We start from the raw sequence: 975,175 nt of genomic DNA on the forward strand, positions 1-975,175 counted from the left end.
TATCTCCTGAATGCTATGTAGTTCAGCAGCTAGCCACAGTTAACACAAAAGAAAACGCATGTTACTCTGCTGATGTTCTTTGTTCACCAGGTGGTTTGCAAGCTCATTTTGTCTAACAGAACCTAACACTGCCTCTTCTCTTTCTAAGTAGGTATTTGTCCTGCTCTCCTAAAGTTTATTGGGGGAATCTGTTTTAAGACTTCTGCATTTAAAATAACAATCCAATTAGATGGTCTTGATTTTACAAGTTTTCTACACATTTAATAAGTGATTTGATGTGAAATAAAGCAAACACAAAAAAGCTTCCAGACTGAATCAACTTACAGCTGAAAAGACAAACCATACCAATGACTAAAAAGAGAGCTATATTTTCATGACTGACCGATACTGCTCTCTAATCTAAGTGGGCTCTGTAATTACATAATTCCTAGGGATTTAAAAGTAGCACTTCTACATGCCTGGGTCACTGATTCATTCTGGTACTGTTTAATGCTACTACTTCTTTTAATGTATGGCCTGTACAGATGCAACCTACAGCCTTGTTGACATTTAGCTGACTTCTCTCAGAATTCTGATTCAGAGATCAGTTTGCTTGCAGAGAAGGATGAGTACACTCACACCTATAGATTAGTCCTGGCAGCTTTTTTTCTAGTTGAGAAAGGAAAAGAGATAAAGTAAGATGCTGTGACTCTTCAGAATAAATCACTAGCTTATACCTGCAATGCTAGAACAGCTCTTTTGATACGGGTCCATGAAGCTGGGGAAACTTCAGCTGTAAAAGTTTCTGGTATCTTTTTTTTCTAGCTGATCTCTGTATTTCATTGTCCCAAGTACCTAGCAATACTCAATTACACAAAGAAAGGAGACTTTCTTTGCATATTTGCAAACAATGCCATTTGCATACATACAACTACATTATGGTAGTGTAAAAACATGGGGGTGGGATTACCCAGTACTGTATACTATCATCCGTTGAAAAGCCTGCATACCATGAGCTTAGTCCTGCACTTCTTTCACTCTGCAAAACCCTCCTGAGTCAGATTCAGGGTGTAACCATTTTCTGTTGGACAAAGGCAGAGATAGCCAGGCTGTCAAGAGGCAAGCTATGGCTCGCTGAATGTCTTACCCAAGACCCAAACCTGGAGAAGGTTAAAGGAGATGGGAATCTGCTTTGACACTTGCCAGATGGCAAAGCTTAAAAGTGTATCCTCTGAAAAGGAATAGCAAGACATGTCTCTAGTCACGTTTTCCTCCATCCCCAACACACATGCTGTACCAAGATTAGTGTTTTGTGGGGACTGGATACACATTCAGCCTTCCCAGCTGGAGAATCCTAAGTACTTTCTGGTCAGTATGTACTGTTTCAAACCTGCATGGTAAGCACAGCAAAGCCAAATCAGCCCCTTGTATTCATGCTTCATTCCAAGTGCCTGGACTGTACATCCATCTGCACCCCCCCCACCCTCAAGCTTTACATAACTAGAATGTTCCCTTTGTTAACAGTTAGCAGGTTTTACACTGTATTATTTACTACCTTGAGAAAAATCAAAGAATCATCGCTGGGTCTGAAATTCACTGAAAAAATATTGTGAGCCAACAAAACCAACACTTGTCACGCTTAAGGCAGATATTCAGTGACTTCCTTAATGTATATATATGTTCTGATCTGAGAGCTCAGCAAAGTCATTTAGTGGTGTCTACTGTTTTCTGTTAAAGTCTTCATGGTATTACTGGGTAAAATTAACTCATAAACAGAAGACTTGTATATGATGAACAAGATCTTTGTCTGGAGGGTGAAAGAGATAGTAAACAGCTTTTGGACTTTGTCCTCCAAAGAGTGAAAGTAATATATCAGCCCAAAACATGCCAATTGTGAGAGCACATTGAAAAAGGAGATGGAGAAAGATAGGCTCCAAAAGAAAGATTATAGGGCAAAATAATACAGATTAACAAAAATTATGTAGGAGTCCTGTTCCTTAACATGTGTTAAGATTTCTATCATTGCTGATGTTAATAATTGACATGAAGTACAATGAGAGTTAGATAACAGCAGGAACGTTCAGGCAAGGAACTCATTTCATTTTTCAGTGGTGTGAGGCACTGGGTAATGGGGAAACGTATAACCTCATTTCAGAAATGATCTTGCTTCACTGTGTTACATCTCGAGGAATTTTATTCTGTCTAGAAAGAGATTTCTGCTTGTGGCATATAATAGGAGGTGTTCTTCAGTGAGTGGAAAAAGAACAGGATGTGAATTTTGTGTTCATGAAAGTGAAGAATTAATAGCAAAGCCTTGAGTCAGATATAAGCTGCATGGGTATTGTGCAAGCCTCATCACACAGCACTGCCATCTTACCCCAATTTATGACCTGGAACACAGCAACTTTTACAGCTTTTAGCTGGAACTGCAAGTACCAAAGTCTACAATGATTTTATAAATACAAGCGAAAGAGGTAAAAGCTCCAAATTTCTTTTGCTCTTTAGCCTAGCTTAAGTATAAACTAGTCAAAGTCTGATGTCACACTGCACCTCCTGAGCCTGCAGATCACATTGCTGGCATTTGAGTTCAGGGTTTAAAGACAGACACTCTGCATTCCCTGAACTCAGAATGCACATGCAAGCCGAGATTTGTTCTCTAGCACAAGCAAGTACAAGTAAAGGAGTAGGATCAACTTTACCAAGGGTATGATCAGCACATTCATGTGGGCACGCCATATTTTAATTTTCACCGTCATATCTGATAGGGGTAACATTTTTCATGGCCTCACAGAGTGCCAGAAAATCTCAGCCTGCAGAGACTGCTGAGGTCAGTGTCCTCTGTGTACAGCTTGCCAGACCCCAGAATTCACCAGAGAGAGGGAATTCAGGCTTTCACATCTCTTTACACTGCCAGAGTCCCTACTTTCTAGTTCATACCACCAAAAGCCAGCTTAAACCAGAGGTGAATCTACTACATGATACAACAGACGGCTATTGCTCTTATTTGTCCTGTATGTTCTTATTTTACAGTTTGCAAGTAATCACCACCCTGGAAATCAAACACTAAGGTATTTGTACATTCTCTTTGAAAATACATTTCAATTTCCTTTTACTTGAACTGCCCTGTCCTTTGCCACACCTGCTTAATGCATCATTCTGCATAGCACACACTATACATAACTGAAGAGTGTGATGACTCATGCTAGACAGGGAACATAATCAGCATAGAAAGACTATAAAACTGAAAACTATGACGCAATTAAATATAGGGGGATGTCCATTCATTAGCAAATAAACACATTTGCATGGTGGTGATAGTTACGGTATGTCACGACTGAAGACTAGGTTGTGTTCTCAGTAACATGAAATTCTCTTCAGTGTATGATTGTGCAAGCTACATCGGTACCAAGTTTGTACTAAGCACCAAAGTCATGTAGAGGAGAACTGTAAATCTAATCCCATCTATTTGGTATGTACACATTTTTTGATGCATGTTGGCTTAGCCTTTGTGATGGCCAAAATCTAGCTTATTCTCTTCTATCTGGAGATATTTTCTCATTGCAGAGAAGATAATTGGGAGTCTGATTTTATGGGAACAGCAGTGCAGATGAGTTGGTCTCTCCATCTAACATTTATAAAAAAGGTTTCCTTCGTTTCAGCATAGCTCACAGGTACACTTGAAGGTACAGCTACTTTCTCTGCACTGCCATTAAGCTTAGAGTACTCATCAGGTTTTAGAACAAACACCTTAGATTCCCAAAGCCATCCTTGTCTCTCATCATATAACCTTCAGGGATTGCTCCATTACCACCCTCAGGTCATGACAGTTTTGTATCTTTTGGTTTTAGTACTGAAATATTTTTGTCATTCTGTGATGTATTTCCACTACGAATTAGTAAGTTGTATTTTGCAAATATGCATATGGCTCTGGAGATTGCTAGGCTTCTATGTGTCTGAAGGACAGCCACATTATTGCTGGAAATAGCCATTGCTTATTTGTTTAAAAGAACTTAATTTCTATACAAAAAAGCCTGAAACAACTAGAAATGCTGAAAGCAATACTCCAATCATTACAAATCCTGAGACTGATTCAGTGAAGTTCTTTACATAGATGCAAAGTCACATCTATCTGTGATGTCCTTGGGTGATCACTCTCAAACTTCCATGAAGAAAAGCAGTTTTAGCAGTACCAGAGCTGAGAAAGATCAGCTTACAATTTCATGGACTCACTTCAGTCAGCAATTGTTGATCAAAAGTTCCATGAGGATGTCATACTCACAGTGGTTCTCTGCTGTGTGGATTCTGTGATGTTTATAAAGTAGGCACTGTGAAATTCCCCTATGTTGAGACACTGTTGTATGTAAACCCTCCTTCCCTTTTTCTCCTTGTTGAAGAGGGTGGAACTGGTCAATATGGTTCAGAAGTTACAAGGACAAAAGGTGGAAGAGAAAGACGCCATGGTCAAATAAACTCTGTTTCCACAGAAAATAAGGCTAAAAATAAAGTCATCTATTGTATTTCAGAGAGTCTACTTTGTTGTGAGGAAGCTAAAAAAGCACACATTTACAGCCTTATATTTAGGCATTACTTCTCTTAATGTGGTGTGAAATACCACATCCCTTGAACTAATACAAGGACTGGGCTCTGAGTCTGCTGAACTTGTGTTATGAAGGAAGGAAAATGAACTAATACTTTATTCAAAGGTTTACTGGCAGCTTGTCTGTTCTGATGATTTAACTATTATTTACACTGAAACCAACATGCAAGAAGATTGTAGCCTATGACTCCCAAGGGAGCAGCTATGGAATTTTTGCATTCTGCAGAATGTTATGGGTTGGCAACTGCTCCTGTGTGCTACACAGATCACTTCAATCCCGTGTGTTTATTCTATAAACAAGAAAGTGCTCCACACTGTTGTGCTAAAGAAAATAGCTGAAATCTAAAGCAGCTCAGTCCTGTTTAAGCTGTCCCCAGACACACTGCCTACCACGCGGGTTTGTTTTTCATTTATTTCTTAATGAAAGCTGGCAGCAGATACTACACTTTTATTAAGCACATTAATCATTGAAAGAAAACAATATTTCTGCTGCTCGGGCAACTCCTGTACCATACATAAATAAGGCCTTGCTGCTTTCCTGTTAACCCTGTAATAATGTAGAATCCCCTAAAGCACTGGGTTTCTTTGCAGCAGTATATTTCTGCTGTAAGGCTGTATGCATAGTGTGGATTCAAGTAAGATCTGAAACCACCCATATGGCTTCTGATTCAAAATTCAGCTTGTAGCAATGAGTACAAACAATGTGTGATAGGTGCTTGGATGCTTTTGAGAAATAAGAATGCAATCATGATCTAGTTGCTAGTTTTCACAGAATGTAGTAAGAACAACAGCTTAACACTACTGATTCTTGTCATTCATAGCTATATTATAGCACTAATAACAGTATGTGCTAAATGCCTCTAAGGCATTAGGGAATTCCTTGTGCACGTGCCATATATACTTGTCATAAATCTATAGCCACTTGCTCATCTTGTTATAGGGTAACATGAGGGGTGTGTAAGTGCACAACCTACCAGAGATCTAATTAGCCCTTAAGCAGGTCTTTTCTTCTCCCCAGTCCTAATTTACAGGTTATGCTATTGATGGTCCTCTTGGGACAACCTCTCTTGAGAGCAAGCTACCCTGCACACATTGTTTTGACAGAAACTGCTTACAGCTCAATACTGTACCTAAGAGCTCAAAACATTTAGATTCATTGCAGTTCTGCTAATTTGTGCCATGCAGCAGAATTACAGCACATTACCTGTGGGGACCTCTCCAGAAGGTAGGATGGCACTGTTTAGGTGGGGTTACAGGTCTTAAATTAGTGTTTAAAAAAAATGACCTACCCTCTTCAATAAAGCTGCACTACTGCAGATGATAATCATAACCTTTATAGTCTCATATCCCCACATTTAAAGCTTTGACCATATTTCCAAGGAAGAAGAGTAAATCAGAGAAATGCAGTTCATGCAGCTGTGGAGGTGCCAATTCAAGACCAAAGGAGCCATCAAGTACAGGCTACTTTAAAGACATTTTATTGATCACATAACCTTTTATTCATATATAGTTTCTTTATGTCCTTCAACGGAAAAAATGCCCAAGGTTAATCTATTAAACTCAGTGGAAACACCAATGATAAATGGAATCATCCTTGTGTCTCTATTATGTATACTCTAGGTTATGCAGAAGGATGTACCTGCCTGATGACCAAATCATGTGCTGCAGAATTACAGCAAATTATTCTAATACTTAAGTATAACAAAGGAGATGACAAAAAGTCCTTGGGGGAGGTCTGCACATACTTGTCTACAAAGAACAAATTAGCATGGAAATCTCTATAATACAGAATACTTTACTGCACTGAATTAGACATTATTTTTTCCCCCCTCTAAGCCTAGCTTCCAAACTGCTTGCTGAAATCAGCCCTAAGAGAAATCATTTGAATGCATGTCTTCATTAGTCTCTGTAATGAATTCAGTGCAAATTATAAATATACCAGTTAAATTAGCTTTACTGTGGTCTACCTGCGAGCAGGACTTTTAGCTATATTCAGTTTTATTCACACTTCCTCCCTCTTTGCCCACATGAGTACAGTAGCAGAGAATAGCCCGAGCTGAAAAAACAACAGTGCGATGTCACAGAAACAGAACAGTGCTAGTGGGTACTCTTCAGTTCTCACAGCACTTACAGTAAGCACAAATTTCAGTTTCTCATTTTAGGCACCTTGGCAATAGATTTCCTAATAGATGGAAAATGCAGGACTTGTTAATTGTGCCTGCTTGGTAGTTAAGTTCATATGTCTCCAGTAGAGACTGCGTTCTCCAGCCTGCAATAGGTGTTTTCTAGTAAGAACTAGACTAGTCCAGCTTGGTGTTTACAAGAATTTGTGTGCAATCTCTAAGTTCGTTATTCTTCAAGTTATCTTTTAGCTTTCCTCTGTCCTGCAGGTTCACCCTAAAGGTGTAAGTTTATTGTGAACAGTGTTTATTAAATGAAAGATAGTGACAGCTGGAGCTCCTAGAAAAATAAATAATATTTGATTTTGTTATTTCTTTCTACCTGAATGTCTTAAGATCTGTATGACTGCAAACAAAATATCCCAGATTAATACAAATGCTAGAATACCAATTCTCTTTCTCTTTAGTTCCTATGATCTCTAGCACAGGAAAATAGTTAGGAGTGATTAGAAAGCAATTCCTTAACAATCTTTAAAATAATTTTGCCACATTTCCCACTGAAACCAAATTGTTCCTCGTTTACTGATGTCAGCGCTAAAGAAATTCCTTCATATCAGATCATAAAAATTCTGTTATTATTTGCCTAAATTGTTACCTAAAAAGCTTAAATATACTTGTGGAAAAGTGTCAGTGAATTAGATTTTAGACTAACAAAAAAATTTCAAAGACTTAAAGCAATTATGTCACTATGCCTGCTGTAGCTTCTCTGCTTGTCTAAGGCAGGTAAATCTATTGTTGCTGATACTAGCTAATATTAGTGTTCCTCAGGTAGTAAATCTTAAAAAATATTCGATTATTCTTCATGCTTAAGGAGTTTGGAAGCACAATTTAACATGTTTTATATGAGTCTGATCATTGCAAAATTCAATCACCATCTAAGTTTCTTAAGCGAGGAATAGTCAAAGTCCTGGCTTCAGTATTTTGCTGATCCTCACAATGCTAGCTCTACTAGTGCTATAGCTTCTTGGGAGATTTGAGTTTTAAATTTTTATTTCTCTCTTCCAGATATCTGCAAAGATTATGAAGTTCAGACTGGAGCTGAAAACTATGTGATGAATAGGTAAACACTAAGTCTGGCTCAGCTCCACACACTGTTCCTTTGAATAACATTTTTTGAAGTAACTACCTGTTTTTCTCACCTAAATAGATATGAACTGTTGACAGAGAAGAAACAGAAGTATCAAATAAGGAGGTACTGCTTTTTACAGCTACTTTTTCTAGTGAAACCTATGCATTAACTTCTGGGTACATCCCAACTGGAAAAACACATACTCATGTACCTGTGAGTACAGAAGGTAACATGAGGCTCTCCAGAAACTTTTCAGTCTATCATAAAAGAAAAACACTTTTTATGCAAAGAGGATGTAATTATTTCATAACACATAACACTAACACAGTGCCTTACATTTCCAATTCTACTTGTCTATTATCAATCGTATTTAATAATGCTATCTGTTTATAAGGGAGCAATAGTGTGGCAGTACTTTGCAGTGTAAATGTTTCAATTCTGATGACTATGCAAGACATTAAACAAATGCTATAGCAAGAAATGACAGCAAACTACAAGGAAAGAAGATGGAAAGGAAAAAGGGATGTATTTTATGACCTACCATGATACATGTTCATGAGCCTGTGAACACAGAGGATACATTTTACCTAAAGGGAACATTTAAGTCCATTCTAGCCCATACAATTTATCCTTACTACAAACCAGTGTATGTTTAGGCTAAAATTCTATGGGCTATTAATTTCTGTTCATGTCAGATGATAATTGGGAGATAATTTAAGCTTGGTTTCTCCAGCAAACCCCATGTAACTATACTTCTTTGTTTATAAAATACATTGATAACAAAATTACAAAAACAAAAAGCAAGTCTACTATTTTACAGTAGACTGGAGTCCTTGGAAAGAACTCAAGTCCTCTAATATGTCTGGAGAAGGGGAAGAAGGAAGAGAGGTCAGGGAAGAGAAGGAGTGAAATTAGGATATCCACAGGTCCGCCAAACCAGCTTAGAGTATTAGCTTTCTCTTCAGGAAATAAACCAAAGCTAAATGTTTTTAAGCTCTTCTGTATTGTATCTTTAAGCATTGCATCTTTAATTATTGCAATGTACACTTAAAAATCCGAATTGCCTGATCTTTTTATGGTAGATCTGTTTAATTTTCTTTTCTTTTGTTTTAGCTTTTGCTTCAATGCAGATAGATACAGCTGGGAACTCCATCCTTGGTGGAATTCATTTTTAGTCAAAATACAGGGTATCTGGATCAATAAATACGTGAGAATGTGACTGCCTTACGAGTTGCAATTGCAGATCATGGTCAGGTTATCATGATCTCTGACTACTGATGAATTTTGCAAGTAAGATGATCTAGCGGACTTGTACGTGTCAAAATAGCAAATCATCACATAAATGTCAGCAATAAAACAATAAATAAAATAAGAGTAAAGGAATGGCCAGGACAAAAGTTACCTAGCTAACCATCACAAGCATTTGCTTTTGCTGCAGACCTCATCCACAAAATCTGTCAGGGAACTCTCTGTTCCACAAGCATTTCAGAATGTATGGTTGAATCAAAATCCACAAGCACATAGCAGGCTTACAGTCCAGGGGAAGACATCTTTACTTTTGTAATGCCATGCTTTGACGTTTCTTCAGCAGTTACGCCCAACTTCTGAATGACATTTAAAACCAGTAGTGACTTGAACCTTTTATATCATAACCCAAGACAATACATTGAAACAGCAGTCAATTTGTAATTAGAACATATATCAGAAAAAATTGTTGTGCATAGCACTACACCAAAGGCCTGAATTTGCTGCCATTTACACTCACAGAAACATGCAGTCTTGTTCTTTCTGAACCATTCCCTAAATATGGAAACTGGCATGCCAGTTTCAGAGGCTGTCTATGTACACATGGATTAAGAAAAATGAGTCACCCTCACTGCTTAACAAAAAAAGAAACAAACTTGTAAAAACACTCAGGTGATCTTTAGTAAATCAGACAAGGTTATACAAATAAAATACTATAGCTGTGTGATTTCACTACAGCCAGTTGCATCTAAATTATCACAATACAGAGGTGTGAATGGTTCTTTGCAAGTTACTCATTAATCAATCTTCATTAATCATAAAAAATGTTTTTATATGATTCTTGATTCTGCAACTGCAATCTCCCAGTCAGTGTTTTGCTCAGGTGGCCTTGGTCCAGATACTATCCCTTCTTTCCTTGCTAAGATATTTTGGAATAGCAGCTGATGAGTTGGAGTTAGAGAAAGAGGTTCTAGGCTTACACTACAGATGAAATCCAGATTAATCTCAATGTTTCAGGGTTTTTTTAATCTTAAGTTTTATAATTAGAGATGAGAAAAGTTTTCACTTACCAAAGAAGAAATCAAAAGATATTTTATACACTTTTCATCGGAACATTTACAGCAGTTCATTACCTGTGGGAATGTATTTTATAATACTTTCCAGCTTAAGTACAAAATGAAAACAAATGGAAAAGCAATTAAATATATTTCATTTGTTGCAAAGACTGACAAACAAAACTGAGCAAAAAGCAAAGTCTACATGAATCTTTTTTCCCACTTTTCAGATCTAATTCAAAGTCCTGTACATAATACCCCAGAATAAATGGAAAAAATATTAATATTAAAAATGCAGGCATTGAAACTCAGTTACTCCCGTGACTACAATACCATTGTATCTGTAGCAGCTAGCATTCCAACATTGTGCCAGTTTTATTCCTTTCTGTCACATGATACTATTCGGACCTCTTTATATACAAAGGAATCAATACTTCTAAGAGAGACATTAAAAAATGGAAGAGAATGTATACTAATTAAATTAATTAAAAATAAAACCAGGAGTAAAATCTGCACATACTAACAATCTGTATGCAAATAACACATGCGTTCAGTGCTCATGCTCTGGATGCCATTTTTACCTTTGTCTACATCCTGTTCATTGCAATGCCTTTGCAGTTGTGTCTGTCTATAATAATGGGTAACAATTACAGAAGACATATCCTAGCAGGTGGCATAACTGGTAATTTCTTAGGTTTCAGGATGAAAAAATGTTAATTTAGCGAGAAACATTTGTGTGTCTTACTTATTATTCATTCTAGACATAAATGCATTAAATTGAGGCAGGTACAGTGATATAACCAGGCCAGGTTACAATTTCTTTGCAGAAACATCTAAAGGGAAAAATCAAATGGAAATAATAATTCTAGGTGTATGTCAGATCATCCTTCCTCAGCCTCATGCTCCCCCATTCAGACAACAGAAAAGGCTTCAGCCCCAGGAAAGCCTAGATGTCAAGACAGCTCCTGAAGACAATCTATGTCAGAAACTTCACACATCTGAATCACTTCCTTGCAGGTTCTTGGAAAAGTCTTTCAGGTCACTAACACCCATGACAGCTGGAGAAACATTCTCTCCTGAAGGGCGGGAAGGCTTACACATTACAGAGGGTAAAATTCTCCAACTCTGACATCCATGATGGAAGCAGGTTGGTATGATATGATCAGGCAGACTTGGAGCAGGGATAATGAGCTGCATGGAAAACACCATCAAGTCAGGCTGGTCAGTGATCCACTGCCAGCAGTTATACTTATATAAATAAGTATAACCCCACTCATGTCATTCCCACTCATTTTTGCTTGTCCATGGAGTTACATTGTGTAGTTGAGTACAGAATGTGGCCCAGGAAAACCAAACATTTATTCCAAGAAATCTGCCTTCTTGCTTAGAAAAGCTGTAGATAAAAATTAAGAATCAAGGCCTAATGAGAAACATTCCGATTGACAGTGGAAATAGTCCTACAATGCTAATATTAATACTGTGCCAAACTAATCAGTTTTTATGTCAGTGGCTTGCCTATATACTGAGCTCAACAATCATTTCTGTAATAACTAGAGAAAAGATCATGTAGTCAAAACTTTGTCCTGTTACATGAGTGAAAGACCAGACTATGTCCATGACAGATAATTAATTTATTAAGATCTTTACCTGTGTGGTTCAGAGTAGAACTTGACTCATCAACATAATCAACTTGGATCAATCACCAATCACCTTGCATTAACACTTTTAATGAAGTTACATTCGAGTATATTTCAGGTGGTGATTTATATAAAACGAGGCACAGCTTTCCTTAGAGCTATTATGGCAACTGTAATAGGCTGCTGAAATGTATTTCTTGAATCCAACACCTGAAGTCTAAAAAACTTAAAGGTGATCTTTTCCCCCAAACAGAAACATTATTCTTTGTCAAAAGCAGGAATGTCAGAAGCTCAGCCTCAAAGGTTGCTTCAACTATCCTGCCCTTTTCTTCTGTGACCACAGCTTTTTCCTTGCTGCTCCTAACCTTGCAGATAGGCACAGATAACGTGATGCTTATCTTATAGGCAGGAGGTTTGGCAAGCTACTTTTCAGAGTCCAAAACAAACAGTCCTCTGTGGATTGGTCAGCAGGACACTGTGGAGTATAAAGCTAATTTGGCCCCTCCCCGTGTCCCAGTATATCAAGGTTTAAGCTTCATTGACTCCAGTATAGCGACCTTAATCAAGATTTTTTCATGCCTCAGAGAACAGTACAGCTGCTAAACTTTCTTTAATAAGTGTTTTACAGCTGGGAAAGCTGAACAGGAATTAGCTGAAAAGAGATGACTTAGTTCTGGCCTTATTAAGCAGCAATTTATTATAACTCAAGCTGTAACATTGTTTTGCTCTAACATGAAAGAGGAATGTTCGTTTAAGTGATTTAGCTAAGTCATTGATTCTGTTCCAGTCATTCCCTGCATATTCTCTTGCAGTACGGGTTTGCTTCCAATTAAGGAAGCCAAATGCACTGCGATAAGTCTCAGGAGAAAGTCCTACATTTCTAATTTCCCATCAAGTAAAGCAGATACAGTCATCTTCCCAGGACTTACTGGCAATATGGTCTTTATAAAGCTCATCTTGAGATTTCACAGCGTTTTTATTTTTAATGCAATTAATTTCCTATTACCTTATTGAGCCCATATTGTCAATGTTAAGAGAGCTTTGTGGGGAGATTCTTACTGTAAAAGGAGTCCCTTCTTGAAGAGAGATGGTATATAATAAATAATCATAGACTTGTTATGAAGACAAAGAATGACAACCAAAACAGACATAAAAATAACCTTCAGTTTGAAGCTACAGCAAATTCTTGTGAACCTGAAGGACAGACATTCATCTAAAGATATCCAAAGAAAATTTCACTCTGATAAAAACAGTAAGACACAAGAACTAATAATAATTTATAACTTTATCCTTTCTGATTTAAACCAATTCTTAGCTAGAGTTTTGGAGGACCAAGAGCCTTCTTAGATACACTACTGTGTCTTTGAGCGAACTGCAGCACAACTGCTTCAAATTGGAAGCTGTCAATTGCTGTGCCAGTCCTTGAAGAATCTAATGGGATCCCAGCTCCTGTCCTACCATCTCTGCAGATGTCGCGTAGCATTCTTCTTACCATAGTTCAAGCAAATGACCTCTGTTATTCCTCTCACTACCCAGGACAATGATTAGCCCCTGCTGAGGTAGAACAGAAATAGTAATTCTTTTTCCAGAATGGGACATTTCCACTCAGTTAAGGATGGGCCGTGTGACAAGGTTATGCAGGGGAGGCATACCTATGTGTTAAATCTTGAGACAGCTATATGCAAACATTTGATTCCTGATGGAGGAGAACTGCCAAGCATTTCTCTTGTTAGCTTAAAGTTGCTTGAAGTTCTCAGCTTTTGTCCTTTGAGATTAGGACCCTGTAGGAGATACATTCCAGAACAGCAGCAGTGCATTATCTCCTCTTTACCTTTCCCTTCCTCCTTTTCCTATGCAAAGACAGATCAGGGACCAAGCTAAACAGATTATTTCCAGCCAGCACCCAGAGCAAGGTAAAAAATCAAGCCATTGTACAGCAAATGTGTGCTTTGCAGGCTCAGTAGTCTGGAACTGTGAACTATGAAGTGGAGTTAGAATGTGTTGAATATATATAATCATCTGCATTAACATCTACTTTCTGTCTCAACTCTGAAAGGCTCTTGCTCATCTCATCTCTGCTGATCTTACAGGAGGATAAGGGATCCCTTTAAATGCATGCAAGTGCAAGAATATATGCCATTCAGAAGAAACTCAACACCTAGACCTGGAAGCTTATCACACCTCCATTTCTCTAAGGCATTGTATCTCCTCGTGTACAATAGTCAGTCGTCTTATTTTCTTTGTAACTGGCTCAAAGCTTCCATTCAGGCCACAAAGTTAAAAATCTTACAAAATCTGACTATAATGAAAATATATAAATCTTTCTCTTGCAAACTGCTCATTAAGACTATTCCCACTGTTACCAGGATCTACTGTTGGTGAATACTGGGTCAGAAAGCTAATTCCCTTACAGTCCTTTTACTGTACCTAATGATTACTGAAAGTCTGGAAATGAGAGCAAAAATATTTTATTATTTATTCAACATGAAATCACCTTGATTTATATTCCTGGAAAACTAATAAAATGCCTCTGAGACAGACTATCTCTGCTGTCAAGCTTGCATAATGTATCTGCTTTATCTGCTGACCTGTGCAGAAATGTATTCAAGAACAATACTTCTGCTTTCAGTGCTGCATTTACTTTAAATTTGCATTCTTCCAGGAAAATTCTGACAGACATACTTAGCATCTCAGATCTGATTTCAACAGGGGCACTTAGCTATTATTGGTTCCACCAATCTTTTTTGAAAGAAGACTTAGCAGTTGAATTTGATGCCAGGGCTGAAGACACAGACAGGACCTACGCAAGATGCTGGAAAAGCAGGGGAAAGTTTTCCTTCCCTTAAGCTGCAAATCCCTATAAGCCATCCCTGCTTCTGAGCTCACAACAGAGGCAGTGCCCAAGGTGCTCCTTCCATACCAGGGTTCCTCTTTCTATAAATTACAGCACCATCACATGCAGGCAACAGCACTTACTCTCCTGTACAAAGCTTAATTGGCTGTTGTCAGATTTGCCCAATTCTGCCCAACAAACAGCATCCCAATTATCCTGTATTTTATTACACACCACAAATATTCAATTAAAACTAGCCCAAATTCTTGGTTGTTCTTGGTGATGATGGCACAGGCTTCACTGCCAGTCACAGACTAAATGGCATAGTTGATAGGCCCCTTCACAAGGGTGCCAAGGAGGGAAAAAGTAGAATATGCTATTTTCAGACTTTAAAACTTTAGGTAGATTTTCTTAGCAAACCATTCATTTATTGCTCTGCTTTATCCTATTTCCTTAAGATCCTACTTTTCTCTCCGGTGAAAGTCTATTCTGTCCTACCAAAGAGGAAACATTGTCAAGAACGTACGTCCATGCAGTTTAGGAAGTAGATTTACAACCAAGGTACTATTAACATAAATGTGAAAAGTCACCATGTTTTTAAGAGGGCAGAATGGCTAGTAATTTAAAAACGTTAAGGAGAATTAAATGTGAGCTCTGGGAGACTGGAGCTACTGTTTGAATGGAGAAAGCATCTCCCATCACCATCCTATCCACTCATATTTTACTGACAATTGGTTTTAGACTGAGAGAAAATCCTTGTTTGCTGACTTTCAAATAACCACTGAATAAGTTAATCCGCAGACAGTAACAATGTGCAGGTTCTAGAATAAGGCACTGACAGTGGAAAAGGAAGTCAAGCACAATTGCTGCACCATCTTTTTTACCTTACATTTATAAAGTCTTAGATCTTAAAGCTGGAAATATTAGTTATTTACTACTCTGTCATGTGATGGCTGTATTGGTGAGTCAGAAACATTTTTGCTAATATATCATTCATTTTCATGCACTGAAAATGCTAAACAGAGCCAAAATAAAAGAACAATTGGAAAACAGTTAATGAGTGATAAACTTCTCTTACTTTTCTACAAAATTATTGAAAAATTGTCCTTCTACTTGCTCACAAATCTAGATGAATACAAATGCACAATGACACATACAAGCTCAGTCTGTGTTTGCATGTTTGCAGATCAGTTCAATACTACATGATCTTTATCAGTGATATTATGAAATGTCTTTGCAGACTTGTCTGGGACACACTTCAGCAGCTGCTGAAATAGGTTTCTGGTTGCCAACAGGCTTATCTTTTATCTTTTACCCCTGAATAACAGAGCAGAGAGTCTATTACCAGCATTTTTCACAGTTTGATTTTTTAAGTACCATTTTGGACAGCAAAGATATAAAGAAAATTCTTCTGTCTTTTTCATTCCTCTAAAATAACTGCACTCTCTCCTTGGAGATTATCTGAAAGCTTGAAATTGAAATAATGCGTATCTCAGGAGAAAACACAAACTGTACAATAAAATGCATATAAAAAAGGATCTGAGCATCTTCACACTAATGCACTATTCAAAGAAATTGAAATGAAAAATATTTTAACTCTTCCTCACCTACCTGCAATAAATGCTACACAGGCATCAATATCAGCATATCATGCAACTTTGCTTCAGGTGCACTATCAGGTGAATAAATGCTCCTCTTACTAAGTGAAGAACTGATTTCAGAGAAGAAAAGAAACCCAGCTCTTGCCACTTGTAAACTAGGGGAAGTTGTTACTAAGTGGAGAGGCACAGAAGCAGGGCCTAACAGGATTACACACAGGCAAAGAGCACAGTGGGGCCTGATGACTCCAGATGCCCAGCTCCATGCATAGCTTGCTATTTATTGCACTTTGACCAGATCTGCACTGAGCAAGCAGCAAGCTGTGTGTGTGAGCACCTCCTCAGTGGACTTTACAGTGTTCCACAGACCTTAGTGTGTCAGAAGAGTTTCAGAACATGTAGTCATCTCTAATGAGCAAATGCTGACAAAATATTTAACATATCCAATGCCCCACAGAACTTAAAACCATCTTGCAAATTGCTTTCTATTTCTGTCAGTGTTTTGCTGTATTTTCATCGTCCTACAGCAAAGGCAAACCTTATTGATTCATGCTCCACTTGAATGAGAAACACCACGTGTTAAGTGGAAGATAACCTCCTTTCCTGGGAAGGTACCCGTGATTTCATTTTGAATAAAGAGTCTTCCAACAATTAAATAGACTTCTGAAAAAAAGCACAGTAAGTCCATACCTACCTCTGAATTTGAATGCAACAGAAAGCCAAACCACAAAATTACTTTCTTCATATTTCAGAAATACTGAATTGGATTAAAAAAATATAATTTATAATGTAGATGTTTTCATTTCGAAGACTTCCACAGATATTATGGGCAAATGTTCAACTGTGCCAAATCAAAATACCAAATACCGGACCATTTAATCAGTTAATTCATTTTCAGAGGTGTAGGGCAGTTTGTAGCTTGCATTGCCTGATTGTAAGTTTCTTCTGTCTAAAGTAAGATGTAGTTCTGACTCTATCAGTTCATTATGGTGTAAACCAGAGAAAGAAGAAACAGAAGAGACCATCAGAAGCAGCAAACATTATCAAGGTTGACAGGAATGTTAAATGAGCTTTCTCCAAACATCCTGTTCAAGATGCAAACATTTTAGTAATAGGGGTGAAATAAATTCTAGACATTTGTTCTTCTAGTAAAATGTTACCATTTCATTTTTCTAAAGATTCTTCAAACAGAAAGGAAAGAATAGTTGCCAGAAGTTCTTAATTCTGAAAGACCCCATAGGGAGGATAAAAATAAACCACATCCAAGTTCTTGGCATTTACTATCATAACTCCTGTCAAGAAAGGAAAAAACTGTTCAGCTCTATTGCATAAGTTTCCAACAGAAAATGCATAAAAATTAATTCATGGGATAAACCGCTTGGCGACTGCTTTCGAGTTAAGTACAACTAGTTTATTTCCAGATCGGTGATCTTGTTTTGTAGGTAATTACATTTTTAAATTATACTTTTTCTCAATATTGCTTCTAAATGTCTCTTTTTTTAATAGATCAGTACATAAACCCAGGCTTCTTAGTTCTTCCTATATAAATATTGATCAATATTTAATTATTTTAGTTACTCTCCACTAAAAGTGCCCATATTCTGGAGTTACATACCAACTTTCACTGTGTCTGTCATTCAGATGCCTCTGAGCATTTGTTAACATCTACAGCAAATCAAATTTCATTATCAGATTTTTCTTTAGTCATGCAGAAGGGCAGTGGGTTTTCTTTTCCTTGTTGCCAGAGACGTCTAAAAGCTGTGATACTCCCTAACTGGGGCAATTTAGAGCTGAAAGCCAGGCAAGACACTAGTCTGTATTCCCCTGCAGCCCAAGAAGCACAACACAGAGGAATAAAGTTGTGACAGGCTAGGTGGAACATATTTTAAGGTGGGTTTTTTTGGAACAAGTATTCTTCCACGTGCTAAGCTACTGACAAGAAAACGAAGTGCTAAGCAGAAAATATGTTGTCTCCTCATTTGGCACCAGAAACATTGGATAGAAAATACAAACGCACTACCATATGCAAAACTATCCTGCTAGTGCCAAAGGATATTAAAACACCAGACATTAGACAGGTCTGTACAGCAGAACAGCCTTGGCATTCACATGGGACTATGGATTGCTTCCTGGCCAATCTGGCTGAAACATCGATTCCTCTTGTGGCTTTTCATCTCCATTGGAGACCACTGCTCCTAACCTCTATGTCAAACATTTAAAGAAACAAAGAATGAGTTTGTGAACTTTAAAGTTGTGTTGATTACTGAATAAATACATAACTAGAGAGAATAGAGGTGTATTTGTCTTATTTGACTAAAAATTCAAACAGCTATCATGATCTCTAGTCATGAGTGGAGATAATTGAAATTTCTGGACACATAGGAAAACATGTAGAATACAAGACGTGACTTGAAATCTTATCTCACTTGCACTGACATGCAGGGATGCCCACTGGCTTTAACAAGAGTAGGGTAGGCTCCTAAAAGTCTCTCTTTTAAAACATGAATGCTCACTCTGTGTTTCACAGGCTGAATATAGCCACATTGCAACACTGTTTTAACAGCCAGCGGAGCTTCAGTGAAAACACCAGGCAAGAAGGGAGCTGCTATCAAGAAAAAAAATCATACAGCCCACTTCCTTTCTACTGCCTTTAACTCTCAGGTAAAAAAAAAAGTGGCCAAGTACAGTCAGTGTGACATATGCTGATGACGGGTGCCATTTGGGACGTGTCAGACCAGTTGATGGTTTGATCATGCAATAAGGAAAAGACAAAAAATACAGCTCTTCTCACGCCTAGAATAAGACAGGTCATGTGTCAGGATGGATAGGAATGGGTAAATTAGTTCAGAACAAGTTGCAGAGAAATCTAGAAATATTTTATTCAAGCAAAGTCCCTAATTATCTTGCCATGATCCCAGTTGTCAGGAAATAGGGACAAAAATGCTGCTGAAGGCAGCACCAGATGGTTTCTACTTCCTAAAACTTAGTGCATCCCTACAGAAATAGGAGTGTAACTACCGAATATATGGGTCTTAGACATAATTAATCTACAGCAGCAAATACAAGGACATTACTATTTCAAAGGTGATTTTTTCATTAAAGATTTGAACATTTCCTAGTACTAAGCACTACAGCAAGATGCTGTTTCTTCTTTTCATCTCTCCAGTGCCATATGTGAGTAACATCAACCTCATAATTATCCCTTATTATTTGTTTTTGACCCTTTTCAATATCTTTTCTCTGCTTTTTTAGAAATTTCATTTTTAAATTACTGATCTCACTGAAAGCCTTGATCTTGCACTGTGTTCTTCTATCCCAAATCTTTCCTTTAGTGCACTGGTTTTCTAACAAAGATTTCAATCATGTTACTGTTTCCTTTACTGTCAACCACTTTGACGAGCTGTAAGCATAATGAACTCTGAACCTCAGAGGAAGCAGCTGTAAACCTGTCAGGGTTAATGGTCTTACAGGCTGGTGATTTCACTTCACACTCTCTTAAAGGCAGTAGGAGAGTCCTGCAGCCTGATCCGCACAGCCATATTGCCTGCCAGGGAGTGGGAGGGAAGGAGGAGGTATGGCTAAGGGAGCCAGGCACGCTCCTGTGTTTTCAGTAAACAGTGCCTGGAAAATGGGCCTGCTTTATAGCACAGATTAGAGACTAAGATAGATAGCAGCTGGGAGAAGCCCTCTGAGGTGAACTGCAGGGTTTGCTTGGGGAAGAATGTGCCAGGGAATCAGTTGGTGCAGAGAGATGTAAAGCAGCATTGGTCTTGGTGTGGTAGCTGAAGGTTGTAGAGGTAGGAGAAGGTTGGGTAGAGAATTAAATTAATGATATCCTCTCCTACCATCACAGCTGCTCAGTCACTGCACAAACCTTCCTTACCGCTTTCCTGCACAGCTGATCATGCATCTGAGCCTCATTTTTTGTAGGTTCAGCTCCCTCCCTAAAAATTATTTGTGAGGGCATACATGCTATAGTAACTGCAACTCATCTAGCCGAGTCCAAATTAACACAGGCAGTATTAGTGGTGTATCTGAAAGCAGTCCCCAGCTGTTTGGTATTCCATGGTGCTATGGCTACGTTGCTAAGCGTATTGGAATTAGCTAGTTCAAAGACTGCTGGAAAAGTCTGCACAAATTGCAGCATGTAATACCTCCTGTCTCCCATTATGAAAACAGCCTGACCCAAACTGATTTGTCTCCAAAGAAGAGCAATATGAAATACATTTCCAGGCAAGACACTGAAAAGGCAGTGCAGGTCTCAAGCTGCCTTTCTCAGAAGAGATGACCCAGCCTAACTGGAATTGCAGGTGCCAATGGTACAAGTACAGCACATCCTGCATGGCCTGTCCTCCTAGTGGAGCATGATCTTAGAGTACCTGATCAATTGCTGGTTTAAACCTAGATTTATGTTATGACTTTGGTCACATGCTTTCTTAGTTCATCATTTGCAAAATTAGATTGTATTGTATAGGAATGTTGAGTGGATAAAATCAATTGATGTTGAGATATTCAACCGGAGTAGTGGTGCAGTGGGCCATCTAGTTAGACAGCAATTAAAAGATGCATGAATCTGGGTCTTTTTCAGCAATTTTCAATTAATACTTTTTACTTATTTACTTACTTTAAACCTTATAAAAGCTACAGTCTTTCAAACCTGAAAGTAACAAATGCTGTGATTCACACATAACCTCTTTTCTTTCCTTACCTGATGTTTCTGGCTAAGGTACCATCAAATATCAAGATAGCTAGAATGAAGTACCTGCTTAATTCAGCTACAGATTCAGTGTTCTCATTGTCCTTCTCAAGATGGTTATTGAAAGCATTTCAGAGAATACTGGCATCCAGTTTTGCCCCCTTTTTTTCTTTCTTTTTTTTTTTTTTTTTTTTTTTTTAAATTCTGGACCATTGTTGTTAAAATAGACCAGCACCTATATTTTGCCTGCATTTTAAAAATTTTGAGTGAATTGCTTGGTGCATCTGGCAAGGCTGGAAAAGCACACTGGTTTTAAACTTATTTTCTTTTTATGTCATATTGCACTGCAGACACAATGCACTCTTTTCTCTAGGGTCAGTATATATCATACCCTCACTTAACACTTGCTACCTCCAGGAATAATGTTTTTCAAAGCAATAAAACCAGTCTGAGTTTAAATTCCTGTACAGCATGAACCCCAAACATGGTCTGGCTCTTAGCATAGGAGTGACAAAGGCAATTCAACTTTCTTTTGTTTGTTTTTGGTGTTCCCACAAGCAGAAACTCATTTCATATGCAGGGTCAGATATAACATACTGGTCAGTCAAGGCATCAAAAAATGAAACTTAGGTCAGGAATCTCTTAGCTGGGACACTGGTAATTGGATTTCACCTTTCAATAACTGCTTTTGGTTTTCGGGGATTATGGCTACACTTCTCTAGGGTATTATTACCTATCATAGAATCATTTAGATTGAAAAAGACCCTTACGATCATAGAGTAAAACCGTTAACCTAACACTACCAAGTCCACCCCTAAACCATGTCTCTAAGCACCACATTTACACATCTTTTAAGTCTATTTTATAAGTACAGAATAAGGCTGTGTTTTCACTGGGGAAATAAAAGATTTCTGGATGGAATCTGCTATGTTTAATCACTCAGGTACCCAATGAGTTTGTAGATTAAGGTTAAATATTCATTATGTTTCATGCAGGAAAGATGTAAATGTGAAGATTCTTTTGCTTGGTTTGAGAACAAAGTTTTGGAAAGCATGCAAAACTAGCTGAGCAAATACCATTACTATCTATGGAGCAGAAAACCCAATAATTTCCAGCATACTTAGGCACATCTGGGTATACAGAGTCACACAGGATTATGAGTTTCTTCTTTCTGAATTCATAAAGACTTCACATTTCACTGCAAAGAAAGGTCTGTTCATAGATTGATTTTAAAGTAAATAGCCTTGAGGTTGCCCTAATCCTGCCAGGGAGATTCAGTACAATACGTCTCAGATTCACACCACTTGATAGGATAGCAGCTAAGACAACTGGTTCAGAAGGTGGAATCAGTGGAAGATACAGTCTCCAGTGGACTAATGGGTCAGGTCCTCAGCTACTCTAAATAGATAGGCTTCAGTGCTTTCTTTACCTGGAATTATGATCCTTCTTCCCCTCGTTAAAGACACTGTATGCTTGTGAGAGAGGCAGATGTAAGAGCCCATTCCCCCCAACATTTCATTTCTTCATACTGCTGTTTTTTGCAGAAAGCTTTTTATCATTTCTTACATGAAATGCTGGATTGAATCTGTATCTCTGAGATACCCGATTTTCCTTAATGCCCACAGTTAACTGAAATATTAAATATGTAAAGTGCAAGTCTCTTATTATTTAAAGCCTAAATTAACATAATTACCATAATTAAGACAACTGCTTTTTTCAGTCTTTTATGTCTCTAGCTTTTCTTGAGGGCAAATTCATTATCTGCAGGCCGGCTTTTATCTATCAGTGAAAGAATTATTGAAATTGCTACCATTAAAGTCCATCAAGACATGTGCATCACCACTTACCTTAATATTACTGATTTCCCCACTGATTGTTTAGGTCACCAGTTTTGTGGCTCATTAGAAATTTACTCACACTACAAAAAAGAGAAACAAAAGAGCACGCATAGACATTTTTAAGCTAGCCAAATGGGATACCATTAAGACATTTGCAGCACAAGCTTCCTCACTGACTGTATTCAAGCCCACCTTAACATCCACCAAGGCCTTGCCTTCATGGCAATAGCATGGGGATACCTTGACTACGTCTCTTTCTAGACTGCTGAGTTACACACAATTAATAAAAAGCATGAAGTTCTGATGGCTTTCCCCTCAAAGCAGAATAACTATGAAGACACATTGCATGTCACTAGTGGAGCTGCAGCACAATGCCTCTACACCCACAGCCACTGCTTCATCTTACTCTCAAGTAATCAGTTACTTGGAATAACGTTGCAGCTATCAGTACACAATCTGACAGCTTTTACCCTTCAGAAGAAATAAAAAACAGTTAAACTCTTCTTTTTGGTTGATATATCACAGTGTATACTCATAAAAGCAGTGCTATTTTATTTAAATATCATGTCTCAGTTATGGTAGCAGCAATATAAACTTTACTGAGTGTTTAAATGTTACACAGCATTCCTTGCAATAAAGGCATCTCAGTCACTCTTTACTCTCCTGGAAAGGATTGCTTTCTTGTAAGATCAGTCTGGCAATAAGCATACCTCAGTATGCCATGTTCCTTAATATAAGAAAGTCCTTTTTATGTTCCACTACATGTTTTCTTTATAAAAAGCCTGAGGAACTGCTCAGAGGCCAGGGCAATGCAATACATTGTAGTACAAAAAGGGGACGGGACGGGACGACAAATTAAAAAAATAATAATAATAAAGTGTTTCATTGCAGATGCAGATGTTAAATTCTTTTATCATCCAAAGAAGTACAGCATAAACAATAGCAGCTCCCTGTCATCACAACTCAGCTCTCCCTTCCATGAAGCCCAGAAGAAAGCAACTCATTTCCTAAGACTCTTCTACACTTACCTTTCCTGGTGAGAACAGCAGTACAAAGGATCATACTAAAGGGATGAGGATGGATTCACTGCATTACCACTGTCCCTACATATCTCCAGGACTTTCAGGTGTGTGGACCACAAGTGTGCACTTCTTGCAAACAACTCACCATGCTTGCCACCAGTAAACATTTTGAGCCTTCTCTGGCAAACCTGAGTCCTGGCAATCACTCAGAGAGGATCAACTCAGGCATGAAAATTAGCACTCAGACTTTCAAAGATTCATCACCATGCTAAAATTCAGGGTCTTTATTTAGTGCAATTTGCTGCAAGCTGAAAACCCAGCCTCCACTATCACTGGCTGCCCACTGTCACAGTGGCTGCCAATCGTCAAATCTGTCCTTACAAATTAGTTCTTATCAGAAGTCAGACCACAAGCAGAAAGTTCAAGCAGGGTCTTTGGGATCAAGATATTTGGTTTCCATTTTTAGGAGTGAAAACCATTAAAATAATCTACCCTTATTTTCTCTGCCTGTTTGGTGAGTTTGTGGTATGCCAGGAATGCTAGCTGTTCATTTAATACCATTCATTACTGTGTATAGACTATATTTCTTTCCCCTACCGCATTACTACTAAAACTCATTGGCAAGCTAATATTAGTGCAGAGCTGAACCTTTCCATAGCTAATAGTGCTATCTACAGAAGTACTGTTTTTCTGCTACAAATGATCAATCTTTGTGGCAGTCACTTTGTTGTTCCACCTAGAATTATGGTTCAGAGACTGTTCATTTCTGGAACTGAAAGAATTTTGTTAAGTAATATAAAGATCAGCAACTGTCCTGGCTGTTCTCCAAGGCAGTTTTCCTGACTTGACTGCTGGAGTAGCCACAATGCTATCACCTTTTCTAGAAGATCAGAAATGTGCTGCTTTAATAAAGCTCACTATACTTGCAAAGCTGGATTTGACAGACTTTATCATAAATTACATTAACTCTTTATATAGAGTCCTTTATCCAAGCAGAAAATTACTCGATTGATACTTTTCCACCATAAACAACCAAAACACGAGCTCTCATGATTCCACCACTTTTATCAAGAGTCTACTCAGCAACAGCTGTTCAAACATTTGTTAAATCACTTCACAGCAAATAACAACATGGTGCAGCATGTCTGTTCTTCATTTCAACTTAACCATAGCAATATTTAACATGCACTGAAAAACATATGCTGCACACACAAGTATTCACAAAAAAATATTTCATCTTAATCAACAGCATCCTGCAAGTCCCAGAGGATACCGGAATGTTCCATAGATAAGTAGCATCTAAGAAGCTGAGAGAGAGGAATAGATTCATTCATCCTGAAACCTAAGAATGTGCACACAGGAGTCCAGACAATCTGACTTTACACTTTGGTGCCCAAAGGCTGGGCCTGATTCTGTATTTATTAATTTATTTTATATATATTTTTGTAGCAGAACCCATTATCCATTAAAAATACTAGGAACCTGTTGTGACAGACACTCAGCAAACAGTGAAAAGAATGCCCAGCTCTAACATGTTAATGTGAGAAAACAGAGACATGAAGTGACTTGCTGAAAGAAAATCAGCTATGAAGTCAGGGAGCAAAATTCAAATTTTCTGGTTTTTCTGTTAATGCCCAAGGCCCTGGACCCTTCTGGCTTCCCAAATGTGTCCTGATCTCCTAGAATTTCTTAGTACTGCACCCTTTTTTTCTTAATTACTGAGCTCTGAGTAAGGAAATCATTCTTTCCCTGCATTTCTCCCTTTCCTACAGGGAGCTTAGCAAGAACTTTATTAATGAAAAAAGAAAAGAGGAGATCATCATCTTAACTTGCTGATGCCTATTTCTATGCTCCTGCTCAAGGACTCCAGAGCCATACTATACCTCCTGGAATTTGCCAAGAGTGATGTAATCGGCAGCCAACCCCACTCAAAGCTGAGACTGCAAACACACATTGTTCTTTCTAAACAGTTTTTAGATGGGTTGCTGCTTGGCAAAGTATCAGGAACCATGGTACAATTTTACACGCAGGTGAAAGCTGAAGAATCCACACAGCCAATTTTCTTGCAAAGCTGTGTTCAGTCTCACTGATAATGACCTAATGCAGCCTGCTACTGATATAAGGAAAAAGTACAGATGCCTTCAACTAGCAGCACAGGGCTACAGGTCCTTTCTCAGGACTGACTACCCACTTGGTGTCTTTGGAGAGTCCATGCCTACTTGATTCCCCTTTGTACAAAAAGTCACTGCTTTTACAGAAGTTTTCTGATGAAAGCACAGTACTCCTAAAGTATTGGCTCCTGAAAATAGATAGCACAATGATTGTATACAAACCCAGATATCATATATGACACTGCTAAGAGGGGGTTAACAGCCTTTGAAACACACTCATTCCCTGAGAGATGGACACGTCAAGGAAGTAGAATTACTGGGTTAATTAGTCTTTCAGGAAGTAAATCTGCTAAACTAGGAGCTCTGTCCAAAACAAAACAAAACCTCTCAGAAAAATAGGGGTTGCGAAGAGGTTAGTGAAAAGTCAGTGTGTCAGCAAAGGGAAGCTTTCCCAAGCAGGCTTGTGGGAATAACTTGCTGAAAGTCTGAAAATATTGGGTTTGTTTTGTGCTCTGAAACAGGAGATATTCGTGTAATAGTAAGAGAGTATTTTGTACTGTGTTGAAAGAGGGCTATGCCAATCAAATAATTGCTCCTTTGTTTTGCTGAGCAAATGCTTTACAGTCACTCTCCAACACTTTTAAGTCTAGTCAAATGGTTATTAAGAATAAAAGAAGAGAGCACTTCAGTTTGAGGGGGGTGGTTGGTGGTTGGGTTTTTTTTTTCTACATAGTGGTTCTACCAAGGAGTGGTAAGAGTCCCTTCTCTTGAGGAGTACTCTAGAATATCTGCTTATGAGAATGGAGTCTGATATCAAAGAAAAGACTAATCTTTTAATTGGCATATTTTTAAACTAGCAATGAATATATGAATTTATTCTGTTCAGAGTATCTTTAATCCAAAAGCATGTTTAAAATTTTGTCCACAAAAATCTAAGGCTATTTCAATAGGTTATTTACCATTTTATTTTTCAGTTAAAGACAAAGAAAAGTATTTTAAAGGTATTCTGTTTTCACCAATTGCTATGGGTTTTAAATGCTTAATGATCTAAAATCCCAATTTGGCACATTAGTTACAGCCTTAGTTTAGAAAATGAAGAATGAAGCCGTAACACAGGACTGGCTTGATTTAGGCACATAAAAGAGCAGGATTTATTTAGCTATAAGGATAAAGGAATGGTCTTTTTATTAAAATAATTGGGTTTGTACCTGTAGTTAATGTTCTTATATGGATGCTAATTAACCCATTGTTGAGTTTCAATAATTTTGTAATTTCAGTGCTTTTGTAACTACAAATATTTAAGGAAATAGGGGAGATGAGGTTGGCAGTAGGAGGGCAGATTGCTTATTAGATTTAAATGTGTAGGTGGGGAGACATAAACAAGCTGAATAAGGCTTTAGGCGCATAGGTTCAACTTCTTGCTGTATTTTTCCTTTTTAAATTTTCTGTTTATGCTACTTTCCCTAATAGAAAGTCAAAGCATTTTTCAAATATCAAAATTAATTTTAAAATCCTGTTTCTAGGACTGGATTCCAACATGAACACATTAGAGAGACTTCCAACACAATTGTTACAAACAGCACTGGAGGGAAAAATTGTAACTGTGTGGAAGGGGTATTTTTAAGCACTTAGGCTGTTATCTCTCACTGGAATTCAGTATGACTAAATTCTTTTGAACCATCTTGAAATTATAAACCATACAATATAGTGTTTATCTATTAAAATAAAAAAAGAGTAGACATGACCCCTTTTATGACCACAGTGCCATGTGTGACCACTTACAGTTTGTATAGAGCTATTTATTCAGTTTACAGTGTGTATTTTGAGTGTATACATAGCATAAAAACTAGATCTCATGAGTGATACAAGTTTGTTTCTGAAGACTAAGGGAATGTGACGCTGGAAGCTGTCTATGAACTGTCTGAAAAGGCTTTCTGAAGGGATTACGAAAGCTTGGGGGGGAGCTAAACAGAGAAATGTGTAAATGTAGTTTGGGTGTCAGCAAAGACCAAGTCTATATCACCTTTTATATTTCAAGATCTCTATCTATTTAGAAACTTTATTTCCCAACCTCTAGTTTGCATGTCTTTGACAACCTTCATTCAAACTATATGCAAATACTGAATGTGTTACTGTTAGGGGTAACATGAGATGATTTAGTATTCATTTAATCAGATTAATCTGTTAATTCCAGAAGACTGTAGTTTTGAATTATATTGATATTTGCATTACCAGGAACTGGGAGTCAGCTAAGCATGTAGTTGGTTCAGCTTTATGGAGGGCTATTAGAGGGTTTTTAGTATTTTGCATATTGAATGTAGACTCCTTTAGGATCTTTAAGGAGACTGCTGACTTTCTACTCTTTCCTTGACCACTTATGACCACTGTTAGAGGCAGGATACCGAGCTAGATGGACCACCAGTCCCAGTCAGTGTAGTTTATACATTATACACATATTTCATGTCTAAAGACCCTATAAGGTATTTACACTCTGTAGTAGCAGGTCTCTGCTTCACAGCGAATATCCTCCATTCTCCAAAAGAAGACTGGAGTCATACAAATATTGTTAAGTAGGTAAGTTAGTTAAAAACATGAGGTGAATTACTGTTGCCTCTCCAAGCACAGCACTTTTATGCTGGCTTAGAAGTATCCTCTACTTATTTGCTTGATAAACTCACAAAAGCATGAAGTAGTTCTAGCCAAAATAATCCCATAACAAGTACTCTCAGATTAGCTGGAGAGTGTGTACAAGGAGCTGCACAGCTGTAACAAAGCTTAGAGTAATGCTGGTTGCAGCATATCCACAACCTGAGAAGATGGGCTACACCCTTGAATGCGCCACCGCATTTCCATAAACATTCATTGTGTTCTTTCAATTAACAATACATTTTAAAGTTGAAAACCATGAACATGCTTGGAACATTCAATTTGGGAAATTGGGAAAGTGTGTTCATCTCCCATGGCTCCTTTTTCTCTATGTTCTTCCTTAATAAGGCCTTGGCATTTTGTGGCCACTGAAGAATTCAAAGAATGCCATTAACCAAGATACCACCCTGCTAATTAAAACTAAATACTTGTTCTGAAAGAATCCTATAGCAACTCTCAAGTCTTGCACACAGAAACTCCTTTTAAACCCATAACATTAAAGCTTTCTGTTTTCCAGGTGATGTCTCAGCCTTTCTTTTGCCTTTGCATTCTTTGTCCGATAATTACTCCGTCACAGTCATGAGACTGGAGGCTCCTGTATTATTATTCTTTCATAACTTATAAACCCCAGTATTCAAGTTTTGGTCTCAAGAGTTTGTTCTCTGCTTGCTGGGTTGCTTTTAGAGTGTGGCTATACCTGTCTTTATCACAGGGGAGAAAAAAGGAAAAGAAAAGAAAGAATTAAAATGGCGCAGGGGATGAAATACATTGCTGGAATTTATGTTCACTTGGGGCAAGGAAAGATGTGTTAATGGCTGAAAAAGAGGAATAAACATCACGGGTAGCCCACAAACACTTCACCTTTATGAAATTTACATATTTTCTATAATTTTCTATTTTTCTGGACAGACAGATGAAAACTGCAGCTCCGATTATCTTTCTGTGAGTTGGCATACGTAAAGACTCTGAACTGGAAGTCTGCTTAGTGCCCCAGGGCTGGCAGGAAGTCTTTTGGCTAACCAACAATGAAAATTCTGCTGCACTTGCCCTGAGAAACAAATGTGGGCAAAACACCTACATGTAAATATTTCAGGAATCCTGTCTCCTCACTTCAAAAATCTAAGCCATGCCTCATTGTTAATGTTAGGAGAAAAAACTTATTATATGTGTCATAAAACACCACTTACTTAAATATAAGAGAACCAAACAGCTCCAAAGTTGAGCACAGAAGCAGCTGCTTTTCTCACAGTCTACTGTCTCTTCCATCACAGACAGATGAAGCTGTGAGCAGTAAAATCCAAGGCAACCCCTCAACATCAAGCAAATTTCTTGCATTGAGTTTTACCATGTACCTCTGTGCTTTTGGACAGGAGTATCCTATTTATCTCCATAATAGTTCTTCAAATTATTATTTAGTGACTCTTGCTTTTACACCTAAAGGAAGGGAGCTCACCACCCTGAGCAGCTGTAACTCAGTTGTAATTGAAAAAACCTACTTCACAGCAGCTGTGAACATGTATAGTCTGCTCTGCCTGTATTCAGCATTAAGGCAGCTGCGTTACATCCCCAGTCTCTGAAGGCAAGGAGGTTGGCAGAAGAGGTAAGTATGATTTGACACATAAAACATTTTCACGTCACTTCCAATATGTGTGCACGTTCCACTTTCCCTCATATCCCCACCCAAATGAGATTAAATCGATATTACAGTCATTGATCTCTATTTACATGAAACAAATATATCATATGGTATTGTTTTGATATACGTATCACTACTTTTTGGCACAATAAACAAATTTTATGCCTACCTGAATATAAAGGGCAACTGTAGAGAAAAATAAATTGATAAATACAGCCATATTTGAATTCTTCAGTTCTGTGGATTGCCACAGAATTCCAGTTCTCAAGGCTTCTCCAAGCTTGTTTAGCTTTAAAACTTTTGAGAAGGAAAAGAGTTTGTGAAATAACTAAGCCTGGAGCTCAGAAACTGCTTCTCATTTTAAAAATGTTCAAATATTCTTATTTAACAGTTTCTGAAATGAAATATAGCAGACTTCCAGGTCTGCAACATCTTGTCCTAATTTGCAATGCAAAGTTTTGCAAAAGCTTAATAGAATTTAAGGCCTTTTAAAAAAAAAATAAATAAAAATGCAGAGAATTGTTCTTCCAGAGTCTCAGAGACTGGCCCTGGCAACAAATAAGGAGGCTGAAGTGCTTCATTCATGTTAGATACCATATCTCAGGGCAGATTAAGACACGGAGGAACACACTGGAACTTGCTGCTCATTGTCACAGTAGAAAATGGTTTGCAGTACTGCCCTTATACAGCCACTGACATGATCCTTCCTATATAACAAATTGGTTTACATTGTGGTAACATGTCATTTCAAAATACGTCAGTTTGGTTTGTTGCATCAAAATGAGAAATGTCTAGTGTACTGTACTAAACTTTATGCCTTTCTAGTAGGTATATTAAGATCTAATCACATACCTGAGATAATGCCTCTTCTTTGCATGCTAGCAATTAATGTTGAAACAGGCAAACTATACAAGAGAGGGAAATATGGCTTAAGATTCTTTTTCACATATTACGAAATACAGGACACTCTCTTCTAATCTTACCCTTACCACAGTGCTATAGGTGACATTGCTGTAAAATATGAGGAACTGTGGCCTTTTTAATTTGCCGGGGGTTTCTTTGGTTGTTTTTGGGTTTTTTTTCAAGGCAGCAAACATTCCTCACTAAAATCTACAGTGTTTCAAAATTCTTAGGTGCAGATTACCAACAACAAGTTTCCAAAATGTCTGGCTTGTGCAAACTGAGAACACTGAGATTCCTATATAACAAGGGTTCAATTACTTCTGGTTTCTCAGCTTTGAGAGCTGTCTGCAGCCCGGGAAGCTTGTTGACATCATCACAAAGTTTTCAATCTAAATTCAAATCAGGGGCTCTAAAAAGCAGATACACAGTCAGCGCACTTTTGTTTAAGAATTTAACAGCAGCAGCTGCACCTGAAAAGCACCACTCAACTCCACTTAAACCCCATCAGAGTAAAGCCCAGGTTTTGCTCACATTTGCTCTATAAAAGTGAACAGTGAATAATTCAAATGTTCCTTAATTTTGTAGGAACAGCACAATGTTAAAACAGGGTAAGTCAATAGCTGAAATTGGATGATGCAGGCGCAGTACTGATGGCTTGGCTGAGGTTGAAATTCACCTCTTTGGGAGCATGGGAACTTTCAGTTCCCAATGGAGGGGTTTTGTGAAAGGAGGGAGGATAACACCTGGAGGAAGCTTCCCCCCACCTTGAGGAAATAACTGGAATGAAGGTGCAGCAGCAGAAAGAAGATGCAGCTTAGGGACATTCGGAACAATCTGCCCAGTGTTGTGCCACTCATCACCCAGCCAGCGGCAAAAATACCTTTTTCTTTTCCTCTCTCCAACTTGTTCTTTTACCCCTCCAGCCAGGAACTGCCACATGAAATAATCACAGTATTGTTTGAGGCATTCTATGCAAAAGGTGTGTTTTTGTAGGTGGATGGGCATTGCAAGGCTCATGTATGACCCTGGTGAAAGGCAGGGCAGGCTCTGTACCTCAGTATATGCAGCTACGCTTGGAGAGTTAGAGCTGGCTTCCTTTCTCCTCCAAAACCGGCGCCGGGGGGAGGTGGACTCGGGGGTCCCGGGGCAGCACCGGGTCTCGCCGACAGGAGCCGGTCACGGGCCCGGGGTCCCGGGGCAGCACCGGGTCTCGCCGACAGGAGCCGGTCACGGGCCCGGGGTCCCGGGGCAGCACTTGGTCTCGCTGACAGGAGCCGGTCACAGGCTGGGAGCGGGGAACGAGGGGACCGTTGGGACGGGGCGCGCGCCGGCCGTTGGCGGGAACGCGTGCTGAGGGCAGAAGGCACCTCACGCTGACTGGAGGGGAGAGCTGAGGCAAATGGCGGCTTTGGGGAGGGCCCGGCTAGGCGCACGGCTGGCACCGCTGTGCCGCGGGGCATTAGGAGTCGGCTGCTCGTTTTCCTCGGAAGCCTTAACGCCTCCCGTGGCTGCAGGAGCCAGTGGTGCCTGGAGTGGGCGGGGAGCGGGGCCCGAGTCCAGCCTCGGGGGACACCAGTAAACCTCCACAGCTCGGGGCAGGATTGACTGTACCCGTGTCACAACTAACAGCTCTCGGGTCTAAATTTTCTTTGGAACCACAGTGACAGAGGTAACAGAACCTTCCTGGAAACCTGTTCTAGGTGTTTGCTACTCTTGTTACTTTATTTGTATTTATACGTGAGGGGTTATACATATTTTGAGAATCAGCATCTCTTTAAGACTGTGCTCTGCAGAAAAGTGCCTAATGATTGACACGGTGTTTCAGGTGAGATCTTACCTCTCAGCCCTCATTTCCATCTGGCCAAGTTTGAAGTCTGCCTTCCACAAGTACTTCAAGTCCCTGAAGCCTTTTTGCAGTCCAGTTATGGGACAGTTACTGCTGTTTTGGTTATGATGGTAATGGTGCCCTGTCAAGAAGGCGGCAGTTAGACTGGTTTGGCATGACTTCTTTTCCTGACAAATTCAGGTTAGCTGTTACTTCCGCATTAAAGTTTCTTGGCATTTGAACGATATATATTTGCTAGCACGGTAAGAGGATTTTTCTTAGAATTCAGTTTAGCTGGCTGACTTATGAAATATTTCTCCTTTCCCTCTCTCTTAAAAAAAAAAAAAGAAAGGAAAAAAGTGTGTACTTTCCAGCCTTTGCAATGCTTCAGCCATTTTCTCTTATAAGCTAGAATGAATTGTGACAGGTTTTATTAATTTAATGATTCATCTTAGTACAACCTAAGTTTCTCTTTCTTCAGTTTAGTCAGTTTCTCATATTTGATCCTCCTATTTTCTACTGAGAAAAAAGTTGCTAAGCATTTGGTAATAAAACATAATACAACCAAAGACCAGATTGGTAGGCTTTGAACAAGAGAACCTCTTCCAAAGAGGTAATTTTTTTCTGAGTGTGGGGAAGAGTTTCTCATGGCTGCAAGCTGTGGTAAACCGTAGCAACTCCCACAGCCTTCAAGTCTTACTCTTACACTGCCATTGTCAGGCTGTCCATTGCATAAATAAATGTCTGCTAATTTTGTTATACCAGTGTTCTTTATCACAACCTTGGTGTTTGGGCTTCATGCAAATGAAAGTAACTCAGCAGCTGTAAACCATCTTGCTGGAGGAGGGCTGTAGTCGAAATACTGACTAAACTGATTAAAAATGGATACAGGGATCCCAATGGAAAAGTGAGGTTTGCAAGGGAAGATACCATGAAGGACATGAAGTGTGATCTAGGCTAGAAGGGAGGGACTAGACTTACTTTATCACATAATGTCAGATGCAGAAAAATACTTTATAAGCAGACTTAAGATGTGAAATGGTGTGAACTGTTCACAGTATTGAAATGAAGGAAATCTGAGTTGCTGCAACAAATAGTGTTGTAGAGACTCTGAAATTGGAGGCTGGGTAGGCTGAATCAATTCCTAGACCAGAGATGGACAGTAATAGGGGAAAAGCTGAAATTTTACTTTTATATGCATATAGTGATTATATGCAAAAACATGATTTGTGAGAGTGCTTCAGTATTTACTGCCTATCTCCAACTGAGCTTTACAGATCCTGTTGAGAATATCATAATATGTAACATTTTGCTGCTGTACAATAAACGCTAACTAGGAAGCAATTTTAATTTAAAGCCAGCTATGGTTTTGCTGCTTATAATGGTTAACAGGCAATGATTAAGTGTACAGTATCTATGAATGAGAGATTAAAAATAATAATAATGAAGAAGCATTAATAAAAGGATTGCTTTTTAATTATATCACATACCTAGCACAAATGAACACATCCTTAAATAGGTTTTACTGGTTTAACTACCTATTTCAGTTCCTAAGTGAGCAGCACTTGAAGTGGTATCTAAAAATATAGGAAGTATGATTTGTGTGTTTGTAAAAGCAACTCAGCTTAGACCTTCCACAAATTTGCACATCTTTTGATTTTGAAGTGACTTCAGTGCATAAGAGACTAGCAGGACTGATGAAAATAGTTGTAGCTATCTGTACAAGAAATACAGATTAGATCTAGAAAAAACATGTGCACTCTTGAAATTCCAGTGTCTGCACATATACAAACCAGTTAGGATAGACTGGAATTTTGGGGGTCTAATTTTCCTCAAAAATAACAAGTGTTTCATTTCCCAGCTATATCAGTAACACAATTTATGATCTTCTTATAAGATCACTATCTTACTTAAGTGCATATGCTTGACATGGTCCCCATTCTGCCCTGTATCGTTGTTTACAAGGTCTCTCCTATCCATATCACCCTGTATTCTTTCAGAGCTAAAGATGGTGTGTCCTTTATGTTCCTACATCTAGGATGTCAACCGTATCAAGTGAAAAAACCCAACCCAACCAACCACCACCACCAAAAAAACCTGCTCAAAAAACCCTAGTCCAAACCCAATGAAAAAACTTAAGTTTTATCGCAGACTAAAATTGTCTCATGCTTTATAGCAAAGTAGTGTACCTTGTTGCATGAGCACCACATATCTCAGATACATAATGACTCAAATGACTCTTTTTTTTTTTTTTTTTATAGCAGTGAAGGTAAGCTTGAGATGCCTCATGCAATGAATTCTTATTTTGATTAAGGCCTAGATTACCTTGTCCTGTCTGATAACTTCTACCAAAGGGCTAATTTTCACAATAAATATGGGCTTTTAATCAGAAGTTTTCTACAGCCCCCACCCCAAACTTCTGATGCAAGCTTTATGAGGCTTACTAGCTGCCTCCTTCTGCATGCAGGGTAAGGCAATAAGCCACTTTGATCTGCATAGGAAGGAAATCCACTCTGCAGAGAGGATGCAACTTCATGGTTCTCTGTCATCCTGTCCCCTAGTGACAGTTAGTGATTTCCTTACAGCTTGCTGTGTAGCAAAATTCACACTTGACCAACACCAATCTCAAAATTCATAGCAGAAAGACAACCTTCTCTCTAGTGAAGACAGACTGCTGAGAGCCTGTCAAACTTTTGCAGACTGGCTTTCCAGGAATGGTAACACTCATTTGACTCAGTTTCCTCTCTATCAGATGAGCCAAATAAAGAAAAATTGCCTGACTGCCAGTAAATCTTTAATTTAAATTTCATTATCAAACTCACTAGCTGTGACAGGAAAAGGTAACTGGAAGCATTATCTATTATGTTTAAAAATGCAGTTTGAGGATGCTATGTGTAGTATAAATTATGTTCCAAATTTAATGAATGACCTGAAACAGCTTTTCAGAAAAGTATGAGAAACACAGAACCTTCTATGACCCTCACCTCTCTATATTGTTTGGGAGATCCCAGAGAGAGTGTCTCCTAGATTAGAGTAGCATGCCTGAAGAGGCTTACCCTCTCCTCACTACAGGAAAGTGGCACAAAGAAGTCGCTGATGGTAGCAAGACCCTGGAGGAAGGCATACGGAGCAAATGTTGTTCTGCATTGACACACTGGCAGCAGGCCATGCAAGTGTCATGCAGCTCTCCTGAAACAATGTTCCCATATAGATGACTTGGGCAAGCTCAGATTTCTGCTTTAGTTGTTCACTCATCTCTGATCTATGCCTAGTCATGCCTAGTCAACAATCTGTTTATATATGTGAACTTTAGCTTTGACTGGAACTTCACCTTGCATTGCCTCTAGGTGGTTTAGACAGATTAACTTTCTCCTGTGCTGGTTGGTTTCTCTAAAACCAGTGCTATCTCACTGGAGCTTTGTGTGCTATAACATTACAATGCCCTAAGGCAGGGTTAGGCCATTTGTTTACGTATAAACATGTGGCACACTCCACCTGTACAAGTATTTGTTTTTGCGTAGCTAGCAGATAACAGGGCTGTAAATTTTATTGCTAAATATTATAAACATAGATCTATGATTTTTTCCCTCAAGAATTGTGTTTTGGGCCTGATTCTGATCTCACTTTTACCAATTTTAGGTGGATTTAGCAGGAACCTTGACTTACACATGCATGAAAGTAGGGTAAAACTCTGGTTTGCTTTTTGATAGCACTGATATTACTTGTGGGTTTTAACATAATATAAACAATTAAAAAAAGATTAGTAGATAATTTTACAACAAGCTGCAAACATAAATGATTAAAATAATATATTTCTTTCCATAATTTTCCATTCAATGCTGCCCTATATATCCATACTGTATAATGAACATGACATTTTTCTGACAGTGTTACAAGAATACTACTTCTATTTTTCTCTATTCTGTACATTACTGGGTTGTGTCTTTTTCCTGAAAATGTCTGTGTCTAAATGACTATTAACACAGATATTTTTCCCCATTGTTTCTCCTTCTACAGGTTCAGAATTCATCACCACAGAGAGCTGCTATTGCTGCATGGATCCTTCTCCACATTGTCTCAAACTGCCCTTGATTTTACGAGGTAATTTCAGTACTGTCACATCACACTTGAAACAGAATATCTAAAACATGTGATTGTGTTTTCGTATTCATAGCATTAACGTTTTGTATCATTTACATATTTCTTAAGTTCCTGTAAAATGAAATACATCATACCCTAGAATCGCTTTTTTTGGAAGGATACTCAAAAGTCTTGGGGAAAAATTTGAACTGCTTATTTGTAGAAAAAACACATCTGTTTTAACTTAAAATTTGTTGATTTAGTTCCTCCAAAAATACCAGTGAAAACTTGAATTTGAATCTCTTTGTGGAAAAGAGATTTTTTCTACAGGAAAAAACCCCATATGCAGACAAATGGGAAAGGCAAGTTTATGAGACATATTTGCATTTGATTTCAACCTTAAACTGCACAAGAATCAGAATCGTTCCTGGACTGCTGAGTTTTCTTTCTTTCCTGAGTGGCTTTCTGAATTTTGGTTCCAGTTTAGCTGCAAAAGCCAACAGCAGTATTGCAGCTGCAGTGGTGTGCAAGGGTTTGCTCTTCTGTTTGTTTCTCTGGACACTCTGAAACCCCTTTTCATACGTGTTTCTTTTCCATTAACAGTACATATGGGGATAGAATATTATGTGCTTCTTTGCATACTGTTATGAATAGAAGGTCAGAGACCTACAATAATTTCAATTCAGATACGCCTTCTAAAGAATCTGTTTCAAGAAAGGAAACAAAAAGTAAAACTGAATGCAACAAATATTAACTTTATAATGGTTTCAGGTTGTTCAGTCAATATTAAACTGATAAAAATAATCTAAACAGAAGTAAATAATTTCAGAACACAACTTTACAGATTTATAAAGATATTTTCATGATGAAAATAATGCATAACTAAGAGTGTTTATTTTCGCATGCTTCACTGTGATTTTCACTTTCTAAGATCATTAATATGCATGATCGTATCTTTTTGTGCTTGGATTCTTACGTTTTGTGTGCTGTTTATGTTTGTAGTAGTAAAAAAAGGGTTTTATTTGACTTATTCACTTGTTATTACTTAAGTGATCTTCTATTAGAGAAGTGCTACAAATTGCATGGTGACAGAATTAATGCAGTCATGAACTATATGCTATAGAGACTGGGAATTTGCAAATGCAGTTATGTTTGTATCACCAACTCAGACAGTGGAAAGCCTCTTTGTAAATGTGCATCATCAACATGTCAGGAATGTCCTAACAGGGTTCAGCTAGTCCATAGCTCTTCTGCTTTTACCTTACAACTATTATGTGAAACATGTTGAATTAAGGACTATATTTCTTGCAAAGTTCACCTGTTATAGCGTGGTAGGTGAAGGGTGCATCTGTTTAGCAACACTAATCAGAAATAACTGCAGAATGATCATTGCTGTTTAAATTTTGGTCCATTACAAGAGAAGGTTAAAGAGAAGATGGCTCCCGCTGAGTCTAAAAATCTGTATAATGAGGTTAAAATATATATACCTATTTTGTAATTAAAAGTCTGATGTTGTAATTATTTAAAGAGCCATCACAATTCAGTTTAAGTAGGTCTGTTCACTGGAAATGCATGTTTTAATTCCTTTCTGCAGAAAGGGTAAGGAGGGATTATTGTTTCTTTAGGGGGCTGCACCAAGGAGATAATTACATGTTGTAACATATAATCACACGGATAGAATAAGGAGTCAAGGGCAAAGCGGGATGATGGTATTTCTACTAGTACCTTTGATTGCAGTATAGGGAACTGCATTGTGTTACTGTTTTTAACCAAGCACATAATAACCCAGGTATGCTATGTCCTTCTTGTCCTCTCGGTGACTGCCAGCTGTCATGGTAAAAATATTGCTGTACAAGCTAAAGGGAAAATGATTTTAAAGTCTCTTAAATGTGAGAAACAAACAGCCAGGCCCTGGGGGATATGTTTTGGGATAATGGGGTCCCACAAGCAGAAGTGGGCATGGCAATTTTGAAATCTCTTCAAGATTTCTAGAACAGCCTTGATAACTGGAAAAGTTATTGAGAATTGTTCTTACTTTTAGACTGTTGGTCTGCAAAGCACTTAGATACTCACTTCATTATAAAGTTAAAAGGCTTAAATGAATTAATGAATTCTGAATTTTTCAGAACGGTATTGTATAAATGAATATATACGCAAGCAGAATCCATTGCATTAGTGAACTGTTTTTTGTGATATCTTTTGAAATTGAGAAAATCCTTTAGAGGAGTGTTAGTCAAATCACAGCATGTCTTTGCCTTTCCCAGAAAGAACGCTTATTGTTCAGAATGACTGCTAGCATTACATGTCAAATTTAGACATCTCAGCTGTAGATTTCTTTCAGTCTCATTTCTGTTCAACATACATGTTGAGCCAAATCACAAGTGAAGCAGAAACAGTACTTCAACAGATCATTCTCTTGCAATCCTGCTACCCCCAGTGATACCACATAGACCCTGATGTACCACACATATAGACCACACTATTATGTACTGCTAATAGAAAGTTAACCTGACCCAGAACTATTCTGTTTCTAATTCTGAGAAATTCAGAACAAAATCTAGCTCCTCTAAGTTATTTATTATATCTAGTTGAACACTGCTATAAAGTGCAATGGTTCCTACAACTCAGGCTGGTGACTAGAAAACCTTAGTCTTCTGCTGTTGATGGCTGTGACAAATTCTAGACAGTAAGCTGCAGAAAAATGATGGATTTCTCTGTACTTTCCCAAGCTGCTCTATTGAATAGACAAAAGAAGCCCAATCTGGGCCTTTAAAAAGACACCCATAGCATAAGAAAAAATGCTGGGTTTTGATTCATGCAGGCTGTGCCAACTTACTGCCTCACCTCAGATATGTCCATTCATTCCAAACCTCAGTTTTCAAATCAATAAAATGGAAATAAATGCATAATTTGCAGGAAACTGATATTTGACAGGAGAGCCTAATGAAGACAATTTTATCAAGCCTTTTACTTCCTTTGGAACCAAAACATACACTGGACACAAAGGAAAATGTCAGACTGCATTTAATACATACAAAATTATTCTGTCACATACTAGCAGTGTTCAAATGTAAGTATAAAGCAGACAAAGCACCAAGTTTGTAGAGCCAATCCACGTAATTACATAAAATTAATTGTTCTCACTGCAGTTTTATCTGGCAAATGGACTTTTCTGGATTCCTTTACCTTAGTTGAGCTGTGCTGCCAAGTTCAGGCCATCTCTTGCTTCAGTCCCCCCCTTCAATACAAGCCAGGCAGGTTCCTCTAGAGAAAGAATACAAATAATTTTGTAAGACATTAATGAAAAGCTTGTGTATCTGAGCAAAAGACTGGACTGTTAGGCTTTATTAAATGGACTTTGTTTTTTCACAGTATGGGGAAAACAGATTCAGTTTTCCCCTCAGTTACTGGCATTTGTTTACTCATTGGTTCAAATTGATTCCATAAGGTTTTAAACGTGGGTAAGACAAGTAAGATGCATAAAACATCTCGTTCTTCTGTTGTGGTTAGGATGGCCAAGTTGATGTTTTCAATTTCTAATGAAAGATTTCATAGGAATAGTTGTTCTGCTTAGCAACTAGCTACCTGCATGAACCAGGAAAGCTTACTGAACCGTCAACAAGACTTCGGTTTGGGCATTGTGTGAGCATGCGGAATGGTTGTAATGGTTTCATGATACCTTCTGCCTACTCTCTCCTAAGAAGAAAGTACAGACTGACAATAGATTTCAAAAGTGAATAGTGGCCTTATTAGTGTTTCAAAATGAAATAGGCTCTAAAAACTCGAACTTCTGGCAGATTTTTCAGTAGGTCACTCTCTACAGTATCAGACAAATCACTCCTGTGCCTTAACAGTGGGCAAATTTGGAAAAAGTAGTCTAAAAACTCTGTGATGAAAAACTGTTTTGTTTTCAGGTGCTTTTCTTTTTAGGAAGTAATTTAAAAAAGGAGGATTTTTTTTTTTTCTTTTCAACTGTGGAAGTAAATGAACCATGTTATTGACTGAAGGGGGTGACTTCAGTTAGGTGCTATAGTTAGTACAATGGACTCCATCTGGAGACACATCTGAGTGCCATTTGAACTGGAATCCATAGAATTATTGCAGCAGGAGCAGACCTACTCCACCTAGATTTAGTCTACAACAAATATCAATTAGTGAAATACTACAAGTTCCCAGGCTGTAGAACTGTGCAGAAACTCTAGGCAACAGAAGTGGATGTCAGTGTATTTCACTGTGTGGAGTACAAGCAGATACATTGACTTTAGTTCACAAGTCTACCTTAAATTTGTAGCGCAGCTTCAGCTACACTGGGAGGTAATAACTGGCAACTGGCAAAAGCCTGCTTCCAGGAATAACTTATGGCCCCTTTCGCCAACTCTGATGCAGTTTCATAAGCAACATTTAGAACTGGGCTGTTGCATTATTTGTATTTGATTACACATGTACTTAATTTTCATTTTTAATTTGTGCATAGCTCATTTTCTCTGTTCTATCAATGTAATTATCCCATTCTCTTAAAAATAACTGCCAAGTCCACAGCGCCAGTGACTCCTTTTCAACCCAAGTGTACATCTACAGTAGATGGTTAAAGCTTGCAGAAGACCCAGAGGACTGAGTGAATCTAGACTACAAGCTGTTCTGATACCAGGTAGGAATCCTCATTCAGTGTAAATCACACTTCTTTGTTCATCAGCTTTGGGAAAAAGTAGTGAGCAAGGAGGACCATGTTGAAAGTTGTGTAACACAGCCTGTCTCCCTTCCCCCAACACATACTTATTTTTAAAACTTTTGAGAACTTGAAACAGCTTAAAATTTTCATATATTCCTTCTTGGAATATAGGATGAAAGTGTACTATAAAGCAGTTTAGCTAAATACAGAATTTGCCTGTAATTATGTGAGCCCATGGATGAAACTTTGTGACAGAAGCCTTGGTGGCAATGTTAGTGTAAGGACTTCCTGAGTTATTTCCCAGCCCCTGCCTATTCAGTCTCACCCTTGCTCCATGAAGTACTGCTCCTGCCATTAAATCCTCCGGCTTATTATAGGAATGTGCGAAGCAGTGAATGGACATGGGAAAATACATGCTACCCTTGTTTTTCATTTTGGGTTGGTTTTTTTCCTTACCAGGAAAACATTGAGTTCAACAAGGACAACTTTTAGACAGTATACTGGGGCTTAAAACTTAATTTTCATAGAACTTCAGGAGTACTTAAAGGTTAGCACTTAGTTAACTGCTTTACTTGATATGGTTCAAATCAGCCTGTATGTATTTGCAGAATTCTTTGCACATAGTACACACACCTGTATGGTTTGTACATACAACTGTCCACTGGAATCCAGTATCAAACATTTTATAAATTTTAGGTGAAAAATGTCCTTTTCAGATATAATCTGCAAACCCAAACTAGTTAGCAGATTAATAATCTCAATAAATATATTGTAAAAATGTAGTAACAGAGCAGACAGCTTTATAGTTGGATCACATATATAAGAATAATGACACCCCCCCACCCAAGGAACTCTAAAAGTCACACAGAAACCACTGTAACATTAACATTCACAAATTACAGGAGGTAGTTAATACTTCTGCTGTCACTCCTGTCTAAAAAACTTGGAAAATTCTCAAGTTGCAGACTTTTTGTTTGCTCACTGCTGCTCTGAAATCACACTCCAGGGTTTAGGTCAGCCCTTTCTCTGTCATGTTTGTAGGTGTTATTCCCCCATTAAGCAATTATTTGAGATAACAGGCCACTCCAGCCATCACCTGTCCCACATGGCAACAAGGAAATAACAGCACTATTAAATGATTAATCTGACTGCAACTGATGGCTTCTGTTTCACTCATGTTCCAGAATTTTCATGTTTCTATCACTGCATTTCTAACTTTGCTTTTGTTTAAGTAGACCTGACCTATGCTATCCACAGCCTGCTTGACTGCTTCATTTTCATATTATCAGTTATCATCAACAGGTTTTTCCACAGCTATGACCTTATTTTTCCCCTTCTGCACAGGGTTAGGAATGTTAAATAAACTTTGATAGAGGGGGAAAAAAAAGTCCTGATTGACAGTAGTCTGAGGGCTTTCAGCCTTCAAGGGTTACCTTACTAGCTTGCCAGGGAATAAAAGACCATGGCTCTTTGCATATTTATTTGCATAAATACTAACATCCAAAATTGCATAAATTTACAGTATTTGCTTTAATACTAACATCCAAAATTGCATGAATTTACAATATTTGCTTTAAATAACATTCTATATGAAAACCGGAAATAACATATTGCACGCAAACTGCAGGTGACTTACATTGCCCTATCCTTGCTTGTGGGGAGAAGATTAAAGGTTGTCATGCTCTTTGGCTGCATCCATTTTATACCAAAGTGATTTAAAAATAGCGAAGGCTACACATCGTATCCCAGAACAACAATGACTGCTCTGCATGCATGCTTATCATATATATACCTAAGGTGTATGGAGACAGGATTAGATAAATCCAGATTTGAAGAGTATCTTGCTCCATAACTAACCAGAGTTAGCTCATATTTGCCACTTCTGAACAGAACAGGAGAGGATTTTGTGGTCCTGGAAAATGTTCAGGTTTTTTAAGCTCTGTGTTTTTCCTTAGAACAAATCTGGGGTCAATAAAACTTCGTGCTTAGACCAAATAAGAAGTGAACATCACATGTTTACTAATGAGGCCATATGTGAGATGTTATATATAAATAGATATATATAAATGTTAAAATAGTCTCAGTACATAACATCTTTTAGAGCTGTAACTCTGCACACTGTCTATCATGGTACTATGCGTGGAGATGTCTTTCAGTGCAAAGTGAGATACTTTTTCAGAGAAACAATTAAATAGGCATGCTAGTCCTATCAAAGAACTTGGGATTTTAGAACACACAAGACTAACCGTGTAGCAACCCAGTAAGTTTTCTATAGGTTACAAGAAACTTGTCAGATAAATTTTGCTCTAAATTATTCCTGTTATAGAGAGGGAGAGAGATTAAATATTTGATGAAAATTAGTAAGGATCATGTAGCATCCCAGGAATTGGTAGTTTTCTATATTTGCATCTGCATACAGGACGCATGTTTGTTCACCATCTTCTACAAGTGGTATTCACTCCACATAAAGAGACATATGTCTCCTTTAGCATGCATGCTTGTATTGTCAACCTGATAGAATAGCATAGGAATGAACCCAATAAAGTTAAATGAAAAAGAATGCTCATTTTTTTGCTCATTGAAGTAGGTCTACCCAATTTAACTCAAAGTAAGATCTGTGATAAGGCCAGCTTATTGGTATTAATTTTAACTCATACTGTAGAATTTTGTAGCTAAGATGTTTTCTATTAAAATGTGTAATATCATCCAAACAAAAAAAAAAAGACCCTAAAAACTTCACCTTTGTGGAAATGTTACCTATGTCACTGCAGAAAAGCAATCATCATGCAAGTTCAGGGGTTAAAGAAGTTTGAGCATCCCAAAGACATGCCCAATCTGGCCAAGGAGCACTTGTTTCCAGTGCCAAAATTAAGGAGCAGGAGAATTCCTCAGACCTAAGCTAAAAACAGGGATATTCACAGTTGCGGCAGGCCTAGGATAGGGAAGGATCTCAGAATACCGTCATTGCAGCTGAAGCCACACTGTCCCCTATAAAGCAACAGACAGGGAGACTGAGTATATCAAACCCCTCATGGTTTCTTCTTCCATGCAACAATTGTGCTAAACTTTCTTTTTTTTTTAAATAAAAGTAAGACCTATAATTAGAGATTTGCCCATTTGTGATACATGTGTGAAATGCCTGTATGTCTTATGGGCACGATAGTTTAAGTCGAGTTAGATGATGGCGTTCTCGGTATTAAATAACCAGGTTCTTAGTTGACAGGAAAAAAAAGATATCCCTCCACCTTCTCTGAACTTCTTGCATTCTTAGCATTCTTTCCATAAATCATTTAATAGCTGCCCTATTCATAGGAAAATGTATTACTGAAGCTAAACGGTGGAGGTTTTTTTCTCTCAGCTCTCATTGGAGGGAAGCATAATAAATTAAGCCTGATTTGCATGCAAGTTTGCATACACAAAACTCTTGTCATGAACTAGCAAACAAGGTGCTCATGTCAGAACACATTGTTCAAGCAACCGCATAAAATAGCTACTGAGCTGTAAGGCACATCAGTATTACCTTACTGCTCTGGGTTACTGATACTTTGCCACAACAAATCTACACCTCTACAAAGGCAACAAAAAGAAATAAACTCAGCAGCTTTGTATCTCTCATTGTACTGCAGTCCAAATAATTTCCATTTCTTTGTTGGACATCCTGACAAGAGGGAAATTCTGAGTCCTAAATGAACCTGTACACAGAATGTATATAAGTATAAAAAGTTTTCCCTGATGACACAAATGTTACCCCTCTCTTTTCAATGTGCTGCCTGGAAGCATACATCAGGTCATTTATTGGGCAATGTATAATTAGCTACTATCTGTGTAATGTTGCCCTGAAACTTTTGACGTGATGATGTTGAGCAGATTGCTTCTGCAATTGGTGGCTTTGCAGGAGTAAAAGCATGTTACTAGTCCAGCTGGACATGCTGATATCATACATCACCTAGACACAATTTCAAACACGGGGAAAAACTCTCTTGATGTGGCATGTAGTTACATCAGAGCTTCTGACAGCTCATCATGTAAAGTATCAGCATGCCAAGGTTTAGCTCTTTTTACCTCTTGGAACTACACATGTGGAGTTTGATGCTAACACCTGCTTAGCATCTGCTTACCTTACTTACCTTCTGAAATCTGTCAGAGGAACAGAAGCAAGGGGAACTAATTACTGTAACTCATAACTTGTACCTGGGAGGCAGCAGGAGAGATTTTTGGCTGGAAAGGGTTGAATGAGAGAAGTAGCAACAGTTCAGAGCAGTTACTTAACCAAAGCATGCCTCAGATTTGAAGAATATTGTTGGCAGTGTTTGTCACATAGTGAAAGCACATTTCAAAAATTTTTAAAAGACATTAAATGCAGAAAGCTTCTGTCAACCTAGGATTAAGGTGCTCCCTTCAGATTGCCTCTAAAACACTTAGCAGAAATGAAGGACCACTTCCAACATTAAGAAACTGTGCAGCAGAGAGAGGTCACTATTTGTTTTGGCAATCACTTAAAATGCACTCAGCTTACACTGCATAAGCTATTTATTTTCCTATGACCAAAATACACGCATACAGAATTTCCTAGCTTCCGGGTTCTATGATTGTATGAACTGAGGTAGCTGATTTTGCACTGCCTCCTGTACTTTCCCTTGTGACTTTTGACTCTGGCTGTTTTGTGAATGTGCTGCCCTACTAACTGCAGGTCTGATCTGTTTCAGTCTACTATGGCAATCCTACATGCCCATGATGATATTTAAACTATACATGTTCCCTGCTTCATCTGCCACTGAACTACAATTGCACTTGGTATGAAATGCACGTTTAACCGGTGAAAGCAATGCCATGTTATATTTTAAGGACATGAGGTTAATAAGCATAGCTCCTAAACTTAAATTTGGAAACGCATCCGGGGAGCTAGAATACTGTTAGGTAAATTAAGATATGGCAAGGACAGTATAGGAAATTCATTTATATGGATCAGAAACTTTTAGCTGGTACCAAAATAATTAGGAGCTCACTTATATGGTGTTCTAGTAGTTTAGGATTGCATCACTACCTGCTCACACTGATCTTTTTGAGTCGGAGAAGAATATATACCTATAATACCTCCTTTTCTGTGGTTGTTGAAGAGATGTGATTCCATGGGATTACAAGTAACATGGGTACATCTGTCCTAGCAGAAAGGTTATAATTATACAGCATAGAAAACACCACCTAAGAGCCTATGTACTAGTAACTGCTTTGCTGCTTTGAATTAAGAGGAGCTGGTTAGCAACTGTCATACATCCTATGCTAAACCTGAGACTAAAAACGAACAGTAAGAGAATGAGAACAATTAGAGGTGCAGATGGGAGACAGATACAAATAATTTCAGAAAAAACGTAAGCATTGTGGCATGAACCAAGATGCTGGTGTAATTTAGCATGTCCTCAACAATTTTTTTTTTCCTGGCATGTTTATGTTTACTTGTGTGCTAATCTTAAAAATTGACTCAGGCTTATGCTATTCAGCTGTTCTGTTGACTGTTCCAGTGATGGTAAGAGGTTAAAAAAAATATGGTTTGTCAAGTTCAAAAAGGGATAAAAGATCAGATCAATTCTGGCTTGATATTTGTGCTATTTAAATAAAAGCAGTTAGATGGCCTGCTTGATTCATGGGCATGCTAAGAATCAGATGCCTTACATCAACTGGAGACATAAAATTGTAAACTAAAAAGCTGGCGGCTGTAAAATTGCTGGAGCAAGAACACAAAAAGGAAGAGCAAAAGAAGTTGGAAATAAGATCTTATTAATGTAAAAAAAAAAGGATTATGAATATGCTCTGCCACACACACTCACACCCTACAAGTGCTTTACAAACCTGTAAAGATTCCTTCAGCTCTCCATTCATTTAGTTTCTGCTACTACAAATAGAAAATTAAGTATCTGATTTCCATATACCATTTCCAACACTAGATTTTGGTAAGGACTACGCAGGCAACAGGTTCAATTTTTGCTCATCTGATGGTCATTTCGGACAAAACACAGCATTTATCTCTCTGAGCAGAGAAAAATTTCAGTGAGTGGGAAAGCATTTTAGAGTGATATATACAAATATTGTAAAAGAAAAATCAGGAAAAACAATCAATCAGTTAATTACAGCATTAGGCCCCAATCCAGCACACTACTGTGTACATGCAGAGGCCTTCTGAAGCTGAAGATCATTAAGAGGGGTTCTGATGCCCACACGTTGGTGGTGTACTGTGCAGGGCGAGATGCACCAGTCAGTCAGTGTTGGTTTAACAGGCAAGGAGCTGAGCTCTCCAGTTTCAGTTTAAATAGAAAGGAGTTGGAGTTCTTGGTACTTTGCAAGACCACTCCATGAAAGAAGAAGAATCCAAGATTTTATCAGGAATCTTTGTCAAAGGAACAATAGTTTTTTTAACCAATTAACTTAAATAGGAAATGAGTAGCATGCAGGTTAGAAATTAGGATTAGCTACTGCTAGAGTTGGCTTGACCTGCTGCCTTGCATTTAAAGGGCAGTGGATATCATATGCTGCACAAGGCTAAAACCATAGTTTGATACAAAGAGATTTGGAGAGGAATGTTTTTAGGATTTAAAAAGAATCAAAACCAAGCTGTTGTAAAGCATAATTTATATTGCAATTTAGCCAACACAAGACACACAAAAATTAGTTTTAGGTAGGTATTCTGAAAATTAATTTGCCGAGGATATCAGCAGGCAGTATATTGTGCAAGTCCACTCAGGAAGGGTTGTTTGGGTAGACAAAAGTCCTTACCACTCGACAACTAGATCTGCAATGTAAGTAAGAAAAACTTAAATGTCTTTCTGCCCAGGTGCTGACAGCCCTGCAGGTTTCTAGCACATGACAAGTACCAACTGAGATGTACTTAACAGCAATACCTCCAGGACTACAGCAATACAGATTCTTGCAGTTGTCAGTACATAAAGCAGGGAAAGCTACAGGTTCGGAAAAGTGTACAGCAGGCTCTTGGATCATACTTTACAGATCTTCAGGTGTGGGTACTTGGGTAAAAAATCATATAGGTCTGGGTCAGCTGTTTCCAAGATCCATTGGAAACACTTGTAAGGATTGCTGTAAAGTGCCATAAATGGGCAGTGTTATGAATTGGCAAACCTACTGGGAAGAAGTTAATTATTTTCCTCACCTGGGAATGTTTTCACATGAAGCAACAAAGAAACTATTGACTCTACTAAACAGTGAAGAATTTCATAATGTATCCCATCACAAGAGAAAGGTTATTGCATTGTAATTTAGAATGTATCTGGCAAAATCCCCATTGCTATTTATTGGAGAAGTAAATACTGGCAGAACTGGAATGTGATTTTCCTTTACAGATACCTGCACCACGCCTCTTGGTGTCATCTTTGAACAAGGAGTAACATTTAAGCTCTCATCAGTTTATCATCCGGAAGGTCAGGCATTCCAGAATCTTACAAGTTAAATACAAATCTTTAAGCCCTGTGGTCTAGCTTTATTCTTCTTCCACTTTGTAAGACTATTACAATCCTAGATGTTTGCTTTATAAGACAGGTATGAATGAAACTTATTTGCAAACTCTTTTAATGATATTTTGCATAGTATCCTGCAGTTTCTTTTTCAAATATTGTTTCATACATGATCAAAGAACTAAGAAGGTCATACTACATTTGGAAAACTAGGTAAACAATAATCAGACATTTATATTGCTAATTGTTTACTGAGCATTGAAAGAGTGTTGATCACTGAATGAAGAGTCTGCAGCATTTCAGATTTTTTTAGTGTGTGATTTAGAAGTCTTCCATTGTTTACAGAAAGCAACCATGGTTTGCAATAGCCACACCAGATTTTTCCTCTCTCTTACAAAATGGTTTCACAGGGCAGTGTGTGCTGGTTGTCACTTGCCACTGATGAAACAGGGAAGGTTCTGTTCCCCAGCCCTGCAGTCTGTCACAAAGTACGATGCATCTGCACACAGAAGTCTCTTATCATAATCACCACAGAACTGATTCAGCACAAACTATTTAGGTTAATGTTAGCAAGTCTTAATAGCATTTTTCTTGAGCCTGGTTCACTCTGACTGAATCAAAGTAAGAAATGATGACTTAAGCATTTGTGCAGGTAGAGTTATCAAGGCACTAACCACCTACAGGAGAGGGTGCTGAGTGGTGGAAAGTTCACATGCAGCGAGAACAGTGAAGCAGGAGCTTCAAAATTAATATTAAACCCTGCATTCATAATCTAGGCAAACCATTACCACTAATAAAGTACCAGCATAGAATGATCTTTGACTACTTTGCCTAATCCAGTAAAAAGCTCCACAACAAGCTTAGCCCTTAAAATAAACATGAAGCACAGAGTAAGTTGCCATGCAGAATAATTATATTTCCTGCATGTTGACTGTAACAAGAGATTTAGCAGATCTTACTACTAACAGCTCTCCATTGTATCCTCATCGTTAGTGCAAACTTTGCATCTAATGTTGCTCCTCTGTACTCTTCTAAGCTGCCTGTAATTTTCTGATCAATGAACTGGTTTGGATTTGGCAGATGAGCGAGTCTCACATTTATGCTACCTTGTTGTGGCTTCATTTTGCTTAAATCTAGTGGGTCTTTTTGTTTCGTTGGGGTTTTTTTTATACGTGAAGATTGTTGATTACAAAACATTTTACTCTGTTCACAGAGTAACAGGTTTAGCAAAATTTCTTGAGTTGCAGATGGGGCTCTACCTGGACTGCTGGGCTATGAAGGACCCCAAAAGCTCTGTGTTCTCAGCTAAAGCAGCACCTTGTATTGCAGGACTCCACGGTTTGCAACTGATCCCATGCCTAGGTGGAACATCCCTGAGGCTGTGGTACAAGGGAGCCCTGGTTGCCCAGGTCTCTGCTGTGAAACCCCAAATTGCTAATGTGGTTTGGGTTTCAACACCCTCCCTGGTACTAGAGCCAGGGCTGAAGAGTTACAGACTCCACTGCTGCAGACCCAAGACACGGAACCAGAAAACTGTGGAATAAGAACCCAGGGAAGGTGTTTCTAATGAGGTCAATGACCGTGAAGCAGCCCCAGGGATTCAGCAGCAGTATACCTCAGACAAATGTAGGAACTCATTACTCATTTATCATTAGTCAAGACACACTGCCAGCCAGTGAAGGCTTCTAATATTTGCAGTTTTACTGTGGCAGAAGGAAAGCAAGCATTTGGTTGATAGCATCTGGGATGCAATGAGACACAAACTCTTGTCCTTCTGCATACCTGTATGGATTTCCTTTTATTATTCGGGACTGGAAACCAGGAGAGTCAAACAAAATTCTGAGTGACAAAGGAGTTGGTTTTTACTGTCTGCTGTTGTTTAGCAACATCATTCTTCTTAGTATAATTTGCACCTTATTTTTCCCCACACTTTTGCTCTGTAAGTCCATAATGGAACATTTTCCATTTCAGTACTAAAAAAATCAATTTCCTCTCAGTTTTGTGAACCATATACTCCACAGGAACTCTATTTCTGGAGAATTTGTTGCACGTCTGCTGAATCCAAGACATAACAGCACTGATTGAATGCATTTCTTAGTTGTGCAATAAGCAAGTCTATAACAAATGCTGCCAGCTGCTGAGTTGCAGGGCATATTATGGCCAACCTACGGGGCTGAGATTCTTGGAAGGGCTGTAAAATTCTGAAGGCAGGAGTTAGAGCTCAGGCCTCAGCATGTGCCTGACTTCAAAGAAACTTATAGTCATAGCAGAAGGACACCACCAGAATGTCATTTTATTTTTTTCTTAAGCAACAATGTTAGCAATGTAGGTAGGTTTCATCTCCCAAGTGAGAACTTGTCATAGTGGGTACAAAACTATGAATAGTCAGGGCAGCCTTGATAGTGAAAATGTTTAAACATAAACCCCCAAAATAATAAATAAGAATGCAGAAAAGATTGCAGTCATATTGGCCAATTGCCATGTGAAAATATAGTCTGGTTTCTGAAATTTTAAATGATTAGCACCACTTAGCTCCAGCAGGGAAACTCTAAGGATTATTTTTATTTAGTGATAGTATTTTGCCAATTATACTCCTCAGGCATGCAAATTTTGATTACCTAGACATATGCTATCTCGGTCTCTGACCTTCTGTGACTATTATACTACTCTTTCCTCATGCAAATTGCTCAAGTCAAACTATTAAGGACACTTTTAAAGATGTAAGTAGTATAGTACACACACAGGTACACACTATTCTATACAAATACTTTATTAAAAATTATTCTGGAGTGGCCTGTAACAAAACTATACCCATGTAGAGTTTAAAAAAAAAATCAAGACAAAATGGCATCTATTATAATGCATTTTCTATCATTCCAAAAGTCTGGTCACTGCCTAGATGTGAACAGTTAAACTTGCTGTCTATCTATGTATGCTGCAGGCTATCCAGTTTGAGACATTAGTCTACATAAATGTGGAACTTGACTCAAGTCTTGGTTTGAAAAAATGTATATATTTTGAGATTTTGTTTGTGGCTACAGTAGAGTGTAGGAAAAATAAACGTTATTTCTAATATTTACACAAGGACAAACAGCATGGACTTTTACAAAATGAAAAAAAAAATACAGTACAGGGACTTTTTACAATATCTGCAATTGATACTTTGAAAGATCCAGCCTTTGGAATTGAAACTCAGAGACAGTTAAACTTTCTACCCCCCCTTCCTCCCCCCCCAATATTCAAATTCTTTAGTCAGTAGACATGATTCATGTAGAATGTTAAGATAGAACAAAAGTGTTTTCTTCATAGAAAACACATGTAGTAAATATATATATGTATATATTCAGGACAAATTCTGTTTTCCTTATGTGAATAGAATTGCATGTGTAAGCCCCGCCCCCCCCCTCAAAAAAATAAAAAATTAAAAATTTACCCTGTAATTAGAATTGAAAACATTAAGATCCAACTGCACCAGCAGAAGACAATTCCATTAGATTTTGTTATGCCTCCCTTCAGTTTCAGAATGACTGTTGTGTCCATGATGATGCTAGTTTGCTTCATAGCCTTATTCCCCTTGGGGTTGAAAGGGGATCAAAATTTAGAAAATATATGCACTAGTATGAGAGAAAACCAAAAAGACAGCACTCACCATTCAAGTGTTGGTTGTTACTCACTATACAGTACTTTTTATTATAGACCCTTCAGTGTCTCAGAAGAGCTTTGGTCAAATAACTTGTTAAAGAATATCTAGTACACGCAGCCTATATCAGCAAGAGAGGATATTTAGAGACATAACCACATTTATTTTAGCACTTTAAAAGCATAGCAATATTAGTACCATGCCAGAAAAAGCTTCATGCCTAAGGCAAATAGTAACTTCTCAAGGATGTCTGTAGAGGACCATGCTTAGCAGCAATACAAGCACAGTGTCTCAGGAAAACTCTTCACTACTCTTGCTGTTATGATCCCTGATTTTTTAAGTGGAGCTGCCGAATGTGGAGTGTTTGTGATTTGAATAATTATAATGGGTAACAAGTTTGCGGCTATCAGAAGGTAGGATGCAGTGGGGGTCCCAAAGACAACAGGCTAACACTAATCATCTGCCCACAGATAATTTCCTCTCATAAATAGCTATACTTGGGTGTCTTAGAATCCTTCATTTAAACCTCTGTTCCTTCCCTGGAATACAGCATGTTGTTTGTGCTGATACTGCTGTAAAAATGGCTGTTAAACTGGTTGAGCACAGAGTTGCTGTAGCCAAGGTGGCTAGAAGGCATGGAATTGGACCACTCTCCCACACCATGACTGGGGATATTAGAGATTGGAGAGTAGGAATTAAAGCCTACCATATTCTGTCCCATTTTGTCAATGGGTTCAGAGCTGAGTCCTAAAGGCACTGAACGGCTTCCTGAGTTAGAGCCATTAACATATGCAGTCATACTGGAGAGGAAGTTACTGAGGCATGGACTACTGGAAGATGGAGATGGAGATCCTTTCTCAAGTGAATTGTCAGTCCCAGGTGATGAGTTTTCCAAGATATCCTGATGCTCTACAGCTTTGGGGCTGCCAGCCAGTGCACTATCCTCTGATTTCTCAGATGCAAGAGTGGCAGCACTAGCCCCAATGTCAGACTTCCTTTTCCTCTTCCTGCGAAAGTTTCCATTGTCAAACATCTTTTCACAGTTCGGGTCCAGAGTCCAGTAATTCCCTTTTCCTGTCAAAGGGGACAAAATCACATTTTTAGTTTAAAAATATGCACACAGACTGAAAAGAGCGGTCTTCTAGGGCTTTATAATGTTTCTCTCATTTCACAGAAACAGAATAATTGCATGAGCAAAAACCATGTATTTTTTAATCACACAAAAGCAGAAGTCTGTTGAATTCAGAAAGAAGTGTAAAGTTTTGGGCTATATCCTTTAGCCGTGACTCTTCATACAGGTAAAACTACAAATGGAGCCAGTAGGAGGGCTTTATGTTTTCTTTTCTTTTCTTGGTGAGGGAAGAAAGTTTTCAGTACATAGCTGGTCCTCTGAATTTACAGCAGGGAGTAATCAAATCCCATACTGGGCTGCTCCTCCAGATTCAGTGGGGTAGGATAGATTTCTATCAAAACAGAACCAGATTTTTGGCCCTCTGTGGCAGCATAGTTGAAAGTTTTTAAAATGCTCCCAATGGCTCTTAACAGCTATTGATAGAAAACAATAAATAAAGGAACAATCTGACAGCATATCAGCCAAGGAGTTAGAAACAGCAGAGGTGTGATTCCAAGCAAAATGCTATTTAAAACAAACAAAATAAAAGCAGCCTGCTCTCCTCTTGAGAATTATTGTTGACTCCCTAAAGCTACTGATTTCTTTGACAAATCTGAGTTTGCCTTATCCCCTTTCCATTAATTCCCAGTTCATTTTGACACAAGTCATATGCATTACACCAAATGGGTTTTGAATGTGACTTGCTCAGTTAGACTTCTCCTGTGCTTGCTGAGCCTCATGCTCAGCACATTGATCCATTCTCAGGAAGACCTAGAGCAGTGGAGAATCCCCTTCCCTACAGAGGTTTAATAGCAGCACTGATTCAGACCTCAACTATGCATAGCTGCCTTCTAATTCAGACCTATGAAAATAGAAGAGCTACTATGTATGTCCTGTATCTAGCCTATTATGTCTCTTTAAAATGTATTAAGTGTTTTAAAATTAATTAGGTTTAACTGGGGGAGGCGGGGGGGGGGGGGGGGGGGGGAGATCTATACCTGGATCATCTTCGTCTCGGGGGACCTTCTTGAAGCAGTCGTTGAGAGACAAGTTGTGCCGTATGGAGTTCTGCCAGCCAGCTTTGCTTTTGTTATAAAATGGGAAGTTGTCAGCCACATACTGGTAGATCTGACTGAGAGTCAGCCGCTTTTCAGGTGCTCCATGGATAGCCATGGCAATAAGTGCAGAGTAGGAATAAGGTGGTCTAACCAACTTCATGAGCTCTTCTTGGGATGGGAGAGGAAGCCAGCCAAGGTCAGTTCCTCCCAAGCCGTGCATGTTAGGCAAGAGCTGCCTTTGCATCCCGTAAGACTGAGGAATGAAGGGACTGGCATTAGGTCCTGGGAGATACGGTGGTGGGGTAATAGAAGGTCCATTTAGCCAGAGATAAGGATTGGGAGTGGTGTTGTAATCCGTTGTCTCAAAGGTGCTCGGTCGCTGTGGACTAGGGATGTTCTGTGGATGGAAAAAGTTCTCATAGTAGATACTCATCTCTGGAGGTTCTTGACCAATATTTGGAAATTGTGGGCTGCAGCGTGGTGGAGAGTGCGTTTGTGGATCAAAGGAGCTCATGCTCTAACACAGGCAGCTGATAAGTTATGACACACCTGTGCTAGTGCTCCTTTCCTGAGACAGGTGCATCACCTGTGCCCTTCCCTACCTACTTATGCACCTGTAAATGTTTCAGCTTTTGCTGCAGGCTCCACCCCACCGCCCTGAATGGCTGCAGATGAGGACGATATCCTTTTTGGAATGCTGGCAGTCCCAGCCAGTCATTGATGTCACATCAGCCAAACGTGAAAGTTACAACTGTTTATCTTCTCGAATGAAGGAATTTTCCACTGATGTGATGCACATAAAGAAATCCTAAGGTGCCTTGAAGTTAAAACTCCTCATCAGAAATCTTCCTTTTTCTACCTTTCACAATGAGGCTCTAGAATTTAGTATTTCTTTCTTTTTAAAGAAAAGCCATTTTGTGATGCTGCTAGTAACACCTCAGAATGCAAAAGCCATTGTCACTTGTCAATGAAACAGTAGGCATATATACTTAGGAAAAAAAAAAAAGAAAAAAGGTCAGACCTCCTTCTCTTTCTGTAATTTTAATTGCAGAGTTGCTTGTACTTCCCCCTAGGCAATCACAGTACTACAGGCAAATTCTGTAGCTGGTTACTCACGTGAGTAATCTTACTGATATAAATGGAATTACTCCTTAAAGTAAGGATTAATCTTGTGAGAGAAAAATTCAAGCTTAATCATCAAACCTTTCTTTAGACCTTAAATTGGTGAACTGAGATGGGAAATCATTATTTGCTGCTTCCTCTTTGCTGCAGGATTGGTGCAGAGAGCTCATAAAACCTCTTAGCAGAATTTCCAAGCAGGAAAGAGGCAGTGTTCAGCACAGCTCTTTTCAGCTAAGTTCCAATAACTTCATTTGTATCTGTACAGACGAAAGTTTATTCCTTAAAATTAAATAACAAGTAAAAACTTCTAGCCCTTTTATGACTGGGAAAAATACTTGCTGCCTTGCATGGCACCCTGCACTTTCGAAAGAGGAAAAAGCAGAGCTTCAATCTCACCAACATCTGTCTCAAAATGAAAACAGCTCTTACAACTGTGTCACTGCATGAAAGACTGCACTGTAGTTAAAAGCATAGTTGCAGTGCCCTTCAGAAGAGATATTTGCATATTTTTTTTAATACATACATTTGGAACTTGACTCAGCCATAATAACCCATGCAATTAAATAAAGTCCTGGTATGACAAGGCCTTTAAGGTGGCCCCAAGTCCTATAATTTCTACAGAGACATGAGTTTTGACCTGTAGATTTGAAATCCTGGCTGTACTGAAGACTTTTTTGCTTTGTCACACATTCATCAATTCACTTAATCTTTTGTGCTGCAGCACCACCAAGATTTCCCCCCTAAACACTACTGGTTCACCAGTGTCATGTTCATATTATCGTTGCTTTGAAAGGTATGAAAAAAATTTCACTGGAAGTACAACTGAAATATTGCGTACAGAGTGACAAAGCTAGCCAATTTACCAACTCAGAAATGCAACTCTACAGCTGTTATTGAAAAAAATACATGCTTTCACTGCACATAAAGTGACTTGTACTGCAACTATGGACAAACAAGTTGCTATTTTAATTTTGAATGACTGAGAGTTCAGAGTTTGTAAATGCTAACTAGCCTATGCAGAGATACACATTAAACAGACAAAAGTTAAGTGGAACATAGTGGGACTGGCTTATTTTCTAAGTGACAACTGCTGTGCAAAAGGTGACTTGGACAAAATGATCATTCATTTTTCAGGAAATAATAATGTGAGTACCTCCCTCCTCAAGAAAGCTATCTATCTGAAATATTTTTTTTCTCCATAAGAATCCGAGTTACATGCAAAAAGCTGTTTGAGCAACATTGCCTACAGCTTCCTAATTAACTTACTAACATATAGATATATTTTAAAATTATATCTGTAGTCCTGCAACTACTAATGTTACAAATATTGCTAATAAACCCCCCCTATTATTTACAGAAGAGTCAATGGAACAAAACATTTAAGAAATGCTCAAATGAGTAAAAACACTTTTACAATGAACTAAGACCCAGAATATAGTGTGAAAAGTAAACATAATAAATTTTTGATCCTCTCAACAAATTATATTTCTGTCTAAAAAACCCTTGAAAACAAGAAAAACTTGCAAATTTATTATTGCGCAGGGTTCATTTATTCCAAGAAGTAAAAAGTCAGCTAACTGCATTGTGAACTTCAATGAGTGGCATCTAAATACTTATTCCTGAGTTGCTCTGCATGCATAGTCACAGTTAAAATACATTGAAGTGGGTGCTGAAGGAATACGTGCTTTGAAAACATGCCAGGCTTTACCAAAGGCAAAAAAATACTACTTCTGCAACCAGAGACTGATGAAGGTTGTATCTTTACAAAGTTTTGGTGCAGTGCATTTTAGCAAAGTCAATCCCTAACTATGCTCTGCAGCTGCCTGAGAATGCATGTTACTACCAGACCTACCTCAATGTGACATCTGAGCAAAATATCACACAGAACTAAGTAAAGCCAAGAACCGAGGTGAAGAATAGCAAAGTACTGCTTTTAGAGCAATGAAGTAGAAAGACAACTGTAGGCTTCTGCCTAAAGAGCTCTGAAAAAGAGCAGAAAGGTCTGATCCCTCTCTGGCACACGCATGCTGGCACAGCTTCTAGCAGAGACATGATCTGATCAGCAACATTTTTCTTCCACCTGTGCCTGATTTACTCAGATTGGAGTATAAACAATGCTGATAAAATGTACTTCGTCAGTATTATCAGCACACCTTACTGCTTGAGAATTACTGCAATACATGTTCCTGTATAGCACTTCAGGTGCAGACACTCGTACACAGGCAAAAGGCATCAAGGAAAGAATAAACTGCTCAAGCTGTGAATGCTGAGCAGGGCTGGTCAGAGCTGGAGTTAATTGAGTCTAGCCAGGAATACTGCCCTGGGGTCCTCACTACTGAGACTCCTGTTCTGGAAGGACTGGAAGGAGAAGGTAGCAATCTGAGAAATGGAGAAAGGAGAGGGAAAAATGGTGAGGCTTCCATATAAAGAAGCTGGGAAAAGGTGATATGCTGACCAAGCTATGGTAACAGATCATGTTTAGGGCTAAAAAACTCTAGAACTAAAATGGAGGCTGGTGCTGAAGTCATAGTTTAGTTATCATTACTTCCAAATGCATTGAGTTTGGTGAGGTCTTTGTAGGCAGGATGCATCATGTTTTTAACACTTCCTTCTAATACAGTACTATACAGCCCTAAGTGCATGTCTCTACCAGCTGGAAGCCTAATCAACCACAGATTGCTGTCAAACCAACGATTGTTGTCACCTGCTGTGTTATATGAGTATTTGCTTATCTTGATTTCTTAAGTGAAGCTCCTAAATCTGCAGGTTGAGGCAAAGCCCCTTCAGAACCATTGTTCTCCATAGGTTTTTAGGTCAGCTCCTATGTGCTGCTCTATTCCAGCCAACAGTAATATTTCTTCACACAGATTGACCTTTTACAAGGGAAACCATTAATTGTCTGGAATCTTTCTTATGAAAAGTTCAAACTATTTTCTTTAAAACAGGGATTCCTCAGCTTTTTCACTTATATCCAAAGTAACATATACATTCATTGGTTTTGAAATGCAGTGACTTGGGAGAAGTGCATACACACCAGCACACAGTAGGAAGCAAAAGCACAGGGGACAAAAGGTAGAGAATAATACAGAGAACTCTGTATGCTTTTGTAATGTTTTGGCTGAGATACTCCTAACTACCTTCTTAACTGGATCCTTTAAAATGATAAAGCAAAATAAAGCATGATGCCTGCTAGTCACACAAGCACTTTTAGGTCGTCATACTGTTTCACAGTGTGACAGTTTTAGAGAATTTAGATCAAAAGCACCATGCCTGCATGATGTGAAGCACAACATCGTGCAATGCAAACCCACTCTTAATGGCTCAAACAGGTTCAAAATTTTATAGTAGTAACTTCATCCTGGCAAACCTTATAACATACTGCATACAATGTGTCGCTCATATAGCCAACATAAAGCACTCTGCATAATGTACTTTAGCTAATTAGTCAGAAATTAAATGGGTTGTTTACACTTGATCCAGATCATGATACATATTGCCAGATAATCTCATGGTGCAGAGATCTATTTTTAATGAATATGAAGCTTTAGGCTGTGTACTGTTAACATTATGGATAACCCCAGTCCTGGTGTATTATCACAGTTTAACACCATGCTGAAGAAAAGTTCATACAAGCTATTCATGTGGTCACAAAAAAAGAGGGGAAAGTTGTTTTTAAAAGAAAATTGAGTTCATCTACAACTCAGTATACCAAGCAACCCACTTTGTTTCAAACAATTCACACCATGAATTCAGAAACAGTTCAGTACCCATCTGTAAGACATTTTCACATAATGACAAATTATATATATTCTTGGTTGTCTAGTAGATTACTTGTAGAAGTCTTCATGTCTTACTCCAATAATCATCTGCCCAGTGTATGCACAAAATAAACCACACCATCAGAAGAAACAAGGTGTAGCAAGCAAAACAATGTCATCTCAAGGTCATTACAAAAGCATAGGAAACGTACAATACAGTATTGCAAAACAAGGGAACTGAGCTTTATTTCTAGAAATGCAGGTTGAACATTAAATTAATGGAAAAGGCAATATCATTTGGATCTGTGCCATGAATGCTGCAATGCTAGAATGCCCTTAGACTTTTTAAGTCTTTCAGAACAAAACCACTGTGGATTTTTAAAGCAACTTTATAACTGGGGTTTTAGAAGACTGTAAAACCTTATAAGGCCTAGTAGCTTCTTTTTGCCCGTGAGAACTATGATAATAAAAGTAGTCATAACTCCTGCTTCAACAAAAGCCTTCCACCATCTTGCCAACATATAATATGGTAGAGGGGATTAGGTGTCCCCTCACTTATGTATTAGTCATGACAGGCTGTAGGCAGGCAAGACATCTATACCTTCCATTTGGCTGCCTATGGCTCCCATGGGATCTGCTGCAGTTAGATACACAGACGTGCTCAGCCCTGCAATGGAGGAATACCTCAAGCCTAAACCAGACATGGAGAGATTCTGCAACAAATTCCTCTCATGTTAGAATCTGAGGCATCTCTCAATTACGGGAAATTAGTACAAATATAGATACTTCTATCAATTATACTTTGATAACCTGACTGCTGCTACTAGCTTCTGAACAGCTGAAATGCTTGCGTGTTTCAGATTATCTGCATATTCTTCTATGCTTGCCACTAAATGTATGTTTATACGAGAAATAAACTGTTAAAATCAAATGAGGTGGTGTATGAACATCAATTGTGTTTACCAAAGAAATTAATCTGTACACCTTTCCAAACCCCTTCAAAGTTTAAATTCATGTGCATTTCAACGTATAAATCCTATTGTGCATCTCAAAGAAAAAATACTAACATGCTAATATTTCTGTTTCAGTCAAATTTCAGCTTCAAGGCATTAGCTTGTATGGATAAATCAGCTCCTCCCACTCCACAATTTAAATTGAGATCTTATTGAAAAGACATTTTAGAACAAAGGATTTTTCAGAAAACATAACTTACTCTTTTCTTTTTCTTTTTTTTTTTTTTTAATGTCTTGTTCACAGTGTTCTACACCCTTTGATACTTGCCCAACACAAACACTTGGGGAAAATTAATTTGCAACTAAAACTGATAAGTGAATTGGTACAAGTGCAGTGAACTACTCTATGGACACACCCAGTCATAGATAAACTTAAAGTTGTTTTAATGTACCCAAGGTTTAACTGCAGTAAACTAAGATCAGGTAACTTGTGAATAGGTTGATTTACAGTGTTAATAATCCTTGCACTTCCAGTTGCTCCACTTTGGTTTTTCCCGGTATCCGAGTAGACAGATCAGTAGTTTGAGTTCTAGTATATGGGCAAAGTATTGCAACCACTTATCTCCCCCTAGTGACGATTTCTGAAAACGTATCGAATTAGTGTTGATCTGCCCTAGAGATAACTTAGTAACAAGTTTTTATACTGGCTGATCACTGTTCCCTTAGCAATATTACATAGATCTAGATTTGTAATTCTGGGATCTGTAAAAATAACCAATGGTATATGTAAACATTTTCAACTTTTTCATATAAGAATCCTTCATTTGCTTTGAAATTCTGTGCAGAAATTCTGGTAAGTTTAGAGACATGTCTTTCTTTAAGGTTTGTTTCCTTTGGTCTTTTGTTTTCCATTATGATCTCTAATAGTACTGTTTTATTGTCTTGTGAAAGAAGTCTAAATGCAGTTGTTAAGAAAGATTCTACAAATTCAGACATTGTGAGTTAGTCCTATTGAGTGTGTCAAAGCACTACCGAAGCATTGCTGAGAATGTCAAAGCAACCGAAGTCACGTAGTAAAGACTTCACATTCCTCAGTATTTGTAGAATCCAGGTATCCAACCATAACATGCTTTATTGTATGATTAAATACAATATTCCTGGCTAAAGAGCTGCATCTAAAGCAATTCTATCCAGGGCTGTTTTCTTATGTATAAAAATGTACAAGCAAACATTCTGGGGAAATTCTTCCCTCAAAATATCTGTCAAACAAGGAGTTTTTTTAGACTTTTTCTAGTTACAACAAGAGTGCAAGATTCCTACTACTTTACCTAGATAAGTCTATTTTGTTTACCAGCCTGCCAACTCAGGGTATAGATACCTTAAATAACTGTTTTCACCTTTTTCATCCCTTTTGAATCAATCATAACTTAAAACCATTCTAACACCATTAACAGCCACCTACCATCAGTTGAACTAATTCAAGTTAATGGGAAGGCCTAGGAAGTGTTAACTGTGAATGAGATTTTTCACACCTCTCACATTAACCTGTTAATAAATGCAGGTTGAAAACCCACATGCATAATGGGGCATATGGAGCTGCAGCACATACTAATACTCACCCCAAAAAATCATTAACACAGAAACTATATTTGTTACAGCACAGACACTCAGAGTGGCTGTCTAATTCTAGGGTCAGCCATATGAAAGATCACTCATGGCATGGTGGAGCTTTCTGCTATCCTGGAAGACAAAAAAATACATTGAAAAAGGATAGTTCTATCAAAAAAACCCAATGAGATCAAAATGTCCTCAACTTTTAAAACCATGATTAAATTTATCTAACATTTTTAAGTTTATGAAATCCATGGCCTACCTGAGGTTTGTTTGCAGAGCAATTACTCATTTACAGTGTTAATCTTTAGCACACACTGCATCATGATAGCAAATCAGAATAGCAAATTACAGACTGAGTCAATAAAGAACTACTCTCCTCACCCCATAGCAATAAATACTGCCAGTGCTGAAGCCCATACAACTGCGGGCAGCCCCTAGAATGTTACTCAATGTTCCCTCAAAAGGACCTTGAAATACCTAAGAACAAGTAGGAACGCAGTTCTGGGAGGGAAATGTAAATAAATACTAAAGTACTAGTGACTACTCCAAGACATCCAGGATAGGAGATGGCTGCAAGATTTTTTCGTGGAGGCTTCCATATGCCTCAGAAAAAAACATTTATGTAACAAGATGGACGTATCAACCTCCAAAAATTAATGAGGGAAAGGATCCTTAAATTGTTTGTTTCTTCCCTCCTCAGAAATAGTTTTAAAAAAGGGATGATACAAAAGATAATTTGGCTTTAAATTGGCTCAATTCTCTTGATTTCTACAGGAGAAGGATCTTGTGGTTTGGCTAAGTTATTGCTTTTATTTTCCTACACTCTGGACAATTGACCTGTGCTATTTTTTTAAACAGAATGCCCTATGTCTGGATGATTCCCATTGATGTTGGCATATGCGGAACCAGTCTCTGGGATAAATGTTTCATCTGTTAAATAGCATTGCATTGAAGCTGGAACACAAAAGGGTCTTCTGGTCTTTACATGGTAGTTAAGCTAAAAACCTTTAAAATGAAAGAGCTAATAGCAAACAAATCCATCTTTTTCTGTCCTACCCTGCTATTCTAAAAAACATGTTTAACAGCTTTTCTTGTTTAAAAGTGCCCTCATCCCATGATCAGGGTGGAACAGACCTACCTGGGAGCTTGACAAGCTTTTAGTGATTTAAGTTATATCATTATTTCAGAGATGCTTCCACTGCTCTTACTTGGGCTGAAATAAGAATCCCTTGACAATCAGCCAGACATGATACAGCTGCTGAAGTACTGTGACATTAGCGAGCAGCTTTGATTCAGAATCTGTACAGTTGTAAGTACAATAAAATACTTATGGATTTATTCTACCCCAAAGCAGAAATTTATGCTCATTAGTGCAATCAATATAAAATCTTATTATGACTCTAGGCATAGATTGTACTGTGTGATTTACCAGCCATCAGTTGTTGAATTGCTAAGAGACTTCATATTCAAACTGATCAAGTCAAATCATCTAAGTCCACTTCACTTTCTCAGCAGTTTCCCATCATCATTCCAAATTTTTTTCTTGCAGGATTCCTTGCACATAACCTCAACTCATTTTCAACAGAAGAGTCTACTCCATCATTACCACTAGCAATGAAGCAAGCAGCAAAATAGCCAAACAACAAAAGCCGTGAATATCAAATGGGTTAAAGAGAACAACTCAACCTCTGAATTAATTTTGTCATTGAAATGTCAGTAACTTCAGTAACATGACACAAAAGCATTAACTTGTCTACCCATTCCCTGCTTTTCTAAGAGCTGTGAACAAGTGTTTGGCACAGGTTTATTGCTTTTTGCCAGTTCAGGTTAGGAACTGCTCTTCAGCCAGTTTTTACAGTAAAATGGCTGCTGCAAACACTGAGTAGAATATAGCAGCTGGTGCTAAAAACTCCTCATCACCACTCTGGCTACTTGATATCCTCCTCCAGACTGAGGAAAATTTTCCATTGTTATTCCATTACAGCTTCCTTGGGTTAGTAATTGTGGGAGCAAACTGACTCTGCATATCAAATCTCATATGGAAAGCCGAATAGTCAAACAAGTCGATTATGTGAATTCTGTTCTTGAGAGAGCAGGATGGCACATGATTCCTTCAATTCAAACATGATGAAATTGAACACATTCCAGATTCTGAGTCTTTCACACCACTAAGGCTACTGTTCATGTGATGCATTAGTAACACATCCAGGAAAATCTGCTTACACAGTGTTGTACTGCCTTTAGGTTAACATATTGGGCTGATGTAATTAACTTGTTTGTTGTGACCTTCTATTAACAATGAACAGACTAGAAAAGAAGAGAATTGTTAAATTAAAATTCTGCACTTCTGAAATTATGAGGAATCCAATCGTCTTTCTCTCGCATACAGGACTGTGGTGTCCCAACACAGAGAGTGAGAATCCTGCCTTAATGAGTCTTTAAAGAAAGGTCAGGGACATGATGAAACAAATCTAAGAACTAGAGAAAAAGCCAAATGCCAGGCCAAAGAATATGAACAAGGAAAATGAAACCAGAGATCCAATGATGCCTAATGTGTCTGTGGACTCTGTACAGAATAACCAGTATGGCACCCATTACCCCCACTGGGGGTTGGAAGTAGATGATCTTTAAGGTCTTTTCCAACCCAAACCATTCTATGCTTCTACTTACCCACAATTTCCATTGTCTAATAAAAAAGATTACAGTTTGCATATGATACAGATAAAAAGTTTGATGTCAAGCAGTACCTGCAACAAATACACAGGTCTATCACACATTATTTCTCAGTTCAAGAACACAATGCATTCGTAAGGTCTGTAAAATCTTTAATAAAACTTCTTCCTGCTTGGAAACTTGATCCTTATTGACTTATACTCTGAACACCTTCCTATAACTCACACCAGCTAATTTTTACTGTAATTTTAAGAGCATGACATTCCCTCCCAAAATGAGTAATTGTCATATTTTTGTAAGGAGGACTTGGACAGTATCACTACATGGAACAAGCAAAGACAGGTTGGATACCCATGGTAGTTGAAGAATATTCCAGAATAACTTGATGTAGCAGAATGCTAACATTTGCTGCCTATGACCAGACCTTATGCTGCATTGACACAGCAGCTCTTCTGGAGCTAGACGATTATTACTAACATAGTATTGCACTCCATGAGACATAAAGCCCAGGTGCCTGTGTCTAAAATTCAGACATCTAGCTAACTGAACATACATGGCATGCAGCTTAAACGCATTTTACACTGTTGCAGTGCAACAGCTTTCTACAGGTCAGCACATAAAAGCTTAGCTGCACATGCAGTCTTTCCTACCCCATGCTAAACAAATGATTTAATACAGACTCGCACTACCCAATCATTATCTTAGTGCCATGCAATCCAAAAAGCCAGACTGTCCAGACTATTTGAAACATCTGAGAGAAATTAAATAAACTCTGGTACAGAAAGCACATGAAAACGTTGTGTCCAGAAATGCTTTTTCTGACCTTGCATGGTGAGAGGTGGTAGGGCTATACAGAGTGCAGGTGAAGCTACCACTGCTTCATTAATTCCCTGGGACAGCGGCCAAAGCCTGACCCTATCTTGGAGTAAATTTCTGCCCTCTGTGCTTCACCCTAAAGAATGTCAAATACATAGGTTCTGTGCTGCCTGAGTAGATCTTCCTCTGCTTACATGAACTAAAGGGTTGTTTAGCTTGTGACAGAAATGACAATAATCAGTGCTGATCTACATTTTTAAACAGATGTTGCCAGATTGCCATACTTGCACTTTATTATCCCAGGGCATCACATGTTCTTCACGCTACGTTGTTTATATGGTCTAAATGTCAGTATCCACTGCTCCTGGAAACTTGTGAATGGCTGAGGCTTGTTGTCCAAATATCCTTAAAATTCCAGTACCATGTATACCCTGTTCTTGGCAGTTATTTTTCCTTAGTTAATTTTGCTTTTCTGCTCAGAGTTGATTTACATGATTCCGGGCTTGAAACAGATCCAAAACTGGGCTGGCAAGGAGAACAATCTGTGATGTGGAACAACTAATAAGAGTCTTGCTGATATTTTGTAAATTAAATGTGAATCTAAACTTTTCATCAAAAATTATACTAAAAACTGAGCAAAACACAAGCATGAATCTTGAACCACTAGCTAAATGCTCAGCACCAAACTTCCTTCAGACACTGTGCTCCTGGCTTCCTGGTATTTGTTTCTGGGGTCTTCCTTCCCTTCCATTCTTTATACTTTATTTTGAATCACAGTCATTATAATCTGTAATAGCAGCTTGAGCTAAAACTACTCTTTTATTCTACTCCTACATGAAAACATAGCTGCAAGATACAATAAGCAAAAGATAACCTTTAAGAAGTATGTTTACAAAGATTAAACAGTTGCTAAATAATCCTTTTCTTACTCGTTCCCAGTAGAACCAAACCTTTTCTTTTAAAATACTTTTTGTTTTGTGATATCAATACTTCTTCAATGTATCTGCAAACAATATTGAAGGACAACCTGGGCACCCTCCAGCTTCTCCCAGGTTAGCAAGATGTTAAACATGCATCCCTCAACCTTTCGCTTGCTTCCACTCATAGATAACCTACTCTATAAGCCTTGTTCTTCCTCCATGCTTCCTCAGAAGCAGCATCAAGTGAAAACCAAGTGAAACAAAAAGACTACCAGTATCCAACGCCAACAAACACTGTGTAATTAGTGTTAAAACTGGACCCGTTTTGTTTTTCTGTCTGTGGTTATTCTAGTGAAAAGTATTTCTTGGCACCGTATTAGTTCAAATGGCAAATATTTCAAACTTCTCACAGAAAACAATCGCTAATTATTTCTGTAGAAAACAGCTTCACACTGACAACTTGCAAAAAGAGTCTAAATTCATTAAATAAATTATTCATGCTGAACATAAAAGTGTTCACAGAAATAGTTAGGCTTAGAAAAAACTGAAGGTGTCTTTCCATTGATTCAGCCACTCAGCAAGGAATAATTTGAATCTCTCTGTCTTTCCCATATCCATATAAATAGCAACAAGGCCAGTCTCTCCCATTCACAACACTATACATGGTCTTATTTTATTTAATGAATATAAACCTATGTAATAAACCTAGGTATCTGAAACATAAAGGGATAAGTGAAGAAAATCAATTATTTGCCTTTTAGAAACCTTTACATTTGTGTAACATACTTGCCTTTATTAGAAAGAACTGACATGTTATTAAAAAAAAACAAATCCAAGATGCTGGCCTGCAGTGTTGTCTAGCTTCATGCCAAGAAGGCATTATCTTCCAACTCTACCTCATGAGTTAGACACAGATAATCAGTTTTGAAAGCAGAAGACTTGGACTTGTAAAATTCCATTTGCTGTCAGTAAGAAACTATTACCTTATCTGCAATGATATCTAGAGATTTCAGGGAGAAAGGTACAAGGCAAATAAAATAAATTTTTAACATTTTATTGATGGATGGTGGAAAATGCAGCTTTTGTTTATCATACTGCTGGATTTAATATCAATTCGTAGATGTGTAAATAAACTTTTGCACTTCTTCGACATAATAGCTGCTGCTCAGAAAATAACTCAGGCATATGGTGTCACAGTCACGGACATCACCCTGAGAAAGACTGAGGATACAGAGCAGTGTGGTGGGAGCAGCATAGGGATCTGAGGACTGTAAATCGCTACAACCGCAGAGTAAATTGTCAGTGGCTATTTTGTGCTGAGCCATCTGTTGTCTTGACTACACTGCCAGCAATAGTTTAAAGATAGCTGGAGTGTGTCCATACAAGCTCCACAAAATGGTGACTTCTATGCTCTTCGAAAAGAACAGGATCTGACTTACACTATATAGTAAGCATTGCAGATGGCCTCTTAATACATCTTGCTTTGCAGGAACAACTTTTGTCAGCAGGGAACACACAATGCCCTTTGACCTGTATAACCAGTGGCTCAATAAACTTCTGTTCCATATCCTGGCAGGCACATCCTGTATCATTTTCTCAAAATGTTATTCCTATATCTATATCACAAGTAACTTATAAGAGCCCATGAATATTGTTGTTCGTATTCTCTGTTAGCCATCTATATTCTCAGTGCCTTTAGAGTAGACAGTGGTCTAAAATAGGATATATATGTCTATATAGTTATTTTTGGTTGAGAGGTAGCCTTGTAACAGGATGAATTACAGATCTGTAGATGAAGACTTGAAATGGTGCTCCACAGACTGCTTTCCATCTTCTAAGACTTTGGAAATGCGCTGCAAAAAAAGAGGAACAGAGTGCCGTATGTTAGAATGACTACTGTATTGGATTCAGTTATACGTATATTAATTACTAGCTTGTGGCCTCAAGCTGTGGCTAGAGAAAAAAAGACACTGACCAAATCCTGGATATTTTGAATTAATTTCTCTATCCTGCAAACCCATAAACCTGTATTTAAGCCTGTCCACATGATTCCAGTCATTCTGTGGAAGCATTACACAAATGGATTTTTAGCTTTATTCAGTCCTTTTTTAGACTTGTAAAATAGGACATTTTGTCCTCCTTATTTTATATGCTATTTAGGTTTAAATGTGAGTGGATGAGATCATGCTGAAAAACTGTTACTCCTGGGTCTGAAAAGAACAAGTACATGATAAACTGAATATAAGTGAAATCCTACAGACTTCAGATTAATAGGTTATTCTTGTTCCTACTGGAAAAATATGATTATGAACACACCTAAATGCAGATTTTCCTAAATGCTGCTCCAAGGTCCCTGAAGGCACTATCTATATTTTTTAAAAGGCAGCAGAAACTAATGGATGAAAATGAAACCTATACACCAGAAAATTTTTTTAAAAATTTGTAAAAAATAAATCAAACTTTGCTTTGAGAGAACAGCAAAGGTTGATACTTAAAATATTACAAGTGTTACAGAATGCTTATGCAGTATGCATATCAGTAGCTACCAGCATTTGTATTAAATATGATCCTTCCCACTACCTACAAAAATTAAAAAAACTTCAAAACTTTTGAATCTTAATATCTGCAGTGAATATACTTTTTTTTTTGCTTCCAAACACTACATTAATTTCAATATTTTTAATTTTGTGAAATTACCACAGAAATCAGTGAAAGGTTTCCTACTTTGAAGGAGGGCAATTTGTTTTAAGCAACATTAATGACTCCAGTGTAAACCAATTTCTACTTTCAAATAAACACCTCTGACATCAGAATTTGACTCACACTGTGCATTTTTTACCATATATGCTATGATTACCTTACTCTGATGCTAGTGCTAACTCCCTAACATAATTAAATTGAACAAGAATTGAATTGCTTTCCTCTTTTGCTAATAATGTTACAGAAAGCAAATCAGAGAAAATGAGTCGGTCAAATGAGACCTCTTGTGGTACAGATGCAGAACTGCACATCTGAGCCTTTTAAACACGCATACAGATGTACATCCGTACTCCAGAAAGCACAGCCAGAGGCAAATTTTTGCTTCCCCATAGAACTTCCACTCCTCTTGCTGACGAGAGAAATAAGAGGGGGAAAAAAAAAGTTTTTTTTTAAAAAAAAGGTAAGAGTTTGACTTATGATTATGGTATTTTAAAATGAATTAATTTTCAGAGCATAGAATTTTTAAAGAGGTTAAACACTTTCTTTTTTCCCCATAAACACGCAGAACTTACCATTGTTTTAAATAACTGGTTCACTTTCTTTTTTTTGAAGGTTTTCTTGTCACCATCTGAGGTGGAAGGAAACACTGGTTGACTCAACCTATGTGATGCAATTGTTTCATCAGGTGCCACAGGGCTGACGGACAGAGTTAATCCTTAGAATAGAAACATTTGTTGCACAAAACAAAACCAAAAAAGGTGAGTCAGAGTGTAAGATAAAGCAGAATTCAAAATAATGAACTAATGCAATTACTAGAAAGAAATGTGACATTTTAAATCTAACTATATCTGTAGAATACAAAGATAAGTAAAAATTTCCCCATTTGTTATTGGGGAAGCACTAAACTTCATTACACTGACACTGAATAGTGAAAGAAATGAACCAATCTGGTCAAAGAAGAAAAAACCCAGATAAATAAATACATGGAAAAGAACTGGGCCATGACAGTCTGTTGTGTTGTGCTAAACATCTGTTACAGACATCTGGAAAGATAGGGACAATGAGAGGAACAGATGAAGTGCAGGCTAAGAAATAGAATGTGCTATGGAAGAAGTAGGGGGTAAAGTGTGTTGATATAGGGCACATTTTCCCTATATACCCTGGCCTAGAAATGAGTTCCACCTTCAGTTATGCTTTCCCCTTCTCTATCATGTAACTGTGAGTCTTCTAGTGGGCTGTTATGTTATCTTGTTTTCCCTTCCTCTTGCTGTGAGGGAGGCTTATGAGATTCCTCTCTAACGTCAAAAGCAGAAGTAGAAACCCTACTGTGGGGCAACCTTTGGGGATATTCATCTGCCAAAGCAAAATACAGAACATTTCTCCCATGTCAAATGCTGCTCTCAGCTGTGAGGGCAGACTGCAGAAGTCCTTGCTTCTGCAAGTGAGACCCTACAAAGCAAGGAAGATGCATAAACCTTGCCTCTTTCAAGGCAGGGGGAATGCCCACACTACACAAGGAAAAAAACCTGAGAGCTCCAGAAGTAACACTTTTAGAACTTGCATGTTAGCACTAGGCAGCACAGTATTATCAAGCAGTAGTAGCCGTCCAGCCTCGTGTGCACAATACACACTTAAATTGTAATCTTTGTCTCAGAGGCACAGAGCCACAGAGAGAGCTACCTGCCCTGCTTGTAGCAAACCCTTTATTGCTATGTTTTCTTAACATAGCAATAAAGAAGTGCAGAACTCTCATCTTACTGTAAACAGCTTACCTGGGATAGTTGGCATAGAACGACTGACAGAACTCATCTGCTTGAGGATAGATGTTTTCTGAGGTGCCACTACATGTTCTGAGAGGTTGGTGTCACTCATGAACTCATATTTCCTTGACAGCTGTTTAATAAAAAGAAAGAATGCCATTAATGATGAACTGAGATATGAGCAAAAAAGGTGTAAGCAAAATAATATTTTGTGACAAAGCATAAAAGAAAATAATTAATAAACAATCATGCCTAACCCAAGTTCTCTATGGAATTGTTTGCTGAATAAGCAATAAAAGTAACTAGAAGCAGTAGAATTGGGTCCATATACAGTATTATACACTAGCTAAAAACGTGATGATTTTGCAGAGGATTTATATTAGAGAAATACTTCTCATTCCACAGATAAAAACCATTACTCTAAAAAAGCTAGCTAGAAGAGATTCTGTAATCTGGAACTGTAGGATGCTATTCCTACCATATCTTTGGAATAATACCAGCTCTGACTATGATCTGCAAAGTAAAATGATGTTTAGAACACATTTCTGCCTATTGCATTAACATCACCAGCTTGGCTGCTGCGAGGCTTGATACTATTTTTCTGAAGCAGAAGAAAATCCTGAAACACAATATGTAGTGAGATTCCCACAGTTAGGTATATGTGTTATCTAATTTAATCAAAAGAGAAAAGTGTTGCTTGTTTTTGTACATTAACGCTTCTCAGAGCACGACTGTGCTTTGTATCTCTTTTGTATGAGGACATGTAGTGTAAGACAATCATAACCCTTTGTAAATCTCTCCTTTGCCAAAAGAATCTTAGCTTTCCACTGAATTCACTTTGCCTTTGACGAATCCTTCAAAAATTTTTGATCAAATGGCTTATGGTCTCTCCATGTAATTCAACAATCTGTTACTGTTATTGCCTGACATTTTAATTTAGGTAGGGCTTGTGTATCAAGGAGGATATCTTTCGGGTATTTATTTATTTCTTTTTATACTAAAAAAAGAAAAGACTCCTGAGAATTAAATTACACCACACCACCCCACCCCCACCCCACACCAAAAACAGCACAATGTAACTTACATAAAATCATTCTAATGATCTAGCAGTTCAATAAAAGCACTCAAATGATCTATGGAGCGAGAGATGCCAGTGCTTCCAAACTTCAGCCTGGCACCATTTAAGGAACACTGTTTGCAATCTTGCAATTTTCTAACAGCTGCGTGTCCCATAACAAGGTACAAAATGTACAGGGCTCATCACTTCTGAAATAGCCCTGACTGCAAGGAGCTGCCATGAAATGTCAGCACAGTCAATTGCCTCTCCACAGGAAAGCTAGCTTAACCCTCCCAATATAGTACTCCATTTTAAGCTAACCAAGCTTCGGAATTTGCAACTTCAGGGCTATATTATCTGTCATCATAAGCAAATAGATATGTTCTGATTTTTCCATTGATTTGTTTCCTCCTCAGCATCTTGCAGGTTTCATTCATGGCAGGGCAGATTGTCCCTGCATCCTGCATATTTCCCTTTATGAAAGCTAAAGTTCGATGTGATCTTTTTTTTTTTCCTAAGCAAAGGAGTAATGTCCTCTTTTTTATGGATTATAAAATACTACACTAAATCTGTAACATACACATTTCATGTCAGAGATAGAAATATCAGGTGCTGTCTTCTCATCAGCAAACACCACACTGCTTCTTTTTGTTCTTTTTTTGGACCTTCTCATCTTTACTTCAGGGTGAGGATTAATTTGCAGAGCAGTCTCCTCTGATTCTGCTTTTACTGGCTTTGGTAGCACTACTTCCAGATCAAAGCTGCAGGAGCAAAAGAAAAAAGTACAAGTTACTGAGTGATATTTTAAAAGCCACTGGTATTCTGATGTCATTTCCCCATGAAATATAAATGCAGGTCATCCTTTCCTTTGACTTTCTATGCAGTCTGGCAAACTGTTGGCAAAAAGTATATTACGTGCTTCAGCCGGCAATTGTAGATGCAAGTAAGATGCCTTCAGGAGGTATAACATTGTCTTAAAATGCTGCAAAGAGCGTAAAATATTAACATGAGGGCAAATCCCTTTTTAAAGATTTGCGCATTAGCTTAAGAACTTCTAAACTAAACAGAGTTAGAGCTCATGTGGCAAGTTTATGCATGGTGATGATGGTGCTGAAAGCAAGATGTGCTATTTTGGTTGTTGAAAACAGCAGAACAGAGTATTACTATTTATTGTTTTAAATGCATCCTCCTATTTATTTCACCATATTGGACAACACCACACATACCCAGTGATTTAAAAAAAAAAAAAAGTTCCTTGTCTCTTCCTCTCATTTTTATAGTTTAAAAATTGTGCTATTTTTCATTTAAAAAAACCCAAATATGAAATTGATTCTGGCTTTACTCCCTTCTCTGCTGATGTAATTAGCCTACTAAACATGGGGCTGAACTTTTTTGTACAACATAAAAATTGATAAGTAGCATGGTAAATTTGTTGACCTGTGCTTCCTAGAAACAAATGAACATCGTAAGAACTAAAAATAGGTGCATCATTCAGCTGCTTAAGTGTAGTTGTCTGGTTCCATAGGAGGTGTCCTGCTTTATTAGAGACATGGGGCTGGCAGATATGACACAAATCATGTTTGTGTGCTACACCCTTCTTGTGTGGAAGCTGAAGGGCAGGAAGAGCAGCATGGGGCATCTCATAATGTGTGATACTACACATCTTCGTTAAACAACTCAAAAAATTTAACTAGTGTTAAACAATGAACTGGCAGTCAAACATGCAAGAATAGAGGGGTATCTTAAGAAGAAATATGGCCAAGTTAGGGTCATACACCTGGTCTTTGTACAAGTGAACCACTCAAAAAGGGAGATCAGGTGTTTAAAAAAAAATAATCACAAACACTGCTCAGCAAGACCAATTTTATATGTATCTGGTTTGGAAATAAGTTCTATGTGCCCAAGGGATAATTTATAAAGCGATCAAAACAATTTATGGATGAAAAAGCTAATCAATACACCTATAACTGCTCTCTCAAATTTAAAAGTCTTTGTTTCCCAGTGCTGCAGTTAAGAAAGCATATTAGGCAAAACATTTTACATTACTACAGGCTTTACTAAAACATTCCACCTTCTTACCTGTAGGTTTGTAAGGGTTGTCCTCTTCCTCTCCAATTTTTACAAGCAAAAAGATGCTAATTAAATTAGAAGCTGTATAAAGAGAAACTTGCAAAAAACCCAATCTTTTTATTCTTTTGAAATGTCAAATGCATTTAAATTTAAAAATACTTGTTTCCTGAAAATGAAATGTCACTTTTTTCAGTGAGAATTGAGTATATTTTGTCTATTAAGGTTGAGATATTGTAGCTTTAAGGCTGGAGGAAGTGATAGCTACAGTTAAAAATAATTTTGGTATAGTCTGAAGGGACTGCTAGTGGTCTTTATGCTTGAATGTCTTTTTTTAATCTTTCAGTTTCATCCCATAAAGCTGGTTAAAAACCAGGACTGAAAGTAAATTTGTATTATATTCATAACCAACCTTTCTGAAGCAATTTTCTTTGGAGTACTGCAGTCTGAATTCATGGAAGTCAATGAAATAACTGATAACTGACGATAGGATCTCAGCATTGATCGTGGCCGTCCTACTCTCTTGTCATCAAAATCAGGCTACAGGATGGAAAAGAGAAACATATTCTATCAAACAACTTCGTGTGAACCTCATATCATCCCTTTTCACTAGGTCTTGAACAGGTGTGTTAACATTTGGCATGAAAGAAGTTATTTGCTACCATTAATTACTGCAATTGTATCTTCTGTCTGGATACACTCTCACTCTAAGTCCTCGCAAACTCAATTACACAATGAGTAGCTAAATAAACTACAATTGACATAATTAACTGTATGTTTGAAAAAGAAATTAAGAGAAACAGTGTCTGCTGATTTTCTTTTGAACAGACCTGGGGCACACCATTGAAGTACTTCCTTGGGCAAAGAGATTCAGTTAGTTCGTGCTCCAAGACACTAATCACGCTCCATCTTCAATACAACATGTTCTGCCATCTCTATAGGTTAATATAGCCTTTTTTTAATTATATGTTTGCAAATGTTGGACAAACTTAGTATTTCCCTAATAGCCACACAGGAAGAACAGGAGGATTCTCCAGGTCATCATGTATCCATATTGCACAAAGCCATATATGCTGTACCATCTCTCTCTGTAAAGCTTGAAGTTGATACGTTCTGCAGTGGAAGGACATAAAGGAGATACTGCTCCAAGTTTCTTTGAAGAAGATTTAGCTATGTTATTGGAAATATTCAGTTTAATGTTGATGGTTACTTAGGCTTTGCAGCCTGGTACAAAGTTAACTGAAACAATCTGACTGATTTCCAAATGCTTTCCTGTTACTCTTATTAATAAGGTAGGAACAAGGATCACACTTCTTGGCTAATTCTAGACTGTGTTCTTTCTTCAGGGGTGACTTCTGGGATCTACAATTGCAGAGTGCAGTTAGCTCTTCTCTCTTTTTCTGTTCAAGTGTTTCCTGCGATTAGCATGCGTCCCTCTAATTAGTTCATCACAGTGTCATAACATGGGGCAGATTTTTGAGAATTTCCCAGTGTGTGCATACTATAAACTACTTTTTCAGCTCACTTCAATTTCTATCCTATAAACAGGATATGAACAACTTTTGAAAAACATTTCATATTAAAGCACAGGGTTTTGTTCTGGTTATCCAGAAAATAGTAAAAATTTATGTGTAATTTCATATGCCAGCTTCCCAAGTACTTTGCTTCTGATGTCATTTCTCACGAAGACTCTGATGTCTAGCAGAAGACTTGGAAACATTTGTAGCTTCAAGAATTATTTTCAAATGTTTTGCAGAGTTTACATGTCACTCATCCTTTGAATGGCCAGAATCTTGTGATAAAGACACAGTAGCTGCATAACTTTTTTTTTTTCTTCTTTTCTTTTAATAAAAAAGCTCAGGCCAGCCATGAGAGAGAGTCAGACATGGTAAAATGGCAGTAGTGCCATTCACAAAGTACATTCTCTGCTCTTGCAAAATTTTAAATAGGTTGTTTTTTTAAAGTCCTGATCTGTAAGAGTGCTGAAGGGTTCAAGCATTAGGCAAGATTGCTAATTGTGGATTACAGCCTCTTTATTATTGCAAGGATGGTGGCATGGGACTGAAAATAAGAAAAACATACTGAGATAAATACATAGAATTTTCATCATATACGTGTGTAACACAGCACAATATAAAAAATTTAGGTTAGAAACTTGCTGCTTTTCCCCCTACAATGGAAAAAATAAATCCTCTTATAAAATCATCAATGCTGAAAGAAACAACATAAAAAATTTCCAAAACAACTGGTGTTTAATCACAAAAACCAGCCAACATCATTCTTGCCAGCCTGCACAAGCTCAGATAGACTATTTTAGTCAAGAATTGTCTGGAGAATTTGTGTTTAGAAGTTATCCTTCAATTCCCATATATTTCAGTTGGGTCTCAACTAATATTTATAGTATTATACATATGATAGGTTTTACTTCACAGCACAGTTGGAAGTGGCTAGCATAGGGAGACATCAATTGCAGATCAAAGCCCTAAACCACTCAGAAAAATTACAAAGAGGAGAATTTGCTTTTACTTCCTTAATAAGGTGGAAAAGAACTGCAATTTTTAGTTGACATAATAAAATACTCCTAATCTTCCAGAATGAGGAATATGTGATACGTCAGAGAATTGTGTCAAGTCTTTGAGACTATAAAACTCAGGCCCTACTACCTTGAGATCACAAGAATACCCACAAGCAACAAAAGTTTAGTATGTGTTTTTGTTTAGAAGAACAAGATGAGTATTAAGTAAAGAGAAATTGCAGGAGAGATTAAAAGGAGAGCAATACCAATTCTCTGGCTCCATATTGTTTTTCCACTTTAACTTTTAAATGCTTGAAACATTCTTCCATACGGTCATGGAAAGGACGAAGATTATCAGAAACTCTTCTTTCATGAATTTTAATTCCAGCCCCAAGGAAAGGTATCTTGAAGAGGGAAGAAAAAAAAAGAAGGAAAAAGTCAAAATATTAAACTGGGTCTGACAAACTCTCTAACTCCATTTAAAGTATGTGCTAGATCAACTCCAAAACTCTTACTGTGATTGGCAGATTTGTCAGCTGATCTCAGCTTTTAGCAGCAACTACAAGATGGAAGGGGCTCTTGAAAAATGGGTGTGCTCAGTAAATTTTTGAAGAATGTTGGCTGCCTCATAGTGACTGTTTTCTCTCTGTACATATTTTAATTTTAATCACTTATGATATTAAACACACCATGTGAGAGTTTAAAAAATTCTTAGACTACTAGTCCACCTGCTGATGAAGGTGCCTGCCACAGTTCACAAGAAGGTAGGGATGAAAAAACATCCAAGTGGATTCCGGGCAGGTGGTTTCAAACTCCTCTTTCAAACAGTGGATTAAGTGACAGGAAAAGGTTTAAATCAATCTACTGGGGGCTTAATCATGTGATCACTTTGACAATTGCTGTAGCAATTTAATGTGTTAATGCCTGGTTACTGAGGGTGACCTCTTCCTTTCTCCTCGGTTTTACTCTGCAGAATGTACTACCCACTGCTCTGTACTACCCACATCTCAAGAAAAATTCAGTAACATAATGCTTCAATAGAAAAATGAACAATTCAAGCCATGAACACAGGCAGCTTGCACTAACCAGGCTGACTTTCCTCAATTTTATCCCTGTGCTTTTCTTTTTTGCTGCTCATCCTTTACGCCGGGGTCAGTGGCAAGTAACCAAAGGGGTTAAAATCTCTGATTCTTCTTACTAGAGTTGAAAGAAGGTATATAATAGTAGTTGTTAAATCCTAGGAGGGGGGAAGTGTAGATACCTACGTTCCCTTAAAGGAGAACACCTGATGCAAAAGGTTAGGAAAAGGTCTATCAGTTCATTAAATACCTCCTTCCACTTGAATTTCTTAAAAAAATTCTTCTCCTTTGTCAGAAGGAATGGCTGACTTACCAAGTTAAAAAAAAAAAAAAAAAACATAAAAAAATCTTATAATTAATCTTATAATGAAGTAAACTTGATAGTAATACTACCTTTCTAACCCCTCTTCCCTACAATGCTTTCCTTTGCTATTATCTGCTACTATCATCTCTGCTGTTATATTACTGTAATAATATTGAGTTAAAGGCAAACAAAACAAATCTTACCTTTAAAGACAATGGACAGCACACTTTGACATGCTGTTTAATTAGTAAGAAGTGTACTCACAAAGAGAAACTTAGTAGAGCTTCTCTTTAAAATACGAAGACATTGCATTACTCTTCAGTCTTTGAAGATAGTGATTTATGAGATTTGTGCAACATACTTTTAGCTACCATTCTGCCAGTAACCTTTTCTAAATGCTTTACCATTCACTTGTAGCTATTTTGCATTGATGTTTGGGATTTTTTTGTAAGATCCACTTAGATTCCATGCTTCCTTTTTGTGTTCTGTCTCTATAAATATTATTAACATTGTATACATCTGTCCCCCCATTGACCTGATCATATTTTATGGAAGTTCAATTTCAATATAACTTTTAAAAACATGGTATTAAAGCCCATCTATTACAGACAGATCTGTTTATCCTCTTTAGAGGGATTTACAGGGACAGATATAAATTACCACTTTATTTCCTAGTGCCAGATGGTATTACAGTCAATTTATACCACTACATCCACTGAGTACTTCTGATGGTCAGAAAGCAACCATATACAGAGCCTGTGGTGGGCAATGATACGGAAGAAAGCTGTGAAGGTTAGTGATTCAAACTAATAACCAAACTGACATGAATCAAAATGAAACAGGAAGGAACTTCAAAAACATTAAGGAAATAGTACAAAAAAATCCAATTAAAACTATTGGAAAGATTCACTTCGAGGCTAAGAGAGGAATAAATGGTTAATCCTTGCTGTTTCTCATCTACAAAACAAAGATAGCACCATAGAATCATCGAATAGTTTGGGCTGGAAGGGACCTCTAAAGGTCATCCAGTCCAACCCCCCTGCAATGAGCAGGGACATCTTCAACTCGATCAGGTTGCTCAGAGCCCCATCCAACCTGACCTTGAATGTTTCCAGGGATGGGGCATCTACCACCTCTCTGGGCAACCTGTTCCAGTGTTTCACCACTCTCATCGTAAAAAAACTTCTTCCTTACATCTAGTCTAAACCTACTCTCTTTTAGTTTAAAACCATTACCCCTTGTCCTATCACTACAGGCCCTACTAAAAAGTCTGTCCCTGTCTTTCTTATAGGCCCCTTTTAGGTACTGAAAAGCTGCAATAAGGTCTCCCCAGAGCCTTCTCTTCTCCAGGCTGAACAACCCCAACTCTCTCAGCCTGTCCTCACAGGAGAGGTGTTCCATCCCTCTGATCATCTTTGTGACCCTTCTCTGGACCCGCTTCAACAGGTCCACGTCTTTCCTGTGCTGGGGACTTCAGAGCTGGACACAGTACTGCAGGTGGGGTCTCAACAGGGCAGAGTAGTGGGGCAGAATCACCTCGCTCAAACTGCTGGCCACACTTCTTGTGATGCAGCCCAGGATACTGTAGCCCTCTCACAAGGATAGCATAAGGTTAGATCAGTGAGGAAGAATTTTTTAGTGAGGTAATACAAAGTATGAGACATGAAACATGATGAGAAACACCTTGAGCCCTTCACTTCTGATAATAAAATTCCAGATTAACTCACACTATTTCATAACATCCCTCTTGAAATGGAGATCACTATATGAAGCCTTGATATAGCAATTACTATGCCCATTCATTTACACAGCAAACAGTTCTTTCTCAAATAATTTACATTTCTGAGGACTTAGCAGTTAGTGGTTTCTTAACAAACTACCCATGTGCAAAAATGTCTCTTCTGTCATAGTCATTCATTTTGCCATATATTGATGGCAATAATTTCTATTTTGACTAGATAATGCAAATGGAATTGATCATTTCTGAGGTCATGTTTTTCTTCCCTCCATTATCGTAACAAATGCTTAAGTTAATAAAAGAGCCAATTTTCCATGAATCTCAGCAAAAATAGTTTTTTCTGCTACCACCTCCCATAGGTGCATTTTCCTCTTTGAGGACAAGAGGGTTCTGCAGCTCAATTAGCTTATTGTATGTACACTAAAAATAAATAAAAAACCCACAAATAACCTCAGTGCTGCTAGTATAGGCAGAATATTCAGTTTTCCTCTGGAGATGTAGCTTAAAAATATTTACTAATGGTATTCCATGCTATTTGTCACAGAAGACACGTAGCAGCAATCTTGGAGGGTCATTGAGCAGGAAAACAACTCCTGTGAGCAACTAGCATTCCATTAATGTTTCTAATGCAACCACTCCCCCAAACAAACAACAACACCCACCCACCTCTAGGAAGAGTTATTTCCCAAGAGAATTTCTTAGATTTGCAAATGCTTGTTTTCCCAGCAATTCATGAAGTCCTTATGACTTTTGTCATGTTCTCCGTTTTGTCTCAAGGCATACAACCTCGGTTTGAAATCCTGCCCCTTTTAACCATAAATGTAGCCCACTACATGTGGCTTTTGATAAACCATTCCACACAATGTGTTCTACAACGTACTTTTCTGGCCTGCTCTCTCTAGGACATGAAGGGATATATGGGTAATTGCCCTGATTCTGGTAGCATTTCAGCTAACTTAACGGACACTATAATGATGATACTTCTCAGGAAATACGAAATGATTTTTGTAATTATGCCATTTCTCCAGTTTAGGCACAGATTTAAAAAAACCTGCAGGATGGGATCGCTTAGATCACCAAGAATGTTTTATCAATCACATGCCACATCAGAAGGTGAGGAATTATTGCTATGCTGTTTCATCAGTGATCTTAGTTAGTAATGGAATACATGCTTCCTGTTAGGCACATTAAAATTGAAGGAGTTGAAGTCCTTTTTCCTACTTAAGGGAAACTATTAATACCTAAACAGGATAATAAATAGATAGTACTTTTACAACTATACACACTTTGAAACAGAAGGTTTAGTCTAAGAGAGAATACTTTACTATGAGTCCCTTTTCAAAAAAATAATATGAATTTATCACAAAACTAGGCATGAAGTTTGTAACAACAATATTCTCATTCTTCTAACCCTCTCTGCTTTGCGGAACTGGTAAAAAAAAAAATAAAAAATTAAAAAAAAACCACAAAAACCCCTGACACAATCATCTAAATGCTATGCTCTCCTGCTAGAAAGGAACAGAAAAAAGGAATAACTGATGAAGCCTCAGATGACTGCTGTCAGTAAGAAGTTACCTGCCAAGCAATTAGATCTTTGAGTCTGTTCAGCTTTTCTTGATCCTCTGGATGGTCTCTGATGTATTCTTCTGTGAAGAAAGCCTTAGACAAAAAAAAAAAAAATTTCAGTCCATCCTTTTGACAGGTAAAGAAATCAGTGATTACTCCATTGACTCCAGATAGTGACCATAATATTGGTCATCAAATAAGGGACACATATGCACGCTCCTTTAACCAGATGCTGCTAGTGATAATTCCTTATTGTCTCAGTTGAGAACTGAGGTGCTTTTTTTGTTAAAAGGTATTCAGTCTTTATCCAACACTTCTGAGTTTGAGACCCTTACTATGAAACCCAATTATTGTTTGTTTTATTAAGCTTGCACTGAAACTAAGAAGGCACAAATTTGGAGTATCATGATTCACATTGATAAATTATAATTTTATTCAAGTACCCTACTTACTGACATGAGCTAGTGTTAGACAATAAAGAAATTGAACGTTTTCATAGATAAGCAGAGTCAGATATCGCATACACACTGCCTTTTGCTGCCCAAAGATTTTATTCCCCACGTACAAAAGAAGAATGTAGCTATTTGTGCATGGCTGCCAAATATCTAAACAAATGATACTTTAGGATTGACATAGGGTAAGTCATACTCCTCCAGAATATGTCATGCTTACCACATATAATTTGTGTGTGTACTTATATACATATATATGTACATATATGGCATCTTTTCAGCACTACCTGAGTCTTATCTGACATGCTGAGCCTACTGAGCTTGGCACATGCTTTTCAACAAGAAATGGCAGGCAGAAATAATAGAGGTGTACAGCTGTGGGATAACCCCACATTTATTTTCATCCAAAATGTTAATAATCAATAATTTAGAATTTAAATTTATATAAGTTTAAGATTCCTGCTTTCTCTCCTGCCCTGCCTTTACAAGGTGGCCTTAGGGACAAATTTTCTACAGTTCAGTTCCTCAAGACAATCCATTTTCCATACATTGCCAGAACAGTTTATTTTTATTCCCATTTTTTACCAACAAAACCTGCTATGCAGAATAGCTCCAGTTACTATGATGGTTTAATTGATAACCCACATCTAAATACTCCAGACCTACTGTAGGATAAACTTGATTCATTTACTCCAGACCAAATCTTTTGATGTGCGAGAGCCTATTTCATTACAAAAGGGGTATCTCATCTCACATGTATATGAAAACCCTCATAACTGCAATTAATATTGAGCTGCAGTTACTGTAGTTTGTTAGTTTCTGCTTTCAAAGGACATATGTGACCATGATATGAGGATCTCTTAATCAGTGGAGTTATGGCTTTCATATTCCCAGCCCACATTCCACCACCACTTTGAATAAAGGATGTAGGAGAATTATGAAATAATGTATCTGAATATGTTCTTTGCATTGACTTAAAATCTCTTACCTTCTCATATTTAGCAAAGCCACCCATAACAGCAGGATCAACAATTCCATTCAGAAGCATAGAAAGTGGATTAATAGGAAGGTTCTCATCATTTTGGTATTGGTTAATCATCATCAAAATTTTTTCATTCGTCGTGGACATAGTCTCAATAGCATTCTCTAAAGGACTAATTGTCGTCTATAAAGCAACAAAAGACTTCTAAGGTTTATAAAGAGATAAAAAAGCATTTTTGGTTTTATAAAACTTCACATATATGAGCAGCATTCTTACAATTCAGCAAAACAACACAGATTTATTCAATTCTCTTAGGACTTGGTCCTGAAACTATTTATCAGATGTAACCTATATTGATCCCAACAGTAGAAGGATAAAACATAAGTAATAACAGTTTTGTATGTATAAAAAAATAGTAAATAACAATAGCTTTGTCTGATAAATTTGCAAACTATTTTGTACATGAGGATTCGTACAGATACATATTTTACAGGTTCTTAGCATGTTAATACACACCTGTGACATGGAGACAACCTCAAACCATCGTAAAATTCCAGGAAGTTTGTATGCTGTAACAAATGATGTTCTCTCAATCCACATAGACTATTAAAAAAACAGCAGGGAAAAAATGACACTTAAGGATTTAAACATATTTTCAGCCTTCTGAAATGTCAGAGTGAAAAGAATGTAGATGGAAAACATATGCACATTTTTGCATAAAATGACACTGCAAAATTAATCAAGCACAACAATTTACACAAATCATTTTTCTGCTTTCAGATTAGGTCATCTTCAGGCACTAAGCCTGCACAAAGCAGAGGAAAAAGAAAATTACCCTGGAATCTTTTAGTATCTATTCCTATTTTTGCCATTGCAGATTGAATGGCTGTAACTAAATGACCTACTCTCACGTCTACCCAGATTATACTTCCTCCCTTCACTTTTGAAAGGTATTTCTGCAGTTAAAAGCAGTAATAGCCCTATAACAACTTGCCAGCACGCATTCTTTTTTCCTTTTTTCCTCTTCTGAACAAGACTAGCTGTTGATATTCTCAAATGCCACTAGTTCATTTACCCTACTGCTCCTTATTTTACCAATATCAGCTCATCTAAACTGCCAGTACTGAGAAAAATAATAGTGAACGCAATGAAGACATACTCCAACTATCCTAGTTTCCACCCATCTGAAGTAAGTATGCATACTGTCTATTGTCATCAGCCATGAAAACATTTATGATTTAATTTTTGTAAAACCATTTCAAGGTATATTCATAAATGGTTTCAAAAATCTCCAGTTTGCAAAGGAAGCCAATGTGCAGCATGAGTCTTGATATTACAGTGCAAAGCTGGGGTGTCAGGGTAGAGTTTGTATCTGAAGCATTTAATTTAACAGCAGGTAAGAAGCTCCTTACATGAAACTGTTGACACTACTGATCAGCACACACATAACTGAAATTGTGCATTTTTTAAATAAATGGCTTTTCCCATCAGTATCCCAAGAGCACAGCTTTAGCCATAAAGACTGGATGGTATGGTTTTCTTGACAAACTATAAAATATCACGCATCTGTAAAATTAAAATATAGAAACTTACCACATTTTTATGCATGACAATGAAAAGTAATTTATGGTGTTGCACATTTCCTAGAATATTTGAACAACGAAGACTATTTCTCAGCATTACACCATTATGCATGGGAATAAATATGAGATAGGTAGTACTCTAGTCTGTCAAGATTTCACAGGCCTGATGAAAGCAGACAACACACACGTCTCATTGCCAAGCTGGTAGCTGACGAAAGTGTTATCAACTGCAAGAAGCAAACCATTTGATATTTATTTACACGTCATCTTGTTTCCTCATGAAAATCTGTACCAGAAAATGTTACTGCCTAACATAAATGTATTTAACTACGTAATGTTTACCTGCTATTGAAACAGTGATGTATCACTAAATACACAGGAGTAGTGCTGAAAGAGAGAAATCCTGTGTTTATTTTTTTGAACCAGATCCTAAAGTTAGGGTGTCTGTAATGAGTAATCTGAGACTAAGAAAGAACCTAGATAAAAATTCAGTCACAGCTACCAGAACAGTATCCATCACCCTGTCTCTCATTTACTTACAGCAAATTCATTTTCAGGGTCAACAGATCCTTTTCTGACTGGTCTTGAATAGTGGAACCGGTGCACATTGTTGGACTTATAAAAACTGAAAGATTTAAAAAAGAGTATTGTAAAATATAGAATTCAGAAATTTATGGATCTTCTTATCACAGTGAAATATTTCATTTTGAGTCAGTTGAGTTTTTAATTAAAAGCAAATTTACTGCTCAGAAAAAAAACACTTTACTGAAAACTCAGGACACAACTACTTTTTCTATAAATCAGGGTCAACACACAGTATTTTACAAGTATTAAGCTTCAGCTTGTGACTGGCTGTAATTTCCAGGTATAAAAATTCCAGAACTTCCAGAATAATGTTTAAACCTACATAAAAAGATCTAGAAAAGATTACTTTCCTGTATTCTTGCTGGGGCATGCACACTGCTTGCCTGCTTTATAATGGCATACAAAATGAGTATATTTTGTTAAAAATAACTGAACAAGAGTGGATATATTCACCTGGACTGAAATACCTGTGTTTTTTCATCCATGGCACATGCGAGAAGTCTTTAATCATGTCTCACAGTTCTGCTCACAATGCAGAACAACAGCTATTCAATAAACTAAACATCTGAAGCCATTAATAATTTTTTTGTGATAGAAAAGAAAACATACACAAACACTTGTAGAGGGGGACAGCAATGTAAAGAAATCTGTTGCCAATTCATGTTATGCTCTATTCTATTTAGCTAATGGAATCATTCTCAATCACTGTGAGCACACATTTCCACTAAACTTGTAACCACTTGGCTTTTAGCACTGGCTAATTTGAACAGAGATTGCACAGTTTGGGCTAAGTATTTTGCTGTCCACAGAAAAATCTCTCCATTTAGTTTTTACTTTTTGTTTTAAAGATGAATTAAATTATAGCCATGTTAAGTAAAAGCTAACTTTGCAGAGCAAAAAAAAAAAAAATAAAATCTTGGAAATACCTTACAGTAAAACCAAGCCATATTTTGGAAGCCTAGAGAGACAAATAAATAGAGACACCTCAAAATTCTGGTATGTTAGTTCATAGGAACCTATGATTTCTGATCCAAACTACTAAGATTATCTTCATCTTAAACAAAGAAAAGAAAGTGGAAAATACTGCTATACCGAGTCAGATCACTTTATACAGTTCCATCTGAAAGGACAGATATTTTGAAGCTCTTTGGTAGAATAAATGGATTGCTATCAACTAAGGTAACTAATAATTAAATGCCCAATAAAGTGCATTCATAAAAACAAATCTCTAAGACCAGGTGAAATTAGAGGTTTGGTTGAATTCCTCAGCTGAATCAAACAATTACAAAATCTTGCATATTACAAGGGATTGTACTTCATGTGGAGCACTTAGCTAAATAAAACTGTTACAAGTTCAAAATGTGGCTGGCACTACACTGAAATCTAGTCCAGGACCAGATTTAGCAGCTGTCTTTCAGTTACTGATTTTAAAATGAATTCAAGCTGAAATTGAGACCACAGTCCATTATTTTTTTATTTTTTTAAATCTTGTAGTACATGAAACTGTGCTTGTATCTGCTTTATTTATTTTGGCGTATGTAGGGAAGTGATTCTTATTTTTCCACTCTGAATCAACTGCTATTTCAGTAAAGGTTCTATAGAGAAGGCTGCAAACAAAGTTGACATCACAGCTGAATCCAGCTGTGGAACAGTTAGAAATTAATTCATCTCAGCTGATAAACAGAAGCCTTCTATCTTCAGTCTCCTATTGGAAAGTCATAATACAAGTGGTGTTAAAGGGTTTAGTCTGAGTTTTTGTTTATTTAAGTGTGGAGGCATTGCAAAGCCTCTCTTGCAATAAAAATGCAAGTGCCTCAGATTACCTGGAGAAATTTTAGCTTAAGATGCCTGTTTTAACCAGTTTCAGGTAGGAAAATACAGTCATACCTTGTGCTTTCACAAGGCACTGACAAGAGTAGGGAGAAAATATGACCTGCCTTAACTGACGGTGCTCGTACTTTTTGCCATCCTTAAGTTACAAGCTAACAAATATTATCTTGAAATTTTTCATTCAGGTGTTAGTGATATGCAGAGGCTCTTGTTGACCATGTTTGCAACCACATAAATCATAGAATGGTTTGGGTTGGAGAGGACCTTTAAAGATCATCTAGTTCCAAGCCCTCTGCCACAAGCAGGGACACCTTCCACTAGACCAGGTTGCTCAAACCCCATCCAACCTGGCCTTGAACACTGCCAGGGATGGGGCATCCACAGCTTCTTTGGGCAACCTGTTCCAGTGCCTCACCACCCTCACAGTAAGGAACTTCTTCCTTATATCCAATCTAAATCTACCCTCTTTCAGTTTAAAACCATTGCCCCCCATCCTGTCACTACAGGCCTTGGTAAAAAGTCTCTCTCCATCTTTCTTATAATCCCGCTTTATGTATTGATGGATTTGGAGCCAAAAATCTCAAAAGCGTCAGTTAGCCAATATTCCAGTAGGTACTGTATGAAGCTTTGGCATCAGCTGTTAGAATGAACCATCCCTTTTCACACATGTAGTCAGAGCGTGTAAGGAGTTTGGAAATGTTAGCCAGTCTGTTCTCAATATACTTCAGACAATTAATTTCCTTTATTCCTTTACAAAATCTTGACCACAGTGCCAATGGAAAGCATTTTGCCACCATGTGTTTTGCACTTGGCAAGTAAGTCATAACAAGATTCTGTTGCACAAGAACCTGCAACTCAACCATTCTCATATTGCCAGTCTAAGACGACCCTTCTCTCCATCACTTGTCTAAGAAGCTGCATTGAAAACTCAATAACTTGGACCCAAAGGATGATTTCACCTCCCACCCTGTAACCATATGCTATTCCTTCAGTGGTAAATGGGTAGATGTTCTCTCATGAAATTCCTTGGGAATACATGAGTCAGTAAATTGAGACAATAAAAGCTCGTAAGATTCATTCACAAATGACTGAGTTCACAAAACAATGGTTATCAACTTAGGAATACAGACTGATTTTCATTATATTATTTATTACAGAAGTTAACTTACTTTATAATTTGATCGGGTACTGCCTTATTTTTGAATCTAGGTTGCTCCTCCAGAACTGGTTGCACTGTAAAACACTGGATATCTGAAATCATCAAAGTTAAGGACATGTTATTAACTATCAGTATGAAATATTGTAGGCTGTGGGGGGAAATTAAAAAAAAAAAATATAAAAAAAGACATTTCCTGATGAATAATCTGCAGGGTTCAGGATTTCATTTGTGGACCTTATTTGGCCAAAAAGGGGAAAATCTGCCAGTAGTAACCAGGCAATATATATTAATTTTGAACTGCATATTTTTATTATTTACTGACCTTGAATATCTGTAGCTGCATTTATCACACTGAATCATTCATTAAATTTTAAAGCCAAGCCAACTTGCAGAAATAACATCAACAACATCCAATGTTAACAGTTTCAATATTTAGCTTTAGGCATGCATAATGTCATGATTAGCATTTCATCTTTGAAATCTGTAATTGAGCAGCCCTTTTACCTGAGATTTTGTTTTTCTGTGGAAGTGTTACTTTTTAATCAAAATACTATATTTGTAAGTAAATATATCATATTCTTACATATTTCAGTATATTTGAAACTCATGCCCTCTGGTTAGATGCCATAGCTTTTTCTTAAGTCCATAAGTAGTGCATCTCCTGTTAGTTGCAAATAGACTTGAGCAAATTCTACTTTAAGAAAGGACTGAAGCATATGATCTCAAAAAAAAGTAAAATCAGTTAAGACACAAGACAGACTTGTGAGAGCTTGGCTCTGAAGCTTAATGTACTATTTTAGACAAGCCTATAATACTCTCTGCTTCAGTCACAACAGTGTGGAAAGAAAGTAGCATTCCTCTTCTCCTCCAGCAGGTTCCATCAGAATAGACTCAAGAAAGCATGTGAACTGTTAAAATATTACCTTGAAAATTAATAAAAGAAAATCAACATGTGAAAAAAATGGCTGATACAATGAGGTGATCTCATATCTGCTCAGCCAGTAATGATTTAAATCAGAATGTGAAGAAAAAGATAGTGCATGCAAGCAACTGTTAGAGTACTTCCAAACAAGAATAATTTAGGGCATTCTAAAAGGTGGTTAATAATATTTATGAGTTAATTTTCCTAGGAAACTTTCTGAGAGTGACAAAAGCATATTTATGTTGCCAAGAAATACAGATGATACCCAAATGCAGTACCAGTCAGAACAATGTTCAAGGAAGACATGAATTTAAAACCAAGACACAACAGCTAGAAATGTGAGGTAACAGACAATTTGCCGCTTTAAACTTAGCTAATTCAAGTGTTCATCACTGGTTTGCCATTTGAAGAAAATAAAGGTAAACCATGTCTGAACTTGAATGAATTTTCTTCACCAAAAGGGTTATCAAGCACTGGAACAGGCTGCCCGGGGAAGTGGTTGAGTTACCACACCTGGAGGTATTTAAAATACATGTAGACATGGCACTTAGGGACATGGTTTAGTGGTGGACTAGGTTTATGGTTGGACTCAGTTATAAGGGTCTCTGCTAACCTAAATGATTCTATGATGACTGAAAGAGACAGACTCCTTGGAATTGTGAGAAAAACAGCAGCAAGCATCTTGGGAACAATCCATAAAACACCTGCAGGACGTAAAAGTATAAGTGCAAGCTGAGTTGTCACATTAATAAACTTTCATCCTTTTTAAGAAATTATTGTTCCACACAGGTAAACTTGCTAACAACAAGATTTCCCCAACCCGCCTTCATTCTGTAATCTCCTGTGTGTTCAAGGATACATTGACCAGGAGAATTTTTCACATCCTTTCCAGGTGCTGACGTGGTGTTCATCTTCTCCGCACTGGGAAACTGAGTCATCAGCTGTGCCTGGAAATCCTCTCTCCTCTCATATTCCTTCCCACGATAGATGAATACTTTGTTCTGCAAGGAATAAACAGCTGATTTCTTGGGCTGTACGATGCTGGGGCAGAAGTTATAGATGCACGTTTATCAGTACAAAGACACAATGGGGTCTCCAAATTTTGGAACGACTCTTACGGTTTTCTGAATATTAGTTAACTATACAGCAAGACAGCCCTTTCACCAGGTGCTGGAATGCAGCACTGACTCTGCAGAGACGATACTTTATGCTGTTAGATAGAATGAAGATAAACTGGCATCATCACTAAGGATGCTCCTGTAGAGCAGAATAAAATCAGAATGAGAGGTAAGAAAAGCACTGAAATTCCTTTTCTTCTTGTCTGTCAAGTAAAAGGATTTGCTTTCAAATACATTCTGGGTCCAGGTTTTGCAGCTTTCTAATACCAACATATAGGTTTCTTCTGCCTGCTCCTTCTTGGTATTACAAAATGTCCTATTTTACAATACAGTCTAACCCCAAATGTGCTCATTTGTGGTTCAGTTTGCTTCATTTAACAGAGTACTTCTGTAATACCAGAAACAAAAGGTGCATGCTTCCTTTGGCATAATATTAGCATATCTTTTCACTTTTTTTCCCAGTGTTTTCAAGGCAACTTTGGCCTTTAAAACTGGGAAAGAGAGGTCTTCCATTGCTTTTCAAGTGTGAGAAAAGCTACCATATTCGTTTTAGTATATAAGAAAAAAATTTATTTTTTTCTACAAGAAAACATCAAATATTCAGGTTAGTTTTATGCTCTGAAGAGATGCATTACTGTGGTTAAAAGAAAGCAATGATCTTTTAAAAAACTAAAGTAAAAGCTGCTTGGGCATGACTTCCTAAGTTTGTCAGGTTTCTTGAAAAAACAGACCCTTTGGAGTGTTGATTTCTCACATGGTAATTATAAAATGGAGAAAAGTAAAGAAAACGGAGAGAGTAGATTCAGTGTATAGAGGTCTGTTCAATGAATACAGTTCAAACTTACCGTAAGTGTCTTAAGATATCAACTAGCTGATACCATTCAGGAAAAAAACACAAGTAATACAAGACAGTTGGTATGAACATGTCACCTCAATGCATATTAGAGATCAAAAAAGCAATCTGAACTTCAGTAATTACAACGAAAACAGGAAAACAAAAAAAGAAACATCAGTATCACAATTAACACATTCATAGTGTATCCACATTTGAAACACTGTGTACGCTTCTTGTCCTACCATCTCATGAACTAGAAAATGGACAGCAAGGGAACCAGGATGTGAAAACATATGGAATGGTTGCTGTGGAAGCAATGTTTAAACAAACCAAGACTCTCAGGGAACAATATGTCATGAATGGCGTGAAGAAGGTGATTAAAGAACAACTGTTCAGTCTCCCTGTAAGAACTAATGTGGACAAATTATCACATGACACTAAAAAGGCAACAGTAAACCTCCAACACACAGAGCTGTGTACTGTGAGGCCACAGTATGCTCTGGAGAGCATCAGTTCAGAAAGCAACTGCACAAATTCACTGTAGAACAATCCAAGAAGGACTAGAAAACAAATGTGTCACCTCCACCCCCGAAGCTGTTTATCAGGTAAGTATGGAATACATACCAGGTCAATATCACTACACGCAATATTGGGCTATAGAATGCATTGGTCTGAAAAATATGCTGTTTCTACATTCGTAATGTATTTCAATTGTAGCTGAGAGGCAATATAAATCTGAGACTCTTGTCAGTCCATGACAAGGTCCACGTAAAATACCAAGCTGCTGTGAAACAGAATTTTGGATTTAATTCGAACACAAGTAGTTAATGACATTCTACTAGTTATCAATAAACTGTGTGGGGACTCATCTGAGAAATAGGTACTGGAAGAGCTGCCCATACCAAATTACATCATATTGCTGCATTTGGCTCTCACAAATCAATTTCACTACTTGATACATCTTCTAGTTTCCACAAGCAAACCAAGAGAAAGAATCAACTTAAACACATTTGAAAACTTTTCATACATATTCTTACAAGTAACAATTCAGATTCTGACTACAGTCCTGCATCCAAGCAAAACTAAATCCCTGGCAAATACCCCCACAGGCTCACTTGCATTAGTAGAGTACACTCATATTTTTAGAAGCATGTGCAAATAGATGAAAAAAGTAAGAATTTAAACAGGTTTACCCTTAGAAATGTGGGGAATCCTTGGCCATAATACCCAACAGCAAAATAGTCTGGTTTAGGTCTCAGAATTTTCATGATGTTTTCATAGAACTTCGCTTGTTGAATCTGAAAGCAAAACCAACTGCGATTACTTCTGTTTGTTGTTTTGGTGGGTTTTTTTCCTTTTTTTTTTTTAACCTTTGCAGTAGTACTATGCTATGTACTTCAGCTATCAGTGGGTATGCAAGAGCTACCAATTATCAGTTGGTAAGCTATAGCAATAATCAGCTGGCATGCACATGACACTGCTGTGGTACATTAAATATTGTTTAATTTTATATGCAAATATAATACATAGCTAAATGCGTATGGCTTCAGCTTCAATTATTTGACCTCAGAATTGGGCTTACCCTTAACTTTCTAGCATGAAAAACACCACTCTTCAGTTTAAACACTTAACTGATAACATTACTGAAATAATATGTTCAGAAAAACTCCCTGCCTCAAACGTTTTCTGAGGTACGGATCAACTCAAGCTTTTGCCCTAGCATCATGCTAAGGACACACACCACGTAAAGGGCTTAGAACAACGTCTTCCATAAAATACTAAGTGCCATTTAGGTTTACTATTTTTATTTCCAGTGTTATAACTATCAGACATGCAACACTGCAACTTAAATGGGATTGGCAAAAATATTGTCTTTATCTTTTAGTTTATGATAAAAGCAGAATTGAGTGGGAGGAAAAGAAGCTTTCTTTATACACAACACTGTTAAAGAATGTCATGGATTGATTCCCATGGTTTCTTCACGGAAGATTCAGAGATATCCATTGAATGAGTCCTAAACATTTGTTAAAGATCATATAAGCGTGGAATCTTGAGGGTGGAAAAAAAGAAGGTATGTGGTGGAGGGGATTATTTTTGGATTAACTGAACTTTAATGAAAACAAATAATTGAACATTTAATCTTCCTTTAAAATCTTCCTGCTAGTCTTTGGACCTAGATGTAATTCCTTGTGATGTATTACTTTCCCAGTCCCTGATTAGGACAGAATTCTTTAGGCTTGTCAAGATCTGAGTTCCTAAAATTTAAAGAAAAAGTGCAGGGAAAAAATTCATTCAGGTGCTTCTTCTACCCTAAAGCAGTACAAAGGCCTCAAAAGCTTGTTATATTTCTTTTATTCATGGCCTTTAAATTGCACTATCTCATAACATGTTTATCTTGTCTATAGAAGTTTCAAAACATCTCAATAAGCATATGTCCATGCAACTTCAACAAACATTTCTTTATGAATCTCTACTTTACCACTGAAATGTTACAATACAACACGGCAACTCTTTCACAAATAAATTAAAAATCAATTGCAGACAACAAGCTTATAAGCAGCTCTATCATTTGATAGCTCAAAAGTACTAATTTCTGTGACTGAAATAATTTGAAGATCTGTAGATAATCTTACCAGGTTTTGACTTAGAAGTTCATAGTCAAAAACTTCCTTTTCATACTGCTCTGCAAGTTCTTTGCATAAAGATATGGCTTCTTCCCACATCTGCAATGTAACCGCATATTCAAAAAGTAAATCCAGTACCAACAGGTTTTTAAGGCATCACTGTTTGACTACAGTTTTATTGATTATGCTATCTTTAAATTGCAGTCATTTATTAACAGCACAGAATGGAAGACTCAGTGCAATCATAAACTTTAGGAAAACAGATTAATGCAAAAAATGAAAGTGTTCTATGGTTCATTACAGGAAGGAATAAGTAAACCTACTTTATTCTTACAATAAAATAATAACAAATCACCTAACCTTTCAGATACATTAAAAAAGAAGAGTAAATAACTAATGTGCATAACATCCAGAATACACCCCAAGCATAGGAGCAGTGTATGAGGGGACCGGCACCTGCCTCTCTAAAACACACTTCATTTTACAGAAATTCTGAAGCATACATAATCATAGGTAGCCTTGCACATGACAGATCTCCTTGTCAGCTAAGAAATTACAAGGCTTAGACTTAAATTGCCACTTGCCCAGAGTACCAGCTTGTTTCTTTCCACACAATAGCTGCTTCTGAAAATTACTGTGAGGAATTACACAGCTGCATTGGAAAGACTAGGACAGTTTTTCTCGACTGCTGTAGGCACTTGATGTATGGCAGCACAAAAGTGGTCTTAAAGAGATAGAAACTCCCCCTCTTGAGGATATATCTCAAATTCAGTCAGTCTTCTTATCTATTCAGAATAAAGGAGACAAAAGGGGTTTTCAGAGCATAATTCTCTACTGCTGCAAGGACAGTGGTGGTCACACACATTGTGACCATTTTTACGTGGTGCGATGTACTCCTAGCCTAGGTAGTTCTGAACCTGACAGCTGCATTCAGCTGCCTGCAAACCTCCTCTATGTATCTGAGGAGAACCTGAATGATAGGTAGGTCAGAAATCATGAGGATTTGATCATTCTGATACAGTGGGTGGGAACTATTACATTGTAGTTATGTCAGATGCCAACAAAAGAACCCTGAGAAGTTATAAATAACGCTGCATTTGCCTGCATGGTGCTGAAGCACCAAAAACTTTCTCCTTTTTGAATTATAGGAGGGACTTTCATGGGGGAGTTACGCCTTCATTTTGCAAGAAGCACTAATGAATTGCCTTCCCCCTTCATACCTTTGGTTGCAGCTGAACAAGGCATGACGACTTAAAGGCCTTATTGGGTCATAAGATTCATTTTTCAGCATTGCAGAATTTTTCCTGCTTTCTAGTTCCTTTGCTTTATTTCCAAAAACCTCAGCTCTACTGTCATTGTATTGACAGGCAATTTTGTTAGCAACTTTTTTGAAAAAGCTGAACTAAACCCAGGTACTGAACATCAAACAACTACATTTTAAGTTTGGGATGCAATTCTCAGACCTCTCTGAAACAAATATGTCTATTTTGAACGGTCTGGGTTTTTGGGAGATAACGACTGAAAGGTTTAGAAATGCAATCTGTGTAATCTGCATTCTTTTCCTGGTAAAGCAAAGTACATTCAACATTTTTTTACTATTTTGTTACTGTCTGACAGAGATGCTTGTGACTGGTATAAGCATTAGCCCTCTTTCTTTGTGAATATGGTTACTGAAAGAACATGTTCATATAGAAGAGATATACTCTGTGAATAAGCCTTCAGAACACAATTTTTACTTGACCCACATTTCAAAGAGGATTTCCTATGCAAACGTTCTATACAGAGAATATTCATTAAATACTACTATACAAAGTAACACAGTAAAAAGATATTTGGCAGGGGGAAGCACTCTACAGACCCACCTTTCCTTTGTCAAAGTATTCTATGATCTTCTCATACAAATTCTCTTTCAAGTGTCGATAGGTCTGTGAACACTGGAACTCTGTTGACATGACTTGGGGGGCACACTGTTCATCTGACCACTGAGAATAAAAACACATTAAAAACCACATGATTTTGGAGTTCAACATTTCACACACACACATATCCCCCCTCTCCCAAAGTCTGGTCCCCTGGGCTCTTCTAAGTGATTTTTTCCCGGTCTTTTTCACTTTCCACAAAGAAACTGGGAAAGGCACTGGGAATGTTTTCATACCTCTTCAAACAAGCACTGTATTTCATGTGATAACCAGGACTAGACATAACATTTTAAAAATCTGTGTTCCTTCCTTTGGTGAAAAGCTGAACTTATATGGTTCTGAACTACTAGAAATTCTGTAAGATATCTCAAATTTTTTACTGAAGAACATTAACATTTTGAATTTTCTCTTGAAATGCAAATGCATCTTAATGACCATTTCTATTGATAACATCAGTTACAATGAGAATAAACACTAGTTATAGTAAAAAATAATTACCAGCTACAAAAGAAAGCAAGCATAATTTGGCAGAGTGATCCATATTATTTAAAACAAAAAGTCAGATGTTCCCCTGTGATAGCTGGAAAAATTTGTGTTTAATTTTAATCCTTGTTATGCTTGGGATAGTAAGAAATCAGCAAAATAAAAACGACATGGAAGCTAAATGACTTCAGAATTTGCACACAATGTTCTCACTATAAAGTAAAACTATTTTTACTACAATACTTAGTTTTACCAATACATGGGCTTTTAATCACCTATTGAAAATACAGTTTCAACAACTAATGTTAATTTTGTATGACCTGCTGCAGTATTTTTAACTAGAAACATGAATAGCCCTATGGAAAATAACTAATATGCAGTAAATCAGAGGTTAAGAATCACTTTTTAATTTATAAATTTGAAAATTGCAAAAGCTTACTTATATATTGAGTTTAGAAAATCTAACCTTCAAGAGCCACGTATGGAGTAGAAGGGTATATGCTGCTTCCGTGTAATTCTCACAATCTAAATGAAGATCTCGCAATTTATACAAATATCTGTTGGAGGAAAGAACAAAAATTAGACTAGATATTGACACGACTGGAATACCAAGTGTCAAAAACATTCTAGATAAACTCTGTAATGGAAACGTCATAGATGTCATGCAATCAATCACTACCCAAAGAGTCTTTAAGGACACTGAGAGAGGTTAAAGCTCTGTGCATTTGTTCAGGCTTTTCTGTGTTCTCTTTGTATGCTGAAACATGCACAAAAGGAGGGGAAAGAGCTAACCTCCTTCTGCAAACTGTTGTCAGCTCCACCTCCAGGAGGAAGAGGAAGAACTACTAGACTCAAGGTCTCGGAGTCCATTATTTCTGGACTGTTACTAAAGATAGCTGTCTTTCTCTGTAGCACTTTTTGATTGCATGTAAACACTTTGATGTAAATAGATGCAAGCACAACAGATAACACAAGGTAAAGGAGAAAATAGAAAATATCAGGCCAGAAAGACAAAGCAAGTCCCTGTACAACTTGGAAGACAGTAAGGGCAGAAGAGTTGTTCTGTGTTGCCAGTGTTCTTGATTCCTAGGGCAGCACTGCTGCTACAAGCACAACCACTGCCCATCGTATGATTCAAGCCACATCTTTTCCAGCAGCCAGAAAGAATAAGTGCATCTCATCCTCCTCTTACACACAACAGGAGTTTTGACACAGCAACTCTGACACCTTGCTGTAGCAGTTCAAGCCATTACCATTCCCAGCCGTCAACCCAACTAAAGAGGTGTCCCCCTCAGCAATGCCCGCAGAGGAAACACGGTTTCTCCCTGGCTGCCCCAGCTCATAGCTCCAGGTTTAGCTCTGAATCACCTCCCGTGCTCATTTCAGCTGAGATTCTGGGCTTTGTACTGCAGTGGCTGAGGTGCAGGTGGTTCTGCAGATTTTGCAGAATGAGAGGAGAGGCAGGAAATAGTGAGCTTCTGAACAGCAAGATTTGTTGCAGCTCATGTGCAAAACTCTTGGAGACAGTAAGAGTATGACATGGCATCACATCTGAAAGAATTTGCCAGTATAGCTATAGCTCTTACAGAAAAATACTTCACTACTAATTCTGCATTGCATGTAGTGTTACATATTTAAAGAGACTTGGCAGACTGCACAGTTCTACAAAACCTGAATGTTTTTTCTGCCATTCTAAATGTATGATACACCCTCCATCAAACCACAAATCTAGCTGCATTTTCTTTGTTTAAAATAATAGACAATGAATGTTGAGTGACTTGATCAACTAAAAGTTGATTCTTGGGGAAAAACAATGCTGCTGATGAATACATAGATTCCAAATTGCAGAAGGCTAAGTAAACAATGGAGTAAGAATATAAATGAGGCCAGGGCTACAACAGTCATTGTGGGTGGTGAACTAACATTAAGTAACAGAAATCCAAGTACAAAGATAAACCAGAATTTGTAAGAGAATATTATTGCCCTTTCCAAAACAGATCCAATAGAACAACTGCCATACCTGATATACATCTCTTCACGGTTAATGTCCTTGTAGAAATTCTAGGGACACAAACAGTTAAAAGTTATCTTCTAATGTCTTTTATTAAAACACAGGAAAAAAAAGATATATATTGAGGTTTAGCTTTTCTTGCTAGTTGGACAGAATAAGAAATACATTATTTACAGACTCCCTTAAATTTAAACCTGGCACTACTATTTCAATTAATATTTTAATTAGTTATTAGGATGTGTTATTATTATATATACATATGTATACCTCTCTTAGTTCACTAATGAAATCATTAGTGAAAGTTTTTCTGTTGGAGAAGAAGAAAATATGGTTAATCAAATGCATTAATATAATAAACCACATCGTCTGGCTACACTCCATGGCCAGAAAAGCAGCTGGTATTTATTGAAGTTGATACGTAACATTGTTGCACAATAACTCTAAGGGGGCTAATTCCAGGAATAAACCCCATTTTTGTCACCACAACACTTTTGCAGGTGTATAAGTTGCTAAGGCTGTGCAAAATGTATGACAAGAATTGCCTCCTGAAGAGTTGCCGAAATTTATACGACATTGTGCAGCAATTACTGAGGAACAGAGAGTATGTGAGCGCAATACATATTAACCATGTTCTCTTTCCAACCTTTAAAGTTGACAAAGGTTCCTCTCCAGCTTAGAGGAATTTCCTGGTGGAGGAATCTCTATATGCAATATCCTCATTACAAAATAGGAATTGGAAAAAAGACAGGGTGGCCTAGAACCAGATCACAGACTCAAACCTTGTTGGCACCTTACTGCAAGTGTATGTTGCAGATTTCTTCCCCAGATTTAAAAACCATAATTACTGAGTTGCTAAAGCAGCAAGTGGATTAGTTCCTCATGCCAAACTTGACTCTGGCAAAAGCCCACCGTTATGTTAAGCCTATCAAAAGATAAAGGTATATGAGCAGTAGACTGCCTTATTTATCCACGTAATCAAAGTGGATAAAACATACAAGCAAAACTGAAGAACTAAGTGGACGTTGCTTTCAGTTTATGCATATATCCATGCAAATAGATATAAAAATCTCTTGCCTCAAATTTTAAATCACTAGTGAGCATTGTCAACCACTCCTGTCCCCAAGAAGATTTACCTTCGTCTTTAGTAAATGGATTCTAAAGCTCTTACCATTGTCACAGAAGAATTACAAGAGAGAACTTACCAGTAAGTTCACAGTGCAGCTCATGCGATTGTCCTTGCTTTCATCATTCATCACAGTTCGGTAATCCAGCAGTTTCTCCAAAAGGCCTTTAATTAGGCTGACAAAACCTTCAACCAAGTTAAATATGCTGGGATACTGATGCGCGCACTCTGTAAGACTGCAAACACAAAAAAAATGTTTTTACAATACTGTGAAAATTAGCGGCCCATCAGCCTAAAAACTATTTGGTCCTGAAGGCAAATACTGAATTAGGGCTAAAGCAACTGCAGAAAGCACTGGAAATCCCCTTTCTGGGTTGGTAATTTAAATATCCAGAAGACAGATGGGATATAAATCAAAAGAAAAAAAAATGAAACATTTCGTTTTCATGTCTGAAAATGACTTCAAATTCAAGGGTATACCCACAATTTCAGAATGGAGCAACCTGCATGTGTGGTATAACAAACTCAAGTCTCTAAAATGCCACACTGTTGCAATAAATGCTACACCTTCCTTTCCTCTGTATTGCACAGCATGAAATGGAACAATTGTTTCCTTCTCTTTGTACAGTTATGTGAGAGTAGAAAGTTCAAACTAACATAAATTAAAATTTTAAGTCAAGAAAGACATTCACTGACAAGAACCTCACCTGAGCAATTTGCCCTTGAGAAATAAGCAAAACAATAAATGTTCCGCCAATTAAAAAACCCAGTTAGTTCTCTTTTGATAAAAATATAAGAAAGCGAGTTTTATACATCATCATCAAATTCCAATTTACATTTACAAAATATTTGCATGTGCTGTTTCTATGAAGTGCTAAAGTGATTTAGGAGTAGATATTTCACATTACTATCATCGCTTTGGTTTCAAAGTTTAACTGTTTAAACATTATGAAATGATTACCAGCATGTCATTAAGGATTATTTTCTCTCCTTGCTTAACAGCTTGTTTCCTTTACTTAGCATTCTGGTTTTCCATTGGGATTCTTTCTGACAAATTGCATTTTTTAATATATTTAATATATATATATATTTATATATATTCACATAAATATTTACAGATGCATGTATTGGGCCTGGCTGAGATGGAGTTAATTTACCCTGCAGCAGCCCTCATAGTGCTGTGCTTTTATTGGTAGCTAGAAAGGTGTTGGTAACACACCAGTGTTTTGGCTGCTGCTGAGCAGTGCGGGCACAGCGTCAAGGCTGGCTCTCCGATGTCCCTCTCCCCGCCAAAGGCCAGTAGGCTAGGGGTGGACAAGGTCTTGGGAGGGGCCATAGCCAGGACAGCTGACCCAAATTTACCAAAGGGATATTCCATACCATATGACAACTGCTCCGAAATAAAAGCTAAGATAAAGGGGTGGGGTGGGGGTGAGGTGGGCATTCATTATTAAATCATTTGTCTTCTGGAGCAAGCATACACATCCCTACCTCCTGGGAAGTGGCTGGACTTCGCCTGCTGATGGGAAATAGAGAATAAATCTTTTGTTTTCCTTTGCTTCCATGCGCAGCTTTTGCTTTATTAAAATGCCTTTACCTTGACCCATGAGTTCTTTTCCACCTTATTTTCTTGAGTAATAAAGCAACTTGGAGGGCACGTGGTGTCCAGCCAATGTCAACCCACCACAATGTACATTTGGCATATTCTGTTAATAACGTATCAAAATTACCATGTATTCTCACAGGAAAATAGTAAAAACAAACTAGCAATTGCAAAATTATCCTTGAAACTATGCTGTGTGCTTAAGCTGAGCAGTTTCAATGACACATTATTCTTAATTTTTGACTTGTTAGTCATTAACAGTGCTCAATTTATATGGAAATACATTTAATAATTTATTATTAATATTTAAGTACACTATTGTCTTTTAAACTTTCATTATAAAGTATTAATTAGTTGCAAAAATCATTTTTTACTCTTCAGAATTATTTAAACTTTCTTCAGAAAATACATATTCATATTAACTTCAACTGCAAAGAAATCATTGAACTTTGGCCTAGAATGGGACCTCAGCAAAGTACCGAGTCTCGGAGTTCTAACTCAAGCAAAGGAAAACAAACCAGCACCTAATGTTTATTCCTTTGATTGTACAGCTCCAACAGATTTATTTTGCTGAGACAGAGGGAGCATGTACAGGCGTGTCTGAAAGAACATTTATATTGTACAAGTTGAGACAGACGTTAACAGATAAAACCAGAATACTTTAATTGCTGTTGTCTGACTAGTCTGAAACAAGAACTGAAATATTTAAATAAATTATTGAAATATGGCTTATGACATTAAACATATTGCAAATGGAATGTTAAGTACTAGAGAGTCTGAAGAGTTGGCAACTGACAGAAAACGCTGGAGCACGTTGAATGGTATTTGCGGAAAAGAAAGCAAGAAAGCCTCAGAATCATATAGGAGACTAAAATACTCTACAGGAAAAATGGGGTTATTTTACATACGTAAGTATCAGAAACAGGATAAGACACTAACAAAGAAAAGTGCAGTCAACGTTTAAGTGACAATTATGAATTTTTGTCATAGGTTTACTCAGAATGACAGCAAACAAGGCAGACCTATGAACATTACATAACTGTGAAATGAACATCAGTCACCAAGACATCACGTTTCTTTCCAGTACAAGTAGAAAAACATTGACATAGCACAAGCTTTTGCTAGCTCTCACTCAGGATATAGTACATAACTCCAGTCACTAAAGAAAGATGAAATGGAGTACACATAGAGGAGAACTACAAAACGAACAGGAGAGAGGAATACCTGTCTCATGAGGGAAGATTTAAAAAGTTGCCTCGCTCAGCTTTATACAAAAATCCCAATAAAAAGGGCCCATAAAACTTCAGAAGATCCCTTCCCCCCTCCCCCCCCCCCCCCCCCCAGAAGGGAGCAAGAAACCTTTGAATTTTTAAACAGAGCTTGAAAAAAATAGACGTTTTAAAATAAAAAATATTTTCAATAAAGCTTGAGGAAACAACTGCATAGCATGGGCCACTGCAATGATGGGGAACTGGAAAGCTTCCAAATGCTATTTTCTGTTGTGCCTATACTAGTAACTACAACATGCCAGAATTAATCTTCTGAACCTGAGGACAAGTGGCATAGCACAATTTGTATTCATATAGCTAGATACTCCTCCACTTCCCAGAACAGAGTAGGCTTGTCTATTCTGCCTATTGAGAACAGCCTCTCAATCTGTTCCATGTTATGCCAACTCTTCCTTGGTGTTGTCTAGGACAGCATCCATTAGCACAGGTCGTAACCCTGCCATGGCCCATGCTAACATTTAGGACTATGGACAAATGAAAGGCAGTGCTTGAACTTCTGCTGAATCTATTTAGTTTACTGGGCATGGGCAAGCTCCCAGCAGCCAGTGTGGGTAAGTGTTGGTTGCAGAGGTGAGCATCAACACAGAAGACAATCACCGACTACTGCTAAATACCTGCACTCAGGTTACAACTGGAACGGTGCCGGAATGCAGACAGTTACAGGAAATTAGTTGATGAAAATATGACCAAATGAATAAATCAGGAGCCCAATGTAACTGTGTCTCTTTCCAGTTGGAACAGGGAGTTGGGGAGAGAGGCTTGAAATCCCTGCTTTGAAAAGTGAAGGTAGGAAGATTTAAACCAAATCAACCAACTGAACAACACAGAAAAGAGAACAGGGTTCCACCACAGACAGGTCACCAGCCTCTGCCTCAACTATCCCTCTACAGGCATCATTAAACAACTTCAAGGATGGAACAAAAAATATTATCTGGAGATAATATGAAGTGACATCTTTAGAAATGTGGAAACCTTGAAGTCTTGTAGAACATAGGACAATATCAAGGGGGAAAAGCCAGATATGTCAAAGAAATAAGGGTACCTTGGAAAGGCAGGAAGATCAAATGCTATGTAGTATGTTTGATGAGACCATTTAACTGCACTTCTGAAAGATGGGGTTTAACTGGACAGGTACCAGTTCTCTAGAAAAATTTTTGAATGCAGAAGTAAACTGCAAACAAGACAAGCAAACAAGCAAGGTTACACAACTCAGAAAGAGTAAGCTTCAAAGAGTCTCATACACAAGATCTGAAGGAAGCTTCTCTTTGCAGTGATTAAGTCTCAGTCTGAATAGTCTCTCCAGCTTTAAGGCAACCTAGTATTATAAAACAGATGTAGACATTATAGGAATGTCCAGAAAACATTCCATATGATAAACTGAAATATTGGAGTTGTTTATCCTAATGAGAAGACTGAACGAAACTCTACAGCAACTTTCAAATTTGTTAAAAGCTGCTGCAAAGAAAAACAGAATAAATGATTCTTTACATCCCCTGCGGGTAAAACAAGAAATAATTGGCTTAAACTGAGGCAAGGAAGATTTAGTGTGGACCTTTGGGAAAAAAAAAACCTTACTAGCAGCAAGGAAAGTTTAGGACTGAAATAAATGTCCACTGTGTCAGCTGAATCCCCGGTATTGGAGAAGATGAATTGTAGTGACAGTTTAGGCACACATAGCAGTTCAGGCTTTGCAGCAGTGTGATTAAGAAAACTATGTACTTGCAGGCCTGTTTCCAGTCATACCAAGAGCTAGTTTGAACACCTCTACATCACCTCTTAGCTATCCTAAGACTTGAAGCTGAACAGTAAACACTCAAAATTGAAAAGTTAGTTTATTGCTCTCAGTTTACATAGTCATTGAATGTTAGGAAGTGAAAGAGACATTTTTAAAACTTCATCTGTCCTTGCCAGTGTATCAGTTTCAAAGAATAGTTTCATATTGCTTAAAAAGTGTCATTACTTTTACTTTTTTCAAGTCTGCCTCTCTATATTTTATCTGCCTCCTCATATGACAGAAATTAAACTAACATAATGAACATTTAAATTATATTTTATTTAAATGATGTTTCTTTTAAAATTTACTATTTAATTAGAACATAATTACATATTATATACATAAGATGACATTTACTTATTATTATTTGATTATATAATTCAGAATTTTTTACAAAACTATGTTTCACTGAAAGTAGACTTTTTTCTGTTGTGTTATACAAAGATTTCGTGCTTCATGTGGTGAGGGATGTGACTTTGCAGACTGCTACCCCCTACACAAAAATACAATACATACAACGTAGCAGGCTTTGAGAAAGTAAAAACTTACACACTCAATGTCACAAAGCCTATATCGATTTTGTCAGGTAGCCAAAGTGCTACAGCATTTTTACACTTAATACCTATTAGTTTAATCAATGCTTGAGAAAGTGTATGATGAGAGATGTACTTTCTCACTGGTATAGTCTAAGGCACAAAGCTGGGAGCAAATTCTCAGAGGCAGGCACAAAGATCCCACCACTGCCCAATACATCACACATGCAACCTGCCACAAGTGAAGACACAGCTATTAATTCTGAGAATAAAACTGAATGTGGGCAGCCAAGAAGAGAAGGAGATGCTATATCAAGCTTCGGAAAGCTTTTTAGAAATACAGAAATATTTTTATTAAACTGTAGTATTTTGCAATATTATCATTCCAGGGCGGTCACCTTATGTAAGTTCAGAGAATAATCTCTTGGAGTCCAATCTAGACATCGACAAAAGCAAATAAGACATTTTAAAATACCTTCTTCTTATTAGTGTGAAATAAAAACAAGAAAGCTTATAAAGAAAAATGGGGAAAGACCAAAAAGTGAGGTGAATATTTGATTCTCTTTGCTAGCAAGTTGGATAGGGAAATGCAGGTTAGGTGTTATTTCTTCATAATTTGGCTGGAGCACAAAATACCGAAAAGCAACCAGGAAAATAGTTTCAATGAGGAAAACTACAATTGCAAACAGGTTTACTGAAACAGAATGCTATTTCCAGTCCCTTCATAAAAAAAGCTGCTAGGATTCTGTTTTATTTTTCAGTGAGGTTACCAACTTGAGAAGTGAGAACAATAAGATAAAAACACATCCTGAAGACATTTATTTTCACACACTACTTACATGGACTCAAACAACTGCATGTAGTGTTCGTCCCCTCGTCCTCCTTCCACCTCATGGTCCAACTTCAAAATTATTTCATTTTCAAACTAATAAAGAAAGAAAAATTGAAACACTGAGCAGATATCCAGAGATCAAACACGTTTCAATATGGCATCAAAAGAATATCTTTGTATAGTTATATCACAGATTCCCGATGGTTAAGTGCTTGAATATATTCCAGTTGACTACGGCACATCTGACTATCTCCAGACATCTGTTTCTTAATACAGACTGATAAAATAACCTGAGAAAACAGGCTTACGGTGTCTGTGTTATGGGTGTTCATAGGACATCTCTAATTTGAAATGCAGGATTTCAAAGTAGAATCACTTTCACCCATATAAGATATGAACAGTCCTACAGTATGCAATACCTTATTTAATTGCTATTTGTTAGGTCTGTCTAGACCCTAATTAGGAAAGAGTGGCATATAAACAAACACAGCAAACAAGGTATTTTATAGCTAAACACAATTCTTTCCCCTCTACTGTATCATTTCTTCAATTTTACTTTACAGTTACAACACCACTTCGTTTGGAGCCATCAGCAACCTTATTTCTCTACTTGAAAGGTCTAGGTAGTTTCTAGGTAATATACCATTAATATACCACAGTAATATATCATTACCTCTTCAAGAAATGGAAGTACATGTTGGATTATTTTTTAAGCCAGCACTTTGCAAGATCATACCTTAATTACATAAAGCCTCTTTAAAATGTTATTTTGTTACTGCAATATAAATATACAATTGTAATTTGCCGTTTCAAAGCCTTTACAATACATTATACACAGGAAACTGCTTTATCATTTGGAAAGCGTTAATGCAATTTAACATCTTTAGATCACACTTTGTAATTCGTTTGCAATGCTTTTAGCATATATTATAGAAACTGCACGGAGGTCTGGGAAATTAAAACCGTGGATACTATAATACATGCATACAGTTTGTTTGGGTTCTCCCCCAGCCCCTTTCCAAGCACCTTAAAGCATTAAGATTTCTATGTTCAAAAAATGTCGTCAAATAGCGGACATTTATGTATCATACTTGTAACAGAAATACAAAAGATGAGTTGGGTTTTTTGTGGGTTTTCTTCTTCAATATAAAATGAAATCTTACCAGTGGAAAATAAGGGGGAAAAAAAAAAAATAACTTAAGTCAGTTGGAAATTTACTGGGAGAGGGTTCCAAGGAAAATATACCCCCATTAATACTGTCCACTGTAGACCCAGGCATTTTGAACCAAATTACTGGGTATACTAGCCTATTGTTGTCCTTCAGACATGATCTGAAACAACAACAACAACAACAAAAAAGTGTTCAAAAAATAAGATGTTTTAAAATAACCTGATTTATCAATCTTGGAAAACAGAAAACTAATTAAAATTAATGTAATATAAAAACACTGCATGACAGAAAATAATTTAATTCAACAAGCTTAGCAGAAATAAATACTAATATTAAAATGCTGCTGGTTTTAAGATGTTAAAAAAAAACCACTAAAAAGCAGCCAGCCAATTAGCATAATTTTCCCCAAACTTCAAATATTACTTTGTGAAGCAGCAGGTATCTTTTTGCACCTGCAGGCTGGAAAGTCAGCACAAATATAGTACAACACCAATGGAAATCCCCTTCAAGGCAGAGCCATTCTTCTACTAACCAGTCTCTAGCTCTAACTAGAGTGGGAATACTTTTTATACTCTCTGGTTGCCTAAGTCAGTTTGCCCTTGTTTTGTGCTTAGCCTTTACTGAACGCCTTCATTGCTTCTAAGCCTCTTGCCTGGTAATTTTCTTTGATTCTTCAATCTTTAACATCTCTTTTTGGCTTGTTATATGAAAACCCTAGAATTTATAAGAGCATTCCAAGATTCATCAGCTTGATTCATAATGTAGGCTTTTAGCAATGCTGAAAGCCTGGACAAACCCTTTCACTGACCTTCCATTTCATTTGGGTATGCCCTCTGAAAGGAAATGTGATACATGAACCTCAAAGTCTTAGTGCAGCTATAATCATTCTTCCCAATCATCTAATTGTATCATGTTCAGATATCATCATATGAGAAAACAACTTGATATGGATTTGTAAAGAATCTGCATAGTTAGAGAATTACAAGTTTTTAATGCCAACACTTTTTAAAACTATTCTAATGTGACTGTCAATGTCGTCTTTAGGCAGTCACAACACGTCTCAATCCCCTCACCCCAAGATACCTACTGAAATCTTTCCTTATCATACGAATTACTCAGATGTGGCAAAATTTATATCCACATATATATAAAATATATATTCATATATACTGAATGTTTCACATTGTTACATACAGTGTGGTGAGGTAGCAGAAACGAAAGACGGCTTGTTCACGTTGTCTGTTCTATTGCCCTATGAGTCACCTAGAGACATACTAAAAATGAAAGATTGCTGGTGCTCTGAGAGTAAGCACACACGCTAGTGAGAGAAGCATGCAGAATAGTGCAGATAAGACATTCCGAGAAAAGCAGGAAGCGTGTCTAAAAGAGGCTTTTCCAGGTGCTAAAGAAAAATTTGTGTCCTAATAAGATCTAGCTTCAGATAAAATAAACCTTGGCATAGTATTTTCAAGAAGAGGTGGAAAAGATCTACCACAAGGTTCTAGACAGTCCATTAACACATCAAGAGGCACAGAGAAAGCATTAGAAAAATAGGAGATCTACACTGAAATAAAGCTCTGTTGCTTTACATCAATATAATTATTAAAAGCACCGTAAAAATGACAGAATTTGCTACTGTACTAACACAGCAAGTTTTCACATTTTTCTTTCATGCAAAATTTCACACAATTTTCAGTATATGCATAATTCTGTTTTCTCCCTGGAGTGTTTCTGTGTGAGAGCTTTGGCAGACTGGGATCCAGATCATCCCGTCAGAGAACTGGAAGCCTTTCATGGTAGAAAGAATTACTATAGTACTTTATATACAGTACTATCAGATAACTACAATGCAAGGAATTTTTTCCTTACTTAAATATATCTTCATCAAAAAGTTCAGCCCTGAGCTGAAGAAGCCAAGCCCAAGGCTATGTACAAGAAAATAGTTCCCTTAGAACACTGTGATGGGTTGACCCTGGCTGAACGCCAGGTGCCCACCAAAGCCGTTCTATCACTCCCCCATCCTCAGCTGGATAGGGGAGACAAAAATATAACAAAAAGCTTGCGGGTCAAGATAAGGATAGGAGAGATCATTCACTAATTACCGTCACGGGCAAAACAGACTCAATTTGGGAATATTAACTCAATTTATTACAAATCACCAGAGCAAGGTAATGAGAAGTAAAATGAAATCTCAGAACACCTTCCCACCACCCCTCCCTTCTTCCTGGGCACAACTTCACTCCCGGATTTCTCCACCAAGCCCCCCCAACGGCACAGGGGGACAGGGATGGGGTTTATGGTCATCACACGTTATTTTCTGCCGCTTCAGCTCCTCAGGACGAGGGCTGATCACACTCTTCCCCTGCTCCAGCGTGGGGTCCCACCCACGGGAGACAGTCCTCCACGAACTCCTCCAACGTGGGCCATTCCCACGGGCTGCAGTTCTTCACAAACTGCTCCAGCATGGGTCCTTTCCACGGTGTGCAGTCCTTCAGGAGCACACTGCTCCAGTGTGGGTCCCCCGTGGGGTCACAAGTCCTGCCAGAAAACCTGCTCCAGCGTGGGCTCCTCTCTCCACAGATCCACAGGTCCTGCCAGGAACCTGCTCCAGCGCGGGGTTCCCACGGGGTCACAGCCTCCTTCGGGCACCCACCTGCTCCAGTGTGGGGTCCTCCACGGGCTGCAGGTGGAGATCTGCTCCCCTGTGGACCTCCCTGGGCTGCAGGGGGACAGCCTGCCTCACCAGGGTCTTCATCACCACGGGCTGGAGGGGAATCTCTGCTCCGGCGCCTGGAGCATCTCCTACCCCTCCTTCTGCACTGACCTGGGGGTCTGCAGGGCTGTTTCTCTTACATGTTCTCACTCCTTGCTCCGGCGGCTGTTTCTCACTGTTCCAACTTTTCTTCCTTCTTAGAAATGTTATCACAGAGGCGTTACCACTATCACTGATGGGCTCGGCCTTGGCCGGCGGCGGGTCCATCTCAGAGCCAGCTGGTATAGGCGCTCTCTCTCAAACACAGGGGAAGCTTCCAGCAGCTTCTTACAGAAACCACCCCTGTAACGCCCCCCCCTACCAAAACCTTGCCACACAAAACCAATACAAACACCAAGCAGGTCATGCATATCTTCAGATTAATGTTTTGGAAGGGACAATTCCTTCAGTTACAGAAAACATGATATTCTAACTGAAAACATGTTACTACATGTACTTTCTTCAAGTAGGTCATGATTAAAACTCTCCACCCAGGAAAATTACTCAGCATTTTTCAAGAACAAAGGGCAAGCATTCCCCATTTTACTCCAGATTATTTGATAGGCATCACTTTTGTCCTGAGCTTCAGCTGAACAGGACAAGCAATGTCAAAGCTAGTCCAGAATATAAGCCAATTAAAAGATTTTGCCCGTAAAATAAAAAAGTGCAATTATGTTGAAACAGATTTATAAACTACATAATATGTAAAATTCTCTGTTTAAACATCCTTAGATCTATCCCTGAGCAACCTAAAAAAAAAATTAAATATAAATCTACATTCTATTCAAATTAAAAGTTTTAATATAACCCACAGACGTTGCATGCTCACTACCCATTCACCGTAGAATTTCTCAGGTTTCACCTTCACACAGCAACAAGTACAATTCCATACTGAGATGGAAGAACTAGCAGGATTACTCAATCAGTATTCATCAAAGACAGCAGGAAGCCATGCATCCAACCCCAGATCTACTGGGTCATCCCAGTGCTGCACACTGCTCTTTAGATAGAAGACTAAAGTGGGCCGTTGCTTCTTTCGAGGAGGTTTGAAACATTGTCTTGAGTGGCCTAACTTCTACACTCATCACACAAAATGCAAAAAACTAGGTGCAGAAAATTAGGCAATACTGATAACACTCCTCTTTTCTTTAGAAGGGGCAGGGAGAAAGGAGTAATTTCAACCACGTCATATTTCTCAGACCAAGTCAAAACAACAAAACCACAGCTGTAAATGTGTGAAACCAAAATTGTCTGTATGATTATAATGCAGCAGCAGATATAAATGCTTCAAACAGAAATACTTAAAACACTTCACAGGGGGTTGATGTGATACACAAGAACTTGGATACAAGTTGTGTATTCACTATACAATGGCATAGACAGGGACTTCTCCAGGTCAGCACCAGATATAGCATATTTTAAGATGACTGAGAAGGAAAGTAATGTTTATGAGAACATGAATAACATTGTTTTAAATGGACATAGAATGGTTAAAATATTTTGCTGCCTGGATGAACGGTAAAATTGAGAAAATACATTGCTATTTATTATCAGCGAGATGCCTACATATAAAAGGTCATTGCTGAATGTGAATTTGCAAACCTGTATAGTATACATATGAGAAACATTAATAGCAGTATAGGACTAACTCCAGCAGAACTGAGCAGCACGTAGTCATCCAGTATTTCAACAGAAGTTGGCAGTAAACGTTTCATCTCTGTGGTGTGCTGAATAGGCTCTACACTGCTTCTCAAAATACTTAATGACTTCATATCTCAGAGTCTCCATTTAAGAACTATGTCCCATAGTGCTCTCGGAGAAAACTGTAAGTTGTTCAGCAGAAACAGCAATCCCATTTTCTGATTTGAGTAGAAGGAAAGGACAACTATGTTAGTACTGTTTCTTGATTTTTTTTATTTTTTATTAGGAGTGTCAAATAAAAGGGAACCCTATTTTTTCTTTAGAAGCCACAAAGAATTTTGGTTTGTTAGGAGTACCAATACTCTAATCCAGAACAATTCTTTGTCCTGTTACTTGCAGACTTGCTACTCTAATATTAGGTGTTTCTCTGTAATTAGAATACAAATTAAAGATTGCCAGTGGAACAATACATATTATACCAATACTAGAGAATAAAGAGCTGTCATTGAAACATAGATAAACAGAAAAAAAAATTACTTTGATCCAGGCTGAAAAAGAAGTATAAAGGGCTCAGAATTAAATTCTATGATTAAGTAGTATATGTATCAGTGTATATACGTGTATTAGCAACATGGGTAACATAGGTACACGGCAGTTTCAGGACAAGGCAATATTAAGCAAAAACATCCAATCCAGTCATTTTCTAGAGCTGAAGTCTGTGGACTTACTGCAGTAAAGACAGAAATCTGTGAATATAGTGCAAGTCAAGCACCAGTTAAAAAGTATCCACCTCTTAAATCCTTCCTAGTACTTATTCAGCAGGTAGAGAATTGATTACTTCTCTAAGAGGCAATAATTTCACAGATGCTGGATCTGAACAAAAAAAACCTCTTCCTAAGCATCTTTCCTGCAGTTTCTCAACAAGCTGCAAAAAAAGTCAGTTGCTTGAACCAACATAAATAAAAAAGCTGGCAGAAATTAGAATAAAGTTTTAATGTGTCTGTGCCAAAATTAAGCCCTGGAAAGGGTATTTCTCCTCTAACTTAAACAGTGTGCCTAACTGTCATTGGCACCAATTTGGTTTTAAAACCACCTGCTTATCTACCTAATAGATCCAAGAAATCTTCATGGTTCTGAAGACATTTCAATACCAAACCACAGAACATCTCCATTTTTTTCTCATGGATCTGTCTGAAGCACCAAGCCATACAAACTTGGTTTCTGCTAATGGGATGATCTCACATGCTTCTGAAATCTTATGCATAATAAAATTTCAAGAACTGAGAGTAAGAAATATGGGTATTTACAGCAATTATAAAACATGTGCATCAGAGGAGCTTGCTGAGACCGCCTATATTCACTCATTTAGTAACCTTTTAAAGCTGTTAGCTCCGAAAGATACAAGAGTCCAATAGGTTCACTAAGAATAAACAAACACCTATCCTCTAACCCTACCAATAGCTATGTAAGCCCAAGAATACACCATCAGTCAGCACTGTTTCCTGACTCAGTCCAACAGTCAGGAAGGAAAGCAAATATAGAAAACTTCCCCAGATGGCTTCAGCGATTGGTAGAACCAATGAGAGACACTAAATTGAAAATACCACACACAAACAGAATGACTTCTTTGAACAAAAATATAAACGCAGATAAAATAATCTTCCCTAAGCTAAGTTAAATCCTTAACATAGCTTGGATCCACATTTACTCCAATGATCTTTTATTTTTAAATTTTTTTTTAAGTTGTTTGGTTTTGTTATTTTTTAGATTCTTTTCTAGCTTTTGGCCTCAGATTATCAGTTAGAACAAATAGTACTAGGTTGCGTGACAATGTGCCTTTCTTTGGGAAGCCTTCATAAGGTAAACAACCTGATCTTTCAAGGAGAGATGGGTTATCAACATTTAGAGGATGGGATTCTTTTAATATCCCATGTCCAACTGTGGTGGGTTGACCCAGGCTGGATGCCAGGTGCTCACCAAGCTGCTCTATCACTGCTCTCCTCAGCTGGACAGGGGAGAGAAAATATAATGAAAGGCTCGTGGGTCGAGTTAAGGGCAGGGAGAGATCACTTACCAGTTACCATCACCCGCAAAACAGACTTGACTTGGGGAAACTACTGTAATTTATTGCCAATCAAACCAGAGTAGGGTAATGAGAAATAAAATCTTAAAACACCTTCCCCCCACCCCTCCCTTCTTCCTGGGTACAGCTTCACTCCCAGATTCTCTACCTACCCCCCCCAGCAGCACAGGGGGACAGGGATGGGGGTTACAGTCAGTTTATCCCACCTTGTCTCTGCTGCTCCTTCCTCCTCAGGGGCAGGACTCCTCACACTCTTGCCCTGCTCCTGCATGGGGTCCCTCCCATGGGAGACAGTCCTTCATGAACTTCTCCAACGTGGGTCCTTCCCACGGGCTGCAGTTCTTCACAAACTGCTCCAGCCATGGGTCCCCTCCACGGGCTGCAGTCCTTCAGGAGCACACTGCTCCAGTGTGGGTCCCCCACGGGGTCACAAGTCCTGCCAGAAAACCTGCTCCAGCGTGGGCTCCTCTCTCCACAGATCCACAGGTCCTGCCAGGAGCCTGCTCCAGCGTGGGCTTCCCACAGGGTCACAGCCTCCTTCGGGCACCCACCTGCTCTGGTGTGGGGTCTTCCCCAGGCTGCAGGTGGAGATTTGCTCCCCCGTGGACCTCCCTGGGCTGCAGGGGGACAGCCTGCCTCACCAGGGTCTTCATCACCACGGGCTGCAGGGGAATCTCTGCTCCGGCGCCTGGAGCATCTCCTCCCCCTCTTTCTGCACTGACCTGGGGGTCTGCAGGGCTGTGTCTCTTACGTGTTCTCACTTCTCTCTTCTGACTGCAACTCAGCAAGGTTTTTTTCCCCTTCTTAAATACCTTATCCCACGGGTGCTACCACCATCGCTGATGGGCTCAGCCTTGGCCAGTGGCAGGTCCATCTTGGAGCCAGCTGGCATTGGCTCTGTTGGACATAGGCGAAACTTGTAGAAGCTTCTAGCAGCTTTTCACAGAAGTCGCCCCTGTAGCCCTCCAGCTATGAAAACCTTGCCATGCAAACCCAATACACCAACACATAGGCAACTAGCTTCCCTTTGTATTTGAAGGAGAAGGGTATATATTTGCAGGACTAATTCTATCCACAGATGCTGAATGTAAGTTGGATAAATTGTGTTTCCAAGATTCTTAGCTCTCTGAGCTAATGATAGACAGAGCCTTGATGGATAAAATTAATAGATATTAATGGCTTCCTCCCTACATCTTCAATAAAAGTTAAAATTACAAGCCTATAACTTTTCTTCTGGGTGAATGGAAGTCACATGTGCAAAGTAAAGGAAGGATCATGAAAAAAATGTCTTAGTGTGCCATACATCCACGTACATATTCTGCTCCATTAAATATATATGTATAATATGTTATTCTTGAGAAAACCAGAGGGGGGAATTTTGTTTTCTCTGGGATTAGTTGATTTCCTAGAAATAGCTAAATAAAATAAAATTTATTTTATAAATAAATTACACAGCCTTTTGAGCTGGCGCCAACACAAATTGTGTGTCCACCCAGAACGGAGCACTGCCACGCAGATGTGTCAGCACAGTACTGCATCAAGTTAAGAAAAATCAATCTTTTTGGTAAAGTTTATTAAATCATGTGGGAGGGACCAGACAATCTCTAGTTCCAGTGCCAGTACAGACTCAACTAGTAAAGATGTCTCTGTGCTTTCCTCTCCTCTCTCATTAGAGAAGATTACATTGGAAAGAAATTATTTATTTTTCAAGTTCAGCAAAATTATGTTTTAACTAAATGCCAGTCTAGGCTCCTGAGTGCCTAAGGCAGTCTTGAAATACCATGTCGTCATTATCAACATTTTATACTAAAGCTTTAAGCAAGTATCCTGTATAATACTAAATTCCAATTTGTAAATGAAAATTGTGCACTAGCAAAACCTAGAGTTTACGTGTTTGTGTATCAAATAATTTTCCATTCTTATTAATTCTTTGCCCTTTCTAATTAAGATGATAACAATTTTAAATAATAAAACTTAACGTGTCTTTCCTTAAAATATATTTTTTTAAAAACTTAACAGAATTGCCAAACTTACAGATGCAAGTTTAAGAAATTTATCTTAATTACCTCATCCATAGGAAAGGAGAAAATAAAAACCACAATTCTTGACCAGTGAATGATTGTAATTTCTTAAGCAGAACATTAGAATCTAATGGGACTCATCTGATCAATTATGAAATAGTTTTAGTGCCATCTGATAAAAATTACCTCTTATTTTTAAGCTGCAATAAAATGAACATCCTTGCTCCTCAGCACTGAAAAAATATCACCTGAAACTTATTTATATTAGTGTAAGAAGTGATTTAAGGGTCACCTAAGTGTCTGACATCTTCCTGCCTCCTAAGCTGTTGTTCTTGTTAATCGGTCAGTATGACGGATGAGTTTTCAGGATTTTTGATCTGTAAGATCTATGCATCTCTCCCAAGAGATGAAGTATAAGAAAAGAGCAGGAAAACATTTTTAAGAAGGCAAATACAGGACTATTAGGACATGCAGGGAACAGATGCATGGAAGCAAAGTGGTTTTTCATCTTGGCCTTGAACCAAAAGCTTTGCACTGTGAAATACAGACCAAAATTGAAAATCCATCTGCTTGTTTGTTCCACACCTAGTTGACACAGAAATGCCCCACATGATTTAAAGTATTAAACATAGCTGGGTATATGAATGAGATATTTATATTTACTTTCCTTTGAATGTCTAAAATTATGACTTTTTGTTTCCCACTTATCATTACACAGATTGTTCTGAATTAATTATTTGTGTAACTACAAAGCCTGAATCTCCAATTCAAAATTTACTGTGAAAGGCAGTGTGCAAACACAGAATAAGGTAAGTCCATGTCCAAAGTGCTTGCACAGAATGGAAAAGTCAGCTAGGAAAGAAACTGACAGATACTCACTGCCCAGGTGGACAGGAGACTTAGATCACATTCCCAAATGTCCTATCCCACCATCCCTATTTCTATTCCATCAATCAAAAATATTTAAAACTTGTGATTTAAAAATCCTTTTCCTTTGCAAAAGTAACGTAAAAAACATTTTAGGCATGTCAGTTCTTCACAGTGGTTATTTTTCTCACAATAAATATTAAGAAAAATTAGAGTCTCCTGAGAAATCTGATAATATATAATTAAGTATTCACTGCTACTTCTGTCAGATATCCTGTATTAAAAATTGGAAGTTCTGGCTTATCAATATCTGTGCCCCAGGAAAGGGGTATAATGAAAAATTTAGATTAGAAAGGACCCATAGAGGTCAATTAATTCTACCTCCTACTTAACCAAGGGCTGACTTCAATGTCATGTCTTGCCGCTCAGAACCTTTTTCAGTAAAATTCTGAAAATTTTGATAAAGATCCTGCAACCTCTCTGGGGCCCTATTCCAGCACCTTATTGCTGCTATTGTGACTAAAGTTTTACTTAAGTCCAACTAAATCACTCTGGAGAGCCTCACTGACTTGCATAAAAGATCTTCCTTTTATTCTTAATATTTTGGATTTTACTTTCTGTAAGCAGAAAAGCCCACACAACAAAAAATTACCAGAAATAAACTGACCACATGACATTTTAATGAATTTTCATTCAGAGTATTTTCAATTACCTTTCTGAATTCTCCTGTCCTTTGATATTCACACAGCATCATGTCAAAGAATATTGGGATTGTGGCTTTTCGTAGTTCAACTTCTGGAATAAGAGTCATTTCCAAAATGGGTCCAACCATCCCCGGAATAAAGCAAATTTTATTCTGGCCTGAAACAGAAATGCAAATTGGGTATTTGAGAGGAGAGGAAAATAAGGGTGGGGTTTTTTTATGGAAACATTTAGGACATGCAATCATTTAAAGCAGTGTTTCAAACTATCTATGTTGGCAAAGTCTTACAACTTAGTCACTCATCTCTATTCCTTCTCAAAAGCTGAAAGCACGTTAATAGATATAGTCTCATTCTAAGATGCCAGAATTCAGTGCCAGAAATAAGCATGTACGCCAGCTGAGTCGACATTTTCAGTGAATATTTCAGCTTTTCAGCTTTTGACATCTCTTTTTAAATGCTTGGAGTAATAAACCCAAGAATGCCCCAGGAGCAGGAGCGCGCCACGTGTTAATGTGGTACTGTGTAACATTTCTAGCTTATGAAGGTGAAAAAATTTACTTGCTTTCATTTCTGAATAGCATCAAACATTGCAACCAATAAAACAAACCAACCAATGCATCAAACATTGCAGTAATAGAAACACTATCTATGCAAATCCTAAAACCACACAAAATTATCCCATAGCACAACCGCTACATCAGCTGCCAATGAGCATCCAAATCTACAAAAAACTCAGCCAGGCCCAAGATGTTCTTCAAATGTTGCTTGTTTCTTGAGGAAGAAAATGTGGTATGTGGAGCAGACCACCATCAAAATCCATGACCTGCGTAAGAATGTCCATACCGCCTAAAGCTTGTAAGGAGGTAGAAGATTCTCATAAACAAATATGGCTAGACTTGTTCCTCTCACAGGGGTGCCATGCTACTGTAACTCTAGGCATAACTGAACTATGACTTCAACAGTTTTATGCAATACTCTTTTTTCTTCCACTTACGTTGATTAAAATCATTATTAATCCTAGTTAAATCAGTAATGTCAGTAAGATTGAAAGGAATCTTACGGCAACTGAATAACTTCCAATACCTATATTCATTAGACCTTACAGGTCTGTAACTTTTGAAACCCACAGAAATTCATGTATTACGTAGCTATCCATTCACCTCTAAAAATCTTCACTCTCCCAAGCAATCCTCTTACATGAGTAGAAAAAAGAGAGAAACTTTTAGCTAAATGATATTTTTAGCAATATCTATTGCCTGACCAAGAGACCTCATCTTACACTAAAACCCAAAAGACCTCAGCAAACAACTTCAAATAAATGCGTAAATAAAATTTTAAAAAAATTACAAATAAATTAAAAAGGCTTTTTAAAGACTATCCTGCCATCAGCAACTGTTATTTCCATTTCAGGAATCAAGAGTAACATCTCCTCAAACCTCAGAATGACTGAATGACTGAAATGGACAAAGGAAGATAATCTGCACGAGAGAACAAAGCAATTCAATTTGTAATTTGAAAGGCACCCTAGAGTTCACAGTATGAGATTCTTTGACATACATTCGCCTGTTTCAATCTTGCTGTATATGTATCCCTCAAATGTGGTTTATACTTAAGATGCCCTACTGCTTTTCAGAATGCAGATTCTTTCTCGTTAAAGCTACAGAAGGAGCCTGAAAATTACAGAAAAGAAATGGAAGGGACATTTATTATTAAGTGAGAATTATTGGATATTAGTTTGAAACATTTCTCAAGCTGTATGCCTCACTTTATCCATTGGGTATGTAAGACAACATTACTTAAATAAATTAATAATGCATTTGGATATTAGAAAACAAACCTTTAGACTTCAACATTACACTAGGCAAAACTGTTAAAGGCCCTGAAATTTTTATAAAGCCGTTGTGTTTGCTGTTTTTAATATGGACTCTCAGATTCAGCCCGAGTAGGATGTAAACAGCAAATCTCAAATACACACAAGTGGAAAAGCACTTCTGCAAGATTTGTTGTACTGTATAGTAAAATGAAAACCTGAAAGTTTATTTTAAGAAACAGTTGTCAATGGTTCTAGAATCAAGAGTTCATTTGAAAAGGATTAATTTCCAATTTACACCTATCAGTTTTAAAGGATGACAATGATGTTAAACTAGAAAATTAATGACTATGCTGAAAGCAGGTTTGAGAGTTCACCAATTAATGAGCAAAAGTATCAAATCCTTTAAAATCTTGACTACATCTTTTTGATACATCACAGTATACTGATGCATCAAATTTTTTTTTCTACTAAAAAAACCTGAAAGAAAAACATTATGAAAAGAAAGATTGAAAGGGCTATATATCACTAGAAGGAGTATGTACAAGGTGGTGAAAACATAGGCAAGCACTGATACACCGGTACACCTAGGAAACTAGAAAGTTTAATAGAGATCATAAAGAAATTTCATGTCCTAAAAGAAGAACTTTGTCAAAAATTTCCAAGATTAAACAAATATTCTACATAAGTTTAGTTAATAAGAAACAATCCATTTCAGTGCATTTTGAAAATCATAGTTGGCTTCCTTTTTTAATAATATTTGGTGATATTACAGCCTCTCCACAGCTTATTTTACCTTGCAACATTGCTGTGTCAGAGGTTCAAATACAGTGCAAAACTTCCTTGACCAGCTCAGGGGTGAGAGGAAAGGTAAGTAAGAGAATGTGAGCACACTAAAAGGAGAAACGTGGAATTACTTTTGCTGCTACAGCAGGCATTGACACCCTACTGAGGGAAGAAAATGTCCCCATTTTGAGATAACGTTTCTTCACAGAAAATATGGTATATCAGGGAGACAGGGAAGTGTGCTGCACTAAATAGTATTTATGAATAAAACAGTAGATTATATGAAAGAGTAGAGCATACAATGCACTATTCACATTAATTCTGTATGTTGAATTCTGTATGGAATAAGCTGTATGCTTATTCCATGCTCAAAGCTGAAGAGCTGTCCTTCCATGATAACACTGACACTATCCCACTGGACATTCCATTCCGTTATAAATTTCTGAGTAGTTTTGTACTCAATAACCTAATTATGGCTAAAGTTTTAATAACATGCAAAAAATACCGATACTACTGGGAAAAAATGCTCTTTTATTGCAGGCACTGAGGAGATTCCACACTATTCTTAAAATATAAACTTCTGAAACATTGAGATTACACAAGTTTTCCTGGATGAAATGACTGCATTTTAGCTGAGTCAGAACCATAAGGACCTCAGGAAAAAAGGGAAAAATGCTATTAGCTTATGATCAGCACTCCACTGAAGTGGCACGTAGGAATAAAAGACCAGAACTGGCTTGTGGTCAAGAGATCTCAAACAGACAGAATGGTTGTAAAGCCTTTTCTTCTGTCTTCTCTCTGTCACGAAACTGATAAAATCTAGTCTTTTCATGAGTAACTGTCTGAACTTTGACATTCAGCTTGCATTTCAAAGTATAATTGTAGGTATCATCATAATTGTCTTCATTGTATATTTCAAAAAAACTCTATAATACATATTTTCACAGAACAATACACTGTGGTTCCCTTTATTATGAACTCACAAAGAAGCAGGAGCAGAACATGGCTGTACAATAAATGTAAAAACATTTTGGAATTTTAACCCAAACAGATTCCAACTCTGAGCCTACTAATTTCTGGAACTGTAGATTCAGACTAAGCAGTAACCTTCTCAGGGAAAATTTTTCTGGTTCTCAATTTCAGCAAAGTAAGATTTCTGGAATCTTCTCATTTCAGCCATCTTTGAAATCTGAGAGAAGGTTGTGAGTTCTCTTAGAAGTAAAAAATAGGCAGTAGTTGAACAGTATCTCATGTCAGTTCCAAGCTTAGTCACAGAAGTGAAAACATATTTTAAGTTCAAATAACAGAAATGTTTATAAAAGCACTTCATGTGAGATATTTTTCAATGAAACAAGCAATATGCTATGGATTTAGGTGCAATTAAGTTCATTTGCCTACTCACCAAGTTTGTACCACATGTCACGGATAGCAAAGCCAATTAAACGCCTCATATCTCCATATCTAGAAAAAAAAAAAAAAAAAGAAGTATTTTTATCATTATCTTTATCATCATTTTACTACAAAATTAAGGACATAAGCTAAAGTATACATTTTTGCTTACTTGTTCTGGATTTTGTTGTATTTTGCATGGGAAAAGTTTTCTAGCTGTAGTGAATCTTGGGTAATAAAAGCCACAGCCAAATGAAAATAGTTGTTCCACAGCTGTAAATTGAATATAAGGAAATTATAAAATGTTTTAAGAAAAGCAGGAATAATATTAAACTATGCATAATGCTGAATAATTTATGAAACCAAATGATGCAAGCAATATGAGATTTTTATATTATGCAAAGATGTACATCATTGGTATTATGCAATTAGCAGAAAAGCAAGAAAGATGAATTTTAATAACCACCACTACACATTTGTTCTTAGTAACACAGCAGCTGACTAAATACTGCTAAAAAAAGATTCATATGAGATTCATTAGCTAACAACATTAAACCATGAACCATAGCAAGACTAGTGAAATACATTACATGCCAGTGAATCTTAACAACTTGGAGCTAAAGGCATCCAATATAATTACACTGTATCTGAAAACTACTTCAAAAGGCATCTACTGTCTTCTCTTTGGATTCTAATTCAGCAATGATTTGTGTGAAATTTCAACATATTTTTTTAAGAGTTCTCTACATGAAATGAGGACAAAATACATCCCTAACTACTAATAGTACTGAGTCATGTACTTGAACTATAAGAAAACCCCTTATATTTCCAGTGCACAACCCTTCATTTCTGAAAGCAAATTACTTGTTCTCCAGACAATCAAAATGAAGTACTTCTCTCACATGCTAGAGATGGAAAGGGAAAAAAGAACCTTCACTAGGGAACACAAATTCAAAGTAGTAAATACTATTTTCAGAGCTTCTAAGCAGTCAGCAATGACTTTAGACACTTCTTTTAAAAACAGAGTTGCACCTAAAAACATGCATGGTAGGTATCAGTGAGACAGTAGAAAGGCAATGGTCAATGTATTCGGTGGTAATTTAAAGGACAGAAACAAAACATATAACATTATTACAGAGTTCTTAATTTTATATGGTGAAATACAACCCTAGGTTGGGAAACTACACTAAATAGTCTAGAAATGTAATGCTCCATCAGAAACTTACCTGACCTCTGTCCTTTATAACCTGGAAAACTCTCTTATGCACAAATAACCAGCAAAAATAGATACCAACTCACAAAACCACACATAAAAATACAGACATTTCCTATAATAAATAAAATTCTCAAACATCCTCTATAATGCAAAGAAGAGCCTACATTTAATTTATTCTTCCCTTCGAGGCCCAACTAAAGGTCTCCTTAGCAGACTTGCTTATTTAAAAGGCCTTAGGAGGGCTGTTTCTGTCTCTAAGTATTTACAGTCTGGAGACCATAGTTATCCCGGGCGCAGATACACAGACTCAAGTAGCATTTCACTGGAGAGAGTTATTAATCTGTTACATATTATACCATTCCAAGATGCTCTGAATTCACCCAAACCAATCAGAACCTTATAAAAAACTACATTTGCATATGAGCACTAGTAAGGCAGCAGCTTTTTTTCCCCCCCTTAATAAAAACATTTAAATTATGTTCACATCTAATTTTTGACAGTATACTAATAGTACATACTAATCCAGAGCTTTTTTCCCCAGGATAAATGTTATTTATGGTTTCGCCCTTATCAAAGATTTTAAAGGATTAATTTGACCAATTTAGAGTTTTCAGTCCCTTGAAAAGCTGTATTTATTGATGTGTAGGGAATATACTTTTCATATGTCAGTTACAACAGACATGGAAAATGTCTTAAATCATTCTAAATTATGGAGAGAAAAACAAAGCCTTATTACTACAGGTAATGGTCTATTTGTTCACTTAATAGATCCAAGTTCAATGCTACCTTTGTCAGAGACACACCCTAAAGACTCAATATCCTTATTTATAAAATACATTTCGTTTCGTCCTCAGAGTACCCATGACGGCTGAAAAAATATGATCCAATAGCGTATTCAAGTTAAGGACTTGCAAGCTTTTAAGTCCCAAAACTAAGTTTAAAACCCTGTGAGGCAAAGTAGTCTCTCAGAAGTAAAAAATGGCAACAGCTGATAGAAACAGATTCTTAAAATGAAAAATAAACCACAAAACACCAACCAGCTTATGAGACCTGTTTTGTTTTCTCTTACGCCTACAATACTGTTCCAAGTTGTTTAGCATTTGAACATCCAGTTGCCTAGCATGTGGTAGGGCTGAAGTGAAGTAGCACAGCGACAGGAGAAGAGCTCTTGTGCTCTGATTTGTGTGATACGCTTTGCTGCTCATTGACGTGAACTCCAGCGCTGAGTTGTCAGCTTGGGACAGACTACTGGGAGACAAAGCTAGAGCTGAGAAGTGACCCTTCTCTGTAATTAGTTATCAATTATTCATCGCAAACTCCTACTGAGAAGCAGCATCTGACAGTAACAGCACAGGCTGGCTTAATGTGTTGTAACACTTCCAAACATGGCGACGGAATTGGCTGGGCACGGTGTTAACCACACGTGCTGAGAGGGCCTCCGATCTCTCAATACCCCTCTATATGAGCGCTAAGGGAACTTAAAAGAAGAAGATCTCTCATTCTTTTTTTTTATTTTTTCCTCACAAAACACGATGTGCCTTGCCCCTAGAAAATGCGACAGCTGCCAAATTGGAAACTGTGGAAGTAATTTAGTAAGAAACTTCTAGCCATCTCACAAAGAAGAGGAGATCTAGATGATTTGTCAGGATAACTACCAAAAGGTTAACACTGCTGCCGCCTCCTTTGTACACACCTCCGAAACCAATGCCTCTCTTGCACTAATGCGTACCTTTTAGCCTTCATTTTCTCTACAGACATCTTTGCTCAATTCTTTTTGATAATGTAGGAGAAACAAGTCGTCTTTGGAAGACTTTTGAATTTCTGACAAATTACTGCAGATACTAAATGTACTCTAGCATTTCATAAAACAGACAAGATGACAGTTTTGTTTAAATTTCTTTCTTGAAATATTATGGTGAAAGCAAGCTCAGCCCCTTGAGACCAGCAGACATAATACATTTCAGTTAGATACTGGGTTCGTTACTTTGATTTTGTAGAAAAATGGCACTTAGAAACTTCCTGCATGTATGCATAATTGCAAACTACATGTAGTTACCACAGCTATTGAGCTAGGTTAGCTAGAAATAACCTTTTTCAACCTCTGAATAATGTTTATAAACAATCATCCATTGATTTCCAAGATATACGACATTCTCAATATGTGATGGTTTTACCTCAGTAATGTTCTTTTTCACATACTGGAATACATTTCTTCGTCACTTAAAACCAAATAATTTAAGAAACATCTATTTTTTACTATTTTTGTGAGACTTCTGAGTACAAACAATTTTAAACAAATGAATATCAACCTGTGTTTTAAATAAACTATTTAATTGGATCAACCACAGATACTGAAATTCAGTCACAAAGCACACACAGCTGCATCATGCAGTCTTAAAATTCTGAACCAACATTCATGAAGATTATTCTGCACTGTCACTTAGAATATCTCACTGAAAAAAATACAGGTTGCTAAACAGAAGCATAAGCAGAATGTGAAGGCTACAATTCAGAATAACTCACCAACTGATAAACATTAAAAATTAAAGCAAGCACTGCATCTGTTTAAGTGGAGTCTCGACAAATATAATTTTCAGAGTTACAACTGATTCATAAATTCTGGAAGTTACAAACACAATATTTAGGGCTTATTCCTATAGTACGCAGACTGGTTCATGACACGTGTAGTGTGTTCTTTGAGGTGGAAGAGAGAATATTAAGCATCTCAAAGTAAAGAATTATGAAAATCCTTTGGGACCTCTGGCAAAATTTCTTTGCATTGGTTATGTAATTCAAAAGGACAGAACAAAGGTAGAAAATGTTTACGTTAACGAAAGTAAGTTTACAGAAGCTTTGAAGAAACACAGCACGTTATATAAACCAACAAAAGTTTGTTTTATTAATTTTTAGTCTTTAAAGATTTTCATGGCATACTCCCATTCCCTCCTTGTTTTTGTCATATGCTTCTTACTTAATGATGCAACTTAATAAAAATACTTGCTAATAGTTTCTACTCCACACATCTATGATTCCTGTGTTGGAAAACATCCCAAACCTCTGAAATAAGACATTCCCAAATCCAGTAAATTTTAGTTTTATGTATGCAAAGTTTTCCAGAATTTATATCCTGTGTATTTCTTTCCATCCTGAGCAATGAGTCCAAAGAAATTTGCACATGAACATCGAAAAATCAATTGCTTATCATATGTCACTCGAGGAAGACCCAGCCATATGGTGGCAGAAGGATCAAAGATGAACCTTAAACTCTGAACTTTGATAATTTTCAAATGCACAATATGATATATAAAAACATAACATTTCTAGTATAGCTAGTAAAGTTAATACAGCTAGCTAAATTTTCTAATGGTTGCATTATCTATTAACTTCTGCATCAGCCATCTCCTAGGATTTTCTAAAATGTCTATCACTATCCTACATATATTTTTGCACAATACAGTGCGTATTTTTCCCTGTATATTTGTAATGCAATGAAGCTTTTGATTTTGGTGTTTCTAACTGAAAATTCAAAAATAAAAAATAAGGTGCACAACTCTGCCTGTGATGCTAAAATGCACTTCATTACTGCTGAGTTATTAATGATGCCTTGTGCATGCAAGAGAGATAGGAAAAACATGAAAAATAAGCATTTTCTTTTAAATCAGACTATGTTGTAATGGAATGTGGACTATGCCTTCTATAATAAAGTTCTATAGCAGGTATATAGATAGTTAATATGAAATTATAATTGCTATAACAGTACAGATTTAGAAATATAATCCTTTCCAATACCCTGTAAAAATACTGCTAACAGAGGGGAAGGAACAGGACTCAATAGCACTGTATTTTCCAGAATAGAAACTCTATGGTAGCTGTGCCTGACCACATCAAAATGGTTTCTATTTGTTCACTCTTCTCCGTCCCTAATATGTCAAAAGCTGCCATCTCCAATCAGAAACATTATAAAAGGAGTGTTGCCCAAAAAAAAGTCATTTCAGTGAATTAAGTGGTGTTAAGGGTGGCAATGGATGCTGACTGCATTATACTGCTGTTGTGTTCAGTCACTGAACGGAAATACTTACTAGGCAGAGCAAGATTTTTAAAACCAAAGCTGATGGACCCATGAGTTGACAGTGACAAGAGACTGAAAATACTCTGTTCTCCTAGACAAAGGTAACACCTAGCTAATGACATCAGCTACTAACAGAAACAAACAAAAAAATGTCATATGACGGCTAAATAGGTTCTATAAAGGTAAGCATGCACATTGGAATACTTAATCGACATTTTTAAGCGAACCATTAAACATTGATATCTTCATTTTTCTGCTGATGAAAGACTGGCTTGTGGTTCATTCAAACTAAATAAAATTAGGAGGAGAAAACCCATGATTGGCAAGTTGAAAAAGGGATTTATGCTGGTGCAAAACCCAAAAGAAATAAAATCTTCTTTCCTAGTTCTGCATTCATAAAAATAAGGAAACTGCTGACGCTTAAGACGTGTCTGGTAAATAGAAAGATCATTTAATTATTGTATTTCTATATAACAACAAAGAAAATGTTAATTCACATTTGAACTTACTTCTTGCATACCTACATCTCTATATCCTTATGGACAGATAATATCTGGCTTCAAAATTGAACTACTGTCCAATATTTGCTTCATTAAAACTCCTTGTGAATTAAATAAATGGCAAATTAACTAGCTTGATGTTCTTCAGTATAAAATAGAAATGAGTGTACAAAGACACTTTTTCTTTGGGGAAAAGTATTTAGACTGCTTAAGGAAAGCTACGTTGTCCCCTCATTATTCACCCTTATCTAACACCCTGGGGGCTACCTGCGAGGAATGCATATAATATTTTGTCTTGAAACAGACATTCTCAGTCAAATGAAATCAGCATTTTTTGATTGAATAAGATGGTACAAGTACCACAAAAGGTAAAAGTGTACTGAAAAGTCCCAGAATTGTCCTATTTACAACAAATGAAATACACTTCTCAGGCATTTATTGATACCATGAATGGATATACTGCCCAAGTGCAGAACCACACAAAGTTTTTGCTAGAATTAAATGCAAGAAACCAGGGTGGTTTTCAGGGAACGTTTTTCCAAAATATATGGTACAATTTTTAATATTTTTGTTTGTTTGTTAAGTCTCTTCTGAAGAGCCCATTTCAACTCATACACCCTAAATCCAGAATTTGCACATTATTATGGTGCACCTGTTCTCCTATCCTGCAAAAGCCCAGCTGCAAAGCAGTGATCTGGACAGGTTGTCTGATCTCTGTATGTGAAATCGGCAAATCCTTAAAGAATTGTTACTTGATACAAAACAGCAAAAATGCCAACACTGCAATCTCCTTTAAAATTGTATGTTGAACACGTCTGAAATCACCTGCAATGGCTGTATTTCCAAAGCAAAATTGTCTTTATTAGTAGAAGCTGGTAATGAAAAAGAGCTAGCCCTACCCTACACACCCATCCCTGCAAAATATCCCAAACACCTAAGCCAATCCACAGTACAAATCCTCTTACAACTATATAACTTGATCCTGAGTAGTGAGCACCAGTATGTGGCGAGTAGTGTGGATAATGGCTGGCTGATGAGACAGTTCTTCAATCAATTAAGAGAATCCTTATGAATATTATAAAAAATAAGTATAATACTGAGACAAAACACACACAAAAAAAAGAAGGAAAAGAGAAAATATCAGCAATTTCTAATCATGCAGATAAGACTTTTTATTTACACAAAATGCAACACAGAAGTCAAAGAAAAAACTAAATACCATTAAGACATATATCATCATGGTCTTAAGAAAAAAGTCTAAATTCAGACCTGCTTTCCAACTTATTTTTTGTATTTTACTTGCATGCCATCAATCTATCTCCTTACACTATCTTAATAAGCTCATTCTGAATAAAGATTCTTAAACTATTACACTTTCCGTAGTTGTAAACCTTCAGTGACATGATTTACACTTCAGTGAATTTTTTCTAGTTGTAAACAGAACGTATATCTAGAAGGAAACCTGAGAGGTCAGCTAATCCAGCTCCATATCCCAAGGCAAGATTTGCTAAATTGCTTCAGACAGATGTCTGTGGAATCCATTCTTTAGAATCTTTAAGTGAGAAGTATATTTCCTAGCTTTTCTAGATAATCTGTTTCAACACAACTGTGTTTATATCTAAAAGCAAGTCAATAGTCTATTTCAAATACAGAGACACGAACAGAACATAACCTGCTAAATATTGAAGTTTTTTACCTATTCCAATAATTCCTACTGAAACTCCAGGTTCCTGTGTCTTACATCTTCACGTTCCACCGTACTTTCAGTACTGAAGAACACACATTAATGTATTATGCAAGATTCTTTCCCTGTTTGTAGGGTATGCATTCACAAGCTTAAGATACCATGAATATTGTGAGCCCTCATTCATTCTTAAAATCATACAATCGTTTAGGTTGGAAAAGACGTTTAAGATCATCGAGTCCAACCGTCAACCATGCCCACTAAACCATGTCCCGAAGTTCCTTGTCTACACGCTTTTTGAATACTCCAGGGATGGTGACTCTTGCTTCATGGTTTATTTTTGGTCAATCACTTAATGAAAATTCACTCCTTTCTCTCCTGTAAAATTATTTGCTCTGGAGCTAAAAATTTTGTCTTATCAGCACAATAGTAAATATTGTATAGCAAATGCCTTTCAGCTGGTCCTTTCTTTTTTATTCTAGGTTTTGCTGTATTATGACATCGGAGAATATCTGCTCTATGAAATCTCTAATCGTGACTTGTTTTCTGAGAGTGACTGACATACATCTGAATACATCCAGCATGTAAACTCTGCATGCAAAACTCAAAAAAACCTAAAAGGAAACCACCCCCTCACCCAGCAGGCATGTAATCTCAGACATCAGGTGACTATTCAATTACTTTAAGAATAATGACTCTCAACCCAAACAGCAGTTCTGGCACTTCCTGCCTGACCACTGCAATGACAACCTCAGTGTCAAAGCACTGGAATTTAAAAAAGGGCTCTCTTCATGAATGGACTCAGTGAACCAAACTTATTACATACAAAGACAGAAGATTTAACAGCACATCACTGCTGTGCCGTGCATAGTTTTGGTATTTGTCTGAAGTATACAACAGCTTCATCATTGAACCTATGGCTTTAAGTTTATGCATAGTTTTAACCCTAAAGATTGTAACCACTGTTCACCAGATACACCACATCCCTTTACAGGTCCTAAATGATAACACTGCTTTCCTTTCCGCCTGAATCACATAATGAGTAAAGAAAGCAATTTTGCTTTAGAAAAAAGAAAAAGGCCAGAAACTTTTTTTCCCCCTCCATTTAACAAGCTTCAACAGAGTAGCAAAAATTTCTTCATTACTTTTGTCTAGATTTAAAATACCCTTTTTTAGTTGCTCAATTACTTCACAGTCTGCTTGTTTTGTTTGGATAGATTGTCTGCTATATATTGTCATGTAATCACTCAGTGAAAAATCCTCAGATCTACTTCACGGTGCTTTAAATTGCTTGCTTTTTTTCTTTTAAAATTTTTTAAATTAAGACTTCTCTTCAACTACTTGTTAATAATCAGATTTGAAAACGCCATCCTACAACAGCATAAATCATTCATTCATTTACAAAGAACTTAAAGGTATAACATTAATTTTTTTAAATCTTCACCAATATGCATCTCTGTTTTCCCCATCCCAATATATTCTATTTCTTTTGTTTAAATTACCCTTAATCAGGAACGTTAAAATAGTTGCCTCTGGTTTAGCTTCCAAGTTCTTGAGATATTGTTCTTGCTGCATACGCTCAGTAACAATCTGAACTTTACACATCGCTTTTTCTTTGAAACCAGAAATCAACAGTACACATCCCCCTAACAGGAGACTAGATTGCCTGGAGGCTGCTGCATACTAAATCACTGACCCTTGAACAAACAGTTCTTGTTTTGGGCGTGGGGTTTTTTTGAATGAATGAAAATCTATTTGTTTCACAGAAAATCTGTATGCAATAATTTACTTCAGGTTTTAGATCTGTAGTAGTCACTTATGTAACACAGGCATACAGCATCTTTCAAAAGTTAAATCAAATTTAGATGCACAATTCCCATTACTTATTCATATCAAATGAAACAGCTGGACATTATTTGTAAAACACATTGAACGAGCTCACTACAATCTGTGTCAGGTTCAGCAATAGCAGAAGCACGTTTCAAGATCACATTTTTTTCTGGAATTTGAAAAAAGATTCCAATGTAAAGAGCTGAGGTTAAGTTGCACTCCATGGCAGGCGATTGCCTCATTTCTGGTTTTAGGAAGCATATCCTAGATCTACTGTAATGGATATCTGGCCCACTGATTATAGTCGTAAAGGAACCCACTGGTGTGTACTGTGGCTCTTTTTCCTCACCTCCACCTGTGGTAGCCTCAGGGACCGGACCAAAATGCACCCGAGGTTAGGAATGCATAGTGGGCTGCTCTTGCTCCATAGAGCTGACTATGGAAATGAACAGGCCATGTGGTTAACAGGCTGTAGCTCTTAACAAAACTGAAAGTTGTGCTACTTCCAAATTTTCTGTCAGATCAAAATAGCAAAAGCAAGATTTTTGTCCCAATTAATAATTTTTCTATATGCATGCAAATAAAAAGAGAAATATAGCTCCACAGTAGCTATACCGTAAAGTGAACTATTTTATAAAGTATAGAAGTTTCTCATTTAATTTAAGTTAACCACTGCTCATGTTTGCTTACAGCCAAGATTATTGATATAAAAAATATACTGTCTCTCTTCTGTTATTTACTCATTTTCTAATGATGCAGAAAATTTTTCTTGGACTATAGTAAACTACTTTGCTATCCATGCTATTAGAAAACAATTCAAGTAAGTGCAATCCATATGAAAAATTACACATCCAAACCCAAACTTCCCACAGCCAGAAAGGACAGGGCAAAGAGAATTGGATTTATACTGCAGAGTAGGAAGACTTAAGCTATGACTTCTACAGAAATATTTTTTATTAGAAAAACTAATTGAAGTTACTCCTCCTTCCACGCCTTGCTATTTTCCACTCTTTGTTCCTCTCCATTGTGCTTCAATACTTTAGAGCATTTGAAAAAAATTTTGTAATTTTAAGAATAATATAATATGTTCAGGAAAGACAGACTACTCTTACCAAAAAGGCACCAGAATAGTTAGGCAAAATTCTTGTCAGAAATTATTTGGATAAAGTTGATCCTTAGAAAATGAAGAAGGTCCACTAAAGGACCCCTCAGGTGTCTCATTTCTATTAATAACATTTTTAGTTTTAAGTGCTTCCCTATATTCAAGTTTTCACAGTCTGAATACTTGCAAGACGCTGATTTATAGATTCCTTCAAAAAACGTAAATAAGAAAACCAGTAAAAGAACCTTTAAAACATTAAAAGCCTCAGCTGTCAATGATCTGAATACATATAGATAACAGTGGGAAATCAAATTTTAATTTTTAATTAAGCAAATTGGACAATATGCTTTGCATTATTCAGATCTTCTTTAGTCCAGTAGCAGCTTTTTAAGTGGGTATAATCAGGGTACTGTTAGGTTTTCAGAGCTTTTATTCATGGAAGAAAAGTAAGGTATCTCCCTGACTGGTACTTTTAAGCCTCTTGTGAAAACTATAAGGGTACTACAATTCTTTAGATGGCACTACTTACTTCCTGTAATGTTGTTCAGCTTAGTCAAAGTGTCCAGATATTTGACAAGTCATGAATAAAAGAGCAAGCATTAATACATTCCGTTGAACTACAAGGTTCAGTATCGAACTACAACATCCCAGGTTGTTTGATAACATTCTGGAATGCATAGAATTGCCACAGAAAAGTTATCTGAAACAGAAGTTCCAGGTTTACACTGCTGCTTTAACATTTGAGAGGCAGTTTACACCTTAATAAGATTTTGACAGATACAGTCTTTATAGCAGTCTGCATGGTTTTGGTAGCCATTGTATGAGTATAAATTGAACGGTTTACCTTTTCACTATTGTCGTTTAAACTCTTCCTGTGTAACCACGGTCACTGACATGACTGCTCTATAGCTATTTGTGACTGAGATATTTTACACTCAGGATCAAGAGACCAATACCCAAACAGTTTTTAGCATAGTAAGCCTAAACATTCACATGCAATAGAGTAGAATCACTTAAAACGGATTGTAAATTGCAAGATTAACCATAAACTATAAACCCCAAGAAATCAAGAAGGTCCTGAACTTTCTCTGAACTTCATGGTTAGGGTCAGAAAGTTATTATCTACTGAACAAATTAGATTTTTGTAATCAGGAAGCATTTTTGAACTTAAAACATTTACTCTTAACTGCAGTTAATATAAAGAGTGAAATAGAATAATTTTTCATACGATGCTGTTAGTGTTTTCTATCTATACACACACCATAATCAGGCAGCAGTTAGTGACAAACCCTGATTCTAAAACTATATTTACATTTTAATAACAATTTAATGAATGTGAAAACTACAGGCACTTTCATTTTTATCTGAAGCAAGCCAAACTTATGGTAAAATGCACGACCAAATAATTAAGTTACAAAGAATGATATTGAGCAAACTAAAAAAACCAACCCTAATATAAAATTATTTCAGAAAGAACAACCAAAAAAAACAAACAAACCAGACTTATCAGGGAAGACTAAAAGTTAAAAATAAAAATAAATGCCAAGTGCTAAATACTCTAGGAATCAAAAAAAAGTTAAGCTCTTTCTGCCCTACATAATAAGAGTGACATTGTAAAGGCTACGTGCATTACATCAAAGATTGCCTTTCTGAACACACTTGGATGGCTAAGAAAAAAAAAGTTTTCTGCTTGCCAGTTCTGAGAGACTCACAATACAAAATACTCTGTTTGGGTGCCTTATCATAAATAATCAAAGTAAAATTTTCGTGTCATATCAAAGATGGCCTAATCCTGCCATGCTTAAATCAACAGCCATTTTGATACTGATATGAAGTACCAGAATGGGCACTAACTGACCAAAATGATCATAACTGCACATACTACCTCAATTCAGCTAAAAAGCCCAAATACTTACTTGGACTTCAAAATCCATATTCTCCAGAAATTTCTGGTTCATTGTCTCTGCAAATTTGTTGATGGCTCTCAAGAACACCCTAAAAAAGAAAAGCAATGATACAGATGAATGAATGTCTGGGAATCTATTCCAACCATGTATGATACTGATGGAAACACATTTAACCACTGAACACACTAGAAAAAGCAAAGTTCACACATACATGAACACAACAGATGACAACATTCTGTGAAATGGCATGTTATTTATAGTCTGTTACATATAAAAAAAGATTTAAGCACACAATTGTCAAAAAGTTTCTTGATCTCCATCGAAAAATTCAGACAATTTCTCTTCCTTTGCTGCACATGGCACTGCATTCCTGAGAAGACATCGAGAGCAATTCTTTCAAACACAACTTTACCTTCTGTGTGACAAAACTGAATCATTTACAAGAGTGTTATTGCCGCCTCCTCATGGGTTGACAGCTGAAAGAGTTCCTGTACTTATGTTATTAGTTAGGAGCTGGCACTGCATTTTCCCAATTAAAAGATACTGTGTGCAGCTTTTTGGTTTTCTCACAGGTGGTGAGGGGAGGATGACACTTCTGCCCACCTTTCTCCTCAGGTTGATTATAAAAACACATTCAAAGCTGAGTTAAGATACAGTTCTTTCTTCCAAGAGGAAGAGTGTGAATGTTATTCCTCTAGCTTGAAAAGCAACACCTATTTATGCTCACTGTTAAGGCAGCAAGATTAAGTCACATTTCAAAAGCCAATTTCTTCATCTAACTTACCAGCGCAGTACATTTGTGAAACAAAAATCAATTGTATCTCTAAATATTTATAAAGTTTATTTAAATAATTCAGTTTCATTCAGTTTGCAATTTTGGAAAAAAAGTGATCCATTTCCCTCTGCTTTAAAGGTAAAATTTTTAAAAGTTTTAAGTGGAAGTATTTCTATAGCAAACACTGTGAAGGAAAACATACTTCAACACGAAAGAGGCAAACACAAGGAAAAAACCAATCCTAACTGTTGAAATACAATGACTGACTGTCAACTAGCTATTACCAATCAGGAAAAAGATCTAACAGTTATGAGACAATAATTCAATAATTAGAATTACTAGCAAAAGATTAAGAGACCAGAGAATATCCGTATGTTACTGTCAAAGGAATGTTGTATCCTTGTGTTAAGACCCTTTGTGGTGTTCTGGTCTCCCATCTCAAAAAGATAAACAAATACAAAAAGAAAAAAGAGAGAAGAAAACAAGCAAACAAATGTGACAAAGAAATGATCCAACACATTTAATGGATTGTGCCTGAGTTTCTTTAGTCAGGGGACACTACCTGACTGAGGAAGGATATGGTAGAATCTATAAAATTGAAAGTACCATGGAGAAGAGAGACTTGTTCACTGTTTCTCATACAAGCATTGGAGAGCACTGAACAAAATCAGAATGTGCATTCAAAATCAGCAGAAAGATATTTTTTATGCTAGTCTTGCGCAGCTATGTAACTCATTTCCACAGGATGCTATGAATGCCTGAATTCTATCCTGGCTTAAAAACGATTAGACACAGAGACAAAAATAAAGTGAGGACTACTAAATGTCACTGGAGGCTGGGAGAACGCAGCAAACTCTGTTACTTCTTCCCAGCTCTGTTGTTATACTGTTCCTTAGGCAGCCATTTATGAGCCACTACCAGAAACAGAATAGTCAGTGAAATGAATTTTAGTCTCACCACCAAGAAAAAAAAAAAAAAAAATTGGCAAGGGCTACATTCAGTTTCTTAATGAGGGAGGTAAAGCAGTTGTTCAGCTTTTGGCAGGCTTATGACAAGGAATCCTATTTACCCACTAAGCAATAGTCCAAAGAAAGGCACTGCTTCATTAGGGCAACAACTTGACTGGCTAGATTGAAATCCCGTGTTATGACTATGGTTTTCCATGAGGAAGAAATTCTTTGTGAAAGCCTGAAGCAGAATATTTTCTTTCCATCCACGTAACCTTTGTCTGTAATGTTGATATGATCAAGAAAATAAAGTAATTTATACACAATGTTACATCTCACCAAGTCTTTTTTTAACGTGATCAGAGGGACACTAGGGTTTTAACTACTACACTAACTGTGACATTGGAAGGTAACACTTCTGTGGGTGCTGTGTTGCCCTACAGTATCATCCCACACATTCGGATAAGCTTCTTTCCAATGGTCTAGGGCATACTCTGATCTAACCTCCTAACACTAACTCAGCTAATCTTGCCAGCTGAATTAAGGGTCTGATCTGTGAAATGCTGAGTGTCAACAAATCACCTCAAGTTCAAGAAACCTGTTTTTGCTCAATACTGTTCTTGCAGGCTATGACCACTCTCCTAAACAACCTCTGTATAATCACAGAATTGCTCTGTGTATCTACTGCAATTTTAGCCCATGTTGGTCTGAACAGGCTATTGCACTTTCTTTTTGGCTTTTTATGTGATCAACTTATTCTGAAAAATGTGATTTCCTCTGCAAGCTGCCCCACACTACCTGCAAGAATAAACACATTCACCCCTAACACTTCACTCGTATGGGTACATTTATCTCTACAAAACAGCCTGATGCTTGACACAAACAGTTTAAGATTTTGGAAAAAAAAAGGGTTTTCTAAAAAGAATGGTCTACTTTAGACAGCACAAAACCCATACACAGCTAGGCAGAATCATGGACACCCACACATTACTCTGTCTGTCAGCATCCGCATTACTCTTCCGAGTAGGAGTTATGGGTCCAGGCCTTTTTACCGTCATGTCTTTTCTGTAGAACTATATTGCTCTAGATTCTCCTTTGATTTACAAGGTATATTTCTTGCCAACTCAGGTAATCAAGTTCTTCAGCTCCAGCTGCTCAGAGAATAGTATTTCCCTTCACCCAGAAAGCCTTTTTTTTGCAGTAGGAGGGGTGTCCTCCATTTTTGAGACTTTTTTTATTTCCCAACTTCTGTGTATTAACACACTACTCCAACACCTATGGTGAAACATGTCACCTAAATATCCTGTTTGGGCAGAATCTGGTATGGTGCTGATAATTTGTCTTACAATAAAAAAACCCTGTACTTTTAGGTACTTTGCCTTTTAGCACAGAAATATCATGCAAGATACAGTAGAAAAAATCATAACTTAAACACACATGAAATTCAGTAGTGTAAATCTATTTCATAATATGGACATATTTCTTGTGTGTCATATTTTACAATTTTTGTGAAGAGCTTGTAGTTTAATGTTAGCCATACATAAAAAGCCCCAAGGGCACCTGAGAAATACTGATATACTTAATGTCCAGTAAAAATTACTGATACAATTAAAAATAGTTACAGGATTCTATACAATATAATTATATGTAAGCTATCCTCTGTGAATATCCCTTTCATTCTCACAGATATTTTTATCTGACATACTGGAATGACACATTTGGAGGAAGCATGCAATACTTCCAGGCTGTCAAGTTCCAAATATTTTCATGCATTTGTATTTTGCCTAAAGGGTGTATCTATTTCTGTCATTGGAAGTCACTTAGGCAGTATGTTTGAATTCTATTCCTGGCTCCTGCCAATGCCATGCTGTCCTACATCAATGATTTCATTCCTATAGGCCTCAGTCTCCCCTTTCACCAAAAAGGGGTATTAATTAACTAGCCACAAGTATGAAGCCAAACAGATATTTATAAAACACAGAGATTTTGATGAAAACAAGAGAAAATATAATTTTAATTATTACTGACAACATATTCCTATTTAAAGACTAAACATTGATCCAAAAGGAGAAAGTTCAAGTCATTTGACTGGAGAAGTCATCATCCCTTACATGATTATTCATAGCATCAGTTATCATAGTTGATAGTTATCAAGTATAATAGAGAAGGTACAGCTAGAAAAGAGATGGTAAAAACGTGTGCCCCAGAACAGCTGAGAAAAACACAATATGTACTGTCTGACTTCAGAAGTTATTGAGAAAAATTACTGAAAGGGATTATCTTGTCACACGGTAATATAACTTAATTTCCCTTCTATAACAGACCATTGGAGCTTACCTTTTCTCTGAACTTGGGGACTGCTGCTCAGTTCTGCTTTGCAAAATTAGACTGATCTAGAGTGACCAAAGGACAGGATCTTGATTTCTCATACAGATAATGTCATTAGGTGGTTTCTTCTGTCTCATCTTCTCCTCTTGTCACCTTCTCCCTTAATTTTAATCATCACACAGGACTACAAATATGTTCTTTCAGGTGTTTTAATAATGGTAACTTTTCCACAGTTACTTAATATGGAATTAATTTCTTATCAGTTTAAGTAACTGTGATCCAAAATTGTTGAAATTCCTTTACCCACAATAATTTCCATGATATTTCCTGAGTTTATGCAGATTGATGCTTCTAATTTACAGTTCATATCAATCTCCTGGGCCTGAAGATTTATGGATGACCTTCAAAGGCCAAAGTCTCTGGGCTTAATTTGGGCATAAAACCACGAGGTTTTGGCTTAGGACAGCAACAGAATCGCCATGGTTTACCTGCTGCTATCTCCTTTAACCCTTCTAAATTTCCTGCCGCTTCTGCTTTGCTTTACTGTATTGTCAGAGAAATTTCTTTCAAATTTTGGCTTGAAAGAAAGCGCAATGAATAGAATCCTGTGCAGTTGTACTTAGTTTCAAATAATTAGACTTATGTTCTAAAGAGGGATAGAACACTACCATAAGTAACATATATAAATACAGACAAAGCTGAAAATTTATAAGTCATCCTAAGATAAAAATTTTATTTCAAACTGATTAACCCTTAAACAAAATAAAGCACAGGGGCTGAGATGGAGCAAAGAAAGAATTTTTTATTCATAAACAACATGTCGTTAATCAAAGTAGGATTTCAAGGCTATTACTTAGAAGATGATGACTCTATTTAACAGTAAAATAGGTCTGCACATTGTCCTTGCTTTTGAAGTGCAAATAGGTAATAAACCTAAAATACAGATCTGGAACTCCAAGTTATTTTTAGCAAACAAGTTGGAATTAGTGCATCAGCTCCTTGCAGCATAAAACAAAGAGATGATTACAGTAAAAAAAACCCAAATTAAAACAAACAAACAAAACAACCCCAAGCCCTTAAATTGGCATCGCCTGTTCTTAGGTAGGTTTGTAAAAGCTGGCCTTTTTCTGCACCTAGTTGCACACATAGTATGCTTCTGGGTCCACAAAATTATTTTGGGAAAGTTACCTAAATCAGGCACAGAACTATGAACCTTCCCAAAATCATGAATCAACCTTTCCTCAGATTCTTACACATGAATTCTTCTAAAGCACTGGTCCAACAGCAGTGAGATGCTCTTCAATGTCTTCAAATTCACAAGACTAAAATTTGGGAGTTTACTGCTTCGACGTTGAGATGAGTAATCCAGATACTGAGGTGAAAGCTGCATTAATTCACTTAGGTATTTATGAGCATCAACTCAAACTCATTTTGGTATGTCTTCTAAAGCTGTGATTACACTGATGTAATGACAGGTGGAAAAAAATTAATCAAGTACAAACTTCTACTGGATAATCAGACACAAAAAAATAGAGAGAAGCTTTAAAAGAATATAATTTCCTGTGTTGTTGTGAAAGATCTTACTGAAAGAAACCATTAAAATGCTGGAATATACGTATTTTTTAAATCATGTCTGGAAACCAGTGAAGACATGGACAGTTTTTAAAACTCAGAACTTCTTCCCACAAACCCTAAGTGCTTTTCCTTCAGAGAATTTGGTCCACAAATTAAAATCAGAAGGAGTTACACTAACTTCAGTTTGGCAGACATTTTTTTGTAAATCACGAAGGCTGATCAATCAGCACTTTCATCAGTGAATCCTCTACTTGAGCAGATGAGGAATATGAGAGGAGTTCTTTCAAAGCCTAGGACATGCATTGACTTATTATTTTGAAGATCTTTTCTGAGTTCTGACAGACATGGTCTTGCCAGTATGCCAGTTATATGAACTTTGGAGTAGGGAATAACAGAGCCAAAATAATACTCCCAAATAGTTTATGTTGACTTGATAGTAGCATCCTCATAAAATGCTTTGCAGAAGACACCTGATATGTATTTTAACATGAAGCAAGCACAACAGAAAAGCTGCTGATTCTCTTATAGAGAAAATCAACTGATTCTCTTGCTTTCCTCTTCCTTCTTGTGTGCAGAGCTAGAAGGCGGCATGTTAAATAAAGAGCAGACTAGCAAAGTGGGTCAGACCCAATCCCAAATGCCGATCATTGTCAATGACCGAAAGAGGGAACAGCAATTATAAACTAAACCTGGAAGATATGAAATACACAGAAGAGAGATCAGACAAGCAATCAGTGTGACAGGTGAGATGAAATAAATATGCATTTACTATTTCAGTGACCAAAACAGAGCAGCAGGAGAAAGCCTGAGAAAACAGGTGAAAAGATAATAACGAAAAACTTACAAAGTAACAGCAGAAATTACCTCCTAATAATGTGGCAAGCTATCATTGATTTAGAAATGAAGGGCACTGCGAGATGGAAACACTTTAAAAACCTTGTAGCTATGTGAAACCTAGTTATTAAGAGCACAGTAATGGCAACACTTAGGAAGCAATCCACTTCCATAGTAACTAGAAAAATATGGCCAGCAGTGCAAAGAAAGTAGTATAATTTAATCATATTTCTCCCTTGTATCAAGTCAGTATCACTATAGACTGAAGAATAATTTTTTTGTACCATTCATATTGAATTCTAATGATAAAGCAATTGTCATTTTCCTAAACTCTTTTTTGATGTACAGCCAGACAGTCTATCCAAATAGCATGGTCAGAAAATAACTGCTTAAAAATAACTGCTATCCAGCTTCTCTTGTCTCAGTTACAAATTGTTATGTACAATTCATTTTCTTTATTATTGTTGTTTGAAAATTTACCTTGAATAGCTATGCCAAGCATGTAAAAATAATACATGCTATAATGTGTCAGAGTTAATTTGGCAGCAGTACAAAAGCAACACCTAAAGACAGGAATGAACAATTGCTTTGATGCTATACAAGCGAAGTTCCCACTTGAGATATCTTGACTTTTCAACACTCTGTATGTAGCTTTTCCTTCAGCATCTACCTACAGCATGTTTAAAAGACTGCTTATCTCCCATTTAGGAATCAAACAACATTTTCAAAACTGCATATTAGGTACACATTTATGCCAAACTCTTGAAAATCTAATGTTTAGCATGCTTTAAGAAAATTCATAGTTTGAAAACTAAGCCTACAAAAAGCTGTCATAATGAACTCTGATATAAGTAACTTCATTTGAAAGGTATTTTCAGTGATTTTCCTTATATTGTGAGTATCTTGTCACTTCAGTCTACTCTCTTTTTTTGCTCATTCCAAATAATTGCAGAGTAGAAACATTCTGAATTTAAAAAAATTTAAAAATCACATGGTGTCTTTGGTGCTAGGTAAGTCAGAGTAAGATACAAAGCTGAAACCCAGTTAGTATACATGAATGTAATGACTTAACATGGTTATATCAGGATGTCATACACCAATTAAAACTCTCATGGCCTTCGCTTTTGAAGGAAGTTTGAACTGATATTGTAAAATTATTTGTTCATACTTCCACTGTTTTTTTTTTTTTTCACCTGTTGGCACTAATTTACCCCTTACTATAATATTCGTACTTATCATTTAGTCTTCATTTCTATAGATCTAAGACTGGTGCAAAGGTGATACTTTGGTAAACATATTTTCACGGAAGTTTGTAGGGCCTATTTCTAGAAATATTTTTATTACTTCACACATCAAAGGATGAAAATTGGAGAATTACATGGAACTAGTGGATAACACTGTGGATAACGCTATCTCCATTTTTGTTTTGTTTTAAGTAGCTCTGTATTTTATTCATAATCTCACCATAAAACTTTAAAGGTAAAATGTAGTGTTTGGGCTTTGCTTTTGGTTCCCCCCTGTTACATAAGCTTTCTGTATTTGAAAGCCTTTCTCTATACCTGCATGATATTTTAACATAGTACATGTACTTCTGATTTTTCAGATATTCTTGTTGAAAATATTTAGCGAGGAAATACCTTTTGTCTAGAATACATAATTTCTTTACTTTTAGGGAACCCTAGCTTTTTCTGAAGCTAAGAATATAATCTGTAGTTACAGGTACAACTATGCATCCACCTCTTGTCTAATTGCTGCTTACTTGAGCTTACTACTTTATGGCCAAAACTGTATCAATACAGAAGTTGCATTGAATACGCAGATTATGACTTTTAAAAAAGATTATGAACCAAATGCATAATACATCAGCAGGGTTATTTGGTGATGTTGCTGTTTAAAAATATGAAAATAACTATTCAGAATAATGTTAAATATGAGAAAACTGTATATATTTCATTTCCTGAAAATCTCTTAAGACATGAAACGCTCACCACAGTTACTCATCAGAAAGGAGAACACAGAGAGATTGCTCAATAGCATTTCCAGCACCCAATGAAGATGAGTACTGAATTTGTATTTTCAGTCTTCTGTAGTGACATATTTAGAACAGTTTATGTGGGTAACCTCTTCATTATTTTTTTATTCATTTGCAGCTATGTTCTACAGAGTGGAAAATACCACTCATTGTTTTAATCCCCAAATGTTTTACTAAAATTAAAATACCTGAAAGCATACAAAACATTTTACAACAGGCCGCATCACAAAGAACCTTAGAGATTTCTATATGCAAGTCAAAGTTGTATCGGGAAAAATAACAATTTATCTTACTGACTTTCTGAAAACATCAAACTAACAAGTTGTTTTTCTGTGTTGAGTTGTTCTCTCCACTGAAGATGTTGCTTTTAGTTCAGGAGGCCTCATACTCTAGAAGCAGGAGCATCCTACCAGTCGAGACCAAGAAAGATGAGATACTCTGCAGTGGGAGTGGGAAAGGGATATCTCACAGCATGTTTTCTCTCTGCATTTTAGATAAAAGACTAAATGACTGCAGTCAAAACGCAATAGGCATCCATTGTGTACCACGACCATGATATGCAATAGCCTATCTTGCTGAGCAGATGATCTGCTGCAGTCCCCACATCATTAAATGTTTAGATTCTTGGTAAGTAGATAATTCCACAACGTGGGTAACAATGAGCAACATGCAGAGTTAGTGCTGAACAAGCATCTTGTAGTATTTGGTGCTAGAAAGATGCAAGTGATTGAAAAGTAGGGTTACATCAGGCACGACCAGCCTCAAACACCTACAGATGGAAGAGATGCTCTCTGCTAGGCTTGTAACTGACAGCAAAGCATTAAATGACTCAGTCAGACATATCAGCCACAGCTGGAAGTGTAACTCTCCATGGAAGTAAATTTACAACCCACAGTGAAACAACTGCCTCTTCTCTTTTTCTGCCTTATTCCATTTTCCCAAGACTAACCTTATGCCATTTGCCCTATTACAAGTACTGACTTTTGTGGGGAAAGACAACTAGGAAACAGAGTTACCTGGGTTTAATGGAAAGGAGATAACAAATCTGAGAATACTGAGACACTGTATACCAAATATCCCAGCAAGAAAAATAAATAAATAAATAAAATGTCCTTTGCCTCTCAAAGAGACTACATATTAGCAAGGAAATTGCATTTCAGCAAGGACATTTTTAGTCTCATAGCAAAAACCCTGTCCAAGGACCCATCTTATTACTAGACATGATTAAAGCAATGACTAAACAGTACAAACTGTTTGAACTTGTTATAATACTTCATTTACCCTAGTGTGCACGTGTGCATAAAGGAGTATTTTCATTAGACATTTATACTTGTTGCTTAAAATACTTTTTCATGTATTAAAATAACAAAGTTCTGCAATATGCCATAAACCTATGTGTAAATGCATTCTGACCACCTGCAAATTCAAGCCCTTAAGAAAAACAACTGCGTTTCTGTCAAGTATGCTTAAGCCAGTCAAAAGTTGCCAAAGGAAAATGAGATCAAAGAAAGGAGTTACTTGTATACAACAGATCAGCCTTCTAAATTCTACCTTATTTGTACAAAATAACCTCCAACTTCGTCATCCAACCTTATTTACATAAATGAATCTTAACTCCCAATACATCTTTGAAAAACAATAGTAAAACTAACCTAAACTACTTGTATTCTTTTTTTTCCCCTCTTAGGAATAAATTTAAAAAATGCCCCTTTTTATTCTCTGCAAGCCAAATAATGAGGCAGGCAATGTTTTAAGTAAACTGTTAAAGCATAGCTGGATAGAATAAATCTGAGTTTTCTTCTACATTTCCTATGGGAGCAGAACCACTTCATATTAAATAATCAAAGAATTAAAGTTAAGGAGAATTTTTTCCTATTTTTGTAATTAAAATCATATTCTTGATTTTAAAATCTCATCACAATTTTTGTAAACTGAACACCATATTACAGCACCAGCTGAAGTAAAGGATAATGGGTACTCTTATCAATTGAATTTGTGTACCTTGTGTACAGTCAGCTCCATTGTTGTTTGTGAATAGTCGCAATACCCACTGACATCAATACATATATCACAGTATCAAATATTTATAAAACATGAAAATATGACTAGCTTTCATTTCCACCAACAGACAGATGGAAGACTGCGAAACATTTTTAATATTTTAATTATTTTGGCGTTTTTCTCCCTCCAACTTAGGATATTCTATGATTCTATGAAATCTAGTGAGTTGATAGTAGCAATACAGCTTGTAGCATCTCTCCCATAAATACTTAAGATTCTTGCTTGAAAAAGGCGTTTCCTTACTTTCTGCCAACTGTGTCCAGTTTCCCTTCTCTCCCAAACTCTATTATTAATACTATTCTTGAATAATATGCTTAAATTGTGACTACCAGCTGTTCAGGTTTTCCCTTCAGAAAATTTAAAAGAAAAAGCAGTCCAACAGCCACTGAATTTGTTATCGGTGCGTATTACTTAAAGACTGAGACTACAACTTCAAAAATGACATCTCCTCATAATGCACAAAGTCACATTTTGTCGAGTTTCACAGGACAATACTATAAGCAGCTACTTCTTCTGAAAAGACTTTTTCTGTTCAAAGGTAGAGTTGTTCAGAAACATGCATATGTATAGTGTGGAAAACATGTGTTTCAGAAGTCATGTTTAACAGAGCCATTCACAGATGATCTATGAAAAAACCCAGGTCTGGAGTCCCTACTGTCCTTTTCTTGAAAAAAAATTCCTACAGTCCCTTGCTAGATGACAAATTGGAAGTTATTCTGCCTCATTTTGCTGGTTGGTCAGGACCTAATGATATGAACAGCATCTATTGTTCCTGGCAGTCTGAGAAAATGGTGAGGGACTTGAGGATGCAGGTGGTACTGATTTGAAGCCATAATGAGATTTTACAGAATTAATAATGCTGCTCCAACGTGTGAGCTACATGAGAACCAGGTCTTGAGGGTGTTAAAAAGCAGTTCATCAGCAAATAAGCAGCTATTTTTAGTATGTATAATGAAAGACAATCAGCAACATTTCCAGCTCTTTTGCCAAATACCTGTAGTGCTAAACCTTTCAAGTTAGACTTAGAAAGGGCTGGGGAACACTTGACTCCAACAGATGCCTGAAAACACTCAGATATACAGGTAATGAAAACATATTTTAGAAAAAGCCTAACTCCTGGTGTTAGAAAATAGCCTACAGTGTTATCTCACATGAGTTTTTCAGCAAATAGGATCTGACCTGGGAATATACTGGTGAAAAATGGTTTCCTTTTCTTTTTAAATAGCTAAACACAATGTCAACAAGGTTCAAAAAACAACTCAAATGGACACACAAACAATGGAAGTGCTTACTAAGCCACTTTAGACTGGACACCAACCAAAACTGATTCCAGGTACTAATTATGACAAGATCATAACTCTGTCTAAGCAATTACCATTTCAAAGCCTAGAGGAACAGAAGGAAGGCTATGCGAATACTTTCCCTTTACTTGCTACCCCTCTAACCATTTCTTTTATTCAGTAAGTCTGACTCCCTATGCACTTCATGTTGACAATAAGGTACAGGGATTTCCTGGGAGGAACCGTGTGCCTCTAAATTAAAATTATGAACAGCTGAGAGATAAGCAGACTATATGGTATTACCTAAACCAGCAAAGCATTTCCCCACAAATGCCATGTACCTAGGAATTACTGCTTTTAATAAGCTAATAGCCAATAGTCTAAGTACCTTAAGTGGAATAAAGTGCACATACAAGCAGTAGCAACTACTAAGTGTGCAGTAAGCAACCAAGCAGCCTTCATTAGAACAAAAGTTAATTAAATCTACCATGAAGGATCACAAAAATAACTCAGATATTATATCCTCATGACCTCAATGAGGATTTTACTATTTCCCAAAGTGTTCTGCCCCACCTAGCATGCCATAAAAAAGTATTCTTCCCACCTTGCTGTTAATGGAGAAAAAAAAGTAGTTCATGCCCCTTTTTGATTCTCAGTTGCTAATAGAATACTCCCAGTCCAGTGGGACCAGTACACACAGCCTTTGCCTCCTTCAAATCGTCTTTAGGAATCAGGACATGCTTTGAGAGCAAACAGCACATTATTTATAATAGCGACTTAAAGTAACCTGAGCTAAATCATTCCATCCTGATACAGGCAAAGCTTGACTAAGTAAGTTTAGTCAATAAAGCTTCTATTCCCATTCTTTCAATTTACGTACCACACTTTCTCCTGGACATGAATGTGTCCATTCTCCCTTCCTTTGGACTTTGTAAGAAGTCATTCTCTCATTCTTTTCCCCTTATCTATGCCAGACATCTAATATTTAGTAGCAATATTCCTGATATCATACATGCACTGGCTGTCTTTAACTAAAAGAGTAATTAGAGTGTCCCACTCATTAGGAACACCTTTTACCCACGAAGAGGATGAAACTTGCAGTTCTAGTTCTGCTCTTCCCTTTCCTCTGCCTCTAAGTAAATGTACTCCGATATTATGTGTCTGTATTGCAGTATATCCTACAGAAAAATTCCTCCAATGCCCACTTTCCTTGCTAGGTACAAAATACAAGAAATCATCTGGGGGAGACTGTCAGGCTTTGCTGAATGCCTGCGGGGAAGAAGTGCCAACTACACTGTGCCATTGGCTAGGTTACACAATAGACATAACTTACAGCCTGTAACTAATATTTTTGCAAATTCAGAAAAGGGAGACTCTTAAGGTAAAATACCTCCTTCAGGGCATAAAAAGGCCTGCATGTAGCCTCCTGCTCAGAACAGGTGAATTAAGAATGCAAAACCTTAACTGTGTTAACATTTTTCGTGGTTTTTTTTTTTCTTTCTTCTCTCATTAAGACACCCCAGCCTGATCCCTTGTGACTTTTTTCTCTGCTGCTTCTCTGGTGAGTAAAGCCTGTTAATAAGAAATCTAGAAAACTAAATTAGCCTTCAATTTATTTCATAGCCCCCTTAATCCCCCCCTCACCAAAAAAAACCCAAACCAAATTTCTATAAAGACTGATAACAAAAATCCCCCCTCCCAGTTGTTGATATAACATAAAATTAAAACATGAAAGTAAGATCAATAAATCATTTGCTTATGTAATCTTGGGAGCAACAACATAATCGGAGAGTATAAACAGTGCCGAGTCAATTTAGGTAAGCAATGTATTTACAGAAGCACTGTTAAATAGCTTCTAAACATTTTTTTATTTATTTTTTTTAATGCTGACTTTTTCTTTAAGTATTTTCATTTGACTTGTCCAGTGCAGGATAAGGTTTAGAGCAACAAAGCCTGCCTGGACCAAGCTGTCCCACAAAGTTCAGAGTCATTAGGAGGCATTATCAACAAATGTACAGTACTACAAATTAATTTCTATTGTCAGTAAGTGAGGCAATCAATATATATACCACCAGGTGAACGCCCCAGCCCTAAGGGCATATTCTTTGAACAAGGACTGATGCTTCCCCCACTCCCATAGAATAAAAAAAAAAATCCTGTACTTGTGAATAATGCAGATGTTAACAGCGTTTTCTAGATAGGAGAAACAGTTTTACATATGAAAGGTTTGATATGCTTCCCTACAATAGAAGACTGTTAGTTTACTTTAGTACTAAGCTGATACTTTTTAAGAATAATCCTTGCTACATTAAAAACAATTGCAAATTGCAGCAGCAGCAACATAAGTATGTGCACTGAATTGGCTTTTACCTTTATAGGCCGAAGACTGACTCAGAGAAACAAGTGGGATGAAACTACTATAATTTACTAAAATCTTACCTGGAACGAACACATCCACCAGCATATATGTATCTGCCACCTCAGAAGAGGGGTTAGCGATCTCTCCGCATGAACATTAGTGTACACGAGTGACAGAAAGTGAGGTTTGGGTACTTGAGACCTCACTGTCATCATCACCACCCAACAGAACCATAATCCTTACTCTGAATCATGGAACATGAAAAAGAAAACCTTTCCATTTAACATCATTCCATTAAAATCGTAGATGAAAATGTATCCAATGTCAAAATTTGATATCATAATGCTGTAAATTCTCTTCGAAAATCTTTTCCTCAAGACCAAACACTCCCAGTAGATAATCAACTTTATTACGTATCCTCTGTTCTCGCCTTTCCAATATTATAAAACTGGAAGAGTAAAATTACATAAATGTGACATTTCAGATAAACAGCATCTGTGGACTTCTAAGTTAAATGGAACCTATGTATCTTTGAGACTTAATTCTTAGGCTAGTCTCTCTGTGACTTGTAGAAAACTCAATGTTACCGCAATTTCTACAAAACTAAAATAATGATAGTACAAGTGATCAAAATCCACCTGACCAACAGAAGTCTTGCTCAAAAAAAAAAAAAAAAAAAAGAAAGCATATTCACTTTATAATCCAATCCAGCATATAAACTCAGTGTTTCTTTGAGAACAAGAAGCAAGAATAAGTACAGCCCTAAAGGTAACATGCACATAAATAAAAAAATGTAAATTAAGTTAATTTTTTTCCTCAAATCCAGATCCCTTTCAGTGAGATTTTTAGTGATGATTTCCATGAAGTATGAAAAAGAGGAAATTCAACAACAACAAAAAAAATCCAGAAGGTAAGGTGGTCACATGCTCACGGCTACCTTTTTGATCAATTTCTTCTACATGTGCAGATGCTTGTAAAACTGCTACGTGTTCAAATTTTGAATAAACTCTTCCTCACCTACAAATTCCACAAATAAACAAATTGAACCAACTAATTCTGTTTAGAGCAGCCATGTGTTTTACTTTGCATTCTCAGTCCAACTCTCCCTTGCTTTCCTCTGTTATAGACTAGAGACACAAAAAGAAAAAAGTCAGTACCTCAGAACGGCTAGGAACAATTATTAGGAAATAAATCCTCACAGAGCCCATCTTGTGCCCTATATACTAGCCTTTCCTTGTTGCCAAAAACATTTGTTTCTAACTCATTGTATTGGCTTTGTGTGGCAAGGTTTTGGTAGTGGGGGGGTTACAGGGGTGGTTTTTATAAGAAGCTGCTGGAAGCTTCCCCTGTGTTCGAGAGAGAGCCCATACCAGTCGGCTCTAAGGCGGACCCACCGCTAGCAAAGGCCGAGACAATCGGCAACAGTGGTAACACCTCTGTGATAACATTTTTAAGAAGGGAAAAAAAAAAGCTGGGACAGACAGAAATGGTAGCCAGAGAGAAGAGTGAGAACATGTAAGAGAAACAGCCCTGCAGACCCCCAGGTCAGTGCAGAAGGAGGGGGAGGAGATGCTCCAGGCGCCGGAGCAGAGATTCCCCTCCAGCCCGTGGTGATGAAGACCCTGGTGAGGCAGGCTGTCCCCCCACAGCCCAGGGAGGTCCACGGGGGAGCAGATCTCCACCTGCAGCCCGTGGAGGACCCCGCGCTGGAGCAGGTGGGTTCCCGAAGGAGGCTGTGACCCCGTGGGAAGCCCACGCTGGAGCAGGCTCCTGGCAGGACCTGTGGATCTGTGGAGAGAGGAGCCCACGCTGGAGCAGGTTTTCTGGCAGGACTTGTGACCCCGTGGGGAACCCACGCTGGAGCAGTGTGCTCCTGAAGGACTGCAGCCCATGGAAAGGACCCATGGCTGGAGCAGTTCGTGAAGAACTGCAGCCCATGGGAAGGACCCACGTTGGAGAAGTTCGTGGAGGACTCTCTCCCATGGGAGGGACCCCACGCTGGAGCAGGGGAAGAGTGTGAGGAGCCCTCCCCCTGAGGAGGATGAAGCAGCAGAAAATAACATGTGATGAACTGACCATAAACCCCATCCCCGTCCCCTTGTGCTGCTGCTGGGGGGGGTAGGTAGAGAATCTGGGAGTGAAGTTGAGCCTGGGAAGAAGGGAGGGGTGGAGGGAAGGTGTTTTGAGATTTGGTTTTATTTCTCATTACCCTACTCTGGTTGATTGGTAATAAATTAAGTTAATTTTCTCCAAGCTGAGTCTGTTTTGCCTGTGACGGTACCTGGTGAGTGATCTCTCCTGTCCTTATCTTGACCCACAAGCTCTTTGTTATATTTTCTCTCCTCTGTCCAGTTGAGGAGGGGGAGTGATAGAATAGCTTTGGTGGGCACCTGGCGTTCAGCCAGGGTCAACCCACCACACTCATGCACGTAATAAACAACAAAACTCACATCTCAAAAGAAGAACATTTCCTTCCTCTTCAAACAAGCAATATTTCAAAGATACCCTGAAGGAATGCATCTGTGATAAGCTGTCCCAAGCCAGCTGTCTAAAACCATTATCAATGGTGGAGCTGCACAAAGATCACTTCTTTTTTCTTCCCAATTCCCTATTACATGATATGGAAATGATAAACTGCAAAAAGCCCACGTGGCAGCAAAATCTATATGACGTGAAATTTCACTTACGCTACTAGCAATCCTAACACCAAGACAACAGCGGCCCTGTGTTTTAACAGAGATCAAGCAATACTTTGTTTATGCCACCATCATTTATGGTGACATCAAAACAGACAGATTATAGCTGTGGGCAAAGGTGTTACAATCTGCACAGTTTATGTCCACAAGATACTTCCTTCAGTCAATTTTATAATATAAGAGTACTCAAAGATTTCTTATTAATAGCAAGCTCTCATAGAGCAAACAATAGGAAGCATGATAAATTTGATTATACAAACTTTTGCTTAGATGCTATCTTGATCTACAGAGACAATATACCTGAGTCTGAAGTATTTAATCATGATGGAACCTAAAACGACCTATAGTATAGCAATACATTTCCTCAATGATGTGAGCTACAGTAAGTACCATGAGTCCAACCTCCTCCTCCAAATACTGCATTGAGCTCAAAGACTTGGTCTTTAGCATCAGACCTTTTAGTAATCAAAGCAACCGTATTGGTTTGGAAAGAAAATTGTGTTTGATAACTCTTGCATCACAATGAACTTGCTGACATACTAGTGAGGACATTCTAACCCTGTGCAGAAATTGCACATTTAAGATTGTTGTGGTTTAACCCCAGCCAGCAACTAAGCACCACACAGCCGCTCATTGACTCCCCTCCTCCCCCCTCCAGCGGGTGGGGGAGAAAATGGGGAAAAAGAAGTAAAACTCGTGGGTTGAGATAAGAACAGTTTAATAGAACAGAAAAGAAGAAACTAATAATGATAATGATAACACTAATAAAATGACAACAGTAGTAATAAAAGAATTGGAATGTACAAATGATGCGCAGGGCAATTGCTCACCACCCGCCGACCGACACCCCGCCAGTCCCCAAGCAGTGATTCCCTGCCCCCCCTTCCCTGTTCCTATACTGGATGGGACATCCCATGGTATGGAATACACTATTGGCCAGTTTGGGTCAGCTGCCCTGGCTGTGTCCTGGGCCATCTTCTTGTGCCCCTCCATCTTTCTCGCTGGCTGGCCATGAGAAGCTGAAAAATCCTTGACTATAGACTAACACTACTGAGCAACAACTGCAAACATCAGTGTTATCAACATTCTTGGCATACTGAACTCAAAACACAGCACTGTACCAGCTACTAGGAAGACAGTTAACTCTATCCCAGCTGAAACCATGAAAAAGATTCAAAAGGCCTTCTACAGTATGGCTTCTATTGACTGTCAACACGGAGACCAACTACGTACTTGCACTTCACTGTTAAATACATTTTTTCCTTTCCATTTTAAGTGGACTTAAAGCACAGGCAGCTTGCTATTTGATGTATTACCAGTAAATTATTGCAAATGGTGACCTTTCTGGCATTCACCAGACTGGAATGATATAATCACCCTAGACTGCACTGGAAAACTTCTTGTAAGATACGAGTTCATGTTTCACAAGCATGTGGAACATGAACACTGATCCTCCAGTCCCATTTTACCTGTTCTGCACCATGCTCATTGCCATCCAGTCTGAAGGGTAAACATTCTTTCCAATGAGGTCTTTGAACATTATGAATGTTTCCATCAAGAAGTCCTAGAACAACAAAATAGAGTTAAGACTGTGACTAAATAGCAAAAAGTTAAAGTGTTCCTGCTGTAATTAAAGAACTAAGATAGAAGACTCCACTTTGCCCACTTGCAGTCAATGGAAAAATTCCTGGTGATATTGGTAAGCCCAAGATTGGAACTGAAGTCCTCTAAAACAGCAGTCTCAGATTCCAAATGAAAGCTAAAAGTCATTACATTAAGCTCTTAAGGAAAAACAAGCCATAAATGAATGGAAAGAAAAAGTTGCAGTACTTTGGAGTAAAACTGTTGAATTTTTTATTAATTCGCAAACCAGTCTCACTATGCATAAAGAATTAATAGATTTGAAAAATATAGGATTTTTTATTTAGTCCATTTAGCCCAAATTTAGTTATCTAAATTAAAAACTGAAGGCACTGACAGGAAGTTTTCAAACAAAACTACTTCTTTTCCTAGAAGTGTTAAGAGATCACTATATAATTAACTTAAATAAAATGAACATCATAATTTCAGGTCTGTTTCATGTATAGCACATATATGCTGTTTTACTCTTGAACTGCTGAGCAAGTCACCTAGAAGTCTGTAACACTAGCAAGTTGTCGCTATTTATTACCAAACCCTCGCAAGCACTCTGCAAAGTTTGTACTCTTTCTTATCATATTACTTACAGAGAAGCAAGTGAACAATAGCTCTCAACAGCATGTGGAAATGGATCACCATGTGCCAAGTGGGGGGGAGGGTTCAGTTAGTTGAGGGTTGATTTTGTTGTGTTGTTGTAGAGGGGTTTTTTCTCCTCAGAACAGTATAACACAAAGATCCCAATACATATTATTATTATATTACCACCTCTGTGCTAGGGTCAACAACAGTGACATTTATGTCTTCCCAAATTTCTGATTACAGTACTGTCCAAGATCACCATTAGAAGAGGGAGGCAACACAATGGCATAAAGGCAGAAAACGGACAGAAACAGACCATTCTAAGAAGAGTCACACAAGATACTTCAAAACAATACTACTGATTTTTCACAGGAAATGAAATACTTAGAAAGATTTATCACCTCCATGACTATTTTGTACTTACCACGAGTTCTGAACTTGTCTGAAAAGTTTCAATGTAAACTGAATAATGCTGGTTGTTCATCTGGTTTAAGATTGCTGTCATGCATGCCACAAAATGACTCTGAAAGAAAACCAGGCAGAAATCAACACATGGAGATTACTTAAGATACTAGATTGTATTCTTTCTAAAGGTGAACTACTCCAAATGCCTGATAAATCCTTTTATGTATGTAAAAATAAAATAATATTCAAGCTCTTGCAAGCCCAGGTGAAAGAAACATACTAAGAACTTGAAAAAGATAATTCAAAAGCTACCCTGGCAAGGGGTAGGCTCTTATGACAAAGTTGCATCATTTATGAAACACTGCACGGAAACACTCGTTGTGACAAGAAAACTTTATATAAAAGTACAGCTCACTATTGCCTTAAGATGCCTAAAAGGCATGTGATGTTGCCTAGGATTCTTCCATTAGGAATTCATAGGAAGAAAATGTATTAGCATCAAAATTTTCTAATAATTCTAGAAACATAGGCTGTTCACAGGAAAAAAACATTACAAGAAAGTATATTTTTTACATTTTTACATTCTGCAGGCGTTTAAGTAGCTATTACAGAACTCTGTAAAATTTCTATAGAATACTATTACTTACATCTCTCAAAACTTTTCAAACTTCCTCAAAAAAAATAATAATTCTCAATTCCTAAAGTAGAAATGCTGAAAGACATACAATTATTTATAATCCTGTTTTCACCATAATTTACTGTAAGTCACAAAGACCTTTATCTCTCAAGCAGTAACAGTGAGCTTAATGATTTGCAGTTTTCCTTTAAGACAGTGAAGAATCCTCCTTATTGATGCCTTTTAATTTGCTGAAATTTTAATTATTGTTTTAAAAGTGAACCTGCTTTAAATGCTTTGCTTTTATTAAAATAAGAGACTATGAAGTAAATGAGCATGCAAAATAATTTTCTAGATTTACTTGGCTCTTTTCATCATACTGGTTTAGAATTGATACAAGGGACTCACCAGCCTCTCTGACCAGAATTTAATTTCCACCTGCTACCGATCAGATTCTCTGTTAAACCCTGATTCACTTTATACTTGTTACATCAGAAAGGCAACAAAGGCACACATTACCAAATTATCAGCTGCAGTTTGTCGTACCCAACCATTTTGTCTACCACTTAGAGAAGGGAAGCCTTCTTTAACTTCAGGTTATGGCCACTAGAGGTCTTTTACTTTCATATGTTAGCTGCTGTTCAGTTTGTACTGCCTTTTTTTTATTTTATTTATTTATTCCTACGTGAGCAGACCCAGCAGACTTCTTGCATATAAACAGTGAAAATTACAATATAAAGGACCTATTATACCTTCTTTTGGAGTAACATTACTGCTAGTGAGAGGCTTGCCTACTTTTTAAGGCTAAGAAGACACATTTTCTGCAGGTAAACCAGAAGCTTTCAGGTAAGGAATCGTGTGTTCTCGGGTACTGATGCTCTTCTAAAAAGAAATGCTGGTTTTCCTGCTGTAGTAGTTCACGTCTACAGTTATGGATCAAACAAATCTTTTCTGTGATGTTAAATGTATAGCTGAAAGTCATAATGAATTGTAAAGGATTCAGTAATGAAACTGTGTGGGGGTTTTCTTCTAATGTCTTGTTTTTGAAGAAAGATTAGTGACAGAAGTTAGAGAATTGTACATGAAAAACAGCTGGTGTTTTTAGTAGTTAAGCATTCACCACAGAATGCCTTTCTGTACTTGTGTTAAATATTCACTTCTTGAAATAAGCAGCATTTCTTCACAAGCATTGAATAGATGTATTATGTGCTTAAAGGCATAAAGACTTCAAGAAGGTTATTTCTTTTGTTGAAACCAACTTCTAAAACGTGTCTAGCTATATCTGTGATTATGGTACAGTATGAATGCCTATTCTTAGTAATGTGTGGCGATGTATGGCGATTTTAAAATTAACAGATGATATGCCTTGATTACTGAAAAGAGCCATAAGCAAAAGTCACATATTGCTGGCCAGTACCTCGCACCAAACCTGTCAAATTCACATCAGTGGGACTGAATGATACATACTAAAGAAGCCGATAGCAAAGCTGGTTTGCTACAAAAACTTCCTCCATCATTTCCGTGTAACTGTAAAGCAGGAAAATACATGAATGCTGTTTGATCTTTAATAATTTTCTTGCCAGCAGTCTCAACTATTAGAAATTAACTAGCTAGCTTCTTCATAGGTTAAAAGCTTGCCCCTCCCTCCTAGTCCCCAAACGCCAGCAATAAAGATTGGCTTCTCAGATGCAGCCTCAGATCTTTGAAGTACTCGTGCACTCTCAGCATTACCATTCTCACTGGTGGAACTTAAGTGTAATAGAGGACTGCAAAGAGCTGCGACCAAATCTGCAAATATCTCTGTGTATTCACTTAAATCCTCCTATACTGTTTAAGTACCTCTTAGTAGAATGTGCAAAGAGCATGAACTGCTTGAAAATACAGTAAGTTCTGCACAAGAACAATCTATTACACTTGGAATGCAGACTGCATGCTCACTAGATGGACAGAAGGAAGTCAGAATCAAGCACTGCCTACAAACACAATAGTCTAATGCTTATTATTAAAAAATTTATTTCATTAAGTCAAGCATTGTATGTAGAGATTGAATAGTATAAAAAAGGTTATGGCAGAGAAGGTGAAGTTCTTCAGATAGAATCCTAACAAGTTATTTCAGCTGTGCTTAGGCTTGTTAGGATTTATCCTGTGAATTACAGCAGAAAAGGTTGATTAAAACTAGGTCAAATGTATAAAAAAAAAAGTATCAAAGTAAACACCTAACTGACTAACAGAGAAATTAACAGAAAAAACTCTGAATACACTGCATTACTATGAAGAGATAAACAAAATATCTGTTTCCCAACGTAAAAATATTCATTTCCATTTAAATGTAAAAGAACCTGGGACAGAAACAGCACTGAATTATATTTTTTGAATTAACAATTGGCTGACAGCCTTTCAAAAAATGTGTAAAAAAATAAGGAAATTGATAGTATGAACACTGCACTTCTATTGGGAGCAGGAACACAACTAAATAGGTAGTCAAATGAAAATGAGAGAGAGGAGAAAACGTCTCAGGGAACATTTAAACTCCCTGTCCACTTAAAAAAAGCCTAATTAATATCAAATTTAGAAGAACTACAATGCTGGCTGGCTCTAGTATAAACACTGCAAAATAGTGGCTAAGGTAAAAGAAATGCTGTTTTGCTTGAATATATACAAAGTACATCAAAAGGGATCATAGAAGTATTCAGTAAAGAAATAGGGCTTTCTAAGGTCAAGCAGAAAAAATGCGGAATCTTTTCCACTGTTGTTAAAGTTCATATTGGATATGGATGCAACATGTACAGGAAAATAAACACCTGAAAAACATTAGGGTCATGTAAGTAACATGACAAACTTCAACACCTAGCAACTAAATCCCAGCATACTTCATAATAGCAGATGGTGACAGGTTGCCGTAGAAACTTCAAGTAATAGCACCACAAGAACAAATAACACAAATGCACTGGAAAAACAAATAGCAACAGAAATAACGTAGAATCACTTTAATCCTAATCTAGTAGAAGTATTTCAGTGGCTGTAAGGTGGGTAATCTTCATGCAGGTGTACTTCTGGAAGGACTAAGGAGGATATTTATTTCACGTAGGCACGTAAGTAACATTTATCCTCATTAATAGAACACTTTACCAACATAGAGCCCGAGTGTAAATGTATAACTACAGGTGCATCGTTAAAAAGAAGACAAAATAAAAACATGAATAATTCCTAATAAGTCAAAGACTTGAATTCAAAGAAGGCCAAAGATGATGTAGTTATTTTTATATGCCCTTTTTAGCGGAATACTGGATGTTTTAAATGCTCATTTCACTTACCCTCACAATTAATGTAAGTTAAGACGACTCCTTTACATACCACCATCCTCACAATCTGTAACCCTATATTCACTAATGATGGCTTAAATTTGATCAATGCACAGTTTTCTGTATTAGGCAAAGAATCTTATCCTGAAGATCGAACATTTTTGTGGTGTATGAAGCGATCATACTACATCGATTAGATTTAATTCTGAACTCCCTTTCAGGTTAAGCCAGAAGTTTCAAAACTCATCATATGTTAGTGACAGTAATTGTAAAAATGGTGCACATAAAAAGGGTGACCAAGAATTTCTACAGGCCAAACAGTTCTCTCTCTCTTTTTTTTTTTTTTTTCTTTTTTTTTTTGTTCAAAAACAGAAGTGCAAAAATCTTTCTGGAGGAAAAGTGATAAATATGTTATCTTTAATGTAATTAAAGAAAGGCTAACCAATCAACTATTTCAATCTAATGTTAAAAATCATCAATATTTATGTTGTAGCACAAGGACATAATTGAGAAGGGCTCCCAAAATAATGTCTTCACAGAATTATTGAGTCATCACACCTGTATAGTGCCATGAGCTAAAGAGCAACATAATTACCAGAAAAAAAAAGTATGGAACATGCTCAGTGATGCCATGAAGAACCACAGTGGTTTGAAGTCACAATTCCACAGGAAACCACGTTAAACCTTGAGAACCGTGGCATATGTAGAGGTTAGCAAAAACATCTTTACCATATTATGCAAACACTAAACAATAGCACTCTGAAATGAAAAAATAACCAGAATTTGAAGTGAACTGCTAATGTAGTAGTTCTGTTTCTTCTCCAGAAATAGATGTCACTGCCAATGCATGTGCTATCCTAAAATGTACTGTTTCTAGCTGTAAAAGCACAAAACTGTAAACATTAGAATAAGCTGCTGCACAACAACCTAGAGTGTTCATCAGATGCAGAGTACATCTGAAATGGGAAATAGCTCCTAATCCACACCAACTTCTTTGTAGATTGCCAATCAGCACCTTCACTAATAATTAATTTACAATAGCAGATTCATCTACTCTTAGTAGGTCTGAGTTTTTTATTTTCCATACACACATTCATATAGTTCATTGGTTCTGTCTTCTTGTCTTTTATAGCTCACTGAACAGAAGCTTAGGCATCCTGTTTCTACATCTTACTGACAGCTTTTGATTTCTGACTGAAAGCATGCTGGGCTGTTTTAGCTTGTTATACTGTTTTTCTTACATTCATATGATTTACCCAAAAGGATATACAACTATAAAAAGAGCAAACTACCAGATGGAAAAATATAGGACAATTTTATAACACAATGAAATAGCAATAGCAGCTGCTCTGTAAGATTTAAAGGTATGTTACAAGTTAGAGAATCAAGGCAATTTCAAAATTATTTCATTTAAGACTTTTTCAGACATAGATAAAAGCAGTAAGGCAATGGTTTATGGTATGACAGAAGTAGCATGATTTCTTCAGAATATATCCTTTGGCACCTATTTTTATTTATTTATATTTAACTTTGTCGTGATTTCCCAACAATATTCTAAAAAGAAGATTTTTCATTCTGTGCAACATTTTTGCTGCTGCTGGGTTATTCGGTGGGTTTTGTTGTTTGGTTGGTTTTGTGCCATAAATCCACTCCAGAACTTCTACTACAGTACACTGTAATTGATTTAACTTGTGCTTAAATCTGTGCTAAAACACAGTTGTGGAATGTACTATTTTTCCCAGAATATTAACGTTGTGTTCATCTTCAAGGTGTACACACAAATAAATTACGGATAACATTATTTAGTATGAAGTGAGAAGGCAGTCATTTGGAATGAGCTTGAAAACTGAACTAGCTTGTCCAGAGCACAGTTACCAAAAAAAGAAATCGGCTGTTTCACCTCCTCGCTTAATCACTGCTGTTTGCACTCCCAGTCTCAGCTATGCTGTATCAGATGAAATCTTCCATCCTTGCCTTCAGGGATCTATGCACCTTCATGCTGCACCTCTTCCCTCCTCCTCTGCAATCCACTAATTGCTTCACCACAATTACTTTAGCTAGTTTCCAGACCGGTCTCACAGGCCAGAAGAAACTTCCTGCCCTGGTACGTAAGACAATCCCAAGTATCCCAGGGCTGTCAGGCTGCTTATTTCACTAATTTCTTATTCAAAGTGCTATTCCATTTCCCTGTTGTCACTAAACCAGCTTGTCCTGCCAAGTGTCCCAATGCACTCATTCCCACGTTAAAGATGATGCAGTCAGTATTCCATAGAAACAAGGAAAGCACACACACAAAATACAAGCAAAGAGTAAGATTAAAAAATATTATCCCCCTTTTTTTTACTGTAGTAAAGCTTGGCCAGTCTCTTGCATTTAAAAAGACTGGAAATGAAGCTGGGAACTTGAAGGAAGTGATACAATGGCTGGGATGAGCTGGAGCTATCCTCCTGCCCAGAGGTGTAATACTTAGCAGAAAAAAAAGACCCGGATGGAATTGCCAACTACATAGGACTACAAAGAAAACACACTAGCTGCAACAGAGATCAACAACAGGGTCAAAGAGAACACGGTAGAACTGAGCAATTTAAGTTCATTAAAGTGCAGAAACATCTTTTATTTCTAAACCATATATTTTAAGTTTACACGTATTGTGAAGATGAATTCTTACACGCTGATTCACTTCCTTAAAACTAAACAGAACCACCTCCTGTAGTCCCAGAACTAAGCTACTCTTTAATTGATTTGGTTCTTTTTCAGCTGCACTCACTGAAGACAGAAAAAGTAAACTTCAGCTACCTGATCAGAGATAAGACTAATAAAATACACTTGTGAATGGTTAAACCAAAGCTTTATCATAATAGTTCTGCTTGAAACTGCTGAAAGTCATACTGCTCCAGAAACTCTCCTCTTGCTTTTAAATTGATCTTACAAAGAAATTAAGGTCCAATAAAAACAATTTTCCAACAATTTGCATCTATTACACTAACGAATCTACCAACTGTGTATGTTTAGGATTAATTAATAGCAATCTCTAAGGAATCCACCAATACTTTTATTGTAAATTATGTAAGATTTTATTATTTCTTTTTGAGCAATAGCACAGCTTCACTTGATCTTCTAAAAACACAATGTTTTTTGTCACCAGGCAATCAAAATCTCTCCAAATCCTGAAGATATTAATGGAAAAACTAACTTTTTTAGTAGCAGACACGGTTGTTGAAAAATAAATACTGGTATTGTCAAAGTACGTGCAATCCAGTATTGAAACATTTCCAAATGCCAATATGCAGCCATCTCTTAGGCTGAGATTAAAATCAGCAAGCCCCTACCTGGTTGACAATCCTTCTGCTAGGTCAGAATGTGCCCTTTTACTTAGGCATAGCTAAATAAGCCATAAGATAAAAGTTGTCAAAAAATTAAAATTAAATTTATTTAAAATCACTATTCCTTTTTTATCAGCTGTAACAACCAGATAAACTTTTACGTGAGGAGCCTGATACTTCTCCTGTATTTTAAATATACACTAATGCCAAAGTGCTTTTAATTTGACAGTTCCAATTATCATTTGTCCCCTTCCACATTAAGAACATCGTATTGGTAGTCTGGCAATTTGTTTAATTTTCTAAAAGAATCCAAACAGTAAAACCAGGCTGGAAATGATAAGAGTTAATAAGCTGCCATTGTATTCATAGCTTCTTTTAAAGAACAGTTATTTCTCTTTACCTCCATATTTTACAGTTTTTTTACTATCGTTATTGTGCATTGAAAGCTGTCTAACTATGGTCTATTCTGGTCTGTGGAGGTGGTGAAGGGTAAATAAGAGACAAACTCAGCACACCCTGCAAATACACATTGACTAAAGCCAGGAGAACTTTTAATGCTTTCCTTTAAAGCAATCTTCCACACTTAGCCTGCGTCAAAAAAAAAAAAAAATTAAAAAAAAAATAGTAGTTCACTTGTCACTTGGTTCATCAGGAAATTAACCAAATGTTTATAAAGAGGTTTGTCCAGGACCTAGAAGATGAATATATGGAGGGGCACCAAAAAAATTCCCAAACATCCTGAGCCTTTCACAAAGATCCTCAAGGTTCTGGTAACAAAACAGCTGAAATAAATGGAGATGCAGAGGTAATTGCCCTGAAGCTGCCCTGTTAACTCCATTGTTTACCAACATGACCCTGGTAAAGGGACTCACTAGAATAAAGGTGTGCTCTGCTTCTTCACAGCTACAGTAAGGAAAAACAGAAGAATTCAGATAGATTCAAGCATGTATATACATAGAAGCTCCAATATATATATATATATATAAATTTACTCACAGAGTTTAAAAAGAATTCATACTAAATCAACAGATAATGATGTAAAATGCATCCAGTCCACATAAACAGGGACTTCTCTATCAAGGAAGGAAGATGTACTGACATGAATCTTGGTTAGTGTAACACAGCATGTATACAAACATTTCATATCATTTTCTACTTATATTACTCTTACACAGGATAAAACCCTATACACCTTTTAAAGCCAGCTAGGCTGTGGAAAAGTGTTATAAGAAGTTCTTCATGTTGTTCTGTCAAGTTGCTCCTCTCTGCCACAGATGAAAGCAGGGACAAAGTGCACAGAAAACATATTTTCTTTTTAAAGTAAAACCAAAGGAGTAACTAGTAACTGTTGGAACAGTTTTATTATGCATCTTAAATATGAAAAAATATTTAAATTGTATGCAATAGCAATTAATATTAAGTTTTTAAGTTTTTATGTAATAGTGGGCTCCACTTTTAAACATAAAAAAATCTTGGAGTGTGGTTAGCAGAGTAACTGGCTAAAAAACAAAGTTCATAGCAAAAAAAAAAATTCTAAGGCAGAGAGCTTTTCATACTGAATTGTGGGTAAATTGGTTAATAGAAAGCGTAGGGAATACTCAGTGAAAGCAGAAAACCCCATGGGAACACATGTATAAACATGGAAGGATAAAACTTCAAAAATTACAGAATTACCTGCTACTGGGTATTCCACAAACTACTGCCAAATAAGCATCCTTCTTAGGTGTGGCTCTTTTTAAGAAGTGCCACTTATAAGAAGTCCCAGTTAATTTAGTTTCATTTATAATGTCACAGAAACAAAATCCTGAAACTGTGATAATATAGAGAGAAATTTACCAAAACAGCATTGTCTGCACCAGTAACTTGCACACATACTAATCTCCTTTGTGGGGATTGTGTCATACTGACACATTATACCTGGGCTCTGGCAGAATAAGGAATCCTCCTTTAATAACTCTGCATCAGCCCAATGAGAGCTGAATTTATTATGTACTTAGTAGATAACTAGCATGAAATGGGAGTAGACATTTCTTTGAATAACTAAATCGGAACATTTTAGCTCTTGGTTTTTCTTCCATTTTTTAAATGACGAAAAGGGAAACCAGTCACAACAACCTATAAAAGGTAACGTCATTAGTACAGGACATGAACAATCACATAATTATACAGTTAAGTGTAAACACATAACCATATGTACATACAAAACACTCTTGTAGAAACACAGGAGAGAAAATATCTAACATGCACTGTGTTTCATAGCTATAGGTTAATAAAGAAAACTGCTGAGAATTTGAAAAGGACATCCTTTTTCTTAATACAAATGCTACATTTAACAAATGGTTGGAATGTATTTTTAAGTAAATTACTTGTTTTGACTGCAGTGTTTAGGGAACTAGCTTAGTTCGTATGTGCTCTGAACTGTGCTAAACCTGCATCTACTTGGGAAGCTTCTAAATTTGACTGCTAAAGTTGCTCTCTGAAGCTGGGACGGCAATTTTGCCAATGAAAAGAAGAGCACATGGAATTGCAGAAAGCCCTGGCTTATGCTCCATCAGTAGCGTGACTCTCCCTTAGCTGCTCAATGACTGCAGTCTAGGAGCCTCCAAGTCCTAAAACTGCAATAGGACAAGACTGAACTCCTGTTCCTGATTTGTTTTTTGTTTTGTTTTGTTTTCCTAACACACATAAGCTTGCTTAAAGGCAACACCTCTGCTACCTTGGCATTAAATCCTTCTGACAACAAATACCCTCATTTTGAAATCCATCTCACACAAAAACCCCACCCAAACATAAATCCTCCTCAGAATAAATGGTGAGTATAGATATAATAACACTGTGTTACAACAGGTCTTCCCAAACACAAACTGATTTTCAAGCTTTTTCCAGCATTTTCGCAAACACGAATATAAAAATATTTTGTGGTGCCATGTCACCTGACCATATGAACTCCTTCAGAGAATGACAACTATATGCCAAAAAGACACTGCTTTTTTTCTGTTGCTTTACTGCCAAAATATTCAGGGCTATTTGCAGCATTTTATTTTTCCTAATCACTAAACTACAATTTCATCTAAATAAATTATCTTACTAACAAACCAGGGTGCTAACACCTTCTCCTGAACCTAGCAAACAGATAAATGATGAGTGTAGATTCATCTTAGGGAGCTGCATTCCTAGCAAAACCCAAACAAAATCAGAATCACTCATATAGAAGCAGACTTGATCAATGAGTCAGAGTGCCAGAGAAATGGCATAAACAAAAAAATATACTTTGTTATGCCTCTGACATTTAGTATATGTATCTCCTAAACAGTCTTATAAGTCTGGTTTTTTTTTTGATTAGTTGCTGCAATACAGAATGTGTGGGAGCATCAGTATATATCTAATGACACAAAGAAAAAAAAGATTATGATTAGAACTATTGCAGCCTACACCTCCACTAATTACATTTCTATATTAACGCTATTAGATTTAACAGCAGTTTCAGAACTATACTACTGAAACTGTTCATAAAAGCTTATTAGGTCATGATATGTAGAATCACCCTTATTATACCACTCCATTGAAATGATACAAAAGGACCTGTTTTTGAAGCAAGTAATTTTTTGTAATTTTAATTTAGTAATGAATATACGTATATACACACAATCACCTCTATAAAACTGAAGGACAGAAAAAGCATTTGGTAGATACTATACAGTCACATATTCAAAAGAATTTTCAAGATATTTTAAGAGGACTAACCCCTTGACAACATCATTATGGTATGTTTATAAAGAAATTCTTTTTTCATATAAGTTAGCACAAACCCATTGAGCTGAATGTTACATTACAGCTTCCTAAACCTGTATGTTGTGCAGCTTGTATTCAACCAAAGTTCTCTCAGAATTATGGTTGCAACCTTACAAAGACCAAGAAAAGAGTTTGGAAAGATAAGGGCAATTCTCACGCTCTTATTTAACTTCAAAGGGGACCGGAATAAAATTTCCCATTTGGATCATTATCAGTTTTCAAGACATGTTTTACTAAGAAGTAAAAATAACTTGCTCTGCTCAGTTTTTATTTTAAGGGATACTGTTAATATTTTATAGCTTAAACCAGAATTTACTAGACTGTAGAGCTTAGCGCCAGGAATTCAGTAATGTAGAGTATTTTTTCTTAAACAAAAAAAAAAAAGGAAGAGAGCACAAGATGCTATACAGTCTTTCCCACAGATTTTCTTATATTTAGAAAACTTGTTGCAAAAAAAGCACTTACTACTATACTAAGGCCATTTATATTTTTTTTAATGGTACTGTAGACACATAAAAGTGACTTTTATTTAATCTCTCCTTGGTACAATATCCCGACCTCTGAGATTGCTAAATATCACAGACATTTAAATATCAAAGTAATTTTAGCAACTAATTTGTAAAAGATGCAAAGACAAAAAGGAGTTCATAATCAAACAAGAGGAGAAAGAATATTGTACATATGTTGATGCCAAATGAATAAGGCAATAGAGAAGGAGCAAATTTGAAATACAGGAACAGTAGTGGAGCTCCCTTATCCCTTCCAGATTATCGAAAAAATTCTAAAGACAGTGCTGCAGTTAGAGAGTTCCAGGACATTAGGCTGGACTTAGCAGGTTGTACAGCTCAAGTCACAGATGCTCTGAAAGAACAGAGTAATCAAGCATGAAAACAGGAAACCAGTAATACAGTCACCAGGAGTTTGGTGGATAGATAAAAAGAACTTGCATTCCATTGAATTCAAGAACATATTATTCAGGATTTCACAGCACTGTGTAGGGAAGAGGTTCTTTGCAAAGAAAGTGAAGAAAATAAATGTGTAGGGTATGGACAGCGGGCTGGCAGAGTAGATTAGACTGCCCACTGTTGGCAGCTGAAAAAAACCCCCACACCTAGCCCTTGTTCAAAGGGCAGCATTTCTCTGTTGCTGGCTCTCCCTCCTTTATCACTGGTGCTCCCCCACAGGTTTGGGGCACATCAGCATTTCAAGACAAGCTAAAGGAGGGAACAAGCTAATGTACAAGCCCATGTAGTAACATGGGGGCATGCAAAGTATATGAAAATAAGTCTTCACAGTCTGCTAACAAATCTTAACTATTGCACCAGACATAACTATGTGAATCCTACGGTTTTCTGGAAGCTATTAATGAAACAAGTAATACTAGGGACACAAACATCTCTATCAACATATAAAATGTAAACAAAACAAAGAAAAAAAAAAAGAGGATATTCCCACCGAACTAGGTCATTCCCGTTATACAAGGATACACATGCCTTCAGGCTGCCTGTTAGACAGCCTTACATTCCTGCCTTATAAGGCTTTTCCTGGGCTTATATTTAGGAGAATAACATAGCAATACAGAGAATAACATAGCAATATTGACAGATTACACATAGCAACATTTTTGTGGGTTCTACCAAATTTTTTAAGTGTTGTGATTGGTTGGTTTTTTAATTTTACAAGACAAAAAAAAACAAACAAAAGAAAGTGAAATTAATACCTAATTATTTTTGTTAACACAATGTAAGATAACCCGAGCTGCTCTAACAGATTCTAGGTCACTTGCCTCCCCAGATTTGTGGCAAGGTAGTAATTTGGTTTCTCCTTCAACTTTACCTGGAAAACATTGGAAAAACTACATGCCCAGTCATGTATGAAATGAGACAAAGAAGCCATACCTACATGCCTTATCTTTTATCTGTCTTGTTGATAATTCAGGAATACATTTCAAAATTTTCATTGAATCAGACTGCTACTCACCCAAGTTAAACCTGAAGCTATTCCCTACGAGACCCTTCACAATGAAATTATTGTTTAAAATAAAAACCAGTACAATTTTGTGACAATAACCTCAATGAAGAGCCACTAAGGCAACACACTGCTTGTAAGGCATAATGAAGAAAGGAACTAACTTCTATAAAAATCACTGACATCACAATAACAGGCCTCAGGAGAACATCCCAGGGGCACAAAACCCAAGAAAGCTGTTCTTTACTCCAGACACACTGAAGCAGGGCAGGCCATATCACTTATTATGTAGCCACTTAAGAGCAGAGATCACTGTTTTCTTCTCAAATTCACTAGAGATGCTACAATCATGTAAAATAATTGCATAGGCCATTCATGCATTCTTATGCTTAAAAGAGCACCAGAAAGCACAGGAAAAAGTAATTTTATGGCAATATGCATTTACTTACGTGATTAACTTACTTACTAATTTTTAAGGATTACACATATTTCACAACATATGAGGAACAGGATTTTCTATTAATTGTAGAGCCTACCACATGTATTCTGTCTTCCTGTCTCCTTTGAAGTTTACCACCTTCACTTGCAGAAAACTAATTTCAAAATACAAGACTTTTTTGAGGATACTTATTTCCATGCAGTTTTTGAATTACACTTATTTCAATTCCCACATATAACTTCTAGACTTCTTCAAAATGCTAGCCTGAGTAAAGACTGAATAATAAAAAAACCCAACATTGAAAGACAAGCAAGTGCCACGCAGCTCAGGACAGTGCAGTTTTATTAGAGATGTTTATCAATGATTAACTTCTCTGACTATCTAATAACAACTTCGCTACCTAAAAATAAAATTTAAATTTATACAAGTTACAAAATCAGTTACAAAATACTGATATTAAGAAATATCTGACATGACAAAAGGCAAAGAAACGGGCTTTTGTTTTGCCCTTGACATGAATGGGACATTTGCTTATGTTGCCCGGAGAAGTGATATACTGTTAATTTCTTCAGCAAGGTTCAGAGCCTTTGGTGTGTTTGTAGATCTTAATCTTTCCTTTAGTGACCACATCAGTAGATCATTAAGAGATGACCTACTTTCCTTTGTGTTCTGTCCTCTTAGAAACTCAAAAAGGTTAAGCATTGCCTTTCCCAAGGGAATAGTGAAATGCCTTTCTACACTTTTGTGATTTTTTTTTTTTTTTAATGAGATTATTGCAGCAGCTCTGCTTTTTGGAGGCATTCCAGGACAGACTAGGCACAAGATTCAGTTGATTCTATGTGCCTCCAGCAGGAAATATATATACATGATACTAAAGTATGTTTTGAGATCTCCCTCCCCACCCACCCCCATCTCAACACATACTAAAGTATCACCTCACTTTTTTCTGCCATTGTACTGGCTTCCTTTTAAATATCATGCACTAAAGCCTCTTCACCATCTTACTGTATTTTATCCTCCAAGATCATGCAGTTGCACAGAATTTGCTTCATCCTCCATTTCTATACACACAGTTAGGCAGTGCACCAAAAGACCCACAGCTACTGAATCTCAGCCCTTAACTTTAGAACATTGTGACATCTCGATAATAACATCTAACTGCAGTGTCTCATCTTTATGTAGGCGTTTTAAAACTAATATTAAGAGACAGCAAATATTATCAAGATTATGAGCTGAATATACCAAAGCAATTAGTTCACAGGGGTGCAAAGTTGATAGAAAAACTGTAAAATAATCCTCCTAGTTCTTGTTCATTTTTAACGTCACCCTCAGCACTTCAGTCGTCAAAGGCATTTGGGTTCCAGATAAGTGTCTAGACCCTGTGTAACTCAGACCTTTTCCAGCTTACTGCATTGACAAATAAATAAGCTTTGGATAAAGAAGATAAGCACACTTGTTTTCTAAATACCAAGGAACAAAGTTGTTTGGTTTGGTTTTAGTGGTTTTTTTGAACACCCCATATTCCTACATTCCTCAGTACCTGTTAGTATTGAGACAATTATAACTCTCATAACCTGTCCTAAGCCAGCAATAATAATAACAAAGGGATAAAAGAATAGTATTTGAATACAGTGTGAAGAAAAGATCATCCAGTTGTTTGTCTTACTCCAGGGGGACCAGATTTGACTGATATGTCATTCTATTGCTTTGAAGAATGAACAATATTTAGCCATAAATACATAAAACAATGCTACACATGGCATTAATGCTGTAACTTAGAATTGGTATCTCTGTCAAAGAATGAGCTGCAGAGAAGCATACATTCAATTCCTGGGGCTTTTAATACTGGGAGTAGTGCAAAGCTTAGAGAGCAACTGTAAGATTACATTTTTTTTAGGCTGCAAATAATTAAGTGAAGTAGGCTTTTTTCAAATCCTCTCCTCACAAACAGCAAGGCTTTTGAAAGCAACTGCTCTCTACCTTTAGAAAAGGTAGTCAGGCAATAACGATGCTACAATTCAATTTTAAAGGCACCTGCCCTGCATAGTAACCTGTGCACCTCACAAGCAACACTGAACTGCAAAGCGTTCAAATATACAGGATGGAAGTGGTCTATAAAATGACAGAATGAAGTCACAGAGATATATAGATAAGTTGGTGTACCAGACTGAACACATGACTGAAGAAAGTTGCCTTCAGAATACTCATGAAAGAAATTAAACCTGCAGCCTTTCTCATGGACTGAAAGGGAAGTACTGCACAACAGATAAGATGCAAGCAAAGCAAAATATACCAGTGTTGTCACTTCCCATTACTTATTAGCAACACCAAGCTGTTGGGTTAAATAGCCAGTCAGGATACTAAGTATTACGCTTTTTAACAAATTCTTGTAAGTCTTATAAATCTGAACTTTGAGTTTCCCTAATACCTACACTACGGAAAATATGAAATAGACCTAAAATTTGTAAACGCAAAGCCAAAGGAAGAGAACAAGCATGCCCAAGGGCTTTTCTGTCCCCAAAATACATGTCACTGAACTCTCCAACTTCATCAGGTTGGCGTATTTTGAAGTAAAATTACTTATAGCAAGAACTCATAATAGAGGTTTCTCTCGTGCTCTACTCTTCCCACCAGTCCCCCTCAAGAATGGATAATTCTGGCTCATGGCAGGTTGATAACAGAATGAAACAGAATTTATACAAGAACCCAAACTACTAACCTTATTGACAATTATATCACTGGTTCATTTTGCAAACATTCAAAGAAAAGACATGCCAATACATTAGACTGCCTTAGCAGACTACACTGCAGAATGATAAAACCTAAAAAAAGATTCCTCTGATATTGAAAAGTAGGCATGATCACAATTGATACCAGATTTTCTCAGAGGAGTCTCCAGCTCATTACATCTCAACCTACATTCTTTCTCCACCTGCAGCTTTTCGCACCAGAAGAAGGGAGCTTATGGGAAATGTCATTCTCTGCATATATCCTGCCAAAGCCAATAAGCGTAATTTCAGTCTCTCCAGCGGTTACTGTCAGCCAATTTCTTGTAACCCAGTCTCTAAACTGCCATAATTCAATTCCCTCACACTGAAAATGCTTTTCAAAACCAGCAGCTGGAAAGAGATACAGCAAGGTATATTCAGCTAAGTACACAAAATACATCTCATGAGGACGAAACATACTGCCAGTTGCATTTCTGATGTCATTCACTGCCCTGAAGGAATACATGCAAAAAAGCCTCAAGATGCAGATTTTAAATGCCAGCCCTGTTACCATGATGGCATCTGGCACAATCTTTCCACACAGGTTCCAATATTTCCATAAGAAACCTGGAAGCCATGGGAGAAAGTATTTCAGCAAGAACCTGGCATGGTTTCTTCTATCCCTATCTCCCAACATATCCAGAAGTTTTGTGATATAAGTGAGTGTAACAGAAGACTCCTTGCATTACTGAATGTTCCCACACACTGAAGTGGCAAAAAAAAATAATAAAGTTATGGAGATCATGAAGAATCACAACTGAAAACATGATCCTAACAAGGCATTCCATACAGCTGAAGCATAGCAGACTGCTAAATATCTTCAGACTCAGCTATGCCATACCATTCTTCTTGCTCTGAAGTGATAAATTCATTGAAAAAACAGAATACAGAAACCAACTGAAAGGGGCTGCAGCAAGTACACTCAAAAGTTGTTTTCTAAAAGTAAATAAATACTGTAATGATGACAACAACTCAAGTCAGCAAGTGTTTTATTCTGTTTTTAAATGGTTTAGGATAGACATAGTCTTTTTCTGGAATTCAAATCTCTTAGATACATCCCGCATTCTGTAGTTCAAAAGGGAAGTGGCTCTTAATGTACAAAAGCAGTATTACCCCCATGGTCTTCCTCTCATATTCACCCAACAACTCTAATAAGAAGAACGTACCATGCACCCTCCAACTGGACAGGAATGGAAGAAATACTCGATCAAGTATTTAAAAGTAGAGCTATACTTTTAAAAACACCTAATACAGTAACTTCTTACTTGATGAATTCAGAACAAATCTGCCTAGAAAATTAAAGTATATAAGCCTATACACAAGATATAATACTCTTTTTTGAATAACATTGTTCACTCTAGCTGCATTTTGCACATCCATTTTAACCAGGAAGACTAATAGCAGAGTCATGGAACAAAGACAACATTTATTTTCCCCCAGTTGTCCATACAGGCCTAATGCTGGACTTCTCTCTTTGCTGCTAGCATCCCCTGGGCCTTCTCACTGGACATGAGAAGACAAATCACAATTGTTCTAGTCATATTCTTAACAGGTTCACTGAGAGCCAATTCTGACCTGTAAATCATACTTTCAGGTCAGCTGGGAGCTCTGCAGGAAGAAGTAACACTCTACCTCTCAGCCACGCTTAAAATGCACTGTTAATGCAGCGGCCCACGTACTTGAAATGGAATCACTGTGTCCAGTATTAGGTCTTTATCCAAGATTCCTATATTCCCACCTAGAGTGCGCTGCTGTACTCAACAGCCTATTTAGAAAAAAGCAAAATTGTCTCCAATAATCAAGCGATAAGTTGTGTTGACCAACAATTATTCATAAATACACACAATGAAAAATTACACAACTTAGGGCAGATGGTGTCACGTTACTAGGCATTCCCAATATATATAGTTACTGTAGAAAAAGATATTAATTTTATTATGATGTTTTCAAAATCCAGAAGCACAGCAATGAAAACAGTAGCATTTTGTAAAACTTGAGAACATTGTTAGAGAAGATGGCAAAATTTTTCGTGTTACATACTTAAATTCTTCCTGCATGCTGCATGGATGTCTTTCTCAAGGGCACACAACCATCCTCATAACCCTTCATTAATGACTGAAATTCAACAAAGCATGCAACATCATTTTGCTAGTGTTAGAATTTCAGTTTGAGAGGAGCATATACAGTCAAATCAAAGAGTTCTGCAGCTCACAAATGAAGACAGAAGAATCACGTTCAGTGTGTGAAAGTCTAGGCAGAGATTATGTTTCTTTTTCCTAAAAAGAGCTTTACTTAGAGGAAGATAAAATAATTCCAGTAAGGAAATAAATGGTTATTTGTCCAAATCAGTATGATTAAAAATAAAAATACCTTTTTTCTGCATGCAATGGAATGGAATTCAAATTTGAATAATACATTGCAAAAGTTAAACCAAATGGAAATATTTCACAACCACAGTCTGGGCCCTTATTATCCCTCTCTATGCAGGTGGTGGCTTCACCTGGATACTTACTTAACTACACTGTGATGCATTTCAAAAGGTAAAAGTTATCACTGCATGTTACAGCCAACATATGAATGTAAAGAATACTACAGATCTGTGCATAACACATGATGCCCATATTTAAAGAATCCCTAAAAACAGTGTGAGCTAAGCACTGAAAAGTGAATTCTCTAATGAAATTACTTCTGTGCCATAACAAAGGCGGCCATTAATTTTTGTTGTTCTGAGGATAACAAGCAAGATCCTGTGGGATGATGGGAAGGGATTATATTGCAGAATCACCATGAGACACTTCAGATAGTTTTGGCCTCTTCATCTTCTGTCTAGAAAAGATGCAGACTGCCTATGTTCAGAAATAATATGAGTGGTAAACACTGTAAAGGAAGAAGAAATTCAGCACATATATTATGAAGGAAGGTTAACTTTATGTAAGTTCAAAGGAGTAAAAACACACTTTTGGTGGTTTTCCTCACCTGCACTAAGGTTTGGGGTAAACAAGCCCCAAAATTCAAACAATAAACACATGAGATGACCAGATGTTGCTACTTTTAGTTATTGTTGATACTCTACTGGAAAAAACAACATACACTATGAAATAGGACTGAAATAACAAAGAGGATAAGTGACTGGCAAGATTTAAAAAGCAACTCTCCCCCGGCACCCCAATGGATGGAGAAGAATCTTTTGTTAATATATAAGCAGCTGACATTAGAAGAATAGCCAGAGCTCAAAAGTGCCAAGGTAAGGTAGAGGATCACAGAACAAAGGTGCCAAAACCCACATATGAAATACGTGGCATACATTTCCTGCAGCAGTCTTCTCAATGAAGACACAGAGAAGAAAGTGGTGGGGAGTGGCAAACTGTCACTGTAGCAACCATGTAAATGGAGCTTTTAAGTTTGCTACTCAGGAAAAATATTAAGTTTGGTTGTTACGACAGGCACAGTTGTTATAACTAGGCAACCAAAGAGAAAGTTCAAAAGGTAAGTTTCATGAACTGATACATCTGTAATCAAACTGCTACGGCCTGCAAAGCAGCATGCTCTCTCTCACAGACACACAGATGTTCATATCCGCCTATGCACAGGTTATCTATATATCTACATTTAGATATAGATATGTTAACATTTTATAAAGCCTGAATATAAATTTACAGTAATCTAAGGTATAATACGTATGCATAATTTTACACAAATATAATTTCCCAGTATTTTTTCCACTTACCAAGAAAATAGTAGCATACCAGATTTATACAAGAAAGACTACTGAAATTTTACATTATGAACTATTTGGACACTTTCCAGCTCACCAACCTGTCACACTGCATAGCTTCCATCTCCCTGTAGGCACTCAAGCATTTCTTCAAAAGAAATTTCTCGGTTTTAAGCACACTTGTCTTTGCAAACTAACACTGAAATAAAAAAAAAATCCCACTTGTGTACTATATATAATGTGAATTTATTCACTTAAAATTATCTGTTGTATCTTATCTCTTAACACTAAACCTTACATTAACAATTTCCAATATATGCTCCAAAAATAATACTGAGATAGAAATGTTTTCTAACCCATGAAGCCTTTTGTTCTGAAACAGTCAATGGAATGTATCATCTCTTCGAAGATGATGTCTGAACTTTTATTTTTATTAGAGTAGAATAAAGGAAGTCCAAGTACCATACCATAGTTCTGAAAACTATATTCAGAAATAAGATCATGATTTTATCTTTCAGTACATCTTCAGCACTTCATGTGGAATGGCACCGCATCATCTCAAAGTATAGCCAAACCACACTCAATTTTCTTTCCTAAAACTTGCTTAACAAACTTAGCACTAAATATTGCAGCATCTTCTCTACCCAGTCACACCAAGCTAAAGTAATTTTCAAATCTTGCTGTAATACCACTCAGACATAAACTCCTATAATCTATTCCATCATTGAAACGTTCCCTTTCTGAAGTCAGAAGCTTACATCCTACCCTGTATTACTTACCTGTGTTAGACCCTTCTCTCCACCCACCTTGAATCCCACCTCGAGGTGGTTCACAGAACCTGCTAGCAGGATTTGTAAAAAAGTTCAGGCCTTCTTCTTAGGTCCTCATTTTGTAGGTGCTCAAGCAAGGTTCATTCAGCATTACCAAAACCACTGCAGCAGGGAACATTTGACCATGTACAGGAACGTACACACAACTCTTCCATGGCAGTGCACACAATCGGAACAGGATATTCTGTGTACTGGCCAATGAGAGTAAGTAACAGAAGAATACTACACAAGACAGCCTGTGCACTGGGGAAAACTCAAGATACCAAACTACGCTACCAAATTATTCTGTCTCTTAGAATAAACACATTTACCTTCATAAATAGCTTTTTGCTTTATTCTGTGGGACCCAAAGCAGTAAGACTCCTTGTTGGCATCAATGATTGGCCCCTATACACGGAGAACATTTAAAAAGCTCTCTCAGCAGCTTCATCTTCTCTGGCAGTTTCTTCCTGTGTATCACAATAAGCTGCAAATTTGTACTTTTGGGGGATTGTTTTTACTTTACAGGCTCTGCTTCTTAGATCTGCTTTCATCTGAAAATATTCCCTTCAGAAGCCTCCTTGTAATTCATCTGTAACTTTCAGTACATTTCCATCCACTTTCTTCTGCAAGAAAGACTATCTAAAATCTGTTTGCTAAAACTTCTTCCTTCTAGTCTTAAAGGGTTTTTTCAAAAGAAAAAAACCTTTTTGTTTCAGTGCCAGTAAGGTTCTGGAAGAAAATCTGTGAAATCATCAAGATTTGCATACCAAGCCACTCATTGCGTGACAGAATGCCCTTGCTCTGTGTTTTTTGCTAGCAACAAACACCTGTGATGGCCATGTGCTGCCTCTGAATGTTAGATTCATAAAAGGAAGAACTCGAGCTTCATTTGAGTCCGACATCCTCAACAAGTTTTGGACATTTGCAGGTTGAAGAATAGTTGTGAATGGAAAATAATTAGACTGCGGTGTTTTATGTTAACATAAAGCTAGTGACTGTTCAGTAGATACTGCTTATATTGTATGTTCAAAAGCCACAGAACAAGTGATATAGAGTGTCTAAGTTGTCAGAAAGATACTATGTAAGTCTTCTGAACATTAAAACCTTGCCATTTCAGAATTTTGCCATTTTGAAATTAAGCCTGAAGCTCTAACTGAACAAAAACACCCACCTTTTTAAAGTAGCTGAAGTACTGTGAATAAAATCACCACAGAAACATAAAACTTCACGCTATATTTAAAGAGGCCACATCAAGGAAAATAAAGCTGTCCTTGGCTGGATTTGGCAAGGTTTGGGAACGTGCACTATTTTTCCTGTACAGGCAGATGTACTGGCTTTTTATGCAAGATTTTTAAAAAGTGAAGCTTTCATGTAGAGCAATACAAAAGGAAGCCAAAAAAGTTCTCTCTGACTTTGCCTTTTATTTCTCTTCACACTTCCTTTATGTTTTTTTAAAAGTACCAAGAAACTCATCCAGTTTCTACTCATGTTAGAAAGACACCTCCTGACAACAGAGGTTTTTTTCACCAGTCCATCTGTCCTGACTGGGGACAAATAAATTTGCATCAGCAGAAATCTTTCGGTGCATCTGTAGTGCTTGACTGGACCCTCAGTGATCCAGTGGGAGCTCACCACAGCTACCTGTTTGCCCAGGTGCTAAGCATAAAACCAGGGTACGCAGATGGAAACAGAGGACTAAGATTGTGCCAAATGTGGGCCAGTAACATAGAAGATATTTGGCAGCACAGATGTGAATAGTGAAACAAAACAAACTAAAAGAATTAGTTTGAGGACTCTCACAATCTGTTCTTACAGCAACTTTATTAGTGGGGCAAGCATTACACAAATCAATTGTAAGAGATAAATCCAAGAAACAAACCAAAGCATATCATAGAAACAGCTGTATTTCAGTAATATCATAATGAATGAAATCATAAAGGAAATCTTGAATGAGAAAAGAAATGAAACATCTATGGAATTTTTGAGACAGTCCTTTGCAGACCCTAATAAAAATTTCGGGGCCAAACTTCAGTTTGTCAGTATTAACGACTTTAAAATAATTCAACTGCTAATTATGTATGTGTCCTAGAGAATATAACTGGTACATCAGGTAACTGCAAAGTGGGATTGGTTTTTGTCATAGTTCACAACTTCATTTCTCATGTGCGGTTCAGCACTTCATGGGGGTACTTTTAAGACTGACTAGGACTCTTAAAGGACTGCCACAAAATTAATCATTTTGGTTTCCTCCTGTCTGGAGACTGTAATACTGTGAAACTAATTGGTGAAAGCGCCAGATGAAAGATAGCACCTAATTGCAGTGTCCATATTACAGCTACAGCTGTTGATTGAACATTAGAATTAAATACCACCTTTTTCAAATGCAGATATGGCACCAACTCCAGACCTATAAATCTGTGGTGAAACCAAGAGCAGCAATTCACAGACTCCACAGTATGGAAATGTTCCATCACTAGTTCAGACTGGGGAAGCCTAGGGAATTGTCAGGACACTGATGAAATGAGTGGAGCAGAACCATGCCACAGATGCTATAAAAACATGTAACTGGATGTGGTATGGTTCAGATAGCAAGAATAGCTGAGATGTTATTCTAACTTAACCTGAAAAATACCCAAATCCAGCTCCAACCCAAAATAAGTCTATGACAACATTAGAAAACACCTTGCATCTTGACACAGTGCAGGAAAATATGCAGAGGAAAAACCTATTCAGAAGCAATGTGATCTTTTTTCCCTCATAAAATGAAAAATTCAATTACAACTTTTATTTTTCCCCAAAACATTAACCTAGCAGTATGTGCTGATAAGGTTACAAACTGCATTTAAAAAAAAAAAATCTCTATCATTGATTAATTCAATAGTGAAAATGAATAATGTTTCAAAAATACTCAATAGACATTTTCAGATGAGAAGAACATAGGAATGCTTTTATGATGCAAAAGGGTAGGAACTTTTCAATGAAGTATGAGCCTTATTTACTCTATCTTTAAAGCTACTCACATCACAAGAATGCTACAAGTTGCTTATACAACGGTATTCCATCATTCTGTTATCATTATACTCCAGACTCTCAAAATCTCCCAACAACCTGATGCTACTATACAAAAGCCTGCTATAAACATGAAGATTACCTTAAATTAAAGGCGAAACTATTAAAAAACGTTCTGCAGTCCACCAGACCGTGATGAACTCCTTTCTGGCCTTACAGAACTTAGAGGTTTGCAGAAAATAGGACTGTAAAATCCACTGACATTTCTTAGGTTATAAAGATTAAGATGTTCATGATAATCCATCCTAGAACAACTTACTGTTATTACTGCCTTAGAGGTTACCTTTGAGAGAATACCGAACAAAGGAAATTTTGGATAATAGCATTAAGAATTTTGACAGTTATAGAACCACTAATTTATTAAATTGCTTTATAGTTTTAAAGATTGCTTCCACACTAGATAGAGTATTTTTTGTCCCAGCTCTAAGTTTTACATCTCAAAAGAAAAATACGTAGCAATCTGTCTCATATTTTTTGCCAACATGCATGTTTTTAAAACTCATGCTGCACTGAAAAGAAGAAAAAAGGCAAAGCATCTAAGCTTGACTCAGGTCTGCAGACAAAGGGAAAACAAAGACAGTCAACCTCAAGCTATTGTTTACATTTAGGCCTGGGGACAAGGGGAACCCAATGCAGTTCACCTAAGGTTATATTATTGCAACAAAAGGGCAGGAAAAGGGGAAACGAGAGAATTTTTAGCATCATCCAATTCCAATAGTTTTAAAGCCATCTCTAGCTCTTCATGCTATCTGGTGGCATTTCACTTAAGTCTGCAGCAATTTCAGAAGCATATCTAAACTTATCCTCCACATCTGTCATTATTTTGGGGAAAAAAGGCAACACAAGCTTTGTAAAGTAGACACGTGGCTAAATTAAACAGCTTGGCCAGCTTCTATTGTTGAAGTTCCTGACAGAGAAAGAAAATGAACACGAAGACAGCTGACATACAAACCAGTGCACTTAAAGGACGAATTCAGACTTTTTAAACAAGAAAGTTTCATTTCAGACACTGATGAAAGGCAGGGGTGAACCTGCATATGGAACGAGTCCTGTGCAGTCTTTAGTCCATCACCCAGCCATTAACAAGCACGCAGTTCATAAGAGCCACAACACATGCAGCCTCTTGTCCCGACAATAGTTTAGTAATATCGGAGAGATTTGCAACATAAAGGGAAAGTGACAGTCACACAAATTTCTTAGAAATTGAGAATCATGATACTCCCACTTAGGAAACAGCTTATTATCAAACACAAACTGTAATTAAATAAATCGGGATGACTCTTTAAAATGAAAATGTCCATCTAGCTGCATATCAGAAAATCTATATTATATAGGATGAAACACAAATCAGACATGACCTAAAACTACTCACTCTGAATATATTATCTTATAGTTATTAGAGCTCTGTCAGCTACCATTGTATCTATAATGCTTGAATTCATCTGCTGTTTAGTCTTTGGTAGATAGATCATCTGGAAGTGGCAAAAATTTAGAGTGAATCAGGAAGTTTAAACTGCTGATGCTCAAAAGGACAAGGTAAATTACACTAATCATCTTCCTGTTGAAAGCCCTCACAAAATGCTTTTAGCCTAGTGACTTTATTTATTTATTGAAGAGGGTCAGTCCAAACTTGTTTTTCAAGAAATACTGGCTTTAACACATGCAGGAAAGAAAAGCAAAATACTAGAAATATATGTCACACTTTCACTACAAGGAAAAACACTACTTTCTTGAGCAAACTAGTAAAATGGAAAATTAAGGTGTCAAACTGCAACTGAATGTGTTTGAAAACCATGTCAAATATTTAATTTTTTCCACAAACTGCAGAAAACCCCCAGAACCACCACACGCACATCTGCACTCTTCCAAAAGCCCCACTGCCCTTAGCTACACACTTTTTCACTTCATGCAGTTTCCCATAATCTCCACTTATCCTTAACAGCTGCACTCCTCTACCCACAGCTTCAGTCATTAAACTGAAATATGAGCCAAGAAATGTGTTTGACTTTCTTCAAGAAATCAGGAAGGCAGAGGGAGCAAAGATGGAAGAATAATTATAAAAAAATATAACCGTCTCCTGTGGTCAAATTTCCTCCGCTTGACTGGCTAAGTAAACTGTGTGTGCATTTCTAAGAACTCAAAAACACAATCTTGAGGCTGGAAAACCAGTTCCATTGTTGTTTGAGGTGACAGGCTTTGCACCTTATTCTTTTCCAGGCAATTCACTTCTTACACCCTGGGATAGAATTACACTGGCGCTAGAATAAATTTTCACTGGAGAGTAACTGCCACCATTAAGAAGTTTGTTCAGAAAGCATGTAGAGACTTTAAAAATCAAGGTTTGCTTTAACCGTTTAAGCCAAGCATAAAAGAAAAAAATGCAATGGTATCTATCAGTCAAACTCACATACTCAAAACACTGATGAGAGGAACATGAAATATGCACCATTTCAAAATACCATTAACTATAAAGCACCTAACAGGCCACTTGCTTCAACAACCAGTGAATGAAGAGATTGGAGCAAATCCATAGTGCTACTTAAGCAAAACAACCAAGGCACAAGGTGTTTCTGCAGGACTGATGAGCAGCTGCCCAGGGAAGAGATCGGGAGAAAGAGGCTGGATAGCTGGATATGAGGTCATGGAACCCTAGCAGACACTAAATCCCGTTAAATTTCTTGTACCAAAACTGTTGTTTTATTAATAAAAGACATACATTTAAAACTGACAGAGGCTTTTCATTATGAGTGACATAAGTAAAATTAATACATTGAAAGCATTTCTATAAAAGATATCCTTAGAATTTTTCATACTTCAGTCAATGTGAAATGATGAGCAAAACAAGACCTGTAAATTGCTGTGCCAGAAAAGAATGAGGTATTATATCCTGGGCAAGGGAAAATGTTATTTAAACTTAGTAAGTGGCTATGTTAGACTGATTTGTTAATCTAGACACAGACACCTATAACTCATTGATATTCACTAGTTTGGGTTTTTCAATCCAAATATTTGAGCATTCCTATCTATATTTTTTTTCAGCTTGATTTAATATAAATAAGAGCATCAAAACTTTCATTACAACAATTCATACAAACCCCGGACTAGCAGATGCCAAGGTAGCTAAAAATCACACACAGAATTAAAATAGCAATTTGCAAATTAAAAATGCAAGAATCTAGCTCGTATGCTTCTATACCCAAAGTAAAGAGCTCTCCTAAAACCTTTATGGGCTTTGGACTTGTGTTTAAAACACAAAGGATTAGATTTCTAAAGCTTCTTTCCAAATTTAATTGGGTAAGTACTTTTAAGGTAGTCCACCTGCCTGGAGCACAGCAGCTGTGATGGGAAGTCAAGAATGCTATGGGAGTATTTGGATAAATTCTCAAACAAAACTGTAAAAAGCCTCCAGTAATTAGCGGACGACATGAGAATTCAGAAGTTGGCACTGGAACTTAATTTGCAGAAACTGTTTGACTTGTTTATTGTGTATCCTTGTTTCCAGTGAACGAGCAGTACAGTGATTTAAGCGACTTAATGCTAGCATATCATGAAAGTAAAATTTAGTATTAACGTACATATTTGTTTCCTCAATATCTTATGCAATATTTCTATCTGCAGTGAAATCATCCAACATTCATTTTCTTCTAAAACTTAATAATATCACATTACTTCGCTTACATTATATTACATTGCCTAAATGTTACATGTGGTTACATAACAGTTTGCTATATTCTGTAATAAGATCTTTCCCACTGCACCCCATCTCATCAATTCTTGTGAATTAAATATGGTAAAGTTTGTGCAATGCTTAAATAAAAAGTACACTAAGGTAATGGAAGTAGTAAGGCTAATGAAACCATCAGTGAATTAACAATGAACAGCATTAATAGTAAATTAACACTATGCTGGGAATTTAGCCCTACTCATAAAAATCACGGCAATCTGAAAAGCAAACTCTGTTCGATTATTAAAAATCCCATAGAATATTTCCCATATTTTGCATGAATTTCTCCTCTTATCCGTAATCTATTCTAGCAGCTGGTTTCAGATTTAGCGTAACTTATTAAAAATACAGGAAAAATATTTTACGTACAGGTACATCTCATGAGTGAATTTTGAAATTCAGGACTTAAAATCTGCTACTAGTCCAGCACTATTCATTGCATATACTGAATTTTGGCTCAGACTATTCTGGAATGATTCGGGTAAGAGAATTCACATTTGTAAGGAAGTCTGTCACACACATTCTTTGGGTAAGAAAGAGCAAAACCATCCTTACCACTGTAGAAACCTGGAGTGAGAAGTCCTGGCTAAAATAGGTAGAAGTTCAATATACATATAGGTGAGCAGATGCCACATCTCAGGAAGCCATAATGAATCTAAATTTGTAACAGAAAGGTTGCCAACAAAATTCTATCAAAGTAACTTACATTTTGACATGAAAATAACAAAGCAACCAGATAGTCTTGGCGTATGTGATTGCTAGTCACATGCAAAGCTGTCTACTCATATGGGTGAAGTGCAAGACTTAGTTTTCACTTTTACTGCCTTTATTACTGCAGCTCTACTACATCACATGTTCATTAGCAATGCATTATTACATGTCTTTCCCATACCCTGTTGTGCCACCAGTCAACACATCATAGCACATGGGTTCATATTCCAGGAAAGAGGGAACAATAGACTGCACAACCCTTCAATCAGTAAAACATGCCACTAAACAGCCTGGGTGTGACTGCCTAGTTTAAAGGAATCATCTATACACTTGAGCACAAACTTATGAATGACCCATCCTGGTACTCAAGGCAGGGGATGCATTCATAATCTACATTTGGAGTGACATCAATAGTAGTTCAGATTTCACCTATAACACTGGGTTTTTATAGAATAAATACAGACAACTTGCAAGTGCTCAATGCTCATTACACCTTAACCTATGAATAAAATGTCTCTGTGGCAAGCATTCTCATAATTTAAGTGCCAGCTGTGACAAATTAGTCAAAGCTTGATTTTGGGGGGTACAAAAAAGATTAGTGGTTATATTACACTTGAAAAAGACTAAGATACTTGCAAGTAAAATTTTGATGACAGCTGGCTTCATAATAAAATGTTCTCTTACTTTCCTCCAGTCATCCTAATGTAATACATGGTTGTTATGACTGTATTATTGTCCTAACTGTTTTTCAGAAATGTAAGTTTTAGTGGTTACTCAAAATGTTTAGTGTTTGTTTTTTCATTATGAGCTCTTGACAAACGTGACAAATCACAGCTTTTCAGGCCAGTGTCCTGCATACAAACTGAGTAGAACACTTTACACATACATGTAGCCGATTTCAGCCTTGATTCCCAAATAATTGCTACTGCAGGGGAAAGAGATTTCATCTCCCCAGAAAAGGTTGCATTTGCATTAATCACATTTGAAAATAAATTTATTTTTCCTTGACCAAGAGTTGTACTCATATCTGAACAATTTAAAATGAGCAACTCTAAAATAAATAAATAAATAAATCTGAGTTTTGTTTGAACTTCAACTTGCCTCCAGATTAAGAACTTATATTTTTATTGTTCTTTTTATATATATATTCCATCCATCACAAGATTTAATAGTGATTTTCAAATCTGAAGATTTAAGGGGTTTTTTATTTGGGAAAAGATCCAGGCCTGCACATGAGTACTGATCACAAAGAGAAAGCTACTACTATGAATATTTTATATCTGGTTTTGGTGATTTGTATTTCAGATGAATAAAACTTTAAGCACTTCAAAATTATAAAACATTTTTCAGTTTCTCTACAAGTATCTCACTGCCAAAGTTACAAAACCACTGAAGATGAAAAATTGTTAGGAGACAGCAGAAGAAAATTACAGTGCCTGGCAGTTTGTTCACCTACAACTGTTGTCTTTTTACTTTCAGGACACATTTCCTGTTATTCTGCATTTGGTGGTTATTCGGTCTGGACCACTCTTCTGATGCCAAAGTATTTACAGAACTTCCCAAATGAAACAGTCCCTTGGATATGATTGGCCTTGCATTTGCATGAACTGAAGTAAAAATGACACATCAATAACTTCTCTCACTGAAACCCCCTGGATGCTGTATTTTTGCCTTGTCAGAAGTGGTTACATTTTGCTTAACTGTTTGGGAAGATTAGTTTCATTTGCAACATTAAAAAGATGGCTGAAGAAGAAAAGCTCTCTATAAAGAAAGCAATTCAGTTTGGATATATTCCATCAGTAAAACTATTTGTGAGAAATGAAAATGCCCCCAAAACTGATTACACTTGTTGTTTAGACAACATGCAAATAGAACATATGTGATTTGTCCATCATTAAAAAAGCTGCATCGCTAATGGAGAGCTGTCAAATAGAAGCCATCAGGAAAACCATAGATTCAACCTTACCTTTAAATTAGTTAACTGTAAGGATAACGGCCTGTTGCAATTTTGTAATAAGAAGATGGTGTCAACCTCAGAACAAAAGGATTTCTGCATTTCCTAGCTACAAGAAATCTTTCCTTAAATTCGGTACTTAATTTCTTTATCTTAGTATTTGGTCTAACCAGCAATTAAATTTGAAAGAACATCCCCAAAGAGAGCATGTCAGTTAAAAGTATACATAATAACAACAAGAAGAATGAAAAGCTTAGCTTCTTCAGGGATAAGGTATTCATTTGCATCTTAGGAACAATCTTAACATACAGTTTAAATGACAAATGAAATGGGTCGCAAAGAAACACGTTACTTACAGACTTTAAATTGTGATTCAATGGCCCAGCAAAACATGAAAATGCGCCCAGTGCTATTGAAAAGGAACAGTCTGGATTCAGCTGATTTTATGAGACAGCCACATCACCGCAGGACCAAATCTCAGCAAGTTCGATTCAAGGATGATGGTATGAACACAAAGACAGAACTGGATACTAATCCTGCCCAAGATATAGCATTCACAGCTGGAAAAACAGAAATATTTAGGGATCACAATCTTTTGCTACATCAATCTCCATCTTTTCCAAGAGCTCAGAAGGGGCTTCGGAATATTGCCATACAAACATCTCCTAGCCTCAGGAAACACTTCCCGGTTTTTAAAAAGAAAAAGCTGACAGTAAGCAAGTCATTAACAGAAATGCCAACAGAGCCTGCAAATTCTATCCAAGTAAATGGCAATCTTTCTGAACGAGACATTATGTCTTCAGGTCTCTGTTACTTAAGAATAACTAATGATTTGGAAGATGGATTTAGAAATAGTGAGGTGGACCATAAGTTAAGTCAGAGACCATCAAAACCACAAAGCAACAGACCTATCCACTCAGATGATCTCTCAGTATCAGAGAAGACAACGGTTTCTACACAGGTGCCTGAATACATACATGTGAGTTTTCCACAAGACAGTAATGTTTCCATGGATGCACCAGACACAACCCTGAATTTAAGTAATTCACTGCATTCTTCTACTGTCATAAATAGCAATGAAAATAATGAAAGCAGCACACTGTCATCTAATTCTGAAACAACATACCCTTGCCTAAGCAATTCTGCTAACTGCAGTGAATGTAATCCTCACTCTGACTCTTGTGAAGCAGATGAAAGTGATGCCGAGTCGCTTGCAGCCAGCAAAGAAGCAAGCAGTAAGGAAACTACTCCATTATCACCTCCATCAAATCACAGTTCATCTCCTTGTTTCCTCAGAGACTATCAACAGGCAGGAGAGCACAAAACAGATTCCAGCTGTGTGACATTAACAAATGACGATCACACAATAATGTCGATCACCAGCAGTAATGCATCAAAATCTATTTTGTCACGTAACACAGAAATCAAGAAAAATTCTACCCAGTCAGATGTTTCCCAGTGTAACAGCTGTTTAGAAGGATTTCACATAAAGTCTTATCTGCCAAGGAATGAAATAAAACCACAAACCACCAAAGAGATTAGTGAAATAAATCAAATTCGTTTGGCACATGGTGAACTCTGTGCCCTACAAGGCAGGCTGCAGTCTGTAGAGGAATCCTTGCAGTCGAACCAGGAGAAGATTAAAGTACTTTTGAATGTAATCCAAGACCTGGAAAAATCCAGAGCCCTCAGTGAAGGGTATGGTGCACTTTAATAATAATAATTTATCAGAAGTATAAAGTAGATGTTACCAATCTTTAAAACTTTGCTACTGAAAGAATCCTTCCTGCGATATTTAAAGATGAGTTTGCAAAAACAGTATCTTACACCCTTTTTCTGGTATTTGGGCCTCAACAGAGAAGCAAGTCTCTTTATAGTGTGGCTTTAGATGACACTACCAAACCCAGTGTGAGATACAGTTTATTACCTTTTTTATCTAGATCTGTGGTGTTAGATACAAAGGCACTGACACCTGAGAGCTGGCAGTCTCCATCTAGCTAAAATCTATATGCAGTAGAACAACAAAACCCAACAGTCTAACATACTAACGTAGCATGATAGAAACCTACGGCAAGCCAACTATCTCTTACCAGCAAAGTCAGATATGCATTTAGTGCCAAAGCAGTCCTATTGCTGAAAGAGTGTATGTCAGCAAAAACATGCTTCTGTTCAATAAATTATTACTGCCTTCATAAGCAAGCAAAACTGCCCACATGCCTCAGAGGACCAGGTCTTTGCACTTGTTCCCATGTGGACAGAAGAGGTTTGCGTGGCTGTGCAAAAACTGTCAGGATATAACTAACTGAAGCCACAATTTTATACACCTCAATCTTCTTAAAACTTCTTCAAAATAGATTTGTTTTTCTTCAGAATACTTTCTTTCTCAAAGTATTTTATCTGGGAATTGACATTACCTCATTGCATTTCTGATGAATAATTCTCCAACTCGCACTCCAAATATGAATTTACACTCATTTAAAAAAATTTATATCAATTAAGTTAACATGTAATTTTACTGGGTACACATTACCTTTTTCATCTGGAAATATTAAGCAGTAATGTCCATCTGGCTGTTAGCATGAAAATACTTCTGTAAGTTTCCACTGTGACCACATAAATTTTTATTCCATGTAACATTTTTTCCCATATAATTCAGCTCCAACTAGCCTCTCTCAGAGAGTTGTTCTTAGTAATTATTCTCTGTCTGAAAGCCCATATGATTTTCTAGTACCAACTACATAATAACCTAGACACAACAGACAAAATCCATATAGACATACTGATAACAAAAATGGAATAATATTTATAAAGCACCAAAACCCCAAAGTTCAGTTTAGAAGCTAGATCCAAGGCGGGGGGTGTGGGCGGTGTGTGTGTGTGAGGGAATCCAAGTACATGTCAAGCTTAAGCAATCACTTGTTTATAGTATATTTCATACAACTACCACCCAAATACAGTTCTTTAGGAAATTACAGGAAAAAATACCCACTCCTTCTCCCCTGCATGTAGTTATGTATGACAGAGTGGACAAGTTTCAATTATGTTTGCAAATCCGACAATTACAAAGAGTAACTTGCAGTGAAGCACAGTCAGATTATTCAGCAATATTTATAGCCCATTTCTGTTCAGTTACCACAAGGTCGAAAATAAAAATTTTGCCAAATATCTTTAAGTTTCACACTGAGATTCAATGATAAACTTCAATCCATCTTGCTAGAATCATCTAGCAGTAACACTGAACATTCCAAGTACTTGTGGAGGTAGCACAACAATGCATGTGGAGAACCTCCACTTAATTCCAAAAGCAATCAGAAAATTATTTTGGTACCAACTGAACTCCCCTAATTCAAATAAAACTTGTTAAAAATAAGTATCATGCATCCTTCAGATGTAATGAGCCACTGACCTCAAATTGTTTCTAATGCAGATCTCTCTATCATAAAATATAATTCAACTCTAGTTGGTGTTAAGTATGAAAGTCTCTTCTCTTGTTTTCTTAACACTCCAAATTTGTATACTATCAATCAGCAGTAAAAATCTGACTTGTTTATACCCAAGTGGAAAGAGAGAAGAATGGAAAGCATAATGGTAGAGATCAAATTGATTCACCAAAAGCATGGATATTCAAATACTTTAAAGTGTGTTTATAAGAAGCAGTTGCATATCTAAGTGTTTTCATAACAAGTATTCATGCAAGAACCAACCACCAGAATCTTAACAGCATGAGGTGGGAAAGAAGCAAGACAAAAACATAAATCAACATAGGGTTTGGGTCTTTTAAAGCAACCTTCTAATTTAGAATTTGACACTAGAATTTTTAGTAAGGATAATAGAAGTGCTGAACAGAATTACTTTTATACATGAAAGATTCAGAGGTCTGTTAATGTATCTATAAACACACATCACATGAGCTACTGTCTATTACAGGCGTAACTTCTATCACACTGGTCAAGACCTCAACAACTGCAGCACCTGTCAGAACACCGCATGTATCATTTACAGGTACTTCACACAATTTTGTATTGTCTGTATATCTCAAAAGTCTAATACGGTGTTTTGCTCACAGCTATAAAAGGTCTCAATTACTATTAATCCACTTTTTAACAAAAAAACAAGTGGTATGTGTGAGGTGATTGGTTTGTTTCCCCAAGTAGAAAACAGTATTGGTGTTTTCTGAAAGAGGTACTGTAATTCTGAGAATTCATATAGAAAACTCCCACTAATGTTTTACAGCATTATTGTTACTAGCATGCTTTGAAAACTTTTGATACCGTTTCTGATGATGAAATTGCCTTTGTGTGTTACATTTTTAAAGCTAGGATTTCTGTTATAAATTTAGATCTTGGAAAAGACCAAACACTCAATTTGCCAAATGCCAGTAAGCAATAGCTACAGTTCATGTTCAAAACAAAAACTCCCACACTTCTCACTTCAGTAAATGTTTATTTGTTATTATTTTAAGAGAGTGCAATTTGAGTGTAAGTTACTCCAAGTTTAAACTGCAGTTTATGTTGAACTCTTATGATCAAAAAGCTTCGTAGTACTGTGTTCTGGAAGCTGTACATGATTCAAATGCTATGTCTATACAAACCCAAGTCTTCAGCTTGCCAGCCATTAACCAAAAAGCTAGCAGGTAGAAAGGCTTGGTTATACTGCACACATAGCTCTTCTGCTCAGCAAGGGATTTTATAAGGTTTCCAACCAATTTATAAACACATTATCTAATCTCTGCAACGTCAGTTATAAGGCAGAAAACACACATCTTCAGTTATTTGATTCTATAAGATTTATTAGGTTCTTCACAGAATATTAGTAACATACTGCACAAACACAGCATACTCAAAGCTGGAGCTCACACTTCACCATTTTAGATCCTTTCCAGTACTACCATACACTGCAGCCTTAAGAGAATGAAAAGGAAGAGGAATGTATGGTCAAAATTTACATATGATACCTTAGGCCTCATTTGGGGAGATAGAGAATATATATTCAAACCAAAGGTAGTGGAGAAATTATAATACTGCTATATTAATCCTGTCTTTTTGCATTCCTGTCTTGTGAGGGACACTTTACTTAAAGGACTTGGCAGCTGATGAGCTTATTACTTATATTGCATGCTTGTTTTTCTTGCTATACATATCACATTTCTGATGTTCTGTACTGTTTTAAAGTTTATTTTTTTAAAAAAAGCTTAGCAGAAAATGAACTTGTCAATCACATATTGTGAAGATCAGGTACTGAAGTTAGACATTATGCTGCAAAATTAAGAAGTTGGTTTGAAACATCTCCTAGACATTTTTTATTCCTTCAAAGATATTCATATGTATTAGATTTCCAGAGGGTTTAGATATTTAAACATGTTTCATTTACAAAAATAAAGGGTAAGAGAATTTATCTTTTAGGTTGCAAACTTTTCCTTTATTTCAAAGAATATGGCAGACCATTAGCTTTGCCAGTTTCTGAGCACGAAGGCTTTAAATTTTTTTATGGATATAATGAATAGACTATATCCACATAGAAGTGGTTTTCACACTGCATTTTCCACATGAGCCAAAATTAAAGAGCTTAATAAGCTCGTTAGGTGAAGTCAGGGTTGGAACAGCATTTGAACCTATTGTTCAACATACAACTCAGTCAAATACTGACATCCTAAACCTCTGATAATGAAATCTCAAAGCAATTGACATGTCACAAATTAAACACCACAAGTCCTCTGAGAGTCTTCTCCACAGTCCACTGGCTACTCCAGTAAGTTACATGACTTATCCAAAAGCACAAACTGAATCTGTATAAAAAAGAAGATCCAGGACAAAACAGATTTCCTCTACTTCATCATTGTCTCTGAACAGACAATCTCTGTGCATTTCTATTGGACTATACAGGAACAGAGGTCACTCTCTAGAATTTATGTACAAACTACCCTTTACCACAGGATGCCTTCTCTCTTCGGAAGAATAAGCTATGATGCTTACCCTGTGTTTTTAGTTTACACAGTTTCAATATGGGAAAGATCCTGAGCAACAAGCACAACTATCTGAAGGAAAGAATAGAGGAAGTAATTAAACATTGATGTGCCTTTTTGATTTACTACGTAGTTTATAATGATAACGGTGCCTGGAGTCTCACAGTGCAATGATGACTAGAATACATACAAAAGAACACGGTTCCTCTAACGAGTTTCTAGTTTTAAGAGACAAAACAGGAGACAGCAAGGAAACAATAGTTTTCACTTTCCAGACATGTTCCACAAGATGTGGTTATGAAAAAAGCATTCTGAGGAACTAATATTTGAATGAACATATTCATTAGACAACATTCTGAAAGAAGTAATTGTTATCAGTTTTTGCTGTAGACAAACCCATGCAATTCCTGTGTTTTATGTAGCCTGAAAGATCCATGCAAGTATTTTTGCACTAATGCATCACTGCTCTCATTAATCATAGAATCAAGTGTTTCATCTTGCTCCCTGTTTTCCTACTCTTAAAGAACATAATTCATCAGTAATTCAAACACTGTGCAAGCATAATGTTGGGTTACTGTCACTGAACCCTCTTTATCATGCACATTTTAAGTAGTCCCCGAGTCAAACAACATACTAATCTCATATCAATCCAGGTGTGGATTACAGTGATTGGTAAAGTAATAAAGAGCTTTTCAGTCTAACAGTGAGCAAGTATATAGAGGCTGTAAATTTATCTTTATTAACTATGCAGCAGAGTTATGTGAGATGACTTGGAACTTTCAATCCAGATCCTCTAAGACAGATGTTTGTATTATAATAAACAAATGCAAGTAGCAACCAAAACCAAACAGTTCTCAGCATATAAGGGACAGTATTAAATGGAGACTGAATTGACCTCTTGCCTCTAGAAATGATCTCTCCAATATTAAATTAGAAGCTTTGAAGAAGGGAAGAAAAACAGAACATGAGCAGATGCTACCTTTACATATGCTATAAACCGAACATTTAATTCTCTAGCGCTTGTGATCTGTGACTACTGAGAAGTGTTAAGTTGCAGTTTTAGCAATAAGCCAGTAAAATTGAAGACACTCTGATCAAATTTGCTGTTTATATCACTATCTTCTAGTTCTTTTATATTTATTACGTATTGCTCCTTATCCAGAGATCCCTCTCAAGTTCTTCTAAATCAGAATAATCCTATTGCTTTCTTTTTGCCAGCTGAGTTACTTTATTTAATGAAAACCCCCCAAACACATTAATTATAAGGGAAACAAGCTTCTAGTTAATTTTAACATGTTATTCAACAACATTTATGGATCTGTATATACACAAATACTCAAAATTAATACTGTTTAAAGATATGCATATTTACTAATTTTACAGATTTCTTCTACTCAGTGCCCAAATCAGGTTCAGGGCCTTAATGTGACATCCCAACACTCCTATGATGATGCCTTTTTCCTCCCAAAGAGCTTGCATTATGGAAAATACAACCAGCTCCTTTCTACTCTCCCCTCCGCCTGCTAAAACCTCTACAGCAGACACAGCTGACAAAACTCCCACTCTCCTGCCCAGACAAGATAAGAAACATACAGCACTGCCTCTTTTTTTTTTTTTTTTTTTTTCTTTGTTTGCTTTTAACTGCACAGCTTGCATGGGACTGCTTAATCACTGTCCACATCAATTCTTTGGAACCTTATATTTATTTCTATGCACCTATCTGCTCTATCTAATTAACATCTTGGCTCTCATTTGACATCAATAATAATTATCAGTTTCAATGGAGAAAAAGAGTTACATTCTACTTTCCTGTCAACTAATACCACTTATTTCAAACACTTACATATCTGCTTAATTTCATATATTTTTGGTCCCAGCAGGAGTCCTAGCAGGGGACACTCATATTTCATGAAGTTAAGCAAGTGAGTTTTGAATTCGTGCCAAGCATATGACTGAGTTAGATTACAGTATCAAAACCTGACCATTGAATAAAATGCATTGAAAGATCATCCTAGTACATTTTCATTTTCTCTCCCTTAATTTTTGTCCCATTGTTTTGGGCGCAATGCTAGAGTTCTTAACACATATAAAGAAAAAGGTTTCCCTCAGAAAAGATTAAAAGATGAACTTATTTTCAAAGCAGCAACCTATACACCCTTATGTTTTAACCAGGCTCTAATACTGAATAATGTCAAATTATTCTAATGAGGTAAGCATCCTTTCCACATGATTTTTAAAGAGGGAATTTCTCACTAGCTTAAATGTCTTCATTCTTCCATAGTGTAGAATACGACTTCAGACAACAAGAAGGAAGATTTAATCAGATTTTGAAAACGCTGGATAAAGCAGAACAAAATCCAGCTTCACCGCAGAAGCTACCATCTGATCATCCAGCTCTCGACAAAAAGGAGTTAAGAAGAAAACCAAAAAAGGTGAAAAGAAAATGCTTCTGGTGGATTTGACTTCCTTATGGATCCTTTTACATTTCAAAAGACACAAGAACAGAAAAAGGCTTGAGAACACACACTTGAAAATGTGTTATTATGAAATCACAAAGTTAAAGAATGTTTAGAGTATCTGAGAAATCAAAAGAATGGAATTTACTTAAATCGTCTCACTGAATAAAGGCGCATGAAGATACTATTTTCAAAACGAAATTGTTTCTTTCAAAAGGAAGCTTTCTCATTTTTTCCAAGGACACTTTCATATGCTTTGTAAAGACTTTTTTTTTTTTTCAACTTTCCAAAAATAACAAGGTTTAAATCTCTACTTTAAAAAACAATGATAGACAAAGCTAAGGGCGTCACACAGTCTTCATTTCCTATTTATGAGAAACATGGACTAAAAGGAAGTAACTTCATTCATCTTTAAAAAACCCACATAATCGAGAACAAATTCAGGGGAATCTACGTTGCTCAAACAAATGTCTCCTTTGAGGAGACAATTACCATTATTTCACATACCTGCTGAAATATTTTTGTTGCTGTCATTTAACAACAAAAAAAGAATTTCAGGTTAAGTTTTACTCTGTCCTTTTATTGGTTCAATTAAAAAAGCTACCATTTAGAAGTTTCAGCCATTTAATAGACTTCTCTGAAAAAAATCATAAAACAAGAGAATATCTCACTAATTTGTCTTAACCCCCTACTCAAGCAAGGTCCAATTAGCTGAATTTGAGTTTTGAGTATCTCCAAAGACAAGAATCCAGAACCCCTTGGGGCAAGCTGTCCCAATTTTTTCCTAACATCTTATCTGAATTGCCTATGTTCTAACTTTTGTCCATTAAATTTGGCTGTATCCAAACACACCTTCAAGAAGAATTACACAGATCATAAGATGTCCCTACTAAGCCTTCACTTAGACTGAACAAAAGACTGAACAAATTCAGTTTTCACTGCCTCTCTTCACATGGTATGTGCTGCAGCCCACAATCATCTCGGTGGTCTCCCTCCGGTAAGCTGATGTCATTCACCTACCTGGAAGCCTAAAACTGGACACAATGCCTCAGAAGTCATCACACACAATTGCTGAATAGAGGGGAATAACCACTTTGGCTACTGTCTTGGTAAACCACTTGCCCAATTTGTCCATTCAAGATGTGTATCACTATACCAAAATAACCCAAGATGTGGGGTTTTGGCCTTAAGGTATATGTAAATTTATAAATGACACAAAATTGATCGTGAAAAATAATATTCAGTGAACTTACCTGTATCATATCAAAAAATTACATATGCTGAAAAGATTTTATCAGATGTCAATGCAGCTATTTCTTTCCTTCAAAAACAGTCAAAGTAACAGCTAGCACAGGGTATGCCAATTTAATCTAATTTAGGGTTGATGATACTATTATTTTGCTCATGAAAACATGGCCACCTTTCACATGGGGGGCAGAGGGGAAAAGGTTTTCCAAAGCAAGTTTAAAGGGCATACTGTAAAGCCCGAATAAAGTAGTTTATGTTTAGTGGAATGTACTGCAGACCTTTTCTTAGAAGTAACTCTAGTTCAAATGGTGCCAGGGTATTCAGTAGATTAACCCTTGGATCCTGTTTTTCCAAATCATACTTCATTAATTGTGCAATGTTAGTTAAAAATATCTATATACTCTTTGTACACTTCTGTGTTCCCTGAATGCTTAGGGTTAACTACGCATTTGAAAACACATTATAAGTAACTTTGCACAGAAGAATTTGGTCTGGAAGAACTAAGTTTCTTGACAGAACTAATCTTCACTTAGAAGAGAGTAACCTAAAGTGATATGGCTTAGTTTATCAAAATTCTAAAGGACTGACAGTTTCAAAAAACATATCCATATTAAATTCAGTCAGTACAGAAATGACAGGCACAAAATTATCATTATTTTAGAGGCTTTTCAGAAGAAAAGCCTTATACAAATTTTTACTAGCAAAAAAGATGCCTTTAGTGTGACAGAAAGGCTCCTCAGTAATATTTTGTGGGTACAACGATGGTAAGAATTAAATTATTACATCAGAACACATCATTATATTACACTCAGATAGCTGTACTGCTTATGTTGGTATACCAACAGCATTCCTATTTTGCACTAGTCTCTATAATTGATAAAATGAAGGATTTTTTTAGTGTATAAATGTTTCTTGTGTATTAAAATAACATTTTAAGATTAATATCCTCTGTAGTAAAGGTACAATAATAAGCAATGCCAACAGGTGTAACACTAGCAAAAACAGTAAGCTTTTTTCTGCAGTGAACTGTTTGTTATAATATGAAAGCAATCTTTCTGTCTTTTTGTTAATAAGCAAAAAAAAGCCCACTTTAACCTGTCTGATTTTGGTTTTGCATATATAAGGAATGTGATGCCTTCAGTGTATTTCCAAAGGATCCAGATTATTCAATTTAAACAAACCACAGTATTTTGGTTCACCACATAGCACCAATCAATTTCTGAGGTCAGTAAAACTATGCAAGAACAGAAATACTCTATTTAGTTTAAGAAAGTCCAACCAAAGACAGTTATAAGTAAGGCTCTAAGTCTTTCTTATGACCTGAACAAAAAATCAATACTTCTGAAAAACTGAAATATACTGATTTAAATGGTTACAAGTTTTATATTTTCATGTCTGATCTTGATGGAATTCAGTATTATAGACAATTTTTAATCCTTAATCTCCCAGTCAAAATTAGCCTTTGTTTCCATATGCCTCAGTCGGTTGGTTTTCAATTCTCTCTCAATCAGTAATGTACGGATTATCCATATATGGTTATGAAATTCTCTTCTTAACATATGCACACACAGCAGTATGGAAACACTTAAGGTATGTAGGCCAGCCAACCCTCAGCTCCCAATGCTGCAATTTAAGAACACTGACTTGCCTTTCTGCCTACCTGTCTGTTTTCTAATTCATCCCCTTCAAGACATCTGTTTTCCTTGAAAGAAAACATGAAATTACAGTGCTGCTAAAGCACTGTCCTTCAGAAAGTTTGCTCCTGGAGTTCTTTACTTCAGGACTTCAGTACAATAAATGAGATTTTTTTTGAGTAAGCAGTAGTAGCAACAGCCAGCCAAGTTCTAGAATATTTAAGATCCAAACAAAAGGCTTATCTGAAACACAGACAGAACTCCCTCAATTCTTCTTGCAGAGGCTCTGACTACCATGAACAAAAAACATGCAATAGCTTAACTGAAAATAAAGTATGCCAGAAGTAAATTATTCCTACAAAAGAATAAGCATCATATTTTCACAATAAAACCACACCTACTAAATGCATGAAGTTATTACACCCAGTATTCTCCACAGTATGTCACACACAATAGGCTTTCTACACAAAATTTTAAAGACAATGTTGGAACAAAAGGCTATTTGTTACGTTAAAAGGTAACAATGTGAAAGTGTCAGTCATGGTATGCATAAGCCACAGCAAGAGGCTGACTGCTTAGTTAGTATATGTTTTGTTTAGATTTAACATAGAAATTTGTATATCCTAGCAACACAGAATACCTAAAATTTAATAGCTTTGTAACACATAATTGGACAATCTAAGCTATGTGAAAATGTAATAGGTAAGCATTGCTTTTTGGTTTATTGTTGAATATTAATTTATTAATAATATTTTAAAATATTTTAGTAATTATTAATTCATACAGGAAATTTAAAAATTGCCAGATACACACTATGCAATTTGTGATGTCAAGATTGGAAAAACAATAGAAATTGGTAGATTGTTAGAAGATAATAGTACTGGCTATAAAAATTTCTCTGATTTAGAAGATTACTGTGTAATGGATTAAATCAGCTCCCAGAGTAGGAAATAAGTGCTAGAAATCCACACAAACACGCTCTTAAATTAAATTTTTAAAACCCACAAAAAACCACAAACCAAGAATAAAAAGAGCCCCAAAACCACAGCTACTTGACAGCACTTGCATTCAAAATATTGTAGGCTTCTCTGAAAGACATATTTAAATGACAACTACAATATGCTATTTATAAAACATTGCACAGAACATGGCATATTCCAAAATTACTATATTTGAAATTGCTGTTTTACAGAGTCAACCTAACTGTCTTTAAAAACTCAGAATATATGAATAAAATACCGATTTCTCTCTGTCATGTAACAGCAGTTCATGTAGGGCTTTTAATAGTTTTGTGTACTATAGCTCTTTTGAAAAAGCCACAATACTTAGTAATTATGCTAGCTTAGATAAAAAACATCTTCCTAATGAAATGTATTATCTAATGTACGTTTTGTAAGTTTCTAGGTTCTTTAAATGTGATGTTATCTTTTGCAATAAAATGAGGTATTTTTCTTAGGTTTCAGGAGTCAATTAATAAACAACAATCAGATTACAAAGGAAGTGAACAATTGTTCTTTGGAAAAGGAAAATGAATGGGAAATGAATACACAGGTCTTTCATGGAATCATTTTGCAGCTTTTCTAGGTAGAGAAAGAATTTCAATTTGAATTTGAATACTGAATAAAAAATGCTGTAACTTTTACCTAGACCATGTGTATATTTGAATATATCATATTCTCCAACCACGGCAGCTGTGCAAAATGGTTTCTCTGGTCATTATTTCTCCAAAACAGCACTATTTTTTTGCAAAAGTATGCTATCTACAGTAGCTTTGGTTAACAGAGCACACTGTTTCCTTTTCAGCAAAGTCTCCATTTGTACAATATTTTATATAAATATTGTCTAAAACTTTTCTGTGCAGCATAACTACACTCTTTTCATCATGCTAAACTGATACTGTGAACAAAATCAAGTTTAGGAGTACCAAAGGAAAACATTAAAATGTGTACGGTGGATTTATGATATTTTTGTTTGGCTAACCAAGCCGATACTGAAAACAAGTACTTCTGTATTCTGCATGCTCCTGTATGTTTTACTGCTATTGTTACTGTAGTAGGACTTCACTGCATCACAACGCCTTCTAACTAAAAGTCTAAATTTCATAAAGTATTCAAGATAAAGCCTGGATAGCCAATGTAAGACAAACTTGTCCCTCGATTACAAGTTTAGAAGCACTTCTACAACTACAGTCAGGGCTTTTTTTTTTTTTCTTTTTTTTTTTTTTTAATAATGAAAATAACCAAGCAGCTGTTAAAGCCTTCAACTGCCAAAACACCACAATGAAGGCAAGAGTGGCATTTAAGTAACTCTTCTCTGCAGTAGTTGCAGAGCGCCAAATTATTTTTCCGTCACCAACACCTTCTCCTGAAGGGATTATGCCCTTCTTAGACTAACTCTTTCCAGTAATTACATGAACAAAGCTCACAGCATGCTGTTACCCACTAAGCACAAAGCAGCACCTTCCATTAGATTCAACTGGCATTGTAGCAAGAAAAGATAAAGACAACTGTAACCCCAAATCCTTTTGACTCCTTTGCCAACAAACTGGAAGATTGTGAAAAGGACACCTGATTATGAAAACTAACATGCTTATCCCTGCCAGAAAGCCAAAAAACTCAGGTAGATAAAATCCAGTACTCTATGAGGTGCAAGACATATAAATTTTCAAGGAATTAAAGGTCTTGTAAATTGTAACCATGATTAGTATAGCATAGGACTAGCATTGTTTTTCACACCATTTTCAATTTCTAGAAAATTATATAGCATAAGATAATAAAAATACTGGCAATATTCAGAAACATAGTAACAGATTTAAGAATCTAAAGAATAACCTTCTGTTCTGCTGGAAGTAAATAACAGATGCAGTCCAATTTGAAATGTCACTCATATGCATATAACATCAGCTACATAGTCTGACTGCAGCTATTCTGTATGTTTCACCTGTACTTGCAGAGTTCACCATACTTTTAGCAACTTTAGCTCACCTCACCATTCTGCAGAAGGCCGTAATTCCTATCTGCTTCAGTTTTTAAAAGATTAAGCATTCAGGCTTTCAAATAGTTTGGCCTCTCAAGAAGTTTTAAAGAAAACCTGCATATTAACTGAGTGAGCTAAAGGTGGTACACAGAGCATGAAATGAGCTTATTTTGCCAATTCTTTCTGAATGCAAAAGACTATTTTGTTCATTACAAACAATTTCTTCACATCGCATATAAAAGACTATGCTGTTGAGAGGTCTCGCCTCAGCTTTAGAAAACGATGTATTTTATTGAAATTCTGCTTTGAAAAACCTCCGAAATGCCCATTATACGCATATGCATAGGTGCTTATGACCATTATTCACATTCAGACACCTGCATTTCAAAATTCAACTGGATTTGATCTTTTTAGGTAAAGTCAGCTGAACAAATTACAGTAGATGAGGAAAAAAAAGAAAAAATAAGAAAAAAAAATTTCCAAGCCATTTCAATTGACTGTAACCAGCTTGTTTCCTAATGATTTCCTAATGTCTGACATTTTTTTTGCAGGATTACTAGAGCTTCATTTTTCTTCTTCATTTACAGTTTAACAGTATCCAGAAATACTTCTTATAGATTGATTACAACATCCATGACACTCATATGATGCTTTCTTTGCAAGTAGAAAAAAATTTTGAAACAGTGTAGAGAACTGAAAGGTTCACTGGGTCATCGTTCAAAGCCTCCTCCTGTTATGACCATGCATACATGGCAGAGGGTTACACACAGAATAACAGACTGGAGTTCTGATGAACAGTTAATGATATGATTTCTGAAACTTGCAGATCTACCACCAGGTATTTTGAAAAAAACAGTGGCAAATGTCTCCTCTGAAGAACTCAATTATTAGGAGACTAATCATTAGTGGACACACATGCTTTGACTGGCAATGACCTAAACCTGTTATTTTGGTTTTCCAGCAGATATGAACAAGGAAACAAAGCACATTTTGAAAGACACGCAGTGTACCTCTTGTGGCCAAAACGTTCAAGTAAATGCTGCTCATGATTTTGTAGACTAATATAAATCCCTGATGACTAACAATTAATATACACCTTCTCTTAAGTACACAGTCTGAAGGGCAAGTCCCATAATTGCCTCTGAACACAACTGGCTTGTATTCTCACAAATAGTCTAAATCAAGAGGATTACTCATGAGATATCTACTTAAATCTGAATAAATTGCAGAATATGTCCTTGAATATAACTCTCAAAGCATGGATTCTCCACAAAAATCTCAGGTGAGTGCTCTGTGCCAGCACATCCCCAGGTACTTTCCCTGTGCACCTAGGGCATCATCTTTCCCTTCCAGAACCAGAGCCAGGAACGGCAGCTGTTCCACTGCAACTCTAACCCACCAAAAAAGTAAAGCATGTGGAAAAACAGGAAGAAACAGACCATCTAGCAATTATTTATATAAGCTATTCAGAATAGATTTTTTTTAGTTTTACTCAGACACTTCCACTTTAGATTAGCAGAAACACTATTTTCAATGTGTTAAAGTGTGCCTTTCATGCAGGTTTGTAAAACATTCTTCTTTTTGCAAACAGCAATTAACTTCAGAGATAGTGTCTGATTTTTTTAAAGAATGCATAAATCTTGCAGTATTCAACTACACTTCAAAAGACACTACAGTGGCACCATTGAATGAAAAAAGAGTTAAGCTCTAGACCTTTTATTTTACAACTAAAAAAGTCCACAAACAAGTACTCCAAAACCACTGTGTTTGCATTTTTTCAGGATAACTATAAAATTACTTTCAAAGCATTAAAAATACATTAAAATATTACTCACAATTAAGGGATCATCTCTTCCCATTGTAATAACTGTTCTGTTCACTGTGCGTAATAACTGTACCATTATTTCTTGAATATGGTGATAAGTTGAGGCCTGTAAAAGAAAAAAAACACTTTTGGTATTAAATCCATATGTCTTGTAAAAGAAAGAAGAAACCAATTATTTCTGTGCTGACAGTTCAAGTTGTATAATACAACCACCCTATTGAAAAAACAACACTAATTCTTGTTCACACTGCTCCTTAGTTCCAGCAATTTCAGTGGAATACTCCTTTCAAGTGGCACAGTCCAATTTTACCCCTAGCTATCCCATAACTGTTGTTTCAAACAGTCACTTCCCATCCCTCACTCAAGGGACTTGTGTTTTCCCAGTAACTGAGTAGCCTATAACTTAATAGCAACACTGTGGTAACAGATAAATGAGGCAAATTGTACCATAGTTCTCCACATCTGTCAATGGTCCTCAGGGTAGTCCGGAGCTCAGTAATGTTCTTAGCTTGCAGTCACATAGTATATAGTTATTAAAGGAGAAAGTTATCTTCATGTCACTTAGCAGCTCTGTGAGGGCACAAACTGGAGATGGTCTGCCCTTTGGCCCCATTGCCAAAGTACCGGTCAATCTGTCTGACTGAGACTACGCTAGAGACCCACCACCTGTCAGCACCAAGTTTTGAGTGGTCTTTGCAGCCCAATGGCAAATATTGACCAACTCACATCAAATGGTAAGTACCTCTGGCATGTTGCCTGCAAAAGGACATTTAACAATTTATTTTAAAACACTGAGTAAAGTGGTATAACCTTATACTCACCAATTTCACTGACCTTACTCGGATCACTAGACAACTTTGGAAACGAGCATGCAACAATCAAAGAAAGAAAAACTCTAAACAAATTTCTATTAGAAAAAAAAGCTTACATCAAACAAGGCACCTCTAACATCGCACATAGTATGGAAAGAACACCACAATCACAGAACCTGTCGTGATTTCTTAACAAAATTTTACATGGCTGAGCTCCAATACCACCCCAGGCGAAACTGCTTCTGACTGTTTTTCCTCTGAGACATCCAACATTGTCGCCTTTCTTTATCCCATTTTGATTAATGTGGATCAGGCTAGCATCCTGTGATGGGTTAACCCTGGCTGAACACCAGGTGCCCACCAAAGCCGTTTTATCACTCCCCCATCCTCGGCTGGATAGGGGAGAGAAAATATAACAAAAGGCTCGCGGGTCGAGATAAGGACAGGAGAGATCATTCACTATTACCGTCACGGGCAAAACAGACTCAATTTGCAAAACATACTCAATTTATTACAAATCAACCAGAGCAAGGTAATGAGAAGTAAAATGAAATCTCAGAACACCTTCCCACCACCCCTCCGTTCTTCCCGGGCACAACTACCCTCCCGGATTTCACCACCAAGCCCCCCCAGCGGCACAGGGGGACAGGGATGGGGTTTATGGTCATCACACGTTATTTTCTGCCGCTTCACCTCCTCAGGACGAGGGCTGATCACACTCTTCCCCTGCTCCAGCGTGGGGTCCCACCCACGGGAGACAGTCCTCCACGAACTCCTCCAACGTGGGCCATTCCCATGGGCTGCAGTTCTTCACGAACTGCTCCAGCATGGGTCCATTCCACGGTGTGCAGTCCTTCAGGAGCACACTGCTCCAGCGCGGGTCCCCCACGGGGTCACAAGTCCTGCCAGAAAGCCTGCTCCGTGGGCTCCTCTCTCCACAGATCCGCAGATCCTGCCAGGAGCCTGCTCCAGCGCGGGGTTCCCACGGGGTCACAGCCTCCTTCGGGAACCCACCTGCTCCGACGTGGGGTCCTCCACGGGCTACAGGTGGAGATCTGCTCCACCGTGGACCTCCCTGGACTGCAGGGGGACAGCCTGCCTCACCAGGGTCTTCACCACGGGCTGGAGGGGAATCTTCGCTCCGACGCCTGGAGCATCTCCTCCCCCACCTTCTTCACTGACCTTGGTGTCCGCAGGCTTGTTTCTCTTACATGTTCTCACTCCTCACTCCGGCGGCAGTTTCTCTCCGTCCCAACTTTTTTCCTTCTTAAAAATGTTATCACAGAGGCGTTACCACTATCACTGATTGGCTCGGCCTTGGCCGGCGGCGGGTCCGTCTCAGAGCCGGCTAATATGGGCTCGCTCTCTCTCGAACACAGGGGAACCTTCCAGCAGTTTCTTACAGAAGCCACCCCTGTAAACCCCCCCCGCTACCAAAACCTTGCCAAACAAAACCAATACACATCCCTTGCAACAGAGACCTTCCTCATATCTAGCCATTTATTTAACTATTGTGTCCTTTAACTATGACACATGCAAGCTTAAATGATCTTCTCACCTGTCACAGCATTTCAAGTTACTATATTCTATAATGAACAATGTATTCACAGAATAATTTGTTTGTGGTTGGTGTTTTATTTTTTTAATTTCAATTTCTCTGGTACAGTCCCATATTTATAAAAAGACTACACCTGACAGTTGCTGCACAGAAGACACATTGTTGAGTGCTTTCACAAAGCTGCTTTCTCTTCCATCTTCTCCACTTCCCAATATTCATACTGTGAGTTTTAAGGCTTATGCCAATCATATAATACAAAAACCATACAGTGCATTGGCTCTTTGTATTTTAAATGCAATGGAAATAACAGTGAAATTAAAAATAAAAACCTACAGTGCATCTCTCCCCATATCAACTCTAATAATTAACCAAATACTCTTCTTGCCTTTATTTTTTCCTTCTCTTCTTTTTTTTAAATCACCTGAAAAACCTCTGGGAGGAAATTGCACTTTCTTCCAGTAAAACATAACCGTGCTTTGTCACACAGCAAAGCAAATTCTTCAGACTTATGCAAAGTTGTGATCAGAAAGACACTTTTCATTCAAAGAGAAACCATCAGAATCTTTTGGACTCTACATTGCAGCAGCAGCATATCTTAGTCCTCCTAATGAGTGTACCGGCACAGTTGACCTCACAATAGGAAAAGAAAAATCTAGCCTTGCCACTGGATTGTTGAACAGTGGCAGCCCGTGGCACCAAAGTATCTTCACAAGCTTTACACTTTTAGGGTGTTCTATTATACAGCTAGAAAGCAAGACATCATTTGAAATATTCTTTGTAGATCAGTATAAATTTTATTGAACTAACAAGCTACACAAGCCACTCTTACCATCTCAAGGATTTCTCTTTCCAAGACTGTACTAATGCAATACCGATGCATTTAACTGAATCACAGTTTCTTCACTACTGTTTTACCATACGATAAAATAGTTACTGCACCCTGCTTGAAACTGAGAACAAAGGGCAGAGCGTAATAGGAAAAAAATACAGAGAGGGATGGCATCTTGAAAGAAGCCATAAAAGGGAAAACAAGCACAGATGTTGACAGTGTGAGGAAGAGGGGACAAAGGATGTCAAAAAAGATGAGCCAACCATAGGAAAGAAAAATGCCACCAAGGTGCTTGAAATAGCATAATTTCTTGGAATAGAAAACATACAGAAGAGCTCTCTCTCAGCCACTGCCTTCAGGACCTAAAATGCAACACATTTTCAAACCCTACTCTTCTACTGCAAACACTTGTGAAAACTACTGAAAAAAAAATAATATTCCAGTCAAGTATTGTCTTTATTGGAGTTTAGACATTGTCTACTTAAGAAACAGAGATTACACAGTGAAAAAATGGAGGAAACAGCAATATTGAGTACACAGACATGGAACTGTTTGGTAGCCTTACAGTGAAAACCACCTGCCTGCTACAGATGATTGCTTTTTTCATCAGGATTTTCTGTTTCTGTGAAAGGCATCCTATTTGTTCCTTGAAATTGAATGCTTTGCATATTCACTAGCATTACTGTAATGTCCAATGTGACTTTCAGGAAATAATTAGCTTTAAATAAACTACACTCTAGGTAAGTTTTTGATACATCTTCAGAGTACAGTCTTGACGAATGTTGTTTTATTTACAGAGATCTACACAGGTTTTCTGTTTTGTTTTCAAACCTTCTTTGTATATTCTTCTTGAACATGGACTATAGCAATATATTTTATGATTGTGCACTTCTGTCCAAAAGCAGTTTGCCATCTCTTATTCCAGAGTATTGCAGTTATTAATTAATTTCAAGGCTTGCTTTTAAGTGTAGAACTTTTGTTACCCTTGTGCATTGGGGTACCAATCAAAATTTAGCATTTTGGTTCTAACAAGCATTCTTGACTGATGGAAGAATGCATCCTAGGACAGCAGAGGACCTATGGCAAGCCACCTACCATAAAATATGTAATTTTACCAAGCTACCAGTTAACAGGGCAGTAGAGGAAAGGTGAAGCAACACAGAGTACAACACATTTATACAATTATACACCCTGCCCCTGAATTTTTCATTTCTTATTTAGACCAGTTGGAAAATACAAACATCAAATTGGTAAACTGCAGTATTTGTATAACTTCCTCTCAATAACTACAAAAATTAAATACAGTAATTATGTATACCTTTATCTTAAGCATAAATCAAGCCCCTTAAAGTTATATGGCTACGCCTATATCAGCATTTTGGTTCAGAACAATTTTGAGGCAAATCCCTTGATCACGTCCATTTACCATGTACTGTGTCCGAGTGGTTTTGTTGCACACAAACTAGATTAACTCCAGATAAACTAGAAGCTCCTTGACAGTGCTAGAAATGAAGATATTAGGTTCTTGACCAATGTTTGGGTCATAACAACGTAAGGTCCCCCAGCATGTTTCTAAACTGCCTGCCTTCAGAAATCTGAGCCATAGGAATAATGGAGAGGTTTGAACCACAGTATCAGACCATATCTTACTCAGTGTAAACTCCCAAGCCATGTACAACAGATTCGTCAGGCACCCAACAACGAACCACATGTGACACTGTGCCACATTCTTTGCTAATGCAGATATTACCAAAACATCCTACACAGCCAAGGCAAAAAAGCACCATTAATGAGGCAGCCACATTAAACAAAGTCAACATGGTATAGAGATTTTTTTTTCCCTGACATTTCTTAATATTCATTTGCAGGTATGCAAAGCTACCTGCTATAACACTAGCTACCTTCTGACAATAGTCTCTAAAGCACTAAAAGTCACAGCATGTAGTTTGCAGAGTGTACTTCCTTTTTACCCAGGAAAGATACTAGGTCTCACTGCAAGAACTGCAACACTTAAATAGCTTTCTGGTTAGAACTCTGTCCATGCAGCTATGATAACAAACCTAGAGATAAAAACTGGCATCTCAGCTGGAATTATCTGCAGTGCTGCAGAAATGTTCTATGATTTGGCCTCTGTTACAATTCAAGATATATTCATTAATCATATCTGTTCTTATAATATTGATTACCACTATAATTAAAAATACCCAACAGCCAAAAATTGTAAACTACATAGTAGCACTTCAGACACTTTCCTTGGGCACAGGAGAGTCACTTGTTCATTAGTTTGCCTTTTTTTTTTTTCTTTTTTCAATTCAAAGCTGAGCGCTCTTATAACCTAACTTCACTTCCTCCCACATTTCAGTACGTGCTATATACCGCTATTAGTAATGGTTTAGAACATTACATAATGGTTTTAACAATTTTCCATGACTCTATTATTAAAGATGAGCTCTATTCTGAATTCACAAGTAGCCTATAACACACCTTTAGTGGAAAAATTGTGACATGCTCAAGCATACAAAGGTTACTTTATGCTAAGCCTTTGAATTTTTAGAAAAATGCCAGCGAATGAATTAAAATGGTTTCTTTATGAAACTGAGACTACCTTTCTTCTTGATAATCTAAGAAATAATTAGGTATTAAATACTGACATAGCTAATTTAACAAAAATAGTGTTTTCACACATTGCCTATACACAAGATTTCAGCTTTTAAGTAACAGTTTCTAGCTCCAGAAGACAGTCTAGCAACCCACTGTAACATGCATTTTCTTAGATCATATTTCACTTCACAAGGATGACCTGTGTTTTTTAGTGAAACCTGGAAAACCCACCATTTGGCTGCAGTCCATTTGGGTAAGCTAAGACTTTTCAGAAGCTAAATTAGCAACTTGTACCATATATAAATGCTCCCTTGAAAAACATTAATTGTATTATTCCATTTCACGGATTATGGTAATCAAAATGTATGCTTGTCTTCATCAATAAAGGTGACCTAGGTGACTAAGTGTCCTGGTTTCAGCTGGGATAAAGTTAATTGTCTTCATAGTAGCTGGTACAGTGCTGTGTTTTGAGTTCAGTATGCAAAGAATGTTGATAACACTGATGTTTGCAGTTATTGCTAAGTAATGTTTAGTCTAAAGTCAAGGATTTTTCAGCTTCCCATGGCCAGCCAGCGAGAAAGCTGGAGGGGCACAAGATGTTGGCACAGCACACAGCCAGGACAGCTGACCCAAAGTGGCCATGGGTCGTCACCCACGTTCCATACCATAGGACGTCACATCTAGCATAGAAACTGGCAGGGGGATCACCACTCGGGGACTAACTGGACATCGATCGGCAGGTGGTGAACAACTGCACTGTGCATCATTCGTACATTCCAATCCTTTTATTATTACTGTTGTCCTTTTATTAGTGTTATCATTATCATTATTAGTTTCTTCTTTTCTGTTCTCTTAAACTGTTCTTATCCCAACCCACAAGTTTTACTACTTTTCCCGATTTTCTCCCCCATCCCACCGGGGGGAGCAGGGGGAGTGAGAGGCTGCGTGGTGCTTAGTTGCTGGCTGGGGTTAAAACATGACACCAAGGCATGAAACAATCAAAGCCCATATACGGTATGCAGGTCAGCAGTAGGAAGTTCTCTCACAGAACTCGGATGCCTTCAGATTCATTGATGGGATGGATGGCACACGTTGGTACACATAAATTACTTAACAGAAAATCCAAACCAAACGTAATTTCACTCTTTAAAAATACCTGTGCTGAGTAATAGCAGTTAGTGTTTGACTTAGCTTTCACGTTCTGTTTAAATTTCTACAGCGTTGGGACAAAAATGAGAGTAATTCTGTTGTCTTGGAGTCAACCATGCACTTCAGAATATGACAGAGTGCTCATTTGACAATGACAAACATGGACTAACTGAATGGCTCCTTCAGAATTATAATATTACACAACCTGTACTTGACATAGCCCCTTGGAGATACTTCTCCAGTCAAGTAATTTCAGCTGTCCCAGCTGTGTACCCTCCCAAACTCTTGCCAAACTCTAGCCTGCTTCTTGGCATGGGAAACAGAGAAAGCCTTGACACCGTGCAAGCACTGCTCAGCAATAACTAAAATTTTCACTGGTGTGTTATCAACACCATGTTGTCAAAAATTTAAACCACAGCACCATTTGGGCTGCCATGAAGAAAATTAACTCTATACCAACCAGATCCAGGATACTCACTCTCTTATGCATCCAGTTCTCCAACTTTGTGCTCCCCCTCTGACACAAAAAAAGAGCGCACATAAGAGGATAAAGTTTGGGTTTTTTTTTAAATGGCATAGCTCATAATCATACATTGTTCTGATGGAAAATTGTCTGCAGAAGAACTTAAGGTAACTGGCCCTAAAAGAACATGCAGGTTCCCTTACTAAATTCCTTCGAAATTCTCTTTTGCTAAAGTCATAAGATCTACCATAAGTTAGGCAAATGCTTTACAAATTTCCATACAACTCTGAAATGCTTCCAGATTTCTTTGCTAATATAATCAACAGCTTAAAATGCAGCTGCTGCCAATTACTGACTTTATGCACAGAACAGGAAAATATTATACATCTCACTTCCACTTGTAGTCTCAAGCGCGATTTTATTTTAGATTCCAAAAGAAAGAGTTTACTATTACATTTAATCATGTAAGCACTATAAATAAAAACTTGTTCTGGTACAGTAAATATTAAACTATAGGATATATGTCAGATTAGAGACAAAGTCATCTTATGATGGACTGTCAGATTGCATGCATCAAAGCTGTTGTAAAGGGGGAAAAAGGGAAACGTTTTCAATTGAAACAGAAACAAAAAGCTAGGGATTTCACCACAACCTTTGTGAACAAATTACTTGCAGTTCTAAGCTTTAACTGTATTTCACAGGTGCTAAAAGCACAGAGTCTTAAACTACAAAGCTAATTTTAGACACCATTCAATGTTATCTATGTGCAAAAGTTGTTTGCTGTGGAGGCAATTTAAAATCAAACACAAGCATCTCACCCAGATGCCAAACAATGACTGCCTATTCGTAAAGTCCTTAACATAAACCAGAGTTCTTAACAATGTACTTGCTACCTGCAAAACCCCACAGCTACACAGCAGCTGAAGAGAAGAAGGATCTGATGATTCACATGTTCCTGCTCGCTAAACAAGGTAGGGCAAAACAGTAGAGCAGAGCTGATATCACAATATCTTCTTTTTTTTGATAAAGAAAATATATTCTTCAAAAATTCTGTAACAACTTCAAAGATCACCTCACAATATAAATTTTGACCACACAAAACACAGAACAACTACTGCTGCTTCTTTTCTGTCCTTTGTGTATATTCTACTTCTGGTGATTTTCACAGAATAAAGCCAATGCAAAAATATCAAAGTTAAGTTTACAAAAAGTTTTAAATTCTAATCCAAAACTGGATTTCTCTATTGAGTTGGAAAAACAGAAGAAATATGGACATGATTCTGGTGTTTTCAAGACAGAGTTAAGCTTACAGTTAATACTGTAAAGTGAGTCTGCCACTAATGCCTGAAGTTTTCTTCTCCAGCAGGTCAAATCATCCATTTTCTTGGAAAGATGCTGAGAGATACAGGAAATAAATTGTTCAATAGAAAATTGCATTAATCTTAAGGTTCAAGTGCAGTCCCGTAAGAAATAATTTGGTTAATTACCAAAACAATTGTCTATATCCAGCTCACACTAAATAAAGGCATTCTGAAGGAGCCTACTTAAATACTACTGTCATCATAACCTGGCCATATAGTGAACCTTTTCCATTTGCCTGTACGAGTATGGGATATGAAGTATTTCCCATTGCAAGTTAAAACTGTATATCCTTGAAACAAGATTTTTCACTTTAGCTGGAAATTAAACATCTATGTTACACTCCAGAAATCTGCACTGTCTCTTAAAGAAAAATTACTGTCTGATGCCTTAGATATTGCTGTATTGAAGGTGTTACCTTCATTTGGTCTTTTTTTTCTCCTTCAGGTAAGTCATCTCAAAAGCAGATTTTTAGTACTAAAGCAGGACCAGTGTTTAGCACAACTAAAATAATTTACCCATGGATTCTCTGTCAAGGAAAGAAGAAGCTACTAGTGATAGTCATGCATTTGCTGTTGTAGTTAAAAAAACAGTCTTACATTTAATGACATATACCTTAATATATTCTAACAACCATACTGTCTCTGATAAGCAATTGTATTGCCAGAAGGCATGCCAGGATACATATTTTTCTCAACAGAAGTCTCTGGTTCTTTTGTTTACATCCCAAATATTCTACAATGTTTCTTATACTCATGAATATGATGCCTCCAGAGGGGTAGTCACATGCTGATACCACTACTGGATTTAAACCTACTCCAAGGGACTTTTCTCCTTACTTAAGAAATTGATCAGTATGTCTTGCAAATGCAATCTGTAGATAACTGCCACCCAAAGTTCTCACAGAGAACCTCCAGTTTACAGATTACCTTCCTCAAAAGAAGCTACTGAAAAAATGCCACTTGTTTTAAACAAATGTGAATGTGTTTGGTTTTTCTAAATGCATGTGTTTTAAATTCCCAGCAGTTTTCATGACATAGTGGGTTACGTGTTGCCTAAAAAGCCATTGTTTGTCATAAGGCAAAAAGGTTTGCCTGGCTACCTCCTTCAATAGGAGTAAAAGCACAGAATGCACTACATGCTTTTAAACAACAAAATTCTATACAAATTACACAATTTTAATTGGATTGTTAAAAGACTGAAGTCCAAACACACGAAGAGTGCAACTACCTATTAAACCTCTGGTCTCCAGCTGTGATTAAACATACACATCATACTGATTTGGTGGGAAAAAAAACAGCCCAAAAATACCATTATTAAAGATAACATTCTCCTCAATGATAAAATGCATTTGATTTTTAAATACAGCTAAGCATTTGCCTAATATCAAGAGAGAATACCTGAAGGAAAAAAAAATTTAAGAGCTTTTCAAAAGCTCTCAGCAACATCACACTAACGAAGCAGTTTTCAACTAAAATGTTCCCAAATGAAATCTAAAGTATTTGTTTATTTTTTTCTTCAGTCCTTGAGCCATATGTACATTAACGCATTCACAGAACTGTCTAAAACCAGCAGTTACAAACCTCTCAAGCATGAAATTTACTGAAACAAACACTGGCTTTTCTTCAATCACCTTTGCACTTCATCAACACCTTATTTCTACAGACATTTCTATAGGAGATGTATCAGTTCAGATATAGGTCATCTTCTAGCCCTCAAGCTTTATGTTTTTACTAATATTGAGGAATAAAAAAAAAAAAGAAAAATCTACACTCTAAAATGTTAGGGTTTTTTCCCCGCAAGACAGAGACTGACAAGCATTTCCAAAAATGAACAAAAATATTTATTAGCAAGAATTCTACTTAGTAACTGGTTTTATGCCAAGTCACACTTAATATATGAATAAGACCCAGGTTTTCTTTAGAAACAGTAATTTGAGAAATAAATAAAATGGGATGCCTCTTAAAAAAACCTAAATTTTCAAATATTTCTTCTCTGTAAAATAGCCCATTGCATTTCTACATCATTCTGGATATATCAGTTCCTACTCTTGGAAACTGGACAGGTTAGAATCTACAAAATAGTCTTCAAACTGCATGGGGCTACATATATGCATACCAAGCAACAAGTATTCAACTTCTTCATGCTGTTCTGCATATAGCAATGTAGTCACTCATGCAAACATGAGCTACAAACCCTTATTTTCAGTAGGCACTAACAAAACTTTGACATGTGAGCTACTGTTAACTATGGACAGCAACTGTTAAGTTTGAAAATAAAAATTTACGTGTTATACATGCAGAAAGTATTAATCCATCTTGGTTTACAACTCTTTCATCTTTTAAAATATGCAGAAATGAAACTGGATTACTTTACATTATAGCCCTATAGACTTACAACTTCACTCTTTGCCCTATCATGCTTTCACCATTTCTTTTATAAATTCCACTGGAAATCCAAATATTCCAATATCTCTTACGTATCACCTTGTATCAATCCCTCCTGAAGTGCTTATATCTAAAAAACCGCGGAAAATAGCTCATAATGCACATGAAAAGATTGCCCCGTGCAAACAGACAAGCCCTTCAGTTTCAAACACAGAGATATTTATGCAAATTGCTGTAATGATTTCATTACTAGAAAATGATCCAAGGATCCATAGTGAAAAACAACTAAAATGACAGCTTGCTTTTATCCAAAGCCTGCAAAGTTTGAATGCACTTACCAGAAAACTACAGCTCAGGAGAAATCAGCACATATTCATATCAGAAATTACAACTTCCCTAATATAATTAATTATGAGGATTTCTCAGAATAAATTCCTCAAATTATTGTGAAACTTCATCAAATAACCTAGTGCTCATTAAAAAGTGAGGGAGTAAAAAGTTGATTCAATACTCTCTCAAATGAGAAAAGCAACCACCCAAATGACAATTTTTACAGTGCAACAAAAATTCAGAGGCCTGAGAATGAAACTACAGACTAAAAATGAAGTATAGTAAAGAGTAATCTGTTTTGCACAGACATTGCTGAAACCAGAAACCATAAGCTACAACATTTGTACACTGAAAAACGTTTCTTTCAGAAACCACAAAGGTTTTTATAGAAGAAACGAGATCAACATTGACAATTAATCTGAATACTTAGCATAATCCCAGTATCATTGAATAGTTTGGGTTGGAAGGACCTTTAAAGGTCCTCCAGTCCAACCCCCCTGCAATGAGCAGGGACGTCTTCAACTCGATCAGGTTGCTCAGAGCCCCGTCCAACCTGACCTTGAATGTTTCCAGGGATGGGGTATCTACCACCTCTCTGAGCAACCTGTTCCAGTGTTTCACCACTCTCATCGTAAAAAACTTCTTCCTTACATCTAGTCTAAACCTACTCTCTTTTAGTTTAAAACCATTACCCCTTGTCCTATCACTACAGGCCCTACTAAAAAGTCTGTCCCTGTCTTTCTTATAGGCCCCCTTTAGGTACTGGAAGGCGGCTCTAAGGTCTCCCCAGAATCTTCTCTTCTCCAGGCTGAACAACCCCAACTCTCTCAGCCTGTCCTCACAGGAGAGGTGTTCCATCCCTCTGATCATCTTTGTGGCCCTTCTCTGGACCCGCTCCAACAGGTCCACGTCTTTCCTGTGCTGAGGACCCCAGAGCTGGATGCAGTACTGCAGGTGGGGTCTCAACAGGGCAGAGTAAAGGGGCAGAATCACCTCGCTCAAACTGCTGGCCACACTTCTTGTGATGCAGCCCGGGACACGGTTGGCTTTCTGGGCTGTGAGCACACATTGTCAGCTCACGTCCAGCTTTTCATCCACCAATAAGCCCAAGTCCTTCTCTGCAGGGCTGCTCTCAATCCCTTCATTCCCCAGCCTGTATTGATACTGGGGCTTCCCTAGCTGAGGTGCAGGACCTTGCACTTGGCCTTATTGAACCTCATGGGCCCACTTCTTGAGCTTGTCCAGGTCCCTATGAATGGCATCCCATCCCTCAGGCATGTCAGCCTGTCAGCTTGGTGTCATCGATACCATTGATACTCAGCTTGGTGTCATAATATTCTAATTCATTTCAGTATGTATCCCATTGAACTTGACCAGTCAAAACTAGAAGTATCTAAACCTCTGCTAGGAAAAACCACAGCAGCCTCACTGCTTTTAATAATACTATGGTGATTTACAGCAGCTGACTATTTAAAAATACAAAATTGAGACATAAAAAAAGATAGCATAGATTTCAGTACTTCACCTTTAATACCTCAACTGCTCTTTAACTTAAGTTCATGAAAAATAGGAGAAAAGTTCAATTTGCCACTGACTTGTATTAAACATTTAGATGACATTCACCAGCATCAATAATTTACTACCTAATCAGCTCAGGCTTACTACAGACTTGGGCCATCTACATCACCATCATACTTACAGCGTCTTGACAGCTCAGAACCTCCAGGATGCTATTGAGTAATTCAACACAGTACTTCTTCTCTTGGACCTGGAGCTGTTGATCATCCTTCTGTTCCAGTAATTCCTTCAGCTCTTTTGTAATCACAGGAAGCAGAATGTCCCTGCATTCTGAAAGAAAGGAAATTACCTTAAGAAGATATATAAATTAAATACTACTTGCAAATAAGCCCTCTTCCAAACAGTAAAACACAATCTGCTTTAACAGCTACAGTCCCTTCCAACGTGGATTTGTTGATTTTTCCAATCATGCCTCAGGGATACGAAAATATCACACAGGTTTAAGTCAACAGTATTTCTCATATATTAAAAACACAACTTCCCAATGAAAGTAATTTGTTTCAGTTAAATTCTGAAGGCTGTTTAGCTTGTCCCTGGCACTTAGGGACAAATTATTTACTTCACTTACAAAGCACCTGGAAATAAGCTATGTGGAAGTAGTAACAGGAGTTTAATGTAAGAAAAATACTATACTTATTAAATTATTCTTTCTGAAAATAAGACACAAATAGCAACAGAATTGTTCTATGTGCATAGTGTTGACACATACCTTCTAAGAACACATAGAAGAATGCAGACAAGGAAAAGACTCTAATGAAAGGCCTATCAAGCCTATGAGAGCGAGAGCTACGCATACATTCATCCTTATTTAAACCTGAGGAAGCTGACACAAATAGTAATTTACATCTCAGTCTCACATATATATTGACTTTTTAAGACAGAGCTGCTTTATAGGAAGTGTCAGGAGGACAAGATACATAAATCTGAAATAACTTCAATGAAGGCAATGTCTATCTAGGAATAAAAGTTGTAGATTTTTTTTTTTCCTAATTTAATTGATACATACCACTGAACGATTTAAGTAGCAACTTACTTGTACAGTGAGTGCCATGTAATTAAAGAGAGTACAGCACAACAGCATGAATAACACTGAGCAGATGCTTCAAAGATTTGCTACATTTAGGAAAATAACCTGGGAAGAAAACAGAGCTAAATGTACCTTCAAAGGTTCCACCTCAGAATAAAATTTGTGTAGAACTACAGAAGCATTCTAGTTACAGAGAGCAAGCTGAAGTTCTTACTCATTTCCATTCAACTGATTTCTTATTGCTTAAAATTGTCTGTCCTAACTCTGTGGAAAAATATTTATATTGCCAGTTGGATACTATTTTCTATCAATAACACATATCACAGGTTTGGGGGGGGGGGGAGGGGGGGAGAACAAAACTATAAAACTTCTTAATTACTGCAAACAAAAAATGAAAGTGTGGCTTTTTATTTTTTTCTTTCAAGAATTAGTTAGAACACCTTTACCTGCACATACAGCATACTCACTAATAAACAAATGGAGTGTGAGATGTGGTGAAACTGTACCCAATGTGATTTAAAACAAGTCAGGGACTCAGAATCCCCCCAAAATAAAGGTGCTAGTACAGGAAGACAGGAGGGTAAGAAAGAAAGAATGGAAAAAAATGGGAAGCAGATTATGAATTTCTGAATTTTGCAGATGAAGCAACAGCAGCTATCCATACAGATTATTCTTATTTCAAGTAACATCTCCAAGCCATATAAAGCCAGGAACTTTTAATCACATCTAAGGGGCAGCATAATTTCTTCCCTCATAAAGTATCTCTACTCTTGCTAATGCCAGAACACGAATAAAAAGCTATTTATCTGATTTTGTTTAACCCTTGTTCCAAGCTACAAGAGAAATCTTACTCAATGACTAAATTATTAATTCACTAGTATAACAGCAGTTAAAGAACATGTACCAACACAAGACCTGTTCAAAGAGCAGCATAAAAAGGAATTTCACACAGCTTACATTTCATTTATGTGACCAATTCCGGACATAGACCAGCTTTCTGCACTTAATACAGGCCACCAACTACCCCTCTGTTCCAAAAACCAAATTGCTGCACTTCCAAAGCACTTGGTAGAGCATAGTAGCAGGGCATACTAACACTCCTAGAGCTCTTCAGTGTGGATTTGTGTCTATGAAGACAGAGAAAAACTCCCCTCCAAAAGTCATCAATACTGATAGATTCATAGTCACCAGCTGCTGACATCAAACATTACACAGTTTTCCGAACCTGAGATGTAATTTGATAATTAGCAAATTCTTTCTTGATTCGCTCATATGAAACACTTCTAATAACTAATTATAAATGCAACAAATGCAGTGCCATTAGCTTCTTGACCAAAAACTAAAGAATGTTAAAAACTGTATGCAATACCTTTAAAACTTGCCGAGATGTGATAGTACTTTTTTTTTTTAATAAGGAAAGAGTTGATACATTCGGTCAACAAATAAGCACAAGTCTTAAATTAGATTATTACCTACCTACTTTTGAAAAAGCTAGAAAACAAACTTTAATTCTGTTTTCACTGCAACCTGTGGAAACTGTCCTTCAACACTCTAGGGTTATTCAGGGGAGAAACAGTTCACATTATGATCAGTTCAGTATTCATTCGTCAAGGTTCTGACCACTCCAAAAAAATTTAAGATATTTTTTCCTTTCGACATAACATTTATTGCTAATCAAGTTCCACTTCATGACAATTATGAAAAAGACCATAAGCGTATCAGTGTAAACACCTGCTAAACCCACTAGTATAAACACCCACTTCTGTAGAACAGCAATTACTGTTTCATTCCCACTGCAATGTTGGGCTGAAAGAGTTATTTGTCAGCCTTTTAACTTCTCCATACAGTCCATATGCTGTCAGTACATGTATGCTGAGGTACATGCAAGGACCTTGCTTAATGAAGTTGCAAGAAAGAAATTAAAATGGGACTGCAGTGGATTTCCAGTCTGTTACTGAAAGATGGCATGATTTAACAGATTTTAAAATAATTAAAAAACCGGACTCAACTGAAACAAGCAGTTCAGACTGGATATTCCAAAGAAATTCTTCCTCGTGAAGACAGCCAAGTAGCAGAATGAACAGGATGCCCAGTCTCTGGCCTTAGAAGTTTTCAAGACCCAACTCGAGTAAGTCCAAAGCAACCTGGTCTGACCTCACAGCTCACCCCATTTTGAGTGGGAGATTGGACTGGACACATTCTCAGGTTCCTTCAAACTTGAACTATTCTATGATCCTTTATTGCAAAAATCACTAATTAATGGTAGCATAGTAGTAGCTGGGGGTACTGCAAATGACCAGCTGCTAATCCTCAGAAACAGAAGATAGTAGCTGACTACTGATAACAAGTACCAGCACACAGCAAGAAATCTACAGGAGACTGCTAGATGAATGGAGACTGTCAGAAGGTTTGGAGCAAAGATACATCTCTACATATATACCTCTATAAGTAAATCATGACATTTTTAGGACTTGCCATTTTTTTTCATCCATAGACTCAAACATCAAGCTTTCCTATACCAGAAGAGATGACATCAAAACCATGACTCTAAAGACAGATGGGAGAAACCTATTCCTTGTCAATTCAGTCCTTCGCACTTGCACAGCATCTGTAGAGAGCTAAAAAAAAATTGCTTCACGTATATTTAAGCTGTATGAAAATACACATGCAGCAAGCACTGAGGGACATCAAAAACTCAGTTTTTCTTTTCTGATACCCGCTCTGCCTTATCCCAGTCTTCCTTTTCTGATTCTCTAAATGCATGCAAGATATGCTGAAGGAATGATTCATCACAAGCTAAACCTCCAATCTTTCCTATAGCATTGTGGATCCAATACACTAACCCAAATGTTAGGCAATAAAGCTCATCTGCATACAACGTCACTGTACATATTTGTCTGCAGTTGTATCTACATCTACACATGGCAACGTTTTGTGTCACATCACAAGTTCTCTTCTCTAAGCCTGCTGTGTGCAAACTCCACTTTCTATAATGATGTGGTGCTATTATTCTAACATTCTGCTATAGACCCAGTAACAGCTACAATGAACACAACATGAAGATGGACATATTTAGACAAACACATACAACTTTTAACTAATCTGCAATCACATGTCATAGGAATACGAATTCCAAACCAACAGCCTGTAAGAAATTTAGCTGGCAACTGTTTACTTGTAGATACCATTCTTAAAATATTTCTACTTCAAAAAGATCAGTAGGAACTGCTATGCTAACAGGCCTGGTAATAACAAAGCTCAAAGTCATGTCAAATTATATATCTCAGCCACTTTTCACCACTCTCAAAGAGGATGTAATCTTATATGCACACACAAGTTTCACATCTGCCAGGATAAACATACTTACTGCCCCCCCTCCTCCAAAATAATATCCAGCTCGATTTTTAAGCCATTAAGATCTCCCTTGAAATGTCTGACAGATAGCAAATATAAAAATTCTCTTTGGGTAGCCTTTACATTTTTAGGTAGCAACTAGATAATAAATCATAATAAAAATCTATAATTAACGAGCTTTATTTCAAAAGGAGAGACTAGACAGAAAAAAGTCATTGATCAAGGTGAATCCTATATTTTAAAGTACATTCAAAATTTTTACTCATATAGAAAAAAGTTAGGACTTCAAGGAAGGTATTATATGTATATTAATCACTAAATTACATCTGATTTCAAATGCCAGTGATGCCCATTTGACCAATAATCAGGAAGCGTAGAGGAGATCACAGGTTACAAGTTGTACTGGACACCTTAAAGAGGGGTGGAAGTAAACTTCATTGAATTTAAAACTCCTCCATACCAGGGTTTCAGAGGCCATTTAAAACTTTTTCTACCAGAACGCAAAATGTCCACTGTTGTCTGTAACTCATTTAAAAACTACACGCACATGTGTTTTGGTAAGAGAAATAAGTCTTTGACATAATTCTTCTGCATAAAGCCATTCCATACTACTTAAACATTAAGAAAGCAAGACTTCTTGTCTAGACAAAATTTTCCTATTGTACCGAGAGGACAGCTGAGGCAGAAGGTACACCTAATTTCCTCCAGTTTTAAGAGGTAATTACTCTGCAAGCATCATTACTCCCAGTTGTACTTTGCATTATAAATTAAAATTTGATCCATATTTGATACATACAGATTCTATTAAAAGGACTTAACATATACAACTGATCAGTTATAGTGCATTTTCAGATGCGAACAATGCTGAAGCGTCAAGCTACGTGGAAATTCAAAGGTCGGTTAACAAGCCTTAGCTATATTATTTCCTTTTGAAAAAAAAAAAACAAAAAACAACCCTGCAATTGTAATTAATGGAAAAATTGTTTAATAGATTATTATAAGCAAACTATATTTTGTTGTTGTTAATTATTTTGGTTTAGGCAAATAGCCTGGTTTTTTTGACTGGCTGCTAGGTAAACTCAGCTCCTTAGTCAAGGCAATACAGGAGAAGTACTTTATTTTGTGTGTAGTAAACAAAACTCGGATAATATACATCTAGGACATTATTCATAAACAAAAGACAATAGTCTTAGAAAAGGAAAATTAATTAGGTTTATAAGACCCTCAACAGCTGAAGTCATCCCATGAGAGGATGCAATTCTAAGATGTTCTGATGAACACATACAATCAAAGTAACTGAAAAAGACTACCATTTGTAGCAAACAAGCCCTGGTCTCAGCCTGAGCCTGCAGAAGGACTAGTCATGCCTTCTTGTCTTTAAAAACCCTGTTACAACCATTTCACTGGAACATTCTACGGAATATGAAATCCCTCTGTTATCTTGAGACAAAAAAAGTTTATTGAATGGGTGTATAAATTTCAGATTATAATATTAATATCACTGCACAAGTTAAGTAAGCAAAATGAGCAAAGTGCTCATTTGAGCATCAACGACTCATTGGCTAGGGAAAAAGAGAAAAAAATTAAGAAAATCATAGAAGACAGTAATTGAGAAAAGAAATAGCCAAAGCAAAACTTTCTGTTGTAGTATTTGATCATTTGGAGTCATTACTGAGTGCACCCTCAGTAAGTCTGCAGATGACACCAAGTTGCGCAGGAGTATTGATCTGCTCGAGGGTAGGAAGGCTCTGCAGAGAGATCTGGACAGGCTGGATCAATGGGCCGAGGCCAAATGGATGAGGTTCAAAAAGGCTGAGTGCCAGGTCCTGCACCTGGGTCACAACAACCCCATGCAGCGCTACAGCCTTGGGGAGGAGTGGCTGGAAAGCTGCCCGGCAGAGAAAGTCCTGGGAGCATTGGTCTACAGCTAGCTGAGTATGAGCTAGCAGCATGCCCAGGTAGCCAAGAAGGCCAATAGCATCCTGGCCTGTATCAGAAATAGTGTGGCCAGCAGGAGCAGCGAAGTGACCATCCCCCTGTACTTGGCACTGGTGAGACCGTACCTCAAATACTGTGTTCAGTTTCGGGCCTGTCACTACAAGAATGACATTGAAGTGCTAGAGTGTCTCCAAAGAAGGTCAACGAATCTGGTGAAGGGTCTAAGAACAAGTCTTACGAGGATCAGCTGAGGGAACTGGAGTTGTTTAGCCTGGAGAAGAGAAGGCTGAGGGGAGACCTTATCACTCTCTACAACTACCTGAAAGGAGGTTGTAGTGAGGTGGGTGTCAGTCTCTTTTCCAAGTAGCAAGTGACAGGACAAGAAGAAACTGCCTCAAGAGTTATCAAGCACTGGAACAGGCTGCCCAGGGAAGTGGCTGAGTCACCATCCCTGGAGGTATTTAAAAAACATGTAGATGTCTTAGGGACACTTAGGGCACTTAGGGACATGGTTTAGTGGTGGATTTGGCAACATTAGATTTATGGTTGGACTTGATCTTATGGGTCTTCTCCAACCTAAATGAGTCTATAATTAAGCAATCCACATGAACACATCTGCTCACCCCTGCCCCACAAAAGCTCAAGACAGATGGGGGAGAGACACGGAGGGGGGAGGCAGATGCCTGTTTAAGTACTAGCTGCTTTTTTGCTTGATAAATGATGTGATAACATTACCAAAGACAGATAACACTCTTTCTTAATGTTCAAACCCATGAAAAAACAACTGTTCTGACTGGCTTTTTTTCTAGGAGCCAGAATGAAACATGTGCTGTCCCAAACTGTATTTGGACATATAAAACGTCAACATACAGTTTGAGTATCTTGCATTTATTTCATCAAGGTCTGTCAAAAGACGTCTTGTTCCACATATTTATCAACCCCAAATTCCAACACACCTCTCAGAGAAAAGTTCCCTGGTAGCACCTTCCTGAATAAGGACAGGTAGATTCATTCTCGTAAAAGATTAAGCAGTTACATGGTTTTGGCATATGGTTTTGGTTATTCACCTTATCCTCCTTCAGAAGATATCTAATGATTTCTTCTGTACCAGGTAAGTGAAATTCAAACTCCAAAGTCATTAATGCAATAATGTCATTAAAAAAGACATTTGGGTCTCCTTCAGTGAAAATCACAGATGGGCTTCATTCCTGACTACCTCATATGTGCAGCCAAAATGGTAATAAAGATTTAACACCACTTTTGTCTCCCTTAGGAAACACTACTCTTGATTCACTGGCATGCCTGTAGTCATAGCCATCTGTTAGGATGGCTTCATGCCCACTTAAGAACTGGCATGCCAATTTAATAAGGACATAGGTGTCATCTGAATACAGATTTAGAGCAAAGCCTTAAAAATAAGATCAGTGAACAACAGTCATTCAGCGAGGAGAGACTTCTGATGGCAGTCAGTGTTCTGTTAAAGCACCACGCCTCTTCACAAAGGACATCTGTTCACAACTGCAGGCATCTTCCTATTAGAAGTCTTCCCTCTTCGTTATTTGCCATTTAAGTCTCTGCTGGGAGCCCAGAAGTCATGAATTTAAAATTGGATGTATTTTACTCATTGCTAAATCTAAATTCAAATTTCACAGTTTAGATAAGAGCCACAGAAAGGGGAGGTACCATAAGTTACCTACAGACTGACAGCACTGTAAAATGAAAATTCTCTTTGTCTCCTGGAATATAGTACACAGGAAGGAGAAACACAGTGGTTGATCCTGTGAAGACAGCACACAACACTGTTGCTGACCATTCAAAGCAAGTGTCAGCAAGTAAGGTCAGATAAAGAATAGGTACAGCATTAATAGTCACAGCACAGCACTGTGACCAAGCATAACACTGCAGACTACATCCACTTCCCAACTTCAGTGAGTATCTTAAAGTTTTGTCACTCCTCACGGGAGCTGAGTAACGCCACGTATTGTAAGGCAGCCAGAGCAACATCTAACACTATCTTTGCTGTAGCCAAAACAACAATGTAAGCGTTCAGTGCCTTTTCCAGCTTGCAATCATTATAGTCTGCCAGCCTGCCATAAATGCCTGTCAGCATATCCTCTCTGGCAGATTTAAAAATTTGCCTTGTGTTTGGATTATGGAATATTGATGAATTGCAACTTGCATGTTTCCACACTTCATTTAATTGACACACAAAATTTTGCTAAAGTAACAGCTTCCTATCAACTTCTGTAATATGTTTTTGTTCTCTTTTCTACTTGAAGTAGTTGTAAACAGTTTTTACACAAACATTTAGAAGTTCATTGTTAAAGCTAGTTCACCTAACTTGATTTACATTTCCCTCCATATATCAAGATTTTTAAAAAAATATAACTGAAACAACTGCCAAAATGGGTCAAGTCTAACAAAAAGTTACCAGTAGCAATATTGAGCATGCCACCTACTCCTCCATAATCAGAAGAAAATAATGGCTTTAGCCTACATGTGTTCATCACAAATGTATGCAGATAAAAACCTATAGATATGCATATGCCATCCTTATATATAAATAAAATATTGCAGGAATAGAACTGGCAAAAAATGAATACAGGATTTTAAGTAATGCTTTAAAGGTAATGTACCCCTAAAAACTCTACTGCATATTACAAAAAGAGGAAGGAAAAAAACCACCCTAATCTCATAAGTGTGTTTCTTAAATGAATCTTTTCAAAGGTAAGTACGAAATTCAAGAATGAATCCACAGGAAAGATTTTGTGTTTCAATAGAGAATAATTTTAAAGGAATTCACGAACAGTGAGTATTTTCAATTTTTTCCCAGTAACTAAAAATCAGAGAGTCAAATGCATTAACTATCTCCTACTTTCAAACATTTTAAAAAGTTAATAAGTTGTGTTGAAAACAGTGCAGGAAAACAATCACAGAAAAATGAGAAATAAAACTTTGGCTTAAGAACTCATATCAGTAGGAATACAATTTAAGATTACTAGAACAATTAAAATCAGTATCTATAACTCAATTCCAGTAATAATAAACTGAAAAATGCTTAATTAGAAATTAGTGTTCCGTCTACCTTTTTTTTTTTAAAACATTTTTCTTAACAGTCCTGAAGGTAAAAACAATACACGTTTTTCTAAATCTTTGAGTTACATAGAGGATTGGAGAGAGACTTGATGTTGATTATATGCCACCATCTTAACTCTAAAATTTTTCTTAGTTGACCCTGACTTGCGCATATCTGAAAACACAAGATGGACTTACAACTGCATCTTTAAAAGAAAATAAATAAATAAATCGAACATTACATTCCTGGTGAAACATAGGCATTATAGAACACAAATTTGTATTTCCTGACAGATCATAGCCCGCATAACAAATTCAAACCTTTAGAAAGAATTCCAAAGAACATGAAAGTAAAAGTCATTATCTTCCTGTTTTTCTCAGACAGGAAAGTTCATTAGTCTAGCAGGACAATCTTAGATTGCTGAGGCTCTACTGTACAAAAACATAACATTACCAAAACCATTTACATTTACTTCATGCTATACTACACATGCTATATTACACTTCACTTATTTTATTTTACTGGTTCTGCTTGAATTTAATATTACAGTATTTAAGATCAGAATCTAATTGAAAAAATGCCACAGTTTAACCTGTATATAACAAATAACACACACACAAAATTCATAGCACAGGACCGACCTATTGACAGTTTTCCTCAGCTGCACCTCAAAAATTTCTATGTGCATTACTTTTTAAGGAACAAATCTCATCTCTGACTTAAATCTTTGCTCTTTTAGATCACCAACACATGAACTAACGATGCTTTTCAAGCAGTGAAATGAAAGAATTGGAGTATTTCACAGGTAAAACTCAGTAAAGTACACATGAATGTTAGGCAACCAAATTATGTGTGCATGCAAGTACCTATCTTCTTGAAACAATAGTACAATAGCAAGAGTTCTTCAGTTAGGAAAAAAAAATACTACAATCTCAGCATTTCTTCTGGCACCTGGCAAATTAACCCCTACTGCTAACATATGTCTCTTGCTGCTGGCCTTCCAAAATCAGCAAGTGGTTTGCATATGCTGAACACGCAGTAGCTGTCTGCAGCCACAGTGAGCAGAGGACCTGGATTTCAAGCCAAGAGACTGAAACTCTATTCCCACCCCTGCCAGTGACCATCTGTATGACCTACTTAGAGTTTATATTCTTTCGAGCAGATCTCACAGTGTTCTGCTACAGCACAAACTCCTAGTCGGGAGTGGACCTCTAGAGAATACGAAGTCAAAAGCAGCAGCGTGAATACATACACATATGTTCAAGCATTTTATATTCATTTCACACCAAAAAACCCCAATTCTCCCAAGGCTAACTGATTTACAAATTTCAGCATAATATCAGTGGTTATTCCATGGTAAACTTAGAATAAAAATCTAGCTCCAGATACTATAAGTTCGTAAACACTAACTACAATAAAAATCGCACATAATTTGTAAACAGCTATGTCTTAACTTGGTGGTCTCTCAAAAAAGGAGACATGGTCAGAGAATTTTGGCAATAGGTTTCCTAAAAAACCCAGTGATGCATCAAAAGTAGTTTTACATAGAAATGAAGCAATTATAACAAAACTTTTCTTTGGTAGGTCCAATAAAGAATTTCACTAGAGGGAGAGAATTATCTATTACATCCCTCTATACAAAGGGAAAGATATATGAGAGGAGACAGTTTCTTACATCACACATGAGACACCAAAAGCCCATTAGGGGTGCTTATGCAGGACAAAACAATAATTTGTTTCCCTCTGATATTTTTAAATAATGAATTACCAAGTGATCTAAAAGGAAAGTGTCAAAAATTAAGTTTAAGAAGATTTCTTGTCCTCTGATCAAGAAAGACATAATATTGTCTGAAGACAAAACTGGATAAATGTCTGTGCATGAGCTCACACATTCTGTTAGAATGTTCCTAAACATTACGGTGAAAGTACACAAGCAGTTGAAAGCATCATTCTTCCTACATTCAGCCACTCAAACACCTGAACCACCATAGTCTCTCTAAGCTGTAGTATAGTTACAGAGTAGGAACAAGAAATCAATGCATCAACAAAAAAATCTGTCAATGTAATTTAAGGGCTTGTAAAAGTGCTGTAGTGCTGTGGAGCTTTTGAAGATCAATTATAGCAGCAGTCAGCAGGACCGTGCATCCTATCTGATGAAAGCACTCTGTTCCATGACAGTATGCAGTGAGAATTTTTGAATGCCTGGGAATACATACCAATAAATTTAGCTTAACCTCAAGGCTTCCAACTTCAGGTTCATGTGTAACTTATTAAATAGAACCAAATTTCATTGGCTTTTTTTTATGTTTTTTAAAAAGACATTTTCATGTTTTCACAGCTCTACTTCATTAGAAAATGCTGTGAACATCAACGGGTAAAGGAAAAGAAATACCAATATATGAAATCCAATTAAATTTTAAAGACAGTACTATTGGGAATGGAAATAAATTAATTGAACTGGAACTGTAGTGAACTACATGGAAAGAGACTGAACACTAAAGCCTGGAGAAAAAATGGATAATTTGAAACACATGCAAATTAATAGACTTCATTGTACTTAGCAATGTAGTCAAATATATTCCATATTCATGGCACAAAAAAAATACTACCTGTTCTAGATAAATGTGAATTTTAGTTAATGATACTGCTGGCAATCTTACCTTAATTATCATGCTGCATCCTATTTTGTGATACACTACATATGCTTTCACTCTTGTAAATTACCTTCCACCTCATTGCCTGGAGTAATGAATCGGGCATTGTCTACACCCTGCAAACACAGTTGGTTCTCTACCCAATTAATTTTAGAATCAATTGTATTTAATGTAGAGCAAATAAGGATCTTTGGAATTTTCTATTTTCAACCATGGCAATGTACAAGAAAAAGGACTTGTTTGCTATTTACTCTGCATATTATTACAGTAGCACAGTACAGAAACTTTTTCATACTGCTATAATATCAGAGATACTTAATTATGTATTGATCTTTTCACATTCTTCAGTGCCTGCACTTAAAACATGTTGTGGACTTTCCCCTATGGTAATTACAACTTGAAGGTTAAATCCAAGCAATATGAAAACAAAACATACATGCAAATAATCATAAAATATCTGTTAGATAGGAACCTACTCAGATATACAGGATCTAGTGCAAAGCAGCTAGGCTGGCAAACGGTTTAAGTATTATATGCTGCCTTTATGGTCTCAGCTGCTTGGTTTTGCTGTCAAGTGTTTGATATGTTAGCAAAAAATAGCACAGAGAGGTTTTGGACGTGATTTATTTCTTTAATTTACAAATTTAAGATTAAATGAAACCACTAACTACCTGTCTGGGAAAAATTAAAATGTATTGAGTATCTGGTCAGCAGTATACAAAAACCACCATTTATTGGTTTTAGAAAAGCTCCTCAATTAAAAATCCTCTTAGCAAAATTTCTTATTATCACCTTAAAAATATAGACACAGAAAACATATACGCTTTTTAAATTCACAGCATATTCTGAGGTAGACATTTTTCATGATATACCAGCTACATATTTCAAGACATCAGACTAGCTGCATTTATAATCAAGCAGCAATCTATTATTATTACTTATCTGCAAGCAGTAAAAGCTTTACAGAACACTTTGCATTAACAGACCATAGCTAAAGCAGAGGCCTGCTAAACACATGAAACAAGCACCACAATAAGCAGACCATAACGGTATCTTCTTTGGAATCCAAACCCCCACTCTTTTCTCTTCTGGAGCATACATCAATATGGAAGAAAGGAGCTGTGGGATGTACGCTAAAAGGTGTAAGATGCAAGTCAATAGAACTGTGAAGCACATATGTTATTGTATGCTCAGCTATTTTCCTTCTGGATCTTTATTAGGGCTTTATGGCTTATTATACGAGCATGGGATCAACAATCCTGATATATGAACCAGTAACAAATATATTTCAATAAGACAAGTTTCTTTAAAGAAAAATTATCAAATCATTGTTATTCCACAGAAATGCCTGCTCTCGTTCTGTCTTCTAAAATTCTGAGACAAAATGATAAAAAGTTGAGGTTTTCTTCCAGAAAAATAGTATTTGAGTGGAGACTAACATATCTCACTAAAAGCATAAAAATTAGCAAAAGGTAGATTAAAACAAGTAATATCCTTAGTACTATCAGAACTTGAACTACTCAGCTGCTAAGTCTCTAACTGTTCTTGCAGATAGCAAAGCAGCGGGTTTACTGCAGATGAACCAAACCTTTCATAACCTGAGAGTTCAGGCTGGTATGTTATATATCTACAGTTTGCACAGAAGTTTGTTACTAATGCATACATACACACACACAAAAATCAGTATTAAACACAGTCAAGGTAACTGACTGAATTCTAATTAAGATCAGGAGTTTAAGAGAGTGCATTATTTTAACCTAAGAGTTTTTCAGTTTTGTGAGAGGATATTTTTCCTTCCGGTATAAATGCTACTCACCACAAGAAGCAGAGATAAAACTAAGACTGGCACTTCTATCTTAGAAGCAGCAGCAGTAAAAGCAACTGGTAATGCAATGATATATCAGACTTGTAAAATCAGTATCTGCAGATACCCAAGCTATAGCTATTTTAAGTTCCATGGATTCAAACAACCTTGAGTCTTACACATAGTTAAAAAAAAAAAAAAAAAAAAAATCACAGCTGATGACCAGAAAATTATTACCATAAATGTAAATTAAAATGCTATCTAATTTAATCTAAACAAATCAACTATGCCATTTTCTTCATTTTGTCCAGGAAATCTATAATGGTCTCAAAACACAACACAGAGCTAATTATTGTTATAGCATACAACATACATTTCAGTCTCCATAGAACGCAACACGGGTCTTCAAATAAAGTTGAATTTTTATCTGCCCTAGCTAGCTAGAACTGCATCACTCTTCTGGCAACACAGAGGAAAGAGATGAGCAGAGCAGTCCTCTCACTCCAACTCATGCTCAGTACTATTTGCTATCCACTGTTATAGTAGAATCATTATCTACAAATTGCCAGAAACTGAAATTCTGACAAAATGGACATCCATCTGAGTAGCTCATGTGCCTTTCAAAGCTCTGGAGGTTTTCTACACAACAGTAAGATGCTGAGAGAGAAGCAAGCCATCTGGTCCACAAGAGGGGAGACAAAACACTTAACAGTGAAGATGAAGTCAATCATGTAAAACTGGGCTTCTCTGCAAGGACTCCTTCAGCAAAAATTCCCTTTCTGTGATAATATGAAGGAAGACTAAGCACAAGGGCGATAAAGACATTTCAGTACCACTTATTGCTCCTGTTCTGAGAGTGGAGAAAGACAATAAGTTCTGATAAAGGTTAAGAAACATCACAATTCCTATAAATGGAGATGCTGCATTGCAGCTGAGCTATACGACAGCATAATCAGACTTTTCTTCCTCTGCCCAAGCAGAAGACTTATATAACATAAGCTGCGTTCACAAGGTTTCCTCTCATGTTCCTATTTCACTATAGAGCTTACAAATGGATTGAAATGATATATACAGCTCCATCCATCTAACCATTATATCATGGGAAAACCACATAAAACTGTTCTTCTGAGACCCACCTGCTCCTTGTTCTAGGGTAGCAATCATGCTTTGCACAATAGCCGTCTTGTAGAAAGAGGTGAATCCTCTCCAGAGGTCAGACTTCTGGCATTCACACTCTCTCAGTATCAGCTTCACTCAGTTTCAAACATGAATTGCACAAAACATAAGTCAACATTTCAACACCTGTTTATTTTAAGTCTTAAAGACATTTTATATTTACCTTGTTTTTTAAAAAGGTTGCTGCGTACTATTTCCTTCATGGACTGCACTTTCTGCTTCTGTAGTTTCACTGGTGGAATGCAAGTGTAAAACTCATATAGTAGTTGGCTGCATGTAAAGGAAAAGTGTCATAAATACCGTACAGATTAATTCATCATGTGTTAATAGAGACAGACAGAAAGAGCAAAAGATCATATATTTCTAAACATTTATTCTTTTTAAGACTTAGATTTATTTACCATAGCACAAACATTATCAAGACATCAGTGGCAGGTTAGAAAGAAAACTTTCAAGAGAAACAAGATGAGGTTGAACTAGATTTTGCCTATGTTTACAAACATTTGTTACTTTCCATTGTTTTCAATGGAATAAATATATTCTTGAGGGTGGTGGAGGCAACTTATATTTGTCTGACAAATAAAGAAAGATACTTATTTCAAAATGCTAAAATCAGATTTGATTTTCTGGAATAGGGCTTACTCAAGGGAGAGGTGGGGAGAGAAGAAGAGAAAAAAAAAGACAGATTGTTCCACTTGCTCATTTTATTCACCAAGTTACTGCTTAAGTATTGGGCTGGCATAACGAATTCTGTCATTATGTAAATGGGATAACAACTCTCTGTTAAAAGCATATGCCCAGAGTTCCACCGCTGTCTTGATCAGTACAAACCAGCATAGCTTTGTTGACTTCAACCAATCAATAAGAATTCATTGTGGACAGCAGCAATACATAGTATACACCATGTGATATATCTGCTAAACCTTCAAAATTAGCTCACCTCAGTAACTTGGCATCAAAGACCATTTCAACATCATGAAGAACTGATGGTATGTACTTCAAGGCAGCAACCTGATTGATATATATACATTGTGTTAATTTTGCATGTTTATCTGCATATACAGCATACAAACAATACAAAGCAAACCACTGACACAGACACACACAAGACAAACAATAATAAATTTTGACTTCTTCACTTGGACTGAAATTTTACATGACATTTGAACATTAATTTTACCACAGAGTACTACTCACACAAGGGCTCTTGTGCTGAGGAAATACAGAGGAACTTAAATACAATAGTACCAAGTGGATCATACTCCCTTTGTAGACCACTGGAAAGGCTAAAACCATCTTTGTAGATCATGTTCTCTTTATAGACTACTAAGACTGTTGTTATGATGCAAATATGTAAACCAAGCATTGATCAAAGCAGGAGGTCTTTGATCATACTTTGTATCAATTCCATCCCAGAAATGTGCCATGCAGGAGGCAGAGGTCAGGGCAACGGTCATCTACCCAGCCCAAAAGCTGCACTTTATGGAACAGATGAAATGCAGCAGCATCTCCACAACCACCCATCTGCAGCTAAGCTATCTGACGCCTTCTCTTATCCTATCAATTTCTGGAGGTATATTTTCACAGAGTGGTGGAATAATCAAAGCTTAAAAGATGACAAGGGTAAGAAAAAGACACATTACTCTTCTTAAACTGTCATGGTTTAACCCCAGCCAGCAACTACGCACCACACAGCCACTCACTCACTCCCCCTGCCCCACAGTAGGATAGGGGAGAAAATTGGGAAAAGAAGTAAAACTCGTGGGTTGAGATAAGAACGGTTTAAGAGAACAGAAAAGAAGAAACTAATATTGATAACACTAATAAAATGACAACAGTAATAAGAAAAGGATTGGAATGTACAAATGATGCACAGTGAAATTGCTCACCACCCAGTCAGTCCCTGAGTGGCAATCCCCCCACCCCCACTCCCCCCAGGTTCTATACTAGATGTGACATCCCATGGTCTGGAATACCCCGTTGGCCGCTTTGGGTCAGCTGTCCTGGCTGTGTCCTGTGCCAACTTCCTGTGCCCCTCCAGCTTTCTCACTGGCTGGCCATGGGAAGCTGAAAAATCCTGGACTTTAACTAAACATTACTTAGCAACAACTGCAAACATCAGTGTTATCAACATTCTTCGCATACTGAACTCAAACCACAGCACTGTACCAGCTACTAGGAAGACAGTTAACTCTATCCCAGCTGAAACCAGGACATACATAGACAAGAATACTTAAGCAGATAGTTTTCAGGCTCAAAATCATCACTAATATTTAAGGCTAACATCCATAAAGACTAACTTGCAGTATGCTGTGTCATAAAGTTCCTTTGTAGATTGGAAGTATTTAGCCTCTACAATACCTTTTGAAGGCACGCATAGTGAAAAATCTTGCAATAAAAAGCAAAAATGTTAAACATATTTAACACTTGCTGGGCCACTGTCCACTCATTTCTCTATTTATGCTTTAGATATTAAGAGCTGCCTACAGTGATTTTTACATTCACTAAATGACCTGTGACTTATCTTCCCACTAACTAGCTTGTATTTCTCTAATACTTTACATATCCAAAAGGATATGCCATACTTCTTGGCTGAGAGCTGTAACAAATGCCAAGCAAAAACAGACTCTGTGATTTTCAAAGCATTTTTGGTAAAATGTTACATAATTTGTCAAAAAGGAGAACCTGGCCACATTGATAGAGGTTTGAAGCAGGACATTAGTCTCTTCCTTCCCTCCTATCTTCCTATTTCAATAGGTTACCTACAGTAGACCCTTTTCATGGAAGTTCAAATCTGTATAAAGATGCTGTGCAATCACAGATTGCCACAAGGAAAAACATCTAGGGGTAGTTATTTATCTAAAACAAAGTAGTTGTTTTCTCTGTTCTTATTTCAGATGAAAAACAGAATGTCTTCTTGACAAAAACATTTTTGCCTATCGAAAAATCTGACCACAGCATCAATTTTTGGTTATTGTGCAAAAATTCTTAGCAAAAAGCTATCGTTAATCTGCTGCCATTATGAACTTAAAACTGAAGAAAATAGATTTAATCATATCAATTACATTCGCATGCTGCTATAAATCCAGCCATAGTAAAGAGAATCAATTTAACACATTTGAGTTTCACTAACCTCTTCTTGGTCCAGATTATGAGAATTACAAAGGTAATAACAGCTTTACTTCATTGTGCAGTTTTAGGGTGTAAATTTCTACTAACATTTTGCTGAAAACTAAGTTACAGTAATGTGAAGTCTTCTATTACTGATATAGCTCTATTTTTCACAACAGGCTTGTTCCACAAATGATACATCCGGGGTTAGTAAAAAAATTAGAACAAAACCCAAAACTATGCATTACACAGATGCTTACTGTATTTTCTTCAATGAAATATAGTATATGCTACAGGACTGATTAAACAAGTTATTCAATAAATGCATGCTGAAATTGTACAATTTCTTTTCACTCAGAATAGTGGAGTTTACCGCCCACCTTGAAAACAGGAGTAACTCTTGGTTTATGTCATCTGTTTATAGGGACTGTAATAAAACAGTAAAGATCACACTTTCCATTTTACACTGGCAAAGCACAAACCCCAAACAAATTTTTAAAAAGCCCAAACAGAAGTATGTTTCCACTAGCCCCTGAAGTCTGTACCTATTTTAAACTACAATAAGGGGTAAACTGAATTAACTACAAGCAAATGTCATTTTTAATTATGAACTACCACTACACATCATAGGAAATCTAAAAACACTGTAAACCTGGAACCAATGGAACACAATTCTTGACTACTTATGCCTCTTAAATTCAGCATAAGGCAATTTCAGTTACAATAAGGTAAACAGAATTATTTAAACCTAGAGTAAGCCACTAATTCAAAAATTTATCATAAAATTTTCTACACGGCACTCATTGAGGTAAGTTCTTGAATACTTATGCTTGTCTAGATACAAGCTTAGCATTAATTTCAACTGAAAACACTTCCGGTTTCAGTTACATGCTTTCAAAATAATACTATAAAAATCAGGTTCCATCTCTTACACCAGGTTTCAGAAACCACTGCTCTAAAGTGATTTGGTAGTTTCTATGAAGAAACAGCAAAAGTCAATGGTTTTAGCATGACAGGGCAAAAAAGCTACATCTTGCTAATAATCACATATGGCCACATGTCACAAGAGATTCTCCTGCATTTGAACAAGGCTCAATACTGCTCCTGGTTTAACTGCTAAGCTAAATGCTTCTCTCCTGTGGAAGAAACTCAAGAGGAAGTTTACAAGTCCCAAAAGCTTTCTTGTACCATGGGACCCAAGTCTTCATCCTACAAAAACCTACTCAACAACAACAACAAAATCTAGAGGACCTCCTGGAGTCCACAAAAAGTCACAGGACCAATTCTCCCAACAGCAGAAGCTCTATCAAGAGCTGTCATTGAATCATAAAACAGGAACTGGAAAAAGGTGCTGATATTCCATGGGAATGCTACATCAGCTCAGTCCTCCATCTGATGTAAAGCCACACTAGTCTGGATTTTTATGAAATGGAGTAAACGGGATAAAGAATCTTATTGTGATATGCCCACTAACTCTTTAAAACAGACTAATTGTAATTCCTTGTACCACTTTCATCCCTTTCCTAACTGAAGAAAAAAAGGTTAAGCAGCCCTGAAATGATATCAGACCAGAAATAATATCTAATTTTTGGCTCCTGTGCAGTAAATTCTAACTCAATGTATAGATATCTATCAGAACCATGTTGCATGCAGTCAACAAGTCCTCGAATCTCAGTCACAAAACATGATAAAACGTAACAAAATATTAGAATCTGCATTTCCTGAGATTTTATAACTTGGTTTCAAACAACAGGAAAATCGTTTGAACTACCATACAAAGATTAGTCTAAAAAAAACCTTTATAAACAAGCATTGCAAATGGACAAGTTGAACATTTAAAATAAACACTAGTCGCCCCAGAGCATCAGTATTTCAGCTTGTTCAGGACAATAAATTCATGTACACGAATGATAAGACAAGAGCTATGATAGAGTGTATTAAGGCATACAACATAAAAGCAGAGCCTCCTCAAATACTTCTAGTAAGAGAGAGTGTGAGGAACATGGCAAGGCCAACAGGAAACTGAACACATCAAAACTGCAATCAGCAGTGGGAGAATGTTAGTATGAATATACAGTTGAAATGACAAAGAACAAGGAAGAAGTGTTTTTCTTTCCAGTTACCAATTTGAAATTTTAATGTGTTGATAGTTTGACAAGCTTTTGGTCTTGTCACTAAATAAGAAACTGTCTACTGTTTCCTCAATAGCTATCAGCATCACAGTGCTTCTATACTGAAACTTTCAACAAAGATGAAACTGCCACTCCAGGGAAGAGGCTTGGAATGAAGCCTGTGTAGACTTAATATATCCTGTACCTCTACAGAGCCAATTCCTTGTTAAAAACTTTGTCTCTTCTTTATCGGGGGTAGGGAGGTTAGAATAAAGACAATCAGAGACAGCTTGCTTTGGCTCTCATTTAGACCTTTTAAACAACATAAACCTATCATTCTATTTCCATGAGCTTCCACTGTATTAGCCAACTTAAAAGAAAAAAAAAAAAAAAACAAAACAAAACTATTCAGGTCTTGATTCAAAAAGAATTCAAAAAGTTCAAAGAACTTCAAAGAGTTTAGTCTGCAGCAAGGTTGTATAAAGTCTTTCAAACTGGCTCAATGCTAGCTTAAGATGCATTCAGATGAAGTCATTCCTCTGCAGATCTCATCCCCCCATTCATACATAAATCCAGGAAGGTCAAAGGAATGTTTAAAAGCTGCTACCACTTCAACAAAAAGATTATATCTTCTACTATCTTAGCCATTATTAGCTCCTTGAAATAGGTTGGGGAAAGAAGTTGGGGGTTTTGTTGTTTGTTTGTTTTAAAAAAACCAAACACCCGTACACAAATACCTGTGGTGGGCTAGAAACTTGTCCTAGCCCCAGTTTTACTTCAGCAATATGTTGTTCCTTACTCTTCACGCAACAAATACTATACTGTACAATAGCAGCATCTGAATTTCATTTTACACCAATTCATAGTTACTGTGAAAGATGTTTGATAAAGGATAGGGCCACCAGTGGCCACAAAATATTTCAAGCAGTACTCCACTGACACTTGGTCTACTGTGCTGTCTGCCTTCCCACATATTCCCCATTCTGCACTTGTATGAGGAGGGAAATGGGGAGGATATGGCTACCATTTCTCTGCAGATCTGTAGTACCAACTGAAGTACAGTAACATGTATATGCCTTGCATTCTTTTAAACTTTGAAGTTGCATTCTCAGTAATTGCTACAAATGATGCACTATGGACACAATTGAACACTGCCCTTAATGAAGTCATAAAAATCTCCTCGTAATCAGTACAAGACCTTCTGCATTCTTCAGACCTTAGAGATTAATTTTTTAAGTGGGATATAGATAAACCCACAGCATTGCAGAAAATTTTTTCTTACATACACAATATACTGTTAAATTTACTTTAACATTTACTCCTGACCAAGCTTATTTTCTTAGTTGCCCTCTTCTGCAACATTACGTTACACATATTCATAAAATTCAAGTACCCATGAGATGAAAAGAACATTCAAAGAAATCATCAGTGCTCTGTATCTAAGTCTAATCTTATTTGCTATCAAGGCAACTTTAACAAGTTACTATGCCATCCCCTATTGTACACCACAATCAAAGCATCACTGTCAGTACCTTTCTAGCATTATTCTCTCATCAGTAATCTATGCATCTCTGTACAGTTTTAAGTTCTTATAATCTACTGCAGCAGTATGGATGGGTCAAAAATGTGTGGGAAAGAATTATTTTCATACTTTTCAATACCACAGACGATTTCGTATTCCTATGTTTCTATGACCTTGAGAACATTTCATATAAGGTTTCTGAAAGCATGCCTAGAATTGGGAGTACCACTTTCTAAAATCACCACCTAGGAGCAAGCTGGTTATAGCTGACATTTGCAATAGACAAGACCATCTGAAGGTCAAATGTGATGTGTCAATTGGGGGACAGAACAGTTTTTGGAAAAGACACCAGAGCTTAATTTGTAATTTAAGGTTGAGAGCACAAGCTTGTCAATGAAAGGGCACACTCAGACTACAAATCAGACATCAACAGTATGACTTTATAAAAACACTTCATCTGAAATTTAAAAATAATTCATCAAATTTTATTCCCCAGAAATATAGGCTGATTTACATAGACACAAAACATATCTGCAGAAAATGATGCGTCTTCCCTGAGAGGTCAAGAAAGAAAAGAAGGTACTATCACCTCCCTACTCCCCCTCGCCCCCAGATTCTCCCTTGACCAAACTGTTCGTAAGTTCTGGAAATTTATTTTCAGGTTTCCAGATTTCAAGAAGTCTACCCTCAGAAGTACAGAAAAACTACCTCTAAAAACTATAAAAATTCATCAGCAATGGCTACAGAGAAACAACTGATAAATGAAGCAGCTGTAACATCATCCCTGCCAAAATAAATTGTAAAAAGTTTTATGTCTAGTATGTAGGAAGATCAGTCCCACCACCAATAAGTCAGTATAAGTTCTGAACTGATTGTTCTAAATAATTACAAGAAAAATCTGTGAAAAGTCTCTTAGAAGGAGGAATTCTTACCCTTCACATGCACACTGATACTAGCACTAGTAGATTTATAACATTCCCAATCTCGACTACAAGGGGCAATCTCTTCAGAAAGTAACGTCCCAGGACCTGAAAGCAGGTCACTCTCCAGTTCATATGGTTGCTTTCAAACATCAGCAAAGTTAAGATATTGAAATTATAATTCTAATTGTAGTAAAATGACTTCAAGCAATGCTGAAGTTGAGAAGCATTTGGTCTGTCAGTTGAAACAAAAGGCATAACTTCAGCAATTCCAGAAGGAAAAAAAAAGCTAATTTTTATTTACATGTAAATTTTCAGTTTACCAACAGTAAATTAACAATTCAGTCTTCAGCTGTTCAAAGCTTATATAAACAGTACTGCAAAACAGAACCAGATAGCTACCCTTCTCAAAGCTCAGGCAGTAAAATAAGTCAAAGCATCTATTTCAGCCAACTTTAGAACAAGAGATTGAAAAGCTAGATTTTGAACTTTTGTCAATTTATACAGCATGTAACAGATTAGGAAGTAAGATATCACTCAGAAGATAAAGTTAAATTGAAACAATAAAGTGCTTCTGGCACTGACTAGGCTGTTTCATATGACATGTAATTTTATAAACAATCTTTTCCTGACTAAATTAATATTCAACACAAGTCTGAGTATGATTGCTATCAGTAAAAATGATTGCGAAATTACTACTGACTAATATAGTGAGTTCCAAGTTTTAAAACGTCACTAGCAGAGACCAAAGACATTTCAGGTTTCAAAATAATTCTTGAAATCTTCTAAAGCTAAACCTCATAAGTATTTGGACAACCAAGGGTGAAATAAGAGTTAGGAATTCACATTCCAAGGCTCTGCAAACCAGTTCATTTTAAACTTCAATATCCTGAGAAACCCAATTATTTTAACTTTCTTCTCTATTATCTTCAGAGCGTAATCCACTTGAACTCATTCAATTGACCCTACCAATTTATGTTCCACTTTAATTCATATCAATGATCATTTTAAATGTGACAGATGTAAGACTGTTCTGATATTCTGATTATTTGTTTATTTTTCCAATAGGCTCTGTGAACTTTCCTCTCTGGGTATGCAAATTATAAGACCTATGGAGTCCTGTGTGTTTGTAATACCTCTGAATTACCTGTCCCTTACCCTGCAAAGTTAACTTCGTACTACAACATCTATCACTGTCATCCCAAAACTTAATGTGGGGGCTGAGGGGAGGGAAATCAGTGTTGGTTTTAGGCAGAGAGGCAGACTTATGAATTTATTACTACCTCTTTCTGCTCTGTCTCACCCAATGCAGAAGTCATTTCCATTTTTCTGGCCTGTTATAGACAACTCTACCTACCAGAGCAGGAGTCTCAAGTATCATAACTGAAGTCTCTTCCAAACAGGCACAGAAAAACGTGTTGTCCATTGTGAAAGCTACTATGACTGAGATGCCTATGGAGTTTATGATGGAGTGTTTGTTTATTTATTTATCCCCCCCCCCAGCAAACTTACTTCCAGCAGCAGGAACTAAACTACAGTGGGACACTTCCCGTTCCATGCCTCTCCTACCAGAATTCTATAACATTAATGCAGTAGTTTCTATTTACTCTATGCAAAGCAACCTCTTTGTAGGTTTCTTTGAGAAACACACCTGCATGAGTTAGCAGTAGTAGGGGCAACAGCAAAATTATGATATAAACCAGTATCTCAGATCTGCCATCAAACGTTTCAGCTAAAAAGACAACTTAGAGTAGCTGGTGCAGATTTAGATACTTAAAAGCCCACTAGTGCCTCATGGTTATGAATAAATAGGATCCATCTTTCACAACTGACAGCACTCAATAGAAAACCGAAATATTCATGCTTAAGATGGTATTGAGCAAAACATAACTGTTAAAGAGCTACTCTATGTTTGAAACATGTTTACATGCTCATTAAAATTAGCATAGACTTCTTTTGTTTAGTCCTTGTAAGAGATTTCAGTTATATTTTCAAGGTTCTGCTATTTCTTAAAAGCATCAGCAAAGATCTACTATATTTTTGCTAAACGTGTAATATTAAGAACTAGCATTAAATATGGAAATATGGGAATCAGTCAGCACAATTAACATTTGTCAGTATGTCCAATGCCATACTGCCATTAGTGTTACAATACCACCTGTTTTTAAACACACTCATCAGCCTTTTCAGAGTCAGCATTGTGGCTTGCAAACCCATTAATGTGTCCCAGCAACAGTTAAACAAGCAAAACAGCCTTCTACAACTATTTCCTGTCACTCTCAAGAAGAAACTACCCTGCTTATTAGAGGAAACACAAACGGACAATCCCATACAACCACTGAGATTCAGGCAAGGAGGCATGCAGTGACATGACACGCCTCTCCTGAAGAGCATAAAAGCCTCCAAGATCTATTTGTTAAGCAGCATATTAATACAGTACAAATACCACAGGAACAAACATCATTATACAAACTATCTCTTTCAGTAGTACTTTAGAGCAAAGACTTTTTTGCTTCTTCCAAAGTTTCTCCTGCTTCTGATGCAGTGTCTTTCAAATGTATAAACTACTCTGAGGAAGACCTCTACAAAACTGTCAAATAATGAGTACCTGAATCATTTTCAAATGCATTTAGAACATTACTATAATCACAGTATTATACAATTAAAGTAGTATTTACTTCTTTATCTCTTCTGCAGTTGCACATTAACACTCCATGCAAAATGTCAGACAATACAAATCTCAAGAACAGCCACCTGAGTATTTATTCAAGACAGACTTTTTCACTGGCTTCCAATTCTAGCGTAAGTTGCAGCAAGAGGAATCAAAACACAAAACCAGAGGAAAAGTCAAGCCCAATTAAACACAATGACAATAAAGAATGTATGAAACATTGATGTTTTAGTTGTTTAATAAAAATCTTCTATTTCCTACTTTATAGGAAGCCTTGAGAGTTTTTTTATTTTAACATAGAACTACATACCAATTATTTGATATTAATGATCTTAATAGCGCCTTCCTTTCTAATTTTCTTAAAACATCAGATTCCAGAGTGTTAGAATAACTAAGATTGACATGAATGGGAAACCTTGATCCTATTTTCAGTTGTTTAAATAACATACCTCCAAAAGGCTGATACTACAATTTTTACTTTTCAAACTAAGATGGTGGAATCCCTGTTTAGCATTATCTGAAGAAACTCAAGAATTAAACATTCAGCTCCCACTGGAGGCTTCATTTCATTGGATTCCTTGAAAGATTCCAGCATCTCTGTTTTGGTTCTTTCACTCACTACATACACAAAATTATATAAATGTATCTTCTCCTGACCTTTTCAACCTAGGTTTAAAACTTTTAGACAACTTAGTCTTCCAATAAAGGGAAATTACAAAACGAGACATAAACGACCAATTTCTTAAGAGTGTCTTTTCCTCAATTTAAAAAAAAAACAAAAAGCCCACAAACCAAAACCATATATAAAGCCAAAACCAACTTCTTGCCAAGCACACACCAACCTGCAACAAAATGGCAGTTTTATGTTGGCTTTTCATCAGGTTGTTGATGGATTCAAAGAGTCTCCTCATTGATTCTTCAAATTCTGTTTGTTCTTTGCCTTCATACAATCTGTTGAGAGATGCAACGCATTATCCTTTCAGAATCAGGAAGTTTCATAGTCCTAAAATGTACCAGATTTAACATTACCTTAAAAACACATTTCACAAGTTGATCCAATATTACGTACACAGATATTTCACCAATGGGTTCTATCTGCTACTTACTGTATTGTGTAGAAATTCTTCAGCTTGAATACAACATAAGCATTTTCACTTTTTTTAACAGCCTCTAAAGAATGACACCTCCCAGATTTGAGCTTATAAAAAAAAGTAATTTCATTTTCAAAGTGACTTACATGCCAAAAACAATTTGATTTTTTTTCCACAACTGAGATACTTTAGGATATTTTTCACATATTATCACTGTTTCTTTCTTCTGCTGTTACTGCCACTTTTTCAAATAGCTATTTTTACTGTCCCCATTATCCAGTCTGCTTTTTGAAAAAGTCTCGATGCTTAAAAGTTAAAAAGTGAATTTAAATTAAACTCACTCCATTATTTCTTCATTCCCTGTCCTAAAGTTTGAATCTCGCAGATTCTCTCTCCTGTATTGTTCATATTAGCTATTAATATGAAATACTGCTTACATAAACAGTAAAAAACACTGGTGACATGTTAAACTAGTTACCTGAAACAGCTGACAAAAGTTAAAGAAAAACAACCTAAGAAAAAAGCCAAGGTGATAGAAGCCTGAAATGTGTGTAGGATACCGTGAACTAAATGCTGCACCTCCTGCATACTGCTTTCTCTATCAGAAGAGAAAAATCCCTCTTCCTAAAATCATGTATTCCAGTGTCACGTGCTTTTCTTTTCAACTTGAAACTTAAGAGAACTAAAGGCAAATTAAGAGCTTTTGTCTACAGCAAGGAAAAATCAAAACTGCTATTAATACAGTGACTGGCGAGAAGCTTTGAGGAAATGGAAACACTGAGAGGTACACCATTCAGGCCCATGGCCTCTGCACTGTTTACGTCAATGCTTGTCAATGATATTTAAGTCAGTTACTGGAAAGGAACCCCAAGATCGAAAACATTAACTGGAGAGGAAAAAATTACATATACATGTATACAACATACACGATGCATACTACTTGAGGTATGTTCCTACTGAGGTGATTTTTTTTACTGTAGAAAAAATGCATACCAGAAAAACTTGCATGTGAAAGATATCTTGAAACAAATAAGTTTCAGCACAAGCAAACTTACATAGAAAAGCCGTCCTATTTATTATCAAGTGGTATTTTAGGAGCTTGGTTTTTGGTTAAATGACTTAAAATCTTTTAACATAGTGGAGATTGTGGCATGTGGGGGCTTATTAAAAGTATTTTTCTATGGGAATGAAGTACATAGAAGTTGTAACAATGTGACTGTCTCAGTCTAAGTGTTTATTAAAGTTCCTTGGCTAATGCACTGATACAGTTTTTACTGACTATACAACATTGCTGCAAAAGTAAATGAAGTTTCTTAAGCCTATTTTTTTAATGCAAGTGAAAATTTGAAGCTTTCTTGACTAAACCTATGGCGCAAGGAGGGAGGCAGAAGCATCACACAGCATGTTTTAAACATGCTTTGTAGATTTACACCAGGACTTATTTAAGCCAGGTCGAACAGTAACTCTATTTCATGACATACCGTCTAGCTTCCATTTAGAGACAGTTTTCTGCATTAAATTTCAATTAAAATCACTTGTTCTGAAAGCAGTTTTTAAAAGATGACTAATTATTTGCTTGGAAACAACATCATCACAACAGCGTACATGAATTTCATCACCAAAACCAACCTTAGGCCAATGAGAAGAGGAAAGGAAACATTTTGTGTTTTCAGAGTCTGTATTATGTAAACCTTTGGCTAATGTGTATGACCTTTCTACAAAACATAATCACTGAATAAACAGCTGCAAGACATAACCTCAGTTCAGCTGACTAGAGAAAAAAAATTTTTGCTTTCATTAGAGCTCTATAGCTTCAACAGGATTGAATTAATGCAAGTTGAAGTAGAACCTGGTTATCTTCAATGTATCTATCTGCCTGACAACAAGATAAAAAAAAGTCTCCCATTTTATGTCTAACATTAGAAGTCATTATTCAACTGTTTCCTACACAATTTTCATTTCGTAATGTCTCTTACCTTTCAACAAAGTACCTCAGCTTCTTAAACAGCCCATCAAATTCATGAATGATCTAGAGATCTGTCTCAGCTCTACTAATTCAAAGTATTTGTCTCCAAGAAGACTAATCTCAACCCTTGAAAGTGAAGTACTACAATCATAAATCCTAACTTTTCTCATGGGAAGAAAAAATATTAATCCATTTTTTTCCATATTTTCTTCTTTTTCATGACCAGTCTGACAATAGGAAATTGAGTGCAAAAAGTTAGAACACAACAGCAATAGATAGATGTACAGTAGCAGATGACACTGTTCACTGTTTCGTTATTTTTGCCAGAGGCTACCATTTGACAAGAGCTATTACTGCCTATAAAAATAATTGTCCAACTGAATTTAGAGTTTCAGACCTCTAGTTCAGGCTTCTATAGGGAAAACTAAAAGGATTAGATATGTCTAGCTAATCACTTGAATATGCAACATATTGCAATAACCTAGTTTACCACAAATTAGTGGTAAACTAGTGTCCAATGCACACTATTTGCTGCCAGTTTATACTAGGGATTAAAATGGAGACCAAAGTTCTCCCTGCAACAAAACCCTGCCTTATGACCTTCATCTGTACAAGAAATTTTCCATAATCCTCTATACAATGCTTCCTTCCCCAAAACTCTGAATTTCTCCTTTTGCCCTGGCTCCAATTAAAAAATTTTATTTTAAAGCTTTTGAACTACTAGCTATATTCTATTCTGATGAGCACCATCTCCTTCCTTATACAGCTTTTCACCTTTTTTAATCTGTATCCATCTATAAGCAGTAAATTCCTAGAGACAAGACTATTTCTAATAGACTATCTACCAGCAGCAAGTAACTTCTCAATCTGCTCCTACTTCAACCAAAATTTTGTAATTCATCAAATATACTTAATTTTACAAAACTATAAACCTACATGGATTTTTGGAGGAAGAAAAGGTGTGGGGGGGGAGTGAAATAAAAGAGAAAAATCATATTAGAGCTCCCACTGAGCAAAAGACAGATAAAACAGAACAGCTTTCTGTTCTGTTGACTGTCAGCCACAAACATAACATCCAACCACTCGGTCTGCCTACAGTCCCAAGTTTGCCACTGCATTCCTTCAGCCATGTAGCAGAGATAACAAACAAGTATGAGGGGAAACCAGCTAAGGATAAATGGAAAAAGATGCACCAGAAAAGAAAAGATGAAACAGAGGGCATGGATGGGGTCTGTGGGATATGGTTGGAGTCCTTAAGGACTAGCGGAGGAAGTGGGGGACACAGTTACCATAGCATAGTTTTTCTCCTTCCAGCTTTCATCTCCTTCATTCTCCCTATCTCCCTTTTCCCTAAACCTGAACACCACTTGTAAATATTACGACTCGTCTGTTTGGCTGAGCTGTACCTATCTAGACAATTGAGTCTTCCCTATAAATTCCTTAACTGGAGATCTGAAACTCTAAATTCAGTTGGACAATGATTACTGGAAATGACATTGTTCTATGCACAGTCTGAGCTGCTGAACACCATGATCTCAAGGACAAGCATCCAGATTCAAGCCATCTGTCACAACGTTTGGCCATCCATTGGACTTGGGCCAAGCCACCTGACGCAAAGAAAAACCACCCTTTGAAATCGCCTACTATTACTAAATACGTCTCTGGAACTTACACTGTGAATCAGAAAGCAAATTTTTGAAGATTCCCTCTCCAAAAAATCTCTCAGCAATGTCTGTATTTTAGGCCAGTTGCCAGCTTTTATGTTTTATTCCTAAAAACAAAAAATAAAGTTCTGTTCTGGAATAATTTTTTTCTGTTTCTCAGGTCTACTTCTATTTCTAATATTGGATAGCTAGTTAAATGGCAATAGTCTGGGTACTTACTGTGAAAATAGTGTCCTTGATCTAACAATGAACTTGAAAACATATTCCAGTGCTTTCAGAGTTCTTAGGATAGGTTCGCATTGCTCTCCTCGGCTGGAGGTATCCAAGTAAGTCTTCAGAACAGTCATTAATTTCCTGAAGTGAAAAAACATTTTTAAAGTAATCTTTTTTTAAAAAATTAATTTCTCTGACTTGTTTGGGTACTCCAAATAAATGTTTATGCTTAGTCAAGCACACACAACAATATGTACTGCATGTATTTTTGCATTTATGTTGCACAAATTATATCAGTATAAACAAATGAGGAGCAAGTTCTTAACTGCACAAACAAGAAAGCAATCTGAAATCTCAGAACAGCAGTGTAATTTTACACAATCCTGGAAGCACTTTTACAGAATTTTATAACATACGTGCACGAGGTAACATAAAATGTTATTTCTGCCTGCCTACATTAAGCAGTGATTAAACACCACTACATGCTCTAAAATAACTGCATGTAAATAGTACAATATTCTGGTACACAGCAGTATCTGCTTAAAGTATTTATTTTATTTAACCACTTCCTTTCTTTGTATTCAAAGGTTATTTTTGCTGAACACACAACCTGCTAAAAAAGTTCAAAAAGCTCATATAAAAATCAGTCCCTTAATTTAGAGTTATAGTTTCATCTTAAACAATTAAACTAATAATATAATCTTGATCTTAATGTAGCCATAAGAAGAACTAAAATAAAGGTGGTTTGTTTGGTTTTTTTCTTACATCACTACAAAAATGGAAACCTACTATCCCCTATCCTGAACAAACAAAACCAACCAACCAAAACAACGGAAACCGAACTAGCACTTGCATGTTGATGAAACATAAAAGTTCATGAACTGGACTGATGAAACATTAGTAAGTGATCACTATGCTATTTGGAACACACTTGCATGCAGATAATAGCTTCAAGAACTGCTTGCTACTGCACAGAAAACATGTACATATGTATATGTGTGTATGTATATCTCTTTATCTGTGTAACTAATAGACACATTCTCAACCCCACTGCCCTAGCCTAACTCACATTTCAGGGCCAAAGTACCATGCTTTCATCCTCTCAGCCTTCTGGGCACATCCACTGTGTGTTTCCATTTACTCCTTTCTATAGCTTCTCTGAATTCACAGCTTTGTACTGAGTTGGAACAAAATTTATCCAACTTGTATGCAGGAGCAGTCCATTGAAGGTCCCTCAACTGTCAATGTTAAGTCCTCTCAGAACTCTATAAAAGCTAGGTACAAGTGGGTGACTAAATAGTAACTGAATAAATACCCAAGAGTTTGGCCAAAATACCATATCATAATATGGTCATAATATGTCTGGGACACAGTATCTCCTTCCTAACTATGAGTTAGGCCACATACAGCTACTTGTTTATTTCATAAATGATTCTTGAAACAGAGTACATCTTCCATGATGTGCATGGAACCAACAATGCCAAGAAAACTCATGATTTGGGGAACAATCATAAACATTATTTTGCCTCTGCCACTTCCATTAAATCATCAGAAACTCCCAGAAAGGAAAGTCTTAAAAATACTTTAAGCCAGTAAGGCTGTCCTGAAAGGTTCTGTACCCAACCATCTCCTCTTTCACAATAATATAAAGCATAAAATTACATATGCTTATCACATACAGAGTGACGTAGGATTCAAGAGGAGCATGTAGCTTGTGCTTGAGCTTTCTGAGCCCAGTAATGCTAACTTCAACTTCCCTAGAATGTGAGAAAGGATTGATTGTGCACTCCTGCCTTTCAATTCTAGGAAACTCATGTTCTAATGCATGAACTGTGTGACATTTCCTGTTGAATTAGAACTGATGCAAATTCAGCACAGGACACTACAAGATATCCTCGGCTATTCCAAAAGTTCAGCTAAGGTCTTTCATCTATTATTCATATCCCAAATTAAAGTTCTGCTTCAATCTGCCATCCCATTAAGCTGCCAGAACAAGACTTCAGGTAAAGAAAAAAAAACCCAAACCACCACATCTATCCTGTTATAGCACTTCCCCAAGATCAGCAGTAAGTGAAGATGTTATCTTTCTTCCTAATTCAAAGTAATTTTATCCTACCGTCATTTCCAAAAACCTTTTTTAAATAAAGTAGGAATCCAGTATTAAATTTACTGCATAACACGTATCCACAATTTTTATTCTTTCCTATGAATCCATGTTTTCCCACTTGGGCATTATCTGGAAGCTCAAAAAAAAAAAAAAAAAAAAAACCCAACCAAAAAACCACACACCCCCAAAAAAACCCAAACAAAAAAACCACACCAAAAGCCTGTCCACTTGCCCACTGGCATGATCATGTAACAAATACTAAGACTCCAATTCACAGCAGACCACATAATAAATACCAAAATTCCAGTTCACTGTGCTGAAACCCTCCTGATGCAACATCAGACTGTGAACTGCATATGAAGACTTCACAGTTCCCAAACCTTTTTTTTCCCCCTATAAGTCTGTTTGCTTAAAAGAATACATGGAACCTATATAAATGGGTTAAGACCATCCTCAAGTCCTCACTGAAGGCATTTCAGGTTAAGGCCAGGAATGTAAAGGGAGAGGCTTCACAGCAAAGTAACTGTTGACAAATTTGACAGGATACAGGTGAAGTGCTCAGACACAGCAAAATCCAGACAAGAGAAAATTAATGCCAAAGAATCAATTACTATCTGTTGATTAACTTTACTTATAACCGTAAGTCTCTCTCACAGGCACGTTTGCTTCCAGATAAGCACAGAGCAGCATCAAAACAACAGTCACCATTAATTACATCAGAAAAGTCACAAACAGCATTTACTTTCTTTAACATGACGGTGGAGGTTTAGGAAAAAGGGAGAGAAGAGAGAACAAACTTACTTGTATGCCAATGTTGCACTAAAATGCTGTTGGATATACGCTTCCAAAACAGCGTTAAAATGTTGAAACTTACGGTCTGCAATGAGTCCTATGATATATATCTAAACAGACAGGGACATAATGAGCATTTTTCATAAAGGCACATTTTAAATCTAAATACTTGTCTTCTGAAATATTCTTGATAATCCACTATTTAAGAATTTTAAAGAAATTTGGTTTTTAATAAAGCAGTAATATTCCATCTGTTCTGTAGAGATTTTTAGGCTAATTCCCTGAAATAAACAACTTCATAGCTCATTCAAAATTATAGTCTTCTTTACTTTCACAAATAAAATACTTCGGTGCTGATTCTTACCAGTGCATCAAAGACAAGGATGTCATACTCATTACTGTGGGAATGTTCCATCATGATGTTAAACAGGGCATCCAGCGTATCTTGGAGAAACTATAGAACATCATGAAATGACAAATTGGCAACCAATTCAACTTGAAAATGTCACAAGTCAGTTTTCAGATAGTAGACTTGGTTTCTCTCAAGTTAGAATTTTAAAAGCATTCACTGAAGCATCACTTTAAATCAGAAAACATTTCCAAGCATTTAGGCTCTAGTTTCTTTTATTTTAAGAACCCACATCCTCAGACACATGAGCAATTAATAATACGTGTTTAGCTTATGGAACAGCTAAAAATATAATATAAATGACATAACTATCTAAAACTGCATTCCTAGTTCCTTAGTGATACAGATTAGTAGTTGCTATTTTCACATCTACACAATGATTAAAAACACACTTCATACTTCTGTGGTGTGATTTAAAGCCCACTTTAAATCAAAGGAAATTACCATTGTGTCTTGGGACCCAAATCTTTGATTGGTTAAAAAGATCTTTTTTGTTGTTGTTGTTTTTTTAAAGTTCTCCCTCTTCCTCTCCAGAAGGGCATCTATTGCTTATATATAGAGAGTGACACAAATATAACAGTCTGCCACTTTCCAAAATATTAACAAGTTTTTACTTATGTTATTAAATTAACAAAGCACTTCATTGGGTACATAATACACTTTTTTTTTTAATAGCAACATGTAAAGTAATATTAAGGACTGTAAAGAAAGCAGTAGGAATTGCTTGTGATGTTTCAGAAAGACAAAAGCAAACAAACAGTTGAACAGAGGCTGTAGAAAACATTGTACCATTACTGCCTTCATATCCCATCAAGTTTTTAAATAAAATTTTCTCTCCATGCTCAAAATTAAAGTTTACCTGTGACACATATGTAAGCACCTGACCAAAGCAGCAATGGCTCCAAATAATATTCTTCATATTGAATTCTCTATTCATGCACAAATTTTCCAGCAATATAAAACAATATAAAGCAGAAAATTATCCTAATAAATTAATTACCAGTGAAAGCAGGCAGATTTGACTAGTAATCGTGCAAATCTCCACAGCCTAACAGAAGCCGATACCAGAGATGTTTGGGAGCAACAAGTATAAAAAGATGGCTAACACTATGAAGAATCCTGTCCAGGTGCTTGCTTCCTTGCTCCCTCTGATGAAGAGCTTTCCTCATGTCTTTTGCAAACTAATCCCTAACAAAGGCATTACACTGAATGATACTCATAAAAGAAAGTTTAATTGACAGGCTTCTTTAAGTTCCTATGTTTATTGCAACTGACCCTCCAGTTTCTTTTTCTTTTTGAAACTATGTAGCATTTTTTCTGCCGTGGTATGAAAGGACATTAAGAATAACTAGTACTATAACAACTATATAAAGATATACCTTCACAACTTCCTCTCCATCCACAATCTTCAGTTTTTCCAGGTTCTCCTGAAGCAGCTCTGGCTTCATACGCCACTTCAAGAGACCAAGTAAGCCCACTAGTAGAAAATAAATGGACAGACATTAAAAAACTTATTATTTGTGCAAATGTCTTCTTTCTAAAACTTCTATCTGTTTAGAAGATACATACCATTCTGAGTTAACTTTGTAGAGCAAACAAGAGTTGAAATATAAAATGCATCTCGTGAGCTTACTGAAAGCCCCCCTACAATACTTGAGTTCCTGACTATGGTTGCTCCTTTATTTTCCATGTGTTGACGTGTAGAAGGTAATGTCAAATAAGCACTAGCATCCTCCATTTTTTTACTGTCCCCCTGAAAAACAACATCCCATTTATTACATATTTCACACCAGTAGATTTAAAATTAGACTTATTTTTTAATTTCTACACAAGTAAACAAAAAGCTATGTTTCTACGGATTTAAACACATGCACTAAAGGATAAAGAATACCCAAGTCCCAGCATGTCTCATACAGATAAACCAAGAGTCAACGTTAGTGAGCAAACAAGTCTGCAATGAACATGCAGAGAAAATGCTACATTGAAATTATAAAGGTATGTGTTTTAAGGTGCAGTAAGGAACTATGAGGAGTGACATTACTGGCAGAGTAAAAGCAAGAGCCGATTTTTCATTAAGATGTCAATAACTATGGAACACAATAGACTATTGAGCATCACCTTGAAGACTGTACACAGGACACACGACATGGTTATGACGTCTGCATGCAATTTAAGAATCAAAAATGGGACTGAACAGGGAAAGAATAGCAGGGCTATTTTGGTATGCCCACTGTAACTTAATACCTGGACCTTTAACGTAAAATATAAGGTCAGTACACGGTAAGATCATAATTTAAATTAGACAACATGCTGCAGTAACTAAATGACAGAGATATCAGAGAATTTATGCCTTTCAGTAGAATGAACAGTACAAAAACAGGGAACCAACAGGTATTTTTCCCTGCTGTACTTCATCAAGTTGCATGCCACAACCCTCACGGATTTTTTTCCCGTCTCAAATTTTGATTCATACTCCAGACAGGAAAGCAATTTTTAGACAAAGACAATAAAATCATACTCCTTACTGTTTATAGAATATAATTTTTCTTCAACAAAGCTACTCAAGAAAATTTCCCCAATGAGTTTATGAGCTCTGTCACTTAAAGCTACAACACCATGACAGAACTGACTCAGTTGCAGACCCTTAGTCTACAATCATGCATAAACAAGAAGTTACAAAAAACAATCTAGAATGATTTTCTAAATTTTGGGGGTTGTATTTGATTCAGTAACTGTAGGTGTGCAGTCTTTACTTCCTATCTAACAAGGTTAAAAATCGACTATAAGACGACCTATGCAGACAAAAGGCAAAATCCTTATGCAGCAAAACAGACAGCATTACTAACTTCTATGATTATATCAAGCTTCCCAAATAATTACTTCTCAGAATTTCTGGAACCAGATGTGAACCTTAATTTCCTTTTTTTGAGACAAGTTAGGTAGACAATGGGGAAAAGACTTGAAATTTTGATCCAAAAGTCTCTCAAAAAGATTCAATGCCTGAAGGCAGGGAAAATAAAGTACACTGTTTAAACTTTGCAGTTTTCAGATTACTTATTTTGAGAGGCCAGATGTACAACTGTTGAAAACACTTACAGCTTACAATTACTGTTTTTAATACTAGAATAGGCAAACATATGTGAGAAAATCTATTTCTTCCAAACATAGCATTTCTCATCTATGCTGTCACTTACGGAAAAATTACTGGGTTGATGCGGCAATGAATTAGATGGAATTTCATAACCAGCATTAACCACACAGTCATACAATGTGATAATTATTTTCCTTCTGGTCTAAGTATTTATCAATGCTGGTATCAATGAAGAAAAGATAAATAACTATACACTGCCATTAATGTTTGTTGGACTACCTAAACAACTTCATTTAGTTGTATGCCTCTCACTTGCCATTAATGTTACAGCCAACTAGTCTACTGAAAAGAGCACTAAGAATACCTAAAGTAAAATTTCTTCTGTACTGGAAGTGATTTCTCGTTCTTAGTTCCTGCTAGACACTATTCTCCAAAGGACAAAAAACCCAACCACATAAAAAACAAACCAACAAAACACAAATCTTGAAACACCTGTTCCCTGCTTCAGTTCACAAAGTCAAAAACACTACTTGTGTCCAATCAGGGCTAGCCAAAACTACTCTTCATCCAAAATCAAATTCCTGAAACTTTCACTTTTTTACCTGACTAACTACACAGAGCAGTTTCAAGCAACCAATTCCCTATGATTACATTCCCTGGATTATTCATGTGGCAAAGATTCTAAATGAGTCAAAACAACACTCTTGCCTCCGCTTCAGCTAGACAAGTAGACACAGATACATATCCAAGTGCGGAGCTTTAGCATGACTTCCTCTATACTACAGAAGGCCAAAAGCATGAACGTCACTAAAAGTAGCAGGAATAGTAACCATCTCTCATTGTGCTTAGATAACGTCTCCCTTTAATTAAAATTTAGAGTAACGTTTACTGACCATGTTCTGGAACAAGTTACATCTTTTTTTGTTCAAAAGAAAAATATAATATTTATCTTTGATAGAATAATAAAATTAATCTACTACTAGGAAAATAAACAATGCAGTCAAAGACAACAGTGTAAAAAAAAAGTGTCTCGTAGGGGAAAGAAAGGAAAAAAATTGATCCAATACCTTTAGGACTAACAAATCGTGGATGCCATCTTGAAGAGTAGTTCCATCCTCCTTCATTAGTCTTATGTAGGCCATCGCAAAATTCTTTTCTCCTTTATCTTTAGCTGCAAAGGAAAATATTTTCAGTCCGCTATCCATCAATGAATTAAAATTCACTAAAGTAAAAATTCCCTACTTACACTCTTGAGATGACCTGTGTCTGAACGTGAAGCGCAGGTGTATCCTTTGCATATCTTCAATAGGGACTGCTACCTTTTGTAAAATCAGATAATAATCAATAGTTATGGAGGACAGGGGTGGAAGGTGGTTTCACATGTAATAAGCTCCTATTTTAGAATAAATAAGCATCACCTCTGCTGGCTCCCTCATGCTTTTAACATACCATTTAAAACTATTAAGCCTGATCACAGTAGCAGAAGGGGTGGCTGATAAGCAATCATGTTGTGTTAGACTTTGCTCAAAGTCTAACACAACCAAAGAAATAAAGCACCAAACCCAGTGAGTTAAAGCACACAGGTGCTTGTACGCTAGAATATAAGTATATTTCAGTCTTATTATTTACCTTGTTAACCATATAGAATTATGCAACAACTCCGCACTGTGAAATTTCCACATTTGATATACATGAATTGACAACCAATTTAACAAACAGGTGAAAAAGGTATGAAAATTCTAGTGAAATAAGTTAAGTACATTTTTGTGATTAAATTCAGTTTCAAAGCCTTGAGTAGAATCCCAGGAACTCAGGAGTGCTTTATTCTTGAAGCAGCATACCTACTTGTAACAAATAATGCAACAAAAAAGGTCAACTGCATAAGAAAAAGCACATTTTTTCATATTATCAAGTTTATAGTTCTAAAACCTTAAAGACTTGTATTCCTTTGTGTTCATTCACAACTTCCCTTTACAAATCTGTGTGACACTCCTCCACATTAACTACATTCTTCAAAAGGATCTACTGTTAATGATTCAGTATAAAAGTCTGAATTACAGAGTAATTTTAAAAAGAAACTAGTATACTAAGCAAAACACAGCATGGGTCAATGTTTTCAGAACAACAAATAAGCTTCTATTTCAAACAACGCTTCTATTCCCTCCCTTTCCCGCCCAACCTCAGCAACACTCCTTGCAGGCTTGTCATACGTGACAACGTCATCTTCAATAGTTGTCTTAAAAAAAAAAAAAAAAAACAAAACAAAAAAACCCCATGCTTGCCAGCAAGCCTGAGATGTGCTTTGTAAGAACTACTTCTGGAAGCTTCTAGGCATTTTCCAACCAAAGACATTAAAGCCAAATTAGATAATTATTGGTGTGTGTCTACAAAAATTCAAGATAGTGTTTTCTCTCTAAAATTACAGTAATTGGATAGAGGGTGGGTGGGGTTTGTTTTGTGGTTTGGGGGCTTTTTTAATTTTTTTAAATCATGCAATTGAAGGTCCTCATCTCCATTGTTTCACCACGATAGAACAAATGTGGTATTTCGTTTCTGGTGAGCCATGTTAGGACATAAGGTTGTCTAAGATGACCTCATTTGTTTTGCTAGACAAAATCTTAACATCGTTTTCCAGGCCAAATTTTAAGCCTCAGTAATCATATCTCTCTAATATCTGATGTATGGCTAAAGCCCCATCCTTCTAGCTGTATTCTGGACCAAGTTATTTTTTAGAAAAAGCTGATGCTGTGCAACTTTTCTGCGTGAGATACCAAGAAAAAAAAAGCAAGTGAAAAGTACCTACACCATACCTTTAATGTTTCCATCCAACGCGGCTGTTTGACTTGATAGTAAAGAACTGATCTGTATTCACTCACGGGTTTGTCCCCCGCTCCCAAGCAAACGGCGTTCTTCAGAAAGAAGAAAGAAACAGTGCTTAGCGGCTCATTAGTTTCTATAATTTTTTTATGACTTGAACAAAACCAAACCAAGAAGCAAGGCACCGAACGAGAGCCGCCCCCGCCACGGGCAGCAGCTTTACCTCAGCCCACCGGGGAGGCCTGCGTGAGACCCAACGACTGTTGGCCACCAGGCGCGAGCTCCCGCCCGCCTCAGCCCTGCGAGGCGGCACTCGCTGAGGTACGAGGCCGTAGCGGCCGCAGCGCCCTCGGCCAGCCCAGGCCCCGGCTTCACTTCCCGCCCTCAGCCACGCAGCCACGGCCGCCCCGGGCTCCGCAGCGCCTTCGCAGAGCTGGTCCGTGCCTCCGCGTCGTCGTAAAACCGCCATGGCGGGTGGGAGCCCTGAGGAGGGCACAGGTGCTGCCTGTACGGCACCGGGGCCCTGGCTCAGGCCCGGCAGCTGAGGCAAACGGGTCACCGGTTAACAGGCCCCACCGCTCAGGCCAGGCTGCCTCCAAGGCTCGGCGCAGCTCCAGCTCGGAGCCTTTGGAGACGCTCTGTGAAAGCTGCAGGTTCAGGACCAACATACATCTTGCAGCACGAAGACCCGTCTTTAACAAGCAGTCTTGAATTTGGATAGGGTGGCATTCAAAATTAAAACAATGAAAGCACCAACAAGAGAGGAAGCATTAATACGAAGATACTGTGTTTTCCAGGCCTCTGAACATAATGAAAATAAACATTTTCCGTAATTAGACTGGACCTACCCACAGATTGCATTTTACAGAGGTTACAGAGTAAAGAAGAGCGGCTGGGTGATAATAGACTTTGTTTCTTTTCACAAACTGATGAACTTAGGTAACCAAGGCATCATTTTCAATCAGTAGAAGAAACCCACAAAGTAAAAATAATCTAGCTTCATTATTCCGTTTATTTCTCCGTTTACTTTCAAATACCGTTATGCCAGCAGAATCTCAGAAGTGTTTGGCTGCATACTAGAGGTGACTTCCAAACTAAACATTGCAGATGCACTGACAGTATGCCCTCCTGCATTTTTTCAACACTGAGAATTTCCCATTCTTTAACGACTATCAGAACTAGTACAGATCCAACTTAAAGTTTCGATCAAGTTCAAAATTCGTTGTAACGTAAGAATTCAGTTTGTTTAGTGAATCTGTGAAGAGTCTTGGCCTACATCCATCTTTCCTAGCTGATTGCGGTTGAGGATTGTACATGCAGAGTAACTGCTAATGCTGGTAACAGAAGCAGCAGGATCATTGACACTAGGCATCAGACCTGAAACTGAAGTGCAGGAAAGAAGCAAACATAATAAATTCTCTACTGAAGGCACAGATGAAACTAACACTATATAGGCTATGATAACTACTGCAAAGGTGCCATTTTGCTGCTGAAAATCCAGTGAATCTTAGAAGTCTGCTTCAAACACCAGATGCCTTGTGACAAGAAGGGTGTGATGCTGATACCTGAAGATGCTATGTAAGGTCCGGTCAGAATGATTTAACTGCGGGAAGGTATGTCTCATCTGCCTGAATGGAGATTTTTTCAAAGCCTATGCACAAACTTGTTTGAATGTATTCTGTGACAATCACTTGGAATAAAAGGCGTTTTAACTGAAACAGTAAATCTAGTGTTAGCTCTTCAACTGAAACTAGTTTGATACCTAAACAGAGCCAACCAGTCTTGTGTTTAGCGAACATATACCTGTTTTGATTCATGTATAATTAGAAACATTGAAATGAATATAAATTCATGGATTTGAAAGTTTATTGGTATTTATTTGTTTTTTGGAGGCTAAAAGGGAAAACCAGTTACTTTTGTTAATACTTGCATTCAACAGTATTTCAATTAACTCCTCAAAATTGTTGCTTAAACATGTCTAAGGCATATTACCCACAGAAAGCAGGCATGATTTGGACACATTTCAGATCATAGACAAAGTGACAAATCCACTTTCTCCTACTATTTGGAGAAAGGATGCATCTGCAGAACTGAACATACATAACAGTGGAATGCAAGGTTTAATGCATTACAAAGGGTTAATTTCTTTAAGGAATACTTTGGTATCTGTATTTTAAGCACATTATTTGTGAATAGACAGACTAGAGGTTGCTGACCTCTAGTCAACAGTTAACTTCTGTACGTGCAAGTTATGGTTAGGTGCTTTCACATGTATAGGTAGTGTTTTGTAATCAGGGTTAGTGTTTGTTGTATGGATCGTAAGCATTATATAGGTTTAAGATTTTCTTCATTCAAGCTTTAAAGTTAAATTTTAGGTCAAGCATTTAATTGTAGTTCATAAATGTACTTCAGCAAGTCATGAACCACAATGAGTTACTCCATCTTTGTTTTATCTCAAAAAGCATCATTATAATTTCTCCCTCATGATCACAGTACTGATTTGGTGAACAGCACAAAGCTCAGAAAAGAAAAGGCTAAAAATCCCCCTGAATACTGAACTGGTGTTAAAAAGCCCTAAGGAAAAGACAAAAATTTCTCCAAACGGAAATAAACAAGCAAAAAGGCACTGTAAATATTTATGTTGCATATATACAGTGTCCACACTCCTCTGTAGTCACTAATTTAATTATTTGACATGTACTTCATTCAAGGGACGACACAGTTGTCCTGACACAAATCAAGGGTTTGTTATATAGCAGAAATGGTACTTCCAATATTTTAATGTAAAAACTGCATTCCTCTGGGAATTTCCACAAGAAAAACCCTAGAGTAAGAACACAGTAATTGTCAGAAACAGCATTTGTTCCTTGGCACAGCTAAAATAGGTCATTCAGTGTTACTTCTCGTTACAGTTTTATGCAAGACATTTATAGGACTTGAACGGATACGTCACTTTAAACATCATAAAACTTATCAGTCACAAGTTGTCACAAGATGACAAGTGAAGGAACTGCAAGTTTTTGCACAATGGTATTTTATAAAAATTTATAAGTTTAAGGCTTACTTCTATGATGTAACTCATGTTTCTACATCCAATATACAGGAAAAAGAAGACTTACTGGCATCACTTTTCCTTCTTCATCACAGACACACATTATCACTTCCACATTTCTCTGAGTTGTTTTATTGTATTTATCAAAATCTCCATAGAGCAATGTAATATAAATGTCATTTCTTATGTCTCCTAAAAAAGAAATGGAAAGGTTAAAAAAAATGCTGTGAAAACACAGAGTCAACTGAACTTCACAAGAGTACCTCTTTCTGCAGTGAAAGGGATAAAATATATCTTGTTTTCCATCTGAATTTAAGTTTTCATCTGTTATTCTTAGCTAAGAAAACACTACTGTGTGATGCGAAACGAACCAAATGGGAGTCCTCAAAGTCACTTGAAGCAATTCTCGTCCTGCACTGACACCTGCTGGTGAGGTGACGGATGAGGCCATCACTGAGTTTTCCCCAAATACACAGCTCTCTTTCTAGAGGGAGCTTTATATTTTAATTTTCTCCTATGAACAAATTAATGACTTCTTTTAAAAGAAGTATCGCGATTTGAATTGAAGGGCTTGGGGGGGTGTGGCATTTGTTCTTAAAAAAGGAGCACTGCAGACAGTGAATTACTTCAATTGGAAGATATCTTACTGTAAATCCCACCCCCCAAAATCAAGATATTGTAAACTCATATTTATTAAAGAACAGTGGTAAGTAACAGTAAAAATAAGGTTAATTTAAAATTCAAGTAAGCATACACCATAATCTACTTCGAAGACAAGAAAGCTATGTACAAAGAGCTTGGATTATCCCTCAATTTTCTTCATTTTATTGTTTCTGTTTAAGTACTAGAAAATACTTTCCAAGGGTTTCACTGTTTTATATAAGCTTCTAATATTGGAACATAACTTACTATGAAGAGTGAATTCTAAAGAGCCTCTGAGTTACTCATTACAGAAGTAAGTAAATAAGGCTGCAGTTGATGCTCATTAACCTAGGAATGGATTTTTTTTTTTTTCATTCCCTATTACAGAACAAAGCATCTCCTACCTGGCATGATTATTTCAGGAAATCCTAACTTTCTAGCAACAACTGTGGTTCTGTCTACAAGATGTGGATAGTCCTTCCTAGTTTGAATCACATCTCCAACAAGCATTTTCACAGTTACCCAAAGACCTATTAAGAGGCAGGAAAAAAAAAAAATTACATTTATTGTAAGGAAAAAAAAAAAATCTCTCTTCAGATGATTGCCCCTTCTACCCACCAAACAGTGATACAAATTTATTTCCCCCACTTCCTTTAGCTGAAAGTAAAAGCTCTATAATCCAAAACTCTAGCTACTAATTTAAATAGCCTCCAAGATTCTGCAACAAACTCATGATTCTTCACTTCCAGCTTCAATGTTGACCTACCACCATGGTGGTGTTACAGCCTCAAGATAAAAGCCTTTCTCTAAAATGTAAATGATATAAAATGAAGTTCCACAAAAAAACTTTGTTACTTTACTTAAAAATAAAAAATAAATAAAATCTACTTTACCTTGTCCACCACTGTCTCCTTTTGATGCAGTGACTTTGCTTAGAAGACTGTGTAAGAAGTCATTCTCTGCTGCTACCCTGCAGGGGAAAAAAACCAATGCCTACTAGGAATTAAGTGCTAGATATATCAAACACCATTCAGAACATAGATGACAAACAGCCTCAGTCCTCTTTGCTGTACTTGACCTTATTATGATATGTTCTTAAATTTCATTATCTCTCACTTCAAGTTGCAGACCACTCACATTAAGCTTATTTGTACACTGAAGTGAAAAAGATTAAATCAACAACTTTAGGAATGGCATTTTGTGACAGACTGACAATGTGGAAGCTTATCATTTTGTAGGAACACACAATGTGAATGCATTCACCAACATGCCAGTCCAATCCACTTTCCCCTGATAAACAGCCTGGCAAATAAACGAACTTCGATTTTTTTTTTTCAGCTGCTTTTGAAATTAGAAACAAATTCTCACATAACAAATGTGTTGGATCAAATTGTAAACAAGTGAAATAACAAACCAGTGTGTCATATTTGGGCCTTTCAGAATTAAATTTATTCTCCGTAGTACATAGCAGCAGTGCTACGTAGAATGCCCAAACATGTTTCCAGTGAATACTGGCATCTATGCATTTAATCTGCGAGTATCACATTTTTAGGCAGCTGATACGGCATTTTGTTGAAGATAGTTAACATATGACAATTCAACTACTTTTTAACTGAAACCCAATTTTTACTCAATTTTTTCTCAAATTCAAAACAGAATCAAGCACATAAATTACTAGTTATCCATACTTGCAAAGCTTACTGTTGAGTATGTGTAACTATTTAACTTGGGTTTTGTTAAATAGGACACAGTACCAGCTGTCTGAAGGAGCACATTCATAGAAATACATATTCATTTAACATGCTATGTAACCCCTGTCAAGTCTTAAATGCCTTCTAAAGTGATGCTTAAATAATTAGCACTATTGCAACATATAATTATTACAAGGAAAAATTATTTTTTCTTGAAATGTTTCACAGATTGTTACAGCCAAAGAGATATAGAAACATTTTTGTGCATATTAAAAAAAAAGGTATCTATGACTATCTTACGGGTGAAAGGGAATGAAATGCTGCTTTTCTTCATCACTTTCAGCTTTTCCTTTTATGATATCTGTAATATCCATAACTAGAAGAATAAAAGAAAAATAATCAAAACATAATAGCTTTGCAAATACTTCCTCTTATCTATGAATAATGTTCATTAATGTTCTTGTGCCTCAAGGTAAATTTTTCACTAGCAAGAAGCGTAGCCCATTAAGGGTAGGTATGTGGGGCAGAACATTTAGTGCAAAGTCCACGTTACAAACATGATGCTGTATAAAGGGAGAATTACTTCAGACTAGTTTTGGTCTAATCCTGTAAATACAGGTATAAGTGCATTGGTGGTGCTCTGGGCAAAAAAATCATTAGTTTTTCTTTTATCTACAAGGAATTTTATTATTATACCTGGTACTATGCTTGGGTTTTCACTGCATAGCACTAAGTATGAATTATTAGGAAATTAAATTCAAAAGCACATTTCTGACCTGAACTAAAACGTTATGTAGGCGCAGTCTTTATGGACTTAAAAGATTAAATATGGAAGATAGTCGATATAGCTGTTTCGCATTCTGACATGTCTTGGTAGAGATTCTATGGTCCAGGGTTGGCAAGTATCACTGGGGCCCTGCTTCAGATGTAACATAGGAGACACCAGTTACCTGCCACTCCAAAAGGCCGCCTTAGCCCTTGTGTGTATTTCTTTGAGTTACTGTCTTTGAGATCCATCCTTCCAACTCGGACTATTTGACAAACTAAATAAATTTTGTCTCTGCTAAGGTCTTTATTTCCAAGATCCTAAGATACAAACAAAAAAAGAATTGAAATATTGCTTGGGGAAGAACCAAGTTGTGAAATTAAAGAGGTACTCCAGTAATAAATTGAGCCTCAGTAATGCATGGGAAAAAAAAACCCAAACAAACCCAATAACCAAACTGAGCTCACAGAAAGGATTAAAAACCCGACAGCATAAAGTTTGAAGAAAATACAAGGTAAGATAAATAGAGGAAATAGTAGCAATCAAGAGGTACAGCAAACAACAACAAAAAAGAGTCATCAGTAAATTTATGAGGCAGCAAATTGATTTGAAGAAGGGACATGGAAGCATTGTCACTGCCTTAAAGCACTCAATGACTGGTCATCTTGCTCTTTTTCTAAGATTACTTCTGCCTCCTTTATGTTGCTTAATCTTCAGGACTTCTGATAGTGATCACACAGAAAAGAATTCGATGTGGAAATACATAGTAAGGTAAACTGGAAAACACTTACTGTGAACACTACTTTAAGATTGTTGAGCATATCAATTTCCTTTGGAAAGCCTCTACTCCCCCATCTCACCAAGTAGTTCTCACTGTTTTGAAGATAAATATCTTGTTGTCATGTGATTTAAAACTTCTTCCCTTTCACAGTACATTAAAAAACCACAGTACATAACAAAGGTCGCATAACAGGCAATAGTCTGTGGTGATTGTTTAAACCTAACACCAGACTGAAAAGTCAAGAAGAATGCTATACAAAATACCATCAGTAAGTTTTGAAAAATAACTTGAACATAAACCAGAATGGTACCTTTTTTGTAGGAAACATTACCATCGTCAGTCTGATGGGAATACTCAACAGAATCCTAATCTATCTTTGAGTTTATAAATTACTCCCATTTTGTCCTCTTCCCCGTTTCAGCACTTTACTCCAGACATCACAACATTCACCATCAAGAATAATCACTTAACTTTGAAGTGGTCTCAGGCTTCTCCAAAATTCTGAAATGTTCAATCCAGGAATTACCTATCAAAATATTTGGCATCCCTTACCCTCGAATTCTTTAGTAATTGCCAATGACTAGATCTGTCCACACTTGCCTTTGCTTTTTGTTTTCTTCCTTTTATTTACGTATTCCCTACATTACTAGCATCTTAGCAACTATTTTACTTCATTTTGGCTAGCTCCTTTTGTTACTTTTTGCAATAAAAGAAAGAGAAAGCTTACCTTATAATTGTTAATTTCTGTGGATCATATAGTGACATAAAGAGTTCTGCATCTTCTCCAATTCGGCAAACAAAATTGCGCACAAAGACATATAGGCTGTGGGTGGGGGATGAAGACATTCGGGAATACGACGCATAATCTGGTTGATCCTTTGACTACTCAGGAGGAGGAAAATCATTAGCTAGATCCATGAATTAAAATGGTGGGATACTACAAGCAATTTCAATTTTTATCATATGTAACAGTTAATCTTGAAAAATCATAGAAAATTTGGATAAAAATACTTGTTTCCAGCAAATAAGGGTTGCCCTGTATATTCCTCTGAAAGACATTGCTTACTAACACTGACATGACTACAAATAAGTTTCTGACCCTCCGCAACACTTTACCAGTATATCAGCACCCTTTTCTACTATTAAGCTAGCAAGTTAGCACCTTAGAAGGTGCAGAAGTGACATAGGTATGGAAGATCTCACCTTCCTCTCCAGAGCCTTCAGTGTATGCAAGGAGATAAAAAGCTCAGACTGGGTTCTTCAAAACACTGTACCCAGACTAGGGAGCTAGCTCTGTGTGCAAATAATGAAAAAGCTGATGACCGAGATGCCTTAAATCAATCTTTTGCAGTACTTAGGGGACTTACTTAGCATGAGTAAGAACTTCCTTTTTATGGGATTCTAAGCATATTATGCTTTCCAGGTAGGCGTCTCCTTTTAGAAATGGAACAGGGATTACTTTTATGAATATTTCCAAGGAACACAATAGTTCAGCTGTTTCTCTTCACTTCCCTTCACTTCCAGAAACCTTCCTTTCTTGAAAATCTTACATTTACTTTCATTCAGGAGAAAAGAGCCCTCCTGTATATGAATGTATTCAAAAACTTACCTCCCAAGAAAATCAGGCTGCTTTCAGTGGAACTATTCTGAAGTCTTTTACTAAAATTTTGGTAAAAGACTGCACCTATAGGATTTGACAATGTTTTTGCTATGCTGTAAGAACTTAAACCCATTTAGGGGAAGGGAGCAGGGAGTTGGACTTGATGATCCTTATGGGTCCCTTCCAACTTGAGATATTCTATGATTCTATGACTTCCATATCTTAGGCCAGTTCTTCAGCCACTGGGCAACTGTGTAAAGGCTGAAACGTTATCACCACTTTTAAAGAGAAGAGAAAGTATCAAGCTGTCACTCCAGAGGTAAGTCTACAAGTCTGAAAGCTAGGAACACTAGCAAACCAAATACACCTCTTTGAAAAGGAGACAAATAATATATGCTGAGATCAGGACACAGCTGAGCAGGTTCACCGACTCAAAAATAGGCTCCTAATTTATACCTACCTCTCCTTTTAACCACCTAGAAACAGCTACTTGCCTTTGATGGCCTAAAGCTCTTTTTATCCATTGGTTGGCTCTATTTTTAAGACAAGCCAACAAAGTCTATTGCAGACTACAAAGTTTTATTTCCCTTATATTGTCAGTTAATTACATTTTGATGTCTGGGAAGCAAGATTTATTTAGTGACACTGATAAGAACAACTCTTAAGGTGTTTTCCATTGATTTGTCATGGGCATTATTGAAGTGTCTTAACAGCCCAACCTTTTTTTGTCAAGTGTTTTACTTGCTTTATTACTGTTTATTTTCTTATGAATGAGGAAAAGAACCCAAGTACCTTACAACTCCCTGAACAGATTTAATATACAAAAAGGTCAAGGAAGTGTAGTCTCCTGCTTTGCGTTTTAAAAGGTGAAATTTATGCACTCATCAGCTTTGCTAAGGCCTGCTAACTTCTGGTGTCCACAAAATTATGCTGAGTTCACCCGAATTCCTCTTTAGTGAGCTTAAATTCTTCACCTCCATCAGACTGACTAATAAGCAGCAACACATAGCAAACAACTAGTGTTGTAACAAGACCTTCTAGAAAAGAGCTTTGGTTAGTCATAGCTTGCAGTCTGAACTCCAAGTATGCAACTATTAACTGTGTGAATCACCCTACTGAGTAGCCCACAGATGGAATGAGGAGACATATTTCTATTTAGGAATCCAAGAATGGATTTAGAACCAGCTTTAGACACAGGCTATCAGCCTAGCCCACAGCCTGAATCCAGGGCACAAATGCAACTAACTCAATTTGAGGCTTAACCATATTTATAACACAGGAATATGAATCTCCACTTAGTTCAGTCAGAGGCAAAAGTTTCCACCAACTTTTGTGGTAGAAGGTTACATCCTTCAACTCTTATACTGGTTTTTCATTTTGATTTTAACAAAGGAAGCATTAAGGTTGGCCAGTCATTCCTACCATTTCCTCCTTAATTCGCTCAGTGATTTTATTAGTCGCTTCTTCATGTGCATGAAATAGGCTGATGACACTGGTTTTATCTGGATCCAAGATATTTCCATCTTCATCTCTAACTATGAGATCTAGTTCAAGTATCCTGTGAAAATACAAAGATCATAATGGCAGGGTTATTTCCTTGTATAAAAATAAAGCTTAGAAATGTAACACAAGTTGCTGCTTCAAGTTTTAAAGGAATAAAGTAAGTTTTAATATATGCAACAGTACTTGATTGAAGAAAAATTTAACTAAACCCCATGATTTTCTTTTCAAGATGCTGAACAGTATTTATCAGTTTTCAGAATTTATAGTAATGTCACCAAAGCATTTAAATGCCTGTCACATAAAATAGATTCACCATGTTCAGTGACTTCAAGCGGTCTTCATCCATTTTGCTTTTTAACATATAATCTTTGTAATCAAGATGCATAGGTTTTTCCTGTTACCTTCTGCTTTTACGTTGCTCTCTTACTCTCCCAGTCCTGTTAACTAACTACTATGCTCTATTCTCCTTTGCTCTCATACAAATAGTGCCTTTTTTCCTTCCACACTTCTTTTTTTTTCCCCTCAAAACTCAAACCTTAAGTCTTACCTCCATACATCCTACATATTCTTGCCCAGTGTCATGGTGTCATCTCAGCCAAGAATTACCCTTTCTTGCCTATCTAGGATCTCACTCCTCCTATCCCCCTCTAAAATTGGTCTACTTCACACTGGACTGTACCTTTCACAGTTTCTAAAAGGTACTGGCTGCCCTTATGTCACTGTTAATGTTGTTTGAAGCAGTTTGTATCAGACTGCAGGGTGTCTTCATCACCTGACATGATTATTCACAACCTCTCCTGATTTGTTGTTCAATCTCCTCTCCCACAATGACCCACTCAGCCTCCATCGTCATTCCCCTTTATTACTTCTCCACAGTTTGGCAAGTTTCCTTCACACGTCACAACTCAATCCCACACTTAAAGGCACTTACAAACACTATCCAACTTGCACTTTTCCTCTATACAATCCCAAACCATTTTAAAAATCCCCTCCACCCCTGCTTCTCTAAAGGAAAAAGCTTGCTTACTATCTCATCATTTTGAAAGAAGAGTGTGAAAACAAAAGTCTGAAAGCAAAGAAATGTTAGTGTTGACTTAATCAGAGCTAGGCTTCTTCGACTGGAACATTTCCAAGCAAGATCTGTCTTGGAGTGACCATTCAGCTCCACATCATGTAGCAGGACACATGTAATCCCATAACGTGTTGTGTGAGAATACAGTTTATCAGAAATCTGTGCATCCAAGTCACAGTGGACCAGTGAAGAGTTTCATAACATATTGTGGTCATTGTTTATGCCTAGCCACAGCTAATTGAATACTTTCAGCTGCATGGAGGCCTTTAGGCCACAATAACCACAGTCACTTGTAATAGCTAAATACAGTTTATAAGCAGATTCCAGTGCCTATAAAACCAATACCATGAAGATTTGTTTACCAAGCTCTCTCTCCCCCTTTATCAGATGGTGGAACACCACTCAACCCCACACAACCACATTTTTGCCAAAAATGAGTCGCGTTGCAGTGACTTTTCATTAGCACAAAGCAGACAAGGCATTTTGTCAAATAACTATTCTATTGCTGGTTGTTTCACTTCTATTGCCAGAACCAGAGTCCTGCCTAGAAATTCCCTGGTAAATTGGGGGGTGGGAGGGAGGGGGAGGGTAGCAATGTGGTGCCTTTAGCAAAGGCTGTGTACACTTCAGACTTTTGCTTTTCATCTACCACCCTAAGGTCTCTCAGCACTACTTTGGAAGTGGTAACATAACACTACTAGAGGTAAGCTGTGTTTGTGAAGGATGGACAGGACACATATAAAGGCCAGTTATCTGACCTCAAATCCTTACAACTGACAAGCTCATATATCTATAATTAACAAATTAATATTTTGAAAAAGTCATTTGCTATGATAAGCCTCAACATGCTATGTATTATTATCACAGGAATAACAGGGAGAAGCTTGAAAAGGCAGATTCAGTATGTCTACATCTCACATTAATGAGTTACAAAACTGCAAACAAGAAAACTTTATGAACATCTCTGTTCTAGATGGGTGCTTTAAAATCAGTCATGTTTTCCAGAAGCAACGTAGGCCACTTACTTGTTACCATAGTCAATTTTGGAAGTGACTTTCTGTTTGAGTTCTTTGAGCTCATCTTTTGGCAAAGTCCCGGACAGAAGCTGTGACCGCCACTCCATTAAGTCATACATCATAGACTGCACCTGCTGGAACCGCTCTTTCTTATTGGTCTAAGATATAGAAGAAAACAACAGGTTTCAAGCTTCAAGTTGAAGTGAAACATTGGTCTTGACAATTAAAGGATGTGTCATATTTAATGCTAAATTATTGCAGGAGCAAGAATTAGGCAAAGTACTGAGCCTGGCTTTCTTCCTCCTCTCATCCTAGAAATTGTTAAAGACAGAATCTCCCATGTGACCATAAAGAAATGACATGAAATTTAAGCAGTTTGTATGGGGATAGGGAATAATGTTATTTTGTTTGGGTTTTTTTTTTAAATTGTGCTGTTTTAAAGTTTCTTAACTAAGTCTCATCAAGAGAAAGCATTGTAGAAGCAATTTACTTCTGTATCAGAAACTGATAAGAGCATGCTGGGAACAACAACATTTGATTGTATTATTAATACATTTAAGAAAAAAGTGAAAGAATGCATAGAAGTCACAAAAGCAGTTTCAGTGTCATTTACTGAAACAAGAAAAGTTTTGATTGTTGACTTTAACAAGAGGAAGACTAAGAAGTGACATGTTTCAGAAAACAGAACAAAAAGCAAAATCCAATGGCTGGGATCCTGGAGCAGTAAATGCAAGTTGTTGAAACAGGTTATCCATTAGAAGAGACTACTCAGGTACTAGAGGATTCACCATCTTGTGATGTTTTTCCAGTCAACACTTTAACCAAATCCTGATGGCTAAAAATTCATCAATAACTCACTAGAATCAGTAGGGATTAATGTAGGGTTACAACATGCAAAATATCTGATTATGATAATGTAAAAATTAGTCTTCTGTCCTTCAAATTCAAATTTTATCTCTCAAGAATCTTGTAGTCCAAGGACAGGTACAATATCATAAGAAATGTTTGGTCTATGTATGAAGGGTAGCTGAGGCCTGCAAAAATATTTCAGGTCCAATTAAAATAAAAAGATGATTGAAAAGAACTCATAAATCACTTCTACAGTTCCGTACTACACTGTAGGCATTACAAGCATATGCAAAAGACCACCATGACTGCTGGTTGCTAACTTAAAAGGAACACAGATGCTGATACAGTGGCCATTTTGACTAATACCTCTGAATTGTTTACACTTTTATGTATTGGTAAAAGTGCTTACAGGAAAAAATCACTTTCTCCAAAAATGGAGTAAAACATGTTTTCCTTTAAGAAATGTAAAATTAAGATGTTGAAAGTAAAAAGACTGACTTCTTGAAATTGCCTATTGTTAATATCTACAGGTTCCCAGTAACCCTTGACCAACTTTTGTTCTATCATCTGAAGAACATGGTTAATCTTTTTCAAAAACATCTTAGTTATGTTTGATACTCCTGTCTTGAAACTTGTCAACTCTACAAAGAACAAATATGAAAAATTTATCATGTACAGGATACTCAAGTTTGAAACTAAAGGCATGAAGTTACACCACTCCTCAGCAGTAAGTCAGCCTTTTATTTTAAAGCCATTGAAGAAAATGGTAATCCTCTAAGCAGTGATGAAGAAATAATTTCTTAAATCCTCCCAGATCCTGCCCTGCATCTAAGACACAACACTAATTTGAACAAGGCCTCAATATGCATAAATAGGACTAATTAACAGGCCACACATGGCATGCAAAAATGTCATACCACATAGAGCTGTTTCCAGATGCTTCCCCATTCCCAGAGAGTAGTGGTAACTTCTTGAACTAAAGGAATTTCAGCAGGTATTATATTTTCTGTATGTCTAGGAAAGAGAAGAATATTTAACACAATGAAAGTGAAATAGAGTATCTGAATTTCAGGGGTTTATATTATAGTTACTGTGTTTAAGGCATATAAAAGCCTTAAAATTCATTCTTTAGCAGACAAGATCCTTAATGTAATAAAACAGTTAAATTCAATACCTTTTCTTTTCAACAGTAACTTCCTTAATGTGGATGAAAGACTTAGGAAATATTCCCTGTTGAAGAAGGATAAAAAAAGTGAAAAAATACGATGTACTCTTACTCTCCAAGAACATGTAAGTAACAAATGAGAGCCTTCCAAAAGCCATTTCTAAGTTTTCTTCATAAAACTGTGACTATGCACATAAACTAATTTCCAAATTAACTGCTGCCTATCTAGTTGTCTGTCCAGCTAGATGCATGTGTTTGACGCACAAATAATAGAAGGTTTGTCATATCCTTTTCTGCAAACATGGAATGCATAGAATTAAATTTCTTCATAAGAAACACCATCTTCCACCCCCATCCGCCCACCTATTCCACCAGACAACTGTACATACAGTGTAAATACAGTAAAGAACATTTTTTCTGGGCATCAGCACATATATTTCTTGTTCTAGGAAAAAAGTGCAGTCTAATTTAGAGATCAGCTTGATTATCAAACCAAAGGAGAGACAGTGATATAGTATCATTGCATCTAGTGAAAGAAATATTGATAGACAAAGGAAATCACTAGGGACGAATAGCAAAATGGCCACTGACATGAAGGACAGTAAACTCAAAGTTTACTTTGAAGCATAAGAGCCAGGAACACTGTGTCTAAGACAAATTGCTTTAAGGAAAAAGAACAACCTTTCATTTGCAGTGCATAACGAAGGCAGACACTTAGTAAAGCCATAAACTCTCAGCCCTCCTAGGTATTTGTGGCACCACTGCAACTGAGATTATAGTCTCATTTTGTACTACCTAGGACCATGCAGTAAGATGCCCCAGCACAAAGGAGGCACCAGATTTCATTACATTCTCCACATTTATTTTTAATTGACTTGCGTAGAAAAAAAAATGGTCACCAGACAAAATGTTCTAATGTGATGTGTCCTTGCTCTACAACAGCTGAAATGTTTTAAGTCACCCTAAACAAATGTTTGACTATCAATCTACCTGTGACAGTCCTCACATTAACTAGCAAACCTAGTCTTGGTAATTAAGCTAGGTTCTTCTTGGATTCTTCTCTGTTCAATAACTGACATCCATATGTGGTACTTCACAAAGTCCTTCTCTCAATTAGATTTCAGATTTTATAGCCATTTTCTTTTAGCACTGGATCTTAATCAAAACACAATCATATCTTATCACTTCCACAGTTTTTCATTAAGATTTATGTTCAAAAGAATCCATGAAAAAGCAAAGTAAAAAAGAAGGTCCCATCAACAGTAAATTTAGTAGTCTTATTATATGAAATTAATAATACTTCTTAAAACATGTTATGCATGTTGCCCTTGATGAAACCCTTCAGCAATATTAAGAATTAAAAGGATGGCATTAGTTCTGGTAAATATTTTCCTTTAGTTCTAGAGTAAATTTTAATAAATTAAAATAAAAACTTTGTTAGAACAAACAGCAATAGCATTTTGAGCCAAAAGAAACATCAAAGGAGTATTTAAAACACAATGATAGTTTTGGTTAGGATGAAAGGATGGTTAGCCATTCGCTCATATCCATCCTCAACTATTGCAGGTCAACCAGCCTATAGTAACTACTGTTGGTGGCTTCCACTGAAATACTTTGCTGTATCAAGAGCTTGTGAACTACCTTATCACTAGCCTGGCTTCAACCTCATCTGTGACGAGCCAGAAATGGAAGCAATCAAATGAGGTGTACTATGCAGAGCTCATAGAACATAAGAAACAACATGTAGAAGTCTGGAGAAAATTATTATGCATAATTATCACAAATAATTATTCATTTCTCTATCTTTTAGGATGTTCAGTCATTAAGCAATGAAGTGAAATAGTAAATCAAGCATCTAATACTTCCAAAAGAAAGCTATAACATTTTACTGTCATGTACAGTTTGAATATAGACAGCAATTAGTTGCTCTAAGTTAGTGCAAGTTCTTGCTAATACCTACGAGCCATTGAATACAATAACAAAAAGTAGAAATAGACAACTTAACACTGTTCTTATTTTTTTCTGGTGGCATATTCGCTGCCCACAACTGTCCTTCTTCTCCCCAGATTCCCTTTTTTAAGTGGCTGTGAAGGTTTTATACATCCTTTTTCCAGGCTACAGGGAAGCAACTTCCACCAAACATTTTTACTGTAATATAGGGATGAGTGTTTAACTTCAAATGCCTTTGCATTGCTGCTCCCTAAAAAAATCCGATGCTAGGAGCAAGTTTCAGCAAAACCCTTTTCTTCTAGAAAAGTCCATTTGAAACTAAAAAGCAATTTTCTTGCTACCTAACTCAGGAATCATCATACCCAGGGTAAAACATATTCATTTGTGGGTTTCCATCTTTAGGTATAAGAATACTGAGGTGTTTTTTATTAATATGATTTTTGTACATTAGAAATATATTTAAGAATTTAAGCCTAATGGGAGTTGTTTAGATTGAATGTAGCCTAAAGAATCCATAGAAAAAAGTGCAGAAACAGACACATTAGCAGTCAATTTTCTCAAATATTTATTTCAAATGATGTCTTCATCAGTCTGTTAACCTGAAGGCACCGTAATTTTTTCTTCATTGATCTGTTTCTCCCAGTCTTCACTTCTAATATTTACCAACATTGTCCAGGACAAATACTGATCATTTTGTTCATCTCAAAAGGAAAGAAAATGGAGATAGCTGACTTCAGAGATCAGAATACAACTATCTGATAAGAGATACTAAAAAAAACCCAAACCACTTGATGAGTTGATTTTTTAAAAGTACTCTCACAGGAATAAATAGTGTCATCTTACCTCTGATCCTTTATGTCTCACTAGATAACCCTTGTACCAATCTAAAAGGAATAAAGAGTGCACTTAGTATGACAGAAGATATGCATAAAAAAGCATATAATAAAGTCATGGGTTTTGTTTCACATAAGAACTATCTAGCATAGGATGTTTAAAAATTAATAGTTGCTCCAAAAATACATAGATGAAAGTAAAGTGAATTATCAGGAAGCATATTTAGCATGACTTGCGCATTAGCAAGTATGATTATATGGTCTACTTTCAAGTCTTGAATAGTAAGTACAGAGATTACAGAGAATTTACCACCCCCACACTCACATAAAAAGGGTAGGATAAGCTGGTTTGTAACGTAATATCTAACACACACATATGTATCTCTCTCAACCAAGATCACTCAGGATACTGGATAGCCCAAGAAGCTCTTCCAATTGTGTTCTATGTGTAGTATTAATCCAATACAGTACATGGTTGTTATATATCCGACTTCCTTGAATGTAGGTAGAGTAAGCCATCTTTCTGTCATGAGGAATTACAGCTTTTGGACCCAGCTCGAATAATAAGCAGCTTCCTAGGGTAAAGTTCAAGTTAGAAACTCAAGAAAATGAAAGGCCATTATGGGGCTTCTGCTCCATTCATAACTGGAAACCCCTTCTGAAGGAAAAGATTGCAGTATTGCAGTAGTGGCAATTAAAATACTAATTCAGACTTTTTTCCATCTATGCCCCTGTTAAGTCACAATAAACTCCTACAAAGAACATAAAATGAAGAGTTCAGTCTTACTAAGCTACAGCAGAAGCCACGTCCACTACGCACATGTTCCATCATGAAACATTACCTGCACAGCAACAGTATTCAACTCTGTTGAATTATTCTATTTCACCCCAAAGAAAGCATTTTATGACTAAAAGCATACATTTTTCTGAGTATAATTTCATGAACAGATGTTATCTTTCCTACCACCTTTTTTCTCTCACCATTTCTAACACAGCACAGGTTTTTCAGCCATGCAACCGAAGCATGAAAACAACAAAAAACCCAAACCCCAAACAATGCTGTGAGAAAGGCCATGTTAAAAGTTACAGGAGAATCGCTGACCTCAAAGGCAGACCCAGAACAGATTTTTTCAGGTTTTTAGCACTGGGATTTTTTCCCAGTATCTTCTCAAAAACAGAATTTCAACTTTTAAACTGCATATAGTCTCCAATTTACAACCAAACACTTAAAATTATTTCATCCCATTGGCTGTGACTGCACGTGTATGTTCTGTACATATATTTTGTGCATGCAAAATGAACTTAAATAGCATGTAAAATGAGTGCAGGAAAAGAACTGTTACTGTTGGTTAGTCTTCAGATGCAGCTGGCAGCATGTTTTTAAGATACCTGATAAGAGATGAACTTCCTCACTTGCACAACACAAAAGATTCCACTTCTTCATTGACTAGCATATTTTTATAAAGCAAGCTATGACATAGCGTGTTAAGGGCAGAGGATTTAGAAAAGACTTTTAGACAGGCATGACATCCCATGGTATGGAATACCCCTTTGGCCAGTTTGGGTCAGCTGTCCTGGCTGTGTCCCCTCCCAAGTTCTTGTGCCCCTCCAGCCTTCTCGCTGGCTGGGTGTGAAAAGCTGAAAAAACCTTGACTTAGTATAAACACTGCTTAGCAACAACTAAACACATCAGTGTGTTATTAACATTATTCTCATACTAAATCCAAAACATAACACTATACCAGCTACTAGAAAGAAAATTAACTCTATCCCAGCCGAAACCAGGACACAGCTTCAGATTCTTTGCAGCCTTATGACCACAACATACGAAGTGTCTTTCAACACTAAGCTGTCTCTATAACTGAATAATGCAGCAGCTGGCCTTTCTTTTTAACATAACTGCAGTTAATAAGATACAACTGACAGACAGTGGAAGTAGATTAAAGAACATAATTTTACAATACATTTTGCAAAGGTTGAAACACTTCATAATTATTTTTTTTAAACTCTTACCTGGTCAAGAGCATCACTGCATATTGAAAATAAATTACTATTACAATGACATTTACAGATAACTTACTTTTGAGGAAGTAATAATTGCACCCTTGTTGCTTTATGCTAATAAAAACTTAAGTAGCTCTGGCAGACTTGCAAGAGAATTCAGGCAGATTATGAAAGTACAGATCAAATCAATATGAAGGAATACACTATCGCTACAATATTGACAATGAATTCAGATTCACAAATGTACAAAATTCTATGTTTACTTATTCTTCTGCGGCTTGTATTTATTTCACGCTTATGCCAGTTGATCAGATATTGCCACATACGACTACGTAAGTTTGGACCAGCATATTGACTACCTATCGTGCAGTATTTGACTTGGACTTCTGCTGTTTGGCACGTTGAGTAAGGTGGATGGTTTTCAGAGATGTGCTGACCTACAGACTGCTTTAACATACTAGATTTCTATCTTATACTATAGGATGACTAGTGTGCTGAATATGTCCTAGCAACAAATATTTAGGTCAGAGATAAAGAAGTTCTCCATTAAAACTTCTATCAAATCTACCATAAATTCCATCAGGTATATTACAAGCTGGCATGAACTTCACAAGCTCTACATTCACCTTGATGACTTCCTCATTTGGTAATGGCTTCCCAAAAAAACCCACATGTACTGTAACATTTCTGATTTTGGCTCTCTAAAAATGAATAGGTTCTTCCTCAAAATAGAACACCACCACCAATACAAGTAAGAGCATTAGACAACTACTTACGTAACATGGGAAATCACTATAAAGTTAAAAAATTAAGTTATTCACACACAGAAACCCATAGCCTGAAGGCAACTTACCTTCACAGAACTCCAAGATATGTACCACGTCACCAATCTGTAGAGGTAGTTGTGGTATTCCTGTGCCTTTGAAATTGTATATAGCTGAAAAATTAAAGGACAAAAATACTGTTTTTCAATACAGCCATACACTACAGTTAAAAAGAAAACCACACATGGTCATTAAGATTCTGATACTAGGATAAATACACTAGAATAAATAAACAAAACCGTAATTCTATCAGGAAGCTTCATCTGTTACTATTACTTAATCTCTTTTCCTGTGAAAACGTGAAGGTGTTGAAAATGGCCAGTGCTGAAATAAAAAAAATCCAGCAAAGGCATGAAAACAAACTATTCATAACAAGTGTTCTGCACAGGATTTAAGAGCCCCTGTTTAGATGCAGGTCTTCAGCAAAACATGTTCATCGTGCTGGAGAATTGTTAGTTTCCTAGTCTAAGAATTTAAGTGCATAGTTTACAGAAATTTATGGCAACACACTGGTGAGAAGGGGTACAGAGATGCATATGAAAACTGAATTTACTGAATTCTTTCCTGGGTTTAGATGCTTCATCTTAACACAAAACTGTGTTTTATATGGGAACAGTAAAAAGTTTCATAAGTTTTTGTATTTAATCATTCTGAAAAAGAATACAGGAGCAGCGGATTTTAAAAGTGTTCTACTCAGAAGCTTATCTATATGTGGTTAAGAAACAGCTAAGTTTCAGAGAGAATTCAAGAAAATAAGCTTCTTTACTAGTTCTTACATTCTAGGGCTACAGGATGTGGGCTGCTATAGCAAGCATTTTTTTTTCCTGTATATTTTTTCTTCATAAGCTTGGTTATAGACTTTTCCAATAGCATTACAGAGTAGAAGTTATTATTGAATCTCGTATCACACAGGGAAACGGATTAAAATATGTAAGCCTGAAACCACAATTAAACTATACGAGTAGGAACAGTATACTAGCTACTAACCATGACCTCTGTTGTGCAGTAAAGTTATCAGTCAGCAGGATTTTCTTCCTTTTCTAATGACAGTGTCCGTATGCATCCACACAGGGCATCCAAACTTGCAGTATTTTGGACTAGGGGAAGATGGATCTAGAAAGCTGACCCTACCTTCAGGATACTCCTGCATTCCTTTTGCTCCCCCCTCCAGGTTTCTAAAGCAGGATATTAATTTCTGCTAAGCCAAAATGTATACTAATAACACATTTTACTTAAAATAATGTTTGAAGTCTCAAATTAAATTGCCTTTCATGAAAATGTCTTATAGGTAGGAATGGAGAACTAAATAGATTGATCCTCTTCACATTTTCGAGCGTTCCATAAGTTGTGGTTTTTGTTTCTTTTGCCATCATTATAGTCATTATATTTCTGGAACAGAAACTAGAAGGAATTTCAGATTTAGTTAAGAGGCTTACTGGACCTAAAATAAGTTCTTACATTTGTTGACATGAAGAGGCCTTCCCACCAGTTCCTCTTCTGAAAGGCTTTAATCATTAAACATAAGGGAGGAGAATGGAAAAAAAAACCCAAAACAAAACAAACCCCCCCTTTGAAGTGAGGCTCTGCTTTACAGATTCAGCCATTTATTCAAGAGAATCTTGAAGTTGCTTCCTCAGTGATCCTCAGAGAACTACCTTAGCTCAACAAAAAAATTGAATTTAAGTAGTAGATGTGTAGTTATGTTCTGACTGGCTTCATTAGTCTTGAAACAGATTTCAAGAAATGGAAAATGGCAAATGACCCTCCTAAATTACAACATTTAAAGAGATGTGTCCACCAGAGTGTTTGGGGGGGGGGGGGGCGGTGCTGAAGGGGGTACTTGTGCACATGCTCTTACAGTTTTTCCTGAAATGTCCATACAGATTAAGGTTACTTCTGACTAGCATATACTTTACATTTCAAAATACGCACTGCTCTACTTAACAATTGTAACAGTCTCAAAATATAGATGCAAATTACTGAGTCATATATTCACACTGCATATTGGGTTTGCTCTCTTAAAAACTTCATTTGACAGCAGTTAATATATTGAAAAGTGCAGTAACAAACTGACAAAGGAAGTGGCTGTATCAGCTAAGACTTTTCTAAATGACTAAGTGGAAACTTAGTGAGAGAGACTTTACTGTAGAATTTGGATTGTTTGGTAGGATTAGTTTAACAAATTCCTTTACAAAGTTTTAAGCTATAGACCTATCTAAACATTTTATAAGACATTATCTCCCATATACCATTGCAACAAACTCTATAAACAACATAATATTATTAGCTACATCCATATGTATTATCTACAGCAATAGAGAGCTCAACTATCACATCTGCTAATTTCTGAATTAACTGTGAATGAAAATTTGACTATTATATCCAATTATATCTTCTGTCAGCTGTAACTGATACCATTTCCCTTATGAACTGTGACCCTCTTATATTGTGAGTATCACCTCAGAGTTCAGGAGCTGAGAGGAGAGTTCCCTTCCCTCCACTTTCTGTTGAGATCTTTGGGGTTGTGTGTGTGTGGTTTTGTGCGCACAAAAACATATTTCATTTATTTTGCTCTTAAAAAATAGCACATGAAAACCCTGTATGGACTTCAAGGTTTTTTGGTAGGATACTGACAACAGGTTGGTTTTGGGGTTGGGTGTCTGTGTGTGTGTGTGTTTGTGTGCGTGTTTGTTTAATAAACTCTCTGGCCAGTAGAAATAAAGGCCCCTTCAAATCACTCTGAAGACCTTTCTACCACTCTACTCCCTGGCATCCTCTATCCCAGCCATAACTGCGAGAGGAGACAGTATCCTCAAGGTGCAGAAGGTGGCCTGCTTGAAGACCCCAGCATTCATTCTAAATCCTAGTAGCAATTACTGACCTCAGAATCAACTGATGTCATGGCAGTAAGATTAGTGGGAGAGATTTGGACAGCATACGCCCTCCCCAGCAGCCAGCATCAGACTAGGGTGTTCCCATCAATAGTGTGTCTGTAGACAGATGCTGTCAGATTCTCCCAGAACGGCACAGAGAACGCCCAGAACTCCAGCCTTAAGACAGTGTTCCTAGATATGGACTTTACAGTTCATTGAGAAAACGGTTAGTAAATTCCAGCCCCCGGATCAGCAAAGAATAAACCCTATCTTTTTAGAGCTCATCATAACCTCAGTGGTAATTTTATAGCAGGACACACACCACAGAAAACAAACAAACAAAACCCACCGCTTAAATTCCAGGTGTTTGTTTTAGCGCTTTCAGGAGATGAGCTGAAAGCCAGCACACCACAACAACGTTGCTTCAGAAAGCAAGCTTATGAAATACCAGGTCAAACTGCTAACATAAAAGATTTTCCAAACTGAACTCTGCTCAAGTACAAATGGGCTTTGAATTGTACCTCAGGAAGATGGAAGCGATTGCCATCATTCCCATGAAGCACGCCCAAAGAATCCTTTCTTGTTCAGCTAAACAATACGTGCTGTAAAGACAGTTACTGTAAGAAGCTTTCATGTCTAATTCTGCTATCACTCTCACACATTCAGCCACCCAGAGTATAAGTGAAGACATCCACCAGTGTTCATCCCGCTAGCAAAAAATCAGGACGAGTGCTGAAGAAGATTCCTGTGTTTCTCATTTAATTCCTACATATCTGTTAAAGACAGAGCTCCCCCACTAGATACATACGTGTGTATGCTGTTGAATATATGCCTGTTTCATTAAGCCACGTAGATACGTATATGTTTTCCAAAGTAGAGTAATGAAAATCTGTAGAGGACATAGCTCTTGACATTCCACAACACAAAGTAAATGAAACAGTCACTCTTTGTTCAGAATAGGATTTAAAATATAAATTCAAACAACCACAGACTGGGACAGAAGCATAGTTAACATTTTATAATTTAAATTATATGTCCTCAATTTAGAAGATGACGGGGGGGGGGGGGGGGGGATATCATACTTTGTACCTCATTTGGGAACATTCACACACACAAAACACTCTAGAAAATTCACAGTAATCCAGGTAACAGAATCCCTTCCTCAAAGATAGATTTCCTCAGTATTCATGTACTTTAAAAACCCAGATTCTTGCTGTTCTCTATTAGACTGTAAACTAATGCAAGATGGGAATGGTGAGCAAGGAAGATCCCACAGACCTGCAATACTGAAGCCATTTATTATCCTAATCTTCCTACTTGTCTTTCCTGTCTGGTTTCCTTCATGTGAAGTCCCTGCCCTGTTCTTTATAACAAATACAAGCATTCCATTGTTTCATTTTTCAGATTCACCTTTTAGTAATAAGCCATGTTTCAAGTTGGTTTCCTTGGCTGCTTTCCACCCTTCCACTTAAACAGAATTTGCAAAAAATTTCCAAGGTATAGCTTTGCTAAACCAGCTCTTAATTTGACTTTACCATAATAAGGACTATCTGGAATTATTTCTATGTAATAACTCATGAAGCTTTTTGCATATTCAAACAATTTCTAAATAGCCTCAGCAAGAATCCTGTCCCATTTTATTTTTTTAAATATTACAGCTCTATTTTTATGAGTAGTAATGTAAAAGTAGTACCTTCTTTCCTTACAGATCCATTTTTGGTGTTCAGTTATCATTTTCTTCTCATGAAAACAGGGTGAAATTTCTCAGCAAGGACACTGACAAACCTTATGTGAAAATATTATGCAGTCCTAAAAAGATTTCTTAACTTCTGGAAAGAAACCTATACAATTTGTGTTCCAGTATTCTGAGTTAAGGATCTCCCCTTACATCTCCCAGAGCAAGCGTGCTATAATGAACATGACACGGATGCAGATCTAATGCAAATTTCACGTCAGAGACATGTACCAAAGCTCAAAGTTGGTTAGAGACTAATTTAATTTATTGCAAATCAATACTCAGCAAAGGGCGACTCTTCAGTTGTCAGATAAAAAAACTGTCATCTCAGATAACAACTGAATACAGGTTTCTTCATGTGCTTAACCTTGGGGCCAGATGGAGGTTTTAGCTGACTTGAGCTACTTATTTTCCTTCTTAAACACAGTAAAGCCAATGTAAGAACCAGGAAGTTCCAACATACCCAGCTAGTTATGTGGAGATACCGTTTCTGACTCTACCTTTTCACAGAAAGTATTAGCATGGTCATTTATGAAGAACAGAGTATTTAACTGTCCTTTCTTCTTTTTTTGTGAAACATAGTGGATAAAGAGATTCCGTTCCCAGCTTTGTCTTCATCTTACTTCAGTTTGCCTTCTGCTGTTGTTTCCTCAGCAGCTAAAACAGTCTGTTGGGTTCAGGGGCTGCATTTCATGAAGGAGGCGACCTACCCTGAGCAAAGCAATGCCTCCTTTACAGCTCAAACTACAGATTTCACATAGATGTAAAATCATTTTCGGAGATCTTCAGCAGATGAAGTCAGACAAGCCAGTCACAGCCCTTTGCATTCAGGCTGAGCATATGCTTTTCTAGTTTCAAAGAAGTCACCTAGTCATCTCCTCCTCCCAGCTGGTGCTTCAAATTGACAAATACCCATTTTCAGATTTAGCAGTACAGGAGTAAATCTGACGCTTGAATTTAGCATGCCAACATAATGTTTCACCAGCTCATAACTTTTTTACAAATGTGATAGTCTCTTCAAGGGCTGAGCAGATTTCAAACACTTTTCATCTTGCACATTACTAGGGTACTGTCATCCAAACCCACTAGCGTACTGTGACTTCTCTGTCTTGTACCATCCATAAGAGTAGCACACATTTATGCTGAGAATGCTTCAAGACTAAGAACAAGCTTCACATGTAAAATCAGGAATATAATTTCTAAGCACAAAGCTGAATATGAGCTCTCTGGAGTATCCTATTAAGTAAAAACAAAAGCGGGCACATAGCCTGCATTCTAGCGTAACAAAGAATCCTAGCTGGGATTCCATGGTCTTACAAATCTACTCAGCATACTGCTGCTCATCCAAAGGTTGGCCCAAACACTCTCAAGCTGAAACTCTGCTCATCAGTGGAAACTGAAGACTTCAGGCATGATTCTAACAAAAGACTTAAGAAATCAACATAAGAATCACTCATCAGAGACTTGAAAACAAAGATTTCTGAAAACATAGAACACAAAATAGCCCTATATGGTCAAATGGTTCCAGTCTGTATTATTCCAAAACTTTGTCAACTTACACAGACTTTATGTCTCAATAAACTCAGTTCGCCCGTATTTCTGGATTTTCCTGAAACACAAGAGGCATGCTTACAACAGACCTTAAATTCAAAAAGCACTTTATTTGTGACTATATTTGTCAATACCCCATGTTCCAGGCCTCATTACTCCATGAGTTTTCTATAGTTAAAATTTAGCAATTACACTATTTTCCCTCCCATTTTTCAGAGCATAAATTTATTTATTTTCATAAAACCTCTTTGAACATCCTTCCAAAACTAAATCCTTAGTGTGACTAATTTCCTGATTTTTTTTTTTTTTTTTTTTTTTTTCCTTTTGGGCAAGGGTATACAGGACAGGACAACTGGGTGTACTGGTTCCAGCTGGGATAGAGTTGTCTTCCTAGTACCTGGTACAGTGCTGTGTTTTGAGTTCAGTATGGGAAGAATGTTGATAACACTGATGTTTGCAGTTGTTGCTAAGTAATGTTTAGTCTAAAGTCAAGGATTTTTCAGCTTCTCATGGCCAGCCAGCGAGAAAGCTGGAGGGGCACAAGAAGTTGGCACAGGACACAGCCAGGGCAGCTGACCCAAACTGGCCAAAGGGGTATTCCATACCATGTGACGTCACATCTAGTATAGAACCTGGGGGGAGTGGGGGCAGGGGGATCACCGCTGGGGGACTAGCTGGGTGTCGGTCAGCAGGTGGTGAGCAATTGCACTGTGCATCATATGTACATGCCAATCCTTTTATTAGTGCTGTTATTTTATTGGTGTTATTATCATTAGTAGTTTCTGCTTTTCTGTTCTATTAAACCGTTCTTATCTCAACCCAGGAGTTTTACTTCTTTTCCCAATTTTCTCCCCCATCCCACTGGGTGGGGGGCAGTGAGCGAGCAGCTGCTTGGTGCTTAGTTGCTGGCTGGGGTTATGTGTCTGTTTGGAGCTTGTTTTGGTTTGGTTTTTTTGAATTGTTCTAGGTGAAAGATTCTTCCACTAATTTTACCAACTTACATAATGAAAGAACAAATACATTTAGTTTCCAAGATAAATAAAGGAAAATAAAACAGACTGTGAGCCAACAGCTTGGCTAAGAAAAGAAACTCCTGCATATAAGCTATAGCTTATTGAATTTGTAGTTATCTATTAACTTAAAGTAACTATACAAAAGCAGAAATGGAATGGTCCCTACTGAAGATGACCTACAAGAAAAAGTCACCTATATGAATACTTATATAACTAGTATTCTATTATTGCCGGAAAGTCCGTTTGCTTATTGTTCTCATTGTCGCTATTCTGCTTTGCAACAGATTAAACAGACATTGCTACAATTGTGATTTTTTATATGCAAGTATAAAAAAATCTTATAATACATTGTTTAACAGAAAAACCTTCTTTTAACCCAGGAGACGAACGTACTTGGGGTGAGCAGAGAAACAGCAAGTGGTAGTACTATTACCACACATGATGACACAGCTTGCACAGATTCTTTTTTATATCAGTCACATATGTGCTTGTAGCCTAGAACAGCAGGGGAGCAAGCACAGGGTAAAGGAAATAGCACCAGATCTGCAGTGTCAGTTCTCCCCAGTGACCTACTCTAGATCTTAAATTATGATATTCTGTTTTGGACTTCCCATTGGAAAGCACAATCATACCTACCTTTCTTCAAGGAACAGTTCAATATGCATGGAGGACATCTAAAACAATTTGTAGAGCAGTGCAATAATCAGTTATGGCTGTGGTAACTACAGTAGAGGGAATTTATATCTAAAGCACATGTGACAACATTAAAGCGCTACTGTTATTTTCCAACATTGAAATGCTTTGTGTCATGGATTCTTTAAGATCCGATATCTGCCAGCTACAAATTGAAAAAACTAAAGATATTTACCTTAAGCCTCACAGCCATGAAACTTCAGGAATTATTTCTATAAACAGTAGGCCTAATCTCATTTGGCCCGTTATTAGTACTACACAGGCAAGGTTGTACAGTCTTTGTTCTTGAGCAAGTTACTTTGTGGCTAACCAGCTTTCAGCTTTACTTTTTTTTAATGCAAAGGAAAAGGTATCATCTTTGAGAATTATCAGAGTGTAAAGCAGAAGTCTATCTGCTGCTTCACAAACTGGATATATCACTTCCTTTACCTATTTAAAGGAAATTTATCAAAGCTTTGATAAATTTGTTATCTGCTTTTAAACACTAGCAAAGACCCTTGAAGATACAGATAATCAATTGCACCATTTCCTATTTGGTGCTCTTGGTAATCCCCTCTCATTATTCATGCTTTCTGCACAATTCTTTTAGTCAAACAGTGGCTGTTTGCTTCTTTAAACTAATCTCAGCAGTAGGTCAAGTGCTAACTAGCCGCTTCTTAATTTGCGTCAGGAAACAAATTTTGAAAACTTGCATATTAAAAAAAGAGTTTTATTTGGTCCTCATCTTTACTCTTCCTGACACAAAACTGCTACTGACGTCCTAAATGCTTGTCTGACAGCAAATTTCTAACCCCTAATCCAGGAGTTACAGGTCATGGTGTTGGCACCTGGAAAATTCCCAAGTCTCAGGACTCCTCATTCACACGATACAACAGATTGCAGAGTATTTAGTGAAGTGACTAACATCAATAATCAAAATGTGTCTTTGGCGCATGAACAGTTGTAACAACCCGACTTCTTACGCTAATAGACCTTTTTAAAGAATTCCAATCTGTTGTAAAACCAAATAACCAGACTGAAGGAGACAACACTCTTGGGGATATGGGTGAGAGAAGGAGAAGCAATATTTCTATCAGACCACATTTCAGCAAGCAGTACCTGTACATAGTAGCGATTGCACTGATATTGCCCTACGAGCTACACATGGTACACACACACCCTAAAATCAGAGTGCCATAGTTGTTAGAGCTGATATTTCAAGAGCAAGAGCACTAGTCCACTGCCAGATCAAATAAAATCTAGTCCTGAGTTTTTCAAAACTGAATTTGTGTTGTCTCTGTGGCAGTTTATACTTAGCAGTATTAAAATATTGCCATTAAATGTTACTTTCTATTATTTGCTTTCTTTTTATGTGCTAAAAGTGTTCATAAGTGATTCCATTAAAAGCTTACTATTTTGAAATACGTATTCTTATATCAGAGGTAGAAAGGACTACTGCTATACAAAATCACATATTCTGAATTTCCTATTTTAAGTCAAATAGTGCAGTGAATTGTTCAGTCAAAATGCATTGTAGTCTTCATGAAAACAAACTTCACTGGATTAGCATTGGTTTATGAAGTAATATGTTTCACAAGTTTGTTTTTATTATGTGTGGCTTGCTGTACCTTTCAAATACCACGGGGACTGCTATGTCATACTAGCTTTTTGTATACTCGGTGCTCATATTGGCTATGAAGTTACAGACAGACAAAACTTATGAACAAAACATGGCAGGCTGACTGTTGAACAAGTGACAGACCACAAATGAGGGCCTTTTCAGGGGACATGCATTGGTCAAACCCAGGAGGTTGGTCTACTGCAGGGGTATGCGCAAAAAATCACTAGACTGTATCACACTTAACATCAAGTCAGGTCACGTGGCCCCAATGTTAAAAATTATAGCGCAAGAGCAGCAAGCGTTTTTTGTAATTACATGAAACTCATCCTGACCCAAAATGCTCCTTGTAAAAAGCTGCTACAAGTGAAGCTTGTTTTCTATTATTCCTGTGAATAATAGATTAATATCTAGTACTTTTATCCATATGCAAGATAACTTCAATCACTAGTACAGGGATACAGAGACCACATCCAACAAATCCTGGCATATTCTGCCAAATCAACAGCTTTCAGAAAAACAAGTGCAAAAATTAAGTACTTTCTACTATTTTGTAAAACTCAAACAGAAAATATTTACACCCTTTATTTTGTAATATAAACTACCAGCAGAACAGGCTACTTCCATTTCACAATTCTGCCACTGCTGCACGTGGAAGTTGAACAGGAAGACATTCTTTCCCTCTTATTAATTCCTTGATGATTCATTTTACTTTATGAAGCCAGTTGGGTGGAGTTTTTTGTTTTTAATGCATATCACAAAATATTATGGCCTTCTTAAAATAAAAAAAAAGTCTTTTAGAAGAATTTGGGGATTACAGATTAATAACTATGCACTAGTAGGCAAAATAAAATCTAAGTAGTAAAAGCTTAACTGTCTTCTGCACTCAGAACCTGCAGTTAACTTCAGCAGAACATTTTTTTCAAGTGCTTCAGCTTTGACTCCTAATTTTAAAGCTTTTTTTTTTTTAAACAGCAGTTCAATCCTTCATGTAAGTTAACATAATTCATTTTAAGATAAATTGATGTTGAAGACAACTTTCCTTCCAAAAAGCATTACTTACCAACTCACATACAGGTTTTTCTGTAACACTAACCTCAACTGACAGCCTCTCAGAGGCAACTGAAGGATTCCCCTTCCTCTACATTTGGTCCTCATAACTTCTATCTGCTACTTATTACACAACATGCTACTTATTCAATCTGTTTCTAAAATATCGAGGTGGGAAAAACTGCGTCTGCGTTACTGTGGGAGTTCCAGATTTTTAGAGGGGGGTGCGCGTGTGGTGGGGTGGCAACGTTATATCTCCCAAGCTGACGCTCACGTACTTCTTGTCATTCTGTTTGAAAGATTAAAAATTTGTATGAAATCGATCATTTCAATTAAGCCGCTGTGGTAAAGTGGAGGGTGTTAACCCATCACACTAGAGAAAACACCTGCCCACATCCTGTTCAGAAGTTATGAAGACAGAACTCAAATGGCAGCTTAGTAAGTTACATACCCACACCACTCTTGTCTGTCTTGTGCCATCTCGCCATCGTACATGAATCCATGAGGCTCCGAGGGATGCCCGCCACCAAGGAAACGAAGATTTATAGGACGCAGGCTTCAAGATGCGCAACGACGGCACTGGAAGCAAGATGCGTCTCCCAGCTGCTGTCACCGCGGGCTAGCGGGCAGGCTGAGGCAGCTGCGAGGGTTCTGTGAGATTTGCTGCTATTCTGAGCTTCCTTCCTCTTTTCTCAACTCAAGATATTGTACCCCAGTGTCATGGGGGAGGGGAATCCCAAACTGGGTGTTTCTGTTGCATGATACTGGCTGTAACACATAAGCAGGCAAAAAGGAGCAAAACCACCCCCGTCCTGTCCCGCACCACCCCTAAACTTGAGATCTAAGCTGGAAGGCTCCCGTGCGCAAAGCCCAGCTACAGTAACAATCTCTAAACAGTCGGTAGTTCTGTTCTGAAGCTTCAAGGGGGCCTTATTTCTTCAGTGACACCAAAACCAGTTTTTAAAGATTTGACTCCACAAGACGCTACATTTTAAAAACTACTTTCTCCTAACCTGTCCTGGAATGGGGATTTGGTTGTGTTTGTAAAAAAAAAAAAAAAAAAAACAATGGACTAGCCTTCACATAAAAGAAACAAAGACAAAGCCACAACATTTCAAACCCCACCCATTCCTTTTTTATTTCTGTCATTTTACCTTTGGAGGAAAAAGTAAAAGAGTTTCTCTTTATCCTCTAAACAAAGTAGCACTTTCTTAAAGACTTCTTGTCAAGACAAAACTTCAAAAAGCAATTTATTGTACATTTACAGCCTTTACTTTCACACAGGCTGCTGTGTGAGCTAGCTTACCTAACGACATTTTTGATGTGCAAAGATCAAGCCAAGTTGTTTGTAATTTGGATTAAGGACAACATACCAAATTGAAGACAAGTATGTCACCTTCAATTGTGTTCTTTACTTAAGTTTGGAATTAAAAAACCCCCAAACAAAATGCTGTAAAAGATTTACTGTTTCTTGGTTTTATCTCCTGTTAAGTACAATAAATTCCTATGGCAGTCCTGTCCTCTGGATATTATATTGCAACTTAGCCATCGCTGTTTATCAAAACTGTTTAACAGTGCTGTGCTACATCTGTCAGCATATTTTTGATAACACGACATGTCAGTTCTTGATTTTAAGCAGCAATTGTGAGAGGCACAGACTACCAGTCTGTCTCGTTGCACACTGCATTCTGATACCCGTTTCTGGAGGAAAACCACCTTAATTTTTACCACATATTTGCTTGAGTTGCCCTAGTGTTAACTATGCCTACATACTAGCTTAGCAGAAGGATTTAGCTAGTTATTTCCCCCCAAAAATAACACTGAAATTCACGTTGTTTATTAAAGTGAGCTAGATTCTGAGCAACTCAGATTATCTCTGTCTACAGAAAATCAGCTTCATTTACGAGTCCTAAATCTTTCTTTTCCATGGAACAGCCAATTTACATTTGCTTATCTATCAAAAAAGGATTGAGGCTGAACTATTTAATCTTTTAGTTTACTACATATTTTGAGTAATGACTTCCTAACTGGTGATAACTATCTTCCTTACTCCTCTGAATCCTTCCTGCTGCAGCAAATGACTCCTCCCCATACACTATTTGGCCTAGAGATCACAACTTGCATTTATTTTCCTGTTCTACACCGCTCTTCCTCATTGTGTTTCCCTGTAATCCACAAGTTCTGAGGAAAATTGTTCCTTTCTAGCACTCATTTAAAAACATGCTTTATCATGTAGGTCTAATAAATCTAATTAATACAATACTACTATATTTTGAAAATAAATGATCCAAAGAAATGATAATAGGGAAATTTCACCTCCAAACTGGGATCCAGTGCGCAGTATTTTTCTGACACCCTGAATCTCTTCCATCGCAGAGATTTGATTCTGCAAAGAGTACAAGACATCCAAATACTACCACACATTGGGACACAGCCGTGTCCCCACCTCCGAGCTCGTGCCCCCCTTTTACCCTAACTCACAACAAATGCTCTGAACTTGAGAGCCCGAGTCTCTGAAGTCATTACTGCTTCCTACCTGCCACCCCCTCCCCCACACCCAGCTCTCCGCATTGCGCACATCTGCTGCCGCTTCCTCCTGTCATACTTTCTTGATGATGTTTTGCAACTCATTAGCTACTAGCACCTACTACAAGCTTCCCATAAGTTTCCTAAGACAATCTCCTGCGTCTGTGAAAGTCCTAGCTATAACTTCTAACCAATGGATTGAGCAACAAAGGTTTTTTTTCAGCTTTAAGAGGAAAATATATCCAGGCCGTAAAGCATGCGTGGTAACCCTAAAATCCTATGTTCCTACAGCAGAGGACAAACCCCCAACGCAAGTCCAGAGAATTAAGACAAATAGTTATGCCCTTTATCAGCGGAGGTTTTTATTCCAAGTTGGTTTATTTGTGTAATTACCATTCCATAGAAAATAGCGGACAGATAATCGTATCACCCTCACATACCTTGGAAACTTTTCCATAAGTCTTTTTCCAGGCAGAAAGTCTTTAGAGGCAAGTAAAAAATTCCTTCCTTCCCCAAAAGATAAAGATCCTTCTGCCTAGCAAATTCACAGGTAGAACTTACCTTCTGGGGGGCAGGCAGGCAGAAGGGAAAGAATCCTTGCTTCCTTTAATACCGCTATCAATTCCAGAAAACACCATCTTGTAAAATGCTACCTAATTATAAATTTTTGGCTATACTAACTTCCATTATACAGAAGAATTTAAGCAGAATAGAAGAGTCGCATTTAACTGGCTCTAAATTCTGTTATGCTCCAAAATCTGCGAGCACAGTTACAGGAAAGCAACCGATGCAACAGAAAGAAAAAAGAAAATAGACAAAGTATTTTTTAGAAATCTTGTGAGGAGCAGCTGAGGGAACTGGGGTTGTTTAGTCTGGAGAAAAGGAGGCTGAGGGGACACCTCATCACTGTCTACAACCACCTGAAAGGAGGCTGTAGCAAGGTGGGTGCTGGTCTCTTCTGTCAGGTGGCTGCTGACAGGATGAGAGGAAATGGCCTCAAGTTACAGCAGGGGAGGTTTAGATTGGATATTAGGAAAAATTTCATTACTGAAAGGGTTGTCAGGTATTGGAACAGGCTGCCCAGGGAAGTGGTTGAGTCACCATCCCTGGAAATATTCAAAAAGCGTGTAGACAAGGCACTTCAGGACATGGTTTAGGGGGCACGGTTGATGGTTGGACCATCATGGTCTTGAAGGTCTTCTCCAACCTAAGTGCATGAAAATAGAATCATAGAATCATTTAAAGGACAGTACCTTAAGTATATTATGGCATAACAAAAGCCTCAATTCCAGACATCTTCCCCCACCTCCTAGCTGTAATTCTGCATAAGATTTGTAAGCATGCATGTATTACCTAAGATGATAAAGACTACATGCTCTAAATAAACTACAGCAGTACAGGTAAAGCAGTAGTTTTTGGGGTAGATGACCCTAATCAGTTTTACTAATTTGTTGAAATAACATCCTAGTTTTGTTTGTAGCATTAATTAACAAGTTATTTCAATTTTAAAAAAAATAAATTAGAAATTTCATATGCCAAGTAGCTCAACAGAATTAACTGTCTTAATAGAAAATCTACAGTTCAGTACTCCCATTTAAAGTACATGCATCCAATGTCAAATTACTGAAGGTTTTCCTTTAATTAAAACAATTACATACTGTAGTTGTTTTATGCTATTTGCATCTCAGTGTACAGTGACAGTAAACAAAGCTAACTTTAACCATTTGCATTAAAAAAAGGTTTTCTTCTAACATTTTGTAGCATGAAAAGCATGATTTCTTCAATGTAGTTTTAAGTTCACATGCGCAGTCAAAATCAAGAAGAGTAAGAACTATTTCATGGATATGTGTTAGCTTCCTGTACTATCATGGTGTATCTTAAAACTTACCAAGAAAAGATAGTCTCAGTTTATGTAGACTTAATTAATAAGAGACTAAAAGGATTTGAATAGAGAGTAGATTTCTTACACTGATGAAGTGATACAATTAGATTCTGTGAGACATGGATTTATGATTATTTTGTTCAATAATATAGCAGTAACAGCCACTAGGCTGTGCTTAAATTTAACTGTAAGCGGACTGATAACAAGTTCAAATCGCTCTGGAAAGCAACAAGCCACATCTGCTCACTTAAGTTTACCACATCTTTAGTCACTTCTGTTGTCACTCAAAACGTTACAGTTCAGTATTTGTTGAGATGAGTGACTGACAAGCTAAAGCCACCCACATGTAAGTCACAGTTAACAAAATTCTAGGCATCATTTCTGAACTGGCACAACTGTAAACAAACATATCCAAACACTTGTCTTGGACAAATACATTCAACAGATTCATAAAGGCACACAGCAATTTCTCCAAAAGCTATCTACAAAATTTTATGCAAGAGATTGTCTTACCCCCTCACTGTAGACCTTTAACAAACACCATTACATTCCTACAAAAGATGACTTAAGACACTGTATTCGTAAGGTACATTTGTACATCACCTACAAGTGTTGTGGTGGTGGTGGGAAAATTACAGCCAGCATCACTACTACAGTGTAAGCTACCAAATGAAACAGTGATTTCACCAAAGCTAGCATACAACAAATAAAAAATTCTTTATGTAGCCTGTTTACTTTTACTGTCTTTTGGCACTAACTAGCAGTATCTGACATGAGCTTGAAGTTGCATCTGTTTAAATACAGAGGCATGTTAGGAGTTTTAGATTCCAAAGTACCAGTGGAATTTAACATACAGCAGATCAAGCCATCAAATCTAAAACCCACTGGGTTGTAAGATTCTTCCTCAAGATTTTTTTTCGTAATGGATTTAAAAGGAGAATTCTTAAAGAGCTTTCATCTTAACTACTGAGCCTTACTTAGAAAGTGGCTAACCCATTCACTAGAGGGAGCTAAACTGTAATAACGAATCAAATGAAGTAACCTTAAACTTCAATATAAATGCTGGAAGAAAAAAAAAAAATCAATGGAACTAGCTTGTGTTCTCAGAATTATTCTGCAATAAGTGTCATCAGGAAGTTACAGTGAGTTAAGATTTTTCTCCTAAAAACGACACACAGCCCATGCATTACAATTTCTTAGCTTTTATTGAATACTTTTTTCTTTTTAAACAAAACCCTTTCTACAAAATAGCTCACCTCAAAAAATGGACAGCTTTAGATAAATGTTTTGTCTCAAATGCAATATAGACTACATTTGAGAAAGGAAGAGAAAGGTTTACTTCATTAGTACAAATACAAGAATTTCTAGAGTTTCAAAAGAATACTATCCCACAAAACGCATAAAAAAAATAAATTCACATGCACCTTCGCCATCAGGTCAGTCTGAATGTTGAACAACAATATGTAGGGGGAAAAAATGTTAAGAATTCTGAATCCAGGAACTGGAAGAAAGTCAGGAGCACATGACTTAGTCGAGTTCTGCATCAACACTGTGTAGTCTGCCTTCCTTAGGGTTGACCCCAGTCTTATCATATAATAAGACTTCTGTAGCAAGTACTTCTCTTTCAGAATAGCACTGCATTTCAAACAAATAATGATTAACACATGTTTAGAGGCTTAGCCAAGATTCAAGACAAGGCAGCACCTCAGGTTACATTGCCAGGGAACTTAACAGGTACCCACCAGGAAGTTAAGATATCAAAAGTGCAACTCTCATTAATGCGATCATTCTCTTCATAAAACAAGGCAGATCAATATCTAAGTTAGGAACCTGTACACTGACACGTGACATAAGTTTACTCAGTATTTCCTGCTAAAGGAGGACTCCAAATTGTTCAGGTTCCTTCCAGAAACGTAGATTTTATTGCTGAGCACACTGTGTTTCAGACGTTGGCTTAGAAGATACATACAACGTTGTATATTTTTTCTTTTGTGTTTTCTTCTCAGTTGTGATTTTATTTTCTTTCTTATCTTCTTTTTCTGTAGTTTCAAATCTGGATTCAGCTGTTAACCTACAGGCAAAGCAACCATTCTAAATACATATTTAGTTAATAAAAAACAGGGCTAAAATAAGAGTTTTAAGCAAAATCAACAAGCCAACTGGCATACAAGACCACCCATATGCAAAGACAGAGCAAGCAGTGTTTAAGAATGAGACTAAAATAAAGTGTTTTCATATTGGTCCTATTCACATTTCATCACTTAAAATATAGCCTTCCCCTGCACCCTGCTCCCCCCCGCCATTTGCTGAAATGTTTGGTAAACAAGGTTACTGAATGTGTTAACTACTTGGGACCAGCCTTTAAAAAAAGTGACTGTGCCATGCACATAAGGGTGATCAAGCCCACAAAAGCACAACTCCAAGTGAAAAGTCCCAGCAACATAATACAACCATGATGAAATAAAGCATTTTTCTTGAATACCACCAAAGGACGGACTACACTTAAAGCAATATACTAGTTTCCAACCTGGTTCTCCACTACTACTGCCTTAAGATAAAGGCCTGAATATCTGAAAAGTTGTTGTTGGAAAAAAAAATTCATTTTCAGGCTCTAAATTACATCATTTGTCCACTGACATGTGCAGTTCTGCTGTGAACGTAAATGGGAATACAACTGCCACATTGCTGTTAAAGAGATAACTTCGAACCAAGATTTAGGCATCTGAGCACAATCAAATGTTTTGATTATTTAAGAATTACTTAATAAATGTGCAAGTGTGTCATTAGAACAAATTAAATAGTGGTATTATTTAGTGATTATTACCAAATCACCCACAACCAGTTGACTGTTACACATGATTACTTCCACAGCAAACCAAATTATGGAAAGTGAAGTTCCAAGTTAAACATAGCCTTACATACCAACACAAATTCTATACTGATTCAGCACCACATCTGTTAAAGCAATTCTGTAGTGATCTTGTGGATTTCTAGTGGTCTCAAGAGCCTCCAGTGAGCAACCCACAACAATCAACAGCTGCTTTCAATCCTGGGTTTCCAAACAAGAATAGCTGCTACCCAGTTGTTAGAGATTAATTTGCAATATAGAGAGATACAGCTGAAAATGAGGACTATGAAAGGAGCTGTAACAATGAGAATGTTCACATGAGAAACGTATTGTTTCACAAAAGTAAAAACAACTATTAGAATTTGTTATCTGAATAGAGAAAAATCATATTTTTATGCTTCAAATGCACACTGAAGTGTTTATGCAAGTCACCATAAAGTAAGCTAACTTTGTCAGACTAGAACTATGTTAATAGACACCTAAAGTAATTTATCAGAGGACTGACACTAACTTATGAAGGTAAAAATGAATGAGCCATTTAATGTCTAAGCTACACTTTTAAGATAGCTACAGCTTTTATCTGGAACAGCAATAGATTGCCATAATTTGCTTCACTTAGGAAAACCTTAATTTATGGCCATGAGGTATTCAGAAGTGCCTGAAGATTCGAATAATTGAGCTTTAATGTGACAATGAACAGACAGTCCAAACAAATTTTTCCTCTTTCATTCTTAGCATCTTACAGTTAGCCTGCAAATGCTTCAGGACTGATTATATTATGGCCTACAAGTTGTTGAACCATGCTTGCATTACCATGCTGAATTAAATTTTTTCGAAAAATACACATTTTACTAGTGTGTAATAGATCATGTCTCCAGGCTGCTACATGTAACAAGAAAAAGAATAAATGAATCAGTTAACAGATTCCAAAGTTAATGGCTGAGCATCATGTTCTGAAATTGTCTCATGGAGTTCAAAAATCAGCCAGTCCCTTTCTTAATTCTTTTCTACCAACCTTCCTGATAACGAAGGAGTTGCAGAGACCAAGTGTTACAAATTAACTGCAACCTCCATTCCCCATCCCTTCCTGTGCCAGTTAGTGAGGAGGAGGTAGAAGTTGGGAATGAAGGAGTAGAGTTGAGCCTGGGAAGAAGGGTTGGGGGGTAGGGGCAAGGTGGTTTTCTTTTTCTCGTTGTTCCACTATTTTTAATTGACAATGAGTTAATCTTCCCCAAGTCAAGCCTGTTTTGCCTATTCGATCCCTCTCTTTATCTCAACCCACAAGCTTTTTCCATCTTATTTTCTGCCCCATCCTGTTGAAGAGGGGCAGTGATAGCAGCTGGGTGGGCATCTGGCAGCAAGCCAAAGTTAACCCACCACAGCCCTCATACCAAGCCAGTTCACAGACCACCCCTTACCAGCATTGTCATATTTCACTAAGTGTTAGCACAGGGAAATGGATGGATCAGAAAGAAGAGACAACAGTTAAACACTTCCACTGAAAAAAAAAAAGCAAGCTTGTGAAAATATGACAAAATTCTGTCAAGCTTTTGACTTTGTAGACCCCCAAACCAAAATGTAATGGGGGTTCTTTACACCCATTTAAGGAAGATCAACTAGTTCCATCAGATGGAGCTTTACTCCCTGAAGATGAATGCCATGCCTAAAACACCAAAGAGAGTATTAGTTATCCAGATCTCCTGCTGAGGCAAATGGCTATAGGCATTTGAACAAAGTCCAGATGAGGTAGATTTGGTACACAGAATCTAACTAAATAATTTAAGAGAGCAAATAAGCTCTTAGGCACACAAGCCCTTCTTTAGATCAAACTAAAACAAACTCAAATCTAAATGAAAATTAAGTTGGGCAGCAAGGGCTGGAATTTGCTGTTTCAATTTCAGAAGTGAAGAACAGCATTTCAATAAAGTTTATCTTTTTATTGACCAGTTGGCCTAACAAAAGATACCACTACATAAAGCCTTTGCATTGCCTGAATTACAATAGTAATTAATAACTTAGATAGTTAAATCTTTAGTCTCAGCTAGTATATTCTGAACACTCACATACCATAACCAAATCAGTACCATCACCTAATAAAGTATTCCAATGTTTACTTGCTTTAAACTTTCGTAAGTATACACACATGTGCTGCAGATATGTAAACATGCTATTAGTTCAAAGTTACCTAGCTTTACCTTGCTAAATCACATCAGCAAGCAAGACTTTTCAAACAAGGAGGTTTGTCACCCATCTAAGTACATACAGATCACTTCTGACCACTACTTCTTTGCCTCCTAAGCTAACAAAGCTTTACAAACACCATTTTTTAGAAATTGAGTTTGCAGTCCTTTCACAGTTACTATGGCTCTCTTTACTGCCACATTTCATGGACCAATAATGACAAAGCTAGACTAATTATTTCACAAAAGCTACTCCAGTTACAAAAATAACCCCCAATGACCACAATAGCCTTTTCAGCCGGAGAATCTCATTTTACTTAGCACAAGGTGAAACACTGACAACTATCCACCATGCACATGCCAATTATTTTTATCTCCTCCAAATTCTCCATTTTCAGGTCCACATTCCTACTCAAGTTGACAATTTGTGCCTTTGCATTTAGCTGTATTCCTACGTAGGGTTTGGCCACATACATCACAGAACTGTCCAGAGATTCTTTTAGTGTTTATAAATCTAACCTCTCAAACAATCAGATTTTATCATGACTTCCTATTTCATAATAAGTCATAACAGATCAGGGTTATGAAAATCCTCAGTGGTATCTTAACAACATTAATTAGGGATTTAATAGTTCATAAACACAGTCAGAAACACAAACAGAACCTTATGCCTGGATTTGCCTTTTACAGGTTCGTAGCACCACTGAAAACAACTTAAAAGCTTACATGGAGTTTCGTGGCGTTTTTTTTAGTTGTTGGGTTGTTGGTTTTTATTTTTTAAAATCTACTGATTTATGTTTTGTTCCTTATTTGAAACAACAACGATGGGTGCAAGATTAGAAGCCTCCCTCTGAACGATGACTTCATCTTCCTCTTCCACTTTTTCCAGTCACTCTGCTTTCAAACATCAACTTCATAAAATAATTTCCTCTCCTCACCCCCTCTCTGGTAGGTTTACCCCTTCACAGTTCACACACTGTTTCCAATAAATTCCTTTTGGAAGACCCCATATCTTCCTTCCCAAAGAAATATGAGGAAATAAGTTAAACAATTCACATGCAGGTTACATGCTGTCTGTTCTCCTTTATGTGTACAGAACACTGTCAAAACACAATACCATCACTAAATTATCCAATCTTTCCTCTCAACGTTCACCACCCACATTTGACCTCCCTGGTCTTTCCTTCTCAGGAACCATCCCTGCATACTTTGACATAGCTACTTAAACTACTATTTCTGCCATATTCTTTCCAGACTGTTTCAGAACATTGTACTGTTTGGTTACTTTAAATCTGTTAATCGCAACCAACACAACCTTGAATAATTTATCTGAGAGTCAAAACATCATCCAGGTACTTCTGAATGCCATTAGTTTTGGATATACTATACAGATTTCCATGTGTTAGGCCTTCCTCCATCTTTGAAGCTGCTATCATTCTAAATTCAATAAACTATTTTTACTAGCAGACATTAGCAAGTTTTAAGCTCAAAACACCTAGACTATCCCAGATTTTTTCTTCTCCCCCCAACTACTCAAACGTGTTCATGAAGATTATGAGTATGAACAGAATACAAAGCATCAGTTGGGAAAAAAAAACCTGCATTCATTTACCAAGATAAAAAAGTTGGAGCTAATTTCTGTTCTAACTTACTTTACTATCTATCAAAAAGTAACTTAAATTCTAAGTTCAGGAGAAAAACTTGATCATAGTTTAGCAGTTGTGTTTCTAGTCATCATGCATCCAGATTATGGAGGTCAGTTGTCTGACAACACAAATAGCATAATTAATTGTCTATTCTTTTGTACAATGCAAGTTCTGTTAACCCAATTCAGGTTAATAATTACTTAATTTAGATAATTTTTAGGCTTTTAGCTAAATCTGAAAGTTGATGAGGGCTGAAATTAGGTATGAAACTGAAGCACAATACCTACTGCTTTTGTTACTTTGGTATGTAACACAGGTGTGTGGCAGCTTTGACGGGAGCAAGAAAACTGCTATTTCTGAAGCTAGAGCAAACCAAGTGAGCTGTGATGCTATCTGCCCACCTTAAACATTTTCCAGTACTAGGAAAGTTATTTCAAAGATTGTTACAGTTTCAAGAGTCTTTTTCATTAGTCATCATCTTAGTCTTTCTAAAAGGTATTGAGGGGTTCAACGTAGGCAGTCGGAGCTGAGGAATTACACTGCATGCAACACTGAGGAAATAGATAAAGAAGTGGATAGCATAGTTCATGCAGCGAAAGAAAAGAGATGCAGGTCTGTGCTGATTGCCTTGACCATAGACAGAAGCTGACACTGACCTGGGCGCAGCTGAAGTCAAGGAATTATTTCCACTTCTGCTATACGAAGTAAAGGCATCATGATTCTCATCTTTAGTTTTAACTCTCTTTCTTTCTCTTTCAGGTTCAACTAATTTTTGCATTGCTTGAAGAGCTACATTTATTGGTGGTGCTTCAAGAGCATGTTTTTTTGGAGAAGCATCGCTTGGCTCAAAGTTCTTGGAATTCATCTTTGTTTCTTCCTTACTTGGCAATTGAGCAAGAACAGCTTCTTTTATTGAAGTATTTTTGCTGTCTAAGTTTTCAGAAGTAGAGTCCACAGGAATCTTCTCCCTCTTCTTTTTAATTTTGGTGCCTTTAAGTAATTCTAGGAATAAAAGAATATGCTTTTTTGTACACAAGTGAAGCTGGAGTTAACTTGTCCACCAACATTTTCATATTAAAACTAATAAAGAACATATCACATGACTAAAGACCTTGGAATAATTCTTAACAGACAACTAACATCCCTTAAAGAATGTCCCTTCACATAATCTGTTATCAGCAAGTAAGCATTGCAATAGAAGTTCGCTTAAAAAAGAAGAAAAAAAACCCAACAAAAAAACCCCACAACTTTCTCCCCATCCACTCTACCTTTTTACCAAGGCTTTTAATTAGATGCTTTGAACAACATGAGTATGCTAAATTGTTTTATTTCAATTTTGGAGACTGCTGAGGTAAGCTTCCACAACAAAGATTTTAAAATTAAATCCTTTGGGTATGCGCAAGTACCAAAACCAATTTAACCATCTGGTTCCCCATTCATCTTCCTCCACAGGCTACAGCTCCCTTGTTTCTGCACATACCCAGGTATATCAGCTGTTTTTCAGGGGGGCCTCTGCTGTCAAAACTTAATCCATACTGACTTGAGCTACTAAACAGTTTTTCCTCTAAATGCTTTGCCCTTATTACAAAGCTCATCAGCTGCCTACATTCAGAAAGCTGATACTTCTCATCAACAGAGAGATATTATGAAAAACACCTCCTAAGAATTTGTTCCCACCTACTTCACTATGGTTATCTAGCTATACTCTGTAAGGCCCCTAAACGCTGTAATTTGTACTCTTCAGCCTTCTGAAATTAGTGTTAGTATACATGTTGAGGTAAGGTTGCTGAGCAAGGTAGGGCTTTACTATTTCAGTTCAGCAGTTTTTGGACTAGGTTATCACCAAAAAGGCAGCCATTTAAACATTAGTTTACACCTGGAACTAACCCCATGTCTTCCTGTTTAATGTCATGCAACTTGTGAAGGCTAAGACGACCAGATTTTTCCTTGCCCCCCCGCCCCAAAAAGTAGTATTTACCTTCAGGTTCATATTTCATTTTCAGCTCATCCAGCATAACTCGCAAGTTCATATTCTCACTCTGACAAGCTTGCAAATGCCTCTCATTTGTGAAGAGTTTCCTTTCAACTTCCAGAACCCTTTGGCTCTCATACAGAGCTTTCATCCTCTGCAAGGATAGTTCATTTTTCAAGGTTTCAGTTTCCTTGCTGGGGCGGGAGAAGAGTTATACAGTCACTCAGACTTGGTTTCTTTCCACCTCCTCTCAGTAAAAGAGCAGATAAAGTCAACTAAGCTTTCAGTGATTACACATAAAATTTGTATTTATACACTAGTAAGAAATGAAAGAGACCTCTTCCAGTACAATATAAGTTCTCACTTCAACTTGACATAGAGCAGCGAGTTTAGTTACCAGAGATAGAATGCTTGTTAAAACAAAGCTGTATGCTGAACAAGGCACACACACATCCGTAACTGGCAAGAAACCTTCCCTGACCTACAAATTTGCTATTACATTGGGGTTTTCTAGCCTATGTATAAATTAATATGGCTATTTCTATAACTGACAATACAAGCTTTACACAAAGGTGTTACTCTAAGCAACCAACACAAAAATAATTATGTTAATACTCAGTGCATGTCCTTGCCTCTGTTTCAGAGACCATTAACTTCCACATCATAATCATTATCCACATCACTGAATCACCATTCCTCAGCGATCCTAAGGTACTCCGATCATGCCAGTTTCTCATAATAGCAACAGCAGTGAGGTGACAGACTTCTCAGGAATTCCTGCACCAGACTATTTGTGTTGCCTCCTGCAGGCAACACTTTCATCTGACAGCTTAAAAACAGTTCTGAGGCCAAACACTATGAAATTTCTAACTAGCAGATATGGAAGTCACTAGCCAAAGAACACAACTAAATAGTCCAATAAGGCATTTCAAGTGTTATTATCTGACTCCTAGAAGAGAAATAAATTTATACAGCCTATAGACTTTAAGAAGCTTCATACAGTCCCCTTACAGGTTAATTTTTAATGATTTTTTTTTTAAGTTCTAAATTATCTTGTATCTAGGAACATAACAACATTTCTAGGAGAAAACAACAATATAAAATATTTCTGCTGCTATCTTTTGCAACAATAAGTAACATGACAAACAAAACAACTCTCAGTCATATAACAAAGACAGGATTGTTCCACAGCATTAGAAAATGTGACAATGAGCATATTTCCACATACAGTTAATGGAATATATACTGTATTGGGTTTGTGCGGCAAGGTTTTGGTAGCAGAGGGGGTTACAGGGGTGGCTTCTGTGAGAAGCTGCTGGAAGCTTCCCCTGTGTCCAACAAAGCCAATACCAGGCAGCTCCAAGACAGACCCACCACCAGCCAAGGCTGAGCCCACCAACAGTGGTAGTGCCTCTGCGATAACAGATTTAAGAGGAGGAAAAAAGTTGCAGCACGCACAGAAACAGCAGCTGGGGAGAGGAATGAGAACATGTAAGAGAAACAACCCTGCAGACACCAAGGTCAGTGAAGGAGGGGGAGGAGATGCTCCAGGCGCTGGAGCAGAGATTCCCCTCCAGCCCATGGGGAAGACCCTGGTGAGGCAGGCTGTACCCCTGCAGCCCAGGGAGGTCCATGGGGGAGCAGATCTCCACCTGCAGCCCAGGGAGGTCCATGCTGGAGCAGGTATGTTCCGTGGGAAGCCCACACTGGAACAGGCTCCTGGCAGGACCTGCGGATCTGTGAAGAGAGGAGCCCACGAGCAGGTTTTCTGGCAGGACTTGTGACCCCATGAGGGACCCATGCTGGAGCAGTGTGCTCCTGAAGGACTGCACACAGTGGGAAGGACCCATGCTGGAGCAGTTCGTGAAGGACTGTCTCCCATGGGAGGGACCCCACGCTGGAGCAGAGGAGAAGTGCAAGGAGTCCTGCCCCTGAAGAGGATGAAGTGGTAGAGACAACTGACCGTAAACCCCATTCTCCATCCCCCTAGGCCGCTGTAGGGTTAGGTAGAGAATCCGGGAGTAAAGCTGTACCCAGGATGAAAGCAGGGTAGAGGGAAGGTGTTCTGAGATTTGGTTTTATTTCTCATTACCCTGCTCTGGTTGATTGGCAATAAGTTAAGTTAATTTTCCCCAAGTTGAGTCTGTTTTGCCTGTGATGGTACTTGGTTGAGTGATCTCTCCTGTCCTTATCTTGACCCATGAGCCCTTTGTTATGTTTTCTCTACCCTGTCCAGCTGAGGTGCAGGGGAGTGATCGAACAGCTTTGGTGGGCACCTGACATCCAGTCAGGGTCAACCCACCACACATACAAACAGTAACAAAAAAAAGAAAAATAAAAGAAAGTAGATAGACGATAAACCAGACTACAACCAACTTCTAGGCCTCAGACCATTAAATGCTTACTTTGAGTTGTCAAGTTTCATTTGCAGTAAATCCGCATAGTAACCATCTTCAGACTCTCCTCCTTTTGAGCTACTACTACCTCTGGATTCTTCCATATTCTCATATAAAGTCTGATAAAGAAAACATGTCAGGTTGTCAAATAGTGACCTTTCAGAAGCACATTAGCTTAGTCCTTAGGTGAAATTTTCCATGCATTTCTATGGAGAAGCTTCATTGTAGAGGCATTTAAACATACAAGAGAGCTCAGTTGCTCTGAGTACTTCCTCATTTGTTATAGATGTCAAATAGCACTGAAACTGACAGTTCTCTCTCATTCATTGAAACAAAAAAAAAAAGCAAGTTCTCAACTCCAGAAGGTTTTCAAATAGCAATGCAGAACAGTTATTTTAGTTTCACTTGAAAACACAGGATATTTAGTTAACCCAGAAAGAATTTGTTTCAGCCTTTATTTCTAGGATTCAGCAGCTGGACCCCAAAGGAATACAAGCCATGTTAATCAGTAGTCAAAATCTCAAGATCAATTACATCTTTTAGATTAGGAAGTTGGTTCATAGTAAAGATGCCATAAATGCAGTAAACTTTCTATAAAATACATCAGTAGCATGTGACATTCTGGGTTTTTTGTTGTGTTTTTTCTGAACAAGCAACACTCAGATTTAATACTGTCACACAGATCTCATAGGCTTCTGTCAGTCACTGACTACAGGTAGTTTTGATGGTTATTTAAATCAATCATTTAATTTCATGACACTACTTATTTATGGCATAGAGACAAAAATAAATACTGATCAAGCTTATACATGACAAAACTAGTAAAGCAATCAAGCTGTCTCAATTGCTTACTAAAATGGGTTAAGCCTAGCTTTATGCCACTTTGGTTAAATGCAGAATAGAGGATGCTATCCTGGAAGCATAATCCTAATGCATAAGCTAATACACCCAAGTTTACATTCCAAAGCTGTGATAAGAAAAGGCTAAACAAGTCCACAAGTAAGAAAGGCTACAGTTTTTCACTCTGTAGACACACAAAAAAACATCAGTGACATTACAACAGTGCATACAGGTGTTCTCATGTATTTTTCACCTTCCCAAAATATTGACAAGATATTATCAAGTTGCATAAAAGGACTGAAGAAATTGTTTTACAAGGATGATTAAGCAATTCAGTTTTTCTAGAAAAGAGCATGCTTCAACTGCAAAGTTAGGATATATTAAGGAAATAAATATCCAAGCAATCCAATATAGCTGAGACTAAAAAGCAATAAAGCCCAAGTACACACAGGAAAAATGTGAAAGGCTTATGTCTTCCAAGAGAAAAAAACAAAACAAAAAACAACAGATGTCATAGCGCAGTGACCTTTGACCAAGTAATTTAATTTAAACACTACAGGCAACTATGAAAAAATATGAATGTGCTACACACAGGAACCCAGAAGAGATTGTTTCTCCAAACCGAGGCTTGGGTGGTGCAGAATTTTCTGCTTCTCTCAACTTCACAGGTATATGTTCTCCAGCTATAAAATGGAACTTTGATCAAGTAAGGATATGAGTAGCCTTTGGATCCCTTTTCAATTCCAAGCACGGACTTCAGATTGTTTTCATAATTCTTATTATCATGTTTTAGCTTCTGATTATGACTTTTCCACTTAATTACAGACCACATACCTTAAATTTTTCTAGCTGCCTCACTTTCATAAGAAGATCTTCTATCTCACCATTCTTTTGTTCTAACATTGACTGTAAACGTTCCAGCTGCTCAAATTCTGCCTGAGAGCCTTTCATCTGTAGCAGTGTAGCCATTTGTAGCTAGAAAAAAAAAATAAATAAAAAAATCTTTACAACAAATACTGTTTTAAGTGACTGAAAATCTCAGCCTCTTACCCAGAGCAGTTTGGGTACTCAAGCCTTGTAATTCTAATCGTGAATATTAGAAGTGCGCTGGATGCTTAAACTCAGTAGGCTTCACAATTATCACCATAGGTTGACACTAAAAATCTTTAGGACAGCTTAAAACTTACTGAACAGAGTAGTCCTGAGGTGCCATATCTTTCTCTGTATTGACTAAGGAACCTATAAATATACTGTTAAGGACACACACCATATTTCATATTCAAACACTAAACACTAAGTCAGCTAGAACCAAACTACAGTCCAGGCTTGTTTATCAGAGCTAAAATGAATCTATCGAGAACTTAACACTTAGGAAAAAACACTCTAGCTCATCAACAAGTTTAAAACCTCATTTTTTGCAGTTCTGATTCTGAGGTATAGATAACACTAAGTTTGCCTTCTGTAATATTAATCCAACAATTTCAGCTGCTTCTACTACTTCTGTGGAATGCATCCCTTCAAGCAAAGGAAACACCCTTTGCCACTACAAAAGGCAAAGTTTATCAAAGAAAAATCTTGCACTTATAGAAGATTTTTCTGATGCTGTTAACATAATAATATCATAGTATGACAGCTTTAACATATTCAGTTAAGTGATACATCAGACATTTAAACAACTGGAGAACCAATATGCAATGCAGTAATGGAAAGACTTAACAGGGTGTTAGTGATAACTGTAGCATTTTTACCAGCCTGGTCATTATGGGTAAGGTAACACTACAGGACACCTGGAAAAATCACAGGGAAAGAATCAACGGAAACAAATAAGACTACAGATTAACAGAGAAAGGTAAAGAAGAGCTTTTACCCTACAGAATCTCCTATGTCAAGTAAAGGATATTCATGATTCTGTACACAAAATAGAGCTAAAGAAAGATTCAATCATGTCTTCCTCATAGCTTCTACAGGACGTAAGGGAGGCAAAATTTTAACCCCTACTGGCTGACTAAAACTACCCTTACATTTTCCAGGCACGTAGACACCTAACCTTTTCCCCCTTCACTTAAAAGCCCACTTGCTAACTGTCAGAATTGCAAACTACAGTTTATCTACATAAAAAACAAAGAACAGAAATATTAAGTAACTGGAAGGGATACTGTGGGCTGTGGAAAATACATCAGACATGGTAAAACTTTCACAGGAGTACTGCTTACATTCTGTTCAGGAGTCAGATCTTCAGAAGTCATCGGTAAATACCAATATTAGTATTGGAAAAAATTTTATAGGGACAAATGAGTACAAATTGAAATTCCAAGTTAAAACATTAAGTATCAGAATAAGGTTACCAATTTGCCTCAGTTTTTGGTGAAAATCTTCAGTGTTAGGAATGTTTCTTATACCATTCAATCAGTATGACTGACTTAACCTCACATTACAAGGGGAAAATTTCTGAAGAAACTGATCCTATTCAACCATTTTACTCAAATCTGTAGCTCTCGGGGTCAGATTTCAGTAAAAGAGCATTCCTTTCCTGCGTTAGTAGTTCTTTTCTTGTCCTTTAAGAATGTTGTTTCAATTACTGTCAACCTACTTCTCCACAAAAGCTAGGTAACAGAAACCTGTATCTTCAGCATTACTAATTATCATCACTCTTGATGTTTAAGCACTTTCGTCAAACTGCACAAATAATCAAAATGAAAGGATCCACTCGTGTGTTGGAAAATCAGAAGACCAACATGAAAACAATTGGCAGTTTTGCAGCATCCCCTTTACATTACCTTGTAAATCAGCTTCTGTTAACTAGTTCTCAACAGTATTAACCAACAGGCTCCCATACTATGAACTGTAGTCTAAATTAAATAGTTATGACAAAAGTTATCATACAATGGTTTGGGTTGGAAGGGACCTTAAATATCATCCAGTTCCAACCCCCTTGCCACAGGCAGGGACACCTTCCACTAGACCAGGTTGCCCAAAGCCCCATCCAACCTGACCTTGAACATCCCCCCCCCCCCCCCCCCCCCAGGGATGGGGCATCCACAACCTCTCTGGGCAACCTGTTCCAGTGCCTCACCACTCTCACAGTAAAGAACTGCCTTACATCTAATTTTTTACCCTCTTGCAATTTAATGCCATTACTCCTTGTCCTATCACTACAAGCCCTTGTAAGAAGTCTCTCTCTGGCTGTCTTGTAGACCCCCTTTAGGTACTTAGGACTTATTCTTTCACTAAAGATACAGAAAAGCAAGAAAAATATGGACAAACATAAAAACATGAAAGCAACCCAGAGGAGAAGAAAAACAGTGTGATCAGAGGACAGAGTACTGCCCTTTTCTTTACATTCATTCCTGACAACCACAGTTAATACACAAATAAATGATTCATGTAGTATGAGAATTAGCTAAGAAAAGACAAAGCAATTGTCAGGACAAACTGAATACTAGTTTGACCAACAGGAGTTGTGTTTTACTTTTAACCATTTAACAACTACTGCCAAAGTAAGCAAATTTAGTGCCTTCAGTATAACTTGTAGTTCTAGTATAAAGTAGTAGCACTAGAAAAATGCTGATGTACCGTAAAAGTCAAATAACATAAGGACATCTCATTTGTTTTTTCTCCCATTCCCCTCCCCCCCGACTACTATATCATATTTTAAAGATAATCAAATCCCCTAGCCTGTGTACTAATGCATTGTCTTATCAGACCCCAAGGAAACCCTGGAGTATTACAGTAATGGTCATACCTTCATTCTTTGCAATTGTTCTCTAGTGAATGCATGCTGTTTTTGTAGTGACTGATATTTTATTTTCACACTGATCAGCTGTCGTTCCATTTCTGCCCTACGGTCCTCCACCTACAGAACATTGTTAACAATTATTATGAAAATTAAAACGCTTGTTGTCACTCGGATGATGAGTTTTACAAGAAGTTGCCTAGCAATTGATGTTGCTTCTGCAAATACTGCTTTTCCAGCAACAGTACTTGAAAATACACACTATTGTCATTATCTCTGGGATAAAAGTGAGTAGACAGTGCTGTAGCAGCCGAAGCCCAATCAGTAAAGTGCAACAGATTTTTCTTTTGATATCAAAATAAAGTAATATTTTATGTGCTTCAGTGTTGCTATAGAATAGTTTTGTCCATTTGCATCAGAATATTAAAAAAAACACAATTGTGTACCAATGTAACCCATTCCCCAGCCATTGTCAGAAAACAAAGTAACTTCCTATGCATTTAACAGCAGCTGAACTCTTACTCAAAGTAATTCAAAAACCCTCCCAAATGCTCAAACATCCAGCCATTTTCAGCACATGTTCAAAAGACAGTTTTTACCAGCATCTTTTAACATTTCACATATCATCTTCTGCATTAAAGAAGGCTTACCAGCTGAACAAAACTACTTAGAGCTAAGAGCTGCAGATAGAACTGTAATGAACTCTCCATCCCATCTTCTATCTTGATAGCCAGGTAACTTTAAGTGATTGCATTAAGTTCACTAACTCCTCAACTTCAGAGTGCGCATAATGTTAGTTTTCCATAGGTCAGTTCCTAGACAGTACAACACTGAAGTAGTATTTGAGGAATAGAGATTGATGGTGGCCAGATCAGGTACAGATACCCTAATATTTTCCATGCAATATAAGAAATAAAACTTAGGAAATATTTCTTCTCTCCTCTGTATATTCTCAGGTATCTGTGGCATAATTGTACCTCAGCAAAGAGAGAATTGCCTTTACTTGTAGGGTCCAAAGATTGTTGCACTGCATGATCCAGCTGAACCTGAAGCTCCTGATTAGCTTCACGAGCTTTCTAGATTAAAGCAAAGAGGATATTAGTCACTTAAGCATCTCATGTACTGCATATATGAATTTAATCAGGTAGTTTTACCTCTTTCATTTCCTATGCCTTTAGCACAGATTATACTGTACTGCAGTACTTAACTGCGCATATAGTTCTAGTCAGTAGGAGAATTTTGTTTCACTAAAAGGCTTAATATCGTACTTATTCTTCAGGACAACAGCACAGCTAAAACCTTTAAAGGAAAACTTTTATGTTTATCAACTGGATTAACGGTATTGAAACTATTAGCCTTGCTGTGTTATTTAGTCACCAATCTTACACTCCCCAGTACAAAATTTTCCAAAGCATTCAGCAGGAAGTTGAAATAAAAGTGAGAATTATATCAGTGACCTGCGAGAAGGTCCTGTTAAGAGGCAGAATACTGCAGTGCAAAGGATCTCCATACACACCCTTCCACAAAAGAATGCCCATATAAAGAGTATTTAGCATTTGTCCCCTTCTGCCTTATCTTTTTCCCCTCCCTCATCAGAACTTCTCTCAAAACTCCTCATATTTCACCAAAAAGCTTGCACCACAACTTGTGGAATACAGGGCTTATCTACCACTGTTGAATAAAATAAAGAGAATACCTCTAACGCATTAGAGTAAGAAACAACTTCTTTTTCCCTCTCTTCTTTTTCTCCCTGTAGACGCTCCAGCTGGTTACGTAAATTACTGTTTATGAGTTCTAGTTGTTCTTTACTGTACTGCAGTTCATTCAGCTTTTCTTCAACATTGGCCTAAACAACAAAAAAAAAAATATCAAGGATGAAATAACCAGTTTTTAAAACAATTTGAAGAAAAGCAGGCCCAAGTGAACCAGATTTGTTAGTAGTTATTACTTCCAATACAAAATATTATCTTGAAGAGGTCATATTAATGTCTAGTTAGTACAGCTATTATCTTTTTTCTGTGCATATTGCCTTAATATTAAGCCAGTCATAAGGCAGCAGTGTACAGAAAGCATCTAAAAATGAAATGAGCAAAAGCACAGAATTTTATCTTCAACGAGTCTATATTCCTGATAATTAAGTAATAGTCACACACCTTCACGCTTTCTAGTTCAGTGAGTTCTATCTGAAGATTGAGCATTTCTGAAGACATGGTCTCATGTACACGTTCAGACATCATATGTAGTTCTTCTGATTTGGCAGCAATTATTTCCTTCTGATGATCCACTTTGTGTCTTAATTGTTTTTCTGAGAGTCGGGTTTCATCTAGTTCTGCTTTTAGGTTCTCCAACTTAAAGACAGTTGAGAAGTAAATAGTACCATTTTATAACAAATTCTTGAAGAGAACAATACTTTTGACTCTGTTCTAATTACAGAAGATGCCTTAGAAATACAACTTAAGAGTAAACTTCTTAAAATAGGCTTTGAAATTTAATATAATTCACAATCTAACTACATAGTTGTTTCTTAAAAACCAACCAAACAAGCTCCTACACATTGTAACTATTTACTAGATTTGTTCTGGTAGCAAGTGTGCAATTAGGAGTTAAATACATACTCTTTAAAATGCTATTAGCAACATTTTAGCTGTATATTAGTTGCCAAACCTTGTTTTTAAGGTCACTGATTTCTTGTCCATACACTCTGGCAAGCTGTTCTTTCTGTTTATCCAGCTGCATGTTTTGCTGTTGCTTAAGGGAATCACATTCAAAACTCAAGCTTTCCAACATTCGATTCTTGAGTTCAATTTCTCTCTGAAGAGAGTATTTCTCTTGTTCAAATTTCTGGAAAAAACAACATACTAATAAATCTAGATGTAATATTCATAAGTGTTTGGGGAACAATGTACTAAATATACGCCCAGATCCAAGACACTAAATGCCTAAAACTTGAAGCTCATTCAACACTTTGCTGAAGCCCCAATTAAGAAACTGATATACCCGTGTTTTGAAAAACAAATAAATAAAAAAAACACCAAACTGCTCTGAAATGTTATGACTTATTTGATTATGTAATATCCTCTTCTTCATGGAAGCTATATATTGCTTTGCAGCCAACATGAAGGGTGTGGGCATCTTTTCTGCAAGTGTAACAAAGAAATTTAGTGAGAGCTTACATGTCCTTTCTACCAAAATGGAACCAGATTATGTTAAAAAAATGTTACAGTCCATTAAGTATTCCCCTACTGCAGAACAGCTGGGTTCAATGTTTGGTAAAGACATCTGAATTGTCTACTGTTTTGTAATAAATCCCATGAAGCCTTCCAGACTGAAGAATGACTTTTTAATCACCTTCCCTCTACACCTGACTCTATATATTTGCTAATTACAAAAGGCAGCTTCATTTTACACTTCCACTCAGCTAGCAATTAAGGAGAAGAAAAAAAATTTTAAAAAAACCAGGAGAGTCTTAAAAGCAGATGTAGTAAATAGCAAAACCAAACCAGCCAAAAGATGCAGGATTTTCTTTTTTTTTTTTTTTTTTTTCCTCAACAACGTAACTCTTAAAACACAAACCAGAATTTAAAAAAAGGAACATAAAACTAAAAGCTGTCAGGTATGAAATTGACCTCTATGGCCTACACGCCAGCTTATCAAGGACAGTCTCAGCTCTCAAATATACAGGACAAGAATTGTAACTCAAAAGATAAAGACAGTGCACGGAAAAGGTTTGTGAATGCACTACTGGCCAGACCCAAGAAAGGCAAAAATCTAGCATGATATGTCTACACAGACTTTTACAGAAGCATACAGAAATTTTTCTGAAAGACTTTTGTGCCTACTGTTAAAACTTACACTTGTGTTCACAGTAATTGCTTTGGCTCTCAGATTCCAAGTTAGAGAACCACAGATTCAAAAACTCAAAAGAATCTGTTGGATAACCACAGTTCCCACACAGCATGTTATTCTACTGTATGAACGCACACAACTCTTTCTCTCTGCCCTTGGAAAATAAGTCACTATTGGTCTAGTTCACACAAGCTTAGCTCATAACTTTGCTCCAGCCTGTAAGATAAGATTACAACCTATGGATGCAGCTTCACAACACAGTAACTACCATGTCAGGTTGTCTGCTGAAATGGATGATCCTGCTCTGCTTTCCTTATCGCTTTGTGCTTTCCAGCTGCCTCTCTTGCACTAAGCTTACTACCAGCAAACTGATCAAAGTAAGTTACTAGGATTCATTCAGAATAGCAGGGTGCTACAACTCTCCAGCTGGTAAAAAAAAACCAAAAAACCCCCCCACAAACAAAACCCCCCAAAACTACAATAAAGCCACAAGCATTTCAACCCTATCACAAGAGAAGGGATGGATGCACAGCCAGAAACAGACTAAAGGAAGACAAATGGTATATCTGAAGCACAGGCTGACTGAAAACAAACAAACATGAAAATTAAAGTGTTTATGAAAAGTGGAAGATTTTCCTAACTAGAATTTTCTTGCGTGATTCCTAAGGAAACGGGTTGATTAAACCCGTATTTCAACACTACACTACTCTCTTTCCTGCGCTGTAAAGAACTACTACTAAATTCAGAATCCCTTGGTATTTCACTACATAAGAAATCAATTTTACTGTTCTGCTGCTAGCATTCTTTTTACAGATTTAAGTGATACAAAGATTGCAGAGACAGCATAACATGAATGAATTGCTAAACATAGCCAAAACACATGCTCTAAAACATGTTTACTTTACCACCTAGTATTCATTTTACATTAAAGACAATTAATCCTACATGGTACTGAACACTTGATGCATAATTAGCTATGAAACCCTGTCCCATTTAGATAAAATCATGCTCAGTATCTTACAGCAGAGATATAAAGCCCCCTCTACAAATATTTAAACTAAAAGCATTTATTAAAATTAATCTAGACTCTAAAACACATTAAAACACCTGTGACATTGAGAAATAGTTAAAATAAAACAAAGTTCTTGGCTGCCTTTTTTTTTTTTCATTCAAAGTTTAAAACATTACCTCCATCTTCTCAGTCAATTCACGGCGTGTTTGATCCAACTGATTTTGAACTTCACTTTGGGATTCCAATAAATGCAACCCATATTGTGCTGCCTTTCTTCGCTCATTCTCTGCTTCCTTGAGTTGGTGTCTAAGACTTAAAATGGTCTCAGTCTCCATTTTTCTTCCTTTTGTTACTTCAACATTGCAAATACAAAATGATTAAAAAATATTGCAATAAGTTACACTAGTTAATCTGAAAAAAGTTATTAAATTTCTTTTCTTAAAGAGGATACAAGGGTATATTTTTGCATTAATACAAGACACAAAAAAAGATAGCTCACAAACAAACAGTCCTGTAAACAGTAAAATAATAGCTCTTCTTCCATAAATTTAGTTAACATCTTATTTCTGACTATGTCTTAAGTAATAGCATGCAGCAAAACAGCTACTGTGTACTCAGTCCGGTTTCCTAGCATACTAGAACCAGACTTAATCTAGTATATAGCTATCTTGCCATATGTGAGAGAAGGCTAGGAAATAACCTTATAAAAACACTTTTATGCATATGGCTGACAACACTTTCTGTGGTATTGTAAATAAAGCCACACTACATATAGCATTACTTTTGTACACAAATAACAAGATTCATGTAGACAGCTGTATTAGCAGGATAGTTTACTCCTAATAACATTGTGTGGAATATGGAAACAGATAGAGGTAACGAAGGAAAGAGTCAAAAATAGAAATCCAGTTAAAATAAATAAATAAAAATCTCTGTGTTAAAATTTCATGTAAGTGCTTAATGGAATCTTTCATGACTGTTTTCCACTTTAAACTTTAGTCACTGCAGGTAACCTATTTGTTAATAACCATCGCCTTGTGACATGTTTTCAAAGACTCATCCATTTCTACCTTCATATCATAACAGAAGACACAAAGGTGAATTCTGCAAAATGTTTTGTTTGTTTGGGTTTATTTTGACTAACATTTTAAAAAATAAAAATCAAGTCAAACTAACACCATAAGCCTGTATAACTGCTTGCTCCCAAATCTACCACTGCAAAAATACCCTATTAAGGCAAAAATTGCTAAGCAACTCAGGCTTCTCAACAACAATAGCCAAGAGTTCTCTCAGAAAGTATGCAGGAACAATGATATACAAATACAAAAACCCCTGTGTAGTTGATTTTTCAAAGCCAGGGTTCATAATTTTTATGTAGTTTCAAGATTAAACTAATTATTCATTTAAGGTCCCATTCTGTGCTTTTTCTTTTTAGATAAACAATTTAGTTGCCATTTCTTACTGGCACATATATTATCCTTATGAAAGTTAGCAAGATGCTGGTCTTCAGAGCAAATTTCACAGCTCAACACAGGAGAGTAATTTTAAGAGTCATTATTGTAATGTAATGCCTTCATTTTTTTTTTTCTAACTTTTATTCAACTAGGAGTTACCCAGCTTCCTATAAAAGAAAAAAATAACTTTACCATGCAAAAGTACATCATGCCAAAACTGTAATAATTCCTTTCAGAGGTATGAGATAGAAATTATCAAATTCTGTTTTTCACATTTTCCATCACTTGTTGTTATTCAAGTTTAACACATACAGACAGACTTCAGCCAGCCAGGCTCTGAAACCAGTTTTTCACATCTAACTATTGCAATGCCTGAAATACTAGTTTTGCACACTTAATGCTAAAATAAGCCAGTGAAAGACAGGAATTTTACATACCTGTAACTAAGAATCAACAATATTATTACTGGAGCAAGGACACGTACACTGTGTACAATTTAATAATAAAATGTTTAACACTAAGATGTAGCAATACAAGCATACAGGCAACCACTCCTAGCATGCGTTTGCATTAGTAAAGGTGATGAATTAAACCTTATTAACTTCATAAACAGATTTTTTAAAAAAACACTTTATTTTCTGATCAAACAGTATGGAGGCAACATAGCAATTTGATTCACCTAGCTTACTAAACTAAGTTTGAGTAATATTTTTAACTCACCTTCAGAAGTCCATTTAAGTCTTTCATGACCTTATTCTCGTACTTCACCTTTAAAAGACAAGAAAAAAAAAAACACGGAAAAAACCCCAAACCAAACAACAGTTGTCTAGTCTGGATGAGTATAAGCTGCCATTATAGCACAGTCCTTCATAGCAGTCCTTTTCTAAAAAGGCTTAACGCCTGTGGCTGTCTCATGAAAATGCAGATCACAAGCTAAAACCCCATAGAAATGCAAATCTTATTGAAACCTCAGTTGAGGCAGCTGTCAGGTAATTTAGAAACAGCCAGATCAGGCAATGTTGCCAAAGGATAGATGCTCTGCAATTGGCCTCTAGGGCAAGTAAACAGGCTACACCCAGGGTCACCTTCTTCTAGCACACATATAATTTTTAAGGGTTGTTCGGGGATTTTTGCCTTGCTCCCTCCTACTTCTTCAGTCTCTTTTGCATGCTCTCCTCCAGTTTCACATACAAGATCTTTGAGATCTTAATAAATCATTTACTGGATCATATAAGAAAGATCTTAGGCTTTCCTTTAATTTTATAGTTAATGTACAGAGGAAAAGAAATAGGTTTCCTATTCACATGTTCCTTGCTGACTATTGCAGAAAAGAGCAAGTACGCCTTTCAGAGCACAAAATTCCTCAACTTTTCATTGTCAATCTTGGATGAAGTTAACCAGACAAGTCCAGGTAGCTTTGTTCATAAATCTGTATTGTTATATAGGGAAGTAATTGCCTGCAATTAAATATTATACATGAGGTTAAGTAAACTACCCAGAAAATAATGTTTTAAGATAAATAGGTAGTAAGGTGAACAGGTAGAAGGGGAGATAATAGAAATCAGTCTCCATTTATTCTACCAAGAGGTACAAGAGAGTTACTCACTTTTGGCTAATTACCTTCAAACATTTTATGATGGATTCTATACCGAGGGCTCCAGACCTTAATTATTCAACCGTTTAAGTACTCCTTGAAAAAAATAACAGGGTAGGAGATAAAAAGGCACTCTCCAGGCATGCAAACTTTCTTCTCCCACTGTATAACTGTTCTTCTAGTTAAACTGGTATTCCCAAGGGTCACACGTAACAGCCGTCTACGTTCTGATCTATTCAGAAGCACCTACATTAGCGATCAGTTTTCTGATCACTAATGTAATTAGCAACACAGTTCCTCTCCCTTAAGCCAGGTATTCCCCTTACAACTTAATACAGTTACTTAAACAAGTCCCTTTCTTTACCCTCCAGTGGCACACTCCAGCCTGAACATTTTCAGGACTATATTCACCTAAGAACGTGTTTTGTGCAAGAAGTATTATGAAAGAAAAAAAAACAAAAGCCAAACTACAGGCTGATCCTTCAGTCACTACGAAGCACTCGGCAAGCCAGCAACTGGTTCCCTACCACTTCGCTTCGCCCCGTGGGCCCCGTCCTTCACCCCGGGACAGGACCTGACCCCTCCACCGCCTTCTCCGCCTGCTGCTCCCACACCTTCCCGATCCACGGCAAACCGCCACCGGCCAGCGCCTGGCCCCAGCGCCGGGCTCTCCACGGGACTCTCCTCAACACCTTCGGCACTCGCAGGGGCCAGGACCGTCAGGCGGGCCTGTTCCCCGCAGGACCCCCGCCTCCCGTACTGTATATAACCCTAACGGGCAAACAGGGCCGGGGGGGGGGGGAGAGGCCTCCCTCCCTACTTCGCTTGACGCAGCATCTCCGGGGACCGCAGGAAAGAAAACAGCCTTTCCCGCTGGAAGCCACAGGGGAAAGCGCTGGCAGGGCAAGGGCCCGAAGGCCACACAGTCCCAAACGCTGCAGCACGAAAGGAGGGGAGGGAGACAGGAGCTCTCCTCCGCCCTCCCCGACCCCTCGGCCCCACAGCCCCGCCGCCTGACAGGGCCCTTCTGCGGACAAGGACCAAAGAGGCAGCAGCAGCCCCGCAGAGAGGAAAGCCGCCCCCCCCCCCCGCGCAGCTCACTCCCCCCCCCTCAGCGCGCTACCTCGGCCCAGCGGCCGCCCCACACAGCCACCGCTCCCGCAGTTCAAACTCGCCTCCGCGGCGCCGCCCCAACTCTCGCGAGAACTGCCGCCGCCCGCCTCCGCCTCCTCCTCTCCCCCCCCCCCGCTCCTTTTCCTCCCGCTCATCGCCACCTCGTCGCGCGCGTGCGCGGTGCCGCCAGCCCGCGGAGTAGAACAGCGCATGGGCTTAGGCGCGAGTGTCGCACCTGGGCGGGAAGCCGCCTGTGAGGAGAAGAGTGAGAGAAAGGGCGGGGTGGGGGGGGTGTCTTACTCCTCCCGTACCGTCTTAAAGAGCAGTTTGCTCCTTTAAGACCGGTATGGTACGGAGTTGGTACGCAGGTGGTGCCAGCGTGGAAGGGTGTTTGCGCAGAGACTACGGGAAGTTCTCTGAAAAGAAAGGGAAGGCAATAAAGTTCGCAGCTCAGCTCTAGTTCTTCGGCCATACCTCGCCAGAACATAGGAGAGTGGCGGCGCGGCGGATATGGTTGGCTCCAGAGCCACAGGCAATGCCACCTCCCACAGAGAAAGCGCGCAGAGTAAGTGATGAGAGTCGAAGGCTACAGAGTGCTGCGCATTATCTAGGAAACCTGCAAAGGAGAGGGGCAGTCAGCTCCTCCCACGCAGTATTCTACAGGCCAGTTTTTGGTTTTGACAAGAGAATGCCATAAGTGTCTGGTTTATCCCACTACCCGCTTTCCTCATCAAGAAAATCCCCTTCCTCAGCAGGGACTGCTGAGGCTGCCTGCCCCTGAGGAAATGTCACTGTTTTATTCAAGCAAACCTTTCCTTTGATTCTGTGGCGCTTACTGTCCAAACTTAAACAGCTACACAGCAAGTTACAGTGCTTGTAGCATAGCTGTCAACTCAACTTCTAACTTCCTATTTTTCTCCTTAGCTTGCTTTAGTTTCTAGTCATCCTCACTTCCTGCACCAGGGAGGAGTCCCAGGGAGGGATTTCATAGTGTTAGATTGTCCAGAATTCATAGATTTCCTAAGCCAGTGAAGATCTGAATAATATCTGCAAAGAAGAGCAAAATTCATCAGCTGGAGCATTTCATCATGCAATTCTGATGGTTATCTGAGTCCAAGCACAGTTGTCTATGTAGAATTTTCTCTGCCGCAAAAGAAAACCCAAGTAATTTTTACATTTTAAGCTGTGGTTATATTTTAATCTGTTCTGCAAGATTCACATATTTTTGCACTTTCTCTAACCACGTCAGTGAGAATGGAAGGTTTATTCTCATATTTAATGTGACATACCTAACAAAAGCCGCTGCACAGAAACATACGGAAGCAAATTCTGCCTTTAAAGAAACATGCTTCAAGTAATGCAAGGTTAAATTCAAGCAACAGGCTGTAAGTAGATGCAAGGATAGCAATCCTATTTGGAGCAACCAGGACAGAAATAGATGTCTTAAGATAAAAGGGGCTTGGAAAATAAGTACATAATTTAAAATTCAACAGAGAAAGCCAATAAATGTACTACTACTATCAAAACTATACTACTTCTACTCATCTATCAAAATGTGAGTCTAGCTTTTGTCAATGGAAATGGGATTAGAAATTAAATACAGAATGCTCTAGGCAGGCAAGAATGCCAAGTTGATTACAACAGGGACAGGAAGCAAGAGAATCCTGTTCTAATCCTGATTCTGCTGCGTTCACCGTGTGATTAACCACTCCAAATACCCACAGCTAAACCCCCTTGTTTTAAAACAAGGATAACAATGACTTAGTTAACAAACCCATAATTCTCCTGACAGTTATATGAGTAGATCTTGGAAAAATATAAAATACATTGTAAACGTTAAGTATTAAACGTGATTACTCCACCAGATCAGTTATCTGCCATAGCATGCTAAATCATAAAAGTTAAAATACTTGCTGCTTCCCCCTCCACCTTCAGTCCCACAGTCATGTATAACAGCTGATATTTAATACATGAAATAAATTAGCAAACTCCATAATATTGTCCTCAGCTTAAAAGTTCCATTTATGCCTTTAAAACAGATAGGCACCTGGATACAAAGTAACCAATTCATTATTTAAAACATGCCATTATCTTCAGAATGGTTCTCTTTTCCTTACTGAATTGGCATTCACTAGGATACTGTTCTACAGGTCACATCTACTTCTTGTGAATATAAAATAGATGCATCAGTTGCTAATAACTTATTAGCAGTACAGATTTGTCAAGTGGAGTGATCATCTTGTCAGAATGCTACAAGATCAGTCACGGGTGTTATAATATCTAATAGTTATGTAATACCACTATTTACAGTTTGGCTATCTACCAGGATTCCTTGAGTTATACTTAGCTTTGAAGCTAGATTTTACTTTAAGAGGTTGTAGAAGAACACAGAATGACATGGTCTTTAAGTCCATTGTTTGTAGTAAATTTGGCTTCATGGAGACAAATACTTTTGTCCCACTTAGCTATCAGAAGACTCTCACTTCTCATGTTTCTTTTCAGCTTTGGTGGTATTTAGTCCCTAGCTTGCCACTGTAACCATATATTTTCTTTTAGAAACTTTTCTCCTGCCTAAGACCTCAATAACAGTTATTTTCCTATAGAGATTCTACAAATCCAGTAGTTACTGAAGCATAAACGTTTCCTAAGCGTGTAGTTTTTATACTTCTGTTTATTGACATTTTAGATCACTAAATTAAATCTGTGCACTGCTGACCCTGTATAAAATGTAAATTTGTGTTTTGTAAGTCTTATCTATGCTAGCAGGCAAGAATTCCATATAAGTAATGGAGTAATTACAGAAAGTAGATGTGCTGGGTTTTTCTTCCCCTGAAGACGAGGCTTGTTGCCTTTATCTGCATAAAACCAAATGACGTTAAAAAGCCCTCTTAGTCTATCTCTGCTAATTGTTCAGTGTAACACATGAGCTGACAAATGTTTTACTAACTGTGCTTAAGATCCCAAATGCTATAGGAAGCAAGTAATAGCAGCCTATTGAGAAACAACTGATTACTAGCTACATCAAGTAATTTTGGAACAACAGATCAAGGGTTCATTATATCAAAAATTTGTTGGAGCATTAGCAGGGTTTGTTGTTGTTGTTTGGTTGGTGGTTTGTTTTTTTTCTTACATGGTCTCGCTCTTCATTATTTAAGAACACTTAATTTTGCACAATTTAAAGTTGTTACTTTATTTGCTAGTGCAACTTCCTAAAAGCCCAGGTTTAACTTCTTCCACATTTTTCAGTTGGTAAACATCAAACTTCTGCTTTTTCTGAAATGAGACACTTTCACTTTCAATTAAATAGAATTCACAAGTCTGTATGTTTTCATTTATTCCTGTGAATTCAAAGAGCAGTAATACTAATACCCAAGTTGTTTTGCAAGGAATTCAAGTAGCTCAATAATTACAGCAACAGATTGAGGGCCAGTAACATACTGTTTCTAATCCTCTCTAAACTATTAGTGACTGACCTCATTGAAATCACTTCATCTCACTATTTCAGTCATCTTAGCTAAACAAATATGTGTTTTGCATTTTTTCTTACCAATCTAACCTTAACTAGCCTTCTCTAGCTTCACATGATTACTTGGCAAAACCTATCAAGTATGCGTGAAAGTCTCTTTCAAATACAAACTTCCAAGGACTCCCTTATGAAAACTTTCCATTACTTTTATTTAGATTTGTTACCTTTTTTACTACTTGCTTGAATGGGTCAAAAGCCTCACACTAAGCTTCCTGGATTTATGTAATCAAGGGATCCAATTATGAAAATATACATTCTTGAGTGTGTAAGTTTAGAGCCAAGCTATGGTGGAAATTTACATTATGACTCAACTAGCATCTTGTAGGCTATATTTTACTTTTTCCTAATTTTAGTTTTGGTTGTGTTTTTTTAAATAGCAGGGCAAATTGGATGTGTCTTTCAAGTGTTCCAAATTTCCATGGTTAAAATCACAATTGCAAGATTTTGCTAAAAACAAGATAATGATACAGGTTTTATGATATTAACTTCAGGGTATTGATATTTTGTTTGTTTATACCTGGTAGCTCAAGAGATCAGTCAGTCTCACAACAAGTTTATTAAATTGACATATAATAGAACCTGGAATGGATTGTAACTCAAATTAATTTTAACTTTTCCTTTTTTAAGCAGTACCTAGATAAGTCATTTTAACATCACACACTGTATAAGTTCAGATACTTATTATTATCAATCTGTGATTTAATGGTGATTCCGAACCCCCACTACTTTCTTCCATATGTTATGATTTTAATTAATTAACACCAGTTTTCATTCAACCTATTGCACTAATATATAGTTAATTCAGTATTTAAATGCTACTCTCTTTTTCAATAGGAAAGCCTTTTGGTAACAGCATCAAATGAGTATTTAAAATTTACATTTTGTGATATAGAAATATACGTATAGACATCATCTTTAATACTTCTAATTGTGCAACCATTAACTAACCCAAATAGTTTCCTATTTTCTGGAACTACTTATAAATTATTATAATTTCTGGGTTTTTTTAATATACTCACTAACAACAGAACTTCCCTAACACAGTCATCTGCTTTTTAACATCCCTGCTGTCATGGTAGTTAATATACCTGGTGTTCTCATAGCCACATAGCTTTTACAACCCAGATTCTCATTCATTTGAAATGAATGAGAAATACTGTCGGGAGATGTATACCCGCGGGGCTTGCTACCCAGCTGTCGTAAATCACCAGCACCACCTTGTGGGTATCTCGCTTGATTCCTGTTCCCTGTTATAGCTTGCAGTCTCTGCAAGTGGGCCAGCACTCCTTTACTGTCATTCTAGAAGTTTTCACTGTGATAATCAAAGACAAGTATTATAGGAAGCAGGTAACAGCTATTAAATATTAACGAGAAACTGTTATTTAATGAAGTAATATAGCTTCATTTTGATAAAAGGTATGTTTCAAATTAATTTACATGACTGCATTTTTTTCAATAAACAGTTGAACAAGGTGATTATCTTTCATTTTGATTAAATTTAATTTTATACAGATCATCAGCTACATTCTGGACAATAATTTTAGTACTGTTACTGTGCATTTCTAATCAAATGGAGTAAAACTTTAATCAGTTTGGCAAGATGGAAGTCATTAGCTTTTTCATCATCAAAGCCAATTTAGGTTTCACCTGGACCTCATTTCAGACCTACTATAAAACATCTTCACTTTCTCAATGATATGGCAGGTTAGGTATTCTATGCAAGTGAAAAATCAAAGGAAATTTTTTTTTTTAACTTTTACTATTAACCATATGTAGTGTTTATTTATGTAAAATACATTAAGCTATAGACTTTGTCTTGTCTTAGTTATTCTTGTACAGTGTTTTTAAATGGATGGTGTGATAACATTGGATTTCTTGTTAACTTATATTTTGTCAAGTTATTACTTATCAAGTAGTTTTGAAAATGTTAATTAGGGATTATATAGCTCTGACATGACAATAAAGAAGAATAGAAACAAAAAAATATGTGTTATGAGAGCTGTATTTCAGGACATAAATTTTTGATGGTTCAGGGAGTATATTTCACTTTTAAGGCCTGCTATTACTTAAAAATAGTGTCATAAAATGTTCGAGCTAGACTATTCCCAAAAGGTCTAAATTAAGCCATAAACATGATCCCATGTTATGCATAAAACTGGTGTTATAAACTCTGAGACATGGATAACTTGTAGTAATCTTACATGCAAGTGCATGAAACCTAATCAGTGATGTTTTCATTGATTGAGGTTTATTGCTCTACAACTAACTAAAAGCTTGAACTGTAGAATACTCAGTTGGGATCAGGACTGTGAAGCATTAGTCTATTTTTTTTAACCTTAGTTGAGTATATTTATCTTGGGTTGTAATAAGAAAGAGTAATGAACTGAGCTGTAGCTGTTTAGGTTTTTTTCAGTTCTAGGTTTGCCATTTTTAAGACTGCTTTTAACAAGTTTTTTACTTTGTTAGAGTAAATACTTGTGATTTCAGTTTTAATGCCAATCCCTGTTTTTCTTCATCCCCCTTAAAAGGTCAACTCAAACACTTTATTAGGTAAAACTAATGGATGCTTCCTTTTTCTTAAGAAAACTTATATGATACTGTTTGGGATTAAGTGGGCCTGTTCTGATTGTAGAGCTGCATAACGTGACATGAAACCACATGAATCAGAAATTGACGTTTTAAATGTTAATCAAGTTAACAGTATGATATCTGTCTGCTTATATGGGGAACTAGCAGTCTGAAAGTTTGTTAGTTTTCAGGGGGTTTTGGGTACTTTATGCACTAACTAATTTTATTTTCAGGTGCCTGCTTGCCTATCAGTTTACAAGTGTATCATCAACCACAGCAACTGAATAGCTTCATTCCAGGACTGGCAGGCTGAAAATGACTTGACCTTTTGAAGTCTTGCCAGCAAGCAGACATTTTTTCTAAAAATTCTGGAAAAGGTCTGTAAAAAAACCCAAACAACAAACAAAAAAAAACCCCACCCAACCTTTTTGTGATTTTCTCCCCCCCCCCCCCCCCCCCCCCCCACTGTAATTGCTTTCCCTTATACTTACTTTTGAAAACAAAATGAGAAATAAAAGCAATGAGTGAGCAGTATTGAGTAAAATGGGACAATTTGGAAAGATGAAACAGAAGGGTCTAATCACTTGAATATGTTCTTTGCCTAGCCTGGTAAAATATTCTGAAATTTTAGTCCCAACTTCATTTGCTACATAATTATACTAATGAACAGCTGTAGTGACAGATCAACAGCTTAGAGCTTAGTTTTAATTTTAAAATTCTAAACACAGTTGACTTTTATTTCATTGTTAAAGAATGATGCTGTGTCTTGAAATACAGAACCTTTTAATCTTGAGTGCAAGATCTGAGAAAATGCCTCAGTGAAGATGGCCTGTAACCATATTTGCTGCTTTGTTTATGATTACAGTATCTTTAGTAATACAATTAATCTTCTTCCACACTCAAATTATGTTATTGAATGGCCTGAAATGTGTGGTGCACAAAGCTTTCTGACTGTGAAACTTACTATGTCATTTAGTTTGAAGCAGTGTATCAGCCTTTATGAAGCCTTACTTTAGCCAAACTTAGGCTAGATAATCTACTTAAATTTAGGGGGATTCATCTTGGGTTTTTTTAGATTCAAATGTACCTCTTCAGCACACTGTTCTTAAAATATATAGGCTTCCTTCTAGGGATTAACTCAGAATTAGGAAAGCAGCGAAATGGTTATATTGTTCAGCACTCGGGACCAATTTTTGATGGACTGAGTCTGCTCCATTATAGAATGTCTTAAGACATACCTACTTAACACAAACTACTGCAGTGCTATTTTCTGCTAACTAGTTCAGTGGGAAGGGAAGCAGTAGTTCTAACTGAAAGATTCTCACTAATGAAGAGTAAGGTGAAAGAGAAGTTAAAACATGAATGAATGCAGTAGGAAAAAAAGTGATCAAAGTTAAAATTTAGTGATTTATATGGGTTCCTCTCTATTCCTTGTAACGATAGCATACTTTGCGTAGCTGGAAAATAGTACTAGCAAAAAGTTGCTTTCAGTACTATTTCCCTGAGTTCTTACTGCTTTTGAAATATTTGCCTATTGCTTTTCTTGTTTTTTTTAATCTCAGTAGTACCAGATTCATAAAATATGTATTTATATATTTTGAAGATCCTGGTAAACCCTACAAACATGATAACAGTCCTGTGACAGAAGTATTGCACCCTTTCTCACATGGTCCAAATAAAGCATTGAAGTTGCCTTTTCAAGTATAATTAAGCAGCACTGTGCAAAGCTTTTGGTTGTCTGGCCTTTTCCTTTAGCAACAGTTAATATATTCATATATTATTCCTATAATACGTACACATATAAAACTTGAACTACAAATCAGCAGAAACTTATATGCATGTGTTCATTAAATAACCATTTATTCTTGATCATACCAATGAGGACATAGTTAACTTCTGTTAGGTATTTGAGGTCAAATGCTCTTTAAGTGTTAACAGAATTTTTTCACTCTGATTATATCAAAGCATAGCAATATTAAGGTTGCAATAAGCCTACTTTTTTTTTTTTTCCCCCTGTAGTATACAGAATGTCGTTGTAATATTTCAGGATCTGTTTTAAATTAAGTGTATGCTGATTTGAGCAGCTGGGATCTCACTTTGTTTTAAATGATGATATTTAGATGAGTAATAGGACTTAGGAAATATTTCTGAAAATAGCTATTTTAAAACGCATCACTAACTAATGAACCACTGGATGTCACTGTCTTTCTCCAAGTGCAAAGCTCAATTTTTTATTTTTTTTTATATTATGATAAAGTATTAAGGTAGGCAATTACTGGTTTTGACTTTTCTGTTAGGCATGGCTTTACATAGAAGGGGATTATGAAAAAAGGCAATATGGTTAAAAATGGTTACAGACAAAACATTTCAACTGGTAAAATAGTGAAGAACCGTTCATATTGTCTAGCCTCAAGTGCCCAATATAAGGAACTGGGTCAGGAAACTAGAGTCTGTATAGGAAATAGTGAGACAGATTCCTACAGAAAGGCTGACTCCAGAACTGGACCTTACCTTTCTCCATTTCTTATACGAGTAGTCTAAAACTAGTATACAAGTACCACTCTATTTCAATCTCTCTTGAAAATTTTGTATTTTATCATTAATATATTTTTGCATATCTTATGTTCATGAAGTTTGCATTCATACTGTTTAGTTACAGTTGTAGTATCTTTTAATATCTTAGTGTTTATTGTATGCTGGGTACTTTTAAAGTGAACTATTCTTATGACAGGTTTGTGCTTTGCCTTTAGACTTTATTTCATTCTATTTTATTATTTAAGCTTGAATGGGGGAAAGACTGTTCTGCCTGTGTAGTTCTATGCTACTCAGTTTTCAATAACTTCAGAGGCAAGTTTCTTTTACTAAAATTTTGCACAGGCAGCCTATTGATGCGAATGCAGTTAAATCTTGCGTCTTCTCATGCTGATTTAAAAAACATAGCCTGTTAGGTAATACAAAAGAATTGCCACCTGCAGTCTTACTACAGTTTAAATGCTATAGAAACAAAACGTAATCACGAAGAAAGCATTCAACATGACATTATTTTGCTGCAGAGCATATTATCTGTGCTAGATGCTGAAGCAGATATGCTTTCCCCAAAATATGGTGAAGTTCAGCATGATTTGCACCTCCAGTTGAAGACAGTGTTTGTTCTCTGTTGTGCCTCTGCTCTGAAAATATGGCAAGGTGGATTAATAGAATCAGTACCATTTCTTCTTGAATCAATTTCATTCTATTTAACTTTTAGTAGGTTCCATGTCACCTTTAGTTGTACTTTCCCTTCTGTGTAGCTCTTTGAATTGTGCATGTGTTCTTGAAACACTCCTTAGCTTCACTAGCTTAACCAGTTTTTAACCTGCATTTTTAATATCCTTATATTAATTTCAGAAGAAATGTTTGATAAAGGCAATTCAAAGATTGTGTTCATATTCTCAGGTCTGCAGCCAAGATGCTTCATCTGTCTGCAGGGATATTTTGCTTGTGGGGTTTTTTTTGGGATGCTTTTAAATGCTGACAGCTACAGATACAAAACAGTTATTTGCATGAGCAACAAATTCATTAATTTCAGTTTCTTGTATATTTATTTTATGATGGCTTATAAGCTTTCTCTGTTGTATGTTTGGGAGATACTCTTGTACAGCTCTAGAGCTGGTTTTCCCCTGCAATGGGAGGTACTTTTCTCTTCCAACTTCCTGCTTGTTTTCATGGAACTTGCAGGCTTTGTTTTCTTACTGGTCTGCTAGCTGAGGTTATAGTCAGTAGCTGAGGCAAGGGAAGTAAAGGTGTGCTGTGGTTCTGTGAACTATTTAAGCCAGCATAAATCTGTGCTGCAAATGAAGGACTTGGTAATTTCTCTTTCCTGTCCCTGCCTGCTTGCTTTTTCAAGAATATTACTGAAAGATTTCTGTAGCTCCTCAGCAAAATGAGTTACACTACCACTTTAGGCTGGATTAGTTTTAATCATAATACAATGTCAGGTTCTGTGTAACTGTAATGACTCCTTTTTGATCAAATGATTGTGAAGATAATGGGTTTTTTTCCAGATCATGCCTTTTTAAGGCATTTACCTTTACTGTTATATCATTTAGACTTAATTAAATGACTTGTGGGATATCAGAATACAGTACAGGTGGTTGTCTTTCACATTAAATAATTGTGTACCATATAAACTTACTAGAAACTTTTCCTTTGACTTCTAATGATGTTTTAAGTGAATTCAGGCTTCAACAATGGAAGGTCAAAGTTCCTCCATACGGGATCTTTATTGTCTATAAATCCAAGATGTATAGAATAGTAACTTCCCTGAGCAATACACTGGGGGGGGGGGGGGGGAGTTGTGATATGTAAGTATTTTGTACGAGCTGAGTAGTGTTTTGTTCAGTGTGGCATATCAGAAAATCACTACATGCTGTGAAGTTAAAGCTTTTATATGAAATCAAACTGTCTTATCAGTTGAAGAGCTTCGTTTACAGTTAAGTTTCTGACGTGCTAATATACTTGTGCACTCCTTTGAAGAGCAAACAGATGTGGAAGCGAGTTTTACTAAACCAGAGTTAAACCAGATTTTTGTATGAGTAAATTTCTCCATAGGTCAGACACTCTGAGTTAAATTTGTTGAGCTGTATAGAGCTCCAGGTTGTCCAGGGTTCTGGAAAGATAAGCTCCTCACTCTTTCCTATTAAGGCAGGAACCCATACAGCAAAAAGTAGGACTTAGTCATGTTCTTACAGAATATTTGAAAACTGCTTATTCATTAGCAGATACTTCTATAGGCAAGCTACTTGCACTACAACTAAGTTCCATGTCATATTTCATGGGCCCAGACAATTAAAGAGAGTGTAGTTTTATTGTCGTCTAAATGGGCACTGCTAGTCAAGCTTGCATGTTTGTTTCAGCTGGTCAGTGTAACACATTATCCAGTGAGGTTTTTCTTCCTTCTCTTCTGCAAGTAGAAGACTATTAGACATCCAGTAAAGGGTGCTTGTCTGTGTCAAACCCACTGGAATGAGACTGATTTAAAATACTGTTCTTGCTCCATCCAGCAGTTTATTATTATAGTAAAGATGGATTCTGCAGAGGTAGAAATGACTGCTACAAATATTGTCAAAGCAAGAAATGAAGAACATTACATTAGTCTTTCTCCAGCATCTAGGATGACAGGCTCCTTTAGGATGACTTGTCCTTTAAAGCATAGAATTATATTGTCTTGGGGCATTTACCTCTTCTCATGGAAGCTGACAGGTTTTTTACTTCAAATTTTCCTGCAAGTATGATTAGCTTTAGAGCAAGTATTGAAGTATATGACAGTTTATTTGCTGTAAATGTACCTTTATTTTTTCTTTCACTAAATTATTCATACTTGCAGCATTCAATAGGGCTGGCTGCACCTTTCACCTTGCTAGGTGCAGCTTCCTCCAAGGTGCCAAATTTCGTTCTGACCACACTGGAGTGAAATTCAACAGCTTCTTTGTGTTTATTTAGGACTTTGAACTGCTGTTCACTTGGATAAGAAGCAAATTACATTGCTAAGCTAATACTTGCATGCTATAAAATATTGTAATATTAGTTCCCATTCACTCAGGATAGTAATTCTAGCAAGAGAGGACAATAGTGGATCAAATGGGATGTTTTACCCAAGTCTTAATTTTATAAAAGCTTCTCCTTCCCAAAGGTTTCCATAAGGCATTTTTTTAATAAAGGCCCTTTTGGATATTACCAGTTGAATTAATATTTCCAATACTTAATAAAATTTTCTGTAGTTACCATCAGCATTTTATCAGCCTCTTCACTCTCAGAAAAAGCTACATTCCCATCAGTAATTGGTCATTTTTTAAACTGTAATCTACTTTCTTAGTTATGAATTAATCCATGCTGCTAAGTCTTTGCATAATCAATACTTGACCCTTGATTATTCTCTGTCTAGAGATCACTTGATTCCCTAAATTATGTGCTGACACAGAAGACTCCTATAACCTTAAATCTAGTGGAAACCTGTTATTCAGCCATAAAGCATTATACCTATATATACACACACACACACTTTTCACAGTTAAGGTAGGTAATTAGACAATGATTTATCTGCCACTGACTTGTTTCAAAATATGATCTTCACAGACTAATGTGGTTTTTCTGATCTGCCTTTGGAATTGCAAGAGTGTACAAAAAAGAGGAGGAAGAGGGGATGAAAAAAAGTACATCTTGCATAAAACCAGTTACTACTTTTTTTGTCATCTTACAAATATTATTGCATAGCAAAGCTCACTTCCAAGGCACTTCTGTTGCCTTGAGGTTTGTTCAGTGATGTAAAGTATTACTGTTTTCTTTTAGTTGCATAATGAATTATAAGGCAAGGTTATCAAAATCAAAGATGTAAAGCTTTAATCTTCACACACCTCAAGCTGGATCTGTAGTATCCATCTCTTGTGAATTTAAGGAATTTTTTTGGAGGTTTGCTCAATCCTAAAATACAGTTCTTTGAAGCCAGATAGCCTTGTTGCAAAAGTTATACTGAAACTGTTTTTAATCTAGAATCTACAGTAGGACTGTTCCCAAAAGCTACTATTATGCAAAAAGTAGTGGTTACTTCTAAATGATATCATGACTCTATACATATACAGGTGTGCTTCCAAAAAGTACATTTAGAAAAGACATATTTGCAACAGGCATCTACAATGAGCCCTAGAATTTTGTTCAGCTGGCAAGAGCTTTTGCCAACTGCTGCACTCAGGGGGTTAAGTCTTCATTGCTTCTTTGGGTTTCAGTGGTAGTGAATGCTAGGCTGTGCACCAAATTTGAAAGCAAAAAACTAATTGAAGCCAGATCTAAAGGAAGAATGATAATCAGTTGCCAGGTTTAGATGAAGAAATGATTAGTTTGGCTGCTTGCGCTACCCTATCTGGAAGCTGCTCATCGAAAAGTTCCCATTGCTTTTGGGGAGGAAAAGTGTGCAAGTTATGTAGTTAATTAGGGCAGACATCCGTTACCTAATGTCTTCTGCTGAGATTGTTTATTTTACACACTTATCAGATTTTAACATTAAGATTTTAACATAACTCTTGAGAGGCATGGAGTCCTTACAGTTGACAACATTCATTTACTTAAGCAATTCACTAGCAAGACAGTGTGACTTTTGAGTATTGCAGTCCGTTATCTAGTTATATGCTATTCACTATTTTTCTAGCTTTGACTACAAGTTTTTTAAAAAAATTTGTATTTAAGCACAAAAGCTCTTTTGAAACCCTATGTATTTTATATCTGAATCTCTGTTCTGGCTCTTTAATTTACTATTTGTACCATATTGATGCTTAGTGACTACAGGAAATTTGAGGCCTGAAGAAATGGACGTGTTTAAAAAGTTCTTCATACTTAAATTTCTAACAGGAAAATTCAGTCCAAGAGTTTTATCTATTGTCTTAGGTTTGTGTGGCCAGGTTTTGGTCATGGCAGAGCAAGGGGGAAGCGGGTGGGCTACAGGGGCAGTTTCTGTAAGAAGCCACTAGAAGCTTCCCCTATGTCCGAAAAAGCCAGTGCCAGCCGGTTCCAAGACAGACCTGCCACTGGCCAAGGCTGAGCCCGTCAGCGACAGTGGTAGTGCCTCTGGGAGAACGTATTTAAGAAGGGGAAAAAAACCACTGCACGAGGGCAACTGCAGCTGGACAAGGACTGAGAGTATGTTAAAGAAACAAATCTGCAGACACCCGTGTCAGTGAGGAAGGAGGGGGAGGAGGTGCTTCAGGTGCCAGAGCAGACATTCCCCTGCAGCCTGTGGGGAAGACCACGGAGAGGTAGGCTGTCCCCCTGCAGCCCATGGAGGTCCATGGTGGAGCAGATATCCTCCATCCACCGTGGAGGACCCCACGCTGGAGCAGGGGGATGCCCGAAGGAGGCTGTGACCCTTTGGGAAGCCTGCAGTGGAGCAGGCTTCTGAAAGTCCTGTGGCCCCATAGAGAGAGGAGCCCATGCTGGAGCAGGTTTGCTGGCAGGACATGTGCCCCCACAGGGAAACCCGTGCTGGAGCAGTCTGTGCCTGAAGGACTGTAGCCCGTGGAAGGGACCCACACTGGAGCAGTTCGTGAAGAACTGCAGCCCATGGGAAGGACTCACATCAGAGAAGTTCATGCAGGATTGTCTCCCATGGGAGGGACCCCATGCTGGAGCAGGGGAAGACTTGAGGGGTCCTGCTCCTGAGGAGGAAGGAGCAGCAGAAATGTGTGATGAACTGACCACAACCCCCATTCTCCATCCTGCTGTGCCGCTGGAGGCAAAGGAGGTAGAGAAAATCAGGAGTGAAGTTAAGCCTGGGAAGAAGAGAGGGGTGGGGGGAAGGTGTTTTGAGATTTGGTTTTATCCTACTCGCATTTGATTGGTAATAAATTAATTTTCACCAAGTCAAGTCTGTTTTGCCTGTGATGGTAATTGGTGAGTGATCTCATCCTGTCCTTATCTTGAACCATAAGCTTTTCGTTATATATTCTCTCTCCCCTGTCCACCTGAGGAGGGCAGTGGTCAGCCAGGGTCAACCCACCACATCTATGACTTCAGTTACCTTTGCATTAAATTTTGAGCTATGTCTCCCTGCTATAGTCTCACTTGTCATTAGTGGTCTTGCTCAGCTTGGTCTCTAGCAATAATTCTGGAAGATAGCCAGCCTAATTTGATCTTTCTGAATTGAACTATATCACTATATAAGATCCTAAAATGAAGTTCTTGGCTATCCCGTACTTGTTCTCAATTCAGTGTACTCTTATGGTTCCAAGTTTTTCTAATGTTGCTCATTAGCTGGACAATTATTGAAAAGTATAATGAAGTCTGAAAAATTCATAAATTTCTCAGCACAAAATGTGAAATTCTAATAAAAGAACAGCTATGAACATTATACTGTATATATGATGTTACCAAAGTTTTTTAGCTCATGTTCAGTGTATTAGAAGCCTTCTGAATGAGAAGAGTTACTGTGCTTAGAGTTGGCTTGAATTCTGAAAGATTTATGCCTCTGCAAATACAGTGTATAGATTGAAGCAATTGCTGCTGACCACTTCCTATAGTGAGGGAATAGGATGGGTCTATAAAGCCAGCTACACTTTCACTGTAAGACTTTCACAAGTTGGTATTGGGTATATTATTTCCATTTCTATCCTCTTGTCTTACACAACTATACTATGCTACTAACTAGAAGAATAACATAAATTACCTAACTCTTAAGTAATATGTAGGTCCTACCTTAAATTTAACAGCTTCCCTGAGCTGAGATCATTTGTATAAGGTACTTTTGAATATTTTTTTTAAATTTTTTAATTTCTAGCACAAACTGTTTTGGCAGTCACTTCCCAGTTTGAGAAAGCAAGACCCAATTAAGGCTTTTCCTTAGGCAAACTTTAAATGTGATGGGAGGAGTAGGAAGACTCATCCACTGAGTCAGTTGTTTACCACAGGTTTTATTTTATTTGAGAGTGCTTATGCTGACTCCTTATACACCTTTGTAATGATAGTTACTTTATTCCTACTTTTCCTTCAGGGGAATAGAATCAAATGTGCTTAATTTTTAGGCAGAAAACTGGCAAAAGTTTATGTAATTAATATTCCTTCCAACAGAATATGAATTAAAATGAATTGGAGCACATTGGGTTTAATCTCTTTGGCTGGCTTCTTCAAACAAGTGAAGTGTTTGAAATAGTTACATGTTGAGCACCTGCCCCTCCTCAGGAGTCCTGAAGACCCCAGCCTTTAGTATAGTCATTTAGATTCTGACATATCTTGGCTACCAGACAATTTGTTGTTTTCTGATTATTTTTTTTTTAAGCCCATTACGTGCAACTAATCTCCAGCATAGAACTTGCATTAGCTCTTAGAGCTGCCTCCTCCTTTGTCTTTGCATATAGTCATCTTGCTTCTGGAATTACAGGTGAGTGAAGCAAGTTTAAAAAGTACAATGCAGGAAGCAGCCATTAGTAGCTGATGGACTTTAACTTCATTAGAAACATATTTTTGTTTTTCTTGGGGATAGAACTGCTGAGGGGAGGGACCTAAAACATACTTAATATAGCAGACTTGTTAGTGAAAGCCATTTGGATTATTAACAATGAGTTTATTGTGGAAAATGAATGAAAGGAGAATTTGTATTTAAATTACCATTCATAATTTGCTACACTGTTGCTTTTTTTTTTTTTTTTTTTTTTTTAGGTACAGAAAGTTCTGTTGCTTTAGCACAGGTCTCAACAGACAGCTACTTAAAATAATCAAGATGTACTTTAGTTTGTAGGCATTTGGGATGTGACTCGGAATGCATGTATAGGTCTGGTATAACTTTAATACCAAGTTGGGAAATACTATGCTTACACTGAGTATAAAGCCTGTATTGGCAAACCTAGTTCTTATTAATATTTTTAATAGCTTGCTATTACATATTTTTCCTCAAGCATGTTGTCCAAAAGGTTAATGTATAGCTACAAAGGGAAATGTAGCTATATGCACATGCTAAAGCTGTGTCTTGAAATTTTGCTGGAGTCCTACATGATGTTTATATTTATACAAGTACCAAAGTGTTAGGGATCAGTTTATACTGACAGTCTATAACCAGTCCAGATTTCAGTACAATGGTTGGTTGAATGTAAGCACTGAAGGTGGAAAATTAAACTTCCAATTTTCAAGTACTGTGAAATTGAGGATTCCGAATGAAAGTCAGGATTTGTGTCCTAGTCTAGTTGGAGGGTTTACTCAGGACTGGTGATGAGTTTTCAGACAATGAGCTTCACAATGGGAAGTGAAATGCATATGTTTCCCAGTGAATATGGAAATAGTTACCACCTGAAGCAGCAGCTCAGCTATCTTCAGAGTCTGTAATTGATTGACTATTCTACAGAAGGCAGTATGGCTCTAGTAACTAATATTAAAGTAAAACTTCTGCAGAATTTGGTGGTCTTTTGATCAAGTGTTCACAAGTACTTCATTAAAAACAACTTATTTCTCAATATTAAATGTGCAAGCAAGGCAGAAGAAACCATATTCAATATCCAGGAGTTTGGTTCTGCTGTCTTTTGGGGGTTTGTTTTGGTTTGTTGTTTTGTTTTTTTTTTGTTATTCTTTACCTCCAGTGAAGTATATCTTTGTCAGAAATCTGTGTGCTGTGTTTTTTCTTACATTTGTAGTTTAGTTATGGAAAATAGAAGTCAAAGCCTGAAGTGTATATTAGATATTCTGTGATATGTGATCACATACTTGCTTATCACATACTGAATATATAGATTGCATTAAAATATTGTGCTATCAAACCATTTCATTTTTTCAGCAAATGGGATGAATAAAACTGAAATTAAACTGCTCAGAAAGATATCTTCTCCTTTGAACTACATGCTATAAACAGAAATGATAGCTGCACATAAAATATGATCTTGGTGTCATGTCATTAAGGTAATTCTTGATCTTGAGACTTCACTATGACCTTGTATCTCAGCATACTGCATGCGCAGGTGAGGAATGAGAGTACAGTTGCCATGGAAAAACAGGTTAAATTTGGAAGCCTCATCTGAGTAATGCTCTGCTTAGCTTTTTCAAATGCAACAGGTTTCAGAGGGAAGAATGTGGGTAAGACATGAAGGGGCATAGAGAAGTTAGATTTGTAGCAGAGAAAACATGTTGTGGTGTTACTGCTTGGTGTACTCTACTAAGGGATTGCTTCCCTGGCATTGTTGAATGTAGTTTAATGAATGCTTTGAGCTGATGTGTGAGTTCATTTCTGGGCCTGGGCCTTTCAAACCACGAACGTGCATAGCTGGAACTCGTTTTAGTAACCAGGTTTTAAACCACTATCTAACCGTCCTAGCTTTTGGGCTGTGGCGTGGCTGAGGGACGCCATTCGCCCTGGCCGCCCCGCGGGTCATGGGTGCTGGTCGCAAGGGGGGTCCGTCTCCCCACCGTGCTGCCTGACCCCCGGCCGCCGTCCTCTGCCGCACCACGGCCGCAGGTTTTCACTGTGCCGCTGCCGCTTCCCGCCATTGAGACCGAGACACATTTGCCGAGTAGTTAAAAATCTTTCCTGAATGGCTTCCTTTTCTGCCCTTGGTTCACAGTGCATTCGGCCAACTTGCAGATGAAATCTGGCCACGCGAGCATTAAACCCACAAAATTTATGAAGAATTGATGCAAATTAGGGAACTGTCCCATAAAGGGGCTGTTTGATGTTGTCATTCAATATTTTCTTCAGTAATAAATAGGAATGCAATGTTTCACTATTAAACATTCCAAATATTTCTGCAGCTCAATCCCTTCACCTTTGTGGGGTATTGTATTGGTTTTGTTTGGCAAGGTTTTGGTAGTGGGGGGGGGGGTTACAGGGGTGGCTTCTGTAAGAAACTGCTGGAAGCTTCCCCTGTGTTCGAGAGAGAGCGAGCCCATATTAGCCAGCTCTGAGACGGACCCGCCGCCGGCCAAGGCCGAGCCAATCAGTGATAGTGGTAACGCCTCTGTGATAACATTTTTAAGAAGGAAAAAAGTTGGGACGGAGAGAAACTGCCGCCGGAGTGAGGAGTGAGAACATGTAAGAGAAACAAGCCTGCGGACACCAAGGTCAGTGCAGAAGGAGGGGGAGGAGATGCTCCAGGCGCCGGAGCGAAGATTCCCCTGCAGCCCGTGGTGAAGACCCTGGTGAGGCAGGCTGTCCCCCTGCAGTCCAGGGAGGTCCACGGTGGAGCAGATCTCCACCTGTAGCCCGTGGAGGACCCCACGCCGGAGCAGGTGGGTTCCCGAAGGAGGCTGTGACCCCGTGGGAACCCCGCGCTGGAGCAGGCTCCTGGCAGGACCTGCGGATCTGTGGAGAGAGGAGCCCACGGAGCAGGTTTTCTGGCAGGACTTGTGACCCCGTGGGGGACCCGCGCTGGAGCAGTGTGCTCCTGAAGGACTGCACACCGTGGAATAGACCCATGCTGGAGCAGTTCGTGAAGAACTGCAGCCCGTGGGAATGGCCCACGTTGGAGGAGTTCGTGGAGGACTGTCTCCCGTGGGTGGGACCCCACGCTGGAGCAGGGGAAGAGTGTGATCAGCCCTCGTCCTGAGGAGGTGAAGCGGCAGAAAATAACGTGTGATGACCATAAACCCCATCCCTGTCCCCCTGTGCCGCTGGGGGGGCTTGGTGGTGAAATCCGGGAGTGTAGTTGTGCCCGGGAAGAAGGGAGGGGTGGTGGGAAGGTGTTCTGAGATTTCATTTTACTTCTCATTACCTTGCTCTGGTTGATTTGTAATAAATTGAGTTAATTTTGCAAATTGAGTCTGTTTTGCCCGTGACGGTAATAGTGAATGATCTCTCCTGTCCTTATCTCGACCCGCGAGCCTTTTGTTATATTTTCTCTCCCCTATCCAGCTGAGGATGTAGGAGTGATAGAACGGCTTTGGTGGGCACCTGGTGTTGAGCCAGGATTAACCCATCACAGGTATGCACGGAATGCAGTTGTTGTTTAACCCACTTTGTCAAAAGAAGCTCCTATGCAAGAGCATCATGAGGGATGTTAGTCTCTTCAGGTTCCATCTAAAACCAATGGGCTCCTTCAGAGACTGATTTAGATGAAGTTTTATGCTATGGATTCACAGTTTATAAGTTGCGCTCGTTCTCTAAATCAACCTCTGGAGGAGCCTTTCTGTCCATTGGTTATAGAAAGACAAGTACAGTAACTGTTTTGTGGACTATGGTGGTTCAGGACTTTTTAATACAACTTTGAATTGAAGATGTTTTTCATCTTGCCCAGTGTGATAGTAGGGAGTTATCTGACTGCCATTTTGAAAAAAGGACTGCCCTGAGTGTAACTTGTTTGATTCTTAACTTACTTATTGCTTAAGCCTTCAGCAATCCAATTCTACTTTTATATGTACCAGCTCGCTATCGGTTATCCTTTGACATTCTTTCACTGTTAATTGCCAATAGATAACGTCAGATATTCATCTCACAGTGGCTATATATTGGGACCATGCCATTTAACTATTGAAGTTAAGGCGGTTGACTGGCAAATTCCTATTTTTGTGTGAAGAAAGCTATCAAAACTTTAAAAGGTAAAAGAAGTCCCAGTCGCTTCATTAAGGTGCTAGGTGGTTTATATATTATAGTGTAGGTAGGAGTGATGTCATTTACAGATAAATGAGTCAAAAGAGATTTTGTTTGTTTTCTTTTAATAGAAGGCCACAGGAACAAGGAAGAACTGAATACAGATGGCGTAAGGCTGACAGTAGTCAGTCGCTCAATCCATACAGCCTGCTTGAAATGCAAAATTACTTTTAACATTCAGTATCTGTACTGTATATCTATCAGTGACTAGTTTAGAATCTGGTGAGGAGTCAGAGGCTTTGTTTGGATATCATAGCCTTCTCATCTGTACAATTTTCATCTACAGCTCTATGTTTGGATTGATTTCCTTGAAAATCTGTTCAGTTCTAAGTGTCTCCAAATGCAGTGATCAAGTCTGCTTACCCCAGGTTCATGTTCTGCCTTAACCTTTGTGACCAAGTTAAAGAAAATAAAAACAGAAAAGGTAGTCTGTTCATACTTGATAGAGCATTGGCATTTCTTAAGTATCTATTAATGACAGATTCAACTAGGCGGGCATCAGTTTTCACAGAATTTCTGTGGTTGTAAGTAATGCAAGCTTGATTTTTATGTAGCTGCCCACTCTATAAACCGCTTCTTGTTTGTACAGTTCATTTCACAGTAGACCTCTCTACCAGTTCATGTTTTTCCTCATTATCTACTTGATGCACGAGAACATAGAATTAGAACTGGACACTGTTAAAAGTTTGCTATGGCAGGTAATGAAGGTTATCAATTTATGTTATAAATGAATGCATGTCATGGCACGTACACAAGTTCTCTGAAGTCAGTAATCTCAACAAATCAGCCTTAGGACCCATTGGAACTGTTGCCTGTGCTTTGATCCTGGGAAAGAATCAAAGCAATCAATCTTAGGGATGCTGGGAATGACAAGTTTAATACAATGACAGGTATATGCAAAAATATTCTGAGCCCAAGTTTTGGTTTTGATCACTTTGAAATTTACTTGTGGTGTATTAACCCTTCACACAGGGCATGGTTTAATACTTAGCTTATGTATTCATAGGATAAAAAAAAGTAAGTCCTTTTCATGAATGAAGGAATGTAGATTCTAAGAATTCTTGGAACTGTACTTGGAACAAGTTCATGGGGGCATCTAGAAGTACATGAAAAAGCAGCCCAAGTCATTTTGCTTCAAGTCTTGATACTACCTCAGTAACACTGATGCTGTCTAGACAAGCCTTGATTTTCTTCAGCAAGTGGTAGGAGCAAGCAGCTGTGTATTAACCTCTCACCCAGAGCATCTGAATAGGAAAGAAACAGGAAGTAACATAGGGTCAGATTGCTCACTGAGTAGCTCGGTTGCTTGTGACTTTGGTTGAATAACTGTATTTCTTGCTTAGCAACTCGGGAATATTTGGATGTAATTGCAGAATATTTTTGTTATGTCTTGTTCAATGAAGGTATATTGTCAGGCAAGGACGTGATGAAACTTGGGGTATGTTTACATCTTATCTTGCCTACTGTTGCGCTGAGCTTTGTGCTGCTGCTACTTTACATGAACCACCTTAAGGATGGTTTTGAAGTATCTACACTAGTTTAACTACATGAATGGTCTCATTGGACACGCTCCAGGCATCTGCTATTGGCTACTGTTAGACACAGGACATGGGGTTTGATATGGCACAGCTGTAAGCTATTGCCAGGCATGAGTGAGGCACCTGAAGTTTAAAAAGAAACAATAGAAAGACCCCCTGTGGTTAAATTCTATTTTTTCATTACGCTACCAGCAAAAATTGTGTTCCACTGCACTGCAAGAGTACTAGAGGTGAGTGAAGAAGAAAGTAGTATTGTTCATAGGTTATGTATAGTGGGCAACATTGGGGGATTAATCAACCCCCAGAAGTTTCATATTAGCTTACAAAGTTTTAAAAAGTCTGAAAGCTTTCTCTGCAGAACAGCACAAGTGAGTCCCTTCTTGAAGTGGGAGCAGCAAATGCTGTCAGGTTTTTCCATTGTCCTCACAGTTTTGGGCATTTAAGTATTTCTTGTGCAACAGTAACCCACGTGCAGCCTTCAACATTTCTTCAAGAACTGCTGGACGGTGAAGTATTGGCCCTATGTTTATAAAATTCAGGAAAACTGAGACATTTTTGTCAACCTATTGCACTTAAGTGGCTGGGCAAGTTAAATGAGGTATTTAAGGAGTGGTTATTTGTGGCTATCAGTTGCTTCTTTTACAGCACAGCCACCAGTTCAATATCAGTAAAGTGACTGTGACGGGTTGACCCTGGCTGAACACCAGGTGCCCACCAAAGCCGTTCTATCACTCCCCCATCCTCAGCTGGACAGGGGAGAGAAAATATAACAAAAGGCTCGCGGGTCGAGATAAGGACAGGAGAGATCATTCACTATTACCGTCACGGGCAAAACAGACTCAATTTGCAAAATTAACTCAATTTATTACAAATCAACCAGAGCAAGGTAATGAGAAGTAAAACGAAATCTCAGAACACCTTCCCACCACCCCTCCCTTCTTCCCGGGCACAACTACACTCCCGGATTTCTCCACCAAGCCCCCCCAGCGGCACAGGGGGACAGGGATGGGGGTTTATGGTCATCACACGTTATTTTCTGCCGCTTCACCTCCTCAGGACGAGGGCTGATCACACTCTTCCCCTGCTCCAGCGTGGGGTCCCACCCACGGGAGACAGTCCTCCACGAACTCCTCCAACGTGGGCCATTCCCACGGGCTGCAGTTCTTCACGAACTGCTCCAGCATGGGTCCATTCCACGGTGTGCAGTCCTTCAGGAGCACACTGCTCCAGCGCGGGTCCCCCACGGGGTCACAAGTCCTGCCAGAAAGCCTGCTCCGTGGGCTCCTCTCTCCACAGATCCGCAGGTCCTGCCAGGAGCCTGCTCCAGCGCGGGGTTCCCACGGGGTCACAGCCTCCTTCGGGAACCCACCTGCTCCGGCGTGGGGTCCTCCACGGGCTACAGGTGGAGATCTGCTCCACCGTGGACCTCCCTGGACTGCAGGGGGACAGCCTGCCTCACCAGGGTCTTCCCCACGGGCTGCAGGGGAATCTTCGCTCCGGCGCCTGGAGCATCTCCTCCCCCTCCTTCTGCACTGACCTTGGTGTCCGCAGGCTTGTTTCTCTTACATGTTCTCACTCCTCACTCCGGCGGCAGTTTCTCCCCGTCCCAACTTTTTTTTTTTTCATTCTTAAAAATGTTATCCCAGAGGCGTTACCACTATCACTGATTGGCTCGGCCTTGGCCAGCGGCGGGTCCGTCTTAGAGCCGGCTGGTATGGGCTCGCTCTCTCTCGAACACAGGGGAAGCTTCCAGCAGCTTCTTACAGAAGCCACCCCTGTAACACCCCTCCGCTACCAAAACCTTGCCAAACAAAACCAATACAGTGACTTTTCTGACCTGACAGTGTGGGCCTCAGCAAGCATGTTGTGTTTCTTTCATGTGTGAGAATATGCATGCATAATAGTAGTGAACATTTGCTCTGTGCCTGAAATAATGTAATGCTCATTATGAAGAACTGAACTTCACCTCTGCTACCTTCTTTTTAAAAGAAAAAAACCCAACAACATTCAAACCAGTTGAGTAGACATTGTACATTACTTTTCAAACATATGTGCTACTTTTTTTTCAAATGGCTATATAATGCTACCAACAAGGTATTCAATACACCGTAGGAGAATGTTTACCTAGCAGATTGCTGCTTCTAAAGGTCTGATAAAACCATGTTAAGCTCATTAGCTAAGACTTTTGTTAATGTTTTGTGCTTTTGTCTGGAGGCTAATCTAGAAGAAGGAAAGCAAGAAGAAAAATTAAAGATTTGGGCCTACTACAGATATGGTGGACATATGATTTACAGCTTAGCAGCTGTTGGCCACAGGAGAACATGTAGCTATTGAAGTTTTTCCAGACAAATACTTCTTTTAACAGATCATTTTTTTTCCATAAAATCACCTTTGGATCAAAAACTCTACAGCTTGCAAGAACTTCTCCTTGATTAAAACAGGATGCTGCTTCACATTCTAATTAGATGTGATGTTCCTTTAGAGCCAGTGCAACTGAAAGCCAGGTCTAAGTATTTCACACTTCCTTTTTTTTTTTTTTTTTTTTTTTTGTAATGTCGTACTCAAGTCCTGCCAAAAGATTCTGAGGGTGAAGAATCCTGGTTACTGCATTTGCAGTGTAACCTGATCTGCGCATGGGATGGGGTGACGGAGGCTTAGCGTCTATAGTTATGAGTGGTTTAGGTTATTATTGTAGTCAATAGTTTTAATTCCCTCCAATAGATCTTTATACTTACAGCTAGTAGGTAACTGTTTGAATTGATTGATTCAAATGGATTCAAAGTCAAAAGGATGTTTTCAGAAATTGTCTTCAGTGTGGGTAGCCTTCATTGAGACTGTTCTCAACAGGCCATCAACTCTAATGCTCACTTGAATATTTTTTTCTTTTTTCTGAAAAGGTGAGTGTAACATTGATTATTTATTTTTTTTTTAAATAAAATTTTATGTAGGACTTTTATGTAGCGTATGCTGTGTTTGTAATTTTTTTAAAGGATAGGGTATGCAATCAAATGTGCAGGATGCAGCTGACTTTGTGAATTATGCTTGTTTGCAGTCAATTGATGATGGGATGAAACCTGAAGCTTCAAATCACAAACTATTCTTTTTCATCCTGCTCCTGCACTAGACACGTTTCTCAGAAACTGTGCCCTCTATTTGAGCCACAGTGTCTAGTATGTATAAGACTATACTCAAGAATGCTTGTTTTTAAGAAGTGCAACATTGGATGACTAAGAACGCAGGTTAGGCAGAAAGAATTGTCTGTGCTTACCTTTTCGTTAGATGTAGATGAAGCTTATGTTCATGGATTATTATGTACCAGGATTACAAAGAAGCACATTGTATTTTATCAAATCTTATCTGTATTCTTAAAAGGATCAGTTGTTAAAATAGTTAATCAAAGAAGGGAGGAAGGTGTCAAACTGAGAGGATGGGCCCTTTTCCTTCTGTCCTCCTTTATGTCCTCCTTTAGCAATAAAGGACAGTGTATTCAGTGAAGGGCAGAAACTGATAATTTGATTTCAGGAAAATGAAAATATCCACATCAAGCTGTGACTGTGGTGGGTTGACCCTGGCTGGATGCCAGGTGCTCACAAAAGCCATTCTATCACTCCCTCCTCCTCAGTTGGACCGGGGAGAGAAAAAATATAACAAAGGGCTCGTGGGTCAAGATAAGGACAGGAGATATCACTCACCAATTACCATCACAGGCAAAGCAGACTCAACTTGGGGAAAATTAACTCAATTTATTACCAATCAGCCAGAGTAGGGTAATGAGAAATAAAACCAAATCTCAAAACACCTTCCTTCCACTCCTCCCTTCTTCCCGGGCACAACTTCACTCCCAGATTCTCTACCTACCCACCCCAGTGGCACAGGAGGACGGGGAATGGGGGTTACAGTCAGTTCATCACACGTTATTTCTGCCGCTTTATCCTGCTCAGGGGCAGGACTCATCACGCTCTTCCCCTGCTCCCGCGTAGGGTTCCTCCCATGGGAGACAGTCCTCCACGAACTTCTCCAACATGAGTCCTTCCCATGGGCTGCAGTTCTTCACAAACTGCCCCAGCATGGGTCTCCTGTGGTGTCACAAGTCCTGCCAGAAAACCTGCTCCGTGGGCTCCTCTCTCCACAGATCTGCAGGTCCTGCCAGGAGCCTGCTCCAGCGTGGGCTTCCCACGGGGTCACAGCCTCCTTCGGGCGCCCACCTGCTCCAGCGTGGGGTCCTCCACGGGCTGCAGGTGGAGATCTGCTCCACCGTGGACCTGCCTGGGCTGCAGAGGGACAGCCTGCCTCACCAGGGTCTTCATCACCACGGGCTGCAGGGGAATCTCTGCTCCGGTGCCTGGAGCATCTCCTCCCCCTCCTCTTCACTGACCTGGGGCTCTGCAAGGTTGTTTCTCCTACATGTTCTCACCCCTCTCTCTGGCTGCCGTTTCTGTCTGTCCCGCAACTTTTTTTCCTTCTTAAATATGTTATCACAGAAGCGCTAGTACTGTCACCAGTTGGCTCGGCCTTGGCCAGCAGTGGGTCCATCTTAGAGCCGGCTGGTATTGGGTCTATTGGTCACAGGGGAAGCTTCCAGCAGCTTCTCACAGAAGCCACCCCTGTAACACACCCCTCCCCCCCAAACCTTGCCACACAAAGCCAATATACCTACTGAAGTTGGTATCAACCTGCATAGCTCTGTGACAGGGTTCTTTAAGCATGCTGTGAGACAGATGTGAAAAGATATACAGGATGACCTGAAGGCAGAATGAAAACTAAAACATCTAGGTTCAGCAAAGTTCTTGCCACGATAGTTTGTTTCTAATCCTTAGGCACTTTTAACCACTGCAGTTCTATGTTCTGTGTCACGTATGGCCATATTAATTGATTTGCCATATCTATTCATATAGCAGAATGAGTTGCTTCAGTATTAGAGGAAGCATACCTTAATACTTCAGGATAGGCATTTAATTCTCTATGTTTTTCATCCATATACTCGTTGTGAGGCCTTGAACAAGTAATTTAATTTGTGTGTCTCCTGTAAGTAGGATAGAACTGTTTTTTCCAAAGTTGTCAGTTATCAGTATCAAACATATTCAAACATTAGTGTTTCTTTTTTGGCTATCTTCAACTTGACTGTCTTCAGCAAGAAGTCAAGAGCCAGTGAGTTGTTTGACATAATTGATAAACACCTGGCCCACCTAAACAGTGTTAGCCAAGTTTCCATCTCTGTTCAAGTAATCTTGAATGATAAGCAGCAATTGCTTCCTAAATACAACACTTCAGAGCATTTAGTCACAGTAGTCAAGTTAGTATTGTCTTTGTGCATCTGATAATAATTTTGCCCATAAACCAAGTGGGAAGAAAGGGTGTATCCTAGATAATTCCTGAGAATATTCTGCTGAAAGTGATGTCTGAGACATGTTTGACTATCACGTATCATGGGGGAATATGAGAAAAAGTGGTAAAGCCATAGATGTATTCTGTCACAATTGGAGACAAAAATATAACTGGGAAAAGCTCGTGTTTTGCATTACCCCATGATGTGATTTCTCCTTGATCCCATGAATTGTTGTAGTTTCCAAGTAGAATGTAATTAGAAAGCATGTGGACCTCCATGTGGTGTAACTGAAAAACATGTCTAGAAAAATAAATCACTAACAGCTAGCTTTTTTAGCTGTTGCTTTGAAATTCTCTAATTGGATTATTAGCAGATGGTGCCATTTCTATTGTCTTGCCTCACAGCAGTTTTTTTCTGAAAAAGGAAGAAAAAAGTGCTCTTTATTCCTAATTAGAAGATTGTTTCATCTGGAATATGTTGCCTTTAGTAATCTGCCTCATAGCTGTTGTCAAATAGTGGTAGATGAGATAATTTCACTGATTCATAGATCTTTCCTAGAGAATATGGATTGTAACTTGTTTCCAGTGAAAAGTAAAACTGTTACCTTGCTGGTTTTTTCCTTCTTGTAAGATGTCCCATTGAAAAATGATGCCTCTCTAACACGTATTTGTGCTGAAGACCCTTTGACTTATTCCTCTAGAAGTTGAAGTGTAATATTAATTTGCTTTGGGTTTGGTGAAAATGTATTGTCACAATGTGGTTTATGTAACTTATCTTAAATTTTTCCTTTTATCTACTTCATTAACAGGTGAAAGTACTCTTTCATTTGGGACATAAGCTGTGTGCCCCATTCAGTTAGTAAATAGCTTAAACAATTTCTATTTTGATTTCTGTGCAGGTAAAAGTTTTGCTTGTAACTATTTAGTTATCTAGTTGATGAATCTTCCTGAATGCTATATAACTAATAATTTGTTGTCTGGGTATAAATAATTAATCCTAACATGTGGAGCATGACTTTGCAACAAGACTTGGGATATATCCTCAGGTGGAGAACAACTCAGTTTTAGTATGATGGGAGCAAACAAGCAAAAATTTAGTCCTAAGTAGTTGAGTTAACTTTAAAGGGTGTGTGAATACACTATTTACTTATCAGCTTCCACTTACTTTGCCCTATAAGGCTTGATTTTTATTTTTTTTTAAAGCAGGTGTATTAAGTCCATTTTTACTATAGATGTTTAGGCTCTAAGACTCCTGTTAGAGACAGATGAGTTTACCTGTCAACTTTGGGAGGAAAACTATCCCATTCTGGGATAAACATGTGTTGTAGAATACCACATTTATGAAAAACTTCATTGAAGTTTTCTCAGTGAAGCAGGAGACTACTGGAATTAAGATTTACAGGAGTAGAGACAACACATAGTTGCCACTTAAGCGGCACATGAAGAGCAGACTTCAAGTTTCCCCAAAACTAGAACTGTCAACCTAAATTTTGTAAGTGTCAAGGTCTCTAAAAATTGCTAGCTGAGTGAGTGTTTGTTAGTGTACATGGATGGAACCTTTGGAGTATTGACAGCATTTAGCAATTTACTCTCTGTCTTGTCTAAAACATAGCAGGACTTCTACATTTTGTTTGCCTCTACCAGCATTGATGCACATGCAGTGTGCCATTTTTACACTGAAAAGGTCATGGTAACTCCTCTTTCTAGTTGAAAAATATCTTGGAAAACAAATGCAGCTTTTAGATAGTTCTGCTGTAGTTGTTGCTTACTAATTTGGGGAAACTTTTGACACACCTGTTCCCAGAAGGGAATAATTTAAGCTTTTCCTGTTAAGGATTTGACCTGTTGTGATTATATTTGCTCACCAAATTGGCCACCAAAACTGTTAGACAGTAAATGCAAATACTTGCACAAATTCATGTTTCTCAAATCTAACCACATGTACCGATCGACGAATGGATACAGCATGTACAGTGGGTTATTAAGTATTATACATTTAATCAGATGCACATAGAACCTCATGCAGTGTTTGAGTTTTCTGTAATGGACAGGAAAGACACTTAAATCAACTATTTCTTTCATATCACTTACATAGATGTATCTTGCAATGAAGAAGGCAACATTTCAAACTGCAGTTGTTCACTGAAGTATTAAGAACATCTGTGATAAAGCTGGAGACGAAGAGATGTGGTAAAGTTAAACTTAATAGAAGCATATCAAGCAGCTTGGCATTTGTGGTACTGACCAATAAATAATCTCTTTTAGGCTTTGTTACAACTTCCTAACCTCTGTGTTTGGGAGTAGTCTCCAAAGGAAATATTTATTTTCCTTTAATAGCTCTCCTGTGGACCATGAACTATGGAGTTCCAGTGTCGGTGATTAAATGGTAATCACTATCTATACACTGGTTTTTACTGTAGACAGATACTGCTGTCATGTAACTTTTCTGTTTTGCCTTCTACAGTGCAATCTTGCAGCAAGAGGTATACCTACTCATAAACTTTCATACATCCTGTCTTCAGAAATAGTGGAATGGTGGGCCTGATCTATCTAGCATATGCACTATTCTGAATGCTATTGAGTAAAAAAGTTTGTTAGCAACAGTGCTGAACATGGGACAAAATAATGTTCTGAATGAAGGTTAAGTAATGAAATACCACATGAATTTACCTAAACAAATCAGCTGGACTTAAGAGTCAGTCCAAAGATTTAGAACTCGGATAAAAAAGTAATGTGCATTGTTGTACATTTGTGAGTTTTTATCGTTTGGAGTTAAGAGTTATCTTAGTTTTACAGTGTTGTCTGGTCACTTCTGAAGGATACACTTATATTTCTGTTTTGGACAGCTGTAGTAGTGACATCATTACTGCAGCATGTGTTTATAGAAATTATCAGGCTTGAAACCTATTATGAGGGTTTATATGCCTTGGTTAACTATGTCTGGTTACAGATTTCAAGGTATGTGATGAGCTCTCTAGGGGTGATGCTGCTTTAAGCTACAAAACTGTATCTATATTGAATCCATATTGTAGATACCGATGGGTTGGAATGTTCCCTGATGTAACAGGTTGAGTAAGCAAAGTAAAAGGAAATCATAAACTTGTGTTGAATTTGTCTGTATATACTGGAGATCCTTAATGTGTTTCTTCTTGAGGGATGCAAAGAAGGGCCTGCATAAAAGCCAAAATTGTACTGGTAGGTGTTAAACAGTGAATGCCACTCCAGTTGTGCTTGTATAGCCCTGCCCAACAAAGCTTGTGTACACTGACATCCAATTGAGTGACTTTTTGCAGTCCTCAAGAATCCACTCAAGGCAGCAGAAGTAAACTGAAAATGTACAGAATGTACTCAGCTTTTCTTTCAGGAGCTGGTAAGCACTTGTCAAAAACTTGATGGCTGAAACCCAAAAGAGAAAAGAAGCCTCTTCTAGGTAGGTCCAGGGGATGGGTGGTGGGAAAAGGGATGTGAACATCTGGTGGGAAGAAAGGGTAAGAATGGAAGAGAGCAAAGGGCAGGCTCACAGCATAGGTAATTCACATATGCCCTGTCATGCGTGAGGCAGGGGTTGGGACTCAAGCAATTGTTTGTGCAGATTGCTGTACAAAGAAATCTGCGAATTATAATCAGGGGGGAAAGATTTTTTTATCATGTTGGTCTCGCACTGGTATTTTCCTTTTTTATGACGTACTGTTTATTAAATCAATTAACTTATCAATTGCAAATAGGGAAATTAGTTCACTCAGAATCGTGTACTTTGCATCAACTTTCCCACATTTCAAGGTGGGGGCTTTACTGGTGTTTGGTAGCCTCTAAAATTTGAAAACTAGACCTTCTTGCTGTCAAGTTTAGACTGAAGTTTGGGTTGAAATAATATTTTTGTAATGATAATACAAATAGAATGTTAATCCTGAGTCTCACATGTACTTCTGGAACTTTGGCTGTTACTGGTAGAAGAGCAAACCTCTTCTACTGCCTGATTCTTACTGAAGCTGTGTATTTCAGTAAATATTTAAACTTGGTTCATCAAGAACTACTCAAGAAAGTCGGGGCCCTCAGGGCACCAACAGGCTTTAATGGTCCAGACCAGCCTCACCTGGGACCCACACTTAACACTACCCATGTGCTCATGAGCCTCATCTAAGCTTATCAGCCTGGGTCCTTCAATTCCTGCCTAAGCTTTATCATAGGAGTGTCTGTCTTTGGCACTGTCTCCTGGAGGGACCTCAGCCCTATTGTGTAGGTAGCTTGTCTCCTGCATGGGCCCCTGGCCATAAATCGTAGCCTTATCTCGAGCCCTATCTCTGGCCCTGTCTCCCTTTGCTCCTGCCTGGGCTTCTTGTGTGGACCCTGGCTCCAGGTCATACTTTTTGTGTGACAGGTTCTGCTGCATTGATTTTGACAGTAAGACTCTACCCCTGCGAGTTGGGAATACTTTAAAGGAGTGGCAGGGAAATGTTGAAAAGAGGAATTTATTTTTTTCTGGCAGGTTCATCAAACTTAATTGTTCCAGAACTGAACAACTTAACAAATTTGTGTTACCGTGATATATGGTCTATGATTTAGTTGACAGAAGTAAATTTCCTGGTACATGCAGGAACTGCTTTTACTGCAACATGGGCAAAGTAGCCTTCAAATTTCATTAAAGGATTAAGAATTGGTACCAAAGCTTGCTTAACACTATGCCTAGCTAATCGCTAGGATCAAAGACTAGCCTAAAACCTTTTCTGTGAGCATCACTGAAAATGTGTGACTGAGTTGAAATAAACTTCTCAGCATTTCAAGTTCTTAAGCAGTTGTGTGTACTGATGTAAATATATGTGTTCTTGGATCTGCAACATTAATTACCACTGGATGAGGAATTTCTATTCATTTCTTAACAGCTACTGCAGTAGAAAAAAAAGTTAGTAGCAGAAGCATAACAGGGGTATAAGTTTCTTATATCTTTATGCTACCAAAAGCCTTCGTATGTACAATTTTTGGCATAAGTACTGGTGCTGGCATCTTACTTAACTCTGGCAGTAACATGAAGAGGAGAACAATGTTAAACAGATATAATGGTGAATGGTTTGCCAGGGTATCTATGTCAGACCTTAGCTAGAGGCTATCTAGTCTCAGCCACTTCCTTTTGTTACTCTAAAATAAAATTTTCAAGTGCTGATTTTCTTCTTTATTGCTGGATTAAAACATAATTTCTAAGAGTTCCAAATAATCCTAAATCAGAAGATTGTTACCCAGGCTGGGCCTAGTACTGCTACAAAGGGTAGCCAAATCGTACACAATGATGCCTTAAGCTATTATTTCTGCATAGCTCTTACTGTGCCATGTAGATGTACCAGTTCATGTGAATCTTCATTCTAGAATCATTAAACATGTTTTCTAAAGATACAACAATCCCGATTTTTACCCAAGAGGACTAGCTGTCTATTCTTGACAGTTCACTACGTTATTTCCAGTACCCTTTGAGTCTGATACAGATCTGGTATAGCTCTTAAAGGGCTGAAGTCTTTTCACCTAGGAGCTTTCAATTATTTGACTCCTTAATGGGGTGAAATTTTTTTTCAGGCTATCCAAATTATAAGAGCTCAAACGTAAATCATAGACAAACTGCAATTTCTAAGACACAGACAGGTGAAGATATGAATATGTGCCTGAATGGAAAATTCTGCTGAAAGCTTATCTTCTGCCTTCTCTTCTATGAAATTCTGCCAGTAACTTAAACAATGAAAGGTTTTCTTCCAGCAATGAAGTCATAATACTAGCCTCCAGCAGAAATTACCTCTTCCAGGTTCTGAAAGCAATACTCAATAGTATGCTGCTAAGTTACTGAAAAGCTGGCTTTGCAAAATTAAGGTGTAATAACTGATCAAGCAGTTTACCACATCCTGAACCAAATAAAAATGTTCATGTTGGCTGTTTCTGTAGCTGGCTCATTTACAAGCATGTGCAATTATGGGGAAGGGGTTAGAGTAGAAAAACGTGAAGACAACATCACTAGCATCCATCTTGCTTATCACTGTTCATCTGGTGTATTTGTATGGGATACCAAATTAGTAGCTGTATTTTAAAGGAAAGCTTACGTTGCATTCATATTGCTTAAGTACTTTGTGGTGTTGCACCACCAAATACCCCTACGCTTCCCCTGCATTCTGTACTTCTGTGCTTTCGCAACTGTGTCTCTTCATTGAAGTGAAATTCAGGGAAAATGGCATAGTAACTAACAGATATTGTGCTGCTGTTATATTTAACAAGCTTTATTTGCCAGTTCCCCAAAGAAAAAAGTTAGAGCACGTGTAATTATTGAAAGATGTTTAGTGTTTATGGCAAGTTCTACTTTTCTTTTTTTCAGAGTGTATCCTTGCTTCCTCATCATTTTTTTTTTTAATGTGATCAACTCCCATGGGACTGGAACAATTCTTTTGTAGTAGGCGAAAACCAATCTGGAGACAAGAGGGTCTCCTGTACATCTGAACTTTTGTTTTAAGGCAAGGCCTTATAGATAGCAATACTTATGCTTTTGAAGCTTTATCTTGCTTAATCAAAATCAGGCAAGACCAAAATCTTTTTTTTAATGCCAGAGATGCACTGACTGGCAGATGTGTCTTGATCCTCTAGGGGCCTAGGTGGGTTTATTCTTTTTTTGTTGTTTTTTTTTTCTTTCACAGACTCTTTAATCATAGCAAGTGTGACTGCGGTCTCAAACATATAATACAGAAGTGTTCCAATGCTTACGAATTTTTAAGATCTTATCCATCTTATGAAAATGTAATTAGGTCTGCCAGCTCCTGAATTTTCATTCCTTCAAGTTTTCTTTACTGTTAGTGGGGGGTCCAAAGCCATTTGCCTTTGTGTGTCTGTGGAATGATCCTTTCATCAGAGTTGGTAGGTACTAGTTGTTATGCTTCATGAGACGGAAGCCTTGACCATACTGAAAATTAATGCTATACTTATGGGTAGGACAGTGATATAAAGTGGAGATTGTAAGGAGCAGTATAGAGCCTGGAGCGGTAGCCTAGAGATAGTAGGGTGGGGGAAATACTGAGGATAAAAATAACAAGATCATATAAAAGGACAGCATGAATCGTATTAACATCATAACAGATACTTCATACTAGAGCTGTACTAAGAATTTATTACGAATTCTTCAATTTCGGCTCCAAACTGGACACACCCAACAAATACTGTCAAAAATGCTGCATGTACCACAATACAATTACCTTAAACAACAACAGCAGCAAAAAATCAGCATCTTCTAATCACGTTTGTTCACAGCAAGCTTTTTGTTTTATATTCCATGTTTCAGGAGTGGATTTGTGCATGGAGAAAGTATTTACAAATAGGCAGCTGGGTGAGGAAGTAATTCTGTGCATTATAGCTGTGTTTAAGTCTGGAAAGATTTGCTAGCATCACCAGAACCTTACAGACAGTAAAAACTTCACATTTCAGCAGAACTTAGAGAGTAACACAGTTCCTCTAAGACTTCTTTTTCCCCAGCTCCCCTTTTTCAAGCTATGCAGTAGATACCTGCAGTTCTTTTGCAAATATTAAACCCTGTGAAGGAACTATAACCTCTTCATCTGTTGTTTAATGTCTGTACAGTAAGTTTAAAATCTCCCTAGTATCTAACCTACCAGTCTTGAAAAGGTTAGGGCTCTCTGCTACTACATATAGCTGTCATAACATGTGCAGTTCAGTATCATGATTACTGGATGAATTCTGTAAGAAAGAAGATATTATAAGTTGAAATTGTTAAGGCTTACTGTTAAGACATTCACCTACAATCTTGTCACCTTGTTAAGAGCCAGTAATTTGAACACTGTAAGAATATATTGTAAGAAAGTAAGAAACAGCAGATTATTCAGAAATGAGGGAAAGAAAATGAGGACACCTTTTTATTTCAACTGATATTATTGAATAGGAATCATTGATATAATATATGGAACCATTATGATTAATGCTTGTTACACTGTTCTTAAGTTTCCTTGCGAAAAGAAGGAAAATTTTGTGCTTATGTTAGGACTAATGAGAGAACCACCAATGCTTGTAGAACTTAAGAAAAGTATGTTAACATTATTCTCTTTTAAGATGTGATGGCACTACGGAAGTCCTCTATTTCTTTCAGCTTGACATGTTTCGTGTTCCCTCTGTAGTTCACCAGTTATCCTTATTTTATTTGTATTGAAAAAACTGGTGGTGGGGAGAAGCTAACTTTTTGCTTGAAAAAGGATGGAAATGCTAAAACTGGTTGGTTTGATTAATCTCTTGCTTCCATTCAAAATCTCTTCATCTTCACACCATCTTTCCCCTTGTTCTCCCTAGCTGTGTATTGCAGGCAAGGTAGCCCTTAAAGCTTGTTATGGGTTTTTAAGTAGAATAAACTGAAGCTTGATCAGCGAGGGTGAAGGCTGCTGCCTACAAGTATTTGAGGGGGAAGAGGTGTATGAATTCTACATCACATGGATATAAACTACCCATAGATTAACATCGGCTTAGAATTATGAGAAGATTTTGATTAGACCATTCTCTGACCACTTTCCTGTAAGACTGTTGTAAGGCCAGACATGAGATGGATGGGTTTATGAAATGTAGCTATACGATCTGTTGGTCATCTGCAATCTCAGGAAAATGACTCATTGCATAAAGAAAAAAGACTGAATTTCATTTAAACTCAGTTTTGTGGCTAGTTGCTTCACAACGTTTCTTTTACATAATCTTCCTTCAGCTGTACTGGTCAGTTTCTAAGCTTGCTCTGATATTTCAAAGGTTTTCCCCTAATTCTGCCAACTTCTCCTGCATTGGATATACATATAAAAGGAGTTTTGTGGCTTAAATACTGCTAACTGAGTCATGACAAAAACTTGGTTTATATTAATGGATTGTACTATTCTTCTTGCAGCACGTCTACACTGCACTCTTGGCACTGAGGAGGAGAAGGGGGAGGCAGTGGCTGTATGTGCTGAGTCTTCTGTATCAGCCAAATAATTCATACTAAATTTCTCTGTTACAATTAGTAGGGTTATTTTGATCTGAAACTAAGCCATATTTCTAAGTGGTCATATTCCTAAATGAAATTACTTTATCCAGACATTTTGTTAAACATAGGCTGATGCATCACCTTTAGCCATTGCCTTATGAAGAGACAGACTTATTTAAAGGAGAAAGTTTGGTCACAGGTGGTGGGGAGCAATGCTTATAGCCTCTTGCCTTACATCTTGCTGATCTTGATAATCTGAGCTTTCCTCTTATCCTGGCACACTTGTGTGAACATCATCCAAATGTCATTTTGGTTTAAAACTGGAAAGTCACCAAGAAATGTTTGGAAACAATAATGTTGTTCATCTGTAGCTTCTGAAGGTAAAGCTGCTTTAATAAATAACAGTGAGGTTGGTTGGCGTTTTGGCTGAAATGTAATCAATACATAAAGATGTTCCATTGAACTTAGTAAATTAGTAGTCATTAGTTTAGGTTTAAAGAAGGATGGGGGTGTGTTACTATCAATATCCTTTAGTGATATCCAAGCAAATAGTCCTGTACACACTTGAATGATCGAGGCAAACATTCCTCTGAAGAAGCAGAGAGTAAACTTTTTGTGTTGTATTTGGGTTTCTTAATCTTAGAAGTTATTCAGCCAAATGCATCTCGACATGTGAGGCACTTGTATCACTGACTCTTCACACTTTACATTAGTAACTTGTTTAGTTTTGTTGTTGTTTTTAATTAAAATTCAGTAATAATAAGAACCTTAAGCCAACTTCCACACTGGTTAAGTTTTACCTACACAAGTTCTAATATATATGGGGCAGGGGGGAAGGGGGGGAACAGAGCTCACATCTACCTACAAACATCACCACTAACTCATCTGTAAATGATAAGCCATAAACTTACCACTTAACCAAAAGGAAAGTTAGCTTTTCAGTTGTTTTTAAGCAGCCTACATATCAGCTTTACTGTCAATGCATCATCCCTTTGCTTCCCTGATCCCCTTTCTTTGTGCTACTATGTCTGGAAAATTTGCCCACACTGCAATGCAAGGCATGCTACGTGTAATTGATACACAGCTACGAAATGCTAGTGCTATGATATGAATGATGTGCTGCAACTTCTCTTCAAAATCTCATGTCCTTAAAGGATAGTACTGGTGATATGAGATATCAATGTTGTAAAAAGTGTCAATAACGTACAAGCTACTTATGCTGCAGGGTGAACTTGTCATGTACAAACTTCCTGCTTCTCCATAGCTATTTGATATGCACTGGCTAATAGTTCACAGTGAATCCCTTTGGAATAATAGAACATGTAGGCAAGTATGTTTGAGGGCAGTTCCTCCTTGCTTGGATATATGTTAACCTTGTGTGACAACACTGATTTCATAATGAGTGTCAGCTTATTTGACATTGCATTACTACTTACTCAAGAAATACATCTTCCAAAATAATCTAGGTGATGTAAAGCCTGTCATCTTTACTGTGCAGAGCTTGTTGACACTGAACAGAATTTTAAACAAAGCACGGACTATCTCAGATCAGGATCTGGAAGAAAATATTTTTGACAGTTACCCTTTATCTAAAATGTTTTTGCCAAATACCAGTTAAATCGGACAACAAAGATTACTTAGTAGACTATATTAGATCTTAATTTTGAATGTGAAGTGCTAAGCTCACTTTGTTGTTTATTCTAGTTAACATCTGCAAATCTGTATCTGGAAAATAATCATAGAAGTTAATGTACACATTTAACTGGGCTCTGTGGAGGGTTTTGCCTTGGATCAATGTTATCTAATATACTAAAGTATGTTCGCTTAAACTGCCATATGTTTTATTTCCCAGTTCATAGGCAAACATGAGACAGTTAATAGCTAATTGCTTTAGTTCTACTCTTCTATTAACTTTCATTTTTAACCACTGCCCCGCCCCCACTGTCTCCCCCCAACAAAAAGAGAAAGTGTTCTGCTTTAAACTTCTTGTTGATTGTTTCCAAGAGAGGAGGATTGATCCCAAATTATTTGTAAACATGATTTAATCAAGGGTTGAACTTGTCTAAGGACAGAACAAAACTTAGGGTGTAGTGTTTCAACTGCACTCCTAAGAGGGCTTTAATTCAGAGAAATGTTTTCCTTTAATCTTCTTGTCTCGACATGTGTCCCATTCTTCCTCCCATCAGTTTTTTTAACCCTGATATACAAAGTTGTTAATATGTTTTGATGAAAGGAAATTGTGCATAAAACAATATGTTTTGGCAAGAGTGTGTGCCAGAAGTAGGCTCTCCCTTGATGTGTCAATGCAGAAATAAATACAGGAGGGGGGAAAAAATGCTGGAGAAACAAATACAAATAGAGATTGGACACGGCAACACTGTAAGTTTACAAATAATATCTATTAAGCAAACATTAAGACTGGAAACTTAAACAAAATGAAGTTCCCCAGACACATGAAAGCCCTCACTACTAAACCTTAAAATAAAACAGAAGATATGAAACTGAAGTGATGAGGTGATTGTTTCTCTTCCCAATTTGCTTTCTTGAAAGGCCTTAATACATGAGTGTTCTTCACATTGCAACAGCAGCTTCAGGGATCCCGTTTGGCCCGTGATTATAATCTTCCTGTCTCGGCCAGCCACGAAGAAGCCTTTTGCTTTGTGGAATAGTTGGAGGACATATGTTTTGGCTTGCTAGTTCGTTATCACCGGAGTGTGCTTGCATATCAAGCTTTGTGAACTGTTACGTATATGGCTTCCTGAGACTTACTTTTATGTATCTGGTAGGAGTCATATAAAGAGAAGTAGCTTCCAGAAAAGATAATGTATTGGGTCACATCAGGCTCTTGGTCACCAGAGCAATTAATATGCCTGCAGAGATCTTGGAGCGGGAGGTTGGCAGTGAACTGATCACTTACTAATCTGCAGTGAGCCAGGCTGAACTATGGTCTAAATGGGCTTGTCTCCCTCATGCTTCACAAGTTTGAAATATACGGAGAATTCACTTCAGAACTATGGAGCCTTGTTCTGGCACAGGCTATAGAAGAAAACAACGCTTCTTACCATCACTCATCTCGGGTTATAATGTACTAAGTACAAGGTATCAGGGCAGCTGACCAGGTGAACACTTAATAAAAGTTTGTGCTTTGAGTTGTAAATAAATCTGAATACCAATTTTAGTCCTTGAAGTGCTTACTAATTCACTATCCATTGATGTAAATTATGAAAAACACAGAAATTACCCATAATTTAAGCACTACAGATATATGGGTTATCCTAATTATAAGGCAGATAGTCTATAGGATCAACAGGCTTATTTCCTTGTTTAGTGGATTAACTCTTTCAAGAACTAGAAAGAAAATTCTATTAGTGAACCAATGATGAAATTAAAGTTATCCTACAATAGATGCAGCTCTTCCATTCTGAGTTCTGTGAGGGTGCTTTCTTGTATAGTGTTAGGAAATGTACTTTTTTGTTTGAAGTATAGTAACTTGATCTTTGATAAGGATTAGGAAATCTGTCTGACAAAAATGGTCATAAAATACATGTGATAGTATTACACTGGATGATCCCAGTATTCTGGTAATTGATTTGTACTAAAAGCTAGTCAAATATTCTCATATTTAATAAATAAATAAAATCTATGTTCATCTTCCTTTAATTAACCCTTCTGACTGGGACTACTTGAATTTTGATCTGTGGCTTTCCTGGAGGTGCTGGGATTAAAAGACTGAGAATCAGATCTCTTAGGGAAAACTGCTGGCCTTTGTGGTTTGGATTAAAACTTAAATGTGAAACTAGTTTAGTCTGAAGATACAGAATGAAGGCAAATGAAAAGAAACCTGTTAAAAAAAACAGTTGTGAAAAATACAATGGTGTCAGATCAGAATCACTTTGTAATCTGAGCATTGAAATTAATCTTGCACTTAATGAAGCAGTTAGGGCTAGCAATGTTACTGGTATTTGTGATGTGCATGTAACACAGTTTGACATACTTTGACAATTGCTGGGTTTTTATGGAGCAGTGTGCTATGTCTTAGCCAATCTAGATTATCAGAAGACTTGGTCATGCAGTGGTGACAGTGCTCTAGGATGTGTTCAGCATTTCAGTTCTTTGCTTCTTTCTTCACTGTTCTCCATTCAGTGAGGAACTGAACTCTTACCTTCTGTAAGACCACTGCTAAGCAAATCAAAGGAAAGATAAGCAATTTCACTATGACGATCTGTTTTCTCTGCAGAAAGATGTAGTGCTGTCACTTGATACCAGAGAGATGTAGTAAACCTTAGTTTGCCAAATGAGCATATTGACATTTATCATGTCGTGTCCTATAGAAATGTGTATTTCAAGTGACACCAGCTTTTCCAATTTTGAACACCAAATGATTGTAAAAAATTGAATCTTAGAAGAGAAAGTTCTAATCACAAACCTTAAGACCAAAAAATAAATCAGAAGCCTCGCTTCTGTCTGTATGCTGCTTGTGCAATGATATAACATGACTGATTTGGATTTAGCTCACTCAAGTTAAAGAAGAACCTTATGCAAAGATTTATATTTATCAAATGCTTTGAACGGGTCTTTAACTTGTATTCCAACAAGTGTGGCTGCAGCATCTTAATCTCTTTGGACAGACAAGTAGTCATGGTAAGTAGCATGTGACTGCTATGTGACCATTCATCCATGAGAGCTTGGCTCTTTTACCTTGCAGATCATTTTTTACTAACTGATTACAGATGTCTAGTAAGGATTTCTTTACCTCAGTTGTTTGAGGAATTTATAGAATTGACACTGTTTCTTCCCTGGGGCCAGCAGTGTTGGGGGAGTAGAAAAGAGTTTTGCCTTTTGTCCTACATATTTGTTACTAAGATAGCATTTAAGCCACCGCTCATGCTCTTGAGAGGAATGTCTAAGATGTTCTCACCTGTATTGCTTCTAGGGTAATTACATGTTTAGGAAATGAAACAGGCTGTTTGGCTAATTTAGGTGCATGGTTCCTTGAGTTACTTCTCTTTGAAAGCAACTGCTGGCTTAGGTGTTCTTTTACGGGGGAAATATTGGTGAAATTCTTGTCTTGCTTTCCATAGTGTCTGTACAACATGCTAGGAATTACAACAACAGGAACTTCATTTGTGTAAAAAGTCCTGTGCCTGTACCAGAATAATCTCGAGCCGTTTTTATCCTGCACAAGAGGGAAACCTCCATGGTTTCATACACATTAATATATAACACCCCAAAAGCTCTTAGTGTGCCCTTCTCCCTGAAGTAAACTGAATTCAAATGCTTCAGTTAGGAGACTAACTCCAAGAGTAGAGCCCTCAAGGAATCTGAGGAAGGGAGACTTGCCTTCTGGGAGGTAGTGTATCAGCAGAAGAGATGAGAGATCAACAGGAAGAACTGCTGCCGAGAAGGACCCCAAGGATGGATCAAGCAACCCATAAATGTACCTTGAGCAAAGCTTTTCAGTGTCACGTTCCATCCCCACCCTCCCACCACTTCTCACTGCCAAAAATAAAAGAGCTTTCTGGCTCAAGGTCTTATTAGAAGTGGTTTGGAACTATAAACAGAGATTGCCTGTTTTGACTTCTGCTGTGTTGAGGGAAATACAATAGTGTGCTATAATTATAAAGAAAAGGATGGCATCAAAGATGCCAGACTCCATTATCTTCCTAGTTGGAACAATATGTAGGCCCCACAGTTTTTGGCTCACTGGGTTGAAAGTGAGATGACTCATATAAAATCTTAGCCTTAGGAGTCTTGTTCATTCTGATAATTGGTAATTTAATTAACTCAAATCTCTGAAAACTAATGAAAAGCAAACAGAAATTTATTTGATTTACCACTCCTGTAACTGACTCTAATTGAGTAGAAGCAAGCTTAGTCAGTTCCATTGCAAGATGAAACAAGTTGGCTTGTGCCTTCAGAGAAGGTGGTCATTTACGGTAATAACGAGAATCTATTAGCATGATAACAGTCCAAAGACTTATCCAGTGATGATAGTGAGAGAAAGAAAGAATACACCTGTTAGAGCATCTGCTTTAATTTTTTTTTTTTTTATGTATGTATGTCTCATGGCTATAATGGGGCTTTCACAGCAGTTAAAATAGCTATTGACCTAAAAACTGTCAACTGACTGGGAAGATTTACAGGCTACAGTGGAATAGATATTCCCGTAACTGAAATCTTCAACATGCTGGGTGTTGACTTACTCAATTCCCAGGAATTTTCAGTTTCTGATGAACTAGTAGTGGTAGAGGGAGGTGTGAGGTTTTGGATATGGAAGAATATTTGAATTTCTGCAGTCACCAAATTAAATGCAAGTTAGAGGTCTTCCTTATTTTTTGTTTTATTTTGAAAGCTGCTGTACTGAAAGTTCTTGATGCTGCACTACACTTCTGCTTCTACAAAGGTAGCTTTCAACTGTGGAAAGAAAGAACTATGACCTTTGTACCTTAGGTTTGATAGGTTGATATATAATACTCAAGAATCATTGTTTGGAAGACTGAAGTGCATGCTTTTCCATAAGTATCAAACATAATAAAATCTAGACAGATGATGTCACAGAGAGATAGTAGTTGGATAATTGAAATCATCATACTGGCTACAGTAGTTGCTTTTTACCTGAGAATTGGCTGTTGACTGATCTTACCATGAGATACTTTTTTTCTTTTTTTTTTTTAAACGCACAACTTTTTAATCTCTATTAAGCATTTAAGTATATCAAATACACAGTAAATCTGTAAATCTGTGTATATCTCAAGGGGTTAAAATGTACTTCATGGGAAGTCAGCCCATCAGGCCCCCCACAAAAAAAGAAGGGAAACCCTTTTAGCAGTGGTAGAAAACAGAGGGGGTAAACCTGTGGGAAAGGAGCAGTGAAAGCCTTTTTTCCTCATAAGAGTAATGAAGGATCATCTATTCTAATGTCCTTTGCTGCTACTTCTGTCACGAAGTTTGCACCAATATAAAACCACAAGAGACACACTGGGCTTAAAACATAGGAAGCTATCTTTGTGTCTTCTGCTCTGCAGTTGAGGGATGTGCATATCACAGTAGGTAAAATATTACATCTCATAAATGAGTTATACTTTAATTCTATTAGCTCTTTTTTGGCTATTAACGTAAGATAGAAAGTATACCAGCTCTGATGCTGAGTCAGAGAACTGCACAAATAATGTGGATTTTTGAAGAATTATTTGCAGTTGTTTCTTATGAGGTCTTAGTCCCTGCAAACCATACAACAGTCATCACTTAAGTTAGTTTCACAAACACCAAAATGTTATCTCTTGTATGGATCCATCGAGTACAGCATTGCCAGAATGCTGATGTTGAGAATTCTTTTGCAGAAGTGTTAGAGACAGTCAGTGCCTTCAGTGTCTCATATTTTGGTAACCTCTTCTCTTCAACATAAACAGCTCTTTTCTTTCATTTTTACTGCTTATCTTGTTTGGATACACAATAAGCTAGGGCCTGGACCCTGTTATAAAAATGCTGTACTAGATATTGACTGAGCCAAATTTTCTCCTTTTGTTTTCTGTGCCCCTAGTTATACCATTTCCAAGACTAATTTGTGTTTATTGAACCTCTGTGCAAGAACTGGTAGAGACCTTTTTCCTCCAAACATCAGTTGCACTGAAATAGATTCTGTAGATAGGAATATGAGCTGGTAAAGAACAATGAACTACATGGTAATGCAAAAATTCTTTCTGTGTGTACTGGGGAGAGTTCATGACTATTTTGCAGTGTTATTATCAGTGCTCATCACTTTGCATGCTAAGAAACTGAGGTTTTTCAGAGACATAAAATGGCAGTACTGGTTATTTTCTTTGGCTTTGATGATACACTGATTTCAGAGGTTGTGTGTAGCTTTCAGAGTGTTGAATGGAAATAGATTGCATTGTCAGAAATGTTTTTTCTAAGCTTACAGTCTTTGTGGGGAAGAGGGACACATTCTTTCATCTGAAAGGTCAAAGTGGATAAAAACATATGTAAACACTTGAAAAATGTATACCTCACAGTTTAGTTGAAATTAGGGCGTGTTGTAATGCAGGATCATCTTTCAGTCCCCTTAACCCTTCCCCCAAGCTACGTATCCAAGGTATGTGGAGTGCTTGCTTTGTTCGCAGTTTCTACAAACTATAAGAATGGGAATAAAATGCTAAAATTCTCCTTAGAATAGTAATTTATAACTTGATGATCAGGAATGCAACAGGAAAGGAGTGGGTTTATGTCATAGTAAAACTTCAACAGTAAAGATGGTGCTTTTAACTGCTGGAATTTGAGTATAGGTTGAATAAGTTTGGTAAGCTTTAGTCAAATGGACAGAAAAATACATAGGTGCTAGTAATTCTGTGGAACTTATTGATTTTAATGTCGTCTCATATTGCTCTCGTCCTCCCTCTCTCAGTAAAGGATTCAAAAAATGATTCATATTAAGTCTGGGGGACAGTATGCTTCATAACATTAGTGGATCGCTGCAGTTATTGCAGTTAATTCATAGCTATAGAAACAATTCACTTAAAATAGTTTAAGATTGAGAAGTTCAGGTGTGAAGCCTTATTCCCAGAAGACTGAAATTCCTTCAGTGATTCCTGGAATACCCTTGGTGAAATAAATGCATATTAACTCCAAAAATAGAGATGTGGATCCAGTTGGCCACAGTGCTCTGAATGCTGAGCACTTAGTTATCAGTCTTTACTGCTGTTTAGAGAGGCTGAATATTGCAGTTTATGTTGAGAAACTTGAGTTGACTCATTTGCTCTCAGAAAATCTAAAGATTTACATGACTTATCATCACATGCATTCAATAGGCTCCTAAAGTTCTCCCTCATGTCCCAAAATGAGCCATTGGCTGCAGTGGATATCTTTGCATTACAATCCAAAGATGAATCTTTTTTTAACTGTTTAAAAATTAACTAATGTACAGAATTATAATGAAGTTAATTTATGATGTTAACTGCAAATAAAATGAAGCTTTGTTGACTGCTTCCATCATATTCATGTAACTGAAACTTCTTTATGGGAGGGACAGGGATAGACAGTTGAGCACTTTCATAACCTACCTTCTTGTCACATGTGCTGACAGATGTTCCTTCCCCTTTCCTCCTCCCAACCTACGCACCATCTGTATATGCCCTCATACGTTTAGGTTTCCACAATATTTAACACTGGAACTTTCTGTTTAGCTGTTGCAATATATGTCTTCATATCTAAACCCAATACATATCTTTTATTTCTGTGAAAAATGGTGTTGATGTAAAAGCATTTCAGTTTTAGCTGATGTGAATTGAAGCTTAAAAATGTTATCACAGGAAGTTCTTCACTGTAACTAGCAGTACAATTTATGAACTGCTAAGCTTAGTTTTTATATCGAAAGGAATGAGAAACAGTAAATCTCAACAGCTGCTGAGTTCAAGCAATTGGGTAAAATAGAAAAGGTTATTTTAATATATGTTCTGTGGGCAAATTATCCACATATATCCCCCAAATATTTTTTTTTTCTGAAATTGATTTTCTAAGTCACTGACCAAAACCCAATGCACACTGGTCAATTTTCAAGGAAGTATTTGGGAACTCTGTCTGCCACATGCACTGTAATGATGATTACAGTGTTGGCAACTCCCATTCAGTAGAAGTATCTGATCAAGTGATCCTCCAAGGAGTCTGCTGCTGATGGCTCTGGGCAATATCCTTGGATTTCAGCACTGAGCTCTGGCTAGGCTACTCTGCAGAAGAGTCATTTGCAATCCTCTCTTCCTTCATCACCTTCAATAAACTACCCAGTGTTCCAGAATTTTGGCTGTGCTTCATCTTTGTGTCTAATTGCTTTCTTGCAGTCTCCCACTTCAATGCATAACAGTTACTAAAATAACAAAAATGTCAGAAAGAGAAATACTGTATGAGAGAGGTAGGTAGACTTCCTAAGAAAAGTTGAAAAGATTCTAAACCAAAGATACATAACTGCCAGCAGTGATTTGAACAAATACTAGGGAACTGGGCATTGTTACTGAAAGCTCAACTTTCTCTTTGGTTGTTTGCCAGAAAGTGTATTTGAAGCACAGCCACTTTAGATGCAACCAGGTATGTTCTTTCTCACCTGCCCAGAACACTGATGAGATGGGGGTGTTGAAACATCATGGCACGTGGATTTGTGGAAGTTGGGAAGATCCTAGTTTTCACTGAACTCTGTGCATACTGTGGTTCCTTACAAGTGATGGAAGAACTGTGTCTTAGCAGATTTGTGTGCTCAGCGAAGATACTTCCATTTACTTTACCACTTTTTACCATGTTTAAATCAGTTTGCCACATCTTAGAGCATAAGAACAAAACGAAGAAATGTTTTAAGCAGTTCAAATCAAGTATATAAAAAATTCCAGGTGCTTTTGGCCACTGAAATTCACAAATTTTGTGGCTTTTTAGGCAGAAATGGAAGATAATGGGAGAAATGGCAATCTTGCTTTTTTCAGGTTTTTGTAGATTATTCTTATCCTGCCCCAGTTTACAAGTCCATCAAAATAGCAAAATCAAGCATTTGCTCCTTCTTTGCACCTTCAGAGATATCATAGGTTTTTATTCCAAAGACAAATGGGTGGAGTTAAACCTTTCTGTATAACATTAAGGCTACAGAAGAACAATTTTCGGATTTTTTTGGTGGTTGAAAGCATCTGCAAAATATTACTGCAAGATAGGCAATGAAAGCATTATTTTCTGCAGTTATGCTACATTGCCATAGTCAGAAATTTTAATAGCATCCCAACTGTAATTTTACAGGGGTTTTTTTAAGCTGTTCATTACTTCAGTTTCTTGTGTTTTCTATCTTGAAATTTCCACCTGGGATTGCTTCTGCTCAGTTCTCAATTTTTGTGTCTCTAATATATATCAAGTGACATGATGGCAAAGCTACTCATAAGAAAAATTATCTTTTTCATTTGTTTTTCTGAGCATAATATTTTTTGAAATAGGTGCTTAAAATGATTTCATTAGGAATTTTAAGAAAAAAATTAAAACTGTTTCAACTCTAATCCAAACCAGAATGAACTCTATCACAGTAAGTTTAACAATTTTCAGGCTAAGCTAGTAGGCTTTCTACTGTGATCCATATTCTTTACTGGTATGTTTATGGTAGATTTTATACAGGGGTTATACTTCTGATGCGGTTCTGTTACTTTGTGTCATTTCAATTAGAAATGAATTTGCAAACTCACTAACTAGGGGGTGCAAGTCACTTGCATGTTCTTCATGTAATTTTCCTGCAAACAAAGGAAATCTCCTTCTGTTGGGAAACACCTTTTTCACACTAACTCCTGCCTTTTTGTAGCGTTATGCACTGGCTCCTCAAGCGGCCTGTGTAGCCTCTGAGGGAGCAAGTCAGCTGCCTCTGGACTATTCATATTATTGCACCGAGTTCTGTAAAGGTAACCAAATATTTGGGTTTAAATATTTGGGAATATCATAGGAATGGAATGCCTTATGATTTCATGGTAAGTGGTGCAGAATTGTTTTTAATAATGTATGTTAAATTAAAAGTTAAGAAAAAATCGGGACTTAGTGATTGAGGACCACTATTGAGGATAGGTGAATCAAACACAAATGTAACCCCCTATATATTAAATGCGTATCAAGAAAACAGCTCTCAGAATGCTTACTCTGTTTGGTAACTGAGATCCTGTTCCTAAGAAGCACTTTTGTTGTGAGTATTTCTTTCAGGGAAGGACATTCTTAGATTTTTCCCCAACCCTGTAATTACTTGAATAAAGATCTCCAAATTGTATTTTTCTTTAATGATTCCAGCTTTATCAGAGTTTAGGCTGTATCAGAGCTCTTACTCATAGTTGCTTACCCTCATCTGGGCATTGGTACTATTATAAAGTAAGGTAAAGACTCTGAGGTTCTGGATGTTACAGTTAAAATTTGTTTTTCCTTTACTCTTCAAGATATAATATTGCCAGTAAGTACTGAGGCACATAAACTGTGACTCAAATGCAACAGAGAAGGATAGGTAGGTTAAGAAATTACTCTGAGGTAACCTGAAGTCAAGAACAGCCTAAAATGTTTGCTTTGGGGGATCAGAAATTGTGATTTATCATGATAGGAACTGATCCAGCTCTGGTTTCTTGAGGCCTTGGTGTATCGTAACTGAAAACGGACACGCACAGCCAAAGTCTGAAAGAGGAAGCCCACCATTTGAGACATTAGCAAAGCTGAGATCAAACTTCTGTGTCACATGCTATGATTATGATCCGCTCAAGGCCTCAGATGAAACTGTTAATTCCTGGAGTTTCCAGCTACTTGTGTTGGTGAAAATGGACATCTGCTTTGCTGAGCAGTGGTGCTGTTGCAGCTGTCCTTGCAACAGTGTCAAATTATCTTGCATACTGAGAAGAGGAATTTGGGTGATGTGTATGTGCTGTCTGCTGCTTGATACACCTTTATAACTAATGATGCTTGGTTATTACTTAAATAAGGCCATCTAGTGGTGAAATTCGGGTGGTAGCTATGTCTGCTACAGTTAATAGCGCCGAGTTTTAAAAAAACTGTGGCTAGGCTTGCGAAGTTATACTTAGTTTTCAGTTATATTCTAGTTTGCACTAATTTTCACTTCAAATATTGATTCGGCAACAATTGTTCAAATTGTATTGTTCACCCTCAAATTTAGTACAAGGCTAAAAATGGAAGGAATCACCCAGAACCTACAGGGCAAACAGAATTAAAAGCAGACTGTGTAGTAGAATGAAATAACTTCTGTATGTCCACTGTAATGTCCTCTGTATATGTGCAAATAATGTAAACAATAACAACTAGTTTATGCTTTATGTGGTCAATTTTTACTTCTGAAACACTGTTTTTTCTTACTTTATTCTGCATGTTCAGGAAGGGCCTCACTTGTAGCCGGACATATGTTTTAGTGACATATTCTCTCCCTTCCTTCCTGTACATTAGTGTTATCTATATATATATGTTCTTCTGGTTCAGCTGAGCGATGGCTTAATCTTATCCTGTGGCTTTGCACAGATGAAGCAAAATGGGAGAAATACATTCTATATCCAGAAAATTACTTTATCCATGAAATGGAAACCGTCAGTGTCACACTTCTGGCACCTGTTGTTTACACTAGTGATACAAAGTTGTGGAACTTCACATAACTGTATGAAGAGCAGCGCTGGCAAAGCTGGGAACTGGTTTATTCTGGGAGGTGTTAACTGAGATCATTGTCACCAAGTCACTTATCAGAATTTGTGTGATTTATTGTTTTGCCTGCAGAAAAGAAAGATCTCAAGTTGCCCCTATGATATTCTCATTCTTCTTTAACCTTTTGTTTCCTGGGGGTTTTACACATGGATATAAGGTTTTAATACTTTGCAGATCAGGACTCAAGCTTGGATATAAGTACAGACTTGACTGAGTGAATTAATTCCTTTCTGCTCCAGTCAAATCCAAAAAAAAAAATGCCTCCCCCACCACTTCCTGAGACAAAACCAGGAACTGCAGTACCCCATACTTCTGGGACACCTACTTTCAGCTACATTTTGCTACTGCTTACTTGCACAACTGAGATGTCTGCCTGTGGAGGTAGGTTGACATCTGAGCATTAAAGAGTTTCCAGGGCAGAGGGGATTTCCAACCAGTCTCTGATAAAACCAGAAATCATATAAAAATAGTGATTGATGAAGCTTTAGGTGGGTAAAACAATGCAGCATAGTGTATTCTTTAGCCACAGATAATATGTTGGTGGTTATCCTGTGCCATCTGCCCTGTTTCTGTTGCATTGTTGTCGATATACAGACTAGTTAGTCCAGTGCTATGTTTAACTGGAAAGTATGACTACAATGGTCAGCTAAGAGCATGTGGCTGATGCAATATCAACATGAAATTTTTTTATTTTTTTTTAAAGGAAAATGTGCTTTATTGAGGTCACACGGAGAAATGTGGGGTTTACTCGGGCTGTTCTTGGATTTGTAAATGAGCAGTTTTAATGGTGATTTGGGTCTTGAAACTTTTCTATACGTTAATGGTGTTATAAGTGTTAAGGCTGAGAGGGGAAACAAATAATGTCTTGTAGAAGGTCACTACTACTATCAGTAGAGTTCGTATTAGAAAGTCCCTATATAGAAGGCAAAACCGGTCTGTTGTAAAATCATGTCAAGCACAGTGACAACACAGTGGCGTTAACCAAATGGATTTCCTGGTGCTGGGTTTTGTCCAACTCTTAAGAAATTTTTATTATATCAAAGAAGGGAGAATTGAAGTGAAATCAGTAAGGATTAAGGATTTCACAGACTGCGCTCCTTTCAGTATTCTCCAGTGAGCACAAATGTCAAGTGTCACTATTCTTTTCTGAATGACCATCTAGTACTAAACCATCCATGGGCAGTACTGTTGAAAGAGGGTTTTAACAGGAGCAGAATCTCATGATAAGTTAATAAGCTTCCCTGCAGCCAGATTCTTTGGTAGTTGAGAAATGAAAAGAATGTTTCGGTACGTTTGGTATGGTGATACTTTTTTGGAACTAACATGAACAGAATTTCCTTAAAGATGCTTGGAGACCATCATGTGGGAATTGATGGAAGATGAACACCTTTTCCCCACGTTCTTCATGTGTTCTGTTTTGTTACAGAAAATAGTTATTTGCTGCTTTTTACTTTCTGATAACTGAGTAATTTGGAGTAATTTGTTCAGCTTATGAGCAAGTTATTTCAACTAAAAACATTATTTGTTTGAACTGTTAGGCTATTGTGCAACAGGAGTGTTAAAGTCTGAATGCCACCCTCATCATGTATGAAGGGAAGTATCTGAAAGAAATAGGATGCTTTTGTAGATGTCATGAAGTTAGAGTCAAAACCAGAGTAAAACAGAAATGTAGTTTAGCTGACAGTGCTTTTTTTCCTGTGTGTAGCTCTATAGTGCCCAGCTATTGGCTTAGAATAAGCCACTGTTATGGTGCCGAGGAGTGTGGTGTACATCCCATGGCTATTTACTGTGAAGTGGAAAATAAAAAGTGGTCAGACTCCAAGTCATGCTAATAGCTGCAGGCAATTCTCTTTGTTGAGCAGAGAGGCTGATCCTGTTTTAATAGAAACAGTATTTTATTTCCACATAATCACAACAAAACTACATGTTTCCTTTAAGGTTCTTGTGGTAATAAGTCATAGAAATTTTTTAAACTGGAATAATAATTGTTGTATTGGTGACAGCAATGGCTTCTGTTATTTTTTAGGTCAGACACAATTAAAGGAATGATCCCTCATTACTTCAGTGCCACTGTCCTCACAGACATGTGGGTTCTTTAAACTGAATACTGTAAAGAGTGGTCATGTGGAGTTAGGCTGCGCTGTTCCACCAGCAAGAATTGTAGCTTGAAAATTACAGGAGGCAAATCTCTTAAAGCTTTATTACAGGTGTAATTTTCTAGTTTCTGCTTAAAGCTGCTATTGACTTAAATGGATGTTTTTCACTGGCTAGAGCATCTGGGCTTGGCTGAAGATAAACGTAGCCACTGATGGCATGTTTGATATAACCTAGCATCCACATTATCTATTTAAATACTTTGTTGAAGATGCTTAATGTTTCTGTTTAAATGTTTGTTTAGAGAAAATACTGGAAGGACAACAGTGTGCTTTTTCCTTACTTCCCAGCAGTGTGTAGTGTTGAAGACTAAAAACACTGTCTCTCTCTGGCACACTGAAGGGTTTCTTGAAATATTTAGAAGTTTATTATCTAGGGCTTTCCAAGTTTGAGTGATAACAGAAAGTTCAACCAGGGTGTCTTCTGAATGTAATTTTGTAAAAGGCTCTAGCTTTCTTAAATGTCTCTAAATCTGGAAAACTCCATAGATAATGGCAATGGCTTAACAGAAATAGCACGTGGTCTATCAAAATAAGTTGTTCCTCAAAAAAAAAACCCCACCCAACAAAACAAAGAAACAAACAAACAAAACCCCAAACAAACTAAAAAACCCCAAACAAACCATATGTCTTAGAAAAGTCTTTGGATTCTTAGATTTCTCTGGGAGTAGTAGTTGGAAGCAAGCTGCATCCTCTGAACCTCTGGTGATTCTTTTAGATGTTTTAAGTTTTTGTTTGTGGGCTGGGTAGAGACTAGCTGTTGTAACTGGAAAATGAAAAAATATGCATTTTGTTGTCATAGAATTTGCTGCTTTCCCACTAAACTGACTAATAAGATATCTCCTACATTTTCCTTTCCTCAGTCCTGGTCTGGTATAGTCATGCTCAGTACAAATGCTGCTAAACTTTTAAGATATTTGATGCTATTTTCAGTACTAAAAATTGACCATATACTTTAACAGGTTTGCTTCATGACTTTGTAGGATTGGATCTCAGTCCCTAAATCAGAGATTGCTGAATGGCTAACAAAATGAAGAGATTATCTGAGAAGTTAACTAAGTGAGGTTATATACATTTGTATTTCATGGTCTTCAGCTGGCAGAGGCAACCTTATGTTTGGGTCTTTCACAATATCTGCTTTTAAGCATGGGTATTTAAGTATAATTCAGAAGATATAAAGTGTGAATGATATAGTAAATGGATAAAGCCACTTCCATAGGATGCGTGAGAACAAAATTAGTCTGAAAATGGATGTGAAGATATCCCTTGGCTTGCTTTATGAACAGGCATGTGTAATCTCTCTGGTATGTTGAATGGAAGCTATGTAGCTGTGGTTAGTCCAGAGCTGAATTCAAATCAATTCTGCTGAGAGTTTGGGCACATTAGCTGGGCTCAGTGATGTATTAAGTGTGGTTACAGAGCTTTTGGTTGGCTCCAAATATAAGCCAAACTCGGCAGAAGACTAGATATACACTGAAATATTATTGCTCCATTGGGAGTGAAATTTCTAAATAAATTTGAGGATCTGGGACTGGTTAAAAAGATCAGCAAAGGTATATATATATAGGTGTCCAGAGGGACTTAGGTTTCTAATTAACTTTATGAATATGGCATTTCCTATATAGAAAATTAAATGCTTAGCAGCTTTCAAGAAAACTGTGCAGGAACAGTGTCTGACAACTCAGCTGTGGCGTGGTGTAATTGTCTTGTATGAGAGCTGACACACCGGCTATGTAGGAACCAAATTTATTTTATTAAAATAGCTGTATATGAATGACATCCAACTCTTTTTCTGTGGAATGGAAGACTCGGTGACTTAATAGATGGAACATAATACCAAGTAGTGAATAGTGAGAATTTAAGTTTTTTTGTAAACAGTGAGCAATACTTTGAAAAGCCAATTTACTACTCCACTGAATATTGATGTTAGTAGTATTATTTTAGATCATTGACTTTACTGAAGTAGAAACTGACAATCCATTTAATCTGTTTATATTACCCTAGTAGAAAAAGCCTTATTAACTAATCTTCATCTTCATCTTTTAAACTATCCTTAAACCAAATAGTTCCGTGCTTCTATGCTCGCACCAGTTCACTCTTATAATCAGTTTAGGATAAATAGAAAGCAAAAATGTTTTTATGAGACTTAGCTGTAATGACTGGAAGACCCTGAACTGGTCAAGTTAAATGGCACCAACTGAGGCCAGACAGTGTGAAACAGCTATGGCATCATTTGATCAAATTTCGTTTACCATAGACCTACATAGATGAAAAGAAATTAAGTACTAGGCTTACTTAGGGTGAAAATGTTACAGCTGAGAATTTCTTATTGACTGGAAGTTGCAAATGAAGTTTATGTCTGGGAAAGGAAAAACAAAGGAAAAAACCTCAAACCCCCATCCCTGCTGTAGGCAGGATTTGCCAAATACTAATGCATCTCATAGCCGCATAGGTGGTGCTGGCTGTCTTGAAAAAGACTTCAGAACCAATTTTTAAGCATCTTGTGCAGAGATTGAATGTCTCAGTAAAGCAGTGTACTGATCCACTCTCAAGTTGGGGATATAGGAGAACATTTAAACATATTGCTTTATTTCACATGTACTAATGCCGCTGCCTGAATTGGAAGCTCAGAATTTTCACCCAGACTGTAGGCTAAGGTGTTTTCATGAAATCACCCTCAGTTTTAACTAGTAAATATACTTAGTTATGGCAATGAAGAAGAAACAGCTTCTTGGTTTCTTTGTACTACCTGGCATATAAGAAATGGCAACTAATTTGAGATACTATTATTATTATTATTATTATCAATTTCAATACATCCATTAATTGAATTTGACTATTCTAGTAGAATTATCCATTCTTCATATTAAAATTTAAGCTTTATAAACTACTAAGAAGCTGGAATGATTTTGTAGGGACTGACAGGTTTTGTAAAATCTTGTCTGATAGGTTCCCTTTTCTAGCTTTCATTTTTCCATGATTATGGAAAATTATCCAGTTCTCTCTAAGGCCGGTATTAGCAGTTTCATTCTGCCATGTCAGAATAGCTATAGTATGTATAAGCCTCCTTAATTGCATGATGAGTAATCCATCATTCCAGCAAAGACGTAAATATGATACTTGAAATCTGGAAGGTTATTGCCATTTGGCAAATTATTTATTAGCATAGTAGGATGGATCATGAAGTGTAGTACAGATGAAGGTTCAAAAGATTACCAAAATTGTTTATCTTGGGATTTGGTGGAACATGTGAATAAGTAGCTAGCAATTTCACTGCCAAGCCTGATGCAGTGCTAAATAAAAAAGTATTTATGTTAATAAAAAAATACATCAAAACCTTTGTGTTCTTTATCCAAAGGTTTTATTCGTTCTCTTATTTTGCTCATGCAAAAAAGAAAATCTTGCCCTGAGGCAGTGACAAAGGGCAGTATCCTCTGAAGTTCTGAGCCTTGAAACTTTGAACAAATGGTGAGCCAAACCTCCATTTCAAACTTTTGTCTCAAAACCCACTTTATTGCGATCATAACTGATATCAGTGTTGCACTAAGAAACTTTGTGGAATGAACATTACAACATAGAAGTGAAACATTTGTAAAGAATAACCGAACTCAACCATTGCTGACGGCAAAACCAGGCTCTGCTTAAGGGACAGCAGATATTTTTTCATCTACCGTAATTTCAGTGTTTAGTAATACCCAGGAGGAACGAACTACCTGTCTAAGGTTTTGTTATCTGCCGTATGTGAAAAATTGCTTTGAAACTGTGCCAGGAAAATACAAAATTTGTTTGTATAACACAGATTCCATAGGTAAAAACTACATGGGGCAGCTGTAGTTTTGGACTTTATTTTATTCAACTTTGATTCTGCTTTTTCAGCTGGGTGTAAATGTACACAGTACCACCTGGTAGGTCTGCTTCCACCTTTTATCTCTGAAAGTTTAAGTAGGTTTTTCTGAACTTAAAATGCAAACACAAAAGATTTTCATAAAAAATACATGGCCATTTCACATGCTGGCCAATTTTTCTCATTTTCTTTTTGCTGATATGCTCTGGATCATAGATAGAGACAGACTAAGAAAGAATTATTGAACATTTCTTACCACATTAATAATAAAAATGAACTACAAAGAGAGGCAACTCGGTATTTTAAGTAGATAGTTTAAGTGAGTTGAAATAAATATATTTAAGAATTTATTTCTACTAAATTCATACTGATATCAGTATGAAACCTTTAAGCTCGTGGTCTTTAACTTCCAAATTGCCTTTAGTAACATAATTTAGAAAAAATTTTAATTACGTTTCATTTATCTGTCCTTATGCAATACTGTTTAAAAAAAAAATTAATTGAAGGTTGTAGCAGTAGTAATGTATTAGCTACAAGTTAGGATGTTGTGTCACGTTCTGAAAACTAATAATAAAATTAATCATAAATGTTAATGATAATCATACATTCCATTAATCATGGAATATTCACCATTAGTGCACTGTTACACTTTAATATTAATTTAATGTAAAAATGTTGTCAGTAACTTATGTTTCACAACTGTGGTGGTGAATTCCTTTCGCCCTCTCGGGGCTGATTTTCGAACTCAGGAAGGCTCGCTAGGCCTCAGCGTAAGTGTCATGAGTCGGGCAGCGAAGCGACCCTTGGCCGCGCCAGGGACTCTTACACAGCGAAGACAGGGAGACACGCTGCGCGTCCCAAGGACTCCTGCTGCCCGGCGGAGGCGGGACGGGAGCAGGGGTGGCCAGTTCTCATAACGACCTGCGGCCGGTTCTCTCTCGTAACAACCTTGAGACGTTACGGTCCTCCCCTGACAGTCCTGGGGCGTCCCGTATCTGTGTTTTGAGTTATTCTCAGTCTCGGAGTTTTCCAGCGCAGCTGGGATTCTAGCCATTTGTTGATGACGAAAGTCAATCATCTCCCGAGCCTGTAAAGAGCGGTACTGAGTGAGGCCCTTTGAGCTCTCCTGGACCGCAGCGGGCTGCGACCAGCGTTTCCCTCTGAGCGGGACGCCTCTCGGAGCTCGCAGACTCTCCCGTTTGCGAAAATCGGAGGTCTGTCGCCAAAAGCCAGTGTGACCTGGGCTGATGCTCTTCGCTCCTCGAGGCTCGAGCCTTCGCCCGTTGAGACCAATGCCAAAGCATTCGACGTGAATGTTTTCACTGACCTCAAGGGGAATTTTTAACAGGCAGACCTCTTTTTCTCTGTCTTTTATTCTCTTTGTGTCTTTATACATGCGTGTGTACTAACCTGAATAGTCTACAGTAAGTAAGTTACAGCAAGTGTATTATAAGATATTAAGTATGTTATAGCAAGTATATTGTAAGTATGTTATAGCATGTATATTATAAGATATATGATAAGTTAATACTTTCAAATTTGTACTTAATTTACTGTTGTGATTTTTATTCAACGGTGAATGAATTTTAGGCTGCGATTACACTCATAATCCCTTTAGATATATAAACTATTGACCAAGTCTGGGACTAGGAGCCGATCCAGCTGCACCTAGACTCCGACAGGAATTTAGAAAGCACGGGGGTCTTCTCTGAACCTCATGACTCAATGGGAGGGTTTCCCTACCCTTTCCTACATTCCTGATCTTTGCACAAATCACAAGAAATTAATTCTTTGTAACATTCCCTTTTACCCTATTACGGTTTTGGTCCCTATCTACACAAGTTTTTTAGTTTGATTCTAATTTAATTTTCCTGTGTGCATTTCATCCATGTACTAAGTAATAGAGTGAACCTTGCCATTGAATTCTGTGAAGTCTCACTTTCATATAAATTTCTATTAAATCATTTTTCTATTGCTAATAAAATTGGAGGTGATCCTTTAAATGATCCAAACCCCTTATTTCTCCTCCCCTCTCATTTTAAATCCCCCCACAACAACGACAAACTTCTAAAAATGTGATAGACCATTCATTTGACATATTACCAGTCACAAGGGTGACAAAAATTATATTTAATCCCTTTATCGTGCTTAGAGTACTAGCTTGCTTCCAATTTCCCCCCTTGATATTTTTCCTATGACCACAGTTTTTCATTAGCATGACCTGTTCAGCCATGTGTTCTTCAAGGTGGGGAAAAACATATACTGGGCCTGCATAGTAGCAAATTTAGTCAATAAGAAGTAATTCAAGCCTTTCTACAAGCCAGTTCAGAATGGATCTTTTCTTCCCTACTGGGTCTTTTAGCTTCTATTTGCCAAACCAATAAAAGCAGTTGTCCAGCTGAGACGCTGTAGTGTTATTTCATTTTTGTTCTTTAAGTCAACCAGTTAAGCTAGCAAGTTGTTTTGGCTAAAAGGATAACACTTTGGAGTTACATTTATTAACCTGCATACTATGACTAGAGAATTGCTGTATGATATGCAAATACCACAACTGTAAATCTGATGGGGGGCTCTAAAACAAAAAGTCGCAGAAGATTTTGGACAGCTACAGTTCAGAAAAGATCTGTAGTTTATGGTCAGTTTACATTATCTGCTCTACCAGGCATCAAACTAGTTTTCATGTGGATGTTTTAGTAGGTCTGAATTGTTGCAGTTCTTTCTGTGGAACCACTGGCAGTTTTTGTTTGTTTATACTGTTTTTTTGGTGGTGGGTTTTTTTTAGAAGCACACTAATAAACAGGAGGGCATTAAATGACTTTCCTTCAGGACAGGCTATTGTAATATGTAAGCTCATCAGGAAATCCATTGTTGAATTGTTTTTCTAAAAGAGGTTCTGTGTGAAGTCAGCAATACCAGACAACAGCAAGCCTCTGCTAATAAAATGTTATGTAGATTTGGCAGGTATTTGGACTTATTGAAACACTTTTAGATAAATGCAGTTGAATTTTAATTGGTACACCTTTAGAAGTATTGACAATCGAATAAGGGTAACTTTAATTCATTAGAACTCTAATACCTTTCAGAAATAGAAAATATCATGTGGGTTATTCAAAATTTGCTAAATGAGGCAAATGCCAAGACTGTTGAAGAATACTAAATTTGACTTAACTAAAGTTATGGATATCTTACTAATAAAAGCTGTTCTATTGTATCACAGAGCTGGAATAGACTACTCTATGCCTTTGCCTGATTTTCTATTTCTAAAACATTCCAGAGGTACTTACTGTGTGCCTAAATACTGTTCCCTAGTGATAAGTAACTATTGGGCGTAATTTGCATTTCACTACCCATGTTAGAAATATTTTCTTAACATCAGACAAGAATTTCTCACTGCAGTGGCAGCAAGAAGTAACTGTAGGTCCAGTGTTAATTCTCTATCCACCAGGCTGAGAAGCAACTCCTCTGTTCTTTCCTGAAATACAATTGTTTCTCATCTTTTTTGTTACCTTTTTGTGTACTTAAGTTTATCTCCCCTTAACTTTTTTAACCTTAGGCTACTCTCCAACTCTAGCCTAAGTAGTATTTTAATGCCTCTACTCATTTTCTCTGCCCTCTTTCGTAGTAGTTCTCATTTATCTAATGAGCTTTATTGGACTATATTCAGGTTTGGGTGTCTGTATTCAGCAACATCCTAGTTCCTTTGCTGTTTTCTCAAGAGCATTATCTCAGGGTTTGTAATCCACTGTTGCCCCTAACTATTGTTGCCTTACTTTGCCTGAATTCCTGACTAATGATCTGCAGGAATCTGGATTCATCATTTCTGAATGCCATTCTATTTTTCCAGACTCTCTGATTCATTTTTGTTTTTAGTCCTATTCTCCAGCATTCTTTTACTTAATCCCAGATGTTGCCAGCTGCATGCTTATGAAATATATTTGGTTCCACAATTAGTTGAATGAAAGTAAAAATGACTACACTGAATAATAATGGAATTATCTGGAGTTCTAAATAATAGAAATAAATAAATTACAATGTTAGTGGAACAATATGTAGCTAGGTGAGATGTAGGAGCTGTAGGCTTAATTGCACAAGGTCAAAATCCTTAAACTTGGAGAATAATCTCTAGGAATTACTATCCAAGGTAAGTTTCTCAAGGATATTTTGTGCCTTAGTAGTTTGCAGTATGATGCCTGGGCTGAATCTTAATAGATCCTCCCCTAACTTCATACAATTTCTTTATCTCTAAAAATATTTTCTCTAGGAATGAAATAGTGTTGCCAGAAAGCTTACTTCTTTTACAGTACACAGTTTTTTATGGTTTTGAAGGTCTAGTCCACATAGTCTCACTAAAGAATGTGGAGTAGATGTTCCCCAGTAGTATGTAATTTAGCTACAATCCATGAAAGGTGAATTGTCACCATAAAACGTGATAGTGGGAGAGCAGATATATGGGTTTAACAGGCTTGGTTCCCTGAAATCTTTTCGCACTAACAGAATTTGTAGAGTTCTAACATGGTTAGAATAACATGGTTGCTTTGTTGTGACTTGTACAGCAGTTTGTGATGACGAAAGACTTTTTCTCTTTTTTTTTTTTTATTTCAAGCTAATGAGTTAATTAGATTTTTAAAAATTATTTTCAGCCTAGATTAGTTTGTGTCCTAAGGCCGCAGGAAGAAGTGCTTAGAAATCAATGTATTGGTTGCTGATTAGCATACACCCTCAAGTTTACCTATTTAGATCTTTCAGTTAACAACTGATTACAGGATAAGTTGCTATTCTTCTAAGTCACTTTTGTTGCTGTTTGAAGATTTATGAGTTTTCTTGTGTTATCTTCCTGGTAGTCAACTTCTCACAACAGAATATTGTGCTTGTACTTGTGATCCTATTAAGGTGCCTTTTGAAAGAAGAGACATTTCCTCATCTTTGTTGAGATTCGCAGTTTAGAGTAATGACTGGTTGGGGTTTTTTTTCTTGTTAGGACGCTATTAAGGTTTACATTTGAAATGCTATCAACCCTCAGTATATATCGGTTGCTGGCCCTTAAAACATTTGCTGCCAACCATGTGTTACTGTCTAGTTTTGGTAGTTACTGACACAATTGGTAACGTAATCCACATTTCTGAGAAGTATCGGTAATTTATTCTGTATGGACAAAATAACTTAAAAAAAAATTTTTTTTTGAACTCTTAAACTCTCCCTGATGGATTTTTACTCTAATATTCTAATTATCTAAAACAGACTATAAGTGCAAACATAAACATAATCCTGTCAGTTCTGAGTTCCTGGGATTTTGATGAGCCTGTGGTGAGTAGAAGAGAATTGATTACTGAGTGAACTGAAAATGGTTAAGCTTAGATCAGCTGAGAAAAAAATTTTAGTATACTCCTTACTGTCTTGAGCAGAGACTATAAGAGACAGTTATCTAGGCATACCTTCAGTTTTTTATTTAAAAAAAACCAAACAAACAAAACCCCCAAATCTGTTAATCTTGTTTTATTTGGTTCTATTAGTTGATAGAAATCCTAAATCAGAAGAGAGCAATGAAGAGGAAGATAACTCAAAATAGTCTTATTCTATTTTAATGGAATCAGTTTAGTTACAGTGGCAATATGGTGATACAAATGAAAGGAACATTTTAATATTTTCAGATATCTGTTTCATTTATTAGAGTATTTCAAAGTGAACTTGTGACTCTATAGGATGATATTGCTACATGCAGTAGCAATACATCTAGTGTTGCCTTGTATATCAAAACCAAGTAATTTTCAGGGTGAGCAGAAGAGGAAGACTTGACTGACAGCTGTGTAGGGATTGGCGCTCGGAAGATCTCGCGATGTACGGAAAGAGAAGGGTTAAGGGAGGCGGGATGACCGACAGACAGTATATAAGGGCGTGACGCAGTTGAATAAACGCCATTTGCAGCATCCTCATATTGGTGTCAGTGCTCTGTGGCCCAGGGTATGGTGGACCCTGTGCCGAGTCCCACGGGGTGATCAGACGAATGTCTACACAGCTGTAAACATGAAATGTGTGAAAGAATAGAGTTAACTACAGAAAAGGTGGCTAAATAGTTTTGCTGTAGAGCAAGAAAAGAAGCATATATATTGTGCCTCTATATCCCAAAACAAGCCTTAAACTGAAAAGGTAAGGAAGTTATGAAAACAGGAGGTGTTGGAAGACCAAGGAAATTGTTGTAGCAAGCTGGCATGTATCAGGGGAAAAGGAAGCAATTGGCCAAGGATCAAAGTTTCTCGAAACTGTTAGCTTTAAACTGTCAAAAAGCCATAGAAGAAATACTGAGTGTGAATAGTTTCAGGGTTTAATATTTTGGGGTGCTTTTGTCTTTATTGACTTTGTAAATGTATTATCTTATAAAATGTATAAAATCAAACTATGCTGTTTTGCAGCTGCTTTTGGATATAGGCTTACTCTCTTTCTGGTACAGGACAAGTATCCAAGAGTTGGGAAAATGAACTGGAGTGTATGTGTACATCAGTTATAAGATATCATATTTAAGCTGGGTATACCTTAGTAGAAATCTATTCTTTGTTAATGTCTTACACTAAAAAGCAGTCATCTTTTTTTTTCCATCCCCTATGGAACATAAGTTTTTTATAGCTGGCTTGGAGTAGCAGCTTATGATCTCAAAGCTGGATAAAAGAAGGTTCTCAAAATTAGACTCCCAATTATAGTAAAAGATTGGGCAATAGAAATCTTTTCAACATTAGATGATGGTCATTTCTTCATGACTATTAAGAAAAACAAAAAAGCCTATGTCTATTAGAATAAGAAGTAGAATGATTGTTCACATCGTTAGGAGAAAAACCCCACACTGACCTCTGAATCAGCACTGAGTGTTATTTAGCTGCAATACAGTAGTTAAATTCTCAAGTAGTTAATTAACAGAAACTTCATTTTTCTGTTTAGTGAAATATAGCATGCTACCTAAGAAAAAATAAATCAGAATTCAATTCTAGACTTACTTTCTTGTTTTAGCTGATAACTTAGTGTCCTAAAATTGGGTCTTGATTGTTTTAATCAAGGTTACTTTTTTTGATTTCTACAGGAAATTGCTTTTGGTCCTGGTATTAAGCTGTCACTGATGTGCTACTTTAGCACTCCATAAAGGAAGTAAACATTTGTCTTGAAATAACTAGTGAGAGTTTGTGAGTGCCAGCTGGCTTTTCTGGGAGTTCCTCAGAAAGGAAAGGGAGCTTGAAAGAAACAAGATGATTTTTTTTTTTTTTTTTTAAACCAAGATGTACCAGTAACATGTTCAGCAGTAATTAGAAGAATGTAATGATCTGAGAACTTCACTACTCCCCTTATCACTGAAGCTGACGAGAAAGCTAGGTATCTTAAAGTTATTTCCTGTTTATTGAAGAAAGGATGTATAGACCAGTTATAGTTAAATGTAAATGCTGAAACAGTTAAAAAGAAAACTCACCAATAACACACATAGAAAGTAGGAGTCCAAGAGATGCTCGACTGTCTATGTTTGATTGTTTTGGATTATTGACCAGAATATGTTACCAAATGAATGATTTCATCAATTAGTGCTAAGTGGATAGCAGAGGGGTTTGGAGGAACTATAAATACCTCATGCCACCTATAGTTTCTGAATTTCTATGACCTTCTTTCTCTGTTCACTTCTGGTAATATACTAAAAGCAATTCGTGTTTCCCCTCCCCCTGTGTGCAGTCTTATTCCACAGCTAAAATGAAGGAACTTTGTACTGCACCATAAACACAGTGAAGCTGATATGTCACAAAAAGAAGATAAGAGCACAAATGCAGTAATAACTACATCATGAATGATGAGCTAAAACCATGCATTAGCCTGCCCTTTACAACTCACTAGGGTATGTGTTGTCAAAAAAGGTACTTCAGGTTCCTCCAATAGAATGTGCATGGATGTGAGACTGAGATGTAGCCCCCACCATCGAACTTTGGTTGTTGGGGACAACGTAGGGAAAATTAAACCAGTAATTTAGCAGGTACATCTTGGTCTCTGTCACAGTAGGATTAAAAAGGAGTGATCATTCCGTAACAGTAAGGCTTGGGGTATAGGGACCTTAATTTTTATTGGAATTCTTTTTAGGAAATTCAGATACAGTTATGTTTCAACTGCAACAGAGAAAGGGGAGGAGCAGGCAGCGATTGCTTCTCCTTGTCACTATTAACAGGTGTGAAATCCTAGACTAAGAGCAACACCTATACAGCCATTGCTTCTAATTCAGGACCCATGTTACAAGCCTAGTGATGGTTCTGGGAAGTTAATCAGTTGGTGAAGCTATCTGCAGATCTGTCAGACATGATGTGAAGCAAGAGGAGTCTGTCCCTCAGGCAGCTGCACAGGCTTAGTCTGAAAAAAAAATAGTTTGAGCCAAGTGACGAGTGGAGACATATCTGTGGAGGGATCGTGCCAGTCAACAATCAACTTTGCATGCCGTAGGTTGTATGGATGTATTTTGTTAGCAGAAAGTTTAGATTCTGCTGGATAGGAGTCAAATTCCATTTCTTGCTACGAAGTAGAGACTGCCAGACACACGCATGAAAGTGGGATTTCATTATGAAGCAGGTTGTCTGGCATCTGAATTGGATACAGACATAAAAAATATATATATTCACAGTACGCAGAACATATCAACACCTCTGATTGTCATATTTTGGGCCATTGTCACCACCTGTTGTGTTCCCCCACTATTAGTTCCAGCATCTTTGGTGTGGAACCAGAGGAATTTTAGGCCCAGCACTTCTGGCGTTCTTTCACGCCTTACTTTGATTAGAGGTACATTATTCAGATGTAATACTTACAGATGGAAGAGACCCTAATTTATCCTGTTACTAGTAGGGGTAGAATGACTATTCACAAGCTTGAAACAATAGCTCTTGCTGTCACTTTCTTCTGCAATCTTTTGGGATAATTTCTCTTACCCAGACTATTGTACAAACCTTTTTGATGGAAACACCCGTCACTCATCACTTATTTAGGTGTTGCTAGACATCTAAAAAACCAAACCAAAACAAGCTATTTTCCCTAGTAATTAATTAGAATCTGTTTAAATCCTAAAACATTGGAAATTTATTAAAGTTGGTGCATGTCCTGCAATGTGACACAGTAGTATTGACTTTACCAGCATTTTTCAGTCTATCGTAATCCAACTGGTTTTAATTTTAAGATGACATTTCACTGTATTAATCCCTTAAAAATATAATGGACTCCTAAAGATATACTTCAGAATTAACATAGATGTAATCCCACATGCAGAGTATATCTCTCCATAAATGGCACCAGTGATCCTATTAAATATTTACGTTGCATAAAATATGTCATAATTTGGCCCTAGATTTGATAAGCACACTAAATATGTTTTTCAGTGCAGGAAGGGACAAATATTTTTAAGGAACACCTACCACAGTTTTACCTTGAGAGTATTCTCCAATAGCATCAATAACAAATGATCACACATTTTTTCAGTAACACCAGAACTATTATGTGTTAACAATAAAACCTGACAACAGCATGGGGTTTGGGGTTTGTTGTCGTTGGGGATTTTTTTCCAAAATAAGAATCTTGGATTACCTCTGTTGTGGTTTAAACCCAGCCAGCAACTAAGCACCATGTAGCTGCTCACTCACTTCCCCCCACTCTCCCCCCCAGCCCCGATAGTTATTTTGACTTAGTATGATGTGTAGAAGTAGTTTAAGGCTAAGATATATGCAAGATAAGAAATGTTTCGCATCCTTAGTTCTTTTTAATAACAAAACTGGAGACAATGCAGACATGCTTCATATTTAAACATACTTCTTGATGAGTCGTTTTGAATTAGCTGTTTTAGGGGGTGAAGTCTGATACCTTAGTGGCTTAATAACGGGCTTCAAAAGGAAAGTCAAAATATTCTGGCAAGTTTGTCTTCTGTACAGCAAATGTGTGTACCTCGTTCATCCCCTTAATGTATATTTTCTGTCTACTTCATGGGGATGTTTCTGGAATATTTCCCAGACTTGTCTTTTTGATATGTCTGTGGGTTGTCAGTAACAATTGTTTTAGACTTCATGTATGTATTTAAATCTCATCAGAAATAAAAGTCATGTTTTGATTATGCCAAACATTCACTTGTAACTACAAAAAAATTCATATCTGAAACGGGAGAAAAAAAAGAGTCAAGTCAGGAAGCCCATGACGACAGAATGACAGAACTCATTTTTGGCAGCCAGCTGGTGGCCAAATCCTAGAATATAACAGTGAATTAACAGGTCTAATTTCTGGTGGCCAAAATTGGTATGAAAGGGTTCTGCATAGCAGCAGAGCAGAGAAGCAGGACTTTCAAATCTTATTAGTTGCTTTGGTTTATGAGTCAAAACTAGAATGGGTATTTCCCCTAATATTGGCTGCTTTAATGGCACTGATATTGTCTCTTAGGAAGGTGACAGGTTGCCATAAAGTGTTTTGAGAATACAAAGTACTTTCCTGTAAAAGTACCCATGTTTATAGGTTGCTGAACTAAAACAGCCTCTCCTCTCAGGCTTATCAGAGCTGCAAGACTTCGTTTTGCTTGCACAATACTAATCATAATTTTGTAAAGTGTTGTTAGTATGGCATCCATAAACTTTGCCATAATTTGAACTAAGATAACCAAGGTTGAACAATAGAATAATTTAAAGAATCACAGAAGCTCTTAAAGATCTCTTTGATTAAATTAACTTGACTCTAAATGAGTTAGATAAAAGAAGAAAACAAACCAACAACCAAACAAAAACAACCCCCCCAAAACCTCAACCACCTTTGGTATTACTTTTTCTTCACTGATGGAAATCAGACTTTTTTTTTCAGGTACCAGTGAATACTCGAGGCATTTTACACATTGCTGAGAGCTCTGTGTGGCAAGGTTCCTGATGGTCTAGCATGTACCTTCTGGTAGAACACTTTGCTATGTTGTAACTAGAACTTCAGCTCTTTGTGCTACAACTTGCACTTCATGGGCTATGCTTGAGAGTATTACATGAACTTTTACAGCTGCTCCGAAGGATTACTCAAATCCAACCACTTGAAGAGCTAATAAGGGAAGAAAGCTGGGGGTGGGGGTGGGTGGGAGGAAAGGAAGGCATGGCCCAATTTTTAAGTTTATGTCAATAGCCCAGTGACTGAGCAGGAGGCCTGCTAATGCCATTGATCCAGAACAACAGTGGAACTTGCAAGGGCAAGCAAGAGCTTTCCTTGGAATGTAATTCTGAGTGGTTTAGTTGCTGATGCTAAACCATGAACAGTACACAGATAAAGCTAGCAGAGCAAAAAGAAATATTTAATTTTTTGTTATTTGTTCTGAAATTATCTAGTTGTGGATTCTGACAGTAAGGTGGAAGGGAATAGAACTTGGAGACCTTAAAGAGCTATGGAAGAACTTGTCACTTCACTGATAAGTCTGTGCTTTCAGAATATTTCTAGAGGAACATTTGAGAAGTGATTTTAATAAACAGTGTTGAAGGTTATAGGGGAGAAACTCGGGAAAAGTTATGGTATGTGGCTGTTTCACTGAGAAATTTACTATTGTCTTAGCTTTATCATTCTTACACAATATGTTGTATGTAAGCTCAACATTTTTCCAAGTTGAGGTAAAACATAACATGACCAGAGAACAGCTTCAGTGCTGTGTGACTGGGACATCTCTTTCTCCTTCTCCCTCTAGGTTACTGAAGCAAATAAGCAATTTCTGGTATATCTTTTAGCACTACACTGTGGGATCTGATTCATAAGGATGTTCTTCAAGGTCCCCCAGTTCCAATGTGTATCACATGGCAGCAGCTGGAAACAATGACAGACAGTGAGCTGTTATGATAGGTCTTTGAGGTGTATTAATCATTAATAAATAACTTGTTAACTACAGATAGATAAATTCCATGCTTGATATCCTTTCATGCTAGCTAGCTACCTCAAGCTCTTCCATGCCTTCCTTGGAATTCAGCATTAATAATTTTATTGTCTTTATTTTCAGTTAAATTAATGGTGGCAAGGCCAGTTGTAAATGAAGAAGATAAAGGTCCATCTGCATGTCTCTAGAGGGTTCATCGCATATATTCTGAGTATCAGGATAACATACTCAAGCATGTATTCAAGCAGATGTGTCTTAATAATTTGACAGGAGTATGAATGGACTACTAATAATCACAGGAAAAAGTGGTTTTGTTAACTTGAAATTTCCAACACCTACTCTGCCAAATTTAATGTCATTAAATGAAGGTCTACTGAATAGCTAGCTCCTTCTCCTCCTAAGTTTTTCTTACAAGGATAAGTAAATACATCTGAAGACATCAGAGTCTAGGCTGAAAGATGTGTGTGAATAATGAATGTGTAGCATGTATCTAATCTATTTTGAATTGAATGTTTGAAAGAAAACACCTTACTGGAACGTTTTTTCCCCAAGAACGGCTACTTCATTGCAATATTTAGCCAGTACAAATGTTCTCTTTCAGAATGTCGTTGTCATGATTTTGTTTTGGTGGAGTTGTTATTACAGAAGATGTGGCCTTTATTAATATATTCAGTTAATTTTATCCTGGGCCAAGATTTAGTGCTAAAGCTGAGCCTTTCAGTAACTGTTTTCTGTTATTCAACTGTAAGAATAATGTAATTCTGAAGGTCTCTCCTTGTATGATAGATTTTCTTTCAATAGTAGTTGCCACAGAGAACCAATGTGCAAAACTCCTGCTGTGTGCTTCTTGAATTTGTCATTCTGCATGCTTTTATTCCACTTCTTCACTTTGAGGCATCTCTGACCATTTTGTAAGTCTCTAACCTCATTGGTGTACTACCCAGGTAAGAAGTGAAAAGGCAGTTGACTGTTGTGCAGCTTTGATGAGGACAGATTATTTTGGTTTAAACAGTGTTTACACACTAAAGCAGTTTAGCATCATTTTCTCCTATACCAGTTGTCCCCTGAACATGTAATCATCTAGGGCATAAAGGAGCTCTGTGTTATTGTAACATGTCTTACTCTTCAAAAAGAAGCTGGAATGATGTAAGAAGACATCAGTCAAACAGCTTGTGTTCATGGAGCTGTGACGTTCTTCTGACTGCAGGCTAAAACTTTATAGATGGGATGCACGCAGTAACACAAATCATAATCTTGTGATCGGAAGATACCGAGTTGCTTACATCTGGGAAGTACTTTGCCTGTATATTTCAGCATATTGAGCTGTTACAGCTATCTTCTAGAAATTTCCTGTTCCAAAAATGGATTTGTAAGATCTGAATTCACAGACTAAGTGCTTTGGGTCTGACCTGTGTTAGTATTTGTGCAGATGTAGAGGAGCTGCAAAGGCATAGTGATTCCAAAGCGCTGAGACACAGATGGGCATGTGTGTGCACACTCACACTCTATGAGCAATAGCTGCATAATGTGTCATAATCACTGAAATTTTGTAACCGTACCTCAGTGGATGATGACTAACCTTCTAATTTCTAAATTCAGAATGGAAAGTCATGTATAATGAACTGATTTGTGGCAGTAAGACTGAAGAATTAGCAAATGTAGGCAGAGAAGAGAAGCACGCTGTTGGCAGCGTATCAAATGCTGCATTCATTCCGGGATTTTGTGGTAACCAAAACACTAAAAAGGGAACAAGCTTCTGCTGGGAGGGACCTATGTTGTTGTGAGAATAGCTGTTGGTCTCGGGATTTGAAGGGAACTTTGTTTGAACAATTATATTTTTTTTCCTAAGTTCAGTGAGCATTATTGATAAACTGTAAAGGATTACTAAGTATCTGTGGAGAGGGGTGCTTGTTGTTTACCAATTGCTAGTTTCTTGTCATTCCCTTCCATAAGCCTTTAAAAGCCAACTATCAGGTGCTTTGAGTCTATATAGTTTCCTGTATATTTTGGGTCTTCTAGTGTGAAGAAAAACGATCCTAAATTTCTCATACTGTATTACTGTGATGAGCACTGTCCACAACAGTCTGTACTGAGCATAACAAAATAAATCAAAATTATCATTATCAGGGCAGTGAGTGAATAAATTCAGAAACAAGCTGATATTTCTGTCCCCCCGTCCCGTCCCGTCCCTCCCCCCCCCCCCCCCCCCCCCCATATTGGGCAAAAATAACTTGGTGGAAAGTGTAAAAACTTCTAGTTAAGATATTGATTTATTTTCTCATAGGTGATGCTTTTTTTTAGTTTTACAGTGACTCCAAGGACTTTGGTTTGTACAGTGAATAAATCCAATAGTAAATATTTAAAAGGTAGTTTAACAGTAAGTAGTGAAAATTGCGTTAGACTTTTTCCATCCATGGAGGCTTCCAAAGCTAATTGTGATGGGTGCTTAAATAACTATGCAGACTTATATTGGTTAGCATATAATGGTTGAAGTTTTGTTCCTTGTGTGTGTAAAAATAAATAATGTGCACAGGGAGGAATTCATTAGTTTGAGCCTAAAATTTCAAAGTCAACATACTTATGAAGCAAGTAATTTAGATGCAGTAAATTTTAAATATATTGTTCAAGGAATGCTTTTGGTATTCATTATCTGAATAGGAATTTGCAGTAATGCATCTACTTTGACAGAAGAACATTGAACTGGTAATGAAATTATGATAAACTTTAACAAGGTAAAATATTACTTCAATATTTAAAAAAAAAAACAAAACAAAAAACTGTTTAATGAAAATATGTCTCCAAGAGCTGAAAAAAAAGTCAAGTAGGCAATAATTACAACCAAAATATTTGCGTTAAGCAGATCCAGAACACTTAAGAGATATTTTGGCAATAATTCCACAGAATGGGTCAGAAGGCCTTCTACAAAATCTGCATATTTCTGTATCCATATATACAAGTAATATTCTAAGTACACAGCTTAACATATTTGAACATGGGGATTCTTCTTAGACTACATTTCATAACTGTGCCACTCTCTACATTCTTTGTGATTTCTTGGAGTAGTTTTATTGCCAGGGTGCCTGAGAATTTTAAATGAGTCTTTAATGCATAATAACTTTCAATGAGAAGAACAAGTCTTTTCCTTGATCGTAACACCGGAAACTTTAGGGTTAAAAAAACCCAAACAAAACCCAACCAACCTTACAGTTCTAATGCATATTAATTTGGAGGAGTGATTTCAGAATTTTATTTTACATGATTGAAGTTCTTTCTAGAAAACTTTTTGAGGTGGGGATATACAAGCATTAATAAGATGGTTGAACAATGTTTCCAAACATTGATTATAAAATTAGTCTTCATACAGTTGCCCAGATTTGAGGGGAGGATTCATCCAGTTCCTTCTTCCTTTGGCAGATGATGGTTAGAACAGTAAAAATAAAACTGAATCTATGTAGTACATCCTGATCTTAGCCTTGATGTCTCTTGTGCTTGCTGTCTAGATAATTTCTCTTTAATATATGTGTATGTACTGAATACACTGCTCAATTTTCATTTATCTTTGAGTTTTCTCCAAAGGTTGACAAAGCCTGTTAGAGTATCAGAATAATATAGGTGGCAAAGGATCCATCGATATCATCTCATCCAAAACCCTGTCCAGAGGGGACAAATTAAATCAAAGTACCCGGGTTGTTATGGAGCAGTGGAGCATTGTGGGCCACTGGAACAATTCCAATAGTCCTGTTCAGGTGCAAGGAGATCTCGGGAAATATCAGCAGGGAGAGAGCTGTGGACTGTGTGAATGTTGTGCATTGATGACTAGCTGTTCGTGTTCTGCAACTTCTTGTTGCTTAAAGTCTTCTATGAACATTCACCAATCATCTACTACTATTTCTTGGTTATCTTGCAGCTAACTTTTGTGTACAAATTATGTTGTATGCTTTGAGCACAACTTGTAAAACGTGTGTTAGTTCTCAGTACATGGACGAATTTGCCAGGGCCTTCTGCTCATTTATTATATTAGGAGAAAAAGTTGTAATATTCATTTCACCACTGAAGTGAACTTAGCATGCCACTGTAAGGGGTTTCTGGCGCTCTCTGAAAAAAATGTATAGGCATGCACTTAAGTTTTAATATAAAACATTCTGCAGTGCAGACAAGCAGAAGTGAAAAAATACTTGGACCCTTTCTTGGTGGAAGAGACTTGAATCATCACAGCTCACTTTCACTGTTTTGCCTTTCTTATTATGCGAATGTGGTCTCACTAGATTTGTTGATGCCATGCCGTCTTGTATCTGACACGATGAACATTTTCTTAGGTTTCTATTCAACTCTGTTCTGTCCTGTTAGTGTGTGCATGTGCAGGCTTTTTGCTCTTGTCCTCAGAGGGGGAATCATAGCTCTTCTCAGTATCAGTGTAAAAGGTTAGGTTTTTTTCTGTGGCTGGGCTCCTCCTTGTAAAATTTACCAGTCTGAGCACATAAGCAGTAATTTGATTTTTCTTTAGGGGAATATTTTGGAGGTTATGTTGTGCTGTAAGCCTTCTAAAACCTTAGTGTTTGTGCTTGTTTATGAAAACCGAAAAATGTGATTGTTCTTTAATTCCCCACTTGTAGCTGGTTTTGATGCAAGGAAAGTATTCTTACCCTTGTAATTTCTTTGTAATTTTCTACTTGCCCTTAATATTTCCTGCTAATTAAGGTTATCTTACATATGGAAAAACAATGCTGTATGTACAATGTTTCAGGTTTAAGTATATGTTTAATTTAGTACTTATAAAAGGATGTACATGAAAGAGAATAGCACTCTGCCATGAAAATAAGCAAAACCAAAGTATTTCCTCTAGCATAAAAAAAGCATCTCTACTGTGTAAGACCTGTCTAGCAGACTTACAGTTGCTACAGCTTCAATTTCAGTAACTTTTCTTTTTTGCATTGCTAGCAGAAGGGTTCTGTAATGGTAAACAGTTACATTACTACAATGCTAATTTGGATAAATGAGATTTAACAGATGAGTAAGTTTGCATATACTGCCAGTCAACTATGAAGCAACCATTTCTGAAGATCTGGACAAGCATATAATAAATAATTTTATTTTTTAAAAAAAAAAAGTCTTTTCTTCTTTTGCTCAGATATAACTTAGTAAGATATCACTGTCATGGCATTGATTTGTTCCTGAGTCTGTTGATTGACCTTAAAATTACTGAATAATCTGTAGTTTATTTCATGTTTTTGTTTATGTTGACAAATGGTCCATCTTATGTTTGTGTGAAATTGAGAAGTGAAGAGTTTAGACTTCCAACTGGAACTTAAAAGCTTTTGTCTGGCAATTGGCTAAATCTGTGTCCTGGCTGTTTTGGCTTCTAAAAATGCTACCTTAATAATTAGCTTCTCAGAAAATTTCACACTAGCCAGATAAAATTATACTTGATGGCATGGGCTTGAACCCAGTCAAGGTTGCATATTTACAGAAGACAAATTCTGTCCTAGTTCCTGAAATCACTTACATTTTGGCACAAGGAAGCAGTCATATCACAGTTAATTGGTGGAGAAATCTTAGTCATAAACTGAAACTGATAGACTGAGCAGGAATCCAGGCTTCCTGCAACAAATGCTTTCCACTGTCTTAGTTCATTTTATAATCTAGTAACAGAGTAACTTTATTGCTTTCTTTTTGTGGTCATGTATTTTTTATTTTTCTACCCAGACGAAAATCTAACTTGCTGTTGTTCCCTCAAATCTTCAACTGGTTAATGCTTATTTAGTCACTTGTCTTGATTATAGCCTCCTGCTCAATCTACTTCAGATAATTAAATATCAAGAACAAGTGGACCAGCTGGTATTTTACTCACCACCTGGTACAGAATAAAGGCAAATCTGTTACAACACCAACAACCCTAATCCTGGAGCTGTGCAGTATCCTAGTTTGGCTGTTTATCAGTGGTGAGCTGTGTTCCCTAAAACACAAACCAGTTGTGGATAATAGTATGGGAGGCATGTGCAATGAATCCTGCAAAGTGCAACCAAAATTCCCATTGGCTGAGATAAAATAAGAGAGAATAATTAAAAGCCAGACTAACAACGCAAATAAAAATGATTGGTTATGTTGTGAATATTTGTTTACTTTTGACAGTCATTATGGAGAAATAAGGCTATAGCAGCTATAATCATACTGAAGCTTAAAATTCAATAGTTGATTGACCAGCACAAGATGAACAGATACATGTTTTTTATTTTTTAATAGGATAAAAATCAATTAATGCTTAAATAATTCCATAATATTAAGGCTGCCCTCAGACTAGATTTTCTCTCCAATTTTCAGAGTGTTAAGCAATCTTGTAATGAACCCATGAAATCACTGCAAAATTACTTGGGTTAATAAAACTCTCCCCTCCCCCCCCCCCCCAAAAAAAAAAAAAAAAGTATATGAAGTTGCTCTCAAATGATCTGCGTAAAGCCAATGGAATAGACTACTGAATTTAATATTTACAGCATAAAAGTAATGGGAAAAAGGTTGCTTTATAATAAAGCTATGGCTTGGAAAAATGATCTTAATAGTGTCCAGTGAGTATGTAAAAACTGCATTATTTTCAATATTAGTATTAGCAGTTTTGCATGTATGTGATCTGACTGTGTTTTTTTGTTTGTATCACTTCTTCATTTGTGTCGTTCTGTTGTGTGTATGTATATTCCATTTAAAGTAACCAGCAAATACTAATTCTAACCTACTGGACTGTATTAACTAACTTATCTTTCTTTATATTTTTCTAGACAAAATCTCAATATTTATTTTTAAACGTACATGGAAACTGAAGCATGACCTTACTAACATAATTTCCTGCCTTAGCCCTTAATTGTGAGGATAATGTTCTGGCAAGGGACAAATACATTCTCTGCACAGCATCTTGGAAAAGAATCCATCTGCGATGTGAATTTTGTTTTACCTGGTGCTTAAAGGCACATGATTATATATGACAGCCAGTAAAGAAGGCACAAAGTCCAGTAAAAGACATTTTAAAGAAAGGGAACAATAAATTAAATTTATTAGCCTATTCCTAATGAAAGAGTAACCTACAATAGCATTAGACTTCTTTTAAATGATATATAGTTGGTATTTATTCTAAGGCATAAAACCTCAAGCTTAGAAATCATCCTGGATATGAAGCCAGGTTTTAGAGTCACTGTAGGTCAAATTGCTATTTTGGCATTCAGTGTCAATTTTCTAGTAATAATGTAAAGAATTAAAAGGTTAGTTGCATAAGGCCTTTTTTTGGTGATTCGTATTCTATTTGTGAAGTGGATTGTTGAAGGTGAATCATAAAATGGTTCAGTAAATCTTGAAGACAAAATGATAGAAAAAGGAATTAGATTATGAAATCCTCAGATAAATCCTGAAATTATATAACTTTATACATGAACTATCTGCTATTTCTTCCACAGGGACAGTGAATAAAGTCATATGTGCATGAATTAAAATGTGTTAGGCCTGCTAGATGCATGATAGATGTGCACTATCTTTTGGACTTCTCTGAAAGGTGTTCCAAGGGTAGGATCATGGCATATGATAATTTGAAAGGTGTTCTACCCTATTTGCATCCCATAGTACTCCAGGATTTGGAGATTGATCATAACACTCCTGGATTAGTGGATTGGTTTAACTTGGACTATTGGTTCACTTGGACAGTGAACCAACGTTTATATCATTTCTTGTAGCGTCATCTGTGTGCTAGACCTTTGCTGGGATGCGATATTTAGATTCCTAGCCTTGCTACTTCATTCTTCTGTCATTTTCTTTCCCTTCGTCCTGTTTTGTACTTCGATACGTTCTCCATTTGTTTGATGTGAGACCCATCTCACCTGATGTGAGTCACGCAGGACTCCTTTTGTGGAGCATAACTTTGAGCTCATGATCCCAATATGCACTCAAGCCATGTTTTCAGTAGTTGCGTGCTTCTACAAGTCTGGCAGATCTGCGAGTGGCTAACAGGAGGAGATACAGTTCTTTTTTTTTTCCCCAGTACCAAGGTGAATTTTAAGAGTTGCCACCAGAAAGAGAAGCTTCATTTTCTAAATTTGCTCTTTTGTTTCCGTATGTTTGCACGTTGATTAAAGAGAACTCAGTTGCACTTTAAAAACAATGTTTCTTGACAATTTCAAGTGACTTCTCTTGAGAAAAGACAATTATAACCAACAGGAAGATTGGCAAATAATGTGTTTGGCCTAAAAATAACTATCTTTTTCAGAATGAGGAATGTTGCTAATATTTAAGGCTTTCATTTGTAGTTTTAAAATGTTCTAACTCTCTTAAAATTCCAAAACTCTGAGCCGATCATCCTTTGTGTCTGAAAGAGAAAACAAGTGTCAAAGTAATATTTTCGAGTCATTTTTTGAGTTCATTAAATTAGCAGCATTTGGCTTTCCAAATAATAAACATACTGGACAGAGAGTGCTTTCATTCCAATGAGTGTAGTAATGATTTCTATAGCGTGTGAAAGACCAACCTTGAAAACTTCACTGCAAATAATCTGGTAATAAGCTGTTACGAAGTTTTGCAGTTTTCTTTCCAAGTGCTGGCTTGAAAGAAACTATGCAAGACAGCCTCTGCGACCTAGAAAATCAGATAAATCCTTTTTGCTCTCTGTCCAGTGTGGCTGGTCAGCTTATTGTCCTTACGTTTGCAGTTTCATTGTGAAATTTCTTGTACTCATTTTGGGGTGGGGGCAAATTAGGAAGCCCAAACAAGCCACAGAGTGTATGAACTAGATGTTAAATTTTCCACTTCAAAAGATTTGCATTTTCAGATCTTTCATTCTTTGGCTTTCCATCCTTTTTATACAGTAAGCAGAGTAGATATTGAAGAGTACTGTTAAAAATACTATTTTACAGGCATCCAGATCAACATACATATGCATGTAAACACAGGGAAAATTTGAAATTGAAAAAAAATCTGATGACAAAGACCACAAAATGTTCACATTAATAAAAATATTGCATATTTACAAAATACTTCTAGTTCTTGATATTTAATGAAGACTTTAACTTAGACTGAAAAGAATACTTGAAACATGCTTTGTAAAGCTCAGACTGCTATATAACCTTGTGTGTATTATAAATCTTTATGAACTAGTAAATGGAGGTCAGAAGGCTGGCTTGCCAAGGTCATAGCCTGTAAGTAACACAGAAACAAAATCCAGGTTTTCTGGTTCCTGCTTTAAGCACTAGATATTTCCTTTCTGTAGTCAAAAGAATTTTCTAATGTTAGTGTGTTGACATAATGGGGATCTAGCTGCCTAAGCTTTACGTTGAACATATTTCTAAACTTCTGATATGTTATTGAAAACTTTTCAACATTGGGGTGAGGAACTGCTATATTGTGAATAGATGAAGACATGAACCTCTGATGCCAGCACATGCTAAATGATACTTTATTTCTATTGCTGCATCTTTGAAGGAAAAATTCTAGGCAGCTACTTATGCTTCAAAACAAGACAGCTCTGTTTTGACACATTGAGCAATGTGAACCATCCGCAGTTGCAATAATGAAATATTTCACATTGTGGCAATGGCATTGCTCCTTCTACATGCAAGTGTTATTAATATTCAATAAAATTATCAAAATACAGAAGTTATTAATAACAGCTTGGAATGCTTTATTTTCTCCAAAGCTGCCAAGATTTTCAGGTTAGCTTTGTCCTCCAAGACAGTGTAAGGTAATAAATATCTTTTCAATGTGAAAAGACCTCATTTAGAGTAATAGAGATATATTGCCCCATCCTTCTTTCTGATGTGGGTTCCAAACTGAGGAACTAGTCAAATCTTGAAAACTTTAAATATTTGTTTTAGTTTGTGATGATGATAGTCTGTACCTAAAGGATTGCATTCTCTTTAATTAATGGAATTGTTAGCTCTTGTCCAAGAGAAGTATTTACTTCTGAGCCTACTGCTCCGAAAACTTTTGCATTTAATACACTTCAGTGGCTGAGCTAGAAGCCTGTATTTGAATTTGTTTTCCTCGGTGCCTTCTCTGTTTACCTCTCAAATACCTTTCTGTGGTGGTAAAATGGATATGACTTCTTTCTGAATCCATTATTCAACAGGAGCTTTTGGGTTGGATCTATGTGCAAGTAGCCACTAAATGTAAAAAAAACATTATAGCTTTTTTGTGTGGTAAGTTAATATTGTTATGAGCAGTGCATCTTCAGCATATTAATCCACTAATCTTTCTCCTAAATTGTACTATTTTTAATCATTTTCCACCACTGAAACTACTGTGCATTGATGCATAGGTGTAAAAATTCTTAGGAAGTACAAAGAGAGAAAGCATATTTATACCAGAAACTGGCAGTGCCTTGTGTATGAAAACAGTGCTTCTAGACTGTCTTAATAGTTGATGGTGAAGTGTAGCTATGATTGTGCCCCTTTAACTGATTTTTTTTTTTTTTTTAACAACTGCTGGTGTAGACAGCTATGAAATATGAATTATTATACCTTGAATAAAAAAAAAAGCCAAAACCAACCTAAATTTCCTCTGATGCAGAATCTCTCAAAATTGCTTAATGTCAGATTCCAGCTGAAACAAAACAACATAAAGCTATGGAAATACTGTTTCATACAGCAGTGAAGGTCATGGATTATTCATTTTGACCCTCCGATCTCTCCTGTAACCATTGCCAAAACTTGCTATGCCTTGCATCAGAAGTAACACTCTCAAGCCTGAAAGGATCCTTAACCTTTCTTATATTCCACAAATATTTAAATTATTTAGATTTTCCAGCTAATTCAGTACTTCCTTACAGAAGCCTGTATGCCCTGGAAACAGAATGAAATGTATTGAATATTGCCTGCTATGTGCAAGCTATGTTCTTTTTGATTACAGACCTTGATTTACGAAAAAAAATGCTCATCTATTAGGTAGCTTTTGTGCACTAAAAGCACATAATAATAGGCCTTGTTTTGCATTTTTTTTCTCCTTTAATCTAGTATTTACTGAAATGCTGAGTATGAAGCAGACAAAGCTATAGAAGGCTGTATGTGGATATAAACTGTGTAAGACAAAGGTAACTCAATAGTTAACACTCTATAGTTGATGGAATATATAGCACAGTAAGTAGCAGAGGTAATATAATGTAGAAGGCTTTCTAGGTTGTTTCTGTTGTATGATACAAATCTAATACAAAAGAACCTAATTTAATTTATTAAGCTTTTAGTGTAACTACCTTTTTGTTTTCTTCATAAGCTATAATTTAAAATTCTTTAACACATTTAAAATGCTTCCAGCAACAGTGAAGGTGCATGATCCCTTCTCGATGTTAGTCAATTAGCTTTCTGCTACTTCCCAGTTTGACTTCAACTACCTGAGCAGTAGGATATTAGGAACTAGAATAAGGAGCAGGTAAATTCCACAGCATCCATTATTAGAATTAAACTGACAGAATAAACTAATTCCAAATTTCAAGGACAATTGCAATTCTGTGTCTGAATCTAAGCAAGAGAGAGAATACATGGCTTATTAAGTTTTATTCATGATCATCTACATAATTAACATGATTGGGAGCCCCACCCTAAGCGGAAGAAATCCTGTTTAAGTTCTTCACTGCGCAAAAGTTACTGCTCTTTTTGCATACTGTGTGGCAAATCATGGTACGCCGGGTGACAAGGTGACATAAGCTTTCTTGGATGGAGTCGCCATGGAGGCATCTTCCTTATTACTACATCTCAAAATGGGAATGGATTTGTGAGTAAAGGTGTACGGATTGCTACTATTCATGGTTTTATTCTGTTTGAGAGGAATATAAGGCTAGCTTCAGTTGCTAGACTTTCTAATCCATCTGATGTTTCGTACCAAGTAGTTGCCTTTAGTAGTGTCTTAGATCTGATGGTTGCTTTCATTGCATAGTTTGACTGTTTTAAGAGCAGCTAATGCTTATTTCGGCAAGCATAGTTTTTAAAACGGCACAGGTGAAAACGTTGTTTGCTCAGCCTAACGCATTTTTAACAAAGAAAACAGAGCATTGTTTTCTTAGTTAACAAAAACAATTAACATGAAAATATCTTTATGAAAGCCCATATTCACTGTTTAACTGACAATTAACTTTCCTCTTGAAATGGGAGTAGAAAAATACCAGTATCTCTACGCAACTTGCGGCATTAAACCTCCGAGGGCTCAGATAAAATTACAGTGAAAACCGTCGTCTGCTTCAGCATCAACTGAATCTATTTTTCTTCTCTGTGCCGCTATCACCTTCCTATTGTTTATTTTGACCGCAGTTTTGACGGCATCTGCGCCCGCATTTTAAAATCTCACGGGTTCAAAGAGTATTTAACCTCTTCGGATGACCTGTGGGCGACAGGGAGTGAACCCCTCCGCATGAGATCCGTGCACCAGACCTTCACAAGGTGGCGAAGGAGCGTCTGCAGGGCACCCCGGGCAGCTCAGCAGCCACAAGAGGGCAGCGGGACACAAGTTCGGCTCTGCCTAAATCTCGGGGCTGGCAGAACGCGAGTCCCGTTCTTGCCTTTAAAATAGGTGTCTCGTAGTTCGTGCAGCGGTTATGGAGAGCATAACGAAGCGCTTAGATGGTAGATGCTCTGAAATAGCGTGGCAATATTGACATCTGTCATATAAAACCTGTGTTCTATTCCTAGCTTCTCATAAAAATCAAGTTCAAATTCCTTTGCATTGACAGGCTTCTCAAGCCTCAGCTTTATGTCCTTTTTAGGTAACGTACCGAGATACTTTATTTAACTCGGTATATGTCACTGCTTCCCGAATGATTGCATCAGTGGCTTTAAAATTAGGGGGAGTTTGAACTTAGCGTGTTTAAAATGCGCACATCAGCTTGATCATGTGACAAAGCATTAAGCTGTGCGGTGGATGTGCTCGAGAGCTCCTCTTAGGGCTGTTGGGGAAGCCTTGTGACTTAAGTGATGAGATACAAGGAAGGCTTGATTCCTTTGAAGTGATCAGAATTACTCATTTATTTCCCCTCCACCCTCCTAGTTACTGCTGGTGACGGCGGAGGCTTTGCTCTGTTGTGCAGGTAGTCCGGCAGTCTGAGGTTCTGTGATGGTCTTCTGTTGCTGGAACCAGAGTACCATATGTTTGGATTCCTTAAAAGGGCCTTATTTTTTGCCCATAAACTTTCAGATTGCAGGACTTCAGCCAGCTGACCAGGCCCTGCTACAATTCCCATCAGGCCTCTAGACAACTGACTATTGTGCACGCAAAAAGTATGAGCATTTGGGAGCCATCAGATTTACTGCACATGTGCAGGCCACATGGACAACACAAGTGCAGCGAGTCCTATGTTTCTCAGACGTGTCCCACTTGCTACACAGCATGCGCACATGCATAACTGCCCAGGAATATACGGTGACGTTATGCATACCACACCATGTAACATGTCTTGAAATTAACTCTGAAACGCTTGTTGCGCTCGCATGTTTTGTGAAGAAGGTGCTGGAAGTCCAAAATCGTCTAGAGAAGCAAGTGATTTTCTTTCACTTACGTCTCCCCAAGCAGCTGCCGTGATTCCCGTGCCAAGATACATCTTCTGGTTTTGCCTGCCCTGGCTTTCCGCTGTTGCCAGAACTTGGCTCTCTTCTAGACCGTGAGAAGTGTTAAGGGTACTATTGCAAGGTGGAGGTAGTGGTGGAGTCACTGGCACGTTCAAGAGAGGAGGCAGCTACAGAGCTGCTTAGGTGACAGCATTGCTGGAATGTAAATATACTCTGATCATCTGTTTAGTAAGTGTTCTGCCATACCAAGAGAAAAAAATCAAACCTACTTTTTTTTCTTACTTGAAAACAATTCGATTAAATAAAAATATTTATGTATGAAAGTCAGTTTCCAAATTGACGCAAAGATGTTCTAAATACAGTGAACTACTCATTTTCTAAGAGAAACAACTATACTTCTTCTTGCAGAAGCAGCAAGATGAAGATTTAAATCCCTGCTGAGTAGACAGCACACCTTTGATAATAATCTCGTTTGCAAGGAGTTTTGCATATATGGAAATGTTGGCAGTTTCTAAAACTTCAGGGAATAGTATGGATAAAAACTGTCCAGCTTTAGGTACCTTCATAAAAATAACTTGGTTGTTTAAATTAGTGTAAATACAAATACGAAATACTTTCTAGATTCAGATTATTCCATATTCTGTCGGTTTGTGCAGTTTTGTGTAACGCGTGCTGTGCTGACCTCTGCCAACTCCGTACTAAGAGACGAATAGTGACTCGTTTGCCAGCTTCTAGCAATTGCCAGGAGCCAGAAGCCATAGTAGATGTGCAAAGGAAAAACAGCAGAGTCAACGCTCTGCTTCACTGTGGCATGCCTTGAGGAAATGTGACCATTGCCTTTTAAGAGCTACGTCAACTGGAATGTAGGAAAACATGCCCCTTAGTTTTTATAAGAATTAAATGTATTTCAAGGATAGGCTTGACTTTCATCTCATCTATTTTTCTACCATTTTGTCTGGTTCACTTGTCCTTTTCAGGGAAATGTGAGGAATTAGCAGTGAAGCATGGAATACGCTGACTGCCATGGATGACAGTGTTGAAGAGGTTTTAGGGAGTTTTTTCACAATTTCTTAGAATTTGAAGTTCATCACAAGTGAACACTAGTAACTTAAAAAAAAAATAAAAATGCCATTAGGCTATGACGTTTGCATTGCCTGTGACCACATTTACTTAGTATCCAACGGCTTCTGTACTTCCCTCCTGAGGAGAGGGGTGCATGCCTCTCCATATGGCCGTCTTTGTAGCTGGGAAGATGCTCGCTAGTAAACTAGAACAGGAAAAAAACCCTTTTTGGAATGATGTTGCCTGGCTGCCAAGGAAAGTTAGGTTCCAGCAAAAGTATTTTCGCTGCTTGAACGAGCTAAGGATGTATACCTTCGGTCTGCATGGAGGAGACTTCAGAGTACTTTGTCTTCCTAAGCAGTGTAATTTCTGTCTTGTCTGTCTGAACCAGCTGTTCCTTGTTCCAAGAGCTGATCTCCTGTAGACTAACACTTGATCGAGGGTGCTTGCCTCAGAATAGATAGCGATGAGTGTCAGTGACAGGCCTGGAGCTGTCTGTGCTTTTGCCCTCTCTAGAGGGTAAAGGAGAGGGATCAGTTCAAGCTCCTACAGTTATCATTGCTGCTTTGGGTACTGGAAGGACGTAGAGGGGTTTGTTGTGGCTTTGCCCCTTACTTCATCTGTTAATGCTGGAGGTTAAAGTGATCTTCCTCTGCCTTTTTCTCCAGGAAAGGAGAGGCTTATTTGGGGATCCAGACAGAATTACAGGCACCTTCCCAAGCTTTCAGTTTCTGTAGATTTGGGAGAGCTGGGAGAATAGTGCTTTCTAATCTTTTCTGAAGCAGCGTAAAGCAGCCACTTAAAGGGGTGATGGCTGAGTCCCTCTGTGCATTTTCAAACCTCGTGTCATTTGTCACTGAGCCTTCTTGCGTTGGATACTGCTATATAAGGACCACTTAATTGAGCTTTGAGTCTAGTCATGCAAGTAGTTCAATCTTAAGGCTTGATCCAAATGGTTTCTATGTGAAAAAGGAAATTTATCCTGTAAATAATTCGCTATAAAATGAGAAAAATCACTTCATTGCTTTTTCAGACAAAGACCAGGAGAGGTGAAGGTTAACTTGTGGTCTTGCACGTGCTCTTTGGCAAATTTCTCTCCACAGGGAAACGCTCTAGAGTGCCAAGTCTTAGCTTGTTAGGGAGGTCAGTAGACAAGGAAATGCTTTGCTGGCTGTAAAGGGGGACGTCTCACTGGTCTGGGGAAAACCCAACTATCAAGGTGGGCAGGAATGCTGCAGGTAATTACAAATTTCAGTAATGAAAGCACGAAGCGACTGTTGCCAGAAATAAACAGGTGTTTAAGATGTGCTACTGCACACTGGAATGCTGTGTCCGTTATCTTATGGTGAACATCTTACAGTGGTGTGGTTTTTTTTTTCCTACAAGCCCTCCACTTAAAATACTAATTTTTTTAGTTTGTGGAGGAAAGCTGAGAACACATTTTGAGCACAACCTGAGAACTTGAGTCCTAATGTAACTTAGCCTTACCAAACCTTTGGAGGGGTTGTGGGGGTTTCGTGGTAATGCTGGGCACAGTCCTCGTTGGACGGCGAAAAGGAAAACGTTTCCCTACCTGCATGAACAGAGCCTAGACTCCATAGTCACGGACCAAGAGTTTGTGATGTAGATGAAGAAGGTATTATCTGTGTTCCCAAGTATGTTACGCGTAAACGTGCCTTCTTTTTACGCGTGCAGAAGGAGGGACTCGGTGTTTTGAAAGAGACCGGTTTTCACGATGTGCGTACGCCCGCTTTATTTTGGGGCGGGAGGTCACCGCAGGTGCGTGGTGTCCTACAGGGAGAACCTTGCTGTCAGCGGGCTAAGACTTACCTTACACGGACGCCTTCTCGCGTGTCTCCGAGGACCCGCGGTTTTCCGAGTAACCTCTCGGCGCCGCCACCCTTTCGGGCTGTGCCGCGGCGTTCTTTGTGCTTTTTTTTCCGTACGCTGCAGGTAGAACGTTCCGAGCCTCCAACTCCAGCGGCTCGGAGCCGCGTTCGCCCCGGACCCTCGCCCAAGTCCGCCTTAGGCCCGCCCGGCGGAGCCGGGAGCGCGGCCCAGCCACCGCGGAGGCACGGCGGCGGCGGGGAGCCGCTCGGGGCCGCCCCGGCCCACCCCCCCCGCCCGACCCCCGCGGCCGGGGCTCGGAGCGGGCCGGCGGGCGCGGCCGCCCCGTCCTTCCCCGGCGGGCGGGTGAACGTCCTCCTCCGGCCGCCAGAGGGTACTCGGGGAGTGGAGACGCGGCAGACAAAAGGCGGCGAACTCCCCTCCGAGGGGGAAACTTGAGAGCGCGGCACGCAGCGCCGGAGCGCCGGGCGGCGGTTCCCGTGCCGCGGGCCCGCACATTCTTTTCCGAAACCCGACCCGGGGGAGGGGGCGGGCTCGCCCCGCCGCTGGGGACCGCGGCGCCGGGCGGGGACGGGGGACGTGCCCGAGAGGGGACGGGGGACTGGGGGGGGGGGGGGGGGGGTGCCGCCGGGCCCCGCTCCCCGCGGCCGGCACCGGCGCGGCCCCCAAACTTTGAGCCTCCCTCCGCTCCGCTCCGCTCCGAAAGTTCAGCAGTTGGGTGACGTCAGGGCGGGCGCAGCCAATGGGCGCTGCGGGTGATATTTTGGGAGGGGGGAGGGGTGGCACCGCGCCGCGGGCGCTCGCCCGGCTGCCATGCACAGTGAATGGAGAGCGGGCGGGCGGCGAGCGCAGCAGCGGGTGGGAGCGCCGCCGCCGCCGCCTCCGCCCCCTCCGCCTCCCCTCGCCGCCTCCCGGTCCCGGCTCCGCCGGCCGCCAGCGCGGGGGTGCGGGCCCGCGGCGGCAGCGGCAGCGGCAGCCGAGCGGCGGGAGGGAGCGAGCGAGCGAGCGAGCGAGCGCCTGAGGAGCCGGCGGCGGGGCCGCGCTGAATCGCCCGTCACCTCCCCCGCGGGTTACCTGCCCGGCCCAGGTGCGGCGATGCGGAGCGGAGGCGGCTGCTGCGGGGATCGCCGCCGCTCCTGACGGATGTTGGGCGGGCGTCTGCCTCCGCTCCCGGTTTCTCTTTCATCTGAGGACGCCTCTGGCTGAAGCTCTGTTAAACTATCTGCCTTCTGGTGCCGTTCGCAGAGAGCAGAAGGAAGCCCGAGCCCCGAAAGGCAGTTCCCCACCTTCTTCCACCTAACGTAGCCTTTTCGGGCGCCTTTGAAGGTTGGCTGGTGCTCCGGCGATGATGGCAGCGGTGGGTTCCCTTGGGCTGTACTAAGAGCCTCTTGTTTTCTTTTCCCTTTCTTCTTAGAGGCATTTCATCTTTAAGGGCCGGCTGCTCGCACGCACTTTTATACCCACTGAAGCCATCGCGAAACCATGTTGTCGGGTGGAAGATGTGCGTTTCTGTGCCTTGGGATGATCTGGAGCTTTTGGAGCTCCGTGAGTTGGATGCCCGTTGGAGGATGCCCGCATAAATGTACGTGTATTGCTTCCAACGTGGATTGTCACGGACTAGGACTCAAAACTGTACCGAGGGATGTTCCCAGGAATGCGGAGAGACTGTAAGTAAAAACCGTTAAGGGCTCCTCAAGTACTTGTAGAAGCACCTGGGATGAGTTTCTCAACACCTGCCTATCGGTGCAGAGTACACCCTAACAGCAGTTTCAGTAATCGAACGTGGATTAATGTTTTCAGGAGGGAAGGGGAGGAGCTTTTCAGAAGTTACAGCTATCTTGCTGCTGTTCCTGCTTTAAAAAAAAATAAAAAAAATCAGTCGCTTTCAGAGTTTCATGGGTTTTTGGTGGTTTCGGTTACCACCCGATTGGGTTTTGCAGTGACTTGTTTGTAGTGGAGTTTAGAGCTCTACCTGGAGTGTCAATGCAAACACCAATTTAATATGCAATTAGAAACTTGGATGTTTTCACCTGGTGTCTGGTAGCAGTTTCTCCCTACTTTCTCAGCATGGTGACTTCATCGCCATGGAAAAAATCCATGACTGCCATAAACTAATTCAAATGGATAAGAAGTCATATTAAAGCAGTGTCTAATTTCTGTCTTAAACTGCTGTGGGGAAGCTGGTTATTTAATTTTTAATCTACTTCAGGGTTTATGACAGTAGTGTAATGTCGCAGAGTGTTTCCAACCTCAGTACGGGAGAATGTAATGAATGCGTTCATAGTAAATCTTCTGTGTGTTCTCGTGAGATTCTTAGTTGATTCTTTTTACTTAAGTTTCTAAGGAGAAAGCTGAAAGCAGACTTCAGTTCTCTGATACAGTTCTGGCACTCGCTTGGTGCAGAGGACGGCATCTCTGACGTTGCTTAATTCATAGCATATGGCATATTTCAGAGAATGGCCGGTGCTAGATATGAAGATGTCCAGAGTGGAATGTTAAACAGAGCTTCAGCACGGCTCCGTGCTGGGCTCCATGAATGACCTCGGGAAAGTGCAGTTAGTTGTGCCTTATGTCGATTAGCTGATAATTTAAAATGTTTCTGAACTTGTAAGAAAATGCTGTAGGTTGTATAGCCTGACTTCCTATTTTGCACCCTTCTGGGTTGTAGAGTTGGGGAAACGTCAAACTCTCAAGCAGTATTTCCTCCAAGAAGGAAAGCTGGATGAAGTTACTAAGCAAACAAAGTTTTTGTGCATAGAGTCCTCTGAAAGGCTAAGTTATGTCCCAGAATGAAATTTTATAGCTTTTTTTGTATGTTTCTAAATGCCTTTTATAGTGCTGAGAGTTCTTAAATGATAGCAATATGCAGATTTCTTACTACACTATTCTACCATCTTTAATGTTTTGTGGCCATATCAGCCTTCCTTTTAACGCCAGCTGTGTGAACAATAGTTTTCAGATGTCAGTTTTCTAGAACGCTTAACTTCTGTGCACGAGATTGTGTACTCCCTAAAACTGATGGGCAGCAACCTGGCAGATTAGAGACAAAAAAACCCTAACCCCAAAACAACAAACCCCACAACAAACCGCTACCAAAGTAGTATACAAAGCCAGTCAGAGTAAGTACGTGTGATAACCCAAATGTTTTGTGTGCTTCAGTGTGTTTGTGTGGTTTTAAGAGTCAAAAGCTAGAATTGAATTTACAAATTTCAGGTTAAAATGATTCACAAATGCCAGGTTAGTTGGCCACCTGAGAAGAATTTAAAAATGGTGATTTGTTTTGGCCTAAGTTTTAGGGGGACTGAATTGATTTGGTTACTGCGTTTCGTTTGTGGGAATGTACTTCATAGAGATCTTAACTTTCCTTGCGTTTTGGAAGAAGCTAAGCCAAAAGAGTATGTGCCTTGGCCTTGGTATGTTGTTAAGTGTTAAAAAGAAGGAAAGAGTGTGTAATCACTGTGCTCTCGGTCCTGATAATTTTTGGTGTTAGTTACGGATTTAAATTTTAGGTTAATGGCTGAAGGAAGAACGATGGTAGCTATTTCACAATATATTCGGTTTGAGTATTTAACCTCAGAGATACACTACCGATAAGTATGAAATGTAGCTGTGTTGGATGTTTTGTTTGGTTGGTTTGCTTTTTTAAAACCGTGTATTATTGGAGCATTCAGTGGCTGAAATCTTGTGGAAATAGCATACAGAGGATTGTGTAGTAACACAGTATTCCATGTTTTTAAATAGTCTTCCCTTTTTATTGCTAGTCCATCAGGAGCCTTTTGCTGTTTTTACAGTGTTCACTGTCATCTTCGTTATAACTGTGCTTTAAACCTTGTATCAATTCTTTCAAATCTAGACTTCTATTAATTGCACTAACTTGAATTTTCTAATGTAAGCAGTAGAGAGAGAAAAAGACTTTATATTTCTCTGAGTCTAAATTTTGCTCATAGGTGAAATATCAGTCAGCCACTGGATATATCGGACTATTTCATTTTTCTCTGTGGTCCACAGCCACCTGTAACTATTTATGACATAACACTGCATTGATGTGTACTCTTTAACTAGTTTGTTTAACTTGTAAATAAAACCAAATGATTATATCTGAAATGACAAAGATATTTTTAATCTCAGAGAAATGTTTATGTGTTGGGAAAATAATTTTAACAAGATTCTTGATGGCCACATACCAAGTGACCTTTTAGACTCTTATGCTATGAAAAGGTCTTCACTTCTTTCTGCATTCTCTTGAGCTAAAAATTCTGCATACCTGTTCAAGTTGGAAACTTTTTGCTTTAATTAATAAGACATCTAATGGCACCACTTAAAATATTTTGCCGCTAAGCTTTGAGTTATGTTTGTACAAATGTTACAGATTTGTTTGGGTTAGTGAAGCCAAGTTAAATATTATTTAAATTTGTGTTAATATGAAACCCCAGGAAATCTGAAAATATAACATTAAGGAAAAAATGGGAAACCTCTGTAGTTCTATTAAATGAACTAGTGATCGTCTCCTGATACCTCAAGAAAGGGGCATCACCAGAGCCTTGATTACCGATTCTTCATGAGAAAAGTGATGAGTGCTTTTTTTTTTTTTTTTTTTGGAATGCTTTGAAGGTGTAGTCTTTGTAAAGAGTTGTACCCGTGATTTCTGTCTTGAGGGGAATTCACAGATTAAGCAGTGATCACAGAAACAGAGTTGTAAAACTATCTTAAACTTTTTTTTACACGGACTCATCTTTAATAGTAGCTTTACAAATATAGCAAGTAGTACTAGGTTTGTGTTGCAGTTTACCTTGTTATTACGTTCTATGATAGTCTTCTAATTGTGTGGTATAGATTGAAGCTTTTGCTCAGTTAGGTTTTGTGAAGAGCTAAAAAGAGGTGAGTGTTGTATACTACTGCACAGAGAAATTGTTCAGTCTGGAGAAAATAAGTGTTGAAACAAGTATTTGTCACTTCCAGGAGTAACTTCCACTTACCTTTGCTCTGGAGAAGGAACCCTTGGAATAGCCATCATTGCACACAGGAAGAGACAGATGTGAAATTAGGTCTAAGACATTTCCCCAAATTGCAAGATGCGATGCTCCACAGAGGACTTCGTACGTGAGCAGGATGATATAGCTGACTTTGTGGCTCGTTGTTAGTATTTACTGATCCATTCCACCTTTGTGAAGTAGCTTAACATCCTAACAACAAAAAAAAGAAGTTTCTAGAGCTTTTGTGTTGTGGAGAAAACTAATAATTTCATTGTCAACTTTTGAGGATGGACACGGCGATTCTTTTATTTAAGCTACGCAACTGATAAGATGTTTTGTGCTAATAAAGGAAGCAGAAGTTAGGGCTTAGAAATTAAGAATATGTAAATACCTCCATAAAAGTATTGAATCTTTTACCTTTCTGAAAAGTTCCTTAGGATTGCTTCATCAAACTCTTCTAATCAGAGTTTGCTTAGCAGCGCTTCAGTTTTTATATGTGATTATTTATGAAATGTTCTTCAGTGGAAATGTTTTCTACAATACGTAAAATACTATACATGTAGCTTTTTATAGCACTTAATAATGCTGATAGTCAAGTTTAGTTTGAGATGATGTGTAAATGCAGCGAGCAGATCAAAGCCACCTGCTTGACAGTTGTATTCTTCAGCCCTGAAAGGAACAAGCGATATGAAGAAGCTGCTCGGGAGTCTTCTGGGTCAATATCTGCTTTCTGTTTGATTATGAAGCATGAGCCTTTGTGTTTTTCCTTCCATTCATACCTAGTTATCCCCCTGTCTGTTAGCAGCACATTATGTATGTATAAAAGTTTCTTTGGAGAATTTAGCCACGTTTGGGTTCATGATGAATTTATACTTGGTGGCTTCGAATCTTGTTTAATTGATAGCTCTCTTATGTTAATTGCTGTTTTGTTTTGTCTTTTACTTTGAAGGATTCTTTACCTTGCTAAATTGATAAAGCTTGCAAGACTAATCTGTTCTGTGCTTTGTCTGAGTAGCTAAATTGAGTGTGTCCACATTTAGGTGCAATTTAGAAGCTTAGTCATCTGCTTACTCTGGAGTTTTTTATGTGGTCTGGGGTTTCTGTTGTACAAATATATTATTATGGTGTTTTTGGCCTAGGTGCATGTAGCTGCTGAAGTTGCACTGGCTTGTAATAAGTCTTCAACTTCCTCAATTTTGTCTCCAAATTAAATCTAAGCTCCTGTCTTGAATGCTTCCACATTACTGCAGAACGCAATGTTGAACACACGGAAATATAATTATACTGACTCCTACATTGACTTTCTGTTTTTCTAGAATTCTTCCCACTAGGGATTGCCACTCTTTTAAGTAATAGTCTCCAAAACCTTGCACGGAGCCGCTGCCTGTCCCCCCGTGTCCCCCCCCGCCCTTGTCACGTGTCAGTAAGCAGACATCCACAGCGTTGGCTTCGAAGAGCTTGCTTTCTCAGAGGTACTGATCCTGGGAAAACTTGACTGAGTTGCTTAGTTTAATTTGGATACTTCCCTTTACTAACTTAACGCTGACTACTTTTGCTTGATTGGTTGTTGACATGCACTTGTATAGGATCAGAGTCTTGCACTATTAAATTTGTTGCCTCATTTTGAAGCGATGGAAACAGGAAGGAGGATGAAATTAGCTATTGTAATTTGGTAGCTACAGAAACAAATAATGGCTGTTGTCGCGTTGTATTTGCAGAAATTTGGATTAGATTCTGAGATCAAAGGGAGCAGGCTACTTACTGCAGAATTTCTTAATGAGTTGCTCTGAGACTATTCACTTTTTTCATCTTCTTACTTTTTCAGCTGAGTATTGATTCATGCAAAAGAATTAGGTGAAAGTACAGTTGCTCCTCTAAAGAACAGCTGTTGTCTTTTAGGAAGTCCTAAAATATAGATGATTAGTATTGTGGTTTTTCCCCTGGAATTTGTGTGTGTATGAGTTTGAGGAAGTGTGTATCAAAGGTGGTATAACTTACCTGTATAGATGGATTGCGAGGCCAGAACTAAGTAAATCCTAATACTCCATTCATACAGTAATCTATATAAATCCTTGTTGTACACTGTCTGCAACTTTTAAGTTGATTGCTGTGAAGTCATTTGACCTTCATAGTGAGTACTATCAGTAATCTTTTGGAACATCACTGCCAAGCATTATTTTAAGGTGTTTTTTTTTTTTTTTTTTTTTTTTTTTTTTAGTTCAAGCATTTCTAGTTATGTTTAAAACAAAAATAACCTGTCCTACACAGACATTAACATCTGATATGATTTGTCGTCTGCATTTCAGTACTATCTAAGCTATTCCTTAGCTTCCACAGAGCAGAAAGAAAATGTTTTTCCCACAGAAATCTCACAAGGTGCTTGAAAAGTTATAAGGTTGATAGGGGAAAAGAACTTGGCTCTGATAAGGATATTCAGTGAGTAAGTTTCAGGCATTGTATGTTAAGAAGTGAGGTGGTTTACTGGAGAGACTGTTCAGAAGACTTAAATCAGGATGTGTTCCCTCCCAGGAACTAATAGCTCAAATGACTTGAGGCTTGATTTTTCTAGAATTCTTGATGTAGTTCTTGCGGTGCCCACAGTGCTTGGTTTCCCTTGGCTGCCTGTTGCTGCAGCTGATCTTTTAAAATAATTAGCTTTTTTTCTGGTGGTGGTCTAGTGGGATCCACTCTTCCTTGATTAGAAGATTTAATTATTCCTGGACAAAGACGGGGAATAGAAGCCGTTGGTCAGTACTGTAGTTGGCTTACACTTGATTCATTAGAAATTAATGGAGAACTGTTTTGCTTCGAATTCAAAGCTGAAATGTGTCAAGATCCTTTCCTAGTCACAACTGTGTTACTCTTTGTTTTCCATATATTACAACTGCCAAGGATGGTGTAATGTTCTGATAAATTTTCCAAAGCCTGAACTTGAATTGAGCTCTCTTTCACCTTTGGCTGAGGACTGCAGTTGACCACTCAAGTAATTTTTCAAGCAAATGAAATAATTTGTGGATTTATTAAAAATATATCCAAGATGTAAATAACCTCCCCCCCACACACTCCTCAGTAAACCCCGATTTCCTTTATCTTCTTTTATTTTTTTCCTTACATGCCTCTGTTTCTCTAAATTTGAACCTACAAAATATAACTAAGTCTTGTTACTGAAGTAACATAACTAGCTCTTTCCACTTCAGAATGATCGTGAGCTTGCAAGTTCTGGAGCTTCTTTTGCCTTCAGAAGTGCCTCCAGCCTTATGAGGTACTACACTGTAGCAAACTCTTTGTGATTAAAGGGATGATTCTTCCTTTCTAAGTTAACCTGAAGCACTCAAATGCCTTATATAAAATGCAGGCCTGCTGCTGGGCTTCGGTCTCGATGTGAGCTTCGCTCTGTCTTAGAATACTACAACTACTGAATTATCTCAAATGTTGTGTTAACCTCAGGACGAGGTTGTGGAATGTTTTTCATGAGTAGTGTGGTACCTCTTAGTTCTTTCCCCTGTTTGCTCTCTGCAACTACAGACAGATACTGGGTCAGGTAAAGAATTTCTGTGGCTCAGTATTGAAACCCCTTTCAATACTGGCTGATCTTCTGTGCCTGGGGAGAAAGTGTGACTGTAAGCCAGTATACTTCTTCAGCGCTGGCAGATCATTTATTAGTTTTATGTAGAGCCAACTTTCTGGTGGAGGCTTGATGATGGCAGCTGTAGGAATCAACATGCACATCCTCTGTCTTGCAGTTCCACAGCTCCCGAAAGGGGCTTCTCTCTTCCCGTTTGGCTTATTTTTCGCTCCTGCAATACAAAGCGGTGTTGTTTGTCCTCTTCAAGTTGAGACAAGGCAAGATTCTAACTTCAGGTGAGGAAGGAATGAAGGAGTCAAGGTAACTCTGGGGAGAGAAGCTGAAGTGAACTTCAAATGGCAATGCTTTTTGAAGAAAAATCGTGTTGGTGATGTCATGAAAAATGACTAGAAGTGATGCATGGCAAGGATTTCTTCAGCTGATTGCCTATCTCTATGTTCCTGTCACAGGAGTGTATAGATGAGCAGTAGTGTTCAGAAAATCATGATAGATGTAAATTTTGTGCCCTGCCCTCTAGTAAAGTCTTTGAGATAGGCTGGTAGAATGTGCCTCCTATCCTTGGCTGCTTTCTGCTCCTTGGGTGACAGGGAGTTTCTGTTAATTCTTGTTGAGTGCGTTGTTATAATATTATATGGGTTTTGGCTTGGGGCTGCTGTTGTCCCTCCCATCCCGTTTATGTTCATTAAGAGGTTTTGCTTGCCAGTGTAAGGCTATATCAGTTTGACTTGTTTGTTTTTAAGTAATTTTCAGGTTAAGAAAGGGCTGTGTTCTAGTGATGTTCTGATTGCAACATGGCCCAAGCTATTCTATTTTCAGTATTTTTAGTCTTTTTTTCCAGAGATCCGTAATGTTCTGTCTATTTTCAAATCTGTTTTCAATGTTGTCCAGTCAGACGTATCATTTAAGATCTTCAATGTCTCTTATCAATGGCAAGAACTACTTCTTCCCCATTGAGAAATGACCTCGTAAGCAACTGACAGTCCTTTCTAATGGTACTAAATACACAAAAGATTTATCTACCTATTTATAAGGGGAGCAGATCTATGGTCTTGTACTCGGAGTAAATTTCAGATGAGTTGAGGGCCATCTCTGTAGAAAAGAGAGTTTAAGAGGCTGATTCTTACCTCTGCCGCTTTCAGCATTTTTCTTTCCTTCTTTCTTTCTTTCGTTCTTTCTTTATTTCTTTACCCCAGCTGAATCTGGTCTGCCAGTTGTCTTTGTCAGAATAAATTTGTCTTGTATTTTGGTTTTACACCATCTGTTTGGTTGAAATATATGTTTTTAATCCTATGATTGATAGATTTCTGGAGCTTTTAATCAAATTTTACCTTTCTATCTGTGAGTTGCTTCTTTTTCTGAGACTTTAATTTAATTTTGTCCCTCAGGTGGAAATCATTTTAGCTGATGGCTATATTCTTTCCTTTTCTGTCAGTGATGAAGGGAGCATTTTCAATAAACATCAGTTCAGTTAAAACTCAAGTGTTTTAAAGCTGGTCTTGTCTTGACTTTTCATCAAGTAATCCGCAAAACCTACCTGAAATTCATGTTTAAATTGATTTTAGAATTTGTGTTGCTCACCAACTCACTTTTACCTATGCTTTCCTGAAATTGCAATACTGTTGCAGAAATGATTCTTAACTTCTTAGGTCAAAGGGACTTACTAGGAGAGCCCTCTATGCTTCCTGCAGAGAGGTTGGTATGACTGCCGTCCGGCTTCAGTTATATGGTGAAGAATCAACGATGTTGAAGTAGTATCAGGTTACTAATGAAGACCCTCAAACACCTATTAAAGTGTATTTAGAGTCCAAGCACACTGAGAATTTTGGGAGATAGTGTTCTTATCATTGATACCTCGCTGGCTGCTCTGTGGGCCTGTGTTCATCCCAGTTTGAGGTGCAAGGCTTTTAGCAGTGATGCTATATTTAGAAGTTTAATTGGAGAGACTTTAACCCTCTTCGCTTGTGTGGGGATACTGTAGTGACGTTATGTTGTGACTGTACATAGAAGCAATCACCCAAAAGAACAAGAAAAATCAGTTGCCTGCAATTTTTCAGAATGTTTTCTCTGTGTACTGTCATTCCTGTCTATGTAGACAGACGATTGGTGGTTCTGTTTCAACCAGGGCTCCATGTAGGTGGAGGTATAAACTGCTCTGGAGGTTAATGATTTGGAAATCAGTAACCCATTTTAACAGTCTGTGAACATGCTTGTAGAAGGTGGGGGGAGATGATGATGAACGCCATTTCTGATAGGCTTTTTTTTTTTCTTTCTGTTTTGATGCTCTTGCTTGGGAGGAACTGTCCTCATTTAAAAAAAGGAAAGGTCGCTTTGCAAAATTTAACATTTACTGTAATTTTCATTATATCAGTTGAAAATATGTAACGCAAGTTGGGCTATGTTAGAGTTGAGGATAGTACCTGCTGTACTGGTCAGTACTGTTTCGTCTGCTTGTCTTCATCCCTTTGCTCTTTTTGTCTTTGTGGAAAGCTCTTTGGGACTCCTTTGGTTGTACAATGCTTAACACGCACAAATCTTGAGTAAGGGTGCTCCTAGGCATGATAACAGAGATGATAATAAACCTCAGATTCACTAATGTGAAGTTCTGATCTCCAAAATCACAGCACAATAAAATGCAGTTTTTAATGTCTGGCTCCAAACTCTTTTCTGTCAAGGTTGGCTGCCTGACTGGAGGCTGGGGGTGGGGGGGCAGCAGCAGCATGGAGGGGATTAGTATGTGAGTGAACATTCTCATGAAATGTTTCAGAAGATAAGCATTTAACTATTACGGAAATAACATGCTGAAAGCAGAGGCATAGGTGCATTCTTGTGCATGCTAATAGTTAGAGGACTATTTGTTAATCCTTGTTTTTTCAGTTGGTCTTTTCCTTTATTTCTGTGGCTGGTAACAAATGAGTTATTTAACTTGTACCACATAAATGTATTAGTAGATTGTAAGGTATTACTGGTGTGTGTTGTTATGGCACCCGAATAAATAACCTTGACAGTTTCAAAACATACAGACAGTAAGTTGTGAGCCTTATGCACTTTCTCAGGTCATTGTAAAACCAAATGTTTTAAGTCAGTTCAGCCAAACTGTCCTACTGTATTGTTTGCACTGACATTTTCTCTGGGTATGCAGTGGTGAATAATGAGCTGCTCTTCAGATATTTTAGCAAGCTTTTAAAGTTGAAGATGTATTTGGTCGTCTGTCTGGCAAAAATGGTTATTAGCATTAGTAGTAGATGTAGTTTCATATATTACATAAGAATGACCTAATACAAAAACTTGACTGGGAAAAGCTTTTTTCACAGACAGCTTTCCCCAAAGTAGAAAAGATTCCAATTCTTAACTTCAGTTTTTCTTTAGAGATTCCAAAAAGCTCATCCTAAAATGGAAGACATTTCCCTAGAATTTTGTAAAAGATGTCTTGTCAAAGATGGGTGACCAAAGAATTCTCAGTTGTTGCTTAGAGCTCTATGTAAGAATTTAATTTAGCTTTACATTAATGATTCCCCTCCCGCCCCCTCCCCTTACAATAAGAAAATAGCAAACAGCACAGAATCCTTGTCTGCCAAAGGTTTGATTGCCCATCCTCTCTGTTTTAGAATATAATACATAGCATATAAAGCTCACATAACAAATGTGGTCGCATGACATCAAGCCCATTAAAATTAATCACTGCATATATGTGTACTGGTCATCCACAGATATGGAGACAGTAATGTTTTAATTAGACCAATTGTATTCTTTAAATATGACTCTCAGAAATTTTACCAAGAAAAAAGCTGCATCTTGAAAGCAGTTCAAATGTCTCATGCCTTCCTGTTAGTCATAAAGCATGTATTGCCTGGACTTTAGTGGGACCTTAATTTATGGATTTTCTCCAAATTTACCTTTGTCTGTGCAATGGTTTTGTTTAGACTGGGAAGGCATTATATTAAGCACATTTTTGTTGGAATGCTGATTTCAGAAAAACCTGGATGTAACATCTTTGCTTGGTGAGGGTGGCAGTGGTTACAGCATCACTTAGCAAGGTGGGAACTTCTGGGTCATGAGCTTCTCTGAAGTATCTGTAGAGTGATGAGAAGAGGCTAGCTGTCTCAGCCTCTTGAAGTGGTAGAGCTGGTTAGAGATGGTGTGTTAAGAATATAGCTGGGGAGCAAAAAAGAGAACTCATTGTAAGGAAATAGTACAGGGAGGCAATTGTGTATTTCTGAAATGCCTAAATAAATGCAGTGGGGAGGTAAGGTGGAGACAACAATAAAGTGGGGAAACAAATAATGGAAGTAAAATTCTTGAGCAAAGAGAACTTGTTTTCCAGAAGTGGAAGCAGATACTGAGAAGTGAAGCTGTAAGGCAAAGGCTGGTTCTTCAGAGTGAAAGATGAAAACATATCTGGATACAAGTTTCTCAGATAAGAATATTAAAGTATAATCAACAGCGCAGTGATCCTTTGGACTTGTGAGTTTTAACAGATAACCTATGAAAAGGCAGCAAAAGATAAGGAGCAATCCAAAGTGTTTCATGGATTTTTGGGGGGTTGTTTGGTTTTTGGGTTTTGGGGGTTTTTTTGGCCTGGGAAGTTCTTTAGCTAATTGCTTATGAAGTGTTTTAGAAGTTGAAAATGAATTTTTCCCAGTTGACTTGAACTTTATTTTATAGGGTAGATATTTTCCAACGTTGTTCTTCCATAGTTCTTGGGTATATAATAGGCTTAGTGAAAAGTGGTTTTATAACCATGAGTAGTTTCAGTACTTGAAACATCAAATATGCGTGCCAAGTCTTCTTTAGAAAAACTTGAGTTTTGTGTTCATTTAGCAAACATTGTGAAATCAATTCAACTTCAGCAAGTCAACTGTTGAAAACCAGAAGTTGGAGGAGGATGGGGGGGACAGGGAAGGTGCGAAACTACTTGAGAATGAGGAAAATTGCTTGTGGTTGTAACATCTGGATGCTAACTTGGTCAACTCATTACACAACTTCCTTCAAAATTTAATTTTGCGTTTTAAAACTGTCCTACATCTTTTACTGCAACTTCTTGGCTTAATCTGCTCCTTAGTGGCTACGGTAGACATGTACACTCAGTGTGGTACTTCTTGGAAGGGATATAGAGTTGGCAAAACTGGACGCTTGTTAAATTAAAAAAATCCCTGAACAACAACAACAAAAAAACCCCAAACACAAAGACTTCTATTACCTTTCCAGGAAAAGATCTCCTGGGAAGAATTTCTAGTCTGTGCTTGTCTGAAAGTGAGCAAGGAGATGAAATCAAGGCTTGATTTTCACATCAGGCTTCACTAAAATAATTTGTTTATTGGTAGAACTTTTTCCCCAAGTCATCAAGAATTACAGCAGTCAGAAGCAGGGGTGAAATATTTCAAGTCCTAAACATCAAGTTATCTGTATTAGTAAAGAGCACCGAAACAGATAGCAGTTTTTTCACTTTATTATATTCAGTCATGTACCACATAGTTAAGTGAAAGTCTTAAAAGCAAACATCAGATATTGTCTCTATGGGATAAAGTAATGTGAATTTTGCTGGAGTTTATATGCAGTGTTGGGGTGGTTTTTTTCCCCGACATGATCCTGTTGTGATTGCTTGTGTATAGAATTAAAAAAAACCAAAACCAACAAAACAAGACAAGTGTGTAGAAGAGTTGGGGCAAAAAAGCAATCTCATGAAAAAGAGTAATTTCTGTCAGACCTTGTTTGACACTTCATTTATTGCATTCTGTTCTAGAAGTCCTCAATTAACATTAAATTAGAATTAAACACAATGGAGACATTATTAAAAGTTTGGGAAAGTATAAGCGTTTGCCATAAATTGTAGTAATGATGTTAACTCTGAAGAAAGCTCATACTTCTTAGAAGATTTTTCTGAAGTTCAGTTATCACAGGTTATATTTTACATTAATTTACAAGGTATTCCTATTTGAGATAGTGAATATGAATTCATTTGGGTAACCTTTGAAGTTCAAAAGTGACAAAGGTTGAAGTGCAGGCACATATCTATTCATAACCTGATGAGATTGTCCATTTGATAGTTGAGTGAAAATATGGCCCCAAAAATGTTTGATATTGTTCGATTTCTACCTGTGTAACTGCTTGGTCCATGTTGGAGTAGCAACGGGCTGATGTAACCACCAAATGTCCGTAGAACCAGCCAGCTGGTGCATGTTGCATGTGAAAGATGACCTACAGTTACAGGAGTTAAATAGGAATGGTTAAATAAAATCAAAAATTGAAAAGAAGTAAGTAAAACATGAAGTTTTTTGTGTATGCAGCTGTTAATCTTGGGGGTTTTTTTGGGTTTTTGGGGTTTTTTTGGTTTTTTTTTAATATGAATGAAAATGGTGCTTGAGCTAATACAGCGCAGTACTGTACTTCTTTCTCTTTATAAGTGTGTAGTCAAGTCCCTTCATCATTTCAGTGGTATTTTACTGGACTTGCTCAAGTTCATTAGCTTCTTTCTTGGACTGAAGGGCCCCAAACTGGACACAGTTCTCCTTTAATCCACAGATGTTTCAGCACAGAAGGCAGTCAGGTTGGTCAAGCATGATTTAACTTTGGTAAATGTGTTGGCTGCTTTTAGTTATCTTCTCTTCTTTGTGCCCAGAAATCACTTCCAATAGTATTTGCACTGATTTTCCAGGCACCAAAATGAGGCTGATGCTGGCCAGCCTGCACTTTGCCGTATCATTCTTTTCAACTTTTTTTGAAGACAAATGTAATATATACCTATATCAGAGATGTCACAGCAAGGCTGCACTTTATTAGCCAGATCTCTCTGCACCAACAGATGCGTCCTGTCTGTTCCTACAGCCTTGTATGGGTCAGGATTTCTTAAGAGATGCTTGACTTGATACTCTGCCACTATTAGCTGTTCCTCTCCTCCTTGAACCTTGTCTTTGACACAGTCTCCCAAGTCTTTGTGTCTAGTGAAGATTTAATGCTAAGAAGGCATTGAGCACCTCAGTCTGTCACTAAACCATCATATCTTCCTTATTCTTTTCTGGCTAACGTACTGCTAGAAGCTTTTCTTGATGACCCTTTCCAGTTTCAACTCTTATCTGAGCTTTGCCTTTCCTAATACCAACTTAATGTTTGGGCAACGTTTCTGTATTCCTGTGTACCATACCCTCTGTTCTGCACTGGAGCTCGGTCGTGAGATGCCTGTTTAGCCAAGGTGGTATTCTGATACACCTGCTCATTTTCTTCAGTATGTGGATGGAGCGTTCTTGTGCTAGGCTGCTTCCCACAGGATGGCCCCGTCAATCCCCTGAATTCTGAAAAATTTCAGAATTCTGCAAAACTGAATTCTGCTTTCCTGAAGTCCAGGGTCTATGCTGTGCTACTTACCCTCCTCGTACCCCTCAGCATTTTGAATGTCACTGTTGCGTGATCACTAAAGCCAAGGATTCTACTGAAAATCTCACTCCCAACCACTTAATCATTTGTGAGTAGCAGATCAGGAAAACTTAACCTATGGTTGGCCCATCTAGCATCTATTTTAGGAAGCTATGTCTGACAGTCTTTGGAAAGCTTCTGTCTTGTTTGCCTGTCCCTGTGCTGCCTTTCCAGCAAACGCCAGGGAGATTCAAGTTCCTCATAAGAACCAGGGTCTGTGATCTGGAGACTTCCTCCCGTTACTCAAAGAGGACTGTCGTTCCCTCCTTCACCCTGAGTGGGTGGTGGGTTACGAACTCCTGTCATAATGTCACCCTCCCTGACCTCTCCTCTGATCCAGACCTGCACACTCAATGGGACTCTCGCCCAGGCCGTACAGGAGCTCCATACATTTGAGCTGTTCCTTCACATGAAGGGCAGCCTCTCCTCTTCTTCCTTGCCTGTCTTTACTGAGAACCCTGTATTCAATCATCACCAAACATACATATGACTACAGGTGCTGCCCCGTCATGTTAGTTACTCCAATGGGGGTATATTTCTGCATCTGTAGTCAAAACATTAGCTCTTTCTGCTTGTTTTGTAGGCTCTGTGTTTGTGTACCAGCACATGAGGTTGTGCCAGTACAACCGCTTGACCTATTTTATTCTTCCTGCAGGCTCTCTGTCTTTCACAAGGGCACAGATGATACTACCAAATGAGATCTGGAGCACATCAAGAGTAACTATAAAACTTGGGACAAAGTTGAAGGGCATGGGAGTGTAAAATGTGCTGTTAGAACATTATTCTGCCAACATAACATTTCCTTTATATATAATAAAATCTGAAAAGTATAATTAGTCAGGAGTTCCTGCAGGCTGGGACAAATATCTATTTCCTTGGAAGAAACTAAGTACTTGAATTACTCAGTCCCTTATGCTGCTTTCTGCAGGTCTGAGGTACAACTTTCAACAGCAATCTGCTCAATGGGGAATTTAGCCACTGCACAAGTTGCAAAAGGTAGTTTTTTGTTGGTGTTTTTTAACACCTATAGTTTGCCAAGTCATTTTTCTTATTTTTATAAGGATGAGGACGCAAGTGTGTTGCCTGCAAGCAGTTCCAGATCATTTGGACGCTTAGTGTGGGTTATTAACCAAGCACTACTGTAATGGCCTTAAGAATGGATAGTTTATTCACAAAATTAGGGCACTTAACCTCTAAGATCAGTTTTCTCATTGTTCCGACAGAAAGAAAACAGTCTGAGTCATACCTAAAAGCCTTCTGTAATCAGAAGGAATGATCCAATTTTTTTTTAAATAAAAGCTGTATCGTGTAGGTGCATTACAAAGTATGATGGACTGCAGCACAGAACTTGTACATTCTAGCTATTGTGTAGCTATTTAATTACTATTTAAATTATTCTGGAGACTGAAACTATCCGGTGTCATACATGTGGTGCTATCCAATGACAAAAATTATGAAATGTTGGATTGTAAGTTTATCGTTGTTCTGGTTTAATATGGGTAGCAAGCAATATCAGAATTATTGTATCCCAATACTACTGTGTTAATACACACTGTGCAGTACTGGTTACTGAAGCTATGCAGAGTATTTATGAATCCTTTCAAGAACTGGTGGTTGTGGCAGGGATTGTTTTTTCTCTACTAATGTTCCTTCCTCCACGTATGACTTGATCTTACTACGGATCAGAGAAGGGGGTTTGTCTTCTCCTACCAACCAGCTAGTTGTAGACTGCAGTAAGATCTCCCTTTAACCTTTTATTTAAGTTCAACAAGCCCAGCTCTCTCAGCTTCTGTTCATACGTCATATGCTACAGCTTCCTCGTAGTCTCAACGGCCCTTCGCTCTCCCCCAGGTACCAATGCCTGCCTTGTACTGGGGAGCCTGAAACTGGATGCAGTATTGCACGTGAACTGTCACAAATCCTGAATACAAGAGATGAGTCAATTCTTTCAAATTCTGAAACCCTTCTGGGTGCGCTCTTCCTACTACAGTCTGGTCAAGGGTGGCCTTCACTGCTGCGGTGGGATGCTGCTGATGTTTTGTGGTCCCCTGGGACTCCAAGATCCTTTTCTGCAAAGCAACTCCCCGGTCAGTCAATGCCCCACCTGTAATTGTTGCACGGACTTACCTTCTCTTAGGTGAAGGACTTTACATTTGTTGTTGTTGTTATTGTTCTATTGAACTAGAGGATGTGAAATATTTAGAGAGTACCAGTCTTCCCAGAAGTCAGTGTAAAAAAAAACCAAAACAAAGAAAAAACCCCCACTCATGCTCCCTTACAAAGTCAACTGTTTGTTTTAAGAAAAAAACCAAAGCTTTTACAAGTCTTATATAGAGATGGAACATACCATCTTCCTTTTAAAGAAATGAAATTACTTCAGCTCAACATGAGTTTGAAGTTTTTTGTCTCTTTTTTTTTTTTTTTTTTACAAGCGATGTTCATACTTGCCCAAGTGCTTTGGAAACTAATGGAATTTGTGTATTTCATAAAATCCAGTCCCAGGGCTTTATTTCCTGCATTGCAAAAGTTGAGATGGAAATATGTTAAATCTGAAGATATGCAGATTGTGCTGCCAGAGGGCTTCAGGGTAGTGTTATAATTGAGTAGTTTATCATAGTAACTTTGAAGTTCTTGGACTGAAGGCATAAGAGAATTGCCAAGCACTTTCTATAGGGAATTATAGTCATTTAAGGTTAAGAGGCTAGTGGCAGTCCATACCCATTAGAGACAAATTAACTCCATAGCAGAAATCCTAGGAAATGGTTAAAAGGATAAAACAGATACTGGGTGTGTAAAGACTGCAAAGGGTAGCCAAAAGCTACTCTATGGCTACATTCACACATGGGAGTGGATTTTTCTCCTTTCCAGGGTTAGGGTTGTTAGCGTGTTCCCAAACGAAGAACAGAAGTACTCGTAAAGAGAGGAGAGCTTTACTGAACAACCTTTTGCCTCCAACTCTGCAGGTAGCTTTCATAAAAATCAAGAAGGTATTCCTTGTGGCTTTAAGCTTCCAGAGTGCAATAGGTAGCAAAGTGAATGGTTAACTCACCTGTGAAAATGCATGTTTCCTCCAGTTCAGGTGTTGTGTGTTTGTGTTCATGGTTACCTTGCATAGTGATTGGGGGCTGGGAAAACAAATCAAATGGGAAACTTTTAAAGGGATGACTCAGCTGTCATTCTAGCAGGTGGTTTGGATCGACAAAGTCCTTTAGCAGTGTAATGGCAAAACAATAAAAGCCTTGTTTCCCAAGAATGTGTGCTGCTTGAGTTATTTGGAGGAATTGGGCTAACAAATAATATCAGTAACTCTTTAGATTCAGGAATCTGGACTCAATTGTTATCACTTGAATTTTACCTCCCACATTTTGAATGTTACTGCCAAGTTGATTTATCATTTAAAATAAATCCTTTGGAATGTATTACAAATTAATAATAACAAAGAATGTGTGCTATTTCCTCAAAACAGTTGCTCTTAAGTTTGTTGAGAAATTATTTTTCTTGTGTTCTTCATGAACTTTTGGAAGTTCCATCAATTGTGTCCTAGCTGAGGTTTGTTTTGATGTGAGTTCCAAATGGTGCGTTGGATCCTGACCTGTTTTGTTCTTAGGGGACAAGAGAGATTTTTATTAATTCTTAAGTGCATTGTTTGGTGTGACATACAAATTTTATGCATCCCTTGTTGGAAAATACCAAAAAAATGAGATGAGGATAAATGCATCTTCCCTGTACCTGGGGTTTAATCAAGATTCTCTTCAGAGTATTGGATTTTATGCTGATTTGTTTGTCCCAAATGTGACACAAATCTGTATAGCTTTGAGCTGGTATGTGGTAGCCACTTTGAAAACTTAGCAGGAACAGAAACTAAATTTCATGTTTGAGGTTCTGTGACTAGAACTACATACTAACCTTCCTTATGAAGCAGTTGGACAGGAAAGAATCCTAGTACTGTGTAACTTGGCGAAGAGCTGTCTTTTGAAGTGTATGGCAGTTAATTTTCCTTAAATACAATATGCAGTTTCTCTACTGCTCTTATTGAATTCTTTGTTTATTAATATAAATGAACAAACATCTGAGGACTTGAATGAAGTTGCAACCAGTGCTCTAGATTCCCTTCTCCCTTTTTTTCCACTTTGTATATATTTTCATTTGGTGTAATGTCTTCCTAGGTTAAAGACAAATGGATTAATAAGTATTTTCTGAAATACTGCCCATCTAGGACTTGTGTTTGACACTGAGATGCAAAACAAGCTACCGTCACGGAATTGTTGGACATCAGCGATGATCTTCAGTTTTGTTGTTAGGAATGCCACTCTGTTTGCCAGGTTGGCACCAGCGAGTTCTCTGACAAGGAGGAAAACTTTGTTGCTCTAGGACACTCGTTGATACTGAATGGCTTTAACCAAATAAAATAATTGTGTTTCTTCTAGAAAGAGAACTAACTTTAAGCAACTTCTTTTCTGACCAAAAGCTAGCATGGTTAGGCCTGGAGTCTGGTAGTTTTCCAGATCAGAAAAAAGTTGTAACTTAAAAAAATGCATTATGTGGAAGCTTGTCTTAAAACAAATACACCACTTGCAGTAAGACTATCGGGCCGAGAGTCTTTTGTGCACCTGTGAACTTGTACAGTGCCCATACCTCACAGGCTTAAAAACCAAAGAAAACTGCTAGGGAGTTGTACTGAGAGCTGACTGGTTTTTGTGCTTTAGTAAGGCTTTTGACTTTGGCTTCTCTGTGCCTAGGAAAGCATAACTAGGCAACCAGAGCTAGCTCCAAAATGGGCAGCTGATTTAAAAAAACCCTAACCCTATAGTCAGGGAATAGTTGAGGAATTAAGTGAGGGATTCACCTGGGTATGTTCAAGACTCACAACTACGGTAAGGGCCCAAACTTTGGATTATCTTGGAGACTACAATGCGTAGGGGGTTCAACAGGTAGCAAAAGGACATCTGAGTAATAGAAACTTGCAACAATCTAGTAGTGTTGTTTTGAATTTTGCATCCTTGTATATAAAAGGATTTGCATTTTGTATAGGGATTCTTCATTTATATCTGAGTATTGAATTATTGATTTGAAGATTGTTACATAACTTCAACAACTGATTGCCTTCGTTGTTGGCTCTTTTGTAAGAGTTGTAGTGTTTATTGTGGTGGTGATGTGTTGTCAAACTCAATTCTGATCTTGTATATTAGAGAAGTATAGGCTCAGTGCTGTCTAAGATGGGTAGTTATATTTGCCAAGGTATGTGAGTCTAGGAGACAGAAGCTTGTAGTGCTAAGTGCCAAGTGGATTTACTTCTGAAGTCATAAACCTTATACAGCCCAAGAAAGAGGGTGGGGATTGAGAACAGCATCCGGATGTTTTGGAAGAGTTGAATGGCTAAGCAGAATAATTATAAACTGAAATTTAAGTAATCTAACAGAGGAAATCCGTGCACTCCTAGTGCTCTTTGAAGCTGCATAATGACATGCTCCAGAGAATGTTGATGCTTTAAAACATTAAAGTCTGTCTTAAGTTCACTAGGTTGTCTTTAGAGAAGAATGAAAGGTGAAGCAATTCAGAGGAATTCTTGCTATGAAGCAGGATTTTCTCCAGTTGCTCCAAGCATCCCTGTTTGTAATAAGCGTGTACATTGTGTGACTTGGTCTTCGACATATACAAAATATGTATTGAATTAAACTGTTATTGGAACATAGCAGGACATGTTTATGAGTAAAGCTTCCTTTAATAGTTCATCTGAACTCACTTTTATGTCTTGTACCATTCTAGTCCAATTCATGTTTCTATTCCCACTGAAGTAATTCCTTCCATGTCTGTTTTCTTAAAGCTGCCACTGTACCTGCATTGTCCTTAACATGTTTTATGCTAAAAAGAAAAATACGCTGACGAGAGAGACCTAATTCCAAAAGCTTTACTAAAGCTGGTATAGGTGACAGTTTCAGTTTCTTTTTAAGTCAGTGGTATCAACTTTGCTGCTGACACACCAGAAGAGACTGGTATTCCTTAATGGAGTTTTCATAGATGTCTTGGACGATGGGGCAGTATTTCTGAACGCGATATGGCAAAGAGTAGTAGCTGGGCTCGTGTACGTGTGGGGCGAGATAAATGTGTTGAGTAAGATCTAAAATCCGTTTGGCCCCACATACTATGCAAAATGCAGGAATTCTGCACAATAAGAATTTTATGTAGAACGAATGTATCTGCATATAGGTTTTTTTCAAAGTTAAATGTAAATTCACTTTTACAGTATAATTTTCCCCATGTCTTTGACCCAGGTGATTTCTTTTCAAAGCTGTGTTTCCTTCCAACAGTTCTTATGAACACTGATGTGTTTGAAAGCCAACCAAGATTAGAAGTTAGGGTTTAGTTTTTTGTAGTTGAAACCCACTAGTGAGCCCATAATCAGCTGCCAAACTTTATAAAGGAAACATAAAATATTATGTTGCCCACAAATACCAGCTGTAAACCACTAATGTCTGCGTTAGTTCAGTAACTTCACAGTCACAAAGTTTAATTGACTAATGGGGTAACCTGTGGCAACCTGCTACTTTGCAGCAGTGTTAGACCTACTGTGAACAGGAGGAGGAAGTGTTACATAGTAGTTCCTCAAGGATTTAGTCTGTTTTTCTTCAAATGGCAGATCACCCTTGAGGGAGAGCATGCTGGAACAGGCAAATGTTCAGAAGGCAAATACTGCTTTTTAAAACGGAGACAGAGGCAGCAGTTATCAGTTAAATCCTAAATGGTTTAAGGAAGGTGAACTTCATGAAGAATGGTTCTCCTAAAGTTAGAGTATTGTCCAAGTCATTTTACTTATAGAAATGGAAACCCTTGACTTGGATACTAGCCCTCAGAAGGGATCAATAGTGACTGGTATTATGTATACAATTTCAGCTGTGCCAATCTGCAGGAGTAGAAGAAAAAGCAATCTCAGGATATGTATCGATCAAGGAATGTTAAAGTCTTTTTCAGAATAAGGAGCTGTGGATTTCACCAGGGGAAGAACGTTGAATAGCAGGAGTGTTCTTGAGGCTGAAAGTAGAGAGGAATAGAGCTGATGTGTGGGACTGGTCTCACAGACTGGGCAGGAGGAGGAGTGGTGTGGTGGAGAGATTGCCGTGTATGACAGCAATGCAGTTCTGCGTACAGTCGTGCAAGTCAAGTGTAGCTGTGCTGAGAATTAAGTCTTATCAAAATGGACAAAAAGTGGGGCCAATGACACTGTGTTGCTCCGTATACCTTAGCTCACTCCCATCTGCCTTGGAGAATACTGACCAGCTTAATGCTGTGCTTTGCTAGACCTGTTCTGAGATACAGGCAAGGGAAATCTTCTGAAGGAATGACATGAAAAGCAGATGGGAAACAACATGCAAGGAAAACACAAGCTATTTATGCATTGCTTACTCCAGACTTAATTCTTTCCAAAGCTTCTTGCAATCGGGTCACGCTGGCACACCAGTGGGTAGTTAATGATGCACCAGGGTGGAAGAACTGAACTGCAAACAGAAGAGGAAATTAAGCTGGAAAAATCTGAAAAATGTAGGCAGTGATTCAAAGGTATTCATGGAGAAAAGCATGATTCAATCAACAGGATAAAGGCAAATGGAAGAGAATGGCTGGTACATGCAGTGAAAGTGTGCTGTAGTTGTTCTGTGGGTTTTTTCTTTAATGGACCCTTTTTAAATATAGTTGACATAAGTCAAGCAAGAATACTGTCTTTCTTGTTCATATAACTGAAATATAAGGATTTTTTTTCCTCTCATCTCCTTGTCATTATCCTTAGTTCCCATCTGTGCTAAAGAAAATGGTTTCCTGACAGGAGAATGTGTTTCTGCTATTACTTAAATATGTCCTGTGCTAAGATTCATAAACTAACTCTAAAAAGTTTATTCTATTTGTTTTTAAATCATTTTATGACTGAAGAATTTTATTAGTATTATTCTGTCATTGATCAATAACCATCAGAAATAAATTTCAATATTATAAAACACTGATTTCTGCACTCTAATGTATCTCCTACTGCTTTAATTCTGTTGATGTCTTGGTTATATCGTAGAAAGATTCACTATAGGATCAATGCAAATGCTTGAAGAAGATATGCAGAAAATATTGTGTATTCTATGCTTATATGACTTCTATTTTTAATGGCAGAATTCAGTAAAAAATTCTCATTATGGACAATTTTTAGAATTATTGGTCTGAATTTCACGATTTGGGGTGGGTTTTTTTTTTTTTAAATAGTCCTTAATCTGTTCTTTCTTCCTGTTGTCTGTGGCAAATTAAGAAGCCATGGAGAAGATGGAGATCTGAAACTGTAGCTGGTTTGTTCCTGGTACAAATCTTGTAGACATACAGGCTGGGATTTTTGTCAGTATGAACTGTGAGCTTAATCATTGTCTTTGCAGACTTCCAAGTACCAGGCTACCCTCAGTTACGAAGCGGCTCACACTGTATTGAGTTTAGTTCTTTGTGTTGGGGGATGGGGGTTGTTGTTTCGGTGTTTATGGGGTTTTTCTTTTTAGCTTTTCAGTTCCAGTAAGTGGATGCACCAGCATGTGAAAATGGCATTAAAAGGAGCTTAATTCCATATCTGCTTCCATCTGAGATTTTTGGGAACACATGAGGAAACAATTATCTGTGGTTAGGAATATGAAGAGTTATTTTCTCAGATAAATGAGTACAATTACCTGTACTTATCTAAATATTTACATTTTTGATAACTGCAGGAGAGTATTCATATTAGGAAAAAACTCTTCATTTTCATGGTTAGAAGCATTTGGGGAAGTTAGTAGATAAACTAAAAAATCAGTCCTGTTTCTTCTCTGAATATTGAAAAATGTATCTTTTAACAAGCTTAAACTTCAAAATGTGTAGCTGCCTTTAATTGAAAATGTGGTTCACACTGGAAAAATGAAACTTGTTACCATGACAATTGCTTTTCATTTAATGCCTTAGAATATTGCTTCATATTGGCAGAAAAAAATGATCTTGATTCAAAGGAAATAATCATTTATGCTTGAACACTCACGTATTTCTTAGTAGTAGTTCTATCCTACTAATAGGATCTCATGTGAGGTGAAAAAAGACTGGCTTAAGTAGCAGCCGTACCGGAAGGCTTAAATGGAACTGCATGTGGGATAGAAAATTACTGGAAATTGTGCCAGGCAGGAGCACTGCCCCCCTCCCCCCAGGATGGTAGATGAATGATTACAAGTGATTAAACTGTTCTCAGTGCTTCAAGAGCTTTAACGTTTTGCAGTATTACTTGCTAGGCACTTAGAAGCCATCCTAGACAACTATCTATGCAGCATTTTCCAGAATGCAAACATGATAGTTGAGGCGTTCCTGGAAGTTCTGACTTCTACTCCTTCCTTGAATTCCTTTTTGTACCTAGAACTATAATCAACTTGAAACAGCACTTAGGAACACCCATCCGATTTTCATAAATTATTTCAGGGTCAAGGTTTGTGCAGGTGTCAGATGATTGCCTCATGTACTTAAAAGTAATACTGTAATCTTGCTTTCTGGTGTTCAATTTTACTAGGAATGGGAGAGATACTGAACCTTCTAAATACAAAGAGGTGTATCCCAGCGCCCATTAGTGCAGGAACTATAGTAAAAATTGACTGCCTAGGAAAAGCCTCTACTTCCTGCTGTGGATTTGTGATCTCATATGCTCTTTTAGAAAACAGATGTCTAGCTTCATGGCTAATTTTTCATATTAGATTGGTTTTGTTCAATGGCAATAGACAACAAAATTTGTCAGAATGTATTGTTTACAGTCTCATGATCTTTAGAAAAATACTGAATGCTTTTTTTGGCATGAAAACTGTTAACTCAAAGGCTTGTATTTTTGATATGTAGCAGCTTTTGGTAGACGTCAAATGTGACTTGAAAGAAAAAAGTTTACTCCAATATTAGAAAATTTATTTTTCATAAAAGGCTTCTTGTATCTAGGAAACTGACACTCAGAACAAATTTGTGGTGACATGCAGAGTATATCTCTTGTTATTAATTGTAAGTTTGCTGCATATTGCTCATTATGTTAAAATAAGCACAGCTGAAGGCCAGGAAGAAAGACTAGCTGTTTGTCTTGTCCCTGTTGGTTAGCACTAGGTCAGGTAGAACATTCTGGACAGAAAAAAACTAACCAAACAAACCCCAAACAATGGGACATGCTCAACCACGAGAACTTCGAGGTGCCTAGCAAAGGCAAATCTAGAGGACAGAAAACAGCAACACAGGACCTATAGTACCAGCAGGTATTTGGTATACTCTTTTAAAATGCCATGACAGAAAGACTGTTTAAGTTGGGAAACAAAAAGAGTTACTCTTGGTTTGTTGTGACTCTGAAGGTACCAAAGTTAGTGTACTGAGAGCTATCCTTAAGTATAGGATGAGTCTTACAAGAAGGATTAGTTTATAAATTAATTTATTTTTAATTTGACTCAACTTTGAATTAAATAGATTTTGTCTCAAACCAGTGTTTTATTTTGATACCTATTCTATTAAGATACAAGTTCAGACATGAAATTCTTCCGTATTTTTGTGTGCTCACTCCAAAAAAAAAAAAAGCTGCAGAAAAGCAGGCAGCTCAAGCTCTGGTTACAGTGGAGTTTCCCTGTCGTGGAAAAAATGCCAGTTACTTATTAATTTTGAATCTAGAGCATAAATTAGCACAGGCTGAGACAGAGTGCAGAAGGTAATACTTGGTATGTGACCACACGAGGAAAATGTGTTGGCGCATAACAGAGGTGTTAGGAAATTGAGACTTTAAAGACAGAAGGTAGGAATTGGCAAAGGGTGAACACGCATGGAAACAGGTCAGTATGATTAACAGTATCTTCTGAAAAAACAGCATTTCCAAAAAGCTGGGATCAGAAGGCTGTCCAATTAGGATAGTTGAAAAAAACCCATAAGCTGTTCTATAACTCTACAAATCTTCCAGTCGTCTGGGTAGGAGCACACTTAGGAGTCCTTACAGCAAGTTGTTCTTTCCTCAAGCACTATGTAGCCTAAGTTTCTGTGACAGGTTAGACTCACTTGGGTTTAAATAACCCCAGAGTTTGATCTTCATTCTGGGCCTGAGTGCTCTGTTTCAGCTGTATTACACCAATTGGGTCTTGAATATATTTAGCCTCTTACAAGACTGTAGTCTTGAGGGAGAAAGAGGCATATAGTGAGCACCGATATTAGAAATAAAAATGGTGGAAACTTCTTGTATGAGAGCAACGTACTGAAAGGAGGAGGTAAAATGCATCAGGATTGATGACTTGCTTTTTGAGATTTTAATGGAAAAATTAGTTTGTACAGTTTGAGCAGCTGATAGGTGCTCTACTCATGGAGATACTTTCTGCTAATGGATTTTTGGATGTCAGTTATAATGTCTGAATTCTGGTTTCTTTTTCTTCTACAGTGATCTAGAAAAAAATAATATCACAAGAATCACAAAGACGGACTTCACAGGACTGAAGAATCTCCGTGTCTTGTGAGTATAACATGAAACTTGTCTTTCTTTACAAGACTATTTTAGGGTGCTAGTACTAAGAATGTCCATAATTCCAGAGATAAAATGCTAGTAATCTGTGCACTTCATTCAGTTATTAGTTTCCTTTTAAACCAGGCAACTGGAAGAGTTTGTGATACGAAACAGTAAATTATAGTTCCATGCTAAAGTCTGAATGCAGTTTCAGAGGTATTTAATTGTTTGTGTTGACTGGATTTTAATAAATACTGTGGTAAAAAATTCGGTCCACTTTACAGTCACTTATGTATAAGTCAATTATACTGAATCATTAGCAAATAGGGCTTTTCAGATTTTGGTCACTTTAAGGTACAGTGCCATTAATAGGACTTTTGCAGAAGATAAAGCAGAACTTGATTAAGGTAGCAGTAGAAGTTGTATACAAGGAAGTCTGTGATTTGTTTTCTAGTCTAAGATGAAGTAATAAATAAATTTCAGTTGGTGCTGTCTCTTGATCTAGAAGTATCAGTCAAGAGCTTAACTGTACTTCTAAATGGACCTTGAACATCAAAAGGGGAAACATCAATCTGCAGAATTTGTCCTTCCTGATTTCCTGTTTTCTCTTCTATGAACCTCAAATAGCCCCACTAATTTAGTGATGAAAATTAGGGCTACTTCATAGACATTTATTGTAGTTACACATAGACCTTTTTTTCTTGAGAAAATAATCTTGGGTTAAAAGAACAAGAAATAGATTTTAAAGCTGTTTTAGTCCTTTCAGGAAAAGTTGGAGGTTCTTTCTATTTGAAGTGAATTCAGTTTTCCCCTTGAAATTTCTCTAATAGTTTTTCTGAATCACATCAAGTAGTTTAGATCCTCTTCACATCAACATAGATAGAAGTAGACAGAGACAGATGCCTCTGCCATAAATACTGTGGGGATCTGGTATTTGCTTTGTGGAAATTAAGTTAATTGCGTTATTTTCATATAAAATACATAGCTTTAAATATTTGGGCATGTATGGGGTGGGGCAGGGGAAGCCAGATAAGAGGAAGAAAATTGTTTTGAATGTAACTGAGGCTAAGCTCTTACGTTCTTAGTGTTTCTGGAGCTCTCATTTAATGTAACTGTTCATTTCTGCCTTCACTGGGCTGGTATTTGGGCACTGAGTGCTGCTGTAGCAATGCAACTTTGAAAGTTTCTCGGTGAGAAACATTGCTATGTTATGGGGAAGATAATATATGCCTGTGTGTAGATCTATATGTTTAAAAGCAGTGGCGGACATGTTTTTATTGACAGTGTTTCTGAAACATGAAAGGTATTTATTTATGTTAACAGTAGCCAATGGATAAAGTTCAAATTTCTAATTTTACTTAACTAGATATCAAATCTTTTTTCTTTTCTGTTTATCAAGAGCCATTTACATAATAGTGACAACATTCTCTGTGTGTGTGCCATCTAGTTCACTAGCAGTATTTTACTACACTGTTACGCTTAATTCCAAGTTGTAGTGACCAAGACAAAAACCTGATCTTGAGTTGGTCCCAGCACTGACAGAGGCAGCTTGGTTTTACCACTCTGTTGACCTCTTCTTCTGAAACAAACAGCTATCGGAAGTTAAGAAACACACAAGTGATCTCACCAGCACCCCCTGAAAATTCCTTTCTGTAATTCTTAACATTGCTCTCTGCAGTCAGTCTTTTCCTCTGAGTATCTTCTTTTAGAAGTCCTTAAAACTGCAACTGTTAAACTGTTACAGGTTTTTAGTGATAATTCAATCAATGAATTAATAGAATCCTGCCAATGATAAGACACGTCTTTTCTCCTGTTACGTTAACACTTTTGAACAAGTTCTGATATACTAAGAAAATATTTCAAGTGTATTGGAGGACTTTTCGTTCCTGTGGTGTTTCTCTCATCTCTAGCAGTGGAGTCATTTAGATTTCCTTGGCTCTCATCCCAACTGTCAACAGCATTTTGGAAGTCTATTAAAATAAATGTACTACACTATTACTAATGTCAGTAGTTGTTTTGGTTTGGTAGGTTTTGTATGGTGTCAGACATTGCCAAATGCCACTGTAGTCATTTATACTGAATGTCCTTAACGATAAGCAAAATATGCAACTGCCATCTTTACGTGAATTTTTTGTTCTGTGTTCATTACAGATTTAAGTAACACATTTGTTCGGCCTTTGAGTAGTGTGGTGGTTGCCGCAGAAGTCATTAGGAAAAAACCCACAATACACCTATTAAAAAAATATATTTTTTTATATTGGTTTTGTCTTCCAACGTATTAAAACCATTTGAAACCCAAGACATGCCATTCCATTGTCTGCTAACTACCCATTTTTGTTCATTGTTGTGTATTTCTCTATTCTACATGTTCCTGTCATATCTGGTATGCGTTTGTGGGTTTTCTTATTTTACTTTGTGCAGTTTTTTTTTTTTACTTTGCGTACTTCTGCTCTCTAGAAGTCCTTCAGATTTTTTCTTATTTTTTCTTGGCTTTCTCTTATGGTCTTTTCATAATTCTGGCTATTCTACATTACTGACACTCTATTTTTTTCCTCTTTTTTTCCCTCATGTGATGGCAGTATAGGGGAAGCACAGAAACATGAAACTTGTCCCAGAGTTCCTAGAAAGGTAGTCTAGTCCTGTTTTCAGACGTCAGAACGAGGACAACAACAAGTGATCCAGAAACTGGTAGAACAGTACAACAGAAAAAACCTTCCAGTCTCAAGCTGACAACACACGTGCAAAATATTCTGTTGTGCACCTTTTCCTTTTATCCCTTATAACTTCATCCTTATATCTCTTTCTTCATGCGGTTTTTCCTTCCCCTCCTTTTAGGAACATGCCTCTCTGGTTCACATGTTAGGGTTTTTTTTAATTTCACTTTTTTGATCTTCATATGTGGTCTTAGCTGCGGAATACTCTCTTGCTGTCTGTCCTCTCAACTGCTACCCGGTTGAACAGGTCTGAGCATCTCCGTAGGATTGAGTGCAGAGGAGTGGCTGTTGAGAACAGGCAAGGATAGTGCTTCTTCACTAGTAAGTCGTGGCCTAGCTCAGACTTACTATATGTTAACTTCTTCCTTTCTGTGTTTTAGCTAAAGCCACATCAAATGTTCAGAAAGCCTAGAGGTTTAGTCCGTGCATCTAAGTGCTCTTGCAGAAGCAGAAAATGGGTGTGTGCTGGAAGGCAGCCCTGAGAGAGGAAAAAGTTCAGCCTAAATTGGGACTATTGGTATCTCTCTTCCCCAGCTTCCACTTTACCGATGAAGAGTATTTCTGCTGTGTAAATGAATAGTCATTTCCTACACACTGTAAATCGAGGAGAAGTCAGGCTCCACTGCTTACAATTTATCCTTGTCTCAGTCTCAGGGGGTGAAGAAGAGCAGGGTCAGACACGCTGGAAACCTGGGACTCTTCCCTTGCATTTTTGCTCCCTGTTGTACAGCGAGGCTGTGTACAGGTGCCACGCGTATCGGCCATGGCTGTATGGGGGGACTGAACCCCTTTGGATGACTTGCAAGTGGTTTACCCTGGGGCAAGCCTGAAATCCTTGCAGAACGTAAAGGCTGGACAAAAAAAATTATGTGGGTTCCTGCTGTGGGCTGTAGGAGTCCCTTATCTCAATTACATTACATAAGCTATATAATAGTAATATACCAAGGATGTAACAGTCAGCCTCTAGACTGACATCTTTCTGAGCATAATGGTTATGGTTATAAAAGTTTAGGAAAAAAAATGTTGACCAAATCTGGCAGTCAGGAGGCAATTTTTGATTTGGTTCCCTGTTAGCGACCAAGAGTGCTGTTCTGTCCAGATTTTTTTAAATAATCTCTAATTATAACTGTACTTCTGTGAAAAGCAGTTTTGTAGCGTGTGTGAAGAGAAGTGGGGAAGCTTTTTTTATTCTGTTGTCTTAAAATTAATTGGTATTTCTGGAATTGCAGACACTTGGAAGAAAATCAGATTAGTGTGATAGAACGTGGAGCATTTCAGGATCTAAAACAACTTGAACGGCTGTAAGTATCTCTACATACCTATGGAAAATCTGCATTTTTTCTACCTCATTGTTAATGGTCATTCATAATGTTTCATGGTCATAAAATTAACTTACTTTGAGAAAAAGAGATGGGTACCTGCCTAAATTAAAGCATGCTCTTAAGCACAGTTGAATTTATATTGTATGATAGCTAATACTTGCAATAAAATGTACAATTGCTTGCCAAGAAAACAGAACTGTCGGTGACACTGGAATCTTAACGTTATCAAAAGGACATTATCTGAGCAACTCTAAAATTGAAATGTAGGTGAAAAAAGATTTGTTTATAATAATTTCATATTTTATATAGATAAAATATTTGTATTTTTATATAGATACATAAATCTATGCTAGTGGAAGTTGCATTTGTCTCCTTTGAGAACCACAGTATTTCTAAAACTGCCTTTAGACTTAATTTTCTGATTAGCTTAATTTCCTTTAAAGTTGCATAATGCCACTGATACCAGTGGATTCCCGGGTATCACACAAGACTTGGTGGAGAAAAGAATGTAGATTTCCTCTGCTTTGGATACCAATTAAATTTATTTTTGTTTAAAATGATGACTATAAGAGGTCTCTTAATCTGGAATCTGATTTGTAGAAAACTACTGGCCCTGCAAAAGTATAAACATAAATATCAAAAAGTAAAAGAGTAATGCTATATCCAGTTGCTACTCTTAATTGGGTGTACTGTTTAGTGTTATCACGAAGCTAGGTTAATTCTGTCTGCTTATGATGGGAGAAAACAAAATCTCTGTGATACTGAAATACTTCTGGGAATTATTCTTTGTTAGAGGTAGTTGTCTAGTACAAAATAGCATGCTGGGTTGGAATGCCTCTTTGTTTAATGGAGAAGCAGGGGGGTTTGTGCTTGATTGTTAACTCTGTTATCTGCAAGGCATTTCTGGTAGGGCTTGGTATTTTCTCATTGATATTTTCTAGAGCAGCTTTCAAGAATTATGTTTCCACTAGCAATTGTTCAAGAGAAGTCTGGAGTATTGAGCATATGCTGTACTAAAACTGTTTCAGGTGATTTTAGGATTAGAGTTGCATTTAAGTGCTCTAACTAGTATGTTGAACTTTTAAAATTAATTTACTCGGGATTTTTGTCTTGAATTACAAAGCTCCATTTATGGCAATAAGGGAGATGAATTTTAAATTCTGATTATAACCCATTTTTACCTATATTCAATTAGAAAGCACTTTCAGGATGAGAGTTTTGCTACAGCTGATTTATTTCACATTTCTGGGGCAGTAAAAAATAATAACCAGCTTAATTTTCTGAAATTAAGCATAGTCTGACACTGTAGCAAAAATTTGTTCGTGTTATATCTCATCTTTGAGACTCAGTATCCTAGTTTGAAGCTCATTTGAGATATATATATGTGTGTGTGTGTGTGTGTGTATATATATATATAAAAAAATTAAGTCTTGCTCATATCTCTATTTAGGTACAGGCAGACTTAGTTAAACTACAAAATGAGTCTTGAAACAAATCTGGGAGAAGGGCTAGCTATTAGTAACCAGAAATGATACTCAAGTGTTGTCTTAGTGTGTTGTTTTTCTGTAGAGCCTGCTTTGTTAGCAAATGAAAATGTATTTTGTGAAACCAGAAGTTAGGAAATATGATACCTTTAATAGTGTCTCTTTAAGTATGTGATGTTTGAAAGTCATGCTTTTTTTTTCCTGTGTGAACTCTTAACGTGGCCTGTTAAACATACTGCATCTCTGCTTCTCTTTTAGGGTTGCCTGTCATTAAAATATTTCCTAAATTAATGTAGTATGAAAGGGAGGCCTGGAAACTTGCAACTTTTTGGTATTTTAGCTTAAATCATTTTTAGGACAAAACTATAAATCTGTTTTTTTTTTTGTTATGAGTCAGTAGGCTTTGGAGAATGAACTGTGGAAAGTTTGGCGTAACTTATAAAGGCTAAATTGCAACATTTTAGGTAATATTAAAGCTATTTTATTAAGTATTGTCAAACATTGCAAAATGTTAATGAAGAAAGTATGCTGGTTGAATTTTAAAAAACTGGCTTTTTTCCATTTAATTTCTTTCAAATAACAAATAAAAATTGCTTATATTGCTTCGATTTTGGAATAATGTTCTTTTTTGATCTATTGAAGTGGATGCAAAAGTAATCGTTAACTTCTTTTTAAACAAAGCAGCTGCATTTGGTCAGGCTTTAAAAAACAGGAGTAATTTCTATTCCTGGCAAAATACCATATATAAAGGTCTTTCATTCAAAGTAACAGTGGAAGTGTATTGTTCACTCCCTGCCCCATGGTAATCATTTAAAGGGCATAACCTTAGGTGAATATTATTTTAGTTCACTATATTTTCACTTGTCTGGATAGTGAAGCAAATCTGTCATTATTAACTGAGTAAATGAGCAGAATTTTGTTTGAGATGTCCTGCATAACAGTCTAGGTAAATTTTAAATAAAATATTTGTACAGCTCTTAGCCGCTGCTGCCAAAAGTGCCATGAAGGTGGGTCTCTAGTTATTTGGGGTCTGATTTTTTTTTTTTTTTTTTTGTGGGTGGGATTAATAATCACAATACCAATGGAGCACCTAAAGGCATTATCTAGATATAGGGCAGAGTATCATCGAAATTGTGTATTAGCTAATAAAGTTTGGCGATATCAGTTGAAGGAAGCACATAACGCAAGGTACGTTAAAATGGCAGACAGCTCAAAGTTGAGAAATGCAGTGATGTGTAAGGTAGAAGCCACTTCTTACTTTGGCATACATGTACTCAGCTTTCCAAATATGCAGGAATTTAAACCATTGCCTCTTAGCAAAATTCAGTGGGTTTAGTATAAGTTGTTCTGCTGAGTCCTAAGATTCAGAATTCTTGAGAATGATCAGCAGTACTCACCACAGTGGAAAACCAGAAATGTTTCTAGTGGTTTTATCCCAATAAGTTTCTATAGTTTTATTCCGAAACATAAAGATTAGTGGTGAGGTAGCTGACCGTAAAAAGCCAGGCAGTTCAGAGACAACGTGACGAGATATAATCAGTGCGTACAGCTTACTACCTTCCACTTGTTGCATGTTGTTTAGCTGCAGACAAACCAACAGGGCTCTTGTGCCGTGTAATGCTGTAAAGCTCCCAGAGCCTGTGTGTCCATGCGACTTGTGTGTCCGAGGCGATAGAACGACTTCAGCGTGCTTTCTCTCCGGCTTGTTAGCTTCTCCCAGGCTTCTCTAGCTATCGCCTTTCATTTAGCTCTGAAGTGCTTCTTTCCAAAAAATACTGCTAATTGAAGTTGAATGATAGACTTTGCAGGGGAGATACACGCATCTGTTCAGTAAGCGTTTAGAAGCCATGGAAATGTTCTGCTAAATCTTGAGAGTGCCAGCTGTAAATTTTGGTAGTCTGCCCTTCTTGCCAGTAGCACGGTAACAATTTTAGAACAACACCTGTGCCTGTTGGTGTATGGAATGTTTCAGAAACTGTAGTTCTTTTTTTTTTTTTCTAGTTCTCCTCTGCAGTTTTTTCCTAATAGTTAACTGTAAAAGGTCTGACTTTGATCCTCTGGTTTTGTTTTTTATGGTTTGAAGTAGCATGCATATGCCCATAGAAACACAGTGCTATACTGGCACAATGTGTTACACCCCAATTTAGTTTTGGATCTCAGCATTTCAGCTGTATGCTTTGCTATTAACCCAGTGTATGATTTTAAGATAAAATTAGTATGAAATTTAATATGCAAAAAGTATCAAGAAGAAAGAGGCATACTGGTGGGCCTAAAAGATGAACTGAGATTTCTTCCAGAGCCAGATGTATGTCACACATTTATGTGAAAAATGAGGCAGGATATAAGACACCAACCGATCCTGACTTTTCCACGGCCAACTGCCAGAAATTGTCACGTAGCTGTATTATCTTCAAAAGACTGGACTTTGGCTGATGGCTGGTTCCTTCTACTCAAATTAGTGTCTTTAGCTAGCATAAAAGATCTCAACATCTGAAAACACTAAAAATGTGTTTTTGTTGTTGGGGGGGGGGGGGAGGGGAATGCATAAGCATGGCCAAATCAAATCTTTTCAAAGTTGGGAAAAATAATTAGCTTAAAAAAAAAAAAAAAAAAGCTAGAATTCAGATTTTAACCCTAGCATATACATGTATGGTTTTGGTTTTGTGCATGCTAAGACAGGGGTCAAAATGGAAATTGTATGTGACCTTTAACTGCAGAGATGCTGCTGTGCATTGAGTCTTTGTAAGCAGATTCCTAAATGCTTGATTAAGGTATCAAAGTGTATTTATTTGGCATAGCGTACTGTAAAATTGCTATTAGTGACCAAGATGCTAAGGAGAAGAATAAATGGTTATGTGATGCTTCACAAGATTGAACAGGCTTTAAATAAATCATGTAATACAAAAAGCATCTTCCATAATTAACATGCTGAGTGGAAAGATTGCTAAGTGCTTCAGAGTAGCAGGCAAAATAATAAAAGCTTTGGACAGTTCTCTGCTGTTGTAAACAAAATCTTGCAAATCTTTGGCAGCATGGACAAATCTGTAGTGTTAAACAAGGGTTGCAGTGTGTGCAGTTTAGATGTTTTTCGGGAACTGCATGCGCTGCACATATTTATGAAGCCATATGGATTTGTAAATATGTAAGACAGTTTGAATGTAACCTTTCAGAAAAAAGCTTTATTGTTTTCTGTCTACATTTCCCTATGACATTATGGATAACATATCTAATTGGAAATCAGTCATCATAAAATGCTTATCTGGAAATGCTGGAGAACAAAGACAGACAAAACCGGATTTTGAGCTGTGATCTGATATTTAATCAATTTTATTACTTGCATACTTCCCTCTTCCTTCTCAAACTACAGGTTTGCTATGAAACTCCGCAGGAACAGGTGGTACTGGAGGAGTGAGAAATGATAACCTTTGCCTGTATTCTGCTCCTAAGACAGCTCTTTACACTTGGCCTTTCCCCTCTAAGGAGGGTGTGAATGGTAAATTGGGGCCGTCAGAGGCATCTTGAAGCTATGGTGTCTTTGCATTTCAGAGGGATGGATTTCTTTGCAGTCATACCAAAGATGGCAGCATTACTCATTGACTCCTGAGGAACTGGGTGTAGCATATGTCAAAACTTGAGTTAATCATTCATCCTGGGCAGAAATACTGCTGCAACAACCCACCATCGACAGGGGTAGAATGAATCTGTGCTGTCTCATCCCAGATCAGTCTTGTGTGTCAGTGATGTAGTCTTTCGTAAATGGGGGAAACCAGTTTCTGACAGAGACCAGTTGGAAACTCAACTACTCTTTGCGGGAGCTGGCAAACAATATAATAAACTGAAATTCAGTTTGTGACACCTTCAGGTGTGTTCTTGTTCTCCTGATTTGATAAATAAACTAGTACGCTTTGCCTGCGTCTGTGAGCGAGCAATATGAGGCTCCTTGCTGCATTGGCTGATGTTCAAGTAATATTGATGTTGGTTAATATTTAATTAATATTGTTGATAATGTTTGTCCCATATCTTCTGAGAAATTATTCCAGTTTAAAAAAAAAAAAAATAAGGAATCCTATGACCAACATCTCAAAAAGCAGTCTCTTTTACCTTGCATTTCCAAGGAAAGTTTAGCATTGCCTTTCAAATGAGTGCCTCTGTGACTGTTTACATTGTGAGAAGTCCAAAGCCATGAACTAGAATGTTTTGGGTGTGAGTATCTGGAGGGGTGTTATTGGTTTTATTCCTGGATGCCAATGGGACAGTCATGGACGATGGAGCATGCTGTACTGCAGAATCAGCACAGTATTCTTTGGGTCACTTTGATTCCTTTTTACTCTCTTGTTTGGGGTTTGGCCAAGCCTTCCCTTTGAGATAATCTCTCTGAAAAATACATGGGAAAATTATGCATTTATTTGGAGTGGCTATCTGGTTTAACTTGCATGGGTACAGCCTTACTACTTTCTTCAAGAACTGTGTTGTTTTGGAATGTGGGTCTTTAACCTTTCAAGTGGCCATAATGTAGTTTTTACTGCTTAAGTGAGGACCACATTTTTATAAGTACTTAATCTGCATAATTCTCTGACCCTGGTAGCAATAGGGTAGCAGCAACACCCTCACAGAGCAGCTTTCTAAGTTCAGGAGTTCCTTCATCAACTTATTGCATGAAAAAGAGTTCCACAGTTTGATCCTGCTTCTGCCTCAGAATCAGAAGTCTAGAGGAAGACGAAATCTCTACATCATTTTACTCTGGAGGAGTACGCACTTTACTCTTTCTACAGAGTATAGGAAATCATACTCCCTGTCTCTACCTTTTGTCTTGGTCCCAGAGAATGACTTTCCCAAAGTGATATCATGAGAGCCATCTCTGAGTTCTAGTTCATCCTGTGTGGCAGAAGACAAGCAAAAGCTCTTGGTTTCTAATGTCCATGTGAAGAAACAAGTCGAGTCCCTAAGTGTTCATGTGTTGAGGCTGTGTGCAAATTCATCAGAGTACTATGGTGCATCTTCCTGTGGTATCATGCAGTTCTTCAGGCATCTGCACAAGATATGCCTCCTTGGGTTTCTTCTCTGAGACTGGATTACTACAGGTTTTACTGGCCTCTGTCATTATTTTTGTTTTCTCATTATTCCACGGTGCTTTTTGCACCATGCAGCACTACTCTGAGTGCTGTGATCTCCTACCTTGTGCCATCTTTTCATGTATTGTTAAAACAGAGTGATTTGCCATTACCCACACAGCCAATGTTTTACTACAGAGCCATTCTGCCAGCTTTTGTGTATAGCTAAATCAGAGCTAGTCTACACCAATGCTTTTCCTTTCTTCCAAGGGGACAGAGTCATTTCTGTGTTCTCGTGGGCTGGGTAACACCTTCATTTTAAACCTGGGATGTTTATGACTCATTCATGGAGCTGATGGTCTCTTCTCTGAATATAATCTTGGAGCTCTCCATGAAATCTTTCCAATTACTGGTAGATAGATTCACCAGTCCTCCAAACCATAGGTATCACTTCCAGCCAGACAACAGGTTTTGGAAGTAGCTTGACTCATTTGACTGGCTAAACTATGAGCCAAGACCTCAAGCCTTGTCCTTTCTTTCTTAAAGAGCAACTTGTATGAATTTGCTTCTTGTGCTGTTGGGGTTATTTGTAAAGTAACCTGCATGATAAAGATCAACTCTTGTTAGCAGAATGGCTGAGACCCAAGCCACTTGATCTTTTATCAGCCTTATGTAGCCTTTCAGAAAACTGCTTCATGGGCAGTTTTAATCCAAATGCCTACTCTGAGGAATTGTAGAAGCACCTTAGGAAATTGAGTGACTGTGAAATATACAGTAGATGCAATTCAGGGTTGAAGAACAGGGAAATGGGGAGCAGAAAGGGGATAGGGAAATCCTAAAATGTTGGATCTCATAAAAGACTAAAATAGAAGTTTACAGTTGGTCATCAGAAGGCTGGCTATGTTTGTGAAAGAGATATCCATTGAAGGCCACTAAATATGCAAAATCTTCATTCAGCGAAGAAGTCTAGCTGAAAAAAGGTTGAAAGCTAGCAAAGCTGCTAGAGCAGTATCATACGTTCTTGCCCTATGCTTATGCCTCTGTATGCATCTGCACATTGGCACTGTTGGAAATGGGATACTGATCTAGGTGGACTATAAGTTCCAGTACTAGATGTTTTCTGATTTTCATCTTTTGCAGGAAACTAAACTGCTTATTGTCTTTTCCGTATCTTATTCTGCTGCTACTGGAATAGCTGCCTACGATTTAGGTATTAGGGATATGCTGTCCTTTTCATGGAGAGGGCTGAGACACTTCACAAAGTTCCACTGCTTTTTCATGTCTGGAGCAGAGGTATTTAGTGGATTTCCAGCTGCCCTTCACCCCACTACGAAGCTCATACTGAATATCTGACTTAAAAGGAGTGCTGTCAAGTCACCAATAAGAAATCCCTGTTTCCTATAGGACTTGTTTGACCAAAAACCCAGGCAAAATCAGTAGCTTCCCTGAGTAACGTGGATGATAATGAAAAGATAAAATAATAGGTACAAATTTTCTCCATGAGACATGATGGAAGCTGCTATACAAGATGCAAATGGTGGATTACTTAGCTGTGTGGTTGATACCTCAGTTTACATTTAGAAACACACAGGACAAAAACAATAGCAAGAACATGGTAGTTCTTGGTATGTATATGGGGGTGTGTGTGTGCCTGCATCTGCAAATAAAAAATAAAATAGTAAAATATATATTGACAGCTTGAGTGTGAATAGTACACTTCAGTAAATCATTGGGGAGGAATATAAGTACTATATCTTATCAAGTCACATCTTGGCTCAAGCTGACAGCTCATCTTTATTAATTCTTGGAAGGAAAGAAGGAAGCTCATTAATTTTGTATTGCTTTTGATTCAGCTTTATGTGTTGCTCTTGGCTCAAACAGCCAAAATAAATGTTCCCATGATATGGCTCACATACTTCATTTATCTGTCAATACTGTACACTACTTTCTTACACTACTTAACTGCCAGTAATTTAGAGAAACATTAGTCATTTGTGTAAATGACATACCAGATATGGTCAGGAAAGATTTTTTTTTTTAATTTTTTTTTTTTTTAATTCAAAAGAACTCTCTCTTTGCTGCTCCCACAATTCAAATGCACAGTCAATGTAAAATTGTTGTGGGGGGAGGGGAACTTGCAACTATTAGTCCCAAAAGTTGTTCTTGTTGGAAAGGAATGTTGTAAGATCTCCAGTACATACATTTCCATATAGAGTCAAGCTTCTCACAACAGTTAAAGACTGAAGAAAATAGTCGAGTATGTCCTATTTCGTGCAGATACCCAGTGCATATAGTGAATAACGTATTCTATCATTTATATTAAATTTTCAGGAAAACATTACTTTTTTGACTATAGTAGAATGATACTGTCCAGTAATGATAAATCATTTTTCATATGTATTATAAGTAGTAAATGCACATCCAAAATGAAGTGTACTTAAAGCTTTAAGATCATCTTAACTTTTTGGAAGTCAAAAAACCATTAATTTCCTTCTGAATTTTGTTGACTTCATATGTAGTGCAACTTTCGGTTTTAGCAGTTCCTTGAGAATCTTTTGCTGTTAACTGTTACAGCGTAGTCCAGTTGTGTGTGATGTTGATTGCTATGGTCCTCATCCATTAAAGCTTTCTAACAACTAGCAGTTGGCTACTTTAGGATAGCAGTGCAACTTCTTGCAACTGTGAGAAGGTGTCTGGTCCCAAGTGCAAGACAGGACAAGGCAAGTTAAAAAAAAACAACAAAAAAACCATAGCCACAAGTTTGGTCAGTAGTTATTCCTAAGAACTCACTGAATTTTCTTCAAAAGATGTACCACAGGGCTGAGGTATCACTATAACTTTGAAACAAAAGAATTCACACAATTTTTCGGAAAAGCTAAATAGGAAGTGGTTTTGGGGCAAGCTACTAAAATCCCAAGAATATATATTATATTCAAGGTTAGAACTTGATATTATGTAATATAATTAGACAACATAGTCAGTATGCAATATATATACATGCTTCTGTAATGTCCATGTCTCAGTATTTCAAGATTAATTAGTGTTTACCTTCTCATGTCAATAGAGGCTTGCATGTAGAACTCATTTCTTTTTGGGAGACACAGTGGTTCAAGTTTAAGTATGGATCACTAGTGTAGTAAGACTGTGGTGGATAAAATAATAAGCATGAAACAACTTGTAGAAGCGAAATCTGGTAATTCTGAGAGGTACCCAGTCTGCATTTTGCCTACACAGAAAGTCGGTTGCCTGTACTGTCTTAAACCTGGCTACATTTCTGTTTCAAAGTATTTAAGTAGTTTAAGCCATGTTTGTGAAAAGGTTAGAAAATTTTTAGAAACATCACTGGAAACATGACTCTTATAGAAGAATAAAAAAAAGCTTTAATATGAAAAAAATTATTTGGGGCTTTTTTGGAGGTATACTTTGTCATTTTGTGGGCATTGCATACTTGACGAACAGTAGGGCTTAGCTATGCAATATACTCTGATCATGGTGTTACCTCAGATGAGGAGCATCTGCAGTTTGGATCTTGATGTTGGGTTTTTTTCCTTATTTTAATGCATATAACTTTTGCTTTTATTGAAATTAGTTAAGCATTATTTCAAGCATTGAAATATGTGTAATTGTCTTTGTACACAGATGAGCCATTTTTTGACGTGCATACAGGTTATATACTTGGAAATAGTTTTTATTTCTTATGATCTTTTGAGAAAAAAGCAAAAATTGCCTCGTCCTTTTCTATTACCCCATAACAATTATGGCAAAGTGTCGGTTTGCCACAAAATTCTGTGATTGCTGTGCTTGAAGTTTCAGGACTGAAAAAGTAGTTGCAGGCTAATTTGGTAAAGAAGTCTACAGTCAACTTGGTAAAACTTGCTCCGTATCTATCAAGAGTAGGTGTGATAATGTGTGTGTCTGTGCACATCAGAAAGACACTTTTTTTTGGAACTGTGGTTGATGCGAGTGGCACAAACATAGTTAAACGGTACAAATTTCATTCTTTGCCTTCTACTGTTGATAAATAACTTGCGTGAGCTAGATCTTGTGCATGCAATCTGAACATGAGATGGAAAGGACAGGTCAAAAGGAATGCCTTGATCAACTGATGGCTTGAGAGTCCTGTGCACTACCTGCTGCTTTGTGTTTCTACTGGACCATCTTTATATAGCAAAAAATTTCTTAAGCCTGTAGTAGTGATAAACTAGTTCACAGATTAATCCCTCCCACTCTCTCTTGCCCATAAAAGTCAAGTGAACGAGAACTATATTACTTTGTGTTTATTTTTATGGGACTCTTGTTGGAATGTGTTTTTTTTTTTTAAATGATACAGTAGCTGTCACCTACCCTTTGGGAACTGTTCAGTGAATAAAGTAGTTATGAGAAATCACTTTATAATGATTCTTTGAAGATGTGCAGATTTGTACATGTGTAGTGGTCATATCTTCTAATTGGGTATACGCATTTGGGAAAATGATAGTTCCTGATAACTGTGTTTATGTACGGTGGACTCCTAGAGGGCACTAATAGCCTCAGATTTCATAGTTTACTATGTCTGCCTGTAGCACATAATTATATAGTTACATATTACTCAGCCATTGCTGGACAGCCAAGCTTTTTCCGGTTATTGCTGATGCAAGAGTGAACCTTTTATTTCTTTTGTAAACATTTTAAAAAAATAAAGAAAAAAGGCACCTCTTTTCTGAAGGAAGCCATTAGCAGCTCTGTCAATAGGTCTGCACAGGAGGAATCCAAACACAGGAAAAGTGCAAGAGAGGCAAAGGGCAGCAAGCAAGAAAGCAGGATGCATGCTTCAGTGAATTGGGTTTGGTTTGCATTAGTACATCTGACCAGGGCTACAAAACAAAGAGGTTTATTTTAACAACATGAAAATAAACGAGCCTGATTTCATCAAAAACATTTTCATAGTAGGTCACTGACCCATAAGAACTCATGGAAAAACAAATTTGGGTCTCGTTTATGTAGACGAGAGGTTCTATAACCACAGGATTCTTAAGCTTCTGAAAGTGATGGTTGCAAAGCAAATGGAATAATGACACTTCTACTACGATATAACCATAATTCAGTTGGAATAGTTGATCAGCATTGAATATTCCACCAGAGTTCTTAAACATTATTCTTTTCTATGGCTTGTTTGTTTGATTTTAGCAGTTTTTTATACTTGATGAAGATTTATGGCAGTATTTGCTTAAACAAAACACTTAAGCATTTAACAGTCATTTCTCCAGGATCTGTAGGAAATACTTAAAGGTCTGTCTTACTGTTGCATAAGAACTGCTACATGGCTGGTCTGGAATAATTTGGATGAACTTTGTTTAGCTGAAATAATTTTATCAAAAGGGTTTTGCTTCTTTGAGCTTCCTCGTATTAGGAGGATTATACTGCTTGCCATCTGAGAAATACCGTGTTGTTGGCCGAATTTCATGCTGTCAAGCACAGCAATCCTTAAATAATCTGGTTCCTGAGTGGAACAACAATGAATTCAAAGTACTTAACATCTTTTTGTTCTTGCAGAATATATGAATATGTACATCTTTGTATTGGTTTTGTGTGGCAAGGTTTTGGTAGCGGGGGGTGGGGGGGTGGGTACAAGGGTGGCTTCTGTAAGAAGCTGCTGGAAGCTTCCCCTGTGCTCGAGAGAGAGCGAGCCCATACCAGCCGGCTCTGAGACGGACCCGCCACTGGCCAAGGCCGAGCCAATCAGCGATAGTGGTAACACCTCCGTGATAACATTTTTAAGAAGGAAAAAAAGGTTGGGACAGAGGGAAAAACAGCTGCCGGAGTGAGGAGTGAGAACATGTAAGAGAAACAAGCCTGCGGACACCAAGGTCAGTGCAGAAGGAGGGGGAGGAGATGCTCCAGGCGCCGGAGCGAAGATTCCCCTGCAGCCCGTGGTGATGAAGACCCTGGTGAGGCAGGCTGTCCCCCTGCAGCCCGGGGAGGTCCACGGGGGAGCAGATCTCCACCTGTAGCCCGTGGAGGACCCCACGCCGGAGCAGGTGGGTTCCCGAAGGAGGCTGTGACCCCATGGGAAGCCCGTGCTGGAGCAGGCTCCTGGCAGGACCTGTGGCCCCGTGGAGAGAGGGGCCCACGGTGGAGCAGGTTTTCTGGCAGGACTTTTGACCCCATAGGGGACCCACACTGGAGCAGTCTGTGCCTGAAGGACAGCACGCCATGGAATGGACCCATGGCTGGAGCAGTTCGTGAAGAACTGCAGCCCGTGGGAATGGCCCACGTTGGAAGAGTTCGTGGAGGACTGTCTCCCGTGGGTGGGACCCCACGCTGGAGCAGGGGAAGAGTGTGATGAGCTCTCGCCCTGAGGAGGTGAAGCGGCAGAAAATAACGTGTGATGACCATAAACCCCATCCCTGTCCCCCTGTGCCGCTGGGGGGGCTTGGTGGAGAAATCCGGGAGTGAAGTTGTGCCCGGGAAGAAGGGAGGGGTGGTGGGAAGGTGTTCTGAGATTTGGTTTTATTTCTCATTACCTTACTCTGGTGATTTGTAATAAATTGAGTTAATTTTCCCAAACTGAGTCTGTTTTGCCCGTGACGGTAATTAGTGAATGATCTCTCCTGTCCTTATCTCGACCTGCAAGCTTTTTGTTATATTTTTGTCTCCCCTGTCCAGCTGAGGATGGGGGAGTGATAGAACGGCTTTGGTGGGCACCAGGCGTTCAGCCAGGGTCAACCCATCTCAATCTTGAAGCCTTTCTGCCATTGGTCAGACCAGCAGAGTCTTGATCTTGCTTTTCCTGTGGCAAAACTCCATTTTGACTGTTTCCATTGAACTGGAGCTCACCTGAAGCTGCAGCCTTCCATATAGAACCAATTATAAACCATATAAACCAATTCATGTTGGCTTATAGTTTACTTTATGTTAGTTTTATGTTCTGTGTTGCTTGGAGATGATCTCTTCTCATGATCTTTCTCTTTGTCTCAAGATATTACAGTATGAGAATCACAAGAGGAAGAGAGGATTCTAAGGTTCATGCACATGTTATGGATATTATGTATACATTTTAATTTTTGTCTACGATAATTCTGAGTGGGATAGGTGTGATGCAGTATGTTGGGAATACAATAGAGAAATGGGAACTGTTAGGTAGCGAAGCACTTCAGAAAACCTGAGCCCCTGCATTTCATAACTTGCTGGGAAAGTGGAAGTGGATCAGAGGTAATTATCACAGAAATTGGGTGCACTCAATTTTTAGCTAGAAGCTGCTTTAATGACAGCAGGGTTTTTTTGTGGCAGGTTACCCCTTGTGGCTTCCTAGTGAGAAAATGTCCCTTGAGTTGGGATAGGTAATTCACACAGTCTTGTGATAAAGCAGTCACAAGAGCTGCTTTTCCATTCTCAAATTTAAGTCAAGTGTACAGTGTGCTCTTTGTTCCACTGAATTATTTTCTGATATTCATTCTGTTGGCTTTGGAGCATGCATCCTTTGTTAAGCATCCAGTTTGATTTCAGGCAGGAGATGATTCTGCTAGTCTTCCTTTTTTTAAGAGTTCTGCTTGGCATATAGCCCCAGGGAGGAAGGAGTAACATGTTGCCACAGAAGCATTCTTGACTATATATGGAGAGGCGTGGTGAGCTGGGCTGGTATCGAGTTATTAAAACAGATCAAATAGGAACAGTGTTCTATTTCTCCTGGTAAAAATTGCAGTAACGGTTGTACTTGCAAGTTTTCTTGCTAATTATTCACAGCTATTTCTGACTTCTGGAAATGGTTAGTTTGATTAATATGAACTTTTAAGACTTGTCAGCAGGGGCAATGTGGCTTGGAGATGTGCACGCTAAAATTTACTTTTTGCTTTCTTCATAGGGTTTCAGCCCTGACCTGGAGAGATTACTCTCTGGTGTAAGAAAATGTTTTAACCATATCTATTTTACTCTTGCTGCCTTTACAAAAATTGAGGAAGTATTAAAAATAGTGGACATTTAGCGATACTGCAATAGATTCTTTATGTCCCCTGGATAAAATCCTATTGTTTTTACGTAGTCTGTGGGAGGAACAATGAGAAAGTAACTGTGTTTTTTCTCGTTCTGTATTAAGGTTTTGAAGATAAAACAATTGGAAGATTTTGTGTGAATTTCTAAATTTTTTTAGATTTGAAATAAGAAAATTTGCTAAAAGCATTGCAGAAACTGAGAAACAGCTTCTGCTGATAGTATCTCTGTATTAGGTTTACCGATCAAGATTTTGGATTTATTTGCATTAAGAGAAATTGTAAATTCTTGTATGTTAAAGGCTGATAGAGGCAGATATAAACTACCATCCTGCATGAACATAACTGATTGGTTTTACAAATACGCTACTGAATTAAGAGATTGTCCATGTACTTTTTCTTGCTACTTCTGGATTTACAGGATTTTTTTACTGTTGATGTTGTCATTAATAAATGCTCTCTGATACATAAAATTCTTTATTCCCTTCTACAATTAAGTTGGTACTAACACTTCTGTCGATTTCTGTGTGTTGTAGGGTGTTAATCTCAGTCTTTAATACATACGTGCACGTTATGAGGCCTTTTTTGTTTCTTCATGTTGGCTTTGGGAAAATATTGAAATGTAAACCTGTTCCTCACACTTTTTTTGCTTATGTTACTAATTTGTTCCTAGCCAGAGGAAATCCGTATATAATGCTTACATACTGGCTTTATCCTCCTTCTTAAGGTCAGATGTTTTTGTATGAACAGATCCTAAAAAAAAAAAAAACAGAAAAGAGAGGATTCTTATATTGAAAACTAAAAAATGTTATAGAGATACCAGTTCATATGCTGCTGCTTTGTACAAACAAATGTAGTCTGCTTCTGAGAGAGGGTAGATAATCTTTTTCAGTCTAATGAAAAGTTACTAATAAAGGTTATTACTTCTGACAGCTTTGAAAACGTGAACCAGGACCACCCAGTCTGCTATGTTTATAATAAGGGAGCTCAAAGTTGTAACTGTTATAAACAGTTTTCCTTCAAAAAACAGTGCCTTAGCGACATGCAGTGGTATCTCAGTTTTTGGAAGAGCTTCTGTACTAACATGTCACGTAAATAAAGAAGTTTACTTATTCCACACCATAATCCTGTAATATGGTTGTACTGAGCTTCCTCATAGCAACCTTATTGAAATTCTGTCACATGTTGTCTGGCTTTATTTCCTTGTGTAGCAATATAAAGAGGTGCTGACAGAAAGTAATGGACAAGGTTGACTTTTTTAACAGGTGCCATATCATGACTGCTTTCCCTTACAAAAAGGCAGTGATACAAAGCAAAGGAAGAAGTTGTGTTAATGACCTCAACATCTTTCTTGATGCTAATAGGATTTTCTGATGAAACCGTTGAATGAAATTGACTGTGCTCCTGCTTTACTGTTTCTCAAGTCAGTGCCGTTTAAAAGAGAAAACTTAGTAACTCCTTAGAGTTCAATAACTCCCGTCTTTCTGTCTGAGTCTCCTGTTATGCGTTAATTCATTTTTATTACTTCTTGGTTACACCCAAGCTTGTGATGTAACCGCTTCTCCCTTAAAGTAACTCTTAGAAACTACTTCATGTTCCCTGAGGCTGTTCTCAGGGACAATGTCTCCAAGGACAATGCCACAGAGCTCTTAATAACAAAGGAGAAAAAGCTAGCTTGTTTATTGCCAAAAATGAGACCCAGATGTTTTGAGTGTGAAATAAAATAAATGACAAAATTGGGGAGTGAACCCAAAGTTACGTGGATAATTTCAGGATATTAAAGGCTGGAGTACCAGGCCTGTTCCCTTAAACCTACCCATTTAAAAAATCTAAAAACACTGAAATTTTTATTTTCTGTTAGAGAATGAGTTGTATAATAGGTAGCAATGCGAATACAGATGTTAAATCGAATTTGAAAGTTGTTGAAGTTGTGTGGAAAGGAATGGAATACTACTTATTTCATGAAAAATATGCAGTATTTTGATTTGGTAGTAAAGCTGTTGATGCTCAGTAGAAAAGCAGACACAGAATTTCAAGACCAATGGGTATCACACACGTTCATAGGGTTAAAGCTAGGTAATTGCTATATTCAAAGAGACAACTGACGGTTTATATTATAGCCTGTGTATCAACTTAAATTCTGGGTGGAATGTGTTCAGTAATATACAAGAATAGTATTAGTAAATATAATACTGCAAGACATTTTAAATAGAAAGCAGAGATGTGTATAAGAGTTTTTTTGTTGTGAGATCTTCTAGCAGAAGCCAGGTCCTTTCCTTTTTCCTCCATAGCCATGTAAGTTCAGTGATTTCTGCTCATGCCTTTAATATTTGCCGTCTGCATGAAGCATGTTTTACTGATATTATGGTATTCAAAATTTTCAAACCAAGTCAGTAGCATAATGAGAAATGAAGTTGCCTTGGAAAATAGCATGATTTCCCAAGTTTGAATAAATAACACTTGCCTTTGTTTTATGCTGGGCTTTTGAATTGATTACATACTCTATAGGAAGGGGGCAAGTATCTCTTGGGGAGCTTTGAAGAGAGCATGGAGGAAATTTCTCATGTAGTTAGTGGGCATCCCCTCACTGTAACTTGGCAGAAAAGGAGTTTTGGATTTTCTTTGGTTTGCTTCTTACTCGGAGTAAAACTGTTCTGCAGCTGTAAGAACAAAGCTCGAAGCTGAAAATGCTCCTTCTCAAAATATTGGGTACAATTGTATTTGATATGATCTGTTAACGTTGCTACTGTCAGACCCACACTAAGCCTGTATTTGTTTATTTTGTGTGTAAATAAATGAGAGAAGCCACTATAAAAATAATACCTTAAACCTACCTGTGCAATATTGCAGATTATAAAAAATTATATTCACTTACAGAGAAATAGTGATGCATGAGCTGAAAAATACTAAGAAGGAATGTGATTACATTAAACTGCTTCCAAATTTCAAAATTAATTGTATGAGAAATGCATAGGTCTCTGAGATGTAAAATGTTTTTTTTACCCATTTATTTGACTTCTGAACCCTGAAATTCTTCTGAACTTTCTGAAGTCTTCCAATGGTGATACAAGCCTTGAGAAGGAAGGGACAGTCTCCGTGTAAGGGGCATTAGGCTTGCATGATTGTTGAAATTGTTTTCTCCTACATAAATTGCAGCAGCAAAGAAACTGGTTTAGATTCTTCTTGAAAAAATATGGTTAAAATGGTTGCAAGCTGAGCAAGTTAAAGGCTTTAATACATGGGGCTGACATGACAGGTAAAAAAATAGTCATTTTACTGTAATGCAAACTGTCTCCTGAGGTGGAAAGGGTAAAAAGACCTGGGAGGTTGCTGGCTGACTTCTTGCTGTAATAGTTGCGTTTCCATATGCACCTTGTTCTTTTCCATCTATACTGATCATGCCCTTGATATAGATTAGATTTAGCTCCTGTTTGCTTTTCTCATGGAGTGGAACTCCATGAGACAACGTACCTGCACTGGCTGCGACCCTTCCAATTGTGTGAACGTGAGGGATACAGCTGAAGTCAGTACCCCAAAGTAAGTTTCTTCTTCAGGAGAACGTGGCCTCTGGCTTGAAAACAACTTGAAAATTTTCCAATCAAAATTGAGGATCTCTACTAATCCAGAAGTTATCCAGAAGCCAAGAAAAGAAATAAAACAAGAATATAATAAAGGTTAAAATTACCCTTTTAAAATGTAGGTCTTTTCCTCCATTTATTTCATAGAATGGTCCTGACAAATGTCTTCAGTCTACCTCTAGGCTGCTAGCACTGTCTCTTTCCCAGCTCCAGTGATTGTTTCTTACTCTGGTTTTTAATAGTCAGGGGAATCTTAATAGTTAAGTTTCTCTCCTATCCCAGCTTCAGACAGAGGAAGAAATATTATTAGCCTGGTTGGAGCCAGGAAGGTAGGAATTTCACAGTTAATAACTTCTCCATTGTTTTTTTAAGGGCCCTTGATAGTCTGTGATTGACATTGATGTTGTTTCTCTCTATCCCGTTGCCTTCAGGACATGGGAACCCCCAAATGGGCAGTAGGCTGAGGAAGGAAGGGAGGAAGCTGGCACTTGCTATGTATAGGAGAAAAATATTTTTGGGAGGCCGAGAGGGAGTGTTTGTCCTTTGTTGAAACACTGTGTTTGATACTGTATGTGGCCACACTAAAGAAAACAATAATACACTGGAGGACAATGTTGCATGTATACTTCTTGTGACTTTTAAAGGTCACAAATTCTGCAAGTATGCATTTTAGGCCATGTGAATCATAAATAAGAAAATGCAGTTTGTAACATGATAAAGCTTTGAAGTATAGACACTTCTGTATTTACATTATATGAGAATAGAAGTCAACATCCAATATAACTAGGAGGAGCAAAAGAGCTTACTTGGAGGCACGTGTTGGTATCAGAGCTGGGGTGCAAGGGCTTTGGCTGCAATAAAATGAGAAGGAAGTAATGTTCATAGAGATGTATGCATAGATATGTGGATATGCCTATGTACGCATATACCTATCTCTTGATTGCAACTGTAATTATGAATCTTTTACTTTGCTCCTTGATGTTCAAGTAGTCTTTTTAAGCCTTACATTAGGAACATGTTGAATTTGTGCAGCAGGAAAACTTCACAGTGCAGAGACTTTGCAGAGGTGCTTTGAATAGAGGCTTCAAATCTACATTTGTATTGTTTAGTATAAATTAAAATTTCTAGTAGTGAGTTTAAATTCTTTCGTGATGAAACTGAACAGAAAAAAGGAATCCATACCAAAAGCCAGAAGATAATGGCCGTAGTAGCTCAGACCCAAAGTATGAGTAAGCCAGGATCATGTCTCCAGTTGAAACTCTCTAAGGAAGAGCACATGAAGAAAAAGCAAATATATAAATTATATTGTGACAGAGATCACTTGAATCATCAATTGGGTCTTTGTAATTACTATTACTTAGTATTTTTTCTTAGTTGTTTGTCTTCTAAACCCACATAAACTTAGCAACTAATGATTTACAATCAGATGTTACACAATTTAACTGCATGTTGTGTGGGAAAATTAATTCCATTTGTTTTCTGAAGCTACCATCAACAACATTTGATACTTCCAAGTTTTTTCTTGTATTACAAAAGATGGGAACAACTGTTTCTTATCACCTTCCCTTGCTTCATAATTGTGCAGACCTTTAGCATATTCTCCCTCAGCTGTTTTCCTTGTGGGGAGTCTCTGTCTACTAAGTTGTTCCAATATGGAAGCTGCTCTGTGTAACTCCGATCATCCTTGCCATCTTTCTCCAAATCTTATGGGATCCTTTTTGAGGTGCAAATTCCAAAAGTTCTCAGTCTTCAACATGTGACTACACCATGGATTTACACAGAGAAATAATCGTTAGCCATTATTCTTCTAATAATCTGTAACACTTGCTTTATGAATTGCTACTGAGCAGTGAGTTGATGTTTTCATGGCTCTACTTCCCGAGAAGCGATTTTGCAGGTTGGAGACAGCTGTTGTATGCATGAACTTAAAAAATCTGTTTCCTTGCATAACTGTTAAATTTTACCTGTAATGAATTATATATGCCATTTTGGACACTAAATACCATTAGTTCTTTCTGGAGTTTATAATCAGCCTTCACTTGATATCACCAACAAATTGTGTCATCCCCTACAGCTCCACCTTTTCAGGCCACCGGTGAGTATGCTGAGCAGTTTGGGCCCTGATAGAAGTCCTTTTTTTGCCTTTGAAGTTGACCTTCTTACTCTTTCTGGTTCCAACTGCAGTTGATGCTTTTAATCCAGTCTTTCGCAGATCTAAATATTAGCAGGGTAACAAATTCAGATTGCTCCTGTGAAGTAGAGTTAAGAGGCTAGAAAGTAGAGGAAGGTTTAAAAATAGTTGGTTTTATGTGCCTGAGTCCAACTGGCAGCCCAGCACTGGTAAAAACCTGAAGTGACTTAAGCTGCAACATACGCTCCCTGACAATGCTGTGGAAGACTCTGGCTGTCTTTGGAGAAGAACAGGCAAGTCTCTTGGGTTTTAATTTTTTAAATGTTTTTCTTTGTTTTCTGATTTCTTGGTCTTTTTTTTTTTTTTTTTTTTTTTTCCCTGTCCATTTTTAAGTAGGTTAGTACTGTTTCAGAAAAGTAGCCCTTTTAACCAGACTGTTAACAGCAGTCTTTCTCAGTGCATAGCTCACCAGTTTCTGTTAAAGATATATTTAGTTATCTTCTTGGAGGTAACCTATCATTGTATTTGTTTTGTTTAATGGCTGTCTTAGTTTATATCTGCCTTGAAAATAATGTCGTGTAATATCCAGAATAATAGTCAAGAAGTAACCTGAGGTATATATCTTACAAAATAATGCTGACACGTCTTGTCTGCAGCTTTGAAGGAAGGAGTTACTCTTCTTTTGTTAAAAACTTGTGGGCACATTTAGCAAGTATCAAGTTTTATTACGTAAAGCTATCATTCATAACTATTGTGGTGGGCAGAGATATTATGCATATATATGATGTTACGAACATTATTATATGTAATGTTGAACATTTTAGAGAAGTAAGTGCTCCTGCAATACCCCAGTACTTCATACACTGAAGTTTTAACTCTGTATTCCTGTGTAAGGTGATTAGAAGAGTTGAACCACTTATATGCCTGGTTCTATATGAGGGATTTTAAGAGGATGAAACCATATTGTATACAAACATAATTGAACTCTACGTAAGCTTATACCCTAGATGAAATTTTGCAGTTTACTAAGCAATCTTAGTTACTAGAAGTGTGCCAATGATTTATAATAATTTCAGGAGAAACAGTAGTTCACTTCTGTAGTGAATTACTGCGTACAGAAATACAGGTTTTTAGCCTTTACTGTTTAGAGCTCCCTAAACATCTTCCAACAGAAGCATAGGTGAATATACATTTGAGCCTAGCGAGGGGACAGTGTGCTAGTGTGGTAGTCTTACGTGGATGCCTTGGAGGTGACGTATGGCCTCCTGGAAGTCCATTGCTTACACATTGAGAGCTATCGTTCGCGGTTGGTGGTTGGTCAGCTTTTATGGGTCACTTATGGGGATTTGAGGAGCAGACTAACAAAACAGAATGTGCAAAGTTCTATTTCCCATGCATAGTAGTGGTTAAAGTAATCTGGAAGATGGCGGGAGTTGCCGTGTATGGAGATTGTTGACTGTACAGTCAGCATGTGTCTAATCAGACTTAATAACTTTGACTCAATGCAGGTATTGCCAGAGCTGATATGACTCCTGGAGAGCCTCTCTGCACAGTTCTTCAGCTTCCAGGAGGTTTTATTAGTCTGGGCTCCATGCTGTGCACATCCAGAGTCGCTTCTGATCCAGCACTGGAGCTAATCTGTTCTGTGGCATTAGATGATTATGCATCTTTCTGCCCAGCGCTCCAAATTCCTGGAATACTTTGCAGGTCTTATTAGCTGTAAAACATCCAGTTCAAAATACTTCAGAGACTGAACAGCTGCATTCTCATCCAGCAGTCCCAGGTGAAACAACGTGCACCAGATCTTGTCTGGCTCTGTGCCCCAGATTCCTGCCTGCCTCTGGGCGGACCTCAGTGTCGGTGTGGTGGTGATTGGCGCTGTGCGTGCGCACGCATGAGCGTGTACATGTGCTGGTTGCGTGGTGGAGGTGTTTTGAACGTGAGAGAAGAGGACGGATCAAAGTTTTTAGTCCCAGGTGGCGGTCCCAGTTGGAACAGTGCAAAGGATTTGGTGTGACAATGAAAATTTGACTGATTTTTTCCTCATGAGAAAATGTAAATGATATTTTGTTTAATTCTAGTCTACTGTTCAGATTCACAAAACCGACGTCATTCCTTCATGGTGTAGCTAGTTGCAGTTGCAAAAATGGCTTGGCTCTTAAATCCAATTTCCAGGTATCATGTCTTGATGTTACTTCTATTTTAAGTCACTAATTTAAAATCCGGAATATCTATATTTGTTAATACAGTGCAGTCACAAGAACAGTGTCCACGAAAGCATTTTACAAGATTTTGGCTCATTTTGTTTATGAACTTTTTGCAGACTGTTTTCATTTTATTGTAATAATAGAAGGCTTCCCCCTTTCCAAGGTATTTGTTATAAAATCAGAAATACTGTTGTAATTAGAATTAAACACCTGACAGGATTAAGATTTAGGCAGTAACATGATGGTGAAAGGCTCTCAGGTAACAGGCTTAAGCAAGCATAGGGTGTTTCTATACTGCTCTGCAGGTCTTTCCGTGTGTGAAGGAGCTGCTGCGCAATGGATTCCTTAAAGCGTACTCCGCCTGGGCTTTAAAGTTCCCCTTAGGAACAGCTACGTTAAAGCTTGTCCTGCCCCGTGCTGGCATTCCTAATGTTTGCTTCACCTTGCACTTGAAGTTTCCTTATTTGTCCTAGAGCTTACTGATAAATGAGGATAAACTGAAGTTCTTGTCAAATGGCATGTGAGGAGCTATTCCATAACGTTTCCTTCGTGTTTGGCACTTCTCTGTCAAACCAGAGGAAACTGTTTATAAATGACCGTTCAGAACATTTGCTCTTTTCGTTACATAATTTTTAAACACTTCTTTGTCTCTATAGGATTTAAAAACATCCTGTCCTGTACTTTGATACTTCCGTATTGAGAACTTTCTTAATAGCCTTTCTCTCAAGCCCGGGAAGAGAAATAAGAAGAGTAATTGCGATTTTCCTAGGCTATTGGTGGCTTTCTGGCACATAATAAATAAAACCATGTTAAATGTATCCTATGTCAAGTAAGTTTGAGTTTGTATAGGCTGATCTAGTCTTACATTTAGCTGCGTATTGCAGTAGAAGTTATTTAAATACAGTAGGTGATGTTCAAGAGAAACAAAACCCTGTTCATTCCCTGAGTTCCCCTGAGACTCAAACTATGAATAAAATGACTTTTGGCAGAAATTCCTACTTGAAGTAAATCTTAGGAAGGGATGTTTGGAGAGTCCTATAGCTTGAACCAAGACATCAGTAGCCATGGACTCTTCAAATGTTTGTCGCGACCTCAGATTCACTTAGTTATCAATTAATAACGTAGCCTTCCTTGCCTTCCTAGCTGCAAGCTCTGTTTGGGACAGAAGTACTGTGTGTTGACACTATTCTGAGGATGGTGTCATGGGCAGTAACAATGCAGAAGCACTAACCTGTATTGATGGGTTGTTTTGAAAACCAAGCTTACATGAGTTAAGGCAAAGGAAGAATGTCATTAAGGTATTGGTCTTGATAGATGGATTTGGCTTGCTTACTGCTGCAGAATAAAAAGGCCAACACTTTGTTTATAACAATATCGTGTTAAAAATATTAAATATGTTTAGACCTATATGAAATGTCTAGTGCTAGTGAACAGTAGGTCACAATGTGAGCTTTTCAAAAGTGTGCTTTTTGTGGACTTCATATGATGTTTGAAAGAAAATCAATACTAAGGTAATGTCAGGATGAAATCTTAAAATGCTTAGGACAATTTAAAAGAGCAGTTGAGAGTTTGGTCCTTTATCCATCACAGGTACGGTGGTGTTGGTCTGTAATAGGAGGCAATTTAAAATATTTGATCTTCTGGATTAATTTGATAATAAGTTAGGAAAAAATATTTGTTAGCTTTTGTTTTCCTCCAGGAAATTGTTTGTGTCACTAGAAATTGTAAATATTTGACTTCTTAGATTGCCAACTTTCTAACCTTAAAAATAAAATTTTTTGTTAGTACATATGTTTTGTTGTCTGCTTGTTGGTGTGGAACCTCCTATTCTAGAAACTTAATCTCATTTTGCTTAGATTCTGTGGCTTAAAACAGTAAGCATAAACACGGCATTTGTGAAATCCTTGCAAGTAGAGATAATATTCTTAAAACATTCCTTGGATATTGCTTTGAGATAAGTCAGATGACTTTGGATTTGCATGTACATTGTGAGACTGGAGTGATGATCAGACACAGTAATAAACATAAGACAACTATGTGGAATAGATGCCTTTCACTGGCAGTCTTTTTTATTTTGATCGATAAATAAGTTCAACGTTTAGTGTTTCTCAAGAACTAGTGGTAGTCTTGATGAATGAGGATGGAACTGAGGAGTTCTAAGGCCTGTAGTATCATAAGTAATTTTTTGCATTGTATTTCATCCTGCTAAGTAGATGAACTATTCTAGAATATAAACATGCTTAACTGAAAACATGATTTTGAGGAGGATTAAGTAGCACATTACTATCAACCTTAAATTAAACAAGAAAGATCAAGTTTAATTAGGTATAAAAGTGTGAAATTTCACATGGGTAAGGGAATCCAGTTTAAAATCTTCCCGTGTGCTTAATGCAAACTAGTGCTTAGTATCTCTCATGTTCTTGTTTAGTGTTTCATTTACTGGTTTGTTCATTTATCTCAGAAATGTAGTTGGGTAGTCAGCGAAAGCACTGTGAATTAACCAATATTTTTTTTTTCTGCTTAAGTTAGCATGTGGCATGCGTAATGCATAACGTTTAGGCTCTGTAAGCAAGCTAGCAAAAGCTGCCTTTGATCTGTTCTAGGTGTCAGAAAGAGAAGTTAATATTCCCCTCTCCTCCATCTCTCTCCCCTTTATCTTGCAAGACATGTTCATATGGTAGCCATATGAAAACTCTGCCATATGAAAACCCCACAACATTAGTTTGATCTCTGAGGAAGGCCTTTCAATCAAAAAAATTCTTGAATTCTGATAGTGAAATTACTCAGTGCGTAAGAAAATTGGAAACCAGATACTGGATGCTAAGTATCAGTAAGGTTTCTAAAAGTTCCAGGTGTCTTCTGAGATCAAAACTTTAGCAAAAATAGAACTGTTTTATCAAAGGTAACTTTTAAGGTAAATTGGGATCAAAGGAACCATAAATACAGGCTTATATATGAACATGCATTAGAAGTCAGCTTGCTGTTTAGAACAGTGGAGTTATATGTAATTGGTTTAGGTCAACTTCATTATGTAAATAACATTCATTAGGACTGTGGAAGCAAGGGACAGTTTTTATTGTCATTCAACAGAAAAAGGATTGTAGAAAAAGATTGTTTCTCATAAGTAGAACTGCTTTCAGATTTTGCAGAGCTGGCATGCGTTTTACAAAGGAGAGGAAGCTTCTGCTTTTTATAGCATATGCTAAGCTGGTGTAACTTCTAACAGTTGATTTCTTACAGTTGACAAGTTGTGGTCATCAGTGTAAAACTTTTCATGGTGAGTGAGTAAAATGGACTAATGTATAAGCCTTAAGCAGTTCTCTAAAACATTTCTGGAAGAATCTTAAAGATTAAGATTCTATTTCAAATCACCATATAGTTGTCTGGTTACCTGTATGTTCATATGTTCTACAACAGCGCTCATATTTTCAAAGTGAAGTTTTAAGAAAATTCTTAACAACAACAACAACAAAAATCTTGTGTGTATACTGGAGAATTAATAGCTAATCTGGAAATAATCTTGGTTGGTCAAGTTACTTAATTTACTGTGCCTACATTTTTAGGAGAGAGAAAATCCAGATACCTCCTGGTAACTATTCCTCAGAGCAATAGAAGCTGACCACGGGGGCCATATGATTCACTGTTAGTAGGCATCCAGGGGAATATTAAAAAATAAATAAATTGTGTACTCATCCATATTAAAACATTCAAACTTTATGGTGACTGTCACTTGACTCCCTGTCTCGAGACTGTAAGCAGGTGCTCTACAGATGGTATGATCTGTTTGGCTTGTGTATGAGTAACGTACACAATGCATTCTATGCTGAGTTCGCGGCATGAGGTTTAATACAATAGGAGCTTCGTGTGTTTATGCATACTAGAATAAGATTCTTAAATTGGAAGATAATCTAATTTTTTTTTATTCTGTTGTAACTGTTTAGGCGTCTGAACAAGAATAAATTGCAAGTTCTTCCAGAGCTGCTTTTTCAGAACACACAGAAGTTAACTAGATTGTAAGTATTATCTGATTTGTGTTTCTATTGTATGTTCCTTATTATACAGATTTGTACGTTTGTGTTTTGACTGTGACAAAAGGTTTAATTTTTGTGACAATTAGAACTGCTAGATAGTAAGGGTTCTTAAGATGATGTGTTAGGTTTGCATGTGTATAGTTGTAATTCAGTAGAGCATAAATATCAGAGAAAAGTAAAACCACAACATTTTTCTATTCTTCATATATTCACCATGATGACTTCAAGGTGAATTATTTGCAGCTCTCTATGTAGAGTTATAGAAACCATGAAAAGTGGCAACTTCACATGTCTAGTATAGTCTACACATCCACAAAAAGAGATTGTATACTTTTATTTAAAAATCAGCATGTTGACATAATACAGATTGTTATAACTTTTTCAGTTTTAAAAATTATCTTTTTAAATAAGTCAAGGCGTTGCCAGGCAGACCAGCAAAGTTATGGCTGCTGCCTTGTCAGTCAGGAAGATGAGGAAATACAGAGAGGTAAAGAATTTTTCATCTCTTTGAAATATAAAAATTGTGTTATAAGATGGTTAGATGGCATCAAGTCCAGTTTGAACAGCAAGAGAAGACTAACATAAGCTTGGCTTTTTTTTTTTTTTTTTTTTTTTTTTTTTGGGGGGGGGAGGGAGAGGGTGGTGTTAGCACGATGACTGGATGATTTATAAAATATATTAAAAAAAAAAAAAAGTGAATGGAGATAAAATGGATGAACAGGTGCCTGCACAGTTACTATCAAGAAAAGAATCATCTACAGGATGGCAGAAAAGTTGTTACATCCATGTGGAGTTTTTATAACTGTTTCAATATCTCTATATGCAACCAAACCAACCATTTAGGCAGTGCAGTAAATTTTAATTCCTGTGGAAATACAAAACACGTGGTGATGGTGAAGATCAATTTTGGAATCAGTTGACTATTTAAAAAACAGTAGGCTCTTTGTTGATGTTTTAAAAGCAGACAAATTGAACAGTGTTGTGAAACGAGTAATATTGATACAGTTTTGGAGAATTTCTGTTATGAACTTTGTTGTTGTCCAAACTTGCTCATGAAAAACTGTACAAGTCAATGATGTAATTCTGGAGATTAAAATATATGTGTAAAAATATAAATAATTACAAGCTGTAGCTGTCTTTTAGTCGTAATCTGCTTGAATAATCTTCATTGGACTTCTTTTTGCAAGCTTTGTCGTAGCTTTTGAGTGCACTAGAAAATATTTGCTCAATGGATTTGCTAGGGCTGAGTGATGTGGTTGTATTTCTTAATGTTCTTTGCATGTTTTTGAAATTTTGTATCTTGAAACTCCCCTCAAGTATAAAGCGTGAGCTGATACTTACTTGCAGATACCCTGATGGGGTCTCCAGAAGATGCTAGTTGTATGTATTTCATAGAAGAGTTGCTTTATATAGGTTGGTTGTCTAAGGAAATGGTGATGCTTTCAAGAAAAAAACTTTTATAGTGATTACATGTATCCACTAATACAAATTCCAGTTTAACATGTTGAAACTTCTGTGAGTGGTTGCATTGTACATGGCTATCATTAGGCGGAAAGGAACTTTATGGTAATTTGTAGTTTTGAGGGAAGGTTGTGTGTGTTGATAACTTGTGTGCATCTGTCTTAGGGAGCCTTGCACAAAGCAACTGAGTGAAGTAATTGAGGCTTTTCAATACCAGAGTGTGTATTTTTTAGTAGATCATGTAATCGTGATACATTATAGTCCTTAATAGCAAAAGTAACAATTTTGCTTTTAGAATATAAAGATTGTAATAAAATTACATAGAATAGAATGATTAATATGAATGCTGTATTCTGTAATGACTCCCAACGGATGCTGTTGAAACATTTGTCTTTATTCACTGACATTCATTCAAAGTCTTGCCTACTGTTTAATAGTGTTTTAGATAGATCACTTTAGCACTGTTTGTTAGTAGCAACTTGCTTTTTCTTTTGAAGATACAAGTGTTATATAAATATAGTGTATATTTTAAGTAAATTAATCTTAGCTAAGTGAACTGTTATGGCTCCCAATGCAGTTTGGTTGTATGTTTTTCAGTGATGGGATAAAACCAAGAAATTTGCTACCTACTAGGATTTGTAAAAATACACAAACACATATTTTTAACACTTTGAGGAAAAAGAAAAGTATGTCCAAGATGGTTACTTTCTATTTCTTTGTGTTACTGTCTTGGTCCTACTGCTAGTAGATTTCAGAGTTGTTCTTTCTCCCTTCTGTTATGACTTAAGTCCAACAGTACCAGTCTCCGTTGGTCACAGCTTTCTGGGTAAAACGCTTCAGTGGAGAGGCATGATGCTTGCATTCCTTTCCCGCAGCTGCTCTGACCTAGCCTTTCAAGAAGAAAGCATAGCTGAGAAAGCGATGAAAGGGAATAAAAGTAGTGCAGCAAAAATTGATAAGAGGGACTGATACATGGGTGATGTAGATTCTGTGGCCTTTACGAGGAGTGAATTAAGATGAACAGTAAAAAGTGTAGATAATTGTGATCTTAATTTTAATTTTCCATAGTATAGGTATATTTTTTTCTGCTGCCATGGTTTCAAACTGTTGACTCTGGGCTACTAAGCTATTAGTCAACTACTTTATTCTATTTTAATAGTTATAATCCTGATAAACTAGAAAGTCCACAATAGAGTATTTTAATTGTGTAAGCTTGCTACAGCTGAAATGATGCAAAATTTTAAGAACGAAATATTGCCCTGCAGTGTTCCACAAATGTAAAATTTGGTGTTATTAGTTGAAAACTAAGAACTCATAGTCTTGTCCAAATACAGATGAAATGAGCAGTGATTTTTTTCTAGCTGTTCTCTTTAGCTGGCATGCAGTGAACCGTAACAGCCTACAACTTTGTTAATGAAGGTCCAAAATCAATTTTTTTAAAAAAATATAAAACTAAACACAAAGGTGGTGTTTTAAGTTTGGTAACTTGATAATAGTGTGAAAGTTGGGTATATTGATTATCATTAATAGAATTTGGTGGAGATAGAGTGACTGACCTGTTTAAACATGCAGGAATTTTGTGTGCTGGAGGGTTTCAGGGAGGACCTGTTAATGTTTCAGGAATAGTTAAAGGTTGAAAAACAAATGTGAAGACTTTTCTCAGTGTTCTGTCAGCTGGGCTGAAATCTGCCTGTGAGTTTACTGGAGAAAGACTATTTTTGTACGTAGTTCAGTATCAGCAGAATCTCTTCAGTTGTATTGCTGGTGGAAATTAAAATGTAGAACACTAAGCTTTCCTGTCAATAGTGTGCTTGAAAAGCTAGAGGACAGACCTGTTTGGTGATGTTGGATTCTTCTTTTGTTTCATATGCATGCTGTCTGTGTAGTTTGGGACAGCTAAGCTCTTGTCCCCGATGATTTCCTTGTTTGTCACCATAGCGTGCTTATGTTGGGGGACTGTGCATTTTCACTGAAATGCAGTCTTTCTGACAACTAATAAAATTTAACTTAGAATGCTTCTTATTATAACTACTTCTTCAATCAGTCACTTACACTCCAGGTACCTTTGCCTTTTTTCTCCAAGCCTCTCTTAAAATGCCAAACTACAGGATATCTTTGCGTCTTTTACAGTGCGGCTTAGACTTCATTGTCACATCTGGTTGATATTAGAAGCAGGAATATATATATAGGGGAATAAACCTTAGATGGAATGTGAAACGTCCCACAAAACGAGTTTCTCATAAGGTTTTGAGCCTTTTCTTCTAGAAAGAGGGGCTTTTGAGACTCATGGATTTTGCTTGCTTTAGTTTAGATAAGAGTTTTAAGTTTAAGTTGGATGGTGAATGAACCCTTGATTGGATTCTCTAGTGGAAATGTTTGCTGTTGCTCTGTTGCCTTGATTTCCTAGCTTTTAAAGCTTCTTAAATGTTTTATCTGGGATAAATAATTAAGTATTTAATAATTCAAACTGCAGGCACTTTTCGTGAGAAAACTGAATCAAGGAAAAGGCACTTTTAATAAATTGAGAAATGGAAACAAGAAAGATATTTTTGTATAGTTTCAGCTATTATTTACCAATATATAGCCGTAAAGGAAAAGGTAATGTTAATCTTAATACAAGTGATTAAAGGCACAGAACAAGTATAGTAAACCGAAACATGTAATTTAACAGCTATAAAAACAGGCTTTGATTCCAAGGTAATTATTTTCAAATATCCAAAACAACTTGTGAAATTTATCAGCAAAGTTTGCAAACATAGCTTTGTGCATACTGGAATCATGAGTTTCCTTTGTGTGCACAGCTGGTATATAAAATGATCATAGTGCATCTGCTTTTCACTAAAGGCCTAGTATGCTAGTGGTCCATGAGATACATAAATATCTTTAAAAATGAAGTAAAAGTGGGAAACAGAACCTCCCACCCCACCCCAACATGTAACAGTGTATGTTTTGTTGTTGAAACTTCCATACATAAAGCCAGCTGCTAAGTAGTCAAGGTAAAGTTAGGTTCCTTTATGTGGATGAAGAAAACTCGTAAAAGTGCTCTGAACTCAAGTCTTGCAGTGAGAATTAATACCTCCACTGAATTTATAGCCGTGGAACATTTGTTGGGTCTATTCACTTTTCATGAACTGTCTTAGTTGTTGCTTGACAAAACAAACCAGGCTCTGGAAACTTAAAGATACTGAAATCTGATACCAAAAGTATCAGATTAGTGGAAGTATCCATAAGACTCTGACATTCAGTAGTTTACTTTTTAGGGTAGTACCAGAATCTAGAGTTGAGACTAACGCTGAACATTGTGGTGTGAGAGCAGAGCCCTGGGACCCTGAACTCTTGAGACAAAACCAGTTCATGGATGTGCATGCATAATACTTTTTAAATCTCAAGGTATTTGCACTTTGCAGTTACAGGTGTCCCAATGTTTTAACATATTCATCTGTAATTATTTCCAGAGGAGATTAAAGTAGCAAGATCAACAGGAAGGAGATATTGTAGACAAATTATTTGTTTTAATAAAATAGGACAGCCTCTTAGTATCGGGAATAGCCGTTGTATAACACATTGCTTGTTGTTTACATGGTGTAAGTATTTGTAGCACAGTGAAATCTGTCAATAAAGATGGATTAGCGGGACTGCTTTATTTCTTGTATAGTGGAATATTTTGAAAGGTGATTATGATACATGGATGGTAACAGCCGGTAAGTACTTGTAGCATACAACACAAAGTCTGTGAGTAGTCTTAAAAAGAGGCAATATTCTAACAGAATCACAAAATTGCTGAGGTTGGAAGGCGCTGCTGCAAGTTGTCTTGTCCAACCAGCGCCCTGCTCAAGAAGGGTCACCTAGAGCAAGCTGGTTCTGATGTCCTGATGGCTTTCGAATATCTCCAAGAAGAGCGGTTTCACAGCCTCCCTGGGCAACCTGTAGCAGTACTCGGTCACCCTCACAGTAAAAATTGTTTCTTTATATTCAGGCAGAAACAGGAAACTGGTTTGTTGCATATGTGTACAACATGTCATGCCAAAGGACTCGTGTAGTGAAGCAAACTGAATTTTAGACAGAGAAAAACTTTTTGCAGTAAATATATTAGGAGCAAAGCTCAGATGCTGTTATTTGATTTCTTATCTTGAGGTGATGCAAGTTCATGATGAAAACATCAGATTTTTATAGTAAGTCTTATAGTTTCCCATTGCTGTTTGTAACTCTTAATTGTAAATTAATGTTTCCCAGGGTAACATTAGTGACGGGTAGTCACTGATAGTCAGTGACTATCAGTACTGATGTTTTGCTTTTTAAAGAGCTACTCAGACGTTAATTAGGTAATAGTTCACTGAAACAAGTTGGAAAGAGAAATGTATTACTTGAGTGTTCAAAGATGGAATAAGCAAAAAGAATCAAAAGGGGAAGAGGGGCTACTTAACTAACTGCTAAAATGGTACGGGGAATCTTGTCCTCAACCCGTTACATCATGCTGTTTCTTTAGGTTAATGGTTGTCAGGAATTATCTGGCATCTACCTCCTTATAGAACTGCTACTTTGGGAAGGATGAAAGAGGATAGTATGTAGAACTTTGTTAACTTGCATTGATCCACTGTCATTGGGAATGAAATTTAAATTGTGTTTTATCTGATTATATTTAATTTACTTCTGAAATGTTTTCTTCCTGGAATAAGAAAAATGTGTACCTCCCATTTTATTTATAATTTATTTCTAACACTGATATGAACCTCATCTGCTTTTTATAACCACAGCTATGCGTGGTTAAATATTAGATCATCTAAGTTTTCTAGTTCAATATGCAATAAATGGATATTAATGGCTAATAAGGTATGTATATCACTGTAAAACAGTCAAATAAGTAAATGTAAGTGTAATACCTGGAGGTGCACCAGTAAAAATTGAATATCTGTTTGACCTTTGTTGTTGTTGTTGTTATTAATTTTTTAAAGGTAGATTAGAAGCAAGAAAGGACACACGTGCAAATAGACACAAAACATACCAAATGTTTCTGAAGACTTTTCATGCAAAGTTTTATAATTTTTCCTGGCTAACAGAGCCTTCATCACTCAATTTTTCTCCTTGAGCAAGGTGTTGAAACCACATTAAAACTACCCAGAAATAATGGTTTATCCTGTAATTCATACGCTTTGAAGATCCTGGTGAGAAATATGTATTATGGTGTGGATGTGCATACTTAAAAGCAATTTTAATGATAAATTTATTAGACATTGAAAACCTATGTAGTCTGTTTAATTTTTTCATACTGGCTTTTAGTTCTGTTTTCACACACTGCTGTTTGTCATCTCTGTTCTTGATTTGTCTGCTTCCTTACGATTTCAGTGTTTGTGCAGTGCGTGTATTTGATTTTGTGTAAGTAGTTTCATTAGATAATTCCTAGTAGGAGTAGCTGGAACTATTTAGTTACTGTGTTACTTACGAAGCTGAACTTGTTAAACATTAAATAGAAAGGTGTACTTAACTTCTAGATTCGCTGTGCAATATTATATCATTCTATTGCACACTGTGCCTGCAGTCAGAAGTTGGCCCGGGTGAGTCGGTGTCTCCTGGTTTGAATTTGACAAGTGTAGTGTGTATTAGATTTTACCAATGTCTGCTTTCCTTTGAGTGCATTTATAGCTAAGATGTTTATTGTAGCTAGGAGGTTGTTTCACACGTGTATGATTTGCCAAGAATTTGCTGCTGAAAGCCTTACTACAACTGTCACTTGTAAACCCTCCTTTCCAGCCTGATCCTTAGCAAGCTTGAAGTATCAAATCATGACTCCTGATCAAATTCGGAGTCTTTTATCTTGTGGATGTCATCAGAAGCTGTGTTTGGAAAAGCAACCAGTTCATAAATTTTCTTAGTATCCTCTTTATATTTCTGTTTGTTCTCTTCCTAGAAAGAAAGATCTCACAGATTGCTGGCTTAGAACTCCATTATCATTTTACATTAAAGCAGGATCCTGACAATTCAATTGTTACATGCGTTTGAGTTATGGTGTTACCGTGACAAAATAGCATGGGCTTGTAACAGTGTGTTTTTGTGGTTTTATCCACATCCAATAATTGTAGTTTTACTGTGTATAGATCGCAGCAGGTCTTTTTAGAAGATAGTAAATAATTACAGTAAGTGTTTGCTGGTCTCTAGGGTGCACTTCTGGCTTGAGAAAGATGTGCATTAGGTCAGAGGTTTGTGCTGCAGATAGCTGGATGACATTTACGCCATTTATCAAACTGAAGTAATTTTATATTTTCTTTTTGGCTCTGGTTGTAAATAATGTATTTAGCAATAATTCTTTTTAATACAAATACACCAGTTTTATTTGGAGAGTCTAAGGTTTTTTTCCTGTCTAAATTAGTGCAGAAGATTAATTTTTAAAAATATGACTGAAGGATTTTTTTATGATTGTGAGAGTAGAAAACAAATGAAGACATGTCAAAAAGCCAGAAGGCTCCCTCCTCAATGATACTTTTTCCCCCGGTGTGAAATTTGTTATTTAAAATTATACAGTACAGATGTCTTGTTTCCCCTCTTAGGGGGAAATAGGCATGATTGGAGAGGAAAAGGTGCTTTTTGCAAAAATTACTTTCAGGTTTCAGTGGCATCTTTCTTCTAAGACGATATCTATTGCCAGCTTCTGTGATCAGGTCATCTTATTACTAAGCTATTTAAGGTAGGTTGTGGCAAAGGATTATACTTTTCCGGAAGAAATAGTACACATGCAGATGAAGCATAAGTCTGCTTTGGAAGTTGTTTTACTCTATTAGCTGAGTACCTGCTGTTTTCCATTTTCACTATTTTTTCCTATGCTATTGGAAAGGTGACATGCTCTTTTGGTTGATGTTCAGCTCAAGAAATCAGGAGGCTCCCAATTTGTGAGATTAACTTGCCACTAAGTTATTAGGTAGTCTTAACCATGCTGCTGGGTGTCGGTTTTCCTGAATGTAGGGTTTTTTTTTAAAGCACTCTCAAACGTATTCTAGTTTCAAATTGCATGTCTTGGGAATTGCATATTAAAAATTATTATACTGTTATTGCCTTCTCAACACAATCCTGAACTGGAAAATGCTTGGTTTGTTTTACTAACACCAATAGTAGCCTTGTAAACTTACTAAGTCCAGCCCAGGACTTTACATCCACATGGCTGTTGTAAATAGTTTCTGATGCTTCTTAAAATTCTTCTTATTCTTAGTATCAAAACAGGAATATTGATAAAATTCTGTATGTAGTCACTTTATCCAATTAGACATGAATTCCCATCAGAGTTCGTTCTTTAATCCACAGCCAGGATATTTGAGAATATCCTGGAGGTGTTTAGCAAAATTAGGCTTTTCTGAACTTCGAGACTATTTTGTGGCTTTAAGTGAGTTACAGCAAAGACAACTCGATCAGGACTCCATAGTTAGTCATCACCTAGATGGTTTCTGAGGGTGGTCATGTATGCTCTGCCAATTCTGAAATGCATCCTTTTTAACAGGCTTCAACTTCTTTGTTTGGAGTGACAAGTTAAAACTGGGGGGAAAACCACAGTGAGTCAACTTCTTGTTATGATGGCTTTCACATGGCTAAGAGCTATTACAGAACTTCTCAAAATACAATAATTGTGGGTGGGCATTATTGACTTACCATTTTCTTACATTAGTCTTCAGAACTTCGGTCTTTTGCTTCTGTTAGCACCAGTCCAAGCGTCGTAGCTCTCTACAGCCTTGTATTCTAGTTCCTCTGGCTTGATTTGTGGTGATGGTGAGGCTGAGGAGGCATTGCTGCTGGTGGCCCCTGCAGAGTGGATATGTCTGTTGAAGTCATGGCTTGCTTTTGTTAAACTCCACGGAGGTTTGAATAGCTGTGTAGATTGCAGTCGGAGAATAGTTAGGCTATATCTGCAAGTATATTACTGTCGTAGGTCTTCTGACCTGACGGTTTATAGGCAGTTACTTTTCCAGAAACTGAATAACCCTGTTAGTCTGACTGTGACCATTCGAAGTTTGTCAGAGTCAGATTTACTGCGTGTGCTTTAACGTGGCTTTTTGGCCTTGCTACTAGAGCTAGTCTGCAAATATCAGCACATCGTGGTGTACTCGCATGTAACTTATTGCTATAAGGATATTGCTTTTCTTGTTTAAAAACTTCCATTTAACTGGTTGATTCATATGTGAATATTTTTTGCACTTTCCCCATTGGCTATACGTTGAAAGGAGCTGAAAAGTGTTTTGCTGAATGCTCAGTTTAGTAAATGGTCCAGAGCTGCTAGAGTCCTGGCCACAGTTAGAATGAGCAGTGGCAAATTCACTTGTAAATTTTCGTTACTCCAACTAGGAGAAAATGCAGAATAAATATAAATTGGGGTTTTTTTTTTGTTAACAGGAGATTAGAAATAGGAGTGTTTAGTGTTATTTTCACACTTGAGGCCATTTCCTTACACAAGGTGAATATAGGAACAGATTGAACTGGTGACCTGAAGCACAGACATCTCATCTGCATAACAGGAAAAATACAGTAATGATAATGTAAAAATTTCCATTGCTTTCCATAATAGGCTGTCATCCTGAGGTTAAAGATTAGTTTACATTCATTGTCTTGTAAAAGTCCTTTCAAATACTTTGGAAATATGTTGCAAATAATGAGGTTTTCTTCTCCTGCATGAGTGGATAGAAGTAGCAGGGGACATGATCATTGTTCTAGAAGCACTAACGAGGGTTAGATTAAAAGTGCAGCACATGAAGTCTTGGTTTTGATCAGTGACTTCAAAAATGAAAGGCCTTTTCCCGTCACCAGTTTTCTGGCGTCTAGCTCTACTGCTTGCTGTTTCACAGCAGCAGAAGTGGGCTTTACCTGCAGGGATTTATTGTCTATTCAGAGTGCCCCATGATTTAAGGTTATTGTAGGTAAAATGATGCAAGACCAAATACTTCCTTGTTTTAATTCTCATTTGGTTTTCTTCTCAAAGTCTGTAATGTGTACAATGGGAAGCTTAAGTTAGGCTTTCTGGAACTTTTCAGTATGTTTCACAGGGGTAATAGGGCATGCCTGTTTAGAGTATTTCAGACACTTAAAGGTCACCCAAATGAATACGGCTATTACTTTTAAATGCACCACGTTTGCTTTTGAAATACAGTCATAAATGATACAGGATTTCGTTATGATTCAAATCTCCTTCAGTTGAGAGAAGCCATGGGGTTGTAGCCTGAGGCATATGTGTGCCTGTCAAAAGGGTCAACATGGAGCTGAACCAGGAGGTATTTTATCTAGAGTCTGATGCAGTTTCACGTCCCAAGTGCAGTCTACATGGTAAACCTTAGAAAAGTAGAAACTATATTTATGAAACAAAATTAAAATAACTCGTGCAAGTCATTAAATGTTATGGTGCCACAGGAATAGATTGGCAAGGGCGGTTTATTATCATCTTACTCTTATGACTAAGACAAGGATGTCATACAAGGTGTGCCTTGGAGCTGCTTTTATTTCTTAACTCAGGGTAACATTCTGAAAATGAAGGCTTATAGCACCTTGTGTTATAAAAATTCTGTGAGTTGATTTTAAATATGTTTCCCTTGCATAATACTTTGGAATTTAGTGAGATTATTCGAGTGTACAGTAATCACCACTGTTGAAGTCTGAGATGCTCTACAATGAAAATGCAAATCCTATGGAGAAAATTGAACAAAGCATATTTGGAATTAAGTACCTGTCTTTTGCTTTGCTCTGTTAAACTCCCTGATGGGCTGTTACTAGAGACATATCTATGAAAGATTTTCTTCAGGAAACAGCTGATACGGATTTACTTCAATCCTATTGATATATGAAAGAACGTTAAGTTTAATGTTTTGAGTGGTTTACGTGCAAGGTACAACGTCAACGCTTAGTGGACTGTGAGGGGAAAAATGTTGAAAAATAAGGCATCCAATATGAAACCAAATGCTATGCTTATACACTTAGTTTCTTTTGTTGAGAGAATAATCTTGTATCCTACCACACAATCACACGAATAGAACTCCCCATGGTGTTATTTCTGGTAATCATCACTGGGTCAGTCCTGCCTTAACATCTTTTCTGTACCACTGGAAACGAAGAAGTTTGCTGAGTGAACTAGAATGTTATTAGTTTCCAAGCCCTAAACTTATTTTTCTACAACTAACCTGTGTAGATAGTAACTGTAGCTTTGCAAATATTAGAATGGGATTTCTGCTTTTTTTTTTCCTTGAATCCCTTGTACTCATACCATCCTATTCTATTTTTTTTTTCCCAATAATTGCTCGATTAACCCCATATCTTACATTCCTTTACTGGGAGCAGAGCTGATGGGATATTGTGCTAAGTTTTTGTTAGCACTTAAGCTTTTTCTCCAGAAGTGTAGAAGTGGCAGCTGTTCCAATGTCCGATCTTGGTGTTATTTGATCTGGGTACTTGTTGGTCAGTAGGAGGTACTTCACTTAAACAACTTCCCTTCCTTTACTCTGGAGGCCTCATATTTCTGCTGCTGTATTAGGTACTTATATGACTGCCAGTGACTACACTTGAAATACCAGTCCCAGGATCTTGCATTGCAATAAAACACGTAAATCTAGCAATGTCATTTTACTGGGTTTATTGAGGAGATGTAGTGGCACATCCGTGCCTGAGCGAGAGTATTGCCCCAGAAGGCAATGACTTACCTAAAGAAATTATTGTCTAGTGAAGCTCCATTGTTCTTTTTTGGTGTTAGTTAAGGGGAATGTATGTGCGTGGTACGGCATTTTCATTTCAACTAGTCCTTCCTATAATGAGAACAGGATGAGACTAACATTGCTCAGGTAGACTGTTTAGTTTTGACTTGCAAGGCAACATTTGTCAAGTATTTTGATAAAGTGTAATTTCTATGCATCAGTAATTACAGGTTCCAGAGGGACCATAGCAGTAACGGTATTTTTTTCCTGACACAACAGGAAACAAATTTCCCATAAGCCTGGGGAATGCAACATGCCACTTGCCGCAGTTGGTGGTGAACTTCAAAGGAAAACAATGTTTCTTTTTACTGGCCTGGGGTTTTTCACTATTTTATCTTAAAACCTGGTATTTCAATTGCTTGAAGGGAATTACTTTTCTTCACTGCTTGTTACTCTTTTTCCCAAATGCATTGCTAGTTTTTAAAAATGAGGACCACCTCATTGTCTTGCAGCTGCAGCTTACTCTAGTACCTATTTAATGCGGTAAACCAATTTCATTGTGTTTAAATAAGTGTGTGAACAAAGAGCCAATCACTAGATTGTCTGGCCTGTGGATAGCAGTGGCTTACAACAGGCCTTGTGTCTGCCACCAAACTTTGCAAAGATATGAGCTAGATTATTTTAAACTTTGTCGTTAAAATTTGTAGATGGTGTATGTAAATAAATACAATTTCATGGAAAGTGTAAATGCTATACCTTTAAAAGTTGAGACTTATTTATTATCAGTCTGGTTTTTTAGATCTCTTAATGCACTTTGTAGAGTCCTTCTTTTCAAAATAATGGACTGAAAAGGGGAAAAGAATTTCTCTCTTCCTTGAAGGCCCATTGAGCGTACCAAGATGTATGGAAAAGTGAGGACTTACGAGACTAAGCATGGCTTTGTTGCCTTGTCCTGAAAATGAGAAAGTTCAGTTAGTAGAGAACTTCTATAGCATTTCTTTTTTTGTGTGAACACCAGTGTTTGAATCTCAGTTTGGAAGGAAGAACGCCAAAGCAAGCTGTTCTTGACGCTTTCAGCCTGGCATCTCCCTTACGTAAGGTGACCTGAAAGGATAAAACAGTTAAAAACTGTGGGGAAGAAATTTTTATCTATGAAAATTTCAGGTATTCATACTTAAGCTCGTTTAGTTACCAGTGAGTATTCAAATGCTAGAGGAATGCTAGGGATGCTAGAGGTATTGGTGACTACACTGATAATTTTGGCCGAGTTGAATAGCCAGTGACAATACTTCTGTGTCACTTTAAACTGTGCTTTTTGAATTATGCAACAGTTAGATACTTAACTGATTTTTTTTTTTTCAAATAACTTTCCATGGAACACAGCTGACTTCATCTGTACAGGTTGTGGGGATTAGATGCAGAAGTAGAGGTAGTGGCTTGTCTTGAATCAGCAGTCACTGGGTTATTTAGGTTTTTTTCCTCGCTAACGTGCCTAATTTTTAAGGATTTCATATGTAGTGTTATGTTGGCAAGGTAATTTCTTTCTTTCTCCTGTAGAAGGTGATTTTTCTGGTTTTCTTGCTATAATTTAAGAAAGAATGGAGTATATTAACCTTCTCTAGCTTTGAAGCTGGCTGTGCTTTGAGTGAGAATTTTAACCATACGACCCACTGAGGATCCCTACAACCTGAAATATTCTGTGGTTAAATATATATTATTTGCAGTATTTAATGCTAGGGTTTGGAAGCTTTTAGCTGGTTCAAGGTTTGGCAGTTACGGTGGATGTGATAGTAGATTGCGGGTTTTTTTCTGGTTTTTTTGGTTGTTGTTGTTTTGGTTTGGTTTGGTTTTGTTTTTTCCCCCTCTTTCTATTCCAAATTAAAGATTAAATGCAGAGGGGTTTTGTGGGTGCTGGAAGATACTGTGCCTAAGAGGTGCAAGATAGCGCTCATCAGCAGGATCTTGCGGGAGTGTGAGATGAGGGTTCTCAACTCCTACAAAATTTGAAAGTCAGCAGGAGCCAGAATTGATGAACTGCTGCTAAAGAAAGTAATTTTTAGCTGTCTCCTACCCTAAACTGTGCTGTTCAGATCCGCTTGTAACGTTGGCTTCGGTATCCTTTTCAGAGGTAGGATGTGCCTTGGTGTTCAGTATTTTTACATTTTATCTTGTAACATCTCATTGCGGGAGAAAGTTATTTGCTATATCCCTTTCCTGAATGTGACCCAATTCTGCTCTGCTTAGAACCACCTTATAAAACCAGAATGACTTGCATAGTCGGCTGTGTTAGATTATATAACATATACATGTAGGTGCTTCCCAGGTTCACCTACAAAAGAATAAAAAAAAAGGAAAGAAAAAAGGCAGTGTAATGCAGATGGCTCATACCACGTCCTCAGAGTTTTCTTACCTGAGAGCCTTTACAGAGCAGACTTGGCATGGAGGCTTGAAGTGTTCCTATGGGGGCAGACATTTCCAGGGTTGTTTTTCTTCTGGAGGAGCCATGTTTTCCTGCCTTGTACGGGAGAAGTCATGAGAAGGGTGTTGTTTGGGGTTGGTACTGCTCATACAATTCGGAGCCTCTCGTTGTGGTAACGATGGCAGCTGCGAGTTGGCTACCGGTCCGTTGCAGTTCCCGGCTGCAGGCTGGGCGCTCGTGGCTCTATAAATAACGTGAGTATGCAGGTTTGTTTCGGAACACGCGTTCTTGAATCTGCAAAGGTTTTCAGTTCTGCTTTGTGGCATTTTTGCGTGCGTATCTAATGGCAAAATTTGAAAGGGGAAATTGGTCTTAACCTCACAATATCTAAGAACATAGCTTTTGAATTTAAATTACATTAACTTAGTTTCAGGTTGCAGCTACAGAAATGGGATTGTTCTCTTTCTGATCTTAAGCTGATGATTTTGATTTAATTTGCAAGTTTATTTCCAAAGAGCCTCAAAAATAATGTTACTACAATGTCAGCAGTCTATTTAAATTGCATAAACTTCCCAACTATTTTAAAAGGATGGTTAAAAGGAGATGTTATCTTAATATCCGCTGGGTTATGCTGAGTCTCAGACACATTTTAAGCTACTACAAAATTATGCCCATGTCACAAGTGGGCTTGGTAAGTGAAGTAAAAGATAAGCAGATTCAAATAGGCCCAAACAATATGTAAAATGAGATGGTGAAGTGGCAGACCTGGGATGACGATGTGGACACAAATATTGTTGAGTCTGTAATCTTTAATATCATGTGTGTGTATTAAAAAATATAAAGTGTATTCCTTGCTATTTCCAGCACACATATTTTGAAACTTCTGGTAAAGCTCCAGCTAAGGAAAATATAACACTATTTTTCCTTTGCTTCATTATCAATTCATCTGATGCTGAAGGGAATGACTATCTTGGTAGTGCCTCCAAATAGGCTAAACTTAAGTTAGTTACTCAACTTAATTCAGTTACTGAATTACATACTTTTACTTCAATGTGTAAGCCAAAAGATTTTTTTTTCAAGTAATGGTTTTTTTCCCCCAAAAAGTTCTTATGGAGTTTGTGTGGGAGCCATGTGTGTACAAAATCATAAAAAAATTTTCCAAAATCCTAACATTGGTGTCATGCGATTAACTAATTAGTTTAGAGCTCTCAGCTAGTCAGCCAAAGTGATGAGTTATGCTGCTTAGACTGGTATGTCAGTGACAGGTAGTATGTGAAGTAATTGTTAACTATGTGAATGAGACGGGTACTTGAATTTTAGGATTAAATATCTGAAATGGTTTTCTCTTTTTAAAGATTTTTTTGTAATAAAAGACAAAGTCAGTTTGTGAATTGAGTAAACCCATTTAATGTTATTTAGTGGCTCCTCATTTTACATATTCATAGACTGAAATTAAGCATCACCTCATAGCCCTGTAGCTCTGCTCCCCGCAAAGAGAAGTGGATAATTGTCAGGGTGGTTGGAAGCTGTGTTACTCTGCTTTTTCTCAGGGCATATATGTGAACTGCCTTAAAAACAATCAAAAATAGAGGCTTGAACTGGTCTACTCCATTTACAAACGTTTGCTTCCTCTTCACTTTTCCCTGTAACAGAATTCAATGTCCCTATTACAGACCTGGGTTAGATCTTAGACCAGTTGTTGTTTTGACAGTATATGCATGACTAGCTATTGAAAGTAGCGAGTGTTGATATTTCAGAAACTCTAGTCAATGTTAATTTTGCCTTAAATAATTCCAGATAGCAGAATTATCCTTAATTAGTTAATTCTTAAATTATTCTTTACTTGGTTACTTTGAAGCAGTTGCAAATTATTTTGTGAGTCCTTATTTTACCAAGTAATTTTTCATGATTCCGTGCACCCCATTTTTTAGCATGTAGCTGTGATGCTTATTGAAAGTAGTACATTTAAGTATTAACATTTCATAGGGTCATACATTTTATAATTCGTAAGAGAAGATGTGGAAATGGCATTTGAGGGGCAATGCTCTTATTTCCTTTGAATTGCCCCTAATGCCCTTCAGTATTTGAATAAAAGGATAGGTAATGTATTTTTTGCTTATTGTCAATTATCATCACTTACTAAAAAATACGTTTAGAGACTTCTTATGGGAATTGGGGCTCTTTTTTGCAGGATTTTATGTAGGTATGAAAAAATTGGTAGCTTTTATTTCAATTGTGCCTGGACATAAAAATATTACGAGGACAAAAGAGCGATCCATATACTGAAAACTGTAGCCAGAATCAGGGTCTGGCAGCCTGGAAGAGGCAACCACAGGAGGGTCTTGCAGCAGTGGTTTTATTTTAGTATTGCAGTTCTGGTGTCTTCAAACTAAATAATAGCCAGTAGGAGCCAGGTCAAGGGCCCACTGGATTTCTAAGTAGGAGGCTCTGTGCAGTGCAAGTTTGCATTAGTACTGCTCTGGGATAGCACCTGCTGATTTACTGCAGCTCTGCATTCATGGGTCATGCTGCAAACTAATATGAAATCATGCATTACTTAACTATCTGAAAGAAAAAATAGCAATAAATGATATCATTATAAAACTTTGAGAAGACATGTAGTCCTTCTGAAACTTTTACTAACAGATTGTCAAAAAACCCCAAACAATCAACCCAACCCAACCCAGACAATTGGAGAAAAAAAAAAAAAAAGTTGTCTTATATTATGTTGTTTTTACATGGCTTAGAGTCAGTATTCCAAATATACCTAGTTACAAAGGGTCAGGAGAGCAACTGGGGCTTAAATGCTACCCGTGTGCAGAGTTGCATTTATACTTGCATATTTGATTGCATGTCATTGCGCTGAATTTGATTTAGGTGTCTGCACAGTCCATCTACTGTAAAGCTACACATTGTTCTGCTCAGCATTTCTAACTGTATTAGGTAATAACTTGGGAAAACAAAAATCTTGTATGGATAAACTATTTATTCAGAAACTACCACTTGAGTGCTTGGACTGATTTTTAAAGTCATGTTGGTAAATACTAATTACCAGGTAATAGATCAAAGAATTACCAGATGAGGGCAAAGGATTTTGGAATGTGGTGAGCAAGACTCAGTGTCCTGACTGGAATTTTCAGTTGGTGAAGCAAGTGCATTATTTAAACGGCTTGTGTCCTAAAGAATTGGATGACATTTTTAATTGAGTAACTCTGTGTGGATTAGTTTACTGTTAGATAGTACTGGTGTTAAGAGTTAGTGTTTTGGTTTTTTTTTTGGTGGCCTTTGTGTGCTGGTTGCTTCACATATGCATATATTGTACTGACCCTCTTAGTGGTTACTTTTTTCCATCACTGATGTTGCATGTTGTGCTGATGCTGAGTTCATCTTGGAAACTGTTCCCTAGTATGGGCATTCAGACTGTTTTTCAAGAAAATGTAATGCTTGACGAAAACAGTGTGTAGTGCAACACCTAAAACACATTATAAATATGCACACTATTGTAGATTTCATCAAAGTGTTACAATAATGCTATCATTTGCCTAGGGATTGTTATATTATTGGGATATTATATAAATAGCTAAGTATTGAGGTACTTGGGAGTTTTTGAATGAGAGCTTTCATAGGCTTAAAAATTGCTGTTTCTGGTTTTTAATGGGACCATTAGGAAAATCAGACACTACTTGAATTGTCTTATATTGTTGAAGAATAAGTAAATTTCAGAAAGACTGAATTGTGATCACTCCTGTTCCTGTAGTACTGACGGTTTTTCATCAGTTGTAAATCTTAATTTCATACGGTGCTTAAATACTCTCTTGGTATATAGACAGGAAACAAAGTGTTTAGCTGTGCCCTGCCTTGAAAAGTGAGGGAATTTCTTCAACTTAAAACCACTGTGAAGTTAAAACGGTGAAACCTGAAGGAGTCATCTAAGCAACTTTAAGTTTTGTTGTAATTTTCTTCAAAGCTACTAATGCTGTCTGCTTTTTTATGGCATCATAGAAAGAATGGACCGGTCAGAAATTGGGTTGTATCTTTCCCATGGTTCCTGATATTAACAGAAAAGAATGAAATACATCGGAGCCATTTTTGTGCACCACTGAAGAGAACGTGTGATAGGTTAGGTGAGCCTGGAATGTCAGCCAGGCTGTTGAATGGAAACAGGCCTTAGGTTTATTAACTTGAGATAGAAGTTTAAACGTTTCGTTTAAGCTTCTGTAGCAAGTATTTTTTTTTTTATATTGAAGTTTCAAAATAAAATGTTTGGTTTCCTTTTAAATTGTGTGTCAGGTAAGAGCACCTGCTACTTCTGCTGTAATTCTGCAGTTTGAACAGGAGGTCTGCAGAAGAAACAGCTTCCCCGAGGGAGTTTTGACTTCTGATTGCTGGTCCGTAGTAAGCGTGGAAGGTTTGCAGCCCTGACACCGCAGGCTGTTGGAAGCTGGGCTGTTGCAGCGGAGAGTCTCGGGGATGGGTGTTGTGATTGACAGCCTAAGGATACAGCAAATAGTTTCAGTATGGTGTAGCTAGTGAAGTTGAGGGGGCAAGTTTTAGAGAATTTCAGCTATGTCATGGGAAATGGCCACAGCCAGACTTCTGATTAGCAGTAGAGTGCAAATCCTCTGGGTCATTGCCAGAGTTCAGGAGGGCAAAACACTGCTGGGCTATCAAATTGTTGCCATGCTTTGTTTAAAAGAGAAGGGGGGGGGAAGAAGAAAAAAAAAAAAAAAACCCCACCCAAAAAAACCCAACAAAAAAGCAGATCACTTTTTTGGTGTCAAACATGCCATCACTTTAATGCTGCTGACATGTATATCCAAATCAATGCCTGGGATCAAAGAAGGGCTGGAACAAGTGTATTTAAATACTGAAGATATTGAGGAAAACTGAAAAGTTAATAGCTGCTCAGCTGCTTTTTCTTTGGATTAAAAGAATTCTCTCATGAATCAACACTGATTTTTGTCTTATAAAATTTACCTACAGCAAGGGTAGTTTTATATATTGGTGATCACAAAATGGTTTGAAGCTGATTTTTCTGGATCCTGAATTGAAAAAAACCATGTGGCATTTGAGGGAGTAGGGAAAAGTATTTTATCAATCTTTTTAAATTTTTTTTTTTTTTTTTTTTTACCACTATCAGAAGTATTTTCTGCAAGGACACTAATTATGACCGTAGGCTAGAAAGCAAAGCAGAAAAGTGAAACTATTCTCAATACACTAAAATGCATTGAATTTTTCTCGTGTGAGGCAAGCTGTTGTAAATACCTGCTATATTGGTCAGACCTGCTGTGAGTGTGATTTGTGAGTGCACTCAAGTAGAAGTTTCCTGGTTCTGGGACGTTGCAGTTTTCCAAGTCAAACCTCTTTATTCATTCCACCTCAGTTAAGTAAACAGAGGCATTTTGTTTTGCCCTTCTGCGGTTGCTTCCCAAACCACGGTGCCATGCGTCTTGGAACAGCTCTTTTGCGAAGGGGTGAGGAGAGCGAGGTCGTGCCGCTGGTCCCCGAGAAGGCGGTGGCTGACCGCAGGTCTTGCCACAGTCCAGCCCATCCATTTACCCCTCGCCCCGTTTGTCGAATACTCCTGAACCGCTCCAGGAACAGGCTGTAGATTGGACCGATTGTACCGGGTTGTTTGACGATGGGAACCTGCAGGGTAAGGAGTTAGGCAGGCCCTTTCTGGATCGCTTCCCTGAAAAACAACGAAATGCGTGGGTGCTTTCTGTAAAGCATCCCAGAGCGGTGCCAGAGCTCTAGACTCGCTGGCATTCTTCTTATCTGAAGTTTTAGTCTAAATGAGCGTGTTCACGCCGCCCTTACCGCCAGTCAGCCTGGTGTGCTGTTGTGGTAACTTCTGGCTGTGGTTACTGAGCGTCAGGCTGCCCGTAGCTGGTTGGGGAACTTGCTCTGCTCCGTGGTTACCAGGGGGAGGAATTGACTGGGGTTGGGGGGGGGAAGCCCTTTTACCTTGGTTAACTCTTCAGGTTACCCAGCTTTGTTTGCTGATCGCGTGCGTAGTTACTTCTAGCCCGCCAGCCGAGGCAGGGGCAGTTGAAGTGGTGAAGGCTGATTATCCCAGCTGGAAGAACTGTTTCCAAAGAGCCCGTGTGTCAGGCCTTACCTAGTGCTGTGATTTATTTTTCTGATGACTGGACTTCTTTTATTTATTTCTTGTTGCCTCCCCTCACAATACTAATGACATTTCCAGTTGATCTTCCTGATTTTTCATTTCCTTATATGTTTCAACTTTCAGTAAATACAATTCCACATTCTTTACTCATGTGAAAGTTACAGACAACTTACCCTGAAAGTGAGTCCCTGCAATTTACGTGTCAGTAATTATATTTGGTTGTATTAATCTGATTGTTTGAATTAATCTCTCCAGCCTATTTGGTTTAGTAATTGTAGAGCACTTAATGTTTCAAGAATAATACTGTAAATAAGCAGAGGTTTGCAGACTTTTATGCCAAATGCTGTCTTGGAGTTCTTTCCCACATAGAGCTGTCCTTCCCCCACTTCTCTGCACAGAACAATGAGAAGCAGCAGTATCGTCCATGACTCATGACACAGAGCTTAATATCTGCCTTGGCAGCTCAGAATTTTGTTTGCCACAGTGCTGGTTTTCAACGAGGGACTATTTGCTGACCGATTACATGAAGCAGGAAGCATTTGGCTGGAGGACACACTAAATCTTCACATTGATAAATACTGGTGTGTTTGTGTTGCTTAAAAAACCCCAAACCTGTGGAAGTGTAAGTAATATATAAAAAGTATTCAGAATATATCTGTGTTGATTTTCATATAATATTTTTGCAAGGTTAGGTTGAAGTAATATCAGCAGTCTAGAAGGCTGTTGTTAGTGCTTGAGATTCATGCGTTGTCTCATGAAAAACACGGGATTTCCTAAATGAGAATTTTTTCACTAAGAAGTAGCTGAACTAGAAGTAGGAGTAATAGCCAGGACCTGTGGTGAAATAAAGTTGTTAATCTGTGATGACATCTAAGTCTCTGGTTTGGTGGGAGACTCTGGATTTTGAGCATGTCTCATTCTTAAGGGATGAATAGATTTGATAAGCATAAAATGCATATATGTTCTGTATTGTCAGCGGCGTCCTCCATTGTGGACTCTGTTTGCATAGAGTGATATGCAGGATCTGAAAGGTATTTTGGAAGAAATCTTAACATCTTAATAGAGGGATTAAGAGGTCACTGCAAGAACTCCTAGCCACATAATACTGGAGTCAGAGGAAGAGGCAGCGCTATGCTGTGGTGATGAATACGCTCCAGCGTAACCAACGACAAAATATACTGGTGCTTACTGGCAAATTTTTGGGGGTGGAGTGAGGGGGAGAACAGGTAGGAATTGCAGGACAACCTTCAAAGGGTGGAGAAGCAGCAGAGCCACCTGGCAATGTATATTAATAGCTCCAGGTTTTCTGCATTCTTAAAACAAGATGAAAGCCTAAAAATGCCCAGATGTGTAAAAGAGATTTGTAGTTTAAATGTATGAATACCATAATGATTGGCACACACAATGACTTTGAAGTATGTTTTTAATTACATTGTTTTCATGTAGTACCGTGTGTGAAATATTTAGATCTCACATAGGAAGAAGAGTTAGGTCTATGACAACTGCGTGAATGGTGTGAGAGAGCTTTTCAGTATATTTCTGTGCCTGGAAAAAACTGGCATGTTGTTCCCCGTCATCAACTCAGACGTGAAAAGGAAATGTACAACTGCTGAAAGTTGTGCAAAGAATATGGTAAGGAATCTTCTGTTTTTGAAGATCTCCATATGTACTCATGCATGTTTTGAAGATGACTTTGTTCTTGGGATCTCTGAAGGTATTAAGGGGGAATAAGAGGATGTTTGTAGCAGTTTAACTGCACAAAACAAATCCTAAAGCAAATGCATAAATATGGTAACTTTTACTGTCTCTCAAAATTTAGCACAGTTACAAAACGCTGTCGTTTTGTGATCTGTGTGGTCTGTCTTCTGGCAATTAACATACTGGAAGCGTAGAAGCTAATGTTCCAGAAATTTATTTGTAAAGAACTGTCTTAACCCCTGATGGGCAAGGCTTGTGTTGTCAGAGATCAGATCATGTTGTTTTAATAGCAAAGCATAGTGTTTTTCCTATTGGCTGCCTTATTAAAGTAAGGCTAAATTTCCAGACGAATGTGCTTTCAAAGTCATGTGATTACTGAAGTTCAGTTGCTGGAGGAAGAGGTGTGCTTGAGGAAATACTTGATGTGAGAATACGTGGCTTGAAACTAATGAAACGTTTCAAAAGGGAGAATGGGAAGGAGCGACTAGTTCAGAGGAAGAGAGGAGCTATAAATTGCACCTTTAATGAAATTGCATGCTGTGCTTAGAACTAGAGCTATAGAAAACAGAGAGCGTAGCACTTAGTTCTAAGAAAAATCTGCTTCTGTTTAAATACAGTCTTACTCGACTTGTAGCTACCTTGCTGTACTTGTAGTTGCACCATGCAGTACTTCCCAGTCGGTCTGCTCAGCAGGCTTGTTGCCAGTGTCCATCAGACTCTTCATGGGAAACCCTGCTGGTTTATGGCATATTCATTCCAAATACTCGCAATTTCTAATCACTTCTGGAACCATAAACAGCTCGTTGTTGCAGTTCATGACTGACTTCCGTATCAAATCTGATAAAGGTATTTTCAATTTTCAATAGCAGTTGCTGCAGATCATGAGAACTGTTTTGCATGTGTGGCTTCGAGGAATTACTCTTAAGCACAGAAGCAGTGTGTGATGAAAAGAAAGAGGCTCCCCCCTTCCCCTCCAAAACAACATTATTGAAGATGGAAGGAAGGACCTTAAAAAGAGAGGCTAGAATCAGTTTCCACTCTGAGATACGTGGAACAGGTCTGTTGAATGAGCATGCAGAAAAAGACTCCGTAATGGTGAGAGAGTTTGTGATTTCCACCTGGCCAATGTCCTTAAGTGTTAGCCAAATCAACTTATTAGTCAGGGAATTGTGTTTCTGTAAACAGGATGCACTCGTTTGTTGGGTTTTTTTTGACATTTACTTGTTCTCATACTTATTTTCTGACATTGCCTTGATTTTTCTGGGACTGATTTGTTGCTGTGTTTTGCTTTGCACTTTGTTCTTTAGGACATGCTTGTTTGGATTGCTATGCAGGTTTTCTGTATGGCCACTGAAACAGGGGAGCCAAGGTTGCCACATCAAAGCTGCTATCCAATTAATAGCCGGCAGAAAGGAGGAGAGCCCGTGATAAGAGAGAAACTGGCAGGGGTTTGGTATCTTAAGTGCATTTGCCTGCACTTTCATATGAAGAGCTGCAAGGCAGTCGTGTGGGTTTTCAGTGGCTTTATTCTAAACTAGAGTGAGTGGTCAGGCATGCAGATTAGAGCCTAAATGTTACTTAGCTAAAGTGCTTCTGGTGGAGTTCTGCTGTTTTGCCACAAAACAGATGGAGCTTTACGAAGGTGTTCGTAAAAGTTCTGGGAATGACTTTAATAGACAAGATCAAGAGGAGAATTTAGCACTCAGATGGCTCTAAGCTGTCCCATGAAATTATAACCAGAATTTTCTCTCTCTGGTGATTAAAAAATCTCCTAAGAATGGAGACTCTGAGTGTTGAATTCAGAGAAAAGTCTGCTGCTCTAATAGTAGCAAGACATAATCGAACATACTGTTTAATTCACATGAATGTTTCCTGAGCAGTACTTGGCTATTATCTCTGATATTTCCATTGTAAGTGTTGTTTCTCCTAACTTTGACTTAATTGTAATATTTGTTTGTTATTGTTTTCTAATGTTTAGTTTGGACTCTGAGATAAAGCGTACCTTGACTGTACCATAGAAATGCTAAGTCAAAGCTGCAGTTACCGTAGTATTTTACTTCTGTATTGGGGAGTGTGCAACATTTATTTTGACTGCTCAATTTTTAAGTAATCTGTGGCCGGATCAACTTACCATCTTGCCTCATACGTTTTGGTGTAAAATTATTTTCATGTGCCTATTATATGAGTTTTACAGAATATATATAGGTCTGTATCAAACAGATTCTATACACAATGTGTTACTTGATTTGTCTGGGGTTTTTTTTTTCCCCCCCAAATGATTTTTTTAATTGTCATTTCAACCAGTGCAAGAATACTTTGGTAATCGCTGCATTTTTAGATACAGACTGTATGATTAAAAAACCTCTTTGCTTCAAGAAGAGATTATGCAAAGAAATAGAAAAGTAAATATAAATTTACAAAGGAGATGAGATTAAGTCTCTGACATGCTTAGTCATTTTAGGAGGAGGACGACTGCTCATCAGCCTTACTTCAGAATGGATTTACGCTGTTAGTGTACTTGTGATGCAGAAGGGTTCTGTCAGTCTTTAAATAGAAAAGAGCATACAGCTGTTTGTTTTGGGCTTGTGGTTTGTTTTTTTGTTCCTTATCCTAAAAAGGCAGACAGACTTTAAAGCCTAGTTCTGCAGCTTCTCCTTTGTTTGCAGAATTATCAGAGGGACAGATAAGAACGAATTTTGTCTATGCCACTTATCAGTGACCCACAATTAGCTTATATGCCCTTTTTAAATAGCTGAGAAGACTGTATTCTGTCCAAATGGAAGTATTTGGATAAAACTGTACAAGTTATTTACAGTTACTGATTATTTCTGCAGGTGCCTATAGGCAATGAAATCTTTCCTCTGCCTCTGCCAGCCGAACAAGGAGGATAAATGAGCCTGTGCTATTAAGTGTTGAGCAAATGCTTAGAGTTGTCTAAAAAACTGACTACTGTTCAAAGCCAGCAAAGAAGTGCAGAGATGAGTGTAAAATAGTGACATCCAGGGGTAGTTGAAATGGAGAATGGTAAGTTAATGACCATTCCTCAGAGGTGGACAGGGTTGTGGAGCCATGTTACGTAAATATTCTGAATACTTGCTGTTAGAAACCTATGTATGTTTTTCTTCTGGGCTTTTTCAAATCCAGTTAGCCAAATAACTCAAACAATTTTCTTGTACTTATTTAGGCAGGAAGCCAGCTGTTAAATTTCTCTGTATTAACTATCTGAGAAGTTAGAAGAATAAGTGTTCTATGTACTCTTCATTCTCTTGAAGTACAAAGCATATTAAAAACTAATTCCCTTTAAGTGTAAAGTTAGCCTTGCTTTTGTCTATAGATCAACAATTTCTAATTGAAAAACTGCCTCATTATAGGATGATTAATTTAGCAGCTCAGAGCAAACCCATGATAATTGTAACCTTTGGACAAAAGTGTTTGATTAAATGTAATTATTTTGCGTGTGAAGATGCAAAAAACTATTGCTGATGATGGAGAGCGGAAAAAAGTAAGCATATTTTGCCTAGACTATTTTGAAAAACTCTTAGTTCGCTGCATCTTCCTTTCTTGTACAACAGCTGCTACTTCTGTCACCTTTTGACTTCATAAAAGTCTTTCCCAAATAAGAGAGCAGAGGTATTTATTTGGAAGGTAAATGTGGTGCTCGAGCTGTTTATTTTTGTGTGCTCCAGAACCTGCTTAAGGACAGGATGTGTTTGTTCCTCCTCTTTGGGTGTAGGAGGGGAGGGGGAAGTCCCAAAGTCTGACTTTGTAGAAGTTGTCACAAGGTTTCAATCCTAACAGAATTGCTAAAAAGGGAGTGGCTGATCCCATGAAGTGAACCTTGTTACTTTTGGCTGCCTAACGACTGGTAGTAACTACAGCTACTTGCTTAATACAGGGCAGCTGTGTAACCTACATGTCAAGTTGTAGTCAAAAATGTGCTGCAATTTATAAGGTATAGAATAGAGACACATCAGAAATCCTGTTCCAAGTATAGGAAATACCAGAATATAGAATAGATAAGCTGCAGATGCAATAGGTCTTACTTCTCAAAGATTTATTAGGTGAGCAGGAAAGTAGTTGAAAGAAGTTTGTAAAATAATACCTGTTAAGCTAAATATAAACTTCTTGGTTTAGGTGCGGGTAATTTCTACAAATAAACAGCTGTTTTTCTTGTCAGCAGGAGGTGCTGTCATTTAAATAGTTAAACCTGTTTTTTTTTGCCATGGAAGGTTGCTTCTGCTGCTTGTTTGATACACTTAGGGGTATGCCACAGTAGTGAGAAAATTGCCGAGTTCTTATTCAATTAGCAGAAATAGCACAGTGCCCACCAGCTGCTTGTTGTCAGTTCTCCTCTATATCAGTCAGAAGAGTTGCTGGACGTGACCTAACAGCATTCGAGGTTTGAGAGGACCACAAATCCCCTAGCAAACAATAGGAATGCGTGGAGAGGATGGAGCCGGTTGCATGGAGAGGAAATGGTGGGGTTTTTGCTTGCTTGTTTTCCAATAGCAGAGTTATAAATGTGTGGGGGTATATTTAACTGCTTTAGGTTTGGGGGTTCTTCTGAATCTTCAATACTTGTGTAATCTGGAGGTATGTAGGCAAGCACCGTTTTATCAGTGAATTTTTTAGTATAAATAGTATTTAGGAGGTCAATATTCATGACATAATTTGCTGTAATAAGCAGCTACTTCCTCTGGGCTTTTCTTTCTTCATGTTTCTGGTTTTATTATTGGGGTTTTTTTTGTGAGAGAAACTCACTTTTCTATTTGCTCTCATACCAGCTTCTAGCCAGAGCTTTAGCTGCAAATAAGGCCCATTAAGAAGATTGGGACCTTTCTGTATAACCTCACACAAGCTGAAATGAAAACCAGCCACTTTAGTTGATTGTATTCGATTTACGTAAGTTGTTGGGTTATATGACACCTGAAACATTGATGTCTAAAACCTCCTCGTCTTTGGATAAAGCACAAAGAACAATTTATGGTGTATAACTGCTTCAGCAAAATTTATTTACTATTATCAGGCAATGGGTGCATTTTTTAAATTTATTCCATTTGCATTGTATTGATTTTTTTGCTTGGTTAGGGTGTTGTGTATATTTCAAAAGCCATGTCTGTGATATTTGAGATATCTGAATTGTGAAGTCAGATATACGTCATGAATAGTACGTAACTAATTCTTACATTTCTAAATATTTATCAGTATTTATGTGAAGCTACCTGTCTTTGTTTCTATAAATACAATTATTACAGAATTCAGTTAATTCAGTAATAAGACTGGTTCTCAGGTATTCCAAAAGATTTTGCAGAGTCAGTTCAACCATAATGGAAAATCTTCCTTTTTTACAAGTTATGAGTGAAATTAAAAAACTGGACACTAATACAATAATGAACTGATGTACAGGTTAGAGTTGAGTGAAAGTCCCCTTGAAAATTATATAACGACAACCTGACTCTGAATGAGAAACTAATTCTTGCATTTAGGAAAGAGGTAGGACTGATGACTAGGCCATTATCTGACTTCAGCACTTGTTTGTAACTAAATCTGTAATTCCATTGAAGAATAATTTTTGTTATTCTTTTTGTTTCACAAATAGAACCATTTGATAACACAATCCTGCTTTTTTCTTGTTTTATAGAATCTTTATTTAAATATTTCTATAAGTAAAGAACTTAGTTCCAGTTCCTCCTCTTTGCAGACAAACCAAATCTCTGCCCCTCCTAAATAAATAAATATCAGTCATCACTTAATTAAAAATTTTAGCTATGTAAGGTGGAGACTGACCTTCTTCAGGTAATGAGATCTAGAAATACAGCATAGGGTTTAAGAAGTTTGGATATGCAGAAGGTGGTGCTTTCCTAGGACAGCAGGTGCAGAACAGGATGTGAATTTAAGTCATTTCTGTGTGTTGAACTATTGCTTGGCTGCGTGCTGAGTTAAGTGATACTCTATACTCTATGTATGAATAGTTTCAATAACCGCCTTTTCTTTCCTCAGAGGATGATGAATGTAATACTGTCATTTGGTATCTTTGAAATTTAAATTCTAATTGAATTGAACAAAAATATAGAAGTACTTTTAGGTTTTTTCACTTCATTGTAGGTTATGCCTGAAAGAGTAGAAGGGAGCAAAAGGTAAGAGAGAAAATGATACATGGATGAGTTATTAGATGTGTTCCTATCGTTTTTTACATGAAAGTCAGTAATTTACAAAAGGCTGTACTTAATCATTAGAAATAATGCAATAGGAACAGAAGCGGCTAGTGACTTGTCTTAGCCAGTAATGTGTTTACAACAGTCGATTTAAATAAATTAAAAAACAAAACCCCAACACAAATAAAAAAAAAAAAAAACCCTCACCAACCCAAAGTCCCACAATGGAAAATAATCTCTGCATGACTGTCTCTCATCCAAGCCCCATGCTGCGTGTATACCTTCCTAATGGTTTTTGTTATCTCAGCTGTTGTAGTTATGGATGCTACAATTTAAGAACACTTAAGAATCTGTGCATTGGTTGGTCTTCAAATATCCAATTCAAATTTTTGGAAATTAACTATGAGCTATGAGAGAATACATATGGATTGCAGAGTTGCATCTTTCTTTATTCTCCTCCCTTTTCAGAGTCATACAATTACTTCCATGAAGATTCTGAATATTGATGGGGTTTTAAAATGAATGGAAATTCAGTGTTTGTGACTACTTGTAAACAAATCTTGAAAACATTATGCAACTTCTGCATGTGGATTTTGCCAGCTGCAAATCCCCTTCAGCAATTTAGTTGAACTCAACTACCTACAACTTTACAAACCTCTTCAAGTACAGTTGACAGTTAACTTCTGACAGTCAGGAGATCCCTCTTGGTCTCTCCTAGACTTTGTATTACATAGTATATAGTATCGGTTTTCTTGCCAGGTGTTGCATACACTCATAGAAAGGTACTGTCCCAAGAGAAAAGATAAGTATTGAGTAATTAAAATGCACACAAAGGAGTGGTGTTACCTCTGTATCATAGAGGCATGGCAGAACTGGAAGAAGAGTTTATCATCCCACCCAGAGTTTAGTGCCTGCTCTTCAACACTCTGCTTATTTGTAATGATTGTCATAGGAACCGCTTCTGACATAACTTCGTCAACCAATTTTAATAATAAAAAAACCAGAGTAAGAGAATATTTGAAACACATGATGTTACAAATTGTTTTAAGAGAAATAGTGGTGAACTTCTTAACTTTTAACTACTTACGAAATTTAAGAATGAGGTATTGTTTTGTGCTGTTCTCTGAAGGAAAGATTGTTTTTCACTTTTAGACTTTTTAATATTAATGTGTAATAACAGCTACTGAAGAAAAATGGTCCTTCAAGGTTTTGCTAACAGCTTTTTTGATTGTCTTGGCATCACCATGACTTGCTTGACTCTCTTTGATTGTCTTTGCTGATGCATTGTTAGGATGTCATCTCAGATGAACCGTGATTGTGCTTGCCTGTTTTCTTAGTCTGAATTATTGGAGGTTAAATGATTGCATCGGAATCACGGTTTGCATACAGTTAGTAAAGCTGACATACTCTTGTTAATAGAAAAAAAGCTTATAAAAAAACCCACCCCAACCAAGCCCCACAAACAGACAATGGATCTTTATATTATACTTATTATTATAAATATATTATTATATTTTCTAATTATAATAATAATATATTTATAGTTAGGGTAATCAGCTTTTATTTATCAGAAGTTTTTAAGGGAAATGCTCAAGTTGCGAAGTAAGAGGCCAGAAGGAATCCCAGAGACTGTCTGTGTACGAAGGCACCACAGAGTCTGTACATGGTCTTGGTACATAGTTTCATAATGTGCAGGAAACATGTCGTTTCACTCAGTGTTGTAAAATCAGTGGTATAATGCATTTTACTCACTGTAGCATGACAAATCAAATAACTATCTGAGAAGATCTGCTTCTTGGTGGCTCTGCAGAGATGAAATTAAGTCTGAATTCAAGGACACGTAAGAATAATACTTTAAAAAAAAATGCCTGGAGGTGAGAATTAATTGTACTAAAAGAAGTTCAAATGTTTAAATTTTAAAGGAATATTTGTTGTGTATAGTTCAATGAGTTAATGCTTTCCATATTGTATGTTCAAAAAAAAGAAAAAACAGAATGTGTGTTCTTAGGCAGTTTCTTGACAAGGGCTAGTCCCATTTCTGTCGTTAACGAAGGATAATGTCTGGAGTGGCAAATGTCCAGAAAAAACAATCCACTATAAAGGCATATTTACTTCAGTCAGAGAATTTGAGCTGTGGTTAAAATATCAATATTAGCTTAAGAAAAGTATTTGGCAGAGAGAATGTCCAAAACACAACTGGTTACCTTACTTTGCGTGTGTGTGTTTAGGTGCTTTTCACTGGTCATCACAAAGTCACTTTTAAGCATGTGGATATATCTTAATCTCTTCAGGCTGCAAGCGCTTTGTGCAGCTCTAAAGAAGAGGGTTTTTAACAATTATTTTTGCAAAGCCCTGGTGTTTAGTGTCTGAATTATACACAGTTAGAATGAAGAGTTTTGTACTGCTGCGGTAATTGGTTTATAGGTGAAGCCCGGTGAGTGAGGAGGAAGCTGACTTTCATACATTTAGCAGTACGTGGTTTACCAGTTCCTTCCTGTAATATGAAATTGTCTGAGCAAGCTGCATCACTAGTGGTATACCGTTTCACATTCTGACCATTGGTAACTCCCTGTAACACTCCTCTTCGGTGATTATGGGTTTCCTGTAAATTCAAGGCTATGACATCTGTGCATGAACTGTTTTCTGGAAGAATTCTGTCCCTTTTATTAATATGCTTGTATAACCAGTTTCAAGCTATCAACACTCCTTCACACCCTTCCCCCATGTAGATATTTAAAAATAAAAATGAACTCGGTCTTGAAGTGGGAAGCTTAAGAACCTTTGTGGCTTATTCAAAATATAGGAATATATATGGGGTATAAGTATTGGTCAGATAGGAAGCCTAATTTCACATTACTCCTTTGGGAATATCATTCTGGAGTGGAACAGTGCTCTTCTTGATTCAGCTAAGTCATGTTCACTGTCAGCATTGCTCATTTTCTATAGATGTATTTTAAATTATTTTAATATTTTAACCAGGCTTTACCTTAGTTCCTCAGCTACAAGAGTGTTAATGCATCTTCCATTACTGTAGAGTTGAACTAATTACTTTGTGTTCTGCAATCGAAACATTTTCTGTCTTGTACCGAAACTGACTGTTCTGACACATCCTTTGATATTTTCTAATTAGAATTTCATTAAATACAGAGATTTTCTCTTTTAAATAGTTTATATAGTCTGATACAGGCAATGTAAGAGTAATTGGAAATCTGCTTTACCAACACAGGATGCATAAGTGTCACGTGTCCGTTCTCACATTGTAATTCTCAAGAGTTGATTCTGTGGTGAAAAGTCAAGAAAGGTTAATCTTTTCTTAAATGAGATTAAGACTACGTAGCAACATGGTTCAGATTCCACATGTAATTAGCGATAAATACATAGAATTCAGGACTACTTGCTTTGACTGTGATGAAGAATAAGATTATTGTTTTAAAGTAGGATCAATGCAAATTTTGGAATATATTCTGATGCAGAAATGCTTTGAGTAAAGCTAAAAACAGGTAAATGCTAACTTGATCACATTTTGCAATAATTAACCAAATTTTCATTTTTGTAGTGGTGGATCTTGAAGCTTAGGTTGTGGGTTTTTTCTTGTCTGAATCCTTACCCCTGAAGACTCAAGGTTTTTTCTTTGAGTAAGGATTTCCAATACTAATTTCAAGACCATTGGTACTCAGTGCATCTTCTATAAACATAAGGATGCTTATAGAAGTGTTTCCTACTATTTACAGGTATTGGTATGAAATACTTTGGCCTCAAATGTTAAAAAAGTTCAGTTCTTGAGTGGCTTGGAGAAAGGATGTTTTAATAATGCAAGAAGGGGGGTATTTGGAACAATACCAAGACCAGCGGATTTCCCTTACATTTTCCCACCTCCATATAGAGAAATACCCAAATCTCTTTTCAGTGCAGAAGGTTTTGGGGAACCCAATTAAATTATTAATTTATTAAGCTCATAATTTTATTTGCCCTTTTTTCAGTAAGTGTTACCTCTCTTTAGGAGATCCTAGTAAGTGGATACGTATTATTGCACTGTTATCTTGACTTGATTATTTTGTGATAAATGGCTCTGGCATTTTCTAGGTTCATCCATTCCAAGGTATTTTGAAAGATTTTGTATTCGTAATAAACATCTTCTCTCAGAAACTGATAATAAAGGTCTGTTATAAGTAGAAACTAAAAATGTCAATTTGTTTGAACAGCTTGTGTTGTTTTAGTACAAATTGTTTGGTGAGTACACAAGGCTCCAGTTCCATCTGAATGGCACTAAATTATGCTGAACTAATTATATTTTTGCTTTTTGTAACCTGACGTTTAATTACAGAAATTAAGTTCTATGGGCACACCTCACCCCATGAGCACATGACATGTAGCTCTTTCCTTTAGCTATTCTTCACCTACTTTATCTTCCTGTCGACTTCTCTTTTGCAATAAAAATGTATTTCCGTGACAGCTTTTACCTGAGATATTGCCTTCGAGTTGCAGATGATAAGCAATGTAAACAATTGACATAAATGCCAGATTTTTTTATTATTTTTAAGAGTGTGTGTCAGTCTGAACTGATAGAGTTGAATTCTTTTCAATAAATTATGATTTGACCTTTTTTGTTCTCCATGGAAACCATCCTTTTATTAATGCTACTGTTCTCCAGCAGTTATTATGATGTATCTGAATCCATAAGCAGGTATTAAACAAAAAATAATCCCGCCCAAACACTCCCTTCCCCCCAAAGAATACCATTTATATATTGTCTTCTAAATTGTATTTTCAGGTTTGAAAATTTGGATGAAACATTAGGTTAAACGGTAAATATATCAGCTGAAACCTCTACCTAAAACATGGGCTGGTGTGATAGAACGGAGCAGTCGGCTAGCAAAAGATCACTGTGACTATAAAACTTTGTCACTTTGCCGTCCAAACCTGTGAGATACAACGCATTATACTGCAGAAAGGGCTATCGCCGAATGCTCACAATAAAAGCTACAGGGCGTGGGGTTTTTATGACTTGACACTGGTAGCTCTAGAACTGCTTGTTGGATCTTGCCCTTGCGTTGGGTTCACATGTGATAGTGGCTCTCTGCCTGATTTGCACCTGCAAGGGGCAGTTAAAGCACTAATACTCCAGGGCATCCCTGCAGTAGAATTAAGCCAGGGCACAACTATATAAAATGTGCGTGCAAAACATTGTTTTGATTATGTTTTTTTCTTAAGGCTAAAATAGGCGGTACTGCTGAGAAATTTTTCATTTTCCTGGACAACTGCTGCGGTCGAGCATCTTTCTGTTAAAAGTATGTGCGGGGCTGGTTCACGGCGTGCCTCCGGGGTTTACTGCCCGTGCAGAGAGCGCAGCTTACCTGGGACTGTGACAGGAGGCGGCCGGGGCTCTGCTGAGGGGCACTTCTATGCAATTCTAAAAGTGGGTGGGAATTATTTCTTAGAACCTTTTCCTAAAGACTCAAAGTATTTTTAAAGCCAAAAAGTCGCACAGCATAGAAAAAAACCAGTTAATGGACTAAGTTGAAGACGTTAACATGCTTAAGTGTGTTAAAATATAACCAGATCATCGGAAGACTAGTTTAAATATTTAAAATATTACCAGTTGTGTAAAGTTTTAAACTGTGGTAATCTCTGGGCTGAAAAACCTCTCAGAAAATTAAAGCTCTTAGTCTTTGTTATTATGTTGCATTTTCCTTTGCAATATTAAATTTCAGATGAAGTTTCTAGCTAGAACAAAGCTGTTAAGTGTATCTGGAGATCTGTGTGGCACCTGATGATGTCCTCGCTTTCTACCTGGAGTCATTTTATAATATGATCAAGATCTTGTCAGATAAGTTTTTCCTGACCTCACTGATTAGATATCTTGCCTTTGGTTTTTTTGGGTGATGTTGCGTGCTTTTGGAGATGTCTCAGACTCTCTTGTAGTCTTTAAACTAGTCTCCTGTATAATCATGCAAAAAAGATGATTTGTTGTTGTGTGATTGTGAAGATAGCCAGAGGATAAATTTAGGGGTTTTTATTAGATATTGATGCTTAAAAAGCTACTGTTATTCTCCAGCTTTGTGCTAGAGTTGAAGTTGTGGATGACATAACTGATGGGAGCATATATATTGACATTTCTTCAGGTGTGCGTGGTATGTACAACTTTTCCGGTGTAACTCTCCTTTCCTTAATGGCTACCTATAAGCTTCCCTATGAAGTCTGACCTTCAAGTGCCATGCGAACTAGATAAAACAAGTGTCTGATTTTCATTGAGTCTCCTACTCTGCCATTGAAAGAATATATTTTTTCCGTTGTTGTGATCATTTTGGATCAGTGCTAAAGGAAGGGCAAAACTAATGTTCATGAGAAAATAGCTCTGCTTTAGGTTTCTGCTGTGTGGGGCTACAGGGAGATGACTAGATTTTCTTCCAAGCGGTAGTCATTTTGGAGTGAAAACCATGAGTGAGGGCTGAGCTGTTGGTCTGATCAACCAGCTTGTTAGTTTGTAAATGAAGAAGTAATAAGATTGTTACAGAATCATGAGCTTTATTTGGTTGTCAGTCAACATATCAGCACATCATTAGCTGTAAGATGCTGCCCCAAAGTAGATCTGTAGGCGTTACAGCTGCTGCTGTAGGGCGTTTGCAGTTGGTTGCAAAGAAATGAAAACAGTACCTGCAATTTGGATAAAAGCTGAAGAATTTTAGTCTCTTTTAAGTCTTCTTTTATTTCAGAGAAAAGCTTTTGACACATGAGCTCTTCTATTCAAAGTCATTCTAATTATGGTCGTTCTGAGGCAAAACACCAGAAGATTATTTTTTTTAAATGCTGCTGTAAAATTAACAGCTTTTCCTTTTTTGTCTGTGGACTTTGAAGGAAATGAAGTATTCTGTGATCTAACATACTACATTGCCAATTAAAAAAATGAGTAAATCCCTGTATCATGTCACTGAGTACTTTGGCCAAACGTAGTTTTAAAAGACTGTACCGTACTATGCCAAAGTGCTGGTCTTTGGTCTTTGGAATGTATAAAATAGAGTGTTTTTCAAGCCTTTTATTTTTGTAGATTCAAGATTGTTTACATTTTGGAATGACTGTTGCAGTCTCAAAAGCGAGAAGCCTGGAAGGCACTAGTGTCAGAAGTCTGTTGTCATTAGGCTTTATCAAGTTAGAGAATAACCTGAAACATAGTGACAGCAAAAACAGAGCAAGGTAATTATGGGCATGATGAGTTTAATTTGTAACACGCATTGATTTTACAACACCTCAACATGATGCACAGTGATCTTTTCGTTGAGTTGCTCTCTTCCACGTTTACCGTTGTCTTGACATAGGTGTAAAAGACCATGAAGCCTTTTTGTACTTTGCTGACTGAAGTTCATTTGACAATAACTTGTTGTGCAACACAAAATTTGCAACGCAAAACATCCAAAGGTCCTTGAGGTACTAGCATGTGAGCGAAATGTCAAAAAGCAATGATGTTTAAATAGATGTGTTTGCCTTATGTATTGAACGTGCTGAGAAAGGCAGCTGTGGCAAGAGACACAGTTTGCTAAAAGGAATGTTGAACGCAGCTAACTACCCAGCAGAACGATGTGGTGATTACAGAGGGCTGGTTGGTGAGTGGTATGCTTGTATAGCACCTTAGATGCATCTAGTTAAATTGTGGAAAAAGCTGAAAAGTGAACATGGTGATGTATCTTCTTGAAGAGCTTGGATTGTAAATTAAACTCTAAGTTCTGAGAAGGTATGTATTTGGCTGTTGATGAATTTGTGAAGTCAGTAAGGTGCTTGCAGGTTTGAAACCTGATTTCATAGCTCCATTTCTTTTAGATGTTACTAAGTCCTGTTTCCTGTGTCTGATCTGGCTTCAGCTGGGATAGAGTTAATTTTCTTTCTAGTAGCTGGTATAATGTAATGCCTTGGACTCAGTATGAGAAGAATGTTGATAACGCTGATGTTCAGTTGTTGCTAAGTAGTGTTTAGACCAAGTCAAGGATTTTTCAGCTTCTCGTGCCCAGCCAGCAAGAAGGCTGGCAGGGTACAAGAAGTTGGGAGGGGACACAGCCAGGACAGCTGACCCAAACTGGCCAATGGGGTATTCCAGACCATGGGATGTCACGTCTAGTGTAGAAACTGGGGGGAGTTGGCCTGAGGGGATTGCAGCTTGGGGACTACCTGGGCATCGGTCGGCAAGTGGTGAGTAATTGCATTGTGAATCACTTCTTTTGTATATTCCAATCCTTTTATTACTGTCATTTTATTATTGTTGTTATTATAATTATTAGTTTCTTTCTTTCTGTTCCATTAAACCATTCTTATCTCAACCCATGAGTTTTATCTTTTTCCTTCCAGTTGTTTCCCCCATACCACTGGGCAGGGGGTGAGTGAGTGGCTGCGTGGTGCTTGGTTGCTGGCTGGGGTTAAACCATGCTAAAATTCCATGGAACAAAAATGTGCTAAGACCAAGGGAAAAAAAGTGTAAATTTAGGTGGTATTTTGCAGGCAGGTATGAATTTGAGCCACCCATGGTCTAAGCATGGCATGTTGATTGTCCTGAGCATTGGACTGACTGTACAACTTTTGTAATGGACTTGTGTAAATAATGACAATTAATAGCTGTAGTTACATCAACAAATATCACATCTGTGTGCCTTTCTAATGTTCTTTACTAGTACTATGTACTAGCTGATTAATCCACTTCATAGCAACAAATCAACACGTTTAAGCTGAAGTTTAGGGTCTTGTGTGATCATGTTGCTAGGAAGACCTTAGTGATATTGTCTTCAGTTTATTTTATTCTTATATATGACTTTGAGTATGCATGTTGTTTGGGGATCAAAGTATGGACTAATGTTTTAAGTCAAAGAAACTGGTAAATAATGAGAGAAATAGCAGAAGTTTAACAAACTGTTATGAATCTCCTTCAAGGGATTATAAATTCCTGCAGTCTATAAAAGAAAAAAACCACCCACCCCACCCCACCCCAAACCTACAACATTTGAAAATCAATAGTATGATATAACTATAATCAAATTCAGCATCTGTGTTGTCCTTTTCTGTTTTGTTGTCTACTTTTTAATAAGGGACTCTTCCTTTTTTTTTTTGGTGGCTCCAATTAGAAAGTTTTCTTGTGCTAAAGATTGGTTTGGGGGAATTTAGATAACTAGAGCTCTTCAGTTCAAGTTACAAAACATACAAGGCTGTTCAATAATTACGTTTCCTGGAGCTGCTGCCTGCAGTCGATGAACAGGTTGGTGTAGAGTGGGAGGGACTCTTGAAAACCAGTGTCTTGAAAATGTGGCAATTCAGTGCCACACAGTTAGAAAATCTCGCTCTTGACTTGGAAGGATCATAACCTTCCCATGTCAGAAACTTCAACTGATATTACTAAAATGAGTGAAAGATGCTAAAAACTTCTCGCAAAGATGCTGTGGTACTCAACAGAGATGATGACGTTATGGCAGAGCACTGAGTTAGTTGACATTGTGCAGGAGGGGCTTCTGTGCTTAATATAATGTAGGATATTACTTTTGTGCACAGAATATCCCAGTTCTGAAGTTAATATTGAAGGAAGGTTCTGCCAGAAAGCCTTATTTTAAGCATTTCCAGCAATTTGAAAAGGAACTAAATTTTTGAAATATTTAGTGTTTAATTTTGTTTGTGATAAGTTTTTCAAGGAATTTGATAGAACTCATGAAAATATTATAGATACTGCTTTGGCAGTGATGCTTACTTAATTTAAAAACCAAATCAGGTTATTTAGATATGTTCAAGTTGATAGAAATCTTAGTGTAATTCCAGAAGTGGTTAAAAATCAGAAATATAGTTGGCTTGACCAAAAGAAAAAAAAAATGTTCTTTGTCTTTCAGCAGAAGGATTTTAAGGAAGTATCTATATGCAGTATTACTATAATATCAAGAACTTGTAGGTTAAACATTTTAGTGATAGAGCCTGACTTTAAGCCTTGATGCTTAAATTTAAAAGTGCGCTATATGATGTAGTAGTAGGCATAAATACCAAATTGTACTCTTGAGTGGCAGGTAAGAGCAGGGCAGAGGCAGGGATTAAAGGCACACAGTTCTTGATACTGAAGTCTAGAGAGAGAAATTGGTCAGAAGGCTAGAAAAGGTGAAGGATTCCCAGGTAAAAGTTAAGTGGTGAGAGAAATTGCAAAGTGTGCATGAACAAAGAAACAAAGTGACAAAAGCCATTGCTAAAGAGGTCTAGCTAGAGCTGAGTATCCGATTCCTTTGTTTTACAATTAGCTTAGAGATTTGCCATGTAATATGTTGTCCTTTTTTTTTTTTTTGTTAGGAAATAATTTTTGTGAATAATTTTTGTTATTTGGGTTTGTAAATTACATGTGACTATACCTCAGGTTGGTTCAGAAAATAGACTGCAGGGCTCTCTTGCTTTTCTTGCCACCGCTTCAAAAAGCCTTCTACTTTTTCTTTAGATCACTGAGACCGTCAAGTAATTCAACTTGGTATCTCTCAAATATCCAATTTCCAAAGTATTTTTATTAAATGCGACTTATATTTTTCTTTTTATTATACATTTTTATGGTTCCTTAAGTTTCAGAAATTTAAGAAAATTGCATTGAATGAGAAAACCTTAAGTTTAAATGATGTTAAAAAGAAATGTTAGCTACGAAAACAAACAGTGATACTTTGCACTCAAGTAGCTTTTCCTTTGGATGATTGTTTATGCTATTTAAAAGTGTCAAGGTTTTAGCCTGCAAATGTTTGAAGTATTTGATAACTGAAGGGAGCAGTATCAAAATCTGCAAATAAGATTCAGAGGACATCTTCATGTGAAGGCAACACCTTGTAACAAAGAGAATACGTCTTTCAGGCTGACTTTTAAAACCTCAGATGATGCTAAAATATACGAAATGTAACAGAATAAATCTAATCTATGAGAATGATCATGTCCCAAGAGACACCATTTGGTGTCTGAATGCTTTGTAGTTTTATGGTGCCTGAGACCCTGAGGTACTATTTAACCATCTTTATTTCAATTTATATATATGCCATGGTGTTACAATTCACCTAGATCCCACTTAGCTAAAGCCTAAGTTGCTGCAGCTAAATGTTTTATTGATTGTGAAAAATATGCCACAGGCAGAGACCAGCGCAGCAACAGTTTGCAAGGTCTTGGAGACATGCATGAGAAGTGCTACATCGTCCTTGAACTAGTTATGCCTTCAGTTACAAAAAGAGGTAGAATGAAGTAGAGTCCTGTTCTTGTTTTACAGGCAGGAAAAATTATTCAGGAACAATGCCTACTCTGTATATGGGAGTAAGTTTACTCTGATGATCTGAGAAAAAAGCATTGTCACGTGTGATCTCAAAGCAGTGATCTACACCTTCTGTTATTCTGTCACTAGTTGTGGCTAATGCCTAATAATTAAGAAGAAATTAAAAAAAAAGAATTAATTAAGTTAAACTAAATTAATAAACTAAGAAAAAAAAAAAAAGTTGGATCTCACTGGGGTTCAAGTGGAGGAAAAAAATACCACTTCTCTTCCAGATGACCAACTGAAGCCTTAGAGCATGAGATTTGATTTTAGCCATTGTGTGAGTGTAGGCGAGCAAGTGTTGACAGCTAATTGTAATGTTGAACATTTAGCTATCTCATGCTTCTCCATAGGGCCTATTATGTGTTAAATAGATGTCTCTGGGTGCTACAAACCAATTTCTTTTTGATCGAATGGAATAATTAGCTGATTTATGTGATTGGAGAAATCAGTGACATAAAGAAGTCCTCTTTAGTGTAATCTGTTTATATGAACACATCTCAGAGTGTCTTTTTTCTTTGAAAAGCAGGTGTTTATATTGAAATAGTTAACTGTAGATAGCAATCCCACTGCGAAGGTTAAAGAAAATCATAAAAAAAAGAAATCCAGTTTCTGTGTTAAATTCTTTGATGCTTTTGAGAGGCTATTCCTGCTAGAAATATTGGTGCAGTGATATACTCTAAGGAACCCTGCTGTATGCTTACATCTTAAATGATCAATGTTAAAGTCCATTATAATGTTTAAGGTCACAAGGGTTTTCCCCTGTGGTCTCTACTTACTCTGGATGCTCCTTTGAGGCTTTTGAGTGTGAAGTGGTGGAAAAAAACCATACAAATCCAAATTTCAGGTTGTAGGAGGACAAATAGCATATTACAGGAAAATTCCTTTGATAAATGTTCTCTGCCATGGATATATCTGTGACATTTTGGGGGAATATTTTATCCTTTGAAGCCGTATGCCTCATTCTGTCTTTTTTTTTTTTTTTCCTTCCCATGTGCTATATACCAATCATCAGATTGTATTCTAGATTCTGGTTTTACTTTCATTACATGGCAACATGCTTTCTCCATTTATCTTGTTAAGCACTGCTCCAGACTGTGAAGAAAGGTTGCTCATGCAAAAACTATGCTCAAGTGCAAATCTGGACCTATTCAGAAAGCTGCTGGATTCATTTTCCTCAAGCTTTCAATTGATTTTAAGGTATGAAAACCTGGGCTTTTATCCAACTGGCCAGACCTATTACACCATCTGCTTTTGCAGATATTACACCTTTCTTTGGATCTGCTAGTGATATATTTAAGGTATTCACAACACTGTGGTGATAGGTACCGTTTCGGATGTCATCAATGATGAGGCAGTGGGAAAGCTGACTTCAGTCAAATTGGATCTGGTGAGGTTAGATGTGGCTGTGATTCTTCATGAAGTCAATCCCCAAAGAAAAGGATGGTTTAGTTCCTGTTCAGGATAAATGTGTCATTAACACAGAGATCTAAGTATAAAAATGAGTTTAAATGTTTGTGTCATGTTAGGTAAACTGATGCTGTTTTACAGAGAACAGGCAATGTTTACTAATGCATATATAAGAATAAAATGATAAACCCCAGGAAGTTACCCTCAGATTGATAATAATTTTTTTCTTTGCACTTTTTATGGGTCCTTAGGTGAAAAATTTAAACTCTGATTTTGGGCACGTAGGTTTCTTCTTGTTGGGCTTGCCACCTTAAAGGTTTGAATGTGGTGGCCTAAGAGAATTCAATTTTGGATCTGTTCTCATGTCTGAATGCTAGGTGTGATTTGACAGGGAAATTATGTTAAATATCATTCTCCCTTCTTTCTTTTTACTTGCCTCACAATCTCTGCACCAAAATGGTGTCTACTGGCAAATGTTTTTACATTTCAGGGAAAGTAAATTTAGACTGATGTCTCTGTACATGGACATGTGGTTTACATGGTTACATAATAAAATGTTTTCTTCCAAGGAGTTTTACATCCAGTAATATAAAACTACCTTCAAAACATAGCTCTGGTTTATTTGTGCGCAAAATCCTTGTGGAATCAGACTGTGCACAGCACAGATGGGAAGTACGTGGGCCATAAAAGGGATGTTAGGAGATTAGGTCCTTGAAATTTTAAGTCATTCAATGAGCAGCAGGATAAAGAGTACCAATTTCCTGCAGGTTTATTTGCGGACTGATTGACTTGTGTCTAAGGATGCAGTTTCTTGAGACTTTGGCTTGAAAGAGAGAAAGCTGCTTGCGTACATCATCACCCTTCCTTTTGTTTTCTCATTTCTGGTAGGTTGGACCTCTCCTGGTTTTGTTGATACACTTGATTGTGGCCCTCACTGAAGTCATCTGCATTATTGATAGCCTTTTTCTGGCTCTGGAAAACAGATTCTCCTGTCAATCTGATCATGTGAATTCAAGCTGAATTCCGCCCCCCCCCCCCCCCCCGCCCCCCAGTCACTCCAGCACATCTGAGGCAGTGCTGGACCGCGGTGCAGGGGCAGGAAAAGGCACGAATGTCTCCTGAGCTGCGTGCGCTTAGGAAAACTGGTTTGACAATAGGGCCGCTACCTCCGCTGTGCCCGTGCAATATTTACAGGAGTACGTGGTGAATTGCAATGGGAAACTGACTTTAATATTCTTTTAAGAAAATAATAATGAAGCCCAAACTTCATCTAATTTCTAGCACAGTTCCACAAATGCCTGCGCTGCTACAAGCGCAGGGCATTATACCATGCTACAAGGGCTGAAACAAACAGTGGAAGATGACGACGAAGTCCAGCAGAATTTGCCTTGGGTAATGGTCATGAGCTGTCTTGAGTCGTTTGAACAGAGTGACTTGGTCAGGTCCTTCAGAAGGTCCTTCTCACGCCCTTCAGTGGCATGAGAAATTTGTCCATGTGTGAGAGCAGCTGAACGTGGTGCAGGGAGACTAACTCCCAGGTGTAGCAAGAGAGGACAGAAGACAAAAAAAACCCCAAAACAAAACAAGAAAAGGAGCCACAGCTGCTCAGAATAGGTACTTGCAGTAATTCTTGCCAGTTGAATAAAATATATAATGATATCATAGGGAGATTCTAAAATATGTTTATGAAAAAACTCAACAGATTATCAGTTTGAATTAATATTTAACAAAATATCAGATTATTCTTTTCTTTAAAGCTTTAAACTACATTTTGAATTGAACGTAAGTGGAAATACAGACTTTAAGATGCATGAAGGTGAAACTGCTGTTAGATAGCCTTCACTGAAGGAGCAGTCCGGAGCCAGGGTGAAACCAATACTTCATTAATGAACTCTCTGGATTGAAAAGAGTAATATGTGGATGATTATGTAGAAACAAACCTAATATATGCTGGTTTAAGAGAGAGATGCAAGAGTTTATTAACTGTGGTTTTATCAGGCAAACTAAAACTCATTCTCCTGGGGTGAATTTGTACCATCTAAGTAGCAGCCAGTATTAAATACAGGCTTCTCGGGAGAGGCCCAAGCTGGCCAATGTTTTCTTAATTCACAGGCTTTAACACCAAATGAGTAAATTAGTTGGCTTGTGCATCTGCAGCACCAGCATGCATTTTTTTATGTGTACAATTGAGTATGATTTGCAGTCTTCCTTAAGTAAACACAGACACCTTTGAAAAAGGGGAGTCATAGCATCAGGCCATGCACATACACATCGGAATCACTCCCAAATATGATGAGCTGCTTTTAGTTTTGGGTTGGTTTTTTTTTCCTTTGAGGAGAGTGCATTTAGCAAAATGGAGAACACTTAAGCTCAGACTACAAATAGTTTTGAAAATGATTGCTAGGAATGGATGGACAATAATTGTGATAGACCACTTTTGTCAGATTTGGCAAAATGAAATACTTATGAAATGGGCTTTATTTCACCAACATTTTTTTGCTTCAGAAAGGAATGTTGATGGACACTTCAGTATTGTCACTTGCCCATGTTTTGACATTCTTGCCAGCTATGTGCTATTTGGGGGGATGTTTGCCTTCAAATGATGTTGCTTTTTTGAAGAGGTTTTGGGTTTTTTTTTTCTTCATTTAAATGTACTAGTATTTTAAAATGTTGGTTTATAGGAATTTTGGAGGATCTCTAAATATACAGGTTTCACTTACATGTAAACAGAAGTTCTTTAGAAGATATTTAAGTCTTTTTCTAAATGGGATTTCCTTCTGCTACAAAATTTTACAACGTATCTTCCCCTGTATAATATGGTTAGCCGTGGTTTTCCTCTGCAATTGACAATAGCATACTGCCTGTGGATTTGGGTAAAACGTAATGTTCCAGAATTGAAGTTCCCGTCTTTGAGAGGCATCTTATCTGTGCACATTTATTCTTTTTCAGCTAAACCACTATGAGCCCTTTAACAGTTAATGACTTCTTTTAGAAGTTCCTTTAGTATTATGCATGTGAAATTATCATATTTTAACATCTACAAAAGCTTAAAAATTACTTTTAAAATAGGAAGAAAACTTTTGGAGGGAGTGATTGATTAATTAGGAGCATCCATTGTTTTTCACACGTGCAGATTTCTTTGATTTTTAGTCTATTCTCTCAACTTTGGGAAAAGCAGGTCTGTTAAATGAGTTTCAGAAACTGATTCCAGGCCTGATTTCTTCAAGCAAGGGGTTGGTATGGGAGGAATGCAGTTATCCTGCATTCTGTGGCCTGGAAGCCTCATGAGGATTATACAGTCAGAGGGTGCTTTTTTTTCTTTTCTAAATGTTTGCGCACTTCTCATTTGGCTTCATGACTAATATTGGGAAAAGTTATTTACTTGCAGATATTAATTTCTCCTGCTTTGGCACAATGGCAGTGTTAGTTGATGCCTGATGTTTATGGCTTGCTATGTTAATGGCATGTTTGTGTAAATTCTCATAGCCTTAAATTTCTCTAAGATTTGTGTGGTTCTTCCATAGCTATGATGATGAAAAAAATCTCACTAGTACAACCAAAATCTAAGGGGAATCTCTAGGAACTCCAGTTTATTTCCAACAGTGGACAGTAAAACATTACCCAGGTTGTGCTGTTGCATCTTGCAAAGATTACTTATCAAAGAAAGGAAGATGGGTTTTGTGTGTGTGTGTGTGAGATTTGAGTATGAAGAAAAGAAGCTCCCAAAAATACTACAGTGAATGCGAAGGCAGTCCTGTTTTAATTTCAGTGGTTGAAATAATAACCACGTAAAGAGCATAAAATAGGCAGTCTGAGTTGAGCAGGGAAAATTGTGGGGTAAGACCTCTGTTTCTGTAATCAAAGCATGTAATAGAACTCGATTGTACACAAATTTATACTTACGACAGCCTTCATTTTACGTTCTATTTAAGAGGATCTCTATATCTGAAAATGAATAACAGGCTAGCCCAAAATAAAACAAACTTCAGATGTGATGCTGTTTTGTAATGCATTCCACAACCAGCCTAATCAGAAGCTATAAATCAATAGGAAAATAGGACATGCCACTAATTAGTTAGTAGAAGATTCTACCAATCGGCTCTCAGCACAGACCCATGCCAGAAAATCCCCCACTTGTTGAAGGCATCTTTTCAACTTCAATGTGTAAAAGACAGATCTGTTTTTAAGAAGAAAATTTATGTAAATGGTATGAAATTTGTTTCTAACTTGAGTAAACCAGTGTATCACTAACTGAAATCAAATGTTTGTAAAAGTGTCTCTGGGATAAATCTAATCCAGTCTGACTTCTATTAACTGATTTGTTGTGTAATTTAATGGCTGTCAAATTTGGCCCTGAATGTCAAAATTGTATTTAGCCAATGTCATTGCCAAGGCAATCAAAAAAGCAGTGTTCTTGATAAATAAAATTTGGCAGAAAGTTCACTAGTGCATGTCGTGCCTTAAATCAGCTCCAGTCTGAGTATTTCACACATCTCTGAATTCTTTAATGCAAATTACCTTTTATAAAATAAGCATATTTTAGTTCATGATTACCAAGTTTTATGAAAATTGAAATGTCACCTAAAGTTCAGCTCTGCAGCATGTAGGATGGAGTCCCAGATACCTGCTCTAGTTTTATGCTTGAAAGCATATGTAGGCTTTGTAGATGCCAAATATAAATCTAATATTGAAGAAGCTACAAAGTAAACATTCCTTTTATTTCGCAACTGTTATTTAATTTCAATCTTTTTATTCTGCGGTACTTTAGTATCTGCATCCAGCTGTTAATTAGGACTTTTGACATGCACTGCTGCAGGGGTGATCCCTGAAGAAAATATTTTAAACTCTTTCGCTTTCTAAACACAACTTATGTCTTTCCAGTTTAGACATTTGCATATAAACTGCTATTCTGATACATTCTTGCTGAGTTGCTTCATAAGTCTTTTAGGTTGTTCCACAAGAATTAATATGTGCAATCTACATAAGAAAACTGATGCATGTGGTGAAAATAATCTGTTGAATGAATGATTTTTCTGGAAAGAGCAAGCATTAGGAGGAGAAGTAGAAAGTTTTGCGAGATGTGAGTTAATTTTAGAGTATAATTTTCCCTTTATTTTTTTTTCCTTGTTGTTTGGTTTGTTTTTTTTTTTTTTAAGTTCAGGTACAAACATCTCAAATATTGCTCTTCTAGCTCTGCACTGGAGGATTTTTGTGTTTCGGAAGAAGAGTGAAAATTGCATCCGTACTTATGTAATGTTATTGTGAGATGACAGCATCGTGCAATATAGGAGACAGACACCAATCTGTTTCACAGATACTGGGTTTTATCTTCACTGGTGCTGACTATCACGCATACCCCAATGGAAGATGCATAGGGCACTTAAGTCTTCCAGGAATTCAGCTGTGTCACAAAAAGGACAAGTAAGACTCAACAGAGCCTGAAACTTGCAAATCAAGTAATTTGGTCATTAGAAGTCCATCTTTATGCATACGTAGAGACAGTGCGCAAAATGCATTGAATCCTTTTAAGCTTGCCATTCAGACTTTTAAAGGTCATGGAAGTTGTCTCTTCATGTAACTTCAGGACTATGGATTAAAACCAAACACACAGATGGGGACCCCCCCAAACAAACACCCAAAACCCATCCCAACCCAAATCTCAGATCCGTGCTAGTGGACTGGCTAGTTTCTCAGTCCAAAAAAGCGGAGACAATAGCTTGATTATTTAGTACATAATGTGAGTATTTTACTTGCATAAAATTATTTCTGCCTGAATGCAACAAAAGATCTGCAGGCAGACTTGAGTATGGCACTCTGAAAATCTGTGATGTATTAAAATAATGACTTTTTTATTTTTTTATTGGTGAATTGGGGTTGCTTCAACTCCAGGAAGGAGGGAAACTGGTTCAGCAGAAGACACTTGCATTTTTTTGTTTTGTTTGTTCCTTCTCAGTCCACCTCTGCTGTTTTCCCTGATGCTAGAAGTCAGCGGTACTTTCTCCTCTCGTGACTTAGCCACGTAACTTGTGGAGTAGGTCACTGGGTAGTTGCATTGCTCTTGTTATTTTTAGAAGTTCTATTTAAATGATGTAAAATACCGTAAAGTAGGCATTGACACAGAATGTTGCTTGTGTCAGTACGTGTTGGTCAGTCTATGCTAGTAGGCATGTGAAGTCAGGTGTGCCATCTAAAATGCCCTAGTAGGATAATATGAGAGGACAGATCCCCATGGAGTGCAGCCTTGTTTCCTTGTACTGAGTACTGCTCAGTTCAGCATCAGCTTCAGTAAACAGGTTGTGCAGGGTCCGTATAGAAATGGGAATCTCTGTGCTTGTTTTCCTACAAGTGAGGATTCTTTGAGAGTTTCATTCTTCTGCTTCTGATAAAATGATTCTTCAGTTTGTGTAATCGTTATGCAACCCAGGCTTTTCTAAATGGATTTTTTTATTGTAAGGAAGGAGACAGATGTTTCTTGTAAGAACTTTTTTCAGTGCTATATAATGTAAAAACACAAGGTTTTTTACTTGGTGCTTTAATCCATGAATAGTCATTCTGTTTATAACTTTGTGCTCCAGTTACTTCACCAGTTGCTTGCACTCTTCATTGAGAAAATAAAGAAATATATACTGTCATTACTGTGAGCAGTATTCAGGAGTTAGCAAAGTACTGTCAGGAACATCTATTGTGAATCCTGAAAAACATCCTGCAGTATTTTGAACTGTCACCTTGGCTACACTGTTGGAGATTACTCCCTGCACGCCCTCTGTGCTTGTTGGTTGTACTGTCCTCGAAAATGTAGGAATGGTGAACCTTGAGTTGCAAAAATGAAAGAGAATAAACTCTGCAGCTGGTTTTAGGGAGGAAAACCCCCCTGATTTTCATAAGTGGCTCTCGCAGTATTTGAAACCATTATCTCTGAGAAAATGATGAGGGTATTTGCAAGGCAGCCCTGAAGTGCTGTTGCAGGCCTCCTATCCCCCTCCCACGGAGCCTGTCCTTCCCTCACCGCGCCTGTTGCACAAGCACGGAGCTGAATTGCTAAATGTGTCCTCGGAGCTGTCAGGGCTGCTGTGAACAGGACCAAGAAACTCCTCATCTAGTGAAATAACTTCTCCACCTATTTTAGCACTGATATGTTGGGGTGGATGAAGTTCCCCTAACTGCTTAATTGGGAGAATTTGCCTGTAAAATTGCCGTATTGCTCTTTTAAAGAGTGCCAGGAGCAGTGGTTGCCAGTTGTCATGTCAGTGGCTTAATCAGAGCTTTGCATCTCTGTACATCTGGGAGATGTTCGTTTGTTTTCGGTCTCCTTTCCAGGTGGCTAGGCAAGGAACCAAGCTCCCTGTGATCAGAAACTGCACATACAGAAAAGGCTGCAAACATTGATAGTTTGTTCCCTTGACTGTTCACTCACCGAGCAAGGGTAGTTAGAGGTGAAGGCTATTTCGGGCATAACAAGGGTATAATTTGGAGGAATAAACTCTCGCTGTATGTTCTAGCCATTTTTTTAAATGCAGTTTGACGTTTCCCTTAAATACGACATGAGAACTTAAGCTCTGGCAGAAGATGAATACTATATTCTTCTAAACAACATCAGATACATATGCATCCCCGGATGTGGTAACACTCGGATTTCCTCCCAAAAATTTCTTCTCAGCAAGCGAATGTACAGAGTAGGAAGTGAAAAATATCTTCCAGTGAAAGATTCCTGACATCTTTCTTGCTACTAGTGCAAAAAAGGAATGATCTTCAGTCACTGCATTTCCTGCTCGTACTGCAGCGAACATTTAAGGCAGTGATGCTTAAAGTAACTTGTAGGGAGTAAAGAAGAAAAACGATCACATGTGTTACTGAAAAAAAAAAAAAAAAAAGAAAAGAAAATTCAGAACACAGCATTGCAAGGTATGGAGAGGTGTATTTAGGACTGTGAATATAAACTTTAAATAAAATGAATACATAGAAATGAAGTGAGAATGTGAACAATTGCAGAGCTTATCAATCTTATTTTTAGATTATATAATTGCTGAGAATATGATTAATATATCGAAAGTATGTTGCAGAATGGGCAGATAGTGTGCTTCATACTGGTAGTTTGTTCTAGTTTCATAGTATTAATTTTAAAGTTTGGTGTGTCTATGTTTTGTCTCTCGTGTGGTTTTATCACTTTTGTTAATTATTCTGTGCAGTAGCAAATCACCAAAAGACTCAAAGCAAAGAAAAAATTGTCACTCTGTGTAGAATTGTATAAATTAACCTGTAATTATTATCTGCTGAACTTTATTTGACATATTATAGTTGGATTAAGAAGGGTATGCGATACAGCTGACAGTTTTGTTCACATATTTTGGGAAAGGGAAGATAAATTCTTGACTAATGCAGAGAGATATACGTAACGTAAAAGTGAGCTTGATTGGTCAAGATTGCCAGGATGTGAAAGCTTAACGCATTTGATTCAGACTGCGCTGCCATTGGCTTTAGAGAGACAATGCAACAGCAAAGCAGAAATGTTCTGGGTAAAACCCCAAACTGTATAGTCCTCTTTCGACGCTTTTAACATGAAATGCGTTCAAACGCATTGCTGCTTGTTATTCTGAAGGCGCTGAGCTGGAGTTATAATTTTAAGGAAGTTATTACGGACAAAAAGGATGCTTCTTACATGGTGAATGTTACCTACTGCTCATTTTTAAACTTTTCTTCCAAACAACTGTTACTGGTTGTCTAGTAGAAATACTGACTGGTCTGTCAGTCTGCTTTACAGGCAGTTTTACTGCAGTGGGTTGGTAACTGTCTAGCGGGTTTTTTGCACCAGTTCAGGAGCTAATAAAGGCTAGAGTCTATATGCTTACCTGCAGCCTCTCTTCAGACTGCCTGGGGCAAGCTACTCTAAATTCTTCTTGACAGGTTGCTAGGATATGTGTTCATTTTCCATGTATGCTATTTTGCTTCGCTTGACTGTAGAGCCAAAGTTGTCCTGCTAGCATTCAGCACTCCTTTTTTGCCTCCTGAAGTGTAATAAAAAGGAAGTTTATCATTCAGCTGAGTATTCAGTTATGGAATTTCCTATACTCAGTTACTCGTTTTTAATAAAAATTTTAAGGAAGGTTTGAACCTAAATCCTCTTGGAGTGAAGGAACAGTTTCTTGGCTCTTAGGTTCTGAAGTCAAGTTGAAGGGCCAAACTTATGAAATAAATTAAATCAGTGAGTTTTCTTTCAATTCATAGACTTGTAAAGACCTTCACTGAAATCAACTAAAGGGCGTGTGATCTGAACTGTCTTTAAGAACTTTCCCACTGCTTATCTTCACGTTTTTATTGAGAAAACAGAGTTCAGACTTTGGATTGTTGATTTGCCAACATCTGTCTTCAAGCAGTCTAACACAGGTGTCTGTGAAGAATATTTTAAACAACAAAATCATATGTTAGCAACAGAGTGCATTGTATTCAACAGGGCTTGCAGTTCAGTATTCATCCTGAGATTGTTTCGTGATCAGGGATCCTGTTCTCTTTCTGAATGCGTAAGAGAGCTCCAGCATGCTACAGTAGCAAAGACGTTGACTATAGTCTTCACTTTGGATTACATATAGACCTTTAAGATAAGCGTGATTAGTCTGGAGCTTTTTGAAGGTCTGGATCAAGATTCTGAGCTTCATTCCCGATTCTCTATGGAGGGAATTATCAAGTGTAGGACATTCCAATTTTTTTTTCTTCCCCCTTTGTTTTTTAAAGCAATACAGTTGTAGGACCAGCGAGGACTTAATACTGCTTTGTTCTAGCCTTAGATTGCACTTAACATGCTAAGAGCAAGCAAGGAAGACAAAGTATTTTCTAAATGTACTACTAGAGAGTTTATTGTGTGGGTCTGTGTTTTGTGGAATGATGCAACGCATTATGTGGACACAAACAGTGTGGTTCTACTTAACTAAAAAGAAAGAAAAAAAAGGTCATCTGAGGGACATATTGCCCATGGTAGTACAGAGAGCTTTCCCTGAAGGAACAGAAGAGGAATGATTGAGAATATCAGATCTCTTTGAGACATGTGCTAGTACAAATTTCTGAGATATGTCATGTTTCATAGCAGCTGGAGTTGGTTTTGTTTTTTTTCACAGAGTATTTCTCTGCATTTTCCATCTCCTTCCTGCTTTTTCTTAATGTTCTCTTCATTTCCCCTTTGCAGAATGCAAGTACAGTGAAAGTTAGAATTTGAGTAGAATTTAGTTTTCAAAACTACAATATTCAACTGAGTATAAAATTAGCAAAAAAAAATGTGGGGTTTTTTCCCCTGTCCCACAATGTTTTTGCAGGGGGGAAAATCATGTTGTTACATCGGAGAATGGGAAGAAGGCAATTAGGATATGCAGAAATCCGGCAGTTCAGAATCGTAGAATAGCTGAGCCTGGCAGGGACCCCTGGAGATCTAGTGCAACCTGCCTGCACAAAGCAGGATCAACTCGAGCAGCTTGCTTACAGCTACGTCCAGTCGGGTTTTGAGCATCTCCAAGGATGGAGACTCCATAGCCTCCCTGGTCACCCGGGGCACCGTTTAACCAGTCTCACACGGTGGAGGGGAAAGAGGAGGTGTGTGGAGGACTTCAGAATGGCTGCTTCTGTGCAGTAGATGAAACAAGTCGTTTTCTAGAACCAGAAATGGTGTAGTTATGAAAAAAAGTAGGGGAGAGGGAGGGATTTCCAAGGGGCAACTTTTCTTTATTTATAGAACACCTACCACAGCTGTTTATCATTGCAGATGGCAGCTAGCTTACTTCATTGTTGGTCTATTTTGGAAAGCACAAAGTTTGTTTATAGGCAAGACTTCGTAGCAACTTTATTATGAAATACAGCATAGTACCAATTCTGTCCCTTTTAAATGAATTAAGTACAATTGGAAACTTAAACAGAAATTTGTATTCATCTGTGGAAGTGAAATCTGGGTGCAAGACGTTTTTAGTCCAACATTAATTGGTTTAATAAATGCTTGAAGCTTAATGAGAACATAGTTGCTTACAGCTTTAAAAAAATATTAAAAAACCCTGTGCAAACGATGAATAAATAAATGAAAATTAGTTAAGCAGTATTTAAGTATTTTTAAGGTTAACAAGCATAATAATGTATTGAATTATTTCCTTTATCTGTTACTTTTCTTTTGGAAATGAAAATAATTACAAAAAGCTCTTATTTATTACATATTTTTCCCCCATGGTGTGTCTAGTGCTACAGCAAAACTCTTATGTACAGAACAGTAATTCAACAAATGAGGTGTTAAAGGCTGCAAAATGAATGATGGGAATTCAAAGCATCATGTATAATAGCTGAATTAAGCACAATGCAGGGTTATATAGTAAGACTAGTGTTATTTTTGGAAGACTATCTTGGAGAAACAGAATACGTGACAAGTTATGAAAGTCTGTCATTTCATAATTCAGACTATAAAATATCATAAAAATACTGAAATGTCAGTTGTATCCTGTTCTGAAGACTGTGTACATGGGCTCATAGAAGAAAACTTTGCTTTTTCCCTCATCTTTCTTTTGCTCTTTACACCTGTCAGAACTAAATCGGTTCACCAAAAAAATTTACGGAATGTCTTTCATTGGTGTAACTGAGCAGTCACTTCCAAAACAAATCTGAAGTCATGTCTCCTGTAGAAAAGGAGGTAATATGTATGCAGCTGGGTTGTCCTGGGATTGCACAGTCGACTATTGAGTCTTCCAGCTGAAGAAGAAAGCAAAATGCAACAGCCGCTCTACCCTGTCCAAATTGCTTCCTAGATTTAGAAGGAAATATTGTTCGAAGTGAGGGGGGTATGAGTATGTTTTTTCTGCCTGGTAAAATAGACTTTATAAAGGTACCAAACCACTAAGTACATTGCAGCAATCTTCCCCTCTGTTTTTGGTAGGTGGGATAGGGAGAGGAACACCCGTTCTAGCAATTTAGTTCATATTTCAGATGTGAAAATAAAAATATATAAATACAACTGTGGAGTCTAGGAAGATTTATTTGTTACAAAACCGGGAAATAGTAATCTTAAAAAAAAAAAAAAAAAACCAAAAAAAAAACCAGTTCCTTAGCAAAGTACTCTTTAGCAATGAACCAGGGATGCAAGCGACTGGAAACACGCCTGTGGAGTGTGAGGCTCTTTGGTTTCTATGGGATTCCTAAGGAAGGATTATGAACTTCCTGCTGTCAGAAACCTGTAGCTTTATTCTGGAACAAAACCAAGCCCCCCCCCAATCTACTGTTTTTTTTGAACAAAATAGCAAGATATTGGTAGGAAGTGGAGTCTAGGATCTCTTTTAACGCTGGCTATTTGGTGCCTCTTTGTACTGTGCAGGTAGCTGTTTCTGTGCCTAGGATTACTCCTGTTGGTCCCCTTATGAACCTGATGTTTTCCTGTTGTATCAGTATGTTGGTATGTTTATTCAGTTACTCATCAAGATGATGGATTGATTGTTCTAGAGAATTTTTGCTGCTTAAAATTTGTTTGTTTTTAAAAATTGCCCTGTAATGCAGATATTCCTTTTGCAATTTCACAATTTCTGAAGCTGCTTGAAAGTAAACCAGAATGATGTTTCAGCTTGGCAAGATTTAAATTGTAGTACTGCCACAGAAGTTTTTGATAGCTGGATTAAATCAAGTGGCAGTGTAAAATACTTCTCTCCTTCCAAAACAGCAATGAAAACTTAGCCATACAGTGAATGGCAGTTCTTTTGCAAAACAGTTCATCTTTATAGTATGTTGCTTAAAAATATGTAAATGTACTCAGAAATTGCCAAGTGTAAATTTAGCGGTGATTAAGTGAAATCATAAGTTATGCTTTATAATATCTTTCAATCTCTTTTTTTGCTTTCCTTGAGCTGTAGCAGAGTTCTTTTCTAAGGTGCCAAGTTTAGTTTATAAATTGGAAATCTGTAAGGAAAGAATGCTATTTGCACTGACTCACTCTGGCGTCTGTTCTTTATTCCAGGCCTTATTGATGACAAAGTATGCTATGAATTTAGAAAATCTACAACCCTGTAGAGGTGGCAAATTGCTTTCTGGTTTACTTCCAGTGTTTGTATGTGTGTCAAGCTTGCCTCTTGACCTTTTCTGCACCAAGCTTCTCGTGCACAGCAGAGCAGTGGCACAGGTGTGCGCTTTCAGGCAGGAATGCAGCCTTTCTGGGATATCATTTTGTAAAACTCTCCTGCTTTCCTCCCTTTACGTTCAAAAGTATGTGTTATCTCCATTTTGATTTTTTTTCCATTAGCCCCAAAAGCTTATGTAGTTCATAAACCTTTAAAATAACATGTACAGACTGAAAAAAAATAATAATTGTATGTGTGTGATTTTTATATGTTCTTGTTAATATAAACTGCTGGCTGATCAGAATCACATTTGTTAAAATGTGAAGGAATGTATACTAGCTTCATTTCAGTTTGTGCATCATCAGTGCAGTTTTAACAGGTAGTAAAGCAGACTTGTCTCAGTCTCGTGCGTATTTCCTATGCGTTGTTAGCTGGGACTCCCAAACATTGTGCCCTAAGGCTGGTTCAATAGCTGTTGAATAATTACAGTTTACATACCTTGTGCTCATCTCTGGATATCAAACCTATGAGGTGGTATGCATCTGCAGGTCATGAAAAAGTTCGATGCATCAGTAGGCTGATTTATAGTTGATTAAAAATAATTAAAACATGAAGTAAAGTATTTGAATGGTCTTTAATCTTAAAACAGGAAGCCACCAGAAGGAGAAATTGGAAGAAAAGCCACGTGTGCACTGTTGCATCTGACCTAACGCTTTGTTCCTTTTCTTCCTTGGGAACCAATCCATTCATGTCTGCGGGATGTACATCAATGCTCCATTGTAGTAGCAGCCTTAGTAGCTTCAGTCACATCTTGAGGTTATTTTATGTGAGTGCAAAAACTGGTTTGTGTGTGTAAATGACAGTAATAGTTGAGGATACAGGGGGTGGGGGGCAAGCCAGGGACTAATAAACTTTGATGGCACATGCTTTTTTCTTTTCTGTGCTGATTTTTGGTCTTTAGTAAATGGATGAGTGAAGGCCTGTTATCCTTAGACCATGGTGCATCTGAGACTGCATCTAACTTGACTGTGCATTACTACATTTGTGCTCTCTTGCGGTCCTTATGTTTATGACTTCATTCAATGGGAGTCAGTATTGGTTTAACTTTTTTGATTATTCACTTACATTTTTGTGTGTGACAGGTACCTCCAACTAATTGGGCTTTATTTGTTTTCTGCATTTCTTTCCGTTGGCAAGCTAATGGACATAATGCTAACTCTCAGGATTCATGCAGCTCCCTGTCCTCATGTAGGACATTCCAAAAACCCGTACCAGTTTGTAGGGGGAGGAGGCTTTCTGGATCCGTCACTTGATAAGTACACAGACAGTCTAGTAAGAAAGTTTCCTTCCCTACTTTAAAGTTTTATTTTTCTTATTTGTGCAAGGAATTGAGTTAGTCAGTTCCCAAAATAGGTGGCTTGGGTGTTAGACTTCAAGTAGGTCTTTGAAAAAAATCAGGTCTTTGTCATGCACGATGATGTGCATAAGTGCTCTATATATGGGATTTGGTTATGCCAGATGGTGTATCAATGCCTCTAAGAGCTATGTAATTAAGTTGTTTTGCTTCCTTCATCTCTCTTGAATAGGGCAACTAGATAGCAATTGCTTCACTGTCAGTAGTGGGATTCAGTGCTAAATGAAACTCTTATTAAACAGCGAGGTCAGCAAATGATTTCCACAGTCGTCTACTAGTGGTTTTTCTTTTCAGTAGCCAGGTAATGAGTACAGGAGAGGGAAACATCTCTGCAGAGAAGCTGCTGACAGCCTTGGTGTCCCTTACGCAGTTTTAGAATGAATAAACGCCCAGCAATAATTCTGTCAATCTTGAACTGGAAATTTGTTTTTATTGCTACATAAATATGGTTTGGTTTAGAGTTATCATTAACTTTGCTCTGGGTAATTGTCTACAGATCTATCAAAATCCTAAAAATAGCAGCTGATAAGATATGGGACATGCTCTTCAGTTTTTATAATCTGAGGTGATGCCATCAAAGTAGTAAGTACTTTTGTCTGGGCTAATTCTGTGGAACTTGAGTCTGGAGATTTTTTTCATCTTTCACCCTCATCATTTGCATATGGGAAATAAGTTTCAATACTTTTAGTAAATTTAATTCTTTTGCTGCTACTTTTCAGGTTAATTTCTCTGTGGATTTGAAAACATTCTTCATCTCTAGCATGCAGTTCAATTGTATGACTTTCTGCAAACTTTGGAAAAAAAATTAGGATGATACTCGAGGTTTTTTTCCAAAAGTTTTGTATATTTTTATCCACTAAAATACATTTGTGCTATTGGAGTGTTGTTGTTTACCACAAGACTGATCCGTACAATTTTTTTTTTGCTAGTCCAATACAGCTATTTTAAGCTCATAATGTCTCTTACTGACATGAAATGTTGCTGTTACTTTATCAACTAATTTCTGAACTGAAGATCTCCTGCTGTTGCTGAGAAGAGAAGAAATGGAGTTGCTGCTTTGCAAAATGTTCCTGGGCAAAAGAGACAGAAGCTTAAGTACCTGGCAATTAGTATTAGAGCTCTTAGGTTAGTCACATTATAGATACATAAAATGTTCTTTTCCCTCGGCGCGTTTGTTACACAATCAGTTGGCATTCTAATTTTAACGGAAATCTTATGGATTTAAGATGAGGAGCAAGGTGTCTGGGTTGGAGGAGCTCATAGGTATCGGTGGAATAGCTGAAGAACGGGGGTCTGCCTTGTTGGAGGAGGCGGCGGCTCTATCAGGCTGCGTGTTCTGCAATAGCCTCTGATATTTCAGTGCAATCTTGACAGTGTTTTGTCTTCCCTGCTGTGCATGGATTGAGTGCATACAGGTGGGTAATTAAACTTGGAACCAATAAACAGGTTTGAGAGACTGGTGCTTTGAAGAACAGGAGATCACAAGAACAATTTCCTGTTAGTTGCTTTGCTTCGGGTACAGCTTAATGTGGAGGCTCGACTGTGCTAACTTAGACTAAGCCCCCTCCTGGCATCCAGCAGCAGCCTGATGGCTGTGTGATGAGCAAATATGACACTTAAGCACGCATTTTCATCCTTTTGTAACTAGGGTCAAATTCATTAAGGGTTTTTCCTAAATTGAATGGGGTGATTTGTACTGCAATGTAATATGTTCCCTTTTCCAATGAGCTCTGCTTTATGTTTTAGAAAAGACTACAAAATGAAATTTGCCTATATTGCATCATTAGGATTAACACCTCCAAATTCATCGTTAGTAGAACCCGTACCCTTTCACTGTTTTACCTTTGGATAAAATTGGGAGCAAATCAGAGTAAAAATATTAGCATGCAGTCTTACTTTTTGATACTAATGTAACTACTTTTATCATACAAATGAAGCTTTATATATGAAAATGTTGCCTCACAGTGACTTAGCAGGTAATGTCATGATTTCCGTCAAAGTAGACAGTCTACCATCCAAAACTCATTACTTTTAATATTTCTCTACTACCGTCACGGAGAGTAATTGCACGGAGTAATTGCACGGAAGTGATTCTCTGTATAGACAGTAAAGTATACTTTGAAACATACATACGCACTGTGTGTATATTTATATATACCATGCGTGTGCACATGTATGCACACATGCTTTGTAACAACTCTTAACTGAAAGTATCTGTACTGAAGGCCAGTCTGCTCATTGCAAATGCACTAAAAATTATTTTTGGATCCCAGTGGAGTATTTTTGTTTACTATTGTGAACTTTGAGGTTATACTAAAGTTTTGTATTATTCAATGTCAGGAAGAACGTTCTCCAAATAATAGATTTGCCAGAAATTTTTCTACCTCCCTTAGAAATATGTTATAATCTATAAATGCCTTTATAGATTAACACATGCTTCCTGCTGACTTTGTAAAGGAATTTGAGGGTACACAGTAAACTTTCATTAAGAATTTATAGTTTCCTGGCTCACATTTACTGTATATAGATAAGAATAATCTCTTTGTTTTAACACAGCTCTATTGGCTTGTATTCTTTTCTCTTCTACCTTCCATGGGTGTTGTTTTGGGGGGGGGGGTTGGGGTTGGGGTTTTTTGTTTGTTTTTTTTTTTTTTTTTTTTGTTCTGAATCAAAAAGAAACAGTATCCCTGGGGAGGACTCGAGAGCAGAAGGTAAAGTTCAGAACCAGAAAGTTTTCTTGTATGGGACAACACCTGGCTGACCCTTTGTTGATTGAATGTGGCCTGAAATTCTTTGTGGTTTGAGTGTAAAACCTGTGCCTGCCATTGCCCTCTGGCAATTAGCAAGTCAGCGCGAAGCTTGAGTTTTTTTGTTTCAGAAAATGAGCAAGTGGGTGGTGGTGGCTGCCCATGTCCGTAGTATAATTGCTCTGAGAAGTAAGCAGACAAGCAGCATCAAGCAGATGAGGGTGACAACATTAGCAGTCTCAAGGTCATACCACAATTAATATCTTGCGCTCAAAAAGTGATTACTGTCGTGCCCACTTGCCATACTGTACCCTCAGTATGTTTTATTTAAAGGATTGATTCAGCTGAAAAGATCTGTTTTCTTACTGTATGGTTGAGATAATTGATTAATATCTGAGGTGGAATGAGAGAATTTCATAGCCCAGCTGAATGTTGGGGTTTTTTTTCTTGTTTTTCTTCCTTTTTAACTTCAAGGCAAGATGTGATGGCCTAATGCCTAAAGACTTTTTAACCTCTGAGCGCTTTTTTTTGGCTAAAAAGCAATTTACTGGCAAGTGGTAATTAACCTGAAGAGAAATGCATCCTTAGGTTTTATTGTGTCTCAGTATATGGGTCAAATTATGAATACTGCAGAGTGTCATCCATGGCATTTGAAAAAATCAGTAGGAAAAAGTCAGCAGACAATTCAAAATTAATATGTTCAAAGAGCTAAGAAAACTCATTTAATAGAGCAGTGGCGTCTCGGATGCTTAAGCTTTTTGGAGGTTTTTTTTAATACAATTTTATTCTTTTGAGATGGCAATGGGCAGTCAGATGAAGGTTTGGAGTTCTTTAGGTTTTTGTTTATTTGGCCAGTACATGATTTCTATTACAATTCCTTTGTAATTTTTCAGATACAGCAAGAAACCCCCCAAAAGTGAATCACTTAACATCTAAAACCTAAGATTTTCAAAGCCTATTATGAAGTCCTCAGAGGAACTAACATACTATCCTCTACCTGGCTTTGTGCTTAAGAAGATTGTCTTAGAAGGAAAAAATTTTGTGAATCAGAAGGTAGAGGTTTAGTGAAGCATCTTCTCAGCTTTTAAAATATCAGCTGTTTAACAGCTTGAAATCAGGCACAGGGTTTGTCAGACACAGAACAGACCTAGATCTCGGAGACACAGACACAGAACTAGTGCCTCTCTCTGAGGGTGTCTAATGTATCTATCTATTCTTGGGTTTTGTTCTTTGAAGTACTTTGAAATCACCTGTGGTGCCCTAGCAGGTCATCTGAAGATAATGAAACTACCGATCTTTTAAACGACTGATCACCTTTCTAACAGAGAGAACAAGAAGAAAAAGGCGGTGGGAGGGAAGAAAGAAAACTGAATTTCACTCAGTGGTTTTTACTACCAGAGAACCCTCTCCCAAGCTATTTATAAAATATTAGGTTTGCATTACACAGCTGAAGGAATTCACAAAATTTTAAAGCTGTGACTAAAACCAGTCAGGGTTTTTTCCCTTTGGTGCTCACGAGAAATGGGGGTTGAGGGAATTGACAATGAAAAATTGCAAGTTTTCTGCAGGATCATAGCTAAGAATTGATATTTTCAATGAGGCGGAAGGGAATTAAACCCAAATGCAAACTACACTGCCATTACCCAAGTAAAATGTATGGAATGCATTACTCTGGGAGAACTCCTTCCTTCTTGCCCCCCCCATTCCATCCCCAAGTCCTGCAGCACCGCAAAGGTGAACTCAGAAAAACTGGGAAAGACAGTAGGAAAAAGCCAGAGCTGGAAACTCTGAAGAAAGGCCTTTGAAAGGGGATCATATTCGTTTTCAAGGCCACACAGCATTAGGAATTTCCATAACAGTAAAAGAATTTACAATGTGCAGCCTATACATAACTACCTCTTGCAGCCTGTAAAACTCCGCGTGTTTTTCCAGTAGTGAGGCGGGTACACGCTCCTGCAGGTATCCCTGCTTGCCTTCGTACAGTGGCTGGGATCTTGCCCTACTGTAATCCTGGCAATCCAATGCTGTATGAGGTCCTGGAGTGCCTGACCCTGGTAGGAGTCCCTGTGCCGGTACACAAATTTGAAAACTTTCTGTTGTGAACTGTAATAGATTAGTAAGGGTGGTATGAAATGCTGACTAAATTCTTTGCATGTGCACATACATCACCATGCTTCACCATAACATAAGCCTCCTTCTGAAGCTGAGCATAGCAATATTATCCAAGTTCACTGTTAAATGCAGTTGGTTTTTGTTTGTTTTTTAATTAATGCATGGTTACTTTTTGATAGCTGAGGAATGCGTTTAGTTGGAAATTTTTTTTTTTTTAAAAAAACATTCTTGAGACATCTAAGTAATTGTAGTAGGCATGATAATAAATTATCCTTTACTGCAATGGTGTTTCCAAGAATGAATTAAAGGCAGAAAATATTTGAGGTGAATTTGTCCTTCAGTTTATAGAACTGAAGAAATCGCTGTCCTGATTTCAAATCTACTATGTGCCCCTCTACTCTTGATGATAATGGTAATGCCACAGCTGCTCAGGAGATCTGAATGTTTGGCCTGAAATGTTGCAAAGGTCATACTAAGATTCACAGACATAACCAGTAATATACCCTGGAATGTTATTTCCAGAGCTCCGTTTAACTTTGAGACCAAGGCATTTTCCTCCTGTCACTACTTATTCCTAGCCGAGTGGATCCTTATCTCCAGTAGTTGTGTCAGAGAACTCCTGCCTTTCCACAAATGTCATGTAATTCCTTCTTATCCTTTAGAAAACTTTCCTCTTCTTGATCAGCTCTAGCAGAAGATTTTAAGTTTAGTCTCTGAGTTAGGGTTATTAGAAAGGATTTAGATGGTCCTTCAGGATTCTTTCAATATGGATTTGTGCTCCAGATTTGTGCCTTCTTGCGGTGCCTTTCTTTGTCTCCAGAAGGCTCGGCGCTTTCCCTGGAAGGTTCCCACTGAACCGGAGTACGGCAGCCAAGAGGTCGTGTGTTCTGCTGGCCAGGCCCACTTCTCCCCTCTCCACTTTTACAAAAACACAACAAGTAAATAAACAGAAGGGCATAGCCCCTTGTCCTACACTTACTGTTTGAGGATGGCAGAAGAAACGATCCTTCATTAGCACTTGTTGGAGGTGATAACTGCAGAATTATCCATCCATGGTTTTTGTTTGGCGGAAATAGGGAAGATTACAGTCACAGATAAGTATCTGCTTACTTTTTGATTAAGTAGACCAAAGCATTGTCCTTTTAAAGACACTATATAACATGGATAGGTCCAAAAGGAAAGCACTAATTATTCAACTCACCAAAGTACAAAGGTCAGAATATTTTCGAGTTCATACTGTTCAGTCGCTTAAATGCTTTGTAGTGAGCTGTAACTGTGGTTTCAGAATAGAGCAGTTATTCAGGTTTAGTAACATGAAAAGAGTTTTATGGGATTGAGTATAAGGAAGTGTTTCCAAATTACGCTAGGAAGGCATATATAATTACTTTTGAGACTGTTCTCCAAAAAAAAAAAAAAAAAAAAAAAAAGTTCATTTGGAATACTAGATTGATAGAAGATACCATTCTCTCCCCCTCTCCCGGTAACACCCCTCTGAAATAAAAGTGCAGTCAGTTGTTTCAGTGATTAAATCTCTGAAACTGCTTAAAGGCTCTGGAATGACTTTGTATTAGGAAAAATAACAATCATGCATGGGTAAGTTCCTGCCTGTTCACAAAACTTGTTTTGGATTGCTCATATTGATAGCTTCATTAGCTTTACTGTTTATAGTAATTTGACTACAGCACATGCCAATTTAAATGATGTTGAAACTCAAGACTGTAGAGGATATAGACTGCTGAAGGCATTGAGTCAGTTTACAGGGTTGAGGTGCTGGTATTTCAGAATGTGAAAAAATTTGCTGTGTTAAACAGCAATTCATAAATTGGAAGACACCGCTATGATGGCTATTGTAGGTGAATACATAATCATATAAGTCTTAATTCAGAGATGATATTAATATTTTCAAAATGTAATTTTTAATTCTGCAGTCTCTGGGGATTTTCTAATTGCAGAATATTTTGCAAATATTTTTTTTCACCAGTAATTTCAAGGAGAAAATATTTCGTTGCCCACAGGAAACTTGATTTCAGATCTATGACTTCTCTTGTAGTAAGCTTAATTAAGAACACAGTAATTTTGAGTTTCCCATCCGCTAATGCATTTTTCAGTGATACTAAAAGTGTAAAGTGAGTGATGTCTGTCACATTTCCTTTTGGTGCATAGGAGTGCTAAGAAGTTCTAGGACATGTAAAAATGGTATATATGACTCCATTTCAGCTCTTGGGATTTAATTATGTAAGAGGAATTAAAAACATTGCATTGGAATTATCAGACCGTCTGATTTGAATCAAAGTAGTCCTATATGTAGGTAAAAGTATGCTGGAAAGAAAACAGGAGATAAATCTCAGTTAAGAAGAAAATCTGATACCGGATCCTGCCTTTAAATGTGCTTAAGTGATGTATTCATCTTGAACATGGTCTTGCTTCTGATAGTTTTTGTCCTGTGGTTTATTTTTCAATTGCTAAAGCTATTCCAGATGCTAGAAGTGTCAAACACACAAAGCAGTGATTCCAATCGACTTAAATTCAGATTATTGATTTAAGAGGTCAGTAGCAACATAAAAATACATTACATATTTAATGTGTGAACTGACATGAAGTCTTTCAGTGGCAATATTTTGGTGATGGGCAAATATTTAGCACGGTTCGAATTAAAAATCTATCAGTTCTTAAGATAAGGTATGTAGAAGTGTTTGTGAATATTAGTTGAGAAAAAAAAATCTGAAAGGACTATTGATTGTCAGGTTTTGTTACAGGGATTTGGACCATAAGAAAGAACCAGTGTGGTCACCAAAAATTCATCTTCTCAAATCAGGTTTTTGGATTTATGTTCGAGAGAAAGTAAACCATGAGTTAGAAGATGATTGGTAGGAAATTAGGCTGTGACTGTAGTACAAGCATCACTGGTGGCTAAGTCTTATGTGAATAAAGTTTTTCACCATCACATGTATTCCTTTTCTCGCAGGTACATTTAGCTGAAGATTATTTTCTTTCACTTGCCTTTGCTGTAGGGTTTTTTTCCCCAGTTTTTATGTTGTCGGATGTAAGGTTATTAGCATTGCTACCCACTGTAATGTTGAGTTAAGGTCTGTGGGGTACAAAAATAAAGTACAGAATGACTACAGTATTTATATAGAAAACATTTCTAAAACTGATCATTGTTATGTCCTGAGAACCTAAAGTATATGAATATATTTTGTATGAGTGGTCTGTGGATTGAAAGCTACTACATATAGGTTGTCCACCTGAGGATTTATTGATATGAGTTGTAAGCATTGAAGTAAAGGCCTTTGCCTAAGGAATCAACTAGCGTGGCCATTGCCAAGAACAGCTTATGCTGCAAGTATTTCTAGTTGCATGCAAAAGGTTTTTGAAGATCTACTTCAGCCTAAGTGGTGGAAGTATTTTAATGCTACCACTACTGAGAACTTGGTCTTTTGATTGCATCCCCCACCTCGCTGCCCCCCAAAGCTTCAGATAGAATAAAACAAATGTCTTCAGCTTTAAAATATAAACCCACAAAACTATGAGTATAATGGTTGAAGACCCCCTCCCCTCCCACCACACACACTTTTAATTAAGTCACTGTGTTGTTTCCAGATGAGAGAAAAGATTTGGTGACTGAAAATGTTCTCTATTTTGTATTCAAAAAGTAAAAACTCAATTCAGAAGAATCACTTAAAGCTGCACAATTAGCACCTGCATCATAATTGCATGTACTATGTCAGTTCTCAAACTAAAATGTTTCAGTCTGAATATTTTTGGTAAAGCTTAATTTCTGGAGTCTGAACCTAACCTTTTAGGTTTAATGAAGTTCTAACCTTCTAAAAGTAGGGTTTTATCATGGAAAATGCCTGGCTTCCACGAGGAAAGTGTACTTACACCTTCCAGTATCAATGCAAGAGGTATGAGGAGTCATGAGTCTTGCAATATAAAGTAGGAAGCAACTTGAATCAGTACAAGGCACTGTATGGGGATTCAGAAAAATTGTCTTGTTTATAGATTTGCTGGTATTTAGCTGTGTAGTCACAGGCAAAAAATTGTTACTAATAATTGTTGCATCATTACTTAATATTCTTATATCAAATACTTAAGAATAAAGCATGCCTTTGGCTTACACAAATTTCAGTTGGAATCCCTACTGTTGGTATAATAAAAATTGTGACCACTGGCAGCAAACAGTGAGCATGAAATGCTGCAAGTTGCTGCAAAGCTGCAGCTTTTCTTTTGGAATACAGGGAAATAACTGGAAGCAAGCATTTGTTTCTGTGAACAGCACATAATTGACTGTATGCCGCTGCACAGATTAATTTTTTTTTTTAATAAAAATTTGCTGCTTTTGTTGCATCAGCGATGCAGTAGTTTTTTGTTGTTGTTGTTGTGGGTTTTTTTGTTAGAAGCTAAGGAAAAGCTTAAATCAACTTTTACTTTACAGCCTTTAATCTTTGTCTTTAATTAGCCTTTGAGGGTGGTTAAACACCTATGTGTAGTTTGTTGGGTTATCTGACAGTTGCTTATTTGTCAAGTGCAGTAGAATGGCAAAACATTAAAAATCTGTATGAGATGTTATGACTTTGATAGGTGCAGAAATACGTGTCTGTTAAATTCAGTTTAAAGAAGAGGCATGTAAAGTGTTTATTGCACCCTGAAATTGAATTTTTGCCTTAGTGATGGTATACTGAACTTACTTTTCATGCTGTGACTACAGTTAAAATAAAAGCTTTAACTAAAACCTTTCAGTAAGTAGATGTTTTTATATGTGGAGCACAGTTTTATTCTTTGACTCCTTGGCCATGTTGCAGCTAAAGGAACAGGGGGGGACATTTTAGAAAATGATGAATATTTCCTGAGTAGAAATGAGATGTTGTTGGGAATGTATAGAAAGACAGACTAAATCTCTTCTGTTTCCAGCATACTGTCAACTGGATTGAGTAATAAATTCTTCAGTCAACAGTAGTTCTATGAATGCTGGGAACAGAAATGTTTAAGTCTTGTACAGGGAGTAAAGAGCTGAGACTTGTAAGTGAACTGAAAGGACTATGATTCATTAAAATCTGAGTGAAGTAGAGGTCCACAGGTGAGAACAATATCCTCTTGTCATGTGCCCTTTCAGCACAGCATACTCATTCATCATTCTGCTTGTTGCTGTAACCAAAGTGTTAGGAGCTATGTTTTCCTTCTAGGCATCTTTTTTTCTTTTTTCTCCCACCCCCCAACCTAAACCAGCAGTGCAATTTTGCTCAGGTATTTGCTTCTACTTTTCTCATTGAATCTTCCATAAATCTTTATCTGTCACGTCAATTACAAGTTATTACTAAAATAATTCATTATAGGCTTCAATAAAGTTGATATTGTTAAATTGTGAACAACCACACGTTGTTTTCTTTCTTGAAGTTTTCCTTCTGGCTGGCAAAGCCATATGAATGGGCCACTGGGCCTTGAGGAGGAGCAGCGCTGAAGTATTGGCGAGAGGGTTGGCTGACTTCTAACTTGCCCAGTTGTTTGGCATTTATCTTCATTGCGCGTGCAGCATAGGTGTTCAGCAAGTAAGCGTGAGCGCAGTGTGTGTCTTTATATACTTTTAATTACACCTCTCCTATTTTTATTTTATTCACACATAAAATAGAACAAAATATTTTCCTGTCTCTTGTTGAAGTAGAAGGTTTGCTTAAAGCAAAATTTATTGTGGTTTTACAGGCACAAAGGGAGTGGTGCTTCCCGGCCTTGCTGGCAGAAATTTTCCAAGTGCACAGTTCACTGGTTTGTGTGACCTAATAGGGAGAGAAAAAACCATGACTCTTCTTAAAGACTGTCTTTTAATTAGCTTTATAATGGATTCCCATTGACTTCCTCTGCGTGAGTACTACTCCATTAGCTCATTACTATGATTTAGAAGCAGCTAATTACAGTCATAGCTAAATAATTGCATTCAGGTATTTCAGCACATTTTGATTCTCATAGCAGCAGTTTCCAGACAATGCATCTCACTTGTGTCTCGTTTATAGCCTTTTTACAAATGAACTGATAGTAACTTAAATGTCTTCCTCTCTATTGATTTTCACTTTTGGTTTATTATGTCATCTATAAAGAATATAAGTGTACCGGCATTGAAAATGATGTAATGAGTATGAAATTTGTTCTTGTCCATTTCTGAATGAGAATATAATTCTCCTCTCTAGTGGTTGATACCTTCAGATTTACTGGCATGAAAACCAAGAAACAGAAATACTTGGTAGATTTAAATGGCAGTTTCTCAGCTCCTAAAGGCTGTCTGGTACAGAATGGCAAACCAAGGCAGAAATTAAATGACTCTATTTTCATATAATGGACCACAGAAAATTGAAAAATATTTCAAAAGTGGAGTTGATAATGTTTTTTCTGGGTGTGATTGTTACTAAGAGTTCAATAATAAATTATCATGTTTGTGAAAGTAACATGGCAACTGAGCAAGGACTCGGTGGAAGGGATTGGGTCCAGTGGAGAGACAAGTTTGCAGTAGCAAGGGAGGTTTTTGTTGATATGGCGAAGAAACTGATGCTTCATAGCTAAGTTGTGAGAGCAGGAAAAAGGTTGTAATCTTAGTTGTTGAAGAGCTGTTCCTGAGGCTTCCCCACCCATCTGTTGCTGTTCTTACTGTGTGTGTATGCGCGCGTTCAGACATGCCACCTCAAGGTTGAGATTGGGGCTTTTAAACACATTGGTACTAAATTTGTGTAGTCTGCAGATTTTCTGAGAATAATTTCCTTGTGAGATTTTGTAGTTTCAAGATCTGCTTGGATGGAAATTTGGTGCTGGTTACTTGAGGTTAATAAACTTATCCCTATTCCAGCTTCCCTGATGTGCCTATAAAGTAATATTAGGCAGGTATTGAGTACTGGTGTTGACGTAGTCTTAGTGTGTAGTTCTTTATGATGGTAGATGTGATGGGGATTTAAAATAAACTCAAATCTATTTTGTATTCTCTGTGATTTTGGTATGGGAGGTTTTCCAGCACTAGTATATAGTGAAAACTCAGAAGGCTTAACTGGGAGAAACCCAAACCATTGCAAAGCGTGATTTGGCAGAGTTGGTATCAAAACTGTAATATTAAATACACATGTATAGCCCAGTTTTCTGTACTATTATTTTGAGACTTGATGCTCCTCGAAAGCTTTATACATGTGAATGCAATAGTGCCTTGGAGTGGCGTAAGGTAGGTTCATAAATCTAAACCAAACTACTCCTGGGTTGCAAATGTGTCTTCAGATCATTTTCCCGTTATGCAGAAATAACTGTTGCTGTAACTGGGATAGTGCATATCCTAACACCGTACCGAAATTCACTTTGGCTTTTGTACAAATTTTACAGATGACAGAGTGAGAGCAAAGGTTTACAAAGTGACTTGTCTCCTGAGTTTCTAGAATTAGACTGCACCTGCAGCCCCTGTGCCCCTGCTGTCACCCCAAACTACCCTGGAATGTTTTGGTGCTCCAGCGGGAGTGTTGCAATCTTCACCCCTCTCACCCTAGCCTTCTAAATCGTGATTTACGTGGTTTACTCTGTTCAGAAACTCTCACTAAAATACCGAAAGACCAGGACAGGGTTTTGTATTTTTGAGAAAGACATTGCTTGCTATGATCAGCTGCAAATTCTCCCTTGAGTTCAAGTATTTAGTAAGGTTTCAGGTAAGGGACGAGTGGTTTGGGTTCCCTGGTTGGCAGTCTTTCTAACAAACTTTCAGCAAAGAATGATTGGGGATTTTTCCCCTCCAAAACCATGCTCCAACAAAGTTGGTAAATAAGAAAAGAAATACTAGAGGGAAAAGGAAATCAAGTATTCCACTACAAATGCTCTGGATAATGGACGAATTAGTCTGACTGGTGTGACAAACAACACAAGCGTATAGCTGGTATTAGAACTTGAACCTCCATATTCATTTAAGTAAAATCTTAATGAGTAGAAGCAGAATGGTTTGTGGTGCATGCACATGAGTTTTCACCGTAATAGCAGAGGCATGCAAATTCCTGACTACTTCATGTGGGATATATGCTGCATTTTATTTTCACTGTGGTTTATCCAGGACTATTTTTCCAAACACCAAATTGTAATGTTATAGAATGTGCCACATGTTTTTGTATTGCAGTTGTAGTACAAACTTGCACAACTTTCATTTTTAGAGTATCCGTCTTTCTTTTGTTGATGTTGTAACGTGTCTCCATTTTGTGAAAAACTTAACTCCTTTACCCCTTGTCATATCAATATGAAGGACAACGTCATCTCAAACACTGTTGAATATTTTTAAAAAAATGAAGTTAATTTTTTATGAAACTTGAATAAATCTTGTGTAACTTACTGAATCAATAGTGTTTACTTTTAGAGTAATACTTAGTTTTAGTATTTTTCTTTTCGTGTAGCTTATTATAAAACCTGACCAGCTTATTGAAACCTTGTCTATATTTTCATATATTTAAATCCTTGTACACCTTTTCTGATTTTACAGAATAAGTTGAAGTTCAACCATGATTTCTTATTACTGTACATGATTATTTATAGTTCTTTTTCTCACTCTGTAATCGCAGTGGGATTTTTTTCTATGCCCTTCAGTGGCATGTGCAATAGACACTGAATGAATGAACGTGTTGCCTTTTGGTGGTAGATAATAATTAAGACGGTGCCTCAATATTTCTGGAGTTGAATTTTGAGAGATTTTCTTAATTTTAGCATGCAATTTTCTATTTTTTGATGAGCTATACAGTCCTGTTCTACTTACAACACTTAAAGAATGTGGTCTGCTAAGAACAGATGGTGTCATTTAAGTTTTATACTGATTCTACTTAAACTTTTAAATGAAGTCCTTATGCTTTTAAACATTTAGTTAAGACTTACTGATTGTTAGCAAATTGAGAAAAGTTGGTCACAACTGATTACCTGTTTAGAGACTGAAAGAGGTAATTGTCTCAATTTTTAAAACTTTGTAGTCATTAACATCATTAGTGGATTCCTGTCATCTTCCAAAGGAAACAGTGAAGTTGGTTCATATGCTGGGAATCGTAGGTAGACTTGGGCTTTTCCAAAAGGCAGGAAGTGGTAAAACACGCATGTGGTTTTCTTTAGTTAGGAAATTAACTCTGATTCTCCACCAGTGAAGCTGATACAAATGAGAAATCACTAATGTATGTGTTCTATTGTGACACTGTCAAAACAGATTATTTGAAAGTACAGAAGTGATATGTTTTTGTCAGCTGTTTCACTCCCTTTATGCAGCTACAGAAGCTGTTGTTTGTATAAACTGCCTTTCATATATTTCCTGGATTTTGAAGTTACTAAAAATAGTGTGCATCATTTACACTCACTATTTGCTTGAGAACTCCAATAATTCTGTTAGTTTAACTTTCATTTATGTGCCTATGAAAATTCTTTAAAAAAAAAAAAACCAAAACAAAAAGCAACAAACCCAAAATACCAAAAACAAACCCTCAGAAACCCTGAGTGTAGAATGCTGGGTGAAAAGTCATCTGCAAAGAGGTGACTGAATGATCACAGGATAATACTCCGTAGTATCTGCGTGTTCCCAAATGAAGCGCAGTGTACATGCGATTGCTTTCTCTGGGTTGTTACTGATAGCAAATCTTGTGATGAAAGGAAGAAGAGGATTGTTTGTCAACAGTTACAGTCATTCCTGCTCTTCTAATACAGCATTTTTTCCCCTCTCAAAATGTAGCCATCATGACTAAGACATTGCAATTTGTTTTCCATGCCAGGCTCAGCAGAGGCAGGAATTTTTGAATGTTCCTTACTGTGCTTCATTGGAAAGTCAGCCAATAAAGAGGACTTGACCAAACCCAGTTGTCTGTGCAGTGGAAGGGATTATGGAGTGCTCCCATGATAATTTTTGTTGGCAGGGCAGGGGAAAAAGGACAGTATATCTAAGTGCTGCATATTATTTCCAAAGGGATCAGGTGCTCAATCCGTCCCATCATCATGAATCTGTATTTCAACTTATTTTCTAAATCATAGAAGTGCAGAGGAATTTAGGGGTAGCCAAAAAATTTCCTTGGTCAATGAAACATATCTGTCAGCACGGTTCTGCGTGCCCCTAAGTGTAAAGCTGCTGCCTACAGGCTTTCTGGCTGCAAAATATGTCTGTGTTATTTTTTGACAATACCAGTTGAGCACTAGTAAGGAATGCTGCTCTGAAGGTTTTTCTCCACTGTTTCTGACAGTTTTGCTAATTTCAGATTTGAATGAAAAATGCATTAGCAACACCCCTGTGTTTACACTGTGTTACTACGTATGAACCTGTGTGTTTTGATGTGTTTGTCTGGGAGGCTTGCAAATTTGTGTGCTACTTGGTATTACCAAAGACTTTTTAACTGTGGTGAATTTGCTCCTATAGTCATAAGTGTAGGATTTATTTCAGTAAGGGGTAGAAAAAATTATTTTGGGTGACAGAATATGGACCATTGCATTGCCGTGGGCATTGTGTGGTTTTTCCAATTAAATGGCCTTTGGTTACATGAGTGTACTTGAGTACCCACCAGTATAGTGTGATTCCTTGTGGATTAAACTTGGCTCAGCCTGTTAGATGGGAACTGAAGGCTATGCTGCTAATGAAGAAGTGATTCCACTTAAGGAGATGCAGATGTGCCATAAAGTCTCTGTGAAGCAGCATGTTCTATGTTGTCTGTTTGTTTAAATAGAATATAGTCGCCTTTTGAAATATCCACATAAACTTAATCGGCTTTGGGAAACTAATGAACTGACAATACCAAAGGGGCAGAAATATTGATTCAATCACTAATAAGAAAAACTTAATAATGAAATGTAGCCTCCTATTAACGTGTAAATTAAAAGCAGATGCTAAAGAAGAATGTATGCCTGGATTAATATTGTTTTTTGTTGTCAGAATTTATGTTGATGGGAAATGGAGGAAATGTACCCTTACAGAAATATTTTGTAGCGGTTGTTAACACCTTATATTCTTTCTAGTGCTTTGCTGTTTCATGCACTGTAGTATAAATGTGTAAGCTGTTAACAGCAGGATGAATATTCAGCAAGTTGAACAACCACCTGCTCCCATAACTGAATCATTATTTAAATTCCCTCTGCATTTCACAGGTTTAAACACTGACAGGGATTCAGATTTACAATGCAAGACATCACACAAAACTTTCAATGCGGTACTCTCACTAGTTCTTGCATGCCATATGTATCCAGTTTGGCTGCAAGTGGATTTTACTGTAAAACAAGAAGTCCAAGGCATTGTGTAATAGGGTTGGGCATCAAATGGAGCGGAAAGTAACAATTGTCCTGAAGTTATCAATACTGAAGTACCTAAATAGCATGAGAAATTCCACCGTGGCTTGCCCCAGGAAAGTGTTTGTAGCAGCAAGAAAACTATTTCAAGAACTTCAAGTAGTAGTAAGACTGAGCCCTTCTGATTTTTATTATCTCCTAATCTTTGCAGTTGATGCTGTTGATCTTTCCAAAATAAAGCGCTTGTTACTCTTAGGCCAATATATTGTGAATGTAAGTAGTTTTAGAATAATAAATATATGAAGCACTTGAATAAAAATGAATTGTAGGCTGATTAAAGAACAACCAAAAAACCACCAGCCCCTCTGCCAAAATAAACCCCAATGCTCAACCTATTTAAAATATTTCAGTTTGATATAAGAGTTATTTAAAGCTTTGAAGCACTGGATTTGACAAGCTGCTTTGTCAATCAGCTATAAGATACAACAGTTGGTTTATGTCATTTACAGTGTATACCCACCTCTGCAGTGGGTGCCACTCTTTCAAGACTTTAGCCATTTGGGACTCAGCTGTTGAGCATTGTCTCTATTTAGTAGGCCCAAATTTGCTAGTCGCTTGAGAGAGGATATGTATTCCATATTTGTCAGCCAAATTTCTATGCTTTAAGAGCCACAATCTGACTCAAAGAAATAAAATAGCTTTTTGAGCTGCTTTAATGACACTTATTGTTGTCTAGTTTAGACATTTTCCTCTGTTATGGTTTCAAAGTGTTGTAGAGTGTTGTTTTGTGTCCAGCTTGGCCTGTTTTGTCTTGCTTTTTAACTAACTCATCGTTGTTGAATTGGCGGGAGCAGAGTACAAAAATGAAAGTAGGCAGTGAGTAAAATCTAATATTTGTTTGCACATTGTCATGAACAACCAGGTAGAAACACGAACAGTTAATGTTGTGGTTGAACTGTGGCTAATAAAATAATGATGTGCATGCAAGAATTCTGTGATTACTTAAGCCACGCTGAAAACTTTTTTGTTTTTTTAACCCTCTTTCAGGCCTTTGCATCTAGGTAAGGAGAAGGCATCTGTTTTTGAACTGGATGATGAGTGTATCCGTAATCTGATAGCATCATTTTTCTCTTTTAGTTCCTTCTTTAAGCACAAAGTGTAATTATTGCGGGTTTGGCCAAGCAGCTTCTACGAGACATTCATGTCTTGGCTCTACGGGATCCTAATCCTGGTATTGGAGTTAAGCATTTTTCAGCAGTAGTCCTAGGACACTCTAGATCAATTTTTGCCATCAATCCATCTTTCACAGAGAAAATGTGCCTGTTAAAGGGAACACAACCCTAATGTATATTATTTCAGGCTGACTAGACTTGGAGAATATTTAGAGATAACAAAACTAGATCTCATTGTGATAGGGCAAGCATTTGTCTGATTTACTAATCCACAGGAGATAAAACAGTGTCTAAGCTAGGATGTGTCAGACCAAAAGCATGTAGAAACTGGATTTGCCACAGGCACATGGTTCTTTTTTGCCTGACAGTTCCCCAGTCTGCATTTCCAGCAGTTGGCTTCTCTCTCCCATACCAGGTATTGACCCCCCCAGCCCTCCCAGTGCAAGATGGCTGCTCCGTTATCTTTGCGTTGCCCCAGCATCCTTGCAGAAGCCGAAGCCTCAGTGCATGTGCTGAAGCCGCGCTCTCTTGCAGGCATGAAGAAGCCAGACTATGAGTTCTTGAGGGTGCAGAAAGGTGACCACCACTAACTGATGTTATCACGCAGGCAGATTTTCTCAGTTTTCCTGTTCTTTACTAAGAACTGTTAATTGAGTTTACGATTGGAATTCTAAATGCTGATGTGCTGCATTTGTGGATTCATTTACTAGATAGGCTTGAGCTGCTGCTTCTGCTTTTCTTCATTTTCTGTCTCCCTCCTACCAGCTCTCAGTGCAGTCCCAGTTAGCTTTTTTCCATGGAATATTGCTGTTCCTCATCACTGCTTCCCGTTGGGCTCCCTGTTTGAGGAATGTGTTCAACTTTTACTTTCAGAAGTACCTTACCCTTCCCCAAAGACTGTTTTGTCTAACTCTCATTACCTGCCTGACTGAAGAAATTTCTGCATGGCTTTTTTCTTTCTAGGCCGCTATCCCTTGCAGTTCTTTCTGTAAATCTTGGTTTGTAATCTTGACAGAAGAGAGAGGGTATAGGAAGACTGATACTGGTGTGGTGTGGCTGAGTCTGCTGTATTCTGGACTGTCAGTTAACGTTGTTTCTGTTTAGCTTCAGTTAATATGGGGAAAGGCAAAAATATCTGAGAGAAACTTTGTAATCCCCAAAGAAGAACTAAAGGTGGGATTTAATGAAAAGACAACAGACAAGCCCCGAAATCCTGACAATACATAACTGATGATTGATTTACTGTGTTTCTGAAACATATAGCCAGACGTATTAATGCTGATCTAAAAAGAAATTTTTAAAAAAGCACTTTAGGTCATGTGATCTTTGTAATGCTGATGCACTGTAATCTGTAAGAATGCAAATAGTATACACTTGAATCCCAGGTAATCCTGTACTTTGCAGCTCTTCATACTTGAGCTGTTTTCTCATATATTTCAGAACTACAAAAACAATATTTGGGTTTAGTTGTATTGCTTTTATTAAGATAATATTTAGAGACTCTAATGAAGAATGGAGCACCGTATGTGTTCAATAAAAATATGGTTTGTGTCTCAAGGAAATAAATTAGGAATAAAACCCCAAAGTTCTCAAGCCGTCCCATGAACTGTTTCAATGAGAAGGCTCTTGTTGCTTTCAGCTTTAGACCTCAATCCTATGTTCATCTTAATGAAGAGGGAACATCATGATTTTTCCAAGTTGCTCAGTTTGAATTAAATGTAGTTGTCTGTTATGTGGAACCCCTGAAGAAACACTGCCTGCTTATAGTGTTTAGCAGCAGCAGCTACACTAAGTCATGTTTGCCAGTTTGCTCGCATGATGCTAGTACCAGCCCTCTTCATGTTATTCCAGGAAATATCACATTCAGGTACACCCTTGCTAGGAGTCTCTGCCCTTATTCATGTTTACAGCCTTTTGTGTATGTGGAATAACTTAGAATAACTTTGCCAATTTTCAATTAAATGTTTAACGTACTTTGTATTAGTGGCTGCTCATACTGTGTGGCTTCACTTAAGAAACATGGCTGCTCTAATCAGGTCCTTTTCAAGCTGCTTTTTTTTTTTTTTTTTTTTTGAGAGTAGGAATTCCTCAGTTAACTGCGTTTGTGTGATTCCTTATGTCAGTAACAGGCTCAGTTCCTCCAAAATGAAACATCAATGCAATTATAGGCCAGAGGTGCAAATGTCCCTTGCCTTGGGAGAAACAGGCTTCATCCATCAATTAGAGGCATTTAACAGTTCCCAAGGTAATTTAAATGTTTGCAGCCAGTAATGACAGTTAATTCCCACTCTTCCAGTCCGAAGGAGCCAGGGTACTGCTTATCCCATAGGCCTCTTCACATCTCTCCAGGTGGTCAAGACCTGTAATGCTGATCTAGGCATTCTCAGTATTATGCCAATGTGTATGCAGTTAGAGTTAAAGTATACTTCACTGGAATCTGCATCGTGCATAAAATATTCATACTTGAACTCGCTGTAATAATAAAATGCTTTGTATTAATCCCTTCCATTTAACAGAAACCAACTATAGAAATAGTTCTAAGGTTTATAAATAAAACTCTAGGTATGATCCAGTTAATATAAAAATGTATATGCTGTCAAAACAAGAGACGAGTTTTGACTGAAAGCATTTGTGATGGTGGAACAGAAGTCCTTACCATTTTCTGTAAGTCGACAAATATCCCTTAAGTTCAAATATATCTTCTAGAAATGAACTGCAATAGATTTTTGATTAGTAAATTATTAAAATAATACAAAAAAGTATCCTATGCTCATAATATACAAATGTTATGTTTAATTTTTTGTTCATCCACATATCCTTTTAATAAAGTATTCCAAGTTGAGGGCTAAAATGCCAGAACATTCCCTTAGTCTTTATTTGTTTTAAAAGAGAAGTTCATTTCTTCAGAAGCTAGCTGAAATGCAAATTATGTCTCTAATTTGTTAGTTCGGAAGCTATTAAATTTGATGGTGTATCACATGCAACTGATCTATACTGCTGTGCTGTGTCAAGACTACTTCCTTGGTCTCCTCTCTATTTCTAGTTGAACTGATATTGTTTTGAACTATTAATGTAAAACCGTTGAAAAAAGGATCTTATTTTTTTGTTGTTGTTAACTTGATGCTTGAATTGCTATGGGTCTAAGACTTGACTGGAGTTTTAACCCAGAATCATACAGTTCCTGAGCTTATATTAAGTCGGCTTGACTTGTATTTGCAATGGCTATCCTTTGGAAGTGAGCAAGCATCAGTCACATGCCAGTATTAATCAGGAAATAACATGGCATACACAGGACACCTGCATTTGAGCACATCAGTAAGGAAATGGAAATTCAGTGGGTCCTGCAGCTTGAAAATGTGTGTCCACCAGTGAGCACAGAGGCTGACAGATGTTCTTGAGTGAAGGCATTTGGTTTTCTTGCCAGCATATAGAGTGCCATTTGCATCCAGGATCCCATGTCTGCTGTATGGATTTCAACATGCTCACCATCGAGAATCTACTTGAATTTTCATACTGCGCTTGATTATCATGCTTTGCTTTGCCTATCCCTGGGATAAAGATAGGGTATAGGATATAACGTAATGTTTTGCATGTGATCCTATTAGAGCAAAATGCCTGAAGCTTTTAAGTTAGTTAGGCAAGTACAAGAAAATAAATTGGCTTTCTGCAGGAGGAAAAAATAAATTTTTTTTTGTTCTTTTCACCCAAAGGAGCACTAACAATATCAGTCCAGCTACTTTAACTTACCAGATCACTTCTACTAGTTGATGAAAATAGTTATTAAACTAAAAGGATAGAATAAAGAGTGTGAATATTTAGACTGTCCCATATTAATTTTGTCTGAAAGCAGATAATTTGCTGAAGCCAATGCATCGATGTCTACACTTCATTTAACCAGGTAAAAAAAAAAAATCAGACCAGCTATGCCAATACTTACTCAACAATAATCTTGAGAATTGTCCAACTATCTGCTTTGTTTGCTGGAAGTTTAAGACTGTAGCGAGGTGATGAAATCCAGTCAGTGTTGTTATATTATACCCTGTACATTTAGTGCTATTATATAGCTTGTATAGGCAAGTCTTTTGGTTTGACATCTGAGTCTTCCCTTGGCAAGTGTTGATGCTGTCTGTTGTTGAGGTAGTTGATGTGGGAATGTGAATAAAATTAAGCTAGATGCCCAGAGAAATACAGCGCTGTAATGTCTGGTTTACATTCAGATATTACTGTTGTGTGGACAGACCTTTTTCTGTAAGATATGTATTAAGTACAACATTTCTTTTGAAGATCATAAACTTTAAAAAGTATTTAGCTGGGTGGGGTAATTTTAGTGTTTTTGTATGCAAAGAAACTGAAAGTCAAGAGATAGTATGGCCTTTCACTAGATCATGTAGCGGGTTATTCTGGCCAGAGCACTCGGACACCAGGCCAGACACCGTGTAATACCAGCCTGGAAACCCTTTTCGGAAGAAGACGTGGGGTAACTCCTCATGGGTGTTGGGCCTGTGCGGGCTCTGCCACACTTTGTGTTCACGTTCTTACTGAAGATAGAACCATTTTCAGAAAAACAACCTGGCACCTTAAATTAAGTAAATAGTATGATTAAAGAAAAGCTCAACACCAGATCTGCTGCTTTGCATAAATTGGTGAGGGAAGACTACTTCCTAAGAAAAGCCTCTAGAACCCAAAGTAGTTCAATATTCGGTTGGAATGTCTTTCACATGCACTGGGTTCATCTCCTAAGGCTGCTATTCGGATGCATCGTTTTAGAGAAACAGAGGACACATTGATGCGTAACCCCAGTGAACTGGGAAATTATGTTTTTAAAGTTCTCAAAGTGCAGAGCGATATCAGTAAATCTTTCTCTGCAATTAATTTAAAACAAGGTTTCATTGCAACGTGCACATGGCTTTGAGCCTGGTAGCTTGAAAAAGCCACTTTCTCTGCATTAGCAGACTGAACCAAGTCCTCTGCTTGTTATCCAAGTGAGCTTATGGCGGATGGAATGACACCATCATCTACAACAGCAGGACTGACCCGCGCGACGATGGGGTTGGTATTTTAGCACTGGCAGATGGCAGAAACTCAGAAGGCAGAGCTGTGACCTTGAAGGGGAAATCATTAGGTTTTGTTCACTTAAGAGCTCTTTTAACAACTTTGGGCTCTGCAAAATATGTTTATTTGCAGAGGGGATGACTAGTTGATGTTGACAGTAAAGAATAGGATGCCCTTATTTCCTTTCCTTTTGCTGCACTTTCTAATGACAAAGGAGACTAACAGAAAACCTCCCACCTTGAAGTGCTTAACCAGATTTCACAAAGTCTTTGTGTAGGTCCGAGGACCAAAAAAACCTGTGATCTTAATCTGTGCACTTAATTGGTTAGGCTAGGTTAAGTTTAGTGGGAAGGATGATAGTATGGAGATGGCTACAGATTCTATATAAATCTGTTAAATATGATTTGATGCCTTTGTAATAACAAGTAAAATACCCTGATCCTATCTTGGTGATATTTGCTGTAGTTCAGAATATGAAAACATTGCAATAAAACATCTGGCATTCATTTCACTCCCTAAAGGAGTAAAGATACAAAAGCCTTTGGCCAAAGGTTAATTTGCTCCTTTTTCTATTGTATCATGTTTAAAAGGCTAAGAAAAAATTGTCTTGTGAAGGTCAAATTCAGTGGTATTTTGTATTCTAAAAGAAGATACATTTTCTTACAGGTGCATTATTGTCTTACTCTTGAAACAGATTTCTCAACTTCATATCGAGGTTATGCAGCAGGGATTGACATCTGGTGTATCATACCCTTGTGCCAGTTCTAGGCTGTCTTTTGAGGAAGGGTAACTAATGGTGCTACGGACAGGACTGTATTTTTCTGCAGGAGTTGTTGGTGAGATCCATCCAAGAGGCTTTTCTGTGTGCAGTGTAACACTTAGACGTGTGTTGTTCTGATCAAAATAGCGTGCTGGCTTGCAGAGTGGGAGGAAGAAGGCATGGTGCTAGACTGTAGATGCAAGAGAAAGAAATGCTTAGGATGTGACTATTCTAATGGGTGTCCCAAGTGATTTCTCATTGAAGGGGGTAGGAAATCTTTGGTATTTTGTTGCTTTTTCATCTTGTGACGTATTACCACTTTTGAAACTGTGCATTGAATTTCAGCCTTAGGTGTACAATAAAATTGCAGCTGGGCATAATTAAAGTTATCTATGGCAGGATTTTAAGACCTTAACTTCTTTTTTTTTATTCTGTGTAAAAATTGGATCAAGGATTTCCTATAAGCTTTTCTGGGAGCCTAATTTCTCATTTTACTCCTTTGACCAGTTTAACATTGATTTAATTTGTAATGACTGTTTCCTTTATTGCTAGATAGTAAGCTAAGTGTTGCCAAATTATCTTTATTTGTGTGGTAAATTGGAATTTTAGAGATGCTTTGCATTCCTTTGCAGGGAAGGTTTGTCACATGCCACTGTAAGTTGTTAACAGATAGCTTATTTTAAGAACTGATGGGCCTGTCGCCCTGCCCTGCCCGATTATCCCTGTGCCCCCTTAACTGCTGTGTATTGATTCCAATTAACATGACTGACATCCACCACTGAGGGTGAAGTTAATCAACTAGAGGATCTCCTGTTGTGAATTCATTTCCTCCTCTGAGCTTGTCCGGTTCAGTTGAGCATTTAAAGAGACTAATGCAGACACTGCGCAGACATGTCCAGTCTGCGCAACAAGTCTAAGCCTTGGAAACTAAAAGAGCTTTTTAAAAGCTGTCCTGGCCAAATAAAGTTGATACATTTTTGAAAGGTCAAACAAACCACCTTTTCCTTCCACCTTGATTATTGATAGCTGGAAGAGGTCCTCAGACTTGGTCAGATTTCAGCAAATATGTTTTTCGGCTGAGGAGTAACTCAAATGAAACAGTGCGAGGTTTTGTCCATGATGGTGGCATCAATTTTTGTATTTGTGCTTTGGATGTGAAACATGAATGTCTTAGAAAATTATTTTTGGGGTAGTAGAAACGTAAAGGTTAGCAAAGTAGAGACTTTCCTAAGTCATTAGTATGTACGATGGACAAAATGTTTACATTCATAGGCTGAAGTTGGTGACTGTTGTTGAGATGACCGAATATCCTGCCGAGTACGAAACAGTTATGCCTGGCAGCAGTACATCTTCAGCGCTTGCTTGGATTGTCTGAAGCAGCCATCCCTATTTAGATCACTGTATTTGGCCCTAGCTTTAGGTATGAAAATTAGCAACCATGGGCTAAAATGTCTGTATACGTTGGCTTAAATAGTTAAGATAGAAATAGAGAAGGAATGGGAAACCTGAAATAATAATAGTGAATTGATAACTATCTTGATTTCCCATGCCAATTTAGCAATTTGTAGCTGTTAGAATGTGAGCTACCATCTGGCTTCATAGATCTTTATCTCATACTAAATTACCATGACTGGTCCAGTTCGTTACTGAAAGTTTGTAATTGTGACAAGCAGCAAATAAAGAGAAAACACTGCTGAGCCCACAGATAAGGCTGATACTCCCCTCTGGAGGTAAAAACTGCTGGGTTTTAATAATTTCCTAATTAAGCACGAAGCTCAGCTCCTTGTACAAACTACAAACCTCTTCTGTTTGTTCTTCTGAATGCCAAGCTCTAGTGTACTCTTGTAGGAATGATGCTTGCTACTGTAGGACCTGATCTGTCAATGAAAATGCTGTTTTCAAGTGATTTTTTTTCCTTTACCTTATTTAAGCAGTTTCATAAATCTTGAGCCAAGTGGCACTGTGTGAGAAACAAATCCAGAATGTACTGCCAGCCTAGTTACCATTGATGTGGTTTTATGCATTTTAGTTTGCTATGTCTGCTATGTTTTTGTCTTCCCATCACATCATGACATCCACAATAGCAACAAGCATAGTAATTTTACTTGGCTTGGTTTTCCTTCTTGACCATCCTTAGTATGTATAACAGGTATACTATAAACTATTATGAGGACCACATGACACAATCTGTCTCCAAACTGAGTCTTCCTAACTAGTTGTTCTGCTCTGTCTCGCAGTTTCTTAGAAAGTTGTTATAAATTATTACCTACAAGCCCATTTGTCTCTGACTTCCATCCAAAAACTCTGGGCTGCAAAAAAAAAAAAAATAGGCTATGGAATGGTTGCTCGTGTTTCAAGAGCTGGTAAAATTCAAGGTGAATTTTTTTATTTGGACTAAGTGCGGTCTTGCGTAAATTGTAAGTTTTGTTATTCCCAGTTGAAAACTGAAGTTAAATTGAACAAAGACATAATTTATCTTGAAACCAGATTTATGCCTAATCTTGAATGGATGTTGCATCAGCATTCATGAATTAAACACTGTGATGGGAGATAAAGGCTTTCTTCTTCATGAATGTAGAGCTCAATACCTGGATATTCACAGCCAATCCTGCAGAAAATATTCATGACATGTCAGTTGCATTTGTTACTCTTAGCCACTGAGCAGTGAAGGTGTGAATATTGAAACATTCGAGGACTCTGTATGTTTAACTGGAAATCTTTGTAGTCTAGCTGTTTATTTTATTTTCTAGCTTATGCCATGGTATTTCACGACAGAAGGTACTGCACTGTCTATAGTAGCTTATCCAAGCAATATATTCCATAGTAGTAGCAAATTGAGGATAGGGAGTTAGCCTTTAATTTTTCCTTTCCTTGTTATTTTTGGAGCATGACTGCAATTATTATGGCTAGGAAACTTTGATAACAGATGTTAAAATAAAGGCAGCCTTTATGGGAGCTTTCCAATTCAGATTGTAGCTACCAGAGAACCAGAAGAAACAGGCTGGTAATATTTGGAGAAGGAGCTGTTGTTTAGTATGAACTTAGGAGAAAATTTCTTTATAAACGAGTAGACATTAACACACTTGTCATTTCCAGGTTTATCTCTACATACTTATTTGAGGGCCTATATTGCAATTAAAACCATGTTCTGTAAAAACTTTGCAGTCTTCTGTCATTGTTGCATTCCTAGCATTTTACTTGTAGCTAGTTATTAGGAAATTGAATTACCAAAGTAAACAGATTTGTGCACACAGCTCCAAATTAGTAAGCCTAAATTTATCAAACTACAGTTGCCATTTTGAGTATCCGCCTGTTCTATTTTAAAAACAGATTATTGCAAGTATATTGTATTGGAAACTTTAGCTTAATAGTTACTCCCTGTTAACATATATAGCAGGACTTGTCATGACAAAGTCTTGTTACTCTGTTCCAGAAATGCCAACATTTCCTAAATGGAAGGAGAGGCTTCTTTTTTATGGTTATTGTTTTGGATGGCTGTTTTTTTTTTTCTTTTCTACATGTTTTTGGCTTGCTATCAGCAGGTATAATGCATGATCTAGCATTGTAACAGTGGGAAATGGCATTCCATTTACCAACTTAGATACTAGAAGCAGACTCGCCCTAACTGAAAGGAGTATTTTCTGTCTTTTGATGAATGGATTCACATTTCATCTGGTTTCCCATAGTTACTGGGAAGCGATAGCACAGTTAGCAAAGCAGCAAGGGGGGTCTTCTGTTATTTATAGGTCCAAAACCTCATCATAAAGATTGATATTAGAGTATTTCACGAACAGTAGACTCTCAGAATTACATCTTTTAAGTGGAGGCAAATACAGATGGCGGGATATTTAAAGGAGCTGGGCAGTCCATTGTGGAGTGCCTTAGTAGCTAGATGTGCTTTTAAAAAAAGAGAGAAAACTGGAGAGACGTAAATTGTATCAAGTGATGGCTTTTTTTAAGCAGAGTCAGAAAACATGGTACATACTGTGAGGCAGTATGGTCTTATAAAATAAAGTTGTTGCATTTCTTGGTATGTAGATTACACGTAAGCAGAATCCATAGGCCAAATGTCTACGTTAAGTTTCTTATGGTCTAGTCTGGGGGGGTGTGTGTGGGAATTCTTTTGTTGTTCCTTTATTTCTTTTTCCAGTGGGATATAATTGTTTAAATGTGGCTCTTTTTGTCTTTACCCCCCCCCCCCCCCCCCCTTGTTCTTTTTTATTATTATTTTATTTGACCTCTTATGAGCAGAATATGAGAATTGGGGGGGCGGGGGGGAGAAGTGCGGTACTGAGAAGCAAAGCTCTCGCACATTCTGATTCTTTCGGTTTCTATATGCTTTCTGAGAAGAGGCGTAGGAATCGGCTTCAGTCCTCAATTATTCTCATTCCTACCTGAGCATCGTGCAGAATGCATGGCATATGTAGCATAGGCTTCCTTCCATGTCGGGGAGAAATTGTTGCTGGTAAGGGGAGGAGTGATTTTTCACTTTCAGACCTGCCTTCATGTTTGATATTAGTCTTCTGGAACCTACGTGAAACTGTTGAAGGGTGTATTTTGATTAAAGTTGTTGGGTATGTACAGTTTATTTTGTGCGCTTCCGGTTACATTTTTGGCTTAGAATAGGGACTAAATGGAATCTGATGGTTTATATCAAAAGTTTAAAGAAATACGAACATTACCACAGTAAGGCGTTTGTTGGTATTATCAATCCTGCCATTTTCTGTCTTTAACAGGCTTTGCAGCTGTCTTATATCTACATTTAGATAAAAATAAAACCGCAAATGCATAAAACGATCATAAGCATTGCAATTATAACCCAGTTGCAGTTATAGCAGACAGGCACTGTGCTTGATAAAGACTCCTTTTAGATCATGTGTCTTTGATAACTTCTAATGCAGGGAGTCAACCCTTTGAAATAAATTGATCTTTTAAGCAATGATTTTAATAATGTAGCTGAGAACTTTTTTGTTATGTAGAACAGTTCTTCCTAGTCTCAGCTTTGACGATTAAATTCATTTTTCATGAATTCACAATGCTTCAGGCTCCTGTGAAACCTCGCTTAGCTTCTGAGGATTTTTTTTTTTATGTGTGATGTGAATTGTGTAAAGCCTTTCCATAATCAGAAAGGTAATTTAGGCCTTTTCTGACCCCTTTTTTTTCCCCCTTCCTCTGAAGAGAGAAGTTTCAATAGAGTTGGAAATTCTCCAAAGACTCTTATACAACTGGTACATTCTGCTTTAACATAATGCAATCTTTCCACATTTTCTGTTTTTCCTTAATTAACGGGCGGATGGAAGGGGTGTTATATTCAGTTTCACAGAAAGATTTTATGCAACCATACAAGACTGTGAAAAAAAGGAGAAGAAACTTTGTAGGCAATAGTATTTTTGAAAAGTTGACTGCATTCTAGCACAGTAGTTTACTCCTGCTGCATGTTACACAGTATTACCGGAAACACTTGTGATTTGGTGATCTTACTGTCTGTTATGGATTGCCTAAATAAGAAATTTTCTGTGGCTTAGTAAATAGGGCATTCTCTGCTATGTAGTGGAATTTGGGCTGCCCCAGACTCCCATTACTGAATTTAGGTTGGGCTGCAGTGTTGCTGTGCTGCAGCTTTGGTTACATGCTTGTATAAGGAGAAAAATCTTCCAGCTTGTGAATTGTAGACCCTTTAGCAGACAGGTGCAAATGTGAAAACTTTCTTGCAAGACATCCGTTCATAAACTGATAGCTTAAAAAGTAAGGTTTATACATGTATGGTAATGCGTGGCTTGCAAATGTAAGGGAAATGGTTGGAGACAGTAGAAGTTTGTGAAGTTAGGAAGCATCAGGAAAAGGAGTATTTGACAGCTTTAACAGATACCGGTGATACAGAAGGAGTGAGAGGGAGGGAAAATCAAGACTGGATGGGTGAAATTTGAAGTTGCCCGTTTTTTAAAGGAATAGGTAGTTCGTAGAGCTTAATTGGGGAATAGGAATGTGTGTCTGATGGTCTTTGTGTTCTGCATATAGAATATGCTGTAGCCAGTCATAAAATGTTAACTAGATTACCACTAACGTCTTTCCCTGCAAAGCAGAAATCTGTTAGTTGAATAACTGGGTGTTGCTAGATGTAGTTCTACTGTGTCTATAACAGATATTCCTTCTGCAGACAACTGGAAAATGTAAAACAAAAATCCCAGATGGAAGCTAGACCCAAAGGGAGACTTCTCAGCATAATCTTATTCTAGTGATTACACGTAAGTTGAGCGGTTATATGAGTGAATTTAAGCTTAAGGAAATATTTCATTTCTGTGAAAGACATTCTGGTAGTGTGTGAGGGATATACGTTAAGCTGCAGACTACAGATTTACTTTTCTTTAGCAGGACTTCCCCCTAGTTTGTGAATCTAACTTTGCTTTAGCCTGAAATTCAGAAGGAGAAAATTTTGAGATAGAGAACTGAGAGAAGTGGTTGATAAACCAGATGGTTTTGCTACTGTTCAGAAGGACCTCACCAGCCTGGAGAAACAGGCGAACGTGTTCGTGAAGCTCAGCAACATCCTGCACCTGGGGAGGAAGAACACCCTGCACCAGTACATGCTGGGGGCTGGTCAGCTGGAGAACAGCTTTGCAGGTAAGGACCTGAGGGTCCTGGGGAACAAGATGACCGTAAGCCAGCAACAAGCCCTTGTGGCAAAGGCAGCCGACGGCATCCTGGACTGCGTGAGGGAGGTGAGCCTTACCTTCTGTTGAGCAGTGGGGAGGCACATCTGGAGGGCTGTGTCCAGTGCTGAGGTCCTCAGTACAGGAGAGACATGAACTTACTGGAATGAGTCCAGCAAAGGGCCATGATGTTGGTTCAAGAATTGGGCTGTCTGACACATGGGGAGAGGCTGAGAGATGGCACTGTCCAGTCTGGAGCAGAGAAGGCTCAGGGGATCTTCTCAGTGTGTACAAATACCTGATGAAGGGGACTAAAGAAGGCAGAGCCAGGCTGTTCTCAGTGGTGCCCAGTGGCACAAGAAGAGGCGATGGGCACAAACTGAAACACAAGAAAATCCATTTAAATATGAAAGAAAGACTTTTTCATCTACGGGGGGGGGGGGGTGGGGGGGGGGGTGGTGGTATTAGAACACTGGAACAGGCTGCCAAGAGAGGTGATGGAGATCATCTTGGCAATATGCAAAACCTGCCTGTACGCAGTCCTGAGCAACATGCTGCAGCTGCCCTTGAGCAGGGTGTTGGACTGCATCTTCAGGGGTCCCTTCCAATGTCACCCACCCCGTGACTCTGGAAATTGCAAGGATGCCAAACTAGCAAGAAGAGAGAGAGGATGTGACAGGCGCAACTGCTAGAATGAAACCATTTGTTCAAAGTTGAGAATGTGCAGATGTTTGAGAGATTTTTGAAAAGGCACTTCAATTTTTTTCTGGACACAGAGAGGTAGCAGAGACGCTTTGCACTTGGGTACCCTTTGTCCTTAGTGGAGACAGCTGTGTAGATGATTGATATCTTGGCTGTAGAGATGTGCCACTTCGGCAGCACAGGTTAAAGAACATACAGCTTTGAAAACTGATGTTTCAATGTAATTTATAATCCGCTTACGTGAGACTGTAAAAGGCTTGTAGTTCTGGGAGACAGGATGAACTCCTTTCTGGTTGAGAACTTTAACTAGGGCTTGTTTCTCCTGTGCTTCTTGAAATAATTAAATAGGTCCACCCTGCCTTTAGTACTCCTTACTGCCACCCTGCGATGGGTACATGGGAGAGTTGAGTGCTACCAGTTTGTAAAAGTTGTTCTTCTGTTTGTGATGTGGTAGGGTAAATATTGGCAGGAAAAGAAACAGAGCTTCCTTGTGCTTTGCTGTGTTACTGCTGAGTTTTGCATGAGGGGATGTGGCTGTGGTGCCTGTTTCGGAGGATTTTAGTGACAGGCGGTAAAAACATAGGTATTTGTTTTCATCTTCATAAAAACATGTTTTGCTGTTTCATAAAGTTCAGAGAAACAGTTCTCTCAACTATGAATTAAATATCAAAACATAACAAACTGGTAAAAGCTCAATTCCCTTTTAATGCATTTTTCTGTAAAAGACAGTTCCTGACATTGGGCAGAGCCGTAACACTTTTCACTTTTTATCCCTTAAATAAGGGATAACGTATTGAGATCGTAAGTTTTATAGGGTCCTTTGAGATTTTCAAGCCAACACCTTTCTGCAAAGCTCTATACATCGGAGACTTCTCCCATAGGAGAGAGAGGAGCAGTGGAGATGCTCTACCAGCTGGACTACAGATGAAGAATGCACTGGGAGCTTAATCACAGTCATGCTCTACATTAAACATTCATCTTCTGTCTCAAAGTGTGCAGGAAATGACAGTGTTGAGGGAAAGGAGTTTTTGCATGGAGAGAAAGTGTATACCTACAAAAACACAGACTGTGGCTATGTGAGGAGGATCAAACAGCTCAATTGCAAAGTAATATTTTGTTTTTCCATTTTAATTTATTTTGAAACTTGTAAATATTTGTGTCATTAATCATCCATATAAGTTCCAAAATTAAGCATTCCTGAAACGTGGGTGTATTATTTTGAGATAGAAGGCTAACATTCTTATTTAGATTAACTACTGTTTTATTAAACCAATATACAGAGATGGTGGAGGTATACACAAACTAAAAGAAATGTTCATTTTGTTGAACCAAGCTGACAGTCCGTGATTACAGATCATCTATTTTTGTGATGCAAACTGGAAATTAATATAAACAGTGTGGACCAAACCACGCTTATGTTTCGCTTGGTTTTGATAGGAGCTGTGTGGAAGGGATGTCTCTGTAAATCAGCTCCAAGATTTATTCAGTGATGTCCTGTGAAAATAGTCCAAGTCACTATTCATTTCTGAAAGTGTAACATTTTGCTCTTTACACTTTTTAACTTTGAAATAGGGAATACTATAGCAGCTTGCATTAATTGTTGGATGTGATGGAGTGTATGCTGTGTATAAAAACCTGGTGTTCCCTGAACATCATATCAGATAACAGATAAAATTCCAAATATGTAAAGAGTGGGCAAACTTTCTGACGACAGTATGATAAATCCTGTGGTAGTTACAGCTAAAACAGGATGCTAATATGCATCTGAGCTCAGGAGATATTAAACTATATTTAGATTCTGCTGTTCCTAACAGATTGTTGTTGAGATACCTGACACATTTTTTGATGTTACAAGCATTCAGAAGAGCTGAGCTTTACATAATTTCTGGTTAGTGTTAGTTATGTGAAAACATATTAAAATGTGTGGCCTAGTTAGGAAACTCTGTCACATAGGCAAAAAAGGCAGGTTTGAAGATTTCTGCCAAAGACACAGAAACTCTCTTGATACGTGGCATTCTTTTCTTCACGTTTCTTTTGAATTCAGTATGGTTGCAAACTACAGCAAGAGGTCATCTGTCATGGCAGCAATCACTGGAACAAGAGCAACGGAAGCGTGTTCCCTGTTTGCAAGTGCTGTCTGTCCAGCCGATGCTGGCGCAGCTCTCATGGGCACTGCAAAGGAGAGCAGAAGGACCAGGATCCTGGAAACTAACCATCAGTCCCGGGAGAAGTCACGCTCATTTTAGCAACCTTTGGCTAAAGACTGCCCAGTGCAAACAGCCCTCGGAGCATTCCTCAGACAAAACTCCAAACAGATGTGTGAACACGTGTACGCTGAGATCGTTTGAGGCGCAGTTATTCCTTGTATTTGCTAAGTTTAAAGGCAAAGAGAAAAGATGGTGCTGAGGCGGGGATTCTCTCGGAATTTATGCTCTGGATTCCAACATGAGGATAAACTTGGATGGGGTGAGGGGAACAGGACATAAATGTGCACTATGCATAAATGTTAATATGACTGATGGACTACGTTCTCTTTCTTCGTATGGTTCTGTTACGCCGGGAGGTGCACAGGTCCAACTGGTTCACATCAAAACAGTTGTAGAAGAATGAGTCGTATGTGCAAACTATTTCTCTCTAACAACCTGATGGGAAATTCTAGAATCACTTTTGCTGAAGTTGTTAGCTTGTTTTGCAAAAAAGAAAAGCAACTGAAAATAGGGTTATCTTATTCAAAATATCGGGCATTGTCCCTTATCTGTTTTGCTGTCATTTTTGTCTATAATTTCCAGTGTTTCACAAACCATAGCTAGTAAAGCTGAAGATTATTTTTAATATTGTCTTTAGAATAGCGTATTAGGACTGTGCTTACAGCCAAAGGATTACTTTGGATTTTCAACACCTGAAATGTGTCTAAGTTGACCTTCCTTTTCTCTTTGGATATTTAGTTGCATGTCTTTGATAGGTGATGTAATAGGTCATATGCTGTTCAACAATTTCTAGGTCTTTATGTTTATTTATTACCTTCTAAATGCTAGCTTGGTGGTTCTGTTCTCTTTGTCAGGGGCTATTAATCATAGTAGTTTGGATGTAACCTTTAGCACAAAACCAAGAATGTTCCATATTTTTCTTACTTGCAGGGAAATACCCGAGGCAAGTGCTCCTAGCCACTAGAGGAGTCACGTTACTGAAGCAGATGGAGCTTTGTTTTTCCTCCTGGGTATCTATGTCTGATAGAAATGCTTTCAGAGAACTACTGCGATTCATTTCTTGTTTGCTTTGTAAACCCATTTACAGTTTGGGGATGTACGGGTTTTCCGGTTCCTTACTGAGGCTTTACCCAGATTAACTGCTCCAGTGTCCTTTTGACATCTCCTATCTTTCACTCTATGGGGGGGAATAATAGAGTCATTTAGCTCTTGAGAGCCACCTGACTTCTGATCACAAAACTGTGTGTTTGTAATGATGTAACAGTGACAGCAATTTGCTGTTGAACATTTTCATTGTTAGTGTGGTTAAAGATTCATTTTCAGAGAAAAGCATCTGCAAATAATGCAGTGTAATTATGAAGCCAGCAAGTAGCAGCCTACTCTGCTAAACAGCTCCAGTCCTTTACTAGGATATTACAGGAGATGTGTTCAATTTTAGCCGCCACAATAACTGAAGTACCGGAAAATGGTAGTCAGAGAAGGTGTTTTTGCCAGAGAGAGAATGCTTTTGATTCACTAACAGGACTTTTAAGCCAAAAAGCAGTGACTACGAGCCTTGAATTTTTAGGAACCATTTAATTCGGAAATTGTTCACAAATGTTTCAGATCTGGGAGTGGATGATGCTGAGGTTGGGACATCGCAGTTTTTCATCTGAGCTGAACATAGCTGCTTAAGGAAGCCAATGCGAAGGAAGAGTCTTTAACAGTAACTGTTAGAGCTACTGGAAAGCTGTTGTGTCCGGGGGCAGGCGGCTGCGGCGGAAAGCGCCGGGCTGGGACCCCGTGCTGGCTCCTGGCGTAGGCCTGTCCCTCTTTTGCACGCAGCAAGCCTGCTGTGTGCCACGGGCTCATCGAAGAAAGGCCGAAACTTTCTCAGAGAACCTCTCTACTTGCCCCGTGTAGGTGCGGTCACGCTCAGGTCAGCAATGTCCTGCTGTGGTTCTGTATCTCCTTAAAGCTGGTGTGTGGGTACGGGAGGCAGAGGGGAACTGCAGCGGTTAGGGTGAGGGCTCCTGGCGGTCTCTTCACCCTCCTGACAAATCCACCCCTCTGAAGAAACACCTTAGGGTCGTCCCGAGAGTCTCTTTTTAGGGGAAAAGATGCTGGCAGTTGTTTGATGGATGACATTAAAGATCCTGAGCTTCTCTTGTTTACCTGACTGATGTCGTTTTTGTGACGGTGCCGTTCTTAACAGAAGCGGAGCGTGAACTCGTAGGGTGTCCCACCAGTGAACAGATGGAGGTTTGTCTGAGGAGAAAATACTTAGCTTTGTGTTCATTGCTCTGGATTGCCATCTCTAATCTAAAGCCTTTCTCTAATCTACGTTCCCCATTGAAACAAGGCAGGAGTGTGAGTTGCAGTTCGGCTTCAGAGTTGGACAATTCCCTGATGGGAAGAGTTTTTCCAGGAACCGGTTTAAAGGGTTGTCGAAGAGGCTGTAAAATAAAAACACGTACACACACACTGGCTCGGTCTGTGGCAGAGACCTGAGGGAGCCAGCGTTCGACCTTGGGGCCTGGAGCAGTTGGGCTTGCAAAACTGTCTCCCCCCCCAGGCGTTAGCCACGGAAGCCGAGTAGGTAGCCAGCCTGCGTCCCAGTGGGATGCGGGGAGGCCCGGGAGCACCTCAGTCCGCTCGAGTGGAGCCCAGGTGAAGTTGCCTGTTGATCTGCGGTGTGAAAGAAAAGCCGAAGAAAAACCAAAACCCTAAACAAACTGGAAGGCGACTGTTTAAATGCAGCCCCCAGTTCTGTGATAGTGTGTTGACTCGCCGTGTTGGGAGCCTGGGACTTGGGCTGGTACAGCCCTTTTGGTCTCACTGTGACAAGTTAATTAAAGTGTCCTGCTTAAACTCCTGCTCCCATCTTTTGTCTGGCCTGAATGTGCTCATGAAATATTGCTAAGCGTGTTTTGCATGACCATTTTAACAGGAAAAAAAAACCCAGTTGGCTTTGACAGCTTGATGTTTGCAGTTAGCAGGAGGTTTGTTTGATGTTCTGTGGTAACGGCAAACTCACTGGAACTATTTTCTACTCGGCTTGTTGATGTGTTTACTTGGGTTGGGGGCATACAAATGGTTTGCAGTACCGTTTGTTGGGATCAGCTAGAAAAGCAATACATGCTCAATGCAGGCATGAGGATGCCTGCTTGGATGCACAGGCTTTTTACAGAACAGGCTCACATTATAATTGATGTTGCATAGGGTGTAACGTTGCTTCTGAGAGTATTTTCTCCGAGAAAGAAAAGTAAGCAGTGTAAAGACTCATATGACTAAGATGCTTATCTTAATATTAAGACTTCGAATATGTGGCCTCTGGCACCCTTGAATCTTTTGTGAGAATGCATCATTTAGGATTTCAAAGCTGCGATTTTCACTATTTCTGAGTATTGTTCAACTGTACTTCAAGTAGCATTAAAAAGACAGTAATAAACTGAATTTATTTTCAGTGACAAAAACTGTGTATAATTAAAGGAACCTGATTTTGAAGAGGTAACCAAGAAAAAAAAGGTCTCATGCCAAAATATCCCATGACGCTTCAAGAAAACCAAATATAACTAAGGACTGAGTTATAACCTATTGTATCTTTAATCCCTGCTTAACATTTCAATAAAAAGTACATTTCTCTATTGAGAAATTAAATGCTCTGTATTTACATTTTCTTTATGAAACGAGAAGGAATGAAGTCATTCCACTGCATTCTCTTTTGCTTGACTGACATTTGATTTAACATTCCTTAGTCAACTCTTGAGTTGTATTTTCCATAATAAAGAGATTTGTTTTCCCTTGCATGTTTAAAATCCATTGCTTCCCTTGGATCTTCAGCCAAGGGTCGATTTTTTATTTTTTTTTTCCTTTTAATTTTTTATTTGTTTTTTTTAGTGTTACAGGCTCTTCAGCCAAGATTTTTTTTTTGTAGCATTTTTCTTACTTACACAGACTCTAAAGTTGTGTCAAACTGTACACTAAATGGAGGTTTTGAGAGCAATTGAGACTGCCATCTTTAAATTATCAGAGCAAAAAGAGAGAGTAAGCAGATGTTATAAAGCACTTTGATCTCTGTCATGCCAAGAAATTTGGTAGTGGTGATCTAGGCAAGGTCTCCGAGAGGCCCAAGATGCATAGTTTTGAAATTGTTTGGAGTCCAGACCAGCACTTAGAGCGTCAGGATCTGGGAGGCAACTGCATTTTAGGCTGGGAAACCCCACCCAATTATTTTTTAGCTTTTTTTCCTCCCAAGGAAGTGTTTTCAGTTGGTCCTTATGTTGTGGAGATTTTTCACCTACTGTTTTAGATCAGAACTGTCAGAACTGGCACAGGCACAAGAGTGCGCAGCCCAGAATTTCTACATCAGAGGGGGACTTTATTTCTTTTTTTTTTAAAGACACAAGCACTGTAGTGCTGAATATCAGAGGGGGTCCTGTTTCTTCATGTCGATGAGCATGATTTTTCTTAAGGTGTACCAAACACACAATGTGTAACACCCTGCATTTGATGTTTGAATGGTAAAGAGGCCAGAAGTGAAAGCATTTCATCCTACTCTAAGAGCTCTCAATGCCTGTTGACATAAATGAGTATTGAGGGTTCTCAGCAGCACTGAACTGACTCCACCACAGCCAGAGGCCAACATTAAACAACTTTATTTTATTCCTACTTATGTCCCGATTTGGATAGAAGCTGTTGTTATTTTATAAACCATATTTAAAAAAAGGAAGCTTCCTTGCTTCTGATTTATTTAATCTTCATGTCTGCTGTCTTCATAGGGGCTTCAGCAAACCATTCTCATAACTGTTTTCAGATGATTTCAGAATGTATTTTATTGTCATTTCCTCTGGTGAACCAGGAACACAATATTCTTAGCCTCTTTGGAGGAACTTTATGCAGAGTAAATAATTCATCTCTCTGCAGAATCATTTTATTATTGCTTTTATTGCAGAAAGTTACAATTGCCCTATTTTTAGAAATGACATAAACTAAATCTGAAGAGGTTTTCATAGAAGCATAAAAAAAAAAGAAGGAATAGATTTGAAAACGAATATTCACACACTAGGAGAAGGGTTGTATCTTTTTTCTTTTCTAAAATTATATGCTGCAAAATATGTTGAGAATTAAGTTAGTACAAAATCTCTTCCGCTGTATTCACGTGTTTTGGTTAGACTGTAATAATCTATCACTTTTTGTGTTTATATACTTGGACAAAACTAAAATCTATTGATACCACTGTAGGACACAATGAATTGATTTGTTTCAGTGCATCAGTATTTGTAAAAATAGACAGTAGAAGGGATTCTGTGGCATGGGTCGTATTTGCATGGAGAAGGTTCATGTGGTCATGCATTTTTATAGAGCTCTCATGCAGAAATACAAGAACAGAAAAATAAAATGTTAGTGGTAGTCTTTGGACAGAGTCCTCAGTGCAAGAGTGGCAAAACTGTAATGTAACAGGAGTGAATAAAGAAGCAGCTGAAAAGTTTCTTGGAGTCTACTGGAGAATCTGGGAGCATTGGGAAGAGATGCCTGAAGTACAATCAACATGAAACCAGCTGTAAGCTGCTTGTGTTTACAGCAGTCAAACAGCAGCTGAAAAAAACACCTGGTTGTTGAATTTGGATGTCTCTGCTTATTTTAATAGCATTTGGCCACATCAGAGGCTTCCTGTCAGAAGAAGTTAAATGTAGAATATCTCAGTAACAGTGCTGTCTTTGCACAGATGAAAATATTTGAGTGACACAGAAGTGCTCCTGTTAGAAATGCTGATAAAAATATAACAAAACTTTTATATATTTCTTTTGTGACTCCTGCTTGGTATTGTGGTTTGAACAGAATGAGTAGGAAATATATGTGAAGGAAGTCTTACTGTGAAATTATTTTTTCTGCTGAAGTAGTGTGGGGTACTGTCTTGGACTGCTTCTTGCCTGGAGTATTCAAGGAAATTTCAGTGCTCATTGGGATTTCACAAATTGTGGAGAATTCCATGAGATGCTTATAGTTCTTACCTATTTAACAGAGCCATGAGACAGCGTAATATGGGTTATGTCCTTTCTCCCGGTCCTGTTGTATAAGAATATGTGTATATAATACTAATAATATATATAAAACCATCTTCATTGCATGCATATATATATATATATCATGTGGCTTTATACAAGAATTGAATAATTGTATTGGAACATATTTTAGAATGGAAAGCACAACTTTGTTATTTGATCAATAAGGACCAGAAGGCTGCAAAAAATTATCTGCTGTAATATTGGAGGATATTTTAGGAAATTCTGGATGTTTCTGGGAAATAGGGTAGAATGAGCTCCTAGCTTTTATTTCTTAACTGTAAGAAGAATGTGATTAATTAAAATGTTATGTGTATTTCCACTACTTGTAAAAGTGCCAGTGAACAACCAAAAATGCTTGCGGAAGTGTAACTGTGTTTTTTTTACCATGGAATATAGAGGAAGAAAGACAAGTAATTAGAAAGGTTCCCATGTCAGAGTACATACCAAAAGTAATGGGAATGAAAGGGTAATTGTTTGTTCTTCTTGTTTGTCTTTTCCTTCTGTAGCATGTGATGTGTAAAAAATTCTATTGTTATCAATATTAAGAAGTCTCAGCTGCGTATAGATGAATGCTTAAGTGATGGCCCCGGTTTTTTCAATGTGTCTATACATTCAAGTGGGTTTCCCATGTGTTAGCAGTCATAAAAATGTTATGCGTGCAAATGCCTAAACTTGTTTTCTCATAGAAAGAAACCACTTGAACTCTTCCTCCTGCACTTTGAGTCAGAGTCCACAATTTTACAGTAAATGGTTGCAATGGCCATTTCTTACTCTTGAAAGGAAAGTTTCTTTATTTTCTGTTACATGTACATGAAAAAACATCTTCATATTGATATCTTCTGATTGTGTTCCTCCTGTTGAGAGGCGGTGAGTGCTCTCCTTTCCTGTTCCTATTCCAGTTTTGCTTCTCATAGCCTGGGGCTTCCCTGAGGTCAGCTAGAATTGTGTCCTGGGGAGCCCTTGCTCTTGCTCCAGGCTATCCGTAAGCATTATCAGAAATTGCAGGAGGGTACTGTTTATTACATTTTTTTTTAGATACTGCGCAAAATGTACTTAAAAAGTGATTTTCCAGATTGATCAAAAAAAATACCTTCTGAGAAAGCCTGATAAGCTGGGAGCTCCCAGGTCCTGACAGGGCCCGTAAGCATCATTTTCAGTGGGCAGCTGCAAGTGCTGCAGCATCCCCAGGGCTGGCTGTCACCTAAGCAGATTTCCAAGGCCTTTGGGACTCTGCCTGGGGCTTCAGAAACATATCCCGAACTCAGTGTTTTAAACCAAGAAGTTTGTAACTCAACCCGCTACTTTTTTTTTTTTTTAACAAAGGCTTGTTTTCTATGGAAATTTGTGATGAGCTCCAGTTGAATGGCATGTGTTGGGCAGCTGGTTGAACAAATAGATCTTCCCCGTCAGGTTGAAGTCCTGCTCCCCCACCTAATTTTCTCTGGCCTTACTGCTGGAGGCTTTCTCTGGGGTACTTTGCTCTCTTAGCCAAATGGCGTAGAGAGCTCCTAGTCCCGTAAAGCAGCTGCCTGCTTCTCCTTCTTCCAAATATCGCTTGTGAATGATGCATTAGAATATGTAATTTTATATGCTTTTGACTGAAAAATGCAAGATGTAAGTGTTGAATCTGAGTTAAGAGATGTAAATGAGTAGAAGATGCTCACAGTTTCTGATTTGGTTGCTTGGAAGTGTAACAGGGTAAAAAGATCTAGTTTTCTGTGAGAAATTCTCGTCATTCAGATAATGCTGTGGATTATTGCATCCCTCTGAATCCCTGGCAGGAGACTGGCAATACAGATGTTCAGAGCAAGGTAAAATTGCAAGAGGTCAGGCACCACAAGATGATAGAGAGTACGTCAAACTGGTGTAGCTGCAATTCACAAAGCAGTAGCGTTAGGGAACGCTCGCTCCTTCAGTGGGCTTTGAAATTAATCTTGACTCTTCTTCCCTCTTGCTCTTTTTCTTTGATCGTTCCACAGAATTTAGGACATGTGTTCTGCTCTCTTAACACAAACCCTCTGCTGTTCTGGCGTTGAGTGTGAAATGGCTGTTTAATTCATGTAACCCCAGTGACTCAGCCAAGCCACGATCTTTTACTTTTTGCTTATGCAATACCCTATTACCCAGCTTTCTTTAGTGGACCATATCTGCTCTTTCGTGAGCCCTATGGTGACAAGAACTCTAAGTAGTATTTTGTGGGAAGTCTCATCAGCGTCTTTTACAACAGCACTCTTACTCTTGTGCCCACGTGGGGGATCGACGCAGAAGCTGTAGTTGTTTGCTGCAGAGAACTGGATGAGTTCACCCGCTTTCTGCGATGGGACACAGACATATGAACAACCACACTTTGGTTGAAACCTCTGTTTAAGTGTTGAAACAAACTTAAATCCAAATCACGCAGCTTATTAGTGAGAGTCTGTAAACAACAGTTTCTCTTCTGAAGCGGTCTAACTTTGTAGGTCCCAGCTGTATCCTAGCCCCCTCGTATCCTGAATCATAGTACCACTTATGATTAATAGATTTTGTGTTAATTTTATCTTTAAGAAAACAAGATATTTTAAAGAAAAGTAGTTAAGTAGCGTCTAGTATCCATTTATTTCAGAGGAAAAAGTAGACTTCTGAAATGGAATCTAATCTGAACATCTCTGCATTCAGCAAGCAAAGGAAACCCAGCCCTGTTTCATATCGCCTCTAAGTGAGAGCAGTAGTAATGAAATAAAGATACCTTATTCATTTGGGGCCCTTGTTTGAGGGAAACGTGATTAAGTTGCATGGTAGCGCACATTCAGAAAGGGATATTTTGAATGTGTTTGACTTATCACAGCGTTCACAAGGCAGGTAGCAAAGCAGGCAGGATGGTGTGGTTTGTCGATGTGGGTTTGAGAGCCCCAACCTGCTGAGGGCAGAGGCTGCTCGCGTCTTTGCCCATCGGAGCCGTGTTGTACCGATGCGGCAGGGAGAGCAGCTGAAGGACCCTGTGGTACCTGCGTGGGTGCTCTGTGTCAACAGGCAACCATGAGGAAAAACTGGCAGCTTCCCAATGGAGGGGTCTCTCCCGGGGTGTAGCAATGCATTCCTTTCGCCCTCTCGGGGCTGATTTTCGAACTCAGGAAGGCTCGCTAGGCCTCAGCGTAAGTGTCATGAGTCGGGCAGTGAAGCGACCCTTGGCCGCGCCAGGGACTCTTACACAGCGAAGACAGGGAGACACGCTGCGCGTCCCAAGGACTCCTGCTGCCCGGCGGAGGCGGGACGGGAGCAGGGGTGGCCAGTTCTCATAACGACCTGCGGCCGGTTCTCTCTCGTAACAACCTTGAGACGTTACGGTCCTCCCCTGACAGTCCTGGGGCGTCCCGTATCTGTGTTTTGAGTTATTCTCAGTCTCGGAGTTTTCCAGCGCAGCTGGGATTCTAGCCATTTGTTGATGACGAAAGTCAATCATCTCCCGAGCCTGTAAAGAGCGGTACTGAGTGAGGCCCTTTGAGCTCTCCTGGACCGCAGCGGGCTGCGACCAGCGTTTCCCTCTGAGCGGGACGCCTCTCGGAGCTCGCAGACTCTCCCGTTTGCGAAAATCGGAGGTCTGTCGCCAAAAGCCAGTGTGACCTGGGCTGATGCTCTTCGCTCCTCGAGGCTCGAGCCTTCGCCCGTTGAGACCAATGCCAAAGCATTCGACGTGAATGTTTTCACTGACCTCAAGGGGAATTTTTAACAGACAGACCTCTTTTTTCTCTCTCTTTTATTTTCTTTTATTCTCTTATATGTATTTTTCTTAGTGTCTTTATGCATGTCTGTGTACTAACCTGAATAGTCTGTAAGTAAGTTACAGCAAGTGTTATTATGAGGTATAAGGTAAGTTACAGCAAGTATAAGATATATGATAAGTTAATACTTTCAAATTTATACTTAAATTACTGTTGTGATTTTTATTCAACTGTGAATGAATTTTAGGTTGTGATTATACTCATAATCCCTTTAGATATATAAACTATTGACCAAGTCTGGGACTAAGAGTCGATCCAGCTGCACCTAGACTCCGACAGGAGTTTAGAAAGCAAGGGGGTCTTCTCTGAACCTCGTGACTCAATGGGAGGGTTTCCCTTACCATTTCCCACATTCCCTTTTACCCTATTACGTTTTCAGTCCCCATATACATAAGTTTAGTTTGATCTAATTTAATTTTCCCGTGTGCATTTCATCCATGTACTAAGTAATAGAGTGAACCTTGCCATGGAATTCATGGAATATGAAAGTGAAGTTTCACTTTCATATAAATTTCTATTTAAATCATTTTTCTATTGCTAATACAGTTGGAGGTGATTCTTTAAGTGATCCGAACCCCCTCTCTCTCTCTCATTTTTTAAAAAATCCCCCCTGCAACACAGGGTGAGACGACTGAGCCAGAAGTTCACAATGCAACAGTTTGTGATATATTCCACAGCTGGATTTTTTTTGAGCTTTATATAGTCTGTTGACAGTCACAAATAGTATCTTGAGTTCAGCATTCTCTCAGGTTTATGTAGCTTAGTAAAGACACTTCATTTCTGAGATGTTCAACAGGTCGAGTGGGGGTTTGCAGACACAAAAGATGAGAGCGTTTTGTTTGGTTTTTTGGGAGGGGCTTTTTAATGTTTCTAGCTTTGGGCTATGAAGTGCTGGAAGTGCTGCAGAATTCTTTCTTTTTCTTATTTTTATCTGTGCACCAGGCACTCGTCCATGCTCTCTGCCCTGCCAAAACGACTTCAGCATTAATGTGACAGACCACCCTGCCCGTGGGTGAGGTGTGTAATTCTTTCTTAGAGAAGAGATCTTGAGCAGAAGCTGCTTATTATGTCAAAGTGCATGTGGTTTTCTGACAGGAGTTACTTGGCAGCCCAGAGAAAATATTAAACTCCACTTAACTTGGAAAGACCAGGATGACTGAAATGCATAGTAAAAAATGTCTGCGTTTCATTTCTTCTCTGTCTCTGTGTTGGAAAGTCTTGGTGATGGTGAAGAGTGGTTTTCCCTTGCTCTGAAGTATGTCATCTTGTTCGAGTGTGCTAACCTGTCTGTGTCGGGAACAACTGCTGGCATTTGTACAAGGACGGGTTTTTTTCCATGGTTGCCTATTGAATTTATAAATGGGAATTAAAATGACTGGTATTAAAATGGAAGTAAAACCCCAAACCCAACAATCTGGAGCTGGGGATTTCTGCAGTCCATTCTCCATTTTTGCTGATGACTCTTGGGCATTGCTTGTGCCACACAACTTTTTAAATCTTTTTTTTTTTTTATTTATTTTTTTTTTTATTTTAGAAGTATGGCTTTTTTTCCATCAGTATTACTATTATGAGAGGGTTATTTTTTCATTTAACTTCCATTTAAGGTCATAAATTAGAGTTGTAAAAGTCTCTCTCCCATTAAAACAAACAAACAACTTTTGGACTTTAAAACACACTTTTAATTGTTGGAAATCATTAGAAATTATCTCTTCTAAGGATTTAAGTCCTTTAATCAAGTTTGCTACTTGACAATAATGGAAAATTTTCTTCTTTTGTGGATAGCCGTTTAATGTTAAACAAATGCTGAATATTTACTTTTTTACTTTTTGTTTGTATAATAATATTGACTTTAGAATGTAGTTTGAAAAAGTCCTCAGTTTAGCAGGGTGTTTTAGATCGAATTATGCCATTGCGCTCCAAATACTTGTGAGAAAGCAACGACTGTTTACATTCCCATTTCTGCCCATCACCAAGCTGTGACCCGATAAGAAAGGACTTGGGGTTTGCACCTGTGTACACGCCTGCACGGTGCCAGGAGGTGCCAATTAGGCCCGCTGGGATGTCGATGTCTGTGTGATGGATGTGGGGCAGCCTGGAACGGAGGTGAGAGAAATTCACTTGGCACAGGCCTAACAAAACATGAAAGCAAAGGAGGGTCTGGGGGAGGGGTCAGGCAGGTCCTTTGACTCTTCAGTAGCCCAGCAGCTTCCAAGGAGTTCACAACTACTGACTTAAACACAAAATAATTACTGGAGCAATTCCGGCACCTTCTTGCTAGTGTTGCGTTGGTAGCCTGTTACTCAGCACCTGTTTTCTGTGTTACCTTTCCCAACATGCCTGGAAAGCAGTCTTAACATACATCTCTAAATGTTTAGAACAAAATTGCTATTTGGTGCATATGCAAAGCAAACAAACAAACAAACCCCTCTTTGAATTACTGGCTATCAATAAAGTTTCTCAAACCAGGCTACCACTGGGTTTCTCTTGAAATTAAATACTTCATGCCTTGATTAGTTTTTGTATGTTACATTTGCTTAGAAACTTCTTCTCTTGCCAGCCCGGTGTTGCAATATTTCCCCCCCTCAGACCACTAACAGCCACAGATAAGACTTTCCGAAACTGGCTTCTGGGGCTCGGAGTTTAAAGCTTCACTGCTGATCAGCCTAGCAGCTGCCTTTGTGACACCTATGGTTACAATATACGGAAGGCTTACGAAGAGAGAGCTCGTGATCGAAGTGCTGTTGGATTTCAAAGGCCTTTAGAGGCAAACATAGCAGGGAACGGAATTCTGAATCTCAGGGAGAATGATAGGAAAAACAGCTGCAGAATTTCCTAGCACGTCGTGTATAAGCACTCTTTTTTAAAATGAAAAATTACCATTTCATTGAACTGACATAAAATTGGCTTGTCAAGCACTGAAAATAAAATGTGTTTTTGCTTTATTTCTCATTCCTTTTATTTTTTCATGATTTAGTTCAATTTCCAGCTTTTCCATGTAAAAAACCAACCACACCTAGAATCTTTCTTAAAATGAAAGCCAACAATTTCATGTGAATTCACGACTTCTGAAACTGAAGTTTTAAGCCATCATATGCTATGAGACTTGCCATAGAATTGCTGTATGTAACCAGCAGATCTCGGAACATGCAGTCTAGCTGTGGGCTCTTCCTACTCTTGATGAATCAATCCTAATTCATTTGAACTGTTAAAAAGCAAACAGCTTCAAGATGCATTATGAAGCCAACAGTACATAGCACAGGAATTGAAATGAGCAAATAGCAAGCAATTCAGCTTTGAAGTACCAAGATATGCCTCTAGGAATCTACAACTGCCTCTGAAATCGGTGTTTAATCTACTGTCTGTGTTTGAACTTATGCAACAGCCTAAATATTTGGGTGTTGTATTTTAACCACCCTGTTTTCACCAAGTTTTGGAATATATGTTTTCCTATAAAGTATTTGAGCATAAAGTGCAGGCATGTTCTTGCCATGTTGATTGGGAAATGAATTTATAATCTGACATAGGAATAATGATGTGTCCAGACGTGGATATCAAATACCATTGAACTCCCGCTGCGTTGTACGAGCTCAAAACTCAAGCGCTGCTACGGAAATGAAAAGCATCATGTTTGCGAACAAGTTATTCCTCCCTCTTGGCCTGCCCAGATCGCGCGGTCAGCGCACGCGTCCTGCCGCATCCTCATCTGCCGCATCCTCATCTGCTGCTGCGTTGCCCTGGCAATGTGCCGAGGCCACGGCAGCCGCATGGTGCCGGCTGGAGGGGTCACCAGGACCCTCACCAGGATGCTTGCAGCCGGAGGTGTGCAGGACGCGAGGCTGGTCTGAGGCATGTCGGAAATCACCGTTTCGTACCTCAGCACCTGAGTTCGTATCTTGGGCCAACACTTAATTTCTGACCTCCTTCTGCAAGCAAACAAACCCCTGTGCTCAGCTTTGGAGTATCTACACATGGAAAAGTCCTTAATAGAATACGTCCCTTTATGGGGCATCCTATTTCAGAGTGGCTTTATACCTTTTAGGGACGAGCCAGGTTATTCTGTGGTTGTTGAAGATTTCTTGAGCAAAATGGTAATCTTGTAAAAAAAGCACAATTCATGAAATGCGGAGAGTGTTAACCTGAGGGGATGCCCCATAGCCCTCGCCAGCCGTGGGCTGCTAGAGTGCTCGCCTTGATGCAAACCTGGGAAAATCAGTCCTGATCTGTTGCCATCAAAATAAATTCATAAGGACTTGTTTGCCACCTTCTTCATATTAGTATTGATGGAATTTTATACAAGCATTTCCTGAAAATAGGGCGTTGTTTAACACTGGGTGGTCTAACACGGAGGCATATGATTTTCAACTCTTCCTGGGTTTACTGAAGTTGAAAATGGTGCTATTTGCTCTAAAGCGATTTTGCTTAGGTTTGGCGAAGGTATTGAATTTGTTATGATTATACTGCTAAACAGTGTTAAAGAATTCCAGCCAACTGCCGTGTTTGCAGAAGTGGTTTTTTTGTTGGAGTAGAATTTTATTAAATTTACGGAATAAATTTAATTAAAAGCCAGTAATTTTTAACATCTTATTTACAGTGAGTGTACAGATTTCATGCATTGATAGCTTTGCATATTTACTTGGCAATTTGTTAAAGTAATTTACTTTGTAATTATTTCATGATTACTAACACTTTGGTGCCATGCCACTTTCTGTTAAGTTAAAATTTTGTTGTTGGCTTTGTGGCTCTCTGATCTTTGCAATCTTTGTACCACTTTGTATAGGGTAGTTCTTCATACCAATCCTCTAATCTTCGACTTTGTTCTAACTTCCTTTGCTCTACTTTTGTCTCTTCCTGATCCATGTGCGTGTGGCCGGCATAAAAGAAAAGAAGCTTGTTAAGATGTCCTTCTGGTCCACCAAGGTAGACCAGTGTATGGTCTGTTTAGGTGGACACTCTTTCTATCTGTTTTTTACATAGAAATAGCATTTCCTATGCTATAGGTACTTTCCAACCACATATAAAGAACAGGCTTTTGTCCTCAGAGAGTTCCTAGTAGAAGTAGAAAGGACACCCATGTAGCAAGTCACCTGAGTGATTCCAAGTACACGTTATGTCTGTATTTTGTCGCCTTTTCCCCATGACAAATGCCGTTCTTTGGCCCTTAACAACTAATTCCCCTCATCTTAATTCCATGTGGGGTTTTTTAGCTTCAATTCTGGGCTTCTTTATATAGCAGCAGTTTTTGACTTAAACCACAGTTGATACTGGATTAGGCTTTTTTTTTTTTTGCGCCTGAAGAGAGAGAAGTGGTGGAAAAGCTTACACGTGTACTCTTAGGGTGAAACGAAGCCTAGATGAAAAGTGAAGTAAGACCAGATGGAAGTGCTGTTAAATATCCCTAGTAGCCCGAGTCTTAAAAGCTCTGTTTTCTTTGTGAAGCTTTCCTGCTATTCATTCTGCTTGGGGAATGTATCCCACAGTGTTATTTAGTGCAGTCACAAGTAACAGATGATGTGTTTGCAGCGAGAGCCTGGTATGGCCCGTGGGGTTGTGTTCTGGTCCGTGGCAGTGAAATGTTTGTACGCGCCTTCGGTGAGGACGTGTCTTCCTATGTTAGACAAATGAAGAGTGTCATTTGGGCAACCCTGGGACTTTTCAGTGCTTCTTACCTCAGATAGCATTCATGCTCCAAACCTGGGCTGGATTATGTTTATCTGTTAGCTCGCAGGGTGCTTTTTACTACTGTGCCTGCTGCTTGTCTCGAAAAGAAAACTTGAAGTGGTGTTGCTTGGTTTTACTTTGGCTCCCACTTCATTCTTAGCCTTGTTATTCTTAAACATACTTCAGAAAACTGCTAGAAGATTTCTACAAATCTGAAATGGTTTGTGGGGTAATCTGGGATGTATGCTTTAGTTAAGTATGTGAGATTTCTGCTTGGCCATTCTCTGCTAGATTTAAAAGTTATAGCTTGAAAAACGACTGTTGGTAATGGCAATTTATAACAGCCTGTGTCCTGGAGTGTAATTTATGATGAAAAAAGCAGAGGATTTAGCAAGTCTGAAGCCTCCCTGTCTGTTGCTCTGTTTTAAGCATTGTGGGATAATCTAGCATATGCTTAGTTAGTCACTGCTTCAAATGTAGAAGTATTTTAACTTTGATACCTAATGTCTTTTGCAGACAGCTTAGATAATGTTGCCGTGTGAGAGGTGTGGTGCGTTCTTACATTTGCCACAGCTGCAGAACAGGAGACAGATACCTAATGGAGATAGAATTTTTTTTTTTTTTCTCTTTTTTTTTCTACCTATGCAACATAGATTACAGTTCAGCTGGTTTTGCTTGGAAACACGTACGGGAATCAGATTAAGTGATGTCTTCTGTCCAGCTTTTTGGTCAGTGTGGGATGATAGGGTGGGTGTGACATCTTGGGGCTCACTCATTACACCATAGCGAGCCCTGCTCTCTTCTGCTCTGGTAACATAACGTTTGGAAGAGGTTTGATGTGCAGCCTGGATCCTGCCTGGCTGCCTTGGGGACCTGGCTTCTTGCTGTCCTGCCGCATTTTGTCCCTGCACTGGGAGGAGCCCACGGCTAAAAGTCAGGTACTGGCATCGCCATGTGTGACTGCAGCTTTGTCTCCTGCCCTCCGTGTCCTTGTATTTCTTGTCTATCCTTCGGCGTGCTCCATGTCCCTCCCCGGTAACGCTGCGTTTTGCTTTGCCAGCAGTTTTGCAGAGGTTGACAGGGTCGGCCTCTCACCGTGTTGCTGACTCTGGACAGGGAACTGGTTTCGCAGAAGTCGTTCCTTTGATACAATCTGAGAGGAAAGCACATTTGTTTGCATCTTTTTAGCGATCGCTGCTGTTGAGAACTGTTGACCTCTACATTAGCCCAGTTTACAATATTGAAATCTCATTCCATGGGTTATTGCTTTCCTTTAAATATCATTATATTAAACACAAAGTTACTGTTGTGGTGATTTACGCTAAGATAAATTGCTAGTGTGATGCACAGGGATTTAGTCTCTCAGTTTATGAATCTGCTTATTCCCTGTGCATTAAATTACTGCGGCCTCTGAATGGAAGCATCTGAAATTCAGTGTGTTTTATTATTTCTTGCACCATTTTGACAGACTTACCAAGGTAGTTCAAAGAGTGAAGTTTTTATTTAAATAATACAGATGTGTTTGTTCAACTTTACATTTAATAGTCCTGGCTTCTTTCAAGTTCGTGACCAGCTTTGCCTCAGATTTAAATATTTTGTTTTCCAGACACAGGGAGAGAGAACGGATACAGGTTTCTGCACTTAGAGACGTCATAGGTCAGAGTGAGCCGGCAGGAACAGAAGCTTTGCTAGGGCTTGCAGAGCAGCACCCTGTACCAGATTCCCCAATACGTAAGAAATTCTGGAAGGCAGTGGGATTTTTCTCAATGCCTATGCTTGCTCATCCACCCAACAGCTTGATAGAGAAACAGAAGTTCAATAAATAAAACAGCTAGAAAAATGGTAGATAAATGCTCCCCCACCTCCCCACCCCCATTTTGAGGTGGAGAAATCCTTCTATTCAGCTTGCGTAATTTCCGTAACAGAGCTAGGATTGAGCTGAGATGTGGGTTATAAAGATGCTCTGATATAGTGGATGCTTCCAAATGACTCCTAATTCTGTAAATTAAGTCTATTTTTTTTATTAGAATTGTCGATGTCTTTAATTTTTCCTATTCTAGTATAAACATTTTAGCATCTGTACTTCTGTGTAATAATTCCAAGCTTTTTCCTCTTGCCCACATTTTACTGGACTTTTTGTTAGCTTGTTTTATTAAATTCCTAATCATATTTCAGAATTCATGTGGCATGTGACTTCCTTGGAAAGTTAAGTGTTGGGTAAATGGCATTGCTTTGTTTATTTAAATTTAATCAATAGAAAATGTGCTGCAGCCGGAACACAGAAGAGCTCAGCAGGTCTCTGGAGAATTTTGGGATGCTGTGTACCAAATGGAGGCTTAATATTTGGCTGGGAGATGCTGTCATAGGAATTCTCTGAAGTCAGTGATCCATTTTCAGTTAAAATTAATTTAGTTAGTGTGCATGTACTTTGTTTTATTATCTTCTTGTAGTATTTTCTCTTCTGTGTTTTTGCCATGACTTATATGTCAGTGTTATAAATAAAGCTACTAATGAGTGCAAGTTAGCTTGTAATTTGGTTTGGAGGAAGGAGCTAAGCATGTTAACTTGGTGAACAACTGCAAGTATGGCTTTCGTACCCATGAGTGTGAAATGCTCACAAACCAAAGGACAGAATAGTTATTTAATTTGGTCTGAGGGTATAAAATTGGCTAGTACCATGGCTTTTATTTGAAAATAGCCATTGGCCTATACAAAGAATAAGGGACCTAGTACATGGCAGCACGTAGCTTGTTAGGTCCCAGAGTAGCTGCATGTTGTCTGGGATTTTTGGTCTGCTTCTGTAGTATCAGATTACTTTTTGCCTATTTTTGATGTAGCTACTGGTTCCTTTTTAATGGCAAATGAGGAATGGATAAGGGTATGGTAGGATGACTAAGTATTTGCACTTGAGACAAGTGCCAGTCTGGGGGGAAAAAAAAGCGAATAGAGTAACATATTTCAATTGATAATGTAAAGAGTAAAGAAATAAGAAATGATAAGGTGGATAAAATAATACAGGAAGAATGCCAAAAAAAAAGTGCTCTCCTGGTACAACTTTAGAGGTCTGATATCGATGGGCCTGGATAAAGCACTGCTGGACTTTACGCGATAAGGTTTGCCAGAAGCACGTAGCTTTGTAGGAGATTGTGTGTTCCCTGACATACAGCGGGGAACAGCAAATGGTAGCTAAAGGTATGGCCCAACCGTTCCTGAATGCAGCAACTAGCAGGTGATCTTACAAATAGCAAAATGAATCAAAACAAAAGGAAGCTCTCCTGACTTGACTTTTGCTATGTGATGAACATGTGATAGGAACATTGTCAGTGAAAGTAACTCTTTGGATTACTTTCATCTCCGTGAGTTGACTCAGCATATGGAAGGAAGTATGGCTGAGATCATCTCTGAAGTTTTCTGTTTAAAGGTGTAGATTTAGATGAAATGAAGCAAGTTAGCTGGTGAACTCAAGAATCGTGAGCTCACAGAGCTGGTATTTCTTCATTGTAAAGGTTAAAAGAAAAGCAGAAAAGCTGTAGCAGAGATCTTGAGATTTAATTGGATGAATAACTATATAAAAGGCTAGGACTGGGACAGAGCCAGTTTAATAGGAGCAGGCTGAGTAAAGGTGCCGATACATTCTAGAAGGTTTGGTACTGAAGTTACAGGTATTTCTATACTGAAAAGTGTTAATATAAAGTCCGAAATAACAAAGCATAGAAATATGCATTCTACATTCTAAAAGAATCTGTTAAGCTTCTTAGAAGTATTTTCCCTTCTGCTTGTTCTGCCATGAGTTTGGCACCTTGTTTTGTATTTGTTACAACAAAACTGCCCGTTGGTGTAAAGAAAACTGAATTCCTTATTTGCTGGTCCCCAACAACATCCTTCGTAGCGTAAGGCTTAGAACTGGCATAGATTTCCACCCTGAGTCATGTATTTAGTAAACATTTAATTCAATTTGTGTATTCACCTAGGGAGGAGATTAAATGAGAGAGGTCAAGCAGCTGCTGAGTGTTGAGTAATTCAATACTTTGGACATGTTGAGATTTTAATAAACATCAAGGTAAATGGTTTGAAACTGGAGCTGGGAGTTGAGACTCCAGAAAGAAAGGGTTCGTCTTTCAATTTTAATTACGAAACCAGAGACCTCTATCCTCATGTTTTGCAAGCTGTAGGAAGGTATAATGAGCTCTGTTCAGCTTTGATTCTGTATGTGAGAATATCCTTCAGGTACAGATTAAAAAGACAAATATCTAAAAATATTTTAAAAATTGTTGTTTTGGAGGCTACTGACCTACTTCTTTAAAGAGCATGCGGTGCAAGTAGTACATGTTCAGGATTTATAGACTGTCTGTGTCACCGAGTCAGAAGAAAAAAGCAAACAAGACTTGGATGCTGTGCCTGCGATATCCTTTAGCCTGATTATGTGTGCGTATTATTCTAAATTGAGCCTTTTATTTAGGTTCCCGTTCATAAATACTGGTTTGGACTGAGATCTCCATGTTTATTATTGCATCATTCATTTTTCTAGGATTGAAAAATACAATTTTGCTTTCTGGTGGCAATCCAGGATGCTGCTGCAAGGGTCATTTTCCAAATCTGTTGCTTCACACGTGACAATTTGTTTGCTGTGACAGGGAGGTGGAATCCCTGGACGTGAGTGACGCAGAAGCTGTTTGTCTTCAGTTGCAGAACTCATCCTCAAAACTGAGGGTGCAATCTGTCATCCACTTAGGTTGCGATACAAGACTTGGTCTCCTTCAGTTTTGAAGTTTTTAAACAAGTCGCATCCCCCCCCGCCACTGCCCTTACACTGAGAAGGAATTGAATTCCCTGTAAACGCCTGCTAAGCCTTTCACTTTTGCACCTCCACATCTACCCTTTAAGTTCTTTCTTGTTGTGTTTCCTGATGAAAATATGTCTGCAGCCGCCTGCTAATATGCTAAAACCACTTCCTGTGACACTGACCTGTGCGAGTCTGTTGTTTCCCTAGAAGTCCCTCAGCTGTCTTCCTTGTATGCATTTGATCTGTCATCTTTTTCACTTGTGGTATGGAGAGTCTTGTGCCATCTGAGTATCATCTTGTCTCTCTTTTTATCTTTAGCTGCTTGGAGTCTTGGTGTATAATTTACAATTTTTTAAGCTACAGTGATGATGGATAGTCTTGCACCTCAGATCCAAGAGATCAGAATGGTGCTGTAATACAAACTGATAGGAAAACCATTTATTCTTATTTTCCCCCACATCATGAGATTTATGTGCACTTCTAAGGTGTAACAACATCTGCCCCATGTGACCTTCAAATGGAAAGTGAGTCTCCTTTCGTTTACAGTTCAGCCTTGAATCTACATTTTATTCAGGTCTGTAATATTTAAGATAACTCATCCCATCATGAAAAAAAAAGCAAATTTTTGAAAGTGAGGTTCCTTCTGCTATGCATTTCTTTGGCTTGTAAATCCACTGTGTAGGTGATTTGCAAGTAAGAAAAATCTTAGAAATTTGTCCTTGCTTGGAGTTATACACAAAGTCTAAGCGGAAAAGATGTCAGCTTTGTTACGTTTTTGTGTATTTTGGTTTGTTAATAAAACTATTATGGCATCTCAAGAACAGCTGTTTCAAAGAATAAAGTAGTCAAAATGTACTTGCCTAAATTTACAAAGTCTTTTTCAAGCGCTGACTTTGAAGTATTAACCTTAATTATATTTCAAAGTATGTAGTAATCAGCAGGTGATTTGAACTTTATTTTGTTTTGCTGAATTGATCCTGTTAAAATATTGCTATCAGGGTTGATTTGTGTGGCTAAGGCTTTATTGAGCAAACAAAACGGCAAGCATTGTCCAACTGGTCAGACCAGAGATCGTTCTGGTCCAGCAAGCCGAGTGCCGTGTGTTCAGTGTGTCAGAACGGGGCACCTGAGCGCTGTGTTTACCTGGCTGCTGGCTTTGCTGGCATCCACAAAGCACGATGCTGAAGATACTCCATACTCGTAAATAGTAGCTGCAAGTTTCATTGTTTTGGTTTGGGTTTGGTTTTAAGTTTTCATTGGTATACTTTTTTCCCCACAAATATTTGCATTCCTGGTTTTGAGAAGTAGTATTATTTTTTAATTTTATCTTTACAAGGTCTTCCAGCAAGGAGTTCCACGCTGCTATATGCTGTATCAAAAAGTACATCTTTTTGGTTTCAGGTGCACTTCCTAGTAGTTTTACTTGACATACTCTAATTCTCCACATGTGAGAAGCAGTAAAAAATTGTTCTCATTTTCTGCTTAATATTTCATGCAATTTCAGTATATCCGCTCTTTAACTCTTTTCCAAGCTGGACGTCCACAGCTGTTTCTGTCCTTGTTCAGAGAGCTTTTCACGTTTCTGAGCTTTCTCGTCATTGTCTTGGTTTTGGATGTGTCTTACATTGCAATTCTCAACTTTGATAAACGCATCTTCCACTTTATCCTTAGCCACTTCGTATGAGGAAGCTTCCTGCTGCCCTTTGCGATTCACTTGTTTTTACAACATTGAAAAAATCTGAATCATCTGCAAACTTTGTTGCCTTGTATACTCTTCGTTTCATGAATACATTGACCAGCACTAGTGCCTTTGGAACCATACTGCAAACGCCCCATCATTGTTAAAACTGCCCATTTATTCCCATCTTCTGTGCCTTGCTTTTTTAATATTATTAATGCACACAGAGACCCTTTCCTTTTATCCTGTGACTACTTAGGCTTTGTAGGTGTCTTTGGTGAAGGACATTGCAAAAAGCTTTCCAGAAATTAAAATGTGTTGTAACAACAAGGTCACCCTGAATAATACGCTTGTAGACTACTTCAAATAATTTTTTTAGTCTGAGGTAAGGCTGACCTTGATAGAAGCCATGCTAGTAGATCTGCACTCTATTAGGTCAGTATATGTCTATTAATCCTGATTCATATTAATCCCAATTAAATATGAAGATTTTGGGAGTCCATCTTCTTTCCTCCCCTAAACTGCTTCTGAAGATTGTTTTGCATTTTGTTACCTTCTGTTTGTTTTGTGCCGAAATCAGTGTTGCTCTGTAGTTGTTAATGGAGAGATTTTATGCTAGTTATAAAGAACTGAAAGCAGCTGGGTGGAGAAATATGTGAAGCTTATGCTGAGGTAACACAAAAAAGAAGAAAAAGTATTTTTCACTTTGTCAGAACTGCTCTTTGACTGACACTTATTCCAGGTGATTTTTCTGTTAATTTTATCGGTTGTTGTGAAGCCTCTTCCCCTGCCTCTTTCATTTTTGACAGTTCCTCTGACTCTCGCCTAGTTTAAGGAAAAGTTCCAGAGTGGGAGCTTACTGAGCTCCAGTGTTGTTATTTATACTTAACTTTTCTGCTGTGGACTTAAGGTCTCAGGGGCATATCTATTGCATCTTTTTGCCCTTAATTCTCTATGGCAGTTTTCTTGCTTTTGAAATCTATGAAAATAAATATAATAGTACTTTTTATACCTTTAGCAAGTTGTTCCTCAAAATCTGTCTTTGCTTGCTTCATTATTTTTTTTTTTTAAATTATTGGAAAGGTGGTATTTCTCTTCTGACTTCCTTATATGTCTTTAAGCAATCCTTATGCTACTTGAAACATCTATTTTTAAAAAAATTTATGAGATTTAAAAATGTATAGTGTCTAAAAATTACTTCCAATCACAAAATGTAACTGATCTACATTAGGATAATTTCTCCTGCCAGTATACATATAAACATGCTTTTGATTTCGGTCTGGTTGCTTGTGGTAATTTTACTATTCTTAAATGAGCAACTAACTGGTACTTGCCTCCAGTCTCCTCTGCTGCTTATTTGGTTTGGCTATACATTAAATTAGGATGCTGCAGAATTACAACTGAAATGTCCATTGGTCAAAGAAATTGTTTCGGTGGTTGAAAATTTCAGAACCTATTAATTTAGGATGCTTAACATTTAGAATCAATTGAAGAGTGTATAATTATTTAGATAATTTCATGATCCTATCTTTGTTATTTCACTAAACAGACTTACCCTAAAAATATCTCTGTGTCATCTAGCAGTGCATATAAGATAATAATTATATGGGCTCTGTCAGTACAGCACATGCAGATCGGAGGATCACATGCACATAAGTGACTAGACCACGCTACCTGAGAGTTGCAAAGCTTCTGGAAAATATGTCTGTAAGCATCAACTTTGTGCTATTCTGCTTCTGATCTCTAGTACCAAGACAAAATATTTTAAAGCAAATTTGAATCAAGTGCCACTGCTTGGTTCAGTGCATCCTGTAGATAGTTTTGATTTAAAAACAAACTGCAGAAAAGAATTTTCAGCTGCTTTTTCCTTTCTCTTCATGTAGCTGATGTAAATTTTAATGAAACTCTTATCAAAACCTGAGTATTCTTTTAGTAATGGCTCTTCATTTAAAAGTTACCTGTTGCTGCCTTGGCTTCTAGCTACAGCTTTTCTCATTCTAGTGATACATTATTACCTGTTGACCTTTGCTAAGGTCAGATTAATTTGACCTTTATATCTCCCATGCTGGAGGTTATGTTTGTGTAATACACAGGTAAAATTTCATTGCTATGTCAACATTTATTTTCAACTGTGCAAAAAGTAGTTGTTTGCCTATCAAATAAATGAGGTCAGCTGCTGAGTTTCGTAAGCAATGTAGTTACAATTTTCCTTTTTACTTACTGAACTCAGCGTGTTCTTCCATCTGATGCTCAAACCAGCTCCAAGCAACATTTAAAAATAGAAGGTTGTGCCTTCCTGTATTTTCATGTTTGTTTTGACTAGTAACTAAAGTACCAAAAACTGGAGATGTCCAAGAGCAATAGTCATTTCCCTTTAATCTCAGGTGGGCGACTAGCTGTAATGAGACATGAAGCTGTTGTGTTGTTATTACAATAGCCATCTCCTGCACAGACCACATGAAATGGCCGTAACACAGATTTCTATATATTTCGTTATAGGAGGGAAAGGTGTTTTTCTGCTTCCTACAGGATTACAAATTTCTCTGTGTGATCCCCTGGTGTGCATATGGCAAATATCTGCTGTGATTGCTAAAACAGTTCTATCAAGATTATTAATTGCATAATTAGAAAGTATAAATAAAACTTGTCACATGACTTTAATTCTCTTGCTGAAATTTTAACATATGATGATGTGCTATGGTAGCATACCATAGTAAAAGCAATAACTGAACCATCAGACCACAGTTTCCTACTACCATATATTTCTTATAATTATATTTTTCCATGCTTTAAGAGAAAATTCACAAGGAGACAGTCTCACTCTTTGCATGTCTTGGTGCTTCATAAATCAGTGTCAGCATTTTAACTTAGGGGCTTGTCAACCAAGTGAGCTTATTGTCTCTTAGCGGGTGTCCGTGCTACAGAAAAAGATGATGAACCAAAAAGGGTAGTCCAACAAGTTATGCTTTTTCCGGAAACAACAAGGAATGAAGATATTCTAGGGGTCTTATGGGTTTGAGGTTTATTTGCGTTTCTGCTTCACTCACCAAATTTGCACAGTAGAACACTAGTAGAATGCAAACCAGATCTCAGGTTTTCTCTATTATAAATGTACTGGTTTTGAGCTTACATGTGCAGCTTGTGTTAGCAAGAAGATATCAAATGGAGACAAGAACTCAATTATTCTTGGCCTACCTGAGGTCTAGGATTGGTACTGCTTTATTCTTCAAAAATGAAGTCTGCCAGTGGAGGCAGAACTATGATGCCATTGGAATGGCATAAGAAGGAGGGTAGCTCATGTGTTTGGTGCTGGGTGGATAGAGGATTCTCAGTAAAGGCAGGTGGGGAAGAGGAGAGTTTGCCCTTCATGTGAAAGAAAGGCTTCTCTGTAGGCTGGGCGAGAGGCTCATTGGAGAGGGTGCACAGGTCTGGATCAGAGGAGAGGTCATTCATCTTCAAGCATTTATGGGCATGTGAAAGAGGAAAAGGTGGTTGGCAGTAACCACCACAGATTCTCCAAGAGTAAATCACGCTTGACCAACCTGACTGCCTTCTGTGCTTAGCGTTACTGCATCTGTGGTGGGCAGTAGACATTGTCCAGCTTGATTTTAGCAAGTTCTGCACCTGGGATGGCGTAATGCCCTGCACGGGACCTGGGGAGCAGTTCTGAAGACTCCGGGGGCCCTCTTGGACACCAGGCTGGATGGGAGTTAGTTATGGGCCCTGCTGGCGATGGAGGTTGACAGCGTATTGAACAGCATCAAGAGGAGCATCGCCAGTAAATTGAGGTGATTCTTCGCCTGTATTTGGCACGTTAGACCAAGTGTAATACTGGGTCTGGTTTTGTCCTCCCAGTATAAGAAAGATGTTGCTAATCTAGAGAGAGGGTGGTGGAGAAGAGATGGCTTCAGAGGCCAAACACAGCCTCCCAGTTCCCAAAGGGCCAGAGCCAGTGGCTTTGGTGGGCGACGTGGGAGGAGAATGAGCTCCAGCAGTCATGAATTGAAATGGGGGAAGATTTGAACTGAATGTAGGGACACAAAATGTCCCTGTGAGGATAATTAAGCTGGAACAGCCTGTGCGGAGAGGCAGGAGATTCCCCCAGATCGGAGGTTTTCCAGACCAGACGGGACCTTGGAGCTGACCGTGCTCTGAGCATGAGCTTGGACTAGAAACCTCCTGAGCTTTTATGTCCAACTGCAGTGATGCTCTGAAAATACTGTGATATACTTCTGATGTTGTGTGACGTTTGAGTGCTGGTAAAGCTTTTAGTAGCGATCACAAGTTTGGTATAAATGAAGAGACAAGGGACAGCGTGCAGTAAAAACGAAACAAAACAGAAAACCCAAAACAAAGAAACAAAAAAAAAAAGGCAGAACAGAGGAAAACAAAGCAAAACAAAAAAAGGAAATAAAAAAAGGCAAAAGTTATATAACCTGTAGAAAAAAGTGGAGCCTTTTTTGTAATTACAAAACAAATATCTAATGGCAAGTATTGGATCTGTCAATGAAAATATTTCATTGTCTAGTCAGTAATAAAAAATAACTTCAACTGCAGTTCGGCTTGCAAGCCTCTTAGAATGCCAAGAGTAAATATTTAATAGTAAAGGAGTGTTATTTCTCTAAGTGGTGAATGTTTGTTTTCCCCTTCTTCCACTTATGGGAATAGGTGAGCTCTATTGATCTTACACCAACTTTAAAGATGAGCACTCTTTTGGACTAGAAATCAATTTAGAATTTTTCAGTATGGAAAAATACATTGGGGGAGATTGGGTGAAGGAAATGCTGAGTGGAAATGGAAGTCATGTGAGAAATCCATGTACGTACTTACCTAGAACAGCCCTTACTTTATCTGATGGAAAATCATTATAATCTCTATGATTTGAGTTATAAATTTATCCTGTAAATTGCCGCTCATTTTCCAGATGATTCAGCATTTGATACATAAATCTGAAAAGATGTATTTATTTATTTGCACTCCTTTGTCAAATTGACAAAAAAACCTATGGTAAATGAAGTCTTGTTTTTTTGTGGCTTTGTATTTATTAAACATTTAGACTGGAGCCCTTTGTTTTGGCCATTTGCACCTTTGCCTTCAGGGAAATATTTTTCTAAATACCTTTTTAGACTTTGTTGCCACAGCCAGATGAGTCTGGATGCTTTAATAGGTATGTGTATAGAACAAATACAGGGAACGGTAGTTACTCAGTGAGCAATGCATTTTTTTACTTATATGATTTTTAAGTTATCTCAAAGCATTTCTGCTGAGGGGAAAAAGACGATCATTTTTGGTATTTTAACGCAGAAGTTCTGGCAAACAAATTAACCTTTCAGACTTAAATGAGGATATGCACTGTAAAGTGGCTAGAAGTGAGTACGTATACTGCCTTAAATGAATTCAGAATAGGATGTCTGAAATTGCAGTAATGGCAAGCAACATCTTCGCTCTTATACCATTAAAACATTTAAATGCCAGAATATTCGCTCTGAGTTAATGGGCAGGTTGTGATTTATGGAACCACTTTTGCGCTCGGCGGCTTACAAAGCAGTTGAGCGCACTGGGCTCCAGCAGCATGTTTGGCTTTCCAGCCCCAGCCTCGGGATGTGCCTGAGAAAAGGCAGTATCTAAACTACTGCTGGGTGGGTAGAGACTGCCTGAGATCCTCCCGTCAGCTTTCACAGCCCTTTTAAGACAGCTGATTTGTCTATAACAGTGCCTCAAGCAAATTTCATCAGCTGGTTTGCTCTCCATTGTGCCTTTTAAATTTCCTGAATAATTGTTTTTTACCTCCTTTGACCTTCTGCAGTGCATCTTATCCAGGTCGGCTGTGATGGCAGTGCTTTCAGCAGCATCTGTAAAAGATTTCAGTAGTATGCCACTGCAGTAGCCCATGGTCAAATATCTGCCTAGGTAATAGCGTGGGATTTGCAAACCTCTAGTAGCCTCTTTATACGCTTCTAGAGAACGCAGTTTTACAGACCCTTTTTGCTTTGTATGAGGCTTGAAGACTGAAAGCTCATAGATGATGGTAGGTTGGGTTTGGACCATCCTATAGATGTTGCGTAGTGGCCTCTGTGAATCTTGTTGTTTGTACGGTGTTAGTCTTTTCAGTAATGAGATGCAAATACATCTGGATGAAGAAAATTTTTTTACGTCAGTTGGTAATTTCATTGACAATAGTGTTATGATGAAGACTTAGGTTTGTTCAGTTGTCCTTGCAAAAGATGGTCATTATTAAATCTGAAAGTACAGTTTCATGAACAAAAATAAAAGGTTTGAATGCGAGTGTAGAGAGAGAAATGATTTACAAGTACATTTCCTCTTTCCTTCCTTTCCTGCTTCCAATAGGTCCTTTGCCTTATTAAAGAGATCAGTGATTCACTGAGCATATGGCAACAAATCTGTTGAGCTGGTAATCCATGTTAAAGCAGTGGCAATTTCCAAAAGTTAGGTTCAGTGATTTATGAGGAAAAAAGTGTTGCTTTCTCCTTTTCTCCAGATACTTACATCAAACTGTATCTGTACGAGAATGCTTCATTTCATCTCGAACATTTTGAGCCTGGCTTCTCACGGTGCTAAAGCAACACATATAACAAGAATCAACTCTGGCAATACATGCTTTGCTTGGAGCTGAGTAATACGCTCATGGTTCACACAGTTGTTGCAATGAAAATGTGTTGTCACTCACCCACAACAGACAAAGGTCAGGAATCTGTTGGAGCCATTCTTGCACCTGCTCCCCCATTGGTCTCAGGTTTTTTCCTTCCCATTTCTGAGCAGGTTGCTCAGTTTGGTGGCGGAAAACGTAAGCAGCTTCTTCAGATAAAAGAGAAATTAGAATCTATTTATGATTTCCATTTGAAGTCATCCCACCCAAATTGTTTAGTAACTTGGACTGATAAACATGGGTGAGCAGTGACAGTGATACAGATACTTAATGACCACCTTTTCAGACCAGTGAATAAACATTGCTCAGTAGCTTCATTACACCATCTCAGCTGAAGCAGAGGTGTCTTCCAGCTGCCGAGCTACCGCGTTCATTGTTTTTTCATAGCAGTGCATCAGTCTCAGCAGCTCCTGTGCAGCCTGCTCTTGAGGTCTTCAGCTGGCAAATGCTATTTAGATGAAAAGTAGTTTAGGTTTGTTTCTGGAGTATGGTTTTTGGAATAATAATAGAAAAACCTTGTATGAAGTATTTGAATATAAGTATTATTGGCGATACGTGGTCCCTCAGAATTGATGTGCTGTGAGGTGGGTTTCTTTCTTTCTTTTTATAAACACTTATTGCAGTCTTTTAATGGTAAACCATAAGTGCTAACCTGCAAGACATGGCTCGTACTGTGATAATCACATTAATGAGCCTTTAGAATTGCAGAATCCTATGTTAACATCATATGTTTGTGTGCAGTTGAAACAGTCTTGTAGTTAGAGTAGTAAAGTTGTAATTATTTCCAAGTAAAAATAGAGAAAAGTGTCTGTGATACTGAGTAATGAAGCCAGAGTCAGGGTTCCTAATGTGACAACTCCCTTCATAAAGGCAGGCATGAGCGTGTTATCACAGTTCCGTACCTGTGATTTCAGAAATAATCCCCGCTATCTTGCCAGGAATGCAGATAGAAGACAGTCCCTTTCCACTCCGTGCCACAGAAGGAAGAAAGAAAGAGCAAAAGCCGACCAGGTGCTTACGAGTGTTGGGGGCAGTATCTCCTGCGGTCCAAAGTCTGTCCTGCTGCTGATGCTGGCTGTGTGACGGATATTGGCTCAATGAGATTTTGACACCACTCTCTCTGCATTAGAGTAGAAAAGGACAGTTATTGCTAAAAGCCATTTGGTGATCTTAATTCTGTTCTCACAGAAGTAGTTTTCATAAAATTCTTCTTACTAGAATCAAATCATTACTTATGAATAAAGCTTTCATTTGGAAGAAAAAATGAAGCTTTAAAGCTCTAATGGATGTAAGAAGCTTGAAAACCTGAATACTTACATGTGCCAAGGTTAAAAAATAATTTGGTGAATAAGATGGCATAAAATCAATAACAAGACTTTTTCCAAGGGGTCTAACTAATAGTTTTTCAGTCCTGGGTTTGATACTGTTGAACCATTAGGTGACTATTATTATCTTTGATAAACAATACACAAAGCCATTTGTGGCACTTCGGAGATTCCTAGACCAGGATTTCACATCGGCTGCAAGCCAGGATTGGAAGAGTACCTAGGAAAAATGTTTGCTAAACATGAATGTGCAATTACAAGAACTTTTAAATGTAATTTTAATGCATTATTGGAATTTATTTTGCAGTTTATTTTTTCTCTGCGTCATTCATAAAGCTTTATCTAAAATATTGATTGCTTGGCTTGCTATACTAATTTTGGGTTTATTTTTCCTGTGTGGGATAAAGAGTAAAAGTGACTTAATCCTCAAAGGCTGCAAGGAATGTTGGATCTGGCACTGGGAAAGAAAATAGTTGGTTTGCAGTTGGAATGGTATGGAAACCAAATACTTCTAATGCTTCCTAAAAGAAGAAAAATGAGCAGCTGATGCTGATGACTTGCAACTTTCAAACTTTTATCACAAATAACTTAATAAAAGTGCTTATGTATTTTGTCAGCCATTTTTGCAATAGTTTGCACTATTACTGGAATAATACATCACCAGATTGGTTCACTTTTACACAGAGAAAACACAATTTGGCAGGTATTAAAAGCACAGATAAAATTTGGCAATATGTGGCCTCACAATCATGAGTGTGTAAGTGGGCGTAATGACACCAACATGTCTGTATATAAACCTACGATACTGCTTTATGTTCTGGATTGACATCTGCTGCTCTACATAGATGGTAGTGCCTCGCCGTAAAATGCACATGCATACATCAGTGCAAAAAACCTACAAACACCAGTGCACCAGAACACACGGGTTCTGTCTGAGAAAACGTGGATTTTTCGAGCCCCTCTGTGGAGAGGGGCTTTAAAGTTGGGATTGGAGGAATTTGCTATACTTTCAGTTAACTTGCTATAAAATGTAGATGTTCCTTTACAAAGCTCCTTCAGACAGCATCACAAGTCGTGTGAATTAAGTTTTATATAAAATTGGACTGGTTTGCTCCCAAGTTTTTATACGGTTATGGTAGGATTTGGTTTGGCTTAAACATGTGTTTGACATTTGCGGTAAATCTAATTGATGGTTACTCTTTATGGTAGATATCCCAGCCCATTTTAGAGCAAAATTTAATGCTAGTCTGTATACATCCTTTCTAATCTCACTTTTGTACTCCTACAGTATTATATGGATTATGATTTGGGCGCTTCCTGAAAGTGGAATGCTTGAAGGTTGTATGGAAGGAGATCGATCCCTGCTGTTCTTGTATTATCGTTTGAGTTTCTGCACCACTGACTGCATAATGTATTGCATCTTTTTCTCCCCTGGTTGTATATGATGTTTGTAATCCTACCAGAAAAGTAATGAAATATTTTTTTTATATGTATGAAAGCAAGCGATTAATGTTATCCTTGTTAAGTGTTACTACGCTATAACTGTGATAGTCTAAAAATACAAGCTGGGAAGCTAGTACTGCTGGGAAAAACACAAGTTTTGAGCTTCAGATACTTTGAAGGATAAAAGTTGTCTGGGTTTCTTTCTCAGTTGTGTCAGTTACTAAGTAAAATAATTGTATTTTTCTATAGACATGGCCTCAATGAAATGTTATTATAGGCCATAATCAGAGCTAAGATGTCATGAGCAGGAGCTTTCAGTGTAGTCACTCATTTGCTTGTCACCATAACTTGTGATAGGTAAGAAGCCTTGAGACAGACAGCAGGTAGAAGTTTGGGTAGCTCATTCCCAGCTAGCAAAGGTCTGTTTGGAAGCAGGGAAAGAGACGTATGTTTTCTGAATTACAGATATGACAGACTAATCAGAAGAAATCTATGTAGTATCTGGTTAGTTTTATTTTTTTGTTGAGGAGATTCAGTGCTTGTATACATGGCTGAACTAGGCTGTACCTTACAAAGAAGTAACTGTGAAATAGTTTGTTTGCTTAAAACAGGTAAAATTGCATTTTTTCTGTATTTTAAGGGGTATTTATAAGGGGTATGCTAGTTGATAGCAAACTCTGAGGGAAGTGTAGAGCCCTGGTTAGATCTGTCCAGCAAACCTCCTGGTCATAGTCTCTGGACGTGGTAGGCCCATGCAGTTTAATCCCCTTGGGCTCCTCAAGACCATGTTTTGTGTTACTCCAGCTGCAACAGGCAAATAAGGTATTTTGTTGTGGTATCACAAAACAGCACCTGCATTTCATCTCACTGTGCTCTTAGGTAATAGATCTCCAAGAGGACTGCCAGCACCATCTAATTCCACTGCCTATTCTCTGGGATCATTGTCTATAAGACTTCCAAAGACTGAGATTAAAGAATGTATTAAGAATGTATTAATAATGTATTTGGTCTCCTTAAAAATGCATATATCGTTAACTGCTGTGATTTCTGCCTTCCCTTCCCCTCTGGTATGCATTCAGTTATGATCTATCCTTTGCCTTAGTCTAGTTAAGTATTACCCTATGCTACTATCTGTTCTTTGAAAACTGTAGCAGAGGTTCTGGGAATAGGTTGGGGGCAGCTAGTAGTGTGTCAGTTGTGGTTGAAGGGTAAATGGCTTCACCGTTAAGACACCTTCCTAGTTCTTTGATGTAGAGTGATGAAAATCTTTATAGAACTTCTGCTTACTCTAAGGACTTTATTTGGGACTTGAGTATTTGAATGAGACTGTAATTCAATTTAAATGAAGAGGGGAAGTTCAGATTTTAGATTAGAGGAATAGGCCATGAACAAGGAAGGCGACTTTTACAGCTGGTCAAAAGCACAGTAATTCTGTCACTGGGCTGCTATCATTCTGCTTTCACGTTAGTGTCTTGCTGACTTGGGTCCTTTTGCTTTTTTCCAGAACTGTATCAGTTAAATCAGTGGTATCTTTTTCCAAGCTATGCTTTTCTTTAAAGCTTTGTTTTGTTTCTTTCTCATAATATTTTTCTTTTTTGAAGTTATCATATTCAGAACATTACTTTGGGCAATAGCTTAAAAATGAAGAAAATTTTATATGAAGCCGGCTAAACCTGTTGCTTTGTTATGGTCTAACCTGTTCATAGTCTGTGTCAATGATATACACTAGTGAGATGAGTCTGGACTGGTGTGAAACCAAGCAAAATATAGGTGTTAAAGTGAGGGTCAGCCCAGACTTTAAAGGACAGCTGATAGGCAATTTCATTTGGTAACTGGAATAAGATCACAAAAGCTAGATGCTGCTACCAAAAATAAAGATATCACAGAGTTGTTCAGGTTGGAAGGGACTGTGGGGATGCCATCAGGTCCAACCCCATTTCTCTTTTCTTCCTCGTATTGGTGACAGTCTCAATACTGAGACTATGCTCGAAGTAGCACGATAGCTACCGTGTGGAAGAAAGAAACAAATAAAGAAATGGAATTTTGCAGTGCAAAAAGGAGTCAGTCCTTATTATGTTTGTAATCTAGCAGGTTTGTTAAAGCAAGGAGTAGTTACAGGCTGCTATGGCTTTTTGACCGAGAAATCTCTCCCAGAGAGCAAGATGTGGTAACTCCAGTGGAAGCAGCCTTCCAGGGAGAGGGCAGGCTCCTTGATCCACGCAGTGGGTCTGAGGCTGGTGAGGTACTGGGTATTTACTGGTTGCAAACTTGACACTAGTTCATTCCTGGAATATTAAACTTTTCATATTTACTCTTGTTACATCTGGCAAGGGGCCTTAAGCAGTCCCCTGGCGGTGCTGCTCCACTCCAGTATCTTTATAGTTCCTTTGGTTGATTTGACAGAGCATTCACAGGCCTAAAGCCAGACCGAGCTCTTTTCTCAGCAGCAAAACATGAGGCTAGGAAAAAGATATAGTCAGCGTTCCAGTTGCTTGCTTTTTTTCTAGTCACTCTATGTTAATGTGCGAATTAGTGTGCACTCTATACACAGTGGTGTTGTAAGTCCCCACAGAATGTAAATCAAACAAATGTTCTTTCTCAAAATTTCCTGAATCTTTGTGAGTGGAACAAAAATTACACCTTTGCTTTGGAATGATAAAATGGTTTCAAGATGATCTGTAGAAAACATTGGTTTATGGTTTGGGTATTTAATAATTTCTGTAGAAAAATATGTATGTGTTATCATTATTTTTCAATCTCCCTTGCCTAAAAGGCAGGTAAGGTTTCTGGCACTTCCTTTCATGCATCCCATACAATGTAGGAAATTCAATTGCAGAAGAAAGGAGGAATGAAAACTAAATGACACACACAGTTCTCATGTACCTTATGGCCCAGTTCATTTGGCAGTTCTGTATTTTCTTGTGCGCTTCACAGGGCTAAGCTTTTTGTAAATGTTGATTTGTAAGATGAGTTGCTGATAAATTTGCATCTGAATCACTGGCTGCAGGGATGTTTACAAAGAAATGGTGTCAACTCCATTGCATGTATGGCTTGAGAAAAGACTAGTTGAAGGGAAGAGAGAATACACCAGGTTGGTTTCTGTAGGAGAAGAAATGCTTCCAAAACTCACAGTACTGATTCATGGTAGAAAAATATTTCTGTGTTGTCATTTTACTGTTCTATTGATTTTGGACAGTGGAACTCAATTATTAGTAGTGTTGATTGGGAAGTAAAATAATTTGGCAATCCTGCGTTGCAGAACCCACAGGAAGATGTCATTCAAATCATATTATCAGTCAAAATCCAGCCAGCTGGATTGGGTTGACTGAGGTCAACTTCTCTGTGTAAAAAGGAAGTTCTTTTTAGTTTGGTGTTTGTTTTTGTTCGGTTGGTTTTTTTGGTTGTTTGTTTGTTTGTTTAAGTATGGTGAAATATGTGTTGAGTGAGCTTTTAACTCTTCTTTTTTAAAATTTTTTGAGAACTTTTTTCTTTCAGAAATCAAATGTAAAATTCAACACATACTTTTCAGTTAATTCTCATCTAAAGTGTCAGTTGTTTTAAGTATCTCAAGTGTAGTCAAGCTGAATCTCCTTTGCTTGAACTTAAAATCTGTTTTGCTTGGCTGAACCTGTTGTTACTGCAATTTTTCATTTCTTTTTCCCAGAATCTTCCCACTTTATCTCTGTTCTTGTATTTCATGTTCTCCCTGGATGGGATTTTCAAATGCAACTGAGGAACACAGAGAGGGCCTTAAGAATACTGGAACTTGGCTACCAAATCATACAAGGTTCTTTGCCAGTCTTACCGTCTTCTGTTCACTGCATTTGATGTATTCTCCTCTTTGAAATATTGCCCTTCTCTGTGACTTGGTGAATCTGTCATCTTTTAACATCACTTTGAGTGGACGTCCCTCCTCCCGCTCGCCTTTAAATGTGGTGTGAAGACACTACTGAGAACATCAGAGGGATTGCAAATGCAAGCTCCTTTTGTACTTGAAGATCTTAGCTGTCCTGAGGTTTCATATAGTTAGTGTAATTTATATGAACTCGGACGTGTACCACTGCGTCTAAACCTATAGTCACAGTGACGATACAATGTGGTAATGCCTAGAATCCTGAGCAAGTGAGAATTGATTTTTGGGTCATGTTTTTATTTGAATCTCCTCTCAATATGTGGTTAGCACATTGAGGTTAGCCCTGCTGGGGGTTTTTTAAGAGCTAAGAAGGGAAGTGTGTGGTGTGTCTGTGTAACTATAAAGTTTGTGCTAAATTACTTGGCTTGTGATAAAGATTAACTTTCTGTATATGTTTTTTTGCTATTACTTCATTGTAATGCAACAAGATCACAGGAACATTGAAGTGATAGTTCTGTCCAACTTTGATAGAGTAGGTTATGTAGGACAGTCTTTGTTAATACTACTTTGCTAACTAAGCCTCCAGTGTGAAACATGTTTTGGAAGAGATAGGCAAGGCCTCAGATGCTTTAAGATTTTTTTTTTTTTTTTTGTCCTTTTCAGAGGTTGCCCAGTCAAGTATGTAAAGCAGCAGCAGCCACTCCGCTCTAACTTAATGACTATTATGTAAAAATAGATCAGATCAGAGCAGGGGTTTGTCAAGTTCATCGTCGTGTTTCAGTCTGTGGTCACGGTAGGTGTCTGGAGATGCACGTAAGGGGTGAGTGGGAATGTGGCGCCGACAGTCCCTGCTGTACGCTGCCGGTCTCCAGCCCTTTTGTGTCCCAGGCTCTTGGAGGCAGCAGGTGTCTTTATAGTTAATAATTCCAGGAGAATTTTCTTCCATTAGTTTGACTTGTGTCTGTTTAAATTCATGTTAACTTTTGCATTTAGATCTATTTCAGCAAGAAGGTGTCACAGCGTCACCATGTTTGAAGAAGGGCTTCCACTGTTTATTTTTGCCCTGACTGCCTTTGGTTCAGTTGATGGCACCTAGTTCTTTGGATAAGGGGCAGTGAATGTTTGTACCCTATCAGTCTGTGTCACACATGAATTTACAGACCTCTGTTGTATTCCCTCTCAGCTGCTTCTTTTCCGTCTCTAATAGTCCTGGCTCACTTCAGCATTCTGATGCAGAAGCTGTTGTTCCCTGTTGCCCTTCTCTGAACATTTCCCGGTTCTACCAGTAGGATCTTCCCCAGTTGTTTTTCAGCTCTTCCTGTAGCGAGTATAACGATACTAAAGGTTGCATTGAAGGTGGAAAGCATACCTGAGATTTAGAGAGTGATATAATGACTTATTCTTTGTGTTTTTGCTTTACTCCCAAGAATATCTTTCTTTTTTTCAAAAAATAAAATGCTATTGAGCTGATGTTTCCATGGCTTTGACTATTTAATCCTAAAAACTCTTTAGAATTTTAGGTAGATAACCTCTCTTCCTAACAGTGTCTTGCTGTTCACTTCATTGATATCTTCCATAGTTTAATGATGCTTCCGAGGCATTCCCCAAGCAGAGCTGTCCTGGAATGAGAACTTCCCTTCAGCAGGAGCATGGATAAAAAAAGTTTTTTCTGGTTTTGTTCTGGCATTATCTCTGAATGTTACTTGTATGCTTTGATCATCTCATGGTCCTTTAGGCTTTCTGGCAGGGTTCTTGCTTTTGATAAATGAGTATATTACTGGTTTTGAGGACTTCTGTGAGTTCTCTTTTGCGAGTGTTGGTTTTGTGGGGTTTTTAACCCCACCTAATTGTGGTTTTGCACTTAACCTGTTGGAGTTCATGATCCTCCCTGTGTCCATTTGGACCTTTTGGTGCTTTTTGAAAAATGTTTTCTTTTTTTGTGGTATCCTTTGTCATATTTTCCAGCTGTGATGGATTTCTCTTGGTCTTTCTAAAGTTCTTTTTGATAAGTGATATTTTCTCTGAATCTTCAGTGTGGTACCTTTAAATAGTTTCTGTGCTGCCCACCACGGGCTTAGTGTGTCGACTGCCTTTTTTAACTCCTTTTTAAGAATTTAAGAAACTCCTTTTCTTACTTTCCTGCGGTTTCTGCTTTTGAAGTTAACAAAGAATCCAGTAAGCTACATTCTTGCTGTTCCTACATGGATATTGCATTTGAATATGCTGTGGTCAGTACTGCAGAGGAGTTCTTTGATGCTGACATTTACCCAGGTACCACACGCTGCTCAGGGTTAAGTGAACTGTTGCTTTTCTGTTTGTGTTTCCTGCCTAGCTGCTCAGTGCAGCTCCTGCTAATCATACCCTTGGATGTAGGCTTTGCAGTGCCTCCTGATGTGACGTTCTCTAGTTTCCATGGAGGTAGTGGAAGGCTCCCATTACTGTTGTGTTTTCATCCTTTGCAACGTTTCTGCTTTCTTCCTGTCTCTACTTACATGCTTCTATTTCTGTGCTGGCTGTTGCTACCGCTGGCACAGCAATGTCAGATATTTTTAAGAAATATCCAGAAAAAGCCATCTAGGACTCGAACCTCTGGTACAACCTCTGGTTGCATTTCAAGGAGCTTTCAGGAGATTTAAATTTAAGTAAGAGACGGTGCATATTAGCTATAGCTAAATTAGAGGACACATTCATACATTCTTCCTAACATAGGCAATAGCATGTCTAAATAGCGATTGCTGCTGTGCTTCCCCAATCTCGTTCTACTTTTGTTGCACGTCCGTGTACGCCAAACTTTGCGAAGTGCTGTCATTGCTTGTCAATCAGCATTATCCAACACTGCAACTGCCAGTAAGTGTTTCCTGTAATAGTACTCGGCAGTGGTGCCGCGGAGCACAGGCGGGTTTGGGGGAGTTCAGCCTCCTTCCTTTTTGGTCTTGGGTTGGGAGCTGTGGGTGATGTGACAGCAGGCTGGGTATGAGGCACTAAATAAGACACATTAGAAATCTACCGAGAAGTTAATAGAAGTGTGACGCAGGAAAAATGAGGATGGGGAGGGAGATGAATGGAGGAGGAGAAGGATTTCCCCCAATGTAGGAAGCGTGGTGTAGAGCCACCTCCTCTCAGTGCCGGGCACCCATGGGTGCGCGTGTACAGTACGTGCTGGCCAGAGCAGTTTGTACTGCATGACCTATTGTTTAATTGGCATATTATTTAATAAAGTCGATGTTTCCCCTACGTATTTGTGAAAAGATTGGAAATGTGTAATGCTGTGTATGTATTTTGAGTTACCTTTGGTAACGGGGCTTTCTGCGGAAGCCAAGTTTACGCTGTCGTATCCTCCATCGTGTGGGAGGACAGTGGTTGATTCTGATCACCTCCCAGAGGGACTGACATCTCTAATAGAAAATAGCCTGAGAACATGGAGATAGCTGGAAGACAGGCTTCAGAACCCACCAGAATAAGGACAGGGCTATATCAAGACTTTGGTTTTCTTAGAGCAACAGAGGATCTACTTTCTAAATGGCACAACTGCTGAAAAAAAAGTTTATTTGAATCTGGCTTGCTAACACAGCAAAACGTCAGTCAGGAGGGACACAGTCATGGCCAAGAGAAGAGGTGTTTTAACTTCTGTTACTCACAGAAATATGCTTCCTTTGCTTCTGCTTTGCCTTGTATTCCTTCTCAGAAGATAGGACCGGTAATTTACTCGGCTTATTTTTCTGTGCTGTTTGCAACTCCTCTCTGAAGCTGGACAAACTTCGAGACGGACAGACTAGGAAACACATAATCTGAACACAGGTTTCCTTCCATAGACGGATGAAGGAACTGAAGAATGTAATTTGCAATTAAAAGCAGAAAAAAATTTACACTTTCAGTTCCTGATGAGCTCAGCTTTGTATTTACTTTTGATTTTTTTTTTCTTAAAAAGAAGACAAAATCTAAAATTATATTTTCCTATAGAGCGTAAATAGTTTTAACTGATTTTACAGAGGCAGACACTTCAGCCCTATGGTGTAGCCTGGACAGCACTCACTGGTTACAACCATTACACTTGTCTGTCTTCCCTAACCGTGTGAAGGGGAGGGAGCAGCAGTCATAGATTGCTTTGCTGATTAATAAAATCCGTATCATGAATCTCAAGTACAAGATCAAAGTTTTGTAAGGCGGGGGGGGAAGCACAAGCAAGAAAAGAAGCTGAGATGAGACTCATGCTGAAGATGTCTGTGCATCTCATTAATTTTATAATATGAAACTGTTTTATACTTGTGAATTTTCTTTGCATCAAATTTGTTGCAAAAATGATTTTCCTTTACCCCACTAATGTGCTAAGCTGTTCTCTAAATATAAAATTTATTTCTTTATAACATGTTTTTTCATGCTTTTTGTTTGTTGGGTAACTTCATAATGCTGTTTATGTAGTTTGTTTGATCTGCTGAGGTAAAAGCAAGACGGAAAAATGTGAAAGAAGGGTTGGTATTTTAATCTTCTTTGCTACTGAATGTGATTTGTCCTTACTGTGCTTTTATTAAGAAAAGCTATGCTTGGAGAAAATTACTAGTAACACAGATTTCCTGGAAGCTCCTCTACCTCTTTTAGTTTCTTTATTCTCACTACTTAGAGAAAAAAAAAAAAAAAAGAAGAAAGAATTATGTGTAAACATCAGCAGCTTTTGTTCCATCTAGAGCTTTTTTAATATATTTTTTTCACATACATCTGTAATAGCCCTTTCTTCTCCTTCAAAGATCTTTTTCTGAAAGTATATTAGTAAATTTGGAGAAAAGACCTGTTTCTAAAGTAGCCAATATGTCCTTGTTTTATTTTTAATGTCTTCTGGAAATGAGAGTAAATTGTTCATCAAGGCATTCAGGAGCAGTTGCCTGGAAGGAAAGGTATTAGAGGAAGAAAAAAGAAGGAAAAGTAGAACTGAACACTATTTTTTCCTTGAGCTGCGTATAGCAGTTCCTTGGATATTATTTGTGTTTTCATTCTTTCTTATTTGAATGTCTAGCTGATTTAAGTGTGGAGAAATATTTAATTAGGGATTAATGAAAGACCCTTTTATATTACAAATATATGTGGCTTCGAGCTAATTTCCTCTGTTTAAAATCCCACGTTGCTGAACTTTTAATTAAAAGTTTGAAATAAGTAAAATAAGTAAATTGATTTCTTTATGAAAAAACATATATCTAAATATTAAGCAGTACACATCTCTGCATCCATACCATCCCATTTTAGCAGAGGCAGTACAGTTGTTCTTCAGTGAATTTGTGCTACATCTGGCTTTTCTTTCAACTTGCTGGAGTCAGAATCAAGGCCCTCTCAACTCTTGAAAAGATTCTCTTGTTTTGTAAAGTTATTTCCATAAGTCCAGTTCCCAGTTTAGAAGTCAAACTGTAATTTTCTCCATGCTGTCCTCGTTGGCCATGCTTATCTCAAAGGGCCGTCTGGGGGGAGAAAAACACCAGCTCTCTCCCCAACCCTTTACACTTCTTTGAACCAAGAAAGAGCAACGCAGGAATGGAAGCAACAACCATGAGTAACCGTGCATTGATTTCCATTTTGCCTACCTTTACTTGAGATGATAAAAGTAATTGGCAAGGACTGTGTCATTTACTCTGCTGGCAGGCCGACTGAAAGTCAGATATTCCGTCGCACAAATCTTTTCTGTTTTCTCCCACATATCTTTCTCTTTATTTGACATTGAACAGTAATGGGAATTTGAGTTCCAATGAATCCTGTATCACTGAAAAGGAATTTCAAAAGAATTTTTTTATAGTCAAAAGAGCATTCCACAGCATGTGAGCTGTGATTGTATGTATGCGCAAGCACCGTTCACAGCCTTGGTCTTCATAGGTCTCTGGAGGAATATAAGTAAGCCTCAGCAAGCTCATTAGTTAATTCTCTCCGTACAAGCATTTATTTTCCCTGCCCCCCTTTTCTTTCTTTTTGGTTGGTAGGGAAACCCTAGCATCTGACAGTGAACTTTTGGTCTCAATAAAGCAGTTATACAGGGTTTGGGTGGAATTTCTCTGAACTTCACTAAGAGGAAGAAAATGTGGAAAATGCTTCCTCCAAGCAAAATATGAACAAAATGTTGTGATTCATTAAACTGCTTCCTATTTGCCTGCAAGTGAGAACCTTACAGTTATTCAGCTGAATAGTGCATGGCCCTGAGGGGGCAGAGCCAACAGAAAAAGAGATGGCATTAGTCCAACAAGCAAAATGCATGTTTTCAAGAAAATTAGGAAATTTTGCTTCAGGCACATCCCTGCTTGCACAGTGAGTTTGTTATACTGCTGTTTACTTTGGTTTTAAATAAGAAACGAAAGCCGCTCTTTAGTGTCACATGATATCTGGTGGGTGCTCCACAGAGTAGACCATCTGCTTTAATGGTTCCGTATGCATTTAACTTCGCTAGTTGAAGTCTTTTGAGTTGCACTGACTGGTCCAAGGGCCAGTTACTTTGGCTGGTTTTGGAGAAAGTTTGTATCGACTTCCTGGTACTGCGTCTTTGTTTCTGAAATACAAAATACTGGTTGTGATAACCTATAAATAATTGCATGATAACCTATGAATAACTGCATTGTTATCACGTTGTTCAATATTAGCCTAGTATCCCATCTATATACTGTTGCTTGGAAAATTCAAATCTTTATCAATTTTAGAAGAAGAAAAAAAAGTTGAAGGCTGATCATAGAAGTCTAAGGACGTGCAGTTGAGCTGCTTCCAGGAGAGGGCAGTAGTGTCATACACAGCATTGATGGTAGCCTGCAAGTGCCAGCTGCTTGGGGAGGCATCAGGAGTTCTAGCATCTGTATTGTCCTCAGTGTACGGAGGAGGAGATGTGTAGGGTCCCTTTCTCTGTATGCTCCTGTTCGTGACATGCGCGTGAAAACAGAAGCTCGGCAGGTCCTGTCTTCCAACACAATTAAAACTCTTGCAAGGGCAAGATTTGCTTGGGTACCTTGTACGGAAGTGAGCATACGCTTTGCCTGCGCTGCATGAGTAACTTTAATCCTCGTTGACATGCTGGACTTGTGGTAGCGTGTTCATCTTCGCTGTAACTTGTGTAAAAGTCCTCGCCAATAGAACGTAGTATGTGAGGTGCTAGCTGGGTAGCAGAGGTCCCTAAACCTGGGAGTACCTGATTTGGACACACGCCCATTCCATGGCCTGGAATAATTCCTGTAGTCTCTTTCTGTGCATTTATTGCATGTATATTACTATGCACAGGGTGTTGTTTACAGTGTATTTTCGACAGTGTTTCCTTTTGAAGTTACTGTCGTGTATTTACAAATGCAAATCCTGTTTTGTAAGTGAATTGCTTTTCACTTTTGGCATATTATGTTCAGGTGTCCATGTAGTTGCCCGGCTCCTCTTACATCCCGCAGAACTTTCAGAGGAGAAGGCTGCGGGAATGTCTGCCCCTCCTGGCAAACAGGAAGGTTTGCGTTGCCATGTCACTGCCAACTTAAACACCCTGGAAGCTGCTCCTGCTCACTACCTCGCTTTATCTGTCCAGATGGCAAATATTGCTGAGCTATAGCTAGTTTTCAAACCACATAGGATTTGATTGCTTGTGCTCAGTGCCATTCAGAGTATTTAAGAGCTGAATATATGGAATACTTTACAAGATTTCACATCTTACTACCTCATTGTGTATACTGTCTGTGTTATCTATTAGACAAACAGGGGAAATGATAAAATAGTTGCTTTTCCCTTACTATCATTTAGTTGTGGTCACAACTGCTTGAATGCAACTGCAGACTAGACTGTAGTGGTAAGAGGAAATCTGGGGAATGTGACATGGGGGAGAGATAAGTGGTTAAAAAGATGAACTGTGAGCTTAAAACCTCTAAGTAGCCAACAAGAACAGGACTATAATAGCCCCTTCTGTTCTCAGCTTGTCCTGGTGTGGGGCCTTGGTGCAGTAGCCGGGGAGCCTTACTGGGGAACCTATTGAGGAGGCAGTCCGAATAAATCACGGCCTCTGAAGTGGGATACTTGATACCATGACACTCATTAAGTCCTTGTTCTTCACTTTGCCTTTGTGCCACTGCACTTGCAAGTGAGGTGTCCCGGAGCAGAGCTGTGGCACCTTTGTCTCCAGAGCCCTCCCAATGTATCAGCCGTAGCAGGTCCCCCCCCTGCACGCCCACTGAAAGACATTCTTTGTCTACTAACAAGAGGCACAGGATTGTTGTTGGAGTAAAGACAACAACCAACAAAAACCCAACCCAGTAACCAAGACCGACCTTATCCTTATCCAAGGAAAGGCTGTTCCTTCAGGCTACCCTGTATTTGTTTTTATATAAAGTTCTCAGCTGTTTCAAAAATTAAGTGGACCGCCTACAGATGAACGTGGTAAATTCCATGAGACGCATGCAGAAAAACTGCAGATATCACCACATAGAGATTTTACATAAAAACTTAGAAAACCAAAGCTACTGGCTGCCGAGAGGAAATGGAAAAAGAAATACTGATGCCACATGGATCAACTCTGCATTGTGGGAAAAATGTTGACTTCGCCCCAAATGGTGAGGAGAAAAAGCCACGAGCGCTCCAGGAGCTGCGGCGCCACAGAAAGAGCTTACAGCAAACCCCAGGGAGGGAGGCAGGGGAAAGCTGGGCAGCGTACAGCCCGGGAAAAGCTGATCTGCTGTAGCTGGGCTCGTGGCTGTTCGGTACGTGACAGTAATTTAAGCCCCTGTGAGTCTGCTAGTGGTGTGAAGGAAGAACTTGGCCAACCTGTAGCTACGCACAGCAAGTGATGGAATTTCTGTTGTCTCTCTTCACCGGGAGATGTGTGATAGAAGCTGTTGGCCTTATGCAGCTTTTTTAAGAAGCAAAGAAAAAACCTCATCCTTGTGTTTTCATCATTCCTGTTTCCGCAGGTGCTGTCAATGGAAACATCTTTGAGGAGCATCCATAGTCAGGTCGTTGGATCACTCTTAGTCCCAGGCAGATGGGAGCTCTTAGTTTATTTTAAGCTTTTGTTTTCCTAGATGAAAATAATTGTTCAGCAAGTTGAGCTCAGAGTTTTAGAATTACTTGTCTTGAGTACATTACAGCACCCACATCCTATTGAATCACACTGTGTGTAGGCTCTTGGCAGGAGTGACTTCACATCTGTTTTAAAATTTTTGAGTCTCTCTTAATATAATAAAGATAATGTTTATGAGCCTTTAAAACTGTGGTGTGGGAAAGGGTCGGCTGACTGCTGAAAAGCTGGTGTGATGATGAAAATGAAATAACAAGAATAGACATGGTCTATATTATAAAAACATGTCTGACATGAAAACAATGGCTTCTTCTAATCCTTTAAGGCTGTGACTATGGTTTGTCCTGTAGATGCTGCCTTCAACTTCATTTAACTTTGGCTTGGAAAGGGAAAGACTATATAAATACAATAAGTTGATCTTTGGTGGGATAGCTTGTGGTGCCATGCTACTATCAAAGGAAACAAGCAACTGAGAGCATAGCTGTAGGGCAGCTTCTCAGCACTGCAACTGCTGTGTGTCTAGACTTTGCTGGTTTAGCTGTTAATCAGGTAGAGGAGATGAAGACGCTAACCTAGACATTCAGTGAGGAGTGAAATGATAATTGTCGAATCATTTCACTTTGGGTTTTTGAATAATCTCTAATATTTGCGGATGAATTGTTATGAATTATCTATGGCCTCCTATGCTGATGTGCATGAAGAAAATGTTAACTGGGTAATGCGAAACAGACAGGTATAATTAGCATGCAACTAGATTTCATTAAAACATATGTGAAGTAGTTACTTAGCTTAGTAAATGAAAACAGTTGTTTGTTCAATAACTATTTCAGCAGTCCTCCCTCTACTTAACAAGAAAATCTCTTTTCCTCCTGTGTTACACTTTCAAGAAAATACTGGGAAAACTTAATTGGGAAATATTGGGAAAACAAAGTTAGTTACACCTATATAAAAGGAAAGACTTTTGATTAAAGTCCATGTTTGGCAAAAATAAGTGTTCTGCATTGAGGAGACATCTTTTCTAAAAAGAGGGAAATTGTGTTTTTATTGAGAAGAAACATTCAGTAAAATTGTTTTAACATCCTAATACTTCATGCCAGAGTCCATGTAGTTTTTCCAAGGATTTTTCAAGAGCAATTAAAGTGAGTACTGGCTGTAGCACACTTGGCTGTTGAAAATTGCTGCCAGACCTTGTTTTAAAGTTTAGAACTTCTAGTCTCAGTCACTATCAGTTACCAGGCTGCTGAAGCAACTAAAAATTGGATCCCAGAGTGGGTTCAGGGACAGTTCTTTTCCTTCCTGCATTCAAGAATCTCTAAAAAAAGTCTAAAATGTGCGGAATAATCTAATAAACTGTTTTTCTTTGCACCTGTTGAAGATTTCGATCTCCTCGTGTAAGTAGATTGGCAGATGTGTAGAAAGGGTTTTCCATGAGAGAAGTGGAGCTGTTTTCACAAACAATTTTGTATTCTTTTCTTGTATTTTTATATCTGTCTCCCTGTCTGAAAAAGGTGTAAGTAACATCAGTGCTTTGGTTTTAAGAAAACTGTGTCAGGAAAGCTGTGGTTTGCCAGAATGGTTTCTTTCAGGAATATGTTTTTTAAATTACATGTTTTTTCCTAAAGGAAAAATAAAACATGGTTCTGAATATAAAAGAATGGGTCATATGAACCGTGAAAGTCATTTTGACACTGGGATTTCACATCCTGTGGCATTGCTGCTTGTGAAGCATTTTGCTCAGTGTTGCACTGGCTTGGCTGTTTGTGCAACCATATGCGAGTGTGTATCAAGGAATAGATCTGGCCTACAGAAACCCCAGGGGTTTTGTTCTTTTAAAAAAACCTGTGGAACCAGAGCTGAACATGTTTTATGTCAGGTGCTTTCCACAAATGTGGTCCACACTTGGATGCTATTTTCTTACCCTTTTGAGAAGTTAAGATTGAGTACTGTAATTATTTGTAGTTCTGTAATTATTATAGAGTACTGTAATTATTATATGCTATAAGGGGTCAAGATTTTGTTATAAACTTAATGCAGTTGGAAAACTTATTTGTTTATAGCAAAGTATCATGAGAAGGATCTTAGATGCATTTAAGGTAAACAAACAAAAATGAATCTCTGAGGTTAGCCTGTGGCTCGGAGTCATCATTTTTCCTTGGGATTGCCCAAGTTGTTTGGTAAATTTAATGTTCTTTCATCTTATTGGCTCAATTGAAAAGTTGAGAAATGTGAAACTAGAAAGATGTTGATGTTCTTGACATAATAAATGATATAACCCAAAGGCCAAACCAAGCTTAGATAGCAAGTCTGCTCATGTAACTACCAATAGTTTTCGGTTGGACTTGCAGGCAGTTACTTGGTCATTTCACAGGTCAGTGTCAAGTGCCTTGTTCTGTTGTGTAGCTTCTTACTTAGATGTGAGCATAAATGCCTCATTGCGACAGTTTCAAGAATTTTGGAGCACAATTATCTGTTTAAATTACTCTTTCAAATATGTACACTTGCTGCAGCCACACTGTAAGAGCCTGAATTAGGTGTCTTCAGGTCGTAACAGTGAGTTAGCAAGTCCGGCGTTTGAAATACCGAGTAAGCAGAACTGAATAATCACCAGCTTCTGGTTCTGACAGAAAAGAGACCATCTGTCTTTTCTGTGCAAAACATTGCATTTATCAGGAGCAAGCTTGCTGCTTCCAGAGGGGCTCCAGCAGAGAGAGATCCGTAGCTGTCAAGTGATAAATATTACCGATTAACAGGTGGCCTTCAACATTTGTAGTCATGGCTGATCAGACGGTATATTGCCCACGTTGTGTCATGGACCACCGTGTGCTAGAACAAGGAGGTAAAACCAATAGAAATGTATCATTTTTTGCTTTCAGTAATGGCAATAGCCTTACTAAATAAATATTGAAAGAAACCAGACACCAATACTTCTCTGCATGGAGACCAAAACCTAATGTTTTGTTGGTTCAATTCAGTTAATAAATAATTCTTGTTAAGAAGGATAACTCCTTCATGTGATCGTGACAGAACTTTCTCTGAAGATCTGTATTCCAGTCACTGACCAGAAATTTCCATTGTTCATGAACATTACTCATGTTTAGGCTCAAGACATGAAACATCTCCTTCAGAATGTGACAAATGGGGGTGGTGGGGAGGACTGTGCGTTACCCTCAGGAGAGCAGGGCTCTGGGAGAGCAGGGCATTGCCCTTGGCAGGACCACGGAGCAGGGCAACACAGCTGGCATGTGAGTGGATTGTGCTGGCTTGAAAGGCCTGAACACGAACTGACTGCTTCAGCATTTTATTAACTTGTTACGGACACTTAGTCTCCTATAGAGCTGGGTAAAGAGGAAGGCTATCCCAGCTTCTCATGCAAAAATCTCAGTAAGAAATTAATGATAGTACAATCAGTTGGCTTTTCTTGGAAGCACAATAAATAGATGGAGATTCACGCCTGCATTAGCAAGGAAAATCATCTCCTGAAACATAAAAGAAAGTACATATTCTGAAAGTGCCCCTCACTACAGGAAAGACATCGAGGTGCTAGACCGTGTCCAGAGGAGGGCAACCAAGCTGGTGAGGGGCCTGGAGCACAAGTCTTATGAGGAGCGGCTGAGGGAACTGGGGCTGTTTAGCCTGGAGAAGAGGAGGCTGAGGGGAGACCTCATCGCTCTCTACAGCTACCTGAAGGGGTTTGCAGTGAGGTGGGTGCTGGTCTCTTCTGTCAGGTGGCTGGTGACAGGATGAGAGCAAATGACCTCAAGTTGTGAGGTTTCTTTACTGAGAGGGTTGTCAGGTGTTGGAACAGGCTGCCCAGGGAAGCAGGTTGAGTCACCACCCCTGGAGTATTCAAAAAGCGTGTAGACAAGGCACTCCAGAACATGGTTTAGTGGGCATGGTTGGCAGTTGGACTTGATGATCTTAAATATCTTTTCCAACCTAAATGATTCTATGATTCTAAGTGTGATGAGCCTATCCACTACGTGGTTTGTACTGCCTACAGATGCTCTGTTAAATTTTAGTGAGGCAAGAGTGGCATCCAAAATTAAATAGATTATTTGGCACATTTTTCCTACTGTATTATTAGTGCATTTTAGTTTGTCTATTGTAAAATGTGTTTCATTTATAGAATACCTTACCTAGCTTTAAATAATTTCTGTCTAGTTAAAACGTGACATAATTAATATCACTACAGGAGCATTTGTGCGATATTTTCAGTTAAACTGAACAATTGCTATAGAACTGTTTGTAAATGATAGCAGCAGCAGAAAAATCCATTAGATACTTGTTGCAAAAATCATTACATCAATTGCATTTCATTTTTTCTTTCTTTCGCTTAATACAGAACAGAGATGACAAGAATATCAAGCTACCACTCTAATAGTTTTCTCTAGGACTAACAATTATATTTGTTACCAAAATCATTATAACATTCACAATTTCATTATTTTAGATGGCAGTACATGCAGCCAAATGCAACAGCTATGAGGATTGTGAATTTATGGTCACAGCTTTCCAGTATCTTGCTGTACTTTAATTATTTTATTTATTGATTCTAAAATGGTGAATGTTTTCAGGTTTTGGTAGCTACTAAAGGGAAAAAAAAAGAAATGCTTTCTAGTTCATTTGGACATCAGATTTTAGCATCTCAAAAGAGTTTGAAAGAAAACTGGAATGCCATTTAAACATATTTATTATATATACAATATATGAAATAAATTTATAAATGTATGTATAATATTATGGCAATAACTACGTGCTCCTGAATATCCTACCCCTTCCTTCTCCTTAGTCCTTGTGTGTGTTTCTGAATGACTGAAAAGGGTATGATATTCATCAGGGAACTCTGCTATTCCTAATGGTATTGAAATCTCTTGGGTACGTGGTGGATATTTCTTGTTCACATGCTTAGGGATGGACAGATGTAACAGATCTGGGGTTTGTACTCTCCATTAAGCCACGTGAAGAGGTCAAGTAGACCCAAATTAGTGCTAATTCAGCTCTTATTACTACACCAACTGTTCTCAGTCCCAAATTGCTTCCAGTCAGATCTGGCACCCAAAGACTCACATGAGCAACTTTTCTTGCTGTTATCTACAAAAGATAGATAACAACAACTTTCTGTAAGCAACACAGCATAAATATTGTTAGCTGTTAAGTGAAGTCTTCAGTTTAAAAAACAGCTTCTGAACTTTGCTACAAAAATGGACTCATCTTCAGGATGCTTTGATGCTCTGTATGCTACACCCTTTATGTTGATACCTGGATGTAAGGAGGACCCTGTTTTCCATTATGACAGTTGAGCAGTGGACCCCAGGCTGCCCAGACATATTGTATAGTCTCCGTCCTTGGAGGTTTGGAGGACCAAACAGGATAAAGCCATGATCAACCATGTCTGACCTCAGAGCTGGCCCTGTTTTAGACTGGGGACAATCCAGGCTTCCCTTCCAACCTGAATTTACCCTGTGACTCTAGGGTCTTGGGTGAAGAGAGGGAGGAGACAGAGATCCTATTTCTACCCTTGTTAGCTGCAGTATGCGGAAGAAGATACTGCTCTGAAGACTCAGACATTGCTTCTGGCATAACTTTTTTTACTGGTCCAAAATAATTTTCCCATATACTCCTTGTGATTTAGTGTTATTTCTGTCCCTGTGAATATGCTTAGTAGAAAGTCATGCAATTAACTGAGTCATCCACATTAGTCACTCCATTTTTATTGTATGAAGAGATTTCCTTACATTTTCCTTTGCTTATTTTGTTGTGACTCTTCTGAAATGACACGTTTTCATTCTGAGGGAAACGGAGAAATGGCCAGTGAATCTGGGTTTATAATGCGCTGGGTTTTAAATTAGTTTCTGAACTAATTAATTTCTGAACTGATTTCTAAAGCAGTCCTTTTCAGTAAGGATATCTCTCTTGCCGTCTCAGTATGTTTGGCTGTCATTATGAAGCTAGAACTCTAATTTTTTTAATCCAAACCTAGTAGGATGATAAATCCTTTTTTTGGGGGGGAGTATACTTCCAAAATAAATTTCACTTTTTCCGTAAGTTGTCTGCATCTGTTTTGTGAATATTTTTTTTTTAAGAATTACTCAAATACGTGATGATTATCTGTTCTGACTGATTGAGTCAGTGTATCAAATGCACAGGCACACAATTAGAAGGAACGCTTGCGCTGGAGATTGCCATGTTGGAATGGCATGTTTGAACACTCACGGGTTGCATGCAAACTTTGTACTTCATACCGTGATCATTTTGTCAGGGCAGTGCGGTCTGTATCATTTAGAACATACCAGTCACTTGGAATTCAAACAAGTATCTAATTCAGTGATGGATTGTGCTTAAGAGCAGGGAAACAATAACTCCAGGCATTATAATCTGATTAATTTTTTTACTTGTTTGTACACTTATAATTTCCAGTGAGATTAACTGGAGAGATGTGTGAATTTGTCATATTTGGGCCACGTTCCTGTGTGTTAATGAGACACCTTAATTACTTTTGCTGTAATTGCACTCACTTTTAAAATATTGTTGTTATTCTGTATGTTACAGCCTGGTACAATAGGTGAAGATCAAGAGGAGGCAGTACAATCAAGTTTTGCCTAATGAAAGGGTAGAACGAGTGATTTAAAAATGAGGTTTCATTGGAGTGGCAGTTTGGTTTGGTTGGGGGGGGGGGTGTTTTGTTTTTTTTTTTTTCGTTTGTTTTTGTTTGAGGTGATGGGCATAGTTCCACAGAAAATCCCATTTGAATTTTAGTAATGTTCACGTGGCATCAAGACCTTGGCTTTACTTCAAGGAGCTAGGTTGAGTGATAGCATAATACTGCTGATACCACTGTCACCTTTGAAAGCAGCCAGTCCCATGAGCGAGACCTTTCAACCTGGTTAGACTAAAGCTTTCCATAGTTCAGATGTTAATATTTCTGGCCACCTACGAGCTGGGGTGCAATGCTCATTTGAGGGTACAGTTTAATATAGCATAAAAACATCCGTGATCATGCACTGTTTATCCGGCGTGTGCGAATGATCATTTAGTGTTCAATATAGAATGTATATCCTTTTTAAAGGCTCAGAATATATAAGTTGTAGTATTAATAGCTCATATAATCTAGTAGTAGATAAGTCTCATCTGTGTTATACAAGAGATCAGACTTCATGAATGCAGTAGTCCATTCTGGTCTAAGATCTATGGATAGATTTGGTTTCTGGGTTTTTGGTTTGCCTTAGTGTTAGCATTTGTTCTCCTTTCCCCTGCCCCTGTCATCTGAGAATTCTTGCGTCAAAAGATCTGTTTAGCCAAATATTTATAATGCAATAGTTTCATTTGCTTGTGTTTAAAGGAAACTATGATTCAATTCGCAGATTCTGCCATGAAATAGGACTGGGGGACTTGGTCCTGGGAGGTGCAGAGAGAGTCACGCAGGCACTAGGACTGCTGTCCTGATTTGTCTTTTCCTTTGATATAATTCTGTAGACGATTCTTAGTATTCCTTTTTTAACTGACAAAAAGAAATATGTCAGCCTTTTTCTAGTTCAGTCAGAACTTGTGTGGTGCTGCTGGATTTGTCTGGATAGGGACAGACCTTGACCTTAGTATGGTTCCCACAAAAGTCCCAGTTGGGTAGATTGCTTTAGACTTCTATTAATGTAATCTTATTTACTTTTACAGTAGATGCGTTCAATTCTTCCTGTGCTTTGAATACCTATGAATCTCTTTGCATAGAGCCTGTGTGGCTTTTTCCACTGAGCATAAGGCTTATTGGAGGAAATCAGAAATGTGCTAAGAGGATCTTGACAAAGTTGTTCAGCTGATCACCCCAGCAGCACTGGAGCTTGCTCAGTGTGTGCGTGCGCCTTTTCTGTATGCCCCCATCAATATTTCTATGCAGATGTAAGCGTCTGCTGTATATTGCATTGGGAGTAATTTACAGATGTCTGGTAGATCAGTTTACTTTGTAGCTCCATATACTCTTTCACCAGATGACTTGAAGCCTGTTTTCAAAGTGATGCTTGAGTACACAAAACAGAGGGAAGCTGCTTGCTGTGTGGCTTGTATCAATAGAAAGAAACAAATGTATTTTTGGTTACTTACAAATGCATAACTGCTTGAAGAATGAATTTCCAAGGAGAGGGAAGTTGAATATAGACATAATGGGTTATGCAGGCTTCTGGCTGGAGACGTTTAGGCTTTGCTATAGGTATATCTTCTTATTTTCATACAGGTGCAATGAGAAGAATACAGAGTTTTCTGTTTCTGGAAAGTGGTGTTAAGAGTTCATTGAAAGTGAATCTATGAGTAACACTTTTATCTCTCTGTCATTGGGATAACATTAAATCTATTAGAGATCAGTAGAAACATTGAAAAGAAGTTAAGGATTCAAACAAAACGAAAGTTATACAGAAAATAGAGCAGGATTCTTTCCTTGAATGATTTTGTTTGTTTGTTTGTTTTTAACCTGAACTTGTCACACAGTGATTGTTTTAGGAATAGGTTTCAGTAATAAAATTTTGCATGTTTTACACGGTGAAAATACAGTGAACTGAAATGGTAGGGTGCAAGTTGAGGGAGTAATCATCTTAGAGTTACTCAATTTGAGGAAAAAAGTCCAAGCAAGGATACTTTTATGGCTAGGAATGGTTATCTTAACCATTGGTAACATGAAGACTCGCCAAATGTGGTGTTTGTGATTCCCATACCTTCCCCACCCAGAGTCTACAGAGAAACAAAAACCCCCAAAGTAAATAAGAGAAGGGTTTGCAAAGAAACAGTTGTGCAGCTCAGGACTGTACAGCATCAGCAATGCAAGACATAGCCAAGAAGGGCATTTAGTAGCAGATGCTGTGAAAAGCAACTGTTTTAAGTGGAGGTAGCTATTTAAACATCTTAATATAGAACGAGTATTTGCAACAGATCTCCAGATAAAACAATTAGAAAAGCCTCTCTTAATGGTGTTGCCCTCAATTTAATAACAAACTGACAGCACACTCTGTTGGTGAAACCAAGCTCTTTGCAATTTTTTCTATGCATAAAAGATGGTACATCAAGGCTCTTCTACACAAAAACATGCGAAGGGCTGAGGTTAAGTACCTGATGGGGTATTTTTATAATTTACTACTAAAGGAAGAAAACACGACCAATCTTGCAGATTGAATCAATCAGTGATTCTAGGCATATTGCATATTGTACTTGTGATTGTTGAGAAATATTTGTCCTCCTTGGTGATAGAACCATTTTAGAGCCCACATAGAAGAAATATTTCTAGCTCACCACTCTGAAACTGCAGTCTCTTCTTGTTATTTTGGTTTTGTCACAGTGTGTCTTTTTCATGCAATTAAGTCATACAATTAAATTTCATGCAATTAAAGGGAGGGAAAGGGAGGATGAGGGCAAGACTGCCTTTTTCTACTGGAACGTTTTGGGAATCCCTGTCTTTGCAAATAATTTCATGGAGTCTAAAGTTAGACTAAACAGTGTATTAGAAATGTATCATTGAATGGAAGATTGCTTCTGCCTTGGTAAACAAAAAGGGGATAGAATTGCTCTTTGTTTGATGTGCCTTCTAGCTTCACATAGTACATTTAATTCTTCCCAGAAAGCACTCTCATACTAATACAACTCTTTTGAAGATTTTCTTCAATATCTGTATCCAAATTACAAAGTGGTTACTAGGCACACACACACACACAAATACACAAAAAGAGCTCACCACCAGGCTTTCTGCTGTTGTTTAAAGCAAGCAAAACATTTATCCTGCTTTTCTCTTCTGCCTAACAATTCAAAGCACAGCATGGTTTTATTAGTTGGTTGACTGCAGTTATAAGTCCTTTCCCTTCTACTCCCATCACTTCTTGTTTTTCTATGAGGTTCATGCACCATTGAGGATCCTGGTGGGAATGAGACCAGAGGGCAATGCTGTTGGGGAGCTTGGGGGATAGGGTCGTAGAGGAAAGGAAAGGGGATTTAGTAGTGATAGAGAAGAGGATCTTGGGCAGCAGTTTGGGGGAGAGTTAAAAGATTAGACAATAAATTTACTTAACAGAGACTAATCTACTGGGACTGAACTTCATATCCTGTTTGGGGATAATATATTTCCTTCTGTGCTCTGGAATGAATCTGTCATCTCAAGTCTAATAATGAGAGGCAGAAGATTTTTAATCTCTGACCCCCTTCCGTATAATTTAATAAAGGCTGGTTTCTTTATTTTATTTGGAAGCTAACTTATTAAACTTGTTCTTACTGCTCCTCTGAAAAACACAATTCAGGTTTTTGCATCTTAAGGTTTTTAAAAATGGATTTGGGTTTTTATTTGAGTTGGGGACACTAATGTACTTGCAAAGTATTTGTTATAGTCCTTGTTTCAGAGCACAATTGTTTATCTCTCAGCATCTCTGTTGAAATGCAGAGATGAGAAGCAGAGTCAGGCATGCTGTTTGCACATTCTTGGCTCCGCATCATCACCGGATTCCATCTGACTGGGGTAGACAGAGACGGGAGACCTAAAGCTGGCGTGTGACTTTCTGTAGCAGGGAATGATCGTTATGTGGGATGCTGAGTGGGGTTTTAAATGTGGTAACCACATGCATAATTAGCTATAAAATGGCAAAAGTTGTCCTCCTTGCTCCAACTGGCTGCTTCTCGTGTGGCAGTAATTACAGCTGCTGTGGAAGTGCCACACCACTGACCTGACACATTGACTTTGCCAAGCTACTTTGTCCTCTGCAGTTTCTTGGAAAAAGCTCTCCTCAACTCCTGGGGAGCCCCAAAACATGCTTTGATTATAAATCGCTCTGTGGGCCTGTGAAAAGTTGTTACTGCCAAGGAACGTGGTAGCAGGTCATGCTTAGATCTCTCTTCTTGCTATACCTGATTAAAGAAGAGTCGGTAAAATACAGCAAAGTACAAGGCTGGCCTTCTGACAGCAAATTTAGAAACAAAATACAAAAGGAAATAAACCCGAGCCCTTTCCTTAAAGGTTTGTCTGAGGTTTGGGTCTGTGTTAAAGCAGTGTTAAGGACTGGCATCTCCTAAGGACCTCTGTCCAAAGGACGTCTCCAGCAGCAGTCAAGCTCCTTCAGTGCAAACCGACCAGTTTTGCCAACCAGCTTATCACAGACGTGTTATCAGGGATGTTCAAAGCACTTCTGAGATTCTGCTTCCTACATAAGCCTGTTTACCGTGCTCTTTCTATAAAAAAACCTTTTCATATAATTATTCTTAGCTTCAGAGTTTTCAGTTTGGTTTTTTTGTATTACAAAAGGATCAAACGTGACAAGGGATGAATTTCAGATATGTCACAGTGAATTTTAGAGACTGAATTACAGAGAGTAATGCAGGCCTTGCAAGTAGCCGTGCAAGCAAATTCTTAGATTTCTGTCAAAAATATAAGTATAGTCTTGACAGTGATTAAGAACTTATTTTCACACCTCCCAGAAGCTCAAAGCTAAGCAGGCATCTCTTGAAACTGTTAAGTGTCGAATGGTTACCATCTTTTTAATCTTCCAGGTTGCTGTATCCTATGTTCAATTCATGTTCTGGACACTTACGTTGGCTTTGTAGATAACGCTGAGGTGGGGGAGTTTAAGTACCTTGTAGCATGATTGCGCAGTTTCTGCAGTGTGTTATTCAGTCCTTTTCAAAAAGGTGCTTTAGAAGACCTGGGCATTCCTAACACGGCACTGTATTCTGAGAGTTAAAATTACCAGTATTAACATAGAGGACAGTCCTTTCTTTTTGAAAAAATGGAACTCAAAATTCAGCATAATCATATGCTGGAGTCCAGATGCTCAGTGCAGCTAGTGATGGCTTTGGAATAACTGAAGTGGAACTGTGCTACATGATACTGGCCGTTTAGTCTCAGCTTTGTGTATCAGGCATGCATGAACAAGTGTGGCTCTTCTGTGACTTTCTGGGTGACTTTTTTGTGGTTGATATTGGATTGGGAAATTAACAAAATCTTGGATTTAAAAATAGAATTAATTTAGGGATGTCAGTCCTCTAGGGAACATGATTAAAATGTGAATATTTTGTTATAGTCACTCATTTCCATAGTAACAGCGAGTCAGACTCATCAGATTCCACAGTCTCTTTTATATCCTACTGTTACCTTGTTGTTGAACAGCTTTCCTCTTCAGAGCAAAACCCAATAACTCTTATTTTCCATTAGCTGTAACAGGTCCAGTAATTAGAACAGTAAATTTTGTCCAGTAAATAGAGCATGTATTAGTTGTGATACTGCTGGTTTTACAGCAGAACAAAAATGGTGACAATGGCAGTTTTAGAACTGATACTAGTATTTTCATATAATTTAAACAGCAATTATGAAAAAAAACCCAATACGCTGTTTTGCTTCATCTTGATAAATTATATATTATGGATGTCTCTATAGTATTTTTTCTTCAGAGAGACTTTTAATAAAATGTTTTATATACAAAGTACATTTGCTCCTTCCTTTTGATTGTGTAAGTGGAAGAAAAAAGATAGATGAAACTTGACTATTCATGAGTGGTAATGGGAACAAAAGTGCAGGTTGAAAGAAAGATGGGGGTTTTTTCATTGGGAAAGGTGATTTTCTGTAGCGTAGAGACAAGAACACTGGATTAGAACATCTGGAATGTTTGGCTTATCCCCATTAATCTTGAAAGTCAATTTTGTGACTTCTGTGGATTTATTTCCCCCCCCTTTTTTAGCACTCTGAGTCATTAAATCGGCTGCTTCATTATACACATTAGTACATCACACTCCATAAATCTAAATAGTAACTGCTATTCTTGTGAATGTAGCTATTATTTCTGGGTTTGCTGTCTGTCTGTGTGAATTCATATCCTATTTTTTTTTCCCCCATTTATTTGAAGGTTCCAAAGTTACCTGTTTACTTAGTAACAAAGACCTAAAGCCACATCAGTCACCTCAAGGAAGTCTGATGCTTCCTTCAAAGTAGGCAGAATTTCAAATCGTATTTCTGTAGAATTCTTTGAACTGTTGCTAGATGGTAAACTTACTTTTCACACACAGTCTCTCTTTCTTGAAAAAAGAAAAAAAAAAAACAAAAAAGGGTCGGGGGGGGGGGGGGGGGGGGGAAGTCCCAGGTGGAATGGGAGGCGAGGCACCCTGTTTCACCTCTGCAAGTTGTCTCTCCAGGTCAGGTCCAAGGGGCTTTTCACTGGGCTCCTGGGGCAGGTGCTTGTCTAGTTTGTGCTTGTTCTATGGGTAAATAAATGACTTCAGTCTCCAGGACTGTCTCCAAGGCCTTTCAACACCACCATAAATTCTTATTATCCAGACAAAATCAAAACCTATTTCTAATAGAAAAAGCAGGTCTTTTGTTTCCTCTTTTTGTTAAATTATTTTAAGGCAAAAGAAGCCAAGCACAATTGCCCAAAATATTAAAAACTTCAAGCAGATTTTGTTCTGCTCCCTTGCTTGGTTTTCTGTAGTTAATTGGGTAACACACTGAAACACGAGGGGTTTTAGAAGAGGGAACCAAATGCAAGTGAGTCGGCATTCCTGATGTACCCTACAAATACTATGGAGAGCTTAAGAAATGTAGTTTGCAGTGTGTTTTCATAAGCTAGGATGTCATTTTAGCATTAAGAAGGTTTATTTGACTGATTCTACAGCAGGAGGGGTGAGCAAAGTGGCTTATGCTTTATGGTTTTCCCCTTGCTAGGAAGTAGAAGCAGCACAGGGTAGGCTGATGTCTTCCTAATGTTAGATGTCACTTGGCAAAGATTTTCTCTGTAAGACACAGTTTTGGGCTATTCTGTTCTAAATTTTCAAGTTAGTGAAACTGTTTAAATAGCAATAAATAATTTTTCAGACTGGCCAGAATTAAAAGAGGTCATGGGCTAAACTGCAAGTACTGGAATGGTAAACTGTTTTGAATATCTTTACAAACATTTTCTTCCCAAGTTTATATTTGTTGTATTCTGGGTGTGTTAAAGCTGAAGAGGTTTTAACATTTTGATCTCTAAGTCTAGAGTTTTAAACAAATCTGAAAGTCTGAGAAAAATTGTTACTCATTTCACTAGTGCCACTTGGAAAGGAGTTTTTCTAGCAGTAGTTACCATCCACACACTGTAAAATAATACCTGCAGATTAGATGGCCTGAGAGCAACTCATTACCTTTGTCTTTTGTCCTGTTTTCTCCCTGACAAAGTTGCCCATAAGGAGGAGTTTTCTTAACAAGCCCCTTTCATAATTCTCTGGCAATGTGGAGTAATCCTAGTGTAAAAGTAAATTAGGCCCCCAAATTAGGGATTTTTTCTATGCCATGTGAAATTACCACATTTGAACAGATGGCTGCTGAATATTCACTTTCTAGGAATAAAAAGGAAAAAAAAAGAAGTTATAGGTTTTTTTCTACAGAAATGCCTATCTTCAGCAAGGTTTAAAATGTAAAGGTAATCATTAGCTTTTACAGAGAAGCTGGTCTCCTTTAGAGAGGGCCTTTCGGTTTCACCAGGGTAATGTATAGAGCACGATCTGAAACTTTATTAAATGCATGGTTGATTTTTGCTTTGTGTCAGTTCACATGTGTTTGTGACATTATTTACAGTGCCTGTCACATCCTGAGCACTGTAAACATGATTGAAATCAAAACATAATATTCAGAGTGTGATTTCTTATTTAAATTACAGAATAAATGGTTTGTGGTTTTGTTTCATGGATAAACAGGGACCATTAGTTTTGTAAGCAATAACTATTGCATGCAACAGGCTCTTAAATCCTAAAGTTATCATCTTTCTTGAACTTCACCTTGCAAACTGAAGAGCTCTCCCGAGGGCTGGGATGGAAGAAGGTAACTGCAAGTTTTGAAAGTACAGAGAGACGGACCTTACTTTGGCTAATACTCTTAGCCATCTAGTCAGTCAGCTTTCCTCACTGAATTTTTCTTTAAAATCTTTTATGGGACCTCTGTATGGACTTGATTTAAATTATTTTTGTTAAAACAGTATTCTGTGTTTATACTAATAATGGGAAACATAGTGCAGAGTGTAAACAATAACCTAGGAAGGGGAAGGAAAAAGACGGAGAGCTATGGCCAACAGTGCAAGGCAGGCAGAGAATAAACATTTTCTTGGTGCAAGAAAAATTGTAGTTAGGAAAAAAGAGATGTAAACACAAATAGCATGTAACAGTGTAGTCGCTGTAGATGTTAAATTATTTCAGCAGTTAGATTATTTCTGCAGTGAGTATATACTGAACAGCGAACCTATGCTGTCTGTGAGGACTACCTGAAAAATATTTCAGTTTTAATGATTTGTTTCATTCACTAATATGAAAAAGATGCTTTTAGTTGCTTTAACGTGGGAAAAATATGGATTTGTTTCATACCTTCACAACTAGAAGAGTCAATAAATTTCCCTGAAACAACACGCTGAAAAACTTGATAGAAAGTTTCCCGTTGTGGTTCACCTTCAAGTATATAAAATACAAATTATAACCAATGTAGTACTTCTCAGCAAGTTTTGAGGATGTGATATCTGTGCATTATAGGCAAAGTTGCAATATGTCTATCTCTGTCACTGAGACTTCTCCATGTAGCTTTATATAGTCACAGTTGATCTATTAGAAACTATAGTTGCTGGAAAAGTTATGAAAACATTGGCTAATATTTTACAGACTTGAGTTTATTTTTCCAAGGATTTTACCTTTCATTTATCCCAGAGCCTTTAACAAACTGGGTGGTGAAAATATCGTATTACGTTTGAATGATGGTACCTTGGATCCAGCTTTCTCCAAAATGTTTGATGTACGAAATGGAAGTGTGTGGGCACTGACTCATAAAATAAGTATAGACGTGTCCGGTGTGATCGGAGCTTAGTTTCTTCTCCATGTGTCGATGCCCCGACAGGTATGCTGAGGCTGAGCTTCTGTGCTGAGGCTGGAGAAGAAGGGGGTGGCGTTCTGCTCAGCTAACACAGCAAGGCTGCTTCCTTCACCGACAGAACCTAAAATAATAGCAGTTCAATCTAAGTACCATTTTGCATACGTGTTGTTTTAAATGAATCTCAGATACTTATTTGCAGGAAGCATGTGTTGGTTTTTTGTTGTTGGTTTGGTTTTTTTTTTTCCCCTTGGCACAGCAAGCCAAATTGTTATCCGTGAAATTCCACGTGCTGTCAGTTTTTTTCAGGCAGTATAGGTAGGTAAAGATTGTGTTTTGTTCAGAGTGAGATTTCTAATAGCAAAATTGTATATTTATGATGATACAAATAGTTATACAGTAATCTCACGTGTTTAAGCGTTCTAGTTACAGAAGCAAAGCCAAATCCTAATTTTAACTGTAACAATGGTCAAGACAATATATGACAGTCTCTTTTTTAAGTGGCTCTGACAAAGGAAACATGTGGAATGCCTTCTTAACCACAACCAAGATGTTGTAGAAACCTTAATTTGAGAGTTCAAAAAAGAGGTGTTCGCTTTACACAAGTATCCTTAGATTAAAATTCTTACTGTGAATATTTGTGTGAAGAACAGATGTTAATCGAAATTAGGAAATGCCTAAAGACAAACATTAAAGAATTTATAAATGTGATTATTTGTTCTGAGAACCTAATTTCAAAGGACATGAACCAGTTTTTGATCATGGAGCCATTCACAGGCTCCAGCCAGAATGGTGTATGGATTAAATTTACAATATTTGAAGCACTTGATGAAATGCTTTCAACATTTAACAATGTCAGTGTCAAAACTATTATTTATGGAATGTAATTGGCAATTTTTTTCTGTTTGATAATCTGGGCGTATAGAAATGCTTTATCAACAAATTTATTTGTTGTCAGGGCTGATATAGGAACCTTTATAACCTATTGCAATGGAACTGCTTGTTCTTGAGAATGAAAGACCCCAGTCCTTGTAGATCCTGAGGTCTGAAGACATTGCCAATTTAATACTGTGAATACGGTGGTTTGCATTTTGGTTGTTTAGCCTCAGGAAGGAGAATTACCTGTAGAAGAGAGTAAGAGCTTAAAAATGTGTTGGTTTATGGCTTTTGGATTTTGTTATTTTTAATTCACACCCTAGGTGCCAGTAGCAGCTGTGAGTAATGAGTCTGTCCACATTTCAATAGCAGATGAAAACTGCGAGCCCTGCATTCGATCAGTTGTCCACAGCGGTGTACTTTAATGAGACTTCATTCGAGTTCATTACCAGGGAAGGAGCCCCAGCATTTTGCTGGCAGAAAAGAAGTGCAATACAACAGCGAGTCAGGGTCGTTCTTTAAGTAGCTGCAGGAGGCCAGTGCTGCTCCAGAAGTAGGCTGCTCTGTCCTGGTAGTTGGAACGGGGCTGCTTTAATCTGCTTATGCTCAGCAGCAGCTGAAAGCGAGGAGGACTGGTGGGGACTTGCTGGAGGATTGATGCCTGCCGTCTCCGTCTTTCTCGCTTTCTCACCATGAAAGCAGCAAGGTGCACAAGGTTCCGCGGCAGCCGGGTGATGTGGAGGCATGCATCTGGACCATTACAACTTGTTTTAAAAGAACACCAATTCATGTTCTGTGTGCTTGAAGCAACTAGAAAAAACCACATTCTCCTAGGCTGAGGTAGTCAGTGATCAGCAGAGGGCACCATATCCTATCGACACAGCTCGCTACCTGGGTGAAAGATAGGAGGAGTTCAGGTTTGCCTTACTACGCTTTAAGAATTGCGTTATGACTTTGGTCTTCAGCAGAGATTGAAGTTCAGTGATCTTAATGCTTTCATTTAAGGCTTTTGGACCCTAAGCACTCTTTCAATCTTACAGTATATTGTTAAAAAGAAAATTTCAGGTAAGTAACCTGCTCCAAAATCCTCTCTCCAAAAGCTGTGGGACTCCTAGCCGTGTGTGCATAGCATCTGGAGGCTCAGCTGATCTGCTCTGTGATTTCAGAGGGAATAAGATTATTCAGTTACAACTTAAAATTCTAAAACCAAGAAAAAGCACTACTATTTTTCTTTTTTTCTTTTTCTTTTTTTTTTTTTTTAACAGAGAAAGTTTGGAACAGGCCAACAGGAGATGATTATTTGGAGAGTGAGGATGGTATTAATTTCATATTGCCAGAGTTGCTGCATGAGGAAAGGTATCAGAAAATTAATCAGCAAAGCTTTTCTAAAAATTACACCAGCTTCTGGCTTGCTTTTCCATGTGAATTGCAAAGAAACTTAAGTTTCGTGACATTAACCCCTGAAAGAGCAAGAAAAAAGATTGATGAAAACAAATGCTTTGATTAGGAAAACAAGTATTTAATTAGTGAAACTCTCACAGGTTTTATTGGAAGATGCCAGCCCTGCAGTGGCACAATCTTTCCTTCCCTCTCACAGTATGGCAAAATGTCCTCAGCTCCTTCTTACTATTGCAAGCGTTTAACTGACATAAATTACTATTTTGGTGGAACAAAATGTTGGAGCTTTTCTAATACAAGAAAGAAAAAGAAGAGTAGGCAAGTAGGCAGTGAAGCTACAGACATCAACTGTGTTTTTCAAACTATACAAGTTAGCTTTAATGTTTTTACCAGAGTGCATCACCTCACATAATTTCTCAAGCTTTTTATAGCTTTACTAATGGTGCTCTCATTTCTTCTATAATCTGTTGCAGTCCTACACATTAGATTCAGTGATGACTTTGCAGAAAACATAGAATATGATGTTGGCTGGGATTCCCTTCCCTGGAGGTACGAGCCATTTCAGTTAGGTGAGAGAGGGCAAAGAGTTTGCAGTTTTTCCTGGCAGTGGTTCAGTGCATTTCTGTGTTTGTTGTGACTCTGAAAAAGCCTTTTATTTAGTCTTTGCATGAAATGCTTCGTGCCTTTCTTTCTGGAGTTGGTGAAAGTTGAGAGCATTTTATATCCTCAGAGATTTTACGTTTTTTACTAGCGTATGTCAATGTGGCAAAAAACTTTGATGAATAATACCTATGGCAGGGGGAATACAGGGTCTGAGAGATTTTCAGTTTATTCAGGGAGAGCAAGATTAGGGTATCAGTTGCTAATCTGGCTACTGCTACAGGAATAGAGCAATCTATATTTAATTTACTTTTTCTGAGGATGATATGAAAAGGAAGAAATCATTTTATATGCCAGACAAATGTGAGTATGTTATTTGGATGTGTTGTCATGGAAATGTTTTAAGAGACCAAACTAAGTTAATAATACATAATGTTGTAGATAATGCATTAGTTAAATCAATGAGTTATACAGGTCAATGAACTGAAACTGGTGTTAGAAGGAACTGAACAGAAAATTAATAATTTAAGCGGTACTCTATGTATTTTCTAAAGCTGAAGATAAGCAGAAGAAGAGATGGTTGAATACAGTCTGATGGATAGAAGGAAATGGAGAGAGACAGATGATTTGTGTAATTCATCCAGCTGTCACTTAAAGTAAATATGGAAATCCGTTTTCTGTCCTAGATCAGCCTTCTTTGCTTATAGGTTAGCTTCTGCTCTGCCTTTTATTCCTCTCAAAAGATTTTTCGGAAGGTTAAAGCCCCCAGGAATTTAAAAATCCCCATGTAAACTAAGTGTTTTTAAAGAACTTGTGTGTTCAGTTGTGGAAAGTACACATTGTCAGCTTCCCTTTCTTCACTGCTGTCACTTAAGGATATATTTTCAGCAGTGGCACGGATTCATATAGGATTTGTTGGGCGTCACGTTTCACGATGTGGAAGAGTGGGCCGAGTTCTAGCGCAGGAGGGCATTGGTAACGCATGTGATGTTGGCACTGGAAGTTTACAGAAAGTTGAAGACTACAAAATCTTTCACCCTGTAACACTGGGCATTCAGCAATCAAGTATGCTGCATCTGTAGAGCTTCTAGATTTAGCCTAAAACAATTTTATTTGTTCTTCCCTGACTGCTTTGAACAGAAACAAGTCAGTGACTGAAATATGTAAACTGCTTAAGATACCACTACATAATCTCCCCCACCCCCCATTATATAAATAATGTTTAAAAATTAGTATTTGCCTACCTACAGCAGTCAGGCCATTGATGTCTTGCCCAATGAAATTAAACAGTGATTAAAGTAAATGGGGGACCACAATATCCTTCAGGGTTTCATGTGAAACATCAGTAGACCCACATGGAGCAGATCAGGTGCTAAATGTTACTCTTCAAAAGGGTTCTGTGGAGCAGCTATAGAGAGTTAAGTCTCGCAGACCTTTTTTTATGAACTACTTGTTTAGGTAAGCACCGAGATATTTTCTGCTGTAGTCTGCACACCAACTCTGAATACCAGAGATCAAATTAAAAAGTGTTTCCTGCCTTCTCAAAGGAACTACATTACCTATAAAACTTGTTTACCTTTGGGCCATGATTAACATTTTCCCAGAAGAAAGGATTTTGGATAGCCTGCAAAGGAAATTGCAGCACAGTGATGCATGTGCTTATAGTATCAATATGAGAAGAGGGCAAACAAGGAAAAAATCTTTTTAATCCTGTGATTTCTTGTTTGATTTTTTTTGTTTTGTTTCTTTTTTGTTTGCCACTTATCTAGTAATGGATGGGATGAGAAAATACTCATGCTGTGATTTTCAGTGGAGAATAACAATAACAGTCAGGTTTCTACATATTTCCAGTGTATTTTTACTTTTCTGTTAACCCATGTCCTGATTCAGGTGCCAGCAGAGAACATCTATACAAAAGGCAGTTGTTTTCAAATATGAGAGCATCCATACTTTGTTTCCTACAGGATACTGCCCCCCCCCGAGGATACAGTTGCCTGTCCTGGACTGTGAGTTCCATGTATGGTAGTACTGAGATTTTATATGTGGTGGTAATGTGGAAGGAAAAACGAAGTCAGTGAATGAGGTGGAGAAAAACATCTGTTTGTTCAAAGAGAGGAATGTGTTGTGTAGGTGTGTATGTCCTAGACGTGAGGAGAAGGCAACTAAACTTCAAACTTACTCTATCCCATTCTACAGTAATTCACACCACTACTGCCTGTGTGGAGAGGTCTTAATGAAGATCATCCTCTCTATGTGTTCAGCTGCTGTGCATTTGTTCTCTCTTAGTGATGTGCTGCATTAGCTGCATTTAAGGGCAGAGCCTCCCCATGACTTTTCAGCTTCACTGGTCATCTTAAGTTTGATATAGTGAGTCTGGCATCTTGTCTTTCTCTGTCAGAGTATTAAGATCTTTACAGATCTGGACTTTCAAAATCAGCAAATACTGCAGTGTTATGTGAAAGACATGATTCAAAGTGGAGGGGGTTTTTTTTGCTTTGTTTAGGATCCCCCAAATTGGTATTATTTACTAGGTGCCCACCATTTAGGTAGCTGACATGAGATCAATTGTATCTCTCTGTGCTGAATTCCAGTGACTCATTAGAAAGAAATGACTTTGACAGCTCATAAGCTTGAGTGTACAGTTTAGGATCCATTCTTGGTTACGACTTCCCAATAAATAGCAAAAAAATCTACCAGCGTTCCAGTTCAAAGGGTAAAGCATATGAGTAGTGAAAAAATCTTTGCTGAAGGCAAACAGTTTAGATTTTGCCAACAAGCTTGTGCAAATGGCATTAATTATTAAGAGCATGACTTCCATGTCATATGGCATTTGTGAAATTGAAAACTAATAGACGACGTACTGCCTTTTATAAGAAATCAACACCAGTGTTTTAGACCTATTGGCTAGGTTAGGTCTTCTTCAACAGAAGCGTTTCTACCTTTCATTCTAATATGGGCAGCCCATATAGAACAAAACCCCCCATTTGATAAAGATACAAATCAGCACCGAATGACAAATGGAGCAGTGCGGTCTTTCTCATAACCAGGTGCCAGAAAATGGAAGAGACTTGATTATTTGGCAAGTGTAATTTAATATTGTGCTAATATTTTAAAGTTAGATTCTAGAAACTTTCTACAGGTGTCGCTTCAAAGTAGTATGTTTTGTAAATAGAAATACCAGTAGTTCTGCTGAATGTTTTTTTCTGTCATTTGTGGTTTGTGTGCATTTGAATAATATAAAAATGCCCCATGTAAACCGATAGGCCAGTGGTATCAAAACATCACTGCTTGGAATCAAAAGTAACAGACAAGCAGATCAGTTTCTGCGTGTGTTTTTGGAAAGGTTTAAGGAATTTGAAAGTTAGTGGAAACAGCATCTGTCAACTATTACTGTAGTGTTGCTCTTCCTCGTGTAGCAAGCTGTCAAGCAGTAAATTGTCAGAAAATCAGGCAAATGTATCTTTGTATACAGGCCTTGTCAAATGGTGGAGGCCCATTTGTGTCTTTTCTTGGCAATGATATCGTAGGTTCATGTAAAAAATCTAAGCAACCTATTACTTCACTGAAAGATGTTGAGTAAGGACAACTGAAAATACTTGTTTTCTGCTATAATAAATATTTAATAACTCTACTGTAAATAAGAACCAGTTGGAAAATAGAATTTAGTAGCAGGATACTTCAGATTTCTCTGAAGTGAGCTAAATGCTCCTTTTAGCAGTTAAGCCTTTACAGATGTCAGCTGAGGAGAACAAACATCTTCATAATTTATTTATCACAAGTGAAAGCTTATTTGCTACTTGTTCATCTATATGTTACTTTGATTTAACTGTCTCCATCATGTCCACTTCAAAGAAAATAATAAGCTGAGATTCTAAAAGAACTTTTTTACAGATGCTTTTCTTCCCTCAAGGTAGACCTTATGCAAGAGAATCTAATAAAGGAACAACTCTGTCAATCTGAAAAACTTTTCCAGGAAATGCTCTTTTTTCATGAATTTGCGTATCATTTTGTTTATGTTAAAGTCAACCATAAATACAGTAGGAAGTTGTTATGTTTGTATATGTGTCTCCTTCAGAGATTTCAAACCCCTGATTTTAAAACTAGATGTTTGCAAGAAATGTTTTCAGACCTATTGAAGTAGAGGAGCTTGGCCCTGATCTTTTGGATTGACCCTTTTACTATGTCTTTGAAAACTTTTTTCACCATATGTGACCGAGAAAGATTTTTAAATTCTGGGATTTCAAGACTGAGTGAAGATTTAATGCTAACTGCAAGAAGGATCATAGGAAAGATCGCTTAAAAATGAAAGAGGTGGGGGGAGGACAAGCCCCAAACTATTGCATACTCTTTTGTTCCCTTCTAAGACTCTGCGCTGATACTGCAATGAAATTTTTCTTCTGAAAGTAATGTTTACTTGAGGAAGATGGTGTTAAAGAAAAAAAATCCCCCCCTTTACTTTAGCTTTGACGTTCTTAGGATCACTCAGCTGCTAGATTGTGCTGTGCACTGTTTGAAAAGAAGCAGAAATTGCAAGATAAGATCAACTGCTCACCTGGGAAGACTTACAAAAGTTTCATATTTGAAGCACATGTTCAAAATGCTAGTCAGGGATGGATAGCATTAAATTCTTACATCTGGTGCAGAACTGCTTGCTTTTATGTTGGTTTCTTTTCTTGTTTTATTGTTTAAAAGGATAATAAAACCTCACAATAATATCTCATAATCAGTATAGCATATCTCCAGGCACCTTTTGCATGTTGCATTTGCCAAGAAGAACATACGTCCTAGTTTATTTTGCCTACAGAAATGTTGAAGGTTTGCATCTGGATCCCTTTGGAAATAAATTTATGATTTGTACCAGTGCAAAAAAGGAAGAGGAAAATATTCTGCACTGGATGAATATATGGTAATTCATTTTGGCTGGGTGGTAAACAGAATTAATTATCTAAGCAAAAGATACACCTTTTGGCATGGCTTCAGCTGCTGCATATTGCCATAAATGTTTCAAAGCCAAGGTTCCAGTCATTTTCATTTGGCATTGGTATTATTTCACTGACATAAGTTAGTTATGAGAAAACTGAAGATACAGAGAATAAACTCAAAATCCACCTTAAAATGAACAATAACTCCCAGCTTTTAGTTTTTCAGTGTATTTTAAAGCAAATCTTAGCTGTGCTTTGCACATACTGGTTTTCACTGCTTGTTTTTAGGATTGTAGAGAACACACTAAGAGCAAAGAAAGGGTCGGACAAGGAATGTTCAGGTGTCTTCACGAGATCATTCTCTTCAGAATTCTTTCCAAATAATCCACTTTGTTTCCTCTAATTCCTTTTTATTCTTAAATCTAATTAAATGAAGTGTTGATGGCAATGGACTATTTATTTTACATGTTTGTTTCTTACAAACAAGTGGGTGTTAGCTGGATAAGTATCACTGCATGTGTGCCCTGTTCATACACGCCTCTCTAGCTATCCGCTGTGTAAGAGACAGGTGTTTCAGGTCACTAAAGCTTTTTCTGACCCCCTACATTCCAGACTGTTCTTATATTTCTTCTGTGGATTCTGCTCTAGATTTTTTTCACCTGTTCAAATTCCTTTATAATTTTTGAAAGTGACTGTTTCCTTCGGAATCTGAGGGAATCAATATCCATCCACCTTTGGAAAATCCAAGTCAAAATGCTTCCAGCTGGTGATTCTAGGATCTTTTCTTCTCTCCAGTTATGTTAAAAAGGCTGAGGTTAGTCTTTCCTACAGATATTCTTTGATCCTACCCTTAGTCTGAGGCAGCTACTTTTAGCTTTCTCTAAGGAAAAAGTCCTTCTGAAGGTGTCAGTTAGAACATTATCCCATGCAAGTCTAGATGGTGTTTCCAGTAGGAGGAAAGCCATGCTTTAACTAGTGATAATGGGTCACATTTACATGTTTTGATATCCTCCTTTACTGGAGCCAGAAACTGGACAATGATTACATGGAATTCTGCATCACCTTCATTCTCCATCTTTTTAGGCCTATTCAGTATATGGCTAATGGAAGTGATTTTATGTGACTTGTTTTATCCAGACTTACAGCTTCATCAGCTTGACTTAGATGTTTTTGTCTAACCGCCTAGAGTAGTTGTGCACTGTTTTATTTTTATGAATGCATTATAAACTTGTCTATATTACTAAGGGTTTTTTTTACTCTTTTTTATTTATAGATGAACTATCTGAAAACATTCTATGAATATGCTGCTTTTCCTAACAGTTCTGATTACTAAGCAGTTTATTTTTTGTCATCAGCAAATGACCATTCACGAACTAATATAGTGAACCATTTTAAGAGAGTTTGTCTTGTTTGTCTTCTGTTAGTGTTGGTTATAATCAGTTGTCTGATTCATTCTCATAACTCCATGCAAATTGTTCCCGTCAAATTATATTTTTAAACTATGACAATGCTAAATCCAGTTAATTGTTTATGTAATGTTCTATAGCATAGTTATAGAGACAATTTTGATAAATCGGGTGGTTACAACTAAAGCATACAGATCTATTACTGCATTACTATATTTGAAAAATCATTAGTGTTGCTTTGAAAAGTGCTAGTCTCAGTTAAAGATGTCAGCAAATTTAAGGAGAAAACAAAAAGAATCTATTTTTAAATCTTTGTTTAATTTAGGAGTTAATTCTGAAAAGTGTACAATTGGAATTTTATTTTCCTTATATTACACCCACTGATGACTGTCATGAGAGCAATAGGCTAGACATGGGATTAAAATTGTGTTAGTTAAGTAATATACCAACTACTATACTGCAGTTCTACTCTTTCTTCAGTCTGCTGGCTTGAACTATAGACTTGAGAATTCTTACACCTTTAAGACATTTTGCTAAACAAATATTAATTTAATATTACAAGTTACAGAATGGAAACTATAGCCTATACAGTAGTTAGAGTATTTCAAGGACTGAATTTAATATAAAATGCAATCTTTCATAGAAACACATAAATTGAATCCTTGAAGAAATACTTTCCTACTAAATCTTTTGATATAGACAGGCATTTTCATCATATGTGCTCTAAATAGATAGTATGAATGTCAAGGTGTGAACATGTCTTGAAACAGTGCTTTAATTTGCCACAGGAAATTATTATGCTGACTATAAATTACGTGACTTCCGCATGCTAGAAAAATCCAAAATGAAATCTAGACCAGTCATGAAGGAAATAAAGCATTGGTTTAATTCCATTGTATTCCAACAGTGAAAACTGATTATTTTTCTGTAGATGCTCAGATATATCTACTTACACTGAGCTGCCAAAAAGAACCTGTGAGGGATGTTTGCATATCAACCAGCCTTTCCTAGATCCTGATCTTGAATGTTCACCTGGTATTATGGATCAGAAGCTCATGCTTATGAAACAGTCTGGGTTATTTTTAACCAGGACAATATACGTTGCCCTTTCCATGCTGTGGTTCCCTAAAGACCCCTGGAGAAACACATTTGGTCCAGCCTGTCTTTGATATAGGTCTCTACTTGTGCCTGAAGTACTTGTTTATGAGGAGTAGGTCAGACTTTACAAGGGCTCATGTCAGCCGCCTTAATCTTGTACATTCATTTGGTGAATGTACATTCAGAACTTGCATAAGGTTTCAGTCAAGTTAAGGGTATCTGATGTATTTTTTTTTTAGCTTTGAATGGATTCCTTTATTTGATATGTGACTTCCTCACCTACATTTTAATTGTGCTGGATCAAACAAATAAATAAATGTGATTATTTTTAAAACTTCAGGTTGAGATTTTAAAAAAACACTCCACTCACATTGAAAACGATGGGAGGAAAACAACTTGGAGACGTCATTTGTATCTTTTAAATACTGTGTTGTCTACTGCATCACTTAGTTTCCTTAAACATTGCAATTTATGATCAATGAGTGTAAGAAGAGTTGTGGAGAAGTAGAAGCCTCATTTTCATTCCACAACATATATTTGTCTTCTCAACTTGTTCAGTACAAGAGCAAGCTGCAGTCTTGATATTGGAGAAGCTTATAGTTGGGAGTTCAGATCCTAGCCTGCGCACCTCTGACTTAAGAATCACACGTGGGAAAGGGAAAATCTTTTGTTCCTGATAAGTTACTTGCGTTTTAAATAGTTTTCAGATTGGGTTTTTTTTTGGTTATTCACTAGAAAACTTAACATCAATAGTGAAGTGATAAAACTCCCTTGCCTTGGGATTCTTGGGGTTTTGTCTCTCAAAACAACAGAAAGGAACCACTCATGCCGGGTAGAACTGAGCTTCCTAGAATACTTCCACACTGTTATTAATATGTTAAAATCACTTAGCAGTTTTGATAAATAGTTATTATATTAAAAAAGAGGCTCCTCAAATGCTTTATTGATTAGTGGTTAACCAGGGCTATGCCATCTGTCATAAAGAAATTCTAAAGAGAAATCGAGCAGATCTTGTGTCTCTGTCCATTAGGAACCACTATCAGTCAGCTCAGGAAGAGCATCCAGGGTCGTTAGCTGCTGCTGCTGTGGCTGAAGCACTAATATGCGCCTCATGCATCAGACTTAATGATGCCTACAGTTTTGTGTTTGTATCCAAACTGTCTTCAAAAGTTGGACTTCCTTTTTTCTTCTGTGAAACCGTCTGTTAAATGGAGAAACTTTGTGTGGCCTGTTTGTCTTTCTTATGTACTTAGGAACTAAGGAATGATCTTGGTCTTTCTCATTTAAAAAAAAATAAAATTCCAAAACTATCTCCCGTTATGAAGCTCAGCTGAAGAACAGGAAATTTCTCTGAGTTGGTATTTTTATTTTACTGTTAGAGATTTTTTTGATGAGTGGAGTATGTATTTTAGTCTATTTTCTATGACTACTGAAAGTAGAAAGCCCTGAGGCATTTTATTTGTCAGATGTGACCAACCAAAGCAAGGGTTAAACAGAATCCTTGAAACATGTCAGGTTATGTAAAACCACATGCCAAGTGTTTCTAAAGTTGAAGGCATGTGAGAAAACAGGTCATAAATCACTATGTCTCTAGAAGATGAAGTCTCCAGTAGTTATTATTTACACACCATTTTGATTTGCCAGTAAGGAAGCTCCTTGGTGGGCTAAACACTGTAATTGTAGTGATAACGTACTTGGAGCTGCAGCATCCACCAGTGGGGCACAGCTAAGAGAACAAGCATCCTGCTAACATGTTTCCATCTATGAAGGTGAGCATTTGTCTCATAGTCTCATTTTCTTTTTTCATTTGTTTCATTTTCTTTCCTAATTTTTCCCATTTTCTTTCTTATGGGAAATTATACATAAACCATTTAAGAAAAAACTAAAGAAAGAGAGGAAAGGGAAAGGAAAGAGGAGTTGTTGAAGTGCCTCAAGCAAAGATGCATACTTTTTTTCCTCGTGTATCCTTAATAGCAAGGAAGAGCCAAGTGTTGTTTGGGTTTTTGTTTTTAAAAAAGGTTTTAATTTTCTTTTCTGAAGGCATCATTTCACATGCATCTATATAAAAATGTATATATAGTTCTTTTTTTGTCTGTGTATATACGTAAGGATTTGGATCTCAATATCTTTATTGCTCTGGCTAGAGCCAAACAATCGAAGGCAGGCATAATGTGAGCTTTCCCACTGTACCTCTGTCTAGACCCACAGTGCTTGCCTGGTTCTCCAAATCCTTTGAGAAGGGGCTGCCAGATGGAGCAAAGTGACTCCACATACATGTATCTCAATATGTAAAAATTACAGGTTTGGTACATATCTAAAAGGTTTCTGAGCAATCTGAGAATGTTTTAAAGGTTTTCATGAGATCACCTGTTTGATTTTAATTTGTTGCAGATACCAGCTTTTTCATTGTGATCTGCTGATGCTGCAGATTAGCTCACTGTGCTGGTTAGTTCTGGTTTAGTCCTCTCTTGTGCTGTATCTTTCTGGCATTGAAAGAAAAAGTGCTATTCAGGATCATAGTCACTGAAGAAGATACCATTATTTTGTGACATAAAAGTGTGTGTATCTCCAAAGCATGTTCAGCAGTTGGGAAAGAGTGGCCGTGTTCTCAGCATGTCTGCACCTTCTATAGAAGGTGACATATGGAGAGCTGAAATTGTATGACACGTTTTTTAAAATTATAGTGACTATTCTGAGATACACTGGCTGTGTGATTTTTCTGGTTTTGACTTTCATTTTGTTTACAAGTTTTTAATAATCGAGTGAGCCTTTTTTTTTTTTTTTGAATGACACAGTCTGATACTTCATATGAGAGTAGCTTATACACTCCAACCAATTGCAGTTAAATTTCAAGTAAAACTTCCAGACTTTTTGTTGTTGTTGCTGTTGTTGTTGTTAAAGGAACGCTTAAAATCAGTGTGGAAAGTTTAGGCTCGCTTCTTTTTTTTCAATGGTGTTTATTCTTTTCTTCTAATCTGTTAGATATTGGTATGTTCCCTGGGGACAGCACACTGAACCAATAGTCTGACAGCTTGGGCTTTATCCCTAGTCTATTCTTTTCTGTTTTTCTCCTGAATAAGTCACTTTATCTCTCTGTGTTTCTGTTCATCTCGTGTATAAAGTGGGAATAACGATACTGTGACTTCCATTGAAATAAAGGAGAAATGTCTTCCTGAAAATCAGTAAGTAAAATCTATGTGTTAGTGAACTAAGTTGCATTCCCTGTTTTCTTTCTCGAAATAAGTTGTCTTGAGAGTTTTGTCCTTCACTTGGATAAGATGCCTGTGGAAGTATCAGATATCTTGTTGTCAAAATAGTAAAAAATGCTGTCTGAACTGAAGGTATTTTGTAAATTTCAGAGGCAAAAAATGACTTTAAGAGTTTTCTGAGAGAGATGCGATTTCTCTCAGCAGGAAAAGAGAATTTTATTCTCCGACCGCATTCATGGAAGCTGTTTTCATACATAATTTTTGCCAGCAAACACCTTTCCCCTTCCCTATTCCCTAATTCTACATCTCATAGACAAGGATGGCTTCCTTTGAATAAGCTTTTCCAAAACACGATGTAGCAAACCTTTGGCACAGAAAGTTTGGGATTCATTCTCTGTCGTTTCAAATATGTCTCCATCTCCATCTAGTATGGCTCCCTACTGACAGCACAATTCCTCTGAACTCTGTCAAAGACGAATGTGAAAGCATACAAATTGCAGCAAATATGGGTAGAGAAGACACGATGAATAGCTCCTGAGGGTGTACAACACACAGGAAGACAAAGGAGATAGCACTTCAGCTCACAGGGAAGAGGCATCATTTCTCAGTATGATTAAGTGCTTCCACAGAGCTGTAGCAGCTACGATAGCACTTACATCTGGTAACTTAGCTTTTATAGAATTCTTTTGCCAGATTTTTCAGTATTTCAATGAACATATGTATGTTTATATTGTAGAAAGGAGTTTGCTTTAATGTCATCCCTTCTGAGACAGACTTGGTAATAAACAACTCCAGTTCACGCCTTACATTTTTGCATCAGGAGCGAACTCAAAATGTTATGCTGAATTTCAGACTAACGCTATTTATCAGTTGAGAATACACCTCAGTTACTGAAAAAATGTGTATCCCAATACAGGATTAGTGTGTGAAATTCAGGTGCCCCAAGTTTGTTATTTTCTTAATTGTAGGTCCTGATGTCTTTTGATTTTTGTCACTGAAGTGATCAGAGTTGAATGAAGCTTCATGTGTACAGGTTAGGGAATGTGAGGAATTGGTGCCATGTGTTTCCCATTGCGGGAACCTTTATGATATCATCATCGGAGAACATGCTCAATATGCCTTCCAGACTTGGCATGCTCTTTAGATTGCATGATACGTTGGGACTGTGTCAGTACAATATCCATATTCCCCTGGGTGCATAAATATTAAGATATTTAAAACATTTAATCTGTAAGAGGAAAGATCTCCTGCCCCCCAAAAGAACCTTTATATTCATGATGAAAGAGTATACAGTATCTCATTTAACATCTTGACCTCCTTTTGCCATGGGGACTGTAAGAAACTTCCTATTCAGTAGAATACTAATTCTTAGCTATCACTCCTTAGGTACTCACAGAAAAAACTTATTTTGGGTCCCAGTTGTTAGAAACAAAGTCCTCATTTTGTCAGCATATGGATAGCAGCTGTCGTTACCACTAGCCAGTTATATTGTCTCCTGTCCCAGTCCTTTATCTGTCCAGCTCCAGACACTAATTCAGAAAATAAGAATAAATACTCAAGGCATGTGGAACTGAGACCAAGCTTGTTTTATTTTCAACACCTGTTGCCTTTTATAGGGTTGGCACAGTTAGTCTAAGCCACAATGGCTTTCTAGATTTCATGATAACTAGACTTTCTGAAAAGTGAGTTTGCCAATTTTTGGTAACTCTTACTTTTTATTTTCAGTGGAAGGTTAAAGTAAAACAAAAAATTTCCCCACACATCTACTGCAAAGCAATTGGGAAAAAAGTTTGAAGAGGTCAGAAGCATGCACATTTTTACATTGCAAGTTGAATAGTTGCATTCAACTGCAGTTTGGGAGTTTCCCCATCTCTGTTGGTGCCTGTGCCAAGGCAGGGGACATTAAACACCTCACAGAGAAAGCTGTCCCAACTGTCATCCTCCTCTTTATTCTTTTTCCTCTTTTACCGATTTGCGTACTCACTGCAATTCTCTTTAAATAGTCCTCAATTTTCTTTTCTAGATTTTCAGGGCGGGGGAGGCCCGTCTTCTTATTTCCTCAGTTGTTTCAAAAGTTTCACTTATCTGTTTCTTAATGTCTGCTTTACGAAACCATGTCAATTTAAGCTGAGATTTTTTTTATTTTTATTTTTCAAACTAAGAAGAGCTTGCACATTTAGTATTTGAATGCAAGATCAGGCGAGTCTGGGCTGACTCCCGGTAACAGGGCTAGCGGCTCGGTCAGTGGTGTTTTGAGGCATCTGGTCTTTGGTGTTTTGAGATTGTACTGACCCAGAGCTGCTCAACACAGCCATGTACAGCTGTGCTTCTTTAGGTGTGATCTTGGAAATAAATCCCTTCTGTGAGTTTTAAAAGGCACACTTAAGTTTCTTATTTTTAGATTAATTGGTAGAGCTGGAAGTAGGTACACTTTGGAGAATGCAGACCTTTCTTCAGGTCAGAGAAATTACCCTGTTTTCCTGACTATGCTAATTGGTTTAATGAATAATATTTTATCTGTCTAGCAACATTGTCTTACCTTTGTCCTTAAACTGTCACAAAAATTAAACTTGGTTTATTTTAGGTTAGAATTAACATCAGTTTTCTGTGTTGAAATTTGGAAAGCTAGAAAAAAGACAAAATGTCTAACAATCTTAATTAGAATTATAGAATAATTTAAGCTGGAAGGGACCTCTGGAGGTCATGAAGTCCAGTGCCCCTCTAAAGCACAGTCAATTATAACAATTTTTGATAAAAATTAATACTATCTCCCTTTTGTCACAGGAAAGCCATAAACTTGAACCCTGAAAAATGGAACATGTTTCTTGCAAATGCATGTATATTGATCTTAGCATCCAGTTCCACCTTCTGGACTACACAGTGTCCCCTGTATGGTATGGCTGGCTTTGCTGCCTGTATCAACAGAGGCAGAAAATGATGTACTTGAGTTCCCACTATTGGTGATTTTATGTGCTATTTAAAAAATAATTAATTGCTTTCTTGAGAACCGATTAGTCTCTAGGTTTACAGGTACATAAATACAGGATATATAAGAGAAATGTAAATACATCCTCGTGATCAGCTATATGCATATTTTTATCTTAATTTGAAATAATTACTTTCTTGCAGAGCTGCCAATGATTTCTCATTTCTCTGTGTAAACAAAACTTATTATAGAGTTAGAGAGAAAATACATTTTGGATGAAAAGGTAGTTAAAAATCTTAATTGAAACTAAATTGTTTTTGTCATTTCTATGTGGAACCACCTTTTCTGCACTGTAAATTTTTGGAGGCTATGTGAAATAGCTAATCATGCAGGGCTTCTATGTGCTTGGGGTTTTTTTCTTGATCATTTTAGCAAGGGTACCATACAACATGTATTATATATATATAGCGTGTATATAATATCTATGTATAAATATACATGTTATGCTCAAAACCAAAATCTATACAACAAACCTTTGAATCTTCAGTTTCCTGGTGAAACGCCTCAGTTGAAAATGAGCACAGCCACAGTTACAGTGACTTCAGTACAGCGCAGGACTGACAGCCTGAGCTTGCACTCATTTTAGTGCTGCTGGGGTGGAAGGTGTGCGGGTAGAAGGAAGAAAACAGGGAGCTGAAGGTGTTGTAGGAGTCTACAAACATTTCTTGATCCAGAAGGAAAAGCTGAAAGTCCTGTTCCAGTGAAAAACTTTTTCATAGGTGCACAGTTCCCATTTTCTTAAAACATACATTTTTGTAAACCTTGGTGCTAGAAAGTGAAGTGATCACTATGCTTTTTATACCTTCTTTTTCCTATGTGAGAAAATGGTTCTTCAGAGGTATCAGAGAGCCATAATAGTTTGTGGAGAGACAAGAAAATGCTTGGAGCCAAATTCTCACCAAATAAGCATAATTATGTTGTACGTAAGCAAGAAAAAGCATTGTTCTGTGAAATCTGTTATGTTTTGGCAGCACATGTCCAACTTTAGAAACCATACATATCACCGGAGACAATGTCTTTCTCGTAATTTCTTTTTCTTAAAATCTGCATGTCAAAATGAAATAAAAACCACCTGCCTGTTCTGACATGTCTCTTCAAAGACCATGAGTGCCTCTAAGTGGCAGGAGTAAATAGAGTGTCAGAGTGAAAACTTTATGTATTGCACTCTAAATAGGATTAAACACCAACAAATCTGTGCTGAAAAGATGTCTCCATTTGTAATTTCCCGAGTTGGAATTACCACACTTTGGGGGGAAAAAAACCAAAACCAAAATGCAGGCATTGACTGTGACACTAACACAAGGACATGCTGCGGCTTCCCCAGGCGGTGTCGTCTCCTCTTCACCTTTCAAGACTTCCCCAGACATACCCATTTTTAGCAAATCTGTGTGAGGAACCATACTTGTGTTTTTCAGTGCCCTAGAAATACTCATATTATTTGATCTGTAAATATTGTGATAGACCACAGCACAATGTATTAACAAAACTATTAACCTTTCAGTTGTTAAAATTTTTTCCTAATTTATGGCCCTGCTCTCCACTCAGTACATTTTATGTAACAGACAGCTCCTGTGGGGAGGTTGGCATTGAAGTCAAGTCCTTGAAAAAACTCTGTGGGCTCAGTAACTGTTACCTTGACAGGGTACATCCTTTGTATGTCTTTGGAACAGGGTCCTTCTGCTTGGTACTTATTGCACAGTGGAGTCCTTCCCCTTTACTGTGGCTCCAAACCTCCACTGTGACATAAAGACTTAGTTTTGTGATGAGATTACTGATTTCATGTGCTGATGCTATGGTTTCATCCATTAGCCACCAAATCCAACCTTTTCCAACAGCTACAAGTCCATCCCAAAGTGACAGTTCTCTTTAGACAGTACCACAGTCATCCCAGAAGAAAGTGTCCCATTTTCTGTAGTCTTCTAGAGACCATTAGGAGGTGGTTTTTTTCCTACACAGTGGCTGTAACTAGATATCTTTTTCCTTAACGGAATAAATATCTATTAGATGCTTAAAAGAACAGTAAAAGAATAACAGTTTCCAAATCTAGATTTGTTGCCTTATTGATAGGAACTTTCCTCATGCTCTGTCCCTGACAATTCCTTTGGCAGTTATGCAATTCTCATTTTGCTCTATAAGATTTAATTTCATTTTCCTGTATAAATGCTGGTGTAAAATAAGTATTTTCTGATCAATCGAGACAGTTGGGGGGGGTTTGTTTGGTTTTTTTGGTTGGTTTTTTTTGCCAGTAAGTAAACTATATTCTATTATAATGACAAATTTGATTCCTCCAAACCTAAAAAAATCCACAACTTTGTTTTTTCATTAATAGCAAGAGTGGAATATTTCTTTAGGTTTTAAAACTGTACTTAAGATAAAATTTTTTTTGTATGTTCTCAATTAGTGTGAAAATGTACAAATGTCACAGATTGTTAATTACTTGAAACTAGAAACATGGAGGAAGGGGAGAAGGTCCTGTAGTTTTTTCTTTGATGTGGATGTGCTTCAGAGGATGGCAGCTTCCCTATAACTCAGTGCAGAATGAAGGATGGGGGTGTCTCCCAGGTGATAAATTTGTATTCTGTAGCCTGAAATTTATTTTAAGCTGTGGAAGCTGAGATATTTGCCGTAGGGTCAGTTTAGTAAAACACTGCCAGCAAAACAGTTATCTGGGCCTGGTACTACCAGCATGATATAATTAAATATGTTGTTTGGCTAGCAGATCAGAGTGGGAGTTGGAATTAGGGTTATGAGAGTGGAGCTAGCACAGCCAAACAGTCAGGCTGTCAAATCAGCCCTTCTATTTGCATTCTTCCTTATATAAAAAACAACAAAAAAAAAAAACCCAAAAACTGGAAAAGATTTGTTCATGTTGTCATTACCTCTTGAAAGAAGGTCTTAGAAAGTATGACACTTAAGAGGAGAAGGTAGGAGGGCAAGATGGGGTGGAATGGCAAGGCAAGATTGATCCTTGAGAGGCTCAGGGAGTGGGGGGAAACACGTTACAAATGGTAATAAGGCAAGTTAAGAAAAATGATACCAGATGTGGCTGTAATGCCAACAATCAGCAAAAAATGTAAACATATATAAAGCTGTAGTAATAAAGCTGTTACAGCTGTAATGTTCAGGATGGAAAGAAAAATGAGGTCTCTCTTTTTAACTTCAGCTATATCAGGCTCTGGCCTCTACTTATATTTATTTTTCCCCTTGTCTATTTCATCCTTTTAGAATAGTGATCCATCTTCACTAAAATTTATTAGAGACTATTTCCAACATTTTGTATAAAAATAAGATACAGTGCTGCCAACATCTTTCGCAATAAATACTTTAATTTATATCAAAGAACATTTTTGAACTCTTCAGCATATTTCACAACCAATTAAATTTCTAAATGCATGGAAGCATTTGAAGATTCATCCCATTCAATTAAAGAAAACTTAAGGCTTAAGACTAGACCTGTGCACCCCTGCAAACACATGTGCATGCATGTGCTGTCTGTCCTTCCTCACTGAATCACAGTTTCTTGATCTGTAGTGTTCTCTAATACTGGATGTCGGTCACCCAGGAGGCCACAAGTCTGCCAATGAATCTTGTTCCAGAGGATTTGTGGCTCCCATGGTCTACCTGGCCAAGACTTTAAATCGCTTGTCTTCTATTCAAGATACACAGTACTCTGCCCGGACAACAGTGTTAAACCTGTTGACAATAGGGTGACCATCTTAAGGGCAAACATTATTTTCTCATCAACTGGAGGAACTGGGCGTCCTCATACTTTGTTTGTTTGTTTATTTTTTGTATGCAGCTCTACCTTACAAATGTAGTTTTTCAAAAGGCCATTCAGTTTGTGTATTCCTCCAGTGTATGGAGTGATCCATGCCTGCAGAAAGCTTTGTTTTTCACTGGTTATGAATTTAGTGATTCAGTATTTGATAACGAGGGTTTGTTTTCTATTGGATCCCATGACTCTCCATAGCTTTAATAATGTAATAATGTTTGGATCATTTATTATTAATGATGAAAATTTTCAGGACTTTCAATTGTTCCCTGACCAATAGCTTTTGGGGACTCCCTAATATACAACGTATCAGGCTAGTGAGTTAGTGCAGTCCTAATACATTCTGAGTGTGAATGACTAAAAAGTCATCTGGCTGTTGTAAGAGCTGTAAATTTTGTATGTAACTGTACAAAAAAAGTATGCCCTTTTATGGTTTTGCAAGGTTGATTCACTAAGTTTGCACCACACGTCTCTTGTTTTATGGGCTCTTGTATATATGATTAAAGGGAAATATTTTTTAATAAGCTGTTTTGTAAAACTATATCCTGAACTTACAGAGAGTGGATACGTTGTAATACTGCTTGGAATTTCCAGTCCAGATGATTATACAGTGTTGTTCAGTCCTTTCCTTATTTAGTAAGGAAGCTTGTAAGATTGTTATCTGACAGATGCTGTTCCACTCAGCTTCAGCATTTCATTCATGTATTCTTCCAGTCCTTATCATGGCATAAATACTTCCTATCTTATTTTGTTCTGATTTGTTGACTGTATCCTTTATTTGCATTCAAGTGGGAAATATCCTACTGTACAGACAAAATATTATGATTGTTTCCATCAGGAAGGATTCAGCTTTGCTTTTGGCTATATTAGCCGAGATGACTGTGTACCGTTAGCATGACTGCAGCAGGACTTCACTCCTGCAGTAAATGAGAAGTGTTGCTGATAAGAAGAGATGTAGAGAGCAGCAAGATTGTGTCTGCTTGCTTGTTGGTGTGTGTATGTTAGGTGTTGGTTTTGCCAGTGACAGTTTGATTTGCTGCTATGTGTAACCACATGGTCGCTGTTTCTGAGATGTACTCTTCCCCTAAGATGAAAGGAGATCTGAAATTTGTGACTGCTACAGGTATATCAATACATTAGTTCAAGTAGATTTCCTTATTCTATCTCCTCTACACTGATTACATGAAACATGCTCAGTAATTCAAATTTCTTAGTCATGCTTCAGAACCAGTCAACTTTCTCATTAGTGATTTGAGATTCCTTGCTATTATTGCTTCAGGCAAAATAAAATCACTAATTCTGTCTGGGAAAACTTTTTGACTACTTGCGTTGGTTTCTGCTTCCTAACCTTAAGTATATAGAACAGGCAGTCTTAAAACAGGAAAACGATCTTCAGGCAATGCCAAGGCTTTTGCGCATTGCTGCTACAGCGATAAGCAGCACAACCTGTCAGGTAATTCCAACTGTATGCAAGCATCAATCTTTCAGTAGCTTCCTCCTCACACTTCTCTTGCTCAAATTTGATCCTATGCCATGGCCAATACTTTCCCCAAGCCCTGTGTGCCATAAGCACCTGTGGTCAGGCTCACCTCCCCTCTGCGTCCAGCTGACATGGCTGCGAAGGGGAAGAGCTGCAGCACTGGCTGGTGGCTGTGGTTGTTGCTCTTGGAGGGGTCCTCTGCTCAAACCCCTGCTGATGTCATGTAATGCAACTTGAGCAACACCATAAACCTGCCCTGAAGTGCTGATCTCATGAGTTCATCTAGAAAGAGTTAATGCTCTGGAGTTGCAGAATAGTGTTTTTCTGCAGAAAGGCAATAGCAGAATAGTCATGTAAGGGAGAGGAAATAGGTGTTGGAGGAAAAAAAAATTGTTACAGGATTGTAATGAGCCACTTCTCTCAAGTGCTTGTACAAAAATATTCTCCAGAAGAGTTTGAGTTGAAAAAAGTAATGGCTCCGGAGAGCCATTTGGTATTCACTTGAAAGTAGAAAAACAATTAAATGCTTTATGCAAAACCCCTGAAACAACATAGCTTTGAGCTATGGACACCAAATGAAGTCAGAGAGAAGGAAACTGCTGTTGTCAAGTTAACTTACTACTGAGCAATTTGCTATGATTTTTTTAATGAGATTTCTAGTAACTCAAGATAAACATGTGAGATGACAACGCGTTATCACAGGTATCTCTGCAATTCATTGGAATGCTGAAATAGTCGTTCAAGATCTACAGTTTATTTTCAGAGAATTAGACCTTATCATCAGGGCCACCCACAGAGCAAAGCAGCTCCTGTGACTAACTGGAACTGCTCATTCACTCTCTTATTGCTAACGCGTGTGAGGCAACAGAAGCTGCCAGTGCCCCACCAGGGTGCCCAGCCTGCACCAACCACAACAGCACCGTAGAGAGAGGACGCTGCGAAGATTCCCATCTCCAAATCTGGTGAAGCTGCTTTGCTTCCTCCATCACAGTGGAGGAAAGTGGGGAGGGGGGATAATTCAGTGCAGGCAGGAACCCTCTCCAGCCCTTTGCCCTGAAGATAAGAATGAATAAATAAATAGTGCCACTGTGGTCAGGGAGGCAGGTTGTTCAGAAGGGAGGCAAGAAGTCAAGTGTGGGAGTTGAGAAGCTGATGCAGATTGGGAGGAGGGAAGAAGAAAGTGTGGGAGGTCATTTATTCCTTTGTTGAGTGCACCATTAAGTTTGCATTTTCACTCTGTAGTTAACACAAACTACAGAGTTTTTCATGGGGATTTTTACATCCCTGAAAAAAAGGTTTTAAAACTCTCATTCTTTTTTTTGTAAAATCTTATTATTTTAGTCCAAAATGGTACTATAATTCCTCTCATGGCTCCTTATTTCCTTTTAAGGAAATATGTTTTCCTGAAAAGAATCTTATACCTGTAGTAAGTGAAGTTTAAAATTTGCATTACCAATCGTAAGAATACAAATATCTGTGTGCTTTTCTTATTTAGGGCATGAAACGGTGCTGGGTGACCGCACTGGCCCCTCACGGCAAGCCAACACCACTCAGCAATTGAACACAAGACGCTCAGACCCACTGGCAATAAACGGACAGCCAGAGCTTAAAATTGAAGAAGTTAGTTGCGTTTCAAAAATGAGTTAGAGTTCCTCAAGGGGTGAAAGGCCCGGTGTGTGGGGTGAGTGGCTGGTTGCAGACGCTCTGCTCAGCTGCTCCTGGTTGGTACCTGCGGGCAGGGAGGGAGTAAGCTCTGCTCATCCCGCCTCACTCTCCCCCAGGTGTCACTGTTGGTCCACAGGAGCGAGGACCGGCCACCACTCCGCTGCCTTCATCACCCCTGGCCTAGCTGTGCCTGTGGCATAGAGACAGCTGTTGGTAGGGATCTGAGACAGGGCACTTCGGCTGTTAACGTTTGGGTCAGTATTAGGTGGCAGACATGGAGATATTGCAGGCTATTTTATTATACGTTTGAAACAACGCTCTTCTGCTGCTCAATAGAAGTGTTGTTTTCCATTCCTGAACGCCCTCGCTGTCCATCTGCCCCCGAACTGAACCTCTGACAGAACTGGTGGGAAGGTCAAGGTCAACTGGTGGAAAAGTACCCGAGTCCGAGGTGAGACCTCGCGTGCCCGGCTGTGCCCAGGCCGTCTTCGCTCTCCTGTACCGATCCTCTTGACAGGCCGGGCAGCTGTGTGGCGGCACCACGCAGGGCAGCGTCCTTCCCTTTCTCAGCAGAGACCCGGTGGCGCAGAGCAGGGCCCGAAGGCTTTGTAGTCGCTCTCATGGCTGCTGCGGGGGCAGCGGGGTCCCTGGGCAGAGCTGCTCCTCCCCGGGGAGGCCCCACCGCCACCCCGCTCCCCTCGGGTGACAGACCCCAGCGGGCTGCTGGCCTCCGGCACTGCGGCCGGGGCCTTCCTCTCCTCTTTGCTCTCAGCTGTGTCCCCTCAACAAGGGGACGAAGAGGAGGGAAGGTGAACTGGGGAGTCCCAGGGCTGCTGAGGAGCCACAGCTGGAAGAGATTGCAGAAAACGTGAGGGAAAGACAAGTCTATTGGGATATCCCGTAGTGTCCCAAAGCCGGTAAGCCAAGCTGCTTGGCTTGTAGTTAACAAAAACGCAACGCAAATTAGATTTGTGCTAAATACGGTTTTAATTTCTGTGAGGCCGCCGGTGTCCTTCTGCCAGTCGCCCTCAGGAGCGCGGGCAGGGAGCGGCCGAGGGCCGCCGTGGCTCGTCAGTGCTGGTGGGCGTCCCCCGCTTCAAATGGTGTCTGCTGCTGTAATGAAATAATTACAGAATCTCGGGCTGTTATCCAATTACTCTGACATTTCACCATTCTTTGCCGTTAACTGGATTAAGTTCATTGTAAAAAGATTAGCTGTGGAATAGAGCTGAGCGTAACGGAGCGAGGCGCCCGTGCCGCACGGGCCTGGCGGTAGGGAGGGCTGCTTGCGGCACCCTGCGATGGCCGGGTGGTGAAGTAACTCGTTACACAGAATAACACACAGTATTTAAAATCTGTGACAGTGTTCTGGAAATCTTGTGCATTCTTGAGATGGATTTTTCTAATAAATAATTCAGGGTAGTCGAGAAGAGAAGGGTTTCTCTGACCATTTTCCCTTTATAAGTGCTGCCTGTTGCCATGTACAATGCCGCAGTAGTTAATGTCCATTTCCTAGGTTAACGAAACATCCTAAGTCTTTCTGTATTTGAAATCTTGGAGTTCATTTTACATATAATAGTTGGTGTGATGCTGTGCCTTTTCTCTGAAAGATCTGGTTTTAAAAATATCAGACTGATTAGTAATCATTTCAGTTACTTACTTCACAGCAGGTTTGATACTTCCATAACACAGTTTTTCACTTGCATTTTTTTTCCTTTGTTTTTCTCTTCTTGCTCTCTGATTTGGATCGGCATAAACGTTATGATTGATGGTTGTTATTAACCACTCAGACTGTGCAGATTTCCATTTCCAGTCTTACACTTCACTCACATTAGCCACACTGCCACTAAATACATTTTTACTTAATCATCTTCCATGCATGATGGGCCTTGGTGCGTTTTCTCTGTACAAAAATCCAGCGTTTCAGAGGCTGCTGAAGAACCACTTTCTCTGTTGAATTACAGGAACTGCAACAATAAAAACAGAGAAGAAAAAAAAAGAAAGGAAATGGGCTTGTCAGAGTTGAGAAAGGAAAACACTGTGTTAAAATTGTTTTGAAACTATTTAATTCTGCTTGTCTCTTTCCTGCCAAATCGTACAAGTCAATGGGATCTTTGCCACAGAATTAAATAAGGGCGTAATGGAACATTGCGAACATCACTGCCCTGGCTTTTTTCCCTCCTCTTCCTAAAATGGTTTTCTTCCCTTCTTTCATTTTTATTTTTTTCTTTCAGTGAAAGCAGGCATAATAATTATCTGGAGCCATATTTAGTGAGTGTAATTATAGTATCTTTTTTCATATATATTTACTCTAAAACGTTCAATCTGATTTATTTTAGTTTTGGATAGGACTTAATATTCTGTAGGCAATGCTAGATGATTTTTAAATTACATGATTTGTTTCAGCATCTTATAAAGTAAGTATTACGCTTTGTAAAAAAAAGGTTAATAGCTGCACATGAAATTTTTGTGCACGTACCAGAGCCAGGGTTGCCAGCCCACAGCCTTCTTTCCCAGACCTGTGCTGTACCTGGCTTTAGTCCGGCTGGGGAATAAATGCAATTGTCTTGGAGATTTCCTTGGTGATAATGTTTGGATTTGATTCACTACAAAATATGCCTTGTAAGCTTTCTTTTCTGTGAAATTTAGACATTTCCAAATCTTTCATTCCATTTCATTTGGGGGGGGGGGGGGGGGGGGAATTTCTAAGTAGGTTTTAAAAGTGCTTCAACACTTATTTTGTTTTTTAATGAAAAAGTTTGCCAAAATGAAACCATTCTTGTTGTATCTTTTTTTTTAAATGAGAAGCTTCTCCTATTAGGAAGATTTCAGATCTATTACATTTCAGTTTTCCAATTTCTGCTATGGAGACAGGTTTCAAGCTTAACTAAGCGTAACCTTTTAGTGTTTCTAAATGGGGCTATAGTTCAGTAGATCAAATTTTGGGATTTATAAAATATTCTGTGAAAAGTGCAGCTCTTGCTTATGCTTTAGTAAGGCAAGTTAATTTCCTGATGAAAGCCAATCAGCACTGAATTTATACATATTTCTTCTTTTCACTAGGTGTATTGCTAAAGGACTGAAACTGTACTTCGTTTTAACTGCTGTAATAGAAAAGGCATAGGAAATAAGACATGGAGAAAGCTTTCTGTTGAAGTTTTCCCAGATTCAGCACCTAATTTTCCTTTAAAGTATACAGCTTAAGCTGCTACATTTTTCCACTTCATGCAAAATAACCCTGAAGTAAAGCAGATTTTGACAAATTCCTCCTTGCAGTGCCAACCAATGGCCAATAGCTGTAGCCTTTCCAAGCAGGTTACACTTGACCCTTTTGTAACTTTCTCCATACCTTTCTCCTTACCTTTCCTCTGCTATCACTTCATGATTTTACGGCTCCTGTCTTCCCTATTTCCTAATTATGTCCGTGGAACTTGATCATTATATGAGTAATTGGAGTTCTGATACAGGCTTACAGCATGCATTACATTGTAATATGAAATGTAGACACTTCTGCTCTAAGTGGAAGTGACAGATCAGAGCTTACAAATTGCATTCATTCACTTAAGAACCACTTGGGACCTCTAAATTGATCACATGTGTTGTATGGATTATGTAATATTAATTAGGATGGTATCCAATAGTGCAGCTGTGGTCCTTTGATGGTTCTGTTAAATCTCTGTTTTCTGGGGATTGTCATTCAGTCCTGCAAGTCTTTTATTTCAAGGGAGGAAAACTTGAAGAATATTTCTTTCTTCACTGAAATTGAGAAGGGTTAGCATAGGTATTCCTAAATTTAAGAGTGAATCAAAGAGAAACAGTATTCGGGAGGTCTCAGAATTCCAGGTACTTTTGCACCTAACCTCAACTTTTATATCTTTACAATGAACACTTTTCATCTCAAAACTGAATATTTTCTGTTTTAATTAAAAGTAATAATGTACTTTGTTTCCCTGCTACTATAGCATTAACTTTTTACATAAGCTGATGATACTTTTGTGTTTCTTGAAGTATGTTGACAATTATTACTGTGTATTTTATGGCATATATGTACAACGTACCGTATGTGATTGACGTAAGTGATCATTATTAGAGAAGGATTAAACTAAGGCATAAGTGGCACGTTGTTTGTCCAAGGCAACATAAAAAAATTTTAATCTTTAAGAGTAAGGTCACATCTTTCTGACTCCTGTGCTCGGTCTTCTTAACTTCAGCTTTTCAGTAGTATTGACTTAATGTTTAAAATATTTTTATGAGGATATGAACATGCTGCAATTATTTTGTGCAATATTTCTAGTTGCTCCTGGGTTGGATGCTTATACTGAACCATATATAATGTTAATATTTTGAAGTTAATTAGAATTACTCGCAAACTTTGCTCTGAAAGTTAACCTGCTAAAACTCAGAAGCAGCATTCTAGGGCTGATTTTATTTGCAGTATGAGTAGTGTATCTTCTGATTTCACAGCTTTAAGCTCTAGTCTTTCGAACATAAACTAATACTGAATAGTCATAAACCAAAGAAATTAAAGGACTGTATCCACTTCCTACAGAATATTTTAAGAATTAAAAAAACACATTAGAGCTCTGTAGGCTAATGAGCGTGACTGGCTGTGGGTGATTTCATCTGCAGTGTGACTGATACCAGTAAATTCATATATGTCACTTTTTTCCCTTCATGTGTAACTTTCAGTTCAGAACAACAACAAACTGCACCAGGCAGGATGCTCACAGCACTTCCCAGGCTATTGGAGTATTAGGACTTAGGCGCTATAGTCTTATAACTTGATTGCTTTGCACTGTTTTTCCCAGACACTATGTGCAAACCTTATTATTTAAGGCCTGCATAAATGCTTTTTATATATTAAGAAGTTTCCTATTTTGGTACGTAGTGATAAAAATTTGTCATTATGGAGTCATTTGGGATTCCTTGTATTTTTTTTTCTCAAAACAGACATTAATATTCATATTGAAATTGCATGCTACAAGTACCATGTCTCCTTTTGTATCCTGTCTTAAAGGAGCAGTAGCACGTGTCCTCTTTCTTGTCCTTTTGCATCTTTATTCGATGCTTTGTTTGCTCTGAAGTTTACAGCAACTTTTTACAAAGTACTTCTCCTTATAGTTACTTTTGGTATCTTTCAGCCCTGAAGATCTGTGCTGCAGAGTCTAAGCCCATGTACACGTTGCATTTCTCCCATGTGCAGTACTAGTTATTTCCTCAAAACAATGATGCGTTTTAAGTTTGCAAAAGCATTGCAAAGGAAGGTTCAAAACTATCTGTATCAACCTTTCTCTAGTGGCATGAAAATAAGATATTTTTTTTTTCCTCTTTATATGCCACTTTAGCTTTCAGTATGTACAATATCATGCCAAATGGTATGTAATTTTTTTCTTTTAAAAATACACAAGAAGACTTTGGAATCATCCATTAGAGTGAGAGAAAGGTAAAAGTTTTCTACTGGATCACTTAATTTTCATCATATTCAGAGATATTCGATCACAGGATATCAGAGATGTTACATAATGTTATAGTTGGTTAATAATCAGATTTCTTGTTACCTGCAAAATAAAAACTACGCGTGAATACATATGCTTTTTTGTAGGGCATTTTTGTTGTGAGAACTGCATTCATCCATTGATGCACATATTTATATTGTCAATCTTTGTAGCTGATATAGAAAACTAATTTTGTTTTAATCTTTTGCTGAATGCAAATGATTATCCTTGTGTTAAAAGGAGCTCCTTGATTCTGAAGTGAGAATTGTATCACCTGCTGAATTAAATTTTAGCTGTATCAAAAAAAGTAATTGGAAGTAGAATGAGTGCTTACCATGCTTTAGTACTCGTATTCTTCTGCACTTATTTTGGCTTAGTTATATTTTATATATGAACAGATACCACCTTCGGCTTTTAGAAAATACCTTTTTAAAAAAACACCCCATTTGAAAATGCTTTTTTAAAAAAAATAATTTTAAATTCTACATTAGTATTGCTGCCAATAGTAAAATATCACTTCTGCATGCAAACACAAAGTATTACCTTATGCTTATTCGAGGGAGCAGTGTTTCCAGGAGTGTTTTTGTTGAAGGATGTACTTAATGGATTTTATTTAATGGAGTCACTACAGCTCGCTGCTTACCCAGTCAGCTGAAAGTCTGAATTCTATTTGTTACATCCTGAATATCTCTTTTCAAATTTTTTTTTAATAATCCTGTCTTCTGAAAAACAGATAGTAGTTTTTATTATTTCTAAAATATATTATAAAATGCTGTCTTGGATAACAGTATTTGGATGTCTCAAGGCTGTGGATTACAAAGCGTTCAGAGCAGGATCTTTTCACCTTAATAGTAGCACATGGTTTTGTGCTCGTTTAAAAAAGAGGCTGTTGTCAGGAGGCAGCTACAGGATGACTGGCGCTCTGCTCCTGGGCCAGGTGTTTGGTAAAGGTCTCCTCCATCCTCACCCCAAGTCATATAATTTGCTGGCTATTTTGTGCCATGTAATCTTATTGCTGTTGTCTCGTGACTATCTTATAGAATAGTCAAGGGGAAAGCAGCAGCCTTACCACTGGGTGAGGGGGAGTTGGGTAAAGATTTAAAGCTGGAGGGAAACTTGCTCTGCTTCTCACTGGCTCTTCCCAGACCAGCAGGACCCTGCAAGGAAGAGGTAGTCATCCTTAGTAGACACTGGTGCAGAATTTCAACTCTTATGTGTCGGTTAATTTCCTGTCTTCTTTTGGATAAACTTTTAATCTCCGTGAGGAATTTTCATTTCTATGAGAAACTAGCAACTAGCTTTTTTTTCTTTGAAAAGTTATTAGTTGGACAAGCTGGATGGCAGTGATTTGCAGCTATTGGTATGCTGTATGATCTGTAAATGTGTGGAAAAGACTTTTTCCACCAGTGAAGAAGGGCTTTAGTGAGCAGGTCCTCCTTTCTAATGCAGTACTTTATGTCATAGGTTCCCAGCATAACATTACTGCAGTATTTTGCATTACAATATTATGTGCTATTCTTCTGTAACTTTTTCTTCAACTTATGCGTGTCTGAAATGAGTATAATTGTGTGCATTTGAAAACCTTTTTTGTCTTTTTTCCTTTTTTCTTCTTTTCATCAGTAATGAAGTAATTTTATGTTCATCTCTTCCCTAAATTTCGAAGTACTGAATGAGTAGGGAGTATGCCTGTTTCCAGAAGAGGCATCGCTGTCTTTTGTTTCACTGTTGCCCAGTGTCAGAGGCCTGCCAGCAGGTATCTCTCAGGCTGCTCAGTCTCAGCCAGTCGTATGGAGAAGGTTACCTTCTGCGGAGTCATTAAAGCATGTTCTAAAACTGTTCTGTCTCACTCCATTGCTGGTTTTGCTGCAGGTCTTAAAGCAGCTTTGCCATAAAATCTAGTGGATACGTACATGTTTTAATCATCTGGCTTAATAGGGTGGCTCTTGTCTTAAATATGCTGCATGGCTGAATGTTTGAACCATATTGTACTGCTGGAAAATCCATCTCTAATGAGATTTCACTGGAAGTTAACAGAGTCATATAAAGAAATGAAGTTAAAGGGCAGTTTAACAATCTACTGTTTATATGAAATCAAAACTTTTTGGAAGAGTAAAGACTTTTAACTTGAAATGCTGAAATCAAAGAAATGAATCACATAACCTTTTATTACTGAGAATTTTACTTATTTCTTTTTGCTATCTCAGCAGTTTCATTTTCATAAAACTTTTCCTTTATTGCTAAGCACTGAATTAAGACATTTCATGATTTTTCTATATGAGGGACTTTTGTGGTATTTTTGGAAGAGGAATTATGTTGATTGTGAGGTGTCAATGGGATTTGTAGTCTATTTACCTGGTTTTTAGAGATTTTCCTTAAAAATGACATATTTTGAAGGATCCCAGAAGCATCCAAGTACTTTAGGAGACACATCTTTATTTTACTTAAAATAACAAAGAAACCTTGATAGATTTGATCAAGACTAAGACTTACTTCTTTGAGACATCAGTTTTTATTTTTTATGCCAACAGCTTTCATTCAATATAGTTTTAAACTTTGAGCATATTGAGAATTATGTTCCATCATCCAGCATAGATTTAATACCATGATTTTAGTGCTTAAGCTATAGACAATTTTTAGAGAATGACATAAACTATGAAGTAATTTTTTGTGTCCCTTCCTAAAGGCAGTAAAGAGGAAATGAAACAAAAGAAATTCTGTTATGCATGACAAATAGGCGAGCGAACCCTGTTAAATAACTAGACCACTGGTAGTTAATAAGCAAGCTACAATGGGTATTAATATGATAAAGCTAACAATTTTATTAATATTATTTGGTTTTCTGACTGTAACAGTTTGAGTTTTTAGTCCAGGAGTTCATAGGCTGCAGATCATATTTTACTATGTGTAATAATAACATTAGTTTTGCTGTCTCTTGTTCAGGGTCAATTCAAATGTTTGCAAGTTTACCAACCCATTCCTGTAACTCCAGCTAAATGTCTGACACTGTCATTATTTATTTCTGTTCTTTTGTTAAGCATGCTGGAAATGTGGTATAGGTGATTTGGTGATGTAGCCCCATGTGACTATCAAGTTAGTTCTATTACAGTAATAAAACCTTTTTTGTGTTTTTGTAAGCCAGTTGTGTTGATATGGTGAAAGCCTCATATCTTCAGCCTTTTCCTGTGACCAAGAGATTTCCTGTAGCTCATATACAGTGTTTACATCAGTTAGATAGGACAGTCAGTGCTGTACCAACAACTTTCTTTTCATGGCATGTCTAAACTCCTTGCTCATACTAATCTTTGTCAGGTCAATGATACTCAGATAAATACTGAAAAAAGAGACTAATGGTGATAATTTCCAATGTTGTTACTTGGCTCCCTGATAGAATTTATAATTTTCTGTATCATGCTCCTCTTGGCACTTAGTATCATGCTCTGTCTTTTCATTTCCCTGAAATGAGAGTACCTAAGCCCAGCGTTGCTCCAAGGTGAGCTGGATTCCCTTATTGACAAATCCTACCCATTCCAAACAGTACTAAGTTCTATTGACCTGATGGGTTCTTAGTATCCAGACAGCTAAAAAACATCTGAGATACTGGGAAGTACTAAACTTCATGTGTCTTCTGCTTGACTGGAGTCCTTGATTAGGTAGCATTGTGTGAATTATTTATTCAGATACTATACACAAAACCTAAATAGATTCCATAATCTTGCAGCAGAACAGGTCACACATGTAGCTACTAAATAATACAATTACAATTATATTCTTTTATAATTTGGTATGAAACTAAATTTTCTGTTAAATATGTCAATCACATATAGTCATATTACATTGTCAGCAGCTCTATGGAAAAATATCTTTGTAAGCTGAGCGATGTTCACCTTACAAAGCTGATACCTGATCAATGATACACGACTTCCTTGGGTTGGCTCCAACTGTTTCTTGTGTACAGTTGTGTTAACAAATGTTAACATGCTAACACAGTGTCTTTTTAGTCACCAGCTTTATTCAGGCATTTGAAACTACATGAGAATTCGACTTCATTTTAGCAGAATTTTTCAGACTAGTTCTTCCTTTTAAGCAAAAGTCAAGTGGCTAGGGCACTAATGTAGGGAGTGGGACATGTACATCAGACTTCCCTTTGACCCAGCAAGTTTTAAAGCACTTCTCCTACCACCAAGGAAAGTGCCCCACTATGAAAAGACCTGCAGCCATTCTGCTTGGAGGCACTGCTCCATCCTATGTGAATAATCAAATATAATTTAGTGATTTCTCATTAAGTAACACTTGGTGTAAATACATCCCAATCAAACTCCTGGTTTTCTTTGTCCCAGCAGTAGTAGTGAGAAAAAGACCTTAAATGCTTATATATCAGCATAAGTGGAAACAATCCAACTTTTTTCCTACATGCATTTGTGTCACGTAAAAGTACTTAAAATTATAGAGATGCTGAACCAGGCCTGCAATAATGGATGGTTTTGCTCTTTTCATCTTTAACATTAGGCAGAATCAAGTTGAGTGGAAGGGAGTGATAGTGCTGAAGAATTATGTGGCAGTTGCCAAATGATGTTTTGCATTCTTGTCTACCATTTGCAGTATTACTAAATATTAGGAAAATTCTTCAGCTGTGGATGTTGGGAAGACAGACTGTTTATTGGAACTCTGTGGAAATACACCTTCCACCAGACTTAAGTTAAGCTACAGTTTTTAATGATTAAACTAATAGCACTTATTAACTTGGCTGCTAGTTATAGTATTTATACTAAATGATACAAATAGTATTTATACTATAGTAACAGTATAAATGCAAGTCTTCATCTTGAAAGGCGTTGTCTTTTGTAAGCAGGGATCTCCCTGTTTATCCAAGTAAAATGAGTATTGCAGACTCTTCTGCTAGGATGAAATCCAGGCATCTTGGGTATTTGAAAACTTAGACTAAAAGTCAATTCTCCAAATCCTTCCTTCTTTTTAAAATCCAAGAACAGTATTATAATATAGGATCACTGAAACATCTAAGCATTCACTCTAATCTACACTTTACCTTTAAATATCATCAATTAAAGTAATTAAGACTAGTAGAATTCAGTTCTGAATAAGACAAGGCATGCAGACACTGAACTATTGCTTATATCTCCAGTTGTCCAGTTTAAGGAATATTAAGACTACTGCATGGTTTCCCATGAAAAAAAAGTCTGTAGTTGTGCTAACTACTCTTTTGCTTCTTTTTGAGAGATTTTCTGAGCAGCACAGACTGTTTTAGATAACAGAAATTACTGCGAAGGGCAGGATATTAATGAATGTATTAAAACTGAAATAATTGCTTTTGCAAGTGATTATTTTGCAGGACAGTTTTTATATCTTTAAAAATATATCTTTTTTGCTTTAGCAAACTATCAAATGCTGCTTAGCATGAGCATTTTGTAGTGTTAAGGAGAAATTTGGGCAGGTAGAAAGAAGGTTTATTTGTTGCTTGTTAGCTAAAATGTATCCCTTCCCATGCATGGAAAAGTACAGGTTGTGACAAATTAAATTTCTAGAAAATATCATGAGTGGAGAGATGACAGAAAAGTGTGGTGGCATTATTAAACAAAAGTTTTGGCTAATAAAAGTTGGAGTTTTTTATGCAACATTGTTATTTTCAAAACATTGTTACGCATAAACTGTACGTGTACGTTAATGCTAATCTTAAAACTGCTGTAGTGTGATTTTTATCTCATTGTTGATGTTGCTTATGGGAAGTGACTAGTGTGCATGGTGCATTGTAGCATCTTATATATGTGATGTTAGAGGGCCCGGGGCTTTGCTGTGAGTAAAAATGGTAGCTAGCCCATCCTCTGACTCCTGTAGGATTCAGAAATCCATTGGATTTTTGAAAATACGGCTCCTTTCAAGTGAGAAAATGAGCAGAAGACAACGACAAATACGATCCTTTTTTCCTAGGGAGAACACAGGGCAGGTTGGTGTTTTTCAGAGAGATGGATTAAGGTTCTCACTGAAGAGTTTGGGAGTGTTTTCACAGATACGTTATGGAAAGCATGTTTTGCCGTGTAAGACTGACAATAACTATCCAAGTTTTGTATGATTTGGGCCTGTTGGATTTCAACAGCAAATCCCAGCTATAGCAGTGGCAGGCGGAGTGCTTCTCTGCTTCTCGGGTTATGTTATCGTATCCAGAAAGCAGGAGGTGATGCTGTGTGTAGAACTGGTCAAAGAGCTCTTGGGATCAGAATCATCCACAAAATGCATACATTCATCGCATCCATCGTATCTCCCAGGCAACCCCCGTGCATGCCCCACGTGAGGAGCCCTGCCTGCCGTGTGTTTCAGAGAGCCCCTGGGGAACTGCTTGTCATTTCTCAAAATGAGCGTAGATATGGAACACCTCCGATTTCACCCTCTTCACCAAGCTCAGAAAGCAGAGCCCCTCTTTTATTATAACTAAGCATTCATGCTCTTTTGAACTCTGAGAAAACAGCTTTTGTTCCAGAGTGGAGCTGTAATTTTTGCAAAATCTCCCCCATTATATGAGGTACTGAAGGAAAGAAATTAGGAGAAGTAGTAAAGTGATGATGACTGAACAAATTGTTGGGGTCTGTACTTGCTTTTCTCTCATCTTCTGGCTATTACAAAGTCAATTTAAATGAAAAAGTAAGCACGTAGCTAACTGTTATGTATGTTGAGAGAAAATTTTGTGTGTATAATACAGATCACCGCAACAGTGCTTTCTGATTTATGGGACTTTCAGGAGTGGGACGAATCTGTATCTTTGCCTGTGTTTCCAGTGAGTGCTGCAAAAGTGCATGTCCTGGGTCAAACAAAGAACAGCCATGTTATTACTTCTGTGTGTTGCTGTTGCCTGCACAGTTTTCATTCTCCCCTTTGTCATGGTACAGTGGTATTATAGGGAGGAAAGTTCCTTCAAGGCTCTGGTGGGTGTTTGAAACTACTTTTCCAGTGTTCAGCTCACTCCTTGGATTACATAGGGACTTAAGATTTTCTGCCCTGTTGTCATACTTTATTGTAAGACTGTACTGATTCATAAGAAAAAACTCTATTATAACACAAAAGGGGTATTAAATGAATTTAATATATGGAGGTGATCTTTTTGCCTGTCTTGTGGGACCAGGTCACAGCAAAATGTGTTCTTGGCAACTCAGAAAACTAAGCTGTGTTAATAGCTGTACATACTTATTGGGACTCCTGAACTGAGATATTTCAATGTAGGCAATATTATTAAATTAATGCAAGGGAGAGAAAACATTTGAGAAAATCAGTGTTGGATGTTTGGGAGCCAGGACTCCAATGTACTTTTCCTACCTCTGCCAGTGGTTTGGTGTGCTGTCACTGATAATTCAGCATCTGGATCCATGATATGTGAAGAACAATTCCCATGAATGTCATAAAGTTTATTTTAATATTGTTACAATATTTGAATGCATTAAATTAGTTGCCTAGGATGGCAAGGTATTATAATTATGATATTTTGATTCTTGCATGTCTGTACACTCGAGAAATCCCTATTAGCAGGCACAGTCTTGTAGTAAATAGTACTGAAGAATTGCAGAGAAAGTAGATGTGCAATACCAGGAGTGCCAATGTAATTATATTTTGTTCTAGTGTATGGTTACTCCTAGGGGAGAAGGAAGTTGGTAATTGACATGATTAGGTACCAATATTGTCGTGGTATTAGCTGGCACACAGGCAGTACTCAAAGCTTTGTCACTTTATAGTAGGGCTTTCTATATGATTCACTCAGGGTAGAAGTATTTAGAGTAATTAAGGGAAATAAGAGCTTAGCTGTTTAGGGGTAATGATGACTACAGAAGAAGTAGCAATAGTAATGAGAATTTGAGACACCTGGTCACAATCTGACCCTCTCATTATTTCTGCAAGGGTATCGTTAGAGCCCTTGCTAGTTTTGAAAGCAACTGTATTATTTCTCGAACTGACAGATTTTATGCAATCAAGTGCCTTATGCTTAATCTCTGGTTGTATTTGCCCTTATTTTTTCCTGACCTTGAGTAAATGATTGTCATTTTATGTTCTAGCCAAAGTCCTTGAAATGTTCCTCTCCAGAAAAGGACTCAATATCACTGTTCTGTTCCCAGAAGATTGCTGGGTACTGTGAGGGTGGAAACCATTTGCTATTACTTAATGAAAAAATGTCCTCCATAAATCACCTCTTCAAGTGGAGCCCACAGTGAAACAGCATGAGTCTTTAGCACTGCCAGCACTCTAATAGACTTATATATCCTGGGTACTCATTATTTGCTGGTTGTTAATTATAGAGTGTGTTTAAGACAGGAAATCTGGTGTGCTTCTTAAGGAAAAAGCAGCATGCCCTATCCTACTCTGTTAAGGGAGAAGGAACAGGCAAAGGAGGGGAAGGAAATGTCTTTTGTCTTAATTTAAAGGCATGAACTATGTACTTCACCTACAATGAAACACATCTGATGTTCTAATACGGGTAACTGGCTGACGTTTTTACTTTTTAACCCTGAATACTCATGTTAGAGGATTTTAAGACCTCTAGAGAAGTTATTGCTGAGGCAATTTGGGTGCATCTTTGGGAGAATTTGTTTGTCATTACGGTAAAATGTCCCTTTGGGTACGTGTGTGAAGGATGTCCCTGCGGGAGCAAAACTGGAGCTTTAAGATCTTCGTGCAGGTCCCTGCTTATTAGATCAGTTAATCTAATTAAGTGGTTTACTCTGACTTCATGCAGGCATGAATCAGAAGCAATTCATCTTTAAAGTCAGTTGTATGAAATCATTATACTGGTAGTTGGGAGATGAGGGCTAAACGCAGTGCCTGTCAAACCACTGGCTTCTACTCTCTGCTCCAAGAGATCACTTTCACGTTTTACTTTTGCATGTATGTCACTGGATAAAAGTATATAAATAGCAAGGATTGACAATCCAGGTTTTTCTTCCTCTAGGCAACTCTTTCAACTGCTGCTCTCTAGTCCTGCTTCTTTCTGATTCTGCCTTTCTGGAAAGTTTATTTTTCTGTCTGTCGATGGCATAACTTCAAGAGGGAGGCTAGAAGAGGCTGCTCTCCCTGGCATAGCCACTGGTTTGATGTTACGGACTCCCTCTTCTGACGGGGAGAGGCAGGTTTTGAACCCACTCAGAAGAGAATGTCTGATGCTAGTCGCCTGCTTACCAAGCTGTCCTACAGAAGTGAAGAATGGAAAGCTTCATTTTCCTTCTCCTCCGGCTGAAAGAGTGCTTGCTCCTGTTTGAAAGGGAAGATGTGGAGGCTAAATGTAAAAGGAAAAGACAGGAAAGGTGGTGCACAACTGGAATTTGTAAACAGGCTTTGTTATTCACTTCTTTTTATTCAGGTGTTATCAATAACAATAAAAAGCCATGGGCTAGTTATAAATAAGCTTACAGGTGATCTTTGAAATAGTGTTACATTTAGATATTGAGGAATGGAAAACTGACTGCTATATTTTAGATGTTCTGTGTGAAGCTGTCGTACCCATGGGAGCAAAGAAAATAATTGTAACAACAGAGGTTTCTCTTGATTTCTTGCTAGCTAATGATCCTCCTTTGTCAAAATGTGGGAGGGAGAGAGAGCATTCTTTTCCTCATGAAAAATCTTTCTGTATCTTCATTTCTAAAAATGTATATACACATTGTTCAGTGCACATTAACTCTCAAAATTTTATTCTATATGTTCTTGGCTCCTCTCAGATGTCATTAAGCATGGAAGGTGCTTAAAACCTAACTTTATTCTGCTGGAGTAGTCTTTGCGTCCTGTCCAATACATGTGTTTTGCCTTGCAGCAGAAAGGAGCTCATATAAAACTGATGACAGACTGTCTCTATGGACAGATTCTTGTCTTCCTGCAGGACGAGCACTGTACATAGTCACATTGTTGTATGAGCCCAGGAAATCTGCAAAAGTATAGGTTATGACTTAAGAGTGCTAAAGACAGCATAGTGAGTTCCTTCATATAACAGCTTTATTGTACTATAGGTTTTAATAAGGCTAATTACATGCGATTTATATCAATAATCTTTCAGGCTTTAAGACCAACAGTATGAGAGAACCTGTGCCTTTGAAGACATTCTTGTTTTAATTGATGTAACCTAGCGATTATATAATTTTTATTGATGTATAACTGTATATTTATATTGATAGGATATAAACTTTATTAATAATTTTGCAGGAGGTGAGTGACTTTCCAAAGTCTTTTTAGTAGAGGCACTGGCATAGTTGGGGATTAAAGTTGAGACTTGCCTCCACTAGAAGTGGTGGAAGAAAACCTTTTCAAATTACTAAAACAAAATATAAGTATAATGAAAAATCTGACCTGGAATGTTGCCTGGAATATGTGTCAGTATCTCTGAATTACAGCACATGTTTGTTTAAGTAGAGACTTGAGCAAGGTTAGTAGCACAAGTGCCAAAGATACGCTGTGCTTGTGTACTGTAGTGCATTGTGCTAGAGATTTTAAGAGAGTATGTTTCCTAAGGCCATACAAACTGGAAAATTGTGTCTGAAATCTAGCTGGCTTTTAGAGAAGGGGATTCCCAAAGAATAGCAAGGTTGCTGATAGAACATATGCGATAAATTTTTGAGCATCAACACTCTGTTGCTTTCTTGATACATAGAGTTGGATGCCTACGTGGACATCCATACCTGTAGGAAACTTGTGATTAGAGGACAGCAAAAATATCTTGGCCTTTAGTTGTTGGCAGAAACTGGAACCGCTGATTCCATTTAAAAACACACATCCATGTTCAGCATCGGCTCAGAGGGCTGGCCCTTGCTCTTATCGTGCCTTAGGAAACTTTGTCCCAAGTACAAAGATCCTAGCACAGGAAAATTAAGTGACATTCCTACTAGTAACAGAACGCTGTCTCCCATAACATTCTCACAGACAAACCAATGAAGTATGGGCTAGAGAGGTGGACAGTGAGGTACTTGAAAACTGGCTGAACTGCCAGGCTCTCAAAGGCTTGTGACTGGCAGCGTAAAATCCGTCTGGCAGTGGTCAGCCTGTGGTTGTACCCCAGGAGTTACTGCTGGATCCAGTACTGTTAACATCTCCATTAACGATCTGGAAGGTGGGACAGAGTGTACCCTCAGCAAGCTTGCAGGTGCTGCAAGGACTGGTGTCGTGGTTTAACCCCAGCTGGTAACTAATGACCACGCAGCCACTAACTCACTCCTCTCCCCCCCCCCCCCCCCCCCCCGCAGTGGGATAGGGGAGAGAATCGGGGGGGGGGGGGGGGCGGGGGGGGGGGGAGGGGAGTAAAACTTGTGGGTTGAGATAAGAACAGTTCAATAGAACAGAAAGGAAGAAAATAATAATGATAATAATAACAATAATATAATGACAATAATAATAATAAAAGGATTGGAATATACAAAACAAGTGATGCGCAATGCAATTGCTCACCACTTGCCGACTGATGCCCAGTTAGTCCCCAAGCAGCGATCCCCCCCAGGCCAGGTCCCCCCAGTTTATGTACTGGGCATGACATCACATGGTCTGGAATACCCCTTTGGCCAGTTGGGGTCAGCTGTCCCGGCTGTGTCCCCTCCCAACTGCTCCCAGCCTTCTCGCTGGCTGGGCATGTGAAGCTGAAAAATCCTTGACTTAGTACAAACACGCCTTAGCAACAACTGAAGACATCAGCGTGTTATCAACATTCTTCTCATACTGAACCCAAACCATAATGCTATACTAGCTACTAGGAAGACAGTTACGTCTATCCCACCCAAAGCCAGGACAATGTGATACATCAGGAGTGCTGGGTCTGGTTCTGGGTAACCCTGTACAAGAGAGAAATGGACTTACTGCAGAGGGTCAAGCAAAGGGCCACAAGATGGTGGACTTAAGAGGAGAGGCTGAGAGCTGGGACTGTTCAGCCTGGAGACCATAAGGCTAAAAGGGGGATTTTATCACTGTGTATAAATACCTGATGGGGAGGAGTAATGACGAGGGAGCCAGGCTCCTTTCAGTGGTGCCTGGTACAATGGGTGCAAATTGAAATACAGAAAATTTACCAATTTGGAAACTGAGTTGACCCTACTTTGAGAAGGGAGTTTGAACTAGATGATCTCCAGAGGTTCCTTCCAAATTCACCTGTGACTGCGATGATTCCCTATTCTGTGACTGTGTTTCTCGCTCTCTGTAATGAATGCAAGAATACTTTGTAATATTTTTATGTTTTCTTTATACCTGTCTCTTCTCCTTTCAGTGCTATTTTTAGACAGGAAAATGTGTTCAGGTCACATTCTGGCCTAAGACTGTAGTAACATGCTGCTAATCAGAGTTCATCCATATCTCCTGCCCCAAAGGCTTGTTTTTCTAAGGAGCCATCCTATAAATATTTTTATTGCTTTATGGCCTTGATGAAGAGTGGGAAGCTTGGTCTGCCAGTTCAAGAATGGTCCTTCTGTGTTCAGACAGCCACCAGCTGCATAACTACTGCTGATTGCTTAAGATTTCTGTAAAAAAAAAAAAAACCAAAAAACTCCTAATTTTGTAGTTATTTTATGACCCTTGCTTACTCTTCATCTCAAAGTGTGTTTGCAGATGTCCATTAGGGTGTATTTGGGTCCACCGGTTAACCTGTTCATGGAATTTGTCTGTTGCCTGATTCAGCACCGTTAGCTTAACCTATATAAATAATGGCACTGCTAACTTGGCTCATTTCAACGGGCACGCGTCTGGGTTGCTCACCTGTACCACTCTGGTGGCATTCCAATAGGGGCAGTAATCTCTGATGGAACAGCAATGGCGAGTAGCACTGCTGCTGTAGAAAAAACAAACCTCACCCTGTGTCCATCACAACAGTAATCACTGCAGAAAAACCTCTGCTTACGTGTCTCGTAACTAGGTGCAGTGGTCGTGGCAAATTTATGGAGGTCAGAATTGTCATAAAGCAAGTCGGAAATTTTGACAAACAAGGGAAACATACTTAATGCTGAGGTTGGCAGTAGGCTGTGCTGTGGATGCTATTAATTAATATCTCTGTATTAGTTAAGTTTCAGTGGGAGTTATTCAGACCTATGCCTTTGCAATGATCTTTCATAGTATTAAAAGGCATTGCTCTGAAAAAGCCATCGCTACAGTTACTGCGGGATATCATTATGTTGTGCAAAGGAGGCTGCTTAGACCTGTGAACTCCAGCTGTGACTTCAGCACATTAGTTACTGCCAGGAGGTGGTGACAGCCCTGCGAGGTTGTTGTGTGGCCAGGGCTGTGAGAGTCAGGGGCCACCCCTGTTTGGAAAGCTATGTCTAATAGTTGGCAATCCGTAATAGTCTTGTAAACCAATCCTTCTTGCGGTGTTTGTGAAAGGACTGTTATTTGCAGTCTGATTTCCTGAAGGCATGCTGAAGATAAGGAGACTTGAATAATCAGATAGCATAGGGAGCCGCAAAAAATAAACTCTCCTCTCCAGTGAATGCAAAATGTGGAAAGGAAAGACCAAGTCACGACTTGAAAAAACACTGCAGGGAGAGAGGATGGAGAGGAGCCCCGTGTCCTGCAACCCTGCTGGAGGAAAGTCTGCTGGCTTCCGTGGACTGTGGCTCTGCTCCGTTTCCATCCTACCAGAGAGGAGCTTGGTTACCATCCCAAAGCAGTATGTTACTAAGTTGAAGGGCTTAGATGAAAATTATTTGGTTTTCAACTTATTTTCTGTTTACAAAAATAGCGTCTAACTAAGGGTTTACATAGATAATATAATCCATCTTCTTCCATTTCCCCTCAATAGAAAAGATTAAAGAAAGGTGTCTTGAAATGTTTAGGGTCCAGGCAGTGAAGTACTTGGCTACCACCACAAGGAGGCTGAGGGTCCTTCTATTTTCCCATGGGTTTTGTATTTGTCACAGCCTTTGGATAAGGAGCAGATACTGGTATGTCTGGTGTGGCATATACTACTTCTCTGCAAACACTTTCTTTAGAAAATAAATAATTTGTCATGTCAAGCCTGTCCTGGCAAACTCACAACAGGCAAATAAGAAATGTGTATTTTCTAACTAAAAACATCCTAACATCAGCTAAAGTCCAGCAGGCTCAAGTGCTGATTCTCCTTTTTAAATTTTCCTCAGAAGAAAAAGGTATCATGAATAATACCTTTTTCTGTCTCCCGGTGAAGCAGGCATTAGAAAAAGAGCCCTATCTTTCTTTTTCCATAAACTCTTCCTGAAACATGCTTGAAGCATTGGAAAAATTAGTAGGCATATGATAAATTGGCCAAAAGCCGCAGATGCAGTAATCTGTGTGCCTTTCTAAAATAACTGTATTAAGGGGAACTTTTATGTCATTATTTCTTAGCTACTCTGGTTATCAGACTAGCTTTGCACAGTGGTGTATATCATGCTTTTATTTTAATTAAAGGTATCTCAAAGAAGAACTTGTAAAAACGTAACTAGAGGTATTTTATAGGATTTGAACTTGAGGTCATTTTGTTCAATCGATCTCATTTGCATTCAGTAGCTTCTTCACATTTTTTGAGTTAAGGGTACTAGGGCAAAGGATGTTGGCGTGGGTAAAGGTCGTGGTTTTTTGCAAGGTAGCAGTTTCTACTTCAGTAGACTTCTTTGCAATGTAGCTTCTATATGATGTTTATATAGTCTTTTACAGAGGAAGAGTATTTGTTTTAGGAACTTTACCCCTTCATTTTCCAAAACAGGTTAATGTATTTTCTCACACATCTTTGGTCTACAAGGTGTGTCTGTATTTTCCTTCATGACAGTCTTCTTGAACAATGAAGGGTACGGTTTTGATTATGCTTGAACTGTAATATTCTTAGAATCACCTTTTAAAAATGTTTTCTGTTTTACTGCTTAGTAGCAAAGAGGTAGATGAGCAAAGTGGCCAGTTCCTGAGAACTATCTGAAGACAGAGCTGAGGGCAGCAGTTTCAGTACAAGGTAATATTAATGCAGATCAGCACAGTGGAGTTTTAGTGGAAAGAGCATGCATAACGAGATATGTGAGAGTATATTAAATGGACTTGTGTCAGGATTCATTTGTTATATTTACTAGGGATTTGCCTGCTTGCTACACAAGTACCCTTTATTACTGTTTTGAATTTAAGCATCATCTACTTCTTGGGAAGATATCTTCTTTCCTTTTGTGTGCTGCAGTTTACTTTTAATTATTTTCCATCTAATAGCAAAACCACAAATTATATACTTCATTATCAGTGTTGCGGTACTGTAGATTAAGAAGGTATTTCAATGCAGTGACTTCTGCAGGGTGTGTTGGTAATTTGGCTGCCTCCCTTGGAGAAAACCAGGTAACATTTTACATTATCATTGTTGGCTGACGTTTGTGGTATGTACTTGCTAGGACAGAAAAGAGTGATTCCATTGGAATTTTCAAATAAATTCTTCTAAACCATCCATACTGTGCCATTATGTAGAACAAAGCTATTTCTGTTGCTAAGTTATGTAATCTGTAACAGAGAAACTTCCTACAGACCTTGTATTAGCTTTTAAAACAATTCTTGCAAAAGACACCAAGTGGTTACTGCTGAGGTGTGAGCTATCTGTTTTCCATGACATATTTTTAATTTCACTTAAATACAGAGAAGAGATTTTTCGTTCAAACTACAGCACTGTGCAACCACTGCTTAACTTCATGGGGCTTTTATGGTAATATCAAGGGCTAGGAGATCAGCCATTGTCAAAAAGAATCCTCATTCTGGCAAATATATTTTAGTTGATTTCTAAGTTTGCAAGTTACAAAATTAATGTACATTTTAAGAGTGTTTTGGGTGTAGCTGTACGGTACATGAGCCAACTGATACACATTTTTGTCCCACTACAACCACAGATATCCTTCCAACCTGTATTATTTTAGTTGCCTACTATTATAAAATGTGAAAGAAATCTGAAAAAAACTGAATTATTTTTATGCATGAAACCTGATTACAAAGTGGATGGTTCAGGAATCAAAATTCTGAATAACCCAGTGGTTCCAGTATAGCAGAGCTGAATTTTTACATAGACGTAGTTATATCTACTCTGAAATCTTACAATAATGCGGTATGATTATTCTTGATTTAAAAAATTATTCTCTGATGATAGTAATAATTCAGACTTTCATAGGATCTTCAGGCTTAGACCTGCAAAGTTAGTAATGAACTGTTAGTTTTTCTAAATAATGGTTGCTCCTTCATGAAATGTAGCTGTTCCATGTTTAGTTTCAATATGTTATAGGTGAATTTTAGATCTTCTGCAACTATTTAATCAAATAGGGTCTGTATTTTAGTGATAGCATTCGAAATATATATAGTTTATATATGCAATTTAATAGTTAATACTATGTTTATGTATGCTCCCACATGCATATATGTTACAGGTAGAGAGGGAAGATGTGAGAGCTGAGCTGATCCAATCCTGACCTGAATTTAATCATCTTGTCGCCATCTAATAATGTTGTAACATACAGTGGAGGGCTTATATTACTGAGGTTTGGTGATTTGGGGCAGTTTAAATTCTGCCCGCATCTTCCTCCCGAAGCAGGAGGAAGTTATACATTAGTGGTGTCATTTATCCTGCTGCCTAGCGTTTCGTTCTAAGCATTGGCTACTGTGGTGGTAATGACGGTCCCTTTTAGTTTTGCTACACTAGCAGTGGGGTTGTTGATTCAAGGAAGCTCATATTGGATCAACTCAATCTAGTAGAATACGTCAGTGTAACATTCAGCAGAGCCACCTCTCTTCATGTAAAGAGAAGCATGGCTGTGCAGTCAATGTTTGAAAAAATTTGTATTGCTCCTTGCAATATATACCATATATATTGTTTCACTGGCTATTTTCTTTCAGGTACTTATCCACTTCTAACTAATGTGTATGAAAAAGGATTGAAAACATAAATAATTTCAGATAGCTCAAGCTGAGAGAGTAGTGAGTTTTTCTGAACTGTTAATACTTTTCTTGATAGAGCCTTATCTTGTACTGGGTTAATAATGCACATCACAACACTCCTATTGTTTCGCGGTTCGTTTAGCTTCTGTTAGCAACATGGTTGTACTCCTACATCACTTTTACCTTGTTAAAAAAAATAAAAATAAAATTGGTCATTAAACTGCATTAGCATCTGTAATGGGCCCAGGCATCCCTTTTCTGCTCTTTTCTTGCCTGTATTCAAGAAGCCTCTGTAGGCCTGTTTGATGCGAGCATTAACCACACAGCAGTGTAGTTAAATGCAAAATTTTGTTCTAAGAAACAGTATGATAAAATTTTAATTAATCTTGTCATTTATTCCAATCCCTCAACAGAAAATGAATCCTTTGTCTGGAATATTTACTGGTGTATGGATTTATTTAATGACCCAGTGCTTCCATGTTAAGATAAATAATTTTTTACTTACTAGAGTAAAATGCATAGGTATGTTAAAGGCAAGCAATATATCAGTCCTCATGTTTAGAATCTCTCTACAACTTGAATGTTGGGCCTTTTTTACTTATTTTAATATATCTTAATTTTTTTTTCCTGTCATTACCTGATTTCATGTGAAAATTTCTTTGTGTGGTTCTCTTTTTCTTAATTCATTAGATTTGGCATGGCTGTTTATTATATCAGCTTGGCATCTGGCTAATGTAGTTCATTTGAAACAAACAATATGCTTGAATAAACCACTATAAAATTAACCCTTATGGTCTAAACAGACTGTATATATACAGTATGACTGTAGTTCTTGCTCTGTAAAAATTACTTAACCAAATGAAAACCTTTCTGTGTTGTCATGTTAACCTGTTCCCATCCAATGTGTGAAATGTTTAACAACATTTTCAAAACATTTTTCAATTCAGTACATTCTGCTGTCAAAAGAAGTTTCCTTCTTACAATGAAGGGGGGGGGGGCGGGGAACCCAACACCAAAAACAAACCCTAAAAAGAGCTTTGCAGATCTGCAATATAGATAAAGCAGTTTCAGTTTTGTTTGGAAAAGTTGTAAATCCCTGTGCTATAGCTTATATTCTTAGGGAAGTTACAAATCCTTATACAGTTGGTGATGTTCTAAGTATCACCCAAACTGGTCAGACTTCTGAATATACTGTAGAGGAATATGGTATGTTCAAGCAGAAGTGACTAGTGTCATATGAAATTAGTATTTATACCTATGATCAAAGGCTGAGTAGCACAAATGTGCTAGGGCCTCTAATTCCCAGTTGCTATGTGTTCTGGAACTGGACCTTCATTATTCTTTTGGAAGTAACTGATCTTGGGGTAAATAAGTGTAAATAGTGAAGATAATGACTAGAAAAGGGTTATTTTGTTTGGTTAAGTCTTCTGTGGGAAGGGCTGCAATTTGATGGATGAGCATTCAGGAAAAATTCAGGATTATATTTAATTCAGTGTCCATTTACAGCTTTCCTCTTGTATGTTGTCAGTAGTATCACTGTTTCAAGGCATTCTCACACCCTGTGTTGCAACCTCTGCTAGCAGATTGCTATTTGGCCTTCAAATGGGCAAAAAGAACTATACCAGAAAGTCTCTTTATCCTATGGTCAGAGCATGGAAAGTTCTACATGTAATCTCATGCCCCTCTTACAAATACATAAGGCAATGTGTCAGCATATGAATGGCTGACATTTGGGCTGACCCTCCCATCAGAAGTGCAGATAGCATTGGGTTTTTTCCCATTTAATTCTAGGATGTGCCTCTTTTTTGGGTGTGTGGTTTTGGTTGGGTTTGTTTGTTTATTTTGGGGTTTTTTTGTAAACCTGTCCTTTTCTAATCTTGTGTTCTGGCATTGGTAAAATATTCCTTCTTCATTTGTTCTTGAACTGGCTATCTGCTGTAATGGCCTCATGCTCCATCAGAGGGTCCATTATCTGGTGCTTTCCCACCTCTCTGTTTCTGTTCTGCAGAGTTTAAAGCCAACTTGTTATTAAAAGGCCCTTCTTTTTGAAGGGAAGATGAGACAGCTACTCAATATCATTTTCTGTTTGGTACAAAAATTTATTTTCATATTACTTATTTTCAGTGAAGTGGAGAAGACCAGCATATAGTTCTGTCCTGGCAATCTGTAACTTTGTTCAGTTCTTCCTTCTTCCTCCTGTTCCAGAAAATCAGCTCCTCTCTATGATAACAAAAACTTAGGAAACATTTAAGACAGCAGTCCATTTTGAACATCATCAAAATCAGTGCTTGTTAGGACCTTGGGATGAGTTTCCATGTTGCTTAGCACACAGGACACATTGCTGTATCACTGCTGATGCTCCGAGTCTATCCAGCGCGGCAGCTTTCTGAGCAGAAGAGTTTGGGGGCAGAGGGGAAATCTTTTTGGGTTTTTGTGTGGTTTTTTTGTTGGTTGGTTGTTTTTTTACTTTCTCTGTCAGATCATCTTTTTTATTCTTTATCTATGAATTCAAACATGTTATTCATCCTGTCCGATGAGGATTTGGAGGTTATTCTTAATGACTTACAGCTGTTCTGTGTGAGAAGGGAGAGACACGCAAACTTAACATACAAAAGATATATTTTTTTAATAACAAAATGGCAAAGAATGTTACAGCACTGTTATCATACCAGTACTCCCACCAGAGGCCTCATACATATGCATGATAGGAGACCACCACATGGGAGAAATACTATGAGCATGGGGGACAGAAAATGAATATTGATAAAACATGTCACAAACTGTGAATAGCCCACAGGAAATATATAATCTCAGTGGGTACACTTAATTGAAACAGATTAAAATCTAAATCCATGCAGCTGATAATGTTTTTTATCTTGAAAGGTCAGCTGGATTTTTGACACTCCTAGTCTTACCAGAAACCTGTGTAAAAGACATTGGGCAGGGTGTCTTCAATACATTTTATTTAGAATGGACATTTATGACTGGTCGTTGACCTTGAGATTCCATTAGCAATAATGAAGGGCAGTCAGTAATGCTCTGTGCAGAGTACAGTAAATGATGCATATACACAGATGAGAACACGTCCCCTGCTCCATGCTGTGTTGGGATATACCGTGGCACTGTCGCTGCATTCGTAGTTCCAGTAAGATGAAAGGAAGCAGTGATATTAACAACAGTGAGACTCCTTCGGACATATTTTTAGTTTACAGTGTGCTGGAGTTCCACATTTTCCATTTCTCTTCTTCCTTCCTCTCCCTTTTCTCCCTCTTCTCATTGGTAAAACATAAGCCAAAATTTCTAATTCTTTACAGAAAGGAGGACAAACTCTGTTTGCCTAATCACATAAGGAGTTTAGTCGACTGCTGTCAAAAAGAGATATTATCAAGAAATGAAATGCAATAAAATGTTTCTAGAGCACCCTTACATGAAAATGTTTTAAACTCCAGTTAATCAAAAAGTTTCAGACTGGCTCTGGGTGACATTTAGTGTACCAGAAGCACAATGTGTTGATTCAAGGATCATCTTCTCTAAGCTCAACTAGTTCACCACAATGAGCAGGAACTCAAGCAAAAGTTGCAAGTAGGAACAAGGAGTTCCTGAAAAAACTGAAATATAAACAAAGAAGTATACAACAGGTAGAAGCAGGAAAAGGTGACCAGAGAGGAATACATAGATATTGTCCGAGCCTGTGGAATGGGACTGAGAGCCATGTGTGTGGGATGGGACTAAGAGAGCCATCCCTGTGGCTCTCTTAGTTATTGTTATTGTTCCTCTGTGGTGGGATGCGAGGCTGGTTAGAGCCCAGAGAACTTTAGAAGCAAATGAAATCAACTACTTCATTCTATGGCTTCCTCAGCCCCATTACGTTGTTTAGTTTCTTATAATGAGAAGTCCCAATGTCTTAAGTTAAAAATTATATTGGCAATGATTGGGCTGGCTCATACATGACACAAGCACAGGAGGAAAAAAAAAGGCATATTGTAGGCCGCAGACATTCGATCTATGATAATGGTCATTGAGAATAAAATACTGCACTCCTTATCGGTCATCATAGTTGGATTCAACCCGAGACAATTTTTAATTCTCTTGATTTTCTTCCCTATTCCCATTAATTTATTATTAACATGGCAGTGAGGTTTTGTATGTGTGTAGGGTATGGGTGTGGTGGTGGTGTTCTTGTTGGTTTTTCATATAATGAAGTATTTCTAATTAATGTATCCCAGAACATGAAATTTCACTTATTTAATTTCAGTTTATTAAAAATGCGTATATGTACAGCTGCATGTACTTCAAAGAATATTGACTAGATAACACTTCAGTATAATCTTCCTTGAAAGGATACAAGGACCTAACTTAAGCATGAGAATGTAAGCTGCTTTTAAATTATGGAGAACAAATGAAGTTAGGAGTTTCATTTTTGAGTGACTTTTATTCATTGTTTGTTTCTCCTGCCTGTACTTGGATAATATTTGTCTAGAGAAAATGCCTTCAGCAAAAATTTGTTTAGCCTAAAATACTAGGTAAATGCATAGTCGTAACAAGTTCACCTAAAACATCCATTATTCTTGCCCTCTTTTCCATCCTTGCTATTCAATGATCATTTAGAATGAAATGATAGTTTTTGATAAATCACTAGAAGAGCCAAACAATTGGCATTGTCAGCAAATGAAAACCATAAAGATAGTAGGCATTCAGACTTTAGAAAGTACATTGTTTTCTTAATAGAATAGGTTGCAAATAAAAACAATAAAAGTTGACCGCTAAGATTTCATTGAGCTGTGGCAATGTTGGCAAAAGGATGGAGGTTTTAGAGGTCATTTTGGATAAATCTTATTTTTAAATGTAAAGTCACCTGAAAATCATCCATTTCCTTGAGAAAAGAAAGTTTGCTTTTTGAAATGAGGCTTGCCAACCTTTGTCATTATACCAAGCTGAAAAAGCAATTGCAAAACCCCTACAGACTCGTATTTTTTCCCTTTCAAAACAAAAAAAGGGAGAGAAAAGAAAAGCTACCACCACCCAAGCAGCAAACTTTACCCATTCTCTGTTCTCCAGCAGTTACCAGCAAAAAGATCTTTTCCTGAGACATGGGGATCATTTTTTCTTTCTTTTGGAGGCTTTGTAGCATTCCTGATGTGATGTGCTTCTGCTTAAAGCAGACTGTTGGTGTGCAGAGGAGCTGGATGAAGCTGCCTAAGCCTGAGCTGTCCGTAGGGCAACAAAGCTCAGGACCTTAAAGAACACGATCTTTAAACTAGGCCTGGAGCATATGGAGGTTTCTAGTGTTATGGCTGCAGCGTGGGAGACAGCCTTGCCCTTAGAAAATGCGTTGGTTGATTTCTAAGCACTGTGAAAGAAAGGGTGAGAAGACAGAAAGAAATGTGAATGCTGACCTTTTCCACCAAATGTGGCAGGTCAGTCTGCTATAAGGACCTTTATTTTTTTTAATTTGGTTCACTTTTTTTAGCCTTCTCTCAAGGAAGGAGCTGAACCTTTTCTAATTCAGATCTGCCCTAAGTATCTAAGGTAATCTTTTCTGCTCATAACGAGTAGCTCATGAATACATGACTCTGGTAACCACTCGATGTATCTGTCTAGTATTTTGTAGCCTCTTTATTGCATGTTTAAAAAAATGACACATTGAATTTTAAGGTACCCTGATATATACTGCTCTAATGTAAGCTAAGTAGTACTGGGCTTGCACTTCTGGCTCTGGTTTAAGTGCTAAAAGTTCCCATTTGAAGTGGAAAATAAGAAATGCTATCCAGATTTTAGATGTGCTGTGCTACTGTTGCGATGGCAAGACAGAATGAACTTCACTTTGGCACAGGTAGGCAACAGTTTTACCTCTGTTATACATGGAGAAACTCTTTGACATATACTAACTGTGACCAGACCCACCAGAAAGGTGGAGCATACTGGGTAATCATCTTATTTACATTAGTAAGCATTAAGTTGACCCCTTATCTGATAGGTGTTGAATGAATGCATCCTTGGCTCATTTAATCTATTAAGTATTTAGTGTTACTATTACACATTTAAAATATTTTCCTTATTTTAGACAATCTTTGTAATATGTTTTCTATTTCAGCCTACAGAACGCTAGTTAAGTGAAAGAATAAGAGAGCATTATATGCTAACAACCTGTATATTACTGCAACTTCCTTTTCTGTAGAATAGCACACTTAGATTTGAAGAAACATCTTTATTATTTAAAATATAAATATATTCACAAGATACGTATTCTCTAGTTATTCTCCCTTGGCAAGTATTTTTTTAATAATAATTTGGCATTTAAGTAAAATATACCTCTTCATCTTATAAAACATAAAGTAATAACTAATTAAAAGCAGTAGTTCTGTTTTATTTGAAGAACAGTTATTTCTTTTGGAATGTGTTGTAAGCCTAGTTTTAAAGTAAATTAACCATGTGCTCTCTTTATAAAATGCAAGTGTTCCATTCTGAGGTCTTAATTTCAAGTTTACTGCTGCAAAGTTGAGTGGTATGAGTGGTGGTGCACTGGGAAGCCAGGGAGGCCAGTGAGACCTGGGGAGGCAGCTTGCAAATGGAGTATCATGTTCTTTTGAAGATATATGGTGGATTAGTATTTTTTCTAATATATTGCTGATGCTTGCAATTGCAAGTTAGAGTACTGTGAAGCATCAAAGGACTGGAAGAACTTCTCCAGAAAATATTTTCTGACACTTCTGCACCAAGGATAGTATTTTTTTGTGTTACAGCAAAACCAGGTTTCCTGCAATTTATCATTTGCAGAGAACGCTACATTAGAGATGCTGGCATAAAATATTATAGCATCTAAGTAGTTGACTTTCATGTTACAGTCATGTCTGCTATTTGAATTGTCAAAAAAACCCTGTAACAACTGCTATTTATTAAAAAACAAAAAATCCTGAGTAGCTTCTTTTGTAATGAGAAAATCTGCTCATTAGGGCATTCCAGCTTTTATTCTGTAGTTTCTGTGGTTTGGAGTCAGCTATCCAAATCTTCAGTCTCATTAACACCGAGGAAAAAACAATCTTCCTCTCAAATGATTAGGTATAATCAGTCAAACATTTAAATAGTCTAATATGACTTTCATGTTAAGGATGACTGATGGCTTGGTTCTGCATAAGGTCTTTTGATTAGATGTTTTTCTTTGAATACATGTATCTCTCTGTGCATCCTTTTCCAAGAAGAACACAACATATTTTATAACAAACTTGTATACTTGGCTTAGAGCAAATACTGTGAAGAAAAATTGAACTTATTCTCTCATAACCAATCAAATCTCCCCCATTATTCATCAATGTACAACAGTTCAGTAATTATCAGGGGGTTTCAGCTTTGCTTCATAGTATTGCTTAAGCTGAAACTAGTGCCACTTTTCATTTTTAGTAGATAGAAAACTTGGGAAATATTTTTTTTTTTCCTTTTGTTTAAGAGTTACATATAATGTGTCAATTTGTCATATTCTGTTTCTTGGGTTCCGACATTCCCTGGGAAAGCTAAAAATTAAAGTAGGTTTTGATAATCATGTAAATACTACTATCTCCTAAGAGCGATATATTGAGATGTCACATGTCAGCCTTTTTACATGAAATGAAGTTTAGTCTTAAATGAAATCAAGAGTAAAACTCGTAACACTTTTTATTTAAGTTAAAAATATTACCCTTCTGTCTGCAGTTTCAGAAATGACTGTGAGAACGGAATTTAGGCATAAATGAAAGGAGATATTTTGAGAATGTACCATGAGCTAACAAACCAATTCAATGTCATCAGTGTAGACAAATTAAAAAATAATGCAATTCTGAATATTGAGAAAGAACACATTCATCATGGTCTGAGTTTTGGAAGCAGTATTTAAAATAGTGTATTAGGGCTTAAAGTCAACCATTAAAGAAAAGAATTAACTTTTTTCCTTTATAAAGCATGAATTGCATTATACACAAAGTGAGAGTGTTTTCATTTTTTTTTCATTCACTAGTCCAAAGCCTCCGGCAACAGCATAGCACATAAACTGTTACTGCTATTGACAAATGTAATGACACTTTGCTCATCTGTCAAATTTTGCGTTTAAGTAGGCAAGTAGAATATCACGATGCTGCTCTTCATTTGCAGAGAAAGCAGACCCACTCTGAAAGTAAGCAAGAGTGTAAGACACCAATTCTAACACACTGGTGTCTCATTTCTGCTTAGGTGTAAAACAGTTGCAACTGTAGACACATTCACACATATATTGTAATGAAGAGACTCTGCTTATGGAGGGGTCGTAGCAGATAAATCAAGTGGAAAAGTTTTTACTTTTTTGTATTATGATATCTATTTAGGGCATCAGCTGGCTAGAATGGGTTATTTTTTCCTGAAATGTACTTTATTAGATAACTTTAAAAATGTATGACAAATTAGTGTTTGGTATTTCTATAGCCTCACCTGTTGACTACCGCAGTAAAGGGAGAAAAAGCTGCACTGAAATGATTAGCTGTGATGTTCAGAATATAACTGAACACTCTAAATGGAATAGTGTCATTTCAACAGAAAACAATTGTTTGTGGTTCAACTATGTGAAGAAAGCAGTGGGTACCCTACTCAAATAAGAAATTATTTTCTATTTTATTTAAATAGTGGTACTTTGGTATATGAGAAACATTGCTATAAAGACCTGAAATTCTGCTTGTGTTAACCAACTAAAAATCAGTTCAGATCTTAAATATTTGTAAGAATAGTGGAGAGAGGCAGGATGAAGCTTTTACAAATTATTCTTGTCTTCTTTCCTGACATTTCAGCCATCATTCTTTAGATATTTTATTTTTTTAACCTAACAAACTGATTTATATCAAGGAGTTTATCCTTCACTGTCACAGAAGATGCTGCCATGGAATTCAGCTAAAGAAATCGATTTAATGTTTTGACAATGGAGAAAAATTAGATTGGCATTACAGAGAAACATTTAATAAGGATAAGAAATAAAGTCAAAGCATTGATGTGTCTCTTGCTGTTTTTCAAGTGTATCATTTAAAATACTCTTGGTAACTTTGGAGTGGGGAAAGTCTGGGAAAGCCAACCTGAAGTAAGATGTTGGTTGGCTTGAAAAAGCACATAGCTGCTACATTTCTTGGTTCTGAATGACTATTGACAAGTCATACTTGGCTTTTAATTACAGTTTAGTAATGGTTTTTACAAAACCCAGTACTGATCATAGACAGACTATAAAATACTTTCTTGAAGTATTTACCAGCAAAATCTCCCATCTTGAGTGTAAAATATAGAAACCTGAAATTTAAATTATGCAAAGGCTTGAGCTAGACATTATTTTTCTAATGAAATTCAGTAAATCATTCAGGTGAATGGGAAGATGAAGGAATAATAAATGCTCTTATTTTATTTAAGGTGTTTGTATATGAAGCTCCCCTGGGACAATTTTTGTTATCTTCAGTTTTTCCTTTATTTGTTACTGGGTAATGATAGAAAGAATCACATGTGAATAGAACTTTTTCCTTAGTCTGTTTTTGGCACAGGAAAAGGTGCTTTGTGTTGTCTGGTCATCTGCAGTCCTGCCTGGGGGGGTTCTGCTAGCAATTGCAGGGAAGGCACTCTGTTACACTTCTCGCTTGAGAATACATACACAGTTTTACATGCGAGTCAGGTATGTCTCACCTATAAAGGCACGCATTCCTTGTCACATACTAAGGAACTGAGTCACTGAAACAGATGATGACTTTGTCAAGGTTGCAAAAATCCATTTAGTTAGGATGGAGCTGGGAATTATGCCAGGAAATGCAGCATCCAATGCTTTTCTTTAATCCCTAGATGAGAGTTGTCCATCCTTCTGACTGCAAGAGACGTCTGGTTTGATTCTGTCTTTTTCTACAGCTGTGTTGTATATTTTTGTACTTCTGAGCTGGCAACATGCAAAATTGGGATTCATCATTCTAGAGTTTCCAATACAGCAAGTGTTTCTGATCAATGTTACTTAGAGTTGCCCTTCACTGGGAAGCTAGTGAGGCCAGTGAGACCTGGGGTGGCAGCTTGCAAACTAAATATAACTTTCTTTTAGGAGATATGTTTTAGTAGTAGTGGGTTAGTATTTTATTTTTTTAATTTGTTTTATTGATGCTTGCAATATCAAGTTAGAGCACTGTAAAGCATCAAAGGATGGACAGTTCTGCACAACTTCTTCAGTGTGGTCTAGATTTTGGAAAGTTGTGTTTGGCCAGAGATGGTGCCTACAAAATTGAAACAAGTCCAGGATGGGAGTAGAAGTCCCCACTGCTGCTGGGGTAAGATCCGTACACTTCAAGGCATTATGCTACCATAGTCTGATACAGAAGTCTTTATAGTAACTGCATGTCTGGATAGAAAAGTTTTGCTTCCTTTTTACTGGGAGTAAAGGCATAATAGTGAGCCTCAAAGGGGAAAAAGGCCTATAATCATTTAGGTTGAAGTGCTTCTTAATTCAAATTGTGTGCTACTTAGACAGAGAATTTGATAAGAAGGATTAGAACTGGAAAAGAAAGACATTTTTAAAAGCAAAGCTATTACAGGGTTCATTACTTTATTTATATGTTCTCCAAAATCACATGAATGAAGGAAAAAAATGAGAGAAAAAAACACTGGCTTCAGTTCAGAATGTCAATTACTACTTTTTTAATCCTCTTTTCACAATTTATTTGACATCTTGAACAGTAGCCAAAAAAGCTATTATAACTATAAAACATATTCATTGGTATAAATCTCATTAAGTTGAGCAATTTAATTAAGGTATTGACATGCTTAATTGATACGTGCAAGGAGAGACCATTTTCATATCTAATTTCCATACGCTTTCTGCTTTTAAAAAAAACTAGCTCCGTAAAAATGTTATAGATTCAGCTAAGCCCTGTCATCCCAAAGGAGCACTTGCTACCATTTACCTTGATTTAGAGCCAACTACTCTTCTAAGTGGAGCTCCATTAAATGGATCTGATGTATGCCTGACTCAAACATGCGTCAGCTTCTCTTATGATCAATAGTGGAATATTTATATTAATAAAGCACCAAGTTAATTAAATAAAATAGTCTTCTGGGTAAACTTAAGATACTAGGGGATGGGCAGAGAATCAATATATTCTGCCATTTGAACATTAACTATGTGCTCTGAAATTTTATGTTATCTTAGCAAAGATGCTTGCAGTGTGGAAGTCTCAGATGCACAGAAACTCCCAGTGCAGAAAGCTCCTAAGCATCCTGTGCAGGATTTGCTTATTGAGTTAGAGAAAAACAAGCAAAGAAATGGGGATCTGTTTGCCTTCTCTGACTTCATTCCTACAAACACATTGGAAAGCCTTTCTTTTGGATTAGGACTGGGCACAGTCGAGTAGGTATTTTCCCAGTTGCCTGAACTACTCCAGCCTTGCCCGAGAAGGAGCGTGCGTGAGAAACTTGCCGAGTAAGGGTTTATCAGTGATCGCGAAGGGTCATAGGTCATCTGTTTTGTTTTGGAAGAAAATACCCTAAAGAAATTTTTAAAATTACCTTCAAAAACAGTTGGCCACTTGTGAGCATGTCTAGTTCTAGTGTATTGTATATTCCAGCCAAAAGGACAACTGTTCTTCAGCCTCTTCCAGCAGCGTGGCCTGCAGCCGCCCCCACGGGCACAGGGGCGGGTGGCGGAGCACGCAGGGGCCGTGCTGCCATGGCTCTGCTGAAACCCTCTCACCCAGAGCTGGGAGAGAGATTTCTACATGAGTGGGGGACTTTTGACCGCTATGGAAACCTAGCCCTGTTAGAAATGTAATCATAAGTCCCAGGCACAGATTCACATCGTTATTTTGCTCTGGTAAGAAAACTCTGCTCTCCTTGTGGCATTGATGTTATTTCTATAACATGCAGATGGCCTTGGAAGGAAGCAACTTCCCTCAGGTACTGTTGCAATGCACTGATACCACTTCATCCTACCTTTTATCTACATTTTAAGACCTCGGTACTATAAAGTGAAAAATGTTTCTGTAAATAATACTGCAGCTTTAAAAGAATGCCTGACTTTGATAACCAAAGGAGATGCATGCAAGGTGTAAAGAAAATCTTAATTCAATATTAATAGATTATTCAGTCAGCTTAGAACTTGTTCTGTGTAAATATGCTACCATCTATTTAGTCAGGGGCACCATGGCATTGCTAAAAACACTGACACCTCTGGTCCAGAGGTGAGCGGTTGTGCGCCAGAGCCCTCAGTGAAGATGGAGAGCAGAGCGTTCCTGCTCACAGGCTTCGCTGGCCGGCACTGGGCTCCTTCCTTCTCCCCTCTCGCACTTCTCCGGGTTGGTTTAAAGGCAGTAAGTTAAAACTGAGGGAACTAGAGCATGCTCATTTGGGCCTTCTCGTTTTTAAAAACTCCAATGTGCTGGGCTGACCGGCAGTCATTGCTGAGCCCACAGTGAGTACTGAATGCCTCGTGACCATAACCTGGGGTCAGTATCTGAATGGAAGATTTCAATGGGACCGTTCTTTGCTGACTTCTCTGTGAGAGACGCTGTTGAACTGAACAAAACCATCCTGTAAACCCGCAGGGAGATAGTATGTAGACTGATGTTTAGAACTTATTAAAATAATCTGTACTAGTAGTTCTGGCCTATTGCAGGAAAATGGCACTGATATTTTCCTGTGATGTGTGATTTTGACCTGGTTAAAATATTTCTAATTACCAGGCACAGCGGAAAAGCTGAAGGAATAGTCTCCCCTGTCTTACAGTGAATTTTGTCTTCCAGTAGCTAATATCAGCATTTCAGCGTTTACTGAAAATTCTTGGGTTTGTTTCTATTCTTGTATTAATATAGAACCTTCTGAAGGAGACGTATACATTTGATGTGTTTAATACTTCCAAATATATATGGAGAAATATACTTTGATTCTTGTGCAATATTAGTAATCAAAGCACGTATGTTACATGTGAAAATTCAAAATATTTAAGGGATGTAAAACTATACTGCTGTATTATTGTCTTTGGTAAAGTGTTGGTAACACATCCCACCCCTACCATTTAGTATTTGTTTTGCCTTTCTTCTTTTATATCATACTTATGTTCTCTGATTTAGAAAGACTGAACAAAGAGTGCAAGCTAGAAACAACATTGGAACCATATGTGTTATAGTTGTAGATAATCTATATCATAATCATATAAATTTAACAGGGTGGGATAGGTTTAGTTAGAAAACCACTTTCTTGGTTAGACATAATTCCGCAGTATTTAGAGCTGACTTTCCAGAAATTAACCGTTCAAAGAAAGGGAGAGTGATTGCATCTGAATTGCAATGCAGAAATTGTGGTGGGTTTTTTGACTGACTCTTAGTTTCTGCCTCTTGATTGTTGGTTTTCTGTATGTACATTTGGGAGTAATGATGTAAATAAATAATGTCAGAATGTAAACTTTCCAAGTTTTATAATGAATTTAAATTTGGCTTTTTGATAAGATAGAACTATTTGTGTCGTATGATACATGACACCCCCTTAGCTAATTGTTGGGTTTTTTTCAGAAGCTTGCTAAAGTAGTTGAATAGAGGTGTCATAAATTGAAGAAACTTTCGGGGTTAGTGAAAGTCAAGTGTTATTGTCAGGCATAGTTTCTCCTGGAGACCCACATAGCTGTAGTGGACTTTGGAGAAAGTCATCATCATTCCCAGCAGTGATGAAATCAAATCACTCTGGAATTTGATATTCTTTGACTTGAGAGTGCTTCAACAATGAAGTAGCAATGTGTAGACTTCTTGTTGTTTCCCTTTGGAGTCTGTTGTGCAGGAGGCCCTCCTCCCTCTTCCCAGTCAGCTTTTTTACATTTAATTTAATTTTCTGAGCTGACATTGTCAATCTGAAATTCAGCAACATGCTTGACAGTGAGTCGGAGGAAAGCTGAGTTCATTTTTGGAAGTGGCTTTATGCAAATAAATCCTTGTGCAGATCGCTGAAGCAAGGCATTTGCTGATGAATCAGAGTAGTGCCTTTGTTTCCTTGTCGTCTTCAGGAATAAAGCTCAAAATGTGCCACAAGAATCTTTGAGAGTTACTGTAAATGATTCACACATGTCCACATCTTCCTATGAGTATTTTGGATGTTTGGGGATAAAAAATGAATAAAAAAATAAAGTTTTAGCTCATTGGTAGGTGATATACCAAAGCATTAAAATAACAAAGTACTCAATAGGCTGAGTGACATGACTGCAAGTTTAACTTCTTTTTTTGGAAGAATTTATCATTTTGCGTGCACGTTAGCTGAAAGATAATTTAGGTTTAGATCTATATTAAGTCAAGTTAGTACGTTTGTTCTACTAGTATACTTTATTTCCTGTATTTGAAACACCTATATTCTATTTCAATGCCTTTTTTCCTAAAGTGTAGCACTATTAAATTATAAAGTTTCTGTGCATGGAGTGGGATGCTTGAAGGTGCTTTGCCTACCGGGAAAGTCATTGAAAAAAAGAAATTATTTGGTTATGCTGAAGTGAATCTTTTATTGTCTGTGTGGATAAGGTAGCAGAATGAGGTTTGTAGGTATCATTCAGCTGTAATGGTCAATGTGGACCTCTCTGAAATAATTGAATAGTTTGTGGGTTTGTGGAGCCTACTGTAAAAAGGAGAAGCCAGTATTACTTAAACAGTTGCATCTTGCATGAATATCCCCAATGGAGTTAACCACTTTGTGGTATTACATCTTGGTCTAATAAATCTAGATGTCATATCCACATAGAAAAATGAATTAAGGCTACAAACCAGTCTGAAGTGTATCTTCTTACATCTGCAGTGTTTCACAGGGGCTTTCAGGGACTAAATGATTCATAGCAGGAAAGATATATAAAGGTGAAATTGTGGAAGAAAAATAGAAGCTAAAATATTATGAAAGAAGGAAGGGACAAGATGCATAAAACTCTTTTGTCCTTTTTCTAGGGCTTCAGTACCTGTTAATGGAGTACAGAGTGCTGAATATCACTGCAAAAGATATTACTGGTCCAGTGTTATGATTTATTTTTAAAACTTCTATTACAGCTAAAGCAATAGTGTGCCCCTCTTACACTGGTACACTTTACCACAGAATAATAGCCTCTTGATAACCAGGGCTTAGCTATAAACAGAATGTTGTTTTTCTCACTGCAGTGCATTCAAATAATTTGCAATTCATTTCTACCTCGCTAGTATAAATGGAATGTCACTGTAGTTGTTTTTACTATCCATGGATTATGTATAATTTTTATTACTTTTATATAGCCACAGAAATGCCTACGGTGATCATGCAAACAAATTAAATAATTGGCCATTTTCAGGAGAACTTCATAAAAAATAAAACCTAGATCTTTACACATGCAATTGCTACTTATTCATATGAAAATAGTCTATTTTCATAGCTGAAGTGCAGGACCACAGCCTGAATTAAATAAATACTATTATGACCACTGTTTTCATTCTACTATGTCATGGTTAGGTGTACCAGAATATAACTGGTCGGGAAGGTATTTTTCCAAATATATCAGTAAAGTGCAAAAAATTCTTTACTCTAAAAATCCTCATCATTAACAAAGGTAGAATTAGGTCAAGAAAGATTGTTAAAGAATGAGTCTTCCTCCAGATGTTGATCAGTTACCCACTGATGATGCTGATTTATTACCTCATGTTTCATACTTTATGATTTCACGTTTATCTCCTAAAATGAAAACTCACCATATTTTTAAAAAATATAACCAATAAACTGCAATATCTTTTTGCTTAGTGATCAGGCTGGGCTTAAACAGGGACTCATTTTTGGTCTGTGGAGATCAGAGGAGGGTAATATTGCCTACCGATTTTTGGAATTTGCAAATGCACAGGATTTCTTTCCAATACAGCTCAACAGACAAAAGTATAAAATGGAAAACAGGTCAACAGCATAAAACTTGGGGGGTTTAAAATTTGCTTAAAATAAAGGAGCCTCCATATAGCTGAATTTCCACTTTAGAAAGTATTAACCTCAATAAGCAGCAAGGGGGCTTTTTGAATTCACATTATTTTAACAGCAAGCAAATATTTACAAAAACAGAAAATCACGGTGAGAATAATTTCTTGTTACTGCTTTGATCTTTCCTCTTTGAGGTTTATTTTGTTCCTACTAAAACATTTTAGTGCCTCAGTGTTGTAATCTCACTAGGTTGGAGAACAGCATAATAGAAATGCATTGGTAGGCTTTGATATTGGTAGGAACAGCATCACATTGGGATCACTTTGTTTTGTCACTGATCCCGTTGCAAATGTATAGTAGTACTGGATAATTCTACAGTAAGAGATTTTTCTATCAAAATGAATCTCTCTTAAATACATTGTCAGAATTGTGCATGCTGTTTCTCTGTTGGCAGGCCAATCTCACCACATGTGGTAAGACTTGGTGTATAAATTGCATAAAGTGGAATACCTAAGATACATGACTTTCAAGGGGCTTTTTTTGGTCTCTTCCCGCACCCTGCTAGAGAACCTCGCTCTAGTCATATACTGCCTCTCATTGTGGCTCATTGTCCCTTAATAAAAAGGAAGGATTAATTATATGGATACCATTTTGTAAAGCACGAAAACTCTACATTAAATAGTACTAATAAAGAAGCCTTATTGTCATCTATTAGTCAGAAGCTTTATCTTATTTCTAGAGGGGTGCCTTTCTTCAAGTGTTGCCATTGTCAGTTACTTTCCAATTCCTGGTTCTGGACATATCCAAAGTTGCGTATAAAGACAGTCAGATAAAATTTAATTTTTGTGTGTATGTTCCAAAAGACAAAACAGATGCTGCTTTCTGAAATGAAAACTCTGATCTGTCTCAAGATGGGTGGTTTTAAAATAAAATGCTGTCTGATCACTATTTGCTCAGCACTTTGGAAATGGCAGGAGGAGGGAGGAAGATTTGTGTAAGTCATAAAGACAAATGTTGCCTTTAATTGGGCATTGACACATAGATTATTTTTACAGTTCATTTAAAATAATAGAAAAAAATATTTACTAATCTTGTAAGAGATATTCTGATGGATTTTTTTTTCTCTTTTTGTGTTGTGTGCATTGACTGCCAAATGTTGTAGCGCTGTGTCTAATATAGTGAAACAGAGTAGGATTTTTTTTGTTGTTTGAAGCGATTAAGAAATTTTAAAAAATCTCTTATGAAGCATGCACAAATGTGTATCCTCTGTTCTTTTAAACATTTGGAAAGACTTCACCATATGCTGAGCGATCCTGATAGTTGTGTCAGGACAGAAGTCATGACTCTGTAAAAGTCCATGCAGGTCGGATCCCTTGAATGGCCTTTATTAACAGCTGATTTTTAATTTGGCCTTGGAGAAGGTGGAAGATGATGCTAAAATAATTATCTACTGCTGAGATCTTTTTTCCTCCTTGATTACTTAGAGAACACCCTTCCCCAGTCTTTAAGCTCAGCCTCTCTTCAGCGTCCTGTTCTTCAGAATGAAGGTATGTGTATGTGATGGGTTAATTAGACTACATGAAGCTTTGAGTGAATGTTGAAGTACAGAAGTATAGAGTTAGCATCTATCACCTCACAGTAAAACCGGATCAACAAAGAAATCGTGGTGTTTATCTTTTGGGAGCTTAGCAGTAGTACTTGTGCAGTAGTGCATGACTGTGTGAAAGCAGCCAGGACTGGTTTAATTGGAATTTTTGAGCTAAATTCTCTCCCTTAAAACAAACAAAAAACCCCAAACTAGAAAGAGTTTCTCAACAGCTCCCAGAGCATGAATTGATAGCCAGCTGTATTATATTTAGCAAAAACACAGTCACCTTGCATTGTTCAGGGTACAAAACATCTGTAGAACCTGCTCTTATTTTGCAGAACTTGGATGCTGTCAACATCTACACTTTTATTGCAGTAGTAGCAGGAAGACATTTTTTTCCTTTTAGAAAATCAGCAGCGATGCCAAGTTTCCACAGGGTAATGCTATACAATACTATTGTTCTTAAGCTCTTGCCTTGTAGCCCATCGGCAACAAGACTTAACCATTTTTCCTTTTAGACAGAGAGCTGTAGCTACTACTTTATGGTAAATACCATCTTTTACACTGAACATACAGAAAAGGGAGAAGCCATTGCTTCACTGAGTGCATAAGACCCCTCCTGAGTATAGAGGTGCTGATGTGTGTGTCAGGCTTGCCACAGCTTGTTCTTATTACTATTGTAGTGAGCTGATTTGGTCAATGCTTTTTCCACCTGGAAGGTGATAAATATCTTGAATGTATCTTGCATATTTGCAAGGCTCAAAGTTACCAATTTTTCCTTGACAGCTAACTGAGTTATTTGTTAATCCATCTGTAGAACAGGAAAAACTGTAATATTGAACAGTTTGGAAATACTGGGACAATAGCTCCTAGATAAGAACAGTATTTAGCTGTTGAAAATGTTAAATATTAATTTTAACCATTAAAAAACTGCCACACAATTTTGGCAGAGCAGGATAAACTCTTCTGTTCTTTGCTGCAAATGAAATGCTAGCTTAATGTGATACAAAGACATTTTTTAAAAAGTGGTTGCATATATTTACAGAGTCTGTTTTGATCTGATTTCATTGTCTGCATCTTTGAGCTTGTGTGTACTGGCACCTCTGCCTCCAGATACATTTACCACGCAAGTAATTCAGATCCATTTCTTGCATACCTCAAGCACGGCGATTACTCTCTTGGCTCAGTCTTCTTAACACACTTTTAAGGCACAACAGCCTTTGCAAGTGCACGCTTATTGCAAAGGAGTCAGATCTGCATCTTTCTGCACTGCTTCCTAAGTGTAAGTGGCTGGAGCTGCACAGGAGGATGTGACAGCTTAACTGTACTATTGCTCACTTCTTTGAAGGGTCATTGTATTGATGGGCAAGGAGAAATTGTAGCAACTGGAAGGGAATCTGTGCTGCAGCCGTTTTGCTGCTGGTTTTATGATCCTGGTTATGTCATGTTTGAGGTTAAGCAGCGTTTGAGGCACTGCAAGTTGTTGTGGATTGTAACAGAAAGTCTGGGAGACAGCAAAGTTTCCTCGGGAATGTCAAGCCTTTAGTTAAAAAGGCACTGCAAATATTAATATTCTGTGCTAGAATTGTTACAGGCATAATTGAGTAAACTTCTTTTTGTCCCTATGGATCTCCTTGGTCTTTCTACCTCTTTGCATGTTACCAATTTTGTCTTGCAAACTCTTCCCTTAGAAAGCATGGTTCCTTTGCCCTCTCTCTTTACCAGCTGTAGAAGTTTCCTTCTCTCCAGCTCTTGCTCTATGAAAAGGCTGACTTGTATCATTCCCCACTTCACTGACTTGCTTATCTTTTATTATGTGTTACTTAGAGATACCTATTCTCTTTGGGTTATACTCTCTAATTTTCTCCCATCTGTTACTCTTTAACTCCTTAATTGTGTTATTTAATTCAGTAAAACATTGTAGGATAGAGTTTATGTGTAACATGCTGTACAGATTAAAACTAATTCTAATGAGACAAATTGCAGTGACCAGATTGTGTTAAATATGTGACCTTTTGCAGAGTAGTTCAGTCTGGTTTTAGTCCAATTGTAAAGAAATGTTGGGTTGAAGAATAGTCACTGAACTTTAATAGTGCACAAAACCTCAAGAACTTTTTTATTTTATTTTATTTTATTTTATTTTATTTTGGTAAATGTATGAGGCTGAAGTGTTTTTAACCCAGAAATCCTATTTGGTAGAAAAATGTAAACAAGCTACCGACATGGATTAACTAATTCTCATTTTTCTCAGCTGCATGTTCGGTAGCTGGAGTGAAGCTAGTGGGCAAAGTACTTACTTCTTAGCATCGGTGGCAGCTGACACTTTCTTAAAATCACCATTCATACCTTTCCATTAGTTTTCTTTTGCAAAGCAAGCAAACAACATAGACTTTCCAGTACTATTGTGTCAGGAGGAGATGATGGGAAACAATCGGTTATTTTGCACTCTCAAGCCCCGTGTACAGTGGTTGTCTTACGGTTTTGTATCGGCTGCTACAGAAAGAGTTGTGTGTGAGCTCTCCTTTCTTATTCCAAGCAGCAGCTGAATTGTGGATAAGCTAGAACGTGCTAGAAGGTACTTGAAGGAATCAGGCTAGTTGTTCTGGATTTTTCCTTCGTTTTAGCTGAACATTGGTTCCATGTGTTAATGGTTAACTCTTTGAGTTTAAAGCTTTATTATGGCATCAACATACAATAACATACTGGGAAAGATACATGTTTGGCTGTGAAGCATTTGCTCTTCATGACTAGTTCTTTAAGTCTTGACATGAAACTTTTCACACATTAAAGGCAAGTCTAGTTCTTTACTGGAAAACAGTGAATGGTGCTCTCTCTTTTAGCCCATTTGAGCAGGAGAAATAATAAGAGAGTAGTATTCAACCACAATAATACTTCTTAATCAAGCTGCTTTTCGGGCAGTTCTTTGTTTAAAAATAGTCTTTTTAAATTTTAGAATCTGTATGCCAAAAAAGATGCTGAAAGGGGGTTTTTTGTATTGTTTTTGAAAAAGGAGGCAACCTAAGCATAATGCTATTGGTGTCGATCTTTTTGTTTTTCATAGAATACATCTTATTTTCAGTACTACTGTAACTTTGCAAGTTGTATTAAAGTAGCTATTTCAATGTTTTAGATCTGTACTTCAAATGAAGACTCTTATTTTATGGATGTTCACAGGGTCTATGTTCCAATTAACTGATTTATGTTCTGTCACTGGCAAAATTAAAAAGAAGAGTCTTAATGTATTTTATTGCTATGTTAGATAGTTGAAATTTCACTTAGGGTGCAATAACCAGCCTTAAAGCAGGAAGCTAAACCCAGCATTATAGTGAAGACTGCAGAGGCACTTAGAAAATGTCAGCAGTTTTGGGTGGGGTTTTTTTGCTTTCCAGTCCTTTTATCAGTAAGGCTCTTGCAATTCACATTTGAAGATCAGGAAAACAATATTAGACTTGCAGAGGGAGTTAATCTGTGTCCAAAGCATTTTAGTTAAATGAAAATAAAAACTAAAAAAATCTACTGACTTGTGCCAACTCTTGTTTGAGACTGGGTTAGACTAATGTGTGGTCTGCTGTGCTGTGAGGGCATGTGAGCCACAGCTGCTGCATTTTTTTAGCTCCTGTGTCTCTGCTCTATGCAAACTTGAAGTCAAAGTTCTTTAATATCTCCGTGGCTCTGTTTTCCCATCTCTGAAATGAGAGTGCTGTTTCCTTAGGGATGTTCACCACACACTGCTGGCAGCGGAAGCTGTTGGTGGATCGTATCCAGTATCATTGCCTGCTGTGCTTTTCACCTAGTTGGTTCCTCTTGATCTGCCACCCAGGTGTTTTCAAGCATGTTTCCTTCAGACAGGACCCCTCTATGAAGGAGGCAGGGGGATGCTTCCAAAAAGAGACTGCACTTTATTGAGGCTGGGGCTGGTTGCAGAATCTCTGTGCCATTTGCAGTGCTTGAAAGCTGTGAGGAAGATTGAACTGGGTGAAACTTGCCTGTATTTATCAAAATAACAAAAAGAATAATTTAATCTAAAAACATTGGTTTAGCTCAACATGTCTATTTTATCAGGATGCAAATGGAAGTGTTTCCATTGCTGGGCTTGCAGCTTTCTGCACAGAGGAACCTTTGTGAAGGAGGGTGCTGCTGATGTACTAGCACATTTTAGTTTGTCCTTAGGTCAAGTGCTTTTGGTCAGCTCTAACATTGTCTGTTAGGGTGAGGATTTTTGGAAGTGCATGTTTCTCTAAAGCTGGGACTTTTCAGATTCCCTCCTTAGGATCAATCATGCACCCAGGCATTGGACTTGTCTTCCATTACAGAAATAGGTGGCTTGAAACATGTAAGAAATAGGAAATGTATTCATAATAATATTAAATTATTCTTCTTCAGATTCGTTGTTTCTTGTTTCTTGACTACCACAAATTCTTTTTTTCTGTCTGGTTTTTTTAGGGTTTTGTTTTGGTCTCACACTAGTTTATCTGGTTTTCTGCAGTTACTATTAATAAATAATATTTATTTTACATAGTGTCAGTGAGAGCTTCCCATTATGTCTGTTGTAAGAAGCAGGGAATGAAAAGCTAAAACTTTCAGATAAACTATGTAGACAAGTTGCTTGTCACAGCCTTCTGCTCCCTCAGAGCAAATTTTGTGAAGTGCATGGGCTGAGCCTGGTTGGTGTTTGCTTGGTTGTGAAAGATGCTCAACAAAAGTTTGGCACAGTGTTAGGGAGCAGAGATGAACACTATTCCTAACCATCTCAAAAAGGGATGATTATAATTGTGAGAAGGCAGTTACGGAAAATAAAGCATGCATTTATGCATTTTCTTCCATGTTGCGTCACTAACGCCAAGCAAGCTGTCATTTCTTCAGACCACTAGAGATATTTATGAAATCAGTCCACGATCCTGGAGATTTAGAGAGGCAGTATTGTTAGCTAGATGAAAGTGCCTAAATGGAAAATAAAATTAATACAATTTACAAGAAGATTGTCATAGAAAATGGATGAATTTCCTGCAGTCCCCTGTTTTTGCCTGACTGCAAGTGAGAGCGGAGCATAAAGACAAAGCAGAAAGCAAAAATATAAATTAGCCCTTTTAGACCACAATAAGATTAGGAAAAAAGACTTGAAAACCTATTTTGTTTTAAAACCTGATTTGAAATAATGCACAATAAAATGCCAGCCAAATGCAACTTGAGGTGTTGGTGGGTTTAGTGTGGTTTTATTTGATCACACAATTCTACTTTTTCAAGCCCTTTTTGTTCTGCTTTGCGTGTCTCTTGCTTTCAGATCTCAGTAATTTTTGCCTTCCTAAGCCATTTTGTCACGCTCTTACCGTTGGCTGTAGCTCTGCTGTGCCTCACTGTCACACCAAAGTGACTCCCTGTCATAAAATTGGTCTTCAGCATAGGACTTCCTTCTTATTGGTCTGAAATACACTTTACTTTCGACTGTTCTCTGTCCGAGTTGCCTGATCATTTGTCTGGGTTGAAGGTCTGTCTTTAAAGAACTAATATTTTGTTGCTGGCAAAAGAAAGGGGAGGTGAAGGAAGGGTCAGGGTGTGGATCAGTGTTAAATAAATTGTGAAGGTCACAAAGAATTTTAATCTGGCTTGAAAAAGAGACTTGTATCCAGCAGCACATTTTTGTTTGTGATAGTCTGAATAGACAATTGTGGCTACTTTGAGAATTTGGTGTAGACTGCATGACTGGTATAAATTGAATTAGTCTCATGACAAGGACATAGTCCCCTTTTTTTTTTCTATCTGCCTGATGGAAAGCAGAAGAAAGCCCTGCGTGACATATCTTGACCTGCAATGTCAATGTGCGCTTTTGTGACAGGCTCTGATTTCTGGCCTCTCATTTGATAAAGCCAATTTGGTGGAAACTAGAAAGAAGGCTTGCTGCAACACAAAATGTACTTACAGAAAGAGTGTCTGGTGGTGAGTACAGATGACTGCCATTCAGTCTCAATAATCATTAGAAAGCCAGAGTTTCTTCTGAAAATGGGGCAAAGTCTTGGGCTTGTATGGCATAGGGATGCAGTCACACCAAAATATGCGCTGTGTAATATCCTGCACCATGGTTTCATGTACCTTTCTTTGTCCTTTTCTGTCAGTCATCCCTGTGCCTTCCCTTTCCTCTATTTGCTTATTTATTCCATTTTTCTTTCCCACTCTTCTGCCTTCCTTTCATCTTCCTACGTTTCTCTCTTCCTCCCACTTTGTACCCTGAACTGGACTGAAATCGCTCCCTTTATTGCATGCTGACAGGGCACCAGCAAAGAAATAATTGTGAATGCTGCTTTTCCTTAGTCTGAAAACATCCCAACTTTCTGATTTTGTGTCCATTTCCCTCCCATTCCTGATGCCCTCCTTCCTGCCTCCACTGGCATTGGTAGAGGGGTTGTGAACTTGGAAAATTCCAGTGGAAATATTTATAGTGCATCAAAGGAAAAAGGAACTGAACGCAGGTTATGTAACAGAAAACTGTAACCTGCAGTGTTCGTTGCTCTACCCACACTCACAAGGCAGATGTAATGATTTAAATTGAAATATTTGTTATGTTTTAAGTATTAGAAAAACATCTTGAATTGCTGTTGTGTTGGGGGTTTTTTAAACAAGGTTAAAAATCCTGTCGTTCCCAGTGATACACAATGCAGTGGGCATTTTTTATGCAGTGGCAGATCTTTAGACTGTAAATTTGCAAAACTCACAGAAATTGATTGTTATTTTTTCCCTAAATATTAATTTCAAATAAGGGGCTGTAATCTGAGCAAGGGTAGCCAAGTATTTTTGCAGTCCGTAAACAAACAGAAGCATGATGAGAAAATTACATTTACACTACAGGGCTGCAATTTCAAGACTTAAGATTTGGCTGCAGGTACTCTGACAGCGAATCATTGGCATTGGGCCACATGGTCATGACCACATTTGAGCAATGTTTTCTGGAAGTTCTGTCATTTGTATCATGAATTCTGGTGGTTTTTGTTGGAGAGTCATTTCAGCTCATGCCACAGACCTCTAGAGGAGATAAAGCAAATTGAAAACATCGTGTGGTGTAACGAATCCAGAAACTTCTACTTTTCCAAGCATGTATATGTTCCATTATCTCATGTAGATTTGAGAAATATGTTCTTTTTTTAATGCAATGTATTTTTTTTTTCTCTTCCCTTATTTAGAGACCTGAGTGAAAACCAGATAAAAGGAATCCCTAGAAAGGCCTTTCGAGGAATCATTGACGTGAAGAACTTGTAAGTGACAACTTCATTAATATTTGTTGTGAAAAACATTCTAGGTTACATCTGGCTGTTACTATTTGTTTGAGTATCGTGTAGTTAGTTAACTTTGTGCAACACAAAAGGGAGCTGTGGACACTGCTCTGTGCAGCAGGTTATCGTCAAGGACCTCACGTGCTACTTTGGTCCACATGTACACTGTGCAACATACCTGGGGAAGTTTTGAGCAAAGAAAAAAGAATATACTTGAAGACTTTACCCCTCCCTGCAGCATTGTCCTGCAAAATCCAGTTCAATCACAGTCCAAGCCTTGAAGCAAGGTATGCACAGGAAAAGAAGGGGTAGAGTTTGGGGGTGAAGTTGAAATATTTCACTTTGATTAAATTTTGTGTCCCACCACTTGAGTGGGAAGTAAATATGGCAAAATGTGGCACACAGGCACAGTAGTTGAGCACAAATATCAGAAAATGAAAAAATGATGCGGGAAATTAACTGTGCATGCTTCGACAGTTTGTATTGAAAATTAAAATAATTTTTTAAAGCTATTAACGAGGGAAAGGTGAGTTTTGCTATTTGTGCTAATGAAGCTAGTCTGTCCTAGCCATTTCCTATAACATACAGTCTGAAATACGTGTAAATAAAGACTTTCAGCTCTATATTTCCAGAGCTGCTAGAGGGTCTTACACGTACCAGAAATGCATTTTTGTGCACACTCACACACTAACACACCATTGGCATCATTAGAGTCAACACAAGCTGAATTCAAAAAGGAAATAATGGCCAACAAGTTGGCAGAGTCAGGATTTCCTGAGAAAACTTGCAGCCACTCTCAGAACCATTTCAGAGCCATTAGTATTAGCACTGTGTTACCACAGCAGTAGCTGAAATCTAATACCGCACCGTGTAAGCATAGCGTAAATAGTGTGGAATTTTTGTTGTTGTTTAGCTGGTAGAAGAATCAGTTAAAGGAGATCTGAAACGATGAACTGTTCTACAGTCTTGCAATATACCTGTGCTCTGTTTTCATTTCTTGCCCCAGTGAATGACCTGTTTAAGCATCGAGACAAAAGTTTTTTCTATAGGCAGCCTGGAAACTGTTAAGGGCAGTCAACATGAGTCAGAGCATGACCACATTTGCAACCAAAGGCAAAGCACAGTTCTACTTTCTCTGGTGATGCTATGTGGCAGGGAATATCACATCACTGGGGTTTGGGCAAGGGAGACAGTACTGCAAAAGACCAGAGCAGGACTTCCCCCAAACTGGAAAACATAGGCACAGGAGCAGCGCTGTGAGGTGCCCCCTGCGCTCTCTGAACACTGGGTAAGGTGCCTTTGGAGACTTTGGGATAGACAGAACATAAAGACTTTTACACATCATATAAAGTTTACAGCTGTTTCTGCAGGCATTCAGCATACTAACCTTGTGTCTCTTCAGTGGTTTGTTACTTACTTTCTGTATATTCAACAGTGACTTCAGCTTTTCAGGTATGAGGGCTTTTTTACCTGAATGTCAGCCTGAGGAAACACATTCTGAGGAGCCAAACTCATCTAAGCTTGTACTCTCATGTTGCTCTTCAGTGCAAGAGCATCAGAGGACCTGTGTGACCAGGTCTAGTTTTTAAGACACAGGAAAATACTGGAATATAGTTTATAGTGGGAAGAAATTTGTGGATTTTAGTCAGAAGCATGGCTTTTTTTGTCATGTTAGCATGGACTTTACTTACACTGTCTAATCTTGAGGAACAATAGATAGTGTTTTGTTTCTGAAAATCTAACTTTCCTGTCTATAATTCACTATTAGTTGTCTAATTTCATTTAAAATAGCAAAGGTTGCATTCAGAGTTGATTTCACTTCTGGCAAGCTGTCAGAAAAATCACAAGTGTTCTTTGATTTATGCACCCAGTCTCACTGCAGAAGGAAGCAGGGTGTCACCTTTACATGAGCCGATATCAAGGGATAGATGACTGCAGTGCTTACAGGAACTCTGTAAATGTTGGGATCTAAATCTCTAACAAAAAAATGTGACTGTCAAGTTAGGCAGTATCTATTATTTTGCTGTAAAAGACAGTAACAGAAGTACTTCCCTGTAGCTACTGTTTCTGTCTTTCAGGAATACTGAAGTTATCACAGAATCAAAATAATTCTGGTTGGGAGTGACTTCTGGAGGTCATCTTGTCCAACCTCCAGCTCAGCAGGAGCACAAAGCTTAGTAGTCTTATTAACAGATGTACTGATGTGAGCCAGGAGTACTGATTGTTTGGATAAATAGCAGGAGAAGCAGACTTTTTGCTCAGATCTATAGTCATTTTTTCTTGATAAGGAATGGATGAATTGTGTGCCCAGGGTTGTTTGTCACATCAGATGACTGTTGCTTCCAGACACAGACTACTGCCCTACAAGTTGCTGAGAAAAATGTGACAAAATCTTGAGCCAACTTGCTTCTGGAAATGCATTAAAATTTCTGCAGCAGTAACTCTAAGGTTGTGATGCAAGTTGAACCAAGTTAATATTTAAAGCTGTTAAAGCTTTAAGCAGTAAGCTTAAACATGCCAATTCCCATTCTCAGTCTAGATTTGGCAGCCAAATTGCTCCCTTCTGAGTCACAGAAATGACCATGCCAATGAGCGCGAGTGTTCAAGCACCTAGAGGAAGAGAAAGAATCTTTGCCTTTCAGTGCCATTCAGCTGTTCGAACACCTGCACTGCTAATCGCCTGGTGACTCTCTGACACGTATGCGCTAACGTGATAGCAGCAGGGTTGGCCGTTTCTATGGTTATCGCTTCGCAGATTTATTGTACTATTTCAGAGTTCTTCCACCTTATAAAGCGTACTTTTGAGGGATCTTGGAGACTTTTTGACATAAGAAATAAAGTTGCATATTCTCCTACACTCTCCAACCCATTCCAATTTATATTTAAAATTCATGTAGGGAAGGGCTGGCATGATCTGACATATAACATGGTCTGAAATCCTTCCAGTTTCTAAGTAAAGTGTCCAAATGTCGTGGCAAAAATAATAGCTCTGTAGATATTATAATAGGGACACAACAAGAGCTAGACCACGTGAAAGTCTCCAGATGAATGCTGTCTTTAACAGCAGCTTGGAAAGCTTCCCTCAGGAAAAAATGCAGAGAAGTTGATGCAATAGACTAAGCCAGGGCATGAATTCCTTTCGGATACAAGCTCTGAAATATGCAGCCTAAGGGCTTAATATAAATTACAGTGGGTGCCATTTGGAAACCCTGTGAGAACTACCCTATCTCAGCATGGTCATAGCAGGAAACAACACAAAGTGGTAAGCTGTGTCCAGTTGGAGCACATTGGTGTAAAAAAAAAATATTCCTGACTTTAAGGTAAAAGGTGCTGCTGCATGTGCAAAGTGATGAGAGTCTTTGATGGATTCCCTCGAGCACCAGGACTGCAGAACTGGCTTGGTACTGATACAATTGGGGTCATTAAAAAAAAAAAATTTAAGATGATAGGAAAAAAGAAAAAAGTTTTATAGAAAGCAGTGTTTCAGGATATTTTTCACCATGTCCTTCTTTTGAAATGGTAAAAGCTTTCTATCTTTTGTCATTCTCTTAGCAGAGCAGTGAGCCCAGGAAAACGGGCTCAGGTAAGGTCTTTGCTCAAGAAGAGCTTTTAAATGTCAGGGAGGCCAACGTTTTTGCATGAGATAAAGCCAAAGCAGAGGCTGGCAAGATGAGGTTTTAAAACTCCCAAGTGCAGGAAATTTTGTTGTTTGAATTATTTTCATATGAAGTATTTTCTGCCATTTGACTATAAAATCAAAAGAGTAAGTTAGTAAGTTATTTCTAATTAAAATATAGAAATAGTTATACAGCTTTTAGAAAGTTTCATGAACAGATAATGTTCATTACCAGTAGTAAATGAACTTATATGGGAATTTGGCATCAACTGACAATTTGAACATATTGTAGAATAGGTGCATAAATGCTACTCAGTGGTCCTAAAAGAGTTGAACGAGAAAGGGCAAGAGAGGGCCAGCTTGCAGTGCACACCTGTATTCAATTTCTGTTACTTAGAGAACAGGAAATGTTTCTTGCAGGAATCTAGCCCCAAGTAAGCACATTTATTTCAAGAATTAAAGGATATGGATTTGGGTCTTGTTGAGCTTTAGGCTAACTCAGTGCTGTCAAGCCATGGCCTTCCATCATAAAAATATATAGAGCAGCTTCTTAGATTTCTGCATGTTTATACTGCTTGTATCAAGATAAGTGTTTCTCTGGTGAGGCATTCCTGCAGTTTCTGTTGAATTAACCTGCCCAGCCCACCTTATTGAGGGCAGCCAGATTCCCAGAATAGAAATGTGAGGAGGTTGACTCAAATAAAGATCCTGTAACAGCAGCAACCGTTCTTTTAAGGTGTTGCTTGTGGTTATTGACAGTATGCTCCCAGCTCTTCCTCTTGCTGTGCTCTCTTCAGGGCTGTGAAGCTGAACATAACCAAGAGAGCTGCGTGGGCATCAGAAAGCATTGTAGGAATGTGATTCTTGGAGGCATGATGATATCATGGCTTGTTGTGTTGCAGTGATCATTCCCCTGTAAAAAATGCACAGGACAGATTTCAAAGAATTACTCTTCCTGGCAAGTTGCTGCCCTGTGTCGTTTTGCCACCTCTCGACAGAAGTTTATTCCTTTGTTTTGCGGCATTGCAGTACGGAAGATCAATAGCCCAGGACTTAGCAGCAAGCAGAGATCTGCCTGAGACTAAAATGGCAAGACTCTGGTTGTGTGTTTCCCTAAGCCTTTGCTCCTTTGTCACCCATTCCTGTCTTGCACCTTTCAGACTGACGGAAAAGCTACTTCTGCAAGCAGTGAGAGTGCAAACGTACATCTTGCGTATGTACAGACTGCACAGACTTGGTGGCTATGCCAGTGCTGCCTCCATGACCCACCTCAAAGTGCAAGTGCTGGTGGCAGGGCTGGGTGGGAGGAACTGCCCCATCTCCATACTATCTATAGGGTTCAAGCATGTGCATGGTTCTCTCTTTCACATCAACATCTCCCAGGCAAGGAAACTAAATGAATCACTGAAAGGAAAACATGAATACCTATGCAGTGCGGATGTGTGGGGAGAAGGACAGAGCAGCAGAGCAGAGGGGGAACCAACCTGACAGTGTAGACACCCCGTTAGAACACCACGCAGAGCTAGAGCCGCATGAAATTACACAGTTACTACTTTTTCTATGAGGAGTTGCTGCCATTTCTTGTTCTTGATTCACTGGAACTCAGTTCTGTGCATATTCAGCTTTTGTCTTTTTCCTTATGTAGGCTTTGACTACAAGATAGAATTTTGTAGCATTGGGATTCAGAAAAACACAAGCTAACAGGTTCATCTGTCATGATAATACAGGCTCATTGCATTTCTGTCTAAATATTTCTCAGCTGCACATAAGATAATAGCTCATATTACTAGACCTGCAAGCTGCTTTCCTTGTGTCCTGGGGCAAATTAGGAAATTGTGGGTAATATCCTTCTTTATAGCCCTAAAGGTTGCTTTGGAGGAAGAAATTAAGCATTTAGATTTTTTAAAAAAATACAGACGTACTTTAGTACCTTAGCACATATGTAACATTTAACACTTCTATAAGTCAGTATACATTTATTTTCCTAGTGGTTACATTGCCTATGCAATGAAAAAAATCAGAGCTGTGTGAGTGCTGTAAAATATTTTTGTGACTATTAGTTTCAGCTTCTTATTTTTTAAATGGCTTTTCTTGGAAGATACTTCTACTTTTTCTGCATGCTTCTACTATTAGTATTGATCCATGTGACTTTTACAAAAATTAAACATCTAGATTGCACATTCAGGTTTTGGAAAGAGCTGAACTTGCTTTTTATGTTGAGAGGTATTTTGCATTCACCTACACAAAATACAACAACATTCCTATGTCATTTTTTTATCCATCACAAGCAGCACTGCAGAGCATATTTGTAATTTTTGCCATTCAGCCATAGAATAGAAATAATTAAACATACCTGTCAAGGTAAAATAATGAATAAACCCAAGGAAGTAATGATTGATTTGTGTGTAGTCGTTTCACTAGCAGAAAGCAAACGATTGTGAATTATTTGCCATACATAAATATGCAGTATATCTTAATGAAATGTTACACTAGAAAACTTAACTCCTTTCGTCTGAGCTCTCAAGCAGAGCTATTATCCAGAGCCCTCTGAAATTTCTTGCTTTAGTTTCCTGACACTTGTGTACAGTATTCAGTGTTACTATTGCAGTTTGCAGTAAAATAAAACAAAAGGAAGAAGATAAACAGCCAGATTTTCCCACTGATTTGGTGTAAAATCTGGAATAAGTCTACTGAAGTCAGTGGTTGGCCTCAAATAAAAGCAATGAAATGGCTAGAGGAGAATTGATTATAGCATGTTGGCTTGTGTATTTGCTTACGTATCTTTCAATAGACTGAACAATATGTGTCTGTATTTGATGATGTGTGTGAAAGGCACAGTATATTTTAAATATGAATACATGAAAATTTAAAGAAAGGATAAATTTCTATTATGGAACAGATTTCAGGGTGCTTTGATCTCAGCTGGTATTTTTGAGTGTTTTCAGAGCTGGCAAAACAGGTCAGAAGTACTGAAACAGTCAGCTATTTGAAAATACTTGTTAGAGACATGCCTTTTGCACTCTCCAAGGGGTGAAAAGATCATATTACCTCAACCTTAAAAATTTGTAAATAATTTTCCTCCTCCTTATTCTTAAATTCACACTGCACTCAATGTATTCCAACAGTGTATTCCTTTCTATCTCCTTTAATTGGTATTCATTGTGATAGTGACCATAATGAATTCAAGAGCTATCTCTGTGGCCATCACATTTGCTTTCCTAGGAATTCCGTTGTAATGTAGCATTATTATAACATTAAAATAACACATTACCAACTTACCACCTTCTATGGAGAAACATCACCTGCAGTGTAAGTTAATTTTATGAATATATTAGTTTGAGCTTTTGCCATCTGTTCTACCCCTTATAATAAATGCAAAAACCATATATTTCACAATTAACTCATTAAAAAGATATGATTGATTGAAATGCACATGCATGTTCCCTACACAATGCAGAACGCGTTTTCGTTAGCCCCGAGCTGAAGGTGCCTTACTGCTCACGCTGCCTGTTTCCATCGGGAACATCATAGCTGCTCCAGCCATAGCCAAGAGTAAACCTGTTAGGAATGTAAAGATTAAAACTTTAAATTTAATCCAGAAACCGTATCCTTTTAATCACAGTTTCTTCTCTGCCTACAGTGAATAAGCATAGCCTTTTTTCATTTTTATTTGTGCTGCAGTGGGAAGGGTAGGCAATGCGTACACCATCTGTACTTCCTGACGGTGTGTGGAAGTACAGCATCTGGGGCACAAGGGTGCGTGCCCTGTCTGTAGGGAAGGTTTATATCCCTTCCTTAGCAGAAGAGCCTTGTGCAGGATGGCTGAGGGTGAGCAAAGTGTCTTGAATAAGGAGTTAATTCTGCATTTTTCTAGAATATGGTAAGCATAGGCAGTGCCTTCTGAATAGCTGTGCTCTCTACCAGTTCATCATGATTGTTGAGAAATATGGTGTTTTTCAAGTGTCATTACCGCCCTGAAACTTTTGCATATATGTCTTTTAATGTCATAAGGAGTAGTCATTCAAAATTACCTTCTTTGGAATAAAGTTTTATGGGATTTTTGCATTGTCCACTGATGCTAAAAGATGCCAGTTCAGCAGTAATCTTGCTAGCTGGTGAGCTATTGCAATCTTGATAGTGCATTTTTGCAAATGCTCGGCAGTAGTTTTATGTCAACTTTTCCCATGGTGAACTGCAGGGTTTGGTCCCAACCTGCAGGATATTCCTGTATTTTATGAGACGAGTTGTTAAAGGGAATGCTGCTTCCTTGCATCAGAGAGCAATGGCAGAAACATGTGCAGACTAATAATCTGTAAATTCTGCAACACACGTGATAAATACTGGAAAACTCCAAAACCATTTCATGAAGTATTTAAATGAATGTCATATTTGGTAGTGTGATTAGACTATACTTGCATTTTTTAAACACATTTTGGTTTATGTAATCCCCTTTCCCATGTCCCTCGCTAATAAATAAAACACCAGGTGAACTAACCAGCACAGAATGATCTTAAATCTGTTGAATGTGCTAAACTACCACTTGTACTTCACTTGAGATTGATTTCACAGATTGTAAATGCACCGCTGATTTTTTTTTTTTTTTTTTAAATGAAAACATCTGCATTAAGTAGAGTGGATGTCTGCACTGTTCTCCTGTCCAGTTGCATTTCAGGAAGTATTTGTTTCATGGATGCCCGTAGTTGTGGGCTCAACTGGCCACAGAGCTCTGTCACCGACAACTCATTAAAAGCCGAACCATCACTCCTGAGAAACAGATTTCTTCACTGTAAAGGTTGTTTTTCCCTGAGTAAAATGTCAGATAAATAAAAGCTGAAATATCTCTTTAGTGTGCTCTACCTATAAAATAGAAGTACATAAGCCAGTAGTACTTAGTGGTGGAGGATGTATGTTTGGTGGCATTTAAAATTTTTAAAATTTTCATTTTTCTGATGCGAATCAGAGCTGACTACCTCCATAATAAGGTTATACATAATTTTGATTTACCTGATTTCTGTATGCAGCATATCCACTGCAATATGTATTATTTTCAATATCATTTTTTGGGCAAACCATAGATTTTTAAATATTTCTTGTAGGCATAAGACAAGCATAAATACCAATTGTTTTTTTCCTTTTCTGGTAATGTATTTCAAGCATCATTTAAAGGCGGCACTTTCCTTGTTCACATGGTAAAATTCTAATGCTGATGACAAAAAATGAAGTGTACAACGTAGGCCTAAGTCATCCTTTCCATCTACTTCAAATTCTGTTCTGATCTTCCTTGTGCTTTGTATTTTGCATAATTTATTGCCTTGTCCTGCCTGAGAGGGCTTCTTCTATAGCCATTACTAATGCAGCTCTGTAAGTTGGTCATCAGTGGGGGTTTTGAAGAGTGGCATGGATGTGCTGTGTGCTGTCAGGAAAACAGCACATCTGACACAGTGATGTGAACCGTTTGCACAGGAGACTGAAAAAGTTCAGTATTTGAGTGTGAGAACCCCAGGCTCGATGGTCACTTCTAAAATTTGTAGTGAATTTTCTCTTTGATTAGGTGAAAAATAATTTAAAAAATCAGTTTGGAGAATCTGGAGATTTAAGTTGTGTGTAATTCACTTGCCTAACTGTGATGTTCGTATAGATTTTTAAATGAGGCCACAAGTTCCATGTCCAGAGCTTGACGACAGAAAACCTTACCCCTAAGTTTGGATGGGATACATTATCTGGGGTTTGAAATCTGCTACAAAAAGTCAGGGTGACTATTGATACTTCCAGCGATTACTTATCTGCTTACTTATTTCGCTGAGCTCTGCTCAGTGCTTTCTGGGCTCATTATTCTTTTATCCTAATAAAGCATAGATAAATTTTGATGTAGCACCCATGCTGCAGCACTGCTTTTGTACGGAGAGTAATGAATAGCAGATTTGGCCCTTTTCTGGTTTAATAGTCTTACAAAAGTCTCTTTGACAGAAACAAAGTGCAGAAAATACCATGATTTAAAAACAGTCTATGTGGTATTCTTACTGTCCTTTTGATATAAAACTTGATTAAAATGGGATGTGACATCAGTTGAACAAGTATGAAAATCAAATTTTCTTTATTTTGTACTTTTTTATGCTAACCTATGCCTACAGTTTATCCTTGTATAATTTATGCTGTCTTTGTGCCATACCTTAATTTTGAATACATTTGTTGAAAATTTCCTGTAGTATTCATCTATGATTGTCAAAAGGAGCTTTTATTCTGAAAAAAAGATAGTGCTGCTTTTAATTATAATTCTCAATAGCTTCATAACCACTGTGAACTCTGAATTTACATCATTTTTATGATAGCCACACCATTCCGGGTTTATTGATTTTGTCATTTGCTTCATTACATTTAATGCAAACCTTTTGTATGGAATTATTCCGGTGCTGTGCTGGGCACGGAGGGGTCAGCATATGCAGTCTCTAGCCAAAACAGCATCGCAATATCATTTTAGTGCAGACTCCACGAATAAATGGGGGTTGTAAATACTGTCCACCAGCAGAACAAAGTTTGCCTTCTCCTCTTGACCTTTCCAGCTGGACAAAGTTAAAACCATAGCTTGAGTCTGTTGGGGTTTTTTTTTCCCTCCTCTCCCCTGTGTTCCAGCTCGGCTCTTCAGTCAGCGCAACACATGTCTGTTAGCTAGAGAGAGCAAGGGTCTTCTGGCACAAGAGCAGGAGTTGGGGGCAATGCCACGCTTTGCCGTGGGACTTGTCTGGCAGGACCAGTTCTGTGCAAAAAGGAGATCTTGCCTACAGCGAAGAGATCTGCAGGGAGTGCTCACCTGCTGCTCAGAATCAGTTTTGAAGAGCCAATGTGCTTTTTGGCTTTCAAGGCAGAGATACTGTGGGTCTCTGGAGACTCCAGTTGGTTTACCATTTCACTGGGATTAAATTTTGATATTTCATTTTGTAAATAGGCAACAGTGTTCCTGGATTCGTTGTACCTTTTCAGGTGAATAAAACTTCCTCAGTTCTTAATTAATACTGCATCACTTTTTCTGGATAACACATTTACTATTTTTAATCTAGCTTCGTTAAAAAAAAAGTGATGAAAACACTGGTGCAAAACAGGTAAGTAAACGGATTCTTGTTTTCTCCAGAAGGCAATGACTTAGGCTCAAAAATTAATTTCAGTAATTGATTGGGGGACTAGATTTCCTACACCGCTCTTCCTTGACCACAAAATAAGATGGATGTCCCCCGTTCTTGACCCCACCTCAGCAAGGCTGCTGCTTGGCTATTGTCCGTCCTCAACTCAGCTGCAGCTCTCTGTGCGAGAGCAGAACTAGGTATTTAAAACAATTACAACGACGACAAAGCCTGTATAGTTTCTTGCCACATTTAGAGCACAGAAGGGAATCATTACGTTTCTCATTTCAGTAATTCAGTCTGTTATATGGCTGCACTATCTTGCAGTTGGGTGGCTCCATGAGATAAAATGGCCATAGGAAAAAGAAGCCACCCGCGATTCAGTTCAATTCAAAATTGTTATGCCTTGAAAGGAAAACATTTTTGGAGGAAAAAAATAATTAAACTGTAATGGTATAATTGTATTTTACAGTCTTTTCATCATAAATTGGTTTTACATGAACATATGTTCACTGTGTTTATACAGCAAGGGATATTATACAGTCATTTTAAACAGATAAATCACTGCATCATTTGAAAATTTCCTCAAAAGAAGCTCAGATCATGTAAATCCTACATGGATATTAAGAATATCCTGTGGAGCATCCTTGTTTTCTTTTTAAAAATCATGTTTGTGCTTGGATCTGCAGTGTTTTCCTCCAATGTAAAATAAGGATCTGACTCTAAGTGAAGCACAGAGGGAATCCTCAGGCACTCAAATATCTGTTGTGAGATTATTAGAAATAGTGTAAAGTTGATGATCTAGGTGCAAATCTGAGAATGGCTTTAGTAACATAGCTTCAAGGTAGGCAAGAATAAGAACCCTTTTGTTTAAGACTGGATGACATAGGGTGAATGCGAGATAGCGATATTGGAAAGGGCCATCAGATGATGGTCTCATTTGTACAACTGATTTCTGTTACCGAATATCGTTTTCCTCCACTTTTTTTCCTACCAAAAGCCTGTGGGATCTAATTTTGTGTTTGTTTACCCTTTGGTAGTCCCATAAATGTCAAAGAAACAAATGCGAGAACTCTATCTTCATGTGGAAGTAACCTCTGCTCCAGTCCTTTGTGGTTTTTTTTAAAGCTCTTTTTGGAGTTATTTTTCCAAATCATTGAACAGTAGTACAGTAACGCTACAATAATATGCATACACAGCTTGTCCAATGTGCTATTTTCACACTTGGAATTCTCCTTCCTTTCTTTTGTTTTACTAAGGAAAGTGAGGATTTCTTAGTTGTTCTTTTGAAGGAACGTGAGACTTCCAAGAATGATCATTTCCCTATATAATTCTGCCTCAATATCCTGTCAATCAGAAGGCAGTCATGATATGTTAATACTGGAATATAGAATGATGCTTTTCCAAAAAAAACCCCTCCAAACCCCCCCAAACCCTAGAATTTAACTCATTTAAACAGATAAGATAATGGGCTATATAAAACTGTGACGTGATGCACAAGATTTCTTAAGGCAAATGGTTTGCATTAAGATCCCCGTAAACAGTTCTTGCTGCATTTCCAGGTGCACAACATACGAGTCACGGCATCCAGTCTACTCGGTGCAACAAAACATTTTCATGCACATTAAAAATTGCTTGTCATAATGTGTGGTGGGAAATGGATCTTTCTGGTGTGAAAATTAGCTTTAGAAATCAGATTCTTTCTTTTTTTCTTTTTTTTTTCTTCCTTCTGCTTTCTTTTGTGACCCCTCAGTAGCCCTGTACGTGAGTTTCACCCTTGAACCTGCTTTATTTTGTATTTAATTTATACGCTTAAGCTCAGGTCATATGCAGCATCAGGTATTGATTAGGTCCTGCTTTTAAAACCAGTCTTATAAGGAAGATGACTGCTGCAAGGAGGTCAAGTGGTTTGCCTGGAATGATTCACTGAATAAGGGGGCTCGCATTTATCTGAACCGTTTTGGTGGGGGTTGTTTTGTTGGTGGGGGGGTTTTGTTTGGTTTTTAGCTCTCTGCCTTAAGCCCACATTGCTTTTCAAAGATGTGGCACTCTAACTTCTTGTGGAGCAGCTGGAAAGCATAATTAAGGGTTAACGTTCAGGCGCAGCGTGGGGTGGGGGGGAAAAGCAGCAAGCTCTTGCCAATAAGTTAGGCAAGCAGCACTCTCAGGAGAGTGACTGAGAAGGATGGGAGAAATGTACTGTGAAGCCAATTGTGCAGGTATCCTCTTTACCTACTTACAAAAGATTTGTTGCTTTGATTGCAAGAAAGAAAACTGTGGGGCAGGGCTTTTCTCTGGCCATTTTATTTAAGTGCTGTCACATTTCAGTATGAATTAGATGTTTGAGATTTTGTTTAAAGGGTCAGGTAAAGTAACTGGTATGCTCTTTTGATCCAAACTTGCTGCTTAATCCTACTAGAGAGTAAAAGTTTTCTTGCACATGACTGCCTTTTTGTTATGACAATCCTGGCAGAGGGAGCAGTTGGCTCTGCTATGAATATATTTATGGACTAATGTCAGGAAAAAATACTAATAAAAACCCACCACCTAGCAAGAAAAATTTCAAAGTCATATGGATTAAGTTAACTTTTAAGATTCATTGTTAATGGCTTCAGTTTTGTAAGGCTTGTAGAATCATTATTCAGTGGCTACTAAGTAAATGTGAATGAACGGTTTAGACATGTAGCCATTTATATTTAAGAAATCACAATGTCTGAGATGACCTGAAGGTTGATGTCTCATTAATTTCAAAATGAAATATTTTTCTTGAAAAAAAAATAAAAATAAAAAACTTAGCAATTTGTGGAGAAAAATATCGAAGTCTGTAACTTCTAGGAAAGTCTGTATATAAACCTGCTTCTGCAATATTTCCTGTTGATGTTAGATGTAATGTGTAAAAATTCATTAATAACACTAACTATATTTCTAATAATAAGCCATCTTCTGTCTATATCTATTTTTTGTCTTTTAAAATTGGAGATGCAGTTATTTCATGGTGCTCTTTTTACCAGTTTTAAATGGAATAATTCTTTCACATTTCTGTTCATTAGAAGTCCTGCATTTGAGATAAATACACACTTCTAAGTTACCTTACTCAAGTCTCCTGCAATTTGGGATAAAGCCCTTTGGAGGTGACCTGTCATCCTGTTTTTGCAATGCATGTTGCCTTGGAGACTATGGTTGTCCCTTGGTACTAGGATTTCTAAACTGTGAAGTTTCAGATCCAGGGTCAAGTTATTCCTTGTCCGGCAGTTAATCCCTCCAAGCGAATAGTGATCCAGAAGGAAAGCTGAAAGAAAGATTTCACCACCTTTTAGGCTGCTTTTAAGTTCTACCCAAGAGCTAAGCTTATCTGAGAAGATCAGGTACCGGTAGGGTTTTCTATTATATTTTACTTTCAAGTACTGCAATTCAGTAAAACACTAGTGCTGTTATAGATGTTTTACCTATATCTTTATAAAATCTACTTTGTGACAATAGTAACATTACCAATAACTCTATTGCATGTGAGTGGTATTCAGCACTTCTGATATAAACTCTCCCCGTTCTATGTTTTAGGTTGGTACTTTACATGTCCTGAGGCCAGGGAAGCATGTTTTAACTCCCAGTTCTATGTTTTAGGTTGGTACTTTACATGTCCTGAGGCCAGGGAAGCATGTTTTAATTTAGAAATGATGTAGGTTAGTGGAACTGGAAGTGTTGCGTTCAGTTCCTGAAATTTTGTAAAACCTCGTTATGCTGCTGACAGCTGTGCATCTGCAGGCCGGATGAATAAATATATTAAGGAGTGAGGGACTCAAATACTACAGCTATCACATAAATACCAAAAATAGTTGGATGGTATTTTCTTTTATGAATTAAAAGAAATAGACCTATGGTTTCAAGTAGGTGGAAAGAAACACTCCCTGGTGAATATGCGGAAGAGTTGTCCCATATGCTCTCTGCCCTGTTCCTGCAGGATATTTAGTAGTGCCACATTGATTTAGTAAACCATTGTTCAGAAAGTTAAAGATCTGCTAACAAAAAAAGAATGTAGTGATCCAAACATTTTGGGTACTTATGGTTCATATGGGTGTTCAAATAGGAACATTTGTTCCAAAATGCTTGTAAACATAAATCCGCTGGATGGATTGCTATCCTAACCCTGGGTGATAAACATTTCACAGATGACATGAATTTGGCTGGCATGAAAAAAATAAAACAAAAAGGCTTTTTTGTCAACTGTGATCCAGTTTGCTGTGTATTTCCATAGCACTTTTCAAAGTATTTAAAAATTAACGAAATTACTAGGTCCCCAGATAACCAAGAGCAACATTAGTTTTGGTTCCCATTTAATGTATCAGATCATTTATTTCCTTCCCCCCTTTGCCTTCCCCCCTTTGCCTTCCCCCCTTCGCCTTCCCCCCTTCGCCTTCCCCCCTTCGCCTTCCCCCCTTCGCCTTCCCCCCTTCCCTTCCCAAAAGCAGTTATTCTTTCCTAACCATTCTTGTTCTGTAGATGCCCCGTTAAGTGTTTGGGGCCTTCATTTGTGATGTGCAGGTGTTTCACTGACAGCATAGGGGAGTTTTGCAAGTGTTCCAGACCCGGTATAGACGTGGACAAAGGAGCTGCTGGCAGAGGAGAACGCAAGTCACAGAGGCATAGTTTGTGTGACATCTTTACGAAATATGTCATGGGACGATTAAGTTGAATATGGACAACTATTGGAGGAAGAAGAATGGGTCTTCAAATTCACGTATAACTGTCCAACAAACATTTCATGTCTGTGAGTGGACTTCGGCAATGCTGGTAATGAGAAGTCACCTTTAGGCTGGTCTGCTCGGGACTCTTGCACACAGGACTCTGAATGCACACAGAAATGAGGTTTCCTCCCCCATGGACCTCATCATATAGCAGACAGGGTAAGACAACACTCACATCTGTGAGTGAAAGGTTGTAAGTTTGGAGAAGGCTGTTTGGTGAAAGTTCAGCACTTTAAGCGTGTGCAAGTGTACGGCCCCAGAGCAGCCTCCAGTTGAAAGTCTTCCGTTCTGCAACTGCTCACAGCTTACCCACTTCCCTACACAAATGATTTCCTCATGTTTTGGGATTGCTGTGACAAAGGTGCTTTCACATTGCTAGTCTCCTAGCTCCCCGGTAAGGCAGGGACCCAGCACCCTCCCAGTCCTGAAGCCACTCTCAAGACAGACACTGCTTTTTCACTGAAGGATTTTCCCTGATTCAGAAATGCTGGTTTCTTTTTTGCACTCTGTTTGTCAAATATACCCCACTTTGTAACAGTAATGAAATGGCAGATTTTAGCGCCTATTTGAACCCTTACTAGTCTTTTCAGAGAAAGCAGAGTGTTATTTGCTTACTCGTATGTAAGTACATACACAAGTACTCACATATGAGTAAGCAGTAAGCAAATGTACTTATGTGTTACACATATAAGCACACAGAGTACCCAGAAAAGTGCAGAGTACTATTATTATGAACACAGTACAAATATAAATAAATATATAAAACTGCACAACAAAAGTCTACCCTTTCATCAAAGTTTTTGTAGTGTAAGTGGGTAATGCAGAAATCCAGAGCTCGTATTATCTTAACTTACTTGTTTGAAATCACATAGGAGAACAAGCAAATTTGGGGCAATGAAGTATAGAGTCAGACCATAAGAAGTAATTCCAGTGGGAATTTGGATGTGGAACTTGAAGTCATTGCCTTGAGTAGTGAGAATAAAGTTTGATGTAAATGCCTTAAAAGCTCAGAAACTTCAGGCTGAATTCTAATGTCTCTCTCCCACCCTTAACACTGACTCATCTAAACTTGCCCATATGCTTATCTAGTATTGATTACAAGTCAACCACAGACCTGACTTGCAAAATGAGATGTGATGCTAAGAAATGACAAATATAAAGACTCTTAAAAACAGAGAATCAGGACGTTGCAAGTGCATTGAAGCAACGACTGGAAAACAATTTTCAAACATTTTTATAGTATCCATTGCTGGCCTTATTTTATATCAGTAAGAGGGCAACAGCCTTAGGAGCATAGTTATATGATGTACTTGGGTCTGCTGCTCTTTTTCAGTAGGCCTGAGAAGTCACATACCTGCAAAGCACAGAAACATGTAATCAGAGTGAGGAGTCAGAATTTGGAGCTGCATGTGGACCTCAGCCATTTAGGAGCGTTTGCGTGTTAAAAACAAAATCTCTGACTTTGATAATGCCCGGACAGGTAGGCAGTGAACAAGACAAAGCTGTAGCTAAGCCAGATTGCTCCTTGTCTTAAAGTAATTGAAAACACTTATTTTTCATTGGTTATTTTTGAGTGGACAATTTTACAGCAGAAATGACTAGAATAATTTAAATTTCATGTCTCAAAGGTGAGTTGCTTTTGCCTCATCTGTATAAGAAAAAAGGGGTAAAACCAAACAAAAAACCTGGAAGCAGTCCCTCATACACCCTTCATCATCTAGAGCGCCACTTACCCTAAAATTGGAGCCCACAGCTGTATTAAAGATGAAATGGCCTGGTCTTTGGAACACCGTAGAAAAGCTTCCTAGCCTGTGCTAAGCAGGATCAGTACTGGAAACCTGTTTCAGAGTGATTTAAAACTAACGTAGCATCTTGAAATATGTAGTGTTCATTAACTATGCTCCAGTGGCTGTGGGTTTTAATTATTATTTTAGCACTTCTTGGATGTTGAGGAACTGAATATAACCACGTTAAAAAAAAATAATCCCCCAAACCAAAATGGGGCACTGAGATATTCAAAACTGTTCTTCCTTCTCCAGCTTTAACGGGCCATTTTTGGTTTTTTAAAACAGCGTGATAAACCAGGATCTGATTGAAAAATTTATTGGTGTGTTATACTAAGATACTACAGTTCATAATTGCAAGATGTGAATTGCTTGGGTATTGATCCACTAGGTATTAATACTAATTTTCTAATTTTTAAAAAAAGTCACCAAAGCACAAGAATCTTTACCGTTTTGACCAAATTTAGCAGCCACGTAACAAGGTTGACACTCTGCTGTGACTTTAGTCACAACATTTACTGTTTTGGTATTATTTCCTCCTAATTTTTGTCTTAAGAGCTAGAAAACATAAGTCATTGTATGACTGCAGGTCATAGAATTAATCTAATGTAATATGTGATTTCAAAGGGGACAGATGTCTGGAGATTGAATGTCAAGATTCCTTTTTGCTCTGTCATCTTCCTAACTGTGTAAAATAGGTGCTTCTGGTGTCTGGCCCTTGGGCGCGTTTACCTTCGCTTAATTGCCGAGGTCTATTGCATTTGCTCTCTGCCACAACCTCTATCTTGTCATGTAATTTTCATGTTTGCTGAAAAAGTCTAAGCCTCTTAGAGGCACGAGAGCCCCAGCTTTCCTCTCAGAGCTGAATTTAGTAAATTATTAATAATAAAAATGTGTAAACAACGAAACAGCAGAATTAATACGATTTTTGCTAAGTGACCCTGTTAAATAACCACCTTGCTTTCCCACATCCCGCCCTTTATCCTGGCAGTACATGTGGGCATCGTTAGCCCCTTCTCCCGATAAGCTCCGCGCAGCCCCGTGCTGCCTGAGCTCCCGCCGGCAGGAGCCGGGCACCCAGGCAGTTCCACGGAAACCCTTCGGTGGTGTCCTCGAGGCAGCAGTAACTTCATCTGTGTCCAGAACGTCTCCTGTCCTGCGCCGGGGATAAGAACCAGCAGAGCAATAACCCTGCCTTGTTGCGTCACTCTGTAGAGCTTCTTGCCCTCCTCTGGCCTACTGAAGCTGCGTTTTAGGAATACTGGTACCTCCCAACAAATGTTGTCTGTCTTTGACAACTGACAGCTTATACAAATTTTAATATTAAGGGATGAAGCATTCTGTAGCTTGCTTTTTTAAGTTTTGATCCTGCAATGAATTTGTTACTACACGGAACATATGCACAGAATCATTTTCAAGGGAAAAATGTATGCTGCTATATCGATCTGCCGTAACAGCTAGCCTGCGGAGGCTTATTTGGTTTTCCTTCAAAATGAGCATGACTTATGTGCTATTAGTTCCATGTAAATAATACCATGATGGCACACGAGCCTATATAAACCTTGACCTTGCTTATAGTACGCATCTTGGCGCGTGCCTCAGGCAGCAGGGCCATCGGGGGCTGCCCACGGTGCAGGCGCAGCCGTGGGGCTGTCCTCAAGGAGGGCCGCGGGCATGGGCAGCCTCGTCCCTGCAGGGTTGCTGTACCTGTGTCTTCCTTACGGCACCACACAGGGACGCTGAAGGGGAGGAAGGGGCTCAAGGTTTGATGGAAGTGATGGCCAGGGATGGCCACAAACGTGTAAACAGAGGTAACTTCCAGCCATTATTGCAGGTCAGGGCTGGAAAGTAGCAGTTACTTCGTGATCCTATTCCACCTGCAGCAGCTAGGTGGATGCTAACCTTCTGCACCTCCTCTGCCTCATGCTCTTTGTAAATTACGCGTTTCTACTAATTATTTAGATTAAATATCTGTGTATTGTTTTCTATATAAGTGCCTTAGTTTCACATTTTCCAGTTTCATAGGAGCATCCCTAATGATATGATTTCCTATTAATATTCCTAATATGATTCCCTAGTATGATTTCTTATTAATAAGGTGAATGATTAGTGGAACCTTTTGGAATTAGAACTTTCCTTTACATGTGCTATTTGATACTTGTCAACTGAAAATAACAATAAATAAAACAAAAATTGAATAAGTGCAAACCTTCTGAAAATGTAAAAAAACTCTATAGTAAATAAGTTTTGTATTCTCTAACACCCATTTTATCTTTCTCATTTCTTCCCCTTTTCCCCTTTGGGGCTGTAGCGGAGGAGAACAACAGATGGTTATCAGTCAAGAGTAACTAGGGAAACCGCAAAACCTGCCCCAATTGCTATGGAGACAGCCATTTCTGTGCTTGGTATGCACTATTTGTTACATCAGCAACCAGAGAGAGTTAAAAAAAGAAAAAAAAAAATTGTTCTAAACCCCTTGATATTGAAAGAAGATCTTGGATTTGTGTGTATTTATCCATGTCGGAGGAGGCAGGAGTAATCTACATGTTCATTTGCCACTTAAGTTTTGTATTAAGCTAATATGATGTCTACTTTTGACAGCAACATTTTGAATTGTGAGTTAATATCATAAAAAAACTTAGAATAAATACTTAATACTTTTGAATAGTCTGGGCAGTAATTATTTACAAACAGCTCTTCCCCTCCAAATCAGATATCCCTCCCTCCTTATTTAACAACCTGACAACATAGGTCGGGTATGAAAACTGAAGACAGAGAATATGACACTGCCCAACTATGTCATGCAGATGAGCTGTTTCTGCACAATGCTTCGACCATAGCTTTTGGCAACACCGCATCTTTAGGAAACAAAACAAGAAAAAAAAAAAAAAAAAAAAAGGAATTTTGGAACATTTGTAAAAATCCCAGAGGGAGATTTCAGCTTGATCACAGCAGCTCTGTCATTTGTTTTGCACCACCAATTTACTCCACTTGAAAATTATTTTGATGTTGAATTCAATGTATCAATTCTTTAAATTTTCTGATACAAGCAAGCTTTTATAGAATGATTTTAGTAAAGCATCAATAAAGAGTGAAAATTAAACATGAAAAATGCATTAAAAGCTACTTTGAAACAACTTTATATTCTTTCAATTTAATTGAATTTAGTATTACTTCAAAGGACCGTCTATTACCATTTATGGTGCTTCCTTATCAATTTAATTTAAGGATAAGGACTTTAGGTTAGTATGTGAGAAATTTTACATAGATGTATTGGTGTTACTTTCCTTTGAAATTTTAATATTCTTAACATTATATAAGGACTGGTTTGGAGGCTGGACAATAAATGTTATAGAGTGTCTCTCTAATTCTTACAGGTTATGGAAAAACTTCAGTACTAGGGTATAAACTTTATGGGAAAGTGATGGCATAAACCCAGCAGTTTATATTAGAAAAAAGAACTGAAAAGGTTTGGGAAAAATGTTGTCCGAACTGAGGTTCTTTTGGAGATGAAATTAACAAAATTAATTTTTTTTAACAACAATTCTATAATAAGTTACAGTGAATTTACCTTCCAGTGAAATGGCTATTGAAAATTCCTTTAAATACTTTAATAATACAAAAACTTTAATATGGATACTTCTGGTTAAATATGCAAGTCTTTTATTTATGAGGAAATGGCTCTTGCTTAATCTCAGATCTATAACAGTAGATATTTGTAGCAGTGGTAATTTCATATCTGTAACAGTAGAGCTTTCTTAAATATGCAACTATTCTAACACTTCTTTTTATGCTAAATGTGCTAAACATAAAATATAAGAAACAAAGAAATCTGAAAAGTATTTATTACAGTACTTGTTAATACAGGCTTTTATTTAAACATTTAACTAGATTCTGGATAAAATATAGAAAGAGGTTATAGTAATTAAAGTACCATCATAGTATAATTAAAAACCAGATTAACACTTGAGCTCTGCAGTGGCCTTGGTAGTGTTTGTAAATGGAAGAAAAAAAAATCCCTCTGAAACAAAGAACAAAACACTGATTATGTAGTTCATTACTGTGAAATGTTGATGCTTGAAGGACCTCTTCTTCATGAATGTGAGTATGGCTAATTGCAGAAAATATATTGAAAGCTTTTATATATGGCATCAGCCTAGTTGGTGTACTATGAAGAAACATTTCTAGTAATATAAATGGAGTGTTTTAAATATTAACTAACTTCTAATGTTAGTAAAAGATTAGATTATTTTGGTATTGGAAAATTTCACCCTGGATGAATTAAATTCTTTAATGTTTCCGAACAGTTTGGGTTGGGGTTTTGGGGGGTTTTGGGGTTTTTTTTTTTTTTTTTTTTTTTTAATCTTCAATCTAGTAGCTTGATGAAAATTATATCAGCTTTGTTGCTGGGGATTTTTATCTCTCAAATACATTTGAAAACTAAATATTCCTTATTGTTGTGAGCAAAACCTCCAAGCCTTAGTATTTAGAGGATTATTTCAAATGGCAAAAGAATATCAACATTGTAAAATCCTATTCCTTCCAAATGTTATTTGAAATTTAACTCTCATGTATGATAGATAATGTACAAATCTAAATGGATAAGCTGGAGTTATACTCTGTCAGAGGAATTGTGTTTTAAATAGTTAAAGCGGTGTCTTGGCCAAACCATAGACTGTCCAGTGATGTAAATCTATTAGGATGCAGTGTTATTTCTCATTTCATAGAAAGGTGATTTGCGTCTAAGGTTTTTTTCTTTAAAGCATCAATTTTAAAGATAGACGATGATCAATCAGTTGCATATAATTTAGTCACATAATTTTCCTGTTTTTTAATAAAAACTGAGACTAGCTATTGAGTCATGGTTAGAGTCAGATTATAATAATACATACGGCATTATGTGTTATAGCTCTACCATATGAAAGATGCCTTTTTCTCCAAATAGTTTTATAAATTCTCGCATCATTTATAAGCATTTGTCTCTGTCACATTTCACCTAAATCCCATATACCCATTCAATATTTTCCTTGCTTGAGTGTTTTGCTCCTTTCTCTGCGATCTTCCGGTATCAGTCTTTGTATCTATTAGTATTGTCTGGTGTTAATTGCCTGTCACGGAGATCTCGGATCCCTGGAGCCTCTTAGTTGAGGTCAGAGTAGGTAATTCAATCACATGCGAGCTGCTGGGTTTCCCAGGCTGGGATCTCGGCTCACTGATGTTGGAGCAAGAACCCTTCTGACAACATCACCGAGACCAAGTCCAGTGCTTTGTGTCTAATGCAGGAGAGATTAGGCATTTCACCCAAACATTTTCACCCAAATAAAAGTTAGATATCTATCTAACTTAGCAAAAACTTGGAATTTCAAAGTTTGGCAGTGTTTGTTTGTGCCTTGGCTTGTAGCTCTTATCATGTGCCATATGTATTGTACAGCTATTTCACACAGCTTGGTTATTGCGGTTTCAGTCATCCTATAGCCTCTTAAATATAGAGGCTCACTTTTTCTGCGTGAGAACCCTTATTTTCTTCAGAGGCAGTTGAATCACTTGGTAGTTTTAGATAAACTCTGAGCCTAGTGCTGTATTCTTTCAAAAGGCAGGAATGGAGGTATAAAAAGTGCCTTTGTCCATTTTAGAATGGTGTCTTAAATATGTGAGTTTGTGTTGTCTGACCTTTTTTCACCATTACATTACACTATTACATGCATAACATCCTGTTTGTAATATTGAGGAGAAAAAGATCTTCTAGAAAGGGTATGAACACTGTCAAATAGAGATGGCATTTAAATCTGAATAAATGCTTCTGCTGACTGAGACCATTTCTTAAATTTACCTGTAAGCCTGGAGCAGCTGATCTGTGTCTCAGGTAGCAGTGCTGTGTGCGTGTGTGTGAGTGTTCCAGTCAGAAGGCAGCGATGAAGAAGTGGGAGCAGTGTCGCATGTTCCTCAAGGAAATACTTGTGCCACCTGTTCTGAACTACTGATTTTGCTAAATTTTTTTTAAAGTTGATTTTTTTACTTTCTCTGCATATGATGCTTTTTATTCCGGTAAGACATTCTTCTCAACAAATGTTGCGTGTACAGCTTACCCACTTTGAGTATGTGATCTGGCTGCTAACCCACATCACAGGATTTTTGTTTTGTCTTCACAGGTATAAAAGTATGTGTTGAACACCTGTCTTTGCCTTTCTCTAAGGCTTTACCTGAAGTTTTCTCAAAACTTCAAAGTAACACATTGTCTTGGAAGGAGGACATCGTTTAGACTTTAAACTCTCAAATTTCTAGTCTCTGCTTAACCACTCACCAGGGTGCTGTACAGAAGCAAAGAAATAGAATTTCCATCTTTACCCATGGAGAAATAAATGGGGAGGCGAAGGGTCTCAAAACCAGTCATGCCTAATTTTAAGACAACTAATAGTTCTTTTAAGAAGAAACTTATGCTTAAACACCGATGTGAATGTTTTGGTGTGACAGATATCAGGAAACATAAGCTCCGTTACAAAGAAGCATTAAACGTGTGGATGTCACCCAGAGACTCTTCAGATTTAGTTAATGGGGCACACAGAATCAGGGTGTATCTCTAATGAATATTTTCCCCATTTACTGACTATCCTGCTAAGTGTGTGTCTTCCGGGCATCTAGAAGTTTCCCTTGCTGTTGTCCTGTGGTTGAATCACACAGACTAAACTTGGTTGTTAGCATTAGCGTGAGTGGACCTATAGAAATATGATTAAGATTGTCATTACGCTTTTTCAACAAAAACCAATCTATGAGAGTAGCATTTTTTTAAAAACCCAACACACCGCATATGAAGCCCTTTAATCAGAAGACTTTGTGACTAGCATACTGGGTTTATTTGCTTATTTTAGTGTATTTGGCAGAAAAATCAATATTATAGTATAACTCAAATAAAAATAGGCAATATATAGTACTTCCCATAGAAGAAGAGATGTGATTCTCAAGTTGCGCCTGATCTCTCTTCATCGTGCTAGCATGTGCCAACTTTACGCTTAATAAAGCCAACTGAAGTGTAAAGTACTTAGTCATGCAACCAGCATTATATTTAACTCATTTTAAGTTCATTCTTCCTGAAATGCACCATCCTTTCTGTTTGAGCAACAAATTTTTAACAACCCACACAATTAAACAGGGATCTTGGGAAAAGCCACTCAGCAGCCGCGGGTCCTCCCAGCAGTCAAAAATATATAGTTTTTAGCAACTTTGCTAGGTGGTGGGAGTAATGGAGAGAACATAAATAAATATGTGTGTATATATTTATATACATATGTATATATACTATGCATCAACTCTTATGGTACAAGAAAATCCATTTTGGATGATTGTACATCCTGGTATCTGTCAGTATGGGAGACATTGCTCAAGTTTTGCCAAATTCAGCATGTTCTCCAAAAGTACAAGAGTTATGAGAAACCTTAGCTGGGCTTTACGCTTGCTAAGTTTTTTAGTAGACCTTATAGCGTGCCTGGTTTTTCATGCACTGTAAATCATAAAAAACATGATGTTCATCAAGACTAGGCTACATTACAAGGGTTAAGTTTCTCATAGTCTTCAAATATACACATATTCAAGATGGTCAATATTTGTAGATCAAACTTGGTATTTAAAGGGGTGCATAAAGGTTTTATTTGCTCTGTCTGTACTTTATTGTTGTATAATAAGAAAGCTATGAAAAGTGTCTATTTGGACCAAAAATTAAGTACAGCAAATAGTTGAAGTTGGTAAAACTAGACAAGTATATTATACATATATATAGTAATATATTTGCTATCTCTGCATATATATTTATTATTTTTTAATAGCAACCAGAAACTGCAATGCAATCTTGGTATATTTGTTCATGATAATTTACACACACAGAACAAATGGTCCCTGCCTCACCAAATCTCAAGTTTATGGTGGGCAAAGGACAGTATAATATAGTCGGGAGCCTGCATCTATTTTTTTCACGAAATGCAGATATTGTACTTACATGTGGGCAGGTACATAATTTTATTTAAGGGATCAGGTGTCAGAAAATGTAATCACTGAATTTTAAATTACAAGTTACAACTTTAATTTTCTAAGGAAAAGGGACAGATGTAGCTGTACTGCTATATCCACACATATATTGTAAAATATATTTAAATCGTACGTATGCAGGGAGACAAATGAGAGAACTCCACCGTCCAAATATTAAATTACGCATTTTGAAGCAAAATAGTGTTTTAAGTGTATGTGTGTATAATGCTTTCTGTCACCGGATTGCTCTCCCTGATGCAGTTAGACAGAATCTGTATTTAGTCAGAAATCTTTCAATAGAATGGGCTACCAGATGGGACCAGTAACAATGCAGAGAGGCATCGAACCACCACAGACATTTGGTGCTTAGAATAATAAAAAGACTATAAAATTAGATTAGTTGAGTCTAATTTGGAATTGGTATATTCCCTATGCACTCTCACAGCTCTTGGGCAGATAAAGCCTGGAGATTTAGTACTGTCAGGACAGAGGACTCCAACTTCCAGTAAAAGAAAAAAGGCATTCTGGGAGGTCACGGAGGGCAGCACAGTGACCTCCAATGATTTACAGGCCTTTAGCTTAATGAAATTGTTTCAGTGACATGACGGTAAAAGCTCATAATGGATTGGATGCCCTAATGTAATGAAATTACTCCCTTCTGCCTTTAAAAAAAAAAAAAAAAAAAAAGGCGCAATTAATATTTACTGAGACCTGACAGGCTTCAGTGTGCGGTAGCGTGCAGCGCTGTCAGACAGCAGCGAGCAGAGCCAGAGCAGCGTGGCAGCCGAGCAGCCCTGCGCCGGGTGGCGAGCAGGCGCTGCGAGGGGGTGGAGGGACACCTCGGTGACGGGGAAGCCCCCGACCTGGCGCTCCGAGGCAGTTCTGCCCGTACCAGCCAGCCTTCATCCTCTCCCTTCCTTTCTGCAGGCAACTGGACAACAACCAGATCAGCTGCATCGAAGATGGAGCCTTCCGAGCCCTGCGCGACCTGGAGATCCTGTGAGTTGACTTGGTGCTGTGCCGGGGCGGCGGGGGGGCGGCTCTCCCCGTGCTGCAGTGCTGGGCGAACCTGGGGGCTTGGTCTCCATCCTTCCCACCTCGGAGCGGTGGTGGAGGTAGCAAAGTGAAATCTCACACTTCCCCCAGGCTGGGGTTACTGCTGATTAAACCACAATAGACGACTTCTCTGCTGCCGCTCCTGAGGAGCAGGGATATTGCCGTGCTCGCTGCCGTGAGGAACAGATGGGGTTCAGCAGTATTCAAAGTGCGTCCGATGTATGCTCTGCAGCCAGAAACCTGGCCAGGTCTGCGTAATGTCGAGTGGCGGATAGGTAGCAGGTTCGTGGGGAACAATATTATGAGATATCTGACAATTGCCCTAGACAAAAAGCTGTTTAAAAGGTGTTTGGTATGTAAGAGGGAGGAGAGACGGGCGTTTGGCAGGCTTGTTCAGTGCAGTCATTGGCTTTTGGGGAGGATCCTTCTCTGAGGGCTGAAATAACACCACGTTGTGCTCTTCATGTACCACAAACTTTACACGTCGGCTGTTAAAGCTGCAGCACAGACCAAAAAAAGAAAAACAGGATTTGACAATGAAAGCTGACTCTAACAGAGAAAAAGCACATTAGATTTAGAGCACCGTCATTGTAATGTAAAATCCAATATTACCCAGAGCTCAGTATCTGAGCAGATAATTTGCTTATTACTAATAGTTACTTGTTCACTTAGAGACCTTTTCTGGAATAGGTTTTGACTGTATGAACTGATGTAAAGCTTTCCCTGTTACCTGAAAGTTAATACTGCAAAGCTGAAAGCGTTAATACTTGTGAAAGCACACAGTCCTAAGCCAAAATGGAGAGGGAGCGGGGAGGGGGAGACATGACCCCTCCAAAATGCAAACCCTCAGCATCTGAACTGGAGTTAATACTGGTCCAGCACTGAAACAATATACACTTGAACACAGCAGGGAAGGGCTGCTCAGACTGCTGAAAAGCTTGCCCTTAAATAACATGGTATGAAACAGCAAATGGTACATGGTTGAATTAAGCACCCGCCTCACAGTCCTGTCACCTGGAGGTTCAGCAGACTTAAGACACCGTCTTTGGCTTCTGAGAAGAGGCAAAACAACAGGCTTTATAGATGGTGCTGTGCCACGCGTCACAGTGGGTTTGAATACATCTGTGATAATATAGGGAATTCTTCCCCAAGGGCTCTACCCACCTTGTAGTGATGCTCAAAGGAGTTTTGCCATCAGTTTCAGCAGAAGCAAGTTCAGCTTTCTGAGGGACTTTGGAGTGGTAGCTGTACATGTTTGTCTGTCACCGTCAGCTGAGATACCTTTGGCCCCTCTCTCTCCCAGGCTGGAATATTGGTATTGATCAGATAGCGTGTGTTGCTTATATTGAGCTAACAGTAGGTATCTGCAGAGTTTCTTATCTGGGAACTTATGCTATCAAGAGTATTGTTTGAATTCTATATTAATAGCACTTTTCAGGAAAAGTCGTGTGTTACCACTATAAAGTTTTACTTGTCTGTCAGATTGAAAAGTCTACTGTGTGGTGAAAGAAAGGAAGAAAAAAACTGCAGGAACGCCTACAAAATTGACTTTCTTTTTTTTTTTTCTTTTTTTTTTTTGATGGACTGATTTTCCATATCTGTGGAGAGTGAATCAGTCCTCCACTGACAGTAGACTGTGCTATAACTTTCACTAAAATAGGCTGGACAATAAATAGAGCCTTTTTTGTAATATACGGAGTTCTGCAGGCTCTGAAAAAGTTGCTGGGAATGCATGCCCTCTCCCCAGGATGTAGTAAATGTTGAATTAGTTTATTTACCTCTCTGAGTTTAATTGATTAATTCTATGCCAGTTATTTGTGGGTGGGAGGAGAGGAGGATATATAAAATACATCATAATCAGTTCTGTAATGCATTTTTAATTTTCAGCACAGACATACTGCTACAGGAAAAATCAATCTTAATTCTAACAGATGAGAAAATATCTTGATAGTATCTATTTCTAAAGGTATTTTTCTTGCAGTCACAAAATGTGAGTTTTATACTTCCAACCTAATCTGAATTTTTTCCCAAGTTTTTCTTCAAAGAAAGTTTAAGCATTTAATCTATCAAAATAAATTTGCTCATGCCCTAGAGAATATCATATCCTCAGGTGTAAAACAGTCATAAATGTTAAGAAATTAAAGCGACTTGAACCATCAAAGAATATTAACAAGTGAAACCAAATTTCATCCTTTCACACCCTCTATGTATTTTATGCAGATATGTTTTAACCTGTAATGCACTAAGTAGAAAATATTTAATGATTCTGACAAACATTAATCTAATTATCTGTTCGAACAGTTTGCAAAGGTACCAAATAGTGTATTTCTTCTTTATCTTAGTGAAATCTTGTGACCTTTCTGATATCAAACGTTTACATTTCTGCACCTTTTCTCTGCACTCCCGCATGTCTACAGAATTCTAAATTCTGTAGATAAACTCGGGCCAGATACACAATGCTTAGCATTACTCAAAAAAATAAATTAAGAACAATTTCTTTAAAAGCACTTTGGTTTCTGGATTGCAGTTTTCATTCACCTTGAATTCCTCAAAAGGCATGAGTGCAAGGAGCTTGGTGATTTGGTAGATGTAGGAAGAGAAGGAAGTTGTGCAGTTAGCCTTCAAAATGAAGAGCACTCCATGGACCACGTTACTTATTTCTGCTTATCAACAAGCTGTTTTCATTTACTACTTTTATTTTTCTTTTTCTGTGTTACGAATATGTTCCTGTACCAACAAATAGCACAGAGGCAGAGACGAAAACAAGACTGAAATTTGTGACTAATTTCAATACTTGACATGGTGCAATGAGTTGCTAACTTCAGCTGAAGCTTGGATCAGACCAAGGCACTGGCAGCGGCTCCCAATACAAACAGTCTTTTGATCACTTCTTTTATGAGCTTCCATGTTTCAAATGTCCCCAAAGATGTCCCTGATCCTATGATCTGACCTGTGTAGATCATAATGCAGTGCCAAGTGCTACTGGTGACTGAATTTTGGGTTAAAAAGCTGCAAAAATGTTGAGTTTAAAGTGCTTTGGTGCCTTCTGCTGATTGTCTTTGCCCCTACGGCAAGGTGAAAATAATGTCTGAGAAATTACATGCAGAACTCACACGCTTACTTAAGCATTGTTTCTTGGTAGTTTTGCACTGGGGCTGCTTTTGTTCGATTTTGTGTCAGATTTTTTGTATGGCTTCCCATAAAGGTTTTAGTTTTAATTTGTTGATAAAATAGGGATTTTTCTTGTTGACATACTGCCTTTCCCCCTTTTTGTGAGATGATAAAGCATATTTCAGTGGGTTTGTTCTTGCATTCCAAGACACAGAAGAGTGTGTGCAACCACTGAAAGAGCAATAAAATGTGAAAGAGGCGTGTATTTGTAAAGGGGTGGCAAAAGTTATTAGCTAACTTATGACCTGTTGGAATAGAAATGCACAGGAAAGTTCAAGAAAAATGGTGTGAAACTTTCACTAGCTAACGCATCATTTTCAGTAGGAGAAGGTTTTCTGCTCTGCTTATTTTTTAGTTATGTCCTGTCCCAATATCTGTCAATAACAGTTATTATTTAGAAATATGGTTAGTGTAGCTGTAAGCACATTTAAAGATTATTAAAAAAAAACTCACAAAACAAAACCCCAAAAAACCCCAAAGAAGTCTTCAAAGTAATTGTCTAGTGTTTCTTATGGTGTGTGGCAATACAACGTTCATATCCTTTGTAGATTAGAAATTAGTCCATAGCTTCATTTCCAAATGTCCAAAATTATGAAGCATGGGATTTAAAACTCTTTCAGGGCTCAGAATTTCACCTTCAGTCTCTTAGGATACATGAATTATAGGAATTAATTTTAAGGTGGGTCAACAAGCTCGGTCAAACGGGTTAAACTAGTAATATTGAGTGAATGAACATGCTATTGTCATTAGACTGGAAGTGCTGAACAATACTCAGTAAGATACAGAACTCAATTTAGCAAAAAATCCTTTATTATTGTTTTGCCTCACTAGGGTAGCTTGAAAACTGTGTGGTGACATGGCAGTTGTGCCATGTGGACAGGACAGAAAGAATTACGAGTCACTGTTGGCAACTTAGGTGGAGCATTTTCCTTGTTTTATATTGTAAAAGCTCTTTTTTCCTCCTGCTTTATAATGATAGCCAGAGGGACTGGAGCTTGAACCCATTTTGTTCATTGCAGATTTTCTGTAAAAAAAATTCGCAAACCCCAAAGATTTTATCATACCCAGAGCTAATCCTAGGAGGTCTGTGGATAGTATTCTATCACAGAAGGCAAATGAGTTCATGCTGTACAAAGCTATGGAATGATTTTGGGTTTTGTTTGTTGTTAGTCATGTTAATTGCTGTAGGTCTTTCATAAAATATCTCTGAGCCTGAAAATCCTCTTTCCTGAGTTTCACCTGCTTTTTGAAATGAATGAGCACTGACTCTGTCATTGAGTCTGTAGCAACAAACTATGCACGCAGGAATCCGCCATTCAACTCTGGGCACTTTAGTGTGAAAAATCATGATAATTCACTCACAAGTAATACTGAAGAAGTGCAAGTACAGTCACCCAAATATTCACAGCAATTTTAAGTTGTAACTTTCATTCCAAATGAGCCCTAAATATTTGTTCTTAAAAAAAAAGGTTAATTTTTCAGATAGTAAAGTGTAAACATAAGTTAAGACACACCACCCTTCCATCCCTGAAATCTTAAAATGAAAATAATAGGAGTCTTAGAAATTGAAATTGTTCTGCCAGCGTTTGTATATATAGCCTTTTCTCTCCAAACATTTGTGCCTCACTCTTCTTCCTGCTCCCCAACAAATGCCCAGAAAAGCACACAGCTACAAGTGCCACACGCTGGTTTCTTTGGAACTCTCATTTGGTGCCGAGTTGTGTTCAGTAGGACACAGCACGATCTGTCAGACCAGTTGCGGTCCACATCCCCTGTTCTTCTGTATGTTGTCTGACACATCCAGTCATTGCAAGCATTTTACAAGTGGAATAGGGTTATTCATGCTTTCCTTTTTTCAATCCAATGCGTTCCTTTTATAAAGGATTCTGTTTCATAAAAAAATCAGTAATCTGCAATTTCTGATAGAGATGTCATGGATGAGTGTGCTTATAATACACACTACCTTTTGTCCTAGCAAACTTTTAAGAACTTTTCTGAACATGAATCATTATTTTTTGCTACAGCCAGGATTTAATTGTTCCTAGTGTTGTCTTCTGTATGCTGAACACTCAGTTATATAGTCAGTTTTACTTATTTGCAAAATGCTATTCTGGGCATATCTTAACTAGATAGAAGATTTTTATTTGCTTTCCCAACCTGGAGAGTCAGGGAGCGAAAGTCATGACATAATTCTAAATATATGAGATGTCATTGCTTAATGAAAGCTTGAAAATGCCACACAAATGTGATTTCCTCCTCTATCTTGCTGGAAATTATGATCGGTTGAGGCAATCAGGATAAAATTTGAACTCTGTAAATTGTGTTCCTATAACTGATACCAAAATACCTAAATGCAATAATGAAAATGAGATTTCTATTTAAAATGTGCATAGCTGTTTTAGTACAGTAGAATTAAAATGATTGGGGGTATTTTTGTGTTTTGTTTTGTTTTCTTTTTTTACCCAAGGGTATATGTTAGCTCAAATGTATGTAAATGAATAAAATGAATTTACAATCGTTAGTTATTTCATCAGTCTGCATGTACATAATACGTGTCATAAGAACAAAACTGAAGGGAGTAACCATTGGCAGTATATGAGCAAATGAAATATTTACTAGTTAGGTGAAATTAGGTGAAAAACAAGGAGTTCGGCTTTTCTAAGAGTATCCTCAGTTTTCCACATCGAACTTCTATCACGGGCAATCAAGTTATGCCAGAGGAAGAACAAAAGCCAGTTTGGCAATTGAGAAGCAGTGCACCCAGAGTATAGAGGTATCAGTGGACAAATGATAATTTCTATTTTTCTTTACTCCATTACTTACTAGACTGTCCTGTAGTTTATACCCGTCCCATTCTTCCTGCCTCCTGTATTGCTGTAGGTCTTTAAGGGAAGGAGGAATGCTGCTGAAGAACCTGGCTGGTGTCATTAGAAAGGTTTCTGTTATATAAATCAGTTGGAGATAAGATTAACTACAGAAATGCCTTTTTCTGGAGAACTTTTAGAAAAATACTGCACCCCCAATGGACCCTAGTGAAATAAGGTACTTAATTACCATAAAGAATTGATGGAGGAAAGATGGGGTGCTTACATGATTGCTTGATAAGAAATGTCATTATTTGCTGATACATGTCGGTGAGAGATCTGGTGTCATTGCTCAAGATATGGAAATGAAATCTGAGGTAACCTCTGTTCTATAACATATTACAAAATGTGAGGTTGGAAGTACAGCATAGTGAAAGGAACACTATCCAGATGGCACTGTGGTGACAGGCTTTATATCAAAGACCAGCTGAGATAAAATAAGAGCGGGCAAGAGAGGGCCTCTGAAAATCACTGATGCCTGTTACAGATGTAATGTAACTCTCTCTTTATGGGGAGAATATATTTGCATAAATTCATTGATCAATGATTTTGCTAATCCTGCATTATTCCAGGCACGTCCCAGCAAATTGATGAACATTTCTATCAATCCTCAGTATGGATGCCTAATTATATTACATATTTAGAAAAGATGGATTTTCCCCCTCCTGGAGCATATGTAGTAGTTGAATGCTGTGCTCATTCTCCTTTCCTGCTCCCATTAGGTTGGAGGGTTTTTTTCCCGTTAAGAATAGCCTGGAGCTGTGCGGGCTGCAGAACTTATCAAGATAAGAGCAGTGCCAGGTTAGAATTATTAGTTTCATGAATCACTGACCAATATGCTTTCTGAGGAAGCCCAGTTTTATGGCTTGTGTACTGTAAGCCCTTTTTTGGTGCTGCAGTCACTGCTCCGAGAGACTCCAAAGTCAAAACTCCAGGAGATATTCTGGCAAACCTTCTCTCCCATGATATTGTTTCACTTGCACGCTCTGCTCTGCTCATCTTGTGACCTGCCGTCCCTCCCCTTTGACTAATATAGTTTCCTCATCAGTAATATAAAAGATGTAGAACAAGCATTTTGACTGTTGAAAGTCAAATGAATGTGAACAGCTCAATCCAGAGGACACTCAACTGTGTATGTAATGCAGACGCGCGGCTCAACACCTTAACCAAAAGCTGAGCTGAAGACTATGATGGGAATAAAAGATAAAGTTGAGGTGACGACAGAATTCTTGAGGGAAAGTAACAAGTTCAAGGTAGATCAATAGTCATTTTATGCCATAATTTGCAATTCATTGTTTAGATGACTCCCCAAAGCAGCTGCATGATGATACTACGGTAGCTGGATGTACTGGTGGTGAATGCGGGAACTCCTGCTTGCTGTGGGGTCAATCGCCACAACAGCAAAATATGTTGATTTAAAAAATGTTTCAAAACACATAATGGTTACCTTCTTTTTTTTCTGTGTGCAATTCAAGGTATTGTTTATGACCTGTAGTGGTATAAATGATTTGTCTTTTTCTGAGGTAGCTTTTGTCTCTCTGCTGTGCTGGTAGAACAACATAGACAAAGGCTCTGCGCTGTATCCAGTCTTTATAAAAGAGGGGACTCAAAATCCTGGTTTCTCTGCAAAGAGAAAGTAAAATTATGATGGGAGCTCTGTATAGCAGAATTGTTGATCTACCACTTCAAGCACTGTGTCAGATATTTAACCTTAAACTGTAGCTGCTGGGATCAGGGTACTATGCATTACTTGTTATTAGCATTATCCAATGATTTTAGCGGCGACAATAATATTGTATCTATAGTAATTTAGAAATCAAAACAGTAATATGTAGACAGTTAGCTTGTAACTGAACTAGATAATTACATCTGCACCTTAAAAAAATGCATAGGTAGATGCTTCTGATCTAAAAATCAAATAGTGTCTTTTTTTCCTGCTGTTGACAAGGTTATGTCAGTATATATGATGAAAAGAGCATGTATGTTATGGTTAAATCAGGAAAAATCATTTTTAAAACTCTAAAAAAAAAGGCATATGATTGGTGTAAATTAGACTTTCTTTATGCAGCATATCCAGTTCTCTGTTTAAGAAAAAAGAAAATTTAAGGGCTGCATTAAGGGTGGAAGTATGAAATAATTGTAATGTAATTTGAAGCCAAATAATCACAATTTCTATGTTAATTTAGTTATCATAAATGAAGCAATTTCATGTTAACTGGTTCAATACTTCTGAAGGGGAATTACATTTCTTAAGTTTCTGTTTGGGGTGAATAATCCAAATGCATTGTTTTAGTATGTACGAGTGATGGATGGCCACGCTTAGGACATCTGCAGAGCCTTAGAAACAAATTTTAAAACGCTGTAAGGTCATCCAGAAACCTTTGTTGTGATATACCATGTTGCTCTTGAGTACTTTAGAGATACCCCAGAAAATAGCTTGGTCGGTTGAAAGAGCATCAAATGAGGTGGCTACATAAAGCCATTGAGGGAAACAACGAACAGTAGTGCAATTAGTTTTTTAAAATTGCATGCATCCCTCTTGTCTTCACGGTGCTAGGTGGCATGAGATGTCTGTGGCTTGAAAGTGCCAGACTATGGCTGAGATTGGGATTTATTTGAGACTAAAATAGAAGACAACATTGTGGGAGACAAGGTGATGGCTGTGTTAAAGGGATGTAGGAGCATATACTGAACAATGTCTTTGTTCACCAGATTGGTAATTTAGATTTGCTTTTGCATCTTTTGCCATTAGAATCTTGGATGGTATATTTCACCAAAAATGCTTTGTTGGGAGAAGGGAGGGTGGGAAAGCAGATCTTGTTCATGGCTTTCAGCTTTGGACTTGGCTACTGTGATCGATAAATTGCCGCAATGCAGCATCTCTGCGACGATGCTCGAAGGCCGCTGAGAAGCCCCCGTTGGTGCAAGAGGAGGTTGCGGGCTGGGCGGGCTCTGGGGAGGGGGGTAGTCCTCTCCGCAAGCACCCAAGCTTCTTACTGGCTCCTTGGGCAATTTCAATGATGTCTTAAAAGGGTTGGGTCCATTTTATCTGCAAGACACCCTGTCTTCCCGTCCACGGCTAGGGCGTTAGAGATCAGGTGAGGCACTTCAGCTAATACTTAGGCTGAAACAGTTAGGACAGACCATCCACAATGGCTGTTATATTTTATTTTGTATGCATGCAGATATTACAGAGAAACAGCTGTGTATGGAGAACAATTGACTCCTTTTATTTAGCTACTTCTAGCGCTTGTAGAATATTCCTGAACACATCATGAGTGCTTCGAATTTTTTCCTGTGTGTATTTTATTTTGCACTTTTTCACTCTGTGGACTGAACGCAAATGAAACACTGTGAGTATTTGCTATTCAAATTGTTATGGTTTCGTAGCTGTATTGCATACGCATGCATGAATATAAGCAGGTATTGCTGCTTGTCATGGGCAGGTGGTGTTTGGGAGAAATTTAAAAATTGGAAAGATAGGTGTTTTTAAACATATTGACCTTTTTCTTGTGTGATGCACCCAAGTGCTGTCTAATGTATTACTAAAGGAAAATCCTGATGGAAAGCAGATCCCTTTCCAGCTTCACCAAGAAACATGCAATTGCCCTTGTCTAGGAACTACGTGTTGTCTTTGTTCTTTCAAAACATTTGTTTCCTCTGTAAATGTAACTTTTCCTTAACAACTGTTCATACATGCAACTCTAAATTCACAGAATGTGTATATCACACAATCCCTATTGCATTCATGTGCATTTATATAAGCCTATATATTAGCCTTAATTTCTAGCATGTATGAATTGCAGGTAGGGGCATCACATACTGTAGAATATAAAATTATTCCACAAATATGGTCTGCGTCTCTTGCATTTCGAGGGTGCACTTTTGGCAGTAAAGGTGAAGCTCCCTCTTTAAAAGATTTGCTTCTTTTCCTTCCTCTGCTGTCAAAAATTGAGAATTGCCTTTGCGGTTCTGTGCCACACCATGCCCATTGTTGTGTTGCTGGAACTATGAAAGATCTCTTCCCGCTCCCTTCTCCCAGTGGCAATGCCACTGGTCTTGGGAGCCGAGGGGCAGCTGAGACACCAGGCTCCTGAAATCAGGGGGGCTCCCCTGGCAAGAGGAATAAGGGGCATTATTTTGCCTGCAGGACCTGGTCATTCATTGGAGGGAAATGGAAACCAGGGGTTCTGGCAGCCCACTCTCCATGGGTGCCAATTGCCTGCCTCCTAAAAGGCTTTTGTAGAACCTTTTGCACTGACACACAGACGCTCCAGCTAAACTGCGGCCACTGTCATGTCTATTCATTGTTATATTTATACTTCTCAAGCAGCTGCCTGCTGCATACATGGGGTTTCCCAGCTCGTCCCTCCTTTGGTCCTAGTGGTCAGCACGGGACTTGCAGGGATCCGCAGTCCCGCAGGCAGTGCCGCATTGCGGCAGTTGATGAAGTGGCATCAGGCTGGCACAATGACCGTCCCAAAGAGACTGAATATTGTCACGTAGCCCCTTACAATGGATGTAGAAGTCCATTTTTTGTCACTTTCTCTAGCTGTGAAAAGACAACTAATTTCTATCTGCCACTTGGAATAGCTTTTCTGTTCCTGGGTGTGTTACGCCAACAAGTACGAAAAAGATATGTTCATTATGGTAGGGAAGTCCGTCAAAATAGAGGCTTTTACCATAAGGTTATAGCATTAAGGTTGCAGTGTACTCAGGATGGGGCAAATTAAAACACAGTTTTGAAGAATGATATTGTTCCTTTCTGATCCAAATTTAATCAGTTTCTTTAGAATTTCTTTCGGTGGAGTCCTGTAAGAAAACCACAGCACTCAACTGACTGGATGCTGAAAGCTTTTACCTTGGAAATCTCCTTCATTAAATGCCTTCATCCTGAACAAATGGCAAAAGTTTCTTGCTCCTTTCAAGTTATAGAGTTGGACTGCAATAGTTTGGATTATGTTTATAAGACTGCTTTAGCTTCAGAAAGGACTAAACAGAAACAACCGTTCAGGCAGGAACCTGAGAAACTGTTTTATTTTGCTGAAGTACTGATGCGTCAAACTTACAATTCGTATGATGTGACTCTGCCTTGTTGATTCTTTTTCATCCTTTCCATAAAGACAGTTCAGCAGGCTTTCAGATCTCTGTATGCAGCGAGAACTCAATCCAGTTTCCACTGATTTTGGCAGGAGTAACACAGAATCCATAAACTGAAGTAGTTGACATACATGCAGTTGGATAACACCAAGAGCCATATTTAGTAAGAGATATCTCTGTTTAACCTTAAAAAAAAAAGGACCTCTTTAACAATTAATTTATATTAAAGTAATATAATACTATTAGTAATTTCATTATATTAATTCATTAAACAAGAGATTTTCAAGTGAATCTATAAAACAAAGTTTAGGTGAGTTGAAATTGAATACAATTATATTTTCATTCACTATGACTCTTGTGAAAATCTGCACCTAAATAAATAGATTGCAGGGACTAGATTCACTCTCTGCTGAAACCAGCAACAGGACTTGCACTGATTTCAGTGGACATTGGTTTGGGTATTATGATAATTGGACTTGTTCCCAGTGGTTCTAGGCAATAATATCAGCCCTGGAAATTAGATACCATAGAGGAACATCAAAAACACCCTGATGATGCAAAACATTTATTCAGTATTTGCAGAAATACTTTTCTTTTAATGAGTCCAAATACTTACAGAAAATCATGGATGTAATTGGGACTTGGAGCCACAGCAGTCATTCCCAATACAGGGAACTGAAAAATGTGTAGCCTTTGGGCAAAGACTTGAGAAAATTTCTTGATTCAAAGAAAAAGTGAAGGCAGTGTTTCTTGTGACATTTTTGAGTTTAGAAAAATAACTCATTGGAGAATCCTTAATTTAAAAATAAAGCAGTGGCAGAATAATTTCAGCTTACATGCTTTTGTCTTTGCACCAATGCTTTTATAACTAAAATTTCCATTCAGGCTGAATTGAATTTGTATTTTCTGCCTTGAATTAGAATGGTACGTAGGAGATTGAACAGCTGATTGAAATTTCTCTAAAAAGCTTTTTCAACTCTCACTGGCCATAGCGTTAGAAAGAATTGGGGGTTGCAACTGGTACCTGTATTTTGTACAGTTAATAGAGGTGATTTGATTGTGTGCAAAAATAGATATGGTTTTCTGTATATAGAAAGAGCAGTCTTCCTTAACGGCAAGTGGTAAAACGTTTCATGTAAGACCATGTGAATGACGTTCTTGACATAACATCTAACAAAAGTCCACAACCTAGATGAATTGTGTACCCTCATTCTCTGTATAACCTTTATTATATGTTATTTTACCTTATCTTGGCTTATTTTATTCTAGTCTATTCTTCTATTTTCTACTTTATCTTGTTTTAGCATGTTTTGTTTATTTGCGGGTTGGTGTAAGTAAGTAAATTCAGGCATAATGATACGTATGTGCACATACAACATAAATGCAGGGCTAAAGATAACACTAGAAAGGTTTGAGCATCAGTCACCAAACATCAGTCACCAGGATCCTTAATTTTGCTCCTGTTTGCATACATACAATGATACAATCTTTGATTGTACAGGCCTGTATATTTTTCAGCCTCTTTTACCCGTTTGCACTGATTCCTAGTCGCAGTCTCTTTACCCAGATAGCTTGCCCAACCATTTTCTTAGCTGCTGGTCCTGTCTTTCCCTCTCCTCTGCTCTTAGCCTCAGCTCCTGACCTCGCCAGTCTCAGCGACTCCAGCTAAGGCACAGCCAGTCTCTAGGGAAAGTTAATGCAGCAATTACAGGACTTAAGGTAATATGCCCTAAAGTTATTGCTATTGGCAAATGTGGTCACCCTGGTTCTTGCTGGGTGACAACACAGGGATTTTAAACAAAGAATTTTTTATTGTAATAACCCAATTTCCCCAAAGCCTGATGTTTTTGAAGTAATCTCAGTCCTTCAAGGGGGAAAAAAAATCTGCCGTAAACATTGGGCCTTTATAATAAGTTTAATAGTTAAAATCTGACAGTTATATGCAAATTAAAATCAGCCACAGAATGGGAAGAATCAGGCAATTGTAGCAGTAAACACTGCTGGCGCTTTTGTGCACAATTCCATCTAAGCTCATTTATTTTATTTTTTCATACATTTCTAAAAAGAACATTTTCTCTCATGTTGCTGTGATGAGAACATTTGTGAACACATCAGCAAAAGACTAATACTAGAACAGAAACCACAAACTGGCAACTAGTTATTTTTATTTAATTCAGTGGATTTTACGTGTCACCTGGAGACTATTTAGAAGATTATTTGCCTGGGCTAACATTGTGTTTAAAAATAGCACTCGTATAGTGCCAACTCATTTTAGAGTTGGGTACAAATATTGAGACAAAAACCCAGCTGTTATTGCTTTTGCTGCTAATTTGAGGTGTCAGATCAGAGCTCTACTGCTGTATGTCAGTGAATAAGGCCCCTTGTGAGATCATTATGTTTTCTAACAGTTGAGAGTAATGGATTAATCAGTGCAGCATCACTTGCTTTCATTATATGCCCACATGGTAGTTGTGGGCTTTAACTTAAACAGTCTGTGGGGGGATCAAAGGATTGAGTACAAGAGGCACTCAGGACTCACCAAAACTCTGAAGAGATCCAGTTGAGTGTTGGACCTTGCCTAACAAGCAAATTTTGGATGCCTTGAAAGTTGCAGGTGAGGACTGTGCTCAGTGTTGAGGGATAGAGTGCCAAAGCCATTTTGCTTTTTCATCAGAGGCCATGAGAAACAGTAAATATTTAATTTAATGCAAATTCCTTCTGACCTGTGTGAAAAATAGCTCTTTACAGCAATTGAAAATAGAGCTCCTTTTACCCCACAATCTCAGTTAATTACAAACATTAATTAGGGCAGTGTATAAAATTCAAGGCCTGGTTTTATTACTAAAAATAGATTTAGATTTACTTTTTGGAATTGGTAAAATGCCCCTGCTGTTAGTTATATTAGGGGGTATGTAAGGGCTGGAAGGGGTCTGAAGTTGTCATCTATTGTCCCACCTTAGGGCAGGACCATCGAGTCCCATGCCATTCCTGCCAGAGATTCATTTAGTCTTTTATTACATGCTTCTGCTGCTGATGGCTGCACACTCTGTAACAGCTCTTTTCTTAATTTTTCTGTCCTTATTGTAAGAACCATTTCCCTGTATCTAATCAAAATTCCCCTTTCTGAAATTTAAACCTGTTACTGCTTTGCTTAACCCTTGTTAAATACAAGGAACAGAGAATTTCTTTTCCCTTTGCAATGGCTTTTTCTGCAGTTGGAGAGAGGTTTAAGAGTGAGTGATATGAATCTGCTCACACAGATGTCTAAGGTTCTGTTAGTGTTAAATTTTGCTGCTAATGCAGTCACCCAAATTCACGTTTCATCTCTAGTATTTAGACAGACCCCAAGATCCTCTTCTTTATGGGTATAAATACTGATGGAGATGTCTAATCTTGCATCGATTCCACTGTTTCAGTCCACATGTACACTGTGAAAAGATTCCTTCACATATTTTTATTTACTTGCTCCACTCCCTCTGCAAAGCTTTGGGGTCTTGGAGAAGTTGTTTTTCTGTCACTGCCAGGGCTGGACTGTTGTGTTCCTTTCTGAGCTCTACTGGCAACTTAGGGTGAGCCGCTCAGTCTTTTTTTGTATCAGTTCACCCACTTCTAAACAGAAGTAACATTATCAAGAAAACTATTTACGTGAGAGGCCTAATTATGTTTGGAGATGCCTTGGTTAAGTCTTAATAAATTTTCTGGTCTCATTTACTGGATGTATAGTTGCACTGGGGATAGGAAGCCTGGAAACCGTGACAGTTGTGGGAGAAGCAGTAATCGGGGAGTATGACAGTAATTCACTCTTGGGAATGTTACAAGCCTGCAGATGCACCATTTGTAGCTATCCATTGCATGCACATAGATAATAATCTTGCATTAGACCCAATTACATGGTGTTACGGACACACAACACACGGATTACATACACAGCCAACGAGCGTACTGTGATAAAGCAGTGGTGTAATTGAAGGAGACAGAAGGAAATGTTAGACTTGTTAGTGCTACCAGTGCCGCAGTGCCTGATACGGCTCTTCCCCACCAGCCTTGCCCGTTTGCTTTTCTGCTCCGTTTCAAAGTCTCACTTTCAAAATACAGGTTTATCACAGCATGAGGTAACAGCACCTTGGTCTTTCCAGAGTGTGTTGAGAGAGTTTTGAGCAGGAAAAGGAAATTAACATCATTGTTTAACTTAGAGTGAAGCCCATAGACACATAGAATTATGTGCTGCCAAATAAGGACTGTTGTTTGCAGGATTCCTGCTATCAAATCGTGTATGTTAGAAGCCTCTAAAGAATCCTTAGTGCCCAAACGTAAAAGGCATTCAAAACTAGAAATATATTAAATGAGCTGGTGCCTTTTCAGATCTCTTTCTTCATTTACCTATCAGTAAATGGGTCTGAATATTTCTTTCTAACAGAGAATTTTGCAAATGCTGCAATGTCCCATTATCAGCCAAATATGACACAAAAGCAGCCTGGCATGTATCAAAAACCTGAATGGCCAGCACAGCAGACCTCTAGTAACTATGGTAGATGCTTATTAAGGCTTGGGGAAAAGTGTTAATCAAAAATTTAATCTACCATATAATTTCTCAATTTGATTAGCTGTTTGTGCTAATCAGCTGCAGAAATGGAATGTGAAAGGAAATCAGTCTCTGTAACCGTCAAAAACCAAAGGATGTCTTCAGCATACGACATGTTCTCCCCTTCCCCTTTCATTTTAATCCATTCAGATTGTAAACAAGAAGCATCACTGTGTGTATTGTACTGATGCACAGCTAGTCATCTATGTACATTATGAAAATGCCTCGTACTTAGAAAAATGGACGTTTGCATAGTGGATTTTCAATTTGCCAATGATAAAATAGGATACCATAACTTTTTTTTAAGCTGTGATCTAGCAGGCGATATTGTTATCAAACAGCCTTGTGTATGTAACAAAAACCCCAACCGTCCTGTGTATTTTCCCACTTGAAATGTGACTGGAAAACATTAAGACAGTTACTATTTTACAATGTAGTTACTGAAGTACTAACTGAAGAAATTAAATAGTTAATATTTCAGATAATTTTGTTATGTTGTATAACTTATTCTGACATCATTGCGAGAATATCTTTTTGGTTCATGCCTAGTACTTAACTGGAACAGAGCAGGTAGATATATTGTAATGAAAGTATTATTACCAGATAAATAACTCACCAGGCATTCTAATATTTGTTATACTCTCTTAATTATATCATTAACTGAACACCAAGTAAGAGAAACAAAATCTCTGTGCACTCTGTAATTTGAGAGTGTTTGACTATTGATCTGACAGCCTGGGATTTCTACTCTCTGAATTAGTCCAAGGAACATGAAAGGATGCTTAGAGTTCCTGACTTTTTAAAGTAAAATAGTTGTATTATTATTAGGGTTCAAAATCTAAATCCTTTCCTTGTTTTCCAAAGTATCTTACTTAAAAATTGTGTGATTTCTTCTAGCATTAGAGCATAATTTCCTTCTGACTCTCATCTAGTCCTGAACACCTGTATTCCTATTCGAGAGGGTGGAGAAAGGATAAAGAATAATGAATAAATATTATTTAAAAAACCACACACATGACAGTCATTTTTACAGGTTAATGATTTTAAAGTAATTACATTGAGTCTGGAATTAACAACTCTGTCAGGAAACTACAGTGGAGTACATGAATTTGGAGCAAGTCAGAAGAGAACAGAAATGCAACTGCATGTAGTTAAATTTGCACAAAAAGTTTGAGGAAGGAGATAGGTAATTGTTTTCAAATCGTGACAGGATTGCAGAGTGAGCATTCTTTCCTTTAAAATAATTCTGATTAGTAGGGACTATAAATCAGCTTTATTCTTCAGAAGGAAGAAAGCAGCTCCATGCGTGCCTCTAACCAGTTTGGGCAACTGGCAGAGGAGTGAGTTAGTAGAGCAGTTCCTCTGGGGTTGTAAATTGAAGTCAATGGGACTATGACAGTTCATACCGATGGAGGATGTACCACCTCGAAGACTGCTGATCCCACGTTATGCGTCTTCCAAGTAGTCCTTGGAGGATCCTTAGGACTGCTGCAGTCTGCTTCTGCTTAGCTTGCAAGATCTGACAAGGATCACGGCCCAAGGTGGGAAGTTTGCTGGCATAAATAATATTGTCTATAACCTCAGTTTCCTGATTCAGCATTTTGGATGTGAACAGTTTTACAGGGAGAGGACTTCTAAATGAGAGGACGGTGCTTTTTCAAGAGACAAGTGTATATCGGGTTCTAGAAGAGGTGGGAAGTATAAGGTTGGGGAGAACCCAGCAGAATAAAAGTTTCCCCATATGATGAGTCAGAAGAGTCAGAAGGTCAGAAGAGTCAGAAGGTTCTGGAAGTTTTCTGTTTATTACAGCTTCCTTGTGTTCGTGCATCTCTTTCTATGGATCTGAATCTTAATTGGATCAAAATGAGTCTGGGGCCTTGGAGCAGCTAGCAGATGACTGAAGCAGAATTTATTTTTTCCCTTCATGTATTAAAAATGCCACTGTATTGTGTGCTTACCCCTGTCAAGACACATACTCTTAAAAATCATTGCTGGGAAGGCTTTATGTGCATGACAGAAAGCTTTGCGGAATGCCTTTAGAGCATACCTCTACCTGAAAACGTCCCCATTCGAAAGCCAAATAGTTCCTACAGCGGTGGGAGCTGTGTGCTCTGCACAACCAGAGCAGCAGGGTTAAATTCCTGCAGCTACAACTGGGCTGTAATGCAAACAGTTCACTGTCAATTAGTGGCCTTTGCAGTGTTTGGCCTTCTTTCTTCTGAAATAATTGCTGTTATCATAGAAGTTTTATTGCCTTCATTATGGTTAACATTTAAATATCAATGAAATAGTATGCTACTAAGTCATCTGCACAATAGCTATCTGCTAGAGTTATCCCTGAAATTTCTGTTTAAGGAGTATATTAATTCAGCACTGAGGATTCTTAGAAGGATGGTTATATGTTTGTTGATGAATTATGGGAAACCTTTGCTTATTAGGGGCAAAACCTGAGCCACTCTCATCTGATACTTTGTGAGTGGAAATACTGTGTGATTGGAATAATGTTTGTCTTAAACAGAAATATTTTAAGAAATTAAACAATATTTTTGTATCATCAAATCAGAAGTAAAGGCTGACCTTTCTGCATCCAGATGAAGAATTGCACTGGGAGACAGGGATGTGTTCTCTACCCTCAGTTAGCATAGAAGGAAGCTCGCTGTCACGTCCTGTTCTGCCTGAATCCAATCCATGTCCTTTTGAAATCAATAGAAAGTCTCCCTTGAATTCCTATGGCTTCCATTGACTTCTGTAGTGCCGTGTGTGACCTATTCAGACATCAGCTATGTATGTGATTTAATTTTTGTGAGTTGACTTTACATGTGGCTTTTATTTATCAGTGTATACCTAAAGTCTTCCAACCAAGCACATTGCTCATTTTTATGTAATAGGCAACTGAGGCAAAGGGTGAATTATATTTTCATGTTTATGGAAAATAATGGTGGTGCAAGTAGAAATTCCATTTGTGAGCCCTGTTTGAACTTCCCAACATGCATGTGCAAATAAATATAGATATTGAGAGGCGGCTGTGTTGATGTATATATGTATGCACCCTTCTAAGAGGTTTTCTTCACTTTCTGAAATTGTTATACATACTTGTTTTGGCTAACTGTCCACAAAAGACTTTGGTTTGTATCACTGGCTAAATAAGGTAATCAAGCAGTAGCAATTACATGACAGAGAGGTTCATTTTGCACCATATAAACTGCCACAGTGGGACATTCGTGTTGTCATCATGACGTTAGCAGGAATTCAAAGGTAGAGCTTTTCAGCCCTGCAGATGTACACTGATACTCATGTTCACTTCCACTGCTGAAGCCACAGTAAGGCAGTGCATGTGCAGACTGTGATGCACAGCTGATGAAATGACATGGCTGATAGCTGTAAGAGCTTACTTTCAGGTTTACTTCTGAAGTTGACAGTATTTCCTTCTTCATCTTATCCGGTAAATTTATAATAGACTGTGTTTGAGTACTGAGAAATTGCATACACAAACCCATAATTTTGTATACCCATTGATCCCAATACTTAGCTATGTGTTTCTTGCCCAATTTTTGGCAGCATCAAATTTTCCAGAGGATCTGGAATGAATACTATATATTTTACTATAAGCCATGATGCACTGAGGCTTACAGCTTTTATCAGCCTGGTGTGTGAAAGTGTGTGACTTGACTGACACAGATCTCTGGCAACAGATCTCACATGCAGTTTCCAGATTTCCAAAACTTTGATTTTACTGACATGACTCACTTTGCTCGCAGATTTGGAAAGGAAGGGTGATTTTGCTTTGTTGGTGCAGTTTGCTGCCATGGGTATGTCAGCCCCAAGCTGGCTCCAGATTAGTAGTGTATCCATCTGGTGCAGCACTACGCTGAAATACCAGCTACGATCCTACTAACAAAGTGGTCATGTTCTGTCCTGTCTGTTCTGCAGTGCAGCAGTAACACAAACATGCCGGTGCCAGTGTCAGAGCCTGCTCACGCACCTCTCCTGAGTGTGCCTGCGCATAGCCGTCTACCCTGCAACCTTCTGGCTTTGCCAGTATGCCTGTGTGTCTTCCTGCGTACCAGAAAAACAGTCTTAATAGGGTATAATCTAATTTAGCTTTAATCTGCTGATGCTGTAGATGATGGTTATGCCAAAGGATTTCTAGCCAGAATTGTAAAAATGTTTTTAAATTGGCAGGTGACCAAGAGGGCTAGTTAACTTCTGTAAAACTCTTCAACAGCTTTTGATTAGATGTCCTATGTGGATACATAACATTGGAACAACTAAATAGTTCAGGGACGGGTAGTGTGCCTTTAGGTTGCTTCAGCAGGTACTTTCTTCAACACATAAACAAATGTACAAAAGCACTATCTTCTACCAAAGTGACCCTGTGGAGTGCTGTGCCCTTGTATAAAGCAGAGGTCGCTCCGTGCTGCAGTGCTGTGGACACCGCGTGTTTCAAATAGGCAGCTGCTACCAGCAGCAGGACTGGCCACGCTGGGACATGGAGTCATCACCGGTCCCATCAAATCTTGTGATAAAACTGGGCTACTGTATTTGCAGATTTGGTGCACTTGGAGCACAGCACTTATGCCCTGTTGGAGTGCTTTCCATTTCCTGTGCCATCTTGATAATCTTTATAGCTTCTAATTTGCTAGAGAGTCATTGATATAATTAGGAGCTACATAAATGGGAGCAGCACACTCAGCTGATGATAATCGAGTCGGTTCATTTTACGTAAGAAGCACTAAGGGGGTCCCTACCAGCAGCTGAGATCATTTTCTCTTTAAGCTCTGCTTTGATAGAGCAGCAGAAATCCTTACATGCCTGGGTCATGACATGTTTTATTACAGTCTGTTCCACTACCCATGTATTTTTTCATAAGGAAACCAAAGAAAGGGTAGCCATCCATCTGTATGTTTTCAAAAGGGCAATTTGAGCTGTCTGTCCATGTAAGCTGGCTGTGTTAACAAGCCCGTGAGAGTCAACAGCTCTCTTTTGGTTTGAGAGTGAGCGCTTAAGTGCAAAGCTTTCCTATTGCAGTATGCAAGCTTGGTGTTCCTCCAAGTTGCACCAGGTTTCCAAGCAAGTGGTGGCTTAACCAAAAAGTTGGGGTCCATTCCAGTAGTCGATAAAAACTCATCTCCTGTATTCCTTGGTACTCAGACATGGTAAATAGTAACCTTCATTCATCCTTGTGCAGCTGTTGGTTGCTCTGCCCCAACAATATCTTTCATGATATGTCACAAATTGTCCGAGGTATCGGTCAGCATGTCTTACTGTTCGCAGCCTGGCAGATTTGTTAAGAAGAGTTTTAGCAGCCTGTTTCTGTAAATAGTGTGTTGGTAAAGAACTGTAAATAACTGATCAATCTCTTATTCTCTTTTGTCTCTTTTTTTTCTCTCCTAACAGTACTCTCAACAATAACAACATCACCCGCATTCCTGTTACCAGTTTCAATCATATGCCAAAGATCAGGACTCTGTGAGTAACGTATTCGAGTATTATAATAATAATAATAGTGATGATGGTGTCAGCCATCTCTTTGGATATTTGTCGCCTTGTGGTAGTCTTATTTCAGTCTCTTCCCAAGGTGAACAATTCACCCTGATCTCCTGAGGAAGACAGTCACTGAACAAGGCTGACCCTGCGAGGGCCGTGGCGGGCAGGGACCCCCCTCCACGGGGGCAGCCTCGGGCCCATCTGTGGGGATGGGGACAGTTGAGGACCGGCCGGGACACGGGTGGGGACCAGCTCCAGCGGGGCCCACGGCCGGGCAGGGTGGTCTGGGGCAGGGTGGAGACCCGCGCTGCCTGGCACGGCTGGGGCAGGGCCTGAGAGCCCCCGGCTGGGCCGTGCGGGGATCCTGGGCCCTGGCAGGGCTGGGGGAGCCCGGGGAGCCCCCGGGGAGGCTGAGTGGAGTTGTGATGGTGGCTGGTGCTCTCGGGGCCCTGGATTTACCCCGCGTTAGGGAAGAGTCAGGATTTTGCATTTAGCCAGAAGAGAAACTAGCAATTTTTTCCCCCACGGGAAAATCCGTAATGTGAAAAGTGTTCCAAGCTGGAGCACCATCAAAATTACGAAAACTGTTCAGATGGATCAAGTTATTTAACTTTGTTAATGTCCTGTGTTTAAATCCTATTTCTTCTTTTCAAATTCAGAATACTAATTTCTGAAACAAGAAATTTTTTAAAGAACTTGAAAAAAGCTTCTTTTCCAGATACTTTCTGAAACAAAATGTCACTGATTCTGATGCATTTTTTATAAAAGCTTCTCTTACATCAAATCTTGTTTTCTGTAGCTGGGCACCATTCCACTGGAAAAGCTCTGATCAGCTTTAGTAGACCAAAATACAAAGACCGTGAAATTAGACTGTGTGCATTTGTATAATTTAGCCATAGCCTACCAAAAACATTTTCTTTAAATAAATTATTCCTTTAAATTCCTTCAGGATATACACACAACTTCAGGAAAAGTCATGTTTAAACAAAGTCTCTCTGTTTTTCTTCCAAAATCTCAAACTCAACCAAAATGTATTTAGTCCTAAAAGCAAAGAAAGGGAAATAGTAGCTAGCCTGAAAATTGTCTATGGCACTGAAAAGATAAAATGCTTCAAGGACGCTCCATATTTATGTGTAAAATCATATTAAATAAGTTAACAAAACTGAAGAAAAATGGCTTTCACTTGTGAATCTATATAAGATAACCTCTGATTTAAATTTACATTCTTCATTAAATGGTGACATTCATAGATCTTAATGGAAGTAATTAAATGGAAATTAGATGTTTGTCTTTTAGGAGAGAATGGATAAAGAAGACAAAGGTACAGGGTTACAGTTTCTGGAGTTTTGCCTTTTCTCATTCAGTCACAGTGGTCCAGAAAATTTGCCTGGGTTCTTCAGATTAGTCAGTCTCGTCTGTTACCAGAGCTCAATGCCTTCTGTCATTTTCCTTTTAGTTTAATTTTGGAGATGGCTTTGTATATAGCTCCCTGGAGACTTACACTGACTAATCCCCCTCTGCTGTAATTAAGGAGGAGAAAAAAAAAAAAAAAAAGAAAGAAAGAAAAAAAAAAAAGGGAAGGAAGTCATAAATAGGATTTATAAAGGGAAGCTTTTATATTGAATTCTGAGAGCCACATTTTATAGAACATGAATGCTGACCCACTCTAAAAGGATTTGCTGGAAATTTAATTTAGGGTTTATGGCTAAAAGGGCACCTTTGCAAACTTGCATTCGTATTCATTCACCTCATGTTCTGTATTAGCTAGTTTCATCAATATCAAGTGGCATGTTTCAGTCTCCAAAGACTGCCAAATAACACACAGTACCCTTCTTAGCTGTTGAATATAGGAACTGAAAAATCCTACATAGACAGGTGGAAATACAGTAAAATAGTTTAGTTTTCTATGTGTCCTTCCATCTGTTTCAGCAGAAGCAGAAAAGTCATCAAAACAGTAATTAATACAAGATAAATACAGGAATCAAATAGCATTTCATAATTTCCTCTGCTGCTCCTTCATATTAAAAATTCTCCCTCTATCCCCAAGTCATCTTAGCAATTTTCACAATTAATACTTTATTAATTATAATTATTAACAAAACAAGTTTGCATAGCTACATATTACTCAATATTTTCTGCATATCTTCTATTCAGAATTTAGGCTAATACTGTTTTGATTTAACCAAGTTTTGTGTAAATGGATAGTAATACCCTAACAACAAACATACACCTGAGCACATGTAGAGCTGATCAGTTTTTGTTCACCTATCTAAAATATTTCTGTAAAGATATTATTTGGGGGGAAATGTTAATATTCTCTCTAGTTTCCTGACCTTTATTTCACTTGATAACCTGTTCCTTCTGTGTTAATATACAACCTCAATGAACAGTTTGCTCAGAAGGAGAAAGCTGTCTGAAGCATAATGGCTGAATAAGATCTGCTATTTACTTAATCTCTTGGTTGTTGATGCAAATTCAGTCCAAATGGAGAGTGAATGATGTTCATTACAGTTTGGTGACTCTACTGTTTTCTTAAAAAATGATCATCAGTTTGTACACCTTCTTGAATAGCTTCACAATTAGATGTGCTTTTTTTCAGAAGCTCTTGCAGGGAGTCCCTGGTCTGAATATTACTTAAGTAGGGACAAGCCCTATTTTCCATCCAGCTGAGGCCTCGTGTGGTGTGGATAGTGTTTTTCCTATGTGTCTCTTTTTGCACGCTAGTAAGATCCATTACCAGGACATTTGGGGCTGCTTGTGCTACAGCTGCATCTGCTGTGATAGTTTTGTGGATAAATAGCTTTATCTTCATAAGTCTCAAAACAATCTGCTCATTTAAGAACAGAGAAGGAAAAATAAAGGGGATATTCAACTTGAACATGACCTCTCAGGGGAGCAAAGAGGAAAAAGAGAGAGAGAAAATTGCTAGTAAGATTTGGAACACTTGAAGAATTCTTTTTAAAAATCAGCTTTTCTGTGCTCACCTTTTTTATTTAACTGTCTTTTCCATTGCTAAGTTTCATTGATCTGTTAGCCTTGATTGGAAGTGACAGGAATTAGTTTTTATTGATCTGCTTTCCTTTGCTTGAAACAGCTTTTTTTATGTTAGAACATGTCCCCCATACCTATTTGCTTAATGGTAAGTGTCCCGTTGTCTCTGCAGGTGTGAGTGACTTCTAAGATAGGTAATTGCATAATTTCTTTTAATTTTTTTATTTAAGGGTAAACTGAAAATGTACCACATCACTTCAGTGCTTTTCATGTTCACAGGGAATTGGTGTATTATGCTTCTGAAGTACTGTGAAAAGTCTTTTTGTGGCTGTGTTCATTAATATAATTATCAAAAATATATTCTAACAGGCTGCTTTGTTAAGCTTGATAGGCTCTCTAAATGGTGTCCTCTCAAAAGCAAACTGTAGAATATCTACGCAAAAAACTTCAATGAGGTGGGGCTCTGCTGAGGCAGGTGAGCTGGCAAAGAGGTGACAGTTTGCACTACTAAAATGGGAAAACCCAGAAACCAGCTATACAAATTTAGTAAGGAAAAAAAACCCAGCTCACAGAACTGGAAAGCTACCCCGTTTTTGTGAAATTGTGGTTTTGTTACTTCTGCCTACCTGCATCCATACAGGGGATGCAGGGCATGACATGGGATGAGCTCTGCTTCAGTTCCTGAAGGAAGATGATTCTAAGCATCATTGTTGACTGCTGTGGTGGTGGGAAGGGATAAGACTTGGAGGATTTAAACGCAATGCTTACTCTCTAAGTTAGAACAGAGTCTTACTTAGGATGATTTCTGGCTAGATGATATTTGTTCCCTTTTCTTTGCAAATATATTTTTTTGTTCTTTCAATCAACAAAAAGTGTTCCAGGCAGATTAATGGTTCATAATAAGAAAACATTTTACTAGAAATCTAACTTACTGCAGTGTCAATTAAATAGCTTCATAATCCCTATACACAAGGTCTTCTAGCTATCCTTCTAAAACAATTGCATTTTACAGTGCTCCCAGGAGACTAGCATCTTCCATCTCCACAGGATAAACTCTCAGTTCCAGATTTGTAGCCTTTTACTGTGACTGCCCACCCCAGACATACAAATCTGGGGACTGTCAGCCTGGGCGCCACTGCTGACCTGCACTGCCACTGTGCGATATGAAGATCTCACAGACAGTTAATTTCTTTGTTGGATGGACAGGGCTAAATCCTGTGCACACCAAATGTGTGGGTTTTTTTAAATGTAATGCCTGTAATATTAGTGAATAATGCTTTGTCTAACCATTTCTGACAGGACTTTCAATCTGTTTTATCATTTCAGCTTTGGTATAACACTGCAAATGTATGACTCATTACAAGGAATGAAATAATTAATGTCCTGGGCTTTTGTTTTGACCTAAAGTTTGGTAGCTATTAAAGTTACCAGATTTGCTCCGTGAACGCATCGTCATTTTGTAGACTTCCCCCCCCAACGTGACAATGCTTCTGCAAGTCTCTAGTGCTAGGCATGAAGCAGGCTGCAAAGGGAGCTGTGTGGCTAGATCTTCCATTACAAAGAATGGCTCCTGCATTGCTGTGTGGCATGACCCTGTCGTGGTTGCCACCTTCATCATTACTTGAAAATTCCTGTCTAGAACCTGCATACTTGCATTAAATTGCCACAGTAAAGAGCGTTGATGAATTTGTTCAGGCAATACAGGAACATACAAGGTATCAATAGCCTCTGGTATGTGGGTTTTCTCTCTCTCTCTTTTACTCTCTGTCCCTCCTTCCTCCCTACAAAGGAGAGAGAAGAGGCAAGAATCACCTATCATCCTGTTTTTCAGCCCGGTCCTCATGTTTATACAAGCCGTCCTTTAAATTCACTCAAAGATATCACATTTACAAAGTTATTTCTGATACAAAATCACAAGCAAAGTGATTACTTGGAGGAATCTTAAATTCTTCATGTTTTTTTCTCTAGAATGGCCAGCTCATGATTACCTGTAGGCAGGTAATTATTTAACTTCATTCTTCCAAGACATTATAAATAATAGCACTAATTTATATGCAGGCACATATATTATATGGTAATGTAGACGATCAAGACCTGACTCAGCTGTAACAGATAACCTGCAGCGATCCTACTTACACTGTAGTGAAGAGCCAGACAGACTTGTACTTGATTGCTCTGGTTTGTGTCTTCTGTTTAAAAAACTACTAACAACTTTAGGGTTGTTCTGTCTTTTGTAGGCGGCTTCACTCCAACTTCCTGCACTGCGACTGCCACCTGGCTTGGCTGTCTGACTGGCTGCGGCAGAGGCGCACTATCGGGCAGTTCACCTTCTGTTTGGCACCTGTAAACCTGCGCGGTTTTCTTGTGGCGGAGGTTCAGAAGAAGGACTTTGTCTGCTCTGGTAATGATGCCAGTTACTCATTTGTCTAACAGCTGATGGTTTTATATCGATATTCACATAAAAACAGTGAGTGGAAAATTACTATGTTGTGTTTGAATGCCATTCTGTAGCAGTCCTGTTTGTTTCTGTCATTACTAAACTGTATGGGAGTAGATCAAACTATTAATTTTTTCAGCTTTATAAGAATTATTGGATTCCAGTTAACATTTCAGTTCTCAAATTATTTTTTCAACTTTAGCATTGCCAATGATATCAACATAAGAAATCAATTAAGTGTGGATAATTTGGTATTTCTCAAGGGAACAGCTCTACAGCTGACTGGAATACAAAAGAAAGGAAATAGAAAAATGCTAATCTGAGTCCGTTGATAAATGATTGGACTATAGAACACGAGGAGCAGATTTTATCCCAGGGACTGAAACAGGATTCGTAAGGAGCCAATGTACTTTGCTGTTCTACAAGTTTCCACACTGATAAATGAGGCTGATGATATATGGCCAACTCACAAACCATGTGTATAGATGTTGGGCCTGTTCATCAAGGCTCTGGAACTACACTTGGCTCTTTTGTGATAGAAACACATTTTCTTAAAAGAAGAAGAAAAAGAAAGAAAGAAAAGAAAGAGAGAGAAAATAGAAAAAAATGGAAAAAGAAATGTCTGAATTTGGCTGAAAGGAAGAGATCTGGCAGAGGAGATGCATGGCAGTGTGTATGCTGTGGGAAAAAAAAAAAAAAAGATACAAGACACAAGTTTGGAAAGAGCTTTGCAAGCCAAATGGTAACACAGGGAGCTTGTTATGAAGCCAATGTGAGTCCTAATCTTGATAGACTAAGTCTTGTATTGTGTTCTTTATCTCTCACAGCTTGTGAGCCCTAAAGCTTTATTCTCTTTCTTTGTACATGGGTTGACTGATGGAGATACAGTACAAGTGCTTGTGCTAGTAATGTTTTTAGGAATGCCTTTTTCTATAGTTTCTTTTACATGTGACAAAGAGAGAAATGGTTGTACTTAGAGAAGAAGCGTTTGATCCCCTTAGCTGTATCATGGATGGTAAATTAATGCCCAGCCCTGAAGGTATGCAGGAAGTGTTATGGACACATGGAAAATGAAGTTGTGCACCAGTGATTTTTGTGACATGATTTTCAAGAGCGCTGAGCAGCTTCTACGCAGTTGTGGAGATTTGATGATGCCCAAGATATCTGATAAATTACATCAAAAGTTTAACTAAAAGAAAAGTTTAGAAATCTAACAGTCTTGGGAGAGGAAGGATAAAAGAAATGGATAAATGAATTAAACTATTAGCAGAATCTAATTTTACCAAAGAGGTAACCACAGCATTTTTTTCTTTTTATGAAATGAAGTTTCAGATGGGGCGTGAGTTCAGCTATTTGGATTTATGATATAGTGAAGTGAAGGAAGAAGAGTTGTTTAAATCAGGAGAAGAGATAATAATTGCTGAATGAGAAATGTGATGTGGACAGAACTCATCTAAATGGAATTTTCTGTGCAGACTATGACTTCCAAAAGAGAAAAGGTTTTTAACAGTTGCCTGTGGAACCAAGAACATATAAGACAACTCTCAAGATTGGCCTGCTTTTTTTTTTTTTAGACATAAGTTAATAAAAATTAAAAGAAAGAAGCTTCCAGTGAGAAAGTCCATCAACTGTATCCCCTAATCCTCATTTGGGAAATGAAATATACTGCAAAAGAAATGCATTTGGAGTTCTCATTTTAGTGGCGGATTTAGCAGAGAACTCAACTTAGTACGTGCAAGTTCAACAAAAACCTACATGGACAGCTAGTTTAAAGAGGATATAAATCTTCCCTGCTCCTTATTACAGTTCTTATTCCTGATTTTACAGCATAATTTGTGCGTGTTTGACTATGAAGTCAAACTAGGACAGCAGGTGAATAGTGAACTGAACTGGTTCCTCTGCAATGGAATTTTATACAATTTAAGCTTATATGAATCACTGTAACTAGCCTCAAGCTGGCAGTGAAAGCCACCTTTGCATTATAGTTATGAAGAGCTGAAATACAATGTAGTGAACTACGCTGTTTAAGTATAGGCTCAGCATTTCAAGCACTTTTGTTTTTATGGTAGTGGGAATATCATCACAGCAAAAGAAAACTCAGCTTTTCCTCCACTGTAAAATGGGCTTCAGCAGAGCATTCCAGTTCAAAGCTTGTGCTGTTGCATGCTTCGAAGCAGAAAGAGTAGAATCAAATAGTTTGGGGAAAGAAGAAAAGCATCCTTGAAAAACTTCTGGTTATTCTTTGAACCCTATGCAAATTATTATTTTTTTTAAGTAATTTTATGACAAATGTTCCTTTGGAAACAAGTTTTGCGTGCTACATACCAAGGAATAGCATAAGTTGGAAAAGAAAAAGTGAAACACTGATAGAGATATGCCATAACTGGAACCCAAATTGCTTGATTCCTTCTGGACACTCTGCTACCAGTCCTGTACCATGATGTTTATAAGCATCAGGTGCAAAGTCTCTCAAGATAATGTTGCTGAAGTCAGAGTTATGTGCGGATTATATCTGTGTAAACTCAGTCATACCTGTTTAAACTGAGAGTCAGGCTTTCAAAAAATGTTGTTCAGCTTCTGCACATAAATTATAAAAATGCTAATTCAAATGGCACTTGTAGGCAAATTGTGAGCCGCAGAAAAGCTATTCCAGGTTTCACTTGTTCATGCCCATGAGCATTTGGCTCAGATCTGTAGGTAAATGTGTAGGATCAAATAGTGCACAGTTGCCTGGAGATAGGTTTGCAAATATGTCTCATTGGATTTGTGTTACTGAGGAGGCAGAGGAAAGGTCATTAACAGAAATGAGCAGGGTTGGGACTAGATGGCCCCTCACCATCGGGGGAGAGTGCTGAGTACTGCTGGCAGTCCTGTCACCCACCAGGGCCTTCTGGCTGGCTGCTTCAGCAAACTGTCCCCTTCTTGTAGCAGAGTCTCTCCTCCAGAGCCACCCCTGACAGAGCAGCCTTCCTGGGCCTTTGCCTTAAAGCCATCTGTTCCCAAAGAAATCTCCAAACAGACTCTTCCTCCTGCACAGCCACTTATTGAGCTCTGGGATGTGTTTGGTGAGGCAGTCTCCTACAAAACAGTATGTTGTAGAAGGGGAAATTGTGTGGCACCAGAGGATGGGTGCCCCTGTTGATGTGCTGCACATAGCATGATGTCTTTCTCCTCTCTCTCCACCATAACCTTGCAATTCACTGCCACGTTGCCAGGACAAGAGAAAACAGTACACTAAGCAAAGACTTAATGTCACTTGAAATACTACCTGCACTCTGATCCTTGGGAACTGTTTATTTTTATATTCCTCTAGCTAGCAAAGAAGCCTCTGGGGGTGCTGGGTTATGCTCGGTACCTCTTTGAGCCTTCCAGTCTTTGCTTGGATCAAACCCAGCTTCCTTTCCATGCTCAGACATTTCACTGTTGAGCTGGCTTCTCTTTCTCTAACTCTGTCCCCCCACCCCTCATCCTCCTCTGACCTCCTTAGGATAGTAATTTTATTTCATTTTCCTCTCATAGAAGTTTTATTATGGTTCTTTGATTTTTCATCTACCTGCTCTTTAGTTACTGAAGTTGCAATTACTGTACATATTGATCAGTTATGTTAAGTCATAATGTGTTTTCTCACCTGCATTAGTGTGGCTGTAAAGCTTTGTAAACTGCAGCACTGGGTTCATGAAGTTATACCATCAGCAACACCTTGGTCTTTTCAGTGCTCTGTGCAGAACCCACTGAGTGACCCCATTTGGATTTTTTTTTACAATAATGAATAATTCTGGGTTTTTTAAGTATATACATGAGAAAATAAATATGCATCTGAATGGCATATCTAAGAATAAAGCAGATGCATTCAGGAGCATTTTATCTCATACTGTGGTGTGTAGCATACTTCAGCCACTGCTGTCCTCAGCTAGCTGCTGTCAGAACAGCCCAAATGTCATCAGTTCTCAACTGGTTGCTTGCAGAGGAGACTATCTGGTAGATAAACAGGCAGAGACTGTGGTTTGATTTCAGTGGGTGGTGGAAGGAAGTTGATTTTTCTCTTGTACTGTTGCTGCCAATTCTGAGGCAGTATGTTAGTCCTTGGTGTGGACTCTGAAGGTGCAGGTTGATACAGATTTGTTACAGTTTTGGCCAGTAGCTTGAGGCATTTTACAGTGGACAGCATTTACAATGGAGTATGAAGATTGGATGAGATTCCTTAGCATAGACCAGAGATTGATATTTCTAACAGTTAATGGATTCATGCTTTTCTTATGTATGAAGCACCAGATACTAAAATCTTGACATTAATTTGGAGCTGATTTGTCCTGTATGTCTTGTGATATGAAATTTAGCAAAGCATAAGTGTAACAGATGTGATTTTTAAGTACTTTCCTAAGATAGTTTTCTTTAATAATGAAACAAGTATTGTAGAGAAGGAAGTTGGATCCATATATCATTCTCTTTTTCATTAGAAACCATTTTCTCAGATTCCTGATCCTTAGTTCCCATTTGAAGGATCTATAAGAACCTGAAGAAAATCAAGATGCATAATTTGGATTAAATGTGTTAAAATTTAGTCTGAAATTGATGCAAGAGAGAAATCATTACCAGAGCCGGTTGTCTAGTGATTTCTGGCTAAATAAACTAATACTGATTTTAAGAAAATAGTGGATTGATCCCAATCTCGGTTGAAGACCTAGAGTTTCTGATCCATACAGTGAGACTGCAGCTGAAGTATAATAAAAAGAGGAAAATATGTTAGCTTCCTGCTGCTTAATGCAGACTGGAAGCCCTAATGAGGAAGCAGATTTATTTGTTTAGTTGAGGTCAAATGGTCTTAAAACATAGCTGTTACTCTCTGGCCCAGACCACAAAACTCAGTAGATTGTCTTGCTCCTTTTTTCTCCTAATAACTTCCTAGCATATTGTTGAGGAGGCAACCAACAATGACTAACTAATAAAACGGCACTCCTCAGGCTTAGTATCTTAATGAGAACATTCAGAAGATGCCAAAGGAAAAGTGTGTGGGGAGAGGAACTCCCCCCCATCTGCTCCTTTAAGAGACTGTGCAATAGTATATCTGCATAACTAGCAGCAGACCTGCTGCTTTCAACATGGGATGTGAAGGTACTGCTAGCACTGAAGATTGGTGCTCCCTGGAAACTCAAGAGGGACAAGGACTATTTGCTAATGATGCAAATTTTGCTAGTGCTGGCCAGTAGCAGTTGCTCCTGACAGAACAGAGCGGTTTCTCTCCATGCAGTCCATCCCAGTTCATGCAGAGAAGGGCTGCTAATGGCCCTCAGTTTTAATGGTCACAAGAAGCTGGATAAACAAAATGGGAGGAGGCACCCTTTTTCTCTCTGTGTGTGTGTGTGTGTGAATGGTCACTTTCTGCTGTGCAGGATATCCTCATTGTACAGCTGTTTTATTGCTTTTATAAGTGAGCTTAACCATTTCTTCTAACTTTGACTTCTTTCCAAAAGAGTGACCTGTGAGTCATATTTGAGAAATAACATCTTTTTTCTTACTGTTAAGTAGGTTCATGCTTTTTGTGACCATCAACAGACCCAGTAAGTGCTCTTACAATGGAGTCTATGCAGGACTTTCAGTGTTGTATGACTTTAAAACCTTTTGCTAAAAATTGTGTTTTAAATTTGGCCTTAGGAAATTTTTGTGGAACTCCTATAGAATTTTTACCTCCTGTTGTAATTTGCTACCACAAACTAACATTGACATCTAGTCTAAATAAACATTTCAATACTGAGCATTTGTTAGTTGCTCCTCAAATGAAATCCTATAGGAGGTTTGGAGAGATGCTAATTGCTATTTATCACTTTGCTTTCTGTTTCCATTAAGTTTCTTATTACAAATTTAAATTTACTCTAGCACTAGCAGTTATGTTGTTATATACTGTAAGAATTTATTTCTTGAATTCCTTCGTATGTAAGGTGCCACATACGGTGTTTTTTTTTATTTGGGACACCATCTTGCAAATCTGAGGGATAAATATGTATTTATTAAGGCACCTAATATTTCTTTGAAGACCAAAGCTGAAAATCGGCTTTAAATTACAGTAAATTTAGTTTTACTGTCCAAAAATGATGTCTTACCTTCTCAGTATAATTACCTTTTTTCTGGAATTCTCTTTTCCCCAAAGCAGTATGTGTAGCTCTTTAATGCTTATTTAATGATGGCAGGTTGGGATATAATTATTCAGACATTGAGCTTTTGAACTGTTGCTGTAAGAATAATAACATGATTAGTTTTTACGTTAATGTCCAAAACCAGTGGTTTGTTTTATTACTAGTATGTTGGTAGTATTTTGGTATACAATGGCAATGCATTATGGTGGTCTGTCCTGCCACAGATCAGTACCACAGCCTTGTTCTGAACTAGTTCACAGAGAGCAGTGATGTTAAAGATGAAGGAACAGGGTTGACTCTGAGTATGTGGCCAAACCTTTGTATGAAATCTGTAGACTTTTTCTGTTTGATACTTATATGTGATTAGCAACGTATTTGTGGGTACTCAAGCATAGAGCTGCTTATAAAAAGACTACAGAATTCCATAGGTGGCAAATACAAAGTTGCATACAGCCAATATCAGGTTCATGTGAATTTCTGTTTTATTGACCATGAAATTTAGTGATGTCATATAGTTGCATTAAAACTGTGGTGGGTCGACCATGGGCGGCTCCAGATGCCCACCCAGCTGCTCTCACTCCCCCTCCTCAGCAGGACTGGGGAGAGACTAAGATCTGCTCCAGCACCTCCTCCCCCCCTTATTCTCTGGCTTTGCTGCTGGCAGCGCTGTTTCTCACGCTTTTTTCCTCACTCCTTACTGCCTGGCACCGTTTTGCACTTTCTCAAATACACTTTCACAGAGGCACTACCAGCTTCCTCTGAGGGGCTCAGCTGTGTCCTGCAGCAAGGCCGCTGTGCAGCTGGCTGGGACCGGCCAGAACCGGCGGGAACCGGCCGTGCCCGGCACGAGGCAGCCCCGGCCTCTCCTCACAGAGGCCCCTGCAGCCTCCCTGCCAGCGCCGGGGCACTGACACCCCGTACCAAAACTGAAGGGATTTCCTGGCTCATTGAATTAATTCCTTGTAATCGCAGGCAAACGTAGGTCAGAAGATCCGTAAAATGTTATTCTGTAGATTCCAGATATGAGAAAGAGCTTGAATACATCAGAGGTCTCTTGCAAAAGACCGAAGGCAGCAACCTCAGCCTGTCTCAGGAGGAAGGCAAGAAAAGTCGCTATTGCCCTGCGTTCCTTAGCGAGTACCAAATGCCAAAGAATTTGGCCCAGGAAACTCTGAGGTGGCTCTGGGAAGGGGATGATGCCTCACTCTTCAGTCCTTGCCCACTTATCTGGAAAAAACTGTCTCCTCGCTCCAGATCTGGCCATTGGGTGAGCTTGTGACCAGGCTGGACCCCTCAGGTGTCATTGTCAGGACAAATGTCACATTCTGTCCAACATCCTCTGAATGCCTGTGTCAATCTGTAATGCTTCTGACTGAAGTGAATCCCGTCGTCGTCCTCCTCTTCGTGCAGAGAGCAGCTTTTGTCCTGAGGCAGGGAAAGTCCTGTGTTAGCTGTGGCAGGACGTGGGGGCATGGGCAGGCAGAAGGGAAGACAAACGTGTAATCATACAAAATCATGTTTAAAACTCCTTTTCAAATCCCAACAAATCAAACCCCAGGGACTCAAAGCATAGTCTTAAACTATTCCTATCCCTTCCATAACTTTATGAAACTTCATCGTGAAACAGTTCAGGTTCTTTAATGGATAACCTGTTTAGAAGGCCATTCCAGAACTATACTCCCTTCATAGGCTTACAACTGATCATGACCATTATCTATCATTTAACCTTGTACAGGTGGTATCCTTTCACTTAAATAATTTATTTTCCTCTTCATTTTTATGCTTGAATATATTTATAAGTTCAGTGTATTATTTCTGGACCTATTTTTAAATGTCACTTCATATGCACCTTCCAGACTGCTGATACAAATCGTGAAATTGCCGTTAATGACATTACTGTACATAGGTGTCATTTGAACTGCAGAAACACTACATCTTTTAAGACTTTCTAGTAGCATCATTTTTTTAGTCTTTAGCCTGTTTTAGAAGAGCAAATAGTATACAAACCCAGAAGACCAAATACATGCTAACAGCCTTCCTTGTGGTACAACAGTCAGAAAGTTAAGTTCTGGTTGCTTTTGGGAGAAAATGCCTCTGTTGACAAGGCTGGAGAAAGACCTTGAAAGAAAGGCTCAGAGTGGGTACAGGGCGTAGGAGACATTCAAACACTGACTTTTCAATCCCTCCTATGGAAGACTTAGATGGAATAAATTTATCTGAGAGAAAAACAACTTTGTCAAAATTCTGAGAAGACTCAAGTTATCTCACAGATTCTGTTTTATTAATCCTTCAGAAGAACAAATCTACCTATTAAACCTCAGTTAAAGGTGAGCCTGCTTCTTTGTTCTACTTCCATTTTGTTTAGAAGTCATCCATACAATTTTGTGCTATTATTGTTAATTAAATAATTGCAATATTAGTGCTTTTCGGATAAGACAATGTGAAGTAAGGTCGGATTTTCGATGGTGTTACTTTACTGATATATTTTGAAACATGCAAAGTAGGTTTTTGTAGAATAAAGTTCATTATGTCGGACCTTCCTTTCACTGCAATTAGATATTTCCTTTTTTATTCCTCCATATTTGTTTGTAAACCAATTGGTGTTGACTTTGCCTACAGAACAGTTGTGTTCATGTGCCGTAAATTTTTAACAGATAAATTTAGTGTTTGGGAATGTTCAGCAAACAGTGAACTTGAATCAAATAATGAGTATCCATGACTAGCAAATTTTTGCATACCATGAACTTGATGGTATTAACATCATCAATCAGGGGCTCAAGTCACTAATCATCAGTTCTTAATGCTGTGCTTAGCAAAAAGCTGTTGAACAACCATAGATGGAAATATTTGCATAAATATTTGCAGTAAATACTGCACATTCCTGTAGAATAAACACATTTGTACAAATTTTTCTCCATTAGTGGAATATTTGCCATCAATGAGGAATGTTAACTTTGCAGATAGTTAGTTGTGATTGACTTGCCCATATCTCTCTGCAGGACTATGCACACTCAAGTGTATTTTAATACTGGCATGTAAACACCAGTCAGGAGCATTACATCTGCTTTAGGTATCTTTTTGAGATTGTATTACTGGGAGTCTAGTGAAAACTGTAGCTCATGTAGTAGTAATTGATTTCAGATGACCCAGCACTGTAAGAAGTTCCAATGGGTTATCTAATTAAACCACAAAAGGTCATAATATAGCCATAGATCTGCAATACTTATAGTGTTTTGTTTATTGATCAATAATTTCATGTCTGCTATACTTAAAATGATTTAAAGTTACCACAGATTTTTAACTGGTAAATCCTGTCAGATTTATCTTAAAATCCATTAATATTTTTTACAAGTAACTAACATTTTGCTGGTGGAAAGTAACTGCTGCAAAGGCAATTGGATAGGTGAGGAGGTAATAAAGCACACTACTTAGTGTGCTGTAATTGGGTGTCAGTGCAAATGAGATTATTTAGTTTATTTAGTCATTGCAAAATTTATTTAAATGCCTGTGACATTTAAACTGTTCATTTATACACCATAACCATTCTATTCTAATTGTAATATCAGTCTATTTGCTGCTCTTAAAAGGCTAGAGGCCAATGAGATGCTTATTTGAAAAAAACACTTAATTTCTCTGTAAACTGCTGGGTCCTAAGGCTCTCCCCTCTCTCCTCTCTTCCCCTACCCATAGCCTGAGACTGTAAAATAAAGTGGTGCAGGCTAATGGCATGCCAGATATTAACTACTATAATCACTGAAGCTGTCATTCTATTACATCAGGCACAAAAAGGATAGTAATTTTTGTTAATCATGTTCCTATCCTAGCTTCCACATTTTGTTAGTGTTGGGGTTTTTTACAGCAAAATGTATAATTGAGTTGATGATTTTTATCTCTTATAGAAAAATATAATTAACATGGTGAACTAGTGCTGCTGTGTAACACAAAAAATCTGAAATGACAAGATGACAGATAATAAGAACAACTTCAGAAGGAAAAGAATGTAAATGCAGCTGGCTTGTCTATGGCCATTTCCTTTTGTTGCATCCGTGCCGTAAAGAGTTTACTGCACTTGTGAAGGACACAAACAGGAATCCTGAAATATTTTTGCTTTTCCTGTGTCTTTTCTTTTGAAGAAGTATTGGCATCAAAGAAAAATTCATTTTTAGATTTCAAATATCTTTCTTTAGAGGGTTTATTACCTGGGGTTCTTGATCTATCTGTATGCTTATACTTTGCATACCTATGAAAATTATACATAAATTTTAATTTTAGGAACTTTAAATTCCATAGCCTACCTAGACTTGTTTTCTTGACCAGTCCTTTTTTTACCAGCTCTCCACAACTATACAACGTCTAAGTGATTAAACTCTCTTGGATTTTTTTGTGCTTTAATTCTATAAATTTGTTATGGAGCTAACAATAGATCCTCATTTAATTGAAGCAGTTAAATCCAAATCAGATTTGAAATTCTGTTTATAGCATTGTTCAAGAGAACTTCACCGTAACAGATGACTGTTTGTCAAAGAGCTGATGGAATATGTGCTAGATGCCTGTGGAGTGTGCATGTGTAATACAGTATTTTGTTCTTTGCAAAGGAAAAACATAAGCAAAAGCATTTGATAATAATGATAGCAATTTATGCACAAGGTCTTTTTATTTCATTAAAATTCTCAGAAATCTACTAGATTTCTAGTCTAGATCTACTTTTGCTCATGAAGAAGGAGGAAATTCACCAAACATAAAGGGCTGTATTCAGTGTGGAATCAAAAGTATTTTTACTCTAAGCACAAAATGTCAGTGAAAAGTGGCAGGAGTACTGGGTATTTTGAGACACAGAAAATTCAAGCTTATAATGAGAAATTAAGTTTGTAAAAATACTCCTTTTTCCATACTATTTTGAGTGAAATGAGAAAACTGATCACTCATTATATGTGGAAAATAAAGAGTCTGCACAAAGACAGCCTCTTTCTTTACTTTTTATTTTACTTTACTTTCTTTCAGCATAAGCTGTTATTTTTTCATCCCATTTCACTTGCATCTGCGCTAAGAATAAAGACATATTATTGCTTTTTCTCTCTATTTTGACATCATGTACCTCCCTGGTTAACTCATTGGTTATTTGTTTTACTCGCTATCCATAAATCAAAACTCTGTTCACATAAAAGTTCCTCCTTCACAGTGGAAAATCACAGGTAAATGGGTTTTGGTCCAAATTCAGGGTAAATAAAAGGACTCCTATTGGCTTCAGTCAACTATATATCAGGTGTTTGTTTGGAGAGGATCCGAAAGTCTTAGTGGGCATCACAAATAATGTTCTGATTTACCTGTTGGCATTTCCATTCAAAAAGTTGCTGGAAAGTTCCATGATATTTAACTGAGTATGATATTCATTATCACCTTGTTACTGTTGCTGCCCACTTTTTCTGCAAGGAAGACTGGTGTTTCTGTCTGTCTTCTCTCTTTTCAGAGTACTTTATATAATAATCTCCTTTCAAACCATTCCTTTAGCATAGAGCATGCTGCAATACTGCGTCACACAAAATGTGGAGGTGATGAGCTGAGTTCCACTGAATCTTCTACTGTTATTTAGATGCAGGAGAGTCAGGAACAGACTCTTGAAACTCCAACTGGCAATACATCGGGTTTTTTGATGTTGTGCCCTAATGAAAAGGAAGTGTATTACTGTTTCTGTAACCCACAGTGTTATGTTGTAGTGTTATAACTGTCCAAAATGCATTTTCCCCTCACTACAAAGCCTCTTCAGAAAGCACATCAGATGTGTGATGATAAAGGGTGTGTGGAAGATTTGACCTTGCTGCCAACTTTCTTTTTGCCTCCCAGAGAGCAAGGATTGCTCTGAAGTGTTTCTTCTCAGTTAGATAATTTCTCCCTGTTCCTCAAAGCTTGCAATAGCTCGTTTGCACTTCCCTCATTCCTCATTTTTGTTTTGGGTATTGCACCACAAGGTAGGCAGACAAAGAGAAAATGTAAAATGTATGTGATCAGGTTGTAAGAACGCAGCTTTTGTTATGCAAACGTAACAGAGGCCTGTGTGCATTTTGAGGCAATATAAGCCATTTTCAGAAGTAGTCACAGTTAAAATCTTACAGAAACCTTAGACTTCGTGAAAGGCAGAGCTGGCAGTCCTGTTGGTGATATGCAGCAGAGGTCCATTAATTTTGAAGGAAATCTATTAATTCACAATGATGGTATGTCTGCCCTGCATTTCTGTAGCCAGAAGACAGACCCATGAGAGCTGCTTGTGCTGCCTGCTATACATGTACATGTTTAACTAGTGAAGATTTTTTATTTTTTTTTGTTTAGTTCAAATAGCTACAACTTAAATACTGTATTACACACATGGTCACATATGTAGACTATGTTAAGACAATGTCTAGTAAGATTTTGAAACCAGAACAAGTCAAAGTTCAGGTTGCCTGATAAATATGAATTTGATTCCTTGGGCTAATATGCATTAGGATTTAGATTTTAATTACATTATTGAATTATTTTTTTTTATGGTAGACTCTTACACAGTTGTTTCTGTAGGGTGAAGCTGCTGTAGTACTGAAACCAGCTCTGTGTTGAGATAAAAGACTGTTGCTGGTAAAATCCTTATCTGCACTGTCACAGAAGCTGGAAAGTGGGATATAAATGAGACAGGATATTTTAGCAAAGAGAAAGGATCATTAGGATCATCTCATGATGAAAGCAGCTGCACACTCTCATAAAGAATGAATTTGACTCCTACCCATGCCACAAATGTCCTGTGAGACTCGTTTTTTTCAAGATGGTCACTACCTCTGAAAATCTGATTTCTGGATGTCTTAATTGGAGTTCTGAGGTCTGGTCTGCTAAAATACAGTTGCACACAGCTCTGATTAGCATCAATGAAAACTATATTTAAAACACAGTGCTATGAAACCCACATTTTTCTCCTGCTGTCCTGACAGAAAGTCAGGTGATGACCCAATATAAAAATTTCATACCCAATACTTTATTTTGGCAACATTTTCTACACAGTTGAAATGGTGATCTTATCCTGAAACTTGGCAGTATGCTTTAATATAAGGCAGCTCTGTCATCCCTGGCTACAAAATAATATTTAAAGTGGATGACCGCTTGCTTGAACTAGGGGAAATTCAGACAAACAGAAACAAATTCACATTAGAATTCAATACATTTCTAACGGAAGGCATGATTTTGCAGTAACTGTCTTTTGCTTTCCAGAAGGTCTCCCTCTGCAAGTGTGAAGTCAGTCTGTAGAAGTTTTCAGCTGCCATCTTTTCAAACTATCTGCCTTTCAAAATAACGATACTTAGAGGTGCCATGTCTTTCTGATGGTGACTTCTCATTGCTGTTTACAAGTCTTTGAAAATAGGAACATATGTAGGCTTGCTATACAAGTTGATGTTGTTGTGCGTAGTTAAGGGCTAAACCAGAGGTTATGTAGGCATAAATCAAGAGAGAAAATTTGTAAGAATGTTGCATTGTTATAAAATTTTGATTGTCATAATGATATCGGATTGCAAATTGTTGCAAACAAATATTTCTGGACTTCTTGTTACCTGCAGTTATAATTTATGAAAGTATCAATCATGGGTCTTTTCCAAGACAAACCCCAAGAACGTACAGCTTTGTATATAGTTTTTCATGTTTCCACATGTATTTATGATTTGACAATTATGATGTTTTAATTTTTCCAACCAGTAGACCAAATATGTTTTCTGATTATAATCTACTGTAATCTAGAAAAATACCAGTTTTTCCTGTTTCTGTTACGTTTTTGTCACTTCTTACCAATACAAGCCTTCACATTCAGCCCTCTGTGTCTGGTCAAAAAGATACTTGGGGTTTCTTATGTTACATGTACTTTGGAAACATGACTCACCATAAATTAGTCAATAACTGCTACATCTTGATAACCTCAATTAGTATAGCAAAACTGTTTTATCTATAAGTGTATGTATGTATCAAAATTTTAAATGTAGGAATCATAACCATTTAGGTAAAATTGACATAATTGCTACTTTCAAAAAAACTTAATGACACTTAATTAAACCTGAATCTAATGGATTGACTAGAATGTATATAGAGCAACATGTTCATGCTGAAGTAAGTAGCTTCTTGTCTTTCAGTGGAATTACTAGATTAAGCAAGGATTTGAAGGTTTGAACTCACATTTTTCTAAATTCTTTTCGTGTTTCCATTAACTGCATTGTCTAATCTTGAAAAAACTAGCTTTATATTTCCAGTCTTTAACCTCAGTTCAAAAACGTAAGTCATCCTTGATGACAGCCTTCTCAGTATGTAAAAATACTCAAGGAGTGTTTGTGCAATGGAAACTTCTAGGCAAAGATAACTTTTGGAAGTACTACTTGATCTTAAGGCTTATTTTTAAAGTCTTTGAATAAATTGATATGGCTGATCATGGAGGGGACCAAAGAAGTGTTCTTGAGAGAAAGAGATTGACAGAGTGGAGACTGAGGAAGAATAAGAACACAGTAATCTTTTACACATTTTGTCTGCAGTTTATTTGTAGCACAGTATATTCACTGAATCCAAATAAATTATTACTTAATATAGTAAAAGGACCCGGAAAACTCAGACACTGATGTATTTTGTTGTTAAAATCTCAGGCAATCATTTTTTAAGACTAACATTTAATGTTTTCATTATGCCTCAGGTCCCCAGTCTGAACCTCCATCGTGCAGTGCCAGTTCCATCACTTGCCCATCTGCCTGCACCTGCAGCAACAATGTAGTGGATTGTCGAGGAAGGGGCTTAACAGAAATTCCAGCTAACCTACCAGAGGACATTTGGGAAATGTAAGTGCCAATTTAATGCACCATTCTTTTCCATGTCTCTCCATTTTTAGTCCATGTCATAGCCCCCTGTGTGGAAGAAAGGCACATGTTTTGAAAACTGTTCTGAGCAGTTACCAGGTATATTGTAGTTGTCCTCTTTGCTTTTGTTCTTTTGATCTAAGGGCAAAAACCATTCTTTAACATAAATTAAGATATTGTCTGAAGTTGCCCTACCCTAAAACAAGATGAAGTTCTTGGCATGTTAGGTTCAGATTGTGTTTACATCTGACAAATCTGGGATTACAGTTCTATAGTCAGGAAAAGGAAATACACAGCCCTTTTTTTTTAAATTGAATTGTTTTGGGTTTAGTTAGTGAATTGCACAAGAGGTGGAGGGTTTTCTTGTAGCTTGGCAAGATGTATTTGTGATGAAGTGAAGGATGACATCAGAACACATTGTCCTTGGTGATTTATCTTCTATTTCTTGTCTCCCAAATTTTGTTACTCCCAATTCTTTAACACTTTTGTGACTTTTTTTTGTGTTGTGAAATCAGATACTGGTTTTACAGAGTTATTTGTCTTTACTACTTTTAGGAATTGTAATCATCTATTTTTGTGTCCATGACTTCATACTACTGTGGTCCTGAAATACAGTTACATTAAACCAAGTTTCTTTTGGTCAGTCAATAGGGAATGCAGATCAATTCTTTTCCTATTTAGGTGCTTGTACAGAGGTTACTGACATCCAAACAGCTTTTACAGTCTACATAGTATGGATTCAAATATGTGTATAGTCACCGGACTCATTCAGCTTCTCGTTGCTGTAGAAATACTGCTTTATAGCAAAATTCACTAGGATAAAGCATAAGTTGAATTGCTCAAATGTAGCCTGGCCCACTATGTTATGCCAGGAATGTGACAGTTATGGCCAGTGAAGATGCTGTGCTATATTGTTTCCTGGCAATCTGCTCTACACCACCACTCCTCTAAGTCACTTTGTCATTTGCTTTTATAATTTAAGGTTCATCTCAAATTTGTTTGGATTGTTATCAGTACAACAGTTCAGAGGTAGCTTATGCTTGATTGTGCATCTCCACAGAAAAAAATATATTAGAAATGAAAAAATAAGCTCAGTAAGTGCAAAGAATAAACAACATCTGAAAATTAACATTGTTGACAATGTATCTAGAGCATGTAAAAAATGTTTACAGGAAATATAAACTCTTACGCAAGCTGTTCTGAATTCCCATTACCTGCCTGCTCACCTCCTGACAAAGTTCAGAATGTATTGGTTGTGTTCATTTCCAGTATATTGTGACACACAAATTATGCATGTAATACTTGTTTTTCTCTGCATGAAAGTCAGTTAAAATTATCCTGAATATATAAATTGTGTTTGGCATACTAAGAATATTCAACGTTTAGTCCTGTTTCCAATTCTGTCAGATGGAGTACAAATTTTCAGGAGTGGCTGGATTGGTTCAATAATAAGAGGCAGAGGATTAAATTGGTCCAGACTCGCTCACAAATTAGGGTTGGGCTAGGAGAACTGTAAAAGTTTATTTTGTAGTGTTGAAAATGCCAGCAGAAATCAGGTGATCTTTGTGGCTCCATGCCAGAGTCACATGGAGAGCAGTATCTGCAGGAAGGCTGAGATTGGTGTGCTCCAGCACTATCCTTACAGCAGTGCACCTCAGTGTGAGAAAGCAAGTGAAAATGTTCACCTTTAGTGTGGTTATAATAGCATCGAGTATCCAAGTCCTGTCTCTGTTTTGATTGCTCCAGTCCACAAACATAGCCCCTGTAACCTGTAGTAAAAGCAACTTAGAAGATCTACTTAGATGAGCAGAAAGTGAAGAAAGACTTGGAGAGCCTTTAAGTTATGTGGTGAGGTAGTGAGTCAAGATGCACATAACATTTTAAGAAACTTTCATAACCTGGAGGTTATAAACTTTCTAGATCCATAGAATACCACAACAAGCTCTTAGCACACTGTTAAATGATTTAGATGTCAGACTTCTTGCATTTTAGGCAGTACTTACTTGAGTCTTTGAAGATAAACCTCTTGAATTGTTCTAATCCTGCACATACCCTTTGCAGTTCACAGGCACTTCAGGTGGGAGTAGTTCTGCAGAACTTCAGAGTGTAACTCTCAGGAAAACATTTATTGCTCCCTTTCTGTGGGAATCGATCCTGTGAAGATTTCATTTTTATGGAATATATATATATTAAGAAATTTAAGTAGTTCTTTCTATTTATGCTGAGGGTGGTGAAACACTGGAACAGGTTGCTCAGAGAGGTGGTAGATAACCCCATCCCTGGAAACATTCAAGGTCAGGTTGGACGGGGCTCTGAGCAACCTGATCGAGTTGAAGATGTCCCTGCTCATTGCAGGGGGGTTGGACTGGAGGACCTTTAAAGGTCCTTCCAACCCAAACTATTCGATGATCCTGTGATTCTTTCTGAATAAGTCTTAATGAGTGACATCGCTTCTATATGGTTTTTCCTACTGGTAAAATGGTGTTTTCATTTCATAAAAGTACTAGTAAAAAAGAGCAATTAACCTTATATCCAAGGTCATATTCTTACACAGAGTAAAGGATATAGTCATATAGCAAAATGTTTCTGGAAAGATGGAAGAAACTGCCATAGTGTTTTCCCAGAAAAATCCTGACATAAATTCTTTTGACCAAGATAGCTATTCTGGTTTATGCAGAAGTCTGTCATACTGCTCACAAATTCAGTTTGTCTGAGGCTGCTCTGGGCTTATTCAACATAAAATCCATCCAGAGGTCTAGTTCCAGCTACACATGGAATAATGTCTGTCTTTTGATTTGCTGTGATAGGCAGAATAATACTCTTTTGCTCTAATGTTATAGCAATGGGGCCAAGTAAATTCTCTCTATGTGCTGCAACCCACCTTTCTCGCTGTCACGCAGCAGTGCTGTTGGGTTTTTTTCACTTGCCCCTGTGGTTGGCATTTAGTCAGACCCTTTTTATAAAAGGTGGCTACCTAGTGGTGCTGCCTGAACACTTCTTTCTGGTATCTGTAATCCTATGATCTGATCCTTGTAATCTTTGAGATATCTAACTCTTACTAGAGATGAGATTCCTCCTATGGAATATGGGGTAGGGACAAACTACACGGCTGGGTTGCTATTACATAGATCCTAAGGGATATTACTTGAGATGATGTATTTTTCATTCAACTGTTTCTTTTCTATCTAGCATTGTAAGTACTCATTTCACTAAAATACATTTCCCCCTATAGACTGTAGTCCATTCATAAAATTTATATGATAGTATTAAAATGCTGTGCCTACCTCAGTTCCACTTGGGGCATTTCCAAGTTCCTTTGCTTGGTTATTAGTTGTATTCAGTTACAGCTTTCTAGTTTTTGTATTTCCCCTTAACTCAGTATGTCTTTGTAAGCCAAATTGTATCCGATAAGAACCCTTGACTGACAAACTGTTCTACAAAAATGAAACACACAGCTGTTACTCTAACATGGTTATTAAAGGTGACCTACATTTCACTCTGTGTTTCAGTATTAATTAAAGATCTTTTACTCAGCCTTCCTGCCTTTCTTCATTAACACAGGCAGGCAGAACCTTCTCTGACAAAGCTGCCAACAAGGCCTAAATTTGTTTTGTTGATAAAAACCTGTCACGAAACAGGCAACTTGCTTGTCACGGAACATAAAACAAGCATCATACGCCACTAAATTTCCCTTGCTGCTGACCTCTGCCACATGTGACTTAGAAGTCTGTTGTGTTACTCTATTACAAATCTCCCTGAGGCGCATTATCCTGCAGGCCCTCATTGCAAGAATGTTTATTATTAAATAAAGGAATTTAGGAAAGCTAGAAATCTGTATCCCAGCCTTGCTTTTTCATAATTTCATAAAATAGGTAGCTAGAATGTACAGAATGCAATTCATATTTAAAAAAGCTTGTTCATTGGGGATCTGACATCAGCAGCCAAATTGGCTGAGGAAAAGTGAGTTACAAGAAACTGAAGCTGAGGACTACAGACTGTGTGTTGAATGTTATAAAAGATTCTCTGCTTACAAAGTGGTGTCGTGTTTTTCAGAGGAGAAATGAACAGTGTATGTTATAGAGAAACACATGAGAATAGGTACAGAAGAGTTTTGCATGAACACTTGGATGAAAACAAAAGTCATTAAGCACCTGAGGACATTTACTGAAAAAGAAATACCAGAACAAATATGGCTTGATGGTTTGCTGGTAAATGAACAATATAGTCATTTCACTACATTGGAACAGCATCTACAATAAAAGGAGAAATTTGCATTTATTTGGAAAGGGTGAGAGAAAATGCATACAAGATAAATAGCAAACACAGTGTGAATGCAGGATAGACTTCACCTTGGAGGGATATAGGGTGGGAGGGATGACCTACCAACCAGTAGGAGACAGTCTCCAAAGAATCTGGTTTTTTGATCGGACTTGGTCGCAACCTCACAAGAAGTGCCTGTCAGACTGAATGACAGCTCAGCCCATAAAGACAGCAAAGCCAGGATATAGTAGAGACCTATTAAATCCAAAGCCAACAGCTGTGCTTGCGAGAGTCACTACACTGCAGCTTGTGGGAGCTTGGAAGTGTGTTGTGAGAAACACGCTTGCCACAACAGCGGATTTCACTCAGCATGTTGTTTGGGCTGTTGTTGGTTCAGGACATTAGGCTGCATGGGTCTAAGCTCTGGTGCTGTCTGCCCATTCTCAATCATTAGTGTTTGGCTGGTTTATGCCAGGGAAAGGACAGCTTTCCTGCACTTGCAGATGTGGGACACTGGGAGTAATGGCATTGCTAGCCCTGTCTGTAGTGTTTCAACCAGTATTTGCTTCGACATGCTGCCTGCCATGTTTGTTTGGTGCCTTCCAGTACTGGAGAGTGATCAGTAACTGTGTATTCATCTTTTCCCCACCTCACTACACTTTTCCTCTGTCCCTTCTTTAGAATGAAGTTTTCATGCTGTTTTTCTATCTCAGACTGATCTACTTAATTTTTTTATTTATCGCTGTGAACGAGGCTGTATTTTAGGATATTAATTCTGGACAGCTTTTGTCTGAGAATTTGGTACACCTTAAAACAGTAGTGCAGGGACTACTGCTTCTGCCTTTGTGTTTCATAAAGGTTTGTGTAAGATCTTTCTGAGTGAAAGCAGGGAACAGCCCCCCAAAGGCTGGGCCTCCTGCTGCTGTCTGGTCTGGAGTGCATGGTGGAGGGTGCTCACACTGTGGTGCCCAGAGGCAGGCAGGCTCCTGGGCTGCCAGAGCAGCAACCACTGGCACCAGCGCTGGCACTGGGCGCTGCTTCTCTGAAGGATCTTCAAATTGTGTAAAAGAAGGATTTGATTAATTGCTAGTGCTAAGTGCAGGATTGTGGGTTGGGACAGACACTTGAGAGAATAAAGACTAGCTGGGCCCAGTATGGAAACTGTTGGGAAAAGAAGGCTGAACTCAGATGAGGAAACAACAAAACATATGCTGAGAAAGGTTGGGAAGAAAGGAAATCAAGACAAGTTGATAAAAGTGCTGAGTCTGAGAAAGTGAGGAATATCTGGTGATAAGAGCTGAGATTGCTGGGAGTGAGCCTGGGACACAAGCTCTGCAGGGTGGGCTTTGAGATGTGGCAGGAGGGCTGGGACACTGGGTGGCATGGATGGGGGCTGGGCAGGTGTGGGGCCAGGACAGAGTGGCGCAGGTGAAGATGGAGCTGAGGAGGCTCTTCCTACCAGAAAATACATGTATCTTGCAGAGCCTTCCTGCCTTGTCTCTGTGTACTCGAGAAACCCAAGAACACTTTACGTGTGTTTGTCGCTGCGCGCTAGTGACCATCTACACAGATATAAGCTATTAGACTACCTCGGGATTTACTGTTTTAACTGCTGCTGTTCCACTTGGACATCAATGCAGAGGTCTGGGTGGTATACTTTTGTTACACATGAGTTTAGCTGTGATGGAATTAGTTATTTCAGCTTTTGTTTTTGAATCCAATAAATTAAATATATTTTTAAAAAAGTAAGGGGGGGGGGGGGGGGGAGAAAATGCCAAAGAGTTAATGTTTGTAGCTGCAGTCTTCATTCAGTGTTTTTGTATATATTTGTTGTGGTATGCACTTTAATTACAGCATAGTCTCATGTTGCTGTTAAAAGACCAGATTTGTTTCTGGTTGTCTAGGGGTTCATCAGGCTTCTATAGTGAGGGAGCCTGTGTATACAGGATTTGTTTATTTGTTGCAGAAACAGGAAAATTCTCAAGTGGGGACTTTGGGGAAGACAATCTCATGAATGCTGTTCAGAGAATTGAGTTGCATCTCTTCTTGCCAGTGGTTTTATTAATTGATTCTGGGCAAGTGACTTGCACAAACTTTTCATGGGTGGTCACTAATGATGTAATCCTCAGTTTCTGGCTGACTCAGCTGAGATATTCAGAAGTGCTGAGGACTCACAGCTGCAGCAAAAGTCAATAGGAGCTGCGCTTTGAACACGTTGTGCTGTGCAACGCTAATTACTTCAAAAAGCCAAGTCCCAGTCATCTGCAGGCTTATAAATCAAACTCCGGAATCTGAAGTATATCCTTAGATCTTGAAACTGCTCTTAGATTTCAAACCTGTGCTTTTTCATCTCAGGCTTGCTTTATCACTGTTACCTAACCTTTACAATACTCTCTGTCTGGTGAGATTAAGAGAAATATAATCGTAGAAACCAAGAGTAATGCTGGATAGGATGTATATAAATCAGAAACGAGGAGTTTTTGTTTAAATGCTAATGTAATTGCTCCAGACAGAGTAAAGAGGCTGACAGTCCCTCAAGGAAAAGTGCTGCTTAGGCACCCGTATCTGGTGAGATAATAACCACAGCTTCCCGTCTGACTTCTGAGCAGAGTAAAATAGGATGGCAGCCCTTCTACCAGCACCTAGGTTTGGCTTAAGGTCAGTTTTGAGTCACTTGTTCTACATTGGTTTAGTTTATCATTCTCACTATTTATAGCTGAATTGGTGACTGATATTTTCGTAGGTGTAAGTAGTGCTTGATTTTGGTGCTTAATTTCTACTCTTAGGAAAAATGCTGGAGTTTGAGCACTAAGGAAAAATCTAATGCACTTAACTGTTGGTTTTCTCATGGTTCTGTCAAAATGAAAATGAACCTACTTTTCTGCAAGAGCATCACTTTGAAATGTGGTGTTCTACTTGTTCCACCTTTAATTAATGCTTTTCTGACAAATTTAATATTTAGAGAATTGCTGTCATGAAGGTACCACTGTGTTGGGCAGTGTTGCGGACAGACCTGTAGACAGAGATGTTTGTTGCTTCAGTGATTCTCTTGGGAAGAAATTACCTCCTCTGTTCTTCAGTAACTGTAGGAGTGTGTATTAAAGGAGAGCTGGGACTTCTTGTTATGAATCTTGATGAAGCTTTTGTGATTTGAGGAAGGTGATCAGCAAATTCTAGGCATTTAAACTACTGGTATGTTCAAAATCAATTTTCCACTGATTAAAATAAAGTCAGAAAAGCTATTATAAAAAGATTGAGCTCTGGTAACTATTTACTGTAATAAAGTTAATTCTTTCTTATATAAATTATAAATTAACTGCACCATAACAATTTCATATATGTTAACAATTGGCTTTGAAGTTCTCAGCTTCTTAAAGGCAAGAGTTTTTTCTTTTTTCAAGAATATAAGTGTATAGAAGCTATAAACTTTGGGGGAAAAGGAATGACAGTTCTGCATTTAACATTGTTCTTCCTCCTAAAAGAAAATTATAATAATTTTCCCAGGCTTCCAGTAAACACTGTAGCTGAAGCCAGCACAGTACTTTTGAACACTGTAATAAACGTTCCATAATTGCCTCTGGTGGCAAGTTCTTTGGCTAGGAAATCAGGTTGGCTCCTGTAGTTGAATCACATAATATGATTTTCATTCACTGCTGTAAATTGGCTCTGGACAGCTTCACATGTCAAATTTGACTACTATTTTCTGGATCTCACTAGGCAAACTGTCATTCAATCCCTGCATTCAATATAAAAAAGAAGTTTCTATTGTAAGGCCAAAAATATGTAGAAAATCTTCTATTCTATGAGGCCTAGACACAAAAATAATAAAGAAAAAATAAAGAAAATATTTTAGATTGGGAGCCAGTAGAGAAAATACAAATATATGGGAAATGTTAAGAATAAAGGTGTTTTCTGTGCTGAGACAGATTAAGGAAAACAAGAAGCTATGTTTCACAGTTTTAGAAACAAGCAGTAATGTCAGGGAATTTCTGCTGTAAGCTCAAGGCAGGGTTTATTTCTTACGTCTTTACTTTTATTTGTAAAATTAAGTGTAACTAATGTAATCTGTAGGCATAAGAAGATGTTTTCATTTTGAAAAATCTAGATTTCATACACATGATAATTTTTATTCTGGCTGTATCATTTTTTACCACCTTCTTTCCTCTTTGTAGTAGTGAGATTTCTTTAATTAAAAAAAAAGTTATGTGCAGGTGAATTTTACTCAGGCAAGCTGTGTAGGAGTTAGTAACCTTACAAGGTTTGTAGGTTTGGGTGGTTTTGGTTTTTTGTTTGTTTGTTTGGGGTTTTTTTGTGTGTGTTCTTTTTTTTCCAGAGATATCATTTCAGTCCAGTAGGAACATAAATTTAGCCTTATTAATAAAAATGAATGGTATGAACAGAGGCATACATCTTTTTTTTATCCAATACAAATGTCACTCAAAAGCTCCTGTTTTGCCAAGCAAAATGAGGAGATTGTAATGTGTAATGAGTATATACATCCTGAAAGCTGATTATGAAAGTGTAGAAGAAATCACAGAAAATAAAATAGGGAGCATAGAATCATATCTTTGAAATAAAATATACTAATCAGGTTTTTTACTGCATGAAACACTAATTGTCTTTTGGCTTACATGTGTTCTGTTTATTTTGCTAAAAAAAATAGGTAAAGAACAAAGGATTCGATGAATGTTTATATTCAAATGACAGAATCTGTTTTGTTGACAAAATATTATAGGTGACAGAACTTTGACTACCAGAAAGCTATTTAATTTCCCTACTTATTTCTTGTGTGTTGCCTTTTCCTTGTCAGTATTTGTAAATGTGTACTAAAAATAGATGCTACAGAATGTAAAGAGCTCTTAACAGTAAGTTAGATTATAGGTTAAACAATTACTTTTTTCCCCTTTCTCTCAGTTTACTGCTTCCATTTCTACTAAGTCTAAAAAATATATTTTTGTGTTATAACTTGACAAATATAATGCAAACTAACTTGAAATCCTCAGATCCCTGAGCTAGTTATTGCATTGTTAGAAAATTTGGAAAGTGATCTGGGCTGGAACTTTCCTGAAGTAACTGGAAGTTAATAGAGGGTGGGTAGGACTGACCTACTAAAGTAATAATGAAACAGCAATGTGACTTTTTAAGGGGCTAGTCTTTCTGGGACCTAATGGAACAAAAGCTTATTCTCAGTAAAGCAAACATTCTGAGTCTGGTTTGTTAAAAACCATTCCTACTTGTTTACATTTATGAAGCCAACTATTGCTTTCCAGCAAGCAGTGTAGAAACTGCGTCTCCCAAGTATAGACTTCAAGTTTCAGATACAAAAAAACAAAAAACCTAAACAAACAAAAAGCAAAGTCCCCAAAACACATTGAAAAATTAACAACAAAAAGTGCTCAGCAGAGGTCTAAGGTTGAGTCAGCCTCAGAGCGGATGCTGTGCTGTTGAAGTGAATGCAAGAACCTCATCATCTATGTAGCACCCTCCAGGCTGGTCTCCTTGGAGCCTTCTGAACTGGAATCACTGGGTCTGAACTGGAATCACTGGGTGTCACAGAAGTCCAGGAGTGGGATCCATGTTTCTGCTCTGTTTGCTATACAACATCTTGGAAACACAAACACACATGAACACATGCATGCTGGTTGAATGAAGTATGCAATCAGGCTGCATTTGCACGGTAGGGAGTTGGAAATTGCCAAATCTCTCCAACCTAATGACTCTCTCTTTCCTGTATTTGTGTTCACAGCCACATGCCTGTATACAGGTGAAATTCCTCCTGCAAACCCAAGTCCATGTGACCCAATAAAGCCTTCTGAAATGGGGAAATTATCTCTGTCTAGTCTAGAATAAGAGCGGGGAGAAATTGTTTTGTATTCTACCCTGAAACAGCTTCTGTTTAACTTTTAACATCCTCACTGATTGTAGCCACTGATGATGGCTCACAGGGGAGCACGCCTGAAGTCCCTGCTTTTACATCTGGGCACAATCCACAAACAATTCATGCAATTGTGGCATTGCAGTGAGAGGGAGCTCAGGCACCGGCAGCATGCTTGGTGGGTGCCTGCACCCTCACTCCAAGGATGAAGCAAGGAAAATAAATGAATGAGACTGGCAGGAGAAAAAACAATGAAAAGTGATGATGAAGGGCCAAAAATTCCACTCAAGAATGTGGAGTATCACAGTGATAGATGGAGAAACCTTGAGGTTTGACAGTATATTACTGTATTCCGGCTGTTTATGTTGATAAAGACATTGGTGTTATGTCAAAAACTGTCTTGCAAAATACCAGTCTACTGATTTCTCTGGTGTCTTCCTGTTTGTACCACATTTGAGCAAAATTAACATATCACAACAGAGCTGGTGGATTCATAATGTGACTGCCATTACAAATTCAGCATTTACCAGCAGATACCTGACCAACTGCTCAACTACAGAGTTGTGTCAGCTTAAACTAAATTCACTGTGGTATGTCAGAAGATCCAATATCACTAGCACTAGTTTTAGATGAACACCATGGTAGGATAGAACATATCAAAACATCTGGTTTCATTCTGAAAGATGTCTTTTGGTGAGTAGAATTATCTATGGAGCTTCCTAGGTAGATTTATATCGAAGAGTGACTTCATTCTTGATAAGATTGTCTGTTAAGGATTTGCCCTTAGGTGAATAGTTAAGAAACAGTCCTTTTTAAAACTATAGCAGGAGCTCAACAGCTAGATCTTGAAAATCAACACCAAATGTCAGAATATGAAGGGAAACTCTAGTTGTCACCTTGCATTAATATAGGCGGACAGTTTACTGGCTCTGAGCTCTCCAGTTCCTATGGCAGGCTTAATGCGAGGGATTTATAATGCATATTATTAATTTTACTTGGAAGTCATTCAGGTACTGTGTTGAAAGGCGGCAGTATAAAAGTCTTGGAGAACTGTATGTGTTTAGCGTTTTTATAGTGGTGGTAGTGTCTTTGGCTGAGGTAGAGATTTAAGGTTTTAACTGTCTGTTAAAACAAGCAGTAAGCACAGATATTTAAAATGCTGAATGTCCTGCCATCCCAATGCACTTTCTACCCATCAGAAAACTGAGGGTTGAGAGACAGAGTCACAAAAAGGCTGTTCCTTGGTAATGCAGGTCCATAAACACTTTCTGAAGCAACAGAACCACAGGTTTTTTACCTTGCACTTTGCGGAGAAGTGCCCTGTGCAGTATTGCAGTCATCTGGTGTAAAGGGTGGTGACTGAGGCTTCTGCATTTTTCACTGCAGAATAAGCCACAAGTTCTGACTGCGTAACTGCAGGGAAGGATTCCTTCCCTCTCAAAAAGGGTGCCTCCTACCCAGGGCTGTCTTTGGGTAAATACTTAAGTGCAGCTACCTGAATCTGTTGTGCATGGTAGGAATAAAGCTTATATTTCATATGAAGAGGCAAGAAACGGGTCACGACGGGGATCAGATCTAGCCCATATTTGTAATAAGAAGACCAGATTTTAAGTATGATTTATTCCTCTTAAATACTGAAAATATATCTGTGGACTTTTCTTCATCAGAGTCCAAAATGTACGATAACAAATGCAAGTCCAAAATATGAGATAAATATAAGATAATGGTCCAAGCAGCTTTTATAATACAGTTGTTCTCACTCCTTAGCAAGGAGGAACAGTGTCTCTCTTGATTGTTATAGGCTTTAGAAGTTTTCTCCTTCCAATGGATAAATGGTTCTCCCCAGCCGTGGGCTTTGTCACTGTGGGGGATGCACATGCTGCTCATTTCCCCCAAACAGTCCTCAACCAACTCCCTGCAAATCCCTGCTTATAGGGCAGGAGAAAAGCGAGGGTTTTGCCCTTCCCAACAACCTTCACACAGGTTGTGAGCATCCTGCCAGGTGCGAGTGTGCTACAGGTTACTGCTGCATGCTAATCTGATTTTACGCTTTCTCTCTCTTGGAGATAGCTTTTGGTCATTGGCTGCCTGAGTGATGGAAGCCCAAAGAGCCCCGGTGCTGGGAGCAGAGCGACGCAATCCAGGGAGCAATCTGGCTCATTCACTTGCTTTCTCTCTCTCCCAGCAGGGAAGTTCATGACTGCCCAATGCAGAGGGACTTTTCTGACACGTCTCAGGCAAGAGCTCAGTGGCACTGTTAATAGAGCATGGCCGTCTCATTTGTAGGCTCTATTCATCTGACAGCTAAGAATTATCAGTACTGATGCTTCACTACCTCTCTTTTTCTCCAAGCTAGTGATTTGTCTATGTTATGGGTAGGTAAGCTTGACAAAACATTACACATTAGCAGCTGAGACGGTGTTTGAAATGGGAAAATTGCTAGCAAACTGCTCCATTAGAGACCCAAATAACAAATTCTTTCTTTCCCTCAATGGAAGAGAGATAGTTAAGGCCCAAATTAATACGTCTGTCTCCCTGACTCTGCAGGGGGAATCACTCTTCAAGACAAATGGCTTCATCACTCCTGAGAGTGTGAGCTGGCTCTACAAAGGCTGCATTAGGCAGAGTTTTTTATCCTTTGTGTTTTGCCATCCTGGGTGTGAGCAGTGCAGGCACCAAATGAGGAGGTGATGAAAAGATTTGCACCTCAGTGAACTTTGAGATGGATTAGCATAGGAATTTGAGTGCTTATTCTTTACTCTCTGGGATAGCTTTTCATATTTAACTGCATAGTTTCCCCCTGTTTGTTTGGTTTTTTTTCTTTATGTTTACTTTTTGCTCTCATTGCTGCAAAGTCATTTGAAAAGTGGGAAGAAGGAGGACTTTATCCTGTCTAGCATCATGTTATTACAAGAAAAATGCATCTGAATCCTTTGGGCCCTCATACTTTCCAATCTCTAACAATATATTAGAGAAGAGAAAGGAAATTGTTCTTGTCCTTTGATGCCATTGTCAAAGACTCTAAAATAAAGCTTCAAGAGGCAGACAGAGAATTGCTGTGTGTCAGAAGGGAGGGAGATATGCTTCAATTCATCTAAGCAATACAGCTGGCAGCAGGCGACATGGCACAGTGAAATGGGTAACTGAAAGGAGGAACAAAAACTCCTGAGAGGTTTGAACATGGCCAATTTATTTTATCAATTTCATGAATTCTGTTTGTGGAGTCTTTTAAATAGATCTTATTATGAAATACCAGATGAAAATCGAGGAAAATTTTATTGAGTTGTAAGCAATCTTAAATGTGGGGCATAGTAGTTCAAATGATCAAAATTTAGCCTTTTAGGACTGTGCCTCTTGTACAGAGTTCTCAAATGTGTTGTAAAATTATTTTATAGTGTATTCTGGTGATACACACCAAAAAAATGAACTCACTGATGTTGCTTTGCACTAGCGCAGGTTGTTTTATAGTGTATGACAGCACTTCATAGTACACAGGGATAGACCATGAAAAACACAGGTTTCCAGAGGTCATGTTCTAGGTAAACTAGGTAATTTTCTCTGAAATAAAATGTGGCTGTAAAATTCAGATTATTCTTTCACTTTCTAGAGAAAAATATGACAACACTAGGTGAGAACTCTGGTTTTCACTTTATTTGAAAGATGGCACCCCTAGCAGCAGTTTCCCATTATATCATGAATGACACTGGTTTATAATTAAGCCTTCATCTCCTTGAAATTGCCAACACCCCTTCTGGCAAAACCTAGTGTTTCCTAGAGATTTTTAATTCTGTACTGTCCTTCACGTGTCATTTATGAGCTCAGATGAGGTGAAAGCACAAAGTATTAATACAAATAATTTGTTTTCTACTATTTTAGTTGTGTAGCTGCATTGTGATTTTCAACCTATGCCTGCCAATCTATAATGTGCATTTATGAAAAAAAAAATGGAAGTCAGATTAATACTTCATACTTTTAAAATACTTGCTTATTTAACGCTGCACTTTATTTAATGTTCCAAGATCAATTGCATTTTGTGCCCAACTTGGAATCCACCAGCAAACAAACCCTGATGAGAACACACGGTACTGCTTGTTGCTTCTCTGGTAGCATCTGCAAAATGTAGTGTGCTAAGCATAATGTGTTATGTGCAGTCTTTAGTCCTTCATTTACAAAGAGTTTCATACAACAAAAAAACATGTAAGGTGCTAAGGTGAAAATATAGCAGCAGATGACAACAGCCTTGTCCATCTATTTCTGTACAGGCCATCTGCTGCAAATTTTTTAGGAAAGGGTGAAGAATCAGTACTGCTTGAGAAGGTAGCTCTCTGAAACAACTCTTTTTCTGTATTCCTCTCCACCTTTTCCAGAAACTTCATTTTTTCTTATTACTCAGGATTTGTGGCTATTCGACTTTTGTCCTTTTTTGCCCTTTAGGGGCAAAATTTCTCTGTATATTTCCACCCCTGAGTCACTAAAATTTCCTTGGAATTTTAAGTGATTATAAAAAGGGGCTATGTTTTCCCCCATCACTGTTGAGTTTCCCTGTAAGGACTGCTGTGCTGCACCTGTGTGCAGCATGTGTGAACCCCCCAGTTTCCATCCGTAAGACAAGGGAATTGGAGAGCCATGCCCTCTTTTGTTCCTATAAGTGTCTTGCATAGAAATACTTGGGAGAAGTTAAACACCAAACTGGCAAGCTGACGAAAAGCCTTTATGGGAGGAATATGTGTACTGCTAATTCTGGTGACAAACACCCAACAATAGTAGCATGCTGAAGCTTACAGCAATTTACATTTCACTGTGTACTTGCCAGAAATGAAGCGTGTTATATTTAGACCAACTGGAAGGGAAATCTCAGACACTAACTCAAATCACAAAACAAGGAGTAGAATTAACTCTGATCACAACCTTTAAAATAGATTGCTACAGAAATAAGAGTGCATGCACATTGACTGTTGTCCTGGTTTCAGCTGGGATAGAGTTAATTTTCTTCTAGTAGCTGGTATAGTGTTATGTTTTGGATTCAGTATGAGAAGAATGTTGATAACACACTGATGTGTTTAGTTGTTGCTAAGTAGTGTTTATACCAAGTCAAGGATTTTTCAGCTTCTTATGCACAGCCAGCAAGAAGGCTGGAGGGGCACAAGAAGTTGGGAGGGGACACAGCCAGGACAGCTGACCCAAACTGGCCAATGGGGTATTCCAGACCATGGGATGTCATGCCCAGTATATAAACTGGTGGGAGTTGCCCTGGGGGGGATCGCTGCTCTGGAACTAACTGGGCGTCGCTTGGCAAGTGGTAAGCAATTGCACTGTGCATCACTTGTTTTGTATATTCCAGTCCTTTTATTAGTATTGTCATTTTACTATTGTTATTTTTATCATTATTAGTTTCTTCCTTTCTGTCCTATTAAACTGTCCTTATCTCAACCCATGAGTTTTACCTTTTTCCTTCCAGTTCTCTCCTCCATCCCACTGTTTGGGGGGAGCTAGTGAGCGGCTGCGTGGTGCTTAGTGCTTGCCAGGGTTAAACCACAACAACTGTACAAGTTGACTGTGCAAGTATCACAATATTCATGACTTAAATAGCTTCTTAGGGTATAACTGAGCTGGCAAAATATCTTATTTTCAAGGGAATTTTTCTTTTGTCTGTTGAAAGCACAGATCAACAGAAGGATATGCTGTGCAATAGAGGGCTGATGGGCCTTACACATTTTCTCTACATTATTCCCAAGTCATTTAAAAAACATGATTTACTTCTCCCTGCATCTCAGTTTATCTCCATTCCTGGTTTTAAAATTTTTTCTCCCCTCTGCATTGCTGCAGCAGCTGTAAATGGCTGGAGTGATTCATTCCGTCATTCCAGTATGGTTTTGTATTTCAACTCTAAACCATTTCCAACCACAGATTTTTGCTATTGAAACTGTTTCTTTTTATGACATTTTTGGAAAAAATACATGATGTTTGAATAATAAGAGCTAGGTAAAATCAAATTTTGCTTTCAGTTCCAACTCTGATTGTAGAATTTTAGCCGCTGTGGTCATTTGAATTCGTTGTAAGGGATCCACTTTTACATTCCTAATTGAGATGAATATTTAGGGGTCATCTGAGGAGAAGACAGTCTTTTTAGCAGGAATTTGGGAAGCTTGCTGACAAAGACTTGAAAATACGTCTGGCAAGGAACAGAAATCAATCTTGGTGGTTACTATATGCAGTATCTTAAAGCTGCTTACATTTTAGTGATAACGTGCATTTATGATGCTTCATAAAGAATACTTCTTACAAACCAAATCTCAGAAATGAAAACAACAGCATTTTCATGCAGTCTGGACCATATTTTAGAATACCTTCAGTATTTGGTAGTTAAAATAGGAAGATACAGTCCTGTTTTGCTCTGCTTTAACATAGACTCTACCTCTCCCTTAAAAATCTGGATTCATCTTGCAGTGAATTCCACTTTGGTTTTCAGCATGTTCACACAGATTGTTGCTCTTGAGTCACTCTGATAGTATTATTAATCTACTTATTAAGCTGTCACAACATAGCATAGCTTTTAGTTTAGATAGCTACGTTCTATTTACAACTGCTAGTCAAGGAAAGCATCTGTATTTTCTACCTTACCTTTGATTAAGTAGTAATAAAATATGCCTACTATTTTTTATTAATTCCATGAGCTTTAAAGGTGCAATTTCTACAGCCTGTGACGTTTTTCTATACAGATTTAGTGTAATCAATGAGATTATTTTATTTTCTAAGTTATTTTCTCAGTATTTTCTACATTTAGTGGCTTTCAAAAGAAAAATCTGATGCGCATAAAAATTCTATAAAATTATTTTATGTTTATATAAACATTTGCTATCATGTTTAATGTTATTCCTGTCCTATATTTGTGTAGTTAACATGTATATTACTTTGTTTGTTTTCAGACGTTTGGAACAAAACCTCATCAAAATCATTCCCCCTGGAGCTTTTACCCAGTACAAGAAGCTTAAGAGAATGTAAGTTTTAATAAGACCAACATGCAAGAGCAATCATGAATCTTCTAGCTTCAATTTCAGTATCTGTATTTTAGAAACATATTGGCAATTTCTATGTTGAAATCACTGGGGATTGCACAAATAATCTCTTCAAAGTGTAAGCAACAATGGAATTTGGTTCAGGAGGCCTAACAGTGCATGAAATCCTTACTAATGCTTAATTTCACTTACTATTATAAACAATGGGAGCTAATTAGTCGTTAGTCTATTCAAACTTCAAATCTGCTTCCTCAGAAAATATTTTAAGTTCAATTTTTTTTTCTCATTAATTCTGGTATCTGTTTGCACCACTTCAATTTAGTTGACCCCAGTTATAGCAGGAGTGCATGTTCTTGCAGAGTAGTTAAGATTTTTTTGTAGTGCATTCAATGTCCTGATGTTGAAATGGTTTGACTGTTTACAAGAAAACAAAGAAACCTGCTGGAGCTTGTTTTCTCCATTTCTTAGTCACCAGTAGATACCCAGACAATTCTTTTCTTATTAGCTCTTGTTTTCTCTTTGGATTTAAAAAATTAAAAAAAAAATAAAAAAAATCCTAATTTGTAGCAGTGCTGTCATGCAGATAACCTGGGCATTCCCCCTCGTCAGTCTTTCTCTTCACTTTTAAATGATACATGAGAGATGTTGTGACAGTAGTACAATGACATATACAATGGTAAAACAAGTTACTCCTGCTTCACCATAGTACCAAGAATGTTGATGGGTACTACTGGACCACTAACTTCCAGAAGCCATTCAGGCTTTGTAGCTCAGTGCTAAGGCTGCTAAAAAGGTGCCTTTACAGTTCTTGTTTTCTGATGTGAACAATACTTACTGGAATTAAGAAACTGTCAGCTCATTTCACAGAAGACACTGGATTATCAGATAGTTAATGCTTTGGGAAACTGAAATGATCTTGCGCTGTACCTTTGGATTTAAGGGTAAAATTCCTATGTTTGCCAGGCCAAACTTATCAACTTCCTAGAGCCGAAGAGCTGTAAATATGTATCTTAATATTTAACAGGTCAAATCATCAATCTTATAGAGTCTCTATTCTTCTGTCTCACTTTCAATATAGCTGTATGTATTTTTAAAGAAGTGCTGTATTAGATAGCAAGATGGTAATTTCAGTGAAAAATGATGGATCCCTTTTCAGTGACCTAACTTGTAACTTTTTCATTATTAAAGTCACTACTTAGTTCTTTCTGAGGTATGACTAATTTTAGATTTTGGCAATGTTTTACTGTCCTTTCATTTTTCATGACTGGTGAACTCTAGTTTTATGGGAGTTGACCAAAATAATGTTCTTTAACTTGACTAGCTGCTCAACTCAATGCGGCACTTAGTATGTGAAATGATTAATGTTAGAATTTCACAGCAGAATTCCATTAGCAAGTTGTGTTAAGAGCTTTCTGGAGTATAATTGGCATACTCATTGAGATCTGAATTCATAGTTAAGTAATAAGTTATTGTGCCAGATGATCTGTATCAGAGCTTAGTTAGTGTGACACCATTTTGTGGAAGAACTTGGGATAGATAGTTAGGCTGCAGAATGTCCCATAACAAACATGGTGTTTTGCTATTTGGTTATTGACCTGTCTCCTTGTTAAAGTTTTATTCCTGCTGGACAGTGAGGCTCTAAATTGGGCATCACTGTTGTTACATAAAGTTTAATTGAGGATACTTGTTCCACTATTTGAAGAGATTATTGACATCATCTTTTCAGTGTGCAAGATTCCCAGTATTGTTAACACAAAAATATACTTTGGTCAAAAGACTACCTCTTAAAACAAAAGAATTATCCATCCTTTTCCTTATAAAGGAAGAACATGTTTGGTATCACTGAAGTTGTCAGCCTTTCTTAATTTCAGTCACTTTGATTTCAATGAGCAGTGATAGCATGATTTAATTAATTGATGCCCTACCCAGGGTACAAATGAAGAACGTTATTATTATTGTTGTTACTACTATTATTAACTATTATTTATAACAATTCTTTTATATAATTCAGAGGATAGTATTATCATAACATTGTGAATTGTATTGTATTTTTCTCCTTCTGGTGAATAAATATGCAAGAATGCTAGGGATCCTAGACTGCTCACTTGTAGTTCTCTCAGTGTTTTGGTTGTTTACTGAGTATTTCCTGCAAGATTATGCAGTCTTCTTTTCTTAAATAATTGGATAACTGAGATTAATTTTTAGGTAAAAGCCAGTTGTCCAAGATAATCTTTATATGACTTGATATTAATAGGTCAAGATGATAGCAGAAGATGCATGTATACTAATTCAAGTGTTACATTTGCATCTAGCAGAAGTTTGATGTTTAGATGGTGTCTTCAATAGCTTGCAAGATGGGAGAGTTATTATGGTGATTGGGTTTTAGCAAAGCAGCTGAAATCTTTTGTCTTACACTTCATCATTACTGCTCACATCTTTTCACACAATTAATTACATGAAGCTAAATGTATCTGTCTCAGAAGGAAGATTTGGCACCTGTAGGATTCAAATATGCAGTTGAATGATATAATTTGGGATGATGGTTCCCCTGATTTTAGGGCGAATATAACAGGTCCTAGCTCTGTGCTAAATTATTCAAGTGTTTTAGAAGAGGTTTCAGGGGCTTGGAGGAGATGCATCACATCTCCAGAGACAGAAGTTGTTGTCATTATTACATGAAGTATCCAGGCCCAGACATGCCATTTTGAATTCATTTACATAGCAGTTGAGCTTGTACCATAGGTCTGTAACTTCTAGCCTATGAGTTCCAAAGTTTATGGCATTACCTCCCATTTTGTCTTTGCTTTTTCTGAGGCTTTTCACTAACAAGTTTATAGCACAAGTCTAAGAGCCAACTACATAGATCCACTTTGAAAGATGTGGTTGTACCTCTCTAGCCCTGATGCTTGCAGGGAATTTCATGTTGTCAAATCAATTTTACCATATATTAGCAGAAAACACGTTGAGATTTCACAATCTCCTCAGTAGCTCTGTGGCGTTGCTACTTTTGTTAAGCAGATTCTAAAAACTAAACCATATATGACATGGATTTTTGCTGAGTACTCTTGTCAAATGAGAACAGTCCATTTTACATGTTAGAGATAATCAAGTAATCTGTTTCTAATAATATTAGTCGACAAAGAGAATATTCATCCAATGCTATTAATAGTTTTGCATTTGGCTACGTCTAAAAATAAATCTGTTTTGTTTCAAAACCTTTTACAGTAAAGACATTTAAGCCATACAGTCATATGTTATACCGTGACTCACAGGGTATCCTTGCTCCCCTGGTGCAAAGTCAAAAACTGTTTAAGTCCCTAACTGGTAACTGGGCAGAGCCACCCTCCAAGGTGTCTTCAACAACCTTTTGAAAGAAGATCTCTACTGTGCTGTCAGAGGTGCAGGGAGACTAGTATGAGATGACTAATGTATTCCCTGCCTGGGTGGAATCCTGATAAGTTTATTACGTTTCCAGCTAAAGAGCTACATTTCCACTGAATGATTCAGAGATACCCCAAACTATGAAAATGAGCCTTAAGTGATCTAAATTGACTCAGCTGTCGTGCAGGTTAGAAAAACCCATATCTCTGTCTTGATATAAATCAAACACAGAATAGGATGATCTTACCAAAGCAGACCAAAGGAAGGGAACAAAAGTACAAGGACATAATCAAATCCCTTTGCCTCAGTCAAGTCAGAAGGAGATGGAACCTCCTTATCCAACAGCAGTGGAGCTTGGACTTTAATGGAAAGGAAATAATGTCTCTAATTATCTTCTAATGCTGATTGTAGTGCATCTGCATGAAGTGAGTGAGTGTCATCACCCAGCATGGCATTTATGCACGTTCAGGCACCATTAGTTAGTTATACATTCATTAGCATCCAGACATGGGGAGAGAGAAAGGATGGAAATGTTGAAATGTAGCAAATCAATAAAATAGTGCTGAAATACTTGTTTCAAAAACTAGATGCCCCTTTTCAGATGCTCGCCACTGTTCAGAAAACTCACGATTTCATGTCATTGTAATAGGTTTTAATATGTTCCTCAATAAATAGATAGCACAGATTCACATCAGAATTCTGCATACATAAGAATTATTAGATAAAAAGCAGCAAATGCTACCAGGCAGTCTAAACAAGTTTCACAAAAAGCTTTATAAAAAATAAATATTCCTACTTTCATTGTCACAAATTTGGCTGCTGTGAGTTGAGCTGAAGAAACCTTCACTGAACGCTGTCCTTGTAGGCAGGATGTTGTAATAGAAAACATCAGTAGGTTGGAGACCAGTTTGTTTCATGAGCCTTACAAAAGAACTGAGCCTCATAAAAGAACCAAAGAATATCCTATTTTATGTGGCTAGATTTGAAAACAGTTAGAGGACTTAATTAAAATTTTAACCAACAGAATTTGTAGCGCGAAACATGTACAGAATGGAAAAGTCTCTTACTTTCTGATTCCTTCTTGTTCAAGTGATGTTTAGTCTGACTGGGTTCCTTAGCATGTGCCCCAGTGGAAATAACAGTGAAGATGTACATGAAATCCTGCATTAGTCCAGCTATCACTGAAAAGATTTGATACCACTGATACAAGCTGATACCAACTGTCAGTGAATGCAACGAGGTGGCTGAAAGTTATGCCTGTAGCTAAGCTCCTGGTTGAACTGATTGACAGAAAGATTGGATAGCAGTGACAGTCATGATAAGGCACCCAGTTCTGATCATCTGGGTCCCAAGTGTAGTAATTTTGACTCCATATATAAAGAAATTGTGGCATAGTCTATATTTATCTTTGTGTACTTAGTTGCTTGTGATTAAAATTGAAAGGTATTTTCCAAACCAGGAACATGCTTCCCCCTGCAAATGACAGCAGACTATAACTGAATTCCACTCACATCGTAGCTGAAAGGGTGGAATTTGCTTGGGCTCTCTGACAAGGTCTGCAGCATGCTGGGTGTTCCCCACAGTGCTGCTGGTTTCAAAGGTCCACGATTTCCATTCAGATGCTCAAAGGCTTTCCTTAGTGTCTGAAAAGTCTAGGCAGACCTGTCAGTGCTGTGTCAACCCTCTTCTCGCCTGCTTCACCAGATCAAGGTCATTATAGAATTTTGTACTGCTTGTTTTCTCTAGGCCATTAAAACCCAAACATCACCAGTAGAGTGCCAAACTCCTCAGTGACACTGGTGCCTCCTTTGGGATCAGGGGCTGGGTAGTCTGTTTCCCATGCCTTTTCCCATTGATATTAAACAGAGATGGTGTGGGAAGAGTCTTACCTCAGAAGAATTTTATCATCCTAAGAATTACTGATATTGTTTCGTATAAATTGAGACAAGCCCTCGGTGGAATTTCCTGGGGGTTTGATGGGAATTTTGTTTGACTATACTACATGTTTCTGGTATTTATGAATATGTTCATCTTTACATCTCATTTACCACAAGGCTTCTTCTCTTAGGCAAACACAGTCTTGCTGCCACCTCAGAAGCCATTCCCCTGGCGCCTACGCCATGCTGACACCATTAATCCCACCATCTTCCTTAATGCATGTCCAGCTACCTTAGAAAACCTCTCCTCACCTTATCTATGATTTCACTTCTAATCAAAATATGATCTTCTGTACTGTTATAGAGTGAGCTTTCCATGCCTGCATTTAAATTCAGACAACTTTTATGCCTTGTCACAGGCTGCTCCTCATGCTTGAAGGCCACCCCACAGAGTCACAATGCAATCTCCATTATTAATACTTCTTAAGATGTTTTTATCAACCATTTTTTTTCAATGGCCTACCTCACTGTTGTTCTTCAAAGCTCTTCATAAAACTCTACATTTCAATATCCATAAAATGAAAGGCCTTATTAACAGGGGAGCTGCCAATTTATTGAGGCTATGGCCTGTCATGCCGACTGATGTTTTCTGATCATTCCTGGAATTTGCCTATCTGTGTCTTTACATAGCTCATAATTTCTCTGAGGTAATATGATATTTTAGTTCTGTGTTTGTATCAAGTATATTCTTCCAATAAACTACAGCTAAAATATTTTCATCAAATTCCTGTTTACGAATATTTTTTTAATCCTCTCTTCTCTTTGCAGAGATATCAGCAAGAATCAGATATCTGACATTGCGCCTGACGCATTCAAAGGCTTGAAATCTCTCATTTCATTGTAAGTAGAAAACAGAACTGAATGGGCATTTGGGGAGAGCTTGCATGTAAGAGAAATAAAAATGATAATGTGCTGTCTGGGACAACTTATGTTTCTGTGTGCAATTGCCAGCTTGTGTGAAGCATCTGATCTTTTGTAAATGAAAAATTGGTCATGAAGGTTAGAAGAAGGAACTGTTTACACATCTCTAGTAAGTTCTTTTATAGATAAACACCCCCAAGGTTACTGACTTGTTCATTTCTTTAAATCAGTGCACTAGTTGATCTAATGTACCTGCAAGCTAATCCATGCCCCCCAAGTCATCATGGCTCACAAAAACCTCATCATAGCTCAGATACTGTTTGGTGGTGCTAATCAGGGAGGAGTTAAGAGGAAATACTTCCATACTGAATTTTTCTTCTCTATTAAAGAACTGAGATTGCACTCACTTGTGAGCTTTTTGGTTTATTTGGTTTTGGGGTGGGTTTTTTTCAAACTAGGAAGGAAGAACCTAAGCTCTTAAGAAAATGTTTATATTTCTCAGCTGTAATTACTACTTTATTAAGCTGGAAGGGGACTAAAATATGACTTCATACAGAAGATAAAAGGAAGGTAGTGTCTCTTGACAACCATTCGTTTCTCTTTATAGAACACAGAAACTGTTTTAGCACCGAGTTGAATTAAAATGTAGCCATATTTCAATCTAGCTACCCGCAGCACTATTAACACAGTGGAGCTTTTAATGGGTAAGAGGAGCAATACAAGGTCAGAAGCTGCATATGGAGAATGAACTGGAATAGAGTGTTAGAAAGAGCCCCAGGTTGAGAGAAGAGGGTAAGCTGAACTGGAATGATATTTACCTGCATTAATTTTAAAGTCAGTTTTAAAACATTTAGCTCATTAACATTCATATAACACAGTTTGATTTTTAAGAGTGTACTTTATTTCTAAAAGCTGCCATAATTTTATTCTCTGAATACCCGATAATTCTAACAACCTATATAACTTGTTGACTAGTACTAATATATAGAAGGTTATTCAGTACTAAACTTATATGTTGCAGTAAACTTCTGAGCCAGAATGCAGAAGGATGGGCCTTTTTTTGTGCCCTGAATCCAGCTGGGAGAATGCCAGAAATACATATTAAGTGTTGCTAGCCTTTGTTGAATAGTTAGAGTGGTGTTATTCAACATGCTGTGGAAATGGTCAAATCCCTCAATGCTGTCAGGAGACGATTCAGTAGGAGAATGACATTTACTGAACACTACAGTTTTGGCTTAGTATGAAACTACTGCTGATGCTGCAATGCTACAGCTTTCTGCTCTTGGCAAACCTCCTGGCTATGAGCAAGCTGGACAGGCAAGACATTTCTACTGGGGTTGACTTCCCAACTCAGAATTTATTCAGCTTTAGCTATTGGCTACTTCAGATGCCCCCAAGTGGCCACAGGAGTGGGACAGAACACATCAGAGTGGACAGAGAGGAAATGAGAATATAAACTGGGCAGGAATTTATAGTGTTTTTACTTGCATGCAGAAGCAAGTGAAATGCCTGTGTATTCCTTGCCCAGTCATCCAAAATGATATTTTAAGTAAATGATGTTTAAATATGTTTATATCCAAGTGGGTAAAATAGTGCTTAAGTTAATGGTGGGAGGTTACAAGGGGGAAGAGAGAGGACAGAGAGATAAGATGCAGCACAGAAAGGGCTATAGTAAGGGAACTGCCTCTGAGCAGTTTTTCCTTTGTTCAGCATTTGTCTCTGCCTCAGTTTCCTTCTACTGCAGCCACACAAAGCTGTTGTAATGCACCGTCTGTTTCTCCTTTCCTTGGCAGACTGGTGTCTAGGACAGTATCGACTCCAGCCTTGAAATTGTCAGCCTCCTCCTCTAAGTTCAGTTGTCCATTGTGCTTGCCATTGGCTTTTACTTTATTTTGAAAGGTTTTACTCTTGCTGTTCATTGCAGGTAGGTCTTACAAATTTTTTCCCTATGGCTGATAGGCAAGAGTTAGTTTCCTGATCTTTCATGACCTGTCACCTAGACCTCTGGCAGGTTCTTCCCTGTTGGTCACTTCTGTAGTTGTTTCAGTTTCTGAGCCCTAGATATCTTTATGGAGCAAGATTATCTGCTGTGCTGCAGAATCTGGGTTTCTCGGAAGAAACCTCCCCCAGGCTTCTACTTCTGAGAAGTAGAGGATCTTCTTTCATCTGATCTCTGCTAGGGCCACCAGTACAGTTCTGTCAACTGCAGAAAGACAAGTAAGTGCAAGAGAAGAAACTTCCTTTGAAGTTTGCCAGGCCTCCCAATGAAACTGCCAAAGGGGAGAGAACAAGGAGGTAGAAATGAAGTAAAACAGTTTGCTTACTAGTGTTTTTCCTTTTAGGTGGCTCAGTCTTTTTGGTGCCTGAGGCCCCAAAAACTTTAGTCAGCTGCATACCCTGAAGGAATACTGCTCTGCATACAATGCTTCAGCTCAGCTGAGATTAACTTTTATTTTTCGTATATGTAACTCAAATGTGATCAGTGGCTTACATTTTAATGAGACACCATCAAGGTTTAATCTGTGCACAGAGCAGCTGGACTTTTCAGCTGGCTGAGTTAAACAAGAATAAAGGAGGGGGAAATATTAATGCACAAATGAAAGTAAGCTACTTTGTTTCCATTAAAAATGGAGCTCTGCTGCACTACCTAAAATCCTTGCTTTTTTTCCTCTGCATTATTCCAATTTTCTGCTCCTCCCTTTACTCCCTGCTTCCATGCAATTGCAGTGCTCTCTATGGGTCTAAGAGAGTGAAAGTGCTTATCTGGAAGACAGCCAGCATTGTTAGTCTAGCTGGCTAATGGAAGCCTATATATAGTGGTTTGCTACTCTACGTTCTTCTGAAGTTAACTTAGGTTAATGTTTCCAGGCAGAACTGTTTCTCAGAGTACCCTGCCTATTGTACCTATGTAGAGATGGAAAAAAAATGGTGTATTATAGTTTTCAAAACACAGGATTGTTTATTACAGAAGCAGTTTCCCCTAAAACGTATAAAACTTAAATCTTTTAAAAGAGCTGAATGATCCATATGCTAGCAGGTCATAGGTTTTTATTTTAAATCTATATATTTTCTCTAACAAGAAATCCAACTATGGGAGTCAAACAGGTCACAAAGTCTTAACACTTTAAATAAGCCATTTCTACCTTAGGTTTTCTCTGCATTTAACAAGGGAAAGGCAAACTTGTTCTTGTAAGGACTCAAGACTTCTCCATTCCCCACACAAAGGAAGAAAAAAATTGTTTTCTCCATGCCCATTTTTCAGGGGGATTTTGTCCCTTTTCATATATTGACTCTGTGGAACGAGGAATTCCTACTCTGTTTTTCTTAGAAATATTTGGGCATGTACATATTTTTTTTCTTCTTCACAGAGCTTTCTGGCTTTTCCTTTTCCCCTTGTTGTGTCACATGCAGGTGGCACTGTGAATCACTGGTCACCTCTGGGTCTGTATGTTCTGTGGATTTAATTCTGCTACAGTGTCTGAAGTTCCCTTTCAAAATTTAGGCACTAGGGCTTGGATCCTTAGCATATTTTGGTATGAACCAAACTTCAAACCTGTTTATGGACAAAACTGAAGATACAGTAAGATCCACCCTCTGGTTTTGAGAGAATAGAACTGTAGAGAGATTTCTATAAAGCCATTGTGGAGAGTGGAGGGTGTTGTGAATCAAGGCCTGAGAAAAAGGATCTTTAGTCTTAAAGATGCTACTGTGAGTTCTGGGAGGAAGAAGTTATGTTGCATAATTTCAGTGACAGCTGTTGGACAAATAAACTGCTTGTCTCTACCAAAGTCTCCCCTCTTGAAAAAGTGGAAGTATTTCTCTGTCTCAAAGAGATGATATAAGGGTATATACATTGAAGGTTGTGAGATGTAGTGATACTGCAGTACTTGGGACCATATGAAATATCCAAGATGAGAAACAAATAATTAGAAGATTTGACTCTCAAAAAATAGTAAGCAGCACAGATGTAAGTGAGCCATGATAAGATAGCCATGGCTTTTGTGTTGGAAGGATTAGACTTGCCATCCAGTACTTCTTTCCCTATAAATATGAGAGCAAGTAGTATCCTTGCATTGAGAAGTGTGGCAAAATTGGTTGCTGCAAAAGAATGTGTTATCTTAATTTTAAGCAAAAGTTTGAGAAATGCTCTATTTGTAGTACACTGTGTTTGTGTTACATACTTAGAGTTGCACTTAGCTGGAGTTGGAGTGGTTAATAACTCAGCACAGAACATGGGGGCTAAGTTATGAATAGTTTCATGTTTCAAGATTGCTGCACGCACTTTCAGAAGTAAATTAATTTTTCATTTAATCAACTCAAAATCTGTCTAATATCAGTGAGAGGATTGTATCAGCATTTGGTTATTGTTAAAAGTATCGAAGATAAATGTTATTCTTGGGGTCAGTAAACTTCCCACAAATGTAGGTTTGGAAGGCCATATCCAGACTGTCTGGGGACATTTTATGAGATATGACAAAATAGTCTAAGCCTTCAGTGTGTTAAACTGAATGAATAAATTTTAGACCACTGCAGAGGGAGAATTCCTTTGCTTTTGTTCATATACTGAATTAAGCTAGTGAACAATTTAAAAGCTTAGATCAGCCTGGGCACAAAGACAAGAGACAGCTTAGATTTTGACATAACAGTCCCATTTAGACCATCATCTCCTGGGTGATGATGTATGTGGTGTCATTCATAGTGATTTGAAATCTGCAATAAAATACTGTCTATTGCAATAACTGCCAAACTTATTTTAAGGTAACAAATTGCTTTGGATAGTTTTACTGTGATTTATTTAGCCTAACTTGTTCTGAAGAAATATGAAATAGTTCAGGGAAAAAAAATTACATGTCTAAGTGTCTTTCAGATATTAGAAATTTATTGCTGTTTTTACCCCTATCAATTCCCCCTCTTTTGAAAACTTGAATTCTTATTGAGCCTGTGCCATTGTATGCAGCTTGGGAAATATAATTCTTCCTAGCAAGAATTGTTTTCACAGTCTGAAGGCGAGTTAAAAGCATTCTGAGGACTGAAAAAGACATTGCATAAAGTCAAAATTTGACACTTCGGTAAGAATGTTTCAGCCAAGCCAAAATAAAGGAACTCTTAGCTGGAAACCATATGGTCTAGAGTAGGGGATTCTGTGCTAGGCTTTCATACCCGTAAAAAGTTCTGTGTCACCTTCCAGGGAAAAAACTCTATATTCTGGGATCTGACTTAACAAAACACCTAAATTGCAACTACATTTGCAAGTAAGGTAGGCTGATGAACTATAAAATAAAGGCAACACAGAAATTATTGTTTCACACCCTTAGAAGGTGGTATGCTAAACTTCAGTGTATATGAAAGGCCATGTATTAGTAAAGTCTTTGCAGATTCCTTAATTTTAAAATTTTTCAAGAGGTCAGAATGTCTAGAGACTATGAAGAATCAGTGAGACTTTTATATTTCAAGACCCTGCTGCTGAAGCCATACAGGCCACCATAGGGGTGGAATGCATTGGGTTTGTGTGGCAAGGTTTTGATAGTGGAGGGGGTTACAGGGGTGGCTTCTGTGAGAAGCTGCTGGAAGCTTCCCCTGTGTCCAACAGAGCCCATAGCAGCTGGCTCTAAGCTGGACCCACCGCCAGCCAAGGCCAAGCCAATCGGCGAGAGTGGTAGCGCCTCTGTGATAACATATTTAAGAAGGAAAAAAAGTTGCAGGGCACACGGAAACAGCAGCTGGAGAGAGGAGTGAGAACATGTAAGAGAAATGACCCTGCAGACCCCCAGGTCAGTGCAGAAGGAGGGGGAGGAGATGCTCCAGGCGCCGGAACAGAGATTCCCCTCCAGCCCGTGGTGATGAAGACCCTGGTGAGGCAGGCTGTCCCCCTGCAGCCCAGGCAGGTCCACAGGGGAGCAGATCTCCACCTGCAGCCCAGGGAGGACCCCACGCCGGAGCAGGTGGTTGCCTGAAGGAGGCTGTGACCCCGTGGGAAGCCCGCACTGGAGCAGGCTCCTGGCAGGACCTGCAGATCTGTGGGGAGAGGAGCCCACGGAGCAGGTTTTCTGGTAGGACTTGTGACCCCACAGGGGACCCACGCTGGAGCAGTCTGTGCCTGAAGGACAGCACGCCATGGAAAGTACCCATGCTGGAGCAGTTTGTGAAGAACTGCAGCCCATGGGAAGGACCCACATTGGAGAAGTTCGTGGAGGACTGTCTCCCATGGGAGGGACCCCACATTGGAGCAGGGGAAGAGTGTGAGGAGTCCTGCCCCTGAAGAGGATGAAGTGGCAGAGATAATATGTGATGAACTGACTGTAAATCCCATTCCCCGTCCCCCTGTGCCACTGTGGGGGGTAGGTAGAGAATCTGGGAGTGAAGTTTTGCCTGGGAGGAAGGGAGGAGTGGAGGGAAGGTGTTTTGAGATTTGGTTTTATTTCTCATTACTCTACTTTGGTTGATTGGTAATAAATTGAGTTAATTTTTCCCCAAGTCAAGTCTGTTTTGCCTGTGACAGTAATTAGTGAGTGATCTTTCTTGTCCTTATCTTGACTCACAAGCTCTTTATTACATTTTCTCTCCCCTGTCCAGCTGAGGAGGGAGGAGTGATAGAGCAGCTTTGGTGGGCACCTGACATCCAGCCAGGGTCAACCCACCACAGTTTGTTACATGCTTATTTACATTCTCACCCAAGATAAGATTCTTGTTGCTATGTGTGCTTCCAATGCTTTCTTTGTCTAGTATGTCCCAAGCATTTAGATGTATCTATTCGGGGACTATTTTCACTGTTTAATCTTTATTTTTAACTACTTAGAACATCAGTTGGATTAATCTGCAAAACTTGAAGTTTAGTAGTAACAATAATTGTTTAACTGTAAATTTAATGTTTAATTTTGTCTTGGAATAGATACATTTTGGGGGGAATATTAAAATATGATGCCAGAATCAGGCTGAAGAAACGTAACACCTCATTATGACTTTTATATATTTGTATAATTTCATATTGCAGATCCATAATAACTCTTCAGCTGAATAGGGTGCTGCTTCCAGGGATCTCCTCCAATGCTTGCAGTGCAGCCAGGGGTCTGTGCTTTATGTATGCTGTCCTTCCCATTGTTTGGAAGGTTGATGGCAGCTTGAAAACTGCTGCAAGTTGTAAGCCAATCTGCCAGGTACTTTTGAAGAACTGTAGCTTGTGGTTTGTGGCCATGCTGAAAGCATTTAGCTGTGAACTGGCAAGCTGATGGCTCTATGTGTCTCTAAGAATATAGCCCTCAGATGGTTCAGCTGCACCTGTGCCATAAACAGCAACTTGCTGATGTTAGAAAGCCACCTGCAAAAAATTTGAGAAAAATTTGCTTGAGTTAAAAATACAGTGAATGATTCTTCACACTGGTCATTCTGGTATTAGATACACCTGCCTTGTGGAAAAGACAAGAATAAAATTCATGCACTGGCAAGTCTGATGTGTTTGCACACCTTTGTGACTGTTTTCTCCATGCAGACTGCTTTCCATCTTTGTAAAAGAGACTCCCGTGTGTGGTGAGAAGAGAAAGAAAGGAACAATAAGAAAACGGATACTTACTTGTCTCTCAGTCAGTTTTGACTTAGTCTCTAGTTGCCACTTTTAAGATTAGCATTGTGAATATAGAATTAAGCTATAGCTCGCTTTTCTTTCTCCCCAAATGTACAGCATGTTTAGGGTGATATCTTCTCCACCTGACAGTAAATGGTATTCGTCAGACCTGTGGCTAACTTGGTCTCCCAGCAGAGTTGAGAAGCAAATGAACAATCAGGAGCACACAATAAAAATTTTAATAATTTTTTTGTGTTCTAATAAATGTCATTCTGATTCACTGTCTATTGGTAGGAATTACTGAACTGATTTTATTTTTATTACATATTAACTTTGTTAGTGTATTTTTAACAAAAAATATTTGGGGTCTAAATTCCAGATGCGAGGTGATAAAAGGAGGGTTGTATTCCTGTGCCAAGCTTGCACGGGAGCCAGGACACCTGCATGTCCTGCAACATATGTGAGGGATGCAAGTGAAGATACATTTTTACAACTCGTAATGCCTTAGGCAAATCTCCTAAAATTTATCTCTGTTTGTAAAAGCATGGGAGATTTAAATTAAGTTCTTGAGTTGACTTGGCTGAGTTTCCTGTTATATGGCCTTTTGAAGGTTTTTTGTTGATGTTTGGGATTTTTGTTTCGTTTCATTTTTTCCCAAAGCTGCTATTCTGTAAATATTGTGGTGCGTGCTAGTGAGATGGGCAGAACAAGAGGACGTAGAGGAAAGTGGCTGCAATAATGGAGTGTACGTAACCTGGCCAGTCTTTTCTGCAGGCTGACTCATTCATAGTACTATTAGGAGTGCAGCAGTTGATACATTCAGAACAGAAGCATCTTGGATCAAGAACCTGAACAATATTCATATTTGTTGGTATGAGTATGCTTTCCTGTCTTAAACAGAAAAAATGAGAACTCTGAGGAAAGCAAAAGTTTCTGTCGTTTTTATTAGAGTAAATGGAAATAAGGAACTCAAGAAATGAGATGCAATACCTTACATATCTCCTCTTCCCTCCTCTTTGCGTCTTTCTATAGGACCATTTGATTTCAGCTCTGGCATGGCATACAGACAATGGCATTAGCTAATTTGGCTCTGTAGTGCTGAACATGAATATGAATTAGAGACAAGTGCCTGAGCTCTCATACTGACTTTTGTTTAGCTGTTAATTTGTTCAAATGTTAATGTGCCACATGCACATAAGCCCAATTAGGTTTGAAAATGCTTATTTTCTTTTCATGGCTTCTAAAAATTGAAGTTTTGTTTTATTTTATAAGTTATTTTAATCTTTTTTATTTGTCTCAAGATAATAAAGAGGATGTATAAACACATCCAAGGTTTAAAATTCAGTGGAACACTGCACTATGACCTTCTGACTCTTAAATTAAAAGTAAATGAAAAATTACTCTAATAAGAATCTTATTTGATATTTGCATTTAGTAGTACCATAACTAACAACGGCACTGGGTGCGAGTGTTGAGATTTCTTTAAGGTTTTACTTTACATAAGTGGTTTTACCTCTACAGCCAGAATAACCCTTAGTCTGGAGTGGGCATTTTGTAAAGCTTAGCTTCTGAACTCTTTCTTATATACTGTAGTATTATGCATTATTGATCAGCTTTGATAATCCTGCTACTTAACAAAACTAAGGAAGATGTTCATCTAACATCACAGGGCTTATAATCTAAACTTTGTATAGAGATGATGCACTTGCTAAAGAAATGTTGTTCAGAAAGAGTGGAAACTGAAACGGAAATATACTGGATTCTGTGGGCATTAACTTAATATTTTAAACTTTTATAAATATTTTATTTGCAGATGGGTTAGCTTTTGCTTCCTGATACAGGTGCTTAGATCAGTTACTTTATTCAGAAAGAAGTCTAAGAATCAGCAATTTGGATGTTGTTTTAGAGCCCAGTGAAATTCAGTGACTTGGATATTATCTCATGTTTTGCAACTGCTATCTAGAAGGACCTGCTAGACCTTTCAAAGTTCAGCCACCATTTTTCTGTCTAGTTTAGGGTAGAGTATAAAAAACTACGTACATTAAATGAAATTTGGTTGAAGTAGGAAATTGTGCGTGTCTTCGGAAGTTGGAAGTAGGAAACAGTTAGAAAAATCTACTGGTACTAGCATTCATGATGCACAAAAAACACTAACTGTAACAGCACATTAAAAGCCAGTCTCCTGGCTCTGCAGTAGATAAAGAGAAATTATGTTACATTTGTTTAGAGAAAATATGATGCTAGAAGATCATTAGTTTCTTGGGTAGCAGTTCAGTTCCTGCTAAACTACAAAAGTAATGAAAAATGAAGTTTCAAGTTTAAATTTTCATATCTAAGTGATGTTATTTTATTTAGATTCATTTTATTTCGGCTCAGAAATGAGCTGATCTGGGAACGCTCCCACAGAGGTGATATACTTCCAATGACTGATGAAGAGTAAACTGAAGTGGTGATACTCTAGGAAGGCCAGAGCGTATTGTAAATGGTCCGTCATGCTAAGCGTTTGTTTTTCAGTATGTTCAACTCACCATAATATTTTAAATGTTGAAAGACAGGGTAAGCCAGAATTTCAGCCAGCATCCAAGCCTCACATTGCTATTTGATTCATTGCTAGCATATTATTCCACATTAAAAAGTTAGGGAATTAACCAGTTTAGTGACACATAAGGAACAAAGTTTTGGCATGCTTCTGTGTAGACCACAGAAATTACATAAACACTGTTTTTCACAATTTGAAGTCTATTAAAATGTATAGGTAAGACGTAGAATTTGCAGAGGGAGCCTAATCTTCTACTCTTTTACCAGGACCCATATAAACTCCTAACTCACTTTCTGGTTTTGACAGATTTTATCAGCTTGCAGAAATGACATGAGCAAATACTTTAGTGGTGACTGAAATTCAGGTGTTCCTGTCATGTATGATTTTGCTCTGATCCCTAGGTAACACATCTTAGCATAATGGTGGGTTTGTTTGTTTTTCCCTTTAGTTAAATTTCTGAGGATAATATAAGTGCATTCTTCCATTAAAAAAGGAAATATTTTTAATATTAAAACTGAATCATGGATATCAGGTTGTATATATTTATGGCTGAATAAATATATTGTGACTTTCATTTGTGTTATTAAATCTTTACTGATTTTTATAACTAAACTATACCTAAATTATTTTTTAGTTTCTGAAATATATGTCTATTTCCAGTTCAGGCTAAATTTCTTTATATTAGCTAGTTGAAATGGTAACAGCAGCTGGTGAAGCCATAATATTTTATCCAATGATGCCTGTGTCACATTTCATGCCAATTATTATATCTTAAGAGATTCAGTTATATGAAATTTTATCTACAACCAGCTTGTGCTCCCTGGCTTTTAAATTCAGTATCACTGAGCACAATTCTATGTTTTTGCATCACACTATGTGCCTTTCAATGGTTAAAATATTTCTAAAAAAGGTGGAAAATAATCCCTCAACAGAATGAAAAATATTTCAGATACAGCTTTTGGATGATGTCCAGATTCTACATTAAAAATGCTTTCCAACACCAGACGAAGCCTGAATCATAACGACTCATTTAATACCATGTGCTCTGTGAAAAGAAAATGAGATCAGTAGTTAAATGAAATGCCCACAGATCCTGGGCATGGTGCACAAGATCAATAAAGATGATAATACAGAGATGTGGGAGGACACTAAACTGGTCTGTTACTTAAGATTTATTTTGTCTTCCTGAATCTTTCAGAGTGCTCTATGGAAACAAGATCACAGAGATTCCCCAGGGCCTTTTTGATGATCTTGTGTCTCTGCAGCTGCTGTAAGTATGATCCCTTCCTCTTCTTTATTTAACAGACTAGCTAGATTTACTGTTTTTTCAGCTTCTGACATTAACATGATCACCTTTTCCACTGAAAACTCACTGGATGTGCTAGTCTGTTTCTGTGTCAGGCAAGAGGGAGGCAAGGGCTGGGAAAAAAAAAAAAAAAAAGGAAGGTGCCAACAGTTTTATAGCACCATGTGTATAATGGATAATAGACACAGAGGATTTAAGTGTGGGGAGGAAATGAGGGACTCGGAGAAGTCCAGGAAAGGAAATTTGTTTACCAGCTGATGTGCGGGTGGGGATGCCATCTGATTGTTTTTACACGTTTAGCATTTGTGGTTGAATAGCTAGATCCTTGAGGGCTACTGTGTTGCAAGTACCTGCACATGCAAGCAAAATGGCATTATGAATGATCTTACTGTTGCGAGCCATGTTCAGTTCCATATTTTTATTATGCCAAATGTGGCTTAGTTGCAAGAGAAATGTTTTCAGAATATTTTGTGTATTGAGTATTTTATGCCATGTGTGATTTAACATACAGTCATGATCAGGAGTAAGATACATATCATACCCTCTTCAGTATTTATTAATACAGTGTAAAAAATTTTCTAAGCCAAATGTGAAATTGCAAATTTCAGTCACTCTTGTCTCCATAATCACATCGAGAACCAGTAACTCCTTCAAAGAGAAGGAAATCAGCTACTGTTTCAGCCAGTCAGTAGAAGGAGCGGACATGAAGTAAGTTTAATGTGTATTCCTAACGTTCTGATTACCATCATGGATGATGCACTCAGAAAGTAAAGGTGATATATGACAAATTAATCAGTTCTGGTTTATATCACACACAACCCTCTACCCCAAACAATAAATTATTTAAAATATGAAATAAAACATAGCTTTTAGACATGTTATTTTAAGCTTTTCTGACTGTCTTGACATAACCAGAAATGAATATCCAAAAGTTCATTATTACCATTGAATGTGTCACTCTACGATTGCAGTCTTTATAAAAACAAGCATAGATTCAGATTAGAAATCCATGAGCAAAGCCAAAGAACTAAAATATGAAAGAGTTGAAATTGCTCTATATGTTAGTGAAGGACTACTCGGATGTGTAATTTATCCCTAAGATCTTAATTGCAAACATGGACCACCCTATTCTAGACAAGGACAAGCAAGAGCACATGTGGGTTGATTATGACAATTCTTGAGCTGCGATGGTAGGAAGTTGTTCATCTCCTCCTGCACACAGCAGATTATATTCTCTTCACCTTTTGTACATACCTCTCTCCTGTACCATACCTCACAATTTTGTTAGTACTTCCATGTCTTCATGGCCAGCCATTGCAGTAAGAGAAGACTGTGTATTTAGGGGGCACATAGTTTGCCATGTGTGAGAACAATAAGCATGAAAGTGCTTAGAAGCTGGGACTCAGTACATGTTGATATAACTGGCATGTGTAGTCATTGTCAGACTCAGGTTGTGTTCAGTACAATGAAGATTCTGCAAGCAAAAGGAGAGCTAAAAGGTAACTTGTTACTTTGACTTCTGAGAAAGAAACGATATTAAAAAAATCTGAGCTTTATCATAGTCCTTCCTCCCCAAATGTTTTATGGTTACAAATCCAAAGTGATACGCAGTTGCTCTAACTCAGGACACTTTACAGATAGGATCTTTCCCAGTAGAAAAAAAAAATAAAAAACCACTCAACACGTGGCTCACAGTGTCCTATAAAAATGTGTGTCTAGAACTTTTGCATAAAGCATTAAGCAGGTTTCAATACCTTTATACTGTAGACCTTGTGTGCACGTAGTGTGGGCTTTCAGCAAATTACATATTTAAGCCTGGATACAGTAATTTTCCAGTCTGAATTAGCTCAAGTGATGCCTTTTCGTTAAGGGCACAAAATCTATACACCAGAGAACCATTAAAAGGTGTTGTACTTCAACCATTTAAACATTCTCAAGCTGAGAAGATACAAGTAGTTTGCCCTGTTATGGGATTCCCAGAGTATTGTGGCTGTGGACCTTTCAGGGTCTTCTTGAATGTAAAGTAGCTTTTGGCAAGGAGAACATTGAATGATCATGCTTTAAATGCAAACAAACATCTGCACACTTTTCTGATCATGGCTTTGAAGCAGCTATTATGGGATTGCTTGCAGTATTTTAATGGATACCAAAAAAATAAATGGCATTCATTGGTTTTAGGCCTGCTGTTGAATAGTTGGAAGAGTGCCATATGATTAGATCTAATATAGTGTTCAGTGGGCTCTAGATTGGATTTCTTCCTATTAGTCTGGAGACACACTGATAAGAACGATCTGATTAAGGTATTCTGGTAGCCAGTGTAATTTCCAAAGCTTGAGCTGGAGCATTTTTGAAAATACACTGGCATTACGGTAAAGCAGGACACAGTCAGGAAAAAAGGAGTCACTGTGGGTCCTCTGTAAAATTGTTGAGATTTTATTTAGAATGAAAAAATAATCACTGTGAAATTGCAGAGCAGATAATATTGTTATTTACTGTTGGATAAAACTCAACAGAGTTTATCAGAAATGTCATTATCCTTCTGTTTAAATATACTGTCACTATATAGGCCCAATTTATTCCACTTTTATTTTGGCAGAATTGTTTTGTATAAGTGCCTTACATCTGCAGACAGTATCACTGATGTCAGAAACACTGTAGCTGGGTAAAGTAATGCTCAGGTCAGGCATGACAGCATCTTAAACTGCCCCATTTGACTTTGGTCTATAGGAAATTAAGAATTTAGAACAAGTTTTAAACCACCTGGCTAGCATTAGAATTCTGTATTTCTGTCATATAAGACAGAGGTGGTTAAGCCAATATTGTATTTGGCAAGAAAATAATAAGGCATGGTTAGATAATAAGGTTTTTTTGTTGGGGTGGGTTGTGGTGTTGGTTTTGTTTGGGTCTTTTTTAACCCTATTGGTTTAATTTAAAATGTTGCTTCTGAAGACTTCATTATAATTAGCTATCTTAAGTAGTCAACATTCCCCACATAAATAATCACAATTGGATTTCTGTTAAATTGCTGATTTCACAAATCTTATGTCTTCCTAAATATGCAACTGTAACCAACACAGCAGCAAACATTATGACAGAAGTCCAACTACACATCTGTTCCGTGGAACAGAAGCTTTTCTTGGACCGTGTTATTTTCCTTATCCTGTTTGAAGTTGCCAGGAGAGACAATGCTAGAAAGCTACTGTAGCTACTGTGCTACTGCGTGGTGCTTAGTTGCTGGCTGGGGTTAAACCACGACAGTCCAATCCTCATACATTCTTCTTTTCAGCAGTCTGGATCAAGTGTCTCTGAGAATTTTAGGTCAATTTGGATTTTAGAGACCTATACTGTTTTCCAGAATGGGATAACTGGAGTCAGATCTTTTTTTCTTTCTTTCTTTCTTTTTTTTTTTTACAGTAAACTGAAACTTTAATTTCTTTGGGACAACAATCCATCCAAGCTGTGAAATAGTGTTTGATTAATTATCATTGTTTGTGCATTTTGCATTTGAATATCAAAAGAATAGAAAGGGTTTCAGTTCAAGGTGAAAGTTTTCAGGTAATCATTCGCTGTGGCCAGTTTGAACTCCTGTCCAGGAGGCCCTAGACTAACCTTGGTCTGCCAGTCACTGCATGGGGACTGCAACATAACACTGCGCAGTTCTCTCTTTTTCAGCAGCCCTGTGACAGATAAACCTGATGGTTGCTCTGCTTGCTCCCAAATGAGCAAATGTGCAGAGACAGTCTGCAGCGAAACAGTGAGTCAAGAGGCTCAAGACAGTGAGCTGTGGATAATGGGCACCAAGTTTGTTAACCAGTATCTTTCATATCCAAGTAATACACTTTCCTCTCTGCAACCTTATTAAAACAAACATTCTGGGAGCCTTTTTATTACAGTTATACACTGTGTGCTTTACAGTGCTCTATTTCCTGGAACAAGAAGGTATCATAAAATCTCTACTGTTTAAAAAGATTGTATAGCAAAATAATACAGGGGGGGTGAAATATCATTTTTCAAATTTCTGGCAAGTGTCAGTTTTCAATAAATCCTTTTCCTTGAGGAAATTTAATTTGCATAGTTACTAATCATACAAGTGCTTACGTGTGTTGATCCTAAATCTTATGGCTGAGATCCCCATGGCTTGCTGGGCAAGAAAGAATCCCTATAGTGGACTCTGTTTTGATGTTGCTAGAAGTAGATATACTCCTGGGGTACATATATATTGAAATCAGAGGTTTGTTGTAGTCCTCTTTCATAAAATGAAGCCAAAAGCTTACAGTCTTTTCCTCCTCCTCCTAATGTCTGATCACTAGGGAAAATTCAACACTGTAGTTGGAAAAGACCAATAATCATATTGGTGCCTGGAGTTTGACATATTGACAAATAAAGTAACTTCAGAAGTGGTGAAAAATTAGACTTTCAGATCCAATCATCTAACCTAGCTTAAAATTGGAACTAGATCTAATATTTACAACTTCAACTGACCTTTATTTAGAATAGACTTGTATGAAGTGACAAGTCCTGTGTCTACTTTCAGAAACTGCTATTACCAGTCTTCCCAAAATTCAACCAGTCAAATTTTACTTTGAGTGGTTCTCCTTTTTAACCTGCTTTTTATGCTGTTTGTCCTTGGATGAATAGTTGAGATACCTGGTACTCCCATAGCTCTTCTGGTGAGGTTGCTTGGAAAATATCTCCATGGCAAATTTGCCAAGTTTGAAGTGCTTGTGTTGATTTGTAATTGTAAATTGAATGCCACTACCTAAGAGCTTAAAATAGTATCTACCCATTATTTATTGTATACTTTTGGAGCTTGTTAGAAGCTCAAAGAAAATCCAATGAAGCACAAACTCACAGAAAGTATTTAAAAAAAAAGAAATATAAAATTACTCTAAAGAATGTACATCATATCCAATATTTTGTATTGTATACATTACACTGTTATATACATAAATATGATTAAACAGTGATGCAAACAGTATATAAATGCCAGAATAAAGAAATTAGTTTTCCATTTCCAAGTCCTTTATAGCACAGTAGTCTCTCCTCCTCCCCATAGCCATCTTCTGGGCTTTAAGTGATGTACAAAATCTTCTTGTTCTACGGAGTTGTTCATTTTTTTCATGGAGAAGAGACAAGAGGCATTAAAAAAAGAGACCTTCTGACTAGATATAAGGGGAAATATTTTCATGATGACAAGTCAAGCAGTGGAGCAGGCTGCCCAGAAAGTTGTGCATTCTCTGTCCTCGAAGATTTTAAAGACCAGACTGGATAAAACTCTAAGCAACCTGGTCTGACCTTATAGCTCACCCCGTTTGAGGCAGTCTAACAGGACAAGAAACCTCTCAAGCTTCCTGCCATTCTGAATTATCCTGTGATCTGATGAAATAATTCTTTCTCAGATAAAGCAAATACCTGCATTAAGTATCTAAAATTGGTCATGCTTTGAGTTGGGTTCAGACCAGATGACATCTGCAGGTTCTGTCCAACCTATGTCATTTCTGGGTTCTGTGATTCTTGATTCTTAGCAAAATGACATATGAACTTTTCCCTTGTTTACTCAAAGTATTTCTGGCTACAGCAGAGATACTATGCAACCCTTGTCCTTCTACTCCAGGACAGAATACTCTCTGCACAGACCTGTTTAATAGCTTTAGAATTGTTTTCAAGCCATTTGCCTCGAGCTTTTTTCCTTCAGATTTCTGCATTTAGGCTGCTATTGTGATAATATTACTAAACTCAATAACTGCTGTTACAGTGAGGGAGCAGCATCTGCCAGACACAGAAATACAATTACAGTCAAGCATCAATGAAAGACTGCAACAGCATCTGCCTTTCCTGTGTCACTTCTGTAGCCCGTCTGCAAGCAGCTTCCCAAAACAACCTCTAGTTTGTACGTCAGTGTGCAATTCATTAGCTCTTCTGACGCCATTGCTCCAAGCTGGACTCACCTGACAGAAACTCTGCTAGTTATTATTACACAAGAAACTAGCTTTCTGATAGCACAGGAAGTTGAGAAAATAGTTTATTCTGTTGTGCATATGAATTATTGTCTAGTTATCTACAATCAGCTGTGACCTTATCTGCAGGCATAAGTTAGACAATATTGAATTCTGAATAACAGAATTCCAGATGCTATGACAACACGTGCTTATAATTCTCCAGGTAGTAACACGAGTACCACAGGATTGTTTTATGGATGGTGTTCAACTGGAGTTGCAGTCTTTGGGATCAGAAATGAAAGGAGGCCTTTAAAATCTCTCCAAAACAGGACTGTCAGACTGTGCTCTGTGCTTCCTTCTTCACTTACTATCAGGTCGTGACTTTTTCATTTCAATTTACATCGAATAAATTTGTCATCACCATCATCCAGTTTCCTGAACATGGGGAAATACTTGAGGCTGGTTCAAACAAGCACGATGATGATTTCACACTGGTTATTATCAGTTGAAGCACTGACAGACTCTTCAGTGGTCAGTCATCACATTAGAAAATGTAAATTTTAGTAGACACCTAAATAATTTGACACAGTGAGAGCCACATTGCTCCCCTACACTCCAGGCCATTTTAAAACATTCCAGAATCTAATATAATTATTTTGCCAATAAGTAAGCAGGGGCACACACAATTCTGTCATTAGACGTTGGTTGTCATTGACTGCTGGGAAGGCAGTGTACTTGACTAGATATTTCTGTATTGGCACTTCAGCTGTTCTTCCGTGATAAGCTGTGTTAAAACAAAGATGATGCTTGATTCCCTATAAATTTCAAGAGAAAATGCTGATAAAAACATGCCAAAAATTTTTTTGACTTTTTACGACAGGTATTGTATATCCTAAGGAATGCTTTCTGCCAAGAGTCCTTTCTTTGCTGCCCTATAGTGCCTTTGAATGTAGGTGAAGCCTTTGGCTATTGATATTCTATAAAAGTCATGTATATTCAATTTGTATTCTGCTGTTACCCATGCAAAACTCTTACCCAGTTCTCCTCTTCCATACAAGTCTCCTATGCATTTTGCATCTGTCTTTTTCTGGTGAGTTCTCATTTTCCCCAGTGGAGTCTGGCATGTGGGATGTGCCAGCCGGTTCATGGGATGCCGAACATTTTCATTCTCATCATGTTGTCGTCGCTGTCAAAACACAAAGCTAGTGAAAAAGAAAGAGAAGTTTTCCAGTGGCTCCATGCGGCTTTTCTCCCTGACACTTAGCTTTTGGCTTATTAATGCACCTAGGATGATTTCTGGTCCATCCTGTAGCAGCAGAAACCAACCTGCAGTCTCCAGCGTGTGTTAAGGTTGCTAGGCTGCTGTTTCATTCTCTGAGTTACGTAGTAACTTGCTGATAGTTCGATTACTTGATTTCACTGAGCTGAAAATACGAACACTGCTAAGGATAAAAGCCATATAAACATCCCCATTTGCTCTTAAAAAAACAATTTTTTTCAATCATTTTTGGTTTGCAGTTCAAAATGTTATTTAAATGTTAATCACTTGAAACTGTGGTTGGGCATATAATTCAATTATGGGACCATCTTAATTATGCAGATGGTGCTTATGAGCATCTGATACAATTACAGTGCCAATTCAGTACACATTTGTTCAAAGGGCTTAGCTGAAACACATTATTTCAATGTGTGTGGACAAATTCACTTTTTCAGGAAATGGGTTCATGGAATTGTAATACTGCTCTGCTCTGCTCATTGCTTTCAATGGTGTGTAAACCACAAGGTCTTTAACCATTCTGCTGTGTTCTGTGGTGGTCCTAGGCTTGCAAGAGTTTTCTTCATGTTTTTAACATATCCAGAGGGATGAAAATGGAGACTTGAGGTAATAATCCATCATCCCTCTGGGTAGCCGGCGGTTTTATTTCTACTTGAATTTTTAACCTCCTTCTGAACGTTGCACCACATCTGGAGGTCGTGCATAAATCTCATCCAATCAAGCTGATAACAAAATAGGAAAACTAGTGGAATTTACTTTCACCATAAATTGGTGCAAAATAAATACAATTTAATTCTTGCTAAAATAAGACTCAACTTTTAATATTGTCCCTCCGTTTGGTGTGAGTCCAGTAAAAGAAACCGTTATATGTTTTACAGCATGGTTCAGTGTTTAAGGAAGATCAGTGTTTCTGCTTCCTAGAATATGTTTTTTTCATCTGCCTTTGTGTTAGTTTAAAAAAAAATAAAATCTTATAAGCACTCCATGTGAGGCCAGCCTCGTATACCTAATTAATAATTAGATGCCATTAGGGGAGCTGTGATAGTGAAGAAAAATTAAGCAAAGAATTGGAATTCATATAGGGGAATATTCAGGAGGAGATATTTTAAAATGACTGAGAGTTTTGAAAGGAACATAAACCTTAATGGTTCTGGCCAAAAGTCATCCTCTAACTCATAGTAAGTAGGAGGAAAAATTTTTTAGGTATGATTTATTCTGCTTTCTCACAGTTTTTCACTTCCACTCCACCTCCTTTCTCACTGATTCTGATCAGAAATAGGTCATTAATCTTTCTCATGATCCACTGAGTATGGCCACATCTGTATTACCATTAAGCACATTATCTGTCCTCTTTAGATTTAGGTACTGCACGTATATTGCATAGATGATATACAGAATAGGTGTTGTCACTTCAGAAAAGCTGTGTAGTACCTGAATTCCCACTTCTAAACAGTCTGCACAAGCACTTTCCTGTTCCAAATTACTTGCTCTGATAGTTAAAGGAGAGAGTGTGCCTCTATTTGTTGCTGTGTATAGGATCAGTTTCTCTCATTTTTGGTATTTCGCTCCTACAGAAATGTCACAGATTATATCACCATGAATCTAGTCATTGAAAATTCATGCCAGAAAAACTTGTCACATTATAAATTCTAATTTCCAGCATTGGGTTTATTCATGTTTTATTGAAACTAATCAGAGAATGGATTCAAATCCTGTGTATTCAGTGCAGTTCTAGGTCAGAATTGCTCTGAGGGTTTTTTAAGTGGGATCAGTGATGGTTAGACTTCAAGCCCACTCTTTGCACAGGAGCTAATAGAATCTGCACAGTGCAGCTCTGCTGTGTGTGCACTTCTTAAGCATCACAAAAAAACATGCTGGTTGTCCACACAAACAAATACAACTGTAGTTCAGTTGTAAATTCTCTTATTACTGAGATTATTTTCATTTTTGCTTTATGCTTTGTTACAAGTGCTGCTTGCAACATAAAATATTACTATAATGTTAGTTAAAAATTAACATCTAGCAAAGTAAATCAAAGTACATACTTGCTTTCAGTTTTCTTCCTGTGTAAGTTAGGTACCAAGCCTCTGTGATGGAAGGACCAATCCAAGCTAATGTGTGTTAACTAAAAACAATGTGGGACCCCCGTGCAGAAGGATGGAGTGTAGAAGCCAAAGGATTTGTAATGGCTAAATGCATGTCTTGGGATATTGTTCAAAACTCAGTAGCTGATTCTGCCTTCTAATAACTTGTTAACCTGTTCCTTATGGAAAAGATAATGTACAAGCTTGAAAGAGAAATGCATAATGCACAAGAACCAGGAGAGAATGAAGATTGGTTTGGCTTAGACAGATGGCTGTAAGAAGCAAATAGTAAGAAATTACATTGATGTTTACTTTTGGAATAAAATCTCAGAAGTTAAATGCATCAGAGGAACTGTTCCTGCAGCCTAATATGAAAATTACCCTGTTACTTCTGGTGGAGCCAACAGGGGTGTGGATTAGGTGCCCCGTAATTATCAGTCACAGAAATACAGATTCCAGAGGGGTCATAGTAGTGCTGCTTATGATTTCATAACATTTTTTTAGCTATTAGTTCATGCAAAAATGTCACCTCATGTATCCATCGTTGCCTTCTATGGGACTTTCTCTTATCTAATGTCAAACTTCATTCTCCACAATGTATAAAGAAGAAAATTCAGGTAAATTGATATTGACTTTTCTGTAGGCTAGAAAGGTGCGTTCTGCTCTGGCACCCTGTCATTCCAAAGTACTGCATTCCTGTCCTCCTTGAGAAAAGGGCTCAAGTATGCATCCATCTTTTGTGTATCACTGTAGCCATTTACAGCAGTAATGAGACTCTGCCAAAATGACAGTAGGAGCAGAGAGGTGTAATGAGTGTACAATGTTCCAAAGGTTTCAGCAATGCAAAGGCAGGGTGCTATGGAGAGGAAACACCTTCTGAAGTTATTTTTTGGAGCAAAAGAAAAGCATCATGTGCAGCTAAGAAGCATGTATTTCTTCCCTGATAGGTTGCCCTGTTGTCCATAGTTATGTATGTGTGGTTTGTTGAAAATGGAAGTTCCTTGAGCTGTTAGACGTGTATTTAAAATGGTATATTTGCTTGCTGAGGAATGGACAATGTCTTTTCCTTTTTACCTATAAACACATTTGTTTTCTGATTTAGTATTAGAGTGGTGCCTCATAGAGAGCCACAATGGTGCAATATTAAGACCTTCAAACTCATGGACAAAGTAGCAAGAATTTTGAGACCAAGAGAACTGAGTTAACAGCATATACTGTTTGCAATGTACCATTTTTCTCAGTCTGATAGTAGTCAAAAGATGTGGATTTTGGCTTTTGTAAGAGCAATAGGTCATTTCCTGCCTATTTTCCTTCTAAGTGTAAAATACCACATATGCAGGTGGCAATGGCAACTTAAGTGTATTGGTGTTTAATTGTCTCAGAGATCCAGCTTGTTGTTGGAATTGTATATACTTGTTATTTGTGACAGAACTCTGGCTGGATAATCTAAGAGAACTTGCACAAGTACTGTCCAAGATTTTCTGGCTGAACTGATTAGTTCTGCCAACTGGCTGCTTTATAGATGTGCAAAATATATATTTAAAAAAAAAAAAAAAAAAAGATTCAAATTGCCTTTGTGCTGCTTTTCCACAACTGCACAGGAATCTCGTGTAACTGGAATGGAGTAGGTTCATAGAATTGTAGGACAGTGGAGGTTGGAAGGGACCCCAGGTGATCATTAGCCAATGAGACTGGACAACCCTTCCTCAAAGCAGAGCCACCTTTTTAGGTCAGAGCAGGATCCTCATGGCTTTATTCAGTAGCATCCTGAAAACCTTCAACAATGGAGACTGCACAACTCCCCTGAGCAACCCAGTTCATTGCTGGACTATCTTCAGGTATGATGTGAGCTTGGCTTTCCAGAAGTTTTAGTCCAGACCTTCCACTTCTCTCTTCTTGTCTCTGAGGAGAACGACGTTTTCTTTCCTTCCATGATCAAATTAACCCTGCACTCCTTATCAAAACATGTCAAACTTCCAGAATTTCAGTTAGACTTAAGACAGCTGCTGGTAGAGAAAATTGGAAAAAAAAGTTCTTCTCATTGTGGACTATGTTTATGAGTGTGTGCATGGAATAGCAAGGTGGGGAGTATTTGCCATTTCCATGTATATTAAGCTGAAGACTTCTTTCAATATTTGTGTAGAATTTTGAACAAGGGGGGGAGGGACATAAAAAAACCCCAATCTTTTAACTATTTTAAGATAGGTAGCACTGTTATATGTCTGTATACTCCCCAGCTATGAGTGTACTAACATTCACTGTGGTTTTTTTCACCTTTTTTACGTAACAGGTAAATGAAGACCTTTAAATGTGGGTTGGCTTTGGTGACTAGGTTAAATATTTTTTTTAGATTTAAACCCAAAGTTCAGTCTTATCTTTATTTGATTATTACAAGATTAATGAATTATAAACCTTTCCTCTGTTTTCAGGCTTCTCAATGCCAATAAGATCAACTGCCTGAGGGTAAACACGTTCCAAGGTCTACATAATCTCAAACTGCTATCTCTTTATGACAACAAACTGCAGACCATCAGCAAGGGGCTCTTTGCACCTCTCCGATCGATCCAGACTCTGTGAGTATGCAGTTGTATCATAAATGAGAGCTCTCTTGTTTCCCGCTAAAGGTTTTGCCTGTCTTTGCAAAGGCTTTGCATCTGACATTAAGACAATTTGGAAGAGATCCCAAGGTAGTAGCCCCTCCATTTCTTACAGAAATAAAAGGAGGAAGAAAAAGAAGTATTGCATAAATTCAGCACAGCCAGCGATCGGTACAGCTTGCCCATAGTGACATAAATGTCATAAATGTATTAAGCTCCCAGAGCTGTTTGTTGGGAAGATAATACATAAATTTGACTCTGTACAATATATGAAGAGCGGATTCTATTAAAACTATTGCCTAATAGTTTTCAATGAGCTAGTAAGTTGGCATCTCTCCTTACTGGGTCTTAGTCCTGCTGCACCGTTTGTGACTTCTGAAACTGTGTTTCAGCTGACATTCCACTTAGGGGCAATGATACATTGCATTGTTTGATCCCTTAAGAAAATCCACTAAACATTTTCTGAGAGTCTTTGTATTGGAGGTATTAGGAGAAGACAGGTCAGAAGCAAAATTGGAAGCAAAAGTATAGAAATGACTCAATATTTTACAGAAGGAGGTTTCATGCTAAAACTGTGAGTAATAAGGTAAACAGTACTCTTTCAGAGCTGGAATTGGCAGTCTGATACAAATGAAAAACAAGGAAGACCCCCCCTCACCCAATATTGTTTGTGTGTGTTTATATATATTTGTGTGTGCAGATATAGATATAAGGCTCTGTTTGTTTATGTAATATGCAAGAATATCCATTTCCAGTATTAAAATATATATGTGTATGTGTGTATATATATGTACTGGAATATATATGCACATTATATATGTATATACACATACTGTTGTACTGGAAATATATATCTACACATGCACATATATATTTTAATACTGGAAATGTATTGGCCAAATTAGTTTTATAAATGTTTTAATTCATATAAAAGTGAACTAATAGGGATGGTTTCCAGCAGCAGGGTACCTGCTACTCCTCAGGCAGCCACAACCACAGCCTTAATTTCCAACAGATATCTGGCCAGTATGTGTTGCTGCAAACCATTAAGGCATTAGAATAATCATATACAAAACCCCCCAGTCCTGCCCATCCCGTCCCGTCCCCCGTGCTTTCTTCTGCTGCAACATGCTATGTATGTACATAGATATGTATGTAAACAAGGGCAACAGAGAAGGTTCATTTACAGAGGTATATAAGATTTGTCAAGTTCAACAACAGGCAACACCCTTAAGGCATAAAAATTTGTCCTTGGTTTCCATGGGGTTTTATTAGCATTCCTGGCGGCAGTTACTTAGAATGGGCTTGTTGCTTCACACCAAGATGGTTTTTCATGAAATGTTTTGATTCATTCTCCATTTTTAGTACTCCAAGTGATTGCTGTTTTCTGCCTTTTTTCTAGAGCTACAAAACCAGTCCCATATCCTGTCTTTATATGCTTGCTTGTTCTTTGGACCTTTCACGCCAGGATTGGCTCTACTACAACAGTAATCTCTAGTTTCTTTGGGCACTTTCTGCTATGTATGCTTTCACTTCCCACTCTTTGACAGCCCTTGCCCTGATGTATTTTATACTTATTAAGTGACAGTTCATAAATATAACTGCAAACAGAAAAGAAGAGATGTTTCTACAGGTGGAAAAAACACACTAACAGTAAAAGAGCAGAGTTCTTGTGAGGCTATAACTTTACACCTCTGTCCAAACCAAATTTAAGCATCTTTCTTTTTTTAAACTGTCTTCGCAGTTATCGGAGAGCTGTGTCCTGCTCACTTGGAAGTTAGAGGGACAGGTGCAAGTTAACTTAACTGAGATCAGAATTGGGCTCTGAGAAAGACCTGACAAACTCTTCTGATAGAGTGTTCAACTTTGTCGAGCAGAATGAATCATAACAGCAGCAGAGAAATGCTGTTCCTCTCTTAAGATGCTCCAGCAGATTTCTATTAACAAAGTCTAAATATCCAGTTAAAATCAATGCCTAATAGTACCTATCTCCAATTGTGTGGGAAATATGTTGTGCAACTTTTGCTAAAGGATAGAGTCAAGTTCTATCTTGCATAAACAGTTCAGTCTCAAATGTAAAAATTTTTGCTCCAGGAAAAAATACATATAAGGGAAATACTATTACGCATGGTGAATATATGCAAATATCAATTCCACTCTTGAGAAAAGAGCTCTGGATCACTTCTGGCTTTGCCCACAGATCCAAGGTACTTTACTAATTTGCATTTTGATCCCTAGGAAACTGAGCTTGCCAATAAAAATTCTTTTAAACCAGGATACAAGATGATCATCAGGTCAGGTGCACCTAAAAAGGTGCATTTCTCTCAAAAGGCAGCATATCAAACTCACGGGAGAAAACGTGGGACTTTGTAGACAAGAGGTCTGTGTCCTTTAAAGCAGGCTTTGCTATCTTAATTTTTGTTTCCTCTGTGAAAGGACTTGCAGCAGGCTTAATGAGCTACGAAATGTGATAGCTCACAGAATTCTCCCATTCATGTGCAGCTCTGTGTGGTTTCCGCCAGGCCTGGGTTTTTGGAAGCTTATTCAATTACTCTACTCTTCAGGTTTGCGTTTGTGAAAAACAGTGATGGAGTACAGTGTCACAGGTCACTTCTGATTAAACATCCCATCCTTCTTGCAGACATTTAGCTCAGAATCCATTTGTGTGCGACTGCCATTTGAAGTGGCTGGCTGATTACCTGCAGGATAATCCGATAGAAACCAGCGGCGCTCGATGCAGCAATCCGCGTCGCCTTGCCAACAAACGAATCAGCCAGATCAAGAGCAAGAAGTTCCGCTGCTCAGGTAATTAATTTATCCAGGCTGTACTGCACTTTCAATTCAGAAATAAGCAGGTCCAGAGAGCCTACTAATCGAATCTGCAGGACAGTGTTTGCTATAATGGATATTATGGAGCATCTTTTAAAATTAAATTTGGAAAATTCAGTTAGTTCTCCAGAAAGCCAATTATCTTATGGATTAAAAAAAAAAGGGGGGGGGGGGGGCAGTCTATAGCTGTCTTCTGTGTGTCTCTTAGAAACAAAGAAAAGATAAAAGAGAAAAGCTTGTGACATTTAATTTTTAAGAATTACTAGGTTATAAAATGGCTAAGGAAAACAATGAAGATGTATATGAAACCATGTGGCAAATATCGTATTTTGAAGGGGTGGAAGGTGGATAGATCGTCGTCTGCATTTGGGCAGAACTCTTATTGACCTTAATGAGAGCTGAGCTCAAGTAAGTTCTCAGACATAAAAGGCTGAGAACAGTATGAGAGTTTTACACAACTGGCAATGGGCATTTCTGACCTAGGATGTGAGTGAAGCTGAGGGTGAGGGTACGGCATCGATTCACATATTTTCATAGATTATTTTTTTTTTACATCCACAAGTAACATGCAGTAATTCAAGTAAAACTGCCATTGAAGTTGGTAAGATTTTTGGTTTTAGTAAGTTTTGAATCAAAACTTGCATCATAGTTTAGGCGAAGATTTTGTGCTGTGAACTAGATGGAAAAATGTTTCCACCCAAAAAAAACCTCCCAAGTAACATAAACACCTTTTTTCTCAACCCTATCCGTTCTTTATTTATGGTCCAGCTATCAGCAAAAAGACCTTTATTGCCTTATACAGCACAACTAAGTAGACTGCTTCTTCATGTGTTTTTTCTATTGGTTACATGTATTTTAGATTACTGATTTTTGTATACTGTAAAGACAAACAGGTTTCAGTGAGCAAATCTATTAGTGTGTACTGAGAAGAAAGATGACTGTTATTGATGGAGTAACTTGCAGTGTTTTCTATAAAAATTGCTATGATTTTTGTCTTTCCTCTGAAAAAAAAACCCCACACCATGATAAATTGTGTTCTTGGTGGTAAAAGATTAATGACTCTAGATGGGGATGCAGCATGAAACTGAATGGCAGCAGCCCAAAACAAGCTGTTGTTCTTTGTGTATCTCTGCAAGCAATATGCTGAGCTAAACCTTCTCTTTATGGGGAAAATAAAATAAAGATAACTTCATTTGCAGTCAGGTTTTCTTGGGCATGCTTGTTAAAGTCTTCAATCACTTATGACTCAAGCCACAAAATTTATAACCAGAACTGAAATTATGACATACTTTTATCTAAGCTTTTGGATTGTGTCCATCATAGTAACAAGATAATTGGTCCGTAATATTCATATTTAAAGAAACTAGAAATGAAAACGCATAAATATAATTTTAAAAAGAAAAGTAGACTGCAGAAACGGATCACTATAAATCTGTACCCAATTTGCCGTTATTTTCTTCTGCTTTTCTTAATAGGCTAGAGAAATTAATGTTATGTATGTGCATGCATGCCTTGAACAATAGTACAGGCTATTGGATGAGGCAAACACCATCTGATGTAATTTATGAAAGGTCATAGCTAAGAAGAGCAACAATGGAGAACACAGTACCTGGTGATGTTGAGAATAATATTTTGTGTGAGTTCTTATCTTGGGGGTCCTTTCCTTGAGGCATTAGGCTGTTTTTTCCTTGGTCTCCAGTTCTACGAGTATATCAAAACCACATGGAAAAGACATAAACCTGACTTATGAAGGAGGAGAGCAGGGATTGTACAGCTTCAGAACAAGGATTTCAGCTGGATGAAAGCTAATTCTATTCAAAAGCTCAATAGAGAAGATATCCTTTCCTGTAGAGTTTCCAGATGGCGATGAGATACATTGAACTTGACTCACTGTCTGCTCACATGAGACAGGGGGAATGTCTAATGGTTTAGAAGAATCTTAGTTTGTAAATCAATCCAGAGAACAGACATCCTTGGCACCTGTTCTGCTCAAGTTGTCCCTTTGAATCACGGCTGTTTCAGACTTGGCATTTAGCAGGAATTTTCATGTTTGCATTTTGAGGAATATGTTTCGTGCCAGGATTTAACGCAGCACGTTTCTGTGCAGAAAGGTCCATGAGGTATGAAGCTTCATCATTCAAAGTCAGACTATCGAGCAGTGCTTTGTGTTATCCAGGGATGAGCCTGCACAATCCCACTGGGATGGCAATGCTTAGTAACTTGTCAGTGTCCTTACTGGCTGTGGGATTCTCCCTGTCTAGTTTTTACATCTTTTGCTCAGCGTATGAGAAAAGAAATTTTATTTTAAATCCTTTTGTAAGTGTGCATCTTTTTTCTCAAAGGGTTCTTGTTTCAGGATCCTGATACTTTCATGCAGTTTAATATATTTAGTATACGTCAATGGTCAGAAATATGGTTTTGTGGGAGAAAGCACAGTGAATGAGGGGTTTGTTAAGGAGGTAATGTGAGAGATTTTATCTAGACCTGGTCTTTGACATTTGAGAAGTGACAAGGATGCACAGAAAGTGTGACCTCTGTGGGACTAGAGGTACTCAGCCAGTGTCAGGATCATACCCATGAGTAGTTAAACTTAGGTGGGCTTAGTACTTTCACATGAAGGAAAGGACCAGTTCTGAAGTCATAAAATTCTGAGGCTGTCCTGAAGCAATCTTTGTGTTTTCCACATTCATTTGGATTCTACAAAGTATCATAAAGGGGACTTTCAGGATGGACCTGGCATGAGGAAAAATGTGATTGTTCAGTAAATTAAGAGAAGAAAGGGAAGTGCTTTTTGTATGAGGATAGGAGAGAGGAGTGGTTAGCAGGAATGGGGAAGAAAACCTGAGATATTTGAAGTTTCATCAGTCTTAAATGGTAGAAGGACATTAAGAAGGTAATGTCAAGAGGACACATTCAGAGATGCAGATGGGCTAAATAGAACTGTATTTTATTAATTAAATAAAACCGTGAAGACAAAACTATGCAGCATAGTAAAAATAAAAAAATAATTTTAAAAAAGCAAACCTAGAAAACTTCATTCTGCATATTGTTTCCTTCAGTTTTTATTTCAGCTCTCCACCATCTTTTTAGGTAGTATTTAGCAAGGAGAGCTTGCCTTCTTTTTTTAATTCGTCATCAAGGCACTTTTCCTCCCTGTACCAAATGACTCAAGCTTTTACTGATAATGACGGAGCAACATCTGCAAAGCTTATGAGTGGTCATAGGAAGGAGATTCTGTGCAACAGGTAGATAATGTGCATAATTCTTTTTAAAAGGAGAATTGGAAGCATTATACCATGAAATGAAGGAACAGCAGGGAAAGGGGCATGTTTTTGCCTGGGGCTGTGAGACAGGCAAAGTTGTTGAATATACTATCAAATATGTTTACGCCTCAGATTGCAATAGATACTATTCCCCTTGTATTTCTGCCTTCCATTTGATGTGAGGCACCAAAATAATAATAAACCTCGCCCTTGCTCAACTCTCTCCCCACAGCTATAGCATCTGAGACTAAAAAAGGTTTTTCTTGAGAGAGAAATTGGAGGAACAGGCTGTGACTAATTGTCTCTCTCTTCTGTTTAGAAAACAAAAATAGTGTCATTTTCAGTGGCAACAGTGAAATTCTGGTGATCATTTTCTTCTTGGCTGCATCTGCCCACTATGGCCACCTAAGGATCCAATGGTACTTGCCAGCCTTACGTCACTGTAGGCTCCCATTCTTAGTAGGAATAGGGGGGGAAAGAACAACAAAAATCTTCTGCCTGGTAGTATTTGATCAAGTTCACTACACAGCAGTTTTGTTTTCTAAAGCAGCACTGGGCTTTAGGAGGGGGAAATGAATCTACGAGCAGATTGTGTTGTCTCTGCAGTAGCTTATTGTCACTTCAAGAGTTGGCAGGATCCTTGATTGCTGTGTGACACTGTGTATGAAATGGCTTTTGCAGAGAGCTGCCCTTGTATTCAGCTGTATATCTTTTTTTTTCCCTGTGATGTGTTTGCATTTTTCAGTATATTGTGTATTTCAAAAGCTGTGAAAGTTCCACCTACCGTAGTATTTCTGATGATGATCAAAGTGTATGTATAGCTACAAGCATCACATCATGAAAGCTTTTTATCTTCTAATTCTTAGAAATAAGAATCTTAGAAATAAGGTTACTATTTGAAATACTGTGAAGTAAACCTGTCTTCCTGCTTCCTTTTGAGTTGGGGCGTACATGTATCTAACTGACTTTAATTAGTTACTTCAGTTCCAGATAGTGCTGTACAAATCAAAAGCACGTGGAATAATAGGAGGAGGACAATGAACCATCTGCTAGCACAGTTCTTTCCTTTTTGGACACTGCTTCATGTTAACCCAACCCAAATCAAAGTCACCCTCTGTGGTACATATGGATCCAGAGCTTGCATATTTAGGGCTAGTGTCATATCTCTTGTGTTATGCCCTGTTATTAGAGAGTAATGTAGTTGCTGTTTGTTCACTCATAATTTCTGAAGGCATTTGATAAAACCTCTTCTTACTAATTGCAGTTTTCCTCCTAATTCTTTATGTGTCTTTTCCAGTCTCTGTCTTAATACATATTCACCTTTCTTGGATTACCTGTCTGCTTTGGAACAGAGCTCATATTACTTGTGATCACCTGTAATTTCCTTCTCTCTTCTCTGCATTGTTTCAGCCTTAGAAGCATAGAACTGCAGTGGATGGAGTGTTCCCAGTCAGAATGCAGGCTGCACATCAGGGCTTTTTGTCCAGTCCCTACGGTAGTTCATACGTTTCCTGTCCCTTGGTCTCCCTAGGTTATCCCCTTCTCTGCTCTTAGTGACATGTAAACACTATTTAAGCTCCTTGAGCTCTCAAAATGAAAGATGCAATGTACTGTTACGCCTCAGCCAGCACTTAAAAGTCATGAAAGGCAAGTGAATTTAATCCAGATCTTATATAATTTATCTGATTGAAATATTCTCCAGTTGTTCCTGTAATTTGCCAGTCACTCTGATGACAACTTTGCAAATTCCTTCAATATTTGTAAGCAAATAGTAATTTACAGACTATGTATTCATATTCCTGCCCTTAGCATTTTCTATCTGATGAAAAGCACTGATATCCACTTGCTCTTGTCTGCCTTGTTACAGTGCTGCAGTGACGTGCTCAGGCATTCGCGATTATGCCTGCCCTTAGCATACTGGTCTCCAGCAGCTCCTGCCTGAGCCGGCACCAAGCCCTAACAGCTCATAGGTTTGTCCACGCTGGAGATGACAGTGGTGGGGATTGGCAGTCCTGCACAGGATGCACTAGGCCTGGTCACGTTTGTGAGAAATCTTGTCTGAGGCCAAGCTCCAGAACTTTTGCCCACCAGGGCTTTTGCTTGAGCAGAGTGAGGGAAAGGAATATGAAGCATTGCCTATGATCTGGACAACTGGAAAATTAACCCCATTCAGACTTCCTTCTGCGGATTTGCTTTGTGTGTTTTGCTTTGGTTTTATTCAGTTAAATGCTGCGTGTTCTACTTTTTTCCCCCTGAAAGACACAAAGACACAGCAAAAGTACCTTCAGAAACTCTGGAAATAGCGAAACGGAGGATATGCATTTTTTTGTGCATGAGAATAATTCTATCTGAATGGAAGTTTGTTTAACAGCAACGAATCACCTGCAGATTAAATCCTAGACTGAATTCATAATTATGAACCTGAAGTCTTCACTGTACACTGTAAATGAGTATTTGAGCTTTGGTTTGCATAAAGTTTTTCTAAATTTGAAGTCATTAGAGAGCACAACACGACTGCTATGACTAATAGCAATGGAGCTTAATTCCCTTGTACTGTAGAAATGTTCCTGTTGAAAAAGTAATTTGGGTGTACTATATACTGATTATTGCCCTCCCTTTTCTGTAAATCTTTGATAGTAATTCAGATTTATGTTAATATTTGTGTCAATTACTCTAACCCTTCACTAGCTCGTGATGAACACTGCGGTGAAGGTTTCCTGCACTGCAGTAGGGTGGAAAGTAGGCAGAATGGAAACCATTTTACTCAAGGAAGCATAAGCTTAACATAGACCAGGTGGTTCTGTTTGGCACAGAGTATGGTTCTTAATTGGAAAGTAAATTGACGTGTCCCATTAAAAAGTTTATTTTAAGGCTGTGCCTCATTTTATTTTTAAGTTGAAGTAGCCTTCGAAAAAACTAAACATCTGAACTGCTTTTTTACTAGCCAACATCCTTATCTGCAATTATAGTAAAGAGGCAATGAAAAGAGGGAGAATTAATGTTTAGTCACAGATGCATCCATATCACTTAGGCATCCAAATAACATAGTTGTCCTAGATTCTCCATGTAGGCAGAGTACAGAGCTATATAGACTCCTCACTTGAGATCTGAGTTGTCCTCTGGAGGTGTCTTCATTAGCTATGGCAGAAAGCTGAGTGATTACTCTTGTAACTCAGATAGATACCTCAAAAACTAAGGTAGGACAAAGTTTGTTCTCTTCTCTCACATTGCCATTGCGTGTGTTGAGATTAAACTGAACAACACTTACCAGAGATGCAAAGTTAGCACTTTTTTGTGTGTACAGCGGTCACTTGAATAGGATAAAGAAAATAATTGGAGAGGCATTGGCATGAAGAGAGCTAGTCAGCTAAAACTAGTGCAAGAATGTTTGAGCCTGCAATTGGACAATAAATTTTCATCTGACTATTCTGAGACTGCTGCAGCCTCCTGAGGTGTTACAGCTTGATGGGACAGTTAAAAATAGTGTTCTATATGCAGATTCTTAGCAAACTGCAGATTCAGTGACTGATACACAAACAGGTCTTGGATTACCACAGGTGAAATAACACTAAGGGCAAACCCTACAATGCTGCTTAGATGTAGAGTATATCTAAAGGGTAGGGGGTTTCATGAAAACTGGCAAACATCTGGAGATATGATCATTTCTTTTTCAACTTTTTTTTTTAAATGTAATTTACAAAATAGCGTGCTTCCCTTTTTTTTTTCTATTCTTTTCTTTTTTTAAAAAAAAAAAAAGGCGGGGGTGGGGAGGAGGCTATATTCCTGCATATTTTTGTAATAGCGTGCAACAATCAGAAAGGCCAGGATGTGCCTGTGGAGTGTTTTAGCTCTCATGTATTCTGGGGACATAAATTAAGTTTTTGGCAGACTTTGTGTGCTGGTACCCCTTGTTCATTGTAGTTGATCATTAGCTTAGGCAGTTATTGTAAGTGGTGTTTAATTAGTGCGGCAGAGGAATAGAGACTTGTTCAAAATATTCTCTAGGGGTTTCTCAGGAAGACGTTTGCAGGGCTCTGACTGCATTTGTTTCCAGTAGGATTGAAAGAGTTCATTGACACTGAAATTACTGAGTTTATTACAGATATTCCATTTAATACTGAAAATCAGTATATAATATAAAAGCCTTTGGAAGATATGAACCATTACTTCTCACTGCTGAACAGAGTACTCTGGATGAATTTATTTGAAGAGCCAATGCCAGAATTGCTGCATTATTAAACCAGTGTAGGAAGAAGGATATGGAACTCTGCATTCTTCTTCACTAGTACCATACAAAATTACTGGCAGGAATGCTAGTTATAGGTATAATTTCTAAATAAATGAGTTGGATTCTAGGGTTATGCATACTTTGAATGAATCATGGAAGAAAATTAATGCTTCTTTGTGCCATGTTGCATGAGTCACAAAAGAAAATTAATAATCTAATTTTTGTATCAGTTAGGACTCTGGCTAGTTTGGCAGCTTGTGGGGATTGAAGGTTTATTGTGTTAGGTTCCCCTAAAAAGCTGCTTTAGTTTCTTTCTTAGATTGTAAAGATAGACAGTAAATCAAATTGTCTTACTTTCACTGTTGCGCGCAAACCCACAGTATGAGGTGACCAAGTTAACACTGTACTTATTTTCTGGAGTTCTCGAGTAATTGTGTGTTGACTTTCTGCATAATAATGCTGGTTCCTAGCAAAATGGTGAAGCAGAGGCCCTTGCTGTATGATGTGTCATCTCTGCTCAAGTACTTGCGTTGTTCTCCATGTAGGCAGTGAATAATCTGCTTGATGCTGACTTTGTTCTTTGGGCAATGCAAACCCCTTACTAAGGAAAGTGGTATTTTTTTTAAAAGCACAAGCATTGACCTTCACTGAAGTCCAGCAAAATGTTCTGAGCAGTTGCAGAGGACAGTCACTTCCTCTCTCATTCGTGAAGCCTGCGAGAACATTGGAGATGTGACTTTCAAAAGCACTCTTCACTGGCATAGCTCTGCAGACATTAAAGTCAATGGGAGTTTTATTTCGGTGGGAGCAGTCAAGCCAGAACTGAATGCCCTACATTATATGTCAAAGTTGCAGGAATGAGTTACAAGAAGTAAAGCTGTTTGAAATAATCTAGGATGTTGGAAAGAGAGAATGCTTCCACCAGCAAATTATTTATAAAACCCAATAAATATTATGCCAAGAAACAGAACAACAAAATACTCCTGTTTGCCTTAACATGTCTGTAGTAGCATGTGTGTGCTACCTTGCTGTAAAGTGCAGTTGAAATAAAAAAAAAAAAGCAGCGGTAATTACAGATTGTCAGTGTAAGTGCCACCAGCATGAAAGGCCACTGGGAGCTGAAAGCAGGCTCAAAAGGAGCTTGGGGAGCATTTAATGCCAGAGCTTGGCCATCAGCTCAGAATCTACTATTGTTAATATGAGCTGCGGTATTTCAAAACTGCATTTAAATAAATGCAATTTGGACCAAACCAAAATGGCATTTGTACTGAAAGGAGACACTGGGAGAGAGTAAGTAGCTAATAAAGAGCAGTGTAGATCGGGCATTCAGTATGTGGTGGAAGTTGTACATCCTTCCTGGAAGGAGCTGTTTGCAGTCCTTTGGTAGTATTTTCTATCATATTAGCTCTGTCTCTGAATTCGCCTGGGCTCTGTTCTTGTACACTAACCCCAATTGTGCTCCAGGGTGTTCCTGCAGTTGTAGCATAAAGGATGACCTCTTGTATCCAGCACCTTTTTGCATGGGTGGAGTGGAGAGCAGCTCTCCGTGAACCTTCAGCTTGTGCTTCTCCATGCTGCTTCCTCTCAACGCTCTCCTCTCTTTGGCGCTGCCTAACTCTGACTCTGGCTGTTCATGGGGTTTTCCTTTGTGCTTGATCTAACCATGTGGTAGAACAATACAAATTGAACATGGTTCTGTCAAGCACCATGGAAGGCTGCATACTCCCTGCCGCATGGCATGCTGGGATACTTCTGCTGTTTTCAGAAGCACCAAAAGGTGAGAGAATCCCCCTTTTCTCACAGGAAAATGAAAAAAGGTGAAGTGTTGCTTTAACCAGTCTCCCGGGCACTGCAGAGGGGAGCCCTAGTGATGTTTTCAACAGACTTTCCAGAGGGCTTGCATGCAGAATAACCATTTCTAAGTCATGAATCTGTTTAATTGCTCTTAGAATGAAGAAGTTAGGCATCCTGTTGATTAATATGATTCAAGGGTGATTCCAGCCGTACCTACAGAGATGGAAAATCATTTTTTGCTTCTTACCTTATAAATAATGTAAGCTACATCTCAATATTTGAGCTGTCCAGTGAGCCCTTCTACCTGAGGTACACTTTGGATGCTGTTTCTGTAACAAGATGCCTGCTACTTAATATAACTTTGGACCTGATCTGAGCAATCTTAATGTGCTGGCATTTTATTATGAAGGTCTATACTGCAAAAGAACTTCAGAAGAGTCTGCAAAGCATTACCTTTTATCTCTCAAAATTATCTGGGTAACATGGCCTGTATGAAAACAGTATTATCCAATAGTTACATAGCACAAAGCTGAGTCAGCATACCCAGATGGGCCATTTTAGCTTTGACAGCTTAGATAAGATCTTTAACATATTTCTGCCTAACTTCCTGCCGGCCCTACACCCAACCCCGATGTAAAGTAGAGGTAATTACACCTATTCATAAGTGACTTTGAGAGCCTCATATAGAAGTTTCCTTATACAGAAATACTGCCTCATCTTGCAGATTTGTTACATATCTGTTGTGGAGATACCAGAAGGACATCTGAGATTCTTAGATTTTACCTCTAATTAGTGATAAGAATTAATACTAGCGATGTGAAATCATGACAAACAGTGTACCTCCTTTTTTTCCTGAAAGCCTATAAGAATTTTGATCTAGTGGTTACAAGAAGAAGTGATTGTCGGGATTCCTGGGTTTTTGTCCAAGTTTTAGACCAAGTGATCTCTGTGATCATGTTTTTGTTGCCAAATTTGAGGATGCATCTTTTCTAGAATGAATGTATCAGCTCAGTATTCAAGCCCCTCTTGAGACAGCTTGATTTTTTCCAGAACAGTTCATCCAGCACTCCTTTTAAGTCCTTTGGGCAAAGCTAAGTTTTAAAAACTGAAATCAGGTTTGCCAACCTATGCTTAAAAAGAAGAATAGGACAAAAAGGTATTTGTCTCAGTTGCTTAATTTCTCCATGTGGGTATTAGAAAGGCACCTAAAATTTTTGAGCACTTGGAAATGTGGTGTTTCTTTATCTCAATATTGCTGTTTTGTAGAATTACATAAGTGTTTGTTTTATGATACTGAGGAATTGTAATATCCTGGTACCTAATAGTGGTATCACATAAGTTGTGAAATGAAAATGCTATCAGACTAAGTAGCAATTCAGATAAACAGAGTTGCCCTCAGTTAAACACAGGCCTTGCTGTTGCCTTGGCTACTCATTTTATAGCATACTTAATTCTTTTTAATTTTGGAAATTACTAGAAACTGACAAGTCATGTTTTACATTCAGCCAAGCTTCACAGATTTGTCAGCTACAGTGCACACATGCTTTCAGGTATAATAATATGACCAAATGGCTGGTCTGGAATGGTAAAATGAAGCCAAGTGTTTCTTCTGTGCCTGTCCTGCATTTCTTTTCCATGGCTTTCCACAGGTTATTTTATAGTGTGCCAGAAGTACTGCATGCATGTGATGGTTAATTGTACTTCCTGAATCCTGTCATGTTCGCTCAGAGCCCTGCAGTAGTACACTGATAAAGCCCTGTGTGTAGAAACAGATATACGCACTTAAATAGTTCTGCAAGCAGATGGCTGAATTTCACATTAGTATCCCAGATGGGCATATCTTAATAGAGCAGCCACCTGTCCAAGTGATCTCAAGGCTCAGGTCAAAATAGTAAATTTTATCTAATCTTTGGCAGGTGATTCCTTCTGTCTCACAGTCTAATGGATGACCAAGTACTTGCTGAGCATATACATGCTATTGATTACTTTTGACTCAGTGCTTACCTGGGTAACTCTTATTTAAACTCATTTAGAAGAAAAAAAAGGGAAGAGGAAAAAAAAAAGAGAGAGAAAGAAAGAAAAGTACTAAGGTGATGTTTGCTGCCTTCCTCTCCTGTTGAGCTGAGAGGGCTTCCCCCTGTTGCAAGCGTGGAGGCAGTGGACTGATGCCCAGGCAAGGTCAACTTCTTATAGCTGATGCAGTGTGGAAAGTTGTATGCCATCAAGAGTGTGAGACTGCTAAATCAAAATGTGGTAAATATTCTTTCTTTATTTTGCCAGAAAGCTCAAGAGAAAACCAAAAACTGATTTTCACCCTCTAATGTTACACACCCCTTTTTCTCCTTCATAAAGCATTCCACTTACTTTCTCATCCTTCTTTTTTCCCATAGGAAGATGAATCTCTTGTATCCACCAGTAGACTAAAAATTATGCTTAATAAATTTTTACCCTGTGTAACTTCATGACATTTGTGATTATTCTCTCAAAGAAAGCTTTTACAATGAAAATTAGAAGTGCTTCTTCAAGGGTTAATTTGGGGATTTCCAAGACACTTTCTGATCACTGAAAAATTTCAGTGGGTTTTTCAAAGCATACTGTAATTGTAGAAGTTTTAATAAACTCTGGTCCTGATAACTGTTCATCTTTGGCATTATTTCCAAGGAATCGTAAACAACCAAATGTACTGCGTCATAGACCTAAGAAAGAATAGCTGTATGTTCTTGTAATCAAACCATAATACGCTCATCACTTGACGTTTTAGTCTGACTACCAAGCCTGCAATTTTTAGGACTGGAAATCAGATGCGTTTTTTTGAAAGGATAAGAGTTTAAATGATGGCCATGTGGGGAAAGGCTTAGACTGTATTTTTATAATATTTTAAAATGTGCAGTGGTCCTAATATTTTAAATGCTGTAGTGTCAAGCTAAAATACGGAAGCAAAGTCTCACCTTAGAGGTACAATTTACAATAATCATGATAACAAAGTATTTAGCACCACAGAAGTGGTAATGTACAAAGCTGCATGTGATGTTTCTCATAATCTAGTTTGGAATTACAAAACTAAACCAAAGTGTGTCTGTGGAATCAAAATGTTAGATTGCCTGCAGAATTGCTTGCTTTCACTGCATCACCCTGTGGAGGTAATGTGTAACATAAATTAAAATAATAGTGGATTTAGGTGACTTCTTTTTTCTTCCAGAAAATAGCATGCAGTCATAAAATGAGCAGTGGTGTATTTATCAGTCTGGGAAAGGGAAGCAGGTGATGAATGTCATCAAGTCTCTAAAAACAAATTTCAGCTCAGGTTTAAGTTTTTATTGACATTTTCAGGTTCTTAAAAGCTGAACTTGCTCAGATCATTCCTGAGAAAGACTTGCAATTGACTTTTAAAACTCTGGAAAAGTTAAAAAATACTTCTTGGTAGTTATGATCACATAGCATTACACAAGGTTCCTGAGACAATTCTGGTGCTTCCATCATGAAATATGAAGTGAGTGGGCAGGTATTGCATGGTGGGGTCTTGGCAACACTTTGCTTACATACACATTTATTAATACTCCTAGTTCCTTAAAGCACAGAGATCAAGTTTCCAACCTGCTGTTATTAAAAGAGAAAAAAACAAACCTGAAAAGGACAGATTAGTTCACTGAGCCTAATTGGAAAAGCATTTCATTAGAATGGGTCAAAAACCTAGTCAAAGAAGTCTGTTAATCATGGTATAATGGTACATTAGGGAGTGCTTCTCACTAAGTATGGTCTACCCATTCCTTAATTAAAATGAAAATGATTTAAACTGCTATTACTTTCCTTTGCTGTTTGTTTAACATAGTTAATAAAGGTATCTAATTGTTGGAAAATTGACAAGGTTCTTTCATAAAAGACTGCTCTCAAAAATAGTTCTAATAGCTGAGATCTGAAAATTTCAGGCTTTTTAATGACATCTTTAAAAATCCTTTGTCATTTGAATGCACTGAGATAGCTCCTGCTTTCAGGAGATCCCTTTTCCCTGTTGCTGGACTAAGTTCCAAATGGGAAAAAGTGACTTTGCTGGAGCTCACTTGAAGCAGACTCCAACAGCTAACTAGACGTGCTTCAAAAAATACCTTTAACAGGTAGGCTTGTTAGACAAGGAATTAATCTATCAAGGGAAGAGTGGAAAAACAGAGGCTAGTCTTGGGACTAATTTGAAAAATTGCTGAACAAAAATCTTTGGCAGGTATTAAAATTGTGTGCAGGAGCTGGGAGCTGACAGGAGGCGGTGTTGAGAATAGATTCCATAAAATCTCTGATTGCTGCAGTTATCAGGAACTGTTTGATGAAATATATTTTCCTTTTATTGCAGGGTCAGAGGATTACAGAAGTAAATTCACCGGGAAGTGTTTCATGGACCTTGTCTGTCCTGAGAAGTGTCGCTGCGAGGGAACAATTGTAGACTGCTCTAACCAAAAACTCATCCGATTACCCAGTCACCTTCCTGAATATACTACTGATCTGTAAGTGCTGGCTTTCCAAGATGTGCTCAGCAGGGCATGTTGATTTTCCTCGTTTTTAAAGGCTGTAAAAGGGACTCAGACCAATTCAAGGCACCTTCTACTTTAACCCCTGTGTGAAAAAGGGAAAGTTAATTTTATTTCAAAGGAGCACCACAACTCTCTTATTTCCTTAGCATTCATGCCAACTGTGGGGTTGAGAAAGGAGCCACGGCCCTGTGCATCAGCTGCCTGTGTGTCTCTTCTTGAAGTGTTGACCTGTTATGTGGCCCAAGCTGCATGGTTCCTTTCCATTCTACCTTTGAGTCCTTTGTCTTTGCATCTGGTCATTTTTATTTAAGAAATGGATTAACCCTTTTTGAGTTAAATCTGTGATCAGGTGCTCATTCCACCTCTGCAGTGCCTGCTATTTGGATGAAGTGGCTCTCACTAAAACTAATGTATTGTTAAGCTATAAGTGATTTTATGAAAATTATTTGCTTTTAGAGATTCTTCAAAATTAGAAACATAATATACTGCTAAAGAGAGTGTGAGAAAACATGTTCATTACTTAGTAACTGAAGAATCTGGTTCTTTTGTTATATTAGTAGCCCCTTCAAGCACAATTCTCTTTTTGTGTTAGTATTCTATTTACGGTACTTCAGGTACTCTGTTTAAATCCCCATAAAAATTGTTGATCTGAAGTTAAGATAGAAAAATATGAGAGAGCGATATCCAGAAACACAGCAAAGTTTCTACATAGAATAATGGAGCTACATGTAATCAGGGAAACAGTTTTGCACCCAAGCCTGCCAAGACAGTGTCCTTTGCATTAATTTTGAAGACCAGCAGATTTTGATGGGAAAGGACCTGAAATGAGGTCCCTTCTGTTTACATGGACCACATCTCCAATTGTAGGTCTTCTGTAGCAGAATGCGTGAGGGAGGTTTAGTCACACAAACAAGGCTGTGTAATGGTTACGGTTAATAATCCCTTATTCTGTGCACTGGAAGAAGGCAGCATTCTGACACTGTCCTTTGGCATTATGCTCTTAAAGGCATCCTAAGCTTTTACTGTAGATACTCTTCTATGTTCCTTTTCCTTCAGAGCTAAACTCTTTTCACTCTAGGAGTCTGCGAGAGATGGCAGGTAGTGTTTTGCTTAACAAAGGTCATAGTTCTCTGTGTGGCAGCCCTGTAAGTCACAGACATATATCTATAGACATCTGTGAAGTATTAAATGCCTCTTTGTTTGTTCCTATCAGGCGTTTGAATGACAATGATATTTCTGTTTTGGAAGCTATCGGACTCTTCAAGAAATTGCCCAACCTCAGAAAAATGTAAGTTTGTATTACTTGCTTGTTAGAATACATGCTGCCTTGGATTATAAAGAAGGAGGAAGGGATTATTTTTTTATAGTTTAGTACTGCAGTAGCAGAAATCGCTTTTTTAATGTGAATTTAAGGAAACTGAATGAGTTGCCTGTTAAGTGGACAGCCCAGTTAAACCACAGTGACGGATGGAGATCCCTAGGCTGACATTTCAGTATTCTTTAGGCTATATTTCTTAAAGTCTTCGACTCATGGAGGCTGAACGGAATTCTGTCCTGGAATTCATTCAGATGCATGCTTATTGTTAGAGATGGCTACAAAGTTTAGCATTTTGGTTTTGTCTTTTGAATGTATTGTGCAATTCCAACTAGTGTGATTGTTTCAAATAGTCAAGGGAAAAAAATATTACAAGTTATAGATGATGGCAGCTTCTTTTGATTATTACTGTTTTAGAGAGGAGAATCAATTAGCTAATTTAGAGATCAGTCATTCAAATATATCTGTATAATTCTGTTAACAGCCTGAGTGCTGGCACTGTACAAAGTATACATTTAATAAGAACTGTGTTTTGGAAAGAGGATAATATGTTAGATACCTCCTGATAGTATTCTAAATAGATCTTTCTGAAGTTATTGAAAGTGTTAATAGTTGGCCCCCTTGCTAATGTCTCATCTAACTGTTTATTTTCAGTAAGATTTTATTGCTAGAGTCAAGGTAATTTAGGGAAACCAACCAACCAGGCTTTTTGTTCTGCATTCATTTCACATGGTTTCTGCCATCTGGATCTTCCTAGCCATTTGAATCCATGTGAGATCTTGGGGGCTTTGGAGGCAACTGTAGTGGGATTCTTACGTCAGCTATATTTCTGCAAGAGTTTCAGATGCAGCACTGCAGGTTTGGGAGCAGGGGTTGTATTTATGCAAGTACAGGCCACCAGGTTTGAGGAATTAATCATATACATTAGTCTCGTATTTTATGAATGATCCGTAAGTTGTAGCTACAGTGCACTTAGAAAAAGTCATTGGCATTGTTGAAGTGCTCTGTTGTCTATGTAAGTAGATAGTAAATGGGAATGAAAAATGCATGGTATATAAAAGTACAAACAAATTGAAAAGCATGTGTCCTCATCAAACCTTCAGGATTTATGTTTTGAAAACTGGAGAGGTGTGATAGCTGGAATAATGTCTTTCATTTTATTTAAAACTTATTGTCGGCAAGTTATGGTGCTGTCCTTCCTGTTTCCATTAATCACTCGGGGGGGGGGGATGCCTCGGAAGGGCTGTATTGTTATGCATAAACGCAGCATGAAACAGTTACAAGAGGTTTTTTTAAGCATTTGTTTCCTGTGAAACAAAAAATCTTTCTGCTCTGTTCTTGGTAGGCAATGAGAACTGAGGTGTACAGGTGCAGTTCAGACAGATGGCAAAAAGAAGTTGTGCCCTACACCTCTTAAAAAGTCTTTCATATGGATTTTTAGTGGCAGCCTCCAAGCAGAGGCTTTTTAGGTAATGTTTGTAGTTGAGCTCATTTCTTTTGTTCTACCTGATGTTGTAAAGTATCTCAATCTGAGTAAAGGGATTGTCTGAAAAGGGGGGGGGGGGGTTGTGTAAGCAGAGCAACATTTCAACCATAACCTTAGTATCTTGATCCTTTAAAAGCCAGATTAGACTTCTTTTTTCTAATTCTCCTAGGTCCGTTTTGTGAAGGGAAGGGGTTACCATGAAAAAACAAACAAGCAAGCAAACACTCTTTTCCTTCTATGTTATTATTTGGCCTTTACTACATATCCTTCTGCTAATAATAGACACCTCTCCATCATGCAAGAAGGGGAATGTAGGTAAATACCAGTGGATGGGATTGCTGCTGCTGCTAATGGTCCTAATGCAGCAGCTGTGTGTGTGTGGCAGGAATGTGGTGCATGTGGTCTTCATTAAGTCTTACTGCTGCTATTAAATTAAAGAGTAATAATATTGATCAAATCCCCATTTTTCAGTGCATGTAAGGGACAAGAAATTTTACTGTTATTTGTTTGGCAATATTGACTCTGTCTCATCATATTCCTTGTCTGTTCAAGTGTTAAAGGAAAACAGCAGGTGGAAAAATCTGTCTGGAAATTGCATTGCTTCCTAGGCTTAAGAAAACAGTTCAGAGCTTTGCAGTGGCAGAGCATTAGCCTAAATCATCTTTTTTTTTTCTTTTTTTTCTTTATTTAATCTCTGTAATTCTTTTTCTTCTGAAATGAATCTGAATATCTGGAATCTGGATATCTGAATGGGCATTTGAATCATTGCCCTCTGATTGTCCTTCACTTCAGTTTAAGACTAGTGACAGATCTGTGTCAAGGAAATTTGCAAAGAAACTACTTTAAGAGTACTGCGGTTCCACTGTGACTAGTAAAGCTCCAGCATAATTCCAGAGAGAGAGGAATTAGCTCTTCCTTCCTTTGGATGGGTGTTTCATCTTGGTGCCTCCTCATCTAACATTATGCTTAAGTGTAGCTTTGGTTTATAACATAAACACTCTGAGGTGGTCTGTAAATTGGACCTTAAGGAGGATTTAGATTTTACTTGCATTCTAGGTGTATGCTCACATTTTCTCTTTTGTCACTCAAACTCCGTCAGTTGTCTATGTCTGTGTGTGTGTTGTGGTGTATCGCAGCCTCTTGGGTTTTCTAATAAGATTCCAAAGGGAAGTAGTCATAGATTTGGCATTGACATAGTAGGGTTACTCCAGTGTGTATATGTGAAAATAGTCTTTAATTATGTATTCACATAATAATTTTCAGTTGCACTATTGTCCCAATCCCTTGCTAGGTTCCTCATCTCCTGATTCAGTGCAGTTTCTGTTCTCACCATGTTTTGCTTCAGTGTAAGGCCAGTGTCCTGTCCCTCTTCTCTCTACTTCTCTCTAGCCACTGACAAAACTCCTACTCTTCTCACTCAGGCTCCCTTCCTAGCCCTCACGCACAGTTACTCCGCTGCATTGCCTTGAGCTGTTTTTATAGCCTTCACAGATCTCTCTGGGGCCCTCTTTCTATCCAGCCAAGGACATTACTTCTTAATACTACCTGGGATTGGTAGAATAGTTACTTGGATAAAGAAATGTGCCCAGTCCCACACTTTGCAGAGTCTGTAGTCAGTGTCGTGCACTGTCTTGAGAGGTATTGGAAGGTGTCATCTGAAAAAGAATCTGAAGTCAAAAAAATCTCTGGAAAATTAGCTCCTAAAATTCACATTTTCCAAAAAATTTGTCTTGCAGTCTCCTTGGACTGTGGCAGGAATCTTAAATCTCTTTGTTAAAGACTAAGAATTCAGCCAAATCCTAATGGATTCTCGTAGGGAAGATGTATCCTTCGAATAAAACACCTACATCATAGTTACCAATTAAGAAATTTGAAATCAGAATTTGAGTGCTTTGAGCTTTTCACAAAAAGATTATCAGAGTTTTGAGATACGAGAAAAATAAAAATAAAAAAAATGTATCTACCTCTAAACATGAAAAGGACATTTGACAGTTCATTCTTTTCAATCTTACCAATGTTATAAAGTAAACATAAAAAAAAAAGAGAGAAGGGTCAGACCCCCTTTGCAATAGGTGGTACTGCCAACCTCACCTCTAATATAAAATTAGGTGTTGGGGTGTAATTTGTCTGTAAATATTCCTTCTAGGCTGAATCTTATTGTATGATGTGTCAGCCCAGGATTTAATACATTTTAATGCACAACAAAATTGAAATCTTCATATAGAAATTCAAAGGTCACAGATTCATATGCAAAGTTATGCCATATTTTATTTAGGAATTAAATTTCTAAGATTACCCTGCTGGTTTTGAAAAGGTTAACATGTCTGCATATGCCTTTTTTTTTTAATCAACTTCAATAATTAGCTGCAAGATCCCATATACGTAATGCTGTTTTCATAACCTGCATTTTAATCCATCTTTATGTTTAATGCTTTTTACAGTAGAATAAAAAGGTTGATGTAGATTCCTGTAGACAGATCTAACCAGGTCCAGAAGTAATTTACTGGGTTCTCCAGTGGGTTTTGCAAAATGCCCAGAACTCTGTGATGCTTTCATTGCGTTCTTACCATATTACCTCACCTGATCTTGCAAGTGTAAAGGGATGACTTGTCTGTGAAAACTAAAGTCACATTACAGTGAATTCCAGGCTCCAAGAACTGTGTCGCTAGTATTTTGCAATTTGAATCTGCTTGAAGTGCAGGAGAAATACAAGGGTGTGTTTCTGAGCTCCATAAGAGTCGGAGCAGCTCCATGACTTGGGTTTTGGGGGATATCCTATCCCTGCGAGATAGAAAGGCTCCACGTCCTCCTGCCCTCCAGCCCTGGGAGCTGGAAGCTTCTGCCTTTCACAGAGGAGTATGTTGCCAGTGGGAGATGATCTCACTCAACACAGCAAGTTCTCGCATCAGGCTGGGGTGAGAGGCAACACTACCATTCACAGAGGTAAGGTTTTGACTTTTGTGGAAGGGAGCAGTTCTTTGCTCGCAGCAACTACCAAATTCAGCACGAAGCAAACACTGGGGTTCCCATGACTCCCTGGGACTATCTCAAGTTGTTAATCAGTGAAAAAACCCTCCAGTCCTTGGGGACTCCCAGGGCGGTGGGAGCCTGGAGGGGTCTTCTGGCCATGGCAGACAGGTTCAATCTCCAAAATCCCCTGGGTACTTAACTCAGTGGGAGCACGGAGATATACTTGCTTGCTGAAAATGGGATGCTGACCCACAGGGAGAAGCTGCAGCTCCCAGATGTCAGCTCCAGAGCTTGCGCACTCCCCGGTGCCTACAGGAAATCAGTGGGAATGGCCATTCCTACTGAGGTCCCAACAGCTGTTTCTGCAGAGAAAAAATTGGCAATGAGCTCACATTCAAAATAAAAAGGTGAGCTGCCATACTTTATGCACTGCTGGGGAGAAAGGGGACTGACCTTTTTTCTCAGGGAACAAGAACAGTAAAAAATACTTAGCTCAAAACCTGAAAGGGACATCTAACAGCTCATTCTGTTAAATCTTGCCAAAGTTACAAAGTGAACATAAAATATGGTCTTATAATAGGAAGTGTCAGGCTGTCTCAGCAATAGCTGGTACTGCCGACCCCACCTCTAGTATATAATTGCCTTTGGAGGCTTAATTTGTCTGTAAATATTTCACCTACATTGAATTGTATGGAGTGTTAGCCCAGGATTTAACACATTTTACATGCAAAATGAAATTGAATCATGATAAAGTTTGCAGACCAGAAGTCAGTTTCAAAACAAAATCTCAAGTTTCTTGGGGACGTAAAAGTAGTTTGTGTCCTTGGAAACAGCTGTTACCTGCTGTTCTTTTCCCTAAGCATAAATTTTGCCATGGCAATTGAGGTTGCAGTCATCTGTTACTTGTTATGCAGAAGTGGACTTTATTTTCTGGAAATAATATTGTTGTAGACAGTGTTGTGGTACATGGCATTTGGGCTCGTCATCTGCCTCCCTTTTTTTCCAGTGAGGCCATCCGTCTGCTCTGCTGAATGAATGTAGGAGTGTCACTGGGTGTACTTCACTGTCTGTCTGTAGTATTTAAGACTTTCAGTGTCGTCCTGCTGCTGAGAACAAGACACTCTATAAAAGTCAGACTGACTGCTGGTAAAAGCTGTAAAACCTTCTCAGCCTCCTCCAGAAGAATGCAAACAGCATTGGGATTTTCCTCCTAACATATACTTAAAAATTCCAAACATGTCACCAACCGACAGAAATATTTTTAGGGAAACCCCCACTCAGAACAGGCTGTTTGTATGATAAAACTCAAGGTTCAAGGTGAGACCAAGCAAAGCCTTTGCAGTTGGACTGCACTCTGGTGGTTGTTCTTGTGGGAAGGTGTGTCAGTAACGCAGGGATGAATAGCATGCTGGAATGTTAAAATTGACCCAGCAGGTATAGCAGGATGAGTGGTTCTGTTAAGCCTGAATAGAATCCAGCTTGTTCTGTGTTGAAGTTATAAGATCAACAGAAATAATATTATTCTAAACTTTAGCCATAAAGTAAGTAAAATCTGACTGAAAAGTGAGCTGTGTGAACAATGTCACCTTGATAGCTTCTTAGATCTGTTAATTTCCTATTCACAGTCCCACATAAAGTAAACCCAGGCTTTCTGAAAATTTCCTTTGACCTCTTGCCCAACATAAAAGTCTGGAAATAGGATTAAACATTATCACCAGGGTAAATCACGGAGTCCTTATGGAAACAATAACGTTTCTTGAGTGACCAGGTTGACTATAGGTTCCCATTTGGGTCTTGCCAGAGGGCATAGGTATCTTGGGAAATAGTCAAGACTCATTTTCTTTTCCACCATCTTCCAGTATTTCAAGAAGGATTCCTTACAGAAGCTTAGCGTTCCAAGAGGATGGGGCTTTTCTATAATGGGAGTTTGCTGTAAAGGCTGTCAGAAGGTTTTTCTGATTAAAAAAAAATAATTCTTTGTCAAGTGCTATGATCATATATGAAAGATTCTTTTAGTGCTGGGAAGGATGGAGTAGAGCTCTCTGAGTTGCAGAGCAGGCAAATGTTTCACTGCTTTCATTTTTCAAGGCTTATATCGGCTGATTATTTTTGCTGGTAATTCTAGACTGAAAAGTATGTAATTTCTCATATTTATTTTTCTAGTAGGTCAGACTTTAAGGAGGATACATTTCTCTTTTTTTTAGTGAATGAGTGCTGTCATCTACCATTTTTGTTTGTTTGTTTCATTCTGATATGGGAAGCTTTAATTCAGGAAGACAAATAAAGAAATCCAGGTTGGCAGAACATCTACTTTAACAATACTCCAAGTGGAATTGCAGGGCAGTGTCGTCTTTACCTATTTATTATTGTAAGGTTTGTCTTTTGTCTGCCTTGCAACTTTGATTTCACCAGAGCATTTAATCTTGGATTTTCAAATCTTTTGCATGGGAAAGGTATATATAAGAGGCTTCTTCTGAAACTACTAGTATATTTTTGGATAATTTTGTGTTGTTGAAATGATCAGGCACTATTAACTCAAATGAGTGAGGTTCCCTATCTGCAGAAGTTCTTTGACAGCAATTAAAATTTAGATGGTCTGGATTGTATAAGGGTTCCAACTCCTTTGCAAATTATGGCCAGCCTTTTTCTCCAATATTTGCCCTTTTTTGCCTTAAGCATCCAGTAATCCATTAAAATTGCACCCACGCTTTAATATATGTGACTAAATATCTTTTAGATGATAAACACTTACTAAAAAAACGTTGTAACTACAAATATAGGTCAGTTTGCAATTTGTGAATTGAAAGTCAACCTCTTTGTGTATTATAGTAACTCACCCTCCCTTCCCACAAACATTTACTTATTTATTTTTGTGCAAATATGCATCATGGCATGATCTTTACCAGGAAAGGGATCATTGAGAGCATTTATTTATGCCAGCATTCAAAAGAGATGCTGAGCTATAAACATTTCCACTAGAGAAATAGCTGAGCCCCAAAATTAAATGCATATGTCAGAATATCCTTCCTTGACTTGCTTTGACATTGAACATAAACTCTTCGTGTGAGTGTTAGCACAAAGCACTAAACTTCTGGAAAGCAAAATCTGCATGTAAGTATTTCTATATGTTTTTATGTTATTTTTGGCTGATTGCTAGCATACTCCTTTTCTTTCTGATCACAGAATGCACAAGAGGTGATGGGCCACATGCTGTAGGGCCCACTATCTGACAGTTGTTCAGCAGACATAAACCAGCATACTCAAGTTTCCCACATGAAACATGTCTCCAAGACTCAACTTTTTTTACTTTTTTTCTTTTTTTTAATTATGTGATGACGTCTGCAAAGAGCAAGACCCACATTATTTCTATCTGAGGCCAAGCTGTCCTGTTGCCATATCTTCTGTCAACTTTTATCCCAACAAGATTGCCTGTTCTTCTGAGCAGAGTAGCCCAGGTGTTAATCTGATACCTTGTCATTTGTTTTATATCACCTGGAATTGGATTTTGAAACTATTACTCATGCTGTGTGTGTACCGGGATCATTTCTGGAATAATGTGCTATTCAGTATGAGTAATAGTGTTGGAATTTGGCATCTTCTTGGGAGCAAGAGCATATCTTTTACTTTTCCTTTTTTGTTGTAGACAGTAAAACAAAGAATAGTGTTTCCTGTTATAAACCTAAACAAATAGGATTATCCATCATAATCTATACAGGGCATCATAGAAGATACTTGAAGGACTGAGACCCAAGGTTTTAATGTGCTTAAGGTCTTTTATATAAATGTTTTAAATAATTAAATGCCATTTATTTTTATGCATTTCTAATGGCATTTTATCATTCAGAAGTTTTCACTGGGTTTTTCACAAATATGAAATATTCACAAGATTAATTTTGCATTTCATCAGAACTGCATTTGACTTTGTAGATTGAAGTTTTCCAATGTTGATCTATAAGCAAACACCTTGAGACTGTATAGGCAGAGTAAATATTTAGAAAATAATGCTGTATATTGCAGTAGCTGTGAATTGAGAATTAAGTGATACTCATTTTATTTTGAGTGGTGTGTTAAATTTAAGTGCCTGGAAGTTCATGAGTGCACATATTAAAATTTGTATCAGATATATGCAGTCACACAGTTTTGTATGTTAGTCCAGTGCTGAGTTTAAAGAGAGTAAAAGGTCCTGGTACACTATAAAAAAGTGGTCCATATTTCAATGTGTGGTACCTATTTCAATAACAGTAACATTAACTGATTCTTGCCAGACGAGCACCCGGTCCTAAGCATGGTCCATAACTTCATGGACATAAATCACATGTTAGAAACCCCCACTTATTGTATCCCTGAGACCCTTATAAGCAAGAAAGATCTGAGGTGTAAGAGCTGGTAATTCTGTTAATTTAAATACTCTTGATATATCTGATATAATTGTGGTTTTGATGAGTGAAGGGGAGCTATTTGTAAGTACAGTAGGTATACTTTTGCTCTCCTTGTATGCTCTCCTTGCTGAAAGAATGTCTCTCTAGATAACCACTAAAAGGCACATATTCTTCCTATCTTCCTCCTTCCAGTGTGATGACGTATGTTTGGAATAAAATGCTAATAATTTTCTTATTGTGACTGGTTGTGTTCTTCCAGAAATCTAAGCAACAATAAGATCAAGGAGATCCGAGAAGGCACATTTGATGGAGCTTCAGGAGTGCAGGAACTGATTCTGACAGAGAATCAACTGGAATCAGTGCATGGACGAATGTTTAGAGGCCTCACAGGGCTAAAGACATTGTAAGTGCAAAGACCTGTCTTTCTCTGTTCCTCCATAAGTTGAGTGAGAGTGGTCAAGTTGAGCAATGCCCGCTAAAATCTCTCTTACTAGACAGCAAGCTCTAAGGCAGGGTCTTGTATCACTGTCATGAAGTCTTCAATATAGTTCTAGTCCTGGGTAGGTTTGAGATTTATCTGCTATTTCTGTGAAAAAAACAGATTTTCAAGAATTTCAGGAGTAACATGATGGTGAACCTGTCATGGGTGAAATTTGGGCACTTTTAATCGTTTAATGCCTTTGTTATTTCCTATGGAAACAAGGCATTTAAGAACATGTTTGCTATCTATTAGTCCATCCTCCCGCTCTGCCTCCACCCAAATTGGAATTGTTGGTCTGCTCAAACCAAGCTTCAGAGTAGGCTATGAGCCTAAAAGATTTTTAATATCCTACGAACTATATGAAATCAATAGGTAGGGAGAGGAAAATGACTCAAGTTACTGCTGCCACCAAAACAGGTATAGCTAAGCAACTTTAAGGTAGGCATAACCAAGCTGTCACAGGTCCTGCTGACAGAAGGTAGCTGGCCACATACTCTGCACCAGGTGTAGTTGCTCATGAGCACAGGCATGGCTTTGGACTAGCCACAGTATACTCTTTCTTGCCCGCACTGAGTACCATAAAAATTATGTGTGGGTATACTATTGGTTATGTTTGGGGAGAGTGTGAAGGACATGTAGAGTCCAAATGCATAAGAAATCAGTTTGGAATTACTTCTGTGCTTAGACAACAGTTTTAATTTATTTCTGAGAACTAACACTTAAACTCGTAGTACCTAACACTGATTTATTTTTGTGTTAAAAGTTATACTGGAAGAAGGATCACAGACAAGATTTCAAGATGGTGTCTAATCCACCCCATCCACCATCCTGGGAAGCAGTCAGGGCCTGGGTTTCTGGTGTCAGCAAAGACTCATGCCAGATGATATGTATGAGCTGTATATGAAAAACACCTCTCTTGCCTAGTCTTCCCTGCTGGAGAAAGAAACCACTTGACTAGGTGGATGCTGTCAGTCCATAGACTCTAGGAATCAAAATGCAATTTAAAATTTGCAATTTATTAATTAGCAGCAGATACTTCTTATGTTGCAAAGTATCATGGCACAATTACTTCAGTCCTTACTCAAGTGTAAAAACAAAATCAAGTTTCACTTAAAGGACTTTGGCCTGTAACGATGAATAGAGAACTTTTCTTTTGCTATTCCTTTAACAGTTTTTCTTCTGTGGTTACAGCCATCTGTTCCTTAATTTCATGTATGCACTTTACTAAGGGATTTGAAAATACTGTCCATAGATACTAAATTAATTTTTATACTGCAAAGCAGCCTGTGGCAGTACTCCTAAACAGAATTCAGCATTTTTTAATAAAAAGATGCTTAACATTCAAGCTATCCCGCTGACCTGACCTACATTTCCCCCTAGCTGATAAAGCAGTCTAAATATACACAGCATGATATGAGGATCTGTAAGTATAATTTTTCCTTCAGGAAGGGTACACAGTGCATGGTGAACGATGATACAAACCCAAAGGTTTTGGCTTGAGGGACATATATTTCTGTCCATTAATTGACTTTTTTCGAGCATCAAAATTGTGATCTTTTACAAAGAGGCCACATTGTCATGTCATGACCCATGATAGGGTCGTGGTCCATTTTTTAAAATACTGTATGGTTCCTGAAATGTAATAAATTGCTGTGCAAAATATATTGGCATCCAAATTTGGTCATCACATCTTACAGTACAACTCCCTGATACTTTACATACAGAATTGAGAAAATGTTTCTTACTGCTACCAAGCCACTAAGGGCCTTACTTCTCTTATTTACTGCCCTATTCACTTTACAGCTTGTGGTCTTGATGTGGCTTTCAGGCAGCTTAGTACTCCATGTGTAAGGTGTGTGTCTCTGTGCCCTGTGACTCTTTTCTGACGCAGTTTCACCCCAGTTGCAATACCAAAACTATTGAGACCATAGTGCCTGCGATGGTAACTGTACATAGAGAACAGTAATGCAAAAGCAATGTAATGTTCAGATCTTAAACACTGAGTGTTCATGATTACACTGTGAATTTCTTTCCAGACATATCTAATCTCTCTGTGGTCTTTCTCAAGTATCTATTGATGTAGCATCTAAATGCCCAACTGGCGGATACAAATCTGAGATTTAAATCCAGACTTCTAAGGGAGTCTGAATTTTCATTGTTCATTGCATGAATTTGATACCAAGGAATTAACCCTCCTTGATTTGGAGAATCAATTCACTGGACAGCAGCATGAGCTGCATATATTTTGTGGATTTTTGGTAGTATGCTTTAATTACTGAATAATTTTTCAGCTAAGTAGGAATATCACAACTGTGTAGTGATGTTTACAGACCCAGATGTTGACTGACATGCAGTGTAACAAATACACATGAGCCTCTTTTGCTATGGAGTGAAACAAGATACTACAGTCTTTCAGATTAATTGGGCTTTATCATTGAGTTCATTGTTACCATAACAACTCAGAGATGTATCTTCCAAAACACAGCACTGATTCATCTGGTACAAGCATGGAGCAAAGACCATTTTATAGGATGGTTACTGCTTTCTGTCTTGTAAATTAATTATTATAATGACATTTCAGAGCTTGTGTTCGGTCTGGAAATCTTTCCTAAGCAATTCCTTGATTTCTGCTGAGGATGATTTTTCCTTCCATACTTTTGCAGTGTGAGTTACAAAAGCCATCCATGATAGGAGTAGAAGTAATGCGGATAGTATTGTTCGTGTCACACATTTCTCGCAGCCTTTCTCTGTTGATCTCTGAAATACATCTTCACTTACTCTCAGATATTTGCTAAATTAAGATTTTAGTTTTTATTTCAGGTTTGCTACTAGTCATAATTTTAATTTCATACTACTTTCAGGTGCGGCGCTCCCATCAGCCTCTAATGTTGTGTGGAAGAAATGTGTTTTAAATTAATGAGACAATGTTTACGTGAATCTAGCCCTCCTTTAGCTGTGCTGTACTTCAGCAATCAATAAAAATAAAGCACAGTGCTTGCCAAAGCATCTGGTGATGCCCTAGGTAAAGGACCTCCTATCCTGAAGTTATCCCCCCTCCCAGTAGTTCCTAATTCCCTGTTTTAAACCCTGCAGGATGCTGAGGAGCAACTCTATCAGCTGTATAAACAATGACACCTTTGCTGGACTGAGCTCAGTGAGGCTTCTTTCTCTGTATGACAATCACATCAGCACTATCACCCCTGGAGCCTTCAGCACTTTAGTCTCTTTGTCTACAATGTAAGTTATCTTTTTATGGTATGAACATGTCATGATGCTGTTATTCCATGCTTTCCTTTTAAGAAGACAACATTTGAGTTTCAAAATTAAACTACTTATTGTTCATATATGGAAAGCATCATTTAGGGAAAGAAAACCCCATCCTACTGAAATCGCAGGTTTGGAGGATTCAGAGTGTAATTTAGAAAAACATTTGAATTGCTTCAGCTAGAGTGCCTGAAAAAACTTCGAGTTTTCCAGCCTCAGGCAGGATGACTGTATGTTTTGCCATGTCATAGCTTAGTGCAGTGCACAGTAGAAGTTCACATAAAACAACCTCTGCAGATTCGGAAGTGTATAGCTTATCAACTTTAGCTCCCTGAAGCTGCTTTAGATACAGTAGATTCTAATTTTGTAAGAACAGCTTTTTTGCATTTCAGTTAAATTAGTTAAATATCAGAAGAAATCTACTAGCTAATAGATTTTTAGAAGAGCCTAAGAGGACAAAATAATCATGTCCTACAGAATATGAATTTGAAAATTCCAACCTAAGCATCTCTGATAATTCTCTTATATTTCTCAGTCCTTCTTTGAAGTATTTCCCTTGCTTCTTAAATATGTTTACATACTTTTTGTAGTGTAGCCCTTTTAATAAAGTACAGACTGATAAATATGGAAAAAACCTCTGCTCCTTGTTTCCAGCTGTGAATGGGGACCCTGATGTTGTTGTTAATGGAAGTTGCCCTGTCCAGTCAAAATAAACTATTGGTGCTATTGCATTTCAGATTTTGAAAGCATTCTCCATCGTGTTTGGGGGAAGAAAGAAGTGTTGAATCTCAGCTGTTTTGTTGCTCAAACTTTCATTTTGTTGTTACAATTTTTCACCAGCAAATCAGTTATCATTTTGGCGTTAGCTCCACACAGCATAAAGAACCCAGACTTTTCTTCCATTCACTTTCTGTAGTCCTAGAAGCCTCCTTGAAATTGATGGGCAAAGAGAGAAGCAGAGCCAGCTTATTTTCATTGACTCTTTTCAAGTCACTGGTCAAAGCGAGTGGTGCTTGCTGAAAGCTTGTTCTCACTGGGCTGCAAGCAATGCCTGCTTGCTTCTCGCGCAATTGTCTCCGAGCTTCCTTCCATGGATCCCTTAATAGCTATGACTCTGAATCAGCCTATAAAGTCCCTACCTTGTTTGCCTAGAAGCGTCTTTGTCCTGTTTTGTTAGAAGATAGCCCATTTTCTTCTTTTTTCAGCTGTGGATAAAGATTGTTACAATTTCTAGCAACAGCAATTAAAGCTGCTGCTAATTAGAATGCATTGCTGTGGCACTGACTTATAATAATGTTGGTCATAAGAGGCTCCTACCTGTGTCTTGATGAAAAAGTTTGTTCTTTGACATGTTTTCACTCTATACTTGTTTTACAGACAGGAGAAAGTGTGCTTTTGACTTCTTTATACATTGGTTTAAGGTCATAGTGATATTTCACATTTAAATGCAAAATTCAGGTGTGTTTGTTTCCTAGCAGTGCTCCACTGTAGGTGGATATATTAGATGACAACACTACTGAAGATAGATAGTATGAGTGCTTTTCCTGTTCAACCCACACTTTGTAAGTTAATCGGATATTATAATGACTTATTTTTGCATCTATTAATGTGAGCCAGAATTTCATACAAAGTTTAACATTTCCATTTTTATCTTGGCATATTTACAGCACTAAAAAATATTGTTCCTTTTGTTATTACTCTTTGTGAATCAGCCTCATTGATATTACCAAAACACGGACAGCTCTGAAAATAATGCCCTGACTAATGGTTTTCAACAGAGGAAGGACTATTTTGCAAGTTATTGGTAAAAAAAAGCAGTATTTTATTTGTTACTGGTCAAACTATGTACTGTAGCATCCTAATTTGAAGTGTGCTTGCACTTCTGCATACGGGGAGTTCAGTCACGTCTTTCAGTCCTTACACAGTCAAGTGGGCATATTTGCAAGCGGAACTGATTTTCCATGAATTATTACTATAATAGCTGCATGGAGCTAATGCCAGTAGGATAACTGGTTTATCAGAATGACATGCAAACTATTCTAGTATAAACTTATCCTAAATTCCAGGATATATTTGCAACCTAATTTCAACAATATCCAGATGGGTTTCAGCACGTTTTTCTACCAGGTCACTGGAATCCTTTTAAACAGTTAATATTCTATGGCTTCTTTGCAATTTTTAAGAGACACTTGTAGTAGGATATGCATATTTCATTCCTCAAGACTTCTGTTCCCCCTTGATTTTAAAAATATGTCTATGTCCTTGAGTAAACACTTCTGATTTTAATGTTAGTATGACATCTTTGCTAAAAGCTTGATTGCTTTGTTTCTGTTTGAGTGGTTAAATCACTGTCTTACGTGTTGGAACTCTGATTACTAATTATGAATTTTTATAACAATTTGTCTGCCCAACATTGCTGTTTGTGATTGGAGAACTCCACTTGAATAGCCAGATTCCAAAATAAAGCTTTTGCAAATAAGTGGCCTTTCCAGACTTTCAGTTGCTTTTCCAGTGAAGTAGGGAATCTCTTGTCTCATGTGATACTTATAGAGAGCCTTGATCTTAATTTTTTTCCAAAAGTTGCATCACAGTCTTGCCATGGAAAGAGCATGTATGTAGGGACATGTATGAACTGAATACTACATTAAAGCAAAAAATCACTGCTCTGCAGTCGGACAAAGGACAAAATCAGGTGTTGCTAAAGCAGCAGGAGAATGTGTGTAACGTGTGACAAGATAAATTTGTCCTTTTTTACCTAGAGCTATTTGAATTTCAAAACAGTAGATTTGTTTATTTATTAATATGTAACAACTTCTTTCTTAGTTCCTAAGAAAAGCATAATCCAAATTCCAATCCAAGGATTTGATAAAATTTAGGTCATACATTAACCTGTGTTTGCCAAGAAGAAAATGAGGGTTTGTGGATGGTTACTGCTGCTCAGCTAGTGAGCAGTAACACATTAAGTCAAAGAAACCTCTCCTCTGTAGAAAGGGATAATTACTATTTTGATGGGAGCATTTTGTAGATTGAACATTTGAATGTTTCTGAAAGCTTTTGATATGTGCCGGTAAGATGCTCTCTAGACGTGCAAAATATTCTTTACATTCAGAGCTGCTGGCTTTCCAGAAACCTGATTATATACACCTGCTGTTTGTTTCCAATTGTGGATTATTTAATTCTAAGGATTTGTGTCACGGAAGTTGTTCTGTGAATATGATCTCACTCTTCCATCAGTGGAACAAATGGCCTTTGAAGCATTGGTTCACTTAGCGTTGGAGGTTTAAATGTTTGATTTGAACACTGTGTTCATGCCAAGTATGTCAGTATGGAAAATATACAAGGCATCCTGCATGTGGTCCCATTATGGATTAAAGAAAATGGAAAACAATTCAGAAGGAAAGTAACTAGAATTAGAGTAATGCTTTCAGTGCTTTTCTGCACATTCTGTCTGAAAGCTCGTATGTAACCTGTTTGTTTTCTCACCTTTATAGAGCAAGTTAGCCTTGCCTTTGAATCCTAGTCAGCATGAAGTGGGTTGAGTATTTTTATTATGGAACATTATGCTGAGTTTTCTCCTCCTCCACAGTTCTCCCTTCACGCAATGTACAATAGTCTGTGCTAGATCCACATGTAATTACACATCCAGAGCTCCAGGCTAGCACAGTGATTGAAGTAAGCTTTTTTTACAATGCAGAGAGCAGCTGTAAATCATATTGTGGGTATGTGATGTTGGCCTAGAACCTATATAATTCAGGAGTTGGTTTGGGGTTGTTTTCTTGCTGCCACACCTCAACTGTGCCATATGTTTTTGTCTTCAGCACTATTGTTTTCTGAAGGAATTGCTTGGCTGAAAACCTAATGTGATTTTGACTACATGTTTAGTTTTGTAAAAGTATGTTGCAAGTGAAGATTTACAAGGTCTTCAGCTACTACACCTGCATTTGAATTGCCTGTTTCTTTAAGGCCTTAAATTTTTTTGTCTTTAAGCTGTGCTATGCTTTAGAGAAATTTCATTATCTTCTATTTTTCTGTACTACCAAAATAATAACTCTTAGACATATTCACATATGATGTGAGAATTCCATGAGTGTTAGCTTAGATACTTCATTTTCCATACATGGGGCTCTGACAGCTCATTTTTCTTTGATAAGGCAACCTCAGACTGAGGCTATTGATTCTTCCTGTGCTTGTACATAAGATAGTCAGCCTTCTTGTTTTACCAGAGATATCAGCCTCTTTCATTCATCTGAAGTTTAGTTATAAAAAAGCTTACAGAAAAATTATGGATAGGCATTTCAGTACAGGACTCCAGAAAAAGTTCTTTTTCCATGATTCTCAACACTAATTCTAGTTATCTTAGAAAGATGGTTGCTTAAAATAACTGTCACCTTACACTCCTTTCATTCAAAGGATCACAACCTATTAAGAAATAGAAATGAATAATATCTTTTCCATATTGACTATGTTACAGGTGCTCCACTGAGAAATTGCTATGTATCTATGTTTTCATGTCTTGACAACAGGATGGATAGGGCTTTCCTTTTTTAAACACTGCTAACCCAAGCTACGTTAAGAATACATCCCTCTGATGGAGGCTGTCAAATGGTTGCTTTGGGTACTGTACAGCACAGTACCGCAGCTAGGCTGCAACTGTATTTGAAAGATATTTCGGGAGCTGTAGCAAGATTTGATGCAAACCTCACAAATTTCACAAGGCAGTAGAGCAGATGCTTTTCACTACAGATACACTGACCTTAGAAAGCTTCATAAGAAGTGGCTCAAGCTGACAGTGCTGCTTTATATGTGTACATAGAGAGTGCTATCCTTACTATTTCAGTAGGAAGCCCAAATCCAGGTTGCCAGTGGCTCCCACCTGGCATTGTTTTCTGTGGGCCATAACACAGGCGAGTGGAAAGCATGATCATACTGGGGCAAGGAACGGTGTGCTAAGCCAGCTTGGATGTACACATAGGGAGTGGTACCTGCAGGTCTGTGCTAAGGCCTAGCAGTGCTAAACTTTTGCATGGCATTACTTGAAATAATGATATTGAAGATCGTGCACGTGTGGGTAGAGTGTGTGAGGTGAGTTTAGACTTGGGTGTGAGCTGTAGCTTGGGTTGAAATCCACTATGAATACAGCCCTGGTAGTGATGTAAGTATGTCTAAAAAATAGTTGTAGCAGTAAGTATTTTGGTTTATAAACATCTATATCTATATATATATGCATATACATATATTTTAATTACAACCCTAGTCCTAATATAAAACCTGCATAGAACTTTCCCAATCTGTAGAACAGAGGAGAATCTCACAGAAACAGATGGCAGGAAAGAGCTTGGACTTGGAACCCATCATCTTCCTGTAGTTATTTCAGTATTTCTGTATGTTCATATTTGATGCGATTATGTCTTGTTCTGTTTCAGTAATTTGCTGGCTAACTCCTTTAATTGTAACTGCCATTTGGCCTGGCTGGGAAAATGGTTGAGGAAGAAGAGAATTGTCAGTGGAAATCCGCGCTGCTTGAAACCTTTTTTCTTAAAGGATATTCCAATCCAAGATGTAGATGTCCAGGACTTCACCTGCGATGGTAAGAAAATCCAATTCAGTTTGGCATTTATGATAATGTTGGCACCTCTGTGAGGACCTCCCTTCCTATCAAGCAATACTGCATGGTAAACATTGCAGTTTAGTGATGAGGAAGACAGCTGTTTAGAGCTGAAGTTCATTGTTCCCTATTAGGAGTTTGTTTTTATTCTTGATTTCCAGTTTCTGAACTTCTACTAGCTACATCTAAATATAAGAATGAATTTATTATAGACAAATGCTCTGCTTTGTATAATGCTACTATAATCCTGGCCCTTGCTCCCACTTCTTTGTTCATACACTCAGATAACACTCTGGGGGAATGGTGCTTGCTTGGAAAGTCTCTTAGTTTTGGATACTGTTCAGTTTCACAAATAACAGGTATGAATAAAGGGAAATAAAAACACTTAGATATTTGAAGTGACACAGTGATTCTTAATGCTTTGACGGGTCCATATAGGTTTAAAAAAAAAACTTCCTGACATTTAATTCATTCTCCAGGTAGTTCTTTGCTTTCTGATCAAGCAGATTTTAGACAAAATAGTAAGGAGAAAAATTGACTGATGAATGCACTGCTAACTTGACTTGTAGGCTGCTGTTGCCTGTTAAGACCAGATATGCTGGAGCTGCAGTTAGTCATACCTCTAAAGAGACCATAAGAGTGATAGAAGTTTCCTACTTAGAGTAGAAATTAATTCCTGTCCTAGCTGAGCAATCTGGCAACAGGCCCAGGTGCTTGGGCTCAGAGCTCAAGGGACCCAAGTTGAGTCATTAAAGAATAATTTTCTTTTAGTTCGGGAGGAAAAAAAAAAAAAAAAAGTCTGCAAAATGGCATTGCATACGTGGGAGCTTTCTCTATCGTACAGTCACTCATACAGCTGTGGTGAATGGAAGGTAGATGGTGGCAGGGTGTAGAACACAGAACATAGGGGGAAATTGAATATGCTGAAGAAACATGCTCTTTCTGCAGGTTTATGAAAGACTTTGAATTTTGTTTCCAGTCATTAAGCGAGCTGGGGAGAGAAAGAAAAACAATCTTCCCTGTTCTTCTGTAGGCTGGTCATCCTTCTACATCCCTCTGAATACAAATTATTCCCTACCCATACATTTATGGGTAATTTTGTTATCTTGTATCAGGATTTCTATCTTATTCTTTAATCTCAATGCTCATGGGTACATCCTGCAGAGAGAAGAAAGAAACAGATCTCTCTCAATTAGTCCTTGCATCAGTTTAAAAAAAAAAAAAGGCAGCACATGATGACAGCTGGCTGTGCGGTCTTGGATTGCAGTACTGTGTCTCCGTGCTGGTCAGCTCAGGCTGCCTGTACTCACAAACAGTTGTGTGGTTCCTCTCACTGTCATCTAGAGAATGTGCCACTAAGTGTTTTCTTTCATATACATTGTGATACTGTAGCATGCATTTGCCTCATATTCTGCAAAGCCTGTTGCTTTGGGGGAAAATCCATCCTTTAATGTTCTTAACTTCAAAGACTTGGTTTCTTCTGCAGAAATCCTATTGTTCTTCAATTACAAGATTTAATCTGCTGTTTATGGACTTTTGAAACCATTTTTGGAGAAAGTAGATATTTTTATGTGTGCACAGGTAGATCACCAGCAGTTGGAAGTATGCTGCTCAGTTTCTTGTTTGCCTGGTTATCCTTGTCAAAAACAATGAGGTATTAAAATTCAGATGATAAATGAAGTGCCAGGCTGACTTTAAAAAGTAAAAAATCAATATCTAGAAGCTGAATTTTAAAAAAAAAAAAGTTCCTAAAGCAGAGTAGGTAGTGAATATCATCTGTCTAGATCAATTTAAGGGCAATGTTCTGGTCAAGTTCTCCATTTCAGCTAGTACATTGGGAGTGGGGGAAGGATTTGGGATTCACATAACTGATTTTACTGTAATTTGCAAAATTACAGAGAAGCAGATACTCCTTAGAAAAAAATATTTATTAAAAAATATTGCTATTCAGTTTTTGCGCTGTTTTTCATGTTCCCTAAAGAACCTGTATGAAGGCAGGTTGATCCAAAGCATAGGATCCACTTTAAAATATTGTGATGGTTGCCATGGATTCAGGGATGTCCCTCCTTGGTCCTTGTAAGCAGTTATCTTCAAAGTGCATGACTTTGGGCCCTAAAGCTGACTTCTTAACACGCCAGTTCTCTCCCTCTGCAGGTAACGATGAAAGCAGCTGCTTGCTTTCACCTCCTTGTCCTTCCCAGTGTACCTGTGTGGACTCGGTCGTACGCTGCAGCAACAAAGGGCTGCGGATATTGCCCAAAGGAATTCCCAAAGACGTGACTGAGCTGTAAGTTACCTTTTACATAGCTTCTTTCATGAGAAGTTAATGAAATTACATCGTAGTGAGGCTTTGTAGGTCCTTGGGGGTTTTGCCTTTGACTTCAGTGACTGATGTTTTGTGCTTTGGTGCTTTCCATATATTTTGACTGTTATTTTTATACTTATTTGTCCCTTGGCTGAATACATTGCTCTCTAATGGGAACACAGTTTATCTATCCTTGTACCCATTAATTCTGTGTGTAGGGAACAAATGCATATAGTAGTACCAAATAATCCTGTAGTGCTTCTGAGAAGCCTAAGCTCACAACAGGCAATTTGAAAGGATGATGAAAATATGACTTATGCAGCTGTGAGCTAATTATCCTCTGAGGAGATTTAAAAAAAAGATAAAGCAAGCCAGTGGTGGAAAGAAACAATGAATTCTTTTCTCCAAACCTCATGAAATGGCTAAAATAACAGATAATTTGATTAAATTGTAAAGTAAATTCATCCTAGTTGAGAACCATCTTTCTAGTCATCTTTCCACGTACCCCTTGCTATGATTTTACACTGGATTTGGTTCTTTCCATGGAAAGAAAATACACTGGTGGAACTGCTTGGCTTAAATGGTTGGCAATAGAAATACTGAGCTTTTCCCCTTTAGGTCCTTATTCAAATCTATCCCAGGTGAGTCATTACTGAAACGTGTTACAATCTCATCAACATTTCTATGCGAAAGGAATTGGCAGAGTTAGTTGGTATGTTCAGTGAATTTTGTAATGAATTAAAATGTGGTTTGCACTGTTTTTACCAGCATTGTAGTCAAATACAAGACTTTGTTACTGAGTGAGGAGTGTACTGAAAGTGTATGTGGTAATTCAAATTAACATGGAAATTTTGCATTAATGAATACATCCTTGGAACACTGTTAACCAGGGGTTGGTTAAATAGTAGTTTGAATTAAAAGCCAAGTCTTGGCCTGTATTCCCTTATATATTGCCATCAGTGATAAAAAGTCTGCAAGGTGGTTTCTGCTCTATTCTTGTTCAGGTTTCATTGCATTCAAATATGACTTGCCAACAATAAGATATCACAGATGTTACTTTGATTTCCACTGCCACACTGAGGAATTTTATTTTGCATATTGAGTTTTACTGATACTATCTGATACACTGACGACATAAGTTTCACAAAAAGAGTGAAATTAATCTCACATTTTTGAAAACTGCTATATTTCTTAAGCTGTTTCTTGGCAAATGGGGCAATAGCCTGGAACTGAGCAGTTTGAGTTCATAGGAGTTTACGTGACTGTCTTCTTCAGTAGGAGCCTCTTGGCTGTGCAAGCCTCTAGTTTGGCTTTCTGCTTTCAATCCAGAAATGTGTCAGCAGAACACAGTCAGCCACGGACTGTCTGGCTCTGAATATTTCATGTTCTTGAAATATAACCTTGAATCTGTCTCAGCTGCCTCAAAATTCAATCCTGATCTCACTCTCCTCTCAACCAACACAAACTGAGCTCCTTATTTGTATCTATACCAAAAGATGAGCTGCAGGTACTGAAGCTAAGAATTTCATGTAGTTGTGGAAACCATGACAAGAATGAAATAAATAGTTTTTTGAAAAAAATCAATCTTACTTGCCTTCCTTCTGTTTCCAGATTGAGATGAAGATTTTGCCCATAATCTAGAAGGGATTATATCATCTAGGTTCCAAGTTGCAGGCGTGAACTTAAGTTTTTTTATTGTTCTGTGAGAATTGTCATTGCTGCTGTGCTAGACAGCATCTCCTGTGGAACCCCACCTCTTGCCTCGTTTTGAGGACAGTGAAAACTTGGCAGAGAGAACCCAATGGCTTTCTGGGCACAGGGTGAAAGACATTTATCTTGTTCAATCTATTTACACTTCTCACACCAGAATACCCCCATTTCCCGAGGGCAGTCCTAGATCCCTTGAACTGTGTCCTAAGGCTGGAGTATCTTCTTAAAGCTGTTTTGTTTCTGTGGTAGCAGTGGATATCTGTTAAGCACTAGAAACCAGAAATTGCAGAAGTTACCTGCTGCAGAAGATATCATGGCTTTTGCATGGCTAGAGAGAGCCACAGCAGTCTCCAGGGCAGGGATGCCTTCACCTTTCTCACTGGTACAGCGGGCACAGGTGCTGAGGTAGATTAAAAACTCCTTGCCCTGTGTTACCGCAACCCGCGCTGCCTTTCTCCCCTGCCACACTCTCATGTCAGAGACGTCTGGGCAGTGTGCTGGCGTCTCTGTGCTCCCACCAGGCACCTGCAAAAGCCGCAGTCACTAAGGACAGAGGCCATGCCAAGGAGAGGACAAGGGTGTAAAGAGCCTCTTGGCCACAGCTCCCTCCCTGCGGGAGGCCTGAACAGTGGTATGATGCAGGGGAGCGTTTTAGTGGAATTGTTATGAATGCACCAGTCCGGCTTTTATAAACTTCCATTATTGATGTATGGATTTACAAGGCACGTTAGCTGCAGTGCTTTTTATTAAACTGCAGTGTGGTTTTATACAACATGGTTTAAGAAAAAGAACTACCATGTATCTAGATAAAGCAGTCTGATACGGCTGAATATAGCCTTCTCAGAAGTTCTTTTAAATTCTTTTAGAGGTCTTACAATGGTTTTAAAGCAGGAATTTTTTCATTGTAACAGGTATTAAACAGCGATGTGCAAATATGAACATACCTCTCTCACAGGCACATAAAGAAAATGTTACCTTTTGCTGGGTCAAATTTCACTGTGCCTAAGATCACCAGCTATGTTTTATTACATGGTGGACTGGAGACACAGGCTTTCTCATTCCAACTTTCTTCTTGAGTTTCTGTTTTGAATGTGTATATAGACAAAACATTTGAAAACCATTATCTCCTTCATATTTAGAGCTTGGAATGACAGGAGACATCCCTGTGTTTGCTTTGTACCACCCTTGGGAGGAGGGATTACCTTGGCAGGGAAGGCTTCCATGTAGAATAGAGTTGAAAAGATCACTAAGCCTCCTGGCTTTTTAGAGGGATGATGATGCAAGCAATTTCTATTTCCCAGCTATTCCTTCACAAAACCCCGTCATCATGGGCAAGTCTTCTTTCAGTTTCTCAGGAACAGGGAAATATTATGTTGTTTCTTGCAAATTCCTTTGCTGTCTATTTATGTACTGCCTAGATTTTTTCCCACTGTTTACTTGTTCTGAAGAGAAGCCTTGGGTTTTTTGAACGTACTCAGTTTTCTAGTCCAGATGTTCAGAAGTAAAATGTTCATGCAAATAGCTAGTTTGGAACTTAGCCTCGCTGATGCTTAGTGGTTTAGGCTTTCCTTTTCTTCTTTTTTTTTTTTTTTTTCCCCCAATCTGCTTGAACTAAGTTTCCCATGCTCTTTTTCCTTTTACATATTACCTCAGTGCGTGAACACTAGGGGTTTTTCTTTCTTTTTTTTTTTTTTCTTTTTTTCTTTTTTTTTTCCACAAAAACATAGTCTATTTCTAATAAAGTCTTATCTGACAGTATCCAGCTGCTTTTATGGACCTACTGCAAATAATATTTTGCACTGGGGAAAACCATTGGAGGCAACTATATGGATGGCGTGTGCATAAGCTGTAACATAATGAGCATGGTGTATTTTAGAATAAATATGTACTAATCATGTCATCTCTAGACTCCACATGTTGTCATGACACTGAGCTATATGATAGCACTGATGGGATTGTTAGGAAAACCTGCATCCGTACATCATTGTGAGTGATTGTTTTTCTTTCCATTTATATTAATACATATTAATATTTGTATTACTTTTGCCACTTCTCTTTCTCTCCTCACAAACCTTCTCTCTCCTGTTTGTGTCTTTTGTTCTGCTTGTTAGGTTCATTTAGCCTGCAAGCTCATTCAGTACTTGGCACAACAGTTTTCACAAGTGGCTGACCTGCTTACTAGCAGAGGGATCCCACTGAACTGCCTTTTAGCTCTTTATTGCCCACCTCTAGTTTGCTGCCTGTTGCTGCCTCAGCCTCAGCATGGCACCTTTATTGAGCAGCATCTCCCGTTGCCAAGACGATTTTGGCAATTGCTTCCCATACATTTGTTGCCACATCTACTTGGAGGTATTTACCACCAATCTCAACCCTCCTTTCCATCTTCCAAGGCACTTGTGATTTCTTTTGACTTATGACAAAAAAAATGGCTCGTACACGTGCCATGCAAATTGTTGCAATAAATATGCCCTAAGCAGGTAGTTACGATACATGTAGAATATCGTAACAATTTAGTGCCATTTTTCAGTATGCCTATATTGCTGTTGATCAAAGAGATAACTCTGAAGTGAGATATCTGATGAAAATCATCTGCTTGAGAATGCAAATGCTTTTGCTTGTCTGGTAATCTGCGCTACTTTATACAATGACCCTTAAACACAGACTTTGGTAAATTTTCCTTTGATAACAAAGGAGAGAAACAGTTTAGATCAAAGCTTGGACTTACATGGTCCTGTATCATAAAAGGTTTTACAGCCTGCTTAATTCACTGCGGAGGAGAATTCTCCCGTTGAGAGAATGGATAGTTCTGTAGAAGGATATTTTAGTCACAGCTGAAATAGAGGACTTAAATCTGCATTTCAAATCTGACATTTAGAAAAAATAAATAGTATCAATACTATCAAATAATGTGTTCAATGACCGATGAAATTTGAGTACATATGAGAAAGGTAATGTTAGCACTAATAGAGACTAAAGATGAGTTTCACTTCAGGGCCTTCACTTTTCTCTCAAACACAGCCGTGTCTCTGTGTGTCAGACCTGTAAGCTATGGTCTGACATACAAATGCAGCAAAATCTAGAGTCCAAACTTGCCAAAACGTAAGAAAGTCCAAGATCCATATTTATGCCTAGATCCATACTTGAATTTTGTTTCTTCTCAAGAAAGTGCAATTGAAGCTCTTAAAGTTTATGCCTTGTGGATCTTTCATCTTTCACAGCCCAATTCTCTTTCAGGACACCATTTTTAGGAAACGAAACTTGCCTCAAAATTTTAGGATATTGGGTATCTGCATTAAAAAGTTTAGATTATAACAATTTTAGAGCTGCATAAAATTGTCAAATATCATCTTTTTTTTTGTACTGTAGCATTGTATATGAAATATTTAAAGAAATTAAAGGAGGGGCTTTGTGCCTTTTCAGTTACTGCCTGAGAACTGATTTCTCTCTCTCTCCAGTTTCTTCTCTTAGCACAGATTGCTGCTGTGAGCTTGACTTTATGGCTGAAGAGACATGTCAGTACAAAAAAGGTTCCAAGTGATTCAAATTGTTACATGATGCTTTGGCACCCTGTGCTGGTTGTATCACCTCCAATCCAAGTGGTTTCAGTATAAAAATAGACAAGTTGGAAAAAGAACAGCTGTCATCTTTTATGCATAGTTTTAAATTTTTTATGTGTGATGTTAGTGTGTGTGGAAGGTGCTGGATGAGCCCCGGGGCTGCTGCAAGCACTGGGCTCCGAGAGCCGGCGCGGTTGGTGCAGGCGTGGAGCGAGGCATGACATGCCCCCCAGTGCCAGCCATCCTGGCTGAGCAGCTACCTGTCTCCAGCACTCGGTCATGTTTTAGAAGAAGCCTTTCCTGATAGGTAGGTGGTGGCATTTTATGAGAACATGAGTTTATGTTTTTAGGGTTTTTTCAGTTTTGTCTCTGGTAATTGCTTGTTGATTACAAGTCATTATTGAGATTTCAAGATTCCCAGCAGCATTCATGGGGTAAAAAACAATTTCCAATCTGATATTTAAACTACAGCGTCTAGAGACTTTAGGAAGCAAATGAGGTTGTTTTGGATACTAGTCAGTGTGTCTATATTAAGGCAGCTGACACCCACTGTGGACTGTGACTATATATTAATAACTTGACTCTGAGCATTAAAATTAGATGTACATTTTTTTCATTCATGCCAGAATTTCTCTGCATACCAGATGCAAAAAAAATCTTGCTTTGGCTAAGGATTGAAAATAATTAAAAATACTATCTTCCCTCCACATCATTCTGTTAGGGCTCATTTTGTTTTGTTTGCGCAGGGAGTCTGTAGCTTCATCCATGTTTTTTTATTTATATATACGTATACATAAATACTCAGAGTTTTGTAACTGGGCTCTGCCCCTTCACCCTCAGGAATAATTCTGTTCTTCACTGTGTCCAGCTTCCAGCCCTCTTGTAGCCCCCACACGTCACCTTCAGCCCAGCAAGGTGCAGAGCTGCTGCCCCTGCATCCCCTCCCTGCTCTGATGGAGGCCTGGCCCGCAGTGGGCAACAGCTCATCTGCAGCACTTGGTTTCTTCAAATGTTGCATCGCACATCCTCCTGATTCCTGGCATGCCTTTATGCCCTAAAAGCTCTGGTTATTTCAAATTCATTGCACTTAAATGTGCTTTCAAAATGAATGAATTTTTGCTTAGAAAATGCTGCCATTCTTTGTATAATGTGGTGAATGGTTTAACAGTGGGGAATTGTTCTTACGTATGCATGAAAAGTATATTATCAGTAATTTTTCAGTGTAAAATAGTGTTTGTTCAGAAATTATACCACTGGTATAAGTATTGCAGCTTTCTGCTAGCACATTTATATAACCATCAAATTGCTTGCAGTACAAATCCAAAGCTACTGAAAGCAGATCTTCTGTAGGAGTTGAACTCCAGGGGTCTGTGTGTCTATATTAGTCTGAATAATGAAGCACTGGATTAAAATGTGCACCCTCGACTTCTGATTGTACCAGAAAGCAAAACATGGGGGAAGAAACTTTGGCTAGCCATCATCAGTTTCTTCAAATTGCAGGCTGTTTCATATTGGGATCAAAAAGAGAACATCCTGAAAATATATTTCTGAAGATTTCAACACATTGCTAGAGTTGAGTCTTCTTTCCTAAAGGAAAATCATGTATAGCTTCCAAATACATAATACATGACCTGCTTTTGATTTCTTTTGGAAATCCTTTGGATTTTCCATTGGGAATAAAGACTGGAACCTTAAACTACTGTCATGCATGGGTTTAAGATTTGCCACTTTCTGGGATGAAAGAGAAGGCGCAGACTCCCAGCAGCTTGCTGCATCCATAGCAGACCGTGACTGGGGAAATGAGACATGATTTCCCTGTTTAATAGTAACACATGTGGTTGAAGTCTGAGGATCTTCTACGTAACAATTTATGGTGTGAATTCACCAAGGAACTCCATTTTCAAAATAATCTATTAAAAAAATTGTCAAATTGAAGCAAGGGACTTTACACTTGCTGAATACGAATATCCACGGGAGGTGTAAATGTGGCGTAACTAACCCATACTCTGGTTTGTAATAATTTGCATCAGCAGAGCGGCTGTCACTACTTTGCAAGGGCTAACTTTACTGTGCAACACCGTCACTTGATGATTGTGATCTTTGTGAATGGAGAGATTAATTGGCTCAATAGTTTTTTTTCATTAAAGAAGGATTTTGCTTTTGTTAAAATTCAAGAGCCTGTAGTCCTGCTTGTCTAGCCTAATCTTAGCAGGAGCTAGGTCAGGTCCACCGCATGCTCTAAAGTAATTCTGCCTTGATGGGATCCTATGCACAGGCAGAATGGATAACCAGGAGGCTGGGGTAGTTTAGTTGGAGTAGTTTAGTCAAAAAGAGAGCTGAAGCAGCAGAAAATGGTGAGAAGGCATTATGCTGGAATAGAAGGGGCCAGGGGGCAGAAATGTGACAGTTATAAAATGTATTATGTAAGAAATTCTGTTAGTGTTTATAGATTTTATTTTTAAATAATGTAAAAATAAAGTTTGTGGGAAAATTTTCTTGGATTTAGTTTACACAAATATCTCTGCTGTTACAGTTAACGTAGAGAGGGAACATACAGCACAGTAATAATCTATTATTGTTGTTTGCTATAGTAAATGCAGAATAAGGAGGTCTGTTGCCAAAGGAAAGGAAATTGTATGTGTGGGATAAAAATTCTTAACATTATTATCGGATTATATTTTCAGCAGTAGAGGCAGCACATTAAGTGTTCTGGTGTCTGTGGGCTGCATTTCCTGGCTGCACTTGATTATCTTTCAAAACATACCACATCAATTGCGTTGCCCCATGTCTACCTTAAGAAAAATCCCCTGAAGTGTCTTGTAAGGAAGGGAAATATTATTTCATCTTTTATCCTCACCTTTGGAGGGAAAAATGCCTTCCTCCTACACAGTACTTTCTGAGAAGGTTGGATTTATTTCCCAGGTAGATATGGCTTCTCGCAGATGTCTGGAGGATCACCTTGAGAGTGTCATGGCACCACAGCGGTCAATTTCCATTGGAGCCTTATTACTTTGGTATCTTCCAGGGATGCAGTTTCACCCAAAAGCCAAGGTTAAGGAAAAGAACTCCAGTTCTGTCTCTATTCTTTTGTAATAAACAGGAAAAGCTCCACATCCCATTGCTACCACAGGTCAGCTCTGGAGTCTTGAGTACCTATGCTCTCTTCTGGGCAAACTGGGCAAACTTTTGGAAAGTATTTGTTCAGGGGTTTTCCCTTAGTTACTGAATGTTCATGTTTCTTCAGTGGAGAAAAACTTCAAAATACCAGTACTGTATGCCTGTATGAGGACATAGGATTATCCCAAAAGGCTTTAGCCCTACTGTGCATGCGTCTGAATAGAGACACACTCAGTGGTGTCTCAAACAACTTCTATCCTGGAAACACAAGCTATTCTATTAAATATACTTAGTGCTTATAGGAGGAGCCTGTATTCAAAGAGAACTTGGTCTTTGGTCTTCAATTTGTACCAAGTTTTCACCCTGCACCAGCATACTTTGAAGAGGAAAGGTTAGGATGTGGCATCAAACTCACGGATGTTTGTGTTGACACTAGAATAACTGAGACTTTTTGCAACACAGAGACCTGGCAGTGCAGCTCCTCTTCCAGTTCTGGCTGTACAAGGAACTTACACGCACAAGATAAAAACCTTCCTAACAGGATCAGTCAGCACTCAGAGTTCTTACAGAAACTTGTTAAAGATAACTTTAAGTTCAGGGCACAAGCTATATAATTTTTCTCCTTTTTTTCAGTTGCTGTCACAGAAGAACCAACTGGTCATTTCTGTTTGTTGTAGGCCAGAGATCCTTTATGCACTTCCAAGTCTTAAAAAAAGAAATTTAAAAAATAAATAAGCTACTGTCATCCTTTGCATGTGGGATAATTCACTTACAAAGGAGAAACTGTTATAGTTTCAAAGCAATGAATCAAAGATAGTTTCCTTAGTGACTGACTTTTTATTTTCTTCTTTCATGGTGCAAATTGAGTGACAGGAGTTCTTGTTAACCTGTTTGTGTAATTGTCAAATCTGACTTTTTTTCAGTTACCTGGAAGGAAACCATCTGACTGCTGTGCCAAAGGGGCTCTCCACTTTCAGACACCTGACACTGATGTAAGAAACACGTGGTTTCAATGTCAAGAAAATTACATGGCTCTTTCTGCACTATGTTGTAGGTGGAACATAAATAATTAGTATTTGGAGGAAAAAAAAAAACACAAGACCCAAAAACCTTCTGTAATTTGAATTTGGAGAGAATCACAGTGGTCACTGCTGCCAATAAGTGTTCATAAAGAGCGGAGAAAGAGTGAGGTGACTGAGAGCACCAGAGACCCTTCCTCTGCAGGCACTTCCAGGCTCTGCGAGAGGACTAAACTCTCACGCAGGCTGCTACAGTTTCACTTGGCAGATTTATCTGTTCAAAGCTGTAAAGGTCATTAACAGAGGAGACAGCATTAATTTGTTCTAGGTGAGGCAGTATTTATGATGCTAAGGCAATGAAAATTTGCATAGCTGTTTCTGCTATGAACAGTCCTACAGATAGAGACACAACTAGCCTTTGTTCAGTAAATTGCTGCCTGAAATACACAGGAGTGAAATTTCTTGGCTGAACTATTTATCAGAAATTTTCAAATGCTGTTGGAATCAGCTGTGTAGATACTCAAGTCAAACGGGCAGAACAAACTCAGACAAAAGCAACATGGAGGGAAAACTGCAATCCTCTGTTTTAAAAGAGTGTTTTATTTGGAAACATCTCTAATTTTGTTTTTCAAGGGAGAACAACAACAAAACAGAATGTTCTGTTTGAGCCTAAAAGACTTGTTTGAAAATGAAAAATGTAATTTTTTTTCTAGTAGCTGTCAATGTGAAGAGCATATGGAAATGGTATGCCTGTAATACATTGCAAAGCAAGTTGGTTCAGTAAATATTCACCCATGCTTGTATCATTTATTAATTTATCCTCCTTCAAAACTTTTGCTTGTATTCACTGATTATTTTTTTTTGAATGCTGTATGCTGGAGATATGCCTTAATATTTCTGAGTCTGAGGCTTTTTAGGGAGTCTGATGTGCTCTGCTTCTAGTGCTTATTCAGAGTTGGTTAGAAAAATATATCAATTGATAATATGTGACTTCTTAATTGCGTCAAGCACTTTGCTGTGCAGATATTATGTAATCTTTTAAAAAAGACTTATTTCACAATTTATGCATATAAATGATATTTTCTCTGTGTGTTTCTTCAGTGATTTGAGCAACAACAGCATAAGCGTATTGGCCAATTACACCTTCAGCAACATGACTCAATTATCAACACTGTAAGTAGTCCAAAGTTTTGATAACAGTTTTAATTGCTTTTCAGACATCACCTTAGGCGTTGAACAATTAGTGTATATCCTGTTACTTAGGCATGTGGATTTCCATGCTTCTTTGTGGTTGAATTAGTAGTGAAATAATCAAAGAAAATACAATGTTGTAACTCTTTTCTCTCATTCCCCCAGCATCTTGAGTTACAATAGACTTCGGTGCATTCCAGTCCACGCGTTCAATGGGCTCAGGTCTCTTCGAGTGCTGTAAGTACCACTTCTTCGATGCAGCCAAGTTGCAGCTGATTAGAATGCTGTTGATGGCAGGGAGGTTTTTAATGAGCAGATGGCTTTCACTTGATCCAGTAGTCATAAATATTTTCACACAATTAGCTTCAATGTACTTGTACTTAGGTGCAATATGTCCGGTAATGACTAGAGCAGGTGAATGCTAAACTTTGAAAAGAAGCAATTACATATTTGCAGGATGAATGACTTTCCTCTGATAGTTCAGGGACAAGAACTCTCATGAAACAGGCCTCCGAGAGACAACATAGAATCTGTTTGTCTCTTCTACTTGAACAATGTTTGGGTGCCCCACAGGAAAGGACTTTTCTCTTTGTCTGTGAAAACTTGGTCGTATTTTAGAGTGTAAGTTTCCACTGGATGCTTCAGCAAGAGTGTCTTTACTGAAAACTTGTGCATTTTTAGAATATTGTCTATTAATTTAGATTTCTGCAGGCAAGTTTTTACATAAAAGAATGCAATCTGTAGGGAAGTTAGAAGTCCCCACACTAAAACAATGAGTAAGTCAAGCCAGTGGCTGGGTGCCAGTAATGCTGAGATGCCTGTCTCAAGTGTCTTTAAGTCATGAATGAAATTTCACCTCATGTTGACTGGTGGCACACTCAAGAGATGTCTATGTGTGGTTTCTTTCTTTGGAGATCCTTTTCTGCACTCTTTCTTTCCAGTGTAGCTGCTTTCAGCAGCTTTCTGGATTGAACAATTTGCTTACAATCTCTTCTGAAAGTCATGTTCTTTATATTGTCTCAGAGTGTGGGCTGTGGGCCTGTTCCTTGCAGCAAGCAGCGCCCCCAGCTTTTCTTAGGCATCTGCTAGACTGACTCCTGCTTCAGTCTCGTATTTACTGTCTCTCACTCCCCATCTGCCCCATCAGAAACAAACCCTGAGTTAGGTTTGCTCAGTTGTTTGTGTGGACATGTGACCCCATGTGCAGCAGTCAGGACAAGGTGGAGAAGCCACCTTTCTCCCCATGGTCCAGCAACACAAGTGGCTTATCATTACTTGCATAGTAAACTAAAAGCAAATAAATTAAATAGCTTATCTGTGATGAGATTATTCAGTGTGCTGAAGAAGACCGAGCTTTAAACACTAAAAGGCCAAGATAGAGTAGTTGAAGAATATGTCCTGAGTGCTTTGAAACTTCACATTAGCATTTTCTATTTTTTTTTAAAAGTTAGATGTCATTCACATGCAGAAGTTTCTGTGAATTTAAAGAGCAATGGTTGCTGTGCACTGACTCTGTAATTAAGGTGTCGACATGGACACTACTGCAACTGTGGAAGGCAATGGTGTTTGGCTGAGCTCTTTCACTGTGGTTTGAGTGGTAAAATAGATAGACATCTAGATTTCAACCTCCTAACTTGAGACAGCTTTAGCATCCCACTTTTCATTAGTAAAACCAAGAAAGATACGTGATTTGGATTTGTTGTTTTACATTTGGATTGGGACTCTGTTTTCTAGCGCACTAAGATGGTCACATTTGAGCTGTTACGTGAGTCATGAAATTCAGCCACAGACAAATATATTCTGTTTCATGGCCAAATAAATTATTCCATATGGAGCTGTCTTCTGGCCTGCTTCTAATATGTGAGCTAGCTTGATTAAAGCTAGTTTGGGACTCTCTACCCTGAATTACAGTGCGGAGTAAGAGAGCATACGATGCCTCACTCTTTCCACCAGCTACAATTTGTCTTTTTACTTTTGTTCTTGCAGGCCACGTATAGACTGAAACAAAGAGCAATATTTTAATAATAACTGATATATTTGGGCTTTTTTAAATGATCTGCTAATCAAATTCAAAAAATATCTTCCTCCTTCAAGAGAGAAGCCCTCCCTGTCTTGCACAGAGCAGCATGAATGAAATGAAGCCTAAATGGGAATCTCTGCCTCTGCTCCATGCATTTGGAAGCCTCCAGATTGATTTGATTTATTATGGCCCACAAAACTCTGGTATCAGCTACAACTTTTGCTACGTGTCATCTATGTTGTTATTAAAAATCAATTCTCCAGAGGGAAAATGGCTTCCGAGTGACAGTGTGCAATCTGTTATTGTCAGTTATTTATTATCCATATTCTCAGGGGAATTTAAAAGAGAAAACATCAGCAAAACAATTTCCACATTTTTTTTTAATAAAAAGAATGTAGTGATCTTATTACCTTTGATTGTGCATGCCTTTGAAGGTAGCAGACCCTTCTCATACAGGCTTCTCTGTCTTCCAAATTCCTTATGTTTTCTTTACTTTTTGCCTCTTTATAGTAAATAAAGAAAACATGTATTTGAAAATCAGAAAAATTATAGATGTATGATGAAGTTGATCTTTGACAGGTATCTGGTTCTGTCCTCTGTCTCTTACACTTTTCAGCACAAGACCAATTGAGAAAACTGCAGAGTCAACATATTTATACTGAAGCATGAATATATATCAGTGTTTACACGATCAGGCCTTTAAGCTTCAGTCTTCACATGGCTTATCCATAATGGCAGCCAAAGTGTGCTGGGGAAAAATTTCAACATCAAGTATTAAGAATTTTTTTAATAAGTGAAAGTTGATATCGGTAGGTTTTTGCACCAAAGCAATTGCATTGAAAAATTGTGGGTTTGTTTTTTGGTTTTGATTTGGGTTTTTTTTGTCCAAAACTAGTCTTTTTAGAACCTAAATGTAAACACAGTAAAAAAGCTGAGATTGAGACAAAGTAATTCTAAATATTAGAACTCTCTGGTAGGCCTGAACTGATTATTTTAGAGATTATTTTTATTGTGTGACAATGTTATAACTTCTGACATTTTGTCCAGATTTAATTAAGAAATAAAAATACTCTCTCAGATCACTAAACCATTTTCCATGTTATATTTATGAAAAAAATTATAAAATGAGCTACAGAATATTCTACTAACACGATATATTCTTGTTTTAATGAAAACTGATGGATATTTACTGCAGTTCAAAGCTCACACAAGCATAGTAATATGTGTGATGGTAAAGCTGTCACTAATACTCTTCAGGCACAACCTTGGAACCAGTTTTTGTAATATGCTTTCATTGTTGGATGCTGCACTGATTTGGCCTAACAGAAATATTATTTGGCTTTGTTTCTTTGGTTTGTTGGGTTTTTTTGTATCACAGAATGACTACTTGTACTTATCCAGTAAATCTGTAAAAGGCGCTGTTGTTACAAGCATTGAGCAATGCCACTGTGGCTTTCCACTTCCTCTGACATCTGAGTTGTGTTGGTTCCTGCAGGGTTTGGCATCCTTCAGAGTTCATTGTAGGTGTTTGCCCTTGATGGGATGTGGCTCTGTTAGCTCAGCCAAGCTTTTAGCCACATTTTGTCATTACAGGGTAGATCATTGTTTACTGAAAAAGCATCCCCTTTGTACCTATAGTAACCTAATGTTATGAGACAATGGGCTAGGAGACTTGGGAACAGCTAGTAAAAGAAAAAATCAACCAAAAAAAACCCCCAACCCAGAAGGATATGTTTAGTTCATTTCCTTATCTGAAGACAAGGTAATAAGTTAGTGAGATTACATGTAAAAGAAAGTTTTTGTTTCAAGAATTCAAGTGTTTTGTTACTCTGTGCTCTGAGAAGAGATCCTCATCACCTTAAATTCATAGCCCAGCTGTTTACCAACATTTAGACAAGAGGATACCTAGAAGTTGTGCGTTTGAGGGAGAACACACACATCAATGTGTGTGTTTGAACTGTCTAAATGTTTAAGATTATATTTGATCATTTGCTTAGAAGGCTTTTTGGTATAAAAATGTGTTTCTATTGTTGATCCAAGAGGAAACAGATTTTATTGCACTGTTGAATTCTCTTGCCTCTACCTATTATTGTGGGTTTCAAGTTTTTTAGCATTTATCATTACATTTTAGCTGCACGGGTGATGATGTTGCTGATGTGATTTTTTTATTAAAATGCAGGCATTTGCATCTGTGATGGGTTGACCCTGGCTGAACACCAGGTGCCCACCAAAGCCGTTCTATCACTCCCCCATCCTCAGCTGGATAGGGGAGAGAAAATATAACAAAAGGCTCGCGGGTCGAGATAAGGACAGGAGAGATCATTCACTATTACCGTCACGGGCAAAACAGACTCAGTTTGCAAAATTAACTCAATTTATTACAAATCAATCAGAGCAAGGTAATGAGAAATAAAATGAAATCTCAGAACACCTTCCCACCACCCCTCCCTTCTTCCCGGGCACAACTACCCTCCCGGATTTCACCACCAAGCCCCCCCAGCGGCACAGGGGGACAGGGATGGGGTTTATGGTCATCACATGTTATTTTCTGCCGCTTCACCTCCTCAGGACGAGGGCTGATCACACTCTTCCCCTGCTCCAGCGTGGGGTCCCACCCACGGGAGACAGTCCTCCACCAACTCCTCCAACGTGGGCCATTCCCACGGGCTGCAGTTCTTCACGAACTGCTCCAGCATGGGTCCATTCCACGGTGTGCAGTCCTTCAGGAGCACACTGCTCCAGCGCGGGTACCCCACGGGGTCAAAAGTCCTGCCAGAAAACCTGCTCCGTGGGCTCCTCTCTCCACAGATCCGCAGGTCCTGCCAGGAGCCTGCTGCAGCGCGGGGTTCCCACGGGGTCACAGCCTCCTTCGGGAACCCACCTGCTCCGGCGTGGGGTCCTCCACGGGCTACAGGTGGAGATCTGCTCCACCGTGGACCTCCCTGGACTGCAGGGGGACAGCCTGCCTCACCAGGGGCTTCACCACGGGCTGCAGGGGAATCTTCGCTCCGGCGCCTGGAGCATCTCCTCCCCCTCCTTCTTCACTGACCTTGGTGTCCGCAGGCTTGTTTCTCTTACATGTTCTCACTCCTCACTCCGGCGGCAGTTTCTCTCCGTCCCAACTTTTTTTCCTTCTTAAAAATGTTATCCCAGAGGCGTTACCACTATCACTGATTGGCTCGGCCTTGGCCAGTGGCGGGTCCGTCTTAGAGCCGGCTGGTATGGCTCGCTCTCTCTTGAACACAGGGGAAGCTTCCAGCAGCTTCTTACAGAAGCCACCCCTGTAACACCCCCCCCCGCTACCAAAACCTTGCCAAACAAAACCAATACAGCATCCATGAAATGTACCTCAATGTTTGAGATATGTAGTCAAGCCATTCATTGCAAATGTTTTTATATTTTTGATGGGTTTACCTTCTTACAGATAAATGGCTTTGTCATTCTTCAGCTTCCCTTGGAAGAAGTTTCCACACCCCTTCACGGAATAAACACATATGATATGACATGTAGATAAATATAAGTTCTGTTTTCTGTTCAGAGAGAATTGTCTTGCACATCTTTAAGTGATTTAAAGACTATAAGCTCATTATGAGTGGCTGCTTATTTAAATATGCTCATTTTGTTGAAGGAGGGAACATTTTGATGACAAGTTGTTGACCAGGCCCAACCTTGCATCCGCATACCAACAAAAATACTCCTTATTTAATAACTGTGGGGTATGTCTCAGTGAGTTGGTCATTCTGTATAGAATTAGAGAGTGTGCTTTATCTGGAGTTACTGTGTGGGAGCTCATATCCTTTCTGTTCCTGTTCGGATTAATTGCTTGGAGATCCATCCTTATATATGCCAAGTATTATTATTCATAGGCAAAACCTAGGTATGCTTCAAAGAAAATTTCAGAATCAGTATGTTTGAAGGGGAAGGTTTTGGTGTACTGGCATCAAGAACTGGAGAGAGAGGACAGCAGGATAACTCTGCTCTAGTTTTTGTGGTTTCGCGCTCTGTAGAAAAACTTTGCAGTACAATAAGACTGAAACTGCAGCTGCAAGGAGCAGCTGTGAAACGTGATCATGGTAACATTGCTTATGCTCACATAGTTCACAGCCCCATGGTAGGGCCCAGCCTCACAGGAGAGAGAACAAGGTGTATCTTCCCCTCACAACTTTGACTTTCCTTCCTGGTGTAAGGCACTGTGTAAAGGTGGAATTCATAAGAGTTATGAGGCACCATGTAGATCCTGGTGAAGCTTATAGCAGTATTAGGGAAGGAAGGATGCAAAAAGAGATGCATTTGTTTCATCTGAGGCTATTGTGTATTTCCATGGGCCCACATGTTTGGTTTGTTCTAAATAAACTCAGTGTGCATCATTTCAAGAATCTGTACAGTCACAGAATAAAAAATAAGATATGATTGCTGTGTTCCGCAAATCACAAGGTAAATTAGAAAATAAATGACTCGAGGGAAAGAGCTGCTACAAAACTGACACAGCAGGTTTCTGGTTTCCACCTTCCTTTGCCATGTCTGGAGCACTGACAGTAATTTCTGGACCTGGGAAAGAGGACATAAAGAATACAGCAGTTTGTTATAACTGAACCAGCTCAGGGGAGAACTGCAAAAGAAAATATAATTTAAAAATATTGATGTCTTTCTCCTTTGCAAGTTTTCTACCGACTTCTGTTTAAGAAACATCTAGCGAGATCCAGCAGAATCGAGTCCTATTGGCTCCTTACGAGTTCTTACTGTCTGTTACTATGTGAAGGAGTAAACTCATATTCAGTGACATGCAAACTAGAAAAGTTAGAATAAACTATAAATATTTTTCTCTATGCTATTTTTTGCCAGATAATTATCTAGTGAGGCAGAGGATGCAGCAGCTGAGTAGCTGATTTTATTTATAAAAAAAAACTTACATGATTGTGTATCTACTCTGGTGCATTTTCTGGATAGTTTTTATGCAATTGTCACCCCCAGCATCCTGTGCCCTCCCGCACACTCATTTGTTGCTGGATGTTTTCCTGTCTGATCATAGCCTTGATGCTGCAAGAAGTGCTCTGCCTCTCTATTTGTCTGTCACAACCTCTAGTGGCAGTGCCCTACTTCGTAGCAGGGCCTTCAGTTGTAATTGCAATGAAAACCACAAGTGATCACAAATAATGATTTTTACTCTTGTGACTGCTATTTTGAATGCAAGTATTGTGCTCTACAAGCTGCAAGAAAAATCTTTCCATTTATGCTTGCCTGTGTAACACACACATAAATGTATTTCTTAGAAAAGAGATAAAGTGGCTGCTTAAATTGTCTTGGAAACTGTGGAGAACCCTTTCAAAAGGATCCTGAAAAGCCTGCTAGAAAAATGTTAGTTTCTTTGCGCAGGGCGAATAATGGCCTAAAACAACTAATTTCAAGTATTTTCCTTGGTAGCATAAATGTATTTATCAAACAGATTTTAAAAATACTGCACAAAGAGGTATTTCCTACTGTAAGAATGCAAAACTAGAATGTGAAAGTGCAGCTATATTTGCCCTTATGGGCCCTTGTTCTCTCCTAGGATCTCTCTGAAGTCAATATTTAATTTAACTTTCACAGTTCCTATTTTCCCCGTTCTGTTTTTCCTGTGTTTCCAGCTAATGGGATTCTATAAAAGAATACAAGTCTGTATGTGAGGGTCTGCTTGTCATCAATACCCTTTTAATAGCATAAATAGTATGTCACCTTTTTAATTTAGAACATTGGTCACCAACAGATCCAATTGTATCATTACTTTAAATGCCAACATCTAGAAATAGAAGTAATAAAGCATGGAAGCTCATGAGTTGTGAAGCTTAAAGCACCTTTCAAAGAAACAAAATTAAATATCCTTCTTAAGCACCAGTTCCTTCACCTGTAGGGAGCAGATAAAATACTGGTTTGATACCTTCCTGCTTCTCCCCTCTTCTAGGACACTCCATGGAAACGATATTTCCAGTGTTCCTGAAGGTTCTTTCAATGACCTGGTATCCCTGTCCCATCTGTAAGTACTTCTGTCTGGGTTCATCTGTTTGTTTGATGGTTTCAGATTTATAAAACAGTACATATTACTACAAATTTAAGATTGTATAGCTTTTCTGTTTTTCCTGACCACTTTCCATATTCTACTCTGGATATTCATAGTGCATCTGTTCAAAGGAAATAAAAAGATACTAGAACCTGTTGTTATTAGTTACCAAAATATTTTCTTAAGGGAAACCAAATGAGCAAACGTGACAGTTTCCTCTTCTGTGGAGTTTGTCTTTAAGGCTTTCTTTCAGCATTGTCTATTTGAAATGCAGAGTGTGTCATGGTCTAGGGTGAGACAGGAAACCTCCCACAAAGAGCAAATATTAAGCAAATGTGAATTCTTTGCTTAATAAATGTCATATGTTTTGCATACTGAAATGTTGTCACTATATGAACTAGTTGATGAATCAGTACTTCAGAGATATCTATTTAATCATATGGGAATTGGTCATTTCACCGCACTAATACTTCATTCCATAATTTGCAAAAATTATTAGACGTTTCAGATTTTTCCAGAAATTACTATTGTATTGCTGGATGTCCAGGATATTTTTAAAAGCGGTTCAGTTGATGAAAGAACTGTGAAGACAAATAGCTTCAAATGTTACAAAATAAACCTGAAGTGTAACAATTGGTGCTTGTTGTAGTTTAACCCCAGCCTGCGACTAAGCACCACACAGCCGCTCAATCACTCCCTCCACCCAGTAGGATGGGGGAGAGAATCGGAAAAAAAACCAAACAACTTGTGGGTTGAGATAAAGGCAATTTAATAGGTCAGAAAAGGAAGAAAATAATAATAATGGTGGTAATAATAATAATTAAAAAAATGATAATAACAAAAGAATTAGAATATATAAAACAAGTGATGCACAATGCAATTCCTCACCACTTGCCAACCGATGCCGTCAGTTCCTGACCAGTGGTCCACTGCCAGCTTTCCCCCCAGTTTATATACTGGGCATGACATCCCATGGTCTGGAATACCCCTTTGGCCAGTTTGGGTCAGCTGTCCCGGCTGTGTCCCCTCCCAACTTCTTGTGCCCCTCCAGCCTTCTTGCTGGCTGGGCATGAGAAGCTGAGAAATCCTTGACTTGGTATAAATACTGCTTAGCGTCAACTGAAAACATCAGTGTGTTATCAACATTCTTATGCTGAATCCAAAATGCAGTACTATACCAGCTACTAGGAAAAAAATTAACTCTGTCCCAGCCGAAACCAAGGCAGTGCCAAAAAAGTGAACAGAAAATGTTTTTTCACTGAGATAATGTGTGGTGCTTCACATTATTAGACAGTAGGCGTAGAGGAAAAGTAATTTTGTGTAGCATGTTTCTTGATTACTGTCCTCAAGTAATCAGAGGGTTGGTCTTGGTCATTTTCTGAAGTGACTAGTTTCACAAGCTGACACAAATATTTTTGGCTCTGATGCTGCCCTCATGCATGTGAGTTGATGTTGATGTATACAGGTGTCAAGATATACAATTATGTGTGCATTGAACATAGGTTTTATATATCTATTTCTCTCTTTGCAACCTTAAATGTGCCCTCCAGAACACTTAATTGAACACAAAGTTCAGTTCATATTTACATATTTTCTGGATAGCAAATATGTCCTTGGACTGTTTATTTCTGTGTAACAGCTTTCTGTCTCAGTTTCTCTCTGGACAATAAAAAATAAAGATATCTCAGATTGGTAGGGACAGAAATCATATGTGAACAACTTAGGCAATTTCACCTTCAGCTGAGAAATAACCTCTCTTTCAAGCTTACACCTTGGTATCTAAGTCAGAGAAAATATTCGTTTTGCACAAAATGTATGTCTTCTTCATGTTCCCAGTATAGTCAAGTTATTTGGTGTGGTTTTTTGGAATGAAAGTCTGAGCTGAAGCCCTGTACCTCCTTTTGGAAGTGCAGTGACACCTCCCATTATGGGAATCTAGCTTCTGAGGGTATTTTTAGAACTCAAGAGACAAACATATCATGCCCCATTTGTTTGGATTTTCCTCGGGGTTTACTTTAAATGAAGTGCAGATACAATTTTTCTGGGTAAACTGTTCACCTTAGGGAGTGATAAAAACCCCTTTGGCCCAATACAGTTACTGCAGTATATCTGTTTAGATGTATGTGCTGCCAGAAATGTAAAATACACAAAGCTCAAATGAACAGTAATAAATAGGATCCATAAAATAAATAAGACCTGTCTGGGGTGTAATTTGCACAGTTGAACAATTGAATTTTACAGTGCTGTTGTGCTCTCCAATTTCTTAAAGAGGACTCTGAAACTTTTAGCAACCACAATGATTTTGCTCTTCGCATGCCAGAAAAAGATGTGCTTATTCAAACGAAGTCATACATAATTTAAAATAAATTCATTTTGAGCTCTTCCTGATATATAGATCTTCAAGGAGAAAGCATGCACTTGGAATAAGTTTGAAAAATGATACAAGGGGTTGCTACTCATCAAGGTTAGAATGCATGGGAGAACCAAATTTTATGTTAAATTTACAACCTGTGTGACTAAGGGTAGGATAGGTATTATGGCTGGAGAAAGCTGCCTACCAAGGTGCTGAGCAAGATGTTCAGCCTGGGCCTTCTGCATCAGTCTGGCAGGGGGTGTGTGTGTGTGTGTATAAAATTAACCTTTAGAATTGCAAAGATATGTTTGTGTAGCATAGACAAAACTATTGATTTTAGTTAGTCTTTTGTAATAGCTTTAAGTTGGTCTGTAATTGGAAGAATAAAACTGAGATTTAGGAACTTTTTGCATAGCTGTTTAAAGCCTACAAGAAAATGTTCACCAAATTTCCTTTACATTGTAAACATATTGTTGTAATGTAGCTGTTATAACAAACTATGTAGCTAATATACCTCACTAAAGACAGAGGAAGGTTTGTGTATGGTATACACACACAGGTTTTCTTTACTGTTTATTACTTTACTTGAATCATATAATCGTCTATTTAAGCCATGACTCTACTAAATTGTTTAGTCCAGGCCAATGACAGAAATGTTACAGCACTACCGAAGGATCACATGTATTAATACTTAGAAAGAACCCAAAATCCATTAGGGTAGAACTGAGACCTTCGCAGTTAGGTCGGTTCCTGCATTTGCTGTCCTTACTGTTCACTGACGCACAACTCTGTAACTGATTCCATTTCCCAAATACTGCCCACAAACTGACCCCTTGGCACTCCAGGGACTCCACAAAGAAACCCTTGGTGATGGATGCTGTGTACGGCAGGTATTTCCGTCAGACATATTTCCAATAAACAGCTCAGATTCCTAATCCTGGTGAATCACCTCATCTTTACTCAAATTTATGTTAGTTACCTATAAAAATAAGCTGTCCCCTCCTCTGTTTCACTACATTATCATGGCTGGAGTAATTTTAATTGACTGTATTCTAAGGTGCCTCAAAAAAAAGTGTCTGAACAGAAATATCTGCACAACATTTCAAAAATGCTGCTGGTGGTATTTCATTACAACACTAGATATTTTTACCTTCTGGAAATATTTTGCTATACAGGCAAAGAAATAGAAAGACAATGTTAGAACTCATGAATGAAAATACAAGAATTCACTATAGTTCTTAGAAACGAAGAAAAAAAACCCAGCTAAAACCACAAACAAAAGAACAGAAAGATACATGTGATAATTTCTGCAATTGTACAACAACGTTGTTGGTAATCATTTCTAGTGTCTATAGAGCAGCTTTATGTCTAATGTGGTTTATAAAGATTAATTAACATGGTAACTAGCTTTCCGTTGTCCTCCCACTCCCATTTTATATATTGCAATTGCTCAATGCTAAAGTTAATTTCTCGGTCCAACTTTCACTGCTGCATTTCGTTTGACCTTGGACAAGTGAGCCAGTTGATCACAGTTACAGGGTCAAAAAGTCAACCCAGTAGTTTTTTTCCATGTGAGCAATGGATTTACAGAAGGAATGGATGGATATTTTTTAATACTGTGCTGCAGTACACATTTAATTTTGATGAATGAGCCCTAGACAGGGTTTGAACCTATGAACTCTCATTATGAATCTGACTAGGGCACAGTGGGTTCATTAGTCACTCCAATAGAAATGTATCAACAAATTTACTGAGGTTTCTATCTTAATATCCTGTCTGATATGTTTTTATTTGAAAGAAGCTTGGGTTTAAAATACCATCTTAAAAATAGTTTATAACATATGCAGAAATAGTAAAGTCTAAAACCCAATCTGAATTATTGGTTTCTTTAGTATGTCTTCCCGATGCTAATCTTTATTTAGTTAATTTTCTTCCCGTGGCAATTCAGGTGTTGTACAACAAAAGCCTTACATTTACTTTCAGCAAAATAAATTCAGACTTCCAATTTCTTCACACTCTCTAAAATTAATTGCTTTTAAACTGACTTTTCTGAAGCCTGGACTTTGTTTGTAATTGACTGATTGCCTGAAAAGACACTTTCTTTAAGAGAAAAAATAGTATAAATTAGTCAAGGAAGGACCTAAATTTAAGGTAAAAAAGTTTGTTTTCTTTTGGATAGCTCTCCATGAATAATGAAAAAGTTCTGTGAATTATAATTGCACTATGTGAATGCATCTACTTCAACCATATGACCTAACTCAAGCGATGGGTTAACCAGCAAATGTATTTTCAAAGCCATGAACAAATCTAGCAGACGTCAGGTTACAGTTTTGAAAACAGGGGTATCCTCTGTGTGTATGTTTGATCTAGTGAGAAGACATTGACATGAGTCATCAGACCCAAACTAAATTACACAATTCGCTGTCAGAATATGCTCATGAAGGCCAAAGACTTAAATGACCTGTGTGATAAGCTTGATGAAAGCAATATGTCTGGCGACATTGCTCAAGTGCAATTGTTTGAAAAAGAGATTTGTTGTTAGGTATTTATACAATCTCCCTAGCTAATGATGGGAAGAAAGAAAGAGAGTGGGAATACTGGAGGAGATAAATCTAAAAGACCTCCCAAATATTTAGAAGATCTTTCCCACATTTTGAAGTACAGCATTCCTGTAAAATGTGCCTCGATGAGATCAGGGATGTTATCTTTGCTTGCAAGCCAAAATAACTGCTGTTAATTGTTTTACACCACCAGGGCTCTAGGTACCAACCCTTTGTATTGTGATTGCAACCTCCGTTGGCTTTCCGAGTGGGTGAAGGCAGGGTACAAAGAGCCAGGGATAGCCCGCTGCAGCGGGCCTGACACCATGGTGGACAGGCTGCTGCTCACAACGCCGACTCACCACTTCCAGTGCAAAGGTAGGAGCAAGCTGGGAGGCTTTCTGTTCAGTCCTGTTGTTTTTCCTCATATACAGCGCTTTATTTTTATACTCTTGGAAGCTGTTCGGTTTTAAAGTGAGTTTGGGGGGGAGTTGGGTTTGGCTTTGGCTTTCATTTTCTGAACCATCACATTATATTCAAGTTGCATTTTCAAGTGTTCTTCCACAAAGTGCAGTTAACTGCAGCACTGGAAGGAAAACCAGCAAACCTCAGAAGAGTTAGTATTCCTGTTGCTTGCACCAGATTATATAATGGCAAGTTACCATATAGGATGTTGGTAGAACTTATTTGAGCAAATAAATTGGGCTTGGCCTTCTACCTACCCCAGAAAACTGGTAAAATAAGGGTTATTTTAAAAATATAGAGCACTAGTTATTATGTACATTTACTTGAAAACTGAGAAACAGAATTCTCTGGAAAGCAAATATTTATCAAAAGTACATTTTCATTTGAAGATCTGCAAACAGTCCTCATCAGGTCTGTATCAGAACTGTCGATTATGGAAAACGGTTCTTGTCTGAATACAGTGTACCTTCATTCAGGGGAGGGTTGAGGTGCAGCTATTAACGATTAGGGCTAGTCAGTGATAGGAGTATGCTGCATTAGAAAGCAGTTACACAAATGACAAGGGGAACACTTGTTTGTGGATAAAGTAGCTTATTACTGACAGTAGATTAGGATATACTTGTATGTTCTTATTGTAAAAAAGGTTTTGGAGGTTCGCTTAGGTTACCAGTAAGTACGTGAAGATGGAGCTATATTTGTAGTGGAAAAGATGGGTCAGTAGCCTCTCTTAGAAATGGAAATAAGGGCATAAAGCCTGTTTTTGTGTCTCGCAGAGTGCCATGCACATTTACGGTACTGCTTGACAGCATGATTTTATAGAGGCTGGGATTAAACTGCTGAACAAACAAATGATGGTGTTGAGGTGGGTTTAGAAAACAGGTTCCCAAGCCTGAGCTGATTTTTATGTCCTTTCAAATGTATTTTAATAACTGTAACCTTATAATTTAATTACTTCGAAATGTCAGTCTCAAAACTATCAGAACTCTGACTATAATTATCAGAACTACAGACTTTAGAATAGTCTCTTAAGTGCGAAGTACAAATATACCCTAAATATCAAATAATGTACTTGTTCACATATGGTGAAACAAAGAAAATAAATTATTGTATTTACATATTAAACAGGGTCTGAAAATTAATCCAGAAAGAGAAGCTAGATGATGCCTTCATTCTGATACTGTGATATATCAATAGTTACACTGACTGTCTCTCAAAACTAAGCAAGCAACTCTTAGGCAAGAGACAAGTAAACCTCTGATCCAGACCATTAAAAACAGGTGTATGGTTTTTATGTAAATACTAGTTTGGTCCACTAGAAAGCTGATGGGCTTTCTGCTATCCCAACTGTCTCCATGGCTTACTTTATCTGAATAGAAAAGGAGAAAAAAAGTGTTGATTCGGAGGTGGTCTTTGGACAAGCAGAAACTGTGGATGGTTTGGATGAGTGGCAGTATACTCCAAGAAGCTCCAGGCCCTAGAAGACTTCACCTTTCTCATCACAGTACATATGTTTTGAAAAAGAATGCATGATTTGGTAGTCTAACTGAACCCATTTTCCATGTGCATGTTTGAGATCCAATGCCTCGTGCTATTCTGTCTGGACATCGATGATGCTCTTTTATGGTAGAGCAACAGGATTTATTACAAGGTCAAGTGCAGGTTTACCCTTGGGCTGGAGCCATGTGCATGGCCTGTGGCAGGGTACGGTGTGGCTTTGGTTTGTCCTGCAGCGGCATCACCTTCTCATCGCTAAGCTGTAGCTGTGACATGTGCCTGTCAGCAGAAGAACGAGAGTGGGATGACGCAGCGTCCAAGGTTATGTCTGTATTTCTTGCCTGCGTAGATTCAGTCCTAGCTCAAGTACTGCTAGCACGGGGCTCAGGGTGGGCTGAACCCTCTGTCCCCCTAAAACCCTGAGTTATTGCTGCAGAAGTCAGCCCATGCTGAGCTTGGTATTTTGAGATGCTTGTATAAAGGTAGTGCATAGATGTCCTCTGTGACCTCCAGCAACTTTTACATTTTAAAAAAAGTAGAGTTAAACTTATTCTTGTTAAAATTATGGGTTTAGCCTGTGACTGAGCAGAAGGTTATGTCTCAGCAGAGCCAAGAAAATAAAAGTATGTAATGTGCAAGTCATGCAAACTCAGCTCTGCTTTTTATTAAATTGCCCTCCTAGTTATGCAGTAGAGGAAAGGAATGTCCTGGGCTGAGGGCATTTTGCTATCTGAATTTATAAATCAAATCCACAAGGGCAAACTGATGAACTACTTAACTGCTAGGAACTAACACTGTTCTTATTAGCTCCTACATTGATTAGCGTTGATCTATGCCATAGGAATAAATGGAAAATGTACGCATGTGTATTATGATATAAATAAATAATAGAACAAATTCTGGCTTAGTGACCTCTAAATGTAGAAGAGCAGCACTGCAGCCTGTCTCATGAGGTCTCTGAGGAGCTACCTTCGTATATTCTCCATATATTCTACCTTCAAGACAAAAGTAGCTCAGATGTGTCACATTCCACTCCCTGTCAGTGCCAGAAATTTAGAAGTTATTTCTTCTTAACTCCATGTATGGCATTTAGTTAGACATAAACACAAAGACTGAAGAGGACGACAACAATTTTTTCTTTCATTTTTTGGATTTGTTACTTCTCGTCTACTTTCTCCTCGTCATTGCATGTTGCACTCTGCAATCAACTGTGCCCCGTTAACAGACCATTGCATGTTGCACTCTGCAGTCAGCGGCCCTGGTAACACCACCATCAGTATAGGATCAGGACATAGCCTTTACATTGCAGGTGCTTTTCAGCTGAGAGTCCTTGGTACACATTTCTGTAATGTTCTTACCCCCTGTTGGTGCTGCGCAAGTATTCAAAGTTAATAATGAAGGGTTTTGTATCTCATACAGGACAGTCCAAAGCACATCTTTGACTGGAAGGGATTTATTCATCCCTAGTTTTGGTAGCCTTCTAGAGCTCCACCTGTTCTCTAGCATCAAGTATAAGCTTCTTTCCTTCACTTTTGGATGCTTCACAATTTACTCCTCCTTATCATTTGTCATGCAATAACAGAAGCTCTGAGCTCACTTCTGATTAGCACAGGACCATTTTTAAGTTCTTTTAAAATGTATTTCCTTAAAAATGAAATAAAATTATTTTGGGGTCTTTACTGCCTGATATAATTTAAGCCCTTTTAAAATGTTAGGGTTTATTTTTTACATGTAAAAGCTGTCAACTTACTAATATTCGACATGTAGCCATTTCAAAATCACCGTTTCTTTAACTGTAAATATAACTGTCTAAATCAGCTTTCTGTAAAATCTCAACAATAAAATATTGTTTGACTTGGAAACCCAAATGTACTTAGTATTGTTTTAGTCTGTGTTCATTTTCCTGCTCACCCACAAACATCACTACTTCTCTGTAAAAGTTCTGTTAAAAAATGTGGTTTATTAAATGGCTTAAATACAGCCTTGTGTATTCACCTGCATACATTTACATCTTTGCATATTTGTCTTTGTTGCGTTTTGCTGAGATCGCTGAATGTTGATAATCATTCTTCTGGGCAGAACAGGAAGAAAATAAGTTTTGAACTCTGTTAAAATTAAGGATGGTAGAACACTTTGCACCTAAATATTCCCATAAGCCTCTAACTAAATCTTTCTTATGCATGTTTTTTATTTCTGCTGTTGCATCTGCACTTTCATTCTTGTTACCAGCCACAGAAATGTCATGTTATAGTTCCCTAGGGGTTGCTATTGCAGAATTTCCAGCACTGAGAGAAGGAAAAATTGCTGAAAGCCATATATATATATATATATAAGCCCACTCTCTGGAGATTCCCAACATGTTTTTTCAGAGCTGATGTTTGCATATCCAGGAGAATATAAGCATCATTGAGACTTGCTTAGCACTTGATTTAAGTACTTAAATCCTCTCTGATCCCTGAGAATCCCATGCTGTTGTGTAAAGTTGCACCTGCAGCATGTGCATTTGTGCCAATGCAGGGTGAATACTGCGTTAGGGAAAAATGTATGTGTGAGTACGGGAAGTATTAATTTTGTAATCCAGTTCTCTATTAATACACTGTGTTTTACCTTTCCAGAGCCAGTAGATATCAGTGTTGTGTCCAAGTGTAACCCCTGCCTCTCCAATCCATGTAAGAACAACGGGACATGCAACAATGATCCAGTGGAGTTTTATCAGTGCACTTGCCATTTTGGCTTCAAGGTATGACTACAAATGAACTACATGAAAAGCAATAAAGCGTTCCACATGCCTTCTGCTTTCTTAATTGTTGTACCATGAGAAGTCAATTTTACAGGGAACTGAGCTCAAAAGATCCCTTACTCAAGCAGATTGTAGGTGACCTTTCAACTGTACCCTGCGACAAATCTTATCCTGTGCAATGGGAAAGGCATTTCTTTCTCTCTGTGCTGTGGCTATACAGATCATCCTGAGCAACTTGCTGTAGTTGACCCTGCTTTGAACAGGGTGGTTGGACTAGACGATCTCCAGAGGTCACTTCCAACCTTGGGCATTCTCGGATGCTCTGTTGTAGACATCCATATGAAATGGCGAGTTGCTTTTATCTTCCTTTTAATTTCTTTTCTTTTGCCAGCAACGTGATAACCATTTCATAGGCTGCCAGGCCAAAGAGGAGGCAAATCAGATGAGAATTAAGGGCCAGTTTAGTCCACAGTGACAGAATGTTGATACCTGCTAGTTTACATACATCTTACACAGACTGATTAGCAGAAAGGTGACCACTGATCAGACACAACCACTAGCTCAGCTGTCTCTGCCTTCTGAGCCCTAATGTCCATAAAGGGATCTGCAAATGTGGAATCCTGTAGACGCCAAGCATTGTGAGCATGCAGTGTCAGTCTCTTGATAACACCTTTGAAAATCAGCAAATCATGTCATTGAGCAACGCAGTTTCTTCAGTAGTGATATATAACTCCCATTGTTAACACTGCATCACGAGAACTTAAGGCTACCAAGACTTTGTTTCAGAGTTGATATAACTGGAATCCTAGCTCAGTAGTCAGTAGCTGAAGGATTACGTATAAGTGATAAGTAAGGCATCTGATCTGTTCACAGCCTGGGGGGGATCGGATGTTACAGCCAAAGAAGTAGGTTGCATCCTGTAGACTGTGATTTTATTTGCCTCATTGGATATTTCTTACGGAGTCTTGGTCAGTTGAAGCAGATGCTCATAAAACACAGAGTAATAAGAACTTCAGGGAAAAAAAATGAAGGGCAAAACCAGACATACGTGTGGGAAGTAAGTACAAGTATCCATGTCTTACATTTCAGGCAAGATTTAGGAATTAGTTGGTTCTGATGTCACCATTTCCCTTCTCTGTTTGCCTAGGATACATCCCAGGTGGTAACAGAGTAATGGTGGTAGATCCCTGAAACATTGGAAAAGGGAGGATGTAAAGCTCATTTCTTCTATTTCACCACAGTGCCCCCACACCTAGTACTCAAGTGTAATAACAATTCTCCTAAATAATTGAAAAAACATTGGAAATTTCCTCTCATTAAAAATCCTTCTACCCATTAGCATATCAACCAGCAGCTTTTCTAGGACCACATTGTCAAAAATTCATTTAACCGAAACTAACTACTTGGTAACAATTGATTTGTCTTCGCAATGCGGGAAACTGTGGCTGTTTATTTCCTCAGGTTAATAGAAGAACGGTCATTTTAATTTGATGTTTAACGTAAACTAGGTTGAATTCTTCAGAAGGAACTAGGTGACTGTTAGGATAACTTGAAAAGTAAACACTTTCAAAACTAGCAGGAGAATACATAAATCTTTGTATATGCCTTACTGTATCAGGCATGTATCATGGAACAGGTATCAAGGTTATTCAAAGCAGAAATTTGTTCATTATGAGCATGTCTTTTTTTGCCCTTAGGTTTTTGCTTGTTGGGTTGGCTGTTTTTTACATTATTTCTATATTAGCAAATGGACTAGTATACATGTATTTATATGGCTAGAAGACATGTTTACAAAGGGAGGATTTATTAACAAGAAAATAATCAAGAATAATCCTCTAGTTATATTAGCAATCACTTTCTAGTGTGCATTAGACCTCATTATGCACTGTTTTGCTTAGAAAGGTTTTGATAAACTCTTGAAATGACTCAGTTTAAACATCTCACAGAGCATCCAGCTTTTCTCCTCTCACACACTTTTCTCAGGTAACATTCAGTGTGTGAAGGCAAAACCTAAAACCACTTGTGAGCTTGTAAGCACCAAGATGTCATCCAAGCATGGCAAAGAGCAAACAGACCCAGGCATGGCACTTAGAGCAGAGTTTAAAAAATACTGACTGGATAACAGTACAGGGAGAATTGGTGGAAATTTAATAAGCCAAAAGAACTGTGTGTCTTTACCACAGGTTTTTGAATAAAAATGAAACATGACAGGTCCAAATGCAAACCATATGAAAGGAGCACTCTATCTACCATGCAGTTCTCCACCAGAGATTCATGCTAATTCAATAACAATACCTTGCTTCCTTCTCACCAGCCAGCACCAAACAGCTCTATCCATCTGGAAGCTATTTCCCAGACCTTGATAAATTGTCCTAAATCTGCCCTCTCAGCATTTGTTTTTCCTTGTTTGATGTAGGTTTGAAAAAATCCTGTGTGGAAGAGTGCATCAATAAAGTGAAAAACTCACCCTTTTTTCAAATGTAAGCTCATTCAAAGAAGCTGACGACTTTATAATCTTCCCTGGAAAGGGACAGTTACAGACCACTTTCTGGGGTTCCTATGCTCATGCTAGCCTTCAGGGAAAAAACCCAGTAAGCCAACTAGCAGAAAGCCACCTAAGTTACCAGTTGCCAAACTGGTGTCTGATGGAATCGGGAACTTCTACCGGTTAACTCCAGTTGCAAAAGCCCATAGCCTTATTTTTCATTACCACACTGATGATGACTCAATCTCTTATTTTTCATTATCACAAAAATGTTTTTGCTCTTGAATGTATACCTTATGGGGCTTTTAGCAATGTGCAATGCTGCCCATGATGGGTTTGAGTAAACTTGAAAGTGAGATAACTCATGGACCACCTGAGCTGACAGGCCAGTGGGCTGAGCAGTTGTATTTGATGAGGACAGAAATACAGATTGCTCACTTAGGAATGGAGGCGGCCATGTGCTGATAGCTATCTTTGCTGCAGCTCTTTCCTTAAAATGGGTGATGAATGTGTTTGCGATACATAAGCCATGGTTGAAACAGCGCTTTTGTGGTTGTTCTTTGGGGACAAAGCCCCAAAGACAGTGGGAGATGGTGTGAGAGTGCCACCCACAGCAACTGGTGGGCTGCAGAAGCCTGAGCTCCAGGGTGCCACCAGTGCTGGCAGGAAATGTCTCTTAATGTTATGAAAGTTGTGTTTTCATATTAAACACAGACATAGGTGTAATTATCCAGCAGGGGTTTTTTTCTCTTCTCTGTAACATTCTTTGAAAGATTATTTAAATATGTGTGGTTTAGATTGTGAAGTATGATTACAAGTAGAGAAACGAAGCTTTCTTCTGCTTTAAATGCTGCTGGCCACCTGCAGTGCAAGTGTGTGTGAGTGCAGCCGGTGGCTGGTAAATAGATAACAGTACCATACTAATTCATTTATCCTGCAGAGCGTGTGGCTTTTATGTATTCCCATTGATATTACAAAATCGAGTCTATGGATGTTAGAATTCAAGAGAATAATCAAACTTGCAATCAATAAGCCATTGAGAAAGGATTTACTTGAATAGCTGTAGTAAAAACTAAGGTGAGTGAAAAAAAACACTAAGTGTATTTTGTTGTTGCTGTATTCTGAAAACGCCCTTTTGGATTTTTTGGCTGATTTTTGTGTCTTTTATACTTTTTTTCTTAAAACTGAGGTAACAACAAATGAAGGAGAATAGTTATCTTTTTTCCAAATAGAGTTATTTGTAGAACTGGGGAGAGAGCGTTTAAAATACATCTGTGTTTTATCTAAAATGGAAGAACACTGCCAACCTGGAATATGAAATGCACTACCTGCCTAGGCATCGCCGCAGCCTCTTTGGGTGCTCAGATAAATGGGAGCCTGAGCTGTTGGGATGTGGGATGTTTGTCAGCTCTGGGTTCTGCTGTTACCGAAAGCTGTCTCAAATGGGAAGTGAAGATAGGTAAAATTAGTACAGCACGTATCCCACACTTCAGACAGCGGATGCTGATGTGTGTCTGTGGTCGAGTTCCTCTGTAAATTTTATCCAACTCTATTCACCTCCCTGTTGAGTTCAGCCAGTGCCCTGACTTTTCTAGCAGCACTGCAGTATCTCGAGGGTTCAAGCAATTTCACCAGTCATCCAGAATGACAGATACAATTGGAAAAATCCTGGGTAAAGCTCTTGGGCTTTCGAGAGACAGTATTATTTGCAGCCAGACTCTTGTGGTGGGAGGCATTATAGTGAAGCCAGAATGATATTTAGTGAGGAAGCTGGCTCCAAAGTTCTACTAGAAATTTGGCTTTTCCTCCTCCCTGCCCCCCGTGCCAGGTTTTTGTCCCTGGAAACAGGGTTAGAAATTGAGAATCTCAGAGCAGAGTGTCTCTGGGATATGTGGGATTTGTGTCTATCGTGCTGTACAGAGATACAACTAATGTGCCAGCACCTAAGCGGATAGACGTAGCTGAGCAGAAGCTGTGACTGCTCAGCACAGGGCTAATAAGCAGGTTATACCAGTACAGACCCCGTACCATTGGCAGGGACTCAGTACTTCACTGACTGTATCGTTCACTCACGCACATGGCCTTGCATTTGCTTGGAGCACAGGCAAATGAAGTTTGCTGTATTTGCACTTTGCCATGTAGATCTACTTCTGTAGTGTTACATGAATAATCTGTCAGAGTCCTAGCATAATGGCTGTTTTGAGGAGTATTCAACACAGAACTGATCCTAAAATGTAGATATGGTAGTGTTTGCTCATGTACAGATATTCTGGCCAGCTCTTACAGCTCAAGGCTTATGCAGTGCAAGTTTATTCCAATGGGCCAGTTTCACAGTTAGGCTGATTTGGGTGGGGTTATATGAATGTAACCAAGTGTAGAGTTTGGCTGCTGATGCGTGCCAGCTGTGTGAGAGTCCGTGCCTAGTTTGTTAGGCTAATACTTCTTGGAAACGTAACTCCGTGCTTTTGTTTCTTTGGATCTATTAACATATGCATATAAGTCCCCATATACATCATTCAGTGCACAAATAAATCCCTGAGCTGGAATTGCAAAAGGAGGGGAAATTGGAAGGAACTCTTAAACCAGCCTGCCCTCTTCCATGTGAGACAAGGGAGCAAACATCTCTGCCTTCACGTGTTACTCTCTCTTGGCCTCTTTCCTCTCCCAGTGTCAGGGTCCGGGGGACAGGCAGTGGAATGTAAGCTCAATGCCAAGTTTTCATATAAAGAAATCAGTGCAGCAAAATACTGTTTGTGTGAGGTGGTTCTGCCTTGAACTTTCATTCTAATAAATTTTCCTGGAGCGTGTGTTTATGTGATCTGGGGTGTTTTATTTTTTGTTTGTTTGTTTTAACCATACTGAAAATACTTATTAATGGATGTTGAAGAAGAATTTTCCACTCTTAGTAAAGTAAAGCAGAAAGCCTTTAGGGATGAGAGGTAATGGGTGGCCACGTAAAATGAGTAGACCTGTATTTATGTATGGATTTTTAGGGCAAACACCACTGTCAGCAGTAGGTAGTTATAATTTCATATAATGCTCCTAGGGCAGAAAAAACCTGCAGAAATCACAATATTTTCCTGTGTATGCTTATTCCATAAAATTTAACATGCATCAGTCAGACTTGTGTTTCTTTCTTTTTGCCCTTTCTATTATAGCAGGTCTAAAGAAAATGGAGATTTACATCTAGAAGAGCATTAAAATGAAAGGCTTAAGGAAGGATTACCACCACAGTTGCTGGCTGAAGGTAGTGAGGCATGCATACGCCCACCACAAGCCCTGTAAAAAACATAGTAATGTATTGTGGCATGCCCTAATGAGGGCTTTTAACAATAAAGCCAGCTCTGAAGAAGTATTTCCATTTTTGTTAGGCCAACAAGGAAGCAGATGTTGAGCAGCTTTAGGCATTTGCTGTGTTTGTTCAGTGCTGCATCAGGAGAAGTAGCTGAGCAGTTAAGGTGAATAGTAAGCCATACCCACAGGTGGGCACCATCATATTCATTCTTTTGTCAATGTGAATTATTACCCCCCACTTTGTTTTTACTGCTGTTTTTCTAGTCTAGTTCTAAATGCCTTAAGAGACCAGACTTCCAATCTTTCTTTTCCCAGGGTAAAGGAGAAGTTTTTATTGGCATTTAGTCTGAATTTCAGGCTCTCGTTCTTATGTTTGCCTGGTCCTATTACACTAAATAATAATTTTTCTTCCTCTGTGGTTTGTCTGTCTTTCAGGTGATTGCTGGTTGTTATAACTGTGCTTAATCAAGTTCTGTTTAACCAGCTCTTAATTTTTTACATCCCACCGTTTCTGCATAATTGAATCAGTTGAAGTAGTTGGTCACAGCTGAAAATCCGTATTGTTAGATTTTTCTTCTGATTGTCATCTATTATCCTTGAGGCTTTCTTGGCATTGACTGTACTTGATGATATGGCTTCTGGGTTTCTTTTGTTGTCCAAGAACATGAACAGAGATTGTCCTAGGAGGTTAATTGCCTTATTTTCCCCTTTCCTTTGTGGATGATGGAATTGGTGAAGTTGCTGTAAGCAGGCTAAGCTGAAAAGAAAACTTTCTCATGTGTGAGTAAACTCTCGCCTGTTAACAGAAGTGATATAATGCCAGACTAGCTGGAGAATTAGTAGATTACTGCTTAGGGGTAAGTGCACATACACCACAGGGAAGTTGAACCAAAGCTCTCTGCGCTCCATTGCTGACAGTGTCAGGCTCCAGCGCTGAGGTGCTGCTGGGCAGACGCCTGTCTCCATGGCCCGCTGAGGGTCCCCTCCTCGTACTTCTGAGTGCCTCTGAAATAAATGTTGTGCTTTTGCTCATTATAGTAGTGGGCATGTTTGTTTTCTTTAGTAGTCTGAAGAATTCATTTGCATGTGTGATTCTGAAAACATTGCTGCCTGCCTGGGTTACCTGTCCCAGTTCAAGCCCCTATCAAATTGCAGTCTTGGTTTGCGCCAGGAAGGATTGCTGATCTCTCTGAACTGGCAGCTCTTGTAGGGGAAGTGTTACAGAGCTTCCACAAGCAAAACAGGTTATACTGGCATTTTTGCTGATAACGACCTGTATTTTACTGTGAGACCTTTTATCAGTACAGAACTGTTCCAAACCAAAAGCCTGCATCCTTAACAGACATGGATACACCAGCAAAGTTTCTCCAAATGGACTGTGACTCTTCCAGCATCTTTAACTCTATTTATTTCAGAAATCTATTGAGTTCTTTGGGCGGACTTTTTAATCACATAAGCCCTGCCTCATGTTAGGTTTCGCTGAGTTCCTGCCTATAGTTTGTCCCTCCCCTCTCGTGGAGGCTTTGTTCAATAGCTTAAGTGTTAGGCATAGGTTAATTGCCTTGAGCAGTAAGTTTAAAATACAGCAGTTATATTTCTTTTATTTCTTATTAATAATAAGAATTGTGTTTTCTATACAAATACCCAGTCTTTAGAACTTTCTCCACAGTTTTCACATTAAGGAGGAGTCGCTGGCTTTTGACAGCCTGAGAGGGAAAGTTTTGTTGTCACTGCAACATGTATTTTAAAATAAATAGCCCCTTAAGTGTTTTGAAGGTACTGAAAACATTATTCTCATTCATGAATATTGGTTGAATTAGAGACTACATATAAAATATTCAATTTTATTCCATTTTCACATCAAATATTCGGGGTTGGATTTCATGTACAGAGGCAACCCTGGGCAAAATCAACTATTTTCAGTGTCCCTAATTTTCTTCTACATCTCCCAAAATATTCACACAGTGATCTGTATCAGCCAGTTGATCAGGTAACCTTGGAAGCTCTAGAACACCTGCCCCATCCAGTTTGGCACCTCTGGACTCAGTTCAGATATGTGCTACGTGAATTGACTCTGTGATGGATTAATGACATATCTTCTGTCATTGATTAAAAGCCCAAAAGACCATTGAAACCCAAGGTGCTTATGTAAGGAGAGGTTTAGAAGGGCAATCAGGATTTACGTGGTAATGAATATAATTGCAAAATAAACCTCAGATGTCCACTGAGAATTAAATTTCATACTTGTGGGAGAAGAACTAGAGTTTTTAAAAAATAATATGATGAATCCTTACACTTTGACTTTGACGGGCATATTCTTGATTACTAGCTACAGAGGTAATGGAAGGTGTATTATACACTGGAGGATCATAAATCTTTCTGATTTAAATAAAATGAGGCTTAAGAGAGCAGAGTTCGCCTAATTTGGTATAAATTGACAATTGTGATTTATTAACAAGGACAAGGAAGTCACTAAAAAGTGCTGCTGCCATGCCCAATTATTGTTTAATCAGGTGCCAAATGAAGCTAGACTGGCATAGAAGAGAACTATACAGTGCTGAACGTGGTGAAGTATAAATAAATATTCTCTGTATTTTTGCTTCAGACACTAACACTGTGAAAGTTTTCAGAGGAAGTTAAATCAGCCAAATGGCAGGTGGAGGGCAGCAACAAAAGCAATATCAATGTATCTTCTTTTCATAATCTAGCTTCTATGCCATTTAGCAAATATTATTTCTCATGATGCTTGTGAGCAGCGGGCAACTTTTTTTTTTTATTGTTTTGTCGACGTAAGTATAGCTGTATAAACAACGATATTGACCTAAAAAAAGAAATCAGAATTGTCTAGGTAAATTCAAATTTATTTTTAAACTTTTTTCAAAACTAGAAATGCATGAAATTACTTTTTCATGTTAAATTAATTGGCTTGTAAACAGCAATCCTCAGAAACTATATTTTTGTTATCCCATTGGGACAGTTGACTAAAGAGAAATAGTTAATTCTTCACCACTGTGAGTACCCTAACCTAGAGGCATCCACGGTGTGGATGTCTGTAGCAAGGTCTGCATTCAGAAGGAGGAGTCACAGCATTTTTGTGAACAACAGATGATCAAAATCTTTCAACTTCCACCTGGCAATCTAAAAGCAATCTGATCCAAAATTACTGTGATATCATCCATGCCTTGCCAAATAATTTGTATATATGCCTAAGCAGATGGATCTAACATACACCCTGCCAGCTTTTGTAGTTATTTGACCTTGCCAATGAGCGTCATCTACATCTTTTCCAGATTGAGGCTTAGCCATTATGTCCATGGCCAGAAAGAGCATAAACAAGGAAACAGTATCACCTGGATCTGCTGAAGAGCTTCAGACTACTGTATATAGATATCAGTATGTAAGCTGGCTACATATATCTTAATATCAGTGCAATCAATTAGGAAATCAGTTTCAAATGGTTCTGTTGGTAAAATAACAGAGTAATTCCCAATGCCGTATTTTTTAGCCCTTCCTGCAAAAGAATTTAGATTCATTTTATATTTTAAAGCTAGTTTCGTTCTTCACCCAGTTTGCAGCATCTCTAATTATTTGATAAGTAAGTATTCCCTTCACAAAGCTGAGTCGCTGTGTTTGTAGCAATCGCTGAGGTGTCCATCAAGTCCTTCATGCTGCAATTAGCATAAGATGGCACGCTAACTTTCATAACTTGCTTTAAGATTTGCAGTACTTGTAAAGCTTTTCCTTTTCATGATCTCATTATACCAAATAGTGGTTTTCTTTGCAATGAAAGGCTCTGAAATACACAATCATGCATAGAACTTGAGAGAATTTTTCCTACCAAACTTGTAACTGGGTGTATTGGCTGTGTAGCTGAATTCATGGCATAGTGTTTCCTTGGTCAATTATGTAAAATTCTTCTTGTTTCTCCTTTGTATTTATGGCTGCTAAATACATTTATTACAGGGAAACTGCTGAATACCTCATTCTTATTTCCTAGCCTTATTTTCTAGTGAAATTGAGGTTTATGTGATAAAACTTTGTTCATGAGACATCTCTTTCCCTTCCTGGCCTGGGAATAGTTCAATTTACTCTCCAATTTTGACTACATATAACCAGAGGCATAAAGGTTTCAAATTATGAATGAAGAGGCCACTAAGTAAAAGACTGTAGCATCAGTTCATACCTTATTGGATAGCTGTATGCCATAACTTCAGGAAAACCTTTGATTGTAGTTCTCACTTTACTAAGCAAGAAAGAAGAAAAACTCAAGTAAAATATCCCTTCAAGAGTTCAGTCTGTGCTGAGTGTCTGTTTTCTCTATTTTTTCTGGATGTTTTTTCCTCCTCTCCTCTCATCCCATCTCATCTCATTCTTTTATATGAAGCATCAGGAATCATGACTTGTTTACACACCACATTTAGCCCTTCACTCTGTTAGACCTTTGCAGGTCTGAATATATGAACGAGTCCCACTGGCACATGCAGATGTAGTTTTTACACACAAGCAATCAGCATATGTCAGAATTGTTCAGAGAACTGTGTTTCATAAAATACTTCCCAAGCTGTGTGGAAGCATAGCAAAGCTACACACAGTGGCTGTAAGTGTCCATTTTTTCTTAATTTCATAACATTAGGAGGTTAAAAATTTAAAGCTGGCAGATACTTGTAAGTTTGAATAACATTCCCGAACACAGTCATAAAACACAGTGCACTTCTCAGTTCTGTGAATTTTCCTTCAAGCCTATCATGAACTGGAAGATTTAGTTAGCCTTTTCCCTTGATGTAATGATTGCTTATTAAATTCTGACCAGAACACCCATAAGGCAAGTGCATTAACGTTTGTGAGACAGAGTTGGATGTGGATGCATTGCTTCCACTATTAGCAATGTAAAGGACTAGGTTTGCAGTACAGTATCTTTGTAGCTGATAATTTTGTCTGTTTTCCCTAAAAGTTTTAGCTGTATTTAGAACTTGATAATTAAGTTATGAAAACTTCCTAGTTCTTAATTTAAAGTCTCTTATCAACTATATTTGTCTTCGTCTAGTATTTTTACTAAACACATGAACGCTACCATCTGTTCTCTACATATACCATCTAAATAAAATTTATTATGAACATGTTGTTTATTGTTAACAACTCAAATAAACTTTGGTATTTCTTTTGTATAGCTCATTTTTCCAGCATACTTTAAAACATTGTAGTTGTTGAACAACGCTGTAATTAGCTGGACAGAGGTCTTCCTATTCACAAACCATTGAAGTTGGATAGACTTCTGCCTGTCTGCAGGTGTCTTCATCACTGGCTGGATCATGTTTCTACTGCAGTCAGCAATGATGGTTTCATACACCAAGAGGTTTCTAACTTGTGCCTGTGGCAAGCTCCATGCTGCCACGTCTTATCTGTGCCTGCTGCTGTTAGAAATGGGTGAAGAATCGCACTAAAATGGACAGAGGTCAAATCTCAGCCATGCGATCTTGAATGAAGCTTTCAGGCTCCATAGCCAATACTAATTTGTGAAAATTAATTTAAAAAAAAAAAAAAAATGCAGTGCTTGAAACAGTGTCAAAGCAAATGAGTGCTTTTTTTATTGTATTATCTTTTGTTCTTCCTGCTGAGGTCCTTATTAGTTTTTGCTACTTGTTCTTGGGTGTTTTACTAATCATGATGTAATGTTTTCCAGTATTGGATACTTGTAAAGGCTAGAATTTGGCACAGCAGTACTGAGGAACAGCTTGTATATACACTAATGCCCAACACAGTTAATTACTGTTGAGTATGAAATGAAGAACTGACACTTTCTAAGTATGGTGGATAGTTTCTGTTCTCATTCACTGAAATATGGAGATGGAGCAGCCAAGATAAAATCTGGACCAGCTGAGGTACTTCAGATTTAAAAAGACAGCTGGACTCTGAACATATATGTCTTCTGATTAGTTGCAGAAATTTTATGTTTCAACACCTAATCCTTTCCTCTTCTACAGAAAATGAGAGAAATTACACAAACATGTTTTGGATCTGATGCTTTCCTATCAGACCAGACAAAAATTTATTGCAGCTTAAAAAAGCTCTAGAAATAAAATATTACACACAGAGGGACCTTCATCCTCTTTCTGTGAATTGCTGAGAGAGTCATATCTTCTTGCCTGTCCTTGAAACAAAGTCTGCACCGCTTCTTCTGATTCAGACTTCATTAAAAGGCTCTTTAGTCTTGAAGCAAATATACAATATTCTGCTTTGTAACAATAGCTCTTCCAGGGAATGTAATTCAAAGAGTTTTTCCCAATTCACAGATAAATTAATTTTAGTGATGCTTGACAGCAATTCCATTTTTTCCAGTAAGAACAGTCTTACTGTAAATTGAGACTAGAGAATTGCATTATTCATTTGAAAGATGTTTCTAGAATGTCTTTGGGCTCTTCTGGGTAGTGACAGTCTTATACAGAAATAAAATGGCCTTGCTTTGCTGTAGATTTATTAGTACCAATATTTCCTGCAGCTTCCCTCCTTTCAGAATTCTTTGTTTTTCATAGTCTTCTGTGTTAGAGAAATTGTACTTGTTTTGTGGGCTCTCAATGTGCTATTGATAAAGTCAACTCAGAGAAGATAATCCTCAGAGAAGGATTAACTGCCGTTTGCCCATTTATTACAATGAGTAAACTGAGTCAGAGAGACTCTAATTTTTCTAAAGCCACATAGCAACTTAGTGTTGTAATTAAGTCTGATTCAGCAGCACATACTAAGCAGTTTCCATGGTGCCTGAAGCCCAAGAAGCCAATAATTCAGCCATGTTCAGTACGGAAATGAGAGCTGAGTCTAAGTCTTGAGAAATTTCATGTGCCAATGAGAGAGACTGAAAATGCCTTGCTCTCATTTTAACATTTATCTTTATTAAATTTTTACAAGAACATCCAAAATAATCTGAGTAATTACAGTAGAAGTGATCGGACTGATTTACACGGTGTTCAACTGTGACGAAAACCTTCAGAAAAACAGATGCTGTGGTTTCTGCTTTACTTCTTGCTGTGCTTAGCTGCAAAGAGTTTAGTGTTTTAGTGATACAGGGATGAAGAGTTCCTGTGAAACAGAAGTAACTGACATTAGTGAACTATCTATAAATAGTCCATTCTTCAGGGACGCAGGAAAAGTATTTGTGATCTTAGAAATACAAAAAATGGCATCTTTGAGCTTCACTAGGATAATGTGGTAAACACACAGGATTCACAACACAGATGGACAAAACACAGGCAATGTTGCAGAAGGGTGGCAGCGGATTAGTGTTAATGCTGCATGGCTCGCATCCGTGAAGTGCTGCGGACCACATGGTGCCAAAATAAAACCTGCATGAGCTTCCCTCGGCGCTTTCCCAATTCTTCCCTGAGACATTTGGGGGCTCAGGATTTCAAATGGAGAAGGACAGGCTGTTTGGCAAATGCAGCATGGATGAAGCAGAAACCCTCTCTGCCAGGTCTTGGGTGAGGTCTTCGCATGCTGCCTGCACTGCTGTCTTGGGGGAATGAACTCACAGAGAGGCAGGGGGTTGGCCAGGTCTTCCTGTTGTTCTTTGGAAATGTTTCTCTCCTGATTCAACCAAGGAAATGGATGTCCCTGTTCCCTTGGTTTTGCACAAATTTTAAAGTGCAAAGCCGCTTCTCCTTTCTCTGGGGAACACTGGGGACAGAGCCTCAAGAAATACAGCTTTGTCTCCCATTTCTGTAACAAAGCTCCTCTGTGGTGTTGGACAAAAGTATAATTACTGTGTGTCTCATTCTTCTCACAGCACAATGGCAGTATGTCCTACCTGAAAAAATACTGAAGATTTCAGTAGTATCTGGAGGACTGAACTGTATGACATGTGAATGGGAGAGCCCAGCACCATGAGTGGACAGACCTGAGCAAATTAACTCTCTAGAAAAGTTCACACTTATAAATTGGTTTGGGGTTTTTAATGCCTTCATTAGGCTTAATTGAGACTGCACCAATTTCAGGATAAGGACTCCAGAGACAGATTAAGATTGCTACTATTATTTATACAGTACTTAAAGCATGAATGGAGCTTGAGCTGCCACAGAACCAGCACAGTCCTTGTCCTGCTGGCTTGTCACCTCCAGGCTGGGCACATTGCTGGAAATGGACACACCAGTCAAGAGCTGTGCATGAACTTCTGATCAATGTAGGATGTAAGAGAGAGGTGGGCAATGATGAAAAAGGGTTAGAAAGATGTGACTAGCCTATTTGTTCTTCACTCAAGAGTGAGATTTCCCGAACAGATATGCAGCCAGAGACAAACTGATCAAACCCATCCTGGTGTGGTTCTCCTGAGAAACCTGTTCCTTTATAATGCACAAAACCATGTAGTCTTGATTCAGGGAGCAGATAGGTTCTTTTGAAAAAAAGGTAGGGAATGTTTTCCTTGTTGAGAGCTAAATAAGCCTTTCAAACAACTTTGATATAAGAACACAAGAAATGCCATAATGGGTCTGTAGTGCATTTACTGCAGCATTCTGTCTCTCATGGCTGCAGCAGCAAATCTTTAGTGTTTGAGAAGAGTACACAAGCCTGCCACCACTCCTCCAGTTCTCCCAGTGCTCACCAGCATCCAACTAGGGATGCTGATGACTGCCTATTGCCTTTCATATCTGGTTTGGATCTATTGTACGTTAATTTCTCTAATGACTTTTATATACTATCTGACTTTATAGACTTATAGAATCGTTTAGGTTGGAAAAGACCTTCAAGATCATCGAGTCCAACCATCAACAATGCCCACTAAGCCATGTCCTGAAGTGCCTCATCTACATGCTTTTTGAATACTCCAGGGGTGGTGACTCAACCGCTTCCCTGGGCAGCCTGTTCCAATACCTGACAACCCTTTCAGTAAAGAAATTTTTCCTAATATCCAACCTAAACCTCCCCTGCCACAATTTGAGGCCTTTTCTTCTTGTCCTATCTCCAGCCACCCGACAGAAGAGACCAGCACCCACCTCGCTACAACTCCCATTCAGGCAGTTGTAGAGAGTGATAAGGTCTCCCCTCAGCCTCCTCTTCTCCAGGCTAAACAGCCCCAGTTCCCTCAGCCGCTCCTCATAAGACTTGTGCTCCAGGCCCCTCACCAGCTTGGTTGCCCTCCTCTGGACACGCTCCAGCACCTCCATGTCTTTCCTGTAGTGAGAGGCCCAAAACTGAACACAGCACTCAAGGGGCAGCCTCACCAGTGTCTCACAACCTCCTGTGGCAAAAACATCCCAGAAGCTCATACTTTGGAAGAAGTGTTTTCTTTTATCTGTATTAAGCTCATCTTCTAACATCAGTAAGTGTTCCTCCACCGCTGAGGAATTTAGTGTGTGACAAATTCTGCATTCACCACCTCCATGAGTTTGTAAACCTCAGTCAGGCCACCCCCATCAGTTTTCTTTTCTCCAGACTAACGAGTTGTAGGCTTTATATTGTCTTCTTCTAAAATAGTTGCTCATCTCCTTGAACATTCTGGTAGTCCTTTTCTTTGCCTTTTCTAACTCCACTGTATTTGTCCCGAGGCAAGCAAATCATTGGCAGGTATCTGCCAAGTACCGCGTTAGGCTTCTCAAAGTCCATTCTTAATTCTAATGTAATTCTAATGTATATCTTAAGATACAACAACAAACAAAGTCTCAAAGCTAGGTGGAAAAACACCTAACAGTGATGTTCTCATGTGCAGTACATGGCTGGAGCATCAAGATGCTTCATTTTGACAACATGGCCATCATAAAAACATGAGACGATAGAAACTATCTGAGTGTCCCTCACTCCAGTACATCATACCAGGTATGTGAAGTCTGAAAAGGGTTGGAAGCTGTTGCAAATTCAGTGGAGAAAGGAATGACTTCTGATGAGTGTTGTCAGCAAGGGAAGTTGGCAGTGGTAGGCTAGTGTTGAGTACTAATACATAAAAGTTACAGATGTCACTACTGATGTCACCGGCTGACATCTACCCTCTTTGTTTAGAAACTTACAAATGGATATACCATTATTATTCCTCTAAAGTGCAATGTAAATAATAGTTTTTAAACCAAGGCAAAAAAAACCCCCAGCAACCTTGACTGAATTAATGTATCTCCTGAGATATTTTTCTCATCTTGATTGCAGTCATGTATCAGCTTTCCAGTAGATGAGCTGGCAGAGGGCCACTGCTAACGGGATCTTCGGTAGGAAGAGTAGAGCGATCTCTTGAACTTCTTGTGGTTGCACAGATCCTTTGAGTATTGAGGCTTTCAGGTGTCTTTATTCCACCCCACTGTGTGAGTAACTGAAAAGCAAGACCAAACTCTTTAATGTTTTTGCCCATTTTATAAATAGCTTGTTCTAATCAGCAGGATGTGATGACCAGAGAAATATGTCTATGCCTTGAAGAGCCAATAAAAAGTCAGTTGGTAACAGTGGAGGTTGTTCAAGGTAGTAAAGTTCAGTTGTTACTGATGTATATTTAAGGGCAATCTTTAAGAAGGGAACTGATTCAATGATAATGTCTCAAACAGGATTCAGTGTGTTCTGTACTGAAATTCAAACTCAGCTCCCTCGATAAAAATGAATTTTCCCCTTTAGGTTTTGACAATGTGTAGTAATGAGTATGGTGTACTGTTGCAGTGTTTAACTGAGCACTTGGTAAATGCGGTGGAATGAGTACCGACTCTATGTGGTCTTGTGCTGACTGTGTGTGTGGCCTTCTGCTTACCTTTGGCCGTGATTAATTCTTTTCATTGTAACTAACATTAGAGGTTAAAGTGGATTAGAGTAATGATGAAACCAGCTGTTTCCTTAAAACAGTCAAACGAAGAGTTAACTAAAATCTTGAAACTGAAATGATACCAAGATACCCACCAGTCCCGTTGGTCAGAACAGTTGCCCTGCCTAAATTCTCACTTAAGTGATGAATATATCTGACCATCAATAAAGAACATTAGGTGATGTGATGGGTCTGAAGACCACAGGCCTCCTGTAAATGGTGCCACATGTAAGGTGGGGGAGCAAGAGACATTGATTCAGATGGCACGAGTCTTACTAACCTTGTTTCTTTTGAATTTTCCCAAATAGGGTCGAGACTGCAGTGTGCCCATTAATTCCTGCATTCAAAATCCATGTCAGAATGGAGGGACCTGCCACCTCACCGAGGCAAATAAAGATGGATTCAGGTAATAACACAAAGTTCATAGAAAATGAGATGATAAAATTAAATGTGTTTCTATCTTGCATTAATGAACTATTATGGCTACTTTATAAAAGCTGCTGCATGTGACACATCTATTTGCCATACAAAATAATTAATCTGGTTTCATTGGTGTGACTTATTGTTTCCTCTGAAACAGGCCTCCTTATTTTTTCATAATGGAATATACTCTTAAGGGCTATTTTGAGCAGTCTCCCTGATCTGCATTGTGTTATCTGTATGCTAATTTTCCTTGGGGCATTTCAAATTCACATATACCTTTTTTGTATTTGTAAAGTAAGCATCTGTTGCTTGACAACCAGATGCAAAATGTTTTCAATACTGAAGAATCTTGTAGACAAACAGGCTTTAAAGAAACAGTTAAAAAACATGGAGAGATTGCCGCATCTTTAGCACTGTGCCTGCAAAAGAGTAACCTTTACAGCTGGACATTACGAATTCGGTTCTGCCATATAAGATGTAGCATAGGTGGGAATACACCAAGAGCAAGTCCAGAAATTTTCATGAGGTAGGTGGGAGATTTGTGCTGCTACAGGCACTACTTTACAGCTAAGAAAATACAGATTTGAGGCTTTGGCCATTAGTTGTCATTAAAGTTGATAGTATTTTTTTTTTTAGAAACAAGTTGCTGAAATTTTCAGAGATTTGGTCCTCAGTGTTCATGCTATTTCTTGCACAAAATATGTACAAAAGTACACCGTGCTGTTGTTTCAATTGCATATATGAAACCCTCGCTTCTAAAAGCTTTTATACGTTACTGAGGCTGCTGCTTTGTCTTCTATATATAGCTTCCTATCAGTGACAGCTGGAGGGAGACACAGAATTGCAAGGTTTATCAGTGGTGTAAGCAGGGAGTCAAACCAGTACGTTTTTTCAGTTTGATTCCAGTTTGGTTTCAGATGTGATTAAGACTGTTCCAGCTGAGGTTAACTCTTTGTTAACTAAGTCAGTAAATCCATATCATCTTATGTCAGAAAATAGGATTTTTTTTCAAAATAGAAAGGGCCAGGTGAATGTCTGGGTGACTGGCAGGACTTTAGGAGCAGTGGGGAGTTAGCAACCCCTTCCTGTTCCCCTACCAATGGTAAGATGCCTTTTATATTTCCAGAAAAGTATTGTGGCTTCTTTTTGACTCCCCAAATCCCTCATGTGGGAATGAGGCACAGAAAAGCTTCCATTTTGCCCTGTGGGTGGGATGAACGGGGAAGCAGAACAGAGAAGAAATGCCCCAGAGCTTCTCTCTGTCTCTGTGCCTGCCCACCCTCAAGAATTCCCCCCTTACAGAAACAGATCCAGCACATGCTGGACACAGAAGGACGCTGATGATATTATAATGGTAAAGTGCAGGTTGATGGGGATGTAGGGACACTGTGCAAAGAACAGCTTTCTAACATGGGAGAAGAGGAGTAGAAGACATGGCCACGTCTCCATGAGGGGCGGTTTAGATCTCAGCTTGAGCACCTGTGACAAGGCCCTGAGCAGAGCGGGAAGCACATCTCCAGGGTAGAGATGCATCTGTAGGGTCATACTGGTGCATGGTGGTGGGAGAGGATGAGGAGGCTCTGCAGATCATAGCATGTGCAAATGGTCATGCTGCTTGACAGACCCCCTAGATTTTGGTGAAACCACTACTCTGATCTGATATACTTCTTCTTGATTCAGATTTTAGCAGGCTCAGCAATTTTTGGAGTAAAAGTTCAGGTTCAGCTTCTGCTTGAGAGAAGTAAAGGTCTGGTGGTCTTTGGTTTGGTTCCCTTCTGGTCACCCTCACATGATAGTGTTTAGATAGCTTTTTCCAGCCTGTGCCAAAGCAAAATTGTACCGTATTAGATTATCTGTTTTCTGTCACTCAGTACTCATTTTTCGAAAATCTAGCTGATGCTAAAAATGTGCTAGTAAAACATTTTATAATATCCATAATACTAGAATGAAAGGCTTCAGTTTATATTTTGGATCAGGTTTTTCTTTAGCATTTTTGTTTTGTTCTATGGTAGAAAGTAAAAAGTTTTGAATGACCTCAAATGAAAGCTACTTCTGAATTTTTCTCATGAAGAATTTTACAATTTCAGAGGCTTTGCTTCAGTTCCAAATGAACGACATTTTTGAGATCCTTTATAAAACTGCAGGGGTGGTTTTGTTTATTATCCACATTTGAGGCTTTTTAGGGACGGTTTCTGCTTTTATAGTTATTTATACAGTTTCAGTTGATCTAATAAAAGACACATAAAACCATATCTCATCAAAAACTTGCTTCATAAAATTGAATGTTCAGCTTATACATTGCTCTAGCTTCTCTCCATGTTTTTAATTCAGTCAGTCCATAGCCCCAGCTACTCTGGAGAAGAGGAGTGTAGAGCTTTAGCATGTCGTAGACAAATGTGGTGTGGGGATGGAACAGTCAGTGATGGGGAAGATAAAGAAACATTTTGAGATTGAATTTGGTTGATTGGGTTGGGTTTTTTCGGTGGGAAATCTCCTCTCCAGTGGATGGCAGCAGTCAGAGTTATGTGCATATAAATTGTGTTCATCAAGATGGGAAAACGTTGCCTTAGATTATATGCTCTGAGGAAGCGGATGTCAAAAACATTTTCATGAGAGGCCTCCTTGGATTTTTCTGTTGTGTGGCCTGTAAAAGAAATTATATCTTCTGTATATTCTCTTCCCTAGGGAAATATATTCATACACAAGCTCTGCTGCCAAACTTGTCAAATCTTTACTCTTGTAAAAAGGAAACCTAAGCCAAAGCTCTCTCCCTATGAAATGCCAAGCAGTTTAACTCTCAAGTTTCTGTAGCCTTAGACAAGAAAATTACCTTTTAAATAATGCTAAGGTGGTGATGTTCCCCAGGCAAAGGCAGGAAATTCATAGTTATGACTGAGATTCCAGCCTGACTCGCCCACTGTGCCTGGTACCCACAAGGGCTCGCAGCAGCAGGGGACTGAGATGCTCAGACTCGTTGTAATAGCAGGTCCTGGTGGGGCAGCTAAAGGGCAAAGGTTCAGCTGGAGTTCTTCAGTCCTTCTTGGCATCTTTTATTCTTTCATTTTTTCAATTCCGAGTAATTTTCACATTCTGTTTTTTCAGGTAGGGACAACTTCTGTATTAAAGAATAGTCAAGTGACATTGTGTGGCTCAGGGGATTAGAAACATGAAGTTCTTCCTCCCTTTGAATTGTTCATTCTGATCTAATCTATGTCTTCTTTGACAAAGGGTTGCCAAAAAAAGGTGCTTGTTGAGAGTGATAAAAGAAGATGGTCAATCAGACATGTCGTGGTCATTTAGCGTGCCTATAAGTGAGACTTTGACAAAGGAGTCAGAGCTGTCAGCTCTGCTTCAGTTAGCCACAGGCAACCAGCTGATCATTGATAACCTACAGTGTTGGGAAATAAGGTCTCTGGATTATTTTAACTTTTCTCCATATAAAACCTCCTCCATTTTCCAGAGCATTTTCTTTAGCATTTTCCACAAACTTTAAGTTTCCTCATAAATGTAAAACCCTGGAACTGATTAACTCCCTAGTGTTAATTCTGCCTAGCTCAAGGAAAAACACTGTACTTCCAGATTTACAGGCTACTCCATTGGGATGTAGATGTAAAAAGCTCCTTTACCAAGAAACTGTAATATTTGTGAAAGAATTTACTATCTCTATTAAAAAGTTGATTTTTTTTTTGAAATGTGATACTCTGTATGTATGCCTATTTTAATAAACAGATGCTAAACTATTTCATTCCAGTTTATGAAAAAAAAAAAAATTGAATATAGTAAACTTACAATATTGTTAGTATTCTTCAGCTCCAAAAGTTTACCCCCAAAATGTTGTCATTAAGCTCTGTGTTCCCTTGTGTCTTCATGACGATAATGGGCTTTTATTTAGTTCTTTATTTTTAGGAAAATACAACACTAACAGAAAATCCCTAAACTGGAGGAATAGGGAATTTGGACCCTTATGATCACAGCGTCTTCAAAAATAGTTCTTTCCTGCACGGCCCCATTGTTTCCGAGGTCCAAATGAAATGCTGTCTCACACTGCTTCACTATTTAGTCAGTACAAAGTTTTCATCGTTGTCTCTGGAATTAATTTTCTCTCTCAGTCAGCTGGAACCCAAGTTTGATGACCTTCCAGTCACTCTGCAAACTTCATTTTTCTTCTAAGCTTTTTCTGGGAAAATACATACAAACAGTCCCAAGATGCAACTCTTTCAACATATGGTTCAATCCGGGTCCCAAATTGTATGTTTTATCTTTTAATTTCAGTCCTCATACTTGGCACATTTGAATGCAAATGAAAATAAAGTATCATACATAAGCAGTAACGTAAAGACTCCCTATAATACATAGGGACCAGTAGCCAAATGTCATTAATTATGCTGACATTTCCTTCAGTATGGAATGTGTCCTAATACTGAGCAATTGTATGTTAACAATCCCATATGCATTGTTACTAATGGTAACTCTACTGAGTTGAACCATTACAGTGATAGTATTTAATAATGTCATTTTTAATTGCATACATCCAAGCTGTCCCAATCCTTTTGTGGAAGGAAAATGGTGTTACATTCACATAAAAATAACCAGCACAAAGCCACTCTTGTTGCTTTTCTTTAAATGGAGAGAAAAATTTGTGCTCCCAAACTGAGACCTTGGATGCCAAGTTGCAGCCTGGAGCATATTTTTATGGCTGAGTTATAAACCCCTGAAAATGGGGTTTTGTAATTGAGAAGGGAGACATGATGAATGTGTCACTGTATTTAATTGGATGTCTTTAACCCCCTCCCCAATGCTTGCATTGCCACAAAAGATGGTGGGCCAGCTCTTCTTTCTTATCTGCCTCCTGTGATCCTCTGGATCATTGCAGGGTCAGCAAGAGGACATATTTTATTAGCAATAATGAGCTTGAGACAGGAAAATAAAATATTTCTTATTGATTTATTGTGTCCTAAATTGGATTTATTTGAGCAGTTTAGTTTTGGTTATTCATGGTGAAGGTTTTCTAACTCTCATGGCCTGTGAATGGTCCCTGCAGAACTGAATGAAGATGACTGTTAGCATGTAACCTATATGCCTGTTCTGTACCCATCTAGAAGATCTTACTGCTGTGGTAGCTCAAGACACAGTCCCTACCCTTTTTTCTTCCTCTTTGTTATTCCCTTAGTTTCTGAGGTTGCACATATCATGAAGAATCTTACTTTATCCTCAGGGTCCAATATAGGACCTACCAAAGGTAGATGCAGCGCTCTGTGCCATCCCTCCCTTGGGAGTCCCTGCCCTCTGCTCAGCCTGTGGCACACAGGAGGAAGACAAGCAAATGTCATGCTGAGAGCAACCAGCCCAAAAGTGCTTCCGTTTTCTTCACAGATTCTGATGATCTCCTGTTTCCCCAGGGCATTCCCCACCACAACCCCATGACACCTATATAAAAGCAGGCTAACCACCCCACGTCCATTTTGTCCATCTGAGCTGGAAAAAAGTACCCTGCAGCTATCTCTGCACTGGAAATTCTCCTGGTTTCAGAAAGCTGTGGATGGCGATTAGTGTGACTGCTCTGGTGCTTTCTGTTTTTCATTCTCATCAATCAGTACTGCTTTACATTTGTTCAGTTCCTTTTCTGCCACCAGAACTTGCATGGGAAAGGAAATGAACAGCTGAGTGAATGTGTAGTTTGGACTGGGACTCGAAACAACCCTTCCCTTCCCACACACACTTTCTGTGACTAGTGAACAGCAATATTGACACTTCAAAACTGACTCTTCAAATATCATTGCTGGCTTCTTAGAAGCCACTGAAATGACTGGAGCACTTAACACATGTTTTTAGACTCTCTTTTAGGAAACTGTGGCCTCCACCTCTTCATCGCTTACAGCTAGTTTAAAATATAAAGGTTCTGTTAGCAACCGTAACTTCTAGATCTGGAGAGGAAACAGAGATTGAAAAAAAAATTAAAGTCGTTCTTCAACCGCTTAGTTTCTCACACTCCCTCTAGGGACCATACATCACAGTGTTGTGAGATAAAATATTTAGTGCAATTATTCTTCAATAGTGTCCACATCCTCACAGAACCATTACTAGCTCTGCCATTGTTTGTTTGTGTTTTAGTTGAATTATCTAGTCATCATCAGCTCTTCCACAAATAGATGTTGGAGGAGCTGCAGAAGCACTGAAACCTTACTGCACTTGTAAAAGCAATCATTCCCAAACATTTTTTGTTTGGACAAGTGACAAAGTGGTAATGAGAAGAAAATGTTCATGTCTGTAAACTCAATTCAAGCCGTTCCTCTTTAAAGAGATTGAGCTATCTAAAAACTGCCAAGTTGCCCTGCAATTGTGCAGTCCTCACTAGGCAAGTGTCCACATTCTCACAAAATCATTAACAGAGAAGCCAAGGGTTTGAATATTGTGATGAGTGTTTACTCTCCTGCCCTGGAGTTGCTTGCTTCAATACAGGGCTAGGGTTATCAGAAAGAAAGCAAAGGGAAGCGTGACAGAGGCTGTCTCCTGCTGATGCTTTTATGTTTTGTGTAGATAATTGCATGACCCCATGAACCATCAGACTGCATCCTTCACCAAACACATAGGGTTAAAGTACTCTGTACTTCACAGCAGCAGTGAATTTGGCTCCAGAAACTCACTTTTATATGTTTTAGTTTCAGTTTTGTACCTCAAACCTCCTGCCCCTTCAGATCCATGCTAACTTTTATTAATTTTTTTTTCTTTCTCCAAAGCTGTTCTTGTCTCCTTGGGTATGAGGGGGAGAGGTGTGAAATAAACCCAGATGACTGTGAAGATAATGACTGTGAGAATAACTCTACATGTGTGGATGGGATCAACAACTATGTCTGTCTCTGCCCTCCTAATTACACAGGTAAGAAAGGGCCACAACCAAAGGACAGGAATCCATGAAGAGTCCCTTCAGTGCCCTAAGGGAAGGGTCCAAATACATGTTTACTTTGTCCGTGAGTGTAATTAACCAAGAATCTAGTCCCATTTTAAAGCAACCCGAATGTCTTACTGGAGACATGTTAGTTCTACCAATATTGCAATACACTTGCTCACAAACATGGCCACTTTTCTGAGTCAAAATACTGACGGCTCATTGTAAAATGCATTAAAAAATAGTGAAGTTTAAGTTGTCAGAGAAATCTGTACTTTTGCACGCACATTCTCTAAATGTATTTCAGAAATACTCCCAGTACTGAGCTGAGTCTGATATACACATCTGTTCTGAATCTTGCAAAATAAAAACAGTTCCTGTTTAAATTATGGTAGGAAAATAGCTTTTGGGGCACAGCTTTCACCTGAGATCTCAGAGGTCTGCATTTATTAAATAAAATGAGCTTGACAATGTGCTGTTTAAATTCATTATCTCCATTTCACAAGCAGAGAGGCAAAGGCTCTGTAAGAAACTGTAGGCTCAGTTGTAGTCTTCAGTGTGCACCTATGGCAGTTAGCCCAGCTCAGCAGATGTGCAGTCACCTGCTAGGTCCACGGTGACAGAAGTTGGTAACTGAGTTAAAAATGGAATTAGTATCTCCAGCGCCCATCCTGCATTTCAGATAAATTCCTTCCTAAACCTTCTGCAAGAGAAGAAACATGGAATCTAAAAATGTTTTTTTCTCAAGTCATTACTGGAGCATACTGTTGACTCATTCAAACTGTGTTAGCATGGCCTTCCTGGCTCAGCATGGAGTGGTAAGGAAACACCTGCAATAGTTCCTACTTCCATCCTTTGAAATGGGTTTATTACCTTCTAAGCATGGAGAAATAATGAAGGGCTTCTTGTACACTGGAATATATTACATGTCAGGGGATTTAATGAGGATCAAGCTTGAGTGGCTGAGTAAGGCAGGAGGAAAGCTTCTAGAATTTCCAAACTCTTAAAATACTTTTGTGGCTGATACAAAGGAGGCCCATGTAAATCTTTAGCTGAGAAAAGCCTCATGACTTGAATGTACATTTATTGGAGTATTAAAATGATCTTTCTGCCAAAAACTGAAAAACTTCAGCTTAGCAAAGAGTTTTGCTTATAGGATGTTGAGCCCATTGTGCTTACTTATCCACTGATTATGTGAGCTATTCTTGGGTGGTTTCAAACAAAACTCTATACAAGGAGGCAGAGTCTTTACATTTACAAGAGGAAATATATTTGCCCAGCCAAGAAAAGACATCTCTAGTAAGGAACTGAATCCAGTATATATGCAAATGCACTTTCCTTTTCGTAGGCATATTGCAGGGGTTTTTTTCCAGACAAAACAGGTAGGAAAGAACTAGATTGGGATTTCTTCTCAAACAGCAGTCTGGATAGGGGCCAGAGCATTCATATGATACTTTAGAATCAGTTCTGAAATAATTTTAATCTACTTCCAGCTTTTTTTTTTTTTACGTGAATATTTTCTGTGCTGGTCTTATGCTTATTAGCAGGAGTTTGCCAAATACTAGACCCCAGTCTTGCAATGTGGAATACACACAATTGTATATACCACACAATAAGCATTTGCTGTCACAATGCAGGCAACAGCTTTGACTACAGTTGCAACAAACTGAATTTTTGAAGAAGAGCAGGAAATACTTCTGGAAGAAATAATCTGAATCATAAGTGAAAAAGGTTGCAAAAATAGGGGTGTTGCTTAAATCAGAAAGCTGAAGAGTTACAATAGTTCATGTTGCTTAAAAACAGGAAGAGTTTAGTGAACTGTGATAAAAGAATTGCCTTAACCTGCTGTACCTCCATTTTGGAGGGGGATATTTCATCAAACCTGATCAGTCACCTGGAAGGACTCACTACAGTGCAGCTGGCTGGGCTGAAATATCCCTCTGAGGTACACCTGGCCCTCAGAGCAGAAAGGCAAGGAGCAGCATAAAATGGCTGGAAGAATTGAAGCCATCAGCCAAACAAGTTACATACAAGCCAAGTAAATCTGAGCCATGTTTTTGAGGGTCCTCTAAGAGTTGAATCTGAACACAAGAAATTGGACATCATCTGAAGTTGCTTGACTGAATGAACAGCAGCTAAGGAAATGCCATGGAAGCACATAGGCAAGTCATGAAGAAGCACTTTGAAAGGATTTGTGTGCCTGACCTGAAAAGAGAGGGATCTGTTAACCAAAGAGTTTGACTGAAGTCTCCTGTGACATCCAGGGCATCTCTGTGTATATTCTTTTTAAATAAACCTTTGCATACTGAAGCAATACCTGAAGCTACTATGGCAGTATCTATTAAAAAAAAAAAAGAAAGAAAGAGAAAAAAAGTAGGTGCAGATGACTTTAATATTGTGTTGAATATGCTAAGAATAGTGAATGCTAACATTTCAGAGAGAAAGCGGGTCACTGGAGGAGTCAGGAATTCAGGAATACTTACTCCTGTGCTCAGAATTGTGCATTAAGGTACCTCTCTCCGTCTCGGGTGCTGACGGTGCTTAACATTGTGTAGCAAACTGTATGTGCTTCAGAGTTGCCAGGTGTATGGATTTTATCTATATTTATATGAACAAAGAATGGATGACAGGGTACTTTCCTGGGAAGCAGTTTTTCTGTGAAGTAGTCTGGGGGGACAATGAGCTCTCAGTGCAGTACTTTGCCTAAAAGGGCAGTGATATCCATAGGCAGGGCGTATCTAATAGGACAGAAAATGGAGGTAATACCTCTTCGTGTTGTGCCCGAATATTATACTGAGTTCTGCTCAGAATTCAAGGAGCAAATTGAGGTGTGAGAAAGAGGATTAGAAGTGAAACACAAAAAAACATTGGGGGATTGAGAATAGGTCTGGAAGATCTCAAGAAAATCTTATTGGGCTTAACAAAGAGTAGGCAGAAAGAGCAAAGTTGGGGGGTTTTTTGCCCCCCCCCCCCCCCTTGTTTGGAGAATAGAAATTTCTTTAAAAGGTTCATTGGCTGACCTTTGTTGCTGAACAAATCCAGACCATACATTTTTATCGGTGTAATTATGCAAAAGTTGTTGTTTCTAGCTACAAACTGGATTCCTCAGCAGATGCTGTAGCTGAAACACAAATTAATTTGACAGAGGTCTATGTTACACTGGAGATCAGCCTAGATGTTTCTGTACTGATAATCTGTGATGTTTTGAGTAACATTCGGGCTGTTGGTTATAGATGCCCAGGTCAGCTATTGCAGATTCCATGTTTTCTCGACTGTAGAGGCAGGCAGGCTCTGGTAGCACTACGAAGTAGGTAGTCTGAATCCCTCATCACACTTGTGCTCTATGAAGTAAATGTACATTGTAATAAAAGCATAGCCTGAATACAGGGAGGAAGAAGATCCAAGAACGTGGATGTGTGTTGTTGTGCAAGAAATGTTTAGGATCCCCCTTGGTTTAGTTGACTAATGGTTAAATCATGATAGTAAATCTTATGTGCCTAAATGAAATGCAAATTAAAAATGCATGTGTTGGAAATGTGGACTATTGACAGAGTTATAGTATCTAGGGTTTGGTTTTTTCCACACCTTAGTATTTTCCTACTTTATCTTCTGTCTGTCTAGTTTTACTCGTTGTAGCCTTTTTAGGAAACAATATCCCAAATAATGATGCATAAATTTTGCTTTCATTGGCTGGAATAATGAAGGCCAAAGATCTTTCTTCAATTAATAACTTTTTGCAGTGTTTTCCTTTAAAATTCTTTTGACAGTCTTTTCCCCCACTCGAAATAGATGAAAAATGGCCAATTTGTTAAGTGACTGCTGAGGGAAGGAATTTCCCACGCTCCAGCCCCATTTCACTTTCATTTGAAAAAAAAAAACAACAACACGCCAAAAAACAACCCACACTCATGCAATAACATCCTTCCTAGTTCCTTTCCACCTAATAACTTTAAAACAATATACAAATACAAATGGATTGTATGGAATAGGTAAACATAAGTTAAAGAAGACAAAACTGAGAGGGAGGGTAGGCAAAGAGCTGATTGCCATAAAAAAAGATTCAAGCCCTTACCGGCATGACCAGGTTTCCTCACCATTCTTAAAGTCAATATTTTCAATATTTGTTGCCTGTATGTACATAACCAAACCAATACTCATGCTGTGTAGCAGAGTCCTGATGGCTTTTATTGTCAGCTGATGTCTTATTTTTCCTCTCCAACTGGTTATTTTAATCCTGAAGCTAAATTATAAGCATGTATTTTCTCCAGGATAATCATGTACCCCAAGTCAGCGAGCTCTAAAGCCTGAAGTCTGTGGGCTGGTTTACAACCTGGTCGGATCCCTTGATGGATTACAGCTCCTTCTTACAGTTTTGTAGGCTTTCCTCCTCTTCAAAAAGAAACATATATGGGAACATCGAAAGAGGAAGTCATGAATTAGATCAGTCACCCCAGTTCTTTTCCTTTTTGTATTTTTCTAATTTTTGTCTTTTGGGCTTTAACATGGCCTATCTCCAGCTATCAATATAAACATTCTGCTGTCTCCCTGACTTTCTGGTTTAGAAATGTAGGACAAAATTAATACAATTTTTCCCTTCCATTCCTTTTTTTTATTCACCGTTGTCACAGACTTTCTTGAGAGCCATCACTGTTTTGCTTATAGTTCTAGATTCAGCTGTAGAATTTCATACCTCCAAAAAGAGATCCTCTCCTCAGACTCACTATTCTTTGTGCTTTCACTTGAAGAGGTGTCCAAGCATACGTAAAGGGCCAAATTCACTGTACCAAACATGTACTATGTACTTTGAATGGGTTTATGCTTTACTTGCTAGTTTATTTTGTTTTGTTTGTTTGCTGTAACTTTTCCTTCCTCCTATCTGTTTGATTTTAGCCAGAAGCAGAAATTTGTAGCGCTTAGACACAAAAAAATCAGGAAATATTTCAGTTTTTGCTAAGGATCCTAAAAAGCCTCAGCAAATAGCTGCACCTCTTTGTTCTGAAACCTAAAAAAAAAAAAAAAAAAAAAAAATTAGTGGCTTCTACTACTGAAAATAGGTCTTTTCTAAAATACATGGCATCCCATGGTGGGGAGAGAGGGGGACCAAGTGTTTTAAAATAGTTTGTTTCCCTGGGAAAAAGCTGCAAGCAGTTTGTATCACAGACACAAAAAAATATCTCTCTCAAAAAAAAAAAAAAAAAAACCAACTAGAAACTATTTCTGGTTGTATGTGTTTGGAAAGGAAGACTAAGATCCATTTTACCTTAGGGGACCTTGTGGTGTCCTGTGGTAGATGGTATCTGAGATTTTTGCAGTTACGCTGCTTTTAGACAGAACCCTATTCACTGTTAGTGATTATGGTCCCTTTTTCTGGCATATCTGATTGTGGTAATGTTGCATGGCCAAAGCCAAGCACTTAGTCAAGCCAAACGACTCTGGAAGAAAGAAGTTGTGTGGTGACTTGTGGCTGACACTCTTTACTGGAGCTCTCCAGCCCGTTTCCCGTCACTAACCATTGCGAGGCTGATTTGCAGCAATCCCTGACATGGGCACCAGTGACAGCTGAATGAAGTCGAATTGGATCATTGCACTATAGGGTGTTGTTTTTTCCCCCTTGCAAGTTTTTAACTATGTGTTTGATATAGGAACAGGAAGTTTTTAGGTAACGTGGTTCAGCCTTGTGGTTCCAAGAGAATCTGGACTGCCTAATAAACACTGAAGGCTTAAACAAGTACTTAACTATCAGCCTCTTTTAAAACCTTGGAATTTTAGCATAATTTCCCTGAGGCAAATGGAGAAAATTGTGGTCAAAGTTTGGTGTAGTTTCTTCCTTTTATTTGAAGGAGTTCTGCCTTACATGGAAGTTTCTCAGTTTTAGTTACTTGGCAAATGTGAAGTGTGGGTGCCTTTTTATTTTTTGCACAGAAAGCAAACACATTTCCCACTTGTATAACTATGAATGAGAAGTGCTGGAAGAGCTGGAAGTTTTTAGCTTTGTTCAAGAGCCTAAGCCCACCAGCCCTGTTTTATTAAGAGAGAACCATGTCATTGCTATCAGATTGGACTCTCTTATCTCATTGTACTGGGACTGAAGAAGGAAACACCACAGTAACTGGCAGTTCTGCAGCCTGTCTTTAGTGTCAGTATGGGTGTCCTGTCACATTGGAGCTCTCAGCTGCAGGATTTCTTCTGGTCAGATTCCCATTTGTAAAATGTAATGCGTCACATTTGGGGAACCAGATATACTGGAGAATTTCTGCTTGTTCATCGGGACCCCAGTGTATCTCTAAGAAAATGTAATCTCAGCTACTACTGTCTAAAAGTACGGGTGGAGTGAATATCATCCACAAATGGGATTCATGATTCATTAAATCCAATCTGTGAAGAAACACATCAAAGGATTAGAAGTTAACCACAAGCCGATTTTTTAGCTGCTTACTGGCGGGTGGTGCATACTGCACAGTTAATAAAGCTGAGAGGAGCAGAGTCCACCTATGGACAGTCAGGGTATTCAGCACTCCGACACCACAGTGCTGGCCATGGTAGAACTGCCAGCAGGAAATAAGAAATCTTTCTGCATGGCAAGTATTCTTCAAAGACCCCTATTGGTTCAAAGACCATATTGGGTTTATGTGGCAAGGTTTTGGTAGCAGGGGAGGAGGGGTCCAAAGGGGTGGCTGCTGTGAGAAGAGATCAAGAGCTGCTCCCCTGTCAGACCTGCCACTGCCCAAAGCTGAGCCCATCACCAATGCTGATGAAAAAATATGAGAGAAGCAATTATGCAAACGCCAAGTGAAGTGAAGAAGGGGGAAGAGGTACTCCTGGTGCTGGAGCAGAAATTCCCCTGCAGCCCATGGAGAAGACCACAGTGAAGCAGCTTGTCCCCCTGCAGCCCATGAAGGACCATGTCAGAGCAGATATCCACGCTGCAGCCTGTGGGGGACCCCATGCCGGCGCAGGTGGATGCGTCTTGAAAGAAGCTGCAGCCCATGGAGAGCCCACACAAGGAGCAGGATCCTGGCGGGAGCTGCAGACCACGGAGAGCACATATAGGAGCAGGTTTCCTGGCAGGAGCTGTGTCCCAGTCTGTTCCTGAAGAACTGTATCCCATAGAAGGGACCCACTCTGGAGCAGTTCTTGAAGAACTGCACCCTGTGGGAAGGACCCACATTGAAGAAGTTCATGAAGGGCTATATCCCATGGGAGAGAGCCCACGCTGGAGCAGGGGAACAGCGTGACGAGGAAGAATTGTCAGAGATAGAGTGTTATGAACGGACTGCAACCCCCATTCCCCATTCCCCCAGTCAGCCTGGCATGAGTCCACAGTGTGTCTGGTGCCCTATCTGCCAGCTCGAAAAGGACATCTCAGAAAATGTATGGCATCTCAGATGTGACTGGATGCACTAGATTGCGTGAATAACTGAATTGATCCCTAATAGACTGCAGACAAATCACATAATTGGAAAACACCCATGTAAAGTAATACGGCTCAAAAATGTAGGGCGTCCAGCAAAATTAGGATCTATTCCAGACACAGTGGTTCTGAGGGATAATGCTATATGCAGATTACCACCTGGTAAGAACACTGGAAATCGTCTGGTTTAGTTATTGTTTTACATACTGTGTTGTGGCATTTGTGATGTTGAATATGACTTTTTGTACTTTAGCAGTGCATAGAACTGGAACATATTCCTTCTTCAAGATTCAGAAATAGTGAAAGGATCATTATTTCTCTACCCAGATCTTGTTTTTTAATCAGTTATTCCTTTGTTTAACCTCAAGACTAGAGATAATTGCTCCTTAATTCTGAAAAACTTAATAGGCCAGAACCTGATAGGTGAAAACTCAGATATGAGGTTTTAAAGCATTAACACAGAACAAAAAGCATAAAGTAACTTCTAGTTCTTTGCCTACTAAGTATTGTGGGCAGTGTTCATCAAGCAAGAGCAAACTTCATTAATAGTGCAGAAAGAGAATTCTGCTACAGTGCATTCCAGGTAATTTCTTTTATGTTTTGGTATCTAACATGGGAGCTGAGTGCATTTGCTGCTGAAGGATTTTCACCAAGTTTGTCTTTTCTTCTTTGAAAGTTGAAACAGTTTGGAAGTAAAAAACTCATTTTTTTTATTTTCTAAGATGAGCCTCAATTCTTTTTCATCAAACATCAACAACATTCCAAACTGAATTATTTTCTTGGAGGAACATCCTCTGTCTGTTCCACCCAACCATTTTTAGGTTCTGTGTTCTCCTGAAATTTCCAGTTGGCACTGACTTCTTTTTAATAACTGGAGAGAAGGGGAAAACAAAATACAAAAAACATTTCTTCCGATACAAGTTACTAGATACAAAATGAGTAATCTCTTATGAGAAAAACAGTACAGTATTTTTTATTAGCAGTAAAGAGAAGAGTTCCATTCTGACTTACCTGGCAAAGTTCAGAAAATCCCAACGTACTATTTAACCACTCAACTATATATCTTGTCCCTGTGCAGCCCGTAAAAGTTTTCTCTGTGGATAAAGGCCAAGCTTTCTTCATTCTTTCTTCACTGTAAGCACTTTCCTTTTCTCAAGTAATATTGTGAAATTCTTGACAGCATTTTTGCTTTTAGTCTTCCAGGCCCTACAAAAGTTTCTCTCACATTAAGGATGAGAATATTTTGTATGTTGCATTATCAATTATTATATGAATACTCTGAATGAGAGAACAAAGTATCACCCAACTGACATATGAAACAAAAGAAAAATAATCGAACTCATTGGTTGCAAATTGGTGGTCTAGATTGTCTTTTCAGAACTGGAGTTTTACTTACAGATAAATAAATAAAATACTATTACTACATCCAATCTCTCTTTTACTGATTAAGGGGAAATAGTGTAACTTGGATCCTGGTTTTAAAAGTCTAATGTGGCATGAAATAAATAGCTCTCATGACAGCACAGAACGGAAAAAAGAAAGGTTATTATTAAACTGTGTGTAAAAGTCATCTTTATTGCTCTATTGTTGTTTTGGCTTCGCCCTGAGATGTGTGGAAGGCTACAGAAAAGCCTAAGCATGTTTCTTGGCAGCTCTTCACAAGCAGTGAGCCCTGTGAAAAGTGCATGTGGAAAGCCCCATGAAATTCATGATTTTGCTGAAAAAATAAGACCAGGAAAATGTTGCATGACACAAAAAAAAAAAAAATGTTTTGCTGGGTTTTTTTAAAGACAACAACCAGTGCTGATGAAGGGGACAAGGGAAGCAGTTTCAAAGGGGCAGAATACCTTTTCTATTGTTTGGGGATTTTTTTCCCCCCTCTCTCTCTTTTTTTTTTAAATGCATGAGACAGCAGCAATGGCAGATCCACCTGTTAGTGTTCCACCTGTCAGTACAACGTGGTTCTAATCTGAAAGTTGCGAGGTTTTGTGGCAGATCAGACTGCCTCCTTCATCTGTCTAATGCTTCCTTCTCCTAAACAAGTACTAGTTACCAGCACATTACCACCGGCCTTAAGAAGCTTGAAATGCTGTGCCCACACAGCCTGTCTTGATAAAGGTACCCTCTTCGTATCATACCACAGTTCCACAGACCGCAGACCATTAGTGACCTAATACCTCCAACTACTACGAAAAGTAAAATCTGATGGCATAAGTGGTTTTTCTCTTGTAAATCTGACATAGTCTTAACCTGTTCTTCATTGGGGTACATTGTATGTTGATCTGTTCTCTTTGACTTTGATGAAAGAGAGTTAAGTATGCCTTGATGAAACAAAAAATGTTATTTGGGATAAAAAAAATGCTGAACTGATTAGAAAAAAATACATAGTTGTTGTTTTCCTGTCTTATATAAAAGCACTTCAGAAACCCTTGTGTACCCAAATTGGACCTCTGATTTGAGAATATATAAGAAAAAGGAAAATGGGGAGGTTGGATTGTTTTCTACATTTGGGAAAGCATAACACTGAAGTTTTCTGGGTTTTTAGCATGATCAAATATCTTCCACAAAGAGAATCAGTGCTGCTAGAAGTTGGCCTAAGATTAATGTCCGGTTTGTTTTTAGGTTCACATAGCTATCCAATGAGAAATTTGGACTAGACCTTTAATTGCTGCACAGAGAAGCAGCCCTCTGTCACTCCAAAAAAAAGAGGATCAGATTTTTCCTCTGATACTGACATTAAAGCAGCCAATGAATATTGCACTCTCAGGTCTGAGGGCAGATTTTTTGGCCCAGCTATTTTCTGAGCAGATAAAATATGTGAAAGTCTTTGTGTAGCTGGTGCCTTGAGTTTGCTTTTCAGAAAGTGTTTTATTTCCCTGGCATGCTTTCTGCAACATCTACTGAACATTGGTGGAGCCTGAAATAATGTATCAAGAAGAATTTTCTTCCTGAGATGAGGCTGTTCTAGTTGCAAGGCATTCCCCAGTGAGCTCCCTAATGAGTGATAGATGGGAAAAATAACAGGAAGAATCCTTAAATGTTCCAAGTTTTGCATGAAAAATGAGAAATTTTTTTGGATCCTATGTTTGGTACCTAGCCTAGAATTCTCCTACATTTTGATAGTGGTGCCTTCAGAATGACACAGTGAGTCATAATATTTGACATTTGGGGAGATTTTTACTGGATCTCTAAGCACTTGTCAAGGCTGTTGAGAAGAATACTTTAAGAATAATTATGATTTCCTTTGAGAGTTTATGAAACTGTTCTTATTTTTTTAAAACCTGTTTCCTTTTCTTCAAAACAAACAAACAAAAAAATACATAGAAACTTCAAAGGCATGTATTGACCATTTTTAGTGAAATTATAGTTGAAGGCATCCATCCACAATGTATTCTGTTATTAAATGGTCTTCCAAAAATATTTCCAGCTTTAGATCATTGAGTTCTTTTAATGTCACCAGCCGGTTACTTTTTTTTCATGTCTATTTTCACATAAGATTTGTAGCGCACAAGGGACATGAGGAACACCAAGACGATGAACTGGCAGCTGTCCAGGCATCGTAGCAAGTTCTGACCTGCTCTTGTTCATGTCTGCCCAAAGGCCGAGGGAGTCACTTTGCTTGTTAGTATTTGGGAAGGTTGGTGGGCTGTGGATTTAGGGATTGCTTAGTAAGCAGAGCTATCTCCAGTTCTGCCACCTCAAAAATGTGTTAATAGCTGTCCCTGATGACAACTGTGTTCATATTTGTAAGACTTGAAGGTCTCTAGTTGCTTTTGAGGAATAACAAAGTACTATGGCAAACCTCAAGTCCAGTGAATGATCGGTTTCCCTGGTTCCCATGGATTTGCAGCATTCAAGTTCATTGGCAGTCCCCCTTCCTGAGCTGGATACATTCATTACATTTGCCCAAGATTTGCCCAGGGCTGTAAAAAGACTTGGTAGTATTTAATAGTGGTGGCTTCTTGGGATTCCTTGGCTCCAGATGGAATTGGTTGTCTTTTAACTGATACTATGAACAATAAACTGTCCACCACAGATTGCCATACCAGACTTCTCCGGTATTGCCAAACCCAGCCCACTAAAAGTCATGAGGGTATGTAGGGCACATGAATGCAGGGTGTATGCTGATAGTACCCTCTCTCATGCCTCCAGGGCTTGTATTCTTGCTCCACTTTCTCAGGCTTGACAACTCTCAAAAGTAGATATATTAGACATTCCATGTTTGAAAAAAAAATTGCTTAATTTTTGCAAATACTTATTATACTTCTATTCCAATATGAAGAATCAAATAAAGAGCTATGCAAGTTGTACTGTAGGGAGGCTGGAGATGTGGGAGAAATAACCTGAAGGCGTGAGCTGGGGGTGTTAACAGCTTAAACCATGCTTGTCACCACCAAAGTCATCCTCAAAATTGTGCACTTAGTCATCCCTGCCAGGTCACAAGACTGATAAATGATGGATGGTTCTGATTTGCATTTTCCATCTGAATTTTGATCTTTGTGATTTGCTTGGCTTGTGTTTGCAAGTGTTTCTCTGTAGCCACTAGAGTCAGAAGTGTAAGGATTTTTGAAAATGGAGTTTCTACTGAGACAGGTGGAGCTGCAGCTTCATGAAAATACTGCTAAAACATTGCCAGCCCACCAGTGCCTTCCACATTATCCCTTTTCCCCACACTATCCACATGGCTTGTTGTTCATGTGATGGTACATATTGTGTATAGGCACACAAAGTATGCAAAACCTTGAAACCCTGCAGATGTGGTCTTCTGATATAGCTGCATAGGGGACTTTGGGACTGTAGCTTTTGGGGGTTTCTGTGTTGAGAGTACCTGACCTTTGCTTTTCCTGCAAGGGTTTGGGAGGTTCAGGGTAGGTTTCTGTTGGCTTCTTGGGAAGGGAAAGATTTCTGTGGTCTTTGGCTGGATCTCAAATCCTGGGGTACTGAAGTGTGACCTAATAATTTAGGACTGAGAGAAGGGTGGTATTTAAATAAACTATCTGGGTTTGAACATTCTAGAACTATTAATTATTAAAATTTATACAAATCCAGGGAAGTGCATGGCATGTAACACACCATACCTAGAAACAGCTGAGCTGAGCTCACATGTGATGGATTTTTTTCTGAAAAGACATCATCTCCTGTGAGCACAATAGAGCTAGTACTTTTCTTATAAATAGTGAATGTTTTATAATTGCATGCAGTCCTAAAGCTGGTTCCTATTATTGAGAGTCGCAGAGGTTTGGGGGGAGGGTTTGTGGGTTGTTGTTCTTTTCCAGAATGACGTCCAATCAGCTTGTTTGGCAGAGTCTTAACTACAGCTAAAATATATTTCAGTGTGAAAATGTTACGGTCTAATGAGCAACTTTGCTTTTGTGTCACTTTCTGGCTTTAATATAAGAGGTTCTGGGTCAGAAACTGCCCATTTGATCCTTAGTCTGTCTCCAAGTGGAGTTTATATGTCAGTACTTTTCATACCAGCCTTTCAAATTCATATGATAGAAACAGTTCAGTCACTGTAGGTCAAAGGAGCCCGATCTAATGAAGTCTCACATGCCCTCACAAGCAATACTGTCGCTTCCTGCTGAACTACTGAGCTGTCTCCATTTAGGGAGATTTGCCATCCCTGAACATCATGGTTGGAGCTGCTTCAGGATTGTCCAAGTTGTGTTACAGCTTTATCGCTTTTCTTTTGCCTCAGGTGAACTGTGTGATGAGGTGATCAACCACTGTGTTCCTGATCTAAATCCATGCCAACATGAGTCCAAATGTGTTCCCCTTGACAAAGGAACCAGGTAAGTGTGTGTGCATGTTGGTCTCCACACACTGGGCGGATCCATCCATTGGCTTGACTAGGGTTGAACTGGCAACGAGTTTGGGGTAAAAATCATCAAAATTAATGCAAATAGTGCAAGACTATATATACTTCAGACCATACTTTTCTAGCTTTCTGTGTTTTCCTTGAAAATAATGGATTTTTAGAGCAGAAAAATTATTCTGGAATAGAGCATGGCAAAAGGAGTACTTCTGGAAGAGTTACTGCAAAGTATCTTATCCTGCATTCAGAAACTAAGGACAGTTTCCTTATGTGTTCCTTAGGGCATCCATCAATTCAAGCACCATAACAGGAGCCTTAACAGATGTAACTCAGCTCTCCTCAGCCCACGCTGGCTCAGTGTTTAAAATCCAGTCTCCATTCTAACTACTGAGAAGGGAAAGATAAACTTTTGGCTAGAGCATAAAGCTGCAGATCAGGAGTTTTCCTTTGTATTCCCACTTTAGCTGTTGTCTTCCAGGATGGCTGGCAGTCTTGGGGTGCACTGGCAAAGGCCAGCCTTGACCACAGTGGGGCTCCTCTCCCCACACTTCCTTACCTGGGCAGCAGCAGCAAACAGCTGAACTGGATGGCTCTCACTCGAGAGCTGCTTTCTTCTGTTGGCTACAGAGGCGAGCCTTGCTCGGCTCATGTTAGATTTTGTGAAGTCTATCTTTGCATTTGCATATTGGGAATGACACTGACTGTTTCACAGGGTCAAAATAAAGCCTTGTGTTTTAAATGGCAGTAAAACATCTGGAGATTTGGGGGGTGGGGTGTTTTGAGAGGTGCATAGTAGCAGTGTTCATCACTTGTCTGAAGAGGGAATTTCAGAGCAATTTAGCAAATAGAGACAGTCAATTGAAAAGTCAAGCTCTATGGAAAGCTTGTCAAGAAAAGATCTTTAAATCAAAGAAGTGAGGAAGACAAATGAGAGTTCAGTGCAATGTGAGCTGCGTTCTGCACTTTCCCCTTACGCTGTTTTCACGGCCGCAATGCAATCCTGGGTGCTCACTGATTCCCTCCTGGGAGGGAGGGCTGGGATTTTGGCAAGGGACGCCCTGGCCCAGCACACCCAGCGTGTCACAGGGGAGAGACAGTAGCACTCTTTGGTCTAGCTGGTAACTTGCAGGTGGGGTCAGATTGTGTCCTGTGACGCAACTGGCATGTCAGAATAGTCTAATACACAGAGCATTTCAGGATAGTTAAAAGGAAGTGAACCAAAATTTTAGAGATGCTGGCTATCTCAAGGGCAGCTCAGTCTGTGCTAGACAGTCAATCTGTACAACTCAAGCCTTTCTTTTGGGTGAAAAATCTGCAGACAGAAATGTTTCCAACTCTTCAGGAAGATGAAACTATTAAATGATTAGGACAGTTCCTGAAATGGTACACAGGGGCTGGATAAGGAGGTGTGTACCAGTACATAAATAGTCTCTGATGTTCCTTCCAGTTTTCATTCCTAGTTAATCCATCATTCAGCTAATCCAGTAGCTACATCGTGTTACGAGGCAAAGGCTTGAAACTCAAATTACCTTATGTTGCTAGATGTATGAAGGGATAGAGACAGCTGTGATCCTGAATGGTTTTACTCTTGCTGGAAGCATTTTCATACCTGCCACCCAAATAATTTGAGTAAATAAGACACTTTTTCTTGGTTGCTTGCTAGAAAAGTGTTCTTCACAGTGAGGCCATTAACCCTTGACAGGAGCCTAAATAACTACTTGTAAGTATTTTCTACTACTGTTTGTTGCATTATTCTTCCCACTATTCATAAAATTCTACACAAAAGTCCAGTATTTCTTTACTTCTGTCCCATTTTGCTTTCTAACAGGCCAGGCATGAGAGGTGAAGGAGCCTGCCAAGCCTTGAACATAGATTTGTCCAAGTATTGCTTTTTCTTTCATACTTCAGTTGCACCAAACCATTCAGAAATGGGCTAAGAGCCCTCAGCAGCTTTTGCAGTGGTGTGTGGTTACTGCTGGGTCTCACTGAAAACCACCACCTCTGGTCCTGTGCTGTTGCTGATCCCTTGAGCAGTTTGATCTCCTGACCTGTGATATACCATACATTTAGCACATAAAGGTGCAGTATAATGCCACGTGCAGAATGAGTCAGGCTCATGCACGAGTCCTCCGCTCTGCTTACAGAAGCGGGGAATATTAATGGCAGGGTTCAGGCTTGTTCCTGAGCTGACCATCCACTTGTCAGGTTTGTGCCCTGGGCACGTGAGTAGGACACACCAGTGAAGAATATCATAGTAGCAAGGACACCACTTGATCTGTCTGTCCTGCCTTCAGCTCTAGTTGGTCTGCAACTCTGCAGAGGGAGGAAAAGATGACAAAGATAGGAAAAAAAATAGGAAGCCAATTTATTTATTGATATGGGAAGGGAATTCCATTCTGGCCCTGCAATATAAGCCATGATTCACGGCTTTAATACAATAGACATTGAGTGCATGCAGATGCAAATCCCCTCGGATAGGCCAACATTTTAAATACCACTAGACATGTTTTTAGGCTCTCTCTGATACTGGGAATGTTGCCATCACTACAAGGCTGTAGCAGAAAACAAGATTTCAACTGTACTGGTGTCAGATGGTCAGTGGGAAATGAGATAACTGATCTAATCATGTAAATTACTCTCTTACCAGGATTTGAATATGAAAGATTCTTTGCCGCCTTCTTTACTGCATCATACTTTTACTGATACTCAGTCACTTGCTGGCACTATGCAGGACAGGGATGGAACTAACAAGGCATCATTCCCTGGTGGGGGAGACCTTGGGTTTCTAGGAGGAGGCTGGGTGAGGCACTCATGTGGCTGAGTTTCTCACCTGCTATACTCCAGGCATGCATTTTTTGGTAGCTTCAGCCTAGATGTGACACATTAAGAGCTCAGAGATGACTGACCCAAAAGGAATTTTATGGTTCTAAGGGGAAAGCCAAGCTTGGAAGCAAATGGGACAATTTTAGTGTGTGTTTGGCTGCACAGAGCTCTTTGCTTTCTAAGCTAAAATTGCAGGTGGCTTTCCTCATTTCCAGCCTCCACATCTTTACTGTGCTGTTACTGTAGTAGAAGAGTAGCTTTCTGTATGCCAGAAAACAAAACAAAACAAAAATCAAAAAAATACCATTTAACACAATGAAATGACTTCTAAAAAAACAACTTCAGGAAAGGAGCATGTTTTTCCATTCACTGTATTGATCTTGGAGCATGGTATAAATATACTTTATTATTCTAAAGCTTGGAATTATTACCTGACAGCTTAAAATGCTGATTTAATGCAGCCCTGCAGAGAAAAGTGGTGGTTCTGTCATTACTGAGATAGCCAATACACATCATAAAATTGATGCATGGCAGCCCTGAATAAGGAACTGCACATCGTTCATTATTACATCACTTTATATTAGGACTGCAGGGATCAATAAAAAGCAACAGGATTAAATGCTGCCAGTTCCCCCCACAAAGTCTTTTGATTGACATTATTTGCTTGCAGGTGTGACTAAAATGTTGCCAAAAAATGTTGCCCGCTTCTTATGGTTTGGAGAAGGAACACTTTTTGCTTTCTGCTCTGTTTTGTCATCTCTGTTATGTTAATCGCAGTATTCCCTGAGCGGCCAAGGTGAAAAAAAGCAATTCAGGCATGCAGAGCTGGAACATCAACCATCCTGTGGCTGTGGAGGGTCATGATGGTGGCCTCTCCTGTAGGGGGAATGGAAAAAGAAAGTGTATCCATCTACATAATGTTATCCATCCTACAGCCCACAGATTAATAGGCTTTGCCCTATTTCCTCCTTTTTTAGCCAGTCACAAGCCATGTTTTGAGATGGAGACTGAAGGTCACGTTCTTCTTGGTGCTTGAGCTAGGTGGTTGCTGAAGCCCCGATGCTGTGACAGCCTTTCACTGCTCATTAGCACACACAGGACCTGCTGTTGCACTCTGGCAAGTGTCACCCAGCTCACTGCCTTGCCCTGACGAGCTGGGGAGTGGCCAGGAGCCAAAACACACTGTCACTCGGCACCAAATTCAGCACAATGACTGCTGCCTGGAAAGTGGAAATATCTTTCCTCATCAGCTCCCATGCATCCAGTTCCTCTGAAGAGATTTTCCACAAGGAGCCTCCTCCTGCACTTACCCCGCCAGGCTGCCGGCAGGGAGGAGGAGGAGGCCAGCGGAATGGGTCGGTGGAGCAGTAGTTTCTCTCCTGATGCCGCCTCCCTCAGCTTTATAATGTTTCTCCTCTTCCAGCTCTCGGTGGCAAGCATGCTGGGTCCAAACAAGGGCCTCTAGCAAGAGCACAGACCTGTTTTTTATTGCTGAAGTTAACTGTAGCTCTTCCCTTGTTTTGGTTGAAGTGATACGCCTTTTGTTTTCCAGATGTGCGGTAACATCCAGCTGGGAGGAGTAAAACGTGTTTTATGGACTAAAGCGTGTTCATGACTAAACATTGTCTACACTATAGATTCAAAAAGAGGCTGTTCAGCATTCCCAAAAGATCTGTTCCAAGTCAGAGACGTTGGGATGTATTTTCTCTTGTCAGGTTATAAACTTCTGCAAGGCTTATAATAGAAATGCTGATGCAGCCCTTGTACAACAAACTTGAGAATTGTCTAAAGTAAAATAAAAAGCCAGTGTCTGCAAGTTTGGGTGCATCCCATTGTGCTGCTCCTATGAATGGCATTACCCCATAGCAGCAGGTACACGCTTCGCCTGAGCGTCACCACAGGAAAGGACAGGCTTCAAAGACAACTTTCTGTGGTTGCAGCAACATTAGCTATGCCTTGCAAATGAACGGCAAACAGGTGGTCATCTCAAAACTGATGGTCTTTTTCTTTAAATTTGCTGACTTTTATGGGTTGCTTGCAGATTGCTTCCATTTGGAATGTGGAACCTTACTGCTCTCCGTGTAGCTGCGCAGGGCCAACCTCAGACACTCAGCAGTGTGCAGATATTGGCAAAATCATAGTCTGAGACATCAGAGCAACTGCCCTTGCAGAATATTGCCCTTTGCATCTGTAAGGTTAGGGAAGATGTTGTCATCGTTAGCATAACTGAGAGACCACTATACGAGTACCTTGCTCCACAAACTCGGCTGAGGAAAAGCATTAGTACGGTATTGCTTTGCTCAGCTTGAATTTAAGCAGATTGCAGAACCTCAGCTGCAGACAGGGAGGAGGGACTTGAGCATTTCTGATGGCAAGAACTGTGCTTGATGTTTCCAGGAATAATTGCTTACACCTTTCCATCTCAAAGCGGATTGGTGCTAAGCTGCCTGTGTGTGCTATTGTTGTGAATGTTGAAACAAGCTATTAACAGCAATCTTGTATTTCAGATGTGAGTGCTTGCCGGGTTACAGTGGAAAACACTGTGAAATTGATGATGACGACTGTGTGGGCCATAAGTGTCGCCATGGAGCTGTCTGTGTAGATGCAGTCAATGGCTACACCTGCGTCTGTCCTCAGGGTTTCAGGTACGTGAGAGTCAACTCTTCCCCCGGACTGTCTTCTCTACATCGTGTTGGGGCACTTTCTTTAATTGCTTTCATCCTTAGAGCTAATCAGCCTCTAGATGCGGTATTCATCTGTCTTTCCTATGTGAATGGATGGCTCAGTACTTCAAATCTTGTAGCTGAAGTAGGTCTTACTGAGTTAACTGAATACAGGGTGTTGACAATTCTTGCTTTGAAAACAGCAATTTGCCTTTTGTGCAGTGCTGCGTTAGTTTGCCTGCTTGCCCACTCCAGCCTTTCCTGATAAAACACTAGGTAATACACTCACGTAAATTATGTGGAGATAAACTCTGCATGTGCGAGAGTGAGCAAAGGATAATAAAACTACATATATGAACCCTCAGGCCTGGCTGCAAGAAAACATGAGTCTGAAGATTTTGTGCCAGTGTCTCTGTACCTGTTGGTGGATGGGCTCAGTACAATTTGGGCTGTAAATTTCCAGTCTCTGATTCTGACAGTGGCCAATATATCTGACTCCTGGAAATCTCTCTGTCTGTCAAAGATAAGTGTGCTGCTCCAAATGGATTCACTAATCATTGCCTGAGGCTGGATACTGGCTTCCTTCCAGCTAAACCTTTTCTGTGCTTGAAATACACACATGAGACAAAGAAGGAGTACCTGAAAAGATCAGTCTTGACAAAGCAGAAATTGCAGGAACACTTATAAATCATTTTCTCTGCTTTCTATCTGCAACTGTTTTCATTCTTCTTGCTTTCATCCTTGCTGGTTTTGGGGGTTTTTTCCCCTCTCAACACACGTTTTTATTGCAAAACAGACAGCCTTCCCTGAATAGGCATTGATATATAACATGATGTCAGCCCGCGGTTTCTCAGAATCAGACTTGTTATTTACAGGATATCAGATATCCACTGAATTTCAAATTCATAACCTTTTCTCCATGTTTCATTCTCCACTTCAATCCCTTTGATGGCCTTAGGGATCTTGTGAATTGGTGACTGGTAATAACAAGTGGCTGTCCCACAGTGGAATTGTTATGCTCAATGTTATCTAATTGTTCAAGTTGAGGAATGGGATTGCAAAGCCATATCTGGAGTCAAGGGTAACTCAAGCCTGTCATCAGATGGTAGTGACTGGGAGACTTCTGCTGCAGGTCCCCTGATTTTTAAGGCATGTCAGTACTAGGCAGTGATGAATGTGAGGGGGTTTTTCCCGGAAGGCAGGGTCACAGTGTTTGGCAGATGTTTTGAGTTGTGACACAGTTGAGCGGAGCAGCAAGGGTAGGTGGAAGACTGGTCTGGGTCCCTTCCTGTGTACCAAGCAGCTCTACTGGCAATTTAGGCAGTGCCCTGGGTTGGCTGATCTCACACCAAGGACTTCAAGAGCAGAACCTGGAACAGCCCAGCCCACTCCCTCACTTGAATGAGCGGCTTTCATCCCAATAAAAGTCCTCCAAGAGAGGAAACATCTTTCTACACAAAGCTCCAAAACTCAACTACTGGCTTAGACAGCACTTATCCCGCTGCCTGTCAACAGCAGAGCCAGGATTAACTTGAGGTCTCCTGTTTGCTTTCTTTTTTTCACACTAGTCCATGCCAGCTCCCTAAATTTCCTGTGCAAGATGCAAGGGAGCAAGGGTCTTTTAGGAGAACAACATCACAGTGGGCACTAACAGGCTCACTGTGCCAAGGCGGAGAGCAAGCTGGAGCCCCTTGTGTTCTCTATGCTGAACAGTCCCTGATCTTGTTTGATTTCAGGATTAAAATTCTGCTAACAAAATATGATCTGCTCATTATTCTTTTCATGACTCCAGCCTTCTGTAGTTTAAAGGCCTGCTTCTCTGAGGGGGGTTCTGATATTTTTTTTCCCTGTTAAGATTGCAATTGCAAAGATTGTGATTGATCGAGTTCAGCCGTCTGATGTTCAGGATTATAGACTCAACTGTTCAGAAAGCATGCCTCAGGTGCTGGGCTGTGCAGCAAGGAGATAACTTTGCAAGTATTTGAAGGCTGCAAGTGTTGATGAAAAGGAGAGAACACAAGGGGTGGTCTGACAACGGTAACTAGGAGACCTAAGATGATGATTAATAAAGTTTTTTGACTAAGTATCAGGAATTATTTCCCAGCAGTGAGTTTGCAGAGTGACCTCCCAGTTATCTGGAGCTCACACTGTTGTAATAAATGCATAGACCTATAACAACTTTATGGTTGTCACTATGCTGTATGTCAGAGCCACTTGGTGTCACACATTAATAAGGATGTTAAAACTTACATCCTTGCACAGTTGAACAAATGGTACTGCAGTAGTTCTTAACAATTTAAGGCCTCATATGCACAATGACACACCTCTGGTGACAGCACCAATAAGCAATAGTACCAACATGCCCACACCTGTTTTCCCATCTTAGCGTCTCCTATTCACTGTTCATGTGTAGTTGGGCTCCATGCGGCACCTCTCCTTATCACTCATACTTTCTTCCTGAAAAGTTTTCAGTGTTTTCTTCCCAAAATAACATTTTTTTACCCCCTGCAGATGAAAACATTTTTGAGAATTTGTGAGCACCATTGGATAAAACCTAACTTATCAAACCTTCCCTCTAGCAATCAGCCTCACAGTGGTGGTGGTGGTGGTGATAAATGTTGCTCTAGTGGGGACGCACACATTAAGGCTGCTGAGCTCGATAGAAAGCACTGTTCCTCCATTGTGTAGATGCTTCAGTGTTCCCCACTGGGAGAGTTTGCTGCAAGAAACTCAGCAGTGATTATTTAAATAAATGAGATTGTACCAGGCAGAATGGTCTTGGCCAAGCTATGCAAGTCAGGCTGTGCTCCACATTCCACTGCCAGGAAAATAAATAGTACTAATTATTTCTAAAAATATATTTTAAATTAAAAAAAGAAAAGGCCTTGACAGACACTGTTGCTAATGTAACTTCTAGGTGCCAGTAGCAGAACAGCTGCACTTGTAAAGCCACCCACTGAAGGGGTTTCACAGCAAGGAAGGGTTGTGCAGGAGCTGTACTAGGAGCTCAGGGAATCTTTCAGAGCAGCACGAAGCACAGACACACTGGCTTCTTGCAACATTTGCTTTCTGTTAGTGGAGGCTGTGGTAGGTCACATGGATTTTTTTTTATTATTATTATTATTATTATTATTATTATTATTATTTTTAACTTCCATGAAGTCAGAATTACATACACTGACTTTCCTTCTGCTTTCTACTTGATGCTCACAGATGAAACAAAATGATTGCCATTAGGTAGCTGGGTTAGGAGTGCTCCTTTCTGCTAGTCGCCTCCGGAAAACAATTACACCTGACGTCAGGCCAGGGGTGACAGCCATCTGTGGGGCCGACCCTAGTTTGATCCCATTGCTGCCTCTCCTGACGTGTTTGCCAGCCAGCCACAAAGCCGTGCGCTGGAGAGAGAGATCACACGCTTCATGAAACAAGGCTTTGAACAGGAAAGTGCTTCAATCTTACAGTCCACTTTAGTGCCTGGCTAGCAATGGGGATGTGGCGCTGATGTGTCCTCAGCTCAGCAGCTCTGGCTGGGTCTGACTGCTGTGCTGATAGGCAGCTACTACAGTAACTACCTTAAATTGGCAAGAATTGCTTTCTGTGTATCTGTCTTCCCATGAGGTTGTTGCTGTTTTTTTTAATATTCCCTTGTTTTCTTGGAAAGGGGAATCCAAACCATCTTTTGCTGAGTGGTGCCATGCCCCCTGAGGTGCTGCGCTCACCCTCCAGGAACAGGGCGGCCTCTGGGGGTTTGTCAAGAAGCTTCAGCAAGATGTCTCACTCAGGAAGGAAAAGTCTCTTAGTCTATAACTAATTCATAGTTTAGGTTTGTTCACAAAGAAATGTTCCCAAGAACAAATTTACTTTGAGAAACATATCAGACTGAGCAAAGACAACCATTTCCCATTGTGGTGGGTTGACCCTGGCTGGATGCCAGGGGCCCACCAAAGCTGCTCTATCACTGCCCACCTCAGCCGGACAGGGGAGAGAAGATATAACAAAAGGCTCATGGGTCGACACAAGGACAGGGAGAGATCACTCACCAACTACTGTCACAGACAAAACAGACTTGACTTGGGGAAACTATTTTAATTTATTACCAAGCGAATCAGAGCAGGATAATGAGAAATAAAACCGAATCTTAAAACACCTTCCCCCCAGCCCTCCCTTCTTCCCAGGCTTAACTTTCCTCCTGATTTTCTCTACCTCCTCCCCCTAGCAGCAGAGGGGGACAGGGAACGGGGGTTACAGTCAGTTCATCACACGTTGCTTCTGCTCCTCCTTCCTCCTCAGGGGCAGGACTCCTCACACTCTTGCCCTGCTCCAGCGTGGGGTCCCTCCCACGGGAGACAATCCTCCGCAAACTTCTCCAACGTGGGTCCTTCCCACAGGCTGCAGTCCTTCAGGCACGGACTGCTCCAGCGTGGGTCCCATGTGGGGTGACGAGTCCTGCCAGCAAACCTGCTCCAGCGTGGGCTCTTCTCTCCACAGAACCACAGGTCCTGCCTGCTCCAACACGGATTTCCCATGGGGTCACAGCCTCCTTCGGGCACCCACATGCTCTGGTGTGGGGTCCTGCATGGGCTGCAGGTGGAGATCTGCTCCACCGTGGACCTCCCCGGGCTGCAGGGGGACAGCCTGCCTCACCAGGGTCTTCCCCACGGGCTGCAGGGGAATCTCTGCTCTGGCACCTGGAGCATCTCCTCCCCCTCCCTCTGCACTGACCTGGGGGTCTGCAGGGCTGTTTCTCTTACATATTCTCATTCTTCTTTTCCACTGCAGTTTCTGTTATGCAGTTTCTGCCTTCCTAAATCTGTTATCCCAGAGGCGCTACCACTGTTGCTGATGGGCTCGGCCTTGGCCAGCGGCAGGTCTGTCTCGGAGCCAGCTGGCACTGGCTCTGTCAGACATAGGGGAAGCTTCTAGCAGCTTCTCACAGAAGCCGCCCTTGTAGCCCCCCTGCTACCAACCTGGCCACACAAACCCAATACACCCATTTGCAGTTAGTCCTCCACACTGTCCTGCCTGCCGTGCTTCCCTTTCCACTGCTGCCCACTCTACTGACCCTGTACATCTCCTCCAAATACTCCTTGGAGCAAAGTAAATGGGATTTATTGATTGCCAGCAGTATTGCCTGCCAGATTACACTTTTGAGATACATTTGTCTAAATGAATGGATTGGCTTGTCCCTATGCAAGATTATGCTCTTCTGGTAGACGATATTTACCTCTTGGCTGACAGGGAGTGGTTTGCTCCCCCACCCCAAACCCCGAATGCTGATAGTATTAGCAGCCTGTGACTATGCCCACTTACGGCACTAAGTGTCACCCGGGCAGTGGGGGGAGATAAGGGGACCCTGGTAACCACAGCTCCCTGCCCCTTACAGCGGTGAGGTAGCAATGGGGAGGCTGGCTGTGAAACATCACTCCGTCCTTGTGGTGAATAAAGGAAGTTAGGGCAATGCAGTGAGAAAAGTGTTGAAAAGCAATTTATCCTGAAAAGTACCAAGAGGCGGTTCTGGCTGAGAAGGAAACATCTGTGTGTTTGTGTCCAGGAGCCCAGCCAAGCCTGCGTGACACCAGGGCTGGAGCGGGACAGTCCCTGCTGGGTGTGCTCACAGGGCAGCGGTGAGAGGCCAGCACAGCACTCTGCTTTAGGCCTCGGAAATTCCCAGCAGTGGTTTTCACCCTCCTTGTGCTTATTCCCGTGGAACGGATTTTTGTTTGCCATACCCACATCACCACGTACAAGGCCAACATACAGATTTGGGCAAAGTTAGGAAGCTGGTTAGGGTATTCCGTGCTGGATAGCAGCTGTGGGTAAAGGAGAGCTTTTCTGGCCTTATTCCAGGTGCAAATCCCAAATGTTTGCATCTTTCAAGGCATTCTTCAAGTCTGCCTTTTGTAAAAGCAGTAATGTAAAGCCCCGTGTCTCTTTTCTCAGACATGATAGAAAAGCAGAGCAAGTCCGCTCCTTTTGATGCAGTTCAGGATTTAGCCCATACATATTTTGTTGTGTATTTCTCTCTCTTTCGCGTTTCCCAGAGGCAGACTAGAGAGTGGTGTGTATTGGGAGAACAGGGACAGGGCGAGGTTTGGGCTCTCATTCCACACAGCGCTAAAGATAGAGCTGTGGCACTCTGTGCAAAATTTCACGTGAGAAAATGTAAAAAGGAAAGCAGTCATCTCCATTTCCTCCTGCTAAAGAGGCAACAGGTTCTGGTCTCTGTGGCTAAGCAAGATTGGTCTTGAGTATGTTATGGCTGTTTTATTTGCTGTTCTTGCATATCTTGTATTGGTACTATTTACTGCAGGGTAATGGCTTGGGTTTCTGTTCTAATTGTATCTAGGAAGGTTGCCTAGAAATTCACAGAGCTTCCAAGTCTCACCTGCTTTACTGAGAGGAGTGAGGTTTTTGGCTTTTTTTTCTCTTTGCTTTTATAAGAGTGCTATTATTCCACAAAGTGCTCCCTGAATGGCAGGAAATTCCTGGTGAGACAAGAGGAATTTCACTGTTCCAGGACTGTGCTGATGGGTTATTCACTGCATGAATGGGTCTGCCACAGTCCTCTCCTGGAAAGCCCTCTGCCACCGTGCTGACGAATGCTGTGTAGCACAGAGAGGTGGTGCAGGAGCCTGAGCCCACAGCCCTCGCTGCAGCTATCCCCACGGCATTCCCTGCAGCACAGCCTGACGCACCCTCCCAACTCACTAACTACCCATTTTTCATCATTTTACTGTCTAAACATTTTCAAGCAGTCACAGAACTCAACACGAAGAGTTTACGTTCTCTCATCAGTACAGGAAGGGTTTGTTGGGTTTGGGCAGTGGCTGTAATGAGAAATTTGGGGTATAGGTGCAGGGGCATACCGTGTGCAGCCAGCCAGCGAGCCTGGTCCAGTCCCTTTGCTGTACCCATTGATTGCACAGGCCCAGTGGGTGTACTGGGCAGAGGTTTTTCATTTACTTTTTGCAGTTTAGTCCCACACGTGACATCACTTGAAAGATGACTGCAGCTTTTTGCACTTTCTCCGTTTTCTCTGCTCCTTCTATGCTGGTGTTGGTATTTCAGCATAGCTGAGTCATTCCAGCAAATAACCCATGAAGTGTGCAGCCATGCTGAATCCAAGAAGGCAGCCCGGGGACTGAGACGTTGCTGCTTCTGGGCGATGTGGCCCAAGCCTCAGAGGTCAGAGGTTCCTACATGTGGGTTTTGGTCAGCCTCTCATATAGTTAAGATTGAACCACAGCACGTTCCTCCAGATCTGAATATGATTCGAGTTTACCAGTACTCAGATCTGGTTTTTGGTTTTCAGCTACCTCTGATTCTGGGGAAGCTTCGTTTCCTTTGCATTTTTCTGATCCAGGACATTGCCAACCACGAACTCAGCTAAAATAAAGTTAATGATCCTGATGCTGTTGGAAACAACCAATTCAGGGAAGCTGCCCAGCGAATAGTGTGGTATCAGTGTGTTGCTTCTGAGTCTTTTAGCAGTTGCCCATCTGTTGATGATACACTCTCTGACATACAGTAAACCAAACGAGGAGGCTGTAAAGAACACTAAAAATAGAGGATTTCCCGCTTGCTTGCCACTTACAACAGCATAGGTGACTCAAATCACAAAGCCTAGGATGGGAAAATCTCCAGTTTGGGCTTAAATGGCTCCCAGTTTTTGCTGGGAACCTCTGCACAGCATGGCGTGGGATGGAAGCTGGTTTAGACAGACTGCTGTACTTTCCAGAGCTAGAGAACCAGTGCAAAGTGCAGTACAAATTGCTTTCAGTATTTGAACTGGCTCGTTCAGACCCGGCATGGGGATTTCTGTACAGCACTATGCTGTACAGCTTTCGCACAGTAAAGCAGGCACATGATAGCTGAATCTCAGAGCAGCTATACCACCGTAGTAGTATAATGTCAGCACCTGAAAATGTTTCCTTCCTTAAAAAAACAGTGATAATTGAGGCTGCTTTTTCTTTCCTTTACCTTCTCCAGTGGACTTTTCTGTGAAACTCCTCCACCAATGGTTCTTCTCCAGACGAGCCCATGTGATAACTACGAGTGCCAGAACGGGGCCCAGTGCATCGTCGTGCACCACGAGCCCGTCTGCCGCTGCCTTGCTGGCTTTGCTGGGCAGAAATGCGAGAAGCTCATCACGGTCAACTTTGTTGGGAAGGATTCCTATGTGGAGCTGCCATCAGCCAAAATTCGCCCTCAGGCAAACATCTCCCTCCAGGTGTGTCACACAGAACATCAGTTGCCAGCCTAGTGCTCTTCTAAGCAATAATATATATATAGGTGTATATATTTTTTCATTCTGAAGGAACAGGCTCTATTGGCCAAGATGCTGACAGAGTCAGAGTCAACTTGTGAGCCAGCTGGCTGCTCTAAAATTACTGAAGCGTTAAGGAGCAGCTAAGGCACTGCTTTACCTTTGTGGGCGCATATCCTGCCCCCAGAATCTCACCACTCTCTTATTCCCAGACTGGCAACATCACTAGAGATGGTTCAGGAAACCTCCCTGTCTTCTTACAGATTTACAGCATTGTGTTTCATCCTGTAGTAACTAGTGCTTCATATTAGAACACTTATTAAAAGAGGCTGCTCTAAATGGCCTTTCCAGACAATATTTTGCTTACTCTTTTACTATGCACGTTCAGTAGATAAAAGGCCTGGGATTTTGTTACAGTCCGGTAGTTACACCTAAATTTGTTTTGAGGTCTAAAGTTCAGAAGACAATGGAAAATAGATACCAAGGATGCCATGCCACTACTGTCATCTTTGTGGCTGTGAATCAAAGGAATTTTGGATACTTAGTCCAATATGATATTTAAGTGATTTGGAAGTTATTTGCGAACACAATCTAGTAAGCATTAAACTGTTTGGGGGTTTTTTCCCCCCTAATATCCCAAAGTAAATGAGGGAATCATTTCTCGCTGTACATGTTTTCTAATAAACGGGATGTGTGGAGCACATACATAACATGATACATCTCTTTCTTAGGCCACTCATTGTTAATCTGGACTATTTCTACGCTAGATTCACCCTGCAAATGAAGCATAACATTTCAAAAGATGTGAGAAGAAAAATCATCCCTGCATGTTTATTTTATTGCATTTATTTTCTCAGTTTGAAAAGATTGTATTCCACAGTTGGAAATCATATTGTAGACTTACTTGATGGAGTTTGGTTGTAATTAAAATACCGATGTCAAGACATGGGAAAGAAGACTGAGTTTCCACATTAGGAATAGATTTTTGAGGGGTGGTTCCTGCAAAGTTTATTCTAATGAAAAAATTCCATAATTAATATTTATATTTTCTTTAATAGCTTGAGTATACAGTTCATATGAAAATGAAGCTGATTCATTTATACTTGAAATTCCAGTTTTTCTTCAAAATCCCCTTTTATTTAATATCACAAAAGAGATTCTAAAACATGGGCACTCTAGAATATGGCTCCCCAAAGGCTCCAAATGCTATAGGTCAACTTTAAAGCTGAAAATCTGGACATTGTCTTCTTAAGTGTACAAAACACATTACATCAGCCATAGCTTGAAGAATAAAACTGATTATCACGGAAAGCACATGCAGATGACGTTCTCACTGCTTGTTTCCCAGGATGAATATTATTCTTGCATCCAGTAATTAATCACTAGTGAATTAAAATTAGAATATAACATTCATTATTAAGAACAGATAGAGGAAATCTTATTAAAAAGTGCTCAAGAAAAAAAATCTTTTAGGGGCAAAAGGGTAGTATTTAAATATATATAAATGCAAACAGATTTTTAAATTTACTGTTTAGTTTTGGCATTTAACAGCCATTATATAAAAATAAGCAAGAAATCTCAAGAAATATGTACTGTGGAAATAACAGGCAGGTTGTATCCAAAAATCCCATTTTGACTTTTTTTTCTTTTTCTTTTGTACCATAGGGATATTGGAGAGCTGGAGACTGGGAAAGCAGAGTCCTTGCTTTTTGATTCAGTGTTCAAATTTTTGTTTCTTGATGTACATCAAAGCTAGAGGGACGAGGGCTACTCTGTTCTTCCTGACTCTTTAAATGTCCCATTTGAAATCAGGATGACTCGCTAGCAACTTGGATTCAGTGAATAACTCATGGTTATGCTAGATGTGGGGACAGGTCCTTCTTTCCTTCTTTGTGTTCATAGAAAGTCCGTGAACAGATCAGCACCTGCTGAAATTTGTTTGCTTGTAGTTGTGACACACTCCTCCTACTGCCAGAGCTGATTTTCTAAATCTCCACTTCAAGCTGGGGTAGTTGCTGAGAAATAAATTAATGTGTGGCCAAAAATACAGCAACAGTCTATTGACAGGGATCAAATAAATTGCAGCTCTCACCTCCTGAAAACTAGTTCTCATTTGAAACAATGGAGCCATCCTTTAGTGAGGCCAACCTGTTTGTATATGAGCCCACTCAATGTCACCAAGACCTTTTTGTGTCTCGTGGCTCTTGCTCTCTTTGTTGCTAATATATATGATTTATTAAATCATATCTGAATTGCATATATGATTTTGGTATGATTTTTAATATAGGTTTGTATCTTTTTTAATCATTCTCAAGCAGCCTCACCTGGTTATTCATGTTTCACAGGTAGCAACGGACAAGGACAACGGCATCTTATTATACAAAGGAGACAACGATCCTTTGGCTCTGGAGTTGTACCAAGGACACGTGAGGCTCATCTATGACACACTGAATTCTCCCCCCACCACAGTATACAGGTAAATAGCTACACTTTACCAAGACAGTTGATTTCAAAAAGAGGTGGAGAGGTAGGATTTTTCTAAGAAATGTGCATTGGAGAAGGACTTTTTATTTTACTTCACTGTATCCCTTTTATGTATGTAATTAGATAAAAAAATCAGAATAAAGACTTTGCTAGAGGCTGTGTGGTCAAAAACTGGCATTTATTGGCAATACCACTGATACTGTGTCCTACTGTGATTGCAGAAAAATGTTGTGTTTTGTCATCTACTGTAAAGATGTAGTTTCTGGTGAATGTTGTAATTGAAAGAGTTCCACATAATCAGTTTCTCTGATGTTGATATTTAGCATTAATTTACTGTACCAAGACAGAACAGTGACTGTGCAACTGCAGGATTAGACTGTGTTGAATAGGAGAAGGGCTGAATTCCTCTACAGGGTGAATATTTTTAGGACTCTTACCTGTATCAGTAGTAACTACACAAACCATGAAAAGGCACAAATTACAGAGGTAAAGTGTAGGACAATTTGACCTTCAGACACTTGACTTTTCGAGATACCAAACTCACAGGTTTTATTCATTAGTCACAAGAAAGAAAAGCAAATGTAAAAGTGAAACCCATGCTCAGAGGCATTTCCCTAGGAAAGACAGATGTGCTGCTCCTGTCTTACACTGCTCGTTTAGCAGCCCTTTCCCTGGGATTAACTCCCTTCTGATTATTTTTAAGCCCTGTTGCTCCAGTTTGTTCTGTGTAAACATGCAGTTGTGACCACATAGAGCCCTTTTGGGTTCAGTCCAGTTTAATGGCATTGTGTGTGCAGAAGAGCTGTATTTCCCAGCCCACCTCACTCTTTAAGGAAGAGCATCCTATTAGAGCAAGTGAAAGGATGCCAAGTTATCACTAGCCAGGACAGGTCTTGTACTTCCTCTGGAAAGTTTTCTCAGCACTTGATAAAACTTGAGTCTTCAGGAGCATGGGAGCTGTGCAGAGCTTTCTTTGGGGGGAATGGCAACTTGTTTGAGAAAATGAGAAAATTGTTTCTGTATAAAAGCAGGTTGGCTACTACCACTGCAGGGATGTCAACAGGAAGAGCAAAGGCTTGTCCACTGTAGGAACAAAGAAAGTAGTTTGTTAGTGATTTTCACCAGCTGGATAGGTGTGAAAAATTTCTCTGTGTGTGGCTGCTAATCCTAATTGATTTCACGTTAGAGCAAAGCTGAAGCTGTTAAACAGTTTTATGCCACTAATTAGAACATAGGGAAAAGCTCATTATGTGTGGGCAGCACAGAGGGTGACAGATCAGTGTGGATGCTTGCTCTCTGTTGTCAAGGGCAGAGCGATGTGGTGACAAGAGCTGTTGCCACCATCACAACACCACCTTATGGATCTGCTGCCTTCTGGCAAAGTTGCCAGAGATGGTGAGCAGCAGTGCCCTCGTTATTCCTGCGCCCTTCGTATTGATCAAGGAGGAGGTCTCCATTCAGACTGACACCTCATTACCATAAGATTAATGGCCTGTTCACTACATTTTGTACTGTGTGATCTGTTGAGATGGGAAAGAAGCTGCTTAATACGATGCCCTTTCTGAAATGTCACTCTAATCTTTTATTAGTTTAAGGAGTGGAGCAAAATGGGATTAGCATGGAGCTTGATGGGAAAAGATTAGGTTGATTGAGAAAAACTGCAGCTAAAGAATGTCAAAAAGGGCCTCTAAATAGATTAAAGACTTGTTTTGCTTAAGGGCTGAGGAAGGGGGAGGAAACCTGCTTCTCTCCTTACAATCATAGGATTTAAGGGTAGAAGGCATGAGTGGATCTGGTTTGACCTCCCTATATAGCCTGTTTGACTTTTAGCTAAGGCGTAAGCTCTGTTTGGCTAACACATGACTTCCAGCTTGGCACCAAGTTTTGACAAGAAAACACCAAATAATGGCAAATCCTGCATTTCCTTTAGTAGCTTGGACAATGGTCAATCATTTCCATTATTCAGGCATTGGCCATAATTTCTACGTTGTGTTGCTAATACCTTCTGCATATTGTAGAGGCTTTCTCCAGGGAAATGAAAGTCCTTTTATACCTGCTACTGGCTCCCATGAGTTTATCTGTACTTTTAATCACGTTGTCTCCTAACTTGCATTTTGATGAAATAAATGGCTGATTTGGTGTGATAAATTTTATTTAAACCTTAAGAATTTGGGGAACTCTTTTCTGCAACTTCTACAATTTTTCATTTTTCAGTAAAATGGTAAAATAGGTTGCCTTCTCTGTTGCCTACTTCTTGCTGTGTTGTTTTGATGCCTCATTTAAATCTCAATCTCAGCAAAAGTGGACTGTTTGCCTTTGAGAAGCTCTTTTGAAAGACTATTAGATTAATCTTCACGGGCAATATCAGGTGCTGCTATCCTCCAAAGGGGTGCACTTCTTGGAAGAGATGAGCAGTGCTTTGGCTCTTGTTTTTCCTCAGAAGAGTCTGCCAAAAGAGGAGGACGCCTTAAAATACTGCCTGGTGGGAACTGTGCCAGCTACAGCTGCAGGAAATCTGTAACTGACCTGGTCCTGTGCTGTAACTGAGATGTTTTGCTGGCTATTTCAGGTACTCCCATGATGGGATGTGGGAAGTCATTGGCAAGCCACATTATCTGTAATTCTTCGTGAGACTCTCCATGATAAGATTTATTAATAGGACTTAAGAACAGTAAAATTAGTGAAGTACTTGGCTAATAGAGGTAATATCCTGTAAGGATAAGATAAAACCTGTTGTCAGACAGCTTGGGAAGCCAGCAGCAAGTAAGGCATACTTCATGTTAGTGTTCAGTAGTATTCAGCAGAAGGGTGCTGGAAGGATGTATGCATCATGTTACATTGCAAAACTCCCAAAACCAAGCTCCCTAGTGTACAGCCAGGATGAAGGTTTGTACCAGACACGTGGGGAGTGTGCTCTGAACTTGCTGGTTTAGTGTTTTCTGTGGGTGGCCTCACTTTTCAAACCTGTGCTAGGAGATTGAGGGCAGGGCTGTGGCATAATAGCGGATTGCAGGCATGCCAGGAAAGAGCAATTCATTTTATCTGCTCTGTGAAGGCAGGTTGTCTCTGGCTATTGGAGTGGACCTGTTCCTGTATCTTAGTTGCTACTTTGGGCAGATTTAAGTAGAACTGCAGTACAAAGTTAGTCTGGAAAAGCCCAAGATTAACTCGCTGTACATTCAGATTTGCTTTACATGTATTCGTTCCTATGGTATGTTTGGATAGAAAGGTTAAAGTTGACATTGGACTTTTCTTTCATTCTAGCCACATAAAGGTCAACAAATGTCCAATGGAAAAGACTACCTAAAATACATTGTCATTTATCATCAGGTTAGAAGGAAATACAAGTTAATGCATGAATATGCAATGGTTGAACTCGCCCTTTAAAAAGAAAAGCTGACTGGTCTGTTATTGGAACTCCTCACTTCTAAGCTGCAAAATAATGGTTTCCTGGATGTCACAGTAAACATCTTACAGAAGATCCATTTTTGAAGTAGGATTCCTATTTGTTGTTTCTTTTATTCTGTTTAATTATTCCATAGATGCACAAGTGAGAACAGAAATCTGTTCCTGAGTGCTTTATTGACCTCCTGGTTTCTGCACTGGTGAGAGTTACTCTTCCATGCCATGACAGGACTTAGTACTGAGCCAACAGCGAGTTTTTCAAATAAAGTAAATCTTTTACACAGATACCCTACCTTAATTTAAAGATACCAACTGATGCGGAATGTGGTGCTTTTATTTACCACCATACTCCAACTGTTAAAATTTTGAATTAACAAAGAGCATGTAATTCTGTAGTTTCAGCATTTGGCCATCGATACTGGTGTCTGTTTAACTGTATTCTATAGGGAGGGTTTCCTATTTTCAGCCTTTTTTCCTACGTGTGTTCCTTGAACCAGACATAAGACCTTACTTGTACTTTTTTTTTTTCTGATGGTTTTTATGCTATTACACAGTCATAGTGATTCCAATTCTAAATTAATCCTTCCCAATAAAAATGGAAAATAGCAATGTGACACAAACTACTGCTGGAGTTACCCCGGAGTTCCTAGATTGCCATGTTGCATACAGACTGTCATATCTGGTAAAGAGCAAAATGCAGACATCATTGGTGTAAAATTGTATATTTTCATGCAGGCTTCCTGACAGCAGTGAAAAAGGAGGCAGTTAGGAAACATAAGAATTAATTGTATTTGTCTTTCTGCAGAGCCTACACTCAAGTTACATTATATTTCCTTTTAAAAGTATCCTTGCATAATCTGTTTTCAAAAATGCTACATCATTAAAAATAATTCTTACAGATTGTGTCATGCAGTTCTCATGCTCGGGCTAATTGTTACATAGCATAGATTGATGTTCTTGTGGTTAAAAGGCCTGAAATAAGGGAGCTTAAATTCTTACTGTATCTGCCTCATATGTGATGACTGTGCGATGACAAATTAAATCTGGTTCTCTGTGCACAAAATTACAGAAATGCACAAGAATTAGAAAAAGTGTTTCAGAAATGTGCTGTGGGTCTCCGGAGGGTGAGGTTCTTTCTCCCTTCTCCCTCCAGGCTGTGGAGTAGCACCAGGCTCTTACCCCAGCAGCATCTGCAAACTGCCCATGCCCTTCCACATCACTCAGCCTCTGTCCGTGGCGGCTGGAGCCCGGGGAGCAGCCCACGTGGCTACCGGTACTCATTATCCAACAACAGGTCCTTGGTCATGCCACTCCTTAATGGAAATTGGTAGTACTCAAGGACTTTGGTCCTCTACTCAGATTTCATAGACTTTTCCTCCACTCTTCTGGAGCTGAGGTTGAACAGTTGCTTTGGTGATGGAAACACTTCCACACCTTCCAAAGATACAGGAGACGGGATTTTTGTGTAATTGCCTCTCTTTAGCTGCAATTGCTTATCTGCAAAAAAAGCCTAGAAGGCTTCACCATTAATTCACTGCCTTCTAGGGAGGAATGTGCTGGAGGAGTAAAAGCATTAATTATTCTGAGGATCATTATTAGAGCTTGTCAAACCCAGTTTTTACCAAAAGTCTCTTTGCAGAGCTCACTGCATGACTGGTCCTTTTCTTCCTAATACTTTCACAGTCTGCAGCTTGCGCTGTGCCTGTCCCTCGTGGGATTCCCGTTTGATACTTCTGGATGGTCTCTAAATAGACTGTTTTTCAGAGATTTCTATGAGATGTCACTGAGCTCTTAACAGTTCTGCATATTTGCAATTAATTTTATTCTCTCTATCTCGCACACTTATTTTTTCAGGTACTCCTTCGGGATTTTGCATCAAATAAACTGAAAGAAGCCAGTATTAATCTCTGACCTGCACAGTAAAAGTTGTAAAATTTGAATGTACTTATACATCTTGCATGAGCCAAGGCAAAGGACAGATGAATTATTTTTTGCCTTTATAAGGGGCCTTGGTGTATTTAAGGGGGACAAAAAAGACAAATGTGTGAGTTCTTGCCAAACTACAAACATTGCATTTCCATAGTTTTTTCTTGGATTTTTGTGTAATAGGACAGTGAAAATGTAAGGCCAAGACCTTAAAACACCACCTAACTTTTATCATTAGGTTCAGAATCAAATATTTGCTTTCATGAAATTCATAAACTTTATTCTGCTGAGATGAAGCTTAAGAAGGGTAAAGTTTTGTCCTTCAGGCTGCCTGAGGACTTAGCAGGCAAAATCTTGTTAAGCCAATTTACTTTTTTTTCTCTGTAAATCTCTTCAATGTCTCTTGCAAGAGTTATAGTTTCTCATCTCTCCTCTCTCTCCTCACCTCCACTCAGCTCATTCTTTTCAGTGTAATATCTGAGCACCCAGAAACACTGTGCTGCAGACCAACAGCTTTATTTCTAACCTTACACATACGTGTGAGGTGTTTCAGAGTGGGATGTTTTATCGGAAGGGAAAACTTTTCACAAAGCAAGTCGGTGCTGACGCGTCTGTGTACCAGGTATGGGAAGTTAGGAATAGATCATCGAAAGCCACTAGCCCTGTGGTAGTGACAAAAATAAAAGCTACATTCTCTGCATCCCAGGTCACCTTCTTCAGGGCCCAATATCTGGGGCTATCGGTCGAAGTTACACTCAGATGTCCCCTGTCAACTGAGGCTGGGCTGCACCAGTACACACAGGTGCGGCCAACATGCATGAGCTGCCAACTTGCCCAAAGCCCCATGACCAAGGCAGGCACATGCTTGGTTTTGTCTTCCCCTCAGCGCTCACCATTGAACTTTGGAGAATTTAGGCCACAGTCTGTGAAAGCAGTAAACTCAGTAGCTGCTCCTCTGCCACAAAGGGTTTCATGCCATTTTAACTCATTCTTTGAATTAACTTGTATTATGACCACTTGAACTCAAAGCAGAGATGTTATTTGTATCCTTTTGATTAGGAATGTGGCCATCGACACCATCACTGTCACCTTTATCATTGCTTTTTTAAAAAATCAGAATGCTGCTGCAGACCCAAATCAACTTTAAGCAGGTGGCAGAAGACAGTCCTCCTCCTCCCAAATCACTTTTTAAGCAGACTGTGCTGCCTTTAACGCATAGACAACATACAAGCAAATTGTCAGCAGTCTGCGTATTATGTAAGCAAATTGATTTGATGTTGTTTTCTAAACCATACGCCCATAAGCTGGTCCGTACCCTGTTACTTTAGTCACTGCATACCTGTCCTCTGCACAGCTCCACCTCTACCTCCCGGCAGCTCTCTCCCAGCTGAAGGGGACAGGAGGGAAGCCAGATATGCTGTGTCCATCCCTGCTAGTTGCTTTGTTGATCAGCAGCCTTTTAGGAAGAATTATGCAAAACAGCAGAGTGCAGAGCACACATCTACATATAACTTTAGTACAATAACATTATAATGTTGATTTCTTTCAGCACAGAATAATAAAAATGTAGTGAAGTCAGCAAGATGCCAGTACTAATCCCAAAAAGAAATGAGAGGTGATGAGATAGAGATAGTTCATAACTAAACAAAAGTCGGGGCGGGGGGGGGGCAACACCCAAAATGAATCAATGCATTAAAATTCTCTGAGTTCAGCCTCTAGTCAGAGTCTAACTTCACAGCATACTGACCCCATGCAGCTCCTCTTTCTCCTGACTGCATTGGACGCTTCAGAGGATTATGCCTAAAGATGGAAAGCAAATCCTTCCCAGTTATGACATTTTACTTTGCAAGTGGAGAGTATTAACCATTCAGTTAATACCATTAAGTATTGTCAAGAGCATCAAGAAGGAAGATGTTTGCTCTTGGAAGTTTGCTGAACTCTGGACGTAGCTCAGCACCTTGCAGGTACTTGCTGGTTTTCATGTTCAAAGTAGCCTTGGGTTTATGTAAAAATGAATGGTGAAGCCAAAAGTTGTTCTCTACAGTGATTTGACTATGACTAAAAATAATATATCTCTATCATCAAAAGAAAATTGCTGTTGAAAATGCAGAAACTTACATTATAAATGAAGGTTTTCCCATGTTTGTTAAAGTCTGTAGCTCGGTTGAGTTTTAGCCAGTTCAGTTCAAGCCTTAAAACTGCCCAGCCAAACCAAAAGTAATTGTGAAATAAGAACCATTTCTTCCACCCCAGCAGATAACCTGATTTAGTCATTAGTCTGTCTGTAACGTGGCCTCACTGCTTCTTCTAGTGAGAGCATCAGTGAAACTGTGAGAGTGGTCCTGGTGGCTCCTGAGCCTCATAAATTAGTGCTGATGTTAGTCTACATTCTGAGCAGTCAGTTTGGTTTCTGTGTGTTGGAAACATGCTCTTGGGCTGAACTCTGTTTCCACTGAGTAACTAGGAGAAAGGTGTGCAAACGTATTTTAAAAGGTATTTTCTTGCTATATCGCAGGTTGTTAGTCCAGTAGTATATTCCCAAAGTTCATTAATACTGATTATATCAGAGGAAGATTGAAGTATTCTTGTAACAGACAATGGTGGAATAAGCTTAATCATAGTCAAAATGACTTTATAAACTTCCTATGCACTAATGACTGGCTCATGTCTTGAATTGTGAGGGTTTTGCCTTACAACAACATGTAGCAAGCTAATATAACATGTTTATTTTTTTCTGCCTATAAATTTCTTGTAAACATGATGACTAACATAAAGTTTAGATGTATACCATGTGTGATAGATTTATATCCCATTTATACCAAGCGCCAGGCTCTGGATTCAATAGATACAGTCTCTGTTAGAAGTGCATGCAGAACTGGCACTGAGGGTGATCACGGAGGTGCAGCCTGGTTCTGTGCACAATTATTTCAGTGCTTCTTCCCAGTATAGAAACGTGACCCACAGCCCTGCATTTGCCAGCATGTCCCAGTGCTGCTGGAAAAGGTGGATATGGCAACTGCTATTCTGGTTGTCAAATAGCAATGGATTTTGTTTATTTTTGTGGAAGTAGAGCCATACAGCTGTAGGTACGCTGCCACAGATGAGGTGGAAACAATTTCATTTCCTGACCATGCATCAGGTTTCTAAATAATTACAGCTTCTTTTTTTGTTTGTTTGGGCTTAGCCTCCAATTTCAGATAAACCCCACCATTCTGTGTCACTCTAATTAGGAGCCCTTTTAATTGTGTTCTGTAGCGGGCCCCGCTCCCTCCTGCTAAATGGCAGATACCTTTGTATTTTCCAGACCTGAAAAGGGGATAGAAGGTGTAAAGTATTCCCCCTGATGAAATGACTCTGCGAAGACACTTGATGGATTTGCTCATCAGAACCTGAGATTTGATAGGCACTTGAATGGCAGAGCTGTTTTCAGTAGCGTTTGATAGTGGTGCTAAAAAGCAAACCCAAGCGCGCTGTTCTGTTCTGAGTCTTGGCGGGGCGGGGGGCTGTGCCGCAGCACATCCTGGTGTGTGCCACGCAACTGGACACGTACAGCGCCGGCTCTGCGCTGGGGGGGACGTGGCACTCCCTGCTGTCACTGGCCCTGCTGCTGTGCCAGGGTCTGCCGCCTTCTCTGCTGTTTGCAGTGTCTTTATTTTTGTAAGGATAACTGATTTAATGAGTCCCAATAGCATTGCAGAATCTGTATGTGATTGTTTTTACGCTCTGTATGTACTGGATTTGTTATTTTATATGATGCATGTTACAGTAAAGACACCAAGATGCAATAGCTCATTGCACCGCAATACGCTGTGTGCCGTGATGTGCAAACTCGTTCTGGTGGAGTAAGATGGGAAGGCAGTAACGCTGCAATCTGTCATTCAGGAGAGGCCTTGGACTTGAAGAGTTCATTCAAGCTATTTTTACTGCTATTACGCTTGTGTTTAACAAATTCTCAGTTAGCAGAATGAAGTATTCAGCTCTGCAGAGACACGGTGATACTGCAGAAGATCAGCGCAGCTTCGGCTCCCCAACAGTGGGGGCGGAGGGAGGTATCAGACCTCTTGCCCGTGTCAGGGACACTGTGAGAATTCACTGCAAACGAGGAGTGTTTACCCTGGCTATGAATCTGACCTTTTTATGAATAATCTAGGGAAAGGGGTCAGGACTGTGTTAATTGCATGTTGCAGGGGTATAAAAAAAGCTGCTTGCTTTTCCCTTAGAAGGTCTGTAATACAATAACTTTCACTGTTGGCAGGGGTGCTGCAGGAATTGAATTATGACTGGAAATTAGATATGCATAGCCTGGCCAAACGATCATTAAGGGAGATACGGTAATCAGCTGCCAGTGTTTAAGGGCTGTAAACACCAAGAAGAGAAAGATGGGAGTTTGGGGTGGTCTACACAGTTGTAAGTAGGAGAAAAGGTATAAAACCAAGCAAATGAAAACAGAGGTATCAAGGAAAAAAATCTTAATGTCGAGTGCTCTCAGCCTAGGAGACCTAACGCTCGAGTCATGTAAAACGGGACTGAACATAACAAAAGAGAGTATATTTTAAGCTGAAAATGAACTTGAGTGCTACAGTATATGTCTTTCACCTCTTACTTCCCTAGTCTTGTGTTCCATTAGCATTTTTTCATACTTTTTTCTCCACATGTGGTTTTTATTTGGCATCTGAAGATGATAGTGCCTGAAGTGATGTGTTATTGTAGAGGTAGCACAAACACTACTCCAATTATGATTTTGCCTTTGTTGCCATGGAGAAGTTTAAATCTATTTTAGGCCAAGGACTGATTATAACTGGAATGAAGGGCAGGAGGTAACTGTAGCTTAGAAAGGTGAAAAACCATCACCACGGATACCTGAAGTCAGCCTGGCACAGTATGAGTTTCACAGCTCCCAAATTGCTAACATCTCAATGCGGTTCACTGCAGCTCTCACCTTGTGTTTCTTGATTTTGGTACCTCTTCCCTGGTGCCTGCTCTTCCCATGTGTGGTAAGCTCCTTGAGCTCTTTTGGACATGTATTTCTGCTTATTCCTTTCTACTTCAAATGTTTTCAAAGATTATCTAAGTTCAGTGTTCCCCATGGCCTTCACTCCCCAATCACTTACCAACCTTGTGTTTGCTTTGTTCTGTGCTTCAAATGAGGCATGTCCCCATTAAGACAGAGGTCAGGAAGATCTGGAGACTGTAGCTAATGACTTGATGTTGCCATTTGCATAATTGATGGTTATACATTTCCTCAGTGACATGGTTTGCTGTGATACTTCAAGCTATTTTTGTTTTTGACTTCTCTGCCCTGCTGTTCTCTGCTGTCTACACTAAAGGTATATTACATGTCAGTGAAAAAAACTAACCCCAAAGCCCAAATTTTACAAGTTCAAATTGAATGCTTTAATCCTTTAATGCATTTCTGTTCACTGGCATATTTGTAGTGGCTCAGCTCTAAACCTCTCATGGGTATTAGAGCAAGGGGAGTCCGTGTTTATAACGTCTTTGTGTGCTTGGGACTGGAGTAGAGGGGAAAGAAAATACAGGAGGGAGAAGAGAAATAGATGAAAACCAAGAGGGGAAATCAGTTCTTTTATATATTCTCTGGGGGGTTATGTTTAACACACAACCCTTTCCCTTAATTTCTTTTGTGTTCTGGAGTCTAAGACCCCAGCAGAGGCTGTGTCCAGGGCCTGTGTGCAGTGCCCTGCACAATGGGTCCATCGGCTCATCTTGCTGGAATTGCTCTGACAGATGAGGCCAGCTCCCCGCGATAGAAATTTCAATGACACTTTCATAGAGCCCTCTCTAGTGGCCTGTCTTCCCTGTGAGGGCAGGTCTGAGCTTCCCGCCTGAGCACAGAGGGAACAGAAGGTGCTGGACCCAGGGCCTTCTCATGAGCTTTGGAAGCTGGGCTCTCCTCACGTGCCCAGTATTTTCCTCTTTCTTTATTCTTTTCCAAATCGGATCAGATGCCGTGGCCAGCTCTCAGTGCGGTAACCTTGATGGAAGCAATGTAATAGATTGTGCAGGACGTGTAACCTGGGCTATGAAAAGACGAGTGTAATGGAGAAGAGAAAGGTAAGGGGTGCTGCTGGTTAAGGAGCAGCAAGCGTGTCCCCTTTGCTGGGCAGGCAGGGCACTGCGGGCAGCAGCTACCCCTCGTCAGCACCTGGGGGGGTCCCCGGGCAGCCAGCTCCGACTCAGATCGGTTCACGGCACTGCTATCTGGAGGAATCCTCCTGCCAACGCTCCCCGTTTGGCTGTGCATTACTTCCTTTCCCTCAAGATGAATACTTTAAGGGACCTGAAGTGATTACACTCGGAAGGGAACCGAAACGGTTTCTCAGCATCAAGTTTGTAACGAGACTCAAGTGAAGGTCCTGTAGAGACTGTGAATAGAGTCTATGAAACGTCTGACGAGATGGGCCCTCACCAGACTGCTGCTTGCAGTATGAGAAGCAGTTCCTGGGTCCTGAAGAATCTCTCTGTGACATAAAACCGGTCTTTTGATTCCTTTTACTGCTTACTTTTTAGCAAGTTTAATTATTAAATTCCTGAAAATCCTTGCTTACACTTCAAACATAATTCCTCCCTTCTTTTCCAACAAGAATGTATTGCAAACTACATAACATCCAATGGTGCTGGAAGTTGGAAGTTGGCTAAAAACTCCTGACGGTCTTTTTTGATAGCTTGGAAAAATCTCAGGAGCCAGGCCTTGGTTTGCTAGCGCCCCCGAGAAAAGCAGCTGGCTCAAATCTAGCAGCCCCTCGGCTTCTTCCGTCAGTTCCTTTCCCCTCTCCCTGGCTTTGCTCAGACGTATTGCCTTGATTTAACCATAAAGCATGAAAAACCTTTGCAAAAAGGAAGGAGTTGGGTAACGTCAAGTCAGCTGCCGGCTGCGTGACACGGCGAGATCTGCAGCAGTAACGCAATCGGGAGCAGCCAGCCAAACCGAACCTGCCCGAGCAGCTTACACAAGCTCCTGCGGGTCCCTGTCCCGAGCGAGCGAGCGGGTGCAAGGCTGGGTAGCGGACGGGGCGGTGAGCATCCCTCCCGGCGGCGGGAGAGGAGCAGGAGGAGCAGGAGGAGGAGGAGAAGGAGGAGGAGGAGGAGGAGGAGGAAGGCGCGGGCCCGGCCGCGCCGTCCCCGGGCGCCGCCGTCCGCTCCGCGGTGCTCCGGCGCCCTCTGCCGCCCGCCCGCCGCCGCCGCCGCCCCGGCCCCCGCCGCGGGGCTCGACGGAGCCCCCGCCGGGTTTACAGCCCGGCGTCCCGCTCCGAGCCCGGCGGCCGGCGTTCGGCACAGCGCCGGCGGTGCCGGCCCGGCGGGTCCAGCGCCCGCGGCCCTGAGCCCTCTGGCAGCGGGCGCGGTGCGGGCGCGGCGCGGGGCTGCTGCCGACAGGCGGTGATCCCCGACTCCGGGGCGGGTATTGACGCACCGCAGGCTGTTTCGGGAGGAAGAGCTCGGTGAGACCACCTGACCCCCAATAAGAATTCAATTAAGATTTTAATGAAACCCTTGCAGAGAGCTGGGTCAGGGAGAGGCCCCTTGAAAAAAAGCCGAGCGCAGCAAGTTTGTGCCGCGAGCCGCGTTGCGATGCGCTGCTCGGCGTCTGTGGCTTTCTTCCCTTCATCTCCAGCCAAGCCACTGTCTCCAGCTGCCTCAGACGATTGCTGAGTCTCCTAAAGGCCCAGCTACACAAGAGGCTCCGAGGAGAGTTCATACGGCTTTTCTCTCACCCCTGTTTTTCTCCCCCGATGTTGTCTCCATCTCTTTCAAAATCCAAGGGCATCTTAATGTCTTTCTGTCAGCAACAGCAATAAGTGCTTTAACACAAGTATCTCCCGGCTGGGGATTTTCTGCCGTCCTGGCCGTCCACACTCAGCTTTTCTATCATGTGTCTGCGTCTTCTCAAAAAGCAAATGAGTGCTTTGCCTGTTTGGACTTTATCTGCTTTACAAAACTGCCCTGGCGGGCGATGGCTGCAAGTTACTTTGTTTCTCAAAGTCCAGGCACAGATTATTTTAATTCGGAGTTAAAAAGTGAAATAGTCAGAACTGAGTAGTATTCATCCACAGGTACCTACGGACAGGGACCTCTCACTCCCTTTCCGGCAAAACTACCAGCCCTGGGTACGCTGAAAGGCGTGAGCACCACGTGGGGTGGCTGCTTCCATCGCCAGGACACACAGACTTTTGTTTGCCTGTTAGCTAAGGCATAATCTGGAAAAAGCACATGCTGTGGAGGAGTAGGTGATTAATGCCTGTGAAATCCTGGCCCAGGGAAGAGCCAGCCCTGCCAGACATGATAACGTTGTCCTCCGACAAATGGTCATAGCTTGGCCTTCTTCAGATAACGATGTGGGTTTATGCGTTACCTTCAGATACAGATCCCACTGGGGAAGGGTTCCCTGTCTTACAGCCATCCATCCCACCTCCTCAATGCTCAGCTCTCAGAGCTGATGGGTTTTGGCTATACTTCTTCCTTTCGTTGGCACTTCTGCATAGACTAACAATTACAAATACGCATTTCCATTTATCTCGCACCTTTCAGCTGGAAGTCAAAGTAGTTTACCCATATGAATTAAGCACTGCAACCCAACAGTTAGATATGCAGGGAGTACGTAGGAATCACCCGGTCGGCACATTGCTGTAACACAGCTGTTTCTTGTAATGTGGCAGATACTTAGAAGAATTCAAGAAAATCTAAACAGAAACTTTGGACTAGCTGTTTTCAAACTTATTTGAGTTGTCAATCCATAAAGTAGTCTGCTAGAGGTGTGGGCCCCAACACAGCAGACTCAGGAACGGTAATGATAGGCTTGGTTTTTGGAGTTGCAGGCGCGGCATCACCTTTGGCAATGAGTCCAGCATAAGTCCTCAGCCTCTTATCCCAGCCCACGCAACTCGCTGCCCTTGCAGTGGCCCTGATATGACTGTATTTTGAGCCAGACTGTCTACTGGATCAACTGGATCTGGATTTTTGTACAATGTTAAACTTTTTTTTTTTCTTTTTTTTTTTTTTTTTTCTTAAAAACACTTCAGTCAGTACCATCAGCTCTAGGTTCTTGAGACCTGGCTCCCCTGGGCTCTCTTGCCATCCTGAGGACGGGCAGGAACTGCAGCCCAGCTGCTTTCCTGCAGGTCAAGGATGAGCAGTTCAGCCAGCAGAGCTTTCCCAGGAGCTGTTCTGTGGCAGAATTAACTTACCTCATGTTTATGTAAAGCTACACCATAAAGGTGCTCATATACTGCTGTCATCTTATAACCTCTGTAATCTTACGTAAACTTTTAAAGGCATATGTGTTTGTGATTCATCCCAGAAACCTGTGGGGACAGCAGCACTGTAGAGGCACGTTAGCTCAGTTCTGAAACAGCTGTGTGCTCTTAAAGAAGCACATCCTCAGAAATGCCTTCAGTGCTGAATTTCTGCCTGACATTGCTCAGGCGTAATTGGTTATGTCAGGTCTACTGTAAAACACCATAAAAATGGAACTTCTTCCAGGAACAACTGAATTCTGGTAATTTCGAAGTCATGTACTTTGTTTCTGAAGTTGAGGCCCTATTTCCATGCTACACCACCCTTACACATCAGTTTTGCAGGACTGGGCACTAAAGATGGGCAGCACGTCATCTAGGTTGAGAGGTGGACACATCTAAAAGGTGATTCATTCTCAGAGATGATTCACTCTGTAAGTGTGCCGGTTTCTCTCCACTGATAGTAAAGAAAATCTGGGCAATAGAGACATCTACATTGCAGCTTTACAGAACCCCTGAAAGAAATCTGACCTATGACTTTGTAACTTACTGAGAGAGGATGCTGAGCTTATGGGCCATTTGAATGAGCAGAAACCCATTCTTAAAACTAACCTTTTACATTTTAGTATAGTATTTACCACTTGTGCAGCAATCCCAAATCCAGATTTGGCTAAGCAGTATCTCAGGATGCCTAAATCCCACAGTTGGTGTTTTCTGTCTTTATCCTTACGTAAGAGAACCACCACCCAGCTAGCAAGCCTGCCGGGACGAATTTGGAAAAAGATGCTCACAGGCCAAGCTTAAGATGTGTTGGCAACACTGTGCATGTGGGCAGTTTACATAGCCCACAGTCTAATTTTGGCTGTAACCGCTACTGCTATTAGATTCTCATTATGCACTGGTGTTTGCATGCATATGGAACAGAGGCTGTACCATTTAATTACATCTACAGCAGGGGAAATGTCCCATCACATCTCTAACTACCAGCCTAATTTGAAACCCTCTTTGCTCAAGAGCAGGTAATCCCACCCTTGCCCCTCCCTACTTTTGGGAGTGCGTGAAGTTATCAAGTTGTTTTAGAGAATTTCAACAGGCAGCATAAAAGCTTGAGAGCTGAAGCTGCCCTGAAAATAAAAAATGATAGTGTGATGCAAATTGAATTGTACTACTGCATCTTTTAATTTCTGGGAGACTGAACTGAACATGAAGGTGAAGATGGTATGTGGTGCAGACTAGCAAAGAGCTGTTATCTGACTCACTGCAGGCTTCATGCATTTGAAAAATCAGTGTTAAAAATACCTGAGCAATAAATACACGGTGCCTTTAATACCTTGTCTGCTCAGACGGCTACCTGCTCCCTGTCATCCCCCCCAAATTCCTGCTGTCTTGTTCTCAGACCTCAATCTACACCTAAATGTTTCTCAAAGAGGAGTAGCCCTTTGTCAGTTTTCCTTGCATTCAGGTATGACTGTATTGTATTGTGCTGTGTTGTGTTGTATTGTATTGAACAAAGTACTCCAGTCATTTATAAGCCAAAACCTCCTGAGTTCCTTCTGGGGCTTTAAGAAACCCAGCCTGTCCTTATGCCTTAGCACGTAGTTACAAGAGACTTCTGCTGTGAGGAAGTGCTGGTTTCAGAGGCCCCTGCTGTCTCTTGCCCCAAACTGCAGTCCCTCCCTGCCCCTGTGAAATAATTTGCGTTTAAGCTAACCATACAAGAAGAAATCATTTCAGTGATCCAGCTTGTATATAGGCACCAAGCAGTGTGACAGAGGGGAGCAAGCTGCGGCTGAGAGCACAGAATAGGGGATTTTAGGTAATTTTGCCACCAAAGCCAACATATCATGTAGCTACACCCTTGCTTTTCTGCCTGGGGAAACACAACTACAGTAGCTACTATTCTGATTACCTGTCCTCTCAAGTGTTATATATCTGTAGGTACTGCCTGCACAGGAATCACCAATGTTTAAATTTGTACCTTGGAGGCTCACGCTAGAAGAAATGTCAAGAATACGGTGACCATAAAGGAGCATGGAATGGGAGCCATGCCTTGCAAGGTGTAACACCGGGACACAGGATGTCAGAGAAGCAGACACAGTTCATTGTTAAAGTCACCTTCTAATTCTCTTTTTTTTTTTCTTTTAGTGTGGAAACAGTAAATGATGGGCAGTTTCATAGTGTGGAACTCGTGATGCTGAATCAAACTCTGAACCTGGTGGTGGACAAGGGGACGCCCAAAAGCCTAGGAAAACTCCAGAAACAGTCTCCTGTCAGCCTCAACACACCCCTCTACATTGGAGGTATAGTGAGTTGCTCTGGACTTTGAGATTTTAGCATGTCTTCTCAGAAGCAAATCATATTCCGTCCTCTGGAGAGGACTCTCCAAGGGCAGGCAGGGTGCGGAAACTAGCAGTTTGCCTTTCCTCTCTGCCAGAGGTTGCTTCCCTGAACAGAGAGCCTGGAAACCACACCTCTGCTGTTCTGCTTTGTACTCCATAGTCCACTAGTGCCCCACCGCACAGCCAGCACAAGCTCACACGCCACACCAGGGAGGTTAACCCCAGCACAGCATAGGCAGTTTCTATGTTATACAGCCACGGCAAGAACAATCAGTTTGTCATTTCTAAAGCTTTCAGAACTGGCTGTCACCAAAATGTCGTGGTTGAAGAATACAATGGAAGTGTCACAAACAGTCACGGTAAAAAAGCAAATCAATAGTCAGTAGGTTTAAATATACTGTAAATGAGAGGTCTTTCCACTGGAAATTTTATAGAGGTCTACAATTTTTTGGGAGAAAAAAAGATTAAACCTCCAAACCATGTTAACACACAAGCTGATAATGAACTTCTTGGCTAATAGTTTTCTCATGAGAAACTGAAGCCAGAGCTTCAGTATTAGAAAGGTATTAGAATTGACCAAACTTCAGTTAAGAATTTTTTTCACATTCGGTACTGATTTTGGGGGGAAGAGGAGCAAATGGGGTGGGGAACAGATGCCCAGAATAATGACTGTCCCTCTGATTAGGTGTCTGGATATGTGAGACAGCATAAAGGCTGTGCTCTGCCCAATTGATTTGTTTTTGCCAGAACCCCCCACTAGGTCTATTCTGGACAGAATGTTGAAATCTCTCTCTTTGGGTAACACGGAGTTCTTGAATTTTTCAGTCAGCCTGTTCTAAATACAAAAGTCAGCAGAACAATAATAGACTGAGAAAGTCTTTGGGCTTTTTCTAATGAGATCATTGAAGCCACTAGTAGAAACTCTCACCAATCTCACTTGGTGTTGGTCAAGCCTTTTGTAAATAATTCCCTTTAATAACACTTTCCTAAAAGAATGCCGAATGTGCACTTGTAAATCAGAAAACTGGCTAATCTTGCTTTGTACGGAGCTGAACTTTTATAATTGGCTCCTATTAAGAATGTCACAGGCTATTGAAGAGCATTATGAATCAAAGCTAATCTGCTGTTGAGGCCATCACAATTTCTCCCTCCAGCACAGCATAAAAGATACCAACTCCGCAGCAATTTATACACAGGGAACTTGGGAAGTAATCACGTGGAAAAGTTTTGTTAATGGATGAGCATTGTGGATCAATACTAATTCTCAAAAGGTACCTACAAAAATGCATTCACAGGACAAACCCGAGACCTGAAATAAAGGACTATTGGATACCAGAAGTCATGGGCTCAGTGGAGACTTTTTTTATTGCCCATTAAACCCTCACTGTCCTGCATGTGCCACCTCTCTGTGTGTAGCATTCCCATGGAAGCCAGCTGCCCTTCCACTGCAGACTGTTTAATTAAAGTAATTGATTAAATTATCCCAGAGCAATTGGTCCTAACCTACGCTAAGCTTTAAGACAGATTTTGTCCATCTCTCCAACTACATCACCTGGTATAGCAACTTTCCTCCTAACACAGGTTTAAACAAAGATCCTGGTTTTGGTTTAAGACCATCTTTAACAGTGGAGTTACTTATGGATAACAAATTCAGAGGCCTTACATGGTTGAAAATGGAAGCACTTGCCTATGCTAATGCATCTATACAGCCCAAGAGGATGTCAGTGGGGAGGGCGTAACACAACATCCAAAAGAACCTGCTGGCCATCTGAGCATATGAACTCTTCCAAGTGCTTTAGCAAAATGGAGGGTACTCACCACAAAGACTTGGCCTGGCCCCCTGCAGTGCTGTTCCCTGTCTCTAGTGTTTACCTGCACTAGTTTCGGTGGGGTGCACTCTTACCACTCCTCGTCTTAATGCTGTGATCTTGTAATGCCTAGCTATCTTGCTGTATCCCAGAAGTAGTAGCTACCTGTTGTCAAGTAAATACATTTTCAAACCTTTCGGAAGGATAATTGCTATTAAACTATATACAGAAGGAGCATTATCTAAGGACAAGAACACATGGCCATTGGCCAAAAAAAAAGGACTTGTTCTTGTCCTATACTTCCTACATAAGCTTGGGCAAGTGATTTTATTTTTGTTTCTTTCCATTTCCAGAATGAGGAAAATGAGACTGTGCTACCTTATGAAGGTCCTATGCAAATTAGTTCTTTAAAGATTATAAGGGGCTGTGACAAGAAACATTAGCAATTATAATTTATGTACTATCATTGTAACTGTGAGTAAACCTTCCCTTTTTGTTTTTATCTGAAGGGATCCCGACCTCTACTGGATTATCTTCACTGCGCCAGGGTGCAGATAAGACACCAAATGGTTTTCACGGATGTATTCACGATGTCCGCATCAATAACGAGCTGCAGGATTTCAAGGATTTACCACAGCAGTCACTAGGAGTCCTTCCTGGCTGCAAATCCTGTAACATCTGCAAGCACGGTATTTGCCGGTCCCTAGAGAAAACAAGTGTGATTTGTGAGTGTCACCCAGGCTGGACAGGCCCCCTGTGTGACCAGGAAATTGGAGACCCATGTCTTAACCACAAGTAAGCTTGAATGAATGGTGATGGGGGGGGGGCGGAAGCTTTACAGCTAATGCATATTTCACATTTCATCTTGTAAAACCACATCTGACTATTTTTGGAGGTGCTGGGTTCCCACATGAAATTATTGACAGTTGTGAGTCAGCATCCATGGCAACTCTCTATTTCCACGTCTTGTTCTGATGTTGCTCACTCTCCAGATGAGCTCTTTGTCCTAGAGGAGCTAAGGTGTTAATACTGCAGGTCATACTTTCAGATGTGACTCTAGGCATTAAAATATGAAAACTCCTGTTAATGGATATGGATTACCTCTGAGGTGGTGAGTGCCTGCACTTATTGAGAGCAGAGCTACCTGTGAGCAGGAGGTACGCATTTTAGGGATATGCTCGCAGCAGCATTGGACCCAGTATTCAAACTAACTCCCTGAAAACCATTCTGCACTCCAATGTGAACAGTTTTAAATTTCCCAAATAGCTGGCTTAAATATTACAGTATGAAACACCCCTTTAAAGTGCAAGTTTAAAGGGTAGCGTGGAGTTGCATGTGAAGGGAGCATAAGTGTAAAGCATTCACAGTTCAAAGGCTCAATAACCACATCTCCATCAGAAACACTGGATGAATAGCTTGCTTATGGCAAGTACACAAGGAAACAGTCCAACGCAGACCAGCAGTCTGCTTAGTTCAGTGCTGTTTTGTAAGCAGATGGAAGTACTTTTTGTTTTAGAAGCTACTTTGGTTGCACTACCTGTGGAAGGGGCTTTTCACAAGCACATACTTTTGACAGGTAAATTGACACAGTAAATAATCACTCTCTTAAGGGCAGAAATTTAACTTGGCACAGGTACCATTTTAGACTTGCTTCTGGGTCTAATTCTGCAAAGTACTGAATCCTGGAAGGTGGTGAGAAGCACCTGAGAGTTTACAGACCAAAGGTATGAAGACCTAAGTGAAGAAACACTCAGAGGCCCAAATGTATCCTTGAATTTCCAACATCAGCATTAAGCTGTTGTGGCTGGACAGAGAAAAATAAGGGAGTTCCACATCTTTATGTGATGAGGGATTGTTTCTCTCATAATCCAAGGAGAGTGATGCAATCATGAACGTAGCCCCCTTGCTGAGGAAAGTAGCTGCGCATATTTTTAATGCTTGCATACTGTCCCACCTTTCATTAAATTACTTTAGCCTTTTGGAGTTGGCTCCTTAAACCCAAGCCCTTTGTATCCAAGGGAGTACAGTGCCCTGCGGGTAGGTGCCTGCTCCAACACTCACAGATTAATCTCAGTGAGGAAATGCAACTGTAAAGACCAGGTAGTTGATAACAAGAGTTACTATCCAAGCACACCTTTGGTTAGTGGGGCAGAAAATACTACTTTGTGTAGACTGTGACTCCCTTTTTTACAGTATTTTGCATGTCTTGACGTGACTGAAACTGCTTTTATTATTTGTGCTTTTTAGTTCAAAGCTTAAAAATGAAGTGTACAAGGATTCAACATAAGCAGGGAACAATTTTAATGTACCAGAAAGAAAATCAATACAAATAAGACATGGGTTTACGTCAAGCGGGACCTGATATAGGAAAGGTTTATAAGCCCTGAGCAGTTTTCCCTTGGCTGGACAGTGTTGCTTTCTTCCCTATCCTCAGTCCATTTCAAGTCTGTCCCTATCACAGAAGTGGGGATGGTGTCAACCTGCTAAGGATCAACACCCCTCCCTGTGGTATTCCTCAGAAATACCAAAGCTCACTGCACACCACAGCAGCCAGGGAACCCTTGAACTACAACTGGCCATCAATAAGTCTATGCATAGCTTTTCCACAAGCACCTTCGTTTATCACACTGTTTTTCCTCACCTGATACTATTTGTAGAGTAATTCTGCTAAGGAAGCCTGGGCATGCAGTTAGATTGTTGGCACTTAGTTCCACGTGCTGATGCTGTAAATGTGAGCTGTCTTGTGTGTATGCCAAACGTTGGTCCATGCTCACGGAGCCTAATGTTTTTCAAAGAGATCGCTTAGGATCACAAATTCTAAATGTATTCTCTGAACGTTATCCAGTATTCACTGAAAGCTCACAGTTTCTTCAGAGTGTTTGACACTGAACTTCTGTTTTTGGATTAGTATCCTGGAATAAAATGGGCAGAAATGTCAAAACCAAACAACCCTGAGAAAAGGAACTTTCACGTCTAACACAGACCAGCTCTAAATGTTTCTCTTTCTCCAGGTGTCTGCATGGTAAGTGCATGGTGGCCAGTGTTGCTTACACCTGTAAGTGCATGGAGGGCTACACAGGCATGTACTGTGACAAGAAGAACAATTCCTCAAATTCCTGCAGGATTTTGAAATGCAACCATGGGCAGTGTAAAATTTCCGAGCATGGGGAACCCTACTGCGAATGCGATCCAAACTATAGTGGAGAACATTGTGACAGAGGTACGCTTGGCCACAGGGCCCAGGATGCTGGTCTGCTGCATTTCTGGTTTACACCTTTGTTTTTACCTGTCTTGTATGTGACTTGTATTTGGGGGTAAATGGCAAAGAGTAAAAGATAAAGCTAAGTCAGCCTCTGCAGAGCAATACAGGGAGAAGAAAAGTACCACACAACAGCTAGCTAGCTAGCTACTATCCAAACATATGGAAAGGGGGACATCTGTAGTGAAGAGTTTTATTCTGTCTCCTGAATCCTCAAGGTTTGCTGCTCCCAGGATTCTGGTGGGATGTTTGAAGGAGAGTTTGTTCTGAGGTTTACCCTCAGCAAGCAGTGATCAGTTAATTGCAGTGCTGGGAAAGGAGGTCTCACCCTGCATACCAAGGGCTTTGGTAGATGACATGAGCAGGAACTGGAAGGCAGGAGGTACTGCTCATCTGAAGTGGCAGTGAAAGTCCTCGGCTTGCTCCCTGTGATGCAGCTGGGCAGGTTTCCTGGGAAATCCCACAGATCATGCCAGACTTTCCTACTCGGGCAGCAGCCCAACTTTTCTGCCCTGACCTGAAAACACTCACTGGAAACTCAGTGAGTTCTAACTTGATCCCTTCTGCTTCTTTTTGTTCCTGTACAGAAGAAAGGAGCTGGCTTGTATTATTTTTATTTAGGTTGTGCCTTTCTTGTGAATGAACCACAGACTTTCCAAATTATACACATATACAGCCTCACCAAAATGTATCTGCCTGCTGCAAAGTGTCTGCAGAACAGCACAGGCATTTTCAGGTATCCCAGATTGCTAATGTCAAGCAGAGCAGGCTGACCTTTGATCCTGAGAAGCAGAGGTAGTAAAACTAATTCATATTTTGCAAGAGTGTTGCAGGATTCAACACTCAGCATTCATTAAAGCACTTCCAGAACTGCTGATCAAAGCCAGCAGGCCTCCTTGGCCTCTGCCTTGTGCCGGATATTACACATTTGTGTAACACAAGCTCTGTTTTGATGGCAGGTACAAAGCAGTGAAAGATTAAGGTCCTTCTCATGCCATCTGTTTGGCTTGAATGTCTTTACAAGTAGAGGGCTGTTTGCTGATGTTTGGGGAATATCTGGCAAAATAGTTACTGCATTTTTTTTTTTTCCTTTACATCTCTGTTGTCTTACCAGAGAATCTCTGCCAAGGAGAGATAATTCGAGAAGTAGTCCGTAAGCAGCAGGGCTACACATCATGTGCCACTGCCTCCAAAGTACCCCGCCTGGAATGCCGCGGCAGCTGCGGCAACGGGCAGTGCTGCGTTCCTCTCCGGAGCAAAAGGCGGAAATACTTCTTCCAGTGCGTGGATGGCTCCACCTTCACGGAAGAACTGGAGAGACATGTGGAATGTGGCTGCTCAAAATGCTTATAAGCCATTCTCCAGTCTCTTGCCACTTTAATCGACTCAGAAGCGCTATCAAAACGGGACCTATTTACTTTCAGAGTGAAGAAGAAGAAAAGAATTATTAAGTATATTGTAAAATAAACAAAAAATAGAACTTATTTTTATTATGGAAAGTGACTATTTTCATCTTTTATTATATAAAGTATCGCACCACTTTGGGTATATGTATCATATAGTGAGTTATTTTTACCATGAAACTTTTTTAACAGTTGTAAGAAAAAAAAAATTCAAAAGTTAAAAGTTAAAAAAAAAATATAAAGAAAACATAGCCTAACAGGAGAAATCCGGGGGTGACTTTATAGTTATGCACAATGAACAAATGTAAAGGTGTTCCAAGGACCTGCCACAGAACTGATACGGGCTGAAGAAATCTCCGAGGCTCTGGGTGGGTCTCCTAAGAGAGAGGATCCCCATGACTGACAGCCACCTCGCCTGCTCAGGCACCCTGAGAAAGCCTCCCCCTCGGTCCCTTGCTCTGCCTAACACTGCCGACGCTGTTTTGTTCCTGTACAGTGGCTCCGCTTGCTATTCTTGAACTGGTTCCCTATAGCACGTAGGCACTGCCATAGCTTGAGGCTAACTACATTATTTGACTATTGTAATACTATAATACATTTTTTGCTGTGTATGTTGTATTTATCTGTGTTCACATTATATTCTTCAGCAAATGTATCTATAGAGCACAGGCAGCTCTATCCAAAAGAAGGGGACGAAGAGAAAGGAAGTGGGGAAGTATATGTTGCTTTGGGAAATTTGGGGGCAAAATGTGAAATAAGTGCTAAGTAATGCCTAATAAATGACATAGTACTTTTGTGTAAACTCCTCAGCTATGTTATTTCCCAAGTTTGTGCCTTCTTGCTCCCAGCCTTGAGCCCCTTTTCTGTATATGAAATATAAGGAATGCACTGCTACATAGTTTCTCACGCCTTGACACTTTAACCTGCAAAGGTTGTAAAGAGCATGAAAGTATTGCAGGTGCCAGAGCGTACCTGCAACGTAACGGCTTTTACTCCCACTGTCACTTGAGCCATGGGTGTAAGCTGGGCGGTAGCTGCCTGTTCATCCACACTCTGGTACTGAGCAGTTGGCTACTTTTCCACAGCTTTTTAAATGAGCAGAAGTTGCACTATATCCATGTGAAGGTATTCAGCCAACATTTGTCCACCTTAGCAGCACTCTCTTCTCTGCACAAGGAGAGACGTCACAGCTCCATCCCGTCCTGTTCTCACATTTGGTGCAGATTGACCAATTCAGCCAAAGCTTTTCCACCTGCACTGCTTCATATCCTGCACTTGTGCCTCCCAAAGGACTCCCATTAACTTTAGCTGTGTTCAGAGCAACACTGAATAGGAAATGGAAATCAATGCAGGGATAAATTCTTACTGTGAATGTGAGGCAACAGTTGACTCCCAGAGTGAGTTTGATTTTTGGAGGGTTTTTGGCAGGGCTACCTTTCAGGGTCAGTAAGTACGTGCAAAGATTACCATGGATACCTTGAAGTTTTTCTTAGGTTCAAACATCCCCATCAACAACTGTTCCATTATCAGTGTAATTTCTTTCTTTCCCTAATATAGCAATTATTATGGTCCTTTCTTCAGTTTCTCTAAGAGAGGTTAAGTCAGTGATGATTCCTAGCAGCCATAAACTCCTTTTGGGAACGCTCACTGGTCTCACCAGAAAGATCTCAGATCAGGGGCTTCGGCAAAGGATGAGTAGGAAAGCTGAATCAAGAAAAGGGGGCTTTTGTTTGACTGGGGCTTTGGAAAGATGCACAGAATGCAACCCTGCCGTGACAAGTGTAAGTGTTTATTTCCCATTAAAGTGTCCATCTAGTTATCATGCAACCAGAAAGCTCTAACGTGCTTAGCGGTTTTCTGCCATGTCACATCTCTCCTTAACTGCAGCAGTTCATTCATATTTGTTTGTTACTACCAGAGCAACTTGAGCAGAAGGGACATAACCAATACAATAGCCATCTCACAAAATAAGTATCAGTATGTGGAGCCTGCAATCAGTGAAACATGAAACAATCATTAGTTAATGTGCTAAACTCTCATTGAAACCATACAGCTCAAGAGCCAGGGAAAAACTAACCCTGGCTGCAAGTGCTGTGGACTGCTTTTTATTTTGAATATAACATCAGAAGCTCATAGCAGCTGGAGTTTGTGGTGTACAACAAAACCCACCCAAACCCACAACCTACACATTTTAAAAATTTGTGCAAGTAACTGCAGGCACTTGGGCAAATATGTGCCTGGCACACCACTACCATTAATGTTTCATTCCAGCTTAAAACACTTTAATTTCTAAAGAAGCAGCTGCTATGGTGCCAGGCAGAAGAAATCCAGACTGAGCAGTGGCTTACAAGCCTTCTGTGTGCTCTGCTGCACTATTTGTAGCCACTAAACTGCCAAGGCCTGCAGAAACACGGCCCGTCTTGAACTCATCACCCAAAACAGCATTCACGTTGCCCCTTGAGCAGCAACGCGTATGAGTAGGAAGGTGACATTTACTCGTGGCCTCGCACCTGCTGGAGGGTGCTTTAAAAGGAATGACCTTGACTGGCAAGGCAAAAGCCATCAACATCTTGTTAACACATCACTCTGGGATTTATTTAAGCAAAGCCTTGCAGCAAAGAGACCAGCAACAACTCAGCAAGGCTGGCCCTGTTCCTGGCCCTTTTCTGTCATGGCACTTCAATGTTAAGCGTTGGGATAAAGAACTAAGAATATCTATTTTGTAACCAAATTATGCAAATTTTGTATGCTTTTAGGCAGCACTTGCCATTCAATAGTGATGCTTTATGTCAATGATTCTCTGACTTGCTATAGAATTATTTTATGTTAAGAAGAAAATAAAAAGCATTCAGATGTGCCAAAAATGTGAGGTTAACTGAAGTGTAATTAGCTTGGAAAGTTCCTCTGTAACCTGCCTAATGTTACAACAGATTTCAACAACTGCGGGTACAATGCAGTAGTTTTTACCTCTATAAAGTTTTAATATAAAGTGAAGAAAGATGCTTATCCTTAAAAAATGGCAATGCAGACTGGTGTGAACTGATGTATTTTATTAATAGATTCTCATTGTGATGTAAGTTTAAATAAATTGTTGGGTTATGGAAGATTGTAACACACCTTGTGACGCAGATTATTTCTATGTGTATTTGAGCTGTTGACCTTTTAGAGTTTGTGAGGTAGCTCACAGAAAATGATGGGGGAACTACACACATTCCTCTTGGACAAATCCAGTCAGAGAATGGCTGTAGTTAAATGTAGCATGAACAGTGGTTACATATTCTTATGGCATCACAACCTCATCTTCTAGGAGTCTTACACGCACAGATGAATTAAGCCACATAGGTTTTGAGCCTGGGCATTTTCTTCAGTGAAATACTTTATTTGCTGGTTGTTTTTTTTTTTTAACTGTTTGAGAAAGGCTTGCAGCAAAATACACTCATTAACTAACAATAGAATAAATGAAGAAATATTGGGAATTGGGGTCAGAGAAGGTCTGACTGAGGAAATGGAAGTCACACAGCCAACAGTGGATGACAGGGATCTCATGATGTCCTGACACAAATATATTCCAAATTTGCTGCCACACCTCTGTAGCTGATCATTATTGGTGACCCAGATGTAACGGACCTCTTGTGTTCATTGCATTCCAGCCTTAGCATACAACAAAGTGAAGCTCCCACCTGTAGTCCTCAGCCTTCCCTCACCCATGCCCCTGTGTAACACTCACATATTGCTAATTATGCCTCAAACTACAGCCCTTACAGTTGCCTTTGCCATTCCATGCAAAACTGGTGACAGCACTCAGCCAATAAAAACACTCAGCCATAATGAGCATCATTAAGCCTGAACTATGAAGGTTAATTATGTAATTGTAGCAGATGGTAGCATTTTCACCTAAAGCAAACCCAGCTGAGCCCACTAAAAAAGCTAGCAGGAACTGTTCAAAAATTTCTAGGTACTGGCTGAAGTAACTGGTCTGCACAACAGTTATTTAGTATTGCTCGTGGATTTGCAGCGCATGGGTTCCTCGGTGAGCATTCAAGCAATTGCAGCCCAAGGGTAAAATGCTCTTGTTTGTGCTTCTGCTTGCAGTGCTGTAGGAATTGCTTTTTAGCCATTAGTCTGAGGCAAACAATGCAGAGAAGCTGTCTATTCTGTGTCCTTTATCTTTGTTTTTTTACAGTTGGTGGGGAATAGTTAGATGGTGTTGCTCTTTGCAGGGTGTTTGGCTGCAGGTTTTGTGTTGTTCTCTGGGGGTCCTGTCGCTTCTGGTCTCTGTGACCTCGTTTACAAATCACCTCCCAGCTCCTACTTCAGCTTACACAAGATAGCCTCACAATTCAGTGGGGCTAGACAGGCAGAACTGGCTTGGTTTTGCCCAGCCCATGGTGCTCTTGAGTAATCCCTTCAGCTTAAGGCCCGGCGAGATATCAGACTGAATCATTAGGTGGCAAGTCCAGTATCGTTCTGTGTGTGAGCTGAGCCAGAATGTTTTCCAGGATGTGCCTTATAGCTTTCGAGGACAGCCGAGGCACACGTCAAATAAGTTGCCCCAAACTGGCCCTTGGGCCCCGCCGCTGAAGCAGGACGGGAGCCCAGAGGCAGTACTGCCAGCCACGGGTAGGAGCCTTCAGGCTCTACGGCGCACACCTGCACCCTTCAGCTCTGCTAGCCCAGACCCAGTGCTGATCCACCCTTGCGCTGCCACCGCACATCTCTGCCCCACGCCAGGGCCAGACCCTGACGCCCTGCTGCGGGCCCTGCTGGCGTGGCCACCGCCACCCGTGTCCGGGTCCCCAGGCGAGTCGCTTCCCCCAGCTGAGGCCGCTCTGTCCCCCTCCCGCTGCCTGGCTTGCGGTCGTTCGTTTCCTCACTTGTAGGTACGGTTATTCGAAACACAACGAGAGCGCGGACAAACGCCACGAGCAGGGCAGACCCCCCGACGCAACCCGCTCCGGCGGGGCGCGGCGCGGCGCGGGGTCCGCCAGCAGGTGGCGCCGCAGGGCGCGGCCCGGCCCGCTCCGCTCGGCGGGGCGTCTGGGAGCGGGGCAGCACAGCATAGCACAGCATAGAATAGAATAGCATAGCATAGCATAGCACAGCACAGCATAGCATAGCATAGCATAGCATAATAGCATAGTATAGGCCAGCCTATTTCAGTTGGAAGGGACCTACAACGATCATCCAGTCCAACTGCCTGAGCAATGCAGGGCTGACCAAGTTAAAGCATGTTATTAAGGGCACTGTCTAAATGCCTCTTAAACACGCACAGGCTTGGGGCATCGACCACCTCTGTAGGAAGCCTGTTCCAGTGTTTGACCACCATCTCGGTAAAGAAATGCTTCCCAATGTCCAGTGTAAACCTCCCCTGGCACAGCTCTGGACCCTTCCCACGTGTCCTATCACTGAATAGCAGGGAGAAGAGATCACCACCTCCCTCTCTGCTTCCCCTCGTCAGGAGGCTGCAGAGAGCAAGAAGGTCACCTCTCAGCCTCCTTCTCCCCAGACTAGACAAGCCCAAAGTCTTCAGCTGCTCCTCATAGGAGCATATGTGATACACAGATTTTCTGGGAAGTAATTCCTCAGGCTTTATTGATCCCGTGCCATCAACTTCCTAGCATTGTTCACATTGCTCCAGTGAGGAAAAGAGCCCCTGCTGTCCCCGTGACCTGCAACTTGGCACGGGGTCACTGTGGTCAGGAGCCCGCAGTTTACCCCAGGAATCTGCAGGAACTGGCAGCAGGAGTATGACCCTGCTGAGCCCCGGGATGGCATGCGTGAGACCTGAGGGTGTCCAACACTTCTTCAGCACCATTCCTCCGCAGCAGGATGATGGCTCCCTGTGCTGGCAGACAGGGCAGCTGGTGCCTGTGCACTGCAGCAGCCACCTCAGGACAGCATCATAACAGCAGCATCACGAGGCTGCTGTTGATAGTACCGCCGTTACTTCGGTGCTAGCACCTTATGGAATAACAACTGATTCTATTTCTACCCTAATTCTGCTGCTGTTTGCTCACACGTGCTGAAACATAAGCACTGCATGCCTGCAGAGTTTATTACCCAGCAGGGTTCTACTCCGAGCTGGTAGGTGCACACCCTTGCAGCCTGTGATACCTCTTGTCTATGCAAGAAAGCACAGCTGTTCCTCTGAGCACCTGCAGCCCTCAGAGAGCCCTGCAGGCAGCAAGAAACCCCTCGGGCATGTAATGGAGTGCACACACGGTACAAGCACTACTTATTAGTATGAGGAAGCTTAAACTTATAGCATGACACATAGGGGCATCCCATAGTCTCACAAGCAGGAGGAACAGAAGTTGCTGCGAGACTTGCATAGCTTTGCATCTTGTTCCTACGTGATCTCTTGACCTTCTCCTTTCCCAGGGCTTTTGCGCTTTCAAAGCGAAGTGATGCTCAAGATGGTAGTCTGGAGATGACACTGCCTTCTCAAGATGGTAGTCTGGAGATGACACTGCCTTCTCCTACTGTCTATGACTCTTGTCCCCGTGCCACAAGGATCACTCCTTCTCCATAAAAATAATCTTTTACAACTGTTGTGTCTTACCTGGGAATGAAGAGTACACATCCTACCTCAGAGAGGTGTGGAAGGGAGGAAAGAGGGTCGAATGAGTCCCACAGGAACAATTGCTTTTGTACTCAGGGGATAGCTCAAAACTCACCAGGAATCAGTCCATTACATTTTCAGTGGTCCGGTCTTCCAGCAAACCTGCACCCTGCGTCACTCCAGGCTGCCAGCCGTGCGCTGCTATCCCATGCTCCTGCACTGGCACCTTTATCCTGCCCTACCACCTTGTCTCCAGTGCTGAGACTCAGATCCTGCACTAGGGCAGGGGATGAATTTCTGCAAAGACAGAAAAAAGTCAGAACTTAGGTACAGATTTCACCACCCTGGCAAAATGGCAAGACACTTTGGTCCAGCGCAGGGCTATTCCCTAGCATCATCCTTGGAAACTTAAAAACGTGGCAGAAGAAATAGCACAAAGCAGACAATAAACATGAAATTTTCACTTGAGGAAACTGAATTTTTGTGAAGTGACAAGCAACTGAAGCCGCAGTCCTGCACTGAGAAGGGTTGTTAATGACAGGCAAATGACTCAGACCTGCCTTAGACGATTTGCATGCAGAGGAAGGTTACAGGAACCAAATACCACAAGGTAATTTACGTTGGGGCTTTGCAGCACACGAGATGCTATCATGCTTTTACCTAGCATGAGATAAAAGCATGCACAACAGGCAGTTACTCTAGAGGAACTTAAAATTCCTTACTTATATGCCAGCATATTTTGTGTCTATTAAACTGCCCTAGTTTCTTCTGGGTAAAGCACTCATTGAATTGTTGGGGTGTGTTTGGGTTTTTTAAATTTTTTTTTTCTTTTTTTACTATGTTGAGTTAAATATAAAAGTATGGTTTAAGGCACTAAGATCCAGATAGATCAACTTGGTCATACCAATAAATAAATGAGATTCTAATATAGCAATAAAATAATGTTTGTCTCACCCCAAAACATCTTTGTAAGTAATACTGTTTTTAAAAAAAAAAAGTCCTTGCCTTCAGGTATATTGTTCATGTAGAATCCTCTCATGAGGTTTCATACCACACAGACATGGTATAGTACTTTAGGATAGTCATTAACAACTATCACTTGGAATCGGTTATATAAATACATATACACACATTTATATAGCCAATCATACATTCACCTTCAGCTTTATTTATTCTTATGGGATATTCAAAGCAGCGTGCTCTACTGATATACAGACAACTCCAATCTAGAAGTGCTCGTAACCTATAAATCAACTTGATCTGCAAATTAAGGAATGTTCTGAGCCTCTCACAGACCTGTGTTAAAACTTTTAGTTCGAGCTTAAACCCTCTACTCTGAGATGGAATAAAGATAGCTAGGAGTTGAACTTGGCTTCTTTTTTCATATATTCCATCTTAGCTGATGATGTTCAGCTAAAGCATTTCACCTTCTTGTGAAGCAGTACTTAAACTGAACTTTCAGATTTGCTGATCTTGGTTTTAATTGAACAGCCCTCAATTCATTAATTATCACAGAGCCCTTTATTTATTCCTATTTTTCACATGGGGAGATGAATTAAGAGGGTTTTCTAGACAAAATAGCTTAAAGTGGGCATCCAGCGTATTCATATTCAGAACTTGCTCTTAAGAAACCCATGCACAAAGCATCTATTTTTGTCCTTAACAGAAGTCAGAGGCTAGGAGAGTAATCACCAAATCTGCATTGCTGGAAAGGGAGAATCGTAATTTCCTCAATGAAAGGCTGAGTCAGGAAGTTTTCTGCCTGTTTCAAGTCGGCAGAAATTGGACAGCTGTCAGGCTGTAGACTACGTTTTTCTTGTTTTTCTGGGTTGCATGTGTATTTTTATTACTGGCATTTCCCAGGGATGGTATTTCATTTCCTCTAGAGTTAGAAGGTGTGTAGGAAACATAGTCAGAGTGCAGGCACTGGAAAAAAAATGCCTCAGGATTAAGGTACTGAAAAAAACCTCTCACTGCAGATCTGTTTTCCCCAACCCCACCAGAGATGTCTGTGTGACACGGGATAGCTCATTTTACACAAAACATTCCACACTGCATAGTCTGGTGACGGGCAGGAAATTAAAGATTCTATCTTACGATCACAGTGCGTACTTATGAATGGGCACAAGTTAACTTCCAGGTAGCAGCTAAATTTCTGTATTCCCTAACATGTATGTAAATGTTTGTGTTTAAAATTGCAATAGTAAGCGACATCATTGCAGTGAAAAACCACAAAGTCACACCAAAATTTCCTCTCTTTGAGAATAACATATGGGAATTTCCACAACTACATGCAGCTTACAGGAAGAGAACAGTTCTGCAGCCTTGTTAATACACTCTTAACTTCCTTTAAAGGACAAGAAGTAAACATTAAGAAGATTTCAGAGTAAGCTTTCCAAATACAGACATTTCAGAAAGCAAACTTGATAAATGGGAGATAGCAGCCACATGAGAATTTTGCTTTTTTTAATGTAAGACTCTGGACGAAAATAAAGAAGAAATCCTTTTATGACGGGTTTTAGAAAGACACCCAACAAAATACCAAGGCTCAAAGCAGACACCGAACCCTAAATGAGGCATCTGGGCTCACTCATTGCGCACAAGGTGGCCAGCGTGGGGAGCAAAGCTCTGCTGGACCTACTGAGCAGGAACTGAAGACAGGGCTACATCTGAATTCTTTCCCTGTAGTAGGGCTGTAAGCAAACACTGTCCTCTTCTGGGGTCCAACATCCAAAATCCTTTGCTGAAGGAAGGTAGTGACCAGGACTAAGCAAAGGTCACTTGGTATGGAGCAAAAGGGTTTTTGGTACGTGTTTAGGGGCAGTGGGGGAATGGAGGATGAAGAGATGGCAGTTCCTGTTTCTACACAACAGGTTTCTGAGTAAACCACTTGCCCAGGAAGTTGAGGATTTGGTCTTTCCTTGGTTTGTGAAGGGTGGCTTCAAAGGAGACTTTTGCCAACGCAAAGCTCCAGACACACGAGGAAACTTCAGCTTCCAACAGAGCTGATGCCCAAATCTTCCTTCTGGACCATAGATCCATCCTCGATCACAGTAATTGATCTAGAATTACATGCCACTTTATCACAAAGGAGGGGTGGGGGGAAAAAAAATGGCTGTCTGCTCTATTACGAGTTCTTGCTGAGAAACTCAGAGCTGCAAGCAGCAGGTTAGAGACCTCGTCATGTCCTGCCACGGTCAGTGAGCTTTCCCTCCAGCTGTCTACAGAAAGGAGAGACTCTCCACAACTCTCACGACGGGGCACTAAGTATCAGCCTGTCCTTGTACTGCGTGAGGAAAAACTTCCTGCGGACTGGAGTTACTCGTGCAGTTATGGGAGTCCAGGCACCAGCTAACGAAAGGAGCCATTTCCTGAAGTGCTGCTGGCGCGTGATTGTGCGAGCACTTCCAGTCGCAGTCAGGGAAAAATGAAAAACCAACTTCATCTTCCTTCTTTATTTACTGTCAAAGAGCGTTCATGTGGTACTCAGACCTCAGGAGCCGCGCAGAGGGGGCACCCCGGCTCCACAGCAGCAGCTGCCATGCCAGCGCAGGCCCCTCTTGCCTCCTTGGCTGGCGTGCCCCGCTTCCACACGACCGACGCAGCCGCCGCGGCGCGGTGGCAGCGGCCTGCCCGCCGGAGAGGCGGCAGAGGGGCCGGGGCGGCGGAAGCCCGCCGCCGCCTCAGGGCAGGCTGACAGGAACGGCCCGCCCGCCGCCGCCGCCTCAGGGCTGACAGGAATCGCCCGCCCGCCTTTTCCTCCGCCCGCGCGAGCCTCCCGGGCCCCGCCCCCGCCCCCTCCAGGCGGTGGCACCTCCCGATTGGTCGGCGGGGCCGTGGGGTGACCGGCGGGCGGAGGGCGCCGCGCGGCGCGCCGGGAGCTGTAGGCCGAGCGCGGCGGGGCGGGCTGGGCCGGACTGCGGCTCCCGGCGCGCCTCGCGCCGCCCCGTGACGGGGCGGGGGGGGGGGGGAGGAGGAGGAGGGGGGCAGCGCTGCGGCAGCGGCGGAGCGGGCGCGCAGGAGCCGCTGCGCTGCCTCGGCCCCATTGTGTGGCGCGGCCGCGGCTCCCCGGTGCCCGCCGCCATCTTGTGCCGGAGGGGGTGCGCGCCGGGCCGCCGCGTCCGTCTCGGCCGGGGGCCTCCGCAGGGGGCCGAGGCCGCCCTCCTGCCGAGAGGGGGGCCCGCGGGCGGCGGCTGGTCGGCGGGCAGCCGCCTGCGCGCCGGCCGCGCCCGAGCGGGGCCTCTCCCGCGTCCTCCGCCCGCAGAGGGCCGCCCCGGGCCGCTCTCCCCGGCCGCCGCCGTGCCCCGAGGCGGCGGGAAGGGCCGCCCTCCGCGGCGCCACGCGGCGGCCCCCGGGGCCGATGCTCGGCGCCTCGCAGCGGGACGCGGCCGCCGCGCCGGGCCGGGCGTGAGGGCCGCTCCGCGCCGCCTACCCGCCCCGTCTCCCCCCGCCCCAGCCCCCAACGCCGATGCCGCCGCTGGACGAGCGCCTGCCCGGGCCGCGGGCGTAGCGGTGGGCGCTGCCAGCGCCGCTCCCGAGGAGGCGGGCGCCCGCCGCCCACCGCCCGCGGATCAGGAGACCGAGGGCCGGCCCCGAGGAGCCGCCGCCGCCGCTTCCCGCCCCATCAGGCGAGGGGCCGGAGACCCACCCCGAGCGCGGCGCCGCGCCCCGCCCGCCCCAGCCGGCCGGCGAACCGGGCCGCCGCCGCCGCCGCCGCCGCACCATGAAGATCAAGGATGCCAAGAAGCCGTGTAAGGCCGCGGGCTGCCGCGGCGCGTTCCGCCGCGCCGGGCGGGGGGAGGCGGCGGTCGTACCGCCATGGCGGGGCGCGGGGGCCGCTCCGGCGGGGCGCTCCGCGCTCGGCATTGGGAAGCCGCCGGCCGAGACTCAATGCTGGCTCCTGCGCGTCCCTTTTCGGTGGGGCTGCAGGGCTCGGGTGGTCTTGCGGACCTGCGTTCGCGCTGGGAGGGCTTCTCTTTGAATAGAAAGTAACGTAACCGGGGCTTGGGGGATGGGTGCTGGTTTTAATGGAGACGGCGCTTAGTCGGTGTCCCGAACACCTGCGCAGGCGGCTGCAGTTGCTACGGTTTTGCTTTTTAAGGGCTAAAGATCTTCGGGTTGTTTTTTTTTTTTTTTTGAGAGAGAGAATACGTGTTAATACTCGGGTACAAGTCTTTCATTAAAATACGCTGAACGGTCCCCTTTAACAAGCACAGCTGTAATAACGTTTCTTACTATTCGGCAGTACTGTATTTGTTTCGGAGGGCACAGACACGGTTCAGACCCAGGTGAATGCAGACAAAACGTCTCGGACTACCCATGCGTTTTTGTGGGAACAGAGAACTGGATTGGGTAAAGTTAGCCTACCTACAAGTGGTGTTTTCCCAGTGTAACAGATGCAAGTCAGCACAGCTGTCAAACTTACACGGGTGTACCTGAGCTGGAAGGGGTGCAGGTATCACTCCACTGATTCAGGGGTTTTTATCTTTGTCATCCATACTTAAAGACTTATTTTCAGGGTGAGTTACTGTACGGAAAAGATGTCTAGTCCTAAAGAGCTAGGCCTACTGTTATTCTCAGTCATATGACGTGCCTATCTAATGGCGAGCATACAACTTGAGAGAGTATATTGAAAGTGTGTATTTTAAATATATTGTTTGACCAGCCCAGCAAGAAGAAAATCACCAAACGTTTTTAACACAGGAAGTGTTAGCGTAGCTCTAGAAATAGCTATAGACGTGCACTTGCGTTTGGCTGTGAAAATACTTTGTTTCTTGTGTTGTGTTAAGGAAACTCTAAATGAGCATCATACATTCGGGAACGTGAAGCACACAATTAGCCATCACCTCTTATTAGTGCCAGTGTGTGGAAATCGCTGAATTGACTGTAATCACGTTTATGAAGAGTACAGTTCAGACAGCATTTTTTTCCCTGTTGTAATATTTAAGGAATGATATCAAGACTCTGAAGCAGTAATTGGCTGTAAGACGTTACAGTGGCTTGGTAATTTAAAATGGTGAGAGTGTGGCTGCTTCTACTGCAGAAACCTGCTAATTTCAGAACTGTCTCTGTTGGGCCTCAAGGACTTGTTTTCTGTAGTGGTGGATTTAAACCTCATGTTTAAATAATAATGCAAAATGTTACCAAGAAGTTTTTAGTGCTTAAATACGCTAGATTTGTAGTTACACTCTTCCAGTTCTTGAACCTGGACTTCGATGTTGGTTTTATGATGGGAATCAGAAACAACTGGAACTGCATAAGCAGTGGAAGGGAAGAACACAGTGTCAAACGGCATTGTTTGTTTCATCTTGACTCTTTAACACATTTTGAAGCCAGTGGCTTTTTTAAAGATAATAGCACTTAGATTCATAGGCAAGAGAACTCTAGGTTCATTCTGCAGGTCTCTGCTCCTGGTTAGTCACACTGGCTGAAGTGGGAGAGCACCTGAATGTTCGAAGAGGAGCAGATCCACAAAAGCACTGAAGATGGAAAAGTCCATTGATGTTCGGGGGCTTTGGTGCCCAGCTACTGCTGTCCATTGGGCTTATATGCTCAAACTGACCTTCAAGCTGAGTTGGGCTCACAATACCACTTTTAGACTGTCTAGTTACAAATTATTTAGTTAAGACAGTTGTAGACACTTCTCAGTACAGTTGCTGAGTGGCTATATGTTTCTTAGGTGAAGTGAGTATTTAATCATCTGTGCTGGAGCCAGATTTGGTGCAGGGGAAAAATGGTTAATCGTTATTTAATAAGAGGTTATTAGTCTGTTGTGAGAGCCTGCAAAGCGGAATTGAAAAGATTGCTTTAGGCTACCTGTACTTTTATCTGTGAAGTTTAGAATGAGAGAAAGCATGATTGCACTGACTTAAGTGTCATGTCTGTCATAAGAGAGGTGAGGGTAAAATGGAGAAAAGTATACTTTGTTGTTGTAAAACTGTGAGAAACGCAGCTGGATTTGTGGAACGTGGCTTCTGAGATTGGCTGTCTTGAAAGAGGCTAGTAAAGGGCCATTTACATTTCTTTTGCAGGTGATGGGAGGTGATAGGCATTTTAAAAGGAGGATAACAGAAATTCAAATTAGGAAAACCTTATACGAAGTAGTTAGTGTAGCAGCGGAAGCTGGAGAGGTTGTGGAGCCTCTATCCTTGGCGGATTCTTGCAAAACTTCAGAGGTCTTCAAGTCTCAGCTGGTCAAAGTCATAGTTGACCTCATCTAGTGTTGGCAATTTTCCTGCTAGTGTGACTGAGAGGTTGGAGTAGATGACCTACAGGGGACCCTTCCGACCAGCAGTTGCATGATGGCTCTTCTAAGGAAATGCCCATGGGGAAGAACGGCTGGCTCTCGTAAGAGAAATTTCCAAAGGTTATTTGGGGGTGGTGATGATAAACATGAGAGCCAAGAGTCTTGCAGAACCGCTGCTGTGTGAGATGTGTCTAAAGGGAGGAGAGGAGCCACTCATTCTGAGAGAGCTCTTCATGTTGGCAGGGGAAGGCGAGGCAGTCGAGAGGAGGGAAGTGCCAGCAAGCTGTGCTCTTCAGGGGAAGTGGAGTTCTTCATCTTGGCTCTGGAGTCTAATGGACTGCTGAAGGAAAGGCAAAAACTTTTACTATTTAGTACACAGTGCATGTTACTTCTTAGAGTTTGCTGCTTTTTCATTGTTTATTAAAAATAGTTTGAGAGCAAACGCCTGCATTTCCATTGAGGCGAGTTGAGACACATTAACTTATGAAAGTACATGGCAGAGATTCACAAAATGCTGTATCAATATAAAGAAAAGATGAAAATCTTAAGTTTATTTTCTCTAACGTGATTCTATGGACACATGTAGTCATTGTGGACGCAGTGATCCCGTGAAGGATTTGTGTAGTAAAATTGATGAAAAAATCCATTTAAGTTGCTGGAGAATATCTTTTAAAGGGATTTTTCTGTCATAGAACTTGCTGCTTAGTCTTGTGGTATGCTAGCATTTTCTTACTAGTCCTCGAAAGCTGATTAGTAGCCCATAGTGGATGTTACAGGCTCTCATTTTACTGCAGTTGAGAAATGTACTTCTAATAATGGGTTAATACTGCCAGGCACAGTTTATACTGTGTTTGCATCTGTAAGTGTTAGATTATGCCTCTGCATGCTGTATCTCACTATAATAAAAGCAGCTATCCCCAAAGAGGCTGCTGCTGAAATGTCAACAAAATTAACAGAATGAGCAAGGAGGGAGAAGATGAAAGCAACAATATTTTGGCTTGTGTTAGCTTTACATGCTATCCACTTGTAGATGTGGTAAACCTAATGAAGAGCAGTTGCAGTAATTGCTGATTACCACCTGTCCTCCCACTAGTAAATGTGGCCTTTCTGTAGTGTGATTAGAGGTGGCCGAGTGGGAAAGTGTGGTGAGTTTACAGAGTTTGATGGAGAAATTTTCCCATGAGGGAAATGGGAGGATGTGACAGCGCATGTCAGATGCATTTAATTCAGGTGTTAATTCTGTCCAGCCCAAATCTATTTTGAGCTGGACTTGGGCTTTTTGAACCAAAAACCTGTTAGAAAACTAGTTAAGAGGAGAAACTCTCCAGTGTCTCAAGGGCTAAGGACGGTTGATGTGCAGTTCTGCTCTGTAGAGGCTCATAGGCACACATTCGTGTAACATGGGTACCGCAAAGGCACTTTGCTGCCTAGCCATCAGGTTAATCCCACTTGATTTAGCAGTTCAACAACATTTGATGTGTTTTCTCTTAACTTGTCCCATTGGACATGGTAGCTACCTTAGACGGCTAGCTGATTTAGGTGTTAGAGTTTACCATTATTTTTTACTCTGCTGTATGCAGATGTTTTAGGGAGATACTGGAAGCATAAGAGTGTATACATGTATGTAGAGGAAAATGCATTTGGAGAAACTGCAAGATACATTTAGTTTAAGTTGCTGTGTTTATGAACACTAACTGTGTTTTATATAGTTAACTTGTTTGTCTCGTCAGTAATCAGATAAGAATGGGATCAAGGTTAGTTCTGTTATCAAAGGCTGCATACTGAGCTGAATTAGGAAGACGAGTTTTGTGTATCAGAACTGATAATCTGCATACTTTCATAAAGAGCTGTTGCAGTGCTGGCAGAAGTAAACTTAAGTTTCCATGTGATTCCATGATCATTTTCCTTTCTTGTATTTTAAGCCAATATAGAATCACGACTGCAGCACGCTTTGCCAGTTGTTCCCCAAGCTGTGGTTGTACTTGAAGTGCAACAGTCCTATATCTTGATAATATGTAAACTTTCTTACAAAGATGACACAAAATCTGGTAGCCTGTTCTCTGCTGTCACTGACAGCTGTGGATTATTTATTTTTTTTACGGTGCAAAGCCCTCTGCTTGAATTAGGAGGTAGCTACTCTTCTTGTTAATTTAATGCAGCGTTGACCCAGACTGTTATTTTATCTTACAGTGAGAAGGAAGTATTTTAAAGGTGTTTGTGTTTTTAATGTGTCATTATGTTCATAGAAAAGAGTTTACCAGTAACCTGTTTCTCAGTCTTTAAGAGGTAAATACAAATAGAGCGTTAAACTGAAGAACCTTATGCTTGGCTGAATAAGGGTAAGTAGTTAAGTCTTTGAGTGTGTAGTTCCTGCAGCTTTGGATCCAAAATGGGTGTACAAAGTCAAAATACTAGTATGTGGTTTGGGTGGAGAACTTCGAAGGTCCTCTGCTCTGCTGAAGCAGAACCCATAGAAAAGGAGAACTTTTCAACCTTTGTCCTTGTGTTGGCATGAGAGGCTTTTTACTGCAATTACTTCCTTTTGGCATATAAAGACCTTATATGATAAGATATAAGTAACCTTAAGATTGCTGCCAGAAGCTATGTACACCAAGAACTTGAAAAGCGCAAACACAAGAGATTGAGGCCTGCCTGTGTAGCTCTAAAGATTAATTTAAAAAAGGACCAACAGCCATCAGCATGGGTTTTCTTACTAGGCAGAACTGCTGCATCATTACTTGACCACAGCGTCTTGTGACAGCCCTCTTCCCATGCAGGAAGTGCCTTTCTACATTGCAGGAAGCAGTTCTAGGGAATCCTCTTAAAGATTATGTTTGTAACTCTGAGCGGGTTGCTTCTCAAAGCTATTTTCACAGCATGTATGGAACAGTCTGTTGCTTTATAGCAAAGGTTCCTGGTTGCTGTGTCTACGTAGGGACCACAGTGGCTGTTGGCAGAGCTGGGGAGTGAAAGAAATTCTGGATTTGGTATTGGGGAGGTTGGATATTGTGATAGTCCTTTTGCTGTCCTGTTGGAGACAGTTCAATTTGGTGTGACGTATTGTATTAAACCTTATGCGTGTTGACTTCCCAGTTTATGTTCTACTTTGCATATTTGTCTCTTCTCAGATAGTAAAAATATGTGTTTTATTTAATCTTAAACAGAGCCTGGCTTGACTTCCTAAAAGCAGAATGCATGTTTTTGAAGCGGTTTTAGGTAGTCCATCCAAGGCAATTTGGCTTGTTGAGTAAAAAGCTCGGTTCCTGCTTTTCTTTTTTCAAATTGCAGCTGACCTCTGCAGAGAGGAACTGAACTTTGAAAAGGCAGGACGCTGGATATGTTCTGTGAATAGCAGTTAAATTCTCAGCAAGGAATTTTTCGGAGCTGTGCATCACTTTTTGTGGAGTCTTCCTAGGAATAGGAACAGTTATAAAGAGGGAGAGCTGAGAGAAATCTTTTAATGACCAAATCCCTATGCAGCTGCAGAAAAATCCCGGTTTTAATGCAGGTGCATTGACTCTCCACATGAATTGAAGCTGTGTAATGATGGCTACAGTTCCACAGGTCCTCAAACCTGGTATCCGCAGAGCTATGAGCTTGGAATGAAGTTGTGCTATTGGTACTGGTCTCAGCCAGGCACGCTTCTTTAACTATGACTGCCGTAAGGATCAAGCTGATGTCAGGGGATGTTTTTTCAAAAGATTGTGCTGCCATCATTCTGCTCTTAAATCTCTCACTCAAAGAAGCATGACCCACAGATACAAATATAAAAATATTTTTTATAGAAACATTTATATATTCTCAGCCCAAGGTATGTGCCATGCTATTTTTGTCTTATTCCAAGACAGCTTTCAAATACAAGACTGACAATTAAATTTTTCATGGATTTGAGAGACTGAGACTGTACCAGCTACAGATGCTGGTATATATGCTGTAGATACCATGTGCTTCAAACATGACTCAAAAGAGTAGCAACATCACCTTAAGCTGAGTGCTCATATATGTAGTGTAAAGTAATGCACAGGTTCCCTGTATGTATGGCGTGTCTTAAAGTAGGTATGTCATCTTTAGCCATTGCCATGATTAGCCTGGCTGCCCTCTGAAGGGCAAGTCTTGTAGGAAACCGGAGCATGGTCTCCATAGTATAGTTTCTGAGTAGTCCTCCATCCTGAATCTCTCTGTGGCCTTATTTTAATCCTGTAAATGAAATAACTTTTTCAGTAATTGGAAGAGGAACTGGTGTTTTCTCCATTTCCCCTGCATCCAGATAGGATGGATCCTGAGCCAAGATCTACCCAAAGCAAACTGATTTGAAGGCTGCAGCAATAGGAGAACAGTTCAGAAGGTTTCCATGTTGTGTCCATATATAATTATGTTCTAACTCTGTAGAATTGGTGTATTTCTAATATTTAAAGGTAGCTCAAGCATGGATAAATCTTGTATCCCTGCAGTCCCAAAACTGCAGCTACAGTTCAACTGATTGTGCGCTTGCCATATATACATATGTGTATGTCTATCCCCTTCTGTGTTTGGAAAACGAAATGGCTTTAATTTTCCTGGCTAGATCTGTATATAAATCAATCAAGAGTGGCTTACATACACAAGAATCCTTGTGTAGCATCTTCTGGGTTGCTGGTACAAGGAGTAAGTTAACAGTACATGGGCCCAGTTGCTTGTCAGAACTCCTCCACCTTGCAAATGAAATTTGAGCAATGTACTTAGTAGCCAAATCTTGACAAATTTTCTATAGAAAAGTGTGAAACTTCTTGCGGTTTGTCGCAGAGGTGAAAACTGAAAACTCAGTCTCAAAATCTTTAAATGGCTGCTAAGATCACTCAGTTAACCCAGAAAACTGATACTGTACAGCATGATCCCATTTTTCAGCATAAAATATGTTCTCACTTGAGTTATGGAATAAACTTCCTTACAGTTCAACTGTTCTTCTTTTTACTTGGTATACAAGATTCATAAACCTTAAGATTTTGAGAGATGTGACTAATGCTATATTTGCAAAAGCCTTTGGACCATTTAACATGGGATGTGGTGGATCTTCTGACAAACAGGCATGACTTGCACCAAATCTTCCTTAAGCTCATCACTTGAACTTTCAGCTGTTCCCCTCTCTTTCTTCTTGTGGAAGGTTAGGTCCTAGTTATTCAGTAGGCCCACTGAGTAGGAAGAATCCAAAGTATTTTAGGTAGTACTTGGCTTGCAGTGTTCTATTTAAATTTTGAGTGGGTTGGACTGACTCCTAAGAACACTTTCTGGTCTGCTGGGTTAGTCAACTTCCCTTCTTCGGTATTGGTCTTGTGACATTGTATATGACAAGAGGCTGAAACTTAGTGAGGTCACTTAATAAATCATCAATTAATTGTGGTCAAACAGTAAGATGACAAACTTTCGTATGTCCAGAGTTATGCAGCTGTAAAGTCAATTCATACGTGAATTTATGCTTCGCCTTATGGTTAGATCTCAACTTTATAGAACAGATATCAGGTTTATAGAACTTCCTTATTCCCACTTGGAGCTAGATTTTGCTCACAGAATTTAACCTTGTATTTAAATTTTGTTTCTCAAGAAGAGTAAGTTTACTGACTCAATCTTTTTTGTTAATATCTGACAATATTTTCCAGACATCTGTTCCTGAAAGCTGAGGCAACTTTTAAGTTGGGTGGGTTTTTGTGGGTTTTTTTTGTTTGTTTTTGTTTTTTTCTTTTTTAACTTCTGCACTCATGTTACACATGAACTGGCATGCAGACAGATTTGACTAAATAGATTAAAATATTTTGGTAGGCCATTCCTCTCAAGGATAGATCCCACTGGTAATGTAAGTCCAACGTAATTACATCTTATGATGAACATGTTAGCATCTTTCGGTTTTGTTCCTGAGTTTCATGCTTCTGTAATATGAATTGTATCTGAAGAAATAAATTGGAACTCTACAGAATATTTAAAAAAAACCCAAACCAAAACAAAAAAAACAAAAAAAACCAAAAAACAAAAAATAAAACAAAAAACAAAACAAAAAAAAAAAAAAACAAAAAACCCACCAAAAAACCCCAACAAAATAAACAAAAAAGGCAAAAAACCCCTACCCCCAAAAACCCCAAACAGTTCAGCAAGTTAGTGTCAATTGGAAAATAAAAATACAAGCTTCCCAGCTGGATGTTCAGGATCTTTCTTAAAGTTACAAATTAAGTTTTAAACACTGTTTCTCGGATATGACAGTGGGGAAAATCTCAAATGAAGATGTTGTCTTTGCTGTAGGGTTGCTGAGTATCTGTTTCTCCACACACAGGAGATGGAAGATTTATTGAAACAGGCATATTCAAATCATGGTCCTAGATGACATAAACTATGGAATCCCTGTTAGGAATTGCAGTCACCCCACAGAAGTGACAAAGACACAATACTTGTGGTTTAGTGTTGTTTTGTAGTACAGAAATTCCTCCTTCCTATCCAAGATACAAAAAAAGAAAAATGGAACATAGGTTCAGTAATATTAATTTTCTATCTTGCATGTACTTCTTAATAGTACTTTGTGTTAGCCCGTTGTAACTTCAAGGGACATGTGAACAGGTTTCGTCAGCTCCAGAAATTTGGCATCTTAACTGTGTCAATTTTTAAAATACATGGAAATAAATTAATGTTTCCCTCTCAAACAAAACATGTTATGTGACAAAAGATAACTGTTAGAGGAGAAACACCTGTCCTGCTGCTGTTGTCAGCTATAATGTGTAACCTGCTTTCTCATGAGTGTGCATTGCAGTCTTTGTGTTAAACTATGTCAAAACTATTATTTTAGGAGTGAAGGTTATTTTAATCCTTTGTTCCCTCCCCCCCTGCCCAAAAAAAAGTGGTTGAATTTTGTTTGAGTTGGTATGAAAGGTGTAGTATGGTTTGGGGAGTTTTTAGTTGGGCTTTCTGAGCATGTGTTGACAGACATTATAAATGTGTAAATAGAGTTGCTCATTTTTCCATTTTTAACTGCAGCCAGAGGGATGTTTAAGGTCATGTAGTGGAAATGAGTACTAATTCTTTGTTCCTGTGAGCATTTTTGTTAATGTCTTTCTTGTTGAAAAGTATAGCATTGGTTTAGTCTTATGTACTAAGACATGTATTACATGTATTACACACTTACATGTATTGCTTTTGCTCTTTAAGCTAGTTGATCAATTCTTGTATCTTCACAGCTTTTCCATGGTTTGGCATGGACATTGGGGGAACTTTGGTGAAACTTGCATATTTTGAACCTATTGATATCACTGCAGAGGAGGAACAGGAGGAAGTTGAAAGCCTGAAGAGCATCCGGAAATATCTGACTTCCAATGTAGCCTATGGATCCACTGGCATTCGAGATGTCCACCTTGAGCTGAAAGACTTAACGATTTTTGCTAGAAGAGGAAACTTGCACTTTATTCGATTCCCAACTCATGATTTGCCTACTTTTATCCAAATGGGAAGAAATAAAAACTTTTCAACACTACATACGGTGCTCTGTGCCACTGGCGGTGGTGCTTACAAGTTTGAAGAAGATTTTCGCACAGTAGGTAGTCTATCTTTCCTTGTACTGAAGCTGATGCTAAAAGCATTGCTGATGATGGCTTAAAAAAAGCAGTATTTTGAAAAACTGTGGAATGCTCAGAGATTATTAATTATTCATTTCTTTTTCAGTTTTAAGTATGATAATCTAGAAATACGCTTTCTGACATCGTCATGATAAACACGGAGATCTAATGCTAACAGCTAATTAGAAATTTCCATTAATGCAGTGAAATGCAGGACAACTTTGTGGAAGTTAACCATTTTCTAATCTGTGTTTTCTCTGATGGGAAATGTGCTTAAACTCCTGAGGCGCTTGAGTCGCTTTGGATTTTCTTTCCTAAGCAGTCTTTAATGATAGGTTTTCAATGTTTGTGGGTGGGTGGGCTTATCCTCACTGATTTAGTCCAGTGTATTGTTTAGAGATCTGTGACAAAATGTGTATCTCAGTCTTTTTTCAACTGCAGAGCAGTTTGGGGTTTTCCTGAGGTGTTTTGACTCTTCCCTTGATGATCAAAATTGATCATTTGTTTAGATGCAGTTTCTATCTGAAGATAGTTGTTACTAAGAATATTATCACAGTATCCAGTGTGCAGATGTCCTACTTTTAAAGTGGCTGCATACCTCTTCTTGTGCTTCTAGAGACAAGAAGACTTTCAATAGCACAAAATGTTCAGTTTCAAAAATCTGCTTGTATTTCCATTCCTGTGCCAGTCTTGTGTTGAGCTGGTACAACTGTTTGTGGGGTAGGGTCACAATTTGTACAACAGAACTAATTCATTATCTAAAACCCCACAGAAATATTTTATGTTGGAACAGTGCCCTGATCTGCTCAACAGTGAAGTTTCACAGTTGTGCCATGGCAAGAAATGCTGAAGTGATCTGGGGGAAGAGGAGGGGACTGGCAGTGCTGTGATCTGGTACTGATGTCAGTCAGCAGTGTGCAGCCTGGTCTGGTTGTGCAGCTTCCTAATCTAACTGCAGGCTGCTTCCTAAATGCCAGCTCACCTGATTCAGAGATAGACTTTATGGGTGTGTTTTCTTGGATTAGCTGCCTAATCGGACTCTCTAACTGTTGGAACTCCCTGCTGCAGTAAGGGAGAGAGCGTGATCACTCTTTTTGTGAAAGCCTAGAGTTAAATTGAATTAAGTATGGTGTGAAATTACAGCCTTCCTAGAATCCACAGCACCTGTTAAATTGTGTTTCTGCTTTGTGAGGGAATGGCAGCTTAAATGTATGTGCAAAACTGAGGAAGAACTCTAACAAGCCTAAAGTCCCATAGAATTTCTGACCTGTGGTTTTGTTATGGTCCTTGGAGTGTAATAAAGTTGCAAGGATAGTTAGTGCGGTGCCATTGAGGTTTTTCTCTTAAGTTTTTATATGCTGACATCTTAGAAATGACTGACTTCTAAGATGGGGGAAGAAACCCACAAACCCTGAAAAGATGTGCAGGTGTGATTTTCACCAAGATGACACTCAGTGGGGTCTCTAGGGTATTTGGTGACTCTTTATTTAGATTGATGAAAAATGTTGCTAATTTTTCAATGGATTAATGTCTGAGTATCTCAAAAGTTACCTTTGGGCTTACCAAAGCAGGTATTTATACTGCCTGTCTGTTCTTGATTCAAGTCTAAGGTCTAGATTTATAGTCAGAGTAATTTGCTAATAGATGTATTCAGAATTTACCTCTGAATTCTTCTTTGGCTTTATAGTGGGGTTGAAGTTCTTGAATTAGTCGCTTGAGAGAGCTTCTTAAAGTTAGGCAGTACAAATGTACTTACAAATTTGCAGCATGTTTAGGCAATGTTAGAACACGTTGACACTGTCTTTTTTCTTTTTTAACACAGATTGGAAACCTCCAGCTGCACAAACTGGATGAGCTTGACTGCCTTGTCAAAGGCTTATTGTATATAGACTCTGTCAGCTTCAATGGCCAGGCAGAGTGCTATTATTTTGAAAATGCCTCAGATCCTGAGAGATGCCAAAAGATGCCTTTTAACCTGGATGATCCATATCCGTTGCTGGTTGTTAACATTGGTTCAGGAGTCAGTATTTTATCAGTCCATTCCAAAGACAATTATAAAAGAGTAACTGGAACAAGGTAACTCAAAAACCTAAGCTGGGGTTGTTACTCTATGGAACAATGAGCCTTCTGTTTTCAGAGTGGTTCCTCTCCCTGACTTCCCCCCATCTATTCCTTCCCTCACTCTGTAGTATGGAAAAATATTTTATCTTTAATTTACAGCTGCATTCATTGAAGCCCATTCCCATAGTTCTGGTATTGAGGAGACTTAGTATCTTATTTATCAATCAGTGAGTGCTAGAAGTGCTCCATAGTGAGAGTTTTATAGGTTTAGTCTTAAATTTTGATAATGTGTCCAGTGAACCTGTGTTTCTTTTGCTCCGTAAGAATAAATAGTGCCCCCACATCTTTTACAGTAAATGATCGAGGATCAGTCAGTTGCATGATGTGGGTATTCAGGGAGTTTGTTTCTGATTAAGTTTTCCAGATTACATTTTTAGAATTTATAACTATTTATTAGCTCTTACTGTTTGGTTAGCTTCTTGTAAGTGACTTATATAAATGTTAAATTGATTGACAGCTGTTTGTGTAGTGAACCTTAAGCAAGAAAGCACACAGCTTGGTTTCTAAGTTGGAGGGCTTTGTTTATTAGTCAAACACAAGAATCTTTGATGTGAGGAAATATATAAAGCAACTAGTTTTCTTTCTTCTTAGTCTAGGTGGAGGGACCTTTCTTGGTTTATGCAGTTTGTTGACAGGCTGTGAAAGTTTTGAGGAAGCTCTGGAAATGGCATCCAAAGGAGACAGCACACATGCTGACAAGCTGGTTCGAGACATTTATGGAGGAGACTATGAAAGATTTGGCTTGCCAGGATGGGCTGTAGCATCCAGGTAAGCAAGAGATCTTTTTGTTGGTTCTTTTGCTGGTTTGAGGGGCTTCAAAAGCAAGACTTGAACTATTAATACTGAGAAAACTGCTTTTTGCAAACTTTTATTGTAGTCAAGTTGCATTTTTATCCTAAAAGTATATATACTCAATTTTCCTGAAGATTTAAAGCCACACGCAACCATAGGTGCCTGCTAGCTAGGTATTGAAGAAACCTCGTGTGGTATGTCATATACAGCTTTATGTGAGTGAGAGAACGTAAGGTGATCACAGGAGTGGCAAGAACAAAGTGCAGAGGAAAAACAAAGCTGATTACTTTTTGACTTCTTAGAATCTTTTAGTAGGGTTGTTATCCAGAGGAAAGGTGAGTGGTAGATGGCATTTGTGTTGCTCTTACAGTAGTATCTCTTAATTTTTTTTGAAAGACTGCCTTTTTTGGTACATGATTGACAGTAAAGGCACCTGGCATAACGTTTTAACTACATTTCTTACTTACGAAGGCTGTTGAACGTAAACAGTTTGCACCACGAGAATGAATGTCTTTTACTGCCAGTGACAGAGGATTTTTGTCATAGCTGCAAGTTTTATTTTCATTGGGGAAGATTATTGGTGATGTTACAGTTTCTCTACCCTTAAGAAATGTAAGCAGAATAAACTTTGGGAGTGAAACTAATATGTACATAAGTGAGTTCATTAAATCCTTGCTCTTATTCAGTAGTAAGAGGTCTTAATTCACGGTAACTTTATTCTTCTCCCTCTCCAGCCAGCTGAGTCCAAGCCTGTTGAGAGAGCATATGCTGAGAGGTTTTAATATGTGCAAACTTTACACTTTTAGTCAATACATCTTAACTCAGTCTGTATATAGGTATTTTTTTGTTCTCATTTACTTTTTAAGACCTTTAGGATCTTTGATGACTATTTGAGTTTTAGAATATTCCGGATTCTGGCTCTCCGAACTGACTTAGATATGGCACAGAGTCCTTGGTGGTAAAATACCATGCATTGCTATGGATTCTTGTCTTGTTTTTTATTTCTTATAATTCGTAAGAAATTACCTACTGTGTATAGTAATACAAATGCCCTTCTAATCTAGAACTTTCATTTATACAACCTAAATTGCAGTCTGTCAGCTGTTTATTTTCCGTTTCAGAGGCTTGTGTTCCATCATAAAACCGTTCATCTCCTCTCTAGTTTTCTACTCTGAGAATAGATTGGATAGATTCTGTGAGTGAGGAAGCAAGCATGAGGACTTGGAGGATTTGCCAGTCAGACTTGGGCATTAACTTAATTTACAGTGACTACATTTGCAGAGTAGTCTTGCCTAAGAATAAGACTACTTTTTGCTGTAGATGCTTCTTCATGGAAGTCAACAATCCAAACAAAAATATTTTGTTGGGGGTCATTATTGTGACAAGATTGACTGTTTCCTGTGAAGGAATAAATACGCACGTTATCGTATCAGTTGCCAAATTGCTATACTTAATATAGACTTAAATTGGAGCTCCTTAAGAGCAAACAAGCAACTTAAGGTCTGTTATAGCATAAAAATTACTTTCTTCATTGTAATTCAGAAATTACTTCAAGTGCACATGAATCACTTTGTACTTAATAGGATTTTTTCCTGTTCTAGTTTTGGAAATATGATCTACAAAGAGAAGAGAGAGTCTGTTAGTAAAGAAGATCTTGCAAGAGCCATACTGGTCACCATCACCAATAACATTGGGTCTATTGCCCGGATGTGTGCAGTAAATGAGGTAAAAACTTCTGACAAGGAAATGATCTATCTATAGGTCTATTATTTGGTTTCAGATTAAATGACTGCTAAAATGATGTATTGTTTTAAACCTTTTAGTACATTCTCAAATGAAATGAAGAAATTCATGTAGTATTAAAGAACTAGCAACTGGTTCAGAATGTTTTGGCTGTCTTTGGAGCAGTGGGACAAGGATGTCTTTGCCGATGGGGAGGATAACCTAATGAGGAGGGCTTCAAACTAGCTTTGTTGGGGAATGGACCCCAAAGCCTACAGACAAGCGAGGGAGAAGGGGAACACAGGATGTTGTGATGAAAGGTCCTGAAGTCCCCTTGCAAACCAGGATGATGGTGGGCCCAACTTAAGTCTCTGTATTCAAACATGTGCAGCATGGGATACAAGAGGACTTCTAAGTCCTGCTTCTCACGAGGGACTATCCCAACCTCTATTGGAAGGGTAACAAGGCACATCATAAGCAATCCATACTTCTCAGTGTGCTGGGGATGATATTCTGACACAAGTGCTAGGTAGGCTGAGTAGGCAAGCATGGTGCTGGACCTGCTGTTCACGAGTGAAGAACTGGTCAGGGATTTCGGTGACAGCCTTGAAATAGTTGAGTTTAAGATCCTGAGGAAAGTGAAGAAGGCAAGTAGGAGAATGGGACTCTAGATGGACTTGAGTAGAACAGGATTCTGGTTTGGGGGGGATTTAGGAAGCAAGATTTTGTGGGAGGTTGTCCCAATTGCATAAGGAGCCCAGAACAGCTTGTTGATCTTCTAGGGTAGCATTCTCACAGCAAAAGCAAAAGGTGGGATACAGACTGGCTAGGGAGTAGCATTGCAGAAGAGAGGAGGGTGCTGACAGGCAAGTTGAACTGAACACATATCAGTAGTGTACACATGCAATGGTGAAGGCTGACATTGTGCTGAGATGCGTTAGCAAGGACGTAGCCAGCAGTTCAGAGGAGGTGATGACTTTGGGCATTACCTCTTTCCCCCTGCTCCCTGACCGCCACCATCACCAAAGCAGAAGCACTGTCAAACTGGAACAAGTGTAACGGACAGGTTACCAAGACAGGGCCTTGCCCTGGAGCGCTTAACGTATGAGCAAACACTGAGGGATCCAGGTTAAGCCTGAAGAAGAAGCTGAAGCCTGGAATGGTGGTCACTATCTAGAGAGGGTTACCGAGAAGACACTGCCAGGTACGGCTGTGCATAGCAGAAGGTAGCCGTGCACAGCAGAAGGACAGGAAGCAATGGACACAACTTGTAGCAAAGAGAACTCTCATTGGTATAAGGGAAAAAATGCTCACAATGAGAGTGGTAAAGCCCTGAAACATGGACTCAGAGAGAGACTGTGAGCTCTGTGTCCTTGGAGAGTTTTAAAACATGACTTGAGCAACTTCAACATTTAAGTTGCTGAAAGACCTGCTTTGAGCAATGCATAGGGCCTGATGGCCTCCAGCAGTTTCTTCAAGCTGAAATTATTCTCTCATTAAAGCTTGTAGAAAGCCTTGCTTCTAGTTAAGCATTATTTTTAATTTTTACCAACTCTTGAGACTTCAAATTGTTTTGACACCTGTCTTCGTACTGGTTAATACAGAGACAGTTTCCTGCCATCTTCTGTTTCTCCAAACTTTGCTGAACAGAACCAGTATGCATTTAGTTGCACTATGATTAGCATGGACAGTCAGGAACCTGTGGAAGAATAATGAATTTAGGCATAGAAGATATGGGTGTCAGCACCAGGGATTTCCGCATTCATTATCAACAAGCTTTGGATAAAGTGAGGTTTAGTAACAGCTTTCTTAGAGAAGACTAAGGGTAAGTGTATTTAGAGCTCTGCTTGAAATCTATGGACGTGATAGTCTTAGAAAGATCAACAGCCTTGTCAGCTGCAGTAATCCTCCTTTTGCTTAGGACCCAGACTGATATATTTTTCTGGTTTTAATGTTGCAAGTTCTCCCTCAGTTTCCTTCTCTTTCTCACATGTCTGTCTTGGAGGAGAAAGTTGATTTTGTGGGTATTAAGTTAATTTTGGCTTTTTTGCTTTATGGCAAAGCTTGATAACAGAAGAGTTAAAATGAGGGTGAAGTTGAAGGTATATACTAATAGTCTGAGTCTGAGGCAAATGTATGCAATTTATATTTAAGGGTGGGGATAAATGAGTACAAATCAGAACTTGTAAACTGCACAAATTAGCTTTATTAGCTTTATTCCAGTTTTGGGGGGTCTAATTCCAACTATGTCACAGAGCTACAAATTATAAGAAATAGTTAATGGGGATACATAAACTAATACCTTGAATTGCTGTATAAAGATAAAATGGATTTAACTATTTTGGCTTCCTGCTTTAGAGCACAATTATGTTTGGGTGCCTTAACAGTGTGTTTACTTTGTCTTCACTATGAACTAATCAAGATGGTGAAAAACTGTTGCATGTTAGTCATTTGACTACAGGTTGAATTGTCATACTAGTTTTTGTAACAACTTGGATATGTGTATTCATCTAACGTAATTAAGCACTTATTTAAGCACTAACACAATGAAATTTTCTTTGGTTTTTGCTCTTATATCATTAAGCCAGTGTTTAAGGTTGCTTCCACTTAATGTTGGATTTATTTCAGTGAATGGGGAAAGTCAAACGATTTTCACTTTTTTACATTTGACTTGATTAAAATTCACAGCTCGCTTCTAGTATTTAAGTCTTAATCTAATGTTATGCTGAGGTATATTGAGGTCTGAAGATGAAAGGAACATCTGTTACGTCTTACTGTCTTCGGCTTCTTTACAGTGCTGCCTTGTTGCATATGGATCAAGCAGCATTGTACAGGGCTATGAAGGCATTGAGTCTTCTCTACCAAATATAAGTATTTTTCATTTAATTTCACATTTAGTTGGGCTGTTTCTTTGGCTTAATTACTGAAAATGCATACTTAATTTGAAACACAAATGCAACTTCACTGTAAATTAAGTCCTTTAATTCTTGAGGGTTGCAGAGTTTTTCCTTTTTGCCAAGTATGCTGTGTTTTAAATTTTGGAACCATGTTTTAATTGTGGATTGTTTGGGGTTTGGTTGTTTGGGGATTTTTTTCCTTGCCCGAGACAGTCTGTTCTTTCATAGCTTAATTTTTAAAAGCTGTATTAAACAGTGGAAAAACTTAATTCTTTGCTGTTTTTCTCTTCTTTTTAGAAAATAAACAGAGTTGTATTTGTTGGCAATTTTTTACGTGTGAATACTTTGTCAATGAAGCTTCTTGCATATGCACTGGATTACTGGTCAAAAGGCCAGCTGAAGGCCTTATTCCTAGAACATGAGGTATGCTGCGGTTCACTTGTCAGTATGTATTGTTTTACCATAAATCAAAAATGCGTGTATTGAGTAGCTCTCGTGTGTGATATCCTGAGACACCCAAGTACTCAGTAAGCATTGAAAATAAAAGGAGGTTTGTCATACTGTATTGGTTCTCTGGGGACAGCTTTCTCTGCCAGGGAAGTACTTCGGTCGCTTTGGGGTATCTCAGTTCATGCTATAGATCTGTGGAGAGGGACAAGAAATTAAGCTCTGCATTAAGGTTCAGCAGTCTTTCCTTGGTTTTGGAGGGAAACAATAGTAAGTATTGCATTTCAAAAGGTTACAGAGAGATCTAGAGCATGGGCCATTGAAATACTTACGTTGTTCTCAACTGAGCTTGAGCAACATCCTGAAAGTTGAGACTGCTTTTAACAAGGACTGCTTTCATGCAACCACAGGTAACACCTTCAACTTAAAGTCATAGTGATTTTATGCTCTGAGACTACCCTGTTTTTGGGCAGCTTCTGCAATCTAGATCAGTATGTAATGCTGAGAGAGTTGACTTGTTTTGGTTAAAATATAGGCAACCAGTATTAATTAGAGGTGCAGCAGTTGGGAGACTTGTAGCTTCTTGGCAGTGGGCTGGCAAATTTTGTTCTCTGTTTGTTGGTCTGCAAATGTTACAGCACTTCATTTCCCCTTGAGCTGATTCTCACAACTTTTTGTCTTTATTGCTTATCCTGAGACTGACAGTAGTCTGTCTTGGTGCTAGTGTCTGCAGTAATAGCAGAATGGTTCCTTGTTAGTTCTACGCCCCTTCAGATTTTTCTTGGATAAATTTAAAATTCTTGCATTTGGTCAAGTGTACATTCCAAACACTTCTATATTTCATAGTTGTAGGGAGGGGGAACATCTTTGCTTCCCCAGAGGGGAAAAGTAATCCAACAGGAGAACGTGGTTCTTTGTATGCAGGTGAGTATACAGCCCAAAAACTGGTGTTGAAGCTTGGACATAATTCTTTAAGAATGTGAGGTGTGGTTAGTTTAAGAAGTTTTTGTCTTACACCTTAGGAACAGTGTTGGCATGGATATCAAAGATCCTTTGACAACCAAGATATAGAGCTCCTCTAGGAAAAACAAACCAAACCCGATTTCTGTGTTTTAAGAGTCACTGATACATGTCTTAGAAGTCCTGCAGTGTATGGGGAGGCTTGGGGTGAAATCTAAAGTTAAGCTAGATGAGAAGGATAAAATGTTTTGTAAAGCTTTAAAAAAATTATTATGAAAGATTATATATTGAAAGTTTGTGGCAGTCTTTCTGTAGCATTGGTCCACCAGATGCTTTGTTGTCATTGAAATGTGAATAGTGCAGAACTTAATACCCTACTTGAACCTGAAATACTTTTTTCTTTGTTTTGAACAGGGATATTTTGGAGCTGTTGGTGCTCTTCTTGGGCTGCCAAATTTCAGTTGAGGTACCAGATGTCACTACACTGAAGTATTTTCCACCTGAATGACACTTACGGCAATGGGAACTAAATCTGGGGAGGGGAGAAAAAAATAGCAGGTTTTTCTGTAACTGTTTTTAAGAAGTGATTAGCTACTGAATATTGCCATTATAAGGAGGGGGGTTTTCACTCTGTTGGGACTTGAAAAGTGAACTGTTTGGGGATATCGTATATGTTCCTTGGTACATGTAGCCAGTATTGAACTTTTAATATGCAATACATCCTCTGAAAACAAGCTTCCAGAAGAAGGAATGCCAAACCTTTAAGTGCACAGCATGAAAATATTGCAAGTTTACTCCTGAGGCTTTAGGCCCATCAGTTTTATATATAATTGATGAATGACAAATTATTTTCATTAGTTATACTATATTATGAGCACAATTTCCAACGTGTACTTACAGAAAACAACTTTAAAAACAGTAAGGTACTATCTACAAGATGAGGAAACTGTAAACAATTGCTTCCCACAGTAAGAATAGTAATTATTTTATTTTTATGTGTGATGGAAGTAATATGAATGCTTTGATTTTCAGTGGGAAGAATAGAAACACAAAAAATCAGCCAAAGCAGCAGATTAAGCAGTTGATGTTTTGAAGGTTTTGTGAAGATACTCACTTGCCCTCTTCATTTATTTGAAGATGCAGCTGTTATTTTGGGAAGATCCCCTCTGTCTTTGGTTGGATTTGGAAAAGAATTTAATGATAAGTGAAGGCAGATTGCCGAGGGCAGGGGGGTGGTTGATTTTCAGGACATGACTTCCAAAATGCCTTCTGGTTTGTTTTTGTTTGTTTGTTTCTCTTATAAATTCTGACATCATGCATCGTTATTTGTAAAGGTACCACAAAGCCTTAGAGAATTGAAGAAATACTTATAAAATAGACTAAATATGGGACCTCATAATTGTGATGCTTTGGCTCATTTCTGTGGAGGTTTGGAAAATTTCTGCCCGATCCTACTAATTTGAAAATGTGATTTCCCCTTAATTTTATAAGAGTTGATCAGAATCTAATTAGATGTTGAAAATGAAAGGTTGTTAGCTTGCTTTTGGATTTGGAAGTTTGTTTTTTAAAGTTGAGGACAGCATCAGAGTTTGTATTGCAGCACCAAACGGACCAATATTTAGTGCACTTGCAATATGGAATCATTAATCAAATTGTGGCCTTGGGATAAAATCCATACTCTGGAACTGATCTTTGGGGTTTTCTGTATACTTTTAAAATTTGCAGTTGTGATTATTGTAATAAGTTTAGTCCTGAAGCCAGGGCATGAGATCTTAAACTTCTAAGAATATTATACAGTTATTAGCTACATGACTCTTTGTGGACTCAAGAGCTACCCAATTTTATGATATCGTTTTAATGTTAAATTTTTCCTATAAGTGCATGAGGAGCAACCAGACTAGAACACATTCATATCTGGGGTTTTAAGGTATTTTTAAAACTGCTCGGGTATTCCACAGCATGGCTGTGTTGTATTCACAGACCCATCCACCTACTGTGTCAGAAACCTCTGTGTGTTATTTTCAGTCTTCTCTTTCTTTTCTTAAAATTCGAAGCCCCATACTAACATCATATATTGTTTTTTTAATTTTCTGTGGTCCTTTAAGGGTACAGTAACTTAGAGTAGCCAATTCACTAAGCCCAATGCCAATCACAAATGCAGTTCCATTTAGTGTTGCTTTTCTTGATACTCGTACTACACTTCCATTGTGCTTGCTTTGATGTTTCATTTTAGACGTTAAAAAACCAAACAAAAATTACACTCATAGTCCAACTGATCTAATGCTAAATCAGAGCACTTCAAAAAATAAGTGAGCATGGTTTTTATAGAATGTCTTTATAAATGCTGTATACCGTTCCTTTTAATTTACAATTGACTATAGAAAGTAACTTTTATGTGGTTATAAAACTCTGTAAAAACTTAATTTTCTGAATGTTTTGACAGCCTTCTGAAAATTTTGCAAACCAACTGCGTATTTTCCTTGCAAAGTGAGGTACTTGACACGTACTACAGCTTGATTAGAAAGAGTTCTTTTAGACCATATTTATTGCTCCTTCACTTCTCGTTTTGTGATACGGAAAGAGAGCTGCTCCTGAAGCAATGGTTAGAAGTTACTTGTATATTTAACCAGAAGCACATGTAGAAGGTGATTATGTAATGACCGTGGTTAATTTAAACCATTTGAAGTTGATATGACCTAAGATACATTTTTAAAGTAAATTGTAGAGTTACAGAATAAATTAACGGAGTAATTCTTGAATAGCTGTACTGTATAGAAACTACTGTGAGAATCAAAAAGTATGCCCTACCTCTATTTTACTTCCCTTGAGCTTCTAAAAAATTGGCTTCCTTTTGCTGGTTTTATCAGCACAATTGTTACTTATTACAAGAGCAACCAGGGAAGTTTTCAAGCCCTACTGTAAAGCCCAGGGGTCCCGTATTTAAGCCACATCTTTGGTTTTCATCTCATTTTCACTCAACTTAGAACTTGTTACTAGAGTCTCCAAAGATTGACTCTACCACCACATAAAATGCTAGGCATCACAAATAGTTGCAAGATAAGCCTTAAAGTCTTTTCATATAAATTCTGTTTTAAATAGGTTGAAAAGGCTTGTTTCTTTTATACAAATCACTGAAGTAACTTGCTTTTTCCTGATCTTCTCTGTTTTTACTTTCACCCTTGCCGTTTCTTTTCCTTTTCCTCAAAGCTAACTGGTTGAAGCAGCTTTAGAGTGAATTGATTCAGTGTGATGTACTGCAGTAGAGAAAATTTGGGGATTTCTCAGGGCTACTTCTGTCTTCTTGAGTAGAACCACTTCTCTAGAGGAAAGTTGTGTGCTATTTCCTCTTCTAAAGTAAAACATAAAGCTCATTTTGAATGTGTAATCATTTTCAGCTCAATCAGCCATGTGAGTGCCTTTTTAATTTTTTCATATAATGCCAATTTTGCTGGTACTGGGACTTTATCCATGAGGTTTCCTAACCAGCATTGCTTACCAGAGAAATGGCAGATAATTTTATTGGCCATGGAGATGATCTCTTCAATCCAGTGTAGCTAGAGATGCCAGGAAAACAGCATCAGGTTTCTGGCTTCCTATGCCTGTAGCCCTTATCTTGGGGTAATGTTTCTGCATTTCTTGGTCTCATTCCTCCAGCTTGATCTTTTTAAGTATTACACACAGTTTTATTCTATCAGTACCTCCCTAAAAATCATGTGGTTTTAGTCAGATAAGTACAGATTATTTCTGGCCAAGGAAGTTCATTTTTAGATGAAGCTATTCCAGGTTGGTATGGCTATTAAACTTAACCACTTTCACCTTTCTAGTTCTACGTAGGGTAACTGCAATTTGAACAAGAAGGGAACTTCTTCTACAATACATTTTGAGTATTTAGCAAGCTGGAGTGAACACATCCTCAGCGTTCTTTACTAAAGCTAGCAGAGGTTTAAGTATAAACGCTTTCATTCTTTTTAGTAAAGCCTCAATAAATTTAACAGTTTGGGGGGAAGCAGCACTGGTACACTTTCTTATAGTCAAGATTTTCAAAGGGTGTTCAGATGTCTGACCTGCCTTTTGAAGATCTTTCCCTCTCTCTAGTGTTCTGCAAGCAAGCACCTGTGTGATTCTGCCAACACCTCCGTTCATAATTTAAGAGTTACAGTGTGGAAAGAATATGAGACCATGCTGTCCCACTTAATCTCAGCCTGTATATTAAGAACAAAAGTTCCTTTCTGGCTTCTCATAACGGATTAAATATTCCTTCAGTAGTACAGAGATTACTACTTGCATTTGAGTTGTTGGTAGTATACATGCAAGGTGACTGTATTTCCTTTAAGGGTTGTAATACTAACTCTATGTCTCTATCCAGTATAGGTCTTCAGGAAGTACCTACTTTCAGATAAGTTGCAATAACTTCTCATTTTAAAATGTTTCAGAATAACAATGGGTTTTTAACATTTGGAACTAATTAAAGTGTCTTATCTAGAGCAAATCTGTGCTTCTTAAAGACTAGATGGTGTCTAATGCCTAAATTTACATTCAACTTGTTTTTAAATATCACTTTCACTATTCACGTTCTGGATAGTAGGTGGCTATAATCCCAAGGAAACAGTTTAGTTCAGAACAGAGATGAAGGTCAGTGCAGTTCTGTTGAGCTGGTTGTGGTCAGCTTTTTATCCTGAGTTCATCTGCACACCTAACGAGACTAGTTCTTTCCCTTGTCAGTGTCTTCCTAGTGACAGGGCTTTCTACATCCTTTTTTTTGGATTATGTAGGCTTAAGAAAACCTGTAATATGTAACAGAGCTTTGCTTAGGTTAAAAAGTGAACAAAAATCTGTGGGTCAGATTAGAAGTATTTGACCAAGACCTGTAGGTCACAGTGCAGAGCTAGGAACACGCTTGACACATACAGTTACTGTTTTTAATTTTTCCATTTCCTGTTAACGCACAGTGATGGGGGCAGGCTTACAATCATTGTGGATAAAATGGGTGAATTAAGTCCTCAGACATGACCATGGGAGATTAAAGAAGTATCACAGTATAGAGGGATCATTCCCTGCTTACATTCTTTAAGTTTTACTGATATATTCCAAAGTACATCACCAGTATTATCATCTGTTGATAAAATTACTAATTCTTTGAGTTTAAAAAAAGTCTGCAGAAGCCTGTTTTATTAGTTTCGTTTACTTCACACATGTAAAGCATATTAAGTATTCTTAAAAACACACTTTCTGAAAACATCTCAAAAGATGCTGTAATATATATGTAATTATTAATGTGCTAATGGAATATGTTTGAGCAGTCTAGGTTTGCATAACTGAGTGCCAAATCCTGCTCACTTCAGTTACTTGAGTAGATGATTTTCTTAAATGGGGACTGTTTTAAACTAATGAGCAAGATTTGGCCTCGAGTTCTTCTGCCTGGTAATGCTACTTTGCATATTCCTGCTGGTGCTAAATCATTTGTTGAGAGTAAAGATTCTAAATAGAAACTGTAAATAAAATATTTATGGCCTGGTCCTTTTGACAGACTTTAAATTTATCATTTGCAAATATTTTTTGGCCTTATTTCAAATTTCCCTTCTGGTTTTTTTTAGAGTATGTGGACTGTGTTTGTTAATGTGGCAAGTCATTGGCAGGTTTGGCTTCCTGTGCTGCTTTCTGTAAGGCCCATAACTTTCCTGTTGCGCATTATGATACAGATGACTTTTCATTGCTGGATTTCAGTGTTATCCTTCATATTGTTTTGTCATTGTAGCTGTTTAAGCAAATTGTATCAAGTAGAACACAATTGGCATTTGTTCTCTGCTAAAACTTCAAGAAAATCAGCTGTTACTTTAAGCATTTGAGGAAGTTGTCGAAAAAGCAAATATACCAATTTAAAATAATATTAAAAGCTAAATGTGTTAATTAGTCTTGCCTATAAAATAAACTGGAATATGCTGTGTCAGTTGCTAATCTTTGCTATAAATTGCTAGCATTTCACAATTCTTCTAGCATCAATTTAAGAAGATTGTAAATACAAGCTTTGGGAGGAGGTATATTAGTTTCAGATTGTGCATTACAAAAGAATTTAATTATAAGACTAGTGAATTAGTATTTTGAGATGTGTTAAATTACAACATCTAGAACATGAAAATTAGTGTGTTGATGTTATAGAGATAGGACATAGAGGGCTTTTGATAATCTGCACTTTTTTACATTCCCGAGTGCTGGCATTTTAACAAACAAGTATTTAATTTTCCGTCTACTGTCTCATCGTATGCAGGCCTTCTAATCACCAACTTATGTCTTCAAATACTTGTTTTAGTTAGTAAAATGGACAGGCAAATTTATAAATTGTAAACTCTTGTAGGATGGAAGTTCTCTGAGGAGCCATTTGGTTAAGTTGCCTTATTCTATTACATTGCACTCATGTTATGTCTCCACTTTCTTGTTTACTGTTCAGACACTGAAGATGTGATGTAAAAATATGTGCTACAAATTTTTATTCATAAATTACTGATTAATACCTTTGTGTCACCTGTTAATACAGCTCTTGTAAATGATACCTTTATGCCATCTGTAATACAGCTCTTGTAAATTGTTTAAATTATTTTTCTTTTTATAGATTCTCATTATTGAATGTACAGATTAGATCCCTTTAATATGTCACTGAGTCATTTGATTGGGGCGCAAATATGGCCAATGCTGTAATTCATCCCATCAAAACTGTAAATAATTCTTTACTGCTTGTTTGCATGAATGAAGTTTGGATTTCATTTACTTTGTCATAACCCAAATCCTCTGTGACGGGCCTACTTTTTACAGTTTTATTTTCCTGGTTTTATTACCATTTGTTCTGTATGAATGTTGAAACAGTACTTTGTCTTTTCCTAATAAATAATTTGAGATTGTTCATTGTTTGCCTACATTTGTGGGTTTTGGGGGAGGGATTTCTCAGTGTGTTTTTTTTCCTTTAGCATCATAAATTGCTGTGATACTTGATACTGGGGGTGGCTGTGTAGCATATTATCCTAAGGAAACATGACTGGTATGGTTTTCATGCTCTTTTCTTCCTCCCCTTTAATAAAAGCCTGTATTTCACAGTTCTTAGATTCAGGTCGTCTTTTTAAAATCATTTGATGTCTTAATGTTAGTTTTCGAGTCTTGAAGTAGAAAGCATGATGTGAAGCTACCATAAGTTTTTGCCTTCTGAATTAACTTGAGAACACATGCTGATTCATGCACACAGGTGACTCAGTGATATTTTCCTGTTGAATAAAATACTTCACGTATAAACTGCACATTATATATAAACTGCAATTACTCCTCTATTGGAGTTGTTCTTTGCTCATGTTTTGGAACAGCCAAATTACGTTTTCCTGAAGTTGTTCTGACTGGATGGGCAAGAATCTGTTGGGAATGAAGTCTGTGCCACAACAGCATGCTGGCAGTGCATCTTGTGACGAGCTTGCTGTGTCAGAAACTGTTCTTCAGGATTCACTGTACAAATATTTTACCCATCCAAACTACAAACCTTTGTTTTAAAACTGTTAAAAATGAAACCCTGAAAATTCCATTCTGTGTTGTATCTCCATCGAGTCTGGCAAAGAGGAACTCTGCACCACAGTGACTCTTTTTACCTAGGTGAAATGAGCTTGTAAGAAATACAAGTTCCTTTACAAGTTGATGGGGTGTTGATTTGTTCAGTTTGTGGGGGTTTTTTAGTGCAGAAATATCTCTTCTTTCTTTGAGTGAACTGCAGTAGCTTTTTCTGGAAGCTGGTTTGCATTGCAGCTGGGATCCTTAACTGCTTTCTGGCGCAGTCTGTGTGCAAGCTCAGGGGACGGGGTAAGCTGTGTGAGCTTCATTTAGTTCTGTCTTATCTGTGGATCTGATTAAAAAAAAATAAGTTTGTATGAAACAAGTGACTTCTTACTGTAAGACTATTCAGCCAGCTGTATTTGAATTTTTATTGGACTCACAAATACAAACCTCTAATTTAATAATCCTTGTAACTTCCCTCTTTTTAGAACTATAGATTAAAAATGAAGCTTGCATTTTGTCCCAGAGTGAACCCCCCCTCCCCCCTGCTCCAAAGGCATTTCCATGAACAGGTGTTCTAAAGGTGTATCCACTTTCTGCCATTTCAGGCTATAGTATGAAAAAGCAGTAGGAGTTGCCTTGTGCGCAGCACATGGGAGGTACTGGGGTGGTTGACCCCATTCTCCTGTTTCCAGTCTGGAGGGAGCCGACCCCACCGCTCACTGTGGACTCAGCACCGCGTCTGCTGCACCGCGAGCATCGCTCTGCTTCGGGGAGGTGCATCTCCATGTCCACAGGGAACTTTTATGCAACCTCTAAGTATGTGGTTGAGAGAGTTAATTTGGCAATGGTGGCTCTGTTGCAACCTTACGGTTGCCCTCATGGGGCAAATTGCCTCCAGGAGGCTGCAGTAACTCTGTGGCTGGCCCATAGTCCTGGTGTGGGCCCTGGAAGCTGGGTGGAGGAAGGGAAATGATGAGAGTAGCTCTGTTACAGCAGGGTCAGAAGCACTTGCAGAAGAAACAGTATGAACTTTAGGTAAAAATTTTTCTTCCAAGGACACAACAAAGCTCTTCAGTTCCTGAAGGTGCCTTTTTGGGGAAGAACATAAAGCTATGCCATACAGAAAGGATACGTGTGCACTGAGAGTGCTTAAGGTCTCAGAAACATTTTTGAGTTGATGAGTAAATGGCAAATTTTTAATGGGACAGATACCTCTGTGGCGTATGAACACTTCATCCTCTCAACCTTTTAGATTCTGTCTGAGCAGCGTTGACTGAGAGAAGCTTTTGGCCATGGTTTATTGCAGCATCCTGCATTGGTTTCCTTTACGTAATTATAAAGGAGATGTACGTATTTCTTTGCCCTAGAACAGCTTACACATTGAGCAATGACTAGAGGAAGTGTTCTAGCAGATATTTGCATGATGAAACCTGAAAGAAAGAGGGATCCAAAATGACAGTGTATTTCAAGCAGATGATAAAATATGTTCATCAGCTGAGGGGGAAGAAGTACAAAGACAGTGAAGATTCATAGCCAAACTCTGGAGTCTGCAAGTCTTGAAAGGTAAAGGGTCTGCAGCCTGTGTGATTTTAAAGCAGAGTAAGCACCTAAGTAATTACTTGCAAATTAAATTTTGAGTAGTTTCTATACTGCTTGTCATAGCCCTTTGAGTCTGGCTGTTCAGCCAATTTTACATCTACCCTATTGTCCATCTATTCACTCTGTATTTCACCACTTTGTATCTCAGTTACCTATGAGAGATGATGTCAAAAGCCTTGTTAAAGTTGGGATAAACGGCATCTGATGGTCCCCTGTTAGCTACAGAGCCAGTCATCACTGAAAGCTATTGGGTTGGTCAGGCACACTTTGCCCTTGGTAAAGCCACACTGTTCCTAATCGCTGCCTTGTGCTTTGCGTGTCTGGATGTGTCTTCTAGTAAGACTTGGTCCATAGTCTTCCCGGGAACTGGGGTGAGGCTGACCACCCTGTAGTACCCCACGTACACCTTCCTGAGGATGGGTGCGACATTTGCCTTTCTTCTGCCATCAGGAACCTTCCTTGGTGGCCATGATCTGCCAGTGGTCAGCTCCATCCTCGCCCTTGGGCAGAGCCTGTCTGGTCCTACGGCATCGCGTGTGCCCAGCCAGCTCCAGGGCTCCCTAACTTGTTTTCTCCCACTGGAGTGGTGTATTGGGTTTGTGTGGCAAGCTTTTGGTGGCAGGGGGGGCTTTAGGGGTGGCTTCTGTGAGAAGCTGCCAGAAGCTTTCCCTCTGTCCCATAGAGCCAATGCCAGCCGGCTGTGAGATGGACCCACGGCTGGCCAAGGCTGAGCCCATCAGCGATGGTGGTAGCACCTCTGGGATAATGTATTTAAGAAGAGTGGGAAAGTTGCTATGCCACAGGAACTGCAGCCAGAAAGAGGAGTGAGAATATGTGAGAGAAACAGCCCTGCAGACCCCCAGGTCAGTGCAGAAGGAGGGGGAGGAGATGCTCCAGGCGCCGGAGCAGAGATTCCCCTGCAGCCCGTGGGGAAAACCCTGGTGAGGCAGGCTGTCCCCCTGCAGCCCAGGGAGGTCCACGGGGGAGAAGATCTCCTCCTGCAGCCTGGGGAGGACCCCACGCCGGAGCAGGTGGGTGCACAAAGGAGGCTGTGATACTGTGGGAAGCCCACGCTGGAGCAGGTTTTCTGGTAGGACTTGTGACCCCACGGGGGACCCACGCTGGAGCAGGCTGTGCCTGAAGGACTGCAGCCTGTGGAAGAGACCCATGCTGGAGCAGTTTGTGAAGAACTGCAGCCCATGGGAAGGACCCACATTGGAGAAGTTCATGGTGGACTGTCTCCCATGGGAAGGACCCCACGCTGGAGCAGGGGAAGAGTCTGATGAGTCCTGCCCCTGAGGAGGAAGGAGGAGCAGAAGCAACGTGTGATGAACTGACTGTAACCCCCATTCCCCATGCCCCTGTGCTGCTGGGGGGGGGGGGGGGGGGGCAGGTAGAGAATTTGGGAGTGAAGCCGTGCCCAGGAAGAAGGGAGGGGTGGGGGTAAGGTGTTTTAAGATTTGGTTTTATTTCTCATTATCCTGCTCTGATTTCAATGGTAATAAATTAAACTATTTTCTGCAAGTCAAGCCTGTTTTGCCTGTGATGGTAACTGGTGAGTGATCTCTCCCTGTCCTTATCTCTACTTATGAGCCTTTTGTTATATCTTCTCTCCTCTGTCCTGCTGAGGAGGGCAGTGATAGAGTGGCTTTGGTGGGCACCTGGTGTCCAGCCAGGGTCAACCCACCACCAAGTGGGGAATGCCTCGCTCCCACCACTTCTGCTCCTGGGCTTGAGGAGCTGAAAGCCTGCAGACAGACCTTAGAAGTGAGAACCTGGGGCAAAGAAGGTACTGACTACCATAGCCTTTTCTGTGTCCTTTGTTACTAGGCTTCACAGGGTCGTTCTGCTGAAGGAGACCGGTGTATTGGGGTGAGGTGTATCCAGGCAAAAGGCCCTGAGTTTTGGCCAGGGACTGTTTTTTAGAGACTGGTGGCAGCAGAGGAATGCAAGCCTGGAAGCAGGAACGGAGCAGGTGTTGCTAGCAAGGGAACGTAAGAAAAGGGGCTCTGCGCTGTAAATGTGAAGGGCTAATACCCAAATCAGTGGCATTAGAGATGCAGGGGAGAGAGGTGTCACTGGAGGAACTGACTGCAGCAAATTAAGTTTGCTGCTTCTAAAAAGTACTCTAAGTCAGTGTCATCGACCTGGAAGCCATTTTAGCTGTTAACTCCAGTCATCTGCAGTATTTGACTTTGCTTTGAGTTTACAGCCCCTTATCGCTTTTCTGTTACGATCAATTTATTACAGCTTATCACTTCATATGAATTCCCTGGCAAGTTCCTGCCAGAGGCCATGCATCCCTACAGTTTGCTCAGGACAACAGGAACCAGAGCATTCTGCGTTTTCTTGTTTTGGGTAGATAGACCTTTTTCCAGGACAATCCCTAGCAGTCCTATCACCTACCTGTCTAACTTTTCTTACTAGAAAGGATCATTTGTTTCAGCGTTTCAGGCTGATGGGTACATTGGAGAAGTGTAACCTCTGCTAGGGGGAAGTTGAAAGGCTTTGCTCAGTTCTGTGTTTAATTTCCATGGAGTTATGTTTCACTTAAGGAACAACCTACAATGGTAGAATCTGATTTAAAATCTTAACCAAGGCCTACAGGTTCATGGCTGCTTATTAGCTTGGAGATCAGCCTGCCATCTGTGAGTAATACAGTGTTCTCACTTTTCTGAAGGGGTTGTACTAAATGTATAAAAGGTTGTGAGTCTTTCATAACCCATGTGTCCAGATATGCAAATTACTGAGTTGTCTCTGATGTAATCTGTTTATGTACTTTTTATATCACAGGCTTTTGCTGGTTTGCTACCTGTGGAGAGTTATTGATGTCGTTTGACAGTAGACAGTAAGATTTCCCGGGGAACGTGTAGGAAGTACAAGGATTTACATCAGTAATTTAAAACTAAGAGGAAAAGGCATTACTTAGGCAAGACTTTTCAGGTCACTGTTGGAGAGCTGTTCGCAGGGCATGGGGAATGCTGAATTGCTGTTCTGAAGCCAGCTCTGGGACTTGTGACAAGGTTAGTGCTGGACAACACCGACCTACTGATGGATTCCTCTTTTCCTTCTTCCCACCAAGTGCTTTGCTGTGAGTTGTTTGTCCCTGGTGAAGCGGAGGTTTTAGAAAAGGATTTACCTTCATGAAGGTAAAACACTTTGCTGAGCTAATGGTGTGCACAACTATCCCAAGAGTAGAGCACACCTGTTCTTACTGCAGAGGATAAGGAGGGGAAAAGCCACAACCCAAACAAACAAACAAAAAACCCCATCGTCGCCAAGACTCTGTAAGTTGGTACCAGGGGAATTGCAAGTGTTCAAAATCTAATAACCTCATCTCTTTTCTGGCCATTAAATTTACTTACGTTTAAATTGCAATTGAGTCATCTTTCAGTTTTGGGTATTTAATGGCAGCCAGTTTTTAAGAGAGCCACCATTCCCCATCCTCTAGAAACCAGTCTGCTTTACGTTACCCACCTGCCCTTCCCAAATTCATTCTCTCGCAGGTGTTGGTGTGAGTGACTTGCAGGCAGGGCATTCTGGCCCCAGGTCCTGCGCTAGGCTGAGGCTTAACATTGGTTTCTGATCTACCAGGAAAGGTGATGAATTTCAACAGCATGAGACCTTTTGTTTGTAAACTTATAAATGGGATCAGTTCAGAAGCCTTCCAGGCTCTATAGCCATCATTTGCACAAGGTGTAGAGCTGACAGCTGGAGGCCATAGCTGTTTCAGCTTTTCTCAATTAATCCGTTGCTACCTCTAAGTTAACACCCCAGCTGTCTGGCACTTTATGGGTATTTGTTTGTCAGCTCAAACTGAGACCTATATGAGACAGGAAAACACTTCAGTCCTGCAGTTCTCATGTCCTTTGAGAATTAGGGTTTGATTCTGCTACCACAGGAAAACTGATGACATGGAGAAGGATGGAGTAAAGAAACCTTCAGACAAACAGATATTAGTTCTGCTACGGGACAGTTTTAAAAAATCAGTTTCAGCTTCTACCAGGAATGTACTGTAGAGGTTATAAACATCTTTCACACCAAATACTGCTGCTCTTTGCTCTGATGGGGTGAGAATGGGACCTCTGGGGATCTCATAAAAGGTGTGTGATTTCAAGTTCTCCATTTTCAGCTGCTCTTCTCTCACACTGGGATCTTGCACGAGGAAGGAGGGCAGAGAGTTGCCAACGCAAACAGCTTCGCTGCCAGACCAAGAGGAGCTTTAGGCAAACACTGCAATATGCAGGAGGCTGCCTTAGCACACAGATAAGGTTACAAAACGCTCCGCAGCATGTTCCAGCCTGGGAAATTAATGTAGTATTAATTTTAAGCTGTTTGGTGACAGTTCACTAGCTGTGGTTGTGCTTTGGCTCTATGTCCATTTCCTCTGTGTCAACTAACAAACCCCAAATTAATCTTGACACAAAAATAACAGCTCATTTCCCACCCACGGCTCTATAGGTGCTGCCTCAGCGTGGTGATTTCCCCTACCTACAGCTGGATATGACTGATTAGGATGGGTGGGAGTCCCCTTTTGCCTGTAGCCCATGACAGTGGCACTAGGTGCTCGCCCCATGTGGTTTTTAATCACATAGACGTAGCGCTTGGGGACATGGTTTAGTGGTGGACCTGGCAGTGTTAGGTTTACAGGTGGACTTGATGATCTTAAAGGCCTTTTCCAACCTCTATGATTCTATGTTTTCTTTGGCATACTCCTTGAGAAACTGTCATCTTGTGGCCTGGATAAGTGCACTCTTCACTGGGTGAAAAACTGGCTGGCTGGACAAGCCGAGCGGGTTGTGGTGAATGGGGTGAAATCCAGTTGGCGGCAGGTCACAAGTGGTGTTCCCCACGGCTCAGTGTTAGGCCCTGTTCTGTTTAATATCTTTATCAATAATTTGGACGAGGGGATCAAGTGCACCCTCAGCAAGTTTGCAGACGACACCAAGTTGGGAGGCAGGGTCGATCTGCTCGAGGGTAGGGAGGCTCTACAGAGGGTTCTGGACAGGCTGGATCGATGGGCTGAGGCCAATTGTATGAAGTTCAACAAGGCCAAGTGCCAGGTCCTGCACTTGGGTCACAACAACCCCACACAGCGCTACAGGCTTGGGGAGGAGTGGCTGGAAAGCTGCCCGGCAGAAAAGGACCTGGGGGTACTGGTCAACAGCCGGCTGAATATGAGCCAGCAGTGTGCCCAGGTGGCCAAGAAGGCCAACGGCATCCTGGCCTGTATCAGAAATAGTGTGGCCAGCAGGAGCAGGGAGGTGGTTGTCCCCCTTGTACTCGGCACTGGTGAGGCCGCCCCTCGAGTCCTGTGTTCAGTTTTGGGCTCCTCACTGCAGGAAAGACATTGAGGTGCTGAAGCGTGTCCAGAGAAGGGCAACCAAGCTGGTGAGGGGCCTGGAGCACAAGTCTTACGAGGAGCGGCTGAGGGAACTGGGGCTGTTTAGCCTGGAGAAGAGGAGGCTGAGGGGAGACCTTATCGCTCTCTACAACTGCCTGAATGGGGGTTGTAGCGAGGTGGGTGCTGGTCTCTTCTGTCAGGTGGCTGGAGATCGGACAAGAGGAATGGCCTCAAGTTGAGGCAAGGGAGATTTAGGTTAGATATTAGGAAAAAATTTTTTACTGAGAGGGTTGTCAAACATTGGAACAGGCTGCCCAGGGAAGTGGTTGAGTCACCATCCCTGGAGATATTCAAAAAGCAATTGGACAGGGTACTTCAGGACATGGTTTAATGGGCATGGTTGGACTCGATGATCTTGAAGGTCTTTTCCAACCTAAATGATTCTGTGATTCTATGATTAACTTCTTCAGGTCTTGTGAAATCTGGAAGTGAAGTCTCTTCTATTGAGTTTTCCCTGTATTCTCAGTGTGTATTTCCTAGTTTTCTGGAATTGGCAGCAGTTTGGATAGGGAGAGAAACGTTTCTGAATCTTCACCAAAAAACCCCAAACTTTTTTCTAACTTTTTGCTGTTAGAGATGGATCTTAACTCAGACTCTGACATGCTGCTTCCACGGAAGTGGATGCAATGCAGCATCACGTAAATGCAATCTCCTGGCTTGCTTTGATACCAACAGAGCAGTGATTGTGGACTTAGACGCTGCAATAAGTATTGGAGCTGAGCTTACATGTTCTTTAAAGTGTATAACCTATAGACATAGCATGGATGTGTATGTACGTGAGTGTGTACATTTGTAACGTAAATACAGAAGCCCGAGCTCAGCCCTTACGCAGGAAGCTTTGTGGTGAGCACCTTTTCAGTTGAAATAGCACAGACGGTCTCAGCTCTGGACACAGCGGGTGCGAGCAGAGCTTGCGCACCGCGGAGAGGCCGAGGCAGGGCAAAGAGTCGCTCCCCCGGTATTTTGAGCAGCCTCTCTGTGCTGCCAAGGTTGGATCGTTGCAGCCGGAGCAACCACAGTGACCTGCAGCCAGAGAAGTAGAGGGACAGGAGAGGAAACTGCCGGTCCCCAAGGGCATCAGTGAAGGGATGACGGCGGGATGATGATGATGATGGTGATGATGATGATGGTGGTGGTGATGATGATGATGGTGATGATGATGATGGTGGTGGTGATGATGATGATGGTGATGATGATGATGATGATGGTGATGACTGGTCACCGCCGCGCTCGGGCGCCGTCACAGTCGCTCAAGTAAGGCGGTTGGGGAGACAACTCCCGCTCCTCGTTAGTATAGTGGTGAGTATCCCCGCCTGTCACGCGGGAGACCGGGGTTCGATTCCCCGACGGGGAGGCACCGTCGCCTTTTCCTCTCCTGCCCGGCCCCACGCCTCGCTGCCATCGGTTTTTATTTGTCCTCCTGTCGGTCCGGTACCGGATCCCGTGCGTGGGAAAGAGGAGAGCTGGGCGGGGGGGTGTGAAGGCGCGGAGGGCTTACCTCGTGGGGAAGAGCATCGGGCCGTGGGCGGTGGGAAGGGCTCGGGGGGTGCGGCTGAGGTGGGGCGGGCGCCGAGGGGCCCTCCCGCTGCCAGAGCCAGAGCCAGCGCTCCTCTCCTCTTCCTCTCCTCCTCCTCCTCCTCCTCCTCCTCGGGGCAGGGGGCTCGGGTGGGTGCGGAGCAGAAACCTTCGTGGTGCTACACTAGGAACGCTG

The 975,175-nt window shown here is 38.5% G+C and overlaps 6 protein-coding genes and 1 non-coding gene across 17 annotated transcripts; 4 read left to right on the top strand and 3 right to left on the bottom strand.

The window, feature by feature from the left end:
• Positions 1-52,532: 52,532 nt before the first annotated feature.
• FOXI1 (forkhead box I1) lies at positions 52,533-55,560 on the bottom strand. The gene is made up of 2 exons (XM_049829416.1): positions 54,829-55,560; positions 52,533-53,793 (listed from the first exon to the last, which is right to left on the bottom strand). Exons 1-2 carry the CDS (start codon positions 55,400-55,402, stop codon positions 53,240-53,242), a joined length of 1,128 nt encoding a protein of 375 aa, XP_049685373.1. The 5' UTR covers positions 55,403-55,560; the 3' UTR covers positions 52,533-53,239.
• Positions 55,561-67,782: 12,222 nt separating this feature from the next.
• On the bottom strand, positions 67,783-282,018 carry DOCK2 (dedicator of cytokinesis 2). 2 transcript variants are annotated; one of them, XM_049829393.1, is made up of 52 exons: positions 281,814-282,018; positions 270,880-270,963; positions 268,033-268,073; positions 265,249-265,304; positions 264,992-265,088; positions 263,235-263,383; positions 261,057-261,192; positions 258,762-258,916; positions 258,045-258,126; positions 257,438-257,573; positions 256,788-256,863; positions 255,690-255,766; positions 255,201-255,326; positions 254,222-254,346; positions 251,096-251,194; positions 249,532-249,604; positions 249,353-249,456; positions 246,764-246,947; positions 246,574-246,671; positions 245,150-245,239; positions 244,795-244,895; positions 241,893-242,027; positions 237,795-237,903; positions 227,558-227,628; positions 226,781-226,887; positions 211,710-211,858; positions 198,533-198,628; positions 152,248-152,346; positions 151,076-151,170; positions 132,729-132,807; positions 120,584-120,684; positions 120,425-120,483; positions 116,435-116,583; positions 105,195-105,280; positions 99,236-99,392; positions 98,043-98,083; positions 96,489-96,579; positions 95,483-95,602; positions 93,630-93,719; positions 92,190-92,294; positions 89,903-90,044; positions 88,132-88,213; positions 85,088-85,172; positions 83,481-83,567; positions 82,971-83,147; positions 81,540-81,623; positions 77,110-77,247; positions 74,741-74,868; positions 72,842-73,022; positions 71,217-71,337; positions 70,017-70,159; positions 67,783-68,597 (listed from the first exon to the last, which is right to left on the bottom strand). In XM_049829393.1, the coding sequence occupies exons 1-52, from the start codon at positions 281,863-281,865 to the stop codon at positions 68,523-68,525; spliced, it is 5,523 nt and encodes a 1,840-aa protein (XP_049685350.1). In that variant the 5' UTR covers positions 281,866-282,018; the 3' UTR covers positions 67,783-68,522. The 2 variants fall into 2 exon arrangements, with proteins under 2 accessions (XP_049685350.1, XP_049685351.1); XM_049829394.1 differs by lacking the exons at positions 67,783-68,597; positions 70,017-70,159; positions 71,217-71,337; ... (4 more) ...; positions 82,971-83,147; positions 83,481-83,567 and adding an exon at positions 84,626-84,774.
• Positions 153,138-191,049, top strand: INSYN2B (inhibitory synaptic factor family member 2B). The gene is made up of 4 exons (XM_049829411.1): positions 153,138-153,690; positions 181,947-184,119; positions 186,349-186,423; positions 190,665-191,049. The coding sequence occupies exons 2-4, from the start codon at positions 182,738-182,740 to the stop codon at positions 190,843-190,845; spliced, it is 1,638 nt and encodes a 545-aa protein (XP_049685368.1). The 5' UTR covers positions 153,138-153,690; positions 181,947-182,737; the 3' UTR covers positions 190,846-191,049.
• A 4,840-nt stretch (positions 282,019-286,858) lies between the features above and the next one.
• SPDL1 (spindle apparatus coiled-coil protein 1) lies at positions 286,859-310,495 on the bottom strand. Of its 7 annotated transcripts, XM_049829406.1 has the most exons (13): positions 310,415-310,490; positions 309,318-309,387; positions 308,418-308,465; positions 306,420-306,595; positions 304,050-304,226; positions 303,539-303,733; positions 303,082-303,231; positions 302,363-302,461; positions 301,395-301,505; positions 298,487-298,627; positions 296,822-296,931; positions 294,423-294,610; positions 287,850-293,446 (listed from the first exon to the last, which is right to left on the bottom strand). In XM_049829406.1, exons 4-13 carry the CDS (start codon positions 306,576-306,578, stop codon positions 292,896-292,898), a joined length of 1,881 nt encoding a protein of 626 aa, XP_049685363.1. In that variant the 5' UTR covers positions 306,579-306,595; positions 308,418-308,465; positions 309,318-309,387; positions 310,415-310,490; the 3' UTR covers positions 287,850-292,895. The 7 variants fall into 7 exon arrangements, with proteins under 7 accessions (XP_049685367.1, XP_049685366.1, XP_049685363.1 ...); XM_049829409.1 differs by lacking the exons at positions 309,318-309,387; positions 310,415-310,490 and adding an exon at positions 286,863-287,841 and having other exon boundaries at positions 293,101-293,446; positions 308,418-309,297; XM_049829408.1 differs by lacking the exon at positions 309,318-309,387 and having other exon boundaries at positions 310,415-310,495.
• Positions 310,496-394,905: 84,410 nt separating this feature from the next.
• Positions 394,906-931,731, top strand: SLIT3 (slit guidance ligand 3). 2 transcript variants are annotated; one of them, XM_049829396.1, is made up of 37 exons: positions 394,906-395,219; positions 395,310-395,560; positions 421,273-421,344; positions 425,279-425,350; positions 451,728-451,799; positions 670,587-670,658; positions 696,877-696,948; positions 718,120-718,191; positions 723,438-723,601; positions 738,455-738,596; positions 755,676-755,747; positions 761,852-761,923; positions 773,240-773,311; positions 785,076-785,219; positions 787,885-788,048; positions 801,700-801,850; positions 803,091-803,165; positions 812,287-812,430; positions 815,602-815,745; positions 821,196-821,359; positions 823,532-823,664; positions 832,990-833,058; positions 834,187-834,258; positions 834,442-834,513; positions 842,235-842,306; positions 847,438-847,601; positions 851,798-851,922; positions 868,769-868,866; positions 875,621-875,760; positions 888,879-888,972; positions 894,326-894,463; positions 902,471-902,711; positions 905,093-905,223; positions 921,956-922,110; positions 924,467-924,752; positions 926,969-927,177; positions 928,331-931,731. In XM_049829396.1, exons 2-37 carry the CDS (start codon positions 395,376-395,378, stop codon positions 928,567-928,569), a joined length of 4,563 nt encoding a protein of 1,520 aa, XP_049685353.1. In that variant the 5' UTR covers positions 394,906-395,219; positions 395,310-395,375; the 3' UTR covers positions 928,570-931,731. The 2 variants fall into 2 exon arrangements, with proteins under 2 accessions (XP_049685353.1, XP_049685352.1); XM_049829395.1 differs by having other exon boundaries at positions 394,906-395,560.
• On the top strand, positions 658,340-965,831 carry PANK3 (pantothenate kinase 3). 3 transcript variants are annotated; one of them, XM_049829417.1, is made up of 8 exons: positions 939,399-939,932; positions 949,621-949,973; positions 951,818-952,071; positions 952,708-952,884; positions 954,510-954,633; positions 957,825-957,950; positions 959,349-959,400; positions 959,967-965,831. In XM_049829417.1, exons 1-7 carry the CDS (start codon positions 939,905-939,907, stop codon positions 959,397-959,399), a joined length of 1,113 nt encoding a protein of 370 aa, XP_049685374.1. In that variant the 5' UTR covers positions 939,399-939,904; the 3' UTR covers position 959,400; positions 959,967-965,831. The 3 variants fall into 3 exon arrangements, with proteins under 3 accessions (XP_049685375.1, XP_049685374.1, XP_049685376.1); XM_049829418.1 differs by lacking the exon at positions 939,399-939,932 and adding an exon at positions 658,340-658,344 and having other exon boundaries at positions 959,349-965,831; XM_049829419.1 differs by lacking the exons at positions 939,399-939,932; positions 949,621-949,973 and having other exon boundaries at positions 951,958-952,071; positions 952,713-952,884; positions 959,349-965,831.
• Positions 965,832-974,746: 8,915 nt separating this feature from the next.
• On the top strand, positions 974,747-974,818 carry TRNAD-GUC (transfer RNA aspartic acid (anticodon GUC)). The gene has a single exon. It is a non-coding gene; the product is annotated as a tRNA-Asp (tRNA).
• Positions 974,819-975,175: the final 357 nt, after the last annotated feature.

This window comes from Accipiter gentilis, chromosome 26 (genome assembly GCF_929443795.1).
Source record: "Accipiter gentilis chromosome 26, bAccGen1.1, whole genome shotgun sequence".
Classification (NCBI taxonomy): domain Eukaryota; kingdom Metazoa; phylum Chordata; class Aves; order Accipitriformes; family Accipitridae; genus Astur; species Astur gentilis.

Excerpts from the sequence above, each read along its gene's own strand:
- FOXI1 (XM_049829416.1), bottom strand. The coding sequence starts at position 55,402 with ATGAGCTCCTTTGATCCACAAACGCACTCTCCACCACGCTGCAGCCCA. Across the intron at positions 53,794-54,828 it reads CCGAGACGAAGATGATCCAG|GAAAAGGGAATTACTGGACT; the intron begins GTATAGATCTCC and ends CCCCTTTGACAG.
- INSYN2B (XM_049829411.1), top strand. The coding sequence starts at position 182,738 with ATGACAAATGAAATGGGTCGCAAAGAAACACGTTACTTACAGACTTTA. Across the intron at positions 184,120-186,348 it reads TCCAGAGCCCTCAGTGAAGG|GCGTAACTTCTATCACACTG; the intron begins GTATGGTGCACT and ends TGTCTATTACAG. Across the intron at positions 186,424-190,664 it reads ACCGCATGTATCATTTACAG|TGTAGAATACGACTTCAGAC; the intron begins GTACTTCACACA and ends ATTCTTCCATAG.
- DOCK2 (XM_049829393.1), bottom strand. The coding sequence starts at position 281,865 with ATGGATTCATGTACGATGGCGAGATGGCACAAGACAGACAAGAGTGGT. Across the intron at positions 92,295-93,629 it reads AACTTCTAAGTCAAAACCTG|ATTCAACAAGCGAAGTTCTA; the intron begins GTAAGATTATCT and ends TTTTGCTTTCAG. Across the intron at positions 70,160-71,216 it reads TTCTATGCCAACTATCCCAG|GATTAACTCTGTCCGTCAGC; the intron begins GTAAGCTGTTTA and ends TTCTATTCTAAG.
- SPDL1 (XM_049829408.1), bottom strand. The coding sequence starts at position 306,578 with ATGGAGACTGAGACCATTTTAAGTCTTAGACACCAACTCAAGGAAGCA. Across the intron at positions 304,227-306,419 it reads AATTGACTGAGAAGATGGAG|AAATTTGAACAAGAGAAATA; the intron begins GTAATGTTTTAA and ends TGTTTTTTCCAG. Across the intron at positions 301,506-302,362 it reads GCAATTCTCTCTTTGCTGAG|GTGGAGGACCGTAGGGCAGA; the intron begins GTACAATTATGC and ends AATGTTCTGTAG.
- SLIT3 (XM_049829395.1), top strand. The coding sequence starts at position 395,376 with ATGTTGTCGGGTGGAAGATGTGCGTTTCTGTGCCTTGGGATGATCTGG. Across the intron at positions 421,345-425,278 it reads CTGAAGAATCTCCGTGTCTT|ACACTTGGAAGAAAATCAGA; the intron begins GTGAGTATAACA and ends CTGGAATTGCAG. Across the intron at positions 833,059-834,186 it reads TTCAGACACCTGACACTGAT|TGATTTGAGCAACAACAGCA; the intron begins GTAAGAAACACG and ends GTGTTTCTTCAG.
- PANK3 (XM_049829417.1), top strand. The coding sequence starts at position 939,905 with ATGAAGATCAAGGATGCCAAGAAGCCGT. Across the intron at positions 952,885-954,509 it reads GGATGGGCTGTAGCATCCAG|TTTTGGAAATATGATCTACA; the intron begins GTAAGCAAGAGA and ends TTCCTGTTCTAG. Across the intron at positions 954,634-957,824 it reads GGATGTGTGCAGTAAATGAG|AAAATAAACAGAGTTGTATT; the intron begins GTAAAAACTTCT and ends TCTTCTTTTTAG.